Source organism: Puma concolor, chromosome E2 (assembly GCF_028749965.1).
Source record: "Puma concolor isolate L17-30 chromosome E2, mPumCon1.1.hap2, whole genome shotgun sequence".
NCBI classification, from domain to species: domain Eukaryota; kingdom Metazoa; phylum Chordata; class Mammalia; order Carnivora; family Felidae; genus Puma; species Puma concolor.
In genome coordinates, this window is record NC_141681.1 from 2,890,257 (window position 1) to 3,888,367 (window position 998,111).

Sequence of the window (998,111 nt, forward strand, 5' to 3'; positions counted from 1 at the left end):
GGCTTTACTCTGAATGTTTGTTTCTGTGTGGACACCTTTTCCTTTCTCTCTGGTGGGCACCTGGGGACGCCAGGTGGAGCAGCAGCTCTGTTCAGTGCTCTGTGGGGCTACCGCAGTCCTCCACAGCGGGGCCCTGCACTGTCATGCTTCATATTTATTCCTGCCGGCCAGGCCGACACACTCGGATTTCTCCACACCCTTGCGGACACTTGTTACTTACTGTCCGTTGTTTGGGTGATAGCCGTCCCCGTGGGTGTGGAGCGCCGATGACTGGTGACATTGAGCATCTCTACGTGTTCTCATTGGCCGTTCGTGTCTGCTTAGGAGAGAGGTCTGTTGAGACTCCTTGCCTGTGTTTTAATTGGATCATCCTTTGTTTTTCATTGTTGTTGAGTTTGTGTTCTGGATGTGCTCTAGGTAGTAGGTCCTTATCAGGTGTATCATCTGCAAGGATTTTCCCTCTCTTGATGATGTCCTTTGAAGTCCAAAAGTTTTTAATTTCAATGAAATCCATTTTTCTGTTTCCTTAGGTTGCTTATGCTTTAGGTCAGATGGTCATACGTCAGAACCCACTGCTTAGTCCAGTGTCACAAAAATTTACCTATGATTTCTCGTAAGAGACTTACGTTTCAGCTTGTACATTCAGGTGTTTGATTTATTTTGAGTTGGTTTCGTAACTTTTGTTTATGGTGTGGGCGCGTGTATATGGTGTGGGGTGTGTGTATATGGTGCTCTTTGTATGTGGATATCCAGTTCCATAAACCATTTTTGAAATGATAAAATTATAGAAACGGAGAACAGACTAGTGGTTTCCAGGGGGTCGGGGAGGGCTATAGGTGCCACTGTCCAAGGACAACATGAGGCATTCTTGTGGTGATGGAAATATCCCATATCTTGACTCTTGTCATGTTTTGGTTGTGATGTTATGCTATGGTTTTGTAAGATGTTCTCAGCTGGGGCGGACTGGATGAGGGGTATCATGGGATCTCTCTTTATTACTTCTTGTCAGTCATGTGAGTCTATGATGATCTCAAAATAAAAGTTTAATTAAAAAAGCAGTACAGTTTGCTTTGGAAGATTTTGAAAATACAGAAAAGCACAGAGAGGAAAGTGGGACCCACTGAATCCCCCCCCCCCCCCCCGAGCTGGCCTGTATGGCAGGAAGGAATGGACAGATTCCCACAGTAAGTAGACTCGGGCACGTGTGGACCGGGGTGTCCACCTTAGTGACGGCAGGAAGAGATGCGGATCTAGTCTGAAGAGGACGGAGCATGACCAGGCTCCTGTTGGGGCCAGGGACTGGCTCTGTGGGGCATTTGGGTCACACCCTTCCCTGTGAGCATAGGTCGTCCTGGAGGGCCTCCAGGCTTCCCCCAGGGGCAGAGCGGTGTTCTCCTGGGCACATCTTCACTGGCCCAAGGGCCAGTGAAGCATCATTCACTCAACAGCAAGTATCTGTCGGTGTTACTACTGTCAGGCATGGTCAGGGGCGATCGTAGGAAGATGTGCCCAACCCCCAGGCTGCCCTTTGGCTGATGGGATATTGTAACACAGGGATAGTTGCATAATGAGCATGGAGGTGGGGGTGCCAGACTTGCTCTTGGCATCCTGTCCACATTCCCATGTTGCCCCAGGGACCAGCAGTCCCTGACTGGGGTCTCTCTGGCTGCGGGAGCCGTGCAGGCAGACTGGGTGTCCTGGGGAGTGATGCCCCTGGGGCAGCCCTCAGCAAGTGATGGGTGGGAGTTGTGAATGCGCACCCAACCTCCTCCCCCTTGGATGGGACAGCTCTGAGTGGTGTTCTGTAAGGTCTCCTGGAGCTCCTAGCGGGACTGAACCTCGCTGCCCTCCGTGGTCACCTTGGTAATGCGCTTTGTCCTGGCTGCTCACTTCTGCTCACTTCCTTGTTCCCTCACACGCCCCCCTGGATCACCTCTCAGTAAAGCATGTGCAGTCAATCCTTGCCTCAGGCTCTGCTTTTGGAGGAAACTAAGAGAAGACAAGGCATGCCAGCCTGGTCTTGAAGTCAGGGAAGGTTACTGGGAGAAGGTGGTCTGAGCTGAGACTTGAAGGCGAGTTCAGTTATCCTGGCGATGAAGGGTGAGGACAGAGCGTACAGGCACAGGTGCACAATGTGGGCCTGCCCAGGACAGAGTCTGGAGCATTCTGTCTACATAGGAGCCTCATGCTCAGGGGGGGCAATGACAGGAGATGTAGTAGGGACCAGATGGCGGGAGGCCTTGGCAGTTTTTAAAAGATCACAAGTGTGTGGGGGCACCTGGGTGGCTCAGTTGGTTCATGGGTTCGAGCCCTGAATCAGGCTCTGTGCTGACAACTCAGAGCCTGGAGCCTGCTTCAGATTCTGTGTCTCCCCCTCTCTCTGCTGCTCCCCTGCTCTCTCTCTCTCTCTCAAAAATAAAGAAACATTAAAAAATAATAATGATAAACATTAAAAAAAAAAAAAGAATCACAAGTGTGTCAGACTTGTCTTTGGGAAAAGCCAGCTTGGCTGAAGCAAGTTGAGTGGAAAGGAGGGTGACAGTGGGCTTGGAGGCCTGCTCAAGGCAGCGGCAGAGATGCTGTTGGGGATGCCTGGATGCCTGTGGTGGTGGCAGTGGTTTTGTTCCAGGTGGAAGAGTGTCTGACCCCAGAAATCCCCCAGACACACTCCACGAGTGAGGTGCACTTGTCGGGAATGCAGACACCTTGGAGGGCTGGCGCACACCAGCCCTGCTCTGCGGTCATCACTGACCTGAGCCCCGGCACCTGCCTGCCCCACGGGAGCAGCCACGAGAAGGTGTGATCTGGAAGTCTCCTCTCTGGAAACCTCTCTGCGAAGCTGGAGAAGTCAGAGGAGGTCAGCCCAGAGGTCAGTCAGGGGAGGTGGGCCCAGCGGTAGTTCAGGCCACCTGTGTGACCTACGGCTGCTTCCTCTGGGCGAAGCCCTGAAATCTTCGATTTTCCAGGCACAGTGTTTGTTGTTCCAGGGAGTTTAAGGAGTTTAGGGAAGGACGCTCCCGTGGTCCATGGCTCCTCAGACTCAAGTCAGGGAGCCCAGAGAAAGTGCTTCCTCTGCCTCCCCCTGCCCCTGCCCCCCACCCCCTTCCCCCTGCCCATGCCTCCTCCTCTCTCAAACCCCCTCCCTCCCTCCCCCACCCCTCCCCCTCCCCCCAGCCTCCCCTACCCCCTCCCACCCCACTCCCACTGTCCTCTCCTCTTTCATCTCTCTCATACCATTTACTGAGCAGTAACCATGCAGCCCAGCCCCCCCTCAGTAGAACTTTCTGCAATGATAGCATGTTCCAGATGTGCACTGTTTAGTACAACAGCCCACAAGCCACATGTGGCTATTGAGGACTTGAGATATGGTCACTGCAACTGATGACCTGCATTTTAGTTTAATTCACTTAAATTTAACTTTTAATAGTCATCTGTGCCCAGCAGCCATCATGTTGGACAGCAAAGATGTAGCCCTGTGACTGCTGCCTTTGACCTGTCCTCCCTGGCCAGCCGACAGAGCCACAGACCTAAGCCTTCATGGCCTTCTAGAATGTTCCCTGAGCCTGGTTACAACATTTACTTTAGATATGCTGGTCTGCTTCTCACCTTCCTAGTCTCATTACTGCTGTGAGGGAAAAGGCAGCAGGCTCCCAGAGCCCTATTTCCATGTCAAGTCCTCAGTAGGTCCCAGCGATGCTAATGGCTCATGACGGCCTGCCAGGTGGAGTGAGCACTCACCCCTGGTACAGCTGTGGAGCCCTGGGCCCGACAGAGGTGATCTGCCTCCCTGCTCATGCCACACAGAGCTAGGCCAGCTCCCAGGGACCTTGTGGCCTGCAGGCTGTTCTCAACGGGGATGGTGTCTCTGGTTTTCTGGGAGGAAGCCTGTGTGGTGCCCACTCAGGGACCAAGGACCCCACGCCACTGCTGTGCATGAAAGCAGCCACGTCCAACTCAAATGAAACTGAAGAGCTCCTCAACGTTTATCACGGGTGACATCCCTCCACCCCTCCTGAGGCTGTGGTCTGCGCCCTTTCCCTGTCCCAGGCCTCAGTCCCAGGCCTCAGTCCCAGGGTGGTGGCGGGTGATGCGGAGGCTGGGGGGCAGAACAGCGAGCTTTCCAGGACTGGGGACATGCACAGAGTGAGGGGAGCACAGGGCACAATGGGGCAAGCCTATGACAAGGTCTTAGGAGGCTTCCTGTAGTGGGGACACTGAAATGGAGAAAAACAGGATGCAGCAAGCAGAGAGGAAAACAATTCCTGGGAAAACGTCTGGCTTTGTGGAATGCAGATGAGCCCCCCCCCCCCCCGCCCCCCCTGCAGGACTTCTGAGACTAGAAAGGATCCTGCGAGAGAATCTCTTTCAACCCGAGGGAAATTCCCTAAATTCCCTTTCCAGGAAAGGTCCTTTACAGCCAACTGAGAACTGTTTCTTTGCTGTGAACCCATTTCTTCTGGCTTCCAGAACAATGGTCAGCATATTCCTGCTGGCAGAGCTTCCTGTGTTTGATGGGTCTCTCCCAGCCCTGGACGGAGCAGAGCCTGCCGCCATGCTCTTGTGTCGGGTGTGGGATGGCTGGCTTCCCAGTTGTCGGCTCACCCCCGGAGGGTGATGATGCCCCAGCCAGGAAACGGTAGCCTTAGGGGAGCCGTCTGGGTCGTCTCTTCAGCTGCAGAATCCACGGAACGAGTGCCGTGGCTGGACAGTCGGACAGTGTCCGGGCTTCAGAAAACACTGAGTGGAGGACCAGCAGCCAGACTCTGATTGGGGCTCCTTCAAGTGGCGAGTGGTTCCGGGGGAGGGTTGTTTTTTTCCCCAAAGAACTCAGCAAGTAGGCCCTTTGTCATCCATTACTTATTCAGTAGCCACCTGCTGACTACAGCTGTCTTGAAGTATTGAATAGCGTATTAACTTATGTAAGTCTTCCGGAAGGTTCTTACGGTCCAAGCCAGACCCACATCTGTGGCTGCACCTCCGATGAGGGAGGCGGGGGTGCAGACCTCTTTCTGGGCAGTGATGCCCCCTGCTTTACACTGGCTCTGGCACTAGGGGGACAAGAGTGTGGACTCTGGGGAGGACTTGTCGTGGCCTCAGGCCTGTCTTGCAGATGGGGAAGCTGAGCCTCAGAGAGGCTAATTCTTGTTGGTCACACAGCTGGTGAGAGGCAGAGCCAGGATTCAGTAACTGAGACGCACTGCCACCCATTTGTATCAGATGTACAACCTGGGAGGGAGGTATTGCCCTTAAATGTGTTTCACATGAGAAGCTTCAAGCTCAGAGAGGGAGAGTAACTTTAGGGTCACACAGCTCTAAGTGGCAGAGCTGGGATGCAAAACGTCTTCTGACCCCGGTTCTCTTAATGTGGTCCCAATTCCAGGAGGTCCCTCTGAGTGAACTTTGCTGCCGATGGTACACCAGCTTTGCACACCCTGGGCGTCTGATAGCACTGTGCTGGGCTGTTGCTGGGCAGCGGTGAGGGACCTCCAGTCGCACAGCCCTTGCTGGGCGTTGTGTGTCTGGGGACTGATACTGCTTGCGGGATCGTCCCTTTCTACCTACTGGACCAAGTTTATCAAGTCAGTATTTTGTATGCCTGGCACTGAACACAGAGCTTGGCACATGACGTGGTAGACAGGAGCCGTTGTGTTGAACGAATGAGGGAGTGGGTGCATGAATTACAGAGCTCCAGCTGTGTGCCAGGACACATCACACTCTTGTCTGGAAATGACCCGTTGATAGGCCCAGTGCCCAGAAGCTGGGTGCTTGTGTGGCCTTGGGAGGCCAGCTTGCATCGGAGGGACTGGGGAAGGGTCTTGTGGGGGCCTCGTGTCCCACCTCCGCACATAACCCCACCCTGCACCTGCTCCAGACTCCTGTCTGGCTTCCTGGGGCCTGTGAGCCTCCCTGGGACGGCCGTGTATTGCCTCTCACCTGGGAGAAAGTGAGATCCCCAGGGGCTCGGCCAGGCCACAGTGGCTGGTGGAGTCCCTGGTCCTGGCCTGGCCCCACCCTCAGAGAGCTCTCCATTCCCGTGTGCTGAGCCCTGGGTGCTGGCAGGGCCTCTGGGGACACCTAGCCCAACTGCTTCCTTCGTCGATGGGGATGCCGAGGCCAGAGAGGGCAGTGCCGTGTCCAAAGCCACATGGCAAGCCAGTAGCAGATGCGAGACTTGAACTTGGCTCTCTTGCCTTCCATCCAGGTCACCTCCCTCTCAATAAACTGCCCGCCTCTAGGCGGCTCCAAGTCACTTTGCTGTAGGGGTGCTCACTGTGTCCTCTCCATCCCTTCCCGCTGCAGGAATGCCCACTGGGCTTTGTATCATGGGGGTCAGTCTTGTGGCCTGGGCACTGTGGCCACACGGAAGCCATGTGGGTCCCTGAGGAGAGAGCTCTGCAGTCAGTGAGGGGTGCGGGTGTGGGGCTTTCCTCTGCTGCCCCGGCAGCTCTCTCTGCGCTTGGCGCACAGTAGGTGTTTCGTAAGGACTTGTTGATTCTGGGGTCCGCTGTGTCTCTGCTGGGTGACCCGCTGGTGGGTCGGGGCTGGGAGCCTCAGGAGCGATGGGACCTGCCTGCATTCGCTCTTGCCGTTTCCAGAGCAGCCATGTGTGAGAAAACTGCAAACCTCAGGGTTGATCCAGGAGCAGTGGAAGGTTTGACATCCCACATTTGAGGGGGGGATTTCCAGGAATGGTGGCACACCCGCTCCCTGTTCTCAGTTGGAGAGCATGGGGTGGGCCGGGAGCCACGGCCTCTTCTGCGATGCCAGGGTTTGCCCCTCACTCACCAGCATCATGGGCTTTGTGGGGGACCGAGAGTGACTTGGCAGGTTGGGCGGGTTGCCTCTGGGGTGCAAATCCTACTCTCTTACTTGTGTGTGCTCTACCGGTTCAGCCTCTTTCTGTGCCCTCTCGTGACCCTCCTCTCTGTCCTGGTCCTAGTGACGCAGGCTCCCGCTCCTCCCTTCCTCCTCCCTCCTCCCTCCTCCCTCCTCTCTTCTCCCTCCCTCCTCTCTTCTCCCTCCCTCCTCTCTTCTCCCTCCCTCCTCTCTTCTCCCTCCCTCCTCTCTTCTCCCCTCCTATCTCTTTCCTCCTCTCTCCTCCCTCCTCCCCCCTCCTCCCTCCTCCCCCCTCCTCCCTGCCTCTTCCCTCCTCCCTCCTTCTCCCTCCCTCCTCCCTCCTCCTCCCTCCTCCTTCCTCCCTCCTCTCTACTCCTTCCCTCCCCCTTCCTCCCTCCTCCCTCCCATCCTCCTGCCCACCCTCCTCTTTCCTACCCTATCTCCCTCCCTCCTTCCTTTCTTCTTTCTGGAAACCGTTTTGCATATAAAAACAGGTATATGAGTCTGAAAATGTGTAAAAAGATGAAGATTTTTAAAAAAATATAAACACAGTGCCTCATTGAACTTCTTTGTTCTGTGTTTCCTGACCTAGAGTCTTGACAGATTGGGGCACAGTGTTTTGGGCAAGACTGCTTCCTAGGCAGGGCTGCGAGCTCCCTGTGGCATCTTACCAGGAGGCTCCTGGTCCTGGTGGTCTCACTCTTCATTTGCTATGACTGACCAGGAAGCCCAGAGGGGCCGGCCTGATTGGGCAGAGCCCCATCTAGTGGCCTTAGCATCTCTTGACAACCAGGGACTAGATCCATTATTTCTCTGGGGGAAGGTTTTACAATATGTGGATTTAGAAATTATAAAATTATGTCCTTGTATCCCCAGGACCCCGTTTAATTCTTATAATTCTCACATTTACTTCTTAAATGCTAAGATTATTGCTATCCTATTGCTGCAGAGAAGGAAACTGATACCCAGAGGGGGTCTCTTGTGGTTGCACAGGGCCATGCATGGCCACATTGGGGCTGGATAGGATGCCACAGGGCTACACGGGACCATGCAGAACCAGGATCTGTCTCAGGATGCTATTTCTTTTCTTTTTTAACAACTTATTTTTTTAATTAATTTTTTTAACTTTCTGTTTAAGTTTATTTATTTTGAGAGAGACAGAGAGCATGAGCAAGGGAGGGGCAGAGAGAGAGGGAGAGAGAGAATCCCGAGCAGGCTCCACACTGTCAGCACAGAGCTCAGTTGTGGGGCTTGAACTCATGAACCATGAGATCACGACCTGAGCCGAAACCAGTAGTCAGACGCTTAACAGATTGAGCCACCCAGGCACCCCTTTAAAAAATTTTTGTTAAGTAAACTCTCCATCCAACATGGGGCTCGAACTCACAACCTTGAGATCAAGAGTCGCACGCTCCACTGAGCCAACCAGGCACCCTGGATATGCTGACGCTTCTTTGCCTATGTGTTGCTTCTCTCTTGCTAGAATTTTCCAGATAGCAGTTTGTACCAAAATGGGTTCCATGGAACACTTAGCATGGCTGCTACTCTTGGAGGATTCCACCGTTAGATACCTTTGCGACTGTTCTGTGTGCTTGTGTCTGAATGGAGCCACACACACAGGTTTGTAGGAGTGTTGGTTGTGTTTGTGAGTTGTGTGTGGTATTCGGCGGGGGATGCGTTCTCCACCCTGCACTGCACACAGCACATGCTGTTTCCGGGAGTGCCGTGTGGGTGTGAGCCAACAGCAGTGTTTGAGTTTGTTTCTTGCCCGCACCTGCGCTGGGCGCTGTTCCTCCTGTGGATAGTCGGTCCACAACCCCAGCTGTCCCTTCCACTATCTCACGTGGTTCCAGCTAAGGACAGCTGACAGTGGCAGTCAGCATATTAAAAAACAAAACAGAAGAGCGATGGATCTTTAACTGGAATGTCCTTGGACTCCAATGTGCTGTAAGAGGGTATTTCTGTTAGGGGGCACAATATGGTGGGGGCTGAGGTCATGGACATGGACAAATAAATCTGGGTTGGGTGGTGGCAGGGCTAGGAAGGTGAAGCAGAGTAGAGGGATGGTGGCGATGGGGGAGACCCTGCAGAGGGAGAGAGTGCTGGGCAGAGGGCGGCAGGGCAAAGGCCCTGAAGGTGGACAAGTGGTGAGTGCGCAGAAAGCAGGAGCCCGGTGTGGCTGGAGTGGAGGGAGAAGCGGTCAGCCTCCAGGAGTGGGGGCCGGGAGGTCAGCTCCAGGCCGGCACCACAGGAAAATCTTCAGCTTTTTTTCTGAGTTGGGGAAGCCCTTGGGAGCCCCTGCACGGAGTCGCCGATCAGGCTGGGATTCTAACATGCTCCCTCTGGTGGCTGTGCTGAGAATTGGCCGTGGAAGGCGGAGGGCCCCCTGCCACCCAGCAATGAGCCTGGACCTGGGGAAGTCTGTGTCTCAAGGATGACGATGACAAGATTGGCTGATGGATGGGCCAGAGGTAGGAGAGCAGGAGAGGAGGCACCTGGGAACCTGATGCTGACAAGCTCACACACGCTCCAGGCTGTCCTGGCCACCGGGAGTTCTAGATCACAGAATTACGGGCCACATGCCATGTAGGAAGAGTCAGTGTCCTGGACTTGAAGACCATGATACTTTGGCGTTCCTCTGTGACCGAACGTGTGCCGTAGCAATAGAAGTAGGTCTGGTGTCACCTAGACCCGCTGGTTGTGTGCCTTGGGTTGATTACGTCACCTCCTTGAGCCTTGCTGTCCACATCAGAGAAATGGGCATGATGTTATTACTTTGCAAGGGCCTGGCAGGCAGAGAGCACTCAGTAACCAGTGTGCCCCCTCCCCCCGTCTCCCCCACTTGTTCCTCTTCAACCTGCTGGCTTGTGCTCTGCCTTCTGGTTATTTTAGTATATGTGCTGCCGAAGCGAGCACATGCCTTCTGGTTATTTTAAACATGGGCTCTGAGCTGGATGATCTGGTTTGGAATCTGGTTCCACAGCTTCCTGTGCATTCAGTCTGTGCCTCAGTTTCCTCATCTGTAAAATGGAGGTAAAAATAGTAAAAAAAAAATTATGGTTGTTTTGGAGATTAAATGAGTTAACAATTATAAAGCAGTTTCAACAGTGCCTGGCAGGTGATGCTAAGGGGGTGTTTGTTAAATAAAAACGAATAACCGTCATGATAAAAACACTCAGCAGGGTTACCTGAGTGGCTCAGTTGGTTGAGCGTCCAACTTTTGATTTCAGCTCAGGTTATGATCTCACGTGGGTTCGAGCCCTGCCTGCATTGGGCTCCGTGCTGGGTGTGGAGCCTGCTTGGGATCTTCTGTCTCCTTCTCTCCCCTCCCCCACTCACTCACACACTCTCTCTCTCTCTCTCTCTCAAAAAAAAAAAAAAAAAAAACAAACCACTCAGCAGACTAGGAGTACAAGGAAACTATCTCAACATAGTAGAATCATGAATAAAAAACTCACAGTCAACATCATAGTTACTGGGGAGAGAAAGAAAGCTTTTCCTTTGGCAAGGATGCCTGCTTTCACTTTTCAAAAAAAATTTTTTGGTAATGTTTATTTATTTTTGACAGAGAGAGAGAGAGAGAGAGAGAGAGAGAGAGAGAGAGAGAGACAGAGCATGAGTGGGGGGAGGGGCAGAGAGAATGGGAGACACAGAATCTGAAGCAGGCTCCAGGCTCTGAGCTGTCAGTACAGAGCCCGACTCGGGGCTCGAACTCACAAACCGTGAGATCATGACCTGAGCCGAAGTCGGGCGCTTAACCAACTGAGCCACCCAGTCGCCCCTTCACCACTTCTACTCAGTGTATTAATAAGAAGCCTGGTAAATTTACCTGTGTTCACAGATAATATGATCTTATCTGTAGGATGTCCTAAAGATTTCACAAAAGCTGTTAAAACTGACAAATGAATTGAGCAAAGTAGCAGGATGCAAAATCAACACCCCAAAATCAGGTACATTTCTGTATACTAACAAGGAACAATCCAAAAAGGAAGTCAATAATATAATTCCATTCAAAATATAAACTACTTAGAAATAAACATAACCAAGGAGGGGAAACATTTGTATGCTGAAAACTATCATTGCTGAAAGAAATTAAAGAAGATACAAGTTAACAGAAAGACATCCCATGTTCATGGACTGAAAAGCAATGTTCTTAAGATGTCAGTACTACCCAAAGTGATCTACAGATTCAACACGATTCCTATCAAAATCCCTGTGAAGTCTTTTGCAGAAATGGAAAACCCATCCTAAAATTCACATGGAATCCCAAGGGACCCTTAATAGTTTGAATTGGAGAAGAGGAAAATGTTCTGGAGATGATGGTGGTGCTCGGTGGCACATTAGGTGTGTATTTAATGCCTCTGAAGGGTAAACTTAAAAATGGTTAAGGTTGTAAGATTTATGTTTGTGTATTTTGCCACAAACATACACACACACAAAGAAATGAAAACAACTGCATTGTTGGTATTTATCATTGGTGGGTCATTTGCTCTGTGTGCCACAGTTGTCCTGAGCTCTGAGTGTTGTGGTCATAGGTAATCTGATGGATGGGATCTAAGAGCACGCTGGTGGAGTTGGCTAATCTCTGGGACAGGGGCATCCTGTTAACGTGCTCTACACGTTTTATGAGGTGCCTACTATGTGCTAGGGGACGTGCCAGCCCCTCATGTGGTTCCAACACCCACTGTGAGGCCTCTTAATTGGCCTCAAACATAGCTGTGGTCTTCCTGAGTTCCTGAACAAGCCTGGGTAATGAGGTGTCTCAGTCTCAGTATTTGTTTAATGCTTTATTCATGGGAGCAAAACAGTGGTAACGTTCATTTCAGGGGAACTTTAATGATGTATGTGTCTGGTGAAGTCCCCAGCTCCTGACCCTGAGGTGCTAGATATGTTTGGGGCCATGTGAAATGTTTTGCGTCACTTGCAAGAAAGAAAAAAGAGGTGCTGGTTTTTCCTCAGAAAAAGAAGAGGTATTTTGCAGCCAAACCTTGTTCTCCTGTGAAACATTTGTCAGAGACTGTAGAAAGCAAACACATGGAAATTTCCAATGCTTCTCCTAAAGGAAGGAGTTGGGACTCTTCACAACAGAACAGTGGTCCTGTTCCCCCATTTGCTAATCTGTTCATCAATCCAGCCACCCACCCACCTCTCCATTCCTCCATTCACCTATCCACCAGCTCATCCATTCTTCCTTCCATCCATCTGTCCGTTTATCTATCCATCTGTCTATCCATCCATCTATTTATCCATTCACACACTCATCTTCTCATCTACCCCTCTACCTGTCTATCTACCTACCCACCCACTCATCTGTTCATCCTTCCATCTATCTATCCATTCATCCTTCTGTTGGTCCATCCATCCATCCATCCATCCATCCATCCATCCATCCATCCATCCATCCTTTCTTCTAACCATCCACCTACCCAGCCATTACAGGACTAGGACTGTTCTATTTAACCTGCCTCTGGGTCAACGTGTGTATCTAGGCAGCTGGGTGAGGCCAGTGACTTCACTTTTCTGAGTTTCTGTTTCTTCACCTGCCAAACGAGACTATGTTGGTGACACACTTAGCCCTATGCCTGGCCTACATCGAGCAAGTGTTCAATACATGTAGCCATAGCCATCATCATCAATAATAGGATACTCCAAAATAGGTACTGATACCTCCCATTTTACAGAGGAGGAAACTGAGGTTGAGCGCTGTGGCTCTTTTGCCTCTCAGAATGCACATGTGAAATGTGCAGGAGCTAGGCTGGACCCTGGAACTGCCCCTTGCTGCCTGCGTGACTGTGACTTCTTTTAGATCCATGGGGTCCCTGAGGGCCAGGTTCCATGGGCTGGCCTGGCAGGAAGCCAGATGCTCTGATTTTCCGCTTCCGGAAACAGTGAAAAGATTAACAACAAAACGATTATCACTTCACTTATTTTCCTACTAAAATAGGTCCTTTCCTTACCTGTCTCCTCAAATCATCCTGACAGAGTGTGCTTGGGGTTCTTGGGCTCCTCTCTTGTTTCTGTCATCCCAGGTGAGATGGGAGCTGAGTAAAGGCCGGTCCAGCACAGACCTTTGTTTGTGCAATCTCAGATTCTCCCTTCATAAGTAAAATTGAAGACCACCTGAAATGAACGTGGGGCTGCTTTGATTCTTGGTCGAATTTTTGAAATGCACACAGGGCCTGCATCTGTGAATGCGCCGAGATGATTACCCGGCCAGCAGGAACACTCACCATCAGGTGCCAGCCTTCCCGGGACTGCCGGCCCCTGCTGTCCACCCTGATTGATGGCAGACACGTGGTAGTGCATCACAGGAATATGTGGGTGCCCCTGCCTGTGCTTCCAGACGGTGTCCTTGGGAGCAGACCTCCGTGGGTCATGGCAGCCAGCCTTCGTGGCGCCCGGTGGTCCTACCTCCTGGAATTCACACCCTTGTGTGGTCCTCTCCCTCATTGCACTAGGCTTGGTGTGTGTGACTATTGGACTTTGCTGTGTCACTTCCAAGATTAGGTCATAAAAGATACTGTGGCTTCTATCTGGGTGCCTCTCCCTCCCTCTCTCCCTCCTCCTTCACCTTGTCTCAGGTGAGCTGTCCCTGGACTCCTGACTCTCAGAAACTGTGAGATAATAGACACTTGCTGTTTTGTTTTTGGTTTTGTTTTTTAATGTTTTATTTATTTTATTTTATTTATTTATTATGTATTTTTTTAAATTTCTTTTTAATGTTTATTTATTTTTGAGAAAGAGGGAGAGACAGAGCATGAGCAGGGGAGGGGCAGAGAGAGAGGGAGACACGGAATCGGAAGCAGGCTCTAGGCTCTGAGCTGTCAGCACAGAGCCTGACACGGGGCTCGAACTCACACACTGCGAGATCATGACCTGAACTGAAGTCAGACGCTTAACCGACTGAGCCACCCAGGTGCCCCTGTTTTATTTATTTTCGAGCAAGGGAGAGAGCACACACAAGCGGGGGAGGGGCAGAGAGGGAGGGAGGGAGAAGATCCCATGCAGACTTCCCGCTGGCAGCACAGAGCCTGATGTGGGGCTCGAACTCCTGAACTGGGAGATCATGACCTGAGCTGAAACAGAGTTGGATGCTTAAGCGACTGAGCCACCCAGGGGCTCCAACACTTGCTGTTTTAAACTGCTAAGTTTTAGGGAGTTTGTTACGCAGCACTAGGTAACTAATACACCTGTCCTGTTTCTGCAGGACAGTGCCTTGTATGTAGTGAGAGCCAGAGATGTTCTCTCACTTACCACTCACCCCGCATGGGAAAACGATGAAATGCATGCTCAGGACTGTGAGAACATGCATATAACAAATGAGCTGGAGGGGCGCCTGGGTGGCTCAGTCGGTTGAGCGTCCGACTTCAGCTCAGGTCACAATCTTGCGGTTTGTGGGTTCGAGCCCTGTGTCGGGCTCTGTACTGACAGCTCAGAGCCTGGAGCCTGCTTCGGATTCTGTGCCCCGCCCCCGCTCAAAAATAAATAAACATTAAAAAAAATAAAAAAAGAGATGAGCTGGCGGGCCGGGCCGCCTTTGCTGCAGTTTGTTGATGACTAACAGAATGTTTTGCTCTTCTACGATGGAAAAGGGGAAGGGAAGTGGACTGACAGTTTCTGAGCGCCAACGGTAATAATAGTAACTCCCTCTGCCTGCTCCACAGACTTCTAAACATGCATGATCTTAATTCATCCTGACTTGACCAGATGAGGTAACTGAGGGTCCCAGAGCTGCAGTGACCTGCCCAAGGTCACATAGCCAGGCAGCGAGCAAGTGTGGGCTCAGCCCCGGTATGTCTCTTGGCAAGGGGGACGAATAACAGATTGAACAGCTATGGAAGGGGCAGGATCTCAGAGCTAACAGGCACTGAGGCTCCACAGACTGCGACCATGTTCTCAAGAACGTAAAATTGAGACACAGAGGCACAAGTGCCTTTGGTGCTTCTCTGGCGGATGGGCCTCTGCAGGCAGTGGCGGAGAAGCCGAGCAGAAAGCAGGATGCACACAGTCCGGGGACTCTGCAGCTGGCTGCCGCAGAAACTGTGGGAGCCAACCGGGGGGCAGTGGGGCAGGGGACAGCAGGCAGGGCATGCAGTGCCCAGCACGCCAGCCTCAGAGACCCCCCGGCCTTTCCCCAGTCATGCCCCGGTCTCCCCCTCATTCTCTTTCTGCAGGTGTTTTCTCTTAAGTTGGGTCATGTTTCCTGGGTGCAAGATGAAAAACGGGTAATTCTTTTGATCAACGTCTCAGTTAAAGATCTTTCCTTGGGCTTTATTTACTGCCTTTAGCCTAGAGTTTGTTATTCTGTTAGCCTTGTTAGATTCATAGTAATATTATTTAATATTAGATTTACTAGATTCATAGTAATCTTCAGGTGTCAAGGCAGGTTGGAGAGTATTTGTGGGCTAGTTTGCTGTAGAGTTTGCTGGTGGTTTATACATTCCTCTTAGGATCTTCCCAAGGTTAGACACAGCAGTACAAATGTTCATCACAGGAAATAATGTGCATTACAGATGTAGGGGGGATAAAAATGTCCTTTTCTCAACATAAGCTGTGGTTGGCTTACTTTTCCTGACTGCCATTGCTAACGAGACTGTCTCACTTACAAGCCCTGGGAGGGAGACGGAGTTCCTGGAGGTGGAATCATTTATAGATTATCTTCCAGACCAGGCCTTAAAGACACAAAGCTAGCTGGCAGTTAACCCTCTTCTTCGTGAGCACCACATGGAAAGTCTACATTCAGCTTTTTGGGATTCTGTGCTTTGGAAGAACCCCTAACTGTCGTACAAAGAATGAGTTGTGTGCTGCTGACTCATTCCTTCAACGGGTATCGCGCAGCGTTAGCACACGTCAGGACTGGGCTCCATATTGCGCATGTGCGATCTCTCTTAGTTCTCTCCCTGACCCTGTGTGGGGGATGGTCCACCGTGCTTGGATTGTCAGAGTGATGTGACTAACCGTTTCCTCCAGCCCCTACCTTTTTCTTGTACGTCTTATTGAGTACATATGTTACAAATCGATAATACGTTGTTACTATATTTTTATTAAGCAGCTAATGACACTTTGGTTGGCTGTCCTAGGGTTTAGATATGCATCCTCCATTTTCGGTCTCCTTGCAGATAAGGACTCCCACCTTCTGTGCTGTTGGTTTCGTATGTTTCTTCTACATAGGCTATAAATCCACCGGCCTTTGCTTTAGACACTCAGTATTTTGGAATGATTAAGAAGGTCTTCCTTTTGTGTGAACAGTTTCCAGAGCTCTTCATTTCTCTGTGTAGACCCAAGTTTCCGTCTTGTTTTATATTCCTTGTTCCTGAAAAGCTTAGCTTTAATATCTTGTAGCAGGGATCTTCTGTAATTAATCATCTCAGATTTTATTTTTCTGGAAAAAAATTTACATTTTGCTTTCATTTATAAGAGGTGTTTTTTGCTGGAGGTAGAATTCTGTGTCACCTGTTGTTTTCTGTCTCAGTGCTTCATTGTCCTCTGGACCACATAGTTCCTGATGGCAAGTCTGTTGTTGTTCTTATATTTCCTTAATTTCCCTGGGCTGCCTTAATGATTTTCTCTTTCTCTTTCTGGATTTTGACTATGATACGTCTGTCTGTTTTTTTTTTTTTTTCTCCCTAGTAAATAATCCTGCTTGGAGTTCTCTGACCTTTTTGGATTTGTGACTTGATATCTTTCATTATTTTTGTAAAATGCTCAGCTGTCACCTCTTCACATATATCTTTTACATCATTGTGACTCTCTTCTGGGGTTTCAGTTACAAGTATGTTAAATTATTTATATTGTCCCAAGTGCATTTAAAACTGCTCATTGTCGTCATGGTCATTGACCCCCTCCCCACCCCCTTCCTGCTTCGCTTCCTCTTTGTGTTAAGAGTTTGGAAAACTTCTATCAACCTGTCTTCACCAATTCTTTTTCCAGCTGCAAGAGCCTAGTGCTGATCTCAGTGAAGACACTCTCCGTCTTGGGTGCCATGTATTTTCCTTCATGAAACTCACCTCCTCTGTTTCCACTGTCTCGGGCACAACTCTCCTGAACTAATGACCGTTCACGTATCACTATTGCTATTTCTACTTCCCCTCCCCCTCCTTCCCCTTCTGTTGTATAAGATGGGAAGGGAAAAATCTGGTACTTATTACTCTATTATTGCCAGAAGCATCTTTTTACTTAAAGGTTATTTCCTGTAGACAGCATGTCACTAGTTTCCTACTTACTTGGATCAGAAGACTGTGGTTTTTCTGGCTCTAGGTCAACATTGAGAACAGTATCAGATACATCCTTTGGCCATGTAGTCAGAGCCGCAGGACTTGGTGTTTCTGAGATGGAAGGGGGGTGATACTTGCCTGGTGCCCTGTTGGGGACACAGGTGCATGCAGACTTGGCTTCTCATTCCGGCCGGGCAGAGTAGTGGCTTCTCTGAACCCTGGTTTCCTCATATATAAAAAGGGAATGACAGGTGATTGTCGCAAGGCTTAAATGCACGATCCCTTTCACCCGCTTGCCTTTACTGAAAGGCCTGGCACACAGTAGCTGCTTATTTAATGCTTTCTAGACTCCTGATTGCTTATTGAGGTAAACGAATAACAAACAGATCGTCCTAAACCATTCATTCCATTCCTTAAGATCCTATATCTGGAAAACTATCCTTGGTCTGCCTATAGATTTTACTCCTCTCCTCACTTAGTATAGGGTTCGTTTTCTCAGTGAGTTTTTCCAAGTTAATTGGAACACATTGATTTATGCAGTTGCCATCCCCCCAAATGCCGTTCGCACCTTTCTTCTCCTCTTGACATAAACATTCAGTTTAGGAGACCTGTTAGGAGTCAGGGAGGCAACTGTTTCTTGCCAGCTTGGTTGCCGTGTGCCCTTGGACAACCCTTTCGCCTGCCCTGAGCCTCAGTGTCTTTGTCTGTAAAAAACGGACGAGTGACCTCATTACTCAAGCCAGACCTGGAGTGGCTCTCAGATACCCTTTATCCTCCGCTCTGTCTTGTCTTTTATCCCTTCCCCTCACCGCGGTCCTGTGGATGTGGGCAGCGGCTGCAGCCAGCCCTCAAGTGCCAGCAGGGAGGAAAGGGAGCACACACAGCTTTTTCTGGCTCTCCGCTCCACATTAGCTGTCACTTGGATCTCTTCTTTCGTACCCAGGTAAGCTTTTAAGTCACTTTCTCTGTTTACCTCATTGTTCTGAAAAGAGAGTGGGTTGTTTACGTTGGAACACACAAGAATTGCAAGATTATGGGGAAGCGACTACCTGTGGTCCCTGAGCCTCTCCTGTCCCTCATCTCCAAGGTATGAGAGTGTAATCCACATCAGGAGGACAAATGCCAGCTGCCCGGCACTGGCTGCAGAGGGCGGTAGCCCTTTGCAACGCTCCGGGAAGGCAGTGGCTGGGGAAGCGACCTCCTGTCCCCGTTACTTGGTGCAGTAAATAGGTCTTTTGTTACCTGTGACTTAGACAGTGGTCCATGGGCCAGAACAGCAGCCTGCCTGGGTGCTTCCCTGAAGCACAGAAACAGCCTGCCCCCAGACCCACTGGATCAGAACCTGCAACTTAAAAGACCCCAGGTGATGCGTGTGCACGTGGAAGTCTCTGAGAGGCACTGTCTGCAGGGTCAGTGAGGAGCAGTTGGGGCAACAAAGGCGGCAGGTTTGTGTCATTCAGTGTAGCCCAGAGCTGTCAGGTGGAAGGGACAGAAGGCTCGTGGCGCCTGTGGAAAGGTGGCCTGAGCTGGGGACACCTCCGTGCCCATCAGGGCTGTGATCCATGTACACTCCCTGTATGGGGTTGTGTGTTCACTTTCTGATAGTGTACTTTGAAATGTCAGGTCAAGCCCAGCTGATCAGTTTTTCTGTTTTTGTTATCGTGTCTCGGAATCTGTTGGAAAGTTCAGTGTTGGGAAGACTCACCCCTCTGTTCTCTTTTAGGAACTGAAATTTTTAGCTCTTATATCGAGCCTCTTTCTCCATTTTGAGTTAACTTCTGTGTAAGAGGTAAGATAGGGGTCCAGATTCATCCTTTTTCATGTGAACAGGCTTTGATTTCCTTGTTCAAAGGGTTTCTCTGCTTCTCATATGGGAAATAGACTGTAGGGGCGAGAAGGAAGCGGGCAGACGAATTTCCCGCTGTTATGTGATCATCTGTCTAAGAAAAGGCACGCCAGGTACCAACTAATAGAGTTGGAGGAAATGATTGGAGGGCCACCGTGTGGCAAGCGTCTTACCATCACTGATTTAGGCGAGGTTGTTAGTACGCCGAAGCTGTCTCCGGGTGGGTGGAAGTTTTCTTGAGTAACAGAATATTGACGTGGTCTCAAAGAACCTACCCACTAGAAACTGATCACAAAGGATAAAGGACTTTATAATGAAGAAACCTGGTCAATGCCATCTTGGTGGGAATGTCACCGTTAACAGACAGGTACACGCAGTGGGCCTCCTGACACTGTGCCCTGGGCAGGAACACCTCTCACTTTCCAGAGCTCCTGCCTGGAATGCTTACGCTTGGTCTCATTAGGACAAAGTGTCAGACAAACCCAAACCAAAGGGCATGCTACGCAAGACCAGGGCTGACAAAGATCAGGAAGACTGAGGAATATTGCTGATGAGGGGAGGGCTGGAGACACAGGGCACGGTCTGGGACTGTCTTGGGTATGAAGGACGCTGTCAGGACACGACACTTGTAGGTTAGTGATGTGTGTTGCAGTGGATTTCTGGTTGTGAGGTGCTGTGCTGAGTACCAGAGCTGAGAAAGAGAGTGTCCTTGTTTCAAGGACATACACACCCCACTGAGGGGTCAGGGGGCCATCGTGTCTGCATGACAGCTCGCTCTTAAATGGCTCTAAAAACAAACACAGAGACAAAAGCATAAGACAAACGTGGGAAAATGTGAACATTGGTGGCATCCGGGTTAAGGGCATGTGGGGATTTTTTATACTTTTCTGAATTTACTGCAAGTCTGAAATTGCATCAGACTAAGAAGTCAAAAACAGGAAGACAGAATCTTTCCCACCTTGAAAAACACACAGCATACCTGAGCCTGTCAGTAAGCGTCACCGACAGGGCATTTGATGCATCGGTGCCGCCCTGTGGCCTCGTGGCACGGCCCGCTCCCGTCCTCCGGCCCCAGCATCCCCGGCACGGCCATCAGATGACTCTTAATTCAGCACCAGGCGACTGCCTTCCCTCTCGGCATCCCCTGCCTGTGGGCCTCCCGTCGGCCCCCCTGGGGGCGTGCTGCCTTCCTAGCTGCTCCCCAAAACAGCCACTGCCGTGGGGTCTGTCCTGGGGTGTCAGGTAGTTCCGTCTTCATGTCGACCGGCTCCTCTTTCTGTTGTACAGACGAGAAGATGGGCTCAGAGAGGTGAGAGGAGAGCCAGGGCTTGAGAGCGGGTCTGTCCAGCTTTGCGCATGAACAGTCTGCCTTTCTCCCTGTGTCTTGCTGTCTTGTTCACTTGATGGTCATTGGTCTTGGTGGGCAGGGCCCTCGTCCTGCTCTCTTCCCTGACACGTCCCGAGGACCTGACTCAGCGCCTGCCCCGTGACGGGAACTCACCAAATACCTTCTGGATGAAGGACCATCGTGGGGCTTAGCACACTCCATACATGGGCTTTGGGTTTGAATGTTGGCTCCAGTTCTGGTTCTGCTGACCTTGCACAAGCTAATCGGCCCCTCTGGAACACAGCTTCCAGATCTACAGAATGCAGATTCTGTTCTTACCCCGGGGGGCGGTGGTGAAGAGCTGATGGCACAATGCGCATCAAGTGCCTGTCACAGCAGCTGGCACTGCATAGTCGCTCAGTCCATATTGAATGAATAAATGAAGGTTTCAAGTGGCCTGTGTCTCTGGGAAACCCCAGCTCCTCCTCTGTGGAGACATCTTACCTGAAAACCTTAACTTACTGTAATAAACTTTGTGGGACTAAATTAGCCATGTTTTCATTTGTGTGTTTCTGGGGTCCCCCACTGTCCTGTAAGCGCTGGGCAGGTGGGGGCCCTGCGTCCTCAGTTAGGCTGGACCCCCAGCATGCCCACAGCTGTGGTTCAGGGCAGGCAGGCCTGCTTGCTGCTCGACTTAGCTCGTTTTGCTTCATCACACATTTGTTGGGGCCTCTCCCTCCTGCCGGGTCCTGTGGTGAACGCTGAGCACCTGCCCCGTGCCCCTGATTCTTTCCCTGGGGCCCCCACGGACGGGCTGCCTCAGGCTGTCCTCCCTGGTGTTGGCTGTCTCCCGGCCCCAGGAGGCTCTGCGTCCTCTGGCTCATGAGCCCGTTTGGTAGCCGACCTTCAAAACACGCTGGTAGGCATCCCTGGAAGCCCCTGTATTAGTGCAGCCCCGAAGCAGGTGAGTGAGCCCGGGGAGGCCAGTGCAGCCTCCTCTTCTTGTGGGCACCCGCGCCCACATTGTTTTCTCTCCCACGTGGGGCCGAGGGGCTAAGGTGCTTAGCAGGTCTCAGGAACAGTTTGCTCCTGGGCACCTCCAAGCTGGACGCTTGCTGTCTCGTGCCTGCTGCCCAGGAGGTGGCGCTGTCCCACCTTTATGGCCCCGCAGCGGGGGCGGAGCAGAGAGCAATCCACGTTTCCTCCCCAAAATGCTGCTTTAAGATGAGGGGGAAATTATGGGCATTTGGGTTGGTCATGGGGAAGAAGAAAAGAATCTTGAAAGTAAAATGAGTTAGAGCTTCCTTTCAGATTCTGCATCTGAGTTTTGAGTTCTGCTCAAAGGAGAACTTGTCTTGCAGATGACAAGAGTTGTTTTTTTGTTTGTTTGTTCTTGTTTTTAGTTCTGCCTGGAAATCCCTCAGGAAAGGCTGCTGGAATGAGGACCTGATTCTGTTTTTCTGAGTGGTTGAGAAGGTGGGCTCTGGCCCGTGCCCCTTGCTCTGCGTCCCTGGGCAGGTTACAAGAGCCCTCTGGGCTCAGTTTCCTCACCCGAGAAGTGGAGATTAAAGTCCAGATGCCAGTGGGTAGTTGAGAAGTTGTGAGATGATGAATTTGAAGCCTTTAGCCCCATGCCCGTGAGGTGGCTGGGTGGCTGTCCTGGTTGTGGCATCCCTAGAGATGGTGGACGCCTCTGACCCGCTCCCTTCATCCAGGGCCTTTGCTGGAGAACGCAGACCCTCCTTATCGCTGTAGGGAGAAGGAGCCAGCGCTTACAGGGCTCCCCAGGATGCAAGGCCCAGTCCCCCCTCCCAGACCTGAGAGGAGGTGTGTGATGGCCCTTCTGGATCTGGCCGAGGTACCGGGGGGACACGGAGGGAGAGGAATCTGTTCCTCCTGTGTCGTTGGCATAGGCATCATGGACGAGCTGTGTGGAGACAGGGAGGCTTCAGGCCTGGCACGGGTTGACCTGGGGGCAGTTTGGAGGGAGGGACAGGGGTGCAGGGTGAGTCCACGTGACCCTGGCTCTGGGTGGGACCTCCAGGAGTGACTTCTAAACCGTGACAAAGAAATCCCTCAGAGCTGGGGGACAAAACCACATTGCTTCAGCATTTGAGCTCCTGAAACATGGTGAGAAGTGGAGGTTCCTAGTGGTTTTCCTCCAAGCCTGGGAGTTCCAGCCTTCAGTTGTATGAAAGGGAAGGCACAATCCAATGCAGAGGATCTACTGTTCACGTCTCCCCTGCCCCTGCCCCCTGCCCCCTGCCATCTTTCACGTCTTCCTTTTCTTCCAGCATGCCGTCCGGCCCCTCACTCAGGCACAGGCCTGGCCAGCCTGCCTCTCCCGACCTGGTGCCTCTCCCGGCCTCCCCTTCTTCCCCCTCCTGGCCTCACCAGTGAGGCTGGAGTTGTCAGAGCCCATCCCAACCCTCCCAGGCTTCTACCTGGAGGGCTTCTAGCGTTTCCAAGACTGTCCCCTAAACTCGGTAAACAGACACGGGAACTCTGTGATTTCCCCCAGAACTCGGGTCAGCCAGTGGTGGTTGCCACTTTGAGGGGCTCTTTCCTTCTCTGTGCACATCACACGTGCACACCCGCACGTGCACACTCTCACGTGCACACTCGGTCCAGACCTGGAGTCCCTCCCGAGGGGATTCTTTGCACGCTGGTGTTTAGCTTTCTGTTGAGGGGTGGGTGGCAGCTGGGGCTGCGTGTGATTTACTGTGGCAAGGACAGCGCTGAGGGTGTTCGGGCTCTGGGTGGGGAAGTGCCGGCCGCCTGGCTCTGTGCAGATGGGGACAGGCAGCATCCCTGCTGGTGAAAGCAAGTGGACCGTTCTTAGGCGAAGAGAGGGGCCATCTCTCCTCACGGAACCGTCTTGTTGGAGTGTCAGCCCCGCAGAAAACATTTTGGTTTCTACGCCCGGCACTGAAAAGCCATTAAGTGGAAAGGAAGCCTGAGCCCCTTCCCTCGGCGGCCACGCCAGCCGCGTCCCTGGGCACCGCACAGTGCGGCTTTTGTTCGGGGCCTGGAGTGTAGAGCCGGGCCGGCGGGTTGTCGGCGCACATTTCAAATTTCCTGCCTTTCGTCAGCTGTGCCACTAAGATGACAGTATGTAATCCGCGGCGTTTCCTTCCCTTCCCCTGCCCCCACCCCACTTGTGAAGCCGACTCACTTCCACCCCTCCGGCCGTAGTGAAAAGTGTGTTTATGATTTCTCTCTCCCGCGTGTGCAGTCACACAAAGGCCTCCTGAATGTGTCCAGGGGCCGAACCTAGGAGGATTTGGCTGCCTGGGTTTTCGTTTAATGCAGGTATATATTTTTTGTGTGTGTGCATGTATTTACTAAAGTGTTGTAATATTTATTGTTTATTGTCAAGTTGGCTAACATACAGTGTGTGTAGTGTGCTCTTGGCTTCGAGAGTAGATTCCCATGATTCATCACTTCCATACAGCACCCAGTGCTCATGCCAACAAGTGCCCTCCTCAGTGCCCATCACCCGTTTTCCCCTCTCCCCCACCATCCCCCATGCCCCTTCAGTTTGTACTCTGTATTAAGAGTCTCTATGGTTTGCCTCCCTCCCTCTCTGTAACTTATTTTTCCCTCCCTTCCCCCATGGTCTTCTGTTAAGTTTCTCAAATTCCACATATGAGTGAAAATACAGGATATCTGTCTTTCTCTGAATTACTTATTTTGCTTAGCACAAGACGCTCCACTTCCATCCGCGTAGTTGCAAATGGCAAGATTTCATTCTTTTTGATTGCCGAGTAATACTCCATTGTATATATATACCACATCTTCTTTATCCATTCATCCATCGAGGGACATTTGGGCTCTTTACATACTTTGGCTATCATCGATAGTCCTGCTATAAACATTGGGGTGCATGTGCCCCTTCGAAACAGCACACCTATATCCCTTGGATAAATTGCTAGTAGTGCAATTGCTGGGTCGTAGGGTAGTTCTATTTTTAATTTTTTGAGGAACCTCCATACTGTTTTCCAGAGCGGCTGCACCAGTTTGCATTCCCACCAGCAAAGCAAGAGGGTTCCCGTTTCTCCACATCCTCGCCAGCATCTGTTGTTTCCTGAGTTGTTAATGTTAGCCACTCTGACAGGTGTGAGGTGGTATCTCAGTGTGGTTTTGATTTGTATTTCCTTGATGATGACTGATGTTGAGCATCTTTTCATGTGTCTGTTCTCCATCTGGATGTCTTCTTGGGAAAAGGGTCTATTCATTTCTTTTGCCCATTTCTTCGCTGGATTATTTGTTTTTTGGGTGTGGAATTTGGTAAGTTCTTTATAGATTTTGGACACTAACCCTTTATCAGGTATGTTGTTTGCAAATATCTTCTCCCATTCCGTCAGTTGCCTATTAGTTTTGCTGATTGTTTCCTTCACTGTGCAGGTATCTTTTTGCTGACCTTCCGTCCCAACCTCTCATGTCTTCAGCGAGAGTCACACACATTTTATCGCCAGGGCTCGGGTCTCGTGGGGATGACTCAATGATGTGCTGTTGTGCTGCTGTGGGGTGGGGTCACCCTGCCAATGTTTTGAGTCAGGTGGTTTTTCTGTGCATTTGGGGAGTTTTCATTGTATTACAGAATGATTCGTGCTAGATGAGAGAATTCACCACCAGAATTTAAAACTCACAGCTTTTTTTTTGTTGTTGTTGCCTAGTGACTTTTTGGAAGCAGCTGCTTAGCAAGATTACCTTTGTGGCATGGCAAACCCTAGAAGGCTCCCATGGCTTCATGTCTGCACTTTCTGAGGATGCACGTCCACATATGTCCACCGTTGTGTTTTTCTCAGTGTGGAAGAGCATCCCACATAACATTTTTTTTTTTTAACATTTATTTATTTTTGAGACAGAGCATGAACCGGGGAGGGGCAGAGAGAGAGGGAGACACAGAATCAGAAGCAGGCTCCAGGCTCTGAGCCATCAGCCCAGAGCCTGACGCGGGGCTCGAACTCACGGACCGCGAGATCGTGACCTGAGCCGAAGTCGGACGCTCAACCGACTGAGCCACCCAGGCGCCCCCAACATAACATTTTGTAGAAAGAAAGCGAGACCCTTTCACCCTTCCTTCCACAGGTGACACCTGCTCGTGTTTCAACTCTGGCTTCTTGGTTTGTGTAGCCCTGAAGGGGGTCTCACACCTAAGTGGGTTCTGAAGCCTGGGGAGACCCCTCGGGCTGTGAGATGGCTGGGCTTTGGTCCAACACTAACCTATCTGTTGCTGAGAAGGCTTTTTGGCAGGTGCAGTCAACCTCTGAGTCAGGAGGCTTTGCATAAACTGGATGATCTGGGTGGGCCTCCTCCGATCAGGTGAGGGTCTGAAAAGCAAAATCTGAGGTTTCTTTGAGATGAAGAAATTCTGCCTCAAGACTGAAACATCAGCTCCTGCCTGAGTTTTCAGCCTTGCTGGGCCCCATCATCCTGTGAGCCAATTGTTTGAGGCAAATCTCTTTATGTATCCAGTCCACCCTCGAACAGCAGGGGGCTAGAGATGTGGACCCCCGTGTAGTTAAAAATCTGTGTATAGTTTCTGACTCCCCCAAAACTTTACTGCAATCGCGTATCGTTGGCCTGAATCCTCACCGAGAACACGCAACAGGTAACGCATCTTTTGTCTGTTATGTGTATTACGTGCTGTATTCTTATAGTCAGCTAGAGAAACAAAAGTGTTATTAAGAAAATCGTAAGGAAAATACATTTACAGTCCTGTGCCATATTTTTTGGAAAAAATATACGTGTCAGTGGATGCATGTGGTTTGAATTTGTGCTGAGGGTCAACTGTATGTATCTCCTGTCAGTCCTATGACTTTGGAGAGCTGCCCGACTGACCCTGGCTGAGGTGGGCAGGGCTTCAGGCTCGAACCTTGTAGGAGAACAGCAGTCTCAGGCTGCCAAGGGTCTGTGAAAACCAGAGATGAGCTGCTCTGTGCCTCTCTAGCACCATCTGGGAATCTTGAGTTGTCTTCCAACAAGCCTGTGTGTTTGTGCTGGGGGGCTGGCGTGGGGGTGGTGATGCACAACACAGGCGTGCAAGACAGGTGTCACTGCACGTGTGCTCCTTCGGCAGGCATGGCCACCTCAGCGGATACCAGGTACCACACCTGTGTTCCTGGCCATGGACAGAGGGGCCTGGGAAATGGCACCCTGGCCAGTGGACTTCTGGGTAGACCCCAGAATTTCGGACGGACAAGGGCCAAATAAGTATTGGTGAGCACGAAATATAAATTAGAGGCAGGTAGCATTGTGCCCGCGATGAAACACAGACGTTCGTGCGGACTTGCTACTCCCTGCTCCCCCCCTCCCCTTCCGGCTCCTACCCGAGTGAGCTGGTTAGCCCTTCCGGGCTGCAGGTGTAGGAGGGGGGCCAGATTAATGCCTACTCTGTGGTTCTAGGGAATGGACGTGTCAATGCTGGTGAGGCCCTCAGGAAAGCTCCCTCACTTTAAGACACCATGTAAAGTCACACATTTTCATTATTAAGATGACAGGTTCCTGCCTGTGACTGTTTGGAGTTAGGGCCAAGCTCCGGCTGTGTCACGCAAAAGCTCTGTGGCTTTAGGCCAGCTCCTTCGCCTCTCTGAACCTGGTGTGCAGAAGGGAGGGGAGGAGCCCATGCTGTCTCCTCGGCTTGCAGTAATGGGTAAGTTAAAAGATAGAAAACTGTCCGTATGCTCTGTCCAGCCCATAGGAAGCCCCCCCAAAGTCAGTTTGCCTGCCCTGCTGGGCACTGTTAGGGCCCAGCCTGGGTGAGGACAGAGTCAGGTGCCCGGTGTGCAGAATTGAAGGTGGTGCCCACCTGAGCAACACTTGCCTGGCCCCGAGAGTGAGTGCCGCCCGCCACCAGGTACCCAGGGCTCCTTGCTCCTTCACGCTCTTCCTGGCCGTCACTTTACCGTGACTGTCATTCCAGTTTGCCAACTGCGGGACTCAGTCCATATCACAGAGATTGCAGCTTGCCCAGGTGCTCCCGGTTGTGTGAGTTCTTGGAAGGCAGTGGCCGCCCCTGTTCATCTCATGCAGTTGCACATGGCACCTGGAACCCAGGAAGTGCTACATAAATGCTCACAAATGTGGACTGAGTGAGGGCGAGCAGGAGGCACACAGTTAACGTGATGGAAGCTGCCGGCACCAACGGCACACTGGGAGGAGAGGCTGCGAAGTTTTCTGTGTCCCCTTGGAACGGGGAGCCTTGTTGGGAGGCCGAGTGCTGCTCAGGGCCGCCCTGAGACCAGATCTGGACCAAAGGTCACATATGGAACGGCTCCATTTATATGGAATGTCCGGAATAGGTAGGTCTACAGGGACGGAAAGCTGGGGGCTGCCGGGGCAGGAGGGAAGGGGGATGGGTGGTGACGGCAGTGTGCGGCGGCTTCCTTTGGGGGCTGGACGCGTCTTGTAAGTAGGTGAGGTGAGAGTTGCGCAGTCCCGAGAACGTGCTGAACGCCACTCAGTCATACGCTTGAAACATGGCAAAAATGGTAACTTGCATGTTATGTGTATTTTACCACACTTGTGTGCATGGACACCGGGTGTGGCAGGCCTGGGAGTGTGCGACAGAAACGAGGTTCAGGCAGGAGGTCAGGCCGTCAGCTCGTGGGGCTGAAGGTGGGGTTGAACAACCAAACTACAGCAAGGGGCTCACGCACTGTCATGAACCCACTCGACCTTTATTTCTGCTTCTCTTTTTTATCCGTCACCACCACCAGCTGCCACCTGGTGGGACATATGGCTCTGGAAGCTTCTAATGGGACCACCTGCTTGGTTTGGGGGAGGAGCAGCTCCCAGAAGAAGACAGCGGAGTGTAGCTGGGATGGGGGGGGGCGGGCAGCGTTCCAGAGCCACACGCCCCACATCATTGGTCAGCAGGTGCCTGGGTGCCAGGTCTCCACTGTCTTTTGCAGTAAATGTCTTTAGCAGTGTCACAGCTTTCCATGGGACCCGTCCATCTGTGTCTTCTTCAGACTTATTCAGAGCAACTATTCTCTCCTCCCCTCTGAAGCCTCCGGGATGCTTACAGAAGCCCGCACCAGCTGGCAGAGGTCACCAAAGACACAGGAGCCCCACATGGGACTGCGTTTGGGGGGTGGAGAGGCACGTAGGACATGGCTCATCTGGGAAAGTCGTCACGCGTGGTGGAGTTTGGGATGGGGATAGTGGAGGTGCTTCATGCTGGGGCAAGGCGGCGGGTCTCCACAGCACGATCCCGATGGCCCGGCGCGTCCTTCAGAGACTTGGGCAATTTGCAGATGGCTGGGGGCCGCGTGGACCTGTGTTCGTGCTTGTCTGAGGCGATGGGATACACAGGTGTGCGGAGAGTGCTATGTGGGTGTGCAAGTCCGTAAGACCCCGCTACATGATGGGTCCTGGTGGGTTTTCCGGCTGTGGGAACATCTGTTCAGGTTTTGACCGAGAGCCAGCAGGAGATCTTGCCTGATCCCCGAAGATAGTTTTACCTACTGTTGAGGAGAGAGATTGAGAGAGCTCTAAAACAAACAAACAGAAAACCCAACTTCAAACATGATTGCTGTCCTCGGGGACATTTCTTTCCCAACCTTAATTTTGGGATTAATTTGTTTTAGAAGTTCCTTGGCTGCTGTTCGAGTGTGTGTGTGTGTGAGGAAAAAAACACTAAGAAGAAAGTGTCTCGTTCTTCTGACTCCTGTTGGCGACCATCTCGTGTCTTCACTGTGAGGACAGCCATGGTGAGGGCACCTCTCCCACCTCTGCATCTCCTTTGAAGCAGGCTTTGAAAGAACGCAAGGGAACCAGACCCCCCACCCATCCTGTTCCTGCAGTGGCTCCGTGCCAGGGTTGTCCTCAACTGTGTGCTGGGGGTGCTTTATTGTCAACCAAAGGGATCTTGGTTAATAAAGATACAGAGGCAAAAGCTGGGAGCCCCCCGATTCCAGTTCCAGTCCGTTTATCGTCTGGACGCGGTATCTCCCCGTTGCGAATGTTCCACCAGGTTCCTGCTCCTGGGGGTGGGCGGTCAGAGCAGTGCGGCTTTCTTCTCTGACTTCACTAATTTTAAGTTCTGGGTCACCAAATATTCTTTTTCTAATGATTCCTGAATTCTTGTCATCTAATTAGGGGCATTAGTCATCCATGACGTTCTTTTTTGTCTTGCTTTTTATTTTTGGGGGGGGGGGAATCATTACTTTATAGATTATTTTGTAGATTTTACAAGCCATGCAAGAATATACAGTCAGCCCTTGAACAACACGGGTTTGAGCTGTGGGTCCACTTATATGCAGATTGTTTCAATAAATACAGTACAGTAACTGTATTTTGTCCATCTTATGACTTTCTTAATAACTTTTTCTTTCCTCTAGCTGGCTGTACTGTAAGAACGCAGCATATAATGCATATAACGTACAGAATATGTGTTAATCAACTGTTTATGTCATCTGTAAGGCTTCTGGCCAACAGTAGGCTATTAGTAGGTAAGTTTTTGGGAGTCAAAAGTTATATGCAGATTTTTGACTGCATGGGGAGTCGGTGCCCCCAACCCCTTGTTCAAGGGTCCGTTGTAAAGATTCAAATGATTCTGAAGTTCAGAGCACACGGTGCTGTTCCTTGCCCCCCTCCCCCCAGGAAACACCCTCAGGGGGTTGACATCTCCTTCCCGGTTCCTTCCCTGGCAGGGACAGTCGCCGGCAATCTGCACTGAGTGTGTTGAATACTGCGACGCGTATTCATTGGTTCACCTAGCGTTTCTGAGTGCCTGCTGTGTGCCAGGTGTGCTATTAGGAGCTGCAGATTCACTGATGAGCAGGAATGGTCCCCTGTTGTCACACCACTCGTGTGCTGTGGGCACGTTGTGCTGGGCCTTCAGTCCCTCCTGCTTAACAAAACATGTAGGTGTTCTCTCCAAGGCCGGCCTTAGTCTGCCCTGTGCTCTTCAACGGCTACAGGTCACACTGAATTTTGATGGACATGAATTGAGTTCCAGTGGATTTGCCATTATGAAAAAAACAACAAAGGTCTTTTGTTTACATCTCATTGAACACCTGGGTGTTTCATAAGATTTGGGTTCTTTGGATGGCAAGACACAACACAGTGACCTTCGATAGGTGAAACTCACATTTGAATCCTGTGTACAATTTCCAAAGCAGAGCCTTCAGGCAAGGGTCTTCCTGAGTCTTCACTTGCAACCTGGAAAGCAGGTACTGATATTTCTACCATATTGCTGATGAGAAGACCAAGGCCCAGAGAAGTCAAGAAAGTGGCCCAGGGTCACACAGCTCAGAAGTAGTAGGGACCAAGCTTTGAATTCAGGCTTTGTGATGCTTATCTGAGAACTTTTCCTTCTCTATTCCTTCCTTCCTCCCTCCCTCCCTCCCTTCCTTCCTATGTTTAATTGTTTTTGAGAGACAGAGACAGAGACAGACAAACATGAGTGGGGGAGGAGCAGAGAGAGGGAGACACAGGATCTGAAGGAGGCTCCAGGCTCTGAGCTGTCAGCACAGAGCCCGACGCGGGGCTCAAACTCACAAGCCGTGAGATCATGACCTGAGCTGAAGTCGGCCGCCCAACCGACTGAGCCACCCAGGCGCCCCAAGAACTTTACATTTCAACAACGTCTGGCATTTGGCTTCTGTGCTCAAGGTTGGCTCTCTGCCCCGCCTGAGTCCCATGAAGAACAAGTACAGGCACAGCTCCAAACTTTGACCAGAAGTGGGGCCTTTTCTCCTTACATCCGGTGGGTGGTTTCATACCTTGAACAAGGACCTTTTTTTTTTTGTCCCAGGGATGCTAAGCCCCCTCCTTTGAAACGTTACGATATCACGGTATGAACAATTTCCAAACCTCCCTCGCCGGCATCTCACATGGCCCTGACACCTGGGGAAGGGAAGACTGTTCCAGAGGAGGGAAGGCATCCTTTGAGTGATTTCAATCAGGCACATGTCACTCTGCCTGAATCATCTTTGTGGAAGGTGCACATGTTTCAATAGCACAAAGCAGGGGTCCATCAGCTGTGAGAGCTCTTGGCACGTTGCTGTTTTAAAATTTAAGTACATGGCGTGTCCTACATGGATGTGGCCTTTCAGCTTCTTAAGGTAAGGTTTAAAATGTGTTTTCACACTGTAATCCCTGGCGGACAGGAAAGGCTGTTTGTTTCATCCTTGGGCCTCCAGGAAAGCTGGCCCGGACCAGAGGCGGGAAATTTGCCTGAGCCCTGAGCTCTCCTCGGCACTACATGAGCTGTCTTCAGAGGGGTCATCCTCTGGAGAGGCATGAGCTGAGTGACTAAGCAGACACAGTGCTGCCGGCCTCTCTGTCCTGAGGCTGGAGGCTTTAGCACCGGCCCCTGTTTTGAGGCAGTGAGCCCCACTGGGCTGTTGGGGTTGACATCAGAGTGTTATAAAAGTGTCTGCTTTTATAAGTGCTCCGTGCCAGCAGAGGCAGGGCAGCTGATGTGGCAGTGTCCCTAGTCCTGCTGTGTGTGGCTCTGAGCCCTTTACCCACTAGCCTTGCTCCTACCCTAGGAGGGGGGTGCCATTATTATGCACCGAGATGTTAAGTAACTTGCTCAGGGTCCCAGTGAGGAGGAGGGTCAGGCTGGGACTCAGACCCAGGCCAACGGTTCCCCTGTCTTCCCCGTTCCAAGGGAAGGGCCCAGAGTGGCTCTGGACTGTCTGCCTAGTCAGAGCATGCCAAGGTGACATAGATGGAGGTGCTTCTGAGGAGTTGGCAGCCGGACACGGGAACCAGTCCATCTAGAACTAATGATGGTGCGCGGTGGGGGGTAACAGTAGCTGCACTAGGGCCAGGGGAGTGCCGGGAGGAGGAAGACATCAGGGAAGTTTTCTCCGGGGGGGTCGGCAGCGGGAGGACGGGGTAGTGCCAGGAAGAGGCGATGATGGGGTGCTCTCAGGGTCAAGAGAATGCACATGCAGTGCCTTCTGGGAAACTCTCTGGTCAGTGTGGGGGACTGAGAGAGTGCGCAGAGCAGAGGCAGAGAGCAGCCTGTACTTGGTTAGCTTGGCCTGGGCAAGTTCTTTATCAGAACCTCTCAAAAAAGCAGGCCACATGAGTGGTTCCACTGGGCCTGGTCACTTAGTGGCTTAGTGTGTCTAGGTGGTGAATGGGGTTGGGGTCCCTGCTGGAACTTGTAGGACGTAGGCCTCTTTTTCTGCAAAACCAGTGGCCCTCACCTGCTCACTGTAATATCCACGAATGCCACGGACAGAGCCCTCCCGATGGCTCAGGATCTGTTGTGTGGCCCAGCCGGTTTCATCATCTCCCCATGAGGGCCCAGGGGCACTAAGTCAGCCCTGCCCCCACCCCCGGGACCCAGGTCAGGGGCAGGTTCTAGACCCTCATCCATCACCGTGTGACTGCCAGCTGCTGCAGGATGTGAGCAGGTTCCAGCTGGTTCCATCCCACTGGCAGCAGACAAACTTTCCTTGCATTTTTGTTCCGTGGCCCCAGCCCAGGGCAGCACGCGGAAGGGCCAGAGCCAGAGCTGGGGTGCGGAGCTGATGCTCAAGGTGCCCCTTGGCCAGCTGGGTTCAGGGGGCTCTGCCCCGGAGGAGGCAAAGACGTTTGGAGCTAGAGGGGCTGTCTGCCACTTGGAAAGGTGCAGAATGCTTCCATAATTACTTCCACATGTGGGACCCTCCTTCCTCCCCCACCTGACCGCCTGTCGGCTTCCTCCAACCGCCAGACTTGGGTGCTCCGCTGGCTGTCTCCTGCCCTGCGTGTCCTCAGCCCTGCCCGCGCCTGGCTGGGGCTTGCAGTGAGCTCTGAGGACACCTTGAGAGTGATTTCTCATGATTACGTCCTTCTTTTCTTGTTTGTTTTCAAGCATTTTTCTTTAATAACCACATGCTGTCCAAAATAGCATCCTTTCAACAAGTAATCAACATTTAAGGTATTATGAGTGTCATGGACTGAATGTGTGTGTCCCCCAAATCCCTGCATTGAAGCCCTCGCTCCCAGTATGATGGTGTTTGGAGATGATCGGGTCTTTGGGGAGGTGATTAGATGAGGTCATTGGTCAGGACCCCCGTGATGGGATCAGTGACCTTATAAGAAGAGGGAGAGACCTGTGTGAGATCATTTTATTGTACCCCTGAAACTAATATGACACTGAATCTTAATTATACTTAAAAGAGTCCTCCCTACCACCCGAGGACACAGCAAGCAGTCAGGAAACACCACTAGTCAGGGTTCCTTGGTTTTTAGACACGTCCCACACACCACTGTGTCTTTGCAGAGCAGGCCGAGGACAGAAACCTCAAGCAGTGTGATGAGTTCAAGCTAATCTTGAGGCCTGTGACTATTTCAATGTATTTTCATACCTGAGGAGGTGAAGTTAGTTTCAGAAACTTCCCTCATCGGAGAGAAAGAAACAGTGGTTGTATAAGTCCTTAGTCTCTTCTACTTGCTCAGAGTGACCTTGCTTTTTTTTTTTTCCCTCTAGAAGTTTATTATGTATTTTAATAGCAAAAAATATTACATTGGAACAACAGGGAAATATTGAAAGCATATCATAAAACTACTAACTTGTCCTCAGAGGCACATTTGCGCACACGTGGATTAGTAGTTTGTATAAAATGTATAATGTAACTGCATTGTTTTCGATGCTAATGAAATACATCAGCCACTGAAGCACTTTTTTTAAAAAAAAGAGCTTAGTCCTTTATGTGAACTCACTTTACCCCAGTTTATAAATTTGGAAAGCAAGAAAGTGGGAAAATATAAGAAGAGGGAAAAAGTTAAAACATACTTATTCCAGTGATGTGATGCCACTGAGTTATAACATCTTCTTTGGAATGAGAGATTTCTCCTTGTACATTGAGTTTTCTTTCTGTTTATTTATTAATTTGTTCAACAAATATTTGAGTCAGATCCTGAGCTAGGAACCGGGGAAACCATGGAGAATAAAACCAATGTGGTCCCTGCTTGCACAGGGCTCCGGCTCCAGTGGGGGAGACAAATAAATATTGTAGAACCACAGTGTGGTTAGAATTACAAGGGGAAGTGCAGGTGCATGGGAGTTTGCAAAAAGGGGGGCCTGAGCCAGGAGCGGGTGGTGTCTGGCTGAGGGAGGTCGTCCCTGGGAATTTTGCTTTTGCTAAGGCCTGGTGTGGGAAGGAGTTGGCCAGGTGGAAAATAGGCAGGCAAGAATGTTGCAGGCAGAGGGAACAGCATGTGCAAAGGCCCTGGGGCCAGAAGGAGCATGAGGACTCGGACCCAGGTCCGTGCCCTGGGTGTGAACTGGCCGGGGACACTCTCTGTGGGCGATCCCAGGTAGAAAGGAGCATCGTCCCCACTGGGCCGCCCACGATTGCCTGTTGTCTGTTCCCATCCCAGAAAGTGGACCTGGAGCCGGGGTCTGCAGGACACTCCTGAGAGTTGCAGGGAGGGAGGGCCTCTTCTCTGAACGCCAAGTACATGGGGCACAGCTCTTTCCCCACTTGGCAGGGTCCCAGCTCTTTGTTTCTGTTGCACTTGGCAGCTTCTGCTGCTGTAGATTTAGCTCAGTGATTGTGGCACACTCTGTATCTGTTCCACCCAGCATCCTTCCTACCAGGACTGACTTAGTCTAGAGCACCCAGCGCCAGACCGTTGGCGTCAGGGGTCAGCGAATTGCAACTGAGGGCCAATGCCTCTTTGTGAAATAAATTTTTTTTAATGTTTATTTATTTTTGAGAGAGAAAGAGCACTAGTGGGGGAGGGACAGGAAGAGAGGGAGAGGAGGGTTCCAGAGTGGGCTCTGAGCTGACAGCAGAGAGCCTGATGCGGGGCTCGAATTCATGAACCGAACCGTAAGATCATGACCTGAGCTGAAGTCGGACTGGCTGAGCCACCTAGGCACCCCTAAAGGTTTTTTTTTTTTTTTTTTAATGTTTATTTTTGGAGAGAGAGAGAGAGGGAGAGGGAGGCAGACAGAGACGGAGACAGAGGATCCAAAGTGGGTGCTGCACTGACAGCAGAGAGCCTGATGCAGGTCTTGAACTCAGGAGCCGTGAGATCATGACCTGAGCTGAAGTCGGACGCTCAACCGATGGAGCCAGCCAGGTGCCCCTGTTTGAATAAAGTTTTATTGGAACACAGCTGCACACATTCACTGATGGGATTGTCTGTGTCAGACTTGAGTAGTTATGGAAGCGACCACATGGTTCGCAGAGCCAAAGATGTTTACTACCTGGTCCTTTGTGGCAAAAGTTCACCAGCCCCAAGTCCAGGTCAGTCCTGATGCCCCTGTGTCTTCATTCCCCAGTTTCCACTGCAGCTGGTGGGGGGCCTAGGTTGTGGAAGTTCGAACAAATCATTGCAGCTTCTCTGACCTGTAAACATTTTATGTACGTTTGTTTCACCGAATAGTCACAACAGCCCCTGAAGTAGGAGCTCCTGAGGAAAAGGAAGAACAGAGAGGTCCAGTAACCCACCTGGGATCACACAGCTTGATGGCTCCTGAGTCTGGGCCTGGTGGGAGAGGGCAGGGGGAAGGAATGGATTCCTTCAGATCTCAGATCCTAATTGGCACATAGGCCCCTATTCCTGCCCCTTCACATGAAGCAGGAAGGAGGGGCTGAGCTTGTGGACTGGTGTCCACCTGCCGGCACTGAAATCCCAGTTTCACTGCTGACTGAGCCCCAGCCTCCCCGTCTAAGGGGAAAATAGCATAGTAACTGATAATAGGGGGAAGTGCTGGGCACATAATAGATGCTCAATAAAACTAGCTGTGATCACTCAAAACCAGCCTTTGCCCAAGGGAAAACAGGCATAAACTCAGCCATTCGGTGAGTCAGTTATTAGAAAGGAACCAGGAGGAAGAAGTAAACACCACTGTATGGAATCCAGTCTGGGGCCAGACCCTTGGCACGTGAGGGCTTTATCTGGTTCAGTCTTGATGAGAGGCGCTTTGTTATCCCCGTCTTTCTGATGGGGAGAGTGAGGCTGGGAGAGGAACCCTGTCTGGCTCCCCACACCCCGCCCCCCATAGCCCCCAGCTGGCGAGCAAGTCCGTGGAGCCCTTACTTGTTCTCTGTGCCCACGTGATGTTTGCAGCCCCAGCCGTGGACCGTGACTGTGACTCTGCAGAGAGTTGGAAAGCTAGGCCTGAGCAGCTTGCCCGGGACCACAGGGAGAGTTTAAAACGGGGCCTGGATTCGTGCTCTGAACAGCCAGGTTTACGGTCTGAGGCCAAGGCTACTCGCTCAGACCTCATTTTTTTGGCCTATGAATTTCTATTGAGTCAGTTAAAAAACCAGTGGATCCATTTAAGTGAAAATACTTAGAGGCAGGGAGTTTACTCAATGACCTTTTTTTCTTTTCTTTTTTTACTATTGAAATTAATTAAAAAATAATTTTGAACATCCCAACTGGCCATCTGTTTTCATAAGACCACGTGGGGTCCACCTTCAGGTTTTTTTTTTTTTTTTTTTTGGACGCACAAATTAAGATTTGTAACTTTCCCTTGGGGAAATATACATATATATTTTACATATACGTTTATCTCTCCGTATACGTGTGTCCTTGTGTGTGTATATATGTGTACACACATAGGAGATGTGTGAATATACATGTATGTATATATAAATGTATATGTATAAATATGTATGCAAATTATCTTGAAGTTTCTTAAAAAACTTTTTTTTAATGTTTATTTATTTTTGAGAGAGAGAGACCGAGACAGAATGTGAGCAGGGAAGGGGCAGAGAGGGAGGGAGACACAGAATCCAAAGCAGGTTCCAGGCTCTGAGCTGTCAGCACAGAGCCTGATGTGGGGCTCAAACTCACAAACCATGAGATTATGACCTGAGCTAAAGTCTGACGTTAACCGACTGAACCAGTCAGGTGCCCCTGAGGTCGTTTCTAAGCTAGTTTGTACTGTGTTTAGAAATCGCTGAATGTCAAGGACAGTAATACTGGTTTAATACTCTTCAGTCACAGCCTCCAACTGACATCAGGACTGATTTGAACTTTCAGGTCATTTCTTTGTTTAAAACTTTCCCTCCACCTCTTATATAAGGGTGTGTATTCATGAAAGCTTCCAGCCTTGAGCTGCCAAATACAACCCCATTAAGGTGTGATGTGTTTCTTTCTAATGTATGTATATTTTTATGTGCTCCAAGTTAATGCATGCAAATGCAATTTTATATTCTGCCTTTTTTTTTTTTTTGCCTGAAATTGTATGGTAAGTGTTTCCCCAGGTATTACACAGTCCTTATGTTATTTTTGGTGGCCACATAGTATTTCGTCCATTGGCTACTGAGGTTAACGAACCACACTGCTGTACTTGCACCTTGAGGCTGTTCTGGACTTTTCAATATTACTAATGAAACATGGCCGTGAACAGCAATGCGTAAACATCTTGCCCCTGAACACCCAGTCAGAGCAGGCGCCACCTCTTAGTTTCTTAGTTCACCTCTTAGGACAGTAGACTGTCCCGGTCGTCTCCTTTCTGGTACACTCATTAACCATAGCTTCTCTTGCTTACTGTGTGTCCCCCTCTAGAGTGGAGCTGCTGGGGAGCAGGTCCTGTGGACCCAGACCTTTGGGGTGCCCTCGGCCAGCTATCTCCTGTCCTGGGCAGGAGCCCACCTCCAGGCATGTGGAAACTGCTCAGTTTTCCGTAAATCTCAGACTGCTCGAAAGAACAAAGTCTCTTAATTAAAAAAATTATTTTTCCTGGTCTGTGCAGGATTTTAGACAGAAACGAGCCAGTTCAGATCTCAAACAAAGGGGGCATTAATGGGAGGGCAGCTTATCTAAGGTGTTTGCAACCCTTTGGCCCAGGGGAAGCCGGACGAGTGTGTGGAACTCTCCGCTCTCCCCAAACTCGTGGCGGTGCAGTCTGCTCGCGGCTCCTGCACGAGGAAGCAGGCCCAGGGGTGTCAGGAGACGCAGGGCCTTGTTCACCTGACTGTAGGTGTCTGTCCTGTCTCCCGCCCCTCAGATCCAGAGACCTTGTCTTCGGGAATCTCAGCTACGCTGGTTTCTTTTTTTCCCCTGTGTGCGTGAAATGCTTTGCACCAAAGGAAAATTATACAGTGTAAACATTTACTCAGAAAAATGGTTTGCAGTGTTACCTCCCTGGAGAACTTGGCTGAGAATGAAAGCCTGGTACATGCGCCTGCCGGCCGAGGACAGGAAATGGAATCCTTTGCTCAATATATTTCCAGCTTTTATGAGGCAGCTTTAGTGGAGATGTGTCAACTTCTCGCCTGAAGCCCGCACTGGAAAGAACCCTACTCTGCAGAGCCAGACAAAGGCCCTGGGCACAGAGAAGGGTTGAGAAGATTGGCGCCAGGGGTCTTGGTCACTGGGCACAGTGCTGGGCCTCGTCTGCCGGGAGGCTGTGCCCTCCAGTCTTTGCCCACCAGGCTTGGTGGCCTCTCGCAGGAGCTCCTGCCAAGTGTGGGGTTTGGGACAGACAGGGAGCAGCCCCTGCTTGTCGTCTCTGTCCTGCAGCCCCGAGTGGAACGGGAAGGAGGCAGAGAAGGTCAGGAGGCTGAAATGCAGGAGTGTGGTCCCTTCGGGGCCCAGAGAGATGACAGAACCCATGGAATTGGCACTGAGGCCCAGGAGACCTGGGTCGTTAATCTGTCATCCAGCACAGACTTATTATTGAATGGTTTTTGCATAATACATTTGTCCAACGTACGTTTATCGAGCACCTACTGTGTGTGGAGCATGAATGCACCCAGATCCCCGCCTGTGTGGGGTGGAGTCTGGTGATTGATGATGGCTTACACGGAGATGGGCTCATGTGTGTATTCACTCATTTATCTCCACACACAGTTTGGCAAATGTTGGGGAAAGGGGATGGGAGGAGAGTGGCATCCTTCAGAGGAAGGAGGGGACTTTGAGCGCAAGCTGGGGAGGAAGTGGGCGAGCAGCTGGGCTCCCCAGCACCTCCAGGCCTCCCCGCAGTGCTCAGCCCAGGGTCTGCTCACTGTGTCCACCAGCACCCCCTCGCCCTCCTCATTACTGTTTCTCCAAATGTCTGGGTTCGAATCCCCGCTGCACCATGTTTGGGAGGGCACTTAGCAGCACCTCCTGCGCCCTGGGCTTCCTCATCTGCAAATGCAGGGATGATGATGCTTATTGGCGTGCGGCCCCTAGAGGGCGCCCAGCGGAGGCTCAGCCTCCAAGCAGGGCTGGACACGCGAGGAAGGACCGCCTTGGGGCGCCGTCCCCACTGTGGGTCCCTCAGGGGAGTTCAGGGAGGCTTGACCTTCCTTCTTAGCACTTTGTGGTGTGAAGGCTGAAAGACAAGCTGGGTGAAACCCAGCGGGGAAGATGGGACCCTCCCCAGGAGAGGGTAGTCCCCCCGCCGTGAGATGCACGAAGGCACAAATGAGGATTAAGTGTCCCACCTAAGTGAAACTCTGAGGAGGACGAGGACGGGCTGCTGTTTGCCTTCTGTCTGTGTGGTGGATTGTATCAATAAACAGTGGGCAATTAGCTTGCTCGTTTTCTGCACCAAGCCATTGGGGCTGGTCTGCAGGCTCCCTTGCCTTGTTTCTGGAAAACGGAGAAGAAAGCAGTGGTTGGAGTTGCTTTTCCTCTTGGGATTTTCAAATAAAATCAGAGACTAATCCCTCGTCTAATACCAATTTAGTAAGGGCTGGGTTAGAATGTAGTCACCTCCATTTATGAACACCAGTTAATATTTCTTTATAGAAAGCTATACTATTTTCAGAAGCATTTCAGACAAACATCCTAAGAAGACTTAGGAGGCTCAGATTGTTTACCTTGGACCTGAATCTTATTTCTAATTAACCAAGTCTTCAACAGTCCATCAGAGAATGCAGTTACCTGCCAGATTTCACACCTAGGGGGAAAAATATTCCCAATAAAATTTCCCTTAAAAAAATCCACTCGCTTTTACCACTAAGACGTTCTCAACATATTTAAATCAATCCCTCTCCATGAACACACAGAAAACTAATGTTCTAGATCCCAAGCATGCTTTGTGGGCCCCAGATTTCAGGGAGGCTGTTTAATTCAACATTAAGTTTTTAGCAGACGCTAAAGCAGGGACCCTGCAAAGACGGCAGGCAGGCTGGCCACGTGGGCGCAGCCGGCCCGGGTTTTCCGTGCGGCACACACACGTCTAGGACTCCACGCTTTCTGTTCCGTTGTTTCACTTCACTTCACAGACGCAACTCCTTATGGAGAGTAAAGCTTTCCTTTTCTGTGTTCGCAAAGAGGCCGTGGGTCTCCCTTGCCTCCCGTCCAGCGTCCAGCACTGCTGAGCTCACTTCGAGGTCTGGGGCCAGACCTCTGTGCTCCTGGGGGGGGGGGGGGGGCGCTTCCTGGGGGGGGCCTCAGCGCTGCTTTGTTTTACTGTTCCCTCCCCTCCGTGGGGCTGGGTGCCTGTGAAGCTCTTGCCAAGCATTTGTTGAATGAAATGGTATTTGTTGAATACATATGATAGCTTGCTTTACCAACAGTTTCCTAGATTTTAGCTATAAAGGTTCTCAGAATTTTTGATCATCTGTTCTTCCTAGAGGCACACCCACCCCCACAGCCCCCACACCCCACAGCCCCACCCCCCACCCACCCACCCCCACCCACCCCCAGCCTATGGATTGTCATAGATCAGTAAGCAGAAACTTAGCCTGTTTACTTTCGATGTAGCTTTTAGGTTGGCCTGAAAAAACAAAAGCAGAAAAGCTCATGTTGGTGAATTAAATTCTTGAAGTCTGTCTCATGTGGTTTGGTGGAGCCAGACATGTTTGTGAGGAAGGGCGTGACGTTGCAGAAAAAGCCCAGAGCTTGACCTCAGCACTGCCAAGCGGTGCGGCCTTGGGAAAGTCACTCACCCTCTCTGGCCCTCAGTCCCCGTTTGTGAGATGGTGGGATTGGCCTTGATGCCCTCAGCAGTCCCAGCACGTCTCACACTTGCACCGCTGCAGGGAGCATGGCTCCTCAGGTTTGAGACTCAGAACCGCACGTGGGCTCCCCTGTCTCTGTGAGGCTGGTGACAACGAAAGCAGGACAGGAGGGTTCGCAGTGATCTGAAAGATTGGCCAGTAACCTATTGGTTTTCTTTTGCTGGCTTTTTTGGGGAAAGTTCTTTTTATATTTACTTTTCTGTTTCCCTTGCAACCCTCTGTCTGTTGAATAATTTTGTTACTTATTTTGGTTTAAGATCTCAGAGAGGAAATATTTACTTTAGTATTTACCTATTTTCAGAAAAAATTTTGACTGACTTAAACTGAAAATACAAAGCATAAAAACGACTAATTCAGAATAAAAGGCAAAAGGGCGGAGAATAAAGATGTAGAGATACAAATTGTATTTAAAAAATCTAAGGGTTGGGGGTGCCTGGGCGGCTCAGTCGGTTGAGTGTCCGACTTCAGCTCAGGTCATGATCTCGTGGTTTGTGAGTTCAAGCCCCGCGTCGGGCTCTGTGCTGACAGCTCAGAGCCTGGAGCCTGCTTTGGATTCTGTGTCTCTCTGTCTCTCTGCCCATCCCCCGCTTGTGCTCTGTCTCTCTCTGTCTCTAAAAAATAAATAAATGTAAAAGAAAATAAAAAAAAATAAAAAACCTAAGGGCTCCTGGGTGGCTTAGTTGGTTAAGCGACCAGCTCTTGATTTTGGCTCAGGTCGTGGTCTCATGATTAGTGAGTTCAAGCCCTGCATTGGGCCTCTGGGCTGACAGTTCAGAGCCTGCTTGGGATTTTGTCTCTCTCTCTGGCCCTCCCCTGCTCATGTGCACTCTCTCTCTCTCAAAATAAAGAAACTTAAAAAATACATAAAAAATCTAGACCGAGGTATGCTCCAGCAGCTAAGCATACAAATTAGCTCTGAGCTTCTAGCAGCCAAGGCAAAACCAAAATTAGGAGAACATTATTATCAATATTAAACATAGGGAAGCAGAAATCCAGTAGGGGTTGATAGCCCTAGGTTCTTTGACCAAGATGAGCCCTTAAAAGTTCCTGGAACATTCTTTATCCCTCCCTGAAAGAAAGATTTTGTGAGTTGGGAATCTTTTGCTGAAGTTCACATCCAGGAGGCTGAAAGTTACCTTCCCTTCCAGGTGGTCAAGAAATACTAAAGTTTGCTGGCTAACATGTAGATAATATTTATTTCAGGAATTAAGAACTGATAAAAATTAGTAAATTTTACCAAGAGAGAGTGTGTAATGGTGGGGGGAGGGAACCCAAAACAAAAAAACCATTGGGTGGACATCAAGAGAACCTGGGTTTGAATCACAGCTCTATGTGTCTTAGGGGAGGCACCATAGTCTCTCTGGGCCTCAGTGTCTTCTCCTGTAAAATAAGAGGGTTAAAACTCGTTTCCTTTGAGATCTCTTGTGTGACTCTTGTCACACACAAGATCTCTTGTTCTACTTGTGTGACTATAATAGGTTATCAGGAGGGGACGGCTTTGTCTTCTTCAATCAGACCTGCTTAAGATACAACCGTTGCGTATCAGAATTCACCTTGAGACCTTCACGTTCAAGTCCTTGGAGAGCAAAATGACCCCCCTCTAATCTAACCTCTTGAAAGAGAAAAGACCTTTTCTCATCATGTAGGGTTTTTCCAGCAGAAGTACATTTCTGTGACCTGAGGCTGAATGTTTGGCTGCAGGTGAAACATGCCTGGTGCGGACAGGCGGGCCGGCAGCTTTCTTGGGCTCACACCGAGCTGTCGCAAGGCGGACACACTGCAAAGATGTTTTTCCAAGAAATTGTCCCTGAGAAAAAATGTTGCCACTTTCACTGGGGGAAAATGGTTTCAAATATTGGCTTTTGTTTTTATGGAAAATGGTGAAAAGTTTGAGGGAAAACCACAAAACCCTTTGCTTTTATTGAAACCACAAAAATTGATTAATTTTTTTTTTTAAAAGCCCAGTTTTTTGCTGAGGGCTGAACTTTCTTCTTTGAAAGGCTCTACTTTACTTTTCTGTTTTTGAAATATCTCCTGAGAGCCTCATGAAAGGTCTTTCTGTTTGCTTGGCTGAGCCGAGTGCTGGCCTTCCAAAGCTGCACACAGAAGAGTAATTTTTTTGTGCCCAAGCATTGCCTTTTGGGGATGTCTTCATGCTCGGATGTCCAGACACTCCCCGAGTCTTCCCAGGTCCCCAGAGGGCCCTGGTGCTCGCGAGGCAGCTGAGCGCTCCCCGGTGCTCAATTAAATCATTGAACCTGACTTTACTTCCTGGCTCTTTCTGCATTGCCACCACTTCCTGCACAAACGGAAAACTGTGTGCGTAGATGTTGCCTTTGCCTGTGGGGAGCTCAAAAGCTGACCTCATAAGTTAATTGGTCCCCCACCTGGTGGCTGGCATGGGCTGTTCCTGGGCAGGAGACAAGCTGTCTGTCCCAGGTGAAACCTGCCTTTCCCTCTGCCCACAACGGACACACCGCCAGCCAGGCCAGGGTGCTGCTACCTTCACACGGCATTTAGTTTTCCTTAGCAAAGGCAGCTGGGGAATTCTCCGGTGCCACCAAGAGGCACTTGGTTTCTGGCCACCAGAACAGAGTTGGTCTTAAAGCCGGTTGGAAGGTGCAGGAAAACGAGGCCTCTGGGGGGATCTTTAGGGGACCCTTCACCCAGCTCCGAGGGGGGCATCCAGACCCCATGTGCCGAAGGGCAGGTTTACGGCCAAGACATGTCTGTGTGGGGTTCCGCCTTCCTGGCCCATGTGTGGGTGTGCCCTCTCCGTGGAAGGGAAATCCCATTCCCGGAGCCTGACCGCCGGATTCCTACCCCACTTGCCCGCTGTGTCTGCCAGGCAGGCTCGGCACACCTTCTGGGCCTTGGCTCCTGCCTGTGTCGGACGGGGCAGGGCCAGGACCAGCCGCGTGGATTTGTTGTGAGGGTCAAATAGAACAGTGCCAGGCACACAGGAAGGACTGCGTGTTACCACTTACATGCTATAGAAATTCTTAATCCCACCTCCCACCCCTGCTGCCAAGTCCGAGTCTCACTTCGTTTTGCAAATGAAGATACCACAGCGTGACAGAACTCAGGACACGTTTACGGAAGCGATTACTAGTAACCTCCCACTATCCTAACGCAGCCGTTATGTACAGCTGGCGCGTTTTACTTCTCTGTGACCACCACCAGTGATCAACCGCATCTGAGCGACAGTTCCATGAGCGCTGTACCCCTCTCCAGGCGGGTATCGGCCCGCCAGGGCGACCTGAGCGACGGCAAGGGGAGCCCACCCGAGGCCAGCGAGCAGAGCTGCAGGAATTGGAGCCTTGACTTTAAATCCTCTGGGCTCGCTCAGCATGCTGTCTTTCTGTTCCTCGTGTGTGGGTTTCAAGCCAAGAGAGTTGCACTGTGTGAAGGAGGAGGAAGAGGTTTCCTTCTGGAGCGCTGTTGTGCTCTGCCTTCCCCGCAGGTGAACCCAGGGAGGTCCAGTCCCTAGTCCACCTGGACAGTCTCTCTGGCTGCACAGAGGCAGGGAGGGATGCATAGGAGCCCGCCCTCACCGGGGTGTGTGTGACAGTGTGTGACATCTCAGGGCATCCTGGCCCTGGCCCAGGAAGAGGACTCCAGAGTGCTCTCCCTTTCTTCCTCTGAAGTCACTTAAGCCCTGAAAGGACCCCCAGAGACTGGATCTCCTCCCAGAGGCTCCCCCCTCCCCCCCCCAATCTGGGACTATTATTATTCAAAACACAGCCTGCCAGTTTGTCTCTGGGTGAGGAGGGCGCCCTGGCAGGCCAACGCTGCTCTGCTGATCACTGACCTGGAATTTCATTAGCTCTAAATTTAATGTAAATATTGTGTGATCATGGGCTCGGGTGCAGTTTGGAACAAGCCTCCCTTTTGCTCTCTTATCTGATTACCTTTTAAGAAAGCACCTCATTGTTCAGATTCAAGAATAACAAGTTTCCCCACATCCAGTCCCCACAAACCCTTCATTTTCCTTCCCTCTTTCTGTCCTGTTTAGCATCGTCTAATTACAGAAGCATGTCTGTAAGCGCCTTGCACATCTGATAATCAGATTTTCCCTTGTCCCCAACTCTCCCTCCATCTGCTTTCCCACCCCCCCCCCCCACCCCCCCCGCCAACTCTGCCACATCTGGAACGGTCCCCGGCCACTCCATGCCCAACTGACTGCTGAACTATTTCCAAATCACATCTCCCCTTTCCGGTCCTGGCCGCCTGACATGCTCAGCCATAAAATACTCAGCTCCCAACTTCTGGTCCTCTCTGATTCCTCTTGGTTCAGATGGCAGGCCTGGAGCTGAGCCATTGTCTCATTCCATCCATTCGGATTTGGTCGTGTCAGAGTACAGTTAGCAGAAGGCAGAATCATGCCCCTCCTGTGCAGATAAAGTGAACCCATGTACGAGATTTTATTTAGGTCACTGATAAGCTAGTAGGACAGTGAAGCCTGTTGAGAGGAGAATGTGTGGGACAGATGTGCGTGTCGGCAATCAGGAGACTGATGCGGAGCACCCACAGGCACGCGCCTCTTTATGTCTACAGGGAAGAGCATGTGTGTTTGGAGCCGTCTTCCCAACAGGGCGAGCGAGCTGTGGCTCCCGGGACATAGTTTGTTTGCATGTCCTCGGGCGAGGATCTGCAGTGACCCCCGTGTTCTCCAACGGGCAGGGCCGTCGCCTCCTCAGGGCACAGGCGACGGGGGACTGGCCACCCTGCCTGCTTCCCGCCTCCCAGCCCAGTGCCTGTTTCACTGTCATTGGTTCCAGTGACACCCGCTAATCCTTTTGGCCTATTTCAAGGTGTCCCACAGCTTTTCTGCACACGTTTTGTTTAAATCTACTCCGACTATCCTCATGGAATAGTTGCACTTTCCAAACCTCATTTCAGGAGAAGCCGAGGCGAGCATGGGCAGCAGAGGAGGGGAGTCTCACTAGTTCAACGTAAATCTTCCAAAAATGACACTTTAGTCCAGGAAATTCTTGGCTCAGAGTTCTTCCGTGGCTTCCCTATCGTTTGTGTGATAATTTCCAGATAGTCCCATGTGACATTTAAGCTTTTCCACAACCTGGCCATGATACATGTTTAAATCTTCAAAAACATTTGTTAAAATAATATAAGGCAACGGCAAAAAATTCAGAGATTACAGAAGCACAGAAAGTGAAGGCCCTCAGCTTCCTTCTCCCAGACCTTTAGCGCAGACACAAAAAGACATAACTGGTGGACGGCCGTCAACTCTTGCCTGAGGGTCAGTCTGAAGTTTACTGGAAAATTGTGTAAGCATGTCACGACCAGAAATGCCCATTTCTTCTCAGAAGGAGGTTTGTGAATGACATTGTATTAAGAAGGTTCTGTCCAGAACCAGGTTTGGGGAAATTTTTCATGATCATTTCTCTAGAAATTTTCTTGATGTGTAAAATCACATTTATGTTTATACCTGCATCCGTGTAGTTTTCAGCGTAAATGGTACCATTTTCTACCCGTGCTGCTTTTGCAATGCTGTTTTTTTTTTTTTTCCATCTAAAATATGCGTCCCAGCCATTGTTAGGTGTGGACTATATCTGAGGCATCGTACAGCTGTGTCTGCATCAGACCAGGCGTATCTGCTCACCTTGTCCCACCAAGCATTCACTGACCAGATGCACTGTGATTTATTTAACTACCACACGTTGTTCTGGTCTGCTCTCCTGCTATGCGAATTCCCCCACCAGAGCCGGATCAATCCAGTGTCTTTCCTTATAAACATCTAAACCACCCCTGCTGACGTATCTTCCCATTTGGTGTACTAGTGTGGAAAATTAGGCACCACCCAGGCAGAGGAGGGTGCCTCGCGTGGGGTGGCTGTCCCTGTACGGGTGCACGCTGCCTGGCCTCTGCCAGTCCGCCAGTCCCGTCCATATGTCCCTATGCCATCCTTTAAGGTCCAGGTCAGTTTGGATTGTCTTGGGAAGCCGTGCTTGGTGACAGCTGTCAAAGGATGATTTTCAAAGAGTTAAAACCATGTCAAGTATCTGTTGACAACTCGTTAGTCAAGGAGATGGTAAGAAGTGAATGCTGTGTGCGTGCTCATATACACCATGTGCTCCTGGGACACAGGGTTTCTGTCCCTGTCCGCTTTCCCTTCCTCTCCCCAACTTCTGTCCGTAAATAACTCTGTGCCACTGGCCTTCCAGTAGGTGCCAAGAGGTCAGCGGTGAGTAGAGCAGAGACAGTCTCTGCCTGTTGGCACTTCTGGGTCACATGAAAAGGACGCGTATAAATGTAACATTGCAGGTGGAGAGCAGTGTCCCAAAGGGGAAGCACAGAGTGCTGGGGGGGGGGGGCAGTAGCAGGGCTTTAATGGGGGGGGGGCACCTGTCTTTGTCAGTAGCTTCAGTAGGAGATTTAGAGGGTGAGCGGGGGAGGAGTGGTCACCTGGCCACGTGGCGGCAAGGAGACAGTGAGGGCAGGCTGGGGAGGTCATGCAGGCCCTGGCGGCCACCATCACAGGTACGGATTTGATTGGATGTTCGACAGGAGCATAATTAACAAAGTAGCAACATCGCCTATCTGGGGTGTGTTTGCAGGGTGTCGTGTGAGAGGCGATAGACGGTAGTGGCGAAAAGCGGGAACTCTGGAGGCCCATCGTGGGTTCAGACTGGCCGCATCGCCTACTGACTGTGTGACCTCTCTGTGTCTTTGATTCCCCATCAGTACGTTGGCAGTGTAACAGGAGCGGCCACGTTGGAATGTGTGGCTGTGAGTTAACCTTGCCAAGTTCCCCGAGCCCCTTCCTACCTGTGGTGCCCCCTGCATGGGCTGTCGCCCCGTCTTATCACACAGCTTTCCTCACAAGGGCTCACAGAAGCAGGTTTGAAGTTGTGTCTTAACAGGCAGAGCGTGTGTGTGTGTGGGGGGCCCACTGATTTATCATGATAACTGCTCGGCACCCCTCCTCCACCCGTCTCTGTGGTTGCTGCCTCCTGCATCCCACAGTCTGTGTGCTGAGTCTTGTGTTTCAGCTGTGGTGTGGGGACCGGATATTAGTCATCTGGTGGGGATGTGGCTAAATATAAGATAAATATTGTTCTCCGTGCTGCTGAGTTTCCCAGGCCCCAGGACAGGACACCATGGGTGGTGCTGAAGCCATGGCGAGTTTTGGATTCTGGAGCATAGAGCTTTGGGAGGACGATGGAGGTGCCCTGGGCAAGAGCCAGGCTTGAGAACGGAGGCTCTGGGGGTTCAGCTCGTGGAGACAGGACTCAGGTGGACACTCACACCCTTCCAGCGGCTCACCTGAAACGTCGCTGCACCCTGAGCCCCCGTCCACACCACTGGCTTCTCGGCCTAAAGCCTTTCAGTGGCACCTATCGCCGCTACTGTGAGAAGCGAGAACTGAGATTCCTCCTGTGTCTTCGCAGCATTGCCCAGCACCCTCCCCTCACTACCGCGCCCTTGCCCTCTTCTGGCTCACTCGCGGCCCCCTCCTCACTCCCCAGCAGCCTTGTCCCTCCCATCCTGGGACCTTTGCTTGAGCTCTTTCCTCTGCCTGAGGGCTTCTCCTCCATCATTTGCCAGGTTAACTTCTACAGTGTCTAGATTTTAACTCACATGATCTAACTCATTTTTAGATCCCAGGTCGGTTCCCCTCACGTTACGGAGTTCTGCTTTCACCGCGGCCCTTTCTGTCGGCGCTGCTGGAGTTGAAATTCCCTCGGTGTGCTTGTTAAACTCCCATCTCCCTCTCTCGTTGGGATAATGGTGTCTCGTGGGCAGAGACCAGGTCTCTTATTGATCGTGGTATCCCCCACTCCCCCCGCCCGCCCGCCACCACCTAGCACCATGCCTGGCACACAGCAGTTTCTCAGTGTGTTTTTGTTGACCGACCACATGTAGGGATGCCTTCCAGGAAGGGAACAAGGACCAGGGTGGAGCCTTTTTGTGTGACCCTCCCTGGCCATGATTACTTGGGCCAGGGGATGGACACTGGGCTGCAGGCTGGCCGTATTCTCTCACTTAGCAACTTGGGCTTTGGAGATGCTGTCGTCTGGGGGTGGCTTGAATGGTGCCTTGCGAGCCATGGGGCCTTCATATCCTGCTGTGCACACAGAGACCCCGAGAAGGAGGGCCTGGAGTGGGAGACGTAGAAGACCCCACACAAGGATGTGAGAAGCATGTAAAAGTAACTTAGTTGGGGGGCAGAGAGGCAAGAGACGGACACAGACTGGGCCTGAGGGCAGGTGCCCTCAGTTCTGAAGGCTCATGTTCCTGGTCCCGGTCCTCTGAGCCCTGAGTGTCTTGTGAGCTGCCTGTCGCCTGACAAAATCTCTCTCTTTGGCTCAGTCCGTTTCTGTCCCCTGCAACTCCCTGGAGTGCAATTCTGCTTTCCTCTTCTGCACGGCAGCCAGCAACGTGAGAGTCGGCTTTCTCCCTGAAATGCACGCCCAGGGCTCCAGACGGGGGTTTGCAGAACTCCATAAAGAGGCAGACCAGCCCAGAAGGGCAGGGCCTCCGCACACATTCCACCCAGGAATGGTAGGGACCCCGTGGAACTGCACAGACCTCCTTCCCGGTCCCGCCAGAGCCAGGATGCCAGGCTGGCCCCTTGAGCTTTTATTGGGGCTGACTTTCCATTCAGACCCTCTCGACTGCTCCCAGCTTCCCTGCAGGATGGCGCTGGCCGCCCCTCAACACTTACACCTTATAAACCAGCGCTGTGACCCGCCTGGAGCTGCTCACGTGGGGCGGTGCACGGCCCCTGGTAACGGAGAGTAAATAACTCGGCAATGTTTCCTCGCACGTTTCCAGCTTTTGTTTGGTCTCAGAAGAAATGAAACAACTAAGTTAATGGTGCTCTTTAATCTTCTGCTCCAGTGGCTTTCTTTACAAGGTGTTATACAGAGTCTGTGTAAATCCAAACCCTGCAGTGGGGTCAGTGTTGCCCAGCAGGTGCTGGGTGGGTTCAGGGGAAGACGTGCCCACCCCTCCGTCCCCGGCCTCCTGAACAAGTACAGACGCGGGAGCGTGCTTTCCAACACGGCGCTTGTTTCCCAGCCAGGTGGCTTCACGGCCGGCTGCTTGGACCCTTTCTTCCCGCACATGCTGTTCCTGCCCCAGCTCGACTGAAATTAGGTAAAAATGGGGGTTTGTGGAAAGGATGAAATCCAAGCCATGGAGAGGGCAGGAGTGACCTGGGCCTCTGTGTCAGCTCAGCCAGGGGAGCAGGAGAAATGTCTTTCCCTCACATCCTTTTCTCTCTGCACTCCACTCTCTCCTCTCCTCTCCTCTCCTCTCCTCTCCTCTCCTCTCCTCTCCTCTCCTCTCCTCTCCTCTCCTCTCCCCTCCCCTCCCCTCCCCTCCCCTCTCCTCTCCAACCGCTTCCTCCACACGGGGGCACAAGAGACAGCACCTGCTCGTTCGTCTCAGGCCCCCAGAGGCCATGGCCATTCGTGCACGAGAGGGACCTCTGCTCCTTCTCCCTGCCGAATGCAGTGTCTGTCAGGGAAGCACACTGACTGGGTCTCGGGATCTCCCCTGGGCCAATCAGCCATGGCCGTGGAGGCGGAGTCCTGGAACAGAGGAAGGATGCCCTGGAGGCAGGCCTAGAGACCCCACCATGTGCCCCTGACATGGTCCTGCGGTGACCTGGGCCCTGGGGCCTCAAGGAGACGAACCCACAGCATGTCTGGCTGACTCCTCAGCAGCTCAGGGACCCCAGCGCCCCCTGGACATGAGGGCAGGGACCAAGAGCCCAAAGGTGGTAAAGAACTTTCCATACCCTCCTCTCTGCCTTCCTGGACCCCATTACTGCCAGCCCTGCCCATAGTGCAGAGGATGGGTTCCTAGGATTATCTGTGAAGGTGCCCAGGGGTCCATACGGCCTCGTATTGGCCTGATGTGTTCATCTCTGAGCCCTGCTGTAGGAGTTGTCCTTGTCCCCCACTGCACCCCGTGTGTGGTCTCTCTGATACGCACACTGCCAGCCTGCATGCTTTTGTTTTTTTAAAGTTGATTTATTTCTTTTTGAGAACAGGGGAGGGGCAGAGAGAGGGAGAGAGAGAGAGTCCCAAGTAGGCTCCACACTCAGTGTGGAGCCCAACGCAGCGCTCCATCCCACGACCATGAGATCATGACCTGAGCCAAAGCCAAGTTGGTTGCTTAACCATTAAGCCACCCGGATGCTCCATGACCTACATGCTTTTATCTGCAATGCCAAAATTCCAAAAGATTGGGTGACCGAAACATTTTTCCCAAGATTGCTGCTGACTAATTGGGTGGGAGACTTGACACGAATGTTGTGAGTCTATTCGTGTCTTTATTGATTTCACTTAGTGGTTTGCATGTCTTGCTGAACAAGTATCAATGTTCTCGATCAGCGGTGCTGTCCCAGACAGGCCAGAGTGTTAAGACAATACCTGGTGTGTAACTCCCTGCCTTCCTAAAATCTTCAACACTCTGAGCTCTGAAACACATCTGCCCCAGAGGCTGGTGCTAGCCTGTGTCATCTGCATAGTGCCGGAAACATCACACGGGGTAGAGGTTGACCAGTTCTCCCAGGGCGGCTGGGCCACTGCAGTAAGACGGAGGAAGCCTAGGGCCAAGGAATCCTCCCACTTACATTAGCTCTTAGCATTACATGGTCTAGGGGGTCAGATGTTTGCCACCCCCTCTGATGCCTGGGCTCTGTCATAGCCTCACCTCACAGATAAAAAGCTGGGGCTGGGGAGGTGGTGGGGAAGCAGCATTGCCATGAGCAACCAAGCAGCAAAGCACCTCTGGTCGCCATGCCACCTGCTGAGCCGTGCCCCAAGGTCTGCTCGTTCATCACGTGCTCGCTGGGCTTCACCCGAACCCCTTCAAGGGTCATGGAATCGTGCTGGCATTTCATGTGCCAGTGTGGTGCTCGGGAATTTGTACATGTTCCCTAATCCACTTCCCCCTACCATCCTAGGAAGTGGGTGATCACGTTACTCCCATTCAACAGCAGGAAACTGAGGCCCAGAGAGGTTAGGTGACTTGCCTGGGGTCACACGGCCAGGAGGTGAGGAAGCCTTGATTAGAGGTCTTCGGTTTTGCCTCAGGGTCTGTAAGCTCATCTCTTTCACTGAATTGCCTCAGAGTGTGGAACGAAACACCTGTGTAGACAAGCCCCCTGCCATGTTTCCCCACAGCATTTCAGCCTCCAGAGCACCCTCACGAGGTAAACACAATGGGAAGGCGTTATCCGGTGTCACGGTGGCTCAGACAGGTCGAGGTAGGCAAAAGGACACACTGATAGTGGGGGGGGGTGCTGTCTCCCCACACTTCTGGGGGTCATGTAATCAAATTTAGGGGAGCTGGAAGCAAAGAATGCCTCCTGTGATTACAACAACCGTATGTGTGTGCTTGGTGGAGAGAGGCTGGTCTCGCACTTGGCCGACCACAGGCAGGTGTCTCACACAAGCCAGGGTTTGCTAGCGCCAAACCTCACTGCAGCTCACATCACAAAATGAGCCAAGAGGACCCTCAATGACAGAACACACCGTTGCTCGTAAGCAGTCTTGCCCCAAACCTCCAACCTGAGCTGGGTCAGGCCTCCTGATCCAACCACCTGTTTACAGGAAACCCAGGGGACAGAAGAACAGATGCAATGACACCCTGGGGGGTGTGACTGACCAGACCCAGCCGGTGGGAAACGTCAGTGACGAGCCTCCTGGGTTGTTCAGGCAGCCTCTCTGTCCGCCACTCAGTCTCCATGCAGACGTGTGCTCCCAGGGCAAGTTACCTTGCCTCTCTGTGCCTCCGTGTCTCTACACATGTATCTGCAGATACGTGCACACACATATACACACGTATACATATCTGTGTGTGAGAGAGAAAATACTGAGATGTCACATCAGATGAGTGTACTTTGTGGCCCTTATTTGGATTCTGATACGAACTGTTAAAAAAATGACATAACATCATGAGGAATTAGAAACGTGAATGCTGACTGGCTCTTTGATGAGATAGAACAATTGACATTTTCTAGGTGGGACAATGGTGCTCGACTCTGGATGAACAGGGTCGCGGGGAAACGAGATGGGGCAGGACTTGATCATTTTGGAAGCTGGAAGCCGAGTGACGGGTACTTCAGGGTTAATCGTACCGTTCTTTCTGTTTTTGCGTGCGCTTAAATTTTTCCATAACAGAAAGTAAAGGAAAGAATATGTTTACTTGCCTAGAGCAGTACTGCTTTTGAAAACAATTCAAGCAATATAAAAGCTAAGTGAAACATAAAGGTTCCTCATTCTTCCAATTGTGCCCTGTCCAGGTAACCACTGGCTCCAAGTGTATCGTGTATTCCTCTAGACTGAGTGCCTGCACAAACAGTCCCACGTATTTATACTTTTCTACACAAATTGGATAATGCCATACACACAGGTCTGCAACCTGCTTTTTTTCTGCTCAGCGGTGTATCATGGCCCGTGCTTCATGCTCCAGCCCCATTTCTTTCCCTGTAACCACACAGAATTGCTTTTTGTATGGCCGTCCCATTACCTATTTAACAATCCCCTTTGGGTAGGCTGCCCTGTGAGTCCTGTGTTCCAATGACTATGCTTGCACACATGTCTCCACGTGTTCATGTGAGGATTTGTGCAGGATGAATTTCTAGCAGGAGAATCATGGGACCCGGGCTGCCAAAATGTCCCCCAAAGGTTGTCCTCTGCCCACAGAAAGGCGGTGGCTTATGTCTCTGCTTTTCCTTGTAAGTGCTCTTGACTACCTCTTCCCCCGGCTCACGGAAGCATGTACCTGCAACTTGAGGGAATTTGGAAAATACTGAAAGAAGAAAGTAAACCAGATTTCCAGAGTCCGTCCCTCTTGCTGTTTATTTATGTTGTTTCCAGGTCTTCGCAATTGGAAGTCATGCTGCAGCGGCCGTGACCATGACCATTGCTGTGCGTAAACCTCCAGCCATGTCTTGCTCAGTTCCTTAGGAGATAGGCAGTGGGAGTGATTGAGAGAAAGCTTCTGGCTGGTTTTAGGATTCTTGCTCTGTACCACTGTAACAAATAGGAGACTGCGTGTGCGTTTCGACCACTGCAGGCAGTGTCATGGTGGTTCCTGTCTGGACACATCTCGGCCAGGATCGCGTATTACCATTAAAGAACTTTTTCTCTGTTGCTCATTTGCGGGAACAGATTGGATTGTGCCCTTTCACTGTTTCTCCTTTTGTTGCTGATGCTCAGTCAGGGCTGTGAATTAATTACCAGTGTGGCCAGTGACACACGGCCTGACTTCAGGCTGCCTGGGCTCACATCCCAGGTACGCATTATGGCTCACCTTTCCAGAGCTCTGGTTTCTCCTCTGCAAAGTGGGGTTGTCATTGTGTCTGCTATGAAATGAGGTAGTCCACGGGAAGCGCAGGGCCCAGGTCTGAGCACGGGGTGGGTGCTGAGCTGTGACGACCGTGACGCCGTGTGGGAGGGAACATGAGACTGGAGCCACGGAGCAGGGGACGCGGGGAGAGGGCGCAGCCTAACGGGAGATTAGATTCGATGTTTGAACTTAGGGTTGCCTGTGAGGTGCTGATGGTGGTGGGTGAGGTCCTCTCCCTCCAGGGAGTGCTCCTTGAGGCCTTCCTGGCAGCAGCAGCGGTGGAGCAGAGCCTGGAAGGGGCAGCACAGGGCAGCAGGAGAGCGGGGCCAGGCGGGAGCACCAAGCCCGTGATGGCTGTCACTGGGCGGGGGCGGGGGGGGGGGGGGGGGCGGCGCAGGGCTGAGACAGGGACCGCTGTGCAGCAGAGTGAGCTCTGTCTCACGGGGCCATTTCATTTTGAGTAATTAGCACAGCTGGGGAAGGTTCGTAATAGAAAATTGTGGGAAAGTACTTTCCAGTGAGGGGGGTGGAGGTGAGAATTTTCTGTTTTTCCAGTTCCTTTAACACTGACAGGAATAAGACTCATGAATGTTACACGTGTGTGTTTCTCAGGGAAGCTCGTGAGCGTAAATCATGAAGAGTGGGCAGTGGGAAAGCCACGTGGTGGCACTGTTAGCGGCAGGGTCGGGGTCCAGGACCCACATGCCGTCCCGGGGAGTCTCGTGGCAGCTAGACCCACCACGGAGATCGTCCTGCAGCCGGTGGCCTTCCCAGAAGGTACGGGTAGAGGCCACGCAGCGCTCTGAGGGGGAGGGCGGGGGTAGACCTGCTGGTTCTCACGGCACAGGGGCCTAGACGGCCCCATGGGCAGAGCGGGTGGCCTGATGGGTCCTGAGCATCCACCACCAGACCCACAGACGCTCTGGAGGCTCACTGAGGGTCGGCGTCTGGGAGCGAGGGGCTGGGGGCACGCCTCTCAATTAGGACGGTGCGGGGGTGAGAGGGCCAGCTGAGCTGGTCTCTGGTATTTAATGTGGTTCTGGACAAACTCCTTAACCTCTCTGAGTCTGTAAAATGGGTATAGTAATGCCCACTCACAGTGATAGTAAGTCAGTACGAGAATGTGCCATTCTGGGTGTCTAGGGATGCATAGCACACCATCCTCAAACACGAGACTTAGGACAGCAGCATTGTTTTAATTTAATTTTTTAAATGTTTATTTATATTTGAGAGAGAGAGAGAGAGAGTGCGCATGAGCACATGTGCGAGTCGGCGGGATGGGGGGTACAGAGAGAGAGGGAGACAGAATCTGAAGCAGGCTCCAGGCTCTGAGCTGTCAACACAGAGCCTGACACAGGGCTTGAACCCATGAACTCTGAGATCATGACCTGAACCAAAGTTGGACACCCAACCAGCTGAGCCACCCAGGTGCCCCAAGACAGCAGTCTTGTATTGAGGCCCATGATTCTGTGGGCCGGGGGCGTGCTGGGGCTCAGCTGGGGGGGCTCTTCTGTGTCTCATGGTCGTGCTCTGTGTTGGTGGCTGGACTGGGGCCGAGTAGCACTGTGACTCCCCGGCCTGGCTCTCTCCTTCTCCGGGGTCGCTTCCCACAGCCCTCGCTCCAGCAGCGAGCCTGGCTGTCGTGCAGGAGACTCAGGGCTCCTGGAACCAGGTCTTCCTAACACCTGGGTCCGGACAAGCCACGTGTCACCTCCTGCACACTGTTGGCCACTGTCACAGGCCCATCTGAGTCACAGAAATGGGCCCAAGCTCCAGCCGTCATGTGCACAGCCTGGGGCGGAATGTTTAGCTCTCCTTGTGCAGGTGCTTTGTGCCAGGCTGACAAGCAGGTGCAGAGCAGCAGGACTGGAATTTGCCACACTTGTTCATGAATGATTGCTTCTCGGAGGCCCCAGGCACCCTCCCATTGTTCCTGCCATGCCCCCAGGGCCACCCAACCTTCTCGTGAAGAAGCAACCAAGGGGTGACGTTTGGCAGAGCAGAGGCTCTGGGACCTGTCCCGTCCATTCTTAGCTACTGGTGCCCGTGGCTTGCTGGTTGCTAAATATTTTGAACCTCACTCTGCACAGTAATCTCTCTCTGTAGTAAGTGTTCAATAAGTGGGAACTTCTTTCATTATTACTAATTTTTTTTTTTTTTTTTTTTTGCTATTATTTTAAGAGGGGCAGGGTGCAGGAATTGTGCCTTTGAGAAAAAGAGGATGTGCCGTCAGTCTCCAGAAAGTCAACATGATTCAGCTTTCCTTTTGGAACAAGCCCTAGTGGCCTAATAAGAAAATCAGTGCTTCCTACTTGACTCTGTCCTTGGTCAAGGGGATTAGGGCCCCACGCTGCAGACGGGGAGAGGGCAGGCCGGCCTCCACACAGAAGGGACCTCTGTCCTGACGGCAGGCCCTCGTTTTCCGCTCTGCGACAGCGTGTTCCTGGGCAGGCCGCGCTGCTCCAGACCTGGGCCTCGTCCCAGCCCTTGCAGCCTGCTTCCTGAGCTTGCTGACAGAGCTGTCTGTAGTGCCCGGGCCCGCATTCCAGGCGGCCTTGACTGGGAGGCCTTTCTCCCGGCCCAACTTCAACAAACACAGACAGACCACCACAATCCGACGTGGGGCTGGCACCACAGGCCTTGGCGGCAGGAGCAGATGTGGGCCTTCCGAGCAGCGCCAGCCCTGCCAGCAGGAGAAGGCAGCCTGGGGAGCGGCCGGCCCGCCGGGGGCCGCGGGGCTGGGGGCCGAGCGCGGAGCCGGGCCGTCTGGGGGCAGTGGCCTCTGCGGAGGCGGAGCGGGAGGGTCCCTCCTCTCCGGCTGGGGTGAAGCTGTGATGGTGGGGGACTCCCGGAATGTCGCGGGGCTCCCTGTCATTCCCGTGGCTGCGGCCCAAAAGCAACCTCTGGGCAGATGTGAAAATCTGCTGTCTTTGTGTGAACGTGAAAATCTGCTCTCCGTGTGAACATGAATAATTCTTGGAAAACAGCTCATCTCTGTGTCCTGTTTGGAAAGGTAGGAGGCCTGAGAGATGCCAGCCGCCTGCTCCGTGAGGGCGCCAGGTCTGGAGCAGAGGAGGAGAGGCATCCGGGCCTTCCTTGGGAAGTCCACAAGAATGACACTGGTTTAGAGAGCATGTCCTGTGGGCAACAGCTAATGCCTATAATACGTTCCCCAAGGCCTCACTCTTGGGAGGTTTTTATAAGGAAAATAACCTCCCGATTTGGGGAGGATGCTTATGTCTTGTTCTTTATGGGACTTTACAACATTTGTTTGATCCACGTGCCCCACCCCAACCGTGGCAGTGTCTGCCACGGTCCCACAGGCCTTGACTTGGCCTCAGTCCTTAACACAGCCTCTGTTTCTGGTCAGTCAGCTTGTGTGGAAACCCTCGTGCCATCTCGGACTCTTCAGTCCCACGTTCAGTACAGTTTATTCGTTTTTGAGGAGAGCGAGTGAGCAGGGGAGGGGCAGAGATGGGGGGAGAGAGAGTCCCAAGCAGGTTCCCCACTGTCAGCACAGAGCCCCGGGTGGGGCTTGAGCCCACAAAGCCGTGAGACCTGAGATCATGACCTGGGCCGAAAGCAAGAGCCGGACGCTTAACCAGCTGAGCCCCCCAGGCGCCCTGCGGAGGAACGTCTTAAGCGTCGCGGTGTCCTCCCATGACGACGCCTGTCTGATGGGGTGGCGCCGCTCACGGGCCTCGCCCACACCGCGTGTCCCCCCTTACCTATGGGAACGCTAGCTCCACCAGTGTGTGGCTCTGGGGTGGGGACCTGGGGTCCCCACCATCCTAATCCAGGACCTTGTCACTTAAGAGCACTGTCTGGACCACATTCCAGTTGTTCTGTGATTATGCCAAAGGTGCCGAGTTGTTTTTGTTTTCGTGGTATTTCTTGGCTTTAATTTGTTATAAAACAAATTAATTGGCTTTGAAGCACTAAGTTAACTTATTGTAAAATGGCGGTATTTTACTGGTTTAACTGATTGGTTTTAATGATGGTTTGTCCGTTACCACCCCATGGGCAGGCCCCAGGTGCACGGTGGAAGGATGCTTGTGGAGATCTCCCGTGTGCCTTACCTTCGCCTCCTTGTCGCTGACCTGCCTCCGATTTTAGAGTGAACCATCCTAACTGCTGTTCTCAGGCAGACTGCCCCCGCCTGGGCTTCAGGGCTGGGCCGGTCTATTCAGAAATTTGGCGAGAAGAGGGCTAGGATGTAGCTGGGAAGCACAGGGGCTTGCGTTGTGCACTAACTCGTGTGTGGTATTTAAAACATTATAGAAATACTGGCGTGCTGTCTCAGTAGCTCCGAGAATCAGAGTGAAGTTTAGGGGAAGAAAGTTTATTTGTGTGATGCCTGTACCCTGGGGTTCCCTCGATGTGGGCACACCTCCAACTCCAGGACACGCGTGAGCGAAGTGATAAATTGCATGCGTTTGAGTTTGTGTAAACCAGACAAAAGTGCAGTGTTGTCACTGTCTCTGGAGTGCTCCGCAGTGCAGTGATGACAAGGCCGTGCTGTCTGCGGCCCCCTCAGCTTCGTCCCATGTACGGAGGGGCTTTGAGGTCAGACTCGGGCGGACCCAGGTTCAAGTCCCGCTTCTGCCGCGGGGCAGTTACCTCTGCAGGCCTCGGTTTCCCAGTCTGCGGTGGGATGATGATGTGGCCTGGGGGAGCTGACAGGAAGGGGAGACGGGGGTTCTGCTGAAAGGGCAAACTCCTGGTGAGAGAGCGCGTTCCCCTTACACACCACGACCCCTCTGTCAGCGCTTTGAGTTGACCAGGTGATCAAGTGCACAGAGCACCTTGAGTCCTGGGCTCTGTCTCCACGAGAAACCAAATGCCATGAGCGGTGGGCAGCTGTCCTGCTCCTCATTATTTCTTTCAGTGGGAAGGAGAAGTAGTTTGTGTCCAGACAGGGCTCCTGTCTTCGTCCACAGGTGCACGCTTCAGGACTGTGAGGTGACCGCTGTCAGCGTGGCCTGAAAAGGCACAAAATGGCTTCATTCTGGCTGAATTGCTGCTTTGGTAAAAACAGTAGCTGTGAAGTCCACACACATCAGGTTGGACTCGTCGGCTCTGCTCCTTACACACCGGTGACCCTGGGCAGGGCACCTCCCCAGTCTGAGCCTCCGTTTCCTTATCTGTGAAATGGGGATAAAAGTCCCTCCCTCAGAGGGTTCCCTGGAGGATTAGTGGAACCATGTGCGCACTGTACTTAGGGAGGTAGGGAATCAAGGCAACTGCTAGGTCATTTTACCGTCAACAACCCGGCATCTCCATGAAGGGGAAATGAGAAGAAACATCTTGGTGAACTTGTAACAAAACGTGGAAGGAAACTTGGATGAGAGCCTCCTTGAGCAGCGAGAACTTTCCAGCATTGATAGCCTGGGTGGAAAAACTCCCCCGGAGGAGAAATTTGCATCCTCTCTAATGCTGTCTGGGGCTACAACTGGAGAGGAGGAGCAGGAGGAGGTGTTTTGAATGGGTGGATGCGAGCAATGACTAACATCTGCTGGGCAGTTTTTAGAAACACTTGAATTCTGTTACCTCACAGAATCCTAACAGTGACCAGATGAGGTGTGACCCCAGGGACTACGCTCTTCCTCTGTGCTTTGTTGCCATCTGGTTTTGCAGGAACACTGTCCAAACTGCATTTGGTTTGACTTGGCTGAGGACAGATAGTAGGGCCATCATATACAGTTGCTCAGGTTGTGCACTGCACAACCCTAGGGGCCCACATCACAGATATCATAGAAATGGATGTTTGCTACGATACTTTTCTGGCAGATGCTAGTAAAGTGACTTGTTCCAACAAAAAGTATATTATGACCATTTTCTGACAGATTGAAGAAGGGGCATAATTTTCTAATTCACACCAAAGTTCGGTATGGGCTAGTAGTGGGACATTTATTGGCTGGAGTCACCGCCTGCTTCACCTGCAGGGAGGGAGGCCACATTCCAATGGGGGAACTGGGATCGTTATATTTTCTCTACATCTGGTAGCAAAGTACCTACAATCAAGTTTGACCTTGTTGGCGGGCATCCACAAAAGGCAGGAAGTGTGGTGATTAAGAACAGGGCTCGCAGCCAGTTGGCCTGGGTTCCAGTCCTAGCTCTGCCACCTACTAGCTGTGTGTCTTTGGGCCACTTGCTTAAACTCTCTGCGCCTTAGCTTCCATACCTATAAGGTGGTGACAGTGACGGTAGCCATCTCTCAGGGCTGTGGCGAGTCTTAACGTGAGTTAGTACACAGAAAGTATCTAGAGCAGCCCCCGGCCTGCGGTAAGCGGTAAGCGTTAGCTGATCGTATTGAAATGGCCGAAGGCCTTTCTTACAGAAGGGTGGTTTTGAGAACACGAGCTGACCCCCGTCTTCACAGACTGACCACCCCTCATCTGCCACCTGATCACATGTGAGTTCCTGCATTTTCACGGAGGAGGTGGGCCTACAACGGGGGGCAGCCTTTAGGAAAAGACCACGGTATTTAGCTGGGGCCCTTTTTGCAAAAGAGGATTGATTCAGTCCAGTTCGGGTCCTGCCACGACTGCCTAGCGGTGTTGACGGCACATTTTTATTGCCGAGATTTTGCTGTAATTTTGTAGATGGAATTTCATAACGGGTTTTATGTATTCTATAGTGATCATTAAGTTTGCAGTATTTAAAAATAGATGTGTAAAAGATACACAGTACCGGCTATAAAACACCCACAAAGGGCATTAAAATGGGAATGAATCCATTCATTTGGGTTTCAGCTGAGTTTATCTTGTGTTTTAATTTTTTTTTTTTTTTTAATATCCAAAGAGCTGTAGAAATAGGTTATTGAGTAGGAAGTTGGCCAGGCCAGGGCTCTGTACCATGTGGGCACTTGTGAGCACTGGCAGAGCCTTCGGAATTTGATCCTGATTGAAATGTAGTCATTTTTCCACCTGCAAAAACAGTTTTCTCCAGCAAACCTGGGGACGGGGAGAGGGTTCGTTCACTCCCACCCTCTCCGGCATGGATCTTTCACTTTCCATTAGGCTCAATGCCTTCACATCAATGCTTTTATGATGGAACCCTTGGAAAATATTCAACATGATTATTTGTGTTCCTAAACTTAAAAAAGTGTTTGCCGTGGTATTTCCCATCAGTCTGATGAAATGAGCCGTGTGGAATTGAACTCAACATATTTGGGGTCTTGCAGAATGTCCGGGACCTGGTAGGACTTAGCAAACTCTGTGAAAGGTACAGATGAATATATTTTGGCTGGTGCGTGTAGAGGGTGGACTTCTAGGTAGCAGATTGAAGACACTTGGTAGAGGCCACAGCGTGACAGGCATGGGCCAGGACCTAAAGAGGCAGGGCGGAGGACATGGACACGGACATGGGCCAGTCCTGGCATAAGTCCCAGGATTTCCCAGCTGCGGGAAAGTGAACAGGTCTCATAAGCTCTCTGAGCCCCAGCTTTCTCATCTACAAAATGGGAACAGTGATCTTACCTATGCCTCTGAAGGTTTCCGTAAGAATTAAATGGGCAAATGCAGACATAACATGTAAGATTAAATGTGCATGATCAGTGCTGTCAGTATGTGTCAGTTGTTGATAATGATGATGATATGGCGGTGATGATGGTGGCTGATGGTGGTGGTGGTGATGATTGTGATGGTGCTGCTGCTGCTGAGGGTGGTGATGGTGATGAGGGCAGTGATGGTGAAGATGATGTGATGATGATGATGATGATGATGGTAATGGTGACAGTGGTGGTGATGAGGGTGATGATTGTGGTGATGATGGTGATGGTGATGATGATACTGATGGTGATGATGGTGATATGGATGGTGATGGTGATGGTGATTATGATAAACATTCTTTGCTGGTCTGGACACTTTGAATAGATGGTTGTCTTCTAGGATGATTTGAAGGAACTCAGCAACTCCCACATGTTTACTTATCCCTGAAATCCCACCATTGGTGAGTTGTCCATTGTGACTCAGCCATACACCTCCAGCATCCCCTAATTTATAATTTTTCCTTTATAAGTTGTGTCTTTACCTGTTATTTAAGAAATCCTTCCCAAAATTCATAAAGCTATTCTATATATTATTCTAAATATTGTAATACTTTACTTTTCATATTTTCATATTTATCTATTTAGCACATCTGGAGTTTACTTTTGCCTATGAGATGAAGTAGGGTTTTCATCTTTGTTACTTTGTAAAGTAAGGGAATTCTTACATTGCTGTACGTCCAAGAAGTTCTTTAGTTCCTCTTTGTCAGGGTGATTTTCAGGGTATCGGGACTCTTTCCACCCTCTGGGAGATGTACTTGACAGCAGGTGAGTTAGGAATTTATTATTTTATTTTAAGCTAAAGGAGTGTTTTCATAGATATGTCAGTATTCAAATTCACCATTAGAATACCCTTTCTTCCTTCCTTCCTTCCTTCCTTCCTTCCTTCCTTCCTTCCTTCCATCCATCCATCCATCCATCCAACCTTTCATCCAGCCACTCATCTATTCATTCTAAGCTGCTTGTAAGTTGGTATGCTTTCTCAGTCTGGATATTCATGTCCGTGTTTGATTTTGGAAAAATTTTTGGTATTACTTTATCTAAAAGTACTTCTCTCTCATTCTCTTTTTTCTTCTTTAGAAACATTATTAAATATTTGATGGAGCTTCTCATTCTGTCTTCTGTGTCTCGGAGCTCCCCTTTCTGGCTTCCACTTCTTAGTTTCCCTGTCTTGCATTCTATGTGACTGTGCAGCCCTTTCTTGTAATTTGCTAGTTTCTTCTTCACTGGGCTTAATTTACTAGGCCAGCAGAACGGGGCTGGGCTAGTGTGGGCTGATGAGATGATGCATAAATGAAAAACTTCAGTGCAAACAAGAACTTGGAGCCAGATAGGAAAGAGAGGGAAGCCGCACCCACTTCTTGGAATCCTGGAGAGAAGATTGCCCGGGGTCCCCTGTCACACATGTGATCGGAGCTGAGCCAGTCCCACTTGAGCTGGCATCCGGTTACCCTGGCGTTTTACAGGCTTGTATGATGTTTGACATCATGTTAATATTCAGGTGTTTATTTTTTTATTTCCAGCTCTTCGGGATTTTCATGGAAAATTTTAGAAAGTGCTGGTTTAGAACATTTCTGTGTTTCAGTAGTGGGTTGTTCTTGGAAAACGTGTTGATGAAAGCACCTGGCTTGTATTCCAAACTGTGGAATGTTAGCATCAGAGATGTGTTGGGACCAAGGATTCCTGCTCAGTATGCATTTGTGCTCTAAGACCTTACATGTGTGCCCTAATGTGGAAAAAGCACAGGACTTCTGGGCTCTGATGTGTGACTTGTTTGGGTAGGTCCAACTCTCTGAGCCTCAGTTTCCTCATCTGTAGAATAGGGAGACTAATTGAGCTTTGACTACCTTCCAGGAGTCTACTGAGAGTCACATGATATAATAGACACGAATGTGTGTTACAAACTGTAAGAGGTCTTAGATGCTTATAAGTCATGTGTAGGTGAACTTTTGGGACCTTTCTTTCTGTCAGATGCTTGTGTTGTTGCTGGCTTTTTGTCCCAAATGGCCAGTGGAGGGAAGTGTCGAATGCTGGTAGGATTTGAAACTCCGTCAAGGTTCCGTGTACTTTGTCAGTGATAGGTTGTCTTTTACTATGCATTGGCTGCAGTGAGCTCAGTTTCTTCTTGGGCTCTCCACACAGGCTAGGCTTCTCATCCATCACACAGGCTGGGCCTGTGTGAGAGCGGGCAAGATCTCGAGGTGCCCTACAAGTTACATAATCGAATCCTTCAGTTCCATGTTGAATAGTTATAATGATATTAGCTGCCATTTGCTGAGTGTCCTTGAGTGCTAGTCACTTTACATATGTTAGCTGCAAAGTGGATACATTACGTTGGAGATATCAATGACAAGGGAGTTTTTGTAGGTTATGCAGTTTGGAAGTGGCAGAATCAGGAGTGAGATCCATGCTCTTTGACCCTGAAGTCCACGTTCCCTTTAGCACATCCTGATGGTTCAGAGCTGGTTTCTGTTTTCAGCCAGTCAGGTAATCAGCAAACCAACCAACTGATGAACAACTTCCCACCCAACCGATAGCAACCAACCAGAAATTAGTTAATCAACTGTCCACCCATCCATCTAACCAACCAACCAACCATTATTAACAACTACTCACCCAACCAATATCAACCAACCAATAAATAGGCGATCAACTAACCATCCATCCAAACAAACAACTAAACAACCACCTAGTGAGCAATCATCCATCCAGTCAATAACAATCAATCAGTAATTAGTGAGTCAACTAATCAACCAACCAACCAACCAACCAACCAACCAACCAACCAGCTACTCAACAACCAGCCTCCAACTAATCAATAGTGTGCATTGCTGTCAGTCACCTGCAGGGAGACAGCATACTGTTCCATCCTCAGGGGCCTGCTGGTCTATGGGAAAGTGAGGACCCTGTCCCGCTTCTCATACCACATTCTAAGTATTTGTTTAGCATCTGCCTCCTCTTTTGGACTGGAACTTGTCTAGGGTGGGGACGGAGCCTGGGTCCTCCTTGTGCCCCTAGAGCCCAGTGCAGGGGCAGCACATTGCTGGCTGGCATGGAGGGCGGGGGTGCTTGCTAAATGTTGTGCACGACATGGACCCACCCCCACAACACGGACCAACTCAGAACACTGTGGAACACCAGTGGAGGAGCCTCAGTCAGATGTGGCCCAGGGGATCATATCCATCTTGGGATTTGTGTGAAAAGAAGGTTGGATGATCCTCTGGTCTGGAGAACTCCCTCCTGGGTGTAGCAGAACAAATGCTTGCCAGCATACTGCCTTCTGCTGAGTGTTCTCCCTGGGCTCCATCCTGGACCGGGGCACACCATGGCGGAAAGAGCCCTGGATTGGGGTCAGGGGTCTGGGCCCAGCTGAGCCACTAACACCTTGGGTGGCCTTGAACTGCTGGCCTCAGTCACCCTCCCTCCACCCCCGCTCCCTCATTTTATGGGCAAGGCCACTGAGGCCCCAAGACCCGAGTCCGCCCCTCTCCAAGCCCCTTCCAGGTCTGGCATTTCCAGTCTTTTCTGGCTCCTCATTAACAGAGTATTTTCCTTCTCCAGGCTGCATTCCAGCCTTCTCCCGTGGGCCCCGACCCCTGTAGCAGGGGAGTGGGCACCGTGTGAAACTCTCTGAAACGCTCACGGGGAACCTTGTCTCATCTCCCACCGAAGGGGCCAGAGGCTAACTGGCAGGCGCTCCGCATCCTGTATCAGCCCCGTAGACGTGCGCTCTGGGCCGGGGAGCCGAGCGCTGCCGGGAAACGCGCACTCGGCTGCTCCGTATCTGTTACAGGCCCCGCGGTTCACCGTCTGCTCGGAAATTGGGTAAGTGTTTTCTTACCCAAACTTGAGTAACCGCCGTTGAAATGTATGGTTGGAAAGTCTTGGCTCTCAGAACAGACCACACAGTGACTTGCCCAGTGAAACTCAATGCCCGGGGCTTACTCGGTTTTACCTACAACACCAGTGTAGGAAGAAATGGGTTTGGAGGGGCCGAGTGTCTTTCCATCCTTCTCCGAGGGGGTTCATTAGCTGGAGGAAGGCTGAGGGGTGTTGGTGCTGCTCTGCTCCCTGGCCTGGGCCTGGCTTCTGGCGTGGGGGTGGGAAGAAGGTCCCGGGGGGCTGCTGGGCCTTGGAGGCGGCCCTCCGGAGGGTTCCAGCCTCAGTGTTTTGTGCCACATTCTGGCAGGCTGCTTGACATCCAGTGCGGGCCCTGCTTAATCAGCCTCTCTCACCCGCACAGGCCAAGAAAAAGCTGTAAAGTCAGAAGGAACACTGGCATGTGTTCCGTGCCTCAGAACAGAGCAGATATTGTCCTGGCCTTCCAGGTCTCTGCGGCCCTCATTCTTGTTGACCACACAAATGGTTCCAATCAGTTTGCAGAGGCTCTCTGCGGTGTTTTAAGATGTTTGCTCATTACGTTCCCGGGTCGATTACCCTCCGACCTTGAACGTCACCGTTCCACCCACCCTCTCTGGCGGACACAAAGGGGAAGGCTAGGCGTGAACTGGACGTGTGGGTGTGTGTGTGCACGTGGGTGTATGTGCCCGTGCACCCGCCTGCCTGTGTGGACCCTTGATAAATTTCCATTTCTGTGAGCTGAAGTGCCCCCTGAACAGCTGTCACACTTGCCGAGGAGACACCCGAGGAGAGGCCATGGGGTGTCTGGGTTATGCATGCGATGTTGGTGCAGATGGTTCTCTCCTTGGAGTGTGGGGAACATGGTCCAGTGTCCATCCACGGGATTGTATCTCACCTCCTGGGAGGCCCTTACCTGTTATGGGGCTCTGCCTACCTTTCTGCCCTGTCCCCCTGTCCCCAGGGGCTTGGAGGTATTCGTCTGAAACTCCCATTTGGGGCTGACAATGTCTGCCATTCAACCTCTGTGAAGGACACGGGGCTTGAAAGCCATCAGGGACTTAGGGTGTTTTCCTCCTTCAGAGAGCGTCCGGTCTAAAGGCCCTTTGTGCCAAGCCTCCAGTGAGCAGATGAATAAAATAGGAAGGCCGAGGGTCTCGTCACTGCCGAACAAAGTTGGGTTTGTTGATTACAGCATCAGCCTGGACTCGGAAATCGAGTCCCGCAACAGAGGACTGGGCTCCCCGCCCCCATGCTTGCAGAAAGAGCTGTCTGTGAGAGAAAACAGCCATTCTCAGTGGAACTTGGTAGATATGAGGCTCGAGTCCGATTTGTTTTTGTTGAGCCACAGAAGTAGGTCTGAAGAGTTCCTCCTGAGGGACACACAGAGCTGACACATGCTGTAAGCTGATGGGCTGAGGAGCACAGGCTGAAGACCTCCACGTTAATGTCTTTTTCTGGTCTTTAAGGCTTTTTTTTTTTCCTGCTGAGGAAAGGAATGGTCAACGCTGCTTCCCTGCAGTGTGTTCAGCCGGGAGAATAGTGAGGAGTCTGAGGTGTTCCCTCTCTCCCTCCTGCCTCCCTCGTCGGCCCCCCGCCTGGACTCAGAGGGCTGAAGGCTTCACACAAAGGCTCCGAGGGCTCCAGCACAGGTGCCTGTGATGGGGGAAGCAAGGTCACAATTTCCACTGCATCTGTCACAGGTTGGGCTCTCTGAAACTAGATACCGAGACCAAGCTTGAGGAGGGTTGGGCAGAAGAAGTCAAATTTGGATGCGGCCTCACAAAGCCGAGGCTGGGCTGTGGGCCGCTGGCAGTGGAGATGGCTAATCAGTGTGTCCGTGTTGGCCTAAGTGCCCAGGCTCTGGTGGCGTGGGCCAGGCAGCTCTCTGCGGCTGGGATGGGCCCCGAGGGGGCCGACAGCCAGCTGACGCACTCCCCACCATTGGCGCCCAGAACCTTCAGGACTAGCACTTCCCGGTGCTGCCCAGGACCCCAGGAATTCTGCTAAAGAAGGGCATGTGCATGGTTTCAAACGTCAAAGCTGTGTCTTTATAACTGAGATCAAGGAACAACCCAAAGTTGTCTGTCTGGGATTAGACTCAATGGGTTGCCCAATGGTGGGCATGTCCAGGGTAGGCTGTAGACGTTCCCCAGCCATGGGACTTGGGGCCGTCACTGAGTCACTTTCTCCTTGACCAAACTCTGAGCTCTTTTCCACTGAGGACCCGTCCTTGGGCGTGTCCTCAAGAGCCTAGTTTTAGCAAGAACCCTGCTAAGTCAGTCAAGCCAGTATCCCCCACCATGGGTATCTGATTGCTCCTGATAGATGGCCAGATATCTCAGCTCCACTGTCCCCTAGGGGGCCTAACCTCCTGGCCTGCCTTCTGTAAGAATCTGTCAGGTCAGCTTAGCCAGAGTCCCCCACCCTGATGTCCCCCCCTATTACTTTTCCATCTGCTGACTGCACCTGCTCCCTGGCTATAAATTCTCCCTTTTCCTTGCTGAATTCAGAGTGCAGTCCAGTCTCTGCCCCCCCCCCCCCATTGATCCCATTGTGGTGAGGGTACCCCTGTTGCGATGGTCCTGAAGAGTCCACCTTACCATTTTAACCAGGGGTGTGGCCGCCTTTTCCTTGACATCCTCCTCCCTGTCCTCGTCACCGTCGCCACCACCCTCATCATCACCAGCTTCGTCACTGCGCTCATGGTCACAGGAAGATGGATTAGACCACCTCTGTGTGCGGAGGGTGGAGTGATCGCGGGGAGGGGACGTCCCATCTCCCTCTGACAGGAGCTGTCTCACCTTGGAAGCCCTGTAGTGGCTGGGCAGGTGGCATGAATAATTGGAATCTGGAGCATAAGGAAATAGGGCACGTGAGTCTGTGATGAACTTCCTGAACATAACCAAATCCAGATTTTGGTAAAACGAGATGATGGCCAACGTGAGGGGCACATCCAGCCCCAGGGCCCCCAGTGTGGCCTGGAGGCTTGTTTTCTTCAGATTCAGGAAATAAGATTTCTTCCTATTCTTAGACAGGAAGACACAGAATGGCCATTTGTCAGCAGCGAGGCGGCCATGGGCTCTTGTGGGAAGGCTGCGGTTTTGGAATCAGACACGTTTAGGTTTGAGCGGCATATGTGCACCAATCGCCACGTCGGTCATCTTTTCCAAGCTCCAGTCCTGTCCTCTGAAAACAGCAGGCGCTGGTCCCTCCTGCCTCCCTGGCCCCCTCTGCCCCCACCCCCCCCCCCCGCGGCCAACGGGGAGGCGCCGTGCAGGTAGGACTCGTTCACTGCAGGTGCGCAGTGCTCCCAGGTGGTTTCAGAGGGTGAGCTGCTGAGAGGAAGTGAAGTGTCAGCCGTCTTTCTCCTCCTGCTCATGCCGCACACACCACACACCGACACAAGCTTACACACCAACCCTCACACTCACTCTCACACACTCATGCACGCTCACACTCCCACGTTAGCCACCCGCAGCGCTCTCCTGCACACTCACGCACCCACACCCACACACGTACCCCCCACACTCACTCTCTTACACACTCACACATACCAGCACACACACACTATCACAACTCACTCTCACACACACACTCGCACACTCTCACACACCACTGCAAACCCTACACCTCCTCCCCTCTGCCTGATCCCTGCATCCGGACCATCCATACGTGTCATCTGGGGAATCCTCTCTTCTCCTCCAGAAGATGCCTCATGATATCAGTTGAGGAGAATGAGCTCAACCCAGTGGCTCTTGGGGGCCAGACTCTGACCCGATGGTCTGCTGGCTCTGGGCCCTTCTGAGTAAGCAGACCCACCCAGCATACCTTGCCTGCAGGCCACCCAGCGTTTCCCTCCCCTGCAGGAAGCCCGTGGGTGGGCTCCCTCCCAGTGGGCTGCCCCACAGGCGGTCCTCCTGTCACTGGGAGCCCTTTCTTGTGATGGGAGAGCCAGGCGGGGGGGGGGGTGTCTTCTCTCACCCAAGGCTGCAGAGGACCCCAGCCTCTCTCCTGGGGGCTGGGTAAGCCAGCTCTGACTGGTCTCCTGCAGGCAGTGCTCAGCCTGGGAGCGTAGTCAACTTGCTTGCTCTATTGCAAGCCCTCAATAAATGCGGCTGAGTAGATGTTTTTCCCAACTGAGTGGGCTTGTCCATACCTGGACCTCCCAAATTCTCGGGCATGAAGGGCTCGTCTGCTGATTTTGCCCAGTCTGTGTCCAACTTTCCTTCATTCCTTGAAGAAATCACCTGGTCCTGGTGGGTACGAGACCCAGACTCAGCAGAAAGAGCTCTCTGTCCTTTCTGCCCACAGCAGTTGATTCGGAGGTGTCCTGTGACCAGACAAGTCCAGTGAGAGCCCTCGATGACAGTCTTTGGGAACATAGCAAAAGAGATGCCCTGTTGTCCTGGGTTTGCCAAACTGTGAGGATCTGAACACGAGAATTGGGACACTCTCGTGCAAGACCTTACCTGAAATGAAATGGGTGCGAAGATGGGCAGCAGAGGGAAGGAGAGAGAAGAAGCATGGAGACGCTGTCTGAGCCTTTGGTCCACGTTAACTGCAGCATGGAGAAACAGTTCCTGCCCCGATGGGTGTGCACCAGCTTGACGTGGGCCTCTGTGGTCTGTAACCTGAAGTGTTTTAACACAGGGTGCAGATTTAGGGATGCTTACAAATCTGCTTAAAATTGCTTGGAAAGTCAGATTTAAACCCAGAGCTTTATAATGATAGTGACAACAGTCACTATAGCTGGCATTCATGGAGGGCTTTTATGCTGGAAATTATACAAAGGGTTTTAAACATTTTTTCTGGAATAAGTCATTAAAACCACCCTGTTCCCATCTTCATCGTCATCATCGTCATGATCACCATCATTATCACGGCTATGGGCTGAATGTTTGTGTCCTCCCCCAGATCCATCCACTGAAGCCCAAATCTGCAATGTGCTGATGTTAGGGGCGGGGGGATTAATTAGGGTTGGATGAGGTTACGAGGGTGAGACCCCTGTAATGGGATCAGTATCCTTAGAAGAAGATGAAAACAGATTGAAATTGTCTCTCCCTACACCAAGTGAGGACACACAAAAGGCAGCCATCTGCAGGCCAGGAAGAGGGCCCTTACCAACATCCTTACTATGTTGGCACTCGGATCTTGGACTTCCCAGCCTCCAGAACCATGAAGAATGAATGTCTGATGTTTAAGCCACTGAGTCTGTGGTATTTTGTTGTAGCAGTCCAAACTGGCTAAGACTGTCACCGTCGCCATCATTATTAAAATCATCATCACCACCATCACCAGCAGCCTCGTCACCATTATCACTGCCATCATCACCACCACCGTCATTGTCATTATCCTCACCATCTTCTCATCTCCACCACCATCATCACCATCACCACCATCCTCACCATCATGACCATCACCATCACCACCCCATCATCACCACCATCACCACCATCATCACCATCATCATCATCACCACCACCACCATCATTGTCATTATCCTCACCATCATCTCATCTCCACCACCATCATGACCATCACCATCATCATCACCATCACCACCATCCTCACCAGCATGACCATCACCACCACCATCACCACCACCATCACCACCATCATCACCATCATCATCATCACCACCACCGTCATTGTCATTATCCTCACCATCTTCTCATCTCCACCACCATCATTACCATCACCACCATCCTCGCCATCATGACCATCACCATCGCTACCCCATCATCACCACTGTCACCATCACCACCATCATCATCATCACCACCACTGTTATTGTCATTATCCTCACCATCATCCCATCTCCACCACCATCATGACCATCACTGTCATCATCACCATCACCATCATTGTCATTATCCTCACCATCTTCTCATCTCCACCACCATCATCACCATCACCACCATCCTCACCATCATGACCATCACTACCCCATCATCACCACTATCATCATCATCATCATCATCATCATCATCATCATCATCACCATCACCATCACTACCATCATTACCATTACCATCATCATCACAATCATCACTACCATCATCATCTTCATGCGTTAAGTTTTGCATGTTCCCATAAACACACATTCTATTTCAACCCTCTGGTGGAGTCTTTAGCCCAGTGATGTCTCTTCACATCAGAGCGGGTAGCAGGAATGGGTTGGGGCACCGGGGTTAGGCTGCCCAGGTTCATGTATTGGGTATTAGCTGTGTCCCCTGGACAGGTGGTTTGGCTTCCCTAGGCCTTGGTGTCCTTGTCCATATGGTGGGAATGATAACAGGATCCTAGTCCAGGTGCAGATGTTGACTTTCACAATTATGAGGTCAGGTGTGCACACCTGTGCCTTTCCTTATTTCTTCACTATAATCAAACTTCTTTCTTGAGATTCCATTTCCACTGAGTGTGGGGAGATGCAGTCTGCCTATTCTAAGGGACTCAGTCACATCTGGTTAAAGACTGTGGGCTTGGAGGGTCAGTTTCCTCTGCATCCCGTCTCCTTCTCTTACCCACAGGAGTCTAAGTTCCTGCCAGAGCTTACGTGTCCTTCCAGCGTAAGTGGTGGGCACCTGGTCCGTGTGTCATTCTCTGTTGTCATTGTTTTTTTTTTCCTAAATGTAGCTGCTGATGTATTTTAAAAATTGAGTTAACATTCACATAACACAAAATTAACCACTTCAAAATGTTCAATTCAGTGGAATCTAGTATGTTCAGTGTTATGCAACTGTCACCTCTATCCAGTCCCAAAACATTATTGTCACCCCAAAGGAGACCCTTTCAGCAGTCACTCCTGATAGCCTCCTTTCTCCCCAGACTCTGGCAACCACTAGTCTGCTTTCTGTCTCTGTGGATTTATTGATTCTGGATGTTTTATATAAATGGAATCATGTGGTTGTTTGTGACCAGCTTTTGTCACTTAGCAGAATGTTTCTTAGGCTCATCTGCATTGTAGCATGGGTCAGTACTTCATTCCTTTTTATGGCTGACTAATGGTCCATTGTGTGGATAAGCCACATTTTATGTATCTATTTGTTTGCTAATGTTTCCACCTTGGAGCTACTGTGGATAATGCTCCCATGAACATTCTTGTACAACTTTTTGTTTCAGTTCTTTTTCGGTATATTCCTATGAGTGAATTGCTGGCTTATGTGGTACTTCTATGTTTAACTTTTTGATGGACTGCTAAAATTTTCCATAGTAACTCAGTCATTTTACATTCCCATCAGCAATGTACAAGGGTTCCAATTTCTCTGTATCTCCTGAGGTCTTTATGCATGCTCTATTTTGTAGCCATTTCAAATCCACGTATCTGTGTTCAGTTGATTTCCTTAAGCCTTACTGGGTGTGTGAGCTCCTTGGGTTGCTGAGTGCAGTTTTACAGGTTGTGTATTGCACAATCCTAGGCACCATTCACATAATAATAAAGGGATATTTGTATATTATGTAAATACAATAATGTTTATATATTCTATAAAGTGGCGGCAAAGCGTCTTGGGGAAGAAGGTATCTTTTTCAGATTTGCACAGGGGTGCCATGTGGGTGAGTCGTGGTGTCAGATTCCCTAGAGCCTCAGCCCCACCTCCACCCACTCCAGCTGGCCTGGAGCCTGCACCCTTAGCCACCACTTCATCTTGCCGTTCCAGCACTCCCATGACAATGATTGTCGTGTTGTGCTTCCCGCATATTTCCTTTAGCGCTTGGTTCATAGACCTGGTTAAAAGTTTGAGACAAGTTCCGTCTTAATAGCCTTTGCTTAAAGAAGAAGTGCTTTTGAAATTTCATTAGTCTCTGTCTAATCGCCCTCAGGGCTGCAAGGGGAGAGCCAGACACAAATCCCTGGGGAACCAGTCCATTCTCGGGCATAATCTAATTGGACTGTCTCAGCAGCCCTGCAGGCAGGAAGGGACTTTTGTGTTTCCCTTTGCAGATCAGGAAGTGAGGCTCACAGGGTGAACTGGTTTGCTCAAAGCCTCCCAGTGAGGAATGCTGGTCCTAAGTAACATTTTCTGAGTGCCTGCTGTATGCTAGATGCTGTTGTAAGCCTCGGTCTCCCCTTCCCTTTTTCTGTGGTGAGTGTCGTCTCCACCCTACCTGTGGGGAATGTTAGGGCACTGAGGAGGTAGGCCTGGGGTCCCAGTGCGGTGGAGCGGAGGGCCCTATTCTCGTAGTATTGGAGCTGGTGGATGGCTCTTGGGAGGGTGGGACGTGGAGACACCACGGAGAGCATCATTTTGGAGGCTAAGCGTGGTGTCCAATGTCATTCAAGTTCAAGCGTGGAGCCTGGGCTTGGTGCCCGTATTGGAAGGACGGTGGCTGTTGATTCCACAAGCGTTTGATGGATGTCGCCGACACGGAGGGAAGGATGCATCTGGTCTGGCTGATGAACCGGGATTCTCATTGGTTCTGAATTTTGTGGCAACATTGTCCTTTTCTTTTTTCTTTTTTAAAACTCTTTATTCGCGGGGCGCCTGGGTGGCTCAGTCGGTTGAGTGTCTGACTCTGGCTCCGGTCATGACCTCCTGGTTCGTGGGTTCAAGCCCCGCGTTGGGCTCTGTGCTGACAGCTCGGAGCTTGCTTCGGATTCTGTGTCTCCCTCTCTCTCTGCCCCTCCCCTGCTCATGCTCTGTCTCTCTCTGTCTCAAAAATAAATAAAAACATTAAAAAAAAATTAAAAAAAATTATTTATTTCAATTCAAGTTAGTCAACCTACAGTGTGGTGTTGGTTTCCAGAGTAGATTTCCATGGTTCATCACTTACATACGACACCCAGTGCTCATCCCACCAAGTGCCCTCCTCAGTGCCTATCACCCATCTAGCCCATCCCCCACCCACCTCTCTCCATTAACCCTCGGTTTGTTCTCTGTCTTTGTGACTCTCTTCTGGTTTGCTTCCTTCTCTGTTTTTACTTTATTTTTCCTTTTTTATTACTGGAAGATTATACTCTGCAGCACTCTATGATCTGAGGCTTTTTACAGCAAATCCCTGCTCTTGGTTTCCAAGGGAAGGTGTGGGTGGGTATCTCTGAGGTCCGCTTAGTGAGGCCAACTCAGAGCTACAGGGATTGCTCACACCGGCCCTCCCCTGGCCCTCGAAGCAGGCCGGAAGTTAGGGATTAGGCCTGGGGTGTGGGGTACAGGTGAGTCAGGGTTCCACGCTCATGGTGCTTGCGTTCTTGTCTGGAGCAGGACAGTCAGGAAGGAGACGGAGCCGGTTTGGGAGTGATGGATGCCTGGTGGGAGCCAACGGGGCACAGCGATACAGATGACCGGGGTGCACACTTGCTTTGGATGGGAAAGGCGTCTCTGAGCAGACGGCACTTGCTAGAAAACTTCTGCCTCAGGAAGGAGCCAGCCATAGGACAGCCTGGAAGGGGAAGTCCCAGAAGAGGGAACAGAATGTGTAAAACACTGTGACATGGGAAAGAGGCTTGACCTGTTAGCCCTGTTTCGCACATGAGGAAACTGAGGCTCAGAGAGGTGAGGCAGTGAGGTCCAAGCTCAGACTTAGGTTTTGTGTTTCCACATCTGGGGCATCTGTGTGACCTTAGCATGCCTTGCTAATGGTGCGACCTGCAGGTTTTAAGGCCCACATGCAGCCCTCCTATGGGCTGGGCCCACATGGTGGAGCCTGATAGGCATCCAGTTAACCAGACCACTCTGCAAAGGGCACCAGGAAGGGGGGGGACCTTCGGCTGCCACAGTGACTGGGAGGGGCCGCTGCGTTTACAGGCTGGGGCCACGAATGCACGGTGTCCCGCAGTTGGGGCAGCTCTGCAGTTGGGGACCGTCCCATCCACGACGGCAGGGTCCCGATGAGAGGCAGTGTGTTGGGGGTTTTACCCACAACGTCTGCCTCTGCAGCACACGTTTGCTGCACACTTGGAGGCTCAGAGCCTGCCCCGGGGTTTGCCAGCACCCTGGCCGAGAACTCTCCAGAGGGAGGGCAACCACGAGCCCTGTGGTCAGGCTCCGATTTCCCGTTTCTGGGAGGACTTCTCCTTTGCCGGGTCTGCTTGGGTTTCTCTTCCATGCTGTTAAGATTCCTCAGGCTCCATAATTATTACCTCACTCTAGGTTCGGGACTAAACTGGCTGAGCAGTAGAATTGCGGTCCTGCAGTTTCCAGCAAATGTGAATTTTCTTCATTTTGCGCAGGGAGGATGTCTCCCCCTTCCCTGGACTGGGGCAGAGTCACGGTCATACTGCTCTGAGCTGGAGTCACATGGGCTGGGGTACGTTTTCTTCCTCAGCACAGGGTCCAGGGTGGAGGGCCACAGAGCTCGAACACAGATCCCTTTTCCCTTATTACTTAAAAAAAGTAATAATTTAATTAATAAATTAATAAAACATTAACATACGCTAAAGCGGGTTTCTTTCAGTTGTGTGGTTCCATGAATGTTAGCACCCGTGTAGCTTTTGTGTATCCATCAGGCCCGGAAGAGCCATGCCACGTCCAGCCTCCCTCACGCTGCCCCTTGTAGTCACCCCTTTCCTTACCGCTAGCCCCTCACGAGAACTTTGTCTCCTCCAGGCTCTTAGGCCGGTGGTGTCATAGAGGATGTGACCTTTAGAGCATGACTTCTTTCCCCTCAACGTCCAGCGTCGGAGATCAAATCAAGTTTGCTGTGTATATCAGCGGTTTATTCTTTTTCCTTTCTGAGTAGTATTCCTTATTTGGGTGGAGCGCATTTTAAAAAAAAAATTTTAATGTTTATTGTTTTTGAGAGAGAGAGAGGGCGAGAGAGCGAGAGCGAGAGCAAGCATGAGCTGGGGAGGGGCAGAGAGAGGGAGACAGAGAGGGAGACAGAGCCCAAGCAGGCTCTGAGCTCTCAGCACAGAGCCCGATGCGGGGCTCGATCTCATGAACCGTGAGATCATGACCTGAGCCCCAAATCAAGAGTAGGCTGTTCAACCTCCTGAGCCACCCAGGTGCCCCAGATGGAGCACATTCTGTTTGTCCATTCTGCAAGGAGCTGTTTCCGGTTTATGTTGATTGTAGATAAACCATCTGTAAACATTTGTGTGTAACATTGTTATCTGCGTGAACACGTGCCTTTGTTTCTCTTGGGTAAAAGACAGGAGTGACGTTGCCAGTTCACATGGTGGGTGAATGTTCAAGTTGTTAAGAAACTGCCCAACTGTTTTCCAGAGTGGCTGCATCACTTCACACGCCCGCCGGTGACGGGCGAGAGCTCCCGCTTGCCCACACCTGCACCGGCACCGGGCACCGTCAGTGTGTCAGGCTTTAACCGTCCCCTGAGTGTGCAGACGCGTCTCCCCCTGGTCCTGATTTGCGTGTTCCTAATGGTAATGGTTCTGGACATATTATCAGGTGTTTATTTGTCATCCACGTACCCGCTGTGGTGAAGTGTCTGTTGAAGTCTTTTTGTTCATTTTTAATTGGGTTATTTGTTTTCTTCCCACTGAGTTAAAAAAAAAAAAAAAAAAAACCAACTCTGACCATTTGCAACAACATGGATGGGGTTAGAGAGTATGACGCTAAGTGCAATAAGTCAGGCAGAGAAAGACGAACACTCTGTGATCTCACGAGGCCTGTGTGGGCTTTATGAAGCAAAACAAACGAGCAGCGGTGGAAAAAGAGACAAACCAAGAAGCAGACTCCTAATTCCAGAGAACACACCGATGGTCCCCAGAGGGGAGCTGGGGTGGGGTGGGGGAGATAGGTGATGGGGATAAAGGAGGGCCCCTGTCCTGATGGGCACCGGGTTGTATGCAAGTGTGAAATCCTTATATTGTACCCCTGGAACTAATAATACTTTGTATGTTAGCTAACTGGAAATTAAATAGGAACTTAAAGAAAATCTCTGAGTATAACTGACTTACAATGAATTGCATACCTTTAAATCACACAGTCTGATGTCTTGACATAATGCCTCATCTATGAAACTGTCCCCACCGTCAAAGAAAGTGACCTCACATGATGTCACAGTCGTGTGACCAGGTCCTGCCTTCCTGCTGGGCGTGGAAGCCTGCTTAAGATTCCCTCTCCCTGGGCCCTTCCCCTGCTCATGCTCACACGTTCTCTCTCTCTCAAAAGAAAAAGAAAATTAAAAAACATAAAACAAAGACAATGACACCCGCGCCCTTGCCCTGGCTTCCCAGTGTCCTCTGCGATGCCTTGCACTCTGCCTTTACCCTGTTCTTAGGCAACTGCCGCCCTGCCTCTTGTCACATCTCGGGATGCACTTCCTACTTTCTGTTAATGGGCTCATTTCCTTCAACTGGTGTCCTTTGCTCAGCACGAGTATTTCAAGATCGGTGCGTGCCATAGCATGTCTGGGTCATTGAGTGGTGATCCAGCCGGTGGGTTCTGATGCGTGGTTCCTCTGCTGACAAATGTTTGGGTCATTTTCAGCTGCGGGCTGTTACAAGCAGAGCCGCTCTTGGCGTTGTCTCTGCATGGACGTTTGTTTTCCTTTCTCTCAGGCCAATACCTAGGAGTGGTTGGACCATACAGTAAATTAATGTTTATATTTTTAAGAAACTGCCAAGCTGTGTCTCACAGAACGTGCATCGCTGTCGCTGTGACCCCCAGCAACCGTGCAGAGGGTTCCGGTTTCTCCACATCCTCACAATACTTGGTGTGGTCAAACTTTATGTTTTAGCCATGACGTGCATCGGAAAAGTTTTCTTTCTTTCTTTACAATTTGTATTGCCTTTTATTGCTTTGTCTTATTTGACCACACTGGCTGACATTTCCAGGATGACGTTTAGTACCAGTGTTGAGAGTAGACGTTTTTGCCTTATTTTCAGTTATAGGAGGAAAGGGTCCAGGCTTTCATAACTATGATGCTAACTGTAGGGTTTTTTTTTTTTTTTTTTTTTTTAAGATTCCTTTTTTTCAGGGGCGCCTGGGTGGCGCAGTCGGTTAAGCGTCCGACTTCAGCCAGGTCACGATCTCGCGGCCCGTGAGTTCGAGCCCCGCGTCGGGCTCTGGGCTGATGGCTCAGAGCCTGGAGCCTGTTTCCGATTCTGTGTCTCCCTCTCTCTCTGCCCCTCGCCCGTTCATGCTCTGTCTCTCTCTGTCCCAAAAATAAATAAACGTTGGAAAAAAAAAAAAAGATTCCTTTTTTTCAGATTAAGGAAGTTCCCTTGTATTTCTGGTTTGCAGAGAGTTTTTAAAATTTTTTATTATTTTCTTAAGTTTTTTATTTAAGTAATCTCTACACCCAGTGTGGGGCTCGAACTCACAACCCCAGGATCAAGAGTCTCATGCTCTTCTGACTGAGCCAGCCAGGAGCCCCAAGAGTTTTTTTATTTTTGTTTTTTAATTGGGAATAGGTATTGACTTTTGTCAAGTGATATGTTGTGTCGATTCATGGGATCACAGGGCATTTCTGCTTCAGACTCTTAATATGATAGATTAGTTGATTTTTGAACAGTGAATTGGCCTTGTGTTCCCAGGATAAACTCCGCAAGGCTGTGGTGTGTTGGCCCTTCTGTGTATTGATAGATACAATTTCCTAGCATTTTGTTAAGGATTTTTGTGTCTCTGGTGAAGGATATTGGTCTGTAGCTTTTTGTTTCTCCTTTTTAAATTTACACTGTCTTTGGTTTGGTATCAGGGTAATGCTGGCCTCATAAAATTAATTGGTAATTGTTTTCTCCTCCTCTGTTTTCTGGAAGAAATGGTGTTGAAGAGTGCCACCTCTAAATGCCATGAAGAGTTCATCAGGGAGACTTCTTTCTTGAAAGTCTTAAGCCATGAATGAAATTTTTAAAATAGTTATAAAACCATTCATGTTAAATATTTCCTCTTGGGTGAATTTTGGTAGTTAATAGTCTTTGTGAAAATTTTCACTTTTATTGAAACTGTCATCTTTATTGGGCATAGAGTTTTTCATGGTATTCCGTTATTATAGCTTTGATGTCGAGTATCTGTAGTGATGTGCTTTCTTGAGTTCCTGGCATTAATAATTCGTGACTTCTCTCTGCGTTTGCTTGTGGCTCTCGGTAGAGTTTTATAAATTTTATTATTTTGAAGAACCAGCTTTTCATTTTATTGATTTTCCCTATTATTTTTCTCTTGAACTCCATTGATTTCTGTTTCTTATTAATTTATTTTCTTCACTTTCTCTGGTTAATTTTGTTCTTGTTTTTCTAGTTCCTTACAGTGAGAGTTTAGATCATTGGCTTAAGCCCTTTCTTTTGTCCTCCAGGCATCGGACGGTGTGCACTTTTCTGCCAATACCGCTGTAGCGGATTCCACAGACATCACGTCATCCTGTCCTTCCATCCAATTAAAACTGCTTTCTAATTTCTCTGGAGAGTTCTTCTCTGACCCATGGGTTATTTAGATGTGTGTTAGTTTCCAAGTTTTTGGGTATATTCCTGTTATCATTCTGTAATTGATTTCCAGTTTAATTTTATTATTATCAGAGGACATGCTCTGTATGATTTCAACTCTTAAATTTGTTAAGGCTTGTTTTAGGAGCTGGGAAACGGTCGTCAATCTCTGTGTTCCACGTGCACTGAAAAAGAAAGTTCGTGTTGCTGTTGGTGGGTTTATAAATCAGATGCAACTGTGGGCTGGTGTTCCTCCACCTTGCGTCCTTGCTGGTGGCAGTCTGTGTGTCACCCCCGTCACAAGGAGAGCGGCGCCGAAGTCCTCTCCCATCATGTGGATGTAGTTGTTTCTTCCTGCAGCACTGTCAGGCTTCGTTGTTGTCCTGCAGGTGATACGCTCTTTCCCTCCCCCTCTCCCTCCTCCCCCCCACCACCGCCGCTGCTTTCAAGATCTCTTCTTTGCCTTTTTTTTGGATGCACTGAAGTTTATTTATACCTGAACTGACATTATTTTATTTATTTGAATTTAAATTTATTTATTTAAACAATAAATTAAATAATTTATAATAATAATTACATAAATGAATATAATATAATATATATATGATTATATATAATCATAGTATATATATAAGTTACATAAATTAAATAATTTATAATAATTATTTTATTATTTAGATTTAGCTTATTTATTTATTAATAAATTAAATAACAAATTAGGTAAATAAATAGTGCAATAATGATTCAGGAGTAGACTCCAGTGATTCATCCCCTACATGTAATGCCCGGTGCTCATCCCATCAAGTGCCCTCCTCAATGCCCGTCACCCATTTAGCCCATCCCCCCACCCCACACTCTCTCCAGCAACCCTCAGTTTGTTCTCTGCATTTAAGTCTTTTGTGTTTTGTCCCTCTCCCTGTTTTTATATTATTTTTGCCCCACGCTTTGAGCCTTTGATAACAATATAGCGAGTCATGGGTTTCTTTGAGTTTATCCTTTTTGGGATTCACTAAGCTTCTTGGATCTGTACGGTTTGCTAACAGATGAGACTTGTGAGCAGTTGTGCCTCAGAAGTTTTCCTGTGCTGCGTTCCTTCCCCTCCCCTCCTGGGGCTCCTAGGGCATGTGTGTCACACGGTCTGGGTCGGGTCCCTGGGTTCCTATTCATTTGGATTTTTTTTTTTATTCTGTTTTAAAATTTTTGCCTCCTTTTCCTTTTGGTGTTCGGATTGGATGATCTCTGTTCACCTATGTTCACATTCGAGGACTCATTTCTCGGGTGTCTCAGTTCTATTATTGAGCCCATCAGGGAGCTTTAACACTTTGGTTATTGTACCTTTGAGTTCTAAAATGTCAGTTCGGCTCTTCTATATGTTTTCTTTCTTTTCTGAGACTTCCTGTCTTTTCATTAACTTTAAGAGTGTTTGCCCTTACCTCGTAGAACATTTTTTTTTTTTAGAAAGAGTATGTGAGCAGGGGAGGGGGGCAGAGAGAGAGAGAGAGTGAGGGAGAGAATCCCAAGCAGGCTCTGCACTGTCAGCCTGACATGGGGCTCAAACTCATGAACCGTGACATCACAACCTGAGCCAAAATCAAGAGTCAGATGCTTAACCAGCTGAGCCACCCAGGCGCCCCATGAGAGAATCTTAAGCAGGTTCCACGCTCCATGTGGAGCCTGACGTGGGGCTTGATCCCATGACCCTGGGATTAGGACCTGAACTGAAATCAACAGTCAGACGCTCAACCCACTGAGCCCCCCAGTCCAACCTCTGTCTATATTGATGTGGGGGCCTGACCCTTGTCTTTGCTGGTGCTGGTTGAGATTTTCCTGTTCCTTTGTAATTTCTGAGTAATTTCCATCTGTATCCTCCTGGACGTTCTGAATATTATATTGTGAGGTGTCAGGTCTTGTTTAAGTGGCATGGAAAACTTTGCTAGTTTTGTTTTATCAGGTTATTGACCTGGTTGGGTTTACGCAGCAAGTTCCCATCAGCCTCCCATGAGCTGTGATCCTAATGGCAGGTCAGTTTCCAAAGCCTCTGCCATGCAGGTCAGAGCTGCCCTGTGTGTGAACCGCCCAGTGGCCAGTCTGGAACCAGGGCAGCAATCACACTGGGTTCAATTCTCAAAGTCTTAGGCAGGCTGTTTAGGGTCAGATACATTCACATGCATGCAGCTTAGAGACAGGCCCAGGAGATCATGAGCAACTTGTAGGGGTGAACTCACAGTCCCCTTCCCACCCCATCCCCCCCCGGCTTTCTGACTCCCATGGTATTTTCCAGTTCCCTAGGCTCCCTCTGAGCCCCCATTCAGAAGGCTGGTGCTTTAGTGCCTGTGCTGTGCAACACACTGTTCATCACTGGGCCCAGGGCTGGGCCAGGAGGCAGAGGATGGAGAGAGGAGAAGTGCCTGGGATTCACCCCATCTCCGGGACCACAGCTTTTCTGATCAGTGAGGAAGGTTCTGCTCCCTCTGAAGTTTGAGGGGCCCATGGGTCACTGCGGTGGCTGCTGTCGCTCCTAAGCCATGGGGAAGTCTGAGAACTGAGTGTAAGACAACAGAAGAAAACACAAAGAACAGTGGGATTCTCCTACTGTCTCCCTCCCCCACTGGAGTGCTGGTGCTCCTCCGTCTCTGTAATGGAGTTCCGATGCTCCCCTCTTTCTGAGATGGAGTGCTGGTGCTCCCCCTTCTCTGGTGTGGTGTGCTGGTGCTCCCCCCATCCTCCTGAGCTGGAACCTGTGTGGTGCCCTCTTGATCATTCTGGCTCAGGGACCCCCCACGCATGTAAAACGTGGACCCTGTTTTGATTGTGCCCACAGTGCTGATCCACCCATCCTGGTCATTGTGCACATGCCTTTGTCTCCCCTCTAGACCCTGAGATCTTTGACAACTGGCTGTCCATTCACTGGTGTGCTCCTGGTGCTTAGTGCAGTGCTTGCACACAGTAAGTGCTTAATATGTGTTTAATTACTGACCAACACAGTAGTTAGAGAGATGAGTTCCCACGTCGGGAAGCCTGGGTCGAGCTGCTCTGGGACTCCGAGAGGGCTTACTGCTGAGGATGATCCTGAGGACGGACTTGTGGTTAAGGGAGTCTGACAGTGCTGTGCGGGTGCCCGGGGACCCCTCACTTCACATGCAGAATGGTGTGTGCATTTTTGTTTGGATGGATCTCCCTTGCCGGAACTGTTTGTGGCACAGTGTTTGTGTGTCCACGTGGTCAGTACCTGCATTTTAACTCTCTCTTGTATTTTTGGGTGCCCCCCGCCATGGTCTCCTCTGGCCTCTGGTCTTCTCAAGGTTTTGGGAAGTAATTTTCTTTTTCTTTCTTTCTTTCTTTCTTTCTTTACTCTGTCAGTTTCTTTTTCTTTTTTTTCACATTTTTTGTTTTTTAATTTTATTTTTTAAAATTTACATCCAAATTAGTTAGCATATAGTGCAACAATGATTTCAGGAGTAGATTCCTTAGTGCCCCTTGCCCATTTAGCACATCCCCCCTCCCACAACCCCTCCCGTAGCCCTCAGTTTGTTCTCCATATTTATGAGTCTCTTCTGTTTTGTCCCCTTCCCTGTTTTTATCTTATTTTTGTTTCCCTTCCCTTATGTTCATCTGTTTTGTCTCTTAAAGTCCTCATATGGGTGAATTCATATGATATCATATGACTTACTTCGTTTAGCATAATACCCTCCAGTTCCATCCACGTAGTTGCAAATGGCAAGATTTCATTCTTTTTGATTACTGAGTAATACTCCATTGTATACGTAAACCACATCTTCTTTATCCATTCATCCATCGATGGACACTTGGGCTCTTTCCATACTTTGGCTGTTGTCGATAACACTGCTGTAAACATTGGGATGCATGTGCCCCTTCGAAACAGCACACCTGTATCCCATGGATAAATGCCTAGTAGTGCAATTGCTGGGTTGTAGGGTGAGCAGTAATTTTCTGGCAGAAATCCCACTAACTGAAGGCTGCTAGGCTTCAAAGGGGGCCACTCTCTGTAGTAATTGAGCCGTAACTGGGGCCCCATTTCCAGCACATCTTCCTCAGTCACTATCTCAGTTGTAGGGATCTCGGAGAGGTAATAACCTGGAGGCTCGCCTCATCTGGGTCCTGAAAGGCAGCTGCCAGCACAGGAATACTGCCATGTACCAAAGAGGCCTTGTCTCCACCCCGAATGGTGGGGATGGGGGCTCGCTTTACAAGACCTATGTAACCGACAGAAACAAAGAGGACGGGCATTCTGTCTATTTAGGAGGGGCAGGAGCTAGTGCTGTCCCTGAGCGGTTACACAGGACTCGTGGTTTGCAAGTTGGACAGTCTCTACCGGTTAGCATGGCCCAGGCTCTCCTGTAGTTGGAAATATCCTGCACTGCTGGTGCTTGAGGATGACAAGTGTCAATTTCTTTTTTTTTTTTAAGTTTTAAAAAAATCTTTATTTATTTTTGAGAGAGAGCGAGAGTGAGAGAGAGTGCGCAAGTTGGGAAGAACAGAGAGAGAGGGAGACACAGAATCCGAAGCGGGCTCCAGGCTCCGAGCTGTCAGCACAGAGCCTGACGTGGGGCTCGAACTCACAGACCGCAAGATCATGACCTGAGCCGAAGTCGGACGCTTCACCGACTGAGCCACCCAGGAGCCCCTGTCTTTTTTATTTTTAATGTTTTTTTTTGGGGGGGGGGAGAGAAAGAGAGAGAGAGAGACCTCCCATAAGCAGGGGAGAGGCAGAGAGAGAGAGGGAGAGAGAATGCTAATCAGGCTCTGTGCTGTCAGTGCAGAGCCCAGTACAGGGCTTGAACCCACCAACAGTACCATGACCTGAGCTGAAATCGAGTCAGACGCTCAACTGTCTGAGCCCCCCAGGTGCCCCACTAAGTGTCGGTTTCTTGCTGATGCAAAGGTGACTGCCGGTGGAGGTGGCTCCCCAGGACAGCTGCCCCTTGTGAGTTTGCTCAGCGTCCAGGCTGCCTTGGTCTGGCATCACTGGCGAATCCGCACGGGTGTCCGTGCCCGGGGCTTGGCAGGGGAGCATGAAGGAGCCGACGTGATGTGCCTCCACTCTGTTTTATTGGCCAGCGCAGGCCTTGGGGCCACGTTCAGTCAAGGCGGTCCTGGCTGGTTGGCAGTAGCGATGGCCACTGCAGGGCCCTGCCGACCAGAGGCCCGGGTTCAGTGTGGGCCCTCCCCCACGTGCGGGTTTTGTGTTGTTAACTGCACCTCGGTTCCTCATGGGAGGGCTCTGGTGGGGCTGAGTTACGAAGTGTGTGAGCCCTTAGCATTTCTATTGAGCCGGTAAAGACAGAACGAAGGGAATTTGTTGGCTGTTAGGGAGGGTGGGTAGGGAGCTGGCTGAGAGGCCCCAGCCTCTCACCCATGTCTGCCCCTGGGGTACTGTCTCGGGGCTCAGCATATGACACAGCCTTGTGACCTCAGAGTCCCTCCTCTGGACTCGTAGAGAAACCCCACGATGGCTGGGGTGAGGGATTGACAGCAGCCATGCCCCCTGTTGGGGAGGACTGTTCCCCAAAGGGCGGGTGGTGAGCTGGAGAGGGGTGTGTGACTGATAAGGGGACCGGACTCTGTGGGTTTTGCTCCACTCACGGGCCCACCTCCCATTGGTCATCTCCTCTCTGTCCACACCTCCCACACGTAGATTCAAAGTGCGGCCTGCCGCTGAGACTGTGAAGGGGGTGGTTGGAGCCCAGCACAGACATTCACAGTGATGTGTGAGGTCGCGCAGGGGTGAGACCACGTGGGGCCTAGGCTTGGTGCTGTGGCCCCTCATCCCAGACCCACCCAGCCGTGCCTGCGGTCAGGGCTGGGGCCGATGGAGTGTCTCTCAGAATCCATGCTGTCAGGCCCACACCCAGCCCCTGCTGAGCCCAGGAGGGGAGGAAGTGTGTGCAGTCCCGCCTGCCCGCCAACGCCCGGCCCCGTGGTGTGGGTCAGACCTCCGTGCTGGGAGCGGGTAGGGGTGCTGGGGGAGGTCCTGGCAGCCTCCGAGCCCCCTGCCGCCAAATTGCATTCCAGGACATGAGAGATGTTCTCTCCAGCATGAGAAGTGGCCGGAGGAGGTTTAGTGGAAATGGGGGTCAGGCCCTGGGGCCGTCACTGAAGCGCAAGGCCTGGGGGGCCCCGAGTCCCCTGGGGTGGGGTTTGGGAAGGGGGCCTTTTGGGAGCATTTGTTGAGCACTGACTCCGTTCAGAGCCACTTCCGTACTGCCAGTAGCAGCCGTGGGACCTCAGGCAAACTAGCGTCACTTTGAAACTCTATTTTCTCATCTGTAACACTCACCTGTGAAAGTGGCCGTAAAGCACAAAATGGAAAAGTGTGAGTGCTGAAGAAGGATTTGCGAGGAGCCCTGCAAACGTGCGGTGCAGTGACGGCTCTCCCTGCCCTCCTCTGTGTCCTTGGGGCTGTGGAGCTCTTGGATCACGGGGGCTCTGCTGGCACTTACATACGTCAGTTGTCATAGGCACCTGACACCCTGAAAGAAATCCAGTCTCACTTTGGCAGAACCCGTGGGATATGAAACCCAGCAGCCCTGGGCATGCAGCCAGTGGAAGGTACTTCTGGTTGTTGTTCCCAGTTCTGTGTATGTAGGCATTCATACCCCCATCCCTGGCCGTCCCTTCCCTGGGGATGCCTGGGAGCATCCTTCAGCCAAGCTGGACCCACCCTGCTCAATAACCAGGAGGTCTCAGAGGTATCCCCTTGGCCACGCTTTGGAGGTTTTGTCCCCATGGTTTCCCTTTTTCTTGTATGGCTTCCTGGCTGCCAGGCTGCACCCTGGGTGTGCAGGTGTGAGACCGGATCCAGCAGATATGCTTAGGGGGTGTGCTTGTCCTGCGCATTGAGCCAGGCCCAGTGCATATATGGAAGGGATAGAGAACCTGCCAAGTAGGGGCTTCCGTTCTGTTTGTGAACAAGCCCCATGTACAAGGGACAGAACCTGTCACAGCTATGAGAGGCGGCAGGAGAGTAGGGGGACGGGCCCAGGAAACAGTCCAAATTCTGGTTTCGCACTTACTTGCTGTGTAACCTTGCAAGTGACCTAACCCCTTTGAGTCTGTTTCCTCATCTGTAAAATAGAAACAGGGCTACTTGTCTCATAGGCAAATTAAAACCATAGTGAGGTGTATGCAACTCTCACCTATCAGCTTAGTCAAGATCCAGAAATCGGTCCAGAAATCAGAACCCTCCCCATAGTGGTGATCAGGTGCGAAAGTGGACATTTTCATACGCTGCTGCTTAGAGGGTGAATTGAGACCTTGTCTCACAAAGCGCTTTGCAAATACCAATTGAAATGTAAAACACACATGTCCCTCAATCCAGCAATTCAAGTCCTAGAAATTTATCTTAACAGCATACTCACACATAGATGGGATGATTACAAAGATGTCAATTTTAGCATTTATAGTAGCAAACAAATGGAAACGTGATAGATATCTGTCAATGGGACACGTGTTGGGTCATTGATGGTTCTGTCACACGGTGGAGTGTCATGTGGCTGTATAGTAGAAGGGGCAGGACTTCACATGCAGCTCTAAAATGATTTCCTGGCAGCAGACCCTTTGAAGGCACTGTGCTCTGTCCCACGGGCACACTTCTGATTTGGGTGGACACTTCCCATGCATGCCTGCTGCGTCCCTCGTCAGGACCCCACACAACCTCACACCCTGCCTCGGGGACTCCTCCAAAGGTGCGGCCCAGAGGGGTGGGCAGGATTGACCCCCCCCCCCCCCCGCCCCAGGAGATATCCCTCAACCCAGGGGTTGGGTGGGGGGCAGACCCTGCCACCTGTCACCTGGAGGAAAATTCAAGAAACTCAAAAATGTCCTCAGGAGCCCCTGGTGGGCGTCAGTTGCAGCTGCCCCCAGAGAGTCAGTGCAGTGCTTGGCTCGAGGGAGAGGCTCTGCTGGTGTTGCTGCACGGAGCAGTGTGGCCACGGGGGCTTGTTTCCAGCGTATGTTTCACGATCGTTTTCTGTTTACGGCCAGTGATGCAGGCCTGCCACTGGGGATAAGAATACAGAGCTTCCGGGGCGCCTGGGTGGCGCAGTCGGTTAAGCGTCCGACTTCAGCCAGGTCACGATCTCGCAGTCCGTGAGTTCGAGCCCCGCGTCAGGCTCTGGGCTGATGGCTCAGAGCCTGGAGCCTGTTTCCGATTCTGTGTCTCCCTCTCTCTCTGCCCCTCCCCCGTTCATGCTCTGTCTCTCTCTGTCTCAAAAACAAATAAACGTTGGAAAAAAAAAAAATTAAAAAAAAAAATAAGTAAAAACGTTTAAAAAAAAAAAAAAAAGAATACAGAGCTTCCTTTTAAGATACACTCACTTCAGTGTGAAAGGTAACGGGCGAAAGCAGCTAGGCACAAAGGGCCACGTAGTGTGTGCTTCCGTGTATATGAAATGTCCGGAACAGGGAGCCCGCAGAGCCAGAGGGCAGAGCTTGGGGGGTGGGGGGCTGGGAGGGGACAACAGGAGTGACAGCTCACGGCCTGGGGTTTCCTTTCAGGGGGAAGGGGGAAGCTCGGGAACTAGGTCCAGGTGATGGTTACGCAGCATCGCGAATGCCCCCGATGCCACCGAAGCGTATGCTTTAGAATGGTAAACAGGGTTCATTTTACCTTTATTCCACAATCAAAACAATACCAGCAAACCGGCAGTGTGATCCCTGTGAGGCGAGCGGGCAGTGGCTGGACCGGCAGCCCATCCCTGGCGGGCGCACCGCCCAGCACACCTCACACCGCCCTGCGGTTCCTAGCCCGACCCCCTTTGATCTCCTTTCACGGTCTTGTTGATGTTCCCAGATGGCAGCCCGAGTGGGGAGCCCTCCCTGTGAAGCCTGGTCTTGAAGGTTGGCCCTGCCTCGAGCCAAATGAAGGTCAAAGAAAACAAGACTTATTTGCAGAGAGAAGCCAAAACTATGTTTGCTGTAACATCAGGCATCAAATGGTGATGTGGCCCCCCCACCGTGGAAAAATACTTCCTTCTAGTTCCTTCTATTAATAACGGCGGTCAGCCCGTAAAAATTAATGTGTCAACTGCCTCAGAGCTGAGCTATCTCAGGGGCCTTTGATCGCGCCTCGTCGTGGCTGCGGGCCCTCAAAAATGTTTTCACTCCATATTTTCCCTTGATGGGTTTGCAGGAAGGTAATTAAATTATTAAAACTTTAATTGCCTTCCTGTATATAATTATCGCCTGTTAAAGGACACTTTTTATTCGCAGGCTGAAAAGCCCTATTTTTTTTTTTTTTTTACTTTTTCTCTCCAGAAATGACCTTGCCATGTGTGTTTTGAACCATCAATATGTTGTGGGAATTTTTTTCTTTTTTGTCATTAATATTGGTCAGTTTGAAATGGTGCTTTTTGATTTTGAGGTTGAAGATGGACGTTGCTTCCTTTCCGTCCTGGTCCCCGGAGTGTGCTTCACTCAGCCCCCCTACAGAAGGGCCAGTGGGCCACTGAGGAAGGTCGTGGCAGACGGGCCACCTCTCAGGGGTTCCCAAAGCAAAGGGGTGTGCTCACATCTTGCCCGGGACTCTGTCCCCTTGGAGGTGTATGTATTTATTTGTTTATATTTTTTTTAATGTTTATTTTATTTATTTTGAGAGAGAGAGAGTGAGCAGGGGAGGGGCAGAGATGAAGAGAGAGCACAGAGCCTGATGCAGGGCTCAAACTCACAAACTGCGAGATCATGACCTGAGCCGAAATCAGAAGTCAGATGTTTAAATGACTGAGCCGCCCAGGTTCCAGCCCCCCCGCCACCCCCGGGTGTGTTTTCAGATCGGCTCATTCAGAGAGGGGGCCTGACTCGGCCCTGGGTCTCACGGGAGCCAGGCAGTGGGGAGGAGAGCCGGGTGTGCTCTGGGGAGGGGGGGTCAAAGCGACATCGTGCCAGCGAAGGTTGACCTGCACGTAGAGATCTTTGCTCATGTTGCTTGTCCTCAGTGCTGTTCTCTCTCTTCCAACGATTTGTTCACGCAGTCCTTGGCGTCCTTGCGATCCTTTGCTGAGAGGAGCGGGCAGAGCAGGGTCACAGCATCTGCAGGGCCCCGCGGCTCTTCCAGGACACTGCTGCCCATCCTGGTGGCACCGGGGACCCCAGTCTGCGTGGCATGGTGTCCTCCCCCTTGTCACACCAGGCGCTTCCTTTTTATAGCAGCCGTTTCACCACACCTGCCCGGGGTCCTGGAACAGGATTCATGTCACGCGACCTGCCTGCAAACACAATTCCAAGGGCAAGGCTGTCACCCTTATATAAAGAAGAAATGAAAGGGAGGCTATTTATTCAAAATGCGTGTTTTGATATGTGAGTGCTCACCTGTGCCAGAAGTCGTGGCCCAGTAGTCAAATGTTCTAGCCTCCTCTCGTGACTAAAATAGGCTTTTACAGAAGATACTTCGTGGTGGATTGTTGAGCCCTTCTTTTCATGACTTAGATTTTGAAATAAGGACTAAATGTACTTGCTTACAGCACAGAGACTTCGCGGGAGGGCGGCAGCCTTAGCAGGGGCCGCTGCAAGTGCTGTGTGGGTGGCTGGGACACCACGAGGCTCACCAGCCCTCGCTGTGTTTGGATGGGCAACTTTTAGTGGGGCTGCATGGTACATGCGTCTTTGGGAAATTGATGATATGTTAAAATCATTAAAGAAATGCTTTATATCTATATATAGGTATAGACAGAAAAGAGTCACATTCCAGGCTCAGAAAATTAGAAAATGGAATTTGAGCTCCATCGGTGTCAGGATTTGCACAGGATGTGGGGCATTTCCTGATTGAACGAGGCCATGTCGCCCATTGCACGATGCCAGCCATCCCGGCCTGGACACCATCTCCCATAATGCCAGGAGTGCCCCGTCAGAGTGTCGGCCACATCGGGCCCGGGTTCCCGTGCCCACCAGGTGGGAGTTGTCGTGTGGAGAATCCCCAGGCGCAGAATCACGCAGTGCCAGGCATTTATGTTGTAGGAATTAAGATGAAGACACTCAATTTATCTCATGATTTTGTGGGTCAGGAATTGGGGGCGGTGCTTAGCTGGTTGGTTCTTCTGCCCTGCGTCACATCCAAGGAGGTCACCTGGTGACATTCAGCTAGTGGGAGGGCCGCTCTGTTGGTCCAAGGCACCTGCACTCCCATGTCCGGTGCCTTCGTGGGGGTGGCTGGAAAGCTGGCACAGCTGGAACCGTCACCAGCGGGTGGTCTCCCCAGCGTGGCATTTCCAGTGATCAGATGAGCTCAGGGATCCTGGAGCGAGTGTCCATAGAGAAAACACAGGCAGGAAGGGCTTCTTACATCTGGCTTTTGGTACCTTGATTTCTCTGTTTTCCAACCAGGTCCCTAGGACTGGCCAGGATTCAGGAGGCAGGGATCAGACTGCCTCTCAGGAGGCAGAGGAGGGAAGACCACATTCATCCTTGACCATTCACGGCTCTTTCCTTTAGGCCTTTGTCTGTGGAACGTGGCTGACTTTGCTCAGTATGGCCATTCAGGAGCAGGGTCACTGCAGAATAAAGAGACTGGCTAGTTCTCTGTGATAGAAGCACAGTTGCTCACATGCCTGCTTGTCAAACACAGCCCAGAGGCCTGCATGCACGCTGCTCTGTTACGAGCCGGCTGCTCTGGCCTGCTGTACCCTGCAGCCGTGCTGGGGGGCCGGCCTGGTGCCCAGTGAAGGCCTTGGTGCACACTGGCAGCTGCACGGGGTCCAGCCAGGTAGACAGAGAATGTGTCCGGCCCACGTCATGCTGCAGAAACCCATCCCACGTGGGTTTCCTCTCTCAGAAATCAGATGTGTCTGTGGTAGGGCAGTGGCCACCCAGGCGTCAGAACCGGGAGGCTCCAGCAGGGGCTGGAGAGGCTTGGGGTGCACAGGAGATGTTTCTAAACAGCTTTTTTGAGATAAAACTCACCTACCATACGATTTACCCACCAAAAGTGCATGAGTTGATGGGTTTTGGGGCAGATTCACAGTGTTTTGTCCCCCATCACCTCTGTCTCATTCTGGAACATTCTCCCCACCCCAAAATGAAGGCCTATATCCACGAGCAGTCCCTCCCCGGGCCCCCGGCAGCCAGGAGGAATCTGCTTTCGATCTCAGGATTCTCATGTTCTGGATGTTTCATGTAAATGGCGTTGCACAATGCCTACCACTGTCACCGAGCACGATGTCCTCAAGGGTGTCCCCGTTGTAGTCAGAACTTCACCGCTGAGGCGGGTGGAGTGAGCGTCGGGTCTAGGTGGATCCTTCCCTGTGCCCCCGGCCTTCGAAACACCCACACTTTCCTCTGAGCTGTTGGGGGAGGACCAACATCCAAACGAAATCCTCATTATTTACTGCCCGGTCTCTGCTTAGGAAAGCCTGTGTCTACCCCCCTCTCCCCTCTGTTTGAAATTCAGAACGAAGTGTTTGATTTTAGAGGATGTGGGACAAAAGGAAGAATTTGGCGAGATTTCATTCCCCCCCCCCCGCCCCCGTTGGTTTTCAATATGTTTTAAAGCAAGTAGAACACTAAGGAGGGTGTATTTCATACAAGTTGCTCTTTTTTTAAAAAAAATTTTTGATGTTTATTTTTGAGAGAGAGAGAGAGAGAGAGCGAGCATGAGCAGGGGAGGGGCAGAGAGAGGGAGACACAGAATCCCAAGCAGGCTCCAGGCTCCAAACTGTCAGCACAGAGCCTGACGCAGGGCTCAAACTCACGAACCGTGGGATTGTGACCTGAGTCAAAGTCGGACGCTTAACTGACTGAGCCCCCAAGGTGCCCCCATAGAAGTTATTCTGAGGACTGGGAGGTCCTGTGACATTTCTCTATCCCCTTTCTCTTTTACACACGCACATATAGGGTCTGTGTGCATGAAAGACACACACGTGCACACACACACACACACAGACCCTATGCACTGTCCAGCCCATGCATACATACAATTATGCAGCTAACAATCTAGGTCAGACTTGCAAGGCTCAGAGAGGCTCTGTGAGGGATGTTGTTGGCAGTAGGGTCACAGGGCCTGTAGCTGATTTTGTGTGGGGCCTCTGTGTGTTCTCAGCTCGTGGCGAGGGTGACAACAGTGAAGGCCACCCACACCATTGCCCAAGTCTGTCACTCATGGCTCCGCTGCCATCTCCTGTCCCAGTGAGCAGCGTGATGAGTCCTGCCTCAGCAACGCCCTTGGAAGGGCCCTGGCCTCACAGAGGGGCCTCCTTTTCCGGGAAGATGATTTGTACCGCAGGCCTGGGGCTTCGGCTCCCGCTGTGAGCATGTGGGGTGGAAAAACATCTCACAATGGGAAACGGGCCGGACTCGGCCGGGAGAGAGGAAGTGTCCTCTGCAGGCCCATTTGGTCTCGGGGTATGATTTCAAAGGTCCCTGTTTTGAAATTATGAGACCACCAAAAAAGCATACCGGGGCCAAAAATGACTGTAAAAGGTAATAATTGTTAATAGCTTGGCGTCCGCCGAGTCATTTGAGCCGCCTGGTTTTGGCGGACATAAAGGACAACATTGTAAGCAAATAGGAGGGCCACAGCCGGGCCGTAAAACCCTTAACCACACCGTAACTAAATATTAAATGTGAGTTTTTAATTCAATTTATAGTTTAAATAAGGATTTTTGCACCGACTTAAAGGGCAGAGGGGATGCTCATGGTGCAGAGAGACAGTGCTCTTAGCACTCCACTGTGGTTGTAACTATGGCAGCGACCTTGACCTGCTGGACGATCCTGGGAGGTTCCAGGCATTTCCTGTGCACTTCAAGACATTTTTAGAAAATGTTTCACTATTTTATTTTTGAGAGAGACAGAGCGCAAGTGGGGGAGGGGCAGAGAGAGAGGGAGACACAGAATTCGAAGTAGGCTCCAGGCTCTGAGCGGTCAGTACAGAGGCCAACGTGAGGCTTGAACTCATGAACCACGAGATCATGACCTGAGCCGAAGTCCAACGCTTAACCAACTGAGCCACCCAGGCGCCCCTGGACATTTTTAACAAGAGCCACACTGTCTGAGACTGGGGTGCCCACTCCTCCCGGGCCGGTCACCATTGCGGATCTGCTGGCAGAATGGTCCTCGCTGCCCTGCCATCGGCTCCCGGGGCTGGCCGCGTGGCCTCGGGATTGGCCGTCTGTCCTAGGTGGGCCCGCCAGGTGCCAGCTGAAGCCAAGCTTTCTTTTTACCTGGGTTTTTGCCCTGACCCTCAAGCTTCCCCAGCAGACCCCATGCGGTTCACTAGGGCAGGTTTTAAGGAGTTACGGGAACAAAGACTTTTCACTTAAGGTGTTGGCAATGCACATGTGTTGGATTTCTTGGGGGCCTGGGAGGGATGGCCACCCGCTCTGATGGTCTTTGCACCCTTTGCAGCCCAACCAAGGATTATGAGGGTGGCCAGGTGTGCTGAACTTTAAATAACAGTGAAAGTCGCTTCTTTCTCTCCCATGAAAACTACACATTTGTAGTAGAAAATCTGGACAATTCACAACGTTATCTAAGAAAACAAAGATCCTGTGTGACCCCTACACTTAGTTCTTTTAGCATTTTGGTTTGCTTGCTTGCATTCTGTTTTAAGCAGAGATACCCTTATTTCACAGCCTTGATGGCTGTGTGGACTGCCACTGTCTGCACACACGGGACTGTGCTGACTGTCCATGTGACGCTGGCTCCTTAGCGGTGGGAAGGGTGCTGTGGGGGATTGTTTCTAAGGACTGTTTCCTGGAGCTCTGGGCAGCTGCTCAGAGTAGTGTAGGGAGCACGCACTGAAGTCGGCTGTGAGCCCAGGTCACCTGTCGTCACACCTGCTGAGTCCTTAAATCCCTGGCTCGTCTAGGCTGGTCTGGCACCTAGTTATGTAGGTGCTGTGTGAATTTGTCCCTGAGGCTTCCCAGGTGGACAGACAGGTGGGCCTCTGCAAGGGTGCATGAGCAGGAGCTCCAAGCCGGCCTCTGCGGGGAACCACGGCGGGGACTTATCGCTGCCTCTGGCCTTTGACAGCTGGACAGCAAAGGGGTGCTCATCTTGGGGGAAGCCCTCTGTCTAGAGAGTCCCTTCCACACCCCCCGGTCAGGGAGACTGGCCCTGCCTGTCTGCCCCTCCAGGGTAACCTCGTCCTGTCCTGCTGGCTGTCCCTACCACTGCCTGGGGGAGCATGAGAAACCCTCCCACAGCACCCCATCCCCGCCAGGGCTGTGGGACCCCTGCAGACCCTCCGGCCTGAGATCCTGTGTGCAGGATCCTGTCTCTGCTCTGTGCATGGACTTACCCCAGTCCTTTATGTCCTATAATCAGAGAGTTGTGTTTGTATTTGGGGATAAATTAGTGAGGACAGGAGCAAAGAAGGCTCTCTGATCAACTCTCAGCTCACTAGAAAACCAGTTCTCTGAAGGCAGAAAGCCCGGATTTGAATCTCGGCTCTGCTGTTCAGTAGCTCTGTGACCTTGCGTGACCTTGAGCAAGTCACGTACCCTCCCTGAGCCTCTGCTTCCTCATCTGTAAATTGGGGATGACAGTCGTGTCTACCTCCTAGGGTTGCTGTAGACACGTAGAACAGCTATCGTGGTGAAGCAACAGCTCCTCGTTAGTTAGTACAGATGACCTCTCAGCATTCATGTCGCTAAGAGTCACGCTGACTCATGCTGTTATTTAGTAGTGATGTTATTCTCCGGCTGTATTACTCTTTAGCGTTGGTTGTACGTGATTCCTTCCCAGTATGGGTTCAAAATCAATTTTCAGGAAAGAAAGATGCCCCAAGTTTCATTTTTTGAATAGGTAATTCAAAATGCAGACATCACAGGGAGTGCCCAGCTCTCGCTGTGATGTCCCTACCAGACCCTTAGCTCGGCCACACTCCGTGCCCCCTGTGGCCAAGGACCCTCCCCGGCCTGTTCCGCAGCCTTTCCCAGTCCTCGAGCATCCATAACTCCCTCTCCCAGGGTTTTGTGAAAACAGAAACCAGTGTTTTCCAACGAATGACTTTTTGAAATCTGTGACCCTCTGTCCAGAGCCGGGGGAATCTGTGTTCTCATATTTGTGCATACTATTTATTAGGAAGTCTCCAGGTGGAAAACTCCTAGGGGACAGCGAGCAGAGGGTAGGGTGCCCTCTGCATGGCCTGCCCTCTGGATGCTAGAGTTTGGGCCAGATGCTTGCTGAACTGGCGGCTCTTGGGCAGGCTCCCAGGGTCCTGGCTCCCACCTCCTTCCCCAGCAGTCAGCTCTGTTCCCTCACCTTGGCTTTCTGCCTTTCCACGTGGGCAACATGCTTTTCCATGCCCGTACTTTTGGTGACGTGCAAGGATTTGAATCATACGCTCAGTCACCAGGGCATCTTCCTTTCACCTCTGAAAGAGTCCTAACATTCCAGCTCCAAAATCGGTCTCAGATCTGTCCCTGTGTCTCTACCTGCACTACCACCATGCTGGCCCCAGCCAGTGATTCTAGCCTGGACCCACAGCCAGTCAGCCAGAGAAGCCAAGAGAGGGATTTATGAGCCCAGAACATATCACCCTGGTCAGAATCTTTCCATGGCTTCCTCTTGCCCTTATGAGAAGGTCCAGATCCCTTCGGTTTCCCCAGCCCCATCCTTGTGCCCTGGCCTGGACTGCCAGCCTCCCCAGTGCTCTGGTCCTGGGGCCCTCCACACACACCTGTCTCCTCTGCCTGGCTCACTGTTCCTGGCTCCTATCATGATGGTCTTGGTTCAGCTTCATGCTTCGGCTTCAAGGACACCTTTTGTGACGCCCTATCCAGGCACACCCTCCCCTTTCTCTGTGTTTTCCTCTGCTGCTACCTCTGGCTCGGTTTCTAATCGGCACCAATCATGCTTTGTGTTGTTGCAATTTGTTTCTCTGATATCTGGCTCTCATCAGACTGTGAGCCCTGGAAAGGTGGGGACTTGGGTTTGGTCTACCGAAGCATCTCCAACAGCTAGCACATGACTTGGTGAATACTTGTTGAGTGAATGAATGAGTGAAAAAGGAGGAAGGAAGGAAGGAAGGGAGGGAGGAAGGAAGGAAGGGAGGGAGGGGAAAGAAGGAAGAGGAAGGTAGGAAGGAAAAGGAAGGAAGGAAGGAAGGGAGGAAGGAGGGAGGAAGAGAGGGAGGGAAAGAAGGAAAGAATATTTTCTGGAGGTTGCCCTCCTTTCGGGCTGATCTTTGGATTGGATTTTTACTGCCCTGGCATTCTTGTGGAGGCGTTCTTATGGATACTCAAGAAAAAGGTCCTCACGTGTTTCGGGTGTCCCCGCCAGCACACATCCTGGCCCTAACCTCTTACCTACAGTGAGTTTACCTGGACCTGTTGCGGGACTCCACCAGCAGACTCCACGGACGTGGAGTCAGGCAGTACGTGTGGGAAGGGTTAGGGCACAGCCATGCCTGCATCACATGGCACCAGTGGTCTGGGGGCTGTGTGTACCCCCACCATGGGGTTTGGGCTCTTGCTGTGCCTCCTTCCTAGAAAGCCCCCCGGACTTCTCAAACTCTGCTCTCCCAGTGTCCCCCACCTTGCCAGGCTCAGCTGAAGCCCAGCGTTCCGGAACACCGCCTGGACCTGCCACTCCCAGAACCCTCCACGCCCACGTCTTGCCCATCTCGGTGGTGGGCAGTCCCAACCCTTCCGGTGCTTGGGATGCCAGTGGACACGTGTCTTTCTGCAAAGTGAACACCAGCCTTTGGACGAGACGTCATCTGTCATAGTGGTTGCACTCCGGGTGTCTGCCCAAGAGAAGGGAAAACAGGCCCGCAAGCCTGTAGGCCGATGTTCTAACAGCGTTGTCTGTATATCCATTGATGGTGAGTGGGTACTGGCATCTGATCAGACAGTGGAATATTATTCAGTCCTGAAAGGGAGTGGAGTCCTGCTGCATGCACAGCGTGGACGTGTCTCCAGGATGTGTGGAGTGAGAGAAGCAGACACAAATGCCACTCGCTGTACGAATCCTGTTAATAGGAATGTTGGGAAGAGGCAGATTCGTAGAGACAGAAAGTAGCTTAGTGGTCACTCCAGGCTAGGGGAGGGAACCCGGGCGAGACTCTTAATGGGTACGGGGTATCTGTCTGGGGTGATGAAAATGTTCTGGAGTTAATAGTGGTGACGGCTGCACAATTTTGTGAAGATACTCAAAACCACTGAATTGCACACTTTAAAGGATTTTAAGGTATATGCATTTGATCTTAATTTTAAAGAAGAATCCAATTTTTCCTTATTTTAGTCTCATTCCTACCCCCTCCCCCTTCCCTGGTCTTTGCTGGGCACTGTTTGGACTGTAAGACTTTTGTTCTTTATTTTTTATTTTTATTTTTTTAAAAACGTTTTATTTATTTTTGAGAGAGAGACAGAGTGCAAGCTGGGAGGGGCAGAGAAAGAGGAGGACACAGAATCCGAAGCAGGCTCCAGGCTCCGAGCTGTCAGCACAGAGCCCGACGCGGGGCTCGAGCCCACGAACCGTGAGATCATGACCTAAGCTGAAGTCGGACACCCAACTGACTGAGCCACCCAGGCGCCCCTTTTGTTCTTTATTTTAAAAAAAATTTTTAAGTTTATTTATTTATTCTGAGAGAGACAGAGACAGTGTGAATAGGGGAGGGCAGAGAGAGAGGGAGAGAGAGAGACAATCCCAAGCAGGCTCCGCACCATCAGTGCACAGCCTGACGTGGGACTCGAACTCATAAAACCCTGAGATCATGACCTGAGCTGAAACTGAGAGTTGGACGCTTAACCAACTGAGCCACCCAGGTGCCCCTGGACTGTAAGACTTTTGTTTTTGCGAATGAAATGTGCCCTAAGTGTTTGCTCAAGGCTGCCAAAGAGGTTCAAACCGAATTCTGTTAAGTCCAAGTCCCCACCCAGGAGAGCGCTGTGAATATCATAACAGGGGGCAGGCTTTTACAGCAGGTGCTGCTGGTGCAGGGGGCCCTGCCCACGGTCTCCCACCAGTGGGCGGGCAGGTGGACAGCCCAGGGAAGGGAAATTCTTCCCACTGCCTACACCCAGTACCCTGCTGGTCCCTCCAGCAGGGCTAAGAGAAGGGGCTGCAGGCTGCTTCTGCAGAGGGGAGCAGCGCATAGGTGGGATCTGGGTCCAGAGTCACTTGCGCCTCTCACCTCTGCAGAAGGCCCGTGACACCCTGGACTCCCTTCAGAAGCAGTGGAAAATGTAAATAGGGAGTCATGTTGACAGTCTTTTTTTTTTTTTTAATGTTTATTTTTGAGAGAGAGAGAGGTAGAGTGTGCGCAGGGGAGGGGCAGAGAGAGAGGGAGACACAGAATCCGAAGCAGGCTCCAGGCTCCGAGCTGTCGGCACAGAGCCCGACTCGGGGCTCGAACTCACAAAATGCGAGATCATGACCTGAGCTGAAGTCAGATGCTTAACTGACTGAACCCCCCGGCGCCCCTGCCTGTCTTGTTCAGATCCTCAGTTCCACCCTTTAGGAGCTTAAAGAAATCCCCCCGCCCCAGTTTGCCTTCTTCCAAATGGGGCTGTGCTGCACTGTGTTATGAGTTAAGGTGCGTTGAGCCCTTCTGATGGTGCTCTCTGGCCATAGGGGCTGTGACAGTATTCCCACGTAAAAGCCCTTGGACAATCAGAGAACAGAGGCTGGTGCCTGGGTGGCTCAGTCAGTTAAGCGTCTGACTTTGACTCAGGTCGTGGTATCACAGTCCGTGGGTTCCAGCCCCGCGTCAGGCTCTGGGCTGACAGCTCAGAGTCTGGAGCCTGCTTCAGATTCTGTGTCTCCCTCTCCCTCTGCCCCTCTTCTGCTCATGCTCTTTCTCTCTCTCTCAAAACTAAATAAACATTAAAAAGAAATTAAAGAACAGAGAGCAGGGGCTGAGTGCCCATCCTTGTCTCCCTGGGATGGCGGTCAGTTGGACGCCTCTGGGTTGCCGTAATTTCACTGCCTTCTGATCACCCAGCCATAAGCTCTGGAAGGGCTTAGAACTGGGGCCAGGAGACCCAGCATCCACCCCTGTGCTGTCCTGCCCGAGCGAGCGTGGTGGAGACAGGCTGCCCTGGTGTCTGGTGACGGTGGGGCTTACAGAGGGATGCCCTCCAGTTTTCATATCAGATTAACATACTGGGGTGGGCGTGCACTCCCACAGTTCCACGGTCCCGGGGAAGTGAGCGGGCAGGAGCCTCACTCCCATCCACGCTCAGTAGCCGATCCTCCCGTCCTGAGAAGGTCATGCAGGTGGCTGCACAACACGGTGTGTGAGGAAGCAGCTTTGCGTGAACAGCTGCGTCGAGCTATATCGATGAGGTACATAACCTGAAATCAGTTTTAGGACATTTTCACCATCCAGTATGATCGCTCACACTGTTCGCATTCGGTTAATGCTCCCGCCCTGGCAGCTGCTAATATCCACTTTCGTGTCTGTCTGGCATCCTGTAAGGCTGTCAGGATGCATCCACGCTGCAGCCTGTGTCTGCGCCTCGTTCCTGGCATGACTGACGCTCGGCTGTGTGGATGGACCGTGCGTGGTTATCTGCCGGCGGACCCTGGGTTGTTCCAGACAACGGGTTCGTGTTTTCTTCTCTTTCTTCTACCAAAGATAGCGTTAATTTGTATTCACATGTGATCATATGTGACCACACGCGTGTATATGTGTGTATATGCACGTGCATACCTGCACACACGTGTGCACGCTTATAAGTGCATGTGCATACACGCGTGCATACACACGCACGTGTGTACACACACGTGTATATGTGTGCGTATACCTATACATTCCCACACAGGTGTCTATGTGTGTACACATGTGTATATGTGTGTGTATACCTGTACATTCACATGCAGGTGTGTATGTGCTTATACGTGTATAAGCGCATGTGTAGACATCGTACACACATGCACAGCGCACACACGTGTACACACACGTGTATACATGCACACATGTACACATGCGTGTGCATGTGCATGTGTACACATGCGTTATGTGTGCAGTCTGGACTGTGTATACCCATGTGTGTATGTGTGCACGTGTGTGTGTACACATGCATATCTATAGTCTTGCACCTTGCATGCTGTATCTAATACACATGTGACTGTTCTCTAAATCACTGTTCATCGTGGATTTTGTGCCACGTCTCCCACCTCTCTGCATGGCCCCTTGGCGAGCCAGCCCCTGTCCTGATTCCTGGGGGGAGGCCGCACAGCCTCCGTCCCACTCGCTGGTTGTGAGCACCACGCCGGGTAGTCCTGTCTTGACCCCACGCTCCAAGTAGATGATGAGCCCCGGAGGAAGGAGCAGGACTCTGTCTGGCCCATGGACGGAGCTCAGGGGGCTTGTCTATTCTGAATTGAGGAAAATGCCCCCTCGCTCCCAAGCGTGTCCTCGAAAGCTTTCCCTGCCACTGGCTCTTGGCTTTTTCGGCAGGTGAAGGGGATGGGGGCTGTCTTCCAATTAGCGGGCCCTCCACCCTGCTCTCAGCCTCTTAGCCTGGCTGTGCTGCAGCCTCGTGGGGCTCCCTGAGAGTCGACTCATGGGCCGTCAGACCTCCGTGGACATGGCTTTGAGATGCTGCGCTTTCCGTTGGTTTGACTTTGGGGCCTGGGGGGCGCTAGAAACTCTCTGTGGGGCACACGACAGAAACAGCCCCTTTGCCAGGCGTGCCTTAGGCTGGGTCATCACCATGGTAGGGACGAGGGCCATGACAATAGCTCTGTTTGCAAGCACTGGCCTTGTGCCAGGTGCTTCTGTAAGTGTTGTGTGTGGGCCAAGCTGGCTCTCCTGTGTAGGGACCAGTGAGGAGGATGTTGGGGTGAACCTGTTGTTCAGGGAGGAAAACAGGGCACTCGGCTGTGCCCAGAGCTCCAGGCTCCTGCCCACTACGCTTTCTCCAGAGAGGGGGCTCCAGGCCCCTGAGGTCATAATTAGACTAGAGAGGAGGACAGTGCGCAGAGAGGCCATGCATGTGCCTGTCTGGTGCTCTGAGCGCTTTGTGCAGACCCCGCAGAGCCGTGCGCTCCCATTTCATGGGCGGCGTGAGCGAGGCCAGGCCAGGAGGAGAGGCGGAGGACACGCGCGCTTGGCACCGGCTAGAGGTCAGCAGTGCCCCGTGAACACTGGGCCGCGGGGGTGCGGGGCAGCACAGCCCCCTGGAAAGCTCCGGTTCCTGCACGGGGCTCTGGTCAGCGAAGGGGCAGGTTCCTGCCCCTGCCCTCCTGGCCTCTGTCCTGGCCCAGGGCCCAACACTGCAGTCTGCTTTCCAGACAGGAAACATGAATCAAAATAACATGACATACTGCACCGTAATTAGCGCTGTAGCGTGAGGCCGAGTGGGGCCTTAATGAGGAGCAGGCCTCTGCAGCCAAACCTGCCAGCCGTGCCCCGTCCCTCCTCTCCTCCCCCCGCTCCTCAGGGGCAGAGGGCTGGGCAGATGGCAGGACAGACCCAGGGCCAGAGGGAGGGACATGGGGGGCCCTTTGTGCACATCGGTTTTGCTTTGTTTTCGACACAACTCGAATTCCTCGGATGCCTGGCTTGCTGTGGACTTGGCGAGGGTCTTGCGCTCTCTGGAGCCCATCTGTGGGTTTTCCATGGAGGTCTCTGGCTGTGGAGGAAGGGGGCCTAGCAAGACCCTGCGGCCCCTTGCCGGTCCTCTCCGTCTCTGCTCTGTGCTGCGTCGCCGGGTGTCCTTGAGCCTCTGTGCCTGCCCTCGCCCGTCCGTGTCCCCATGTCGTCCTGTCACCTCTGTTCCCCCCGTGTTTCTTGCCTTCTCCCTGCCCCCCAGCTTCTTTCACATCAAAGACTCCTGACAGCGATGGAGCGGCATCCCCCTCGGAACTGTGCCCCCGCCCTTCCCTCCTGGAGACCCCCCAGAAGCTCCCCTCCTGGAGATGCCCTCGGCCCCCACCAGCCCCCGTCCCTGGCTGACCTCTGCTTCCCCGGTGGTCTTCCCCGTGGTCAGCTGGGTGAAAGGTCGCGGCTGCTGGAGGAGGGCCCGGGGTCTTTGAGGGCGTCTCACTGGGTGTTCTCCACGTGAGGGTCTCAGACCTCGAGGGACCCAGGGGTCTGTGGGCAGCTCCTCCCCTCACTTTCCATGTACCTTTAACACAATATTTGTGTGCCTTGTGGGAGCGAGGCACTTTCCCCTCCTCTCTGAGGGGCCGTGGAGTATTAGGTACAGGCCCGCGGGAGGCTTGCTGGCTGGTTTCTTCCCTGCTTTCCTCACTTGGCAACGGGAGCACGGCTCCTGATGATCAGACCGGGGCCAGCCCACTTAGCACCATGAGGCCTCAGTTTCTTTGTCTGCCAGATGGGAACAGTGTCATGTTGGCGCCCCGTTCAGTGGATGGTCCCTGTGACGCGTTTGCCGGGCTCAGGGCTGGCTGTGCCCACGCACATTAGCTCAGGGGACTGTCCCAGCAGCCCTAGTGTGGACGAGGTGGCACTTTTAGGAATAAGAGGTCAGGCTCAAAGAGGTTGAGTAACTTGTCCAGAGTCTGCCATCATGAGTTTGTTTATTTGTTTATGGTCCCACCCCGTATGTCCCGAGTGGTGGTACATTTTTGGGCAGTGTGCCAGACCCCATGGGCACCAGGGTGACTGGGGTGGCTCTGCTGTGTACCTTCCAGCCCCTTCAGTCCAGCGGGGTGCAGACTTACCACATCATCGTACAGGGAACAAACCTAAATGTTGGCACAGCACCGTGAGCCTGTCTGACCTGGCCCCGGGGGTGAGCCAGGTCTTCCCTGAGCTCTAGGCCTTTGTGGTGAGGTTTGTTAAATGAAGAGGGGTTGAGAAATAAGAGAGGGAAGCAGCCCACGTGGCGGGACTGGCATGTGCAAAGACTCTGGGGTGAGCCAGAGCCTTCTGTGCTTGTGGGACTGAGACAAGCTCTCAGGACTGGAGTTGGTAGTGAAACATGGCTGATCAAGGCTGGGGGGTGAGCGGCTGAGGGGCCAGAGGCGACCAGGAAGAGGTGGTCTTCCCAGGCCTTGCGGTGTGCAGCAGTATGAGGACAGTCTCCGGGTCGTTTCTAAAATGCGTGGCCAGTGGTAGATGCTGCGAATGCCTCATCCGTGCCCCTGGCCCCTCAGTTCACCTGTGGCCCTGGCAGCCCAGGTCCAGGCAGCGGGCAGCCCCCACCTCAAACAGCTGCGTTTCTCTTCTTTTCTGCTTGAGAACATTCTTTGGCACCTGGGGGCTTGCTTCACTGTCCCCTGAGGGCAGCCTGGAAGTGAGGAGACGGGAGCGTCCTTGTAAGTGGAAGGGTGGGCAGCTAACTGCTCTGCAGGGGGCAGTTCTGTGCACAGGGCCACGTCATCTGCAGGGAGAGGCCCCTTTACTTCTTCCTTTCCAATGTAGGTGCCTCTTATATATATATATATATATATATATATATATATATATATATATATATATATATATATATTTTTTTTTTTTTTTTTTAATGTTTATTTATTTGTGAGAGAGAGACAGAGTGTGAGTGGGGGAGGAGCAGAGAGAGAGGGAGACACAGAATCCGAACCAGGCTCCAGGCTCTGAGCTGTCAGCACAGAGCCTGATGCGGGCTCGAGGTCACAAGCCGTGAGATCATGACCTGGAAGTCAGGTGCTAACCGACTGAGCCACTCAGGCACCCCAATATAGGTGCCTCTTTTTAGAAGTTTTTTCAGTTTATTTATTTTATTTTCAGAGAGAGAGAGAGGGAGAGGGAAAGAGAGAGAGAGAGACAGAGAGAGAGAGAGAGAGAGAGAGATACTCCCAGGCAGGCTCTGCGCAGGCAGCACAGAGCCTGACGTGGGGCTCGAACCCACAAACTGTGAGAAGACAACCTGAGCCGAAATTGGACACTTAACCGACTGAGCCTCCCAGGTGCCCCCAGTTTACATGCCTCTTATTCCTTATTCTTGTCGCTTGGCCAGGACTTGCAGTACGATGTTGAGTAGCCGTAGTGAAGGTGGGCATCTTCGTCTTGGTCTTAGGGGAAGGCTTTCGGTCTTCTCTCTGAGTCTCGTGTGGGGTGTGCATTTGTCATAAATGTCATTTATCATGTTGAGGAAGTTCCCTTCTGTTCCGAGTTTCTGGGTGTTTTTTCCTTTTGTTTTTTAATCATGAAAGGGTTGGGTTTTGTCAGATGCCTTTCTGTGTCCGCTGAGATGACTGCGTAGTCCCCCTGCCCTGCTCTGTCCCTGTGGTGATTACACGGACAGAGTTCTAGGTGTTGAGCCATCCCTGCATTCCTGGGATAAACCCCACTTGCTCATGGTGTGTGAGGCTTTTACTGTGCTCTTGGATCCTAGCTGCTGGCATTCTGTTGAGGACTTCTGCATTCATCAGGGACGTCGGCCCACAGTGCCCCCCCCCCATTCTTCAGGGTGCCCCTAATTGGTTTGCATCCTTTCTTTGCCTGTTTCCTCACTTGTGGGTGCTGGACTCACCCCCCACCCCCACCCCAACAAACTACTTCCTCTCATGTCCTCACATCGAATCGGCTTTGGGAGCAGCAAGAACTCGGAGAAGCCAGGCTGATGTGCAACAATTTCATGCATAAAACCTAATTCTAAAAAATGACATCCAGAAAAGCAAGATCAAGAGAGCTTACTTAAAAAAAAAAAGTTATTTTCCCTGAAAGTTTTATACACTTTCAGTATTCAAACATTTTCCCCACTTTGATTTTATTTTTTTCTTAGCATAAAGAGAAAATATAAAGCAGATATGCTTTTTTCCACCGTGTTCTAAAGAGATGCCTCCAACACCTGGAGACAGTCCCTGTGGGCAGCGTGGATGTTACTGTATCGTGCGTGTGCCATGAGAGTGGACAGGTGGGTGGGACAGGTGCGCTGGGCGGGGCGGGCGGGGGCAGAGGTACGACCTGGCATCTGTGTGGGAGGGACTTCAGGGTTTGAAGCTGGGTGACGAGGAGCCTGAGGCTGGTCCCTGGGGCTGTCCTCGATGTGCCCAGTCTCCGCTCACCCACCTGACTTGACCCAGGAGCCCTCTCCTTTCCTCTTGATGAGATCGCCGCCCACCGCAGGGAAGGAGGCCACCCTTTCTCTTCCGTTGGTCGGCTCTTGAGAAAGGTGGTACCACTGATTATCTGTCATCCAGAGCTGCCCCTGCCCCATGCGTGGATGGGCACGGAGGCATGTGGGGGAACCTGTCCTCTGCTTCCGTACACAATCCCTGCATTTTGTGGTGATTAAGAGCCTGAGTCTGAGAGGTAGCCAGTCCTGGGTTTGAATTCTGCCACTTAAATTGCAGGGGCAAGTCTTTTACTGGCCTCGAGACTCCGTTTCCCCTTCTGTGAAATGGCCGAGGCAGAGAAGGCATGTTGGCTTCCTGGCACCGGGAAGCACACGGTTGGTGAACGTACTTATTGATCGGGCACACAGCCTCCAGGTGCCGGGAGACACCTGTGAACAGAGGGGGCATTTCATCATGGCAGGCAGGGACAGACGGAGTGAGCACGTCACATGATGTCAGCTGGCATCTGCTGTGGGGCATTCAAGCAGGGCCAGGGAGAGGGTGGGGGGTGCGGTGCGGCTGGTTTGGCACTTGGGTGAGGGAAGGCTTCTGGGGTAAGATGGCTTAGGACCCAGAAGAAGAGAGAGCCCGAGCTGGCTGACATCTTGGGGAAGGGCGTCCGGGCAGAGCAAGGAGTAACTATAAAGGCCCAGAGGCTGGAGGGGCGGGGGGTTGCGCCCTGAGGCCGTTGTGTGGCACATGCTGGATGCGGGGTGGGGGTGGCGGGCCTCGCTCTGGTGCTTGGACGCATCCTGAGAGATGACGTGCCGTTGGAGGGTGCTGGGCAGGGGGTGCTGGAGGACCCTTGACAGCATAAAGGGTCCCTCGGGACATGGGGCCCACGGGGAGGGGCCCTCCGGGCTGCTGCAGAGGCCCCACTGGCAGGTGGTTGAGAGCTGGTCCCGGGTGGAGGAGGAAGAGACACAGCATCTGTCCCGACCGGCAGAGGGGCCGGGTGTGAGTGCGGGGGGAGAGGAGGCTTAACGCACGGTACCTCGTGTCACTGTCAGGGCTCAGGGCTGGTGGCCTGGAAGGTCAGCAGATGTCCCTGTGATGACTCTTACCTGTGAGGCTCCCACAGGCCGAGGACTCGGCTCTTTGTTGAGACACTGTGTTGGGCCAAGTGTGGCAAAGCAGGGTTTATGCCTGGTGGGGGTTTGTGCCCCTCCCTTCTTGGGTTAGAGGGTGTCCCTTCCAAAGGGAAGTCCTCAAAGGTCCTGTGGGGGTAATGGGCCCATCTGTCTAATTCTGCCCTCCCTGGGGCGGTCTAATTGCCCATTTAACCTCTGTGGGCGCTTAATTAAGGATGTTTAGTCTGGCATGCTGCGCTGCACTCATTAGGGTCAAGCTCATAGCCTTCCCTCCGGCCCGTCAGAGGCCCAGACAGACAGGCTTTCCGAGGCGTCCCCTGAGAGGAAGGGGAAATGGAGGGTTTCCCTCAAGCGCTCCCAGCCCGCGGTGCGTGTGGGTGGGGTTGGGGAGGACGGCTGCCCCCAGATAGGGGCACGGTGCCCGGGGTGGGGCCGGGCCACTCAGATAAGGTCTGGCCGTAGTGGGTCCCCGCCCTGCTCGTTCACAGAGGAGGCCTCAGAATGAGGGGCTTGGTCACCGCTCTTAGCAAATCAAAGTATGAGACCGCCTCATACAGGGGTTGGCTACCTCGCCGTGGAGGGCCAGCTCGTTAATATGTTAGGCTTTGCTGGCCTGGCGTGAAAGCAGACACGGATCACATGTGAGAGAACGGGCGTGGCCGTGTGACGTCGGCATTTTATTTACCGAAAGAGGCAGTGGGCCGGCCCTGTCCTGGGGGCAGTAGTTCGCTGAGCCCAGCCCTCCGGAGTCCCCTGCCCCTGCAAACCTCAGGTCTTTCTGAGGGCCAAGGGTCACATTTACCATAGCACTTATGTATTTTTTTTAACCATTTAACTCAGAAGCTGAGAAATTGAGATACCGTTTTTGTTAGGTTTCTGCTGTTTGTTTTTCATTGTGTCCCTGATGAAGTTTTGCGGTGTTATGCTCCCAAAGTCCTCGTCTCATCGGGTCGTCGCCGTGCAGTTTTGCACACTGCAGTGATATTAAGGAACCCACGTGCCGTGCAATAGAACTGTTTTATACCCCAGGCCTCCTGAGTTCTAGTCTGGTAGCTTTCCACGGGTTATTACCGTATCAGTTAGGATGGGCCAGGCTTTGCCGCAGTAACAAATACACCCTGAAATTTTAGGCTGTCTCTGCTGTGACTCGGGGATCCTGGCTGCTGTCATCTGGTGGCTCCGCCCCTTGTCATGTGGCCCCATCATCACCGACAGGGCGGAAGAGAGAGCTGGGGTCCTGGTGGGTGTTTCCTAAGCAAGGTGTGGGGGTGACTTAGAACTCTACTGCCCACGCCCTGCCGGGCAGAAATCCATCCTGGGGCCCCCGCCAGCTGCAGGGGAGGCTTTGAGTGCAGCCTTCCTGTGTGTCCCAGGAGGGGAACAGAATTTGCAGAATACGCAGTTGTGTTGTCTCCCCCTGCCCCTCCCTTCACTCACCTTTTCAGTGACATTTTATTCTGGGCTTTGTTCTAGGATGTGGGGGTGTGGCAGAGAAGAGTGAACCCCAAACTCCATGACAGAAATGAGCCCTACTTTCATGGGGGCACATTCTAGGGGATAGATAGGCAATCTGCAGATAAGTAAGCTACTGTAACAGATGTCTGCTGGGGACATGTGTTGTGGAGCAAAAAGAGAACAGGTGGGAGATGGTGTTGGGGGTGGGGCAGCATTGCCTTTAAATACGGTGCTTGGTCTACAACCCTCTCTGAGCAGGGGGCATTCAAGATGTACTTTGAGAGAAGTTTGAAAGGGAGCCACGTAGAAACTGGAGTAAGCGAATCTCAGCCAGGGCACACGGTCAGTGCAAAGGCCCTGAGGTAGAATGCTCCTGGACTGTTCGATGAACTGCAAGGACACCAGTGTGACTAAGGGTGGCTGGGGGGTGGGAGGGGGGGGTCAGGGAGCCACCAAAGGGCCAGTTGCCAAGAAGACTGAGGACTGTTCTCAAGACTTTTAGTCTGAGACCACAGCGGTTCACATGATTGCTGCCCTTGAACCCGGCCTGTCGTTTCTACCTCCTGGCTCCACTGCTGGCTGCTGGCCCCAGGTCCAGGAATCCCGTTTCCCGGAATCATTTCTAAAAGGAAAATGAGAAGGTGGGTGGAGTGTGTGTTGGGGACCGCAGTGCCACTTTACGGTGACGCGTACTGAATACCGAGGTGGTTGAGGGGTGGATCCTGGGAACCATGGGGTCAGCGACCTATCCCCCAACTCTTGCTCGAGCTGGAGGTCCCATGGTTCAGACCTCAGCTCCAGTCCACTCCCTCAGTGGTCCTCCATGGGGCCCGGGTCTGGTGAAAACACTGTGATCGTTTTCCCTCTGTGGGAAGGGGGCAGGCAGCAAATGATTAAATTGATGTCGACATTTATTGCTGTGAAGGCAGTAAAAGCTTCCTCATAAAAAGTCATAAGGCCTGTTTACAGTGCCACATTATTTTTGTGGTAATCCAAACCAGCAGCATTCTCTGAAGCTCTTGCATGTTCAGCTGCGGCGAGGGGGGTGCACATCAAACCCTACCTCTCATGACGGGGGTGGAGGGAGCCTCGTTTGTTTGGCTTCGTGTGTTTTATTGATTCAGGGCAAATGTCTTTTGGCTGTTACCCAAAAGGTCAAAAGCTGCAATCCTGGTGTTTTGTGGGCAAAAGGCAGGGATTCTCCACATGGGCCTTGGGACCCAGCAACTCTGAACCAACAGCGTCCCTTCGATTGTCCATGACACCATCTCACATTCTGAGGCCACTTGTCAGCTTCCCCGAGATGCGAGGTGCATGTGTGGGGCATGAGTTAGGACTGCTGCTTGGGAGAGCAAGTTGGCTACACGTATCAGACTATAAAAGTCACAAGTTGGCTACACGTATCAGAATATAAAAGTCATGCACCTTTTGGGACCCAGCAGTTTCTTATCCAGGAATGGGCCCTGTGGATGCACTCACACGTGTGCTTGAGGCCCCCGAATACTGAAATGAATGTATTTCACTGAAATGTCCAAATGCATATGTGAAGTCAGCATTGAACGTGGAAACACTGAAATGCCGTAAACCACTGAAATGTCTATCGGTAGATAATTAGAGATAAGTAACGGTGTGTGTCTGTAAAGTGAGACTAGGTCACCGCTAAACAACAAGGGTGGTCTGAGCGCGGGCTCAGTGTGACCCTGAAGGTACGAGGTTGAGAAGTGAGACACAGAAGGCTGCGTTAGAATAAGCCCATTTGTGTAGATTTTTGGAAAACCATAATATTTATGCTGGTATGTACGTAGGACAGTTCCGGAATGATGCACAGGTAACTGTTAGAAGTGGCTGGAGGGGTGGCTGTCCCAGTCCCTGCTCCACACGGTCACCCAGGGACTCAGACCCCTTCCTGCAGGCTTTGTCCTTCTCTGCGTCCTCTGGGTCCGGCCACACCCGAGGGCAGAGCTGATGGAGGGTGTGCTTCTGGGCCCGGACCCGATCACAAGGCCACGCCTAACCATGGCCAGGAAACGGTCTCAAGGGGAAAACCTGGTGACCGACTTACCGGGGTCTGCTGCAGGCGACGCACAAATAGCATGACTGTCCTTCTTGGCCTCAGGGTCTGTGACTCTAATGCCGTGGCCTGAGGTGAGTCATTTCTCCTCTCTGGATCTCATCTTCTTCAAGGAAATAGTTGGAAAAGATACAAGGTGTTTGAACTTTTCTTGGTCCCACGTAACTTTTTTCAGCTGAAGTCCATCATAGAACCTGGTGTCAGAATAAAACAGCTACAGACGGGACGTGCAGGTGCTCACTCTTGTGCTCGTGGCCCCGCCTGGACCTTCTGGGGCCTGCGGACCGCGTGTGCAGGGCGTTGGTGGCCTGCATAGCCCACAGTCGTGACGTGGTCCAGCCACTCTCTGGACTCTTCAGGGAACCTTCAAAACTTTGCCGTGTTCTCATTTTGGAAAAATCTGAAGACGTTTGAAACCAGGACCACTCGGCTCTGCCCCCTGGCTGGCCCCAGGGTGTGCCTCCTCCCCGCTCGGAACCACCTGCCTGGCCCTCCAAACCTTACTCTACCACAATTTATTTTTTTACCGAGGGGAAATGTTGAGCATAATAAATCATGCGGTTCCAGCATTCCCTGAACCGTTTCCACGAAAAGGGGCTCCTTCGCCAGTCTTCGGATCAGTACCCACTGTCGGCAGAAGCACCGGGCTGCCGTGGTGGCTCGCGGAGAAGGTCTTGCCTGGGGCTTCCCAAAGTCAGCGGAACCAAACAGGCACATCTGCTCTGATGAACTAGGAAAAGACTCAGGGACGGAGTGGTGGGGGCGGTTCCAAACCGTGTTACAGATGTTTTAACAGTGATTTTGAAAGAGAATTCATATAACCCTGGCAATTTAGACATTAAAGTCTCAAGGCTCTAATGGGCCTAAAATAAATACATACATATTTTCCACCAACTTAAAACATAATAATCCTAAACCCGGAACTCCGTTAGTCGCGTTTCTTGAGTTGGTTTGCTTCCTTACCAAATCCGAGTAGATTTAAAGAAGCAGGTCAGAGGACAGAAAATAGCCCCCAGCTCCCCAGTTGAGCCAGGCCCTTTGACCTTCCACTTGAGGTGGATTCTAAACGAAGGTTTAGCTGCTTTAGAAACCAGTTAAGTCACCAACATCCTCTGGAAATGTACAAACCTGACAGTGTCTTATCCGCCCCCCCCCCCCCCGCCCCAAGATGACGTAAATAGTGAGACAGTCCCGAAGGCTTGGCTTGGGACCTTTGGGATTACAGTCTGGGAATGGGCTAAGGACTTCCCAGTCCTAGTATTCTCAAGCTCCCTTATTGACACAAGCCTCCATGAGCCCCTTGTCTTAAACCCAGGTGAGGCTGGACACTGTCCTTTGCTGACTGACCTACCTTTAGGTCTCCAGGGAGATGCCAGTTAAACAGGCAGAAGATGCACAGTCTCTTCCCAGGTCCCCCAAGACCCGACTTGTGATGCTGTGTCTCCTGGGCGTCTTGCATCATCTGTGTTGTCTGGGTTTGTGTACAGAAGCCCCAGTGCATGCAGAGCTTGGACAGAGGTTTCAGCGAAGTGACGAGGCCGGCCCTGGCTGGGGAGGAAGGTGGCCCCCAGTTGGAGTCCCAGCTGTGCCTTTTATTATCTCTGTGAGCTGGGACGCAGCACAAAGAGGGACAGTGACAATAATCAGAGCTGTCATCCTGTATCTTCTATTATCTGTGAATCAGGTGGAAACGTTTTCGTATCACTCAGGAAAGGCAGAGATTTAATTCAGAGGGTCGGGGGCACTCAAAGCTGTCGGAGAACTAGAGGAGCAAGGGTCACATTGTCGCTCATGTCCACATTTGCCGCCGATGTGTGGCAAACCAAGAGGTCGCAGGAACCTCGGGGAATTGCCACGGGTGGCCTCAGCCCACGCAGCCCCAAGGTGGGTGTTTGGCGGGAACCCCAGGCAGCGGCTGCAGAAGCTTGTCAGTGCCGAATCCCACGTGTCTGCCCACTAGTGCCCAGGGAGCAGTGCCCCCAGGCTGTCCTGTAGGGGGTGGGTGTGTGGGGGTCTCTCATTAGTAGAAAAGTCGTTCCCAGCCCTCCAGCCCCTGCAGGGTGAGGGCTGGGCGCTGAGTGGCCATCACCTATGGTCCTGAGCAATTAGCTTGACCACTGGCATTTGAAAACAAACCATAGAGCACACGAGCAGGACCACAGTGGAGACTCCGAATGGCTGGAAATGGGCTTCAGAGGCTTCGACATCAAATGTCACAGTGCTGTTGGCGGTCAGAGACGTTGGCAGTCGGGCTTCGAGGCCAGCTTTGGGACCAGGAAAGTGCGGGAGCTGCGGTGGGCTCGCGGAAAGAGGACCTGTCTCATCTGGGGCTCAGATGCCCCCCTGACGCTGCTCAGCAGAGCCCCGCCCTGGATCCCCTTCCTCCTCCAAGTTCCCTTTCCACACTTTGAACCACGAGCTCCTTTGCTGATGGTTTACCCTATAAAGTATCTTTTTCATAAAAAAAAAAAAAATTAACGTTTATTAATTTTTGAGAGACAGAGACAGAGCATGAGCAGGGAAGGGATAGAGAGAGGGGGAGACACAGAATCCGAAGCAGCTCCAGGCTCTGAGCTGTCAGCACAGAGCCCGACGCGGGGCTCGAACCCACAAACCGGGAGATCATGACCTGAGCCAAAGTCGGACGCTTAACCGACTGAGCCACCCAGGCGCCCCTGAAGTATCTTTTTCCTAGATAGAGTTTTTAGCTTTTGAGGGTAGGCAACATGTCCTCAAATCTTCAGACCCCACAAAGAGATGTTTCTTTAACATAACATGAGAATAGGCGTTTACCAGAAAACACGGGAAGGACAGGGAAGCACAAAGAACACAAAATCTCCCGTAACCCCACCTCCCAGAGTAATGTGCTGCTGGCACTTTGGTGGCCACACCTCTGCATTTCCCCAGTACTCACACGTATATAAATGTGGGATTATGTTAATGCATTAATAACCAGTAACTGGTCACCTGACGCCTGCGAGGCATTGGCCGTGTTCTTCATTTTTTTATAACAATCATAAAAACACTGATAGACCGTGGGGACATGTATCACCGCATCTTCCTCGTGGTCAGGCTCAGCACGTCCCCTCCTGCTCTGAGGGACCCGACAGAGCAGGAAGCACCCCTTCCTGGCCCTCCATGCTAGGACCCATATTAGGACAGATACCCCCACCCCCACCCCAAGGGGACCTGTGGTTTTGCTCATTGGGTGAATCTGTGCAGTTAGCCTCTCCATAAACCAGCCGAGCTAGAACATGTTCCCCAGTGAGCTTTATCAATAATAAAATGGTCTGTCCACACATGCTGATCTCTGTATGGTCCATGCGTGGGGTCTGGAGACAGGGGCTTGTGTCCTGACCCCTGGACACCTTGCTAAGTCTTCACACACCTCTAATTAATCCTTGGGTAACAGAATGGTTGGCATTAAATAGCCATTCTTTTCAGGGATAAAGCTAATGCACAGAGAGGTTAGTCACCTGCCCTCGATCACACAGCCGGTACCTGGTGAAGTTGGGTTTCCCCAGCTCTGCCTTTCTTTCTTCTTCTTCTTTTCTGTCTCTTTTCCTTTTTTTTTTTTTTTTTTTTTTTTAACAGCCTTTTGAGCTGTAATTCACATACCACGCAGTCACTCATTCAACGGGTATGAGTTAGTGTTTTTGGCATACTCACGGATAGGTGCAACCATAACCATGGCCACTTTTAGAACATTTTCATCACCTCAGAGGAAGCCCTTTCTCCCTCTTTTCCCTTTCTTCCTCCCCACCCCCAGCCTTAAGCGTGACTAATCGGCGTTCTGACTCCATGGATTTGTCTGCTCCGGACCCTTCACGTCAGGCCGTGCATGGTCTCTGTGTCTGGCGTCTGTCCCCGAACATGATGTTTGCAAGGCCCGTCTATGTTGTGGCCCGAATAGCTCTTCATTCCTTTTGTGGACGAATAGTATTCCGTTGTGCGGATTTCCATGTTTTGTTTATCCGTTTCTCAGCGGATGGACATCTGGGCTGTTTTCACTTTTGTCTAGGGTGCATAGCTCTGCCTTTCTGGAAAGACTTCCCTGCGCCCTTCTAGTGGGTTGGTGGCTTCGAGTAAGGGCAACCAGGATGGCAGGGAGCCTGGGCTGCTCCTGCCTTCGCAGACAGGCCGATGACAGTCACCTCCCCAACCTGCAAGTTAGGTTCAGGCCAGAGAGGGGCGCGGCTGGGCCCCTGGAGCCAGATGGCCAGGGCAGCCTCAGTTCAGCTGAAGTCATTACTCCATCCAGGAGGGGGAGGAGGGGGGAGCTCAGAAGCAATAAAAATAGATGTCACAGCCCTCTCCTTCTCCAGGAAACCCAACTTGGAGGTGCAGTGCTATTGCCACAAGGGACAGGTCCTAAGTGATACTGTGCGGTGACACGGACCACAAGACAAGAGCTCTGGTTCCCTGTGAGTTCTGAGCACCTGAGCGGCAGAAGGTCCTGGATGGGTTGGGAGAGGGGAGAAGACATTCCCTCCCACCCCAAAGAGACGTTAGTGCTTGCCGGGACCAATGATCCCAGAGAGAGGGGCCCTGGTGGGGAGCCTGACCCGGTACCCTGCGTCTTGAGGTTGAGCTGGAATTGGCGGCCGGTGTCCCAGAGGGGCTCTGGCCTCCACACGGGATCTGTGTGTTCCTGGAGTCTGTGGTGAATGGGAATTAGGGACCCATGTCGCCACTGTGACCCGTGTCGCCGGCGGGGCTTGCTGTGCTCAGCAGCGGGGGTGGCCAGGCAGGCTGTTTCTGGAAAAGTCACCCTGCTCATTACGGGCTTTGGGGGGGGGGTGCTCCCAAGGGTCATCGTGGGTTTGTTTGCCTGTCTTAGGAGTTGAGGACAATGTGGCCCTTTTGCTGCTGGTTCAGCAAAAGAGAATCTCTGAGATGCTGGCGAGATGCTGCCAGGGGCAGTAGCAGATGTAGAAGCGGCAACCCAGGGTGGAGAAGGGACCGAGAACGCGGGCTGGAGAGAAGGAGGGCCCGGGTCTCCTATGTGTGGGGACTGAGAACCTGGGCTGGAGAGGAGGAGGGCCCGGGTGTCCTGTGTGTGGATGTAGCTTGTGAACACAGAGGAACCAATCTGGCTGAAGTAACAGCACCACTGGCTGCCAGGTGGTTCTACCTCTTCTCACACAGGGAGAGTGGAGACGAGAGTGCTTAAGTGACCTGCTGGAGGTCACACAGTTGGTGGCAGAGGGTAGCTGAGAGCTCAGGCTGCTGGCCCACAGGCCAGCTTCTGACCAACGCATTCTCCTGCAGACTCCCTGCAGTCGGGCTCCCGGCCCTGGCCAGGAACTCGTGCACTTGAGGGTTCAGGGAGGCATAGGTGGGGAGGGCTCCCATGTTCCTCTGCTCCCCAAATGCCTTTTGTTCTTCTTTTTTAAAAAATGGGGGTAAAACACGCATAACACGCAATTTTCCACGATAGCCATTTTGAAGCGTGCAGCTCAGGGGCATGAAGTACACTCGTGTTGTGCAGCCATTCCCGCCATATGCCTCCAGAAGGCTTCCACCTTCCCAAACTGGAGCTCCGTCCTTCTCGGCCACCCAGCCGCTGTCCCCAGCCCCTGGCATCCACCGTCTACTGTCTGTCCTGCTGAACTCGACTCTTCCAGTAAGCGGAGTCGTGTAGTATTTGTTGTTTCTGACGGACTTATTTCACTGAGCATGATGATGTCCTCAGGGTTCATCCATGTTGTGGCTGGTGTCAGAATTTCCTTTCTTCAGGCCGAAAGATACTCCGCTGTGTGTAGAGACCACACTTTGCTCACCCGGTCATTACCCCGAAGGTTTTCCGTGTCTCTGTCCCAGACCACTTCAGTGAGCTGGGCAGACTGTGGTGTGTCTGCCAAAGAATCGTGTGGTTGTCTTTGAGCTATAGACACAATAAGGCCCCTGAACTCGTCTCTGTCCTAAGCCCAAAGCCTGTGAAAATGTGACTTAACGTGGTAAAAGGCACTTCTCAAATGTGATCCCTTTGGATCTTGGGATGGGGACGATCCTGGATGATCCAGGCGGGACCAATGTGATCACAGAGTCCTTGCAAGGAGGGAGGGGGTAAGGAAAGAAGGGGATGGGGTCTGGAAGCACAGGTTAGAGTGCCGCCCTTGCTGGAGAAACCTCCAGTGAGGGACCTGGGCGCCTCTAGAGGCTAGCAGGCAAGCTCCAGAAGGAGCACAGTGCTGTTGACACCCAGACTTCAGGACCTGTGACCCCCAGACCTGGGGGGTGACTTTAGGACTTGTGACCCACAGGTAGAGAGTGACTTTAGGACCTGTGACCCCCAGAGCTGGGGGTGACTTTAGGACCTGTGACCCCCAGAGCTGTGGGTGACTTTAGGACGTGTGACCCCCAGACCTGGGGGGTGACTTTAGGACTTGTGACCCCACAGGTGGAGAGTGACTTTAGGACCTGTGACCCCCAGAGCTAGAGAGTGACTTTAGGACCTGTGACCCCCAGGGCTGTGGGTGACTTTAGGACCTGTGGCCCCCAGAGCTGGGGGTGACTTTAGGACCTGTGACCCCCAGAGCTGTGGGTGACTTTAGGACCTGTGGCCCCCAGACCTGGGGGGTGACTTTAGGACTTGTGACCCCACAGGTGGAGAGTGACTTCAGGACCTGTGACCCCCAGACCTGGGGGGTGACTTTAGGACTTGTGACCCCACAGGTAGAGAGTGACTTTAGGACCTGTGACCCCCAGAGCTGGGGGTGACTTTAGGACCTGTGACCCCCAGAGCTGTGGGTGACTTTAGGACGTGTGACCCCCAGACCTGGGGGGTGACTTTAGGACTTGTGACCCCACAGGTGGAGAGTGACTTTAGGACCTGTGACCCCCAGAGCTAGAGAGTGACTTTAGGACCTGTGACCCCCAGGGCTGTGGGTGACTTTAGGACCTGTGGCCCCCAGAGCTGGGGGTGACTTTAGGACCTGTGACCCCCAGAGCTGTGGGTGACTTTAGGACCTGTGGCCCCCAGACCTGGGGGGTGACTTTAGGACTTGTGACCCCACAGGTGGAGAGTGACTTCAGGACCTGTGACCCCCAGACCTGGGGGGTGACTTTAGGACCTGTGACCCCCAGAGCTGTGGGTGACTTTAGGACCTGTGACCCCCAGACCTGGGGGGTGACTTTAGGACTTGTGACCCCACAGGTGGAGAGTGACTTTAGGACCTGTGGCCCCCAGAGCTGTGGGTGACTTTAGGACCTGTGGCCCTCAGAGCTGGGGGTGACTTTAGGACTTGTGACCCCCAGACCTGGGGGGTGACTTTAGGACTTGTGACCCCACAGGTGGAGAGTGACTTTAGGACCTGTGGCCCCCAGAGCTGGGGGGTGACTTTAGGACATTTGGCCCCCAGACCTGGGGGGTGACTTTAGGACCTGTGACCCCAGAGGTGGAGAGTGACTTTAGGACTTGTGACCCCCAGAGCTGTGGGTGACTTTAGGACCTGTGGCCCCCAGAGCTGGGGGTGACTTTAGGACCTGTGACCCCCAGGGCTGTGGGGTGACAAATATGTTTTAAGCCACACAGTTGTGGTCATTTCTTACAGCAGCTGCGGGAACCGCATAGGCTCCTAAGTCTGCACAGTACATGCCCAGGCTTCTGGAAGCCTTCCTGAATGCCCATTAGGGGATCCCAGGGTGGGAACCGCACACGGAGGGCAGCGTATGGCCCTGCAGCCTGCGGCATACGACACACACCCTCCTTTGCCTCCAGCGGCACGGGGCTCAGTGGGGTGGCAGCCGTGTGACGAAAGCACACAGGGCGCGTCCAGGGGTCTGGTCCTCAGGAAGTCTCCTTCGGCCAGAGTGGGCCATTTATATTTCTAAGTAAACTTCCCAATTTCATCTACCTTTCGAACTTGAGTGAGAAAGTTGTATGAAGGGGAAAAAACCATAAAAGTTGTATGTAGGACTCTGTAAAGACTTAAAATCTCCCTGTGGATGTGATTTCCCTTTTCTGTCCTCAACGCTTTTTATTTCTGTGTTCCCTTCTCTTTCATTGGTGATACTCGCCAGGGGTTCTTGTCTGTTTCTTCTTGTCCCTAACCGAGGAATCCAGAGGAATTCTTCCTTCCCAGTCTCAAGATGACTCGTTAGAAACAAATAGAATCTCAGCCCGTGTTTTAATTGGGTTTGGGTTCTGTTTTTGGTGACCTGGGACTCCGCGGTGAAAACGCTCTCCTCTGCTGCCTCTTTTCTTCACCAAACCCGATGGCGGACAGTGCGTTTCAAGCAGGGCGCATGGGCATGAAGCCCCAGCTTTAGTGCTTCCATATGTTTGTCGGTTACCCTGTTCGGGGAAGTTGAGATGGTGATGATGCGTCAGCCTGGGAGGGATCCGGCTCTCTGGTCCCGAGATGGCGTGGACCAGCTCGCGCTGCCCTCCGAGATGGAAGTTCAGAAGCCCAGGCTCCCAGAAGCAACTGTTGGCTGGGGTGCTGGGTTGATTTTCCCGGCCGGGGGTGATGGCACTGCTGTGTCTCCCCAGGTGGCTGGAGAGATGTGGCTGTGGCTCCCTGAGCCCGGGGGGAGCCGATGGGCTGGATGCTGAGGAGGAGCGGGCTCTGTGTCCGGGAGATGGAGGAGCAACCGTGTGGCATCCAGAAGCTTCCACTGGCACCTTGCCCCAGCCTTGGTGTCGCATCCACGTCACACACTTGGTCCGTGTTCCCTGTCCATGTTCCCCGGGCAGGGTGCTGGAGTTGAGGTAAAGGCCCCAACAACTCGCGTGTAAACAGTCAGCTGCTGGTGCCCCAGAGGGCGGAGAGGGCAGTCCTTGCCTACCCTTGGGAGAGGATTTCCAGGGGGTGCATCTGGTTCTGGCCTCAAAATGCTCAGAGGCATGTTCAGCAAGACCGCCACAAAGGGCACTGGCCGAAAAGGCAAACTGAGGCAGGCATTCAGAGGCCACCTCCTGACCTGCAGCTGTCCTGGTGGTCAGGGGACCTGGAATGTGGGAGGGACAGCTGACCGAGGCTGGCGGGAGGGCCCTGGGTGCATGAAAGCCCCTGGCCTGCTCTCGGATGTCCCTGTGGCTGGCCTCAGGGCCAGGTCCCTGCTGGGTGTGAACTTTCCGTGTCACGGGGGTTTGGGGGTGGTGGTTGGGGAGAGCAGACCTCCCTGTGGGGTCTGGAACTCAGCCTTGGCCCACCTCTGTCCTGGAGGCCGGCCCACTGGGAGTAGCCATGAAGCAAGGCCGTGATGGAGGTGGTTCTGACCCCTGAGTGACCTGAGCTCCGACCCAGGAAGGGAGGGCTGTCCTCTCTGGCTGTCCCCCTTGACCCCCTGGTGCAGCCCAGTCTTGCAGACTCCTGTCTGCCTTGGTCCCCAGGATCCTTGGTTGGAATCAAGAGGCCAAAGGTGTCAGATCTTCTGAGACCAGTTTGTGCCTCTAGAAAAGGAGGGCTGTTGTGGGAGCTGAGTGGGCCTGGACATGGGGTTTGGGAAGGCCTGAGCTCTAGCTGCCCCGAGGGTTCCCTCTGAGACACACAGGCTGAACAAGCTTCTCTGATAATGAAAATAAGCAGCCCCACTCCTGCTGTGGTTGAGAGGGGCCCAGCGTCTCTCTCCACACTGCAATGACCAGACTGCACCTCAACCGACGTGGGTCCTGGCGGTGGCCCCAGAGCACGAGCCCGTTTGTGGCAGAGTGGATCCTGGCCCGGGAGGTTGTTTTAGGGAAGATCGTTTGGGTCCCTTTCTCCAGGACAGCTCGCTGAAGCCCATGGTGAGGGAGGGTGTGCGAGGACCCCCCAGAGGTGACCTCATCTGGTGACAGGACTTGGCAGATGTGATTAAGTTCAGGATCTTGAGACGGGGCTGATTCTGGAGGACCCAGATGCAATCATGGGTGTCATGGATGGAGGGAGAGGGACAGTGATTTGGGGGGGGGGGGCGGAGACTGGAGGATGTGGCCGCCAGCTGAGGGGCTCGAAGGGGCGGGAAATGGATCTGCCTGGAGCCTCTGGAAGGAACCAGCCCCGTCAACACCTTGACTCTGACCCAGGGAGACTTGGTTTGAACTCCTGGCTTGCAGAACCGCAGGGTGTTGTGAAGCCATTCGGTCTGTGGTGATTTGTCATAGCAGCCGTGGGAGGCGAGCCCCAGGGGACAGGCGGCCTTCGTGGGTAAGAGCAGGGCTGAGGAGACACACATGGTGCTCAGGGAGACCCTCTGAGCTGGTGTGGCCACCCTTCTCCATCTGGGGAAACAGGCCTGGGGAGAAGCAGCTTGCCCAAGATCGCACACCTGCTTGGGGACCAACCCCACATTTCCTTGTTAGTGCCTGACCCTATGTTTCCTCCACCCCCTAAAGAAAACACATGCGACAGTCTGTGAGGGGCTCTTTGTCTAGAATCTTCCCCAGTGTCCTTCTCGGATCCTCAAGAACAGGGTCCGGCTTCCAGAGTTCACAGCCTCGGGGATGCAGAAAAGGAGAAAGAGCCTCTGTCACTGCTCGCCCCAGAGCAGCTGGGCCACGTCACACCCTGACACCCATCTGCAAACCTCACTGGGCCGTGGGTCCCAGGGTGGGGTCTGGAGTGAGGCCAGAGAGGCACCCAGAACACAAATCGAACGTGGGCCCACTCACGGGTGCTGACTCACATTGCGTGGCCCCGAGGGTGGCAGCGGCCTCGCTCCCCTCACCTCGCCGGCCCAGTTGGCTGCTCCCCCTGCAGCCAGTCCCACTGGGTGTGAGCAGACTCTTTGGGTCCTGTCAGTGGACTGGGTCGCCCCCGTTCTGAGCCTGCTTCTGCACAGATCCTCCGGCCGTTCTCCCTTTAGGCTTCCGCATGGCCCTGCGCTGTTGAGGGAGTGCTGAGTACTGGCGCGGTCCAGTCAAGAGGGAGGGAGGCTGGACCGGGATAGGTCAATGGGAGGTGGAGGGGAAGGAGAGGGGACCGCAGAGGAGGGCCTGCAGACATCTGGTGCCCGCAGGCTTCAGCATGGCACGATGGTGGTGCTGAGGACAGCGTGGGGGCTGGGAGGACCTGGCGCAGGTGCAGCGATGGGGCAGAGCCAGCCCCTTGGCTTGCGCGGTGCTGGACGGAGGAGGCGGGTGCCGGACGGAGGAGGCAGGTGCTGGGTGAGGCACGCGTGAGAGTGCCTGCGATACATCTGAGTGCAGGGACCCTCACGTCATGCTGTGCTGTGGTGGATGACACTCGGGCCAGTCTCTCTGGGGAGATTTTTCTGGAAATGACAGCTGGCACACCCTATTCTCAGCCATCCCCCTTGGACTGTTATCCCGGGACTGGATTTGTGCACGTCGTGGGTGTCACGTGGTCGTCTGCAGCCTTACAGGATGGGAAGCAGCCAGGGTGTCAGTTAATGATCTGTCATTTGAATCATGATCTGTCCGCACAGCGGAGGAACATGCAGCTTGGGACGAGAGAGGGCATCCCTTGTGTCCTGACTCGGGAGGGCTGGGTGACGCTGGTCGTGGTGGCGACAAACGTGGCATCCCCGCCACATGCTACCCTCTTCACTTGTGGAGACTCACTTCTCTGAAATACGTTGTAAAGTGGGAAAACCTCGATGTGGAATTATTCCTGGATGACCAGCTACCTTTTGGTAGAAAAGCACTTTCCAGAATGGAGGTGGGAACAACTGGGGTGATTGGGGACCGGTGGGGAGAGAGTTTGCTGCTGGGTGCTTGGCTCTTTTTGCATTTTCTATCATGTAAGTAAGACTTGCACCTGCTCAAAACTAGTTAAAAGAAAGAAGTCAAGTAAGGACCATTGAATGCACTATTGCCTTGGAGGGAACCACGTGAGAAGCAGCTCAGGAAGCTGTGAGCCCTGCAGCCACTTTCCCATCCAAGCAGACTGTTTTCCCTTGAGTGGGATTAGCTGATGTTTGAAAAGGAAGGAGAAAGACACACACAGAGACAGAGACAGAGACAGACAGAGAAGAAGAGAGGAAGAAGGAGAGAGGCAGAACATCCTTCGTGCACTCCATACGGCACATAAGTCTCCAGCCCTCTGTTTTCCTGAGGACTTTTTAATGGGCTGTAACATGACATTTAACAGCGAGAGACTTGGTGCCAGAATCGTGAGCACTGGTATGACAGAAATACAGAGGGAATCCCTGCGGGCACGTTCTTCACTAACCGTGGCAGAAGGTACACCGTGGTAGCTGAGACACGGGGCTGTGGATGCTGGTTCCTATAGACTCACCAGCCGTGTGACCTTAGACCAGTCGCCCCACGGTCCTGGTGCCCTGTCTCTTCATTGGCAATGGGAAGAATAATAGTACCGTTCTCGGGGTTGCAGGGGGCACGCGGCCGCCGATGCTGATGCTGATGCTTTCATCAGACCCACCGCAGTGCTCGCTCCATGTCCCTGCAAGTGCGCTTCTGCACCTGCACCCAGTGCCCCTTGGACACAGTGTGAGAAGGGACACTCTGGCCTTGAGGCTCTCGTTGGGAGCTCAGTGCTTGCTGGTGGCCTCCTGTTGTGCGCACACAGTCCTGTCCAGAACGACGGCCCTTTCCCTGGCCCTCAGCTCAGTTAGCACCTTGTTGGCTTCCCTCTGGGTTCTTCACAGCTATGCTTGTGCACACGTTCTAAATATTTGCCTGGTGGAGCCCAAATTCTCTTGCCCTCCATCCCTTCTTACTCCTGGACGATTGCACAAGGGAGCTAATTAGCACCACATTTAATGGTAGCCTCTTCCTTGAACATGGGCCCACCCGAGCATGGAATCCTTTTGGGGCTGGGCTGTGTTCACTTCACTGATGGACACGAGAATCGATCCCTGGTTCACTTTACATCTGCAGCCCCACTGTTTCCATCCACACGGAGGGAGTTCTAGGGGATCCCGCTGCGAATGTTTTGTGTAGAAACGAAAAAAAAAATCTTCAAACTTGAAAGAGCAAATTGAGGTTAACAGTGGGTGATTTTTTTAGTTTTTATTCATTTATTTTTTTCACTTAAATTCCAGCTAGTTAACATATAGTGTAATATTAGTTTCAGGCCTACAGTATAGTGATTCAACACATCCAAATGACACTAGGTGCTCACCATGACAGATGCCCTCCTTTGTCCCCATCAACTGTGTCCCCTGTCCCCCCACCCCACCTCCCCTCTGGTGACCATCAGTGTGTTCTCTGGAGTTAGGAGTCTGCTTCTTGGTTTATCTCTCTTTTTTTTCCCCCTTTGCTCATTTGTTTCTTAAATTCCATGTGTGAGTGAGACCATATGGTATTGGTCTTTCTCTGACTTATTTCACTTAGTATAATATACTCTAGTTCCATCCGTGTTGTTGCAAAATGGCAAGATTTCATTCTTTTTTATGACTGAGTCGTATTCCTTTTTTTATACACCACATCTTCTTTATCCATTCATCAGTCAGTGCACACAGGCTGCTTCCATAATGTGGCTGTTGTGGGTAATGCTGCTGTAAACAATTGGGGATTGTTGGATACATGTATCCATTTTGTATCCAATTGTATCCAATTGAAGGATACATGTATCCCTTCAAATGAGCATCTTTGTATTCTTTGGGTAAATACCCAGTAGTATGATTACTGGATCATAGGTAGTTCTATTTTTAAATGTTTGAGGAACCTCCACACTGTTCTACAGAGCAGCTGTCCCAGTTTGCATTCCCACTAACAGCACAAGAAGGTTCCCCTTTCTCCTCATCCTCGCCAACACTTGTTGTTTCTTGGTGACTTTTTTTTTAATGTTTAGAATATTACGTTCCGCCAACATACTATTTCTGTGGGTCAAGGAGCCCCAGGCATGTCTGTGGAACTGAGATTTTTCTAGAGATTCCACATCTCCGGCACTGAAGGGGAAAACTGCCCTCCCTCTCCCCCGCCATCCCCATTGCAGCAGCCAGATGTGTTGGTTATCTATTGCCATGTAACAAATTATCCCTAAAGCATAGCCACTTAATACAACCCCAAACATTTCCTGTCTCCCACAGTTTCCAAGGGCATTCGGAGCAGCTCAGCTCCTCCTCTGGTGCCTCCGGTTCAGGGTCTCTCAGGAGATGGTAATCGGGATGGTCCTCAGGGTGTCTGTGTCATGTGAAGGCCCAACCAGGGCTGGAGTCTGCTTCTGAGACAGCTTCTCGGGTGGCTGTGGGCAGGAAGCCTCAGTCCACTGCCCCGTGAGTGCGGGCCCCTCCATGGCGCTGGGCTTTTTAGATACTGTATTATAGTGAATGCAGATTTGGAATTACATTTCAGATAATGGTTTATTCTATTTTGTTTTAGTAGTTTTGTTGGACTTTAGTATTTTACTTTAGTAGTTTGCTTGGACTTCAGTTCTGAAACCTGTCCTTCCCAGCTATGTGCGGCGGTCTCTGCTCAGACCTACTCAGTTCTTGTTTGAATTTGCAGCCTGGCCTCCCGTGACCCCTGGTGTCTGTCTGCACAGCTGGTGGGCAGCTGGTGCACGTGGCTGAGGGTGTGCACGAATTGTGTGCGGGGGGCGGGGGGGTGTGTCTGTGTGGCAGCATGTGCACAGCGCAGGCCTCAAGATGCCTTTGCTTTCACCATCCTCTGGGCTTCGTGGTTCTAGTTCCTGGACAGGCAGGGACGAGGGGAAAGCCTAACCTTCTGCGCCACTCTCGTTTCCAGAATCCCCATTCAGCTTCTGGCCACGGAGCTGCTCATCCCCCCCCTGAGACCACAGCCCCTGGCCACTGGAGCCAGGGCTCCCCTGCAGGTTTGTGGCTCACGGCCATTAGCTGACCCCACCCCCAAATTGGATGTGCTGCCTGGTTTCCAAAGCCACATGCCATGCCCATCAAGGGTTGGGGGGACGTTGAAGACTGAACCTGCCTTAGAGTGCATGCGAGTGTCCTGGGGCTGTCGTGGCAGGTGGCCACAGACCGGAGGCTTCCAGCAGAGCTGGCTGCAGGGGTCAGATTTTCTCCGCTCTGTCTCTGTGCTGTGATGGTTGCTCATCGTAGCTGAGAACACTAGTAGCCTCTCACTGTCGCCTCTGTTTGCTTGCCCTGATTTTGCACTTGTACGAACGACTCTTAACTTTGGTGAACCATCTTCTGGTTTTCCAACTCACTGCTGTGGCCCCGCTGGCTAGGATAGCTGTGGGGTGGGAACCCTGTGGGAGAGGCCCCCTCCATTTGGGCAGAACACACACAGGAGGCTTTCTCCACTGGACGCCTCTGCCCCTGTCCTGCACATACTGGGTGCTTGATAGCATTTTCTTGAATGCTTGAAAGTTCAGAAGGCCAGAAAATGTAAACTTCAAGAATAAGTGTGGCCCCAGCTACGACCATTACAGGATCACCAGGATAAGGGTTCAGACATGTCAATGCAAATAAGTAGAAAGTCCTGTATTTAAGTTGAAAGGACCAGTTACCACAGTATTAGATCAGGGTGAGTGGGCTCAATTGTGGAACAAGCTGCAAACTCCAAACGAATCAACAGCAAGTTGCTGGAATATTGCAACAGCCCTGATCACACCGGTAATGGTGGAGACCACTCTGTCTAGAGCATCATTCTCCAAAGTGTGTATTTGGTCCCCAAGGTGCTCGTGATACAAGTCCCAAGGTTAAATCAGCAGAGAAAATATGACATCCCTGTGCCCCTCTTGGTGGTTCAAACCCATGGTGCTTGTTGGCACGGTAAAGTCACTGAGAAGTCCCACAGAAAACACTGGTAGATTTGGTTAGCCCCATGTTTGCCAAATGATTTGACCTTGGAGTCCTTCAGTAAGTGTGATGCCCACAGACGTGCTGTAGGACATTTTCCTATGGAACCCACTCTGGAGAATGCCTATCCGTAGGGAGGAGTCTTTGACGAGAGGTGTGGACCCAGTTGAAATGGTGGTTTGGGGCCAGGGTGTCCAGAGCCCAAAAGGCGGGGTGGGTTGGGACGCCTGAATGTAGGGTGGGAGCCTTGTGGGGATTTTGAGAAAGGAATCCGTGTCACCAAGTGGCTATAGGGCTTGGGTATGAATTGGGGCCACACGAGAGAGTCGAGGGCCTCCCAAGGGGATCCATGCCTGGTCCGTGCCTCATATGGCCAGTGATGCTGTCAAGCGCTCATCAATCCCAGTTACCTCCAGGTCCTGTGTCTGTGTCTGCCTGAGTCCTAGCGAGGGAACAGCTGGGAGATGAGTGTATGCTCGGGGCTGCCCGAGGTGGAGCGGGGTGAGGCCCAAAGGAAGCTGGAAAGTCCAGAGGCCCAGGCCAGAGAGAGGCTCACTGCTCACACCCTCCATCCTCGCTGGCAGGGACCCTGTAAACACCTTTGGGCCTGGCCCTTTGCAGTCAGGATGAGTACTGTGTGGATGCCTCCACCCAGCCCTCCATGCTGGGCCCGCGGTGGGGCATGGAACATGTGTGTTTTGGGAAGCAGCAGGGGCCTGTGACTTCCCCAGGGTCCCGGCGAGGGGCATGTCAGAGCCTGTGTGATGAAGGGCGGCCTGCAGGCCCCAGTCCCTGCTCAGCCAGAGCCCAAGTAAACATGGCTCCAGTGATCCCAGAGCAAACTAGCTTGAAAGAAGCCTAGAGAATGCTTCTAGCACCAACTTCCTCGGTTGGACAGTGGGGGAACTGAGGCTCAGAGTGGGGAAGGGATCTCTGGCAGCTGAGATAGTTCTGGGACCCTGGGTCTGGGCCTTGATTCCGGGACTCCCTTGCCTGCCCCGAGGGTGCTCCAGAAGCCCAGCCCCCTGGGAGCAGAGTACCAGGAACCACAGCCTCCTTATGCCCGTGGGGTGATTTATGTTGTTGGGGGCAGGAAGGACAAGAGTTGTGTTACTTAGAATTCCCTCAGCTTGGAAAAGGAAAACACAGCACTTCTTTCCTTCTAGAGTCTTTAAAACACAAAACTTGATTCTTCTAGAAACGTGATTACCTTGTGTGATTTTCATTGTTCTGGCTTGGCCAGTAGACAGTTTAAAGGAAAAGATGAGCTACTTAAAATGTTTTGTTAATTAAAAAAAGGTTAGCATTTCAAAATATTTTATTACAGACAATTCCACACGTCTACAAAAGTAGGAGGATGTTCTGGGAGCCTCTGCTACCCAACCGTGGCCACAACCAGCATTGGCGTTACTTCCTCTGCCCTCGCACTCGCTCCGCCAGCCGGGGCTGTCCGTTTCTTTGTGTTTTTGTTTGTTTGCTTGTTTGCTTGCTTGCTTATTTATTTATTTATTTTTGAGAAAAAGGGCGCAAGCGAGTGAGGGGCAGGGAGAGAGAGAGAGGTGGAGAGAGAGAGAAGCGGGGCTCACCCGAAGTGGGGCTCGAGATCACCAGATGTGGGACTCGGACTCACAAACTGTGAGATCGTGATCTGAGCTGAAGTCAGATGCTTAACTATGAGCCACCCAGGCACCTGCTGCCGGGCTTATTTTGAAACAAATTCCCGATACTGTATCTTTTCATCTCTCACTAGGTCAGTATGTGTCTCTAAAAGACACATATCTATGTATTTTTTAAATAAAAATTTTATGTTGAGTTAGTTGTAGATTTGCACACCTTGCAAGATATAAAACGAAGAGATGCCTTACACACTCGTGATCTCTTCTGTTAGACACAGCCTTGGTGTCATCCTACCCAAAATGTTTAGCAGTCACTACTCGATTTCATCCAGTATGCACACAATGTTTACATCTCCTGAATGGCCTAGCATCTCTCTTTTTAAGTGTTTGATTGGTTAACTTTACTTAGCTAGTTGTCCAAGTTCGTCACGTACATCCAGTCTGTCCCCAGTGTCTAGTTAATTAATGAATTGAAAAAGTTAACAGCTTTTATTGAGATATAATTGTCATACCACATGATTCACCCATTTAAAGTGTACAATTCAGTGACTGTTTAAGTAGCTCTCAATTTAAGATGTGATAGGATCTCCACCCATTGTGGAAAATGCAGACAGTGCCAGCTTGTACAGTGTTGACATGAAAACTTTGAGCCACCTTTCTCCAGTGAATCCCTCCTTTTGTTATGTTAGTTTAGCAACAATTAAAAATAAGACATGTGCAGAAGACAGAGGCCAAAGAGGAGGAAACGTTTATCCTATACCCTGCATCTAGGCCAGACCACCAAATCTAGTTCAAATTCTTCCCCATTCCCGGAGGTATTCTTTTCATTAAAAAAAAAAAAAAAAGTATGAAATTTTGAATATTTTGCACTTCGCAAACGCTAGCCCCAAAATGGCTGAAGACTCATTGCCGAATGCTCTTTGCTAGCTCTGTGAGCGGGACCCAAATGGCATCCAGGAACCTTATGAGGTCCCTGGGGCCCCCAGCCAAGGTGTCCGTGGAGAGAGCTCAGGGGACCCGCAGACTGGATGGAAAAATATCGCGTCTTTATTTTCCCCAACTGCTAACTGAAATTTAGCATTTCCTTCCATTGTGGATAAAGGGAACAAGCCAGTAGCACTGACAGAGTCTGAGACTTGGTCATGAGCAAAATCACAGACATTTCCTCCTCGTGGGACGGTCTTGGCTGCTCAACTATATTCTGAGCTCAGGGCTACTTTGAGTTAAAGGAGCCGTTAGGCTGTGAGATCTGTGTTCCTGACAAAGCACGTATGTGACTATATCACAATTGAAAATAGTTTAATCACTGTATTTCAACATAATTGTTTCCTTTGTAATCCTGCACACTTGATGTATTTAAAAACATTCTGAGAAGGGGCTCATTGGTTTTGTAAGACTTCCAAAGGGGTCTGAGTTCCCCCAAAGGTTAAGAACCTCCAGATTGGAAAGAAATTTTTTTTCTGAGTCACTGATGATTTACTCTCAAGTTTTAATTGTTAAAAATTCAGGACCCCTTTACAGAGCTCAGTTGCCTCCTGCTTCCCAGCCAAGCCTGTTCTCATTTTTCAGGGCCAAACGTGAACCCGGCGCCAGGGTCCGGGGGAGAGAGGCAGCGGGAAGACAGATACTGGGATGTCTCTGTCGTGCGGGGAGCCGGGCAGGGCTGTTTTCAGTGGCTGCCTGCCCTTCCCTCAGATGCATATGCAGCTGCCTCTCCCAGTGCCGAGCCCGCCCTCCCAGAGGGATGGTTTCAGGAGATGGTCTATCTCCCCGTCCACGTGCCCTGGTGTCCTCGGACGTGGGCTGGATTGAGGGGGGCGCAGCCCCCGGATGGGACGGAGGAGGCCCCGGCTCCCCCATGTTCTGGAAGTGATTTGCCCACCTCTTTGCTGCTGGGCAGGAGGCCCTGGGGGTGCTGGGGGCTTCTAGGTCAGCAGGTCAGTTCAGCACAGAGGGACAGAGGTGGTGCGGTGTCTGCGTCCCATGTCCGCCTCCCGTGTCCGCCTCCCGTGTCCGCGTCCCGTGTCTGCATCCCGTGTCTGCCTCCCGCGTCCTGTGTCCGCGTCCCGTGTCCGCCTCCCGTGTCCGCGTCCCGTGTCCGCCTCCCGTGTCCGTGTCCCATGTCCGCGTCCCGCGTCCGCGTCCCATGTCCACCTCCCGTGTCCGCGTCCCGTGTCCGCCTCCCGTGTCCACCTCCCGTGTCCGCGTCCTGTGTCCGCCTCCCGTGTCTGCGTCCCGTGTCCGCCTCTTGTGTCCGCCTCACGTGTCCCCGTCCCGTGTCCACGTCCCGTGTCCGCGTCCCGTGTCCGCCTCCTGTGTCCGCCTCCCGTGTCCGCCTCCCGTGTCCACGTCCCACGTCCACGTCCTGTGTCCGCGTCCCGTGTCCACGTCCCGTGTCTGCCTCCCGCGTCCCGTGTCCGCATCCCGTGTCCGCGTCCCGTGTCCGCCTCCTGTGTCTGCATCCCGTGTCCGCCTCCCGCATCCTGTGTCCGCGTCCCATGTCCGCATCCCGTGTCCGCCTCCCGTGTCCGCCTCCTGTGTCCACCTCCCGTGTCCGCGTCCCGTGTCCGCGTCCCCTGTCTGCGTCCCGTGTCCGCCTCCCGTGTCCACCTCCTGTGTCTGCATCCCGTGTCTGCCTCCCACGTCCTGTGTCCATGTCCCGTGTCCGCGTCCCGTGTCCGCCTCCTGTGTCTGCGTCCCGTGTCCGCCTCTCGTGTCCGCCTCCCGTGTCTGTGTCCTGTGTCCACGTCCCGTGTCCTCCTCCCGTGTCTGCCTCCCATGTCTGCCTCCCTTGTCTGCGTCCTGTGCCCACCTCCCATGTCCGCCTCCCATGTCCGCATCCTGTGTCCACCTCCCATGTCCGCCTCCTGTGTCCGCCTCCCGTGTCCACGTCCTGTCTCTGCCTCTTGTGTCCGCCTCCTGTGTCCTCCTCCTGTGTCCGCGTCCTGTGTCCGCCTCCTGTGTCTGCCTCCTGTGTCCGCGTCCTGTGTCCGCCTCCAGTATCCGCCTCCCGTGTCCACCTCCCGTGTCCACGTCCCGTGTCCGCCTCCCGTGTCCGCCTCCTGTATCCACGTCCCACATCCGCGTCCCGTGTCCGCGTCCCGTGTCCACCTCCTGTGTCTGTGTCCCGTGTCCGCGTCCCGTGTCCACGCTCCGTGTCCGCCTCCCATGTCCGCCTCCCGTGTCTGCGTCCCGTGTCCGCCTCCCGTGTCCGCCTCCTGTGTCCACGTCCCGTGTCCGCCTCCTGTGTCCGCCTCCTGTGTCCGCTTCCTGTGTCCGCCTCCCGTGTCCGCCTCCCGTGTCTTTATCCTGTGTCCACCTCCCATGTCCGCCTCCCGTGTCTGCATCCCGTGTCCGCGTCCTGTGTCCGCCTCCTGTGTCTGCCTCCTGTGTCCGCGTCCTGTGTCCGCCTCCAGTATCCGCCTCCCGTGTCCACCTCCCGTGTCCACGTCCCGTGTCCGCCTCCCGTGTCCGCCTCCCGTGTCCACCTCCTGTGTCTGCATCCCGTGTCTGCCTCCCACGTCCTGTGTCCATGTCCCGTGTCCGCGTCCCGTGTCCGCCTCCTGTGTCTGCGTCCCGTGTCCACGTCCTGTCTCTGCCTCTTGTGTCCGCCTCCCGTGTCCACGTCCTGTCTCTGCCTCTTGTGTCCGCCTCCTGTGTCCTCCTCCTGTGTCCGCGTCCTGTGTCTGCCTCCTGTGTCTGCCTCCTGTGTCCGCGTCCTGTGTCCGCCTCCAGTATCCGCCTCCCGTGTCCGCCTCCCGTGTCCGCCTCCCGTGTCCGCCTCCTGTATCCGCGTCCCGTGTCCGCCTCCTGTGTCTGTGTCCGCGTCCCGTGTCCACGCTCCGTGTCCGCCTCCCATGTCCGCCTCCCGTGTCTGCGTCCCGTGTCCGCCTCCCGTGTCCGCCTCCTGTGTCCACGTCCCGTGTCCGCCTCCTGTGTCCGCCTCCTGTGTCCGCTTCCTGTGTCCGCCTCCCGTGTCTGCCTCCCGTGTCTTTATCCTGTGTCCACCTCCCATGTCCGCCTCCCGTGTCTGCATCCTGTGTCCGCGTCCTGTGTCCACTTCCTGTGTCTGCCTCCTGTGTGCCCCCCATGGGGTCTCAGCAGCATAGCCAAGGGCACATGCAAGTTGGTACCGGCAAAAGCTCTCCCCCAGGCCTCCTGCCACGGGCCCCTAGTCCACGGTTTTTCTGTTACAGCATGATTGTTGATGTGCAAAAGGCTCCCTTTGAAGGCAGAGACTTAAGGAAGCCAAATTTATTTATTCATTTGCCAAATACTGAGCCTCAGGACATGGTGTCCAGCGCCAGGAATGTGTGGGTGAGAGAAGCAGGGGAGGCGCCTGTCTGGAAGAATGTAAAGTGAGTGGGAAGATAGACTATTGGAAAAGAAACGTCGCCATCAGAGGTGACGAGGCCCCAGAGGACGGGGCACCATGCTGGAAATTACTGGAAGGGAGCTGGCACAGCCTGGAAAACCTCTCTGAGCAGGTGACATCTGAGCTGTACTGGAGGGTGACAATGACCCAGACACGAAGGGGAGAAGGAGGGATGAACATTGCAGACAGAGGGCAAAGCTTCTAGAAGGGCCCAAAGGTGAGAAAGGGACTCTGTGTGGGGAAAAGCCAGCACAGCTGCAGTGCAATGAGGGAGGTGGGCTGGGGTCAGGGGCCAAAGGTCACAGGAGCTGGGCTTTGGAGGCCGGGGCCGAGTTTGCATTTCTCGGCTAAGTTCCAAGCAGGGTTGTGGCATAAACGCAAGGTGTGCTGCCATGTTGGCATGGCCTGAGCTTCGGGATTCTTAGTGGTGCCGGCACCAGGCCTGCCGAGAGTGAGATGTTGCTAGGCACAGTTTTGCCTGGAATTACGCTGGGTGGAACCACCCACCATCCATACTCTCATTCTGCAGCGCCCGCTGGCTGGGTAGCCAGGCAGCCTTCATACCCTTGATGCTCACCTTCCCAGGGCGTGCTGGTGACCGTCTGCAAGGACCCCACATTTCCCACCCGGCAGCCCCTCTCAGCCCGCCAGGGCACACCGGAGATGCTGGGGGTCCTTAGTGGGTGAGGGATGGGACTAGAGAATAGATAGCCCAGACTCCTCCGCCCGGCTCGGGGGTGGGCCCAGGCTGGTTCTGAGCCGTGTCCCCGAGGTCCCCGCAGGACTGAGCCACTCAAAGATAAAACAGGATTTGAAGATGCAGCAGCAGAGCATTAAACCGCGTACCGTCCGGGCAACCGTGCAGGATGCACTGGGATCCCCTCCATCTTTTCATATAACAATTCTGCTTTCTTGTTTGTTTTTACTATTTTGCTTATTTTTATTTTCATTCTTCTTAGCCTAAGGGAGTTCCTTTGTGGTTTTTGTCAGGTGCCCCCAGAAATGCTGACGAGGCAGGTGTCCTGGGTTCGGAGGGCCCTCTCCCGGGCAGGTTTCTTCCGTGTCGTTAGCGCTGCTTGGGGGTGACGCTGGGTCACCCTGGTGGCAGAACCCTCAGGAAGGTCCAGCTCAAGGGGTGGGTGTCGGTGAACTGCCCTCCTCCACCAGCTCTGTTTGGCGGGAGAGTCAGCCTGTCCTGGCGCCGGCCGTCCCGCCTCCGCACGGCTACATCTCGGTTCCTGGGTTTGAGCGAGGCTTACACATGCCTTTCTGATGGAAGGAAGTGGCTCACAGTGAAGGCAGCTTTTGGCCCAAAAGCCCAAGGCTGGAAATCCTCAGACACAGTTGGCACGTCCAGGGTTCCAACCACGTAATTCAGAGAAGACAACGTGATCCTCGGAAAGTGTTACTATAGCGCCTGCGGCCCGGTTTGGGGCTGTGCAGGAGGCCACGGAGCCGTGCGTAGCAGCCCAGAGGATGGAAGATCATGACCAAAAGTAACGTCGGAGGGAATTAGGAGGGGAAAACAGATCATCCGAGCAGAGCAGACGTAGCAAATGGGTTTCTCCTCACGCACGAACGCGGATGGATTGGTAGCCCTGTGGAGACGGACTGTGATGCGGGAGGAGAGCGGATGGCCAGCGGTCACCACTCCTGAAAGGGGTTTTATCCCTCCCCAGTGAGCTCCTCCTGGCCTCTTCTGGGGCTGGAATGGCAGCCAGGCTGGTTTCACAGGAGAGCTTTGACTACCGGGTGACAAAGACACCAGAAACCGTGTCATGCCCCAGCCTCCTGCTTTGGTCTTTAGCCGCCCCGTTTAGCTCCCCTCTTGGCTCTGGCATATCCTCCCCGGACGCTTGTGTCCCTTGCTGCCTGTTGCCTGTGTCACGGTCAGTCCTGCCTCCTCCTTGACACCCGTGCTGGTGGCCTTTGCTGACTGCTCTGGAGGCTTCCCTTGTGCAAAGAGGCCATTTGTGCATGGTGCCGGGACTCACTCCCACGTGCCTGTCTCGCCTGTGATGTCCTTCACTCGGCGACGCTGTGCCTCGAAGCGTGCAGCTGCATCACATCCTCTCGGGTTCCGCACCCCTCTGCCCACCAAAGGGAGACCCAGAGCTCGCCCGTCGTGTGCTGGTGCGACCTCGGGGACAACCGCTGTGCCTGACCCCCGAGGAGGGGAGGCCGAGGAGAGGGGCACAACGTGAGGGCTCTGAGCTGAGGGGTGGAAGGGGTTTGTGAGTTTTTTTAAGGAAGAGGCAGCAGGGGCTTGGGAGCAGACGTGCCTGGATTCAGATTCTGTCCGTCTGTCTGTCTTCCCATCTATGAAAGGGGGCTGACAGCAGCACCTTCCTCTGTGTCTGCAGGACTGAAGGAGAAGGACACAGTGCGTCACAGTGCCAGGCACGGAGCAGGTGCCTTACATACCCCCTGCGCCCGGCGGTTACATGGTGCTTGTGCTTCACGTGTGGCGAATGCCCAGTAAATTGCAGTAGTAACAATTATATTAATTACCGGTGATAGATGGAGTATTTGCAGTTTGGCCTGCCCTGGGAAGTCTGGGTGAATGGTCCCGTGGCTCACCCCCGTTTTGAGGTTAATTCCTGGGGAGCAGGGACTGATGAGGAGGAAGTGACAGAAGTGAGCCCAGCCCGCCAGTCCCCGCAAAACCGCTTCAGTGACAGGGGCTCTTCAGCCTGGTGGGGAGGCCTCGGCCCGGGGCGCGTTTCCTTCCATCCGTCTCTCGGAGACGTTGCTTGCCAATCAGGGCGTTGGGAAGGCGGGTGGGGAACAATGGAACGCGTTGTCCTGCCGCCCGGCAGAGTTCACTCAGCGTGCAATCCTTGAGGCACGCGGAGCCCGCAGCACGGCCGCCCAGTGGGGAGGATCAATGGCCCCCTGTGTCAGGGAATTGGAAACAGATTGTGGGACGGGCCCCGGACAGGCACCCTGCCGTCGCCCTCCCACGTCTCCGCTGCCAGGCCGGCAAGGCCTGCGGGGGTCAGGTGGTCTCACCCGGGCGGGCGTGGGCACCGCCAGCGTGGCGTCCTTTCCCTCTCGTCCGCTTCCATGTTCCGATGCTTATGTAGCAGAGGCTGCTTCCCGTGGCACAGGGTTCAGCTTGGAGCCAGGGGCCAACAGGTAGGGGTCGGGGGGCAGTGAGCCTCGTCGTTGACCCACGATGTGCTTTGGCCCGGGTCTTAGGTCCTTATCTGCGATTTGGAATGAGGCATGGAGGCTGCCTTGTGCTGCGTTGCAGAGATAGCGCGGGGCTGTCTCCCGGGAGGAGGCAGGGGGCCGGGGTGCTGGAGGGGAAGAAAGGCTGTCTCCCGAGAGGAGGCAGGGGGCCGGGGTGCTCGAAGGGAACAAATTCAGAGCAACTGTGGTCCGGTAGCCGCTGCACACCTCAGTCACCCAGGAGTTCAAGTACCACTTCCCGGGCTCCCTGAGGGCCGCTCAGACTGGCGGGGGGCCGGGGGCTGAGGATGGAACGCAGACACCCTCCCTTGGTGATACCCGAGGCAGAGTGAGTTTGAGGGGCCAGATCGGCCTTTCGCTGCAGAGCTGAACTGTTGTAACGGTGTCAGCACGATTGTCTTTGCTGTGTGTGCTCCCTGCACTGTCCCCTTCCCTCCTTCCTCTTGGCTGTCCGTGTCGGGTGTGACTACAGCCTCATGCTGAGTAGGACCCCATCCTGCGGGTGACCCCCGTCCTACAGGTGACCTCAGTGCTATCAGTGACCCCTGTCCTACAGGTGTCCCCATCCTGTAGGTGACCCCCATCCTACAGGTGACCTCAGTGCTACCAGTGACCCCTGTCCTACAGGTGCCCCCATCCTACAGGTGACCGCCATCCTACAGGTGACCTCAGTGCTACCAGTGACCCCTGTCCTACAGGTGCCCCCATATTACAGGTGACCGCCATGTCTTACAGATGACCCGCATCCGACATTGGCCTCCCTGCCTCAGACTCTTCACCTGTCACCCAGGGGAGTTAGCAGCCTTGCTTACGGGCTGGCTCTGTGACTGAGGAGTGAATATGTACAGCCCTGTGCATCACACCCCCCCATGGTTTTCCTGGTGCTGCTGCCCTTCCTTGGTGTCTGCTGGGCTCAGAAGCTCTGGGCAGACATTTTAACAGAGATGTAAAGACAGATTCAGAGAGACAGGTCCTGGAGCACTGGCTCCTCGCTTTGAGAAGCCTGTAGGGTGGCAAGGTGGGCATGATGGAGGCAGAGAGGGGAATGCATGGGTGTCTGCTTCCTCAGGAGTGGGACCCTCTGGGACACAGATGGGGTGGCCCCCCGTGGCTGTAGGAAATTGGTTCCCAGGTCCCTCACTTTTCAGAAGAGGAGTCAGCTTTTCTGCTGTGGAGTTTTAGACTGGTACGCTCCATTTGTGATTAGCAGGAATTACTAGCATTTAATAGTGACGACGACAGGGCTGCTTGTGGGATGTGCCGGGCTCCAGGCGGATATTTCTGCAGGACTGGGGTCTTAGTAAGCCATCTGAATGACCCCAAGTCAGACTGTCAACACCATCCTGGTGGCCCAGTCACATGCAGTCCTGCGTGAAATGTACTGGCAACATCAGTGGTGCAGGCTTGGCCGTAGAACCCTGGGATGGCCCACCAGGGGCAAGTCCCCGCGCTCCTGAGAGTGTCTGGCCGACCTCCGATGTGGAGGGCGGAGGGAGGGGGGAATGAGGTCCGAGGCTCAAATGGACCCCCTCCTGGCTTGTGGTGGCCCGCTTGGATGGCACTGCCTACCTGGCTTGTCCCAGCTGCTGGAGGGAATTTGGAAGATTTGGGGGAAGGGGCCCCCTGAGGTTGGGCCCTGGGGTAAGGGCCCCGCTCGTCCAGGTCTAAGTGATAAGATGTTATATCAGTTATACAATTATAACAGTTTTAATTAGAACTCTGACGTTTATGACAGTAAGTAATATTCTTGTTATTTATTGGGCATGGTACCAGTTGGGAGTGGAGTCAGCCAAGAGCGGTACAGACTGGAAAAATAGTGCCTAATGACAATGGGCGTTGATTTCTCTTCTGCGTCTCAGGAGTCCTGGCATGGGCTGTGGGGGGCTGGTGGGCACGGCCACCGCACAGTCTTGGGGATCCAGGCCCTTCTGGCTTACCTCTCTGCCCTCCCGGGACGTGGCCCCTGTGGACCAGGATGGTGGCCATCATGTCCGAGTTCCAGGCCCTGGGGTGGAGGGGGGTGCTCTTTAGTTCCTCTGCCAGAGGGGCACCCTCCACATGGCTCTTAATTAGAAGGCCAGTTCACCTCGGTCAGGTCCACTCTGTGGGGCCCAGGGTCTGCGGGACTGCTTCATCCTGGGACGCAGGTGACTCTGATCCCCTCACTTCTGGCGCCAGCCAGCGCCCTCGGCCAGCACAGAGCTGTCTCCGCCGTTCCCACGCTCCTGCCCGGCCTCCCTCTCCCTCTCTGTGACTCAGGCTCTTCTCTCCCTCACCTTCTCCCTCTCTCTCTGGTGTTTATGATTTGCTCTGCTGGAAAGTAGTGGCGCTGACCCTTCCCCACAGGGAAGAGGAGAGATCGGCAGGGGTTGGGGGGAGGGCCCTGGTAGAGGGAGGAGAGGTGACCACCCACCAGACAGGAAGGAATGTCCCTCCTCAGCCCCGGACTTTCTCTCTCTCCTGTGATGTGATGCGCGTACATTTGGTTATTTTCCTGAAGGGTGTGTGAGTCATGCTCGAAGCTCACCTTTGCCCCCTCCTCTGCCGGCCCCCTGCTGCCTGGAGGTCCAGCTCAGTTCAGCTGAGTGACTGTTTATTCAGCCCTTTCCACGTGAAGTATTTGGGGCTATTTCCCTGGGAGAGTTTGCCAGAACAAATTAGGGGTCCAGAATGTCCAAGTGTTGTCAAGGTTCTTGAGACTGGCGGCCAATTTGCTTTCTGTTTTCATGGGGAGGGCAGGAGGCTGCTGTTTCTACCACATCCTCACCAGCACTGGGTATTCTGTGTTCATGTTTTACAAGATGTACCCTTTGGAGACCAGTTTGTCTCAGTTATCCTCCAAGATGAGGGGGCCGGGCTCTCCTAGGTCTTGGGCTGAGCAGGGCTCCTTGAAGGAAGGCAGGGGCGCTGAAGGGAAGGAAGGAGGGAAGATGGGGACTCTGTGCTCTGCTGGACAAAGTATAAACCAGTACAGACCTTTGGGAGCTCAAGCCAATTCTTTCTGCTTGGACGGGTCAATCCTGTGCATCCTTGTACTCAGCACACCCCTCCCCTGACATGGCCATCAGTCCCCAGAACCTATGAATGTGTTACCCTGCACAAAAGGGACTATTCAGATGTGGTTGAGTGAAGGACCCTGAGGTGGGGACTTGGTCCTGGATGACCGGCCCCATATCATCATGAGGGTCGCTGTAAGACACGCACCCAGGGGTCAGAGTTGGAGAAGGACTGTGGTGACAGAGGCAGAGTTGGAACGAAGGATGTGGCGTCTCTGGAAGCTGGAAGAGGTGAGAAGCAGGTTCTGGAGCCTGGAGCCTCCGGAACGAAGCAGCCCTGCCCCCACCTTGACTTGAGCCCGCTGAGGCCCGCTGTGCACCTGTGCGCTCCAGAGGAGGTTGGAGGCGTCAAGTTGTGCCATCTTGGTCCCTGAGTGTGAGACCATGTGTTGCAGCCGCCGCAGGAATGGAATGTAGCCAGCAGCCTGTTTCCCTGCGTTTGCTGAGGTCAAACGGGGTGCTCGTGGTGGAGGGGGGCTGTGGAGAGTGGTGAGACCCCGGAGGTGGGACGGCATGGCGTGGAGCAGGCGGCAGGGCTGGGAGATGGCAGACTGGCTGTGCACGGAGCGCTGTGGTGGGGGGAGCCCCAGTGCTGAGCAGGAGGACAAGGCGACACTGCGGCCGTGATGAGGGCGGTGCACTTGGAGGGGAGGTGGAGTGGTGCCCGCAGGGGCCTGCGGCTTGGTTGCTGCTGGCGCTCGGTGCTTCAGCCCAGGTGCTGCTTCCCTGGCCATGGCCCGTGTACCATGCGCTCAGGGTGGGTGCGCTTCTCCACACGAATGTTGTCCTTCAATCAAAACGTTTACACATTTTTTTACAATCCGCACGCACAAAACCGCGACATGCACATTTCAAGAACAGCTTCAAGTCTGCAGATAACATGAAGCGCAGTCAAGTGCAGCCCGTGATGGAGGCCAGGAGCCGGGCGCAGGGACAGAGGATGTTTGTGACTCCAGATCGAGGATGGTGTTGCACCAGGGACTGGGGGCAGGGGCTGTCAGGTCCAGAGTGCGGGGGAGGGATGCTGCCTGCCCTTCTATCCCAGAACCTTCAGGTTTGGCTACGAACACTCAGAGTACCGGAAGGAAGGCTCCGTATAGGGCGCAATGCTTTGGGTGTGGCTGGAGCTTGCCCCAGAAACCCCTCCCTGTCATGGGGATGGTGACCTGGCCTGAGTCCCTTGTCCCAGAGGGTCCGAAAGGGCCCCTTGAAGTCTTTAGCACCAGCTGAGTGCCAGAGAAGGGTCTGGGTTCCCTGAATAGGAGGTTTGTGTTGTGTCAGACATGTTAGAGGCCTGGGCTATAGCAGGCAGACTGGAGCAGAGGAGCCCAGGGTGTCCGGGCCCCCACGTTGATGAGCCAGCCCCAGGCAGCCGGGTCCAGGTGGCTGCCCCCTTCCCGGGATTGCTGTAAGCTCAGGCCGGAGGCTCCAGGTCCAGTGTCCCCAGCCCCTGCTTTACCCTTGCCATGGCCACCTGCAGAGAGGGGCCGTGCTCGGAAGATGACACCCTAACCCACTCCAAACCGCCAGCCTCAGCACCGCCTGGGCCAGCCTTCCAGATAAACACAGCAGTGTTTCAAGACTCCGCGGGGAGGTGTTTGGGCCTGGAGTGGGGGAAGGTTTCGGACCGCCCTCTGAGCCCAGCCAGGACCCTCCCGCTCCTGGGACAAAGTAAAGCCACAGACTCCCCTGCATCTTCCTGCTGTTTCCGGGTCTCGCAGCGGAGGGCGGCTTGGCCCCATGGAGGCCCTGGTCCCCTCCTGGAATGCAGGGTGTTGTGGAAAAATCGAGCCCCGAAGTGCTCACCGAGGGAACGCCAGCTGGTTCCATCGGTTCCCCCTTCCCAACCTCCTACTCCCCAGCTTCTCTTTTCCCTCAAAAGAAAGAAATATCAAAGCCAGAGAGAACCCTACTTAGTCGAGAAAAATGACAGACCCGTAAGGGCATAGGACCACCAGGACCTTTACAGGCGCTCGTCTGTTTGCTGGTTAAAAGAAAGGTGGTCCCTGTGCTGAGGACCACACACAAGCACGTTTTAAGCGGCTGACTTTTGAGTACCTACAATTTACCAGATTTTTTTTTTTTTTTTAACTGAGGCACAGCTTAAATATAATCAAGTGCTGTTGTGTGAAGCGTGCCGCCCGGTGAGTCACCGCATGGTGTGCCCCTGAGACACACAGAACTTGCCAGCACCCGTGGTGGGTCGGGGAGCCCTCGTCCCCCTTCCTGGTCCACACCCCTACCCCAGCTTACCACCGTCCCGACTGCTAGGCCCGTCGCTTTGCTGCCCGCGAACTTTGTATCCGTGGAATCACACAGTGCGTCCTGTTCTGCGTCGGCTTCTTCCACGTGTCCTAAGTCCGACATCCATCCGTGTGGCGGGGCGTGGCGGGTCTGCCCTTGTCTTTTGCTGGACAGAATTCTGTTGTGAGAGCGTGTCCCAGTGTGTTTGCACGTCCCCCTGCTGACACACATTGGGGTTACTTCCACTTTTTTGGACACTTTGAATAAAGCCTCCGCCAGCCTTCTTGTTCAGGTCCTTCATTGTGTCAGTGCCATGGGAGCCCCATGACATGTGTACGGTTGTTAACAGCCCCGTGTGGGTGGGAAACCGACGCACGACAAACTTTAGTGCCTTGTCCAAAATCCCAAAGTAAGGAGCGGGGTTGGGATTCCAGCCAGACCCATGTGCTGGAGAGTCAAGCTCTTTGCAAAGGCACAGCGTTTCGGGAGCAAAGTAGCCAGAGACTCAGAGTCCAGGGTTGTGAAGCATGGGCAATTTATCTGCGCGGAGAGTCCCCCTCCTCCTCCTTGGCAGAGGGACGTCTGGCCCACTCCTCACTCCGCATCCTGTCTGTCCCCACCCAAGCCCAGCTGTGCCCCCGACAGCTGTATTCGATGTTCCGGGGAAATTCAGGCTCTCTCTCAGCTGCTGGGGAAAAGCCTTGCAAATCCTGTGACAAACAGCTCTGATCCCGTGTTTAATGTGGAGCCTGATGTCGGTAGCGGCGAGCGAGGGCGCTGGCTTTGGGAAACACGATCGGTGCCAAGCCTGGAGCGTGCATCTGGCGCTCGCCAGGCAGCCAGCCCGCTGGTCCCCAGCTGAGCATGGCTGGAGGCTGGACAGCTTCACGGTGGCCTCCAGGCCGGGTTTGCTGACCCTGGGTGGACATGAGCAGTAATGAGATGGCCACGTGAAACGCCAGCACAGCCCCCCTGAATGCGAGCCGGCTTGTTGTTTTCCGTTGTTCACAACTGGGGCTCATGGCCTGAGCCGTCTGCCCCACAGGTCCCTTATCTGAGTCCCTTATCTGAGATCCTGGGGGCCGTATCTGTTTCAGAATTCAGGATTTGTGGGATTTTAGAATGTTAAATCATTGCTTACATTGTATATCATTAACAGCCTTGTGGGACTCTGGGCATTCTGGGTAACGAAACTCCCTCACTTTCTGTAGCACACTGTGTGGGTTTGCAGCTGTGACCAGCCTCCCTACTCCTGTCAGGGACGGCCCTGTTTCTGAGTGGGTGTGCTGCAAATTGGGGAGGAGACTTGTGTGATTTCGGAGCTGGTGGTAGGGGTTGGGCCATGGCTTCTGACCACTGTGACCTGGAGGGGCTTATCTGTGTGAAGGGCTCAGAGCAAATACGGGGGACACACAGTCCATAATCACAGTGTGTGTGTGTGTGTGTGGGGGGGGGGGTGTTGTCATTTTGATTTTGTTGTTATTTTGATCTGGTTTTTGCTCACGTGTCTGCAGCTCGGGGAGGGCTCTGTGGGGACCGCTCATGTGGCGTGGGGACCGCTGGGGAGGCTCGAGAGCTACAGGTCTTGATGGCTGGGTTCTGGGGTCACCCTCGGGCTGGCTCTCCCATGTGTCTGGGGGGTAAAGCTGGCTGTTAACGGGGGGCCTCCACTGGGCTCTGTTAGCCCTGCCCCTGCACTGGGCCTTCCCTGTGGCTGCTTGGCCCTCCCAGCACGGGGGCAGCACACTAGCCATACGACATGGAGGTGAGTGACTCCTGGTCTCGGTGGCCGTTGCCACCGTGCTTTATGGGTGGAGACGGTCCCAGAGTTCCCCCCAGGCTCAAGAGGAGGGGACATCCCAGGACGGGGGGGGAGGAGTGTCAGCATCGCGTCCGTGAGAGGAACGTGGGATCAGTTGTGGTGGTCGTCTTAGAGAAATACGTGCCTGCCACACAACGCCCTCCGGGTCTCTCAGGTCCCTGCAGTCTGGACACCCCTCCTTCTGGGGCACAGACCAGCAGTGCTGCCTGGGAGCCCATGGCCACCTCCGGTCTCGGGACCCTGGAGGCTAGAGACGCTTGCTGGTATCCTTATTATGGTGATCTTGAAAGTATTTAACTTTATATTTATAAACAAATATTAACTTTATATACTTGGTTTATTATGTACTTACAACACTTCCATATCTGTGTTATATGTTTATGTTTTATTTATTTAAAACACATTTATTTTACACAATTAATGTATTTTTATTAATTACATACAACAGTTTTTATTTTCTACATATACCATATTATATATAATAAACTTAGTCACATTTATGCATATAAAATATATTTGCTTATACATAAACATTTGGTAATGATTATAAAATTTACAACCTTAATTAGAGGTGATCCTCTAATAAAGGCTAGAAATTTATGATCATACTGGGAATGTCTGTCAAAACGTTGTTTTTTCACAAATAGTTTCAGGAGGAATCACACCTCTTCCAGGAGGAAAGATTTTCTGGGAGTAATTTTAGGGGCTATTTCTGGGGATATTTCAGCAGAAGTGGGAAGAGTTGCTGGCAGTGAAGTCTCCAGCTAGTGGGTTATTCTAGGTTAGAATGGTTAAGGAACACAAAAAAACAAAACAAAAACTTTTTGTTTAGGCTCATAGGTTGCCTAAATGCAAGGGAATGGACCGTCGAAGTTAAGTTTTTAAGAAGGCTGTGGGTACCCAGAGCTGAGGGGGGCTTGGGGATCAGGTGAGCGTGTGCATCTTAAGTCGGGGTGCACATCACCCCGAGGGTACACAGAACGGGAGAGAGAGTTACAATGTAAACACATTGGGCTTCGGTTTCTCCTAGATGCCAAGTATGTAACACATTTTCAATATTCAAACAAACATGGATATATTTTGGAGCAGAATATAGAATCTGTAATTTTTTAGAATAAAACAGAAGACTTCAAAGAAATTCCATCCTGGCAGCAGCCTGGCTTGGGGGAAAATCACGGATACCTCCCTTCCATCCCCTCCAAGGTCCTTGCTTGCTCTCTGCCATGGGGTGGGGGGGGGGGGGGTGCGGCTTGGGGGAAAAGCAGGAGAGGCCGTGTGCTAGCTGGCAGTTCCTGCTGTGCGCGAACGCTCTGCAGTGCTGGTTCCTGGAGCTGGATGTGCTGAGGGAAGGGAGGGAGGGAGGAAGGAAGGAAGGAAGGAAGAAGGAAGGAAAGGGAAGGTAAGGGAGGGAGGAAGGAAAGAGAGAAGGGAGGAGGAAGGAGACGAGAGGAGGGGGTTGCTGCCTACCAGTCTCCCCGAGGAGCGGGAGCTCCCCCCACCTGGCCTCCACCCCCCAGCAGCACATGGCCGCTGACCACAACTCCGAGTATAAACACACAGTGGCTTTCGAAGACTCACCGTGTTCTTTCTTCTCCATGAAAAATTCAGACTATCTCATCAATAATGTCTACTGATTATGACAATATCTTGGGTATACAGTGTTGGATTAAATACATGCATTTCATTTATTTCTCTTTATTTCTTTAACACGTCCAGTAAAAAGCTCAGAATTATTTATGCGGCTTGCATTACGTTTTTACTGGGTGTGTTGGCTGGAGTATAAGGTAGCAGACCTGACATAATGGACCATGGAACCCTGTCCTTCCTAAAACATCTGGAGTGGCTATTTTTGGGTGCAACAGGCTACTGATAAGGTGTTTTAGGTAAAGTCTGTCTCTTTACTCACCTCCAAGCCAACATGGGCTCTCCCACACCTCCGCCCTTTGGCTGGCTCCATCCTGCTGGGAGCGCCCCCTTCCCTTGGCGCTCCAAGGCAGCCCACCCTTCAGCACACAGCTCAGGTCTCTTTCCCGTCAAAACCATTCTTTGTCCCGCGTCCTCCACCCAGCTCCACAGAGGATCTCTCCTTGGAGGCCTTAGCAAGCTTGCTGTCTCGGTAATTAATGTGACAGATCAATAATCCACCCCTCCGTATTCTTCATTCTCTTTTCTTACGTGCTTAAAAGCATCGGCATGATGTGTTGTTTATGGGGAGACTGCTCAAAGCCTCTCATTGTTCAGGGGAGGCTCGGAGGGCCAGGGGCTTGCCCAGGCTCACGGGGGAAGTGAGCAGGGAGGCCAGACCCCGACGGAGGAGGCAGTGAGTGTGCCACCCTCCTTCCCCACACCCTGTTCATTCAGCGCACGGGGCAGGAGAGCCCCATATTTTCACCACTGCACCACACCCCGTAGCAGAAACTACTGGTTAGCTGTGTCACCGTCCCCGCCAGTGCCTTTGTCCAGCTGCGAAGGCCTGCAGGGGCCAGATAGGTGCTTCCTCTGCCTCCCTCGAAGCCGGCGGTGGGTGGGTGGGTGGGTGTGGGAGTGATTCCATTCTGGTCAAGAAGCTGGAGGGAGGCCAGCAGACAATTTCAGGGAAGAATTTTATTCTTTGATAAAAGAAAAGAAGTCATGTGAAGGGTCATGAGAAGAGATTCTTTTTTTCACTGTCCTGGCCCTGCCGCTGAATGCGGTTAAGGGTGACTGGTGTTGCAGCAGCCATCTAGGGACCAAGAGGTGATAATGTGAGGGAGAAAAGTTGAGGGTGCTGGAGCAGAGAGACGCAAAGGGCCTGGGCAAGGATGACGTTATTGTGTTGCCAAGACAACCTCAGCACCACCTACTTAGGGACTTTTAAAAATACGATACAATTACGTGTTTTTATTACTTAAACCATCTTTTTTGAGCATTCTTTTCCTTGCACCAGAGTGCCTCCTAACTGATGACTCCACATTATCACAGAGAAAAAGCACCCACACAAGAAACAAAATACGTAGTATAAATTAATGCCTCCAGTAAAACAGAAAGTGACAGTCTCACCTTCCCAAGCACTGACCAAGCACTGAACAGTCCTACAGCTACAGCTTCCTGAGGCCAGGCCTGGTGGCACTGGACCAGCAGTGTCTCATTTAAGTGTCTTGACAACTCTGTGAGGTAGGCATGGAACCACCTTTACAGAAGAGAGAACCACGGCTCTGAGGGGCAAGGCCGTGTGTCCAGATCACGTGGCAGATATTGAGTGGTGGGAGCTGAGCTGGAGCCCCGACGGCCACAGCTGGCCTATCATGCTTCTGTGACCCGCTTTTCTTGTATGTCTGTTGTTTGTGATGAAGCTGGCATATACTCTCAGCCTAGTGTTTCTCAAGGTAATACCAGCGAGGATGTGGAGGAAAAGAAGAAAGAAAGTGGGGGGAGAGAAAGGAGGGAGGAGGAAGAGAGAAAGAAAAGAAGAAAGAAAGAGAAAAAGAGGAAAGAGAAGGAAAGAAAAAGGGAGGGAAGAAAGGGAGAAAAGGAGAAGAAAGAAAGGAAAAGAAAAAGAAACAGAGAGAAGAAAAGAAAGAAAGGGAGGAAAGAAAGAAGAAAGAGGAAAGAAGAAAGAAAGGGAGGGAAGAAAGAGAAGGAAGAAAGAAAAGAAAAGAAAAAGAAAAAGAGAGAGAAAGAGAAAGAGAGCAAGAAGGAAGAGAGGAGACCTAACTCCCCCTCCGTCGAAGGACACGCCGGCCGCCCGCTCCCAGGCAGGCTACTTACTGTTTATTTGGGGCTGCGTTAAAGATGTCAGCTGTTGTAAGTTTTTCTTTCCTGCAGGTAGGCATTTTCTAAATGGACACATCACAGTCTTGATCTCAAAATAACACATGAAAGACATAAGAAAGAAAACACGTTCAGCAGGTTTATAGTCTTTCCCTTATGCCAATAAACAGAGGAGGCAAGAATGTAACCATAAAGACAAGGTGACCAACCTCCACACATAAAACGTGCTCATCAGAGGAGCAGAAAAGTGTTCGTGAGAAGGAATTTGGTTCTGCTCAAATTTAGTCTGGGAGAAACTTGTGGAATGAATCAGTCTTCTTGCCAGAGCAGAGAAGGATTTGCTCTTCTGAGAATCCCCTAATTTTGCACAGCCTGTGGTCTCCGTAGAGACAGCGTTTTAGTGTTTTTTCCCCTGTGGGTACAGATGTCCCAAGAGCTACCTTCCCCAACATCTTTTGTCCCAAGTAGAATTACAGATGAATTTCTTCTAAACTCTCAAAATGAAAACAAACAAAAAGAGCCATGTATATAAAACATAAGAAATAGTTCGAGTTTTCTGTATTGTAGAATGAACACGACCTGATGCCAAAGTTCAGTGACGCCAAGGATGTTAAGCATTTTTAAGCTTTCGCTCTGTGACGTGCGTTGCATCCTTGCAAAAACCGTGTAAGTTGGTTCCAACGTTATGGCCATTTTACAGATGAGAGTAAAGTTAAATCCCCTGCTTGAGGTCACAGAGCCAGGATTGGAAACACTTGCATTTAGTCTGAGGTCTGTCTGACTCTGGAGCCCTTTCCCTGACTGCTGGTTGTCTCAGAAACGAGGTTGTCTTGCGTTGGAGTCCCACAGGAGCAGACCCAGGACAGGGGTCAGGGACGCGGGTGCCTTCGTTTCTCACGCACACCCCCAGGAATAGGATCGTTCACGGGTGGCCGCGTATTGCGTTTTGTAGAAATCGACAGGCAGGTAACCGGAATGGGGGCCCCATGCATTCCCACGGTGCCGTGTTTCCACGGCAGTTGACGTCATCTGTCTTTTTGGATTTTAGCCACTCTGGCGGACGTGCGGTGTTATCTCAGTATTCACGTTTTCTCAGTGGAAAGTCATGTTCAGCACTTTTTCATATGCTTGTTGACCATTTACATCCTTCGCAAGTTGCCTCTTCGAGGTTTTTGCTTGTTTTTTTAATTGACTACTTTGTCTTTTTTTTTTTTTTTTATTGATTTGTAGTTTCTTTATATACTGAGTTCTTTCCCAGATACGTGTATTGCACACACACCCTCCCGTCTGTGGCTTATGGTTCTTCTTGTAAAGTTGTTACCTTTGCATGAACAGAGGTTTTAATTTTGGCGAAGTTCAACTTATCAGTCTTCCTTTTTGGTTAGTGCTTTTTGTGTCCTGTGTAAGAAATCTTGGCTTCTGCACTGATATTTAAAGCAGCTGTCTGCGTTTTCCTTGAGGGTGTGAGTTCAGCTGTCATCCATGAAGGACAGAAGAGCTTGCTTATTCCCTGGCCCTGCATTCCCTCCTGGATCCTGTATTCGCTTCCTCAGAGGGAGAGCCACATAATGTGGGGCTCCGGGAAGGAGGCCTGTGTTTGTGGCTTTTGGATGAGTGGGTGAGGTTCCCACCTCCACTGGAAAGTAGATCCATGTGGATGAAAATTCCTTTGAGGGAAGGTTTTGCTTCATTTTCAGATATAAAAGTGGAAGGTGGTTCGGTTTCACTGGAAAAGTGTGTCTTTGAGCTACTGGACTTTTCAGACGCTGTGTCTCCGTTTGTAAAATAAACAGTGAAACAAGGAAAGGAGAGAGTGAATTTTAATGGGATCGTCGCTGGGAGGGGCAACGAGTCTTTGTATTTCCCGCTGCGCAGAAGGGAGGGAAGGACGCGGCAAGCTGCCATCTTAGGAAACCAGTGGCCGATTTTGGATGGCAGCCGGCCCGAGACCCATTCCAGTGACAGCTTATCCAAGAGAAAAGTTTGCGACATGAGAACCCAACATTCTTTAATCATAGAGATAAAGATAGTAAAGGACACGAAACAATTCCCTTCTGGCTGCAGAAGTGGCCATTTTTCCTTCTTAGTGACCTCGCCCTTACCCTTCAAAAGGGAAGACAGAAAATCAGGAAGGAGACGGTGGAAACCTTAGAGGCAATTCGCCTCTTTCCTTTCTGCCCTCCCTCCTTATTTCCCCCTTGTTTTGCCTTCCCTGCCTGCCCTGTTCTCTCTGGGTTACCTCCTTGGGCCTCCACGTCTAGGCTCACCGTTCCTTAAAGTGGGGGTAGCAGTGGAGCCATCTCCTGGGGCTGTTGGAGGGCTGGGTGAGCCATCCAGGTGCTGTCCTTCCTGCTCCGCGCTTGCCCCAGGAGGGCTGGACCCTGCTGTGTCCTCTCTTCAGATGCCTTTTCAAGCTACACACCTTCACTGTTGGATTTGTGGGGAGCAGATTGATCCTCTGTCTTCGGGTTTTGCGGCTAGTCGTGAGGCTGACGTGTGACCTGACATTCTTCTGTCTGATTCTCTGAGCTGCTTTTGATCTTTGGAAATGAACCAAAGCCGTCTGCTTATGACTCTGGCCAGCAGTCAAACTGCCCTCCAAGAAATACCAATTTCCAAAGACGGGAAAAGTGTTGAGAAGTGGCCGGGAGGTGGATGTCAACACCGTGTAGACAGAGGTGTGAGTAGGATTCCCATTTAGGAAGTTAAGCAGATGAGCAAAATACTGTGTCTTTTCAGCTGCACTTTTGTGAAATGCTGTTAAAAAACAAAACAAAACAGTAAAAAAGAAATGACAAATCTGGCCAGAACGTTTGTCTCAAATACTTTGTATCTGTGGCTCTTCTTGAGTACCAGTATTAATATTTTCAGCTTATAGATGAGGAAACTGAGCTCAGAAGTCATGTGACTTTTCTGAAGGAGCCACAGCCACGTTAGTATGGTGAGAAGGTGCTAAAATATGTTATGATTTACTCAAATAAATCTAGAAACCAGATCTTTTGTAGTGTGACGTTTTCCGACCTACAAGCTCCCAGGATTAGACGTGGTCAGAGTCGGCTCTTTCCGCTTCTAGGAGTTTCGGGTTATCGTTGGGCTGGGGCAAGACCAGAGGCCAGAGCTGGGGCTTTGCAGATCTGTTGGGCCCCCACCACTGTTCATATTTGGCCAATGACATCCCGATTTTCCCAGGGAGACCCTTTCTTGCAGTTGGGTTGGGCTGGCCGTCCTCCATCGTGTACCAGGTTTGAACACTTTCCCAAGACCTGTCAGTAACGACCGTTTACACCTGAGTATACGGGCCAGCTTGGGGATGGTCACACGACCCAGGTCATCAGTCACAGCTGGCATTATTGGGGATGTCATCGGCACAGAAGGGCAGAGCCACAGACAGTGGAAAAGACGGGGTCTCCACACCATGTAAGGCTCTGTCACTGACAGAGTCCTGGCCAACCCAGAGTTTGACTTGGATGGTGGAACTGAGGGTAGAAAGAACGCCACTCAGACATTCCTGTCGCTCTTCACCCTGTAATAACAAAGTTATTAAAATGAAATTTAAAGTGTTCAGATAATGCCACACTTCAGAGAAGATCCGGACAGCTTCCACCCTGGGAGTCCTGGCCGTGACTGTGGGAGAGCCCACTGGGGCCCCCGTCTGGCTGTCCACTCCCTGGATGAGGGTCCAGTCCCCTTTCCGAAGCTGATTCTCAGCTGTGAAATGCAGACCACAGCACCGTATGGAAAAAGCGCAAGGAATCTGGTGGCCCCGAGAGCTGTACAGATATTCGTGGGACCGATGACCCAGGGCCCAAGAGGCCTGACTGATATCACTGCCAGTGAAATAGTAGCAGTAACAGCACCTGCTACCAGTGATCGATCACTTGCCTTATCAATGAGATCTGACTGCGTAACAGACCTCTGCCAGTGGAACAGTTTCAAACACCACCGTTTACTTACTCGTGATTCTACAGCAGCTTGGGCTGGGCTCAGCTGGGAGGTCCTTCTGGTCCTGGAGGGGCTCGTTCAGCGTCTCTGGTTGTCTGCTGCATCAGCACGGGCTCCCTTGTCCTTCCGCAGGCCAGCTGGGCTGGCCCACTGGCGGTGAAGTTTCTGGGGGCAGGGCGCAAGACCCTCTGAGGGCTGCATTCAAAACTCCAGCACCCCTATTTCAGCTGCTCTCTGGGGCAAAGCCAGTTGCCGACCAGCCTGAATTCAAGGGCAGGGAAGCAGACTCCTCCTCACTGTGGAAAGCCGGGGCCACTCCTCCAGTGTACTGCTGCCCTCCATGCTTGTGGTGCACCTGAACTCATTCAGTCCTGCCACAATCCTCGCAGGCGGTTATATCACCTCGTCATCGTTATCGCCCCATGGTGATAGGGTGGAGTGTGACGTAGCTGTGAGGTCTCAGGGTTTTTAGGCGAGCACTGGGAAGAAGGGGCCGAGACATGAGCTCTATTGCGATAGCTGAGCCTTGCACGCCTCCAGCCTGTGACATCCTGTGAATGACCAGCAGCCGCGATGGGCTGAGGGCTCGCTGTGACTCCTCACAACAGCGTCCCCAGTGCTGTGAAGGTGCCGTCTCCATTTGCCAGAAGAGCAGACCGAGGCACAGACAGGTAGGTGGAGTGTCAGGGGCACACATCTAGGAGGAGACAAGGGTGAGACCGTCTGTGCTGAGTGTCTTTTGTGCGCCCTTGGGACCCGCCTCCACCTCCCTGCCCTGCTCTGGGGATCAGAGGCTGATTGGGTGGGCCGTACCAGTGGCTTCCTTACTCTCCACCTTTGGCTTGGGTTGGGCCACCAGGAGGCATGGCAGGGGCGGAGTGGTGGGGAGGGGGGGTGGTGGGAGGAGAGAGGTTGGGATATTTCTTCCCTCAGTTTTCTTGTGCTGAAGCTCCTACCCCAGGCCCTGGCTCCCGTCAGGGACCCTCACTGTGCTGCTCCCTTCCCTGGGTTCTGGTACCTGCTCCCTCCCTTCCCCGCATGCCTGCTGCCTGGGGCTTCTGCACCACCCCCCTGGCTTCCTTCGATCCTGCCTACGCCTTCTGCAGTTCCTTTGTTCAACTTTACTCAAGTTGCCTCTTTTTAATGTGCCTTCTGATTCTTGCTGGGACCCTGAGTGAAACACCACCTGACTCAGCACTCTCTCTATTTAATATTTATTGGAAGGATGGAAAGACTGGAATACTAACAACAAAAGTGCTAGGTGATACCCCAAGCTGAGCTCCTTGAACGATGCGATCATGCCGGCCGGAGGCGGGACGGGCTGTTTCTGTCTGGAAGGACACCAAGCTTTGAATGCTATTTCTGTGTCATTTCCAAAGAGCTTGGATTGCATTTTAATTAATTTGCCTTGAAATTAAGATGCCTCACTTTTTTCTTGAGCTATAGGCTCACACTTTCCGGCATATCGTATTGCAAGGAAATGCTTCCATAAATCAAAGTGAATGTGGCATTGGAGACTGAGAGAGGTAGATATTTATATGTGGGTGTTTTATATTCTACTCTTGTGCAAAACTGTAGATGTGTATTTTGCAAGAGGCAGTTTTCCAGACTGGCAGCCAGTAAGTCCTGAGGACGTTCTGAGTGCTCTACTTCCAAGTGATGTGCTGGCAGCCAGGCACCCCCGTTCACGCTGGGGTGTGGGTGGAGGAGATGAAAGTCCGGTCAGACCTGGGGTCCTCCATCTACTAGCTGTGTGACCGTGGGTGTGTTATCTAACCTGTGAGCCCGTGTGCTCAGGTGTGAGCCGAACCGAAGCCTCACAGGGGCGTCAGTCCTCAGGCACCCCCTTCCCACTCCAGCCACCACTGGATGGTTCCTGGTTGGGATCTTGGCTGCTCTGGGGACCCCCAGACTCTCAGATCTGCACTTCTCCTGGAAGGAGCTGCAATAGCTCAGGGCCCCCTGCAGAGCCGGATCGTCTTGTGGAACCGGTCGGGAAGTCGAATTTGCAGAGAGGATGTCTAGTGGAGGAGTATGTTCGAACTCGGGTTCGAATCCTGACTCCCTGTCTTGTTAGCGAAGTACCAGTGGGGATGCTTCCTTCCCCGGATGGTGGTTTGGGAACAGGAGTAGGTCTCTCAGAGTGGTGTTCGCCATGCCCCTGAAGCCCACAGCTGTTGTCAGCACCGGAAGTGCTCCGAGCAGGCGCAGAAGCCAAACAAAAGGAGAAAAACGTGTGCTCACGCACTCAATGAATAGTTGCTGTGCTGCTGTGTAGTGTGTTATGTGCTGTGTTGAGCAAAGCAGTAGAGTGAAGAATGACGTGAGCAGAGCCTCTGCCTTAGAAGAAAGACGTTTTACCAATGACACAGGCAGCTACAGTTACAGTTTTTAGTAAGGCTGAAAAGGAAACAAATAAGAAAGAGAATCAAGGGAAGGTTCCTCGTTTAGGCAGGGAGCGACCCAGAAAGGAAGTGGCATTTACGTAGGAGGCTGTGCTAGTTAAGGTGACGGCAGCTGCTACGCAGATGCCCCCGACCTCGGTGCCTAACACGGCACGTGTCTGTGCGTTGCTCACGTGCACTTGACCGTGGATTCAGCAGGCGTTCCCCACGTGGCGGTTCAGGAACACAGGCTCCTTTGATCTTGAGCTCAGCCACAATCATAATAAAGAGTTTGGCAAGGTTGTAGAATACAAGTTCAATATACAAACATCAACCGTGTGTTCATACACGAGCAATGAAGAATCTGAAAATGGAATTAAGAAAACAGTTCCACCAGCGACAGCATCAGAAAGGATATAATACTTAGGACTGGGGTGAGCTAAGGAGTGCAAACCTCGTACCACGGAAACTGCAGAATATTGTCGAAAGATATTAAAGAGGACCAGAACACATGGAATGACACCCTGGGTTTATGTCCTGAACACGTATGAACAGACTCACCAGGTCATTGGATAACGTGGGGGATATGCAGCAACACGGTGTGTGTCTGATCATACGTACGCAGTGAGTACATATGAAAACTACTTCTTCTGAGGTCATACGACAGCTTGGATGGATCGATGGTGCAGTTATATCTGAACATATAGAAATTTTATATTTTTGTATTTTATATTATTAAATTGTATTTGTATTTTGCATTCCATATAAGTGTTATGTGCATGAAAGCTTCCTAAATCATACGAAGATGGGGGTTCCGTGATACAGTTTGTATCTGACCAAGTAAATTCAGTGTCTATGTATGAAAACTGTGTCCTACATTAAAAGACAGCTGGGGCTTCCGTAATACAACGTGCATGCGCGTATGAACGTGTGTATACAGTGTTTCTGTATGAACGCTCCTTGCCTAGATCTTAGGCCAGTGGGGCTGCAGTATTTGGACATGTGTACATAACGCATGTACATGGATACTTCCCAGATCTGCAGAGCAGAGGGGTTCAGCGACTGCGTGTTTGCGAACCGCACAGCATAGGGCATATACAGTGTATCACTGAAACATAGCGTTATCTCGTGCAAATTTCCCTGTCCCTGAATTTCTGACTGTTTTATTACCAGTGGACAGTGAGGGCTGTGCGTTACTCTCCCAAGCTTTCTACATGTGTTGTCCCAGTTAATCTTTTCCAAGAAACCTTTTTAGTTGTGCTTGAAGCACTCAAAGCCTCAGAAAGGGTAGGTAAGTTGCCTAAGGTCACACAGCTAGTCATTGGCAGAGCTGAAACTTGAACAAAATTTGTCCGGCCTGTGAGCCCTTGGCGCCTCTAGCTGGAAGGCTAGAGATGCTGTCACTGTGCTCCCCGCTCCCTGCTTGAGCCCCAGGGGAAGGGGGAGGGGCTGGCTGCATCTGCTCTATCTGTGGGGCCCAGACCCTGCACCCCCCTGCCGCTCCCTGACTGGCCACATATGAGGTGTCGGGCTGGGTCAGCAGGGTCTTTGCCGCCGGCTGGGTCCCAAGTGCTGGTGAAGCGCCAGGGCGGCTGCAGGGTGACATCCTGGGACCACCGTGCAGACCTGGGCTTTTCCTCGGGCCACAGGGTGTCTGGGGAATGCTCTCTGTGAGCTTCCCTGGGGAAGACCATCTTCACAGACTCTCATGTGCGGAGGGAGAGGTGTGTTAAAACAAAACGGAACCAAACCAAAACCAAGAACCAAACTCCAAACAAGCATGGAGTTTCCTCCCAGCGTTCCTTCCTGTGAGTTCAACTCAGGAGGAGGGGACCCTGATGCCCCGCCTCCCAAAGGTGCTGTTAGAAGGGGCAGAAGGTGGCACAGCACGCCGGGGTCCCCTCCTCCCGGTCGGCGGGTCTCACAGCCCCGCCAGCGTGCGCGGCCCTGTGGGTCAGAGACACCTGACTGTGCATCTGGCTCCGCCACCGTCCTGGGTGGGGGGCAAACCTCGTGGCGCCCACGAACCCAAGCGTCGTCATCCGTGGCGTGGGGCTAATGGCTCTTAGACGTGACAGCTGTCAGGAGCATCTAAGAGAGTTCTGGGGTGACCTGGGAGGTTGGCACAAGGAGGATATTTGCTTCATAAATGCCTTCCCTTCTGAGTGGTTCGTAAATCTGCAAGAATAAATGTAAATGAACTTGGGGCCACGGGCCAGCCTCTCTGGGCTCCCTGTGTGGTGTTCTAGAATGGGGATTCTCCACCGGGGTTCTTTCCACGCAGCACTCAGCATTCCGTGGCAGTGTGGAGGGGTCGAGAGAGAATGGAGGAGTGGGTCTGTGGGCTCAGGGCTCCTCACTCTCAGCAGACCAGCTCTGTTTTAAAGATGGGTTTCATACCCTAGGAGAGATTTTATGGAAAACATGACCCTGCCCTGGGTGCTAGACGGAGGCTGCCGAGTTCACGGATTTTGTGAGCGCTGAGTCTCTGAGGTCAGCCAGTGAACCGGGTGCAGGGTCTGGGTCACACCGAGGAGGAAGATCCGGTATTCGGATGTGGGCATGATGTCCAGTTTGCATCCTGTCTGCGAGCAGGCAGGGCCTTCAGAAGTTCAGCGTGTGATGCTGCCTTTGCAGCAGTGTCCGCTGGAGTGAACAGTTCGGGAGTCCAGTGCACAGTGAGAGGTGGGGTGGGTATTCCTCAGGATCAACCTGTTAGGGTTAGGGAAGGAAAAAGGAGACAGAATGCAGGAGGCCTGGCAGGTGCACCCTTACTGCGTCCCTGCTGGGTATTCCAGCTAAGGAATCAGCTCCGGGTTGCCAGTGGGTGTGGGGGTCACCCCGCCCTGAAGGGCACGCTGAACGGTGTCTGCGGGGAGTCTCAGGGCAGAGTCCTCCCAGGGATCTCTCTGCATACAGTGTACCCGGGTATGGGGTTAGTTCTGTGAGGCAGCGTGGAGAGCGTCTCTGCAGGGTGCTGATGGGTCCCTAACAAGTCCCCAACATGTGGTGACGTCTCCTTTTTAACAGGGAGCAGCCTCAGCTCAGAGTCATAAGAAGGCAAACATAGCTGACTTTGAAAAGTTCTATTTCTGTTATCTGGCTTTAAAGAAAAATGATGTTGGTGTTTCCTTTATGGCAGAGGTGTGGTATTTCCTCTTAATTAAGCAAAAAGTGGGACTATTCAGAGAAAACCTCAAGTTACTCAGGCTAACGGCCTTGATGGTGAGTCTCTGGGGAACAGGCATTGGCACTGCAGACAGCCTCCTAATTACAGGGGAAGGAAGAGGTGCATTTGTGGTGGAGAATTCAGGGGGCCCCCACCTTAGCCAAGTGGTCAAAGCTCACTGTCCCTGGGCCCCCGGTGCGATGTCCTGAGGGCACAGCACCACTTCTGGGCTGTTCCTGCCCCAAACGCATAGCCTGAATCAGATAGCAAGGAAACGTCAGACTGACCCAAACTGAGGGAAGTTTGACCAGACGGTTGGCTCATACCCTCCCAGAATGCCCGTGTCATGGGAAACGGGAAGATGGGGGGATGTCTCCGATTCAAAGAGGCTGAACAGACAGGTCAGCGGGCGGAGAGCATCCCCCCCAGCCTGGGGAACGCCGCGGCAACGAGGTCAGGGGACCTGTGGGCCAACCTGAGTCTTCCTCGTGCGCTGCAGGGCAGCACGGTACTTGTCCCGTGGTGGTGTCCGAGACTGTCGCCGTGGTGAGGAGATGTGCCAAAGCAGGCCTGGCGGCTGCCGTGGCATCCACAACATTCTCTCAAGAGTGTCGGCGGCCACGGAAGCGAGCGTGCGGCCGTGTGTGGGTGAGTGTTGTGTGCACCGGGGTGTGCGTGTGTGGCCGTGTGTGAAAGCGAAGAGGGCAACATGTTAAAAGGGGAATCTAGGTGAAAAGCCACTTTACTTGCAACAATTTTCCAAACTAAAATGTTTTTAAAGACAAAACAAGTACCTGGCGGTTCAGCGTACGTGTGACGCGCTGGTGTGAGGTGGCCGCACACTCCTCAGTCCGAGGTCTGCGGCGGGCGGTGGGGGGGGCGGGAAGGGAGTGAACACGTCTCTGAGGAGTCCCCCCACCCGCCGCCTTCACTGCTGAGGGCGCCATCCCCCCAGCGAATAAACTGTGTCCATACCCTGCGCCAGATAAAGGAACGTGGATAATTTAGCTGGGAAAACCAAACACACCACGAGATTCGGCAAGTATCGTACAGGGGCCCATAAATGTGCGCGTTCCTCTCGTAAAGAGCGCACATGGAAACACATGTTGACTTCCTCCGTCACCAAATGCTCTTGCAACTCAGAAACCGATCTGACCGAGTCTTTCTTCGTTCCCCGCCCCCTTCCCCTGGCGAGGTTTACTAGTGAGTTCTGTTTGGTTCTTGCTGTTTTGCATTCTGGGTTTCTCCAAGTGCCCATTGTTCCCCCCGGCTGCCTAATTGTTATTTCTTGTGCAGAATAAACAGCCCCCACAGGCGTCTGTTTAGTTTCCAAGGGGGTCCTGGTGAAAGGCAGAGACCCCGGCCCCAGCCTGCAACCTTAGACAGCCAGACAGCCCCAGAGCAAAATAAAACCTGTGCCCTGGGCCTCGCGTCGAAGCCTGAACACGTATCCTCTGCAACAAGAGCCCCCAAATGCTGGCCCTTGCTGCTCCCAAGTCCAGCAGAGAGACCAGCTGTCCCTGGAGGGTGTTGTCAGCCCAGGACGTGCCACCTTGTTGCAAGTGGGCTTCGGGAACTGGCTGCATATTTGGAGATAGATGCCTGAGGAAGAGGCCCAGGTTCCAGGGCTGTAGATCTGGGAGGGTGGGGGATCAGCATCCGGATCCTTCTCTTGACTGCACCAGCCTTCAGCTGTTCCTTCCTCAGCCCTGGCTTCGCAGCCCCTCTTCAGTGCCCAGGCCTGCTGAGTACTTAGACACCTGGGCAGGCCCTACCTCTGCTTCTCAGGTGATGGGCGTGTTTGGGGGGAGGCTGGGAGTCTGAGCGGTATGTTCTTAGGGGTATTTGCCAAGGAGAATGGGCTTGAGGTTTTTCCAGCTTAGCCATTTGTTCTGTGCCCTTGGACAAGCCACCTGCTCTCTCTGGCCTCTGTGAACAAATGGGGTTGAATTGGACTGATGGCTTATCCAGTGTGTCCCGTGGAACATGGGGGGTGTCATAGCACAGGATGTCACAAACACATAATAGGATGTTGTACAGAAGTTCTGGTTCCTCAGGGGCCCATGGGGCTTTCTGGAAGTTAACTGAATATGGATAGTTTAAGGGAGTGAGCTTTCATGGAATTGAATTTTGCCTGTCTTCCTCTTTTCTTTCCTCTTTTCACCTCCTCCTTCACAATGCACTTCTATTTTATCAAAGAAAAGCATAAAATCTTAGTATGATAAATTACCTCATGGTTTATGACAAAAGGGGCCTTTGAGAGTCCATGTTCTTTAAGGGTGATCCTCAGGAGAGAAAACCAAAGAGAACTTCCCTAAGATATTTTAAAGCCTTTTTTATCCAGGTGACAAAATCAAGGTCAAGTATATCCCTTGCCTGTCTATTCATCTATCCATCCATCATCCATCCATCCATCCGTCCACCCATCTATCCATTGATCATCCATCCATGATGTATCCATCCATCATCTGTCCATCCATCATCTATCCATCCGTCCATCCGTCATCTATCCATCCATCAATCCAACCATCCATCCATCCTTCCAGCCATCCATCCATCCATCCATCCATCCATCATCCAACATCCATTATCCAATATCCATGTATCCATCATCCATCCATCCATCCACCCATCTATCCATCGATTACCCATCTACAATGTATCCATCCATCATCCATCCATCCATCCATCCATCCGTCATCTGTCCATCCATCAATCCAACCATCCATCCATCATTCACCCATCCATCCATCCATCCATCCATCCATCCATCATCCAATATCCATTATCCAATATCTATCCATCATCCATCTGTCCATCATCCATCCATCCATCCATCCATCCATCCAAACACCCATCCATTATGCATCCATCCATCCTTCTTCATTCCTATTTAACTAATCATCTGTCTTCTCTCTACCTTAGAATTTCAATATAAAGTGATTGTCTTTGGAAGCATCTATTAACACATTTGAATGGACAAAAAGAAGACAATTTTTTTAAGTTAGAAAGTACAACTGATTTGGATGGTTGAGGAATAGCTTTATACTTAGGTTATATGGGAGCATTTCACTTAAATTGAATGGGCTCCATAAATTTGCAGCTCCAAGGTTTAGATCAAAAGGTACAGTGTGCACTATGGCGTACAGATGTGGGTGGGACACAGAGGTGTTTTTGATGATTCTGTCATTGGTGATGTGTTTTTCTGACATGGTGATCAGCCTTGAGAAAGTTCGCCGTAGATATAACACAACCTCCCTTCCTGTGATGTACACGGTAGTCATATTCCTGAGAAATTAAACGCATATTGAAGCACTTTATTCTTGTGCAAAATAAGATGGACTCAGATAATTATGAATAGGATTTAAAATTTTATGAGTGTCCAGGGTGCATCTGAAAGTCCTGTGGGATACAGGACAATTTACCTATATAAGCTGCGAATTTGCTGGTAATTAGTTTTGCAGCAATAAGAACGAGAACACATGTCATGAGATGTGACTGTGAAGCAGAAAGTTATCACAGGAACTGAATGCTCCTGCATGCCTTTTACCAGGTGGGTAAGAAGCAGAGTTTGGCGAGGTTGAGGAATCTGCTCCTGCTCATATAGCAGAACGGTCAGAGGGTCCAGGTTTGAGCTCAGCCCCACTCCTGCCCTGTGTGTGCCCTCCAGAGGTGCTTCTCAAACCACCGCGGACAGGGCTCACCTGGGGACCAAGTTTAAATGCAGATTCTGATCCCAAAAGACCCGAAGTTTCACATTTCTAACAGGCTCCCACCCTGCATTTTACGTGCCATGCAACCCTCTTCTGGCCTGTTATGGGGAAACCTGTTTCCAGCACAAACCTGGATTTCCTTGGAGTTGTAAAACCCACTTTTATTGTTTTACAGTTTTATTGAGATATAACTGACACAGAACACTGTGTAAGTTTAATTTTACAATGTGATGATTTGGTATGTGTATATATTGTGTAGTGATCCCCACGATAAGGTTGGTTAACACTCATTACCTTGCATAGTTTTGTGTGTGTGTGTGTGGTGAGAACACTTAATATCTACTGTGTTGGCAGCTTGCAGTTACACACTGCAGCGTCATTAGCTGCGGCCCCCATGCCGCATCCTAGACCCCCCTCCCCAGAACTTACTCCTCTTATAACTGGAAGTTCGTACCCTTCTCCTGGTGTATCGCCAATCCCCACCCCAGTCCCTGGCAACCTCTGTTCCACTTTCTGTTTCTGTGAGTTTGGTAAAACCCACTTCTGAGACGGGAGGCCCAGGGCCCGAGGGAGATGCCATTTTCACACACCCCACACATTTTGGCGCAAAACGGAGCTACTGAGTTCGTGATGGGGCCCCACACTGAGTTCAGTCAAACCCACTGATTCCATCCAGGCAAGGTGGGGGCTCCCTGAGATGGGAAGGGAGGATGCTTTGTCGGTGAAGATACGTTGCAGACAGACAGGACCCCGCGCAGGGCACGTGTTTGCAGGGACTGTCTCCAAAGTGCCCACACCGTCTGTGTGTTTGCTGCTCCTGGAGGCCGAGGTGCTGGGGACTTTGCTGTCCTGGGTGCTGGTGGGATTTGCCGTGTTCCTCACACGTGTGTTGTGAGAGAGAGCCTCACACGGCGGCTGTGTGCACCTTCTGTGGCCCTTCTAAGTGGTGCCATGCCACTTTCCGTTGAGGCACGGGTCTTCCGTGAAATAGCAGATGCTTTGGAAGGCACACTGGCTGGACAATGGTTGTGACAAGGGCCTTCCCTACGAGGGTCTTGTCCAGAGACAGTCCTGATGTAGAGAAATCGGAAGCCTCATACACTGCTGGTGGGGGTGTAAAATGGTGCAGTCTGGAAGTTCCTCAGTAAGTGAAACACAGAGTTTACCCTCCGACCCAGCAGTTCCACACCTGGGTGTCTGCCCAAGGGAAATGAAGACAGGAGCTCACACAGAAACTTGTCCAGGGATGTCCCATAGCAGTGCTATTCATCACAGGCAAGAGGTGGAAACAGCCCAAATGTCCATCAACAGACGCTGGCCAGACATATGTGGTCTGTCTACACGACTGAGTACTACTCCACCATGAAAACGGATGAAATGCTGTCACACAGCACAGCGTGAGTGCCCTTAGAAACATTTCACTAAGTAGAAAATGCCAGTCACGAAGGCCACATGTTGTAGGTTTCCATGTACGGGAGGTGTCCAGAGCAGGTAAACCTGGGGACAGAAAGAAGGGGAGGGGTTGCTGGGGGCTGAGGAGGGGATGGGCGTGGCTGCTGACAGGTACAGTCTCCTTTTGGGAGGTGAAATGTTCTGGAACTTGGTAGTGGTGATGGTGGCACAGTGTGAAAGTGCAAAACAGCCCCAACTGCTGGATCTGATGTGTGCTTTACCACATTAAAATGTTTTTTAAAGAAATAATTCTAATCACAGTGGGAACCACAAAGGAGCATGTTTTGTTCACAAATGCATGATTGGGACTTGCTTGTCACGGGCATCCTGTTGACAGTTGGGCTCCTTAGACTTACAGGCACCCAAATGAACAGAGGGAGCACCGGTCACAGGAGTGAACGCACACTGCTACACCCCATGTGCGGTTCTCAGTATTCACAAGCATTATTGCTCTTAATCCACACAACTGCCCCAGAAGGGAGGTTCGTATTTTATTTTTGCTTTACATCTAAGGAACCCAAGGCAGAGAGAAAGTATCATACGCCACCCTAGGTCGTAGAGGTACTGGGCTGCTCTGCTGGGATTTGAGCCACAAGTCCACTCCACAGAGATCTGTTCCTAAGGGAGTGAATGCCTGGCAGGGTCTAGATCTGGGGCTTCCAGGGCTCACTGTCACTGGCAGGAAGATGCCCCTTTCGGAATTACCAGAACATCTTGCAACTGTCACGTAGAAGGAACCACACACATCGACTCCCTTGAGTTTAGTGTCTTCCGGGAGGTGGAAAGCCTAGATCCAAGAGCCAGTGACCAAGATGGCAGCCCTGGGACAAGGACAGGCTGGGGAGGGGAGGTGACAGGTTCTATTCAGCAGATGGACGGGAACGCACTGTTGTTGTTCCCAGTCGGGACATTAGGGATAGAAGCTTGGAGGGGCCACACGGACTGCAGACTCCATGCTGATGGAGGTGGGAGCACCTGCCCCATGCACCAAAAAATGTCGCTCTTTCAAGTGAGCCAGTGACATTTTGTGTCCTGTTCCTTGTGCTAAAACTAACCTACACTCGAGTTGAAGACTGGAAACATACAGAAAGAAAAACCACACAGAATAAAATAGAAATCACTCAATGTTATTATTCCAAGAAATCTACCATCACCCCTTTGATACACTGCCTGCAATTTTTGTCTGTGCACGAACACATATTTGTATATCCTTACAAAATTAGGGTCATGCTAAATATAAGTTGTTTCGTGCTTTTTATTTAATATTTTGTTTATTTTTTCTATTGACTGATTATGAGAAAACTTGAACTTTAATGTCTTCAGAGTCTTCCAACATCTGGATCTTTTGGGATGTAATTATCTCACTAACAATGGGTGTTTAGGTGGTTTTATAATTATTGCTTTTAAAATCAACACTGTTATGATGGTCCTTCAACATACACGTTGTGAGGAGCGCCTGGGTGGCTCAGTCAGTTAAGCGTCTAACTTTGTCTCAGGTTGTGATCTCACAGTTGGTGAATTTGAGCCCTGTGTTGGGCTTTCTGCTGTCCGTGCAGAGCCTGCTTGAGATCCTCTCTCTCTCAAAAATAAACATTTGCATTTTTAAAAATAAATACGCATTGTGAGTATTTGGCATGTAGCAGGTACACAGTTGATAATTATGAATTAATTAATGATGGATGAATGAATGCATTTCTTCAGGGTGGGTCCTTGATGTTGACTTGCTTGGTCTCACGTGGGCTTGCCCATATAGTTGTTGTCCTGATCCAGTGAGCACAAGTGGTATGAATCTCTTTGAGGCTCTTCATGCAATTGCTAAATTGCCACGCAGATGTGTCATTCACACCCAATCTGTAGCATATCCCTAAGAGATGAGGGCTTGATGGAAACAGGCATGCTGAGAAGTTTGGGAGATAGAGTTACCCTTGTGAGAGTGGAATTAGCTCTGTGAAACTCAGAAATGTCTAAAGTCCTTTTCCCCCTTAAATCTCACATTCTTAGAATCCACACTGGTCACATGTGGAGCTTATAATTTATTATTTATCAGCATTTCGGATGGGAACAGTCATGGTCCTGAAGCTATTTGGGTTTGAATCCTAGCTGTCACTTTCCAGTAGCTGTGAAACTTGGAACAAGTCCCATGACTGAGTCTCAGTTTCTTTCTGTGCAAAATGGAAATGCATGTACCCTCGTCTCAGAGAGTTGTAAGGATTAGACATCAGTATCCAGACCAGGAAAGCCGATTTCGTGGACTCGGTTCAAATGCGGTCTTTTGCCCTAACAAGCCATCCACCCCAGTAATTGCGCAATGACGCCTGGCGCTTCCTGGCTTTCCACACACACATTAACAGTTCATTCTTATAACATTCCAGGCTGGTCCTGGAGCCTGGAGGGACTTCCCTGCTGAGTTAGCTTGTTGGAGGGCCAGTTGGGTGCGTGCATGGCAGTGGTGAAAGGCTCCTGGCTTCAGTGCATCCCACGTGCAGATTGTCACCCTGAATCCCAGTCTTCCAGGGAGTTAGCCCAGTAAGTTACGGCCAAGAGGACGGCATGTTAAAGACATGGCTACCCTGAGGATTGTGGCACAGCACACCCTGTGACTGACTTATCCTGTGGCCAACTGAATGTGACATTTAGGGAGCTGTGGTCACTTCTCCTTCCTCATGCTAGCAGGGCAGTAGGCTTGGGAAATAGTCCAGTTATGATCAACAGGAGAGGTGAGTTTTGAAATAGTCTCTTGGCAAGCCTTCAGATGCTGGACAGGGTAGTTGCTGGTATGGAGTACTTCCTGGGTCAAAAGGGAGGACTTAAAGGGCTCCTACTGCAGCCAGAAACAGGCGTTTTAACAATTTAAGTGGAATGAATTGAACCCTGGCGTTGGATTTCTCTTGTATATGATGGTACCTAACACTGAAAGGAAGAGGGCTGAGTAAACACCAGAGTGCATCTGGCTATGATGGAAACATTCTGACGTGACCTTCGGAACATTCTAGCAAAACCCAGACTGGGGCCAAAGCAACTCTGAGGACAGAATCCTCAGCTGCCTGGATTTTCCAGCTTCCACTCACCTGGAGTGTAACCTGGCCAAGTTCTTTCTGTTATGACACGGGGGGAAAAATTACCTTGGCAATTGGATGGGGTGGGTGTCTTCTACTCCAAAAGATAATCACAAAAACACAGTTTCATGGAGTCTTCGTGTTCCTAAAACCAAACAGGGAGAGTGTGGTGAAAGTGTGTCCTCACCTTCTCTCCCACTCCTCCCCCAGGGCGACGAGATGATGTTGCTCCAGAGCAACTGAGTCTAGAGAAAAGGATTTGCATGTAAATTTGAGCCCAAGTGAGAGCCAGAGCTGTAGTGCCAGCCGCGTCCTGCATGGTAAGCCTCTCTCTTCCTGAAGAGCTCACTGAAGACCAAACCTATAGTTATGTTCCTCAAGCTTGTGCTTCACAGGACCTAAATATTTCCACATTCTTTCAAACCTTCTCCACTTGCTCAAAAACAACTTCATTTGCAGGAGTTGGATTTGTCTCCTACTTCATAGAAGAACTAGAAGCTCCTTAACTTGTCCTCCCAAAGATGTTCTGGTAGATTATATTATTGTGACACAGATGCCCGTGTCCCACTCCCCAGCCCCCACCTCCCTGTCCAGTGACTTTGAACTTGGCCAGGCGACCTGCTTTGACCAAAGGAATGTGGGCAGAAATGATGGCACGGTTCCAAGAAGAGGCCTTGAGAGTCATGAAACCTTGCTCCACCCTTTTTGTTTGTTTGTTTGTTTTTGCTCCTGCCATCTGCATGAGAAAAACAAGCCAAGTATGTGTTGCTCCTTGGAATCAGGGACATTGGGAGAAGACTCCAAACTGAGCCCAACTGAGCTCAGCCAAGCCACAGGCTCACAAATGAGAAATCAAAGTCTGCTAGTATAAGCTACTGAGATGATGGAGTTGTTTGTTCTACTGATTACCCCAGAAGAGCTCGACTAATACAGAGACCAATTTACAGACGCCATTGTTCCATTGGTGGTTGTTCCCGTTGCAGTGAAGAATGGCCTGTTTTCATACCTAACACCCATCCTTCCACCTGACTTTGCAGCTCATCTTCTCAGAAACCTTAATGGTCAGCGTTTCTCTCTCTTCTATCCTCTTAACTGGATCCGTATCATTGAAAACATGATCAGCTCATTCTGGCTTTCGCTAGGATATGGGGGTGGGGGTGGGGCGGGGAACTGAGGAATAAGAGAAAATCTTAAAGGTAGGCAGAGAAAAAGGACACATTATATACAGAACAGCGATGAGAGTGACAGCAGACTTCTCCTTAGAAACTATGCAAGCCAGAAGACAATGGAATGATATCTTCAGAGAAATAAAAGGGGGGAAAAATGATCAACCCCGAATTCCATTCCCAGTGGAAAATATCTTTCAAAAATGAAGGATAAGTAAAGATTTTTTTTCAGATAAGCAAAAAGTGACAGGATTTATTGCCAGCAAACTTGAACTGCAAGAAACGTTAGAAGAAATTTTTGAGGCAGAAGCTCTATGAAGCCAGGCAGAATCTTGAATCCACATAAAGAAAATGAAAAGTTCTGGGCACAGTAAAAATGAAGATAAATACAAAGTTTATTTTTCTTGCATTTAACTGCTCTAAAGATATTTGACTGTCACAGTGGATAGTGCATTTATATCATATGTGAGGGTGAAAAGTGTAAAAAAAAAAAGCAAAAACAAAATGAGGGTGGAATTGGAAGTATAGTCTTGTAAGAATCTTAAACTCCCTGTGAGTCCACATGATAGTATTTGAAGGTGGACTGTGGTCAGATAGAGGTCTATATTTCAAATCGCAGGTAACAACTAATGTTTTGTGTGTGATTTTAAGTTTATTTATTCTTGAGCAAGAGAGAGAACAAGTGAGTGGGGAAGAGGCAGAGAGAGAGGGCAAGAGAGAATCCCAAGCAGGCTCTGCACTGTTAGCACAGAGCCTGACGCAGGGCTCAGTCTCACGAACCGTGAGATCACAACTTGAACCGAAGTCAAGAGTTGGATGCTTGACTGAGTGAGTCACCCAGGTGTCCCAAGTGATTTTTTAAAAAGGTGTATAAACATGGCCAATTCTCTCACGTTAGGAAAAAACAAACATTATTCACCCCACACCATCCTGTGGCTACCACATGATTCCTCTTCTCTCCTTTCACGCTGTGTCTCTCAAGAGTGTTGTCGATATCTGTTGTTTCCATCTGTTCACCTCTCGACTCCGCCGACTATTGCAATCTGTCTTCTGCTTTCACCGTCCCACTCAGACAGCTTTGCCAAAGTCGCCAGTGACCTTGACACCACTATATCCAACTAGACAGTTTTCATACCTGACTTCAGATCATGGGTGGCTTTTACCATGCGGCGACCGCATCCTTCCTGAACGCTGCCTCTCTTGGCTCTCGTGGCCTGCACCTCCTGGCCTGCCTTCTGCATCTCTGGATGTGTCTACTGTGTTCTCCTTGCACACTAAGTTCTCCTCTGTTTGACCACGAGATGTTGGGATTCCTCAGGTGTCATTCCTAGGCCCACTTTATTGCATAGTTGACACTTTCTCCCCAAGCAAACCCATCTGTACCCACACTTCTGTGGTTTCCTTTAGTCAGAAGACTATGACGTTATACCCATCCTGGAACCCTCCTCTGAGCTTTGGTCCATATTCTCCACTCCTGTGTGCATCTCAAAGGCAACTCAAATCTCAACATGTCTGAGGAAGAGGTCACCATTTCTTCTCTTAACCTGGTTCTTCTCTGAGGATTCTCTGTCTCAGAAGATGGCCCTCCCACCATCATTGCCACCGTCATTCACTGTCTTTGAAAACCGTTCATTGAGCACCTACTCTGTGTCAGAGACCGGAGATATGATGAATAGTGGACCAGGTCCCTGTCATCATGGAGTCGATGCTCCAGGGGTGGAGGCAAATATTAAACAAGCAAAGAAACAAACATACCGCATAATTTCAGGAAAGGGTACGTGCCACGAACGGAGTGAGGGCTGGGCAGGGAGAGACCGATGGGTGGCATCAGTGGGGGTGGCCGTATCAGCCCGAGGCATCGGGAAACCTTGTCAAGGTGACACTGAGCGGGTGGTTGGATGACAGGATGGAGCACGCAAGGGCCAGGAGGAAGAGGTGAGGGCAGGGCGATTGCCAAGTCAGCCAGAAACCTGGGGATTGTCCTTCACTGCCGGCTCCGGAAGCCCCGCTCACTCTGTCTCTTGGGTTCCATCCCTGAGCCAGACGCCCTCATTTCCATCTCAGGCTGTGGTCCCAGCCGCCTCCCTGGCCTCCCTGTGCCTGGCCTTCATGCCGCAACCCAGTCATCTTTCCAGAGGCGAATCGAGACACCCTATTCTGCATCCTTCCTTCACGCTTTTCTACTGTGGTGGATTTAAAACATAAGGTGGAATCTTTCCTCTCTTTGAACACGGGCCGGTCCTCGTGATGGGCTCAGTGGAAAGACTGTGGCAGAAATGGTGTCTTCAGACTGTAGACCAGGGGAGGTGGCTTCTGGCGCATTCTCCCTCCTGGGACACAAGTCCCTGGAATACACCATGGTCTGGTCAGGAGGCCTTGGACGTGTGGAGAAGCCACTGGACGTGTCCTGATGAGCAGCCCCAGGCCCCCAGCCTTGCAGACACACCCTCCCCCCCGACCCCCCAACCTGATGCAATGGAGACAAGCTGCTTAGATTGCAGGTTCATGTGCAAAATAATCCTCATTGATTTAAATCACTAAAGTTTGGGATGGTTTGTTTCACAGCGAAATGGAAACAGAATGTCTACTCATCAGTTAAATATATATTTATAACCTGGCCTTCTTCCACCAAATGCAAATCTGATTATGTGTCACCCCCCCCCCCGGCCACCCCTGGCTCTTCCAGTCCCCTGTGCAGCTTACAGATTCTGACCAGCCCACCCGGGCCATCCTGCTAACCCTCGCCCACACACGGCCCTACAGGGACCCTTCTGTGACCTGACCTGATGTGCCCGTGGTTACTCATGATGTGCCCTCCCTGCTCAGTGAGCTCATAAACCTAACTTGGGTGCCTGCAGCTGTGTTTCTGATGGCCTTGGGCTTGGGGCTTGAACGTGATAATGTGCAAAATGATTAATGTGGGTGGTAAGAGTTCCTATGCTCTGCCCCGTTTCTCTTCCAGCCACACCTGCAGCCACACTTGTGCTGACTTCCTTTGCTTCCTCTGTTGGGTCCTCAAACCTGCCATGCTCTGTCCCTCCTACCCCCTGAGCTCACGTGGGGCTCTGTGCTCGTGACGCCCCCGGGGTTTGAATAGTCGCTAAGTCCTACCATGTGTCCTTTCTGTGTCACTTTGCACCCCACCCCTTCCCTCATGTTGCTTCCTTGGCAGGGAAGCCATCTAGATTTTTCAGGCCAGGTCAGCTCTGTGTCAGGCTTCACGATGCCCCATCCGCCCAATTTCCTGACACTTATCACAGCTAGAACTTCTCTTCTGTGTGATGAGTTTAGCAGTGTCTGTTTCTGCCACTGGACACGCTTCCAGGAGGGCCAGAGATGGGTCTGCTTTTGCTGACCGGTGTGTAGCAGGTGGTGCTGCGTGTATATCCCCGTGGCCTGCCGACACAGGAGAGTGGCAGAGGCCTTGCTTGGTGGGCGACAAGTGGGCAGGTGTGCCGGGAGTCAGCTCACGGATTGGCTCGAGGGCTTGGAGGCAGATGACAGGGCCTGATCAGAGGTGTCCTCAGAAGGGCGCTCTTGGCCACGTCCTCCACGGGTGAGATGTGGGGAGACAGATGAACACGTGCCCGGGAGTGCAGCGCCTCATCCACGAGCCCCGTTTGGCCACCGGGACCTTCCACACGTAACTGGGAAGGGAACGAGAGGCAGCACCGATCAGAGGGGGCAACACATTCTTCCTTCGGGCTCAGACATGACGTGGGGATGGGGCTGGTTCAGATGGATGAAGATATAACAGATGGGCAGGCCCTTGAGCTAACATGGGGAGAGATGGTCGCTCACGCATGGCTGTGGTTGTGACAATTGCTGCAGGTTGTGAGGGAGAAGGCTGTTGTTCTGGAAATTTGAAATGCACATAAAATCCGACCCTGCATCCAACTTGGAGGAATCGAACTGCCAGATGGAGAGCAGCAGGGTGTGTGGACCCCCTGGAGAAGGGCTCTGCCATGGGGCGTGGGGGGCACAGCAGCTGGACCCCTGGAGAAGGGCTCTGCCACGGGGCGTGGAGGGCACAGCAGCTGGACCCCTGGAGAAGGGCTCTGCCACGGGGCATGGAGGGCACAGCAGCTGGACCCCTGGAGAAGGGCTCTGCCACGGGGCGTGGGGGGCACAGCAGTTGGACCCCTGGAGTCTTTGTCAGTGGGTGGCCCCGGGTGGATTAGGGCGCATCCGAGGTGCCAGAGGCTGGCTCTGCTGGTACAACAGAGGCGGCGCACCTGTGCCCCTAGTCAGTGAGTCAGTCGGCAAAGTGTGGAGGACCTTCAGAAACAAGCCGTGGGCGCGCCTGCAGGGGGTTCTGGTCAGCCAGGGGTAAGTGTGCGGGGGTTCTCGGTCAAAGGGGAGTTGGGGAAATAGACAAAAATGTTGCCAGTTGCGGGGAGAGGCAGACAAGTACTTCATCTTAGAAAAAGAAAGGAGAATCACCCAAATTATACCAGGGCGAAGTTCGTTTATCGTTGATCACAGTCACGTGGCGGAGAATCTGGAGCGAAGGGTTCACTGGGCAGGAGGAGAATCGGAATCTGCGCGGGTCCCACGTGTCCGTTCCGACCGGCCGGGGCCCCAGGCTGCCCTGCCACCTGCCCACACCCGCGGGCGTCCCGGGCCTTCTCTGGCTACGTGGGTGGACTGTGGCTGCCCTTCTGCCTGACCACTGCGGGGCGAAGTTTGGGATCTGCCGGCCAGTGTTCGCACATGGTTCTGTTTGTACCATGTTGTCCATTTCTGGGCCTGGGGTTTTCCATCTGTGAATTCCCTCCCGATGCTGGAGCGTTCGGTGTGCTTTTCGTTTGTTTGTGGTGGTGGCTATTTTTAGTCCTGTGGTTCTGGTGGGGCTCTGGAGACTGGGGGAGAGGGACCAAATGCGAAACTTCGCACCGCCCGCCAGGGTGGGCTGGTTTTCATCCTCACAACCCGAGATGCTTAAAACAGCGAACCACCAGAGCTCCCAGGGCCACCCGGCTCGGGCTTCAGCCTGCGTCAAGGGGGTAGGGGTGTGCAGTTTGGATTTTGTCCTCCCTTGGGTGCCCATCTGCAAGGCCAGGCTGCATTCTGTGTGAGCATACTGGTTGCATCACTGTTGACGATGGCGAAAAAGAAAGAGAAGGTGTGGAGAAACGTCGACATTCTGACAGCAGGGCAGGGTGGACGGGGTCCTGGCCAGGGCAGATGGTCCGGCTGGCACCAGAGCCGGCTTGAGACCCTGGAACAGCCCCCAGAGGGCCTCACAGGGCCCTCTGCAAACCTAGAACCCCCTGTCCTGGGCGCGCAGAGGAAGGCCTGCAGGGACAGGAGGGGCCCTTCCTGAGGAGCCCGATCCTGGCCCCAGCAAGGCTTATGGGTGTCTGAAGCTCTGTGCCGCCGTGACTGTGGGGCCCCACCACCACCAAGTACTTGGGAGATGACTGTGGGCCAGGAGAAGAAAACCATCTATTTGCCTCTGATTTATATTTCTTTCTCCTTTGCAATTTTCCCTTCTTTATTACTGAAGCAGTGAGAACACGGAACACCGTGGAAGGGAAAAGAGTTCTCAGTAATCTTACCACCAAAACAGCATCACTGAGGCAAGGTTACGCATTTTGGTGTATTTCTTCCCAGACTCTATGTAAGTGTCAGTCTATTTTACACAATTAAAAAAATTTTTTTTAATGTTTATTCTTGAGAGAGACAGAGTGTGAGTGGGGGAGGGGCAGAGAGAGAGAGAGAGAACATGAGAGGAAGAGGGCAGAGAGAGGGAGACGCAGAATCGGAAGCTGGTTCCAGGCTCTGAGCTGTCAGCACAGAGCCCGACGTGGGGCTTGAACTCACAAACCCTGAGATTATGACCTCAGCTGAAGTCAGATGCTCCGGTGGAGTGAGGCCCCCCCAACCCCAAAATTTTGCATAAATTTGCACACATTTTATACTGTAGGCACTTTCTTATTCTTATGCTCGGTTTCCCATTGAAGAGACCACATGCAGTCAGGTCAGGATGAAAGCCCAGTGGGGTCCCCGGGAGACCAGGCAGGGGGTGAGGGGGAGGGATTTCGAGACCCCAGGGCAGGAGTAGTGCTTCTTGCAGAGGATATGGCCTTGGTGGGACGGTTTCTCTTTGCCTGGTGTCACACAAGCCCCAGAACCCTGGTGTTAGTCAGGATCCCATTTTACAGACGTAAAAGCTAAGGCTGCCCCAGGTCAGGCAATGCGCCCCAGGCGAGTGGAGGAACAGGAATGTTTCTGCCCCAGCGGCCTGTGTGCCCACCCCGCCTGTTTGCACACCTTCTCAGCGCTTGTGCTGGGCATTCCTGTCCTCTCATGGGAGCGTCCGTGCGGGGAGGCTGCGGCCTCCGGGACAGCCTGCTCCGGGCTCTGTGGGAGAGGGCAGCTCTGGGAGACCCTTCCCAGGCGAGGCCCCACACCGGCACCCACTCGGGACAGCAGCCGCACAGGGCTCGGGGCCCGCGAGCCCACCCGTGTCCGTCTCCTCCTCCTCCAGCCCTTGTCCGTGGCGCTCCTGTTCCTAAGTCAGTTCTGGTGGGGACACGGGTGCTCGCTGTCCTGGCGCTGGGGTTACCTAGTGGGAGGCAGCCCCTCGGTGGCCGGCTGACAGGTAGCTGGTGGAGACGGGCCGGGCTGCGGGGTCCCAGGTCAGCCACTTACCAGCAGCACGGCGACTGCGTGCCACCCTCTGACCTGGGAAACGGGCCGGGGCCTGGCGGACGTGCCCCTAAGCGTAGGCTCCGACAATTAGTACTTGATTATGGTCAGTACTAGCTGAGCTCACTTTTCAGTTAAGAAGTGCCATAAACACATCTGCGGCTCAGTCTAGAAAATCACTGAGGAAGGGCGGGAATGGACGGACGGGGCGCCTGTCCCGGCTGAAGATTGAATATTAACTCACCTTTTTTGGGGGGAGCTCATGTTTTCTGCCGGGTATCCTCTACCCGCCTGCCCTCCCAACCCCAGGGTGGGTAGGTGTAATTTCAAGGGTAGAGCGCCTGGGGCCAGATGCTTGGACAGTGGCTGCCCCTGTCGGGGCCGGCAGGGGCAGGAGACAGCCTGCGATTTGGGCTGCTGGGTCCTCTGAGCCCCCTTCCTTGGGATGTCAGAGATGGGACGTGTTCCCCATGCTGGAGATCAGATGGCACGGTGGGACCACGCAGACCTGAAGCTGGTGGCAGGGTTGTATTCCTGGTCTCCCTCTGGGCATGGTATTCGAGACCCCAGGAGCCCTCATGAAAACCTCCCACAGAGGAGCCAAAGGGCCAGAACCTGAGTTTGTTCCATCTGGCCTGGTAGCGGCCCCACAGCTGCAGGAGGACCCAGAGGGTGTGATGGTGTTGGGGGGGGTGGGGCTGTGTGCACTGTCACTGTGGCTGAGGCTGCAGATACCAGCTCCCCGTGAGCACGCCGGGTGGACGGCCAGCCCCTCTCTCTTTCTCTTGTCTCCCTCAGGAGGGACAGGGCCCATCCTTCGGCAGAGGCTGGTGTTGAGGCCCCCCGTTGAGGTGGGAGGCTGCCCAGGCCAACCACCCCCTTGGAGTCTACACCCGGGGGCGGTTTCCCCTCCAGCACCTGTGCCAGGTTTGCGGACTCGCGGGCGGGCTCAGTGGGCAGGGCCAGAATCCTTCCACTAATCCCAGTTGACAGGCTGACAGGCTGACATTCGTTTGTCAGCCAACTGCAAACGGAAAGCAGGATTTTGGTGTATTTATGGTGATCCTGTCATTACACTCAGCACGATGAGACGTTGGTGTAAAAATAAAAAATAAATGGCCACACGGTTGAAATTAGCCTGGCTCCGACCCAGCCCAGGACGGCCCCCAAACGGGCGGCCGAAATGGCTGTGCATTGGTGGGATTTTTCTGTTTTGTTTTGAATTTTTCTACTTTCTGAAAATCCTGTCCCAGGAAATACCAAACGGGAAGAGAGCAGGCAAAGAACATTCCTTCTGTCACTTCAGCAATGAGGTTCTTTTATTAGTAGACTTCTGGTTTTAGAGCGGTTTTAGGTTTGCACAGAAATAGAGTGGAAAGCCCGAGTCGCCACCTCTGTCCTGCCTCACCACCTCAGTTTTCCGGGTTACCGACGCAGCCTGTGGGAGTGGTACCCCCAGTACCTGTGGATACGCCATCATTAGGTAAAGCCCGTACTGTACGTGAGGGTCACTCCTGGTGGTGGACATTCTGGGGGGTTTGGCAAACGTATGATGTCACGTATGCACCATCTCAGAGTCATATGGAGGAGTCTCACTGCCCTAAATATCCCCTGCAGCGATGAAATGTGAGAGCACCTTTTAGAGAAACAGGGCTGTCCCCACTGGCAGGGACCTGGAGAGCCAGGAGGGGCTAGAGCATGGCTCTGTAGTTTACGTTTAAAAAGAAAGGCACAAAGGGGCGCCTGGGGGGCTCAGTCGGTTAAGCGTCCGACTTGGGCTCAGGTCATGATCTCATGGTCCGCTGGTTGGAGCCCCACATCGGGCTCTGTGCTGTCAGCTCGGAGCCTGTAGCCTGCTTCGGATTCTGTGTCTCCCTGTCTCTCTCTGGCCCTCCCCTACTCTCTGTCCCTGTCTCTGTCTCCCTCCCCCTCTCTTTCAAAAATAAATAAACATAAAACAAATTTAAAAAGAAAGGCACGGCCTTGGGGAGTGTGCTCCAGCCCACTGGGTAGGCCTACATCTTCCTCTTGGATTTAGGAGGGTGATTTGCGGGGCGCTGGGCTTGCTGATTCTGGCTTACAGAACATTTGCTGTCAACAGGTTGCCACGTGGGGGATGGTGCCACAAGGCCAGCTCTGAGCTGGGAATGCGACAGGAGACAGTGTTCCCCTGTGCGTGTTCTTGCTGACACGTGTGGGGCTGACACGTGTCCTCCCTCCCGTGTGCCCGCCCTGTGTGAGCACACACCTGCCAGCAGCCTTTGCCTCTGGGATCCAGAGATAATAAAGCTCTCCTGCTTTTGGGGGGTTCAAGCCCAGTGAGCTGGGGGGCCTGGCCATGTTGCGTGGGCCGAGCATGTTCTCAGGTCCCCACGGCGTGGCCCACCAACCTGGCCTCTCGCCACCGTGGTGCATCAGTCAGGAGAGGTAGGAAGCCTCGCTTTGCGCTGGCCTCTTCCTGAACTAGACCCTCCTAGCCCCCACTTCCAGAGTCAAGGGCCCCTGAAGGTATTTGCAAATAATGGACACCTTGTCACGTCTGCATGCGCTTGACTTGTTTGCTGTAATTCTTGCTCAGACTTCTCTTCCACGAGGTGGGCGCTCTGAGATTCCTGGATGCTGATGGCATTCCTTTCCTGCCCAGGGTCGGGCAGGGTCACTCTCCGGAACCCCTGTTTGCCCCAAGGAGTGCCCTTTGCCGGTTTCCCTTCTTGCACTCCCTGGCTTTGGCATTAGAGGAGGTGAAAAATTATAATTCATTCCTAAGAGCGTGAGCACAAGGCACCCCGGATGTCTCCAGACCAGCCGTGGCACATTGCTGGCCAGTCAGCTGAGATCCAGCATCAGGAACGCGGGGTCTTTGTGGGAACTGCTGTTGTCCGCCAGAATGGGTCTAAATATAGTCAAAGTAGGTGAACTTACTATGCTTCCTGCATTTATCCTTTTAGCTGAAATTTCCCTGACTTTTCTTTTCCTTTTCATTTTATTAGGTTAATAAAACTTGGTTTTTGAGCATTTCGCCACCCCAGGAGGGCCGTGGGCCCCCCGTCCAATTCATCAAGTGCCTAATGAGCGGCCCCGGGGGTCCCGGGCCATCCATTCCAGAAGCTCTCTCTGCCTTGTAAAGGTGAGGCCCACGGGCTGCACTGTATATTTTGTCTGTTGGTTTCCCAAATTCTCCTGCCTGCTTGACTGTCACTTCTGGGGATTTATACGAGGCAGCGGCACCGCGGGCAGCCCCCCCTCTGCAGGAGGACCCCTCCTTTGCCTGCTTTTCACACACACCACACTCTCCGTGCCATAAAATAACGTTTCTGTAATAAAATGGAGTAGAAATGTGTCGATGCTAGCATTTTAGAACATTCCAGCTCCAGTGCTGTGGGAAATCCCTACGTTTACATTAAGGAGGGAAGCTCTGTGAGAGTAGGGGCTAAAACAGTGTGAAAAAAAAAAAAAAAAGGCCTTTAGTAAGAAGACATAGTCTGGGATTTAAATAAATGACACCAAGAAGGTGTGCGTGTGCGTGTGTGTATGTATGCAGCCCGCACGCTGTTTTTACACATGTGTTCCCGCCGCCCCTGGTTTATTGTTTGTGTTTCAGAGAAAGACCAGTAGAAGAGTGTGTGGATGCTGCCTGCATTCTGGCCCAGAGTCTGGACTCTGTCCTCTTCTAGAACATTCTTCCTCTTCCTCCCCCTGTAGGCTCTCTTGCCTTGGCCAGCTTGTCAGGATGCTGCCAGCTCCGGGCATGGGGCTGTGTCTGCCCCAGCATGGTGGAGAGCTGGAATCTGAGCACTCGAGCTTGGGGACAGGTCAGCTCAGGGAATGGAGACACGGCCATGGGAGGTACGAGGGCGGGGCGGCCCCGGGGCTGTGGGGGCCTCCAGCCACAGGGCCCCTGACTGTGCTCACTGCGTGGCCTTGTCAGTATTTGTGGTTAGCGTCCCCAGCTCCCCTGGTCTGGTTGAGCTTCTAGTAAACGCACGGCCTCTAATTGACTGCACTCTCGAGGGCATTACATGATTGCTAATAAATTACTCCATCCGACTGTAACTTTCTTCCCTTCCTTGCAGCTGCCCACCTTGAGCCCACAAGAGGAAGGAGCACGGGGAGGAGGTTGTGCTTGTGGGGGGTGCAGAACAAGGGAAAACAGAGAAGCCGGCTTGAACCATCTCTCTTGCGATGTGCCCTCTGCATTATCACCCACTGGCCCCGATGCCAGCTGACAGACCTCATCCAAACACTTGGCTGGGATTTGGGGACTTCTTTTAACGCCTGGTACGTGGGCAGTGGTGAGGAGGTCTGTCCCTCTTCTGTGGTCTCTGTGCACTTGAGGAGGAGGGGTCTGGAGGGTCTCTGAGGTCAAGGGGAACATCCATGGGGAGACAGGCATCATTCAACACCTCCATTCTCTGACGCAGGGAAGACACAATTGTGTGGCTCTCAGCAGTGACCTCAGAGTGTCCACGTGTCCCGGAACATGTGTCCTAGGTGTGTGCATCCTCCTGGTTCCTGGTGGCCATGTGTCAGTGGCTCAGAGTCCACACACGGAGGCCACAAGTGGCTGTTCTGATGGGGCTTAGAGGGAATAGGCCCGGCTTATGCCTGCGCTTAAAGCCTCTCAACCGAGGGCTGGCCCTTCTCAGTTTCCCGTTGCCTGTCGAGGGGCCTAGAGCTAGGCTCTGGTGCAAAATTTCCCACAAGCACCTGGCCCTTCTCCCCGCCTACCCTTCTTACTGTGCACTCCCTGGGCACTCGATGATCTGAAATCCACTTGGAAGGGTTTTTGTTTTGTTTTGTTTTCCCTCCTTGACACCTTGGAATGCAGTGGGCCGTCTCTTTCTGCTGAAGGATTTCCCATTACCCTGTGGGCTCGAAGGGGGACCTCAGGCCCAGAGCACGGAGGTAGCGTACGTGGTTCTCATCATGGGTTTAGTCCTGTCTTAACTGCCCCGGGGATGCTGCCCTATTTGCCCCCCTCTCTGTACCGAGTCCCCCCGACAGCAGCGCCCCGCCCCCTCAGGCCAGCCCACCTCCAGCCTCTCTGACTGAAAGGAACGTTCATGCCTGGGCCATCTGTTTGTTTAAACTCACCCCGTGCCAGTCCATGTTAAATGCAACAGAATGGAGAAAAATGTCATTCTTTGTCGGCCTCTGATCAAAGAGAGGACATAAAAAAAATTCAAGATGGATTTCTGAAGGACAATGTTGTACACATTCCCTGTGTTTCCGAGCTGCGGTGGTTAGTTGATTTTGGGGGGAAAAATCTTTTTTCCCCCCTTTTGATCCCGGGGAGAAAACACTCACACAAACACGTCTTGGCACCACAAACACTGCAAGATGGGCCCTTGTGTGTAGCCTCCCCGGCTGGCTGGCTGGCGGGTAGAAGGTGCTGGCTTCTCATTTATCAACAACACGAGAGAATTTGGAATACGACTCACTGCAGTGTGCAGACCCTTTCCTCCTTCTGCGGGCGTTCAAGGCGAGGTCACTGTCGTCTGGGGTGACTCAGGACCCAGGATGCTCCCCCCGTGCCCAGAAACTGCCGGCCCGGCTGCCCCCTCCGTCTCCTTCACCCCCAGCCATTAAGAGTACGTTTCTCCCTCACTCCTTCAGCCGGGGAGCAAATGCAAATAAAAAGCACTTAAAATGGTTAACATTTCCTGTCACTGAAGGCTTTCGTTAGGGGCGGGGGTCGCTGAGTTTTCAGTGTATTTTCATAGGAAAACTCATTTCGGATCTGCGGCAGGAACTCGGACAACTCACACAGCGGGCCTCGGGGTTTGCCGGGAGCCCGAGCCCTGAGTCAGCCGGGTGACCCTTTATGTCATGTGGGTACAGGAGAGCAAATACCCGGCTCCACACTGAGGCCAACCTGGGGCCCAGCTCCGGTCGTGGGAAAAAATAAAATAGGCTCTTGCCCACCCCCTGTCCCCTTGACGCGTTTTCTTTTCCTTTATTGGAGAAACCCTCTCCCCCCAAATTTGGTAATTTATTTTGTTGTGTTTCTCTATTGATCGTTTGGCTAGTGAGTTTGCTGGCTTCCTGGATGCTCATTTCTGGTTCTGCACAAAAGAGCCACGTTTCCTTTTGGAACCGGGACCAGGAGACAGACAGCAGCAGACATTGGAAATTGTGAGTACTCTTCCTCCACCGCCTCTCTGCCCCTGTCCGTCCGTCCGTGCGTCCTGCCTCCCCTTTCTTTCTCTACCAGCACACTGTCTGTCGGGCTCCTCCGCGAACCCCTCTGGCAGCCCTCGGCACCACTCTGGCTTTTGGGAAAGGAACCTCTACAGTTTCTGCACAAACATCCATGGGGAGGGGAGGGGTGGGGAGGGTGCTTAGCAGCGTGACTCCCTCTACTTCTCATTTTGAGGCTCCGAAAGATGGCGAAAGTACGCAGAAGGAGGCTGGCTTATTTCAGGGCGAGCAGTGAGTCCCCACTGAATTTACCTAATAAAACGAATTTTAAAATTTTCATTTTCTCATTTTGTTCCAGCAGAAAATGAGCTTGCCTTTATAATGTCCAGATCTTTCAAACTGAGTGAGAAATTAAGTTACAAAATGTAAATACTTCGGTATACATGCACGCGCGCACGCGCGCGCACACACACATATATATATATATGAAATGAAGTAATCCCTGACGGTAATGCAATAGCAAGCCTGACTTTAGGCTCCTAGGACATTTAAAAAAATTTTTATGACGTGCAATAAAGAAAAGTATGGTTCAGTAAAAATGTTTCTCTTTAAAAATGGATGCTTTGTGATACTTAATAAATTTAATTGTAATTTTCATTTAACATGAGTTGCTTATTTCTTAAAAATCTTCTGAACGTCTTTGTGAAATATTGGGAGGATTGTAAGAATGTTAATATTCTAGTCTACAATTTACTTTTTTCACGAAACTATTCCAGGGAGTCAGGGCAGTTTTGAAAGGACACAGTTCTCCGATGAAAAGAATACCCTGCGCTTAATTACGAAGAGAAAGTAATTAATGCTCAAATTTCAAGGCAAATCCAGCGATCGGTTAGGAGCAGGGAGAATGAGAAAAGCAAGCCAGTTATTTGCCTAAGAAAATCCAGAAATTGACCTCATTCGGATGGATAATCGGCATGTGATTATATTTTTAGGGAAAAGTTACACAAACTTCAAAAATGGTAGTTGTTTTGCTTAAGTGGCTGGAAAGGGGATTCAGAATAATATTTGGGTTATCCTAGTTTTGTGCTCTCGTGTTCGTGAAGCCTCGTCAGGTTAAAGAACCCCAGGGTGGGTGTGAGCACGGGTGTGTGTGTGTGTGTGTGTGTGTGTGTATGTGTATGTGTGTGTGTGGGTGTGTGTGTGTACCCGCTTTGCCCCCAGCCCCGGGGGAGTGTGGGGAGGAAAAGGTGGGTGCCGACCACTGGGAAAATAAATCTTCACCCCAGAAATTCATAACTCATCGAAAACTCTTAGAAATTAAACATAGCAATGCTCTCACTCTCTTCAACCTCCTCTTTGGGGGTGACAGGGGAGGGCAAGATTGCTGCAGACCAGAGGCACGTCAAAAGGCTGTGGCCACTTTCCTGCGCGTCTGCCTGGAGTATCCCGTCCTTGCCCTCCTGGCTATGAAACCACGGCACAGAGCGACTGAAACACATTTTTGAAGCTTTCAAATTGAATTGCCAGAGCAGAAACCTTGGCCTTCTGATGCGGGCTCCCTTGCTGCCCGGCAGATGGCGCTGTGACTTCTGGAGTGGCCCGTGGGGGTGGGGGTGGGGAAGACACTGAGATTCAGCCCGAAATCCCATCAGGTCCCCCCATCAGGTCCCCCTTCACCTCCCCCCGGGGTGCGTCCAGTCAGCTATAAACGTAAGAAGTAAAGAGTTTTTGAGGCCTCACTTGAAACACACCGAGCTGTCAAAGTATTTAAAGTATTTAAGCCAAATGTTAATTAGCAAATGTGTCGCCCTCCTGGAATGGTCCAAGAAGGCGCCCGGCTAGCGTTCAAAGAAGTATTTCCCGGAGATGTTTGAGATAAAAATGGAAGAAGCTTAGTAGCTATTTCAAGATCTGATCTATGGCCTGTTTATATTACGCAGGAAAAAAGATACCCTTACGATACTCCTGTAATAATCACGCAGAGTGTTACATGGCCATAGCACTGCGTGGAATTTTATGTGCAGACAAATGGCCAAGGAAAATCAGGCATGTGCAGATAGTGATGGGATCAGAGTCTCACCCTCTCAAAAACGGCTTTTCCATACGTGTGGGAATACGCGCCCTGGACCTTGGCTTTTATTCTGTCGGCACCTGCTAAAATGGGAGCTGCCAGATTCTTACGGCTTCTACCCTTCCTCTCCCAGGAGTGCTTTCAGGATGACTGTGTCCTCCTCCTCCACTGGGAAGAATGTCTACTTTATTTCAAAAGTAAACAAATATTTTTTGTCCTCGTCTTTTGCCAGGGAGAATCCCAAAATATGATGAGCACATCCTTCAATATATTTAATGTTAAAATTAAAATTAAGACAATTTTGGATGATTCCAATGTTTTTGTTCTTCACGGGACAACAGGATTCCCTAATTTGTTTTAGGTAATAATTTGCCACATTGTTTTTTTAATTTGAAAAAAAAAAAAGCATGCATGTTGAAACTACTTGAAATGCATACCAAGAGAAAGGTTTTTTTCTTTTCCTAAAAATGATGTTATCGTTTGTTTTGGGGGAAGAAAAAGATGGTAAGGGAATTAATTTGACTCTAAATGTGAAATAATATTTAAGGACACAGATATGAGTACGTGTAATATAGTAGAATGCCTTCATTGCGTTTAGTAGTGATAAAATATTGTTCTTTAAAAATTTAATCGAATGATGTGCTGGCTTTTTTTTTTTTTTTTTTTACCGGTATGTATTTACAAAGTGCAAGTTACCTACTGCTCGTAAGTCTGCGTATTAACAAGATGATCGTGCAAGAAACCCAGCTGTTTAAATAAATTCTGTTCTGCTTTAAAGATTTTGCCCTTTGGGGGGAAAAGTCATTTAAGTATTGAGTGGCAGTGACCAGCTAACAATAGTTAAAATGAAAATAAATCTTCCCGAAACTTAAGTTCTAATTTTCTTGAGCAAGATACTAACCCATAAAAAATAAACATTGTTTATTGAGCCACATTTGTATCAAGTGAACCTTTGTAAATTGATACGGAGAAAATATGAACTTGTATGTCCCAAATACTTTGGTCTGTTAGCAGAACAGAGAGAGCTATTTGATATGTAGAAACTGAAGAAAATAACATTAGTGATTCTGGAGAGAGATCCTTTCAGATTTGTGCAGACCCAGGGAGGTGATCGTATTAGAATTAACACAAAAATTTTTGTGTCACTGGGCACCGTGGCTTAAGGGACAATTTAATGACACCAGATATTAATGCTGACTTACATTTTTGCTCCGGCCAACCTTCTTACCATCTTGTTCATTTCCAGAAATCACATTCGTGACAGTTCTAATAGGCCATTCAACAGCGAACATTTTCTCATTTAGCCGAAAATATTTCAGGTTTCAAAAACCCAGCAAGGAAAAGCGCTTTCAGACTTCATGTATATGAATAAGCTTGTTTGGGGCAAGACTTTTGTGGAAAATGAACTCAACCAGACTATTTGCCCAATTTCAGTCTAAAATATTTTTATGTTTCCATTTGCCGACCGACCAGGCTGCTGGGACCTGAGTCGATGCAGGGGTGATTGTCTCCTCTCTTCTGGGCTTTTACTGTTTTAATTTTTACTTCTTAAATACTTTTTTTATACTTTAGTCTTTACTGTTTTATTTTGGTGAAAGGGTGGAAAGTGGCCCGGGTGCCACGTTTGCCTGTGGGTTTACAGAGACGCAGAGGCCTGTGTGGCCAGCAGGGAGGACAGGCCGCACAAATCCCTGGCTAGGAGCGGAGGTGCGCCATTGCGGAGTCTGAGTCCTGTGTTTGTAAACTTTCCACTTTCTGTTTTTTGAGAAAGTCACGTCTGATCTCTGCCAGCAGAGGTGGGGAGGCGCATTTACTTCCCTCCTAACAGCTGAATGCAATCAGAGCTCTTACTTTGTGTTGTGTTTTAGTTAAAAGGTAAAAGAAAAGAGAAAAAAGATACCCAAACAAACCAGAAGACACATTCGGCATCCAGTCTCGGACCGTGAATGGATAGAGCCGTCAGTGGGGGGATAAAGCCCACAGGACACAATGCGTTTAGCTCCTCCTCCTTCCCTCCCGTGAAATTCTCTCAGAAGGAGATGGGGAATCGTGGGATTCCATTCAGGGGTCAGCGAACACGTTTAAGCTGCATGTCAGGAGAAAGAAGGCTGAGATCCTTTGTGCAAACAAGTGCCAGAATATCAAATCCCTGCCTGTCTCTCAGAAATGCTCTGAGTGTCTCTGAGCGGTTTGGGGAAACAAGCCTTGCGTGCCACTTTTCTCAGTGGCCCTGCCACGGCCGCCTCCAAGGTGCCCAGCAGGAGCCGTGCCGGGGCCCCAAAGTTCCACGCTGACATTCCCCTGGAGGGGGTCTGGGCACGCAGGTGCACCCCCAGGCTGCGGTTGGGCTTGCCCTGCTGGGGACAGAGCCACGTTCCCAGTGGGAGCCCTCGGATCACCCGGCCTTGCGGCACGAGCACCTGTGGCCACGGACCCGGCCTGGACAGGGGCTCAGACAACAATGCCATGTTGCCGTTCTGTGATGGCTGCTGTCGCTGACCACCCCGGTGCCCCACCTTCTTGGAACCCTAATCTTGGACACTCAGCCACTTAACAAATTACCGTGTTTTCGTTTGCCGGTTGACTGTCTCCCCTGCCTAGAATCTAAGCATTGGGATTGTTGCAGACTTACGACAAGGGTGGGTGTTAATCCAGAGGTGGCCATGTGCCAGGCATGGCCTGGGACAACTGGATACTGCCTGCCAGGGTAGGGACTGCTGTTACCCTCGTCTGACAGTTGAGGAAACTGAGTCCCGGGGAGGCCGAGTGAGACCCTCGAGGCCTCACAGCTGCTGTGGACTCGAATCCAGGCCAGGGGATCACAGACCCCACGTTGTGCAGCAGGGCCTGAGCGCTGTGCTCAGTCAGTATTTGTCGAGTGAGGTGTCACTCCTGGAGCAGGAGATTGGGGCTCACGTGGGGCTCTGCCCTCACTCGCTGCTGACCGTGGGGGATTCCTTAAACTTCCTGAGCCTCGGTTTCCTCCTGCATAAAATGGAGCTGACAATCTTCCTTTTCCAGGTTGTGAAGATTTGAGACTGTGAACGCAAAGGCGGGGCCTATAGAACGTGCTGGATAAAGGTCTCTGGGCCAGTCCCTGGAGCCCCGAAATAAATGGGCAGAGGGGGCTGCCTGGCATCGCGTCTTGGCCACCTACCAGCCAGACACCCCAGGTGAGTCTCTTGCACTTGCTGGATCTTGGTTTTCTCTCCTCTTCCTGCTTCAGAGGCTCACAGAAGGAGGGAGAGTGGAGGCCACGGTCTTCCCGAAGGCATTCGCACACCCTGTGACCCTCCCATGCCAGTGCCTTGTGGTGGGAAGCGTGGCCCACAGACCAACGGTGTCGGCGCCGCCTGGGGGTTGGTTAGAAATGTGGAGTCTCAGGCCCCACCGAGACCTCCCACATCAGACTCCGGGTGTGTGTGCCCTGTCCTGGCCGCTGGAGAAGCACTGCCCTGGAGCACACGGGGGACGGAGGGGCACATGCCCCATAGCTGGCTCTCTGGGGGCCCTCGGCCCTCGGTTCCTCCCCTCTTCCCGTCCTTGTCCGTCCTGTGCTGCAGGGCCCTGAGCGGCTGCCTGCACAGCCTCCCGCGTCCCTGCTTTCGGCTGGTCTGGGGGGAGGCGGGAGCCACGGGGCGTTCAGCCCATGGTGCTGCTTGCAGGGACAGGCCCTCGCCTGCCCTCCCGTCCCGCAGTCCGGGGATGCTCGCTGCTCCCTGTGCCTGCGTGTCCCCTGGGCCCCACTCTGGTGGGCCTTTTCCGTCTCCGCCGCGACCGGTTCCAGGTATTGAATTCGCTCGTTTGAAGTGCTCCGCGAAGTTTCTGTTTTTCTTGGTGGGATCTAGCACCAGCCACGTGGGGCAGGGGTCTTGAGGTCAGAAGGTCCGGGCAGGGATTGCAGCTCTCCCACTGGCGTGTGCCATAGCCCTGGAAAAGTCAGCCCGCCCCCCCCCCCCCCCCCCCCCCCCCCCGCCCCCACCTGCAGCAGGTGAAACGCATAAATGTTCTCGGGTCTTCACCCCTCCCTGTGGCCAAGCCCTCTGCTGAGGATTTGCAGCTCCTTCTATCAAGAGGCAGGTGGGTTTCCTCGCCCCTGGATCCAGGTCTTGCCATCCGACTTGCTTCGGTCAGTGGGATGTTAGCAAACTTCACACAAGCAGAAGCTTGGAGACACATGTCCCTGTTTCCAGCAGCACTCTCGCGGCCCTGCTGCCAGCATGAGACGTGGCTGTGCCGGCCTGAGGAAGGACAAAGAACGTGCAGCCTGCTCGCCCGGTCAGCGCCGTGGAGCTCCTGCACACGTAAGTCAGCCTAGCCAGTGTCGGCGGGGACGCCCAGCTGACTGCCCAGGCGCAGGGCTGGTAAATGCTGCCCTTGCGTGTCGCGAGGCTTCGTTGTGCAGCTTGCTGTGGGGAAAGCTGTTACCCAGTTGCCAGTGTGACGAGCCGCTCGCGTGGTCTAAGATGGCCCTTGAGAACACGGTCGTGCAGCCAGGCCGACGGAGACCGAGATTCTGGCTCAGCCATTTCCAAATGGCCGTCCTGGGGGAAGTCGGTTTGTTTCTCTGGGCCTCGGTGTTGTCTTCTGTAGAGTGGGGATGACGGTAGGACCCACCTCAGGGGGCTTGTGGGAATTGAGGTGATATGTGTAAGGCACACAGAGCACAGCAGGTAATAACTGTTGCCATTCTGAGCAGGATTAGTGATAATGTTATAAAAGCCAACAACCACGATCCAGCCTTCACTCTCCTCTCTCTGATCCCTGACACGTGCCCTCGAGGTTTCAGCCATGCTCACGACTGCCTGCTCCTCAAAGGCTCCATGCTGCCTCATGCCTCAGTGCCTTTGCACATGCTGCTTCTTCCCCTGGGGTGCTGAGACTAGCGAGTCTCTTTTCTTCAAGACCCCACTTAAGTGCGGTGAAAAACTCAGGGTGGTTATCTGAATATTTCCCGTCTTCGTCCTGTCCTGTCCCGGCTGTCATATGCACGAGCATATTCTCAATTCAACTCTGGGGTCCCCTTGAGTTAGCCAGATGCCCTCACTCATTCATCTAGCCGAGAAGCTACTGTGCACGGGGTGCTTGGACGGCTCTGGTCTCCGGCTGCGAACAGCACGTCTGTCGGGGCCCATAGTCCACTGGGAAGGCAGACACGTGCGTGGGCAGCCACAGGCTTTGCAGGCAGGGTTTGATGGGGCCGGAGGTGCACAGAGTTTCAGGGAAGCTGTCCAGATGGGCATCCGAATGGAGGTGTGAGAGGTCAGCCTGATGTGGGTGCAGAGGAATCCGGGCCTCTGGGTGAGGGATCCTGGGAGGGGCGCGGGGCTCTCCTGCGGGCCCCAGTGGGGAGGGGACTGTGAGGGCAGGTGTGGTCTGAGACCCGGGCGGAGGTCAGGGTGCAGGGGGCTGCTCTAGCTTCATGCCACTTGTCCCCAACCGGGCAGGCGGGGTGTGGCCACCTTGGTTCGCAGATGCAGACGCTGAGGTCCCTCCTGGGAGGGGATCCCTGTCACTCACCACCCAGGGTGGGGGGAAAGCAGCTCTGGGCATCATATTTATGTGTCGGGGAACTGGGAGGCTGGTTTCACTGCAGAAACAGATAAGATAAAACAAACAAACAAAACACTTATTTTAGGGCATGGAGGGAGCCTGCCATTCCATGCCCCCAGGAAGCCAAGAACATAGCGACTGGATGGCGTGCCTTTCGACCGTCTCAGACGGGCGAGGGGGAGGCGGCTTCCATGGGGGCCACCTGGCTGCGTTCTGGTGTCCCCTCGTGCAGGAGTGGTGGGGCCGCAGCCCTTCACACTCAGCAAGCGCGTCAGCTGGGACCACGTTGGTGGGCGGTGACGGGATCGGGCTGTCTGAGGCCCCGGGCGGCTGGAGGAGGGCAGTCTGGGCGGGGGCCCGGCTCCCCCGTCTTTGGGGCCCAGAGCCCGTGGGCTCTCGGTCACGAGATGTACCCCGCACCCGTGAGGCTCAGGGCTGCACCAGCTAGGGGCGCGCTGTCCTGTCGTGGCGGAAGGGTTCTCTTGGGCAGCTCACCTCCGTCATCCTGGCTGCGACGCCGTCACCTGACCACTCTCGCTGCAGAGGAGTCTGGGAAACTGCATATTTTTAGTCGGGTCCACTGCCAAGCCAAATAACACCAGAATCCTGTCAACAAGGAGGGGTGGGGTGGCGAGCAGATGTGGTCAGGCAGCCAGCAGAGGGCTGGGAGCACGGCGTGGGTCATCGGTGACTGCTATGGACGCCCTCCCAGTTCGAAGGTGAGGGACGCGTTTCTCTTTGCAAAAACCCTTCTGGCGAGACGTTTATCTCCTCGCATTCTGGAGATTTCACTCATGAAAAACAAAATGAATTAACATGTTTCTACCGGTTGGGAAAATACGGGGTTGGGTTTTGGCCAAGACTCCCCCTAAAGTGGGTGGCATCTTTTTGGACGGTTGTTCCGCGGAGAAGGAAATGGGGGCACCGAGAGGTTGGGGGTTCACCCAGTGGTTGGTGACAGAGTGGGCTTCAAATGGCAAACCCCCGCCTGGCCCCACGGTCCCGGCCGCAGCCGCTGAGGGTGTCTCTGGGCCTGCACAAAGTCTGGGGCCTGCAGGGGCCTGGGGTTGGGGTCGTGCTGGGGATGAGGGCTCCCCCTTCTCAACCACACCCTGGGAGGTGCCACTGCCTCCCTGGTCCTGCCGTAGCCCCCACAACCCTCAGGCTCCTGGGTGACCCGGGGGTTTCTGCCAGCGGGCTCTCTGAGCTCAGAGCCTGGCCCTGGGAGTGAGCTCTCTCTGCTTCTGGCTGACAGCCTCCTCCTGACCTCGTTGCACACTGTGGGGCCAGAAAGGGCTCTGGGGTGGCAGCTGGTGGGCCTGGGGCTCCTGGCGGGGAGCTCAGGAAGTCTGCCGGCCGCCTGTGTTCACACACCCTGAGACGCTGGGCACGGCGCTGCTCCCCGCACCCCTCCTGGGCTCTGAGGCGCTGGGCGGGGCACTACCCCCTTCCCCTGCTCTCGTGGCTGGTTCCCCTTGAGAGTAGGCAGCTGGGTCCCTGCCGGGGCTGCTGAGAAGAGTGTGAGCAGGGTGGTGCTGGTGCCCGGGAAGAGCACGGGGGCAGTGGTTGCCCTGGCAGCTCGACCCGGGTACCGGCGCTTGGGTGCCACAGGGACACTGCTCGAGGGGAGCGGGACACGGGCCCCATGCTTGTGCTGTCACGGAGCCGTTCTCAGCCTCGGACTCCTGGCCCGCTCTTTGGGAACATTCCCCAGGTTTCTCTCACAGGGTTGCTGTGAGTTTTAGAAAGAAAAACATTTCGATAGTTAGCGTTTACGGAGCACGGATCACCGGCCAGGCCCTGTGCTAATCCGCTCCCGGGACCGTGTTTCTGGTGCGCAGCTGGGTGTCTGAGCGCGCTCGGAGTGAGGATCAAACGTATGCCCTGCTTCTCCAGCCCCTCCTGTGCCAGGTGACCCCGAGCCGGGTTCCCCTGCCCATCACAGGGCAGGAGGGCCCTGATGAAGGTTTTGTGGCTTCCGTCGCAGGGCGCGAATGAGCAGAGGCAGCCCCGCATCTCCCCGTGGCCATTCCTGGAAACCTCGTCGCAGGACAAGTGATAAAGGAGATGGGGAAACACGGTGCGGAAATTACGTACGGTCAAGCTGTGTTCCCCAAACGGGGGCTGTCCGCCAGTGGGCTCTTACCAGGGGTGAACGTCCTGCCCCCCCTTAAATCAGAGAACACTTGTACCCAGTAAAAGTAGGCGGTTACGGACACGTCTGTGTCCCACGGACCCTGCCACGACACCTATCCAAGTTGACACTTCTGTGTGTTGCACTTAGCTTTTGTGTCTTCGGTTCACGTCAGGGTTGGGTAAACATGTAGTTAACAACTCGTCTCTTTCTTTAGAGTGCTGAGGGGCTGTAGGGCATTCTGTGGGGGGAAACCTTTTCTTGAGAGCCTTGCTCAAGGAGGTCTGGTCTTACTGCACCTTCCTTTCTGGGAAGAGGCCCGGAGCCACTCAGAATTCGTCTTCGGACCCGGTAGTGCGGTCATAGGCGGGCATCTTCCTCTCTCGCAAGAAGGGTTCTGAGATGCAGGCTTGCCTGGCTGACACGGGTGCCAGTTGGGAAGGCATTGGGCTTCCAAGTCACGAGTGGCCCAGCCTGAAGTGGCTGCGCCACACACAGGGTCCCTCCGGCCACGTGACGAGGCTGTCTGGCTGCGGGTGCTCGTGCGCTTGCTCCGTGCGGACAAGCCAGCATCTCAGGCAACTTGCATTCACACCCCGTGGCTGCTGTGACAGCTGACCACCGACCCGGTGGCTCTCGTCTTCAGTCTGGAGGTCAGAAGTCCGAAGTCAAGGTGTCGGCAGGGATGAGTCCTTCTGGAAGCACCAGGGGTGAATCATTGCCCTTCTCAGCTTCTAGGGGCGCTGGCACCCCTCGACTCAGGGGCCCTCTGTCCCTTCGCCCAAGCCGGCGATGTGGTGTCTTTCCACCTCCCTTCCGGTCACATCTGCCCCCTACTGTCTTCTTCTGCTGTAAGGACTTGTAAGGACCCCGGTGGCTACACTGGGCCACTCAGATGATGCAGGGTACTCTCCCTCTGTTAAGGGCAGCTGATGAGAGACTCTCATTTCACCCTACTTCCCCATTGCCACGTAAGGTAACGTTTTCACAGGTTCTGGGGATTAGGATGTGGACAGTTCTGAGGGCCCATCATTCTTTCTACTGCATTGCTATGACCTGTCCCATTATGGTCTCAAGATAGCTGCTGCATCACCAGACATCGCGTCGGCATTCAGAAGAGGAAGGAAGAAGGGCTCCAGGACTGCGACAGCTGGGTCTGTGTCATTTAATCAGGAAAGCAAACGGTTTCCCAGGAGTGTTCCAAAAGATTCCATTTATAGGCGGCCAGGGAGAAGCGGGTAGGAAGACCCCGGCAAGCGCACACGTCCGTGGTGACGGCTACAGTCCCCTTCCCAAGTTCCTGAATGCGTTTCGGCAGCTCTTGGTGGACCCACGGCAGGAAGCGGGACATGGTGGCTTCCAGAGCGCGTCTCCAAAGTTTTCCGTGGGCTCATGATGGCAGCTGTAAAATGAACTTGAGCACCTGCCCCCGGATCAGTGGGGCAGGTTCTGGGCTTTACTGGTGATTTCTCCCCCAAAACACACTGACTCTGCCTGAACTCATTCAGCTAACCTGGGGGTGAGGACACACATCCCACGGGCAGTGTGGGTCCCTGGTGGCGGCAGGAGCTACTGAGGACCCACTAGGCCACCCCTGCCCCCCGACGCCCGCGTGCCCCAGCAGCATGGCGCTCCCCCAGATACTGCGTGCTCACAACATACCTGGGAAATAACTGACACTTTCGAACCCTCAAAGGCTGGTTCTCCCAGGGAGCTGGCGTCTTGTGGGAACCACAGAGAGGGACAAGGCGAGACCCCTGCCCTCCACAGAGACACAGCTCCCAAGTGTCGGGCCCCTGCACTGTGCAGGCTGTGTACTACTCTGACTGCGGCTGGGTGACACTGGGCAGGTGACTTGACCTCTCTGAATCTCGTTCCCTGGCCTGTGAGGGCCACGGAGAGGATCACGCGTGGAAGGGGCGTGGGAGGGTCCGGGCACACACAGCACACCGAGTGCCAGCTTTTACCTGCTTGTCACCCTTTCCGAGGCACGCAGGCAGCACCAAGGCTCAGTGTCTGGATCTGACCCCGTGGGGGCGCCACACACAGCAGGGGTGGAGGGTGAGTCAGTTGGAGCTGCGTTCTTCGCTCACGCTCTCAGAACGAGCCTCGCGTGACACCGCTGAGGGTGGCCTCTGGGTCCCAGCTTAATGACCACCACCCTCCCGGCTCCGTCCCGCGTCTTCTCCACAAGTGTCTGTCTCTGGGTGGAAGCCACGGAAGGGGCCCACGAGCCACACCTGCTGGGCCTGGCTGGGAGGGCTGACGGGGCAGAGCAGCGGGTGCTGTGGTCGCCAGGACCCTCCGTGCGCACCAGCTGCTTCTCTGCACGCGCGACGGCAGTGAGCCCCAGGGCTAGGCTGGGAGGTGGTGTCCACCTGCAGCAGCCCAGTTTACAGGTGGGGAGACTGAGGCCCGGAGGAGCAAAACCGCTTGCCCCAGGGCCCCAGAGCCAGTTTGAAAGTCAGCCTGAGGCCTGGTGTCAGGGGGGAGCACCGGGCACCGGACCGACCCAACGGACCTGTGGCCCCTCCCCCCAGGTCCTGTCCCAGAGCTTTGAGGGGAGGGTGGGGGGCCGAGGCAGCTTCCCTGCGGTGCGGTGCTTAGGGGCACCTTTCTCATGTTCCTCCAAGCCCCGGCAGCCCCACCGTCCCCAGGGGGAGGTGAGAACCTGGGAATCCTCTTATCTCTGCCCAGCAGGATGCGTCCTGTGTTGTGGCCCCACCAAGGTTTCCAAGCTCCGTGATGAGCTTGCAGATTTCTGCCGGCGATTGCTTGGCTGCCCTGTGGCCGGGCTCCCCGTGGCCCTGGCCTTTTCAGCTGCTCCTGGCCCTTGGATCCTCGGGCAGGCCGGTCCCAGCGGACAGCGGTGTGAAACGCAGGGGTGAGTTCCTGCCCTCAGCGTTTCCGCCCATTCTTTGCGCGGAGGCAGCCTGTGGGTTCCCTGCCAGGGCGGGGGGCCTGCGGTGGGCGCAGTGCCCTGCGTGGCCCTCGGGGGCGCTGTGCAGGCAGGCGAGGGCAGGACAGGCCTGCCTGCCTGGCCTGGGCTGGGTTTCCGTCCCTCCTTTCCCATCAGTGCCACTTCTGAGAGGCGCTGTCATCCAGCTGGGAGCGGATGGAAAGCGGTAATTAATGCAGTTCTGTGCTGCAGTGTGGCCGGTGGTCTCAAGCCCACCTCCAGGGATGGCTGTTTGAAAATGCAGATTCTCACGGGGCGCCTGGGTGGCTCCGTCGGCTGAGCGTCCGACTTCGGCTCAGGTCATGATCTCACGGTCCGTGAGTTCGAGCCCCGCTTCTGTCTCTGTGCTGACAGCTCGGAGCCTGGAGCCTGCCTTGGATTCTGTGTTTCCTCTCTCTCTGCCTCTCCCTTGCTCGCACTCTGTCTCTTTCAAAAATAAATAATCATAGGGGCACCCGGGTGGCTCGGTCGGTTAAGCGTCTGACTTCGGCTCAGGTCATGATCTCACCGTTCATGAGTTTCTGCCCTGTGTCGGGTTCTGAGCTGACAGCTCGGAGCCTGGAGCCTGCTTCGGATTCTATGTCTCCCTCTCTTTCTGTCCCTCCCCTGCTCATGCTCTTACTCTCTCTCTCAAAAATAAACATTAAAAAAATACCTTAGGGGCGCGTGGGTGGCTCAGTCGGTTAAGCGTCCGACTTCGGCTCAGGTCATGGTCTCGCGGTCTGTGAGTTCGAGCCCCACGTCAGGCCGTGTACTGACAGCTCAGAGCCTGGAAGCCACTTCGGATTCTGTGTCTTCCTCCCTCTCTGCCCCTCCCCCACTTGCACTCTGTCTCTCTCAGAAATAAATATTAAAAATTTTTAAAAAAGCAGATTCTCAGGCCCGTGGTTCAGAGTCAGACTAGTTAGGTCTGGGGTCCCAGGAGGGACTGTTCACACCAGGCCCCAGGTCATTCTTGTGAGCAGGCTCGTCGGGAAATGCTGGCTGGCAGCTTGGTCGGCTCTGGAGTCAGGCCGAGTCAGGCTGAGTCTCAGCTTCGCTGTGCCTCCTGGTCTCTGCTTGTCCTAGAGCCTCTCAGAACCTCAGTCTCCTCCTCTACTGACTGGGGGTGATGTCACCTCTTACGGGGTTGTTGGGACAGAAGATTAATTCTTAATTCTTACTGTCCATAATGATGTTCAAAGACATGGCCTTCCTGGCAAAGTTTCTGATTGTCACAAGCACTGGACAGACCCCACCCAAGCGAGTCCAAAGCAGAGACCTTGAGTGTTCGGAGCCTCCTCTGAGGCCTCATTGTGGGACCAGTGCTATTTGCACTGCAAGTTCCCAGATGTTGGCAATAAAGAAGGGACTCAACTTCTTTGCTGTCCCCTGGGGTCCAGGAGCCCTGAATTGGGACACACTGCGTAGTCCTGGGGTTCTCAGGGGTGAGGGCCGACTCTTCTCAGGACGGTGCAGGTGGGGGGGGGGGCAAACACTTGCGTGTCCCACGAGGAGGCTGCGCGACACTGAGCTCCCCTCCGGAAGCGCCCGCTGAGGTCGCGTCAGGCTGGGCTGCAGAGACGGTGCACGCCAGGCCTCAGTTCCCTCCTGCGTAGGGTGGGGTGCTACAGCTCCTACTTACCCTCCCTGGAGGGCTCGGGCTGACGTGCACTATTTGAGGGTCAGCTGGCGGTCGAGGTGGTGGACACGCGCCCTCTTTCCCGGGCGAGAAAGCCGGAGGGGCCGGGAGGGACTGCTCACCTGGACCAGCACCTGGACCGCTGCTGAGGGGTGCAGCTGGCTTTGAATTTGGGCCTGTCAAGAGAGCCTCACCCCTGTCAAATCGGCTGCAAGATGGTGGAAGAGACCTGAGTGGGCGGTGGGGTTGGGGCTCAGGTAGGTCCACTGTTTGTCAGCTCCATGGTCCTTTTTTTTTTTTTTTATTGTTTTAAATGTTTACTTATTTTTGAGAGAGAGAGGGAGAGAGAGTGCAAGCAGGGGAGGGGCAGAGAGAGAGGGAGACACAGAATCCGAAGCAGGCTCCAGGCTCTGAGCCGTCAGCACAGAGCCCGACGTGGGGCTCGAACTCATGAATCTTGAGATCATGACCTGAGCCACCCAGGCGCCCTGTCCCACGGTCCTTTCTCAGAGTTGGTGTGAAGGGGAGCCCGGGGGGGGGGGTCCTCAGAGTTTTGGGGTCCTTGTCTTCTGTGAATTTTCGACTGTGTCACAGGGAATCCCCAAGTGCGATTCAGGGTTTCTGTTGACCCAAGGCAGGAAACTGCAGGCTTGGGTCTGGCTTTATGTTTATTGGCTTATGTTTTCCCAAAGCAGGGGCACAGTCCAATGCGGACTATGGTGGCCAGACCGAATGGCCTCGTGCTGTCTTCCTGAGGCTTTCTGGGCGGGGAGGAACACACACACACCTACACACATTCACACACGTTGATTCACATGCACACATAACACACATGAGTGCACACACGTGCATGCACAGATCAGTTCACACGTATACCTACACACACAAGCACACACGCAAGCACACACACGTGCACACACACATTTATACCCACCTACGCAGACATTCACACACACGCACACACACACACACACACACACACACACACACACAAGTAGGAGACCAACTTGGGTCTTAGAAACCAAGGCGTCCACCTCCCACCCCTCCGTCCCAGGCTCCTTCCTTCCTCGTCTTGGGGACAGGGGTATCGTGGGTGTCCTCTAGGCCGGTTCCTGTTCGGATTCAAGCTCTGCCACCGTGTGATCTCGGCCATGTTGCCAGGTGTCTCTGACCCTCAGTTTCTCATCTACGAAGGGGCACTGTAACAGAACCCACCTCAAGGCTGGGTGCAGACTGGGCATGGGAGGTGTCTGGGGGAACGTGGGCGGGCCGCTAGGCTCGCAAAGCCATGAGCCCTTCCAGGCTGCATGGCCACTACCGTCCCCTGCCCAGCTCTCTTCCGATGCCTGGGTCAGGCGTCACCAGCCTGGCATTCTGTCCGCCTTTCCCGGGAGCATGTCACTGTGTCCTTCTGGGGCAACTAACACATGTTACCTGTTACTACATGTCTCGTTTCAACTTAGGGGTAAACGGGGGCCCTGTTCTCAGAGGCGGGTCTGTAGACAACGTCTTCTTGAGGAACTAGTGTGCCTTATTCACTCCCAACCTGATGGAGCCCACTGCAGCCAGCCGGGCACTGGGTAGACCCAAGCCCCGCCCACCAGGGCCACGTGATGATGGGGAGGATGAGGACATGAGGCGGTGAGCAAGGAGGTGTGTGGGAAGCATCTGTGGTCACCAAGCACTGTGGGCCACTTGCCCTCCTGGACATGGGGACAGAAGGGTGAACCGGAAGGCTCCAGCGCCCCAGCGGGGAGGGCGCAGAGTGACCCCTGTAGTGAGGAGCTGTTGTCCTCTAGGCAGACGCAGGAGAAAGAGGGGCCCACGCTAAGGCTCAGAGGCAAGAGCTTCCTGAGCATCCGGGGCCGCAGGTGCCATGGCTTTAGCGGAGCTCCGTGGATGGCAAGGTGGGTCAGCCAGTGATCTCCCAGCTGAACACTCGACCGGCTGGAGCTTCTAAGACAGGCAGGCTTCTTGTAATCATCTAACACAGGTGGCTTCTGAGTCCTGGAATTGTCACCAGGAACCCCCAGCTCATACTGAAATGGAGCCATCACATGCCAGATGATGTCACCACTGGAATGAATTACTTGCATATTTAAGGCCTTGTTCCTTAGGATGTTCTAGCACAGAATTGTTTACAGAGTAGGCTGCCTTCCCCGGGAGTGGGGACCAAGAGGGAAACCTGCCTAAGGATGGCCTTCTTGGGCATCTCTTCACATTAAAAGTCTATGCCGTCATTGCTTTGCATTCCGTAGTATATGCAGAGGGACTTCAGAAAGCCATTGTGTCCCTCCCATTATGTTAGCACAAATGATGATGTTTCTATACTTCATGTTTATCTTGGGCCTTCTTACAGTCTCCTTATTTGAAAATTCAAGTTGGCCTTAAGGTGATAGATGACAACCTGAAACACAGTCCCTCTTCCTAAATGTCAGTCATTCACACCTTAGTAAGAATGGCAACACAATCTTAAGAGTAGGTTTTCAGTGACAACCTAAGGTGAGACCATTAAAACCCAGGATCTCCATGAGGGTCAAGAAGAGGGAACAGTGATGTCCCCCCAAAGAGTCAAATATAATGAGGAGATTGGAACAAAGACATCTCGCCAGTTTCCCCATTGGGTCTTACTTTCCCATGGTTTTCTGGTTTTTAGTCTGCTCTAACCAGGCCCTGGCAGAGATCAGGGACAAGATTCTCCTATGGAAACTTCTCTCCCTGGCCAAGAGCTCAAGTGTCTGGTTCCTTCCTCCATCAGCCAGTGTTGCAATCCATTGCAGACAAGGCTTCTGATCTGTTCTGCTCTCTGTGTCTCTCCCTTTTCTTCAGATCGCCAGGGCACTGAGAATATCAGCCTGCCGGCTGTGCTGGGAACACTTGGCATTTTCCAAACCCTTGTGCAAATCCTTAAACTTTGTTCGATACGTATAACATGCTATCTTGTGTGCATATCACGTTTTTAATTAGTTAAATAATTAAGTAACTGTACCCATTCTGCTTCTCGCCTAGGCTCAAATCCCAGTTCTGCCATTTGCTGGCTATGTGACTTAGGGCAGGTAACTTAACCTTTCTGCACCGTGGTTCTCTAATCTACAAATGGGACATAAAAACAGCACCTAGGCTGTGCGAGGATTCAATTAGTGAATTTGTGTCAAGCCCTAGGAAAGGTGCATCGTGTGTGCGTGTGAGCTCCATAACTGGTAGAGGACTTTGCCCCATGCTGGGAAAGACCAGTTTGACTTTTTCAGGACAGTAGGATGTGATCCTTTGCAGCATGAGATCGTTTCTTCTCTGTGCCGACAGCTTCGCGGGGAGTTTCTCTGGCTTGTTTACCTGCAGAGGGCCTGGGCAGCTCTGTGGCAGCAGGGTGATCCCCATGTTGGGGGTGCCCACCTGTTGGTGCTGATGGGGGAGGCAGGACTAGAAACACTTCCTCCCGGGTGGGCTGCCCCGGGGCAGACGGCCCCCGGACAGCAGCCTTGGAGGTAGTCGGTGAGGTCTGAGCCTCTGGTTTGCTGGGACCTGGCTCCTGGAAGAGTCCACCCGAGTTCTCGGGGCTGCCCAGCCCCCCAGATGCACTCTTGGATCTCTTGGGGCGTCTGTGATTTCCCCGGGTCGGCCTCTGGGGGTCTGTGTGCATGGGGGCCCTTCCGTGTGTGGGGGGACACATGCCATTTGTCAGTGGCATGGGGTGACTCACTGGGCACCCCTCGAAGATTGCTTACAGAGTTCAAGGCTGGTCGCCCGGGCACTCATTATCAGATCTAATTGTGGGCTCGGATTTCACAAACCGGGGGGCTGTGCAGGTGGAGGACGGGCTGCAAAGGTCATGCCTAAAAGCTTATTAAACCACTGGTGTGAAAGGTAAGACCATCTGGATGCCATTTGACAACTTAAGCGGTAATTACACCATTTGGCGCAGGAATTAGAGAGAGTGGTGGCTTGCACTGCGGCGGGGACGGCCTGGCTCCGAGGGGGTGCTTCCTTTGGGGCGAGCCCGTCCTGGCATCTGCGGGTCCCCGTCCGCGCTGCGGCTCCTGGGTTCTCGGCCGAGCCCCTCCCTCACCGGTGGAGCGCAGGGCGGGGTGCGGCTGGCCGTGCTCCCCTGCTGCCCCTCGGCCCCCTGGGATAACCAGGAGCACCTGCTTCCCAGCGGCCGCCCGGGGAGGGAGGCGGGGGCGGCTTCCAGCAGAGCTCCACCCCCAGCAATATGGAAGCGTTTAGCAGGCTTTGCACCAGGCAGGGTAGCTGAGACCTGAACCTTCAAATTACAGCCATTCCCGGCCGAGGAAAAGTAAATAAACAGTTCACAGCTGCAGCCAACTCAGCCCAGGACTGGCTATCTCTTCTGATTGCGGGACGAGTAATTAAGTGGGAAATGTGAGCCCTCAGCGTCAGGGAGAGATGATAAAGGTCTGGGGGCAGTAAATCCCCCCAGCTCCGGAGACCTTCCGATTAACCCGCGCAGGGCCGGTGGGGGCGAAGCCGGAGCAGGAGCGCCTGTAGAGCGGTTATCAGTGACTAACTGAAAGCTGCCGTCTCACTGTGCCTTGTTAGGGGACAGGATTTGTGTGACTGTGGATTCCCCACCAGCGCGCCCGAGAAAACACCTCAGAACGGGTGCTGTCTGCTTTAACCCATTGCCCTGGACCGAATCGTGTCCCTGAAAAGTTCACGTTGGAGTCTCAACCCCCGGGACCTCGGGATGGGACTGTGCTTGGAGACAAGGCCTTTGAAAAGGTGCTTAAGGAAACCAAGTCAGTGGGGTGGGCCCTGGTGCCCTTAGGAGAGAAGAGATGGGGACACAGACATGCACAGAGGGAGGGCCATGGAGGATGGAGGGGCACGGCCACGTGCACGCCCAGCAGAGAGGCCTCGGGAGAAGCCAAGCCTGCCCACGCCTGGATCTCAGACTTCCGGCCTCCTGGGCTGGGGGCCTAAGTCCCTCAGCCGCCCAGCCTGTCGTGCTTTGTTTGGGCAGCCGGAGAAAACGGTGCCCCGATCTCTGTGCGCCGAGAGCAGCATGTGCCATAGAGCGAGAGCTGACGGGTGGGGGGCAACCCAGCCGGTGCCAGACCCCTGCAGGCACGCACTCACCACGGCAACGGCGTCTCCACTCGCGCATGTGGAAGCAGAGGCCTGGGGAGGCTAAGCCAGGAGCCCAGGCCACACAGCTGGGACCCGTGGGGGAACCCGCTGCTGAGAGTTGGGGTTCTCAAACCTGGCTGCGCGGAGTGGCCTGGCAAGTCTTAGAAAGTAGGGGTTCCTGGGCCCCACCCCAGACAGGTGCTGGACCTGGGTAGCGGTTTCCAAGGTACCCCGGGGGATTTTCACGTGTGGCCAGGGTTCAGGGCCGTTGGTAACACCTAACCTTGCTGGAGTTCCTTTGTCAAAAGCAGCGGCACAGCAGGGGCTCACGTCCTGTCTTTATTCCCGTTTTTCTGTGGAAGATGTGGGGTCCTCCTCCACGGTCAGCCGGCTTGTCTTTACTGCCAGCGTGATCTCTGGAGCCCAAGTGCCTGGGTTCGAATCCCAACTCGATAGCTTAGGTGTAGCTGTGTGACCTGAGGCAAGTCACTTGACCTCTCTGGGCCTCAGTTTTCTCATCTGTAAAATGTGTCTAATAAGAGTAACTACCTCCTAGGGTCGTCATCAACCACATTAATGTTTGCAAAGCACCTGCACGTGGACAGTGCTAGTAAAACGTTTGTTACGAACAAACTGTCTCATATATTTGCCCCTGGATGTTAGGATGCTGAAGAGTGGGGGTAGGAATGGGAGACAGAAACCTAGTATGACCAGTTCTGTGTCTCCCCCAGGGCACCGAGGGGGCTTCAGGGAATCTTGGTGGGAGGGGACAGGGCACCATCTGTCCAAGGTGCCCACCACCTGCCCTCACCCCACACACAGTGTGAGAGGCATTGTGACAGCTGTCTCGTTCTGTTCGTGTGGAAACCATGATTTTCAGGGTCCGGAGGCCACAGAGGGATGCACACACGAAATCTGTGACGTCACCAAAATGTGGTTTCTCTGTGGACGTTGAGGTCCGATCCCAAGAGCATGGTGGGCCTTGCCTGGTGTGAGTGCCGACCAGGTTCCGGACAACGCTCGTGTCTCATGTTCTCTGCGTCGGATACCCTTTCGCCTTCTGTACCGAATGCCTATCCCTTTTGTAATAAAACACTTTTAAGAATTTGTGTTGATGTTTTATTTTTGAGAGAGAGAGAGAGAGACAGAGCACGAGCTGGGGGTGGGGGGAAGCGAGAGAGGGAGACAACAGAATCGGAAGCAGGCTCCAGGCTCCGAGCCGTCGGCACAGAGCCCGACGCGGGGTTCAAACTCCCAGACCATGAGATCATGGCCTGAGGCCTTGTCTTGGCGGCTGATTACCCCCCCTTCCGTAGTAGTAGAATGTCAAACCAGGTCCCTCGCCACTCAGAAGAAAGCCCGTGTCCCCAGCCTCCCCTGCCGCTGTGGTGTGCGTGTCACAGGCCCTGGCCCAGGAGCCGTGAAGTCTCCAGAGCGGGCCTGTAAGGTGAGGGGCAGGCCGTCCTCTTGCCCCTTCGTCCCCGCCCAGTGGCTGGATGTGTCGCCATGTGGATGGACCCACAACGTACGGGAAGGAGGAGCCCTGGCGATTTTGGAGACTAGATCTCAAGACCTCGTGTGGGAAGAGTGCATGTGCCAACACCTCGTTTCGGCCGCCGACACTCGGTTTCTCTTAAGCGCAGTGGAAGGCGCTTTCATGGTGGGGCTAGAGCAGTGGCCAGGATCCCCACCAGAGCTGCTCTCTGGCATCATCTGGGGAGTCAGTCCTGGGCGTTCAGCCTCTAATCCTGCTGCTGGCGCTCCCGGAGATAACGCAAGCCATCCTCCGAGGCGGCTCACCCTGAGTTCAGCCAGGTGAACTTCAGTTACGCGGGAATAATGCCCTTGTCTACAGCCTGACAGGTCATGGGACAAACTCTGATGTTTTCCTGGAGAGCCACAGGCAGCCCAGTTTGAGGACTGGTCTGCGGTCACACGGGCAGGACATTCAGGACCAGGGCTTGGAAGCAAGTGCACGGGCCGGACCTTCTCTCTGGGAGTTCTCGTCTACACTGAGGAATGGCGTGGGTCTGGAGAGATGCTGCAGCCAAGGTGTAGACCTCTAACCTCTCCCCCATCCTACCAGCCACCTGGGGGAGTTTGCACCCTGGGGGAGCCCCGCTGTGGTTTCTCCGGCCCTGGGAGCTTGGGCGGTCTCTCGGGTCCCAGGGCAGCTGCGGGTCTCGTGGAAAAAGGCTTCTCCCCTTCTTAGCGCCGTGGGGGTGTGTCTCTGGACTTCCCCTGGACATCGTCACGGTTCTGGATTGGGGCCTGGGGGTGGGCAAGGGCCAGGGACCGGCCCTGACAGGCACCGCCCTGCTGTCCCACCGTTCCCTGGACCCTGGCTCATCCCAGACGCAGCGAAGCCAGTTTCCGTCGGGGTTTCTGTTGCTCGCCACTGTGGCGTCTTAGCTGGGGGGTTGGCGTGGGCATTCGCCATCTGCGCGTCTCCTCTGCTGGAGTGCTGTCAGGATTCTCACTTCTCTGCACCCTCCTGACTCTGACTTCCATCAGCCTTTGCTTCTAGAAGTCTCCATCTGCTTGTGCACGAGACACGTTTTCTTCTGTTTCTGATGCTACCCGCAGTGAACAGGATGGAATCGGGTTGCTTTTCGTTCCAAAGGGGGTCTCTCATCATCGCTGGGGTCATGCAGACAGGGAGCATTGGGGCGCAGCCCCTCACTGCTAGATCTGGGAGCTCCAGTTCCCCATCTGGCAGAGGCCAGCCCCTCCCAGGGTCCCATAGAGCCCCCCATGCTAGTGGAGCCGGGGTGTCCCCGTGCCCTCTTTGCCTCAGCTCCTGCCCCCTGATGCCCCTTTCTCTTCCGGGGAAATGGTCCAGTCCCTCCCTTCTCCACGTCTCTCTTGGTGACACTGAGCTGTGTTGAGACCCCACTCAGGCTTTTCCGGCTCCTCCTCAACCCTCGTGGGAGACAAAAAAAGACAAGTTTGCATCTGGTCCTTGAGTCGGCTTCTTACTAGCGGTGAGGGCTCAGGAACGCTGCTTACAATCCCTGCACCCCACTTCCCATGTTTGCAAAACAAGGATCAAAACTAGTCTCCCAAACTGGGGTCGTTTTGAGGGTCTCACGAGATCTTGGCTGACAGGAGGTCCTTTGGGAGGTCAGCGATGGGGCAGGACCAGGTGAGGTGAGGGAGCCCCAGCTGAGTGATCTTGGAGGTTTGAGGTCCAGGGCAAGACGAGATGGGGGCCTTGCTGAGACGTTGTGATGAATTCCAAGTTGCCCCCAGCAGAGCATTGGACCGAGTGCAGGGTCCTTCTGAGCGTGGGCCCCTGCACCTTCTCACACACGCCAGATCCTGACCTGCAAAGGCTTAGGAACTGGCAGGACCCTTCGGACCCCGAAGGTCGATGGCTGGCGAGAAGCAATTGTTCGTTCGCTCTGGGAACCTTTGCTTGTCAATCCAGGAGCCAAGGGCAGCCGTGTCCAGACATCGCTCTCCAGTGCCGGAGGTCCGCCTGGTGCCTGAGAGATGCTCCGTGTAGGAAAGGGGCACGCCCGTGGGACAGTCTCCCCTTGAGTCCTGACCAGGGACTGGCCCAAGGGTCGCAACCCCTTGTAACTGGAAACAGCTGACTCCTGGCTCCGGGTTCCAAAGTGGGCGGCCCGCCCGGCAGGAGGGCCTCGCACAGACAGGCCCGTGGACGTCATTGCGGAGGGGATTTTTATGCAAGCGGGTGCAGGGCCATGAAGCTGTCAGGGCGGACCCCGCTCTGTCGCCCCCTTCCTGCCGGTCCCTGTCGTCTTGCCCTGAGAATGCCCAGCCTCCCTGGGCTCTGCGATGACCTCTTTTGCGTCCACGGGCAAGGCCGGGGCACAGCGGGCACACTCCGCCGGTCGCATGTTGCCACTTGGTGCCAACAGTGCTTCCAGGTTAAGCACCTCATTAGGGTAATAAATGGGGTGAAAAAACAGTATTTCAGTGTATTTTTTCCTGGGGTTTCATGACAGATTGAGGGCCTGTGGCTTGAGTCACCGGGATGATCCCAGCTCCTGTGACCCCGAGCCCGGGGAGCAAATGGCCAGGCTGCAGACTTCCCCGCTTGGCCCGGCCTCCTCTCCCTGGCCGTCCTGCCAGCGGCACCTGTGGGAATGTCAGGCCCGCAGGAGCCGGGCCCCGAGAGCGTGTGGGGGCCTCGTAGATCCCAGGGGAGCCCGGCCCACGGTCGGCCGAGCTGTGTGGGGATGGGCCTCTTCCTCCGGCACCTGGACAGGAAGGAGCGCCGACAGGGGTGTCTTGGAGCCCGGCGCCTCACTGGTCCTTCTGGAAGAGTGGCCGCATCGCTGCCGTGTGAGGGACGGCAAAATAAGACGGACGTTATACCTGTGTCTGCTCTCCACCCACCCCCGGTCCACGTTCAGAAATCAAATCAGCCCAGGAGCCAGGACGCTTGTCACTGTAAGGACTGACACCAGCGCTCACTCTTGGAGCGCTTTTCCTAACAGCTCCGCGTAATCACAATGATGAAAACACCTCCCGCTATGTGCCTGCCAGGGCCTGCATAGAGGGACTCTTTAAACCCTAAACAGTAACCCTACAGGGGAGGTGCTTTTGGATCATCCCCGTTTTCGAACAAGGAAATGAGGTCCAGAGAGGTGAAGTGACTTGCCCAAGGTCACACGGGTAGTAAGTGTCCAGGCCTAGAATTTTCCTTGGTGAGTCTCCCTCTACAGCCCATGCTTTCAACCACTAACACACTATGTCTACAGCATTCAAGCAATATTTGGGGCAAGAATGTACCGTCAATCATATCACTAGAGGCCGGTGCTCAGAAGGGAAAGGAGCGGGTTCTCCAGGGGGCTTTCTGGGGCAACCAATGAGCCCGGCCTCTAGACTTTGGCAAAAGCAAGTAAAATTAAATAAATTAACAAATAAAAAATAATCCGATAATCCTCTAGTAAGACGATTAGGTGGCATTTGTGGATTTATGTTCTACAACTCATCTGGGACTTACTCTGCATACTTACTCTGCACTCTGCTGCCCCAGGGCCTTTGCATATACTGTTCCTTGTGCTTGGCACACTCCCTTAAATCCTCCCCGTCCCCTGGGGCTTTAGTGCTCATGCTTTGGATCACTGCTTAAGTGCTCCTTCCTCAGAGCCCCTGCTGTAGGGTTCAGTCACCCCATTTTATGCCCCACAGCACTGGGCACGTCTGTGATTTGTAAGGTCCTGGAACACGAGGACCGTGGCTGCCCAGTCTGTTGATGTGTCCCTCGCCTGTGGACACGTGGGTGTGTAATCTGTATTTGTTAGGTGCTTAATAAGTCAGTGAATAAAGACAGGAATTGTGCTTGTCCTAAGGGTAGCCCCAGTTTGCAGCTGGAGGAGAGAGGTGGGTGTTCTTGGGCCTGGGGCTGTTTTCATCATGCCCAGACACACAGCCCCCCAGGACCTCCCGGGCGGCCACGCGGGGCTTGCTCTGTAGCAGGATCTATCGCTGTCAGACACAGTGCCGTGGGCTTAGGGGCTCCGGGTCCAAGTCCACGTGACCGAGTCCTGCACCAGAACCTGTCAGTGTCATTTCCGTGTCCCAGTGAGGCGTGTGCCCGTCCGCACGTGAAACCGAGCAGAGTGTCCCATTTCCTTAAGGCCCAGAGCCCCACTTCTGCCTCCCCTCACACCCACGCATCCCTGTAGTCGTTGACCAGGACGCATGTTCTAGCGTGTCCTTCCTCCCTTAGGATTCTTAGCCACCTGATGGCAGAGCGCAATCGGTCGCCGTAGGGTGGAGACACGGTGATCGTGAGAACAGCTGCCCACTGGCGGCCCTTGCGTGCTGTCCCAGCGTCCGCCTCCACGAACATAGACACAGCCACAGTGAGGGCTCCCAAGTGAGGGAGGGTCGCTCCCGTGTCACAGACGAGGAGACACGGACTCAGGGACCACAAGTAGCTTGCCCAAACTCACACAGCCAGTCAGTGGGTGATTTAACTCAGATCCAGCAGCAGGCTGGATGCTTACACATTAGGAAGAATTTTTCATAAAACAGAACCATAAAATATCTGGCATTTTTCATAAGCATTCTCCTGAAAAGCCTTACTTTCTGTGTTAGCTTGGGCGGCTGTAACAGAGCATCACGGCCTGGGTGGCGCACGCACACACACACACACACACACACACACACACACACACACACAACACACACCAGTGTTTCCCAAGATGTGTTTGAAGCCCATCCTGTGAAAGGAACCAATATGTATCTCATGGAGGAAGAAGGTTTTTTTTACAAAGTCAAATAAAATATGGTTGTGAAATACCGTGTTAAACAAGTGGAGTAGGTTTCCTCGGGGCAGGATTTCCTGGAGCCACGAATGCACTGATGTGATTTGTCAACCTCTAAGGCGGTCTTAGAGCAGGCGGGGGTCAGCAAACTTCGTCTACAAAGAGCTGCTGACAAGTACTGTAGGTTTTGTGGGTCACGTGGTCTTTGTGGTTGCAGCCTAAAGAGGCAGTGGGTGGGTGTGGCCCTGTTCCAATAAAACTTTATTTACAAAAACAATGGTGAGCCATTTGGCCCATGGGCCGTAGTTTGCTGGAGAGCATGAAGTATTTCCCAAACGTTTTGGGATGTGCCCTTCTTTCAAGGAGCGTTTACGGCCCGCGGAACAGCCCCTTCACCCAAAGTCATCGGGCACCTTCTCCCTGTTCCATGTCTGTTGTTCGTGCCAATGCTGTTGGACAGCGGGATACTGTTCCCTGGACTGGGACAAATCATCTAGATTCCTGTTCAGACTTTACCCAAGTGGTCCAAACCACTCTGGGCTGGGCCATCGTGTGAGTTTTCAGTGCTTCTTGGGTTCAGCAGAACTTGAGATGCAGTCTGACGCACGTTATCGCAGTGTATTGAGTAACTCCGGGGAAATCACACGGTGTGGAAAGACTGCTCTTTCTTCTTTCAGATTAGCGATTTTCACCTGTCCCTCTGGTGTGTGTGCGCACGTGCGTGTGTGTTTGACAAGGGTGAAGGGGGAGGTGGGTAGAACGGTTCCAGTGCACGAGCGGGCGTTTAATAAAGGTTTACATCTGTCAGCTCCTTTCACGTACGTGTAAAAGGTGTTTAGTCTTCGTGTTCAAGCCGATGGCTCTAATTCATTTTGGATGGAGAGTTTTGGAAAAGGGGGACTGTTTGTATTAAGATGCACGTGGATATAGTCTTTCAAGGTCCAAAATCTGTGCTGACTTGGTCCAAAACACAACCGCATCTGCTTATGTCTGGTTTTGACTCCTCCAAAAATGTCCTGAATTCCAGACAACCTCTTGGGCTTAGAAATAAAAGTCATTAATCCTGCATTTGAATTTAATATTTGAAATTTTATCCTAATCTTTTTTTCTTCCACATGAATTAACTTTTGAAAAGTTGGAAAGAAACATTAAGAGGTTTTTTTTTTTCTTTTTTTTTTTTTTTTCTTTTTTAAGGGAACATTCTTAACAAAAGGGTATAAAATTAAACTGGGCTTGACCTTTGGGGTTTAGCAGATTTTCCACCTGGTCTGAGCAGGAAATGAACTTCGCAGTGGGAAGGCCTGCTCTCCCACTTCTGGAAAGGGATGTGGCGTTCACTCTGGAGGTGGAGGGCTCCTGGCGGAGCAGGAGCAAGGGCTCCTCCCTGACCGTTCATGGATACGTGCTGAGATGGGGCGTCCGGGAGACAGCCTGTTCAGAGAAGGGCTCCAGCCAGCCCGTTAGTATCATCTGAAATATTTAAGCCACCCCCCGACCCCCCACCAAAATTACACATAATTGTGCAGGAATCTTGGGCATGGGTGGGTGGGTGGCTCTGTTGAGTTTCATCAGCCCAGGGCGAGCTTCTTTCTGGCATGAGGGCTGTGAGCCTGGGGAACAGGCCAGCCACCCAGGTATTCCAAATGATCTTGTGGAAGAGAACAAATCTGGGAAGGGAAGGGTCTGGGAGCCTGCTGGTGGGTGGGATGTGGGGTGCTGGAGGGGAGAGAAGAGAGAGGAGGTCCATGGGGGGCTTGGGATGTGGGTGCTCTTGGAGCTGGGATTTGGGGAGTACGTTTTGGCTTCTGTCACAGAGAGTTGGGGGCAGAGAATGGGTCCCCTTGTTTGGGGTTCCTGCCCGTCGGCCCCAACGTGGCTCAGAGGGTCTGTGAATTCCAGAAGCCTGGGCTTGGATCCTGGCCCCACTTTTTATGGAGTGAGAGACTTTGGGGAAGTCTAATACCTCTCCTAGCTTCAGTCTCCTCATGTGTAAAATGGGAATAAAATAGCACCTTCCTCGGAGGGCTTCCATGAGATGACACACTTCCTTGTGGGCGTGTGGGGGGCGGGCACCAGGGATGTGCTTGGAAAGCAACCCCCTCCCATAACTCGAGAATGTTTCTATTCTTGAGATGACCGTGCTGGCCACGGCAAAGGAGGGGCTGGCCCCATCCCCTTCCACCACCCTCTGCCCTTTCTGTGACTCACTTTTCCTTTCAAGGGTGGTCTCTGCTCCCTGCCCTGTGATGTCACTGCCTGACAATGCGGGGCGCAGGCAAGGGGAGGCAGAAGGGGCGCTCGCCGTGATCTTTCCGCGGCCAGGCTCGAGCTCCCCAGGGGCAGCGCCGGCTCTGCTCAGAGCCGCAGGCTCCCTCCCGGCGGAATTTATGATTCCCTTGGCCAGCGCCGGTTTGCTCCTCCAGAAATGAGACAAAGCCAGCAGCAGCAGAAGCTGAGGAAAGCCCTGGCTTCCCTCCTTTTTTCCTCTTTTCCTCCCGATGGATGATCCGCCCGGCTGCGGATGGGGGGCAGGGGCCGCCTGACGGTGTGGGGGCCTCTGTTTCTTCAGTGGGGCGGGAAGGGGTCTGGACCAGCAGACTTGCAAAAGCTCATGGCTGAGTGCGTGTTAGGCAGGTGAAGTGAGTGTGTCCCAGAGCATGAGGACACGGAGAGCTGTCCACACGGAGGTGGCGCCCACAAGGCTTTAAACCTTTATTTGGTGGAGCACGCGGGCTGGGGCAGGTAAGGCCCTTGCAGGTGGAAGGGAGCAGGGAACAAACTGCACCCATCAAGATAAATAATAACTTGAATGACTGAAACCCCCAAAACATGGATGATGAACAAAGGATCAAAGTTTGAAGTGAAGGCAGGAGGTTCAGTGGGGTTTTCTTGTGCCTCAGGCCCCCGGGCCTGCTTGCATATGCGATCTTGCGAACATTTCTAACAACCCAAACCCACGCGTTTGCAGATGCTACCGCCTGGGGAATGGCCACCGTGGAGGTGAAGGGAGTTCATTAGAAGAGACAAGGAAAGGCTGTCCCGTGTGTGTGGGGAGGGGTGCGTAGCTCTCTCGAGAAGATGAATGGGGATAGATAAGAGCCGTTTACAGGGAACGCTGTGAGCTGTGAGCTGGCGGGGGGGGGGGGGGGGGGGGGAGGGGGTGTGACCCTTGAACACCTGCCCCCACTCCATGCCTGGGGTGCCTAGCTTTTGCTGTGAGCACCTGTCCCTTTGGCACAGTGGCCTGGTCCCAGAGGCCCCCTGACCTGGGCTGGGGCCATCAGAGCCTCCGGGACCCAGGCCGACTGGGGTCCTCACCAGGGGAGATGTCCCACTTGCGTCCCAGGTGTGGTCCCGCTTTGCTCTGGGGACAGAGGACAGGCAGTGCTGGCTTGCGGAGAGATGACCCAGATACAGAAGCAGCAAGGAAGGGTCCCGGGACAGCCCTGCCCTTGACTTCCACAGACATCCTGTGTCTTTATCATTAACTGCCCCCCAGCCCCCCTTTGGCATAAACTAGTTGTATTGAGCTGCTTTTAACATGAAATAGTCCTGGGGCGCCTGGGTGGCTCACTTGGTTGAGCGTCCCTCTTGATTTCAGCTCTGGTCACAATACCAGGGTGATAGGATCGAGTCCCAAGTTGGGCTCTGTGCTGAGTGTGGAGCCTCCTTAGGATTCTCTCTCTCTCCCCCTCCCCCTCCCTCTCCCCCTCCCTCCTTCCCTCCCCCTTTCTCCCCATCTCCCTCACTTGTGCTCTCTCTCTAAAAAAATAAAAATAAAAAAATAAAATGAAATCGTCCCAACCAATGTGACAAGAAAGGAAAAGGTAGTGATGTGGCACTTACACTTGAACCCGGTGGTTCTCAGGCCTGGCTGCACATTACAAACATCAAAGGGATCTGTAAAAATACGGACATCCGGGCTCCATCCTGCCCTGGCTGGGTCAGATCTGCTGGGGGGTGGGCCCAGGCAGCTCAGGTGCCCTCACCAGGTGGTGTAACTGCTGCCCTTGCAGACTGACAGCACCCCTCAGCCGGGTGCAAACATCCCCGCTCTCTCGAGAAAGTTCCCTGACATTTACACGGGCCTGTCCACGTCGAATAATAAATGTTAAGTGTTGGTTTTCCCATCAAGTGTATTGAACACCTACTATGTGTACCAGGGATTCAGCAGGAACAAAATGGGTGCAAATCTCCCCCTTGCAGAAGAAGTGGAGCCTGAGACGAGGGTTCCGATCTCAGGGAAGGGGTCCCAGGGTGTTCCGTCGGGGTGGGCAGTCCAGGCAGGACAGGGGAGGTACGGGCGCACACTGACGAGCACGCCGTGGCTGTGGGCAGCAGGACTCACCCTTGGGGGGGACTTCTGGGGGCCGCAGAGGACCCACTTTGTGCCGTGGCACCGGCAGAGCCCTGCCTCGTTGCTGGTCACAGAGGGGCGTCCCGGCTCCCAGGCGCCGTGGCCAGCCTTCTTTTCCAGGCTATCGGTGGAGCTGTCCCCGGGGGTGGACGTCTGCCTGTGGTTTGGGGAGTAAATGCCTGTGGACGGAGATGCTTGCAAGCCGATAGCACTGGTTAGCCGCCAGAATTCCGTAGGAGCAGAGCGGGCGGCCCGCGGGGCGCTGCGGTGTTGCAGACCCTCCCACGCCTCCCATCTCTGCAGAACGCCCTGGTTCCCAGGCGGTGCCTCCGAGTTCGCGGGTCTTCTTTCTGCCTGGAGGATGTGGAAACCAATCTTTCCCTAGGGAGGTCCGGCCTGGGGGGCGCGTCCTGGCTCTTCGGCTTCCGTAGGGTTCTCTCACCTCCCCTCCAGCTGCTTCAGGGCGACCGCAGCCGGGACGTGCTGTGCTTTCTGGGCCGTCTCTTCCACTGCTCACCCACTGGAAGCCCTCCAGACCTGGAAGGTGGGCCTCATCAAGACCCCTGTGGGGCTGAGGCCGTCCCTCATCTTGCCTGGAACATCGCCCTTTTTCCACACGAGCTATCCGGAGTCCATGCACGGGTTTTCCCGGAAGCTCTTGGAGTGTTCCGTCCTTCCTCGGGTCCGATTTTTCTCAGACTCTCCACATTCAGAGGGGATTCGCTGCCGCTGGTCTGGCAGGGGGCCCTCTGGTTGTGACAGGGTGACCTTGTCCCTGTGGGGCGCAGAGCATTTGCTTGGCCTCACCTCCTTTGGGGAGTCCACAGTATTCCACAGTCACCTGTGTAAGGCTGGCCCCGCTTCCTGGCCTGTGGGTGGCTGTGACCCGGTCTGGCCGCTCTGAGTTCTCCACAGAACACCCCCCCCCCCCCCACCCTCCCCCAGTGATGGATGCAGAGGTGGACGTGTTGCCATCCCGAGCTGACCCCGGTCTTCCCCAGGCCGCTCCCGGGGCTCCCTTCTCCTGGTCTCATGTTCTCTGGAGCAGGATGACCTGGGACTGCTGAGGACCGTTTGCCCTTGAGAGCACACAGATGAGCAGCGTCAGGAGACGGAGAGAGACAGATTCCTGGCAGCTTCATGGGATCCCCGGACCCAGGCACGGCCGAGGCCAGACCCACCCCGTCAGTTTTCCAGTTGAGGGAAGAACCAATGCGTTTCTGGTGCAGGCGGGTTAAGAGAGGTTTCTAGCCCTCGCAGCGAGGAGTCCAGCTGACTTTCCAGCAGCAAGTAAGCAACGAGAACCCAGAACAAGGGCTCTCAGAGAGCACTGGGGGCCAGCGGATCCAAAGGAGAGCTAGACATTCAGACCGAGCAGGGGGGACCAGCCAGACCCGGGCGTCTGGGCACCAGGAACCCCGGGATCTAGGTCCTCGGTGACCCCCGTCCATGTGCTGGCTCCTGTGGATTTCCGCTCCAACTTGGTATTCCAGGAAGAAACAATGCCCGTGGCTCGGCTTGGGTCCCGTGCCCGACTGGCAGCTGGGGGGCTGGATGGACGGCCCCTCTGGGCCCTCACGTGATGAGGTAGTGGTCGCTGCCTCCAGTGGGAGGTGTTCTGGGGCACAGAGAAGGCTGAGCAGTCACATGCCCAGATGCCACCGTAGCTTGGGAAACAGCACACAACCCCGAGTCAGTTTCTCTCCAGCTGGATTCAAATACCCTTGAGGGCTTTTGCTCGATGGCTTGGCAGAGGGGCTGGCCTGTGGCAGAAGGGATGTGGGCTTGGGGCGAATGCAGCCCTCCCCAGGTCCTTGCTTGGACGCGGTGTGCCCTCCACCTTGGGTTTTCTCCCAATGACCAGACGGTAGCAAGGTTGCCCTCTCAGAGCGCGTGGGGCCGCCGAGAGAGCGTGAGGCTCCGCCGGCTCACTGCAAATCATGCGTCAGCCCTTTCCGGACAAGGGCCGCGTCTAACTTGCAGGAGTGCCACTCGTGAGCACCTGTCCCGTCGTGGTGGCCCCACGGCCACCGTGGGTCAGGCTAACGTGCCGCATGAACATGTCCTTCTGATGACGGACTTTCAGCCCAACCTCAAGTTGTAAAGCCTGTGCTCCCCTTGGAGAAGCTCAAAGACCCCAGTCTCTCCTTGGAAACTTACTGGAATTCAGATACTATGATCAGAAACGGGGCCCAGAGGGTCTTTGCCTTCAAGCTGCACCTGACAGCGTGGGGATCCCAACGTGCAATCACATTTCTGAATTGGTCTATAATGATTCAAAAAAATAATGTCTGACTAAAAAAGTATGAAAGATTTCTCTCGATTTTTAAGCATGGGGAGTGATGGGGGCTGGCTCTCCTGGCTTGGAGGCTGCACTCTGTCCCCACCAGTTACTCTCTGAGTAACTGCGGGTAAGCCCCCTTACCTCCTGAGCCTCAGTTTCCCCTTCTGTAAAATGGGAATACTAATAGTCTGCCTCGTGACGTTAAATGAGTTAATGCATTTAGAGCTATTGGAATAGCTTGGCACACAGGAAGTATGAAGTAAACCTTAGCAATTATTACTGCCCCCAATTAGTTAAGATTTGGACACACGTCTAGCACTCTAAATGCCTACATTGTGTGCGCTCTCTCTGGAATAGGCCACATCCTGAATATAAATAGTCCCCGTGCCTAGGTCTGAAGCCATTTATAGCAATTCGTGTTTCCACTGTGGATTTCAGTTTTGCTGATATGGAGGGAAAATTTCAAGCCCTCTGCTGTATAAATTTAGTTAACGTTTTATTGCTCGTGACTCTTTTATCACATGACTTTTGTTTCTCATTAAGTCAGTGAATGAGATTCACTAATAAGCCAAGTAAAATCTAATTAGGGTAGGGGCCTTTTCCTGAAGAATTAATTCTCCTGTGGACCCACAGATGTTAGGCATTCAGGGCGAGGAACGCGGCGTGTACCCTCGCTGCTCGGAAACGCCGAGCCTGCACGCACCGGCTGTGCATTTAGCACAAAAAGTGGTATAATTTTCATGGATTTGTTTCCTGAAAATGAATCTTAGTTGCCTCCAGGGTCAAACCCAAAAATAGACGGGAAGGACAATGGAATTGCCCTGGCCATGAAATACATTGATTAAACGCGACTTTGCTGTTCCTACTTGGCGGGGCTATTATGAAAATAAGAAGAGATGTTTGGATTAACGTCAGGGTTTGTATTTCCTCTCTGGTTATTTAAACGTTCTGCTTCCAAGGCATGAGGGAAGTTAATTTCTCCCAATGAAGTGGCACCATTCTGCCTGCACCTGGCCAGGTGCGTCCACACGCGTGTACGTACCTGTTGGCGTTGAAATTACTGTCGGTGTTTCCAGAGTTTGTCTTTCTCCTGCCCTTCTAAGAGAGTTCTGACTTTCTCCTTGAAATGTCATCTCTCCCTCTTTCCATCCTGTTTTTGATGTTAGGGGCTGTTAGTGCTTAAAAGTGTTTCCATTAATTCATCGGGGGCTGCAAAACAGCGAAGTTCTATCATTTTGTTCTCATCTGTCGGCCGGAGGAAGTTCACGCAGAGACGCTTCTCCTAGTCTGCCATTTGGTTACCTGTGGCGCAGTCGGGGGCTGCAGGGACGGCTTCTCCGGGCAGGAGAGCCTCTCTCGTTATTTACTGGGTTCTCGAGATGACAGATTGATTCCGTATCAGTCCATCGGTTTTCCACTTAAGTCATTAAGAACTTGTAGCCTCAAACGTAGTTAATGAGTGTCTGTCTGTTGGGGTTCATGGTTGTGTGGGGTGGGGGGCTGTTGACAATTTGAGAAGATTCAAATCTAGGCTGCCTCTCATCCTTGTTTCCCTGAAATAAAACATGGCAGAGTGAACCCCCTCAGGAAGGGACCAGCCCCCCACCCTCCCCCGAATCTTCCAGTTCTGGTCCAGGGGCAAAGCCGGAAGGTGCAGGGGAGCGGCTGGCGGGCTGCAGAGCCAGTGGGCCTCGGTGCACCCCCACTCCCCCAGCGTTGCTTTGGGACTTTGGGCGGGTCACTCCCCTTGTCCCGTCATCTCTAGAACTGGAGAAGGTGTGAGGTTGGGTGGCAAGTGTGGGGGCACCTGCCCCTTCACCCGGTCACCCCGAGGGGCCAGCATCTCGAGACCGTCATATTCCGTCTGAGATGCATGGCCGTCCCAGGCCGCACTGGGATTCCACCCCAGCCTCTTGTTTCCCTGTCCAAGCCCCTGAGGTGTGAGCTTCGTCCTGTACTTTCCAGAAGGACGAAGGAAGCGGGTGGGGCGGTGAGAGTTCGGCACCCATATGCCAGCACTGTCTGAGGCCACGTGCCCTCAGGCAGTGGGCACGGCTTCTACCTAGAGCCACCAATGTCATCCCTGGATCCGTTGTGTTTGACGATCCTCCCCTTGTTCCCTTTCTAATCTGATCACCAGAATCTGTTTGTGCGCAAAATGACCAAGTCTGTTAGAACTGTGTGTAGACTAAGAGTTAATAAGCACAGACTGAGTATCGGTGTTCCACCGGCAGAGGAGATTCGGGTGTTCAAGTTCTGGATCCCTGCAGACCTGGTAAGTGGACGGTGATACGCTGGACGTCCCTGAGGACACGGGAAAATAACGTAGTCTGTTGTGGAGAGGAGAATTGCACCTCAGAATCACAGTCAGGACAACTGGAAACTTGTGTTTACAGACAAAGACAACAATTCCTTTCTCTGAGGCAGGACCGTGCTGCAGCCTTCCGGCAGTGCCCTCGGTTGCGACGCTGGATTGCCTGGTTCAGGTGGCCCGGGGGTCTGGACTTGCTCTATCACTGGCCAGTGTCCACACGCCCGTGTTCGGCTGGATGGCAGGTTGCGGTGCGCCAGGCCGGCCAAGCGCAAAACGCAAAAGCACCTTCCCTCCTGTCGCCACTCCCGGGGGCCTGTTTGTGAAGGGACTGCCCACGAGGGAAAGAGCCCGAGCCCCTCTTTCCCTCTCCCAGGCAATTAAGAAGTGGACAGACTCTTCCTGAGTCACCCTGGATCTCTGTTCCAGCCTGTGGTCGTGCACGTGGTCCGTGGGCCAAGGACTCAGGTGCCCTGTTTATAGGACAGGGGCCAGGAACCCCGTTCTGGAGTTGACACTCACATACGACGCCTCAGTTTTCACTTCTGTTAAGTGGGAATGCTGAGACCCATCTTCTCACAGTACCGTTCTTAATGTGGTAAAATGTCTGAGAGTCTAACAAGATTCCTGGCATATAGTAAGTGCTTCGTAAATATGTACTTTTTTGTCATTATCATCGCTGAGATACACAGGTTCCTCCCCCCCCCCCGCCCCCGCCTTTAGAGCAGTTATTCATGGAGTTGTTTTATTGTCTTTCTTTCCTACTAAGTGGTCATTCCCATGGGGCCCTTCTGACCCTTGCTCAGCAGAACGACACCCCCAGGACATCCACGTCCCAGTCCTGGACCTGTCACTGTGTGACCTCACGTGGCAAAAGGGACTTTGCCTGAGATTAAGCTCAGGCTCTTGAGGTGGGGAGTGATCCTGGATGGGCCAGGCAGGCCCACATATAAATAATTCCGTATGTGAGCAAGTCCAGGGGAACACAGTCATACAGAGGATGGAACAAGGGGGTTAGCCCAGCTGAGGGTCTGGCCAGGCAGCCTTGAGAGATTGGGGCGAGGCCTGCAGGATGCTGGGGTCAGCCCTGAGAGCAGGGAAGGAGGGACGTGCCAGTTTACTTCTCAGACAGCTGGACGAGGTGGCCTTGGTTCCTCGTTGCAGAGACGGGACAACGTGTCTCAGAAAGGTGGCTCTCGGCACCACGGGACCTTCCCCGGAGCCCAGCCCCGCTTCCTGCCCTGAGAGCCGTGGAAAGACACGCTGCGGGTTCACCAGCACCCTGTTTCTGGCCGACCAGGACCCAGGCATACCGGGGGCCCCTGAGCGCCCTCACCTCTGAGCCCACCCCGGCCCCGTGTCACTGCCGCAGCTGTGCTGCAGAGCTCCATAGCGAGCCCAGGAGAGGATGTGCCCCCCCCCCCCCCCCCCCCCCCCCCCCCCCACCGACCGCTCCAGCCCTGAGAGGCATTTGCCCCGTGCATTTTCCTGGCTGTCACCGAAATCCTCTGGCTCACATTCAAGGCCGGTGCTAGGCCGAGTTTTGTTAAAACCTTGGGTCCGTATTGTTCACCGAGCAGCTTTCAGGTTTGTGGCCGGTGTGCGGTCAGAGGCCCCCTGGCAAAGCCTGGCAGCCGGACTCACGCCTCCTCCCGACACTCAGCACACTTTGTTCTGCTCCATACGAGCAGCCGTCAGAAAAGCCTCATTGATGGTATTGCTCAGGCTTCCTGTTACTTTAAATCCTCAGCGTTCCTGGCCGCACCCTGCATTCTGGCCCGCACCGCTCCCTCCCCCCACCCCCCTGCCCACACGCCGCCCCCCCCCCCGCCACCACCCCTGCCCGCGCCACCCTTCCACCTCCTCTGCCCGCACCACCCCCCCTCCACCTCCCCTGCCCGTGCCTCCTCCCTGCCCACGCGCCACCCCCCCCCCACCACCCCTGCCCGCGCCGGCTCCCGCTTACATAACGTCAGCCGCGGAGTAATGGACTTTCCAGGACTTCCAGGCGTCCCGTTCTGCATTCCGCCTTTTCTAAAAAATTGAGGTTAAATCCACATCGTGTAAAGCGAACCATTTTAAGCCAAAGAGTCCAGGGGCAACGGAGTACATGTAGCGAAACCACACTTCTAAGTGCAGAGTGCTTTCACCCCAGGAGGAGACCCCATGCCCACCACCACTCGCCCCTTCCCCACCCTTGGCAACCACTCTTCTGACTGTAGACATGCTTATTCTGGAACGTTCTTGTGAGTGGAGACACACAGTAGACTGGCTTCTTCCATTTAGCACGATTTCGCTCGCCTGCACCCAACCACGTGTCAGTACTCGACTCCTGTTGGCGGCTGAATACTATTCTGTTACGTGGATGTGCTACAGTGTGGCTATCCATTCACCCACGGGTGGGCGGGCGCCTGGGCTGGTTATGCGTTTTTCCTTACCGTGCGTGACAATAGCCCTGGGAACACCTGCTGGGAAGCTTTGCTGGAGAACCTGCCTTCACCTGTCTCGGGTCTGCACCCAGAAGTGCAATTGTGGGGTCCCGTGCTGATTCCATGTTGGACTTGTTCAGGCACGCCAGGCTGTGCAGGCTGGGGACAGTTTCCCGGGCAGGTGAGGTTTCAGTGAGGACCCTGGGGGACAGCAGGGACCGGAGGCTGTGTGGCTGGACATCACAGGGGAAGTGGCAAAACCAGGTCCTGGAGGCTTGCCCTCACCTCCCACCTGCCTTCCTTACAGCACCCTCCCGGTGCCGAAGGCGTCCAGGCCCCTGCACGGCCCCTCAGGGGGCGGGGGGAGGCGGGGCATCCCTGAGCAAGGAGGTATTTCCCCTGCTGTGGGGTGCTGGCTGCTGGCCAGCCGCGGCCGTCTGAGCAGACGGGGGTTTCTGCTCTTCTGTGCATCCCATGTTGGAGGGGAGAGGGCTTTGGAGCCTCACGCGTCTGGGCTCCGATCCCGGCTATGCCACTTCCTCCACTGCGCAGCTTCGAGCTCGCCTCTCTGCCACTCTGACCCTTGGCGTCACCATCTAGAAAATGAAGAAGATTCCCGGCCCAAGCAGTGAGAGCTCACTGTCTCACAATGACATTCTGTCCCCGGCTCGACGAGATGGGCGCTGTTACCCCCATGTCACAGATGAGGAAGCCAGGGAACAGAGAGGTCAGGGTGTTTGTCCAAGGCCACAGCCTTTGGTAAATGGCAAAGCTGGGCCCTGAGCCAGGCCTTCTGGCTGAGCCCTTGGACCCCTAACTCTGAGGCTGCATGGCCCCATCGTGACCAGCACTATCGATGGGGTAGTTTCTTAAGAAATTTCCACTGGCAGGTGGGCAGATCGGGTTAATAAACCTGCCTGTCCCCCCCCGAGCCCCAGAAATGCTCCTTGCTCAGTGAGTCCCACCCCTCACACAGGCCTGGCTTCTTCTCCCCGACATGGCGTATTTCATAGGTGTCTCTGGAAGGTAAGAGTTCACCTTCCCCTCTGCACTGTGTGCTTTGCACATCCAGCACTTCGAGCTCAGGCCTGGCCCAGCGAACAGTTTCGGAGTACTTGCTGCAAGGGCGAGCAGGTGGTGTGCGATGAGCTGCCTTGCCGGGAACTTGTGCTTTCCGTGGACCCCGTGTGGGAGTCACTGTGCCTGGGAAAGCCGTGGCTTCCCCGGGAAGGCAGGCCTGGAATCCCTCAGTGGAAGCAGGTGACAGTTTCTGACTCGGATAAGCGCTCACAAGCCTCAGTGCAAAATACCGCATGTTTATGCAGGGCCTTGTGTCCAGCTCAGAGGCCCTGCAGACAGGGCTTGGGAGGCCGAGGTGTGGACAGCCAGCCACCCACCTCTCCTAGCCCGTCACAGGCTGCGTGTGGTGCGGGTGGCGGGTAGGGGTCCCCGTGCCTGCAGGGACGGGCTTTTACCCGCGTGCCACGGTGGTCTGCACAAACCGGGTCCCCATGTGCCGGGTCCCCTGCCCAAGCCGCCTCTGAACCTGCAGGCGAGGACGACCCTGAGGGATGAGGTGGGTCTTTGGAGCCCACGTGCCTGCCGTGCCCGGTTCTGTGAGCTCCTGTGGTCACACGTGCGACCAAAAGTCTCGGCTGCCGACTTGGGTGTGTGTCTCTTGGCCGGCTCAGTCCCCCTCGCTCCTGTCCTCGTCTGGCCCAGTTCTCTGACCAGCTCAGTTCGGGACATGACATCCAAATTCCCAACAGAGATAAAGGTTAGGATTCGGGAACAGCATATCAGAATTTCTGAAAAATCGCCAAGAGTTCCTGAGTTGTAAGTTACTCTACATTTTCCATAGCACTTCATGTGATTTAAAAAAGAATGAGAGGGGCGCCTGGGTGGCGCAGTCGGTTAAGCGTCCGACTTCAGCCAGGTCACGATCTCGCGGTCCGTGAGTTCGAGCCCCGCGTCGGGCTCTGGGCTGATGGCTCAGAGCCTGGAGCCTGTTTCCGATTCTGTGTCTCCCTCTCTCTCTGCCCCTCCCCCGTTCATGCTCTGTCTCTCTCTATCCCAAAAATAAATAAACGTTGAAACAAAAAAAAAAAATTAAAAAAAAAATAAATAAATAAAAATAAAAAAGAATGAGAGGCCTCGATCAATTCTGTGGTAGGATTATGTGGAAAGTTCAGAGGTTTTTTTGTTTTTCAATGCATGGTTATCATTGCTTTACATCAATATATTTTGACATTATGTGATTCAATAATTGATAGCATTTCACATTCATTTGAACCTGATTCAGATGTTTGAGGACAGAAAATATTAAAGGAAAAACACATCAACACAAATGTCAGATAAAAATTATTTAAAAAATTGAAGTACCACAAATATTTAGTGATTAAAATTTATTAGTCTTAACAAGGACATATTTTTTAATGTCTTATTTATTTATTTATTTATTTATTCATTCATTTACGTCCAAGTTAGCATCTAGTGCAACGATGATTTCAGGAGTAGATTCCTTAGTGCCCCTGACCCATTTCGCCCATCCCCCCTCCCACAACCCCTCCCGTAACCCTCAGTTTGTTCTCCGTATTTGAGTCTCTTCTGTTTTGTTCCCCTCCCTGTTTTTATATTATTTTTGTTTCCCTTCCCTTATGTTCATCTGTTTGTCTCTTAAAGTCCTCATATGAGTGAAGTCATATGATTTTTGTCTTTCGCTGACTAATTTCACTTAGCATAATACCCTCTAGTTCCATTCATGTAGTTGCCAATGGCAAGATTTCCTTCTTTGTGATTGCCGAGTAGTATTCCATTCTGTATATATAACACATTTTCTTTATCCATTCATCAGCCGATGGACATTTGGGCTCTTTCCATACTCTGGCTATTGTTGATAGTGCTGCTATAAACATGGGGGTGCATTAACAAGGACGTTTTAAAACACAATTCATTCAAAGACCCCTCAGAAGGTCCTGATATCTCCTAACAAATAATCCAGAGGGAGACAAATCGCGTTACATTGGTTGGACCACCAAGTGCATCCCATCCGTGCACAGCCTGGGTGTTAGGTGCATCTGGTTTCAGGCAAGCTCTGTCCTTTTTTAAAGTTTTTTTTGAATGTTTACTTACTTTTGAGAGAGAGACAGAGTGTGAGTGGGGGAGGGGCGGAGAGCGAGGGAGACACAGAATCCGAAACAGGCTCCAGGCTCCGAGCTGTCAGCACACAGCCGGACACAGGGCTCGAACCCGTGAACAGTGAGATCATGACCTGAGCTGAAGTTGGACGCTTAACCGACTGAGCCATGCAGGTGCCCCAAGCTCTGGGGCACCTTTTTTAATAGTGAAAAGCTTTTGTCTGCTGCCCTTTCTAAGGTTGTTGGTGTTGAAATTGGCTTTTGGGGGCGCCTGGGTGGCGCAGTCGGTTAAGCGTCCAACTTCAGCCAGGTCACGATCTCGCGGTCCGCGAGTTCGAGCCCCGCGTCGGGCTCTGGGCTGATGGCTCGGAGCCTAGAGCCTGTTTCTGATTCTGTGTCTCCCTCTCTCTCTGCCCCTCCCCCGTTCATGCTCTGTCTCTCTCTGTCCCAAAAATAAAAACGTTGAAGAAAAAAAAAAATTAAAAAAAAAAAAAAATTGGCTTTTGCAGGGGCACCCGGGTGGCTCAGTTGGTTAACTGTCCAACTTCAGCTCGGGTCATGATCTCACAGTTCATGAGTTTGAGCCCTGCAACGGGTTCTGTGCTGACAGCTCGGAGCCTGGAGCCTGCTTCGGATTCTGTGCCTCCCTCTCTGTCTTCCCCTTCCCCACTCCCACTCTGTCTCTCTCTGTCTCCCCAAAATAAATAAACGTTAATAAAAAAATTTTAAAAAAGGAAATTGGCTTTTGCAAACTTAGATGGAAGATGGTCTCACCTGGAGCATTCTACAGTGATGTTGACCGCTTCTGTTCGCACTTCTGTTGGCGTGTTTACGAAGATCGGCGCCCAGAGTCAGTATTCGCGCCCCAGAAATCGTGCTGAGCTTACATCTTCTAGAAATGTGAACAGCACGACACAGAATCCCATGTTGAAACTACCAACTTCGGGACTTCTTTGCTTCCACAAATCGTTACTTCTTGGCTTAGCACTCTCAGGATTTGAACAGAGTACCCTATGTGTATGGACTTACTGGTATTTATTTTATTGCAAGAATGACTCTCTGCAGGTGGCGGGCCAAGGGCACACAGTTATAAATGGCACCCCACCCCACCCCCACCCCCAGTCCTGCAGGGTCAGGGGCTCCCGTCAGAGACAGAAGAGCAGTGACTAGGTGATCCGGTGGACCCGTCTTTAGGGGTGGAGACCCCCTCCCTCCGTCCCTCTCCTCCTTCTTTGTAAAGTACTCGATCTTGTTTTCTAGAGAAGCATCTGGGTTTCAGGAAGGGGGGCACTGGCATCTGCAACAAGGTTGTCATAATTTTCGGTGCAAACAGAGATGAGCTAAAGAGACAAAACCATCTGCGGTTACGGGGGGGGCTGGGTATTTGTTTCAGTTGCCCATCCTCCCTAACAAGCCCCCGTCCCCCATATTTAGTGGCTGTAACCAGTGATTCGTGTCTCTTATGGCCCTGGGCTTCCAGCATGGTGGTGTGGCTCGAAGCTCTGAGGGTCCTCTCCCTGCTCTCCGCCCTCCGTGCCGGCCGCTCCTGGGCCATCTCCCAGCGGATCTCCTCTGCCTCCTACAGCAGGGCCACGCTCCGGCCTGCAAACGCTCAAGCCTTCACTTCCGTCGCATTAGCTGATGTCCCACTGACCACGGCAAGTCGTGGGGCTGAGTCCAGACTCAGCTTGGGAGGGGACAGTCCAGGCTGTGGGTGCCCCAGGCCACTGACGTGACTGCTGCAACTCCAGGCACCAGGACGTGCCCAGAGGTGGGGCCTCTTCTCTCCCTGCGCAAGATTGGTGCTGAACCTGTGAGCTGGGGTCTGTGTGGGGTCTCTGTCACCAGATCCGCCTCCCAGGCCTCCCCCAGTCTCGCCAGGAAGAAAGAGGTTGAGCTTGGACCCTCTCCTGGGAAAAGGTGCAGCCCCAAGCCAAAGCGTGTGATGCTGGTGGCAGTCCTCGCCCTGTCGACAGTGGCTTTCACCAGGTTTTGTGGCTAGTGGCCAGCTCTCTCCCGGTACTGGTTACCACCCGTCTGCCTGTCCCTCACCATCCACAGGAGCCACTGAACTCAGTGGCTTTCAAGTGGTATTTCGCTGAAGCTTCCCGGCCACCCTGCTTCACCTGCTCTGGAGAGGCTGGTCTGGGGCCGAATGTGAACGGTTGCTGGGGCTTGGCCAGCCCCTGGTCCGTGAGCTGGCAGCCCGCCACTGTTCTTGCCCCTTCACATGGCCGTGTGCGGTGGTCTCTGGTCTGTGGCACTCCCGGGAACCCCTCCTCTCCTCTCCTGGGCTCATCCAACACCGTGAGAGGACACACAGGAAATATTTCAGTCTCTGTGACCCGCATACACGTGGTCCCACATTCTTATGTTTTACTTCTTGCATTTAAAAACCGTAAAAAGCATACTTAGGTCCTAGCAAAACTGGCTCAAGAACTGTGCGGGCCACCCTAGTTTGCCTGTACCACTGGCTTCCAGCCGACCCTGGGCTGGCAGTGACCAGGGCCACATTCCTGGTGCAGAACAGCTCCTGGTGCAGACCAGAGCCGCCACCAGTATTGGGCGGTGGGGACTTTCCCTGACTTTACTCGGCGTCCGACGTGTCTGAGGGCATCTGACCGATGGCAAGTGGGCCCTCGGGACCTGGCCTCCAGACGCCCCCGGAAGGGAGCAGACAGTGACCAGCAGAAGCCAGGCCACGCCAAGCGGGGCCCAGCGGCGGGGCCTAGGTCACCGTGGACTCTGGAGGAAAAGGTGGAGCTCATGTCGGTCCTGGAGGGGAGGTTTGTGGGTAAACACAAGGCAGCGATTCGGTGGAATCTGGTGCCTGGGGGCTCTGTGAACCCCTCACAGCTCACGATGCAACGGGGAGGGGCCGTCTCCCACCTCCCCACGTGGCTCCCGGTCCCGAAGCACCGCCTTCTGTGGGCAGTGGTGGCTCCCAGAGTAGTGACCTCGCCTGGTGGCCATCTTGGACGTGCTCGGTAGAGAGTTTGCAGCCCTGGCGGGTGGGGCAGGCCACCCCTGGAGGACAGGGCCCTCCGTCTCAGTCTGGCAGGTGGCGCTTGGGGCCAGCTCGTCGGGGCGCCCCCACCGGAGCACCTGCAGGGTGACGGCCTCGTCTCCGACACGACGACTCTGCGGCCCCACCTCTGTTGGTCTCGGGGCGGCCTTGAGGCTGCTGGGAGACATGCGGCAGGTGCACAGAGCCCATCTTGGGGTGTGTTGTTGCGGGTCCCCACGTCAGGACAGGTGAGGGCTCGCCTCACCTCCGCCTTGCACCCTGCAAGCCTGTTTCTCATTTGGGCGCCGGCCGCCCAGGCTGGGCCAAGTCCGGGTTCTTACACCCTGTTAGTCAAAGGCATGTCCGCCATCTGCCGGGATGGGGGCGCTCGTCACCCTGACAGCTGGAGTCCTGGGGAACACGGGGAAGGAATCCACAGATCAAAGGGCTTCTTCCTGTCTGAGGGTGAAGACATTGGCAAGAGAAGAAAGTCTTTGTTTAAAAAGGAGTGTCAAGGATGATGTCAGGTAGGCATCAGGTTGTTAGAGAAATACTAGCTCATTGTTTCATGTGCTGGTGCAGAGAGGCCCCGGGCCCCGGTTTCCTCCCTGCTCCCACCGGGGCCGTCTTCTGCACCTGAGCTCCTGGCTGGGGGCTGTCCCGCTGCTGGGGGGCAGTGGGTGACCCAGGATGTGCCACCGTGTGGGTGTCAAACAGGACTAAGAAGCACTGGGATTCACCTGTGTCCACCATTCACCAACTGTTGTCACTGTGAACAGGTTTGGTCACCCCCCTGAACCTCCGTTTCATCACCTGGGAACTGGGGACACACACAGCACCTACCTTGTATGGTGCCTGGGACCTTTCCATCAGACTTCAAGTTCTGGGGGGCAAGGCTCCCCCCTTGGCATTCGGTTCTGTATTCCCAGCGCAATAGCGGTTCATCAGACAGAAGAACGGCATGATGGGAAGTTGGCACTCCACGCACATCATCGCCATTGTTACCGCTTTTATTATTTCTTCGTTCGCGGGGGACCTTAGGACCGTCACGAACGTATGAAGCCCAGTTGGTGTTGGAGGGCAGGGGTCAGCAAACCACAGCCTGCTGGCCGTGTCTGGCCCACCGCTTGCTTTTGTAAATAAAGCTTTATTGGGACCCGGCCACGCCCATTCGTTTGTGCAGTGTCTGTGGTGGTGTTGCGCCACAGTGGCCGAGTTGAGTACTTGGACAGGGACCATGGCCCTCACGGTCTAAACTGTTCGCTCTCTGGCTCCTCCGCGAGGGCGTTTGCTTACCCTGGTTTGGGGTCTCCTGCCAGGAAGGGACGGTAGCAAGCAGCATTTTTGACCCTGTCTTCCTGAGAACAGTGTTTAGCCCCAAAGCCCTGGGAGGCAGGGAAAGGGCGAGGACAAGACAGCCTCACTCACAGCCTCTGCTCTGGCAGGTGCACACACAGCTGCCTGTAAGTATCTCAGGCTCCACCAGGATCGTTGTCATCAGGACAGGGCTGCAGCCTGGGCTGGGGGAGGTGTCGGGGGGGGGGTGTCCACAGGGCTGCAGGAGAGCCCCACTCCTTGTCCCAGCCCCTCCATGCCCTCCCTCCCTCATGGCCGAAGCCATAGGCCCCAGAGTGGCCTGGGGGGGGGGGGCTGTCTGTGAGATCGGTCCCCACCCTGACCTGTGACCTTCCCCCCTCTGCTCTGCACCCCCCCGCCCTGCCTTGTTTTCCTGTTTAGCACTTCCCTCTGTCTGACATGCTGGGTATTTACAGGATTGCTTATTGATTATTTTATTTTGAAGTTTCCCTGTCCCTGGGCCAGAATATAAATTCCACCTTTTTACTGCACCAATCCCAGTGCCGGACACATAGTAGGTGCCGGGTGGCGATTTGTGGGACGGAGGAAGGCAGTGAGCTCACTTCAGCCTCTCTCCGGGCTTCCCGCCCCAGTGAGCAAGCTGGACAGCTTCCTCTGTCTCCCAGCTTCGGGTGGAATATTAGGGAGGGGGCCTGGCTGGCGTGTTACCTGGCAGGGGACAGGGGCAGGGGACGAGCGGCTCCGATGTCCCAGCCTGGCTCGTGCCCTCCTGCCAGCTGCTCCAGAGCCACGGCTGCCTCAGTTTACCAGCCTGTGTCCTTTACTCCTCAGCCCGAGGGGACTGGATCTGTGCTTGCTGGCTTCACCCTGGGTTTTCCTTGCTCTTGGTCTCTCCCTCCTGCAAGCCCTCAACTCTGTGCCTAGCCTGCCAAGCAGAGTGCTGCTCCTGGCCTTTTGGGAGGGAGGTCAGCTTTGCCTCTGGCCACTTCGCAGACCACTGTCTCCGCCAAGCCACCCACAACGATTCCAGCCCACAGGAGCTCAGGAGTGTCACATAAAGTGAGAAGTATGAGCCGCAGTGACCTTCTCCAGAGGAGGCCGGCAGACAAAGCCTGCAGCTCAGGAGACGAGAGCCGATGCTGTTTCCAGGCGGAGTCTCACGGGCCACGTTTGTTTGAGGTGTTCAGCCGAGGGGGAGTCGGGGGGGGGGGTGCTGGGCAGCAAGGCTGGGGACGTGCGTGTGCGCTGGGTTGGGAAGAATGTGAGGGCGTGGCTGTCGTGGTGAGACGGGGTGGTTAAGGGCTGTCGAAGGGCATGTGGGCAGACGAGTCGGGGGCTGTGTCTCCCCAGGGGCGGGAGCTGAGAATCCCGGGCGTGTGGGTGAGCAGGCGTGGGGGAGCCGAGGCCCTCCCGTCTCCCTGGTGCCGGCTTATCCCCACAGAAGCCACTCGTGGCTCACTCAGGCTCCCAGTAGTCACAGAAATACGTGGAGTCTGTAATGGCCAAGGGCGTGTAGGAGGCATGAACGTAATGGAAAGAACACTAGGCTGGTAGTGAGAAACCCTGAGTTCAAATTCTGCTGAAATAACTGAGACTCAGACGGGGTCACTGTCTTATTTAATGTCACACAGCATATGAGCTGGCAAGGGAGATTTGAACTCAGACGGGCTTCTGGGATTAAATGACACTCCCAAAAGCAAAGCACATCAAAAGAGCCCTCACCCTCAAGGGTCTCTGGGCCCCAACACCTCTGGCACCCCACTTGGGGGAGGGAAGGGCCCGGATTTCTCACCGTCTCTTGCTCGGACTGTGCAGGAAAGGTCGAGTTTCTCGCGGACTGAGGGGATGCAGACTGAGTTCCCACAGTGTTAAACAAGCGTCGCTGGGAATTTTTAAAAACAGCTTTACAGAGGTACAGATTTACATATCCTAACGTTCAACCATTTCGATGCATGATTCAATGACGTCACTAACTTTACCGAAACGACGTTGTAACCGTCAACGTGGATGAGACGTTTTTGTAACTTCATAAAAATTTTACAGCCTGCTTGGCAATTTCTGTAAAAAAAAAAAAAAGGCCTAATGAAATTTTGACGGGAATTGCCTTGAATCTATTGATCGGTTTGGGAAAACTGCTCTTTTAATAATGAGCCTTCCCGTCTGCGCACATGGACTGTGCCTGTGTTTCTTTAGATCTTTGCTTTCCTTCTGCAGAGTTTAGTGATGTTTCCTCCCCAGATCTTGTACTTTTTGTTCCTAAGTATTGATTCCTAAGTATTTTATTCTTGTGATGCTATTATGAACGGGATTATATTCTTAGCTTTGTGTTTGGACTGTTCCTTCTGGTGCACAGAGACCTAACTGGCTTCTGTGTGTTGATCTTACGTCCTGGGACCTTGTGTATTAGTTCTCGTAGTTGTGTGTGCATGTGTGCGTGCGTGTGTGTGTGTGTGCGCGCGCGTGCGAGCCTTAGGATCACATCATCTGCAGGTAAAGTTAAATTTACTTACTCTTTCCCAAGGTGATGTCTTTTACCTTCCCTGTCTGACTGCCTGATGGCATGCCTCTGGGCGTTTGGTCACACCAGGTGTGAGCACTCTGGCTTCTCCTCCTCCTCCTCCAGCTTGAGAGGCAAGGCTTCCGGCCACCCCCAAAGCCTAGTGGTCAGGGCTAGGGGTGTGCCACGGCCAGACTGCTGGGGTCGCCTCCTGGCTTCACCCTTTACTCGCTGTGTGGCCTCAGAATGGTTACGAACCTCTCTGTGTTTCAGCCTCCTTGTCTCTTCAGAGAGGTGGTGACCACACCATCCACGCGCTGCACCAGCGCCTGAGGCAAAGTCATCCCCATACCTGTGGGCCCACACACACCGGGAGCATGATGGGAGCAGTGCGGCGGCCGTGCGGGCACTCGTGGCGGGGTATGCGAGGAGGCGGGTGTAGTCTGGCCGTGTGACCACCCTGTCCCACTGTGCCGCTCATCTAGCTCCTGAACTAGGAGCTGGTTCCTCTGACCTTGAGGGATCTTCTGCACATCAGGGCCCAGCTCAGCTAACGCAGGGGGCCCCAGACTCCACGGGCCCGCCTTGTGTTTTCTTCAGTATTTAAAGGGACACATATTGCGAGTCTGAGTTGGGTGTGTCCATGATGAAAGGCGAGGACAAAGAGAGGGGCACAGGCGCCCCTGAACTGAGAACCTGGGCGTCAGCAGTGCCGTGGGAGGGCTTCCTGCAGGAGGTGTCACTGTGGCCCTGCCATGAAGGATGGGTAGAGGGGGGCCTAGGGGAGGGGAGAGCCTTTCAGGAGGCTCAGAATGAGCAAAGGCCTGGCGGTGAACCAGTGGGCGTGCCGAGGGAGATTTCACGGATGGCACTCGGGGTTTCCGCGGCCCTTGGAGGGAGGACCGGCTGGAAGCGGTGGGCAAGTCCGGGTCACGAGCTTCGCCTCATGTGCTGGCTGGGGGGCGGGGGGTGGGGTGGGCAGAGGTGACCTGGGGCCTCCCGACGCAGTTCATTCCCCAGGTAGAAACTAGCTCTAGGGGTCATCATCTGCCCCCTGCAGTGAGGGAATGAACCAGAAGGCGTGAAGGGAAGCCGGATGCCTGGAGTCCTGGGCCTGCCCGCGTGTGTCTGCACTGCTGGCTTCTCTCTGTCCGCCCCGCCTGGGAAGACCACGGCATCAGCCGATAGGAGTGTGCGTGTGTGCGAGTGTGTGTGCAAGAGTGTGTGAGTGTGAGCAAGTGTGTGAACGTGTGTGCACACGCACGTGTGTGTGAGCGTGCGTGTGCATATGTGTGTGCATGTGAGCGTGCACACACATATGTGTATGACAGATGTGTGTGGATGTGTGTGCATGTGTGCAAATGTGAGTGTGTGTACGTGTAATGTAAGTATGCTCCCACTTGTGTGTGCATACGCATGTATGTGCGTGTGTGTGCACACGTGCATGTGTGTGTGGATGTGTGTGCACATGTACCTGTGTGCGTGTGTTTGTGCACCTGTGTGATGGAGCAGCGGGCCTCTCAGCATGTTCACTGCAGGAGACACCCTGGGCTGCTCACCCACGCCCCCCTCCGCGGTCCCTCAGTGGCCCCCTCCGTGGCCCCCGGGTGGGCCCCCAGCCCCCTTCCTTGCTGGCTGGAGCTGCACTGCCTGAACCAGGAGTAGGATGATGACAGTGACAGAGGAAAGCAAGATGTGGAGGAGTCGGGGAGAGAGGGGCGGGCCCACCGCGAGGAGGCAGGAGACCCCTGGGGACCAGCCTTAGCTCTCCCAGGGAAGGGGGCAGAGTGTGGGGAAGGCGGAAGCTTGTGCCGGGGTGGAGAGTTTCTGGCCTGGCACTTTCTGAGACCCGCTTGTCAGGGAGAGGACGCTGGAGGCCGGCTGAAACCAGAGCCTGTACAGCTGCAATGGTGTGGCTTTGGACACACGGGCCCCTCGGTGCCAAATATGTCCCCACCGTGCTGCAGCCTGGCGGGCCTGGGCCGGGCATGCTCAAGTGGGGGTGGCTGGGAAGGAGATGGCTGACAAAATGTCACTTTTGGAAGGGGTGGGGCTCGTGGAAAGGGGCCCCCGTGGTGTCTGAGGCATGGAGAGGGTTTTTTGCAGGGAAGGGTGACACAGGATTGCCCGCAAGGTGGCCGGACGCTCCTGCTGCCTGTGCAGGCTCCGTCACACGGCCTGACTCCAACCCGCCACGGCTGCTTTTCTCCTGGGGAGATCCAGAGGCAGGGCCCCCAGCCCTCTGCCGACCTCGCTGGGACCCCAGACCTCGCTGCTCTGGCTCAAGCTGGGTCCCTGAGCCCAGCAGCTGGACAGAAATGCGCCCAAGGATGGGGGAGTCCCTCCCCCATGGGGGCTCTGTGGCTGCGGCCTCTTCCGGGTGGGACGGAAGTGCGAGCAGAGGGGACCCAGGCCCGTGGCACTGGCTGCCGCGGGGGAAGGGGTCGCAGGGCTGCACCAGGACTTCTGTGCCCCATGGGCCGGGCCTCTGTGCCTGAGGTCCTCCTCCAGCATCAGGAGCCTGTTGGCACAGAGCGGCCATAGGTGGACAAGAATTCACACCTGGAGCAGCCCCACCAAGGTCCCCCAGCCACCTGCTCCCACGAGGGGACATCCCCAGATGCAGATTCTACTCAGGGCACAGGAAGAATGATGGCCCCCGCAGATGTCCCCAGCTTGAGCCCTGGAACTTGCGAATCTGTTACCTCCCTTGGCCCAGGGGAGGGGGCTGCAGATGGAAGTAAGGTTGCTAATGAGCCGGCCTTCAGTACGGAGGTTGTTCTGGGTTGTCTGGACGCCCCCCCATGTGATTACCAGGGCCCTTAAAAGTGGCAGAGGGAGGCCGCCCGAGAGAGATGCCAGCCGACCCTACTGGCTCAAAAGGGGGAGGAGGGTCTGCGGCCAAGGAGTTTGGGTGCCTCCAGAAGCTGGAAAAGCAAGGACCAGATTCTCCTGTGGAGCCACCACCATGTTGGACTGGGAGGTACGAGGTCGGTGTTGTTGGAGCGACAGACTGGGGGTGAGTTGTCCCAGAAGCAGCAGGAAACCCGTTACACCCCCAGTTCCCTGAAGGAGTGAGCCTCAGCCCCGTGGTGGGATAAAACAGCTCCTTGCTGGCTCTTGGTTTTCTCCGCATCACCTGCCCGCGCCGGCCACCTCCCACGTGACCGCCTCCGTCTCTAATGCCCGTCCCGGAGCCGGCTTCTGGGGCCTGGGCTCCGCCGGCTGCTTCCGTGTTGGCCATGTTGTGTCTCTGCACCAGCACGGCAGCCGGTGCCAGGATGGCCATGGTCACATGCTCACTGTGCACGCGGTCGCCATTCTGACTCACCTGCTCCATCAAGGAGGAGATTCGGGAAGCCACTCACTTCAGCAGACCCGCAGAGGTGACCGTGACGTGACCACTGGCAGCCTGAGCTGCCACGTCATTGTCCCCCAGCCCTGGGAGGAGTCCCCACTACCGGCAGCGTCCTGTCATACAGACGAGGACCCGGAGGCATGGAGAAATGAGGGCCCTGGGGCGCAGGCTGCCCGCTAGGATGCGGCAGCTGTGGCATCGGGGCCGGAGGCTCGGGCTGGGCAGTGCCAGCTGGCCGCACATCTTCCCACGGCCGTCTGACCATCCTACGGGACGGCTGTGCAGGGGAGGCGCCGAGAGGTGACCGCTGTTATTTAATAAAAGGCTACATTGTTTCCTTTCATTGTGTGGTATTTGTTGTATCTATAGTTTCAAACTTCTGAGTCAGTTTTGTTTTCTCTTTTCAGTACGTTACATTGTACTAAATTTGGCCATTGTGTGTGTGTGCCTATGTGTGTGCGCGCGCGCACATGCGCACATGAATGATCATCCTCCAAGCTGTATGAACTTAAGTGAGCGTGAAACTTGGATTTGCACCTGAATCCCTTCCCTGGCAAACAGCGAGGTGGATGGAGCAGGAAGTTTGACAGAAGGGTCAGTGCAACCACCCGGCAGGGAGGACACGGCGGTGAGGACACGGGAGCAAGGATGCGACAGTGACGATAGCACAGCGGCAACGCCACCACACTAACAACCCAACAACAACCCAAGACCACAACGTGGCCACAACGTGGCCACGACGTGGCACTCACACCATCATCACCACCAGCGCAGCCACGTGACAACACGCAGCCGTGGCCGGGCCACCCCTTGCGGGCTGACACTGGGCAAAGGGAGGGAACGCGTCCCCTCCTGGTAACTGCATCATCAGTGGCTGCAGGGTCACGTCTCCCAGTCCTGATGGACGGATGATGCCGGGCGTGCTTGGGGGTCCACGTGCTGACCGGAGACACACACGAGTCACACAGCGGCCACCGCGAGCAGGCCGGCTCCCCCTCTGCCAGCTCACGGTCCCCACTTTTCTGTGGTGAGAGCCTTTCGGAGCCTCTCGGCCGCATGGGACTCCTCTCGTGCCGTCAGCTGCCGTCCTTGGGCTGCTTCTTCCGCTCCTGCCTGCGCGCTCCTAGCCTTGACCCCCGCGCCCACCCCACCCTCCAGCCCCCCGAGACGCCCCCCCGGCCGGCTGAGCCTCCACACACGAGTGAGGTCGTGCGGGATGTGTCCCTCTGTGTGTGACCTGGCACGCGCCCTCAGGGGCCACCGCGTTGTCACCTTCTCTGTCGTGGCTGGTACTTCTCTGCACGTGTGCGTCTCCACCCTGCCTTCGTCCGCTCCCCTCCTGCGGACACAGCCTCCCCGTCTCGGCTGCTGCGAACTGTGTTGGCGGGAACGCGGGAGGCCGGGCATCGCTTTGACATCCTGATTTCATTTCTCTTGGAGACGCCAGGTGGGTTCCCGCTTTCCATCTCTGAAGTTCATCATGGATGGAGCTCTCAGCGTTCCATGCAAACCGTCTCAACACCAGCCTGAGGGTCTCACTTGTAGATTAAATTAAAAAGAAAAAAAAAAAAAGAGAAACTCCAAGGTTGCTAAATGTTAAGCATGTTCTTTGCCAAGTAACAGCCTCTCGGGGCCAGGGGCCGGATCACTTACCCTTTCCCTATGCTCTTTTATTGGAGAAAGAAAAAATATTAAGAAACAGGACTCAGAAACGCCTAGTGGATTCCGTGCCAGCAATTTAATGTCCGATGTGAAGCCTCCAGCCCATGGACTGTCGGGTCTGCCTTGACGCTCTCCCTCCAGGGGAAAGGGCAGGACAGCTCCGAGCAGAGCCGGACAGCGCCTTCCCGGCCACCTCCCTCTGGCAACCCTCGGCTTGCCTGTGGCAGGCGGTCTGTTGAGGTCCAGTGACCCTTGGCGAGGTGCTCCCCTCACGTGTGCGGCCAAGGAGAAGTTTGCTCTGTGACAGCTCAGGGCCTGGGCTGTAGGAGCTGTCTCGTGTTGCCTAAAAGGATGCGGCCAGCAGCTGTCCCTTAGATGCCAGGACCGCGACGCAGAGCATTCAGCGGGGAGACCGAGGCGGGCGCAGCGGCACAGGATCACAGGGCTCGGTCGGACCCGCCATCTGAAGCTCTGGGGACCGCCCAGCCGCTGCTCTGTGCCATCCCGGTGACGGTCTTGCTCCGTTCCCTCCCCGGTCGACGGGTATCTGGTGGGCGCTATTGTGCGCCAGAGCCATCAGCCTTGCTCTGCACGTGTTCATCTGACTAACAACACCGCAGGGCGGTTACTGTTGACCGGGCTTTACAGAGGGGGAAACCGAGGCCCAGAGACGCCGAGGTGTGTGCGTGCCCGGGTTGCACGGTTGGCCGGCGGTGGGGCTGAGGTTCTGACGCGAGCCCGTGGCCCTCCCCGCCGTGAGGAGCCACCTTGGCCGCTTGACCGGACACGTCCCTCGGGGGCCGCGTCCACCGCAGCGGTGGGGGCAGGGCGAGCAGACGCCTTTACCCCAAGGACGGATCGCGGCTGGTGGGCGGGCTGTCAACCTCCTGCACTCCAAAGGGGCTGGGACGCGCCTGACTAAAATCCATTTAAGAAAATTAACCCTGGGGCGCTCGCCCTGCCTGGAGCTCGCGGGCGGCAGGAGCTGCGAGCCCTTAAAAGGTGTGAGGGCAGATTAATGGAGTCCATATGCCTGGAGTTGAGAATATCTGTGTTCTGGGTGGGCTTATCGTCAAGCCTCTTAGGATAACAAAGGGAGGGACAGTTCAAAGCACCGGGCCTCCGGACGCGGGCTTGCAGGAGCTCTGCACCGAGCCCGCTGAACAAATATTGTGGGCTTGCTCCTCTGCCTGGGAACCAGGCCTTTGTCTTCACGGCTTTTTCTTTTCCTTTTTACTCTTTGACAGCAGAGCGGGTGTCCTGTGGGAACCGGCCCCGCAAAGGACTGATTTGTAACCCCATTTGGGAGTGAAGCGGTCTTTGATGGTCCGTACCTGGGCCTGTGGGGGGCCGAGGGGATGGGCAGGGCGGGGGCCCGTCCAGCCTGACAGCTCCGGGAGGGCAGCCTGCCCCTCGTCTGCGCAGCCTGCCGGGGAGGATGTCTGCAGGGTGGGCCAGCGGCTGGATGCGAGGCTCGCGTGACACTGCTGTTCACGGGCCTGTTCCGGGAGCGGCTCGGCAGCCCGTGTTGTGCAGACGCCCCAGGGCGGGACGAACTTGTCCGGGCTGGGTGTCTACACGGCCTCAAAGATCAGACAGCTGCCCCTCTCTGCTTCACTGCCGCCAACCTGCGTTGGGGAGTGACTCATTCCCGACAGTGCGCTTGAGTTTCGGATCCCCCAGGCTTGGGAAAGGAGCATTTGGAGAGTCCTGGTGATCCGGGATTCAGCCGGAAACGAACGAGGACTCAACAGAACCCACCCAGGCACAGGGATCTTCACCGGCTTGGGGGGTAATTGTGACGTTGCATATTTGCACGGGATTCTGATAAAGCTTCCATGTCTGGAATCGTCCACCTCCTCCGGGAAGTCTTCTCGGAGTAGGCTGGTCTCAGAGTCCGCTTTTCTCTCCTGCTGTGGCTGCTTCTCCCAGAACATGTTTTGGGTGGGTGGAAAGTTGCCTAGTTCGGAGGAAAGAGGGCGCCTCTCTGAGCCTCGGTTTCCAGATTTGGAAAATCAAGGAAGTATTAGAAAGCCTTTGCAAGGAAGCTTACAGAAGCGATGAGGAGTCTGGGTGGGGGATGGTTCTGGCCCAGGAGGGGCCCAGAGAGGGGTGGCTTTCATCACCGGCCAGTTTGCTGTCACTTCTCTGTGGAGCAGTGTTTGCTTTTCTATGTTTTATTTCCTGGGTCTGTTGCAAACCCTTTCAGAGATCTCCTCCCCGTATCTCTCTCCCTCTGCTCTGATCCCTGATCCCTGTAATACATTCCTGTCTTATGCTGGGCTCCCCACAACCTGCACCCTTGGGAGTTGGTGGTTTACTGGGGAGGTGATGCGGGGTGCGGGAGTGAGGGAGGGCGGGAGGTGAAGGCTGTGTGATTGAGGTCACTGGGGGCGGCGGGGGCTTGGTCCTCCTGCGACCTCCCCAGAAGCTCACGGAACCCCTTCGAGAGCTGGGTCCGGCACACGTGTCGATATCTGATCTCCCCACCGAGCGGTCTGTGCCCCAAACAAGGCATCCTATCTGATCCAGCCATCTTTTTTCTCAGCTCTTCCCCGGCAGCTGGGCCACGCTTAGCTGTGCCACAGTAACAAACAGGCTCCCAGCCTCCTCGCGGTGGCGGGTGGGGACGCCCTGCTCGCGCCAAGCCTGCTGCAGGTCCAGGCAAGCTTCCGAACGGCTGTCCTGCATGTGGTGATGCCGCAGCGGGCCCAGTTCCATCTCACGGCCCCATCATCTCGGCATGAGGCCTTCACATTTGCCGCGTGGCTGCAAGCGTAAGAGAGGCCCCACCTCTCCTTACCGATTCCGCCCGGGCGTTCCCATGTTGCTCTGGTTCACCACCAGAGAACCAGGCACAAGCTGCCCTCCCCAGCGGCCGGAGGGCTGGGGAACATAGCCTTCCTTGTGTCCAGGACAGAGAGAAGCTCCGTCTGTGCCCACAGATGGTGTCTACCACACCCACTTTCCTCGCCCTCGCCTGCACCCCACTCTGGCAAGGAGCTCGATGTCCTGCACTAGAAGGAGCCCCCAACACATGCACGCACCGGTGGACGGATGCAGGGTGACCTCGCCCTGTCTCTGGAATTCAGGGCCCTCACAGCTGGAACCACTTACTGGGCATTTGCACACATGCTGAATTGGCAGAGCTCTCGGAATGTCGTGTGTGGTTCCAATCTAGAACCGGCCTGTGTCCCGGGACACGCTCCGTGAAAAGGTGTTTCCTTGCCCAAGTAACCAGGGAAGCCAGCACTCCTGTCTATTTCTCGGAGATTCACAATGCACGTGAGCATATTGAAGGCTCTGAAAATCCTGCACTTAAGATAGAATAGATGTAGGACTCTGCTTCAATTTCCTCCCCCCAGCATTTGCCAAACTTCTGCCCACCTTATGGGGTTGCAGGTTCATTGTGATGAGGGCTAGGTGTCGAGTGAGTGAAGGCCAGTGTCGTTAGCTCTCTCAGCCTCGCCTTTCCCACCTTGCAGCAGGACACTTAGATCTGTGCTCCCTGGGACCTGTCGCCTCCCGACATCTGTGGCACGTCCAGCGGTGTTTCCGTGGCTCAGGACTGGGTCAGTCTGGGGCCGTGGGCCTGTTGCTCAGCTGTTTGTATTCTCTTTCCTTGTGAGGCCAGGTCTGGAAGATGATGTTTGAATTAGGCTCACAATTTCACTTGTAAAGGGACTCACTCTGTGTGCTTTCCTTCCTGGGTCTCTTTCTTCTCATGCCTAACATTGTCGTTCCATGATCACCAACGTCCTTCTGTTTCTAAAAGTTAGGATGTCGTGATGCTGTTCAGCCATTTTGGTTTCTGGATCATCAGCAAAACTCCCTGTTCCCATTCTGAATTCTCTCTGCTGCTTCCCCATCCGTCTCGAGTCTCAACACTCAATTAGAAATTAGGTCCCCGGAGGAATACGTATTGTCTAAAATTCTTGCCAGAGCATAAGTCACTGATAGGTGAAAAATGCATCAGAGAACTGTGTGAGGGGGAGCAAAGGGTCTGAGTGAAGCAATAGCACTCCCCCGGGCAAGGGGAGAGGCCACTGAAATGCTAGAAGTGGAGGTTGGCTGGGTCACTTAAAATCAGTGTAGTTTACTTCATTGGGGGATGGAATGGTAAGAGGAAATTTAGCCTTGGCAATTGGGGGTATAGAGCCAGGAGTGGCCAGCTTGGCGATCCATTACCTGTTACATGGTGCCTCAGTGCCTCATCTGTAAAATGGGGTTATAATAATGCCCAGCTCGTAGGATTGTTGTGCATATTAACAGAGTTAATGCATACCAAGCACTTGGAACTAGGCCTGGTATGTTTGGCAAGCACCTTCACTGTAGAACAATTAGAAAACAAAAGTCACCTTGACTCTGCCACCGCTGACACCAAATGTGTATCTTTGCATTTCTGTTTTACCTGGTTGCTGTAGAAATAGGGTGCTGTATGTGGTTGCACAGGCTGTGCACTGCACAGCTCTGGATGCCATTCCAGAGGCGAGAGTAAGACGGCTCCCCCTAGAGGACGTGCAGCCATGGTGACACTCCTCGTGACGGCATTTCTCCCCTTGTTTTAGCCGGGGTATTAATTATCCCATAGCTCAGAACACACGTGAGGTTCTGCCCTGCTGGGCACCGCTGGGGCTGTTCTAGGCCTTGCCACCTCGGTCACCTCCGGGCAGGGCTCTGGATGGGCAGAGCTGAAAGGATTTGTTATTACTCTGCCCAATTAGCCTCTGATTAAAGGTTTAAAAGGCATAAAAGGACAGGCTTGAGAGGGGGCGGGAGGAAGTGGAGGGAGTCTCGGCTGTGTTTACGAAGCAACAAAAGGAACATTATGCTTCGAGGCTCTGCTGACCGTCTCCACAGAAGCCGGCCTCCTTGCCAGCTAATTCAGGCCGTAATAAATACTAATCCCGCAAAGGGGGCCCCCGCAAGCCATCAGAAAGCCCTATCTCCCTGTAATCGGAGCTCCATTAATCTCCCGTCTCCCTGCACTCAGAGTCCCAGCCCGCGGCCGGGGCCCCACACTCGGGATGTCGCAGCCGCGGAGCCGGCCCGGCTGGCCGGCCTCGTCCCCCCTTCCTCCTCGGCTTCACCCGCCCCTGCCCTGTGGGCCACCCCGTCTCTGGGCGGCCTTGCAAGGCCTCTGCCTCTGTCACTGGCACACTCCTGTCCTAGACTGGGGTGGCCGGGGTGTCACAGGAGGCCCTGTAGAGCACTGGCCCGCTCCGGGGGATGCGCTAAGTCCCTCGTGTGTGTGTGTGTGTGTGTGTGTGTCGCTCATCTCACCCCTGCCCCTGGGCCGTGAATCTGCATTGTACAACCGAGGCCCTGAGGCTGGGCACGCATGAGCCACCTGCTCCCGCAGGAAATGATGGAGTGGGTTTGGACCTTTGACCTCTCAACCACCTGCCCTGGAAGCCCCCGTTTGCGAGTGCCAGTGCCCCCCAGCTGCACGTGCACCCCACAGTGTTACATCGAAGTGTGTATCTTCTACCCCACAATACCCGGCTAAGGTAGCTTCCCTGTAGTGCAGGGGTCTGGAGGACCACCTGATGGGGTGACAGGCTCATTGTGCAGGCCACTTAGTCACTGCGTGCCTCAGTTTCCCCAGCGTTGAGACAGAGCCGGCAGCCACAGGGTCGCTGTGAACGTTAACAGAGAGGGCAAATAAAAAGTCCCAGTGAACGCTGGCTCCCTGTCCCCAGGCCTTGGCTGGCTGGCTGGCCAGTGTCTTCCAAAGTGCCCCTTTGTCACACATCTGCATGACCTCTCCTTCTCTCCCTCCGTCCTCTTCGGCAGAGCCTCTCCCCCCAGCCATCCTGGGCCAAGCTGAAGCCGTGGCCTAATCACGTGGCCCTCAAGGCTAAAAATAGCACAGGGGCATCTTGGGGTCTCCTGATGACCTTCATGGCTCCGGTCAAGTGTACGTGGCCTTCCTAAGCTAATTAGCCCCAGCCTCTGACCCCTGCACATCTGTATTTAGGTTCCAGGGGGCAGACGAGGTCCTGCTCCCTAAACAGCCAGGCAAATGCCGTGGTCGGATGCCGTATCCCGTGGTCTGCTCCGCTGCCGGGGGCACCGCCCAGGAGCCCCCGGGTCTGGGGCTCTGGAGCAGCTGCGGCCATTGCAAAGGCAGAAAGCACAGTCTTCTCCAGGCCTCACACGGAGGAGATGCCCCAAGCCTCACGGTTCCCCTGCCCCTTCCACTTGGCGTCTTTGGGCATCTTCCTACAGCCTCACGCGCCCGGCTCTTGTTGCCTCTCCGGGGCGGGAAGAGTCTGCCTGGGTAGACGGCAGTTGCCACGGCATTGACGCTGCGGGCCAGGCTAAGTTAGAGCCCAGTGAGCAGTCCGGAGGCACCGCACACCCCTGCTGGGGCTGTGGCAATGCGCTCGCATGGCCTGGGGGCTTACAACGACAGGCGTGTTGTGTCCCCTGGTCCCCTGGTCCCGGGGGCCGTGGGTCACAATCACGTGGGCAGGGTTTCTGGTGCCTCTTCCAGCCTCCAGTGGCTCCAGGCGTCCCTTGGCTTGTGGCTGCGTCCCTCCACCTCTGCTTCCACGCTCACGTGGCCTCGTCCGCCCTCTCTGTGTCTCTGTCTTCGCGTGCCTTTTTTTAGGGCCACCATCATCCAATGTGACCTTATCTTAACTAATCACATCTGCGAAGACGCTGTTTCCAAGTAGCCTCAGCGGCCAGTCTGTCTGATGCTGCCGGTGCCCAGGGCACGTGGCGAGTAGCCAACGGCACAGGGAGGCTTCCAGCCACCACCTCCAGGTCTGGGGGCGCGGAGACCTGGTTCCTCCACACCTTCAAGCAACCGCACTTACCTGGCCCCCCACCCAAGCGCCTGTGGCGCACCGTGGGCCGCTGCCCCTCTCCGCCACGTTGCTGGCGTTTCAAGAGACATGTCAGAAAACCTCCGAGTCAAGGACAACCACCTCTGTGGGGCAGCCGGGTCACCTCCCTGCCTCCCTGTCGGTAACCAGCCCACATTCCACAGGAAGGAGGTCTTTCTGCCCAAGGTGATTTATTGCCTGAGCAATTTGTAACGAATTAGCCAACGTGCAGTGATCAGAAGCTTGCATAATAATTGCAGGTAATTGCTTCTTGACACAAGGAGACATTCCACTGACCAGCTCAGAATGTCCCTCCAAACCCACACCAGTGGCTGTGGGAGCCCTTGCTGGGTGGAGAGGGGGAGGTGAGGGGGCTATGTCCTGGTTATGCTCTCTGGCAAGGTCCTGCTGGGCATGATGGAGTGGGTGGGTACCAGCCCCGACTGCGACCTCGGCCCTTCCTCAATTGGTCCAGACACAGCCAGTGTCCCCCAACTTCTTTTTTTATTTAAAAAAAAAATTTTTTTTTCAACGTTTATTTATTTTTGGGACAAAGAGAGAGACAGAGCATGAACGGGGGAGGGGCAGAGAGAGAGGGAGACACAGAATCGGAAACAGGCTCCAGGCTCCGAGCCATCAGCCCAGAGCCTGACGCGGGGCTCGAACTCACGGACCGCGAGATCGTGACCTGGCTGAAGTCAGACGCTTAACCGACTGCGCCACCCAGGCGCCCCATAGTGTCCCCCCACTTCTATAAACAGCTTGTCCAGTCTGGGCACCACCCACAAAGGTGAGCTGCTCTGTTGGCCAGTGGGCCTGTGCACAGGGCAGACCTCGACCCCTTCAGGCATCTGGAGGCCACCCCCCATGGCTGCTCCTGGCCCCTTCCTCACGGGGCACCCCCAAGCCCCCACTCTGGACCCTGGCCCCTTCCTCATGGGGCACCCCCGAATCCCCAGTCTGGACCCCTGGCCCCTTCCTCACGGGGCACCTCCGAATCCCCAGTCTGGACCCCCGGCCCCTTTCTCACAGGGCACCCCTGAATCCCCACTCTGGACCCAGCCCCTTTCTCACGGGGCACCCCTGAATCCCCAGTCTGGACCCCAGCCCCTTCCTCACGGGGCACCCCCGAACCCCCAGTCTGGACCCCGGCCCCTTCCTCACGGGGCACCCCCAAACCCCCAGTCTGGACTCCGGCCCCTTCCTCACGGGGCACCCCCGAATCCCCAGTCTGGGCTCCACTTCCCACACAGCCCAAAGTTTATCTTTTGAGCTGCCTTTGGGGTGTTTTGTCTCCATCTGGGAGCAGGGGGATTCATCCTGTGCCCCAGGAGAACAGAAGCCGCATTCAGGACCCTGCCCTAGCGTCCACAGCCGTGCTGCACAAACACTGGTCATGGGAGAATTGCCCCTCGGGGAAAGAGCTGGGGTGCCAGGGTCCAGGACTCGGGCTTGCGGTCAGCATTCTGGCTCTTTCTCAGCCCGGGGGCTTCCCCCAAGGGCTCCAGCCGCCAGTCTCTGTGCTCGGAGGCCACAGTGTGGGGCGGGAACCGAGGTCAGGCCCACGGGTGTCTGAGCAATGAGGTTTGGGGTCGTAGACTTCCCATTCCCTGCTGACTTCCACTTCGCTTTCTAGACGGGGCTTTAAAGCCAGCCAGGGCCTGGGTGCCACATGTGGCACAGATCAATCCTGGAACCTGCTTTTGTAGAGATCATTCGTACCGGGTGGCTTCCCTCACTTTTCTGCAGTGGTTGGACTCAGCCCTGCACAGCGGTGGCTGGGGGGGGGGGGGGGGGAGGCTGGGGGGGGGGGAGGCCCTCTCCCCTCCCCTCGCCCATCAAATGCGTGCGTCTATAAACATGTCAGGACAGTTGTAAAAGAGGGGTGGATTTTGTTCCCCAGCAATATCCCTATCGGTCTGTCACCAGAAAATTCACGACTGGCTTTTATGGCCAGGTTCCCTGGCCATGCGTCCAGCACCCTGTGACCCGGGGCTGAGGGCACGGCTCATGGCCAGACTGGCGGGCTCAGACCGCAGCTCTGCCCCTCACTAGCTGCGTGGCCTGGAGCAAATCGCTTACCACCTCTGTGCCTCAATTTCCCTACCAGTGAAAGGAGAGTAGAAAACAGAATGTTTGTAAGTGGCGATTGTAACGTTAGGTAGATAGCAAGCCCTCAGTGGTTGCTTGTTGTTCCTGGTTAGACAGTGAAATTTCGCGGAACGTGCAAGAGCCCGTGCGCATTGGGCTCATCTGGAACCTGGCAGGCCGCGCAGGGAGTGGGTGCGACAGTAGAGATTGGGACGGGGAAGAGTTTCTGAAGATGGACCTTTTAAGCTGAGAACCACGTAAACGCATTTGCTGTCAACGGTTGTAAGAACATGTAAACCCTCTGCTATGTAAGTCAACTCTAGGCTGAAGCTGTTTTACGTATTTTCTGTTGAAGGAGACACATTCGGGGGGGAGCTCACATCTTACCCGCACCGCTCGCTGGATTTTTCCACAGTGTGCACACGCCCATGTGAGCGCGGCCCAGACCGGCATTTCCGGCCCCCAGTAGCACCCTGTGCCCCTCCAGTCACTACCACCCCCTTCCTCGGTGAGGAGGCTTCTCTCTGATCTCCCCACATGGATTGAGCTCCGTTCTCAGTTCTGGAATTGCCCATAATGAGGCCACGCAGGGGGGTCTCTTCTGTGTCCATCTGTGAGAACCATCCCCCCATCGTTGTGTTATTAGAGGGTACAAAGTGTGCAAAGACTTTAAAGGACTTTTATTGGGGGGCATCTGTAAAAATTGTTTGACTCTTAATATTTCATTTTGTGAAACTCATAAGGGAAACGTATGTGTAATTATTTTTTTTAACGTTTATTTATTTTTGAGAGAGAGAAAGAGACTACGAACGGGGGAGGGGCAGAGAGAGAGAGAGAGAGAGAGAGGGAGACACAGAATCCATGAGGCAGGCTCCAGGCTTGGAACCATCAGCACAGAGCCTGATGCGGGGCTCGAACCCATGAACCATGAGATCATGACCTGAGCCGAAGTCGGACGCTTAACCGACAGACCCCCCCCCCCCCCCCCACCGGCACCCCTGAGGGAGGGAAACATATTTTTAAAAGCTCCACTTCCCAGTGCCAGGAACAGTGTTAGGCTCTTTTGTGAGATCCTTGCAATATTAAATCCGCTGATTGTCATGAATATGCACATTTATGGTACATCCCAAAGAAACGAGCTACCCAGATGGACTGGAAAGTAAGAAAGTGACACCGAGCCAAAACACGCTGACGAATAGCACGAGTGGAGGCTGAACAACACCCGTGGGGAAGCAGAGAATCGTCCGCCCGTGGTGGGGGTGTTTAGACCCAGAGGCGGATCGCCGTCCACACCTGTTGACTGAGCACCTACTACACACGTACCGACATGGTTAGGTCCCAGCGTCCCCGTGGCAAGCAGGTTGTCACTTTAGACAGGGGGTGTCCAGCCGCAGGATGTCACGGTGATGTGCTGCAACCGCTCCCTAGATAGCATTCAACCCTGCAGCTGCCCTGTCTAACTGGCCCTCTGCTTGCTGTGAAGTTTCTCTTCTGTTTCCTTCTGCATCTCCAACAAATGCTCGGAAGGTTCTGTGATCCTATCAGTCAGGCTTCCCAGAGAAACAGAACCAGCAGGATCAACCCACATCTATCTGTCTATCTCTGTCTTTATCTCTAAAATTCGTTCATTCGTTCATTTGTTCATTCAAAGGAATTGGGCCATGTGATTGTGGAGGCTGTCCAAGTCCAAAATCTGCAGGGCAGGCCAGCAGACTGGAGACCCAGGGAAGAGCTGTCTTGAGTGTGAAAGCTGTCAGTGGGGGAAGTGAGTCTTTCCTCTAGTAGGCTTTCACCTGATTATGTGAGGCCCACCCACGTGATGGAGAGCAATCTGCTTTAGTCAAAGTCTGTTGAACTCAATGTCTGCTTTACAGACTGCTCCATCGAGCCCCAGAGAGCCCATAAAAGGCCATGAAGAAGGCAGGGTGAGAGTCAGGGGGGCAAACTTTGGGCCCCTCATCCCTCTGAGTGCAGTTCTCGTCCCTGCATGGCCCTGCCAGCCTCTGCTCAAGCCCCAGACCACACTTAAGGAAGCCCTGGATGGATAGCTTTGCTCCCCAGCCTTGCCTCTGAACTGCATCCTGTTCTCCACCCCCTGGGCTTCCGGATGACCACTGCCACAGCCTCACATTTCTAGAAGTCACTTAACACTCGGGGGCTTTTCTCCAAGTGCTGGGTTCCCCTAGGTCCCCCTGTTCCTCCCTCCTGGATGGTTCGCTCAGCTCAGGATCCCACTTTCCCACCTGCCGTCCCCACGGCCCCCGGCCTCACCCGTCCGCGTGGAGGGAGAGAGCCTGCGAGCTGAAAGTCACGTGGAAGTTGACGGGTGACCCCTGTACAGATTACGTGGGTCCCCAGGGATTGACCCCCGAGACCCGGAGGAAGGGATCCTTTGGTACGAAGCTGTGTGCACTCGTGCAGCCTGGGGAAGGGCTTACCTGGGAACAGGTGTTGTGGCGAGTGAGGATTTTACGGGCCAGATTCTTCAAGCTTCTGTTGAAGATTTGTGTGTATGTACCTATAGGACCTGTATATCCTTGCGTCTAGATCTGTACATACATTTTCACACAGTGAACACACCCAGAAGGGGATTACCGTCAGCCCCTCGAGGCCCCCCACCTCCAGGTAACCACTCTCCTGAGTCCTACCACCGGAGGTGAGTGCACCCGTCTCGAGCACAGTACAAGGGACCACACACAGGCACCGTCGTGCGGGGCTCTGTTCACCCACGCTGCTCGTGAAAAGCCGTCCGCCTTGTTTTAGGTAGCGACACCTCGTGCCTTCTCTCGGCGGGCCTCCCATTGTGACGACCACACAACTGACTTGTGGCCTCCCTGGGGACCGGCCTTGGGCAGTGGCAGGCTGGGTACTAATGAGCACCCCTGTCCCTGTTCTGGGGGACACGTGGACCCGGGCTGGTGGGGTTTACCTGGGAGTGGGGTGGCTGGGCTTTGGGGCACACACAGGCCCTGAGACATAGCACTGCTTTGAAAACGTGTTTCGTCTCATTGTCCTGTTTACACAGGAGGAGTCGTGTGCAGGCGGGTGAACGTGGTTGGCCAGGTTCACTCTCCTAAGTCTGCGGGGCTGGGTTCGATCTCAGGAAGTCAGACCACAGTCTCCAAGGCTGAACTTTTAACCACCTCGGTACGTGGGGACAGACTCCCTGGCCCCACTTAGAGGGGAGGCCCGGGTCACTCTGACTCTGAAGGCATTGATCTGTATCTTAAATTCACAGCTTCCTCTCATGAAGGGGTCAGTCTCTAAGGACACGGCTCTTTTGTAGGAGAAGAAAGTATTTTTAGCACACCCGGGATCAAATTTTGGCTCAGTGACCTAGTAGCTGTGTGACCCAGGACAACTTCGTGAGAGCAGACGAATACATAAACCACACATTGAGAGGCTTAACGCAATGTCTCCCTTTAATACTCTTCTCAGATCTCCAAATGAAGAAATCCTACTTACGATTAAGGGAAAGTTCCTGAACCGTGGGAAGCAAGCCAAGATCTGTCATCCCTTTCTTGGGATTTATTTGGGAAGATGGTCCCTGTAGGAGCCACACATTAATCCCAGAGCACAACACGGGCATAGCAGAGCCCGGTGTTAACCGATCTTCTTAACGCGCCTCCCACGGTTGTGTGTTTCGGTGGCCCGACACCATCAACCATCTCCTTTCTCCCTCACAGAAGGATTAATATTTAATTGGACAAAAAACCAAACAAGACGCAGTAGAGTTTGTTGTAGAGATACTAGTTCTGCGGGTAACTTTCCACGAGTAAGCCTTAACGCTTGGTCCCACACCGGGTGATGCTGTTGCTTGTCCACCGGCCCTGGGGGTGCAGGCTCCAAGGGGGCAGGTGGGATGCGGACAGGCAGAGGTGACAAAGAACAAAGGCAGTGACGGAGACAAGAGGACTCGTGTCTGTCAGACGCCAGTCACTAAGAGGATTAAAAGCCGGTCAGCGTGGCGACGTGTGCACTTTGAGGTGGGGCGGGGGTCAGTGTGGAAAGGACGAGGCTGGCCAGGTGAGCGGGGACCAGACCAGAGAGCCTGACGTGTGTACTAGGGGCAGGGATGTGGCCCCTGGAGATCGTCGGGGGGCAGGACACGAACGCACCGGCTCCGGGATCCCTTCCTGCTCCTGCCGTCTTCAGACAGACGTCACAGTGGACGTGCCACCTTGTTGGCTGTGTCCCTCAGTGTGGAGCTGTCCCCGAACAGAGCGGGCGTGCTCTCGGGGCCCCCTTCTGGGGCCTCCTGTTTTACCCCGCTTCCTGCCTCCACTGGCCTTCCACAGGCCCGCTGTCCTCTGCTCGAACTGCCCAGAGACTGCCTAACAGCTGGGCCCCGATGGCTGATGGCCACAATGAAGCCCACGGTGACGGCCATGTTCGTGGCGCCCTTGTCTTGTGCCAGGCACCGTGGCGTCTACTCCCGACACCTTCGGTGAGAGCTAGACGCGACATTCTCTACCAAAGACGAGGACGCGTAGCTCCGAGGCGCGAGGGGCTTGGCACGCCCACCCCGGGTCAGCGGCAGAGGTTCACATGGACGCACGCTCTTGGCCGGTGCACCCGTGTGCTCCCCACTCACCCCACGGTGGGAGCGACAGCTGTGGACGCGGGCTGGCCTGTGACTGTCAACTGTGATTGGGGTGGGGCCAGGTCCGGGTGAGTCTTTGCCCCCCAGTGAAGGTGGTGAGTCTGTCCGGAGTCGGGATTGCTCCCGGCGGACGTGTGGCGGCAGGAGGGAATGTGGCCCGCCACCCTCTGGGACTGGACAGGGCTCCCGGCTGCAGTGGACGTGGGTCCTGACGAGGGGTTGCTGTGGATGGCAGGAAGGCTGACGGGGTGGGCCTGCTCGCTGGGAATGGCCTGGCCTGCCCAGGTCTCAAGGGAAGGGACCTCTCTGAGCCAGCCCTACCACACAAACGACCCCCGTGTCCGGCTGGGCTGACGCCTCCTCATGCTGTCGGCTCTGCTTATGGGAAAGTCCCAGATCCTTCCTGCCTCTTCCAGCTCCCAGAGGGCCCCTGGATTGTGGCCCTGTCCCCCCATTGTCTGCCTCCGTCCCCACCTAGCCCCACCTCCGCATCTGCGTCTTGTACCTTCCTCTCCTTATAAGGACGCCCGTCATCGTGGATTTAGGGCTCGTCCTAACAAGTGGGACCTGATCTTAACTGGTTACACGTCTACAGGCCCTACTCGCAAGTGAGGTCACATTCACAGGAACCTGGGCTTCAGACATGGCAGTATCTTGTCGGGGGACGCGACTCCACCCATTAACACGGTCTTGGTGAAGTTCTGCAGGTGTGTGGCTGCTCAGGGCCCTGCTGACCCTGTCCTCACCGTGTGGCCCCAGACCACTGGCCACCCTCCGTGGGTGCTCATGTTCCTGGGCTCGGCTCAGGGTTCCCCCAGGTGTCCATCCACGTCCCTTGCAGGGTGTTTGAAATGTGCCAGTGCCTGGCCCCCGCCTCCCCCAGACCCCGTGATGTGGAGAGCTTGGAGCTGGGGCGCTGCGATCCTGTGTCGGTCCCGGTGTGACTCTGGCAGGCGGGGCTGGACCTCTGTGCAGCTCTTGTCTGGGACCGTCTTCCCGCCCAGGTGTGGAGCGATTCTGTGGCTTGAGCGCGTCTCTGCAGGGCGGGCGGTGGGTGAAAGTCCCGAGGCTGTGTAACCGGCCCGCCCGGGACTGCCCGGGGCCCTTAGTCCAGAGATCTTTAACACAACGCTGGACTCTCACCGGGAAGCACACACATCAATCACATCATCAAGGGATTTTCATGGTGACCCGAAAGCAAAAATTCGCTTAAATTTCAATTTTGGGGGTGAAAGCCACCGAAAGGATGTTAGACATATTTCTTAAAGTGAACAGACCGTGCTAATATTTTTCAATGCTAGGGTCCCTGCAGAGGATGTAAAAGTGTCACCGAGTCGCTCAGGTATGGATAGAGTTTGGCCCCTGCACTAAAATGATGGTAGTTGACCCCAAAGATGCTGATCATGGGAAAGTATATTTTCTGTCTTTCTGCAAACGTAGAATTGTTTTATTCTAACCATCGGGATGTCACAAGAATACGTAGGTATTTAACGGCTCCTTTCCAAGAAGGGGTGCCTGTCCAGAGGACGGCCCCCGACAGCCTGGCCGTGCGGCGGGGGCCGGCTCTCAGAGCCACATCTGTTTCGGCTCTGCGACCAATCCGTCTTTCCCACGTCAGGCCCTCATGATGGATGGAACCACGTGTCCACCCGTCAGTCATCAGACAGCCGTGGGCCCGCACGGTGACTCCAACTGGGTCATCCTGCGGCTCTGGGTAATTTACCGTGTCTGGCCCTCTCCTCCATCAATACCAAGTGGAAAAACAATCTGCAGCGGGCCAGTTGCTTGGTGGACGCCTCGGTGGACACCCGAACGCGTCCATGTGATGGAGAAGACACGCAGAGGCATGCGGAGACTCCACGCGGAGACGGCCACGCCACCGCCGTGACATCCATTTCACTCCACGGCACACATCGGAATCCCTGTGTCAGCAGAACGTCTGAAGCGTCTTTTCTCCTAGGACGTTCGTGGGTTTGCATTAACAGTGTGGAGCCGGGCCCTTTCCCGTGTCAAGCCCTAACCTCGAATGTGATGGCACTCGGAGGAAGGGCCGCGGGGAGGTGATCAGGGTTGGATGAGGTCACGAGGGGTCAGCGTCCTTACGCAAAGTGGGGGAGGCACAAGGGTGCTCTCTCCGAGCACACGCGTCGGGAAGATGGCTCTCACCAGCACACGGTGGTGCTGGCCCCGTCAGCGTGGACTTCCCGGCCCCAACAGCTGTGAGAACACAAGTGTCTGTGGATGCTCCCCCCTAGTTCCCTGCCCCGCCTCCCCCCCCCCACCGGTCCCCGTCTCGGGAACTTTGTTACAGCAGCACGGGCAGACCAGGAACTGCTCCTCTAAGATAAAACTCAGTTGATGGAGTGCCTGGGTGGTTCAGTCAGTTGAGCGACCGACTTCCGCTCCGGTCATGATCTCACGGTTCTTGGGTTCGAGCCCCGCGTCGGGCTCTGTGCTGACAGCTCGGAGCCTGGAGCCTGCTTCGGATTCTGTGTCTCCCTCCCTCTCTGCCCCTCCCCTGCTTGCGTTGTGCCTCTCTCTCTGTCTCTCAAAAATAAATAAATAAATGTAAAAAAAAACTAAAAATAAAACAAACCAAAACTCAGTTAAAGGTGTGAGGGCACTCTGGCTGTGACGCCCCTGTCACCCCCCCCATCCACCGCCAGGGTTGATCAGGCAGATCCGGACGGCTGTGCCGGGGTCCCCTCCCTCCCTGCTCCATGTGCGTCCCTCCCGAAGCTGTGTGCGCCGTCCAAGGGGACGACCTTCTGTGACAGAGGAGGACTGTTCCTGGGTCAACGTACACGAGTAGCCCATGCTGCCGATAGAAGCTCCAGACAAGCTCTCGAGGTCTGTTTGGAGGAGAACGTGGGGCAGTCAGGCTACTTGCCTGCCTCATCCAGGCACCAGGCACGTACCGGTGAGCTGATGCACGTGGCCGTTGGCCTTTCAAAAAAATGAAAAGAAAAGGGAACAGAAAAGAAATGAAATGAAAATGAAATGGGATAAAACAAAACAAACCAGTCGAGTAAGTGAGCCCCTGCTCCCAGGTTTGCTGCCCAGTGGAGCCAACGGGACGTGCCACAGCGGCACCGACATCGGGCCCCGTCCCTGGGGATCTGGTTCACCTGATCTGGCCGACAAGGCACTGGTTCCCCAGGTGACTTAAGTGTGTGTTCAGAGCAGGAGATCGCCAAGCCCTTCCGTACGGATGCGTGTTATGTACGTCCCTGGCATCCATCCCTCCTTCTCCGGATGATGTTCTGGAGGAGCCAGGGGCACCCGATCCGGGGCTCTGCCAGTCAGCCCTGCCTGGCCAGCCTGCTCGGTGCAAGTCCTCGGTGAGGACTGACAGGGGCCAGCCCGGCCGGGGGATGCCTGGGGCCCGCCCAGGGAGCACTGGGCTGGAGGCACTTCCTCTCTCCTGCTGAGCTTGAATCCAGACAGGTGTGGCCCTGGGAGCTGCTGGCGGCCATGTGAGACCAGAAGAGGTCTGAGCATTGGATCCGGAATGGATCTGACACGCGGAGAGAGAAGAACCCCTCTGGGCTGACACCGTTTCTGCCCCCCGGGGGGCCCAGCTGCCCCTCAAGTGGCCCCATCCAGGGCTGTCAGTTATGTGAGCCTGGTGTCTCTGCAGGTCTTAGGGCCTTCAAGTTTGCTTAATTTATCGCTTTCAGTCGCTTTCTGATGGGCTCACCCTTTGTCTACAGCGAAGGAAGGGGAGGTTCAGAGAGGCTCGTTCACTTTCCCACGTTCATACAGCTGGTTAGTGGGAGAGTCCTGGAGAGCCCCTTGTTTGGGGGTGGGGGTAATTCCCAACATCGTAACAAAAGAACTCAGCTACCAAACAGCAAAGGGGGACGTGGTATAGGGCAGGCAAATCCTGGCTCTGTTGTTCGCCAGCTGGGGTCTTCTCTGAACCTCGGGGTCCTCCTCCTGGTCAGAGCAGGATTTTTATATGGACTACATGGCTTACGGATCCAAGCTCCATGAGGGCGGAGGAAAACGTCTTCCCTTCTTCACATGACCCCCGCGTCTTGCTCCATGGAAAGACGCCTTCGTATTTGTTGGATCCGTGAATGCACGAGTGTGCGCCCAGCACTGGCATGTCATAGCGCTCAGGTTTATTAAAACAGCACTGAAGCCATTCGTCTCCCGATGATGGGTTTCCAGACAAAGGAGACAGCAGGATGTGCCGAAAAGGACACAGGCTCTGGAGTCAGAGGGCGGTCAGCCGAATCCTCACTCTGCCTTTGGGCAAAATGTCTGTGAGCCCTAGTTTCCTGCTCAGTAAAATGGGTTTCCTCACCTTGGAAAGCAGGGAAGAGCTTCAAAGTAGATCCCAAAGGCTGTGTAGTAAGTGCCCCACAAATGGTATTTACTGCTATTTGTTAAAAGAGGTTTTCTAGGTACAGGGCTTCATCAATCTGAGCGCCAAAATCAAATTTTAGTTTTTGTCCTTAGCAGTGGTACCCGCTCTTGTTATCTGTGCCAGTTGTGAAGCATTTTTTTGCACCCCTTATAGGCACATGTAATAGGCTGAAAAACGTCCCCCCCAAAAAAACAAACCTCCCCCCGATATCCATATCAAAGCCCTAGAACCTATGGTGAAGTCCAGAAATAGAGAGGGAAGTCGGTTTCTGGAGGCATTGTTTGCGCCCTGGAGCAAGCCATGCCTGAAACCCCAGACTACCATTGGGCTGGTTTCTGATATAAAGCCAGTAAGTTCCTTTTACAGAGGAGCAAGAAAAGAGTGTCATTATTACCCCCAAAGGTGTGGAAAGACAGAGCCCAGCGCACAGGCTGGACGCCTAGAGCTGGGTTCTGAGGCTCGCACACCTCCTCGTGGCTAACTCCCCACCTGGCTAACTCCTGTGTCGTCGCTGGCAACTGACTCCCCTCTGTGGAATCCTGCCCACCCTGGGGGTGCACCCCAGATTGGAATCGGCAGCAAAGCTCTTCGCAAGACCCCGTCCTGAAGCCGCGGGGCGTGGGCCGGGGGATGCCGGCGTTGCTTTCCAATCAGACAAGGCGCTGAGGGTTGCAGACGCCGCCCCCTGTCATGGGGCACGTCCGGGTTAGGTTTCACGGGCCGGACACTTTTATAGCGGCGCAGTCTCTGTGCAGAGAGCGGAGGGGGTGGGCAGGGGCTGGTGGGAGATTTATCACCGTAATAGTGGCTTGGACAGGTCTTGGAGTGAGATGTCATGGGTCCACGGGAGGGGGGGGGCATGAGTGGGGCTGGGGCCAGGGCTGGTCTGAAACATAAATTTGGGGAGAGCAGCTGTGGGACAGCTGGGCCCACCTCTGTGGAGCTGCACGCTACCCTCGGGAGTAATATTAAGAGCTGACATTTCTTGAGGCACCGTGAGAAGCATGTTATGTGTGTTAATCCACTTAATCCCCAGCAACCCTAAGTGGTTGGCTACTTCCGTGCCTGTTTTACCAGCGAGGAAACCAAGGCACAGAGAGGTTAAGTTACTTACCCGAGGCCACACGGCTAGCCGGTGGCAGAGCTGGGACTGGACCGTGGTCCTGCTGCATTCTGAGCCATTCCTGAATCCATCGCAGGAAGGCTGCAGCGGCCCTGCTAGGGTGTTCCGGGACCGTCTAACCGCCCAGCACTGGCAATCTTGGTTTCCCGGGGGCAGTGTTGTCTGGGGAGCAGGCTGTGGATTTGGAGAGGCCCAGGTTTGAATCCTGCCCCCCAGTTCTCCCCACCCCTGGCTAGCTGTGTTGTCTTGAGTGAGTGAATTTGCCTCTCTGAATCGTAGAGCCCACCTGGAGAGAATGGAGACAACCTTCCATGCACCATTTAGGGTTGGGGGTGAAAACCTGATAGACATGGAAAACTAGCAGAAAACTCACAGGCCAAGTTCAGCTCTAGGGACACTGGCCTCCACTGTGCAGATTCCAGTGCAGTCCCTGGACTTGGCTTTGCAAAGACAGCCTGTAGCTGAGGACAGGGCACAAATCAGGAGGAGGGGACCTCAGTCCCAGGCTGCCTCTGCCACCAGGTGACCTTGGACCTCCCGTTTTCTGGGGCCTTAGTTTCCCCACATCCATTGGACGAGGGTAGCAGGTCACGTGGCCTCCCCGTGGATACCCTGCTTCAGCTGATGGGGGATGGGACAGGGGTCGGATGTGCCATTAAAAAAAAATTTTTTTTTAAAGTTTATTCATTTTTGAGAAAGAGACAGAATGTGAGTGGGTTAGGGGCAGAGAGAGAGGGAGACACAGAATCCGAAGCAGGCTCCAGGCTCCGAGCTGTCAGCACAGAGCCCGACGTGGGGCTTGAACCCACGAACCGTGAGATCAGGACCTGAGTCGAAGTCGGACGCTCAACCGACTGAGCCACCCTGCGCCCCTGGATGTGCCATTTTAAATCAGGGGGTGAGTTGTGCCCCCCCCCCCCCAAAATGATGTTGCGGGCCTGAACCCGGGGACTATGAATGTGACCTTATACGGAAATGAGGTCTTTGCAGAAGGAGACCCAGTTAAGACGAGGTCCTCAGAGTAGACCTACTCCACTGATGCCGCGGGTGTCCTTATAAAAAGGGGAATGTGGACACAGACGCACTCCCAGGGAGATGCCGTTTGAGATGCGATGGATGCGTCTACGAGCCAGGGCCGCTTGCAAACCAGCAGAGGTTGGGGAGAGGCCTCAGAGGGAACCCGCCCTGCCTGCACCCTGACCTCGGACGTCCGGCCTCCGGTGAATTCCTCTTGTGTTGGCCACCCGGCTTGTGGTCTTTGGTCACGGCGGCCCCAGGACGCACACACCAGGTGGTTCCAACTCGCCAGGCCCCGGAATAGAAAGCAGCCAAGATTCCCTCGTCACTCGCAGACGCACATCCCCGGGGCTCTCTCTCTCTCGGGATGTGGGGGAGTAGTTAAATGCGAAGCGGCACAGGTCTCTTTTCCAGGCTCACCCTGTTTGGGGCGACCCTGTGGCAGGGTCCGCGTGGAGGCAGAGGGCCTCGGTGTCGGGCGCGGACACATGGGCATGGGAAAGGTCACCATGCCTTCACCTTGTGTGGCGGATGCCGTGGCTGCCTGCTGATAACCACCATACGGGGACAGGGGACAGGAGGTAATAGTGGCCAAAACACGCAGATAAGGCCAAGCAAACAGGGCCTGGCTATCATTTCTGGCAGGCCATCAAAGCCCATCACCCACTAAGGCAGCGGGTGTTCCGGAAACCTCTCCTGGCTGGCAGCTGGTCACACAGCCACCACACGGTCCGCTTGGCTCCCTTTGTCCCCACCCGTGCAGGGCCACTGGACACGGAAGGGATGGTCAGGGGTCCCTCGAGTGGCTGCAGACAGAGGGTGGGTCGGGGTAGAAAACAGGCCCGAGCTGGAAGGCACAGGGGTCCAGGACCGAGGCCGGGGATGATGGCGCACGCACACACGTGCACACACACACGCGCACACACACACTCCCCCGTTGTAGGGGTGAGAAGCCAGAGTCACGGGGCAGGTAGCCTGTGGAGGCCCCAGGGCTGGCTGGTAGCAGACGAGGATGAGGAGGTGACCCCTTTGGGACCCAGTGACGAGGGGCTATGTGGGGAGCACCCAGGCCCAGTGCATGTCGCCCCTCCTAGCCGCACCCCAACCGAGGGAGGCACTCTGGTCCCCACCCCTGTGGGGCTCCAGGTCTGAGCGCTGGCACGGGCCTGTGGGCTGCCCCCTTGGACAGGGGTTCTCGGCTGGACTGACTGCCCCCCGCAGGGGACGGTGGGCGACGTGTGCAGGTGGGGCTGGTTGCTCTAACCAGGCAGGGGGTGACACTGGTACATGGTGGGCAGAGGCGAGGGATGCCGTCAGCCCTCCGGGATGCCCAGGATGGCCCCACCGTGGAGAACCGTCCGGCCCTGAATGTCAGCAGTGCTGAGCTGGAGAACCCGTGTTTTTGACCAAACTTCCCGTTTTAGAGGGTGCTCCGAGAGGAAGCTGCTCACCGGTGGCTTTGGGTGCAGGTGGGGACCGTGCTGTCCACTCCTTCAGGGTTAAGTGGGCAGGGGTGACTCCACGTGCTTCTGGGCCGGCTGAGCGCAGTCTGTGGGAATCTCCCACCTCATGGGGAGAGCTGAGGTACCAGGTCCGGGAGCAGGATTCCCGCGCCGCCCAGAACAGAGCCACACGCCGTGCTTCTCACCTGCCCAGAGCCTCCCTGCAGCTCCCTGCTTATTCTGCTTGGACTCTACTGTCCACTCCCCATCCAGAGTGATCCCCTTAAAGGCAAATTCACCTCTACCACTGATTGTTGGAACCCTGCCAGCGGCTTCCATGAATAGTTTGAGAAAATTCCAGAACCCTCCCTGGGCCTCCGGGGCCCTGCATTATCTGCCTCATCATCTCTCTGACCCCACTTGACCTCCTTGCTGCTCCACAAACACTCCCAAGTGCACATCTACCCCCGGGCCTTTGCACGGCGGTTCCCTCTCCTGCAAAAACCCTGTTTTCAGGACCCACATCTTGACCTCTGCAGCTCTGCCATGAGTGTTCTATCTAAAGTGGCCCTCTTACTGCTTTATTCTCTGTCCCACATCCCTGCTATATTTGTCTTCAAAGCGTTTTATCACCACATGGCATATTTATTTACCCATTTATTCTCGGGTTTGTTTACTGTCTGACTCCCTCACTGGCCAGGCCTCAGTCGGTTATGGTTCTTGCTGCATCGGCAGTTCTGAGAACAGGGAGGGTGGTGACCAGGACCAAGTTCTCCTGAGAGTGCAGGGTTGGGGGGGGGGTGGCAGTGCTGAGACTAGAGCCCCTGCCCCTGCCGGCTCCGTGCCTCCCCAGGGCCAGCCTGGCCGGGTGATGGTCCTTCATGCACTTGCTCGGAAGAAAGAAGAAAACACTGTAGAGGTTTGAATGTTGTCCCCTGAAAAGGTACGTCCACATCCTTGTCCCTAGAACCTGTGAACGTGACCTTATTTGGAAATAGGGTCTTTGCTGCAGATGTGATGAACCTTGGGTCTTGGGACGAGACCAGCCTGGATCACTGACCGGGCCCTAAACCCCATGACGGGTGTCTTATGAGAGACACAGGGAGAGACACCCATGGGGAGAGACAACGTGAGGCTGAAGGCAGAGAAATGAGGGACGTGGCCACAGCCTGGGGACGCCTGGAGCCCCCAGGAGCTGGAAGAGGCGGGAAGTTTCCTCCCCTGGAGCCTCTGAAGGGAGCGTAGTGACCTTGATGACACCTTGACTGTGGACTTTTGGCCTCCGGAACAGTGAGGGAATAAATTCCTGTTGTGTTAAGCCCCCTCCCTCAGTTTGTGGTGATTTGGCCCTCACATCTCACCTATTTAGAGGTCCAGAAGTCTGACCGTCTCTCGGAATTGCACCGTGGTTCGTGAGTTGCACACGTGAGGCAGAATGTTGGCTCATCGTCTGCTGTCTGCGAGAAGCGAGGGAGTTGCTGAGAAATCAGCCAGCATCACATTCCTGCAGTTGAGGGCAGGGAGAGTTGAAGGGTTGAGATGGGGAACAGATTTCCTTGTAATCAAATCCAGAAGCCACCTCGTAAACCTTAATCCGAGAGACCCTCCGGGTCCTGAGTGTGGGCAGCGAAATGTGGGTCTGATTCCTGCACGCAGGCAGATTCCTGGGATCTGGCCGTCCGGTGATTCTGACCGAGGAGCGTGGGGGCCGGTTCTAAGAGTGTCACTCGAGCCGCTCTGGTCTGTGTGGGGGACAGAGTGAGCAGCTTCCTGCCGCCATCCCCACTAACCCGCGGCTCTGGGGCAGCCCCTGGGTGCTGAGTGCGTGGGGGGCTCCACTGGAAGCCGTGTCCGTGTGCCTTCAGCACGAAGGCCGAGTAGGGCAGGGAGCCGGTCCTCAGGCAGCCACGGGGAGAAGTTGGAAAGGGGGTGTGGCCGTGAATTCGCTTCTCAGCTCGGACTGTGCAAAGCGGGCTGTGCTGTCCCCGCGAGACTTGGGCCAGAATTGCCAGATGTGCAGCTGACACCCTGGGTATGGCAGGACGGATACCGTAGTCAGCACCATCCGGCTTGCGTCCCTGCCCGTGCCCGACAGCCTGGGGCCCGGGACTGGGCCTGCCGGCTTCCCTCGCCTCAGTTTCCCCATCTCATGGGGGGGTTCTGCTGTGACAGTAAGGAAGGTCATAGCCCAGGCTCCGTTCTTGTTTGAATTGGGCTCTGCCACGACCTGTGGCTCCCGGCAGCTCTGAGGACATCACCTGAGCCTCGCGAACTCGGGTAAGACAGAGGTCATAGAAACAGCTGCCGGGAGGGTCGTCGTGAGGTTCAGTGAGGAAATGGACAGAAAGCTGTTCAGGTGTGACAGGAGCCTCATTAAAAGGAGGGCAGTTTCAGGGCGCCTGGGTGGCTCGGTCAGTTGAGCATCCGACTTCAGCTCAGGTCACGATCTCACGGTCCGTGAGTTCGAGCCCCGAGTCGGACTCTGTGCCAACGGCTCGGAGCCTGGAGCCTGCTTCGGATTCTGTGTCTTCCTCTCTCTCTGCCCCTCCCCTGCTCGTGTTCTGTCTCTCACTGTCTCTCAAGAATAAATAAAAACGATTAAAAAGTTTTTAAAAAATACAGAAAGAGGACAGCATCTTCGAGGCCCCATTGCAGGAGGAACACGTCGGGCTGCAAGACAGTCATTCCTGCTTTCCGCTGCGGTACTTTGTCCACTTTACTCCCCCTCTCTGGGCTTCCGTTCCCCTCTGTCTGCAACGTGGCCATCAGAGGGCCCCCCTGGCGGTCTGGATGCAAGGATGAAATGAAGACTCGGGCTGGCCCATGCCTGGTGCGCAGGGGGCCGCTCGCACCTGCCTGCGTGGAGAGCTGCCTCCGGCCTCCACGCCAGCAGGTGTCGCCGGGCTCCAGGGGAGGCGGCCGAGGGGACCCTTCAACCCTCTGGGCATCCCACTGGGGGGAGCGCCTCTCTCCCCCCCCCCCCCCCCGTGCGCTCTGCCCGGCACTACGGGCCAGGCTGCCCCCGGGGCCCCACCTGCCAGGGAGGGAGGCAGTTGAGGGGAAAGGGAATGAGCAGCGACAGTGACTCTGGAGACCGTTGCCACAGGGGTGCTGGCAACTGCCTCTCACGGTGTCCTAACTCCGCGAGGTCCTGTCCCCTGCTACCTCATCCAGCACCCTTCCCAACAGTCGTAGCAAGTGGACACTGTTGCCGTTCACTGCTTCACTTACGGGCACACCGAGGCACAGAGGGGTCAACTCAGCTACCCCAGGTCACGTGGCAGGGCGGGAGAGTCCCGTCCCCCAGTCACCTCGCTGAAGTGTGGTGTGTACGTGAGTGTGCACGCGCCTGGCTCCGTGCGCACACGGCTGTGTGTGCCTGTGCTCACGTGCACCCCTGCATGTGTGCACAAACGTACACATTCGCGGCTGTGATGTCGGGGGCACCTCCGTAGAGGGTGTGACGGGGGAGGCTTGTCAGGGCACGCGATGTCTGGGCCTCAATGAAGTGGGACAAGCAGAGCGAGGCCCAGGCTGAGGGACTGGCTGGGGCCCTGGGGCTTTTCAGGAGAGACGGGCAGCAGTCCCGCAGCAGCCTTTGCACACGTGTGTGTTTCAGAGCCCTCTCCCTCACACTTGTGGAACCCTTGCCGGAGGGCGGGGCGCACAGACCGGGATGGGGAGCCTGTCCTCCCCAGGGCAGCAGGGCCACTGCCTGCTTAGCACCGGCTTTCGGAGCGAAGGTGGCCCCGGAAGCCGCTTCCTGCCAGCCACGTGCCCCCTTTTCCGTGGCTCACGGTGGAAACCAAGGACTGAGTTTCTGAGGCTGCGTCCCACGCCTCCCTCTTCCCAGCTGCATCCCCTCTAGGTGCTCTGTCCACCCTGTTCCCAGAGCCACGTCTTGGCCCCCCCCCCCCCCGCACGTCCCCTGGCCCTGTGGGGGATGCAAGGCTGAGCAGGAGCCCTCTCCCCGCCAGGCCACCTGGCCTCCGTGGCCCCCGTCTGTCAGGACAGATCTCCCGGCTGTTGGACAGCCGCTGCAGGACTGATGTGTTTTACATCCATCGCCCTTCTCACAGGGAATAGCTGTCTCCGAACGCTGAATATGAGACGCGTTTTTCAAATTCTTTGACAGAATGCTTTTAACAGGGCTGAGGGGCTGATAAATCTTCCCCGCGTCCCGCCCGGCTGGGCCTCCGCGATGGGAGAGAGCAGGCGAGGGGTGGCTCCCGTTTGCCGCCAGGCTGACAGGCGGGCTGGCTCAGGACGGCCACGTCCCCTTCTTGGAAGGCGGCTGGCCTCTGCAGAGCGGAACCGAGGCCAGGCTGGGGGTGGTCCTGACCCTGGGGGGCCCTGGTTGGGCTGGGGACACAGCCTGTGGTCTTCCGCATGTGGGAAGGCATGAGGGCACGCGCTACCATGCGGGGGGCATGGCCCCATTAGGGGCAGACCTCGGTGGGGGCAGAGAATGAAAATACATTCGTGAGAGTGACACTAACGCCAAAGAGGCTCGGGGCCACCTCCGCCCTGCGTGTCTGAACGTGACGTGCGCGCATCACATGCACGCTTGGGTGGCCCAGTCACTGGGCTGCGGCTTAGACAGGTGTGTTTTGCCCTGGGCGTGCTTTACCGCCATCACGAGTTGCAGAGCGTTTGTCACCCAGAATGTTGCCCTCGGACCGACACTGCAAATGTGTGTTGTTTCTGGGTGTTCGCGGCAAACCCTACAGAGCCGTGGTTTCTCCTCCGAGCCCCCACCTCCCGCTTTTGTTTTCACGACGAACCGTGCCGTGCCGTGCCGAGTCTTTCAGGACGCGTCTCTGTGTTCTCGCCTCGCGTCCGGGCACGGCTTCCTATCAGAGCAGTGGGCCGACAGATTGGCGTCCTCGGACAGGGTCTCCCATCAAATGCACACAGACGCCCTCGTCTCTGTGGCGTTCCACAGCGGACGAGCCTGGGACCTTCCACGGTGGGGAAGAGGCCCGGCGAGAACAGGCTGATGTCGTCGGTCAGTGCACGGGAGGGAGGAGGGCCACGGGGCCAGGCTCGTCCTCGCTGAGCTGACTTTCCCACGTGGCTACCCATCCTCCAGGGAGGGCGGCCCCAGGGGCGGGCGTGCGGGCGGCTCGTGCTGCGATGATAGAAGTCTGAGCCGCCACGTTCCAGGGGTTTGCATCCGGTGCCAGCTGCAGTGGGTGCTGACGTCCCGCCCCACTCCTGGGTGTTCCGGTGAGGAGAGGGGCTCGCGGGGGCTGACTGCCTGCCGGATCCAGGTGGCCGGGGAGGGGCTGGGTCACACGAGGCTTGGCATCTCTCCTCCGCGTGTAAGAGCCCCAGGGCCCGTGGTGTTCCCTCGCCTCCGTGAAGTTTGGTGACGGCTGAATGCCACTCTTCCGTCGTGTTCCGAGACTCGGGCACTCGCTCGGGGCCAGGGGCCCGGTGTGCTGGCATTTCTGGCCTGTTACCTCTCACCCTCACAGCCCCCTCTGGGAAGTCGGCATCGTTACCCTGATTCACGCGGAGACAGAGGATGAGGCCCGTTGCGGGGCTGGCTCGGGGCCACACGACAGCACGGAGACGGGCCGCCAGCTCAGCTTCTGTGCCCTGGTGCTTTTGGTGGTGTCCCTGCGGCTGGCTGTGTCCCCTCCACTCGCCTCCTCTTTCGAGTCTGTTATGGGCCGAGAAACCTTCAACCAAACCGACAGAACTACTGGATTTTCCACTCGGAAAGGACCATCTTCCGGTCCGTCTAGTTGCCTCCTTGCACAGAAGGGGGAACGGGAGCTCAGACACCTGCAGTGACTTTCCCAGGGGAGTGTGGGCCCTGGCCACACCCCTCTGGGTTACAGGCCCGAGGCCACGGCCGCCACGCCAGCGCTACCACTGAAAACCCGGAAGGGTCACGCGCGTGCCGAAGCTGTGAGTCCCTGGTCCCAGCGTGAGACGCCTGTGGCTGCGTTGGTGTCACCTCTGAGGTCTCAGAGGTCTGCACTTTCCTGCTGGGAGGTTTTCAAACCCCGTTCCCTGAATACGTGAGCCTCTGGCGTTCACGGCGCGGACGACGGCAACGAAGGCGGTACAAGGAAAGCCGAGGGGAGCTCCGTGGTCACCCGTCAGGAGTTATCGAGGGGGGTGTGCAAGGGCTCCTCGCGGATGGAGCGGGATGGCGGGAGGGGCTAGGGCCCCCGTCTGGACTCTAGCTTTGCCCTGTTGCAGGAGGCCACTTGGACCCCTGGCTCCCTCAACCCACCCACCCATCCGCGCTGATCTCCCTGTAGCTGCGTATTTCCCGATTGTTCAATGGAAGAAAAAATGTTGAGCCCTTAGGAGCAGAATCCCGTATTCTAACCCGTATCGTGCTTAATTTGGAGGGCTGGGTAGATGCCGTTTTGGCTCATGGGCCCACGGCAAGGACCCTCTCCCTCTCCTTCCTCTGCACGATTGCATTATCGAGGGGGGAGGCACAATCAGACGAGCCTATCCGCGTCCTGCCAGTTGTGGGCGGTTGTGCCCTCGGACAGCCTGCTCGGCATCCCTGGGTCTCCTCTCTGGAGGGCAGTTCTAATAATCCCTAACCCTCACGATGGCGGGAGGAACAGAAAATCCCTCGTGTCCGTTGGGCTCCTAGCTTCCTTCCCTTCCTTCCTTCTCAGAGGCTTCTATGGATTCAAGTGGCGCCGTGAGCTGCCGTTACGGCTGTGGTTGCCGAGCCCGTGGACCGGGAAGCGTGGCTTCATTGCCCCCCGCGGGGTGGGAACGGCCGTCCCTTGTGCCGGGGCTGTCGGGTGAGCCGGGTGAGGTGGAGCAGGTGCCTCCGCTCGGAGCCCTGGGGCTCACTGCCCGCTGCCCGCGCGTCTTCGGGGGGCTGTCCAGGGCGGGACTGCACCCACGGGGAGGCCGCCTGCGTGCAGCCCGGCGTCACAGACGCCACGCAGCAGCTCCGATCCCCAGTCAGACTGCAGTCTGGACGTGGGGACATCTGTCACCACAGGGGGCCATTTCTTCTGCCCCTTAACGCTAGAATTATGAATGGCTCCACTGTGCTTTGCCAACACCGAAAACAGCCCTCCACATGTCGCCCGTCAATAGCGGTGTGTTTTTAGCAGCGGCCCACACTGGGGAGGCCCAAACCCTGCACTCAGAGGCCCGGGCGTGGCCTCGCGGCTGTCTGCAGGGAGCACTCAGACGGCCTGGGTTTGGGGGTGGGTCAGAGGGGAGATGGGGGCCAGCTGGAGGTCAGAGGACAGGTCACATTTGTTTCTCAGGGTGGGACATGGGGGCCCAGTCTCTGGGTGGCCTCTACTTAGGAGCTGGAGGCCCTGCTGCCTCTGTCCCTGTGCATCCACTGCCCACCCCCCGCCCCGGGCCGGCCTGGGACCACGGAGCCCGGGGGGTGGGCTGGCGGACCCAGGGCTGCCCGCGAGGCCTGGCCTGGGGGTCCCTGGGAGCACCTTGCCCCCTGCCGCGTGCGGGGCTGACCTGGGTGGCCTCCCCTGCCGCTCCTGGCCTGGGGGCTCCCTGGTGCCGGGCTGCAGAGGGAGATGGGCCCCAGGGCGGGCCTGTGAGGGCCATTCCTCCGTCTGGGGGGGACCAGGCAGCGGCTGGGCTGGTGCACGGGCTCGGACCAAGAAACCGGCCCACGCACACGCCTCCGGAACACCTTTTCCCCCTGGCGTCAGGGGCTCGAATTAAGGAAATAATCAGTGTTACGCTTCTGAAATCAAAGCAACTATTTTTTCTAGAAAAACGTGATAGATGCTCATTAAGAAATTCTCGTTCTGATAGTATAGAACAGTCTAAAGAAAAAAAAAATGAACTGACCCTACTGATCAGAGAAAACTACCCTCCCACAGTGTAGCTGTATTGTTCCAGACCTTTCTGTATCTCGTCATTTATTTTGTTATTTTTAGGTGTGTGTATTTGTTAAAAATAGGCCCAAACTGCAATCCTAGGCAGTGCTGTCCTCTTTGCTGCCTTGTTCCTGCTGGCCCGGCTCATTTCTCCCCTCCCACACGTCCCCCGTTGGAATTTAGGCCTAAATTCTCCGAGCGAGCCGCCGCCCGGAGGATTCTGGGAGAGAGGCGGGCAGCGGGGGAGGGTCAGCAGCGGGACAATGGGGCCTTGTTTCCTACGTGGGCAAAACTCCGCCGGACCCTGCTGGCGAGCGCACAGGCTCCTTGCGAAGTCAGCAATGTGTCCTGAGCGAGTGCGGGCTCATTAAGAGGGGCTCGCTCCAGCCCGGGCCCTGGCTGCACGTCAGAGGGCCCGCGGTGATGACTGTTGTGGTCAGGAAGCTGGGGACATTGTCACGGGGACGGACAAACCGGGGCACCAGAGGTGCCGGCTGCCGCCCCCCCCACCCCCAGCTCCTGCCCTTTATCAGTTTCCTCCTCCCTCTGGCTGCAAACAAAAGGCCGCCGGTACCTGGGGGCCGGTGGGGAGGGGGGGACGCTATGACACAGGATGTTCCCAGCATTTTGGATATTTCCTCCGCCGTCTGACTGATACGTCCTAGAGAACGCGCTGGGATTCTCCAGGGAGCGTGGGGCTGTAAAAACTCCAAAACACAGTAATAACAAAGCCATAAATCTGGGCCTGCCAGAGCAGGGCGTCAGGCTCAGGCCTCACCGTGCGGCCATGAAAGGCCCAGGAGTGCAAAAGCGGTCGGAATCCCAGGCGACAGAAGGTGGCCCAGAATAGCAGTCGGGGCTGGCTTTTGTCAGGTGGGGGAGCACAGACAGCTCATGCCCTCCTGGGAGGCAGCAGAAGGGAGCTGGCAGGCTGGGGATTTGGGGCCGCAGCAGGGCACAGGGGCAAGAGCTCCGGATTTGTCACCAAGAAGAGTGAGGTTTGAGTCTCTGCTCTCTCTCAGTTGGGCAAGTTGCTTAGACCTACCGAGTTGACTTTCCCGCTCCGTAAAGCGTGGCCAAGGAGAGTGCCTGCCCGCGAGGTTCCGTTGCAAGGGTGCGGTGAGCCGACGGATGTCTGTGAGGCACGCGGTGAGATGCCAAGGAGGCAGTCTGCACTCACCGAGGTCCACATTCTCTACCAGCCGTTTTTCCCCTGAGCGCTGTGTCCCTTCTGCACAACAGGAGCCACTCTGGGTACAGAGATGTGGTTTTATAGGTGGCGAGCGTGTGCAAACGTCAAGCGGGGGTCGTGGGGAGCCACGAGGGATAGCAAGAGCAGAGAAGCAGCAGCACTCCTGGGGCCGGAGGGGCACAGAACCCAGGAGCCACGGCCACCTGGTGGAGGCTGACACCTCGGTGGTCCTCTACGGTGGGAGCAGGGACCACGGAGGGAGGCGCATTCCCACGGGAGCTAGAGCCGTGGAGGAGACGCGTGGAGACCCTCCTCCCTCCCTGCACTTGTCTGCCAATGCCTCCCGTGGTTGGCTGAGCTTGCCCAGAAGGAGCTGGGAAATGTGGTGCCCTGACGTACAAAGCCGTGGGAGGTGGGTGGGGACAGTCCCAGACCAGCCCAGACCAAAGATTATGGTGACCAGTGATGAGGGTTCTGGGGAGAGATTTCCCAGCCTTGAATCCTACCTTCCTCTCATTAGCTGAGTGACTTCGGGTGAATTATGGAACTTCTCTTGGTCTTGCTTTCCTCATCCGCACGTTGAACATTTTAACTTACTGGGTTGTTACGAAGAGCAAACCTGATAACGTGTATGAAGCCGTTAGCCAAAGGCTTGGCCCCGAGCACACCCTCAACAAATGTCAACCATTACATATTTCAAAAAACTGGATTCAAGCAGAGGTCAGATCAAGGCCTGAGTGCTCCGGCGAACATCGTCCAGCTCTCGAGTGGCGCTTGGCTTATCTGGGCTTGGGTCCCTTTTCAGAGAAACAGGTATAACAACCACTTCCTTGGGCAGGCATCACTCGTAAAAACTTGCCACGTCCTCTGCCAAGAATGACATAAGTTCCATGCTGAAGGTGGCTTTTGGAGGGAAGGCAAACAGGTTGAGGGCATCTCTCCCGTCATAAACATTCTTCAGGGATTAGAAAATCTTTAGCTGCTGCCGCAATGGAGACATTCAGCAATGACCACCGGTCATCGGAAATGTGGGTATATCCCTGCCTCCCATCCCCATGCTTGGGATCTAAACGGCCCTGACACCCTGGCACAGCCTGTTGGCTGGCGCGGGTTCTCATCGTGGTTGAGGACACACTGAGCTCACAAGTGGGAAGAAAATGTTCCATTTCTGGACAGGAGCCTCCGTAGTGACTTCTTCACTTCCTGGCGCGGGTCTTAAAGGAGGCCGCAAAGTGAGTAATTCTTACCACACCCTGGCTCGGCTGGCCGGTTGGGGATCCTCATTGTGGAGACGGGGAAAGGGTGGTGTTGCTAAAATCCACCCACCTGCCCCAGACTGCATGGCGGGACCCCGAGGAATGGGAGCACACAGGGTGCTGGCTGTTCTCTGGGCCGCCTGTCTGGAGGCCTGTCTCTGGGCCTGTCTCTGGGCCTGACTCTGGGCCTCCTCGTGCTATTGTCCCAGTGAGTTAGCTAAGTTGAACAGGCTCGTGAAGCTGGGGAAGCCGGATTTCAGACGTGCTTTGGGTTGCTTCACGACTGGCCCTAAACTGAGGCTGCAGTGGCTGCTGTGAGAATAAGTCTTTCGGCAGAGCATCTACAGAAGAAATGACGGTGATGGTGATGGTGATGGTGATGATGGTGATGATGATCAGTGTCTTTTCTTGAGTGTTTTCTATCACCCAGGCATAGTGCTAAGTGCCCTATACATTCTATTTAATTCCCCGGTAAGCGTGATGATATTTCCCATTTTAAAGATGAGGAAACAGGCGTGGAGGAATGAAGTGAGGCCACCTGGGAGACACCACCAGTAGGTGGCCAGGTAGTGACTGTGGGTCTGTCTGGTGCCCAAGCCCACATGCTCCTATAGTACGTGCTGGCCTCGTGCCAGGCTCAGTCCTAGACCCTGGGGTTGCCGTGGTCACTGAGGTGCAGAGAAATGAGTCTTGGAACAGGAGGCCCCAGTTCGGTGAGGTGGGAAAGCCACCAGGGCTGCCATATGCTGAGGACCAACGCCACCCACAAGCGGAGAGCACAGACCCCCATCTTAGGAGAATGTGAGAGGGTCAGGGCTGTGTCCGAAAAGGTTGGGACACCTTTTCCCTACACATCTCCCCACACGTTGTCACGGGGTGGTCAGGTGATCAGCTGTGGCTGGGGCCGGCAGGGAAAGGGGAAGGATAAAGCACACCAGTGTGGATGCGTGTTGGGACCTGCATTTGCGGGATTGAAAGGAGCAAAGAGACGGAGCCCTGACTCTGTGGCTAGCTCATTGGGGGGGGGGGGTGCGTGCAGACATGCATACGGGGCCTTTAAGACACAGGATTCCAGAATCTTCTGTCCTTAGTCCCAGGACTTTGGACGAGAGACTTTGCCTCTCCCAGTCTTGGTTTCCTCATCTGTCCCCAGGGACTGACAGAGTCACCCTTGCTAGAGTTACTGAAGGCATAAATGAGCCAGGGCACGCACATCACAGGCTATCTGTGTGGGAGCCACGCTCGGGCAAGCTCTGTGGAGCTTCTGTGGCCGTCGGTCACCTCATGGCGAGGGCCTTGCCCCTATGTGCCACATCAGGAGAGCTTGGAGAGGCCAGGTCTGGGTGTCAGGGCTGGGCTGACAACTCCAGACCGCGGAGGCCTGACTCCAGGCTCAGGGACAAGGCTGGGTGGCTTTCCTGTCCCTGAGTTCTTGTGCTCGGTCACTGCTGTCCCTGATTCCAGCACCACCTCCTGTTTGGCATCCTGTATTTATGATTGATTATAATATCATTTATGTAAAGCGAGACGAGTTCCGTTTCAGTCGGGGAACTGCCAGACGCCCCGTGAGATGGTTGGGGACACGCTGGCCGAAAGGCCCGTATGTTCTCGAAGAAACGTTTGGCTTTGAGGAAGAGAAAGAGAAGCTCTTCCCGAGAGTTCCTTAGAAGATCGTCACGGCCTCGTAACAGTCAGGAAAATGGTGGGGGAGCCGCCTGGTTGCCTACCCTCTCCAGAACCACAGCAAGAGGAGCGGGCACTCCCGGGGCCACCGGTGGGCGGGGGGGGTCCTCACTCACCGTGTCGCCGAGCCCTTCCACGGCCCCCTTGTGTGGACACAGGTCTTGCTGTCTCCCCTTTACAGCTGGGCGAGGGCCGCCCGGGACGATAACCGGCCAGGTCACCTGCGGGGGGCTGGGGCTCCCCTCCTGCTCTGAGTCCTGAGCCCCGGGCGCAAGTCCGGGCTGCCGTGCGCGAGATAAGACTCCTGAGCCGCGTATTCCAGCTCATCCTGTGGCTTAGGAAGGAAGGACTCCAGACATAATTAGAAGTGTTTCAGAGCAAGTGGAAAGTTCTCAGGAAATGTATTATCATTAGAGCTGGCCTCTTGCCTCCCAGAGAGAGTGCATGTGTGTTTATTGTGCATATGCATTCACCTCCCAACTTCCTATATGAAATCCTTTTCATCAGAAATGAACCAAAAAATCAGGGTTGCTTCCCTGTGTGAACTTTCCTTTCTGACTCGTGTTAGAGAGGTCCCAGGGGCCGTCAGCCCCAGGGAGAAAGACCTGGGTCCACCTGGTTTAAGGGGCTTTCTGATCACCCTGTGGATTCAGGAATGCCCCCTAACTGCTCTGTGCCTCAGTTTCCCCATCTGCACATGGCTTGAGCGCAGAGAGGAGGGTATTGTGTGGAGGACGCCCAAGGTCCTCTCCGGGCCCCAAGGCTCTATTCAGGGGCTCCAAGGGAAGCTGTGGGCCCTAAGGGTTGGACCGCGATCACTGGGCATTGCTGTGGCCACAGTTCACTGGTGTGGCCCCGGGAACACCTGCCCTGTCGTGGCTTCTTCTGCTTCTTGGTCTTTTGCGTCCGAGCCCTTCTCTCCACACTCGGGTGCGCATTTGATGTTTCGGGCTAACTCTTGTCCGTGTGGTGGTGGTAGGGGTGAGATGCGAACTCTGTGCCTCGGGTCACTGGTGTGTGACGGCAGCCGGTCTCGGTGACAGCTTCCAGTGTGACAGTGTGCCCAGCCCGGTCTGCAAATGGGGCAGCTGAGGTCCTGCTGCAGACCCTGTCTCTCATCAAGGGTTCTCCTGGAATGTTGTGTCCTGAATGGGTGTGCTGGGCGCCTGCTGCCATGTGGCTTCCCTCAAGGACACTTGGGCAACATGGGAGGGGAAATCTGAAATAAACTCCAGGAAGAAAAGCCCTTTTCTCCCACTTTCCCAGAACCCAAGGGCTTCCACACGTTGGGAATGTGTTGATTTTGAACCTGAGCCCGTCGTGGCCCTGGACGTCGATCAAAGAGGGTGTATTGTTTTTCCTGAAAGTGTTGGGACAGATCAGGTCAGCAGAACTCAGGTGCCGTGACTCAGCGTTTCCCTGTTGCTGGCACCTTCCCTGCCCGCCCAGTGAGGTGCCATCCGGGCCTCTCCCCCGGGAGGTGCCCTGTGTCCCGGAGGAGGTCGTGGGACTTGGAATCAGACAAAAGTGGGCTTAGGTGTGCCGTCTACCCCCGCTCGAGAGGACCGTGGGCGAAGCCCTCTGCCACCCGTGTCTCAGTGTCTCGTATCTGAGATGGGGGTGGCAGTGAGGCCACACTCCCCCTAGATGGGCATGGTCAAGATGAAGTGCACGCACAGTTCCTAGCAGAGAACTGGCCCCGAACAGATGTGCGTAGCAAACCTGTTACATCACCCTCTGTGTCTCTCCAGAGGTCGCCTAACCCTTGGGTGGATGAGTCTGCTGCACCCTCACAGCTTTCCTCCTTAAGCACCAGCTACTCTCCACCCGGGAGGGTTCTTGGTTCCAAGTTGGGTCCGTGCAGGGAGTCGGTGCCCCCAGAGCAGCCCCTCACCAGTGACAGATGGGAGCGGGTGGCATACGGCCAGCTCCTGTCCTGCAGGAAGAGAGTCCCACGTGTCTCCCCTTGGCTCCATGGGGGTCCCAACAGGGTCCACCCCGACTACCCCAGCCGTGACCTCTCCATGAAAGCCCCCCGGGGGCCAGCCTCCTCTGTTCCCAGCCTGCTCCACCTGCTCCCCTCGCGGTGCTTCCTGAACTCACCTCCAAAATAGCTCACCTGACCTGCCTCCAGATTTTCTCCTGTGTCCCCACATGTGCCTTCGGGGGCCCCAGCAGGAGGGCACGCACTAAATATTAGCTGTTATTCAAATGGGATGGATGCAGAATGAGAATAAGTTAACAGGCCACATTTGCCTCCCGGGTTCCATTTCTCTGTTTCTCTTTATCAGCAGATAAGCGGTCTTATCTGTGCAATGCCAGATGGCCAATTTGGAAACACCCATTTATTTACTGTGCAGACTTAATAGAACAGCTATTAGGTGTCCGGTGCCGGATGAGGACCGGAGGATGTGGAGACCCACGGGCGGCACGGAGATCTGCGATTTGCCTCAGTGCTGCGGGTGCCAGGTGTCTGGGTCGCGGGAGGCGGTAGATACCATCAGGCTTGAGTTTTGGCATCAGGGTCTGGAATCTGGATGTCACAGTGTTATCTGGACTTTCCCATCGTTCTTCAAGGAGAACGCATCTCTTTTGTCATACGGAAAAAATATATTTTGAAGCCCAAAGAGCAGGGCGACTGGGTGCTGTGTGTAGGCTGGCAGGGTGGGGTGGGCCAGCTCAGGACAGCAAGGCTCAGGCTCTGGAGTAGGGATTCCTATGAGCAGCCCGTGAAGCTGAGCGACATTGGCCCCAGGGAATGGAAATGGACTTCTGCATCCAAATCAAGTGGGTCCACAGAGCCACTAAAAGCCGGAAGTGGACCCAGCCTAAGGGCCGCTCAATTAGGAAGAGTCTTCTAGCAAGAGATCCGGGGGCTTCAGAGCTCAGCGCTGGGCTACCCCGATGCCCAGGAGGGAAACCGTCTCCCCATAAAGGGAACACACGTGCGAGGAGGCATTTCTCATGAAAATGTGTGGGTGCCCGTGGAGGCCACATGGATATAGACCTTCACCGCAGGTGGCTTACGCTTTCCCTGGCGCTGAACCCAACACCCCAGATTTAGATTCGGAGCGAGCATTAGAACCCAGGGACATTTGCACGCACGAAAGTGGCCCCTGGCAACGGTTGGTGGAGAGACCAGCCCTCCGTTCCCAAGGCTGGCGCGGGCCAGAAGTCTGTCCCTGCTCCCCGGGCCGCCGGGCCTTGCTTCAATGACACAGATTGTCTTGTGCACGAATGCTCACAGGATTTGCACGTCTGCTATTGATTTTCAAACTGCAAACAAAAATGTATTCATGCGCTGGGCTTTGCCGTAGCCTTACATTATCCACTTAGAGTCACATTACAAAAATAGCTTTAAACCGTTTTGCTTGAAATATTGGACACATCCACTCACTGACAGGGAGGTTTTGTTTGGTTGTCTAGCTCGGCTTCGGGGCATAACTTTTCACGCTGACGGAGTACACACCCGTCACTTTGACACAAGCGGGGATGTCGGTATTTATTTTTGCCTCGAGAAAATGACGGGGGGAATGGGCAAAACACAAAGAATTTGCAGAAGGGCCCGTGCCAAACTCTCGCCACATCTCTGCAGGCACGGACGTTTTCCCTGGGCCCTTGAATTCCTTTGGCTTGAGGGAACAGTCCCCTTTCCAGCCCTCCAAGAACGAGACCCGGCTGGAAACATGGGCTTCTCCTGCCCCCGGCTGCCCCCGTGACACCATCTGCAGAGCTCTTAAACAATGCCAGTGTTGAGCCCACGCAAGGCCGGTGAGGGCTTCCCCCGCCAGGGATGCTGACGGCAGCCGCGGTGCAGGGGCCCTGCCTTCCCCATCCTTGCTCTGGGTGGAGGCTAAGGGTCCTCACAGCGGCTGGTCACTGCTTTCCGGGGACCACCGCGGGTCCCCATCTCTTCCGCAGCCACCCGCACCGGGGCTCCACCGTCTCCCACCCGGTGACCCAACTGCCTTGAATTTGATTAATTAATGATTCGTTTTTGTGACATTCAATTCACTTTTATTGAAAACCTTCTTGCTTTGAAAGAATGGCGGGTGTGCATGCAGCTGTAAGAAACAGCACAGGGACGTCTCCGTCCCCGTCACCCGGTCTCGCCTGGGGGTACGCACGTCACTAGCGCCACGGCACAGACAGGAAGGACACCGAGGCCGTCCCTCACTCCGCGCAGACTTCTTCAGTTCACACGCACGCATGCGTCTGTGTATTCTGTCCGATGCATGTTGATCACGTGGGTACATTCGTGTGGCCACAACCACCCATCACGGGGATCCCTGCTGCCTCCTTTCTGTGGCCGCGGCCACCCACCTGCGACCCGGCCAGCCACGAATCTGCCCTCCGACTCTGCCATTTTGTCGTGTCGGGAGCGCCGAGCGGGGTCATACAGCGTGGAGCCTTGTCAGCCGGGCTTGCCCCACTCGGCGTGGCTGTCCTGGGGCGGCCGTACCGTGGGCCCCCTGATGCAGTGGTCCGTGACTTGTTTGGCTGCTCATCTGCGGTTCTTTCCAGCTTTCATGTGATAAATAAAGCCGCTGTGAGCATGCACGGACAGGATTTTGTGTGAACGTACGTTTTCACGGAAATGGAAATTTCCGTGGATTTCAGCAAACGTGTGTGCTCACCCCATCTTCCAGCTGGTCTTCCTGCTCCGTCTGTCGTCCCTTCCAGCCCACGTCCCAGGAAAGGTTCCGTTCACCGTGCGAGGCTGAGCCTGCCACCGCCCTACTCTTCAGACAACATGGCAGGACGCTACCATGGCCTCGGGCCTGGTGTGCGCCTGGCCAGCCTCCCTGTTTAAAGGCGGGCCACTTGCAGCCCCAACGCGGACGCCCGTCGCCTGGGCGCAAGTCTGCCCCCTGCTCCCTAGCCGGTGGCCCTTGTGCTGGGCGCAGAGCTCCCCGCCTGGCTCTCGGCCCACATCGCCACTTGGCCCCACCCTCTCTGAGTTCATGCCCCACCCCCTGCTCTTTGCGGGGTGCCCTTCTTCCCTCTCTTTCCCTGGTTAATGGCACTTCCTCCAGGAAGTCTTCCCTGCCTCACTGGCCAGGTCGGGCCCCTGACATTCATCACAGCACCTGCTTTTTCCTCAGGTCGCTTACCACAATTGCTGACCCCCTGTGTGTTTTTCGAGAATGTAGCTTCTACAAGGGCAGGCGTCGGATCTTCCTTGCCCATAGACTTCTCTCGCAGCATGTAGTAGGTGCTTGCTTACAACGTGTCGCACGAGCGAGTGAGTGAGTGAATCTCATGACTGGCAATAACGTTCGCACCCTCACGACACTACCTTTCAGCCACTTGTCCTTCACCCCATCTTTGGGCAGAGCTGCGTGGTCCTCACCCATAAGCCAGGCAGCTGCCATCTGCTGAAAACCAGCTCGGACTCTCCTCTTTGCTTTCTGCCAACATCGTGAGTCTGGCTCTGCAGCTGAGCTGACTGGCCTCCTGGCCGTGGCTCTGCGTTCCCCACCCAGTGTGGACTTTGCCTGTTTGTGCCCTCTCCTTCCTCCAGCAGAGAGATGTTCACACTGTATATCTGTCTGTATGTATATATCACCCTCTTCCCTTTCCTTGTTTCTATTTTGCTAACAGGGTCATGTGCTAATATATAGTGGGGGGTTGCAGGGTCATGTGCTAATACGTGGGGGGGTTTCAGGGTCATGTCCTAATGCGTAGTGGAGGGTTGCAGGGTCATGTGCTAATACGTGGGGGGAGTTGTGGGGTCATGTGCTAATATGTGGGGGGGTTTCAGGGTCATGTGCTAATATGTAGTGGGGGGTTGCAGGATCTGTGCTAATACGTGGGGGCGTTGCGGGGTCATGTGCTAATACGTGGGGGGGGGTGCGGGGTCATGTGCTAATACGTGGGGGGGTTTTGGGGTCATGTGCTAATATGTGGGGGGGGCTGTGGGGTCATGTCCTAATATGTAGTGAGGGGTTGCGGGGTCATGTGCTAATACATAGTGGGGGTTGCGGGGTCATGTGCTAATACATGGGGGGGTTTCAGGGTCATGTCCTAATATGTAGTGGGGGGTTGCAAGGTCATGTGCTAATACGTAGGGGGGGTTGCGGGGTCATGTGCTAATACATGGGGGGGGTTGCGGGGTCATGTGCTAATACATGGGGGGGTTTCAGGGTCATGTCCTAATATGTAGTGGGGGGTTGCAAGGTCATGTGTTAATATGTAGGGGGAGTTGCGGGGTCATGTGCTAATACGTGGGGGGGTTGTGTGGTCATGTGCTAATATGTAGGGGGGGTTGCAGGGTCATGTGCTAATATGTGGGGGGGTGCAAGGTCATGTGCTAATATGCACGGGTGGGTTGTGGGGTCATGTGCTAATCGTGTGTTTCAGTTTGGAGCCACCAGGCTGCTTCCCGTGGGCCACCCCGTGCTGTGTGCCCACTCCTTTGGTTTATATTTCCCACCTGGCTTCACCCAAACATGCCTGCTCCAGATAGCACCCAACCCCTGGCCCCGGGACTCTGGGTAGTCCTCCCTGCACTGGCCGCCTCACCCCTGCTTCCCACCGCTCGCCTTGCTTCCTCACCGATGTATAAACCATGAGTGGACACGGAGGGGCAGCCTACCTTGGATGGCACCAACGCCTCTGGGGAAGTTGCCTGGCCGTTCTGAGCCTCGGTCTCCGTCTGCAAAGTGGGGATGATGCAGCGTCCCACCCAACCTTGGGTTGTCGTGGGGATTAAGTGACCTATTATGCGGCAGGTACTGGCATCTGTGAGTGCTCGTCAAGACGCAGTGACCATCAGCTTTGATTATTCCATGAAAATCCACCTTGGGCACAGAAGACGTGCCGGGCATGGCCCCTGCCCCTAAAGGCCTTCTAATCTAGTCAGAGAGAAGAGACTGAACCACAAGGTCACAGCCTTGGAAGGGCCCCGTGTTCACGTACAAGAACAGACAGGAGATGGAAGGAGGCTGGGTCTTATGGTACAGAGTAAAAGTGAGCTATTGGAGAAGGACTTAGGGTTCGCTAGTTTCTGGTAATGTGGAGAACTGGCACTGAGGCGGGACCTGATCATGTGCCTTAACCAGTTATTTCCTCCCAACACTGCTGTAAAGATAGCTGTTATTATCCCATTTGGCTGACAGGTAAACTGAGGCTCCCAGAGGGAAGGATATAGACAAGTAGTAGCAGCAGGAATCAAACCCAAGTCCCCCTGGCTCCACACAGCACTCTTCATACTGAGTTCTTTCTTACAGGCCTTTCATCCCCAGACCGCCTCCTGCCCCTCCATGCTCCACGGGGACCCCTCTTCCCACAGATGGCCGTGGCAGGGCTCTGAATCTCCTGGGCCCCCACGGCTCACTTGGGCTGCCGGACACACTCCAGCCCCCAGACGGTGTTTGTTTTTGCCCTCCCATGAGTACTTCCATTTGCTTTGGATGGAAAAACAAGCCTTTCTGTTGTTGTGAACGTTTCAAAGGGACCCGCCGGGCCACAAGATATCCGCTGGGCCACGGTACCAGGAACGGCACGTTGTTTCAGATGCGTTGATTTTTATCAGCTTTTGACCCCCATTATTTATGAAAAATATCGGGCTCCCAAATATGCTGGCTTTGAAGGCACCAGCGATAAGGGACCGAATGTGTGCAACAAGAGATCAGGATCTTGCCCGCCCACTCCCGGTAAGGCAAGGCTTCTCCTGGAACACGGACCCGTGTCGGGAATTTACTGGAATCAGAGCCTTCCTCTTCCACCCAGCATTGATCTGGATGGAGCTGGGGTGTGGAGGCCACTTTGGAGTCTGTGATGCCCTTGAGTGCTCTTTAAAGAAAGGGTCTAAGGTCAGTGTCAGGAGAGGGCTCCACAACACAGAAGCGAGCTCAGTCTAGGTCCTTATGAACCAGGAGGGTGTCTTCTGCATCTGGCAAATTATTAGTGAGAGCATGGCCAGACATTCGTGATCCAGGGCAAGGACCGCCCCCCTGAACTTATAAGGGGAGCCATCGGGGGGTCCCAGAAGCAGAGGATTCCCCCACTCCAGTGTCTTCAGGCAAGACACCCTCTCCGTGCGTCCATACGGTGAGGGGTGGGACAGCACCTCTGCCCACTTTATAACCTTATTGGCAATGGAGTTCCTATATGCAGAAAATACCACTAGTGCCAACATATGTGAATTCTTTCACTAATTCCCAGACAAACTTCTAGAACGTTCTTGGGCAGCACACCCACCTCCCCGATCCCTTTCCCGGGTGCCTTCTTGACACCCAAGAATATCTGAAGCACAGGGCAGTACCTTCACCTCCAAGGTAGCTCAGGAGACTTAGTAATGAGAGCACAGCACCGGTTTCAAAGCAAAATCTACTGAAGATCAATAAAATGCGGTCCATCCACACCGTGGAATATTATTCAACCATAAAAGGGAATGAGGTCCTGCCCCAGGCCACAGCGTGGGTGGACCTTGAGGGCACCACACTGTGTGAAGGAAGCCAGACACAAAAGGCTGCATATCATATGCATCCTGGACAAAGGCGGATTCGCGGTTGATGGCGCTGAAGGAGGTGGCGGACTGGGCGAGTGATGGCTAAGCGGTGCTGAGTTTCTTCTGGGGGCGATGAAGATGTCCTGAGATGGATGGACTCTGGTGACGGTTGCACAGTCAGCACAGTGCGCTAAACCCCACTGACCCACGCGCTTTAAATGGGTGAACCATTTGGTGTGTGCGTGACCGCTCAGTAAGGCCGCTCAAGCTCCCCAGCTCACGAGTCTGTGCCCGTGTGTGTGAGTGTGTGGTGCGGGACCCCCGCCAGGGTCTGCTGTCCCGAGACACACACTTCGGGGGCCCCAGGGAGGTGACGTGGGGAGGTGACCTGGCCGACCGCTTCTCACCTCGGAGGCTTTGTCCTCAAGGGCCCTGTGGTGCGTGTGGAGCCACAGTCACACATCTGCTGACTTGCCACTCAGGTGGCCCGGTGGCCGGGTGGCCCGCTGATCCGGTGGCCAGCTCGTGGGGCCGGCCCAGCACGCAGCCTGCAGCCCCCTCCCTGGGTTTCGCCTGCTCAGAGAAACGGCCCCGTTTCCTGTCTTTGCTCACAGACCCCACGTAGACCGCCCACTTCCTCATTCCCCTTACTTGAAGCCCAGTCTCTGATAACCCGTGACCCAGAACGAATCAGTCTGCGATGACCATCGGAACTCCTCTAAGTCCTGAAATTGAAACTGAGACTTCCCCGTCGCCCCCAAAAGCAGGCCGTGCTGAGCCTTCTCTGCCTGTCCCCGTTGCGTGGGGGGCCCTTGAGCTGGGAGCAGCTGCCTTGTTTCCCCTTCCCTCGACTCACGTGACGTGGCCGTGAGCCAGCCCCTGCCCTCATGTTCTGACTTGGAGCGCGGAACCAGGCCGGTGGGGTGGACCAGCTCGCCGGCCCGTGACTCCACTTACCGGCCCGTGGCCCGGGCAGCACCCTCCCCCTTGGTGGCCGGGGCGAGCACGAAAGGGCTGGTGTGAACACGACGACTGGTCCCTAAAACGTTTCCGACAAGCGGCTTGAACGCTCGCCTCTTCTGGCGATAAACGTCGTGTATCCAATTTCTTAAATCATGCAATTGTACCACGTATCTAGAAAATGACAGATAACTGCGTACTTGCCATCGGGAGTTGTAAACTTTTTTTAAAGAAAACGTTCGATTGAAGTGTGAGATTCAGTCCGAAAAGTGTGCGCATCCTGAGGGTACCGGCCGCAGCGTCGTCACACAGTGAAGCCCCCTCGTCACCAGCCCCAGCACCCGGAGGGAGGGCCAGAACAGGGACGGAACATGACCCCAGGGCCCCTCCTGCCCCAAGGCCACTTGCTCACAGCCCATCTCCAACGTGCAGATTCGTGGTGCCTGGGCTTGGGCTTTGCAGAACTCAAACCATTAGAGAATGTGCACAAGTGGAGTCAAGGGTGTACTTTTCCATGCCCGGCTTCTTCTGGTCCCCGCCAGGCACCACCGCCGCTGTGGGGAGCTGCGCCCTGAGTTCTCGGGGCGCGGTCACCTCCCGCCGTGGACAGGCCACACTTTATCGTCTGGCTGCCGTTGAGGGGCCTGGGCTGCCTCTGGGTTTTGTCGTGAGAGGTGCCACTGTGTGTTCCCCGGGCCGAGCTGCAGGGGCTCCGGCGGGCTCCTCCCCGCGACTGGCTCTGGCAAACGTCGCTCGTGGCTCTGGCGCTCACCGCGCTCGCGGTGGCTCCACGCGTCAGCTCTGCCCACTTGAGACACTAGGGGCCGACGCCCCTTCTTTCTCCTTCCCGCCTCCCCTCCCAGAGGCAACCTCGAGCACAAGCTGGGCTGCCGCTTCCCGTGCTCACTCGCCTACTTTACTGCACGCGCAGGACGGTTCCTAACACAGTGTGTGCGCCTCACGCGTATGTCACGGTTACGTGCACAACCAGGTCGTTCCTAGCACAGTATACGTGCCTCCCGGTCACATGTAAGTTATCGTTCCAACTGTTACCGTGAACGTCTCAGCTCTGCCTTCCTTTTAGCGGTTGCCGCTCACCGGTGCCCCGGCTTCCTGTGGAGAGATGTTCCCACCACCTCCCGCCACACTCAACAGCATACGCACACTCTCCCTCACGACACGCCCCCGCCACGCTCACGCCACATTCACACCACGCCCTGCGGTCCTTCCAGCTGAAGTTTCCGTGTTGAAATCCTGATGCTGCAGGTGATGGTCAGGAAGCAGGATCTTTGGAAGGCGACTGGGTCATTAGGATGGTGTCCCGTGAGTGGGGTTTGTGCCCTATAAAGGAGGTCCCGGCCAGCTCCTCTGGCCCGTCCTTCGTGTGGGGACCCAGCAAGAAGGCTGACACCGGAAGAGCAGCACCCTCAGCCCGTCCTGCCAGCACCCTGATCTCGACCCCCAGCCTCCAGAAGTGTAGGGGGTAAACTTTACGGCTGTGGTTTACAAGCCCTGGCCTCTGGTATTTTTATCTTGGCCACACAAGCAGACAAGGACATTAGCTCATACTTACGCGACTTCATTCGATCTTCACAGAGCCCAATACTGAGTTCACTTAAGAGGTGTGTTAGGTGCAGCTCGGGGAGGCCAGACGTCTGGCCTAAGTGCGCACGGCCAGCAAGCATCAAGGAGAATTCGGCCAGGACTGACCCTGAGCACATGCTTTTGTCCCCAGCGGGAGGGACGTGCCAACACTGGCCGTTTCCAGCAGTCCCAGGCTCCTCCCTCCAACTAGTGACACGCACAGGCCTGCTGGGATGAGACACAGCTGCTGACCTGGCCGTTGTGCAGCCAGCGAGCGGGGCAGGGGGGCGGTGTCTTAGATATGAGCCGATCCTTTCGATGCCTCAAAACGTGCTTCTAACCCTCCATGGGAGACAGTGCAGAGCATGAATTCCCAACTGTTCTTGGCTGCTCCTTAGGCGCTGGCCCTCACATGAGTTTATCTTTATGTAACACAGACTTTCCAAACGCTTCAACATTGCTATGAAAGTCCAGATCGCTTCTGGCAATTAAAGACCTGGCTCACCCATTGTTCCTGCTCATTGTCATTTTAGGAAATTCCTCCAAATGGGGCTCCTGTGCGTTCAGGCAAATGGGCCTTCCAGTGACCTCAACGCCATGTGCCAGGTCACCCCTCACCTGTGAGAGGGGCGTGCTTTCCAGATTTTATCCACACAACCTGCTTCTCGCCTCCTAGCCTTTCCTGGACTCGCCGGTTCCGGGATTCACCCTCACTCTTTCCCAGATTCTTCAAACAGTTTCTGTCACTTTATTATTTTTGGATTAATGCAAATGAAAGCTGCCTTTGGCTGTCTAAATGGATGAAAGGGCTGCTAGGGTCACCAGCTTCAGTTGGCTTTGATGGAGAAAAACCAATAGTAGACTCTACAGCATTTCAACCTCACCTTTCCTCAGTCTGAGATGAGGAGGAAGAGGAGGGGAGGATGGGAAGAAGGAGAGGAAGGGGAGGAGGAGGGGGGAGGAAGAGGAGGAGGGGGGAGATGGGGGAGGATGGAGAGGAAGAGGGGAAGAAGGAAAGGAAGAGGAGGGAAGGAAGAGGAGGAAGGGGAGGAGGGAAGGAAGAGGAGGAAGGGGAGGAGGAGGGGAGGAAGGGGAGGAGGGGGGAGGAAGGTGAGGAGGGGGATGGAAGGGGAGGATGGAGAGGAAGAGGGGAAGAAGGAGAGGAAGATGAGGGAAGGAAGGGGAGGAGGGGGGGAGGAAGTGGAGGATGGAGAGGAAGAGGGGGAATAAGGAGAGGAGGAGGAGGGAGGAAGGCGAGTAGGGGGAAGGCAGGGGAGGAGAGGGGAGGATGGAGAGGAAGAGGGGGAAGAAGGAGAGGAGGAGGAGGGAAGGAAGGGGGAGGGGGAGGAAGGAGAGGAGGGGGAGGAAGGGGAGGATGGAGATGAAGAGGGGAAGAAGGAGAGGAGGATGAGGGAAGGAAGGGGAGGAAGAGGAGGGAAGGAAGGGGGAGGGAGGCAGAGGAGGAGAGGGGAGGATGGAGAGGAAGAGGGGGAAGAAGGAGAGGAAGAGGAGGGAAGGAAGGGGAGGAAGAGGAGGGAAGGAAGGGGGGAGGGGGAGGAGGGGGAGGAGGGGGAGGATGGAGAGGAAGAGCAGGAGGAGGGAGAGGGGGGCAGGAGGAGGGAGAGGGAGAACCGGGGGAAGGGGGGAAATGCAGAGGTGCTCCCTTCGTCACATCTGCCTCCTGACTGCAGGATAGAGGCAGGGGAGAGGCAGCAGCTCTGGAGCTGGACATCGTGTTCACTCCCACTGCACCGGCCAGAATGGAGACACAGAGTCACGTGCACTGGGGACCTTGCATTTTTAGTAAGGGTGGAGTGTGGGATGCGAAGTGCTTGGGGAGGACCGTCACGTATCTAGTGACAGTCAGTATTGCCACCTAAGAAGGGGGATGGGTATCGAACACAAGTAGCAGTTTCTGGCTGTGACACCGATCACGCTGGTTTTGATTTGGGGGCAGATATGCTGTTGAGAAACCGAAGGAAGTCAGTGCATGGAGAGCTGTCCATGCAGCGTGCTGCCTGGACGGATGTCCTCGTCCTGCTGTCTCTGCGCTGCCAGCTGTGACCTCCCGGTGTCTCCGTCCGGACCCCACGCAGGCTGGTGTCAAGCGTGAGTGCGAGGGGTCCTCGAGGGAGGGGACCCCAGGAGGCACTGGGGGGAGGTGGTGGAGCAGACGGAAAGAGAAGGAGCCAGTTCAGGGTGACCACTCTGGGCTCACTTCCTCTGGGGACTCTGGGGGCTGTGTGGATCAGCCTCAGTTTTTCCGGGAGCTGGAACGTGGCCCGCCAGCTCTCGCGTCACTGGCCTAGGGCCACTCCCGGGGACGGCAGCCCCCGGCACGTGTGGCCTGCCCGCGTGAGCCAGCCACGCCGTTGCCCACAGTGGAGAAAGCTCCGGTGCTTGCTGGGGACTCGCTGTGTTCCAGCAGTGCCTGCCCTGCCCAGTGTAGGCAGGACGCCGACGGCAACACTCCAGCCGTGGTTTGAGCCGGGAAAAAAGTCCCCGTGTCCCCACGGAGCCGCTGCATACCCCCCAGCTGCAGCTGCTGGCCCCACAGCTTTGTGACTTCGAAGACTCCAGAGGAGCCCTGGGTTGCCGACATCTGAGGCTCTGCTAAAGAGCACCAGGGGTGGGGGGTGGTCTCGTTAGCATTTGGGGGAGGCCTCTTATCTGAGGGTCTCAGGCACTCATCCTCATGGCCCCGTGCTTGGGGGAACGTGGGCCGTGTAGCCTGCTGTGGCTGCTCTAACAAAGTACGCCAGGGCCGGGGTCTCAACAAGGACTTACTGTCCCCCAGGCTGGAGGTCAGAAGTCCGAGACCCCGGTGCCAGCAGGGCTGGCACCTCCCGAGGCCGCTCCCCCCCGCTCTCGGAGGTTTCTTGGCATCTTCGACGTTCCTCGGCCGGTGGACGTATCACCCTGAGCCTGCCTTTGTCTCCACACGGTGCTCTTCCTGTGTGCGTGTTTATGTGCTCACTTCCCCCTTTTATAAGGACACGGTCGTGTTGGATGGGAGGCCCGTGCCAGGATGACTTCATCGTCGCTCATAACATCTTCAAGGATCCTACTTCCAAATAAGGTCACGTTCTGAGGCCCTGGGAGTAGGCCGTCCACGGTTCCGCCACAACGGGGTGCGAGGAGGAGGCCGGGGCGGCCGCCACGTGACCGGCCAGGTAGCGGGGACTCACGAGGGCACAGCCCAGTGGGCGGGTGAAGGTGTGCCTCTAGGCCAGCTGCGAGGCAGGGGCACCGGTGAGTCTCACGTGAGACACTTGGTGTTTGAACTCAGGCTCCAGGGTGGTGGCCACGTGGAAGGGATTTCGATCGGGCTTCCTTCCTTCCGTGCGCCGCGTCGCTCACCACGGCTTGGCTTTTGGCTGAGAACGCACCGAGGGCCACTTTGCAGCTCTTCGGTCTGGACCCGCGTTACTAGCCATCCTCCTTCCCCCGGGGAACAATCCATTTAAAACTTCTGAGCTGTCTAGACTTGTTATCTGGCCCCTAATTCCTGAGAGCCCCGAGCGGGCAGCAGCGGGACAGTCGAGATAGCAAGAGGGTGAAGTCATTGGCGTAAATCCTGAGGCAGGAAGTCGGTCCCAGGGACGATGGATGAGTGTGGGGCTGGTGCCCGCACGGGGGGCAAGATAACGCGTCTAGACTCCGCTGGCCATTTCCTCCTCTTCCTCTGGCTGTCCTATCGGCCGCCCCCCTGCCTTCCTGCTCCTTCTTCCGGGCCTCGCACGAGAAAGCCCCTCAGGAAGACCTCACTCCATCTCCAGGGCGAGGGGCTGCCCGGGGCTCCTGGCTGCGCGGCCGGGCACGGGTGCTGTCTCTCGGCCACGGCGATGGCGGGGGGCCGAGGCCTTTCCGGAAAGGCCACGCTGGCCTCTGTCACTTCGTCGTTCTTGAGGGTTCAGTGGGTTAGGGCAAAGGATGACGTTTTCTCTCAACGGCCTCCACAGGTCGGCAGAAGGTCATTGGTGGGACCTGGGAGAACACAAGCTGATGTCAGACAGACCCAGAGATTTCCACAAGCCCTGGGGGGAAAGCCTGGGCGAGCCTTATCTGAGACCGCCCTGGGGAGCGGTAAGACTGCTGGATAAGCTCGCGTTTCCGGAAGGAGGAGCCGATTTCACTGGCCCGAGTGCACGCTGGGTGATCCTGAATCCCGGAGCGAGGGGTGGGAGAGAGGTCACAAGGTCATTTGGTGCAATCCCCCGCCTCCAGGCAGGCCTGCCCAGCAAAGTCCTCGAGGACACAGGCGAGGACGGGGAGAGTAAGCAGGCCGGGAGCACCTGGAGGGAATGATGAAGTGGTAAGCCCCGCCTCTGCCCTGGGCCTGCCAGCCGGGCAGCTGCTGCGGGCTGCGAACATTCGCGCCGCGGTGTGTGGGGCCACGTGCGCAGGGGAGCCCTGCGGGTCGAGAGAACAGCCACCCACACCACGAGGTCAGTGACCGCAGTAACAGCGAAGACATCTTGAGCCGTGGGCTCTGGGGCGGGTGGGTACTGTTGCTACAGTTTGTCCCCGAAGTGAGGCCGGGAGGAAAGGGATCTGCCCGGGGGCGCCTGACTCTGGGAAGTGGGGCTTGGATGTGGCCCCGGGCGGCGCTGACTTTCCCGCTGAGGAGCGGATGGCGGGGGCTCTGGCTCCTGCTGTGTGTGCTCGCGCTGGCCCGGAGGCAGTGGGAGAAGGAGGCCCAGGTCACACAGCTAATAAACAGGGTCAGGCTGCCCACCCACGTCTTTAGGCCCCCAGTCCTCCCTTGAGCCCCTCCTGTTGCTCCGTGTGCAGTGCCCTCGGGCAAACCTAAACGCGCCTTCGCAGTCCACGGTGGACTGACTTTCCCCACCCTCCCGTCACCGAGCACGATCTGGCACCTGCTGTGTTCCCGTCAGACATACAAGAGAAGCTATGCTGTGTGTGTGACAGGTCAGATCAGCAAGAGGACTGCTTCTCAGCGGGACCTGGGGTGTCACCCAGCCACACGGAGCCTCAGGCCAGAGCTGGACCGCAGAAAAGGCAGCGCAGGGACCGTGAGCGGGAAAAAGGAGGGACAGGGCCTGAGAGTGACTGGGAGTCCCAGATGGCCACGGTGGGGATGCCTAATAGGTGAATCCACGGAAAAGTGACGTGTGTCCTTAAGGGCCTATCAGTAGGGGGCCGTTTGAGGAAATAGTACACGGCCATAAAAAAGAACCTAAGTGCTCCTCGTGTAACAACACAGAATGAGCGCCAAGAGAGATTAACAGAAAACAACAAGGTGCAAATGGTGTGTGATGTGCTTCCGCTGGTGGAGAAGGGGGCCTGTTCTCGAGTGACTTTGCATGTGTGCGCTTGCGTGGATAGCACGAGCACTCATGGACGCACCCGTGTACGATTATATGCTCATGTGCCTAACAGCTCTGCGGATACCAGCACCCCTGGGAAGGTGGCTGTGGGGAAAGGCGAGAGGCGGTAGGTTCCTTAACGTGCCTGGAGTTTCTAACCATGTGAACATGTGGCCTTAAAAAGAAAAACGAAGGCTCCATCCTGCTATCTGCTTGGCTGCTGTCTTGAATCATAAGCAACCCCCTTTGTGCCAGGGGCCTCCGCCCGTGGCGTTGCTCAGCCGTGGTGCCGAGATGCACGCCCCCAGATGGATTGTGCAGCACCACCGTTCTAGAACCCGCACCGGACCCTGGCGGCCCTCGGTCCCAGCAGGGCCTGAGCAGATTCCTGTGGGTTTAGCAAGAGAGTTCTTTTAGGAAAGTCAGACACCTTCTCCCAGGCAGGAAGCCAGAATCCTGGGAGGCCGACACCCAAGGATTTATTGGCCTCCCCAGTGCTCGGACTTTTTGACTCACCCATTGAGAGAGGCAGGGGTCAGGGGTTATCTCCGGGTGGGCAGTTGGGGGCCGCCTGTGGCCCCTCCCCGCCCGCAGCATCTGCTAGAACCATTAAGGGGTCCCCCCTTCTCAGCAACAGTGGGTGTCTAGCTCAGGTTACCGACCTCTGAGCTTCCCATACGCTGTGCGGACCCTGGGCAGGGCCGAGAGGGTGTTTCACGTGTCCGGTAAAGAGGGGCGGTGGCCGGAGGGCCGGACAGGAAGAGGAACAAAGGAGGACAGTCCCCCGCTGGACCAGATCTGAGGCCACTTGAATGTGGCGTGCTGTGGGGACAACGGGAGGGCGGGAGGGGGACGTTTGTTCTTGCCGCGGACGGTTCGGGAGGTGGTCCTGACAAATGGCAGCACGCAGGCCTTGTGGGAGGCCCCGGGTCAGGATGTAAGAAGTCGCAGAGAGGGACCGCAGGGTTTGGAGTTGGTAGTTCAGGCTGCCAGAAGGCAGTGCGGTGGGGCCCCGGGCGCTGCTCGCTGTGGGACTTGGGAGGAGTGAGGCCATGTTCTGGGCCTCTGTTTACACACCTGTAAAGTGGGACTGGTCATTCCTCTCTCTTGAGGATGTGCGGCTTAAGGGAGACGGTGCAGGACAGATGCATGGCAACAACAGCAGCCCTTCCAGGGATCCTGAGCCCACGGCGACGCGGCCAGTCCCCACAAGACCGCCATGGCGGGGGCGGGGGGATTCCCTCTTGATCCCCATTTTACAAAGGTACTGAAGCCATGAGAAACTGAGAAACTGGCCCAGTGTCTCAGAGCTAGTGAGAGGCAGGCCTGGATTTGAACCCAAGCCCGTGCCCCAGTGTCTTCATCCATCACCCTGTCTGCAGACTGGTGGCGGCTCTCCCCTTGTTACCGACCACCGGCTCCTGTGTGCGCAGGTGAGCTGTGATTTAATGTCTGCGCCGTTTCCCAGACCCCATTTAACCTGGAGGGTGCCCTTTCTCAAGGCCCAGCAAGGGAGGAATCCGTCCCCTGCGCGATCTCCAGAGAGATTTATGCAGTTTGGCGGGCTGGCCGTGCATTATTACATTTCCTTCTCCTTCATTAATCTTGTGGCAGCGCTCGCTCCCCCTGACAGCCGGGAGCTGCAGCCTGCGAGCCAGAAATCTTGCCACAGATTAGGATGCGGGCAAGCAGGCGGGCGCTTATCTTTGGAGAGGCCTCAGCGCTGCCTGGAGGAAAGCACAGTGGGCCGCCCCACCCCCCACCCCCTGCCCCGGGGAAGGAAGCCCACTCCCCTGCCCAGAAGCCAGGTGCTGACGGAACCACTCGGCACAGGGGAGAAGCAAACGCTGAATTAGCGGGGACATTTGCTCCAACCGGACTCACGCAGGGGACAGAGCTAATCACTTTCTTCTTGTTGGTTTTCTTACTATTTCTTGAGAATGCACAGTGACCCAGGTGCTGTGCCAAGCACTTTACTTCTGTTACCTTGTATTTACGTGTCTCCGCGTCCTCCGAGAGACGTACAGCTCATCACCCCTGTCTATAGGAGGGAAGAGTGGTCCAGGAGGCCGGAGGACAAGGCCCCACATTGGCAAGCAGCACGCTTAGGGCTCTAAACACGGGTGGGTTCCAGGCCAGCACGGCGCTGGGGCACATCCACGGCCACCCGTGACAGGGCGTGGGATTCTGTTCTTCATTCACTCCTTTCTGAAATTTTTTTAAAAATCTTTATTTATTTTTGAGAGACAGAGAGACGAGTAGGGGAGGGGCAGAGAGAGAGGGAGACACAGAATCTGAAACGGGCTCCAGGCCCCGAGCTGCCAGCACAGAGCCCGACACGGGGCTCGAACTCACGAACGGCGAGATCATGACCTGAGCCCGAGTGGGACGCCCAACCGACTGAGCCCCCCAGGCGCCCCTTCATTCATTCCTTTTGTAATGGCCGTGTCAAGGGATCATGAGCATGCAACGCGTTTTGCCCATTTGAAACCTAGAATCCAGTGGTTTTTAGAGTATTCATCCTGATAAATTCCAGAACGCTCTGTCACCCCACAAGGAACCCCTCACACCCTTCAGCTGCCGCCCTTAAAGGCCCCATTCCCAAAGCCCTGAGCACTTGCCTCTCTGCTCTCAGGGGTGTGCATGCGGTTACCAGAGAGCTGCTGAGTCGATGCCAGCCGCCAGCCCCTTGTGGCTCCTCTGTCCCGGTGCTGAGTCACCACTGCTTCCAAGGTGCCTCAGGGTCTCAGGGTGCTCCTCGCCTGGCGAGCCAGCGAACCCAGCTGGGGTGTGCGTCTCAGCCCTGGGGGCTGCCCGTAGTGCTGTCTGGTTGGAGCTGCTGGTGTGGCGGGTGAGTGCCCCTTGGGACCCTGGAATCACCAAGGGGGCCATAACCCTCAGGGAGCTTAAGGCCCAGTGGGGGGGGGATGGTGGGGGCAGCAGAGTCCTGGGGGATCCCGGCGGGGATCCCGGCGGGGCCACGGACAGGCGGTGAGGGAAGGGAGCCACCAGGCACATGGCATGCGTTGAGGTGAAGCAGAAGGCATAAGTCGGAGTTGGGGTCCCAGTGAGGGAGGGGGAGGCAGGGGCTTCGGGAGGGGAAATGGAGTCCGCAGAGATGAGGAAGTAGGAGAATGGGGACTCTTTAGGAACTTTGGGGAAGTCAGCACAAAGCCCAAGAGAACCAGCGGGGGGCCCAGAGCAGGACCTGGAACTGGGATGCTGGAGGTCAGCAGGGAGGGGCTCGTGGGGCGCCGCCCACCCCCCCCCCAAGCAGTGCATCGTCTCCTTGAAGTCAGATATGCCTCCGTTTTCCTGTGTTCCCACCTCCCCAGGCAGGTGACCTGGGGGGCCTGATTGCAGAGCATTATGACAGCTCCCAGGGCACAGTTGCCCCCGAGACCTAGCCTGTCCAGCATCCTGTCTGAGCAGGGAACAGGTGCCCCCGATCTTGGCCGGCCGCATGAGGCAGATTATCTGGTTGCGTTTCCTACTGGCCCGCTGTGCTGCGAGGCGTTTTCCAACCGAGGCCGTGGTGGGACCGCGGACGAGCGCTGGCGTCCGGTGGTCACTTCCTGTTTTGAAAGGTAGAGAGCACCGAAGGGCCAAGAGGCAGAGCGGCCCCCAGAGATGGGATGTGTTTGTTGGTGGTGACAGCGGACGGGGTCCCCCTAGGGCTGGGGGCGTCTCCATGGGCACGGACCCAGCCCGGCGGCTCCACCGTCCGTCCGCGTGCCGGGCCCTGGAGCCTCTGTGCCGCCGCCGTGAGCCGCTCACCGCCGAGAAGCTCGGGAGCTCAGAAAGCACTGCCTTTTACCCTCGAACTCAGAGATGCTCTGGGCCGTTCTGTAAACAAGTCTCTTCCACTCCCTCACATTCCAAAATGTCTGCTTGAGGGGGAGACAAAGTTGGAGGCATAGCTCCCCGTGCGGACTCACGCAAAACCATCCCTCCGCCGGCCGAGGCCCCCTCGCCCGGGTCTGGAAGGGGACGGGGGCTTCTGTGATGCCACTGGAGGGGCCGATCTGCCTGCCTCCTCTCCCGGCCTCACGCCGGCCGGTACCGTCTCTTACATTCCAGTGACTTCTCCGTGCTGACTCATCAGAACCCGCCTGGAAACCCGGGTCCTTGCTTCCTTCTAACGTCGGAAGGCCTGACCACACGCAGCCCTGAGTCCGTCCCCACAACCACCGGAGCCTGAACTCTGAGTGGCACACCTGTGATGCTCCCTGTCCCCTCGACCAGAGGCCGTGGGTCACGTGCATCTCCCACTGTGTCACGTCACCTGCTGCCTCCAGAAGACCCCGGCACCCTCTCATCCTTCATTTAAAATTTTTTTTAATGTTTTTATTTATTTTTGCGACAGAGAGAGACAGAGCATGAGCAGAGGAGGGGCAGAGAGAGAGGGAGACACAGAATCGGAAGCAGGCTCCAGGCTCTGAGCTGTCAGCACAGAGCCCGATGCGGGGCTCAAACCCACAGACCGTGAGATCATGACCTGAGCCGAAGTCGGACGCTCAACCGACTGAGCCACCCAGGCGCCCCTTCATCCTTCATTTTAAAGTGTTTAAAGTTTAACGAAGGTTCTTGCCGGCCAGATGGCACGTCGTGCGACACACAAAACAGCAGCTATTCCGGGTGGACCGATGGCCCAAAGGTGCGCCCTCTGGGCCGACGGGGTCCGAAAAGGAGCCCTTCCTCGGGGGGTCGATGCTGGGTGCAGGCGGGTGAGTGGAGCCCGTGTGGGCCGTGCGGGGCCCCGTTCGCCTTAGCCCCGTGTTTGACGGCAGTGGAACCCAGGAGCCTAGCCGAAACCGGACGGCCGCCGGCACTCATCGAGCCCCTCCGGTTTAATCCCTGTCTGTGAGGGCCAAGTGATGGGGCTGGAGCCTGGTTGCCGTCCGGCATTCCTGCGCGGATCCGGGAGAGGTAACAAATGCCCCGTATATCCTCTCGCGGGCTGGATTTCCTGCCTGGCGCTGGAGAGCCGGGGAGGGGGGCAGGGGTGGCTTGTGAGGTTTCCTCTGCACACCGCCCCCCCCCGCCCCGCCCCCCAGCTCCCAGACCATCCATCAGTCCACGGCTCACCTGTGAAACCCAAGGCTGGGAACCACAGCGCTATTCCGTTACAAAATCAAGATTTATCGGAACATGACAGGCCTGCAGGGCTTTTATGACATGCGTGGCGCCGATCCCTTCTGTTAACCTGCCCGTCCCCGGGGGTGGGGGGGGTGGGGGCGTTTTACGACTGCCGACACCACCCCATCTGCTCCTGAGCTTGCGGCCTTCTGACAGTGAGGACAAAACGCCCGGCTTTGTCCAGGCCCCGTGGGCTGGATTATCACGTCAGCGCTTGAGAGCTCGGCCTGCCTCCCCCTGGAGCGGGACCCCCCGGGCTCCACCGCCCCCTCCCCGCCTCTGCCTGGTGTGAATGACATTCAAATCGCGCTCCCGACAGTCCCGTGAATTATCTGTTTTCAGGCCTGCCTTCCATTCTCTTTCATCTCCGCAGCAGAAGCCACGTCGGGGTGTAAAGAGGGGGCTTCCTTCTCGTGAAATAATCCATCGACGTCTCTACAAAGGCCCCCGTGACGCCCAAATTGCCTGTGTCTCATGGAAGAAAGACACGATTGGGGACCATTTGGAACCTCTTAAAAAAGGAGGTCAGTGCCTCCTGGAGGCGGCCAGGGAGCTGCCATTCGGGTGGGTGGGGAGGGACGCTGGGCCAAGCCTCTCGAAGGTCTAGTTAAAAAGTGAAGGCATTCTTGGGCTCAGTGGAACCCATCAGGAAGCGGGATGCTCTCTGCTGTGCTGTGGGTTCTGCTCCGTCCAGCGCACCCCACTGGCATCCGTTCTGGCCAGAGGGGCTTGGCGGGGGGGCTTTTATGGGACTCAGTGATGGCTCCTGCCCTCTGTCTGCTTGATGAGCTCCCGACGCTCACCGGGGCCTGGCCGCGGGGTTGGGAAGCCGCGAGACGTTTGCTGTTCAGAGAAGGGGGTGAAAGGGGCTTCTCATGGGTGTGTGCAGAGGGCAGCTCCCCTTCTTCCCCTCGAGAAGGGTCCTGGCCGGGGCTGGGGGGGGGGGGGGCGGGCAATGCCTGCCTCTACCCGCTGCGACCAGCATGGGGAGACGGAGTAAAAATAGTGGCGGCTTGCGTTCTAGCGGCCCTCTGCCCGGGCCCTGGGCTGGGTGTTTCTGGAAGCCTGTGGAGAAGGCACTTTATGATTTCAGTCTCGCTGGAGAGACAGTCGAGCCGCCCACTTGCCAGCGTAATGGAGATGGTCCGGGAAGGGCCGCGGTGGCAGCATGAGTGACGCCACACTCACGTTCCCACGTGGGAAGAATTGGGCTTGCTGCTGAGCAGACCCTGCTCGGGTGCCCTGGCTCGTGCACAGCGCCCGCACATTGGGGCGGTGACCTCTGCCTCACTGAGCTGTAGCCTCGACACGGATGAGTGTGTAAACGCACACAGCATGCAGTAAGCACTCTGCAGTTGCTCGTGGGCTGCGGTGTGCTGGGGGCCCGCTTTGTGCACCCAGCCGCTGCGGGGCCTCGGGCAGGTCACAGACCTGCTTCAAGCGCCAGGGTCCGTGTCTGTGAAGCGGGGAGGTGCTAACGGCACCCGAGTCACGGGCAGCCTGGAGGGTCACGAGATGCCAGCGACGAGCTCACTGAGGCAGGCAGTACGCGTCCGTCTCCACGGCTTTCCATTCGGCAGGCCTCCCCATCCCTCCTCAGCCGTGACCCCAGGGAAGTGACTCCCACATCCTAAAGTGCTAAGTGAGGCCCAGGGGCAGGCTCAGGCCTCACCTGGATGTGGCTGCCTCCCGCCCCGGGATTTGCAGGCGCTCCTGTGGCCCGGGCCCCTCCGGGGCCACCTTATACCACAGCTGCAGCGTGCAGCCAGCTGGGGAGGAAGCCCTGTTTGCTGGCCTTGGATGGGCTGCGTATTTTTATTTGCAAATGAGGAATAAGAAACATTAGCCCAAGCCGGAGCAGCATGATTGCATCTTCAGAGCCCCCTGCAGCCTCCCCACCGGGAGACCAGTGGGACACGTATTCCTGCAGGTGTTCAAATCACCGAACTGCCCGTGCCCCGAGAAGCTGGACTGATGTGGTTGCCGGAGGGGCACTGGACTCCGTCTCTGTGGGGAGCTCCTCACCAGGCTGTACCACCCAGGAAGGAACAGGATTGGGGGGGTGGCTGGCTTAGCCAGGACAGCAACTGTGTGCAGGGAAACACCCGCATCGAGCTCCACCTGTATACCTGGCCCTACTCTATACATTTCATCGGGGAGGCACTACTCACAGTGTAGCGGTGGGAAGGCAAGATGTGCGGCCACTTTGGAAGGCAGTTTGGTGGTTTCCTACAAAGCTAAACATACTCTTACCGTGTGATCCAGCAATCACGCTCCTTGGTATTTACCCAAAGGAGTTGAAAACTTATGTCCACACCACGGTTTGCACACAGATGTTTACAGCAGCTTTATTTATAATTGCCAAAACTTGGAAGCAACCGAGTTGTCCTTCAGTAGGTGATGGGTAAATCTACCGTGGCCCACCCAGACAGTGGGGTATTATTCAGTGCTAAGAAGACATGAGCGCTCAAGCCATGAAAACACATGGAAGAATCTTAAATGCCTGTCAGTATGTGACAGAGGTCAGTCTGAAAGGGCTACACACGACACGATTCCGACTCGAGGACATTCTGGAGAAGGCACAACCACGGAGACTGTAAGATCAGTGGTTGCAGGTGCGTGTGAGTGTGTGTGTGTGTGTGTGTGTGTGTGTGTGTGTGTGTGTACGGGGTGAACAGGCAGAGCACAGAGGATGTTTAGAGCAGTGAAACTATCGGGCCCGACACTAAGACGGTAGATACGTGTCATTATACATTTGTCAAACCCGTAAAATGCCCACCACCAAGAGCGAACCCTGAAGTAAACTATGACCTCGACTGACAAAAATGTATCGATGTGGGTTCATTGACTGTAATTAAATGTAGCAGAAGATGTTAATAATAGGGAGTCTGTGCATAAGGGACAGAGAGGGACAAGTGGGGACTCTGAACTTCCTTGCTCAAATTTTCTGTAAACCTACAGCTGGTCTAAAAAGTGTATTGGGGCGCCTGGGTGGCGCAGTCGGTCAAGCGTCCGACTTCAGCCAGGTCACGATCTCACGGTCCGTGAGTTCGAGCCCCGCGTCGGGCTCTGGGCTGATGGCTCAGAGCCTGGAGCCTGTTTCCGATTCTGTGTCTCCCTCTCTCTCTGTCCCTCCCCCGTTCATGCTCTGTCTCTCTCTGTCCCAAAAATAAATAAATGTTGAAAAAAAAAATTAAAAAAAAAAAAAAGTTAAGTGTATTAATTTTATAATAACAATAATAATGATAATAACAATAAAACTACCAGAGTGCGGGCTCTGGGGCCAGACTGCCAGGCTCGAACCCGCCTCGGCTGCCACGATGTTTCAGCTTGACGAGGCCGCCGAGCCCAGCTCTGCGATCAAACGACCGTCTGTGTGCTGCGGGGAGCGTGTCCTGCAGACGTGACTGCAGCCCGGGAGCAGGTGACTCTCAGTAAGGAGACGGTTCTAGATGATCTGTGTGGCCCTGGTTCATTCAGCCGGAAGCCCAGAGAACAGCTGAGGCTGCCCTGGAGGAGGCCGCAGCCAGGCACCTGCAGATCCTGCCCATCCCCCCCGGCCGGCCGGCCGGCCCCGCCATTGCTAAGCCAAGAAATTCATCTCTTACCATCTCTCCTGATGATTCTGTTTCTCCGGTGGGACCCTGACCGCACAGCCACATATCAGCTGCATTCACAGCCCCTCCGTTTACAGGCATTTGTGATGCCGTTTGAAGCCGAAAGGGTTTAGATAACTTGGATTTTCAGTTCTAACCATGCTTTCTGCAAAAGAGGAAACTGAGGCTGGCAGAGGTTAGCCCACCACATAGTTGTGACCTCCCTCCAGAGTCTGGGAGTCATCAAGGTCAGGGGAGGGGCCAGGTCTGCGTGGCCAGGCCAGCAGACGGAGGTTTGAGGAGCCCAAGGAGGGGCTGGCCATGGCGGTCTGAACTGGACCACCTCCTGCCCCGACCTCGGATGGGGTCCTGGCGTCCGCCTCCTAGAGCAGATGCCCCTCGTTTTCCCAGGGGACGGCTGAGAACTTCCAATGGGTTTTTATTAGAAACAACTGGAGCGTCCAGCTGCTCCTCAGACGTTTCGGGTGGCACGCGTTTTGCATTCCGCCTCCACCTGGCACTGCTCGGACGCTGCCATTTCAAAAATAATAACAATAATAATTCTGGTATTTGAAATTAAAAAAAATCACAGCCTTCCTTTCCTTGACTCATTTCCTGTGGTGTTTCCCTGGCCTAATCGAAACCTGACAGGCTGTGTGGCACAGGAAGCCAGGCTCCCCCTGCATCGGGGCAGAGTTCAGCATGGAGAACGGTGTTTCAGCTCAGGGAGGGTGGGAAGGAGCAGAGGAGAGGGGGGCTCCCCCTGCTGAAAACGAAAAGCAAAGAGAAGGGCCAGAAGGAGGGCGTCCGCTATGCAGCGTGCAAGCCAGCCCTTTGAGTGCAGAGAAGGGGCAAGCTTGTGGCGCTGGAAGGTAGGACATCTCCTCGCGGTCCCGTTCTCCGGCTCTGCAAGGACACCAGAGCTCTCAGAAGTGATGTCCTCACAGACTCTCCTACCGGGGCCAGAGGAGCAAATGTCTCACCCCACACAGCTGGATAAAACAGACTATTAGCCACAATACGTATCTCAGCAAAGCCCGCCACCAGGAATTCTGGAGGAGAGCAGACGTCCACGGGGCGCCCACACCCACACACGGAGGAGCAACTAAATCGGTCACCACCTTCCTTCCCGGTGTCTTATGTCAACGACAGCAGTCCTAGCTAGATTGTGTCCAGTGTTCGTGGCGGAGCGGGGGCACGTTACACACGTCACCTCATTTTGGCCTCAAAACAATGCCAGTGGCTGGATGAGGTGGAAAACACGATTGCCGCCATCACTTAATGGAGGAAGCGCTTGGAGAAGTGAAGCATCTGATAAAGAAATATCACACAGCCACGAAGGAAGCCACGTGACCAGACCACTGATTTGAGTCGCTAGGCTCTGCTCATTTCAGGGGTAGCAGGTAGAGGAGGGTTTCACAGAGAAGCTCCTTGGGATGCTCGGCAAATGTTGACAAGTAGGCACTGAGGGCCGTGAAAAAGAAAGAGGACGGACGCTGGCCTTAAACTGTGGGATTATAGCTGAGGGATTATAAATAGCATGATTAGTATATACTTTGGGAAAGAGTGTGGCTGTATCTTCTAAGGCTAAACATCCACCTATCCCGTGACCCGCCGTATATGCCCAAGAGAAAGGTATCTGTACATCCACCAAAGATCTGAAGGACGACAGTGGTGTGGCAGCTTTATTCACAGTACGACCAAACTACGAAATACGAAATGGGCGCCAATTATACAATGAGTAAATGAGGGGACGTGTGCTCATATGATGGACTGTATTTCACAGCAGTAAAAAAGAACGGAACTCTGCTACACACAGCGTGAATGAGTCTCACAGGCTGATTGCTGGGTGAAGGGAGCAGAATCCCAAGAGCAGAGCACACCCTCTGGGATCCCTGTCATGCGGAGCTCGAGAGTGGGCAGCACTGACCTGTGGTGAGGGCTCAGGGTAGGGGGGACCCGTGGGAGACATTGACTGGAAGAGACACAGAGAGCCTTCTGGGGGACTGGAAATGTTCCGTATCTTGAGCCGGGTGACGGCTACACCAGGGTGTCCTGATGTAAAGATTCATTAGGCTGTACACTCAATGGTTGTGCCCTTTGCCGTGTGTTCATAGGGTCAGTTAAAACTGAGGGAAAGGCACGGCACTGCCCCCAACTGACCTACAGCACAGGGGGCGGGGGCAGGAGCAGTGACTGGCGCACTCTAGGGGGTTCAGAGTTCAGCAGAAGGGCTGCTTCGGTAGAGACGGGTGTGGCAGGAAGGTGACGTGGCATTGTAAGTTAGACAGCCTTGGAGTCTCTTTGAGACCCCTGCTCACGAAGGCATCTCTGCTTACACAAATTGTTTCCAGAGTCCACGTCAGTGGAAGTGAGTTTGCGTGAATCTCCGTCCTCCCCCATACGCGTGTGTGTCTGATTTGAGGTTTTGTGTACCTGCACCAAATAGGACAGGCTCAGACAAACAGTTTCATCGGCGTTGTTGTTATCCATAGTCTGAGTACGTGAGGCAGGTGTCCGGGGGTTCTGGTTTTCCCTAAACACTTGATCCCCCACTCAGTGCATATTTAGACAAAGGGCAGAGAATTGAACTTCCACCTGGCGTGGGTGGGCGTTGGAGCAGGTAGACTCAGGACGCGGTCGCTCGGACATTCACACCAGTTTTCACATGAGTGTGCAGCAAGGGCCATCAGAAGGGGACTGAGATACTGTCCCCCAGAAGTCACCCCTCCCAGCTTGATATCTCAGAGCCCTTTGTAAAATAACAAAACCAAATATCGCTGCTGAGAAGGGCGTGTTGTGGACAGATCACTTGCCAGCCTTGGAATGGTCCTTCAACATGCGGAGCAAGTCAGACAAGACACGTAAAGCTGTTAAGTGTGGAAGATACTCAATAAGGCAATAATAAGAGAAGATGACTTCCGTTTTCTCTCTCGCTTTTGTCGCATTAATGTTCTGAGCACGTCTAAACGTAAGATCGATTCTTGAGTAAAGGTGGTCACTACTGGAGAGTCTGCATGAAGCTCATGTCACCCCATTTGGGCTGGAAAGAAGTTGCTCCCCCCTGGTTAATAGAGTCACCACGTAGAACCTATACAGACCACTGATATTCCAAAAACTCAGTCAAATCAAAGCTAATCAAGTCAACCTACAGCTAGAGAGCCTGCTGTGTCCCATGTCCTGTGTTTAGCACTGCAGGCCATGAAGGGAAAGGACCCTGTCCATGCCCTCCTGGAACCTATGGCTTTCTGTCTCAGTCCTTCTTCCCAGAAAGAAGTGATGGCTGATTCACAGTGCAGTTGGGCATGTGGTCGTTCTTCTGAGTCAGGACTATGAATGTCAATCCCTCTGTACTATATACACACAGAAGAGCCAGCTAAGGGAGTTTCTGATTGTCAGGAGGTAACAAGTTCACACACATGAACTTCTGGATGGATGTTATGTTAATGAATGGATATCATTGTAAAGGCTGGAATTCATATACATAATTCAGGGACTGTTTTAGAGACAAAGTTGGTTACTTATTCCTTTGTGCCCCAGGTGTACCTTTGGTCTGCTGAATTATGGTAATGACATTACAGAATTACATTATATTTATTAATATTCATGACTGTATTCAACTGAATGGTTAAACCCTTGGAAGTGAGAACTGTGGTTTAATCAGGGTCTAGATCCCCAGTACCTGGTACCTAGTAGATGCTTAATAAATATTTGTTGAAAGAGTTAATGAATGAATGGAGAGTAGTATGAATGATTGAATGAGCATTTTTAAGATTTTTTTTTTTATTTGGGAGATAAGGCTAATGCTGACACTACTTCATTGTGAGGGTTGGGTGGGGTATTCAAGTTGAGCGCTAAGCAGTTGTGTGCTGACACACAGTAAGTGTTTCTTTTGGGGTTGGGTGATGATGGTGATGGTGGTGGTGATGATGATGATGGTGATGGTGATGATGGTGGATGATGATGGTGGTGGTGATGATGGTGATGGTGGTGGTGATGATGGTGATGATGGTGGATGATGATGGTGGTGGTGATGATGGTGATGATGGTAATGATGATGATGGTGGTGGCGATGATGATGATGGTAGTGATGACGGTGGTGGTGATGATGGTGATGATGGTGGGTGATGATGATGATGATGGTGATGGTGATGATGGTGGTGATGATGATGATGGTGGTGGTGACGATGACGGTGATGATTCTGGATGATGACAATGATGACGGTGGTGGTGATGATGATGGTGATGGTGATGATTGTGGGAATGTCAGCAGTGACAACAGTGGAGGAGGAGAATAGGCAGGAAAAGAAAGAAAGGATTTGACTTTGCTAATTGTCACTAACAAATCTGTGTTAAGGTTGGATCCTTGTTCAGCCCTAACTTTAGAGCAGTCTCTCTAGAAGCAGAGACAGATGAGGGCTCTGCCTTGGAACTCCGTGTGAACTCACCCTAGTGGGTTGGGGTCAAACTCTGGGCAATGGATTGGCTCATTAAACAAATGACCTAATTTACTACTTAAGACACCCAAAATTTACTACACTAATTTGTTAAGTCATCCAGAACAACCAAAGCACAAACAGTTGGCCTAGTAGGTTTTAATGGAATTATAGACAAAATTCAGATTAACCACTCAGTAAAAGGTTCAATTAAAGCAGAGCTGACCATTTAGTCTAGGAGCACTGAGAAGAATTTTATGGGCCGGTATAAATCTTCTGGCTAATTCTTTCATCTTGTCCTTTCCATTTTTAGCACCTCTCAAGGAGAATGGTTTATGCCACTGGGGAGCGGGAAGCAGGAAGTAGGAAACAGGAAGTAGGAGGGTTCTATTTTGGATGTGGCAACTGATAAGCATGTTAAGGCTCGGTTTCCTTGGGGAGCAGCTGTGGGAGGGGGTCGTCCTCTTTGCTAGCTCTCGGTGAGGGCTGAGTGAACGAAGCTCGTGCATCAGTGATCAGCGTCCGACATCGACTACAGAAATGCAAAGATACTGACTGAAGTATGGCTACCGTAGGACGTGTGCTCTCACATCTGAATCTCTAGTCGCAGCTCCCTCGATAACGGAGCTGGTCTTTGGCATTTTCCTGCAGAGCAGCCCCTGAGGGTTCACTGCTCCGGGGAGGTGGAAACAGTTAGTAAGGCAGCATTGAGGGGCGCTCTCCTCCGTCAGATCACCTGGCCAGCTGTCCGCTTGCATGGTGAGAATCGCAAAGCTTCCCGTTCAGGATCCATCTGGTTCTCACATCAGGCGAAGCCACAGCCTTAGGAGGGAGCCGAAACACTCCCGGGACACGCGAAAATGTAGGAACGAGCATGTTTATATTGTATTTGCATTAATGCTTCCTCGAGTTTATTTTCAAAGTGAAGAAGGAACAATGCATAGTAGGCCATTGAACCCAAACATAATCAGTTTACAGTTAGGGGCGTGCTCCTGAGAATGTTTTCCTCCAGTTTCTCGAAGGGTCCACTTGAGCAGGGAGTGGGGGCGGGGGACGGGCCGCGGCGAGCTCTCCCCGGGCTTGGGCCTGCCCCTGGGCCACTGCTGTTTGTCATATGGAGCGGATTAGCCTCTCTCACACTGTCAACTTGGGTGTTCTGCGTGCAGCCTGTTTTTGCTGGGGTCTTGGTTTTGCTTTTTATAACGGCAGGAAGTGCCCCTCTCGGACCACATGTGCAATCGTGTGGGAACGGTGGGGAGGGGGAAGTGGGGTGTGGACATGAGAAAGCCTCCCCTCAGATGGACGGGGGTGGGGGGAGGCAGGGAGGGAGGCATGCGTGCTGGCCGAGCTAACTTTTCCGGGGCCCGGCTGGCAGGAGGACGGGGAGGCGGAGGCCTTCTTGATGGAACCCGCCTGTCCCTAGATCTGCCCTCGTATTTTACAGTGCCGCGCAGAATCGTGGCGTGGCCGTTAAAGCATGAGGGACTGCAGCTGCTGCTTAATTTGTTCTAAATTTCCTGCCGGCCTCGCCAGACGTGTACAGGAAATGGGCGGTAAATGTTTAATAGGTCATACCTAACCAGACAATTAACAGGTGCTGTCATTTAGAAAATCCCACACTGTGTGTGTGTGTGTGTGTGTACCCAGAACTGGACCAAGCCTGCCGTTTTGTTTCGTTTGCTCCTTTGGAATAAAGGCGGGCGTGATGTCATAGGGCGTGGGCACCCAGCAGAGGATTTGATAGAGTAAAACTCAAAGGTGGTGGTGCCCACCTCAGTCTCACTTGGGTCAGTCCTGCCTCTCCGTGTCTGGGAACGCTGCCCCACGGAGGCCCGGCGGGTACCTACACCACAGCCAGTGCGTGGTGGGAGCCGGGAGCACCCAGGCTGACGGAGAAGTGACTTCCTCACCTGTGGCTCCTTCGCCCACCTGTTCCCTCAGCAGGGGGTGTCCAGGTAGAGACACAGAGGGTGGCAAAGGCCCTTCTACGGCCTGGGAGCATGTGTGTGTGTGCGCACCCCCGTGTATACACGTTTACCTGGGCAGGGTCGGGGAGCCGGGTCACAGCCATGCCCATGGGCTTATGCTCGCAGCGAGTCCCTGCGGCCGTGTCCCCCCAAGTCCCCACGGCCTCAGTTCTGCTACAGCATCTTACCAGACCCAACCCCCTGGCCTAGGAGGTTGCTGTAGTCTCACTTCCACATTTATGAAGGGGAAACTGAGGCACCCATGGGCTCAGAACCTTGCCCAGGGCGACAGAACTAGCTGGTGGCAAGCAGGACTGGGAATTGAACCCGGAGATCTTGACTTCAGTACCCTGCATCGGACAATGTCACCAAAGGACAAAGCAGAAGATGAGACGCCGTGGCCCCATCCCCAGCAACCAGCCTCTGAAGATGTAGATACACTTTCCTTGAGCCTTCTCTGGAATTTTTTTTTTTTTAAACAAAATCAGTGGTATGTTCTCTAAGGAGTTGTGCAACCTTGCGCTTACAATTACTGGTATATGGTGATTCCTTTCTGTTGTTCACACGCGGAAATACGGTTTTTACTGGCGGCAAATATTCCATGTGATAGATAACACGTTAAATCCTTCAATCCCTTCTTTTGACATTTAGGCTACTTCTGATTTTTCTTATTTATAAAGCATGCGTATCTTGGCACATATCCCTGATTATTTTAATGCTTTTACCATTGGAGCGAAGGAGGCTTACAAAGTCGTCAAGTCAGCGGTGAGGACGGGGTGCGGAGGAGGTGGGAGCATGGGGAATTAGGATCTCCGGGCGGCATATGGAGGGGTCCGATTTCCGCTTGCGTCCTCGGTCGGCTCCGACAGACAAGGTCTAGGTAGGGTCCCCAGACACGTCCACACCATCTTGTGTTCATGGCCAATCTTGGGCAAGGAGAGGGTGTGAGACTCAGGGCTGGCGGGGCGGTGACTCAGCTGCCCTGGGACTGAGGTCTTCCGGGACGCGGGCTTTCCGTGATGGACAAGGAAAGGCTCCGGCAAACTGGATGTTGGTTGCCCTAGCCGCGAGACCCCTTCAGAGGAGATTACTGAAGCCCGAAGATGCGCGTGTCCCCCGGGTCTCCCGGCCCCCGCGCACCGCGCCTCAACAATCCCATGCAAACATCTGGATGGAAACCGTTGCACTGGCTACCAGGTGGCCCTCAGCTGCCTTCCGCCCTGCTCCTTACTACCTGCGTGAAGTTCAAGTCTACTGGAGTTCAAAAGATGGCTTGAGAACAACGTCTGAAAAGCCTTCTAATAGTTCCTGACTAATGGGCTGGACTCGGCCGTCCAATAAATCGTCTACTCCGTGCGGCAGTTACGCTGACGACCCTCAGGCACTCTTATCAGCACTTGATGCTTGTGTAAACCAACCCGCACTAATGACAGGATAAAGGCGGTGACGCTGTGCAGGCCTCCGCCTGCTGTCCTCGCCGCGCTTTGAAGTCCAGCTGCTGATCGCGCCGCCGACCACGCACATAAAAACGGGTGGCAGACGTGCCCGATTGCAAACAGTTGGTGCTGCTTGTCACTTCTGCTCTTGCTGGTCACGGCAGAGCAGGCTCACGGGCACAGTGACGTCCCGCACGAGCGATCTTTATGTTTTGGGGCTGAGCTCAATCCGTCCGTTGATGGGTTTGAATTTTCACAAGTTGCTCAGACACTTAAAAATGGGATATTTTCATTTGAAAACCTAGATCTCCTGCTTTCCTTAAATTTTTTTAATGTGTATTCATTTTTGAGACGCAGAGAGGGAGAGAGAGGGAGAATGAGCAGGGGAGAGGCAGAGAGAGGGAGGCACAGAGTCGGAAGCAGGCTCCAGGCTCCGAGCTGTCAGCACAGGGCCCAACGCGGGGCTCGAACTCATGGAGTGTGAGATCATGACCCGAGCTGAAGTCGGATGCTCAATGACTGAGCCACCCGGGTGCCCCTGTCCCCTCTTTTCTTGATAAATTGGAAGACCTCCCCACACATAGCTGGACGTTTCGTGTGTTGATGGCTGGCTGGATGTGGGCAGGACTATCCCCAGTCCCCGCGTGCCCTGTCATCCCGCACCAGCCCTCTGGGTCTGTAAGTCCCACACCTGTCTGCTGTGGATGTTGGAATGTGGAGCCGAGTTCAGGGTCTCTCAGTAGGAGAAAAGAGACGGGTAGGTCGGTACGAGGGGTGGAGAAAGAACTCGCGGCTGGAAGTCATGTGTCAGGCTCTGTGTCTGGGCTCCACTGTGGACATCGAGTAGGCATTGCCGTCCCCCCTGACGCCTGGCCTCCTCCCTCGTGTGAGTTCGAGATGAGAACGGCCTCCAGGGTCCTTGCAATGCTTAGCCCCTCTTTCTCTGCCATAAAGTTTGGGCTTTTCTGTTCCTCACCTCCCTCCCAGGGTGTGGAAATTTACACCAACAGAAAACAACGGAAGAAAAGCTGACTCAAGGGGTTCTGGATCTGGTGGCACCCATGTAGGACTCAGAACAAGCCACCCAGCCTTTCTGGGCCTCAGTTGACAAAGCGAGAGGGTTGGGACAGTCTGTCCACGTGAACCTGGAGTCCTTGGAGATGCCTTCCCCTCATCCAGTTGACATGGCCAGTGTTCAGAGACTGCAAAGTCTGGAGGTGTCCCCGTGGCCTCAGGAGGAGACAAAGCATTCAGTGTGGTGGGGAGAACAGGAGCTGGGATGTGCTCACTGGGATTTCCACCGCAGCCCCTCACCTCCCGGCTGGGCGATCTCAGGCAAGCTGTTCCCCTCTCTGGTGTCCAGTCTCCTTATCTGTCAGATGGGGTGACAGGACTAAGCTTGGAAAAGTTCTTGGTGAAATGTGATCCCAGATGAAAAGGACTTGTGGCCTGGTTGCCATAGTCACCAGGAGTCCCCAAGGATGCGAGGCCCTAGTTCTGTCCCAGAGATGTGTGCACAGCAGCCAGACAGGAAAACCCCACACAGATCCTACGAGTTACCTATGGTTGATGGGGAGGAACCATTGCCCGCACAAACCCAGTCGCCTCTACTCTACATGAAGTCCCTGTGGGCCGAGCATGACCCCAGCACTGAGTGGTCTGCATGGTCACAGTCTTCAGAAAACGAACTCTTGCCAGAGCCTTGGGGGAGAGAGGAAAAGAGAAGAAGGAAGGAAGTGGGTGTTGGAGGGGAGAGGTGGTTATGTGAGCTCTCCTCTCTCTGACGGGGGCGAAAGGTGGCCTGCAGAGAGAGGGTGCTCGAGGGCAGGTGTGAAGTGTGTTGTAGGAGTTGAAAAACTAGCTGCCTTGGGACTGAGAGAGTTTGAAGGTGGTGTTGGCTTGGAAATGCGGGGCTAAGGCAGAGGAGTCATAAACGATGCTGGAAGTTTCTGTGCAGGAAGAGGAGGGATGGTGTTGACACGAAGCAGATTGTTGGAGCCGTCAGTTTGGGCTGGGCGGAGGGGCGAGCCAAGTGCGCGAGACTGGGGGACATTTGGCTGGAGAGTCCGGTCCGGTTTCCTTTGGGAACCCCGGTTGTCCTGGGTCTGTGTCAAAAGACGTCAACCCTTTTGTTTGGGGCCAGGTCACCCCGGAATTTGGAGTAGGTGCTCAGTAAGTATTTGCGGGTGCAGTGAGTGAGTCACTGAGTCCCTCTGTGGGACCTGCTTGGGGATGTCACCGTCGTCACACCCCGATTCAGCATGGTGAAAGGGTGGCTGGGACTGTAACTGCTACCTCAGTGGCCTTGGGTGCCGTGAACAGAGGCTGGGTTCGGGCTCCGGGAACGTGTTTTAATAAGGACATCAAAAGGGAGGGGATGTCGTGTGGCGATCTCGGTGAGGAGCGGGACTACGATTCCAGTGCGGGGAACAGCCCTTGTTTCGAGTCTGTGGACACAGCCCCTCGGGCAATGACGCGGTGGGAACGAGATGTTGGAGGACCAGGTGGCATGACACCTGGCTGCACACGAGGCTCACCTGGGGAGCCTGGGAAAGCACCGTGCCCCACCCAGGGTGCTTCCCGCGTGGACGGCTAGGGCCGTAAGTGATCGCAACGCTTGTGTTGTCATTGCTGGATTGTCGGTCTACATCCTCCACCTACAAATTCTGTCTTGTCCTCTCCTCTCGCAGGCGTGGCTTAGGGTCCGGCCCCGACGAGGCCTTTGGTAGTATTTGTCGAGTGTGTGAGTGAATGAGTGGTGGACTTTGTCCCCAGCCGGCTCTCGTCCTGGGGAAGAGTAGCTGGAAATGATGAGGTGACATGACGCTCCCAGGGCGGCTGAGGGCTCAGTCCGTCACGCGTCCGGCTCGTGAACTCGGCTCGTGTCGAACCGTGAGATCACGGCTCGTGAATTCCAGCCCTGCCCCGGGCTCTGTGCTGGCAGTGCAGAGCCTGCTTGGGATTCTCTCTCTCTGCCTCTCTCTCTGCCCCTCCCCCATTCTCTCCCTCCCTCTCTCTGCCCCTCCCCCATTCCCTCTCTCTCCCTCTCTCTGCCCCTCCCTTGCTCACGCGCATGCTCTCACTCTCAATAAATAAATAATCTTAAAAACAAGAAGAGAAGACGGTCCTTCTAGTCTTGGTTCTGCCCTTTGGGGGACCAGCCACTTCACAGCCCCGGGGCCCCACGCTCTCCAGGGCCTTGGGTCCCTGCCCGCACTCGCTTCCCCGCGGCATCTGTGGTGGCCACAGCCTCCCATTCGCAGGGCGTGACGTGCTGGCATCCTCCTCCTGGTTTTCCTCTGACTCTCACGGCAAGTGGTCCTCTCCCAGGCGTGGGTGGTCCACTGACACCGGCGACCTCACGGAGCACGGGCTCTCACACGGCTCTGGCCTCACCTCAGGAAGACAATTCCCGGATGAAAAGAGGGCCCACACTCGGGCTTCCGGCCACTTCGGTAACCGCACCTTCACGCGAGTGTGGCCGGGCCTGACCCGGGTCTCAAAGGTCGGTCCCCTCCTGCCCCTCCTCCCCGAGTCGGCACCCGGAGACGTCGGCCCCGCCCTTAGGGTCTCGGGGTCAGGGCTGCACGCGCTGGGCTCGCACACGCACAGCCTCGGCCGCTAGCGCCCCCCCGTCTCCTCTCTGCCCTTCCCTTTGCGGTCGGTGGGGCTCCGTGCACGGCTGAACACGCAGGGGTGGGCGAACATGCAGGGGTGTGCGGGCAAAGACGGTGGCTCTGGCGGTCCTGGCCGGGCCGGAGGGCACAGGCGCCAGGAGTCTCGCTGGAGAGCTGGTGGGTCGCAGCCCTCAACTGCGCTTTTTCCAACGCGAGAGGTTTGGAAAGGCTTTCAGATGAACGTCCGACACCCTGGACTCAGAGCCCGGCTCGACCCGACAGCACAGCCCACCTGCTCCGGGAGGACTCTTCCGGGCCCACAGAGCATCTTGGGTGAGCTTGCTCGGGGGCTGGGCTGGGCCTCAGACGAGGCAGAGCCTGGAGCCTTTGATGGCCGCTCACACCGTTCCAGGCCTTTCATTCAGGAGGGACTTGCAAGCAGCCGCCAGCTGGGTTTGAGTTGGGACGGCTGCCTGCGGCCGTGGAGGAGTGCACAGTTGCACAGGCGGGCCACCCGGTCCGGGGCTGGCCGGAGGCGGAAACGGTCGCCAGGCCAGGAGGTTGGACACGCAAGCGATCTGATGCTTTTCCGTCCCGAGGGTCGGGTGACTTGGGGAGCGAGGAGAAGGTGGCCAGGGTGCCATGTTCCTCCAGAGCCCAGTGTCTTCTGAACGCCCTCGTGTCACACGGGGCCGAGGACACAGGCGAGGAAGAGAAAAGGGAAAAGGCAGCTTGTGCTTTAGCCACAAGACAAGCAGGGTGCCCATGGGCGGCCCTGGGCGTGCACGCCTCTCATCGTTTCTCTGTGCTGCGCGTGTGGGAGAAGGGGGGTGGGGAGAGAGAGCAGGAGGGAGCATGGATGCGTACGTGAAACAAAGCTCAGAAGAACACATACGCTGCAGTCACCCGTTCAACAGACTGTTTTTTGAGCGTCTAACCTATGCAAGAAAGGGTGTCGGGTCCGTGGCAGATGGAAGGAAAGAAGCAGTTCTTTCCTTCACGAGTGTTGCAGAATATAGCATACGGATATGAGTTGGGTTTCAGACACGGACGTGTGGGTCCTGGGGCAGGTAATCCGACCTCTCTGAGCCCCAGTTTCCTCCTCATGGAGGTGTTCCCGAGGGTCCAGGGACTGGATCGTAGGGACTGGCCAGCAGGGGCCGGCACGCGGGGAGCCCTGGGGCAGTGGCAGTGGCCGCTGCCTGGCGGGGGATGTAACACACGCGCACGCGTGCACCTCTGAGCCGACTCGGGCGCTTCTGTTCCCACGTCGCCTGTTCCTCCCTACGTCGTGGCGTTTCCCACGCACGGTGACTACTGGGTCCCATGTTGGATGTCCCCCAGATGGCCTAGGAGCTCACGTTACTCACATTGGAACCCTCAGCCTCACGCAGAGAGGCGACACGTGGTAAGTCCATGTGCACACCGTACCCCCGCCGTCCCGTGCTCCCTAGCGTGCCGCACAATTCACCTCTTCACCGCCGTCACTATCCGTCTCTCTCCACTAGAGTGTCAGCTCTAGGAGAGCAGGACTCTGGGGTTTTTGATCCCCAGTGTATCCCCAGCGCCTAGATGCATCCCTTGTCCTAAACACCTGCAGTGCCTGACTCACAGTAGCTGGCAGATAAACGTCAAATGGGTTAATGCATAATGTAGTGATACTTTGTGTAAAGGGGCCGAGCAGACTAGCTCCAGGCAGGGAAGGCCGTTGAGAGAGAAGCGTGTCGAGCACAGAGGACAAACGCACCCGGCACTCAGGCCAAGGGAGCCCCAGTGTGCATCCCTCTGCGTCCCACCTGTGGGGATTCCGAGGTTACTCAGCCTCTCAGGGCCTCTGCTAACACAGGAGCAGCGTGGGAGCAATAATCGGGCCCCTGGGGAGATGAGGGAGAATGAACTGGGATGATAGACCAGAATCGCCCAGCCCCCTGCCTGCCACTGGGGTGTGATGACGACGTCAGCCGTTGGTGCAGCCACATTGTGCCCCGAAGCGGGTGGCCCGGGAAGAGCTGTGTCATGTGCTTCCTCCGGAACAGCGACACCTTGTCCTCCTGTTGTAACCCTAGTTACTTTCCGTGTCGCGGTCAGGGGGAAGTGTCCTTCACATGGGTGACAGCTGCAGAACCCCAGTCGGCTTATGCCGCGAGCAGTGTGGCTTTCATCAATTCCCCTGCAGCGAGATCCCGGTGACCCATCCCCGTCCCTCTGTCCCCAGGCTGCCCACGGAAATCCGGCTCCAACCGCAAGCCATCTTTCTGAGGGCATGGTGTGCACACGGAGGGATGGGCTCTGGCCTGAGTTCAAATCCCGTGATCCCAGTTCTGCTGCCCAGGCACGTATTTACGGAGCACCTACTGTTTGCATGGTGGCTCGGCTTGCTGTGGCCACCGTCCTCCGACCTGGGACGGCCTGGAGGAGCCCCCGCCCCTGTACCTGCCGCATCTGGGACTCATTGGTGCCGTCACGACAGTTTGTTTACGTGTAATTTCTGGCTAAGACTTGAAAGGTGAACCAGCGCCCCTTTGTCTAAACAGTCACTACTGTTATACAAAAAGCAGGCCGTCTCCCGGCGTGGATGTGGGACCAGAATATCTATTCCTGGTGCACCTCGTGAGAGAAATCAAAGGGCTTTGTTTATTCCCGAATGAAAATTTGCAAAGCTCAGGGTCCCGCGGGACTGGCTGTCTCCCTAGGAGGAAAATGCCTCCTCGGAGGCTCGCGGTAAAGCGCACGGGTTTGTTTATGGAGACGGTCCTCCCTGGTGAGGGACCAGACGCCCTGAAACTGTGGGCAGGCGGGGGCGGGGCCTTCCGGCTAGGGGACAGGACCCTGCCCACACCGCAGGGTCGGTGGGTTCCCCTGTGGCCCATCCCACGGCCAGAACCTCTCTGCTTCCATGTTCTCCTCCCTCCTTCCTCCAGAGGCGGGGCAGGGTGGGTTCCCAGAGAAAGTCTCCTTTGTTTCTCCTGCGAATGTTTTCATTAGAAAGGGGCTTCTCCCGTGTGCATCGTGTCTGACCTCTCGAAGCCCCGGTCATCGGGTTTCAGGACCACGATTTGGACAGCTGCACATGCTGAGTTGACAGGTATGTGAGCAGGGCTGCGGCTCGCTGTGTTCAGGGAGGCCCGGGCCCGGCCCGGTCCCTCCTGCGGGCGTGCACCCCTCCGTGGCCAGCTGTCCATCAAAACAGGTCCAGTGGCTCCTTCACGGCTGTCCCACCTTATAATTTATTTCATTGTACCTTGGAGGGGCGACAGGGAGGGGGCCTTGGGGGCCGTCTGATCTGACTTCCATTTCTTTTTCTTGAGGGCGGCAGGGTCCTGAGGACTTTGGCCTGTCACAGTTCTCGGGGCTGGGGATGGCGAGTTCTTGGAGGGCCTAACAAACAGCGCAGCTGTTCCCAGAATGAGGCCAGGGACCCCCTCAATGCCACGGCGTCTTGTAGAGTGCGGGTGCCAGCTCTGTCCTTACAGAGTCTGACGACTTTTCTGTGAGCTGCAGTGAGGTTCCTGCAGCTGCCCACACAAAATGCCACAAACTGAGCACTTCAAACCACAGAAAAGTTAGTGTCCCCAGTTCTGGAGGCCAGGGGTCCGACATCAGGGCATCGGCAGGGCTGCGCTCCCTCCAGCTGCCCGGGGGAGGCTCCTTCCTGCCTCTCTCCCTGCTTGTGGTGAGGCCGGCAATCCTTGGCTTGTGGCCACATCCCTCCTGTGTCTACCTGTGTCTTCCCTCTGTGTATGTCTGTGCCAGATTTCTCCCTTGATTAGGGCACCAGGCGTTGGTTTAGGGCCCTCCCTGATCCAGCATGACCTCGTTGTAACTTGATGATGTGTGCAAAGCCCCTGTTTTCTAATAAGGCCACATCCACAGGTCCGGGACTTAGGGCTTAAACCCACCTTTCCAGGGGACACAGTTCTACCCAGTACACAGCTATTCTCAGCAAGGGCCCATTTTACTTTGACATCTCCATTTTCTCATCTGTAAAATGGGTAACAGTCCTGCCTTCTTCACTGGGCTGATGTGGGGAGAAGCTGGTCGAGGGATATGGCGGGCGTGCACAAAGCTTGGTGCACAGTGAGCAAGACCCAAAGGGTTCTGTTGTTACCATTATCAGCCACGGGGCTCCAAAAACAATGCGGAAGGAAAGAGGGCCGGGGTCAGATGCACGTTACACGTTAGCGGCCTCTGGTCACCCCCAGACCTCATCCTGCCCTCCAGGCTGGCCGTGTGGGCCTCTCTCCCCGCCCGCACCCCGTCCCCCCGCCATGGCCACTGGCTGCTGCCTTGGTACTTTCTCCATCCCGGTCCCCCATCCCACTGCCTGGAAGGCTGTTCTCGAGCTCTGTGATGGCCGTGCTGCTTCCCAGCTTCCCGTCCACCCCACGGCCAGGTGGTGCTCCAGGAGAGCATCCTGTCCCCTGGCTCTCTGTACCTCTAACATGGTGTGTTATTTTCTGTCAGAGTGTTAGCTTAGGCTCATTATCCGAAGTGTCTAGAGTGTAAACCCACGAGGACAGGAGCTGCCTGCTTCCTGCCTCTGGGTGTGTGCCTGGCACTGCGGGCCCACCGGCGTCCTGAGCGGATGGCCAGACGAGGAGGTCAGACCACCTGGGCCCTTCCAGGGGCAGATGCCACCTTGTTGGGGGCCTCCATCCGGGTGCCCACGGGGAAGAGCAAGCTTAGTTTGGCTCACCCGGCCTCGTGTTTTCCTGTCCTCGTTCCTGTTGAAGGTCTTCCTTTGAAAAGAACTGGGGCCCACCCACAGAAAAACTCCCAGATGTTACAATGAACTGCCATGTTGTCACCCCCTGGATTCACCTGTTTGTCAACATTTAGCTAGCTGTCTCTGCACTTTTGCGGCTCCCTCACGGTCACTTCATGGTTGTCGCTTATGTCTTTATTTTTGCTGAACTCATCGGAAGTAACCTGTGGGATGTGTCCCTTTTTGCCCCTGAAGACATCAGCATTGTCCCCTGGGAACAAGGACATTGTCCTGCACAACCACGACATCACAGTGCTTTTGCAAGTGCTCACGTGCCTTGGTCACCGTGTGTCCCCATATTCTTTCAGCCTCCCGTCCAGGCTTCAGCCTGGACTCAACGTCACCGTCGATGTCCTGCGTCCCTGGTCTCCTCAAACCTGGGAAGTTCCTCAGCCTGTCTTCATTCCCCTGGCCCCTCGAGAGAGTGCAGACCTGCCCTTGTCTCTATCCGGGTGTGTCTGACAAGACTTCGCTGAGCTTACGCATTCTGGGAAACTCAAGGTTTTTAGAAAGGAGGGACTTTTCCATTATACAAAAAGACTCACGTTAAAAAAATTAATAAATGTAGCAACATTGGGCTGAAATTCCACATGGCATGTTGTGCACAGTGTCTCCCCTCCCCCCTCCAGCCCCAGCCTCCATCCAGTCTCGGGGGCGAAGAGTGTCCGACCCTTGCCATCACGGTGTCAGGGAGCTGCTCCTAAGTCCCCGTGTGACCCTGGACACGCCCTCGCCGCGGTGGTCTCTGAGAACAGTAACAGAGAAAACGTTTTGACCAGAGAGCACCGCGCAAGCAGTGGGGCCCAGAAGACACGATCTTTTCCCTCTAAGTCCACAAAAGGTTTGGACGGATGCTTCCTGCCAGAGGGAGGGGCGCAGGGCACCGCAAAGAAAGACACCCCCGAGGGAGGGCAGCGGGCGCGCTGTGCGGGTTTGTGCAGAAGAAACAGCAGAAGAAACAGGCGATGAGCTCGCTGTCCAGAAGTGGCCTGCAACTCATGCACCGAGGGCGTATCAGCCGCGGAGATCTTTCTCAGGAACTCCAACGCTGACAGCTGTCTGCAGTGAGAATGTCACTGTCAAAGACAAGGAAAGTCATGCCTGCGTGGGCCGCCGTGGGCCTGGGCCAGGACAAACCGCCGCCCCAGCCGTGCCTTGCTAGGACCTCACTTAACCCCTCAGTCAGAGCCGCAACCCCCTGAGTGCAGACAAGTTCCTGCTCAGTGCTGACGGCCCAGCAGCTGAGACACTCCCCTATTTTGTATAAATGCACCAATTATCAAATAAATGCAAAGTGACTGTCTTGTTCTTCTCAATTGACTCTTCGGCTCATCCTTCAAGCAAGTGCTTCTCAACTGTGTTAAGTGATATCCTGAGAAGCACAGACACATGTCCTGTTTTACAGCTGATTTGCATGTCCAACTCCCCCCCCAACCACCACCACCAAAGGTCTATGGAGAGTAAGTTCTGGTTAGTAATCATGATCCCCACTAAAAATCTCCATGGACCAAAAATATGTTCCAAGTTACATATTTCCAAGTTATGTTGAAAAGGCGTCCCCCCCCCACCCCATACATTATATAATATCGTGAAGTGGAATTCTGTTTTCTGTTCTACTACATCTCTAGAGATTATGACTCCCCATCCTGACCACCCATGCTCTGGGGAGACCTGTCTGGGGGCACACGGGACATCTCTCCCTGGAGCATCTCTGACCTAAAGCTTTAGGACAGAGAATGTCCCATGGGGCACTGCTCTGTAGTCTTCACCAGGAGGCTGGTCTCAGGGTCTAAAGGAGCTGGTCTTATAGGATCTGCTCCGTTGGGTCCCCTCACAGCCCCAGACCCCCTCCCCCCGGCTCTGCGTCCCCATTCCTCTCCCACATGGAGGAGATACTGACTGACCCGTGGACAGAAAGCCAAGAGAGCAAGGCCACCAAACACGCCCAACTCCAAATGGAATCACGCATGTTCTTAAAAAACAAACAACAGGGGCGCCTGGGTGGCGCAGTCGGTTAAGCATCCGACTTCAGCCAGGTCACGATCTCGCGGTTCGTGAGTTCGAGCCCCGCGTCAGGCTCTGGGCTGATGGCTCGGAGCCTGGAGCCTGTTTCCGATTCTGTGTCTCCCTCTCTCTCTGCCCCTCCCCCGTTCATGCTCTGTCTCTCTCTGTCCCAAAAATAAATAAAAAATGTTGAAAAAAAAAATTAAAATATAAAAAAACAAACAACAAACAAGGCATCTGGGGTGCGCTGGGCTGTTTATCTCCATATCCGCAGTGTGTTTGTTGATAAAGATCTTCCCTGGAAACTTTCTTTCACAAGGATTAGGGCAAATTTTCCAGCTAATAATTATAGGTATTAGAATACGGTCAGCTGATCTGGCCAGGAGACAAGACAGGAAGGGTTTTCTCTTCATGTTTAGCCATAGTAATAACAGCTTCAACCAGTTTCAAACAAGATCAAATAGAATACCTGATTCGAATTATCCAACATAATGGTCCAATGTGCTAAATTAACTGTGAAATCTTCTAATTGTATTCAGACACATAAATAAAGTTTTTATGCCTAAGTGCCTCCAGCGGCATGTTTTCAACTAGTTGTAAACAGGCTTCAGCCCAGCTAAGAGAGATGGTTCAGAACATGGGCTCTGGAGCCAGGTTCAAGTCCTGCCATTTTCACGTCCTGCCAGGGTCAGCCTCAAGCAAGTTACTTGCTCTCTCTGTGCTTCATTTTGCTTCTCTGAACAATGGGGGTGAAGATCATCGTAGCCCATGTCGGAGCCGACATTGTCATGCCCACACCACGCAAGACGAAATGATGTTCAGGGAGTTTATGTGGCTCACCTCAGTTTGCACAACTGGACTCAAGAGGGTCCCCCAACTTCGATGTTCTGGCGAACGCTGTCCATGAAGCTACGTCTCTCCCACCTCTGCGGGGAACAGAGGCTTTGCTCAGTAGGACCGCCCCCAAAAACCCACGCACCCAGCTACAAGTGAGGTTGGCCACCATGCCGTCTGTGTTAGGATGACCAGGGGACGCGACAGCTGATGGCTGACCCATTTGCTCAGCCTTTATGACAGGCGTAGTAAACTGATGTGTTTGAAATGGTGCAGAGACCTCATTTCAGGCAGAAACAGAGGGGCAGTTATTATATGAAAGAAAGAGCTCTGGATGGAGTTCTGGGACTGAAGCCAGGGATTCTCCCCCGGTCCCAGCTCGAGGCTCAAGGGCCTTGGCCCAGACCACACAGCCAGACTATGATGGGCCACACTGACTGCAGGACCCATTTGACCCAAGGCTCATGCTCTTAGCTGCTTCCCCACCCCGCCTTCCTCCACCAGCTTCAGTTAGCTTCGAAGGAAACCAGTGGCTCGAGACACAAAGTCAAGATGATATGTTATGAACAGTGATTGTTAGATGCTGGTGATTAATGTTGGCCTTGGGATGACCAATTCTACATGTTTGTGTCATAACTCATGTCTTTCCAGTAAGGATGAACTGCTTAATTTACCAGTGAGAAGATGAGGATTCAGATACCACCTCCAGTCTCAGCTTGAGGCTTTGCTTATTTTACTGAGGGCTCTGTCCTAAACAACAATGGCTCCTAACACATGTTGCTCCTAAGACTAATTGTTAACTTGTCTTCTCATGATGCTCTTTGATTATTCTGAGGGCCCCTAATAAGATCAGGTAGTTTTCAGTTACACATCTTTCATTTAACCGATCTGTCTGTAGCCTCCTCCTGCGAAAGGGTCAGTAGTCCCTTTAAATGAACAAACCAGGAGGTAGACATCCCCAGTCCACAAAGGCACCGTCAACATTAGATTGGTCCTTGACATGTGAGACTTTGAGATCCACCCAGGGATTATAAAATCCAGTTGTGAAATTAGTTTCATTTCTTCACTTGGAACATAAACCATGCTTGCTAGGTCAATGAGTCACCAGAACTGGCTCTGAAATATTTTGGCTATTCTCAAGTTCAAACTAACTTCTAAAGATAAAAGCTTGCTATCCCTAAAGATGATCAAAGATAAGGGCCACACATAAATATTTTTGAAGTGACAAGTTTGGGCAGTTTTCAAAGACCCTTTCTAGAAGCATGTTGGGGACGGGCAACACCATTAAAGCCAGGGGCTAGCTTCCCTCTAAAGGGCCAGTGCCCTAGTGGTGACAGTAGTACATTTAAACAAAAACATAAATAAAACTACCACTTACTAAGGACGTATGGTTCACATTTGGGCCACATCTTGACTTACATATTGCTCAATCTTCGCATCAACCTGGCCCATTAGCTGCTGTTACTTCTACCCTACAGATGAGAAAGCAAGTTGCGAGGGTGCAGAAGTCCACATGACTCCGATCACACAGCCAGCAAGGGCTGGAGTCGGGATCCGAACCAGGTGTCGGCCTCTGAAGTGTGGGCCATGGTTAATCTATGCTTATGCCTTGTACCCTTCCCCCCCCCCCCCGCCCCATCTTATCTGACTCTTACTCCAATGGGTTCTGGACTCTGGCTGTCCATTGAATCTCTGTGGGAGCCTTTAAGAAATGTAGGTGATGGAGTCCACCCAGATCAATTCAATCATAACGTATAGGGCTAGGACACCCCCATAAATGTCAGGAAGTTTCCCACGGTGGAGTTCTGCTGTGCCGCCGGGGTTGAAATCCCCTGGGGTCGATCATGAAAGGCCATGTTGGCCGTTAGTATAAGGGTTCCTAATTTAGTCTATTTTGATATACTCTCTTTTACAACTTTACTGCCAGGGAATTTGCTTTGTTCTTCCCCAAGGCTGAAAGCAGTGGGGTACCCTGCAGAGAAAAGGGCAGGGTGCAGGACTGTGGGGCTGAGTGACATCTGACAATGTCTTCCCGGTCGACCTGAGAAACAGCATAAACAAGCCATGAAGTTTTGCTTCGCCTCCGCCTGGGGGCTCTTGGTTGGCTGCCATGGAATTGTCAGCCTCTTAGAAAGTGTCTATCTGCTCTAGAAAGGCCACGGGGACACCACACACACACACAGCCCCAGCCCAGAGCCATCATACACCAGAGCCAGCAGCCCGGAACAGCAGCCCCTACTGTCAGCCATCTGGTCGACCAGCAGTCCTCCCTGGAGCCCTGGCTCCAACCTGAAGGCTGGGTGGGGTCCAGTTAGAGCTGCAAAATGTTCTTTATGAGTTTCCCCGGGAGGTAACAATCAGCGGGCTGGGGGGGAAATCCGACATCTCCAAAGCAGTGGGTTCCTGGTCTCTAATCTGGTTAGTCTTCCCCCTTGTTAATCAACGAACTTAATTAACACCGAAGAGATGCTTCCCACTGAGATTGCTGTCCCCACAGAAACGTACTTCCCCTAGAGAAACGAGCTCTTTCTCTCCTCCTCCCAGGGGGCCCCTCTTCCCTAGAAGAGGCTTTTCACCACAAGCTGAGGTGTTTGGGGGTCTCTTCTAAAACAAGGTTCCCCATAACTTCATTATTGGACTTTCGGGAAAGTAAAAACACCACCAAAATATAAATCTGGTCACTGGATATTCAAAGTAATGAAATTAAAGAAGCCCACAAGCATCATTTCTGTACTTCCCATATTAACCTGTGACATGCTAAACATTAACATTCAGTGCTCGTTTGGTTGTGGCGAAACCAGAGCTTTCACTGAATTTTCTATAGCCTTGTAAATTGTGTGCAACACGAATGTTAATACAGGGAAATAACAAAGCACTGCAAAAAATGTTCATTCTCTGTAGTCAACTAATTCAATTTTTAAGATTTTATACCAGGGAAAGTTGACATTGAAAGTTAAAAGTCAACTGTACAAAGGTGTTCGCTGCTGGATTGTCTAACCGCCAATACCTGGAAAATATCGAAATGTCCTAGAATAGGGCTTGGTGAACTCTTTCTTAAAGGACCAGATCATAAATATTTTGGGTCTGTGGGCCACATACAGATGGTCTCTGTCACGACTCAGCTCTGCCATGACAGTGCAGAAGCAGCCACCGGCAATACGAAAGCAAATGAGCGTTGACTGTGCACCAATAAAACTTTATTTACAAAATCAGGCAGCAGGTGGGATTTGGCTCCCAGGCCACAGTTTGCTGACCCCCTGTTCTATAATAAGGAATATGCTCGGGGCACCTGGGTGATTCAGTCAGTTGAGCTACTGACCGGCTCAGGTCATGATCTCGCGGTCTGTGAGTTCGAGCCCCGTGTCGGGCTCTGTGCTGACAGCTCAGAGCCTGGAGCCCGCTTCGGATTCTGTGTCTCCCTTTCTCTCTGCCCATCCCCTACTCATGGTCTGTCTCTTTCTCTCTGTCAAAAATAAATAAACATTTAAAAAAAAGGAATATGCTTATGATGCTCTGAAGCAATAAAATATGGTTATTTAGCAGTTAATTTAAGATCCTACAGAAACTTGGAAAAATGTAAATGATGGAACGTTATATCAAAAGCAGAAAACACGCACACACTTCCATCACAGAAAGTGTGTCTACAGAGGGAAAATGGTGGAAGGAAGAGGTATAAATGGCCAAGGTGTGCAGACCACAGGGTGATGCATGTGCTTTGAAAATTCCTTACGTGGCAGCCTTCGGCTGTCAGACTGTGGGTCGTAAACCAACACACGAAGAAGACAGAAGGACATCGTGGTGCCATCCACAGCCAGCAGGCTGCTGCTGCCACGTATCCATCGACAGTGCCCACAGCATAGCATTCTCCACTGCTGTGAATTTATTAAAAAGAGTTTATGGAGCGCCTGGGGGGCTCAGTCAGTTAAGTGTCTGCCTTCGGCTGAGGTCATGATCTCACCGTTCGTGAGATCGAGCCCTGCACTGGGCTCTGTGCTGACAGTGTGGGGCCTCCTTGGGATTCTCTCTCTCCTCTCTCTCTGCCCCTACCCTGCTTGTGCTCTCTTTCTCAAAATAGATAAATAAGCTTAAAAAAATAAAAAAATAAACCAAAGGGTCCTGCCTTGGGAAAGTTCTGTTCAGGTGGGACAAGACGAGGACAGGTCAGCAGGAGTCAGCCCGGCCATCCTGGGATGAGTCAACTCTTCACTGTCAAGCAATGGGTGGCCCCTGAAAAGCTGGGGCATGAACACTTTCCCGGATTTGAGCCCGGCCGTCTGGGGCTGCAAACTAGCAGGAAAGGTGACGGCCTAAGTCCACCTGTGCCCAGCTGGGACAGGCCAGCCCTAAAACTAGGGAGAGGAGGAGCTTGGCCACAGCCCACGAGAACATGCTTCTCCAGAGCTGGTGGGACCCACGTCCCCAGCGTCCCCACCGTGTGCCTCACCTTCCATGGGTGCCCTCGTCTTGTGGATGTGGGGACGACGCGGGGCAGGGCTGTCTAACCTGTCCGTAAAGCATGCCGGGGGCTCGGGACAGGTTCAGATTTATGTCTGAGCATGCACGAGGAGCCGTGAGCATAAAACTCCAGATGTTCACGTGCAATTGGGAATTTGGGAACGCTCAAAATAGCGCTTGCCCATAAAATTGCCTGAAATGCAGTCCAAATGTGTCCGTAAAAGGTAACCAAATAGCTATTTATTGTTATTAGTTCATGTTCTCGGAGCTTCCATGCAGGGCAGGGCGTTGATCTAGTCGGGTGCCGGACACGTTTGGGGTGACCTTGGAGGTGCCTCCCCGATGCCGCGGGTTCTGGTTTGCAGAGCGAAGCCGGCTGTCGGCAGATTCTCCCCCTCAGCCCTGACGTCCAAACAGGACACGTGGAGAAAGCCTCAGCGGGCCTTTCTTAGACACTCTCCTCGAGGTAAATTCCTGAAAACCTCGATGGGGGTCCAAGCCTGTTCATACATATGCCAGCAGACAGAACAAAGGCGCGAGTGACCACACAGCTGTCATCAGGCAGGGTCCCCACGGGCCATCGCTTTTATCCTGATTGTGGTGACATACACCTAGTGTGAAGGCCACCACGTTAACCACGTTGAAGCCAGCGTTTCTGTGGCATGTAGTACATTCGCGATGTTGTATAACCACCACCTCCGTCTGATTCCAGAACATTTCCATTACCCCGAAAGGAAACCCCATCCCCACCAGCAGTCACTCCCCACTGTGGATCGTAGGCAGGAGCGTAGAACGGGGCCGCTGCCCTGGAATGCAGTCGCTGCTTTTGAACAATACTGAATTGAAACCACTGGGTTTGTTCAGATGGAAGGAGCCCCAGCTGCTCCATGCAGTGACCACGTGGCCTTACATTTCCCTGACCTTGGTGAGTCTTCACTCCTCATCACTTACCTCCCCTAATTCTGTGAGGCTCAAGTCAATCGTGCATGTGCCGGCAAATGGCCTCCATGCTGTGTCCCCTGCAGCCTCTTGTCTCTTGTTTTCTTTCTAGAACTCTCCCCCTTGCTCACTACTCCCTACACTGGCGGGCTGGCTCTCTGTTTCTCAGCAGGCGTAATCCACCCCAGGGCCTTTGCACTTGCGGTTCCCACCTGAAACCTGGGTTCTTCTCTCACTTCTTGGAACTCTTATTGAAATGCCTCATTTTCAGTGACACCAATGCAGAGGGCCCTCTTTATAAGGGCAATCCCTCTCCTGCCCCTGGGCTCCCTCCATCGCACTGGCAGAATAAGGCCTATTTATTTATTTATTTATTTATTTATTTATTTATTTATTTATTTATTTATCAATCAAGCTGGCTAACATAGTGTATACACTGTGCTCTTGGGGGTAGAATCCCGTGATTTATCGCTTACATACAGCACCCAGTGCTCATTCCAACAAGGGCCCTCCTCGATGTCCATCACCCACTTTCCCTTCCCTCCCACCCCCCATCAACCCTCAGTTTGTTCTCGGTATTTGAAGTCTCTTATGGTTTGCCTCCCTCCCTCTCTGGAACTTTTTTTCCCCCTTCCCCTCCCCCACGGTTCTCTGTTAAGTTTCTCAGGATCCACATATGGGTGAAAACATATGGTATCTGTCTTTCTCTGACTGCCTTATTTCACTCAGAATAATACCCTCCAGTTCCATCCACGTTGCTACAAACGGCCAGATTTCATTCTTTCTCATTGCCAAGTAGTATTCCGTTGTATATATAAACCACATCTTCTTTTTTTTTTTTTTTTTTCAACGTTTATTTATTTTGGGGACAGAGAGAGACAGAGCATGAACGGGGGAGGGGCAGAGAGAGAGGGAGACACAGAATCAGAAACAGGCTCCAGGCTCTGAGCCATCAGCCCAGAGCCTGATGCGAGCCTGACGCGGGGCTCGAACTCACGGACCGCGAGATCGTGACCTGGCTGAAGTCGGACGCTTAACCAACTGCGCCACCCAGGCGCCCCTCACATCTTCTTTATCCATTCATCAGTTGATGGACATTTGGGCTCTTTCCATACTTTGGCTATTGTCGATAGTCCTGCTATAAACATTGGGGTGCACGCGCCCCTTCGAAACAGCATACCTGTATCCTGTATCCCTTGGATAAATTCCTAGTAGTGCAATTGCTGGGTCGTAGGGTAGTTCTGTTTCTAATTTTTTTGAGGAACCTCCATACTGTTTTCCAGAGCGGCTGCACCAGTTTGCATTCCCACCAGCAAAGCAAGAGGGTTCCCGTTTCTCCACATCCTCGCCAACATCTGTTGTTTCCTGTGTTGTTAACGTGAGCTGTTCTGACAGGTGTGAGGTGGTATCTCAGTGTGGTTTTGATTTGTATTTCCCTGATGATGAGTGATGTTGAGCATCTTTTCATGTGTTGTTTGGCCATCTGGATGTCTTCTTTAGAGAAGTGTCTATTCATGTCTTTGGCCCATTTCTTCACTGGATTATTTGGTTTTTGGGTGTTGAGTTTGGTTAAGTTCTTTATAGATTTTGGATACTAGCCCTTTGTCCGATATGTCGTTTGCAAATATCTTTTCCCATTCCGTCAGTTGCCTTTCAGTTTTGTTGATTGTTTCCTTTGCAGTACAGAAGCTTTTTATCTTGATGAGGCCCCAATAATTCATTTTTGCTTCTAATTCCCTTGCCTTTGGAAACGTGTCGAGTAAGAATAATACCTCATTTTTATTTTGGGGGTTTATGAAGTCGCTCCTCTCCCAACAGAACACGAACCCCACAAGAGCTAAGAGTTTGCCTGTTTGCTCACTGCTGTGTCCCCGGCACAAGCTGAGTGCCTCGTGCACAGAGGTGCTCAAAGGGCCTATGGCATCAGCGGACAGGCATCCTGGTGAAGCACGTGTGCAAGCCAGGCTTCCCCGAGCACATGGAGCTCAGGGTGGTCTGCCAGGACACCCTCGTCCCTTTCCCCGCATGCAGCCCTGTGCTCCCACACTGGTAGGATGCAGGGCAGGGGGATAGGCTGAGTGAGGACGAGGAGCCCACGACCTGAGCCAGGTTCTTGCTGGCAGGGGGCACAGACCGAGGCTGCAGAGAAACAAGGGGCACCTGTGAGAGCCGTAGTGGCGCTGGACGAGTAGATGGGCCGGGGCCAGGTCCCGGGAAGATGCAGGAGCTCTCTGTCTCCCTCCCCTCCTTCCCCATCCCTCTCTGTCTTGCCCGCACCCCCCCCCAACACACACACACCCTTCTGCCCCTTTGCTCTCAATCTTGTGTTTGTCTTCATTGTTCAGCCCATTCCCTCTGCTCCTGGGAAACATCTTCACAACAGTGTGTACCCGGCGGAATAACGCAGACGGATCCTCTCGGACCCAGTTCCAAATTCTGGGGAGGGATTCTGACTTCTCGGCCCGGTTCGAGTCAGGGGCTCCCTGGAGCGCGTGTGCTGTGGCTGGGAGCGTGGGGGTTGGGCACGTCGTGTATAAGGGCTTCAGAGGGGCGTGGGCACTCCGGGGGCGATGGGTGGAAAGGAAAGCTGCCGTGGGCAGGGAGGCCATCGTGGAGCCGTCCCCACGGGAAACTCAGGAGAGCGCACTCCGCGGGTGCCTTGTTTCTTCCTTACCCGTCTGTTCGTTCACTACAGGCTTATTGAGCTCCTGTTGTGTGCCAGGCACCGTTCTAGGGCCTGGAGGTACGTCAGTGCGCAAAATAAAGGAAATCCTCACTTTTGGTAAGCCTGTCGCCCAGTAGAGGAAGGGCTCCACTGGCAAGGGAGCAGAGCCGTTCCTGAAGGCTGGCAAGACGCAGGTGCCCTGAAGAGGTTTCAGCCAGCTAAGGACACAGACGGTGGTGGTGGTGGGCGCCACGATTTTGGCCCGGGTGGGTGGGAAGGCCCCTCAGGGGCACGTGGGCAGCGATCTAGCGGGAAGGAGCCGGCAGCCCTGGAGGCAGGTGGCAGGCAGGTGTGTGTGCTGGAAGATGAGAAGGCCCGCGGGACTGGGCAGGGGCCGGAGCGGCTGGTGGTGGGCACAGGTCTTGCAGGCCGTGCACGTGGGAGTCTAGGCCTTTCCGCCGGCATTGCCCACGCGCACTGTGAGACAGCTCCTGGGAGCAGCGGGCTTCTCAGGGGACTCTGGACTGAGACAGGGCTTGTGGTGTGGACCCAGAGTCCCAGGCCAGCGGTCCCCGTCTGCAGGGTGGCGCTAAGAGCTCCTCCCAGCCTGCCAGTGAGCGTCCCCTGTGACCTCGCGTGGGGAGATGGGCAGCATGGCCCGGGCCTCCCCCACCGCCGTGTGCCATGCTTGGCTCTCGGGCTGCCCCTCCGGCGGGCAAGTGGCTGCGGGGAAACACGAGGCCACGGTTGTGTGCTCACCGACAGCACAGATCACAGGGCTCATTTCTCACGGATCTGCGGTGACGGTCCCAGCCGAGGCCGCCCCCCAACCCATGGCTCACAGCCTTGTCCCCCACCGTCAGGGAGCCCCAGGGATGACAGATGACGTTCCCGGGCAGTGGCGTGTGTGCCTGATGGACGGAGTCGGCTCCGAGGATGACTTCATGGCAGCCACGCGGGTGGACGGGCCCCGCCGCTCGCGGCCCGTCTGCTGTGTCCCAAGAAGGAGGTAGGCGTCCTTGACAGGACAGCCTGAGAGATTGGTCCCCGCGGGACCGTCCTGATAATCTGTTGGGGGGCCTCTAGCCCCAGAAAAGGCCAGAGCCCTGGTGGAGGCCTCGCCCCGAGGGCCCCGGGGGCCCTGTCAATCAGGGCCAAGGCAGCGGCGCTCAGACGGGTCAGGCCGGCTCTAAAGAAAGCCCCGCATTGTTTGTAAAGGGCAATCCCTCCACATCTTGGGTTTCATGGGGAAGTGTGTGTGGCCACGCCAGTGGGAGCTGGGTGAGACAGGCCTGAGGAACGGCCCTCTGGGGCCTAGGTAGCGCTCCGGTCGTGCTGGGGGGCCGGGGAGGGGAAAGGGCACATTTTTAGCCCATATTTGGTGATGCGGTGGGCTTTGAGCCCTCCTTCTCCCATTTGTCGGGATCTTAATGAGAAAGCCCGGAAGGACTCAGAAATTCCCTTTCCCAAGGACAGGAAATAAATGGGACGGTTAAAGGGAATTAGGGGAAAACCCACCGCGGGAGAGACAGTGTGGCCTTTGTTGTCTACGTGTGAGAGTGTGTGGGTGTGTGGGTGAGCGTGGGAGTGCGAGCGTGTCACCATGTGAGTGTGTGGGTGTGAGTGTGCGAGCGTGTGTCACCGGGGGAACGTGTGGGTGTGCGAGCGTGTCGCCATGTGGCGTGCGGGTGTGCGAGCATGTGTCACTGGGAGTGAGCGTGCGAGTGTGCGCACATCAGCGACAGGAGAGCCCTGGCGCTCAGGCCCCCGCTCGGGAGGCTCATGGGTGTGAGTGCCCGGAGCCCCCTCAGGGCAAGCACTCGTTGTTTGACGTTCTCAGCTGTGAGTAACGGTCTGTCTCTCATCAGCCGCGTGGAGGTGAGTGAGCGAGTGTTGTAAATGCCAATTAGACCGTAACAGCACGAGGAAGAAAGATTCCACGGGCCACAGATACGGTGATCTGCTTCTTCCACGTGCCACACGTGTCTGGGGTGGAGGAGGAGGCAGAGGCTGAACACAGGGAAGCTTCTGGCCTCCGAGCGAACTGGCTGTGCATCCTCCGGAGCTGCCTCACTCCACGGCGCATTTGTCCCAGACGCGAGGGGCCCCGTGTTGCCCCGAACCTGGCCTCTCGCTGTGGCCGAGAGCCCTGCACAGTCACCGCTCGAAGTGAAGGACGTTTCAGAGACGCTTCTGGCAAAGCCCAACCACCAATCCCTGTGCGGACGTCACACTCATCACCAGAGAGCAGCTCCCCAGGGCGGCCGGCTCTGCGTCCTCGAGGACTGCCCAGGGGGACAGATGTAACCGCTCTGGGCCTGGCCGCTGGCCTGCCACCTTCGCGGGCCAGCTGACCTCGGACGGGTCGCGTCACATCCCCGAGCCGCAGGCTCCTGAGCTGGGGGGCGGGGTGCATTTAGCATCTCATCCCATGGGCGCTGGTCGGCACCTGCCGCGTGCCCTGCGCTGGGCTGCGAGCGGCGGCCACATCCGCGAGCACGGGCGGAGCCGGGAGCCTCGCACCGCAGTGACCGGGGCTCACGGTCTCCACGAGTGACCAGAGCCGCACCAAACCCCCAGCAGGGAAGGACGTGAGGGTGCGCGCACGGCCCTCCTCCCTCGGCACCGCTCGGCTTCCTGGGTGTCCTCTTGCTGGATCTGAGTGCGGGCGCGGAACGTCCCCTCCGTCTGCGTCTCCGCCCTTGCCCTGCTGGCACTCGGCGGTCTGTCCAGGAATCCGTCCTGTCGTGTGTTGGCGACGCCTGCTTCTTACCTGGCTGTGCGCTGCTCCTCGTGTGGACATGCCTGCATTTCCGCCACCCGTTCCCTCGTATTGGACATCTGGGTTGTTTCAGGCCTGTGCTACTGTGACCAAGGCTGTGACAAAACTTTTGTCTTTGTGCAGATGCCCGATTAGATCCACCAGGCAAATCTCTGCAAGTGGAAATTATCGGCAAAGAGCCGTGTGTTTGAGGGTTTGATGAAGACTGTCCAGATGCTTTTGGAAAGAGCTAGTGCCAGACTTACACGGCCCGGCGTGGCCCTTCCTCGTGGCCCGTCACGTCGGCACCACGCCCACCTCCCCAAGCCCCCGAGGACCCGTGCGGATGCACACTAACGCAGTGAGGACCGTGGCCGGTGAGGTTCCACAGCCACATGGTTTCACGCCCAGGTTGGTCCAAACCTCTCCTCTGATGACTGCAAACCTGAGGCCCAGGGAGGGTGAGACGCTCCAGGCCACACACTCAGCGGTGACGGAAGCCAGGCCTCACCCAAGCGTCCCTCAACCTCGGGATGCCAGCTGAACTTGAATGTCCCCGCTCTCTACCAGAAGCAGGGCAGAAGCAGACACGCGTGGCCTGTGACACCTTTTCTCCACATTTTCTCAGACTTCCCTCAGACGACACGGGGGACGTTGTGTTCCAGTCCTTGGATGGCCTGGGTAGCGTCGTCCCCATGGCACCATTCCTGTCTCAACAGCGGGAAGGGGATCTGGGCCACTCCATGCTGCCAGGTCACCAGGCGGCGGGCTCCGCTGTTGGGGTTCCCCGCGGGGCCCCCCGCCTGCAGGCAGCACGGATCCCCGGGCAGAGCGGAGGCGGGGCGGGGGAGGGGGGAGGGAGGCCGCGGGCTCTGGTTGTGGTTGCCTCCTGCACTTCCGGGGTCTTCGGCGAACGTGCCCTTGTCAGCTCAAAGCAACGAGTGCGGAGTTCTGCTGAGACGCGGGGACAGGGGCCAGGGAAAGGGCCACTTGGTGGAGGCTGTGGGGTCCTTGCCAGGATCCTTCTGGGCCATCGGCCTGCCCAGACAGGGGCTGCTGGCTGCTGTCCGTGGTCCCCGCGCGTCACTGGCACCCGTGCCGGACTTGGGGCGGGGGAGGGGTGCTCCCCTGGTAAGGCCTGCACAGGGTGGGGGGACCCCAGCACCAAGCAGAGTGGATGCGTTCACGGAGGTGGAGCGGAGGCAGGGTCCCTGGCACACACGTCTGTCAGCGCCCTGAAGGCAGAGGCCTGAACTTGTGTTCGCCCGGGTCCCTCTTGGCCCCAGCTCCTGGGGGTTCCTGCTCATTGACGCTTGCTGACTAAGGAAGGCAGGAAGGGCGAGCGGGCGGGCTCCACCCTGGCTTTCCTCCTCCCCTGGGGCCTGGCGCTGCTGTGGGCACAGTGGGGACACTTGAGATTGCAGGGGTGTGAACTGAAGGGCTGGGGCTGGTAGGGGTGGATACAGAAGCTTGGCTGAAACACACTTAATATCATTGAACACGGGTGTCACTCCAACGGGAATTCAGCTCCATCGTCGACACATAGGTCCCCAGTTAAGAAGAGTATAGAAACCACGGAATCATGTGTAGGTGGCGGGACTCTGCGTGGGGTTGGGGGCGGTCACTGGCCTGCGTGCAGGGGTCGTGATGTGCACCGGCAAGCGGGGCCTCCCGCTGCCGGGCGCCGAGGGGTGAGGCCTAGGGCTCTGAGCGGCGCGGTGGGCAAAACGGCCCTCGGTTTTCCAACCCTTCTTTCTCCGTCTCTGCTTCTGTCCCTCCTGTCAGACACCACGTGCATGAAGTAATTTCGTGTGGGGAAAATTACCCCTGTCCCAGTAGAAAGCCGCTTCTCAGTTCCGCCAGCCGTGGCCACCGTGAGATGTGGGGCTGGGGTGGCCAAAGTGTCTTGTATTTTAAGAGAAGCCAAAAGTGTGAAACTGTGGGTGAAATCCTTCATTCTTGGGAATTGTGGCTCCGATTAAAAACGAAAATGAAACCAAACAAGTGATGTGGCAGAGGGTGATGGGTGGGATCTGGGGTGTGACCTCTGGAGGACGGGCTCTCCCCTGGGGAGGGTTTTGGCAGAAGCTCATCCTTCCAGGAAGGGGCCGTGGCTCCCCCCAAAACTGGGCCCAGAACGGGCCTCTCCCTTGCCCCATCTGTCACCCTTACCCTCCCCTTTGACACGAAGGGCAGAGGACCTCAGCCGCCCGGTCTCCAGATGCCATCGACTGCCTTGGCCATTAGCATCAGGACACAATGAGCCTCGGACGCTGGAGGGCGGGCGGTCTGTGGGTGGTGCTGTGGGGGGTGCAATGCTCCTGCGGCCAGAGCAGATCATCCCGGCTGTGGACTTGAGACGTCCCGAGGCTGGCGGGTGGCTTCCCTTGAATTTGCTCTGTCTTTATCTTTGGCAGTGGGTGTCCTCTGAACGCATTAGCTACCAAAAAACAGTGCCTCAGCAGAGCGGGACAGGAGTGGCGGGGGGAGACTTCCACGTCACCCTCGCTGGGGTGGCCCTTCGTTAAAGGATCTAAATCCCAGCACCCAAGGGTCGGCAATTCTTTGCCGCACATCTGTAACCGACCCCAGTCTGGGAAGACCCCACGACGCACAGCACAGCCTGTTTGCAGAATGGAGCCCAAAGCAGCAACAAGAAAGAGTGATCCACAAACAAGTACTGTGCTGTGCAGAATCGGCCCGACACGAAGGGCCCCTGCCATTGCAGTTCACAGGTGGAGGGTCCAGAGGCAGGCAAACCCAGCCCAGGTGTGGCCTTCTCTCAGCCAGGCACTGGGGTCCAAACAGAATGGGTGCCTGCCGCAGGGGAACATGGGTGCTGAATGGAGGCCAGATAGCAAGAAAGGAGGGTAAAGTGCACAGACACACGGGGAGAAAAATACAAGGGCAGGCGGGCGTGGGGAGTGCAGGTGTATTGTAAACAGAGGGGTCGCCGAGAGAAGGGAGGGTGTTTGAGACTTTGCCAGGTGGTCAGGACGCCCCTTTGTCTATGCAGACCCGGGCCCAGCAGCCAGCTCCCCAGGAGCCTCTGCAGCAGGCAGACCCCCACTCTGCTTTGCCTGTGCTTCCTGCCCTGTTTTGAAAACCGTTATTATCTTGTCATCAAAGAGACACAATCGGCACTTGTGTGTCAATGCAGATATGAGCCCTCCCCTTAGATCCCATTTCAATGTTGGAGTCACAAACCAGATACGTTTTAAAAAGCAGAATGTGTCTGGCCTGATAGCTGACTCCACCTGCAGTGGGAAAAGTCATAAGTAAACACTGAGCAGGGGTGACAAATGCACCATCCGTGGGCACAGCCAGGGCGAGAGCCGGGGAGGGAAGGGTGCACGGCCCTGCCGCGCACACGGTACTCTGGGGGCGGGTTCCTGCAGCAGCCACGGGGCCAGGGTTCCCCGCCGCAGACACTGCCCTCCCCGGGTGCCGTGGACATCCGCGCCCAGGGCAGACGACTCCCCCGTTCTCTGAGAACCCCGCCCTCGCTTTTGTCTGCTTGTCTGAGAACCACCGCCCATGGGCAACCTGCATCTTCCAACTTTGGTTTTTCTGTCTAGTTTTTTGTCCTGTTATCAAGGGTGGTGAGTCTCCCTCAGATGCTCTACAGGAGGAGTTTGGAAAATGACTTCGGTCTGGGCAACAAGAAGTTACAGCAATACTGAAGGCATATGGTCACCTAGTGATCAGAGAATTTTTGTCCTGATTTCACGGCAGGAAAGTGATGACCCCAGAGCCAGGAAGCTGGCCCTGGTCCTGCACAGTGGCTCCCGTCTCCGGCTGGCTGGGCGCGGTCTTCCTAATTGTACCATCTGCGGTTACGATTTTGATTAACATTTTCTTGGAATCAGCTTTGAACTGACACCTTTCTCTTTGTCTTTTAACACAACTCGTCCCAGACAATGTGATTATTCGTGTTGGTTATGTAAGTTTTTTTCTTCTTAAAACACATTACTACAAGTACAGACCACTTAGCACGCATCAAACGTGTCACCTGCGCACCACAGGAAGCGATTCGTGGACCCCGGCAAAGCATGCGCCGTGGACCCCGGCAAAGCATACAGGAGCTGGTGCCCTGTGCGGACGCCACAGTGTTGATGACCCTCGGGGCTTGAGGTGGGGTGGCCCTATTCCCCCTCCTCCAGGGAGTACCCCTCGACCTGCCGTCACACTTTTATTTGGAATGTGGATCGCCTGAAGTGTGTCGAACATGTTACCGACATAAACACACGCACGGAAAACAAAAGCCCCGCCTCCGCGTGTGTCCACGTGGGTTCTGTGACGACAGGGGTCTGTTTTGCTCACTGCTGTCTTCTCAGTGCCCAGAACAGTGCCGGGCACCTAGTAGGTCCTCAGTAAATAATAATGAATACATGCGCGGATGAGTAGAAGGAGGAAACAGACTCTCTCCTTCTGGCCTTGTTTTCTTTTTCTATCTCCAAACCTCAGTGGGGCTAAAGTGATCCTTTAATGTGCAATGTGATTTTGTCACCGGCTCCTTAGACTATCTTGTGACCCGTCCTGGTTTGCATGAGTCTGTAGGATCGTGCCCCCACCCAGTTCCAGTGTCGAAGCCCTGACCCCCCAGTGTGATGGCGTTTGGAGAGGGGCCCTTGAGAGGTAATTAGATGGGGTCATGAGGGTGGGCCTCAAGATGGGATCACTTCCCTATCAGAGGAGAAAGAGGGGCCAAGTGAGGACACAGGGCAGAAGGTGGTTGTCTACAAGCCAGGACGAGGGACCTCACCAGCAGCCAGACTGGCGGGCACCTGGACCTCATACTTCAGGCTCCAGAGTTGCGGGAAATACGAGTCCGTCCGTTAAAGCCGCCCCGTCTGTGGTACACTGTTATGGCTGCCTGAGCTGACGTAAGACATGTGACGGAGGCCAGACCCCTTAGGAGGATATTCAGGGTCCCATCTGCCTTTACTTAGAAGTCGCACCTGCACCTCCAGTCCCTTCATGCTGGACCCGTCTGTGTGTTCTTAGATGCGCTAAGTTCTCTTCTCTGCAGCTTTTCCCCATGCTGTTCCCTCTGCCTGGAATGCTCTTCCTCCACTGTCCCCTGGGAAGCTCCTCAAGGACTCGGTGTCCTTCTCACATCCAAGAGATGCCTTTGCCGACCACCTTCTCCTCCGTCCACCCTTCCCTGTGTCCCAGAGTGCGTGTGATTGATTTCCCCTTCGTATCAGCCAGGACGGGCAAGTAACAAATTAATCTTGAAGCCTCAGTGATTTCACACATTCAAGGTCTGTTTCTCGCTTGGGTTCACATGTTCAGAAACGTTCAGTGGGGTCCCCCTTTCCCCATCATCACTTAGGGACTCAGGCTGTTGGAGGCTCCCCTTCTGGGCACAGATAGGGGCAGAGAGTGTCCAGAACTCACTCTTGACCCTTAACTACCCTGAACTGAAGTGCTACATGTCACTGCTCACCATCTATTGGCCAGAGCTAGTCACCTGCCATCAACCTAATGGGAGAGAGGTGGGAAAATATATGAATTTCTCTTGTGCGCCCAGGAAAAGAAAAATAAAACAGAATGGTGTCTGCCATACATACATACATACATACATACATACATCATAGAACATTCTACATGACTTGCAACTGCCTGTTTATTTTCTGCTCATTCCCCTCCCTGACCGAAGTTCCTCTGGTCCCCAGACTTTAGTTTTTCCCCAGTTTTACCCTTGGCACCCAGCATAGTGCTGTCCTGAGGGGCCATGGGGGTTTGAGAGGGTCCCCACGGCCCGCCCGGCCTCGTGCTCTGAGAAGGCCACCTGCTCTCCCAGGCGTGGCCCTGATCTCTCTGATGCCCTACGTGCATGTGCTGCCTGCCGTGAGACCGCTTCTTCGTCCGTCTCCTCTCACTGTCTCCCAGGACGTCAGAAGATGCTGACACTGATGGAAAATCCTCAGGCCACTCCATCTGTCTTGTCTGGTTTTCATTGTGTATTTGCGCTGTTATCTTTTTTTTTTTTTTTTTTTTTTGTCCAATAAACAAGAAGAAAGCAATGAAGTAAACAGTGTGAGGTTTAAAGGATTTTCAAAAAACGAACAATACCCGTGTTCTGTTTGGGGAATGTGAGTCCTTAGTTTACACGGACGGCTGATTACACAGCATTTGGGCGACAGCCAGCTTTCCAGGGTGAATAAGCACCTCAAAAGGGACAAATATTTTTCGCACCCTGTCAGGAAATAGAGGCTCAAATACTGAGAAATAAATATATAGAAAGGGAAGAAAGAAAGAAAAGTCAAGGAGACCCTGACGACCTTCATCTCCAAAAGAGCTAAAGACAAGTTTTGTAGTACTCTTTGTAAACATTCTAACTCCCCTGTGGTGCTGCTCCCAAGTGAATTTTTCTAAAGTATCTCTCTTGAGATTGAACCGGGGACTTCACTCCTTAGGCCTGTTTCCTCATCTGTACAATGGAGGTAACTACAGGTCCTCATTCACAGGGTAGTTATGAGAACTAAATGGGTGGATCTATGCAAAGATCCTAGACTAGGGCCTGGTACCTGTGGGTTCCATGTGCTGTTCATTGTCACCACCGTCACCACCATGATTCTCATCCTCATTATCACCATCACCACCATCCCCACCACCATCCCCATCCCCACCACCATCCCCATCCCCATCATCACCCCTATCACCACCATCATCATCATCATCCCCATCACCATTACCATCATCATTGCCATCCCCATCACCATCAGCAGCCCCGTCACCACCACCATCCCCATCCCCATCATCACCCCTATCACCACCATCATCATCATCATCCTCATCCCCATCCCCATCAGCAGCACCGTCACCACCACCATCCCCATCCCCATCATCACCCCTATCACCACCATCATCATCATCATCCCCATCCCCATCAGCAGCACCATCACCACCACCATCCCCATCCCCATCATCACCCCTATCACCACCATCATCATCATCATCCCCATCCCCATCCCCATCCCCATCAGCAGCACCGTCACCACCACCATCACCATCCCCCTCATCACCCCTATCACCACCATCATCATCATCATCCCCATCCCCATCCCCATCAGCAGCACCGTCACCACCACCATCCCCATCCCCATCATCACCCCTATCACCACCATCATCATCATCCCCATCCCCGTCAGCAGCACCGTCACCACCATTACCATCATCACTGTCACCATCACCATTACTATCGTCATCGCCGTCATCGCCATCAACACCAGCAGCAGCAGCAGCAGCATTACCATCAGCAGGTACAAACTTCATCTGACGGAAGCAATGAAAGCAGGTCTCAGGGAACCACCCTCTGGTTAGTGTTAGACGGTGGCCGTTCAGTGGGAGATCAGCTTGACTGCTGAGCACTGGCCTAAAATTTCAGGATCTTGCTGTTTACCTGGCTTTTACCCCAATGAGGCACGGCCATGGAAGGCCATACACCCCACACACCCATGCATTTGACCTCTTTCTTGAAAACTCCCTGATTCTATTCTGCTGTAAGGACCATGACGTAAATGTGGTGCTTGGCTGGACAGTTCTCAAGAATTCAAGCAGTATCAGACTTGATCCTCTATTGCCAGGGTTGCAGAAGAGCAAACGCCGGAATGTCAACAGTGGCCACCCCTGAGAGCGGTATTAAAAATAAGGTGCCCGCATGTCTTGGTTGGCCCCAGTCAGCCTTGGTTTATGCCTAGCATCTGGCGTCATTATTCACAGTGCCCCCTCCCATTGCCAAAATGTCTCAGTTTGGATAATAAATTATAGGAGCACCATAATTTTGAGTGATTTCTATGTTCTTTTGGCTCATTGTTGTTTTCTAAGCTTTCAACAGGAAACTTTTGTCATTGAGTACAACAACACAAGCGACACAGTCCCAGCCCAGGTGCCACTTTCCCCAGAAAAAGCTCCCTGTGCCCCTAGCACGGATGACTCGAGGCAGGATGCTTGAGTCCCCGGCTGTGTTCCTTGCCAGACACATGGCAGGTGGGCATTGAATACTGGCTGTCCAAGAGCAGGTTGGGAAGCCTCACCCTCAGCTTTTGGGTAACGGCTGTCCTACTGGCAATGGTGAGAAATGAAAACAGTCCTAATATAGACATAACACACAGCCTTCTCCCAGGATGCTGTCCCATTTGCTGGGAGGTGTAAGGCGAGGCTTGCTCACACCCCCTGAGAACTTTGGCTCGCTCTGTCTGCCTGGTGCTTCCATCCAGTGGAGGCTCTTGATGTGGGAGCAGAAAAAAGTTAGCCCAGGAACCACGCCCAGGACTGAACTGCTGCGTCTGCACCTTTATACTCTGTGGGGTTTTAATAAACTCCTGCCTGCTTTTGTAGGGATTTTTTTCCACCCGCCTTTGAACTACCTTAGAACAATAACGTGCTCTCTTTTGACAGGTTGGCCCGGTGGGAAGATTGACCTTATTTCCATTCTCCTACTGAAAGTGACAATGCAGCCAAGTGCCACTTCTGGGCCAGGGGGACGCTGTGATCAGATGAGAGACAGGTTCACACCGCTGCAGTGACCCTCTGGAAAAGGAAGCAACCGGGCATTTCCTCTGCACATTGTCTTTCTGCAAAATTACGAGTAAGGAATATTTGTACTGGATTGATTTTCCTTCCTTGCATGCCAGCAAAAACTTGCTAAGTTTAAGAGAAATGGAGAAAAAGTCTGCATTATTACATTTTAATGGGCAATCATGTTCAAGCAAACCAAAGTGCCTGATGACTTCCCCAGTCCCACATCTGCCCAGGGGCCATAACCACCCACACACCTAGAGGCCTGAGCTGTTCCGGGTCGCCGACTTTAGGTAAGTTGACTCTCACGAAGTGGTTTTGTAGCCGGCCGCCCCTGGGGGCCCCCCCTTCACTTGCTGCCGTGTCTCCCTGGACGGCTCCTCCTAAGGTTTGGCTTGGTTGTGACTTTCCGGGACACCCCCCCTTACCACCCCCAGTGCTCTGTTTCTCCCCATGCCTGCCACGGCCTTTAATGGTGCCTCCTGCTGTTTGACTTGTCCATTTGCTGAGTCTCCGTTTTCCCTTCTAAGGAAAACTCCGTGAGGGCTGGGACTCGTAGTAGTCATTACTGTAGATTCATTTCTGAGTGAGTGAATGCATGAATGAATGAATGAATGAATGAATAGTGGACGGATTACAGCTTGAAATGCCCGGTTCTCAAAGGCACAGTGCTTGTTGCTTCGCAGGGGACCGGGCTGGGCCGTCTCCAAGTTTCCTTCCAGTTTGTGATTCCAACACCACCCAAGGCCCTTTCTCTCCCCCAACAGAATCCACGACACCGGCTCAAATCCACCCCCTGTGGAAACTCTCCCCAAGCCCTGCCCTATCATGCACTCAGCACACAAACGTGCACTGAGCGCCAGCCGAATGCGAGCACAGCACTTGGAGGGGGTTCCCTGTGGACAGCGCGTGGAGGGGAGCAGGCTGTCCTGGGGAACAGAGACGCGGACGCAAGGAGCTGGGGGACACGTGGGCTCTGTGGGTGAGGGATCTTCCCTCCATCACCCAGTCTCCTGTGCTAGACTGAGTTGGGGGTCTTCTGACGGAACCAAAGCATCTTAGTTGTGCAGATTTCCTCGTGTTTAAGACACTGTGCTCCATGCCAGCTGGAGCCCCACAGACACTCTCTGAGGCCTTTTCTCTACTCAGCGTGGGAGCCACACGGCTTAAATGGTCAACAGCTCCATCCAGCACGAGGGCAGGGAAAACTGCTGGGTCACAGCTCCCTTCAGGAGGGCACTGAAAAGCAGGCGGCAAGTAGATGCTTAGGAGAGGAGGCCCACTAGGAAATGAGGGAGGGAACATCCATGGTGTACGTTTCTTCTTGCACGCATGGGCTATTTACCAAGGGCATGGACAGGCAGTGTTCGTAGAGATATTGGTGCTCCGAGTCAATGCCTAATACCCTGCCGGAGAGACCCATCTTCTGACTTCCTGACCCAGAACATCGTGCACACTCACACCCACATGGTCACACACCCACATATTCACATGCACCCACACATCCACACACTTGCACACACCCACATGCACGCTTTTGCAAGCACACGCTCACACACCCCCACAGTCCACCCGCAACCCCACACACTCACACACTTTTATAAGCACTCACACAGATACACCAACACTCACATACCACTCACATATTTTCACCCACACGCATTCACACACAAACACAATTGACACACCTGCACAAAGTCTCTCTGTCTCGCCCACTCTCTCTCTCTCATACACACACACACACACACACACACACACACACACACACTCCAAGAGATATTATCAAACCCAAGTCATCCCCCTCTTTTTTCAGAAAAGTCTCTAAAAAGCTGCGTTCCCAAAATAAGCAAAACATGTGAGGTATGGAACACACCTTGTGGAAGGGCTGGGTTTCATTGGCCAACCGGTAAATCAAAACACATGGAAAAGTGCTACATTTAGGAACACACTGCGACTGTATTACTCCTCGTTTCACTGGTACATCTCTAATCGGAACCAGCTGGTAATAAAGACTAGAGGTCACAGGAATCCACCCTTTGTTGAAAGCTGGGCCGGGGTGGATGCTGGAAGCTGACGAGCACCATGCAAACAGCTGTAATTGACTTGTGAGGTCAGGCTCTGGGTAGGACTCGGGGACAGAGGTGACGCTACAGCTGGTGCATAAAATGCTGGGCTCCTGGTTACCTGTGACTGTGTAAAGAGGAGCCAAAGAGAAAGGCGCCGGTTTACGAGGTTCCCCGCTGTGCCTGCCCCTGTTGACATGTCTCGGACAGCTTTTGAATTGCACACTCTGGGCTAGCTCTTGGTATTAATTACAGTAATCGTAATGATGACGCCCTTAATGATGATGATGATGATGATGATGATGGTGCTGCTGTGGCTGATGGTGATGATGGTGATGGCGATGGTGGTCATGATGGTGGTGACAATGAAGGTGATGGTGGTGATGCTGGTAATGATGATGGGGATGATGGTGATGATGATAATGATGGAGGTGGTGATGATGGCGGGGATGATGGTGACGGTGGTGGTGATGGTGAGGACGATGATAACGACGGTGATAATGACAGCAACCGTTAGTGACCCAAAGCGCATGGAGCATCTCCTCATCAAAGTGCTACAGTGTTCATGCTGTGAGAGTTGTGAGCCTGACATCATAAATGCGGTAACTTTCCTTTTTCCCTTGTGATGTATCGATTTTACACATTTTCCCCCCAAACAAGGAAACTGACTTCTGAATTGTGAATTCTAGAAATGGAACATACATACTTGCCACCCCAGTTCCCCTTCCTGCCTCTAATCAGCGCAATAGGTCCACCCTTTGGAAAATTGTGAAACATTAGGAGGGTCTGTAGCATATTTTTAGCAGCTGACACCGTTCTACCCCTTCCTCTTCCCGCAGGGTTGTGAGATACGTACCTTGTATAACACACATCCTTTAACTTTATACACAGATTTTAAAAAGAATTCTATTAATTTGAGACCTTCTGGAGGGTTCAGCATCGTAGGTGGCACTGCTAGTCTAGACCTGGGGCCAAGATACCATCTACTCGTTTGCTGCGTCTTCTCCGGGGCCTGGGCGGGCCTTAGTGACCTTCTTACACAGAATCTGCAGCTACAGTCACATTTCCTCTTGACACAGGGTATCTGGGATTCAGGACTGACTGCTGGAAGTCGGTGACATGAAATGGATCTGTCATTCCTGGAGATGTTGTAAAGAAATAACACCAGGTCCTTCCACTTAAAGCTCAATCCCTTGACTTCCACTGACCCTGTAGCGAAAGCGTGGGGTTGATCAGAATGCACTGCATTTCTACATCGTGAACGTACAAAGATTGAGCCACTTTGGTGGTGAGTACTCTGTACTCAGCTCTTTCCATCCATTCAGGAAAACTACTGTTTGCAGTCAGACAGTCGATTCACTTTAGCTGTCAGGGTGGCCATGTGTCTGCTCTGCTTACAGCCCCTTACTGAGAAAAATGCCCCCTTCAGAGCATTGCCCCACCCCCGGCACTGTGCTCCACACCACTTTGCTGTTGGAATGTAAGCTCCACGAGGGCAGGGACTTAATCTGTCTCATTCCCTGCTGTGCCTCATTGTCTTGAACTATACCTGGTGCAAAGACGTTCAGTGTATTTATTGAATCAGTGAATGAGTGAGGGGCACCTACAGATTTCTGAGTCCCTGGATAGAAGGGTGACATTCTCTTGGGGAAAATGTCCAGCTATGGTATCCCCTTGGCTATCTCCTTGAATTTGGAGAGAACAGCAAGGAGAGGAAGCCCCAACTTGTATTTCCAATAAGAAATGCATGATTTTTACATTTCTTTTTGTGACCGCGGGAGCCCCCTTGTGATGAGTCACCTGCCGGCAGAGGTGCAGCTCTGGAATCGGGGCGGCCCCTGACTGCACTACGCCTTTCCCGCCATTTTTGGAGCTGGTGCCTATGAAGGGGACACACGAGGGCTTCACAAGCGGACCCGACAGAGCGTGGGCCTGGGGGTCTGACTTGCTTTCCTGGCATGTTCCTCCTGCTTTGCTAAGGCAACGACAGGGTTCGAGCTCCTCTCTCATGAATCAGGCCTCTTGGCCTTTCCTGGCTCCGGTTTCGGCACCGTGTTGGGACCTGCCTCCACGGCAGGCTGGAAAGGGAGGGAACAGAGCTGTGTGTGTCTTTGGGGCAACAGGACAGGGATGTAAGAGTCTGAGGCTTCCAGACAGAAGAGCAAACACACCCCTCCCCACCCACTGCTGGATGTGGGCAACTGCTGGAGACCTACTTTGCAACATCTCTGGGAAGACTTTGCAAGACCTGAGGATGATACTGGTTTCCTTGGTGTGTCTGATGGATTCCAAAGCGGTGCATTTGCCACGTTGAAGCTTCCTTGAAGTGACAAGGGCTGTCTTCTCTCAATGAACAGGATGCGCCGGGAGATGGGAATCTCCTTCTCATTAGGCATGATCCTCAATGCCTTAGAGGACCCATGTTGGCGAGGAATTTAGAGGGAGCATGGATCCCGAACGAGTGAAGTCTAATGAATGAAAACAGTCCTTTCCACACCCCTCAACCCTCTACCGAGCTGGTAAGGTGTCCAGGTGGATCACTGCCAAGAATTTGGACCCTCACTCTGGAATGAAAATGACTGAGAAACTTCTCTTGCCTTCAGAAAAGACACAGCTCTCCTTCTCTCTATCCCTGGCCTTCCCTCCAGATGCGCCTTTTAATATTGTGGTCCCCAAAGGGAATGTGAGACCACGACCTAGCTCACGAAGGCCCTCAGTGGGGAAGGCTGGGCCGTAATGACGTTAGTGCAAACCGGCATCATTTTTTCCAATGTCAAAAGGAGTGTCAACACCAACGATCTCACCTTCCTTTGTCCTAAAAGAACACAGATTTTGTGCAAAAAGGCAAAATGCCCAGCTCTCGCACTGTCGCTCCCAGCCTCCCTCACCACTGTGGGATCCAGAACGGCCGCCACCATTGCCTTCATTAACATTGTGTCGGTGAGGACCGAGGGAGAGTGGGTGATGCCGAAGGAGCCCTGAAGCCACACGTTGGTGCCGAAACTGATAGACATCTGTGACCAAAAGTGACAGCCGCGGAGCCTGGGTTCACATCCCAACAGGCCCCAGGTGTGTGTCCCGGGACAAGTGACTCTTCCCGTGCTTCAGTTTCTTCCCTGTCTGCAAAGCAGGGGTAATGATGGCACGTGATGGAGGGATGACGGGAGGGCCAGAAGACTGGGGGGGGGGGGGGGGCGCTGCTACTGAAGGTGTTGTTATTGCCCCTATCGCCACTAGGAATCACAAAACCGCTTCATCTGCCCTTCCCAGGACTTCCTGGTGTTGCTGGCGGTCATTCCGTTTCTTTTCTCGAGTATGTCCTCGCCCTAAATCCAAGAAGACACTGTGGAGACACTCATTTGCTTGGCACAGACCAGGGTGGGTGCCCAGGTGCAAACGAAAGAAGTCGGGCTGTTCTGGAAAAGAGGAGGACTGGCCGAGGGTGGGGGGCGGAAGCCGGGGAACACCCTCCGTGCACGTGGGCCACGCGTCTTCCTCAGCGCGCGCATGCACGCACACCGCCTGGCCTGTGGTCTGCCCGTTCTTTCTCCCGAAATGCCCCGTGCCCCCTCTGCCGAGTCAGCCCCCCGCTAATACGGGAGCAGTAGACTGCCACTGTGTGCCTAGGCGGTGTTTCATTTACTTTCCGCGACGCCTCTGCAAAGCAAAGTAGCCACATCGCCTCCATTTTACAGATGAGGAGAGTGAGGGGTAGAGAAGGGAGTTCGTGGTGCCCAAAGACACCCAACCCAACCAGTGTTCAGCAGACACCCCAGTCCTTTCTCCCCACTGGCTCCTTGAGGCGTCTTGGGGCTCCTTGGAACCTCGTTTGAAGACCACGGCCCTAGCCACTCTGTCCCGGGTCTGTCCGGTCTGCAGTGTGGTTACCAACGGGGCTTTGGTCGTCTTTTGTCGTGCCGAGGTGCTAAGGGGCAAAAAATGCAGCGTGCGCCGTGCCCAGCGGGGATCACCAGGTGCTTTGACGGCGAAATGCTTTCCTTCCTAAATCTGGAAGTGGCTGGTCTTCCCCACAGGCACATTCTTGCCCACCCACAAAGCCTGGGACCTAAAGTTCTCTGGTTAACAAGCCCCCGAGGGCGCCGCGCTGAGGCGAGCAGGTACTTTTCAGGCAGCTGGTTGGAGCCCGACGCGAACTTTCCGCTGGCGCATCCCAAGGGGCAGCTTGGCTCGGTCTCCATGGCGACAGCATCAACAGGAAAAGGAGCAGGGGCCTCTGCCGTCCTTGGCGGGACGGTTCCCCATTTCCCTTTAGGTCTGGCGCTGCCTCACCGATGGAATAAAAATGGAACGCGGGATATATTTACACTTGCCGAGTTAGCAGCTGAAAAGCTCATGTGTTTGCTGAAATGTGCACAAAAATGAAATCTCAACTCTGCCACTGGCCCTGCTCCCACTCACCACAGGGTGTCTCCTGATTATTAAATGTGTGTTTGATAGAAGTTTTGACAGCTATCTGGTCTCAGATGTGGAGCTACAAGTTAATTCGGAGTCCCGGGCGATACCTTCATAGGTGTCTGTCGTCGGTTAGTGGTGATGGCCCGTCTCCCCTGGAGGAAGAGGTCCCTTCCTCACGCAGGAGGTGCAGAAAAGGTATTTGCATGGAGACAGTGGGGGTGGTACTCCTGGGCTCCCCCTGCTTCAGGTGCCGGGGGAAGCTGGGCATTGGCCAAACCAAAGAGACTTCCAAGATGGGACTTGGGCAGCCTTCCAGGATACCCTAAGTCCCGGGGCACGGAGGAGAGCTGAAGACACATGCACGAGAAGTAGACAGACCCAGCTTTCTGACTATCCTTTAATTTGCCAAAGTCTATGCTCTGAGGTGGGGTGGGAGGCATTTATTGGAACTTTTACCGGCTGTCCGTAAGCTAAGGCTCACCCAGGAAGCTGTAAGATGTGGCTCTGTCCTCCCAACTGCTGGTAAGATGTGAGATTCTTCTCCCAGCCCCTAGGCTCTGAGTCATCTGCACCAAAAAGGGGTTCAGGAATCTACATGTTCATAATATCTGGCATTTCTGATATGGCTGTGAGTGAGTCACATGTTGAAAAACAAGCCGTTGAGCTGAGGTTCTCAAACTCTAGCACACCCTGGACCCCTGCAGGTCATGTGAAAACACAGGTGTCCAACCCTCCCCGCAGCCTCTGACGCAGCAGTTCTTAGATGGAGCTCTAGAATCTGTACTTTAAATTTTTTTTTTTTTTTTTTTTTTTTTTTTTAGTTTTTAAGCAAGCTCTCCACCCAGCGTGGGGCTGGAACCCACAACCCCGAGATCAAGAGTCGCACGCTCCACCGACTGAGCCAGCCGGGAGCCCCTAGAATCTGCGTTTCTTTTTTTTTTCTCTTTTTTTAAATGTTTATTTATATTTGAGAGACAGAGAGTGCAAGTGGGGAAGGGTCAGAGAGAGAGGGAGACACAGAATCCGAAGCAGGCTCCAGGCTCCGAGCTGTCGGCACAGAGCCCGACGCGGGGCTCGAACTCCAGAGACGTGAGATCATGACCTGAGCCCAAGTCGGACGCCCAACCGACTGAGCCACCCAGGCTACCCTGAGAATCTGCATTTGTAACAAGTTCTCAGGTGAGGCTTTGCTGGTGTCCCTGGGACTCCACTTTGAGAAAAAAAAAATCTTTTCCCGTCTTGGAGAAAAAAAATCAGCTGGGTCATGTCAGAGCCTCGAAGGAAGGACTACCATGCCTTCCTCATGTTTGTATCCTCCAGCAAGGATGAGTGATCTCATTCTTGGCTAATTGAATTCAGCTTGAGGACTTTTAGAAAGTTCCAGTGACGTTCTAATCTGGGTGGTTGGGGGAGGTTCCCAGCGTCGTTGTGTTTCGAACAAGCTGTCCTCCCCCAGGTGCAGCCAGAACCGAGAGCCCACACCTCAGTATCCTTCACACTGCAACGAATTTCAGTTTTTATGTCGGTTCTTTGTTGAGTGCCCATTGTCTGCTTTCACTGGACAGTTCTGGATAGTTACGGATGCTTATCACGTCATCAAGTGCCTACTGTCTTCCGAGTACTGTGCGAGAGGGTGGGGATGGCAGAAAGGGGCAGGGCGTGAAAACCTTCCGGAAAAAGGCAGAATCCGAGCTGAACAGTGCAGGCAAAGGCAAGAAGCCCATTCCAGGCTGATGCGACAGCCTCCCGGTGCTCAACCCTGGAACGGCATAGAATATTCAGGAAACCTTAGCAGGCTCGTGTTGCTGGAGCATGGAGGGTGACGGAAGGAGAGACGTTTAGAAGCCTTTGGAGCATCAGATTATAGTTAATTTCCCCCAGATGGGAGCTGGAGGTGTGGCCACCAGCCCTGTTGTGGCCACAGGGTGGGATGGGGCCTCACCCCTGGGGGGCAGGAAGCCAGCGCTTTGAGTTGCCTTCCTTTGAAAAGCACGGACTCTGATCTTTTCCCGTGAACCTTTGGCCAGCGTCCCTGCTAGAGCCCCGGCGTCCTTCTCTGAGAAACGAGCAGGAAGATGGGGAAGACGGACAGCTTGCTGGGAGAGTTGGTCCCTGATCGCCTTCCTGTCTCGCGTGCGGGTCCCGCTGTCGGTGAAGTGACCTTGGGCGGGAAGTGAAGGCCTCTCTAGCTCTGTCTTCAGAAAGTCATCTTCAGGGAAACCCTGGAGGCCACAGCTTTCCGCAGCTCTTCTCTGGAGCGCCTGGCGTCTCCCAGGCTCTCGCGCAGCCCGCCTCCTCACCACTCCCCCCGGACACCCTGTCGCAGAGGGAGGCGCCGGCCAGTGGGGTGGGCAAAGTCAGACTCGAAAGGAGGAACTCAGGACATCCTGGGTGTGGGGGTCCTTGGGGGGCTGGCTTGAGAAGGGTCAGTGGCCGAGCGGAGCCTTGGACCCCCGAGGCCAGGGCGGGGCTCTGGGCTGTGCGTTCATCTGTGGGCCGCCTCGCTGTCCTCTGGTTGGCGTCCTGTCCCGTCACTTGGGCAGCCAGTGCCCTGCATTAATTCGTCTGTTTTCAATACTCGGTGCGTTTTCAACTCTCCTGTTTGGACTCTAACTTACACAGATGGCAACTGGGTTTCCTCTTGTGTTGTGACAGGAAGAAAGGGGACACTCGGGGACCTGCAGTTTGTTCACAGAGTATCTGGGAAGAGTGGCAGGGCCCGTAAGCCTCGTGGAGGACGGTGGCCGTGATCTGAGGGCCGTGGGCAGCCCCTGCCATGCTTCCAGAGGCTTTGGGGGGTGGTGTGGCATGATCAGATGGTCCCCATTAGGGGAGGCATGAGAGCCAGAAGCGCAAGGCAGATGCCGGGAGTGTCCTGAAATGAAGACCCGACTCTCACAGGCCAGCACGTGCCAGGGGCCCAGAGAAATGGGATCCCAGGGAGCTCGTGGGCACAGGCTCCCAGATTTCAAAGGCCAGTCTCTTTGGGGGCTCTTCTCACCCCTCCTGTGAAACGGAACAGTGTATCAGGGCCTGGGTGTCGAGGGGAGAGGACTCCAGGAGCCAGTGAGAGGCGGAGGGGGACGGGGGGCTACGGCAAAGCCAGCAACAAAGAGCCCAGTGACCCAGCGAAGCCTGAAGCAGCCCAGACATGAAAGGAATATGCTGGAAAAATTAACTCAGTGTTTGCTTTGGGAACCAGTCTGACGGCTCTTAATCCAGTGGGTGTGTGTGTGTTGCAGCTCACGGGACGTCCCAGCTCCCCGGCAGGGCGACAAAGAGCCGTTTGTGAGGTTTGCATCCACACCCCAGCGGCCAGGACCACGCCCCTGCCACTGAGCAGTGGTCCTGCCTGGTGGGTTTCCAGCGCTCTCCAAGTGGCCTGCTCTGAGGCTGCCTGTTTGTTGATTCCTCCTCCTCTTCCCGCATTGATGTTCCCACTTTGGAAAGATGAATGGCCAGACCGTGTCCATTAGATGGGGGGGGGGGGGGGGATGGGGGCAGGGAGGGCTGGTGTAAATGGGGGGGATGGGGTGGGGCGGGGAGGGCTGGTGTAAATGGGGGGGGATGGGGGCGGGGATTCCCTCTGATCCGTCAGCCCTGCTGTCCAGCTGCATCGTAGTGCACACGCACGCACGCGTTTCTGGGACCGGAATCTGATTACACGTGTTTGAAAAGAAGTCATGTTTCGAATTCCTTTCCCCCTGTTTTAACCAGACCAGCCCCAGGGAAAGGGCCACAGCCAAAATTCATAGACAAACACAAGAAGTGACTTCTTAGATTTTCGAGCTTTCTGAGCACTCCGGTCCTACCTTTTGAGGGCGAGTTTGATGACTTTCCAGAGTACCCTTGGCTCTTGTTTTACTGACTGAATTGAGCAGTGACCCCACTCTGTATGTTGACCCACAGACATACTATGTACAAAGCCACCGCCTTGGTGGTCCAGTCTTGTGGGCAACGTAGTCATTTAGAGAAGCCAAGTTGGGCAACCAGAGCAAATTTCAAATTTAATTTTAAATTTAATTTTAAATCTAATTTTTATTTTTAAAATTTTTTAATGTTTATTTTTGAGACAGAGAGAGACAGAGCGCTAGCAGGAGAGGGGCAGAGAGAGAGGGAGACACAGAATGGGAAGCAGGCTCCAGGCTCCGAGCTGTCAGCACCGAGCCCGACGCGGGGCTCGAACCCACGAACCGCGAGATCATGAGCTGAGCTTAAGTCAGATGCTCAACCGACTGAGCCACCCAGGCGCCCCTAAATTAAACTTTAAATTTTAAATGTTAACCCCAGTGCTAGCTCACACCTGTCAGCCAACGTGAGGAGCGTAAGCGGGTCAAAGCAATCTGCCTCACAGTGTCCCCTTTGCTCTCCCGTCCATCCCCCAGCTTCACCATAGACGCTCCCCTGCCTCTCTCCCAAAACAGAAAGGAGACCTGCCTCTCTCTGTGTTGGTGACCGAAATGCTAGTCTGGGGAGTCAGCCTGCCGGGGGATAAGGCCAGGTGGATGCTGAATTCCCTTCGTCGGGTGTATGTGCCTCAGGGTTAGCACGAGCAATCATCATCCTCCGTGCGTATCTGTCGCCGTCACCAAAAAAGGGGACACGTGAAGGACACCTGTCGGGTTTTCCTTTCTCCTGACCCTCAGTCTGTGGCGGGCGCTTCCTGCTCAGGTACTGCCAGTGGGTGAACCTCATCCCGGCCCTTCGGTCTAATGTCCCGGGTGAGCCTTTGGACTCTCCTCTCCAGCCAGGCAGGACGTGCCTCGGCCCCGCTCTTGCCTGTGGGTCCCCAGGCCCCCCAAGCATGTCCTTCACTCCTGCTCCCCTGTGTGTGCCCGGGTTCAAACTCCTCCATCCTGCTCGGAAACCTGGGAGCTGACACCGTGGAGCCGTCACGGCAGCCCAGGCGGGGAGAGAGAGGAGACCCTCGATTCCTGTACGCCCCTTTCATGGACGGCCTCGGTTACCGGTGGCTCAGTGCAGTTCTAACTGAGAAGATCAGTTATGATTATCGCCTTAATATAAAAATAATACTTGGGGGCACCTGGGTGGCTCAGTCGGTTAAGCGTCTGACTCTTGGTTTCAGCTCAGGTCATGATCGCATGGTTTACGAGTTCGAGCCCCACGTTGGCCTCTGCACTGACGGTGTGGAGCCTGCTTAGGATTCTTTCTCTCCCCCTCTCTCTCTTTGCCCCTCCCCTGCTTGCACATGCTCTCTCTCTCTCTCTCAAAATAAATAAACTTAAACAAAATAATAATACTGGTAACAACTCACCAGAGGCCAACAGGTGATCTGGGAATAAGTGTCTTCATGCTCTCAGGAGCCCTGTCCCTGGCCAACCATGTCCCTCTTGGCCTGCACGGCCCCATGAGAAGCCAGGTGTGGTGGGCACCACGGCACGTGCACCCCCGTTCAGCCCCTCCCCTGCTCTGCCATCCCGTCTCTCGATGGGATGAGCATCCTGGGTCACCACCCAGAACTGCCTGGTGTCGTAGGGAACTGAGGCCTGGCAGTGACCTGGGTCCTCATGGGCGCTTGGCTGCTGGTGGGCCCAGTGCCCTGCACACGTTCTTGGACCTCTTTGGGCGTCCTTGACTGCCTTTGTGCATCGAGGGGGTGAAGCAGGGGCGCCCCGCCTGAGACGCAAGCTCATCGGGGCCCTCGGAGGGGTGTGGTGATGAACGGGGGCTTTGTGGTCAGAGGGAGTTATGTTCGAATCCCAGCAGTACTGTTCACTTGAACTCAGGAAGGTCGCTTAACTTCTTGCATTTCTGCAGCCGTGGAGTTGTCTCTCTGGACCTGGTCCGTAAAGTAAGAATGATAAGGGCACCACCTGCGACAGCAGGAGTTGAGTTAGGTCTCCAGGGCCGCCGTGACGAATTGCCACAAACCGGGTGGCCCACGTGACAGAGCCGTATTCCCTGACAGCTCTGGGGACCACACGTCTGAAGTGGGGGTGTCGGCAGGGTTGGCTCCTTTTGCAGATCGTGAGGGAGAATCTGTTCTGTGCCTGTCACCCGGCTTCCGGTGCCTTCTGGTGTCCCCCGGCTCGTAGATGCGTCCAGCCTGTCTCTACCCTGGCTTCCCACCATGTGTGACCGTCTCCGGGTCCAAATTCCCCCTTTTTACAAGGACACCATCAGATTGGATCAGGGCCCACCCTAATGACCTCGTCCTCACTCGATCGTCTGCGAAGACCCTGTCTCCAAGGTCGCATCCAGAGGTGCGGCGCGTTAGGACTCCGGCATCTGTGATGGGGCGAGGGACACAGTTCAGCCCGTAGCAGGAACCGACTGAGAAAATCCGTGTGGAGAAAGCCCTCTCCCGCAGCACCTGCAGACACTCGTTAGCATCGCTAACGCTGCTGTTGCGGGGCTGTCTTCCTTTATGACGCATCACGAGACGAGCTGCACCAGGTTTACGCTGACAAGAGCAGAGCAGTGCCCAGCCCCGTTCCAGGACTTCCGTCCTGAGGGTTCAGCTGACTGTCAGTGGCAAGCCTCGTCGTCCGTTCGCGCCCCCCTGTGATCAGAGCTGGCTGCCTGGGAGCTGGAACCGACTCCTCGCGGCCACCAGCTGGACAGACAGACCCCGTCAAGGGGTCAGAAGTTCCAAATCTCCCCGAATTCCTCCAGCCTCGAGGTTTTCTGTTTTTTTCTTTCTTTTTTTTTTTTTTTTTTTTTTTTTTTACCACGGAATGAAATTCATTCAAAAGCATCTCCATTTTCCATAGAACTTGCCAGCAGCAGGGAGGCGAGGCAGAAAAGCGTGGCTGGAGATTCTAGCTCCTTCCGTCCCCAGCTCTGGCTTTCTTGAAATCGGACCTTGTCTTCTCTTTCGTTCTCTCCCTCTCCTGCTGTCCGTGGCGGAGAAATGAAAATATGCACCTCTTTTATCCGCGGTCCCCAGCCCGGGGTTACGTGCTCTCTGATAGGTGCTGCGCGCATCCCGGGTGAGGGGGACAGCAGGTGACGACTGACCGCGGGTCAGCCGAGAGCGTCCCGGCAGTTTTCTCGCTGGGATTCTCCCACTGCCCCTGATCAGTAAATCATCTTCAAAGTGAGACCAGCCTCCACACGGCTGAGCGGTGACCTCAAAAATTAACGCCGATAGGAGATGGGAAACACACCCGCCTCTGAGTAATCAGTTCTAGTTTTTTTTTTTCAAATCTGAGTGGAATCTGTGTGAAATTCCTTCCCTCGAATTATAAACAGAAACCAATGTGCTTTTCGGTTGGGCTTTTCTTTTTTTGTGAGGTTTTTCCCACAGACAAAAGGGATTTTCACTTTCGGGAGAAGGGACTGCCAGAGGCAGGAGGGTCTTAGGCGGACATGGACCAGGGGCCCCCGCTTGTGACCCGGCCCGGGACCCGCCTCCACTCCTGTGATACCAGCTGGCTTCTCTGGCACTGGTGCTCCAAACTGGCGGCTAGTGTGGCTTTGCACTCCGAGTCTGAATACTGCACAGTATGCAGGGAGAGAGAGAGGGGGAGAGAGAGAGAGAGAGAGAGAGAGCACGTCTGCCGCTCTCAGAAGCCCGATGGAAAAGCGATAGAGATGCAGAGGGGAGGAAGTGCCCCACGCTGGAGGAGACGGGCCGCAGGCTCTGCCACGGGGCAAAGAACCCAGGCCAGTGGAGACTGGAGGTGTGGGATGTGCCTGAAAGGCTGACAATCCCCAACAGCGCAGGCCTGTGATAGCTTTTCGGCAATGCCAACGTCCAGAAAGCTGAAAACCTAAGTTTTAAAAACCCTCAATTGGCAACAGAATAGTTCCTGAACAGACACGTGGCTATTCCTCATCTCCATTTAACCGAATGCCCAAACCCGCCGGGGAAATGCCGTGGTGTGGGGCGTATACACCGCCTCTGAAATCCATAGAAGCTCTGACTTCTGCACACACCCGCCCCCGACGGTGTCAGTAGAAGGGACTGGGGACCTGTCACCAGCAAGCAGGTGTCCCCATGCAGTGCATCGGGGGTCGCAGACGGGCAGCTTGCCGGGAGACCTGGAGGGATTTCCCTTTGGGGACCGCCATGTTTCAAACACTCCCCTATTTCAATGTCTTTGGTTGGGAGCAAAGTCCCACCTGAACGTTTGCTGTTTCTTCCCTTTGGGTCACCTGCCTGTCCCTGCAGACGTCCAGGCTGACAGCCTGCCACGGGATCAGCCTCCTGAAACAGCGTCCTTGTAAGAGGAGTGATGACAGACACAGACTGTCCAGCTTGCCAGTTACGCGTTCGTTCATTCGCTCGCTCACTCATACCTTCATTCACCAAGTGACGGTGGACCCATGCTCCCTTCCAACATCGTCAGTGACAGGGACGGTGAAGTGCGTAGGTGGCAGTGCGTAGGGTTCTCCAGAAGCAACACCAATAGGATACTGGACACATAGATGCGTAAGAGGAGATTTGTGATCGGAATTGGCTCACGTGGTTACGGAGGCCGAGACGTCCTGTGGTCTCCCGCCTGCAGGCTGGAGAGCTGGGAAAGCTGGGGTGCAATGCAGTCCGAGTGTGAAGGCCGGAGGGGGATGGCTGAGGGTGGGAGTCACCACGTGAGTCCAAATGCCTGGGAACTGGGAGCGTCAGCTGTGCAAGGACAGGAGAAGATGGTGTCCCAGCTCCTGTGGAGTCCAAATTCACCTTCCTCCACTGTTTTGTTCTGTTCCTCCCTCAGTGGACTGGGTGAGGCCCCCGCTGTCTGCGATTCCGGTGCTAACCTCCTCCAGAAACACCCTCCCACACTCCCCAGAAATAACATCTCACCTGCTATCTGGGCCCCCGGAGGCCGGTCAGGTTGACACACAGGCTTAACCATCGCGGGGAGTAAGAACCCAGAGGCCCCGTTGCTTGCACAGCTGAGACCATCCCTTAGCTGGTGTTTGCCGAGCCCTCTCTCTGGGGCGGGCTCTGGGTTGTGCCTCAGGTTTGCGTTTGGTATTCAGAGCTGCCCAGTGACGGGGCACCGCTGTTAGACCCATGTCACAGATGGGGAAGCTGAGGCTCAAAGGTGTCTCGTCACTTGTCCCGGATTCTACAGCCAGAAAAGCACAGATCCCAACCTGGCCATCTGTCCTCGGTCCCTTCACGGCACGTGTGTACTAATGATGCTCGAGGAGGTCACTTTATTATCAGTGCCCCATGGAAGATCTCCAGACGGTATATGTGTCATCTGCACTTATGACACTTCTGGACGGACGCGGACGACAGAAAAGGATTCTCTCCGATCGGACCCTTCTGTCCTCCTGGAACTTAACATGCACCGGAGTGAACCAGACGGGAAGGAAGCAACAGAAGAAACAAAGGAGCTCATTTCGGACCGTGAGGAGCAGGAATGATCAAGGTGAACGAGGAAGGCAGCAGGGCTCCTTTACGTGGTGAGGCCCGGGGAGGCCCCAGAACTCAGCACGTGACCTGAAAGGTGAGAAGGTCCTGCGGTTGGGGGTGGGGTAGCACACGCGGAGGCCTGGGGCTCACGGGGCACCCTCGTCCAGCTGGACACGGACATTTAGTCTCACTCTGTATCATCTCTGCCAGGTGGGCAGGACGGGTATTATCCGTGGAACGCCCAGGCTACTCTTTCCTTGGTATTGTGGCCGGGAAATTGAAAGGAAACATTGCAAGAACTTTCCAGTAGAGTCCAAACGCTGGAATGAAGACAGTGAGGCCTCTAGCCCTGTTCTGCTGTCTATTAACCAGTTTAGTAACCTGCTTACTAACTATGGCCTTGGACAAACCCATGTGCATACAGACATACGGGTCTGTTTTCTCTCCTGTAAAGCAGACGCTGACCCTCCTTGCTGGGGTCCTCGTGAGACTAACTTCATGATGAAAGACGTTCATCAGCTGTCTCAAGTGCAAGATGGACGGTCCTATCAACGTTGATACTATTGTTGTCATAGATGGTGGCACCTTGAACTGTGGAAACAGTGATAAGTGTTTTCTAGAAGCCACAGCAGTGATGAGGTCAGATGACAAGCCTGAGCACCAGCTATGTGTTCATCTGACTGACATGACTGAAGGTTCCTGCGGAAAAGACAGATTTCCAGTCAACACTTTGCTGTCCAGATTTCATGGCGACTTCGGGCAAGATGCAAATGTCCTGGGGTTTCAGTGGTCTTCTCCGGGCACGTGAGAACGTCTGAAGGACCTGTGCCCGCGGTCCTGGCCTCCATGACACCTGCCGGCCTGCAGCTCAGGGTTGTCCCCAGCCGTGCCCCCGAGCCCCCTCCCTGTCTCTGAACCCCCCCCAGGCTCCCAGGGGACCAGCTCATGAGGCCAAGTCCTCCTCATCGCCGTGGACAGGAACACTGACGGCCCCCTTGCCCGGCTATTCTAGGTGGACTCTTCCTTGAGGAAGGTGCCAGATCTCATAAACCCAGCTCCTTCTCTCCTGACCCTCTGCCCTTCTTCAAACGGGCTTTTAGACCCTTAAAAACCATGTGGTTTCACTTTCAACTGTATCCAAGCTTAGAGCATGTTGTTTTGGCTCAAGGACAGAGGCTGGGTGGGGGGGCTCGAGTTCCCAGATGTGAGCTCAGTGATGTTAATGAGCGAGCCTCTGGCAAAGGCCCCCAGAGCTGCGATCCACCCTCCGAGCCGCGGTGGTCTGGCCGCGTCCGTCCGCCACGGCTCTGAGCCTCCTGCACGACAGCCTTTCTGCTCGCCGATGGTCTTACCCCAAGGGCCCCAGGCTGGGCTAGATGTACAAAGGTATGTTCCTGCCCCCATCTGCTGACTCCAGTTTATTGGGTTCAAACCTTATACGGTTTGGAGATGCTTCTTTAAGGAAACTAACTCAAGGAGAGCCTGGGTGGCTCAGTCGGTCAAGGGTCCAACTTCGGCTCGGGTCATGATCTCACGGTTTGTGAGCTTGAGCCCCGCGTCGGGCTCTGTGCTGACCGCTCAGAGCCTGGAGCCTGCTTCCCATTCTGTGTCTCCCTCTCTCTGTGTCCCTCCCCTGCTCGTGCTCTCTGTCTCAAAAATAAAAGCATGAAGAAAATAACAAAAAAATGAAAAGCATCACTGAGTCCACATTAATGTAATAGTTTTACTAATTAATAGCCCGACACACACCTGTAATACTTCTTTTTTCCGGTCTTTTCTGGGGCTGCCTATTCGACCTCCTCTTATGTGACGCCAAGTTGGTGGGTGTTTCCTTTGGCAGATCAGTCACGGTGTATTTCTGTGTGTTTTCTGGCTGGCAGTTGAGGCACGAGTCGCTTGTCCCCACGATGCCCTAACTTACTTCCACCTGGATCGTCGACCCCACCTGCAAATGTTGCCGGAAACTCCAAGACTATCACCAACTTTAGGGAAATTCCTGTGGAATTTCTTCCATATAGGAGCTTTCGTTACGATCTGGATCTTTTGTTCTAACCCAACGTCGGGATGTTGGTCTCCTGTCTCACGAGTGTCGCTATCTATCTCCATCTGCCCCTTGATTCTTTAATAGAGGAATTTAAACAACGACCCCAAACAGGGTACCCTTGAGATATGTCCAAATTAGGAATCTGTAATTTCTCACTTGCTTGATGGAAATATCCCAAATTGCCTTTCCAAATTCCAGTGATAACGGCAAACTTAATCAAATCTACCGTTCCCACCAAGAACGACTTGAAAGGTTGTGGTGCACACATCGTCCTGTCCACCGCACTGTCCACGCATTCCTGGTGGAAATGAATTTCCATTTGACTGTGACTCCAAGAAAATCAAGTCCTGCGTTTACGACCCTGTTTACGATCCGTTGCATGGAATTTTCCACAGACTGGTGGCGGGGCCTGTGCACCCCACACCTCGTGTGCCCTCTACCACCGTGCTCGTCTCGTGTCTGGCATCGCGGACATCTTTGTCTTCCGTGAAGGTTCTGCACCTTCAGTTTGCGGTGGCCGGTGAGGCAGCACCGAGCAGCCTGCGTGGCCCGGAAGACCTGCCTCCACCAGGAAGCCGGCTGTGTCCCAACCGTCCCGAGAGATGCCAGCGCCTCTGTCTGTCCTTCACAGCCCAGACCCCGCTCATCCACTTGGCCACATGCCGAGACTGCTGTGCTACCCAACAGCAGTGACAGAGGGCTGGTCAGAGTGGAAGGCAGAGAAGTCTTAGCCAATTGCAATAAAAATATCTTGCTTATGCACATTTCCTAAAAACATACGACCTTGCGAACTCACTAGAAGGGCAAGTTAGGCCCTGAAGCTTAAATTGCATTAGCACCATGAGAAACTGCCTCTGAGTGGCTCCAAGATCCCAGAGAACACATTTACGGACCCAGCTGGCAAACGGGTGTGCCCCAGGCCTGATTCCAAGTCATAGGGTCAAAGCCCTCTTTGACCCACATGTGAATTTCTCAGAACCATGCCCAACATCTGTCACTAACTTGCCTTGACAACTGTCTAATGGGAATCCCTGCCACGAGATGGTGTCAGCCCTTTCCAAGTGCCAAGGTCACCAGAGAGGGGACAATGCCACCCGCCAAGTTGTGCAGTGCCCAACCTACACAACCACACATGGCATCCAGCCACCTCTCTTCCCGACCCATCCTTCCCACTGAGGCCAGAGTGACGTTTTGGAAATGGAGACCTGACAACACCACTTCCTACTTCAAACAAACAAACAAACAAACAAACAAACAAACAAACTCCTCTAGGTATCCCCACTGCTCCCAGCGCAAAGTCTAAACTTTGTAACAGAGACTCCAGGCCCTTCCCTACCTGTCCAGCCTCATCTGTCACCATCCTCTCAACTCTAGTTTAGGAGGCAGAGTTCCTCACTGCTCCACACTCTCCACTCTGCCTAGAACACTCTTGCCCACTTCTACATGACAGACCCCAGCTCATCTTTCAGCTTGCCCATCACCTCCTCCAGGAAGCCTTCCCTGACCTGCCCATCCCCCACACTTGGTCGGCAATCCGCTTTATCTGCTTCCGCTGGATCCTGGCCTTGCCAAAGGCTTTCAGCAAAAGCCTATCCCAGCTTGTTAACAGGGGCAATCTGTGCACGTTGGAGACGCCCTCCACCGCCGCAGCCTTCCTCCTGACATCATAGGGTAGTCAGGAGAGCAGCACCAGGTGCCCAGTAACGTCATCTCGTGGGTAGGATGCGTCCCAGGCTGGGCGGCACTGGCTGGAACTTCTCGGGGCCTCCGTTGGGAGCTGTCAGGCCGGTGGGCATCTGCTGGCTGTGTTCACAGGCGAAATCAGCCACACCGCCCTGCCCCGTCCGCTTGGGAAGTCGTGTCAGCTCCCCTCCTGCCCCAGGCACTGTGGCGAAAATGCAGCTTTCGGCTCCTGGAGTAGGAAGAGCTGGACAAGCCCCCGACCTTCTGGTCGCCCGTCTTGGGTTCTGTCCGGCGGCCACCCTGTGTCCGTCTCGGAGAGGGAGAGAAACATCCCGAAGATGAAGGGAAGGCAGGGCGGTGGGAAGGTGTGGCCGGGAACAGGGGCGGGAGGGGCCCAGGCGGGGGACAGTAGACGCCCTTTCCTGCTCGTGCAAAGTCTTGTGTCACAGGAAAAAACATGCTCCTGGCGGCCGCAAGGTATCTGATTTCTGATTCTCTAAGTGGATGTGTTAGTGCTCGTGGCGGGTTTCCTTTCAGCTGGAGGACTTTTTCCTTCTTCCTTCATAGAAGATGCAGGGCTAATCCGCTGACTGTGCCCACGGGGTGTGGCGCTGACACGGCTGCGTTCCTGAGCCGCTGTCGTGAGGTCCGGGGACGCCCTCCCCAGGCTGGAGCCAGGCCGACGCCTTCCTGCCGAGCAGGTCCGCCTCGCGTGCCTGGTTTTGTTGGGAGTCGGCAGGGGCCGTCACCAGGGCCAGGGCACCGAGCACGGGGCTCGTTCTGGTGTCGGCTGGCTGGCGTCGGCCAGGTCCCCGCCGCGAGTGGAGGCAGGTGCCGTGTGGCCAGCCTGCCTGGGAAGAGGGGGAGGCCGAGAGAGAGGGCCGTTGCCTGTGGCACGTGCACCGTGGCTCGGGCAGGGCTGAGCAGGCATTCGCAGAGCGTCGTATTCCCAACGAAGACGGTGCTCCAGCCGTTCTTGGGGTCATGGTGCTGCTGGTGAGGAAGGGAGAGCATCACTAATGTCTGGCCAAACCGAAGCGAAATCACTCGGAGGCGAAGCCGTCAGGCAGCTGGTCTGCAGAAAGCCCTTCCCGGCTCGGAGACGGCCGTCACGCTCGCTGTCCCCACTCGGCAATGGTAATGAGACCTCTGCCGCGCACGTTGCTTTATTTCCGTTTTCCGGTTGGGGAGGGGCTCCCCCAAGATGCTCACACGGTGGAGAGGTTGGAGGAGCATCAACCCGACCCGAGAACGTGCCTCCCCGCCAGGCCCCGCCGTTCCGCGGGAGCACGGCTCTCCGGCGGTGGACGGGGAGCCACGGACAGCACTCGGGGGCCCTGGGGCTGCATGCTGCAGTTCGGGGGCTGGGAGACGCCGGGGAGGCGGGGGCCTGCCTGCCCCCTGCACTTGCGGGTTCGAGAGCCTTCGATGTCACAGGGCAGTGGAGGACGTCCGGACACGCGTCCGGCTACCTGGCCAGGAAAATCCCCAGCGGAGCGCGCCCTGTGGGCGTGATGACCTGATGCTGTATTCCCCCGGGCCGAGCTCCCTGCTGGGCACTGGCTGGGGCTCAGACCCGGCCTGGCCCAGCTGTGCCCCCTCGCAGCTGGGGAGCCTCGGGGTGGTGCTGGGGTGTTTGGCCCTCCTGGGGTCCCCGTGTGTCGTGCACAGAACGCACTGCCTGTACTGAGCATCAAACCAGCAGCATCCAAGCGTCCCCGGTCTCTTCGTGTCCCGCTCCTGAGGGGCACGTCTCCCAACGCCGCCGCGGGAGGCTGAGGTGTGTGAGGCACCTGCCTCGGAAGGAAGCAGCCCGGGAGGTGGGCCGGGCTGGGGCAGCGGCGGCCTACTTTCCGTCCCTGCCGTCTGGCACTGGCCTCCGAGTCCCGATACCATCTCCCGGCGACGTCAGAGGCGAGCTGGGCATCGAAGCTGGCCTCGGGGCCTCCAGGCCCGATCCTGGCCCTCCCGGAGCACGGGTGAGAAATCCGCAGACGAACTTCCCTTCTGCACAGCTTCTGAGGTGAGCTCTGTTGTCTGCGGCCATCAGCTGTGACTCAGGCGCTGTCTCCCAGGGTTGTTCCAAGGACCGGACGGGATGGTGATTGGACACTGCTCAGCGTGACACACAGCGCACAGTAGGTACTCGGTGTGCAACTGCTGAGCGGATGAAAGAATGATTTCACAGCACACGCGACAAGGGGTTTCGCACTGACATCCACTGGCTGACGACTGGTATTTAAACCAGCACTAATGTGGCCGTGAAAATAGCCACCCACCTGTGTGCATCCGGGAAGCCGCAGAAAACGAGAGGGATCTGCTGCTCGCGGGGGCAGGCCCCAGCTTCCAGGCGCGTCCAGAAATGCGTCTCTGCGTCTTTGAGGTGAGGCCAGTTACCTGTGTGCAGAAGTGATGTATCTTCTGGCTGGAAGCTGTGAAATCCGGGGTGCAGGTTTCCGAGGCTCCTTCTGCCCGAGCCATGGAGGCTGGTAACAAAGCTGGTGGGGGGCTCCTAGCCAGCCCCCCGGAGGTTACACCACTGGGAAGAGAAGCAGGCCTTTATTGTCTGACGCCGCTGGGCTGTGCTATGGCAGCACCCCTAGTCCGTCCCGACGGATGGAGAGACCGGAAAGGCAGCCAGCACGTCAGCCAGAGGGGCGCAAGCCTTGTCCACAACCTGCTTTCCGTGCCTCTGGTCTACGTGGGTTTTGAACGGCAATCTGTTTCCGGTTTGCCTCTAGCTTGATGTCTTTGTTCTCTCTGATGAGCAGGACGAATGCTGGGGGGACATCCCTGCCGACAGCAAAGCCCTAAGCCGGCTTGGCTGGTCTGCCTCTCACAGCCCCTAGAAAGCTCCCACGATAAACCTCCTTCTGCTGTGTCCATCTTTTTTCGTCTGCAAAGAGGGTTTTCTGTGGCTTGTGTGACGCTCAGGGCAGCACCAAGGAGGGCCGGTGTCCCTTTAACCTACGCGTGTTATTTTTGAGGTGTGTGCAAGGATTTGCTCGTGAGAAACAGAACTATCGAAAACAGGTGGTGCAGATAAGGGAGCTGCTGTCTCCGCTGGGTGCTTTGGGCACATTCCAGATGTGGTGTTGTAAGCAAACGGGGTGTTCTGTCCCGCACCGGGGACTGTGTGGGCGGTGGGGTGGCGGCTTTTGCCATTGCCGGGCGGAGACTTTGCAAGGCGATGTCATATGGATGCTGGCAGGGCCATTTGTGACTGTCGCTCGCCATGGACAAGGTTCCCGTCGGGAGAGCGGGACTCAGTGAGCATGTTGGTCAGTCTGTTCACTTCGGGCCACGGAGGCGCCATGACCGGACCGGCCACGAGTAACGGTGAGTGCTCCGACCGGGTGCATTTATCGAATGGCCGTAGGGATCTGAAGAACTGGATTTCAGCCTCATCTTGGAAAATGTTTGCAAATTCTCCAGACAAACCCCACGGCCAGTGGGCAATCGCCTTCATCGTGCTACGGCCCCTGAAGCCTGAGAGTGGGTCCGAGGCAGAAATCTCATTATCAAAGGTAGAGAACGTGCCCTGGCCAATGGAAGAGCCTGTCAGCTCCTGTCGGCACCCGTATCCGCGTCCGTCTGGTTTCTCCCGCCCACCTGCCCCAGCCCAGTCTTTCTCCTCTTAGAAAATAGCATCTTCACTCCTCCCACTGTGTCAGGAGCCCTTCAGACTCCGCCTGGAATGCTCGCGTCTCATCACCTACGCTGCCACACCTGGGTCAAGGCCACCCACGTCCCCTGGGCTGTTGCCGTCACCTCCTCACTGACTCTCCGGCCCCGTTTAACCTCCTCCTGCCCTGCATTCCCGCCTGGCAGCAAGAGATCGTGGGAGAACGCTAGGTAGGTCCTGGTCCAGCTCTCTTTTCAATCCCTCAAAGACACCACCTCCCAGAGTCAGCCCCAGCTTCCTACGTGGTCTACGCCAGGGGGTCCCGTGTGCCTCCCCCAGGGCACGTGGCAATGTCTAGGGACGTTTTCGGTTGTCACACCGGGGAGAGCTGTTACTGGCATCTCATGGGCGGAGGCCAGAGATGCTGCTTAACATCTCGCCACGCACAGGACGACCCCCCACAGAACCATTCACCCCCCGCATCACGAATGCCAAGCCTGAGAAACCTCGGCACACGAGAACATTGACCTCCCTGCCGTTTGCTGTCTGCCTGGAAGAGCGAAGGGGGCAGGGCACTTTCGTGTCATGAGGAAGATGACACGAACGTGGCCACTTAGCTGGTCTTGTCTCTGCCATCGGGTTGGAGGGGCCCACGTAGGCCACAGCTCTCCGTTAGGCGTGCAAATCTGTGTTCACACGCATCCCTTTGTTGGGTTGTTTCCTGCACGAATGTCTGCAGGTAGGTACCCCAGGGCCATTGTCCTAACCTCAGAATGCCGTCGTGGTGCCGGGCACGTGGGTCTTCCTGTCCTGCCACCCTTTGTGAGTGGCCGTCATCACCACTGTCACTGCGAGGCTCCTGCAATTTCCAGGCATCCGGAAAGGAAAATGGTGGCTTAAGAGGCCCTTCTTTTTTTTTTTTTTTTTTTTACCATTTTTAAACATTTTCTTCACGTGTATTTATTTTTGAGACAGAGAGACAGAATATGAGCAGGGGAGGGGCAGAGAGAGAGGGAGACACAGAATGGGAAGCAGGCTCCGGGCTCCGAGCCGTCAGCACAGAGCCCGACGCGGGGCTCGAACTCACGCACTGTGAGATCGTGACCCGAGCCGAAGTCGGACGCTCAACCGACTGAGCCACCAGGCACCCCTGACTGTGCACTTATAACAGGCAGAGGTTATGCCGAGTGAATTCTACCTCAATAGAGATGCTTTTAAAAGCATCTCCCCTTGAGATTTTATTCTCTGGGCCGTATTTGGCGATTGCCCAGACAACCCAGACTGTTCAGCTCGTTTGGTCTCACACGGCAACACTCGCACCCCAGGCTCTGCGCTCCGCCCGTCTCTCCCCCCCCCCCCCCCACCGTCAGCAGGGACTCGGCCGTCGCGTCTCTGAGCCCCTCCCCCCGCCCCACCCCTGTCGGCCTCACGCAGTACTTGGGGGCAGTGCTGGAGGCACCCAAGCAGCAGTCCCCCCGCCTTGCCACTGGGAACGTGGTCCCCAGACTGGCAGTTCCAGCATCCCTGAAGGGTGTCAGGAACACAGAACTCAGGCCCCACCTGAGATGTACTGAGTCAGGATGTCCATTTTAACCAGATCCCCGGGCGGTCGGAGAGTGGGATCGAAGGTGCCCGGGTGATTCTGATGTGCGGCCGAGGCTGAGAAGCCCGGGTCCCGTGACATAGAGGCTCTGCTTCACGTGGCTGTTTGTCCAGAGCCAAACTGGTCCATCGGTCCACACTGTGTCCCTAGCTGCCAAGGCCCAGCCTGATAATCCCGCGGTGGACCTCCCTCGTTCGCGGCGCTGGCCTTGCCGATTCTGTTTCATCCTTAGTGAGCCGTCGCTGCGGTCTCTGTGGCCCTCGTTAAACTTGGCCCCGACCACGCTGGGGCTCGCAGCGATTGTCCAAACACTGAACTTCAAACAAACAGAGAGAAAATAACATCTGCTTAATCCTTTGTGATAAGCCGCCTTTATCAGACCCCACTGCTCTCAGCCGGCATCGGCCTGTCAGATGGCCCCCTTTTACACGCTGTAAATAAACATCACCTGTTTGTGCAGGATGACACGGGGGCAGCTCCTGCTACTGGTGTTATCGGGGAGGAAGCACTAGGTTGGGCGTGTGAGTGTTTGGACGTGAACCGCCAGAGGATAATCACCGCCGCGCGGGACGGGCTCCGGGGTAACCAGATGGCAGCCGCGGCTGGCTTTGTTGAGACCTGCGTGGTTATTGCTTCCTGGAAGGTGCATGGCTGAGAAAGGGGACTTTCACCTCTTCCTGCCTCGGTGGCCCCCTTGTCAGCGTCTAGACTTCGTGCTCACAATGGCAGGGACTTCCGGATCCCGCCGTCTGTCTGTTGCCAGTTTCCGAGGCCGCATATCTAAATCGGGATTTCCTGGATTCCCAGAGTCTTAGGGTTGGAAGGGCCCGGAGTGCAGCAAGGCCGGCCTTCTCTCTCTCTACAGAAGGGAGGACGAAAGGGCAGGTCAGGACGTGCCAGGCCAGCATTGTTCTAGACCGAGATGCCCCCCGCCCCCCCGTCCTGCTGGATGTGAGCAGGGGCCCTGCATCCCGGGTCGGGTCTGGGGGCAGACCAGTTGGGCCTGATATCAGGGTGCGTCTCATGAGTAGTGTGGGCAGTGGCGGCCGGGCTTTCGCCTTGACTCTGGTTTCTGTGTGGACCTAGCTGTGAGTCCTCTAAGTGCGGAATCTGGCACGGCCTTTCTCATGCCTGATGGTGCATCCGTGTCCCCCGAGGGTCTTGTTAAAATGCTGCTCCTGGTTCACCAGGTATGGGAGCCTCCTTTCTAACCAGTCTGCAGTCGATGCGGACGTTCCCGCCACAGGGCTGGTAGTTTGAGTAGGGGTCCCCAAATCCATTGTGTTGAGGCCAGAGAGTGAAAGGTTGGGGGGGGTAGTGTGTCCTTTTCCCCCACTGAGCCCACAACGCTGGCCTGAGGCGACCGATGCTCTTGTCTGGGCTCCAGCCAGCAGGTGGACAGGAGGGCCACCTTGATGGTGCTCTACGTGGGGGACACACAAAGCCACACCTGCAGAGCTCCGCAGCCCTGTCCGTCCCCTCTCCTTCAGCCTTGGCTGGGACTGTGGCCACCTGAGCTAAAAGAAGGTGGAAGGGGGGCTGTGGCCATTGTGGGCCTGCCAGCTTGTCCTTCTCACCACCGGGAGCCCAGAGCTGGCACAGAAGAGGTCCGACCACCTGCCGGAGGGTCACATGGAGAGAGGTACGGCCATCCCAGCGTCCCGGTTGTGCAAAGCCACCACCGTGCAAATGTCACCACACAGATGACCACCCTCAAGAGAGCAGACAGCTCCCAGCTGAGCCCAGCCCGGCTCGCAGAATTGTGTGCAAATAGGACAGTGGCTGGGCTTGGCCACCGCGTTTGGGCTGGTTTGTTCTGCCACGACAGATGACTGAAACAGTGGCCATATAATTTATTGTGCAACCAGGATATTGTGAGAGGTAAAGGGCGCCACGGCCATACCACGTCTGCCCCCAGAAAGCGAAGGTGCCTGGTCGCTCTGGTGACAAACAGCCCCGTGACCAATCAGTGAGCACTTCCTACACGAGGGCTGTCCCCGAGATTCTTACTGATGCAAGTGGTAGAAACCAAACTCTTGACGGTTTAAGGCACGATGACTGTCTGTGGACTCAGAAAGCCTCAGGCGGTGCTCACACTGTGTCCAGGGGCTCACTTTCTCTTCATCTCTGCCTTGCTTTTTTTTTTTTTTTAGTTACATAATTTTATTTAATGTTTTATTTTTGAGAGAAAGAGACAGAGCATAAGTGGGGAGGGCCAGAGACAGAGGGAGACACAGAATCCGAAGCAGGCTCCAGGCTCTGAGCTGTCAGCACAGAGCCCGACGCGGGGCTCGAACTCACGAACCACGAGATCGTGACCTGAGCCGAAGTCGGACGCTTCACCGACTGAGCCACCCAGGTGCCCCTCTGCTTTGCTTCTTTGGGTTTCCTTCTTTTTCCGGCTCTCCCCAGAAGCAGCAAGGCGAACCCCTAGCAACACTGAGCTCTCCCAAAGGCCTGGGATGGAGTGGAGCCTGTGCTGTGGCACCGATCGGCCACGTTGGGCACGTGCCATGAACCAATCACTCTGGCAGGAATGGTGATACCCTGCTGGGCCAGACCTGAGTCTCAAGGACACCTCAGGTCAGGGTGGGGTCAACTCCATGCTTCCCTTTAGGGCAGAGAGGGGGCCACCGAGGAGAACCTGGGCTCTGTTCTGGAACACAGGAATGGAGGTGGTGCGGGTGCAGAGGGCCCCCGTCCCGAGTCCCGTGTGGCTGCATTTCGGCGAGTAGACTATTCCTGCAGAATTTCTACGAGGACCCCAGCCGTGGACGTGGCCATAGGCCCATAGATGGTTCTGGGGAAGGTCCTAACATGCCAGCACACCGTTGGGGCCCGGCTGGAAAGCAGCTCACGGTGGGGCTACTTGGAAGGGAGACTGTCATCACCGGAGCATCACCGAATCAGAAGAGGGAGAAATGACCTTTAGAAGCTGTGTCCCGACACCTTCTAGCGCAAAGCTGACCCCAGCCTCACTCAGAGCCCAGACCGGAGGGGTAGCTGACTGGGTTCTCAAGCTCCCCACGGACGCACAGGGGAAGTCCCGAGGCCCTCCTGGGGCAAGGGGAGGGGGCCCACGACGGCCAGAACACACTCACTCGGGCCTGCAGCCCTGCCGGGTGTCATGTTCCCACCCGCTGAGGCATTTGGCCCAGGCACCATGTTGAGGCATCGGAACGGCGAGCTTCTGCCCCTAATTTTGCTGCTTTATAGTAGAATGAGTGGTGTTTTGTTCGCAGGGGCCTTCTCCTGGCCCCCGTGCTCCAGTCATGCCGGCTGCCCTCGGCCCACGGAGGCTCTGGGACGTGCCCTCGGCGTCCCTCGCCGCCCCCCTCACCGCCCCCCTCACCGTCCCCTTCAACTGAATGATTCTCACTGGCCCTGCGTGCGGGTCTCCACTCCTGCTTCCGTTCCTTGTTGCGTCGCTTAGTGGTTAACTCAGCCGCTTAAAGCGGCACCTGACTACGGCCTTGGCTCTGGAGACCCGCGTTCAGCTGCGTGGCTCAGGATTGCGGCCAGCGTGGCTGGGGCTGTGTGGCCTGAGGCCTCAACTGCGGCCGTCCGGGGTCCTCGGCAACACGGCTGAGTGTGGGCCGTCGGGGGCTCAGTCACAGGGGCGAGTGTGGGCCGTCCGGGGCCTAATCACACGGCTGAGTGACCGGTTGTCGGGTGAGTGGGGGAGGGGCTCAGCTGAGTGGCCAGCTGGTCCACACTCCCTGCCTCATGGCCATTGGGTTCTGAACACGTGCGTCCCCCCCCAGGGAGTCCTCCTAGACCCAGCTTTTCTAGGTCACTTGCGGGCCAAGGAGTCTCAAGACACATTTTAAATCTATAGTGACCTGGGGTGCCTGGGTGGCTCAGTCGGTGAAGCGTCCGACTTCGGCTCATGTCATGATCTCGTGGTCCGTGGGTTCGAGCCCCGCGTCAGGCTCTGTGCTGACAGCTCGGAGCCTGGAGCCTGTTTCAGATTCTGTGTCTCCCTCTTTCTCTGACTCTCCCCTGTTCATGCTCTCTCTCTGTCTCAAAAATAAATAAAAATGTTAAAAAAAAATTTTTTTAACTACAGTGACCTAAGTGCAAATGGAAACACACCTTATCCAAAAGGGTGGAGGTGGGGAGACCGACGCCTGCAGGACAGGAGTGGAGGCTGAGCCTTCAGAGAGAAAGGGCCAACAGCAGCCACCCAGCTCCCACCTTGGGAAGCCAGCCAAGGAGGAGGAATTCAAGCCTAAAGCAACTAGAAGAAAATGAATAATTTAAAAAAGTTGAGCAGAAATCCATGAGATTTAAAAGGGGAAGACAAGAGAGAAAATCAGCAAGACCTAAAAAAAAAAAAAAAAAAAAAAAAAAAAAAAAAAAAAAAAAAGGCTGGTCCTGTGAGCAGCTGGGTGTGATCTACAAGCCCGGAGCCAGGTTACCCAAGAAAGCAAGAGGCAGAACAGAAATGCCCGACATCTGAGAGGACAGCACTGCTCCTTTGGACTCCGGTGGACGTTAAGAGGACAAAAAAGGGACTCTGAGCCACACTGGGCTCACCGGCTTGGTGACTGGGATGCACTGGGCCCGTCACTTAGGAAGCGGAGAGGGCAGGGTTAGGAGGCGCTCCACCCCCATGGCTCTGCGGGGGTCAGGGCGCTCGCAGGGCCCGCCCAGGCTCCAGGAGGGGAGCTCCGTGAATGTTTCTTCCAGGAGGAGCCTGTGGGATGGGTGCTGCTGTTGAGCCCTGGGAAATGCAGCCTGCTGCACTCCATGCCACCTCTTCCAGGAAGGCTTCCTTGTCACCCCCCTAGACAGCCCCACCTTGGTGCCCAGAGGGGTTTAGTTAGTACCTATGAAATCCTCATTTCTCAACCCTGGCTGCAGAGCAGTGTCATCTGGGAAGCTTTTGACAAACAGCCAGCTCTGGGCCCCAGAGATTCGGACTTGAGTGGTCTGTGCTGGGGCCTGGGTATCTCTTGGAGTGTCTTCTGGGTGATTCTACTCACAGCAGGGCTGAAAACCGCTGTGGCGAATGAATGAATTTCCAAGTGATTTGTCGGGATGAAGTGTTCTGGCCAAACAGTACAAGAGCAGCAATTATTTAGAAACTAAATATTGATAGAGCAGCATAGCAAAGAGAAGCAAACGGGAAAACATGAGTATACAAGAGATTAAAAACATGGAAGAAGGGGGAGGGAGGAGGGAAGCAGTGGGGGTGGGGGGCATGTGGTCAGCTGGGACGATTGATGTGAGCACCCAGCGTGGGGTGTCCGAGCCCCCGGTGCAGACCTGAGGCCAGGTGAGAGTAAGGGAAAGCATTTGCCTGGCGGAAGTTGGGCCCAGGCTCCCGATTCTTCCTGTCACTCAGGTTTCAGAACAGACACAGGACAATGCATGCTCAACCAAGTTTGTTTTTTTTTCCCTTCTACTAACTCAGTTGTTTTTTTGTTTTTTGTTTTTTTTTTCCCTTCTACTAACTCAGCACTTTAAAAGTGTTTCAAGGAGCACCTGGGTGGCTCAGTCGGTTAAGTGACTTCAGCTCAGGTAACGATCTCACGGTTCCTGAGTTCAAGCCTCACATCAGGCTCTGTGCTGACTGTAGAGCCTGCTTGGGATTCTCGCTCTCTCCTCTCTCTCTGGCCTCCCCCACTCGTGCTGCCTCTCTCTCAAAATAAGTAAACTTAAAAAAAAAATGTTTTTTAAAATAAATAAAAATGTTGTGGGATGTTTCAAGGTATTTTTCTTCCTGGACTGACCATTTAAAACTCGGGCTACATTTCTGTATGTGAAAAGTCATGTACACAGACACACACAAGTACACACATGTGCACACATTCAAATAGGATAGCAAAGTTACTGTGGAGAGAAGTCTCTAGAGGCTTGCCACAGGGCTCTGCACTTAGCCCTGCCCTACTCGCCGTTCTTTTTTGTTGTGGTAAAAAGCACACACCATGAAATCTATTTTATCCATTTTTAAATGCACAGTCCAGTGATGTTAACCATGTGCACATTGTTGTGCGGCAGACCCACTCATTATTTTTATGTAGACTTGGCTAAAGACCGTTTCGTCAGACCGTGGAGTTCACAAAGCTCAGAAATAATTCTCATGAGATGCTTCAGGAAGTAATAGTTCAAAAGATAGTAGACAGTTATGTCCAGAGCATCTCTAAAACCCCTCAACTTAGGACCTGGCATTTAGCAGGTGCTTAAATAAATGTCTGTGAACTAAATTAATGGTAGGCAGTTGGAATGAAGGACCCAAAGTGATGATATTCAACAGAAGCATGTAAAATCCTCGTGTAGCTGTAAAACCAGAAAGATCTAGAATCTAAAGTGTGGCTCAGGAAGCAAGAAATGTTGCCCAGCCTTTTAAAAATTTGAAATACTATGGGGCGTCCAGGTGGCTCCGCCGGTTAAGCATCCGCCTTCGACTCAGGTCACGATCTCATGGTTCGTGGGTGGGCTCGAGCCCCGCATTGGTCTCTGTGCTGACGGCTCAGAGCCTGGAGCCTGTTTCCGATTCTGTGTCTCCCTCTCACTCTGCCCCTCCCCGTCTCATGCTCTGTCTCTCTTTGTCTCTCAAAAGTAAATAAACATTAAAAAAAATTTTTTTAATAAAAATAAATAAATAAATAAATAAACATTTGAAATACTTGGAGCCTCCAGGTGAGTGCAGAGAATAAAGAAACCAATAACAATGTACTGACGACCCAGGCTTAACCAACACTAGCATTTCTCATTGCATATCTGGATGCTATTTTCATGAAAGAAAACGTTACGGATGCCCTGGAATCTTCCACGTACCTCTCCCTGGTCCACTCACTCCATGTTCCTTCTCCAGACTTGGCCACCACCTCGATGTTGGCGTCTGTCATTCCCAGGCATGTTTTTGTATCTGGCTGCACGTGGATTCATCCAGGACACAACACGAAGGTGGCTTTGCATGTCCTTACGCTGTGTATAAATGGTTTCCTATTGGACGTTTCCTTCTGCAAGTTGCTTTGCTGGCTGCACACGAGGCTTCGAGATTCTTCTGTGGCATTGATGGAGGTCTCTCGTTTGAGCTGGCCGCTGTGGAGCGCCTTCGCGGATGAGTGTCCTCCCCGCTGAGGGACGGGCACGTCCTTGCAGAGCATTGGTGACTGTCCCGCCGGGTGAAGGTCCATACGGACGAGAGCCAGCCGGTGCTCCCGGTGACTCATCTACTCGAATCTCTGCCATTGAGGGTTGGAGGCCACTGGTGGTTTGTTTGGCCTTTGTGGGTCAAGCTCCCTCTGGATAAAATTTTTATTATTTTTTTGGTTAGAATATGATTTTATCAAATGACTGATTTGGTTGACTCATTTCTTTTTTTAAACTTTTTAAATGTTTATTTATTTTTGAGACAGAGAGAGACAGAGAGCAAGCAGGGGAGGGGCAGAGAGGAAGGGAGACACAGAATCCGAAGCAGGCTCCAGGCTCCGAGCTGTCAGCACAGACCCCAACGTGGGGCTCGAACCCGAACTGCGAGGTCAGGACCTGAGCCAAAGTCGGATGCTGAACCGACGGAGCCGCCCGGGCGCCCCTGGTTGACTCATTTCTCCCTGACTTGAACAGGCAAGTTGGTTGACCTGAGTCATTGATTAACCGGCTACTTCTCAGTCGTGGCTGTGCCTCAGAATGACCCACGAAGCTTGCAGCAGACACCACGGCCTGCCTCCAGTGCCCGGATCCCGCCCCCGTGTCTCTGGGATGGGGCCTGGATGTGGTGCCTTTTCAAAACCTCCCCAGGTGCTTTTCGAATGAGACAAGCCGGGCTGGAAGATGACTGCCTTGGCCTGAACAGCTGCCACGGGGGGTGAGCAGTGTGCTGGGGGCAGCATTTGGCTCTGACTGTTCCAAGGCCATTTGGTCTTCTCAGCGAGGAGAAGGGTCGGCTGCCACAGTTGTTGAGTGTGACGTGGGCGAAGCCACTGATGGATTGGGCCGTTTGCAGCGGGTCAGATGTTCCAGCCTGGGGCAGGGCAGCTGCGCTGAGACACTGGCAGGGTGAGACAGGGCGGATGCTCACGGAAGCCCCAGGGCGCCCGACGACAGAGGGACCCTTCTCAAAGGCCTGATCAGGGCAGAGCCTCAGTGCACGTCGTCAGGGGCGCACAGCACTTAGCAGCCTGCCTGCTTTCCTGGACTGTCTCAGCTGGTCTTTGTCCCCAAGGAGAGGGGCTGCGAGGTTGGAAAGCCTCTATTCATGTTGCCCGTGACGGAACGGGAGCTCCGGGTGAAGCGGGTCCAGCAATGTGTCACCGTTAGCAAGCAGCACGTGGACGAGAACGCACTTATCTGCTCAAGATCCCACGTGCTGGACATCCAGATCCGACTTGCCAAACACTCTGGAAACCAAAGTCAATTCTGGCCTGTTCTCACCCTGAATGGCCTCCGTCACCTTCCTGCCTCTCCTCGTCTGCTTCCATTTTCTCTCCTGGGACGGATCAATGGGGGTGGCGGGGGGAGGGTAACGAAAGAAAAGGAACCCAAGCCTCTCTGATGGCCCCTCTCTGCAAATTCCACCCCGAGCATGCCAGGAGAGAGGTGAGATTTTAGATCAGAGTTTCCCGTCCTTTTCACGTGCGACGTCAAAACATGCCTCAGACCTCTCCGGTAGCCCTCGTCCTTTTAATATCAGCGGGTTAAGGAATACACTCCTACCAACAATGCCGTTTGTGAATTTGTAGCACTCTTGATTTAGAAAATCCATCATTGCAATAACGTGCACTTTGACAAATACTGGTCCAATTCATACGGGCAAGATATTTTCTGTAAAGATGCTTTTGCTATTATCCTAAGGAAGCACCTGCGTTTTTTAGAGGTGCATAATTACGTAGGAAAGGAGTGGCCCAAAGTCAGGGGTGCGTGGTGGGGTCACACACCGGGGAACGTACTTGGTAGGTGTGCAGGAGCTCGTCAGGCTATTTGCCTACTTCCATACGTCAATTTTCGTAACAAAATGAAAGTAAAGAGCATAGTTGGCCCGATATGAATTTGCAGACCCCTTAAAATAATTTTGTCTCTTCCTTACTCTGACATCAGTAGCCGGTGGATTGGAACCAGTGGTTTTAGATTACTGGTGAATCCTGTCAACCAGGCTTTGGTTTCGTTTTGTTCTTCATCTCTTCGGTCAAAAAGGCACAGAGCGATGCTGGTACCCGTATTTGCTCACAAACCCAGATTTTCCCGTTCCGTTCTGCACGGACCGATCGATCCCTACCACTTGTTAGGCTCTGGGGTGGGGTTACTGAGATCCAGAGACGCAGTCCCTCCCCCAGCGGGGTCACATCACACGGGACGTGGGTGCTGAACAGGTCAAACAGGTGGTTAATAAAGTCGTTGCGAGAATACAGAATGTTGGAAGAAAAGGAGCGGGTTCCGCCTGAGGGTGCATGATGGGGGAGTCTCATCAGGCCCCGGGCAGGGAGGCTTCCTGGAAGAAGTGACATTTCAGTTGAGAACTGAACGGCCAGTAGGAGCTTGTCAAGCCCAGAGACCCCTGCATTCCAGAGAACCCCAGGCTCCCCGCTCCCTGCTGTCCGTGGCCCAGGCGCTAGGGTGGAGGAACTCACCGCTCAGCATAATCCGCCCCCAGAGAGCAGCAGGAATCCCTGCCCGCCGCCCTCCACCCTTCCTTGTCAACAGCTGGCCCTTAACAAGTGACTAATCTTTAGCATGTTTGATATGAAGCGGGACAGCCAAAATAATCACCTGTCAGGGATTCTCTCTCCATAAAGACACGGCAATGATCAGGTTTCAGAGTGCGCGGGCAGCGTGAACCCCGGGAGCTCACCCTTCAAACAGGGCATTGACCTTCCCTGACTGCCTGGGATGGGCCGCATCGAGCCACAGCTCATATTTCCTGGGCCTTTCGTTGCGAGATGAAATGCAAGGAGGCCGACAGTGATAAAAAGATAGCGCTGAGCGGGCTGCGTGGTGCGGAGCCCTGCCCGCCGCAAGGTGTTCCGGAACCAGCCAGGGAGTTCATGTGTTTGAGAATTTTCTAGGTGCCAGGCACCACGCTCTGCACTCTGTCTGTGTCGTCAGCTTGACTCCTTCAGATTCTTGGATTTGGAGATTTCTCATGTCGAAGCCTGAACTCTGGATCCCCCGCCCCAACGTCCGCTCTCCCTGCATTCTTGCCAAATCACTTGGGCCAATACCGCGGTGGCCGCCTCCAGAGCTCGCTCGACCCTCCCCGCCCTCACCCGGTCTGTGAGCAAATCGCGTGGATGTGCACCCACTCCTGCGTGGGCAGCTACCACGCTGGACCAAACCTACACCACCCCTCCCCCGCCTTGTTGCCTTCATCTCCCCTGCTGGCTTCCTGGTGCCCGCCCACACCCGCCGCAGCCTGCTTCCAGCCCAGAAGTCGGTGGCGCTGCCCACAGCAGCAGCGTGGTCTCTCCAGGGTCCACAGGGCCCTCCTCCTCTCCTTCAATCCTACCTCAGCTCGTCCGTACCCCTGCCCCCTTTCCTTCTAGATTTTTCTCCATAGTCATATTGTTGGGTTATGTAATCAGTAGCTCAGCACTTGTTTTCCTCTCTGGCTCCTGTGTTTTGCCTGTGTCGCCCTTTGCTGAGTGCGCAGTGCTAGGCCCTCGACTACGACCTGGAACAGAAGGACTGTGGCTCCAAGCCAGACCGCCTGGGTTTGCGGTCCGGCGCTGCCACTTCCTGGCTGGGGAATCTCGCCAAAAGCTTCCTGGTGTTTTATGCGGGAGGCTGGCTGGTCCACGGTATCCAATACCCGTGACCCCACTTTCCTAGCACACCCCAGCACCGCCCCCGTGGCCTTCAGGGCGCCAGGCACAGGTGGGTTCTGGCCGAGGGGGTTCGGGCAGAGACGACGGGGCCAGCGCGGGCGGGAGCCAATGACCCCGGCGATCTGCAGCGGCCACGCTCAGAGGTGGTGAGATTCAAGGCAAGCAGAGCCACCCGGCCCTGAGCACGAATCCCCAGGACTCACCATCGGGGATCTGGACCTAGAGACTTAAATCTCTGTCCCCTGGGTCCAGTAATTCTGCCTCTAGGGGCTGAGCCCGGAAACTATCTGAGATGCACGCAGAGGTTTGTGCACGAACGTGGGCTGTTTCTCACCGCAGTTATGACGAGGGTAAACTTAGGGGTAATGTCAGTGTCTGAAATGAGGGGATTTGATCATAAGTTGTGAATGAAAAGCCAAGCGAGGGAAAGTTGTGCGGCCGTTGACTGGAATTTGCCTCGTGAGGACCCTGAAGACCCCCTCCAACCTCTCAGCAGCTGTGAACAGCGTTCCATGTGCTGTTCCATGAATGTGTACTCTGTACGTGTGTGCAGAGGGTGAGACTCCCGTGTAATTTAAAAATAGATCAAACTATGCAGTGGTCACACCTTAGCAGTGACATCACTGGTGATTCCTATTTTCTACGTATTCTGTATTTTCCACATTTTCTAACATAACAAGCACATTACTTCTGTAATTGATAGGAGATAGTACTTACCACCTTGCGCCCTCTCCGAGACATGGGTCACTGTGGCTCAAACGCAGCAAGTTCAACCAGCCCTCTTACCCGGTATCTCCCAAGAGCCTTGAAAGGCATGATTATGTCACCTTTTAAAATAACCCCATGGGGCGCCTGGGTGGCTCAGTCGGTTGAGTGGCCGACTTCAGCTCAGGTCATGATCTCGTGGTCTGTGAGTTCGAGCCCCGCGTCCGGCTCTGTGCTGATGGCTCAGAGCCTGGAGCCTGTTTCCGATTCTGTGTCTCCCTCTCTCTCTGCCCCTCCCCCGTTCATGCTCTGTCTCTCTCTGTCTCAAAAATAAATAAACGTTAAAAAAAAATTTAAAAAAAAATAACCCCATGGATGGACGAGACCCACTGACATGTTGAATGACAGTTCTTTTTAATGTTTGTTTTTGAGAGACAAGGAGACAGAGAGCGAGTGGGGAGGGGCAGAGAGAGAGGGAGACACGGAATCCAAAGCAGGTTCCAGGCTCTCAGCTGTCAGCACAGAGCCCGATGCGGGGCTCGAACTCGGGAATGGCGAGATCATGACCTGAGCTGAAGTTGGACGCTTAACCCACACTGAGCCACCCAGGCGCCCCTGACGACGGTTCTTTAGCAAATGACTCATGCCTGGGGTTCCCGAGAGGAGACTAGGAATAAACACGTGAGCAAAGGAACGAGCTACAGCAAAGAGCTCTTGGGGGCAGGGGTCCTCCTGCAAGATTGGCTGCGACCCCAGCTTGGGCCAGTGGGCCAGGAAGGATGCACCCCACTGCCTTCACCGTGGAAATGATAAAAGGGCCCCTTGGAGAGGTGAGGCCACTCACCCAGAATCACTCGTCTTGTAAGTGGCATCATCTTCCTGGGCCCTTGAATCTGTGCCTTCCTGGGACATCACACCCCAGGGTGGGTATTAACTGGGGAGAGAGGGGTGTTGCCAGCCAGAGGGGCAGCAGGGGTAGGGGGTGCCCGAGCACTGGGAAAGCTGGGATTTGCGAAAGTGAGGTTGCGAGCCCTCCCGTGATGGGGGTGCTGTGTCCTGGGCACGCCCCAGAGCTCCAGGGGGCTGACCAGACGCTCTCAGTGGCTCCCTCAGAGATGTCACTCCTGCTCAGCCTGACGCCCCCACTCTGAGCCCTCCCCGTGCCCTCCTGCCAGCACAGCGGGACCTCCTCTCTATGCTGCCACCTCCTTGGCTCCGCAACTCCCGTTGGCACGGCCGCCACGTGCAGGACATTCTGCCTGCAGACCGGGTCTAAGCGGATGGCACCAGGTCACGCATATCCCACCGTCTGTGCCAGGTGACGTCAGCTGATGGCTCTGGTTGATGTCAGTGTGTGCGCCCAGGGCCCACCTCCACAGCCCAAATTCCTTACCATTCCCAGTGCTGGTTCCCCTCCTATGGAATGAATTGTTACCCGCCCCCCACCCCCCACACACATAGGTTCATAGGTAGAAGCTCCAACCAACAATGAGACTGTTATTTTGAGTCGGGGCCTTTAAGTAGGTGATTCAGGGTAAGTGACGTCATAGAGGTGGGGCCCTTTCTGATGAAGTCGGCGTCCCCCAAGCAGAGGGAGAGACACCTGAGAGCTCTGTCTCTGAGCGTATGCACAGAGGAAAAGCCATGTGAAAGCCCAGCGAGCAGGGAGCCTGTCTCCAAGCCAAGGAGAGAGGCCTCACCAGGAAGTACCTTGCCGACATCTGTACCTTGGATTTAGGGTCTCCAGAATTGTGAGAAAAGAAATGTCTGTGATCCTCGGTGGCATTGTTGTCACCGCAGCCTGAGCAGACTCGGGCATCCCCTGTGGCCAACGGGGGCGCACGTCACGTACCCTCAGGGGCCCCCCCCCGACAAGCTCTGTCCTGCCCGGATTTCAGATCAGTGTTGGGTGACCCTCTGGCTAGAAATGGCTGACGCTCCCTCACTCGACAGCCGGTGTCTGAGGACAGGCCACCCACCGGCCCCTCCGGCTTCCCCACCACTCTGGGACCTGTTCTAAAACTCCTTTCAAGCCCATGAGCGACCCCACAACAATCGATGCATTCCTTTTTTCCTCGAGTTAGAGGTGTTTTCACTGCAGTGAAAAAAACCCCAGGTAATGGAACGGCATTCTTATCTTTCCTGGTGTTGGAGCAGTTTGGCCCTTAAGGTGGCAAAATGCTTTTGCTCTTCATGTGTCTGGATGAGGGAAGCAGCGACACACGGGTCCCCCAAGTGTTACTTTTCACCTTTTACCCCCCTGCCCCCCTTCGCTCATGGAGATGGGAAGAGAAGTGGGGGAACGATTCATTCTCCAGCTTAGCCTGGTTCCAGCCTCAATGGAAATGCATGGATTTTATCCAAAACGAGATGAACGGGAGGGCCTCGCGTTTGGGAGGCGGCCAGAAACGCTGTTGGAATGGGGCCGTTCTGCCACTGTCCCTGGGTTGTGGGGAAATGACCATCGTTTTTATTTTGCCAAGGGCCGGTCGCTTATCGCAAGGGCTGGAGGGCCAGGGGAAGTTCATTCCTCGTTGCCGTTTTGCTCTGCGGTGCTAAATTAGTAATGGAACAGCTTGGTCCGAAGGGTTTCTTCCCAGGATTTAATAAAAGGCACAGGTGTGGCTGAAAGGCACTCAGCCATGTGCAGCCGAGGGCAGCAGGAGAGCTGGCTCCAAGAGCTCCTATCTAGGTGCAATCAGCCTTGTTCTGATTTAGGGTGAGGCTCGTTGCCAAGGAGCAAAACACAAGGAACCCCTTTCTTTTGCAGTTTGGATGCTTTCTCGGGCTATGCATGTGTGTTGCTTCGCAGTAAAGGTCTAGTCGAATGCTTACTCCAAAACCTTTGACCAAACCTAAGAGAAGGAGTTGAAGTTGGGAAAAGAAAAAGTAGGCACAGTTTTGGCATCCATACAGTCCCATAAGGATCATTAAAGGTTGTTTCCCAGAAGAGAAATAAATGAAGGAAGGGATCTGGCGTGCCAGGAGAGTTTCCGGAATCACCATCCTCACCAGTGACATCGCCGCCGTCACCGTCACCGTCACCACCACCACCATCATCATCATCACCATCAACGCCATCACCATCATGATTCCCGTCGTCATCACCATCATCATCACCATCATCAACACCACCATCATCATCATCACTAACTTTATTTGATCACCTATGTGCCAGGAACCCTGCTCATGCCTCAATGTCCTTAGCACCTCCCTCTTATTTTTTTTCCGTGTGCTCTATTCAGTTTCTCTTCATGGCGCTTACCTCTCCTGGGCATTACGTCATAGATTTATTTGTTGATGTGTGTTTCCTCTGCCCTCTTTTGCCCAGAATGTGAACTCCACAAGGGCTTTTGTTTTATTGGCAATAGGACTCCCAGGATCTAGCCCAGGGCTTGTGACGTGAGAGGCGACCAGTAAATTGTAGTTGAATGAAAGGACATCAAGGACAACTCTGTGAGCTGATGCTGTCACACTGTCACCACAGAAGTGAGGGGAGTCAAGCTCACTGCAGCTACGTAGCTTGGCCAAGCGCGTCGGTATAGAATTAGAATTCAGCATCAGGTAGTTACTGCAACCTCAGGTTCTTTAGCCTCTAGAACAAGCTGTACCTTAATCTTCACCCGCGAATTAATGGCACATAGATCCTTTAAGACTTTTATTTTTTATTTTTTTTAATTTTTTTTTTCAACGTTTATTTATTTTTGGGACAGAGAGAGACAGAGCATGAACGGGGGAGGGGCAGAGAGAGAGGGAGACACAGAATCGGAAACAGGCTCCAGGCTCTGAGCCATCAGCCCAGAGCCCGACGCGGGGCTCGAACTCACGGACCGTGAGATTGTGACCTGGCTGAAGTCGGACGCTTAACCGACTGCGCCCCCCAGGCGCCCCCCTTTAAGACTTTTAAATCCCTACATCTCTGGTTATTTTTTCTAAAGCAAATGAAATGCATCTCCATTCTCCAAAAGGAGGAAAAAGCGATCTCTAGGAGTGGACAACCACCCACATCTGCTTCTCTGCGTGACATAAACACCTGAGCTTGTGTTCTCCAAAAGACTTAATTAATGAGTTCACCAAGTCAGAACCATTTGCCCAAACCAAGGCAGGGATAAAACTTGATTGACAAGGGTCTAATTAACCCCCCATTTATAATCTAACAGCCTGAGATCTTTCAGGTCGTAAAGGACTTTGATCCTAGAAATTGTGCTAATCATAGTCCCCCACCCCCACCTCCTCCATTTCTGTCTGGCTTCCCTAACTTGAGGGTGGGTGCTGCAGAGGCAGGGCTTCAGGCCTTGTTGAAAAGAAATTAGTTCCCTGCAGTGGCCGAATGAGCTGTCTGTAAAAATAACAACAACCCCACATGGGGTCTTGAGATAGCAATCTGGCCATGGGCTCCCTCAGTGGGGACATCGTTTGCATAGTGATGCATGCCAGATGGTTCTGAGACAAATTCCAGTATCTGTGATGATGGAGGGGCTGCCACTCCTTGGGGTGGGCTCGTGGGGGTGGGGTGCGCTGCTCTTGTGGGACTCTGGGAATGACCCTCGTTAGTGGTGTGTGGGGCGGGGATCCAAGTTAAACACTGGTGACAGACAATAGGGCGGAAATGATGCAGCGTGGTTGGAGAAGTGGGTTCTGAGAATGGTGTGGGCGTCGAGGGGCCAACAGGCAACACCCCGGGGTGTCCTCTCCCTGCTCCGCCTGAGAGGTCCAGAGAAGTGGGTCCAGATTTGGTGATTCCGGAGACCAGGGCATACTTTGTTTTGAATCGGGTGTATTGACATAGGCTTACCGACTTTTATTGTGTCTGTTAAGTACTTACAAAACAAGGGAACAAAGAGGTTGACAGAAGCAGCAAAAATCCCTATGATCTACCTCCAAAACCAATTAACTTATTTTGAAAAGAACATCTCAACACACACAAAAAGTGGGAAGAATGTCATCACAGATGCAACATAGACCTTCTCAAGGAAGGGCGGTAGACGACCACGAGCAAATTTGTACATACTCACATCGCCCTTTTTTCTCTCATTCATCCTTTGGTGAAAATTGGTTGCAGATCCACCGAGCCCAAGGCCTGGTGTTTGTAGGGTGACAGTAAGTCCCTTTGGGCTGGGACAGTTAGGTTGAGGCGATTGCTAATTAATTAACGTTTACTAATTGGTTTTAATGTTTCCTCTCCCTCTCAAATGGGCTCCAGTTTGGATGCTCAATTACATGGTCACCTTGAGACTTTGGGGGCCTCTAGTGCAGACAGGGATCAAGACTTTAATTCTGCTCCGTGACCCTGGGGACATATTTTTAGTGCTCTTTGAAAATGCTTTCCTTGTGTATTTCAGTGAAGGAAGGGAAAACCTGATACGCTGAGATTTGTTCTTTCCCTCTCTCTCTCTCTCTCTCAACAGCTTTGTTGAGATATCACTAACATGTAGAAAGTATAGATATTTATAGCGTATAACTTGATCTTTTGATATACGTATGCGTCGTGAAATTTCTTCCCCCTTCCTTTTCTTATTCTACATGATAGTCTGAAATGTCCTTGTATAGATGAGCAAGCAGTGGAAGAGAGATTTTAATAAAACATGATGCATATCATTCTGTCCAAATTAGTCATGTGACTTAGAAAAGAGGGAGATCTCGAACTTTCCCCGCTTGCCTGCTATTGTGCTGGAAACTCACTGGATACTTAGCACCTCATTTCAGCAAATGGGGACACCGCACCAACAGACAACAGGATGTGGCCAAAACAGGGCGTCTGCTTGTCTCTTCCCCGACTGAATTTTATTACTTACATGTTGCGTCTTGCTTACAGAGTCTAAATGACGGAAGAGACGCCTCGTTCCATCACCATCTCCCACGCTGCTCGTAGTCTGCGTGTACCCGTGTGCTAATGGAGAAGGGATGGGGAGTTTGATGCAAAGGGGGGTTGTCGAGACGAAAACCCAAACAGTCACCATTGAACACAATCTTTATGTTCACGGAGTGAGAGATGGTGTGTCCCCTCGAACGGGACCATGAACCATCCTGAACGTTAGCTACATCTAAGTGTCCCCAAGTGCTAGGTGATGACAGGGCTGGAGCTGCTGGCAACAACTGAGGCAGCCTCCCGAGGGCCTGCAGGCATCTCCCCTGCACACTGGGTCCACACACTGTCCAGGAGAGTGAAGGCAGCAGACACGGGCTGGTGCCCACCCCCCACCCCCAATAACCCACTTGACTCTAAAAATATTGGGTTTGATGGGGATTTTCGAGATTTTCTGGTCCAGGCTACTCACCTACAGATGAGAAAATTCTACAAGGCCCAAGCAGGGGCGCTCCAGGCACTCGTGTTCTTGCCCAAGACTGTAGGTATTCAGTAATTTTTTTTAACCTAGGGTGGTCCCTGGGTTTGGCCAATCAAACGAGTTCCCCAGTGATGTGTTCCTCATCCTCCTCTGCCCTGCTCTGCCCTGCATGGGGTTGGGACTCAGTATGCCTGCCTCAAGCTGAGCGAAGCCTGTCCTCTGCCAGAACGTCACGTGGGCCAGGCCTTTGGCCTCAGGACCCCCATGGCGGCCGCCGGTGCTGGGTGGCTGGTGGAGTCAGGCCCTCCTCAAGGGAAACATCTGGGCGCACAGGCCTGAATTCTCCTTTCTGAGTGACCAGAGTGTTGAACAAAAACAAATACCTGCTCAGTGCATATTTCTTTCCTTTTGGGGGGGTTCAAGAAGAGTTGACGTTGGAGCCACAGTCGAAGACGTTGCCAAAACCATCAGAAGCTCTCTGAAGGAAAGGGTAGCCAGTTGCCAGCGTTGGAAGCAGCAGCCAAGATTTAGGAAGCTTAAATACCTAACCTGCCTTGATTTAGAGCCCTTTTAGGCTGACATTTAATATCGACTTGCCTGGTGGGCAGGTTTCTCGCAGTGTTTGGGGAAGGCTAAATGGGACTGGAACAGTGATGACCTCACCCAGAGCTCGGCGCCCCTCGGGTCTGGTGCCTCTTTGAGCTCAGAGCAGCTCAGTTTGTGGAACTCCCAGGCTGGCCCCACATTCCCGGTGGGATTTGGAAAGCCCTGTGTTTATCCCTAGGGCGGAAGGGGGTGCTTTTGGTGGGGGGACGGTGCAGGCCCACCAAGGGAGATCGATGCAGACTACACAGCAGTCGTTGGTCTGATCATGGAGAAGGCAGATGCAGGCCAGCCAGAGGCAGACCCAGGACCGAGGGGTGGATATTTTGGGGAGTCACCTTCCATGTATTGTTTGAATGATGACAGCCATCCAAAATGGAATACCTTGGTTAAAGAAAGGTCTGTCCCCACGGGAGTTGTTCTGAGGCTTAGATGACCACTTGGCTGGAAACATTGTTAAAGGGTTTCAAAGGCTGGAAAGGGCGGGTGTGGGCTAAATGAAGTCTAAGGTCTGACAGCCGATCAATCCGCGAGAAAAGGGACATACTCACCAGCTTCTATTTAGGGGTCTCTGGTATATAGGAATCCCTCACTTAACTGGGGTTTCAAATAGGACTCTTAGCTAGCCGAAAAGCAACCAGGATCAGCAAGGAAATACCAAATGAGAATTGGGGACCTGTTGCTGCAGCGTTTGCATGGTTTCTAGGTAAGAGGGCGCACAGGGTCTCATCTGTGACCCGGTGACTCCTACTTTAGACACGACTCTAACACACTCGGTGGATTCCTCAGCAGTAGCTGGTAGAGAGAAGTACATTTAGGAACCTGGGAAGAACATAATTTTTAACACCGAGAGAAAAGGAATCAGAAGTATGGCAAAGTGAGGCCATTCAATGAGAAGGCAAACATTTGGACAAACTTTGGGAGCACACAAAGAAGGGCCAGGCTGTGGGTCATCGATAAGAAGTTAAATTGTGTTCGATGGCCTCTGTTAAAGAAGACAGAGTAATCTACACCATATTTTATGGAGGTGTGTGATAGAAGATTGAGAGGTAGCTCCGTACCTGGGAATTTGCAATACACATGGCGGAGGATGTATGAGTAAAAGCCACATTATAAAATTATGTCTCAGTATCAGTATGAAAGTATAAACAACTTAAAAAAATGAGCACGGGACAGGACATGAGCATTTCACATAAACACTGTACACGTGGCCAATCTACGTGCAAAATGTGCCGACCGTCATTGGTAATCAAACACAGGCGCACAGTTGAAAAAGGAGACTTGATTTTTGTCTGCCAGACTGTCCAAGATTTAGAAGATAGTCCAAGTTAGTTGGGGTGTTGGGACGTAGATTGGTATGCGTTTTGAAGAGCCAATCTGGCACTTTTTGTCAAATTGTCATCTTATCCATTTATCAGTTTTACCTAGAAATTCCACTCCCAGCAATTGCCACCCCCCCACCAAAATGAATCTGAAGATATGTGTTCAGGGATCGTCACTGAATCTAGAATTACAAGACGTTAGAAAAAGCCTGAAGTCCACTGATCCTGTGGAATATTCATGTGGTGAAATATTAAGAAAACATCTACAAATGACATATGCTTGTGAAATTATGAGGATGACAGATTGTGAATAAGATAGTGTGGGTGAAATATACCGTTAAGGAACAAAGAAAACTGTAGAACTATATACGAAATATGAATGATCCTTTTGGTATAAAAAATTATCATTATTACTTAAACCATATTTATACCGAACTCTGAAGCTATTCGTGGGTCTTTCAGCTTGAAAAACTGGTCATTTCCTTTGGGTCAGGCACTCTGCTGGACTCTTATGAAGATGATCTAAGTAAATCTTCACCAACATCCTCTAAAGTTGAGCCTCCTCACCCAAGGCTCAGATCATCGTGGAATCTATCACCAGTTAGTAAAGTAAGTGGCTCAATCAGGATTCAAATCCAGATCCATGTGCCCTCGGAATGTAGGCTCTCAGGAATTTACCCATCTGTCTGTCCATCCAGCCGTCCGGCCAGCCAGTATTTACTGAGGGTCTTTTTTGAGCCACAGTATGCTACACGCTTTTGTTTGAAGCCGTGACTAAGGGTAGAGAATTTGTATGGGGAGCACACGTAGAATGCACAGGAACCAGTTCCTATTTGAATATTCACAGGGATAAACGATGAAAACTCTATTTTCCAAACCGTAGACATGGAACTGTTGTGCCTTTCTGACATCTGTTTCATAATGTAGGGAAAGTCCTAGGATTGAAAACAATCAGGAAATGGAAATCCAAACTGGGGCTGGGGAGGGGCTCAGAGGGCTTTGCCATCACTGAGAAGCCTAGATGGCATGGAGGAAGGTCAGCACGAAGGTGTGAAAGAAGCTAGGGGAGCCAGGGGGGTGCCAGGGGCCTTTGGGTGGGGACAGGGGACCGATTCGGGGGGTGGGGAAGGGACCGGTCTGGGAGCGGGGCAGGCGGAGGGGGTGTCGGGGGCCCAGGGCTTTACTTGTAGACCCAGAGAACAGAGAGCTGTGCTCCCCACTGGGGCGCTGCTCAGAGGCCAGGTGACCAGAGGGCCTGGGACTTGTCTTCGGCCCAGAGCAAACCCTTGTTGGAGCTCGCTGGGTCACTGGTCAGCCTGCACCCCATCGTGGCCACCAGGCTCGTGGGGAGCTCTTGAGAAGGACCAGAGTGTAAACGCCAGCTCCAAGTGGTTCTGCCTTGATCCGTCTGGAAAGAGGGCAGGCACCTCCTTTGTTTTATTTACTGATTTTTTCTTTAAAGCCCTCCAGGTAATTCCAAGGTGTAGGCAGGAGGAGAAACGAGTCTGAAATACAACCCTTTTAAATACAATTACCCGTTCACCCATCTTGCAGTCCTGGGGTGCCCGTTTCTCAGGTGGGGTGCCGTTGGGGAAACCCTGCATGATGGGGGTGGTCTCTGGGCTTCAGGAAACAAGATGCTCATCCAGACACAGCTGCACACTTGGGTGTGATCTCGGCTGAGTCACTGTCCTCCCCGGACCCGCGTGCTGTCCCGGGACGACTTTGAATTGCTCGCCCCTGATATCGCACCCAGTGACCTCACCAATAGCAGTGAGTGCTTGTGGAACGAATGAACGAATGAAAGAACGAACGAACGAACGAACGATGTGAGGGCTATTTCAAATAACCTAACTTAATCCTGGAAAGGCAATATCCCTGCCCACTCTCACCCTTTACAGCTCTAAGTATTTAAATCCAGACTGCCTAGAAGGTCTATACCTCCACCCTTCCCATTTCCTAGGGCGGCGATAGGGTTAGAGGGTCAGAATGTGCTGCTGCCATATTTCCAAAACTCTACTTCATTTGCAAAAACCTCAGAATTTACAACCCTAAAACCACCCTTTTCACCACTGGCTTGGAACACCACCAGCCCGCCTGTGTCAACCCCTATTTAATCCACCGGTTAGACCAGCACACAAACAGTGGGCATCTCCAAAAGGTCGGCCTTCCCAGACCGGCGACCCTTCCGCTGTTTTGCAATTTTGCAAGAAGGGACCTGGGGCCCGACCAAGTCACCAACTGTCTGATTTGAGCTTTTTCCCACTAATTAAATTCAAACCATTAATCAGATGAGAGACTGTTTTCTTTTTGCCTTCGACCTCAAGCAGCTTTTGTCCTTTGGATCTGTCACTCTGGGAATTTTACCCCTTCTGGGAGAGGATTCGCTCGAGCTTTTGAAGTTGGCGGGGAGAAGAGAAGGCAAAGGAGGCAGGCGAGATTTGCTTTATGCAAAGTGGCCACGAGGCACGCCTGCAGAGCCGGCTGACCTAGATCCGTTATCCCCACAGCCAAAGAGATGGGACATTGCTGTCCTGTTTTGTTTGCTTTAGCTGCACGGTTTTCGTGTCACGTGCCCGAGGATGGGTGTAATCTGTCTTTTAAAAAAGCATGTTACAGGGGCGCCTGGGTGGCTCAGTCGGTTAAGCGTCCGACTTCAGCCAGGTCACGATCTCGCAGTCCGTGAGTTCGAGCCCCGCGTCGGGCTCTGGGCTGATGGCTCCGAGCCTGGAGCCTGTTTCCGATTCTGTGTCTCCCTCTCTCTCTGCCCCTCCCCCGTTCATGCTCTGTCTCTCTCTGTCCCAAAAGTAAATAAACATTAAAAAAGCATGTTACTCCGCACTTCACACCCCTGACTCTCTTACCCTGACTGGTGTTTTCTCTGGGGGAAAAAAAAAAAAAAAACCTGGAAAGAGTTAAGTACCATTCGTTCCTTCCTTTAAGATCAAGTTTTGCGAAGTAAACTGGAAACGACAACAGAAAAATAAATACCAGCCACTTGCAGTGTGTCCTCTGTCTTGCTGAAAGGTGACCCTGGCCTTAAGGGGACGAGGCAAAGTGGAGGTTAGACTGTGTGCCACCACAAAGTGAAAAAAAAAAAAAAATCTAGAACAAGAGTCAGCCTGTGGGATTTGAACCCAGGGACTGGGGAGAGGTCAGGCCACAACCTGCCGCTTGACATCGCTGTGTGATGATCTACGGTGTCTGATTTCCAGAACGTCATGGTTATCAACCGCTGCGGCTTACGCGGATTAACTTCTGAACGCCGAGGCCGGTCCCGTTACTTGGGTTCGCGCTGTTTGCTCACGTGAATCACATCACACGCGCTGATGCATCAGGAAGTGGCTGGAGCCCGTACTCAGTGGAAGATGTTTCCATCCCGGAGCTGAGGGGACAACTCTGGTGAGTGCAGTCTTTTTCTGTGGCGAGAGGACCCTGCCCTAGTCCTGCCCCTTCTGCACCCGTGTGGGTTCCGGGTTCGGGCCTCTCTGGAGGGAGAGCCCGTTAGCTCATTAACCAGGCAGCCGACTCACAGTTCCCACCTCACGAGAGCTCCAGGCTGGTGACCCTGGTCACTCTGAGAGTGGAGGCCCCGTCCCCAACGTTCCCTGAACCATATGCTGTTGGAGGTGCTGAAATGTGGTCCCTGACCTCAAGGGGTCATCTCTAATTGACTTTGTTTTGGTCCCGAGTATCAAATGAGCAGAAACAAAGAGACATCTTGAGGGGGGTGTGCTGGTCGGCTAAGGGGATTTCACGGAGGTGCCCGAGTTTGAGGGCCAGTGATCTCAGCAGGAGCTTCATAAATGCTCCCACGGTCGGAGCATCACCCCTGTATCAGCTTCGCCAGGTGAGTCTGTGCCGAGAACGGTGCTTTAGGTCGAAGGCGTCAACCTCAGAAAGTTAACAACCGTATCGTCTGGCACACAAAGGGCAGGGGTCACCTCCTCGTTCGTGAATGAGGGAAGCCACCACGGGGAAGGGCCAGACGAGGGAATGCTGAGCTCTTTGGCGGGTGGGCCGGCTGGCAGCCAGGCCCGAACCCTACTCACACAGCCACGGACAGGCTCCTCACAAATCAGGAAGACCACCTCCCTGGTGACCTTGAACTCCACTTACATTTGGCAAGGGTCAGGGACGGCCTCCTGGAATGAGGCACAGACCAGGCAAAGGTGTAGCGGTTGGACGCTCTTGGGCCCAGCTAGAAGGCACCACTGGGCAGGCCACACGTCTGTATTTTGCCCAGCACCGAAGGCCACCCTTCATGGGGGAAGAGGGGCTGTGGTCCATGCATAGAGAGAAATCACTTCATTTCCTGTGACTTTAGAACAGGACCTTCAACGGCAGCAGGATGCTTCTCCTTTTTTTTTTTTTCTTTTTTTGGCCCGTGATGCTTTGAAAATGGGACATTTCACATATAAATGCTGGTATCCTGTGGCTTTTGATAAACTCAGCAGATCTGGCCACCCTGGGCCCGTGTTCCTGTCTAGAAATGAGGGTCCGGAGCTCAGCCATGACTGTCGCTTCAGGCAAGGTCTGGGCTCTCAGTTTGCCGCGGACCCCACCAACCCCTATTGCCTGCTCCTTAGCCGCTTCACGAGTGCACAGCGTCCGCCTGGGTCCTGGGGGCCACGCGTTTGCAATGCTTCCGAGGGTCGGGGAAAACGCGTCCCCTGTGACAGAGTCACAAATGATGTTGAGTAAAGTCATGCACAGTTGAAATTCCTTGCAGAGAGACTGGAGCAGGTCACTGATGGGGGAAGCCGATAGCCAGTCACAGGTTAACGAGCCTTCTGCTCTGGGGAGGATATATAAATATACCCCAGAGGGGATCTGAACTTTCCCCCACCTATCTGATCCGTCTCTAATTGTTACCAATTGGTATTCCCTTACGCCCATGCTTTCTTTGTAATAGAGACCTTGTTCTCATTCCCCCGCTGAGAGTGACCCTGTTTTCCAGCCTCCCGTCCACAGGGGTCACTGATTTCCTGGGACAAGAATTTGGGGGGTTTTGGTGTTTAAAACATCCAATTTTCCTTCTTCCCTAAACTGGCTCCATTTATCTTAAGTCATTAAGCGCGCTGGCGTCCTTGAAAGCTGCTCTCACTGGATTCATGTCACTAAGCAAAGTGACGAGAATTTTACCAGGCGTGAGACACGCTTTTTACATTGTTTATGCTTTTCTTAAAAAACAAAACAGAACAGAACGACACTTTAGCAGACGTACGTGGAGGCTGGCTTCTGTCCTGGCTGGCCTTTCAGCCCGCACGGTGCGCAGTTGTCTGTGGAATTGTGAGCCGGGGGTTGCTCTAAGTCCCGTGCCGTGCCCTCCGACCTCGGATGCGGTGAACACGTCGTGGGTGAGGCTGAGTTCGCCGCCCGGGACTGTCCTGAAGTCTGGGCTGGAGCGAGGGTCTGAGGCGCTACCGCTCCCAGACGGAGATGTGGCCCCGGGTCGGAGCACACTCCTCCCTGGTGCCTCTTGGCCCGCGGGCCCAGGGGGAGCGGGTGGCGGGTGTGGGGGGCTGCGGAGGGGAGCGCCAGCGGTGAATGTGCGTGATGCCCCTGGATCGCACACCCTTATGGTCAAAAAGGCAAATTTTATGGCGTGGATATTTTACCACAGTGACAAAAAAGACAACGGGAAGGAAAAAAAGACTCTTCGATGAGAAACCTTTGAAATGAAAAACAACCATGAGGGGCCCAGAAAGACGAGGGTAAACCTCATGTTCGTGAAACAAGGTCGTGGCCCGTGTCGCTTTCCTCGTGGGGGACAACTGTGTGCGTTCTCACACACACTCTTACACTCTTGTACACACGTCTCACACACATACACACAGACATGCACACACACTCACCTACACACACGCACACACACGTGTCTGTCACACACATGTGCTGGTCTCACACTCCTGCATACACTCGCACACATTGCCCATCTCTCACACACACACACACACTCACACACACGTATCTCTCACAGACACACACTGTCACACACACTCATCTGTCTCACACAGACATACACTCATTCGTACACACTCACACATCTGTCTCACACACACACACACCTACATACTGTCGCACACATACACACAGATGTGCACACACACATACATGCACAGCAATCACACACGTCTGTCTCACACTCACACTCACACATTCACATGCCTACACACGGACAGACACACTCATCTGTCTTACACACACCCTCTCGTACACGCTCACCTGCACACTGTCACACACAGGTGTGCACACCCTCATGCACACGTGTGCTCGTCTCTCACACGTGCAGGCGTGCTCACACCTGCACACACCCTGGAACCCTTTGAGCCCACGTGTCGTAACCATCGCCGCCAGCTTGTCACCAAGCCACAGACATCCTGGTGAGACCTGGACCCCCCGCGGCTTCGGGGAGCCCTGAGCCAATGTGTTAGTTTGCGAGCAGCACAAACCCGCCGTCTGAGACAACACACGCTCGCAGTCTCACGTTCCGGAAGCCGGGAATCGAGGTGTCGGCAGGGCCGTCCATCCCCGTCTCTGTGTCTCTGTCCTCCCCAGCAGCCCCCCCATATGGACCCCAGTCATATTCGATTAGGGTCCGCCCTGCCCCCGTGTGACCTCATCCTAACTAATAACATCTGCAATGACTCTGTTTCCAAGAACGTGTGCGTTCTGAGGGACCCATCCAGCACCTAATGCCCCGAGTCCCTCCTGCCCCAGCACCTCTGAGAACCTCTCGATTCCTTCTGGAAACCCACGACTGTTTCTCCCAAGCATCTGTGACTCGGAAGGGGCCGCTCCAAAGCCCTGGCTTGTCACGGTTTAAAGGGAGCGAACGTTGCAGCCATGGTTTTAATTAAGGGTTGATGGGCCATGTCATGACATCATCAATAAAATGAGCATAATAAAAGAAATAATTTGGTAGGAGGCATGGGAGGGCAGCCCAGACCTTGTCACGAGCCTGCACTCTGCAGCAGTGAAAGGCCATCCCAGCGCTGGCACGCCTCAGGCTGCCCAGGGCGACCCTTGTCCGCTAAGCAGTTCCACTCATGCCCGTCGACTCTGCGTGGCCCCGCCAGCCCAAGGGCTGCCTACGGGTGTCGACTGCGCTATGCTGCAAGCTGGGTGAACCGAGCCGGTTAACTGCCAGCTGCTGGGTCAAATCCTGTCTTCTGGAAATGGCGTGCCAGGGTTGCGGTGTTCCTGCAGCGGGGGGCCCTGGGGGGAATGGGTCTTCGTGGAGCTGTGTGTCGCTGTGCGGCCAGCCTGGGAAGCTGGCCGGAGCCTCCAGAACAGAAGCCAGAAGGGGGTGCCGGGGTTTAGAATTAAGCTCAGCCTTAGGTGCAGGGTCAGGGACGTCCTTGGCTGGACTTGTCCACGGCTGTCATTTCCTTAAAGCACACAGATGAACGAAAGTCTCGTATGATTTTTAAACTCCGTGTCCCTGTACCCGTGGTTTAGAAAACTTGCTTTCTTGGGAACTGGGAAGATTTTGAGCATTACGGTACTTCTAGGTGTTGCTGTTTGAATGAGGAACGTTGATGAACAGAATGAGCCCGGAGATCACACGGAGCAGGTGACTGTGGGGCCTCTGCTCAGGGCTGTACCCAGGTGGGTACTTGACCAGGGCGCCGGGCCAGGGGGGGCCGACGCCAGCCGGGGACCGCTGCTTCTGGAATGGGGTGACTTTCTGCAACTTGCCCACCCAGAGGAGATGTTATCTTACCGAATTTACATGAAGACACCTCGCTCGGTAGCGGGGCTCTGGCTGAAAGAATTTGAACATCCATTTCAAGAGAATGGACACACTCCTTTCAAACTGAAGTCCTCCGTCAGTGCATGCAGCAGATGTCTTGTCGCACACCTGTTACGCTCCGGACGCTCTGCCATCTGTCGGGGAGGAGGGTGGGGACGGAAGGGTCTCTGGGTCTGAGGACACAAATTGGACCGACGGGTAGATGTGACACGGAGGCTGATTGCAGCACAGAGATGGAGAGACGCTGACCAGGGTGGCTCTTGGAGAAGCGGTTTGGAACTGTCCAGATGTGGAAGCTGGGCTCATCCTGTGACTGGGTCCCTCGGTTCCTAGGTGTGTCCCAGCAGCATTGTGTCTAAGTGCCCCGAGCTGGAACAGTAACACGAGGCGATGGCAGTGGCACCGTCTTATGAGAGTGAAGCTGGTGAACACAGAAGCTAGCACTGAGCGAAAGGAGCCAGTCACAAAAACAGATGCGCCAACACCGTGCTTTGGTGGAGTTCAAAAGCCGGCAGGACCTCCTTACTCGTGGCCGTACCAACGCGTGCCAGGTGCAGAGAGGAGCCGGCCACGGTCAGCTCCCGCGCTGAGAGGACGCTGCGTGGGGGGAGCTAGGGCTGGGGGCTTGGGGCGCCATCGTGTTGATGACCCCGGCGCTCGCCTCCGGGAGCAGCCCGGACCCGCCCTGAGACCACCCGCACCTTTGCTTCCCGAGGGAAGTGTCTGTGAAGCCAGGTTCCTCTTGGCTTTCTCGAGTCTGTCCCGTCTTCTGTAAAGGGGAATAACAGACCCACCGGACAAGGGTGTAGAAAAGCCCACGTGCAGCCTGGTGGTATGACCTGGGCACAGGTGGGCGTCCGGGGGGTGCTCCCGGGCACTGCAACAGCACTTCAGGTGACACAGGCGTGCTCTTAAACCTGCACTGACTCCCAGCCGTGTGGCAGGCGTCAGATGCCTTCAAAGAAGGACTTAGGCTGAGACAGAGAGAGACGCACAGAGACAGAGACAGACAGGTGGAGAGAGGGAGAGGGGGTCCCGCCACGCATGGATGACGCCACTCTGGCCCGGGGACTTACGGCTCTCAGAAGCCACTTCCTGTCCACCCGTCCGGTGAACCCCAGACTAGCTTAGCCAGTCCTCACAGTTACGGGAGCCAGTTCCCAAGTCCTTGCAATAAATCCCCTTACAAAGCCATACTTACCCCCCGCCTATCAATTAGATCATCTCGGGCCCATCATTCAGCCTCCCAGACTGGAAATATCGCTTCACGGAGAATTAAATGAGAGGATATAGTAGAAAGTTCTCAGCCCTTGGCTGTTTCCATTAAAAAATCTCCCAGAAATGTTAGGTATTCTCTTCATTACCCTTGCTCATCACAGGAATTCTGCAGAACGCTCTGATCCTGTGGGAGGGTGTGGCAGAGCTCCGGGCAGAGGGCTGTGCCCTCCCACACACCGCAGGAAAGGGCGAGAGGGCCAGGGGCAACCGCAGCCGGGGGCAGGGCAGTGGGGGCCAGGCGGTATTTCCAAAGGAATTAGTTTTCACCTGACGACGACAGATCACGCTGAAAATGCAAAATGTCCTGAGGAGGGGGACGCGCTGGCACATTCCATCTTTTTTTTTTTTTTAAGTTTTTAAATTTATTTTGAGAGAGAACACATGAGTGGGGAGTGGGCAGAGAGAGAGAGAAAGAGAGAGAGAGAGAGAGAGAGAGAGAGAGAATCCCAAGCAGGCTCCATGCTGTCAGCACAGAGCTCGACGCGGGAGTCGATCTCACCACCGTGACAAAATGACCTGAGCCAACACCAAGAGTCGGACGCCTGATCGACTACCCCCGAGGTGCCCCGTCGTCTTCCTTTTCAGACAGACTTGGCCATGGCGTGCCTCCCTCCCGCACGCTCCTCCCACAGAGCAGCGCCTGCTAGCCCGGTCCCCCTGCTCCTGAGCCTGGGCTGGCCTGGGTGCCGCGCCTGACCAGCGGACGGCTGCAGGAGTGACCTGTGGTTCACGAGAATAGGTCACAGGGGAGCTGGTGCTTCCTCCTGGGTCTCCGGGGACGCTCCCCCGTGGGAGGCGCCCCCCACGCAGCACAGAGTCCCGGCCGCACGGACGGGCCGTGTTCAGGCTCCCAAGCACAGCCCTGCCGAGGTTCCAGGTGACGCCGTGTGCGTGTGACATCTTGGGCGCCCGTCCGCCAGCTGTGGACATTGGACGGCATCCAGAGGAGGGCCCCTAGCGAGAACCACCCGGCTGAGCCCTTCCTAAATTCTGCCCCCCACGAAATCCTGCCCCCGCTGCATGCGCCGCCCCCAGAAGCGGAGCTGGCCGGAACGGGGGGTGGGGGGCTCCGGGCGATGTTCAGGAGGGGTGCATGGATGGTGTCCTGCCCCCTCGGCTCCCTAGGCGAGGACCCTAGGCAAGTTGTTTATCTCATCTGTTTACAGTTTCAGTAACAGTGGCCGCGTCTCCTGGGGCTGCCCTGAGGAACGAACGTGGAAATGCAGAGCCCTCACCGGCTGAGCCTCCAGCGATCTGTGGACGCAGGGCAGACACGGGGGCCGGTGATGTGGCAGGAAAGTCTGAAGCTGCCTCCTTGGCTTTTCACACAAGGGAGGGCCCTTGGCCAGCCTGGTCAGGGACAGGCAGGGCTGTGACTCACAGTGTCCTTCTCTTCAGCCTGGCTTGGGAGGGGAAAGTGTGACGCCGTTGCAATCCGGGGAATTTTCCGCTGCGTCCAGACACGGGCTTCCTCGTGTCTGTCCGGGGGTGGGGAAGGGGACCACGTGGAACAAAGGAGGATTCAGACGGGAGGAAGGGGGGTGGGAGAGGGGCAGAGCCGTGGCCGACGCGCCCGCTCCTCCGGGTCCCCGAGAAGAGAGCACTCACACGGAAGACGCTCTGCTCTGGTCCCGACGTCCCATGTGAACCCACACCCTGGACCAACGCGCAAGGTTGGTCCGGCGAGCCCCTCCTCCCGAGAGTCCTTCCTTACCTGCAGCCCAAGCCCACTGCTCCGAAGATGTTCCTGGAGATGGTGAGCACAACAGACGCACAGACCAGGCCCCCGACGCACGCGACGCGGACGACACCCGGGAGCCCTGGGACCCGAGTGCATCACCTCGCGAGCACCCACGGTTATTCGCTGACGGCAAGGTGTGATAAACCTCCAAACACCTTCTCTCACCGAGCCTTCGTCGTGCCTCAAGTCCACTCTCACTTGGGGCATTGGAGTCTTGAAGCCCCCAACCGGAAAGGAATAGCCCCGCGGTGGAGTCACAGCCACCATCCCTCCGAGGTAATCCAAGATGGTGGCTGACATTTATACGGTGTCCGTGGCCAGGCTCCCTCTGGAGTGATTGTGTATTCCAGCTTTGTGTATCCGTGCTGTCCTCAAAATCATCTATGAGATGATGGATGCTAGATGCCGTTCAACGGACGGGGAAACTGAGGTACAAGGCCCTCAGGGAGTCTGGTCACGGTCACAGATGGGACTGGAACCCAGGCCTCTGACTGCAGGATCCGGGCTGTGAACAACTATGCCATCATCCTGGTGAGGCTCAACAGCTACGGCCCGGCAGCCATGGTGGCCACCTACATCTAAATAGATGAAGATCAAACAATTAAATTTCAGTTCCTCAGTTGTGCTAGCTCGTTCGGGCCCAGCAGGCGGGGGTGGCTTCCCTGAGGTGGCGACACGGGGGTGATGCCTGAATGGCAACTGTGAGCCACTTCTGTGAATCACACTGGAAGAGTGAGTGGCCAGCATTTTTGGAAACCCGCGGCTGGAAAGGAGCTGGGGGGGGTGGTGGTGGAGAAGCACCAAAAAGGCCCCGGGGCCGGGCAGAGGTGGGGGGTCAGGGTCAGGCCACGCAGGTGGACAGGACCAGACCCCAGAGGGCATGTGGGCTGCAGGCAGAAGCGTCACATTTATTCCAAGTGCAAAGGCAAGGTGCGTTTGTCTCGCTAGCAGTGAGTGCGAGGGACACACTGTTCTTTCCTCCTCCTTTTCCAGGTCCAGGCGGGGCCACAGGTAAGCGCTCTAGACAAACACAATCAAAGATGCTGCGGCCCTGTCTACCAGCTCCTTCTCTGGGACGTGGGGCGGTCCCGTGGGGTCTGAGCCCTTCACCGGCCTCGGTCCTTGGAGCGGGGCTCGGGTTCCAGACAGAGTGTGAGGGGGACGCGGGCACGGGTGTCTCTTTAAGACAGGCAGGAGCATCCCCAGGAAGGTGGTTAAGTGCAGACGGCTGGGGTACCCTCTGGCCCCGTCCGGGCCGCACGCAGCACGTACACCCGAGCGTTATCAGCTGCTTTTATGTGTGCGGGCTCACTTTGCAAGGAGCCCCAGAAAGTGGGGGCTGCGTCCGTCTCCTCAAAGGGAAACTGGGTGGCTGGGCGACAGTTTGTCACTGAAGGCTGTTTTGTGCCTTGTACGCTCTGCTCTGGGTGCGTGTGTTACCTATTCGAAACATAGATAAATAGAAACCAAGTCGTTTTGGGTAGAGGCTGGCGGGCATCTCGAATGGGGTCCGCCTCCGTGGGAATGTGCCGTTTCATGGTGAGACTGTGTAATCTCAGAGGCTCCTGTATCTAAAAGAGAATGTTAAAGGTCTGGCCCAACCCCCACAGCACAGAGAAATGCGCCGAGACCCACGGCCACCCAGCTGCCTTGGGGCGTCCAGCTCTTTTGTGACCTGCCTCCTGCCCCCAGGAGATGCTCTCTTGGGCCGGACCCTCTCCCTGGAAACCTCCGTTTCTACATTTTTTATAATCTTGTGGTGCAAAAGAAAACTCTGCCCACGTGGTGTTTTCCAAAGGAACTTTATAATCCGACTGGGGGCTGTGGGCGGGCTCGGCACACCGGAAGCCCGGGGACTCTGTGCTCTGACGGGTGAGGCGGTGTTGTCTGGGGCCCGGGGATGGTTTCTAGCAAGACTGGGGGCGAGGAGGCTTTTTGGCAAATCCCAAACCGCCAAATATGGAAGATTTCATGCAAAATAATGGACTAGGATCTGATGTGTGTCTAATTCAGTGTCTGTGTGTTCATGAGTGCAAAGAGTACAAAGTATTTTCATAATTTGTTCTTATTGAACCTGGCTTCATAGCAGCCACCTTGTGTCAAGACCCATTGTAAGCACTGCACAAACGTTAGAAGTAAGTACCACCTGACGACATCTCCGAGTGTGCACCTTGGAGTTGTGTAGATGCAGCTCTAAGTCCCAGTTCTGCCATCATCAGCTGTGGGACCGAGGCCAAGTTACAGGACTCTGAGGATCGGTGTATTCACCTGCACAATGGGTATGTCTCCAACTATCACAGACCTGTAAGAAATGAATTTCTTAGTTTGGACCACAGGCGATTACTGACTTTTGACCTGTTTTTACACGTAGCACAGGCAGGCTTCGTACGGTTCAAGTGTACACAGAGCTTAGCCCATGCCAGCCCTTTGAAAGCACTCAATAAATAATAGTTATTTTCTTTCCAACTTCTTTAGCCAGAGAGGGGCTTAGCCTGCAAAAACCTTCCCGCCGGAAAGATCCTGTGTGTCTCTGTTCCCTATCCTGAGGTTACTCCACATTACTCTTCAGCGGGACTCACTCAGATAACTAAAAGACTTTTGCTGGGCTCCAGCCTTTTAAAAGAAAGAAAATTGTGATAATGATTCTTTGTCTCCATAAAGTCTTATTTCCAGTGGCCTCAGCATCAGTGCAATACGGTTGCCCCACACAGGCGCCTTGAGGTCAGTTTAAGTAATGAATCCGGGAGCAGAGAGCTCCCAAGGCAGGCTCCCGGCGATGCGAATTCCTCAGCCATATGTCGCCCCTGCAAGGTGGGGGGCCCCATCACAGCTCCTGAGCCAGAGAACCGCAGGAGGTGAGGTTCACATGGGCCGATCGTATCAGAAGATACCCTCACCCGGGGAGGCACCCTTTCTAGTCCCTTTCCTGCCCAAACACCACGGCAACCAACATTGAAATGCTATTCTGCCTCTGGGGTCCGGCCCCTCGGATGTCAGCGCCTTTCTCCAGGAGGGAGGCCAGATGTGTTTGCAAATTGCTAACTCCTCTCCACATGAGAGGTGACCCACAGGCCCAAGTCCCACCGTTCACTTTGTGGAAAAGATGTCAAAGAGCACCGACATGTGGGGCTCTGGAGGGAACCAAACGGGTGGCCACAGGAGCCCAATTACCGCTGGTCAGAAAGGAAATCAGACACCTTCAGCCCCTGCAGAAAACGGCTGTGGGCTGCCATGCCGGGAATCCACTGCTCCGTCATCAGCCCCAATTGTTTCTACGTGTCTCGAGCAACAGCATGGGTCCAAATCATCATCGATGACTTTTTTTAATTTTAAAATGTTTTTATTTATTTCAGAGAGAGAGAGAGAGAGAGAGAGAGGGAGGGAGAGCATGGGCAGGGGACGGGCAGAGAGAGAGGGAGACACAGAATCCAAAGCAGGCTCCAGGCTCTGAGCCATCAGCACAGAGCCCGACGCGGGGCTCGAACTCACGGACCGCGAGATCGTGACCTGAGCTGAAGTTGGACTCTCAACTGACCTAGCCCCCCCGGGCGCCCCTTATTTATTAAAACATCCATGCGATGTGGCGACTACGTTGAGCATGGTGTAGAGACAGTTTAGTGAGTGGAATCCCTAGGCGCTCGTATTTGAGAGCCCAATGAGGAAAACAGCAAGATTGCGTGGCTGTCGCCGAGGCAGTGACCTGGTCAACACACGTCAATCACACACTGGCGGGAATGCCTGCACACTCAGCCACCGCCGCCGCCCCCACCCGTCCACCCCCTTGCCGGCCCCAGGGTTACAGGTCCCCCATCACAGGGTGTGTTCACCATGTAGCAATCTCCAGTCGTGGGTACTTTGTAAATAAGCATCATCAGGAAAGAACGTCGCCCAGAAAACAGACGCTTGGTTGTCTTGCAAAGATCCAGCATCAGACACACACTCAGCATGTTGTGGAACAAAACATTCCACATTTCCCTTCGGAAATCAGAATATCCTAGACAGCATTCCCCACTTGCACGAAATCAATGGAAACGTAAAGAAGGCTGGAAAGAAACCCGGTTCAAACTCCTTGGGATGTTGATTCGATACAAGAAGAGCCTTGAGTGTCTTGTGGTGCCGGGAAGCGAGAAGGTATTAAAACAAAGAGAAATCTGGGGCGCCTGGGTGGCGCAGTCGGTTAAGCGTCCAACTTCAGCCAGGTCACGATCTCGCGGTCCGTGAGTTCGAGCCCCGCGTCGGGCTCTGGGCTGATGGCTCAGAGTCTGGAGCCTGTTTCCGATTCTGTGTCTCCCTCTCTCTCTGCCCCTCCCCCGTTCATGCTCTGTCTCTCTCTGTCCCAAAAATAAATAAACGTTGAGAAAAAAAATTTCAAAAAAAAAAACAAAGAGAAATCAAAGGGATGGGCCACGCCAAAAGGACACAAGAGCTAATCGAGAAGATCTTCCAGTGGCCAGCCCGGGACACTTTGAACAACAAGATAAGTAACCGGAGTGTTAGGCTGTTACCCAAATGATGAAATAAATACCCATGAGCCCATCCTGATATAAACAGGTATGGGGAAGGGATAAATCGTCCTTGCGGAAGAGTTCCACATAATAAATGTACAAGGAATGAGGGCGAGGAGAAGTCGCCATTAGTAACAGTCACTGTGGCGGGATCCAGGGTTGGAGGCTGACGTTAGCGGGCGGAGCTCTGGAGGAGCGGAATGGCTGCAGCGCCTCGGAATCTCTCCCTGGAAAGACTTCCTGGTGCGGGGTGCTGTTGGCCTATGCCCACACGCTCTCCAGTACTGCCCCCCGCGGGGGTATGGCTGAAGGCAGCTGGACGCAGTGACTCCCTTCTGACCAGAGTACAGGAGGGGAGAAACGGGGACCTTCCCACGGAGGATGCTGGCCGTCACCCGCCTAAGTGACCAGGGCTGCCATCGCCCGAGACAGCTGTGTGGGCAGCGTGCGCCCCCTGGTAGGATGGGGCGAGGGCACGGCACTGCTCTGACCTTGAGCAGACATTAGCCAAACCCAATTCGAGGTCTGGCTCAAACCGATCAGACTCTTGAGAAGGAAAGTCCGAGAAGCTGTCACGGACGGGGGAGCCTCAGGTGACATGGCGCCAAACGTGCTGTGGGACCCTGGATGGGGGCCTGGGGCCAGAGCCGAAGGAAGGAACCCAACCGGGAAATCCAAGCGCGGGCTGTCTCTTGGGCACTACTGTGGTGGCTCTGGTGGTCTCTCACGGCTAACAGATGTCCCTGGGTCGGGGACGGCGCCATCGCTAGTGGGCGAGGTGCGTTCAGAAACTCTGTGTCCTAGCCTTGCAACTCTTTGAAAGTCTAAAATCATTTCAGAGTAGAAGGTTTTGAAAAGTTCCAGGTTCCTCGATTTTCTTCCCCTCCTGGCGACTCTCTGTGCCGAGATGGGGTCCGTCACTTTCGTGGAAACGGAGAAAGAGGAGCCAGACCCTCACTCGCTGCTGCTGCTGCTGCTGTGGTCCACTCGGAACAGCCCTGCTGGAAAACAGCTTGGAAAACAGATCGATTAAACTTGGGGCGCCTGGGTGGCGCAGTCGGTTAAGCGTCCGACTTCAGCCAGGTCACGATCTCGCGGTCCGTGAGTTCGAGCCCCGCGTCAGGCTCTGGGCTGATGGCTCGGAGCCTGGAGCCTGTTTCCGATTCCGTGTCTCCCTCTCTCTCTGCCCCTCCCCCGTTCATGCTCTGTCTCTCTCTGTCCCAATAAATAAATAAATAAACGTTGAAAAAAATAAATAAATAAACCTAAATACACAGCTTCCCTGTGGTGCACTAATTCCGCTTCTGTGTACGTACCTGACGAAACTGCCGTGTGTGTGTGTGTGTGTGCGCGCGTGCATGCACCTAATTCCACTTCTGGGTACGTACTCGACAGAACCGCCTGTGAGCATGTGTGCACGCATGTACATGTGTGTGTACACACCTATGTGTGTGTACTAGTGTGCACGGGCATGTGTGCATGCATGTGTGTGCATTGCATGTCTATATGTGTGTGTGCTGTGTGTGTGCACGTGTGTGTATATGTGTGTGCATGTTGTGTGTTCTGTGTGTGCATATGTATATGTGTGCATGCGCATGTGTATGTGTGTGCATGTGTGCGTGTGTATGTGTATGCATGTGTGTATATGATGTATGCCTGTGTGTGCATGCCTGCGTATAGGTGTGCACGCACATAAGTGTGTATATGTGTCTATGGCATGTGCGCATTGCTTGCCTATATGTATATATGTGTGTGTGCTGTGCATGCGTAAGTGTACACATGTATTTGTGTGTAGACATGTGTGCATGTGTGCTCCTGTGTGTGCATGTGTGCGCGCATGTGTATATTTGTGCATGGGCATGTGTGCATGTGTGCATGTGCATTGAATGCCTATATGTGTGCTTGCTGTGTGTGCATGTATGTGCGTGCATGTGTGTGCATGTGTATATGTGTGCATGTGTGTGTGTGTATACTGTTGTATGCATGCCTGTGTATATGTGTGCATGGGCATGTGTGCGTGCGTTGTATGCCTATATGTGTATATATATGTGTGCTGTGCATGCATATGTGTGCGCATGTGTATTTGTGTGCATGCATGTGTGTGCGTGTGTGCCTTTGTGCTCCTGTGTGTGCATGCACGTGTGTGCAGGTGTATATGTGTGTGAGCACCTGTGAGTATACATGTGTGAGCACACGTGTGTGCATGTATGTATGCCCGTGTGTGCATGTCTGTGTATGTGTGTGCATGTGTGTGCATGCGTGTCTATTTGTGTGTGTGCCCAAAGTCATATACAAAAATGTCCATAGCAAATGCACTCATCATAGCCAAAAACTAGGAACAGCCCCCAGGCCCATCAACATGAGCCTGGAGGAAGGGCGATGCACTCCCACGCTGGAACAGTATCCAGCAGCCACTCTCCGAGGGATGTCCAGGGACCGCCAGGGTCCCCGAGCCTCTTTCAGGGGACCTGAGAGATCAAAGCAATGTCTGTAATGTCACCAAGATGCTGTTTGCTTTTCCTCTCGTCACATGATCTTCTGGAGGAGAATTCCAGAAGTTACATGACATGACACTGACACAGACAGAATGAAGGAGCAGATGCGAGCCGCCAGCTCTCCTCTGTTAAGTGAGACACAAAGAGATTTGTAGAAAGGCGAAACAAAGCCACTCCCTTCGTTTGGAACATGTAGTTATTTTTCGTTAAAAACATATCGGTCGTAGTGACACGAGTGACTGTATTTTCATTCCAAGTGAACCAACAAGCGAGTGCGTTTCTAGATTCCTGTTTTGTTTGGTATTTCGGTAAATACTCATAGAGCGAAACAAAATACGTGAACGAAGCTGTTTGGAGTCCTCAGTAATTTGGGGGGCAGTGGGGATGCTGAGATGCTGGCGTCTGAGGATCAGTGTGACGGCGTCTGAGCCACCATTCAGACCGGGTGGGCCTTGCAGACCAATGCATCGAGCAGGCTGGATGGGAGTGGGGGGTGTTATCGGAGCCGTGTGCGGATGGCTCGTCCACGGCCAGAACCGTCTCCCTCCTCCATGGGGGTAGCCGCTGGGAGGGGGCACAGGGCAGCTTCTGGGGTCTGGACAAGGTCTAGTGCTCGGGATGGGTAATGACAACACAGATAGAACTTCTGGTTTCTACACTTCACCCTCTGTCTGTTGTCCTTCCATCAAAAGTTCCCCCATTACGCTCTTGTCTTGATAGTTAAGGTCCCTGAACCATTGGACAGTCAGCCCCAGTGTCAGCATTTGGAACCAGCGGGCCCCGAGTTCGAATTCTGGCTCTGTCGCTCACTAACCTTAGCTGCCTTGCTTGTGAAATGGACGTGTGTACCTGGCACTATCTGGGAAGGATTAGGTGCAGTCACGTCCATACCCCGTTTAGCACAGGCCTGGCACAGAGTTTGCATGGCCTAAGCGCTTCTGTGGATTTTAAACCCCAGCGTTCACCTCGGCCCCTACGGCACAAAGCAAGCACACCCCTGATATAAACAACGCGTCCTCGTGTTCCCCGTGCGAGCCCTGGCTTGTTGTAGATGTGCGCGTGAATGCGTTTGCAGGGAGCCAGGCACCTCTCATCGGCATCTGGGTTCTGCAGAGGAGGAAGCTGAGACACAGACCTGCTAAGTCACTGCCTAAGGCCCTGGGCTGGTGAGTGGGCCCGTGGGCGCTGACCACAAGAATGAAATCCTGGCCTCCTACCCCCCCCCCCCACCCTCCGCTCCTTCCTCTACACCGTGAGTAAACATCTTGCCTGTGGCTGTCCCTTAACCGACTGCAGGGACCAGGGTTCCTGTCCAGTCACCTCACCTGATCATGCCAGCCCTTAGTGTCCACGTGTCCAGATTGTCAGGGCTCTTACTGTCCCAGAACAAACTCTGCCTGACTCCCAAGACCTGCATGTAATCAACCGGCCTGGTCCCCTGGATGAACCGTGCCCCTCACTTAACCTTGTGCTCGCTGAGTTCAGGAAATGCGCTCCTGGATCTTTTCTCCCCCTTCCCGAAAAATGCCCCAGACCGTCTGTGGGCCCCCCTGCTCCCCTCTCCGGAAGCAGCTCTGAGGCACCCCTTCGTGTCAGGAGGGTGCAATCCGCTCATCAGCACACGACAGTCACCTCTCGCTGCTGGGGGTGACGCGGGGGTGCTCAGCCAGGGGCCGTATTTCACATAGCAATTAATTGACGACAAATAGTAATTAATGGGCCACATTCCTACTTCGGTGAAGTGCAGAATTCCATGCTTCTCAAGCTGGGGATGGGCCACGTTCTTGTTTTCTTTTAATCTGCTTTGAAAGACAGCGCTCTCCCGGGCGGCAGGGACGGCGCCCAGTCCCCCGTGAGCTCATTGGTGTGGCATGTGAGGCCTCACTGCTCGGAGATATGAAGTGCTAACTGTCACCGCGCCTCAGGGCCTCGGGGCGTGGGTGAGGAGCCTAATTAGTCGTGGTCCCCATTAATTAAAAATCATAAATATTCTCGGAGGTAAGGTGGGAGTTGGAGCAGGAAGGAGGCGGCTTCTGGCTGATTTCTGTGTGCGTGTGCCTACGTTTGCGTGCACATGCCTGTGTGTGTACATATGTGCATGAGTGTGCGCGTGTGCACGCACATGCGTGTGTACGTGGGGTTGATTTTCAAAAAGTACGATCGAGCAGGCAAACCCCGCTTGCGGGAGGAGGTGTGGCTGTGGTCCGTGTGTAAGAGCAGGCCTCGGCGTCTCGAGAAAGGGAGACAGACCTGCGTCTTTGCCTTTCCGGGGAGAGGAGCGTCAGAAAAAGTGCTGAACATCACCCTTGTTCACGTGAGCCACTGGGTGGTAGGTTCCCCGCTGGATTCGCAAGCCTGTGCGCGATGCTAGAAACACGGATGGAGCACACAGGGTCCTTGTCACCAAGGAGTTTATAGTCCACCGGGGGACACTGTCGGGGAAATGGACATTTGGGGCCCCGATAATAGAAACAGCAACCAGCACGTTAGGGCCAAGAGCATGTAAACATCGGTGATATGGTGACTCCTGTCTTTCCTTACCCACGCGTTCAATAGCGGTCGGCTCCAGTCGGAGCCACCGTAAGCTCAAGTGCGCACCTACAAAATTGCGAGATACCCGTTAACACCTGGGATGTGATCTGAAAATACCTCATTTCTACAGGCTGGAGGTCCCACGGGTGCCACTAATGCTACTGCCCTTTGTCACCTGCGTCTGTGACGGAAGCCAAACCTGTACTTGGGCTAGAAACTCGATTGTCTTTCCCATCCTGGTTCGTGACTGTGCTGAGCTCCACGGGGCCCCCCGCGACGCAGGGAGTGCGCTCGGGTAGCCGCGTGTGAGAGCCGCGGGGGCGGGGGGGACATGCCTGGCTCCCTGAAGCACCCTGTGGGGGGGGGAAGAGCTGCCTGCCCACCTAAGAGAAAAGCGGCCGGACTCCCTGCCTTTGCTCCGCGAGTCCCCAGCTGCACGTGCAACGTGGAAAAGCAAGTCTTAAAATCTGAGCTGAACATAACCAGCTCCCAGTTCTAAACTCAAGCCTGCAGCTAGCGTTCAAGAGCCTTCCCGCATTCCAAGTGGGTTAGTGTGTCGCGTAGCCGGCCTCAAGGGAGAAATAAAGGCATTGTATTAATATTTCCCAAGGCATGCAATTACTTGAAAAAGCCCCAAACAGTCCAGACTAATGACTATGTTTATCCGTGAGCGGTCTGGAAATCTAATTTCTGATGGTGCGGTTGAAATTGCTTTGAATACAGTAAAGAAGGAAGGAAGGAAGGCAAAACTATTAATTTTTATGGAGTGCCTGAATGTGTTAAATGCTGCCTGTGAGGCTTTTCATACATTCATCTCATTTAGCTAGAAGGCCAAGGATGCTGAGCTCTGGCGCTGTGTGGCCTTAGAATAGCAATTCTGTGAATTAGTTAGGGTACAGGTAGCAGATATCCAAACTGGCTTAGACAATAAGGGGAATATATTGACTCACATAACTGAAAAATCTGGAGATGTTTCTGGATCCTGGGTGGGCTTCAGGCTCAGTTTGTTCCAGCAGGGCTGTGTTTTCCTTTTCTGCCAGGTCTCACAGGGAACCGGGTCCTCCTGCAGAGCTTCTGACTCCATCACCAAGCCGAACTGCTTCCCTGGGAGGTCCAGCCCTCTCCCAGCCCCGTTTCCCCATCTTTCAAATGGGCTGGGATGACTTTATCACCTCTAAGGGCCTTTACTGTTCTGAGGTTCTAGGCTGCTTGGATGTCATCCTTCCTGGGAGTCGGGAATCCTCACCTCTTCTCTAGCTTTCCACGTAACCTTCCGCATTCGTGCCCATCTGGGTCCCGGCTCCCTGCTGAGGAGGGCAGGAGGGCAGGAGGTGGAGGCTGAGGCTCTCGGGCGCATGCACGGCATATTTGGGGTGCCTTGTTGGCAGGAGGGGAATATCCGCACCCCTTCCCAAGGGCAGGGGTGGGGAAAAGACCCCCCATCTCAGGAGAGAAGGCCCGGGTCTGACGCGGGAGGGAAGACCAGGCTGGAGGCCGCCCTTGTCTGTGGCCTCCCACACGTGGGTCATTTGGTGGCCCTTTCTGAGACAGGCATCTGAATCAAGTGACCCGGTCACCCAGGGGCCCTGTGGGACAGCTGGCAGCAACCAAACCTGGTGGCTCTTTCTGCGAGAGCATCTGTGTCCCGCAGGGGCTGGGCCAACCCACCCGCACCCACGACAAAGCAGAGAATCGCCTTCAGAGCTGGGGACTCTGCTCCCCAGTCACCACAGGCGCTGGAGCCCCGCGCAGACACGCGGCTCAGAGGACTTGGTTACTGTTCAGTCTCTGGAAGAATGTGGGTATGCACTGAACTGTCACCAAAAGAGCTTTTCAGAGTAGGCTCTGTGGCCCAAGCTCACTCGCCAACAGCCTGGCAGGTCGTCAGACACGTGTGCAGAGCGGGAGCCGACGGTGACAGCCGGGTTCTGGGGGGTGCTGTGGGTGCTGGCCACCCGCTCCAGGGGCACGGCCGCTCGTCGCTGGGCCGGGAGCCCTCCCGCCGGGGCTCAGCTCAGTCGCCCCCCTCCCCCTGCTCCGCCCGCTGGAAGGACGCGTGCACCTTCGCGTGCACACCGGCCATCGCGGAGGGTAGAGGGGAATGCGGTCAGTATGTACCCCCGGCCACGGCCACGCACGGGGACCCTCCCAAGGCACGGGTCGTCCTCGTCAGAGACCAGCAGGCCTCACAGGTGACCTGCCCAGCCCTCTCCTTCTCCGATGACAAAACCGGGACCCTGGCAGGGACGGAGCTTTTCCAAGGTGTTGAGTCTCGTTACCTAATTGTCGCTACTGCAATGCCTCTGTCAGGTGCAACCTCAGATGGCAACACGAGAAAATGATCTCAGTACCAGCTGCTTGCGTTAGGGGAAAAGGCACAGCGTCTGCCGGGAGCCACAGAGACCAGGGGCCGCCTCCTCTGTAGGTCCGTCTGCAAATGCCTTCGCTGTTCGGGAAAGAAAACGTGCTCTGAGAATCTGCATTTGACCCTGCGGGGCCGTTCACCCCCTGCCCTTTGCCCTTTCGAAGGTGGGTCGGTGTCTGAGGCCACACGCTGGCATGCACCCAGCCTCCCAGGGTAACACAGTGGTAGGGATGCTAGCCTGGGGGTGAGGAAACATGGGCTCTGGGTCCATCTGGGCCTGAACCTACTGGGGCCCTTGGGCTCGCTGCCTCCCCTGTGGCATTCAGCTTCTTAACATAAAAGTGTCATTTTAGAAGATGTGTTTTGTTTTGCACACAAAGTGATTTATTTCTTTTTTTATAAGTTTATTTATTTTTGAGAGAGAGAGAAAGAAAGATAAGAGCATGAGCAGGAGAGGGGCAGAGAGAGAGACACACACAGAACCCGAAGCAGACTCCAGGCTCCGAGCTGTCAGCACAGAGCCCGACGCGGGGCTCGAACCCACAAACCGTGAGATCACGACCTGAGCCGAAGTCAGACGCTCAACCCACAGAGCCCCCCAGGTGTCCCTCTTTTTTTTTGAAATGTATTTGGGACCTGTGCTCACCCGTCTTCAACTTTCCCCACTCCCCACCACCCCTTATTGTCTTGTGGCTTGTTTACTCGATTTAAATTCTGTGACCGGCACTGGTCCTACAGCTGGGTTGTCACCTTTAGCAAAGTGAGTATCCCTGGGTCCCACGTAGTATTTGGGGTATAATTATACAAAAAAAAGAAAAGGTATCCATTTTTAACCTGAAATTCAAACGCAACTGGGCATGTTACCTCTTACCTAGAAATTTCAGAGGGCAGGTAGGCAGCGGAGCCCCAGACCGGAGGGTCTCCAGGCATGTTCTAGTCCGACTCACAGCCATTAATTCATTCGATGGCCTTTACTGGTTGCTGATGGGAGCCCTCAGGAGCCCAGAATTTCTGTGGTTCAGTCTCAAAAAAACTGTTGGAACCAAGCGTACACGGTATGGTCATCAACACTAATTTCAGAACAGCTCCAATCCTTTACGTGCGTTTCTGCACAACCAGAGGGCTCCGGGCTCCACGTTCCATCATTGTGCCGTAGACGTGGCTGCTGGTCGGCTGAAGACTTTCCTCTAGGAAGAGGAAGGAGTGAATTTTGCAATATTGTGCGGTGGCCCAAAGGGACAGAAGAAACACATGAGTATGTCTATGTCCCTACTTTGTGTCCCATCTTCTGAGCATCTGGGAAACCACATTCCCATCTTTAAGAGAATGCAGCGTGGACACAGGCCACGAGACCCACCGGGACAGCAAGTAGAAAACACAATCGCAGGGCAACAGCATGTTTCCCTTTAGACGCCGGGCCGTAAAACACAAAAGGAGTAAAAGCAGAGGAAGAAGCCAAGGTAGGCTGCAGGATTCCAGAACGTCTTTCTTGCATGGCCTCCCGGCGGATGCGTTAGGCCCTGCCCTCGCTCCAACCTCTTCCAGCTCCCGGCACCAGGTCTGTCCTGCCTGCACGCGTGGCCGGCCAGAGGCGCGGGGAGTTAACGCCCCAGGAGCAGCCCCAGCCGACGACCGTGAGAGCTGGCATATAAAAACTTCAGCTTGTTCTCCTCGGGTGGGAGAATTCTCAGGCCTGTGCTCTACGCCGTTTCCCAGACTAACTCGCTTGATAGGACTCCCCAGTCCCCTCCCCAGCTGGCCCTTTCCTTTCTCTGGGTCACCTCCCTGCTTGCCCACCACCCTACTGTGCTCCTGGGGTCACGTCCCCAGTCAACACCTCGTGCTAGCATCCTTGTCTCAGGGGACCCCAAACGAGGCAGACTGGAACATCCCAGAGGAGTGGGAACGCCGGAGATCAGGAGGGGATACCAGCCCAGGCAGAGAGCGGCCCGGGGGGCTTGCCTGGAGGGAGAGCGCATTTCCTGCGTCAGGGCCCCAGGGCCTCTGGAGGCGGAACAGCCCGATTAGATCAGATGCACCCAGTTACACAGAAAGACCTGGGATATTTTCCCATGAATTCCTCTTCCTGGTTTTGCCTCCTCCTACTTGGGGCTCTTTCTGTCCCACAAGGAAACTGGGATCACAGTAGGGCAGCCCTCCAGCACTGCTCATGGTGGGGACTATCTGCGTAGTGATAAGACTTCGTCACAGAGCATGCCCGTAAGGCCTGCTTTCTCTGGCTGGCACCCGGTCGGTGCACCCACCCCTGTTATCTTCATAACCACAGGGCAAGGGGCTTTCAGAAAGCCTCGCCTTACATATGAAGGACCTGAGATACAGAGAGGTCAGTTGACTTCTTGAGGACACACAGCAGGGAGGTGCGGAGCCGGCCCCCACACCCGGGCAGCCTGGCTCCAGAATCCACACCTTTAAGATGCCAGCCCCACAGGGACCACTGATCCCCGATCCAGAATAAAACAGAGGCAACCGGAGGGAGCCCACTCCAGCCCTCCCTGGACCCGGCCCCGCACGCGGCCCGCCAAAGGCCGGATACAAGCCTGCTTGCTCCTCGTCTGATGGGTGAATTGGCCTCAAGTTATTCGGAGGGTTCCCAATAGGGAAACAACACGTTTCAAACCCTCCAGTCTCCCATCGATTCCCAGCTTCTCCTGGACGGAAAGCCGGTGAATGAGGACAGTGGTATGCGTCCGCCCCCAGCATCCAGAAACGGCAGCGGGAAGGAGCCCCTCCTGGGACCTTTCGTGGCCCGGATTCAAGCTGCTTCTCATTTCATCCCCCGTCTTTCCACCCGCAGCTGGTAGAGAACGCGACACGGTGCATTTTAAACCCTGGGACCCGTAATCTACCGATGATGCATCTGTGAGCCGTGCCCACCGCACGCCAGCCAGGCTCTGCTCAGTTTCCCAGCCGCCACATCGGCTGCCCCGCGGCTCCTGCCTCCGAAGGAGACGATCCCAAGGCGAGAAGCGAACTGGGGAACTGGTGAGCATTTCGCTCACACAGCTTGGCCTCCTGGTGACCCCAAGCTGGCTTGCGTCACCGGGACATGCTGAGGGCGGCTCACAGCCACAACCTACCGCACACCGAGTGCTGGCCGGGTTACCGGGGCAAGTGCGGAGAAGCCCTGAATGCCGACAAGAGTGGGCGGCCAGCCCGGCTTCCCGTTCAGCGGAGGGGCATGTGGGAGCGGGAGGCCGGAGGCGGGGTTTGCCTCCGTTTGCCCTAAGAGGGCGGACGGCCACAGGTCATCGGGACCCACGGAGCCTCCTGGTCGGAGCCCCGTGCGGAGCTCACACAACGAGAGCGAGCCCGCATGCCGTGGCTTGCGTGTCACCCGTAACAGTGACAGTGGTAGACCAACAATGACGATCGCCAGGCATGCGTCCTGCGGTTTGCTGGGCCGTCTCATCTCGATGTGCCAGCAGCGACTGTGAGGCGGGCAGGAAGCCCGGCACGTGAGTTACGAGCTGGGATGGGAACCAGGTGATTAAACCCCAGCCCTGCATTCCCGGCCACTTGGCCGCGCCTCCCTTGTCCCCTGGGGCTGGGGGAGGCTGTCAGTGGGTCCCTGGATGTACACAGGCATTTCTCCCCGTTTGCAGACTGCATCGAGCCCTCCGAGGGGGTCCCGACCCCAGATGTGGTCACCAACCAAGAACCACGGGCTGGCGATCTGTGAGCATAGAACGCCCTCACCCGCCAGAGATGCGTGGCTTCACGTTGTGGCCTGTGGTTGCCGTCCCCCAGCCCCGCTGGCATCCAGCTCCGTGCCCCCGCCCCGGCTCAGCAAGCATGGCCCACAGCGAGTCTGTCACCGTCCCCACCCTCATGTCCACTGTGGAGCTGGGGACTCGGAAGCCCAGGTTCTCGCGAGAACAGTGACATCGCAGGCACGTGTGTGGCCGCCACGTCACTGTGCTCAGCGCCTGGCTGGCGGGCTGTTGGTCGGGGACAGCAGAAGGGTCCCGGGTGCACACGCACCTGCTCTCTTTCTGCCACCGCCCCGTCTTTGTCGGCCTCTACTCTCTGGGCTGTGAGGCGGGTCATGCCAGTGCCGGCCTCAGGGGGCTGAGGGGTGACAGGAGGGAGCCACGCTCCATCGCTCATTCCTCCTGCTCTGTCTACACCCGCCTCGCGCCTTCAGGCAGTAGTTCTCACCCTGTTCTCCAGAGAGGAGCAGGGAGAGAAGAACCACAGGCTTGGAGAAGCCGCCACGGAGCGTGTCGCCCCGGGTGCACTTCCCGCCATCCTTGTAGGCACAGCCCGAGCCGTGCGGACCCGAGGCCGACACTCGGATTCCCATGAGGGAGGAGGAGCTGCTTTGTCTGGGAAAGCAGACCCCTTCCCTGAGACGCGGTGGCAGTCCCGGTCCCGAGGCCCGCGGTCTAGGAGGCTCGTGGAGGAAGCCCTGACCACGAGGCCGTCCCGTCCCCCCTGTGAGGCCCCGCGGAGCATCCCCTCCTTGTCCGGGCGATGACGCCCCAGACTCCTGGTTCCGACCGACAATGTGCTCGCCATATGCACAGCCCCCAACGCGGGACGCCGGGCAAATGTTATTACAAGGCCAGCAGTGACTCCGCTTAGGATAACAATGATGAAAATCTGCATTAACCGACTTTAAGCTGGGGGAGCCTCCCGTCCCCGCCCCGAAGAGAAGAAAGGGACGCGGGTTTGTCGCGGGAGCCGGCAGCTGCGGATCACCTGGACTTCATCTTCTCTGCTCGCGTCTTTATTAGCGGGATTTTTTCTTTTAATGAGTAAGTGTCGAACTACCAGGTGTTTTGAATTTTTGTCTTGTTCACTTGCTTACATGAGGAAATTCAAATAGAGACCCTGTATTCATAAAAACCCGGTGGGAGGAGAGAGAAAGGCCTCTCCCCCCTGAGAGGGCCCTCTGCCCTCCCCTGGGCCCCCCCCCCCCCAGTGCTGGCTGCAGTTCACAGCTCAGCCACCAGGGGCCCATCTCAGGGGGCAGCCCCCCCAGACCTCTGGGGGCCCAGGCAGCTCAGGGCCTCTGCCCCAATGCCGTTACTTCCCCCTGGGGTGGCCCCCGTTCCCGTGCCATGGCCGGCTCTACTAGCAGGACGGGGCCCCCCCGACAGGTGTCGCCAACACACAGGGCACATGTGGAAGGTACAGAGAGGTGACGGGACGGTATCTCTGCGCACCCGGAGGAAAAGGTGAGGAAAGCGGCCTTCCCCGGGGAGGACCCCACCCCCTCCCCTGTGGCTCTGGAGGTTGAAGCGAGGTCCAGGGAGTCTCGCCTCTCATTGGGGGAGACGGTTTGTGCAGGGGTTCTGTGGGCTCCGCTCCTGCCGCAAATCCTGGGAAACGCAGGGCGATCTCGGCGTGCAGGGCAGGCCGCACCTCCTCTCTGGGCGGAATTAGTCTTAAGCAGCTGCCGCTGGCGAGGGCTAATCCCTTAGCGGTACCAGAGGCAATTAACAGCCCTTGACTCCATTTCCCTCTGGCCGCACCGCACTTCAATGAGCAAAACTCCCCACTTGTAATGAACGCGCCAGCCTCAGTCTTTCCGTTCAGCGCTGTGTCCACGGGGCTTGTGTGGCTCGCGTGGCTGGTTTAAGCTGCGGGGTTAGCACGCTGCACAGGGGAGTCTAGGCAAAGCGACCGCCCGCCCGCCCATCTTCCTGCCCTGAAACACTTCATCCTGAGCAAATCGGCAGGATGCAGTGTTAAAGGACTTTCTCCAAAACAAGACCAGTAAAGAAGCCAGTTAGGTGGGTTTTGAAAGGAAGACGGTTTTTCTCCCGTGTTTTGCTTTATCAGTCGTGGCAGGATTTCAGCACGTGTGTGGAGCATCTTCGCGAGGCGCTTACTCCGTGTGGGGAAGGAGAATTGGGCATAGGAGGGGCACGCGCTGGGAGTGAACCCTTAGCGGATACGGGCGGCAAGGAGGCGGTGTCACTTTTATTGTTACAGGCCACAAGCGATCGTTTCTTTCTTTCAGATTCTGTTTAAGCCCCTCCTTTTAACGAATGAGCCTCTCACAGTGCCTGACCCCGGACTCTTGTGATGGCGTTTTCCCGACCTGCCATGGCTGTAACAGCCGCCCCCTGTTGCAACGCCTACTCCCTGCTCCCGTCCCCATCCCGCTGCCCAGCACCATGCCAGGGGGGAGTGACAGATTGCCAGTGTTTTTCCCAGCCAGCTTCATCTGACTCACCACAGCGACTTGTCCGTATTTTCTCCCCTGCAAACCGTCTTGACATCCAGGTTGGTTTTTCCTTTGTGCGGTTCATTCCCTTCATCCTCATGATACCGCCTGGTTCCGTGGGGTAAGCTCCCACTTTCCTGGGAGGGAAAAGGTTCTTCCGTGTGCACCCACCTGGAGCACTTGTCACGTCTTAATTCTGGATGGGGAACGCCATTGCAGCCGAGCAGCGGCTGGTGCGTCAGGGTCAAGGGGACAAGTGAGAGAGTGGCGTGGTTGAGCCAGAAAGGCGGGGACCCCGGTCCTAACAGCTGACCGTGTGCCCCCAGCAAAGGGGCTCCGCAGCTCGTGCACGCGCGCTTTCCTTTGTCCACACCAGAGCCTGGTGAGGTGTTCACAGAGTGATCAGGCTGCCTCCAGGGTCACTAGGTAACTGAGGTCGTGTGTCTGTGTCGAGGTCCGTGTGATCAAGCGGGCAGGGCCCCTCAGGCTCAGGGGGCATCCAGGCACACGTCCGGTGACAGCCGTCTCCTTCTTGCGCAGTCTCGGGTCCCGCTTCAAGCCCGTAGCCAGGACTTGCCTTCAAGTGTCTTTTGAAACCTGGAACACTTCTTAACAAAGCTGAGCCTGTTTCCTTCCCGCTTCTCATTTTTCTTCCTCGCTCGCACCACAGAAAACCCTTTCAGAGAGCTCTGCGGACACAGAACCACCGCCACACCAAGAGAATTCGAGATAAGGTTGAAAAACCCCATTCACAGAGGCAAGGGCTTTTGCTGTTTTGCACATCCCCTGCAGAGGCTCTGCAAACCTGTTCCTGCGTCGGGAAGCAGGCACCTCGGGCACCTCGCGCTGTTGGGCGGGGAGGGGGGGGCTGCAGAGTGTTCCGGCACAGGAAGGGAGGAGGAAGAGTGGGCTCTGTGGAAAATGCACCTGACCGCGGCGTCTCAAATAGGCAGTCATGACGTTCACGTTCGCGAGGGGCGCGCCATGGGCCAGACCCGGCACCGAGTGCTTTACATACGCTGTTGCAACTTTCCTTACCTCGAGGACATGCTAGTCAGGGCATGCTGTGATAATGCCACGTGACAAACATCCCAGAGATCTCAGAGGCCTCCGGAAACATCTCTGTGCTTCTCACTGGTCTCTGAGTCAGGGTGGCTCTGCTGGGCCAGAGCCTGTCTCCCCTCCTAAGACCAGCAGCTACGCGGCGTGCTTTTCCCGGGAAGGGGGGCAGGAGGCTGGAGGTGGGTAGGAATCCCCGACGCCTCTCTAGATCTTGGTTGAGAGCTCTCACCGTGTCTTTTCTGCCCACGCCCCACTGGCCGGTGCGAGTCCCAAGGCCAACGCCGTCACCAACGGGGCAGAGGAGTATTCTCCAGCACAGTACAGAGGGCAGGGTGCTCTGAGCAGATGACAAAGCCCGGTCCAGGCAATCCCTGCTGAGCGGTGGCAGAGCCGGCCAGGTGGCTCCGGGGCCCGGCTCCGAGGTGGGCGCTCTGAAATGGAGAGAACGGTTTTCCGAGTGTTCCAGGCGGAGTCCCAGCCTTGGCTACCTTGGGGCCACGTGGGTCCCGCCCAGGCATTTCTGACTCCGTTGCTCTGTTTTGGACTCAGGCACTGGGGCTCTGAAAGCCCAGGTGGTTCACACACACAGCCGGAGCTGAGAAGTAGGCTCCAAGGCCCCTGATAGTCCCCGTTGGAAATGCAGAGTCCCGGGCCTCACACGAGACCTTCAAATGCACACCTGCATTTTAGCAAGATCACCGCACAGTCGTCCACATCGCAGTGCCGTTCGAGTGGCACGGACGTGGACGGCTTGAGTCCCCCCACACGCGACACACAGCGGGACAGAGCAGTCCCGATGGCGCGTCTTCCGTGACGGGGTCTCTGTTTTCCATTTTCCGTGACCACGGTTGCCATGCTTACGCTCCTCTCTGCAGCCAACGGAGGGGTCGTGTTGAGAGAGTACCAGGTTAGACCCTTCAAAATAAATAAATAGAAATGAGTTTGTAGTTACAGATTGTATAAATTACCCACAACTAGTAAACTTCTCTCTTCACATGCTTTTAACGTAAACACCGCCAAAACGTATTTATTTTTAAGCCGGGGGAGAGGGAGAAAGGGCTAACAGTTTGTTTTCAGGATCCTCTCCCCAGGAGAGTGAATTCCTCCCCCTTAAATCCTCAAGAAAACTGCTGCTTTCAGCTGGTGGTGAGCACCTTTGTTTTAAAGATGTGTCATCTTAACAGGAAGATTTTCCTTAGAACTTTTCATCCCTCAGGGGAGGTGGTGGGGTTGCCATGCAAGGAGCTGTCCCGCCGGAAAAAAACTTCATATTCCAGTTCATTCCCTCAGGAGCTGTGTGACCCTGCGCAGGTCACATCACCTCTCTGAGCCTACTTCCTCCACGGTACAATAGGACCAATCCCACTATGTTGCAAGGGTGTGGTGCAACTGAAATCGTCAGTATAAAAGTGTCGGGCACAGGGCTGCAGATGCGTTATTATTTTAGCCATGAAATACGAATGCAAGGGCAACGCATGTTCCATATACAGAATTTGGAGGCAAAACAAAAATAAAAACAAAGCGAAACAAAAAGAACGAGAGACAGCAAACAGAAGAAGGCAAAGGATGAACCAAAACTGCCACAGATCCCATTCCAGTGTTGAAATATCCCAAGATCCACCAAGTGGTAGAGAAGCGTTTGGCGCGTCCATCTGTAGTGCGGCGGGGACGTCATGTGGCTCTGTGTGCTCTGACGCACCAGCCACGGGCGTGCACGTGGGCGCAGTGAACTCGGCGTTGGGACTTTACATGGCTCCGTGTCTCCCGACGCACCTGCCGCGAGCGTGCACGCGGGCGCAGTGAACTCGCGTCGTGCGCGACTGAATTCATTAATTATGATAAATGAAATGTTGAAAATTATTCTTACGGTATATTCACTTTAAAATTAAAACGTACATGGTAAAGAAGAGAGAGAGAATAGGCATCTTCAAGTCTTATTTTCTTCGACACCTGGGAGCACGTTAACGGAAGCGTTCTGGCCTGTAGCAGATGTCCCGTGGGACTTACAGCTTCACAGACGGGGCTCCCGTGCCTACAGAGGCTGCCGGGCTCCCCAGAGCCGCCCCAGCACCCGGTGTTCTTTCAAGGGGCGAGTCTTTGCATGGATTTCTTGAGCGGAGCGCGGCAGGGCTAAAAGTGGAGGGCGCCGTTTCCTGCGGAGATGGGGGTCCAGCCAGAGGTCAGTGGGTCCCCAGAAGGCACCAGGCACCCGGCTGAGCACACAGCAAGAACGGCCCCGATCGCTGCTCCCCGGATTTGTGAGGAAGGGAGGAGGGTGCCGGTTTCGCGAGTGGATTTTCAGCCTGTCCAGTTAAATATCCAGCCCAGGCTTACACACGGTGGGCAACCGGATTATGAGCACCCCAAAGTGCTGAACCCCCACGCGACACGGGCTCTCACCACACGCCTCCCATCGGGACTTAGGCTTTCTAAGTGGGAACCCTGAGACTGAAAGGTTCCACCTCACTACCCCACACTCCATCCCCCAGACCGGGCGCCCTGGAGGGACGGGCCGCTTCTCCGTGTCCCTGGAGCCCAGCCAGCTCCGTGCACACCCAGGGGCCGAGTGAGCCCCACGCCTCTCCCGGAGGAAGCCTGGCTCTTTGGGAAGATCCCCATCAGTCGGTCTTACACACCGTTCCTTCCCTCTCTCTTGAGACATGCTTTAGCTCCGTGGTTCCTGCTGGGCTGGAGGAAAGAGTTAGGAATGAAACACAGAGCCTTGACATTGGACCCACCATTTTTAAGGAAAAAGCGTATGACAACTTATTTTTCATGGTGGAGAGTGTCGTGCACGCAGAGATGAACACAGATCCCTATCCGTGTCCTGGCACCGAAGGGCGTGGCCCAGCTTCTGGACGTTGGCTTCCGTGCCTCTTGACCAGAAGGGAAAATCAGCCCTGAGGGACCAATAGATGTGACAGCTGACATCACAGGAGTCCTTGCAGTGAACAGTTTGCTTTGGTGTCACAGTGACAGACCCCAAGGGACACCTTTGGATGAGGCGAAATGGCTGCGTTTTCAGACCCAGCCTTGTAAGACCACAGGGCTGGAGGGGCTGGGAGTGATGTAGCGGTCAGGAAAGGCCGAGCCATGCTGAAGTAACAAACAACCCCCGAACCCTGAGATTGCCTTTAGAAAAGAAAGTAGGTAAAGTCTTCTTTCTTGTTCCCGGGCCTGTCCGTTGTGGGTGAGCAGAGGCCCTGCTCAGCGACTCGGGCCCATCGGGCAGTTTCCATCCTGATCACCCAAGTGCCCTGCCGGGGGAAAGGAGCCACGGAGGGTCTCACTGCAGCCGTGACGTGCCCCGGCCCGGAAGAGACCCATCTCTCACTGGCTCGTGATTCCCTGGCTTGAACTAGCGACCGTCGCCGGGCCTGGATGGGAACCTACAGGACACCATCAGGGAGCACCCCACACGTGGGCAAGACCAATGCACGTGGCAGCTAGGGGTCTCTCTGAGCATCGGTGCCTCCGGAGAGCCGGATTGAGAAGGGCTCAGAGAGAGGGTCCGAGAGCTTCCGCGACCAGCGAATAGCACCTGTGATGGTTGCCGGCCGGGGTCGCGTGTGCCTTCGGGCTGCCCCTCTGGCCAAGACCAGCACCTTCTTGTCACTAATGAGAAAACAGGTGGTGAGCCTGAGGTCCAGGGTTCCCATCCCCCAGACTGCCTCCTCTCTGCTCCCACCACATGGGCACCTCTGCACTTGGCCAAAACACAGACCACGCCGAGGCTTAGTGTCCCCCACCCTGCTGCCGGTGAAAAAATAGAAAATGGGCCGATCTGTGGCCACCTCTCCTCTCCTCGGGAGTCTGGAGCCACTGACACACGGGGGGCCCCCCGAATGCCTGGTTAGAGCTGCTGGCGAGGGTGAGAACAGCGAGAGAAAGAAAATCTGGCAGCGTGTCCCTTGTTTGCTCACACAAGAACTGAAGTGACCCTGTCTTTATTTTCCAGTGGAGGGTCATGTGGGTCAGCCACATGTTGGCATTTGGGTTTACAGTTCCCACCAAATGAGTCAGCAGAGAGAACACCGAGTTTTTATAGCAGGCATCTTTGAGCTGGTGCCCACTACCGTTAAAAAAAAAAAAAAAGGTGCCTGTTTATAGCATGGCCGTGTGCTAATTGCAAAGCCCTACAACCAGGGTCACCAGCATCCCCGGGGGCCTTGCTTCCTCTCTCGTTAAGGGGTGACACCACCACCTTGTTCCAACATGTGAGCACACACTTGCTTCCTTTGTGGGGGGCAACCCAGGCAGAATTTCCCCATGCTGGAATACCCATGGAGACATTTGGAAAATGTGACTTGAATTCCATGCTGGAGGCCTGAAAGAGTGTGTGTGTGTGCGTGCACGCCTGTGCACGCACACACACAGATGTGCACAAGTACCCCAGACGAGTATATAGCTAGAAGAATGTTTGCATGTATCTCAGGCAGGAGCAATGTCAGGTGTAGATAGAGTGGTCCGCGGCCCCGCTGCCGGCTCAAGCCCTGAACGGGTTGGAGCTTAAATGTCACTTCCAGCCCAGAAAAGGAGGGAGCGCTTCTGCTGCTTGTTTATACTAGTGTGTAAATGACTGACACAGGTTTTTTTTGGAACAGGTGTCGGCAGCGTGGGGATGCTGAGAGGGCACAAGTTCACGTTGGGTGGGCGGACAGGAGGGTTAAAGGTGTGTTAAAGCAGGAAGGGGAGTTGCATTAATACAAGAGAAAAAGAAGAACAAATAGTTGAAGGTATAGGACTAAGGACAGACTTGCCTCCTCTCAGACGCTCACTAAGAGGTGACTTGGAGCTCATCACGACTGGACCACACAGACACCCAGAGAGGTGTCTTCTCTCCTAACCGGGCTCACTCAGCTGGATGTCTTCCAGTTCGGGGCCACCTTGGTGCGCGGTTTCCGTATGTGTTCCTGGGGTTCTCGCTTCCTCAGTCCCCAAAGCACATCTTTGGTGACCCCTTTCAGACGCGCCTTTCCAGTCAACGCGCCAGCTAGCAAAGCCAAACAGGGTTTTGCTGTGTTCTGTTGACGCGGAAAGCCGCCTGCGGGGGACGCTAGGGGTGAGGCCAGCGGGGCAGGGGCGAAAGCCCCCGGGGTGAGCGTGGGCTCTGCTGTCCTCCTGGCGTCCCAGGGCGGGGTCCGGGCCCCTGGGAGGGGCGTGGTCGCAGCCGTACTCAGGGTTCCTCGCGGTGCCTTTTCCCCGAAGTACAGCACTTCACAAGACTGAAGACGCACTGTTACTTTCCGGCGCGGAAGAATGAAGGGAAGGGGGCTTAGGTTTTGGCTGCTGCGACTCCGACGCGGCCCTTTCCTCCCCTCTGGTCGAGGGGTACACGCCCGCCTCTCTGTCTGCTCCGGGAGAAAGCCCACGCCTCCGTGGGCTCCGATGCACACTGCCACTCACGTGCGTGCCTGTGTGTGTGTGTGTGTGTACACACGCACGTGTGCACCCCTGGCCACGAGCCCACGCCCCAGTGTGTGCTTGTGACAGACGCCGGCAGCGTTTGCAGGGCCGGCCCCAGGTGGTGCGCCACACGTTAAGTCCGGGACCGGGGAGGGCTGAGCCTCCGTCCTGGCCGCCTGCTGGCCAGGGCGGTCCCTGAACCCGGTTCCCATCGCTGCACCTGCTGAGAAAGCCCTTGGGGGATCTGGGATATGGACCAGGGGATACAGTCCGGGTGGGGTTCTCCCCGGGCCCTCAGGGTCCACAGCAGAACCTGCCACAGCACGCGGCCTGACTGGGCCTCTCCCACCCGCTTCTCTACACCCTGGCCCCACTCCTGCACAACTCACACGCCCTCCCCGTGCCTTGGTTTCCGCGTCTGGAGAGGCCGAGAACAGCATGCTCAGCTCATAGGTGGTTGCCGAGGGCCCCTGAGCTCCCCGCCCGGACTTCGGGGCCCCTGCCCAGGTGCCCGGCCAGACTCTCGATAAGAGAGGGACGAGACCGGTATCTGGTTTGTCCGCGACACACAAGCCTCCCTGGCCAGTCTTTCTAACTCCAGCCGTCCGGCCAGCGGTATTCCCTGGTGGAGGCGGGTAGCATTGAGCGAGGGCGAGCTTAGGACGAAATAAGATGCCAAGTCTGAACTTTAGATAGAGAGCAGACCGGGAGAGAGAAAGGAACAGGAACCTGGAACATTCGGCACCGACCTTCTCGGCAAGAGGAGTGCTGTGTGAGCCCCGAGCTGTGAGCAAGTGCGTCTGTGATGGGATAAGAACCAGAGAAGCAGTGGCTGACCGGTGAAGAAAATCTGCTCAGCGGGACCCTCTCCAGCCCGGCTCTCCGCGAATCCCTCGTCCTGTTCGCTCCCTGGCCTCCTGGCCTCTTCTCCTCATCCACGGCTAAGGCCCCTGCCTTCCCGCATCACCTGCCTGCTCCCTGACAGGTGTCACCTGGACCGCCTCCCACGAAACGCTTTACATGTGAACCCTTGTACAGGGCATGTTACACAAGCCAAGACAGGACCCACCGCCTGTAGGAGAACAGAGTATGTGAAATGGGGCTGGTCTGAAAACAACGCGCAACGTGGGGTCATGTGCAAGGAAGGCACGGGATAAACACCGACGAGCAGACGGCGGGCGCTGGCCGTGGAGCCTCGTGTGGGGAGGTCCCTGGCTCTCCAGCCATGGTGACACGTTGCATGGCGAAGCGTCCTAGCGTTGCTCGGCCAGGACGGGCCTCTGGCCTCCTTCAGGAGTAAGTGGCAGCCTCCTGCTCTAGAACCCCGTCTGAACGGAGAGCCCACTCGGTCTGCCCTGGTCACCCACAGCCCCCACATGGCATCAGGGGCTGCCTGGGCCTTCGCTGTCAGGGACACTCTCTAAAAATAGAAGCCCCGCCCCCGCGGGGTGGGGGAAACCACAGGAAACAGTTCAAAACCACTTCCAGTGGCCGTTCCCCTGCCCCCAGGAAGCTATGAATAGAAGCGGGGCCGCTGCTGGATTAATGGGCTGTTTGCCTGAGTCGTAAATCACAGGACAGTCCCGCATCTGAACAGTCTGCTGTTCTCACCGTCTCCCTCCCGAGGGGTGACCCGTGGGCTCCAGTGGCCCAGACCCCATCCGTGAGCACCGACCCCACGAGCAGCCCCTCGGGGGCCGGGTCTCCCAGGCCGTAGGATTCTGAGCCAGAACAAGAGTTGGTAAGTCCTGTAAATCACGGGAAGTGAGTGCTACCTCTGTAAGCCTCTGCAGCGGTAAATGTCCCCGCGGGCCACCCCACGCCGCTGCTCCGGGTTCCTTCCAAGCCCACGTTGCACCCTGCGTGCCCCCACCCCAGCTACTTGTATTTTATTTTTCAGCCACCTGTACAGGAGGAGAACCTATGCGGCCGGACTCGCACAACGTGGCTTTTAGTGTCGTTTCGTTTCCTTGGCTTTTGTTTTGCCGCAAGGCTGGCTGGCGACCCGCATCTCGCCTCACGCTCTGTCAGGGTCACGGCGACCGTTGAAGAAAAGGCTGACATTGTCAGCGAGCCCTGTTCTTCATGGCAGTGACCACGGTAACGTCAACCAGCTGGGAAGATCGCTGCTGGCCTGACACCCGTCAGGGGCTCGAGGGGCCGCATCCGCGAGAGTGCGCCGCTCGGGCCCTGTAGACCGCACGCAGGCTTCCCGAAGGGGCAGAAACAACAAGGTGTCCCCGCTTGCTGCCGATGTCCGCAGGACAAAATTCAGAGGGAGGAAACCTTTGGAAAAGCAACAAAGCGAGAGCCCAGGTCCTCGCGGTGGCCTGCAGGCCCACGACGCGGGCACGCCCTCTCCCCCCAAGCCACGCAGTCCCTCCCACCCTCACCTTTCTCTGGCCTTGGCCGCAGTGTCCTCTCTGACGTCCAGCCTCCCTGGCCCACGGCCTCCACGACCGCCAACCCCACCCACCCACGGGCCCCCTGCCTCCCCTTCTCACATGTTCGTCACCATGGATCCGTGTGGCTCACTGTCTCCTTCCCGGGTAGGACCCCAGTGGCACAATACCAGGGCTCTTGTCTGCTTTTCCACTGACAAGAAGCTGGAGAAGTATTTGGTGTTTGTTGTGGGCTGAGTTGTGGCCCCCAAATTCATGTGTTGAAGTCCCCAGAATGTGACTGTCTTTGGAGACTGGGTCTTTAAAGAGGTGATGAGGGCTGGGAAAGATCAGCAGGGTGGCCTCTAGACCAGCCGGACCGGTGCCTTATAAGAAGGGGAGATCAGGACACAGACACGCACAGAGTGACGACCACGTGGGGACACGGGGAGAAGAGGGCCGAGTACACGCCGGGAGAGGGGCCTCGGGAGAGAGCAGCCCTGCCCGTGCCTGATCTGGGGTTTCTGGCCTCTAGAAATGTGAGAGAACCCATCTCCATTGTTTAAGCCTCCCGGCCGGTGGTCCGATGGTGCTCTGCTGTGGCCATTCTGCAAACCAGTACCGTGTTCTAGAAATACTGTGGATGAACGAATGCGCGCATGCTGGAACTTACTGGACACAGTGCACACAGTTCCTGGCCATGTCTTTCTGGACCAGGGAGCACGTCAGTGTGAGGGGAGGCCTCCAAATCCACCTTGCGCCTTCCGTCTCCTTCCTCTAGTGTGTTAGCTGCTCTGCCCGTTGTTGGAGGACTTGCCACCCCGGGACACAACATCAGGGAGCTGGCAGGTGTTCTCCGAGCACCTGCTCTGAGTGGGGACCACAGTGCACAGCGGCCACTGCCCCAATTCTCCCATTTCGTTGAGTTCTATTCCGTTTCTCGTAACGTTGCCTGTGCAGCAAGCCCAGCTAGACTGGGGAACACCTCTGGGGATCCCTCACTTTTTTTTTAATGTTTGTTTATTTTTGAGAGAGAGGGAGAGAGGGAGAGAGAATCTGAAGCAGGCTCCGGGCTCCGATCTGTCAGCACAGAGCCCGATGTGGGCTTGAACTCAGGATGGTGAGATCATGACCTGAGCCAAAGTCAGATGCTTAACCAACTGAGCTACACAGGCAACCCATGGGGCCCCCTCACTTTCAGTTCACCTCCATGGTCCTTCCGATCACAGGCTTTGGGCAACTGTGTAACTAGGTAACTGGCCACGGGCTCTACTCGTGGCCCTGGGATGCCTCAGTGGACATGACAGCCCCTTCTCCCTGGAGCCAATGTTCCAGGGTGGGGCTGGGACACCAGAAAGAAACAGAGTCAACCTGTGTGGTAAACATAATAAAGGTCTATAAATAAAGATATAAAAATATGTTTATGTAAATATGCAAAAAAGCAATTGTGCAATTAAATAGAAAAGAACTAATAATATGAGACACTCCGTGGGCTTTCCCAGTCTTGGGGAGGGGCTGGGTCTAATGGTTTGTGAGGACAGAAGGTTGAGCACATCCATCCTGGAGGCTGTTCTGGACCCCAGGAGGAGTCTCTTGAGGACCCTAAAGCTGGAGAGACAAAGAGGGAAATGATTACTTACTGACCCCCCCAAGGCAAGGCCAGCATCCCCTGCCCATCGCAACTGTCCACGTCCCCTGGCCTCCTGACATCCTGGTCCTTTTTGGTTTGGGTATTCCCCTGACGGGGACCCTCCCCTTTGGTGTGTGAAGACCAAGCCGCTGGAAACCAGGCGTGAACGTCCCTTTGACACACAAGAGCTTTGCCTCGAAGCTGTGACTTCAAGGTGCTTGCGGCAAAGTGAGGCTGGAGACAGACACCTGCAGGTCGGTTCCAGGAACCAGACCCGAAGCAGACCCTCGCAATGGCAGGAAAGCGTCAGGCTTCCTCCCCCTTCCCGCCCCCTGCATGCAGCAGGGCCCCCGGTCATGCCTCAGTTTACTCACAATGAATACATAGCTGTATCGGGACCAAGAGTTAAGTCCTACTTGAAGCCTTGGCCCAAGTTTTCCGCAGCGTAGCAGGCGCTCAGGGACAAACGCAGCCTCTGGTAAAGGGCAGAGTCTTCTGAGGCCAGACGTGAAGCCACCGTTCACCCACGAAGCGTATGGAGCTGCTGGAGAAGGCTGCCTCACCTCCCAGCACAGCCTCCGTCTTTGCCGCGACTTTCGTAGCTTCGACTACCTCTAACAATACCCTTCCAGATGGAACACTGAGCCCATATATGTTCTGTGACCGTATGTCACAGATGCCGGGATGGGGCATGGTTTGGGAAGGCTAAATCTGCCCGTTGGATGAGAGCTATTTTAGGGACTCTTGTCAGACCAGGGCAGCTGACCGTTCTCCACCCACCTCGTCGCGGGCCGCAGGGAGGTGCGGGGAGGAGGTCACAGGGTCGGGGTGTCCACAGCCTCAAGGAGGGTGGAGCCAGAACCCGGAGTGCTATCTGAAGACACTGGAAGTAAGAAAGGCTTTCTGGACACTTCCTAACACTCAAGGCCCAGCATTCAGGGCTTGCTTTCCCGGACTTCTGGATCCAGCTGGCTGACAGAGTCTGGCTCCTCACGGGGCAGACAGTGCAGCCCCCGGGATCCAGCTTCCTCCCGGCATCCCGGCAGGAAGTGGCTCCGTCCCGTAGGGTAATGCTGGGCGTGTACTAGGGCCCAGAGGCTGGAAGGAGCCACTGCAGTGAGGCCGGGCCACCTGATGGAAGACGGCCCTAGGACCGGGCTCCAGGCTTCCAGGCGGGCCCCAGGGCTGGGCTTCAGTTGGTGTCCCCGGGGAAGACCAAGGTCAAAATGAAGGTCAAGTCCCTGGGAAGAAGGAGGAAGCCATGCCTTCTGGGCTGACACACGTCTGTTGTATATCTAATCCGTCAACCCAAGAGAGAAACATCTGAACTTTTCGACTTACACTTCCTTATCGCTGTGTTTCTGCTTCCTTCTCAGCATACTTTCTGACAGATTTTGCCTCTTATCAAAAGAGAAAGGCGCATTATTTGAGGCGTGAGTATATTCATGGCAATCCCAACCATAACCTTCCTTGTAGAAGGACACTTTCTGGAAGCTTCCTTTTGACCTTCGTGATTTTAGCTTTTGTTTCTGTTTTGTCTCAATGTCACACTGTGGCTTATCTGTAGCCTGTTATGTGCCCAGCACATAGTAGGTACTCAGATGCTTTGTTAAATAAATGAACAAATTAAAAAGCAGAAAAAGGGATCATTTTGACATCGGCCCTTCCAAGTAGGCGGACTCCTGATTATTTAAGTGCACGTTGGTTTCGCGATTCAGCATTTTCTGCCTAATGATGGACTTGTTTCCCATAATCAATTAATTTAGACTTATCTTTCAGGGAGCTGGAATACATACCCCACTGCGATTTCTTTCTTTAAGAAAGGGGCATAAGCGACGTCTTTTTAAGTGTTGCTTCATTGCTATTTTATAAATGTCACTCATGCTTCTTTAAAAAAGGAATTTAAGGGGCACCTGGGTGGCTCAGTCGGTTAAGCATCCAACTCTTGGTTTCAGCTCAGGTCATGATCTCACGGTTTGTGGATTTGGGCCCCAGGTCAGACTCTGCACAGGCAGCACGGAGCCTGCTTGGGATTCTCTCTCTCCCTCTCTCTCTGCCCCTCCCCAACTCGTGCTGTCTCTGTCTCTCTCAAAATAAATAAACTTAAAAAAAAAATTTAAGCAGAACTTCCTGAGAAAGAAACCAATTGCCCAAAGTGCGTTAACTGATTCAAAATAATATTAGCGTGGCCGGCTTTCCCAACGTCTTCCCGCGTACATATACAAGTAGCTGAAGAGGATGACCATTTGATGCACGCGAGTAAAGCCATCCATGCTATTTTTAAATTAAAATGTGTTCGTTTTACATTTGAATTTGATTGGACAACAGTGTAAAGTAAGATGGAGGGAATTGCTGAAATAATTCTTTACCACAAGAGGATAATTTCTGGAAGTCGCTCTAAGCTGAGAAAGGAGCCCAGAGGCAGTGTTTCTGCCCGCTGCACCCTTAAGGTGGCGCTGTGTGACCTTCCCGTTGGAAAGAGGGGGTCCTGGGGCACCTGGGTGGGTCAGTCGGTTAAGCGTCAGACTTCAGCTCAGGTCACGATCTCACGGTCCGTGAGTTCGAGCCCTGCGTCAGGCTCTGGGCTGACGGCTCAGATCCTGGAGCCTGCTTCTGATTCTGTGTCTCTCTCTCTCTCTCTGTCCCTCCCTCGCTCATTCTCTGTCTCTGTCTCTCAAAAAATAAATGAACATTAAAAAAAATTAAAAAAAAAAAAAAAAGGGGCCTGGGGCCGCTGACCACCTGTGTCTGTGCCCCCGGGCAGGGTCACGCCATGGAAGCTGTATTCTGACACGGCAGCGCCCCGCGTGTGGGGCCCCGTATTCAGCGTTTGTACTGCGTAACGTTCTGTTCCGCAACAACGGCCCCAAGTGTGCAAAATCCCATATTCAGATGGATTTCATTTTTTCTGCAATCATTTATAATGGTCTGTCCGTTCTTTTTTATTCTGCTTCAGTTTCTCATTTATAGCTGCATTTCGTCCAGGAGTTCTCCGCGCCCTACGTGGGACTCATGAGCGGGACGTCCAGCGTTTTCTCGTGTTGTTTTAGAATTCACCTGCATCTGTCATCTTCCTTCTGAAAGGCAACTTGTCTGGACTTCGTAATCTTTGTCCCATTTTCTTTTCCTCGGAGCCCTGGAGAACCTCCTGGGTCATCTGCCCTACGAGCGGCAGACGCGTTTCAGACCAGCTTTCCCTCTCCCCTTGGCGTGTGCTCTCCAGGAACGCGGTTGGGCCGTGTCGTGTTGTCTGTGGCTTCCTGACGCGCGGGGGGCGCTTCTGGCCCGCCTGGCTTTCGTGGGGGGTGGGTGGCCTGAATGTGCTCACCGCTCATCCGGCGGCATCCCCGGTGCCCGCCCTCCGGTCCGCCGCCTTCTCCCCGCTAGCCAGGAGCTCTTCTAGCCTCTCCCTTCCCGTTAGCCGCGACCATCTCAGGGTTTCCCGCTGTCTCACGTGTCACCCTCCACCACTCCGTTCCTTGCTCCCCAGAGCCACGCTGGGAGCCCTGTGTCCCTGCTGTCCCTGTGCTTCAGCCAAAGTGAGTCCACGGCCACGCGGCCCGAGCTGTGGCTCTGCTCCTGGACCGTCCAACGCAGAGCCTGGGCTCTCCGGACGCACCACCTACTTCTCTGCTCCGCACGCTCGGATTTTAACTTCCAGCCTCAATAACAGCTTCAAATGTTCCTCCGCTCCGCCCATGTGTGTGATATCGGGGACCGACATTTCATCCAAACGCCAGTCTAACCCAGAGCGGGCCCTCTGGCCTTTCTCTGCCCCTCTGCCCCTTCCCCACCCCCACTGCTCGTTTTTGATTCTCGCGCCCAGAACCGGAGGTGATCTCTGTCCGAGTCCTCGCTGGGACCCAGCCCGCCGAACCGGGTGTGGGCGAAGGCTTGTTCTATCGGACCGTGAAGGTTGTCAGTCGGCGAGGACTGCTGTAGAAAGCACCTCCCAGATGTGGGCAAGTTTTTATTACAGAAAGATGAATTGCCACTACATTTTTGATTTCTAGATAATGTGTGTTTCGTGCCCCCCACAAAGAGCCGATGTCTGGGAGAATATACTGTGTAGACCCCAGCTCGTGTAGAGGGCGTCTCGGGGTTCCTACCTGAATCTCTGCTCCACAGACTGAACTTCTCCCGTCCACTGGCTTAGAAGCGTAAGATTCGCCCAGTCAGTGCAAACACGTTGGCTCCCTGGCTGTGCCTCCCCAAAGATTTCTGACGGGGTACACAGAGCCACTGTCAAAAAAGCCTGAAGCTGTGAGCTAGAAATGCAGCCCCAGCCACACTGCCTCTGTGCTGAGTCCCCAGCATAGCACCCCCAATCCTGCCTCAGGACCTTGGCACTTGTTGTTCCCTCCAAACATTCACCCCACCAGGTATCAACATAGTTCACCCGTCACTTGTAGATAACTTCCAAACTGTGATCTGATCAGAGCGTTTCTCCGCCGCGTCTGTCCAGGATAGCACACACGCACACACATACACGCACAGGTGCACACACATAGACACACATGCACACAACCATACACAGACGTGTGCACACGCACAGCCACATACGCATGTACACACACACACACTCCTGTGCTCACGCACACTCGCACACGCGCTCTTTCCCGTCTGCCATGCTTCATCTTCCGCCATGGTAGTCCCCTCCCCTTGCAAATGGAACAGAGACTCCAGAGGCCCCAGGACGACGTGTGATGCTGCAGGGTATCCCTTGAACCTTGCACGGACTCTGGCGCTTGGTCGAACGCACCCCCACTTGTGGAGTGGTTCCAAGCACGCACGGCCAGCTTGGCGGACAGCCTCGGGCGCCCGGGTTTGCGAGTGTGTGTGGGCTCTGAGTCAGGTGTGGGGGAGTAGATTCAAGTCCCACTCCTTCGCTTACTGACCGCGTGACACCCCCCCCCCACCACCTCTCTGAGCCCCACCCCCACCCCGGGTGCAAACAGGGAAACACTAAGGCTCAGGGAACCGACCAGGTTGTCGTGAGAATGGAAGGAGGTGATGTGCCGACGTGGGGCTGGGGGCAGAGCAGGACACATCGATCGGGCTGACCCCAAGCCGTGCGGTGTGCGGCCGCCCGGCACGGATCGGGCTCACGGCTGCGGATGTGTGCGTCCTCTCCCGGTAACAAGTGTTGCTTAGTACGTTTTGCTGAATTCACGAAGAGGCAGCCCCAGCTCTGCTGGTCCGGCCCCCGGTACCTGAGGGGCTGGTCCAGTTCTGGGGTCTCTGCTCAGGCAGCGAGCTCAGCAACGCCCCGATGGAGGGAAGGAAAGCAGTCACCCATCCATCCTTCTTTCCTGCCTTGCAACTTCACGAAAGCATTTCCTTCCCTGCCCCCATCCGGGAAGGGGAGATCAGTGTTGTCGGCTTCCAACCTCTGAGCTGCCTCTCCCCACGCAGGTGGGGGCTGAGAGGACAGGGTGGGGGGCACAGAGGGGCACTTGCAATGCTTCAGGCGTGGGGAGGCCCCCTCCCAGGAATGCAGGGGGCCAAGGAGGCAGCTCTTCGGAAAGCGCAGGACACAGACGCCCTGGGACTCAGGGACGGGGCCGCCAGGTCGAATAGGAATCAGTTTTAGTACAAGTATGTGCCATGCCGTGTTTGAACTGCAGGTAAACAGCAAAGACTTTTTTAGAGTACAAGTATGTCCCACGCAATATTTGAATTTCAGATAAAAATGAATAACTTTGACAGAAGCTTATCCTCTGCAATATTTTCGTTTCAAACAAAAAACGGTGAGTTTTACCGTAAAACATGTCCCACGCAACTAAAAAAAGATTCATCGTTGTTGTGGGTTGAGTAGCATCCCCCTGGACCCGCCAGATGTGACTTTATCTGGAAACGGGGTCTTCACAAATGAAATGAGCTAAGATGAGGTCACACCGGGTGAGGGTGGGCCCTAAATCCAGGGCCTGGTGTCCTTCTAAAAGCAGCACGTGAGGACACAGGGAACACCGGGGCGGTGTGTGTGACCACGGGGATAGACCGAAGGGACGTGAGTACGAGCTGAGGCACCTCCAGGGACGCCGGGAGCCCCTGGGGGGCTGGGCCACGCAGGAAGGACCCTCCGCTCCAGCCTCCGGAAGGAGCACAGCCCTGCAGACACCTTGATTCTGGTTGTGGCCTCCAGAGCCGGGAGACGATAGATCTCCGTTGTTTCAAGCCCCCGGTTTGTGATACGTCCTTAGGGCCACCCCAGGAAATGGATACAATTGGTTATCTGAAATCCCCATCGAACTGGGCATCTTGTGTTTTTATTTGCTAAATCTGACAAGCCCACTCCAAACCCCTCCAGAGGAGGGGTTAAAGTGGCCTGGTTACGGGGCACCCGGGGGGCTCAGGCGGTTGAGCCTCGGGCTCTTGATCTCAACTCAGGTCATGATCTTATAGTTCGTGGGTTCGAGCCCCACGTCGGGCTCTGCGTTGACAGTGCGGAGCCTGCTTGGGCTTTTCTCTTCCCCTCTCTCTCTGCCCCTCTCCTGCTTGCACACTCTCAAAATAAATAAATAAGCATTTTTTTTTAAATTAAAAGTGGTCTGGTTGGTATCCCAGATGGTGTGACAGGGGCACAGCATCTGCCGAGAGCTCAGAGGGTCGTGGGCACCTGGCAGGTGTCCTGTCTGCCTCCCCTCCACCACCACCTGCACCACCGCCAGCCCCTCCCCTGCTCTTGACTAGACTGCGGGGGATCTGTCTGCCCTGCGCCAGCCCCAGCACGGGCTCCTGTGCACTTGGCCTCCGGCTGTGAGCGTGACGCCAGGAGCCTGCGGCCCCTCCCTCAGACGCTGGATTGCGGAAGACCCTCTGACTGGCTCGGGAGGACCGACCCCTCCGATCCTCTTCCCCCCACAGAAGTTAGAGCGACCCGAACTGCATGTCTCACAAACCCTGACACACGGTGGAGGGAGGGGGAAGGACCGTCAGAACCGGATTTAGGAGACTGGTAGGTCAGGAGGCTTCCCCTGAAGGATGCACGGCAGTGACTTTCGCCTTCTGGAGGAACCCTTGCCATTTCCCACCTCGAGCGGTGAAACGCAAGCTTCCTCTTGCCAGTTGTTGCGACGGTGGCTGCCGCAGCCCCCAGAGGAGCTCGGCATGTCCCAGGCCCTGACGTGGAGACCCGACGTGGCTTCCGAGGGGAAGGGGCGTGCGGCCCCGAGCCCCCCGAGCGGCTGGATAAATGCGCATGTCTGTGGTCTGTTGGAGGGGACGGCTGCCTCCTGTGTCATTGCCTGGCGATTGTGGGACCACCCACCATCCCAAATTACCCTCCATTTGCTAAGCCCTGGCCTCGGAGCTCTGCTGTGATAGATTCAAAAGGAGGACTGTGCCGGGCTGGAATTGCCGAATGCCTGGCATCTCGTCTCTCCTAGACCCCCGAGAGGGCCCAGCAGGCCGCAGCCACCCCACCTCACCCCCGCCCGTCACCTGGCTGCACAGCTCTTAAGTGACCACGCAGACGCCATCAGCACCCATGCCCTCAGCCCCAGGAAGCATAGCACCTTTCCGGCGACGTTGCTCCCCAAAGTAAAGGTGCCGGGGGCTCCACTCTGCCCTGCTGCGACAGCCCCGTACCGGCAGAAGCTCAAATCCGCGTTCATCACTTGGAAATGGTAGACACCTGTCACACATCCCAACAGGGCAGCAGAGATGAGGGGGCTCCACAGGCTCACAAGAAGAGACGCTTTTGAAAACAAGCCAGGGATTGGTGTGTAGACACGATGGTGAGTTTTGTCTGTCGAGCTGCCCGGGCTCACACGCCCAGATCGCTGGTGAAACGGTCTTTCTGGTCACGTCTGGAAGAGACCAGCATTGGAGCAGGTGCACTGAGTAAAGCAGGGGGCCCCCCACTGCGGGCGGGCGTCATCCAAGGCGCTGAGGCTCGAGGAGGACAGAGAAGAGGAGGAAGAGGGCATCTGTCCTCCCTGAGCTGGGACGGCCTCCTTCCCCTGCCTGCCTTCCAACGCGAGCATTCCTGGTTGTCTGACCTTCCGATTCACACCAGGGCGCGCACCAGAGCCTCCTCGGACATGCTGGACGTTCAGCTCTAAGGCTGAAGAGGAACCTTCTGTCATCTCCCTAAGTCTCCCCTAAATCCTGTCGGGTGTATCACCTGATTTCTAATCTGGGGCCAACAGACTTAAATGATGTCAGGACACAAACACGAACAGTCCCCAAGAACCGAGTCCCTGGCCGGTGATCCATGCTGGCCCCTTCGCAGAGAGCAGTCCTGGGGCATTGGAGGCTCCGTGCATGGCCGGGGCCCCCTGAGCAATTCACGAGCTGGGGGTTCAGCACCCACCCCCCTGGCTGCAGTCCTGACCGCCCCGCCCACGGCCTCGCTTTCTGCCCCTCGTTAAGACTACGCGTGGAAATGGAAGGTGTTCCCAAAGTCGTGGGGTGGAGGGGGGGCAGTGAGGGGGTGGGGGGAGTGAGGGGCTGTGGCTTGCTGACATCGGGCTCCTGAACAGCAGAAGAGCTGGGGAAGCCGCATCCTGAAATCTCCACCAGGAGCAGCGAATCACCAGTCAGATCTGTGCTGAGTGCACCTGGTGCTAACGGCCGTCGAAGACGTGGCCTAAACTTGAATCTGAGCCCACTTTGAGAAAAAGCTCAGATTCGTTGATTTTTTTTCTTAATTCATCATTTTCCTCATTGATCTCCTCTCCAGAGGAAGTTGGAGAGAGCCTTTTGAAACTGCCTCTGCCCGTGTGGATGGACTACTCTGAGAACGGCATTCCCTGCAAGCCGCCAGGGGCCACAGCTGCACGAACACGGCTTTCCAGGTCCCCTCCAGGCCCCCTCCCCGTCCCCTCCCTGTCCCCTCCAAGTACCCCCCAAGTCCCCTCCAGGCCCCCCCAGGTCCCCTCCAAGGCCAGCCCTCCCCAGAGAGCTGTCCCACGTTACTATTTTTCCTAAGGGGAAATGTCCGCAAAAAATAAGCTGCTTGGGAATAGCAATTCCTTGGGACCAGAAGCCGCATTCTGTGTGAGGGAAGCAGTCCCTCGTGGTTTTCCCTGAAGGGCTCTGCCTTTCGGTTTTAAAGTTGCCAAAATGTTTCACCTTAGCCCTTTGACAGCTCCACAGACGCTGAGGTCCCGAGACTCATCAGCCCACAGTGGGATGTCTCCCTCGTTCGTTAAGAGACAAGAGTGAACCCCAAGAGGATGGCAGGTCCCCAAGACACCCGCGGATTTTGCAGACTTCTGGCTTCTCCTTGAATCGTTTGTCAAGCTCATCGGCTGGCTTTCTTCAACTGTTCAGGGCAGTTTTCTCAGGAGCCCAGCAGGTGCCTCCAGCCCCGGGACAGCTGTGCACGCCCCGGAGACCGCCACACTCCTCGGCCCGGCTCTGCCCGTCCTCGGCGCCGCTGGCCGTATTTTCCACCGCAGCTAATCGGGACCTGCAGGAGAGTGGTGCCCACAGAAACAAGAGGCTTTTGAAGCGGAAGGTGAATGAGCCTGGCTGTGGTTTACATTCTTTACCTTAATTTTAACAAGTATTTCAACCCCCTTGAAAATTGCTTCTCTAGAATAATAAACAGAGCCCACACTGAGTCGCGGAGCTCCGGAGGCCGAACAGTCTCGGGGCTAATGCTTGCGTGCCGGGCGGGGCCGCTGTGCTCCACTGGCCCTCATTTTGGGAGGTGCGGTGGGATTGGTGTGGCAACATGAGGTTTTGGGTTACACATAAGTGAAATCGTACGTAATTCATAGATGTGGAGAGTTACGGAGGAAAGGGGGGCAGTGCCCGCCTGTCCGGCCCATCGCTTCCCATGCCGGCCTTGGTGCCTTCCGGGCTCATTCATCGCTGGTCAGAGTTCCAGAGTTAGTGGAGGGCCTGTGGGCCAGAGGAAGACACGAGATCTTGGCCCTGAGAGTTAGGCATGACTGACTGTCCTGTTTGTTTAGCACCTACTATGTGCCAGGCTCTGTTCTAGGCACTGAACAGACGCTCTAAGGAAGCCTTGCTCCCAGAAGTGTGGTCCCCAACCAGCAGCCTCAGCATCTCCTGGGAGCGTGGTACAGACGCAGAGTCCCAGGCCCACCCCAGGTGGGCGGACACAGGGCCTGGGTTTGAGGAGCACTGCTCTGGGAAATGACAGGAAGATACAGAAAACAAAAACAGAAACAAAAACCAAGTGGCTTTGAGCCACATCTTTAGATATACTGACATATTTTTAAAATTTGCTCATTCGGGGGCGCCCGGGTGGCTCAGTCGGTTAAGCCTCCGACTTCGGCTCAGGTCACGATCTCACAGTTGGTGGGTTCGAGCCCCGTGTCAGGCTCTGTGCTGACAGCTCGGAGCCTGGAGCCCGCTTCGGGTTCTGTGTCTTCCCCTCTCTCTGCCCCTCCCCTACTTTCTCTCTCTCTCTTTCTCTCTCTCTCTCTCTCAAAAATAAGTAAGCATTAAAAAAATCTAAATTTGCTTATTCACGTAGTTATTTCTCCACCACGAGAAACCAGACGAGGAAGGAGTGAGTCTGGCACCCTAAATCTTCGTCTGTTGAAGCGTGTGTAATCATCTCCTTTTTGTTCGAGACTGAGACTCATCTGAGGACGTGAACTCTGTCCGTCTTGCTCACCACGGTGCCTTCAGCACGTCGCACAGGGCCTGGAACCTAGTACGTCTTAATGGACACCTGGTGGCTGAAGGCATTGACCCCGGTCCCCAGTCCAAACAGACGAACGGTTTTTCTGGATAAGCCCTGGAGTCTCCGGCAGCCAGGCCAGATCTGAACCTGAACCTGCGACCTAGCGGAATATTCCACCACCCACATCCGCCCACCTCCCTTGCCAGTAAAAGCCAATTTGTGAAATTACCCAACTGCCAGGCAGACACGCACAGGGATTGTTAGCGGCTCCTGTACGCAAACACAGCATGAAATACCTGTTTCTCAAGGATCCGGGAAGGGCGATCTCAGTGGGCTGTGTCTTCCTTCTCCCCCACGGGAGGTTTCTAAGCAAGCCTTTGGCTGACGGCCAGGAAAGCAGAAGCATTTCTTCCCTCTGGGTGTGAGGCTCCCTGCTGCCCAAGGCACATCCTTGCCCCTCGGGGAAGAATCTGGCAGAGCCCTGGCATAGCAATAGAAACGCATCAAAGAGATGTGGGTTTTCCGGTCTTTGTGTGTGACAGGCACAGTCTCGTTCACCTTCACAAGTAGCCTCATTCTCCTCGTTACAAACGGGAAGGGGTGACAGCGCCCGGGTTAGGGGCTGCATGGACGACACGGTGAGGACTTGGGCAGGGAACACACTGACCCACACGCCTGCTTGTCATATGCTCACTGCCACCATCTCCCCTATGACTTAGTTCCCATACACACTTGTCAGGTGGGAGCCACTGGAACCCCCATTTCCAGGTGAGGCTCAGAGAAGGAATGAGCCTACCCAGAGACACACAGCTTCCAAACTGATGGAGCCAAAGCCTAGCCCCCTTGGGCAGTCTGACCCTGGCCAGACCCTTAATCTCTCGTACATCGTTTACTAGCGGTATGAGCTTCGTGAGGCTCCAGAGAGGGGGTGGCTGCTGGGCCTTGCCTGGCCCTTATTCAGGCTCAGCAGATGGGAGCACGTGCTGTACTGCTCCCGGGCCCTGGGGTCCTGAACTTCTGAACCTCAGTTCAGATTCTTCAAACTTGAGGATCCCTAAGAGTTTGCTTATGCGCCTTATAGCTATTGATATTTACAGAATCTGACACTGAAACTGGTAAACGTTTAAATATTGTATGCATTAAGTCATATAAATGAGTACAAAAGTAATCCTGTGATACGTTCACGTAACATAATTTTGAGAAAACAATTATATTTTGCAAAATACAAAAGCAGGGAGAAGATTCACATCGTTTTACATTTTTCAAATCCATTTACTGCCCGGCTTAGCAGGAAACCTTTGGATTCTCTCTTCTCCTACGGCATTTGATCTGGTGCAATGCGCTTGGTTCACAGAGCTAATGGAAGAGACCTGGGCACACATAGATACGTAGTTGGAAATTGATAGGTACCTGAGTAGTTTTTCTGGACAATCATGGGTATTATTCTTTAATACTACACCAAAACTCGACAAGAGATAATTCCTTAAAGATTTGTAGCAGTGTGGAACCTAAAACCAAATTAATGAGCTTTTTACTCTGTTACATTAAAACCCACGGATCCATCTTGCACTTTGTACGGCTCTCTTGTGCATGCATAACCTTATAACGTGGGAAGCAGGTCCTGTAGAAGGCATGGGTTCACTGGGTTATGCAGCTCTCTCAAATGTTGACATATTCCATTATGCAGCCCGAAAACTCACATTTGCTAATATCACCACTGATCTCACCAGAAAAGTCTTTTGAGTACTGGGGAGTGGTCACACTCACCGTGACAGATACACCTTCTCCAGAAATTCTAATTTTTGCTTAAACGTTTGAGTTTTTTTCTGGAAGTGACAGGCTCAGTGTTCCTTCTCAAGAAAAATGTCTGAGGACGCTGGTTTGAATGACAATAGTTTGTCTGGCGATCATGCTCTCAGCAGAGCGTTCCATGAGAAAAGTGGATGGCTCAGCTCACATGTGCTTTTCCTGGAGATCCCCGGACGCTGGGTGTGGTTTTCGTGCCCTTTTATAGTTCCCATTTCACCCAACTGAGTATGAAGAAGGCATTTACTCGAGGGTGGAGATTTGGTGACATTAACAATCTTACAGGCCCATCGAGGACATTCCTGAGCGAAGCGTTTACTGTAACCACGCGATGGTGATAAACACGGTGCCCAGCAAATGCGCTCTGGTGCCACGGTGCCCAGTCAATGCGCTTTCGTGCGATCTGTGCTAAGGCACCAGAAGTTTTGCCCACACTTGATTCTGAACGGTCATGCAAATATCAACACTGAAAAAGGCGAGTAACATGTTCGTGTTACGAAATGGTGTGGCCTCATAGATCCCGAAGGGGTCCTCACAATCCCCGGGGTCCAAGGACCTCAGTGTGTAACTGCAGAATGGGGTTAGAAGTTCCAGAAGGGGTTTACGTCTGTTTTCTTTGGCTCCTTGCTTTGTGAAGAATGGGGGAAAGGAAGGGAGGACGGACTAAAAAAGAATGGAATCTTATAAGACAGTAGAGTGACCTCAAACTTAAGTCCCAGACCAGCCCAAGACCTCAGAAACCCTTCTGTCTGGGGGCAATGTGGGAGAGGGTCGCTGTGGCCTCAGAACAGGCCCTGATCTCTGCAGACGTCTGACGCCTGCAGAAGCAGCCGGGGCCTCGGGTTACTTTTCCCTCAAACTTCATTCCTTTGACGTGGGATCTTAAGGGGATTTCAAAACCGTACAGAATACGTAATATCCTCACCTTGAATTTACATGTCAACACCGCGGTGATTTGACTGTCAACTCCTATATCAGTCACGGTCTTACCAGCAAAGCAGCATCCTCGGTAGGTAACCCGAGAGGGTGTCGGGGGCGGGTGCGTTTACAGAGTGAACGTAGGGTTTTGGGGAACCGGCAAAGGACTGGGGAGAGCAGGGAGCCGTCGCCAGCTGGGCTGGAGAGGGCGAGGAGAGAGCTTGGAGAGCTACAGCCAGGCACGGTGGGAGCAGAAAAGAAGCGCCCCGGCCTCCCTCTGCTCCCGGCTCAGTCTGCTGCTGGCGTGACCGCTGGCCACACCCAAAAGGGAAACGGGAAGCAGGAGGCGGGAGCCCCTGTCGTGGAGTCCACGCAGGGGCACAGAGTGTCGTGAGGAATGGATCTGGAGGGATAACTGGACGACCCACACAGCTTCCAAAGTAGCTCTCACCGCCGTCTTAGTCTTCAAAAAAGGACTCCTGGTGACCGGCCTCCCGCCTCTCAGCTTGAATGTGGTCCGCAGCCCTCTCTCTGCTAGCCATCTCCCCCAACCCTTCCACCCCGGCCGGCCGGGCCCTCCCTCTCGCCCCCTACGGACATCCAGGTTGCGGTCGCGTTGGCCCCTCCTTATTGTGGCGTGACTCGCCGTTACTAGTCCCTTGTTACGCGCCAGACACGAGGTCAGCTAACTGCCCTGTAGAGGGGCTCCTCCTCTCCTTCCCCGCTGTGCTCGCGGAAATCAGGAATCGGACGGGAAAGCGGACACACAAGCAAGAGCAGTGAATGGCTGTGCCAACAGAAGCAACACCACGTGGCCAAGGGCCATTTGCCAATGGCTTGTCCAGCATGGCGGAGGCTGAAGGACACCGCGCTGAGCCCACGGAGCCCCAGATCCAAGTTCTACCCTCGGGCAGCCGTGGGCAACTCACTGTGGGTCTCAGTTTCCTTGTCCGTCAAACTGGGAACTCGTCCAGGTAATGCTCAGACTTCTTCCGGCAATGCCCCGGGCCCGGTGGGGGTTGTGGACACCGTGGCCTTTGCCTTCTCGATTTGCACACGCCCCCGCAACCACATCCGTGCTGTCAGATTTTGTGAACAAACAATTCACTTCTCATTGGCCCCGTGCACTTGTCGGGATCAGCAGATGTAAAATTCTGACATCGCACTTAGAAAACTTCCTCCATCTGGCTTTCTGCAACCCGCAGGGAATCATTTGCCAAACACGTGTTGTACAAAGTACGGGCCCACTTCATGTGCTTGTGGAGCTGATGAAATCCACCTTGTCCCTGATCATGTGGATTCGGCCCCGGGGGTGGGGGCCTTCTGGCTGGGAAGAGAGGCGAGGCCGCGCTGAGTGAAGGGAGCCCTTGGCTCCCGGGCCCCACGTGGGCAGTGCCTGTGCGGGCGGGGAAGGCGGCCGACACACAAGGCCACGCTTTCCTAAAAATAGAGACGAGTAACATTTGGTGTTCATAGGACACACAACAGAGTCAGGGGCGTCATGGAAAATCATTCCTTTCTAACGTCAGGCCAAGTGGTGGTGTCGGGTGGGGGTAGACATTTACAAGCGTGTCCGCCGCTCACTTTCTGGATAACGTTCGGGAGAATTAGGGACAGCCAACACTAGCACGGCTCACGGGTTCGGGAAGGCTTTCGAGGGAGCAGGGTAGTGACAGATGTAAGCACGCCTGCAAAACCGCCGTGCGCCAGGGTTAAGATGCTGGCTTCCTCAGAAACACAACTTAAAAAAACCGAAAAACAAAAAGAACTACTAATTTTCTAAAGTTGTGGTGAAATGCACACGACATAAAATTTGCCGCTCTCACCGCGTTTCAGTGTGTGGCTGTGTGGAATCAGGTACATCCATTCCGGGCGACATCACCTAGAACCTGTCCGGAACCTTCCCACTCTCCCCACCCGTCACACCCGTCACTGCCCACCGTCCCCCTCCGCGCACCCACCAGCTCCTTCCTGTCTTCGTGCATCTGACCCCTCCAGGTGCTCCACGTCGAGGGAATCACGGGTTGGCCTTTCTGCGACTGTCCTCAGGGTTAACCCGTGTTGTGGGGCGTGCGGGCACTTCCTTCTCTCTCAAGGCCCAATCATATCGGGCCAGGTGGACAGACCTCAGTTTGTGTATCCATCCTCTGCCGGCGGGCCCTCGAGCCGCCCCCACGGATGGCTGGGGGACGGTTAGTAGTCTACTAGGCCGCTCGGCCGGTGTCCCCAATTTAAGGGGAGAGATGAAGGCAAACCTTTTGAAGCCAAAACATACTAAGTTTCAAGTGCTTGACTGGCCTGCCCTGAGTCTGGGCAGAGCCTCATTCATTCATCTGCGAAATGGGACCTGTCGTGAGCACCACTGGCATCCACACCCTCCTGGCACCTGAGAGAACCCCGACTTTTTCAACTTTCTACCCCTTTCCCAGGGGACCTGCGGCGGGGTGGGGGGGCGCTGAGAGCCCCCACAGATGGGGGGCGGAGTCCCAGTAGTAAGGGGGCCAGGCAAGACACATAGACACACACACACTCGGTATCAGTGGACTTTGAATCAGAATGATGGGTCCCTTTAAATAACAATGATCTTACCTGACATTTAACAGGCGATGAAGTCAAGCCCCAGAGAACTGAATGTACTTGCCACAAGTCGAAGAGAGCTGTACGAGGTCAAGATCACCACTCAAATGCCCTGACTCAGCCGTCCCCTGTATGATGCTGTGCTCACGTGTAGGGGTGCACACACGCACACACACGCTCAATGAGGCTCAGAAGCAAAGTCTCACGGTAACAGCACACCTCGGTGGTAATTCACCGTTCTGTGTCAAGACGGCTCATTGGCTTGTCTTTCGAGTATTGCTAGAAACTGGGGATTTGTCACAGAAAGAGAAGCCTGTACAAAACACTTTCTGTTGTCACTATTACTCCTGATTCTGAAATAAGATCTCATTAGAAGTGGACCCAGGGCCTCCTGGGTGGCTCAGTGGGTTGAGCGTCCGAGTTCAGCTCAGGCCGTGATCTCACGGTTCGTGAGTTCGAGCCCCGCATCTGGCTGTGTTGCTGACAGCTCAGAACCTACAGCCTGCTTGGGATTTTGCGTCTTCCTCTCTCTCCCCCCCTCCCCTGCTCACACTCTGTCTCTCTCTCAAAAAAAAAAAAAAAAAGTGGACCCAAACTGAGAAATCATGCCGGGCAGGGGCAGAGAAGATGGGTAGGTGGGTTGGCAGAGATGGAGGTTCTCCCACTGTCAGCAGAGTGAGCTTTTTTAGGGCCACGCGGGAAATCTGAACGGCGTCTGCAGAATCGTGTCCCCGCCGGCTCCTGATTGTGACCGTTACTGTGGTTACATAGGAGAACCCCTTGTTTAGGAAACGTACGTGGCAGTGTTTAGTGGTCAAGGTGGGTCTTGTCTGCCAACTTTCTCTGCATGTGTCTTGTGGGGGGGGGGGGGGTGTCCAGCAAGTAAGGTGAAGATTCACGTGCGGGGAATCTGAGGAAACGTGTCTTGAGAGCTCTGGTGCTCCTCTTCTGTGAGTCTGACACCATCCCACAAAAAGAAAGAGGGTTTGTGCTCTCAAGGGACACTGCGGAGAACAGAGGACAAACTGAGGAAGGGGAATGAGGTGGGAAGGCAGGGCAGCGCTGGTCAGGAAGCGGCTGTTCCCACTTAAATCACAGCCCTTGAGCCTGGGAGAGGCCACTCCGGCAGGACCATCCCCGCCACGCTGTCAACAACAGAGGCTCCCCAGACCCGCCTTGAGTGTCACGGTTTAAATTGCCAAAGGTGCCCCTCCTGCCATGTCAACATCCAGAGTGGCTGTAGGCCAGGAATAGCTGAAATGCTTTGTACATGTTGACAGACTGGAGGACATGTAAGAGTGAATGTGTGTCATGACATGACACACGCAGACACGTGGGGTACGTGGAGGGGGACGCAGACAGGTGGGGGGGGACGGCAGTGTGGGGCATATGCCTCGGAGGACAGTGGGCTCCTGGAGTTGATTTTTCACTCGGGATTTCACGTGTTACACACAGAGGTCATGGGTGAAATGTTTCTCAGGCGAAGCCGCCCCACACGCACATTTCCCATAACAGGCCCGATGTGCCACAACTTTAGCTGAGGGCCCGTGAGCTACGCCGACGTCTCGAAGGCCACCTGGGGGTAACCAGCAGCACAGCCCGCTGCCGCTGAGCCTGTCCGCAGGGCGGGGTGCTGTGCTGAGCGCTGTTCTCTCCCCGCACAGAGGGACCCCCGGGGCACGGGGGCGTCCCAGCCCCCCAGCTTACTGCTGGACGCACAGCAGAGCCAGGACGGAAGCACCCTTGCCTCCAGAGGCTGCCACCGCCCCGCGACGTGCTGTCACCGCGCTCAGCACACCGTTAGTTCACGTCTGCAGTGCACTTGGCACCAAGTGGGGTCCGATTAGACGCAACTCCAGGTTTCCTTGTTCCCCCTTCCCGCAGCCCGTGGAAAGCGCCTTGGTATCTAGACCTTCCGGTCCCGCCACTCGCGAAGCCGTCTTCGCCGCACTGAGCCGCCGCAAGTCAGAAGGAGGCTTCTCTCAACCTCCCCCCGTTTGCCCAGAGCCAAAGAAGCACGACCTCAGGGGTGGACCATTGCTTTTGCCAACACGTCCGCTCAAGATGCCTGGGCGGCTGGTGCGCCTGACTCGAGCACGGCGCTTTGAGACGAGAGGGCAACTTAAATCTGCCCGTTGACCAGGTTGCAGAGCGATTGGCAACATTCACACAGTTACCATTTCTGTGTAACTCCCTTTTGGAGTGACTTTTAGAGGTCCAAAACATAGCAGGACCAGTTCGGGTGTGCTTGAGAGCCGAGGGGGACACGGCTTTTCCACCCCATGGGCTCCAGCCCTCCCTGCCCCCCTCGGGTGACCACTGGCTGCTGAGCACAGGGCCCAGCTCCCATCCCCGCCTGGAATGTTCTGTCCCCCTGCCCTTGTCTCTGGCCGCACGGGCCCATCCTCCCAGGCCCAAGCCTCCCTCACGTGTGCGGACAGGGCTGTCCGTGGTGACCACGGTGCCCAGTGAGCAGGCACCGTACGATTTCCCCACCTCCCGACGTCCACGCTGAGCCACTTGCTGGCCACGGTGCCCTGAGGGTACACACGGATCACGTGGAAGACAGGCCCGGTGTTTGCTTCCGCATCAGCCATGGATTTCATATTTCTGCCAAAAATTAAAAGTGGGCCACATCAGACAGACATCTGGCAGCTGCGACTCACCTCACTTGCCAGCCCCGACAGACGCAGAGGGGATTCGGGCGACCCCGCGCTGCGAGAACTGCACGGCCGGCCAGGGGCCCGCAGGGAGGGAGCGGCGGTCGAGCAGCCAGGCCCACCTGGCGGCAGGAGAGGCAGGCAGCGGCCGTGACGTCCTGCTCTTGACGCCGTGTTCGTGCGTGGCAAGGGGGCGATCCCGCCTCTAAACTCCCGTTCTGACCTCCCGCCCCCACCCCAGATGCCCGAACCCGGGGCGACTCAAAGCGCTGCGGCTCCGCGGGTGACCTGCTTCCGGGTCGCCTGGGCGTCTGGCTGCGGGTCCGGGGTCAGTGAGGCTCTGCATCTGCGACCGGCTCGCCGGCGATGTCTGAGGACCACGTGCTGGGTGGCAGGATTTTACAGTAAACGAACAGAGAATTTCAGTGAGAGGCCAGCACGTTCTAATGATAAAAGTGATCTATCCGCCCCCTCGACTCTCTAAAAGCTGGGGGCCGGGGAGGGCCTGTCACTGGCCCCCTCCCTCCAGGACTCTGTTCACGCCGTGCTCTGGCCCACCTGCGGCCCCGCTCTCGGGAACTGGGTGCCTCCGTTCGGTCCTCCAGGCTACCCTTCTGTCTTTTGCTTCCTCCTGTCTCCCCAGGAGAGGATCCATGGACTGTGTCAGGGCCCCCATCGCTCTGGCCTCTGGCTGAAGTTGGCCGGTGGGGACACCAGTGGGACATCAGAGAGAGGGAGACTCAGGGTGTGTCTGTCTTCTGGAGACACCTGTGATGTATAGGAGGCAGAGTGCACCTGGGAGAGCAGGCGTGTCTCTTATTTTTTGAGAGAGAGAGAGAGACAGAGCACGAATGGGGGAGGGTCAGAGAGAGGGAGACACAGAATCAGAAGCAGGCTCCGGGCTCCGAGCTGTCAGCACAGAGCCCGATGCGGGGCTCGAACCCACGAACCGCGAGATCACGACCTGAGCCGAAGTCAGATGCTCAAGCGACTGAGCCCCCCAGATGCCCCTGTACTTATTTTTAGTAGACTGGTAAGAGCTCTAGCTCAGATGCGTCCTTCACAAAGTCCTCCTGGATTACTTGAACCTTCCATTCACGTCCACCGCCTTTAAACTCAACACATAACTTAGCCCCTTATTACAAGCCATCTTGTCTCTTCCTGAGGGTCTGTCTGGGGTCCACACGACAGGAAACCTCAGTTCCCTCTCGGGGTCTGGACACCTCCATCTCCCACCGGGCCTGGCACCCCTGGGACCTCTCTGTGCCCACAGGCAGACTTTCCCTCTGGTGGGGCAGGCGACACAATGCACCTGCAGCTCACGATGCAGCAAAACAAAGTGAGAATGATCTCCCCCTTTGTGCGTGCTCTCTCAGTAATTACTGAGCATTTGGGGGAAATGCCTAAAAACAACATACGGTATTTTAAAAACTCAACTTTTGAAAACAGCTGTACTGAGACATGATTTACGTACATACGACCTGCACACTCAACATGTATGGTTGAGTGGTTTTCAGGGTCCTCGAGGCGTGGGGCAGCCATCAGCACAGCTGACTTTAGAACGTTTCTGTCACCTCAGAAGGAAGCCACTGCCCCTGCTAGCGGCCGTCCTGGCCTCGCTTTCTGCTCCTGACTACAGATTTAAGACACGAAGCAGAAAGGGACATCGCCAGTGTAATCCCCTAGGACACGTTTCTGTTCACATTGCCCGTGATTCTGGTTACGGTGCTCGCCGGCCGTGTCTCAGGAGAACCGAGTTTGGATGTCGTGGAATCGCGCGCCTGGCTTTTTACCTGCCTCCTCGCACACCTGGGCTCAGGAGCCTCGTCCTTCCACTAGGGGGCCAGCGGCTCCACCTGGGCCATCCCAGGCTCTCCCCACCTCAGCCCTTTAGGCGGTAAGAGCCGGTTCCTGCCCCTCTGGCACGAACCTGGGCTCTGCCCCCTCGTGTGGCGACCCTGCCGGGAAAGGGGGCTTTGGTGGCCCCCCAGGCAATGCTGCCGCTCAGCATGTTTTCATGGTGTGCCCGGCACCACACTGAGAGCATGAAAGCATTACAGGTACATCTTTTTGTAAAAATGTTTTTAACGTTTATTTTTGAGAGAGAAAGAGAGACAGAGAGTGAGCCGTCAGCACGGAGCCCGACGCGGGGCTCGAGCCCACGAACCGTGAGATCGTGACCGAGCTGAGTTCGGACGCCCCACCGACTGAGCCCCCCAGGCGCCCCCGCGTGCATCTTGTTCGGCCTCCAGACAGCCTTCGGAGATGGGCCTTACTGTTTTGCCCAGCCGGCTGACGAGAAGCTTAGAGGAGGTGATGTAACAACTCACCCAGAGGATCTTTCCCGACTGCAGGACCCATGAAAGGGTCTGTTGGTGGCAGAGGCCAGGCGGGGCTGGGTGGTCTCCCGCAGCCTCCAGGCTGCAGAATCTGAGAACTCTGACTGCCACAGAACCGGAATCATGCGATGTCCCCCGTGTGACAACATCGGGGACCAAACCCGTGGGGAGACGTGCATTTGGGGGAACCTATCTTCGATATAAATCTGAAACGTGTGACAAGGCGTGCCGCGAGACGAGAGCTCTAGCCCTCGGGAAGCGTGTCCCCGAGCAGCCCTGATGAATGTGACCCCAGTGACGGCCAAGTCCTCAGGGTCTCATGTTCCAACCTGACGGTGCCCTCCTGGGGATCCGGCCTGTCCCCTGGGTTACTGTCCCCCCACTCCCCCCCCCCCGCCTGCCACTCGGGGCTCAGAAGCAGCCAGCAGTGCTCCCTCTCGGCCCAGACCCCTTTGCTGTGGAATTCACGTTATTGATTTGGAAGCCGTGATTCGTGGCAGCGTCCCAACAGCCCCCGTTTGCCGAGCGCACGTCAGCAGGCCGGGCTCCGGTGCAGCGCGAGGGGGTGGGGGCGGGGAAGCCCGTCCTCACGTGAGGTGGGGTGGCGATTCAAGCCTCACTGTCACAGAGGCGATTCAGGCAACAAGCTCTGCCGGGGCTGGGGTCGGGATCTACACCGCTCCTCGGGAGGAGGTGCCACCTGGGCCCAGGCCTGAAAGGCAGGAAGAAGGCAGCCACACAGGGTTCTGGAGGGAGAGCATTCCAGCGCGTCAGAGCGGTGGGGACTAAGGCACTCAGGTGGGACAGTGTCCTGTGATCACCACCTCGTTCCCCGGGGCCAAGGAGTCCCTCCCCACCACTTCCCAGCCCGGGTGAGAGAATGGCCAGGGCACTCTCGGGCCCTGGGGCCAGCATCTCACCCTGAGGGACCGAGCAGTGGTTAGTCTGCACCTGGAGGTAATTCTCCCGGGGGGTTGATTGGCAAGAGGGTAGTGGGGAAGCTGGGGTGGTGGGGGGGGGGGAGCAAAACAAATCTCCCAAGCCCCTCCACACCTGTGCCTGCATGGGTGCCCTGGCGGGAGGGACACAGGCGGGGCTGAGAAGGGATGCCCGCGGCAGCCTCCCGGCTCACTGAATCCCATTACGGGCACACGGGAGCACCAGCACCCAAGGGACGTGCCTCCTGCTGGTCACGGAGAGCCTTCTTGCTTCCCTTACAAATGTACTCTCTCACCTCTTGACAAAACACCTCCATCTCGTGGGATTTCCAAAGTCAGCGAGCCACAGAGGGCTAACCTGGCGCGTGGTGAGCATCTAAATCCTTCCCTCCCACCTTCCGGCTCCACGAGAAGGGAACAGAGCGGTCAGTGTCACGGAAGGTGCTTTTGTCCTTTGTTCTCTTAACCTTGATCCCCCGGAAGGCGGTGAGTCCACTCTGCCTCTGGCTCGTCTTGCCCAGCGGAAGGGTTTGGGGGCCGTGCCCCTGGCCATTTTCATCACTGCTGCCCCTTTTCAGGGATTTCCTCACCCCATTGTCAACTGTGTGTTCAGGGCACTTTTCCTCCCATACCTTGCCTGCCAAGGTCCCAGGGAGAGCCAGGTGCCGTGAGGTGACAGCACGGGGCTGGCCGCATCGTTAGCTGCTTCCGTGTGCGATCAATCTGTCAGCAGCAGCGAGGGACCGTGAGCTCTGCTGCTCTCCTCCATCGGCCTTTGATGGCTGTCCTTATCAGGCCGCAGGCCAGGGGGGCAGCCAGGGAGGGCGTCGTCCTCCTCTGTCCACCCCCAGACCGTGGAGAGCAGGAAACAGGAGTCCAGGACAGATATCAAAGGCCAGAAGTTCTCCACATCACGGAGAGAAGCAAGACCCACCTTGCCACTGAATGTGTCCCTAAGATGAGGCTGGGAGGCCTCCTGTTTAATGCCAGGGACGCGGTGGGGGTCTGCAGGCAGAAAGGAGATCACAGCCGAGAGCGTGTTGCTCTGGAGCTGGGAGGTGCACGTCCACTATTTCCCATCTGAGCCCTGCTCTCTCCGGCCCCTTGCTTAGCACCTGGAATAGCCCCTTCCCGCCCATCCTGTATGAATCACAACTCCGCCACTTGAAACCTCCACTCCAGTTGGAAGCATTTCCAAGCATCATGTCCTCTCCTGACAGTGTCCCAAGGAGGGAGATAAAAAAGAGACCTCTATTTGAATGTGTCTCCCTTACGTAAGGGGTGGGGGGAGCATAACCCAGAAGCAGTCTTCTTATGTCTTGTTGGCCATAATTGGGTCAAATGGCTGCCCTAAACATCAGAAGGATAGGTGGAGAGAGGAAGGAAATGGGGAGGGAAGAAGAATTGGTAGAGGGAAGGAGGGAGGGAGGAGGGAAGAAGGGAAGGAGGGAGGGAGGAAAGGAGAGACGAAGGAAGGAAAAGCTGGATGAGTGGATGGAAGGAAAAGCTGGATGAGTGGATTGAATGACAGATGAGTAAATGGAAAAATGGGAGGATAAAGGATGGATGGATGGAGGGATGGGTTGATGGAGGAAGGGATAGATGGAGTTATTTTCCTTAATTGCTTTTCATATATGCTTCGCTGTGAGTATATTGTGATTTTTATGGGAACGGAGACCAAGAATATGGCAAATGGGAAGCCTGGGAACCTACAGTTCTGGTCTTGACAAAACTGTCAGGAACACAGAAAAGTATGTCCATACCTGCTCTACCTTCCCATTTCCTTGGGTGGCCCTAGGGTCCAACCAGTTTCCCTCTCAGAAATTGGGGATGGCTGGTGGGAGAAAATGTGGACCTCCATGAAAATGGGTCAGTAAGAAATATCAGTTTTTATATTGCTTACGTAAAGTTTGCTTTTTACTTGGCCTTCCAAAATTGTATAAGTCAAGCATCCTACAGATGAAGCATCTCATTCAGCCGTGGGATAAGATACAGAATCAGAAGGCAGAAAAGAGAAAGTAAATGTTAGATTAAATAAGATATAGGAAACACGGGAGGCGTGGGTACCGCCATTTGCCTAAACCTTTCCAGCCAGGATAGTTAGTCTGAACCCACTAATCCCTGAATATCAGCTCCTTGAAGATTGATTCATGCTTTTTCGTTCATTTAATAGGATGTTGTTGAGCAAATACAAAGTAGAAGATATGCTGGCAGGTGCCAGGGATACAGTCATGAGGAAAATGGACAGGGACCCTGTCTTCTAGAGGATTCCACCCATGTTTCGGTCTAGACATGTCAACTGGCCGCTGCGATAGCATGTGGCCTTTAGAGTGGAGAGAGTTGGGAGGTGCCACCTTAACAAGAGCTCCGGTAACATCACCAGGAACAAGACATCACGTGCCCCCGATGAGATGCTCTGAGTAGGACCCGACATCCCTTCGGGGGTACTCTCGCCAGGAACGGGTTACCTCAGTCTCATCACGGGCAGACCTCAGACAGACCCAAGTGGAGTGACATTCTACGAAGCACACGACCGGCGCTCTTGAGAAATGCTGAGGTCCTGAAAGACAGGGTGGCCCAGCTCCCTGTGCTGTGGGCACAGCGCTCACATCGTGTTGCTAATGTCCCAGTGGCCAAGCCCAGATTCAAGGGTGGAAAAACAGCCCACAGCCTCGGTGGGAAGGAAGAAATAGTGACTATTTATCGGACACGCTGGGGACAGCAGACAACAGGCACCGAGAGGGGCACAGAAGAGGGGACGGTGACCTCGACTGGAGGGACTAGGGAAGCTTTCAGAAGGGAGGCTACGCTTGAGCCTGACCTTGCAACATGAACCACAGTTCACCCGGGAAGGTCGAGTTCATGCGTATCATTCGTGCACCCGGTGCGGGGGAGCACAAGAAACCAGAGCGGGGACTGCCTGGTCACCAGGCTGCTGGGCTGTCAGATGGCAGGGGTGTGGCGGAGGGAGGGGACGAAAAATAGGAAGAGTAATGTAACGACAGGAAGGAAAGTAACACGAGAGGATGTGGGATGGCCGTGAGCACACAGAACTGTCCAGCTGGGTGGCCTCAGGCACATTACTTAACCTCTCTGTGCCTCGAACTCTTCATCCATGAGGTGGGGGCGATGACCATCACCCCAGACAGTCTTCACGTTTTGGATTAAAACCAGTGGTGATTTGAAAAGCTGTTCCAGGAAGTCTTATCCATGATAAGCACTCAGTAAATTGTAGCGATTTGCCCATCACTCACCACATGCCTGTTTTTGAAGGTGTTATGGGATTTGTGTTCACAACAACCGTAAACAGATACTTTTATCCCATTGTAGGGACGGAAGGCTCAGGTTGACGAGGAAAATGCCTGCAGTTGAGAGCATTCTGTTGCAGTCTGTTGTCACCCTTGCCAAGAGGGAGCATTCAAAACACAGATCACCCCCAGGCCGCCTCCCCGGCCCACAGATGTGCTGGGGCGACACGGCCGTGTTTATGCCCAGGAAAGGCCGTGCTGGGGTTTTTCTATAAAACTGTTGTTTTCTTTTTTTTTTTTTTTTTTTTAATTTTTTTTTTTTTTCAACGTTTATTTATTTTTGGGACAGAGAGAGACAGAGCATGAACGGGGGAGGGGCAGAGAGAGAGGGAGACACAGAATCGGAAACAGGCTCCAGGCCCTGAGCCATCAGCCCAGAGCCCGACGCGGGGCTCGAACTCACGGACCGCGAGATCGTGACCTGGCTGAAGTCGGACGCTTAACCGACTGCGCCACCCAGGCGCCCCAAAACTGTTGTTTTCTTGAATGAGGGGATATGTGACCTAACTTGACTATCTTTGGCAGGAGGCAGAACATTCCAGTAAGGGAGTGACCCAGAAGGCAACGTCTCCATCCAGCCAAGGCCTTCGCTCTCGCCTTGCACCGGAAGCATGGCTGCAGACAGTCACGCGTTCAGAGAGGAGGCCCCTCCGGTGGGCACGGCGCGGGACGCGGCTCGGGCTTCCTGGAGCAGGTGTGCAGAGCGGGCCTCTTCTTTCCCGGTTCCGATCCCGGCCGGAATGCACTCGGGAGCACAGAGCAGCGGGAGCTCTCGGCGTTTATTTAAAGAAGCCGAAAGGTTAAAACCACCCAGTGGTCCGCAGAGCGGAAGGACAGGCCCTTTCAAGCAGCCTGGCCCCGTGCGACCCGGGCCGTGTGGGTCTTCCAGTTCGTCGGCACACACACTCGTGTCTCCCGACTCCAGGCTACACGGCAGCGTGCTAGGCAATGAGGCGAAACCGGGAGCCAGCAGCCCGTGGGGCCGGCTCTGTGCTCACATCCCTCACACCCTCCGCATACAGCTGGCGCCTCTCCCCACCGCAGGAGGCGGGCGTTGTCATTATCCCTCGCTTGCGGACGGGGAAACTGAGGCGTGGGGGACGGCGAGGCCTGGCAGCGTACGGGGCAGAGCTGGGGTTTGGAGCCAGGTTGTGCGGCCCCAGCGTCCAAGCTCGAGGCCGTCCGAGCTCACTTGCCTCCGCGAGACCTCGCTCCTGGGCTCTGCTCCAGACTGGCCTCCCCAGAGCCCTCTGCTCCTGCCGACAAGCAGGTTGGAAACGGACCCCGACCTCCACCGTGGGAAGGGCCACCCCACACTCATCACACTCAGAGCCCTGAGGTCCGACGGGTGAGGGGCTTCGTCTGAGCCACCCCCCCCCCCCCGGCCATGGCTCCCTGCGTCACTCCCGGCTGTGTCCCCAGAAAGCCCCCCGGAGCCACACGGAGGCACCGCCACACACGTGCAGAATCGGAATCACCAGGGTAAGGCCTGGCCTCTTTGGAGGCTCTTTTTATATTTGCATTTCTTTCCCTGATTCTGTGTGGCGATGTCCGTTTCTCCCCACACCAGCGGACCGGGTGGCTTATTTGGTTGGTGGCCCGGCCTCCGCTGGGCCGTGCTGGTGGAGGGACCGAGCTCTGCCTCAACATGGGGACGACGGGGTGTCCAGGCTCAGAGGGGCCTTGCATCTGTGCCGGCAACTGGCGAGCCACGCCAGGGCCACGCGGGCCAGGGTTCACCAACAGCGACGTGGATTCTGGACTCCAGGGCTCTCCGTGGCTGTCCGTCCCGGGGTGGGGGGGGGGGGGCGGTGACAGGGTTAATGTGGCATCCCCGGCTCCGGCCTGTGTAGCTCCAGCGGAGGGGACGGCAGGCAGCCACATCTGCGTTTTCTGTTGCCGCGGACTGTGCTCTCAGGAGCCCCGCCTCCCAGGACGGTCAGGTCACCCCTGTGCTGACACAGAATGTGTGGGCTGCCCCCTAAACGACTCTGGTGAAAGCGTCTTGGAGAAGGCGCCTTAGGAAGCTCATTAGACCTCCTCCGCTTGCATCCACCCATGTGCCTCCTCACGGCCGCCCCCCCTCTCCGGTCCTCGCCGTGTCACGCATTTGGGGTGCCCGGATGCACAGGCTCGCCATACGTCCCAGCAGCTGCCGACAGGCCTCCCTGTCCTGCCTGATCTGTACCCCATGGGTCTCAGCCGGAGACACGACCCTGAGTTACGAAACCCACAGTGTCTCCTTCAAACCAGGCTTCTCTCGGGCTCCAGAAAAGACCCGGACACTTTGGAGCGATTGGAGGCCCTTGGTGCCTGCTCGGGCTCACTTCCCATCCACCCCTCCCTCACCCACTCCACGTCCCCTCCAGCCTCAGCTGGTCCCCCTTGCTTAAACCTCCACCCCAGACCAACAGCAAGTATGCCCCGTGGCCTTTCCCAGCCCCCTTTCTTACCCTCAGCTCTGGGCTCCAGCATCAGCCCGCTGGGAACCCCCTCCTCCACCCCCAGCCAGGGCCCCGAATGCCACATGCGCCCCCCTGCACTGTGGCGGCCTCGTCCCCAGGGCCATGGCTCCACGAGGCAGGAATGTGGTTTCCCCCAACACCCCAGCACCCGGGGCTCACGCATCCGGGCACCCCAAATGGTCCTGCCTCAGCGAGTGAAGGCCGCAGGTGCGAAGGCTTCTCCCCGTAAAACAGGGCTGCTCTCTGCGGGGGAAGATACACACCTGATGGGCTGTTCAAGTTTGTTTCCAGAGCCGCGTTTTTGAAACAACAAAGACACCACCGAATGCTAGGATTCCTGGTTTCCTTTGCCGTGTGCTGAGTTTGCTCGGACGGGGCGCTCTGGGGACGTGGGGTCATCCTTCTCCACATTTGGGGTAAGAGTGCCCCAGGTGTGGGGGATTTCCGGTCTCCGGCTCCATTCGGCCTCGGGGCACATGAGTCAGGTTCCCCACACTGCGTGCCGGGCTTCCTCCTTCCCTGTGTTCCCGGCCCTGCTGTTCCCGCCGCTGTGGGGACGAGGGCGTCCCTTCCGCTCAGGGCTATCTCGGGTCTCCTGGGGTTGATCTGGGAGACGGTCGCCATCCCTGCCAAACCCCCAATCCTCCCCGCTCGGGTGAGTTCCCGCCTGTGCCCTTCTCGCGCGCCGAGGGTGGAACATAAGCCGTAATCCCCGGCTCCAGGGGCATCGTTGGTGCCCCGCCATCCCGGCCCGGTCCCCGTGTCACACCTTTGAAGCGTCACTGAGTCTCTACCAGCTTTCAGATGACACTTCAGTTACACCTTTTCTTACTGCCACCGGCGGTCTCTGAGTCGACACGTTGGCCGCCCGAGGCCTCTTTGGAGGACGACGTCCCCCGGGTGGCCTTCCGGCTTCCGCAGACGGCACCTGCACCCGCAGATCGATGGGGTCCACGGCGCGGTCTCCCCCTTGCTGGGCGCGCCCGCACAGTGCTCCTGTCGCCGTTCCCTGTCTCCTCTCCTTGCCCTCTGAGTCCCCCCGGCAGGGGAGGGCGGCCCCCCCACGGGCGCCAGCTGCTGTCCCACGTCTGTTTTCTAATTGTGGAAGAACTCACATACCGTGAAATGTTGCCGTTTTAACCATTTTGGGGCAGTACAGTTTTGTGCCTCTCAGTACATTCATGTGCAACCATTCCCACCATCCTTCTCCAGAACTTTCTCAGCTCCCGAACAGAAACTCCATCCCCACTGGACACCGACTCCCCACCCCCCTCCCCAGCCGCCAGTGCCCACCGTCTACTTTCTGTGTCCATGGGTCTGACCACTGTCCGTTCCTCACAGAAATGGATTCATAGTGCGTGTAGTTTATGCAGCTGGCTTGTTTCATTCGGCATAATGTCCGCCGGGTGCCTCCAGGGGTCAGGGTTTCCTTCCTTTTTATGGCTGAATAATACTCCGCGGTGTGGATGGACCACGTTTTGCTTACGCATTCATCTGTTGATGGACACTTGGGTGGCTCCCAGCTTTTCTTTTCTTTTCATTTCATTTCATTTCATTTCATTTCATTTCACTTCACTTCACTTCACTTCACTTCACTTCACTTCATTTCGTTCTATTCTATTCTATCTTTGACAGAGAGCATGTGCGTGGGGGAGAAGCAAAGAGAGAGAGGGAGAGAGAATCCCAAGCAGGACTCGAACTCATGAACCGTGAGATCATGACCTGAGCTGAAACCAAGAGTCGGACTGAGCCACCCAGACCCCCCGTTTCCACCTTTTTGGGTATTGTGAATAGCGCTGCTATGGACATAGGTGTATAAATACCTGTTTGAGTTCCTGCTTTCAACCTTGGGGGGGTTGTAGACCCAGAAGTGGGGTTGCTGGGCCACACGGCGGCTTTGCGTAAGCAGCTGGGCTTTGCCCGACTGTTTCCCAGAGCTCCGCTTCCTCCCCGACCTCGCCAACACGTGGTACTTCCCACCTCGCAGATAGCAGCCATCGTCCCCACGGGGCTGCCGTGGCGTCTTGCTGTGGCTTTGTGTCCGATGGGGCTTTAAACCTCCAGCCTCAAAGCCCGCCGTGTGCCTTCTGCTAAAACACCTCGTTGAAGTACTTTCCCCCTCATCTCCTCTCCTGACGTGTCAAGGAGACAGTTTAAGGATGATGTGGTCCTGCTCGTGCCAGAAGCTACGTGTTGTTGTGTGGAAACGGGAATCCGGGTCCGCCCCGGGGACTCGCCGGGCCGCTCCCTCGGGGTGAGCCAGAACGTGCATCGTGATGCTAACGAGAGCGCCGCCCCGGCCACAGCAGATACAATTCCCCCACCTCACAGACCAGGAAACTGAATCTTATGAGGGAAACCTTCGCACCCTTCAGTGCCCCCATCCTCAAGGAGGCATGTCTTTCCCTATTGCGTCCAAAGGGTTCCGCCACGGATGTTCTGGAAGAGTCTCATCGGGAGGCCATTTGCCTGGCCAGTGGAGCAGGTCCCCGAGGCCCCTGTGGGGGTTCCCGTCTCTCTCCTGCCCTCCCGTCGGGCTACAGCACGGGACCTACCAAGACGGGCAGGGTGCGAGCCACCCCGGGTGTGGGGCAGGGCAGGGTGGGGATTGAAAGGGCTTCTGCCAGGTTTATAGAGATGAGTCGGGGGCGGGGGGCATGAAGGGACAGGGGTCCCGTGAGGGTGAGGCTTGGATCCCGCCCCTCCTGTGCCCCAGCCATTCCCTGCTCCCTCACGCTGCGTAGACGTGAGTAGAGGCGGAGGCCCTGGCCAGGCCCCGCGCCACCCACCCAGCTGCCCGTCCTTCTTCTCTGACCTCGTTTCCTGGCTCTCCCCTCACTCACTCTGCTCCGGCCCGAATGTGTCCTCGTCACCGCGCGCTGTCTCCGGGCCTTTGCCCTGGCCGTGCCTCCTCCCGGAACGCGTCTCCTACTCACCCAGCCTTAGGTCTTCACTCCAGCGTCACCTTCTCTGACCTGGACTGGGTGTTGCCGCCCCTCCCCCCGTGCTCTCCACCCCTGCTTTCTTTTCCCGGGTGGCAGACGACGATGCCATCTAGCACACTGTATGCCTCCTCACTTATTTCTTTGGAGGTCTGTCCCCGCTTCCAGCGTGAGTTCTACGTGGGCAGGCATTTTCACGTGTGCTTTGTGCTATGCTGTATGCCCGGCACTTCCAGGAGTGACTGGCCCGTAGTACATGCTCAGTGAATATTTGACAAATAAGCTCTAAGCACAAAGAACAGTACAGAGAGTCGTAGAAATGTGAACCGTTTGGTGTATTCAGGGACTGCTGTGCGGTTCCTTGGGCTGAGATTAATGTTCAGGGCTACCCCCATACAGTTGTTCAGGCTGTGTACTATACAAGGATGCCAAGCTCAAGAGGCCAGTGGGGTGGATTCCAGCCTACCCAAGCTTATCAGGATGCACACATACAAAGCTGCCTAGAAGAGGTGATTTTCTGACAGGCACAAGCATTACGTGGGCTAATGGTGGCCTTGAACACGGGAGATGGACATCAGGACATAAGCAGGGTAGACAAAAGAGGTGAGTCACGAAGGGCTTCATCCTGGCCATGAGGTGGAGGTGGCCGCAGATGCTTGTGACGCCTGCGAGCCACCCTTTCAGCCGCCTGATTTCAGCACCCTTGTCATGGGCAGTTCCTGGCACTCCCCAGCATCCCACATCTCTCCACTTTGCTATCTCCAGCCCAGGGAAGGCCCCTCAGCTGCCCGGAAGTGCAGGGCAGCTAAAGTCCCAGGGTTAACCCTCAGCCGGTGGGGCAGGGGTGAGTGGTTGGATGCCAGGCCCCCCAGACAATTCGGAGTGGCCCCGACAGTGACCGTTCCTGAGTGCGCTCTGCTCAGTTTCCTCTTCTCTCGTCTCACTCCCCTGCTCCCTCCTGCTTCCTGGCCCCATCCTCCAAACAAACCACCCGTACCAAGTCCTTGTCTCAGGCTCTGCTTTCAGAAAACCCAAACTAAGACAGAGCCATTAAAGCTTATTTCAGAGATGAGTAGCAGCATCGATTTTTTTCACCCAGAAGGATCACCACGGGCACTTGACAGAGTGTGGGGTGAACGCTGGTGCCAGATGGCAGTTGAGGACCAGTTAGGAGGCTCTAGCAATGGTGAACTTGGGGTGGGTACATAGGAGGCGACACACACTTGGTAGGCAGGATTTAGGGACCCTGGTGGGTGATTATTTGCGGGCGACGACCAGGAAAGGGAGGAACCTTCGATGACTGCCCTACTTCTGACCTGGCTGGTTGGGTAGACGGTCGTGTCTCCAACAAGGACCAGATAGCAAATGCAGGAAGGGGGCCAAGTCAGGACCTTGGGCGCAGACGTGGTTGACGGCCTTGTTTGGATGTACGAGGTTTCCCTCTCTTCTCTTCCTCTCCAGTGCAGAGATGTTTTATCTTTCCTGTCTGTCCATTTACGCCTCTACCGTGTTGAAATATACCTTTGTTCAGCATGTAGAATAATTAAGGAGAACTGTGACGATCCCTTGGTGCCTGGCAGGGTTGCGGGAAGAGGTAGGTGATGCAATCAAACGGGGTCACTGAGAAGTGTTTAACAAAGGAAACCAGCAAGGGAGATGCGTCCCCAGGCTAACGATGGAGGGGGGGCCTGGTCACCAGGGCCAGGAGACAGAGCTGTACCTGCAGAAGAGGGCTAACAAACATGTCACTTTAGTCAGGGGATAAAGTCAATCCAAAGGACTACTGCAGGAAGCGGTCCAGGGGGATAACTCTCCTCCTGACTCCCCATCCCCTACCAGAGCCTAACTGATCGAACTCAGCTGGAGGCCAGAGGGCAAGGGAATCCTTCACTGTCTCTTGGGGCACCAGAAGAGTGCACCTGGCAGGCAACTGAAAAACATCTAGCACTTGCTTAAGAAAGAAGTCCTGGACAGGTGGGGGCGCCTGGGGGGCTCAGTCGGTTGGGCGACCAACTTCAGCTCGGGTCATGATCTTGCGGTCCGTCCGTGGGTTCGAGCCCTGCGTCGGGCTCCGTGCTGACAGCTCGGAGCCTGGAGCCTGTTTCGGATTCTGTGACTCCCTCTCTGCCCCTTCCCCGCTCGTATTCTGTCTATCTCAAAAATAAACAAACATTTAAAAAAAATTTTTTTTTTTTAAAGTCCTGGACAGGTAAATGAGGGCCACAATTATCTTCACCAGTCGAATCCAGATCTCCTGCTCCTGCTTCTCCTTATGTTCTATATGTCACCTCCTCAATCGGTGGGACATTTCAAAATTTTATAGGCAAAGACCGCTTTTAAGGACAATGCACGGTGCTGACAGAGGCCGTGGGGAGAGGGCACATCCCCTAACACGGGCGGCCCACCTTTCTCAGGAGCAACACGTATCCAGGTTTTAAGGGTGCCGAGCCCTTTAGGATAAGACTCGTAGAAAGTTGTCCCAAGGGACTATTCGGACTAGACTAAAAAGGTGTGCATGACAGACGTTTACGGAATGCTGTCAACAGCACCAAAATTAAATCCATGAAACAAATACATCAGAGACGTGAGGTCCGTGTGTTCAACAGTAGACACTTGGTTTTAAAGCTGATGGTGCATCCGTACGACGAAGTGTGATGCCATTAACTTCAGATGGATTGATAAGGAAAATGATGATAATCTAATGCGCTCTGGAAAAGCACAACACAAAACAGTGCGATTCCATTCTTGGCCGTACATATGGCTTGAGGCGGAAGAGCCAGATAGACAGATAGATAGATAGATAGATAGATAGATAGATAGATAGATATCTAAATATACACATATACATTTCTGCAGATAGATATATATGTCTTCTTTGTCTACGCATGGCCCCTGTCTGTGTGTCCTCCTACCTCAAGCCATAACCACTGCCTTGGCTGATGGGTACTTTTCATCCCTTTCTGTGTAGCCCTGGTCTGAACTGGAAAAATTCTCCCAGCCAAGAGGAATCCTTATTTAGTGGTGTTGTCAAAGTGGCCTTCAATAGCACATTCATTCTGCACTCTCGAATGCAGCCAGGAAGGAGAAGGGGGGTGAGGGAGAGAAGAAGAAGAAAAAGCCAAGTGTTTGTGTAAGCGTTTTTGGGGACGCTGAGCTCAATAAGGCAGGTGTGCCGTGCGGGCTGCTTCAAGACCACAGGGGCAAAGAAGCAGTTAGAACACTAATTAAAAGGTGCCAAAGCTGACGCCCCATCACATCCAGCTGCAGAAACCCAGAGGTCAAAGTGCTTAAGGATGCATAAAATGCGGATTTTTCCATAATTATTTAAATATGTGTTAATGAGTGCCACAGCACAGTCAGAGTATGTCCATGAAAGTATTAAAAATAAAGGGAAGTTGAGTAGGAGTAGTTTGAGCAGTAGGAAAAGGACTCACTTGGGGGTCAGACCACCCCACTCCCCAGTTTCTATTCTGGCTCTGGACCTGCTCCTCAGAGTAAGTCACACACGCTCCCTGGGGGCTCCGTCTTCTCATCTGAAAATGAGCGGGGGACGGGAGGGGGGACCCTGGCTACAAAACCCCTTCGTGATCAGAATCTGCCAATCTCCTCTATCCTATGAGATCAGAGAAGAAGAATTGTCCAGGGAGAAGGAACGTCAAGAAGATGGCGGAACTTGGTGTGTTTTCTTGGCAACATCAGCAGAGAAAGGGCGCTGTTTGTTAACCAGAGGAGTCAAGGATATAAACGAGCCATTCAGAGCAAGCTGTGATGCACGCGGCAGGGGCAGGGGGCTCAAACAGGTATGCCGCCAAGCGCTGGGCCCCCTGTCCTACCCGTGGGTGGACGCCCGGCAAGGCATCGGCGTGGCTCAGAGTCTCCGGTTAAAGAGCGAGCCGTTGACAGCATTTGCTGGGAGTGGAGGGACTGCAGGAGTGACATTTCCATCATTTTTTCCCCCGAGCGGGGAAAGAAACAAGAAAGAAAGAGAGAAACCCAGGCCAAGACCTCACTACACACCATGCCGTTGACACCTAGTCCTTTATGGGAGCTGCTACTTCCAAAATAAAGAGCGTAGTGATCTCGGGGTATTTTTTTGCCTGCGTTTTTGAGGATGTTTTGGGCTTTTCATCTCCTTTGAAGGCGCGTCACCTAATTACGCCTCTTTCATCCACGTATTCCCCGGTCGGAACATGCCAGTCCCCTCTACGGCAATTGATTATGACTGAGGGGTTTCCACATTCCAGCTGGTGCAGAGAGCCTGGGTATTCGTGAATACCTGAATAGAATAAACTCCTTTAATCCAAAAACAAACTCCTCCTGAAAGAAACAGCCTGAAAAGGCCTTTCATAGACTGTTTTCCAACTCACTGGTTCATGGTTTCCTTGGATTCCACCGTGCTTCCTGTACTAATGGTCTCTGAATGCATTCCCAGCTGTGGCTTACTGGTCTACCGAGGTCCCTGGCATCAAAGGGGAAGAAGGAAACCAGTAACACAGCAGATACTCACAGGGGCTGTTCAGACTGCACAGGTTGAAACTGAAAGGAAATACACGTGGGTGAGCATGTTGCGCTCTTTCTAGAACTTTTTTAAAGACTCGCTGCTTGGGGTAATGCCGTAAAGACAAAGTCGTGGTCGTACGGCACACAGGTGGGATTTATCTGCCAGATTGAAAGCAGATTGCTTGAACTGGCATTGAACACCCATACATACAGGCCCGATCACACTATTCTAATAAGTAGATTTGCTTTTGGAAGATTGACAACTTGAACTGAAAACAGCAGCCTAGATGGTTGAGATTGTCGTGGACCCATTAAGAGGGGACAGAACTGAGCAGGGGCTGACACGCGGCCCAGCGGGCACGAGATACCCTGAGACTGGAGCCCTGGGCTTGGAGTTTGAGACGTGAATGTGAGCACCAGATGGTCACTCACCGGCCCACACGTGGCCTCTCCAGCACGACGGTCTCAGGGGTCACACTTCTTGCTCAGGATCTGGCTTCCCCCAGAGCAGGAGTCTCCGGAGAACCAGGGGAAGCCAGGGGGCCCGTTAGGACCTGGCCTCGGACGTCATGCAGCTTGACTTCCACTATATTCGGTTGATGGTCCCAGGCCCCCAGATTCACGTGGAAGGGACAAAGGCAAGTCGAGCCGTGGAAGACCGTGACCTCGAGATGCCAGGGTAGCCACGTTTGTGAACGGCACTCCGCCTCAGGGCCGGGAAACACAGTCGGGCATCTCTATTGTCTAGACTCGATTTGACTTCTCATGTGCCTTCCTGTTAGAAAAGAAAAACAGTCTCTCAGAGGGTGATGTTTCTTTGTTCAGATTCTTTTTTTAAAAAGAGCTTTATTGAGGTATAATCGGGATAGAACAAACCGCACGCATTAAAGCATAGCAGTTGATAAGTTTTGACAAATATACATGCCTGCGAAACTGTGACTGCAATCCAGAAAATGAACATAGCCATCCCCCCAAAGTTTCCTCGTGGCCCTTTGCAATCTGTCCCTCCTACTCCCCTACCTATCGGTGCCCTGATCCCGTGGCAGCCATTGATCTGTTTTCTGTCACTATGGAGTTCTGGAATTTTCTGTGCATGGAATCATAAACCCTGCACTCTTTTTTGTCTGGCTTCTTTCATTTGGCATAGTTATTTTGGGATATACCTATGTTGTAGTACGTGCCAATAGTTCATTCTGCCTCTAAGGGCTGAGTGGTAGTCTGGTATATGGATATGCCACTCATGTGTTCATGGACGTCTGAGGTTATTATAAATAAAACTGCTACGTGCATATGCTTTCATTTATCTTGGGTAAATGCCTAGGAGTGGAATGGCCAGATCATATGGTGGGTATACATCTAACCTCTTAAGAGATTGCCAAACTGTTTTCCAAGTGGTCGTGTACTGACTTCCAGTTTCCAGTCCGACATGTAAAAAGCTTGGAATCACTCCCCTTCTTGCCTAACAACCCAAAAGCCAATGACTTTTCTCAGACATATCAGAGAACAGGATCACAGGGCAAACCGTCAGAGTCGCAAACAAGGTCTGCGTCCTTGGAACAGAAGCTGCTGGAGCCGTAAACTCATGGGAACATTTACAAGACAACTTGCTGGAGGCCAGGCGTCAGTTAGTGTGAGGACGAGAAAGTCCCAGGGGTGCAGTCTTAGAGGCTTTTGTACCCTCGTGGGTTCTACCCCAGGAACCCCACCAGGGTCTCTCCATGAAGAACTGAGAAAGATCCCCTCGTCACTCTGTAGTGCGAAGGGGAAAGTCGCCATTTTGAATCACGCCCAGAGCATTCTGCGCAACGAAGTCCTACCCTCCGGGACCAGAGACTACCAGATGTTTGTCTCTTCGGGGGAGGACGGGCTACGATTCTAGCCTTCCGGTCTCACCTTAGGAGGGAAAATAAGCTTGAAACTTCTGAGACAGTCACAGCCCAAGGACACAGACCCACTGAAAGACCGAGATTGAATCATGAGTTTATGCAACAACGCCGTCCCCAAACCTTACCACCACCCCACAGCCTCCGGTAGAGAATCAGCGTATTGCAGTGGAGAAGCTGTAAGACACAGACCCCACGGGAGGAAGAACTGTTAGGGAAGCCCACGGGCAGCAGTGGAGACACAGAGTTTGAAGCCGAAGCACCTGCAGCCGCAGGAACATTGAGCCCAGCCCAGCTCCCAGCCAGATCATCCCGGAACCTCACACTATCTCCCTCTGTTTCTATGACCCGACACGCCGTGTCTGGCTTTCAACAGAAAATGACAACTCATCTGAAAAGGCGAGAAAACACATGCTCGAGGGACAAAGCAAGCCTCAGAACAGGCCTCGGATTTACACAGACTTGAGGGAGAGTGAGAGAGCGGGGCACTTATAATAACCACGATTGGGGTGCGAAGGGCTCCCACGGACAAAGGTGCACGGCATGCAGGAACAGGTGGGCAACGCAAGTGGAGAGGTGGAAACTCTACACGAGAATCGCAGGGAAGTTCTGGACGTCAAAGTGGCTGCTCCGTTCTGCACTCCCACCGACACGTGCGCCCCTGCCCCCCATACCCTGGCCAGCTTGGGTGTGTCCAGACTCTCATCGTGGCCGCCTACCCAGCGGTGTGGAGGCACCTCACTGGGGTTTAAATCTGCATTTCCCAAACAACTCACCATGTGGGACGTCTCTTTGGGGGTTATCTTCCATCCACAGATCTTCTCCCGTGATGTACTTGTTTAAATATTTTGCCCCTGCTTACATCGAGTTGCTGGTTCTCTTACGACAGGGTTTCAAGCATTCTTACATATTCCGAATAAAAGTGCTTTATCTGAAATGTGATCTTTCTTTTTTAAAATTTTTTTAACGTTTATGTATTTTTAAGAGAGAGGGACACAGAGCATGAGCAGGGGAGGGGCAGAGAGAGAGGGAGACACAGAACCCGAAGGGGAATCCAGACTCCGAGCCATCAGCACAGAGCCTGAGTCGGGGCTCGAACTCACAGACCGCGAGATCACGACCTGAACCGAAGTCGGACGCGTAACCGACTGAGCCACCCAGGAGCCCCAGACACGTGATCTTTCAAACATCTTCTCTCAACATGGAGCTTGTCTGACCATTGTCTTAACTTTGCTTTGGAACAGCAGGGGGTTTGAATTTTGAGACACTGCAGAGTTTTCCATTATCCGTTTGTAGGTCACACCCATCTGCAAGCTACAGAACATGGCGGACCTAAGAAGTCTTTGTCTAACAGGCCACATGTTTGCTCCTTTATCCAAGAAGTTTTACAGTTTCAGGGTTCACAGTTGGATCTGTGATCCATTTGGAGTTAACTCTGACGTGTGGGATAGTTTGTATTTATTAGGGTGAGGAGGTTTCCTTCCATCCACTGTTCTCTAAGAGTGTTGTAAACCAGGAATGGGTGGCAGCTTTTGCCAGATGTTTTTTTCTGTCTCTTTGGAGATGATCACGTGACTCTTTCGTTAGATTGTTAATAATGATGAGTTTCACTGACTTTCTAATCAATGAGTCCGATCTTCTGGGGCAGAACTTTGAGTTCTTCGAGTCCTTTGAGTGTATCGATGGATTTGATTTCCTAGATTTTGTTTAGAATTTCTGCTTCTGTGTTCACGAGGAATATTAGTCCGGAGTTCCGTCCTCTTACCATTTCTTTGTCCAGATCTGGTATCAGGGTGGTGCCAGGTCATGAAATGAGTTGAGTAATGATCCTTCCCTTTCAGTTTTCTGCACAAGTCTGTGCAAAATTGGAAAAAAAAAAATCGCTTTCCTTAACTGTTTGGTAGACTTCACCAGTGAAGCCACAGGGGACTAGCATTTTCTCTGTGGGAAGTTTTTTCAGTGGGATAGGACTCATGCGGTCCCCTGTCTCCTCCAGCGTTAGCCATGGTGGCCTGTGTCTTTCCAGCAGACTGCCCACTCCCTCCACGCCGTCCGTGAGACCTGCGGTCGCGTCCACACTCTCGTCCCCGATACTGGTAACCGGCATCATTTCTGCTCTTTCCTGATCAGCCCGGCTAGGTGTTTCTGGATGGGATCGATCCACTCAGAGAACCCAATGTGGGCTCTCTGGCTCCTCCCTTGTTTCCTGCTGGGAATCTCTCTCCGGGAGGGGGTACTTGCTCTTCCTCTTTGCCCTGGGCCCACGAAACTCCTGGAGAACCACCTCGCTTGTCCCTCCCTGGCCCATGGCCGAGCTCCAGGACAAATTCACCTGCCAGCTGCCAATTTCCTCAGACCCCTCTGCCAGGTGCCACCGAATTACACGTGGCAGAGTGAATTTTTCAAAGGGGAGGCATCCCAAGCAGATGTTGAGGGAAGGTTGATTTGGGAATATTCTGCGTCCTGACAGAAGAGCTTTCATGACAGGGATTGGATCACGTGCAATATCCATTTGGGGACCGGGACATTCGGGCCCCGGCTCTGTCTCCTGCTGACACGTGACCTTGAGCAAACGGCCAATCTGTCTCAAACGGAAATGACAACGATAGCGTTGTCTGAGGACGTGATGAGATGGTAAATGCGAAAGGCTCAGCCCAGAATCTGGCCCGGGGCAGGCGTTCGCTCGCGGTTGCTGTACAAGAGGACGGTGAGCATCGCGGCCTGGGACTCCACTCCCTTCACTACTGGAAAGGAAGGGTTTACGATCTTCCTTTTCTTGTGTTGATGTTGGAGGCAACGTTTATTGGTTGTAAATGTTAAAAATATAAACCCGTGGTAGAAATCCACGCACGGTGGATTTTGTGCTATTAGGATGTGTCCACGGACACACCTGGTCAAGCACTGAGGTTTGTATTTCCAACACCCAAAATACACTCCATTAGAACAAGCATTGCTTCAGGAAGTTTGACGACTCCGTGGCTGTGTCTCGGGAAGATCATGGACCCAGGGATTTGCCCGGCCGGTCCTCCCCCAGGATGCAGTTGTGTTCACAAGGCAGGGCAGACATTGGGGGGGGGGGGGCAGCAGTGGTGGGTGTGGGGCACCGGCCTCTGCAGCCAAACCAGCGGGTCTGCTCCGTAGTGGGACCGTCCTCGTCCTCGCTGGTGTCCTGGGGCAGCAGGCTGCAGAGCTGGGGAGGGAGAGCCAGCCGGGCAGAGGATCTGGCTGGGTGCGGCGTGGGAGAGCGGGGAGGGGCCGGCTGTGCCCGAGACTCAGCCCGACGGCCGAGCAGCTCACCTCAACCGGTATGAGCCTTTATGACTGCATCTGGGTCATGTGGCCCGTGTGGCTCGGAGTGACCTCCAGGGGCCGTTCAAGAAGGCCAGGCAGCCTCGTTGGTCTGCTTGGGATGCTTGCCCCGGGAGCCTTTGACTGGCACAGACGATGCCCAGAATCCAGCCACACGTAGACCGAGAGCTGGCGTGGGGTCTGGAGAGAGAGGAAGGGAGACAGAGACGGAGGGAAGAGAGCTGGAGACACCCACCTGTTCCAGCCCCGGCTGCTTCGCCCCCCCCCCCCCCCCCCCCCGCCCAGGCACCCGCCCCGTGAGGGACTCTTCCCCCGGCGCAGACCAACCCCCAACCGCCCGCAACTGCCGGAGGCTGCCGGCCGAGTGCCGTCCACCCCGAGACCCGCGCACGACACAAGTGATTGTTGTCGCCCTGGATTACCGTGTGGGGAGGGGCTGGAAAAGGTGGCACGGAGCCCGTGGCCTTGTACGAGCGACTGCATTTCCCCGGGGCCTCGGGGTCTCCGCCGGTAAAGTCACGATCCGTGAGGCAGACCTGTGAGCATTTCTGGCGGAGTCAGTGAGCCAGCCGGGAGGGCGTCACCGCGTGCCTGCCCTTTGGCTTCTGCCCCCGTCTCCATCCGTGCGCCCCCTCTGCCCCCGGCTCCGTTTCGTTCGCCTTTCTTGCTCCTTGTGTGACTCTCCCTCTGTCCTCGCTCCCTCGCGGGTGGGGACCCTGTGTTCCTGGCTGCCGTATCCTAGGGCCTGGATCGGGGCCTCGCACACGGAGGACACTCGGTAAAGATTTGCCAAGTCACGGGTGACGACTTTTCTGCGCTGGGCTGAACCACGGCTCTTGGGGTACCCGTGGACAGCAGAATGGGGGTGACACGCGCACACGGGCGCTCAGATGCTACCAAGGACCCAGGGAGCCATCCAGGGAGGACATCTGCACGTGGGGGAGCCCCGAGATGCTGGGAACTCGCACGGCTCCCCTTCCGTGGGCGCCCACCCGGCACCAGAGCCCCACAGGCTCGTCTAGACCGAGGAAGATGGACCGTGGGGAGGCCGCCAGCCCGCAGGGCAGCTGTGTTAGTCTCCCAGGGCTGCTGGGAAGAAAACCACCACAAACTTGGTGGCTGAAAGCAACGTGATTTTGCTGCCTCCTGGCTCTGGTGGCCAGAAGTCCAGAATCAAGGTGTGGGCAGGGCTGGCTCCCTCGGGAGGCTCTGGCTGGTGCCTGTCCCCCAGCTCTGGTGGCAGCGGCCAGTCCCAGCTTGTGCACATGCCATCCCAGTCTCTGCGTGGTCCTCATATGGCCTGTCACCTCCTCTTCTGTCCCTTATAAGGACGCTTGTCATTGCATTCAGGGCTCGCTCTAAAACCAGGGTGACTTCATCTTAAGATCCTTAATGACATCTGCACAGAAGTGTTTTCCAAATAAGGGGTCAGGGTACACGCATGTTTTTTGGGGGGGAACACGTTCCAACCCGCGAAACACTAAAGGTAACGTGGTGCAAGATAAAGGGACCCACGAGCCCTAGGCTTGCCCTGCCCCCTCCAGCCAGGTGACGGCCGCCTCTCGGAGCCTCAGTCTTTCCAGTCGGGAAAACGGAGCGCCCCGCAGCATTGCCGTGAGGAGTCACTGAGGCGGCACGTACAAGGCCGCCCACGCTGAACTTGGCCACACAGTAGGGCCTCAATGACTGGCAGCCCAGCATTATCTTGACCTAGCAATTAGTGGCCATCCGCACTCCACCCAGCCACCAGACAGCAATGTCGCTGTTCCGGGACCTGAAGGGCGACAGAAATGTGCTAGAAGGGGCAGTCTCGGTCCTGGTCTGCGCGGCAGTGGGGGGAGGCCAGCAGAGGGTCGGTGGGGTGGGGCGGCGGGAGGAGGGGTCCCTGGCTGGGAGGAGGCCTGCTGTTTCCCCTCCCGCCCCCAGGCCTGCAGGCGGGGGCTCTCCCGTTCGTCGGGGGCGGTGAGTGCCAGCCCAGACACAGCACTCACGACGTTCCCAGCGTGTCAGCCAAGGGTGAGCCTCCCCACACACTCGGAAGATAGAATTCTGGAAGGCACTCTGTGGCATTCTTGGACACTGATGGCTGCCTTCTGGAAGACACGTGCCCCTCAGCAAATGCCTCCTGCGCAGCCCTTCTCCCTGGCCTCCCCACCCCCAGACCCCCCAAGGGCCCGCCGCAGACGAGGGGCTCCCTGGAGGGCTCACCCCGCCAGCCCCGGCTCTGCGGCGGGCTGAACCGGGCGGCCTCTGTGCTTCCCCGCCGGTGCCCGAACCCGGCGCCAGCTCCCGGCCAGGGCAGAGCCTTCAAGCGAGCCTGGATTAGAGGTTTGGGGTTTGGAACGTCCACTTTGGGATAAAATCAGAGTTTTTTTTTTAAAGGAGACAATTCCAGAGACACGGTTTTTTTTTTTTTTTTTTTTTTAAAGGAGACAATTCCAGAGACACGGTCTGAAAAACAAAACAGCTCTCTTAGCTCTTTGTCTGAAATAAGAGCAGCTCCCATCACAGAGCCTGAATCGGCCCCAGCGCATCCAGCCGTCGGGATGTATCGTTCCCCTCCCAAACGCCGGGGGCCTCGTCCCAGATCCCAGCCGGCCCGGAGCCGCTCCCCGGGATGGGGGTCAGCAGTCCGGGCCGCAGAGCAGCCGGGCCGGGGCACGGGCGTCTCGGCAGGTGCGTGCCAGCGGTGTCCTCCTCGAGGGCGCCTGAGGCTCGTGCTCCTGGCACAGCCTGGCCCTGCGCCCCTCCTGCCCCAGGCCCAGGCCCGTCCAGAGCCCCGGGGGTTTCCAAGGGCTTGGAAACTAGAGAACGCTTTCAAGATGGATTTCTGCTTAATCGAAGCAGCAACCCGGCTGTACTTAAATTTGGTTATCAGCACATAAAAATAGACACACAAAGAACGAGCAGAAGGAAGTCACATCCTGCTCGTCTGTGGCTGTTGGATTATCTGCCTTAATTCCTTCTACTTCTGTGAAGACTTTCAGGGCTAACTTTTGCAATACCAGACATTATTTGTTAAAAAACTACCAACCGAATCTTGTCTCAGGGCCAAAACGAGCTGCTTAAGACAGTGGGAAGTGGGCCTTCTTGGAGAGCCAGGGGCCCCCGGGGGACGTTCCTTCTTTAAAGAGACACTTTTTAGAAACTCAGGAATAATCTGCATAGTTGAGTCGTCTGCTCCTCTGGGATTGCCGCTCCTTCGTTAGTTAAAGTGATTTACTGACTCACAGGAAACTCCGCCGCTGGACCAAGGAGTGACTCTATTTCCCAAGCATTTATTGAGTGTGTGCCCCGGGCCTGGCCTTGGCCGCCGCGTCGCTGTCCTGGGCGGGCGCACAGTCTGACAGAGGACGCGGGAGACAGGCCTTGCGTTGGGTCACTCAGCAAACATCCCCCGAGCCCCCACCGGTTGGGGGTGCTGGGACACAGGAGCCTACCAACGACACCTGCCTCCCCGACTCCGCGGGTTTCACACTTACGGCAAATGTAGAGACAGTGGAACACGTGAAGTGCTTGGAAAATTCAGAGAGTCCTTCCGAAATAGTGGACGGAGCCACCCGTGACGGCGGCTCTGGAGGAGCGTACGTCTCAAGGGGGATGTCGGGGTGGAGTTTTGTCCGCCCAGGATTTACACGTCCACACCCGCAGCACCGCAGAACGTGACCGAACCTTGGATCGGGAGCCCCCGAGATGACACATCTCCGCGCCGCCTGCCCCGCCCCCTTCACGCAGTGGCCAAGGCTCCTGTTTGGAGGAGGCCCTCCAGGCGATGGGCAGGCCAGGCGGGCAGCCCACCCACGGCCCCGAGAACACGCACTCCCAGCAGGAAGCCAGGCACCCTCGGCGGCCCCTCTCGAGAGGCCCAAGGGCTTGGCCCTCTTCCTTTAGCCAGGTGTGTGTGCCCAGGAGGGTGTGCAGGGACACCCCGACCTGTGTCGCCCTGGCGGAGCCTCCTCCCCTGACCTTGGCCGCCGGCAGGAGCCACAGGGAGCAGCCTGGTCCCCGACACGCAGCCCGGAAGCGGGGGCCTCGTGCAGGCCGTGGGCACACACCGCCGAGAGAAGATGGGGCTCTCTCCTTGCACACGAGGCTCCCGGCCCCGAGACCCTGTTGGGAAGACGGTGCCCCCCAGCCCTCGGTGTGCAGACCCTGCCTGACCCACAGCGGTCACCAGAACCAGCCGCGGCCAGACCTGGGCAGAAGACATTTTGCTCAGCCTCATCTGGGAAAAGCTGAGGGACAACGGCTGGCTCGTGGCCTTTTGACCGCCTCTCTCTCTCTCTCTCTCTCTGTGTCAGTCACGTTCTGATTCACACAGACATGTGTTTGGAAGGCTGCCGGGGGAGACCTCAGAGCGGCCGGAGCCTCCCTCCCCTGGGGCCATGAGGGCATCGCTCACCTCTGCAGGCCTGTGGGCTCAGGCCCCCCACTATTCACTCATCAGGTGTTCGCGGGGTCCTCTAATAAGCCACATGCTGCTCCGGGTTGAACAGACCACAGCCCTGAACAGAGCAGGCGAAGATCTTTTGTCCCTTAAGTACAAGAGATTTTTCTGAGCACCTACCATGTGCCACAGGTTGCCAGGGGAGGTGAGCGCCAGGTGGCGGGGGTTCCGGGCTCTGGTGCCGGGGCTGGAACACAGGAAGGCCCCGGGTTACAGCACAGGTCACTCCGGCTGTGGGGTTGGACACAGATCTGGGGTGGGGGAAGGGAGAAAAGGCAGGGAGCCTGAGGGGTCAGTGCTGAGCAAGGTGTCTCCAGCAGATTGTGGGAGCTCAGAATGAATGAGTGAACGAACGAACGAACGAACGAATGGCAGCCTCGGGGCGCTGGAGGCCCACATAGACCCTGGGGAGGACCGCCTGGCGAGGAGGCACAGCACGGAGCAGTCTGCTCTCTGCCATTATCGGTCACGGTGATGGCGGCCCCGGGCACTGTCTTCACCTCCTGTGGCTGCAGCACCAAATGGCCCCAACCGCAGTGGCTTCGAACAACGCACGCTTGTCCCTCCACAGTCTGAGCCGGGAGTCCGACACAGGCGGGGCTCGCGGGGCTCAAGTCAAGGTATCATCAGGGCTGCTGCTTCCTTCTGGAGGCTCCGGAGAGAAGGTGTCCCCTTGCTCTCCAGCACCCAGAGGCTGCGAGCCGTCCTTGGCCGGTAACCTCCATCACCGCGGCTTCTGCTTCTGGCCTTGCTTCTTTCTGACCTCCTGTGCCTCTTGTAAGGCCCCTCTGGCTACGCTGGACCCACCCGGATAACCCAGGACCCTCTCTCCCTCTCCACGCGGGACCATTGAACAGCCGACCACAGGTACAGCTGCCAGGCACGCAAGCCCATGTCCATCCCTGGTCTCCGGGGGTCCTCACGGCAGCCCGGGGAGGCAAGTGCTTTCCAGCCATGTGACTGGGGCTCAGAGACGAGGAGCAACCTTCCAGGGCCACACAGCCTGGACCCGGAGCAGCAGGAATGACACCCTGGCCATGACGCTGGTGTCACCTCGCTGGAACAGCCCCGCAGGGCAACCCCAGGTTCCTCTGTCTTCATACCAAAGGGGTTCCCAGGAGGGACACAGGCAAGCCCATCCCAGACCACCCGGACACCACAAAAGGGTCCTTCACCTCTGGGCCGTCATCCTGGAAAACCACATCAGCTCGGAGAAACACGTACCCCCTGACTCGATTTTTGTCACCACTCAAGAGATCGGGGGCCCAGTGTCAAGGACAGAGTGCCTTCTGAGCTCCGGGCGGGTGCTCTGAGGAACCCCTTGGGAAGGACAATTTTAACAACGCGGCCTCGCCTGGGGACGGCGGCCGTGTCTCTGGGTGAACCCATCTGTCGAGCAGAGAAGAGCCAGAAGCCCCTTTGGCATTGTCTCCAGAAGAGACGCGCTGCCTTGTTTATTTTCATTTCTGCGACTGAAAAGTCTCACTTCCGAGGCCCTTCCGTTCGTACGGCTGTTCCTTTAAGAAGAAAAAGGAAGTGTGGTCCTGGCAGAGTTAGCTAGAGCAATAAAAAATAAATCTTGGTAATTGTTGTGGAGACAGAAAGCAACACAAGCCAGACTTAAGTACATCCTAGGAAAATGTCAGCGTCGGAGGGCCGGCCGCTAGTTCTGCGATCCCCTGTCCCCCAGAGTGGCCCCTGGAAGGGGACCAGCACAGTTGAGTTTCTTCTTGGAATGTCAGACTACAGCGTTGTTGTTGTTTTTTTTCTTTTTCCTGAAAAGGATGGGTGGTTTCAAAGATGGTGATGGAGAGAGTGTCACGGGCAAGCCTGAAGGAAGACAGCAGGTCGCGCTGGTCCCCAGCGGGCGCACCGGCCCGCGTGCGGCTCTGAAGGAGCTGGCCCCCCACACCCTCCAGAGGGACATCCAGGGGCATCTGTGTCTGTGCCACAGAAATGCAATGGGGTATTTCTTTTTTTTTTTTTTTTAATTTTTTTTTTTTCAACGTTTATTTATTTTTGGGACAGAGAGAGACAGAGCATGAACGGGGGAGGGGCAGAGAGAGAGGGAGACACAGAATCGGAAACAGGCTCCAGGCTCTGAGCCATCAGCCCAGAGCCCGACGTGGGGCTCGAACTCACGGACCGCGAGATCGTGACCTGGCTGAAGTCGGACGCTTAACCGACTGCGCCACCCAGGCGCCCCAACAATGGGGTATTTCTGCACTCCAGAGTCCACGGACCTTTGCTTCCAGAAATAACAGCAGTCCTCCCTCCTTGTGCCACTTGCCACAGCAAAATAACTTGATAGCTGCAAGTAAAGTGCCCAGAAGGGCCCGGAATCGGGAACGGGCGTGCACGGCCAGAGCTGACGTTTATGGAGCGCTTTCTGGGTGCTAGTCCCCCAAACAGCCCTGATTTGCTAGAGATGGTCCCCATCCACACCCGGGTGCCTCTGGTAGAAACTTTCCTTCTAGAAGGTTCTGGCTGAGATGATCAAGTGACTTGGGGCGTGAGCTCGCCCATTTCCCAGATGAGGAAACTGAGGCTCAGGGAGTGACATCGTGGCCCAAGTCATCGTAAGGGCCAAGCTGAGATTTAATCCCAAGTCCGATGCAGTCCCTCTCGGTCACGGCCGCCTCCTAGCTCAGCAGACAGTCATGGGGTTGACGTAGACACGCTGCAAAGCACAGACATGGCCACTAGGAGCATCTGCCAGGATGCTAGTGAGTCAGACTTCTTTCTGTTGGGGTGAACCTGAGTTCTATCTGGAACATTCCGCGGCGATTTAAGACCCAAAGATAAGCTGCTTGCTTAACTTGAAGAGGCCCCACTGCTTCCCCATCAACACCTTGGGCCCAGCATCTGGGAGCCTCTCCCCAGCTCTGCCTGGGGTTCGGAACTGCAGGCTTATCCAGCGAAGGTTACTGCACCCGGGTGCTGGGGCGGTGAGCAGGGGCCGTCTCCCCCGGGGAGAGAGATGTCCCCTCTCCTTCTACCTGAAAACGCGTTCCAAGATCCTCTGGCCTCCCGAGGCTCTCTCGCCAGCTCTGGTTATCAAGGCACCAAAGGGAGCGTGCCGGGCTTCTCCCAGTAAATCAGAAATCTGGACACTAAGTGAACGGAGGGGGGAGCCAGCCCTCTGGCTTGAGCTCTGAAGGGAGGCCCGTTAAATGTCTGGGAACGACACGTGGTCGGGGATTAGCGGGTTTACAGACTCTAAACAGCGTAAGGCCGAGCAGGGAGAGCCCCAGCTGCCCCGCTGAGGTGAGGGAGGCCAGCGGAAGTTGGGGTGCGGGCCCACCTGGCTCCTCTGCCCGCTAGCTGTGCAACCGTGGGCGACAGGCTTGGCCTCTGGCGCCTCCCCTGCGCGGCCGGGCACGTGCAAGTCCCTGCCGTCCAGGTGGGTATTCGTATTTTCATCTCACCATCCAGGGTTCAGAGAAGGAGAGTGATCCACCCAAGGTCACACAGCGTGGACGAGAAGAAATCAGGACAGGAACGCGGGGCTCTTGTCTGCGCTAAATGATGCTCTTTCCCCTCCATTAGATGAGAAGGTGACACTTATCCCATGGGGCCCAGGAACGCGAGATCAGAACCGGTCCCAAGAATGAGCCAGAAGACCAAACAGTGCAACCCCCCCCCCCCCCCGAAATCCGAGGCTGCAGATTCCCAGAATGTCCTCCCTGTGTCTGTGGACGCACATGCCTTCCGGTGCTCGTCAGGATAGATACAGACGCCCTGGACCACCGCAGTGCAGCTGTTTGATGGTATTCCCAGCCCAGTTGGGAAAAGGAATTAGCACAGACCTCAAGAGAGAGCCTGTTCTCATGAAATCCCCAGCCTGGCGGGGCGGCTGAGAGCAGGCGAGCAGCTCAGTCTGGTTTCACAGTCTCTTATCGGCTGGCCTGCTCGGCCCGTCGGCCGTGCGCCCTCGGCCCTGCGAGAGAGGGTCGGGCACAGACAGGGGACAGCAGACCTGGGCTGGAACAAAGGCTGGATCCCACATCTCCACCCAGAGCCCCTGGTCGTGGCCTCCTGACCCCTGCTGAGGGGGGGGTCGGAACACGGCTCTTGGCTACGGGGACGTGGCTGCTGGGGGGCCCCTAGGAGCTGACTTCTGCAGCCTGGTCTTCTCTTCATGCCACGGGCTCTGGGCAGTCTCGCGTCGTTTCCAGACACCCCCGAATCTGAGCAATGGGAACTGTTTCTTGGCGCGCGGCGATCCCAGGAGCTCGTGGCCGACCTCTGCTGTGGCGTTCACGTTGTCGTCCACCGGGAGCGCATCTCAGCCTCTGTGATGGGGCTTCCTCCCGAGGGCTGCAAACCACGGGCACACGTGTAAAAAAATGGGAAGCACCCACGTGCCAATGACCACCGCTGCGAAGAGGGATGTCCTATGGGTTCACGTCGTTACTCTTTTAGCGTTGTCATTTATTCTTGAGAGACAGAGAGAGAGAGACAGAACACAAGCCAGGGAGGGGCAGAGAGGGAGGGAGACAGAGGATCCGAAACAGGCTCCAGGCTCCGAGCGGTCAGCACAGAGCCCGACGCGGGGCTCGAACTCACGGACCGCGAGATCGTGACCTGAGCCGAAGTCGGACGCTTTACCGACCGAGCCGCCCAGGCGCCCCGCGTTTACATTTTTTAAATACTAAAATATGAACATTAACTTAGTTCCAAAAATCAAAATGCTGCGAAAAACGTTCCCTTTGAAGGCTCCTACCTATCCCTATCCCTTCTCCCATCCTCACACCCTGTGGGGAAGCAATCTCCTTCGTTATTTCTGCTTTATCCTTCCTGTATTTTGGGGGGGGGGAGAAAATATTACATATAATACCGTGCATCCGTGCCTGCATGTGTCTGTGTATGTGTGTAAGCATACGTCCCATGCAAAATACAGTGTGTTACACATTCCGTTCTGCACTTAGGTATTTCCCCCCTTAATGTTGTACCCTCATGTTGCCCCACCTCAGACTGTCTCCTTCCTTTTTACAGCTCGCCTCCATGTGGGCATTTGGGTAATTTCCAATATTTTGCAGTTGCCAGTGGTGTTAAAACGGACGACACATCAGCCTACGCTTGTCGTCGTTTTCTGGGCGGTCCAAGCCTGTGTACTTGGCACGAATCACGGCACAGACTCAGACCAGGCTTCTCGGGCTGCGACTCTTCCCCCTCCCGTCTGACTCGTCCTCACAAATGCCGCGACCTCTAGGCACCTCGGTCTCCTCGATCGTGAATGGGGATGATACACAGCCCTCTCTCCAGGACTCACTGTGAGGACCAAATGAGCTACCGCGTAAAAATGCCTAGAACGGCGCCTGACGCACGGGAAACCCTCGGTAAATGCCCACCGTGTGCACCTGCACCAGACACAGTCAGGGGTCCACCCAGGCTGGGAGATGTGCGAAAACAGGCTCGCAAAAAAAAAAAAAAAAAAAAAGGCCCTGAATTGTAGCCGTTGCCAATTTCCACGGTGTAAAGACTCCCACGTGTCTGACTGCAAGCTAAAGCCACAGCCGTCACTCAGCACGGAGTGGGGAAGGGCGCAGCCTGCGGATGTGATCGTGGCGAGCTGGCCCCCTGCACAGCCCGGTGCCCTCCGCCCTCCTGCCCGAGTGGGTGCACAGCGGCTGCCCAGAAGCCAGCGCTGGCGGCTCAGACTGCGGGCCTCACCCTCGCCTGGACCCCTCCTTTCTCACGCCCCCGCCTCCCCAAGAGATTCCCTAATACACCCCTTCACACGCGTCCCCGTCCCACAGTCTGCTCCCAGGGAACCCACCCGAGACTGCATCTCCACATCTTGTTTTCCCTGAAAAGCCTGAAGTTTGGGACCGTTTCCTCCACAACAATACTCAACAGGCTTGCAAGCTCTTTTCCATTAACCCCGCTGTAACCTCCTCCGGGGCTCCATCCACGTCCGTGCCCCAAGGTGTGTCTGTCCACGGGTCCTGACTCACAGAGCAAGGTCCTCTGCACTGACTCAGCGATGCCATTTCCTGCCCACAACCTTCTAGAACTCTTGCACTTTTCACACAATGGAGACCAGCCCACCCCTGATTCACCAGCTCAGTTTTCTGTCACATCCTGTACTTTCCCTGAGGATTTTTCTGTTCCCCTTCTGACCAGAGCCAGCGCCAACCAGCCCGCAGCACCAGAGAACAGAAATGTGGCCAAGCAGACTCCAGCTCGGTTCAAAAAAATAAAAAAGCAAACGTGGAAGGTCTGGAGGACCCGAGCCTTCTCTTGTTGGAATCAAATCCGCTGGGTTGAAGCGTGCGTGGTCTCCGAATTCCCTCCCTGATCCCCCCGCCCCAAATAAAGGCCACGGCGAGGGGACCAGTTGGGGTTCCATGTGGCAGAAACGTGAAAGGATCGCCCGCCAGCGGGTGTAATCGTTCTGGAAATAGTTCAGAATATTCATGTGTTCTGTACTTTTTCCTCAAGTAAATAAGGTGGGGAGAGCATCGGAGAAGGGCCAAAGGTTCCCTCGGGAATCCAGAGCTCAGGGAGAAGACAGTGAGTTGACGTGGCCCTGCCTTACACACATCTATCTCCTTCACACGCCTCGCGAGGACACCCCTTCGGAGGGGACACTTGAGTCCCTGAGGTCGGCTTCCGTGATGAGCGACCACCCTCACGTTCCAGAGGAAACAGTTAAGTCAACGAAGGAATAGCCAGATCCCAGCCTGCACCCCGCGTTGGAAGGACTTGTCTAAGAGCTGTCCTGAGCCGCCACGTGGCCATCCACGGACACAGATCCTCCACTTGGCCTCGGGACCACCCCGTGAATTCCTTACGGATCAGCTGCAGGCACAGACGTGGGCTTTGGGGTGAAATTCAGTTGTCGTTATTGCTTTCTGCAGAGCTCGCGATGGTATGTTGTCACGTCTAGGCCAAGATGGCATTTGCTGGCTCAGTACCGTGGCCTATGCCAGACGGGAGCCGTGGCTTAGTGCGTCGGTTCCCTCCCTGCGGAACCGCGTTCACCATCAGAAATTGTGGTAACTGGAATATTTTGAGTCAGAATTACAAACTTAAATGGATGGTCTCCTGTTACATAACTCCTGAACAAAACACAACAGAACGAGCGTAAAAAGCACAGGAAACGACGAGCTGTTTTAAAACACCGTACCTTCGTAATGAAAGGCGGAATGAAGGATAAGCAAATTCGGGACCACGCTCACGGTCGACCTCTAATCTGGAGCGTGTGTGTCCAGGGTTACTCCTTCTCCAGTCACCTGAGAGGTTTACGTTCAAGTGGGTAGAAAAGGGACATCTTCCCAGTTTTAGTGTCTTCCAAAGAATCTCCCAGGTCTATGCATAGAGTGCAGTGACGAAAAGCACGTGCTTTGGACTCGAAGCCTCCATTTAAGTCTTCACTCTGCTGCTAACAGGACATGTGACACGTGTCAGGGGCAGACCCCTTCCTCTCTCAGCCCCGGTTGCAGACCTGGCCGGTTTGCGGAGATGACAGCACACAAGACGTGGAAAAGCATCGCCGTGCCGTCATCTGCCTGGGGAACACTCAATACAGGGGTTGTCCTTATTTTCTTAACTTGCCCCCTATCGGAAATAGACGAGTTATTTAAAATTTCTTTTTAGTGTTTGTTTATTATTGAGAGACAGAGAGAGACAGAGCGTGAGCATGGGAGGGGCAGAGAGAGAGGGAGACCCAGAATCCGAGGCAGGCTCCAGGCTCCGAGCTGTCGGCACAGAGCCCGACGCGAGGCTCGAACCCACGGACCGAGATCGTGACCTGAGCCGAAGTCGGACGCTCAACTGACTGAGCCACCCAGGCGCCCCGGAAATAGATGAGTTATTGAAAACACAGGATGGTTTGTGTTTCTACAGCTTTGTAACGATGCAGAATAATTCTCCACAACGCACACGTGCGCATGCACAGACGCGCACAGGGGCACGCGCACACACGTCTTTAGAAGGATAATTTTCTCCAGACCACATTTTAAGGGCCTGTGTGATTTGGGCAAGGATTCTCACTGCTGCTTTCCCAGCAAATAAAGTTGTCCGAATCTGTTTACTCTCAAATTTATATAAAGAGCTTCATTAGCAGCAGCGTGGATTGGATGGCCACCACATGGCACAGAGATGTGGTCTGAGGAGGCCGGTTCCCCCAGTTTTGCTGAGTGATTTGTTTTTAATGAATTATGCACAGTGATCATAGGCTCTACTCAAAGCCTCATTTACTCTGGAAATTCCTGAAATGGCTGCTCATTTCTCCAAGCTCTTTCTTTCTTTCTTTTTTTTTTTTTTTTTCCCTTGAAAGTTCACAAACACCATCGGAAAAAGAAAAGCATTAACACGCATACTTTTGTAGATGAGGAAACACAGATGATTTGATAGAAAGCAGGTTCGGGGTGAAATATTCATGATAATGAATCAGCTCTCTGGCTTTCTTTTTTAATCTCTGGAAACCCTGACAGCAGAGAAAGTCTGATTAAGTAAACCCACAGTGGATTCACGAGGGCTCGAGCATGAGGGTCTGAAGCTTCTCAGCAGTGATTCATGGTGCCAGGGACACGGCGGAGGCTCAATAAGTAAGTACAAATGAATTGATAAAATCCCATTTCCAAACGAGTCCTTCAGGAAGTCAAGCAAGGCGCTGACCCGTCTCCGCGGCGTCGTGCCCGCGGAGCCTGCCTGCCCGTCTGAGCGGTTCGGACGCGCTCTGGGACTCTCTGTCGGGGAAGGACGGTTTTCCTTTCTGTGGACCAGGCAAGAGCGGGATTTCTTCTGCACAGTTGCAGCCAGGAGACGCGGGTTGAGTGTGTAAACAGGGTGGGTTCAATGCTCCCCAGCGTCCACAGAGAAGATGAGAAACACAGCCCACAAGCCAGGTCACGCCCCCCCACCCCCGCCGCAAAAGACCACAGGCGCAGGTGGTCAGAGCACCAGGGCGCGAGGTCTCGGCTGGAAAATTAGAGCAACAGGGACCCTGTCAGTCCATCAGTGAACATTGTGGCGCCCCCACCGCGGTAAGGCTTTGAGGGGGGCACGCGGCACAGCCCGAGATAAAAGCCGCGACTCACCGGGGATGGCTGGACCTTCCCCTCCACAGAACGCATCCCCGATGCAACACCCCGCCTGCTCCCCCACGGCAGGCCCTTCCGACTGAAGTTTTCCAAGAAAATGCTTGAGGATTTCCGGGGTGCGGAGTCGGGCGGAAGCTGACGGCCCGGGAGCACCATTGGGGCGCAGCTGGCGGCCCTCCCCCCCAGAAGAATCCAGATGCCCGCGGACACAGCATCTGGCACGGTCTTCAGGGGACTCGTGGATCAACCCCACCCCAAACCCCAAGAGCCCCCCTCTCCTAGTGCACAGGCTAAGGCTCTGGGTTCAGGAGAAAGGATATGGCTTCTGAAGGCAGTTCGCTGAGATTCTGAGTCCGTTTTGTCTCCTGGAGTTGATGCTGAGCCGGTGACCCATCGCTCGCGGTAACCAATAGCACCCTCGTCAGCACGCGATAACGCGCTGGGGGGGCGTCATGGTGTCTGCGCTGAAAGCAGTCTGCCTTCTCTCGTGGGCCCCGTGGAACCGACGAGGGGGCCGCTGGGAAAGACCGTGCCGTCGGGGGGCAGCGAGGCAGTGGGGCCAGGGCTGGGGGCGCAGGCCACGGGGAGGCGGCCTGAGCGCAAAGCCAGTGCGGGTGTCCCGGGAAAGCAACTTTGCCTCCGGGTCTTGATTTTCTCATCTGTAACGTGGGGTGACGGTGACAGTGCCCGTCTCGTGGGGTTGCGGGGGGATGGCGCGAGCTGATACCCGTCCGGTGCCTGGACAGCACCCAACGGGCCCCGTGAGGGACAGCGGGTGAGGGCCGGCTCGGGCTCCTCGGGTGTGACCTGGGGGCCCTTGGGCGAATCATCTCCACCCTCTGAATGTGCACGTTGCAAAATGGCCCCAGGAAGCCTCCCTCGGATGGTGGCGATGAGATCTGTTGGAACAGTGCGGCCGTCTGCAGAGCACGCGGGATCTCCTCTCTGGCTGCTGCCGCCCTGGCCCAAACCGCCCCCTGCCCCCACCCCCAGACCCGACAACGGCCCCTAACCACCCCTCAGGGTTCCCTCTCTCTCCCCGCCCTCCCGCTCCCCTGCAGCAGCCTGCTGTTCTCCACGAGCAGAGCAGGGCAGAGGTCACTCTGGTCCTCGGTCAGGTTGCCACGCAGAACCCGCCGACGGGCCTCCGTCCTTCTCAGTGAGAAGTGAGATGTGAGCTCTCCCCTGCCGCCCCCCCCAGCCTCCCCCACCCTCGCTCCCTGGCCACGCCGGGCTGCTTCCTGCCTCCGTCCAGGATGTTCCTCACCTGGCCACGGCTGCTCACTCCACACTCCTCCTGTACCTCCCGGCCCGAGCACGGGTCCCCAGAGCAGCCCTCCCCTCCCTCAGTAACCTCCCCCGCACAGCTGTCACGACGTCCCCTGACTTCCTGTGTGTCCAGTGACAGCCCGCTGGTACCCTGAGAGGGACACACGCTGGCCGGGAAGCACCGAGGCGGAGACGGCACTGGCCGGTCCCACAGGAGGTGCTCACTACATGCGCACTGAGTGGACAGGCGGACAGACGGCAGGAGGGAGGGAGGGCAGCATATTAACAAGTAAATAAAGATACCCAGCACCGTGCATGGCTCACAGAGGGAGCTCAGGAAACGCCAGCTCTGTTATTCTGCAAAGTCCCCTGCTATGGACCCCAGTCCCCGAGAGAAAGAACCAGAACGTGGGCCACATGGGACTGTTTGCTGACCTGCTTCCCAAGTGCCTAGGACACATAGTAGGTACTGTGTAAATCTCATGGAACAGACTGCACCCCATGTGCTTGACCCCAAACCCAGTCAAATGTATTTAATGCGTACCATTTGTCTATAAATTAGGAAGTCATGTGTATTTATAATAAGCATCCAAGTGAGTTACATTCTGGGTAGTGTTTCTCAAGGTCTGGACCACCGACATATGAGGTCCTGAGACCGAAGGACGGTGGTGACTCAAGGAGAAGCGCATGTGCAGTTGTCTGGGTTGTGAGCTGAACAAGCTTTTTTTTTATTTTTTATTTTTCATGAAACACCATTTTTTCTTGAAAGAGCAAGTGACAGACAAACCATCATTACTGAGACTTGGAACGTCAAGGAAAACAACCCCACAGTTTGCTGCCAGTGACAAAATAGGAAAGTTGGGGTAGACGTTAGAATTTTGGAAAATGTGTATTCACCACTGTGCAGTTGACAGCCTCCCAATTCTTAAAGACTTTTCTGATGATGTTGGTGGTGGTGTTCATTGATGTGATGTTTAAAATACTGTATAATCAGGGGCACCTGGTGGCTCAGTCGGTTAAGTATCCGACTTCGGCTCAGGTCATGATCTCCCGGTTTGTGAGTTCAAGCCCTGCATCGGGCTCTGTGCTGACCGCTCGGAGCCTGGAGCCTGGAGCCTGCTTCGGATTCTGTGTCTCCCTCTCTCTCTGCCCCTTCCCTACTCATGCTCTGTCTCTCTCTCTCTCTCTCTCTCTCTCTCTCTCAAAAATAAACATTTAAAAAAAAATTTTAATGAATGATTTAGGGGTGCCTGGCTGGCTCAGTTTGAAGTGTGTTTGACTCTTGATCTCAGGGTCATGAGTTTGAGCCCCACGTTGGGGGTAGAGATTAGTTAAATAAAACTTTAAACAAAATTTAGTGAATTATTTAGGTTATGGGTTCATTACTGTCATTTTTGAATAAATTAATACATACTGTAAACGTTTCTCAGTTTTAAACTCTAATACAACGGGTATTGATTGACATAACCCACCCAGACCAAACTCTCAGTAATTTTTAACAGTATAAGACTAAAACCTTTGAGAACCACCGTTCAAACTATGTACTTCCTGAAATTTCCCCCCAAACTAAACTCCATCTGGGAATGGCTTCTGAAAAAGCTGGACACGTTGGGCGCGGGATCACATAGCCTCCGAGTTCCTAGGAAGCAGACCTTCGGCAGGACGGCTCCAGCTTCATGATTTCTTCCCAAGTATCTCACCAGCGCTCTGAAACTATCCGCGGAGATTTCTAGGCCTACAGGAAGGGCCAAAATAAAATGGGCCCGTTATTTGGATGGGGAGAAAGAGAGCTTGAGATCATGCCAGAGAGCACATCCAGGGTGAGGCCACCCTGTTGTGGGGCGAGGAAGAACGCAGCTCCCCGAACTTCCGGGAGCCCCTGTTCCGGACCCGGCTTTTCTCATGACACATCCATGGTTTGGCCTGCGCCTGGCTGCATTCATCCTGGGAATAGCTTGTAGGATTCTGGCCCCTGTTCATTTCCGTCACCACCGAAGGCAGAAATTATCCAAGTGGGTGGAAAAAGAAACTGGGGGCAATTTAAGAAACACGACATCAGAGGTAAACAAGGGCCCGCCCTCCTCCCATTCGCTTCTCCGCAAATTTGTTTCCAGTATCACAGTTGCTCATCCGAGGAGTGAGTGCCACCGAGGCTCGAAACAGCGGTTTAAAGGGACAGGCGGGGCCCCTTCGCCGCAGCCTCCCCCCACCCCGCCCCCCCCGCCCGGAGCCGACCCGCCCGCCACAGCCCCGGCTCAATTTCCCACACACGGCTCTGAAAAATGATTCCCAACACCAGACCGCAAGGGGCATTTTATCTCAGCTGTCAGCCTGAAATACATTCAGAACGCAAAGCAATTATGGAAACATTTGGGTCTCCTGAACTTTTCTCTGCTGGATTTCTCTCCCAAATAAAATGAAATGAAGCTTAGTTCTTTGGGGATTAATATAAACAAAGATCGTAAAGGCATCCAGTGAGCAGGCGTAGGAGGGAGATCACAGGCTCAGAAGGGGCGCTCGCTTGCCCTGAGCACAAGAGCGTCGAGTATCCGAGGAAGCAAGGGCTTTGCAGCGAGGGCCTCGCCACGAATACGGTTAATTCTTTTAATTAGAGCGCAGCAAAATGTTGTTTCAGCTACCCCCCACCTCGCTCTGTCAATCCACATCTCCGAGGTCCTGAATAGTGTCAAATGCAAATATCCTTTAAAAAAAAGGGGGGGGGGGAGGTGGTCAGAGGGTCTAGAGGGAAGAAGGGATTTTTGAAGTATGTACTAAGTCAACAGACCCGTGAGCAGTGGGACAGTAAAATTTCACAGCCAGGCTTTGATCTGGATTTCAGAAAAATGAAGCCATAAATGTAGAATGTTTTATGAACCCAAAAATAAGAAACTCTTTGTCCTTTAACTAAAATGTCTGCGGAGGAAAAAAAATCCGAGGATTATCTCAACGTCGAGCTCATTATATTTTATTTGTGGCAGGGTAAAAAGAGAGCACAAAAATATTTACCGAGGTTTATTTTAACTCTAAATAAACTAAAAGTCGCTTTAAAATATATACATATGTATATTTCGAGCGGGTTTCAGCGGACACATCCATCAACCCAAAACAGGCAGAAATGAATGCATTTTCTTGCCGAAATTGAAATTTTCCCTCCGCGTTGGCAGTGACCTCGGTGAAAGTTTCGTCCTGTGGTCACGTTGCTACCTGCCAGCCACGCTCCTCGGAGGACATTTCTGGACTCGCTGTGCCATCACCTGCATGCCGAGGGCTGTGCAGACGCACGCGGGGCTCCCTTCCACCCGGGGTTTCTGTGCTCCTTCGAAGAGGGAGTGGGGAAGGGAGAGAAACTTCTGCACCGCGCACCCTGCATCCGCGGCTGTCCTCAGGGACGTGGGGATCGGCCCTTGCCCGGCAGACGGGAAGGGCGCTGCCCGCTTCCTGGGCCGCGTCTCCCCTGGGCCAGGATGAGGGGCCCGAGGTCATGCCCAGCTGGGTTTGGGGCTCAGTCCCGCAGCTGGGAAGAGCTGCTCCACCGCTCGGCACCTGGGCCCGCACCTGTAGGAGGCGATGCCACGGTGCCACGTCCGGGGAGATGCTGCTGGTGGGGGTGCCTGGTGCACAGTGGGGGGCTCCTTCGGCGGAGCGAGGGCTCTGCAGCGAGGGTGCATCTCAGCCCTCCCCGGGCCCCGTCTGTCCGGGGTGCGAGCTCGCTCTCCTGAGAAGGCAAAGCCACTCGTAGGTGAGGCTGCTCACAGAAGCCTCGGGGCCCCGTCCACGGCAGACTGTGCAGGTGACAGGGACCGAGCGCCAGCTCACTCGGCTTTCCCAGCGCGCCGAGCTGCATGCCTGGAGAGTGAGGCGGTGCCCACATGTTTTCAGTAGAAGTGACCCCGTGAGGCAGGCGTGGCCACCCGCCGACCCTCGGGTACAGACGCGGAGCGACCCTCTGACTGTCCCCGACGTGCCGTCCCAAATGCAAACCTCGGGGTCCCAAAGCTCATTGCAAAATCCTCCGTGTTTAAGACACTTTGCGTGCCTGAAATGTGTGTTCTGTTTCTTTGTGAAAGGTTATGCGGCCGTCTTCTCAAAGTCTGCACACGTCATGTTCATTTATTGTGTTTCGGCAAATAGTGGGAAAGGTTTTTTTTAGTTTAACCTAAATATCCTTGCAATATCGTGTGATAGTATCAGGATTTGGGAGAGGTAGTTGTGGTGTTTTGCTTTGATTTTAAGTGAAGTATTAATAATAAAAAAGAATCCTCGATTAGAGTCCTTTCAGCCACCGAATTCTTTACATGATAGCAACCATTTTTACGACCATTTTTACTGCAAAACTTTTACCGCAAAGTTCTCTGTCTGCCCTTCTGTTAACTGAGATGATGTCTGATTTGTTTTAAGTTAGTGCCCAAATCTCCAAGGAGCTGACGATCTATTAACAATGATAGATGAGACACACGTGACAGGTGACATTATGATCCAAAAACCAGCCAGAAGCCACGTCAGCGCCTTTCATACATCATCTCATCATGTTTTACCCAGTGCCGATCAGAGTAGCTGTAGCTGCTCAAAGGTCACCAGTCACCTGACTCTTCCCAGAGGCTAATCCTCACTGGACAGGTGCCACTGCACCCATTTCATAGATGAGCAAACCAAGGATAGAAAGGCTTACACAACTTCCCCAGGGTCATGCAGCCAACACGTAGGCTCAAGGGACACATTCTTTCCTCCCCGCCCCCCACACCTGTTGCCCGTAACGTTAGCAAAGAAGTGGGGGGGGGGGGGAGCAGCCCGGAGGAAGATGAAAATCCGGTAGAAAGTGGCAAACAGAGAAAAGGCTGCACTGAACAAAGTGCCCGGAGGAGGGGGGAGTCCGTATTCCCAGGCACCTCCTCCAGGGCACAGGGGAGCTCCCGGGTGGAACACGCGCCTCCCAGGCTCTGGGATTGGAGAGGCACACGCCTCAGTTCTCTGCGGCGCTCTCACGCTCCTGGGAGCACAGTCCGTGGCTCTCGCGTCGCGAACACACCTGCACGGCCCCCACGTAGCCTCGGCTCCGCACGGACCCCAGCAGCGCCCCCGGAACAGTGCGTGTGAAGGCTGCACCCCCGTGAGTCCTGCTCCTGTGCCGTTTTGCATTGATCTGTCTTGGTCCCACCTGCCGGAGCGGATGCTTCCTTCCACCTCTTCTCAAGGTGCTGTGTCTGTGGGTCACTCGACGAAGGATGTGGCTGGGTCCCAGATGCCCCGGGCCTGCAGGTCATAACGTGGGTCCTGGAGTCAGCGTGATGGTGATATGCGTTTTTTGGGAAAACAGAACAGGGTAAGGTAGGGTAGGGTAGGTCAGGGTAAGATAGGAGAGGAGAGACCAAAGCACATTTCACTTGGTGCGACGAGGCGTTGTTGAAACGCGTGTCCGTTGTGTCTGGGCACGGGTGTGTGTGTGAGTGGACACTGGGCGCGTTAGGGAACACGCTGCTGTGATACAGAAACCCCAAATGGAGCGTATCGACCAGCTGGGATTTTCTTCCCCTCTCAGCACCACACGGAAGTGGGCAGGTGGCTCTGCTCTGTGCCGTGATCTAGACACCACATTCTTCCCATCGTTCTCCCCCTGCCCGGGTCTCACCTCCATCAGCTCGAAGCATCAGGGCCTGCTACAGCGCAGAGGAGAGGGTGACGAGGACGAGGACACGACCGGATGCATGCACACGCTTCCTCTCATCCCGTTGGCCGGCACTTAGTCTCAAGGTCAGGCCTCCACGCTGGGAGAGACTGATGGGGAACGCAGTCTTCCAGCCGAGCAGCCAGGCCCTCCCCCGGTACCGATCCTGCGGAAGTTCTGCTACCAAATGCAAGAAAGGGGGGACGGAGGCCAGCGAACATTCTCCACCACGCTGCGTGACCACGGAAAATGACGTCTTATTGGCGGTGGGCGTAAAATATCTAAAAGCCACGGTCCTGTGGCGCTCTCTGTCTTGTCCTTGATAAAACCCCCCAGGACCCTGTGCTCTCTCAAAAAGGCGTGATCTGAATTTGACCCGGAGCGCAGTCCTGGTCGGCTGCAACTGACCGCGTGCCCTCGTGCAGGAACACAGCCTCCTCGCCCCTTGGGGTCTTCAGCAGGAAGTGGGGCTCGGTGCCCATGCCCGGGCTCCTCGGGGTCTGAAGCGAGGTCAGGAAGGTGAATCACCGCCGAAAAGTGAAGGGTGCCCTCTCACCGAAAGGCACGATTTTTCCCTCCAAACCCCACTCTGCTCCTGGTCAGCCACTGCTTCCCCCTATGGGCTCGGCCTTCCCTTTAACACGGGACGGCCTTGGCCTCGGAGGGCTTGAAGGTCCGACTGTTTTAGAATCTCCTCTTTCTGTCCCTGCCCCGAATCTCCTGTATCCGGCCCAAAGCTATCGAACCGTAAGTTCAAAAGAACGAGCTAGAATATTAGGGGAATACTGTCGTTTCTTCCACGGGTGCCCTGCGGATGAGAACGCACAGTGCGGGTTGAGTGACGTGGTGGTGTTTCAACGTTGTCACGACAAGGCCTGGTCTGTGGCCGAGTCCACAGAGGTGGGATCACTGAGGGGGGAAGTGGGAATACTGAAAAAACAAAACCGGCTCCTCGGGTGACTGTGTTGGAGGACCGGTGACTAGCACTCAAAGCCTCACTGGTGTGGGCTGACTTTTTACACCGAGCGAACGCTTACAAAGGATGCTTCCTTGCCAACGTCTCTCTGCCCATCTCCAAGGCCACCCGCCGAAGCCAGTCCAAGATCAGTTCGGTAAAGACCCCCCACCCGACATTTTCAACCAAAGGCCAGGACTTTGGCCTCTACGCCGTATCATTATACCTTGAAACTGAGCTCTTGACATGCTATGCTTGAAGTGTACAACTTAGAGCTAATTGGAAGGCGAAAAAAATGCAGCTTAATGAATTCAAGACCTGTTTATGCTATAACCTGCCAAGGCGTTTGGCAACGAGAAAGTGTGATTTGGTGAACGTCTGATTACAGGCCGTGTGGGATTCCAGATGCGGGGAGGCTGGGTTGGATCGGACTTTTATTGAACTGTTGTCTAGATTGTGGACTAATTTCCGACTACCTCATAAGGACTTCTAAGCAGGGTTGACACAGGATTTATCATAATTATTGCTCGGGCCAGGACCGTGATTATAAGTGATACATGTGTAAGTCGTGTTTATAAAGTTGCCGAGTCGCAATTAGAACACGCTGTGATTTTTTCCCCCTGCCCCTTTCTCTGCTGCTCACGATGACTTGCCTTAAAAAACAAAACAAAACAAAAAAAACTCCCCCTTTTTTCTCCCTCAAATTAGTACCTGCCAGAGATTCCCTTTGGAGAACAGACTCCCACCACATACCCACACACATTCCCCAGGAGCTTTTGAGCCGCCATGTTTTCAAACCCTGCCCCTGAGAAAGGGGTGCGGCTACCAAAACTTCGCGTAACCCTTCTTTTCAGAGCCACGAACCGAAAGTAATTTGCAAATGCCGTTCAGCACGCTAGTCTCTTTCTTGCTTAGCTCCAAGCAACTTTAAAATCATAGAGTACGTTGAAGACGTGGCCAGAAAAGGAACAAAATGGGGGCGCCCGGGTGGCTCCGTCGGTTAAGCATCTGACTCTTGACTTCGGCTCAGGTCATGATCTCACGGTTCGTGAGATCAAGCCCTGAGGTGGGCTCTGTGCTGTGGGAGGAGCCTGCGTGGGATTCATTCTCTCTCTCCCTCTCTCTCTCTCTCTGCCTCCCCCCCACCTGCTGCCCCTCCCCCACTCGCACTCACACTCTCTCTCAATAAAGGGAACAAAATGGGGTTGAGGGGACCCAGCAGAAGGCAGATGGGAAGAAAAAAGGGGAATGTGCCAAGAGCAGGGTCGGAAATATCACTGGAAGATGTATCCCTGGTTGTTGGACGGAAAGTTCTATGTGCATCTCTACTAGAGGAGACTCGGGATGTAATTCAGAACTCCCGTGTAGGCGTCACTTTTGTCTGTTTGAGCTCTCAGGGTCTAAAAGGGTGTGTTTAAAAATCTCCAACTCTCGGGGCGCCTGGGTGGCTCAGTCGGTTGGGCGTCCGACTTCGGCTCAGGTCAGGATCTCACGGTCTGTGGGTTCGAGCCCCGCATCGGGCTCTGTGCTGACAGCTCAGAGCCCAGAGCCTGGAGCCTGTTCCGGATTCTGTGTCTCCCTCTCTCTCTGCCCCTCCCCTGTTCACGCGCTGTCTCTCTCTGTCTCAAAAATGAATAAACGTTAAAAAAAAAAAAATTTTTTTTAAATCTCCAACCCTCGAACATTTGATGCTTTTCCTATTTCTCTCCATAATGCGCTCTATTGCGGATTTATTGATAGAACCATTATGGAATCTGATTTCTTTCTTTTTAAGGCAAAAAAATACCAAAGAGATAACCTATGTAAGAAAAGCGAGACCCAGAAGAGACCGTGGCATCAGCTGCCGCCCCCACCCCCACCACGTTGCCCTTTCTCTCTGGTCGGAGAACATTTAAGATCCGCTCTCTCAGCAGCACCCGAGTGTGTGATACGGTGTTAGTAGCCACAGCCACCAGCCGGTGTGTGACACCCTCGGGACTCACGCCTCTTATCACTGGGAGTCTGTTCCCTCTGAAACGCCTTGTTCAGCACAGGGCGTCAGAGCCTCTCCCCTGCCAAGGAGCCCTTTGCATCTCCTGGGGGGAGGGCAGCACCCGGTGGTTGTAAACTGCTCAGCCTGGGAACTGTCTTTTGCTGGAGTGTCTCTCGGAGGGATTAGTTCACTTTGGAGAATGAGCTACACGTGGAGGCCTGCTCATTGCCTGGGTTCAAAGCCCAGCTCCACTTCTCTGAGCTTCACTTCCCTGATCCATAAAACACAGACACCACGAGTGCCAATTCCACGGGGCGGCTGTAGGGATTAGACGAAAAATCCACGGAATGCACCTGCCGCGCCTGGCACTTAGTAAACGCTGCTTTTTCTTTTTTTTAAAAAAAAAATTTTTTTAACATTTATTTTTGAGAGACAGAGCGAGAGCAGGGGAGGGGCAGAGAGAGAGGGAGACACGGAATCCGAAGCAGGAGCCAGGCTCTGAGCTGTCAGCACAGGGCCCGACGCGGGGCTCAAACTCACAAACCGCGAGATCATGACCTGAGCCGAAGTCGGACGCTTAACCGACTGAGCCACCCAGGCGCCCCTCTCTTTTTTATTTGTAATGTTTGTTTATTTTGGGGGAGTGAGAGAGAGAAAGAGAGAGAGACCTCCCATGAGCAGGGAGAGGCAGAGAGAGAGAGAGAGAGAGAGAGAGAGAGAGAGAATCCCAAGCAGGCTCTGTGCTGTCAGTGCAGAGCCTGATGCTGGGCTCGAATCCACGAACTGTGAGTACCATGACCTGAGCCGAAGTCGGACGCTTAACCGACCGAGCCCCCCAGGTGCCCCATGTTGCTTTTTCTTGGTTACGGTTCACTGGGGCTGAGGGTGGCGTGGAGGCCGAGCGGTGCAACGGTTTTACCTACGAATTTCTAAGCCGAGCCATGTGGCCTCAGGTGTTTGCTTTGCAACGGACCAGCTTCCGCCCTTCCGCAGGTGATTTGGGTCCCGGCTTCATTCTGTCATGGCTCGCAGGGGGATGGCCACGCCACCCAGCTCACGGGGAAGTTGCAAAAATTCAGTGAGTTAGTCTTTGTACGCTCCTGACCCAGTGGCAGCACAGGGTTTCCCTGAACGGGCACCCCTGTGGCCGGGGGAACACAGCAGAAGGCGATTGGACCCTGTCTGCAGGCCTATTCTGCTCAGGAAGCTCCCTGAGGCCAGGAGCCACCACCCCGTCAGTGGACAGACTTCCATCCATCACACTCACAGGACGCCGAGGCCCCTGGAGGAGCGGCCTCAACACCAGCATCTTGCTGAGTGCACAGCTCTGTCCTCAGTGCCTGTGCTTCAGGCTAGAGCCCCTGGGCTGAGTGGGCCCCGTTCCCATGACCCAGAACTCGGGGCTGCGAGAGGAGACGGGCCAACCTTTCCTTCCCGACATCCTGCTGTCCAGGCAAAGCCAGGGAGGAGTGTGGCCCTCTGGGACCTCGGCTGGGAGAGTCCACGCCTGCCCGTTGGTGCTGGCCCCTGCCTCCGCCGGAAGGACAAGGACAGGGGCTGTCAGTGACGTGCCCAGCTCTCCCAGGAGGCAGGTGGGGCCCTCAATAGTCAAACAACCGGCAAGGTTCCCGCCCACTGTGGTTGTGTCATCCAGCCCCGTTCCAGTGGGACTTGGGAAGAGTCGAGAACACAGGTGTGAAAGGGCTGCAGGCAGAGATTTTTACCTCAGAGGCTGTGCGGGGGCCCTCAGCGTGGCCGGGGGGCCGCCGGCAGACAGCCCCTCCCAGGCCGATAGCTTCCTGCATTTCCTGGACTGTCTCAGGACATTCGCGGCCCACACCCGGGACAGGCCAAAAGGGCCAGTGAACCAATGTCCACAGCAGCATTCGACAGGGGTCGGGAGCCATGGGACGTTCCCCACCGCAGGGCCCTGAGGCGAGCTGTGCCCACGGCGGAGACCACTCAGGGAGGAATCCGCTATTGCCTTTCGGCTCCCGGTCTGCCCCCAGCAGACCACGCGTACCGTCACGACTCAGGCTCTGCTCGGGGAGGCCCAGGCTCGGCCGAGCTACACTGCAGCCTTTGGGAGCACAGGCTCTGGATCCCGAGGCCTCATCCGAATAATGCCGTGTCCATTCTGGTCCTAGCAGCGTGTGGCCTCAGGAACGAAGTCGCAGAAGGGCGTTTCTTGATTCGCTGTGTGGTTCTGAGAATGGTACCTCCTAGTGTTGATCTCCGGATCGACTGAGCCCCGACACAGGAAGGCCTGAGGTCATGCTTCCGCACCGAGCAGCGCTCGCCGGGCAGCGGCTGGCCTCTGTGCCCTCGGCATCGATCCTCAGCCAGTCCAAGCCTCAGTTTGCACGTCTGTAAAACGGGAGAATGATCTATGAGCGAAGCACCTACAGCCCTTGCTGAGAAGCCGACAGAGGAGGAAGGCAGGACGTTCCGGCTGTGGTTCCAGACGTGCTCGGTGACAGTGATGGTGACCTCATCTGGCCGTGCCCTGTGATGCTGGCCGGGAACCAGCTGCAGCCAGGTGGGGAGGGCGGCTAGATTCAGTCAGTCGCCGAATATGCCCAAGCAACATGCCCCTGACGCGATCCTCGGCGGGATGCCGAAGGAGCGCACGCAGGGGCCGGAGGGCGATAGTGCGATAAAAATCTCTAAAATAACCCCAACGCGCGACAGATCAAAACTTGCATCTCTAGTCTGGCGGTTTGTTCTCCCGTCAGCTGCTCTGCCTCGGCGGCTCTGCGACGGTATGGCCCACGGGCTCCCGCTGTCGGCACCAACGAGCACGCCCGTGTGGCCCGGCGCTGAGGGCGTGCTTTCCCAACGTGGCCTCGGTGCCTTCCAGGCGGGTGCCAGGTGGGTGCAGGCAAACGCGTTGCACGGATGTGGAAACCGAGGCTCAGAGATGAACTTCGTGGCCCGAGACCACGCGCTGGTGGCGCTGGGACTTGCCTGGGCCCAATCCGTCTGACTCTGTTCCCTGACACCCACTGCATCATCCTTGCCTTGTTTCTGGATAAAACTTAACGCCCCATGCGGGTGTTCTCAGGGAGGCAGAGAGGCGTGGCCATGGCTGAGTCCGCCAGAGGACTCCTCGATTATTCAACCCCTCGGTTTTTGAAGAGAACTCTTAGTTATCCTTCGAAACCCAACTCAAATAGCCCCTCCTCCATGGCTCTTTCAAGAACCCTGTGGCTCCCATAACTCATCACACTCCCCTGGGCAAAAGCAAGTCCGAACCCCGGAAGATTTCAGCGTCACCCAACAACCTCAGTATGGTAAAAACATGGCCTCTCAGCACCTGCCTCTGAGAAGCTCCCCACCTGAGCCAGGAGATGAGACACACACTGTGAGGGCGCGTGCAAACAGGGGCACTTCTCCTTCCTACCTGAACCCAGGCTCACTCTTCTGAGAGACTTTAGGCTTCACCTTCTCCCAGCAGCCCCCCACCCTCAGGAACAGAGTCCCTTCCACGCGCCCGTTACCCCGCCCTGGGACTGTCCCTGTCGGTCTCCCCTCCAGACGATGATCAACTCCTCCTGCGCAGATAATTTAGGGCGTAACTTGGAGCAACGAAAGCCTATTCTGGCTTAGGTAGAAAAGGGGACGTTGCTTGAGAGGCCATGGCCTCTCCTGGAGTCCGGAGCTTCGGGAGCTTCGGGCAGGAAGGCAGCAGGGGCCGGGAGAGCCGGAGCTAGGAGCTGGAAGGAGTTAGGACCCCCGGGCTGCATTCTGTCTATGCCGCTCGCCCCCGACTCTTCTGTGGGTCTCTTCCCCCTCTCCCCGGATCTCAGGGTGCACAGGCAGAAAGCACATCTTTCTATAGCCTCCAAGACATCCTTTCTGCAGGTCCAGCAAAATGGAACCTCTCCCCCGACCCACATTCCCAGGTTGAACCCACGATCCTGGCAGGCTCGTGTCTGACGTCTAGTCCTGGCCCAGCAGTCCGTGGAGCTGAGCAGAAGCCGCCCTTGGGGAGTGACGGCAGAGCCCGGAGGTGCCCGGATTTCCCGCCTCCTCTTCTGCACGGATGCAGGTGCCAGGGCAGTGAGTCTTGCAGTGAGCTGTCACTGCCAGGTGTCCCATCAGTGCAGAGGCCACAGCCACCTTGCTCAGGGCACCCACTGTCACCCCTCAGTGAGCCCGAGGCAGCCCCGGGTGCCGCATGGGTGAGATTTCTGGCCCCCTGTCACCTCTTCACCTGCAGACCCAGGCTGCAGGATCGGAGCCCTCGCCATCGTGCAGGCCACTCGTGGGGCCAGAAAACATGCCACGTTTGGGGGCCGCACTCCAGGGCCTGCATGAAAGACCCACCCCCTGTTGTGCGGCCGCAGGAGCCCAGGGTCCCGGCAGATTCTAGCATCAACCACCTCGCTGCCCCGCTTCCCTGCCCCCCTCCTCTGCTGGGCAAACAAACCTTGAAGGAACTTCCACCAGATGGAATTGAATAGAGGGAGTTGTTTCCACCACCAAGAAGCCGTGGAGGGGACCATGAGCAGTGTGGGCATGCGTGGGAGCAGCCAGCCGTGGGGACCTGGGCGGGGAGGGGGGGGGGATGGCAGCAGGACCATGACCACAGAGGAAGGGATGAGCTGGAAGCCGGGGGCAGGTGCAGACAGAAGGGGTGAGGAGAGTCTCTTCCAGGCTGTCCACCCCACCGTCTGGATCCCCGTTGGGCAATCCTGCACAGGAGCCAGTGTGCACAGACCCTGAGAGGTACATTCTAAGAGGAGCAGGCCCGGATCCGCGGACAGCTGAAGGCCCCCCTCCCTGGTGTAGCCCGCCCCCACCCCACCCCACCCCCCACCCCCCGCAGAAAAAAGAAATCCGTTTTCTCCTGGGCAGGACAGTCTGCCGTCCTCCTGGCCTCCTTCCCGCTCCCTCTGCCCTGGAGAAGCTGCCCTCCAGCCTCCCCACCCCGCAGCAAAGCCGGCAACTTCCCTCTCGCTGAAGAAGAAGGGGTACCCAAGAGTCCACACGATGAGACCCCTTAATGTATTTCCATGCAATTAGCCCACTTCCGACCTAGTCACGCCCTCCTTCCACGACGTCAGCCCCTTAACCGGAAAGATGAGTAAGCACACATCAGACCACATAGAAATGTCTACAGTAATCCCACGCCCCCCAGACGGTGCTGCTGAGGCCGCGCATGTGCCAAAAATGGACCACCAGCTACCCAGAAGGCTCGGCGAGCCGGCAGTCCTGGGACCAAGCCGCCACTCGCGTCTGCGTTCTGCCCACGACTCAACCCCGTTCGTCCCCGCCTCCCCCCCCCCCCCCCGCTCTCCCCTCTTTGCATAGCTTGGAAGTCGACTTCCCTGGATGGGGTTCAAACATCTCCACGTTTTTATCAGCTTTTTAAAAATGGAAGTTACAACTCTAAGGGGATTGCTGAGCAGAGATCGAGCGGTTCCAGGGGAGGAAGTAATGTGGGGTGAAGGGGTTCAGTTTCAAAGGCGCCTAACAGGACGCGGAACACAGCGCCAGGCCCGTTACAGATAGCCCATCACAAGGAGCAGTGAAAACGTCAAGACGGGAAAGGAATTAGGGCGACCCAGGATTTCATGGTGGAAGGAAATATTTAACTAAGTGCATTATTCATTTTTCATTGACTCAAATGCCAGGGGCTTTAGCTCATAGTGTGGGGTTGGCAAGAACATCCAGACCCAGCAAAGCTATGCAGTTAAACTTTCTTTTTTCTCTCTTGTAATCTCGGGGAAAGAGCCCTGGTCCTTTGGGGTCTCTGGGCCGAGAGCAAATATTCCGTTCTCTCTGGGGAGACTCCGCATTTTTGCCTGACAGAAAAATAGAACTGGTAACCTGGTAGAGTGGATGTTCCTCTGGCTACGAGCACTCGGTGAGCCGTTCATCTCCATCGGATCGCCCCGTCCCTGGGGCCGGCTGGGGGGTCCTTGAGTCCGTGCCTTCCTTCTGACGTGGGCCCGCTGTTTCTTGCACTTTCGCAGGGAACTCTGCGAGGCGTTCAGACGCGTCTTCCTTTTTCTTTCTGACGGTGACACACAACAGTGGTGTCTCCCTCTTATTTGATGTGTCTCACAAGGTCATAGTGACTGCACACTATTTCCCTAATTGATCCGGAATGCAGACTAATTCCCATGCCCTGAGTTGGTTTGTGTGTTCCAGATTTGGAAATCGGTTCATACGTTCAACACAAGCTTCGTTAGGATTGCAGCTTATAGTTGTGTTTCACAAAAAGACCAAAAGAAAGGGGGTGGTGGGCGGGGGGGAAGATGATGAACTCTGACCTGATTGTAAATGCTTTTTCTTTAATCCTGCAAACATTTCGGTAATAATCACGATAACGCTAACAAACATAGAAGCAAACGTTATTGAGACCCACGTGACCTTTCAGGCACCGTACTGAGCATCTGACCTACGAAATGCATTGGCTCTTCCTAATTATCTGTGTGAGAGGTACCAGCACCCACAGATGTGTTCACAGAGGTGCACCAAAGTGGCGTGGCTCGGGCCACGTTCTTTTTGGTTAGGATTCCCAGTAATCTGAGTCACTCACGGGTACGGAATTTATGGGCCTCCGGAGGAAATCTTTTAGGCAACAGTGATGCCACAGCTTTGACCCCAGGGACAGACTACCCTACCAAAAACTTCCAGTTGAGTGAAAAGTAAGCACCAGCACCCAATTTCTGTTTGTTAATTTTTTTTTTTTTAATTTGAGCTGGATAAGCAAGATGTGATATTACGTATAAGGGATTGTTATGCAGCACCGAATTTCTTCTTTCTACGCATCCATCTGAGAGACTGTGGCTTAGTTCAGACCCTGGAGGCCTTCCTGCCATCCGTATCCCATGGGCCAGAAGCTCGTCACAGACCCGCGCCCTGCAGGCGGGGCAGTGTAATCCTTCACGAGGCAGCCTCGTGCCTCCTGACACCCTGGGATTCTACCACCGAAGTAAAAGGGAAAGTACATAGTGATGGCAACTAGCTGTTCCTGCCACACTGTGTCCCCAGTGTCCCCTCGAGCCTCCAGGACATAAGTCTCAAAGAAACTCACCAGATGAGAACCCCAACCGTCATTCCGAACTTGTGGGAGGCCCAGCATTAAGTGTGAACACTGTCTTCTCGCATGGGTAAGGCAGACACTGGCGTCTCCATTTACAGTTGAGGGTACAATAGCCGTGACCCCTGATGTCCTTACCAGAAGGACCCCAGTCTTTTTTTTTTTTTTTAACGTTTATATATTTTTGAGAGAGACACACACACACACACAGAATCCGAAGCAGGCTCCAGGCTCTGAGCTGTCAGCACAGAGCCCAATGCAGGGCTTGAACCCACGGACCGTGAGATCACGACCCGAGCCGAAGCGGGACACTTAACCGACTGAGCCACCCAGGCGCCCCTTATCCAGGGCAATAATATAGCCATCCTTCTTCCCTACAGAAGAACTTTACATAGTGGATATAGATGCTCTTCCATCCAGGAAGTGGAGCTTAACCCCGCCCTTGAGTGTGAGCTCAGCTCGGTGCCTCGCTTCCAAAGAACAGAGCATTGGCCGGGGACTAGCAGGGGTCTGATGGCGGAGAAGCCCGGCAGACGCGATGTTAACTGGCAGGAGGTGAACATCCCCAGTGATGCGTCACGTGGAGACGCCTCCCCGCCCGATGCCGTGTGACAGAAGGCACGTCATCTCTGTGGTCTGCTTCCCCAAACACATGCCTCGGTGTGACCACGAGAAAAAGCCCAGGTTGACAGACGGAGTCCAAGCTGAAGAACATTCTGCAAAATCTCCAACCTGTCTTCTTCGACACTGCCAAGGTCGGGAAAAACAAGGAAAGTCTGAGAAATGGTGGCAGCTCAGCCGAGGCTAAGGAGACACGGAGACTGAATGCGGGGTGGGGTCCCGGATGGTTCTACAGCATGGGGTTCAGTTAACAGTAACGCACCGGTGTCGACTTCCTACTTTGGAAAACGTGCCGTCATTACCGAAGCTAGAGACATCTGGGGAAACTGGGCGCGGGGTACACGGGCACTCTGTACTGTCTTGACAACTCTTCTGTGACTCCAAAGTTATTCCAAAACAAAACATCTGTTAAAATTAAAAATACACAGCACCCCTGGCAGTTAAGGGTGGCCAAATGACCCTGTCCTGGCCAACCATGTGAACAGATGATTGTCCACAGAGTTGGTTCCTGGGAGGGCTTGTGTGTGCGTGTGTGTGCACGCACGTGTAAGTGCACGCGCGTGGGGGTGTGCGCATGTGCGTGCCTACGCATGCGTGTGTGTGCACACGTGCGTGGGTGCGTGCACGTGTTGGTATGTGTGTGCACGCGTGTCTAATAAAATCTTGGCACACACCCCCCCCCTTCCCTTCCTCTTGCCTGTTCCGTGCCTGAGGTGCAGGCTTCCCGCGTGCGCCGAGGGTGGGAAGGCGGTGAGCTGGAAGGGGACCCAGTTTTTAGCAAGTCCCTGCGGCCGCTGCAACGTGCTGGACAGCTCATCTTTGGAATTCTCATCACATGAGAAAATCAAGCTTCAGGGCTTGGCCTCATTTGGTCAGGCACGGTCAGGTTCCTGTGCCACCGATCCCACCCCGAATTTATTTTAGGTGGATCCCCGGGAAGTTGCCAACACGCGATTGTTCTGACCCAGAAAGATGGCGGTTTCACGTTTGACCTACCACAGGTAACCTTTTCTCTAAATGCTGTGAACCATCTTCCATAAATCTGAGTCACAAAGAGGAGCAAACAGCCACTTTCCAATGCCTTTTGCTAGGGTAAGAAGTTGATCTCTTAAGAAATATAGTAATAGGTTTTATTTATTTATTTTTATTTTTTTAATGCGTATTTATTTTTGAGAGAGAAAGAGAGAGAGAGAGAGGGAGACACAGAATCGGAAGCAGGCTCCAGGCTCCGAGCTGTCAGCACAGAGCCCGATGCGGGCCTCGAACCCACGACCTGTGACATCATGGCCTGAGCCGAAGTCGGACGCTCAACCAACTGAGCCCCCAAGGCGCCCCATAATAATAGGTTTTAAATGCCATGTTTTACCTGGTGCCCTTGATGCTTCAGGTGACTCAGTGAGAGATTCCTGACCTCTCAGTATTACACGCGTAAGATTGAAAAGCATGCTGCTGGTGTTTATTTTTTTATTTTTATTTTTATTTTTTTATTCTTTTTTCAACGTTTTTTATTTATTTTTGGGACAGAGAGACAGAGCATGAACGGGGGAGGGGCGGAGAGAGAGGGAGACACAGAATCGGAAACAGGCTCCAGGCTCCGAGCCATCAGCCCAGAGCCCGACGCGGGGCTCGAACTCACGGACCGCGAGATCGCGACCTGGCTGAAGTCGGACGCTCAACCGACTGCGCCACCCAGGCGCCCCTTTGCTGCTGGTGTTTAAAAGAAATACGTTCTCTTTCCAACCATGTCGCTCTACGTCCATCCCCAAAGGCCTGAAAACAGAGACTCAAACACGTGCACGTGGACATTCACAACAGCACCATTCACGACAGCCAAAAAGTGGGAACAACCCAGAAGGATCCAGAAGGTGACGAACGGGAAAACCAAACGTGGTCTGTCTATGCGTATGCTGGGATGTCACTCAGCGACAGTCAGGAAGGAAACGCTGACACCGGCCGCCACAGGGGCGAACCCTGAAAGCGTTACGCCCAGTGAAAGCAGCCTGCTAAAAGAAAGCCGCATACGTAGGGTTCCTGTCACGTGAAACATCCAGAACAGGGAGACGCAGACACAGAGTTAACAAACACTTTGCTCTCGGGGCATGAAAATATTTTGGAACTCGGGAGAGAGGTGATGTCTTCGCAACGCTGTTAATGTGCTAAGTGCAACCGAATGGCACTTTAAACTGATTTTGTTCGCGAATTTCACCCTTGATTTAAAAACCTTTTCTTCTGTGTTTTCAAGTGCACGATCAAAACCAAACCAATCGTCTCGCGAGACGACTTACAGTTGAGATCAAAATCGTCTCTGGCTGCATGATAAACCTCTCCAAAACGTGGCAGTTTCAGACAATGACAGTGTTCGTTTTGCTCACGAATCCGTGCGTCGCGCAGAGATCAGCAGGGGCCGTCCCGTGCTGTCCCCACACGGCGTCACCCAGGAGCCCTCGAGGTGGGGGCCGGAACCACCTGTGGGTCGTCCGGCTCGCCTGGCTAGCGGTTGACGTCGGTGGGGGCCTCAGGTGGGGCTGGAGAGCAGGACGCCTTCCCGCGGCCTCACCTCACCTTCCGCGGCTCAGCCTCGGCCGCCACACCACGAGGCTCACGCCAGTCACGGTCCCCGGCAGGGTCTCGCTGGGAGCAGAGCGGTGGCCGCGGTCGGCTGGCACAGCCACCAGGGACGGCGCGGCCGGACACGCGTGCTGTGTTAGGGGCGGTGATTCTCTTGCACGTAAAGGGGCTGAAATGGGAAGTGTCGGGAAAAGCCTTGTTAATAACGTAGAAGTAGGAGTCTGAGCGTAGTTTCGGGCCGATGACAGAGCTGGCTTCTGGGTTTTCACCACAGAACTTAGAGTCCCTTCTCTGCACACCCCGATGTGAAAGGATCACGCGGAAACATCCAGCAGATGTCCCAAGCCACTGAACCCCGGAATCGAACGTTGACACTCTCTGTCATCAGCTGCCTCCCATTTACAGCGCCGATGAGCACCCTGAGGGCCGCTTCCGGCCGGGAGGCTTCCGGGCGGAGCCGCACGCGCTGCGGACTGCCTTAAACACCAAACACATCTGTGTTTGCCCAATCGATGACTTCTCTTTTCCCAAAAAGAGAGAAGAAAACAAATCTATCCAAAGTTGTTTGGGTTAAATGCCAGCATTTTGTCTTAGGGATGAAGACCACTTTGTGCTAAAGCCAGACTTCCTTAAAACACACCCTCAGGGCCAGCTCGTAAACGTTTAGGGAGGAGACAGGTACCCCGACTGCTCGGTCTCACCCTAGAATTCAACCTCCTCCCAAGGTGCCCTGCAGGGTGGGGTGGACTTATTCCTCCTCTGGGAGCCCCCGGCTTTCTGTGGCCTCACTGGCGGGGGGGGGTCCCACAAATCTCTGGGGATGCTGACGGGGAGAAGGGGCGCAGGACTGGGCAGTTCCGCCGAGGGGGCCCCGTCTGTATCCCCACGTCCCCGGTCACGGCGCTCGGCGTTATACACGGCTCTGTCGAGCACATCTCCGTCATAGCAAGGACTGGGTGCCACACTCGGCACGTTTGGTGGGAGGTGGAGGTCACGCGGAGCTCGGACCCCCGGCCACCCTCGCCAGCCTCCCCTTCTAGAAGCGCACACGCAAAGCGGCCGTGTTCCTCCAAGCCAGTGGCCACGTAACCAACACACAACGGTAAAGCCCGTGCTCCGGGGGGCAGCCTGCAGTGCCCAGCCTGTTGGAGGTTTTCACCGTCGTGTTGGCCCCTCATCTTTACTAGAGACACATTTTCCAAATCTGTGGGAGCTCATGAGCTCTCAAAAGGTCGCAGGGCGGCCACACCCGAGACGGAGGCCAGGCTCAGGCTCAGCATCACCAACGCCTCTGCCGGCCCCATCGGTCGGGGTCCACCCCCACGGCCTCTCGCACCCCGGGGTCACCGTCACCTGCCCCACACCGGCCGTGTTGCTCAGTCTTCAGCATTGGCACCAGCCCTCCTGCAGGAGCTGCCCCCGATGAGCCTGACCAGCAAGGGTGAGGCCTGGGGGGGCTGCAGGTGGACGGAACGGCAGGAAGGATCTGTCTCGGAGCCTCTGAGCCAGCGTGCTCACCTGGAAAATGAGGACTGCAGGGAGCTGGTCCCTTAGCCCCTCACGCTCTGAGTTGTGGTGACTCTTTCAGAACCTGGCACGTGTGGTCCCTCTGCCCTCCAGGGGCTTCCCACTTCACTTTGCGCTCAAGGTCTTGGCGAGTTCCCACAAACACTGACCACCTTGCCGGTCGCACTCAAACAGGGCCCCAGGGTCATACCTGCCTCAGGACCTTGGCACTGGCTGTTCCACTCTCTCTGCCTGGGAGTTCTCCCCCAGAAAGCCTCCCTCCCCATGCTCCTCGGACCTCACTCAGACACCCACCCTCTGAGAGGCTATCCCCGTTCCCCTGTGTGGCATCACTCACTGCCCACCGTCCCCCGTCGTTGGTCCTGCCACATTTGCCTTCCCGGCACCTTCCGCCTCTTGGTTCGGTGGGTGTTCTTGTGTTTAGTGTTGGCCCCCCTCTGGTTAGTTCACAGCTAGCCCAGGACCTGGCGCACACGGGCCCCCCCGTGACCCGTGCCTTGTGGGCCCTGAGTCAGGGCTGGTCCTAGGCGACACAGGTGACCTCTGAGGCTAGGCCACAAAAGTCCTCCAGCTTCTGCCCTGGGCTGTCAGAACACCCGGAGCCCTGAGCCACCTCGTGGGAAATGCGGCTTCCTCGTGGCCGCCATGCCGGAGCAACCCATTGGAGAGGCTGTGCGAAGACAGGGAGACGCCGTCTAGATGAGGCACGGAGCAGAGACCAGCGGTCCCCGCGAACCCTGCAGACTCATAGGCAGAGGAAAAGCCCTCCGTTGTCACAAGCCACTCAGTGTTAGAGTTGTTGATTATGCAGCCGTGCTACCGAGAACACCTGAAGGGTGAAGGACTCAAATCCGACCACGCGGCCAGCATCAGGGGCCCACGCTGCCGGCACGAGGGTCGGATGGACGGCGTGTGCACAGCGTCCACGTGGCCCGGGTGCTATCAACCTGCCCCACAAAAGTGTGCAGCCACGGTCAGCACCGCGTCGGCTCCGTAAACCTCCCAGCGCCTGGACGGGGCCAGAAGGGCTGGAGGCCTCAGCCACCGGGAGGCTGTGGGCGAGCGGAGAAGGTGGCAGGAACAAGGCCTTCGGGGGCTGCTCTGGGTTTCTCTCGGACCAGAGTCGGTAATTAAAACGTAACCGGATGCACATACGATTCACATGGAACAATGCTTTGTTCAAGGTCACGGCAAATTGAAATCACCTGGCAGGAGGGCTAGGGCTGGGAAGGCGCCTGTCCCCGGACCGCGGACTGGGGCTCCAGCTCGGCCTCTGCAGAAGTGAGCTGCAGACGTGGGGACAAGGGGGTCCACGCCTGCAGAGGAGACGGAAAAGTCGGGATTCCAACCCAGAGTGGAGAGACACACAAGTTTGGGAGTGGCCAGGGGCAGAGAGGGCCTTGGTTCCTCGACAGGAGACTCCAGAGGGAGAGGCAAGATCGAGGAGCCCTGAAGGGCACCGCAGATGGACCTGGGAACACAGAGGCGCACCCTGGGAGCTCCCGCCAGGACCCAGGGCAGCCTGGGAACTGGGATTTTCTGGCCGCGTACTCTGGAGGCCAGGCCGCACCCCATCGTGCTGGGCAGTGGCTGCAGAGACAGAAGCCGCTTCAGAGCCCCAGGCCCAGCAACCCCACCGCCCCCTTAGCGTCCTGCCCTCCAGGGGGCAAACCAACCCCCAGGGGCTCACACACTTGCCCCTGTCACTGTCGGAGGCCCTCTCCACTCACACCCAGATCTGTCTGCGAGCGGGCCTATTTCTTCAAATCAACTCTTTCAGGATGTAATTTACGTAAGATAGAAGGCGCCTGTCTTACGTGTGCAGCTTGATAAAATTGGACACGTGTGTGCGGTCAGGTGAGCCCTGTCCCCGTTGAGATGTGGGACGTTCCATCACATCAGGGACCTGCAGGGGCCCCCTTTGCCATCAGCCCCCACCGTCCCCATCCCTGGCCCCAGGCTCTCACTACTGGTTGGCTTTGCTTTGTCTAGAATCTCTTTCATCCTGAGACACAGTACCGGCCCTTGGGTGTCTGGCTTCCTCCCTCAGCACAGTCCCCGGGATGCCTCCTTCTGGCTGCGTGTGCCGTAGCTGGCCCCTCTTTACTGCTGAGTGCCACTCCACTGTGTGGACATGCCCCGCTGTGTCTGTCCACTCCCCCGTGTGTGGACCCTGGGGCTCCTCCCGGCGTGGGTTGTTAGCAATGAGCAAGTGTTTGTGCGGGGACACAGGTCTTCATTCCCCTTGGGTGACCCCTCAGAGTGAAATGCTGGGTTGAATACGTGTGTGTTTAACGTCATGACAGATGGGGGGGGGGGGAGGGTCTGCCGCCCTCGGCTCCCAAGTCCCCGTTCACCACTTTTACGACCCAGGGCTGGTTCGAGACCGGGACCTTTGCTCTCTGCGCTGCCTCCTCAAACTCATGACCTCGTCGGCTTAGTTTCCGAGGGTCTGGCTGGGAAGTGCCCATGGGAAGTGACATGTTTGAACCGTGGGGCCTGAGCCTTCCCAAAGCCAAGGGCCCTTGTAATTCTCTGGCCTCCGTGGAGAGTCCAGAACGTTTCATTCACCTGAACGAATCTCATCATTTCGTAAACCCATGAGGACCCTTTACTTCTGAGCAAGGACAGGAGTGTGAGAGACGGTGTGTCTGGAGGAAGAGTGTGCAGACGGGGGAGCTGGCACGACCAGGGTGGACATCCCTGCCTTCCCAGACGGTGGCTGTTTGACCCTGGTGGGATTACTTGGCCCCTCTGGGCCCCAAGATGCTGGTCCGAAAATGGGAGTGAATGACCCCAGTCACCTTGCGGAAGAAAAGTGAAAACGTGCAGAGACCTCGAAACCCAGCCGATGCTCAGCCCATTGTAGCTGTTGCTGGGATTCGACGTGCTTCCCTTTCCAGCAGGCTGTTTTCTAATTAGCAACTAGAATGTGCCTTTACGTTCTCGTTCGGAGGCTACCTCGGCCACACAGGGCGGGATGGAGCTGGGTTCGGGACTCTTGGGTGCACTTCGTTGGCTACCAAGGGGCCGTGGCTTAATCTTTAGATGGCGTCCTGTCGCACTGTCCCGGCAGCACTCTCAGGAGACCGTCTGAGGAGGGAAGGAAGCAGGCGGGGGGTGTGCAGGGGAACAGCAGAGCAGAGCAAGGGTGCGGGGGCCCCAGCCTGGCCCCCAGGAGCCCTGGAGCGTCCGCGGCACCCAGTCGCTCGGTGGACCCGGACTGTGGCACCTCTCACTCGCTGGCCGTGGGCCACAGGCGGCCCTGATGTTGGGACGAGGCCCACGAGCCCCAGGCCCCTCCAGGTGAGGTGACTCCAGCCATTCTGGAGAAGGAGCAGGTGCGTGCAGCCTCTGGAGGAAGGGCATGTACAAGTAGACGTGGGACCCAGGGGTCAGGCAGGCCGCCAGCCGCACCCAACGCCCGTGCCACAGACCCTAACGTAACTTCACAAAAGCAGAGGACCGTGTCAACCTCCTGTTGCTGCTGCAACTACCACCAGCTTGGCGGCTTCAAACAACAGAGATCTGCTCTCACACGGCTCTGGAGGTCAGCCGTCCGGCACCGGCTCTCCGGAGCTGAAGTTAAGGTGTTGGCCGGGCTGCATTCCTTCTAGAGGCTCCGGGGAAGAATTCATTTCCTCTTCCTTTCCTTGCCTTTTCTGGTTCCTCGGAGCCGCCCACGTTGAGCGTGTTGGTAAGCGACACATCAAAGTGCCAGACCGTGGAGACTCTAGCCGGGAAGGAAAAAAAGGAAGGGCAGGAAGGGACTGACCGTCAGGAACGAAGAAGAGAAGTCAGGACACGGAAGCCTCAGCGAGGATGAGGGGTCCCTGCGTCGGGGCTGGGGAGGTAGAAGAAGAGCCTGTGGTCCTAGTGGATGTTGGAACCAGTGATTGCAGACGTGGGGCCGATCCATAGTGACGATGCCGGGAAGAGAGACTATAGGGATGACTGGCTTTGGTCGAGCAGAGACAAAGTCACGGACCGACAGGAGAATCCCAAGGTCGAGGGTTTGGGTGGGCTTCCCACGAGGCCGCCTGCCGCTCCCAGGGTGGACTCTGTTGGAGGACCCCGTGGAAACGCAGCCAAGATGTTTCCTGAAGCATGGAGGTCTGCTGTCTTCTCCACAAACGGGTCCTTAGAGTGTAATCCCTGCCCTGTGACCGTGGTTGGTGGTTTCTGTAAGTGGACAGGGGCGTTTAGGCTCCAGAAGCTCAGCCACCATGAAGCCTTACTTTCTCCTGGTTCTCAGTGCCACAGGGGCAGCCGGGGGCACGGCTTTGGACGAGCAGGTGGACAGGGTCGGTGCTGTCTCCCCCTTACTGGTTCTGCAGCTTTATGACACTCACAGAAGCCCTCTTGTCCCCCGCTTCCTCCCCTTAAAATAAGACAAGAATACCCACGGCGTAGGATGATCATGATGGTTAAGAGAGAACATGTCATAAAAATGCCCCCCCCCCCGGGGTGGATTTCTCTTCCTGCCTGTACCACACGCACGATGAGAAACATGCTTCGCACCTCACCCCAGTATAACCAAAACCATATTCTTGCCACTTCTGATGTGGTCTGGAATTCTCTATTCTATTCTAGTCTTGTTTATTCTATTCCATTTCATTAAAACACACACACACACACACACACACACACACACACACACACACACTGCTTATGAGTCATTCAATTGATTTTACAATCCATTAGCCATAAGTGTTCCAGAACTGTGTTCCCCAAAGTTACCATTTTCTTGACAAGATTCACTTTTCCCTAAGTTCACGTCTCCTGGCAGAGTGCCCACTCTTCCCAGGTTGGTAGGGAGAAGCGGGTGGCTAGGGACATCCCAAATCCGGACAAAGTGGGTGAAAGGTGATAGCCCTAGAAAGCAGTCACTTTGTGTCGTGACTTCTTTTCATTCGTTCAGTTAATACATGCAAATATTTTCTACATTAAAGAAAGGGACACTCTGAGGACCACCCGTTCTTGGAAGTCTAATTTAACAAGTGGCCCCGAACTAGCAGTCCTCAGCTTTGCAGCTCAGCAGGGCCACCCCCGGGGTCAGAGCTGGGTCACACCCTAGACCCATGGATTAAGTCAGAGCCCAGGGGTGGGGTAGAGTCAGGAGGAGGGCTGGTTGTTTTTAAGGCTCCTGGTGATTCCCGTTGGCACAACAAGCAGGAAAGGCACTTAGGGGTCTGTTGAAAATGCAGGTCCTGACCATTCAGAGGGTCTGGGTGGGGCGGGGGCTGCGTTTTCAGCAAGCTCCCAGGTGATGCCGTCAGCCCTGGGACCCCACCGTAAGCATCGGGGTCTTAGACCCTGGCTGAACACAAGAAGCTTTGGGGAGCTTTGAGACCCCACCCCGGACGAATTGTTCGTGAGTCTCTAGGAGTCCAAAGGCGTCTGTATTTTTCGGACGCTCTGCAGTCGGTTCTAACGTGCTTCAGTCAGAGCGGAGAGTGGCTACTCCAATGGGTACGAACACGCCCGGGAGCCCCCGGCTTTGAATCTCATCCCTGGCCGCGGGGCCTTGGGTGAGTCCCTGTGCTCTGTGAGCCTCAGTTTCCTCATCGGTGACAGGGGGGTGGTACGTGCGTCCTGGGGCCTTGACTGGGATTCAGGCTCGGTCAAGAGCTCTGGTGGCAGGTGGCCACCTGTTTTTACTCTCTGGGATGAGATACGTGAGGACCATCCCAAGAAGACTCTGTCCCCGTGGCACACGGAGCTCAGGCTGCAGAGGGGCAAAAGGACTCCTGGCGGCCTGGCCCACAGGCTGGGCAGGGCCTTGTGGAGAGGGTCCCTGTCCCCATAGCATCCCTGGGGTCCTCCCAGGCTCCGTCCCGGCTCTGCCACTCCCCCACCTCTGAATGTCCCAGGGCCTCCCCGTCCAGGAAGGAGAACGGTCTGTTGAACAATCAGTTCCTTCCTAACTTTGGGTTCAAAAGACTGAGGCTCAAACCCCAGGTCTGCTGTGTGACCTTGGGCAAGTAACTTAACCTCTCTGGGCTCCCTTCCTCATCCACATACGACAGGAACGATAAGACACAGCAGTCACCGTTGAGGATCGAAGGAGGCATTCTACACACACAGTAAATAGTACGGCTAGAACTGTGCCAGGCTTTAATGAAACAGGTATGACGGAATGGGCAGGAGAGGGGTGCAAGACGGAGAAACGAGAACAACAGTTTCACCTTTTGAGAAAAGCAAACAGCGAACTGCTCTCATGGAAATCTGCTTCCCAGCTGCGACAGGGCCGCCTTCCAGTCCCCTGTCTCAGTGGGAAGGGCCGCCCTCTCGAGCAATGAGTCCCGAAAACTGCACTCAGGGCTATCGGTGCCGAAATGGGCTCCCGGCCTCCGGGAAGTCAGGCTCAATCCAGTCTGACCGGACCCGGGGTGTTTTCCTGGGTGCTGGGGATTGTCTAGACATGGCCTGGCCGTGTCCGAGCATGTGAAACAGGGCTGTGGGGCCTGACGGCTGTGCTTGGCAGTGGGCTGGGCCGAGTGCTTGGAGCCGGGACGGCAAGGATGACGAGGTGCTGAAATCTCCCCGAGGGCGTCGTATCAGATGGTCCGGCTGCCAGCTCTGGGCTCTGGGCTCCAAGCTTGGCAAGCGCATCCTCAACAACCGATGGAGAGATAAGGCGGCGGACAGGACATGGGGCGAGGGAGTCATCCCTCCCCAAGTGAGCCAGCGTGGGAAATGGGAGGGTCCCCAATTACACTCACGTCTCTGCTCCAGGGGTGAGACCAACAGCCTAGTAATGAAGAGTGGGGTGCTGACGTCATGTGTAATGTGTGTGGACCTTGCTTACATCCTGACTTGAATAGATGATGGCTGGCTGGAGATGATAGACAGAGGATAGATAGATAGATAGATAGATAGATAGATAGATACAAATGGGTGGATGGATAGATAACATCCATATATTGGATGGATGGATGGATGGATGGATGGATGGATGGATGGATGGAGGAAGGGAGGGAGGAAGGGATGGATGGATGGGCGGATGGATGGGTGGGTGGATGGAGGGAGGGAAGGAGGAAGGGAGGGATGATAGAGGGATGGAGGGAGGAAGGGAGGGAGGGATGGATGGATGAAGGGAGGAAGGGAGGGATGGATGGAGGAATGGATGGATGGATGGAGGAAGGGAGGGATGGATGGAGGGAGGAAGGGAGGGAGGGATGGAGGGATGGAGGAAGGGAGGGATGGAGGGAGGAAGGGAGGGAGGGAGGGATGGATGGATGGATGGAGGAAGGGAGGGATGGAGAGAGGGATGGATGGATGGAGGGAGGAAGGGAGGGATGGATGGAGGGAAGAAGGGAGGGAGGGATGGATGGGTGGATGGATGGAGGGAGGGAGGAAGGGAGGGATGGAGGGAGGGATGGATGGATGAAGGGAGGGAGAGAGTGAGGAAGGGAGGGAGGGATGGAGAGAGGAAGGGAGGGAGGGAGGAGGGATGGATGGGTGGATGGATGGATGGGTGAATGGAGGGAGGGAGGGAGGAAGGGAGGGATGGATGGAGGGAGGAGGGGAGGGATGGAGGGAGGAAGGGAGGGATGGATGGAGGGAGGGATGGATGGATGGAGGGAGGGAGAGAGTGAGGAAGGGAGGGAGGGATGGAGAGAGGAAGGGAGGGAGGGATGGATGGATGGATGGGCAGATGGATGGATGGGTGGATGGATGGAGGGAGAGAGGAAGGGAGGGATGATAGAGGGATGGAGGGAGGAAGGGATGGATGGATGGATGGATGGATGGAGGGAGGGAGGGATGGATGGAGGGAGGAAGGGAGGGAGGGATGGGTGGATGGAGGAAGGGAGCGATGGAGGGAGGGAGGGATGGATGGAGGGAGGAAGGGAGGGATGGAGGGAGGGAGGGATGGATGGATGGATGGAGGGAGGGAGAGAGTGAGGAAGGGAGGGAGGAAGGGAGGGAGGGATGGATGGATGGATGGGCGGATGGATGGATGGGTGGATGGATGGAGGGAGAGAGGAAGGGAGGGATGATAGAGGGATGGAGGGAGGAAGGGAGGGATGGATGGATGGATGGATGGGTGGATGGAGGGAGAGAGGAAGGGAGGGATGATAGAGGGATGGAGGGAGGAAGGGAGGGATGGATGGATGGATGGATGGATGGGTGGATGGAGGGAGGGAGGGAGGAAGGGAGGGATGATAGAGGGATGGAGGGAGGAAGGGAGGGAGGGATGGATGGATGGATGGATGGATGGGTGGATGGAGGGAGGGAGGGATGGATGGATGGAGGGATGGAGGGAGGAAGGGAGGGAGGGATGGGTGGATGGATGGGTGGATGGAGGGAGGGAGGGATGATAAAGGGATGGAGGGGGGAAGGGAGGGATGGATGGAGGGATGGAGGGGTGGATGGATGGATAAAACAGATAGTGTGTAGACAAGGTAATGGATGATATCAACACAGATGATAGATGACGTAGATACAGTTATGGATGACATAGACAGATATAGATGAGGCCATTTGAAAATTTTGAGCAGTAACTGCACATTTTATTATTTTGAAGAGTTACTGTTTATTTTTAGGTGTCCAGAGAGTAGACTCAGACGGGGCCTGGCCGGTCAACATCATTCAGGTAGATAAGGGGCACATGCTGAAGAGAGAAGCCTCCACTTCACTCTGGAAAGTCTAGGCTCTGAACAAATTAGCAGGGAAGAAGCAGATCAGACCAGATCATCATTGACTGCAGGGTTTGCCCTCTGCCAGGCACTTGCCTTGGTGTCGGGGAGCAAAGACCAACGGCCTCGGGTCCCCCTGTCCAACACAGAACCCACCGGCCACGCAGGGCTATTTAAATTAAAATCATTAACACTGGATGAAAATAAACACTCGGCTCTTCGGTCACACCAGCCACATTTCGAGGGCTCCGATAACCACATGTGGCGACCACACGGGACGGTGTGCTTCTAGAACATTCCTTGGTTGCAGAAAGTTCTCCTGGACGGCACTGTTGTGGGGAGTGGAGGTCTGAGAACAGATGCAGCTGGTGTGAGGGCGAGGAGCCAAGGGGTGTCGCCAGCACCACGAGTGAGGCCGATGGCGCTGTGCGTGCAGCGGGGTGGAGGGGAGCTGCCCCCGCCTCTGTTCCCCTCTGGGAGCCCAGGAACAGTCCCCGTGCTCCCAGAGCTGATCTCTAGTGTGGAGAGTCGCATTAACGGGCTAACCTGCTTTATTCTTGCTAACCAGCCCCCCAGCTTCCCACTGCTGACAAGCTCCTGAGTTAGTCCCTCACTGTGTCACGGGGTGGGGGGTGGGGTTGGCGCGGGTCCGCGGCTGCTACCTCCGCTGCAGTACCTTGTCTGTGCATGTCCTTTCGTGCCTCCCCGCGTCTCCGTTCCCGGACGCCCATCTCTCTGTACCCAGCAAGCCAAGCCAGCAATGCCCCCGGTTGCCCTGCAGTCGGGGACAACCATAAACAGCCTTGAGCCTACAGCCCAGTTAAGGCTCACTCCTAACAGTTCGAGGTGCTTCCCCCAGCTGGCCGATACCGGAGCCCCGACGCCCCGGCTGTCTGCTGGCTGCTGACCCCCGTTCCCCAGACAGGTGCAACTGAACCATTCCATGTCGACGTTTCGGTATTTGCCGGTGACAGAAGGAAACCAGGGACGGGCCTTTCCAAATGGGCCATGTGACTGTGGCGCTAAAATGGCATGTCTGGGGCCAGGGACGGCGCCTCTCTGGGGGAGGGCCACGTGTTCGCCCAGCGGGGACTCAATGCCCACATCTCAGGTTTCAGATGACCCTCAGATCTTGTCATTTTCGGAGGCTAGAGCCCCGAGAGGAAAAAAAGACACACCCTGAAATCCCACCACACTCCCACATTTTCTGTTTATGTTTCCAGACTTTCTCTCTTACAGATAGAAATTCATGAACATAAGTGTGGGTGTGTATGTTTGTATGTTCTCTTATGTACGCGATTGTAAAAATGCTCTTTGGGACCCTCCCCCCCCCCCCCCCCCCCACATAATGTATCATGATAACTTCTTGGCATCAGTAAAGGTAATAGCAGTGTCATCCCTTTAATGGCTCTGCTATATTCCATTAGACGCATACATCGTATTTATTAAGCACATGTGTCCTTTAAGAGCGTGTTTAACTACAGCAGACAACGGAAAACTCACTACAGCGGCTTTAAGAAATGAGATTTGGGGCTTCTGCGTGGCTCAGTCAGTTAAGCGCCTGATGCTTGATTTCCGCTCAAGTCATGATCTCACATTTCGTGGGATCAAGCCCGGAGTCGGGCTCTGTGCTGACAGCACGGAGCCTGCTTGGGATTCTCTTTCTCCCCCAATCCCACCCTCTGCCCCTCCCCTGGTCTCTTTCTCAAAATAAATAAATAAACTTCAAATAAATAAATAACCAGTTTCATTTTCTCACAAGACCAGAAGGCTAGAGGAGACAGTGTGGTCAGTGGTCCAGCACTGTTGGTAGACAGATCCCGTGTCTCTGTGGTTTTCTCTGCCACGCCTCATGACACACAGAGTGACTGCAGCTCTAGACATCATATCCATATTCAAGATAAAAAGAAGGGTGAAGGGGGAAATTTAGTGAAGACCAGAAAAGCATCCCATAAATCCTTCCAGAAGACTTGTTTTCATGCCCTCAGCCAAGAAGGGCTCCCCCAGCTTCTAGTGACTTCAAGGCAGGTGGCGGGGGGGGGGGGATTGGTGGGCTGATAAAGCCTATTTGACCTGTGGCCTTTATAGTAGGAGATGGAAAGGGGACGAGGAACCTGACTCAGATTCCTGCATGGCTCAGCGGGCCATCTCCAGGGACCTGTCCAGGTTTTCGCCCTGAGACTCAAGCTGAAGAAGCGATACCTCTTGTCATGCGGAGGCTGGACGTTCCACAGGGGATGATGGGAAATACCCCTTGAGAGCTCAGCTGGGAGCCCTCGCCCACGGCATGGGGATCACGTTCCCCACGGGAAGCTGGGGCCAGGGCAGGAAGTCAAGGCAGAATGCGGACACCCGGCCTACAGGGAGGCGTAGGGCTTGGACGGAGAGAGAGACCCCGCAGACAGCGGGAGCAGGGGTGTGAAGGCAGGGCTCCGGGAGGCCTCCCAGAACTGAAGCCACGTAACATCAAGATGGTCCTTTCTCCTGGGTTTTGAGGAAACAATATGGCGACTCCAAAGGTCACATGGGCGACTTCTCACCATCCAGGGGAAGAAGGTGCTTCTCTTACCGCTCTGCTGTCTTAGATTGAGACTGTGTTTGTCCCGAGAGTCAAACAGGAAGAGGCACTCCCAAGTTCTGGGAGCCCTCTGGCTACCCTGCCGGCACGTGGACGCTTGGCAAGGCTGAGCACGTCAGCCCGTGTGCCGTGGGTAGATTGGGATTGTCCTTGGGACCGAGAGATGGCGGAGGTGACATGACCAGTTACCGCAGGCTCTGAACTGGCAGCTCGTGTTCAAGGGGCCGTGCTTTACTTGTTCCGTGAGGACCATAGCAGCTCAAAGTAATTAGACACGGCCAAGAGTTTTGTTAAAAACAAAAAAACAAAAAAAAACATAAAAAAGGGCGCCTGGGGAGCTCCGTCAGTTAAGCCGACAACGTCGGCCCAGGTCATGATCTCGCGGTTCGTGAGTTCGAGCCCCGCGTCGGGCTCTGTGCTGACCGCTGGGAGCCTGAAGCGTGCTTCGGATTCTGTGTCTCCCTCTCTCTCTGCCCCTCCCCCACTCACGCTCTGTCTCTCTCTCTCTCTCTCTCTCTCAAAAATAAATAATAACCATTGAAAAAAAGCTTTTAAAAACCCAGCTGTGAATGTAGGTAGCTGTAAAAGTGTCACATGTTAGGTAGGGTGTGGGATAAGGAAATCCATTTGGGAGTGCCCGCTGAGGGACGCAAACTTTGTGAGGGGCGTGACAGTTATGTCCAGTAAGTAGCTTTTAAGGAAGCCCCTATTCTCTGACGTAAAATTCTTCTTCAGGAAGTTTATCCTGAGAAACACTCTCCTAATAACCACACAAGGATTTTCACCGTGGCTCCATCCGTGACAGCAAGCCACTGGAAACAAGCCGAATGTTCGCCGACGGGGGCTTGGTTACATAAACTACAACCCAAAGGAAAACCCTACAGCCATTAAAGAGTGAAAGACCCGGGTATAAGCATGGAGAATGCCCAAAGTCTATCTAAGTGAAAAAGAAGGAATGAAACGGTAAGGTCCATCCTCATTTTTTATTAAAAAGAAAGAAAAATAACATAAAGCTGGGCATTCACGTAAATAGCCTCCAAAATCTCTTCACGTGATGACCCTGAAAGCAGGAACCGACGACCCTCCCTACGTTATAAATGTAATATTATTTTTAAAACTTTAAAAACTATGTTGCTCGTTTATTTAAGAGCACGTTTAAATAAAATATAAGTGGATAAAAAATAATTAGCATAAAATTACAGTTTAAAATCCCGGAAAGTGACTTGAATGAACAATTTAAAAAGTAAAATCTGCTATGCATCTGTAATGCTTGAACTTTTTGCAAATACATATTAATTTTCATTGGTTAATTTTTTAATTAATTAAAATAATTAATTTTGCTGTTGGGGTGGAGGGAAGTATTTTAAATAAAGTAAACTACCAAAGCGTTTTTTTTGAAACTCAGCTGCTAGTTCTGTGTAGAAGTTTGGAGAGATTATTTTACTATTATTCTCCTGGATGCAGGTTTCCTCTCTGCTAACAATAAGACATAGCAAATATTTGCATTCTCTTCACTTTGCAGAGAGCAGGAAGGATACCCCAGACACCCTCTCTAAGTGCTTTGAATCCAGTTTAAGTAAAGAAGTGTACCAAGTTTACCAGAGTCAATAACCTATGTGCTACGTTGCTTTCTAATTCTTTTTTGTGAAAAGTGATTAAGCAGCTCTGGTAGGAGCCTCTCCCGGGCTGCAGTGGGACACCTTCTCACCGTGTCCTCGCAGGGTGAAAGGGGCTGGGAGCCCTGTGGGGTCCCTGTCCCTAGAGCAGTCATCCCATTTGTGATGGCCCCATCCCCACCGCCTAATCATCTCTCAAAGGCCCCAAGCCCTTACACCACCCCTTTGAGACTTGGGATTTCAATATGGGAATCTGGGAGGATACAGCATTCACACCATAACCCCATCTGTTACCTCCGCTTTCCCGTCTGTTGGCTCTACTGACAGTCAGAAACTGCCCTCATGGAGGCAGGATGGCTGCCTAAGCTCCTGCCTTGCATCCTGTCTCCTTAAGCTCCCCCAGGCAAACAGAGAAATTCCTTACCCAGTGGCCCATGACCACTGAGTCTCTTTGATTTAAATGGGTTCATATCCATCCCTGACCCCAGCCCTCTGGCAGGAGGCATATGAGCTAATCGTCTCGTTGCCCACCCTGAATCCCCAGGCCACTTCTGGACACAAACATAAAGCAGCCGACCCAAAGGGAATGGACTGAGTGTAGGGGAGGGATGGCGCCCACGGAAGATCACAGCGCTGTCGCCAGGAGATGGAGTACAGACCCCGAGCAGGCAAAGGCACAGATGTCAGTCCTGTCCGTGGGGCACATGTTCAGCCTCCGGTGGTGTTAGAAGCGTTTGCCGGATGTCGCCTGGGGGCTAGACGACAGATCCAGGATTCTCCCGGCTCCCGGCTGCAGAGCTCTGTCTGCTGCACGCGTGCCGCCCATGGGAAACTCTCCCGTGACCTTCGGAAGGCAGAAGCCACTCCTGCTTTGCTGGCATCCTCAGAGGATTCGCGGGCTTTGGCACAAGGGAGTTTCTGTGACGGTCCCTGTGTTCCCTTGCCATTCTGGGCAGCAGCACCAACCTGTTGAGTCTTTGAATTGCACTTAGGGTAACAAACCCAAAGGCTGGGTCCAGCCTCTCCTGATTCCACACACCGCCCCCCCCCCCCTCCCCGGGGTTTCCGGAGGCTTTGAAAACACCCAGTTCCCTACACTGAGTCCCTGTCTTTGAAACACTTGGAGTGGCTTGTTTTCCTAACCAGATTCCGACTGTAACGTTGCACTTTGGTGGAAGATTTTGAGAAGCCCTCATCTATCCAAAGTTTCTCTTTCTGAAAGCGTGCGACTCTTGATGTCAGGGTTGTAAGAGCCCCACGCTGGGTGTAGAGATGACCTAAAAATAAGATCTTAGGGGCACCTGGGTGGCTGAGTCAGTTAAGTGCCCAACTTCGGCTCAGGTCATGATCTCACAATTCATGAGTTCGAGCCCCACATTGGGCTCTGAGCTGACAGCTCAGAGCCTGGAGCCTGCTTGGGATTCTGCTTGGGATTCTGTCTCCCTCTCTCTCTGCCCCTCCCACACACACTCTCTGTCTCTTTCTCTCTCAAAAGAATGTTTACTGTGTACATTCATGTCAATAACACTAATCTTAAAAAGAGCGGTAAGAGGGGAAAAAAGCAGGCAGATATTCTTACGAATAACCCATCAGCATTGACTTTGCAATGGACTCAACCAGCTGCTTTTCATAGAATATGGTGCTAGTTTTGTTTTTTGTTTTTTTTTTTATTTCCCAAATTAGACCACATTTTGCGCCGGATTCAGATCCCAAGATTCTAAATGGAACGTTAAAAGTGACCTGTGTTGACTTGTTCTCAAAGAGCCGGGGAATCACAGCCAACGTTCATTCTGTGAATCGCAAGACACGTCTGTTTTCTGCAAGTTGGTCACTTGGGGGATAATATCCCTTTCTGATAAAAAGGACTTAACTGGGAGAATTTTTCCCAATCACTGTGGGAACGTGTTTTCTTGCAAAGAGCCACGAGGATTGTAGAGGCCAGACTAGTTGTTTCTCAGGAAACGTTTCCTCCTTGTGTCTTCCTGGAAAGAACGCCCCGGCTCTGACCACCTGGGTGTCCAGGGGGAGGCTGAAGAATTGTTCAGAGACGCCGTGTCTGTGGTCTCTGAAATGAAAGTTGCAAAACGAGAGAGAACACTGAACAGAAGCAAATGTGCTTTTCCTCAACACAAGGTTTCCTCCCCCAGAACGGCATCAGACTGTCGGAAGCTGGGCACTGTTCCAGAGGTTAGAGACAGGGCCAAAACACATCATTTTAGCTTTCTCGGATGGCCATTTCTGTCTCTGAAATGTTAAATCCCGTCTCCCCACAGTTGCAACAGTCCATCCCTCAAGTGCAGCCCGGCGGGGAAGCTCTTAGCTCTTTGGTCTCTGGACGCGGGAGACTGAGACACGAAAACCGCCATCAGGTAGGTGCCCCCCAAGGCCGTGGCCTCCCCGAGAAGGCTTTGCTCCCAGAGACCCACCGACTCTGGCCCCAGACTCCCCGAGCGGGAAGCAAGGTGGTGGAGGGGTGCTGGGGCACAGCAGGGCCTGCTCACACACGCCGGCTTCGCCCGGACAGGCTCCGAGGTGCAGGGGAAGTGTGTCCGGTGGGAGCGTCGAGTGCAGAGGTGCCCCTGGGCCCCCGTTTGCCGGCCTGGTATCGACAGTACCTGCAGTCTGGTCCAGTGTTTTAGGATTTGCTGTCTGACTCGCACAGCAAACCCTGCCCATCTCTCACAGTCATAGGGAGGTCCACGTGCCTGCCCGACTAGAGGGAGCAGAAGTCCAAGCGGAGGGCACTGATCTGGGGGGAGTTTGGAGCTAAGCATACCCTTCCTCCAGCCGCTGGAGTTGGGGGGGCTTCCTGGGGGGCCTTGAAGGCCACCTGTACTGAGGCAGGGGCTGCCCAAGAGCCCACATCCTGTCCAGGAAGAGCAACCCCCTCCCACCCCAGAGCAGCCCGCAGCCAACTGTGAACTAGAATCAGGGGCTAAATACCTCCTCGTCCAGTGGGTGGGGTGACTCCAAGGCATGTTCTAGAATCTCTGAAGGCCCCCGGTGTTGCTGAATCCAGTGCCCTCAGAAGTCACCCCCTCATGAATGCACGTCTATTGCCCCTGTCCCTTCCTTGCCTCACTTCCCCACTCCCCTACCAGTGCTTCCTGGGGCCACACCCAATCCTTGCCTCAGGCTCTGCTTCTGGGGAACTCAAGTTCAGACACATATCTTATGATTGAAGGGATGTTGGGACAGTTCCGTCTTCCCTACAGTATCTGCTGTCATAGGCCTATCTCTTACTACTGAATTACGTCACTAGAGATTCATGCCTGTGGGATTTCAAGATTGGGGTCTGGTCATTTGCTCCGGCAATCCCCCTTCTGGGTACACCCAAAAGAAATGAAAGCAGGGTCTCAAAGAGATATTCGCACCGCCCATGTTCGTAGCAGCGTTATTTGCAATAGCCAAAAGGTAGAAGAAACCAGCATCCATTGACAGATGAGTGGATAAGCAAAATGTGGCCTTCCCATGCAACGGAATATCATTTAGCCTTAAAGAGGAAGGGAATTCTGTCACCTGCTACAAGCTGGGTGGACCTTAAGGACATCATGTTCAGTGAAAGAAGCCAGTCACAAAGAGGACAAGAATCACACCTGGTTCCACTAATACGAAATCCCTACAGACAGAGGGAAGGTGGTGGGTGCCAGGGGCTGGGGTGGGGAGAATGGGGGGTTAGTGCTTAATGGGGACAGAGTTTCTGTTTGGGATGACGGGAAAGTTCCGGAGATGGATGGTCGCACGGTAGTGTGAAGGTATTAGCACCGCTGAACCGCACATTTAAAAATGGTGAAGACGGTAAATTTTATGTTCCACGTATTTTACCAAAATGTATACAAGTCTAAGAAACTGAGGCGCCTGGGTGGCTCAGTGAGTTAAGCATCTGACTTTTGATTTGAGCTCAGGTCACGGTCTCACGATTCAGGAGTTCGAGCCCCGCAACTGGCTCCGCACTGACAGTGTTTGGCATTCTCTCTCTGCCTCTCTCTGCCCCTCCCTGCTCATGTTGTCTCCATCTCTCTCTCTCTCTCTCTCTCTCTCTCTCTCTCAAAAATAAATGAACTGTAAAAAAAATAAAATAAAATAATAAAAATACTAAAAGCCTAAGAAACTAAGACTGAGGTCTGGAAATAGACAGACCACGGCGGAGGCATCCCTTCCGCACCAGGAATGTGGTGGCGAGGGGCACATCCTGGCAACTGGTCACCACGGCACAGGCCCTGGGTGACCTCTGGGGCTCCCTCGACCTCCTCTCCCATCACAAAGCCCCACCGGTCCCCCGCTCACCTACGTCCTACGCACTCTGGGTCCCTCGGGAGACCACCACTGCTGTAGGGTGTGCTGGGCCCGCCCACACTTTCCCACACGTCCCCGGAGCTCAAGGCCAAGGCCCCCGCATCTCGGAGATTCCCGCGTGACCCACAGGCTGTCTTCACAGGCGCACACTCACACCCCACCTCTGCACCCTCGCTCACCGGACCCTCCTGTAAACTGACTCACCTTCGCTGGACAAGACCCCCTTTACGAGCAACTTCATGTCCCCCCTACCAATGGAAAGCCCAGCGTAGAGCCAGCAAGAGAAGAATAACCGTGGGAATAAAACCCACAAAGACCAAACAGTGCGTCCCAGCCCTAACCGGACGCCCAGCAAAGGCTCTGAGCTGAGGCTTGTCTGTCTTCGTCACATCGGGGGTCGGGAGTGTTGAGAGAGGGGTAAAGACAGAGCGGGGCCGCTCGACAGGCGTCCTCTCCCACGGTCAGGCTGGCAGCGAGAGGGGACAGGAAGTGACTCCTGCGTTGCCCACACACGCGCACCTCGCGTGAGGCCTCGTGTCCACCAAAGCCACCTTCAGGAGTCCCCGTAGAACGAGGCTCACAGCTTGGAAGACCCTCATACCCCTCCGCAAGGGCACGCAGGTTTTAGCTTCCGTGCCTGGCCGCGCCCTGAGGATCCCACGGGGCATGCCCTGCGAGAGTGCGTCTCCAGCCCCGCAGGGAAGGCACTGTGATCAATTAGCAATGTCTGCCCAGTGCACAGGAAGGGGGGGGGTGGCGGAACGTGTGCCCCAAATCCTCGGCAGGCTCTCGTGATCTGGCCCAGCCTCCCTCTCTAAGCCCACATCAGGCCACCTCTCCCTGCCTCAGAGCGTTCACTCCGGCAGCTGGTTTGGGGCCGTGTTTGAGCACTCCTCGTGACAGCCCTGGGGACAAGGTTTAAGACTGGCCCAGGGTCACACGGCTGAGAAGCCGCACAGCTGCTGAGGCCCCCGCCGGGGGCTCCTGGCCCCAAATCCGCGCTCCGCTGCCCGGCCACAACACACAGCGAAATCGACCCCTGCGACCTCGCGAGCCCTGCCACCGGGACCCACGACGCATGGCAGGAACTGAGTCAGCTTACGTCCGCCCCGCCGTCGGTCAGCTGCCTCGTCCTGGGGCACGGCTGTACCATCTGAGTAGACACAACAAACTTTTAATAACTCTACACAACTCTAAACCAGAAGTGTATTTTTACTCCTGTGAGTCAGCCATTTATTTGTCAATAGAGGCCAGTAAAGGCAAAGGCCCAGGGGCCATTTATAAACAGACCGTAGCCCCTGGAGGCATCCCAGGGGACGTCTAGAAATGCGCTTGTCGCTGAAAACCATCCCCGGGAACAGAAAGGCTGGGACGGCCGTCTGGCTGTGGCCTTGCTGGAGGTACCAAGGGCTGAGGGGTGCTCTAACGACCGAGCGCACGGGTCTCAGGAACACCCCCCTTCGAGGGATGCACGGGGACCCAGCGATTTGCTCTACTGACCCTCAGCTTTGCCCTCTGCCAGGTGGGCACGGGGCTTTGGGGGGCCTGGAAGGGTTCCAGGACTGAAGGATTGGTGCGCGGGTGTCGTCCGTGAGGGTGGTGCGGATGTTGGCAGCGGCCGTGGCGACGGTGTGCCCGGAGGGGGGTCGGGCAGCGTTCCCTCCTCCACAAACGCCGGCTGCATTCGCCCGACACCCGCTGCGTGCCAGGTGCTTCCCGTGCGGCGAGGGAAGAGCAGGAAGCCTTTGGGGAGAGTGAGAAGCGGAGGCAGGGGCCCAGCCTCACAGGACGCTGCCCGGGAGACCCAGCAAGGCCACACGGGGTCCCGGTGACCGCCCCGTGGTCCCTTCCTGAGCACATACCCGACAGACCTGAGGGCCTCCGTCCTGCAAAAAGATGTGTGCGACAGCACTCTTAGCCACAGTACTCGTGATGGGACTGCGCACAGCCCAAGCATGGGTTAGGAAAGCACAGATAAATAGATGGTGGTATATTCGTGCGGGGGAAGGGTCCGTACATGGGAACAGCACGCTGCAGCGAGCAAGGAACCCCTGGTGCACACACCTACGTGGATGTGTCGTTGCCTAACACCGACGAAGAGAAGCTGGACGCACACTGTGCGACCCCCGAGCAAGGGAATGACGGGCACGAGTGAACAACGTTTTCGTGCAAACAGCGGTTACTTCTGGGGCGGGCGTGTTGACTGGGGAAGGGCTCGAGGGAACCTCTCGGGTGGCGGGAACGGCGCGTAGAATTCTCCGGGGGGCGATGGAGCGTGCGCGTGTGTGAGAGTTTGTGCGTGCACCACCTGCGTGTATGTTGTGAAGACGAAGACGTAATCGCAGAAATGTCAAGGCTGGAAAGTCTCTGAGAGGCCACTCTGTGACCCGGGGTGGCAGATCCGACCGTCCCCGGGGGTCCGGAAGGTACTAAGAGTGGTCCGGCATAAGACGATAGACACTGGGCTGCGAGAATTGCCACCAACAATAAGATCTCTGACACACAGTGTGCTTGGAAATCTTGCTGAACCAGAGAAAACAGCCCACGCTTGCCTGGCCTGGGCCGCTGGCGACAAGTCTGGGTCCTCTGTGGAGTCCTTGGTCTGGCGGTCTGGAGACACAAAGGGACCCACCCACGCTGGCACGGCTAAGTGATACACAGCAGACCAAGAGGCCCCACCCCACCCCACCCCACCCTCGAGGCAAGTACTCAGCAAACGATGCTTGGTCAAATTAACTATTCATTCCTTCTTGGGCCACACCAAAGGGATGCTCTGAGAAAGAAATGATAAATATGAAAACACTTTTAGCAGGGTTATCAAAACGCAGGGGGTTTGTGGGCACAGTGCACCGCCGGAGGCTGGACGCGGGCAGGGCTCATGCAGATCCTGCCGTAAGGTGGACCATCGCAAAGCAGTGAGGCCCGTCCAGAATCTGCAAATTACACCTTATGAGAAGGGGGTGGGGGGCAGGGGGGAAGAGGGGAGGAAATTAGTCACTGACATGATACGGTATGAAATTTAGAAATTTTTGCTGCCAATTCGTGATCAGGGTGGTGTGGATTTTTTAGGAACTCTTCCTTATGTTTTGGGGATGTTTGCCAAAATATTTAAGAATGAAATGGCATGAAGTCCAAGATTCATTTCAGAATCAAGATTGGCACCGAGAGGGAGAGAGTCATTGCTAAAGCCTGGGGTGGGGAGGCATTCTCCGCTCTCCTACATGTCTCAACCTTTCCTTCATAAAAGGTTTAAAATAATTCAGACTCCATCAGCTCTACTCCAATTTAAAAAAATAATTCAGGGGCGCCTGGGGGGCTCAGTCCGTTACGCGTCCGACTTGGGCTCAGGTCATGATCTCGCAGTTTGTGGGTTCGAGCCCCGCATCGGGCTCTGTGCTGACAGCTCGGAGCCTGGAGCCTGCTTCGGATTCTTCGGATTCTGCTTCGGATTCCTCTCTCCGCGCCTCTCTCTGCTCTACTCACACTCTGTCTGTCTCAAAAATAAATAAACATTAAAAATAAATAAATTAATAATAATAATAGTAATTCAGACTTCATAAACAGATCAGCAGTCACTCCTAAGTGACATTCCTCTAAATGTGGGAACTCAAAAATGTGTGCCAGGCATTCCTCTGTCCCCGGGGAAGAGTCAAGGTGCCAGGCCAGGAGGGCTCTGTCATCCCTGCCACTCCCCCAGCCCGTGAGCAGGCTCCCGACGCCAAGGCCGCAGGACACGGGTCCTGCCTGGAGGAGAGGGGACCTCAGAGGACGGGGACTTCGCCCGCTTCACAGCCCGCTGAGAACTCAGAGTCTCCAACTGTGAACCCAACACGAGCCTTTTTTCGGCTGGTGAGCTCATTTACGCTTGGCAGAAGGCAACATCTCATTTCAAAGCCGGGAAGGGAAGGCTTTGAAAAGATTTAAAGCCCCTCCAACGTCTCCTTGGACATCAAATGGCTTTTTTGAAACAAGGTTTTGATGAGTTAAGAGCAAACAGATCAGAAACACATGCATTAAATTCCCCTTCAAATCCACACGGGTTTTAAAATGGAGGGGAAAGGGGCGTGGCAAATGTCTTTTCGGTTTTACGGAACCCGGTGCGTTTTTAAAACCGGGTGAGGTGGGCAGCAAATCCAAAAGGCGGCCGCATCCATTCGGTCCTCAGGGCGGGTCCAAGGAGGGGACCTCCTGAAGGCGCTGGTGGGAGCGCCAGGCGGGGGTGGGCGCCAGCTTCCCCCCTCCTCCATCCCGCATCCACGGGCCAGACTATCCGCGGGCTGTGTGCTGGAAGCTTCCTCCAAGGGGGCCCGACAGTGGTTCTGGGCTTTGCAGTTACCCGTTCTCCTTGGTAACTGCATTCGAGGAAATTAAAGGAAATTACAGCGGGCAGCATTTCCGTTTTGTTGTGGTCTCCAGCCCTAATCAGAGGTGCCCTCCGAATCCCCCCTCGCAGCCACCGATGAGAAACGAATACGGTTCCCACAGAAGGAAGTAACTGCGTCCCTGCTCTATGTGCCTGACATGGGGCACCTGCCTCAGGCTCTGAAGAAAAACAAAGTGCGTGTCCTTTGAGATTCAGAGTCCGGACCCTAGAAGGAGGGTCTGTGGTCAGGCATGCGTGACGGGGGCCCCTCCCAGCTCTGCTGGGGTTCATCTGCCGAGATCCACGGCAGTGACACCAGTGATGGGCTCCCAGCCCCCATTCCCGAGCACACACAGGCTGCCTGCCCAGATCAGGTGTTGCAAACGGGAGGACAGCATCCTAGAACGTGACTCAGAGCATTCTGGGGACAGTGTCCCGGGAGTGGTACGAAGAATGCCTAGCGGCCCGCACGCGTCCAGAATAAGCACCCTCTCTCGTGTTTGCCCCGTCGGGGTGCCGTAAAGCGAGGCACCCAGTCCGTCCTTCCTCACTGAGGACCTGCCAAAGCGGAGGATGAGAACAGGCTCCAGAGCCGGGCTGCCTGGGCTGGCCTCCCTGCTCTCCCACTCGGAGCGAGTGCTGCTGGGAAAGCTACCCACCCTGTCTGCGGAGTGAGGATAGCAAGAGCCCCGCCCCCGCCCCCCCCCCCCCCACCTCAGCGCTGCCGGAGGGGACACATGAGTCCACAGGTAAGGCTCCTGGTTTGGCCCAGAGCAGGCGCCCAGGCGATGCTGGCCGCGGCGATGATTATGCTGCGCCAGTCAGATAAATGACCTCATCCCGCGCGGTCCTCGCCACCGCCTTGATGTTATTGCCCCATTTGAGGGGTGAGAAATCTGAGTCCCCAAGAGGCTGTGGAACTCGCTAACAAGCAGCAGAGACAGATTCCCATGGCAGATAGGGCCGGCTCCCGGGCCGCCGTCCCCGGGGTGCACAGCTTGGCGAGCGGAGGGCGTGCCGATCTCCCCCCTCGACTCAGCCGCCTGGCCAGTTCCGCGTCGTAAACAGGCTGCACGGCAAACGGCACGACCCCGTCCTGTCCCAATCCAGAGCCTTCCATTCCTGAGCACAGGCAGAGAGAGAAAGACGGGAGCCGCCCACTCCTCCCCCGAGGCTGAACCCTCTCTCCAGTCCCAGCTGAGCAGCCTTGTGCAAGTCAGTCCCTCTGAGCCTCAGTCCGCTCACCTGGGAAATGGGCCCGACGCGACCACTCACATCACAGGCCTGGGAAAAATAGGCGACAGAGAACCCGCGATGCTCTTGCTTGGCGGTGCTCCCAGCACAGGCTAGTTGCGCCACAGTCGTGAATGCTCGGGCCTGCGTCGTCACCGCCAGCATGCCGGCGTCCGCCTCCAGAAGTGCGAAACGTCTCCGCAACTTGGAGCCGGTAGACCTGGTTTCCTCCCCACAGCTCATCTCCTGGGTCCTCAGCCTCGGGCCCACCAGGGTCCCGCGCAGGATTGAGGCACAGAAACGCCAAGAAATACCAGGGCTCCCATCGTTTGATATTTGGGGGTTTGCCTTCGTGGGGGAGCCAGGTGCCAGGTGTTTGGCACTTGTGTTGTCCGTGAACGCGCCAAGGGCTGCATCGGGTCGTGCCTCAGGGCCCAACACCGGGCAAATCGCCACAATTCTAAGATGTAGCCAAAGATGGGGTCACAGAGGGGTGATGTTCAGGGGCCCATGTGACGGACCGAGCTCTCCTCGAGTCCAGTTTTCTTCGCCTGCGAAATGGAGCCAAGAGTACCCGCTTCTGAAGGATGGCACCGAGAACGTAGTAAGTGCTCAACGAACGGTGTGCCCCCCATCGGAGACTCGACTCCGGCCCCCAACTTGGTGTCGTATTAAAAGCCAAGAAAACGGTAGATTCAAAGCATAAGCAAGAGGCAAGGGGATGAGTCCGTCCCCTGAGCTTGCTTAAGATGAAAAGATTTGCTTCGCTACGTCAGGATCACAAACCTATTACGCTTTTAAAACCCCAAAGGAGGCCCAGGCCCTTTGAAGCCAACGTAAATACAACTGTTTAACAGCTTATTTTAACTATCCAATGGGAACCGGGTTGCTTAAATGGACTCACGTTGCCAGCAATCTCTTTTTTTGCGACATGGTATTTGTTAGAAATCGGGATTTTACTTAACTAAATGTCCTGCGGTCACCTCCGCTTTGTTTCTTAACAGGGCTGTCTTTATGTGCGTTTTCTTTGGCTTCCCAATAGAAGAGTAACAGATTCCTTTTGAAGTTTTTTATTGATGAATGAGCCGCTATAAATAACCCTCCGCGGCAGCCGCCCCATCTCTGAAGTTTACTCTGGAATAATAGTAGCAGTGGGAACGGAGGGCAATTTACGGCAGCGTGTCATGAAATAGTTTAATGGGCTTCATACTGTTTAACTTAATCTTTACAGATGTAAAAACAGAAATACAATTATTTTAACAACTATTATTACATATTGCTTTGCTAATGAAAACAAAGACTGTGGGATTCAGAGGGGAGGAGGTGCTGGGGCACCGGCAGGGTCTCCCCCGGTCCGGGGGCAGAGGGAGGCTCGCTGGTGCCCCGTCTTGTCCCCCCGAAGCCTTTTTCTTCCTCACCCACGCACGTGCACGCACACGCACGCGTGCACACACGGGCACGGGCACACACAGGCACCTATGTGCATATGTGTGCATGCACACATGCGCACACACACACACGCACACGCTTGCACTCACACGCACATGCACACGCCCCCACAGGCACACACACTCACACCCACATGCCCGCACATACATACACGTGCACACGCGTGTGTCGTAGCCGGTGGTCATCCCGAGAGCAGCTTCTCTGAGCCGATTTCCAGCTCGGCTCTGCAGCATGAATTATGGGGCCCGTGGAGACTATTCTGATGCTGGGAAAGACAACCGCCTGCCTTTAATGGAGCTCCAAGGACTTTTCCTGTTTCTCACAGTCCCCAGCTGCCACCCCGCCCTCTTGTTCCTATTCCGCCCCCGTCCCCACAAACCCAGCTTCCCGGGAGCATCCTTCTCACCAGAGGGACCAGGACAGAACTCACTCGAAAACCTGTAAATCCAGAGGTCAGGTCTGCAGTGTGAACGGTCTCCCTGCCTCCCTGGAAGCTTCAGAGATTAAACACGGAGCCCTGGGTCTCTTCCATGGTGCTCTAAAGACCTCACTCCCTTTGATTCTTCAGGGAGGTCCTCGCCTGCAGGGGTGCGTCCAGAGTGAGAAATGCTACCCCGGCTAGCATTTTCTCAGGCGCCAGAGCATGACCCCCACGCCGCACACGGGGACCTGGGAGCCCCCTGGGGCCCTGCACCGTATAATGTGGTGCCCCGGGGAGCTCACACCTCCTGCCTGCCCCTTGGTGGGGTTCTCGCCCGTAAAACTGGGGGTTCGCCTGAATTCTGAACCATCTGGGAAATGATGGAATTGGGTTGAAAGAAGTAAAAACATCTATGTTAAAAGCTCCGTTGGAGAATGTGGCTAATATCCGTGGTGAGCAACAGACCACCCACCAGCCCGCAGAAGCCGTGCATCACCCATGCCCCTCAGCCCCGGACCCTTGAGGGTAAACGGAATGTGCGTCTCCTGAGGGTCGCTCACTCCCAGGGGGAAAAAGCCAGGCTGGACTCCCAGAGCCCAGTTCATTCTATCCACGTTTACCTGTCGGGTGAGCCCTACCGCTGGCTCCCGGGCTGAGTGCGAAAAGGGATCGGGGCGACCCCAGGTGGAAAGAGACAACAGGAGTGGGGGCAGGAGCCTCCGGAAGACTGTGTATGCGCCTGACAAGTACTCACTGCCCTTTATGCACCAAGAAATTGCTCACGATAAGCTGGGGGACTCAAGCAGAGGAGAGTCGGGCATCAGGGAAAACGCAACCCTGTGACATGTTCTGTGTGGCAGGCACCGGACTAGCCGTGACAGCAAAAAGGAGCACAACAGAAGCGATACGACCTTCGCCCTCTTAGAGCTGACGCAGGCTGGGGAGACACTTGGGCGGCGCTCCGCGGCTGACCGCGGCAGGGACAAGCGCTGTGCGGGGCCGTACCTTTCCAGAGGAGCGTGCACAAGGGCAACCAGACAGACTGGACTGCACCTGCTGCGCGGCTCCCCCCCAGTAAAACTGAAAAACGTCATTAAAAAATGAACAAATAATAAATCCAGGCGTGCCGTGAGCGCAGAACGCTCGCTGGGTTTTAAAGACGTAGTACCCCATAAAGAAAGTACCGCGGTGTTTTCTGATATTCAGTGACTCGCTGGAATGATAATATTTTGGGTGTGTGGGGTTAAATAAAATACGCGGCTGAAACTAACCTCACCTGCTTCCTTTTCAGCTTTTTCTTTTTTAATGTGGCTACTAAGCATCATGAAATGAGTCTTTTATTGGCTCGCGGGTCGAGGAGATTAAGAGGCCCTTTAGCTTAAAAATCCAAGAGGGATGCAAAGCTGAGGGACACGTGGTTTGTGCCACCGTCTCGGTCGCCGGCTGTCGGGATCTCACAAAGACAGGCTGCACAGGGTCCGTCGATATCGAAACCACTGGCCCCTGCACTCAGCTGGGCAAGAGAACCATCTGGGGCTGTGACCCTGCCGTCAGCATTCTGTAAAGCCTCCTGCCCCCCGGCGATCCCGGGGCTCGGGCCAGGCGGACGCCCGCCAGCCTCGGCGGATCACAGAAGTCCCCCTACCCGCCCGAAGCTGTCTCCCTAAGTGCGGAGAAAATGGAAACCAAGCTGAAAGCGGAACTCGGGGTCCGGTGTGCCTGGGACACGTGAGGGAGGGGACGGCAAGGTCACCGAGCAGATGTGTCAACCAGAGGTCACTTGGTGGGGGTCCCTGTCCCCAATCCCTGGTGCCAGAAATTGAAATTAAACTACAAGGTGACGTAAGCATTCTTGTACAAATCAAGCCTCTCTCACCTCCCTGGACAGCTCTTGGTACCTTCCTGTGAATCTATAGTTGCTTCACGATGAAAAGTTTTAGTACGTAAATAAGCAAATCTATTTTCTGATCACCTTCCCCCGTTGCTGGGCTGTCAGCAATTAAAGGGCTGTGCCTTACAGAGGTCTCTGTCCCCAGCACTGCGCATGGCCCTGCACAGAGAATGTTAAACAGCTCCTCGGTGACAGAGTGATGATGATGCTGGTGGGGGTGATGGCACTGAGGGAGTAAAACCCGATTTATACACAGGCATGTATGTGCGCATGTGTATACACACGTATGCGTGTACCTCTCTCTGCCTGTCTGTCTCGGGGGAACTACCAGAATATCCTCGAAATACCAGCCATCATCTGCTGGAGGTAGGATTGTTACAGGTGATTATGGGATTGCAGGTTTATTCTCTTAAAAAAAAAAAAAAGTGTATTTACTTAGAGAGAGAGAGAGAGAGAGCACATGCGAGCCGGGGAAGGGCAGAGAAGGAGAATCCCAAGCAGGCTCCGTGCTGACAGCACAGAGCCCAACACGGGGCTCGATCTCTGAGCTGTGAGATCATGACCTGAGCCGAAGCCAAAAGTCGGACGCTCAACCGACGGAGCCACCCAGGCACCCCCGGGTTTATTCTCTTCTTAATACTTTTCGAAACAGTCCACATTTCTTTCACGAACACGTAAACTTCTACAAAGGCAGCTTCAGTGCGGGGCATCTCCACGCAAAGTTCAGAAGGACAGTTGAGGTCGTGGAAGGAAACCATGAATCTGTTCCGACCAAATGAAAACCTGCTCACAAATGCGGGCACATGAGAAGACAGAATGGGGGGGGTCCTTCGGCCCCCACCGATGCGCCCGGCGGCGTGGGCCCCTCGCCTGATGGCTGTCACTTCTGGCTGAGGAGCAGACCCGCCTGAGCGGCCTTTGGAAACGCCCCGTCCGGTCCTACCAGGGGCCAGCCTGATGGGAGTGGTGGGGACAGGTCCCGGGTGGCGGCAGGGACCCCAGCCTCCAGTCATCCAACAGCAGGGTGCATGGACACCACTGCCTCCTGGGATTATCCACACCCCGTGTGGAAATGCAGCAAACACCCAGAACGGGATGAGAGGAGCAGTGAAACGTACTAGACATAGATTTATTTCTCTTCACTCCTCCCTTCCTGATGTCCCCCAGCGGCGCCTCCTCAGACACTGGGACAGTGTCTCCCACCTGACAGTGTCTTTAACCTGACAGAGTCTCCCACCACCCCACCCCCACACCTGTGCAATAACCCACACGCCCAGTGAAGGGAAGGAGAAGTCACCCCCAGGGTCCTGGGCACCAGCAGGAGCCCGAACATGAATTATTCATCACCCACCCCCCCCATCAGGCTCCGGAGATGGAACCCACAGTGCAGACTCAAAGTCCAAAAATGTGGGAAAGTTTATTTATTTCTCCAAAACATTCCTGATTTGTAATGTGCTTTCTAAAAATGTTCTAGCTGACCAAGCCCCTGCTATATTTAGCCGCAGCATTTAAAGAAATGTCCCTTCCGCTTTATAAGGCTATAAGGCGGGCTATGAAATCCAGGAGTGTCGTGAGCTCTGCTCCCTGGGTGGGTCCCTTTCTCCCCAGGAGAGGGGTGGGGCCTCCCCTTGGCCAGCAGGAGTGCCCTGTGCGGAGGGCAGAAATAAAGACTCGCATTCATTCCCAGGGCCCCTGGGGTTCACAATGGCTAGACAGCCCGCCCTGGGAAGCCCCTCTAAACTGTGCAAAGCAAGCAGACGCCAAAGGGACCTCGCTCTGCGTGGCCCACAAAATTGGGCCTCCCGTGGTTATCCTAGGATCCCCCGCCACACACAGCTGCTTTCCTTTGCTTTTGGTTTCATGTTCAGACGGCTGGATCATCTCAGGAGATGTGACACGGCCACGAAGAGATGAAAATAGATCCCAGGCTACCCGGAGAAGTCAGCAGCCCCCAGGAGTCTGCTGATACCTCCCCAATTACATAACGTGAGCGGAGCTGAGGCGCGAACGGGCTCATAAAACTGAAGTGTTTAGATTAGAGGCTACGTCTGTATGCAGACCTCCCATTTCCTGATATCTTTTCATATATCAGCTAACTTAATTCTGACAACAGCCCTGTGCAGGGGGGCAATTTGATGACTGGCCGGTTTGAGATGGGGACTGGGGCGGGCACGGCTCTATGAACTTGTGCCCGTCACCCACTTTCCCCCTCGGGACAGCTCTGTGAAGCAGCTACTGACACCGTCCCCATTTGTACAGGTGGGAAAGTTGAGGCACAGAAGAGGTAGGTCACTTGGCCGATGTCACACGGCACGAAAGGGCAGGGCAGGGCTGATGGTTTCTGCCTGGTGGACCCCGAGGACACGCTCTTAACCAGGGTAACATACCCCTCCCTTCCCACCCCCACCCAAACTCAACCTACTGAATGAATGGTACTAAGTCAACAAGGCAGTAATGAGAGGGATCCTTCCCAGCTCCTGGGTGTGTCTAGAGAGACCTGGAAAAATGCAACACGGTACGTGGGGACCAGTTACCGGGGAAAGATGTGTGACGGCAGCATGCTGGAGAGGCACGACATTTCTAATAATTTACATTGCACGTCATGAGGACCCGAGTCATGCTTAAAACTTAGTGTTGTCCAAGGTGACACGGTCCTGTGGACGCCAGAGTGGCCCTGCACCCTTCCAAGAAGGCTTGACCTGGATGCTGTCCTGGGGCCCAGACGCTTCATCTGTGCCCCCTCTTGCTCTGGACTTGGGCCGGGGGATGCCCTCACCAGCGTGTGGACCACGCATCCCACAGGAGGAGAATGTACCGGCCACGTGCAGGACACTGTTAGTAAAAGGGGACTTTGTTTTAGATTCTCAGTGAACTGATAGATATCCGCGTACAGTCATTCACAGCCCCCAGCGACTCAGGCTCGAAGCTGTGAAGGCAGAGACTGTATGGCCAGGAACAGGGCCCTAGGGAGCTAAGTCCAGACCCAGGCCCTGCCTACTTCAGAGGGTCTCAGATGGGGGACTCGCGTCACCTCTGTAGGAAGTTTGGCAGATGGGAGAATCCAGTCTCCTGGACGGCCAGCTGCAGCTTTCCGTGTCGTCCTGCTCTTAGCTCCCGGACCAACAGTGGGGTCGGGGCAGCCACCACCGACGGCCCTGAAGGAAGGACCCCTCGACTGTGCTGGGCCCTCGCTGTGTGCGCTGCCCCCACCACAGTGCATCCTCCCCCGTCCTATCCTGGCAAGTTCACCCCTATGTACCGCTGTGCACATACCTGGTTTCTGCCTGACCCCGAAGAACCCCAAGTCTAGGGTTCCTCAGTAAGGAACCTCTGGATAAGGACAAGTGTAGCAGAGAACTTGCCACTTCGCTATGCAGACCCATTTTTCAAAACCGCTAGCAATGTGCATCCAAAGAATTTTACTTTGCTTTTCCAGCAAACACACGCACTTTCTTTCTAAAGAATAAACCTTGCTTATCCTCACGTGCATTTGTTACCCTGTGGAACAACCCCTACTTCGTGGAGGCAAGATGTTTCCAGCCACCATGAAGACGGGAAGAGTATAGAAAGTCGTGGCTCTCGCTTGGAACGGCCAGCCGCCGGAAGCGTCAGCCACGTTTATGACGTTAGCATTAGTCTACGAGTGTCTGAGCAGACGGGCTCTGGCTTTCAGCCGTAACAATAACAGCACACGTGGCTAATTCTTTAACCCACACAAGGATACACGCCGACCACGCTTCGTGAAATGGGAGACACCACACGTGGAGTCCTGCTCAGAGAGATGCGATCAGATCCGAGAATGGCAAATCACATCCTGTTTTGGTTCCGGAACACTTTAGGGGGCATTTGGGACCCAGGGTGGCCGTGAGCTACCACAAGAGCCAACGGACATCTAAAACCAAAGCAGAAAGCCTTTGCAAAGTTCTCGTATCCTTGTAAAAGTCGTACAAGTAAAGGTCTCGATGTTGGTGTGCCCGCCAAGATTCTTTAATGAAGTCTTTGTTATTTTCATTATAATGGTGCAAAACCCCAATTTTCCCCGGCTTGAACTGTACCGAAAAAGAAAATCTTTCTGAAAAAATCTATAGTTGTGTTCGCTTGAAAGGATTCAGCACTTGATCTGAGATCATCTGTCCCACTTTTATGCAGAAAAAGAGGAATTTCTGAACATTCTGTACACAGGTGCCCACACACACACGCACATATACAAATACACGTATCCATATATACACCCATGCGCATGTATTATTACACACTTACGTATGTATCTTTGTACATTGCACACCTGCCATATCCCCATTTCATGATCAGTGCACACATCAGTGTGCGTAACGCGATCGGTGTGTGTCTCTGTGGGCGTGTGCACGCTGAACTTGAACCAAAGACCTTTTTCAGAAGCCAGAATCTGTTCGCTTTGTTTAGATGGGAGCACAGAAGTGCATCTCCAGGTTGCCTAAGAGTAGAACAGTAAGGTTGCTTCTGGTCTACACTAAATACAGAGGGGAGGGGTGCTTGGGTGGCTCCGTCGGTTGAGCGTCCGACTTCAGCTCAGGTCATGATCTCGCGGTCTGTGAGTTCGAGCCCCACGGCGGGCTCTGTGCTGACGGCTCGGAGCCTGGAGCCTGCTTCGGGTTCTGTGTCTCTTTCTCTGTCTGCCCCTCCCCTGCTCACCCTCTCTCTCTTTCTCAAAACTAAAGACACATTTAAAAAAAAAAGTTTTTAAATACAAAGGTGAGTTCGCTTTAACTAAGAGTAGAAACTTTTTTTCTTACTGATCTGTAATTTGGAGGCCGTGATTATAACCACGATCACAACTGGAGCAGCTGTTTGGGTTCCTAAGACCCACCCACGGGTCCTCTCTTTCTTCAGTGGGAAGCAACGTTCACGGGACTGTACCGATTCTGCAGATTCCATCACCCTACTGTCCGTTCTGTCAGCCTTCCCAAACCAGATGAGTGGGGGGATTAGGTAACCGAAGCTCTCTTTACATAACTATAAACTCTATTACAAAGCAGATACATACTCCTGCCTTTTTTTTTTTCCTGAGCCATAAAAATAATGTTTACCTTATACTTCTTGGAGTTGTAACTCTAACATACCATCCTTCAAAAATGGCCGTAGTCGATTATTGGCTTCTCCAGAAAACAGCCACCATAAATTAAGAGAACACATGAGAGAGCAAATCAAACCCAAAGAGGAGAAATTAAAAACAAAAACAAAAAACATACAGTGGAGTTGCCATCCGTGTTGGGGCAGGAAGCACTAGCCCCGGGCTGCTCTGCTCCTGTGGTGTGGTGAGGGCGCCCAACGCTCAGAAGCCAGAGCCCCGGAGATGCTGACAGGGCTCCGAAACGTAGTCCCTGACTCCTCTCTCCTGTTACACTGTTTGCTTATTCCCCCCAGTAATCCACTGAATCAGTCACTGAGAGGTTAATGAAAAGACAACTTTATTCACAGGGGCTGAGACTCTGGGATAACAACATATCGAGACAGGCCTGCCACTGCCCCGTGTGTTAATCGCAGTGAGCCTGGATGTCAACAGTGGGATCTTGTCAAAGTTCTTAAAATCAAGGATACTCTCCAGCTCACCAAAATGTTCCCACCAACCTGGGTAGAACGTGCTCGAGGAAATTTATGCATCGGTAGCACACGGCTTTAGGGATAAATTCTCGGGAAGCCAACTCTGTGCTTACTAATAATTAAATGACTATGCTCGTCTGAAATGTCCTTCCAAATATATTAGCCACTAGGCTCTCCTGTTGTAAAGCTTGTGTTCATTTTTCTATAAGTCCTGGAAATCATTTTAAAAGTTATTTGGGAGATCTATCTCAGTTTACCTCCAGGACTCATGACTTATTGTGCCTTTTCCCACGTCAGATAAAATTAAGGTAACCTGGAGGCTCAGAAAACCCAGTTTCCCACCCAACGCAACCCAAAGAGAGATACTGTAAGAGGTTAGATGCGCTTCCCGAAAGTTCCAAGCTGAACTGGGCTGTAAAAATCTCCATTTTCTTAAGCAGATCTTTGTTGCAGAGCACTCCCCCCCCCCCGCCCCCGCCTTCCTGCTCCCCACCCCCACCCCCAGATTTCCAGTCACCTCCATAAGGTGTTTATTTAGCTGCAGGCTCTAGGCCCAAGGGTAGAGGCTTAGAGAGAGGATGTCTGATAGAACCCTCCCCCTGAGCCTCCTGTTCTTTGGGGTCCAGAGAGGCACCCTCCAGCAGATATCATCAGAAGATTCCTTTTTCTCTGCCCAGCATGACCCATCTCTCCCAGTATCTGCTTGTGTGTGTGTGTGTGTTTCCATCCAACTTTCTTAAGGAAAAGTGGTCCTTTACCACGCAATTCTGGAAAACGCAGCAAAACCCAAACCCAGAGCTTGAAAAAAAACATGCACATGGAAAGTCTTGTGTTGTCTACGACACCTTCCCTCCTCGTCACACACTTCCAGTGTCCCCTGCTATCTTTTGATCCCTTAAAAACAGAAGCAACAAGACGGGATGCCTGCGAATGTTGGTAACATGTCTTGGAGATCATGAGAATTGACTGGCAAGCTGTCGTAACACAACAAACGCTATCGTATAGAGTGCACTTTCTTAATAGGGGTTGTTAACATAGAATTTTCACAGGGCCATCATTGTAGGAAAAAGTCAAGCATCTAGCCAAAGAATATAGCATATCCCCAGTAAAAATGTCTAGAAAGAAAAAAAAAGAGAGAGAAATTCTCTATTTAAACTAGAAACGTGATTTCTTAGCCGTCCACCTGGACATTGGTCTTAAATCCTCACCAGGCCCTAGATCTCGTGAAGAACCTGAAAAACAGAGGTCACTTCTGGTGCCCCCACACTGGGACTTCAGGGACAAACCCAGCTGTGCACACCCATTACCCCACAGATTCAAAGCCAAGACCTGGGCCACAGGGACAAACAAGGGAGCTGGCCACCGTCAGATAGATGGTGGTTCTGTTTGAAACCACCCTCACCGCATCTGTGGGTCCTGCTGTCGGGTAGTCTGGGCCCTTGCTGCTCCGGACACGCAGGACCCGAGGTGGGGAGTGGGAGATAATGCCCTTAGACTGCCCTGAGGTCAAGGAAGCCTCCTGCTGTCTCCGCAGGAGGTCTGAGATGCCCAAGTCCTAGTGGGACGGGGTCTTTTAAATCTCCGAAGGTGCTCCGGGTTCTGGGAAGGTCCACCTCACCTTGGAGGAGGCAGGAGCCCCTGCCCACCTGCGCGCAAAAGTTGGTAACACTTCCCGGGATCCACACGTTGCAGAAGAAAAGCTCGTTTTTTAAAAACCGTGACGCCTTCCCGCGGGTGATGGGACCCGGCCGCTCACAAGCTCAGACCAGGGTAGGGGAAGGAGCCGCCACCGTTTGCTTTACTGAAGTGAAGCACCGTGTCTGGAAGCTGCAGAGGGAAATACGAGAGGAAAGGGATCCCGAGCTGGTAAAAGCCGCCCTGGACGTGCGGGTCGAGCATCAGGGAAGCGTTGAAAGGCGGAGGGAGGCTCGCAGAGGTGGCCAGAAGCGAGGCACCCAGACAGCTGCGGGGCGCAGGCTTGGCGCCCCCCGGGAGCTCGGCCCCTCCGGTGGGCTCCTGGCCCTGCCGTCCCGCCAGGATGCTGTCTATGCTGAAGCTCTTGGACTTGTCGGAGCTCTTGGGAGAGCTGTGGGAGGCAGGGCGCGGAGGGGACCCCAGACCATCCACCGTGCGCGCCGGCTGGCCCGTGGCCAAGGCCGCCGCCGCCGCCGCGCCCTGGACAGCGTCGCCCACGTCCTCCGCCGGGGACACGGGCCCGGGCCAGCGGAGGGGCGCGGGCGGAGAGGAGCCGCCCCCGAGGGGCGAGGGGCGCGCGGGCGCGCCCTCGCGGCGGGGGGTGGCGGGGCCCCGGCGCCCTGCCCCGCTGCCCGCCCCGGGCTGCGCCTCTGCGCCGCGCTCGCGCTCGTGGGTCTCCGCGCGGGCCCGCTTGGCCTCGGGGGCCCCTGGGCCTGGCTTGGGCTTCCTCTTCCGGCGCCGGTAGTTGCCATTCTCGAACATGTCGAGGCAGCGAGGGTCCAGCGTCCAGTAGCTGCCCTTGCCCGGCCGCCCTTTCTCGCGGGGCACCTTGACGAAGCACTCGTTGAGCGACAGGTTGTGGCGGATGCTGTTCTGCCAGCCCTGCCGGTTGTCGTGGTAGAAGGGGAAGCGGTCCATGATGAACTGGTAGATGCCGTTCAGCGTGACCCTCTGCTCCGGCGCGTCCTGGATGGCCATGGCGATGAGCGCGATGTAGCTGTAGGGCGGCTTCTGGGGGGGCTCCGCGCGGCCCGGGGCGGCCAGAGCGGCCGCGGGGGCGAAGGCCAGAGGCAGCCCGGGTCTCTCGGGGCCGTAGAGATAGAGCATGGGCGAGGCGGCCAGAGCGGGCAGCCGGGGACCGAAGAGGCGGCTCATGGCGAGCGGGAGCCGGCGCCGCGCTCCCCGCGACGCGGGCGACCCGGGGGCTCAGGGACTGCGCCCCGCGCCGCGAGGGCCCTCCCGGGGAGCCCGCGGTGCGTCTGACTCCCGCTCCGCCGCTCTCCCCGGCGGCTCCGTGCTCTGTCCCCTCATGGCTTTACAAATGTTAAATAATTGTTGTAAGTTTGCTATTATATGTTGACTTAGCGCTGGAAAATAAATTGTCTATGATAAACAGTCCTTGTGCGCTCAGCCCACCCACAGTAATTAAAATTTCATTGCCGAAAAACTCCAAGCTTTCCCCTCCACGTGTCTTTCCGATACCAGCCAATCGGTGTCGGGGCTATTCCTTCATTTGTTTATAGAATTAGTCTGTTGATAAGTCCGCCCACCCAAGTTGAATCAAGCTGTGTTTATTTGGAAAAATTTCCGGGCACCCAATATATAAACGCACTGATCTGATGTTTGAAATATCACGTCCACCCCTTGACGCTGGAAGCACACACAGTCAGTGAGGCAGGATGTGGACCTCGGTGGCAGGGTCTGCCGGGCCAGGAAGGCAAGGCGGAGATGGGGGGGGGGGGGCGGCGCAGGGGTGAGTTTTACCGCTGGCTGGTGGGGGGGTTGGGGTGGGGGTGGGGGGAGCCCAGTAATCCGGAGCCTCCCACAAAAGGTCTTTTCTTCTCCCAGGCTTCGTGGAGATGGAGATGCCAGGGTCTCATAAAACGCCTCCTGGGGTCTTTTTTTTTTTTTTTTTTTTAGATATTTGGGTGGGACGGGAGGAGCGTCTCTCTTAAGAGCCCTGGGAATCTCTTGAGAACAGGAGGCAGCTTTCCTTGGAGACAAACCCTCAGGATGAACCTGGCATCCCGAGGCCGGAAGCCTCTACCTCCAGCTTCTCCGGAAGCCAAGGCACAGGGCGATGGGGGGGGGGGGGGGCCAGAGAGGGCACGGGTACCTGGTCCACACAGCTTGCTTGAGGGTCGTTTCAGAATAACCCGGCTTGGAGAGTTCAGAGGGGAGAAACTCGGGTCTTTCTGATGGGGCTGAGGTTGCAGGCCCGGGACACCATAAAAGGGGAGTTTGGCAGCTGGCGCAGGAGAGCTGATATTTGTGAATGCGGGTCTCTTGCTTTCTATTCTGCGCTTTCCTGTTTATAACAAGGAGGGGGGTTATAACAACTGTACAAGTGCACGCAGCTGGCCCGTGATTACATCAAGCATTTGGGAAGCCTGCTTGCTCTCCACCCCCCCCCCCACTCACCCTGGGGTGTAACCACCCCCACCCGTGTCATTTTACATTCAGCCACGTCATGGTTTGAATAAAAAACCCTGAATGATGTCGATTCAGAAGGAGCCTGTCTTCTGCTCCCCGGTGAGCCTCGGCGGGGGTGGGGGCATTACTGTGACTCGCTCCTGTTTATGATCTCTGCTGAAAATTTTTTAAAAGAAAAAAAAAACCCCACTGGGGATTGTTGGATTAGTGTCTCATTGAGTAAAACGCGTAGGGAAAGAGAAGAGAGGGGGGTGAGGGCGCAGGTGGGCGTAGGAATGTCCCCTCTTCTGGGAAGGGGGCCAGAGGCACCACAGTCCTTAGGGGCGGGGATGTCTGCTGCTCCTGCTGTCACAGAGAGGCGACACCTGGTCAGGAACGGCCAGGTCACGCCCGGAACAAGGGAAAGAGCCCCACTCCAAAATGAGGAGTTCATAAAATAACTCTGACATTCGGCGGTTCAGGGTAGACGGCAGGGCAGTGGGTAAGTTTGACGACCCGCAAAAGGAAGTCAAAACCAGGGTCGAAAAACCGGTTTGGGTGCAGGAGCGGCTTGAGGGAGCGCCAGGCCAGGCGCTGGGACACCTCCAGGCCCCTCCAGGGCGCTGCATTTCTAACTTCAGCCAACCGTCCGGCCCCGCCCGGCTCCGGCCTAGGTGTCCGGGACGGTCCTCTAGCCAGGAGGGGGAGGGGCGCTGTCGTCGCTCGGGCTCTCACCGGCGCACCCCTCTCAACCCCGGGGTGAAAAAACAACCTCAGGCCCGAGCTTACGCAACTCGGCGGTTCCATGGTCCCCGGGGGTCACCCAACCTCTCCAGACCAGCGCGCCCCCAGCAAACTCAAGCTTGGATCCAGCTCGAGGTCCGGCCTCAGCGCCCCCTCTAACAGACCCAGAGGAGACAAACGGGGGTCGCGGCGCGCCGCCCCTCCGCACCCGGAGCCCTCCCTGGAGCTCCCCGGCACCCGAAGTCCAGCACGCGCACCCCCTGCCTCTCCGGAAAGGCGCGTCGCCGCAGCGCTCCCTCTAAACTCCAAGGCAAACCCGAGCTTGAATTTGTACAATCGTAAACGCCGCCCCGTTTGGGCGAGGGCCGGAGGCAGGCGGAGACCGCGAGGCTGGTGGGCGGGGCACTGATAGCAAAGGAGGAAAGAGAAAAAAAAAAAAAAAAAGCCCCAAAAACAAAAAACAAAAAACTCAAGTTCTAGTCGCGGTCTGGAGAGGCGCGTCCCGCCCCGCGCGCTCGCAGAGCATCCCCGGGAGGCTCCTGCGCGGCGCCCCAGCCCGGCTCCCGCGCGGGGACGAATCCTGGGCTCCCAGGCGACGAGTTTGTAACTTGAGCCTAGGAGGGGCCACTGTAGGAAGGAGCCCCTCGCTGGGGCATATTTCCGGGGAGCGCAGGGCACCAGCCCTCGGCGTCCGGGCGCGGATGCGCCCTCGTGCGGAAGCTCGGTGTGCTGAGAGCCGTTCTGAGGCCTGGTCGGGGGTGGGCAGGGGAGCCTGGGAGCCGGCCAGGCTGACGCGGGTAGCCCGGAGAGCCAGGCGGGGACACAGAAGGTCTCCCTAGGCTCGTAGTCTTTACGTCGCCCCAAGCTGCAGGCTTCTCGGAAGTCAGTGCCCCCGCATCTCCCAGCCTGCAGCAAAGCCCTGAGGTTTCCAGCCTGCGTGGAGGGAGGCTCCCGGAAGGACCCTGGTGGCTCCTACTCTGGGGCCCCAGCAGAAATCGGGGTGGGTGTGGGATGAGGGCAGGGAGCACCCTGGTCCTAGCGCAGGCTGGGCAGAGGCCAGGCACCAGCCAGGTCCCAAGAGGCCTCCGAGGAAAAGGCTGAGGGGAGGGGAGAGAGGAGGTGCTCCCATCCAGCCTCCCCAAGGGCATTTCCCCTTCCTCTGCTCCTTAGCAAACTGGACATCAGACGCTCCAGCCATGGACGGTCTGTGTCATCTTTCCCAACACGGCACCGCTTTTTCTTCGGGTCAACACAGTTGGCGAAGTCTGCACACACGAACGAACGATCGGACCATACCTGCGATAGGTTTGAGCGGAGGGTGGAAAGATACAGGACTTCCTCAGCCAGGTCACCTCCCTGATGTCCCGAACCCGCTGGAGATGGTGGTGACAAGGGCGATATTAATCACTGAAACGTCTCCAACGCTACTAGGTGCTGGCACCCTCGTAAGAGCTCCCTCAGGTCGTGTCAGTCCTCCTCCTGGCTTGAAGACACAGAAGTCCTCACCGCTCCCGTTCTACAGACCGGACACTGAGGCCAGGAAACTAACAGGAAGTGTTGCAGACAGGGGAACAGCCCCATTACAATGGGGCTACTGTGTGTGGATGCCAAGGGCCCCGTGGAAGCTCTCTCCAGAACCCTCACGGCATCTTCGAAAGACGGAAGGGATGGGTTTGCCCATTTTACAGATGGGCACCAAACACCCCAGACAACAGAGGTCACAAAGAGCAGAACGGGGTGGGGGTGGGGGTTGGAATGCACATGATTTCCTGCCAAGGCGGGTTCTCTGAGGCCTGACATCCTTGGGTGTCCTCAGCGGCTCCTCGAGGTATGTCTGGAGCAGGTTCCTGCTGCGTTGGGGGGGGGGGGGGGGGCATGAACATAACGCTCTGCTGAAGCCCAGAGAACAGGGCAGGATTTTCCAAATTACTGATTTTCTTAGAGCCCATATTGTCCCCAGCAGTAATTTCAAGGGTCTAAAACGGGCAGTCAGGGCACATCGCTAGGGCACATCAGCATGTGGCCTGACGTACACCGTTGGCCGAGACCAAAGAACCACTGTTCTCCTGGTGCCCTGTAAACCCTGACGGCTAGCCGTGAGTCCTTCCTATGGCCTGGACTCTCCTGACCTGTGTCGGGCTCACTCGTCCTCAACCATAACCCTGCTTGATGATCCTCCCATTTGGCAGTCGAGAAATGGGCCGAGAGAGCTACAGGGGGCACGCCTGAGGTCACGCGAACCCTCCGCTGGCCTGTGTGGAGGCCCTCATTTGGTGCGTGTGGATTCAGCTTAGAAAGGCTCGTTGAGGAGGTTGCCTGTAAAAACAACACGCAGGCAGAGAGAGAGCCCCCACGGGGCTGCTGGGAAAGGTAAGACCCAGGGCCAAGGGCCACTAAGCCGGGGGTCAGAGGGGCCTCTCTGGCCTCCGTGACCTCCCGCCTGGGTGGGCATACAGACTGAGCTCAAAGCTGTACCCCAGGCTGGGGCAGCCCTCTCCGTGCTCCCCAACTCCGTTTCCTTAACAGGATCTGTGTGGCCAGGGGGCCAGTCCATCTGTCAGCCCGCCTCCCCCCCCCGCCCCGTGCCAGCTTTTCACACACACACACAGTCCTGGGATCAAGTCCCCACCAGCCCAACACTGGCAGAACCACCCCAGCATCAGACATACGCGTTCGAGAATCACACTCTACGCGGGCTGCGTCTCTCTGTGTTGGCCACGAAGCAGGAATGTCGCCGAAGCCCGGGAAAGGCTTGCACGAATCAGGGCAGTGGTGGCCGTCCTGACTGCAAAGTGTCTGAAACCCTGCAGCCTCCCTTACATGCCTATGTCAAAAAGCAAACGTTTCAAATGCCTTGGCGAGCCGAGGCCACGCAAAAAGGAGGCAGGCAGGGAATGCTTCTCGAAGTTTGGGAAAGCATTTCGAGTATGTGGTGCCCGAAGGCTTCCTCTGGGGGCACTGGTCCCCTGTGCCCCCCTCACCTGGAGGCTGCCCCCCCCCACCCTGGCCCTGGCTGCACCCAGGGCATCGAACCTCAGGCCTCCACTTCTCCACGGCCACCGCGCCCTGACAGTCAGGAGCGTCCCGCCTGGGACGACACAGGCACACGTTCCCTGAGGCACGAGGCACGGGTGCTGAGACCCCCAGCGCATTCCGGACAAAGTCAGTTCTCCCTGTTAATTAATGGGTCTCTTCTCGGGTCTCTCTTTGCACTCACCTCAGGTTTATGGTTATCAGTGAATTCCTGGCCAACACCCGCGCAGTGTTCTGGATTCGGAGTGGATTTGAGGCGGGAGAAGGCAAGAACTCAGGCACTGGGGTTAGTTTCCACAGGGGACGTGGGGGTGTTCTGGGGACTCCGTGCTCTCTGCTTTGAATGCAGCTTACAAGCCTCTCCCAGGCCCAAAGGCGACCCCAGGCAATCTTGGGGTAAAAGGAGATGGGCCCCAAGAGATTTAGGAGCCAAGCACCAAAGTTCACAGGACCCCAGGACATTTGCTCCTCCCTCTCACTTCTGATCTTCATTTCTTACCAGCCAGATAGGAGAGTGGGGATAAGTGAGGGCCCGCTGCAGGAGCCTGACTATGCCCGAAAGGAAGGTGCCAGGCTGCCCCAAATGCCCTTACACCCACCTGGTCATTTTACACGTAAGAAGACTGAGGCCAGCCAGGAGAAATGGTTTGTTCACCTGGCATCATGTGGCCGTGGAATTCCTAGGCCAGTGCTCAGGCAATTAGGGGACACGTGTCACCATGATTTGGGTGTGGGTGGGGACAGGCTACTTGAACCAGGGGATGAGGACCACCTGGCGGCAGGCTCAGCTCTGGCCTCGGGAGAGGGGCCTGGGCGGGGCCACACCCCACACGTCCCTCTCCCCTCGAGAGCCGTGAGCGTGGGGCATGTCTCCGAGTCTTACAAGAAGCAGAGAGGCTCTCCGAGCTGCAGCCTCTATGGGGCTGGGAATGTTCGGGATTGTCAGAAGCCTGGGAGTCTTTCCCAGCGGCCCGTATCTATGACAACTGGACCCTGGGTAGAACCGGTCCAGGCAGCCAAGGCCAGTCGGGCACGCAGGGTTAACTCTGTAGGAATCCGTCTCCGCCGTGGTGTTGGGGCTGCTCCCATTTTATTGACAGTAGCTCTGAGACCTGCCTGGTTCCACGTTACTGGATCAGGAGGGAACGTGGCTATTGCACGGGGCTTCGTGCTAAGTGAGCTCGGCGGACCGCAGAGCTGCCCGCCAGGAGTCCCAGCAGCCCGCGACCAACATTCCGGCCCTTCCATCGTCGGCCTCCTTTCCCCTTTTCCTGAAAGGCCCTGGGCCTCGCGAGGACCCAGCGGCCGAAGCAAGGGGAGGGGAGCGGATACGTGGAGCAAGGACAGCCCGGGGCCGTGCGCGGTCTCTGCATCTTTGCGCGCTGGGTGGCAGACGCCCCAGGGCAGCGGGAACTGGCAAAGCGGCCCCAGACGCCTCCACCGCCTCCACCGCCTCCACCGGGATGCTCCGCTTCCCGCTGCTGCTGGATCTCCCCACCCCGAGGGAGGCGCCCGAGGCCGCTCAGTCCCCAGGCCCGAGGTCCTAGCGGGGCTGCTGAGGCGGGAGCGCTGAGCCCAGCGAGTTCTGAGCACCGTGTCCAGCTCACATGGCCGGCCTTCTGGGGGAACTTACCCGCACCTACCCTGGCCCCTGGGCCTCGGGGTCAGGAAGCTTTCCGGGTTCTGAGGCGTCCCAGCGTGCCATGGCCTCACACACCCCTCCCTCTGCCGCCTCCAGAGGCCTGGAGAAAGCCCCGGACACAATCCCTCGAGCTGCCCACGTTCCTAGGGAAATGGAAGGGTGCTCATCTCCCGGGCGGGCGGGGGTCCCTTCTTGAGCTGTTCACTGGGCCAGCGCCCCGGCACAGGCACTGCTCTCAGAGGGGCCTTCCCTGAGACAGAAGGTCCCGGTGTGGCTTCAGTGGCAGCTCGGGTCTCGCCGAATTCTTTCCCGTTTCTCTCCCCTTTATTTCCTGCGTGTCTCTCAAACCTCCGCTGAACTCCGAATCTTGAGAGGAGGACGCACTTTCAGGGCGGACTCTATGAAAAGCCTGGGGAAGGAGAGAGCCGGCTGGACTACCATCCTGGAATCCAGCGCCAGCATCATCTGGACAACAGGAACGAAATGGCCCCGGAGCGCAGGAGCTGGGCAGGAAGGGCCGGCCTCTGCTGCCGTTGGGAGCTGGGAGCGGGGGGCCTCTTGGCCTCCCTCTCTTTCCTCGCTGGCTAGTCCAGCTTACTCAACCAAGGCAAGGGGGCCTGGGAGCCTGCTGGAGGTCAGACACCAAGCGCGGGGGCTCCCCGATCCCGAGCACTATGAAAAGGAACAGAATGCAGCATTTAAGTCTTAACCACTAGTCACCTCTGGGGCCACAGATCCAAAGAATCTGTGTGGCACATATGGGGAAATTTATTACGTTCCTACCTCCCCCAGCACTACATCAGCATGACCTGGAGACAAACTGCCATGGTTAAAACAACACAAAACCAGGTTCTGTTCAATGCCACTGCACCAGGGAAAATCACTTTTTGGAAAAATCATCATCCCCCGAAATGTTAAGCCCGCTTCGCCCTAAGCAAAGTACAGCTGACCTGCTTGGGTGGGAAACAAATCCCCAGTTTGGAGCCCCGGCCTCAAAACTCACACTCAGAGACCAGCGGGGGGGGGGGGGGGGGGGGGGGGGAATTGTGCCTTTGGGCCAGTGAAAGAGATAATAAAATCATCCCCTCACCTCCCTCCCGCCCTCCGCCCCAGCCACACCCCACAAATGGTTTCATTGCTATTAAAAAATTTTTAAAGACAAGATATCAAAACTGAAAAGGCAATCATCTCCCTGTGATTTACAGTCCCGAAAGAGTTGGTAAATTTAGAACTCCAAAAGCATCGTAAGTTACATTCGAAGGCCGAGGAGCCTCTACAGTTTTTCACTGCAGTAGGGTGAAGATTAAGAGACCATATCAAGACGTAAAGGGGTCTGAAATCCACCTCTGAGCTAACCGTCACCAGAATCAATCCCCTTTGGACCTTCTCCGGCCCACTGCACGTTGTTTTCTGGAAAGCCATTACGATGGGGAAGGAAGTCCGCATTTTAGGAATCGGAGGGAAAGCAGGACTCCCCCAGGTCCCAGGTTCGTAGTTAAACTAATGAAAAACTTGGGTCCTCCCTGTCTTTTGCTTCCGCAGCTGGGGATCACTGGGTTTGAGATGGAATGGTGGTACTATTTGTGTTGACAATTGGCTTTTTTTTTTTTTTTTTTTTTGCATTTAGCAAAACGTTTACAGCGAATAACGTGAAGGTGCCCAGTCCTTCAGGCATCCACGTCCAACCGGGACGTTTCTCAACTGCCTAGGCCAGGGTGGGATCTGAGTTCATGGAAAGTCCTTTCCGTCACTAACAAGACAACAGGGGAGCGTCCCCAGTCCCCTGCGAGCATCTGTATACGTCTATGCGTTCACCCACCTGCGTAACAAATATGATCAAAACAGGTGGATTTGCAAACACACCTTGTTTTTAAAAGCTGCGAGAACACAAACACACTGTCCGGACTTGGGGCAGAAAAACAACATGGGTTTATTTTAAGGTAAGTACAACAATTAACACCACATAAGACAAACACAGGTGAAGTTAAATTTTTAAAGTTTTTTTTTTTTCTTTTAGGAATGCTCAGGGAGGAATCTACTATACAAAACCATCACACTCTGTAAATAAAAAGTATCAGATACTTGACTTCTTTATCCGCCAACAACAACAACAACAAAATAAATTATTTCCTTGTTTTGTAAAAGACCTACCACCGGGAAAAGAATTATGCCTCATAAGTGTACAGGGCGGTAAAAAAAAAAAAAAAAAAAACCAAACCCACGTAGGTTTCTTAAATTTTCATTTTGGGAGTTAGAAATGGTTGGGCAAGATGAAAACTTATCCAGTGAACTCAACTTTAAATATTATATTAATGGCTCTGAACAACAACAACAAAATAGCCTGATTACAAATGCACACATTTGTACAGCACGGTTAGAGAAATTTAAAATTACACACAGCACAGACGTAATCTATAGAGACCCCCCCCTCCCCCCCGCCCGTAGACCTATGGGGGTCTCTACAGAGAGAGTCATTACCGGGTCGCTCTGGGATTTGGTCCGTAACTTAATTTTTTTTTAAACCCCAGCTGCAGCATTCAGCACAACCATCCTGGAAGGAGGGGAGGGGGGCTTAAAACTCAATATTCATTTCGCCGGGCCGCGTCCCTTGGGGGGGGGGGGGGTTCCTTTAGGACCTCGGAAACGGGGCAGCGAATTAAAGTTACCTGAAGCTTCACAGAGGACTGAGGCCGGGCGCGAGCTCTCTCTGCTCCTGAGTCTGAGAAAAAAAAGCTGGTGGGCATATTTTTTGGTTCTTTCTGCGCCTCTGCAGCCTGGACTGCCCGAGAGGCCCGGGTGTGGGAGGCGAAGCCGGAGCGGGCCAGGCAGGTCAGTATTTCGTGCAGTCGTAGGAATAGGGGGCGGCGTGGCGGTAGAGCGCCGGCGTGGACCTGTAGGGCAGCTGACAGCTCGCGTTGGTGCCGACCTGCGGTTCCCCGAGGGCCGCGTTCTCCACCCCCAGCCGGTGGGAGTTGAACATCTCCCGGACGTTGGGGAAAGTCTGCTGCTGGGCCGCGAACGTGTGGCCCGGGAGGTGGTTCAGGTCCCCGCTGTGGTTGAGATACCAGGAGGCTGCCTGGGCCGCGGCGGCGGCGGCGGCGGCGGCGGCGGCGGCCGCGCCCCCGGGCTGGGGCGCCGGCTGGGGCTGGGGCGCCGGCGGGGGCGGCGGCGCCTGCGGGTGGTGGTGGCCGTGATGCTGGTGGTGGTGGCCCGCGGCGGCGGCGGCGAGCGCGCCCTCCTGGCCTGCGGCGAGGTTGAGGGCGCTCAGGGGCGACGTGGGGCCGCCCGGGTGGTCCGAGAGGGCCTCGTCCAGCGCGGGCGGGACGCACATGTGCGCGGGCCGCTCGGCCCCGGTGTACAGGCTCATGGCGCGCATGCTGCACTGGTAGCCCCCCGCGCCCCCGGCCTCCAGGCCCTGCGCGCACGGCTGGCCGTAGGTGGCGGGCGGCGCGGCCGCGTACGACAGCGCCAGCGGCGGCACCACCAGGCCCGCGCGCCCGGACGCGGGGCTCAGCTCGCCGCCCGGCGGCGACGTTCGCAGCGTCATGATGTTCTCCACGCTGAAGCCGGGCAGCCCGTTGGGCGCGCCGGCGTGGTGCTCGGGCAGCGAGCCGTCGGGGGAGCCGGCGGGCGTGGAGGCCGCGCTGCGCGGACTGCCCTGCAGCGCGCTCTCGGGGCTCAGCGTCTCCACCTTGGTGATGGCCGGCAGCGCCGGCGACGCCGCCTCGGTCTTGATCACCAGCTTCTTCTCGACGTCCTTGGGGGCGTCCGCTAGAGGGGGCCCGGCCGGGGCGCCCTTGGCCGCGGCCGGGGGCGGCTCCTTGAGGTGGGCCCGCTCCTCCTTGTCCTTGGGCACGTCCTTTTTCTTGAAGCGCCGGCGGCGCCGCAGGAAGCTGCCGTTCTCGAACATGTTGTAGGAGTCCGGGTCCAGCGTCCAGTAGCTGCCCTTGCCCGGCTTCTTGTCGTCGCGGGGCACCTTGACGAAGCACTCGTTGAGCGACAGGTTGTGGCGGATGCTGTTCTGCCAGCCCTGCTTGTTCTCGCGGTAGAAGGGGAAGCGGTCCATGATGAACTGGTAGATGCCGTTCAGGGTGATCTTCTTCTCGGGCGCGTTCTGGATGGCCATGGTGATGAGCGCGATGTAGCTGTAGGGCGGCTTGACGAGGTCCTTGGGCGCCGCGGGCTGGTGGTGGTGGTAGGGCGCGTAGGAGCGGCCCATGCCCGCGCCGTACTGCTCCGGGTGGCCGGAGTAGACGCCCATGGGGCTGGCCATGCCGCCGTAGCTGCCCGCCGCCCGGTAGTAATTTTGCTCGCTCAAGTAGGGCACCACTCCCAAGGCGTTGGGGTCGGACACGGAGTAGCGCGCCTGCATGCTGCGTCCGAGACGGCTCGCCGCCGCCTGCGCGCACGGACCGCGGGGAAGGCCCTGCGAAAGCGAGAGAGAGCGAGGGAGCGAGAGGGCGAGAGGAAGGGAGCCGGCGGGGGTGGCGGGGCGGGGGCGCGGGAGGGGGTGGGGGTGGGAAGGGGAGAGCCCCGGGCGCCGGGAAGCCTCGGGGGCGAGGCGGGGGAGGCGCCGGCGCTGGGCGCCCGCCCGCGCGCGGAGAAGGGGCGCTCAGTTGTCAGCGGACCGGGCGGATCGGCATCCTGGAGGGCGCGCCCCGGCGAGCGCAGCGCCGGCCCCTGCTCTCTCGCTCGCTCGCTCGCTCGCTCGCTGGCTCTCGGGACCGGAGGGTGGCAGCCGGGGCGGGCGGCGGGGACGCAGTGGAGGCGCCACGCGCGCAGCGGACCGAGGACGGCCCCCGTGTCCGCGCCAACGGGGGGAAGGCGGCTCTCCTAGCCCCCCAGCAAAGAGGCAGCCCCGAGGGTCAGCGAGCCGGGGTCCAGAGTGGCTGTCCCGCCGAGCCCGGAAAAAGAGGCAAAGTCCCTTTTAGGGATTGGGAAAAGTTTCAAAAGTCTTCTTGCTGAAAGCAAGTTTTTACTTTCGTCCGGCCACGCCCCCTCCGGGGACTTTGCGCCAATAGCCCGGCAGCTGTGGGGAGTCGGCACCAATCAGGGCGAGGAGCGCCGGAATCCGTCGGCTCTAAGACCCAGCTGCGCTGGACCAGACTTCTCTGCAGTTCAGGCTCAACTTGAAAAGATTTTTTAAAAAGAGTGATATCTTATTAAAATTTATTTCATTATCACATTTTGGTTAATGGGCCAGCATGCCCCCGGGGAGGGGGGTGGTGGGGGGAAAGACACCCATGCTCCTTTGCAGATAAAGTTCATCTGAAATATAAAATCGAACCGATTAATGTAGTCCAATGATCTCCCCCAAGACCTTGTAAGTAGCAAAGACCCCGGGACTGTTTTTCTTATTAATGAGTGATGAGGCGAATAATTAGATTTCCTAATTAGGGGGGCCCAGGTGCAATGGATTCTAAGCGAGCGTGCTGGATTGGAATGCAAGCCCCCCTCCCCCCCCCCCCCCCCCCCCGCCCCTGGATGTTGTCATCATTGAAGCAAATAATTAATAATCGACAGAGAGTTTGCAGGTTTGGGCCGTCAAGATGACCTGCAAAGCTTTTAGAGGCAAATTCTGGAAACTGAATGAATGCCCCTCGCCTCCACGGAGGAGGCAGGCCGCGCCGGCTTGCAGGGGAGTGTCCGGGTGGGGAAGGGGCAAATACCTTGAGAATGTAATCCTCTAAGTGCGCCGCGGGTTCGGCAACTCGTCGGCGGCCCCGTGAGCAGTTTTGTGGGGTTCGGGGAAACAGAGCGGCCTCGTTCCGCTAATTTCCCGCATCCCCCAGCCGCGTCGACGCTTGCGGCCCCCACGTCCAGCTGCGCAGTGCCTCTCCCTTTTCCCAGAGATGAATTCCCTTGGACAAGCCGGCTCCCGCGCTCCCCGAAGCCGGGAACAATGCAGCCAGCCGCCCGGCCCAGGCAGAGCCCGCGAGGGGAAACCCGAGCCTGCTACCCGCGGGGGCTGCGCCCCAAGACGCGCGTCCGCGGCGCGGGGCAGGGCGCGCTCGGGGCGAGGAAGCTGCCCCCAGCCCCGTCCGCTGGATCGCCAGCCCCGGGGCGCAGTGCCCACCTCCCGCTCCCGCCAAAGCCTCTTGGGGACTCTCCAGGCTGACTTACTCTGCGCCGGTCCTTTTTGTTTGGCTGGCGTTTGATAAGGTGACTGGGGCACCAGGGCTCCGTGGGAGGACGGGGTAAGCCATCCCAAACGGCTGGGACACCTCCAGAGCTGATCCGGTCGAGATACTGACCTGGAGCGACCCGAGGTCGGCGCCCTTCAAAGCTTTCCCCTTTCCTCTGGGTACCCCGGAAAGTCAGTTCATCTGTGGACTGAATATTTATTCCCCCAACACCTCGGGCGATCGGATCGCACTTACCCGCTTCCCCTGGAGGGGGAAGGACGCTCATAAGAAGGGCTAAAGGCTGGTCAGAATTCTTCTGGAGGTCGTCCCTCGGTTGGGTAGGGAAGAACAAAGATACAACTTGCGTGGTTTGGGCCCCCACCCTACCCCTGTTCCGTCAGGCGCTTGCCTGATTCCCGGGAAAGGGGTGTGAGAGAATCCGAGGGCGCTCAGCTTTGGGGAGGCGAGAGAAGGCAGTGGAGACGTGCCATTCATTTTCAATAAAGGAACAAAAGAAAAGTGTTTGTGTGCGTCATCTATGAATGGTATGCTCTCCTGATGAATTCACAATCAGAGGCAAAGCACAAACCAGGTTCCTAGTCTCTTGAATAGTTCTACTTCTGAAACACTATATTTTTTATGGGTGCCCCGAGTCTTTCTCTCACTTAATTTTTTTTTTTTTTTTGCAACGAAGTAAAATAAAGTTTCCCAGTCCTCAGCTCACAGGTGAACGATTTGACTTTATTGTTTTTTAATATGTTCAGCTCCATTTTATAAAATAAATATATGTGTGTGTATATATACATCTTCCTCCCGGATGGCCTGCCAGGCTCCTCGATTTCTCACAATTTTACCGGAAATGCAAACTATTGACCAAGAAACACTCCTCGGTCTGTAGGCTTCCTGGAGAAATATTATTCCCTCTGCTTTTATGAGGTGCCTTAAAAAAAAAAAAAAAAAAAAAAAAAGCTTTATCACAGCACAGAGCTAAACCCAAAATAACTGTGGACCATGGAAAATAGATTCAAAAATGGTAGTTTCTGTCTGAGTTTGTATTTATAAGCGTGTCCAGGTTTAAAATAATGTCATCTGGAAAGCCCCTGCTTGAGTGGCCAAAATTATTATTGCCCCCCCACCCCCTCCCCCCCCCAAAAAAAAGCGGGGTGGGGAGGAAAGAAATCCTTATAATCCAGATAGAAAAGGTGAGAGAGACATTTTCCTTTGCCCCTGGAATTAGGTTTCTTCTCCGCTCAGTAGGACTCCGGGCGAGATGTTTGCACAGGTTATCATAACAACACCTTCCACACACCTGGACTTTGCGAAAACCATGTTTCCGATCTCTGCTTTAACCTGCCAGCGTATTTTGGATCGGGGGCTCCTAACTCATGGCTGATGGCTTCCCCTGCTCATGTAGTGGTCGCGGAGCCCAGAGCGGAATCGGGCCCGCAGAGGGCCGTGTGTGGTTCCAGAACGATGAGCGACGATGAAGGCGGGCGATAGTCGGGTCATGCCCCACTCCCCCCACCTCCGTCCCCCCAGCCGACCGCGTAGCCTCCCCGCCCGGGCGCGGTGGGCTCCTGGACGCGGCGGCCGCCGCGGGCCTGTGGTGTTGGCGCCATCTGAAGGCCAACCGGGGAACTACTCTGGAAAAGAAGAAGGAAACCCGGGCGTTCTGGTCGCAATGGAGGTGCTGCCACCGTCTGGATGCACGTGAGCATTGCAGCGCGGGAGTAGAAGCCTTCAAACACCTGTGGAGTCAGAGAGACGCTGAAAATAAACTGCGGGCCCCACCGCGGGTGGATTAAGAAGAAGCAAAACAGGGGCGCCTGGGTGGCTCAGTCGCTTAAGCGTCGGACTTCGGCTCAGGTCGTGATCTCTCAGTTTGTGAGGTCGAGCCCCGCGTCCGGCTCCGTGCTGACAGCTCAGAGCCTGGAGCCTGCCTCGGATTCTGTGTCTCCCGGCCCCTCCCATGCTCATGCTCTGCCTCTCTCTGTCAATAATAAATAAACATTAAAAATTAAAAAAAAAAAAGAAAAAGGAAAACGTTTCCCATAGCTTTGCAATGTGTCAAGAACACGATCTGCGGGGAAAACAGAAAATGTCTCTGAAACTTCTCAGGAGCAAGAGATTCGCTGAGGTTTTGAGCAAATGAAAGTCTGTGCCTCTCGGTGGCTAGAAGTTTACGTGTTGCCCCCCACCCCGCCCCCACCCCGGGGCTGTTGGACAAACTGTGTCTCCCCATGGCAGCTGTCCTCCTGCCCAAGGCGTGGTGCGGATCTCAGGGGACTCATCGGAAAAACGTTTGTCCCGGACGGTGTGCGGGCGGCATCGGCTTTAACCAGAGGGAGAGTCCTAAACATGTCTGCAGCTTCTGCCTTTGAGGCCCAACAGAGAATTCAAAGAGGCCACAAGCGAAAGGAGATTGGGCCTTCTCTGTTTTCAAGATATTTGTCCCAGGGTCCTTTCAAAGTCTCCCCTTGGGCTCAGGAGACGCCTTAGGTTTTAAGGCAAGGGACCCGGGATAAGAGCGGTCCCAGGCTTCCCAAATCTACCTGGGACCTGATGAACCCTTGGGATGAGCAAAATCCGTGGTGCTGCTTAAAAATCCGTCATCGTCCGGCTCCTAGCAATTATCTGTTTTCCGGGACAGCAGGTGTGTCCATGATGAAACCTCTCGGAGCCCATTTTGCAGAGCGAGGCCTTTCTGGGGAGTGGAAGTCCACGTGGCACCGTGGACAGTGCGAGATAACAGGGGGGAGGGCGATCCTTGGTGGGAAGACAAAAGAAGCCGGAGAACCACAGGCCGTGCTTGATCGTGAATGGAGGAAATTTCAAAAGCAAACAGAGGAAGTTTCGAGAGCCCCTGGGGAAACGTGAATCTGGAGTGCACGTTCGAGAATAATCTCGTATCGGGGTTAAAATTCTCGAGTGTCCTCACCCCATGTGGCCAAGCAAGGACACGTCCTCGTTTCTGGAAGGTACACGTCAACGTGTTTAGGGTTCGTGTCATCCTTGCTGCAACTTGTACCACAGTGAACTGCAGGGGGGGGGGAGGGAGAAAGGGAGACCCATCTCAAATGGCAAGTGAGGTAATATCTCTAACCTATGGTGCGTGGGGATTCACTGGGCACTGGTCTTGCACCTTTCCTGTAAGCTTGACATTTTTCAAAATGAAAACAAAAAATGGGGAAAAAACACGCCTGTCACTCTGAAAAGTTAAGAAGGAAAGTGCCACAAAGCAAACACCTTTCCAGGGAAGGAGTCGCAAGACCCAATGTGGGGACCAACTTGGCCCTGGTGTCCCTTCTCCTTGCGTTCTGGACGTTTCTGAAAAATAATCGTCAACAGCCGTGGGCTCAATCACATTACCTGTGGTCGTTATATTAAAAAAAAAAAAAAAAAAAAGCTGATTCTCTAAGGAGCTTTTCTGCCTTATAATTCAAGCCACAATTAATTGCCACAATTCATACAAAGATGCAAGAAATCCAGTAGAATCCTATAGATGTTTTCCAAACAGGATGTTAAAGATATGCATATGGGGCGCCTGGGTGGCTCAGTGGGTTAAGCGTCCAACTCTGGCTCAGCTCATGATCTCATGGTGGGGTTCGAGCCCCACATCCAGCTCTGTGCTGACAGCTCGGAGCCTGAGCCCTGCAGGCTTCAGATTCCATTTCTCCCTCTCTCTCCCTCTCCCTCTCTCTCTCAAACATATATAAGCATTAAAAAAAATTTAAAGGTATACATAGGTTTCTTCGCAAAGGAATTCATTACATGCTTCTCTGTAAGTTCTGCGTGGTTGCCCTTAGCCAGGTTGCTGTGTGACTGATTTGCCTAATGGGTGTATCAGTCACGTGAGGCTGGTGTAGCCCCAGTGAGAAGCCATCCCAAGTCTCAGTGACTTCCTGTTGGGCCAGTCCCAGGTTGGCAGGAGCTCTGCTCCTCCAGTCACTCAGGAGCCTGAGTTTTCAAGAGCTGTCTCTCCTACCACCTCGCCAGGGGCAAGACAGGGAGATCCTGCCCTGGGAATGAAGCGGTCCAGCCTTCAAGAGCCATGGATCCCTTTCCTCCACAGCTCATTGGCCAGAGCCGGTCACATGGCCCGAGCGCCCCCAGAGAACCGGAAGCTGGGTCAGCCCGGTGCCCCGGCGGGTGGGCGGAGCCAACGCTGGTTGGGCGGAGCCCACGCTGGTTGGGCAGCCTTACGTGTGCCACTCGTGTCCTACCTCTCTAGGCCCTTGGTGGCCGCCTAATTCCTCTCTGCAGTCCCAGTGCCTGGCGTGACACCTTGGCACGTAACAGGTGCATAAGAATGTTTGTTGAATGAATGAATGTAGGGCTTTTTCAAGATTTTCCTGCCTACTGTGTAGGAGAAAATATAATGTGTGCGTACTATGTGCTGGACGATCGGTCCCTGACTGCTCCTCTAATCCTCTTTTGGGGTGGGCACTATTAATATCACTGCTTTGCACGGGAGGTGAGCGCAGTCTAGAGGCCTTAAGTAATCGACTCAGGTCTTGTAACCGCCAAGTGATAGGACTGAATCTCTCAGCCCGTCACTCTGGAATTAGGGTCAGGACCTTGGAAGTCAAAAGAGACTTAAAAAGTTAAACTAGGAACTTCTATATACATATAAAAATAGTCTAAATGGAAACAAATAGATACATAATTTTATAACTATATATACAAAAAAAAATTTACCTTTTTTTTTTTTTTAAATGTTTTTTTTCAACGTTTATTTATTTTTGGGACAGAGAGAGACAGAGCATGAACGGGGGAGGGGCAGAGAGAGAGGGAGACACAGAATCGGAAACAGGCTCCAGGCTCTGAGCCATCAGCCCAGAGCCTGACGCCCGGGCTCGAACTCCCGGACCGCGAGATCGTGACCTGGCTGAAGTCGGACGCTTAACCGACTGCGCCACCCAGGCGCCCCTGAAATTTTACCTTTTTATATCACCAGCGGGAAACCCTGCCATTAACCCTGTGGGGTAAATGACTCATTATCGGAGCCTGTGAAAAGCGGACTATTCTCTGGGAGGTGCAGACAGGGCTTGATTGTGTGGACAAGGGCAGGGAGAGAAAGAGAGAGGCAGTGACTGGTTCTCACCTGTGGGGTGAGCCCCAGGGAATAAGCCAGACTGGGGTCACCGTGCAGGGCAGCGTTGAGCAGAGCCTCAAAGTGACGGCGGGGTCTCACGGTGGCAGTAACCGAGGGAGGCCCCAGGGGTCCTCTAAAGGACTGAATGGAGTCCGGGGTGCAGACTTGTGCCCCCAAAGGAGTCTGAGCGTGGCTGGCCCTGGGTGCTTTTCACCCTTTAGGAATCCCATGAAAGCAAAGAACATTCCCCTGCTGGACCCCGGCCTTTGCACATGAGTGTCCACACCGGGGACTCCCAGCGCCAGTCCAACCTGGACCCTCCACAGGGCCTTTGCACGTGCTGTCCCTTTTGCTTGTGTCCCCTGTCCTCAGTTCCTTGCTGCCTTGCCTCCTTCTCTGAGGCCTCCTCCCATCTGCTTTCTCCCGTCCTTCACCCCACCCCCATCCTGATTCGCTTCCCCCTACCCGACAGGATTCCCCCCCTGCCAGGATACAAGCAGCCGGAGAGCAGGGGGAGACCTGGTCTGCCTCGTGCACCCAATGCACCCCACGCCTCACTGCTGTGCCTGGCACAGAATCCACGCTCCGGGATTGTAAGCTCAACGGATAGATGTCACCTCGGGCTTCAGAAACACCCCGTCTCTCCTGCCATGACCACAGGCCTCGTCCCCCAGTTAGCGGCGGAAACCCAGGACTCAGTCCCAACAGTTACTGGCACTTACTCTAGGCAGAGGCTGCCCAGCAAACGGGAAACGTTGTCAAATGCTCCACGGCTGTCCTGGAAAAGGGCTCACAGGCTGAAACTTCTGTTTTGGCAAAAACACACGCAGACCTTTTCAGTTCTTCGCCTCTTAAACGATCCTACATCCACGAGGCAGTAGGTGCAGCTGCCGAATAACCACCTGCCATCAACGTTCACGGTTCAAGGAGAAGGTGGAAGGTGCACGAAAGGAGAAGGTGGCAGGATTTCTGGAGCTCCGCGTATGATAGAAATTATACTGCTTTTTTAAAGGCGTGCGGGTCGTGCACTACACGGCTAAACAGCAGCCTCTTGCCATCCGGCTCCCCAGTCACAGAGACCGCGAGCCCCTTCTTGGGCTCAGCCACCCACTGTCTCGAGAAAACAGGCTTTCTCCCCGGTGAGGGTGGCTGTGATCTTCTGCCTCCCTGCTCTGTGTTGAAAGATGGTAGTAAGTTTACTTGGAAGACGCCGGCTGGTTCCCGTGTGCAAGGGGGCTGTTCAAACCGTGACCCAAACGGCGCCCGGTTGTCCCTGGGGCGTCACTGCAGCCGCGTGTAAATTTCGCGTTAGCATCTGGGTTCGCCTGACGCCGGCAGAGCTCTGAGCGGGCACGACTCCGCCCACCCTCCGCATGTCCAGCTTTAGACCCAGTGCCGGTCCCCTCTGTGCCTTGAAGTGATGCCTCTTGAGTCCGCTGCTCCTTGCCAGGGACCTTTGCGGTGTTGGCCCATCCCCGCTCTGATAGAGGAGTCTCTTCGAGCGCCCCACCCTTCCCACCTGCTAGCCACTGGGCCAATTTGGGGTGCGGGAGGGCATTTCTGGGATGGGAGAGACACCCGCAAAAGCAGGAAGGAGGAGAAGGACCAAGGCGAATTGACAGAGAGGAAGTCTGGCTGAGAGAGGGCGTTGAGTGTGCAAGCTGGTGACCCCACAAGGCCTGGAAGGCTGGCGGAGAAGTGTGTCGATGAGGTCACAGCTGGAAGCTATGCAGGGGGGAATGCAGGTGCATGGAGGGCAAGACACAGGGTAAGTGGGGGAGGGAGGAGTGGGAGAGGAAGGAGGAGGTAGAGGAGAGAGGAGGACAGGAAGGAGGGAAAGAAGGGAAGGAGGAGGAAGGAGAGGGAGGGAGGGGGAGGAAGAGGAGGGAGGAGGCAGGAGGAGGTGGAGAGGAAAAGGGAGGAGGAGGGCAGGAGAGGAAGAGGAGGGAGGGAGGAGGCAGGAGGAGGTGGTGGCCGCAGACACCGGGGGAGGACAGAATTTGGAGACAGGAGCCGGGTGCAGTCTAAATCGTGTGGCTCACCCTTGACCTGGGCAGTGGGGGCAAGGCATCGCTGTGACACTTCGGGCATCCTCACCTTGCCTTGGTAGAACATGCCTTGAAATGCCAGACGCTGACGGACAGCCTCAGCGAATCCCAGGATGGGAGAGGGCGCATAACTCAGGAGCAGAGCCAGATAACCGAGGGATGCCTGGAGGGGGAAGGGAACCTGCTAGCTCCCCGGGAGCCAGGCTTTGTTGTTATTAGAATGATCTCTGCTTGCGTGTGTTTGTTTTCAGCACTTTAGGAGTTGCGTGTGTATGTGCATACGGTGCAGGGGGGAGGTCGTGCAGCAGAAAGCAGAATGTGGCATTTAATATCTGAAGTCCGTACCCGTAAAGCTTAGGCTGGAGGCATTGGCGTTTCAGAGGCGCACACGGGGAGAGGGCTGGCTGTCAGCACCCCGGCACCTCAGTGAATCACTGGATCTCATCTCTCAACAGCTTCCCTTGTCTGTCTAGCAGGATGGTTATGGGACGATGACAGCGTGCCTGCTGCGGGCTGGGTGTGCTCAGACTCCCCGCGTCCCCGGCCGCTCTGACCTCTCACCCATTCCAATGGAGGAATCCCTTCCCCCACATTTTACAGAAAAGGGAACAGACGCCCAGAGAGGTGAGTGAATTGCCCTAAGTCACACAGCTCAGAGATCCATGGCCAAGCTCTCCATGCTCTTGCCTTTTTCACTATGTGTTCCTTCTGGCCGGCTTCGAAGGGGTCGAGAGAACACGTAAGGAAAAGCTGTGACAAGCTATAAAACCCTTACGTGAACCCACGCACACCCTGGGAGCAGCCAGGTATCCTCCGGTAGCTGAGGGGTGAATAAACTGTGGTCTGTGCAGATGATGGAATGATGTTCAGCACTAAAAAGAAAAGAGCTGCCCAGCCCTGAAACGATATGAAGGAACCTTAAGTGCGTATTACTGAGTGAAATCAGGCAATCTGGAAAGGCTACCGTCTACAGGATTCCAACTCTATGACATTGTGGAAAAGGCACAGCTATGGAGACAGTAAAATGTCAGGGGCCACCAAGGACGAGAGGGAGGGGGAACGAACAGGTGCCGCAGGGGATTTGGCGGGATGGGGGCAGTGAGACCATTCTGTACGATACCGCAATGGACGGGTCCACGTGTATACGTTTGTCCACACCCATGGAATGTCCACCAGCAAGAACACCCCCTAACGTCAACTGTGGACTCTGAGTGTGCCTTCAGTCGGGATGCTATGGCAAAATCACACAGGCTGGGCAGCTTAAACAAGCCTTTGTTTCTCACAGGTCTCGAGGCTGGCAAGTCCAAGATCAAGGGTCACAGCAGATGGGCGTCTGGTGAGAGCCCGCTTCCCGGTCCACGGATGCCCGTCTTCTTTCTGTGTCCTCCCACGGCAGAAGGGGGAAGGGAGCTCTCTGGAGCCCCCTATATAAGGGCCCTGACCCCACCAAGGAGGCTCTGTCTTCATGACCTGTCACCTCCCAAAGGCTCTGCCCACGAAAGCCATCACATGGGGCATCGGGCTTCAACATATGGGGTGGGGGAGGGTGGCACAGACATTCGGTCCATGGTGATAATGATGAGTCACAGGTGATGGTGATGAAGGCACTGCTGTGACGTGGGATGTTGATCCTGGTGGGGGGGCTGTGGAGGGAGGTGGGGAGTGTATGGGACGCTCTCTGTACCTTTGGCTCAATTGTGCTGTGAACCCAAAATGGCTCTATTAGGTCTATTTTTAAAAACTGTCAAGGGACCCAGGGGCAAGTGTACCTATATGATTGAGTCTGAAGCATTGGGTCAAAGTTCTAGAATACCTTTCCACAGGAAAGCCAGCCAGTTTCTTCTAAGGGGCGTCTCTTTCACAACTACCTGTTCGTTCAAGTGCCTGGGCTTTGGGGGCGCTTCTAATTTGGAAACATGGAACAAAGGAGCCAAGGGGAATGGCCTGGGGAGTGCCACCTGCTTTTGAAATTTCCAGGGAGGGAGTTTGTTCCCCGTGGCTTGCTCTGCCTGGGGGATGCTCCAGGCCTCCCTTCTGAGGGACTTGGGCTGTGGCTTAGCACCCTGGTCGCTGCTCTGAGCACAGTGAGTCTTGCACACATTTCTGCTGCTGGGGCCGGGTCAATTTGCATAAAATGTTCTCCACAGATCTATGGTGTTTTCCCGAAAGTGGGAAAAGACACCACTCTCCCTGAGAGATTCTATTTTATAACCTTCTGTACTTTATAACCTTTTGGGAGCCGGTAAGAGACACGGCCACCCCCACGCAGCACGAAGGGCTGCTGATGTCTTTGTGTATTAACGCCACAAATACCCCCTAGGAAGGCAGAGGTGTGGCCAGGAGCCGCAAGGTTTGTAGTTAGCACACTGGGGTCACGTCACGTGCTGCCTCTTCCCGGCTCCGCGACTCTGGGCCAGGCTCCCCAAAATCTCCAGTCTCTGTTTCCTCCCCTGTGGATGCCGCCTCGGCTGCCCACCGCTGCTGTGAGGACTGCATTCAGGTGTGACTTCGGAAGCCCTCAGCCTGGAGCCTGGCACATTTGGAGCAGCGTTTGCTACTGTCATCAATTATGTTCTCTCTGATGACGGCAAAGGGCATAGGATCCGTTCTGTAGGAGCTTGAGGAAGTCTGGAACACCCAGAACCTCATCTCCCGCATCTGGAGGTGGACGCTAAAACGCTTTGCCTATTTTGCAAGTGTGTTGCCAGTTGCCAGGATCTTAGCAAGTATTGGGTATAGACTTCTGGAAAGTAGCCACCCCTTCTTTGGAGCTTATGATGCAGGAGGCGCACGGCTAAGGTTGTGCAATCACTCGGGAGGTGGCTACTGGCGACTTGGTTTGGGACGGCCTCCTTTTGGGAAGGGTCATCTTCCTAAAGCCTGAATTCCCCGCCAACTGACCCTCCTTCGGTCCCGCTGGGGTGGAGCCCAGAGAAGGTTCGGACTTGGCCTTCTCTGCAGCCAGTTCCTGGCCCTTAGACTGACACACCCAATGTGCCGAGCAAAGGCAGGCTGCCACGTTCTTTCGGTCTCTAGAGATCCAGAGGCCACGCACGGTAAAACCAAGGGGTGTTCACCGAAGTGTGGCCCTAGGGAGCACATCGGACTCCCTCAGCGGCCGGGCTGGGCCCGATCCTACCCGCAGTGGGTCCCATTCCAGCGACCTGACATCTTAAAATGCCCTCGGTATGTCCTCAGAGAAGAGGAATCACATCCTGGAGGAGCAATCAAGGCTGCCTTCTCAGAGGAGGCGGCCTCTGGGGGAACAGAAAAGAAGGCGGGTGTGTTGGAATCGGCAGTGGGCTCTGAGAGGCCGGGGGCTTCTTCACCTCGCTAGCCCCAGCGCCCTGCAAACGCCCGTGGGAACGGGCGCTCAACACTGACTCGCTCCGTGAACAAATGACAGCCCGGGAACCCAGCCAGGCTCTCTGCGCACGTCCCTCTACCCCGCCCACGGAGACGCACGCGCATGCGCACTCCATGCCCTTCACACCAGGCCTCCGCGGCGACGCCCCGCCCCCCTTGCGGTCAGTACGCAGGCGCGGGGAGAGTGCGCGGGCGGATGACGTCACTCCGCGCCGACTCCGCCTCTGGAGGCGTCGCTCGCCGACCGCGTCGTCATGGAGCTGAGGACCGGTGAGGGACTGCTGGAGACGCGGGCGGGACCCACCAGAGGGGCAGGCGTGGGGGCGAATGAGGGGCCACCGGACGGGCACGGGGCGGGCGGGTGAGGGGCCGCCGGGTCACCCACTGTCCGAGTGGGGAGTAGGTGAGCGGCCGCCGGGAGACCACCGGAGAGGCGCGCGGGGCCAGAGGGGATGGGCCGGGGACCACCGGAGAGACGGGGGCACCCGGAGGGGTCCCAGCGGGGCGTGGGGGGGTCTACCCGGCGGTGGTCTCCGACCCTGATATCCGACGCTGTCTTGCGGAGTAAAGATAATGGGGAGAAGAGAGAGAGGGCTACTTGCTGTGCACCTGGTGGTGTCGGTGGGCCCCGTGCCGGTCGTAACTACCACCTGTGAGAGCTGCGCTTACGGCTCACCGGAAACCAATTTAACTTGGTTTCCAGGGGCAGGGGCGCGGCTGCAAAGCAATGTATCTTAAACGCCGGTTCGCAGCGTCCTCTTAGGGGCGCCTGGGGGGCTCAGTCGGCTCGATTTCGGCTCAGGTCACGATCTCACAGTTCATGGGTTCAAGCCCCCCTTTCCGCGCTGACAGCACGGAACCCGCTGGGGATTCTCTCTCTCTCCCTCTGCCCCTCCCCCCCGCCCCCCACAAGTAAACGTAAAAAAAAAAAATCACCGCCCTCTTAAATGTTTTCTGAGGTGTCACTGTACCAGGCCCTGTCCAGGCACTGGGGACACTTGCTTCATTAACCCCTGGGCTCCTCTAGTGGAGAAGAGCTTTGGTGATGGTTGCAGGGTTTCTTGGCAAAGATAACACCCAATACTAAAGCCCACAGTGAGCCAGGGTCTGGAATAAATAAACCTCTGCTCTTCCCAGGTGTGCAGTATGTAAAGAGCCCAGTAAACAGGTGCCGGTAGTTCACATGCCTGCCAAGTGCGGGGACTGAGCTCAGAGCCAGAGGTAGAGGATGAGTGAGACCCTAGCTCACCCGACGGGGCCCACAACCTGTTGAGGGGAGTGAATAGGCAGTTATGGAACAGGGTTCGGGCATGTCACACATAAATATGTGTCATCTTTTATTATCCTAATCATCTCCCATGTTTCTGTAACCTTCCACATGTAGGAGGACCTGTGCCCTTCCAGGCTCCCTGCACCTCCCAACCAGCCCATTGCTTTCTAAATGGGAGTCACTCAGATGTTTGTGATGGACTCCCCAAAGCAAGGGTCACAATTTCTTATATTTCCTGTGTCCCACACCGCATCCTGCACGGTGTTGGGGATACTGTAGCACCTGTGGGTTGTTAGTGAAAGTGATAAGTGTAGTAATCTTATAGTTGTGCCAGTGTAATTGTGTTTGAAAAAACCAGACAGTTAGGGTGCTCCAAGTTCCTGAAGGAGGGACATCTGTCTGTGGCTGGGCCCTCGAAATACTTACAGGGGGATGTGGTGTGTCCCTGAAGGGAGAGGAGGTACCAAGTCCTGAGAGGCAGAGAGGTGGGCAGGTGTGTGGAACCAGGGACCAACAATGCTAGAGCCACGTTTTGAATCCAAAGTGAGGAATAGTGGGAGATGGGGCTGACGTGCGCAGCAAGGCTTTGCAGGCCAGAGCTCCTTGTGGCCCTGTGACAAAGAGATCCCCCAGACACTGGAGCAGAGTGGAAGGGGGCGGGCTTCCTGGAGGTGGTGCTGAAGCTGAGGCCTGAAGAGTGAGGGTCTGCCCAAGGGACACAGAGCTGAGCCAACTTGCCAACAGAGCTCCCGGCGGGAAAGACAAGCCAAGTGCTGGAAACTGGCTGTGTGGCCCCACCCAGGCTGACAGCAGCGTGAGCTCAGCCTGCGTCTTATAGACGCGGGTCCCGAAGTGCTCCCACAGCTGCAGCGCCGATTTCTGGAGCGGCCCAGAGGCACAGCTAGGGTCACGAGGCACCAGCGGCGTCTGCAGTGGCCCCAAGAGGCTCTGGGACTGGGCCGAATGCCGCGCTGGGGAGTTCTAGGCCTAGCCAGACGGTGTAGGCTAGTGGAAGCCTGTGGCTGTGGCCCTTACCCCTTAGAACTACACGTGGGGGGTTAACACGTGCGGGCAAAATGGGCAGCGGGTGGCGAAGTGCACGTCAGTAACCGAAGGTTGGAAACCACCCGTTGCCCTTCAGAAGGAGACTGTCTGGGTAAATTTTGACCTGTCCCTAGAGTGGAAAACTGTGCGGCTTCCCATGAGGACAGCGGCGCTCTTGTATACCACATGGGCCCATCTGCCAGATGTCTGGCAAAAACACCAATGTGCGGGGCAGTGTGGGCTGTCTGCGTGATGCGCCGCCTTAGGAAGAGGTGGTGACAGGAAGTGTCTCCTGTGTGGGGCCAGACGTACCTGGGAAGGATTCAGGAGAAAAACAAGGGGTGCACTGACCGCCCTGGGGGAAGGGAGCTGGTAGCCAGCAGGCGGCCAGGGGAGGGGCTTGTCAGTATAGCCCCTTTGCCTGTGTTGAGAGTGTCCAGTTATGAAAGATAAACTTTTGGAGTGTGACTGATTGACATGAATCAAAGCCACACTGTTCAGAAATGTCTGTGGGGGGAAGCCAGCTGCCAGCCCCATCCCACCACCCATCCAGGCAACTCCAGTTCTCTCTGATCCTGGGCTGCTCCCTTGGGTCGCTTCTCAATAGCCTGCACTCATTTAAGGGAGACTCGGGACCCGTGAAGTTGTACCTGCCCCAGGTATGCACCCAGGAAGGTGACGAGAGGTGTCCCAGCCACACACAGTACTGTAGCACCTCCTGTCAGCTGTAAGGGACACCATCTAAGTTCTCTGAAAAGAAGAGGTCGGCTTTCACTGCCAGCTACAGCGATGCATGTTCCCTAAACACCATGCATGTGTGTCCCTGCGGCGACTTTCAGACGGCACAGGATAGGAAGCACTCGCCCTCGTTGGGAGTTAGGGCAGGTTGGTGTTGAGAGCATACCCGCGCATGAGATGACCTCATGGGGCGTCCCCTGCCTCATGATTCGCAGTGCTGGCCGCACAACAAATTGTTAGGAAAACAGACAACGGAGCACCTGAGTGGCTCAGGTCATGATCTCGCGGTTCGTGGGTTCGAGCCCTGCGTCAGGCTCTGTGCTGACAGCTCAGAGCCTGGAGCCTGCTTCAGATATAGTGTCCCTCTCTCCCTCTGTACCTCCCCCTGCTCACTCTCTGTATCTCTCTCAAAAATAAATACTAAAGAAAAGAAAACAGATCAAGTAGCAAGTAAAGTGACTTGAAACAGACTTCTGAGCAAGTGCGAGGATATCCTTTTGGACCAACAAAAATGGAAATTAAGTGAATACTTAAAAATATGCCTATAGGAAGGTGCTGGTACCTAACCGGAGACTGCTCCTTATGGTTCTTAACTCTTAGGAAGAGTACGTGGTTAATGCAAATTTCATCAACACTGCTCTGCTCAAATAAAGATTATTTGTTGCCAAAAATGCACCTTCCTAAATTGGATATAGAAAAAAGAAATTCCTACGCTAATAAAGGAGGTTGTAATTGGTAATCCAAAATAATAGGTTTACAAAGCACTTAGGTTTAAGACAAGCTTTCTGGATTTACAGCCCGAGCGCACTAATCACGGCCATGGCAAAGCTGGACAGACTGAGGATTGCAGTGCCTTGACCCAGCGGCACGCGCATTTCCAAGCGAGGACAGGGCGTGGGGCTTGGATTGCGTTTTGTTTTCAGCAGGGCCGGATTTAACACCTGGGTTGTCTTGAGTTTACTCTGTTTTCGGACGTTACCAATCTGTTGCAACTTCATCACTAACCCTGATTTTTCGCTGTGCAGATGAGAAGCGCCGGCTTGGCCTGGCGCGAGTGTGCTGGAGCGGCCGCACCTCTGCGGGACTCCCTTCTGCCGCGTTAACCCCCCCCACCCTCTGTTGCCATAGGTGTTTCCAAACAGGACATTCGCGAACAGATCTGGGACTACATGGAATCACGAAACTTAGCGGATTTTCCCCGGCCTGTTCATCACAGGATTCCCAACTTCAAGGTACTGAAGCCTTCCCGGAGCATTCAGAAGGAAAACAGGAGAGTCCCGAGTGAGCGAGATAGTCATGCGGTCACTGTCCTGCCTCGTGGTGGATCCGAGTGGGGTGGACAGTGAGTAGTGGTGCGAAGTCCGTGCCGCTGGCCTGGCCTCTGGTTTGAGACGCCCCTCATCCCAGTCACTTAAGCTTCGCTCTCGCGGCCGCTGGCCCTTCTGCGCGGGGTCGGCGGTTGGTGGCATCTTGTCACGAGCTGATGCTACGGGGCCTGTTCACCCCTTGACAGGGAGTAAGACGCTTGTCCTGGCTGCAAGCATGTCATTGTGGTGCCTTTTCACACACTGCTCCTTAAGAGCAGCAGCGAGTGATGCGCTCTGAGAGGGGAGCCCCAGCCAGTTTCTTTGGAGAGGAAGGCCTCAGCAGCCCCCGGTGATGCCAGGCCTCAGTTTCCCCGTGTGCAGAATAGAAGCTAATCCGAGATGCCTGTGTGTGGTAGCGTTCACAGGAAACAAGTTTACTTGGACGGGCAAACGTACACAGCTCATAGTTTTGGCTCCTTTTCCACAAGAAAGACAAAGCGCTTTTTGAAAACACACCGATGCCCCGTCAGCCCAAAGCATGTGTGGCCGTTTCCTGCCGTCATCCTCCATTTTGGCTGGACCTTGTCTCCCCACCCCCGGCCTCTTGGAAACAAGCCCCTGTTGCTTCGAAAACCCGTGCTGTTTGCATGATTTGTGTTTTGCTGCTTTGTTTTGTTTTAGTGCTTGTTTTCCCAGGGAGAGAAATTGCCGTGAGGTGCAGGAGAAAGAGAAAGGTGCCCAGATTCAGTAAAAAATGTTTAAAAAGGAAGCAACTTGGAGAGTTGGTGGTAATCCGCTCTTTTTTGGTTTAGGCAGTAGTAAACACAGGCGTGTTCGTTTTGTGAAAATTCATCAAACTGTACACAATGTCTACGCCTTTTTGGAATGTATATCTTATTTCAGTTAAAAATAAACTGGGGATGGGGCGCCTGGGTGGTTCAGCGTCTGGCTCTTGGTTTCCACTCAGGTCATGATCTCACCGTTCGTGGGATCGAGCCCCACGTTGGCTCTGCGCTGACAGGGCAGAGCCTGCTTGGGTTTCCCGCTCTCCCTCTCTCTCTCTGCCCCTCCCCTGTGGCACACGCTTTCTCTCTCTCTTTTACTCTCTCTGTCTTTGAAAATAAACATTAAAAAAATAAAAATAAATAAATCGGGGTAAGGCTGGCTTTTTTAGCTCCTTTCTACACTGACTGCTTTCCCAGACTTTTCTCTGGGCGACTCCTGGATATTGCCTGAGAATTAGTGGCCCCCCCCCGCCACCCCCCCGCCTGTCTGGGTGAAAAGCTAGAGCAGTCGCTCGCTCACGCGTGCTGTAGGCCCAGGATCCGGCCGTCCTGTCGGTAATGTGCAATTGCATTTAAAAACAGGGTGCTTCCCGTTCTGCCGAGCACCTCCCACGCTTGCAGGCGTTCAAAATGGCCAGAACCATTAAGGTCAATCCTGACGCTCCCCAGACAAACGCTCGCTTCTTCGTCCTCGACGTAAGTGCACCTCTGTCTGTTTGCCTAACTAGGGCTCTTATCTGGCTTGCCAAAACATCAGAGACCTAGAAGTTTTTGCCAGAACACGGGAAGTTAAAGTGGACCCCGACAAACCGCTGGAAGGCATCCGGCTGCTGGCGCTGCAGGTAACCCCGTTTTCCTGAGCCAGAGCCCTGGCCGCTGGCGAGATGCGGGCTCCAGGTGCCTGCAAATGTGTGCAAGCCTCTCTTGAGGAAGATGGGGCTTCTGACTCCCTCCAGTGCAGGACACCCTGGGAGTTTTACTTGAGAACGGTCCACGTATCTTTCATTTGTCTGTCAGAAGTCACGAGTGTTCCTGAATCCACAGGTAAAAGATGTTCAGAACGGTCACCTCGAGCATTCTTAAATCGGATGTGCTTCGTCAGAAGAGAAAGATTATTTACTTCTGCTGCTTTTATATCCTAATTCTTTGACATTGTTGATAACCCGTGAGTGAGAGATCTGATGACATCTCCAGAATATACAAATCAGAACAGCGTTTCCTAAAATATGTAGGCTCCTGTTAAAGAAAAAAAAAAAAAAAAAAAACTCCCCCAGGGTTGCTGTCAGTTCACTAGCTTAGTACGTGTAAACAGAACGGTATAAACTTAAACGCTCATAGCTCCCATGCAACCGTAAAACCAAAATAAACGTGTACGTTAAGTATAAACCGTAAAAGCAGTAACATGCAGATAACAGCGGTAGTAACTCACCGATTCAAGGTGATGGTGGCTGTTGTTTTGCTGAGACCAGTCGCCGTGGAGAACGTGAACAGGGGTCTCCGGAGCTCCTTGCGCAGCCGTGCCCCTTGTGGCAGGCCGGCTTTCCCGCGGCTCCCGCGAGGCCTCGGGCCTGGGGGCGCCCTGCAGCCTGTGGCGAAGGGAGCCCCCGAAGGTGATTTTGCGGGGACCGAGGGGGTGCGGGGCTCCTGCTCTGGCCCTTCCAAGGCTCGCGTTCCAATCCTCACGTTTGCTGATTGCGGTTCAGCCCCAGGGGGAGACTCCCATTTAGGCTTTTCTTCTGGAAGCATTCTGTCTTGCCAGCCTTATTTTCCTGGACGATAGTTCACTGTAATGAATGAGGTAATTTTTGCAGCAGCAGAGAAGGGCCTGCAGTGAGTGCCCGCCGTGTGCAAGGGCACAGCTCTCTCTGAACACTTGGCTGTATCACCTCATTAAATCCTACCAGCTGCCCTGTAGGGGAGATCCCCGCTCCTCGTGACACAGGAAACTGGACCCTGAGAGGTCAGGTGACTTGGCTGAGGCCCACGGTGGCAGTGGTGGGGCTGGGATCGTGACCCGCACCGTGACCGCGGAGCCAGCTCTGTTCGTGTGCGAGGTTCTTAACCGTCGGCCCCTCAGCACAAGGTCAGAGCCTTGAGTGGGTTGGAGATTAGTCCCGGCGCCCTGTAGGAGCGCAGCCACGTGGCGGATGGAATAGCAGCACCCTCCACGTCTGTCTCTCTTCAGGGGAGAGATGGCCACGCTGGAGAAGCTGCTCTATTCCAGGTTGTGAGCACGGGGATGTGATGGTGAAAAAGACACGTGTGCTCCCCGCGCTCTGGGGCTCTGGGGCCGCCGGCTCCTCGCTGTTGCTGGAGACTCAGTAGCTTAAGAGTCACCTGGGAAGCAGGTAGACCTGCAGGCTTTGCCACACCTCCTGAGCTCCGGCAGGGACGGTGGTGCACGTGGCCACAGCCGGTGCCTGGGGACACGGAGGCCTGCTTTTGGGGATACACAGTTTCCCAGACCTTCAGTCGGTTTCTGGATCCTCTTTTTAACAGATACCCCACTGGTGCTTTGAGAGCCGCTGGCCAGGCCAGCACTGGCCGCACGTCGGCCCCACCCAGGGAGCTGTGAAAACTAGTCATTGCCGATGTCACCTTCTGAATGAGAGGCTCTGAGTGGCCCTGGGCCTTGGCTAAGTCTTAGACGGCTCCCCAGGTGGTTTTAAAGCGCAGGTAGGGTTGAGAGCCACTGAGCTGGTAGGTGAGAAGCTTCCAGAAAAGAGGGAGTAACCAGAATAATATGTAGCACACCAGCGTCTCCAGACTACAGATGAACCCAGACCTCTTTCACACTCGAAAAGAGCACGTGGTCACGGCTTGTGTTGAAATATTTCCTCTGTCGTGGCTTTAAGTATGCCAGCCCGCGATTTTATAGGTCTTGTGTTGGTCTCAGGCTGTCATCTCCTGCACAAAGACTGAAATACACTCTTTTTACACCAAAGATTTTATAAGTTTACAGTTGGCTCATGGGCTGCCCCTGCATAATCTGCAGGGCTGCTTGTGGCAGTGGTTCTGGAACCATCCTGGGCATCAGAGTCACCTGTGTGCCTGCCCCCTGAGCTTCTGGTCATTTCTCACAGGCGTCCAGGGGCCGCTGCTGGCTGGGGACCACACTTGGAGAACCAAGGCATTTGGGAACTAAATAGAAGAAAAGGGGCTGTGGACTCAGGTCAATCCAAAATGTCAATTATAATGAGATTGGAATCTGCTGGACAGAGAGAAGGCTCAGGCTGGGCAGCAGGTGCCCCGTGAAAGCATCGTACCTACAGAGTGTGTAACGCTGGGGAGGGGCCACAGGAAGGGCCTGGTTGGAATCCTTGGGCTTCTGTGCCCATTTGCATCGTCATTGCCTGGCGATTTTGAGTGGCAAGTAAACTAGAATTCGTGTTTGATGACAAGCTGTGGGGTGGGCCAGTGGCCCAAGTGACTCTTTGTATTTAATTAGGCATGCAAAGAAGTCGTTCCCCAACAATGACAGTAACAGCAACTTGCCTCTGCGCCTGAAACGTTAAAAATGCACACAAGAAGTTCCTGGGTTTAACTTTATAATTCGTTGATTGTCTTTCTTTTAAAAGAGCAAAAAAACATTGTTGGTGCCAACACCACGGCTGAGAACGGGGTTATTTAATAAGATCACGCCGCCGCCCGGCGCAACGAAGGACGTCTTGAGAAAATGCGCCACCTCTCAGGTAAGTGCGGGCGCAAAGTGCCCCACAGAACTGAACTTCATTTTCCGCAAAGCCAGATGAGCAGAAATGGACTAGCATCCAGCCGTCCCGTGATACAGGAGCCACGTCGAAAAACCACAGGTACACGGGCTCCACTTGAGCTGCTCGGTTTCTCTCTGGCACAGGTTTGCAGATTGCAAAGTTCCTGTTAAAAAGGAAGAGGAAATAAGTTACCTGGTCTCTGACACCTCCCCGTGTTGACCTGTCACTGTCTGGTATCTAGCAATTTCTGAACTGCCACCAGAGCAAGTGGGGACTCAGGGATTTGCAGAACCCTTCAGTTGGAAGTGGCCTCAGCAGTTCTGAATAACGACTTGAGTAATTCAGGGACGGGCTTTTCCGGAGTGTCTCACAGTGTAGTCAAACGGAAGTGTGTAAATACTATCCTAGGCTGCCCTGTAGTGGGATTTGCCTTGTGTTTTGCAGATGAAGAAATAGAATTTGGTGACTTTTTTCAGAGTCCTGGGATAGACCCCCACTCGTTTTGATTCCTAATCTATTGGGAATGAAAACTAAGGCATCAAGATATTCCTATTTATTTTTTCCATCGCATCATTTTAATATAAGCAGGATAAGATGGTCACCTGGCCAGATAATGCTGGTCAAATGTGAATCGTGCAATAAATGGTGTAGAATTCATTCCTCCAGTGGTTTTGGCTGAAGGCTGTGTATCAGCAGCTCTGCGACACGGGGCATTTCAGTGGAGGCGGCAGAGGTGTCACCTAAACACGATTTTCCTCCTGGTGTATGACCGTGGGCTAATTGTGTCTGTAGCCAGGTGTATAATTAAGAGATATTCCTTTTTAAAAGAGATTTTCCGCTTAAGTCTGATGTTTAAAAATTGAACGCTTATTGTTACTTATCGATAACTTTATTCCAAAAAATAGAATCTGATGTGGTTTACAAAAACCCGTGTAATGGAGTACGGTAATAAAACACGTGTAGAAAAAAGTGCAAAGGGAAATTCAAAGTAGAAAAACGAGAGACGGTCGTGCTTCTGGCTGGTGTTCAGAAATGCACCCTGTGGGATGGTCCGCGGCTGGCAGCACGGGCCACGGGTACGCACTCGCGTTTCCCAGAGCCGGCGGGGAGCGTGGTGAGCCGTACAGCAGTCGTAGGTTCGGGAGAGTGAGCGCAGTTCCCGTCCTGGGGTTGAGGCCCGGGTCAGATGGCCGGTCCCTCACACGCGCCCCTGGAAGTGTGACCGGGCCCCCAGCGGAGCCGGGCCAGCACTCGTGACTGAGCTTCAGTAGGGTTTGGACGGCCGAGTTCGGGCTCTGTTACAACATGACGCACCGGAACCCGAGAAGGAGGTTTTCCTTCTCTTCCTGGCTGGGGGAAATGGAACGTGGAGAGAGCCTCACGGCCGCGCGTGTGCGCAGATGCGGGTCATGGTGCGCTGACTATCTGTGCTGCCAGAGCCGCGGGGCAGAACGGCTGTCACCGTGCGGTGGCGACTGCCCAGCAGTGGGGGGCGGGACACCGACGTGGGGCCGTGATCCGGTTGCCGGACTGATCTGTGCCCCTTCACGTCTGAGACGCAGGACCACATCAGCCCCCCTGTTCTTGAAATACGGGCCCCCTCAGTGTAAACGTGTGTACGTTAGGTGGGTGTGGGTTGAGTCCTATCTCAGGAGTGAATACGCCCTGCGTGCCAGTGGCAGCCCCCAGCATCTCACACTTAATGAGTCTGCCCCACGCGCTTGCTGGCCCCATCTCATGCACGAAGTGCATCACCTCTGCCATCTCCTTCCGTTCCAACAGCAGCCTGACGAGGCCGTGGGCAGCGCCTCTGCCTTACGGATGGCGACATTGAGGGTCAGAGAGCTTCCTCCTGCTGAGGTCACGGGGCGCACAGGGGTCTGCACATGGTTCCGTGTGACTCCCCCCTCTGTTCTAACCACGGCACTCCTCTGATTTGCTCCGTATTGTGAAATTACCGCCTTACTCATTTGTGCTGTCCCTTCCAAAGCGCCATCTTCCCTGGGACAGAAACTGGGGGAAATTATCCTCAATGCCTCTCCCACGATGCTGTGTGCCTGTCGTAGGGCACGAGTTTGCCTCCTGCGAGCTCCTCGCCCGTGGACTGTGAGGGGGGCCAGCCGCTCGCCGCCCGGGAAGCATTCAGGCCCACGTCTCTGTTCGCAGGGCGTGCGCAACTACAGCACCCCCGTGGGCTTGGATTCCAGGGTCCTTGTGGACTTGGTGGTGGTGGGGTCCGTTGCCGTTTCTGAAAAAGGTAAGGTTAAAATCGCACCGTGACCTGCAGCGTGACATTCTGCTGTCTGTCCGTCTCCTAGACCCTGACGGTAAGTAATTTCAGTTTCTGGACACGTTCCTGTCCTCTGAGTAACCGCTGTCTCTCTCATTCATTTTGTCCCTCACACTCAATACCTTTACAGTGTTTTCATTTTTCTTAGCAGGAAAAATAAAGTGACATCATCTCTGTTCAGGTGGTGAGAGATATTTCCTCTGTTCTTAAGCTACCTGGAACCAGAGCTGGACTTGTGTGTAGTGTGTCGGTAACGGTTGGTTTTGGAGAACCTCCAGTGAATGGGAAAACGTCAGGCTCTAAACTTTGTTTCCGTTAGGAAGCGGCGGCCTCTGGGCGACGCGTGTTGTCCCGGGCCTGACCGGGAGGCCTGGTGCTTTGCCATTCGGAGGGGGGAGTGGGGGTGGGAGACTCGCCTCTGTGTCTCACTCTGCCCTAGTATGGGAGCCGTTGTAGCGCTTCGTTCGCGCTTTTGCTTTCTCTGTATTCCAGTTACGCGCTCTGTCTGTGTCATTGGGGATGGGTCCCCAGAGGCACACGTCTCCTGGGTGCCTGCTGTGGGCCCCGTGTCAGGCCAGCTCTGGGTGGTCTCTGCCTTGGGCCGCAGGGCCTGGGAAGAGCAGACACAGCGGCTGAACTGTGGCGTGATGTGCTCGGTGCCCGACACAGAAGTGAGCACTGATACCGGCGAGGGTCAGCAGAGTGACCCTAAGGCCTCGAGCTGGGCATCATCTGGGGAGCGACCTCAGGGCTGGCCCTTACGTGCCAGGTGGCGGAGGTGGGTGCAGCGGGAGAGGAGAGGAGGAGGGGCAGCACAGCCCTGGGTAGGTTGGGGTTGGCTTCCCAGAGGCCGCGAGGCCCGGGGACAGGCTTGGGGCCGTGCTCTTGGCAAGGGGCAATTAGCAGGGCCTTTTTTTCCAAAGATGGTCAGGCGCTTCTCAAAGCATCACTCGTGCCCTTCCCAGGCGTCCACCGTCCGTAGTTCCTTGTGTCTGTGAGAGAGATGCCTGTGAGTCCACACGTGTCCTGCGTTCTCTCTGGGGTGGTTTGTGCTTACTCTGTTTCCCCAGAAGGGGGCAGCAGCACGTACGGCACTGTGTGTCCTGCCGGATGATGTCCGTCCCTGCAGACTGATGGGCACTTAAGGTGTCACCAGGGTTTGGTTTTGGCTTTTCCCTTACAGATAACACTAAAGGGAGCCAGGGTCCTGGGGTTGAGTCTGTGGTGCCTTCCAGGGCTTTCGGTGGCATAATCCTAGCAAGTGAATTGCCGAGGCAAAGGGTGGACTTTAAACCCTGGTGGCTGTAGCCACATAACCCACCTCGCATCCCCAGCCCTGTACAGCTCGCCTCCCTCCCTGCTCCCGTGCCAGTAACTAGAATAACCACACTCTGGTGCTTACCCGTCCCGCAGTGAGCAGTCGTATGCCACCTGTCACTTGATTTGCATTCCATGGTGAGCGAAGGTGGTCACTTGTTGTGTTTGCTGCTCACCTGCCTGTCTCTTCGTGCAGACTGTCCACATCCTTTGTGACTCAGACAATTCTGCGTGGAACTGTCTTTGTCTCGTGTATTTGCACGCGTGGCTGGACGTTGGTGACTGTAAGAGTCACGTGACAGACCAGCATTTTAGACCCATGAGCACTGATGCCCTTTGTGATGATGCTGATGCTGAGGTTGTGCAGAAGTCAGGATTTCTGCAGTGTCACGGGCTTCCTAACGGCACGGTGTCGATCCTCTTGGGAGCCAGGTTCCCGTCTTGCCGCGTTCCTTCCTGCCGCGTAGCTTCTCGTCCAGCCTCGGGCTCAGCCTTCCGCTCGCCCCACCTCGGACTTTGCAGTTTGGGACCAGGGCCGCCGGCCCCGCCCTCCTGTGGCGCTTTTCACAAGGCAAAGTGATGCCGTCTTAAATCGCCTGTCCCTCATTTTCGTTTTTATTTCTCTTCCAAGAGAAATAGCTTAAAAAGATTCTGTGTTTAGTAGAAATTTGTTCTTAATCTTTTTAGAAACCGCTCTTTCGTTACTTTTAAACCTGAGTTCTGCTCATACAAACAAGGTTCCATTTCCTCTTGTAACACGTTTAAAGGGATCGAGGTTCACGTCACTGCGTGCTGACCGCTGTGCGTGCGCATCGTCTTCTGTCCCCTGAACCCCACTACTAGGGGGCCGCCCGCCCGTGGGCTCACTGTGGCAGTTTCTGAGGAGGGGCCGGGGATACTGGGTCCAGGTTTCTGCTTCCACTGTGACCTAATGAAATGAAACATGTACTCCGGAGATACTACTGATGCTCTGCGTGTTTCTTAGGTTGGAGAATTGGGAAGGGAGAAGGTTATGCTGATCTGGAATATGCCATGATGGTGTCGATGGGAGCGGTCGGCCCGGAGACACCAGTGGTCACCATCGTCCACGACTGCCAGGTGCTGCCCGTGAACGGGCCCAGCAGAGCCACTGCCACACCCGAGAGAGCGGGAGGGGAGGGAGGGAGAGAGACAGAGACGGAGTGGTCTCTGCCTTCGCTCCGCAGCTGTCGCGAGTGGTGGCCATCAGCGGGGGCCGGATCTGTTTGGCAGCATGGCGGTGAGGCCTTCTCCCTTCGGGCCTGGCACATGCATCTACTGTGTGTGCGGTGAGCACGGGAGCCGTGTGCCCGCCAGCCCCCTCACCCCCTTCTGTTTGACCAGGTCATCGACATACCTGAAGCGCTGCTCGAGGACCACGACCTCACCGTGGACTACATTCTCACTCCGACGAGAGTCATTGCCACAGGGTGTGAGCGCCCAAAGCCAACGGGAATCTTATGGTCCAAGGTGGGTGCCGTGGCCGGCAGTGGCCTGTAGCTCAGAGGCATACCCTCCTGTGTGGCGTCCTTTGGCATGGCAGCTGTCCCCAGGCCTGGCGTGTCTGTGCGTTACAATCACCCGCGAGCTTTTGAACAGTTGAGCTCCTGAATCTGTCTCCCGGCATGGGCCCAAGAATATACTTTGCAATCCTGTGGGATTCTGGTAAGCAGGCAGGTGCAAGGTCTCCCGCCGCAGGGCACCAGCTGTCCACGGCAGAGAGAGCTGCCCACTCGGAGGGCCGATGCCCCGACACCCTTGCTGGCGGGTCTCATCTCAGGGCTGCGTGCCACCGTCCTGGCCACAGCCTCCTGCTGCCTCATCGGCTTTCTCGCTGGGAGTCCCAGATTGTCTCGTGTGACCTGGCTGTCCACGCGGTACCCGTGGCCTTCGTAAGCTGATGCCTTGGTGACTTTTATCCGCAGCATTTGCACGGCACACGGCACGATAGTCTGCGGTAGGAGGTCGGTCCCAGAGGCCAGCCCGCAGGTTAGGGCCCCACCTGCCGGCGAGCAGCCAGAGCTACTGAGGAGACGGGCACAGCTTGGGCTTGGTATGGACTGAAGCCTTTGTTCCACACCTTCCATCCCTGGAACCCGAATTGTCCAGAGTTGGAAAGCAGCCTCCCCTTGGGCATGGAGACCCCGTAACCTCCACCTCCAAGCTTGACACCAAAATGAAATGCTACGGCCCAGTGGGCCTTCCCACAGACGCCACGGCCAGGCAGTTCTGGGCTCCTTCTAGGTTAGCCCGACGAAAGCAGAGAGGAGAGGCAGGCGTGACCTGAAAGTGGGCCGGTGGGGGTCCGAGTGTGTGCTGAGCGCCGTGGGGAAGCCAGTGGCACCCTTAGTGAGTATTAAGATGTCCCTCGGTGTCTGTCCTGAGCACTTGGGTTTACCTTGGAATTCGGGGCCACAGCTGCTCTGAGTGGAGGCTGATACACAGGTCACAGGAGCAAGGTGGCCTTTGCTCACGGCTGAGAATGTGAGTCGGGGCAGGTTACACAAGAGGCTGACTACAGCAAGGCCACAGGTCCCCTGGAGGACGGCACTTCATAGACGGAAGGCCGACTGCAGCCCACGTTAGGAAGATTCTGGGCGGCCTCTCCAGGAAGAAAAACAAAGATGTGTTGCTTTGGGGAATAGTCATGGTCACATTCTGCTGATTTTAACAAGAAAAATATCAACAGGTGATGTTATTGGTCGTGTTAGGTGAAGATAACTCCTCGTGTGTAAAAGAAAACCAAATGAACCAGGGATCCCAAAGAAGTAGCCATACTTTGTACGTAGGGCGTTGGGGCCTTTACTGGTTTTTGACGCCCCCACTGTTTCAGCCCCTTCCTGGAAGATCGATTGCTAATGAGGCCTGAGCAAGAATCTCAAACTTTTATTTTTTATTTTTACTATTTTTTTTTTAAGTAGGCTCCACGCCCAACGCGGGGCTTGAACTCACAACCCCGAGGTCAAGATTTGTGTGCTCTACCGACTAAGCCAGCTGGGTGCCCCAAGAATCGCAAACTTTTATCTATCTATCTATCTATCTATCTATCTATCTATCTATCTATCTAATGTTTGTTTATTTTGAGAGAGAGAAAAAAAGCATGTGCAGGCAGGGGAGGAGGAGAGAAAGAGGGGGAGCGAGAGAATCCCAAGCGGGCTTTGTGCCGTCAGCACGGAGCCCAGCATGGGGCTTGAACTCACGAACTGTGAGACCATGACCTGAGCCGAGATCAAGAGTCGGATGCTTCATTAACCAACTGAGCCACCCAGGTGCCCCAAGAATCTCAAACTTTTAAAAGGCCATTTCTCATTTTGGGGTCCTGTGTTAGTTCTCCCACCACAGGGCGTCCCTTTGCACGGGGTCATGTGAAAGCAGCAACTTTCTCCAGTCCCTGGGGCTTCTGTTCTGGCCTCGCTTTGTGTGCAGCCGGAAGGAATTTTCACTGACATTGGGAACCCCTGAATTCCACTGAGGATTTGGGAAGGGGTGGGGAAGTTCAGTTGTAGGATACAGTTTGATTTCAGATGGACTATGAGATACACGTTGGCGTATCCTCCTGTGGATATTCTACCCGTAGACTGTTGTCGTGTGGGTATTAGAATCCCCGAGTTTGCTTCTCGTCTGTTTTGTGGAATATCTGGAATCACAGTTTTTTTCTAAACACTGTAGACCTCCCAGATGAAGGTTACGAAATAAGTACAAAGTGTGATACATTTTCTTTCTTTTTTTTTTTTTTACTCGTTCTTAATACACAAAGATTGTGCAGCATTCGATTCCCCTGGCCTTTGCCCCACCTTCTGAGAGAGGCATGTGGTGCTCCCGCTGGGGGGCCAGCAGGTATGGACTCTGCTGTCCAGCTGTAGTTCCTTTGGGCAGTGGGGAGGGGGGGCCCTTGACCCACCTTGTCCTCTTTTCTGCCTGTGCTTTGTGACTTTAAGTTTTTTTAATGTTTTATTTATTTTTGACAGAGAGAGAAACAGAGCATGAGCAGGGGAGGGGCAGAGAGAGGGCGACACAGAATCGGAAGCAGGCTCCAGGCTCCGAGCTGTCAGCACAGAGCCCGACGCGGGGCCCAGACTCACGAACCACGAGATCGTGACCTGAGCTGAAGTCGGACGCTTAACTGACGGAGCCCCCCAGGCGCCCCAAGTGCTTTGTGATTTTAAAGATGGGTGACCAGGGGGCGCAGTAGTTTGGAGAGCTCAGCAGCCACCGTAGGGCCTCTCAGTCGCTGTATCTGTGACCTTGGTGCACCCTCTGCAGGTTCCCCCCCCCCCCCCCCATTAGTTTATCTGTAGCGTGGAGAGCATCGGTGCTGACCCCACAGGCAGAGTATGGAAGCACCGGCTAAACTTGCCCTTTGACACCGGCGTGGCTGTCACAGGCGTGAAATGGAAGTCAGTAATTGTGAGAAACGTGCCTGGATGCTGTTGGTGCTGGCAGCGTCCTCGCGGTTCCCCTTTGAGACGTTCACTGAGCCAAGACTGGGCCTGGCCCGAGTCGTTCCGTGGCTGTGCGTTATCACCGTGTGCCCTTCACTGCCTCTCAGTGAAGGAGAAAGAGACGTTCCTCCTGGAAAGTGCGTCTGCTCTGTTCATGTGGGTTCCTCTGTTCCCTCAGAGTGGCCTCTCACCTGCTGACCTGTCAAACTCAGGGAACTTTTCCCTGTCTAAGCTACAAGGTGCCATGACTGCCCCACTCCAGCCACAAGCTGCCTCCCCTGAGGACCCAGAACCTCCTGAGCCGCCGGCCCAGCAGGTCCAACCCGGTGAAAGGAGGTGTTCCTCCCAGGATCTCTGCCCAGCTGGCCGGTGGACGGTATGAGACCCAGCCATTGAGGTGGGTCCCGAACCCCCGGGTAGATGTGGATGGCCATGTGCAAGGTGACCTGCAGGCCTTAGCTCTGGCTGGAGCCCCCGCACGGCCCCATCCGCTCCCAGGGCTGCAAGATGGTGGGTCACGACAGAGCAGTGCAGTGTCCCGCCCAAGAGCCTGGCTGCCTGCTAGACCCAGACGAGCATCTGGAAAGCAGGACGGGGCCCTCTGTGTGTGGGGCTCCAGGTTGTTTCTGACACCTCCGCTCCCCTCGCATGGCCCCACCGGACTGGACCTCAGGACAGCGAGACCCGTGCCTTTATTGACATCTGCTGAGCTAGAATGGGGCAGATGGAGGGTATGATACTTATTTAAGGGTACCCTGGAGACATGGTCAGGCAGCGGGGTGTGGCTGCAGCTCCAGAGAGACCCAGGGCACCCACGAGACCGCTCCTTGCCACCAAAGCCACAGACCAAAGGACTGCTTCCCAGCCCCTTTGCTCCCTGCAGTAATTGTGGGAAAGGTGTTACCACTGTTACGGAGGGGAGCAGTGGGACTCTGTTGACCAACGTCTGGATGTTTGTCTTTCTCGGATCAACTCATTTTGTCCTTCAGTGAGGAAATGGGGCTCTGCCAGGGTCATCCGTGTATACAGGCTCAAAGAAACAAAAAGTTCTGTAGCATCCACAGCTGTTAGGGAGTGCTGTTCCCAGATGGTCACCATGCCGGTTGACTGACTTCTTGAGAATGACACATGCCTTGAGGAAAAGGGTTTGGGGACAGGGACCTCTTCTGTGAGCAGCAGCCGTCCTGGGACGCAGACGCCTGCTTTCCGATCCCGCATCACAGTGTTGTCTGGAAGTAACAGCCAGATGTGGACTGAGCCACACCTACAACGGGGCCGGGGACTTAGGCCGATCCTTCCACTTAAAAAGATTTGCTGTATTTGTCCCAGTAATTGAACTTCTAGGAACCTGTCCTAGAGAAATACTTAGAAATTCAGGTAGAGATGCGTGCATCCCGTATAATGCAGGGCCCTGAGGTGCGTCAGGGTCCCAGATGCCAACCCTGTCATTAAAGTACATGCAGCCTTTTGAGAGTGTTTGACGGTGAGAGGAAACGCTCGTGTGATACGTGCCAGGTGGACGGGCAGTGTGCGCGTCTCTGCACGTTTGCGGTGTCGTGTGTCCTCAGCCCGTGGCGCTGGAACCCGCGCAGGAAGGGGCAGGGGTAGGCCCGCGCGTGAACCGTAGCCGTCTCCGAGAGGGGGATTCCGATATCTGTTCACCGTTTTCTGAATTTCCCACAGCGGGCGCGCGCCCCCCGTCCGCACTACCGAGGAGAGACGGTTTCCGCGGGCAGCCTTCTCCCCGGGCGCTCGCCTCCAGTTCTGCAACGAGCCTCCCTTTGCCGCGCGCCCAGGGGGTAAGAACAGGCGCCTGAGACGATCGATGCCCCAGTTCTCAGGAGTCCTGTGCTTGTGCGTGGGGGCGACGCTGGCCTGCCCCAGCTGCTGGTGCAGAGCACCTGCCTGTGCGTGAGGTGGGGCCGCACGGGCCGCTCTTCCCCGCGCGGCTGACGCCCCGGTGTGGAGCTGAGCCCGGAGCCGCCTGGCAGGAACGCATGCCACACCCGGCTCCGAACTGGCCCGGTGGGAGGGGACTCCCTGCGCTCGTGGGCTCGTCTGTCGGGCTGTCCCCACCCCCCGAACAGCATAGGATGGGCGGGCACCGAAGTGTGTGGACAGAAGCTGGCATGTGTGGCACGGGTTGGAGGTGATCATGTGTTCCAGCAAGTAAACACCGTTTTACCCCGTGTTGCGTAGTGATTCCGTGGCCACCCCCAAACGGCCCCTCTCTTCCTGACTGTGTGGGGCGTGCGATGGGGCGATGGTGTGCGGTCACTGCCCTCCTGGTCCTTCAGCACCCACAGTAAGAGCATAATTATAAAGGAGTGGCCCTGTGGGGCCTTTTCTATTAAGTGACACCTTTGATCATCTCTGTGCAAAAAGACGTACACATCGAGCCCTGTTACAATCAGGAGCCACTATAATTAGCCAACAGATGCTGCAAGGCAGGAATGACTTTTGGAAGACAGCTTGTTCCTTAGCTGTGCTGTGTTCTTGCATGCTTGGTTACTCGAGTCGCTTCACCTTGCTCATTTGAAAGTACCGTATTTGAAAGAATTTTCGATCCAAGCACCTGGGTGGTCGGTTGAGCCTCCGACTTCGGCTCAGGTCATGATCTTACTGTTGGTGAGTTCGAGCCCCGTGTCGGGCTCTGTGCTGACGGCTCGGAGCCTGGAGCCTGCTTCGGATTCTGTGTCTCCGTCTCTCTCTCTCTGCCTCTCCCCCGCTCATGCTCTGTCTCCCTCCCTCCCTCCCCCCCTCCCTCCCTCCCCCCTCAAAAATAAATAAACATTAAAAAAATTTTTTTAAATAAAAGTATTTTCGATCCATGAATGACAAGTGTTGGTCTCATGTGTGGCAGTAGTAATTTGTGTGGACATTGTATGTCACATGAGAAACACGTATGGTGTTCCTGTTCCTTTGCCAGCAATAGCTCAAACGTGTGCTAGCGTTTCAGAGTGAGGATCCTCCCTCCCAGTCTCTGTATCTTCTGCTCAAGTAAAGGGGGAGTCAGGAAGAGCAACAGGTGTGAAATTCTGAAGCCAGGGGTTGGGGGAGGCAAGGTTAGTCTTCCTTCTGAGTTGGCCGCAGGTGCCTTGAGAGTTAGGCTGCTGGTCTGTATTGGATTTAGCATGTATTTCTAGGGGACGGGATTTTTAATCTTTAAAGAGAACGTATGTTTATACACGATCTTCGTAAAACATCAGTAGAGAATGGTTTTGGCACACAAAAGAAAGTTAAATTCGCTATACTATCTTTTAATGGAATGATTAGTTATTGAAAGGCAGAAACGTATTTGTATGTTTGGTTAATAGGCAAAAATCTTTCGTGTCACATGGCGCACTCACAGATGTAACAAATGTTCCTAATGGCCAGCCAGGAAAAACAGCGTAGCACCGCGTGGACTGTCCTGAGCGTGAAGCCAGCCCGTCTAGCCGGCGCACAGAGGCCTCTGTGTCAGCTGTGGGACAGCCGTCAGCCCCAGCCGCTCCGCAAAGAGCCCAGAAATGGCAGACAGCTGGGAAAGTGTCAAAAGTGGCCACCTCTTAGTCGGGGAGATTTTTCCATTGAGAACGTGTGGGCGTGCAAGGATGAGCCGACGCTGAGCTTTGTCCTTCCTTACCCGAAACCATCCTGTCTTGAGACCAGCAGTTTTAGGCAACGGTGACGCAGTTGGCATTTCCCCTTGTAAAGGGGTGTGTGTGTGTGTGTCTGAGTGTGTTTGCGGTGCTGTAGACTTAGCTCAGAATGCGTACCCAGTGAAAACATTTTTGTTGTTCAGCCATTCGCAGTGTGTACGTGTGCCTGCTTGGGATACAGCGCCCCCTGTGGGGTGCGGAGCGGGTGTGCTTTTGCCCCACGTGACGCGTTTTTAAAGGGATCTCTGCTGCCTGAGTGTGGAACCTCGCCCCCTGGGTCAGGTTCCCTGAGAACGCTAGCTTCTGCCGGAGGGAGCCCCGTGGTTCGCTGGGCAGAAGCACGTGGGGGTTTCAGCATGTGGGGCGATCACCCGGCCAAGACCGCTCGGAGCCGGTGCTGGTGCAAGTGCTGTTACCAGGAGGTCTGGCCTCGTGGGTGTTGGGTGGAACGACATTCAGCGTTGCCACAGAAGTACGTAGTCACACGTTTCCTCCGACTGTAATTGCAACTTTGAGTTGGGTCATCCTTTCTAAATACTAGATCTGGTAACTTCAAGACATCCCGAAGAACCTATATGACCAGTTTGGGGGCACCTGGCTGGCTCCGTTGGAAGAGCATGTGACTTGGGGCGCCTGGGTGGCTCAGTCGGTTAAGCGTCCAACTCTCGATTTCGGCTCAGGTCACGATCTCACGGTTGTGAGATTGAGTTCCGTGTCAGGCTCTGCACAGGCAGACAGTGCAGAGCCTTCTTGGGATGCTGTCTCTCCCTCTCTGCCCCTCCCCTGATCACTCTCGGCACACGCTCTCTCCCTCTCTCAAAATAAATAAACTTTAAAAAAAAAAAGCACGTGACTTTTGATCCCAGAGTTGTGAGTTCAAACCCCACATCAAGTGTAGAGATTCCTTAGAAAATAAAAAGAATCTGATTATGACCAGTTTCAATCTGTTTTTAAGTACTCTGAAAGGACACAGGAATGTGAACTCTTTAAGAAGGTAGAATGGAGGCGTGGGAGGGTCGGTTGCTGGACCAGACCATCTTCAGGACGCCTTGGGACCAGAGCCTCCAGGGTACTGGCCTGGGAGCTCTGTCACCTTTGAGTGAATCAGTTCGGGAGAATTGCAGAGTCCAGTGGAAGAAAGATCCCTTTTGATTAGAAAAGAGAAGCTTCATCTCATGCATGTGTCCATGGCAGACGTGGTTTTTGCTTGTCTCTTTGCGTCTCGACACTGGGAAACATTAGGGGGAGGTTTTCTCTGAACAGCGTCTTTCTGTGGCGGCTGAGAGTCTCTGTGCTGCTCTGAGGACGTGAGTGGGCAAGAACCGGGCACAGAGGCTTCTGACGTGGCCGTGCCCGGGAGCGAGGGTGGTGTCCGTTTGGAGAGGGATCTGAGCCAGTGGAGAGGTGGGCCAAGGTGGGGGTGTTGTCCACTTAGTGCTGGGAGAGAGAACCAGGTGCCAGATTAATGAGGACCAGCAGCCTTGAAGTTTGTGAGGAGGGGCTCGACCGTTCTTGGGTGTTTGAGTTTCTTTGACCCTTTCTCTAAATCGCTGATCCTTAACCTGGGGCCTGTGTGCCCCTTGCGGTTTGGAGACCCCGGAGTAGACTGGGAAATTGCGCACAGAATTGCGGGGGACTCCTCCTTGGGAAGGAACCCCGGCTTGTCTCCCAAGGTGTCTGACACCTGCCGGGGATAAGAACCATTACTCTAGTGACATACGGTTCTGAATGGAAAGAGAACATCGTTACTAGGTGGGCTATTTACTTGTAGAGGGAAGTTACATCTATCCAGCTCGTATGCTGATACGTATCCTGACGTGCCCACGTTTGTGGGAAGTCCCGTGTTGGGACCATTGCCCACCATGCCCTGTAATTGGTCATGTACAAGCTCTGTGCCCTAACGCAGGACACAACGCATCTGTAAAGACTGAGGATTGCTAAGAAGGGCTCACCAGTGCCTTTCTCTTCCTTGTCTGCCATGTGATTCCTTAAACGACAGAAGACGGGTTTTGTCCCGGGTTCAGTCGTCCAGGCTCAGCCTAACCTGAAGGGCTGCCCCAGGGAGGGGCCGTCAGCTGCCATGCGGCAAGCGGGCTCGAGTCAGTCCCCTCTGTGCGCGGACCCCACTTGTCCGTCCCGGTACTCGAGGGGGGCCCTGCCTCCTGTCTCGGGGTGCTTTTACCGCCTCCTTTGTTGCAGCTTCCCAAAGAGCCAAAGTAGAAATCCTGTTCATTGAGACTTAACGTTTCGTGTAGTGCTGCTTTGTAGCTTGATGAACCTGTTGCTAGAAAGTTTTCAGAAGTGGCGTTCTGTTTCAGCTTTGCCTTGTCTCTGCATTTTTGGCAACACGTTGAAAGGTTCGGTCCCTGAGGAACGCTCCTCCAGTGGAGGAGTGGGGAGAAGGGGGAGGCCCCAGGGAGCCCCGTTAAAGAGCTCATCCCACCCACAGGGTGGGGACTTGGGAGGAGGGGCTGGCATGGAGGCAGAAAGCCCCGATTATCATGGAGGTCACCAGGGGGATTGCCACCTGTGACCCGTCACCCTCTTTCCACTGACCTTCCCCGCTATCCCTTCTGCATAGGAGGCCTTTGCTTTTCTGCTTCCCGAGTAGAGAAAACCGTTCCACTCCTGCCAGCTGCCGTGGCACGTCGGGCACAGTCTGAAGTGGCTTCGGGGTCCCAGATTTCACTTAAGCTGGGGCAGGACGGGGACCGAGGGGTCCTGCTTCCCAGAGGGCCAGGGTGGGCCCCTAGGGCAGCATGGCCGAGACTGCTTACCTGAGCGTGTGCGGCAGAGGCCCCCGTGCGACTTTGATTTCTCCTCTGTTCGTGACCGTGTTGGGACCCCTGGAGAACAGCTGGGACTGCTTTGCTCTTTCAGATCAGCTGGGAGGTGATGGGGAAAATCCCAGTACTCCAAAGCCTTCGTCACCGAGAGAAGCAGGCTGGGAAAGACGTCACCCTCCGGGACGAGCCCCGGCGCCTCCTGGGAGCCAGCAGCCAGCAGCCAGCTCACCTGAGCGCCGTCCGGGGGCCCCGGGACCCACCCCTGCCAGAACCCTGCCCTGCGCAGGGGGAGGACGGGCCCACTGGCACCGTTTGCGTCGGGAACCTTCCCCGGGACGCCCGAGTGAGCGAGCTGAAGAGAGCCCTCCGAGAACTCGGAGCGGTCCCCCAGAGGCTCACTTGGCAGGGGCCCCGGGGCAGGGCCCTCCTGCATTACCAGGCCCCGGCCTCCGCCCAGCAGGCCGTCTCCCGCTTGCAGGGCTTGCGCTTGGGGGCGGCCACCGTGACGGTGGCACTGGCCAGGCGGCAGAGGGCCAGCGACCTGCCGGGCGGCCGCGTGCAGGAGCCACAGCCTGACTGTCGCCCGGCCGTCGCCGACCTGTGATGGGGCGCTGCTCCGGTCCCCGTGGAACTTGAGGGGCGTGGCAGCAGGACTCGGCAGAGCGTTGCTGTGTGAGCGGCTTTGGGCCCAGGCCTCTCCAGGATGGCCCGGCCTTGTGTCACCGCCCAGGACCTCCTGACGAGTAGAGAGTCAGCCAGTAGCTCACGGCCGACATGTCCCAGCCCTGCTGTGTCTGCGTCCCGTAACCTGCTGGGTGTTGCCACCACACCGGCTTCTCTGGTTATTCAGAGGCCGCAGGGGACCGAGTCGGAGTAAACGGTGGCAGCCAGGGGTTTGTGGTTGGGGGGAGGGGGAGTAAGGGGCGAGGCCCTGGCAGGGGTCAGGGGCAGGTGCACGCCCTGCTGTCCTGGGATCCTGGGTCTGGAACCACCGCAGGGGGAGAGCTGTGTTCAAGTCGCAGAAGCCAACAAGCGCGGTCTCCTGGGTACGGCTGTTTGTCACAACTTGGCGCTGGCGTCCGTGACGGAGAGCCCGTGTGACTGGGGGGCGGTACACACCTCACTGCTCTGCCCTCCTTGCCTCTCCGGCCTCACCCCTCCGTCCGGGAGAACACCCTCCACTCCACATGGTCTTGTAGGAGGTACCCGCCATGGAGAATGAGCTGTCCCAGCCTGTGTCACAGACAGTGACAGACGCTCATGCCGATTTGCCTAATGCCCCACGTTTCTTGGTTTTTTCCCTCCACTTTTCCTGAAAAGCAAACTGGATTTTGGCTGAACTGTGCTTTCTAAACAGAAGCACTTTTGCAATGGATCCTGGGCAAAAAGTCAAAGAAAGCATTTACATGGAGATTTTTTTTTTTTTTTTTAATGTATACACGTGAGAAATTTTAGTTTTTTCACCAGCAGGTCGTACTGGGCACGTTGCAAGCACATTGTTACACCTCAGGAGGGCCTGGCTTGCGTGTGCTTTCAAGAAAACCTTGAGGCACTCGGTCTCCCTCACCAAAGCGCTTTCTCATCGGCTTTACAACGAAAATACCGTGGAGACGTCGGAAAAGCCTGCCCTGAGATTGCTCACCAAATGTAGGCTTCTTTCCCAAGGCGTCAGGAATCAAACGAAGGGCGGAAAGATCTTCTGGGCTCTCTCTTCCCACCTGTACTGCCCACCCCACCCTTGTGGCTGCCTTTTGCTTCGTCACCCAGCGCCCGGCTCAGATGTTAGAGGCTGAACCTGACCCCCTCACCCAGAGCAGCAGTCTGGTCGTCTGACTCCTCACGGTTTTTTGTTTTGCTTTTCTGCCTTGTTTCTCATGTCTTTTTTCCATAAATTTTCCCTGTATTTGACATATTCTCGTTTAGTCCTCGTGGACTTTGTTGTCGTCGATCTGTCACCATTAGACCAGTGCTCCAGGAGACCAGGAGCTGAGCGTGTGGCTGTCCTATTCGCCCCATGCTGTGTCCCAGCCGTGAGGACAGTTGGTGGATACGCAGGCTGGGAAACATGGGATACGGGCATGGGTGCGTCAGGGCCAACGGGGGGTGGGGGTGGGGGGGCGGTGGGCTGCGGGAGGAACGTGCCTGACCACAGCAATTGGACACCAGCCTGCCTTGGGCTGTGGCATCATCCCTCCCAGTTAGGCCAGCTTGCTTGGCTTCTCTGTCCGTTGCATCCAGAATAATCCAGATATGTTGAAATGCAGACAATCCAAGTGAGTTCACCATTTTTATATCTGTGGGAAGTAGATCAGTACAAGCAAAACCCAAGACCCAAGTGCCTGAGATAGAAGCACCCTGAACGTACCAGCCTACACGCCTTTTCTCCTCCTCCTGCTGTGGGCAGGCCTGGGAGCGCCAGTCTCTCAGGGCCACCAGGAAGGGCACGCAGAGTATAAGGCGGGTGCTCAGTGTCCCAGCCTCTTGTTCCCGAGGCTCGGGTATCAGTGATGGTGGCGACGGCCCTAGAGCCGTCCCAGGAGCCATCCCAGGCGACAGTCTTGGATGCTGAGACCAGTGGAAGCAGGCAGGGTGGCAGCGACACTGAGCTTGCCGGAGAGCACCTTTGTGAGGGGCGTTGGGCACAGCAGCTAGAAAGGCCCGGGAGAGGCAGCTCTTTCTGCCCCGGAGGCGGCCGGCTGTCGTGTGGTCTGGCCCTGGCTTATGGGCTTCCCCCTGGAACAGAGGAAGGCACGCGCGCGACCTATGTTCCTCGGCCTGAGAAGCCATGGCCGGGCCCCTCCCCAGCCTCCAGATGACCAGATCACTGAGCTGGAAACAGTCCCTCCCCTTTGAGATCCACTTCAGGTGAATAAAGAGATGAACACAGGGCCTTTGGAAGGCTGTCTCCACGTGGAGGGACCTGACAGGTGAGGTGTGAAGGACAGATTCACTCCGCGAAGCAAGCGGGTCCCAGGCAGCACCTGCTCCATTGTGGGAGGTCTGAGAGAACGGTTTCCACGCTCCTTTGAAAAAGTCGAGTCAGTTTTTGCCCTTTTCTCCTCTGCTCTCAAGCGAGACAGGTGAAGATGTCTCTTAAAAGCACAGACACCTGGTTTAGCATTGAGTTTTGTGCTGGAAGACATGACCTGGAGGAGAAAGTCCTCCAGCAAGAAGGCAGGAAGACAAGAGGAGGGGCTGTGGCCGGGCGCCTGAGGAGCCCCCGCTCAGGTAAGCCGCACGTGCACCCTGCAGCAGAGGGGGCCGCCACGGATGACATGCGCCCGAGGCCCCGGTGGTCTGCGGACGGTCGGTCGGCATCTCAAAACCGCATCCAGCCCTTGCACAACCGCCAGTACGGGAATCAGAAGGTGGTTCGGAAGCCGTCTTATCCGTTAAAAGAATAGACTGGGGGTGCCTGGGTGTCGCGGTCAGTTAAGCATCTGATTCTTGACCTCAGCTCAGGTCTTGATCTCAGGGTGTTGAGTTCAGGCTCCAAGCTGAGCTCCTCCCTGGGCGTGAACCCTCTTTTAAATAGACAGATAGATAGATGATAGATACAACCCGCAAGCCGGTAAGGGAAAAAAAAACAAACCGTTCTTAGCAATGAAAACATCATAAGCTTAGTCCAACTAAGGTCAGAATAGATGCACACACGAGCCGGAAGGTTAAGGCACGGGACTCTCCTGACACCAGTGCAGAGGGAACAGGGGAGGGAAGTACGAAACAGTGGGAGAAATAAACCAAAATGTTCTTTAGCTGAAGAAAGATTTGACATCCCCTGGAGAAAGTCTTCAAAGGCGAAACCAACGGAAGCATGTAAATCCGTGGCCTTCCCCCACAGTGACCGTGACTTCCTGAACGCCTTTCGATGCAGCAGCAGCAGCAGCAAAACTGAAGTGCTTGGCACGCACCTAATGAGCCGTCCAGTGCCCGGATGGACGAAATTCTAAAAGGTTCCTGAAAGAAAGAGGAGAGGTCTGAGTAAAAGGACACGCCGTGTGCTATAGCTGCGGGGTTCAGTAGTATAAAGAGAGTTCTCCCCCTGGTGAGATATCCTGTCCCTGATGGCGCCAGGCAGGGGAGGGGAGGGGAGGAGAGGAGAGGGGAGCAGCACGGAGTCCGCGTAGCAGTGCAGAGGAACAGAAAGTTCTGAAGCAGGCGGGAATCCGCAGCGAGAGAGTGACTGCAGAGGGAGGGAGGACTCGCGTAGGATATGCAGTTTCGAAGGCGCACCTCCCTGCCGAGGGAGCCCCAGGCCAGTCGGAGATGTAAATGTGGGAGGAAACGGGAGAGAATCCGAGGGTAATTCAAGAGAGTGTGCTCTCCCACCCGTAGTGTCGGGATGGGGGAGGGGGCGTCCTAAGAGACAGACCCTGAGTGGAGGGAGGAACCTACTCCTCTGCTCCCCTTTGGGGTGTCGGGTCCTGGTTCGTACAGAGTCCAGACGCGCCGTCCGCCGGGAGCTCTCTGAGGAGTACTCCTCCAAGTGCAAGATCAACCCATGCGTATTGAGTAGGAGTAGCTTTTGTAAGGCTGCCAGACGGCCTCTTAAATGCTCGAAAGCCCGTGAGTCCAGCTGCCCCCAAGCGGAGTTGATAAAACAGAAGATTCTTTGCCTTTCGGTGATGTTTGGGGGCAGACGCCCAACTTTGTCCTACTTCTAAAAAGGGAAAGGGAAGTCGCTAGGACAGTGCGGCTTGTGCCCCGGTTGCTGGGCAGCGGCCCGCCCTGCCAGCCCTCAGGAGGAGGGGCCTGCCCACCCTCCCGGGGCCTTACGTGGCCCCTCAGTGCTTGTCATCCCGTGACCCGCACATGCCTCACCCCAGACACCACATAAGGGGAAGGAGAACTGTGACGACACAGGACCGCAGGTAAGAGGGCTGAGGACAGATGCGCCCGAGGAGCCAGTACAGGCGACGGGACGCTGGAGAGGGGAAGACACATCAGGGGAGAGCAGAGAGAACCGCTAACCAGGTCCAGGGCTGGTCCGCAAGGGCCCGCCGCTCCGTCTGCGCTCGCACCACGGCAGACCTTCCCCTGCACACCAGCGGCCAGGGCCGGATGATCTTACTGGGCACGAGACAGTGGAGCGCAAGTGAGGATTCCTTCCCTTCCCTCTGCCACCTCTAATCTTTCCGGGGAGCAGTGTTCTCGTCTGCCTTACCCCGCGGCCCCAGGAAGCACCTGGCTTGCACCTGACTCGGTTTCCAAAATGTTTATTCTGGTTCTCACACCCCCGGCCCCCAGCAGAAATAGGGATTGCTAAACTCCCTTCCCCTTTATCTGGGTCTAATCCAACCAGTGTCCCAAATAGTCCTAAAACTTAAGGACTCTAGTCATTTTCAAAAACAATTTTTGAAGGCGGCGGGGTCCCAAGGGAACCCTCAAAATAAATCCTACACACGACCCCAGACAAAAGCAAGAGGAGGAGGTTACTGGGTAGGTGAAGATACAGCCACTTCCCAAGGTCATTCTTTAACGGCTGCTGCCTACCTGACCGCCTTCCCCCTTTTCTCTCCCGGCTGAGGGAGGGGACAGCATCCTCACCTAGACTGGCTTATATTGTCTGCTGTCGTTACCCTCCTAGTAATGGCTCGAATTGATGGAGCTGTTTTATTTTTTATTATTATTTTTTTTTTTTAGGATTTTTTAAAAGTAATCTCTACCCCCAGCATGGGGCTTGAACTCACAACCACAATTTCGAGAGTCACACGCTCTACCGACTGAGCCAGCCAGGAGCCCCATATTGAGCTGTTTTAAATGCCGTGAACGTTATAAAATGTGGCCCCGAGTTTTTCCGACACTCCTCCTATTGACAGAAGTGTCCGTTGTGTCCGTCCCTTGAGTCCAGGCTTTGGGACAGCGTGGTTAATAGGCTGTGGCAGGAGTGACCGCCAGCTTGCAGGAGGAGGCCGACACCGGCTGTCGGGGCCCAGCCACCACGCGGTGAGGAAGCCCCCGGCTGCCCAGGGCAACGCCCACACGGAGAGGAACTGACCTCACCCCCTCACCAGCCTTGCGGGAGCACCACCTTGGAAGGGGGTCCCTTGGCCCCAGATGCGCCGGCTCAGCCGTCATCTCCTGGGGCAGAGACGGGCGCTCCACCGAGCCCTGCCCAAATCGCAGGCGGGAGCGAGACGGGGGATTTTTGTCGCTTCAGGTTTGGAGGGTGATCTGCTGTTCGGAGTAATCAGTTGTATAATGTTCGTATTGTGCTATTCGTATATAGATTCTACGTATTCACACGTGTCATCGAAGGTAAAATCTGTAAACACAAGTTACATGCGTGGATAAGCGAATGCCGAATTTCACTAAGTCCTCACTACTGCTTCTGGGGGGGCCCCTGTTCACAGACCGGAATCCACCTGCCCTCAGCCCCCCGCTGGTTGGTCGTGAGGTGGAGTCTTAGGCACTGATCACAGACTACGCCAGCGCCCTCTGTGCGTCTTCCGTGCCTGTGGCCCGCCTTCACCTGGTCACCCGAGGTGTTTTCCGGAAGGGGAACGGGGAGGTGTGATCTCCCCGCGGCATGCCAGAGGCCTGCTCAGTCCGGAAGCGTGCGGGCCCGGGTGCCGTGGCTCTGTGTCCAGACTTCCTGCTGCCTTCGGAGCCTGTCTGCGTGTCGCTAAGCAGCTCCCCCCACCTGTGGCCAGCCCCCGGTGTGATGGGCGCCGAGCCAGCGCAGCCTCTGCTGCATGGAGTTGCCCGTGCCTCGCGGCATTGGTAGGTGAGGGGGCAGTGGCGGCCCGTTGCTGGTGTGTGGCAAAGCCCCTCTGGACCCCCCGGCCCCCGGGGGCCCCAGCCACTTGGCCGGTCCCTGTCGTCGTCTGGGTTCTCACCAGAGACCGCCTGGACGGCCTTGCAGACAGGCGCACACTCCCGTGCCTCTGGCGGGCCAGGATTCCTTCCTGTGGATGGAACCCTTTGTTTTCGGTGTCCCTAAATCACAAAGGTTAAAATGGGAGCTGACCTGTGACCATGTAACGTGGACGCTTTGCACTGTGGATGGTTTGGAAGCAATCAACTCAGGCCCCAAGTGCCGGGTTCTGAGCAAACCACACACGCCTCCCCTCCTCAGAGGGCGGGTTAACTTGTTCAGCCCTCGGAAGGACCCCACGAGGCGTGCACCCTTAGGCTCCCTGTTCCCGGGTCTGGGAGACAGGGCGAGGCCGGACCCGTCCCCTGGGGACACGCTGCTGGATCCCCTTTTGGCCACCAGCAGGGCCCCGGGGGGGGGGGGACCCCAGAGAGATGACTTGGTGGTTGAGGCGTGTGGTGGTGAAGCCGGGCACACGGGATTGGCGGCGAGTGCAGCTCTGACGTGGCGCAGCTGTGCCTTCTCAGGTGACGCGCCTTCCCTCTCCATCACCGGAAGCTCTGCACGGCCTTTAGTTCACCTAAGCTGCCCACCAGGGCTTCGGGCGACGTGCTCCTACCAGCACCCCCGCCACACGGGTGGGGAGGCCGAGGCACGGGGAGCAGAAGCGCCTGCCGGCACTCACGGGAAGAGGGAGCGTCGGGACTTGAACTTGGGCCCTCTCACTCCCGCCCTCTCGGCGACAGCCTTCGCCATCTGCTTCTCAGGAGCCCTGGGGTCTGTGCGTACAGGGCCCTCTCTCGGGACCGGCACAGCTGTTTCGGGGTAGGGTTTGAGGCGGCGTTGGCTCCTCTTTTTACCTTTCCAAGGTTGGTTGGTTTTAAACAACTCCTGTGATTAGGAAGAGACCTCCTTGGTTTATTTTTGGCCCTTTCCTCCCCAAAGCCAGGTCCCCCTTAACACAGATAAAAGGGCCTGACTCCTCGAAATCAGGTGCATGGGGGCACGTCTGCTGTCCACGATGTGGTGGCATCGGTTTTCCGTGGGTTTGCCGGCTGCTGTCCCAACACAGACTCCGCGCGGTGAACGGCAGGTGGCGCTGCTGCCCTGTGGAGAAACGGTCGGGGTCGCTTCCTGGGGCCAGCGGCCGCCTCTCCTCTCCGAGGAGGGTCCCCTGACCCTCCCCCTGGGGAAGGCACCCTGGCGAAGACCCCTGGAAAGCTAACCGGAACCCCCTCGCCAGGCCTCCGGCCGTTCGGACAGAGATGGCCCAGCCCTCCCTGCTGCACGCGAGCCATGACCACGTGGGGTTGCAGCAGGGCCCAGAGACGTGTGCTGCTGCATGGCTTGCTTTGGGGGGATTTCCCAATACAGACGCGTCTTTACCCTTTTTCAGAGGGTATCTGAGGACCTGGCTCCCTTCTCTGTGGCCATAAGCCCCAGACATGGGAGGACACGTGGTCCCTGCACCCGCCATGGCGTGATAGTTTTAATAAGATGCTGGGAGAGGCTTGTCACTGTCTCTCCCCAGACCACTGTCCCGAGGCCACCGGGTGTGGCCTACACCTTCACTGCACAACCACGCAGAAAGCCTACGCTCTGAGAGTTGGAGCGGGCCCCTCGCCAACTGTGCTCACAGTGGGGGTTTCCTGCCTCCGCTCGGGGCCCAGGGGTGCCCCGGCCTTGGTGGCATCTCCCCAGGATGTCGACGCAACCCCAAGGGTCCTGGTGCTGCAGACCCGTGATGACCGGGGTGTAGGTGACACTGAATCTAGCCCCAGGCGAGGGCAGACACACGCAGGTGCCCAGTGTCTGTGGTGGTCTTCCTGTCACACCTGTAGACGTCCCCATCCCTGGAGCACACGCGTCAACGTTGGGAAAGGCCTGTGGTTTGCCTCAGTCCTGAAATCCAGCCGTGTCCCTTCATGAGTGGGCAAGGCTTCTCTGCCGGAGACGGCCAGCAAAGACCTCCCTCCTTGAAACAGCCCGGAAGATTCCAGAAGCAGAGCGGAGAAGCTCAGGGGGCCAGGGAAGTGAAGGGGGCTGCCGTGGGGGGTGTGGGGTGGAAACCCATGAGATCCAAGTCTGTTACACCAGAAGGGAGCTGGATATCAGAGATGTGAGCTGGTGCTGCTGGGCCAGTCTCCCCCCACCCCATCCGCATGACCCACGCCCCCGGCGCCAGGCACGGGGTGTCCCGAGACCCCAGCAGAGGCTGCTTATGGACCGCACTGCAACTCGCCCTTTTCACCAGGCTGGTGGCTGGAGGAAAGTGGGTGCCCGGGAGCCATGGAGCAAGGTGCTTTAGGGACATGGGCTTTGCGTCTGAGTCCAGATTCCAGCTGTTGTCAGCAGGGTCTGGAGCAAGCCCCCTGACCGGTTTCTGCTGTGCAAGGCAGGAGTCGTCCTAGGACCTCCCTAAGGGAACCCCAAGAAGGACCAGGCGCGTGTGGGAAGGGGGTTGCTTGCCCGGGCTCCCCTTCCCTCCGTGGGCCCTCGGCCCTCACCGCTGCTGGCGCTCAGAGCCGCTGCCTTCGCGGGGCAGGAGGGGGCAGCAGAGGCCACTCTGAGCCGACCTCACCGAGGCTTTTCTCAGGAGCCCAGAGACACTAGAGGAGACTCTCAGACTCGGCACTCGCCAGGACCCCCTGGAAATCTGTGAAAATCCTGGGTCCTGCCTCCAGAGAGTCAAATCGAGTGGGTGTCAGCCCGCCTCCCGCCGACCCACCGATCTGTGGTTTCAGCAGATACCCCAAGTGTTTCTCATGAGGGCGGTTCCACACTCAGAGTCACCATCAGAAATGCGGTCGCAGGGCTCAGGGGTCTTTTGGCCTGGAGGTTAGGAGGTCCTCCGTGGGAAGGGTGGACAGTCCGTCCTGGGGCGCATGCTAGAAGATGGGGAGCTCAGCAGTTCCCGAACGGAGTGCTCGATGGGAACCCCTGAGCAGAGGGCCCTTGCATCTTGAGTGGCACCCACCCCACCTGCCCCCCTGGATCTCTAGGAAGCAGGGCGAGCCACGCGTGGGTCTCGTGGTCACTCCCGTCTGGGCACCACAGAGCGAGGTCATTCCGTTTGCTCCCGAAGACCATCATCTCATCAACCACTGCCCTTCATGGGTCATGAGGACAGATAAGGAAACTGAGGCTCAGAGGCGATGCACCTTGCCCGGGTTAGATGGTGACAGAACAGGGACTCTAGCTCTCTCTGTCCGCTCCCTCTGGGATGCCTGATGGCTGCTGGGAGCCTGGAAGCCTGGGGAGCCAGGCCCTTGTGGACCACCCCCTCCTTGTCCCCAGCTGTCCAGCCCCAAAGGGAAGAGAAAACTGGGACAGATGGGCTTTGGTGGGCCAGGCACCTTCCCCCATCAGAAGCGCATACCTGAGCGCCTTCAGGCCGGGGGCGGGGGGCGGGGGGGGCAGATGTGGATCAGAGGCGAGCTCCAGGGATGGGGTGACGCCTGCCCGGCTGGGCCTGCAGTTTCCTGCTGCCTGGGACCAGGCCGCCAGGAGGCTGTTGGGCGCACCCAGGACTCCAGCCCCCCCCCCCCCCCAGCAGAACCCTGGAGTCCCTGCGATGTGTGACCCATAGACAGAAACATTATGGCGTAATCCCTGGCCCCTCCCCACATCCAGGTGTTTTGATATTGGGGGGAATTCATGCACTTAGGGTCCAGGACCACCCCCCTGAGGTATGCTCAGGGGCGTCTGGATTAATTCTACCCAGGAGGCTGTTTACATGCACAGCGGGGGTGGTTTGACACCAGGCTCGGAAACGCTTTTGCAGTTTAAGATTGTAACCTGCGTACGCACGCTTTTGTGGGGGTGCACGTGGGAGCTCCGTGGCCCCTGTGCACATCGGGGCTGAAATGGGCCCTGCGGGGGCGGGGGGGCACATGCCAAGCAAGCCCGTTCTGTGAGTCACCTGTAGCAGCAGGGCGGTGTGCAGTCTCGAACATGGGTCTGGAGACAGTTTTGCTGCAGTGTTCAGGCCCTTTCTGGGCCAGGCTCTCCTCGCTGGGAAGGCTTTTCTCTCACCCCCAGGCCCCTGCTCAGACTGGGAGACAGAGGCCAGGCCCCATCCTGGGGCTCCCTGGCCGGTTTTCCTGCACAGTCCCCTCTACGTGCCACCCCCGCAGCCAGCCTGGGGTGTGGGAGCGCTGGGAGGGCCTGTAGAGACACAGGTGTCCTCGGGGAGGTGAGCAGGAAGCGGGGCTCACCTCCGCCCCGGCCTCTGGCCCAGAGGCGCCAAAGCCAAGCACAGCCGGCGCGCACGAGGTCTCTGGCGCACCAAGGGACCAAATGAGTGGGTGCGGAGGCTGGAGCCACGGCCGGAGACTCGGGAGCTCCCTGGCTGGGCAGGCATTGGGTTTCTCCTAATCAGCCCCGCTTCCCGGAGCCTCGGTCCTAATTGGGGCGCAGTCTCCGCCGAGCAGCGCAGGAGGGAGGACGAGACCCGCTCTCGCCTGCGGAAGTTGCCTGGATGTGAACGCAGCCCAACATTCCTGCGCTGGAGGCCCGGGGGATTTTCTCCGGCCCGGCCTCGTTTTCTCGGGCACCGGTGGCTGCCCCAGTGGCCTCCAGCCCAGGAGGACCGTGCCTTCTCTGCTCGCCGGGCACCCACTCCCGCAGCGCAGGGCCAGGCGCGTGTTGGAGACAGAGGGCTGTGCCGCCGGGGAGACCCCCGGCCCCCGACGCTTCGGCCCACCAGAGCCCCAGGGTGAAGTCGCCGGCCTTTTCCTGTACCCTTTATCTCATTTTATAGACAGCGGTTCGTTTGGGACATTAATTGCCTGGGCGAGTTTGATAATTTTGATGTAACCGAGCACTGGAGAAATTACCCTCACGTCCAAAATGTCAAATTTGAGAAGAACCAGGTTCAGAGGCTCGCGACCCCACGACGCGCAGAAACTGCGGTGGGTCCTGGCATGGCCGCCCGACAATGGGACTTTATTGTGTTTGTTTTCTTAGGTGGGCAGGGACGGCAGTGGAAAGAGGGTGGTCGGCTGGAGACACAGGTTTTTAAACAGTGTTCCCCACCCCCCAGTGACTCGAGGGGGAATGTTCGCGAATGGAAATGTTTGTCACCTTGCTCTCCCAGCAATGGCCCTTTTCTGGCTTAAATTTTACTCACTTCTCAGTTGGGGAAAACCAAGTGTAGAACACCAAACAAGACAAAAACAACAACAAAAGCCCTACGAAAAGCCTTAAAGTTGCCTCACAATTTATAACAGCCTGACTACGGGAACATTAAAGTCTGACACTCGAAGTAAAACTCCCATTGGTGGCAAAAGAAGGTGAAAAAAACAAAAGCCAACGTATCGTAGTTCTACTTTTATATATATGGTTTTCCCTGGGGGAAGAAAAAAGTACAGTTTTTCTTTCAACATTTGATTATTTCTTTAAAACGAGAAATGACATTTAGAGCGGCAGAGGCTCTTCTTAAAAACAGAAGCCAAGAAAAATAGTTCCTCGTGTCCAGATTTCATTTCAATGTGAAGTGAAGGATGGAAAGAGGAGGAATAGAAAAGAGACAGAGAGAGAAAAGGGGGGGGAAAGTATTCAGAATCCCCCATATTTTAAATACAAAACAAGTCTAGAGGTTCCAGGCTGGTTTCTGTGTAGATTTTGGGGTTTGGAAGATATTCTACAATCCCAATCCCGATAAAATACTCATGCGATTTTATTTCTGGTTGATACAATGTTAAAGGCCATGTACAAATGTTACACATTTTTATTTTTGTTCTTTTTTTAGGAAAAAAATACACAAAAGGCAAAACATCCTCAAATTGTCATTTTCTACAGTGCAGAAGGAAATTTAAAATACGGTCACAAATGCTGCACCCCAGCAGCCATAATACTAAAAAAAAAAAAAAAAAAAAAAAGGAGGGATAGTCCTTCATTTTATATATATATTTATATAAACATATGGAAATTTGTTTTTACACAGATCGGACTTTGTTTCAAATTTACAATGGATCTCTAAAAAAAAAAAATTCTATGCGGCAAATATTGCCAACAAAGTTACACCATTAATACTGATAAACGGAGGAGCCTATGCGGTGTTTCGATTGTCAGGGAAAAGAGAAGAATAAATAACAGAATGAGCCTTTTGCTATAGTTTAAAAAGTGCCTTAACCTTCCTGTGTCACCGCGATCCTGAATCCGTGCGCTCACCGGCCTTCCTTGCCCCCGCGCCGTGCCGGGCTCCCCTCGCTCTCCCACGGGGCAGGCAGTACAGTAGAGATCGTAGAGATCAGGAGACAGTCGGGTCTCGTGAGAAAAACCCCCGCCAAAAAAGTCGAAATGCAACTCGAGACAAAACCAAGAGGACTGTAGAGAAGGCAGAGGAGGGCGGAGGGGACGGGCGAGCCCTGCGTCGTCGGGGCTCCTTCTGGTTTCCTTTTGTACGAAGAACAGTGGCTTCAGAAATTCAAGTCCGCACCAAGGTCCACCTGCGGTCGCCAGAGGGCTTCTGAGATGGGGAGGGAGACGTGATTTCTTGCCCCCCCCCCACCCCTGGAAACACGGCTCTGAGAGGAGACTTGTGTGTTCCAAGACATTCTTTCCAAAAAAAAAAAAAAAAAAGTAAAAGTAAAAAGATAAATACTCAACCAAAATATAAAAGTATTTGATAATGATGGTCTCACATGTTTGCCTTTCTTCCGAAAGCCTTCCCCCACCTTCGCCGCTGGAGGGAAGGCGGGGAGAGACCTCAGCTGCTTTCTTGTTTGGGTGTCGAGGGTTTCCCCCAGCACAGCACCTTCTCAGCCGGCTTCAACTGGTTCAAAAATAGATTTTTATTTACCAACAGCTGCAGTCAGACCAGGCCCCTCAGCCACCACTTGTTAATTTTTTGAGGGAGTGGGTGCCGCCGAGCTGGCTCTTCCTTTGCGTTGGGGACTCCTTTCCAAATAATCCGGGTGGGTAGGGGTCAGACCCTTGTCTTCTGCCTACGGTTATACCTCAAGAATAGAGCAGTTTCTGCGACGGGTTCCGGGTCCCCGGGCCGGGCCGCCCGTGCCCAGAGGGCCCCGCGGGCTGTGGTCTCACATCACGCAGGGCTTGATGTCTTGGTAGGTGACCTGCTGGTGGTAGTAGGAACCGCTGCCCGCCGAGTGCATGGACGAGGGCGCCATGGTGTTGAAGGAGAAGACGAACTCCTTGCGGTCACACATGCCGGGCGACTGGGAGTGATACCTCGGGATGCCTGCAGAGGAGGGACAGGAGAGCAGGGAACACAGCATTAGGATGGGGCCCAGGGCTCCAGGAGGAGAAGGCGGCCTCCAGGCCCCGGGCGCGGGGGCCCACTCCCTCCCTACGGCCCACCGAGGTGCCAGAGTCCCAGAGCTCTGGCCTCAGGCGGGTCCAGGCGGCCCCGGGGGTTCGGGCCGGGCTCTGCGCTCCAGCAGGAGATCCCGGGACCCCAGTGACAAGCACTGTTTCCTGGGTGCCGCGGCCTGGGCCTCCTCCGCCTCCGTCACCAAGTCCTGGGCTGGGGCTTCCCGAGGCCACAGGGGAAGGGGTGAGGGGGCCGCCGCAGGCGAGGAGACCGCAAGGACAGCCTGGCCTCCACCTCCAGGGCCAGCCCAAGGCCTGTGCCCGGTGCCGGGGCACCCGCCTCCCAACCCCAAAGGCTGCGAGGCCCTGGTACACGACGACGGGAGGCTCCTCCAGGGGAAGAGCCCCTTGGAAAAAGGCCCCCTGCCCCCCGCCCCGGGGTGAAGAGAGGCAGCCAGAGCCGGGAGTCTGAAGCAGGGCGATCCCCGCGGAGGGGTGGCCCTCCAGCCTCCAGGCTGGCTCCTGCCTCCCTTGGGCGGCTGACAGCTGAGCCCTGACAGGCCCCGTGTAGCTCCTCCGAGCCCTTTCCAGAACCAGACCCAGGGAGGCTGGCGGGTGCCAGAGGAGGGTGCCGGGCGGGAAGCTGTTCCCCCTTGGAGGCGTCCTCCTTGGAGGGGTGAGGAAGAGGGTATCTGGGGAACAGAAAGCCCGGAGCTCTGAAACAAAGAGTCTGTGGGGCCTGCACCTCTAACTTGGTCTGGGCCTGGCCACAGCCCCTGTGTGCCTCTGTCACCACAAAATGTGCCCCAACCCGACATTCCCAAGGCCAGGCCTGGTTCCCCAGGAGCCCAGCGTGCTGGGCCTCTGAACACCCGGCCCAGGCAGCTTGGGGCCTAACTCTCCCTCTCGGCCCAGGCAGCTTTCCGGTGGGGACTACGGAGCCAGGCGACCAGGGCCGGGCTCCCGCTCCATATCCTGGGAACTTGCTGAGGTGTGTGAGGGGGCTGAGGACCCAAAGGGATGTAAAACATCGGGGTCTGAGTCTTTTTTGGCGAGGAAGGGGCCTACTTGGCCAGGCTGGGGGCTACCAGCAGCGGGGAGTTGGAACCGAAAACGAGAAGCAACAATTATCGTGGCCCAAATTGCCCTCCTCCCTGCGCTCACCCCTCAAAGTGGGGGAGGTCCGGCCAAGACGTAGCTTGGCGAGCCGCTGCCTCCCCCAAGCACCGGGGCCGGCACCCCGCGGAAGTGGCCGAGAGTTCTCGCCCGGGGCGGTGGGCGGTTTGGGCGTCTGCTCTCGGGAGCAGCGCGCCGACGACGGATGTCCGGATGTCGGAGGCCCCCGGGACCGGGACAGCCCTGGTCCCCCCACTCACCTTGCAGCTCGGCTGGGGCGTTGTGACTGTTCTGGTGTAGATACGGCTGGTCCAGGGAGTGCGTGGAGAGGCTGCCGGACAGGGGGTTGGCCGTGGGGTTGCAGGGGGACAGGGGCTGCTGCTTGATGTAGGAGGCGCCGCTGTTGAGCGCGGCAGAGGCTGAGGGCGGCCAGGCGGCCGTGGAGCCCGAGTAGACCGCGTGCGGCTCCATGACCCCGCCGGCGGCCGCAGGCAGCAGCGGGGAGGCCGGCACGGAGCTGTCGTGGTGCGGGTACTCACCGGCCGCGGCGCCGCCACAGCTGCCCATGTACGAGTGGCCGCCGTTGGCGGGCAGGTGTGGCACCGAGTGGCTGGGCAAGGCCATGCCGTCCACGTTGCCCGGCAAGTGGCCGTTCATCATGCCCAGGCCGCCCTCCAGCGCCAGGCTGTTGGGCGGGCACGAGAGGCCGCCCGCGGAGCTCTGGAAGCCGTAGGTGTCCGGGAGGTGGTTGAAGCCCAGCCCGTTCATCATGCTGTACATGGGTTTGAGCGCCTGGCATTTCCTTCGGAAGCCGCGCGGCCGCCGCCGAAAGGAGCCCTCCTCGAACATGAACTCGCTGGCCGGGTCGATGGTCCAGTAGTGGCCCTTGCCGGGCCGCCCCAGGCCCTTGGGCAGCTTGATGAAGCACTCGTTGAGCGAGAGGTTGTGGCGCACCGAGTTCTTCCAGCCCTGGTAGGAGCCGCGGAAGAAGGGGAAGCGACTCTGCAGGAACTGGTAGATCTCGCTGAGCGTCAGGCGCTTGGTGGGCGAGCTCTGGATGGCCATGACGATGAGCGCGATGTACGAGTAGGGCGGCTTCTCGGGGCGCCGGATGCCGGCGTTGGTCTTCTTGGCCTTGGACGGGCCGGACGACGCGGGGTCCATGGCCGCGCCGCCGCCGCCGCCGCCCCCGCCGCCGCCGCCGCCGCCGCCGTGCGGTGGCTGCTGCTTCTCGGGCGCCGAAGACATCGGGTGGCTGCTGCTGCCGCCGCCGCCGCTGCCGCCGCTGCTCTGCGCCGCCGACGAGCCGGGAGGAGGAGGAGGAGGAGGAGGAGGAAGAGGAGGGGGGGGAGGAGGGCGAGGGGGAGGGGGCTGCGCGCGCGGGGCTGGCTGCGCCTCTGCCGTCATCCGCGGCCACTGCTCCGGAGCGGGCCTCGGCGCGCCCTCCCCCGGCCGCCCGCCCGTCCTCCCCGAGGAGCGGCTGGATCCGCCGGCGGTTGGCGCGGGGGCCCCCCTCTCTCCAGCTCCCTCCTCCCCCCCTCTCTCCTCCCTCTTTCCCTCTCGCCCTCCCACTAGGGAAGGAGCCGAGTGGAGGCTGAGGGCAGCCTCTTTGCCGCAGCCCCGGCAGAGGCCGCGAGGAAGCCCCCTCCCAGCCCGTGTTTTGGGGGGAGGCACCACCTCCGGGGGCCTGCGGCCGTGCGCCCCCGCGGGGAGCAGCTCCCGGCCCCCGCCACCCGTGGCGCTCGGCTCCACGGCTCCAGCCAGGCCGCCCTCACTGCATCTTCCCTCCGCGGCGTCCCGCGGGCCGGACCGAGACCCTCCAGGAGTTCCCTCCCCTCCCTGCCCCCCTCCGAGCCCCGCGTTGGTGGGCGCTTAAAGGGCCCCCACCCTCGCCGCCCGGGGGCCGCCGGCAGAACCGCCCCGCCTCCACCAACCTGGCGAGCAAGTGTTAATGCGCCCTCGGCCCCGCGGCTCGGCCCTGCTGCGCGCAGCCCCCCCCCCCCCCCCCCCCCCCCCCCCCCCCCGCCTTCCCGGCCCCGAGGCGCGGGCACCCAGGGCCTTTCCCGACGGGTACAGCCCGGCGGCAGATCGCAGACTGCGGCAGCGGCAGCGGGCAGCAGGCCGTGGCCACCGCGGGCGCAGCCGGCTCGGCCACGGGTCCCCGCGGCCAGCGGGCGTCCGTTCCCGTGAGGGCCCGCCTACCCGCTCTCCCCGCCCCGGGAAGGACTGCGCTGCGCCCGGGACTTTTTGGACTCGCCCAGAAGCGCGCGAGCAGGCGGGCAGCCGCGGGAGCCGAGCGCGGGCGGAAAACGAAAGCGCAGGGCGGGTCGCGGCCGCTTTGTCTCAGGCGCCGCGGGCCCGGCCGGAGCGAGTGAGAGCTGCCGGGCCTGCGGGGACCAAAACCGCACAGGCTTTCCGGAAAAAGCGGCCCCGCTCATTTCTCATCCACGCGCTCAGGCACACGCGTGCGTACACTGGTGCACGTGCAAACCCTGGAAATGAGGATTCCGGACGTGCAAACTCACACCCATTCGTGAGTGCCCACTCACGCACACCTTGCTCAGGCATGTGCGCGCCCAAGTAACGCGCTCGCTCGCGCGCGCACACACACCAGGCCCACGGGGCTTGAAATTCGCACCTACTCTCGCTCACGCGTAAGCTAGCCAAGTTCCAGTCTGAACCCACACGCTTCCTAGGGGACCCCCTGCCACACACGCACACACTGAAAATCCGCCTGGTTGGCCCCGCAGCGTCGGTGTTCCCCGCTTTCCAAGAACAGGTTCCGATTTCTCCTAGATGGTAAAGGCCCTGGCAGGAAGTTTATACGGCTCAACGTAAACACGTTCTGGGGGATTCTTTAATAATAATAGAGAATTCCGCGTGCGCGGGGGGGAGTTGGCCTAATGCCCCTGTGGGTCGGCCTGCCGCCGCCACGGGGCCTCTGACACTGCGCGCCAGGCCAGGTTCCGGAAGGCAGCCTGCGCGCGGGCGGGGAGCACAGGCCCTGGCGGCCCTCTCGCGCCAGGCTGTCCGCCGCACGGGGCTCGCACGCACGCTGTCCCTCGCAGTCCCGGGGTGGGGGCTGGGGCTGGTGGGGGCGGCCGGGGGCGGAAGGGGGGGTGGGGAACAGTGGCGCCGAGCCTGGGACCGCGCAGGAGCTGGGCGCAGCACACGGCAAGCGAGGACCCAGGTGAGTGCTGTTCGCGCGCTGACTGCGGGCCGCCGAGCCCAGCCTCTCCAGCCGGGGCCCTGGGCCGAGAGGAGGGAGGTGAGGGGTGTTTTTTCGCGGGTCGTCGCCAGGAGCCTGGATGCCTCGCCTCGGCGGGAGCTGGGGCCAAAGACAGATGCCGGGCTCGGAGTGCGCCCGCCCCGCGGCGCTTTTCAAAGCCCGCCGTCCTCTCGGGTTCCTCTGGCTTCCTTGTCCCCCGCTGTCCCCCACCCCCCCCTCGCTCAGACGCCTTCAGCCTCGGCCGTAGACGCCTCCTCGTCGCCTTCGGGGCGCCTGGCACCTCCGTGCGAGGAGCTGGGGGCTCGCAGGCGTAGCGTGCCCCGCGGTCGCCGCCTTCCCAGGCCGAGTGGCGCTCGCAGGAGAGGAGAGAGTCCCCTTCGTGCTGCGTCTCCGCCCAGCTCCCCGGCCCAGGGGAAGGGCGTGGGGGACGTGACCACGTTGTGTGTGGTTGTATCTCCGCGCAGGTGGGCGCGCACAGGCAGACCCACCCCCGCTGAACTCAGCCCGGCAGACATCCACAGGCCACTGGTACCCTGAGCATCCCGCACCGCCTCCGGTACATCTGGGCATCCAACACCCCTCGCACAGCTCGGGCGCCCCAACCCTCGCACCAACGCACAGGCCTGCCCACCGCAGAGGACACGCTTTCCGTTAAGTGCACGCACCCCTACGCTGCGCATTTGCCCACGCACAGCCAGCCGCGTGTCCACCCGCAGTGGCTCGCGCAGCCCCTCCATTAGCGTGCACACGCGTTCTTAATTCTCTCTGGCCCTCTCTCCATCAAATTTCTTTTCTTTCCTTTCCTTTTCATTTCTTTTCTTTTCTCTTTCTTTTTCTTTTTTTTTTCTTTCTTTCTTTCTTTCTTTCTTTCTTTCTTTCTTTCTTTCTTTCTTTCTTTCTGTCTTTCTGTCTTTCTGTCTTTCTTTTTTTTTTTTTTTTTTTGGACCAAACAGCAGCCGCAGGCTAGGAGGCCCTAGCGGTGCGGGGAGGGAAGTTCCCAAGAAGGGGTCGCTACCGCCAGCTGCTGGGAGAACATCTGGCTTTCAGCAGAGAGGTCTGCGGGGGAGGCTGTCACACTCCCCAGCCAGCTGGGGGTGCAGCCAGCGCGAACCCAGCGGCTCCCAGAAAGCGATAGTAACGCCTCTGTTTTGCTGATGGGGCGCCTTCAAAGAGGGGGGGTCTATAGAACTTGAAATCGGGCGATGCTTTTTCCACTAGCCCCTTCCCTCCCGGGTGCTCTCCAGTTGGGAGGGGGCTGCGGATGCCATCTTTGGCCAAACCCGCCGATCATTTCCTCCCTCCTGCAAATCAGGATCTTTCACTGGCTCCTCCGGGGGCTCTTGGGGGTGTTTTGGGGTAGGGGAGCTATGCCTTCCTGGGGAGGAAGTGTGGAGTTGGGGCCCCACCTGGCCTCCACTTACCCCTCAGACTCTGACAGCAAACTGGACTCTGCAGGGAAAGCGCAGCGGTTACCTGGCCTAGGGAGAGGGGGCTGGTGGCGGGATCCTCAGGAATGTTGCAGATGGAGGCTCTCCCTAATCTCCACCCAGGAGGGAGGCGAAGGTGGGGGTGTGAGAAAGAGGGCAGATGAAATGAGCCCCCAGCTCTGTAATTTGGAGGGGACCCCCCAGTTGTAGGGAAAACCACATCCATAGCAAGGAAGGCTTTTCTGTATGCCCCGGAGACTAGCCTCTCAACTCTTACGTTGGCGGGAGAAGCCTCGCTTGACCTTGCGCTTTGGGGTGGGGAAACTGAGGCCCACTAAGGCCCTGGCCTGGATCAGCCAGCGCTGCCAGGAGAACACCTCCCCCTCTTTTCTCTCTCCCCCCCAAGACAGACCATCACTGCATTTGACCCTCCCGCAGCCGCCTCAGTGCAGGCCGAGAGTGGAGAGAATGAATTGAGAAATGCTTCTGTGGCCCCACGGCCCCTGCTTCCCAGGCGCACAGGCACAGGGACCAGTTGGGAAACTGGTGATGACAAGAGAGTAGCCGCTGTCACCGACACGGTGGTGATAACATCAGGACTTCTCGACCGCTGGCTCTCTCCAGGTGCTGATCCCAACCTTATAAACACCCCTTGGATGTTCTTAACCTTTCTAAGGGCTGTGAATCCCTTTGACAAACTATTGAAAACTGTATCCTATCCACCCTCCCCCGCTCCAAAAGACACATACCAGTGACATTCATAGAATGATGTTCAAGGTCCCACCAAACACCTGGAGCCTATCCGTGAACCTACGACCTCCCACCCATGAACCCAGGACCCAGCTTAAATGCCTCAAAGATACCTGTTTAACCTTCACAGAAGCCGCTACCAGCTCCACGTTATCCCTCCCTTTAGGGAGGTCCCCCCCCCCGTCCCGCCAGGTTATTCTGAGTCCTGGGTCATCCAGCAGAGCCCAGCTGCGAATCCAGGTCTGACCACAGAACCAGGAATTAAGCCCCAGGCCACAGGGCAAGGGTCTGCAGCGGGAAAGGCAGAGAGACCCTCTCTCTGCCTGTACACCAGAGATGATCGTGGGCCACATTCCAATCCAGCATTCACCATGTAGGGATGTTGCCTAAACTATTTATGCCTTAGTTTCTTTTGGGGAGAGGTGGTTGTTGGTTGATCAGTTGGTTTTTAACGGCTTTATTGAGCTGTAACTGACACATAACATTGTGTAAAGTTAAAGTGTACAGTGTGTTGATTTGATACATTTATGTGTTGCAAAATGATCACGCAGGGGCATTAGCGGTGGCCTCTATTCTGTCACATAGTTACCATTTCTTTTGTGTGGTGAGAGCATTTAAGACCTACTTTCTTAGCAACGTTCAAGTATGTTGCAGATCGTTTTAAAATGTGAAACAGTATTATTAGATGTAATCATCATGAGGTGTAGGTTTTTCATCTAAAAAGGGGTACAAATAATGGCCGCTATTTCTCAGGGCTGTGGTGTGCATTGGGCAGTCATAGACATAGGCTGTCATAGAGACAGAAACAGAACCCCCAGGGCCCATGGGACAGGGGGAGGAAATACAGACAGGGGTGAGTGCAGCATTTTGCTCTTAGTTAGCTTAAAGATCCAGAAAGACACCCCCTCCATCCCAAATCAAATCTGCACCCCAGCTTTGGCCCCAGGAATCCTAAATTGGGGGGGGGGGAGTGTAAAAACAGACACGCCTGTGCTGTGTCCCACTCCCCAAGCCCAAGGTATTTTTACTGGCTAATTGCTAAGTGAAGCCGCCCGGGGGGTGAGAGTGCGCCGTAACCCGAGCAGGGAACCAGATCCATCTCGGATTGTGCCGGGCCTGCTGAGCGGGAGGGGGCAGGGGCGAAGGCGGCAGCCGACCACCCACCGAGAGGGCAGCCGCCCTGTCCCCCACTACCCCTGCTCTGCATTAGCGTGGGGCCCCCGAGCCTCCCTCATCCCTGCTCCCTCGAACCCCTTCCGGATGATGTCCAAAGGCGACACAAGGTAGGGCAGGCTGGACCCCAGGCCCGAGGTGGGCGCTGGGCAGTCAGGAAAGCTGCCTGGCCTGGGAGAGTCAGTAGGGAGACCCGAGGGGGCAGTGGTGGGGTATGTGGGTGAAAATGTGGCCCTGGGGTTGGGGACTGTGGGGAGAAATGTGAGGGTCAGGAGAGAGTCACCCCCCCCTTCCCTGCCTTATAGGATGATTTGTGCCCAAAATACACGGGCTATTTCTCTGCAGATGCTGGATGTGCACACGTAGCGTGCCAATATGCAGGATATTGTCCAGGAGGCAAAAAAACCACAGGAATTAGGGGCATCTGGCTGCCTCAGCCGGTGGAGTACGTGGCTCTTGATCTCGGGGTCGCGAGTTGGAGCCCCATGTTGGGCACAGAGTTTACTGAAAAAGGGAAAAAAAACCCCTCGAGACATAGAGAGGGAGTAGGGTAAGAGGAGGCCCACGGAGACGTGTCCTGTGGGCACTATGGTGCCAGGCAGGTGTATGGCATAAGGTCTGTGTGCACAGAGCAGGGTGAGGGCTGCGCGTGTAACTTGTTTCCCATCTCAACGTCACAGGATGTGAGCGCGGTGCGGTAGCTCCCCGTGTAAGGAGGGCCGTAAGATTCAGTCAACAGCACTCGTTAGGCGCATAGAGTATTCGACTACGCCGTGAGCCGTTCCGCATACAGACGATTACAAGATGTGTATGACACAGCACATTACACACACACACACACACACACACACACACACACACACACCAGTCCAGGGCGTGCACACAATCCAATGGGTTCCGGACACGGAATTTTGTAGGCTCTCTGGACCCTGCGATACAGAATTTCACAGACTGCTGCGGGGGGTGTGTGTATGGTCTCATGGGTCATGGACACGAACACGTAAAACGTGTCCAGACCATCGTGGGAAAGGGGTTGGTGTGGCACGTGCCCGGGAGACCCAGGCAGCGTGAACGGAAGGACATGGCGGGGTCCGAGCGAGAGCTCACGCGCAGAACGAAGCTGCAGTGACCACACCACCAGCACCGTCGAGGCCTGTGTGCCCGGGGCCAGTCGCTAGCTCGCAAAGCAAAGCCGTAACTCTGGAAGGGGAGTCTCTTTTCGGCTCAGGTCCCAGGGGAGGGAAGTGACCCTCTTGCATTATTCTTCTGACCACAGAGTGACCTTTCTGTGCCCTCGTCCTGGCAAGGGTGGGCGGATGGAGGTGTGGGGACAAGGTGCCTCTGTGTTGGTCACGGAGAGGCTGTGGGCTCAGGGCCGTGTGGAAGGAGCCCTGGAAGGGGGGCCCTGAATCACGGGAGCCCCAGTTCCCCGGGCGTGCTGGGGCCACCGGGAAAGCTGATCTGATCGCAGTGCTCACCTCATTCTGGGGTGCTCTCCCCTACCTGTTCCCATCTCTGCGCGTCCAAACTCCCAACCCCGCCAGCGCCCTGTGTTGCTCTGAGGTGAGCAGCCAGCCTGATTCTGGGCCCCGCCTTCGAGACGCGTCGTTCTCTTCTCGGTGACCCCAAGGTGAGGAGGAGAGAGTGGCAGTGCCCTCTGGCCCCCACTCAGCTGGGGCCTGGGAGCCCCACCCACGGGGACCACCAGGGCCGTGCCGGGGGGAGCAGCCGTGGGGAGGGTCGGCACACCCAACCCTGGCGGGTAGTTTTCCCCCTGAGTTGGGACGCACAGAGCGCTCCCTGACGCTCACGTTTTGGTCAAGAGAAGAAGAAGAAAACAGTCTGAGGCTTGGGGCCACGGCCTTGAGCTTGCCCCAGTGTGGGCACTTGAGCCCAGAGCGCGTTTTCCATGACGTCCCTCGGTGAGGTATTTGACAACACTGACGCCCAGGAATTGGCGGCTCTGTTCCCTGCGAGATTGTTGGGGGTTTTCTGGCATCAGCAGTGCAGGCTGCGCCCGGAAGCAGAGCCCGCTCCCGGGTCGCAGAGCGTCCTGGGGCTTCTGTTCCGGATGCCTGGCCTGCCGGCAGCTCTGGTCTCCCCACAGAGGCCTCCCTGGCTGCTGGGCAGCCGTGCTCAGGAAGACAGGGCGAAGACGCTCCTTCCCACGCGTGCGTGCGTGCGTGCGTGTGTGCGCCCGCGGGAGGGGGACGGGGTGCCTCCCAGGCTTAGTTTTCCAACAGAGGACCCGCACGGAAGGGGGCAGACCGAAGCCAGACGGTGCAGCAGAGAGGAAGGGGCTTTGGCTCCCCGCAGAGCTCGGTCCTCCTGAGACGGGAGGGGCAGTGCGGTGGGAGGACGCAAATGAATTCTGTGTGAGTTTCCAAAACCAGACAGACAGACAGACAGACAACCCAGAGAAGAATATAAATTAAATTTCAAGGGCCAGGTATTTTGTATTTTCTCAGGATTTAGGGAGTGCTGAGACACCATGCAGCACAGCCAGTGGGGAAGGGGGCGTCAGAAGAATGAGGTCGAGGCACTGGGGAGCCAGGCCAGGTGGGGAGACGAAGGGAGACAGTGCTCAGATGTGCTCCTTAATCCAAAGCAGCCCCGTCTGCTCCCAAAAAGCCGCCAGAGAGCCCTCAGAACGTGCCTGCCTGTCGGCCTCCACCACAGCTGCTGGTGCTCTGTGCGTCCCCACTCGGGGCGTCGGCAATGGTGAAGACAAGCGTTATTTTTAGGGAGACGACAAAATGGGCCCAGCAGCGGCACCGCCTGGAAGGGAGGGACGGGGGAAGGGGCTTCACCAGCCTGAGGGCTCCGCCGGCCGCAGCCCAGGCTTGCTGAGAAAACGGAGGTGACGCCCTCCTTCCGCGCATGCATCCCCCGCGGTCTGGCCGGGTCCTTTTGTCCCAGCCGGGTTGTAACTCTGCTGGCACGGGGACCCTGGAGAGGTCTGTGCGTGGGCGTGCATGGAAGGCACAGGGCTCTCCTGGGCCTGCTGCCTGCACGAAGGGTCCCCGGGGCAGTCAGAGCCGCGTGGGGTGCGGGGTGCCGGGCAGCCTGGCCTCGGCACGTAGAGCAGGGAGGTGCAGTTGCCCGGGACACATGGACACCCTCTCCTCCTCAGAGAAGGGCCCGAGGACATTTGGTCATCAGAACCCAGAGACACCTGGAGTCAGAGACACAGAGGAAGACTTCAAGAGACATTCCGATTGCGGGAGAATTGGTTCACACACGGAGAGAAACAGGAACAGACTGAGAGCAAAGCCAAGGTTGAGAGAGAGAAACAGAAATTAGGTGGACGGACGGATTCTGCTTAGGGAGGGGGGCATCTAGAACACAGTGGCCCTGGGCCTTCGGGGGGGTCAGGCAGGGAGCCGCAGAAGGCAGTGAGGAGTGTTGTGTAAGAGGGAGAGAGATGGGGAGGGAGGGAGGGCGAGAGGCTGGGGCACCCTTCTCTCCGGGGCTCCCTGCACTCGGTCAGTGGCCACAGGGCATGGAAGTTTCTCTGCGTCGTCCGGTTTTCCTGGGAGCGGGTCACAGACCTCATTCCCTTTAGCCCTGGAATGGGGCTTTCCCAGGACAGTGGGGAAGGTCGTTTGGGGGGCCCTTTTGGGGTCCCTGGGGCCGTTTGGAGATGGCCGCAGGTGAACAGAACAGACAACCTCCGCAAATGATTTAATCTCTGGGTGTCTCAGGGTCTGTCTTCGTGTTGAGAGGGGATGAGGTCAGTGCCCATCCACAGAGCTGGCTGAGGACCAGACGAGAAAGCCTGGAAGGGCCCTGGCGGGGTCTGGGGGTGAGGTGAGGGGCCCCCTGAATGCGAACCGAGGCAGAGAGAGCTGTTGGGAGTACGAGTCCTGCCTGATTGAGACTTGGGTCCGCTGCTGTGTGACGAGGGTGCTGGTGGCCTTCGTCTCTGTGCTTAGGGCTTCCTCACCTGCAGAGCAGGACCAGGGACAGCAGTTGAGAAGACTAGATCCATGGTCGTTATTAGTGGGAGCACCCCTGCTCCCTCCTCCCTGGTGTTTGGGAAGTAGGGGGTCGAGATTCCTTGTCCCCTTATCGTGGAGGTCCCCAAAGGCTGTGGGGACCCAGCCTAGGGACGTGGCTGGACAGAACCAGAGACTTGGTGGAGTGGACCCAAAGTGGGGAGTGAGCCCACGTGGCTGGACGGGTTCCTCCTCCGGCCGGCTCCGTTTTGCCATCACTGAAACGGGCCCCACCGGGCAGTGTGCACGGGATCCTGGCACCCACTTGGGGAGAAGACATCGGGTTGGAGGCGAGCTGCCTCTGGCCCTTTGACGGCTGGGGGCCGATTTTCTGACCCACAGCGGTGATGAGGTCTCAGGGGGGGTCCCTCCCCACACCGTCATCACCCTCTGCAGTCAGCAGGCCCCTCAGGGGCTCCCTGCCCTCAGGGTGCGGCCATCCGGTGGCGGTGGCGGGAGATCTGGGTCGCAGCCCCGCCTCCCTGCCGAGCCAGCCACCGGTGTGACCTCAGGGGGGTTTCTTAACTTGTCCGGCCCCCTTCTACATTTGCATGATGGTGAGAATAAGGTATCTTCCCCCAGGGGAGGCTCAGTGGGAAGAGCAGAGAAACCGCTGAGCACCTACTGTTTACCAGCGCTGTGCTGAGGAGATGCGGCCGGGGAGCCCATCTCACAGACGGGAAAGCAAGGCACAGCGCAGGCAAACAGTGAGGGCTCCGTAAATGTGGCATCGATTAAAGGACCCCTCCCTCCCTCCCCTGAGGGCACGTATGGGGTCCCAACTTTGGGCTCCATGGGCCAATCTGGAAGAAGAGGGGAGACCGTCACCACCCCCACTTTCCACCACCCCAAACAGCAAAAGAACAGCCTCCCGCCTTGGGATCCCTGCCCTGTAACCGCCCCCACCCCTAGGCAAGGAGGGGGCAAACCCCCTTGCCTCCTGCAGCGGCCCCCCCACCCCTCACCCCCGCTTCCCGGCACTGAGGGCACCCGGTCTGAGCGCCCTGCCAGGGCGGCCGTCTTGCTGGCGGTAGGGGCCCATTTAGCCCCTAGACCGCTTCCTCCAGTGTGTGCAGGCACGAAATCCGGGCAGAGGACTTGGGGCGAGGCTGACAAGGGAGCGGCCCCGGCTCAGCTCTTGGGACGCCAAGGGGTCCCTCCCCCCAGGAGCGGACCTCCAGGGGATTCCTCTGAGTGGGGTCCCGACCGGCCCAGGCACCAGATCTTTCCCAGGGGAGATTCCAGAGCGCTGCCCTCCCTCCTCCAGCGTCGGTTTCTCCTGCCTCCCGCGCCCGCCTGCAGACCTCCTTCACCCGAAATAACGCTGGGTTCCTCTTGACTGTTACTGCTTCTGGCCTCTCAGCGCCCTGAGCTTGTTCCCAAGGGGCAGCTGTTACCCTCCAGGGTTTAAAAATCCAACGGAGGACAAGAAAAAAACCACGAAGTAGCCACTCAAAGCTTCGAGTCCTTTTATTCTGAAACAGATTTTCTCAGTGCCTGAAATACTCCAAATCTTTGAACAGCGCTGGCGCTCAGGGTGTTCCGTGGGGGTCTGGGCTTCCATTATGCACCTCCTTTCTCTACCCAGGCACCGATTAATCTTTCCCTGGGTGTGTGTGTGTGTGTGTGTGTGTGTGTGTGTGTTTTACTAATTAGCAATTACCTGCAAAGATGCTGTTCCTGACATGGGAAGAGGTCTTAAGCTCTGCTGTTTTTAAAAGCGTAAATCTGAAAATATTTTAAACATTTTGTTATATTCCCAAGGTCAAAGTCGATGCGTTTATCTCACTTCTCCCACCGCCCTTGTTGCTGTGAAAGTTTGCGAACCAGTTAGGTCCACGTGGGGGGGGGGGACAGGCACAGCTTCCATGGGGATTATCCCCACCCCTGTGCCCTGGATCTGGTTAATTCACCATGAAAGCTAACTCAATTAGGAATCAAAATCGCTCTTTTTAAAAGAGACCAGGGATAAGTGTCCTGACACCCCCCACCGCCCACCGTGCCCACGTTTTTCTCCGGGTTTTTGCAAAGGAGCATTTTCTGAAGCCCTTCACCGACACCTACCTGCCCCTAACCTCATTCCCCCTCCCTCTCGCTCTGTCTCTCCCCTTTGAAGCAGCCCAGACTCACTCCGCTTTGGCGAGTCTGACTCCAGCATTCTTCACGTCGCCTCCCAGAAAAGAACTCTCGGGGGGGCTGGCGTTCGGCCGAGGCGCTCCACCCGCGGCACAGCGAGCAGGGAGCGCGTGTCTCTCGCGCAGCCCTGGGCCCCCGCGGGGCTCTGGGTGCGTCCCCACTCCACGTCCTGGCTGGCAGCCGGAGAGGCGGCTCCGCGTCCACCGGGGCCCCGGCGGCGGGAGGGTCCTGGGCAGACCGGGCTGCTTCCTGCCGCTCTCCTTCTGCAACGAAGCAATTACTTTAACCTTGGTTTGGGCTGATGATGGGTTCTGCTTGCGTGATCGCGGTGTTTATTTTACTTCGACCATCCCGGGGGAGGGGGTGCGCGCCTGGGCGCTGGGCGCTGGGCTGGGGACGCTGGAGTTGCAAATTGGAAACGCTACGGTCGGGGAGGGGTCCGGGGAGCAGTGAGCCTGGCTTTCTCACTCGCTTGGCCCGGTGGGGGCGGATTCAGCCTTCTCCCCCAGGCGCGCGCGCACATCTGAGGGGAGAGACTGGGGGCCTGGGGCGCAGGGGCACGCCGAGGATTCATCCGCACTCGTGGAGGGGCGCCTTCTGGAAACCATTTACGCGTGCACATCTCAGAGCCTGGCGCCCCGCTTTGGCCGCGGCGGGACTGGCCAGTCCCGGGTCCTGCGGCCGCTGGGGTGTAAGAAGGGAGAGGGGCGGAGGGGAAGGGTCTCAGCGCTGGACTCTGGACGCAACCTAGGTCGCCGCTAGAGGGGGACGCCTAGACTGGAACCAAGGTCCATGCAGCTGGGGTGTCCCGGGTGGGGGGGGTTTCCTCCTGCAAAACCGGGAAGTGCACTTAAACTGCAGGATTGCCCCGGACGTGTTTATAGGGTGGTGGAAAATAGCGGTACCGCGAAGACTGTTCATAAGTAAGGGGAAGAGGACATCAGAAGGTCTGCTACCTGGACCATTCTGGCCGCCTTGTTTGCGGCTGGAATTACCCAGCAAACTGGCTCCGGGCTCCACCTGCCTCTGCCTGACTAGACTGGCCTGGAGCTGATCATGGGGAGCCAGGCTGATTGCCGTCTGGGAGCAGAATGGAAATGGTGGGGGGAGGGGGGGACGGGAGAAGAGGGCAAAGTGCAGACCTAGGACCCACCCCCCCCCCCCCCCACCGCCCCAGACTCTGGGAAGCTGTGCTTTGGGAGGAGATCCCCGCAGAGGCCCAAGGAACACGTACATGCACACGTGCGTGTGCGGGGTTGGGGGGGGGGTGCCTGGAACCTGGACCGGGACTGTGTGGATGCAGCCCGGGAGACTGGGGCACCAAGAGAGCTGCCACTTCTGTGGACGGCAGAGACCCCACCCCTACTGTCGCTCTTTCTCCACCAAAGCCTACCCCTGCAGGAGGCCTCCAAGCCCAGGACGGAGGTCCCAGGCAGCGTGTTCCCCGGCCCCCCAGCTCCGTCCTGCACCCCGCCTGGCATCTAGCTGAGCCAACACCACGCGGGTTCCAGCTCAGTTCAACTCACTGCCTGGGCTGCGTGCGACCAGCTCCGGCTGCACTTAGGACGGCTCGCGGGCGGGGGCGGCAGGTAAAGAGGAACCAATTTGCCCTGAGGCTGAATCCACAGCTCAGCACCTCTGCGGGGCTCCGGCTGGCCCGGCCGGCAGGGTGACGGGCTGAACTGTGGGGGGCCTGAGGCTTCAAAGCCATCCAAAGGCGTCCTGGGCCAGCCCCACACAGCGTGGACTGCGTGGACCCAGGTGCCCGGGGCGCACCGCTGGGGGGGGCAGCAGCCTTGCCGGTGGGCAAGCGTGGGTCGGTGGGCGCTGGGGCTGCCTCTCCTGGCGAAGTAGGTGGCCGTGTATATTTTTGTTCAAGTGGTGTTTATGTTAATGAAAACAGGATGGGATTACAAACAGCCCGCCGATCGCGCTGCGGGCCGCGGGCTCTTGCGGTGCCCCAGTCCCAGGCCCAATCAAAGGGCAAGCACGGGCCCCTTCCGCCGCCCGCAGAATCCCCCCTCCTCCCTCCCCCTCCCCATCGGGAACTCTCCGTTTGCAATCATTCGCTCCCCCAGTCCGCAGTAGCGCAATCAGGTTTTTGGGTGAGGAGAACCCTAATTTAAGTCTTGCGGTGCCTTTTTAAGCAAAGCACCCACCTGACCCCTGTGGGACACGGAGGGGGGGATAAATTCAGCCCCCTTCTCCCAGCAGCTCCCGGCTTTCCCTCGCCTCCTCTTTATTTGAAAAGTAACACAACTCGTCCCAACTTTTTCCGTTTGCTTCCTGGCCCGGGACGTCCTTCTGGGGAGAAGCTGTCGTGCTGTGCTGTGGGCCGCAGGTCCCCCCATCCCAGGACACTTTGCCTCTCAGGGCCAGCTGCTCCCACGCAGGTTGGGAAGGTTGGGAAAGGCCTCGGTGCCTCCTGTTAGCTCAGTGAGAACTGGGAGAAGACCGAGCAGGAGAGAGCGGCCAGCCAGCTGGCCAGCTGCAGTCCCCGGGGCACCTAACCTGGAGGGGAGGCCAGCGGGGCTGAGGGGGCACTGTGCCCCCGTGCTTCCTTGTGGAAACTCCACCGGCAAAGCGAAACAGTGGACAGTTTCAGGCCTTGTCTCATCCTTCCCGAGAGGGCGCGGACAGGGGAGATTTTGGTTTTCCCCACACTTCTCGGCTTCTCAGCACCCGCTGCTTGTGAGGACGCTGCTCCTCACCCTTCCCGTCACTGCAGTTCCGGATTCAGTTTCGGGTGGAGGCCCAGGGAACACACCAGCCTGCGCTTCCTTTCTGGTGAGCTGGGCCCACCAGCGCCGGGTTCCCCGTCTGTCTGTCTCCCCATCACCGCAAAGCGGATGCTTTACTCAGTAACGCTTTGGAGCCCGGGCTCCCCCACCCCCCGCCCCGCCCCGACCTGACGACTTGACGTGGTGATCCGCCTGGCCCCCAAGCAGTAAGGAGTCCAGGGAACCCAAGAAACGCCAGTCTGTAAGGGAAGAGGAAAACTAGGGGTAACTACCTGAGAAGTGATGTCTGCCCGTGAGCTAGTTGTCCCTCCACCAGGAGAGTTCCTCTTGGGGTGATTGATCCTACTTCCCCGTTTTAGGTCGTGTGCCATGTGTGGAGGACGTGTGTTGAAGGACACTGTGCCCCCCTCTCTCATCTGCCACCTCGGGGCTCCATGCCGACCCCCAGAAAGTGGGGCTGGGAGGTTGTATCTGTTTGTAGGTCCGGAAGGACAAAGGAAATGTAGTCGTTCAAGCTGGGGGGGGGGTGGTGTTCTTAACTAGGGATCAAAGGATCGGGTGGCAGGTGCCAGCTAGGTGTGTGGGTGCATTTGGGGGTAGCAACCCGTAGCCGTCACTCCCTCCCAGGTAAGAACCATAAGAACCAGCAGACCCAACAAACCTAGCCTCAGGTGCAGTTAGTGGTACCCCCGTTCTGAACAAACCTAGCCCATTCTTGCAAAGACTTGCCCTTCGTCAAACCCCTGTGCTCGGATGACGTTCCCTGGATGGGTTTTGTAGCCTTGACACTGTGCAGCAGAGGGAAAACTCCGAGAGGAGAGACCGGCGTGAGGGGGCACAGCACCCTCAGCTTCTGCAGCCCCAGTCCACCCCTGTCCTCCAGGCTGAGGGCGGGGTCACAAGCTCCCGCCAGGCCACGCTTTTCTCCAAGAAGGTGCTGGGCTCACAGGCTCTGCAGAGTCCCTCCTCCCCGTGGCCCTGCTCCTCCCCAGCCCCAGCGAGCTCTCAAGCGCTCTCTGCAGGTGCCAGCGTCCTCATTCCCAGCTCCCCTCATGCCGGACCAGCCCGAGCCAGCCCAACAGACGCGGGAGGGTTGTGTTGGGGACACTTCAAACCCGTGTTTAGTCTGTGGAGCTTGGTGGTGAGGAGCATCTCAAGCCCAGCGCCCAGCCAGCTGGCCTTGCGTTCTGCCCGCGGGGGTGGGGGCAGCTTTTGTCTCGAGGGGCTTTGGAAAGCAGGGGATCAGGTGAAAAGAGGGGGTGCTAGTCTCGTGTGGAACTGTTCTCAGGGGTTCATGGTCGCCCTGGTTCATTCAAGCAAGCAGACGGCCCCAGAGGCAGCCCCCAGGCACCCACCGCTGTCCGGCCCACGGCCCGGGGCGGGGGCTCAGGAGCCGCTTGCTTTCTCTGCCCGCATCACTTTCTCCAGGGCTGTCCTCCGGGCTAGCAGATGCCAGATGCATGCGGAGCCCTGAACTTGCCTGCGAGCTGGCGGGCCTAGCCGTTTATTCCATCCTGCAATTAAACCTGAGGTCAAATATCTCCTTAACGACACTATCAGGCCAGAGGCTCATTATGGCGTATATTTAGCCATAAACTACGGGTTGTAGCAAGGAGGAGATGAAAATTATTGTGCTCTGGGAATGAATCCTTTTAGCAGAAACCAGAGCTGTTATTTAGCAGGGAGAACTAAGTACAGGCTCAGGCTTCCCGGCGACCCCAGGCAGGACGAGCCGGGTTTCCAGGCCCTTTCCGGCTTCGCCTGCACCCCCGCTCCCGGCCTGGCACCCGTGTGGCCTCCATACTACTTCCCAAGGCCCAGAAGGGCACCGCTGGGGAGGAATATTGCTTCTCGGCAAAGAGGGGCGCTCAGTAGCCACCGTGTCCGGTCTAGGCTTCCAGTTCTGAGCCCCCAGTCCGTTGGTCTGCCCCCTGAAAGCCAATGGCAGCCTCATGGGGCGGGGGGGGGGGGGGGGGTAGCGTGCAGCCGGGCCGGGGAGTGTTCTGGAGCATGGCGGGTGCAGCACGTTCGGCTTCCAGAGTGGCTCTGCTTCTGCTGTGCAGCCTTGGGTGGGTTACCTAACCTCTGTGCACCGCAGTAGCCTCATCTGTAACACAGAGGAGAAGTCGGACCCCCTTCCAGGAGACTCCGGAACATTAAATCCGGTATTAATATGAAGGCTGCAGCCCAGCTCCTGATCTGGGGAAGAGTTCAGTACGTGGCAGCCAGAGGCAACCTCACGATGATAGAGGCCTCTGAGCTGCTGGTCTGGACGGTGAAGGAAAGCCCTTTGAGGAGGAGACTGGAGACAGACCCAGACGGTGGGGCTCAGGCCGTCCCCAGCGGTGCCACCAGCTTGCTCGGCCCCAGGGCCCTCCTCTTAGAGCGCTGCCTGCCTGGGGTGGGGGGTGGCTGCGGGTAGCGGAGATGCGACAGGGTCCCCAGCGTGGAGCAGCGCGTAAGAGGAGGAGCCCGCGCCTGTCTCGCTCCCTGCCTCTCCTCCCCAGCATCCGGATGTCCCCAGGAGCTCCCAGACCCACCGGGGACGCTCAGCTCGGCAGTGCTGGGGGGAGGGAGATTGTTTGGTCCAGAACCACCCCAAATTCAGCCTTCTGGACAGTGACCGCATGGCCCACAAGCTACAAATATTTGGACAAATGAGAAAAGCCCCCCGGTCTAGATGCCTGCCCGTGGCCCCCGAGGTGGGGGTAAACTAATGACAGGGCTAACGGGCCCCTCCAGGCAGGGCCGGTGTGTGTTAGAGGAAAGAGGCTGCAGATGCCCCCGCCCACCTCCCCCCAGGCCCACCTTCCTGGGCTGTGAGAACACCAGCCTCCATCCTTCCCCGAACATCCCAGCCAGCGGTTCTGGGAGCTCCTGCCAGATACGTACGGGCTGTGCTGGGGCTGGAGTAGATCCCCCTGCCACACACAGACACACGCAGACACACACACACACACACACACACACACACACACACACAACCAGACCCCTGTCCCTGCCTTCTTAGGGCAACCTCCCCGCTGCTCTGGGGTGCTAACCCCCCTCCTTCTGCACTGTCCAGAGACCGCAGGGAGTCCTGGGGTCCCTCTGGTCTTAGGCCCTGGCAAGGGGAGGGGCGCCACAGCCCCTCTTGGCCTCCGGGCATCACGGCTGCCTCTGGAGGTGTTTGCAGGCGTGGCGAGAAGCTTTGGATGGTTCGGTGACACCGAGCTGGTGCTGGCAGGCCGTGTTCTGCACCCCCCCCCGCCGCTGTCTCCTGCCCCCGGCCCTGCGCCGTCTCCCCCAAGAAATGGGGGTTCTGCCTGGGCGTGCCAGAGACCAGGCGCCTGTGACACCAGATGCCGTGACCGTGCTTGATGTGACTGGCCTGTCTCTCTCTGGGGCATCACCCACCCCACCCTCTTCACGACACGCACGCCAGGTGCTTTACGGGCATCCGATCCCGCGGTGGCTCTGGGATCCAGGCCTTCCTGGTGGCTCCGGGCTGGGCTGGGGGCGCAGAGAGACGTTCGACAGATGTGGTCACATGGAGTCCCTGGTACGTGGTGTTGCGAGATGTGACTTTCGTTGGCTGATCAAAAGAAACACGCGCGTGGTTTATTCTAAAAACAGCGTGCGTCAGGGGTGCGAGTGTCTCTGGCTGCACAGCGTTTCACCCGGGAACAACTCCGGGTGGAAGGGTAATGGTGCCACCAGGCCAGGCATCCACGTGCCGCTGGCTGAGGCCACGCATTGGCCTCAGGTGGGCCTGAGGCACCGGCTTGGACAAACCGCGGGCTGACGCCCAGAGGGGGACCCCTACCCCCACCCCCCACCAATGCTGGCCTCCTCGCTACTGTTCGGGTTGTTCCATTGCTGGGAGGGTCTCCTGTCCCACGTGACGAATGCGCTCAGCCTGACACACTCTTGGAAGCACACCGCCTGTTACTCACAGCGAGAGAATCTGCTGCCCAAAACAGTTATTTCATCAGAAGCGTGTTTACTGTCCGGCCGGCGGCTGCTCCGGCGAGGAGTCCCAAACACAAAGCTCCAACTGTGTCCTCCGGGGCCTCAAAATCATGGCTTCTGCACAGACCAAGTTCTCTCTGTTAAGAAATGTGTGTGTGTGTGTGTGTGTGTGTGGTTTTCCTTCCATGCTTTCTTCTCCTTTGAAAATGACATTGAATGACTTTCTTGTGCGAGGCTCGCTCGCGCACTGGTGGAAACGGCAGAAGACCCAGAAGGCTCAGGCAACTAACACAACGTTTCCCTTCCGGGATCACATGTGGGTCTGTGGTGTCAGCTTTGCACCAGTGCCTACGGCCGGCCTGCAGCGAGCTGGGTGTCGGGGAGCCCCGCCCCTAGCTTGGGAGGCAGGACGGCGGTGTTGGGGGCCCTTCCCGTGTGTCCGGCCCCGTGCGCGTGTTCTCTTACCCGTGAATCCCCAGAGTGTGATCCCCGTTCTGCTCACGAGGTCGCGGAGGCCCAGGGAAGTCGTGACTTCACAGGCACACACGCCTGAGGAGTAAAGTGGGGGGGCCGACTCGGCATCCGACCCCAGAGTCTCGGTCCTTAGAGGCCCTGCTTGGACACTCGTCACCACCACGGACCCGAACACAGACGCGGGGCGGGGAATTCTGCAGGTGACAGAGCAGGAGTTTGGGGCCCCGTGTGGGTAGGAGTTAAAATGAATTGCCCAATTCCCATATCAGGTTCATAGTTTTCTAAAAAACAGTCGGCTTCAGATCACCCTGGAGTCACTCCTGATGTTCTAAAAAAAAAAAAATGTGTGTGTGTGTGTTGGGGGGGGGAGATGTTTTTATCTGTGTGTCCGTGTGTGGGAGACATCTGGAACATCTGTTCGCGATAAGGGCGCTTTTGCAAACAGGATTTGTGACGAGGTGACCCAGGCTCGAAGACGAGGTGGGGACGCCGAAGGCTTAATCCGAGCGACACTTGTGCTGCCCGCAAACTCAGTTCCGCGTTGGCCTCTGCAAGAGACTCAGTGAGCCACGGCTCCGGGCAAGGGGCAGGGACGGGACGAGACCGGGCATGAGCTGAGACGTTGTCCCGGCCGGGCAGTGGGCAGGCAGAGGTTGTCGTTGTTCCTTACCGTGTGCACTTCCCACGGTGGAAACATTTTAGGAAATTAAAGTAGCATTTCTGCAGCTCGTAGGGACCAACTCGGCAGGGTGGGAGCTGGGACCGGGAGCCGGGCTGCGTTCACTGGCCGTAAGGATGCGTTAAACACACGCACACACACACCCACACAAGACTAGAAAGGAATTCTCGGCAATCAGAACGTTCTGGCCACGGCAAGTGACGTGAGGACGCCCTAGTTACGCGGAGTGGGACTTCATGCAGGAGGTAAGGGGCGTCCACAACCATCAGGCGGATTGGAGGAGTGTGCTCTAGCCGAGCCTTCCAGAACGGACTCTCGGACAGCGCAGAACAGCGCTCTCTGCCGTGTTTACCTCAAACAGGAGGCGGGAGGTAGCCCCAGACCTGCTGAATTCGGGGTCACGGCTGTGTCTGCACGCCGGGATCAGGAAGTCACCAGCCGCTTGCCTCCGGGCTCCCCACGGCAGGGACCGGACGCCAGCCGGCTGCTGCTGAAACCCTGAGTCTCTCTGTGACTGCGCACCTGCCCGGGCGGCCGGGAGCTGGGACCGGCTCCAGGCTCCAGGCTCCAGGCTTCAGGCTTCCTCCCTTCTGCCTCCGGGTCTTGGCCAGCTCACCTCACTGGCTGGATCTCATTCCTCCCCGCGCTTTGGCCACCGGGAGTCTGGGAAATGTAGTTCTCTTACTTTCCAGACCTGGAGCCACATGAGAAGAGGGGAGCGGGTGCCGGGAGCCCATCGTCCGTGACACCCCGCAACCCAGGGCGCACGCAGAGGGCTGTGTCCATGGCGGGAGCGAGCGCGCGCTTCACCGCCTCCCTGCGGCCCGGCCGTGCCCATCCCCAGCACTGCTTGAAGGGACACCCTCGTGCCGCTCCCTGCCTACCCACAGTCACTCCACAGACATTGGCCGGGCACCACGCGGTGCCCACACCGTGGCAAGGCGCGTCCATCCCGGCCGGGAGAGGCAGACGATCAGCAGCAAAGAAGGGCGAATCGGCAGGAAAGCTCGCTTCCAGTGACGTGCGCTGACGGAGGTAAAACCAGCTACGAGACGCAGTGTTGGAAGGAGGCCAGGGTGTGCGTGACGAGGCCTTCAGATGACCCCAGCCCAGCCCCCATGTGTGGGACCACACGAGAGACCCCCAGCCAGAGGCGTCCGTTCCAGCCCCTTGTCAGTTCCTGACCCGCAGAAGCCGCGGGAAAGAGCACAGCCCCTTCTTTAGGCGAGATTTATTTATTACGTAGCAGCGGATAACCAGAAAGTCTGACGTCCGCTCACGACTACACTCTTCCTTGAAACAGAACACGTGCAGAGAAGCCCGCCCGTGAGCTCGATGAGTCTTCCCAAAGGCCAGCAGGTGAGGGTCTGTCCTCCCCAGCCCCCCGGAAGCCCCGCGCGCCCCCTTCCAGCCGCGCCCCTGCCGTGACTGTCTCGCCCAGAATTCCCGTGTGGAATCCTAACCCCCAGTGTGATCAGAGGTGGGCCCGTAGGGGTGCCGAGGGCGTGTGTGTGGAGCCTCACGGTGGGATCGGCCCTTGGGAGAGGCCCTGGAGAGCTGCCTCGGCCGGCTGGCGGCCTGAGTGAACCAGGAAGTGGGTCCTCACCAGACACTGACTCTGCCGGCCTTGGGTTTCCGGCCTCCAGGGCCCAAGAAATCCGTGTCTGTGTTTGAGCTCCCGGGCTGGGGTGTGTTTTGCTTGTAGTCACCTGAACCAACTACGCCACACCGGGGGTGACCGTCCACCTCACTCGGTGAGCGCTGTGTAAATGGAGTCGTACGGAGTGCGACCGGGCGACTTCCGCTCCGTGCCGTGCGTAGGTGACTCACGCAGGCGGCTGCAGGGAGCCTCGGGGCGTCCGTCCCCACCGCCGTGTAACATTCCATCGCGGGCTCCGTCTTGCGACCCAAACCCTTCGGTCCTGCTCCTGAGGGACTCGACCTTCCTTGTGCTTTGGAGACGCCCGTCGGTGGTGCTACTGCCTTTAGGAATGTTCCAGTACAGTCTTTGGGTGAACATACGTGTGCATTTCTGTTGGACGTCGTCTCCATGCCTCTTAACACGTCAGGCAGCGCCCTAGACTTTAGTGGCTTGAAACAGCAACCATTTCCTTCTTTCTGGGGATTCTGTGGACGGCCCGGCTCAGCTGGGCAGTTCTCCTCGGGACGCCCACCTGCACCAGCGGGCCAGGTACGGGAGCTGGCTTGCTCTCCTGGCCGGCCGCTGGCGTGGCCGCTGCTGGGAGCCCAGGTGGGACTCGGCAGGACAGCACCTCGCTCTCCCCCTGGTGGCCTCGTCCTGTGGCTTCGGCTGTTGATGACACAGGAGGAAGGAAGTACAGGTTTCCCGCCTTCCCAAGTCACCCTTCTATCGTCCAGGGCAGGTGGAGGGTCAGCCCAGGTTCAAGGGGAGGGCTCGTCTCTGGATGGGAGGGCACGTCACGGGGGGACCGTCTTTGCAGCCTAGCAGTGAGGACTCTGGTGGCCGTGGAGAGTGCACTGTGGCTCAGGATCCGCCAGGACTCAAGAGTCATGTCAGGGCCCTCCTCACCCTTGCCTCAGTCTCTGCACTCAAGGTGTGCCCTCTCAGGGCCCCTGGGTGTGAGCACTGGGCAGGCGTGTCAGCACCTCCCCTGGCCTGCATCCTGACGGACAAACACACATCCTGCAGGTCACCACCGACGTGGCCACGAACCGACTCTCACGTGTGTGCATAGCCGTTGGGGTGTTCATCCGCAGGGGGCCTGGGGAGCCTGCACCTGGGGGCGACCTTGGCACTCCTCTCTGCTCAGATGGGAACGGATTCTGAGCATCGGGTACAGGTGGCTGCCCACCGTGAGAGCACGCTCAGACTCTGGAGCTGTGACGTGAGGGTCCGAATGCCCGCCTCCCCCGCTGACCGTGACCTGAGGCCCTCAGAAACATGAAGGCAGGAGGGTGGGCTCTCCCCTTCCCCTTGCGCCGTCCGCAGAAACAGGTGGCAGATAGAGGGGCGTGGCAGGGTGCCCGGTGCCTCCTGAGTGCGGGAGCCCCCGCGCCCCTGCTTGCCGGCCAGGAGCTAGACCGGCGGAGGCAGCACAGGGCGAGGCTGACCGTGCGTTCTGGGGCAGAACAGGTTCATGCCCGTCATCCCGTGTCTCGTATCCAGCATGGACAAGGATGGGCCAGCAGAGTAGTTTTTGAAAAGGTGGAGAGGAAGACACACGCACAGAGAAGGCCCCGGAGAGGCAGCGCAAGCCGAGGGGCGCCAAGGCCGGCCACGCCAGCCCCGGGAGAGGCCTGGAGCCATTCTCCCCCAAATCACTCAGAAGGAGCCCACCCTGCCCACACCCCGATTCCAGGCTTGCGGCCAGCAGAGCTGATGTTTCACGCCTGCCATGTGGTGGTGCTCTGGTCTGGCAGCCCTGGGGCGCCGATGCGGATTTATGTATCTGATTGTCCACAGGACGCGTTTGTTACATAAAAGACGCGGCCTTGTAAATCAGTGGGGCCACGAATGCGATTCACGGAGTTGCTGGTAGAGAAAAGAGGACTGACACATTATCTGTGCATTTTACGTGCTCATAAAGATATAAATCCAAGCCTACGGAGGGTTCCTCTTGTTTTAATTATTTCATTCCGTTAAACAACAATGTGGCTAAAGCAAACAGAACCATTTTTTCACGAAACAAACAGAAAGGGTTCAGTGAGTTTGGTGGATAAACCATCCCGCCGGCGTGGAAAGCAGCCCGGGCTCCAGGCGGCATCGTGTGTGTGTGTGTGTGTGTGTGTGTGTGTGTGTGTGTGTATGTGTGTGTGCGCGCGCGCGCGTGTGTGTTAAGGTCTATGCGGCATGTGGGGGGGGCGGTGGGTGAGGTCTGTGGCGTGCGGCCGGTTTCCAGGGAACAGAGCAGGAACCCTTTCCGAGAAACGCTCACAGGGCCGCCCACTTGGGGTGTGGAGCTCCTGGCTGCCCTGCCCCATCCCAGCTCCCGCCCTCAGGGCCAGGAGTCCACCCTTAGCCACCCCATCTGCCCCCGAGTCTGGTGACGTGCCAGCAGGAACCTCCCGTGGCCCCCCTGTCGGCGTGGGGTAAATGGCGCCTGTGCCCCCAGGGACACACCAGTGCTCCTGGGATCGCCACACGCCGGGAGTCGTGCTCTCAGTATTTGTCATCCCCTCGGCCCTCCGCCCCCCTGCAGGTGGGGGACCGAGGTGCAGGGAGGCTGAGTCACTTTCCCACAGTGGCACACGCAGGGCCAGGGTCCCTGAACGCCCACAGTGCCCACCACCCGACCCGTGGCTCCAGGGAGGTGAGAAGCCTGGGGAGGGGTGGCGGGTGGAGAGCGGCTCAGAACAGCCTCCCGTGGGTCACCCCTGGCCCTGCCCATACCTGTCCACAGGCCGGATTTCAGCACAAATGTCACCTGCACGGAGGGGCCGCCCCAGCCTTCGCCGGCACACGGTCGGGTTTTATGTCTTCACTCCCTGTTCACCGTCCGGTCGCGTCATGTGGTTTCCATCTGACGCCCCCTCTGGGACAGCCGTGTCCTGAGGGCAGAGAGTGTTCTGTCTCCTCTCCTGCTGCAGCCACACAGAGCCCAGCTCTGGCGCCCTGCATCCTCAGGGAAGGAACACCCCTCACCCTGTGGTGCTGACGGAGGCACAGGAGCAAATCGGGCCCTGCCCTCAGGAATCTGGACGGAACGGGTGCACAGCGGTCCCAACAGCCACTGACATTTACGTGGCACCCACCCTGTGCCAGGCACTTTTCACGTGGCTCCTAATGGAACTCTTGGTGAGAATGTGACCACCGGCCTGCTTTAAAAATGAGGAAATTGGAGGGCACCCGGGGGGCTCCGTCGGTGAAGCGTCCGACTTCGGCTCGGGTCGTGATCTCGCGGTCCGTGGGTTCGAGCCCCGCGTCGGGCTCTGTGCTGATGCCTCGGAACCTGGAGCCCGCTTCGGATTCTGTGTCTCCCTCTCTCTCTGCCCCTCTCCTGCTCATGTGCGCGTGCTCTCTCTCTCTCTCTCTCAAGAGTAAACCTTAAAACAAAATTTTTTAACGAGGAACTTTGGCGTGGAGAGGCAGGTCCCACAATAAGAGGTGGGTTGAAAGCCGGGTGCCCCGACTCTGAGCCCCCAGTCCGGCCTGGAGGGTGGGAAGGTGTAAGAACGCACTGAAGGCTTGTTGCTGCTGTCAGGGGGCCAGGGTGGTGCTCCCAGGGGGGTGCTCCCAGGGTGCTGCCGTCGTGTCTTCTTGTCTTGAGGTTTGGACAGGGGCTCCAGAAGCCAGGCCAGAGGTGTCAGGTCGCCCCACAAGGCGAGGCCACCCAAGCGGGACACCCCACAAGCAGGACGTACCGAGCCAAGGCTAAGGGGCTCTTCGTACGGGGCCAGAGTGGCCGGGAACCAGCAGACACACAGAGAGCGCGTCCAGGAGCAGAGGACTCGGGTCTGACAGGGCTTAGCGGGGTTAAGAGGGGAAAGGGAAGAGCTCTGTTTGCTCCCTGTTGAGTCCCGTCTGGCTCAGGAAATGGAATCGCAACAAGGGCTCGTGATTGTATCGGAGCTTGCCCGCTTGCAGAGCAGTCTGGCTCTGACGCCGTGAAAATCTCGGTGGGGATGACGAGGACGCTGACATCTACGAAACCCACAGCGGGCCCGGCACTCTCGTCCCCCGGCCCCCCGAGAGGTCGGCACAGTGGCCCCACTTTGTGTTTGGGGAAACGGATGCTCAGAGCCGTTCAGGAGGCTGCCTGAGGCCGCGCAGCTGAGACACGACGGAGCTGGGCTCCGAGCCCAGGGCTCCCTGATGCGGGGGCAGAGCGGGCATGCCGGTCTCCCCCACCCTGTGCTTGTCCTGGCCTTGCCGTCCGGCCAGAAGGGGACGGCAGAAGGGACGAGATGGGTGTGCCCCCTCGGGGCGGGCCCACCTGCGCCCGGTGACCCCCCCCCCCGCCGAGCCCTGCCGAAACCGTAGGTTTGCGAACCAAACAAACACCTGTCGTCTCAAGACACTGCTCTTGCGGGAGGTTGGGTACGCGGGCCAGGACAACCACGGGTGCGGGGGCCCGTGGCCCCTCACCAGCTCCCACGGCCCGTGGGGGGCGAGGGGGACACCGAGGGCAGAGATTCCGGAAGGTTCGTGTCTGGAACGCTGAGACCACGACAGTACCTTAGCGTCGGAAGAGAAAGAGCGTGTACCTTCTCGGTGGAGACCGAAGGAGGAGCGGAAAGGCTCGTCTCCCGGAGGAGTCACCCGCACGCACACCTGTGGTTTACTGGCTCTTTCCTCCCTCTGCATCTCACGGACCCCGCGTTAAGACACACGTTGTAAAAAAAAAAAAAAAAAAAAAAAGACACACATTGTAAAAATCAGTTCCGTGTCGTGGTAAACGTGCCTTGCGATCATCCCAGCCGGGTAAGGTATCGGACTTCTTTTGACGTGAAGGCATCAGCTTCTAAAAGTGATGTATGTGTATACGGAAGGTTAGGGGTAGCCCGTATCCCGTCAGAGCTGTGTTTTGGTGGGGCTTTGGCAAACGGGTTTTAAAAATCAGGCCGTGTCATCAGGTAGGTCCGAACGCAGCTGCCGCCTTCCCTCTGCCCGCGGCCAGCAGGTGCTCCCGGAGCTGAGGTCCTTGGAAAGACACGCCCCGCAGCGTGGTTTCCGTGCGCCTCAAACCTTCGTCCTCATGACAGCTCTGGCGGCCAGTGTGGACGGCGGGGTCTGTCGGCCCCCAAGCACACACTCTGAAATCACGTCACTTTCTCCTGACCTGTCACTGGGCAACGGGCATCGTGCTAGGAGCTTTCTACGTCAGAAGGTGTTTCAGTTCCCAGATCCCCTTGCAGCCAGAGCATGGACATGTGCCCTGATTTTGGCCAGTAGACCTTAGACGGAAGCCTTCTGAAGGGCTTCTGGGAAGAGTGTGTGTGTGTGTGCACGTGTGTGTGTGCATGCACATGCACGCACTCATCCTGACCGGTATGCTCGTATCTGATGTGATGGCCAGTCTGCTGCAACCATCTTGTGAGCTTGAGGACCGAGCTCCTGGCTGAGCAGAACAACAAAAGGAGCGAGTCCCTTATGGTGTTGTCACAAACCGTGGGGTCACCCTGCCTGTAGGTCTTGCCGTGTGAAAGGACAGAATTAATTCGTTGTGACAGCTTTCTCCTCTGTAAAACGGGGCCGGCTCTGAGGAGGCACGGGGATTGCAGGGGCCGGGATGAGGGACGTATGTGGCGCGGGGCAAGCTGTCACTGCCGTTCCCCGCATCCTCAGCCGTCTTGTGACCTGAAGACCGGTATCTGAAGGGGAGCGGAGCGGAGGAGTCAAGGACCAGCCGCTTCCGTGCCCTCCCGGGACCCTCTCGCTGGCCTTCTCAGGGCCTGTGAGCGCGAGGCCCTGAGGCTGTCTGTCCCAGCCGTTGTGCTGAGGTCTTTGCTGCAGCAGCTTTACGCGTGTCCGTTCTGACCTTCTGCGTTTTCTTGAGAAGCAGCAGTCCGCCACAGGGGATTAGGATGCCATGGTCGGAATGCAGAGAGAAAGCCCTTAACTTCCAAGTCAGGCGCTCGGCGTCTGCGGCCTCCCTGCAGTCCAGAGGCTTTGAGGACACGGGAGGGTTCCCTACATTCTAGCCACCCCAGCTCCCCACGTCACCAGGCAAGCCCCCCAGGCAGGCCGAGCAGCCCCTGGCGGAGGGACTCCCTGCCCACACCCGAGCCCTGGGCGCTGAGAAGGGAAAGCCGGGGAGCAAAGGGAGGCCGCCCCGGGTGTGGGCCAGAGGGGGTCGGCCCTCCACGGGGCGGGGCGGTGTGTGCAGACAGGGCAACGGGAACCTCGGGCCACGCGCCCCGTGCTTTTCCACGGGACCACACGCTCCTCGGCAGAGAGGAGACGATCTCCTGGGCGCCCGGCGGGGCTCCTTGTGGTCAGCGTGCGTTCTGATTTCGCAGGGCCCGTCTGTACCGATCCTTCAGTGTTCTGGCTTCTCCCCCGCCCCCCTCCCCTCGAGGGTATGAGACGCGTCACTTCCGCTGACATCCCGTTGGCCCCACACTCGGTCACGTGGTCACTGCTGGCTGCAGGGGAGTCCGGAAGTGCATTCCGGATCGGAGGTGGCCGGGTGGACCCCGAGGGAGGGGGCGGCGAACGGTGAATACCGTTGACGGCAACCGTCCCTGCAAAGAGGGGACTGGCGTCCTGAGAGGACGGTCCGCTTTCCCCGACTCTTCGGCCGGAGGAAAGCTGATGCCTTGTTGCCTAGAAAAGCCCCGTGCGCCTCCGTTTTCCTGGGTCCCTGGGCACACCGTCTCACACCCCCAGCACGACGTGGGTCCGGCTCTGTCCCTGGAGACGCTGCCCCGCTCTCAGCCCTGGGGGCGTGGGGCCTCACCGGCCTGCGCTTCCGGACCTGCCGCTCCCCGCCTCGGTACTGTTTGTCGAGAGGCCACAGGAGCCGTCCCCGCGCCCACACCCCTCCAGAGCGGCCGGCCCAGGGCTCTGCTCTGGGTCGTCGTGTGGCCCGGTGGGCTCGGTGAGGTTATGTCCGCAGGCGGTCAGGACCACCTCCGTTCCTCGGCAGTGTCCCCCTTGTTTAGGGCCTCCCGCCAGACCCCAAAGCCAAATACTTCCCCAGCCCGTCCCTGAGGGGCTCAGAGGTCGTGGGAAGGGAAGTCGGCCTTCGTGGGGTGTGGGGTGTTCCTTTGTGCCCCCTGCAGCTCTCCCTGCAACCACTTAGCAAAAGACAGGTAGGTGCTGTGTCCCGAGTCCCTCGGAGGGGCCACGATTCACCAGGTGTCATCTGCGTGGCCAAGCCTGTGCCCCTGCGGCCGCACACACACAGACACGATACCGTAAGCCATGGAACCGTCCTGTTGAAAACGACGGGATTGGCCTACAAGGTGTGAAGGTGGGTCCCGCCTCGTGAGGATTCCTGAGGAAATGCCAATAAAGAAAATCCGTGTGCCCCACTTCTGGGTGTATCTCTGAAGGAACCGAGAGCAGGTTCCGGAGAGATCTTTGCACATCCGTGCTCATAACAGTGTTATTCACAATATCCGAGAAGTGGGAGCCAGCCAGGTGACGGATAAACGGATCGACAAAATGTGGAGAAAACACACAGCGGGTTGTTATTCAGCCTTCAAAGGGGGAAACTGCGACACCCGCGACAACCTGGGTGAACCTGAGACGTCACGTTCGGTGACGGGAGCCTGTCGCAAAAGGACAGACGCCGTACGGTTCCCCTTACGTGAGGTCCCCGAGCAGTCACGTTTCTCGAAACAGAAATTGTAGATGCGTGCATCCTTGCTGCAGCCGAATCTTACCTGGACACTTTCACAAACACAGGAAGCCATTGGTTGGCTTTGACGAGGGGATCCACGGAGTCCGGCATTCAAGAACAGCGGTGGTGGTGATCCTACTGTTGCGACAGTGATGAGAGGGCCCCCTCCTGCCCCACCCAGCCAGGGGTCTCCAGAGAAACAGAGCCAGTAGGAGGTTATATGTACGCCCATTGACATAAATGTGACGCGTGTGGGAGAGCGATGCGTAGGAGATACATATGTGGTGTGTGTGTGCATATGTAAGATACACGAAGAGACGTCAAGTAATTGGCTTACACCCTTGTGGGGGCTGTGGGCCTGAAATCTGTACAGCCAGCAGGAAACTCAGGCAGGAGCTGTTGCTGTGGTCTTGAAGCAGAATTTCTTCTTTTCTGGGAAACCTGTTTTGGTTTGTCAGGCCTTCACCTGATCGGACGAGGCCCACCCAGATTATTGTGGCTCATCTCCTTTATTTAAAGCCACCTGGCCGTGGACGCTGCCCACATTCACCAGATACCTTCGAAGCAACACTTAGATGAGCCTTAGAGTCAGTGAGCGGCCCTGCAGCCTGGCCGAGTCCACGCCAAACCTGCCTGGCTGCGTCACTCTTCCTGGCAGGCCTGGGATCTGGGGACCAGGCAGGGCTGTGGGCCGGTCTGCCAGTGTTTTCTGTCGGGCCCATGTGCTCAGTCCAGCCACTGAGAACGATCTTCAAAGATTTGCCGACAAGGTTTCAGCCAACCTTGTCTGCGTTTGTCAGGTGGACAGAAAAAAATCAGAGCTGTGCCCATTTGCTGGCCTTTCTGCCCCTGGGCAGATAGACACGTGGATCACCACCTCATTAGAAAGGGCCCTTCCTGGGGGCTGATGGCAGAGCCATCACAAACGTGCAGGAAGGAAGCGTAACCATAGCAACGTTTACTGAGCACTTATTATGCACCAGGAACCTTTAACCACGTTGTAATTATTAACTCCTTTAGTCGGACAGCCAGATACAGTCATTACACCCGTTTACAGATGAGGAAACTGAGGCCCACGTGGCTAGTGCAAGGAGGAGCCGGGATTCGAACCCACTTCCTGCGGCTCTAGAATCCCTTCTCTTGGGAGAGCACACGCCATCCTGGGATGTCACTTTCGGGGACGGGACACACACCTGAGAGTCTGAACCCTGGCCCGAATTTTCTTTTGACAAATCTGAACTTCCTTCCACTCTCGAAGAGCGCGTCTCCATACCCACAACGGGGCATAGTCCCCCTCTGTCTTCTCTGGAATGTTCCGAGAATTTGTGTCTGTCAAAAGAAGCCTTGTTGCTAATCAGTTGTACACCTGCCTTCGGGGCAAATCTGAGACGAACTAAAATCCCAGACTTTCATCCCACTGGGGTGAACAGAAGTAACTCCCGCATTAGGCGCTGGTGACCATGGTGCCACTGCTTTGGAATTCACACCCACGTGCCCCCCGGGAGAGCCCTGAAGTCTGGGGACGGGTTCTGCAGGGCGCGCCTCGCCGGTTTCCGAGGCGCGGGCGCACGGCAGGGGACCCAGGCCAAACATCCACGCGGTCCCGGCCGTTCTGACAGGTCCTGCCGAGGGCTCTGGAGGGTGACTAGACGCTCCGCAAACTGGAAGAAATTAGCTCCGACCACAGAGCATCCAGCAGACCCGTGTTTAATAATACCTCCCAAACGTGTGAAGCACTTGGCTTTAGAATAACAGGAAGAAGGGAATCGCCTGTAACTGCAGATTTGAGTTTCATCCTGGCCATCACGCCCTCCTGGGCCCCCGGCCTCCCAGCGTCCCCCGCCCCCCTCCGGCTGGCACGTCCCTGGGCCTCGCACTCCTGGCCTCCCTGCGGCCAAGGCTGGGTCTGCTTGAGGAAGGAGCCCATGCTCCAGCTCGGGCCTGGAAACGTGAGAGCCTCCACTGGGGCCACGGGGCCACGGAAACCACCTCGAAATCGCTCTCTTCCTTCTGCTCTGCTCCGCTCCGCCGGCTGCCCGCCTCACGGACGCTCCAGGAGGCCCTCTGACAAGAGAGCATTGTGACTCCCCTGTCACAAAGGGGGCCTTTCACGGCGGCTGATCTGGGAGGGCGGGGACCCCCCGCCTGCTCATTAGGCGGTTCTGGGTGGAGTGGCCACGGTCCGCAGGGCTCTACCTGGAACCACCTCGCTGGAGACAAACCGTTTTACTTGACTGCAGCGGGGAGGTGGGGGAGCCCTCCCAAAGGCAGCAGACAGGCTGATCCAGAAAGCTCTCCTAGCCCTCTCTCGGGAAAGCTGTTTCCTTCTGGAAGGAAGGCTACCTGTGGATGGGCAGACTTATGGTGTCAGCAGTTCAGAAGGATCAGAGAGACAGACAGACAGCCAACCCTGGCTGCGCTTGGGGAGCTCTGCGGCTTGGAGAAGGGGAGGTGGGGAATGACCCTTCATGCTCTGCCCCCCAGACCCGGGGCCGTGGACCCACCTGAGCAAACAGCTAATTCAAAAACGACTTCGCCTGCAGAAGGCACCTCCGAGGGCGGGCTGCTGCCGGGGGGCACGCGGGCGGGGTGCCTGCATTGGGGAGCCCCCCGCGTGCGTCACCGCAGACACGGCCCCGCCGTGCAGGAAGCCAGGGGGGCTGCGGGCCCCCAGAATCTAAGCGGCTCTCTGCGCGACCGTGCCGCTCGCCCTGGGCAGAGTGGTTCCCGGAGCAGGACGAAGGGGCAGCGGCTGCTGTCCATCTGTCGGGGCCGGCGGCCCTTGCGGGGGCTGAGGAGGGAGGCCGGGAGGAGGAGAAGCCCCCGGAACAACGCCAGTCCGCGTGCGTCTGGGCCAGTGGGCCAGTGTGCTCGTTGTCAGCGGAGGACACACATGCACCAAAGCCAGTCTGTCATCGCTGGTGACACGAGTGTCCCGGCTCTTTGATCCTCCCCAGCCCCCAGAATAACAGCAAAAATGACCTGAGATACAGGAGTGCCGGGTGAGAGAGAGAGATCCTGAAGTGATAGGGCTTTGACCCTTCTTCCCATGAAAACCAGAGGGGATGGATGGCCGTCCCCGGGAGAGCCTCTGAGAGGGGACTTGGGGTGGGGGGTGGGGTGGGGCAAGACCCGGACGTGTGTCCCTTCACATAGTAACAACGAAGAGGCTCAGGACACCGGGGGGGCTCGGTCCGTTAAGCATCCATCTCTCGGTTTCGGCTCAGGTCGTGATCTCGTGGTTGGTGGGTTCGAGCCCCATGTCAGGCCCTGCGCTGACCGTGCGGAGCCTGTTTGGGATTCTCTGTCTCCCCCAGTCTCTCTGCCCCTCCCATACTTGTGCGCTCGCTCTCTCTCTCTCTCTCTCTCTCTCTCAAAAACAAACTGAAAAAAGAAGAGGCTGTCACACAGACTTCAGAATGTTCTCAAGATGTTTTCAAATGTCTTCTCTATTTTTCCATTTTTTGGTCCCTGAGTGGCCTCTAGCTCTGTGGTCTCAGACAAATGAATTAACCTTTCTGAGCCAGTTTATTTTTTAACGTGTACAATAAGGGTAATATCCTCATCTCCCGTGGAGAGACGTTGCCGGCTTGGAGAGGGATGTGTGTGACGAAGTGACATCCGGTGACCTGGGAGAAATGGCCATAATGTGTTCTTAGGTGAGAAAGGAGAATCACCCCATGGGAATTAAATAGCAAACACCTGCCCAGACTGTGCTAAGTGATGTGCACAACCCGCACAACAGCACCGTGAGGTGGGGTACTATCGGTCCCATTTCACAGATGAGCAAGCAGAGGCAGCAGAGAGGCCAAGGAACTTGCTCAAGGATGCACAGCTGCACTCTGGTGCCCCCCCCCCCCACCTCGACTCTGTAGACACAAACCCCAGGAAAACCCCACTTGTCCCCCGGCATTTGTGTCAGCAGGGAGGAAGGCGTGTGCAGACACACAAGGCACAGGATAGATGCGCGTCACCTTGGAGTAGGATTCGGGGCAGGGACAGGTGGGAAGGGGAGATCGGCCATGGCCCATCTTGATATTCTTCTGCTAGTTGCCATTTTAACGAGGAATCAAACCTCAGCGGTTTGATTTCTGAGGCTCTGCCCGTCTTCTCCGTTCTTGGTGTCTGTTTGGCATCTTTGTGAGATTGGCACAGATGACACGGGCTGTTTTCTGACCACGATGGGTTGTTAGGAATTCAACAGTGCGGATTTAGGGTTTGCAGTCCCCACATCTGGCTTGAGCTCTTGGTCCCTCTGCAAGGAGGTCATCCCAGCATCCCGGTGCTGCGCTGGGAAGGGCGCAGTGGCTGTTCCATTAAGACGGGCGCGCGGTCCTGGCGTCGGCTGCCGCTCTCCTGGAGACCATGACCTCTGAGGCGTGCCAGCTCTCCAGGGTCTCTCGGGGATTCGTGTGGTTTCCCAGCAAAATCCCCGAAGGGCAGCCTGTCCTCCCCGAATCTGAAGCCACTCACCCGTGGTCACAGCGGGCTTGGTCCCATGTCCTTGTGGGTGCGTGTTGTGAGCTGGGCTCGTGACGCTTCATCCGCCGGCATCTAAGTTTGGGGCCCGAAGAAACAGATGGGGGTTTCCCTGGGGGGAGACCCCAGCAAGTAAGAATGAGGGAGTGGGGAGAGGGCAAGACGGGGAAGGGGCGAAAAAAAAGAAGGACCCATGAATGCCTGATGGGCACGATCCCACGGGAGACCCTCCCTCCCCTGGGGAGTCAGCCCAGGGAGGGGGAGGAGGGCCGCTTCATCCTCACTGGCTCCCCACCCCCTCCAGGTGGGGAGGGTGAGACACAGGTGCTTGGGGAGGGGAAGCTGCTGCTGCAGGTAAACTCACCTGGCCAAGGGGATCCTGGCAGGATGCGCCAACCGCGCCTCCCCGCATGTTCATGCCTAAAAGATGCCGCTTCTTCGCAAATCTCCTCTCAGAGAAGTAGCTCTCGGGCAGTACGAGAGCTGCTAAATCTCTAAGGATGGTTATTATGGAGATTAGCAGCAAGGTACCTATAATAGGATCGGCTGAAAATGAACAGGTGCGCGATGGCAGTTGCTAAAATCTGTCTGTGCTTCCGCCACCCTGGGATCATGACCTGAGCTGAAACCAAGAGTTGGACGCTCAACCGACTGAGCCACCCAGGCGCCCCGAGAGTTTGCATTTCTAGCCAGCTCCCAGGTGATGTCAAGGCTGCAGGTCTGTGGACCACATTTTGAGCAGGAAGAGCTTAAGTGAATTAACAATGTCTCTTTCGTGGAAGCAGTGAGAGATGGTCTGGTTCTGGTATGCTCTGTGTCATGAAGCCTTCAGGGAGGGACCTGACCCCTCCCGTCCTGTTGCTCTACTGGGAGCAGCCTCTATCCCCAAGGTCCAGGTGATGGCCCCAAATGGCTGTGTCAACTCCAGCCATCTCACTGATATTCCAGTTAGTAGGAGAGAAAAGGATGAAGAGGGACAAAGAGGTTTTTTTTTTTGTTTTTTTTTTGTTTTAATTTTAAACTTTTTATAAATTCACAGGCAGGTGTAAGAAAAAAAGATTCTGTGTACCTGTTACCCAGTCTTCCCCCCGATGGCAGCGCCTTGGAAAACAACAGTAGAATATCGCCACCAGGACGCTCACATTGTCACGATCCGCCAATAGTTCAGATTTCTGCAGCTTGACTCGTACTCCATGCGGGTGTATTTCCTGTGTGGTTTAGTCACCTGTGTAGGTTTGGGCATCCAAGCACGGTCACGATACAGAACAGTCCCAGCAACGTAGGGGTCTGGGGTGTTGCCCTTTTATAACCACACTCCCCTCCCTCCCAACCTCGTCCCTGGTCCTTACCCGCTGGAAAATACGGAGTGAAGGGTTTGGCCAGGAGTCTTTTCGTTACTCGTATTTTTTTCTGTTGAGATAGACTTTGCATACAACAGAATGTACAGATTTTACATGTACAGGTCAGTGAGTGTGATGAATTATATAGCCACGTGGTTCCCCGTGGTTCCAGAAAGCTCATCCGTGCCTCTGTGTGGTCAGACCCCCTTGGCCCCCACAAAGGCAGTGTTTAGTTTAGTGTGTGTGTCCTTGGGCTCTGTGTAGCAGAGGTCAACATGCTCTCGAATGTCATCCATCAAATGGTGCACATCAATAGTCTTTTTTTTGTTGTTGTTTCTTTAATTGCCTCTCATTCTGTTGTTGGCATGATGGTGTGTGTCTGCTCACCCGTTGAGGACACTTGGCTACTACGAAGAGAGCGGTTACGAACATTCGTGCTAGTCTTTTTAGCGACATCTGTTTTCTGTTCCTTTGGGTACATGCCCGGGAGCGGAAGATCGGGGCTGAAGGGCGAGTGTGTGCTTTAATTCGAGAAGACGCTGCTGGCGCCTGGTCGTATAGATTGTAGCTTTTCTGGTGTGTGCGTTGCTATCCCAGGATGGCATCCATTTGTACTTCCTCGGTGACCAGTTACGTTGAGCATCTTTTCATGTGGTAAGTGGCCACTTGGGTGCCATCCTTTATGAAATGCCTATTCAAATCGCTTGCCCATCTTAAAACTGGAGTAGTCTGCCCTTTTAATTATGGAGTGGTAACAGTTTTGTGTCCCGGGTGTGAGTCCTTCATTTTCTCACAATCTGGAACTTGCCTTTTTGTTTTCTTAATGGTGTCTCTGGGTGAGCAACAGTTGTAAGTTGTAGTGGAGTACACTTTAGCAATGTTTAAATCCCTCGTTGGGGGGCGCCTGGGTGGCCCAGTCAGTTAAGCGTCTGACTTCGGCTCAGGTCATGATCTCACAGTTTGTGAGTTCGAGCCCTGCGTCGGGTTCTGTGCTGACAGCTCACAGCCTGGAGCCTGCTTCGGATTCTGTGTCTTCTTCTCTCTCTGCCCCTCCCCAACTTGTGCTCTGTCTCTCTATGTCTCTCAAAAAATAAACAAATGGAAAAAAAAATTTAAAAAATTAAAAAAATAAATCCCTCATTGGGACGCTGTGTGTCCTCTCTACCAAATTGTGCTGTGCGCAAAACTTGCCTACGTTCAGGTGCACGGTCCATCTCAGATACAATCTGTGTCTGAGGTCACACAGATGTCAAGAGTCACTTGTTTCTCCCTAAGGACATCCAGTTCCAGCGGCATTTGTTAGGACAACCGTTCTTCCCCCACTGAATTAATAATCATTAATTACTACTAATAATTGATATCAATTGTTTCTGCGTTCTCTGTTTTCTGCCTGATCACTGAGCTAGAGGCTTATGAATTGTATTTATCTTTTCAAAGAAAAGACTTCTGGTTTTGATTTTTTTTTACATTACTTGGTTTTCATTTTCTTGATTTCTGTTCTCATCTTTATTTTCATCTTCTAACTTTGTGTTTAACTTATTCGTTTTCTAGCTGTCTTTTTTTTTAGTTTTTTTTTTTAAGGTTATTTATTTTTTGAGAGAGAGACAGAGACAGCATGAGCAGGGGAGGGGGAGAAAGATTGGGAGAGACAGAGAATTCCAAACAGGCTCTGTCAGCATGGAACCCGATGTGGGGCTCGAACTCACAAAACCGTGAGATCGTGTCCTGAGCTCGGATCAAGAGTCAGATGCTTAACCGACTGAGCCACCCAGGCGCCTCTCATTATCTAGCCCTCTAACACGGATGCTGAGGCCAGTAACTTCAGACTGTGGCACCGAAGCTATGAATTTCTCTCTAAGGGTCGCTTTGGCTGCACGCTGCAGATCGTACCACGCTCACCTTCATCGCCCTCCATTGCAAATAATTTTGTAATCCCCCCTGTGACTCCCGTGACCCTTGGATTATTTGGAAGCGTGTTCCTTGAGCTTGAGTTCCAAGTGGGTTGTGATCGTTCCCCAGGCATCTTCCTGTGGTTTGTGTCTAATCAAAGCCCACTGACACAGGGAGCAGCGTCTGCACGCTGAGCTCCCCACGGTGTGCTGTTGTGGCTCCTCTCGTGGCACGGCGTGTGGTCTTTCTGGGTGGTATTTCCTGTGCGCCCAGAAGTAGGCAGTGCGCCCTGCTGCCGAGTATTCTACAGGGTCGGCTAGGTCAAGGTGGTGACGGGTTTGCTCCGACCTTTTATGTTTTTACTCATTTCTTTTGCCTACTCATTCTATCTGAGAGTGGGATTCTTGAATCTCCAACTAAGACAATGGACTTTCTGTTACTCCTTTTTTTTTCCCAATATGAAATTTATTGTCAAATTGGTTTCCACACAACACCCAGTGCTCATCCCAAAAGGTGCCCTCCTCAATACCCATCACCCCCCTTCCCCCCCCCATCCCCCATCAACCCTCAGTTTGTTCTCAGTTTTTAAGAGTCTCATACTTTGGCTGTCTCCCTCTCTAACCTCTTTTTTTTTTTCTTCCCCTCCCCCATAGACTTATGTTAAGTTTCTCAGGATCCACATAAGAGTGAAAACATATGGTATCTGTCTTTCTCTGCATGACTTACTTCACTTAACACTCTCCAGTTCCATCCACGTTGCTACAAAAGGCCAGATTTCATTCTTTCTCATTGCCACGTAGTATTCCGTTGTGTATGTAAACCACAACTTCTGTATCCATTCATCAGTTGATGGACATTTAGGCTCTTTCCATAATTTGGCTATTGTTGAGAGTGCTGCTATAAACATTGGGTCCAAGTGCCCCTATGCATCAGCACTCCTGTATCCCTTGGGTGAATTCCTAGCAGTGCTATTGCTGGGTCATAGGGTGGATCTATTTTTAATTTTTTGAGGAGCCTCCACACTGTTTTCCAGAGCGGCTGCACCCGTTTGCATTCCCACCAACAGTGCAAGAGGCTTCCCGTTTCTCCACTCCTTTCTTTTTTAAACTATAAAATTCTGCCTCGCGATGTTTTGAAGCACTGTTATCAGGTGTTGACACATTTCCGCGTTCACAAAGATTAAAATAAACGTGTATATATATTAATCACTACATACGCAACATGTAACGCGTACGTACTGCCTGTGTGCTACGGTATAAATACCAACACGACGTGTGTACGCACGGCTTCCTCCCATTTCTGTGCCCCGTCTGTCCAATTTTTATCACCTCACCCCCCCCCCCCAAGAGAGCCCCTTTTATTCCTCCAGAGTTTCTGTGTGCACATAAGAGAAAGTGCAAATGCATGTTTCTGTTCCCTCCCCTCCCCCCCGCCCCCGCCCAAGGGTAGCGCGTGATGTACTCTCTTGAGCAATGTCACCGTCCCCCACGACACTGTCTCGGTGCCGTGTTCTTGCCAGCGCAGCCGGGCTCCCCTGGGACGGCCGCGGGGCGTGCCTGTGAGGTCAGCCAGCCCCGTTGGGGGTGCTGGGCCGGCGCCCCCATCGGCCGTTACAAAGTGCTGCCTCTCCCTGCGCGGGGTGGGGGGGGGGGGAGACCGCGAACACTCCTCACTTCACGTCGTCCCCCTGCTGCAGGCACCGGCCTCCGACGCGGGTCCTGACCTCCGGGAGACTCAGGATTCGCGACGCTCGCACGCGGCCTCCCCCAGCAGCCCGGCAGCCAACATCGGCGCGGGGAGGCCTTTTGCGCAAATACCCTGCGAACGGCGGTGGCGTTAGGCAGCTACGGCTTCTGTGCTGGGCGCCGCGGTCTAGCGAGACGCCGCCTGGGCTCCCAGCTCTACTGATTCACTGTGTGCCTTTGGGTGACGACTGTGGTTTAGGGCATCAGGGTGGTGACAGCTGATGTGTCAAGCGGGTGCTTATTCTGTCCTCAGCACAACTCGTAAGAGCACTGCACGTTTAATCCCCTTTACTTGACGTCGGGACGAGATCGGTCGCATTATGTACCCCGTGGTAAATCTTTCTGAGGCACAGAGAGGTTAAGTAACTTGGCCAAGGTCGCGCAGCCCAGGGGAGCCAGGGTTCAGTCCCAGCAATCGGTCTGGCTCCAGGTTATCGTGAAGATTAAACCCATCGGTGAACGTGGCGTATTCAGACAGGGACCTGGTATGCGCTCACCAGGTGTTAGCTTAGTTGCCATCATTACCTGGCTCTGGAACTGCAGTGCAGCCAGCCTTGCCTAGGCGGAAAATACCGTGCACACTTAGAAAGATCAGAGATTCCGTTTCACCCTGTGCAGTTTGTAAACGGGCTGGGTCCGTGGGAGAGGCAGGTGCTGGATCAGGCGGGAAACGCCAAGAGAGGGGGGAGGCTGGGTCACCCTGTTAACAAAAGCCGGGGTGCAGCCTGGCTTCCTACCCGCGTGCCTCCGGGATCGTGCTAACACAGGACGCCGCCAGCGTGAGATGTGCGAATGGCTTGGAGTCCCTTTGCTTTTCTCTGAAGCAGAGAGCAAAGCAGAGAAGTTAGCAAGCTTGTTTTGGCAGAGGAAAAAACGCAAAATGCCCAAACCACAGAATTCTCAAGAACATTGCTAAGCACTAATTTTGCTAACATGTTAGACAGCCTTTCGGATCTAGGCAGTCTTGCTCCTCGGCTGGAAACAGTTCCCGAAAGCCCTGTGATCCCAAACACACCCTCCGCTGCTGCGTTCTCTCGCCTCGCAGCCAGGCCCAGCGGCAGCAGCCCCGATGCCTCAGCCCCGGGCCCACCCAAAACATGCCGGCGGGTCTGCCGAAACCTCAGCCCAGTCCTCCTGAACTCGGGTAAGACCCAGAGGTTCACATGCCCTCGGAAAATGATCTCACCAAGACCCGCTCCCCAGGTTGAGGTCCCAGGGCCCCCGAGCCAACGTCAGGGTGCGGACCAGGCTCCTTCTTGGCACATCTCCTTGTGTTTCAAGGTCAGCGTCTCCATCAAAACTGGCTAAGTAATGAGGCAAATAGGATGACATCCCTGTTAAGAAGGTAATGAGTCACAAATGCTATTTCGATGGTTTCCTTTGAAAGAAATACACAAACCAAACCAATTTTAATTAAAGATCTTGTCTTTGTAATCAGGCAGCCGCAAATGAAGGCCAAACTGCTTTCATGTGGAGTCATATACACAGAGCTGAGCTAGTTTTCCCATAAAAGTACACGGCTTTTTTTTTCTTTTTTTTTTTCAAATAAAAAAGTAGTTTGTTTCTAACAATATGGGGGACAACAAAAAGCTATCTTTTGCAAAGTATAAAATTGCCAACTGCCCTCGCTCCCCCCCCCCCCCCATGGATGCCATCTGTCGATGCTAAACCAGTTGGAACGTTTGCCAAAGTCACATCCCAGCTGGGATTATCCCGCCCTTGGAGATTATACACGTGATCCTGATTTTTCAGCAAAAAAAAAAACGTAGTCGAAAACCAAATAAACCCACCTCTAAGTACATCTAAAGCACAAATGGCGGAGAAATGATTGTCACACGCCACAGTGTGTTTCTTCTGTGGAAGAAACCGCCTGAACATCAAAAATGATGTTTGGATTTTTAGTTGTGAGCTGTCAACGGAATTGAAATACCTCTCCTAAATACGTCGTCCAAAACCAGCCGAGGAGATCATCGTCTTTGGTTAAACATGCATGTAATTTAATAATCCACGAAAGGAAAAATGCATCCTTAGTGGCCTGAGCTCAGCCATGCGTCCCTGCTTCTCGACGGTGCCGGATCACGTCTTCACCGGAGAGGGTCTTGGGGCGGCTGCCCGCGGAGCGTCCCGCAGACAGCTCACCCCACGCCACGTTGAGTGCGTCTCCAGATGGCCGGCTGCGCTCTGGCCAGGGAGGGCTTCAGGGGCAGCGGTCGTCTTGAGCCCTCTGGGCCTCCCCGGTGCAGGAGCCTCGGGGTGCTTGGCCACTGCCTGCTGGCCTGGGCGAGCTCGGAGGCAGGAGGCCGGGGCATTGATGTTGACTCATGGGAGCTCCCGCCCATCTTCACGTGAGTGACTGTTCCAGTCCTACACGTGCTGAGCTCTGCTCTCTGGCAAGAACCAGAACGCGTGATGGGAAACCAGGCGGCACCAGAGAGTCCTGTACGCGGGGAGCTTCTCTTCTGTCTGAGTGACAGAATGCGCGCCAGCAGCCGGTGATATTGCGGGACGGATGGGTGCCGGGTGCCGGGCGGTGTCACACAGCCATCTGTGTCTCCAGATTTCAGCTACTTGTTCCCTGGGTGCCACGTCCCCCGTGGGAGCTTCCCTGCATGTGTGAGATCGGGTCCCGGTGAGGGGAGCTGCAAATCACATCTCCTAGTTCCAGCGGGAGGGCGTGATGTGCCGCAGAGGACACAGCCCCCTCCGCTTGCTCCCAGGCCGTGGGCTCCAGAGGCATTTCACAGAGCAGCAAGGCATGGCGAGCCCCCAGCGGCACCTTCGCGTTGGCGGTGAGAGTCAGCATGCACCGGCCATTGTCATCCCCACTTAAAAAAAGTTTTTTTTTTTAATGTTTATTCTTTGAGAAAGAGACAGAGAGCAAGCAGGGGAGGGGCAGAGAGAGAGGGAGACGCAGAATCTGAAGGAGGCTCCAGACTCCGAGCTGCCAGCACAGAGCCCGACGCGGGGCTCGAACCCACAGACCGCGAGATCATGACCTGAGCTGAAGTCGGCCGCATAACTGACTGAACCACCCAGGCGCCCCAAGTCATCCCCGTGTTTAAATGCACGGGGTGATGTAGAGTCCCGCTCTGGCACAGCAGGTAGTGGCCTGGGTCTCAGTCCCACAGCGTCTGCCTGTGGCCCTTGGTGGCCGTGAGGCAGCCTCTTATCTGTGAAACGATGACCATACCCACCTCAGCCCCCAGGGGTGGCCGCGCCCCAGCCCAGGTTTTCATATTCACCACGCGCCACAGACTTGGGAGCGAGCCTTCCCACGCGAGCGGACCACACCCGCGGTTCTTTGAGAATGCAGGCAGCCTCTGGGAGTGCTGTCTGCTCAGAAAGGTGGCATGGCCACAGGACACAGGGTGACCACACGGGCCGGGAAGTCTGCTGCCGCTCCAAAGCTGGCTCGCCGGCCCTGCGGGCTGGACCCCTCCCCTTAGACAGCACATCTGGTGCCTGAGGACTCCCGTCTGCATCACGGAGCTGGGCAGTGGGGTTGTCCGAACCTAAGGACAGGAGGTGCTGACCATCCATCCGGCCGTGGGACACTGGACCACAGGGCTAAGGGGGCAGGAGGCAAGTCAACGTGAACCCACCCGAGAGGCGCTCCCGGAGGCTGACCTCGGCAGCTGTGACTTTGCACGTGAGCCCTTGTCACGTGTTTGCTGTCTTCAAAATCAGAAGGCGGAGCTTCAGCCCTGGAGGCCACATGACCTTGCGTGGTGTTTCGAGCGATGAGCCTCTCTCCCTGAGAGGAGGAGGACATCTTTTTAAGGCCTCCCTTGGGTTTCACTTGTTCCGTGCGGAGGTCCCCCACCTCCCCGAAGGACCCAGTGCTTCCCAAACATGCTGTGCTTCCTCTGGCCTGCCTTCTCTCTGAAATGCCACCGCCACCTGCCTTCCCCAGGCCAACACACGAGCAGCCTCCTGGGCGAGGCCTCCTCTGGTCCCCCTCCCAGACCAGGCCATGGGGCCCCTCTGCACAGCCAGTCCTGTATGTTCCCCGATGTCATGTCACTACCTGTTGTGTGGGTTTGGATTATGTTCAGGTGAAAGCAAGAGAAACCTAGGTTTTGTTTTGTTTTTTTCTTTTTCACAACAAAGTCTGGGGGAAGGCAGGTCAGGGAAGTAGCAGTGCCTCTCCTCCAAAATGTCTTCAGGACATGGCTTCTTCTGTCTAATCCACCGCGTGTTGCCCTCTTGGACCACCTTTGCTCAGAATGGCCACTTCAGCACCAGCCATCACATCTGCATTCCAGCCAGCAAAAAAGAAGACCTGTGAGAGGAAAGGACAGAGGGTCCACCACACTCTGCTTAGATCGTAATCACATGGCCACCTCTAGCTGCAAGGGACGCTGGGGGTGGAGTTTTAATCCTGGGTGGTCACACGCCCAAGTGAACATGGGCCCTGTTCCCATGGAGGGGGATGGCAGACATGGGGGACCGGAGGGGGTCTGTGCTCTCCTCATGCTCAGTTCAGAGCCAGGATTGTCAGAGGTCCTCAGTAAGTAGGTGATGTTGGAGTGAGTGAGTGCACGCCGGCCGCGGGGCCTGGATGCGAGGTGCACCTCTGGTGGGGGCCCCCCCCGCCGGGCCTTGCCGCTGAGCTGCTGGCGAGCAGCGTTCGTCACATCGGATGGGCAAAGAGGGTCTGGCAGCTTTGACCTCAGGGCCGCACGGGGGCCGGGGCGTGAGGAGGCCTGCGGGGGAGGCAGCGTCCCGGGAGCCCACCAGGGGTCCGGGGGACTTCCCTGATTGCCTCTCCTGCCCTCCGCCCCTCTAGGTGCCCGAGGCCCTCTCCCACTTCTGGGTCCGGGTCTGGGCTGGCCGAGTTTCAGCAGGTCACCCCGCTGAAGGGGTCTGCATTTCATTGATCCCGTGTCCCTGGGGCCCAGCCTTGCAGCCAGCTGTGCGGCAGGATCATCTCCTACAACTCGGTTAGCGGAAGACCCCCCAGACGGCAGGGGCGCTTGGGCCGGCTTGCTTCCCACAGCGAGGCTCCGTGCGGTGGAGGTCTGGCTGCTGGGCGTCTGGAAGGAGGGAAGGGCAGAGTGGAGGGGTTTTGGCGCGCTCCGGCAGAGGCAGAGGGAAATTGCTCCTGTACTTGGCCGGACGGGGAACGGAAGAGGCAGGAAAGGCCGGAACCACCCACACGCTCCCCCCACCCCCCCTCGTATGGCGTCACAGCTGTGGCTCCTTCAGCTCTACTTGGGGCCCAAGCACGCAAAGGACCCGCGCCGCCCCCCCCAACACCGCCCCCGGCTGTGTCTGCACCTCCAAACCCGCCCTGCTAGCCCAGAGAGAACTCCCCTGAGAGCTGGAAGGACTTAGCAGCGACAGTGTCCAACCTCCTGCCCCGACAGAAGGGGAAACTGAGGCCGGGGGGGGGGGCCGCGTCGCCAGTAGTCCCAGGACTGCTGGGTCGAGACCGAGGCCTCCTGCCGTCCACGTCCCTGGTGTCCTTACTAGGTCCCCCAGAAGGGCCTGTCCTTTTGCCTCCTTTACGCCTGCACCAAAAATGGCACGTGCCCCGGCGTCAGGCACGGGAGGCCCGAAGTACCCTGTCTCGTAACTTCCTCCCTGTTGACGTGATCGTGGGGGGTGGGGAGTCCGTGAGGGTCATCGCGGAAAAGACGCCCCCCCCGGCCCAGAGAGGTCCCTCCCCTGGCACCACCGAGGCTGCTCCTGGGCACCCGCTGCCCGTGGCGTTGCTTCCGCACGGCCTCCGCATCCCTGGAGCTCTTTCTCAGCTGCCTGCACACGTCAGAGCCGCTAAGAAGGCGTCACCCTGGGGTGTCCAAGGGCCGAGTGGTCCCCAAGCTGAGCGGGCTGGACCGAGGGAGCGGGTGAGGCAGGGCTGCAGCTGGGACGGCCACGTGGGTAACCGCAGACCCACTCTGAGCTTCAGGGGACTCGTGTTTGAGACGAGGGGTGGGGCCGCGTGCTGCCCACCTGCCCACGAGGCACAAGCCCTCGGCCCCCACATGCCTTCCCGCTGGGACAGGGTGCGTCGCCCAGCAAGTACCCTGGTCGAGGTGGGGCTGGCTCTTGAACCCGGCCCCTGCTAATTATCCCTCCTGGTTGCTCGGCCTGATAACTGTTGCGTTTGGAAATAAATGACACACTTTCCCTACATCTGCTCCAAATTTGCATTTCAGAAATTAGAGAACTTAGTTATATGGTATTACACGGCAGTCCGGGCCGGGTCTCGGAGTATGGAACTGATTGGATATTCTGCCCAAAATGAGAGGAGTTTCGAGCTCTTTCCAGGAAATTGAGTGGAACACCCAAACTGACATCCAATATTAAATATTATATTTGTATAGTTGTTCTGTAGAGTTCCCTGGCATCCAGCATCTGAGAGCAAAATTTATAAGTGGGGAAATTGAATACCTGGTTAGAATGATGTTCATCAGGGCTCAGAAATTAAAATATTACTGTATGCACTCCAAGTCAGGCTGCTTATAAAGGTAGAGCTATTAAAATATGATTAGCTGAACCGTATTTTGTCTCAAAAATGTCATACACCATTAAAGTTGAAAAGACCTTGATGCAAATAACCTTGGCAGAGTCCCTGCCCCGTCAGCAGCAATGTGAGTGTGCAGTCCCTCTAAGTGAGGGGACAATGGGGAGCCTCCCAGGGCAGCCGGGCTCCCTGGGGCTGCGGGGGCACCCAGCGCCTTGAGACTCTGGCTCATGGGCACAGGAGCGTGTCTCAGTGGGACGTTTCAGGCCAGGGCAGGTTCATCGGAGCGTGCGCAGCAGGGGCAGGTCTGGGTGCAAAACTTCAGGGAATGCCAAAACTCTGGGTAATCCAGCCAGGTAAGCTAATATTTTAGTATAATATTAAAAAAAAAAAAAAAAAAAGCCAGCAGACTACTGCCTGCTGCCTGGCCTGTTTTTATAAATAAAGTTTTATTGGAACCAGGGGCCAAGATTAGGGTGGGGTGAGTGAAGCAGTGTTGTACAAGTTCAGGACCAGATCCTGCCTTCACTTGAAATTCGATATTTTGTTCTTCATGGATTTTGGGGGTATTATTTTTGAGTTTTGGAGCATCCATTTAAATTTTGGACCCGAGGCCCCACTTGCCTTACCCGGCTGCCGCCCGGGGCCAGGGAAATCATTATAGAGGTGCGCTCCCACCCACATCCCCCAGCAGGACGACACGGTGGCCTTTCTGCCAGGGTCCCCGTGAGGCGACTGCGCTTGGAATCCCGTGCCCACGGTGGATGTGGTGGAAACGAACAGCCCCTGTAGGAGAGCGTTGCCCCATCCCAAAGGTCAGCCACCCCTGTTTGATCCACTGCCGTGAACATCTTAGCGAAAACCACCGAAGGCAAAAGCCCAGATTCCCGCCCTACCTCCAGGCGCAGCTCAGGGGCTGGTGTCAGGGGACCTGGGACGTCTCCACCCACTTCCTGTGGCCTGGGGCATGGTGCGGCTGGGAAGGTCACGTTGCTGTTCCCTGAGCCTCAGTTTCCTCACTGAACTCAGCAGGGGACAACAAAACCCACGTTGCCCCGTCCCTGGATTTCAGCTTCTTAAACCTTGAGTCAAAGTGGCGAAGGCGCCAGCTCTGAAGGGCTCTATACGCCGCCAAAGCGCAACGTTCTCTTACAGAAATGGGGTCAGAGACAGTAATCATCCTATCCAGGATCACACAGCTGGTGGTGGGGACGCGTCTTCAGAAAATCCCGGTTTTGGTCTTCACCAACTGGGGCCTGCCTCCGGATATGCTGGTGGTAGTGGGGTGGCTTGCTAAAACAGAAGGCTGCCTCCCACCCCCAAAGTTTCTGATTTGGTAGGGTTTGGGGGGGGGCCCACGAACCGGCCTTTCTAGCAGCTTCCCCGGTGCCCCCGATGCCGCAGTCAGGGACCTCGTTTGGAAACCCTCCTCTGAGGGCGACGGGGGAGGCCTAGGGTGAGAGCAAGGAGGCTGGTACCAGACTGTGTCCCCTCCTTTGCAGGGGATGCTCCTAGTGCCGGGGAAGGGCACGCTGGTCAGGCGGTGTTTCCCGAACGCCGTGCCTGCACCTGCACGGGAGCTGCTCTGAAAGTTGTCGATTTGCAGGCCCCACCGCAGACCAGCTGGATCAGGGGTCGGCCAGGGGTGGGGATATTCGTCCTCGCCCCCTCCCAGGCGACTCTGTGGCCCAGGAGTTAGGACCGCTCCCCGCCCCCTCCATTTAGTACCGCTTGGGAGGGGTTATTTTTAACTACCAGTCCCCGTGCCCAGCCCCGCAGCATTGGAGTTCAACACCCGCCAGTCAGCGCAGGCATGTCGCCAGCTCCTAGAGCTCCCCGGAGGATGCTGATGTACCTCCAGGCTTGACAAGGTGTGAGCTAGAGGGCCATCCCCGAGCAGAGACCCCAACAGCGCTAAGAGGGACGCTGAGTCGTGTCCACGCAGTGGCCGAGCGAAAGGCCGTAGCTGATGGACAGCCCTGGGCCGGACGGCCGTCTGAAAAGCGGGTAGATCTGGAGTCATCGAAGAAAATTGTATGTGAGGACATTGGGCAGGGCACCACTGTTCTGTAAGGTTGTCTTTTCCTTCAAACCACTGAGGCCTGGAAGGGACCCAGATATAATAGAATTGACCATATTGCCCACTTAGGGTACAGACCACGCGGCCTCATAAACGGGCTGAGAGACCCATAAATTGAAATAACAGCACGCCCCCCCCGCCCCACCCCTGCCACTTGTTTGGCTTGGCAGAGAGGAGAGTTCATGCCTGGCATTATTATTACTATGGGTTTTTATGGTGACTCACCTCCCACATTTGAGCCTTCCTCTCGCTGCCTGAGGAGGAAGTCTCCCTGACGTCTGTGTTGCCACTAAGATTTGTCAGGGTGGTTGCGGACCTCTGGTCTCCCCCGGGGCCGCGGTCCCTGGGCTCAGGCCGCTTGGAGGCCCGGCCTACCGCCATCCCCTGGGGTCTTGATTTTTCATGCAGGGAGCACAGTGTCAGCCTCACTGGTGAGCTTAGCTCAGCGCTAGGCAGGAGGGGGGAGGGGTGACCAGGCTCTGGAGGGGGCTGACGTCACCTGGGGCCACTGCTTCTGGCCGAAACCGAGCAGGCCTTTTGGCCAGACTGTGCCCTTTGCTCAGCCATAAGCCTCAGCAAGAGAAGTTGAGTTAGCCTCAAATCCCGGGCGAAGCTGGGCATCTGGAGCGGGGGGCAAGACTGCCCGGGTTCAAATCCCCACGCCAGCCCAGACCCACTGGTCATCCTCACATGTTGCTGAAAACAACCACCACCACCACCACCACCAAGAGAACAAACAAACAAAACCTTCTCACCGTGCCTCAGTGTCCCCACGTGTTGAAAGGGAATCCTCACCATGACGCCACATAGGTTGTTTTAAATCTAAAGCGGACTCGGCCAGAGAGAGCAGCCCTAAAGCAGTGAGTGCCCAGGAGGCTAATTTCACCGGCCTGTGTTCATCTGCCCATCCCTCTAGCCACCTTTCTAAACAGCCCGTTTAATTTTAACTTCTTTTGCAGACATTAGATTTCACCTCTGGGGTCCGTCTAGTTGTTAAGCCAAATGCCTCCGTTCAAGGTTTTAGCAACGCACCTACAGAAACGCAGCTGGCCTTGCCTTGGTAACCTGATGGGCAGAGTCAGAATCCAGAAATTTTTAGGCAGGTAAAGAGGGACCCTGGGGGTCTCCAGGGAGAGGGAGGTACAGGAGCAGAGCTGCCCCACAAAGGACTGGACTTGCCCGGGGAGAAGCTGAATCCCACTCGCCCTGCCCTCCCCTCTGCAGGGTCTGGCACCAAGTGGGCTCACTGGAGCCCCTCAGCGGGGCCGCGGCTGTGCTGTCCCCTGGGTGCCGTCCTTGGCCCCTTCCTGGGTGCTATTTTCCGCAACTCCCCTTACCAGGATCCAGAGGACTTGTGGGAAAATTAGTCTTTGCTCTTTGTGAAAAAGATAGGCTGTGGATTCAAGTGGTGGGGGTGGGGAGTCATTGTGTTCCCCAGCTTTTATTATGGAAATGTTCAAACTGGGAGGCTGAAAGGAGTGACACCCAAGCCACCCCCCCCCACCCCATTCTCCAGCTTACATCTTGCTATTCTTGCTTTCTCTGGTACCTGTCCATCTGTCTGTCCCTTTGTCCACCACTCATAGGTCAACTTTCATCCCATTTTATTTTTTTATGCAGACATCAGATGGCTTTCTTCTGAGGCTGACTTATTTTATTTTACCGTAATGTCTCTATTCAAGGGTTTGATAAGGTGGAGCCCGTACAGAAATGCAAATGGCTGTTCTTGATCTAACTCTCTCATAAAAACGCACGCCCGTGAGCGGTAGGGCAGTTCCTTGGGACAACGGCTCTGCAGGGACTGCCAGTGCCTCCAACCGTCTGCACCTCTGTCTCCTCCAAGAATTAAAACTGCATTTTCTCAAGCATGAAAATAAAACAAAAAGTAAAAAAAACTCTGAGCAGGTTTTTATTACCCTTTTGCAATATTATTAATCCACCCACCCACCCACCCGTCTGTCCATCCATCCCTCCATCCCTCCACCCATCCACCCACCCACCCATCTGTCCATCCAACCATCCAACCATCCAACCATCCATCCATCCATCCATCCATCCATCCATCCATCCATCCATCCATCCATCCATCCATCCATGTATCTGTCCATCTATCCACCCATCCATCTCCCTATTTATCCATCCAAACATCCAACCACCCATCCACCCATCCACCCACCCACCCATCTGTCCATCCATCCCTCCATCCCTCCATCCCTCCACCTATCCATCCACCCATCCACACATCCATCCATCCATCCACCCACCCACCCATCTGTCCATCCATCCAACCATCCATCCATCCATCCATCCATCCATCCATCCACCCATCCATCTCCCTATTTATCCATCCAAACATCCAACCACCCATCCACCCATCCACCCATCCACCCACCCACCCGTCTGTCCATCCATCCCTCCATCCCTCCACCCATCCACCCACCCATCCACACATCCATCCATCCATCCACCCACCCACCCATCTGTCCATCCATCCAACCATCCAACCATCCATCCATCCATCCATCCATCCATCCGTCCGTCCATCCATCCATCCATCCATGTATCTGTCCATCTATCCACCCATCCATCTCTCTATTTATCCATCCAAACGTCCAACCACCCATCCACCCGTCCACCCACCCACCCACCCGTCTGTCCATCCATCCCTCCATCCCTCCACCCATCCACCCACCCATCCACACATCCACCCATCCATCCACCCACCCACCCACCCATCCGTCCATCCATCCATCCAACCATCCAACCATCCAACCATCCATCCATCCATCCATCCATCCATCCATCCATCCATCCATGTATCTGTCCATCTATCCACCCATCCATCTCTCTATTTATCCATCCAAACATCCAACCACCCATCCACCCACCCGTCCACCCACCCGTCTGTCCATCCATCCCTCCACCCACCCACCTGTCTGTCCATCCATCCCTCCATCCCTCCACCCATCCACCCACCCATCTGTCCATCCATCCATCCATCCATCCATGTATCTGTCCATCTATCTCTCTATTTATCCATCCAACCATCCAACCACCCATCCACCTACCCATCCATCCATCCACCCACCCATCTGTCCATCCAACCATCCAACCACCCATCCACCCATCCACCCACCTATCCATCCAAACATCTATCTCTGCAAAAAGCATTCACCCAGGGTATCATCGTTAGTCACATGACCCTCATTTAATCCCATGACAACTGTTATCTCCTCTGGACACATGAGGAAACTGATGCACAGCAACTTGTCCAACGTCACAGAGCTCTCACAGGCAGTGCTGGGATTTGACCTGCCCACGATAGTGCCTGGGACTGTCTGCCACCCCCATGCCCCCGTAGGGACCTGGCAGTTCTGAATGGGCAAGAATGGAGGTGGGCGATGGCTTCCTTGTTTGTGTAATTACCACTTGCCCCCCAAGTTTTTAGAGAATCCCCCAAGCCAGGAAGTTTCCCTCCTGGGGAGCTGGGGTTTGGCCTTGCTTGCATCTAGAATCCAGGGAGGGTCAGGTCTGAGACTGCATGTAGGGCCTTTTCCTGGAAAAAGCCCCGTTAACCAGTCTCGTGCAGCCGTGTCTGGGAACAAAACCGCATTTCCTGTGTTTACCAAAGATGTTGTGTAGGATGAGTGGAGACCCAGGTCACCCCTACTCAGGCACATTCCAAGGGGACCAGCCACCCCAGGAAGTAAGTCAGGGTGAGGCAGAGGGCACAGGGGCAGGTGCTGGGCCGTGGCTGTGTGGGGGGTGCCCTAGGACCTGGAGGGACTGGCCATCTGAGATAATGGAGGCGAGTCCTTTAGGAGTTGAGGAGCCTGCTCTGTGATGGGACTGAGCCTGGCTGGGGACCCCTCGGGGTGGGCACTCGGTTACTAGGGTGAGGCCCATCACCCATCATCGGAGCCATGGAGACAACAGCGACTGCTGCTGTTTGAGTAACTTCGGTGGCCAAGCACTTGGTCGTCTCTCTCTGAGGCAGGGGTCATCGTCATCCTCACTGCAGTGACAGGGAAACTGAGGCTTGCAGAACTGAATGACTTTTCCCCAAGTCATGTGGCGGCCACGGGGTAAGGGGCAGAGCCTGAGCCGGAACCAGGGGCTGTCTGGATGTAAATATCTCAGCTGCTAAGTCCCAGGCGGGGCTCACTCCATTGGTGAAGGCTCGTAAATCGCACGAACAGATGGGGAAACTGAGGCTGGGGAGAGCGAGCAGACTGCCCAGCTCTCGCCTGAGTAGGTGGTAAGGGGTGGGGCGTGTTCAGCCACTTGGATGGTTTTGCACCTTCTCTCTTCCCCCCAAGAGAACAAGTAAAACAAAACATTGAGCCAAGCAACCTCCCTGCACCCTCTTCAGCTGAGTCTGTGGGTAGCACCCCTCCTAGCCCCCCTCCTCTGGCCGGGCCCAGCCTGGAGCAGGGCGTCCATGGGCAGCCCCAGGTGCCTGCCTGCCTGCTGGGGACAGTAGGTGTGATAATGATGTAGATCAAGCAACTACCTCTGCTGTCCCTGCCTTCCCTGTGTACTGCACCCCCAGGTGCCCCCAGGCCCCATCTCCATGGTGACCGGGATGGGTGCCCCCAGGTGTATCATGCTTCCTTGCTCTGTGCTTCCCTTGGAAGCCAGTGGGAGGCCAGGGCATCTTCACTCCAAAAAGCAAAGAAACAAAAGCAAAGTGATACGCAAGGGAAGCGTTCAGTAAAGCCTCTCTCTGGATGAATTGTTTCATGTGCCCGATAAGGGCCGGTCCCCCCATTTCACAGGTGGGGACACCGTGGTTGGGGGACGTTTGCTAATTTGCCCCAAGCTGCCAGCGGTGGGGAGACCGTGGGCAGCCCTCCCAAGATCCCGCCTCTGCCCTTTCCCGTGACCCCCAAGCCACCCTCGTGATCCGGATGCCCACACCCACAAGCTGTCTGGGCCCTCCCACCCGCCGTGGCTCCCACCTGCATTAGCCTCGGGTCCTCTGGGTGCCCTCGGGATGCACACGTGGGGTTCTGAGCCCCACCGCGCTGTCCCTCTGGTGCAGCCAGAACTTGCGAGGAGCCTCAGAACATCACCTGACCCCTGTGCATGTCTGGGCAGGATGGGAACTAAACCCAGAGACCCCCAGGACCAAGGTGGGGGGTGGGCTTGCTCATCTGCCCCCTCTGGTTGTTGGAGGAGGCGTCCGGGTCTGCCCAACCCTCCTGGGCCTCAGGCTGTTGGCCTGGTCTGTGGGGTAGAAGCTGGCAGGCCTGGCCCGAGGCGGTGCCTCTCAGACTTGATCTGTGGCCTCAGGAGCACCAGAAGGGGTGTTGAGACACACGTGGCTGGGCCTGCACCGCCCCTCCTGCCCCCCATCCCTGGAGTTTCACAAGGGGACGGTCATTTAAGAATGGGCTATCCAAGAGGTTCCCAAGTGACCCCGTTGCCGTAGGCCTAGGGGCCAGACCTTGAGAGCCACCCACCCAGTGACTGGCCCACCAGACTTTCTTAACGGTGTTTTGGGCCAGATGGCCCTGCCTGTAAGGTGCCTAGCGAATCTAACTTGGGCCCCCAACCACTGGGCAAACAAAACCATTTTTCAAAAATGTTTATTTATTTGAGAGAGAGAGAGAGGGAGAGAGACTCCCAGACAGGCCCCGTGCTGTCAGCACAGAGCCTGATGCAGGACCCGATCTCACAACAGTGAGTGAGACCGTGACCTGAGCCGAAACCAAGAGTTGGATGCTTAACTGACCGAGCCACCCGGGCGTCCCCAAAACAAAGTGATTTCTGAGTGGGGCTGTCACATAAGGCCCCAACCGAGGAACCATCTAGGGCTCCCAGACTTCACCCGGGCCGAGCTCCCAGCCGACAGCCAGCACCAACACGCCAGCCCTGTGCCGTCTTGCAATTGGGTCAGGCTGCCCCAGCTGAGGCCATGTGGAGCTAAGACTAGTTAGTCTTCCTTGCTGAGCCGACCCTCAGCTTCTCCTCTGTGAAATGGCCTAATAGTGCCACCTCAGATGAGGTCACGTGTATAACATACCTCACGTACACTGTGCACTATCAAGCTAGGGCATGGGTGTTATTGGCATTATAGTGGCCAGTTGGCAGATGGGTCCCCCCCTCCCCTGCGTGAAACATGCTGGCCCCTCACCAGGAGTTCCTGGCTTCATTTCTGTCATCATAAAAGATTGTCTTTCCATGAGCAAGCCTCTACTCATGGCGGCTTGTCAAGAAATTTCTCCTGCTCCCTTCCCCCACTTCCCCTGGCCTCCGTTTGAGATGCTCACCAAAGCAGGGCCCATTAAAACGTCAGGGCTGCCAATTGGCGTCACCGGGCCCCGGATGGCCTGGTGGGGAGGTCGGGCACAGGTCCCGGCCACTGCCCAGATGTTGGGGTGGGGAGATGTGCCTGCGGTTGGTGGGGGTGGAGAGCTCCAGGCGGGGAGAGAGAGGCGCATGAATAATCCAATGACCTTTCCTCTCCGTGTTTGGGTGAACATAAGCCTGTTTACAATAAACCCCAGGGAGATTTTTCATCCTTCCAAATGGAACAAGGGTTATGTAAGCAGAGAGACCTTGAGCTCGGCAAACACCTGTTCTAGGGGCCAAATGGAGGGACGTCAGGAGAAACGGAGCCCTCCGTTGACTCATGACCAGTTTGAAGTGACACGGCCTTCATCAAGCCCGGGGGCTGCTGGGGAGGGCAGAGAGCCCTTCCTCGGACACTCCTTCCCCACATCCGCACAGGTCAGGATGCACACACAGCCTTGGACCCTGAGGCGGCTGCCTGCGTCTATAGCTCTTACTTCACGACTACCCTGGGTGTCCTCTCTGTTTAAAAACAGACCATATACATTTGGATTGCAGGCAGCGGGAGAGCAGGAAGTCCGTGCGGGGGAAAAAAAAAAAAAATCGAGAGTAACTCATCCCTCATTAGTTTTTGTGTTTCTGTTTTACCCCGTCCCTGATGACTTTGAGCAGGAGACTCAACCCGGAAATGTTAATCTACAGAGGCTGGTCTTCTATCTTTGGGTCTGGGTATATCGTGTTACATAAGATGAGCCGTTCTGGAAACATGAGGTCAGCCACCCAAGTCTTTGGACGATCTGTGGGATTTTTTTAATGGAAGTTCCCTCTTAATGGTTTGGGTAAGTCTGGCTGAACCCCCCTCGGGGGTGCTTCTGTTCTCACTGTTTTCCCAACGGGCACCGACTTGGAAGCTGAGAGTGATTTCGACTCCCGGCTCAGCCCAAGCCACGCCGGAGAGAAGGCAGGGTGGTGGCTTTATGGTGTGTCCAACACCACCGTCTTCGTTTTCAGATTCTCCTTTAAGCATCCGGCAGATTGTCTTTTCCCAAGTGGCGGCAACGAGATCTCCCGCCCACATACTCTTCTGAAGGCACCCCACCTCGTAGGGGAGGGTCTGTGTTGGCCTTCATTTGAGTCTCAGTGGGCGTGTGACTATCGCAGAAGCAAGGCGCTGTGACTCCCCAGAGCACGCCCTACGGGGAGGTACAGCTTCTGCGCAGTCCTGTTGGGACATTCGTGCCTGGAACTTGGCCACCATGATGTGGGGAAGCCCACAGGCCCACGTGGCGAGGCACCAAGGCTGGCAGCCGCCAGCTGGGCCGAACTCCCAGTTGCCAGCCAGCCCTGCGTCGCGCCGTCTTGGATGTGGACCCTTCAGCGTGGGGTCTGGCTGCCCCAGCTGCCTCCTCGCGGAGCAGGGACCACGAGCCTGCTTGGAGAGCCCTGCCCCAACGACAGACGTGTGAGCTAAGATACACGTTTGCTGTTCGAAGCCGCTGAGTTTTGGGGTGATTTGTTACACAGAGTGCAGGTGTTTCCGTTGAGGCTGCACCCGTCAGGGTGACGCAGGCTTGGCGTGCTCGCGGCATGTCCCGTCTCATTTAAGCCCCTCTACCGCCCCAAAGGGCGGGGACTGTGGTCGGCCCCTTTTTGAATGAGGAGGAAGAAGCTGAGACTCGGGCAGGTTAAGCTACCTGCCCGTGAGCGTGTGGCCAGGAAGCGCAGGAGCTGGGTCTCTAACCCACGGTGTCGGACTCCAGAACCGCTGACGGGATCAGCGGCCGGCGGGCTCCACTCTCCCAGGCTCAGGCCGACGCGTGTGGCCCTCCTCCGTGCGGCCCCCACCTGGATGTTGCCCCCGTGTGTCCGCTCCTCCTCAACAATCCTGCCACACGCCTGGAGGTCCCCCGCAGACCCCGCTCGGGCCTCCTGCCAAAGCCTTGCTTCTGCCGAGGCCTCCCCCCCCCCCCCCCCCCCCCCCCGAGCGGCCTCCACCCCAGGACACCTGCCCGTCCACCCGGGCCCATTTCGCAGGCCGGCTGGTCTCGCGAGCTGCGCCCGTTGTGCGAAGCGGGTGCCGTCCCAGAGCCTCAGGCCTGGAGAAGGTCCAGGGCGGCAGCCGTCAGGTGAACACCCCCGGCTCGAGCCCGCACGAGGGTGCCCGGATCGGTGCTGCCTCTCACGTCCCCTCCGGCCCGGCCCGTGCCTCTCCCGGACACTTTGTGGTGTGAACGCTCCTCCACCGACCGTGACACCCTGCGAGTGCCGGGCATGGTGTGTTCACCACACTTGTGCAGCCAGCCCCACGACCACCAAATACGGGTTGGTCCGCCGGTCGCCCCGGGTCGCTCTCACCAGTGCCGGGCTCAGCCTCAGCGCTGACAAGGCTGGTCTGTGCTGGCCAGCCTGTGCACCCACATTCCCGTCTTTCATTTGGGGGAACCGGCCCCCCCCGCCCGAGCACCTGGAATAGACAGGACTCTGCAGCCGCGTCCCTGCAACAGAGTGTCCCGCGGGGGCCAGCGGGGGCTTCCCTTCAGCAGGAGACGCCCCTCCCTGGTGCCAGGGCAGCCGACGGACGTCGCCTCCCAGCTGAGTTCCTCTGTGGGCACTGCTGTGGGCCACGCCCGCGCCTCTTCCGTGGGCGGTCCCCATTAAATGACTGATCCAGCGATGGGACAAAGTCCGGTCCCCTGGCCTCAACTCAGGACAACCCAAGCTTCAGAGGGGCTGTCCCAGCTCCAGAGCCCCCCCGCAATGGGATCAGCTGCACCCAACCCGACCTCTCCGTCCCCACAGGTGGACCCAATGGGCAGTCATCAACCAACCTCCCGTCTCAGAGTCTGCTCTCCGAGGACCCCCAAGTCGGTCTCTCTCTTCCCCGTGTTTCCTGGACGCTCACTTGATGGCTGGTGATTGTGCCGCTGCCTTGGAGAGCAGAGTCTGCGGGGAGCACCACGGTCAGCTGGGAAGAGCCACCTGTCTCCAGGTCATTATGTGAGAGGAAAAGGTCTACACTGTTCTTTGGGGTCTTCCCATCATGCTCTACTCTCGAGCAACACAGTGTCTTGTTTGATTTTGTGCAACCCCCCCCGCCCCGTAATTAATCTTGTCTTCATTTTATTTTACTTTTTTATTTAAAAAATTTTTTTAAATGTTTATTTTTGAGAAAGAGAGAGAGAGAGAGAGAGTGAGAGTGCACGTACGCGCATGAGCAGGGGCGGGGCAGAGACACAGACTCCAAAGCAGGCTCCAGGCTCCAAGCTGTTAGCACAGAGCCCGACATGGGGCTTGGACCCACCAACGGTGAAATCATGACCTGAGCAGAATTCAGACGCTCAACCGACTGAGCCACCCGGGCGCCCCCAACTTGTCTGCATTTTACAGAAGTGGAATCCAAGGCTCAGAGATACAAAGCCACTTGTTGGAAGCTGCACAGCCAGGAGGCGCATCTCCTGCCCTCACTGCGGCTCTCACTGTCGCTGATGCTTTGCAGCCCTGTCCCCTCCCACCCCAGCCCAGCCCCATTCCTGCACCTGCCAGCCTGGTGTCACAGTGCTACCGTTCCGTCACTTGGGGCAGCTCCCTTGGCATGAGTGCCCCGGAGCTAGGACTGAGGGTGATGAATCGCTGCCCACTCCAGGTGACCTTGACTCACCAGGGTGTGCAGGGACATCCTCCAGCTGGAACGTTCTCCTGTCCACACTGGACGTATTTCAGCGTGATAGGGAAAATGTCTCAGAGTGAATGGCCTGGGGTTACTCTTCCTTCTCCTGGCATCGTGAGGCCCTGTATTCCTCTACCATGCCTGGCTGGTTCCCAGGAATCTTGAGGGATTCAGCTCTGATGCCTCTTCCTCCAGGAAGCCCTCCCGACTTCCTCCACCCTGCTCCGACTGTGTTCTTACACCCCCAGCAGGGCCTGGCCCTGGCGTCCTTACTGCCAGAAGTGAACCCACCGAGGCCTCGGACTGGGCTGCATTTTTCCTCCTCGTGTCCCCAGCCTCCTACAAGGTGCACATCACACATGCGATGCGTGTCCTAAATGCTCACAGAGGAAGAGTGAGAGAGCCCAGGAGCCTTGGCCCACCACCATGCTGGGCCACACTGAACGAACCGTCCTGGCATCTCGGGCCTGGCTGGGGGAAGGGAGAGGGCCGTGAGGGGGTCTGGAGACCTGGGACAGTAGGAATAACTCCTGTTTAAGGAGAACTTTCCATGGAGAAAGTTCTCCCGAACCTCATGACCACGCCTTAAGGAAGGTTGCTGGGACAGAGGCCACGCAGGCGGGGATCAGAGGGTGCCTAACCACCACGCCACCCTGCCCCTGGACACCTTGCTCGTGGGAGGGCCTGGGTCTCCCGGTCTCCCTGGGTCCCGCTGCCTGATTCAGTTCTGAGCTGGGCTGGAGCCGGGTCATCCGAGCCTGCTTCCTGAGAGCCCGGTCCAGACGTGCATCCGAAGAGTGGCCTTCCCATCTGCCCAGTGTCACACGTGGTGCTGAGGTTCCCTGGCCTGCCAGCGCACTGCCTTGCATGTCCCGGGGAGGGGGGGCATGAGCCCAAAGTGGAGCACCAGAAGCTGGAAACGGCTTTCATTGGCCCCTCACCCGATCTCCACAAGCAGCCGGTAAAGTAGGTGAGGCCTTCATGCTCTCAGACACGTGGGGAAACTGAGGTTCGGCCAGCCGCGGTGACCTCTGTGAGTCACACAGCAGTGCATCAGGACCAGAACCCATGGGCCCGAACCTCTGGCCCCAGCTTCTCCCACCTGTACAATAATGTAAACAGGAAACAAACTGTAATAAATGGATTTTTTTCCCCAAAAAGAGTATGAAAGGTTGTGACCTCCGTCCCCCTGCAGACCCTATGCTTCTCTCTAATACTCCCTCTGGAAACCACTGTTACATGTTTTTTTGGTTTGTTTTGGGTTTTTTGCTTTGTTTTGTTCTGTTTTTGCTTTTGCCACCTTTCCAGAAAAATCTTCTGCGTTTACAAGCTAAAACACACTTTCTGACAACAGGAGTGCACGTCGCACAGTGAGATGTGCACCCGCTTTCCCTCTTCCCTCTAGGATTGCACAGCGATCGCGGTAGGTTTCATCCCGCCGGGAGCGCACCCACGCAGGCCGCGGTCTGTTGGAGGAACCCCCGTGGCTGGACTCTCCAAACCGCCATGGGCCGCCGTTCCTGTGAGCTCTGGAGATGTCGTGGCAGCAATTCGTCCGGTTATTTACTGCTGCAGGACAAACCTCTCCGAGTTCTAGTGGCTTGAAACTGATCGTTTATCTTGCGTAGATTTGGAATCTGCGCTGCGTTTGGTGGGGGAGGCTCTGCTCCGCGTGGTGTCCGTTGGGTCGGCTCAGCCGGGGGTCAGAAGATCCAAGAGCGTGTGCTCCCTGAGGCGGCGACTGGACCCGCTCACCGTCCGCACAGAACTCGGCGGGAGCCGTCAGCGGCGGTCTTGGCTCCTGTCCGCGTGGCCCCGCCATTGGGCTGTTTGCGCTTCCCCGCCGCACGGTGGCTGAGAAGGGAGGCTTAGCATTTGCCTGTTCGTCCATCCATCGATCGGTTTATTCATTAACTATCATAGAGGCACCTCTGTATTTGATATAAATTAATATGAATTATTAACGTGAGAAAACACATTCAGTAAACATTTATTAAGCACCGACTGTGTGCTAGGCATGGGAGTTACGTGCTAGGCACAGCTGTACTGTGTGTGCAGAAACCGTGGAAGCCGTGGGCCTGCAGCTTTGGTGGTGGTGGTGTTGACTTCAGGACTGTTCTTCTCAGCGGTTCTGTGGAGTAAAGTCCGTCTGTCCCCGGGGCTGGAAAACCGTGACCACGTACAGGCCAGCTCTCGGAGGTGCAAAAGCGTGCATTGGCACCTGCTCTTTGGAAGTGTGCGAGGGTCGCTCTCGCCTGCTCGGAGAAGACGCCCGCAAGTGGACCTCGGTCCAGATGTGGTCCCCCTAAACGATTTGACTGTAGGGCTTTGGAAGTGAACAGCCCTTCTGTGAGCTCGTGAAGGAAGATCTTCTTCGTGTGGTTGTTTTTACCTGATTGGCGTGTGTGTGACTTCTTTGAAAGGCTTTGTTCGCGATGCTTCCCACCTGGAGTCGTGGCGGCAGGTTGGCCTTGGCACGCCGTGCTGGGCTCTGCAAATATTTGCCGACAGCCTGTGCGTCCTGACACGTTGTGTATCTGAAGTAACGTTCCAAGCCCCGCACACACGAGGTTGCGGGCGTGGTCGCGAGGCGCTTGGCCAGAGTGTAGACGGAAGGGCTCTTCGCCTCGCTGCTGACCTTGCTGTGAGATGGCCCTTCCAGAACTTTCCCGGCGCCCTTTGTGTGGACCGTGGGGCCAAGAGCATGAGTGTGTGTTTTCATATCAACACATGTCCCAATTGTTCCTCTCTGGGTTCTTGTTGGGTGAGGGCTTTGTGCTTTTAACATAAGAAGGAGGAACATTGTCTTAGTTTGGACCCCCCGAGAACTGGACCTTCAGACAAGGATTTGAGTGTGTCGACTGATTTAAGAAATGTTATGAGTCAGTTGTGTTCCCCCAAAAACGAGTGTTGAAGTTCTCATCCCGTGCATGTGACAGTATTTGGAAATAGGGTCTTTGCAGATGTAATCAATGTGGAATTTTGAAAACACTTCAACCCTCCAGTTGAGAGATTACTCCCGTGAACACTCATGGGCCCTTTATGCAAACTTGCCAGTTAGGAACATTTGGAAAGGTGGGGATTTCTTGACATCAGTTTTCTTCTGGATATATGCTTACAAACACCACTTCCCCCGCCGTCAGGTTTGAGGCAGGGACTTTGATTCTCTTATTCGCATCCGTGTGCCCAACGCAGGCGTGATGCCTGGCACAGGGCAGGCACTAGCTAATTTTTCTGAAACAGATGAGCCTGATGTTTACGTGGATTTGGGTGATCACGTGATGGCCTGTGGCCTTGGATGCTCGCATCCACGCTCCTTGAGGGCGGGGCGCCTTCTGGCTTTGTTTCCTGCCTCACCTGGCTTGTTCAACCCTCACGTCACCTCCGTGGACGGCTTGCCTATCTCCCTATCTTTCAGATGATGAAGCCAAAGCCCAGAGATGTCAGGACATTTACCCAACCCACACTCGGATTGGAGTCCGAAGGCCCTGCCCGGAGCCCCGTGCTCTGTTGACGGGCAGTACAGCCTAGTGGCTAGGGGAGGGGGGGAGGCTTGCCACTATGCCTGACCCTGGCCCTGCCGATTACCAGCGTGGGGCCTGGGAGGCCAGTGACTGCACTCTGATGTCATCCACAAGCCACGCTGGCCAGCCCGGCTCACCCGCCACACACACCCGCCATTCTCACCCCACACTGACCGCTACCTGCCCTACTCTGCTCACGGACTTGGGTGCACAGACGGATAGGAGTGCTTACTCTTCCTGGTACCTAAGGGTAAGACTTTTCATCAGGAAAATCAGAGAAGCACGAAGAAGGTTGCGGGTCGTCCGCCGTTCAGAGATAACTGCTTAGAATATTTCAGTGTCCTTCTCCTGCCTTTGCTGTGTCTCAGAAAGATGTTTTGCAGTAGAGGAACCCCTGCCACCTCATTCTGTCCTTTACCACGTGCTTCTGGGCATGATTACAGTCCCTGTGCGCCGGACCAAGACGGGAATCGTTGAGTCACACGCGGCAAGCGACGGGCTGTGACTCAGACGCAGCTAGCCGCTGGCGAGCCTGCGTGCTCACCTGTGCGCACACTCTTGCACACACACATTCACACGCGTGCACTCAAATCTGTATGCACGCTCACGTGCACCCACACACTCTCACGGTGCTCACACCTACCCGCGTGCACGCTCGTGTGTACTCAGACTCACACGCCCACGCTCGTGCACACGCACTCACACATGCACAGTCCCACCCCTCCACGTGCTCACGCACACACCCACACACGCACGCGTGCTCACATACGCCCTCGTGTCCACACACACGCTCGCTCAGACCCGTGCACACGCCCACACGTGCCCACACACTCACACATGTACACTAGGAGGTGAAGCTGAACGCAGCTTCGAGAATCTTCTGTAGTAACAGGAGGGGGGTGTACTTCTGTTTCACCAACAGAACTCCCTGCGCCTTGGGGCCCGGCCTCCTCACTCGGTCTCTCGGTGTTGGGTATCTAGAAAACACGGCCGCAGCGAACGTCCCAGAGTTAAATGTCTTTGCACACGTCCTTAATTACTTCCTGTCCGTAAGTCCCGAGCAGTGGGGGATTCAGGTCACTGTTCATTCATACTTGCAGTTCGGGCACGTACTTCCCGCTCGTCTTCCAGAAAAGCTGAACACATTTGTGCTGTATCTGAGCACGGTCAACGAGGTTTTGAAAATCGTTCTTTAACGAGGGCTGTGGTGTCTTAGAGGCTTTTTTGGCCACCAAGACCTCAGCTGTGTTCCAAGGAGGAATATTCCAGTCACCTAGGAAGCTGGGCCGTGAATCCGTGACGCAGGAAAGGAAGGCCGGGGAGGGAAGCAGGATGGGAAGCTCCATCCTGCACAGATTTCTTGAGAAAGTCCCTTCCCTTAGACTTCATTTGCCACATATTTTGTCCTGCAGACTGGTCCTGCCCAAGACGAGCCTTTATAAGGAAGGGGGAGGGTTTGCTCTGTGGCTGCTGGGAAAGGATTGTTGGTCAGCAGCCACAAAGCCTGTGTTAAGGCCTCGGAGGGGATTGCAAGGAGGGGCGTGGAAAAGACCTGGCGGGGACAGGGGGCAGGGTGGGCAAAGGACGCTGAACGGAATGCACCTTCCCCCCCCACACCCCCGCATTTGGCTGCGACCTGGCAGCCCAGAGGGTCCCACGGTTCCACCATCATTCACACTTCCCTGGGCTTTTCATCCAGGGACCCCCGGAGGCTTGCTGACAACTTGGGCCCCAGATAGAGGGGGTTTTCCAAGAGCCAGTAGCTCACTGGAATAGGTGAGTGGAGGGCAGTGAGGGGCAGTGAAGGGACCCTGGATTTGGGGGATTTGGGACAGACTCGTGGTCCAATTCTACTTCTGCCTTGCCCCCTCCCACCCCGCCCAGGGCTCTCACCTCTCGGCTCCCTTGTTGGGAGCTCAGCTGCTCTTTGCAGGGCTGTGACGCCGGGAGGGAACTGATCTCCCGATGCCCGGACCCCAGGTGCTCACGGATGGTCCCTGTGCCAGCGTTTGGTCCGAGGTCGAGAAGGGAAAGGATGGGGCCCAGAACAGAGGCGCGGCCGCAAGCCGGCCGCAGGTGATGATGACTTCAGTGGCGGACGGCCCCTTCGTCCTGCCATCCGGCATCTGCCTGGCGAGGCGGTCTCACCGAATACCCCGCCTCACAGATGAGGACACGGGGGTCTGGTGGTTCCGAACAGGGGTCAGCTGGAACCCCAACCCCTGCTCTGTCGGGAGGGCCACCCAGCAAACCCACAGAAGGAACCGGAGATGTGTTTTGCAAGTCTTGGCACTGGGGCTGCACCTCTGCCCAGGGCACAGGGGGTGGGGGTGGGGGGCGGGGCTGGGGGTGTGTGGGTAGCTCTGCGGCTCAGCCCCCAGATGCGACTGCGCTGTTGGCGGGGGGGGGGGGGCAGCCTCGGCCCCTGGGGCCGAACGCCTGCCTGTCGCCTTTTCTCCCAAGAAAAGTGGTATGAGAGGAGGCATTTCCTCAAGCCTCCCCCAGGCCAGACAAACAATGAAATAGTTATTAATGTTTGAGATTTCGTAAAAATTTTTTTTTCAGATTGTAAAAGAGGTTCTGAAAATTGATGTCTGTTTTCCATAATTGGCGAGCGTTCCCCAGACGGCCATTCAGCCACCTTGAAAATCAATGTTTTCACGACCCTTGACCCCTCTTTCCCTGACGAGTGTCTCTCCTACAGGTTGCTCCCAGGATGAAAACAATAAAAGCAAATATATAACAGCAAAGGCCCGAGGTTAATGTCTTTAACAAGATAATGTTACTTAAGGGAACTGTAAAGCAAATCATTCCAAAATTCCATTTATTCGCCGCGGCTCCGACTGTATTTTGAAACCATATGTATGTGCTGCCTGCGCGTCTGGCCGTGGACAGACCCCGCTCGTCTGTTATTTCTTTTATTTGTAAAAATGTGTTAAGGTACCCTTGACCAGCACCCTATCAGCTGCGGGAGCCCGACGCAGCGATTTGACGTTTGCACACGCTGGGAAACGGTCACCACGGAAGCCCAGTCACCGTGGGTCACCTGCGAAGTTAACACGATGCTGTCGACTCTGTTCCCCACGCTGGACACCTGTACGTTACTTACCCCGATCGTGTGTGAGACTGTTGCTTTACTGCCCGAATCGTGCACGGTCCCCAGACGACGAGCAGGAGATTGTGAAAGCGCATACAAGTTCCCACCCGCCCAGCCTCGACCCTGCCTGCTGTGTTCTCTGCTCCCGTCGGGGTCCAATGACCCAGGGAGGCGCGCCGCTGTGGGGACGGCCGTTCGCGGAGCACGTGTGAGGTGTGTTGTGTCCTCCCCGGAGCTCCTGTCTCCGTGACACGAAACCTGAGACTGACGAGCAAGACATCCAGCCCGGCACACAGAGGTTGGGACACCTGAGGCCAGACATCTGGCCCTTTGCAGACAGGAGGGTTGTGGGCAACGTTCAGGTTTCACCTGGATCTCGGGTCAGGTTGTCCGGCACGGGCTCAGGGCCTGGGAGGGGCAGCGAAAAGATGGTCGTGGATGTGATCTTCCTTGCGATTGTATACACTCTGCTTTATGGTCCTCGGAGCACAGTCTCAGCTCCTGCGCACAGGCGTGTGAACAGCAAGAGAGTGATGTGAAATATTCGCGCTGCGAACGAGAGCACGACCTGATGTCGTCCCGGGTCTGTGTCACCGCGAGCCAAATACGGGGTAGGCCCAGACCAACGCTTCCCCAAAGCGGGGCGGGGCAGACTCCGTCGGCAAAGCCGTGACACCACACGCGTGCCAGGATGGACACAATGAAAACGTCGACAAGGATAGCCAGTGTTGGCGAAGGTGGGGGGACGGGGGGGCAGGCCCAGGGCAGGGTGACTAGTGCTCCTGGGGATGTGGCCCTCGGGCCTGGGAAAGACAAGGCACCTGCACCCAGTCTGGGAGCTTGGCTAGAGCTGAGCCCGCAAGGTGTCAGCAAAACACAAGCAGGGGAGGGGCACCCCAGGATGGGGCCCCACCGTCATGGTTTGGGGGTCTCTCCGAAGCCGGCTCTCATCCCACCGCCATCGTCGCCAAAAGCCCCCAGCACTGTCACTGCCCCACGCCTGTCCCGCATCCCGGCCTCTGCTGTCGAGGTTGGAAAGGCCTGTTCCCCTCTCCCAGCCTCCCTCGTGGGCGCCCAGGGGCGGTTCGGAGAGAGCCGGGATCCAGGCTGGGCGCTGGGTGGACAGGCCACTACTAGTGGAAACAACCCGATAGGGGCTGTCTGTGGGTGTCAGGTCACAGGCCACCTCAAGTGTCCTCTTTGGGTTTTAGGAATGTTCTGGATTTTCTCACATAAACACACATCGCTTCTGTGATCAGGATTTTTACTTTAAGAGCAAGAGAAGTCTGTCCTGTGGTGTCCACGGGTCCAGTTTCACCTCCTGGAACCTTCCAGGAGCACCGAGGGCTCACCCCGTCCTGTCTGGAACCAGCCTGCGACCGCGGCCAGCCCCTCGGCGTCTGGCCTGCGTTTTCTCATCTTGACGGCGAGGAGGTCCGGCTGCAAAGATCCGTTCTGCATCTTAATATTTTTTTCAAGTCTTGGAAATTACAAAAAAAAAAAAATTTTTTTTTAAGACACCAAAGGTTTCAGAACAACAGATACATTAACTTCTGAGCGCGTGAAATGCCTTCAAAAGCCGCAGGCAAACCTGAAGCGGTTCTCCGCCCGCCGTGGAGACAGGCCGGGCCATTCTACTCCCCAAGCAGGGTATTTTTAGAGCATTTTCAACCGCTTTTCATTGAATCTCATTTTTTTCCCTCCCCCACCCACCGAGTACCTGAGGTGCAGAAATGAATTTATAACAGGAAGCCTTTGATTTTGGCCCCTGTGTGTTTTTGAAGTCTTCCAAGGCAAGCCTGTAAAACAACTGGCTTGTTTGGAAAGAATGTCACATTCTGCACGCGGGGGCTGGCACCCTGTTTTCCTTATCGTGGGAGGGGCCGGCCTCTGCGCTGAGAGCTAGGAAGCACCCGACCCGCGGAGGAAGTGGGTGTCTGGTGTGCGAGCCCTGCTCCCCAACTCCGGCTCCGAGGGCCTCGGGGCCCCGTCCCCATCCAGCCGGCCGCTGCCCGAGGCTGCCCGGAGGGAGGCCTCCCTGAGCGGATTTGGGGGTGACGTGTCTCTGTATCCTCACGTCTCCGTCCCCGAATACCACCGGCCACGAGATCCACCTTTCTTCGGTGGCCGCCTCGGCAAGTGTCAGTGTGGACTGAAAGTCTCGGGAATGTGGAAACGTGATCGCTGTGCATCTTAGAACTGAGGAAGTAGGACACCGGGAGGCTGAGTGCTCAGGGGATTCTAGATCTGCCCCGAGGGGCTGCCTCGAACGCAGACCCCCGGGCCCCCACTCAGCAAGGCGGCTGCCGCACCCTCGCGTGGGGTTTCCGGCCGCGTAGCCAGCTGCCCCAAACGGGATGTCTGCTCGGACCCTGAATGTGCAGCTTTAGAGAACTCACACCCGTGCTCTCCTAACTGGGTGGCCCACACTTATTCCTGTCCCACAAGTGGCGACCTGAGGCTCCGGCAGCCCAAACAGCCCAAGGCCCCAGCGAGGAGGCGCGGGTCAGGGTTGCTCTGGCAACATCCGAGTCTGACCCCAGGGCTGCACCTCCGTCCACATGCATTGGCGAGCTTTGCCTCCTTTCCTCCGGGGGGTGACAGAGGGGGTCCTTGCTGCTCCACGGCAGCGGAGTTGAGCCGCTGGGATCGAGACAGCATCGCCTGTTAAACCTAAAATGTTTCAGAGAAGGTAGAGCAGCTTCAGAGAGGCTGAATGACGCGTTCAGAGGCACATCCGGTGGGTGCTGGAAGCTGGGACTCACATTCTGACCAGAGCAAACTTCAGTCTAGACCAGAAGCCAGCAAACAATAGCCCGCCACCTGTTTTTATAAATAAAGTTTTATTGGAACGCCACCAGGCCCACCCATTGGTGTATCGCCTAGGGCTGCTTTTGCACTGCAGTGGCAGTCACCGTGTGCCTTCCAAAGGCTAAAATATTGCCATCTGGTCTCTTATGGAAAAAGTTGACTGAGCCCTGATCGAGACGAAGGCACGATGAGTTTCAACACAATGACTGCCATGGAATCACATGAACGGATCAGGGGCCCCAAGTGTCTCAAGACCCACTTACCAGTCTGGAGAAAACGCAGGTCTTCCGGGTTTCCGTGCAAGAAACTGGGATCTCGGGAAATTGTTGGGGGGTCCTGGGGGGGCACGCGTGCCCCTGGAATTTCAGCTTCTTGCAGAAGGTCCACGCCGTCCCCCGCCTCCTGGCCTTGGCACAGACGGGTTCCTCTGCCCCCCACCCCGTCGAGCTGATTAGTGCTCACCCCGCTTGGGACCTCAGTGTAACCTCCTCGGGAAGCCCTCTGGGCTGCTCACGTGGGACCCGTGCCCAGGTGCCTTGTTTCCATGGCAACCACATCTGCCTGGAAGCAGCAACCAGCACCCACCGTGCGCGTTCACTGCTCCAGTGCCCCTGTGGCCGCCAACAGTGCTGTGAACACGGTGCCAGTATCCCCGTCCCACACGTGCCTTCCACCCTCCCTCCTTCAACAGGCGGGGCGTGCCTCCCTGTCCCCTGAAACTCGGCGTGTGTCGGTGCCCGAGGGGGCCCCCAGAGGATGGCAGAAGTGACGCTACGTGGCTTCCAGAGCTAGGTCGTGGAAGGCAAGGCGGCTTCTCTGTTGCTCACTGGGGTGGCCGCTCCCGAAGCGTCTGGCGGCCACGCTGTGGGGAAGCCCAAGCCCACCCCCACGGAGAGGCCACACGAGCACGTGGGCTGGGCCAGCCACACCCCTTGGGCAGCCCCACCGGGGAGAGTCGCCGCTGACCCATCTGCGTCCTCCCACGGAAGATACATGGGAGACCCAACCCCCGCTGGCTCAGACTATGACCTTACTCAGACACCGGGCTTTATGGAAGTAATCCACGTGAAATGACGTGACCGGTGTCCCTGTAAGGGAGGGAAACTCAGACACAGGGAGAAAGCCGTGTGAACCCGAAGGCAGGGAGTAGGGCAAAACTTCTTTTTTGTTTTAATTTTGTTTTAATTTATTTATTTTTGAGAGAAAGAGAGAAAACGAGTGGGAGAAGGGCAGAGAGAAGGCGAGGAGGGGACACAGAATCCGAAGCAGGCTCCAGGCCCTGAGCTGTCAGCACAGAGCCCGACGCGGGGCTCGAACTCACGAACCGTGAGATCATGGCCTGAGCGGGAGTCGGACGCTTAACCCACTGAGCCACCCCAGAGCTCGGGGTGATGCTTCTTCAAGGCAAAGAATATCAGAGATCGTCAACAGACCACCAGAAGCCAGGGGAGGCCTGGAGCACAGCCTCCCTCACGGCCGCAGCAGGAGCCCCCACCTGCCCACATCTCGGAGATGTGGGACAGTATATTTCTGTCGTTCAAGTCCCTCAACTGGCGGCACTCTGTCACCGCAGCGAATATAGGAGAAAACGAAATGCTTGCTGCTCCAGCCATGAGGTTTTGGGCTGATTTGCGACATAACACCAGCTGGCTGGAATATTCTCCCACAAAGTGGGATCTCCTTGGAGGCTGGAATCCTTGGCCCTTGGTGTGTGTCTAGTAAACATGTGGTGTCTGGGCACCTGGATGGACACATGGGTGGTTCGCTAGCCCTGCCCTCAGGTAATTTCCTGGGCAGCCCCATGGGTCAAGCTCCGGCCCCCCCCAGAGAATAAAGGCCCAGTGAGCTGGGGCTCCAAACTCAGACACGATGGGAGCTTCCATCATATGCCTGGGAACCGCAGTGAAAACCCACTCGGTGATGCATTTCCTGAGAGAGCCTGTGCCTGGAAAAACAGGAAAGTTAGTGCCTATGCATTTTTATGGGCACCCAACATGAGATTTTGGAGGATGGAGGGCTGAAAGCCAGACAATGCCCGCAAGTTGTTAAACTGCAAGTGGGAAGGCCATATGCTTTTGCATTCAAGCCAGACACACAATTGAAGGGATATTGTGTGGAAAAGCTAGCAGACCCTCGGCCTTGGCTTCCGGGATGTGCGGAGCCCCTGTGGCACCCGGGGGGGGGGGGGGGCGTGACTTCCAGCCCCCGCCTCCCGGCAAGTAGATCACCTCCCATCCGAAATGGAGGGATTTTTTTTTTTTTTATTTCTAATTTTTCTCAAAAGCACAGTGGTATGTCAGCTGGAGAGTTGATATTGGACTTTTTTTTTTTTTTGCAAAGGTCTCGAGTCACGGGTAACACATTTGGGCAGCGGGATTGGCTACCGTGGGAAAGGGGCCGTTAAGCATAGGGAGGTGGAGAAGCCAAGAAGGCGGTGAGTGCCCAAGGTCGTGCGGCTGGCAATGGGCTGAGCGTGATTTGAGCCCAGGCCCGGCCACCTCAGAGCCGGCGTCGTGAGGACTGAGCCGTGCACACACGCGCACGCCCGATGCCGACCGTGGACAAGGAGGTGCCAGGGAATGCCTGCTGGCCTGGGGCCCTGCTCCTCCAACGGTCCTCTGCCCGTGCGTGCGACAGCCCTCGCCTGACTTCGTTCACTCGGTATCCGTAAGCCACGTCGATGACCTCATACCACAGCTGATCGTCGACTCCTGACCGCGCTGGCTCCAGAACCAACGTCCTGGATGCGACCTTGTTTCCTTATGTCCTTTGCTCTTATCATGTTCTAATGCTTTTCGTCTCTTATTAGATGGTAAGCGTTGCGCGGCTCTTTATTTTCTGCTTTCGAAGCAAGTTAGCATCTCATTCGGTCGAGGGCTTTGCACCTTCGCTGCTGGAGATTTTTAGGTGTCTCCGTTTTCTCTATTACACAGCGGCGGGCACGGACGTCTTCACCCCTGCAAACTTTTCTCTCCTCATTCGCTTATTTCTTCGGAAAACACCTCCAGAAGTAAGGGTTTCCCGGATCAATGTAGTTCTTCCTACCTGCCTGTCAGCCCTTTCCCGGTGGACCGTGACCCCCCACGGCCCCATCAGCCACGCGGCAGGCCACGGGGCTCAGCAGCCACGCCGGCCCTGGGTGTTCGTGCCTGAGATGGTGGCTGATCTCACAGGTGTAGAAGGCCTCCAAGCCTGCGGACTCAGGGCTCATATGTGTGCGGGGTGGTGTTTTTTACTCCCCCTCCTGTGAGGAGGGCGGGCCGGTCCCGCGAACCCCGCTAACCTGATTCTTAAAATCACTGCTCTTGCATGCATTTATTTATTTATTTATTTATGTATTTATTTATTTATTTATTTACTTTTGTGTGTAAGAAGTGCTTTTCTTCAGCTCAACAGAACATGGAAGTCTGAAAAAACCTGCCTTGTGCGGAGGATGTGAGCTGGCCCGCGGCCAGCCGCTGGACTTCGCCCCTTGTAAATACCTCCCTTTCCCGTCAGGAGTCCGGAGATAAGCCGTCCAGGATTCTGCCCGGAGAGGCTGGTACCTCTTCCATGTGCTGGGGTGCAGAGGCCCCCAGCCGGCCGCCAATCCGGACAGCCGCCCCCCCCCCCCCACCCCCACCGCTCCCTTCTGAGACCGTGAGCGCCGACTGAGAGGGCCCCGGTGCGCCGTGTCCCATAAATGCTGCCTGGGGACGATCTCTTATGCTTCCTTTAAGCCTTCAGGCCCCGGGCGGGGTGGGTGCTGGCGAGACCCTGCCCCGGGCCGAGCGCCCAGCCCCGTGCGCCTTCTCCACCTCTTAGCCTTGGGCCGCCCCCACCCGTGGCCCCGGCCCCTCTGTGCTCACGCACCTGCTGCCCGTGTGCCAGTGTCACTGGGCAGTCCGGTGAGCCCCTGATGAGCAGACGTCTCTGACCCTGGTGCCGTGGGGCAGGGGGCGCCGCCTGGACGTCTCTGCTCCTGTCTCCAGAGCCCACCCGCCCCTTGACTGGGGGCACTTCTCATGCACGTGGGGATGGGAGGGTGAGGCTGAGGGCACCCCGCCTGTGTGCAGGTTCCCACACAGAGGGTGCCGAGTTGGGGACCAGCTCGCCTCTGGAGCAGAAGGCTGAGGTGGGACCGGAGATTCGCCCCCGAAAAGGGGTGCGTGGGCGAGACGGTGGGGGGGGGGCGCGTGGGCGCTCGTGGGTCAGGCAGTGTCACGTGAAGGTATGAATATACGCGTGGCTGGGTGTGACCGGGGGCACGTGCCCGTGAGTGCGGATGTGTGTATGCGTTCATGCGAAAGCATGCATGGGTGTGTGTGAGTCAAGGCACACAAGTGTCTGAATGTGTGCGTGTCCGGTGTGCGTATGAGTGTGCACGTCTGTGAGGCTCGGGGGCGTCAGTGTGTTAGTGAGCGCACCACCACCCGGCCTGGGCCTGCGTCTCTCCTCCCCAGCTACTTCCCTGCCTCAGGGGGCCACCACCCTCCCCGTCACGTGTCACCAGCCACCCTGCCCTACGTGTCCCCCCAGGGCCTCTGCCTCCGGCCCCTCCGTTGCTGCTCAGGTGCCATCTCGGGCCCTCCCTGAGCCCCGTCTCCCACCCCCAGCTTCTGCCACATGCACACACTCGTCACGGACACGGCTGTTGTCCCTGTGACCCCCGGATGCCTCCTTCTGCAGGTCAGGCCCACGGCTGCTTGCTCTGGAACGCTGCCAGGCCACAAGGTGGGCACTCAGGGAACACATGCCGATGAGTGAATAGTGACTTGTTTATTTTTTAACTCGAAAGCAAAAAATTAATTATGCTTTTAACCTTAAATTCCACCACATGTGGACTCAATAGGCATTTGTCATTAAGTACAAGACCTCGGGGCTAACTTTTCAACCCAGCCGAGGGGTTGGGAAGTGAACCCGACTCCCGCGAGGCCTGGCTCCGGCCGCCCAGCTGCTTGCTGGGGCTCCGCAGCTGCTCTGGGCCCGTTTCTGCCTTGACTTTGCCGGTTTCGGACCAGGCTCAGCCCCGGGGCTGTGTTGTTGAAGTTTCGGCGCGTGGGTAACGCGCGTTGCTGGCTTCCGGGCAGTTTCAGTCCAGGTGGGAAGGCTCATTCCGAGAAGCAGCCTTTTTCCAGGCTCAAGACGGCAGCTTTCAAAGCAGAATGTGTCACCTGGACTAAGGCTGGGTTTGCTGTGGGGACAGGGTGGTTTCCCATGCCTTCAGCCCGGGTGAGCCTTGGGCTTCCAGAGCTCGGCGTTCCTGTCCCCGAGACAGCCCTCCCAGCATCACTGGGGTGCAGGGCGGGAGGCAGAGGGTGGTCTCAGCCTGAGGGGTCAGGCCTGGGACTGTTGCCCGCAGCCCTCCGCTGTGGCTGTGAAATCCTGACTCTGGGTTTGAATAGCAGACAGGCCCTGGGAGGTCTCTGCGGAGGAAGGAAAACCATATTCAGGGAAGCCACTCTTGACGTCCAAAGTGACTCCACAGGGAGAGTGCCGGGGGAAACAGCTGTCCTGAAGAGTCCGGCTGCTCTAGCTGCCCGCACCCCTCACCCCCCGCCCCCCGCCGACCCGGCCCTCTGGGGAAGCAGCCCCACCCCATCGGCCGTGCCTCGACACACCTTCCTCTGTGTCCAGGAGGAAAAGTCCCTGGGGTCTCCATTCCCCCATGCAGGAATGTCCAGAAGGTTCCTCTGTGAAACTGAAATGCACTTCCCTGCTGCCCACAGGGCCAGTGGGTCATGCATCCATCATTTGTACAGTCAGCAACCTGCACCACAAGTTTGGGCAGACCTTCCCACGATGAGGGAGCATCAGGAGACATCACAGTCAGCACCAGCCCTCAGCATCTGGCGTCCCCCCCCCAGGCCCGGCTAAGCCCAACTTCCGTGAGCGTGTCCAGGGCTTCTCAGCTGGGGTCAGTGTCTCAGTCTGGACACGACAATGTCGGGACTTAGTATGGTTGACTGGCAATATTAAGCCAAGATAGATAAGGGCAGGGATGAAAAAGGTATCTGCAGTGCCCTAGGCGCTGACTACAGATTTGGCTCTGAGTTCTCTTCTCCCCCCAAATTCGAGGGAACTAGAACTATACTGAGCTGTGTAGCCCTCATAAAATAAAAGCAAAGCCATTGTTCAGAGCATTAAAGATACTTCTAATGCCAAGAGAGTTCTCCCTTCTATACCTAGTTTGCTGGGATTCTTACAAGAGCGCGTTGAGGCTTTGTCAAATGTTTTCTCTGTCTCTGTCGAGGTGATTGTGTTTTTCCTTCGTTCCGTTTATGTGGTGTATGACAGGAACTGACTTGAGTTTGTCGGACTGGCCTTACATCCCAGGGATGTATCCCACTTGGCCGAGGAATATGGTCCTTCTACAGTGCTGTCGGATTTGGTTTGCTCGGATTTTGTTGAGGACTTTTGCATCTAAGTTCACACGAAAATTGGCTTGTAATTTCCTTTTCTTGCAATGTCCTTATCTTGCTTTGGTACCAGAGTAATGCTGGCCTCATAAAATGAGTTTGGAAGTGTTTCCTGTTCCTCAGGAATGTACCTCAACATAATAAAGGCCACATGTGAAAAGCCACAGTTAATATCATCCTCAGTGGGGAAAAGCTGAGAGCTTCTCCTCTAAGATCAGGAACTAGGCAGGGACGCTCGCTCTCACCGCCCGTATTCGACACAGTCCTGGAAGTCCTGGCCACGGCAATTGGGCAAGAAAAAGAAATAAAAGGCATCCAGATTGGAAATAAAGAAGTAAAAATAAGCTATTTGCCGATGACATGATCTTATATGTGGAAAATCCTTCAGACTCTGTGACGACCATAAGGTTACAGGAATCTTAAAACCCACACACAGATCTCAGTGGCATTTCTGTGCTCTCACAACAGACTGTCCAAAAAGGAAATTAAGAAAACCTTCTCATTCACAATAGCCTCACATAGAACAAAGAACTCGGGGATAAACTGAACCGAGGAGGGAAATGGCTCGTTCGCTGAAACTACAGAACACCACAGACACGCAGAAGAGTGAAATTGGATCCTTATCTCACACCATGTACAAGCCAGCTCAGAACAGATTAAAGATGTAAACATAAGGTCTGAAACTCTAAAATTAGTAGAAGGAGTCATAGGAGAAAGCCTTTGTGACATTAGTCTGGGCGGTGATTCTTTGGATATGACCCCAAAACGTTGCAACAAAAGCAAAAATAGACAAACAGGGCTGCAGCCAACTAAAAACTCTGCACAGCAAAGGAAACCGTCAGCAGAGTGAAGAGACAATGCAGGAAATGCCGCCATTCACCTGATGAGGGGTTAATATCCAGAATGTATAGGGAACCCAGACAGCTCAATAGCAAGAGTGCACATAACCCAGTGAAAAGACGGGCAAGGGACTGGAGTAGACAGTTCTCCAAAGGAGACATGCACGCGTCCGGCAGGCCCACGAGACGATGCTCCACATCCCTCGTCATCGTGAAAATGCAAACCAAAGCCACAGTGAGGTCTCACTTCACGCTGGTCGGAGTGACTGTTTGCAGAAAGACAAAAGGCCACTGTTAGCAGGAGCGTGTAAAAAAGAGGGCCCCGGGACACTTGCTGGTGGGAGCGTGAATTTGCACAGCCATTATGGAAACAGTACGGGGGCTCCTCAAAATATCACAGATAGGGCTGGCGTGAGATGTGGCCGTTCCTCGCGGGGTACAGAGCCAAAGGAACTGAAGTCAGGACCTCAGATGGGCATCTGAGCTCCCATGTTCACTGCCGCATTAGTCACAGTAGCCAAGATATGCAGACAATCGAAATGTCTACCGATGATTGAATGGGCAGAGAAAATGTGGCTACAGATACACAGCGGGATATTACTCAGCCTTAAAAAAGGAAATTCTGCCATCTGTAAGATATGGACGGACCTGGAGAACATTGCATTAAGTTAAAAATGCCCAGATGAGCTCACTTACATGTGGAATCGGAAAAAGCCGGACTCACAGAAGCGGGGAGCAGGGTGGTGGCTGCCGGGGCGGCGGCAGGGGCAGGGGGGGGCGGCTGGGGGAGGGAAATGGGAGGAAGCTGTTCAACTGTGTGAAGTTTCCGTTATGCAAGGCGAGTTCTAGAAATGCCCGCAGTGTGCTCCCTGCAGGTAACAGTGCCCAGCTGTGCACTTAAGAATTTGGTGAGAGGGTAAAAATACAAAGGGAAGTATCTCCCATGAGATTTCTTTTTTTTTTTTTTTTTTTTTCCTCAGAAGATGGTTAAAAACTGGAATTTGAAATATCAACAGTAGGGGGTGTGGTTAGGGAAATTAAGATAAAGCAACTTGATGAATTACCATGAGACTTTTAAACTAGTGCTATTAAGATTTAAGTGCTGTTTACACAAAAACGTAAAGTATGTAAAACGTATGTGTACCGGGGCGACAGCGTCTAATACTCGGACAAACTAAAAGATAAAGATCACATTTTGCACTTTTCCAGAACGGTCTTAGCTGTTTTTGGAAGTTTATTTTCCCATAGGAATTTTAGAGAATCCGGTGGCCGAGTTCTTCCAAAGGCTGTCCTTGGGACTTTGACGGGCGCGTCACGGGACGTATTGTCAGTTCGAAGGGAGGCGGTGACTGGACACGGCCGGGTTATCCCACCCACGAACAGGGGTCACCTTTTATTCGTTCCGGTCTTCCTTCGCGTCTTCACACCGTCTTCCATTTCTCCATAAAAGTTCTGCACTTTCTTTTTTTTTTTTTTTAATTTTTATTTTTTAATGTTTATTTATTTATTTATTTTTTTTTTAAATTTTTTTTTTTTCAACGTTTATTTATTTTTGGGACAGAGAGAGACAGAGCATGAACGGGCGAGGGGCAGAGAGAGAGGGAGACACAGAATCGGAAACAGGCTCCAAGCTCTGAGCCATCAGCCCAGAGCCCGACGCGGGGCTCGAACTCACAGACCGTGAGATCGTGACCTGGCTGAAGTCGGACGCTTAACCGACTGCGCCACCCAGGCGCCCCATGTTTATTTATTTTTGAGACAGACAGAGTGTGAGCGGGGGAGGAGCAGAGAGAGAGAGAGGGAGACACAGGATCCGAAGCAGGCTCCAGGCTCCGAGCTGTCCGCACAGAGCCCGACGCGGGGCTCGAACCCACAAAGTGTGAGATCGTGACCTGGGCCGAAGTCGGACGCTCCACCGACTGAGCCACCCAGGCGCCCCTGCACTTTCTTTTAAAGGGTAGTTCCCAGGTGCTTCATAATTCCTGAGACGGCCTGTTACTCTGTACTTTGTGTCAGTGGCTCTTCTCGCTGCTTTTTCTTCCACGCGGGACGGCTGTGGACCATGCACGTCGAGCTCACACACAGCACCCTCGCCACACTTTGTCAGGCCTCGCGCATCCTTTCGGGCTATCCTACGCCTGCGCAGATATAAGGAGAGCGTGGGACCCCTCCCCCCAATCCCGCGTGCGGCTCATCTGCGTAGGGGACTGGCTTTGCGCCCCCATCCCCGAGCCCAGCTGCCCAGAAGCAGCCCTTAACCAGGGGTGGCCGGGAGTCAGTGGGTGGCCACCTCTGGGAGGTGATGTGCAAGCCTTCCGGAGGTTTCCAGCAGCGTGGAGCTCCAGGTGCAACCTGCTCAGTGGCGCGCCTTTTCTCGGGCGCCTTCTTTTCCTTGCCTCACCCCTCCACTCCCCTCGGGTTAGTTCCCGGGATCATCTTCCAAGCACACCGCATTCCTTGCCTCGGGTCCGCTTCTGAGGGAGCCCAGACGAGGACAGCAGCTGAATCCTTACGTTGGTGAACTCTCCCCGCTGGACGATGAGCTGGAGGGGAAGGGTCAGGGTCGTCCCTGCTCCATGGGCGGCTCCCGGGTGCCTGGCATGTCCTGGATCCACGCTGGTGCTTTCGCAGTTACAAAGTTGATGAACGAGCAGGCGGCTGGTGGGTGGGCGGGTGGGTGCGCGGACAAGGGAAGGATGGAGAGAAGGAAGGGAGGGGGAGCGGGAGGGAGGCAGACACTGGTGGACAGGTGGTGGACACGGGCTGTGCAGAGGTGCGGGGACTTGGGGCTCCCCGGGTCACGTCCAGTGCAGGGGCCGACAGCATCTTGTGCCGAAGCATCTCGCACATTCCACATCCTTCTCCTGAAAAAGTTTCTCCGGGGCTCCGAAGATAATTGCTCTCGCCCCACGCTTCCCCGGAATCACAGTGCACCGGACGGACCTCTGTGCCCTCTTGAGGACCTTGGTTGGGGGAAGGAGCAAAACAGAAAACCACAAGGCCAAGCTGGGGTGGTATTACGGGCTCGCAGTTCGGGCCGAGAGCCGGCCAAAGCCATCCGGTCATCTGGTGACTCAGACCCAAGCGCCTGCCGGGATCCACTGTCCGGGGTGTCCAGGCAGGAGTGGGGGAGAGGTGCCCTCCCCCCCAGATCCTCCTCTGCATCTGCCCCCTGCCTGCCTGCTCAGACCCCAGACCTTTGTCCCAGGAAGCCGCACCCCGGCACTGAAAACTCAGGGGAAACGGGCAACGCCCCCCCCCCCCCCCCCCCGGCAAAGCGACTCGGTGGTTTACATTATCTGACTGATATTAGATCTTTTCCTGAAAGCCTCGTTTAATGACGGGGGAGGGGAGTCAGTGGGTGGCCTTGGGTTTGTGAAGCCGGGAAGTGAGGTGAGAACTTGGGAGGGATAAAGGGCAAAGAGACTGAGCAGGGATAGTGTGACTTGGTAAGTTCGGGTAGCCTCACCGCTGGCCAGCCGGGGCATTCGAGCCACAACGACGCGGACGACGTGTGGGTGCCTGCTGTGTGCTGGCAACGTGGGGTGGCTCCCCTAACAGCTGCGTCAGAGTGCGTCCAACAGCTTTGTTGCGTGGGTTCCATTACCGGCCCCCTTCTACAGATGAGAACCTAACGCACAGAGAGGTTAAGTCATTTGCTCCAAGCCACACAGCTGGCGGGCGGGGGAGCCAGTTCCAACTCCGTCTGTACCCTTGGCTGCAACATTATTGCTTCTCTGCCCGATGTGCATCAGACTCGGCAGCATTGGACGGGGCTGCTTCACCTCTGCAGTCACTAGCTCCCCTGAGAGGACCATCCCGTCTCCCGTGGAAGACGCGGCCGAGGCCTGTGAAGACACCAGCCAGTCCCCAGTGCGCTAGCACGGAGGAGGTTAGGAGGCTGGAGCACTGACGATCGGCACTCCAGTGAACTGAGTGGTACCTCAAGTAGGTCACTGGTCCCCCCCGGAACTTCAGTCTCTTCATCTGTAAAGCGGAGGGGGGGGCGTCTGCCTAATGGCAGGAGTGCGTTGCACCGAAATTCTGGAGAGCCACCCCTCCCTTTGCGGCCTGCGCGAACTTCTAAGTGCTGCCGTGTAGCGCGCCTTGTTTTCCGCACCAGCCCGGTTTCACAGCCGCACTTTGTCTGTGGTGGTTGAGCGGGATGGTGCACAGACACGTGTGGGGCGCAAAGTCTGGCGGGTCGTGTTCACGAGGGTGGTTTTCCCGCCGCGACTCACAACTCCCAGTTTTTAGAGGCTCGGTGCGTGGAGGCTTATTTCTTGCTCGCACCGCAGTCCCGCACGGGTTCTCCCGGGTGGGAGCTCTCCTGCCTCCGCCGCCCGGATCCGCCTTCCCCGGTCCTGGGATGCCTGTCTGCTCAGCAGCTGGGTGAGGAAGGGCGAACCGGGAAGGTTGCACGTTAGCGTTTTATGGACCCAGAAGCGGCCAACGTCACTATTGTCACATCCCCTTGCCCACGACTCGGCCGCTCGGCTGCCCCTCCTCTGCGAGGGAGTCTGGGAAAGGCGGAGGGCCGTGCGCCCCGGAGGGAAGGGGCAATGACTTTGGGCGCAGTCCATCAGTCTCTGCCACAGAAGCGATGGTCGTGATCCCAAAAGCGAAGGTGCTGCCGTTGGCCGTTTTGTGGAAGGAAATGAGAGGTCCCTTGACTGACACTCAGCGAGTGGCGCATTTGGGTCCTGGGCCCCGTGCTAGGACCGTCGGGATGGAGAAGGGCCCAGGATGACTAGCCATTTCCGTGTGTGTGCAGGTGTGTGTGTTGGGGGGGGTGTGTTGCGGTGAGTGTGTGTGTTCCTCAGAAAACAAAACCTGAGGCAAAAGCCTACATGCTACTACCTTCTTAGGAGGTAAAATCCCGGAGAGCTGAGAGGAAGGGGGGCCGGTAGGAGGGTCCAAGGAAGCGGCCATGGCTTGGTATGAAGAGAGTTGGTCACTCCGTGTTCGGGGGCCATCTTCCTAAAGTCTGTGTGAACAGTCGCTTCTCAGGACAGTCCAAACAAGGAGGAGAGAAGGAGGAGGGGTAACCGGCTGGCTTCTGCCTGTCGTTGGCCGATGATTCACCCCGTGATGCGTGAACGCTTTCCCTGGTCGTGCATGGACGCGCAGGTCCTACGGCACCCGCCCCCCCCCCCCAGGGTAACGGAAAATCCCCAGAGGGGGGCAGGGGAAGGTGCCCAGCGCGGGCATCCAGCAGGGCACCAGCAGAACTCGGCTGGAGCCCACGAGAAGCCGTCTCAGGCAGGTCCCGCGTCTGCCAGGCTCACAGAAACCGGGATGGGAAGACCCCGAAACCCAGAGAGACGGCTTGGCACCCGGCACCTGGTCAGCCCACAGCCACGTCCCCGCCTGAAGCCGAGCGTGATTTCTGCCTTGCACTGTATCTGACCTCTTGAGAGCTTGAGTGTTTGCTGGAAAAAAAAAAAAAAAAAAGAAAAGCCCATGCACACATGATTCTCCGAGGCCGAGGCCCTGTCATCCTTCACCGAAATGAACCCTTCAACAAGTGTAAACACCTTCCTTGTTCCCCCGGAGGCCCGTCCTAATGCGGCCTCGCCGGGGCTCCTCGTAATCCCCGGGATTGCTGAAGCTTTTAGGTTTAACGGACTGATTTGTAAGGCCGCCTGACTCGCAGCCAGCTCTGCGGGGACTTGCCTGCGGTATGCTCCCTGGCGCCTCGGGGACACCGGGGGCCGGACCCGTTGGCCGTAGGGGACTGGTTCTGCCACCTACAGCCTGAGCCCCCCCCCCCCCGGATTGCAGAGTCTCAAAACGCCGCCGGGGGGGGGGGGGGGGCGGGGGTGGGGGTGGGGAATCGGCCGTGACATAGCACCACCGTCCTCCCAGGGGACGGGGGGCCCAGAGCCCGGAAGGTGCTGGAAGGGAGCGGCCACTGTGTCTGAACAATGGTGAGGCACCAGGAGGAGCACGGGGCCTAGGACCTAAATGCGCCACCCGCTGAGTGTCAGGTAGTCTGCCTTCGTCACTCCCTTCAGCGGCTTCTGATGCCCACACGAGGGCCCCTCCCTCTGCCCCCTCCCGCGGCCTGCCTCTCCCCTCCCCCAGACACACCGGCCTCCCCCTGCGGCATCCACATTAGAGACTCTGCATCCGCCAGTGCTCACCACGTCCGCATTTCTCACTTCCTCCCGCCCGGAGCCAGGCGGGGCCCTGAGACTGGGGGCCGGTGGACACGGGGTGGGGGGGGAGTGCCGTGTGCCCCATCTAGCCTGGCCCGCTTCCCTTGCACTGACTGGATGCTGAGATCCAGTGGGAGACGGCCAGACCCTAGAGAGTGGGTCCTGGGTTCTGGAACGACTGTGTGGAGCCGGGTACCCATCCCGCGTTCCTGCCCTGGACCGTGGAGGGGGCGTCTGTGTCGGGTTAAGCACCTGCCGTCCGGGGATATTTGTTCCAGTGGCTAGGCCATGCTGACAGATACACCCCCAGGAGGCGGACGTAACGCCTTTGAGTCTGTTCTCCCCCCCTCGAGAACGGGGACAAGACGGACACCTTGCCTGGCCACCAGTGTTGCCATGAGCCCCAGAGAGGCGGCTGCAGTTCCGGCCCGGGTCGGACAGGTCCCTGGGCTGCGGCACACGCGAGGCTGCCCACAGCGCGGTCAGGAGGGGCCACGGTCGTGAGGGAATGGCCTGGTTCGATCCCTCAGGGTTCTTGGCCCGAGGTCTCCCTGACTCAGCAGCAGAGGCATTCAGAAAGATAAACTAGGGAGGTCACAGACCTGGAGCAGGCTGCAAGACGTGCCAACGAGGGCCCGGGAGGTCAACCCCTAGAGCCAGGCTGGAGGGGGCACAGCGTGGCCCCGCCCCCAACCGCGAGCCTTGCCTCTGGAGCGCGGTGTCGGGGTGTGTGCCTCGCAGTGGCCCAGCCCGCGTCCCTCATTTGCACCCCGACGACTGGGTGCCGCCCCGTGAGCGTTGGGCAGGCCAGCACGGCCCAGGGCGCCCCCGTGACGGGTCTGATGTGGATCCCAGCGCCATCGCGTGCCGGCTGTGGCCTTGGGCCAGCGGACCTCCGGAGCTTCCGGCTCCCTCCTGTTTAGAGCTGGATGAGACACAGTTGCTCGCCTTATGAGATGGCTTTGAGGATCCTGCGTGCTATCACGGGAGGGCCCTGTGCACGACTGCCATGCACTGAGCGCTCGGGAAAGCTCCCGGAGGAGCTCATCTGCTGGTCATCTGATCCAGCCCGGGGTCACAGGGCGGGGCCTGGCCCCGGGCCGGGGATGAGGGACACCCTCCTGGAGGACCCTCTGAACCGAGGCTCGGGGAAGGATAGCAGCTGGAACTGACTCAGGAGCAAACTCGAGGAGGGGAGAAGAGGCCATGGGGGGAGGCTGGTGGAATAGAAGGAGGCACGCACTTTGGACTGGCTGCGTGACCTTGGGGCGATCCCTCGACTTTCCCGGACGGCGGCCGGCGCCACCAAATGAGGCCGTTAGCACTGTGTCGGGCTGCCGCGGAGGCTGGCCAGGCTGGTCTCCAGAGCCCCTTCTGTAGCAGGGACCATAGATTGTCCCCGGTGCCCGTTCTTGACCTCTCCTCTTCCTTCGCGTTCGTCTGGGCAGTGGTTACCAGGGGTAAAGACCCCTCTTCCGGCCTCCCCTGCGGCTGTGTGCGGCCCTGTGCCTAGGTTCTGGCCAATGAGGAGTCAGAGGAAGTGTCGTGTGATGTCTCTGGGCAGTCTTCTTACAAGGGAGGGAATGGACTGTCTTTACAGCCAAGAGGAGCCTCACGGGATGTGACGACCAGATGTCGTGTGGGAGCCTGGATGGGAGCCTAGAGCAGGCAAAGGATAGTAGGTTAAAAACTCCCCCCAGGGCGCCTGGGGGGCTCAGTCAGTTGGGCATCTGACTCTTGATATCGGCTCAGGTCATGATCTCACAGTTCGTGAGTTTGAGCCCCACATCGGGCTCCGTGCTGGCGGTACAGAGCTTGCTTGGGATTCTCTCTCTCCCTCTCTCTGCCCCTCCCACATACAGTCTCTCTGTCTCAAAATAAATGAAAAGAAACCCCTTCCCACCCTAGGGTCTAGAGGACTTTAATATTGGTCCGTTAACTGTAACCAATGTACGACACTAATGTAAGATGTTAAGCATAGGGGAAACTGGATGTGGGGTATATGGGAACTCTCTGTGATACAGTCCTAATTTTTCTATAAATCTAAAACTTCTCAAAAATAAAATCTATTCTTTAAAGGGGAAAGCCATGGCCTGCCTTCTCTCCTTCTTCCATCCTTCTCTCAGAAACTTGGATGTGATGGCTGGAGCTCAAGCAGCCATCTTGAGCCATAAGGAGGAGGAGGGCCACAATGTAGGGAGGCTGAAAGGAGCCTGGAACCCTGTCAAATTTGCGGAAGTACCACACCAGCCCTGGAATACCCCCCTGTCTTCTTTTATGCAAAAGAATATAATATTGTATTCTTGGGAATACAATGAGCCACTTCTCATTGACAGTTTTTGTTTGTTTGTTTTGTCCTATTCGGTGGAACCTAACCTCAAGGGAAACGTTTCCTGTCTCTTTAAGTGATTTCAGACTTCAGCAGAATTCTGTCTGGGAACGTTCCCTTGCATTGTGATCCTAGAAAACAAGTAGCAGCTCCCTCTCTGTGTCGTCCCAGCATTCTCCCGTTAAGTGCTTGGTGGCAGGTGCACTGCTCACTGATTCATGGCTCCCCGGCTGAAGGGGACGAGACAAGGATGTTCCCTTCCAACTCCGTAAAACACAGCCAGACCAACTCGATGGCGTTCTGGTCCTTTTCCGTTTTGTGGGAATTCACGATTCACATCCTGTTCGTCAAGATAATTGGCAGAGCAGAGTTTGGTGTCTGTGGCCGTGGTGCTGGCACATGAGGCTGATGTGGCCTCAGCAGCTCACAGTAGAAAGAAACACGTGTAATCAGCGTAATGTGATTTACTCTGGTCCCGCTGCCCTGACGTTTAAACAGATGTCAGAGGAGTGGAAAACCCAGTGGGAGGAACACATTAGGGTAAATTATTGCATCTGAAAGGAGGGAGTATTGTAAAAATGTTAAAAGAGAAAGTTAGTATTTATGACTTGAGTCGCGGGTAATTTTATCTTACGTTGGCCTCCGTGTGCGAGGTAATCAGAGCCTCCTCCGTGGGGGAGGCTGCGTGTTCCAGGGGGCGTGGGTGGGGCTGACGAGGTTCCCCGCCTGCTGAGTTAGCCCCTCCGAGAGCACTGAGCACACGCCTTGGGAGGGTTTCCGCTGGCACGGCTGCTGGGCTCAGGAGTGAGATCACTGGGGGGGACACGTGGCCTCTCACTGGATCCCGACCCCCAGGGGACGCTGCGCCCGCGTCGCAGATGAGGGGACTGAGGCCCAGAGTGAGCTTCGGGCTCGGACGTCGTGTCTGCTGAGTCCCGAGCCACGTCCCTTCCTCTGCCTTTTGTGCCGTGAGACACGAAACGCTTCAAAAGGGCCACACTCGGTTCTCTTTGCCTGCCGTTGTGGAAAATCCAGATCGTGGCCAAGGACCAAAGGCAGCGGACCGGTGGAGGCCAGCATTTCTCAGGGGCAAGGGTCCTGCGGTCACTCCCCCGGGTGCTTGGGGGCGATGCAGAGTGCGGGCTGCACCGCAGACCTTCAAGGTCAGCACGTCTGCGGGGCCCGGGGCCCAGGAATCTGCATGCCGTTATCTGCCCAGAGAAACGTCTTGTGAGCAAAGGCTTGACCCCCCTGGGCGGGAGGATTGGGAATAGCCACTCTGGGGCTGGCGGCCGCGACACACAGTAAAAGTGACACACGCATCCCTTGTGTGTCAAGGGTGTGACTGAACTCCACCGCACGGGCCTCGCGGTGAGGTTCCTGTGCACGGGTCCAAACTCCGGCCCTGCCACTGACCCCCGGTGGCCTCGGCGGAGCCACGTAGCCTCTCTCGGAAGCCGTTTCCTAATCTGGGAAACACGATGGCGTCCGCGGGTGTCTCGCCCGTCACCGATGGAACGGGCAGGTCCCAGCACAGACGGTCATCTGACGCGCGTGGGTTCTTGCCCTGGGGAACGTGCTGCGGACCTTCCGCTCCCAGAGACACAGACGTCGTGGAGCCCGTGTTCCTCACGGAGGGGACCCACGTCCTTGGAAAGGACCACAGACCCTCCCTGTCACCAGCTGCTCCCGGATCCTAGTCAGGCTCGAGAGAGATCCTAATCGTTCGGTGGGGCTTGCTGATCCGCCGCTAACTGATTCACATCAGGCTCGGTTCATCCGCACACGTGCTTCCTGCAAACCCCTCCCCAGAGTGTCTTCCTAGATGCTAGTGTTGGCGCGTGTCACACATGTAAGCACCTAAGGCCCTCAGCCTCACCACCAGCATCGCCGTAGACTGTGTCCGCCCCGCTCCAGACCCGCGTGTGGAAACCTACCGTCTGGGGTAACGGTGTCTGCAGGTGGCCCTGTGGGAGGTGAGGAGGTCGCCAGGGGGATGCCCTCGCGAACGGAACAAGTGCCCCGATGGAGGAGACCCCAGACAGCGTCTTCGCGCCTTCTGTTGTGCGAGGACCCAGGGGGAAGAAGGCCTGAACTTCCGTGGACTCATCGTGGCAACCGTATTGGGTGGCCACCATGGTTCTCGTCGCGCCCGCCCTCGCTTTGCAGGTGGAGAAACTGAGGCCGGAGAGGTTGAGAAACCTGCGTGAGGGCACACGGGACGAGGAATTGTAACGCCTGTGACACTGTGCCCACGGGTTTTCTTTCCTTTTTTGCATTTACTCGAAACTGCTGCGCAGTGAGAGGGGCCAACAGAGAAAATTCCGTTTCATCCCCAACAGAGCCGCTTCAGGACAGCTGAGCACACTCTGAGTGTGCGCGTGCGTGCGTGTGTGTGTGCGCGCGCACAATTTAGAATTTCTTACCTGCGTGTTAAGAAGCCCCTCCAGTTTGGCAAACAACCCTTACAGGCCGACGTGCCCCTGCCGCGCTGACTTGTCCGCGTCTGCTGGCTGGTGGTGTTGCTGCCAGCCCGCGTATTCCGTGCGACTGGGGTCGGTCCCGGTATTCTGCAGAGTCGGATGGGGCTCCTGGCCAAGAGCGTGGGTGTTTCTCTCCCGGGGGGCCAGCGGGTGGCCTTCTCAAGCATCGTCGGAGAATACGTGGATTGTTTGAATTTCCCCAAACTTTGTAGCAGAATCCTTGCCTGTGAAGGACCCTTCTTGCCTTAAAGGTGTGTTGAAAGCCGGCTTCTGCTCGCGAGCCTCAGTTCTGCTGCCTAAAATAATACGCCAGGATGCTGGCAAGGGAATAGTACACTTCCTGTGAGTGTTCAGTTCACATTCTCCCAAAAATAACACCGAGACTGTTAACACCTGCACCTTCCAACGTTTCCTCGCTAACAACAAGGAGATTAATGGGTTCCATTCGGAACGGACCTCTCTGACCTCAAGGATGAAGTCGGGGAACTCAGGAAATTGCCTGCTAATCCAAATCCTGATAATCCCAGGACTCTGACATCCCCCCCCCGCCTCTGCAGCCCTCAGATGCCCCCATCCGAACTGAATTACAGCGTCCAACGTTTGGATGAGCTGCTAAGCAGATCCCTCCCCACCAACACCTTCTGATACGGTTGGTGTGGGTTTGTGGAGTGGGGAGGTCCCTGACCAAATGGGACGTGGCATGGCCTGGTGACCCCAGAGAGCTGGTCCGCAGCAGAAGAAGGAGACCAAGGGAAGGAGAAAACTAAGACTGCATCGTATCCCAGACCGAATCTCCTTGTGACACTGTGAACGGGTCAGGGCACAGTGGAGACGTGCCCCACGTGTCTCCATGGGAGGCGTCTCTCGGGGCCGACGGGTTCCAATTCCGTCCACATTTGTTCAGACCCTTGGTGGCTTTGGCGTGCAGGATCCTTTCCGTAACCTCCTGCGGCAGGTGTTGGAGCACGCCCGGGGAAAGGTGGGATTTGCACTGAGGTGTCTGGCTTCCGGCAGACTTCTCTTGGCTCTGGCCAACCGTGAACCCTGCAAGGAAAGGACCAGGTCCTACATCACTGCACATTTCCAGCACAGAGCATGCCCCACACACAGTAGGTGCTCCTTACGTGCACGTTGGAAGTCAGGTGGTGCTTTCCCGGGTCCTCGCTGCCTGTAGAGATTCTCCCGCCTCTCACCTGGTGGGGTTGGTGGTCTCTACCTGGAACTTACACCATGGCAAAATGTCCCAGTGCTTCAAAGGGTCTCTGGATGCAGTTGATTCTCCCTCCAGCGTCTGTCCCCAGGGCGGTAGTCATTAATGCTGTTCCACAGCTCCCCTCTTTTGGGGACCCGCCAATTTACATTTCCTGCCCGCTTCGAAGGCGTGCCTTCGAAGCACGTACCACAACTTATTTAAACAGCGCCCACTTATGGGACATTTGGCTGTAATCTTTTGCTATTATTAACAGGGCTACAATGAGTCACCTTTCATACATGCCATTTCAGACTCATGCAGCTACAACTCTAGAGCAAGTTAGGCACTCAGTTTCTCCATCTGTAAAATGGGAATAATATAAAACCTACCTAAAGAAATTTCTGAGTGTGGTTTATGTGTCTTAGTAGAGGTGAAGCACTCTAGCATGTAATAAATGCTTTATGAAAGGGTGAATGAATGAAAGCAAAAAAAATGAACGAATGAATAAAATACATAGAAATATAAATAAGTATTGCTCATTTTATTAATGACTTTCGGGTAAATTCATGAGCTAAAAATGGGCAAAATAAAGATTCTAAATGGAATCCCATTCCGTGAAGAAAGGGAATGGAAATGTCAGTGTTATATTACCGCTGATACGGGTGCATTACTGTTAAATTACCACTGATACAGGTGCGTTACTGTTAAATTACCACTGATACGGGTGCGTTACCATTAAATAAGGCAGATACAGCAGGATCTCCTTCATCTGCCCATCCACTCGTCCATTCTCTTATCTAAGAGTCTTCATTTTCCGAGCATCTACTGCGTGTTGCCCGCCATGCTAGGAACAGGGGATACCAAGATGAATCATATACAAAAACATACAGTGTTATCATCACCACTTCACCCAAAAGTCAAAAATAAAAATACGTTACTTTGTGTGTCACAACCCACACGCACTGTTTCTTCATCATTGCTGATTATGTGCAGCTGTCCTCACAGTCAATTTCCGAACACTTCCTCACCTCAAAAGGAAATCCTGGCCCCCCTGGTGACCACTGGTCTGCCTCCATGGATTTGCCCCCCTTCTGGATGTTTCCTATGAGTGGGGTCACACCTTATGTGGCCTTTTGTGTCTGGCTTCCCTCACTCAGCCTCGCATTTGGGGGGTTCATGTTGTAGCCCAAATCGGAGGCTAAGAGTAATCTCTTTTTATGGCCGAATAATATTGCACCGTGTGGATCGACCACATTTTGTTTATCTTCCCTCTGTTGGCGGACATTTGACTTGTTTCCACTTTTTGGTTCTTGTGAATAATGCTGCCACAGTAGCTCGTGTACAGGTGTGTGTGTGTGTGTGTGTGTGTGTGTGTGTGTGTGTGTGTGTGTGTGGGCATATGTTTCCAATTCTCGTGGGCGTATACTTCAGCGTGCAGGTGCTGGGTCCTATGGCGACTCTACATTTAATTGTAGATGGTTCTCCAGCGGCTGCCTCGTTTACATTCCTGCCAGTAGTGTGCGAAGGCTTCCTTTTCACCGCATCCTCACCAATACCTGCTATTATCTGGCTTCTAAGGGTGAATTCTCTAACCTGCCCTGAATTCTGAGCAAAATGGTATCTGACTGAGGATACAGCTTCGTGCTCAGTAGAGCCTTCTCCTTGACATAACCCTACTGGTTGTGTGTGCTCCCGTCTGTAAGGTGGGACAGTCTCCGAAGGACCTTCCATAGAGTGCTCTCTCCATCGTCCCCGTATCCCTGTGAGTCAGGCGAGGGAGGAGTTGTCATTCCCATTTCATAGACGAGGGGCCCGAGGCCCGTGCAGCTTCTGTGAGTGTTTGACGTCCACACAGCGGGACCCCCCCCAGTCCAGTCGCCTCTCCACCACACCCCCAAGAAGCCCTGTTTGAGGCATTTCATCCAATATCCTGGCCAGGTCTTTCAGGGGTCCCTTAATTATCCAGAGGAAATAAGGACAACCTGAAGCTGCCGTTTTAACACACTGGCTTCATCGGAAGTTTTAAATTAGTTCTGAACAATTTGGTGGAGAACGCCGAGTTGAGCTTTTTTGTAGTGATTTCCAGCAGCGAGGGAAGAGGTCATGCCACCGAGGCCTATTAGCAGGGTCTATTGTTCAGCATCTCAGGGCCCCCGCTCGCCACAGGAAACGCACAGCAAGGTGAAGGCCACGCTTGCCAAGTCTTTGAAAGCAGTTCCTCCTGCCGGCAAGTTCCTTACAGAAGCCACAGCCCACCCGACTTCCCGCGGCACTGTCTGCAGTACAAAGGAAGAAAATATTTTTTGGACCAAACACGGCGCTGAGGTTGATACTCCACAGCGGAGGTGAGTGCAAGCGGTATGCGCTCCGGCTTCGAAAGCTAACCGGATAAAACCGGAAACTGCGTGAATGCCCACGGAGAGTTCTGGTGAATAACCCACTGACGAGACGCAGTCCAGCCATCTACTGTGAAGTCTTACGTTAGAAAAAAGCTGACGGCCGGAAACCATGTTTAATGCGTATGAGTAAGTGAAAGAGGCAGGTTACCGTAGATCAGCCGCTCTCAACTGGGGTGAGATGTCGGAGGACGTTCGACAATATCGGGACACGTTTGGTTGTTGTAACTTGGCTGTGCTGCTGGCGTGTGTGGGCAGAGCGTGCCCCAGATGCCCTACAGTGTCCAGGGCAGCCGCTCCCAGCAGGTCAGTCCACGCCAGTGGTGCCGAGGCTGAGACGCCCCGCGTTGCAACGTGTGGTACGCACGCAGTGTAACAATGCGCGTTCTCGTTGACTAAAGGCGTTATATGTCACATATGACTGGAGGAGTCTATACCAAGTACATACAGTCGATTTCTTCTCGAAATTTGGGGATCTTTCATAGTTTCTAATCTTTTCAAACTAAAACCATGTTACTTAGCAATCAGTTTAAAAAGTAAAATGAGGGGCGCCCGGGGGGCTCAGTCAGTTAAGCGTCCGACTCTTGATTTCCGCTCACATCATGATTTCACAGTTCGTGGGTCAAGCCCCGTGTCGGGTTCTGTGCAGACATCATTGCGCCTTCTTGGGATTCTCTTTCTCTCCCTCTTTCTCTCCCTCTCTCTGTGCCTTTCTCTGTCTCTCTCTCTCTCTCTCTCTCTCTCTCTGCCTCTCCCCTGTTCACATGCATGCCCTCTCTCTCAAGGTAAGTAAATAAACACTAAAAAAAAAAGATAAAACAAAATCAGATAGTGATGATTACAAAAATAGGAATTTCCCGGCCGTGGGAGCCATCGTCCCTCAACCACAAGCTCAGTCTGCTTTGGTCACTGCCAGCCCATGGTTTGTATGTGAGTCATGTGACCTTCATGCCCGGTGTCCTCTGGAAAGCTGACTTCCATCTCTGTGTTTCACTTCTTCCTTCTATCACATTTCCATCTTCAGATTCAGTCAGTAAGCGCCAACCATGATTCTGCCGTACAGAAGACATGTCTCAAGAATGGAGACTCTAGAGGTAATGGAGGCCCGTTCCGAGGCCCTGTCCATAGGCTGGGAGAGGGGCCTGCACAGGCACGGGAGGGCTGTGGACAGAGGCCTCAGGCACCACAACCATAAACTCAGTCTGACAGGAGCTACAGATCTCAGGGCTTGTTGGCGAAGCCGGATGAGCTGATGTGGGTAAATGCCTGCACGGGATAGGCCCACAGCAAGTGGTGTCTCATACGATAGTCTGAGGCAGTGCTTGTTCTCGGTATTGTTTAACTCGTGTACCCATTCATCCCACAGATGCCCACTGTGTGCCAGGCACTGTTCTCGTTGCCGGCAGGTCAGCAGTGAGGAAAACAGTATTTCTGGCTGCATCGATAACAAATGACCTCAAACTTGGTGGCTTAGACCAACATACATTTATTATGCCATAGTCTCTGAGGGTCAGAAGTCTACGATCAGCTTAGCTGAGTGGTGCTGGTGCCCATGAGGTTTCGTGGGCATGCAGGGGTCCACTTGGAACGTCAGAAGGGGCTGCGGTCTCATCCGAAGGCTCGGCTGGGGCCGGGGGAGCTGCTTCCACAGTGGATCCTCGTGTGGCCTTCGACAGGAGGACTCAGCCTCTGCCCCGTGGAGGGGCCCCTGAGCGTCCTTCCACTGTGCAGCTGGCGTCCCCCAGGGTGGGTGACTGGACACCTGAGTGGGAGCCACAGTGCCCTTGGCGACCGGGCCTCTGAGGTCACATAATCACTTTTGCCTCTTCCGTTTATTCTGTTTGTTACATGTGAGTCACTGAATCTGGGCTACACTCAAGGAGAGAGGAATTTACTCCCGTCTCTTCAAAGGGGGAGTGTCAGAGAGCATACAGAGGTATTTGAAAATCACCACGCTGTTCTCAGGTAGATGACAGTCTGGCTGGCACTTTAAAAATAGCAGAAAACTGGGGTGCCTGGGTGGCTCCGTCAGTTAAGTGTCTGACTTTGGCTCAGGTCATGATGTCACCGTTCGTGAGTTCGAGGCCCGTGTCGGGCTCTGTGCTGACAGCTCGGACCCTGGAGCCTGCTTCGGATTCTGTGTCTCCCTCTCTCTCTGCCCCTCCCCCACTTGTGCTCTGTCTCTCTGTGTCTCTCAAAAATAAATAAACACTGAAAAAAAATTAAAAGTAGCAGAAAACTGGGGCACCTAGGTGGCTCAGTCAGTTGAGTGTCTGGCTCTCGATTTTAGCTCAGGTCATGATCTCACAGTTTGTGAGTTCGAGCCCCATGTCAGGCTCCACACTGACCTGAGGGCCTGCTTGGGATTCTCTCTTCCTACCCTCCACACCCCCCCACTCCGGTCACGTGGGCACTCTCTCTCTCAAAATAACTAAACGTTTTAAAACATGAAAAACAATTAAAATAGCAGAAAGTTCTGAAAATACAGAAAATCAAAAGAAATGAACAGCAAATGTCCCCCATGTGTTCACAACTCCCCCAGCTTTGCTGCAGAACCTCAGGAGCACGGCTTGACCAGCTGGGCCGTGCGCGAGGTCCTGTGATGGCCACCACGATGGACGCAGACGGCTTCCTTCCCTGCCGGAGCTCCCTGCGTCCCTGCCTGGCGGCCTGCAGCCCCCACCCCAGACCCCCCCCCTCGGCGTTCTGTGGCCAGAGATTGGCTTTGCCTGTCCCAGAACCTAACTTAAATGAAGCCAAACGGCACAGGCCCATGGGGCCCGGCCCCCTCCGTGCAGCGGGATGTGGTAATGATGTTTCAGGTCCCGAGGGCCGTCCTTTTGTCGCTTGGTTTACATCGCTGGGTAGCTTGTCTGGATTCCGCACAGTCTGCTCACCTGTTTGCCCACAGACCCTGTCTCGTCGCGATTGCGTCCGCGACTTCTGCGTCTCTGCCGGTATCCAACGACAGGTGTTGCGTGACTGGACCACACTCCCCCCGCTACCCACCTGACGACAGTGAGGGCGGGGTCCCGGTGGGAGGCGAGGTCAAGTGCATCCCTCCTGCCTGGTCCACACTTGTTGGGTCTCAGGGACCTGAGAGATACATATTTCTTCTCCTCAGCTGATGGCGCCGTCGTGGCGGGGGGGGGGGGGGGGGGCGCAGAGGTTTTCCCGGCGCTTATCCATCTGCAGGACAAACGGGCAGGTCACGGCCTGATAAAAACCATCATACTTTGGAGATGCTGGAGCCAATGCAAGGGTCTCTCCCCTGGGTGCCCCCGCGGCTGTCTCCCTGGGTCTGCCCGGGAGGTTCTGCCTACGGGAGGGGCGGACAGGCATGGGCTGCCCAGATCTTTGTCCTCAAGCCGTGGACTTCGGGGGCCGCCCCCTGAGTCTGAGAAGCAGGTTAATCCAGTCTTTTTCTCGCGGCTGCCGCCTTTCGGCGGGCTCTGGAGGCCTGAGACACGAGGGAGGCTCCCTGTAGGGCATGAACAATGCCTGGGGTGGGGGTGGTGGCTGGGGCTGTGAGGTCACCATCCAGGGGGGATCTCTGCAGAGGGACAGCCCTCTGTCCTGATTCCCAGGCCGGACCTGTCCCTGAGTGTGGGCCGCCCTCCTCAGCTGGAGGCCACCCCCGAGAGGGGTCGGCCGCTAGTCACCAGTAGCCAGCTCTCCCAGCAGCTGGGGAGGGAGCGCTCGGTGGGAAACCGGGGTGGGGGGAAACATCTACCCCACACAGCAAGCTACCGCTCGCGTCCGGCTTTTAAGTAGTTTCCTAGAGCACGCTACGAGGGCAGACTTGAGAAGTAGAAGCCTGAAACCCTTGCCATCTGGCCCTGCAGGGAAACGTTTGCCGATCCCCGATCGGCCTTTATTGAGCGCATCGAGACCAGCATTTGAAAAATGAACCAGGATAGAAGTGACCAAAGTACAGGACTCTCAGAGAGGTTCAGTGTGGCTCCCCGAGCCTCTGGTTGGGGTTCTCTGTGATTCGTAAGATGTGTGTCTTACGGCAGGTGGGTCGCGCTCAGAAATTTGGGAAGCCCTGACGCACGGTGATGAGTTTGCACCGCAGCTGTCCCCCGCAGGCTGCCAAGGCCGGTAAAGTCCTTGCCGTTTCCGAACGTGGATTTTGAGTAAAGAGCGACGGGGGCCAGCGTCACGAATCCATTTGGCAAGTTCCAAACTTCCGTCTTGGGTAAAGTGCGTCTGAAAGGCCTCTGAGCAGTGTGGTCAAGGCCTTTGTCGAATCCCTCGTTCAGTTTCTGCTTCTGAGTGGTTTCCGTTCGGTCTGAGCCAGAACGGCACCGCCTGGGCCAGAGGTTGCGGATCGTGGTTCTAACATCTGGGTGAGCATCTGGGGCCCCTGGAGGGCGTGGTGAACTCCGTCGCCTGGGCCCCACCCTGCAAGTTTCTGAATCTGTGGGGCTGGGCTGAGGTCTGAGACTTTGCTGGAGCTGCTGGCCTGGGCACCCCTCCTTGAAAACCACGGCTGCGGGCCACACAATTCCAGACTGTCTGAAATTGTGGGGCCGGGGTGGCTCCTGCACCATCCGGCTGTGCACCCCCCTTTCCCGAATTCTTTTTTTTTTTATTTTATTGTTTCTGGCTGAGAACCAGTTTAATTTTTTTAAATGTTTATTTATTTTTGAGAGAGACAGAGCATAAGTAGGGATGGGGTAGAGAGAGAGAGAGAGAGAGAGAGAGACAGACAGAATCGGAAGCAGGGTCCAGGCTCTGAGCTGTCAGCACAGAGCCCGATGTGGGGCTTGAACTCACGAACCTCAAGATCCTGACCTGGGCTGAAGTCGGACGCTTAACCGACTGACCCACCCAGGCACCCCCACTTTCCCCAATTCTTAATCATTTAGTATGTTTAACTAGACTCCTCGTTTGCTTTTTCGATGTATGTATTTTCAGAGAAAGCTCCGTGTCGCCATTGTAAATGGAAAACCAGTGTCCCTTAACAGAACCAGAGAGTAATCGTAACGGTAAACACTGGAAATAAGAACACTGCAACTGAGTCCAGGCGAGTCACAGCCCTGGTCCTGCTCTCTCTTTTGGGAAGGGGCGTGGGGGCACAGTGATCGATAAAGGTTAGAGAAGTATTAAAGGCCTTTCAGGGCCGAACGGAGACTTAATCAGAGGGTTGAAAGAGGCCTTCTGTCTCCGGGAAGAAACGTGGCGGTGGGGGGGGGGGGGGGGGAGGGGAGTGAATTGATCCACTTCTGCGACCGCCTGCTGCCTGATGTCACTCGGGGGACCCAGCCCACTCTGCAGCCAGTGCTCACCTCCGATGCCGGCCACTCTCTCCATCCCCGTGGCAGCTGCCACAGCCTGTGATGGTCTTACTGTTTTTTGCTGCTTTGCCACTCGGCTCTGCCGCGCCTGCTGGAATAAACGCCCCGTTAGGGGAGGGTGTGCCGGCTGCTCCCCGCGGCAGCCCAGTGCCTCGCGAAAGGCCTGGCACTGGAGTGACCCTCGCTGAAGCTGTGCTGATTGAGCGCAAGCCCCTCCCACCTTATGGTGGCCCTGGCTCGCGGTTCTTCCCCATGAGGGCCATCTCTCTCTCCGGCGATCGCGGTGTCCTCCTGAGCAGGACCCCTGGAATCCCTGGGTTGCTCTGATTTCTTTGCGGCCAGGAGATCCTGGGCCCCTCAATGCACCTGTTTCTGGATCCCGCCGTCTTCTCGCTGGACCGCAAGCCCTCGTGAGAGGGCACACTCAACTGGGTGACCGGGAGAGGGTGATAAAGGGACTGTCTGCAAAGGCCTGGGCGGGGTCCATGGAAACCTGGCTGCGGAAAGGGACAGGGAGATAGGACGATAATGCCGGGAGTGGAGAAGGGGCTCCCAAGGGGGGAGGGCTGTCTCGTGGATGCAGCCACACGGGGACCTGCACGGAGGGGGACGGGAAAGAAACCCTCAGGCTTCCCCCTTCTTCCCGCCCTTGGCTCCTGTCCCATCTCATCAGCCGAACTCAGCTGGAAGCCAGAGCCCAAGGAATTGACTGGCTCCTTCATACCTGCCCCGGGGGGCTTAGGGCAAGGTGGAGGGGACGGACCTGGAGAGGTCGAGGAGCCCGGCACAGCCACTGTGGGCGTCTCTGTCCCAGGGCTTGAGCTGAGCCTGGGAGCGGGGCTCAGGGTGACGGGCCTGGGTGTCAGGTGGCCTGGTGTGGGACAAGAGTATGCAGTCACCTGCTGGCAGCCTTTCCCCGTGGGCCCGGGCGTTTCTAGTGTCCTTCATTTTCCTGGTTGTGTCTATCTGAATTTTCTAGTCTTTCTTCACTTACGATCTATACAGTGAAAAAGAAAGTATATGAGAGCACATAAGTGAGGATGACGCCATGGGCAGGAGAACATTGGCCAGGTTCCAATAAGTCAGGTCTGCTCTGCGGAGTGAGGTGAACCCCGGATAAATCAGGCCGAGTCCATAACAAAGTGAATCGTTTGCACATTTCAGTACCTTGAGCAGTCCTGTCTCGCCACTTCTCTGTGACTTGCCCCCCGGGGGGGTCTCACCTCATCACAACGTCAGGCACAGTGGCCGAGAAGGTTGGACGGACGAGCAGGGCCTCCAGGAGGGGAAGGCGGCTGGTGTGGATCCAAACTGGCGACAATAATAATGTGAAAATGAGCGGCTGGGCTATTCCGAGCTTTTGCTCTATGCCAGGCATGGTTCCTAAATACTCCTCGGGGCTCGACTGCTTCACCCCAGTGGCCACCCTCTGAAGCGGCTCTTACTTGCCATTTTACAGAGAGGGACATCGGAGACGCGTGGGGGAGCCAGGCTGTAAGTGGCGGGGCCGCGGCTGGACTCAGGCCACATGGCCCCCGTGCCTGTGCCCTGCTCTGCCACGGAGCAGACCCCGGGTCTGCTGCGGGGGCGCGTGCCCGGCTCTCCGTGGGGGCTTTTGCGGTCTCTGCGTCCCCGACGGGGACTTAGGTTCACGCGTAATGAGTCGTGTACTCTGTGGAACTTGCCTCCAGAATTCTTGGAAATGTGTACAGCTTTCTGTCTTCCTTCCAAGTTCTGAAAGTTCAGCTAATGGGGAATGGAAAACCCTGCAACCCCAGAGAAAGTAGGTAGTTGTTGCCGTCTTGCCTTCCTGACAAAGGCTCCTGGACTTTGTAAAGTGTCACCTGGGTGTCAAACAGCACACGTCAAACCCCAGGGGCCTCAGCCAAATCGAGCAGTCCGGGAATGAAGTCCAGGGAGAGAAGGAAAGGTGCAAACGTGAAAGCTGGCGGGTGCCGGCGTGCGGATCAGCCGGGGTCGGCCGGCAGGAGTCGGGGTGGCCGACGGGCACCGACCGAACGCTGGGGTCTGTGCTGAGCTCTCACTAGATAGACTCTCCCCTTCATCTGTCCACAGGCAGAAGCAGTAGACAAATATCGTGCCGTGTCCCCAGGGTGCTGAAGGTGAAACCCCGAGGCTCAGAGAAGCCGAGTGAGTCACTTAAGGCCACACAGCTGGGGGCATCCGTCAGGGTGGTCGAGGTGTTGCTGTCGCAGCAAACACCCCCCAGATCTCAGTGGCTTCAAAAGACGAAGGTGTAATTATGCTCCTGCTGTACGCACACTGTGGGCTGCTGGGGCCCCCGAGGTCACTCGGGGACCCAGCCGCCACCTTGGACTGTGCTGGGAGCCGTGACAGAGGGAATGGGCTCTGAGGGGTCTCTCCGGGGTCTGAGGATAGAAATTAAGTAGTCTGACCCGGAAGTGTTACAGTCATGGCTCACTGGCTGGAACCAGCTGTGTGGTCCTGGAAGGGCCATCCTGCCACGTGCTCAGAAGCCTGGAAGGAAGAGCCGGGAGATGACAGACGTTGCCGTGTGGCACCAGCTGCCACTAGTGTTAGTGGGGGGTGGGTGGAGTCGGAGCCCCCTCGGTCTGACTCTGGGTCGCTGTGTGCCTTCTAGGAAAGTGGGCTCCCGGCTGCCACCTTCTGCATCCCCGGGGACCCCCTCAGTCCTTTCTGCCATGGACATGACCAGATCATCCCATGCGTCTCCAGGGCAATGAGCCTGTCCCCCTGCAGTCGTGGGTACAAGCATCAGCCCACAGGGCCTCGGCTCTGAATGGCGTTGATCTCACTGGCCGTCGCCATCGCCATCGCATCAAGCCATTGAATGCACAACTTCCTCTTGAGGATGAGAAGGACGGTTCCCCAGGGAGTGAATTCCGAACTCAGCCCGCGGATTAGTGAGGTTCAGGTCTGGTTTCTGCAACAGAAAAAGACCCAGCAGGACAGCCGCTCATGTGACCGGAGGCCTGGCTGTCCCGTAGCGTGGGGACGGTCTGGGCCGGCCAGACACCTGTGCGCCGCAAGCTCGTGCAAGGGTCCAGGTCCCCTCAGCCGTGTTCCTGGCCGCCCCCCGCCCCCCGGAGGAGGGTGGTGCCCTTGCCCACGGGCTGGAAGCTGACCCGGAGCACCACATGAGTGCTCCAGCCCGGACAAGGAGGAGCGGAACGGACAGCAAGCCATGCCTCATCAGAGGTGACTAGGGTCCCACGCCCCCCTGGCGAAAACGCCGAGCTGAACGGGAGGCAGAGCAGTGGCGGCCACGTATCCCACGGACACCTGCGGGAGCCCTTCTGTCGCTGCAAGGAAGGAGCGAGGTCACCTCTTCCTGGCCACCTCCACCCGCTTCTCCTCAGGGCCTCTCTGACACTAGTCTCTCGTCCGCCGGGGTTTCCATCCGGCTTGCTGCCTGGCGAGACATCTCCCGGCCTCTGCGCTGCCCTCCGCCGCGTATCCGTCCGCGTGGGCTGCTGCAACACAGCGGCACAGACCAGGGGGCTCAGACCACAGACGTGTATCCCTCATGCCTCCCGAGGCTGGGCGTCCAGGATCGAAGCACCTGCAGAGGCCGTTCCTGCTGAGGACTCTCATCCTGGCCTGCAGAGGGCCGTCTCCTGCCCGTGTCCTCACACGGTGGAGAGAGAGTGATCTCCCTCTTCCTCTTCTAGTCCCATCATGAGGGTCCCACCCCATGACCTCGTCTAACCCCCCTCCTCACCTCCCCGAGGTCCCACCTGCAGACACCATCCCCGTGGGGGCTAGGATGTCAGCGCGTGAAGTGGGGGAGCACGGTTCAAGCCATAGCAGTGAGACTCCACAAACCTCTTGCTGTCCGGGTCCGAACCCCGTCCAGCCCCACTGCCCACGGAGCCCCGTCTCTGCCAGGATCCTACAAACGCACCACACGGCTCTATTGTTCCTTGCAGATTACTTGCTATTTACATGATTGATTACATGGGCCAGGGAGAGGGATGGGAGCCAGCAGCCCCGGGGACCAAATTCCACCCTGCTTGATGAATAAGCCTCCGTTTCCAGCGCGGGCCCGGAGCAGCAGATGTATATAGGAATGCAAATCTGTTTGAAGCCAGTGACTGGATCCTCGGCAGCTCCAAATATCCCCAAGGCTTCCCAGCCCCTTCCAACGTCCCACTGCCAAATTAAACACATGCGTCCACTTGGTGGCTGTGCACCCAGACGTCGGAGGGCAGGAACAGAAGAGAAGCCGGCCTCGGCCCGCTCTCCCAGGACCGCCTCTCCCGGGCTGGCGGAGAAGCCCCGGGCTGTGTGAAATGCCAGTCACGGGCTCAGCATCCCCAAGATTTGCGAACCTATTTTGGGGAATTAATGGCTGCTCAGGAAGGTTCCCACCTCTCTGTATAAATGTGATTTCACACGCTACTCAAAACGCCCCAGGAACTTGCAGCCAAAAACGGGCGCTCACATGGGCCCCCTCGATGAACGGCCCCTTGTGCCCTGCCGTCGGGCAGCCTGCGAAAACCACTTCTTGTCCCTCCGGGAGCCCACCGACCAGATCCGTTTCCCAGAGCCGCACCGAGCCCACGGTCTGCCGGACACCTTCCTACCCCTGCTGATGCCGTCCAGGTCACCGCGAGCACTGCCTGGCTGTTCCCGAGACCCTTCCCATTTAAACCCTGCTCTGCCTCCCCAGCCCAGCCCAAACGCTGCCTCCTCCTGGAGCCCCCCCCCCCCCCGCCCCGTTCTCATCTCTTGTCAGCGTCTCACCTTGTCTTTGCTGTCCTGTCCAGACCAGGCTGCTTGACCGATGCTCTCCGAACACTTGGGAGGGGTGGCCCGTGCAGACCGGGCCTTACGGAACGACCGTGGACTCCAGGCCTAGCTCATCGTTAGCTGCGTCACCCCGGGAAGGTCATACAGCCTCTCTCGTGCCTCAGTTCCCCCGCCGGTAAGAGGGTGAGGCACTGAGGCCTGGTGCCTGTGTGACAGCTCACGGGTATGCCTTGGCCCCTGCTCGTGCTTCCCCACCTTCCTCCGGCCTGGGAGGAGGGCCCCACGGAAGAACGTGGTGGAGGAGGGGGCGGGAGGGCTTTGGGGCTTGGGGCCCAGGCCTCGTGGGGTTTGCAGTCAGGTTAAGGACTTGTGATGTTAACCAGGGAACCTGGCAGGGATTTGGGCCAAGGAGTGGCACCCTCAGAACTGCACTTGGGAAGGTGGGTGGGAGGGGCTCTCTAACCTGCCGCTCGCAGGGCTGGGGTGAGTGCAGAGCACGGCCCTGAACGCGGAGCGCCTGGCGTGGGCCCCTCCCAGATCCGCTGGTCCCCGCACTCCGGCTCTCCTCCCGACACAGCCCGACCCTCCTCACACGTGTGCGGCGCGTGCGGGGAACAGAAGCCCGGCCCCCCGAGTGGCCAGGGAGGAACGGGGCTGGCCACCAGCCAGAAGCAGTGCCAGGCTCCTTCTGGAACATTCCTTGGCAGAGCAAAGCGTGTGATGTTTGTGGAACACGTAAGACAGGGCCCTGACGCTCACCGGGTATGCGCCCAGGAGCCTGGGGTGTCTCTGGACTTGGGAACACCAGCACTTCCGAGACCTGCGGCTCCGGCGGGGTCCCTGGCTGCTCAACGCGGAGAGGCTGTGTGGCCTGGGGTGCGTCAGTCGAGCTCTCTCGGCTTCTTCCCTGTTCGGCTCTCCTCGAGGCAGGCCCTGTGATGAGGATTGGAGTGAAGGGTGATTTGGGGGGCGGGAGCAGGGGGCAGGGTGTGGGGTAAGACCCGAGCGAGGGGGCCAGAACAGCTACGTTGTCAGGCCAGGTACCCTTGTGGATCACTGGAGCTTTACCCCCCTGAGAAAACTCTGGAAGGCAGAGCAGAGCGCAGAGCACACACCTCCGAGGCGTCCGGAGCAGTGTTCCCGTCATCACTGGCGGGGCCGCCCCTGTGGGATGTTCGTCCCTCACCCCTGCAGCCTTCCCCGCCCACCCCCTCCCCCCCCACCCCCCGGCCCAGCACCAGAGCCAGCTCGGGGGCATCGACTCCCGGTCCGCAGGCGGCTGCTGGTCCCGGGGCCGAGAGCGTGGAAGGGGCCGGGGTGAGGGCCAGGAGGGGAGCGCCCGGAGGATGTGCCACACGCGGAGTGGACTGGGATCGGTCTCGGGATTGGCGTGAGAGTAAATGCGAGACTCTGTCAGGTGCCAGCGAGATGCTCCACACTGAGCGGAGACTCAGCAGGTGTGAGCTCTTGCTTGTTTTCCGGAGGTGCTGGCCTGTCAGGGGCTGACTGTCCCTTCCTTGGCAGGTGCGGGGAGAGGGCGCTCAGGCTGCCCCCCACTGGGTCACTGGGGTGACGTCTGCACACGCTTTCCTCTTGGGTTTCCAGTGACCCTGTCGCCGTCCCTGCCAGGGCTGGGCCCTGCACCTCTGACTTCCAGACACGCTTCCTACAGGGTCGCCTTGTACTGACCTTGCCTCGGCGGTCTCCTGCCGGGCCCCTGACTGCCCACGGGGTCACCTCCGCGTGCAGCGATGTCTTGTCCTTCTTTCTGGCCACCTGGGGAAACCGAGCTCAGAAGCTGATGGTCTAGGCGGTCACTCCCCTTGCCCCCCAGCGGTGGGGATGTGGACACGGGACCCGCACTCCGCTGGCCGGCCCGACCCGTGCCTGGCTTTAAGTTGGGAGCTCGTGTCCCCGAGAAGCAGGGACTGTCGCTGGTCGTCTCTGATGGGGTGGCTGGGACCCCAGAACAGGTGGGTTCTGGGACACATTGCTCAGATGCCCCTCAAGAAAGGACTCAGCCCCCCAGGGGCTGAGAGGACGTGCAGTGACACACTCTCCCTGGGGTTCCTATAGCGGGAGGGATGGGTCTTGACCAGTGTCACATCCCGGGTTTGTGTGGCAGCTGTATGACAGGTCTCTCAGGCTGTGACGCCCAGCCCCACCCCGGCGTGGGACAACTCTGAGCTCCCCGGGGCGGTGGCCTTTGTCGGGACTGCCCCAGCCGAGCTCCTCCTCTGCCCCGTCCTGCTTTCTGCTCCTCCCCCGGGTCCGGCCCTGGTGGTGGGAGGCTGTCTGGTGCCCGCTTTGGGAAGCCTCAAAAGGGGTTCAGCCACGTCTGATGCAGCAGTGATGGTGGGCGGGGCTCAGCGGGTGGGCACTGCGACGGGCGTTGTGGGTTCTGTCTGCTCCAGGGGAGCCACGGGAGGAAGGGCCCAGGCTCCTGCCAGCTTGTGGCTCTGCGTCCCCGAGGACGTCGGAGTGCTCCGCATTCCGCGAGCAGACGGGAAGGAGAACGTGGCCGGACGGCGTGTGTGTCTTCTCCAGCTGGGTCCTTACGCCCCTTCTGCTCACATTGTGTAGACGAGGACCAGCCAAGGGGTCCCCTGCTCCCGCCTGCTTGCCGGGCGGGCTGAGAAGCGGGGCTCCTGGCTGAGCAGTGACTGTAGCCACCCTTGCCAGGCCCGGGTTGATCATAGAGCAGGAACCCCAAGGAAAGGGACCCTGTCTGGCAGGATATACCCCCCACCCCGGGTATTATTGATGGAGCGGGTGCTCAATACAGATCTGTTGAATGTGTAAAGGAAGGAACAAAGGAACGAATGAGAGAAAGCCACAGACTCAGCTACGTCCAGGGGGATATTTCCAGGTGGCTCTGGCTTTTTGGAAAGCATTCTCAGCGTGGTTCTCCAGTCAAAAAGGAAAAAAAAAAGCATTGGCTGGATAGAGATGCCATTTTTCTCTAAGACAGTGGAAGGAAGCGTTTTGACTGTTGTCCAGGATATCCGGAGCGGGGCGGACGGACCCCTTTCCCCAGCCGGGCCTCATTCCCAAAGGCCGTGTGTTTATCTGGAAGGGGTCTGTTCCTGCCGGAGGACAGGTGTTCTGAGTGCAGCCGACGAGCCACGGTTGGAGGCCCGGGTCCTGCCCTGGCTCGGCTGCCTGGAAATGGATGGCTTTTCTCATCTCTCTGGTGGGAACTGGGAGTTTCCCAGCAAAAGGTAACACAGCCTGTGGAATATGATTTCCTGAGAAGCACTGGATTTCCCCCCATATTAGTCATCGCAGAATGTGTATTATTTTAACTCTTAGAGTTGGACGCGGGTCCCAGTCCACTCTGAAGAGAGAGGGGAAAGTCGCCAGTGGGGCCAGCGGCTGGGGACTTGGGAAGGAGTGCCTGTCTCCTCTTGGAGACGACACGGTGCTCCCCGGAGGCACAAACGAGGCTGGTCCAGGGCCAGGACCTGGGGACTTCTCGGAAGCGGGCTCCAAGCCCTGGGTCCCTTGGGGGGCCAGGGGGCCGTGGAGTAGAGGGGGGTGGTTGCAAATGGAAAGGGGACACCACACGTGTTACAAGCTCACAAGAAGTGACGATACACTGTTCATGGAACGGGTGGGTCCCCACGGATGTGTGCAGTTTTCCAGATGCTGCAACGAGGGTGCTGCGCAAGGCGTTAGGATCCGCGAGAGCAAGGGCCCAGAGGCTGGAAAGGGCAGGTGTCCTCGTGGAACTGGAACTGTCTCCCTGGGGCCCCCCAGCGTAGCCCACGACATCCGGCCAAGTCACTGGCTGCACGGGTGGCGGGGGGGGGGGCAGACATCTGCTCAACAGCAGTGGTGCGGGCTGGGAAAAGTCAGTGAACTTGAAAGTCCCCTCCCCCCCTTACCTGCAGGAGAACGTGGGCAAGATCCGGGAAGGCAGAAGGCACCTGGGGGGACAGGGGGGCTGTCGGAGGTGATCACATCATGGCTTCCAGGGTCCCCCTGTCCTCTGAGCCCCCATCCTGTTGGTGGGGATCCTGGGGGAGGCTATGAGCAAATGTCCCCCTATAGGCACCTGTCCCTTGGTATCTGGGAAAATCTTGTTGGCAGGTGCCAGGTGTTAGAGTGAGGGCACTGGAGCCAAACTGCCTGGGTTCAAATCCTGCTCTGTGATTTCCTAGCTGCGTGTCCTTGAACTGGCCCCCCCCCCGGACCTCAGCCGATAGCATCCACCTGAATTAGGAGGGTCACAGAGGAGACATAGAAACGCCAGGCACATTTGAGTCATGCTGTTAAGCGGTTACCTTTGACTAGCTGACACTTTGGGATCCCCAGGTGCCTGGCCTCTCTTTCTCTGCACCGTCCCCCCTCCGGTTCTGTCTCCTCCTGTGTCCCTCAGCCGACCTCAGGAGTCTGCTCTGTTTAAACTTCTTCTCCCAGAGGAGTTGGTGACAACATTAAGTGTTCCTGCCATTCGACGCGGTCGCCTGAATCCCCGTTCCCTGGTCAGAGCACGGGCGAAGTCAGGGGGAGGGGCTCAGCTGGCCTCATGCCTGTGGCATGAATTGTTATGCAGTTTCCAAGACCCAGCTCAAAAGCCCCCTCCTCCAGGAAGTCCTCTAGAACTCCGCTGAGCAGCCGGTAACTGCCTGTCCATCCCCACCGCTGCCCACCGCCACGCTCTGGGCACCGGTGTGAAATGCCCCTGGGGTTCAGTCGCAGGCAGGCTCAGCGTCCCACACTCTGCTGCCTGGTTAAAATGCCGGTCAAAGGAGGGACCGCAGACCCCAGCTCTCGGTACAGCCTGGGCCAGCCTGAGTCCGGAGTCCGGATTAAAACAACTAACACACATTGAGGGGAAGGCCTGGGTACGCCAGAGGGCCGCGGGGACGTCCGACATGGCGGGCCCAGATGAGCCGGCTCCCGATCTCTGGCCGCTCTGCTGTGCTGTGCGCCCCCCGCCCCCCCCGCCACACCTCCTTAGAGACCCTGCTTCTCTCTCACGCCTTCTGCCTCCTTGCTTGTCCTCGCCGTTATTTTCCTTGTCACTCTGTCCCTTTTCTTCCATGGGAAAGGCCTGGGCACGTAAGATACGCAGGCCAAGTGGTTCCCACGCTGTAACCCCGATACACTCCGGGGCCGCCTGTGGTTCAGTCTCGGCCTGAGACGGGTCCCCAGGAAGCAGCATCTGGCTGCACAGAGTCGTCCAGAGAAAGGAACTCTAACTTTTATTTCAGGGGCCAGCTGTTTCTTGAAAGGGGCGGACAGTAAATGTTTTGGGGTTCGCAGGCCGGGCAGGTTTGTGGCCGGTCCCTGTCAAACTACTGAAGCCGGCCATTGTGATGCAAAGCAGCCGGGGACATGACTGTGTTCCGATAAAACTTTATTCGCAGACGCAGACGGTAGGCTGCGCGTGGCCGTAGCTTGCCGGCCGCCGCTTTGTGGATGGCGTTTAGGTCCGTCCCACGGCTGTCGGTCCGTCCTCAGTAGCAGCACGTCCCATAACATGCTCCCTCCCGTCCCGAGTCCTCCTGGACGTCGCGCGCGGGTGAGATCCCCCACGCGCTCCGCCGAGCCCTCGCCGGTGTGGTTTCCTTCTCCGCCTCCCTCTGGCCCCTTCCTCCCGGCCCCTTCCGCGCAAACGGGCTCGTCTCTCCAGCCGGGTTCTCACCTCTGCCGAGTGCCTCGCCCTCTCCCTGTCTGTCTCCCGCACGCAGGCCTGGAGAGCGGCGTTGGCACAGGAGAGGGCGGCGAGGTGGGCCACCTGAGGTTAGCATGGCTTGTCCTTGGCACAGTTCACTGACCCGTTGACTCCCCTCCACCGTCTGTGACTTGGGATGATGGCTGTCGTCCTATAAAACAGTCAGGGGAGCAGACTGACCCAAAGGTGGGGCTGGGATGCAAGCTGGCAGCTCCCGCTCCTGGGGCACCCCTGCCCAGACCAGGCCCAGAGGGCCCCTCCTGCCCCGGGGCCCCAGCTCCTTTCCTCTCGGCCACCTTGTGCGGACGCGGCTCCGTTTCCCGCGTCCTCTCGGGGAATCTGCCTCTGGGGCCGAAGAAGGGGCGCCAGTGACTGTCGAGGCCCCGAGCCTTCCTGGGACCCCCACTGTTACCTCACCTGGGACCCCTCCCCCGCAGCAGCCTGGCCGAAAGAGGGGGTCTGGCAGGCCCCTCGGCACGTCCTAGGTCCTCTTGCAAAGTGCTGCGTACTTAGACCGCGAACCGCCCTGCGTCTGTGCTCGCCGTGTGCAGGCCCTGTGCCCGAGTGTCCTGTGCAGCCACACTGTCGCCCCTGCCTTAGGGATAAGGGCCGGGGCTCAGACCTGCTCAGTAACCTTCTCAACGTTATAGAACCGGGTCCAAACTCACACCCTGGTTCCGCCGCCCACGCTGCCTTTAGTTACTCGACTGGGTTCGATGGCATCCCCCAAACTCGCGTCCTTCCCGGAGACATGACCTTCTTCGGAGAAGGGACCATCGCACATGTGGTTAGGTCGGGTGAAGTCATTCCGGAGAACACGGGCCCTTAATCCAATGTGACTGGTGTCCTTGTAAGAAGAGGAAAGACACACAGAGGGGAGACGTCTCGTCCGAGGGGCGGCAGAGGCAGAGGCCGAGGGATGTGTCTACAAGCCAAGGAACACCAAGGATTGCCGGAAGCTGAGAGAACAGCATGGAATGAGTCCTTCCCTGGAGCCCTCAGAGGGACTCCTGGGTGTGGGTCCCCAGCCCTCCTGTGTCTCACGCCCCCACTTCGGGCTGTGTCATCGCGGCAGCCCTGGGAAACAGGTACTGTCACCGAGACACGTGACACAGCTGGCCCCTGGTCAGTCCAGCCTGCGGTGGGGACATTCAGCAGCCCAGCCTCCAGGGTTGAAACCTTGAAGACTCTGGCGGAGACCAAAGAGATGGGAAGAGCCCGGAGGGGCAGCCCGAGGGCCAGCGGGGGTGGGTTCCTCCCCAGATATTTGCAGGCTGCGGTTCCCCGAAGGGTCTGGAGACTGCTGCCGCCCCAGGGCTGGGGGTCTGTCTGGGAGCAGCCCGGAGCTCCTCTCAGGGCCCCTGAGGGTCAGCCAAGACAGACGGCGTGGCCCACACTCCAGGTCCCCTGCTGTGTCATTCTGGAGCCAGCTTGGGTCAGTGACAGTGGTCCCGGGGTGGCGGTGGCGGTGGGGGTGGGGCGTCGTCAGCCTCTCCTGGCAGGTCCCACGGTTGGTCTTGAGACCGACGAGGGCAAGGAGGATAGGAAGGAAAGACAGAAGTCAGGTGAGAGGCGGACATGGGAGAGGGAGCAGGTGGGGGTGCGGAGAGAGGCAGACGGGAGAGAGATCGAGAAGGAGGTCGGGACAGATGGGCAGATATCTGGACAAGTCGCAGATATCGATAAGGAGGTAGAGAGGCAGAAAGAGTTCTTCACGGTAGGGGAGGGGGCGGGGCAGACAGGAAGGGCCAGAACAAAGAAGGAGGAGACGGGTGGAGAGGGGCGAGGGAGGGAGGGTCCGCAGAGACCGCAGCAAACTGCCTCTGCAGATCGCCTCAGCTGTGTGCCTAGCATCCTTCACCACACAGACGACCCCGGTGGGGCCCGCGTCGTGCCTGCGGCAGAAAGTGCCCTCGAGCCCAGCCCTGGGTGTGCGGGGTGGGGTGCAACCGGCACTGGGACGAATGCATTTAACTGGAAAGGGGAGAGGCCCTCCCACTCCCCTGCGGTCACAGCTGCCGTCTCTGCCACGAGCCCCTGCAAGACTGCCGAGAGATGCCTTGGACGACAGGCGGCAGGGAGAGGGGCATGTCAGAGTCGCCGGTTCCCCTTACCCCAGGGCTTATGGGATTGGAAAAGGACGTCAGCCCGAGGGGCTTCCACAGGGCGGGGGGTGGGCTTTACGTCGGCACACAGGGGACCCGGAGGGAGTGTCACTGTCGGTGAAGCCTTGGCTGGTTGCAAATGGCAGGAAGCCCAGCTCAGCCCAGCTGAGTTGAAAACCAGTGTTTGTTCAGTTACCTGAGAAGTCCAGGGGTAGGTCGGCTTCAGGTGCTGCTGGATCCAGGCGTTGCGGTGTGATCAGCAAGCTGCCCCTCTCTCCTTCCCTCACCTCTGCTTTCGTCTGGGAGAACTTTGTCAGCACACAGTCCGTCCAAAGTGATGCCTGGCAACTCTGTGTTTCCCACTAGCTCAGCAATCCTTCAGCCCTCCCACCCCCCCCCCCCGCCCCGTTTCTCAAGCTTGACCCCCTCTGGGGTGCCCTGAGTTCACTGCCGCTGTGACACAGGGCTACCCTGGAGCTGGGGCCGGGCCCATCCTGCCTCATGGCAGAGAGTTGGGAAGGGTCCTCGCGGGAAAAGCGTTGAGTCAGACAGAGAATACGAGAAGTCACTACCACTGGGGCTGGGAGCCTCCTTGTGCTGGTCCAGCTGTGCTGATGGCTGAAATACTGACAGAGTTCAGGGCCATGGCCTCGAGTCTTCTGGCCTCGAGTCTTCTGAGCGCTCCCCCTCGCGCCATCCGGGACACCCTGACCCTGGAGTTTGGTTGCAGTGCCTGGAAAGTAAGGGTCTCCGGGAGGCCAGTGTTTGCACCATGGTGGTGTTGAGTGTTTGGAACGTCGCTCTAGAATACAGAGACCGTCAGAACCCCGGGGCCGGGACTGAGCTGGGGAGCAAAAGCAGGCAAGGTGCATGGACAGGCCCCGTGTGCCTGCCAAGCAGGCCGGTGCGGATGCCGGGCTCTGAGGAGCCAGAGTGACAGTGGAGCTGCGTCCCGTCAGCGGTGACGAGAGCGGGCGCCGATCACCGAGCTCTCCCCTTGCGCCAGGTCCCGGACTGCGCGCTCCGTGCAACCATGTGGTCCTCACCACGCCTTTGGCTCTGGCTTACGTTCTAGAGCCACCCAAGACGCCCAGGAGGGGGGTGTCCATCCTGACACAAAGGGCTGGGGACTCCTGACGGCACGCGTCTTTCGACGTGGTTTCCGGGGACGAGGCTGAGGCGGAGGGCGGGGGCTCTGCCAGGTCAGGTGCAGTCTTCTATCTCCCCCTCATCCTCTCGCTCCTCCCCCCAGCGAGGACCTTCCAGAACATTCGTTGTCCCTGATGCACGGGGGACTGACAAGAGCCTCCCCGCAATGCCCAGCGTCTGCCTCAGGAGGCTGGACCAGGGCTGGGAAGAGCCCCCGGGACCCCGTCGGTACCATTACGGTGACCGTCCGTGCCCTGGTCTGCTAATCCTCTCATCGTGTTATTTCCGTTATTTTCTGTGGATTGTTTTCCTCTTCATTATGGGTTATATTTTCCTGACTCTTTGCAAACTGGAAAACTTTGGATGGGATGCCACATATTGTGGACCTTACCTGCCGGGTGACAGATACTTTTGTATCCTGCCAGTATTGTTGATCTTTGTTCTGGGACGTAGTTAAGCCACTTGGAAGCAGCTCGACGGTTCAGTTGTTGCATGGTTAGAAGTAACCAATTGCAGGGGCGCCTGGGTGGCTCAGTCGGTTGAGCGTCCGGCTTCGGCTCAGGTCACGATCTTGCGGTCTGTGAGTTCAAGCCCCGCGTCGGGCTCTGTGCTGACAGCTCAGAGCCTGGAGCCTGCTTCAGATTGTGTGTCTCCCTCTCTCTCTGACCCTCCCCCGTTCATGCTCTGTGTCTCTCTGTCTCAAAAATAAATAAACGTTAAAAAAAAAATTTTAGGGGCGCCTGGGTGGCGCAGTCGGTTAAGCGTCCGACTTCAGCCAGGTCACGATCTTGCGGTCCGTGAGTTCGAGCCCCGCGTCGGGCTCTGGGCTGATGGCTCAGAGCCTGGAGCCTGTTTCAGATTCTGTGTCTCCCTCTCTCTCTGCCCCTCGCCCGTTCATGCTCTGTCTCTCTCTGTCCCAAAAATAAATAAATGTTGAAAAAAAAATTTTTTTTTTTTTTAAATTTTAAAAAGAAGTAACCAATTGCAATAATCCTCTGAGCATCTCGGAGGTACACAGTCTGGGCTAGGATTTTTTTTTTTTTTTTTCGTGAGTGGGAATGTAGGCAACTCACTCCTGTTCGGAGACTGTACTATGCATGTGATTCTGAGCTAAGTTGTGTTTAGGTCCAGAAACTGACACCTGTGATAGGTGTCTTTTGACACTGGACTCGTGATTTGGAGGTAACGCCTTTCATGGTCAACGAGTAAACCAAATCACGGGCACCTTTCTCCCTGCTTGTGATGGGCCACGTGCCACATACTGTCACTGAACCACCAACCATTGCCTCTGCGGTGCGTAGGCTACACAGCCCAGGGCTCGATTTCTCCCTTGAGGTGTAGACGGGGAGGTCGGCCCGTGCCGCGGGACAGACGTGGAGGATCGTGGCCGTGTCAGTGACGCCGCATATCAGGCGTTCATCGTGCATCGAAGGCATTTTCCTCCAGAACCCTATTTGAATCTCACAGGGGCCTTTGTTGCTTTTCTACGTTAGCAACTTCTTTTCCTCTCCACCACTCACGATTTAATTCAGTCCCCACCGCCTCCCTACGCAGCCGACGCGCTTACAACTGCCGTTTGCCCTTTGAGAAAGCGGGGTCGGGGATGGGACCCTTGCCCGAGGCGGTGCCCGTGGCCCAGGACGGAGGCGAGACGTGAGTGCGCCCTGACACCAGGGCCCCGTCTGTCCTCCACCACCCATCTTGCCTCTTTTCAAAGTGAGTCACAAGGAAGACGGCCGCCGGGAAGCCAGGAGAGGTGGGGAGCGCCTCTACCCAGCCACACGTCCATTGAATGCAGCATTGTGAAAGATCGCTTGGCAAAGGATGAGCAATAAATTAAATTACTCCGAGCACACACTCGGCATTGTCTCGGAGAAGCAGAGCGTTTGCCTGTGCAAGCAGGGCTCAGTTGTAAACCACAAGGAGACTCCACTACCTGGGGACTAGGTCCAGGAGCCCCCCCACCACGGTCCCGGGGCCACCTCCCAGTCTCTGCGTTCTCCCTGCTCCCCGCCGGTGATGGTGGCCCCCAGCCCTGGTTCTGGGGTAGGGGGAGGCCCGGTTCAGACGCCACTCTGCCCAGAAACCACAAGTTTATGAATCCCAGAAGTTTCGCTCGCTCAGGTCAGGCGCAGAGCTTGGCTGACGTTAGCGAAGACATTTTTCTCTGTCAGGCAACAGAACGCAGCACAGGGACGCCAGCTGCGAGGCCTCAGAGCCCAGGTCTCTAATTAAAACAGTGGAAAATTAGATATCTTCATGAATTCATCACTGCCGCCACTGGCCGTCCGAGGAGAGGCTTCGGGGGGCCGCCCCTGCCTTGTTTGTATGCCGGCAGGGGTCCCTTTGTCGGCCCGCGTGTGTGTGCACGTGTGTGTGCGTGTGAGTGTGTGTGTGTGTGCGTGTGCCAGTGTCAGTGCGTCGGTGAGCGTGTCTCGGGGAGTGTGTCGGTGTGTGTGAATGTCCGTCAGGGAGAGAGAGAGTGTGTGTGTGTGTGTGTGTGTGTGTGTGTGTGCTCGCACGCCCGTGTTTTCTCCTCCTCGTGTTCTACCTTTTCTGCTTCTTTCCTTTTCTGGAGTCTAGTCGACTCAACCAAGAGGAGAGAACTTCGTCCGACGGTGACTTTCGTCAGCTCTCTGAGCTTGAAGATGCGTCGCTGCTCACGGTGATCTTATGCTCCGTCTCATCCAGTCCTCCCCCTCGCCAGGCGGAGTGGTGCTGTCTATTCTATCCGTTTCACAGAAGAGGAAACTGAGGCTAGGTGAACTCGGCTGCCTGGTCCTGGGGACCCAGCCTGGTGCTCAGCGGGGGCTTGGACCCCAGCTTGCTCCCCGCCTCTGCCAGGTTCCACCTCTGCACAGACCCGGCCCCTGTCGGCGTCCAGCCCTGTGCCAGAAGGTCCGAGGCACAGACGTGGTGTAGCTGCGATGCGCACCGTTTATCGTGCGTTGCAAGTGAACAGCACAGGTTAGGTAGTGTGAATATCCTCATTTTACAGAGAAGGACTTGACACTTGAATATTGGAGCAGGCAGTGTGGACCAGATACCAGCTCTTGACCCTCCCAGTTTCCTGCACCCGGATCTCTATGCCTGATTTGCCTCAAGTCCCCAAGCCCGCTCTGCCCCACGTGTCTGCAGACCCTGAGTGCTGAGGTCTGATGTCCCCGGCAGCATCAAAGCCTGAGCTCCCCGGGTCAGCCGTAGTAACTCCGAGGTGTGATCTGTGATTTCACAAGGGCTTACGGTTTGACAGGGAACAGTCAGCAGTACACAAATCGAGGTGTGATATGACATGAGCTAGAGACACACAATGAAGAAGTGGAAATCAGGGTGGGGGCTGCTGAAGAATGGGGGTGCCGATTTGTAGAGGGTGGTCAGGGAAGCTTTGGAGGAGGCACTGACTGGTGTATAGATGTGAAGGAAGGGAGTGAAGGAGCCATGAGGAGAAATGGGGGGAGAATATTCCAGGCAGACAGAAGAGAAGGGGGAAATGGTGGCTCTTACCATCACCAGAATTACCATGCGCACAATCACCAGGATCATCACCATTCCAATTCCAATTCCAATTCATTTAGTCTGGGGTAGGATACAGGGGCATTTTTTAAAGCCCTCCAGTTGATTCTAAAGTACAGCACCAGGGGTGGGAGTTGCCACCCTAAGCTAAAACACCTTATGGGCAAAATTTTGTGTTAAAATTCCATACTCACAGAAACTCTGCGGGGTTGATTTTCTTATCCATCCTGTTATAGATGGGAAGACAGATTTAGAGAGAATAAGGGACTTGAGTGAGACCGCCAGCCCACCAGTTGTGTGGTGTCCGTGTGACCCAGGTGCTCACCCTCAGCCATTGTTCCCTGTGGCCGCTGAGTCAGAGGGACCTTCAGAGCATCAGCACATAATAGGCACCCAGGGAGTACCTGTGGACGGTTTGAAGCTTGTTTCCAAGCCAGGGCCCCCGACTCCCAGCCCAGGACACTTGTATTTCCCACCCTTGCCCCAGATTTGTATGCTGCCTTTGAAGAAGAGAGCCAGCCATGAGAGGCCAAAAAATAGATCAAGGCGATCATCTCACCGTAGCCGTTGATGCTGTTGTCTCTCACATCACTGAACCCCACTTGGCGCAATATTCTAAGAAGCATCTGTACATCTATTGATTTGCAACAACCATATGAGAGGGTTGCCAGTCATCTCCCTGCATTTTCAGAGGAGCAAGCCTAAGGCACAGAAAGAGTTAGAAACTTGCCTAAGTCACACGGCGCGTGAGCGACAGAGCCAAGATCAGGATCACACATAAACTTTGACCTGTTGGGAACCCAGCCCCATCCTTCCATCCCTTCCCTCCTGCCAGCTTTTTGAGGGAAAGCGTGGCCTTGGAACCAAAGGCTCCAGGTCTAAGCAGCAGTGAGCTTTGGCAAGAACTTCTCTGAACCTCAGTTTCCTGGTCCGTAAATGGGGGTGGGGGGTGATTTGGTGCTTCCTCTGCTGATCTCACAGGGTCATCACGGAACTACGGCAGAAGGGACGTGGCCACATTTTGTAAACCTCTGAGCCCTGTGCACATGCCACACCCTGCTCTGCGGGCCACTCATGTGAACTTGGCCAGCCTTCCTGGCCCCACGTGACTTTAGCCCATCAGCTCCCCAGACGTCACTGCTGCCTCCGCTGGAGGAGGCCCCTGACCAACGCTGAGTCTTTAGATGCCCTCTTGGTTCTGGCTTATGCTCATGCAGAGGGCAGCCCGGGTTCCACGCCCCACGTGCTTCCCCACTCACGGCCACCGCTTGCTGCCGGGCTGGATGGCCGGCCGGGCTGGGGACGGAGGTTGGAGGGAGAACGGTGACGGTCCACAGTCTGAACCTCAGGGACACGCTGAAAACGCACGTCCTGCAGCCCGGCATAAGAGACGCCATGAGGAACCTGTGTTAGCAAAGCCCCCTGGGCCGTTGTGCAGCCGGCAGATTGGAGATCGATTTTGTGTTTGATCATCCAGGAAGCCCGTGGGGGCCCCCACTCTGCGGCATGCCTCGAGTTCCGGCTGGCGGAGCTCCAGAGCCGCCGTACCCGGGATCGCGCCTGGACGCTGCACACCGTGGGTCAGTCTCGTGGTGTCTGTGTCAGTAACAGTAGTGGTGATGCGTTCTGACCGCTCGCCACAAGGTAGTCACAGAGGTGTGCTGCTGGGGACCCCCCAACAGTCGGTTCTCTGCAGGGGAGGGGGAGACACGACTTGGGCGCCTGCCGGCTTCCGTGGCGTGAACGTCCTCGCTGTGGCTGACTGCAAGCCGCCGGTGCGACATCCCGGGACAGGGAGTCAGGAAGCGGCGTGCAGGCGCTCATCGTGAACTGCGTGTTTCCACGGCGATTCGACACCTAGAAACAAGAGCAGGGATGATTGTGAAAATGCAGTAACGTAATTCGGGAATGACGAGCTTCGAATATGCGTTGCCTTTATTCCTAACATGACTTATTTAGCTTTAACTTGCACGTAACTTAAGTTTTGATAACGGGAAAGATTTGAAGTTGATGAAAGTGTAACAGTGCTTGCGAGCTGGCACGAGTTGGTCCCAGTTCTCCGCTGGGTCGCTGCCGCGCGGATCCCCATGTGACCGATGAGGGCCGCGAAGCACAGAGAAGTTAAGTGACCCGTCCAGGGTCACAGGCGGGCCGGGGTTCAAACCCGCTAGTCTGGCTGCTGCAGGTAATCGTCTGATACGCTAGTCTGCTGGGGTTACTTGAGGGATCGGCGCCTGTAATGTGCTCAGATGGACAGCTCACACCTACTGTGTGCTCGGTCAGTGTGGCTGCTGTTAGCGCCGTTCCTGTTAATACAAGCCGATGGTCCATAAGCGCATCACACCCGGCTTCTGTCCCGACGAACCCTCCGGGTGTGGGCCGTGGCTCCCCCCACCCCCCAGCCAACTTTGGGAAGCAGGCACATCGGGTAATCTTGCATTCACAAATGGGGAGCCGTGGGAGCCCCTGCCTTGCCAGGCCACGAAATAAGGCAGCTCCAGAGGGGCAGTCCTGCCCCGGCACGGTCCACAGTTGGCACCACCCACGCCTGGAAACGCTGCTTGGCGTGCGGGCCAGGTGAACTGGGCTCGTGCGTGTGGGGAGCAGGTAGCGTCTCGGGGCAGCACGGCCGACCCAAAGCCAGCCCCGCAGGCCTCCCTGCCAGGTCGGCGTGGGCGTCAGGAAGCCTGTGGCCCGGTCAGCGCGGGCTGTCATTGTCCCACGAGGTGAAAGCATCCCCGCGATGCCGCCCTGTGGCGCCCTTACCTCTCAGCCCTTCCTTTGAACTCTGACAGTAATCCCACATGCACACGGGGCTGCCAAGCCAGCGTGTCTGATGTCCTTTCCGGCTTTTGTAATGTCATTTCCCGTTGGGGATGGGGAGATGCGTTACTGGTGGAGAAGTGTTGCTTTTTGGCATAAAATTCCTGAGCTACATAGGAAAGCAGCATGAGCGGACCTTCTGATTCAGGTGTTGTGGGCAGTTCAAAGTGTTGCGCTTGGCCGTTTCTTTCCTCCCCCCTCCCCCTCCTTGGCCACTCAGGGGGATTATCCGTTCAGCAAATGTGGCCGTGGAACTAGAAGCCCCAAGGGGCGGGCCAGCTTCTTTAGGAAGTGCTCGGTTCCTGGTCAAGTGATCGTAAGTGATTTCACTCGAAAAGCAAACGCAAAAGGACGCTGAGAAATCATAGCGGCAAAGCCCTTAAATCTTCGCTACGAATGGCAGCATATACAATGAATCTGATAGGACTAGTATAATCAATGTGGCACAGGATCACAGAAGAGCATAACGCACACAGGTGGCAAAGAGCAGGGCTCAGCCAACATTTTTGCAAAGGGCAGATCGTAAATATTTAGACTCTGCAAACTGTACTGTCTCTGTTGGATTACTCAACATTGCTGGGGAAGCAGGAAAGCAGCCGCGGACAATACATTTAAGAATGGGTGTGGTTGTGTTCCAATTAAACTTCACCCGCTCTCATGAAAAATCCCCTGCTTTCGGTAGTGTGAGCATGACGCGGCATGTGGCTGCAGGCCACCGGCCAGATCTGGCTCACGAGCCCCGGTTTGCCCACCACTGGCTCTGAGCCCCGGTTTAGGAGTCAGGCGAGTTAAACTGGAACCCTGGCTTCACCGCGTGCTGTCACGAGTGAGCACGCTGCGAAGCTATTCCGCCTCTGGAGCCTCGGTTGTGCCATCCGTAAATTGGAGATAGGACGGCGGGCGACGCACTGGGTCGTGGAGAAGTTAGACGGTGGGTGCGAGATGCTGGGCGCAGTGCCAGGCAGGGGGAGAGAGTGTGTTCGTGGGAGCGGCCCTGGTTGAGGATGGTGATGATGGTGGTACTGAGGAGGAGGAAGCAGATGATTACGGCGAGGAGGAGGGTGATGAGGAGGAGGAGGGGAGGGGAGGGGAGGAGGGCAAGGAGGGGCTGGACGACGATGGGGAAGAGTGCTGGGTCTCCGCGGGACCAGAGGGCGAGAACTCTAGACTCCGCCTCGCTGCTGACCCGGTGGCCTGGGCAGACCCTGGCCCTGACCCGGCTTCGGTGTCGTGAGGCGTCCACCCGTGGGCGGCTCTGCGGGCTCAGGCGAGACCTCGTGCCTTCACGCGTCCCTTCAGAAGCTCCGGAGGGTGTGCCCTGAGTGCTGTGACGTAAAGCAGGGCAGGCGGGGACGGCCGCATGAGCTCGTCACCCTCCTCAGACCCTCCCTCTCAGAACAAAGTCCGACCCGGCTGTGGTCACCGCGGTGCCCGCACAAAAGGGGTGTCCACATCCTGGCCCCCAGAGCCTGCACACATGCCCTGATTTGGAAGTGGGCTTCCGCACAGATGTGATTCCGGATCTCGGGGTGAGATCGCCCCGGATGTGGGGTGTGCCCTGCGTCCGGGGACTCGTGTGCTTATGAGACACAGAAGAGGGGAGGCACGGACGCGGGGGAGGCCGTGCGAGGGCGACGGCCGGAGGGACACGGCCGTGAGCAGAGGCTGGGAGAGGCAGGAAGGACCCCCCTCCCGGGGAGCCTTGATTCAGGACCCCCTGCCTCAGGAGCTGTAAGAGAATAAATGCCTGCGGCTTAAGCCGCCAGTTTGTGGCCATCGGTGGCGGCAGCCAGGGGACACCGACCCTGTCACTGAGCACGGCGTGGCTGCAGAGACAGCGCTGCCTACGTCCTCCCTTGGGGCCAGTCCTGCCTCCAGCGTGACGCTTCCTCGTGTCCCTTGCGGAAATGCCGTTATCTCCTGATAAGTGGAAATAATTTTTCAGTGGAGATCGTGCAGGGCCGAAGTCGTTCATGAGGCTCAGTGTTCGGCCTCGGCTCCTGGGTCAAAGCTGGTGCAGAAAGTTTGGACTGATGCGTGGGCCAGTGAGTTCAGCGGAGAGTGTGCTGAGTCAAGGAGTGGCTTCTGTGTGTGTATGTGTGTGTGTGTGTGTGTGTGTGTGTGTGAGTGTGAGTGTGTGCACACACCTACATGTTAATTATTTCTTTGGTTAGGGACCAAAACTGCTTTAAAAAGTTATAAAGCTACGTACTGCATTATAAAATACGAGATAACACTTGAGATTATAATCGATTCACTTCCCACCTCCTATCTTTTTGTTCTGTTTTTTCACGTTTTGAGTTGGGTTGCCCGGGCTTTGTCATTCAGTCCATTTTGGCCAACAAATTCTTACCAAGTGTGCCCCGGGGGCCTGGGGGAAGCCCATCTGACCTCCCCACTTGGGAGAATTAACCTCTCCTACTGTGCTCGGCTCCCTCATGTGAAAAGGGAGCTCGTACAGGGGCTCCTGGTTGCACTGATGGTAAAGCAGGAGCCGTTCCTCAGGGATGCTGGGTCGGGCTCGCCCCGTGGGCGCCTCACGTGCGCCCAGTCCCGGGGTGGGCTTTATAAAGGACGAGGATGCCCCCCCTTACGGTAACGACACCTTGGTGTTTTCACACGTGTGTGTGCTGAAAGCAGTCGTCCCCCAGCGTTGCTGGGAGTGGAAGCATGTCTGCTTAGGTTTTTGATGAGCTATGTACCCCCCCCCCCGAGCACCAGAGGACCCCCCCGCTGCAGTGCCCTCGGACAAAATGAACAAAATCCAAGCTCACCTTTGATGAAAAGGACGGTAACCTGAAGGCCGCTCGGCCCAAGGTCGGACTGGGGAATGGCCTGCTCGTGGCCGATGTTTCAGCCCGGCAGAGGGGTCGGGCCAGGAGAGGACACAGGGGAAGGGACCCGCGCCCCATTTCCCTCCTCCCTAGCCCGGGAATGGTCACCTGCAGAAAGGGGACGAGGCTCCTGACGGCGGACCAGGACTCAGCTTTATCAGACTCAGCTTTGGCGTTAGACCCATCTGGCTTTGGATTTGGCCCCCTGCTTGAGGCGGTCATTTAGAAGCTCCTGTGAGCCCTGGCGTCTCCCTTTCTGCAAAGGGTCTAACAAGGAGAGCCTCACGGGGCTGCTGGAGGGACCGGAGGAGACGAGGTTCAGAGAGCAGTGAGACCCCGCCCCTTACCCTAACACACTGTCCGACACTTGCCGGTGCCGTAGTGAGGTCTCCGTCGGGGGAGGCATTCAAGCAGTTAGGCAGGCACGGGCACGAAGGAGAGTGCTGAGGACCTCGAGTTCCCCTCCTCCTACAGCCTCTCTCGCACCATCAGCCACTGTTGAGCTGTGGCTCCTTGGTGGACTGAGCCCAGCTGTGCACGGGGTGCCAGCCTTTCCCAGCCCCTGCTTGGTCCACAACGACAGTGACGCCAGGGCAGAGGCCACAGCCCGCATCTCACTCTGCAGCCGCGTCTACACAGCGTTCACTACTAGCCCCGGGACAAGCAAGTTCGTTTTAGAACGCCTCATTTTATTTGGGTCACTTTAAACTCTCCGGGCTTGCCTGGCCTAGCCCTGTCCTCTCTCCCACGTGTGGCGGCATCTGTGGTGGCTCCCTGGAGGAGAGGCTGTCGGCCTCGGCCGCCTCCCAGCGACACCCCCTCCGATCCAAGTTTGGAGACTGCCTTTCGCTACCAAATGATAACAGCTTCCTCCGTTCTTTATTCAAGGCCCGCACCATGGCAGCCAATCAGAGCATGAGATAATCAGCAAGACCGGTTCCCAAAGCAGTGAAACTTGACCTCTGAGTCACTCTGGTTTTGATTCATGTGCAAGTTCTCTTAGGTTTTGTGAAATTATGAAAATAGCTCCTGGGTCAACAGCGAATTGTGCTCAGAGTGATGGAGAGGCAGCTCCGTGCCAGGCCGGCCGAGGCCCTGGGGATGCAGGCTGAATGCGTTAATGCCCTGCTCGTGTACGCGAAGGCCGGCGGGGGGTGGGGGGGGGCAGGGTGGGGAATTCCTGGTCCTGGGGGTGAGCGGGGAGGGGGCTGTGCACAGCAGCCAGCATTTTACTTAACAAGTTGCTGAGGGAAGAAACCCGAGACCCGTAGGAGGACGGCAGGGACTGTTGGGCAGGAAGGCACAGGGGGTGGAGTTTGAATTGGATCTTGAAAACGGAGGTGGAGTTCATATGGGGAAGGGTATTTCAGACAGAGGGAACAGCATGTGCAAAGGCCAGAGGACTGGCAGGGTGTGGAGGGCTGGCGGCTGGGGAGAGAGCCACAGGTGGGTGGGAATTCGAAGACACGTGATCGACGCACCCAGGGGTCTCCGGCAGAGACTTTTGCCAAAGCTGTTGGCTCTGAGTACGAAAGCCCCAGAAGGTGTGGCTCCAGGTACAGCCGTGGTCGTGTGAGTGAGTCCCAGTTACAGAAACTCTGACTCTTTAAACGGCGTAATTAGAAAGTCCCTTCTGGCCGTTCCTCTGTCTCAGGGGAGAGATCACCAACTGACTTTGGTGGGAGCTCTGTTCTTGTGGCTGTAAATACTGGGGCTTCCTGGGTACCCCCCCCCTCCCCCGCTAAGAAGCCAAGGTTCGATAGAGGAATGTATGTGGAAAAAGGAGGATATGGGACCTCCCGTGGAAGTGTCCCGGGTGGGTTTTCTGGGACAGAGGTTGCGTGCAGGCGTGCACCTGGGGTCAGCACCTGGGGAGGGGTGCAGGATACGGGGCGGGCAGCGGGAGGGGTGAGCTGAGATGCCCTGTAGAGCTGTCCTTGTCCCCGGAGGGGCTGTGACTCAGGGGGAAGCGGGGCCCTTTAGCTGAGGGGCACGGCTCTCCCCAGCGTGCAGGGGAAGGACCACATGGATGAGTCCCGAATGCAGGCGGCCCCACAGCATCTGAGTCCGGAGCCGAGATCTGACCACCGGGCAGAGGGGCTGACCAGCACCAGGTTCTCACCACCCTGCGCTCCGGGGCCGCGACACATCCTGTGCCGGCCGGCAAGCTGCGTGGCCGGTCGCGTTGGCATCAGGCGGCCAGCGGCGGTCAGAGGAGCCGAGGTCTGAGAGGGCGCCCTTGAGTCGGGGTGAGGGGGTGGACCACGGGGCCCCTCCGAGGGCAGCTGCGGCGTGGGGGGTGTTGGACGCTTGCCGCTCCATACAGCCTTCCCGACTTTCTCGGCTGACCCTACAAACGGCAAAGCCGCTACTTTTACAAGCTGGTCGCATTCAGGACCTCTGGTAAAGAGGCCACTAACTTTTGTTTGTATGTGAAAGACTTAATTCCAGTTAGTTAACACACAATGTTATACTAGATTCAGGGATGCAATATAGTGAGCCATCATTTCCGTGTAACAGGTGCACCCCTGAATCCCCATCAGCCATTTCACCACCACCCCCACCTCCCCTCTGGTCACCATCCGTGTGTTCTCTAGAGTTAACTCTAGAGGCTCTAGGACTAGGAGTCTCTTTCTTGATGTCTCTCTCTCTCTCTCTGTCTCTCTCTCTCTCTCTCTATCCCTTTGCTCATCTGTTTCTGAAATTCCACATATGAGTGAAATCATACGGTATTTGTCTTTCTGTGACTATTTCACTTAGGAGAACACTAGCTCCATCCACGTTGTTGCAAATGGCAAGATTTCATGCTTTTTTATTGCTGAGTAATATTCCCTTGTATATGTACGGCACCTTCTTTATCCATTCGTCTATCCACGGACATTTGGGTTGCTTCCATAGCTTGGCCATTGTGCATAATGCTGCTATAAATATTAGGGTGCGTGTGCCCCTTCGAATCTGTATTTTTGTGCCCTTTGGGTAAACACCTACTAGTGCAATTGCTGGGTCGTAGGGTAGTTCTACTTTTAGCTTTTTGAGGAACCTCCACACTGCTTTCCAGAGCAGCTGCACCAGTGTGCACTCCCACCAGCAGTGCAAGAGGGTTCCCCTTTCTCCACATCCTCGTCAACTCTTGTTGTTTCGGGTGTTGTTGATTTTAGCCGTTCTGACAGGCGTGAGGTGAGATCTCACTGTGGTTTCGATTTGCATTTCCTCGATGATGAGTGATGTTGAACATCTTTTCATGTGTCTGTTGGCCATCTGGATGTCTTCTTTGGAGAAGTGTCTGTTCATGTCTTCCGCCCATTTCTTAACTGGATGATTTGTTTTTTGGGTGTTGAGTTTGAGAAGTTCTTTATAGATGTTGGATACTAACCCTTTATCAGACAGGTCGTGTGCAAACATCTTCTCCTATGCCATAGGTTGTCTTTTAGGTTTGTCGATTGTTTCCTTTGCTCTCCAGAAACTTTGTATTTTGATGTAGTCCCAATGGTTCATTTGGCTTTTGTTTCCCTTGCCTCAGGGGACGTATCTAGAAAGAAGTTGTTACAACCAATAAAGAGGTTGTTGCCTGCGTTCTCCTCTAGGATTTTGACTGTTTCCTGTCTCACATTGAGGTCTTTCATCCATTTTGAGTTTATTTTTGTGTATGGTGTAAGAAAGTGGTCTGGGTTCATTCTTCTGCTGTCCAGTTTTCCCAGCACCGCTTGCTGAAGAGACAGTCTTTTTCCCATTGGATGTTCTTTCCCGCTTTGCCGAAGATGAGTTGACCATATAATTAGGGGTTCAGTCCCGGGTTCTCTAGTCTGTTCCATGGATCGATGTGTCTGTTTTTGTGCCAGGACCACACTGTCTTGACGATGACAGCTTTGTGATATAACTTGAAGTCCAGAATTGATGCCTCCAGTCTTGTTTTTCCTTTTCAAGATTTTTTTTTCTTCTTCCTGTTGGCTGTCGGTTTTCTTGCTGATTGTTTTCTATGTCAAGTTGGCTATTTGGGGACAGTCAGCTCATTCTTATGTCAACACTGTGTGCCCCCCCCCACCCCCGGGAATTGGCCACACCTGGAAAGCCACGACATGTGTCCAGTCCCGTATCTGAGGCCCGTGTGGCAAAGACAGTGGTGCCCACCAGCCAGTTGACCCCACGCACTCCCTGGGCCCCCCTAGTTGTTAGGAGGGTCCCCGTCACCGGTGACGACCAGTTCCGGCCATTGAAGCGGCAGCACGTGCAGGCAGACAGTGAAAGGCCCTGAGATACTTAACTTCTTTTGCCGGTGTCTGCTGCTCGAACACCTTGCAGCTACTGGACAGTGGTGTTACCAAGAACTTGGGCTCCTGCGGGACCACGGGGAGCACGGCACCTGCTGACCCTCACTGGACATGATCGCGAGAGAGAAATAAACCTTTGCTGTGTTAAGCCTCGGGGACTTGGTTTTGTTTGTTCCCAAAGCATAGTCTGGTCCCTCTGGACCAATACAGGAATTGATGTCAGAGGGGGGTGTTGGTATCACAACGGCTCAAACACGCAGCGTGAGCTCAGCGGTCAGACAGCAGAGACGGGGAAGAACACCCGGTGCGGGAAACGTGGGACCAACAGCGTGCGGTGCTAACTCGGCTTGCGTCATGAGCGTGCGTCTTCGGAGGAGGGTAGGAGCCCAGCACAAACCTGGACACTGCCATCGACCTCGCTTGGCAAAATCTGACAAAAAAAGAGACAAGCTCAAGAAAACCTCTCCTCTGCCCCTGAATCGGATGCGAACCAAAGATCTGGCCCCGTTGAGAAGCCAGATTCCGCTCAACCCGGCAACAGAAAAAGCCAGGCTGGAAGAGCTCTGAGAGACGGAGATCCGGGAAGACCTTATAAACTGATTTTTGGCTAAGTTTTCTCGAGGCCGAGCGCAGACTAATGGTGCGGTGGCCTGTAAATCCTTTTGGTCGGGTGGAATGACTCATGACAGAGATTAATGGTGAGACCTTCCCGAAGGAGCCCGGCAAGTTCCAGAAAGAGAATGATGCACAGAAATATGTCCTTGTGAGCACTGTGTCTCAAAATGCACAGTGGGCACGTTTACCGCCTCATGAGGCCAGTGGCCGTCAGCTAGACAAGAAGCCTCCTGACTTTTGAGGGGGGTTTTACTGCCACTGGAAAGCTTGGTTCCCCACCGCCGACAGGCGGAAGGTGGCCGAGAAGTGGTAGGTACAGCCTCTGAAGAGGGCACATCCCCAGTGTCCACCTCAGGGGACCCAGGAGGATGAAGGGCAAGGAAGAACTTTCCAGGGGCTGTGGACAAGAGACGAGGGCCAGGGAGCCCCGGTCAGGGTGCGTCTTCTACCCCAGGGAAGCGTCTTCCTGGACCCACCTGGATTGGAGAAGTGCTCTAGGCTCCTTCCTCTTTGCGAGTGGGAACGTTGACCGGTGTGTGTCCTGCCCTCTCTCCCGCCGCCCCACCTCTGCGCACCAAAGGTGCCTAGAGAGCAAATAGCACCCTAATTCCGACGCTCCGCCACGAACCTCCACATCGAGTGTGCCCTGCAGGCCAGCACGCGTCCCCAGACATCCCGGGCTTCTTGCCGGGATAGGTCCCTGGCGGGACTTCCAGGCGTCTTGCTTGGAGAGGGGCCGAGGGTGGTGTTGTCATGGGACGGACGAAGCAGCAGAGACGGTGACTCTCGCTGTTACACCTGCCGTTGCCGTGTAACAAATGATCCCAACACGCGGGGATTTGGAACGATCACTGATTACCGCCCTGTCTCCCTCCCTCGTGGGTCTGGGTCGGGAATTCAGAAGAGACACGGCAAGCTTGCTCCGTCTCTGCTCCGTGATGTCTGGGGCTCTTTGGAAAGAGGTGAGCAGCTGGCTTGCTCCCTGGCTCCCTCTCCACTTGGCCACACCAGGCCTTCCAGGGGCCACGGAAGGGGACTTGGTCCTCTTAAAGTCCAGGTCCGGAGCCGGCCTAGTATCACCGCCGCTGTGCTCGGTCAGTCGAGGCCGTCGGAAGCCCACCCAGACTCCAGTGGGAAATGCCAAACCGCCCTGCACGCGCAGCCCCCTTCGGCCTCTGGAGAGGTTGCTGTGTGTGACGAGCAGCCTCAGTGTTGGGGCAGCCAGTCCCGCCCTGCTGCTGCCGGCCCTGCGCCGCATCTGGGTCTGCTCCACGGTCTTCTCTTTTCAGGATCCGGGCGGCTACAAAAAGGAATGTCGCCCTGACGCATGCTACGGCGTTGCTGGAAATAGCGTGCTAGGTGACAGAAGCTGGCCCCAGCAGGTCCCACGTCGTATGGTCCCATTTCTATGAAATATCCCGATTAGGTGGGTGCCTAGAGATAGATAGACGTGCAGTCGTGGCTGCTGAGGGTGGAGAGTTTTCTTCGAGGGGATGGAATGTTCTAGAAGTGACCGTGGTAATGGCTAGCTGTGTGACCTCGGGCAAGCTCCTTCGCCTCTCTGAGCCCCGGCTGCTGCCTCTGGAAAAACGGGGTGCAAATCGCACCTGGATTACAAGTGCTGTTTACGCAGATTGACTATAGTCATCGGTCGGTGCTCTGAGCGGCTGTGGCCCCCAGGGAGCCTGGCCGTGCTCCTGGGGCCTGTGTGTTCTGTGGGGGAGAGAATGGAGTCCGAAGGAACACGGTGATTCTCACGGGGCCCCTGAGGCCGCCCTCGCCGTCCCTCCCTTCCACATTCCGGCCGCCAGCCGACGTGGGCCTGGCTGGTTGGACCGTCCCCGGGGCCCAGGTCAGGCCCAGCCGCGGGGCCTGCTGTCTTTGTCGTATGGATGCTGGCTCTTCAGCAGGCCTGCCGTTGTGGTCTGGAGAAGTACATGGCATGCTGATTACTTAATCCTAAAACAACGAGAATTTTCTCTTTTTTAAGGGGCAATGACAGGAAGCTGGCAACGTCGCAGAACTGGCCACACGCATCCCGGGCTCCTTTCCGGGGGTGGAGGGAGATGTGGCCTGTGATGCAGGGCTGGACAGGGGGGTGGGCTGGGCTTGGTCTTCTCCCGGCTTTTCCTCCCGCGGGCTCAGGGCTCCACTCTGGGGACCCTCCTGCACTGAGCCGTCTGGTCCCCGCGGCCTGGGGGGGACACTGGGGGCCCAAGAAAGGGGCCAGCCTTCAGATGGAGAGGCCGCCGGTGGCCAGCCCTCAGCGGGCAGGCCATTTGGGTTTGCCTTCAGGGGTCCCCGAAGGGTGAGGGCTCACAGAAAGGACACTGGCCACCCTGCGCAGTGTGTCCCCAGGAGGCAGGGATCTTTTTCCCTGGACTTGGGTTCCGTCACCCATTTGAGCATTCTCCCCTGGGACAAAGATTCACGCCAAGGAGCCCCTGCAAAGCCCCGGGGGAGGTGCTGGGTGAGCAGACACAGCCCTAGTGGGGTGCAGCGTGGGGTGCGGGGTGGGGGGCGGTGCTGGCTGACCCCGGTGGGGGTGACAGCCTCAAGGAGAAGGAACAGAGCTCTGAGATGAGACGTTGCAGCGGGCTCTGTCCAACGCGGACTGCCACTGCAGTGGGGCGCACGGTGTCCCCCAAAATGTACGTCCCCTGGCCCCAGAGCCTGTGAATGTGCCTCGACTTGAAAACGGGGTGTCTGCAGATGGCGGGGAGAGTAAGGATCGAGATCAGTCCGTCCTGAATCTGATCGAGGAGAGTGTCCTCGTAAGGAGAAGAAGAAGGCTCTGAGTCCCCGGCCCAGAGGACACAGGCAGAGGCAGAGGACGCCTGGGGCCACCTGAGCTGGAAGAGGCAGAAGGACGCCCCCACCCGGCCCCCACCGGAGCCTCCGGAGGGAGCCTGGCTCTGCCCACAGCCGGTCTTACGGGGGAGAGATTCCTGTGGGTTCAAGCCCCCAGGACCCTTATATGCGACCCAGAGGAGGAAATCTGTCCCACTCTGACCTGGTGTAAACGTGGCCATGGGGTCTGTGCCGATGTCGCCGTGGCTGCTGGTGGTGGCCGCCCACCTGCCCCGGGCCGTGGGGAGGCACCTGCGGGCTGGCTTCCCTCCCTTCTCCCCGGGGGTCCCTCCGGCCTCGGGAAGCTGAGGGAAGCCTCAGCCGGCAACAGCTACCTTGCCCCTCGGGGCCACCTCAGGCCCCCCAGAGACAGAGCCCACTGCCCACACCCTCACCTCCTTCACGGTGCTTCCTGGAATCACTTCCTGGATAAAGTCCTCATCCTGTGCTCTGCTCTGGGGCAGCCCAGACATGACCATGAGCACCAATGCCAGCTCTGTGGCTGCAGGAGCAGCTGCTGAGCACCTACTGCATACCAGGCCCAGCAGGGGCAGTGCTGAGCGCCTACTGCATACCGGGCCCAGCAGGGACAGTGCGGAGCACCTACTGCATACCGGGCCCAACAGGGGCAGTGCCAGCAGCATGGACTCCCCCTGCTCTGCATTCAGAGGCGCCACGACCCCACTCTGAAGCCAGCGTGGTGGGACTTACACAGGAAGTACCCGCCGGCCCGGGGAGCGGGCTGCTGAGCATTTATCAGCACAGCACCCAAGCCAGAGGGGGAGGCCCCACCCTCCCGGCGCCCCTGCTCGTGCTGGGGCTGGGACCATCTGGGCCCAGCCCCCAAACTCGCCTCCGGGCTCCCTCCCGATAAGCTGACTTGGGACAAGCTGGACCCACCCAGTGTTTGAGCCCCATCCCCTCACAAGGGTCAGAGATGACGGGATGACTGCAGTGTCTCGGGCAGTGGGCAGGGCCTCCAGCTCTGGCTGACCGCGTCTTGCAGCCACACGGTGACGGTGCAAGGAACCGGACACATGCTCTTCGGGGGGGGGGGGGGTCCCTCCAGCCCTCCCTGGAGCCGCCGGCCAGTCCCCTCCATCCCCTGCCCTGCCTGCCACCCCCACCCACTGGTCCGGAGCACACCCCGTGTTCCCAGCACCTGCTCCCCACCACGCTGAAATGTCACCTCTCTGCAACCCTCCTGACTAGGAGGTGCCTGCTGGGTACAGTGACCGCACTAATGAGAAGAAACAGTGGTGTCTGTGCGTGTGCGGTGGGCACAGCCTAGCTAACCCCCGGCTCCTGGAACCGTTACCAAAGGAAATGACAGTCCTGAAAAACTATATGGGGGTGGCGGCTCTCAACGTGCCCCCAGGAGGAGGGCTCCCACACGTGACCGGCTCATGCCCGCACAGACGACTGGGATTTAGCTTCCCAGACGGCCCTTCCCCTCATCGCCCGCTTTGTTTTCCATTCTAGCCAAGGCTGCTTTGCTTCTCTGGGCAAGTGGGAAACTGCTGGATCCCGCCCGCTGCACCGAGTCCCCAGCCTGCCGCACGAGGGAGACCCACGGTGCAGAGAACACAGGTGGCATGGGGCAAGGGCCTGAACCTCCCGCCCCTTTCTAAGTTCCTCGAGAAGACTGCGCGCAGGCACACAAGCTGGCCTCCTGTGAGCTCGCGGCCAGAGCTGCCGCTGGGCCCGGCTTCTGCCAGGAGGGCCGTCCTCCCTGCTCAGGAGGAGCGTCCTGCCCCCTCCCCGCCCCCGGGGCTGCCCCCAGTAGAAGCCAAGGCTGGCGCTCTCTCATCTTTCCGGGGCAGGAGACTGTGGCTCCGAGAGGGGAGGGAGTAACCTGCCCAGTCACCCAGCTAAGCGGCGATCTGAGGATTCAGTTGTGCACTGGGGCCACGGCCACGGTTCCTGAGGGCTCAGCCCTCGTCTGCATCGTTGGGTCCCTCCGGGATGGGTCTGGAGCCTCCGTCCCCGAGCGGACTGTCTGCGCGGACCCTGGTACCGGCCCTCTCCTGGGGCCGTCTTCCGCGCCTGCTGGCTCCCTGCAGAGCAGCTGGGGGCCTTGTGGGCCCGGGCCGCCGTGCCTGCACAGAGATCTCGCGTCTTAGATGACCACATGCTCGGTGCTGATTGACAAACGAGCTGGGACCTGAGCAGCTCAAGCAGAGTAATGACACCAAGTGTTAGCTCAAGGGCCGGCGGGGCAGGCCAGATAAAAACAAAAGGCCCGGATGGCCTGGGGGGCGGCCTGCTGGGCCCCTGGGGCTCGGGTCTCCATGCAGGACGGGGAATCAGTCACTCCTGAACGCTGCGTCCGGCCCGCACCGGCGAGCTGGGTGGTCCTGTGCTGGCCGCTCGTCGGCTCCCGCTTCTCTGTCCGTGTCCACCGGCCGCTGTGACAGTTCCCGCCCATCAGTCACTCGGCAGCTCAAGCAGTTACTGAGCCAGACGTCGCCCCGGGCTAGCGATAACGCCAAGGACAGCAGGGACAACAGTAATAGTAAAGTAGTAATAGTAACGGCAAGGACAAGTGGCATTCCTAATTCACTTAATCTTCGCCACAAATTTTTGAAACAGATACTGTTCATCAGCTTTTACAGATCAGAAGCCTGATGTAAAAGCCCACTAATACCCACTGCCACATAGTAAGTGTTGGAGGGGGGAATTCCTTAACCCAGGAGCACATCTGTCCGGCTCTAGACCAGTGAGGGACCCTGGGTGGAAAGTATGGTGCTTGCCCTCCAGGCTTCTTGCTCTTAGAAAGAGACACAAAGAACAGTTTGCTTTCTCCTGCCGGGCATTGTGACAGCTGCAAGTGATAGCTGGAGCCGTGGCAACCATTTTGTGATAGCGAGGAAGGGGCTGACGTGTTGAGGATGAGAGAGAGCAGCTAGAGGGAAGAACGTGGGTTCTTGACGATGACGCTGAATTAACCATCTGCGCCTCCCGGTTTCTTTGCCTGCAAGGAAACGTACGCTCCGTATTGTATGAACTGCCTCGGCGGGCGTTCCTGCTACTTAAGGCCAAACACCTCCTCTCTGACCGATGGACTAAAATGGGAAACGCCCTTCAGAGTGACCCTCTCGCAGGGGACCTTCCCGACAAATCTACGTGTGCAGCAACGATCTGGGAGATCGGTCTTTTGGAGAACGCGGGTTTAGTGTTTCCAGCCTGCTTCCTTTCAGGCTTGAACAGAATGACCTCGGGAAAGGCCAAGCACGGCAGGGAGCGCCACTCCGGGTTGACCTTCTGGTCTGCTCGTCCTCGTAGCTGCCACAGGCTGGCCCTCAGCACGTGTAGGGCCAGGCTGGGTTTCTGCTTGGGTTAGCGCCTTCGATGCTCACGTCCGTCCCGTGACAGAGGCATCATCCTTATTCCCCTTGCACGGGTGGAGAGACTGAGGTCCAGAGTGGGTACGTGTGTCTCCGAAAACACAGGAGGAACAGGTGAAGCCAGGGTTTGACTTCAGGTTTGGCAAACCGTGTAACCTGGAGAGTGAGGGGAAGCGGGAGTGCTCGTCGGAGCCCGCGGGGTGCACATCGCTGTGGTCTTGGAGGCAGCCGGATGTGGCCCAGAAGTCTTGCCTCCGAAGATCCATCCCGTAGCGGGAAAAGTGCCAGTGTGCACGGATGTATTTACGAGGATACCTGTTTACGGCATCATATGGTGCAGGAGCAAAACACCAGACAAATAGGCCAGGCAGGCTGGGGGCACACACAACACCGCTCGGTGGGCAGGGGGAGCCGCGGCCGTTCTGAGCACATGTGCCGATGGCACATCGGCAGCCCAGGGAGGAGGAGGGGGTGGGGGATCATCAGGGAGGCCCGTCCACGTGAGGAGGGAAAGGACCCGGCGCGCACAGTAATGTCTATGATTGAATCTCCCTTGGGAAAAACAGGGACGGAGTCTCCATTTGGGCGCACGCGGCTGCATTGGATCGTTCACGCGTACGACAGGCATGGCGGGAAGCGGGCCACCCCGCTCGCGCACCCAGGGCAGACACACGCCAGGTGGGCCGGCGAGAGCATCACCCAATGCTCCTTTAATGAAACGCACCACTAGCCTTTAGGCAGACGGAGAAACCAAACACGGAACCGTGAGCCATTTCCTTGGGTGACTCCTACTAACGCCCCCTGAGCAAACGTGGCGTATGTGTGCGGGGGGGGCAGAACTAACTTGGCTCCCTGACCTCTCCCCACTCCCCACATCCACACCTTTGTGCTCCCCCCCTCTTGGCCGCGGGCACAACCTGCGACCGGCCTCTGACCCGTGGAATGTGGCACACGGGAGAGACGTTGCAGATGTAATCAGAGTTGTTCCTGAGCAGATTTTGAGTTGATCACGAGGGCAGTTATCTTGGGTGGGCCTGGGTTAATCAGGGCAGGGCCTATAAAAGAGAGGCTGAGACACCCCTTGACGTCGAAGACTCTCCCGTTGGCCTTGAAGACGCAAGGCATCATGGGCTCTGCGGCTGCGAGAAAGAATTCAGAAGAAGAATTCTGCCGAAAACCCACGGAAACTCAGAAGGAAAAGCCTTCCCGGTTGTGGCTCTGATGAGAACACAGCCAGGTCTCATGCTCAGTCTCACAAGCCTTGTGAGACCCCAGGCAGAGGACCCAGGGAAGCCGTGCCCAGACTCCTGACCCTCAGAAACTGTGAGATAGTAAATGTGTGTTGTTTGAAGCCACCAAGTTTGCGGGTAAATTGTTACACAGTAGTAGAAATGTAATGCAGAGCTCGTGGCTACCCGGTTGAAACAGTGAAAGGGTATGACACGCAAACCCAGCCCCGACCCCCGTCACCCCCCATCCCGCTGCGGTGCTGATGCCCCTCGAGGGACATCTTTCACGTGCAAGGGGGCCTCTTCGGTGGGCAGAGGGGTTTGTTTTCAAGTATGTGTAAATGACTCCCCGCGTTGGCCTCCGTAGACTATGTAATCCGCCCTCTCTTAAACAAATCTTGCTTATTTTTCCTTAACATCGCATCTTACAACCTTCTTTATTAGCGCCCCCCCAGACCTCCCGGATTCTCTTTCTGTGACGAAAACGGGTCTGAGCACATTTTCTCCTCCACTCTCTCTGGGCATGTGGACCAGCCCTCCCCATTCTGGTTTCTGATGGGCGAGGGCTTGGCCGAGAGAACCACAGATAACTCGGTCTCTGAAAATGATTAGGTCAGCTAATGGATGCGAGAGCCTGTAAAATTCACGAGGCTGTCAAATCATTTCCAGACACGGGAGGGCCGAGCAGCAGAAGGCTGAGCGCCTCGGCGGAGGAGGAAGACGGAGCTTTATGGAGGCTGGAGACACAGGGGGCGGGTGTCCCCACCGCGCCTCAGGGGCGCTTCGGCGATTTGAATGTATTTTACTGGATTCTTTTTTTTTTTTCATCATAAAAGGACTATGTGATTCTTCGCTAAGCCCGGTGTCCCAGAGGTAGACACGTGAAAAGATGGGCTAGGAATTTGCCTACGGGGAGACTGCCCCGCGCTGTGAGTTCGGGAACAGAGAGGCAGCGTTCCTCGTGGCCACCGCAAACGAGACCGCCGCCTCGGGGTCTTGAAGGAGGGCGAGTTAGATGAGGCGGAGCACGCCCGCGTGTTGGAATACCAGGCAGCTGTCAGGGACGAAACCGAGGTCAGATGCGGGCGGGTGTGGCGAAATAACGTACGGCAACCAGAGTGAACAATTCCGAACCACAGGCGGCAGCATCGATGAGTCTTACCGCCGTGATGTTGGGCAAAAGGAGCCACGCGTGGCGTGATCCCCTTTATACGAAGGCGTAAAAGCCGGCAGAGCAAACCCATGCTGTCGGAAGTTGGGGCCGCGATAGCCCCTTGGGCGGGGGGGGGGGGGGGCGTTGCAGAGAGGGAGAGTTTCCGGGGGCCGGTCACGTCTGTTTGTCGGTCCGGGCGACGGTCACTCGGCTGTGTTCAGCTGTTAAAAACGGGTCCTGCTGTGTATCTATGATTTCTGCGCTCTTCTGCAGGTACGGTAGACTTCAGGTAGAGGTTCGGAACCCGACACCGCTTGTCACGACAATGTGGGACCGCGTTCAGAATTCAGGCGTCGCGCCTCGTTGCAGCGTGACACGTTTGGAAATCCAGCAAAAACGGTTTTCGAATGACGGGAAGTCAAAAGTGAAATACAGCTGACCTTTGAGCGCCCTAAGTCTGAACTGCGCGGGTGCCCTTTTACGTGGACTTGTCCCCCAAACACACAGTCGAGTACCACACGGGTATCTTCTTTTCTTTGCGGTCTTCTCAATGGCATTTTCTTCTCTGTAGCTTTATGGTAAGAATACACCAGACAACACACAGCGCACAAAACACGAGTGAATCGACTGTTCACATTACCGATAAGGCTTCCAGTCACCAGCAGGCCGTTGGTCAGGTGTCGGGGGGGGCGGTCAAAAGTGACACACGTATTTCCGGCCGTTCGGGGAGGCCAGCGTCCCTCTCCCCTCGTCGTTCCGGGGTCAGCGGGAGCTTTGTCTTAAGCAGATGAAGCGGTTTCGGGAGGCCCGAGGGAGCTCATCAAAGGGGGGCTGCAGGATTGGCTGTTAAATGGCGTCACAGCCACAGCGCTCCCATCAGCCGCCGGCAGAAAGAGAGGAAGCGGGATGCGGGCAGCTCCGGTCTCCCGGCAACGACCCCCGGCTCACACCTCATTGGCCAGAATGGGGTCACACGGCCACTTCTAGCCTCAAGAGAGCCTGAGAAGCCTCTCTTTTGCTGAGTTCTGTTTGTAGGGGAGACGTTCAGAGAGGATCTTGCCCATGAATAGCAGGACTCACCCAAGAAGCCCGTGTTTGGGGGGTCACCGGGGACGAGGAAAGAGGACGCCTCCTGGTCGGAAGACTGGGACGCCCGGGGCCCGAGCCTGCCGTGGCTGAGCCCCCTTGGCGCTTACGGCTCCAGCACGGGCCTTCCAGGACTGCTGGGCCCCTCGGGCTCGTTAGGAATTAAGGCCGGGATGGGCAGCACAGAAGGGGAGGAAGCGGAAGCTGCCATTTCTCAAGCATGCTTCCCGCAGGAGAGGCAGCGTGCCTCTCACGGGCCACACACCATCCTGGGGCGTGAGGAAAGCACCCATTTCGCAGATGGGACGATGGGAGGTGAGCGCGGTGGGTGTTCTACACCAGCACTGTGTGCTTGGCCTCCGTGCCTCTCACTGCCCTTCTGGGAAGCACAGACGAGGAGCGGAAGGCCGGGGGAGGGGGGGGCGTCTCTGTGTGCTCAAAGTGGACGGCGTGCCCCCAACTGGCTCTTGCCGCCTGCCCCCCCCCCCCCCCCCCCCCCGCCTCACCGCCTCCGACAGCAGTTGACCGGCACGCTAGAAGGCCCTGGAAGGAAGCTCTCCGTGTCCATCCACTGAGGCCACCCCCCAGCCCTGTGAGCCGTGGGACCCTGGGTTCCGTGCGGACGCGGAACTCCAAGTTTCCTGACACAGCCAGCCCTCAGGACGTGTTCGGGGCGGGCCAGAGGGCTCCCCTCGGCTGACCTGGAGCTCTGGCTTTGCAGCAAGGGAGCCGTACGTCTGCCAGGCCGCCCAAGGTCGGGGCTGTCACGGTGGCTTGGTGAGTGGACGCCCACCCGCGGGGCCCCCGCTGCCCACCACGGCCCTCCTGGATGGCGGGGCCGGCTCCCGCAGCCCGGCCGGCAGCACGTACATGCCGGCCTGTGGTCTGGACGCTCCCTGCTGATGAGAAAGCCCAGAAAAGCCGATCATCTGGCTTCATTATCTCCACGCCTTTTCCAAAGGACCTGAGTTTTCAGCGGCGTCCCGCCCCGGCCCCTCGTGGGTCCATGCGGAGTATACAAAGAAGACAGCTCTTTCTGGCGTGATGTATGGGCCCCCAGCGAGGGGGGCCATCTATCTCCACAAGACCCTGCTCCCCGGGCCAGGTATTGCTGGGGTCACGGCCCTGGGAAGGTCGCCAGAGGTCAGATAAGGATGATGTTGAGTCTGTCAGTGATTCCTCCGCTGGCCAGACCCCGCATGATGGGGCTCTGCTTGGGGTATTAGTGAGATCTGTCATGGGGTCGGTGAGGGAGGGGAGGGGCATGCTGGCTGAGGTCACGGGGTCACTTTGCCTCGGTGACTGAGTACCTCCTGGCGGATGGCTTGCCCCATCGCTCCCGCTAAGCTGCATTGGGTCCAGCATCCCCTGTGGAACCCAGCCCCGAGGCAGTACAGTGCCCAGCCGGTAGTAGATGCTCAGTGAACATCACACACGAATGAATGAACTTCTATGTGACCTTGAGGTGGGGCCCATGAATTATCTTGGGGCCTAGCCTCACCCCACGTCTTTGGTCAGAATACTCTGACTTCCCTTTGGGAGAAATTATTTCTTCCAATAAATAAAGTTCTGTACCATCATGACGCCCCACCCTCCCCAAGCCGTGGGGTGGACCCGTGACTCATGCTGCGGCGGCCGGCCCTTTCCCCACCGGGAGGCTGTCCTGGGCACAGAGGGAGGAAATCACCAACGATGGCCAGAGTGGCCCATCCCCACAGAGATACCAGGGAGGTGTTTCTTGGCTGAGGGATGAAAGAAAGAAGTCCCTGTCCTGTCTGGAGTGGGGGGCACAGGCAGTGTCCTCTATCCTTGCCCGCCCCTCTTTGCTCGTCCGTCCGTCCGTCCATCCGTCCGTCCAGAACATGCTGGTTCTGCCCCCTTCCGTGTGTCCATCCCACAGTCACAAGCAGAAACACTGTCCACGGGCTCACAGCTGCACGGTGACAGACGGGCCGTGCACAGAAAGATGGCAGTGGGACCATCTGTAAGGGGACGGCTGTCCAGGTTCAGGGCTTAGGGTGAGGGCTGCGGCCACGGAGGCCACGCTAAGGGTGGACCCCCCCCCCCATCCCGAGGGGACCCGGCCACGGGAAGGCTTGAGTGCCCCGTGGGCGGCGGTGGCCAAGGAGACGGGACGCCGGCTGGAGAAGCTGGTGCCCGGCCCGTTCGGCGCGTCTGCTCCCGCGTGCTCGGCCTTCGTACGGAGACTTGGGGGAGAGTGGCAGGAGGCCCATGGGTGCTGGACCTGAGTTGCCCCCATGCATCCCCCACCCCCAGTCCTGAAGAGAGCAGCTCCAGCCGTGAACGTGTGCAACACTGGTCCCGGGTGAGCCCCGTGAGCACCCACGGGAAGGAGTTCTCCGGAACTTTGTGATCTCTTCTGGCGAAAGCAGCCCTTCCAAAGGGGATCTTCTCAGCCAGTTTTGTTCTGCGTTGTTTTGTTTTCCTGGGGGGGCGTGTGTGGCGGGGGGCTAGGTGCTGGGTGACGGGGTCTTTGAGTGCCCCTCCGTGACCATCAGAGACCAGCTCCGCGTCCCCTGAGGACCCGGGCGCACAGTTCTTGGAACTGTCCCCTCGCTCCATTATGTTTCGGAAAGTGCAGGGCCGGAGGCACTTTCTGAGGAATCGAGATCTGAAACCAGCGTTATCTTGCTTTCTTATTGTTGGCTCGGGAAGACATCCTGGCCCCGGCCAAGGGAAACATGTCACACTTCCATCAAGTTCCCGAAGGTCGGAACCTCCGAGATGGGCGAATTTTGATTTCATCTTAGGAAAAGCTCGGAATGTCATGCCAGGACGCGGTGACTGTTTTAAGTAACCTCACGCATTAAGGAGAAAACAAACAGGAAGAAGAAGAAGGAGAGATCGCTGGTCGAAGCCCTGCGCAGGGTGGAGGGACCCGGGGACTGAAAACCAAAACACACACAGGTCCCTCCAAACGCCACGGGTGCTCCTTACTCTGCGCTACCCGTCAGGGTGGGACTTACATCTCATTAAAGCCGGATCAGGTGCCTGGGCTCTGTGACACCTTCCCTGACCCCTCCAGTCCAAGCTGGTGATTCTCTTCTCTGTAGACTCGCTTGTTCTATGTTACAAGGCAGTTTTTGTTATTGTTTTGGCCTGACGGCAGAAGGCTACATTTAAGTCTGTGTTCCTCCTGGGCTCCTGGAGCGTGGCCTGGTCCTTGGCAGGAGACCCACACCCTCCCGTCACGGCCACTCATGAGCTAAACTAAAAAACGGTCTCCCCCGTGTTGACGTGATTCTACCGGCCCCCGCAACCAGCCTGCCACCGCTGTGGGTGCGCGAATGCACCCATGTGAGTTTGCACACCTTTCCTCCTTGGTAGCCACCGAATGTAAAGAGAGATCTGAGCTCACGTAGAACCTTTAAAACTCGTGCAAACCATGAGGGTGCACAGTTGAAGGCCAATCAGAAGCCATTTAGAAGCAGAAAGACCGATTTCCAGGAATCTGGAATGAGTTAGGTGCTGTAATTAAACGTCACATTTTACTCTGCGTTTCCTGGCTGCCAAGATAAAATGGAAATCATTCACGATCATCAGCGTCTTCCTGTTATTCAGCTCTAGGAGGACTTTAAGGAGGAGGTCCCTGTCTCAGGCTGGTGGAAAACGCTTTCGGCTTCCATTTTGTGAAAGACACAAAACATCGGTCACATCTTCAAATCTGAGGTCACGGGAAGGTGACGGGTGCCGGGGCGTCTTCAGACCCGTGACTCTCAGCTGGGACCTGCCGTGACGGCCGTCCCCGCACCCTTCAGGGCCCCGAAAGGTCATTTCCTGCCCTGCAGGTGGTGTGGCTGGGGCACCGCTCCCCTCCGTGAGGTCATTCGGGGACCTGGGGTCCTTCACCACGTGGCTGAGTCACCCTCTTGCCGCCGTGGTCCTCCCCGTCCAAGCGGCGGTTGGGGAAAGGCACATCCACTTCTGAGCCCCTCGGACCAGGAAGTGAGTCCCGTGTCACCGTGAGAATGTGTCCCAGGGCCACCTTAGATGCAGGGGGCCGAGAAATGTAATTTCTGGCTCGGCAGCTGTCCCCAGTGACAAGTGCTCGTTACGGAAGGGGGCTCACGACTCTGTGTCAGAATCTCCAAGGAAACACTTGTAAAACCCACGGGCTCGGGGCTCTGGGTGGGCACAAGCATGGGGACTGTGGAAGGGCGATTCTCCAGCGATTCTCACGGTGTCCTCGATGCAGAGTCCCTCCCCAGGCCGCCCCCCTCCACCATCGGGTCACACTTTGACCACGTGCTCTGGGTGGGGCAGCGTGCCCACAAAAGCCATGCCCCCTGGGGCCCCAGAACGTGACCTTATTTGGAAGCAGGGTCCCTGCCGATGTAATCAGGTTCAAGTGAGGTCGTACTGGGGTAGGGAGGACCCCCGAATCCAGTAAGACTGATGTCCTTGCAAGAGGAGGGGACACAGAGACGTGCACAATGGAGGCAGGTGCGTCTGCAAGGGGCTGGAAGAGGCCAGGCAGGAGGCTCCGAGGAGCCCCGGGGAAAAGCACGGCTCTGTTGACACCTTGGTCTCAGACTCTGGCTTCCAGAACTGTGGGCGCATAAATCCCTGTTGTCTGAGAGCCCTCGGTTGGTGGTGACGCAGCGGTTCAGGAAACTAAGGCACCACCTGATTCCACAGTGACTCTGGCCGGGCCCAGGAATGCAGAGTCCAGGAAACCCCGCGTAGCCAGGGACCCGGCGGCTAGAGGGGGGCTACGCTGAGGCTCCCACACTGGTTGGGGCTGGGGGGCTGTATCTGGGATTATAAGCTGGACTTGGCCCCCACTTCTGCCTTCCTCTCCTCAGCTATAGAATAAAGCCTAGAAAGGGGGGTTCCCACAGCATCGCCCACGCCCACCGGCGGTAGAAGCACCAGGGGCACCGTGAGACACAGACTCCCGGGCGGGCGTGGGGCCGTGGGGTGCCCCTTTTCGAGTGGCGTGCGGACGGCCCAGGGCCCCGGCGCCCTTCCTCGCGGGCCCCCAGCCGTGGGAAAGCGATTTCAGAGTCTGAGCAGCTAAATGCTTCTTTCCTTCATCGGTCTCCGGGACTGAGCTCCGGAACCCTCCGTGTGGTCGGCTGACAGAAAGACCCTGACTGTGGGGGAAGGAGAGAGACCCCTGATTACATTAGAACGACAGCTTCGGCTGCTGTTGGGCCACACGTGAGAAAGCATCACATAAACGTAGACTCGTTATCCAGGCAGAGAAGTTTGGGAGAAAAACAAAACACACTCAACCCAGCGGGGTCTCACAGCCAACTTGACCTCTGTTTTTTTTTTTTTTTTTTTTTAATCTAGAACACACAGTGACCACATTGCCCCGGCCTTTTCTCTCATTCCTGGATCAAGGTGCTGGCTCGCTTCTAATATTTGCTAATGTTTCCCACACCGGTTGGGGAAAAAGTGCAGTTTCTACCTTTCTAAGTTCATGGGTAGAGAAAGAAATCATAAAGAAAAAGATTAATGCACTTGACCTTGTAAAACCTTTTTATGAATCCATGACAAAATGAGGAAGCAATCAAGTTGGGGAACATGTTGGCAATGTCTTTCAAAAGATGGTCTGACTTGGGGCGCCTGGGTGGCTCCGTCGGTTAAGCGTCCGACTTCGGCTCAGGTCACAATCTCAGGGTCCGTGAGTTCGAGCCCCGCATCGGACTCTGTGCTGACAGCTCAGAGCCTGGAGCCTGCTTCAGACTCTGTGTCTCCCTCTCTCTCTCTGCCCCTCCCCTGTTCATGCTCTGTCTCTCTCTGTCTCAAAAATAAATAAAAAGTTAAAAAAAATTAAAAAAAAAAAAAAGATGGTCTGACTCCCTAATCGGTCTCTAGAAGAAGAGATCAGTTCTAATGAAGGGTTAATATGAATTACATTTCTTAATATGCAAATGACATTGGTAAATCAAGAAGATCAAGGCAATCACCCCAGCAGGCAAAAGCCAATGGACATTTTCTTTTTTTTTTTTTTTTAAGTTTATTTATTTATTTTGAGAGAGAGTGTGGGGGAGGGGCAGACAGAGAGAAAGAATCCCAAGCAGCCTCCATGCTGTCAGCACAGAGCCCGGCGTGGGGCTTGGTCTCACGTGAGATCATGACCAGAGCCAAAAGCAAGAGACGGATGCTTAACGGGCTGAGCCCCCCACGCGCCCCTGCAAGGAATATTTTCAAGCCGTTCACAGACGAGGAGGTTCGTCACACGGCTGGCTCACGGGGAAATGCGCAGGCGCCCTAGCAGTGTAAGGAGACAAAACGAAAATCAGCGGATGCCTGTTCTCTTCTGCCTGCCAATGTGGCAAAGAGGCTTTTAAAAAATTGCCTCATTCATCATGAGATTTCAGAAAAGTTCTCTTATCATATGAGCTGGTGAGCCTGGAAGCTGGCACAACCTTTATGGAGGGCAACTTGACAGAGGGCGTTGAATGCCACAGAAGTAAGCGCACAGCTTCTAAGGCGGTCACTATATTCGCAGCAATTGATTCAAAGGAAACACTCGGAGGTGCCGAAGCAGATACAAACGTGCAGCCAGTATGTATTCATCACAGCATCATTTAGATACCGTGCGGAAAAAAAAGAAACAGTTTCATCAGTAAGTAGCAACCAGGAATTGTGTGAACGGAAGGTGGGCTGTATCAGCAAAGAAGCGCTTTAAATCGTGTTCCTGAAAACTACGTAAAGATATAAGAAATGTGTACAAAATATAGTTACAGGACAAACACATTCAAGGAAAAGCAAGTGACAAGGCAGTACGTGTGTTAGGATCTTTAAATTAAGGATTTTCTTTTTCAGTCTGGGAAAAAGCAAGACCGGCTTGGGATGGGTCCAAGTGTTAGCCATGAGCGAGTCTGGCTTTGTTTCTATGCTCGGCTTATTAACAGTGAATAGGGTTGGGGCGCCTGGGGGGCTCAGTCTGTTACGCGTCCGACTCAGGTCGTGATCTCCTCCTGGCTTGTGGGTTCGAGCCCCACATCGGGCTTTGCACGGACAACACGAAGCCTGCTTGGGATTCTCTCTCTCCCTCTGCCTCTGCCCCTCCCCTGCTTGTGCTCTCTCTCAAGATAAAGAAACATTAAAAACAATTTGTTTTAAGTGAGCAGGATAAAGACAACAGAAAGATCATGGCCGGATGTGATTTTTATCTGCGTTCAGGTGCTTGGGTATGCCTTCTGGATTTTCTACAGTAAACACATACTGCTTTTGCTTTAAAAATGTGTGAAATGCCCCATCTCTGACCAGCTCCTTCTGTGTTCTGCTTTGCCTGATGGTTGTGAGCTCAGGTGGGCCTTACATACAGACTTGGGACATGTGAGGGAAGATCGGGCAAAGAAGCGAAGAAATGATTGCTGCTGGGCGGCAGAGTAAAACCCTGCGCAGGCCTCTTCCTGGGCAAATTCGCCTCCACTGCCCTCGGACCACGGGCACTGTCATGCTCAGGGGGGCGGCTTCTGGGGCCTGGCTCCGACCCAGCCTCCGCGGTCTGCACCTTCATTCTGCCTGACAAGCTGGGTTTTCTGTGAGTAAAGGGCCCCGTGGATTTCAGTGGTGCGCTATTGTGGCTTATAGTAAGAAATACAGGGATTTGTTCCTAAGGAAGAGCTCCTCAAACCTTTGGGATTTCCTGAGAGAGGAGCGCAATCCAGGTGTCTTTGGTTATGTGGGGGCGGCTTCTGGAAAGCCCCGAGGTCACCTGCCGATAGGGCCGACTGCCTGGGGGGACAGCCCTGCGGTCAGAGGGCTGGGAGCCTCCGAGTCAGCCCCTGGCCTCCGGGGGGTTCAGCCGGCCGTGCTGTGATGTGGTGCGCCACGCGAGGGGCGCGCATGGTGAGCTCCGAAGGTGCACGCACGCGGGCCGTGCCTTCCCACAGCGTCTGCCGGATTCGGCCATCGAGCGAGGTTAACGTAATCGCAAGAGGGTTCGGGATCCCACACCCAACGGCATTTCGGGCACGTGTAAGTCGGCTTCTTACACGTCACACTGGGCAAAGCCCACGACAAAGTCACACAGCAGCGAGATGCGACCGGGGCCAGGAGTTGAGGGACCAGAGGGGAAGCCGGGCGGGGAGTGTGCGGTGCGGGGGAGGCCTGGGGCGGGGCCGGGCCAGCTGTCCGTGTCCCCGCCGTGGAGGGTCTGTTCCGTTCCAGGCGGGTCGGGTGGAGGCTCCGTGGCAGAGTTGTCTTTCTGATGCGCTCGGACGTGGGAGGTTCGGCGGCTGGAGGGTCTGACCGTTTGCTGCAAAGGTCCTTGCTTTTGAAAAGAGTCTGATCAGTCTCCGGCCGCCGCAGGCCTCCTCCGAGTCTCGCGCTGATCAGCTTTGGTTGTTGCAGGCTCTGTTGGCCTTGCCGGCTATCAGCTCTGGGCGCCCCCAGCCTGTGCTGCTTTGGGCTGTATCTGGTCTTAGCTGCAGTGTGCTTGGCCGCCCCCGTTCCTTGCCGGACATGAGTGGCCCCCTCTCGCTCTCTCCAGCGGGGTTCAGGGAGCTTCCAGCGGGGGTGCTGGGGGGGGCGCGGCACCCCTGGAGCGGGTGGGAAGCACCACGTCCCTCCCCACACACCTGCCCGGTGCATCTCTCCCACGTGGCTGTTGCTCAGCTCTATCCCGTCCTAACAACCCGGCGGTGTAGCGAGAAACGCGTCCCTGAGTTCTGTGAGCCTCTCTAGCAAATCAACCCAACCTGCAGAGGGGGTCACCGGGACCTCCGACCTGCCCATGGCCGTCCAGCCAGAAGCACAGCTGACAAGCTGACCTGCGACTGGCACCTGAAGTGGGGGAGGGGCAGCCCGGTGGGACTGAGCCCCGCCCCCACCTGCGGGGACTGACGCCGCTGTCCTCGCGGGAGACGGTGCCACGGCTGCGTTCACTGCTCCACGGTGTGCAAATGTACACGATGCAAGCCCTTTGCAAAGTGTTGTGGAGCCAGCACGGGGCAAAGCTGAGCCCCTCGAACGGGCTTGATGTTAACAGGCTAAGAGTCTAGAACCTCGGCCGGGGGTGGGGGGTTGGGGGAACACAGTCCGAGGCCACGTCGGTTGAACAGGCCCTGCTCTCTCTCTGTCCGTTACGAAGGGAAGGACTGCTCTTGATTTTTGCAGCAGCCCTGGGGACAGGGTCTCTGCTCATCCCTACTTTACAGATGAGGAAACTGAGGCCACAATGCTCCAGCAGATGTGGTGAGCCAGGATTCAGACCCGAGGCCGACGTCACAGTCCCTGCACAGAACCGGCCTACTGACCGATGCGTGCTGGTGGGCGCCGAGCCCTGGGCAGGGCGTGTGCCTCTCATCCCTGGGCAAGGCCGCCTGGGTGTGGACAGGTGTCTGAACTTATAAGGACCAGGCTGTCCCCGGGAACCATGAGTCGGGCCCTTCCTAGGAAGGCGTGAACACCCGCTCGCATATAAGTGGGTTGATTGATAGAGCCCCAAAACACGCCCACGTCCTGACCTCAGAACCAGTAAGTGTGGCCTTGTGGGAAAAGGGTCTTTGTGGATGTCACCAAGTTAAGGATCTCACACTGAGGTTTGAGATTATCCACGTGGGCCCTGAATCCGTAACTGTCCTTCTAAGAGACGCACAGGGAGAGAGGCCAGGTGAGGACAGAGGCAGAGGTGGGAGGGACGTGGCACAGCCAGGGGACGCCTGGAGCCCCCAGGTGCTGGGAAAGCCAAGGAATGATCCCCCACTGGAGCCTCTGGAGGAAGCGTGGGGCCCTGCGGACACCTTGACCTCAGAGTCCGGCCTCCGGAAGTGGGAGAGAGTAAAGAACTTTCTGTTGTTTCAAGCCACCACTTAGTGGCCCTTTGTCACAGCTGCCCCAGGACCTGAATTCAGAGGAGGTCCAGTAAGGCCATTCTCGTATTTGTGTTTCTCTTGGCCAGCTTGTCCCAGCTCTCGGTGTCCGAGGAGGACATTCTGTCTGCATGGAGGGTCGCGGGGAGACCCCCACGCGCGGGATCCACAGCCTCCCTGAGCCCTGCCTGCCCAGACCTAGAAATAGCTCTGGCCGCAGCGCCCTTTTTTGGTTAATGGATCGGGCTCGAGGTGCTGGCCATTTGAGCAGATTTGCCAGCTGGGAGGCCGCAGGGAGCCTGGCTCCTTCCCTCCCTGCCCCTTCTTATCATGATGGATGGCCGCTCGGGAGTGAGATGGAAACTGAAAAATGCCTTGCCCTGCACAGCGCCGGGCTGCGCCCTGCTAGTTTGACTCTCAAATGCAGGGTCGTAAACTTTTAAAAATAGGCACAGGGCTGCCGGTGTCGTTCAAGGAGAGTCTGATTTATTGAGATGCACCGTCATCGTTGCAGATGGTTCTGGAACATGCCGGAAGGACCCTACAGGTTGTGACAGTCCTAGGTTTTGCCCTCAGTTCTTTGCATTCCTCCTTGGCCGTTGGTTTTCTTCCCTGTGAAGAGATGGTGATGTTCTTGAGGACTTTCTGGGGACCTTCCCTGGAAGGCAGACATCTGGTGCTCTGTAAATGCTTCCCTGACGGTGTGAGCTAAAGGGAGCCAGTCGGGGGTGCCTGGGGGTTGGTGAAGTGTCCGACTTGGGCTCAGGTCATGATCTCACAGTTCGTGGGTTCGAGCCCCGCGTCAGGCTCTGTGCTGACAGCTCAGGGCCTGGAGCCTGCTTCGGATTCTGTGTCTCCCTCTCTCTCTACCCCTTCCCCCATCACACTCTGTCATTCTCTCTCTCTGTCTCAAAAATATATAAACATTAAAAATTTTTTTTAAAAAATAGGGCGGCCAGTTGGGCTGAGGACAGATCGTGTTTGTACTGAGCGCATCAGAACAAAACCCTCTGTAGAAGAGGATTTTCAAAAAAATAAAAAAGCAAAACCAAAAAAAAAAAACAAAAACCCCAACAAACGAGGGAGGCAGGGCACGTACCTCCTGAAGAGTGCTGCTCTTAAAAGTATATTTAGCCAACTCTGTTCAGATAATAGTGGAAAATAAAATGTGCCAAGGACTCAGCTGACCGCTTTACGGCTGAAATCAGATCCCCTGAGCAGACTGGAGGTGCAGAACGGCTTCTTTACCTCCCGTGCTCCTTCTTTTGTGGAGGCAAGGAAACGGGGAGCGAAACAATGGAAAGAAGGCATCGCTCGTAATCCCGCTGCTCGGAAAATACCTGTGGCCCCTGGGAGGCAGCTCTCTTCTAGCTCCTCGGTTGTGCCCCCTGGGCTGCAAAGTGCGGTCCGCATCCCGCGTGGCTGCTCGCAGCCCTTCCTCCGCAAACCTTTTTGGATGCAGCGTCCATTTGCTGGCATCATTTTAAATGGACAGGGCTCCGTTATATGGCTGGCCATACCTTGCTCCACCAGCCCCCTTATGGTGGCGTGTTCGGCATAACAATCTGATTCTGGGCTGGTTGTTTCGTTCTCGGGTTTGAGCAAGCAGCAGATTCCTTCCTTACACGGAGCGCACGCTCGATGCCAGGGTTTTGTCCTCCCGCTGAGATTAGATGTGGTCAGCAGGGAATGCGGCTGGCTTCAGGCTGACATTTCAGACCTTTCCGGGCAGGGTTCAGAGCACCCTGATGGCAGAGAGGGACGTGGAATCGGTTCAACAGCTGGTGGGCCCCTAGGGAACTGGAACATTCTCCATCCGATTAGAGAAGGAACAGCAGTCCCCAAAGTAGGTTTCTGAGGGTGAGGGGAAAGCCTTGAACAGACTCTGTCCTAGAGACTTCCTGGTCCTTGCAGCGTGTATCATTCAGGACTTGCCTTTGGAAGCTGCTAACAGAAATCCCCCAAACAGTGGCTTAAACACACTTGGTGTATTATTTCTCTCAAGTGCTGAGAAGTCCCAGGGTGGCAGCCGACAGCGCTGGGTCAGTACGGGATTGTCGGAATTGAGATCTTTTCAATTATCTCAGACTTTAGTTTATCGGTGTCTCATGGCACCAGAATGGCTGCCCTGTCTCTGCCATTGCATCTGTGTTCCAGGCAGAAAGAAGGGAGAAAGCGAAGGTCAAGTAGACAGATTCTGTCCAAATCTACTGGGACTCTGCTCGCAACCCCTTGCCCCAAATTGTGTCACCTGATCACACCCATCTGCAGAGGAAGTATTTCTAAACTCACGTGTCTTCAGGAAACCCTAGAGTGTCTCCTATGCATGCTAAAACATCTTTTTTGGTGGCTGGAAAATAAACGGTATCTAAAAAAACAAAAACAAAACAGAACCAAAAAAACCCAAAAAACAGAAACCAAGCTAAACCAGAGCAACAAGAGTAGCTATTTCCAGAGCTTTCCTTCCATGGCGACAGGGCCCCCCGCAATTCCAGTGAGGGGTCCTCTGGCGGCGATGCCGTCGGGGGTGCACCTAGGTGCGCGGGTGGGTAGTGAGAGGCTGGGGGTGGAGTGTGAACTCTCAGGCAGGCCTCCATGATTGCGCCCGCCCGCACCCAAGTGTCCTTGTCCGGGAAGCGCGGCAGAGACCCTCCGTCTGACCCCAGCCCAGGGCATCTCCCGCCACACGGTGCTTTCCCAGCTGCGTGGACGGTCACGATTCTCGTTCAGTAGTATCTCTGCTGCTACCTTAAGCCCTTTGACTTTTACTGAAACGGGATTGGCACACATTGGGCGCTGAAAACCTGTCACAGCAGCCACGTCTGCAGTCAGAGGGAGAGAGAAAGGCTAGGGGGCTTCGTGAACCAGCGTGAGTGACACCCCATTGCTGGGGTTGTGGCACCCCCCCCCCCAACCAGATGCCCTGTGTCCCCGGGGCCGCCCCCCGGAGACCTCACTGCAGGAAAACGGTCTTTCCTCGAGCGGATTGTTTCTCCAAACAATCGCACTTCCTTCAACGCTGGCTGTTACCTCCCGCTCTGCACAGTCACCCCGTGGCCCCGTGCGTCTGACCTGAGACCCCGTTGGGTGTAATAAAAGCCTTCGAAACATCGTACAAGCCCGTTGACGCACGGCTCTTCCCGTTACCCCCAGCCCCGATTTAATGCATATTCCTGTGAGAGAAGATACTCGGGTATGTTACTTGCCCCTGTAGACGTTTGGGCCACCTGACGTCGGAGCCACCTGCTCCGGTCCCCACTCGAGGGCTGAGGCCGTGGCCGTCCACAAAGGGCGGCTCCCAGATTGGCCAGGAGGAGCAGGGGAGGGGCGGCAGGGAGGGCCCCGTGCCGGTGCGTTAACGCCTTAACCCGTACACCATAGACGAGGGGCTCCGAGCGCAGGGCTCCCGCGGTCTGGAGGCTGGAGGTCCGAGGTCAGGGTCCCGGCAGGGCGGGTCCCCTCTGAGGCTGCGAGGGAGACTCCGTGCCAGGCCTCTCCCCGGGCTCTGGCTGGTTTGGTGGCGATCCGTGGCATCCCGTGGCTTGTGGACACACCGCCCTGGTGACTGCCTTCATCTTCACGTGCCGACCTCCCTGTGTGCGTGTCTGTGTCCACAGTTCTCCCCTCGACAAGGACGCTGATGCTTTTGGATTAGGGACCCGCCTAGTCTAGTATGACCTCATCTTGACCTAGCTAATTGTGTATGCGACAAACTTATCTTCAAGTAAGGTCTCGTCCTGAGGTTCTGGGGCTGGGGACTTCGATATGTGAATTGCGGGGGGGACATCGTTCAACCCATACCAGCCGGATTGGAGAGTCTTGGAAGGAAACATTCAACCCGAGAGATGGGCTGAGCTAAAGAAGAGGTGAGGAGTGTTCCAGGCAGAAGGGACAGCATGTGCAAAGGTCCTGAGGGTGCAGAGAAGATAAGGCGTGCCTTCTGGAAATCGCAGGGTCAGAGATGCTTGAGTGGGGGGTGCTGAGCCCTAAGAGGTTAGCAGCATACGTAAGCTGTGCGTGCAGCCTGGGCTCATCTGTAAACTCACAGACACGTTAGACACATTCGTGTCTATCCAGGGCAGGAGGAGAGATGCCAGAGTGTCCCCAGGGCCGTCCCTGAAGTCTCAGGGGTTGCTGGGAGGCTAGGTCTGGTTCCCTAGACCGCGTCGCTCCCATGAGGATGCATTTCCCAGTGTGGTACGGTCTGGGCCGAGCAATTACGAAAACTTTTAAAGGCTTATGCGGCAACCCTTCCAGAACGTTTCGCTGCAGCCGTCCTCGTAAACAGATTGTAAAGACGCAATCAGCCCAGAGCCACTCCGCTGTGATAATCTGATGTAAGCCAGGCACTGATTTATATGCGCCAGTCCAAACAAACATACCTGTGGACCATCAAACTGGAATTTCTTCCATACTTTGCTCTTATGCCGGAGGGAAGTGATATATTTACTCTGCGGAAGAAGAAAAGCCGTGTGCAGGATGCTAGGGAAGGAGCCGTGAGGAGAGCTGTAGGCCGGGTGGGGGTTAACGGTTCCTTTGCGGACGGGGCGAACTCCCCAGTGGGGAGCCAGGCAGTTCGTTCCAGGCTCACGCTCAACGCTGCCTCCGTGGCACTTCCGGCACTGCCCTGAGAGCTCAGCAAGCATTACCTCAGGAGCTCTGCCACCCCCATTCGGAGACGGGTAAACCGAGGCACGGGGAGCGTCCCGTTTTCCCCAGGAGAGGGCTGGGTTTTGGATTGCCTTCTGCCTTTCCCCCTGCCCCTCTGGCGCTCTTAAGATCTGGGTCTGGGCTTGCCTTTGTAGTCCCAGCTGGGGACAGCCCTGAATCAACACGCTGCCTTTCCCTTACACCCCCTTCTCCTGCCCCGCTGCCCTTCCGCCTCCTCCCCACCTCCCTCTCCTTCCAGTAACACTCCTGCAGTGACCCTGGATATCCCACCACTGACTCCAGTTCCCCACCCCTCCCGTATCCATGGTATTGGTATTCGCCGTGTGACATTACAGTCCCCCTGCACCAAAGGGACAGACTTCTTGGCTTTGAGTTCATGCCACGTGACGTGTTTTGGGCGTTAGAATGAGGTAGGAGTGGCGGGCGTGCCCGTTCTGAGCACAAGCCTTGCTGTGTTCTCTCGCTCCTCGGCCGTGGCCGGGAGAGCACATGCCCAGGCTAGCGCACTCGCCCCAGAAGGAGGGGGGCGGGGGGCGCGGAGAGCAGAGCCACGGGAGCTGAGACCAGCCTGGTCTTGCGCTGCTAAGAATTGGTGCTTTGTTACACGGCATTTTGGGAGCCGCAGCCAACTGCTACAATGTTTCCTATAGAAAATTTGACAGTTGCAGACACGTGCAAATAACACAAAGTCGCGTTCAGTCCTGCCACCCAGAGACAGGCGCTTGTGAACTCGTAGGGATCTTTTCTTCTCTTCCGTCCCGGGTGCCCGCCAAGGTGCCTGCGCGTTTACACGTGAGATCACTCTGCTCGCACATCTTGTGCAGGCCAGTTACCCCCCTCAAGGTTCCGCAGCCTCTCCCCGAGCTTCTCTGTCCCGGCTCAGTCCAGAGGGCACGTCTTGTCTTCGCTGCATCCTCGGGACCTTTGCACATGCTGTCCCTTCTGCCTGGAACACTCCTCACCTCTTCCTTGGCTGAGTTGACTCCTGCCCGTCTCTCAGCTCTTACCCTGCCTGGAGGTTGCCTCCCTGCGCCCTACCCCCCGCCTCCCTGCCCACCCAGTCTGGTACCCATAGCTCCCTGTCCTCATACTTCATTCGTCACCTGCCTTGTGTGTGCGTCGCTTTCCCACACCGGGGAGCTGTGTGAGGGCGGCACTGTGTCTGTCTTGTCTGGAGTCCCCAGGGCAGCACCTGGCCCACGATGACCATTTGCGAAACGGAGTCGTAGCGTGAGAACATAGCCCGATGTTGATGTAGCACGATGCTGTGGGCAGTTTTCCTGTGACGTTGAAGGCCGGCTTGCTTTTCAGTGGAAAGCTGACTAAGTTTTAGGAGACGCTTGGCATTTTATCTGGCTAGAGGGAGACCTCTCGGCCTGCTCTCGTGAGCTAGGGCTTGAGGGGGACTCTTCCCCAGATGAGCAGCTCTGTCTGTGCCCTGCCCTCTTGCACTCCCAGCCGTCCTGCGTGCATCTCGCAGCCTAGGGCGCCTTTCCTTACAGCGCTTCTCCTGCCCCGTGAGCCTCAGAGGCTCCCCAGTTCCCTGGAGGAGTGTGCAGGCAGGCTGACCACTCGGGCCAGAGGCAAGAGGAGTCTCGGTCGTGGGAGGGCCTGGAAGGAGAAGCGAGGAGGCAGGCTGTCCTTGGCTCCCTTTGGTCACTGGCGCCCGGTCTGTGGTCCCTCAGGACCGCGAGCTCCTTGAGAACAGGGAAGAGGCCCTTTCTTTTGGTCTCACCGGGGCTGGGAGCTCTCTGGAAAGGTTTGGTGACTCCTGATCTCCGCTAGCTGCCTCTGCACCGGCGGTCCCGGCGTGTGCCCAGGGTCCTGACCACCATGCAGCTGGAGCCCCGGGTCTGCTCCTGCCTGCCCCTCTCCAGGCACCCCCCCCCCATCTCCCACTCTGGTTTTGAGGAGGCACAGACCTCACTTGCTTTGGTCTGACTCCTTTTTACTCTTTAACTGGCAACCCCTTAAGTCATCGAGTTTGCCTTCCTGGTGGGACCAATGCCATCCGACTGTCTGGAGGCCTTTCTGTTTCGTGCGTCTCTAGTGTGGCAGGTGCTGGTGGCCCCCCCACCCCACCCCCATCCCTCAGCCTTTTCATCACGCTCAAACTGTCACACGCTTGCCTGTCACCCGGGAAGCTTATTAAACTGCAGATGACAATTCTGGGGTGGGGCCTGTACTCTGCATTTCTATCAGGAGGCTGACACCTCTGGTCCCTGGGTATTGGTTGAGTCCCAGGCTCTGGCCAACTCCCGGCCACCGCTGTCTGTGTATCTGTTTCCCCCCAATGACACGAGGCTGCTCCGAGCAGCTGGCCAGCTGTGCCACGGAAGGGACCCCTAGCAGCGGCCCTCGACTTGTGACTCCTGGGGGCCGCTCCCCTGCCCTTAAGTAGGTGGCTCTCCCCACAGCAGGGAGCTCTGGTCGCCAGAGGGGCAGCTGGATAGAGAAACACCCATGGGGTGTTGTACATGCTCGGATGAAACTTAGGTCGCAACAGCAAAACAGGTATTTTTTAATTTGGCCAGAATTATTCCAAAAGAACATTAAACTGATGTAGATGTAGGACCTTTTTTTTTAAATGTTTATTTATTTTTGAGAGAGAGAGAGGAAGAGAGGCAGGGGGAGGGAAGGGCAGGGGGTGGGGGGGAGAGTCCCGAGCAGGCTCCGCACCGTCAGCACAGAGCCTGATGTGGGGCTTGAACTCACAAACCGAGAGATCGTGACCTGAGCCGAAACCAAGAGTCGGACGCTCAACTGACTGAGCCACCCAGGCGCCCCAGCGAAACGGAATTTTGAACTTGGGCGAGAAATGCCTAAAACAGAGGAGTGGTTAAACATGGGGTTGGCTTATCGTTTGGACCAGAGGTTGGGAAATGTTTTCTTTAAAGGCCCAGATGGTAAATAGTTTAGGCTTTCCAGGCCATCCAGTTTCCACTGCAACTGTTCTGCCCCCCAGTCCCCATGCAAAACCAGCTGTAGACCGTACGTAAGCCGATAGGCTGGCCGCGTGCCGATAAAACTTTATTTACAAAAACGGACGTTGGGACGCACTTGTCCCCCCAGCAGTGGCTCGCTGGCGCCAGTGCAAGCCTCGGGGCTCTGTCTCCGTTTAGGTCCCCGCAGAAGCACACCTCCACGTGAGGATGTGAGGAGTTTACCTGGGAGGTGACCCCAGGAGGCGGAAGTGCGAGCCGGGGCCGCGGGACATTATCAGGAATGTCCCCGGGCCCCCTGGGAGGCAGTGCCGACCTCACTCCTGCACTGTGCCAGCAGCTCGGGCGTGAAATCCCTCTCCCTCCCTGTCGAGGGCTGCTTGGGGCGGGGGGGGGGGGGGGGGCACCGCGGCCCTTGCGTCTGTGCGTAGACAGGCTCGTCCCCAGAAAGGCCTGGGCGTGGGGAGGTGAGGACTCAGGGGGCGTGGTGGGTCCCGGTCGGAGGATCTACGGGGACAGTCAGGAAAGTCGCCCACGCGGGACTCAGCAAGCGAAAAAGGAAGGCGGGACTCAGCAAGCGAAAAAGGAAGGCGCGGGGGAAGCATGCCGCGGTGATGCCGTCTCTGCAAATAAACAAGGATGTCTCCACCTGAACACGCGCCCTTGGGCGCGCGGCGTGCGGCCTTGGGGCAGGTGACAGCGACGGGTGACGCGGACGGGCCTTCGCTTCGACTCGGCTCACGGCGGCGGCGTCCGCCTTGTTGCGGACGGTGCGCATGGCCCTGGGAAGGCACAGGTCGGCCGAGGGATGCGAACGATGCTGCGGGAGAAGGTGTGGCTTCACAGGGGCCACGCCAGGGTTGACAAAGCTAGGGAGGTCGGTTGTAAGACGGTCCACGGAGGAGGATTCCAGTTTTATATGCTCGTGCGTGTGTGGGGATTATGTGATGTGTGTGTGTGTGCACGTGTGTGTGTCGCTGTGTGATGTGCCTGCCTGTCTGTCCGTCTCTGTCAGTCTGTCCATCGTCTGTACCGTTGTCTGGTGATCGCTCAGTACCCATCGGTGTGCCTTTGTATCTATATGTCCTCTATCTGTCATCCTATCCGTCAAGATACATGCGTGTATCGTGTATCACATATCGTCTATCAATAGGGGCGCCTGGGTGACTCGGTTGTTGAGCGTCCGCCTTCGGCTCAGGTCATGATGTCGCAGTTCATGGGTTCGAGCCCCGCGTCGGGCTCTGTGCTGACGGCTCGGAGCCTGGAGCTCCTTCCAATTCTGTGTCTCCCTCTCTCTCTGCCCCTTCCCCTCTCATGCTCTGTCTCTCTCTGTCTCTCAAAAATGAATAAACATGAAAAATTTTTTGAAGTATTTGTCATCTCTCTCCCTCTCCCTCTCTCTCCCTCTCTCTCTCTCTCTCAATATCTGTCTGTCTGTCCATCTGTCTGTCTCTTCCCAGCAGGCAGCCTACCCAGACGGAGGGGCTTGTTCCCAGTATGTACTCAGACTTGGGACCCTTGGGTCAAAAAGTCTGTTTCCTGTGTTCCCTCCTGCCCACCGGAGGCGGCCAAAGGTGGAGAGGAAGGGGGTCTTCAGCAGGATGTGTGAAATGAGAAGCGGGTCGAGGGTCGACTGCCAGGAGTCTGTCGCATGCTGGGGGCGAGGGGGTCGGGGAGGAGGGAACAGAGCACTGGGGAGGGCCGGAGAAGGGCTGTCAGGACGGGGGGCATCCTGCTGCAACCACACCACTGGGCACTGTCACGTGCTTCCTTGACCCAGTGCTCATGCAGTTGAGAGTCCTTTCTGTGTCTTCAACACCTGTAAGAACCACATAACCTCAGGGCCTTTGCACATGCTGGTCCCTCAGTGGGGTGTGTGCTCTCTCAGCTCATCACTTGGCTGGCTGCTTCTCATCCTTCGGTCTGAGCTCGGTGGCCACTTTCTCAGAGAGGCGGCCCTTGCCTGCTCTGGCTGTCCCACCAGCCTGCCCTGCCCTGTTCATTTTCCTCATAGCTCTAATCACTATCTGGAATGCTCTGGTCCCTGTGCTGTTTTATTCTCTGTGTTATCTGCATTCTCTGGCCAGCAGGGAGGGCAAGGATCTGGCCTGTCCAGCCCACAGCTGCACCCGCAGTGCTGGGATGCAGTAGATGGTCAATAAAACCTGGTTCCCATCAGCGCTCCTCCCACCCCGCCCCCCCCCCCCCAGGATAACAGGGCCTGGGGTGGGGGTGGGTTTTCGGGGTCGGAGCCGTGCAAAGGAAGAGAGCTTGGAAGCGGGTGAGCTGGCTGCCTGTGGCTCTTCCTGCTCCAGTTCAAAGTCGGCCCTGCCCCTGGAACTGCCATTGCAAGTTTAGATTGTTCCAGAATCCCGCTGCTGACTGTTCAAAAGGCTCCCAGCTGCTATCAGGAAACAGCTCAGGAAGGTCTCCGTTAAACACCAAGAAACTGAGATGCAATCAGCCGGGCTGGAATTCAGGAAAAGTGCTAGCTCTGGGGTTTAAGAAAGAAAGAACGTGTTTCAGGGCGAGAGGAGGCAAATCAGCAGCCGAGCCCTGTTCTGCGTCCACCTGTCAGGCGCGGGCAACTCCGCTTCTCCCGTCCCAGCATCAGCGGCAGGAAGAGGCGGCCTCCCGCCAGGGCCGCGGTGCGTCCTCGCATCCTCGCGTCCTCGCCGCCGAACCCGGGGATCCCGCTGCCTGTGGACAAGAACGCTCTGTGACGGATACTTCTTCCTGCTCGTTGGCATCGGCCCGGAATCTTCCAGCCGTGGTCTTCAAGGCCAAACACGAACCAGGATTTTCCATTATGGCTGCAATTTTGGCTCGTAACTTTATCGCTCAAACTAAACCCACTTCAGAAATGCCATAAACTAATTGTCACTGAATAAACTGAAACTTTTGAGGAGTTTATGAAAGTGATTTAATGAAAAAAAAAAAAAAAGGGAAAATAGAAAGCAAATGTTGCCTACAGAACCGTTGGCAAAAAGGTAAAACCTCGCTGTTTCTTTTGAAAGCGTGCCCCCGACTTGGCCGGGAGCCCCGTCCGCCCCGGCCCCGGTGCCCGGTGTTGGTGATGCTGTGTAAGATGCTTGTCTTCTCCGGGGAAGCCGGTTGGGGGCCACAAGTAAAGGGGGCACAGACCAGATCAAACCCTCGTCCAGCGGAATGAATCCTGGTTCCTTGATTAAAAATCCCAGTAACAACCAAGTGAACGTCGGGGTTAAGTGAATGCGAGTTAATTACGAAGCTGTGACCATTTTCACAGTTTCTGAAGCTAAACACGCCAACGCAAGCTGTCAGTTTACGTTAGGCGATCGCTTGAGCGACTACCGGTTCACCGTTTCACCTCATTCCTGTTAAGAAACAATATACGAAGGGTATAAAGTGATCAGCTCTGTTTATGCTGAGGAGCCGGGTTGTAATGTCAGCGCACAGGAGCGGGGCAAAGGGAGAGCCTGTTCCTGGCTTCTGCTGATTGTTTATGAACGAAAATCTTTGGAGAAACTTCCAAACGCCGACAATCTGGGAATGGTCAAGCGGGAGCAAAGCCCATCAAAGCTTTCCCAGCACGGAACAGGGAGAGAAGCAGGTTTCCTCCCCGGTGGGGCTGGTTGGCAAGAGGGGCTCCGTGGGACACACGGGATTTGGGGTCTGTTGAACTCCTACGAGAAGAAGCCAGCTGGGACCCATGAGGGCTGACTCCAGCATTTTCCGTGACTGCCAGGATGGAGCAGTGTGCAAGCAGTTGTACGAGTCTGAGCTTCCTGTTGGCTGAGGAGAGTGGGGTCGGGACGGGGGTCTGCCTCCCGCCGTGGCCGCAGAAGAAACAAGAACCTCCTGCCTGGCACCCCGGGAGTGTCAGGTCTTCTGTGAGAACCAGACGCCAAGGCATCGGAAACCAGCCTGAATTCCGTCCCATGTATCACAGCAGCAGCCACGAGAGCCCGGAAGAATGTTTTCTTTAGTTAAGCCTCACCGAATGGGAGGTGAGGACAAACGGCCCAGCCGTCCCTCAGCGGAGGGACGGACAGACGGAATGTGGCTTGGACGGACAACGGAATATTACTCAGCCTTAAAAAGGAAGCAGATTCTAACACCTGCTCCAACGTGGACAGACCTTGAAGACAGCACGCTGGGGGAGGTAAGCCCGTCACAACAGGACAGACACCGTAGGGTCCCCCTCACACGTCTGGTCCATGGAGACAGAAAGCAGATGGCGGGGGGGGGGGGGGTGGCGCCGGGGGCTGAGGACGGTGTGGTGGTTGGCGTGTAATGGGGACAGAGCTGTGGTTCGGGAAGGTGAGAAAGTGCTGGAAGCGGACGGTGGGATAGCTGCACAACACGAGTGTGCTCAATGCCCCTGAACCGACCCCTGAACACGGTGAAAATGGCAAATTCTGTTATGTTTGCTTCACAACAATAAAAGAAAAATAGTGTATGGGGCTCCCGGGTGGCTCAGTCAGTTGAGCGTCCAACCTCAGCTCAGGTCATGATCCCGCAGTTCGTGAGCTCGAGCCCCGCGTCGGGCTCTGTGCTGACGGCTCGGAGCCTGGAGCTTGCTTTGGATTCTGTCTCCCTCTCTCTCTGCCCCTCCCCTGACTTCGGCTCAGGTCATGATCTCACAGTCTCTGGGTTCAAGCCCCGCGTCGGGCTCTGGGCTGACGGCTCAGAGCCTGGAGCCTGCTTCCGATTCTGGGTCTCCCTCTCTCTCTGCCCCTCCCCCGCCCATGCTCTGTCTCTGTCTCAAAAATAAATAAACGTTAAAGAAAAGAAGAAGAAAAGAAAAATAGCATAAAATAGGTGCGAAGTTGAGACAAAGGAATACGTCCCAAACAAGTAGGCTTGGTTGGCAAAAAGGAAGCACTCGTGTATTTAAATATTCATTATCGTCATTATTACTGGCACCCCATAAATTCCTGTGGGTTGCTTTATGAGGGAGAGAGGGAGAGAACGAGGGAGGGAACGAGGGAGAGAACGAGGGAGAGAGGAGGGAGAATTGCCTTCTATTACTGATCTACAGCGGATGCGTCTAGAGTCGTTTTAAGTAGAAACACGGCCCCTGTGATCGTGTGAGCCGGGCCTTTAACATCAGCTCAGTCCTGCTCCCATGATTGCGGCCCCTAAAGTATTTGTGGGGCCTCCAGTACGTTCTCTACAGCCCGAAGCTGTGACCCACGGGACCACGGATCGCCCACGAAAACCCGGGACACGGGGCCTGCTCACGTGTCACCTTACGTCTCCAGTGAGTTAGACCATCTTCCAGACACTCTCCGACTTGGCCTCCACTTCTGTCCTCCCCATGGCGCCTCGAGGGCCACGGCAGGAACCATCTGTGGATGAGGAGCAGAGAGGGGCAGCCTGGCCACGGCCACGGCCACGGCAGGGCTGTCCCCGGCTGGAACAGCCTGGTCCGAGAGCAGAAACGACCTACCATCCGGGTTTCTATCTCGCCGTGGGGCACAGCCTCTTAATGGCCAGGTGTTTTTAATAAAGGGCGGCCGATTCTGGCTGGTATGTTGCACAAACACGGGGGAGGAGAGAGAACGACTTTGCCCTTGGGACGTCCATCCCTCGGACAGGGCCGGTGTCTCGGCTGATGGGAGAAGGCGCCACAGACACCTTCCCGTAGAGACTCACTGCCCCCCAGAGCGAGCCGCACCTCCCCGGGGAGCGGCTGTCCCTCACCCCATCTTCCTCTCCTTCCCTCCTTCCCTCCTTCCCTCTCCTTCCCTCTCCTTCCTTTTTGCCTGGAAGAATGTTTCGGGCGGCTGCCAGGAGAGAGACCCAAAGCTGGGCACCAAGTCCGGCTTCTCCCAGAGGACAGAGCACTGTCTTTCGTCGGAAGGTACCCACTCGAGCTAAGCCCCCGAGAGCGTGCAAAGGAGGCTTCTGAGAGTGTTTCTGGGGTGCTAAAACCAGGCCGTCCCAGGAGAGCAGGAGTGAGCCGGTCACCCAAGCCCCCGGGCCGGGCTCCAGGCCTCTCGAGCTTTCCTCTGGCTTGAAACAGATCCCTGCGGCCCGGCCGCATCTGGACTGTGATCGGAGCCCTGTCTGCTCGAACCCCTAATTGGATATCTGGCAGTTAACGAGGGCATCTGATCTTATCGCCTTCTTCTCTGGCAAGCCTGGCTCCACCAAAATAACTTTTCTCTGGAAATAAAATAATACAATTAATGTCCTGACTGTCTAATGCCCTCTTGGGTGACCTCAGCTCTAATGGTTTAATAGGTGTCCTTCATCCGTTAATCACACAGAGTGCTCATTAAGTCAGAGGCATTTCTGCTCAGAAACAAAGGCTGGGACGGATAGCGGTCGTGCACGATGAGAGGAGTTCGCAGGCACCGGGGATTTTTCGTTTTCTCTTCTCTATTTGGCGCTGAGATGGCCCCATCCCCCACACCCCACCCCTTCCCGGGGCAGGAAAGCGCATGCCGCTCGCCCTCAAGTGTCTTGACTGCATTTACGTCACCTAAGAATTTTCTTTTTCTGGCTCGCTCTCTGGCATCACCCGGCCGAGAGGCTCCAGGAAAATCGTAAACCCCGATGAATGGCACCGCGGTAACAGCCTGTCCCGCTGGAACACATTTGTGCTTTTTGTCTTGTGATGTCAAAATGAGCTTGGCCGGGAGACCGAAGCCGCCAGCTGAGTGCGGGTTTGGCTTTCTGCGTCTCTGGGGTGGGGGGGTGGGGGGGGCAGCCCGGGGCGGGGAGGGCTGGGCGAGGCCCGGCGGGCTCCCTCCGTGTCCTTGGTGGAGTCGCTTCACCCACCTCCGCGTCTCTAAAGTCAGGCCGCTGAGCATCGCCACAGACCTTTGCCCCGACGGCCCCGTGAGGGCCTCCGCCACTCCCTCCTCCGGCTTGGGGCTGAGTGTGTCACACAGGAAGTCCTGGACAAAGAGGAACTCAGCCTGGCTGTGCCACGGCGTAGCTGTGTGACCTCGGGGCAGGCACTCCACCTCTCTGAGCTTCCACAACTGTGAAATGAGGGAAGACCGGAGCAGCCGGGAGTTTCCAGCTTTGTCTCATCCCGCGGTCTCGCCGTCTGTGGAGTCCTGCCCCGGACGTGACGTGTGTCAATGAAAGCGGGCTCTGTCTGAGGCCGACCGTGTGCTGAGTGCCCCCGGCCCCCTCCTCAGGAGGGCTCTGGGCTCTACCCGCCGCAGCGGGTTCCACGCTGGGGGCTCTGCGTTCTGCGACCGCACTTTGGGCCTTCCTGACTCCCCTGCATTTGCCGACACGGAGGGCGTCTTCGCGTTTGGTTTCAGAAGCTTTCGAAGACAGGCCCGAAGCGCAAAGAACGGAGATACCGCCGTCCGTTTCTTAGCCGCTCTCCGAGTGAGCGCACCCCGTGTACTCAACAGGGTACCTACGTCCAACTTGACGTTGCTTTTCTGCCGCCCGGGGCCCGGCGACACACACGTCAGAGAATACTTGCGTCTATCGAATGAATTCTTTCTCCCCTTACGGTCCAGGGGGAAACAAAGTCCCGACCGGTTAGTAGACGCCTCAAGTGTCCATCCACTCGTGCCGGGACCTGGCCACACCCCAGGCCGGGAAGCATCCTGCAGAGTCCTCCCCGGGCCCACGCGGGACGGGCCCAGAGACACCACCCGGGTGTCGCCAGGGGTGTCGAGGACCAGGGACAGTGGACGGCACAGTGAGGGTGCCCGCCGCACGGGCCCCGGTTGCGGACAGGACTGGGTCACCCGACGCCATGGGTAGACCTTCATACCGCGCTGCGGGGGGAGGCCGAGGAGAGTTCCGCGCATTTGACACGAGACCGCCGAGGCCGATTGCTTGTACGACACACGGGCGCAAGGGACAGTTGCCCAGGTGGTGGGACGGGATCGCAGAAACAAAGCAAAGGGGTGTGTGGTCACCGGGCCCGGGAGGAACCGGGAGCCCCCGCAGCTGACGGCTGTGATGGACCAGCCCTCTGTACGAGAGTCGAACCGAAAACTCCTGAGCAAATCAGTACACAAAAAGGGAGAAAAGAAAAATTCACACGCAGGCCCTGGGGGTCCGCAGAGCAGTAAGCTGACTCCTCCCCCAGCAGCCTCGGCCCCCCTGCACCCCTGCGGGTGCCCCTCTCATCACCCCGGGACCCCTGCCCGCCCCTCCCACGAGTGCAGGGAGCAGGGCATCCGGGCCTGATCCGAAGACGGGAACGAAGCCGCGCGTGAGGGCTCCTCCTTGTTCTCCGCAGCCCCTCGCGGTCTGTGGTCCGTGCCGGGGGACACTGGGTTTCCCTGCGGAGGGTGTGGGCGAGCCCACACGTGGTCCACGGGCCAGCTGCGTGAAAATCAGCCAAGCCGCCTGACGCAAAACCCCCCAAATCCCCAGGGTCTGCCGCAAACCAGGCCCTCCAGGGCTCAGGTGAAGGAATCTGGGGGTTCTTTTCTGCTCGTCTGTTTAATTTTTACCTAGGCGTTCGGGTGTCTGGGTTGAAACCCAAGTTAGAGCAAGGAGTGAGTGTCTCCCCAACCTGGTCTCCAGGTGCCCGGACGGGACTCCCATGCGCCCCCTGGTGGCGAGGACTAAGTGCACTAGGTGAGCCTGGGTTGAGAGGCCCCCGGGGGCAGGTGGGCGTCAGGAGGATGGAGGGGAAGCCGCCGTGTCCAGGAAGGTCGCGTCCCGGGGTGTGGCCGCGGGCGTTACGTCGTCTGATCTCAGTACTGTTTTCACACGTTGCCTGTCCTGAGTCCAGAGGAGTGGCTTTCGTGGTGGGATTTTCGTCGTGTCCCGACCCCAGGGGGATGGTTTGCTGGAGACCTTTCTCCTTCCTTTTACGCACGTCTGTCCAGGTCTACGGGCAGGCCAAGCTCACCGACCCCCGTCACCGCTCAGAGGCCTGTCTGCTGGTGCCTAATGAGGAGGAGATCACTGGCGTCCCCTGCATTTTATTAAGCGGGAAAAGCTGGCGCTGTGTGCGTGTGAGAGAGGCTTCTACGCGTTTTGTCCCGACGGGTGAATTTTACCTCTTTGTTGTATCGGGCAAGTGCGGAGAACCAACACGAGCCAGAACTGTGCTGGGGGCTGGCACATATCCGTGTGTCAACACACGTGGTCCCTGTCCCCCAGGAACTTGGAATGTATCAGGGAGGAGCATGTAGTCAAAGAACCACACAAACATGTAATTAGGATCGGAAGACCTGATGAAATTTAATCTGAGTCGACAGTGACAAGCCAGGCTGAGAGCACTCAGAAGGCAGGAACGGCATGTGCTAAGGCCCTGTGGCAGGAAAGGGCTTCCCCAGCGCAGCATGGGAGTCCATGAGAAGATGTGGGGTCGTGTTCTGTGAGTTTCTACACCGGGGAGGGGCTTCAGCAAGGGGTTGACATAATTCCATTTTTATCTTTGTTCTCTCTGACACAATAAATGCATACAGTTAAGAAAGATCAAATAATCCGAAAAAACGTTTTAATAGAAAACGCTGGCATGCTGCTTTACCCCAGCTCCTCCCCAGTTCCATTCCCCAGAGTAAGCATTTGGGACGCTTTTGGTTCCGTTCCTTTGTCATAAGCTCTGTGTTTTTATCCTGCTCACAACAGTAGAGCACATCACCCATCATTGAATGAATGAGTGAATGAATGGATTCCCACCCCAAACCCGCCAGGGCCGACTCAGGAATAGCGTCTTAAGTTTTGGAAGTACCAGAGAAGCCAGCAGCCTCCGCCCCAAGCAGATCCAAGCACTGCCTGTGGGCCTGTTAGGAAGGGTTCCTGCTGTATAAGTAGGAGTGCTACCTTCTCGTGGGGGCTGCATGGACAGGAGGAGGCAGGACACATGATGCCGACAGCCTGGTTCTGGGGCTGGGGGGGGGTGTGGGGGAGGGGGAGAACAAAAGCCGGGGCTCCATTTTCCCGGACAACCGTCAGGAAAGATTAAACCCAGCCGTGGGCCCAGGGCTTTGTTAGTGGCTCAGTGCTCGCGTGCGGCCGGGTGTGTGGCATCTTAGTTCAGATGACAACAGCCATCAGGCCCTGGGCTGGGCCTGTGCCCCGCACCTCACCAAGAGCTTGGTGTCACCTCACCGGCTTCATCCTCACCAGCAGCTTACGAAGTGTCACCCCCCCCTCCCACCAGGCACCCAGAGGAGAGAGCTTGTCCTGCACAGCACCCCCCACCCCGACTCCAGCTCACCCTGGTGACCACTGCGGGTGACAGTCCCACCCACCTCACTTGCCAGTGAGGAAAGGGACCCCCGAGCAGACACGGCCGGGGGTGAGGGACACTTGGCAGGGCCTGAGGGTTGAGGAGCAAACTGTCCTGGGGGGTAGCTCAGTCGGGTGGGCAGGTGCTGACCGGCCGGCCAGCGTGCCCCTGCCCTCTGCCCACAGGACCTCTAGCCCCGCCCTCTGAGTCTGGCGGGCCTGGGCCACACTCTGGGCTCTGCCTTGACCCCTCCGACTTCTTGGGAGGTAACTAGGATTTGCGTGCAGCTGGCCCCCTCCAGGCCTGGCTCTCCATCCCTGTGGGTGCATCCCTGCAGGCAGGGAAAGGCACTGGAGGGATGCACAGAAGCGGGGAGACACCTAGGGAGGGTGGACGGCTCAGCTTCTTGACTGAACGCTTCAGAGAGCTTCCCGCAGTCTGTCCTTCCTGAAGAAGGCTCCTGAGAGATGGGGCGTGTAGCTTGTTTTAGATCAGGAGTGGGTGTGCAAACGGATATAAAGTTGTAAAGAATCCCCAGGTAGGGCGTTTGCCGTTCTCCGGTCCTGTGCGCGAAGCAGTGTCCTGTGACGGACAGCCAGTGTGTGGGGACCTTTTATCTCAGCGACATCAGCGGCAGAAAACTTGATAGGAAAATAAATTTCCCAGGAGAATGCCTATCACGGTCATCAGAAATGGCAGGGACCAGCCCAGAGTATGAGCTGAGAGCAGAGTGGAGGGAGGGAAAGGCAGGGAGAGAATGGTTCATCCATCCTTCCATCCATCCACCCATCCATCCATCAATCCATGCATCTATTCATGCATCTATCCATCCATCCCCCATCCATCCATCCATCCATGCATACAGCCTTCCATCCATCCATCCTTCCATCCATCTACCCATCCATCCACCCACTCATCCATCCACCCACTCATCCATCCACCCACCCATCCATCCATCCTTCCATGTGGTCATCCTTCCATCCATCCATCCATCCATCCATCCATCCATCCATCCGTCCATCCATCCATTTGTCCTTCCATCCATCTATCCACCCACCCATCTGTCCGTCCGTCCATCCATCCATCATCCATCCATCCATCCATCCATCCATCCATCCATCCATCCTTCCATGCATCCATCCATCCATGCATCCATCCATCCTTCCATCCATCTACCCATCCATCCACCCACTCATCCATCCACCCACCCATCCATCCATCCTTCCATGTGGTCATCCTTCCATCCATCCATCCATCCATCCATCCATCCATCCATCCATCCTTCCATGCATCCATCCATCCATCCATCCATCCATCCATCCTTCCATCCATCCACCCTTCCATCCATCCACCCTTCCATCCATCTACCCATCCATCCACCCACTCATCCATCCATCCATCCATCCATCCATCCATCCTTCCTTCCATGCATCCATCCATCCATCCATCCATCCATCCATTTGTCCATCCATCCATCCATCCATCCATCCATCCATCTATCCATCCATCCACCTGTCTGTCCATCCATCCATCCATCCATCTGTCCATCCATCCATTATCCATCCATCCATCCTTCCATCCATCTACCCATCCATCCACCCACTCATCCATCCACCCACCCATCCATCCATCCTTCCATGTGGTCATCCTTCCATCCGTCCATCCATCCATCCATCCATCCATCCATCCATCCATCCATCCTTCCATGCATCCATCCATCCATCCATCCATCCATCCATCCATCCTTCCATCCATCCACCCTTCCATCCATCCACCCTTCCATCCATCTACCCATCCATCCACCCACTCATCCATCCATCCATCCATCCATCCATCCATCCATCCTTCCTTCCATGCATCCATCCATCCATCCATCCATCCATCCATCCATCCATCCATTTGTCCATCCATCCATCCATCCATCCATCCATTTGTCCATCCATCCATCCATCCATCCATCCATCCATCCATCTATCCATCCATCCACCTGTCTGTCCATCCATCCATCCATCCATCTGTCCATCCATCCATTATCCATCCATCCATCCTTCCATCCATCTACCCATCCATCCACCCACTCATCCATCCACCCACCCATCCATCCATCCTTCCATGTGGTCATCCTTCCATGCATCCATCCATCATCCATCCATCCATCCATCCATCCATCCTTCCTTCCTTCCATGCATTCATCCATCCATCCATCCATCCGTCTATCCATCCATCCTTCCATGCATCCATCCATCCATCCATCCATCCATCCTTCCTTCCTTCCTTCCATGCATTCATCCTTCCATCCATCCACCCTTCCATCCATCTATCCATGCATTCATTCAACAAGTACTTGTGGGCACCTACAGTGTCCCAGGCTCTGCCGTCTGTGCTAGAGATGCCATTAAGGACCCTGTCCTCAGGAGGCTTATGTTCAGGTGTGGGAAGACAGGTGACAATGTGCAGCATGCAGAGGCACTGGTTTCTACGAAGAAAAATTAAGCAGCATGAACAGGGTAGAGAGTGTGCACGGTGTTATTTAAGTAGGACTGTCATGTAGTCTGTGATCAAGTCATTTGATCTGGAAGAGAGTGGTGACCACAATGTGGATGCCTGGGGCTCTGAGCTCCTTGTGGAGAGTGGGTGCAGAGATGGCTCCATGACTGGGGGACAGCAAGGAGGCTGAGTGTGGGGAGCAAGTGTGGGAGGGACAGATGGGGCCAGGGAGGGCAGGGACCAGCTCATGCTTCAGGCCATTTTAAGGGAATTGGATTGTATTGTGCCCAGATGGGAGCCCTTGGAGGGTTCGAGTAGGTCTAAAGAATCCAGTTGTCTGTTGCGTGAGAATTCATTGGTGGTGGGCAAGGTACAAGCCGGGAGGCCTGTTGAGGGCTGTTTGATACTCCAGATGGGGATGGTAGGGCTCTGGGCTCCGCCGGAGGGGAAGCAGGGGAGGGTGAGGGAAAGAGAGGGAACCTGAGTGGGAGGGGAGAGAAGGAGGAGGAGGAGGGAAGAGAGAAGAGAAGGGTGACCCAAAAGTTTTCCGCCAGAGCGTCTGGGAGATGTTGCCCATCAGTTACGATGGGGAAGACTTGGGAAGGAGCAAGTTTAGAAGGTTCAGGGGTGGGGTGAGGGCAGTCGTGGCCTCGGGCTCTCAGGGGACACTTTTCAACCATGGGAGCCTGAGGGAAGGTTGGGAACGCGGCCAGGCCCGGGCAGCAGGACTCCTCAGTGCTGTCCCCACAGGTCCCCCACCAGAGGTGCCGATTCTCCGTCCCTGCCTGGCCTCCTGCAGGGGACGGGGCACAACGCCCTGGCCACATCTCCCCCCAGAGGCTCTTCCTAAACCCCTGTGTCCTGGCTGTAAGTCCAGGCCTGAGCCCCCCAGGGCCCCGTGCCCCATCTTCCCGCAGACTGGTCCACCCACTCCTGACTGCCAGTGTTCCGTCCAGAAGACCTTGCATTTCTTCCTGGAGGGCTACCTGAAGGGGTGTAGAGCCCTCACACTCCATGCCCTTTGGCTCCAACCAGGTAGAATTTACATTTGCAAAAGGACAGGGAGTAGAGGGCCAGATGCACAGTGAGATATGTGTGTGTGTGTGTGTGTGTGTGTGTGTATATATTTAATATATATAAATATATATTTATTTGTATATATAAATATATATAGATATATATAGATATATTTAATATCTATAATAATATAGATATTATATTTAAATATAGTTCTACATAAAAACACTTATTTCTAGAGGATACATAAATATATAAGTAGGTATGGGGCACCTGGGTGGCTCAGTCGGTTAAACGTCTGACTTGGACTCAGGTCGTGATCTCATGGTTCCCAAGTTCGAGCCCCGCATGTGGCTCTGTGCTGACAGCATGGAGCCTACTTCAGATCGTCTGTCCCCTGCTCTCCCTGCCCCTCCCCTGCTTGCACTCTGTCTCTCTCCCAAATGGAAATAAAAGCATTAAAAATAATAAAATAATAAACATATAAGTCTGTATTATATTACATATAGTATATAAATTAAACATATCAATTATCTTGTTATCATTATTAATTATATAAATATGTTTATGTTACATATCCATACTTTGTATGGATCTAAGTATAATTTCATATAAATAAATGATATTTAATTATTACACTTATCAGTTATAATTACAATATAAATATTATAAAGTATATAATTACAAATATATATAAATACAGATGTAAAAACATTTATATGTAATAATGAACTATATAGTACATAAATTAAAAATAACATTTTATAGAATATGAATATAATAATAAATTATAATATATATTATGTACTTATTCATGTAGTATATAAAAACATAATAAAATCATTACTAGAACACAATAAATAAATCTATAAAAATAAATAATAAGTAAGTAAATACTTTTTGCTCGGATGCAAAAATGTATACAAAACATACGAATAAACGTCTGTAACTTTCCAAGGAGCTTATCCTGCACCCTGCCTGGAGAGAAAGCCCAGGGAGGGCAGGTGTGCCTGCGTTCGTCTGCTGGCACATGACTGCGAGCAAGGCTCTCTTAGGAATAACTTTTAAATGGAGAAAAGCCATTTCTTAGCAGGAGGCTGAGAGCTCCGAGGCTGAGTTGTGTCTGAGCCCAGGCCTGCCTCCTGGCCTCCCGTCTCTTTTAATCAAAACGCAAAGGTCTTTCCCAGAGTCCCTGTAAGAGTTGGTGGGAAAGCACATCGGGTGTCCCTCAGGAGGTTTATGAGTTCTGTTAGGTTCTGGGGCAGTGCCCCCGAGATAAGACACAAGTAACATGCAAAGAACTCGCTTGGGATGCCTCTCACCCTGCAAAAATGCAGCTCCAGGAGGGAGGGGAACCGCCCTGCGCCCCTCCTCCCAGACCCTCCCAGGTCCTGGTTCCCAGGGGCTCTGTGCCCGTTGCTGGCTGGCGGAGTAGACCTTTACTGAGCCCCGCCCTGGGCTGGGGGCCGGCCAGGGCCTGGGAATTCACACAAGCAGATAAGGCACTCCCTGTCCCTTCCTCTGACCCCAGGAGCCTGGCAGACCCACTAAGTGACACGGGGTGCTTTTTGCATCTGCTCTGGGAACTTGGGAACCGGGCGTCCCGACAGAAAATAACTATGGTAGGAAATCTTTCAAACACCCATCGCAAGAGTGCGTATTGAAATGTCCAGAAAGGTGTGCAAATCACAGGTATGCAGCTTGGTGAATTTTCCCAAATAAACAGAGCCCTGGGACCAGCCCCTGCAGGCCCCAGAGCCCCCCACACCCCTCCAGCTGTGCCTCCCGCCCTCCCGCCTCCTGATAAGGCTTATCGGGCCGACGCAGCTGGGAAGGCACAGCCACCACCATGAGTGATGTGCAGTAACGGATTTATTGTGGGGATTAGACCGTATGTGGGTGTGGGAGGCGCTGCGGAGGGTTAGAGACAAGCCCTGCCCAGCCTTCCGGGAGCGTCCCTGCAGCGGACCAGCGTGGCTTGTGGGGAAAGCGGGGAAGCAGGCTCCCATGCGGGCTGTCGGATGGGAGCGCAGGCAGAGGAGTCCGTGGGCGAGAGCTGCTTCTGTGGCGGGTGGTCTGCGAGGCTGGCAGCTGGGAAGGACGGGGAGGGAGCGGAACCAGGCACGACCCTCCAGCAGCTCGGTGCCGGCTCTCACCAGGGCGGCCGTGCGCACGTCCAGAGCCCTTCCGGCTGGAGTGCACACCCCTCTTTCCGCCAACTCCAGCCGCGCAGGGCGAAGCGGCCTGGGCTCAGCCGCGTGTTCGCAGCCCGACACCCACACGGTTGGAGCGCGGATCCGGGTCGCCTGTTGGCTCGGCGGTACCTCCCGTCCATGGCACGTTAACCAGCCGCGTTCCCGTGCGCAGCAGGAGATGTTCGTTCTTGCGTCGATATATTGCATCGTATTCACTCGTTTAGCTACGAAGGGCCTTTGAGCGGTTTCTGGTCGTTGGCGGTCAGGAGGCACAGGGCCCGCACGCGCCAGCACGTGCGTTTTGGTGGCCCCCACACATATTCTCCTCGGTTTGCACCCCGAGGCGGGCTTCCCGGTGAGGCTGGCATCCAGCTTCGGGAAGGCCAGCCGGTCACCCTGCTTTTTCCTTTCCAGCATTGCCTGTTTTTATTTAGTCTGTGTCTCGAGTTCGGATTTTGACTCTGTGACCCTCAAGCTGAGATCGTGCCAGGGGCCCCTGGGTTGGAGGAGGGCTGGGCACGCACAAGCCGAGGAGGAGGGGGCCCTGCGTTGTGGCTTGTTGATGGCCTGCCTCTCCCGCCTCAGACGGGAGCTCCGTGCGATCAGAGACTGTTAGCAGAGTGAAGACCCTGGGAGACGTCACGTCCTGGTCCCCGGAGCCTGCGAAGAGGCCGTCCCCTGAGGCACAGGGCAGCTGGGGCTGCTAATCAGCTGACCTTGAACCCGGGAGCTTGTGCCGGAATACTTGGTGTCCCCGAGGTAACCACGGGGGGTCCTTGGAAGCGGAAGAAGGGGACAGAAGAGAGCAGGGTCGTGGAAGTTGGAAGTGGGAGAGGACTGGACCCACTCCGGCGGGCCGTGAAGGTGGTGGACAGGCCAGGATGCGGCGCCTCCGGGGGCTGGAAAAGGCCGGAACCAGAGTCTCGCCTCGACCTTCCCAAAGGAGCCAGCCCCGTAAGCGCCTTGATTTTAGCCCAGTGAGACGACGCCGTATCTCCGACCTCCAGACCGTAGGAGAATACATGTATCATTTAAACGACTAAATCCGTGGTGTTTGTTTCAGGAGCCACAGGAAACGGGCACTGTCTTGCTCCCCACTGCAGCCCCAGGGCCTGGCCCACCGTGGACTCGCGGTATTTGTCGAATGAGTCCGCATAGGGGAGGCAACCCTGGCCGTGTGCCAGCCACACGGTACACAGCCGGGCTCGCGGAGGCAGCCAGCAAAATGCAGGAGACCCAGGTAACTTTGAATTCTAGATAAACAGCAAAATGTTTTTATAAAAGGGTGTCCCATGCTGTACCAAAAAAGTCATTCATTGTTTCTTGGCCGTTCAGAGTGACCTGGGTGTCTTACATTTAATTAGAAGGTCATATATGCAGTCAGTTCCCCGATCGCTAAGTGTGTTCCAAGTTTACAGCTAGTTAGGGGCTGACACGAGGCTTGAAGGCAGACCCGTGCGACTCCCAAGGACCCCCTACACCTTCCACCCTCCTGTTCCTTATGGTGACAGGATGAGCTGAACGCATGATCCCTGGCAGGATGCACCCTTCCCCCACCATTCCCCACGTGCTTTGAGGAAGTGGGCCTGAGGGAGGGATGACTGGGCAAAAGCAGACACCGTGCAGCCTCTGTGGGCCTGTGAGGCCACGTCCCGTCCAGTCACTGAGCAGGAACCGCAAGGACCGACGTGGGGCCCGCGGCCAGAAAGACCTTGGCCGCTTGTGTCTTCCTGCCAAGCCGGCATTCCCCCGAGCAGGGTCTGAGGAAGCCTGGTAAGGAAACCAGGGGACAAGGGAAGTCCTTCCTTCGCGGCCAGGAACCCTCCGGGAGGTGAAGCCGCCGGGATGCGAACTGGACAGGATCGGGCCGTTCTATTTCAGGGACAACAGTACAGAAACAGGGTCCGTGTGGAACTGTCCCTCCCCCACGGCGCACCGCCCCTGACGCTGGCCACCCCGCTGGCCTCACAAACACCTCCAGGAAGTGCTCATATGTACCTGCACGAGCCCAAAGATAGCGTGGCGGGCAGCGCAGGGGGGAGGCTGGGCTGCTGTGGCAGCAGGCTTTTCGTGGTTTTGCTCCTTTTATTATTGGTGAGGACTCCAACCCACCTTGACTTTTCAAAGGAAATTAAACCCTAAGAGACGGAGGGGCCTGCCCAGGGTCCCGGAGTTCAGCAGAGCTCTGCCCACCCCAGACGACGGGGGCCCGACTCCAGGGAACGTTAACGCCTCTGAGCCGGCACAGAGACTCCCAAAAGCCGCCAGCTTCAAACAGATTTCGGGTTTTGCGAGCTCTGCTCTGCAAATAGGATCGTGCACTTGGAGAGGTGAATTTTGAAGGGCTCCCTAAGCGAGTGGAGGGCGTGTTGTCAGGCATCCCAGGGGCCCGGGACGGTGGTCCGTCAATCCGGGGGCTCCGGGGGGAGCTGCACAAAAGGACCACTGACAAAGCTGAGGACAGGGCGTGGGGACTGCAGGGCGGAGGGGCTGGAGGGGCGCCGTGGGCTGTCACCACCCAGGGCAGGTGAAGGGACACAGCCCGGAGCCTGCGCGGAGGAGGAAGGACCCCGGTCCTGCTGCAGGACAGGCCATGGCAGGCCTGCCTCCGTTTCTCAGGCAACACCCTTCTTCCCACCAACCCCCCACCCCTGCCCCGGTGGCCAGGCTCTCACCTCACATTCCTCAATGTTTTTCATTGTTGCCGATGCGAGGAAGTATCTGGCCTCTGTCTCTTCGTCTGGGTCATACGAGGAAGCTCGGTGGCTACATTCCTGCCCCTGCCGCTCCGTGTGCCGGCTTCCTCTCCTCTCTGTGAGCTTCCTTCTTGCTCACACACCTTGTCAGGACCTTGGCTGTCCTGTCACCATCTCCATGCCCGGCCTGAAAGGCCACACGCCCACCACCCCCTGATGGCCCCTCCGTGTCGCCCACCTCACGGCCTCCCGAGAGTCTCCACTTCCACGGCCAATGGATGAGCTGCGTGCCAGCCAGCGGCCAACCGGCTGGGCCAACGGAGGCTGCCCACACGGCCACCGCCACTGACCCAGAGAGGCCACGCCAGCAGCAGGAAGCATGCCTAGAAAGGGCCACCGAGGTGTAGATGAAGTTGTCACTGGACCAGGTTGGACAGAAACCCGGCGATGCTTGGGCGCTGCCCTTCCAAATGACCTCCCGCCATCTCTACCTGTCAAGGACACTCTCCAGGTGGGAGAGCGAATGTGAACTCAAAGACAGCCGGGGTCCGATAATCACCCACCCGAATCCCTAGGATGCCAGCCTTGGGGCTGGCAGCCAGGCCCAAACCCGGGACAGGGTCGGATCCAGGGCTCAGATGCGGGCAGGGGAGGGGTGTGGTGCATCACCACCTACCTAGTCATTAACCTGTTGAAAACAAAACAAGAGGGAAGCAGAAGGGACATCCCCTTTTCTTGATGGATGCTGGTAAGTTACAGTGCGCCGTGTATCTGCAGGTCAAGTTCGTTCTGATACCCAGTCTCAGGTTTAGGCAGATCTGTCCCCCCTGTCACAGGCAGCCCTGGACCAACCCGGGCCTCCCCTCTCAGAAACCCGTCCCTGCAAAGCGTAGAACGCCAAGGAACAAAGCGGAATGCATACTTGCCCTGCAGTTTCCTCCCGAGGGACAGAGGAGGCAGGGGGGCAGGGCTTAGCACACCCAGCTTCTGGCTCTAACTTCAGCAGCCCTGGGAAGGAAGGGCTGGGTGAGAAAGCAGAGATGCCAGGAGTGTTCCGTGAATGGGCTCCTTCCATGTGGAAGGAAACATCGGGGTGGGGAGGAATCGTTCTCCCCCATGCGGTAGCAGAACTCACAATTTAAAGGCTTAAACAATAAGAGAAATTATCTCACGCAGGAACTGTCTCAAGATCAGGTGATTCTAGGCGTGGTTAATTTAGCTTTCCCACTCTGCCCTTCCTCTCTGCCGTTTTCAGCCTGTTGGATTTGTCCTCAGCTAAGACCCTCATGATCACAAAGTGGCTGCAGAAGCTTCACATACGCATCGTCACACAACATCCAAGAGCTGGTGGGTGGCACCATTTCCCCTGCGCCTCTGTGTTAGGGAGGAGATCCTGTCCCCACGGGCTCCCAGCTGGCACCACACCTCCGTCCTCAAGTGGCCAGAGTTGCCTGTTGCACCCATGTGGAAAGCAAGTGCTGCTGACAGACCGTGGAATGAGCCTGATTGGGTTAGACCGAGGGGAGCGCTAGGGAGGGGTCAGGTCACCGGAAGAACATGGCAACCCCGTACCTGAACAAAGTCAGGGGTCTGTTACCAAGTCATGCAAGGGAGGACGGCACAAGGCTGGTCACGGAGTAGGGAAGGTGTAGGACGGGTGAACCAAGAGAACTTGCCCTTCCCCCCGCCCCCCTCCCACACAACCCCTTCGACTTACAGAGACGATTGCAGATCAAGTCTTGTAAATCGGATCCTTATCTCCTAGGGGACGTCATGTGCCGCCACACCTGTAAAACCAAACGCTTCGGCTCAACCCGTGCCTGCCTCAGCTCCTTCCGGGGGACTTTTCCGCACAGCCGGCCTGGCTGAGGGGTCGGAAAGAGGTGTTTCTCAGGCTCGAAGCCTCTGAGGGCGGAAGCCGCCCGCGTCCCAGCTGCCGGGGCAGCCCGGGGCTCCAGAAGCGGGTGCACAGGCAGGGAAGGCCTGCGGGCGGCCTTCAGGGCCTTCCGACTGAAACGCGCGTCATGGGTCTGGGCAACCTTGCTGCTGATTCAATGTTCACGAACTGCTCTGGAATGTCAGTTCTGGGGGCGGAAGCAGTTTCCATGGTGACACAGCTCTCCCTGACGGGGGGGACCTTGCCCCGGGCTCGGCCGAGTCGCTGAGACACAGGTGCAGAGTTCACGGAGGGGGGTGTTTCGGCCTTCATTTCGAAGTTCTCGCTCACGATAACGAGGGCTCTCAAAGCGGGTGTGGGGGATGGGGTGGCCGCAGTCACTACGACGGGGTTTCCCTGGAAGGCGGGGGTGGGGGGGGCCTGGGATTAACTACCTGCTCGTGTGTGGGGCCCTGGCAAGGGTCAAGCCCCCGTCACCCGCAAGGCTGGGGGGGAGCGTGACCAGAGGCGGGACTTGTAGGGGACCGGTAAGTGCTGGGGTGGGAGACCCCCAACCCTGCCTTCTTGACCCGGGATGGTGTCGTCCTGTCCTCAGAAGGTAGCCCTGATCTGTGAACACCGCCGTCTCTCGGTCCCCACAACACGCCGTCCAGCAAAAACGTGTCACGTGTTCACTTCCCTCTTCCCAAGCAGCCAAAGAGAAAACAGATGGTGGGAAAGGAGCCAAACGCCGCATGGTCTGTTTTCTCCCCCAAAACATTACAGCATCTTCTTCGCGGGGTGACGTGGGGAAGAGGTCTCGTGCCATCGACTTCTCAGCCGCGTGAGTTCGCCAGGAGTCTGATCACGGGGGAAGCCTCTGGTCCGTTTCCCCACGGCTGGGGGAATCCGGCAGGACTCCACGCTTCGTGCCAAGGCCAGCCGGTCCTCCAAATCCAATTACCTGAGATCATCAGCGGCTTTGGACGTGTCCCCGGGTGACTGTTCAATAATTTGTTGCTGGAAAGCAGTCGCGTTGGCACACGGCCCCGTCGGTCGCCTTGGGGCCTCAGTCCTAGAGCCCTGCCTCAGCCTTACTTTCTCGATGGCTATTACAAGAATTACGGTAACATAACCGTCCAAAATGGCCCGATGGCCATGACATAGACGATTCTTGGGCTCTGAGTCATTCGACCAACTTGGTTGACTTCTGTCGTCAGTGACCCAGTTTTGTTGGGAGACAGGGATTGGATTCCTTTGGGCTAAGCTGGGGAAGCGTCTGGGGAGTTCCTACCCCCTCACCCTCGTGCATTCTGGGCTCCGGGGAACCTTTGCTTTGGTTCGACTTGAATCGTGGTAGCGGGAACCCTGGCACCGCGTGCGACACCCACGAGGGCCCTGAGAGCGGGGGTGGGCACCCCACAGACACGAAAAGAGCTGGAGGAGAAGCTTCGTGTTCGTGGACACATTCACGCGGAGCCCAGCGGCTAGGAAAGCGGGGGTGGGGGGGGACCCACCGGGGCTGCAGGTTGGGGGGTCCACCGTCCAACCCGATTTACCACGGTTCTGGTTTCTGCTTTGCTCTCGCATTTGTTCATTCCAGATAACTGGCCTGGCCGCGCCCATGACTGGAGCCTTTTCAAGTCAAGGAATGCGTGTCTGTGTGTGTATGTCCTGGGTCCCCCCTTAAGCCGTCGGTCTTGTTGTGCAGGGGCCCGGACACGCAGACATGGAGAAGCTCCCTGGGAGCGTCAGCTGTCAGGGACAGAGTACCCCAGGGGCCCGGAAGGATGGCTGGGGGGCCCTGCAGGGGAGGAGGCTGTGTGCACACACATTCACTCATTCATTCAGTCAGTCATGAGCCCTTTATTTCGAAATAACTTTGGATCTTCAGAAAAGTTACCAAAGCAGTACAGAGAGTTCTATGTGTTCCTGTATAGGAACAGGGACACTGTGTGTGCATCCATATATTTATTATGTATATAAATTTATTAGTATATATTAAAATATATAAATGTATAAAAATATATGTAAATATATATACTTTGGGGGGGAGGGTTCAAGATCTGATCCAGGAGCACAGGTTACATTCTTTTATCCTGTCTCTTTAATCTCCTTTATTCCAGAACATTCTTCGGACTTCTTCAGTCTTTCAGGAATGTGACATTTTTGAAGAAGGAAGGCCTGTTATTTTGTTGAATGGCTCTGTTTGGGTTTATCTGGTGTTTCCTCGTGATTGGATTCAGTTTATGATGCTTTGGCAGGAATACCCCCACGGTGACGTTGTGTCCTCGTCAGGGCTTCATATCAGAGACCGATGATGTCGTTTGTCCCATTACTGGTGACAGTCACTGATCCCCCCGGTTCGGGGGTGCCTCTCCTCTGTAAAGTCGCTGTTCCTCTCTCTGTAAATGATAAAGCGTCCTGTAAGCGATACTTGGAGACTGTGCACCCACCCGTCTCCCTGCCGTATTTCTCCTGCCCGTGTCGGACCCGTCAGTAATCTTGCGTGACCTAAGTACCACGAGGGTGGCTGACTTCTCTATCCCGTCCTTCCTTCTACATTTGTAGTGGCTTTTCCTTTTCCACCTCTATTCCCGGGGTTATAACCCGCTAATCCCAGCATCTGTGGTCTCGCTCCAGTTGTCCTAGATGGGGCCAGCGGGAGCCCCTGCAGGTGACTTTGACGTGTCCCCGGTACTCACCAAGCTCTTCCCTGCGTCCATCACAATGGGATGCCTCAGGCTCATCTTGAACTCTCCCCGCCGCGCCTTGGGATGAGCCCCTCTCCCCATACAGATTTGACCCCCTTCTTGCCGCGTATTTGCACCCCACAACTGGTATTTACGTCATCTGATTCGTACCCCGGCACCGTCTCTGTTTTCGTGCACCTGCTATGCACGAAATGTGAGGCACTCTTCTCAGGAACAGACCGCCGAGAGGACCCAAGAATAAGTCCAGGCACAGGCTTCTTGGACTCGGTGCACGGGCGATGGCCTAAGAAACGTGCTAGCTACCCGGGGCTCATGTTCACCCCACCAACTACCCACCTGAAACTTCGCCTCAGGCCCCGGCAAGTCAAGCCCAGCTGGTGGACCCGGAGGATTGGAGGATGAAAACAGCTCCGCTCAAAGATGAGGGGAGCACAGCCCTGGTGCACGAGGGCAAGAATGCTTAAGCTCCAGGGAGTGCCCCCAACCCCCCCGGGGACACGCTTTCAACGCTTTGCTTTGCATTTGGAAGCCTCGATGAACACAAAGAGGTAGAAACCACACAAAGGTGATGTTCTGCTGGTGAGGTAAGCCCATATAGTATCTTTGTGCAAAGTAGGAGAAGATGCTTTCCCCCCCCCACCCCCCCACTCTGCTCCGGCAAACAGAACCCTGAGCCATGTGTGAGTCTTGTGAGTGCAGCGTGGGCTACCCACTCGCTGCCTTGGCTAGGCACCTTGTGCAGTGGACGACCTGCATGACTGTACCCAGCTGCTCAAAATCAAGAGCGTCCTGGATGTTTTCTTTCTGCCGCAATCTCTACTGACAGTCCACAGAGAACAAAGAGGGCAACTGCGCGGTTAAATGTTAGCACGCAGCTGTGTACGGATTTCAACTCCTCAAAATCTTTGCTTTCTTGAATTCCAGGCTCAACTCTTGTTAAGGGAAAACTAGGTTAAGAGGCTCCTTGTCAGGACCTTTCCTTTGCTTATACCTCTGAGGAGGTGCTGGGGGTAAATGAGGGACCAACCGGAAGCTTGCCCGCGCTGGGGAAATAGCATTTCTGGGGCTGCGTGACTACCCGGTGGCCAGAGTGCTGATCGGCTGTGACACAGGGAGTCAGACTCATTCCAGGCAATGCCGTGAGCATCTGAGGACGCGGGAGGGCGTCTCAGAGGGCAGACACAGGCCACGAGGAGAGTGTGGAGTGGACGGGGGGAAGAAGCAGGAGCTTCTTGGAGTCCAGGCAAGGGGGTGGCCTTCTGTCCATGCATTTTTATCTCCATTTCGCAGAAGAGACTCAGGGAGCAGTGAAGCTGCTGCCTCTCGTGAGCAGACAATTACTCACCCCTGCGATGATGGGGCAAAAAGCTCCGTCCGAATTACACAGCTTACGTTGCTCTGGCCGTGGACCGTCTCCTTCACGCACATGACATCCCCTCACTTAGCCTCTGCAAGGGTCCTACCTTTCTATAGGTAAGCAATATAGGTGTTAGGACTGGGTGAGATGCATTTAACCTAACACCCAAAATAGTGGTGGTTGTAACATATAAAAGCTTATTTTTCTCGTTAGTAAAACAAGTGTAAAAATAGGGAATCCCGGGTCAATACAGTTGTCAGGGACTCAGATTCCTTTCATCATTTGCTCTACCCTTAGACTTCATGGTTCAAGATAGCTGCCAGAGCTCCAACCATCATGTTCGCATTCCAGGCAGCAGGGAGCAAAGGAAGTGTACTATTTGTCTGTTTATTTCTCAAGGAGCTTTTCCAGCTGTCCCACCCAGTAAGATTCATACGTTTCCTTAGCCGACCCTCGCTGTAAGGGGGGCTAGCAAATTACAGTCCCTTCAGTGAGTACATTACCTCCTGGGATAAACATGGGATTGTATTACTAAGTAGATTAATCAGGGGAGCACTGGGTGGCTCGGTCGGTTGAGCATCCGACATCGGCTCAGGTCATGATCTCACGGTTCATGGGTTCGAGTCCCGCATCGGGCTCTGGGCTGACAGCTCAGAGCCTGGAGCCTGCTTCGGATTCTGTGTCTCCCTCTCCCTCTCTCTCTCTCTGCTCCTCCCCTGCTTGTGCTCTCTCTCTCCCTCTCCTCTCTCTCTCTCTCTCTCTCTCTCTCTCAAAAATAAATATTAAAAAAAGTTTTCTAAATCAGGTAGGCAAGGTGCTGAAATAAACTCCAACTCTGAGAAACTTGATAAAATAAATGATGTTTTGTGCTCACATCACAGTATGGCACCGAATGAGTGGTGGGGTGGGGTGGGGTGCTGCACTGGGTCCGTCAGAGACCCAGGCTTCCGTTTTGTGGCTCCCCCTCCTCCGGGCGCTTAGAGGCAGCAGGTGGGAAACCCAGTGGGGACTGGGAATAGGGGGTTTGATGGGCCAGGCTGGAGGGGGCACGTACCGCCCCACTTACACGCCATCGGCCAGAGCTCGGTCAGGTGGCCACCTAACAGCAAGGAGCCTGGGACATGTCGTGCACAGAAGGGAGAGGGGTCACGGGCAAGTGCCGTGGCCGTGGGAAGGGAAGTCACAGGCCCACGCGGGACTGGAGTTCAAACCGCGGGACCCCAGAAGGAAGAGCCAGCCTCCCTCCTTGGTGGCGGAGAGACTGAGCCCAGGGCTTTGGTGGGACGGCATCCCCTGCACTGTCCCCTCCCCGGAAGCACGGGGGGCAGACCCAGCCTCCTGCTAAACTTCCTCTGAAGGATACAATTAGTGGAGATCTCCAGACAGGGGCAGAAAAGTGCGGCCGCCCCCCATGACCTGAATGGATCATTTGTGGCTCAAATGACAGACAAATGCAATAATTAGGCCTATTTAGTAAAGAGGGGGTGAAAGGTCAAACTAGGAGGCCAACTGTCTCCTGTTACCAGCCTGGTGACCACGTCGGGCGATGTTTGCACAATAAAGCACCGTCGGCTGTCCAGGAACTTGGTTTCCAGGAGGCCACACCGGGCTTGCGGGACCAAGGCGGACCGTGTCCCTGACGAGCCCCCAGGGCCGAGACGCTGTCACCGCCGCCACCGTGGTGTTGTGTCACAGCAGGGGTCGGGGAACGGACTCGGGTCATCGCGGACAGGCCGCCTCCTGCCCTGCGCTCTGACTCCCCAGCTTATCGCTTTCTTCTTCTTCTCCCCACAAAGCTGATTTCATTTTATTTTAACCCAAAGCAGATGATCCGCCAGCCCCTAAGCCCTTGCGGTGCTCCCCGCCTGGGAGGGTTTTCTGAGGGTCCCGCGGGCTCGAGGGGTGACAAGGGCAGGGGCAGCCGGGCGTGGGCCCAGGATCACGGACACAGAATGACAAGTACGCGGCCTCGCTCCCCTCCTCCCTCCCTCCTGTGGCTCCTCCTCCTCTTCTCCCCGACCTCCAGCCTCCGGCTCGTCGTCCACACGAACGCAGTGGGGACTGGGGTCCTTGAGGATGACAAAGCCAACACTGTCCCTGGAGCCTCGGCCTCCTGCCACTTCCTCCCCCACCTGCAGGTGTCGTGCACTTGAGACGGTGGGGAGGGCTCAGGTGGGACCCGGCAAACAGCTCCCAGCACCCGGAAGGGTGGAACGGCACCTTCGCAGCCTCTGTGTCCGGCATCTCCGGTCAGAGGAGAGGACGCTGGGGGGGGGGCCGCAGCCCCTCCTGTGAGCCCCTCCCTCCCCCCGCGCTGCCCACGAGGCTCAGAACAGGGCCAGGTGCCAGCCGCGTTTCTCAAATCCCCTTCTAGACCCTTCCTGCAGGGGGGACAGTGGATCGTGCACAGACCCCCCGTCCCCCGTTGGTTTCGTGCTCCTGGAGTCTTTCCACGACTCACTGGGAGCCGGGGGCAGGGAAGACGAGCTCATGACTGCAGGGACATCACAGGGAAGCCGCCCAGCTCTCTGGGCTCAGTTTCCCCATCTGTGAAATGGGTTTGTGGACATCACGGGGAAGCTGCCCAGCTCTCTGGGCTCAGTTTCCCCATCCGTGAAATGGGTTTGTGGACATCACGGGGAAGCCGCCCAGCTCTCTGGGCTCAGTTTCCCCATCTGTGAAATGGGTTTGTGGACATCACGGGGAAGCCGCCCAGCTCTCTGGGCTCAGTTTCCCCATCTGTGAAATGGGTTTGTGGACATCACGGGGAAGCCGCCCAACTCTCTGGGCTCAGTTTCCCCATCTGTGAAATGGGTTTGTGGACATCACGGGGAAGCCGCCCAGCTCTCTGGGCTCAGTTTCCCCATCTGTGAAATGGGTTTGTGGACATCACGGGGAAGCCGCCCAGCTTTCTGGGCTGTTTCCCCATCTGTGAAATGGGAGTGAAAGCTCTTGTCTCAGCATTGACATAGGAACTGAAGGCAGGCGGCACCCCCACGGCCCTGGTTAGTGGGGGCCCCCCGTTTCCTTTTGTAAAGATTCCCCAAGGCCTCCGGGGGACAAGGGTTGCTCCTTCGTGCTTTGGGGGACCCTTTGGAAAGCCCCCTTCACATTCTCTCCTCATTCCTACCTGGTTATTCTTGCTCAAAAAGGCAGATTCAGCTGGGGAGGGGGCAGGGGTGAGGGTCATTGTCCTTGAGGGGAAGGCTTCATCCGGCCTGGTCACTCAGGAAAAATGGCCATCCCGATGTTCCGCCCCCTTTGGCCTCAAGAAGCCAGGAGGCCAGAGGCTCCAGGCCAGAGCCCCCGAGCCTGGCAAATTCTGTGTCCGAGCTCATGGAGCCTTTGCCAGTGCTCGGGGTGGGCACGGCAGGGTTTGGGGAATCTGCTCTCCAAATACAGCTTCCTGTTTCTCACAGCAGAAGGAGTTTTATGATTATCGTTTTTAGAAAAGCCTCAGTCTCTTTCCTGCCCGTCACACCAGGTTTTGCTCTGCCTGGTGCATGAAGGTGCGGGGAGCAGAAGCCAGCAGACCCGGGGTGTTGCCCAGGGAGGGTATCGCGTGCGGGAGTCCTGCCTGGGATTCGGGCGCCCCGCGCATGGCCACGGAGGGGAGGGGTACCCGAGATGCTTGTCTGCTCACAGTCTGCCCCCCGCCGAAGTCCAGGCAGACCCCCGCCGGGACCTGAGACCCGGACGGGTGGGGGTGGGGGTGGGGGTGCAGATAAGCAGCCCCCGCCAGGGAGGCCTGGCCTGCCAACGTGCTTTGTGCTTTGTCGGAAGGAGAGCCGGCAGGAAGGAGGCTGCTTTGTTTGTTTGTTTGTGGAGGACGTCCTTGTGCGCCCTCGAAAGCCCCCTTGACTCCGGGGGACAAGCCGGGTCCCTCGGGAGGGATTGTTTTTGTTTTATTGTACAAATTAGAGCCCAAGTGTTGAAGCCGCCGAAAGACACGGCCCTCGGAGCTGAAAATGCTGGAGATACGTTGACTGAGGGGAAAAACACCACGTTGTCCAAAAACACAGTGCAGGTCAACTCCAGAGACGCCTGAGACCCTCCTCCCGTCGGCGAGGGTCTGGCCTCCCGCAGAAGGTGAGACTCGCCAGCATGGGCGTTTCTGTCATGCGGAGACGCGACTGTTTTCACGCCGGCACCAAATCAGCTTCTTCTTCCAGGAGTTCACCTTCAATCCTCGTGGAAAGCCAGGCGCTTGAGTCACCTCTGGGCGTAGCCAGGGACCCTCGACTTGGGCTTTTCCGGAGCCGGGACGGGTGGCCGCGAGGCACGGTGAGGGAGACCCCCATCGGCCGCCCGTCCCGGCCTCCGGAGCTGCAGACGTCGGGCAGGGCATCAGCACCCTCGCCTGGGCTTGTCCCCGGCCCACGGGGCCGGTCACACTGCCACCCCCGGGACCTCAGCGCTACCCAGATGAGGAGACGGGGGCACAGAGAGGCTAGGGCACGTGCCGAGGGCCGCGGAGTAAGCTGGGAAACCCGGCACCAAACTGCGTCCCAACCGAGTACCTTCCGGGAGCACGCGGTCCTCGCCTCACACGCCTCTGTGGGAAGCGTGACTCTGCCAGCATCCGAGCTTCGGACCTACAGAAACGTCCGTGTTGTGCGGCTGAACCCGACAAGAGGCATCCGGTGCGGGAGGCTCAGGCAGCTGAGAGGCGCGTGCCCGGGCGGCTGGCGGCCCCGTGTGCAGGGCGCGCGTGCCACGGTGGGAACGGCCGAGGGCAGCCATACCGCAGAAAGTCATGGTGGCCCCCGGGGAGAAGAGTGTCACTTGCAGAGAAAAGCAAACTGCAGGGCTGGGGGGTGGAGCCGGTCTTGAAGCTAAAGACAAGGACCGTCTCCCCCCGGAGACTGTGGGCCTGACTCTTGCTTCACTGAGGAAATCACATTTTCCGGGGTGGACTCAAAAATACTAGAAATATTAACACTTGGGACGCCTGGATGGCTCAGTTCGCTAAGCGTCTCACGCTTAGTCTCGGCTCGGGTCACGATCTCACGGGGCGAGGGTCCGAGCCCCACGTCGGGCTCTGTGCTGACAGCTCCCGGCCTGGAGCCTGCTGGGAATGCTCTCTCTCCCTCTTTCTCCGCCCCTCCATCACTCGCGCTGTGTCCGTCTCTCTCAAACCTAAAATAAAGCTTTAAAGACACGTATGCTAACCAGGCTGGCTGCACGGAGATTCTGGCTCCTTGCAGCCCACCTGAGTGCTGTGTTCTTACCCATGTCTCTGGAATTGTGCGAGACAATTGGATATTTTTGTCCCCATTTTAAAGATGAGAAAATCAGGAGAAGAGGCGTGTAAGAAGCAGCATCTCGAAGCCCTGGGTCCTTCACTCCGGGGGGTCACAGCCGTCTTCCTCTCTGCTGGAATCTGTTTCCCAAAGAGCCTCGTGTTTCTGGCACAAGGTCACTGAAACCGATTAAGACGCAGACGTCGGTGCCTCGCTTCTAACCTGCTGCAAATCTGATTTAGTAAAAATCCGATTTCCACTCTCTTGTAGTGGGTAAAAAAGAAAACTCTCTTTTCCGCGAGGTTCTGGTTTCGGTGCCTAATTAGGTTGGTTCTACCATTATTGCGTTTTCGAAGTAACACATGACTTTATCATGAACGTGGAAACCGCAGCGCAGATAAGCGAGGGAGCCGTACCAGATGCTGGCACGCCGGGCGGGAGGGAGTCGGGTTCAGCTGACACGTGGCCGTGTGCAGCTGTCACCCGCACCCTGCACTGAAACGGCCCGTGCTTTCCTCCATGCGTTACTGTCCTTGAAAGGAACATTGGAAGGGAGAGGGCAGGGGTGGCTCAAACTGATCAGAACCTTTTCGAGAATGCAGCCTTGGCTGTGTTCCTCTCCAGCATTAAACACGCCGGGCCGGTTCTCGGCGGCCGCCATCCCCCGGCCTCCTCCCGTGTCCCGCTTTCTGGGGTCCACCCGGTGCACAGACATCGTCCCCAGAAACCTGAGCGCGGGTCCTCGCCAGAGGTAACTTCTGGGCCAGCTGCTTTGTATGGCAGATGTTCCGCTCAGATCCCCAGCCTGGCACGGACAATGGGGATGTTTGGGGGGGCCGGCATTTCCCGAGACCGAGGGGACTCCTCCCTACCACTGACGTGCACACCTTATGGAGCTCAGTTCTTTGCAAGCACAGAGAAAAATTCCACCCCAGGGCTGTGATCACAGTCGAAGGTGCGGAGGGAGTAAGCCACCTGTCAGTTAGCTGGAGCCCCAAAGGCTTCGTGGGTTCGAGCCCCGCGCCGGGCTCCGTGCCGACGGCTCGGAGCCCGGAGCCTGCTTTGGATTCTGGGTCTCCCTCTCTCTCAGCCCCTCCCCTGTTCACATGCCGTCTCTCAAAAAATAAATAAATGTTAAAAACAGTTTAAAAAATTTTTTTTAACATTTTTGAATAAAATGAAGAACTTTTCAAACGAAGTACGTTAAGTGTATCAACGTAACTTCCTGCAGATGAGTTTCACAATTGTGGCGCGTATGCGTTACCGATGGCAATGGCATTCCGTAGCTGACATTTTGTTTCCTTGACCAGCATCCCTTGAGCACCTACTGTGTGCTAGACACTGTATTCAGAGCAGAGAGTAAGACAAAGACCCGCAGCCCCCAGGGGACCTCGTGGTGGACTTGGTGCTGGGTGGGGAAGGGAGAAGACGGCAAACAGATACCCGACGTGCCGGATGGTGGGGTGGGTCTTGGAGGAAAGAGAGAGGAAAACAGAGGTGAGGGAGAAGCGCTCGCGGTTCGAACGGGGAGCTCGGAAGTCATCGTGAGATTACCGTCTGTGCGCGTTGAGGTGGGTGTTACGGCGTGCGCCCATTTTAGAGGTGAGGGAACCGAGGCTCAGCAGTCAGCTAAGGTCGTCCTGAGGTCGTCTAGACAGTGTCCCGATTCAGATTTAAATCCAGATTTGCCAGATGCGGGTGTCCAGGCTCTTAACCGTTTGCTAACTCCTTACTTAGCAGGGCATGTTCCTTCCTAACAGTTCAACTGGCGTTCTCGCGTCAGAGCCAGCCCCCTGCCCCCAAGCCTCAGCAGAAATTATTGTCCCTCTTATTGATGAGGAGACGGAGTTAGCCAATCCCTCCACCCTGTCCGGGGGCTCCGTCCCACCGGGCCACCGGTACCTCTGAGAGCGAGGGACCCCCTCCCTGGCCAGATCTTCACGGAGGGACACAGTGACCTCTGACACGACTCGGTCTGCAGAGCCCCAGCACGAACAGACCAGAAAGCTGAGAGCACGCAGATTTCCGTGAAGATTGGGGCGTTTATCGCAGGAAACCACCTTAATTGCTGTTCACTTAAGCCCCTGCTACCCTGCGTGACCGCAGCTAGAGATCTTGATCTGTGCCTCGGGACGGGGGTGGGGGGGGGGGACAGGGAAGGGGGACCAGGTCTGCGGAGGACCTTAAGGAGATCGGCGGCCTCTGGGTATCTCTTCTACTCTGTTTGTTTGTTTTCATTAAAAATAAATAAATAAATAAAAAACAACCCAGCGTCAAAGTGGGTCTGCTCTGAGGGGCGGGGCTGTTGCGGAGGGCGGTGGCCCCTCCCCAGAGCCTCGTCTTCTGCAGGGTTGTGCAGGGGTGAGGAGCATTTGGCTGTGCTCAGCCTGAAGCTCTGCTCGGGGTGGCTCACCCCTACCTAAACCAGCCTCTGCTGTGAGCAATTTCCTGGGCATAGCTTTCTTCCTTTTATATACATTCCGCTACATCCCCCCCTCCCCACCGCTCTTTTTTTTTTTTTTTTTAAATTAGGAAAGGAATAGAAGCCTGTTTTGACAAATGCAGCCAATATAGATGATTACAAATAAAAAGCAAGGCATGTCTCGCCTCACTCCATACTGTTGGCAGACTGGGAAATAGTCTGAATTTTCCTGTAGTTGTTCAAAGCCTCTTGTTTTGTGTTTTCTTTACAAATTAGGATTGTTGTGTCCATATTGTTCTTCAGCTTGCCTTGTCACTTACTAACTTACCGGGGATAATTCTCAAAGTCGGGATGAAAAAGTCACTTTTTTCCCACCGGAATATTGGATTAATTCCATGAACAAACCAGTCGATGCAATTTCTTAAAGTTAGTCTTTTTCTTTGCCCAGTGAAACACACATAAATCAACCTATTCCACCTTTTCCTTGGGCTGCCAGGAAGCTCAGTAAAAATTCCATTACTAGCTGACGTCATGAATCGCCCCCTCTCCTCCCTCCTAGCATGAAGTAGGTGACACTACCCTCACCTTCCATACTGTGACATCGGAGTTATTTTGCACAAGTGTTTACTCTGTGCTCCAAATTATAAGCTTCTTGCAAGCAGGACACATGTGCTTTTCATCTTGACTTTCTTCCTCGAACCAGGGCCCACCACGTGCACGGTGGATCGTGTTTTATGATGAATTAATGAAGGTACCTATGATGCCTAGTATCCCCTGTTCCTCCCTTTCACTGGCTTTGTTCCGTAGGAATTTGTCAATTATCTTGGTTTCCGTTCGGCTTTTTTTAAAAGATGTGTTAAATTATTTGGGGGCCCAGGTGGGATATAAAACTTAATTATGCTTAAAAGTAAAGAAAGATCCATCAAAGCAATGGGACAAGCTACTAAGTCAATTCCAAATCATCCCAGAAACTGCGGTAGGCAATTTCTCCCTGTCCCTGTGGCCCCTGAGGCCATGCTGGACAGTCCCTCTCCGTCTTACCAAGCTTGTCTCTGTGGAGCCCTGGGGGCAGGATTTGTCTAGAACCACCACCGCTTCTGATCCCGTTCTCCGCAAATACCCCTTTCCATGACCTACCCCTCCTTCCCCATTACTGCTGACCGTGAGTGTCGGTAGCCCAGCTCTATCGATAAACCAAAGCTGGACCAATAAATTCCTTCCACCTTGGCAGATCTTCCCACAGCCATGATGTGCCTCATCAATGACACAAAGCCTGATGATGTCCAGTGATGCCCGAAGATGTCCAGTTATATCTAGTGATGCCCAGTGATGCCCAGTGCTTCTCAAAGATGCCCACTGATGCCCAAAGATGCCCAGTGATGCCCAGTGATGTCCAATGCTTCTCAAAGATGCCCAGTGATGCCCAAAGATGCCCAGTGATGCCCAGTGATGTCCAGTGCTTCTCAAAGATGCCCACTGATGCCCAAAGATGCCCAGTGATGCCCAGTGATGTCCAGTGCTTCTCAAATATGCCCAGTGATGCCCAAAGATGCCCAGTGATGGTCAGTGATGCTCAAATGATGCCTAAAGATGCCCAGTGATGCCCAGTGCTTCTCAAAGATGCCCAGTGCTTCTCAAAGATGCCCAGTGATGCCCAAAGATGCCCAGTGATGCTCAATGATGCCTAAAGATGCCCAGTGATGCCCAGTGCTTCTCAAAGATGCCCAGTGCTTCTCAAAGATGCCCAGTGATGCCCAGTGATGTCCAGTGCTTCTCAAAGATGCCCAGTGCTTCTCAAAGATGCCCAGTGATGCCCAGTGATGTCCAGTGCTTCTCAAAGATGCCCAGTGATGCCCAAAGATGCCCAGTGATGCCCAGTGATGCTCAATGATGCCTAAAGATGCCCAGTGATGCCCACTGCTTCTCAAAGATGCCCAGTGCTTCTCAAAGATGCCCAATGATGCCCACTGCTTCTCAAAGATGCCCAGTGCTTCTCAAAGATGCCCAGTGATGTCCAAAGATGCCCAGTTATATCTAGTGATGCCCAGTGATGTCCAGTGCTTCTCAAAGATGCCCAGTGATGCCCAGTGATGTCCAGTGCTTCTCAAAGATGCCCAGTGATGCCCAGTGATGTCCAGTGCTTCTCAAAGATGCCCACTGATGCCCAAAGATGCCCAGTGATGGTCAGTGATGCTCAAATGATGCCTAAAGATGCCCAGTGATGCCCAGTGCTTCTCAAAGATGCCCAGTGATGCCCAAAGATGCCCAGTGATGCCCAAAGATGCCCAGTGATGCCCAGTGATGCTCAGTGATGCCCAAAGATGCCCAGTGATGCCCAATGATGTTCAGTGCCTCTCAAAGATGCCCAGTGATGCCCAAAGATGCCCAGTGATGGTCAGTGATGCTGAGTGATGCCCAGTGATGCCCAGAGATTCTCAAAGATGCCCAGTGATGCCCAAAGATGCCCAGTGATGCCCAACAATGTTCAGCAACGCCCAGTAATGTGAAGTGATATCCAATCGTGTCCAGTAATGCCCACCGATTCCCAAGGATGCCCGTGACATCCAGCGTTTCTTAGTAATGCCCAGTGATGTCTGAGGTTTCCCGTGGTACCCAAACGTGCCCAGGGAAGCCCGGTGGTGCCCAGTTGGAAGGGCTCTTTCCACAGCTGGAGTGCCAGCCCGCTCTGTGCACACTTCCCCTACTGCATAGCTGGGAAGCTTCTGGTTTGGTCCCGTTCCAGGGGGTGTCCCTCATGCACCTGGCACGCTAGAACCAGACTGCCCTGTGTGCATATGTCCCAGTGTGTGCTGGACTCTTCATGTCCGTAAAGACTCGTCCTCAGACTACATTTCATAGCCCGTGACATTCCAGATGACGAGAGCGGCATTTTCCTATGTTGTTGGACTTTCAGGCTGGCTCCAGCTTTTCTGTCCATCACAGAAGGCTTTGCTGGCCATGTCCGCGGTCTTATCTGCCCACACCTTAATTACATCCCAAGGATCTGCGCCTGGAAATACACACGCGCGAATGACCACACTGCTGAACCGTCCTTCTGGAAAGTTCTACCACCCATACACCCCAGCAGTGCCGCTGTGCGTTGGTGACGGGCTTTTAAAGACGGACGTCTCCGGGCGCCCGAGTGGTCAAGTGGGTTCGCGTCTGACTCTCGGTTTCAGCTCGGGTCGTGATCTCACGGTTTCATGAGTTCAAGCCCCGTGTTGAGCCCTGCGCTGACAGTGAGGAGCCTGCTTGGGATTCTCTCGCCCTCTCTCTCCGCCCCTCCCCTGCTTGCACTGTCTTTGTCTTGCTCTAAAAGTAAATAGACTTAAAAAAAGAAAGATGGATTTCCCCAGGGCTTAGGCGCTCGCTCACTCTTGGCTGCATTGTTACAGCCACATGGGGAGCTTTTAGAAAGGAAAACATTTGCAGTAAGTGCCCAGGTGATTTCAGGAGGCAGACGGGCCGAAAACCCCCCAAGAGGGACCCTGCTTGCTCCTGGGCTCCTCTGTCCCTGGTCAGCGCGTGTTTCCGGAGCACCTGCTGTGAGCCACACTCTTTTCCTGGGTATCGGGAGCACACCAGGAAAAGCGCCTGCGCTCGTGGGGTTTGCCAGTCTGAACGCACCACGGCCTGGGCGGCCAGGCCCCTTTCAGTCTGTCAGGCAAGCGCCCGCCACTGAAAGGGCAGAAACCCACCCACTAAGGGAGCCGGCGGGGCCCAGGCTGCTTCAGGCCGCTGTCTCCCTCCCCTCCTTCCTGGTGGCTGTTGCAGAGGAGATCAAAGACTCGGACCTTCCAACCACAGACATCCCCCCCCCCCCACTTTGTCACTTGGCCACTGGGAGTTTGGTGGTGGGCGGGCCTCTCCGGGCAGCTGCAAGGGTCATCCGCAGGCCCCCGCAGAGCAGCGTGGCCAGGTCGTGCGACCGTCCCTCCTTTCCTGCCCCTCTCCACCCCTGCAATTAATTCTCTCTGAGGCCAGTCCAGAACTGATGGCCGCCACACTGGGACTCAGGCCTGGCTGCTGGGTGCCCGTGGCAGGGTGGCCTAGCACGTGCCTTGGCCCCCATTCCTCCCTCCTCCCTTCCTTCTTCCCTCCCTCCGTCCTCCCTTCCTTCTTCCTTCTTCCTTCCGCCCTTCCTCCCTCCCTTCCTTCCTACCTATATTCATTCACTTACTCCTTTTTCACTGCTGTGTCCCTGGGGAACAGGACCAGCCCCTGCTGAAGCCCCCTCAGCTGGCCAGCGGCAGACCCGGGGCCGGAAGTCCGGCCCCGCACAGCGCTGCGCATGGGGCAGGTGATTCGCAAACACCTCCTGGTTGTTGAGTGAACTGACTCATCTCGTTTGGGCTCTGGGTCATCGGTGTACATGGCCCAGGTGCCACGTGTGCATACGGGGCTCAGACTGGGGACGGAGGGACGACGACGACGAAAGGTTCGGTGACCTGGTCAGTGAGTGTGGGGAGGGAGCGGGATGTGAACAGGGACGGTGGCTGTGCGGGGACCTTGGGCCTGGTCTGCATGAGGTGGAGACTTTGGGAGCCATCGATATTAGCAGACGTTCAATTGTTCTCACGGGGAGCGGACAGAGACGCGGCAGCGTTCTGGGTCTCCTCGGATTTTAATTATAGAGCTGAAGCACTTCCGTTCAGGAATTTGGAGGAGCAGAGACCCTAAGCCACTCAAATAATTTGCACTGAGTGAAGGTTGCCCCGAAGGAGAATGCAGCCCCGCTCCAGGGAAGGTCAGCCCTTCCTTAAGCCCGGCGGGTCTCTGAAACTGCCGTGCGCGTTCCGGAGGGCAGCGGCCCGGGGGCTCTGCCTGGGAGTCACAGACCCGAGGCCGGCACCGTGGGGGACACGCCTTGTTGTCAGACCCCCCGGTGCTGCGTGGAGGTAGGGGGGGGGGCGTCTCCAGAAACGTTAGTGCTTCCCTTTGAAGTCTGTGAGTGGATTGTCCTCAGAACAATAATAAAAATGAGACAAGCCCCGCTCGCGGCAGGTGGAAGCCGGACAGAGGTTTCGCTAGAGAAAGTCGTGTTGGTGAAAGCACGCAGGCTTGTTTCTTCCCCGTGTTACCCTCCTGAGAGTGAGCGCCTGTGCGCCATGGGCCTGGAAGGGGTTGACCAGAGCCAAGGCCACGGCTGCCTGCGTTTCCATTTGCAGGCCGAACCTCGTGCGTTCACGTAGACGTCTGCAGGGTCCGGGGCTCCGTACTGGCGGTCTGCAGAGTGTGACGGGGCCACGGGGGCTCCTGGGTCTGGGGCGCGATGCACGGCACCCGAGAGGGTTGGGCAGGCTGGCGGAGATGCGCAAGACAGGGGTTGGAGGGGTGGACAGAGAAGTGCAGGGAGCGAGAGAGAGAGAGAGAGAGAGAGGAGGGGGGAGGAGACGAGCGACAAAAAGGAAACAGAGAGAAGGACAGAAGTGCACACCCGTGCAGACGGATGGACGGGGACAAGCAGGACAGAAGGCGGAAGGAGAAAAAGACAGAGAGAGAACTGGGCAGAGAAATGGGGACACAGAGAAAGAAACAGGGACCTGGAGAGAGAGACGCACAGACGGAGGCGGAGACCCACCCCGAAAGCACGGTCACCCCCCGTCCCCACCGCGTCCCGCCTTCACATGTGCCCCGTCTGTAGGCTGCGCCCCCCTTTCGTTCAAATACAAAACACGGGTGTCCTGTTGAGACACAGAACTTCGAACATCTGAGCACCTTCTGGGGGAGCTTCCACGGGCAACCGCGTCCAGGAACATCTCAGCTTGCTTAGCTGGTGCCTTACAAGCGAGGCGTGCCCTCGACTCCACCCACACAGCTTTTGGGGGCCCGGGGCCCTGGCTCCCCTCCCGGAGCCTTGGACGTGAGAAGAGAGCCCAGTGTCTCATGGGTCTTCGGTGGGACCCAGGGGGACCCGGGGACCCCGGGATCCCGCGTCCGGGGTCTTGTGGCACAGCCCCTGACAAGGTCCCAGGGTGTCTCAGGGGGTTATCTGTACATTAGGACTCTTTGGGGTCTTTTCTGGGAGGACACAGACAGGAGACACCCCTTCTTTCGCGCCATTCTTTGCGGACAGGTAAGGGTGGAGCTGGAGGTACGGTTGAACGTGAAGCCAGAATCTGAGGACACGGACCCGAGCCGCTCCCCGAGGCTCCCCCGGGCTGCCGTGTCCCCCAGGAGCACCCCGGGTTCCTCGGAGCCGACAGGGCAGGGGTGGGGTACAGACGTGGGGCATTCAGCACGGAAGGGTTGGGGTGCTTAGGAGGAGGGGCGAGAGGAGAAGAGAAAGAGGAAGAGAAGGAGGGATGGGGAGGGAGGGTGGGAAGGGGAAGGACCAAGAGAGTGAGATGGGGGAGGGGAGGGGAGAGGACACAGCGGGACAAGCAGCTTCCCCGAAACACCCCTGCTCGGCTTTCCCTGGAACCTCCCGGAAGCTCACGGCCAGGTGCAACCCGAACCACGCAATCCCTTGGTCAAACGTGTGAAATGAAGGGCCGGGACCTGAATCGACCTCCCCCCGCTGCAGCTCTGATATTCTGGAATTCCGTGAAATCATCGTGTAGCGGAGTCCTAATCAGGGCGCAACACCGATGGTATCGTGCCCCGTGTGCGCACTGCGTTTGCGGTAAATGAATATTATTTCATTACGAGAACAAATCATTATTATTGCCAAGCAGAGAGCAAGTGGGGCCAGGGATGATTAAAACCATACTTCCGACGACTGTCAGCTCCTGTACAAAGACATTGATCTCTCCTCCCGGGCAGCTAAGCCTGGAGAAATCCGCTTTTAATTACCAATCGGCATTGACTTAATGTACCATAGCTGTCTTATCACATTTAAAGTACATGTCTACTTAAGATATTTAATTTAAAGTGATATCCTTAATTTCCTCATGGTTTCCAAAGTTTATGTTAACCGTAACCTGCTCGTTTGCAAACGCTCTCCCTCTTTGATTGCAAGTCTGATCCCACACTTTTGTCTCCAGTTACCCCAGGGTCGAGGCCCGAGCCCGGGGTTGCTCATCCCTGTCCTGTCCGGAGTTCTGCGTTTCTGTGGCGCGAGGTGATTGTGATCAGGCCTCCGGGCACGTGACACTTACGATGCCGGCCGGCGCGGACTTGCGTGGCTGCTGGGTGCCAGGCAGGGGGATGCGCTCGAGAGGGGTCATCTCCTGGCGCCCACCCGGCAACCCAGTGGGCAGGGGCCTCTACGTGCCCGTTTACGGAGGAGGACGAGGAGGCCCCGGTCACGCGGCTGCAGGGCAACAGAACCGGGAGCCCCCCCTACGTCTGTCTGCCTCTTTTAAGCATGACGCCTGTCCTGACAGACCTCGTGCCAGGGGCCCACCTGGGAGCGCCTGCTGGCGGCCCCTTGGGGCACACGGGCCAATAGCATGTGCGGCCAAAGCCTCACGCCAGGCGTCCCTCGCTCTGAGCCTCGGAGCAGGCATCCGCCGTCCCCTCTTTGCAGACGGACATTCCACCTGCCCCTCTCCCCAGGTGACAATACTCACCTGTTGTGTCTCTCCCCACGGTGCTGCCGTTAGGCCCGGCCTGGAGGGGAGGGGGGTGCTGGGGTGCTCACGGCGCTGGTGCAGGGCCGAAGGGGCAGGACCAGCTTGGCCCCGCGGAGCGTGACTGCAGGTGGAAAGCCCCAGCCCCACACGGTGTCGCCGCCCGCTGCTGAGGCAGGCGCTCCCGTCTGTTGCTAAGCCGCCCAGAGCAACCGTCCACGTCCACGGGAGCTGTGCCTCTGCCCCCTGGGTCGCTCGGTTTGAATAGACTCCTCCCCCAGGGGCAGCATCAGTCATGAATCTGTCGTGCTTTGTCCTTATCGTCCTTGTTCTCTTCCTTATCATCAGATATTTCCGGGAAAGAGCTGCCCCGTTTGAATTCCATAAGCCTCCATTAAGAGATTAAGTGTTTTTTTTAATTTGAGAGGAGAAAATAAATGGATAAATCCCCCCTAGAAGGGAATGATGGGTGCCCGGGTGGCTCAGTCGGGTGAGCCTCCGACTCTCGGTTTCAGCTCGGGTCGCGATCTCACGGCTTCATGAGTTCAAGCCCCGCGTCAGGCCCTGCGCTGGCAGCGTGGAGCCTGCTTGGGATTCTCTCCCCCTCTCTCTCTGCCTCTTCCCCGCTTGCACCGTCTCTGTTTCTCTCAAATAAATAAAAGGAATAGAGCGAAGGGAATGACCTTGTAGGCTGGCCGCAGAGAGACTGTGCGCGGACCCTGGGGCCGGACCGCCTGGTTTGAGCCCGGGGAGCCCGGGACAAGCTGTGCGTCTGTCCCGTGCCGGTTCCCGCACCTGCCGAGCTGGGCAGGCGGCGCCCCAGCACGGGAGGGCTGCGGGAGGTGCTCTGGGTAAGTGCGCGCTCTCCCCACGCTGAGCGATGGTCACGCCAGTCCATATGCTTCGCCGTTACTATTCGTTAATGACACGCCTGCTTCGCAAGGCACCTTTTACCAAGCACGACGTCAAAACCTGCTGGTGAGGTTGGCAAACAGAACCTGCTCGCGAAAGCTCCCTCCATGTCACCCACACCCCCCGGATTTGTGAGCTGTCTCAGATACCTGGATCCTCCCCCTTTAATGCGCAATTGATTCCATTTACAATATGAAATTATAGCCCAGATTAGTCCCAAACGCTTAGCAGTGAGAACGGGTCACGCTTCGTCCATCCGTTCCGCCCGAAGCCGCCAGCCACCAAGCATCCCTGTCGTGTCTCGTCCTCAGGATCTTCCAAGAAGACCAACAACGTGCTTGATCCTAAGTGACGCGTTGAGTGGTTTCCCCGCCGTGTTTCCTCCCCGGGTCACGGCAGCTACGAGGCAGCGTTCCGTTTCATGGATGAGGGTCCTGAAGCTTTTAGGACTTTGGTGAACCCCCCCAAGGACATGCGCGTCCTGGTTGTCCACGGAACCCGGGCGCTGAGGCGTGGCGTTGCACTAGGAAGGGATAAAACTGACAACCGAAGACCGGGAGCGTCTGAGAGCACGTTGCACAGACGTTTCACGGAGGAAAAGGACTGAGTCAGTCCTAATTCCGTCAAAGACCTTACCGCACACAAGACCAGGCGGGATAAACACATGTGACTATTTTAGTTCCCCAGTGACTAAGGCAATGCTCATTTTGTGACTCTTTTCAGAGCGCTAAATATATATTGGTTGCAGATTGACACAACTCTTGAGATTGTCTAAGTTTCACTCTTTTTATTCTGTAAGTCCTTCCTTTGCGATGTCTTCAGTTGCAGAGAGAAGTTCAGAGTTTTTCAATGTTTGCAAAAAGTTTTCCCTGTTAAATGTCAACGGCGAGTGCTAAAACAACAAAAACCAAAACAAACAAACAAAACATTCTATGATCTTCCCAGAATTATGGAGCGAAGGGATCTGAGATAATTTTGGATCTGGGTCAGAGGGGATCCTCATTAATTAAACCCTCGGGCCTGGGAATTCTCCAGGGGCGCAGCGAGGGCTCAGGGCTCAGGGACCCCTGAAATTTCGGGTGGAGCCTGGGAACACCCGCCCCCAGACACAGGCCTCACGCCTTTCCTCATCGTTCTCGGCCTAGCTCATGACTCACAGCGTCCTGGGAGGGACGGGGCTCAGCACACCCCATGGCACGCCCACCCCAGTGTCACAAGGAAAGGGTCTGGCCACTCCCCTTCCTCTGGTCACCTAGCGGGTCGGTATTTGGAATCCACCAGGAAGTAGGTACTTGGGGTAACAAAAAATGTGTAATATTTTTGACCTAATTTCAGGAAATCACAAATAACCATTCCAGAGCAGTTATTCTATTTTTTTCCACTGGGAAAGGAAGTTTGCACACTTTAAAACATTTTTTTATCATAGAGGAATAGTAAAATAAATTATGGCACATCCATAAGTTGCCATATTGGACACGCATTAAAACTACGTTTGCACGGGTCCTTTAATGATGCGGGGACATTCTTATGAGATGCTGACAAGGGAGGGCAGCATGATACAAAACTCCTGACGCTGGCTTTGTGTAAGGATGCGTCGTATGAGACACGCACGTGTGCACACACATGCACACGCGTGCAAACGTTTGCACACACATACATACACACGCGCACGCACGTGCACAATGCTTTGCGCACAAGTGTGCACACACCCATATACACGTGTGCGTGCACGCACACACCCACACACATGCGTGTGTGCACAAACACGTGTGCACGCGTGCGAACGTTTGCACGCGCACGCACGTGCACAATGCTTTGCGCACAAGTGTGCACACACCCATATACACGTGTGCGTGCACGCACACACCCGCACACGTGCGTGTGTGCAGGCGTGCAAACGTTTGCACGCGCACACATACACACGCGCACGCACGTGCACAATGCTTTGTGCACAAGTGTGTACACACCCATATACACGTGTGCGTGCACGCACACACCCGCACACATGCGTGTGTGCACAAACACGTGTGCACGCCTGCGAACGTTTGCACACGCACACATACATGTGCGTGCGCGTGTACGCACACTTGCACACACGTGTGCACACACGCACATACACACGTGCACACACGTGCGCCAGACAGAAGGCAGTTTGCTGCCGTGCTGACCGTGGGCACTTCCGAGCAGCGGGACTGCGTGTCGCTTTAATTTTCCTTTTTAAAACTCTCCTAGATTTCCTCCAAGCAAAGAATATTATATTTATAACCGAAACCGGAGGATTCTAGTAAAGCACCGACTCTCTGGAACAGAGACTGTTGAATCAGGGTATGAAGAGAAAATTAGCAGCGATCGTGTTGTAAGCCGGAAGGTTTCAAAACGATCTTTAAAAACGTAAATCCAAGGCTTCAAGTTTAATTCAAACTTTTGGAAACGAGCAGATCCCGTTACACATGCTTATTTCTTTCACGTTTAAGCAGCCGCGCGCAGGAGTCAGATTCCAGTCTCCCTGGCCGCTGCAAAGGCCGTGGCCGGCGTCGTTTCGGGGAGCTCCGCGAGGGTTCTGACCGCTGCCTGGCCTCCCTGGTTTTCCGTTTCTCCCTCCGTGTACCTTTTGGTGTGAGAGTTCAGGGGATCGAGATTCAAACCCGATTTGCGGTGTGGTCCACAAAGACCAAGGAGTATCCCCATCCAGGCTAATTACTTCTTGTTTTGTCTAAAAAGTGAGGGAGCTTGGAGCTGGCCCCGGGACAGGGTTTCCAGAACGTACGAAGCATGGAATGGCAGGTCACGACACACCCGCCTCGCAGGCTGTTCCAGGCCAGAGGCCAGACCCGGGCGCCCAGCGGGCAGGGGCTGACCCTGACCTCCCGGAACGCGCCCCTCACCCCAACCCCGGAGCAGCCCCTCACCAGCCCCCGGCTCGTCCCCTGCTTGTTCCAAACTGGTGGGTCTGGACGCAGGCCCCGGGGTCAGCGCCAAGGCGGGGCGCCACTTTGCAGAGCTCACGCAAGGGCCTCTGCCCGAAGACGGAGTAAACAGACTCTCCTTAAAGGTCACTCCTTCAGGCTCCAGCTCCGGCGGCCAGAGGAAGCTGCAATCATTTTTCAGGGCTGTAAATGCCAGAAGAAAAACTCACCAAGCCACAGCTTCCCTCCATGCCCCTCGTCCGCCGAGCGCCTTCTCACAAGGCATTTCCTTGCCAAATAAAGATGCTTTTTTTAAGCCTGAACCCGGAATAGACCTCGAGTAACCTTTACACAAGGGTCTTGGGAGGCGAGGTTTTAAATTTAGTTTGCAAGCCTCGGTGGCCCCAGCCCGCAGGCCCTGGCCCCCGCGGGCACCTTCTGCCCCGTCCTGGCGCTCTGTGCACGCGGGACTGCCTGACTGACAGGTATGGACCCGGGGCAGAGTCTTTTCCACTGAAAGGGGTCGCAGCGTGTGCCTCTGTCGTGTTTTATTCTCATTGTTTCATCAGGTTCTGTTTGCTTTGGTTTGCCACAAAAGGAAAGATTTTATTTCTACGACCCAGTCTCCCTGAGATTAGATGTGACCCCCTGTTGCTGGTTCATCCTGAGGACAGAGGAGTCCTTGAACAAGCAGGAGGGTGGGAGTGAGGTGAAATTTAAGGATTGATTTCAGTGGAGCTGAGACGTCTCCTTTCAGACTCAATGTGCCTGCCCCAATGCCCACATCCCGGACGCCCAGCTCATGGATGAACATGTCCCCTTTAAAAAAAAATAAGAGCGGGGGGTGGGGGGGAATGCTCTTTCTCGGTAGGGCTCAACCCTTTAAGGTGTTGGACTAGTTCATACCAGAGTGTGACTGACTGATGCCAGAGCCTTGTTTTCAGAGATCTGCGGGCTAGACATACAGAGAATGAAGTTCTGAAGAGTAACAAGAAGGCGAGGGGGACGGCTGGGAAGCAGGTGGCCGAGGCTGGAGAGGCAGGGCGGGAGAGAAGGCGAATGCGGTCATTGTAACGTCGTGTGTTCCCCTGTTTTGCGCAAAGGCGTTTCTGCAGGAAGAAAATCCAATGTCTAAAAGCAGCTCGCGGAGGGAAAGAAAATAAGGGTGAATGCCGTGGCCTCATTTGGGTCTATATCAATTAAATTATGCTGTAGCCACTTCTGCCTTGTGGACCGGTGACATCTTGAGTCAACAGGGACATCCTGGAGGCTGGGCCAGGCCTCCTGCCTCCCAGGAGCCCCAGCACCCAGCAGGGCTGTGGTCACAACGCCCGAGGCTCTCACTTCAACAGGTTTGGGACAGTGGCTCTCGTTTTGAGAAAACGTCTGTAGGAGAGTCTTTGAGGAAGATTTTGAGGAACTATCGATCTGTCTATAGTTTGAGAAAGTATTTTCTTTTGAAAGTCAGGTGTCTAACCAGCTTCACGTGTCCTTTGTGAGTTTCCACGGGCCGGAGAAAACAGCTCAGCTACTCTCTCTGCCGCTGTCCCGCTCTGCGACCCTCAGCAAGTTCCTTAGCCTTCTGTGTCTCTGTGAGCTTGACTGGAACAAAGATGGAATTAGCCACGTGCTTCCGGCATCCTCTGGCGCTCGAGATGCTGTTCACGGGAGGGACCAGCGTGGTTCCCGGGCAGGGCTGGGAACCCTCGGACCCTCAGGCGGTGGTGAGCCCGCCGCCCCCCGGCCCTCGCCATCTACAGGAGCGCCCAAACACCAGAGGCAGGACCATCTCTTGAGAGAAAGAGACGAGCCGGTTCAAGGAGGTGTGGGGTGGGGCTGGACCCATATTTGGAAAGCCGCATTTGCAGCCCAAAGACCCGGGGTTTAAATAGATGTGCCAGTCCACAGGTGCGTAAGCAGCTGGTAACTATGTGCAAAGTACTTTTTATTTTTAAGACAGAAGCAACATGAGCTCCCCCTTCCTACCTATGACATTGGCAGACCGATAGATTGGCAGAGGGTCAGGTGATACGCCGTGTGAGGCAGGAATGGGACCCACGTGCAGCTTGTCGGTGGCCGGAAACTCGGTCACTCCTTGCTGAGACACATCTGTGTTCTGCGTGTGGGCACCTTCTGCTCACCTGGGGAGCTTACCCAGGGAGATTCGAGGTGCGGTGCTGTTGATGGTGCTGTGAAATCACTTATCGCTGAGCTAGAAGCAAAAGCAGGCCAGCAGCCGCGTGTCTGGTCCGTCCCCTTTTTGCCTCCTAGGACGCACGGGTCTCTACGGGTATAATTTGCGCAGACAGACGTTGAATGAAATTTGACCAAAGCGTTATTTCTCGGTGACGAGGTTTGGGGTGGGGCGATCATTCCTCTCTCCTTTCTCCTTTGATGATTTTCTTTCGGAAATTTTCAACGTGAAATTTTAAGTCGTTTCAAAAGAGTATGTATGTCCTAATTTTGCAAATAAGGGTGAAACGCATAGCTGAGCCCTGCAGAAACCGTGAGCCGTGCCACGGGGGCCGAATCCACCTCACGAGAAGACATTCCAGGACAGGGAACTTTCAAGGACGACGGAAGACAGCTGACGGACGGCAGAGCCCCGCGGCCTATCTGGGCCGATGGGGTGATAGCCGCTCATGGGGCCTGGCTGGTTTCAGACCCAGGGCTGGTTACAGACCCCGCAGGCCCCAGCCTCTCTCTCTGAAGTAAACAGGAAGCAGAGCCCGGCCAGGCGCTGGTGGAGGACCTGTCTTCCCGGCTGCGAGCAGAGATCGGCCCCCACCCCACGCAGACCAAAATCCCCAGGAAACAGCAGGGTGGATGCTGGACACGCGCTGCCCGCAGTGGACTCCGTGATGCCCAGCATCCGCGTCCACACGGCACCTGCCTGCGCACACAGGCGCCCCCTCATGTGGGACCGTCGAGATCTGCCGGGGATCCTCGCCACGAAGGGGACAGCTCACCCAGGCCACACGCAGCCTGTTTGCAAGCCCACGTATTTGCGAGACGAGCAGCTCGAGGGGCTGTTTTGTGACAAAAGACACAAAAACATGGACGCGTGACTAAAGTGCCTTGAAATAGGGTTTATCAGAAGGTTTTCCCTTTTTGTTGCTATTGTTTTTGCCACACTTTTGTGTGTGTGTGTAAAGAAACAGTTTTAAGCGGTTTTAAAGGTGTGGGTGTGGCAACTCTCCCTCTAATGGCAGCAATAAATGCCAGTTAGCCAGGACCCAGGGGTGCTGTCAGTGCTTTGCATCTATTAACTCACACCCTTCTCCCCACCATAGGTCCTCCCCATTTTGCAGACCAGGAAACCAACCGAGGCACGCAGAGAGGTTGAGTAACTTGCCCAAGGTCACACAGCTGTCAAGAGAAAAACACAGCGACCAACTCAGCTTTCCTCGCAGGAAGAGCCCGTTGCAAAGTCCCTGCATGAGAATGACGTGGCAGTCTAGAGGCTTTGACCGTCTTTGCCCCACAGAAACGCTCGCCCCAGGGGGCTCCTCTCTCTCATTTGCACGACTCCGAGGAGAAAACTGATCAGGGGATGTGTCCTGCGTGCCTCCCCGGCCGCCCTGGGAAAACGTGCCGGGACCGGCGGCCCCTGGGTGGAGATGTGTTGGTTGCTGGAGCTTCTCCGGCCACCGGGCTGCTGGTCGTGGTGAGCCTCGTCCCTACCCTGCTGTGTGCGTCCTGCTCACAATGCAGCCAGTGAAACTGGTTTCTGTGGGGCCAGACCCCTCTCCCGCGCTCTCTCCCGCTCCCTCCCGTGCGCCGAGAGCCTCTGGATTGCATTAGCTTCATAAATAACACGTCTGTTGTCAGATTTTCCCCTGGTGAGGAAAGGGCAGCTGGGGAAGCCGGTGGGTCACGACCTTCATGTTTCGCAGCGGGAGTCGAAACGCCTCCCATGCCAGGTCGGGAGCGGAGGGTCTGTGTTATGCTTGCGCTGGGCCCTGACAGGCACATGTGATTCCCGCGCCGGAGGGACCTGGGGTTTGTTTCACGGCCTGCTCGGCACCGAACATCTGCTGGGAAGTGGGAATGACCCCCCACCCCCACCCCCGCCGAACCTTCCAGGCTTGGAGCTCTAGCTCGGGCACCCAGCCAGGGAAGGGTCGCGGTTTCTCGATGCCCAGGTTCAGCAGCGGTGAACGAAGGGCACGGCGGGTCCCGAGCCCGGTCACCTGAGGGCTCTGTAAACCGAGGCTCCGGGCCCAGAGTCGGCGCTCAGCGAGTGGCAGGTGTCGCTGTGCCCTTGATCCCGAAGACACGGGGATTTTCCTCTCTGGAGGCCGTGCTTCCTCCTTCTCCGAGAGCCCCAGGCCCTGCTTTGGGCAGGCTCGCAGCTCCCTCGGGTGCACGAAGGCCTGCACGTGGGAAGGAGCGCCAGGCCCAGAGCGCGTGCTTCTGGCTTCGGGTCCGAACCCTCATCTGCTTCCACGGGCGCCGGGGACAAGGCCTGACCCTAAGTTTAATGCCCGCGTCCTCACTGCCTATCTCTCCAGCGTTTAAGTGACTCTGCATTACCTCTTAGTGGTCTTATAAGAAAAGGAAAACTTGGGAGATGGGGGAACCCAGGGGAATGGGAAGATGATACACCCGTTTTGTATCAGGCACCGGTTTCGACTTTTAGAATTCCGTCTTCGCCCTCCTCCTGCTAACGGGGGTTTTAGACCCCTCTCCCGGACGAGTGCAGGGAGATTCGTGACTTGCCTTGGTCACCCCTCGCGTGGGATGCAGCCTGGACCCCAGCCCCAAGGGAAGGTCAAGCCAGCTTGGGCACCGGGATGAAAGCCGTCACCCTCCCACGGGTCCTGACCACGGGTCCTGAAAGTATATTCCGGTGAATTCTCTCCCCTCTGGCCAGGTCTTCCCTCTATTACGCTAATACAGTCCATTCCCTCTGTGTCTTTGTAAAGCACAGCCCTGCCCATTTTAGTGACCTCAGGGTTCCTCCTCTGTGGGTAGCCTCCCTTACCCTTGTGACGACTATTCACCATCCCGAGGAGTCGGGACAGGACGGCATCTTTCCTCTCTGCTCAGGGTGGCAGATCTTCCCCAGCGTGCGTTTATGCCCCACACGGACTGAACACGGAGGGTCGCCCCGCGGAGACGGGCACTGTGGCCGGCTCTCCGGGTCTCACTGGGGCTTCGTGTGTGACCTCCTGCGGTCCTCAGAGCTCGGTACCCTTATCATACCCATTGTGCAGATGAGGACACTGAGGACTGGTGCACCGGGGAGCTGGACCTTGAAGGATGACCCGTGGTAATGGAGAACGGATTCTCAGGAGGCAGTTTCTGAGATCTAAATCCAAACAGAGCCCGGGCCCAGGGCTGCTGACCACCAGCCAGGAAGTCGCCTGCCCAGCCTCCCCGCATCCCAGCCCCGTTTTCCCCTGTGTTCTCCCTACTCTCTGAGAATCTCATTTCCTTCTCTGCCTCTTGTGTGCTTCCCCCTCCAGATTACGAGGCCTCTGCCCCGATGTTCACCGTTACGTCCTCGAGCCGCACCGAGACCTCTCCTGGCGTTAAAAACGCATCGGACCTCAGAAACAGTGGCCTGGGTGGTGGGCGGAGGCCAAGAGAGCAGCAGAGCAGAGTTCAAAGGCGCGGCTCTCGCCCGCTTCTCCCCTGGAGGCCTGCTCCCGGGGGGCCCCCGGCCTGCAGACCCTTCTGTATGGGGGTGCGCCCCGCTCCGATCTGCACAGCTACACCCTTGAAGGGAGCTTCAAAGCGTGTCTGCCGATAGATCAAGCCTTCTCTCAGCCATGACAGCCCCCCATCGCTCGCCTCCCCAAATAAACCCGCGTAATGAAGACAGATGGCCCCGGTCAGCCGCCGGCCCCAGGCAAGGCCTGCAGATGGTGCTGTGGGCGGCCGGAGGCCACACACCCCACCCCGGAGCGGTGCTCTGAGGTGTCACCGGGATGGAGACTGGCCTCAGCCTGCACTTCCCCCCATCGCCCTGGGGGCAACACCTCTCCACGATGAGCCTGGTGAGTCTGAGTAGATGGGCCCCCTTGCTAGGCGCGTCTGGAGCCTAAACCACCGCCAGCCCCGCCTTGGCCAGCGGGCAGGGGCTTTATTCGCCTGGCTCCCCGTTAGGGAGGTGGCCTGGGATTCGGGAGCCCTCTGGAGATGGCAGAGTGGCCCGGGGGGGTCAGGGCCTCACCCTGGGGTGTCTGAAAGCGGGGCCCCGACGGGGAAGAGCATCTGCCCACCTCGTGCCAGCCCACGGAAGTGGGGGAGTCCTCACGGGAGGGGCAGGGTCTCTGCGAACGTGCTGGGGGGGGAGGGACAGCCGTTAGCGAGCGCTCCCCAGGGGCGTCCCACTGGGTGGGGCTTTCAGGTCACAGCCTCAAGTGTGCCAGGTGGCCTCTGTGTCTGAGGGTCACCTGAAGGGACTGGTCTGCAGAGGTCACTGCCCGCTGGGAGCTGGGTGGGGGCAGGACAGCGGCTGCCTGGTAAAGGGTGGCCGGTGTTCAGGGCACCGGCCTCAGCGGGATGTGGGCCACTTGCTGGGGGACAGTAAGAGTCACACGGGGGCCCGAGGGGTCCGTGAGCCATGGCCCCGGGAGGCTGGGTCCACACACCCCGCACACCAGCTGCTGTGAGCGCCCCAGCTCACAGATGGGGGAGACTGAGGCCTCAAGGCCCAGAGGGCCTGTGACCCCGAGACCCTGCCCCCTCGGCTTCTCGCGGCCAGTGGTCTCTGTCGCAGGGCCTGACTTGAGGGGGCTCCAGCGGGGGCCCCTGGAAACGCCAGGGTCAGCCATGGGTCTGCAACATCCAGGCGTTTCTAGACGCTTCTCCAAATCTCCTGTGGCGCGGGGGAAAGGCGCGGTGAGGCGAGGCCAGCCTTGTGTGCGTGTGGCGTAGGCAGAGGCCGGGCAGGCGGATGCCTGTGTGGTCCGAGGGGGCCTCGTGTGTGTGGTCCGTCACCAGCTCAACGCTGATCATCTGTCCAAAGGCTGCTAACTGCCTGCCGATGAGCACTGTGTTTACTTTAGTCCTGTCTGCGCCCACTGAGCTCTGAGCGCTGTCTCCTTCCAGCTGGACCTGCTCAGGGCGGGGGGGAGGGACACGGGGCACAATGGACAGGCTGTAAACGGGGCTCCGGATAAATCGAGACATCCCCCCACGGGCCACATCCCCTCCATCGTTTCTCCGGCAGCGTCCAGCCTCCCCGGGGGCCTCCGGCCACCACCCCAGGTTGGCCCAGACGGACCAGGGTCATGAATCACCCGCGCCGAGTGGGGCCAAAGTGCTGTTCATGCTCCTGACCACGGACATAAACATGCGCTTGTCTGGCCGGGGCTTGCGTGTGTGTGCACACGTGTGCGTGTGCCCGCGGTGGCCGCGTATGCGTGCCTGTGTCTGCACGTGTGGGGCGAGGGAAAGACGGATCTGTTGGGAGGTTTGGCCAAGTGTTGGCAGGGGTCTGCGGGCCCCCGGGGTCTACCCGCCGCATGGAGATCCTTAGCATCCGTCCACCGCTCCGGGGTCTCACGGTGGGGAGGTAAACGCACTGTGCAAATACGTTTCGGAGCCCGCTTTACGACGCGCTCCAGTGGCTGTGTGGGATTCCGTAGAGTCAGTGGACGTGTTCTGATGACTTCCCCTCTTTGCCCCGATTTTACACGTTTCATCGGCAACCTGCTCTTTAATATTTACTTCCTCTAAATCATCTCCGATATTACGTGCAATGAAGAGGGATGGAAAGGAGACAGAGACAGGCGCACAAAGAGAATGCCTTTTTTTTTTTCCTTTAAACTGTGGAGGTTCTGGAAGGTCTAGTTTCAGCGGGTGTCAAGCTGGACCTTTGCGTTAAGAAGTTAAGCCTGCACGGGGTTCGATATGACCAGACGCCACGTGCAGAGAGGCTCCGAGATTCAGAGCGGTACTTTCTGAGCCACGTGGCACCTCGGTGGCCACCCACTCGCTCACCGGGGGGCACGAACACAGTCAGAAATCGGGTCCGTGAGCCTCGGGACAAACCGGTCGTCTGGCTTCCAGTCCAGGTCAGTTAGGAAATGCGCAACTCGAACAGAGACGGGTAACTCCATCACGAGGCTTATGTTACAAGAGAGAATCAGGATTTACCTAGAAAATCAGCTCCTTCTTACTCACCCACGGTGCTAAATGCAAACAGCTTAGCTGGGCTTTTGCTGTTGTTGGTGCAAAGATAACAGATGCCCGTGTAGAACATTCGATTCCCAAAAAACGTAAAGATGTATTTTTAAAAAAAAATTTCCCCTCCCAATTTCCCGTCCTAAGTAAGTGCGGGCAGCGTTCGGCGGCCCCCCAGCCCTCCCCACCCCAGGCGTCTCTTCATATAAACACTCGCTTTGAAAAAGCTATTGGAATCATATTGGACTGCGAGTTTGGAGCCTGATTTTTTTCAGCCTAACGGTACACGGGCATCTCTCCACGTCCACATGTACCAATCCTCGACCACTTTGTGGCTGCCCGGGGCTCCTTCACCCTTGGGATGGGTGATTAGGTGTGAGCGTCTAGTTTTCGCTCAAGCAGATTGACTTTCTGGGCAGCATTCTTTGATTGGATTTGGGGGCTTGCTCCCAGGCAGGAGGGGCTCAGGAAGGATTTAAGAATTCTATGGGAGAGTTCTGGACTTACGGCCCCTAAAAATGAGGCCCGAGTAACATGCAGACGCCCTGGCTCAGTGTGCCTTTGCAGTGTGAGTGGGGAGTGGACACCAGCAGAGAGCAGAGACTGGGGGAAAGGAGGGGCCCAGGGCACGTGACCGGACAGCAAGTGCCCCTGAGTGGGGACCTCGGGGCAGGAAGGCCGCCATGGCCCCTGGATCCTGGGCAGGAGAGACGGCTGCTGGGGGCTTGTGTGTGTGTGTGCACGCGTGTGCATGTGCATCAGCCAGAAAGAAAACAGAAGAAATTCCCTGCAAAGGGAAGGATGTGTCCATCTTCCAGAACCGTCTCAGAACCTTGTAACAGCCCTCCCTCTGCCTCAGTGACATGAGGCGTTGCTCACAGAGATTCCTTCAAGCCAATCGTTTTGTTACTTATCTCAGACATGTGCTGTCTCTCCCCTTTGTCAAGTTCCCCGAGGCCTGGGAGAGTGTCGCCTCCTCTGGGAAGGCTTCCGGGGCTCCCGCTGGTCCAGGGTGGATCCCCGCACGCACTCCTGTCTGCTCAGTCATATGTGCTGCAGGCAGGCCTGTCCCCACTGGGGTCCCTCCCACATCCTGTCCTGTCTGCACCACCACACTGCAAGCTCGGGGTCGGGGGGCACCGGCGTCTCAGGACCTGACCCCGGTCTTTGCACATGTGAACGCACAACACCGTGTGTGGGTGAGCAAACAAACCGTCGCTCTGAGGCCGCAGGCCCCCGGAAGCCGTGGCTGGTGCTGGGGTTTCTGAGAACACCAGGCTCGGAGGATGAGACCGTCCCCGGGGGCAGGGAGCAAGGGGAGGGGAGCGAAACCCTCGCCTCAGGCCCAGAATTGAAGGAGGTGCTGAAAAAACCCAGGCGTCAAGAAGAAAGGTCTAAATGAATGCAAACATAAATCCATGCAGAGTAAAATCTGACATCTGTAAGCAGAGACGGGACACGGGTCTGGCTCAGGGCGAGTAAGGTGGTTCGGGCAGGGGAGGGTCAGGTCCTGTCCTTCCTGCAAAATTCTGCTGTTTTGTTTATCGTGGGGGTTTTGCATTCATTATGAATTTTTTTAATATAGAAGTACAGTTTCTGTCTTGATGGCTGAGTTTCCAGCGCCCCCTTAATCGTGGTGCTAGAGGAAGTGCCTCCCTCACCCCGCCCTGGTCTGGCCCTGTGACACGTCTTGTCCCCGGTCCCCAGTGCCGGAGCTGGGATTCAAGCCCAGGGCTTCTCTGCGAAGCCGTTGGCCCCGAACCGTAACTGCCAGCGGGACCCCAGATGCGCCTGGGCCCCTGGGGCTCCCGGGGAGAGCACATGGAGGGAGGGACGGGCTGAGCTCAGGACCCACAGAAGTCACTCAGTAATTCTTTGCTCCGTCCCCCCCAGCCCCCAGCCCCCAGTGCCTGTCACAAGGTACACAGAGGTCCCTTACAACCCACGGGGTCGCTTCTGTATCAACGTGGCACGGTCACCCCGGGCGTGGCAGTGGCTGCCCTCGGGACTCACGCGTTAACACTCCGGGAACAGTTTTATGGAAACGAGTCACGTATCTCACGGGGAATGTACACTTCGCTTACAATGTTGACGACAGAACGTTTTCCTCATTTTACTTAACGTATGATTTTTTTTTTAAACAAAATGTTCCTGGAACCCAGACCCTCAGAATCTGGAGAAGGGAAAGTTTACAGGACACACGGGAAGGGTCATTTATAAATTGATTTCGCTGCTGACCAAACAGTTGGGCCTGTCGTCTTCTTTTTTTTTTTTCCTTCAGTGAAACGATAACATTCTTAAAGCCAGCCCCTCGCCCTCCGAGGTAGAGCTCTGTTTTGCTAAGATCCAGACAGGTCCTGTCAGTGCGGGCTGTCTGCGGTGCTGGCTTCGGGGGCCCGCGGCCTGCCGGCTTTAACGGAGCTGGGCGACCGATTTACTTAAAACAGCAACAGCAATGACAACAACAGTGTAACTATTCGGTGGCACAGGGTAGCTTCCTGAGCAGAGCGTATCCGCCATGAAGACAGACGGGGAGGGGAGCAGGAACAGAGACAGGGAAGGCTTCTGTGTGGCTTCGGGGGCCAGCTTGGGCGTCTCGGACACTTGGCCCCCTGACCCGGAATGTGGGGACGGACCCCACACCTCCTTCCAGGTGGGACGGGCCGTGCACCGCCTCTGGCTCCGGGCTCGGTCCCAGAGGGTCTCCGCTGTGTCGTGTGCCGTCCTCCCCCCGGAGGAACAGATAGTGTCCGGGAGGGAGAGGGCCATCTCAGAGGCGGGAAGGCTCGTGTTGGGCTTGGATGCCGCTGGGGGAGGTGGTGAAACATCCTTTAGAAAAAGCTTTATTTAACATCACATATTGAGCACCTGGGACACGCCGAGGCCTCCGCTAAGCTGCTCCAGGAAAGCCCGACCGACCGCAGTGGGCTGAACGCCGCGGAGGGACCAGGCGGGACCCGGCCGGTCCTGGGGGAGGGAGGGGAGCCGGGCCCGAAACGGCCGGCCTCAGCTTTCGGGGCTTCGATCCCCGTGTCAGCGTCTCTCTATTGCAGGGGGGCTGCCGAGCCTCAACTTTTCGGGATTCTTGAGAAACAAATCATGAAACGGTTTGCAAAGTGCCCTGTGTTTGTCGTAGAATATCTGGAAAGTGCCGCAGCACAAGAAGGAGGGGAAAAGACACACCCAAGTGCACCAGAGGTACCAGCTTTTCACGTCTTGGCGTTTTTGTGTGCAGATTACTCGCACGCACACACACGTCAGGGAGGAGCAGTGAGAGCATTAGCTGCTGTCACTACTGTGATTTATTTTCTCTCATCCTTATAAAAACAGGGCGACCTGTGCATGTGCAGATTTTGCAAATTACTTTATGTAATTGCTTGAACATTCCCTCCCTCCCCCCACCCCGCCCCCGCCCCCCCTTCACTGATTTTCTTTCTTTTTTTTTTTTAATTTTTTTTTTTCAACGTTTTTATTTTATTTTTGGGACAGAGAGACAGAGCATGAACGGGGGAGGGTCAGAGAGAGAGGGAGACACAGAATCGGAAACAGGCTCCAGGATCTGAGCTGTCAGCACAGAGCCCGACGCGGGGCTCGAACTCACGGACCGCGAGATCGTGACCTGGCTGAAGTCGGACGCTTAACCAACTGCGCCACCCAGGCGCCCCATCACTGATTTTCTACAATGTAATTCTTCACGGCCTGGGAGCAGAAAACTGCTTCGGACTGCCACCCCAGTCCCCTCCCCGTGTGAGTCTCTGTGCTCAGCAACGCCTCCCGGGCAAAGGGCACCTCGGGGCCCACGGGCTCTGGGAGGCTGCGAGGACCAGCGACCCTGGCGCGATTTCCGCCCGGCTCTTGATTCTGAAGTCCTGTGTCCCTAGCGACGCCACCTGGGGGGTGGGAGGGAGCAGATCAAAGCAGCTAGAGCAGGGGAGTTTCAGGGCTCCAGGCGGGCGACCAGGGGAGACTTAGGAGGTCCCCTGCCCCGCCCCCCTGCCATGGGATTGTCGCAGACCCAGGCCAGGAGGGCTGAGTCTTAGGGGAGCCAGTAGCGCTTCCTTCCAAGGCTCCTTGATCAAGCAGAGCCTCCCAGCAAAGTCAGGGCGAGGGAATCTCAGTTCTGTGATGAGAAGGGTGCACACTCAGGGGCAGCTCCCGGCTCCCCTGGGGCTCTGCCACCACTGGGGCTCCAGTAACAGGAGCACCGGGGTCCACACCCCTGAGCAACCAGGTCCCGCATACTGTGGCTGCCACGCCCCTCCCCTCCTCTGAGAGCCCCCAGAACCCAGTGTGGGAAAAGTCAGGGCTTCCAAGTCCGTCTTCTGGGAGCACAAACCTGGAGGGCTGACCTCTGCCAGGTAAACTGCGGCCCGTGTTGTTCTGACCTGAAACACAAGCCCCCTCCCCCCCCCCCCCCAGCAATGGCCCCATCTCGGGCTCCCTCCCTTCCCAGGGACAACACCCACTGGACAAAGTGGGACTCTCCGTAATTTTAACTCTTCCCTCTTAGGCGTTTCTGTTCCCAACTTTAAAATGTTCGCTATCACAGGCTCAGATGGTGATTGAGTCAAGGCTCAATCTGGCCACCCCCCCACCGCAGTCTTCTTACTCCAAAGGGAAGCTGGCAGTGATCTTGCCCGGTGAGAGGTGGTCTAAGGGGGGCAGTTGCGGTGGCCCCAGGGCTCCCCTGTCCCGTGGAGCCGGAGGACGCAACTGTGCCACCCCTCCCCCAGCAAGCCCCGACCTTCCCCTTCACCTTTGAGGCCCGACTCTGGACGTGGGGGGCAATCGGGGGATTTGGGAGGGTGGGGGTGCCCCATAGCCAGTGGGGGGGGGTGTGGGGAGGGGAGGCCACGTGGAGGGAGAAGGCAGGAAGGAAGTGTGAAGGGTGCAGAGAATCTCCTGGGTAGTGAAGGGAGTGCTCGATGAGCAGTGAGTGTCAGAGGCCAGGGAGCACCTTAGTGGGGAGGAGGGGGAGAGGGAGGGACCGAGCGGCAAGCCGAGCAGGGGAGGGAGGCGGCAGGGGCTCCGCTGTCACTCTGACCTCCCTCCTCGCTAGCTAGCTCCTGTGTGTCCCTGCCCTGCACCCGCCCTGGTGCCCAAAAGGAGTGGACTGTGACCCTCCCGACCCCCCATCCCTGCTGCTGGCCCCTCCACACACCCAGCTCTCCATTGTGCCCCTCTACCCCCCCGCCCCGTCCCCCACAAAGGCTCCGGCACAGCGTCCTCCGTGCACCCTCCCCCCACCACAGGCCGTAGGGGTGCGGGGCAGGGTGCTATGTTTACAGGGACAGAGCCCTGCGGGGAGAAATACAGGAAGGGCTCAGCTGGGGGCCTCTCCCTGCGGCATCTCGGTGCTGAGCTGTGGATTGGAGCACTCGTGGCCCCTCCGGCGCAGTGGCCTCGGTGTTGGGTGTCTCCAGCAACAGCCAGCTCCCCCAGGGCCAGCGTCCCGAGAGGACCCCGGGAGAGCTGCCCGCGGTGCCGTGATCTGGCCTCGCTCGGAAGGCGCAGCGGCATTCCCACCGCACTCAACCGAACGAAGCGTCCCAAAGCCCAGATTCAGGGAGAGGGGACATAGGCCTGACCTCTCAGTAGGAAGAGAGCAAGGCTGCCTGGGGGGCGGGGGACGGGACATGGGGTCGTGGCCCATGGGTCCTGCTCCTTCTGTTGGAAAAGTGTGCGTTCGGTGCTTGGAACACCTCCGGGAATGACCTGATCTGTCTACAGATGGGTCATTGAGGCTCAGGTGGGGCTGGACGCTTGGCCAAAGCCACAACTCTATGGGGCGCCTGGTGGCTCAGGCGGCTAAGTGTCCCGATTTCGGCCCAGGTCCTGATCTCACGGTTCATGGGTTCGAACCCCGTGTCGGGCTCTGTGCTGACTGCTCGGAGCCTGCAGCCTGCTTCAGATTGTGTCTCCCTCTCTCGCTGCCCCTAACTGGCACATGCTCTGTCCCTCTCTCTTTTGAAAATAAATGAACATAAAAAAAAAGCCACAGATGTAGATGGAGGTGGAGCTGGAAGCAGCCCTGAGTCCGGGGAGAGGCCGCAGGTGCTTTAGTGGAGAAGCAGGATCTTCAGATTCACTGGCTGCCGGGGGCGGGGGCGGGGGCGGGGGGCGTTACTCAGACTGGGGTTCATCTAGTTCCCGGCAGGGTGGCCTTGGGCGCATCACTGCACAGACCGCTGGCAACATATTGAAGCAAAGATCGCCTGAGCACCTACTGTGCGCGGACATTCCATGTGTTTCCACGGATTAACTCATCAGATCCTGACAACACTGGATGAGGTGCGATAATGATCATCCCCGTTTCCCAGATGAGGACACCGAGACACAAAGACCAAGGTCGTTGCCAGCAAAGAGCGGAACCAGGGCTTGGGCCCGAGCACTGAGCCTGCCGAAGTTCTGGTCTCCACCACGACACCGAAAGGAGCTGTGGTGTGGGGACTGTGGTTTCCAAGTAACTTCACGAGACGTCGGGCTAATTGTGAAGGTCACCGGTGAGCTGTGCGACACGTCCCCCGACACAGCAGTTCAGCACTGCCCGTCAGGCCGGCCTGTACACACGCCACACGATCCCCGCTGGTTTTCCAACCCCAGCCAGTTCTCTTCGTGCAGCCCTCGACAAGGACGAGCCTGGCTTGCGCATGTTTATCGGAAACAAATGAGTGCTGTTCGTACAAGCTCAGCTAACTAACGAGCATTTGGTCTCCCACAGCAAGACTGTCGAGGGGGAGTGGGATGGCCCTGCTGTCAGAGCCTGTCTGCCTCATGGTTGCGAAAGGGCTGCCTGGCCTCCAGCCTCCTCACAGCCTTCCTATCAGCCAGCTGCTGTTCCAAGGGCTTTGTACATATTAGCTCATTTAATGCCCCCAGCAAGCTGTGAGGAAGGAGCTCTTTTATGACAAGGGCACCGAAGCCCGGCGGGGGGGGGGGGGGGTTTATGCAGAAGCGACAGGACTGGTAAATGGCAGGGGTCTGGCTCCAGGCGATTCGGTTCACAACCACACTCCTCCATCTCGCTACCCAGCACTATTTCAGACAACTAGAAGGGCGGAGAGAGGGGGGGTCTCCCGGAAACCCTCAGTTTATGCCTCGTTGGCCAGAAGGGCATCACAGAGCCACCTGTCCCTGCAGAGGAATCTGGGGTGACACCGGGGTCCCGGTAGCAAAGAAGGGTGCAAACCGCCGGGGGCCGCTGGCAAGACTGACAGGCAGGTCGCCTGTCTCTCTGGGCCTCATGCTAAGTTCTCCCTGTGGTGGCGGACAGAGCCCCGGGCTCGGGTCTTGAGGACACATTTGGCCTCCACAGACAGGACGGGTCAGCTGGGTGGTACCGGGAAGTCTCACCCCGGGGCCCAGTGGCTCCGCGCTGTGGGTCCCCTTCCTCGTGAGCCAGGGTCACCTGGATCCGTCGTGAAGAGACCCAGGCAGACGGCCCCCGGCTGACACGTCGGTCCTGGGGAGCAGAGTGGGGCCCAGCCAGGGCTCCCCGCAGGCGTGCCCGTAAAGGAGCCACAATCTGTAGCCCCCCCCTTGGACAGAGGTTGCCGTGTTTCACGGCCCTGCTGCGGAGCTATGTTGAGTTCGTTTTGCTTTGACGTGCCGGGGAGGACAAAACACTCAGTGACCTCCTGTCTCTAAAGCGGCTCTTTCTTTCAAAAGGGTCACGAGTTTTAAGGCTGACTTTGCACCCGGACGGGCTAGGTCTGAGGGTGACTGGCTGGTCAGGAAGCCCTGTGTTTAGACCCTGACCCCCCTCCGCCCCTGCTCTGTCATCTGGGGGAGCCACTTAAGTTTGCGGGCCCTCATTTCATCATCCATACAATGGGTGTAAGACGCCCCTCTGATTTGGCTCATGCCAGAGGGAGGGGGACCAGCGGCACAGAGGAGCATCAGCACCCCTGCGGGGAAGCCCGACCGGCCACTCAGCCCGGCCTTGACCTCCGCTTCCGCAGCTGGCCGTTTAGGGAGAGCCCGTTAGTGGAGACGGGGCACGGGGTTCTCACGGCTGGAGCGCTGGCCCTGCCACTTCCCGGTCAGTGACCTTGGGCTGGTCGTTTTACTTCACGGGCTCCGCTTGGAGAGAAGTCTTCACTGGCTGCTCCGGGGACACCTGGCCTCTGCCTGGAGGGCCAGCGGGGGACCTGGTCCAGGGGCTGGGGAAGCGGAGCCAACACCTGTCTCGGTTCCGCGCACGACTGGGCGGGGCGGGAGCAAGGGCCTCCGTCAGTTCAAGGGGATCTGGACACAGACCAGACAAGCTTCCCGCCCCTCTGGCTTCTCTCACCTTCCTGTGAACACAGACTCCTTCCGCAGAAGGCTCCAGGGGGCGGGCCGCCTGAGGCCAAGGTGCACGTGTGACGCCCTCACTCACTCATTCATTCGTTCCAAAAACAGTCACCGTGAGCCTGCCACTGCTTCAGAGCCCCCCTCGCAGCCCCTCCCTACTGGAGCCCGCGCGGCCGCAGGGGAGCCCGGCCGGTCACCAAACAAGCACGCGGGTGGGCACGAAGGCCTGCGGCGAGGGGCCCACCTCTCCTGTGCCTGCACCTTGGACAGAGGCGTGGCCTTGAACCGGGGGAGCCGGGGCTGCGGGTGAGGATGGGCAGCCAGCTGGAGCTCTGGGCTCCAGACTTTGGATTCACAAACCGGGACAACCCTCCCCTCCGACGGAAGAAGAAATCCCCTGCGGGGAGCCGACCTCGAGCGGTCAGAGTTTGGTTTCCTTTCTGCCGACTAAGGGCCCTAAATGTGTTCTGTGCTGTTACCATCGTGTCCCGAAGGTCGTGTCCCAAGTTAGAATGGACGGGTCTCACTGCCCCTCCCTGGTCTCCTGCCACCTGTCCCCATAGCAGATCCCACCTACCTGGACCCCTTCACCCTCACCACGTCAGGGTGCACCTGCCCAGCTTTCCTTCTCCTGGGGCTGCCTCTGGTCTTTGCCTGCACGGCAATCTAGAAGTCCTGGGTGTTCAGTCAGTCTCTCCCTCTCTCTCTCTCTCTCTCTCTCCCTATCTCTCCAATCTCTATATCTCTCTCTCTATCTCCCCCCCATCTCTCCAATCTCTATATCTCTCTCTCTATCTCCCTCTCTCTGTCTCTATCTCCCTCTCTCTCTCTCTCTCCCTATCTCTCCAATCTCTATATATCTCTCTCTATCTCTCTCTCTATCTCCCTCTCTCTGTCTCTATCTCCCTCTCTTTCTCTCTCTCTCTCCATCTCTCTTGGCAATGGAACCCTTTGATAAATACCCAGCTGCCTCTGCGGGGGTAACTGAGCACTCATGTACACTGGGTCCCAGAGTCTCCATAGCAGGACTGAGCTCAGTGGCCCAATGACCCACCCTCTGTGGGCCGCCCTCTGCCCCCGTCTCCCTTCACCACTCACCCATGATGTTTCCTGGGATCATCAACCAAACAGACTTCACTTAAATTCTGTCTCTGCATCTCTTGGGCAGGATCCCAAATTAAAACAGTCCCCAGGAAATCTGGCCGCCTTTCTCAGGCACCAAGGCTCTCCCAGACCAGCCCTCCATAGAAGATGCTCCTAAGAAGTAAACAAAAGTGAAGGACTCACAGACTCATGGCGACTTCCACACTTAGGACCGCCCCATGCGAGACTCAGGGAATGTCCCAGAAGCACCCCTTCCCCCCCCCCCCCCGCCCCCGGATGTTGCCCAGCTCCAGCTCCTTGAGTTGCCGGGAAGGTTTGGTTCTCGGCAAAAGGAGACCCGGGCGCCTGCTGTCACCGGCAGCCAAAGCGGGGCTGTTATGAGAAGGAACCTTAGCCGGCAGCTGGAGATGGGGTCCAGGTGGGGAAGACCCCGCCTGAGAGGTGGCAGTCTGTCCCAGGGGCACTCCCTCTGCCCTGGGTGGTGACGGCAGGCCTGCTCGGCCAGACCGTGCACGGTGATGAACTCATCCGAGCCATCCACGAATGCACGAACAAGGCTCCGAGAGTGGGCTCGCCCAGCCTGACGATGGCGGAGGCTTCCTACTCTTGGTCCTGGCAACCTTGACCGTCTGCAGTGACACAGAGCTGGCAGAGGCTTGAGGGCTGTGCTGGGTGAACCCTGCACTCGTGGTCGACTTAGGGAAAGAGAACTCGCTGTAGAGTGCCCAGTCCAACAACCAGCCACAAAGATGGAAAACCAAGCTCAGGAAAAAAGCAGCAGAAGAAAAAAAGACCCCAGGAGAGTGCAGGAGTCTAAGAAGCAGGAGCTATTTGATGGTCTCTGTAGGTCACCCCTGGGGGGGGCGGTTATTGTATTTCTTTAAACACGTGTGCGTAAAAAAAAAATAGATAAGTAAAAAATAAACACATGTGCGTATAGCTTTACTACTGCCAATGTACACATATGCGTCGAATCCTCGTAACGATCCTGTGAGGTCAGTAATGTTATTTAATCCCCGTATTTTAGACAAGGAAACGGAGGCAAAGGAGAATTTAAAATGACTTGCCTGTGGTCAGTGGCAACCATAGCAAGAAGCAACAGGGTTGGAATTTAAGCTCAGGTAGTTTGCTTTTGGAATATTATTGCTTTTGCCGTTAGGGTAAAAGTCCAAAAGATGGGGGATCTGGCTATTGGCCCCATGAAGGTCTTCAGAAGTCTTTCTTCTCCGCTTGGCAAACTTTTTTTTTTTTTGAGGTCTCACGGCCCAAGAAGGCTGCTGGAGCCCCATCCATGGCATCCACATTCCAGACAGAAAAAAAGTGGTGGTGACAGAAGGAGGGAGACAAAAGGCAGTCCTCTCAGCCGATCAACACTTTAAAATATTTTCTGGGAAGAGCGACACAATAGCTCTTGCTTACATCTGAACGACAATAATAGATTGGCTAAGATTAAGTACATTAAAAATAAAGAGGGGCATCTGGGTGGCTCAGTCGGTTAAGCGTCCGACTTCGGCTCAGGTCGTGATCTCACCGTGCGTGGGTTCGAGCCCCGCGGCGGGCTCTGTGCTGACGGGTCGGAGCCTGGAGCCTGCTTCGGATTTTGTGTCTCCCTCTCTCTCTGCCCTTCCCCTGCTCTCTCTCTCTCTCTCTCTCTCTCTCTCTCTCTCTCAAAAGTAAATAAACATTAAAAAAAGAAAGAAAGAAAAAGAAAAACCCTTGCACCAACCTCTTTTTCTGGGGCCAGGTAGGAAGATCCACGTGAGGTTATAATAAAATCTGCCGTATCCTGACTAACACTAGAATTCCCGCATTTAAAAACTCTTTGTGCCGCTAGTGACCGCACAGCTGTCGTCCTGCAGGTGCGGAGCCCAGCTGCTGGGGTGCGGGCGGGCTTGGAGCCGTGAGCGAGCCGGTCCGGTTTCCGTGGGTGGGTTCAACGGGCAGTGCCGTTCCCCCGGGACAAGGCTTGCTCTCCAGTTCTTACGGATGTAATGAAATGAGGTGCTTTGCAGAGAAGACCCTCCCCTGTTTACTTCTGCGCCCGAGAGAGGCAGCAGTCACCTCCTCCCTCTGGCCCTGGGAAGGTGTGACAGCCCACGACAGCCCCTGCTTTGGAGCCGCTCTAGTAGGCACGCCCGGTGTCACCCTCAGAACCCCGCGGGCAATCCCGTCCGGATTTCAGCACCACATCATGTCAAGGACATGTCTGGTGTTTGTTTGTTTGTTTGTTGGTTGGTTCATTCGACTTCCCGTTGGGACTTCAGAGCGCAGTATCCGGGGCCCCTCTAGGGACCTGGGGACAGGTGGCGCTGGGGCCGTTTGGCCCCGATTCCAGGGGGTGGGGGCTTCCTTCTAGCTCTTTGCTTCAGCCCTTGAGCCTGGGGGGTGGTGAGGTGAGGGCTTCGCTAACTATCAGCAGACAACTTTCCGGCTCTGAGCCTTGCCACGCCTTCTGGCTAGCTGTCACCCTGGGTGAGGTGGGTCGCCCTTTCTGTCCTCAGTTTCTTCATCGGCAGAGTGGGATGATCACGACTGGTAAGCCACAGGTGCTTCCAGGCATCGTGTTTGATTAGCTGCGAGGCCCCAACAAAGTGCTCAACGGAGAAGCTGAAGTCGTGAGCAGTCGTCTTTCCGTCCCCTGCCAGAGTTCTGTCCCCACCCCTGCATTTTTATCTCCCCGCCCCCAGGCTGCTTCTTCCAGGCAGCAGCCTCAGGAGCTGATTGACAGTGACCTGGGCGTCTCCAAGTGTTCCCATCCTCAAAGTGCGCGTGCCATACAGGGGCTCGGTCACCTGGTGAGACGCACTTAGAGGCAGAGCCCGAGCACCCCGTGCAGACAGTTCCCGGGAGGGTGTTAGGTTTGTCGGTGCCTCTGAACTGCCTTCCCCTGGGGTTTTTAAGTTTGGTTCCCTTGGCTGAGAATTCAGATCTCGGCCTCACCACAACCTCATGAAATATTAACAGTTTCCCCGCTGGAAATCGTGGCGGGGGGCGGGGGGCAGGCGAGAGCAGCGACAGCACTTTCTTCTAGAAAACTTGGTTCAAGCGTGCCTGCCGTGCTGCGCGCCCCAGACCCTGGCCAAGCATGTCTCCCTGATTCCTCCCGGCGCTCTGTTGGGCTGGGATTGTTTCTACTCCCATTCTAGAGATGAGGAAACTGAGGTCACACGGGAAACCGGAGGCTCGCCAGGGCCGCGTCGGTGGTCGGGGGTGGGGTCACGCCCAGACCCTGAGTTGGGCTGGGGATCCACCCGGAAGGATTGTGCCCAGCCCTGATTCTGGAACTTTCCCCAGAAGGCCCGTCCCCATCAGGGGAGCACCCGCACTTTCTCCCATATTCCACGAGGTCAGGCCCACGCGCCCCACGCCTCCTTGGCTGGTCCCCAAAGCCCCCCGCGGCCCAGCCCCCAGCACCGCCAGCTCAGGCCGCCTGCGTTCCTTGGCAATGGGCCACACTCCTCCACGGCCCCGGGCTGTCTCTCGCGTTCTCTTCCATTGGCGGCCGTGGGCACGGCCAGCTTTGGTGGCCCCGCGTCACGCTCTCCCTGGCTCGGGCTGGCGCCTCCCTGGACATTCTTCTCGAAGCTTCTTTTCGCGCCGTGCTGATGTCCTCCCCTGTCGGCTCCTCAGGCTGGAAGGGACCTCCAGGGCCTCAGAGTTAGTTCATCCTCTCAGAGACAGGAAGAGTCGCCTTCGATGCTCCTGAGAGAGGTTTTCAGGTCTTCAAGGTGGCCCCCCGGCTGACCCCTCCCCAGTGACATCGATTTGATGCCTGGATGGACTTCTTTTCCTTCTGAAATCAATCCCAGCCTGGGTGTGAATCCCAGTTCTGCCATCTAATACTGTGTGACCTTGGATAAGCAGCTCAACCTCTCTGGGCCTCGTTTTCCTCCTCTCTCAAGTGAGACCAGCAATAACCCCCGCCTCACGGGATCATTGTGGCGACTGTGTTGGCTGAGGCACCCGGCCTTAGAGGGGCGCCCGGTGCACACCAGGCGCCCGGGGCTTGTGGGTGCTGTCTCCAGCACACGTGTGGTGTTCTGGAGACCCGAGTGCCTCCTCGCAAGTCTAAGTGAGGCTGTGCTGTCGTGACTTTCACAGCCCTGGGTTCAAGCTGAGGCATATCTGGACTTAAACCCTGGAGTCCCCTTTTAAAAAGAGCAAATCACACAGAAACCTGTGTTCCGGCACTTTGTTACGCAACGCTCTACGGGAGGGAAAACAGTACCGAAGAAAGGGCAAAGCGTATTTTTCGTCCAGCAAACTGAAATGCCAGGCGTTAAAGGGAACGTGGGAATTTTCTGGCATTAAAACACTACTGCTCAAAATAAACCAGAGAATACGAATACCAGAGAGTTATGGACGGGTTAAGGTTCCAGGGGAGGCTGGAAAGGCTGCTTGCCGGGGTCATAGACAGCTGAGCCCGTGGGACTCCAGCGCCCCGGTTTCGGCCAAGACTCTTTCCCATGATCCCAAAGCAGGACAGAAATCCCACCGGCTCTGGCCCTCCAGACACATCTGCGAACCAAGCAGGTGCTCCCGGCTTCCAGAAATGAGCCAGCGTCTCTGGATGTAGCCGAGGGGACAGACGGGAACGCGTGAGCCGTGGATATGAAAATACCACGAAATGCCTGCGTGGGGGGGTGTTATCCAGGGGAGCACAGGGGTCTCCTGATGATTGAAACGAACCGGTGAGGGACAGTGGGGCCCCAGGGGTGAGGTGCACAGGAGCTGGCAGGTGGCACAGGGCACGGGACTTACTGAGCCAAGTAGAAAGACTCCTTCTTTGACTCCAGGACGGTTCAAGCACTTGCCCCACACACCCCCTGAGAACAGAGCGGCCGGCCTCCGTGAGCGCCACATCCAGCCCGAAGTCAGTTTATAGGAGCGGTATTGAGTTTCTGAAACAAATTCACTAGGTGAAACCGTGGGTTCACTAAGGGGAAATATTAGGCGGCGGGTGGGGACGGGTGGGACCGTTTTGCGGCTAGAACCCCGACATTTTAGCGGCCGGGCACACGACGGAGATTATATGTGTGCGCCAGCCTGGGCGGCTCTCCAGGTCAGGACTCCTCCGTGTGGGCAGCGGCCCCCAGGGTGCTTCCGTCCCACGGCTGTAGCCTCCCGTCAGGTGTAGGGTTTGCCGCAGGACGGGGAAGATAGTCCCGAAGGGCCTTATGCAGGCAAGTAAATGCACAGCCCAGGAAGGGGCACATGGCACCTCACAGCCCACTGGCCACAGCCAGTCCCACGGCCCAGCTCAACGGCAAAGGGTGCTGGGAAGTGAGGTCTTTTCCAGGTCTAGGAAGGTGTAGAGATGCTCAGGCTGGTCACAATGTCTATGGGAGTTCCAGGACAGGGGCAGAAAGGAGACCCTTTTGTCCTGTGTCTCCTTCATTAGTTAGAGGAAGCATTTCCCACATCCCATGGGTCAGAAATGGGTCAGCATGGCCATTGCTAAACCAGTCACCGATGGAGGGAGTGGGGTTACGATGGCTGTCTTAGACTCCTAGGAATTTGCTCCTGAGCTGAGGTCTGAGTCACCTCCTTGAGGGATGGATAGTTAAGCAAAGTTGGGGTTTTCTTAGCAAGACAGAGGAGGGAGGAACCACATCTGGTCCAGATGGATGGATGGGTGGGTGGCTGGGTGGGTGGATGGATAGAGGAAGGAAGGAAGGAAGGAAGGAGGGAGGAAGGAAGGAAGGAAGGAGGAAGGAAGGAAGGAGGAAGGAAGGAGGAAGGAAGGAAGGAAGGAGGAAGGGAGGAAGGAGGAAGGAAGGAAGGAGGAAGGGAGGAAGGAGGAAGGGAGGAAGGAGGAAGGGAGGAAGGAAGGAAGGAAGGAAGGAAGGAGGAAGGAAGGAAGGAGGGAGGAAGGAAGGAGGGAGGAAGGAAGGAAGGAAAGAAAGGGAGGGAGGGAGGGAGGAAGGAAGGAGGAAGGAAGGAAGGAGGAAGGAAGGAAGGAGGAAGGAAGGAAGGAGGGAGGAAGGAAGGAGGGAGGAAGGAAGGAAGGAAAGAAAGGGAGAGAGGGAGGAAGGAAAAGGAAGGAAGGAAGGAAGGAAGAAGGGAGGGAGGGAGGAAGGAAGGAAGGAGGAAGGAAGGAAGGAGGAAGGAAGGAAGGAGGAAGGAAGGAAGGAGGGAGGAAGGAAGGAGGGAGGAAGGAAGGAAGGAAAGAAAGGGAGAGAGGGAGGAAGGAAAAGGAAGGAAGGAAGGAAGGAAGGAAGGAAGGAAGGAAGGAAGAATGAAGGAAGGAGGAAGGAAGGAAGGAAGGAGGAAGGAAGGAAGGAAGGAGGAAGGAAGGAAGGAGGAAGGAAGGAAGAAGGAAGGAAGGAAGGAGGAAGGAAGGAAGGAGGAAGGAAGGAAGGAGGAAGGAGGGAGGAAGGAAGGAGGAAGGAAGGAAGGAGGAAGGAAGGAAGGAGGAAGGAAGGAAGGAGGAAGGAAGGAGGGAGGAAGGAAGGAAGGAAAGAAAGGGAGGGAGGGAGGGAGGAAGGAAGGAAGGAAGGAAGGAAGGAAGGAAGGAAGAAGGGAGGGAGGAAGGAAGGAAGGAGAAAGGAAGGAAGGAAGGAAGGAAAAGGAAGGAAGGAAAGGGAGGGAGGGAGGAAGGAAGGAAGGAAGGAGGAAGGAAGGAAGGAGGAAGGAAGGAAGGAGGAAGGAAGGAAGGAGGAAGGAAGGAAGGAGGAAGGAAGGAAGGAGGAAGGAGGAAGGAAGGAAGGAGGAAGGAAGGAAGGAGGAAGGAAGGAGGAAGGAGGGAGGAAGGAAGGAAGGAGGGAAGGAGGGAGGGAGGGAAGGAGGAAGGAAGGAGGAAGGAAGGAAGGAGGAAGGAAGGAAGGAGGAAGGAAGGAGGAAGGAAGGAAGGAGGAAGGAAGGAAGGAGGAAGGAAGGAAGGAGGAAGGAAGGAAGGAGGAAGGAAGGAAGGAGGAAGGAGGAAGGAAGGAAGGAGGAAGGAAGGAAGGAGGAAGGAAGGAGGAAGGAGGGAGGAAGGAAGGAAGGAGGGAAGGAGGGAGGGAGGGAAGGAGGAAGGAAGGAGGAAGGAAGGAAGGAGGAAGGAAGGAAGGAGGAAGGAAGGAGGAAGGAAGGAAGGAGGAAGGAGGGAGGAAGGAAGGAAGGAGGGAAGGAGGGAGGGAGGGAAGGAGGAAGGAAGGAGGAAGGAAGGAAGGAAGGAAGGAGGAAGGAAGAAGGAAGGAGGGAAGGAAGGAGGAAGGAAGGAGGAAGGAAGGAGGAAGGAAGGAGGGAGGAAGGAAGGAGGGAAGGAGGAAGGAAGGAAGGAGGAAGGAAGGAAGGAGGGAAGGAAGGAGGAAGGAAGGAGGGAGGAAGGAAGGAGGGAAGGAGGGAGGGAGGGAAGGAGGAAGGAAGGAGGAAGGAAGGAAGGAGGAAGGAAGGAGGGAGGAAGGAAGGAAGGACGGACGGATGAAGGGAAACATACATACACAGAGAGTCAAACATCTGGGTAATTTGAACCTAAATTTACTGATGTCCACGCTGCCGTGCCTGTTCCCCCTTAACATGCCGGCAGGGACTGCTCATTCGGATATTCCTCCCACAATTGCAGGAACTCTTCCTCATTTTGTGTGCAGAGAAATAACTTTTATGTACAACTTGGCAGAACAGCTGATTCTGGCCGACTGTGGCCTGGAGCCTCGAGGTGTCTAAGGCAGTGATGCTCTGGGTGAACGGAGAACCTTCCCAGCATCATAATTTGGTGCTTATCTGAAACCAACTGATCTTCAACACGGACGATGGCCTGTCCCCGATGTAATCCATCCAATGGCACTCGATCAGCCTCGCCGTGCGGAAACGCCCCTCGGTCCCGTGGCCCCGAGCAGGAGCCCGCCCGCCGAGGATGTGGTCCTGTTGTCGAGGTCCAGACCCTCCCGGCCTCGGGTTCTTCACCTGTGACGTGAAAGTCCCTTCGAGGTGACAGTGTCTTCAACCACTGGTATCTGAGGTTGCGGGAGGGGCAGGAGAGGAGGCTGCAAGGGGCTGGCCGGCGCGTGCCCGCCTGGAGATGTCAGCTGTGGTCCGCGAGGGACGGGATGATGAAGGGATCGAGGCGGCCGTCTTCCTGGTCGGAACCTGACTTGCACAAGAAAGGTGTCTCTGGCTCTTGATAACTCGACCTACCCCTGGGCTCGAGCTTCGGTCCCACTGGTCAGCTGACAGCTGTCGGCTCCGGGGCCTCCCTTCACCCACGGCCGATGGTGTCTGAGCGGCAGGCGGGGCCCCTGAAGAGCCAACGACAGATGGAGGGAGACACGCCTGCCCTTGGTGTTGATGTCCACGTGGTCACCACGGACAGCGTCCTCCTCCCTGTTCGGGTGTGTTGGCCCCTGCCACACCACACTCAGGGCCACCGGAATCCCGTGGGGCCATCTGTTGCCCTCCCGGCGTACGTGGGCTCACGGCCATTCCCTCTTGGCAAGCAGGGGACGGGATCTCATTTGCATAATTTAGGAAGAAGGTTCAGCTTATGTAACAGAGACTCAAAGGTCCAAGGCCTGTTTCTCTCTCACGTTAGACACAGACAAGCCAAGCTGGAATTAACCAGTGGGTGGAGGGTGTCAGGACTGGGGACGTCAGGTCTTTGGGGGGGGTGGGGCAGGAATCTGGGAGCTCTGGTGTGCTCATCTCCAACAGCAGCGAGGTTTCGGAGAGCCGGTCCAGTCGGGAGGCCAGGACCCGCAAATGGCCAAGGTGGATGAGGGGCGCGAACAGACAAATGTCTCTCTTTGTGCGGGATTACTCAAGGGACGTGGCCAGCACGCCCCGCTGGGAGGGGGGGCCCGGGGAAAGCGTACACTCAGGAGATGCACAGTTTCATCCTAAAAAATGCCCAGCCTCCCTTCTGATAGCAGCCGTCTTCAGACCGAGCCCAGGCTGCCTTGGGGACGGGCTAGAAGATGCTCAGAGCATTCCCCTGGCTGCACCGGTCTCTGAAGCCCGGTTGCGGACACGAACTAGGAGAAAGAGAAGTGTGGGTTCCCAGATCTCCACCACTTTACCTCCCTCCGCCTCTCTCCTGTCGATGACTAGAAGGCCTCGGTTACTGGAAGAGACGTCCTTTTTGTAAACAGTGTCTGGTCGCTTCTATGGGACTTTCCAAATGCTGCCCCCATTCCCAAATCGAATGCGGAAAAGTGAGTTTGAAGTCACGGGGATTTAAAACTGAAAAAGAAAAAGAACTTGGTAAGGGTTCTCGGTGACGGAAAAATGTCGTTCTGCAGAAACGCTGGTAAGAGGCCACCGGGAAGGCGGCTACAAGAACAGGCTGAAGAAGGCATTAGTAACTCTGAAAATACTCAGTATGATCGCGTGGGCCCCACGAACGCGCTCGTCGGTCGTGTGTGTGACCCGTCCTCTCCCCGCAGCTGAGTGTTGGTATTGCGTCCAGACCACGGACGGAGAAGACAAGACCTCGCTCATGTTTAGGTGTCATCGGGTGAGCGAGTGACTAGGTAACAGCCGACGTCTGCGTAGCGCTCGCAACTTTTGCATAAAAACCGGGCAGAGAGACACGTGCCTCCGTGCTACGGTCTGTTTCTGTAACGAACCCCCGGCTCGCGGGTCACAAGGCAGTGGCCTGGACGTCGGGCTCTCCCCTGCTGTCCCCCGGCCCCCGCAGACCAGCACCTCTTCTGTCCCACGTTCCCACTGCTCACGTCGCGTGAGCACAAGGAGGGGCCTTAGCACGGGCCGGTGGACTTTCCTCGGGCCACCCGTGCGGTCAGAGGCGAGGAGGGCCGTGAATGCCTCTCTGCTGAGTGGAGGGGAGACCTCCTGGGGCCGCCAGAGCCCAGGCTTTGAGTCCGCCTCCGGCGGGGGCCAGTCTCGGCCACATGCCCCGGAGGGAGGCCACCACACCGTGCCTGCGGACCCCGACTGGCCGGGGAGGCTCGGAGGAAACGGTAGCCTCATCCAGAGAGCCCCGGGTGGGCAGCCAACTGGGCGCTGAGCGGTCAGCACAAGGGAAAGGGGCAGCTTGGCGGGCAAGCAGGTGGAAAGCAGGGGTGCTGAGTAGGGAGACTTGGGTTCAGGTGTGGCCTTCCACACCTGCTCCAGATCCTCCCACCTACGACTAAAAACCCGGAACGCCGCACGACGGACCAGCCACGGGGAGCATGGAGAGAGGAGGACAGGCTGCTTCGGGACTTTGGCCCCAGAGGAGGGGTCGGCAGTGGCGTCCCCGGATTTCCTAGGGCCTCCCGAACATCCCGACAGAGCACTAGAGGAGCCTGGGAGCCAGAACCATCAGCGCACGTCAGGCAAAACGATGCTCCAAGGAGACATTGTTCCCCCCAGAACGAGGTACCAGGAAAAGTGTGGGTGAACAGAACAGAAAACCTTTATGACGATACCGTCCTCCAGCCAGCCAAGCTCTGGGGGGCGGGGGGGGCAGCTGCCACTCCCCTGCGGTTTCAGGGGTGCTGAGTGGGATCCCCACCCCCTCATGCCACCACGGAGGACGCCCTCCACCCCCACCCGGTGGCATCGGCACAGCCTGTAGGCAGTAGGCTCAGTAACAAAGAGCCCCAGACTGGTGGCTTAAAACAACAGAAATGAATCCTCTTGCCTTCTGGAGCCAGAAGTCCAAAATCAAGGTGTGGGAAGGGCTGTACTCCCTCGGGAGGGTCCTTCCTGCCTCTTCCAGGTCCTGGGAGCTCCCCACGTCCCTGGGCTGGTGGCTGCCTCCCTCCGGCCTCTGCCTCTGTCTTTACATGACCATTTCCCTGTGTGTGTGTGTGTGTGTGTGTGTGTGTGCGTGCGTGCGTGTGTGTGTGTGTGTGTGTGTGTGTGTGTGGGAATCCACATCTGTCTTCTTATATAAGGACACTAGTCATTCCAGGTCGGGCCACCCGGATTCACACACACACACACACACACACACACCCCTCAACCCAGAGCAGGTGCTTTGGACCTGAGACACAGTAGCCCAAGAACCAGCTGGGCATCATTCTGACAAGCAGGGACACAGGCCCACTCTGCCCACACAGGGCCCTCCGACGATCAGAACCCGGGTCCTCATCTAGGAAACACAGGTGAGCACCAGCTGTGCGTGGGACTCGGGCTCACATGTGTGGGACACAAGGGAGGGAAGGGACGTGGTGCAGGCCGTGCCGTGTGGGTGTCCTGGGATTCCGGGCTGAAACCCTTGTTTTTGTGAGCTGGTGGGGGACAGAGCCGCCCAGCTGGAGTGTGAATGGGCAGGGGGGGGAGATTTGTAGGATCACGGTGCTCTTCCTGAAGCGCTTTGGTGGTGGGGGGGAGGGTTGAGGGATCCCAGATGGGGCACAGAGCTCACGGACGCCGCGCAAAGTGGTTTTCAAAGGGCCAGGGCTGTGGCTCCCGGAGTCATCTGGCCCAGAGTAATGTAAACTGCCTTCCCTTCTAGACCTACGGTTTATTTGTACAGTTTGGGCCGTTTCTGTAAATGTTTGACCCGTTTGGAAATCCAATCCAAAGGGAAAGCAAATCGGGGCTTTTATTTTGTGCGGTGGTGTTCTCATCAGCGGTGCCGACATTTAACCTGTTGCGACGTATCAAATGCTGCGTTCGGCCAGCGAGGGGAGGAGAGGGCCTGTTCTGTTCTGCTCTGTTTTGTCTCTTTTAGAAACATGTCGAGGTGGAGGGTGTGGACATGTGAGACGGAACGATCCCCTCACGCCCGGAGCCCCCAGCACGTGGCACAGGGTGCCGATCTTGGATGGACGGAAAGCCCCGGAAGCAGATAGTCGGGGCTTCCCGGGTCTCCAAAGAGGCACACTGTGCCTCACTTCAAACCGCGAGCATTTCGCGCTTTTCTTGTTGATCGACGTGCTGCAGATACGCCGATGCGCTCAGTAAACTTACGTGGCTTCTGATAAAATGGCCAATTGCCCCCAGCTTCTCTTCTAACAGATTAATCTAGATTTTCACAAAGCCGGACTTGCTAACCTTTTGGGGGGAGGGAGAGACAAGAGGAAGAGAGTGTGAGCGTTGTTGGTACCTGCACAACAGATTCCAGGTCGTTACTGTGACTCTGGTGCTGTGTGAGTTCTGGGATTGGAGATACAAACCGCAGGAAACCGTTCAGCGGAAACTTTCCAAACCTTGAACCCCGGGCTCGGATGGCCTGGGTCCCGGCCCCTCACGGGGTTGCTGACCAGTTACGAGGTCCCCCATCTGGGATGTCACTTCTGTGCACACCAGATGGGACGCAGTCCTGCTTCGTGCAAAGTGTCACCGGGAACGTGAAGGAACAGCCCATGGCCCGTGGCCCGTGGGAGGGGCCAGACCTCAGTGCGGACAAGACCCTTGAGAGTCCGGCTGGAACTTTGGACTCAGGGCCCCTTCCCCAGAGGGTCTGGCTCACCGACCGGGATCCAGGCCCAGGAGTCTGCTTATATGCAGGGGCCCCGAGGCCGCCCTGCGCTGTAACTGTGGGAGCAGAGACCCCGTCTGCACTGTTCTCTGCTCGGTGCCTGGCACACAGGAGCAGAAGCATGGCCGGGACCTGGGGGGTGACAAGGAGCTTCTGAGAAGCAGATGTACCGCTTGGTGTCAGGGTCAACAGGAGACAGGCCACTCGCATCAGGAGAATTTCAGGAGGGTCTGTCGACAAAGAGAATTCTATTCAGGTGGGGTTGGGGTGTGGGGGCCCCCGGGGGAGAGCACAAAGGGGGGGGTAGGGGACAAGGGGAAGGAGAGATGGCAAGACTCAGGAGAGAGATTGGTGTAGAAGTGACCGCCGTGAGGGAAACAGTGACCTCAGATTGAGGACACGCCCACCCAATGTGACCTCCCAGGGGAACCCCAGCGGGGAAGGAGGATTCCTGGTCCCTGTCCTGCTCGGTCTCCTGTTTTCCCCGAAGCTGTGCTCACCCTGGACTCACGGGGCACAGGGGCTGAGGACGGCAGAGACCCGGAAGGCAACGTCCTAGATCCTTCTCCCGGAACTCTGCTGTCCCCACTGCCCACATCCGCCCCCTCTTTCCTGGTCTGTTGTCACAGCCTCCAGACTGGAAGCCTCATGCCCTTGCAATCCCCCTTGCATAGGCCAAGAGCTGGGGTCCTAACACGGCCCGGATCACACCCTCCAGGGCCGCCCTCCCTGCAGGCCCCGTACCTGGGGTTTCCCTCAGCTTCTTGCTCCCACCTCCCCTGCACGCCCCCTCCCCACTTGTGCAGGCACCACCCTGGGGACCGGGAGTTCCTGGTGATTTCCTGCCTTTGAGCCTTTGCACGCCTGCTGCTTCCGGCTACCGTCCTTCGCCCTGGTCGCCGAGGGTCCTTACGTCTTCAAGATTCTGCTCTGGTGCACCTGCTCCAGAAAGCCTCCTCTGACCTCTAAGGCTGCATCAGGCCTCCTTCCTCCCGAGTTCCCGTGGAATCTCGGCCCCTCATAGGAAGATCCCACATAAAGGGAGTTTATGCAGGAGCCATGTGTTTGCAGGTTGACGTGGACATTCGAGGTAGGGACCTAAGGAAGAATTCTCCCCAAATGCCAAGGAGAACTGAGACACGGTCAGGCTAAGCGTGCGCAGTATGAGGTCCTGTAGTGATGATGTTGTCATTGCCGATGAGGGACACACCTCCTGTGCCACCCGGGAGTCTGGCCGTCCCGTGCTGTGTGGGCATCGTGGAGGGCGTTGGCCAGGCTCAGCCCCGCTCCCCGAGAATCTTCCTGGGTTCAGTAAATGTCCTTCAGGCCACTCCCCCTGTACCCCTGAGCCCTCGCCAGCGGGGGAGCCCCAGACCGGGCGTGGACTCGGTCCTGATTTGGAAGATGGCGGGGCCTCTAGTCTCCTTGAACTAGGAGCCAGCTCGTCCCGGGGCTTTCGCCTTTCAGCCGGGTCCGCGGTCACATCTGCGCTGTTCGATTTCACCTAAATCAGCCGCACCCAGGGTGGCGACCTCAGCCCTGCGGGTTTGGTGATCCTCAGTGCCAATTACCAGAAACGCCGTTTGCCGGGGCCGTGCTGCCTTCGCTCAAGCCAGCAGCGGAGAAAGGCGTCGTTCCTAAGGTTAACCGAAACCAAAGTGAGACCACACTGCTCCTTTGGGGGAACCGGCCCCGGCCCTTTGCCATCCCCCCACCCCCACCCCGCCCCCACCGCGTGGTGTCAGAGCGGGTCCCACCCACCGCACATTTTGATCTCTGTACAATCCACCTTTGCGGGGATCCGGGGTCTTTGAGGGGTTGGTTGAACCAACAACCCATGTGGATGTTAGCCTTTGGGGGGCAAACTGGGATCATTTCTCTGCCGGGCTACACGTCTGCGCTGTGGGGATTTTCGCCTTCACAGAGGCACTTGTGAGCTCTAGGATTATAAAAAACATAGAAACCAAGTCATAATAATTGGCGTAGAGAGAGGGGAGAGCAGAGTGACTGAGCCAGTGGGGTGTCGAGTTACGTCCGAGGCCAGTTGATTTCTAGAACCTGTCCAACCTTCTCGCTTGTCGGCAGTGATGAAATTGATTGTGAACCAGCTCGCCAAAGGTCTCTCTGGCAAGACCCAGCTGGCCGTTCTCCGCGGGGCCTTTGGCTTTTCTGTTGAGCAAAGGCTCAGTTCACAAGAAACAAAACTGAGCAAAGAGTGTAAGATTCCTTCCTGCAATGTCCGTGATGACCGAGAGGGTTTTATCTCCCCGTTCTGGGCTGTACCATTTTTTAAAGGTATCTTTATAAAAGTTGATTTATTTCTGTTTATCTTTTAAACAGCTTGAGATCTAAATGCAGGTATCATGAACTATTTAACCTGAGAACTTTTATTACAAGGAGAGATGCTCATAGCATATTAATAAAAATGCAAAACCGTATTGCTCGCGATTATAGCGTTGCATTAAAAAGCATCGATATGTCCGCTGGGCGGCCCCATGCGGCTCGGTCATCTTGCGGGGCCCGGGCCCCACGCCGTCCTCCTCGACTGCCCCTGACCACACCTCCCGCTCCTCCCCTCGACTCAGCCACACGGACGTCTGCCTCCCCAAGCACCTGCTGCTCATCACTTCCACTTTGCGCTTTCCCGCTTTCTGGAATGGCCTTCCCCAAACTTCCACAGGGGCGGCTAGCAACATCCTTCCTCTGAGAGCCTCTCCCGCCCACCCCACGTCTCCTTCTCCCCTTAAAACCCGCTGTCACCATGACCCGACGTCTGTTCATCTCCAGCCCGCACCCCAACCGGACCGGGAGCTTGTCCTGTGTGCCGTCACAGCCTCAGTGTCTTGTGGCACGTAGTAGGTGCTCAACTAATACCTGTGGAGTGTTCCAGAGTCGCCCAATGGGCGAGCGAAAGGTGGCCGTCTGGAGTCCCACCCCATGCCTTCTCATCCTGTCCCGGCTGTGCCAGCTGCCCCCTGGCCCCGCCTCTCATACCCCGTCCCCCTCCCTTCCCCTGTGGGCTGGGGCCTCGTGCAGGATGTAGCACTCCCTCCACTCCAAAGGGTTCAGACGTGAGGTGACCCCGTGGGCGGATGCTTGGGGCTGACCTCCTCTGCGGGGGTCCCGGCCATGCAGGTGCTGGCTAGGGGGCTGAGTGATTCTGCAGCTGGGCCGCAAGCCCCTCCGCGGTCGGTGCCTCCGAAACCTCTCCGGGAGCCAGCCCTGCTTCGGGAAAGGTGCCCACGACAAGATTACCGCGACCCAGCCCCTGGCTCTGACTCTGCCGATGCTCTTTCGGTCTGCAGCCTCAGAGTGATGGAGAGACCCAGCCTCCAGCCTGGCCGTGCCGGGGGGCATGGAGACCCTGGCGAGGTCGGTGCCAGCCACCTGGAAGGCTGCCTGCGCGCCCCGCAAATGAGCCTCTATAAAAGGGATTCAGAAGCCGGTTAGCACAGCCCGGCCCGGCCGATTACTCAGCACTGGGTGTCTAGAGCTCACGCTGTGCAGGGTGGACCCTCGTGGGGTAATGGCCCGGTGCTGGAGTCGCCCTCAAACGGCACGGAAATGCCGGGCATGGCTGGCCAGTGCTCCCCGAGGTACCCGGGCTGTAGGACAAAGCGCCCCGGTGCCCTGAGACGTGAGAATAGACCCGGCAGGTGCCACCCAGGAAGCCAGTGCTGCACCAGGACCAGGGGAGCTGGAAAACCCCTGCTTCCTAAAGCGTATTGTTCGGAGAGGGGTCGGCTGGTGCGTGCCATCTGGGTGTGTGGGAGCGTGTGCACGAGCGTGTGCGAGAGTCTAGAGGCCAGGACACCTCGGGCCGAGAAGGGCGTGAACGTACCTTTGCGCCACGCGCTCCTGCGCCCGCCGACGGCTCCCTCTGGACACCGCCAGTTTTCTGGGGAATTTCTGCAACACCTGAGAGCAAATGGCAAGGCCCTTCCAGGGGGCAGTGGCTTCCGATCAGAGGGAGGAAGGCAGCCAGCCTGCGGGATGTTGGGAGACCTGATGGCAGAGGCGAGCGTGGGGCCGGGCAGGCAGCAACCCGTGCAAAGGGCAGAATCGCTTTTCTTGTTAGAAAAGCACGCGCAACACCCTCCCGGTTAAACATCATCCCCAGTGCTTTCTCTCTCTGTCTCCTCTCCTCTTCCCAGGATCCCCAGAGAGGGGGTTGAAAGAGGGAATTATCCTGATTTTTGGCTGCAGAACTGGGCTTGCTGAGGTGGCTTGTCCAGCGTCCGGTGGGTTCAAGCGACCGAGTGGAGTCCGGGCCTGGGGAGCTCCCGCTGCGGGTGGGCCCCCTCCCCACCAGTCCCAGCAGTGGGGGCCGGCAGCGTTTTTCATCACAAGTATTCGGTGGATGCCAGCGCGTCAGCTCCGAGACGTTAAATCCCTCCCCCTCTGCCCTCGACATCCGCAATATTAACATCCTCAGGGGTCACTAGTTGCCCTGTTCTGCCAGTTACGCCGTGGCATGACTTCTTCCCCTGTTTGTGCCAAATATTTACACACCTGTTTGGGGAGGCAGTTTGGAGAAACGCTTTGGGGTGAGCGTGCCCTATCTCCACCTCCCGGCTGCATTCCATCCGGACCAACGGGAGGAAACCCGGGCATCTCAGCTGTTTGGGGGGTCTGCCCATGAGCCACCAGAACGGCGAGAACCCTGGTTTCATCTGGCACCCTCGGACGTTTGTCGTCCCAGAGACACAGCTGCACGGGAGACGCGGTGGGCTCTTTATTTACTGCATCCTTTCGGTTTTACTGGGGTCCCCATAAAACCCGCTTGTTGAATCAGAAGGTTTATGGTCCTGGCTGTGTTCTGGGGATTTCATATTCTGTGTGTCTGGTTTGTCATTTTGAGAAAAGCCACAAGTTTTGTTTTGTTTTGTTTTTGTGTTAAACAAAGGAATTTCAGGATTTGTGGGGAAGCTACATCCTGCAAAAAGGAAGAACTTTTTCTGGGACATTTTCAAAGAAATAGAAGCTACAAAGATCGAGACCCTTCATCTGGTGTTTCTCAACCTTTAATTTTGAAGTTCTTAAGTCTCTCTTTCTCTGTCTCTCTCTCTCTCTTTGTATCTCACACACACACACACACACACACACACACACACACACACACTGATGAAATAGCTAGAGACAAAAAAGGCAAGTTTCAGGAAAAATAGTAATCTCCACAAAATGTCCAAAGCCTTCTTGGTTCTCGTACTTAAACACAATTAAAATTTGCTCGCCAAGGTGAGAAACGCGTGTTTGTGATCTTACGGTTCGTGGGTTCGAGCCCCGCGTCGGGCTCTGTGCTGACAGCGCGGAGCCTGGAACCTGCATCAGGTTCTGTGTCTCCCTCTCTCTCTGCCCCTCCCCTGCTCCCGCTCTGTCTCTGTCTCTGAAAAATAAAATAAACATTAAAAACAAAAAGCAAACTTTTGGTAGGCAAAGCCACTATGGAAAGCCTATTTTAATGTAACGTCACCCGACATGGATACTTCACCTGTTTGCATATTTATGCACATTAAATGTACGTCTTCATCTCAGGGACAATGGATCATACTTGCCAGAATACATTGTTAGGGTTACTATGGATGTGGACACAGCACAAGCCAGAGCGCGGTAAAAGGGTCTCCAGAGTGGCTCAAACTCAGACACGGCACAAACCAAAATGAACGACAAGATTTTTGTAACAGCTCAAACCCGATCGCTAATTTTAATGGGGTTAGTGAGAGCATCTTCATTCGGGGTCTTGTGAGTAAAACGCCTTTCATTCTGGCAATGGCGGAGTTGGTTCATTAGATAGAAACGCGCACAAGAGGTCTCTCTCTGTCCCCGCATTGTTTGAAATGAATGACCAGACATAGGGCTCACGTTCCCCCTCCCACAAAACAGCAACAATCAAACGACCCCTGGGAGAAATGGCAGACGGAGGTCTTCCCGTGAGGACGGCAGACCGTTTCCCCCAGGACAGGGAGGGCCATGTGGAGCCACTGGCCAGGCGCACTGTGCAAAAGCTGTGTCCCTCCTCCCCGGGTGAGACCAGCACATTCGGTGACAAGGGAGAAATGTGGCGGCCTCGGCTGGTCTCAACAACAGGGTTTACAAAACCCACGTCTGGCAGAAAATGTGACTTGGGACTGACCTAATTTTTATGCCTTCAATGTGTATCTGTGGAGTCGTAGATGCGGTCTGAAATCCTTCGTTGTGACATGGAGAGCGTGCAGGGAGGTGGACGTCCCCCTGCACCGTCTCCGGGGGGCTCCTTCCCGCCTGCCGACGGGGAGAGGCGGCTCTGAGGCTCTGGTTGAAGGGGCTGCATGCAGGACGCCTGGCCCCGGCCCCAGCCCCGGGCCAAGCACCTGCAGAGCCCAGGGGTGCGCCCCAGGCCGCTGGCTCCCAGGCTGGGCCGTGTCCCCCACACGCCATCGCCCGTCCCCACAAATACAGGGGGCAGCCCAAGTTGCCCCTCGGTCCTGGCACTGTGGCTACGGCACCTTTTTATTCTCAGAAGCGTCCTGACCGAGGTAACAAACGGTCACCTTCCTCATAAACACGTGTAAACATACATTCCCTTAGTGACTTGCTGCGAGTGCTGGATCCGGCGGGTTTGTTCTTGGGCACACGGAACCGACCCTGGGACCCCTCCCCCCACACACTGTCTCTCAAGTTAGAGTCAGCTGACATGTCACCACAGGATACCTGTGTTCCGTAAGGAAGAGCCCAGCTGCCTTCAGTGGTGATTGGAACTTACTGCAAATGGGCCATGGCGTGTGTGTGTGTGTGTGCGCGCGCGTCTGCATGTGTGGTGTGTATGCTGTGTGGGGTGTGTATGGCGTGTGCATGCGTTTGTGTGCGTGTTTGTGTGTGCATGTGTATGGCGTGTGCATGCATGTTTGCGTGTTTGCACGTGCATGCGTATGGCATGTGCACACGTGTGCGTGTGTGCATGTGTGTGCGTGCTTGTGTATGGTGTGTGCATGTGTGTGTTTGTGTATGGTGCGTGTTTGCACGTGCATGCATATGGTGTGTGCACATGCATGCGTGTGTGCGTGTGTACATGCGTGTGCGTGTATATGCGTGCATGTGTATGGTGTGTGCATGCGTGTGTGTACAGCGTGTGTTTGCACATGCATGTATATGGCGTGTGCACGTGTGTGCGTGCGTGTGTGGTGTGTGCATGTGTGTGCGTGTTTGCACGTGCATGCGTATGGCGTGTGCACACGTGTGCGTGTGTGTGCCGTGGTGTGTGTGTGGCGGGCACCTTTGGGAGAAGCGGGGCAGCAAGCCTGAGCAGCACAGCCAAGCGGGCCGGGCAGGCAGCCACGGCCAACTCCAAACCCTGTAGGTTTCCAGCCCCGAATTTCCTCCATTTGCAGCAAAGGGGACAGGAAGTCAATCTGTTCCTCTGACCCCCCCCCACCCCGGCAGGCTTCTGGCAGCGCACGTCAGGTGTGACCGCCACTCCCACACTCGGGGTGCAGGAGGAGGGCGGGAAGCATTTTGAGCCGAAGCGGTGCCTTCTTGGAGCTCAGCCGGCCGGAGCTCCCTCGACGAGTAACTTGCTCAGTCCCAAAACTCTGGAATGAGGGCCGGGAGTGCAGAGGCAGGGAACCTCTGGGTCTGCCCAGGTGTGGGCGTGGAGGGCTGGAAACAGCCTGCAGGGCAGGGCAGGGCAGGGCAGGGGCCGGACACGGGGTGTGGCCTGCTAGCTGCCTCTGAGGGGCTGTGGCCAGGTACCATCGTGGACAGCTGAGACCGTGTGCCCCCTGCCGCACCTCCCCCTAGATGTGGGTGGCCTGGGGGGAGGGGTCCACACACCACGATTCCCCGGCCACCCAGGGAGAGGGTCGTGCCTACAGCAAGCCGGCTCTCTGTTCCTAATGGACGCACAGGGGTCACGTGCAGGGTCGAGATCTGACTAGATGGGCCGCCACGGCTGCCACTCGCTCCCGGGAGCCACGGGCAGTGGCCTGGGATGCTCAGCCGCAATGCCACCAGCCCTGGTGGCTCGCCCGTTACAGACAAAAGTGCGTGGTGCAAGGGCAAAGCCGTCAAGGAGTGTGTCAGCACTGTCAGCGGCCACCGCCGCGGTCTCCCCAAAACCAAACTGTCCAGGCCGGCAGGCCGGCTCTCCCACCCCAGACCGTATATAGATCAGAATCGGCGCGTGTTTGCCCCTTAAGACCACACACGCAGCCTCGGTGAGAAGGGAGGGGGCACGGCCCCTGGGCTCCTTCTCGGCCGGTGGCCCCAACCGCCCCCCACCCCCCACCCCACGAGGACCGCGGTTCACAGTCACATGTCCACCACGGCCCTGACCTCCGGCTTGGCGTGCCGAGGGGCCGGGGGATGGCAGCGAGGAAAGGAAAGCACCTTGAAGGCGCAAGGAAAAGGGCAGGAAGGTAGTTTCATATTTTAAAACGCAGGTTACGCCCCCACCCGCCGGCCTGGCTCAAATTCAACGTCCCCGGGGAGGTGGGAAGCTGCGGGTGGGCGTGTGGACTTGCTAACGTCGGCCCCGCCAGGCCTGTCAGGCGGCGGGGTGATGCTGCTCCCCGGGACACGTGACCGGAAGACACACGTGCGCGCGTCCGCGAATGCGCAGGCGCGCCCGGCTCCTGCGGCCGCAAGGTGGAGGCCGCTCGACGGTCCCCCCGCGGGACAAGGGGCAGGGAGCGTGGGCCGGTGTCCTCGGCGGAGCGGCCCAAGGCCGTGAAGACGGACTCGAGCCCTGCCACGGGCGCATCTCAGTGGTGAGGAGCCCAGAAGCCGCCGCCCACGGGACGTTCCCGGCAGGTGGAAGCCTCCAGGACGCGGGGGGCCGGGAGAGCCGCCGACTTCGCAGGAGCGGGGCTGCGGACGGGAAGGGGCTTCTGGGGCGCCCGCGCCGCCGTCCTCCCTGATGAGGGCGGGGGCTCCGCGGGGGCGTTCCCGGTGGTCCACACGTAGGACCGGACACCTTTCCGTGTGTGCTTCGCGCAGAACAGTGGGGCGCCCCGGATTGCGTAGCAATAGATGTGTGCACCGGACGGTAGGAGGGAGAACGGCGGGCTGGCTGCGGGGCCTCGAGGCCGATCCACACCGTACTCGCTATGGAAAGTGAGGGGTATAGGAGGTCTCCGCGGTGAGAGCGTGGGCCTCTCCAAAATGCTGTGGGTCCTCGCCCCGCAAAATGTACGTATGATGTTCTGCAAGCAAACTGTGGGGTCTCGTGGCCCATCCGGTGACGCCCAAAGGGGCCCACAGATCCCAGGCTAAGGAGCTCGACCCGGGGTGACTGGGGGTGCCGGGGTTAGGGAGCAGGTTCCGGAGCCCGACACCCTGAATCTGGGCCCCATCACCTTCTCGTTGAGGGGTTCTGGGGGCGGGGCTTGCTGTGGACGCTTCAGTGTCCTTGTCTGTAGGATGGGGATAGCGAAGCTCGTGGGGGGAACGGGTCCCCCTGGGGCTGGGAGGACGTACGTCCCAGGAGGGCCTGCTCTTCTGCTCCAGGCTCATCTCCTCGTGCCAATAAGAGAGTATTTGTAGCGATAATAAAATAGGCCCATGGATTAACTATGTTCCTCCCTCCAATATTAGGGCTCTACAGGTCAGAGCCAGGCAGGACTCCTTCCTCAGGAGCACCAGCATCCCCTGGCTCCCCAGCTGCCCCTAGGCCCTGAGCCCCTCCATCTGAGGGTGGCTGGGTCTGAGAAGGGGGTTGCATCCAGTCAGCTGGCCCACTGTTGAAAGGAACCAGCCCCCCAGGTGTTATGGTAGGGTTAGGGTTGTAACATCGAGAACAGCAGGTGGTCTCCATTGAGGGCTCCCTGTGCTCAGAGTTGCATTGAACCCTTCAAAGCACCTTCCAAGTCAGGGACCGTTTATGTCCGTTTTACAGAGAAGGAAATTGAGGCTTAAGGAAAGTAAGGCAATGTTAGTGATTGCTGAGGTTGGGATTTGACCCAGGCAGCACTGGTAGCCGTCTCCACTGTCACACAACACCCCCTTGATGCAGGTACGGGACCATTTTCTTCATTCCTCACTTGGCGAAAGAAGTGCGTAAACTGTCTACGACGTTTATAAAAAAAAAAATGACATGAACCCAAGTCTAAGCATCAGCAAACACCAGGAAAATCCTGCTAGAGGCACATTGTACAACATACCTGACCAGTATTCCTCAAAACTGTCAAGGTCACCTGAAACAAGGAAAGTTTGAGTAACCGTCCCAGCCAAGAGGACCCTAAGGAGACATTGATAACTGTCATGTGATCCTGGATGGGATCCTGGAACAGAAAAACGAAAACAAAACACTACATGAAAACTAAGAAAATATGAATAAAGTATGGACTCTAATTAATAATGATGTAATAGTACATCAATATTGGTTCATTGATTGTAGCAAATGTACTATACTAATGCAAGATGTTAACAATAGGGAAACGGGGTGTGAGTATAAGGGAACTCTGCACTATCTTCTCAATTTTTCTGTAAATCTAAAACTATTCTAAGAAATAGTCTATTAAAAAGAATAAGATGATTGGCTATCTAGAAGGATGGATGGATGGACAGGAGGATGACAGGATGGATGGATGGATGGATGGATGGATGGATGGATGGATGGATGGATAAATGGGTGGATGGATGGGTATGTGGATGGCTGGCTGGCTGGCTGGCTGGCTGGATGGATGGATGGATGGTTGGATGGATAAATGGGTGGATGGATGGGTATGTGGATGGATGGATGGATGGATGGTTGGTTGGATGGATGATGGATGGATGGGTGGGTGGGTGGATGGATGGATGAATGGATGATTGGGTGGATGGATGGATTCGTGGGTGGGTGGATGGATTGGTGGGTGGATGGATGGATGGATAACTGGGTGAATGGATGGATAACTGGGTGGATGGATGGGAATCTGGATGGATGGATGGATGGATGGATGGATGGATGGATGGATGGATAAGTGGATGGATGGATAAGTGGATGGATGGATGGATGGGTATGTGGATGGATGGTTGGATGGTTGGGTGGGTGGATGGATGGGTAAGTGGATGGATGGATAGATGCGTAGATGGAAGGAAAGAAGGAAGGGAGGATGGAAGGTAAAGTGATAAAGAATCACAGAACATTGACAATGGCAGAATGTCAGTGATGAATATATGCATTTCACAATGGGTAACTTTCCTGTATGTTTGGAATTTCTTCTAATATAATGCTGGGAGGATAAAAATGATCAGAAGCTAATTGATGCATGCAACTCTCACGATTTGGTCTCCTTATTCCTTTGCACTTTGCACTACTCTGCTGGTGATGAGGGTAAGGGTGGCTCCATATTAAATATTTAAATGAATATTTAATGTTCATGAACACTTCATCACCGTGCCACTGCCTGAACCTGGTGCCTCTGGAATAATGCAGTGTGGTCCCCTTTTACTTCCAAAGTGGATCCACATTTTGACAGGACAGGCATCAAAGGCTATGAATGCCAGGGTAAACTGGGGACTAAAGAATGGAGACAGGGGCCTTAGATAATCACCATTGAAGACCTCACAACACACAGTCGGGGCCCCTGGATGGAATTGGGTTTTTTTCGAGTATGTTCCAGTCACCTCCTGCTCACGCAAGGAGGACAATCTCACACTGGGGACTGAAGAATCTGTCAACGCGTTGGAAAAGTGTAACAAAGAGGGAAATGCGCATCTGGTGACGGACGGACAGCACTGGGCATGTTGCTGCTACCGGGGCGGCCCCTCCTCCGCCTGATTGAGCATGGGATGCACAAACAACCCCAAATGCTTCCAATCTGGTCCTTGAGGAGAAAGGATATTTGTGGTAACGGAGAAATTTGCCACCCAGTGCTGTTGCTTTGGTGTCGTGTTTCTGTGGTCGCAAGTTATTCATCCAAAATTGGTCTCTGCTAGGAAACAAGAAAAATATTCCATACTATAAAATGAGATTTGAAGTGATCTTCCTTCCCGAGGTTGATATTTGGGGGAATGAAAAGAAAAAAAAAAAACAATCAAAAGAAGAAAAGGAAATGTATTGGGTTGAAGAAATCCTCCTGCCTTTGAAAGGTGTTTCTCATATTCTGACCCTGGGCTTTCTTTTCCTGGAGCCAGAGTGATCTTCCCGCCATACCTTGGAAGGTCTCCAATCTTCTCCACATGGATGTCGGGGCGCATTCTCAAAGGGCTAACATTTAGGGTGCACCCAAATGTGGACCCCAATTCAGACCGCCATAAACACACCATGGAACCCCAGTAAGACGGCTGAACTCCCCAGACTTGTCTTCTCTACCCTCCAGTTTCCATTTTAAAGGAAAGATGTTTCTCAATCAGCCTCTGGTCCAGTCCCTGGAAAATCTGGATGCATGCAGTGGCAGCACTTGCCAGAAGGGCAGAACGTGGGGTATCTGGCTGAGATCTCCTGCCCACACCCGCCCCAGGCTGTCCATCTGCAGGATGGGCGGCTGGCCCAGCCACTTCCAATGTGGGAAGCTACGGCCCCTGGGGGAGCTGATCAACCCCAGCCCCAGGGCTTCTAGCCCCACCTAGTCCTATGCAGATCTTCTGGAGGTGCTCAAACTGGGGGTCCAATCCTAGTCCTTCAGTGTGACCAGTCGCATTGCTTGAATCTTGCAAAATGGCACCGTGATAATGCCCACCCCTGGGATTTTTGTGGGGGAACGACTGAGCCGACCCATGCAAAGTGCTTACCATGGCACCAGACCAAAGCAATCGCTCAGCAAATGGTCCCCATAATTATGAGACAGATCCAATTCGGGAAAGGTCTGGTCTCTCTTCCCAGGTCTCAGGCCTTGCCTGCCTGCAGCTGACAGGTGAAGGAGCTGTGTTTGAAATCAGGGAGCCTGGGCTCTCGGCTTTCTGCAGGAGTGATGGGCAAGTACGGCTGGGCACTGAGCTGCCGCCGATGAAGCCGCCTTACCTGACTTGGAGATGCCTTGGTTAGCCCGCTGGTCTTCCAGATGTCCCCCACCTTGGGGACAGGTGCAGGCCAGGGAGGAACCATGCACACTGCTTTTCCTGATCAGTTCCCTGATGTGACGTTTAGATGCACCAAGGTTGCCCTCTGTATGTGCTCACAAGGTGAGCAGAGATGGATAGGTCCGCACGACTCCTCACCGTTCCCTCAACGTCACATGCAGCCTTTGTCTCTGGACTAACAAGCATTACAATGTGGTCAGCTTTGCTTCCTGTTGTTGCTTCTGATGATGGGCGTTTTGGGAAAAGGACAGAGATTTTGAACCAATAGAGAAGGGACTGGAACTTGCTGGGACAGGTGCCCTAGCCCCACAAAGCCCTGCTTTGCAGCGACATGGGGCTGTGGGCTGATAACCGACTAGCTCAGTTGGAGAGGATGAAGCCACTCAGCGTGAATGTGGGATCTCTCTGGGAAGTGCTCACAAGGATAGAGAGAGCATGTTTCCTCGTCACTGATGCCCTTACAAATGTCTCTCCACCTGTCACTCGCACTGTGGACCCTTTGCTTAGGGAACTTGGGACCTGTGGACAGAGCCAAAGCCCAACTAGTGATAGGGATTCCTAGAACTAGTCTACTCTGTGCCATTTATTGCTTTACCCATCCATTCACTCATTCAGCAAACATGCCATGTTATCTCCTCTGGGTCAGGTTTGTTCCAAGATAGTGGGTACTGAAATGCCTCTGCATCCCCAAAGCCCAGACCACCAGTGCTTGGCACCTGGTAGGAATATATTTTTGAGGAATGGATGGATAGATGGATGAATAGACAGGTGGATGGATGGATGGGTGGATGGATGGATGGACAGGTAGATGGATGGATGGATGGATGGATGGATGGATGGATGGATGGATGGATAGACGGGTGGGTGGGTGGATGGATGGATGGATGGATGGATGGATGGATGGATGGATGGAGAAGAGGATGGATGGATGGATGGATGGATGGATGGATGGATGGATGGACAGATAGGTGGATGGATGGGTGGGAAGATAGGTCACCTTCACCCTCCAGGAAGGTAATCTTTACTGTGTCCCCATAAAATCTAAGCAACAATCTCTTTTTATCTTTTTGTTTCTGGAAAGAAGTGGACAGACCACCCAGATGCACAGACCCAGCCTCTCATTCTTACATCCTCTTATATCCTACATTGACTGGGCACCTGCCGTGTGTTCAGCATCATGCTGGGTCCCCAGGGTCAAGACTACAAAAGAATATGGTGGTAGGTAGGCCTTTATCAGAGGGTAGGGATCTTCTGTTCCCATGGCCCTGCCCAGGTGAGGAATCTGAGATCAGAAAAGTTAGGGACTCAGTCAAGGACACCCTCTGTGCTGCCCTGAGAGGCCAGTGTCTGCTCTGGCTGGAGCTCTGAGGTGCCCATGCTGACAAGAGCAGCATAAGGGAAGACGGAGTGTAACTGTGGACAGGCTCCAACCACCTGGGTTTGGAGGGAGGAGCGGTGTGAGGGCTGAAGCGCCCAGGGATGGCTCTGAGGGCAATGGGGCTAGTAGACAGTAGGCAGTACCTCCGGTGCCATGGGCTCCCAAGAGCAGAGAAGGGGAGAAGGAGTGACCAGCCTTGGTCAGACCGGCAGCTGAGCCCCCTCAGACCCAACCAGCCACTGGGACCACCAGGACCCAGCCTACATCCCTCCCACCCCCGGCCCCAATAACCACCTCGATGACCGTAATAGTGGTGGATAGACTTGACCCTGACTGTGTGGGGGCCACTGAGCCGAGAGTCCATTTCACTGTTGTGTTTGACTCTGCTGAGGGAGGGCCACTAGGGCAGCCCCATCATACAGGTGAGGGACTGAAGCGTGCAGTGGTCAGAAGGTTTGCCCCATGTCACACACTAGAATCGGCACCTGTGATGGCTTGTCCTCATGGCTTCTGTCCACGGCCATCTCTAGGAACAGCTCCTGCTTGTTGCCCTGGGGGGGGGGGGTGGTTGGTCTATAAGGAAGGGTTCCTTGGGGAAGCTGAGACCCTTGCCCCTGAGTGCAGCCACTGAGTGGCGGTCCTGAGCTTGGATCCCTGTAGACTGAATCGCCCCTGCCCTGTGCCGCCTCCTGGTAGCCGCGATCCTGGGCCTGATTCCAGTTTGCTTCCTTTGAGCCTCAGTTTCCCCATCTGCAAAAGGAGTGGGTTCATTGATAGCAGTGGTTCTCACTCCACGGCGGCATCGCCCCCAGGAGCATCCAGCATGGCACGGTGGGGGCGTGGGGGAGCGTGGAATGCTGCACAGGACGCCCCAGCAAAGACAGATCTGGCCCCAGTGTCATCGGTGCCGAGGAGGAGAAGTCCTGACCTAGCGGGCGTCAAGCTTCCAGAAACTAAGTAAATGCCAAAGTTCATCAGAAGTGGAATTCTCCTTCAGGATCTTGAAAAGAAAAAAAAAAAAAAATCCTCTCTCCTTTTCCCAACGCGGGCCCCAGGAAACCCACTCGCCAGCCTCACACACAGACCCTTGCAAAGCTGCAGCGAGTGCTTGGAGGGTGATTCCGATCCAGACAGGAAAGTGGCTAATTCCCCAGAGCACACCCCGAGTTTCTGACTATTGAACATCTGCACACGCTCGCGACTCCACTCTTCCTGCCGCTCAGCGCCGGGGCAACGACTCCCTTCTTTCATTTTGTTTTCCCCTCCCGGCTGCCCTCAGATGGAAACCTGGTGAACTCTGGCTCCGGCTGCAAGAGCATATTTCTAGAAGGCTGCACGAGCTTCCTTACATATATCGCAGTTCCTGAGGGTGATGTATCACGTTACTAATTCCCTTAATTGCATGTCTGGGCTAAAAACAGACTTTCTTAGTTTTCCTAAGAAGTTACATTCTTAATGACATTAAAACACTGTGGTAAATGAAGCTAAATGTTAACTGATGGACTTAAATCATGAATCATGATTCATGTGTTTACCTAAACTTGTTTATCCTTCTTGGTCACTCGTTTTGTAGGTTTTGCCAAAACTGAGAGAGGGATCGTGGTGTCAGATTCAGTATCTGGAAATAACTCAAGAATTCTTGTTTTCTTTCGATTTTTAGCCCCGGCCTGAGTGGATGCTGCAATCATGTAGTAATCAAAGAATTAGAGAGCAAAAAGGCTGCAGGCTGATTCATTTCCCTGGATTTTTGCAGAGGATGGGAGGGCGGCAAAGCTGTAGGGAGAGATGACGTTTTTCCCCTAAGGATGAAGAACTTAAAACTTGCGTTGTTTGGTTCTTTCCAGTTCAATTTTGAAAAAAATGGAAAACGAAGATAGATGGGTGATTTATCGTAAGAGGCAACAGCCACAGAGCACCCACTAGACGCCAGAGGCCCTTCTAAACACGCCGTGTGTATTAGTTCAGAGTTCTTCCCACAGACCCAGAAAGCCAAAGCAGCACCCTTCCCAGCTGCTGGGATCCAGTGAAGCCAGGCGCCTTCTCCAAGACCACATGGCTAGTCACGGGAGACTCTCGATTGGAACCCCAGGAGGCTGGTGCCTGCTTCCTGCCCGGGGATCGAGCTGTGAGGTTCCACAATCACATGCTTTCTTGGGAATGGAAATAGTCCACAACTGAAACTCATCTGTAACAAGCATTATCGCTTGTAAATCCCTCTCCACCAGATAAGTTGTCACGTTGACTTCATGATTTTTTTTTTTTTCCTCTCTGTGGGTTGAAAGTGCTATCTTTTGGTCTGTCTCCATTTCTCTCTGTCTCTGCCTCTCTCTCCTGGTCAGCCACATTTTATTTGTAGATAATTTATTTTTTTTAGTAAATAATGCATCGTCAAAATCATCCAACAGGACACTTCAGACCTGCGCATTTGATTCTTTGTACATTTTATCAAAAAAGAAAGCCCATAGACAAATACTGGGCTCTAGCGAATTGATATTCATGCAAAAGAAACTGGGAGGGAGCACGCTAATATCTGCAGTTTACTTTGAAAGGAGGGATGGACAGACGGATGGATGGATGGATGGAGAGATGGATGGATGGATGGATGGATGGATGGATGGATGGATGGATAGATGGACAGATAGATGGATGGTTGGATGGACGAACAGATGGATGGATGGACGGACGGACGGACGGACGGATGGATGGAAGGATGGATGCATGGATAGGTGGTTGGATGGATGGATGGATGGATGGTTGGATGGACAGATGGACAGACAGATGGATGGTTGGATGGATGGATGGGCAGATGGATGGATGGAGGGACAGATGGGTGGATGGATGGATGGACGAACAGATGGACGGACGGATGGAAGGATGGATGCATGGATAGGTGGTTGGATGGATGGATGGATGGGAAACCAAGCACAGCAACATGCTGACTTCAGAGCTGAGAGGGTAGGCACATGGATGTTCACTGTACAACTCTTCAACCTTTATGCATGTTTCCAAATTTTCATCAAAAACATTGAAAAAAAGAGGGGTGCCTAGGTGGTTGGTTCAGCCTCCAACTTCAGCTCAGGTCATGATCTCACAGTTTGTGAGTTCGAGCCCTGCATTGGGCTCTGCGCTGACAGCGTGGAGCCTACACGGGATCCTCTCTCTCCTTCTCTCTCTGCCCTTCCTGCTCTCTCACTCTCTCCCTTAAAATAAACAAACTTAAAAACATAAAGAGTATTGAAAAAATAGAGAACGAATATTCTTGACAGAAATTCAAAAGCCACATGTTAATAGTAAGTGTTCCGCCACTTGACCCTGCCCTCAGTCTCTCAGTGTCTCTGGCCCCTGTGGTTCTGGGTACCCTTCCAGGGGCTTTCAATGCCTATCTCAGCCCATGTGCTCTCTTTCTGCCGATGGTGATGATAAAGTAATAATAACTAATGATTGTACAGCCCGTGCTCTGTGCAAGCACTGTCCTCAACGTTCTACGCATACTGATTTGCGAAACCTTCTCCAGAGCCCTGCAGGGTGGGTGCCGTTATCCCCACTTTACAGTTGGACAAAGTGAGGCAAAGAAGGTTAAACAAGGTGCCTGACACCACCCAGCTCATGGGGGAAGGCGGGGAGCGGGGGGGGGGGGGGGGAAGCAGACGGCATGCAGACTCTTCCACACTCAGAGGCCCCCACTGAGCGATGTGTCCCAGGGATCACTGCCTTTGTGAATCTGCCTCTTTATTCTGAAGGCTGCACCCGTCCTTTTCGGGATAGATCCCAGTTCACTGACTCACCCCCCGTGCATGAACGTCTAGGTTGTGTCCAGGCTTCTGCTCCCGCATGCAGTGCCTGCAGGCTTCTGAAAGTGCACGCGCCCTCTCATGGTGGGGCAAACCCCCAAAGAGTGGAATTGCAGGGTCCCGGAGAAAGTGCATGCGAAATTTTGGTAGTGACCATCGTGTGTCTTTCCAAACAGCTTGTCCTGCATCCGCTGCAGCCAGCTACATGTGAGAGCCCCTGACCCTCACTCCAGCACACACACTGCTCATTTAGTCCACGGCGCAGCACTGCGCCCAGGTGAACGGTGCCCCCCCCCCCCAGGTTGTGTAGGGCGCAGCATGCGTGGTCACACCTAGCGCCCCTGAGATACTGGAAAAACAGCCTCACTGTGGTTAGAATTTGGTTTTCCTTCACTGAAGATGAGCTAAAGCATTGTTTTATAGATTGAGACTCCTTTCTATACCCTTTCCTTTAACTAAACCATTTCCCCCCCCCCCAAACTGTGGCTGTAGGTGTTGGTTGACACACAGGCTTACCCCTCTCCCCCAGTGTGCTCCCAGAAGGTAGATGAGAAAACATTTATTTTACTGCTCCGAAGGAAGAAACAAACCATAAAAGGAGACAGGGTATATGACAAAGAAAAGAAACCTGGGTTGTGGAAGCCTGCGAGATCCCTGGGCCAAATCACCCATTTGAATCTCATTCCGGTCAAACCCCATTCCAACATTTTCCAAGAGGCTGAGAAAGGAAATCTGCTGGGAGCGGAGGGAGGGAAACGCCCAGGGGGTGTGTGCTTGCCCGTGTGTGTGTGCGTGCGTGCGTGCGCGAATGCACACGGACTCCGCGTGTGTTTCAGACGTGGACTTACGAGGACAAAGAATAAGTAAGAAAGGAAAGAGAGGAAGAAAATACAACACAAACCTTGTGTTCAGGTGGGCAGCGTGCCGGGAAACCCTGCAAGGGGATCTCAGAGTTATCGTGAGGGTCTTTGCCGCTGTGTCCTGAATATCTAGAACATTCCAACCCAGGGTGCTCTCAGAGAGGAAGTGGTGGGTTCTCCTGTGCCCTGCACTCCCCGTGCCCTCTGACTAATTCACTGGTATTTATGAGAAGAACACAGCTTAGCGGTCTTTTTCTGATCTAACGCATTTGGAACGTAACTTAGGACAGTATTCCGTGTTTTCTTGCGAAACCGTTCCCGGGTCCCCGTGCCCTGAAAGCTCGCCGTTCTTGGGGACTCTCGGGCAGCTCCTGAGCCCGCCTGTCAGGGAGGGACGGTCCGCAGGTCTGGGGCAGGAAAACCAGTCTCGTTTCGGTTTTGGGTTTTTTTTTTTTTTTTTAATTGTGATGAAATTGCAAACTTACATCCTGAGACTAAAATTAAATGGAGGGAAGGTCTGACGTCGTGGGTGGTCTTCCTCAGGCGCTTGGAAGGAGGGGTGGGGTGGAGCGGGAGAGTGCGTTTAGCAACGTTTCCAATAGGGTAATGACAGCAATAATGATAGCTGTCCCACTTGGGAAGGGGAAATCACACAAGCCTACACGGCGACAAAAATAAACAAGCATGCAACGCTGGCCAAGGGGCCCGGGGTCCGTTCTGAACTTGAAAAACATCAAAGCGAAGCCAGTTATCAGGCCGGCCAGGCTCCAGGCTCCGCCGCGTCCTGCCCGGCACTTTTTATCGGCCTTGGACGGGCTCGGAGGACGGCCGCCCGGCGCAGCTGTGGGAAGGACGACCCGCAGACGGAGGGGAAGACGCCGAGGTTGAACAGGGGTGCCCGGGACCCCCTGCATCCAGATGCCCTCCGTGCCGCCCCTCGGGGTGCAGCAGGGACAGCAGGAGCCAGACTGTGGCCCCCGGGGCCTCAAGACCCCGAGCGTGAGCCCAGCCCTGAGCCCCGCTTCCCCGTCCGCGCAAACGGGGGGTCCTGAGGACGAAACGCACCCGATGCTCAGCCGGTAAAGGCGTTTGAGTCTCTGTCACGTGCCAGGCACGGTTCTGGCAGTGGGAAGAAAGTCGTCACAAAATAAGGCCTTAAGAGGCTCTTGAAGAAATCAGGTTAGAATACAAATTCCAGAGAAATCAGATTAGCAGCTTCCTGGTGCTGAGGGAAACGTGCCGTGCCACGACCGCGTGCGGAGGCGGCACGACCCACATCATGCACACCCGTGAGCTCACACGCGCGCACGACCACAGGTAGATCTGACAGAGATGTGAGTGACCAGGTGGGTGGTGTCAGCATTGAGACGCCGCTGGCACCTTCGTATGGCCGTTTTGTGAAACGTTACCCCTGGGGGATCCGCCTCCCTGGACCCTCTCGTACGACTAGGGGCGACTCTGCCATGATCTCAGCAGGAATTCCAGGAAAAGGAAGACGAAGCCCCTGGGCTCCCCGAGCCCGTGTTCCAGCGGGGAGTGTCTCCTCCGGGGTGTAAACTGGGCGCGGAACCCCACCTTCCAGCAGGCGTCAGGGGCGTGGACAGCGGGTAACCGGTAATAGCCCGGTTAGGGACACGGGATCAGTTCGGGTCTCGCTGGGCTGGAAATAAACAGCCGTTCGAACTGGGTTTTAAACTGAAGGCGTTTGGGGGCACCTGGCTGGCTCAGTCGGTGAAGCATCCGGCTCTTGATTTCGGCTCAGGTCACGATCTCACAGTTCATGGGTTTGAGCCCCACGTCGGGCTCTATTGCTGACAGTGCGAAGCCTGCTTGGGATTCTCTCTGGCTGTCTGTCTCAAAATAAACAAATAAACTTAAACAAAAAATAAATTGAAGGGGCTTTAACAACAGCAACATTTGCAAGGTGTGGGCAAGGTCTGTGGACCTGGGGGAGGGATGGGAGGCAGCAGCAGGGGACTGTAGGGATGAGGGGACACAGGTGACATCATGGCAGGGTGTCCACATGGAGAGGACCCCAACGGGAGCTGTGACCTCAGGTAGGGGACACCGCCCGCCAGGTGGAGGTGGCCCAGCGGGGAGGGAGCAGAGAGCACCCAGCCTCCCTCCCCTCACTGTCCTGTGGTCCACGGAGCCCCCGCTGCCAGCTCCAGCCGGGAGCACAGTCCAGGGTGGGACGATGGAGTCCAGGCAGGTCGGCCGCCAAGGAAGGGAGGACTGAATCGGGAGGGGCGCGAAGAAGATGGTCGGCAGGACACCCGTCCATCAGGATGATCTAAATTAAGACGCAGAGACGGGCGTGGGCATCTACTTGAGCATCGCGTCCTGGGGCCCCAGTGAGGGGGAGCACGCTGGGCAGCTGGGAAGGCTAGGGCTTGGGGCGCTCGCGGTGGGGGTGAGGGTCTCCGGGTGTGAGTCAGAGGAGCGGACCCCTCCCGGGAGTCACCGGGCTGCCTGCGGCTGAGGTCCGGGCTTTGCTGGCAGTTTGCTGCCCCACGGGTCACTTTGAGGACCAGAGCAATGCTTCTCGCTCCCCGGGGCCCCGAGGCTCCGGTTGCCGCTGTAAAGGCACTGGGGCCACGGCCGTGAGCAGCACGCACACACACAGAGCCTCGCCCGGCTTACAGCAGGCGGGGGAGAGCTCATGAAGCTGGCACAAAACAAAGCAGAGAGGAAGTTGGAGGGAGCTGCCAAAAATAATTGCCACCAACCAGGTGATTAGAGCAACAACTTATTCTCTCCCGGTTTGGGAGGCCAGAAGGCCCCAACTCACGGTGTCACAGGGCCTCGCTCCAAAGGCTGGAGGGGAGGATCCTTCCCGCCTCTTCCAGGTCTTAGGGGCCCAGGCGTCCCTTAGCTTGTGACCGAGTCCCTCCTCTTCTGTCCCTGTCCTCCACAGCCTCTCCTCCCCTCTGGTCTAGGGAGAGGATTCAGGGTGGTCTCCTCTGCAATTCTTAACCTAATCACATCTGCAAAGACCCTTTCTCCAAACAAGGCCCCATCCACAGGGTGCAGGGATTAGAATGTAGACATACTTTGGGGGACCATCCAGCAGCCCCCCCCCCACCACCACCACGGTGGTTATAGGGAATGGGGAGCTTGGCAGAGCGGAGGAGGGAGAGAGACCATCTGGGCAGGGAGAGGCGAGGGGAGGCTTCGGTGGGGTGCACCACCATCAGCCCTGTGAAGGAGCAAACCCTGAGGGCGGGGGCCAGGCCCGAGGTGAGGTGCTGCCCTCGGTCCTGTCCTTGGTCCTGCCCTCGGTCCTGTCCCCGCCTCTCACGGCCTCTCAGCCTTCTGCCCCGTTTTGCACCGTGGCTGGTTTTGATTGTCTACGCTGTGTTTACTCGTCGGATTGATTACCTCGTGTTGTATAACCTGGGCCGCCACAAGCCGCCATCTGTATTTTACAACATCCAGAAAGCCCAGGCCGGCCTCAGGTGTTGAGTCGGGAGCCTGGGTCTGTGGGAGGAAGAACTTTGCAGGCGGGGCTGCATAACCCCGGGGGCCCAGGGCCGAAAGGAAGCACCAGGCCCCTCCCCGCTCAACAGTGATGAATTTCAAGACAGTGACACTGGGCGTTAAACCCAGAGGGACTCTTGAGACAGGGACGCCCGCTGAGTGGCAAAGGGTTAGAGAATCACCCGAGTTGATCCAAAAACAAACACAAAACCCAGACTGATCCCGGGTCCCACCCAGACCAGTGAGATCAGAACGTCTGGGCGGCCCGGTAGCAGCATGTCTTAAGGCTCCCGGGGGTCTCTTCCTCAAAGGGAACCCATCGTCTCCCACAAAAGCCTGCTTCTCCCTGGGAGGCAGTCTGCGGAGCTGCTGAGGCGAGGCGGCACTCACCGGCCACTCTGTGCGTGCTGGAGGTGGAACTCTGGCCACACACCTTGGTGCCCTGGGGACAGCCAGGGCTGGGAGCTCAGGGGGCAGGTGAGGGCGTTGCAGCGGTTAACGGAGGCGACATTCTTCAGACGCGCCCGCTCCTGACGGCTCCCGGGGGGCCCTGTCAGTGTTGGCTGTCCTTACCAGGCACCCTGGACCAGCACAGCGCCCGCACGGCACGGTGTCCTGCAAATTCTTGTGAGCGTACAAGTCCGGGGTACGAGAAGGGAGGAACGCCGTTGTCCGAGGCGTGCGGCATCCCTGGGGTCTTTTCCTGACTCCCCATTTGGGCTTCCTGCTAACAGCAAGGACCAGCTTGAGCCTTTGCCTAAACTAAACAGCCCCCCTCTCCAGCTCCCACCCCACGAAAATATACCCTACACACACACAGCCTACACACACACACACACACACACACACACACACACACTCCCTTGATTTTGCTCCGGGCCCAAAGCAGAGCACTGAAGGCACACACCTTCTCTTGCCGCAGTGGGTCAGCGGTGGCTGAGGGTCAGTTCAACACTGGGCTCCCACCAAGCTGGGACCCCCAGGGAGGCACAGAAGAGTCAGAGATACGGATGGAGTCCACCCTGCCAGGAGCCAGAAATGTGGTTTAGAGGAAGGGGCCATGGTCTGTGTAGTCAAGGAGAAGGGGCATGTGGTCTAGAGGTGGACGGTCTGGCTTCAGAACCCGGGCACCACCATTCACCGGGAGCGTGAACCCGGGCAGTTACTTAACCCTTGCTATGCGTGGCTTCCTCATCTGTAACCTGGGGACGGTGCGAGTGCCTTCCTGTCTGTGGCTGTCGGGAGGACGGGATTAATGTTAATATTAATGAAGATGGACAGGGGTGCCTGGGTGGCTCGGCTGCTTACGTGTCCGACTTCGGGTCAGGTCATGATCTCACGGTCCGGGGGTTTGAGCCCCGCGTCCGGCTCTGTGCTGACGGCTCAGAGCCTGGAGCCTGCTTCGGATTCTGTGTTTCCTTCTCTCTCTGCTCCTACCCCGCTCATGCTCTGTCTTACTCTGTCTCTCAAAAATAAATAAATGTCATAAAAAATTTTTTGAATAAAAATTTAAAAATAATAAAGATGCACAGGTCCAGGAATTTAGTAGATGTTCAGCGAAGCTTTTCCGGGCCCCTGAAGTTGCTTACGGTCTAATAGGAACAGGATGCCCGCGGAGGACCGAGTAAGTTGGGGTGAATCTAGGGGAAGGGTCGGGTGGGGATTTCAGACACTCGGTGTCATGGAACCTCAGAGAAATCAGAGCCCCCCTTCTCACCCCAACTGTGGTGAGTGATTCCTTTTCCCTTTACCACCCTGAAAGCGGAATTATATTACAATTCCAATATATCGCGTTTATTTTTGAAAATTTACATATTCCTCAACTAACGCCGTTTGTTACAGGAAAATTGGAACGTACAGATAAAAAAAAAAAAAAGAGGAGGCCGAAAACCCACCGTGCTCCACCAGCCGGAGATGACAGTGAACATTTTGGTCAATGTCCATCCAGGTTTTCTTACTTAAAACACAGAAATGGGATCGCCGGCCTTCTCACCCCCTCGCCTGGCTTCCGCCCTCCCCCGGTCACTGACCACCACCCCCACCCCCGCCTTGTCCAGGTCACCAGTTACCTCGAGGTGACGATTTCTGCGGCCACTTGGCTGATTTCACAGCCACCCGATTGTGATGACACTGCAGTGAGCATCCTTCTCGCTAAAATTTGCATCTTCTTTATATGCAAACAGATTTTTAAGTTAACCCCGCCCCCAAATGTATCAAACCCTAAAGCTGTGGAACTAGCAAGGACCTACCTGATCCCCACCTCTGCACCGTCTCCCCCCTCGGGAAGCCAGTGCCCCATCAGGACAGACTGGTGATATGGCAGACAGCACCCCCCCCCCCCACCCGGGGTGGGACTCCTCTTGCCCAGGAAATAGGATGGTTCTAGACACACACTGCACAGCCACACGTGGCTACTGAGCCCTGGCAGTGTGGCTGGTCTGAACTGAGATGTGCTGCCATATTTTGAAGAGTTAGTATAAAGGAACTTTAAATATCTCCATCTTCACATTAACTGCAGGATAACGCGTTGGATATGTTGGGTTAAGGTATTTTAAAATCAGTTCCGCCTGTTTCTTTCTACATCTTTTTTAACGCGGTCGCTAGAAAATTTCAAATTACATGTGTGGCTTGAGTTATATTTGCATTGGACGCCGCTGGCCAAAACACGCCCCCTTTTCACGCCCGCGAAATTATTTATGCCTGTCAACGAACGTTGTGTTTGTTTCATTTCACCACCCTGGCAGGTGAAAATTGCTCGTCTTCGTCTTGTAGATAAAAAATGGGTCCCTTGGGGCACGTGGGTGGCTCGGTTGGTTAAGCGTCGACTCTTGATTTGGGCTCAGGCCACGATCCCAGGGTTGTGGGACGGAGCCCGGCTCAGCGTGGGCCCTGCTTAAGATTCTCTCTCCCCCCACCCCGTCCCCCTACTCTGCTACCTCTCTCTCTCTCTCTCTCAAATACAGAGATAAAATTGAAAGAAATGTACCCCTTGGAGAGATGTGAGATTTGCCCGAGATCACAGCGTGCTGAAAAGAGCGTGCTCTAGAACCGGACCTCCGTGCAAGGCCAGGGCGTGTGCCCCGCGCTCCTTGGAAGCCCACCTGCCTGGACTGCGGGCCCAGACTCCCATCCTGCTCGCTCTGGGCCTGCGAGGCTTTGCGCCACACTCAGCCCTGCGTCCCTGAGGGAGTCTGGACTTCCGGGGGACTCGGCTCTGATCCCGTAGGCCTCAGGGAGCCAGGACAACTGGGGAGAGAGAACTGAGCCCTCCCTGCTCTGCAGCCCTGCCCTCCCCTGCCCTCCCCGGCCCTGCAGCCCTGCAGCACTGCCCTCCCCTGCCCTTCCCTGCCCTGCAGCCCTGCAGCACTGCCCTCCCCTGCCCTCCCCTGCCCTGCAGTCCTGCAGCCCTGCCCTCCCCTGCCCTGCAGCCCTGCAGCCCTGCCCTCCCTTGCCCTCCCCATGCCCTTCCCTGTTCTGCAGCCCTGCCCTCCCCTGCCCTGCCCTGCCCTGCAGCCCTGCAGCACTGCCCTCCCTTGCCCCGCAGCCCTGCCCTCCCCTGCCTTCCCCTGCCCTGCAGCCCTGCAGCCCTGCCCTCCCTTTCCCTCCCCGGCCCTGCAGCCCTGCAGCACTGCCCTCCCCTGCCCTGCAGTCCTGCAGCCCTGCCCTCCCCTGCCCTCCCCCTGCCCTCCCCTGCCCTGCAGCCCTGCAGCCCTGCCCTCCCTTGCCCTCCCCCTGCCCTTCCCTGTTCTGCAGCCCTGCCCTCCCCTGCCCTGCAGCCCTGCAGCACTGCCCTCCCCCTGCCCTGCAGCACTGCCCTCCCCCTGCCCTCCCCTGCCCTCCCCTGCCCTGCAGCCCTGCCCTCCCTTGCCCTCCCCCTGCCCTTCCCTGTTCTGCAGCCCTGCCCTCCCCTGCCCTGCAGCCCTGCAGCACTGCCCTCCCCCTGCCCTGCAGCACTGCCCTCCCCCTCCCCTCCCCTCCCCTGCCCTCCCCTGCCGTGCAGCCCTGCAGCCCTGCAGCTGCCCCCTCCCCTTCACCACCAAGAAGAACACAGAGCAGAAGGGAGGGTGCCACACTGTCTTGCTGGGTCCTGTTCCCGCTAGGGTGACTGTTGACAGGAACACGTCACCCGAGAAGACAGATGCTGGCCTGGTCCTCAGGCCTCAGTGCCAGAGGCAGCCCTGGGAGGCCTCTTCTCTGTAAATTACTGCATTTATTTAGCCCTTGAAGGTTTTATACGGAGCCTGCTAGGCCACAGAGGGGGGGCATCCGGTCCCCCCTGACGGCCACACCATCCTCTCTGTCACAGGGACACTGGAACCAGCCTGGCTCAGACCCACCCCCTCTGGCCATTTCTTTATGTATTAGAGGCACTTGTCAGTCGTGCTCAGATGTGGTTCTAATCGTCTGTTTCGCATTATCGATGGCAACGTAGTGAGTTGGTGAAACCGCACAGGCTCGGGGGTCCCTCGGTCGGCCTCTGACGGCCCCCCACGCGCCTCCTGGATGGGACCTCATGGCTCGTCATTACGAGGCGCCACCACACGCCTGGCACGGGGCTTGGGGCAGCCAGTCAACTAGACGTAGCTGCGTCGTTTCCTAAGGGAGGAAACTGAGGCGGGAGGGGCGGAGGCATAGCCAGGAGGTGGAGGCATCAGAACATTAAGGGGGCTGTGGCCTGCCAAGGGTCTCAAATAGACCGCCGGCCAGGTGACAGCACGGGAGTGCCACACTGGGATTGTTACGTGGACCAAGAAGGCAGGACGGCGCCTCGGGAAGATGCTGTTGGAATAAGCCGTTATCTCTCCCTCTGTACACAGATCGGACCCCCCCTGCCCTGCTGGTGGGAACGTGGAAGGGGCGGGGCTGTGCAAAACCGTCCGACAGCTCCTCAGAAAGTTAAATCCGGAGTGTCCGTGAGATCCGCAATCCCACTGCTGCGGACGTAACCCAAAGCTGCGAACAGTGCAAGTGTCCGTCAGCGGGAGACTGGATGGACAGACCGCGGTCCGTCCAGGCGGTGGCCTATCGCCCAGCCATACGAGCCCCGGGCACGGCAGGCAGCAGCTGGGAATGGTGATGCGGGGGGCAGGGAGACACAAAGGCTGGCAAGCTGTGGGGCTCCGCTCCCGTGAAATATCCCAAAGAGGCAAGTGAGGGAGACGGAGGGCGGATGTGCGGTTCCAGGCCGGCCTACGGAGAACGGGGAGTGCGAACGGGCCTGGTGTCTTTGGGGACGACAGAGATGTCGGGGGGACCACACAGAGGTGGCGACTGCACGATGCCGTGAATGCGCCGAATGTCACGGGTTCGGACCCTTCAAAGGGTCCATTTCTTGTGTTTGCTTTTTAAAAGGGGCAGGCTCCTTACGGCAAGCTTCTTTCAGCCCCAGGGGGTGAGTTTGCAAGCCATCCTTCCCACCTACAACCTCACGAGAAGTCTCTGTGCCCCCTTCCTCCGGCTCCAGTTTCCCCGGGGCTGGCCTCTCCAGCAAATTCCCCAGAGGCAGCCACGAATGACAGCTGTTCAGAGGGGTGGCCCCTGTCCCCATGCCTGAGCTCTGCAAAGGGAATTGATGCTCTCACAGACGGAGAGCCGGCCCCTCCGTTCCCATAACACCCCTCAGTTGCTGTCTCCCAGTGTGGTAGCTAATGGACCAGATGAAGGTGTTTAGAAGTGAAGTCAGGTGTCTCAGAACCACAGTGGTGACTCCAAGTCCTGGCTCCTTAAATTAGCAAAAACAAAAAACAAAAAAACAAGGCAAAGGCCTGAACACCAAGGTGGAAAGATACAGGCGCTCGTGGGCACAGCTGGGGGACGGGTCCGTGAACTTACAGCCTCTCCACGCGGTGACTTGTCAGTGTACACACAGGAGCTTAGAAGCGTCCACACCCTCTGAGCTGTGGCTCCCGCACCGGGAAGTTACCGCAGGAAACAAACACACGCCACTCGCGTCCAAGGATTTGCATCCGCATCCTCGTGTACGAAGGTGCCCGCCCAGGAGCAGCCCCCACGTCAGTCAGGAGTAGGACAGGCTGCGTCCTGTCTTGGCTTTTCTGCTCACTCTGCAGAAGCATCTTCTTTGTTGTCCACAACAGGGTTCGGTTTTTCAGTTTTAAAACATACGTGTTCCGGGGCGCCTGGGCGGCTCAGTCGGTTGAGCGTCCGACTTGGGCTCAGGTCCCGATCTCGCGGTTCTGGGGTTCGAGCCCCGCCTCGGGCTCTGTGCCGACGGCTCGGAACCTGGAGCCTGTTTCCGATTCTGTGTCTCCCTCTCTCTCTGCCCCTCCCCCACTCGTGCTCTGTCTCTCTCTCTCTCTCTCTCTGTCTCTCTCAAAAATAAATAAACGTTAAAAGACAATTATTTTTAAATATACGTGTTCCCAAATGATATTTTAAAGGAACAGAAACATTTCATGATACAGTGGTTATGGGGAAAACAGGATCTAAAATTAAATCATTCTAACTGTGTTATACACATGTACATAAATGGAGAGAAAGAGAGAGAAAATATAGCAAAATGCGTAAAGTGGCTAATCCCCAAACGGCAGGGTTATGGATAATCAAGAAATTATTCCTTAAGTGTTTCCCTTTCTTAATCAACTTTCTATACGGAATGTTTTGTTTTATAATAAACATACGACACTTACTTTACAATAGGAAGAAATGTGGTGGTTTTCAGATCCCCCACTCGTCAGGAACTGAAACGGCAAATATAAGAAAAGGCATGAGGGGCAAGTACGTCTAGGATTATCGCTTAAGGGGCTGTTGACACTACGAGATCCCATGCCCCGCTTCCTCCTCCAAGGAGGCAGGTGTGGGGTGTGGAGATCCCTCGGGTTTGGTAGGCTTGCTAGGGGGAGACTGGGTCTCAGACCTGGTGCTGAGGAGGGCGGCCTCCCCTATGCGAACCGGAGGAACCCGCGGCCCCCCAGTCCCAGCAGGGCTCTGGGGCCCAGGCCCAGAACAATGGAAGGTGTTAAATGTCTGTTATTCCAAGCGAGCCGAATTAGCCGACTTCAGGGTACTTAAGACCCGTGCCACCCTCCAGAAAGCCCTCCTCCTTCAAGTGCCGCAAAGCAAACCTCTTATTGGCGATGCTCTAACTGTTGAAAGATCACAGGCCCTTTATAGGGCCTGACAAACCCCAGAGACCCCGGAGGGAGGGCGGCAGTGAGACTCCCAGAACGGTCAGGTCAGCGACACAGGCTGGAGGGGCAGGGGGAAGCCTCCCCGGGTAAGAGAGGGAGCACAGCCCCAGCCACCGTGCTGAGACCCCCCTGGACACCAAGGGACGGACTCTCGACAGGTCTCGGGTTGCCCTGATCTCACCACACCCTGCAGGTCGGGAGTACTGAGCCCAGTTTATAGGTGTTTTTAAAAGGGAGCTCATGTGGCCCCGTGAGGAAGCATCATTCACTCACCCATCCGTTCAAAACTATGTACTAAGGCCGGACGTGACAGGCCCTGTTCTCCACGCAGGGGATACAGCAGCGAACGCCACAGGCAAATCTCTGACCTCCCGCAACTTGCGTCTCTGGGGGAGCGTAAACAGACCCGCAAACGTCAGGTCATGTTAGGGAAAAGGAGGGCAGGGCGAGGGGTACCGAGTGGAGGGCCATGGGGTCTGAGCAGACACCTCACTTTCCTGGGAGCCCTGCTCCCCTTTGGCCTGAATAACACGGTCGGCTGTGCTGATGTCACATCCCGGTTGTGACCTCATGCCGAAGCTATGCAGGGCGTCACCACTGAGGGAAACTGGCCGGAAGGTATACAGGGATCTTCCCAAATTATTCCTTACAACTGTGTGTGTGTCTGTAATGATCCCCAAATTAAAAGTGTTTTAAAAACCAAATAATGATCAACCTCCCCCCCCCCCCAGTAATAATCTTAGCTCCCATCTGTCAAGTGTATGGAGAGACTATAGAGGCTGACGGCCCTCAGCCAGACCGCCTGGGTTCCAATGTCCGCTCCACGTGTGGGTAAACTCCTAACTGCTCCGTGCCTCAGTATTTGCATCTGAAAAAATGCGTCCTAGGTGGTCCCTACCTCCTCTGGTTGGTGCCAGGATGAGCTATTTCTGGGCCGGTGCCCCATTTGGGCTGTTTGTTTCTTATTGTTGTGACTCTGCGGAAGGTTCTGGAAGGCTCTGGGCCGGCCCTTTACAAGCATGGATCATTGCCTCACGTAATTCTCACAGCCACACTTCAGAGGCAGGAGGAGCCCCCTTTTACAGCCTGGAGATGGGAGGGGGGGGGTCCCAGAGCTGAGGTCAGGTGGGCAGGGCTTAGAGGGCATAGGGGAGGCTCCTGGGCCTATCGAGTAGAGGGGGGGCCTGGCCTCTGGGGTCAGAGGCTGCGGGAGGCAGTTTGGCCGGGCCCTGGCTCTGCGGAAGCCACAGCCCCGTGGAGAAGCAGGGACAGGGCTGGCTCCCATCTCCTCGTAGGGAGGGGCCGCGTGCCCTCCCACCACTCGCACGGAGGCCGGAGCCGTGTCAGAGGGGCGGGGGGTCCGCTGGGCCAGCCAGAGCTCCTGCCTCCTTCCCGAGCCTGCCTCACTCTCTTTCTGTGTCAAGCCCCGAGGTTTGTCTCGGCAAAGAGAGGCTTGGCATTTCCAGAAAGGGTTCTTCCTTCCCTGAGAACAAACAGACCCCAGCCCGTCACCAGCCCCACGGGAGGCCCGACGGAGGAGGAAGGTGGCCGCGCGTTCCTGCCTGTGGAGGGCAGGCTGCGCGTGTGTGGGGCCACCCCAGCTGAGCCCCACCTTGTGGGGCAGCGAACGGAGGCCCTCAGAGGCAAGAGCGCCCCACGGAGAGCAGCAGAGCTGGTGGGGCCAACCTGCTGCTTTGACACCGTCCGAGGGGTTCTCCGAGATAACATTCCATCTTCCGGCTGCGGCGCCCGCCTCTCTTCCCCGCACTGCCGACGGGGTTCCCACCCCAGCTCTGGCACAAACTACCTGTGTGCTTCAGGGCAGTCACCTCCACTTACCCCATCTGCGAAATGGGCACAAAGTAACACGCGCCGCATAGGGTGTTGCCATGAATGAGGCCGCGTGAGGCTCCCCGACGGCGTCTGGACTTCTCGATACTCTACGCGAAGTCTCATGAAGGAGGCTTGCGATTTACAAGGGGCCAACGGAACATGAGGGTTACTTAGCACAGGTAACTGGGCTGTACGTTCCAGTTCATCAAGATTTGCTTTTTTTTTTTTTTCCCAGAAGAATTTAAAATTTTGTTTTTATTTTGTCCTGCTACCTTTACCAAGGAAGAGGGAGCCACGCGAAGATTCGAGAGAGCTTTGTGGAAGTCCCACTCTGGGCTCAGAACCTGTCTGTTCTTTCAGTTTGGACGCTAGGCCCTGGGCCAGGAGTGGGGTGTGCAAGTTAACGAGGGGCCCCTCGGTGGCCCAGATGCCCAGCCCGGTGTGCACGCCGCGGGCACCCTTACCGATGCTGCATCCCCGGACCAGGGCTGGCCCACCATGCACACAGCGTCTCCAGGGCGCGAGTTACCAACAGCCAAGCCTCTGCCGTGTCCAGTTAGACAAGAGGAAGCTCACAGAAGAAGTCTGCACCTGGAAGTTTAGGGTCAGGACAGCGGTCTCAGTCCCTGACTGTTCACGGAACCCCTGGGAGCCAGTAAAAACATTGGTGGGGACCCCCGCCCAGCCTAAGGCCTCCCCGATCTCTGGGGGTGGTGCCAGGCTTCCGCACCGTCAAAGCTTTCTGGGGGACCATCAGGGACAGTCAGGGTTGAGAGCCGCCAGGGGGCGGGGTGGGAGGCTTAGGGTGGGAGCAGCTGGGGACGAGCTGCGGCCAGACGGTGAAGGGGAGGGTGATGCGGGGTCGCCCTGCCCCTAGTGGACTTTCCTCCTTCTGCTCCTCACCACACGTCCCTGACCCCACAGCTTTCTTCTCCCCTCCCGCCCGGCCCATCCGTCACCCCCTCCCCCCGCCGTGTCCCAGGCCGGTCACACGTCCAGTCTTGCAGATGGTGCCTCTCCAGACCCCCGGGCTTCCTGCTTTGACGCTCGGGGGGTGGAGGGGCTGCCTCTGCCCTGCTGGGAGCGACGGCCAGGCTCCCCAGCCGCTCTCACTGACCCAGCCGGAGCGGCACGTGGGGTTCTTCCACAGCAGCCCTGCTCCAGCGCTGGCCTCGGTCCCCTGGGCCCCTGCCCGTCCACCCAGAGTCCAGGCCACCCTCCGAGCGCCTCCCCACCAACGCATTCCCAGCTGTCCCGTCCCCTCTGGCCTGACGAGGGCTCCGGAAAGCTGAGCACAGAAGCCGCTGTCGGGCTGCCCGCCGTCCTGCCCTGAGGCTCCGTGGCCGTCGCCGGGGCCACCGTCCCTGCGGGCAGCATGCACAGGTGTCCGCTAAGAAGGGGGCAGCGGCACCTGTCCGGGAACAGGCACGGCAGCCGGGGGTGCCGGACCGCTCCCACGGTCTCGGCACCAAGGCTTTGCTGCCGCATTGCCGGACGTTTTCCCTCACCGCCTACGCTGCTGCCCAGGGTGACTTAACGGGAAGGGTCAGGCCGTGGGTCTGAGCCGAAAAGTAAGCGGCCCGTCTGTCCGTGTTGAGGATAAAGGGAATCAGATTTCCTGAGGAAGGGCCCTGGGCGACATGGGGTTTTTAGGAAGGGAATCCATAGGGTCTGACGATGCACGTGACTGCATCTCAGGCAGATGAATCAGACGGGGGCTGTGGGTCCCGGGTGCCCCGTCCGATCCGTGTCCAGTCCGTTGACAACGAAAACCCTTAAGTGAATATAAAGATCACTTTGGGGGTGAGGGAAGAAAGACAAGGCGTAACTCCCCCGCCCAGGCGCACGGGTCTACTGGGGCGCGGGAGGGACTCAGCCTGCTCTCTGAGGTCCGGCTTCGAGCTGGTTCCGGGTGCTCCTTCCCGCGGGTCAGGAGACTTTAACGAGCTAGACGGTGGTCGCTGAGAAGTGCAAAGACTCTCAGCGAGGGGGACGAGCCTCAGCGCATCACCAGCCCCCACCCTTCTTACAGAAGGAGAAAACGTGGCCCGGAGAGAAAGACGCGCCCGTGGTCACACACACCCACCTCCCCTCCCGACCCTCTGCGGAGACCCCAGACCCGGCTCTGAATTGGCCGGCACACGCACACAGACCTGGCGTCTGTCATGAGCGAGCAAATGTGGGGAAGGGGCGGGATCTTATATTCCCAATGATTTTTTTTTTCATTTGAACGTAGACATCTGGCGTCCTCTAAATACATCAGAAAAACGTAAATCGTGTAAAACCCATCAGAGAGTGGTTTTAGGTTTGGCGGGAGCACGGGTCAGCGGCTGCCCGCTGCACCGTGGTGGGAAAACATGGCTGTGCACACGGGTGATCTCGCCCGTGGCCCGTCACCCCCGTCACCAAGGTGGCCAGGCTACACTTTGTCTGATGCATCCACGTGAAAACGTGGGCCAGCGGCCTCACGCGCATTGTGTTGCATTAACCGTTTTCAACAGCTACCTAAAACCTTTCCTGCTTTCGTTTTAGGACGACAGGGCGGCGGGCAGGGGAGGGGGGTGGGGACACCAATTCGTGGAGGAACAGCGTGCTTCTGTCTGAAGAACACAAATCCCGGGCACACCAATTAAGCCTCAAGACATGCACCCAGCCAGATTTCTAGTCCCACGTCTAAAACCCTCCTCAAAAGACATTTTCTGTTTGAGACATATTAAACAAGCTTTATTTAATAATGCTCGACTTGACTTATCCAGTTTAAATATTTGCTCTGATCAGCAACCATCTGATCCTGGCTTCCTTCGTTCCTGGCTGAGGAATAATTTCTCCGGGTTATTTTTCTTTGGTGCAAAGTTGATCCCAGAGGCAGGGGAACTGCTCTCGGGTTCCCTCCGCGTCTCTGGTCCGGGCCGTGGGGAGAAAGGAACGGAGCCATAAAAAGCCTACACCCCAGGCCGCTTTTACAAAGCGGACAACTGTGCCGTTGACGGAGGAACATGTCGTTTAAAAGACTCCCCCTAAGCAGATAATTATAAGGAGAGATTTCTCTTCTTAAAGGAGAGCATCAGAATGTAAGGAAATTCCCAAGGAGGTGACCTTTCGGGCGATGTATTCTGTGCTCCGCCGTCCGCTTCTCCCCATTCAGGGATCTTTATAACCATCGCTTACACCAGATGCGGGGTCATCCGTCAAGGGTCGGGGATTCCAGGGTGGCACGGAGAAGATTTAACCTCTTAATTCACTATGTTTTAAAGGAGGGAAGAACACTTGGATTTCTACTAACTTTGGGGACCCTCCACAGAGACGTTTCGGTTATTACTGTGGCTATGATTCAGATTTTATTGTCAAGGTTTAAAACACAAGACTTTTGTTTGTTTGTTTTTTAGGTTTTACCTTTGCACACTGCCTTTGAAAATAGCCACCTTGACGCCCGTGGGCCTGGCCATCCGTAACGACACAGACCTCTGACTGTGCTCCAGAACCAGCCCAGGGTAAGCCGGCCAGCGGCGAGGGCAGTCGGTTATCTGCGTGGCCTCTGCGAAGGGGCTCTGCTCCCATCCCGGGAGGGGTCTTTCTCGGTGAGAGGGACGTTTGTGATTGCGGGCCAGCGCCTGGTTTATGGACCCCGGCCGGGTGGGAGGGTGCCGCCCGCCAGCCCGCGGCCTGCGCCGGCCTGAAGTGTTTACCGCTGGGGTGATTTACATCGTCCAGGTGTTCGTTTGGGAAACATCTCAGCTCAGCTGACACGGCGATTGCCCTGCATTTGCAGACTTTGGCATTTTTCTGTTCCTGGCGATCCAGGGCCCAGAGAGACGGTCAAAAAAAAAAAAAAAAAAAAAAAAAGTACTGAGCCAAAGTGGGTCGTCTCCTGTGATGGTCACACAGGCCGGCCTAGGAAGCCCCAACCCCATGCCCTGCGTCCTGCCCAACGCGGGAAATTTCCCGGCACGGAGTCTGTGCCCCCTCATCAGAGTAATGTCTTCTTCTGTCCGTTGGCTCTTTGGCCTCTTGGACGCTGCGTAGATGTCGTCCCAGGCTTCCTCTCTGCCCTTTTCAGCCCCCCGGTGCTTTGCCAAAGGGCCCCTGAAGCTGTTCTTTTCTTGGGCGAGATTCCGGGACCTTGGGTATGGCAGGCACATTCTGGAGAGCGAGCCGGGGTTGGTGGGGGTTTGCTCTGCGTGGCCCAGCCTCGGCTAGGGTGCTTACACTTGGAGGGACCCACTCGACAGAAGGTTCTGCCGCTTTCCTCGATTTCTGCTCACATTCAGTGCCGGCGCGATCGTTAGTGTTTGTCCCTGGGTTCGTGCCAGGAGGTCCTAACACCCATCCCGGAGCAGCCGTGATTAAAACATGCCCCAAGCAATCAAAATGGCTTTTTTGTTTGCCAAAAAAAAGACGTATTTTGTGTTTAATCCGATCCCTCCCATCCTCATTGAAAGGAGCCTGGACATTGATTACGCGTCTATTTTTACAGTTTTACTCCTCTTTTCTCCAGCCACTTCTGATAAGTCTGGTGAAAAAGAAAACAACTGTGTTTTTGCCTCATAGAATGTTATATCAATGTATACATTGGGGTGGAGGCAGGCAAGGATGCTCGCAAAGGAGTTGGGAATGATTCTTTGCCTATGTTGTAATTTTTACAAACACCCTTCTCGCCGATTCAGGGATACTGGGCTGCTTTCAAGAGCTCATTTCAATTTCCTATTTCTCTCTCCTTGACAAAAACGTCTCCAGAAGCCACAGTTTTCCTCCTTACACAATCTGCAGACGGAAAACATCGGGTCAAACACAGACGGATAAAGAGTAGGGGCCGTCGGACCCAGGTTTCACAAATGATGCAATTCCTTCTGTTTTGAGTCCTACATTTAAAACAGCCTTTTCAGCCAGTGATTCGCACACTAACAAATTCACCAAAAAAGCATCCAAACTTCCCCTGTTTGTGCTCCTTTCTCCCGGATTGTAAATACATGAACCTCCCACCACAGAGAAGTATCATCATTTTGCCACACTAAACGGCCACGTTTTCACCAGCAGCGAGACTGTTTGAAGTGATCGGCCCTGGGGCGAGAAAAAGAAAATTCCAGCAATAAAACAAAAATCTTGATTTCTAAACATCAGGCCGAAATCCTTTCAAGTGACCGTGGACTCCCTGGGAAAATGGTTTTTCTCTGTTATCATTTACAGCCTAGTATCGAGACGCGCCGTGGAAAATGTCGTGCTGGTTCGAAGAAAAAGATCCCGTGTTTGAAAAGAACAGCTTTTGCCTTTGCTGCAGATTTCCTAACTGTGTGTCTTTGTAAACCTCTGTCCTGAGTCTAAATAGGATGTCTCCACAGATACACGAAAATGCATGGGACCGCGGTCTGTTGTAAAGAATTGCCTGAGAAAGTTGAATTTTCAAACGCGAACACAACGTTGGCCATTGCCACCACAAGCACGGTTTCACTAAACGACCAGATTCATTTATTCTAACCTCTCCTGGAACCGTCCCAAAAAAGCAGGTGACTATTGAACAATTTTGTTTTTTCATTCTCAATTACAAGCGGGATAAAACGAACGTCATTCTATGGAGTCTGAACATTAAAATGTAGGAGGGAGTTCGCCAGGATCTGGTAAATGGCTAAACAGATTAGTAGCCTTACTTTTTAACATATAAACATCTGAAACCCGTTTCCTGTTTAAGAAGAAGAAGAAGAAGAAAAAAAAAAAAAGGCTAGGTGGATGACCCCGGGTACTTTTTTTTGATTAACAAATGTGAATTGTACATCATGGTGGAAAAAAAAAATGGCCCACGCTTGGTGGTCTTTCTACAGTCTGTATATGGGAGAGAGAGGAAAAAAATACAAAAATAAACGTTACCTTCTCACTTTCGGGGTGGGCAATGCCATTTCTACAGCGGCGTCCCGGGCTCTGGTAAATGTTAAGGCTGTCACCACAGACAGAATCCCCATGGTCTGTGTGCCTCGATAGAGTCCGAAGAAAAACATTCCCTGCATTCCTGCCGGCTGGTCCTATCTCCAGGCCCCGGGCTCAGCCCTGCAGACCCGTGTCACCCTGTCAAGCGGCGTAGGACACGGCTAATCTAAACCTACGCCTTCCCCGGCCAGCCCCCGGCGGCAGGGCGAAAACCAGGACCGGTTTGCTGTGAAGGCGCCACACGCAAAGTCGAGGCTCTACCTCGAGGGTAGAGCAGCAGCTGCAATTTGTTCAGCTGAGAAGGGCTTAGAGGTTCTGGCACATTCTGACAAGATAGATTTTATAGGGTTTGCGCTAAAACTTGATATTGGAAGTTGGGATTCCAATTTTATGTCTCGAACGATAACAATAGCAGCTGGGACCTTTAAGAAATGTGTTGTATCCCTTGTATTTAAGAGTTACATAATAAAAGCTATTTATGTCAAACCCCTTATAAGGGAAAGATTTAGCCTGGATGTCAATATAACATATAATACTTGGTATATTCAGATAGGGAGAAAATCCATATCAGCACCGCAAATTATTTTCGGTCTGGAGTACCTGATATGTGGGGCCTTTAAGATTTTAAAGTAAGCATCTCCTTGCTTTAACTCGCAAATTCACTGAGTGGCGTTTTGCGGGGAAGGCGGCGGGGGGGGGGGGGGGGGGGGGAAGCGGGGGAGGGATACTATTTCTTTTAAAAAAAGAAGACAAGTGCCGATGAATCCTTATTTGTTTTTCCACGTCCCTCTGGTGGAAAGACACAAAGGCACGCAAACGCGCTGTTGTTTGCTTTGATTTTTACGATTTCCACGGCCTGTAACGCAGGCACTCGCTGGCCCCGCGTGCTGATGCCTCCCTGCTTGTCTGGAGGCGGCCGTCGCTTTGGGCAGTGACCGGCGGCCAGAATGTGTTCGTTCCGACCAGCCAGACGGTCAGCCTCTCAGAGGGAGAATCTCTCCGGGGGCTGCAACCAGACCCCGCGGCCTTCCGCAGGCGGATTTCAGCAGGGCTCAGGGTGGCCTCCTGCTGTCCCAGCGACAGCACGCCCGATGGTTTCCGAGCAGGGCGATCGCACCGCCTCACCGACGGGGCTCTGGCTGACGCTGGCCGCTCGGAAATGACCACGTGGCCCCGCCAGGCGCGCTTGTTAGAAAAGCCCAGCTTCCTTCTTATCTTGTCTGCTCAGACAAAGAGCAGAGCCTGATCGAGAGGAGCAGAGAACCCCAATTAGCGAGGCCCAGAATCTTCCCCCCTCCCGGCACCCGCTCCTGCGGCTCAGCCCCGCCCTCGCTCTCGTCCGACTTTATCAGGCCGGTGTGACCGGGTTAATGAGCAGAGCCCGGCTGGGTGGTGGCGGGAACGGTCATCCGGACAGAGGCCCCGGGGACAAACGAAACCACGGCTCCTCGGGCGCCACTTAAACTCGCCAAAGCCCACGCTCCGTTTCTCGTCCTGAGGCCACAAGTTGAGCGGGGGGGCCCCCAGCAGACGAGAGGTTGAACAGGGACACTCCTTAAGCCTCTCCGCTGTCGTGTGTCGGAAGCTTGCGGCTCAGCAGAAGGTATCTTCCTGTCCTTTCCTCCTTCCCTCCGAGCCCCGCGCGGTGCCCTCCCCAGTTTTCCCACAGAAACTGGCACAGGACAGGGCAGGCCTTCGCAGCGTGTGGAGTTGGGCGCTGGCCCCTGGGCGGCCGTCAGGGAGCACGGGGGCCCGTGAAGGGCGTCCGAGGACAGTGTGGGTGCTCAGGACACGAGCGGGCCAGCACACGGGTTCTGGAGACCCGTGCTGTTTATCCACATCGCCCCTCCCCCCCCCCACCGGTGACACCCTCGTCCACCATCATCACCTCCACCACGAGGAAATAGCAGGAAAGGGAGATGCGGCCGCCCCCGCGGAGGAGGCTGCTTGGTCCCCAGTGATGACCGCGTGGCTGACGGCCAGCCGCCTGGAGGCCATGCTGGATGCCAGACGTCGTGCGCCGTTGCATCAGCTTACGGAACAGCTAGTCCGACCCCCACGACAGCCCAGGGGGCAGTTTCTCATTGCCTGCACTTGGCAGAGGCAGAAAGAGGTCAGCCTCCGAAGACCAGATGGCGGGGCAGGGGCACAGTCACAGGGTCAGGAGCCAAAGCCGTGCCGTCTGCCAGCGGGTCCCGGATGTAGCCTCTGTGCCGTGATATCAGGGAGAAAGCTCGGGCCACACCACCCAGGGGCAAGCCCTGGCCCGTCTCCTGGGCCTGTCACACCGCCGTCTGGGGCCTCCCGGTGCTTGCCTGCAAAGCGGGGCCGGCACTGCTGGTCCCACCTCGCAGAGGTGTTCAGGATGGCAGAAGGAGACAGGAAAAGCGTCCCTCACATCCGAAGTGCTCGGCAGACCCTAGGTGCTCGCCCTGGGGCCTCGGCCACTTGACCAAGCCCCCTGTCCGCTCACCGAATGGGTCACAGACCACCAGGTCCGTTTCACGAATCCACCTGGGAGCTTGGGCCATGTTCTCGGACATGGGATAGCACAGCTGCTGGGGACACACAGTGGGGTCCCCCGTGCCTGCCCCACGGAAGCCCAGGCCGGCGGCGGAAACCCTCGGTCCCGCGGGGAAGGCGGGCACAGCGCCCGGGGCCCCAGCCCTCGCCGGGAGGGACCGCGCAAGGCCCCAGGCCTGGCCTTGGGAGTCACATGACATGCCATCACAAGACCGCACGCGAGCCCCTGCAGGCTCGCCGCCCACCCACCGGCCTTCCGCCCACCCTGGCTGCCCTCTGGTTTCTGTTGCGTCTGTTTGGACGGCAAACCCCCGTGGGACCCCTCCTTCTGCACTCTCTTCAAAGTCCACCGGCCCCACCCTTCAAACAACGTGTTGACGGTTGCACAGGGAGCCGCAGGAACGATAAACAGGCCCGCATCCTGCAGCCGGCCTGCTCCGGGCGTTCCCGGCCGCAGAGGCCAGGCGGCATGGTGGCTGGGGGCTTGGGGGTCGGGCAGACCAGGTTCAAATCCCACTCTAGCTTCCCGTGAGCTGTGTTTGCTCAGGCAAGCAGCTTGCCTTCTCTGGACCCCAGCTTCCCCGGCCAGAAAAGGACAACAGACACGGGCAGAGAGCCGGTTTGCAATAAATGCTGATTATTGTACTGCTGTTTCACTGAGGCTATAAAAGGAAAACACCTGAATGTGTTGAGAGCAGGAACTCATTCTTAAGAAACAGGATACTGCCTGTTTTTTAAGGGCTAGAGGGAAGGCACGCGGTGGCCTGGCGAGGCGGTGAGCAGGGGCGCTCTGCCTCGGGAAACCCGGGTTTGGCCTGGTGCGGTTTGTACGTGCTTCCTGCGTGACCCTGGACCTCCTTCTCCTTATTTCTGGACCCTTCCTCCGCCTGTACACGATGTCGCCCACGTTTTCTCCCCACCTTCTTCCTCCGGCTCCCGAATAAAACCTTCCGTAAGACACCACCTCAATACAGACACCCCGCTCTCAGCCGCCCCGGACACTTTCACGGCACCCACCCCCGTAATTAGAAGAAGGCTGACTTGTCGCAAATGTGAGAAAACCTGAAAGTGGAGGGATGATGGGTGATTCTCTTCTGTAGCCCATCTTTTCTTTCCACTTCTTTTATTTTTTTTTTTATTTATTTTTTTTTTAATTTTTTTTTTTCAACGTTTATTTATTTTTGGGACAGAGAGAGACAGAGCATGAACGGGCGCGGGGCAGAGAGAGAGGGAGACACAGAATCGGAAACAGGCTCCAGGCTCCGAGCCATCAGCCCAGAGCCCGACGCGGGGCTCGAACCCACGGACCGCGAGATCGTGACCTGGCTGAAGTCGGACGCTTAACCGACTGCGCCACCCAGGCGCCCCTCCACTTCTTTTAAATTAAGTTTTCTATTTTATAAAGTATAAAGTTATTATAATTACATATAATTATAATGAAGTATCATACAATGACAAAGTTCTACTATAACTATAAAGTATTTTTTTTTTTTTAATTTTTTTTTTCAACGTTTATTTATTTTTGGGACAGAGAGAGACAGAGCATGAACGGGGGAGGGGCAGAGAGAGAGGGAGACACAGAATCGGAAACAGGCTCCAGGCTCTGAGCCATCAGCCCAGAGCCCGACGCGGGGCTCGAACTCACGGACCGCGAGATCGTGACCTGGCTGAAGTCGGACGCTCAACCGACTGCGCCACCCAGGCGCCCCATGTACCACGTCTTCTTTACGCATGCATCTGTCGACGGACACTTGGGCTGCTTCATACTTTGGCTATTGTAGATGATGCGGCAGTAATCATAGGGGTGTGTGTATCCCTTCGAATTCGTGTTTGGTATTCTTTGTGTAAAAACCCAGGGGTACAATCACTGGACTGCAGGGTAGACCTATCTTTAACACTTTGAGGACCCTCCGTACTGTTTCCCAGAGTGGCTGCACCAGTCTGTGTTCCCACCAAGAGCGCACAAGTGTCCCTTTTCTCTGTGTCCTCACCAACGCCGGTTGCTTCTTGTGTCGTTGATTTTAGCCATTCGTTTTTTGTTTTTTTTTTTTTTTTCCTTTAGAGAAAGAGAGAATGCAGGTGGGGGAGAGGGGCAGAGAGAGAGAGAGAAAGAGAGAGAATCTTAAGCAGGCTCCACACTCAGCACGGAGCCTGACACAGGGCTCCATCCCGCGACCCTGGGATCATCCAAATGGAGCCGCCCAGGCATCCTGATTTTAGCCACTCTGACAGGTGTGAGGTGGTATCTCATCATGGTGTTGGTGTGTATTTCCCTGATGATGAGTGACATTGAGCATCTTTTCATGTGTCTGTTGGCCATCTGGATGTCTTCTTTGGAGAAATGCCTGTTCATGTCTTCTGCCCATTTTTAATTGGGTTATTTATTTTTTGGGTGTTGCGTTTGGTAAGTTCTTTACATATTCTGTGGGGTTTTTTTAATGTTTCTTTATTTATATTGAGAGAGAGAGCGAGAGTAGGGGAGAAGCAGACAGAGAGAGAGGGAGAGAGAATCCCGAGCATCTGCCTGCTGTCAGTGCAGAGCCTGATGCGGGGCCTGAACTCAAGAACTGTGAGAAAGGAAAAAAAAAAAAAAAAGAACTGTGAGATCATGACCTGAACCAGAAACCAAGAGTTGGAGACTGAACCAACTGAGCCACCCAGGTGCCCCAGTTCTTTATGGGTTTTGGATACTAACTTTATCCAATATGTCATTTGCAAATATCTCCTCCCATTCCATAGGTTGCCTTTTAGTTTTGTTGATTGTTTCCTTCCCTATGCAGAGGCCTTTTATCTTCATGCGTTCTGCAACATATCTTTGAGTAAAGTCTCACATCTTCTCTCCTCAACCCCTTCTAGGAATTTCTCCTGACAGGCACATGGTTGTGATGACAGATGTAGCTGTATGACCCCACAGCCCTGCAGCCCTGATGTGTACCCCACCGCGTGGGCACGGCATTCTAACGGGTGACCACACCCCTCTCTGTTGTGGGTGTTGGTATAATTGCACGTCTGTGTTACATGTTTATCTCTGTAACGGAATATTTTACCCAGAAAGCTTTGTGCCGTATCTCAGTTATTTGGGAGGCCATGGATTTACAGTAGTCATAAAACAGAGTCCAAGGCTACCAGCCTTTGATGACCCTTGGTTCATTTTAATGGCACTAAGGAGCCCCACGGGGGGACACAAGGCACCTCTGCCCAAGCAAGCAGCCCATAGGTCAAAGTTCAGTGGAAGTGACCCTAGGGCCTTTGCCTGTGAATTGCAAGAACCTGCATGAACTCAGACTTTTACTAAGAAGCAGACTTGGGGGGGCGGGGAGAGGGAGACGTTTTCTTTCAATTGTCACAAGTTCTCTGGGGGAGAACAGCTTTATAGATGAGATTAGTACTAAGAGAATTATTTACAGAGACTGTGGGGAAACCATTTCTGCTGATTAAGGGCACATCTAAAAGAAATGAAGAAAAATGAAAAACCTAAATCGCCATGCTGGGGCAAGGACAGGGACAGTCCCTCCACCGTGTCATCTCTTAAAATCCACACCCAAACGCAGGGGAGGGAGGTGAGCGGAGCCCAACCACAGGCTGCCAGACCAGCAAGGCCCCTCAGGATTCCTGTCTTCCGTGGCCCTTCCGTGCAAATGCACACTAATCCCTGGGGTCTGGCTAAAGTGAAGGTTCAGGTTCAGCAGGTTGAGGTGGGGCTGAGACTGTCCATGTTTAACCAGCACCCAAGGATGCCCGGAGTTGCTGGTCCCTGAACCACACTGAGTGGCCCTTGATTTTACCTAGTCGCTGGGAGTGGCTTCCCAAGCTCCTTGGGTTGGAGCATTCAAGACTTTAGAATCACCAGGGGAGATTTTTCAAAACCCAGTACCTAGGCCGCATTCCAGACTAACCCAGAATCCTCACACGGGAGGCCCAGGCATCAGGACGTTCTCACACGTCCCAGGTCCTCCGACGTGCACCTCATTTAGATGCTCCCTTCGTCTGGGCTGGGCAGGAGGAGCAGGAAGCTTGATCGACGCACAAGAGAGCCCCACCATTTAGGGTCCTGGAAGCTCGCAGGAAGGGTGGTTTGCCCAAAGGGCAGAGTTAACAGATCCCAGCATCAAATCAGGGCATCCAACGCAAGGGCGGCACTGAGGAGTCTGGTGTTTTTCCCGGCAAACGGAGGGTGGAAGTCAGAGCAAAGGCCACCCCTGGGGCGAGTATAGGCTGAGAAGGGACGGGGCTAACGGGGGAGCCCCGGGTACCGGCGATAGCATATGTCTCCACTGAGGTTACGCATCCGTTAACACTCGTCACGTTAAACTTGAAGGAAAAAAAACATTAAAAGCCAAGAGAGATAAATCTATATGCCAAGTAAGATGGCTGAGGGGCGCCCGGGTGGCCCAGTCGGTGGAGCGTCCGACTTCGGCTCAGGTTGTGATCTCACGGTCCGTGGGTTCGGGCCCTGAATCCCGCAGTCTGGAGCCGGCTTCGGATTCTGTGTCTCCCTCTCTCTGTGCCCCTCCCCCGCTCATGCTCTGTCTCTCCAAAAACGAATAAATGTTAAAAAAGATTACAAAAAATAAAACAAAATCAAATCAATACTGAACCGTAAAAATCAGAAGTATAGCAAAGCTTTTCTTCCTCTCTTCCATGTATTGACTATCAAATCCTTTTTTTTTTTTTCTTAATTGAAAAAAATGTTTTTTGGAGGAGGGAACTCAGGGAGGGGCTGGTCATGCAGGTGATGACAGAGGAAGCTGGTCTCAGAGACACGGAGGGTCCAGCCTTGGCAGCTGCTGCCATGAAAGAGGCTCGGAGTAGGGGTGAGTGTCAGGTGTGGGAGAGCAGGTCTCCGGGAGCTCTCGCTGGAGAAGCAGGTGCAGCTGAGGACAAAGAACCCAGCATTGCTCAGGGCACCAAGGGTGGTCCGAATGTTAGCACAGGTGCACCTCGCACCGTCCCCCCCCCAACCCTGCCTCTTCTTCCTGAATGTTGTGCCCGGGAACAAGTCTGCCTCATTCACGAGACGTGATTCATAAAACGCGTTTCCCAAGTCGGATGGAGAGGCGGGGACAGAAGTTCATACCGAGGTGTAAGTGACTGTCTCCAGGCCCCTTCCCCAAGCCAGAATTGCTGCAGACCTCTGGGAGGAGAGAGCTTTGAGGCTGGGAAGGGGCGGCCAGGACCCTCCAAAGCAGCAAGAGTGGGCCCCAGGCCAGTCACCGCCCACTTTGACTCTGCAGCCCTGCAGGGAGCACAGAGGAAGCTCTGGGTCAACGTTGCTGTCGTTATCTTGGAAGGTGTCAGTGAATTTGTGCGTCCTCGCAAGCGTGGGGTCCCTTTCTCTGGGTGCTGAGGGCGTGTCGGCAGGTTCTGCATGGGGCCTGGGCCATTGCACCCAAAGTAGAGAGATGGACAGTCAGCACTGGTCCTACGGAGGCTGAGCCCAGACCTGCGGGGAGACGTGAGGGCGGAGGCAGCCCCTCCTCCGGAGAGCGTGACACTTGGGTGCCCCGGGACGGGCCAGTGCGCAGCATCCGGTGACTCGGGATGGCTGTCCTGTGCTGTGGGAATCCCCGAGACCCCTCCTCGCCCCCACGCCCCCTCCCCTGGGGTGCCTTCGGTGGCTGAGTGTATCTACTGCCCTCCGGAACTGGGGCATGACCACAGGCGGGTTTGGGGACCCACTGGACCCGCTTATGACACATCTGAGCTACAGCCCCGCTAATCCTCTGCCCTCCGTAAGCCCCTCCTGGGACTGGTGGGCTCCTATGGTATTGTGGGCCTCCTGGATTAATGTCCGTTCGAAGCCAGGGTCTGGGGATCCGCCAAGAGACCTGATTGCCCTCTTTCCGCCATGCAGTTGCCTCCGTCAATGGCTGCTCTTGTCCCCGTCCAGCCCTGCCCTTCTGAGCTGTGTCCTCACACGGTGGGCCGTTCTCACCTTTAGAGAGGGTCGTATCATCTGCTGTTCAAACCTGGGAACTTCTGAGTGTACGTGGGACAGCAGCCACAACTCGGGACAGACAGAGCGGGATGTGTGGCCGCCATCACCCATGGACAGCAGCCAGAAGCGTCTGGGTGACTCATGGCGCTGCAGGTGTTGGGTCTCGGCCCCACACCCCCCACCAGTCTTGTCCTACCTCTGTAGCCCAGACAAGCAGGCTTTCCTCCGCCCACTGTGCCTCTGAGCCGCCGTACAGGCAGGTTCCTCCTTACCTGCCTTCCCTTCCCGTCTGTCTGCCTCTGAACCCGCAGCCCAAGAGTAGCTGGGGCCTCTCTACGGTGAGGTCTCTTTCCTGTCACCCTCACCACACTGTGGTTTGTCATTTCTGCTGTATGGCGGAGACAGGGCCACCCCCTATGTGGTCCCCACTGGTGTCTGCCGTGGGCACACGGCAGACAACCACAGATACTCGTCGAACGAGCGTGGGAATCTCACTGGATGCCTCCGACGGGGGAGGAAAGTAGCTGCCAATCCGCCGGGACTCTCGGCGAGCCGATGCAGCTTGGTGACGCTTTCGCGCACCGTGTCCTGATGTTGAAGACAGCCATCCCGTGGAGAAACATGGGAAGTCTAGAGCATCGTGGGCAGCTCAGTAGTTTTCCCAGCGGTGAGCAGCCCCAGGCTCTTGCCACGCGCAGCCCCATGGCCTCTCCTGAAGGGGGAAGTGCGGACAGGGAGAGACCGCCTGGGACCTGGTCTCTGTGGGCAAAGCGCACCAGGCAGCACCGGCAGGGCAGCCGTGGCCGGGCGACACGGCGCCTTTGTGAGGACCGTCAGGGCAGCGCCACCCTCTGGGCAGGCCCGGCACCGCACCGGGGTGTGTGGTTTGGTGAGCTGCCTGGGGGCGGGCGGGACCGCCACCAGCCCCCTCGCCAAGGGCAGTGGCTCAGGGAGCAAACCGCACAGCTGCCCACGGCAGCCCCGGGAGGTGCCACGGACAGCGTGCAGCCCAGGGGAGCCCTCGCTCTGACCTCGGGTTCCGCGTGGAACCCCCTCCCCCCTTTCCTGCCCCGAGCCCCAGGTTACGGGAGCAAACCATGGCGATGCCCGCAGGATGGCTGCATTCAGAACAGTCCCTACTCCCCGCTGCCCGATGTCATACCAATGCTATTTCCTTTCATTATAAATAGGAATCGCACTCAGGGGTACGGCCTCGTACCCCCTCGGCCGCTTTGTACTTTAATCAGAGCTTTCCTGCCGAACATGTTTATCTTCCAGCAGAGAGGTGCTAATTTGGTCTTGCAGGAGTGGATATCTGCTTACGTCCCTTCTACCTCGGAGGAAGATAACCGAACGCGCATTATGTCATCTAAATACAGCATCCTTGGAGATCAAAAGGCATAATGTATACATCTGCCAAAGTTGATGGAGCGGCCATTGGTGGACTTTTCCGCCGGGTCGTGTGCGATTCATTGATAGGCATGCTTCGCGTTTCTGTGAAAGAAACTCCCAGGCGCTCTGTTTGTGCCAGTTGATTTCAGTGATATTGAGAGGTTTTGAAATGAGAGTCCAAAATAGATGCGCCCTCTCACCCCTCTGTGTAAGCCCTCGCCACAGGAAATGGCACAGGTTCAAATTTTCATAATGGAAGCGCCGTGGGACTAGATAAGGCGAATGTCCCTTACTGTGACGTTTCAGTGTTTAAAATAGAGTCAAAATGATCCATAGCCAAACTCCACCTGAGCGTATTTTTGTCTTTGGACGCGAGTCCCGCCTCTGGGTCTAGTGCCCGGTCCTCACTTTCTTGGATCCCATTTTGTTGTGAGCGTGCACATGCCAACACACACACACACACACACACGTATTTGAACCAAATGGCCGCAAAAGTAGACGTACTCTTCCGCGACGCATTGTTCCCTGACGTTTTGTCTAGTGTGGTCTAGCCAGGGATCTCGTCCTTTGCTTCTCGAAGTGTGGTCCCCGCACCAGCAGCAGCAGCACCCCCTGAGAGGTACCAACATGGAACCGAGGACCCACCAGCCTGCGAAACGATGGTCTGCAGCATCATCAATTGGACGAGCTCCCAGGCAATGCACACTGATGGCCGAGAAGCTCCGGGCCGGTCTGTTTCCTTTTCTGAAGCTCTGTCTCTTTTTGTGAGTCGATTGCCCTTCTCTAAATGGACCAACACATTCTTCTGTGCTCCGTGACCCAGGGTTTAATTAACCTACTTGGGGACCCTGGAGCCAGCATTCTTTGGGCTTCACGTGGCTTTGTTGGGAGAAGAAATTGATGTTTGCCTACAACTGTGCGCTCAGGAGATGCGCCAGATGGGTCTTCGAGATGCAGAAAGATGAAGGCAGATGGTTGCCTCTTGACGTAATGGTGCTGCCTAACAGCCAACCACAAAACCTCAGTGTCCTAAGGACAGTAAATTTTTCTTTGCTCATGTATCTTGAGCTGGGCAGCGCCGCCGACCTGGGCTGGGTTTGCTCACATGTCTGGGACTGGTAGGCTGTGGCTGATCTGGGCTGGCCGCAACCGGGACAAATGGGAAGTCAACGCGGCTGCATTGTGTCTCACGTCTAGCTGGCCAGCTCAGGCACGTCCTCATGGCGTGGCAAAGACACAGGAAAGCACATCCCAGTGCGGGAGCTTATAGCGAGCCCCTACTTCCCTTGTGTGGCTAATGTCCCACTGGCCAAAGCAAGTCACACAGATGAGGCCAACGTCAAGGGGCGGGACGGTTCTCCCAGCCCGCGGTGGGAGAGCCCTTCACAGTCACATGCACAGGCATGGATGTAAGGAGGGGTCAACGACTGGGATCACGGTGTGCCACCCTAGCTGTGTGACACTTCCAGATACTCAGATGGCTGGGAGACAGTGTTCTAGCTCACAGTACTGGTGAGAGGCTTGGATTAGATGGGGTAGCTCCAGCAGACGGCGGGGTGCCTGCACACAGGGCGTGCTCTGTAAATGGCCGCCATGACTTTAATGGCGATAATAGCTAAGGATGATGGCAGGTCTCGTATTCCAGCCCCAGGGGCCTGACTCTGCCTGTTCTTCAACTCTACAGAGAACAGATAAGGCTGTGCTCTGTGTCTGGGGGCAGAGAGAGTTGGAGTGTGTGTGTGTGTGTGTGTGTGTGTGTGTGTGTGTGACCAGATTACCCAACTCTTGCTTTAGTTGCCCGTAATGAGGTTGAGGCTGGAGCAAACCCTGATTGCATTATGCAGACACATTTCCCCACTAATAACCACACTCAGAGTTCTTGCCCAGCACCCAGCCTTGAGATCTGCAGCTGCCCCTGGAAGGATCTCAACTCTCCCTACACCTCCCACAAAGATGAAAATGTGGCCATTATTTTAAGAGCCCAGTAGACATTTCCATTAGCCTGAGGGTAACATGAATACACATTTTTATGCTTTGGGGCAGATTTTTTGAAACCGATCTTATTGAGGCAAATTTTATTTACAACAGAATGCGTCCATCTCAAGTTTTGACCAATATATACACACTGCAACCATAACCCCGATGAAGATATAGTTTGTTTCGTCCATTTCTGTCACCACTCAAATACCGCTGCCCTTCCCAAGAAATCCTCCTACGTCAGGCAACCACTCATCTGATGTTTACAGCTATGGATTACTTGCACCTGTCCTAGAACTTGATTTCAATGGAATCATGCAGGATTTACTCTTCTGTGCCTTGCGTCCTCCACACAGAATAATATTTCAAGCTTCGTCGATATTGGTTCTTATGTCAGAAACTTGATCCTTTTTATTATTGAGTTGTGTTCCACCATACAGATTTATCACTGTGTGTCCATTAACCTGTTGATGAACTTTAGGGCTTTACGCAGTTTTGACCGCTTAAATAAAACTGCTCTGATCATTTGCATGCTAGTCTTTTTGTGAACATGTGCTTTAATTTCCTTCGGGAAGAATTCTTAGGAACTTAATCGCTATGTCTTTCAGGAAGTGTATGTTCCACTTTATTAGAAACTGCAAGCTGCCTTTCCAAGTGACTGTGCATTTTATACACCCACCAACAATGTCACAGGGTTCCAGTTGCTCCTTTTCTTCGTCAACACTTGGTAGTGTCAGTGTTTTTAATTTTAGCCATTGTGGTGGGTACGTGATGTTGCCACACTATAGTTTTGATCTCCATTTCCCGACAACTAATGATGTGGATCATCTTGTGTGTCTCGTGCGTCCATTAGACATTCTCCTTCTTGGTGAAGGGTCTCAGTCCTTTGTAAAATTGTGTCGATAGTCTTTTTAATATCGTGTTGTAAGAGTTCTTATGTATTCTGGATACAAGCCAATATCTAAGTATGCGTACTATAACCATTTCCCTCCATCTGATGCTTGCTTTTCCATCTTTAATAGTATTTTTTTTTTTAATTTTTTTTTTTTTTTTTCAACGTTTATTTATTTTTGGGACAGAGAGAGACAGAGCATGAACGGGCGAGGGGCAGAGAGAGAGGGAGACACAGAATCGGAAACAGGCTCCAGGCTCTGAGCCATCAGCCCAGAGCCCGACGCGGGGCTCGAACTCACGGACCGTGAGATCGTGACCTGGTTGAAGTCGGACGCTTAACCGACTGCGCCACCCAGGCGCCCCTAATAGTATTTTTTAAAGAACAAATATTTTTTTATTTTGAATTTCAATTTATCACTTTTTTTATTAGTGTGTTTTCTATCATGTCTAAGAAATCTTTGCCTGCCCTAAGTTTGTGAAGGTTAGAAGCTTCATAGTTTCAGCTCTTGCATTTAGATCTTTGATACATTAAAAAAAAATTTTTTTTTTTAATGTTTATTTGAGACAGAGACAGAGCATGAGCGGGGGAGGGGCAGAGAGAGAGGGAGACACAGAATCCGAAGCGGGCTCCAGGCTCCGAGCTATCAGCACAGAGCCCGATGCGGGGCTCAAACTCACAGACCTCGAGATCATGACCTGAGCCGAAGTCGGATGCTTAACCGACTGAGCCACCCAGGCACTCCTAGATCTTTGATACATTTTAAATTGATGTTTGTATATGGTGTGAGGTAGGGATCAGGGTTGTTTGTTTTTTCTTCTCCATTTGACGATCGAGTTGGTCTTCACCAGGTTCAGTAAATTCCCTCCTTATTGGCTGAGTATTGAATTGTGTCAAAAGCTTTTTCTGCACCACGTCACACACTGAAATACTAATAAACATGAGCTGCAGAAATAGGTAATAATCACCAGGACTAAATAATTAGGGATGGAAAGAGGACTCATTCCTTCGGTGGCTCAATTGCCCTAACAGCAAAAGGCACGTGTCAGCTGGTGGCCCAGCAGCTACTTGCAAATCTCTTTCCTTATCTATCCAGGCAATCACTTTTCCAGCCTTTCCTACAGAGAACACACGACCCAGTTTGGGTCAATGAGCCATGAAAGAAAGAATGTTATAAGACTCCTGGAAAAGAGTTTTTCTCCCTGATAAAAGGGATGAGGTTGCTTCTCTTTCTACCTGTCTTTGGAAGCAATCCTACAATGGTACGATGCCTAAATAAACATCTGCCACCTGTGACTATGGTAGAAGGTCAGGAAGATTTCAGAGATGCTACCCAGAGTCCTGACATCATTAGGAAACCCATTCCACCGTAGGATGGAGAACCCCAGACATCTTATTTGGGTAGATAATTTATTTCTTGGGTGTGCCAAATCATTTGGTATTTTAATATTTACTTAATACAGGTTTCTCCTCCAACCCCTAAATCCCATTCTGGTCTGGAATGAATCTTCTCTAGAATGAAGCAGCTGTGTATTTTCATTACCAATTCTTTCCAAACATGAGAATCAGAGGAAAGACTGATTCCACAAGGTACAAGCCAGGGGATGGGACCTGCAGAGCATTGTGGAAAGACTGCTCAGCCTAGAAGTTGCAAGCCTGAGTTCTAAGGCTGCCAGCCTCCCCAGCACCTCCAGGCTTCCTTCATTTTCACAGTGTCTCATGCTCCTTCCCTTGTTCAAGACTTCCCTCTGCCTGAAATACTCACGTCTAACCACGCTTTCCTTTGTCTGGCCAGTCCTACTCATTCTTCAGGTCTCAGTTTAAAGATTACTTCCTTAGAGGGTACTTCCCGATCCCCCAGGATCCTCTCTCCTAGGACGCTGAATTTTTTCTCATAACAATGACCCAATTGAAATTAAATACATGATTTGCTCTAACCTGTCTCCTCCACTGGAATGTAAGCTCTCTGAAGATGGGGATCTGATCTGCTTGTTGGTGCCCTACTATGGTGCTTAACACATCAGAAATCTTCAGTATGTATCTGATTGGTTGAATGATGGATGGATGGATGGATGGATGGATGGATGGATGGGTGTATGTGGGTGGGTGGGTGGATGCATAGTTGGATGGGTAGGTGGGGGATCAATGGGTAGGGAAATGGATGGAGGGAGGGGTAGATGGATGGGTAGGTGGATGGATAGGTGGATGAATGGAAGGAAGGAAGGAAGGAAGGAAGGAAGGAAGGAAAGATGGGTGGGTGGATAACCGCGTGGATGAATGAATGGATGGACAGATGGGTGCATGGGTAGGTGAATGAATGGATAGGTGGGTGGATGGAGGGAGGGAGGGAGGGATGGATTGAATTGCGTTAGCGCCAGCTTGCTGCATGACCTTGGGCAAGTCATTTCCCTTCTAGGCTGTAGTTTTCTCATCTGTCACATAAGGAGTTTGAACTGAGGAGTGAACTGAGTGTCTAAGAGTCCATCCACCACCAACTCTTCATCAGATTCACTCCAGATGCTCAGATGTGGCTTTTTAAAATTGGCCCTCCCCCCATCTATCCATTTACGTTCCACCACTGCTGGTGACCCTGCAGTTGTTCCAGAAGCTCATTCCAAAGAAGGATCCCATGGAAGACAGCTGGAGCTGGTCCCCTTGACTACCCCCAAGATGCTGGGTGCAGTGGTTTACAGACATGGGAGGGCTGCAGTGCCTGGCAGTTTCTCCATGATGCCAAGTCCCCAGTCCCCTTGTTCTGTGATGGGAAGGCAGGAGTTTCTGTGGGTCGGTGGTAATCGTCAGAGGCGGCCGTACCTATTTGCTTCCACTCCAGCACATCTGGTCATCATCACTCACACGGTGGATAAGAAGAGCCCTCTTTGCAGATGAAGGACCTCAACCAGTGCAATTTCCTGCAATGCCTGTAACAGGCTTTTACATCTACATGGCGGGTGCTGCAAGGGTTTAATCCTGAGCACCTGGCTGCACGTGGAAAGCTCTTCTCGAATCCACACCTGCACACTGTGTATTAAACCCCTGACACACACCCTCACTATCACCCTCAGTGGGATCAGAGGCTAAGGAAATCCCATCACATTTACTTTACCCTTTTTGTTCATGTCCTCAGGGCAGAGTCACTGGCTTATCCTCCATCCCCTCCCCGCCTCCCCAACAGCAGGAATCATGACAAGAGGTGACCAGTTACTGAACCTACTGTCAGGACCACTGCTAGGGCTATTTAGTGCGCTCTCTCTCTCTCTCTCTCTCTCTCTCTGTGTGTCTCACAATTCTTGATTATGTATTCTCGTCTCCATTTGATAGAGGGAGAAACTGAGGCTCAGAAGCATGCTCACCCTTGCCCAAGGTCACACAAGCGAGAGTGGTGGGTCTGAGAGTCAAACCCGGGTCTAAGCCTCGGAGGCAGAGCATGTATTCTACTCCTGGCTGCCTGTCCAATAAGAAGTCAGGGGGCTAGACAAGGCGGCGGGGGCTAGACAAGGCGGCAGTCATGGAATCAGAACCAGGAAAGCAGGCTGCCCAACAGCTTTGCCTGCGGTGGGGCTGGGGGGAGTCAGGGATGAGCAATGAGACACTCAGGGGGACCTCCTCTGGGCTCACAACCATCCGTCCCAGAAACCCTCAACTGGAAACCAGTGCCCCCCGCCCGAGATTGCCATATAGCTCTCTGAAATAGGGATAAAGCAATTTTTTAATAAATGAAAAGGGGATGTGTAATAGAAGGAGATTGGAGAGGTCCGGAAATAGGATGCTCAGAACAGCTGCCTCGTGTCGGGGCAGACGCTAAGAAAATCTCCAAGACGCCACCTTGGAGCGTCGATGTTGCTTAGATAACCGCTCCGTGCAACCTTATCCACCTGTGAGAAAGATAACCTCTCACTGACGCCCGCTACTGGCCTTAAGTGCATTACTTGCAGCTGACAGCATTCCTAACTGACACACGACTTAGGCCACAAACCACCTGTGACACACCGAGTCCCTTCAATGGCTGCTGGTGGGGGAAGGGGGGAGAGCTAGCTCCTTGGCCTATATTCAGAGACCCCTGTACCCAAACCTCCCAACTCCCCTGCCACAGACCGTCTTGGGCAAGCCACCCGATATCCTTTGCCTCTCTCCTACAAAACCCCACCGCAAATTCCAACTCATGCATTGTGAAGGGATCCTTATCCAGTAGGAATAATAGCCACCGTCTGTTCTCTAGCTGCATTCCCAAATTAAAAACAACCAAAAAAAAAAAAAAAAAATCAGGGAGAGTTAGCCTCCCCACATTCCCAGCTCAATAAATACAATCAAATGATGGCAGATGAAAATCAAACAGCCAAGCATTCCGTCTGAATCGGGAATCTGCAGCCCAGATCCTCCTGGGTAAAGCATGCCCCATCACCACATCATTACCCAACCCTGCCATTAGGGAAGGCAAACCCGTACTTACAATCACAATGAACGTAATATGTAACCAGGAGGCAGCTTGCTTCCAGGAAACGTGGCTGAGCCCGCCCCATCCCCCAGCTGCCCTGCCCGCCTCCTTCCATCACCCGTTCCTGGTTCTGTGCTCAGCAGAGGTCCCCGTGACATCAGACACCTAACATCTCTGTGTCCCTTCTGTGTCCTGCCTCCTGCTGTGACAGAAGCTGTCTCTCTCGGGGCATCTTCCTCTTGTCTGATGCTAACGCGTGCCTTTCTGATTGCGACTCGCTCTGCCTTCAGTGGGATTGCAAGTCAAGATCTCAGGGCCAAAGGTTTTCTGTCTCGCCTTGAAAATGCACCTTGTGGGCCCTGGTGAGGGGCAAAGGGGCAGCAAGCATCTTCCGTTTGCCTTAAAGGAGCGTGAGTTAGGGCAGCAGCCTGGAGGGGCAGGTCCCCACCATGTGTGTGCACCCGCTGGTCTGTTCTCCTAGGTGAACCTGGAGATCGCACAACAGTGCATACGTGGATACAGCATGAAGCATTGTTTTTATAGCAAAGCCCTGGGAACAACCCAGATATTCAGCTATACAGAACTGTTACACTGATCAATTGGCAACGAAAAAAAGTGTGCCGCCATTAAGAAGCATCTTCGTGCGGAAGTGTTAACGCCAAGAGACATTAATAATAATCCATAGACACGAATGAAACGTGCTGAGTGAAACAAGTAATGAGACGAGGCCTGTAGCTGCACACTTCTACCTACATTCTCGTAAGTGCCGGCGCGTGAAGAACGAGGCATGTCTCTCGCGAGAATGCAGTGGAGAACCAACCCCTCTGTAGCACGTGCACAGGGCAGTGTCCCAAGTGCGCGGGCACCCTCATACTGAGCGCCTGTGCGCGCATCCTTGCAATGGTCACAGCGACCCTCTATTACGCACCGAGGCTCCAAGCCACACAGCTGATCAGTATCGGATCTGGGATTCCACACCAGGAAGTCCGGCTTTTTGGCTGTATGCTGGAACACAACTGTCTGCATTGAATACGTCAGAACGGTCGTCAGCAGAAAATGGGGCAGGCAGAGAGGACGAGAGGGAATAAACCGGCAAGCCGATAAGGTGGCCTTGCAACCCTCTTTGTGAGAGGTCCAAGGAAGGGAGGGCAGAAAGGAAGCCGTACGCAGGGGCAGGTATACGTAAAGATACAGGTACGGAGAGAGGCAGGGTGCAGACGTGCGTGGGTACAGATATGCACAGTGTGACACAGCTGAGACTCTGGCGTGCCCCTGCTTCCTAGGCGGATACGCCGTCCCTGGGATCCTGTGTCTCCCACCCGCCCGCTCCCTTACCCTGGTCACAGCTGACTTATTCAGGGCTTAGCACTTAACCCATAGGAAAAATAATCCACAAGCTGGCCAGAGATCTCTAACCTCAAAAATGCTCACAAAGGTTATTTGATTCACACAGGCTCCAGAGAATTTGAGCGAGCGACATGGAAGGGATTCTCCAGCGAAGGTAGCACTGTGACGGAGAGAGGGCCGTGCGGACGGGAGGCCGTGGGGCGGTCCAGGGGACGAGTTGTGTGCCTCCCATGGCGGCTGCGACGTGGACAGAACAGGGACAGAACAGGGCTGTGGGGCTGTGCAGACAGGGGAAGAAGAAAATCTCCCAGGGCGCAGTGTTCCCCCGGAAGGCGGCCTGGACTTCTCGCTGCATGGCAGTGGGGGGTGAAGGCAAAAGCTCCAGACAGATGTCTTCAGACCTCCGTGTGTACCCCACTCTGTGCGTCGATTTCCCCACGGGGCCCCCAAGCATTCGTAGCTCCAGACGTCGGTCGGTCCCTGGTCTTCACCTCCCACGTGCTGGGCTTCTGCTCCTGCTTGGCAGACCCCTTCCCGTTGGCCGTGAGGCCTCGGGCAGGGGTTACCCGGACTGGCCGCCCCCACCGTGAGCAGGGACAGAGCTGTCCCAGGGCTCTCTCAGCTGTGTCTTCCGTGAGCCTCTTAGCGCCCTCCCGCCACCACCATTGACGTGCCCTTAAAACGGTTAATTACGACGACTTTGTGACTCTGAGAGGCCAACTTGGCTACGGACGCCATATGCCTATTCCTCTCCTTTCTCTTCAATTCCTGGGGGTGGGAGGGACCTGAACTTGACCTTGAAAACACAGAACACTTCCTAGTATTGACAACTTGTCTTCGTCAACCAGTTAGCACTGGGATGGTGTTCCCGAGGGAACGCGGAACTCAGCGCACGAAGCGGTTAAGCTAAACCATGAGCCTGGGAGCCAGGGCTCGGGGCCTCTCCGTCGCTCCGCAGCCCTGTGTGGTCCGGGGGCCACTCGCTTGTGACCCCCGATGCCTCTGTTTCCCAGAAGTATAAATACCGATGTCCTTTCCTGCTTGAGGCTTTTCTTCCCCAGAAGCTCAAGTGTTGAACTAAAAATATTTGCTCAAATGTGAAAATGAAACCATAGAAAGTCCCATGCATACAGGATGTCTGGATTCTCTCTTCCTGTGTGTGTATTGTAGAGTCCAAAAGGCAGTGACTCTAGCTGGAGGATAAGGGTTCCAATCCAGCCCACAGATGAACAAACAGCGGCTTCACCCAAGCCTCTTGACCTCCCTGGGCCCCAGTTTTCCGTGTGTACAAAGAATGCTGGCCCAGATTAGCGGTTCTCGACCTTGGTGGTACATTCGAGTCATCTGGGAAGATTTTTTTCAATGCAGATGCCTACACCCCACCGTGGATCCATTAAGTCTGAATTTCTGGGTGTAGGGCCTGGGCCTTGGAATTAAAAAAAAAAAAAAAAAAAAAAAATTCCTCAAGTGATTCCCAGTATGCCGCCAGGATTGAGAGCCTCTGAACTGGGTTCATGGTTTTAAAACTATTTTTAATCAGATTCGTTTCTTTAAACAAACACACTAGAGGCCCCGTGTGTAGAGCAAATCGCATGCAGTTGTTCCGTTTGAGGCCGGAGAGCAGAGAGGGGTCCAAAGTCCTGCCCACCCAGCCTCTCCTCCTTCCGCCTTCCGACCCCGGAACCAGCCCCTGGGACCCCTTGCAGCCCTGGAGGCCCCCTCCGGGCCCTGGAACCCGAATGTTCTGCCGAGCATGGTGCAAAAACTGCTGGAGACTAGACAGTTTCCAAGACTGTTTAAATAACTAACGTTCTGCGTTCGTGTGAGAACAGTCTCCATCTGGAGCAGGTATCTGGTTCATAAATATCGTCACAAACCCATTAGCTCAGTGAAACCGAGTTTCCGCCCTAGATCGTGTCTGGTTGTAGAACCGGGGCTGACGCTGGACAGTCGGGAAACTCGTCCAGCCGTGACTTCCCCGGGTGCTCTCGCCAGCCGGGGGGCTGCCCGGGCCCCTCCCTCTCAGAGATCAAGGGGAGAGAGAGGCCCATCATGCTCTAGTTCACACGACCGCGGGCAAGGAACAGCGGCTCTGGAAGTGACCCTGGAACCACCCAGCTGGCATGTGGGGACAAGTTCAGGCGTGTTCACGGGGGGAGCCCGTTTTCCAGACTGAACGTGGAACTTGTATCCGAAGTCGGACCCCCCCCCTCAGGAAGTCCCAGTTCTAGGCCTGAAGTATTTAAAACAAACTTCCCTTCGCTCTGCAAGTTCAGAAACACGAAGGTGCGAATACAGTCCCGTGGGAACAGGGCCAGAGTCCCCAGAAGAACAGTGTGTCGGGGGGCACGCAGAGGGAGAGCAACACAGGAGCACGACAACACGGACAGCGAGAAATGTCAGCATTGCCATCACAGCCCCGGGCCAGGATCAGGGAGTGGCTCCTGAGGCACCTGCCCCGCCAGCGACGTTTAAGGCGCCACTAAAAAACTCAGCACTCAAATAAGAAACACTTCAATGCCAGATTTCAAACAATTCCGTGAGGAAAAAATATGAACGTCGCAAATGGAAGATCAATACTGGGATTTTCTCCTTGCCGCAGGCTCCAGTATGGCTCAGGTTGGTGAGGACGGAATCCTTTGGATGGAAACGAAGAAAGCCTCATTTGGCCTATTGTCAATGATGGTTTCAGGACAGAAAACCAAAACTATGTCATCCAATGGTTATGATTACGGAGGGCTCATCGCGGTCTAGACACTTTACCAGTATTCTCTGCGTTTACTTCTCACAACCTTTCTGAAAAGAAATTACCACTTTACAGATGAAGAAACTGTTCCCCGACCAGGGGTAACTGGACACTAAGACCACCGAGGCCTCCTGGGCCTTGGTGGCCATGTTTAATTGTGCTTACGATAACTTTATAAGGACAGGATACGTGTTTTTACTGTTATGCATTTGGGCAGGTCACTTTTGCTTTGCCAAAGTCAGTTGGCTCAGCTCTAAAGCAGGAGTGGGGCCTGACTGATGTCTGTGCATCTGAGGACATTAGAGTCTGTCCTCCAGCCACCCAGCTCGTCTGTGACCGCTCTCAGCTTTGTGGGCTGGTCGTCTCCCTTTGACTGTAAGGTAAGCTGGGGATTACCTAGACCTTTCTCTGCAAAGGGAAGTAATTTGCCCCTAGGCTGAGGAGGAAACCCTCTCCGTTTCTCCTTTAGGCTTTCGTAACTTATTAGGCAACCTTTATAAAGCTTCACGATAGAGAAGCTCTCCCGCTCGGACTCTGATGGGTGTATCAGGCAGGCAGCCACCTTGCTGAATGTTGGTTCAAGAAGGCAAGTTTCTGACTCAAGCCCTGAGAACACAGTTGTTTGGGGCATAGCTGCAAGGCAACACTCCCACGTCTGTCCTGCTCCCGCCTCCAGCAGAGACCCAATGACGTGGAAGGTAGAGAATGACACAGAAAGAGACAGGGGACTGTGCTCAGTCGAAGTGCCCCTCGTCGTCAAGAAGAGAAAGGGTGAACACATGGAGAGAGGGGGAGTCGCCTGATGGGGGGGGGGGGTGGAGAGCAAACGGTCTTAAAATGAGCAGAAGCAAACAGTGAATGCCACGTAGCTGAGAGCCTAGGCCTCAGGTAGCCGAGTTCTAGGCTTCCTGAGAATGTTTTAGGTGTGGTATCAGACACACCCTGGACAGTGTCGGGTGGGCGTGATGGGGCCATGCGGACAGCAGTTCTGCCCTTCCTCCTGGGCACAAGGCTGGGCCACGTTTTCTGGAATCCCTTGCGGTTAGACGTGGTCTACGGCAATGAGCAGAAGTGACACGCCCCCCTTCCACACCCGGCCTATCAAAATCTCCCTGTGCTCACTTCTTCCACCCAGGGACCCAGAGGGGCCCACGAGCACAGATGCGTTCAGCCTGGTTCCTGAACACCAGCACGGGGCCGAGCACCCCGTGGATTAAGTGAGGAAGAAATAGACTGTGTCGGGATAAAGCCCCGAGACGTTGGGGTCGTGAGTTATGGCACTCGGTTGGCTCTAATACAGGAAGCTAGTGGCACCGATTTGAAGGAATTCCGTTGTTGAAGCAAACGAATATCAGGAAAGGCAGAATGAGGGCATCTGAGAACCTGCCCCATACGAGTTCATGGATTCCCTTTCCGGAATGTTCCATTAACGTGGCTCTGCTCAATACTCTCAGAACCTGCTTCTCTGGGTTCAGGGCTGAAAATTCCCAGGAAGAAGGATGTTCAACTGGATCTTTTTCTCCCCCCACACCTATCCTTCCTTCTGTCTTTCTCTGTCTCCTGAGATTGTATCCCCACGCAACCTGCCAAGGAGGCTGAACCCTTGGAGCCCACTTCACCTCTCTCCCTCAATCCCTGCAGCCACTGATCACCAAGAACAACTGCCCCAACATCTGCCCAATCCAGTGCATCATCAAGTGTCTCCAGGACAACAGCCAAACCATGGAAGCAGTGCAAATGTCCATCGACAGATGAATGGAGAAAGAAGACGCGGTATATATATATACAATGGAATATTAGTCATCAAAGAGAATGAAATCTTGCCATTTGCAATGACGTGGATGGAGCTAGAATGTACTCTAAGAGAAATAACTCAATCAGAGAAAGGCAAATACCACGGGATTTCACTCATTCACAGAATTGAAGAAACGTAACAGATGGACATGTGGGAAGTGGGCGGAGGGGAGAAGAGAGGGAAACAAACCATAAGAGACTCTGAACGATACAGAACAAACTAGGGGTTGATGGAGGGAGGTGGGTGGGGGATGGGCTAGATGGGTGATGGCTACTAAGGAGGGCCCTCGCGATGAGCACTGGGTGTTCTATGTGATGAATCACCGAATTCTTCTCCTGAAACCAATATTGTACTGCACACTAGCTAACAAAAATTTAAGTTAACCATAACTAAATCAACAAAAATGAAAAGAATAAAAATCTGCATTCTGCCACCAGAAAAAAAAAGAACGTCTCCATGGTACATACCAAAGCTGACTGTATGATTATCCTAGGGCACAACACTTCCGGTCCTAGGTGCCTACGCATCAAAATGAAAGTGCACGTCCGCCAAGAGACACGTAGGAGAATGCTCATGGGACGTGCGTTCACGATAACCCCAACTAGAAACCTCCACCAACGGGAGAACGAATAAATACACCGTGGCATGTTCATACAATAGAACAGTATTCTGAGAACAAGGGGAACCACGTTCTAATACTTAGAACAGCATGGCTAAATGTCGAACGAAAGAAGCCAGGCACACCCTGCATGAGTCAGTGCATATATGAAGTCCAAGAACAGCCAACACGAATCAATGGTTCTGGCGAAAGTCAGAGTGGTGGCTGCCTCCGGGAAGTTGAGCTTTGGCTGAAGAGAGAGCCCAGGGAGCCTCTTGCGGGTGCTAGAAATATTCTGAGCCTTGACCTGGCCGTGTGCATATTTCAGAATTCGCCGAGCTGTACCCTTCGTCACGGGTCGCTTCGTTACAGGCACGTCATCTTCAGTTAAAAATGACGACACGTCTCCCCCGTTCCGCCACCGTCAGTGGCTCCCGTTGCGTCCAGAAGGGCCACTTCCGTTAGCAAGGCCCAAAGGCTTTCACGACTCCGCCTCCCCTTGGCCGTCTCCATCACACACATTCCATCAGTTTTGCAGGCAAGCTGCGCCCGTCCGTGGCTCTGTGTGCCTTCACAGGCTGTGCCTTCTGCCTGGAATTCGTCTCTCCTCCCCGTCTGCACAACACGTTCGTCATCATCCTCGGGGCTCCGGTCAGCGCTCACCTCCTTGAAGCACACCCTGATCCTCTGGGGAGGAGAGGCCGCCCCCCCCACCCCATGCACCTGTTCATTTCCTACGGCCGCCTGAACAAATTACCACAAACTAGGCGGGTCAAAACGAAATAAGTTTATTCCGTCACGGTCTGAGAGGCCAGAAGCCCAAACCCAAAGTGTGAGCAGGGCCGTGATGTCCCCAGGGGCTCGTTGGTTCCGTGCCTTTCTCTTGGCTTCTGGTATCTGTGGCAATCCTTGGCACTCCTCGGCTTGTGCGTGCCTCGTCCCTATTTCCGCCGCCTCGCCCCACGGCCTTGTCCCCCGTGTCTGTGTGTCCCTTTCTGTCTCTTACAAGGATGCTTTCATGGAATTCGGGCCCACCCCCATCCAGCATGATCTCATTTCCGTCTTCACCTTAAACACATCTGCAAAGACCTTAATTCCACAGAAGTCCCGTTTGGAGTTTCAGGATGGACGTAAATGCGGGGCGGCGGGGGTCGGGGGGGGAGGGTGAGGCCATCTTCACTCCATACCATCAGTCACTTGCGCGGAGCCCCACGGGCAGGAGCTCCAAGCAAATGTCCAGGAAGTAAGTGACGAAGAATCCAGAACATGCTTCTTCTAAGCCTCCTACCGGTGCCTTCGCTGGACTCGATATCCCAGCCCTGACGCGTTCTCCCCTCTGAAGGGTTCCACCAGGAGTCAGGAGCAAAGGGAGAAAATCTCAACGGCCACCCGGCTCCCTTTCGTTCCGGGAACTCTCCGCGCCAGCAGCCAAATGATTCAGTAGGTTTCAGGAACTCCAAGGCTCTGCCACGGAGGAGTTCGATGGGAAAGATCAGATGTGCACTGCTGGTGTGGGAGGAGAGCCGCGGACGTGTCCCAGGAAGCAGATGGAGGGCAGAAGGTGGGGGCTTTTTACGAGCGTTCGTTCCAGCTGTGGGTTGGCGGTTTGGCCCCCGGAGCGGCTGGAACCAGGCAGCTCGGCCTCCGAATTCCAACCTGCCTGCACTTACCAGGAAATGGCATGGCCTGTAACTGGGGTGATCCCTGCCGCCGTCCCGGGGCCCCTGGCAAGTGGAGCGAATACGCAGCCTCTCGCTGGCCCGTGGAACCACCTGCATTCCCGAGGACCCCGAGGGCTGTGGGTTCTTTCCTGGGGGCCATGGGGATGCCCATTACGTGATCGTCAACCGGGCCTCTCTGCCCCACTCTGGCCTGTCCCTGATGCCAATTCCCCGCCCAAGGGCTGTCTCCTGACACTCCCAAAGCTGCTGAGCCCTGAGAGGAGCAGCCTGGTGAGTCTGCACTGTGATGTGCCCTGTGCAGAAATGGGGAGGCTTCTTCCTCTAGCCTCCTGTGTCCTCCGGGGACCCGGGCTCCACCCGTCTCGCGGGGCCACCCGAGTATGCTCTCTGTCTCCTGGTTGCTGGGGAAAGAGACAGAGTGTTAGGAAGGCAGCAGCTTCCTTAGGAGAAGAAATGCAGATGCCGTGTGGTTATGTCCACTCATGTCCTGAAGGTGGGAACGTGGTCCCGGGGCCTCCGCGAGCTTCAAGGGAGGCTGCAGGTGGGTGGCCAGGGGCCTGATGAAAGCCCAGGGACTTCCCTGGAACTAATGTGACACTGTGTGTCACTTATACTTCAGTCAAAGAAACAAACTAGGGGGTTTATTAATACGGGAAGAAAGAGAGAAGGCTATCAAGGGGCAGTTCGCATCGTCCTCAGGGGCTTTGTGGAGACTGAGCACAGGGCAGCCACGGGAGCTCGTGGAGTGACGGGGTGGGGGGGGGGTGTGGGGGGATGCACACTGAGGTCGTCAACTGCCTTCTCTCTGGTTCTGGGAAAGGGAGGAGACCTCTGCGTCCTGTCCCCTTGTGGGAGCCATCAAAAAATGCTTAAAATTAGTTTGGAGCAAGCGATCTTATATGCCATTGGAGGGTCATGGTTTGCAACAAACTACACAAGCCGGAAAGTCCCATCAAAAACTTAAACATGAGATTATCCGATCTAGCACTTTGCATTTCTAAGAATTCATTCCACAGCTAGAGTCACATGAGAGGCAAAGACGTTCTCGAAAAACGTTCACCGCGGCAGCATCGTTACAGTAAAACTAAAAAATGCCCCAGGCGTCCGTCAGCAGTGGGCTGGCTTGATAAATTATGCTAAATCCACACCACAAAATACTACACAGCAGTCCAAAGCAGTAAAGCGTATCTGTGTAATAAAGCAGCCTCGTGAGAGCCGCCCTCTCCAGAACACAGATACTTCAAGGACCCAGAACTCTCTGTGCACCGGGACTCCACACGTTCAACAGCATCAGCACCAGAAACAGACGAGAAAACAGAACGACAGAAATAAATCCCTAAAACTGGTGGGTTTGGAGTTACCTGGGCAGGCCCACGTCTGCTTCCCGCGTCTGGGCCTCCGCCTGTTGTGGGTGTCTCGTGTTCGCTGAGCCCCACTTGGGGGTCCTTTGCGTCTGGCTCCTCTCACTCCGCGAAACGTTTTCGAGGTTCACACCGTCACGTGCGTCCGCGTCTTTCCCCCTGCCATCTAATACTCCGCCGGGTAAAACATTCCACTGGTTTCCCTGAGTCTCAGATTTTTCCCAGCAACAGTGAAAACGGCAGTCCGTGATGTATCTGCCCAGCAGCCCCACCGTTTCCCTAGATTCCGTCTACTTGTGGGGTCACCGGCTAGGACCTCTTGCCCCAGCCATCGCCTCCATGCGAGGTTTCCAGACAGGGCCGCTCAACATCTCACCGTTGGCTGTGGCTCCTAGTCCAGGCGAGCTGGGAGGCCGGATGGGAACGGAACCCACGGGGGGCAGGTGGGCAATGTTAATAATAATGGTCGGCCCTTCGAGGGCCTTCCTCTCCATCGAGCCTGCCCCTGTACTGCAGCTGTCAGTCTTAGGGAGGCAAACGGGATGAGGAACACAGAAGGGGGGTGGGGGGGGGGGCGGTCGGAGAAACAGCCACAGCCAAGAGAAGGCAAGGTGGTCAGGCAAGGACAATACGTGGAGATGCATGCCGCCTCCTTCAGGAAGCCTTCCCTGACTGTCCTTGCCCACGGTGATCTGGATAAAGGGAGGGGGGAGTCTGGACACCGAGACTCAAATATTGACTGAGTCACTTGCAGCTGTGTGTCTTGGGCAATTTACTTCCGTTCTCTATACCCCAGTTTCCTTATTTGTCATCCAGACTGCATTTTCCAGAGATGACCACAACAGTATTCATCCGTCGTGCATATCTATGGTCTGACCCTCCTCCAAGGGGGAGCTGGGGTCCGTGTCCCCTCCCTCAGTCCAGGTGGGGGGCTTATGACTCACGGATAACCACAGGAAAGTGGGTGCAGACTCCTAAGGCTTATCAGAACGGGTGCTGGCATTTCTGCCTTGTTCTCTGGAATTCTCGTGCTTGGGGCACTGGGCCACCGTGGGCAAACCTGACTCCACTGGGCCACCATGCTTGAGGAAGCCCAAACCCTGGGGGAGCATTTGAGACTCGGGGCCCTCTCAGCCCAGGCAGGAGCCTTTAGATGATTCCAGCACCCGCCCGACCCCCCCCCCCCACCACCCCACCGCCACAGAGTTCTCCCAGCTGGAAGCCCATCTCCGCTGTGTTCCATCCAAATTCCTGACCCACGGAGGCCATGAGCCTAGTAAATCCATTGCTGTTTCGGGCCACTGAGTTTGGGGCGGTGTGTCCCACGCAATAGCAGCTGCAGGAGAGTGTGGAAGGGGCCACACCACACCCGGCTTCGGTGGAAGGTGACCCAAGTGGCAGCTTTCCCCTTTCTCCTTCAAACTCCTATGCTGTCTGTTCTCCAAGTAGCACCCGGCACCTCCAGACTCACGGACATTAGTGAAAATTCAGCCAAAATACATCATGTCCTCAACTGGATTATGGGCATCGTAAAAAGCCTTGTTCATCCCTATACAGGTGACCTGGCACACACCGGTCCTCAGTTAATATCTGATGAAGGAAGGAAGGAAGGGAGGGAGGGAGGGAGGGAGGGAGGGAGGACTGGCCTGCTAGAAACACCTAGAAGGGGGCACCTGGGTGGCGCAGTCGGTTAAGCGTCCGACTTCAGCCAGGTCACGATCTCGCGGTCCGGGAGTTCGAGCCCCACGTCGGGCTCTGGGCTGACGGCTCGGAGCCTGGAGCCTGTTTCCGATTCTGTGTCTCCCTCTCTCTCTGCCCCTCCCCCGTTCATGCTCTGTCTCTCTCTGTCCCAAAAATAAATAAACGTTGGAAAAAAAAAAAAAAAAAAGAAACACCTAGAAGGCAGAGACCTGACCTTGCTCGTCTGTGTAACGCCAATGCCCTGCACATAGTAAGTGTTCAATCAATTCTAGCCTGCAACTTTGGCATAAACCATGATCATTTCTCTTAAAGAGCTTGGAGCTTTTTCCCTCTTAGTTGGATTTTTTTCCCTAAAATTCTTTACTTTTTGAAGGATAATGCGGTAACACAAGCCAGCCCTGGACTATCTGTTTAATCTTCTTTCCCCTAAATATTAGCTCAGTGGGAAAAGGAGCCTAACCTCTCTGTATATTTTTCTCTGTGTATACTTTTGGCCAGAAGGCTGGAAAACCCAGCACTAAGCAAGATGCTTGGAGATTCCAAGAAAAGATGGAGAGAAAAACCTCCTGCCAAGGAAGGAAGAGGGGTGTCGGGGGGGCAGGGACAGATGTGACACATCTCTTCTAGAGGGGCTCTGTGTGAGGACGTGCCTGTGTTACGTGTGCGTGATTCTCAGTGACAAGCGCGTGCACCTCCTCGACCCCAGGGGAGGACGGCTTCCAGCCGGGTCACTGCTCGGACTGACCTGAGCCAGGCTGGGGGCACAGACCCCTTTGCTTGAGTCCCTTCCCCAAAGACACGCGGGGCTGAACTGGGCTGACGGCTGCACGACCCGGCCAGTGTACTAGCGATCGATGAATTTTACACTCAAACTGGGCGGACTTTGCGATATGTGCCTATTACCTTCCATAGGCCGTTTAAAACAATTATGTCATTGGAAAAATTGCCTATACAGATATGCACATACGTATATGTAAATGTGGATATATACACACGTGAGTATATTGCACGCACATACACATCTATACACACACATCCATGCGTACATATGTATGGAGACACATGTATGCACACACGTACATGCGCATACGTACGCATTGATAATTTAATGCGTAGAGAAGAAAGGCCCTTTGGAATTGGAAGCGTCACAGACCGAGAGGCAGGAGCCTGGCTCCCCCAGTCACGTGCAGAGTGGCCCTGAGCAGGCCCCTGGCCCTGTCTGGACCACGTTGGCCATTCCCTCCCTCTTCTCCCCAGAGATGTTCCTCGCACGACAGCTGGAGTGAGCCTTTGAGAACAACAGCCCTCTGGTCAGAACCCAACAGTTTCCCATGTCTGTCAGAGTAGAAGCTACAGTTCTTACGATGATCGCCACGGGTCCTTCCAAGACCCTAGAGTAGCGGTACCCAGCAGATGGAATGTTCTAGAACTATGCCATTCAGTATGGTGGCCACTTGCAATGCATCTAGTGTGGCTGAGGAGTCGATTTTATTTTAAGTAACGTAAACGCAAGTGTAAGCGGCCGCGTGAGATAGTGAGTCCTGAATCCCTAGACTGTCTGTCGTCCCCCTCCTCCTCCCCACCTCCTGACTTTCCCCTCATTCTCTCTGATCCGACCATGTTGGACTCCTCACTGCCCTTCCCCCTCTTCTGCCTCAGGGCCTTTGCACCAGCTGCCTCCCCTGTGCAACTTCCTTCTTATGTTTCCCACTCCCAGCCTGGAAGCCCGGCCCCTTGAAAACAGGGACCCCTGCCTGTTCTGTACATTCGTGCTTCCCAAGCTTTTGGAACAGTGCTTGACACGTAGCGAATGCTCAACAAATATTTGTTGAATAAAAACATTGAACCGAGGCTCCTGCCGTGGTTTTGCTCGTGGAGCAAGGATGGCCTGACCATCCAGTGCGCCCCACGCAACCTCCCTGCTTCCTTCTAGCTCACGGGATCCCAGATTCCCTAACTTTGCCGTGTCTGAGCAGGTGGGAGGCTTTGGACTGAGAGGGCAAGCCGCCCGTGCCCAGGCATCCCGGCTTTACGCGGCTCACAAAGACGCTCGTGCTGTTAGCCCGACTGGAACAGGCTGGCAGGTGGGAGGAGAGTCCCCACACACCCCTCTCCCCTCACTGGCACCTCCCGGGCTCCGCTGCTCCCGCCTCGAGTGGAGAGCCCGGCACAGTGAACGTGTGCGATCACGACCTGCCAGCTCCCTCCACTCTCTCCCTCGCCTTCCTCGCATCTGGGAGAGAAGGCTTATTAGCGTGGAGCCAGGGGTTTGCATTCCCACAAACACGCAGCAAAGGGAGACAAGAAATGATTTTCCCTCTTGGACCGCCCCCCGTCACGTGTGTTTCCCGGTCTGCAGGTCGGGTCCAGCCTCTCCCCTGAACTAATTCACCCTTCGAAACTCTCCAGGAGTCTGAATGCCCCCCAAAGGATAGACGCCTCCTACACTTCGTGCCTTCTAGAAACTCTGCTTTCCTTTCCTTTGTTCCGAGAACTTTGTCCACGTAAGGGTACCCAGGTCTCCCAAAATAGCGGGAAGGCCGTTTGCTTCCTGGCTGCTGGACCCCCTTATCCGCGCTCCCCGCAGCCCGGGGACAGTTTACAAGGCGAGGCTGGTCTGCTCGCTCATTCCAACAGGGCTCTTACTCTTGTGGCCAAACTAAGCCTTGAAATGGTAGAGAGACATTTAGCTTTCTCTTCTGCCCGGCTGACAGTGGGTTTACAGTTTATAATCTGGCCTTTGTAAAAGCATTTGTCAGCCTGGATATTTCATTTTAAGCCCGACCACCCACGCAGAGGGCCAGGCAGGAAGCGGCCCTTCATTCGCACCAATAGCCGACTTGGAGGCTGGCTGCAGAATGACAGAATTCAGTCGCAAAGGGGGACTTTTTTGGCATTATCTCCTCCGCATCTCCGGGCGAAGGCAGCCCTTGTTTATAAGAAGCAATTCCTGAATGCTAAATTTGGAAATTCTACGTGTCCCGCTAATCCGCTGGCCCCGAGCGGGACCGGCCCTCTCGAAGAAGCCTCTCCGCTTCCCCTCGGGTCCCCAGCGGGACCTCCCGACGTGACCGTGAGGGCCCCGGGTGCTGTGGGCCGAGCAGCCAGAGGCCCACTCCACCTGAGCACTTCTGCCGGCCCAGGAGGCGCTCCGCGGCGGGGGGCGGTTTTATGTTTCAGTGCTGGCCTCCTGCTGTATGTAAGACGGCTGTCCCCGGGGCCGGCCCAGCCCAAGCTCTGGCAGCATCTCAGGGGTCTGGGCTGTGGGAGTGGACACAGAAGGAGGGGAGGCCGGTACAAAGGCGGCATTAAGTGATACGGAATCTCGGTAGCCCAAGCCGGCCTGATTAGCAGGGAAGGAATGTGATCTAATAAGTAACACTCACGTTTTATCTACATTTTGCCTGAAGACATTTTCAAGGGAGGAAATAACACCGTTTCGGGCGACGGGGGAAGGAGACAGCGTCAGCGATGGTTCATTTGCAGAGCTCACTCCCCCTCCTGCACCCTCCACCTGAGCCAGAACGCTGGAATTCACCTTGGAGCTCTCCCGCTGACTCTCCTCCCCCTGACAGACCTCCGCGGTCCGAGCTGTGTGTGCACATGACCTCCTTCAGGGAATCCGGGGTGAGCTGGCTGGTGGGGACGCAGACGCGTAAACCCAAGGCGCTTCCCGACCCTCTCTTCACATCTCCTCTTGCCCTGGAGCTGGGGTGGCTTTTTTGCCACCCACACAAGCCAGGTGCACCCCAGGCTCCTGGATCCTACTCAGAGACGCAAAGAACTTGGTCATGTGTTTGGAGCGTAGGCTTCGTGCCAGCAACTTATTCGTGTGGCTAAGTCTTCATCCCGGGTCAGTTTGGGTGTCTCTCAAGCAGAGCCTGAGGCAAGGATTCTCACACAAGTAGATGATCCGGGGAGCAATCCCGAAGACACCAGTAGGGGAGTGAGGACGTGAGGCAGGGAAAGGAAGGAGGCTGCAAATGCACCTTTTCAAGCAAGTTACGCACCCCCCCCCGGGGGGGCCCCTACAGAGTAATCCCTCTGGGGAGTTCTGTGGAGCAGTGGACAATATGCACCTCACACCTTCCCGTCCTGAGGAGACTGGGACCCGGGGGGTTCCCCACCAGCTCACTGGCTCCGTCATCATTGGCCGAGCCTATTGTCCACGTAAACAGGACCAGCTCTGATAGCTGGACAGAGCCCTCAGGCAAAGGAACACAAGTGTGGTCAGTCAGAAAACGGGCATTTGCTTGAATAGTGAGGGCGAGGGGTATGGATGGGCACAGAGAACCCAAGGTCACTTAAAAAGAAAGGAATGGAGACAGACCCAAACCGAGGTGGCCTAAACGTTCTTAACCCTCTCCCCACCGCCTCGCTTATCAAACACGAACCCTGGTTTGTTTGGCATAGAGCCCTCCCTCCGAACCACACTTTGGTTTCTGTTCATGCATTATCAATTCAAACGAATGCCCATGAAAGCGTCCTGGTTTCTTACAAGAGACACATATTTTATTTGGATCGATTTCTCATATGCTACATTGCAAATACTCCAACCCCAAAGGTTAATGTTACCTTTAAAGTGGCTATAACCAGATTCCACTGGGAATATCCAAGCTATACCCAATTTCACCAGAAGTCTATGCCAAAGCGTATTTTACATTCTAAAAATTAAGACTTTAATAAAGCTGTGGAGACTAGTTTTTCCTGAATGGCTGCATGGATCTTCAGTTGGACTGAGCACTTACTCATGTAGACGTGAATGGAGTAGCTCCTGATCTCCTAAAATGTTGACGAATTAAGGCAATTTCTTCTGACCTGGAATTGAGAGAGAACCCACTAATGGTGCCGTTAAAGATATTACAAATCTAGGGGTGAGGGGTGGATGAAAAAATGGTTCAAACTCATTTATCCAGGGAAATAGGATAGTGTTACACTACTATTTGTTTTTACAGTGAGATTATTTTACATTTTCCAAAAGACATAACATTTCTCTTATTCAGAGGATTGATTTAGCTTATATAAGAACTTACCCTCCCACTTTTTTTTATGTTAAAAAGCTCAAAAGGGATGCCTGCATCCTCAAAGTCATTTGCTAATAATGTTCACATAGACCAACGTACTGATTTTGCTGATGTCACATATCACATGTAAGCAAACACACACACACACACACACACACACACACACACACACACATATGGTGGTTTCTCAGAGTTTTCACTTAATAGCGATTCTTCCTGCAAAGCCTTATGTAGAACTTCAGTATGGGAAGCAGACAAATACGAAGCTGTTTCGATAGAAATCAGGTAAGGAGTTCTGGTTGGATCTCCGATCTCCCCTCCCCCATACCTCCAGGCAACCCCAAGGACTGAATAAACCAGCCTGAATATGGCGACTCAAGACCAGACTGCACACGACACCTGCCACATGAGAAAAGTAAGACCAAGCGATGTAGAGTCAGTTGGGTAACACAATGGAGCAAATCGACAGGCTGACACAGATCAGAATCCAACTCTCTTAACTCTAGGCTGCCCTCCAGAGCTGTAAGTAAACTGGAAGACGCAGCAGAGATTCCAGAAGGGCCATGCCTTCACGGTGCAGCTAAAGGGACCCTAGAGGTAAGGCTACTCCAGACCTTCCCTAACAAAGTTAAAAACAAGCCTCAAAAGGATCAAGCTGACTTTCAAGTAACTTAACCTCCTGCTCCTGCCAAAATAAATTTCAACCCTCTTTAAAGGAAGACAACCAAATCCAACAACTCAATAACAAGCATGTGTAATGTTTGGCATCCAATCAAAAATTACTAGACATGTGAAAAGCAGTAAAATGTGACCTATAACCGGAATAAAAATCAGTCAAAAGAAACAGAGCCAAACAATGACAGCAATGTTAGAATTAGCAATGGAAGAACTTCAAGCCACTTTTCATAAGTAGGCTCAAGGATTTAAAGAAAAACGTGAACATAATGGACAAAGAATTGGAAGGCACGAGAAAGAGCTTAACTGGGAGTTTAGAGCGGAGAACGCTAACTGGAAGATGAGATGTCCACTGGGCGGGCCTCACAGAAGATTAGTCGGTGCAGAAGAAGAGATCCGGGGCCTCGTGGCTGCCGCAGGGTAGACCACGTACAGCAAAACGGTTTCGTGGGACGACATCAGACGGAATGATACACAGGTAACTGCGTTCTCGGAAGAGCGGATAGAGAGAGAGAAAGGAGCAGGACGGTTTTCGAAGAAGTAATGGCCAACATTTCCCCCCATTTGATGCCAACTGCAAACCTACTGATCCAATAAGAGTAATGCAACCCAAGCAGGATCACCGCGAAACCACACCAAGGCACGCCATGACAAAGATGCTGGAAAACGGCGATAAAGCACAAAATTTTAAATCTGGAGGAAAAAAGGCACATTGAGTCCAGACGAACAAAGGTAAGGATCTTCGCAGACTTTTCATCAGGAGAGGGAGTCGTCGCGGCTGCAGGAAGCTGGTGAACAAGGAAACCCAGCTGGATTAGGAAGCCATGCTTAAGCCTCTGGATGGAAACCCATGCGGCCCCTCCAGTGATCTGTGCCAGCAAAATGTGTGCCTCACGTGCCACCTCTCTATTCGTGAGATCCGTCCCCTTGTGGTAGACCAGATCACTGTTGGACAGCATTCACTCCCTCCTGAGCCCCATCCTCCACGGGAGGAATGTATTTCTTCGCCACTTGACTTTAAGCTTGGCCACGTGGCTTGCTCTGGCTAAGATTTAGCAGAGGCGTGATACGTGCTCACACAGTTGGGTTTTCCTTCTCGTGATCCTGTCTTTGACCATGAGTAGGACGTGCCCCGGCCAGAGCCTGGCACAGACGGGTCCACCCTCGATCGGCCAAACCTAGCCCAACCTCCGCCGACCTCAGAGATGCATGTGCACGAAATAAATAAATAAGTCCTTATTCTTACATGCCGTTGTACAGCTGCCTTTCCTTTCAAACCCATCCTGAAATATGTTCGAGTATTCATTCTGTCGTCCGGCTGTGCAACCTAAGCAAACCGCTTGGCCACTCTGGGCTTCATTTTCCTCTTCTGTGAAACAGGGATGTCGGGTGGAATCAGAGGGTTCCAGTATTGGCCTTAAATATAAAAGACATCTTTCGCTATTTTCCCACTCAAAGCACATTTGGGAAGGGCCTCTCTTCCATGAAGAAACTAACTTTGTTGAATTATAATTGATTAATACAAACTAGAAAATCGAATAAAGGCATATATAACTAGGAGTCAGTTGGGCTCAAAGACACGAAATATTATCCCATTAAAGGGTATTTAGTTAGCACAGGCAAAAAAAAAATCACAAGGCAGCGTGTGGTTTCCAGGGGATCTCGTCACATAAAGTAAGGAACCCTAGGACCGCTCAAGACCATCTCCCAAGGATCTATGTAGGGGATTCTCACCGACATTTATGTCTACAAGCTTTGCTCAGCCTAACCATGTTTGGCTCCCCAGAAATGGTGGCCAGCCTCTGAGGCCATGAATTTGTGCTTTCTTTGCTGTCATTAGCTGGTTTTTAAGATGTTATCGGTTATTCCCTGAATTCTTCTCACTGTCATTTCTCTGCCCAACATTTCCTCCATGGCCTCCATAGAGCAACTGTCTCAGTGTGGGCTCCCCATGAAGGCAGAGCCTGAGACAAGGGTTTGGGTGCCCGTAGACTCTCTGGGAGGTACCTCCGGGAAGCATAAGTCAGCAAGAGGGGAAGTAAGTCGGGGGTGGGAGACGAGACGATTAAACCGCACCCATGAAAGGACTACCGCTGTAGGAACGGGGACCCGACGCCCAGGGTCTTCTGACAAACCGTGTGCAATACACTCCAGAGTTACCCTGTTGAGGGACTGGCAACCCGAGGTATTTACCCACCAAATCCCACCCCTCGCCGACTGAGGGTTCCTCCAGGACAGGTTCCATCTTGGCGATTCCGGGCCGCCCTGCACGTGCACCGACAAGAGTCCCCGCAATGCCAGAGCAAGTCTTCAGGCGGACGTGAGAAAAGGGGTGCAGAGGGCTGAGCGGGGAGGCACTTGGGGTGCCCGGGAGCCGCGCAGCACAGTCTTGGGTTCGGGGGACCGTATGTCAGCAGCACCGGCTGCCAAGGGCTACCCACTGCCACGTGTGGACACGAGCCAGAAACCACACCCCGCTCTTCACAGGCGTGGTGTCCTTGAACTCGCTAATTCTACGCAGTAGGTGTTCTTGTTCTCCCATTTCTCAGACGGAGAAAGTAAGGCTGAGCAGGGTCACGTACCTTGCCCAAAGTCACCTAACTTGTGACCGAGGTAGCCGTGATCGGGACTCTGGCCTGACGCCTGCCTCTCGAGGGCTAGAGAGGGTCTGTCGTGGAGGCCGTGACTCCGGAGGGTCTGTCGGCTCTGACCTCTGACCTCTGGCACACCTCAGCTCTGTGTAAAGTGTCACCTGCTCTCCGTCCCCAATCCTCCTCGGGTGCTCCCTGCCCACGCACAGGTGCTCACCACCTTAATCCCAGAGCCGTGGCGAATTCGACCAGGCCGCCGCTGCCCTGCACCGATGGGCCCCGAGCTGTCCCTGCTCACAGAGGCCCTGCAGATGTGTGCAATTAGAGGGCGGGGAGGGCCTGCATCGGAAACCAGAATTCTGCAAAGGATGCCACAAGGACTTGGTCAAGGATACCAACCTCATGTGACCGGTGCCCAGGGAGCAGAGGAGGCAACCGTCATGCCTCCTGGGACAACGCTGAATCCTCCTCTGACCGCAGCTAAGAAGAGGCTTTCAGGAAGAACAAAGGGTTAGCGGCCTGGACGGCCAGCACGACCCTGGCTTGGCTGGTTAGGGTAATTCCAGGACAGACCGTAATTAAGCTGCTTATGGTTTTGGCTTTGAACCCACAGAGCTCAAGGCAAAGGGAGAATATGATCTAAGAGCCAAGCCCATGTGGAACCTTCAGAGAGGGACGCGAGGGCTGTGGCAAAGCCCACCCGTCCCCCAAGCCATCTGTCCTAACTGCCCGCGGGGGCCTCACGGTTGAAGGAGAAGGGAGGACCCGGGAGCCAATGAGACGTGAGTTCCAGTCACTAACGAGTTGTTTTCCTGGAGCTCGAATAACAAATGGCCCAGACTGGCAGGGAGGAGGGCGCTCGAAAGAACAGAAATTTATTCTGGGGGCCGCAAGCCCACAGTCGAGGTGTGGACAGGGCCAGGCTCCCTCCAGAGGCTCTCGGGAGGGTCCTTCCCGCCTCTGCCAGCCTCTGCCACCGCTGGCCACCCTCGGTGTCCCTGGCTTGTGGACACATGCCTCTCCGCCTCCGTCTGCACACGACCTTCCTGCCTCTGTGCCCCATTTCCCTCTTCTTATAGGGTGCCAGTCCCTGGGTGAGGGCCCAGCCCGATCCAGTATGACCTCACCTTACCTCAGTCACGTCGGCTAACACCCTGTGTCCAAAGGAAGTGACACTCACTGGTACCAGGGGTCAGGACTGGAACACGTCTTTATGGAGGACACAATCCAACTTAACGGCATCCTCCTAGCCTCTCCAGACAGAGGCCACTCACTCAGCGTGCATCCAGGGCACCAGTGCTGGTCTGCTTAGGAGCGTTTACAGCAACATGACATGGCCATGACATCGCTGTTCCCAGACTATCTCCGGTGAAAGGCCAGATCTTTTTATTTCCGATTCCTCCTGGTTGGATCCAAAGACCTACTGCCCAAGCCTAAGTATTCAGCCTTCGCTCCCGGCAACCCACTTGCTGGCCATGACCGACAGCAGTGGGCTGGTGCTGGCATTCATGCACCCGCACACACGTGCACACACATGCACATGCACACACACGCACACACACACACCCATACACACATGCACACACATGCATATACGCACATACACATATGCCTGCACATACACACATGAGCACACATGCATACATTCGTGCACATCACACGTGCACACACACATGCACACACATATGCACACACGCTCACACACGCCCATACACACGTGCACACACATGCATACACGCACATACACACATATGCATACAAACACATGCACACACATACATACATTCGTGCACATCACACGTGGACACACACATGCACACACGTACACTCATGCACACATGCTCATACGTACATTCGTGCACATCACACGTGCACATGCACACACACATGCTCACACACACACGCACATTCATGCACGTGCACACGTACACACACGCACTCGTGCACACACACGCACACTGCACTTTCCCCACAGCAGAGCTGCCCACCCTGGGGGCCTTCGCCCCGAGCCCCCTCCTCCAGGCAGCCAGCCTTGGCGACCTCGGCCGGCAACAATCCTTCCAAGCTGTGCTTCCCACTCCCCATCTTTCCTGTGTAAAGTAATTCAGTCTTTTCAGGGGCTTTCACAGTCGGGAAACTTTGGTCTCAGAAACAGGTTAGAAAAGTCTACAGAGCGGGCTGTAACGAGACCTCAGGATAGGTTTTGCGGCCCACCTCTGACATCAGGAAGCATCCCACTGACCAACAGAAACGAAACCGCTCTTCCAGAGCCCTCTGCCTCTTGCAGCATCGTTCGGGCCCGCAGGCAAACTGCAGGTGGGAACTGAGCACGCGTCCACGCCACAGCCGGGAAGAGCCGGGAGCGTGGCGGATGCGGGAGTCACGTGGGGACAGGCAGCGAGACGCGGGGCCCGCGGTGGACTGGCTCTCCTAGTGAAGCCCACCACCCACAGCTTGAGGAAGAAGGTTGTACAGACACAGCGGGGACCCTTGGGAGGGCCTCCCCCTGGAATTGTACTGGGGAGTCTCATGCACATCTGTCCAGTTTCCTACATAAACATGTACCTACTAGTAACACACAGCCGAGTTTGACACGGTTCTCCACTCCTTATAAATAGTATCATTCTGGGCGTCTCCTTCTGTTAGGAATTATTCGCCCCTGTCGGCGCATGTAGCTAAAATCCATTCGCTTTTCACCGCTAGGCAGTAGTCCGTGCTGTGAACACGTGACACTTTATTTCTCCTCGTGTGAGGGGCATTTGGGCTGGTCCCACCGTAAACATTCTTGAACTAGTTTCCTGGTTCCCATTTGGGGGATTTTCTCCAGGAAGTGTTTCTCAAAGTGGGGTCCCCAAGCTAGCAGCTCACTATTGCCTGGGAACTTGCTACAAATGCAAATTCTCGGGGCGACTGGGTGGCTCCGTCGGCTAAACATCCGACTTTGGCTCAGGTCCATGATCTCGCGGTTCGTGGGTTCGAGCCCCGCGTCGGGCCCTGGGCTGACAGCTCGGAGCCTGGAGCCTGCTTCGGATTCTGGGTCTCCCTCTCTCTCTGCCCCTCCCCTGCGCGTGCTCTGTCTCTCTCTTTCTCTCTCTCTCAAAAATAAATAAGCATTAAAAAAATTAAAAAAAAAAAAAGGAATGCATGTTTTTTGGCCCCACCCCAGACGCACTGAGCCACTGCAGGCAGGCGTGAACAGGGGCGAGGGAAGGAACTCGTGACAGGTAAGGGAGGCACAGCCTGAGCCCCACGGGCCCCCTCAGCAAGCAGGGGTAAGGACGTCATCAGAAAGTCACAAACCGCCCAATTTAAAAATGGGCAAATGATCTGAGTAGACATCTCTCCAAAGAAGACAGACGAATGGCCAGTCGGCACCTGGAAAGATCGTGCACATCGCTCGTCCTTAGTGAAACGCAAATCAACAGCACAATGAGGAGGCTAACACCTGACCCCCACTAGAACGGCCAGAATGAGACAGGCAGGTAACAACAGGTGCCGGAGAAGATGGGGAGAAAGCAGAGGCCTCGCACACTTGTGGACGGAACGCGAAACGGGGCAGCCGCGCCGCAGCTCTTCGGAAAGTGAAACAGAGTTCCCGTGCGACTCAGAAATTCTACTCTTAAGTATACATACCCAAGACAGAGGAAAACACACGTGCACCCAACAACGTGTGCGTAAATGTTCAGGGCAGCATCATTTATACTTTTTCTGTAGCTTATATTTATAGCCCAGAGCAGAAGCAACCCAAATGTCCATCCGATAAAACGGATGAGCCAAACGCAGCTCGTCCACACGCTAGGATACTACGGAGCCATTCAAAGGAATGAAGTTCTCACACGTGCCGCAAGAGAGATGAACTTGGAAAGGACTCTGTAGAGCCCGGGAAGCCTTCGGATTCCCTTTATACGCAACGTTCAGGACGGACAAATTCATGGAGACCAGGCAGATTGGTAGTGAGGCAGGGGAGGGAGGGAGGGGAGAGGGAAGGTGACCGTTAGTGGGTACAGGGCTTCTTTTTGAGGTGTTGGGAATATTCTAGAACCAATCTGGCGATGAGCGCAGAACTCCGTGAATATACTAAAAGCCGCCAGAATTGCATGCCTTAAACGGACGGATCGTCTGGTGTATGCATTATCCCTTAGTAAAGATGTCCGCCCTGACACACGCACACGGCGGTCGCATTGGAAATGTTCGTGGACCGCTCTCCCTGTTCCTCTGGCGGGCTGGAGAACAGAATCGGTCAGGAGAACGTAGCGACAAGCGTGGGGCCCAGTCGCTGACTCAGACACACCCGGACCCTAATCCCTCCCCGGGGCGTGAATGCCGTCAACCACACGGCCCTCTTTGCCTCTTCACTTCCCCTTCCGTGCAAAATAGGCACTAACAGGGCCTAGCTCCTACAGCTGCTGGGAGAGTCAAACGTGATCGTGTGTGGGCACTGGCCACAGGGCCTTGACACGTGCAGGCCCTGCCTCAGGGTCACCAGGCGACTTCCGCTGCTGCCGGCCGCAGGCCAGGGACCGCTTGGGACCCAGAGGGAACTGCGTCCCGAAGGTGATAGCCTGGAAAATCAGGAGTTGGGGGTGGAGGGCGTGGGGTGTCAAACCCTGCTCCTAAGGTATTTGGGACAAGGTTGGGAGAGGCCCCAGCGCCTGCGAGCATGTTTCTTCCTGACGCGGAGAGGGACCCCGCTCCTCAAGTTGGAGAGGCTCAGAGAGATCCTTCTAAGCTCAAGGATTACCATGGAGGAAAGTGACAGAAGACAGGGGCCATTTCCCCCCAACTTCAAAGGCCGCCTCAGAGTGCGGCCCGGTGCTATCAGGGTATCCCAGCCAACCCCCACCTCTGCTTGCAGGGAAAAAAAAAAAAAAAAAATCCTTGGACAGGAGCCATCTTTAACTCACTTGCTGTGTCTGAGGCCCAGACACATGCTGTTTAGACAGCCTGTTTCGGTGGGTGGTCAGGCCGGGAGACCCGCGTGCAGAGTTTACAGAAGGTCCCGGCACAAATGAACTGTTGACGACCAATTGGAAAGGCTCAGTGAAATCACAACATGTAAAATGTGAAAAGGGGGCCCTTTTCCATGCGGGGGGGGGGGGGGGGGATGGGGAGAAAAGAGGAAAGAAAGGCCCATTTGGAAAGAATTCAAGCAACCACAATAAGGCAGCGCACAGGAGTCTGGCCATCAGACCCGTGTGCCCTCCGCAAAACGCGGCCCCTCCCTCCCCGCTCACACACACACGGCTTTTTTTTTTCAAAGCTTCATAGATTTAAATAGTTTTTCTGCATCAAATACAAGAAACAGACCGACATTTTCTCATCCCTGTTATGTGGCAGGCTAATATTTGGCTATTTACGCTCCATTGGAGACCATTTCTGGGAGAACACGGCCCCTTTCCAGGTTGGTGGCCACCCGCCCCCACCTTGACCGCCAGGGCTTGGCGAGGTCTGAGCGAGGAGGGGCGGCCCCGCCGAGGGTTTGGGCACAAAAGCCCGGCCGGGACCGGGGCCGGGGAGCGGCTTCCATCCATCGCGAGGATCCCCGCTCTGCAGCACAGCCCATGGGGGAAAGGGGGGGAGCGTCCTCCGCGTGGGCCTGAGCGCGAGCACCCGTTAGCACACCATGTGGGAGCATGCATTCTAGAATCTGCTCACACCGGCTTCGTGTTCAGCCCCCCAGCAAGTCCCGCGGTGGTGCCCAGAAGCTCTTGGGTTTCCATGTCTGCGCCTCCCTGTTACCCTACGCACATCCAAGAACAACCCATAGCTTTATTCTGCATGTTTTTAAAAGGCATTAAACGCGTCAGGTTGACATTTCCTTTCGAAACGTTTAAATTTTCCTCCAAAGCGCGCTTTTGGACTTTGTGGATACGGACATGAAGCGTCGTGGGGATGGACTATGTCGGTCCCCCAAGCTAGGCAGATGGTGAGCATGTACGCACCCCCCCCCCCCCCCACACACACACACACACATGCTCTGGTCGGTCCCATGGCCAGGGGGGTGTGAGGGGCGGCAGCTCCGGGACAGTTGCACGAAATGCGCATTTGCGAGAATTCCTCCAGGCAGGAAAAGTGCTACTTATCTTCAGGCTTGCCGGCTCTGGCCGGATCGCCGTGCCACCGGGGCTCTGGGGGAGAGTCTCGCTGCTCAGCGTAGGCGTCCTCGCGCGACGGGGCTTCGTCAATAGCACGAAAGTCACTTGTGGTCGAAGTGGCCCCACTCCCGCGGGTCGGCGAGCCCACGCACCTTTCCGGGCACGTTAACACCCGGTTCCGTCTTCTGCCCGGGCACACCTTGCCTGCTTTTCTGTTAGGTTCTGTCGCTATTTGTTGGGTTGTTTAGGAGCCTTTCACACGCCTGTGTGATTATAACACTGGCAAACGCCGGCGCCCCCGAGGCTGGAGGGGCTGCTGCGAGGGCATGGCAGATGTCACCTGCGGATGTCACCTCCTGAGGACTCCCAGACGGGGAGGTGGGAGGCTGGCAAGGAGAGTGCTTGCGGGCAGGACCCTGACGGAGCCCCGGAGCTGTCAGGGAGGACGGGAGCCCCTCCTTCCGGTCCGGGGCTCCGCCGGTCACCCCCCTTCTGCCTACGGGTGCGTTTGTCAGGGAGAAGAGCATTTGGGCTTTTCGCCGTAATGCGCCAACCCCTTTAAGGTGCGTGGTGCCCGTGCAGGAGTGGCCCTGACTGCGGAGTCGGGAAGCTCCCTTTCGGGGCTCCAACAGGTACGTTTCGGTGCATTTGGCACTTCCTTTCCGCAGACACCTGATTTTACTGTATCGTCTCAGGTAAACGTCCACCTTACTCTGGGGGGGCCGCTGACGGATGCCAGTGTGGAGAACGCAGCTCCAGCTGGGGCCTGGGGGCCGCGCGGGACCCCATCAGACCGGTGTCTCGTCATAAAACGACACCGGGGACCCTTGGTCTGCAGCCAGAGTTTATTGCTTCGAAGATGATCCGAAGGAGGGGTTACGATTCCAGAAAATTCTTTCAGGTCTCCGTTGGCCCCATCCTGACTGGCCCTGCCAGCCACCTGTTGAGAGCGGGACCCCCAGGCCCCCCGGCTTTCGGGTCCAGGCCGACAGCGGGAACTCGGGCTCTGCTGGGAAACCCCTGCCGAGCGTTACCGCGTCCCCTCCGTTCAGCGCCCCACACCCCATCGCCGCCTGTCACCGCCATTGGCAGTGTCCCCGTTTACAGACACTGACACCTGGGGGCTCAGGAGGCGACGCACCTTTGCCGAGGCCCCACAGCTGGAATTGAAACCTAAAGCGGATGCCAGAAAGGTGCTCTCTCTCTGTCGCGGACTCTCCCGGCCGCGGGGGTGTCTGCTTCCGGAGGCCTGCCGGGAATTCCGGTGGGCGCCGAGAGGACGCCTATCCGTGTCCGCAGTCACGTGTTCGTCGTCACGTGGGTTGGGGAAGTATGAGCCACCCAGGCACCTGTCACACCGCTCAGGTGAGGCTACCGGGGCAGGACACGGTCGGTGACGCCCACATGCCCTGAGCCACCCACCGGGGTCCGAGCCCATCTCTGCCCTGGCCGGGTGACCTCAGACCCATGACGGGACTTGGGTCTTGTTTAGGAGTCTATCCACTCATCGGTTCATGGGCATCTGGGTTGTTTCCAGGCCTCCGGGCCGACCCATAGGAGGCGTTGCGGACGGCGACCGGTGCGGGAAAGAATGCAGTCAGCGTCAGGTCTCAGGTCAGATATTTAAAGTAATTCTGCTTAAACTGAAAGTACTTTCTAGGGACAGAAAAATGGTACCAGCATTTCGTAGATGTGGAAATGATGGCCCCGTCGTACCCAACGTCCTCATGGACACTCAGCGTTTTCAGAGCGTGACTCTCAGCCCCGGGCGCGCCTGAGAGCCGCGGGCGGGGCCTTCAGCACCTGGTCCCACCTCAGACCGCGTGGAGCACCGCGGGGTGCGGCCCAGGTCAGGAGGACGGGGACCGCAGGTAACCTGCGCACAGTGGGTCTCCTATGTGCGCACAGTGGGTCTCCTATTGCGGGCACAGAGTGAAGACGAACTGGAAAGGAGGGTGAGGGCTGGAGACTTGGGGGACCCAGATGGGGCCGTGGAGACGGGGTGGGGCTGAAAAGTGACCCTGAGCCCTACTGCCTGGTTGAGGTCAAATGTACATTTAACTGCTTTAAAGTGAGCGATTCAGGGGCGGTGAACGCGTTCCCAGTGCTGGGCAATTGTCACCAGTATCTGATTCCAGAATACGTGCATCTCCCCAAAAGGACGCCTGTCCCCATTTGCAACGAATGGCAGGAATGGGGGCTCCTGCCCTCCCGGCCCCAGGCAACCACTGGCTTCCTTTCTGTGTCCGTGCATCTACCCGCTCTGGACTTTTCTGTGGAGGGAACACACGGGCTGTGGTCTCCCACGAATGCCTTCTCTCGCTCGGCACGGTGTTCCCAGTTCGCCCCCGTGGTAGCTGGGAGTCAGGGCTTTGTTCCCTGCCGTGGCTGTGGGTCCAGGCCACGCCTCAGTTATCCACTCATCGGTTCATGGGCATCTGGGTTGTTTCCACTTCTTGGCTGTTGTGAGTAATGCCGTGAGCATTTGTGTGCAAGTGTTGGTGTGGATGTGTGTTTGCGTTGCTTGGGCAGACACTAGGAGCGGGCGTGACCCAGAACCCCACTCCTTGCAGAGACCAAAGTCCCTTGTTTTAAACACAGATCCTTGCAGCTAACTTTGTTTTTGAGAAGGTACTGGGGTCTCAAGAAGTTTCTAGACCCTTTTCTTTCTCCCTCTGACTTACTCCTAAGCAGCATTCCCGGCTTGCCCACAGTGACGGAGCTATCGGGGGTCTGCGCAGGGAGGGCCGCAGGCGGCCGGGGGAGCCCCCGCAGGGCCCCCTCACCTCACCCCCTGCCCTCACCCTGATCCGCAGATCAAGGTGGCAAGGCAAGAGAGGGAGGAGAGCAGACGGGCTCAAGGAACCCGGCGTGGCCCCTGGTCCGCTGCCTGTGGGCCCCTCGCAGACCCCGGCCTTGGCACCTGTCGCAGGAGGTGGTCAGACAGGAGGCTGTCCGAGACCACCACCGGCTCTGAAGGACACTGCATGGGAACGTGCTCGCCTCACCTCCCCCTGCTGCCCTACAAGCGCCAGTTCTGGGGTCCAAGGTCACATCCGAGCTGCGTGACTTCCTGACCTCACGGGTCTCATTTTCCTTATTTGCAAAATGCGGATAACAAATGGGTCCAGCCCCTACAGCAGCGGTGAGGCTTCCGAGCGTCAGGCACCCCCAGGGTCGCATGCGCCCCCAGTGTCAGCTTTTGTCGCTGCTGTTTAGCCACCAGAAGAAGCTCTTAGCCCCAGCCTGGCCCTCAGCTCTCCAAATCTAAGTGGAGAAGGAGGAGGTGGAGGAGAGAGTGGTGGGAGGAAGGGGAGGAGGCGAGACGGGGAGGGACAGGGAGAGGAGGAGGAGGAGGGGGGCTCCGGGAAGGAAGAAGCTGGTTCGAGGGAACATGTGAGAAAGCGGCCGTAGGTCTCCTGTCCTCATTTCAAATGCGGGCTTTAATTACACATATGTGGCTGGCAAAGAAAAATATGAACCCCCAAGAGGGTCACGACCTCAGAGTATGTTTTTAAATACACAGAGGAAATCCCCAATTTGATGCTGCTGGATGGGTAATGTTTTTATTCTTTTCCCTCGCTAAAACCTGGTGCACGACCTTCAGCCGGAAAAGCAGTGTTACCTTGACACTTGGCTTTTCACGTCAGGAAAGGGGCTGGGGTTTGCTGTCGCGGTGAGATCCTCGCTGGTGCAGAGACAGGGTCCTGCCCGCGGGAATCGAGCCAGATGGCCCCAGATGCACCTTCCGATGAGATCGGAAGCGGAGCCACCTCGGCAAGGGGATGGAAGGCGGAGACGAGGTAGAGACGAGAGCCAAGCACGTTAGCGATTTCCAACGTTAAACACGAGGACGCGGAGCGTTGCTTCCCATCGAAAACCGTACTGCCAAGTTCAACGTCTAACTTAGCAACAGGGCTGGAACCTGGGCCACCGAGCCCGTTGGTCGGTTTCCCAGGCGACAGAACTGTCCGTGACCACACTGCAGCTCGGCGAGCCACTTAATCAGGCCCCCGCATTGTGTGTGCCGCTTTAATCAACAAAACTTGTTTTGTTGCAACCGTTTTTATGGAAATTTTTTTTTTTTTTTTTCCGAAATGACTTGCACATTTCTCAGAGGGTTTGGGACATATTTTGAATTTCTCCGGATGCCACGGCGGTGAGGGTGGGTCCGCGTGCCGGCTTCCACCGCCGCCCCTCCTTCACTCTGCCCACCAGGAGCAGAACAGACAGACAAGCTCCCTGCCCGCAGGGCACAGACACTCTGGAAAGCACAGCCAGCGGGGAAGTCAACCGCGTGGGGCTCGTGTTAGGAGGGCCCAAGCGCTTGGAGCCGGGACACGGGAGCAGGTGCCGATCAGGTCGGCCCCCGTCCTCCGGGTGTCGGGGCACTCGCCTGCTGTTGCCTTTGGGATCGCAGGATCCGTGCTGGGAATAGTTTTCCTTCTGTCGCCATCCTTGAACAGGAGGTTCTGAGCCGCCGAAAGGAAAGGCGTTGAGTGCCCGCGCGGAGACCGAGGTGCTGGCTTCTCCCTGCCGCGTGCGCAATCCGGGCAGCTCCCGGCTGATGCCCACGTGAGGCCAGGCTGGGGAGCCCGGCTTAATGTGGAGCAGGGCGCCTCTCCGCCTGGAGTCCCCCGACCCCCGGCATCAGCATCACCCGGGAGCTCGCTGGAAATGCAGATTCTGGACCAGGAGGTCTGGGGGCCGAGGCCCTTGGCACACCCTCCGGGCCCGCTCGCGGAGGGAAGCGGGGCGGGTTCTCCCTCCCCGCCCCGAACCATCGCTAACGCTGCCACCGACACACAGGAAGCAGCGCGTATCACAGCCATTCCTCTCCCGTCTGGGCTCTGCCCTGCGGTTGATAAGGCGGCCCTCGGCTCGCGGAGGCCCCGCGGCTAATTAGATCCAGATGCGGCCTAATGAGCCCTGGGGCGGTGGGGCCGGGGCCCGGCAGGCACTTGAGCCCCCGACTGCCCAGGCGGGGTGCGCCTGCGCCCCAGGCCTCCTTGTCCCCCAGACACGGTGGTGACCGTTGCTTGGAGAGCCACCACAGAGAGGGGACAGGAGCACCTGCTGAGTGAGAGGGGGTGCAGGTTAAAGCAACTGTGCGTGCCAGGGCCTTGGCAGGGGTGTGGGAGGACCTGTGAGGACCGCGGAGGCCCGCCTCCCCTCCCCTCCCCTCCACTGGGAGGCCCTTCTCAGAGCCCGTCACCTCCCTTTGCCTCTGCACCCTCCTGAGGGGGCCCGGGCCCGGATGCCTCACTGGAAACCATCAGGCAGAGAGGACCCCGCGCTGGGCTGTGTGGCCTGCTTGGGTCTCCGAAGGGCGTGTCCACTCACCCCCGGGGCTTGCTCAGGGAGGAAAGAGGGGGTGTTTTCCCTTGCTCCTGAGAACCTTCTAGACCAACTGCAGCCCCATCAGAATCACCCAGAAGGCCTGTTCATGTGCAGACGGCCCCACCCCCAGACTTTCTGGTCCAGTATCTGCATTTCCAGCAAGCTCCCGGGTGATGCTGATGCTGCGGGTCTGGGGACCCACTCAGAAGCTCTGCTCCAGATTAACCCGGGCTCCCCAGCTCGGCCACACGGAGGAATCAACGGAGAAGGTGTCCATGTTCCAACACCTGCCAGCCTGCTTCCCAGAAATTAGCAAAGGATGGACTTTGGGGTGACCTCCCATTTTGCAGATGAGGAAACTGAGATCCAGAAAGCTCAAGGCCATGCTTGGGGTCACTCCTAGTCAGGCACCGCCTGCTTTCAGATGGGTGCTGTTCCCATGAAGTTCTGTGGCCTCCTTCGTCCTCTGGGTGGGGGTGTCTTCCAAGAGTAAGCACCTGCGGGAGCAAAGAAATGCTGAGCCGCAAGTGGAAAGGCCAGCGTGTGCCTGGAGAGGGTCACTTCTTGTTCCCGGAGGGCCCGAGATGAGTGACCCTGACTGGTCCCGTGGCCCTCATCCACACAGCGATCAGAGAGCCACATCCCCCTTGTCTCGTGGCTCCGTCTCTTCCGTCATCGGCTTCCGAGGTCGACGGGTGTATCTGAGCCAGGCCAGCGGAAGGGAGAAGGGCACAGAGGATTCCGGGGAGGTGTGGCCTGGAGGTGGCTCTCGTCGTTTCTGCTCACGTTCCGTCGACGCAGTCTGGCTCACGGCCTCACCTGACCGCGAGGGCCCCTGCGGAACACGCGCAGGCTGGGCTCCGGGGAAGAAACGGAAATCGGTTGTGAACGGCCCGCTGATCTCCGGCACAGTTCAGCCTGAGCCGGGTGGGTCCCACGCCTAGGTGTATTCAGCCCCCAAGAACGAAAACACGTTTGCACAGGAGACGTGCCGAGAAGAGGTTTACGGCAGTCCTGCTTCCCGAGAGTCCCTCCTGGAGCCGACCGGCTGTTGGCCAAGTGCCGGCCAAGGCCACATCCGCTGCACCCACACCCATCCCCCCAGATCCCCTGGTCCCAGACTTCCGGTCTTCCCTGTGTCCGTCCTGACTCTTGGATTCACCCCCTTAATTTCCTTTAATCCTGCCGGGAGAGGAGGGCAGGCTGCAGTGACCCCTGGAGAGACCACAGGGAGGGCCGTGGAGGTGGATGTGGATGTGGCGGTCTCCTCGTCTGTGGTCCGATCATGCCTTGGGGTGCTTCTCTGCCCTTCCCCTGCTTCCTGAGGTTTGACCCCAGAGCCAGAGAGATTTCAGGGTGACTAGTCACAGTGGCTGCTCTGGGCCATCTGCAGAACGAAGCAGAAATCAGGAGCCCGTGAAGGACACCTCTCACCCCAGAGGGGAGAAGGGGGCCCACGTCCAAGGACGAGGGGGCCGTGAGCCCGGCAGAGGGAGCTCAGCAAACACGCATCCCCTGGCGCGGGCCCAGCTCCACCCCGTCTTTCCCCCTGTCCTGCTCCACGTGCGCCACGTGGACATCTGTCACCAGATCCAGGGCCCCCCTGGGTGACCCGGGACCGGCCCCTCCTCTCAGGACCACTAACTTAATTGCATATTTTTGTCAGACAAGGTAACAGTCACTCCTTTGTCAAATAAGGTCATGGGCACGGGTGCCGGGGATTAGGGCGCGTCGTGTCTCTCGGGAGCTGAGCCACCTTGGAGGCCATGGCACAGCCGTAGAGCGTTTGAACCGGGGAGGACCTCGGAGGGGCTTGCGCCAACCGCCCGCCCATTTACAGCTTGGAAACGGAAAGTGCGAAAGAAGTCATTTGTACAAGAAGCTGGTGCCCAGGTACACGGGATACGGGGTGGGGACAAGCACCCCAGTCGGGGTATCCCCGGAGACGAAAAGATTGCCCCAGGCGCTGATAGCAACAGTAGCGAGAGTGGTGACATCCCGCCCGATCTTTGCTGAGCGTTGACCCCGTGGCCACCCTGCACGGGGTGCTGAGGACGCAACTGTGAACCCAAAGCGTCTTCCTCACAGAACTCACCCTCTCGCCAGAGAAACAGACGACGAAGTATCCCATGTTCTAGAGCCACGCGCTAAGGAAGGAGAGCCGTCCGAGCAGCGGGGACAGGAGGGTCAGGAGCAGGAATCCTGAACTCTGAGCTTGCAAGGCCAGGGAAGCCCTCACCGAAAAGGGGTCGGGATTGAATAAACCCAGAAGGAGGGGAGGGAAGAACTTGCCGATGCCTGGGGAGAACATTCCAGAGGGAACAGAATGCACTGAGTGCTGAAGCAGACGCGAGCCTGGAGCACCGGAGCATCCACAGGGCCCCACAGCTGGAGCAGAGAGGCGTCTGGGGTGTAATGGACAGGATCGGGGAGAAGCTGGGCACCCGGGGGCTGGCGGTCGTGGTTTCACGGCAGCGTGTCCTGGGTTGACGTGTCCCGGCTTTTCATCTGAGCGTCTGGCTACCACGGGAACAGAGTGCGGGGCAGACGGAAGCAGGGAGAAGCCAGCAGGTATTGGGGTGAGGACGGAGGGGGGCTTAGACCAGAGAGGCCAGAGGGAGGTGGCAGAGAGAGCTGGACTGGGGCCAGCGGGATCTGCTTGAGACTGAACGTGGCACTTGAAGGACGGAGGAACAAGGCCGACCCCGGGGCTTTTGGCCTGAGCAACTGGAAGGAGAATAATCATTTCTTCTCTCTTTGATATCCAGCTGTGGACAAAACAGCAAAGGCCCTTGCCTTCTGGACTGTACAGCTAGTGCGGGGGAAGCTCGTGAAAAAAAAGAAAGACGGGAATAAAAAAAATACATGTAAATTATAGTAAGTGCTTAAAAAGCAAGCGAGGGGAAATGCACTCTCTAAGAATGTCAGCTCTTGGCGGGCAGGGATGCCTTATTATCCTCCGCTGGGGCCCCGCTGCCCGGAAAGCACCTAGCAGTGTAGCACCCGGGGATCAATAAATATTGGCTGAAAATGACAAAGGACAGGGGAGGCCATGGTCACTGAGCCCTACCCGTGTGCCAGGGAAAGAGCACAGTGTTTTCGTATGCAGCCTCTCATACCAGCTTGACAACCTTCGAGACAGTACTGGTACTGTCCACATTTGATTGATCAGAAAAGGTGTACCGATGAGGCTAAAGATCTACTCAAGGTCAGCTAACTAGCAAATAGCAGAGATGGGACTTAAACCCAGGCGTCTGGCTTCAGAGATCTTGACTTTAACAGTCACGTGATTCTGCCCCCAGCTAAGCTTCATGCAGTCATCTACCCACCCAACTGTCCACCCATCCAGCTACCCACACACCCACCCAGCCATCCACCCACTCAACCATCCACCCACCCAGCCAACCACCCAACCAGCCATCCACCCACCCAGCCAACCACCCAACCAGCCACCCACCCACCCAGCCAACCACCCAACCAGCCACCCACCCACCCAGCTACCCACCTAACCAGCCATCTACCCACCCAACCATCCACCCACCCAACCACCCACCCACCCAGCTAACCACCCAACCAGCCATCCACCCACCCAGCTACCCAGCTAACCAGCCATCTACCCACCCAAACACCCACCCACCCAGCTAACCACCCAACCAGCCATCCACCCACCCAGCTACCCAGCTAACCAGCCATCTACCCACCCAACCACCCACCCACCCAGCTACGCACCTAACCAGCCATATACCCACCCAGCCACCCACCCACCCAGCTCCCCACCTAACCAGCCATCCACCCAGCTACGCACCTAACCAGCCATCTACCCACCCAACCATCCACCCACCCAACCACCCACCCACCCAGCTACCCACACACACACCCAGCCATCCACCCACTCAACCATCCACCCACCCAGCCAACCACCCACCCACCTAGCTACCCACACACACACCCAGCCATCCACCCACTCAACCACCCACCCACCCAGCCAATCACCCAACCAGCCACCCACCCACCCAGCTCCCCACCTAACCGGCCATCCACCCAGCTACGCACCTAACCAGCCATCTACCCACCCAACCACCCACCCACCCAACCACCCACCCACCTAGCTACCCACACACACACCCAGCCATCCACCCACTCAACCACCCACCCACCCAGCCAACCACCCAACCAGCCACCCACCCACCCAGCTACCTACCCAACCGGCCACCCACCCAGCTATTCACCCACCCATCCACAGAGCCATTCGATCCAGCATCTACTCAACCACCCATCCATCATCCATCCGAGCGCTCATCGAGCACCAGCTGTGTGCCAGGCCCTGGAGAGACGATACTGATCAAACCACACATGCTCCTCATGTTCTTGGAGATTCCAGCCTGCAGGAGGAGGCCACAACTTGAAAGCTGAACCTAGGAGGATTGGTGGTGTGAGGCAATGAGAATAAACAGAGACACATCTGTTGGTCGTGGAGTCGGCTCCACCTGGAATGGGCTGTCGTCGCACATGGGAGCCAGAGCTTGGCCTGGAGTGGCTGAGAATGTGCTCAAAAGTCCTGCCGTGACGGGGCTGACCCAGGAGCAGAATTGTGAAATCACGCAGCCTGTCCATAAGCCTCTCTCTCTGTTTGGAAACTTCCAGCACCCACACCAGGGCTCTCACGCTATCCTCTGAATGCCAGAGCCTCCCACTCAGGCTTCCTGAGCTCCAGAATTCTCTCTCCCTCCTAGCTTCCTTGTGCCCTGCTCCAGGACCTCAAGTCCCTGCAAGCACTAAACCCCAGTCCCCAGGTGCTGGCAGTGATCTCGCATCAGAGCAGCAAAAGGTTAGGACACAGGAAGGAGACGCTGGTCTTCGGAGGATCTTGAAAGGAGTGTATCAAATGGTGGCATGTCTGGCACGGTAGTGGACAGCCTTTATCTGACCACCCGGCCGCCGTTACTCCCGCTTCAGGGATTAGCGTCTCTGTTTCCTCTGGGGAACTGTCCTTTCCCTGTTCTCCCTCCTTGAGGTTCAGGTGTGGATGACGCCACCCCCCAGCTTCAGGCGCACACACAGGACCCAGGCCCAGATAGCGCAAGTCACAGTGGGGGGCTCAGAGATGCCACATGACCAGGCCTGTAAGAGTCACCCTCAGTGTATTGCTGGGACAGCAGAGAACGAAGCACATTCTTCGCCTTGACGTGACGCGCCTTGAGTGGTTGCACCTCGGTCCAGAGTTCCCAGAGACTGGTACCCGGACCACACGAAACCGACCTAGAGAAAAGCAGAGCCAAGGGAAGGGAGAGGGGCAGACTGCCACATTAGCCAAGGGCCTGGATCCAACTGTGCCTGAACTCCTGGCTCGGGGGGGCGTTGTGTTATGAGTCATAGTCCCTTGTTTTTATTACTTAAATGTGAAGCGAGCCGCTGCGGGGAGGCCGTGCCGAAGGCATCCTCACCCCAGATGCACTCAGGTGAGGCACACAGCGACCGCACCGTCCTCTCCTTTTGTTTCTCAACGACCCGGGCCCTTCCTTTTCCCAGTGAAGGCACAAGCCTCTCATCATATTTTTAAGTGAAGGTAATTGGGCGATGTCCGCACACCGCTCAGCGTCCTGCCCCGCGTCATGGAGAGAAACGTGATCGGGAAGGACACTAGTGTTAACGGTGAATTACTTCCGGGAGGTGGGATTTCAGATGATTGTAATTTCATGCCTTGCGGCTTTTTGTTTAGCACGTTGCCAATTTTCTATCGTGAAGAGAGATTCCTTTTCTCGTCAGACCAAACATGAACCTTGTCTTAAAGGCGAGAAGGAGGGGCGCCTGGGTGGCTCAGTCGGTTGAGCGTCTGACTCTTGGTTTCGGCTCAGGTCATGATCTCACGGTTCGTGAGTTCAAGCCCCACGTCCGGCTCTGCACTGACAGTGTAGAGCCTGCTTGGGATCCTCTCTCTCTCTCTCTCTCTCTCTCTCTCTCTCTCTGTCTCTCTCTCTGTCTCTCTCTCTGTCTCAAAATAAAAAAAAAAAAAAAAAAGGAGAGAAGGAATTAAAACCGGGAGGGACGTGGACGTGGAAGCTGGCAGGAGGGACACAGGTGGAATTTCAGCCCGTGGTACTTTAAAAAGGCCATGAACATGGGGTTTTCTTTTTGGGTCTGTAAAGCAGCTGCCAAAACCCAGAGCAGCCTGGAGACCAACACGGACAGGGCGCCCCAACTAAGATTATGGGGTTTTTCCGGTGGTAAAGGTTTCTGATGTGGAAGGAAACGTGTTGTGTAAATGCACACCGCAGACCCTGAAAGGGCGCTCCAGAGCTGTCCACACTGCAGACCCCCCTAACTGATCACCACTCCCCTCCCACCGAGCCCAGGCAAAGCTGCGTGCCGCCTCCCGGAAGCCGCCCTAGCCGACTGAGCTGGCAGAGGGGTTGAGACCTAGATGCCTCCCGGAGCCTCGGGAGGGCCCCCGACTTGAGGAGCCCGTGCTCAGCTTGGGATGAGGCAGGGAGCCCAGAGGCGAGAGCAAGCAGACCCGTTTCGCGGACGAGGGCAGAGGTCTCAGACTTGAGGCCGCCTCGGAATCACCCGGAAGGCTTGTGCTCAGACGTGTGTGCCGTTACTGATTCCACGGGGGCGGGTGAGGCCTGAGAACCTGTGTTTCCAGCAAGTTCCCGGGGGACCTGGGGCCGCTGGTCCGGGAACCCACCTTGAGAATGGCCAGATCAGAGCAAGAAGAACCCAGAATTTGTCACTAGGGTTGATTAGGAGCCAGAGATTCTCGACATTAACTAACTGAGTTCAGATGTGTTAGGGATCCCACCTGACCCCCACCACTGCCCCCCCCAGCCCGAGACTTCGACCCAGCTGGTTTGGGGGGGGGGGTCAATATGGGTAGTTTGGAGAAACCTCTTGAAGCCACCAGGTGAATCGCTCGAGCTGCAAACCAGGGCTGCAGGCCTTTCCAAAGTGTTCGGTTTCTCAACGTTTTTTTTTGTTTTTTTGTTTTTTTGTTTTTTTTTTATTTTGGGGACAGAGAGAGACAGAGCATGAACGGGGGAGGGGCAGAGAGAGAGGGAGACACAGAATCGGAAACAGGCTCCAGGCTCCGAGCCATCCGCCCAGAGCCTGACGCGGGGCTCGAACTCACGGACCGCGAGATCGTGACCTGGCTGAAGTCGGACGCTTAACCGACTGCGCCACCCAGGCGCCCCCAAAGTGTTCGGTTTCTAACCCTTTAACCTCTTGCTCCTTAAAATGTCCATTTTCCTTTTTATTTACTTATTTGTTACTTGGAGGGATATACATTAGTTGCAATTGTTCATGGCTATAACTTCAGCTCCAAAGATGAAGCTTGGTGGCTGGCACTTAGTAATTACCTACCGAGTGACTCATCTCTCTCAGTGGCATGGGATCTAATAGGATCTTCTGGGCCTAGGGGAGCCCGTTGAAGGCGGAGCCATGATGTCTGAAGGGGTAAATCTAGAATATGCTGTTTGCTCCAAGATCAAGGTGGATAAATCAGCCATATGGAAACCCTGATTATAGTAAATGCAATGGAAGTGCAGAGTAGGAAAGGAGGAGGGAGGGAGGGAGGAAGGAAGGAAGGGAGGGAGGAAGGAAGGGAGGAAGGAAGGAAGGAGGGAGGGAGGGAAGGAGGGAGGGAGGGAGGGAGGACTTGGATTCTGAAGCCTGGGTACTTTCCAGAAAACCGGGCTAAAGGGAGAGCTGCCCCCAAGGGAAGCTGTAGCTGCAGCGGCGGGAGCCCCCACCGGGAAGTCACCAGGACTTTCTTCCCGGCCTGGGGGAAACGGGTCAGGGCTTTGGGCGACCGCCGGGGCGCCGGGAAGCATAGCGTGTGGCCTGCAGGCCGTGGGCTTCTCGCGATGTCTTGGGGACCCGGACCCAGGGATCCAGACGGCCGACGTCTCTGGGCGAGGGGCTCTGGGCCCCAAGAGAGGCTCCGTGCTCCTGGTCGCCCTGGAGCCTCCCTGCGTCCGGGGACTGCTGTGGGACCTCTCCTCCAAGGGGCGGAGATCCTGTCTGGGAACGTGTGTCCCAGCAGGCGTGGGGGTGGCAAGTTCCACAGCCCCTCCCCGAGGCCACACAGGATTGCAGGGCTGTTTTTCATGCGACACCAGTCTCCGCACAGGGTTGGCGTGGCAGGCCCCTCCTCCCATGGGGCATCTCTGCTCTGTCCCAATCAGTTTCTGGAATTGAGTCCTCTTTCTCTAAATAAGTAAATTAGCTCTAATACCCTTATTTGCTATCAACCTTATAAACCTAATGCAAACCAGATGGGCTTGGCTTCCCGAGCCCCCCACGCTGCACGGCCCAGCCTCCTTGGGTCCGCCTTGGCAGACTGGCTTGCTCGGCCCCTGCACCCCTCCTCACCCCTGCATACACAGCCCCCTGTGAAGGGAGAGCGTGTTTGGACTGCTGCCCACGCACGAGGCTTCCCGGGGAGAAGCTCGGGGTCCACCAGGGATCCCTCGTTCTCCGCGGCAGCCCCCACCACACCCCTGCTTCCCCGTCGCATAATTTCTTCTTTTGCAACCAGAAAGCATCAATGGTCTTTACTCCTCATCGTCAAAAGTGGCGTTTTCATTTCAGAAACTCCAGAAAAGACAGGTATGAAAAGAACAAAAGGTAAAATGGCCTATCACCTGTGCACAGAGACGGTGAACCACAAGTTTCTCTGGAACCAGAGTTTCATCTGGAGCAGAGGTCAACACACTTTGACCGTGAAAGGACAGTCGGCGGATGTTGGGGGGGGGGGGTCACATGGCCTCTGCCGAACTCGGCTGCCAGAGCGTGAACATGGCCAGAGACAGTACGTCAAGGAACGGATGGGCTGTGTACCGATAAAACTTGACCAACAAAACAAACCAGAAAACAGGTGCTGGGCCCCGCGGAGCCCACGAGCCGTAATTTGCCGACTCCCGACCAGGAACAGTGCTGTGCAACACAAAGGAAGTCTGGGCCACGAGTGTAATGTAACATTTTCCACCAGTCACATTCGAAAACGTAAGAAAGGAGCAGGTGCCATTTGCACCCAGACTGTATTGTATTTAACCCAAAAGTCTCATTCTAACGTGAAACAATATTGAAAATCGCCGATGAGAAATCTTACACGTTTTTTTTGGTACCGACTCTTCAAAGTGCAGACTTTATTTGTACACCGACAGCACATCTCAGCTTGGATGAGTCTCGTCCCAGATGCTAGGGAACCACGTGTGGCTAGTCGGCCACCGTACCTTACCGCACTTCCCGCTGGTTGTTTTTACAAAGTGGCATCTTCCGCCCCCGCCACTCGGCCGTGATCGGTTACTTCACCTCTCCATGCCTAGTTCCTCATTTATCGCGTGAAGATCGCGTTATCTCCTAGTGTGGCTGTAAGAAGTCGGTGAGGAAATGCTCACAAGTCCCGCCTGGGGTCTGGAAAACAGCAGACACCCAGCGGGTGCAAAGTCTTTGGGTGGACCGTCAGCATGAGGCACAGCCACAGAAAAGGATGATTCTTGTCTGCTTTGCCAACATCCCCACCACAAAAAGGCAGGGACTTTTGGAAGTCGACCATCCAGCCCAGCCCCCAAAATGGGGAGGGGGCGCCTGGGTGACTCAGTCGATTAGACGTCCGACTTCGGCTCAGGTCACGATCTCACGGTGTGTGGGTTTGAGCCCCGCGTCGGGCTCTGTGCTGACAGCTCAGAGCCTGGAAACTGCTTCAGATTCTGTGTCTTCTCTCTCTGCCCTTCCCCTGCTCACACTCTGTCTCTTTCTTCACCAAAGACAAATAAACATTGAAAAAAATGTTTAAAAAAAAAGAAAAAAACCATAGGTATCTTTAAAAAAAAAAAAAAAAAGGTCGCTCAACCAGAAAGGCCTGGAAGCCGTTAGTAATAACCAGCACGTGAAGCATTTAAAAGTGTCTCTTTTAGTTCATCAAAAATTCAGTGAGTTTGAAAATCAGTGAATGTGATTTACCACATTAATAGATTAAATAAGAAAAACCGTGATAATCTTAGTAGATGCGGAAAGGCATTTGACAAAAATACATCCTTTATTCACGACCAAAAAGAAACTGTCGGAAAACCAGGAATGCAAGGGCACTTCCTGACCCTGGTAAAAGGGTCTTCAGACCCTACAGCTAACATCAGACTTGCCGGTGAGAGCCTGAGTTCTAGTCCTCCAGGAGCTGGAACACGACAAGAATGTCCTCTGTCAATTCCCTCGTTCACATCACACTGGAGGTCCCAGCCAATGCAATCGGGTAAGAAAAAGAAATAAAGGGCATGCAGATTGAAAAAGGAGAAATAAAACTGTCCTGTATTTGCAGGTGATATGATTATCTATTTAGAAAAATCCCAGAGAATCTTTTAAGTTCCAGAATAAGTAAATAAGCTTAGCAAGATCACGAGACAAAAGGTCAAGATGTACAAAGAACTAACACACACCTCACACTTAACCCAAAAAGTAACTCCAAATGGATCATTAACACTCCACCCTAGGAGTTATAGGGATGAGACCCTGAATCTATTTTTGTTGTTGTTGTTTATTTTTGAGAGAGAAAGAGAGAGAGAGAGCATGAGCAGGGGAGGGGTAGAGAGGGAGGGAGACAGAGAATCTGAAGCAGGCTCCAGGCTCCGAGCTGTCAGCACAGAGCCCGATGTGGGGCTCAAACCCACAAGCTGTGAGATCATGACCTGAGCCGAAGTCAGACGCTTAACTGACTGAGCCATCCAGGCGCCCCAGGACACTGTTAAAAGAATGGAAATATAAGGGTGCCTGGGTGGCTCAGTGGGTTAAGTATCCAACTCTTGACTTTGGTTCAGGTCATGATCTCCCAGTTCCTCAGACTGAGCCCTATGTCCAGTTCTGCACTGGCAGTGTGGAGCCTGCTTGGGATTCTCTCACTTCCTCTCTCTGTGCCCCTCCGCCACTCTCTCTCTTTCTCTAAATAAATAAATAAATAAAAACGTTTTTTTTTTTTAAAGAATGAAAATACAAACAACAGATCTGGAAAGAATATTTCCAGAGCAGATATCTGATAAAAAAAAAAAAAGAAAACTTGTATCTGGAATATATAAAGAACTCTTACAACTCAGCAAGAAGAAAACAAACAGACGGATTAAAAATGAGCAACCGGTCTGAACAGACACTTCACCAAGAAGATATATGGATGATAAATACCCTATGAAAAAATACTCAACATCAGTGGTCATTAGGGAGATGCAAATGAAAACCACAATGAGATATCACTACATGTCTATTAGTATGGCCAAAATCCAGAAACCTGGTGAGAATTCTCATTTCTCGCCGATGTCACAAAACGGTAGAGTCGCCCCTGAAGACAGTTGGACCGTTTCCTATAAAGTTAAACCCTCACTATATTGAGTCGAAAACTCGTGTTTACACAAAATCATTTATGTGAGTGTTTATAGCAGCTTTATTTGCTGCTATAACCGGAAGCAACAAAGATGTCCGGTGACAGACGCGTAAAGCGTAGGGCGCCCATACGGCGGAATACCACTCAGCAATGGAAAGGAATGTTCCTGCTTCGTGTGGCAGGATTCACTCACACGTGTTTTGCTCAGTTAAGGAAATCAGGTCCAAAAGGCTACCTATTACATATGCCATTTATATGACAGTCCGGAAAAGGAAAACTTATGGCATGGAAAACCGATAAGTGGTCGCAGGGACTTAGGGAAGGGACGTGACCCGGCGCGAAGGGGACACATGCAGGGGACTCTGGGGATGGTAGGGCTGTTCTGTGTGGCGCTGGGTGATGGGCAGATAAAAAAAAAAATTAATGGAAAAAAGGGTGAAATCTGGACAAAGTCTGTAGTTTAGTTGATGATAATGTCCCAGCTGGAACCTTGTTGTGCTGGCCCACGTCCCATGGTTGTGAAAGGTGACAACATTTGGGGAAACGGAGTGAAAAGCGTATGGGAACTCTTGGAGTTATCTTTGCAACGCTTGTATAAATCTAAAGTTAGTCCAGGATAAAAATGCTTCCTTGTGTTTTAAGCCGGTGAGTCTCTTGGGTCACCCCCTCTCACTGGCCGCCCTCCGCGTTCATCTTGTCCGTTCGGCGCTCTGCGCGTTTGCACGGCTCGTATCTCCCTGTCCTCATCCAGACAGGCGACAAGGCCTGGTGGTTTGGGGCACAGAAGGAGAAACAAGGCCCCATTCTTTCCATTTACAGAGGAAGGGCCGGGTGCCCAGAGACGGTGAGGGGCTTGCCCCGCGCCACCCAGGACGCCCGTGCTGGCTGGCCCTCCCTCCACCTACGTGCTCGCTAACCGCCAACGTGCAAGTGCCGGGTCAGACTCAAGGCCGCGGTCATCCGTGTCTTCACGGGAAACCTCCAGGCCCTCCCTCCTGCAGCACGCGGACAGTAGGCTCGCACTTCCACCCCCTCGCGCCGGGATGGGTCCCAGGACTACTTCCGCCACTATGTTGTGAGCAAAAGTGCCATGTGTCACTCGTCTCAATGGAACATCTCGTTACAGGTATGATGCCCCAGGCTCCCACCTCCCTCGGGCATGGGGGCTGGCGTCCGGGTGGTGGCTGCTCTGTCCGCCTGGGGCGCCCCGGGGCCGCAGCGGGGGGCCCTGTCCTGCTTGGGCGCATGGAGAAGGGGAGGGGGCCGTCGGCCTGCTTTGCAGTGAGTCACTGTGACCTGCTGTGACTGAGGGTCACTTGTCACAAAGAGTAGGGGGTTCGCGGGTGCGCAGTCAGAAAACCAAGGAGGGACACAGGGCACGTCACATCAGCTTGGAAAAGTGGGGGTTGGTGGTCTTTTCTCATCACCTGGGCGGCGGGCCCAGCCCTTCCTGGGGAGGTCGGGACAAGGAGAGGAATGCCAGCAGGCGGCCGTGTGACCCCGTCAGGACAGAGTGGTGCCTCGGCCGGGGAGCGATGGTGGTGAACACGGTGGGTGACTGCGTGGGGACCCAATGCAACGGTTCCCGATGGCCACCGACATTGACAGAGGGCAGTGGACGCGGCGGCAGGTCCAAAACACAACCAGACGGGTCCGGCCAGGCTTTCAGAGACTCTGGAGCCCGAGACTCCACCTGTCCCGACCTCCCTGGGACCTGGTGCCCCTTCCTACAGCCGGGAGATGCGAAACAGCCCGGGCCTGCGTTCTCTCCGCGGAGCCCTGTCATCTGTTCGGTTGCTCCTAAATTCACAAAATGACTTGTAACTCTTGCTCCTGCCCCATCCCGACCCTTGTCCCGCCCCAGATACCCCAGTGTGGAGGCTGTGGGTCCCAGGTTTGTCTCCCTGCCTCCCGGCTTCTCAGATGCCGGCGGCTCCAGGAAGGGCCCGGGACTCTCCAGCGGGTCGAGGAGAATAGTGTGCGGCTTGCCCAAACACTGACTGCAAAGCGGGTTTTTCCACAAAGGCTTTTACGGGATATGAAGATGTTGGGGGGGTGGGGGCTGCCTCATGGAGCTCCCCGGCGGTGCTCTAAGGGGCCATTACCAAGTCCTGTTTTGCAGAAATAGGAAAAAAGACCTGGGGAAGGTGAGAGATGTGGTTTGTTCAAGGCCACAGGTGGGGAGGCCAGAGCTCCAGGGCCCAGCGGGAGCCCAGCCTTGAACAAACAGCAGCTTCCCCACGGGGGACAGCAGGTGCATCTGTGGCCCCCCATCCGAGGGCAGCCTGGGCCCCTGCATTTGCTCCAAGGCCCCAGAGTTTTCCCGTGTCCTGAAAATTCTGTCCCCAGAATCGTCCCGGCTTCTTGTGTCCTGGTAAGACGGGCCACCCAAGGCCGTGGCCTCACTCCAAAGGCAGCACCATTCCTGGATCTCGAGCAACCCGGGGGGGGGTCCCATCCACCCCAACGTGCCTGGACCCCCAGTAGTTCCCCTCTCACAGGCTCGGGCAGGTGGTGCTGAGGGCAGAGGGATCGAGGAATCAACACTCACTTCCCTCCGGGCAAGAAAGGCCCCCATCGGACCTACTCTAGGAGCATCGCCATCACACGGGGAGAGGGGGCAGGGTGTAGGGGTGAGGTGGTAGACCGAGGCGGGGTCCTCCAGACAGAGCCGCGTCGGGAGTGAGCAAACGGGTCTCCGCTTCCTCGACCGTGGAATGGGGCGAGCCCTTACCCTCGGAGGGTCTCTGGGAAGACACATGGGTCATAAATGCACAGCTGTTAGAGGGGCCCAGGGCCAGAGCTGGTCTGCACGTCATCAGGGCAGTAACTGCCTCTGCTTAGTCACCGCGACCGTAATCGCAGGATAACAGCATGCCCACGCGTGCGTGCCCCTGGCACCGGGCTAGGTACTTCCGGGAGCTCTCCACACTTCATCCTCGCTGCTGCCCCGAGGCAGGAATGAAAACCCGAGGCTTCGAGTGAGGAGACAGCCTGCAAGAGAGCACCGCCGGGCCTCACGCTGCCGGCCTCCCAGCGGGCCTCCCCGGCCCGGCCTCCACGTCACCGCCGCCTCGTGACCGTCGCGCAAGTGGCTGCGTGAGGGGGAGGGATGCAGGAGGAACCCAGGCCTCCCCACCTCCAGCATCCGTCCACACCCTGCGGGAGCCGAGGAAGACATCTCAGCCAAGAGGTGGCCAGCATGTGAGAAGCGCATCAGCGGCCCCCCGACCCAGGCCCCGTCACCTGCTGCCCGTGACCTCGGCAGAGCCCGGAGGGCCCCGGGTTCGGCTGCCTCCTCTCACACGGAGGGTGAGGGCCGTCCTGAGGAAAAGAGGGCTTGGCCCACGTCGTGGGCTCATGGCCCCCAGAGATATGAGTCCATGTCCTGACCCCCCAGAGCCCGTGGATGCGACCGTATCTGAAGAAAGGGTGTTTGCAGACGCGATGAAGTTAAAGGTCCTGAGATGACGTCATCCCGAAACATTGGGATGGACCCTAAATCCAGTGACAGAGGGAGAGTGAGGACACGGACAGAGGACAGTTCACATGAGGAGGGAGGCACAGGTGGAGGACGCGGCCAGAGCCCAGGGGATGTCGGGGGCCCCCCAGGAGCTGGAAGGGGCAGGAAGGACCCTCCCCTGGGGTTCCACAGGGCACGCGGCCCCGTGACACCTCGGCTTCAGAGCCCTGCCCTCCTGAAGTGTGACAGACGAGGTCTCCGTGTTGTTCGCCCCTGGCTTCGTTAGGGCACCTGCAGGACGCGTGGGCGGCTCGGAAAAGGGCAGGTGGCCTTCAGTGGACAAGCGTGTGTGGAGTAGCTGCCACGGGGCCCCTGGTCTGGCACCGGGGACACAGTGGCGGACATCGTCCCCCTCATGCTTATTCATCAAGTCCCTCGCGGCCCGCCCGTGTCTAACAGAGAACAGACCTTAACCCCACGCCAGGGCACAGGGGGAGGGATACCAGAGTCCTGATCGTCTCCGTTCCCCTCCCCTCTGGATCCACCCCGGGGCCTCTGCTCCGCAGCCTCCTCCAACCCGCGATCTGGGGACGTGCCTTCGGCGGCCAACACAAAGGCCCTGGAAAGTTCGAGGCCTGTTTCCACAGGGCCGCGTGCTCAGAGGATGCCTGAAGTCTCGGGGGCGGGGGGTTCCCAGCCTGGGCCTTCGGGGTCTTCGGAGAAGCCCGGGGCTTCCAGCTTCGTTGGTAGGATTCCAGGCTGCCCCTGCGGACTGGACACCAGGCGACAGAGGCCTTCGAGAGACGGAGACCTGGAGATCCTTGTGAGGGAGGAGAAAACCAGGGAGGAGGCCATCACCCCTCCCCCTGAAGCCCTGCGGGCACTCACCCGCCGCCAGACAAAACCCGGTCAGGCTGCCCGGGGTCGGCAGCGCCGCCTCCCGGGCCTCACACAAGTGCCCGCATGTGCGACATGATCTCGACAGCTGCATTTAATCGCGGCGCCTGCAAGGTGGACCCCAGATCTGCCAGAATTAGGGGCATCCTGATTCCGAACAGAGTCTGCTAGTTCGCTCCCAGACGAAAATCGAGTCACCGTCAGGGATGGGAGCCCTGTGATCACAGGGGGGTGGCGTCCACGGAGGCTGGGCCAGCAGCGGCCGAGGCCGCCCACGGGCCACCCGCCACGAAGCCCGGTGATGACTTAATCCATCCCACATGGAGCCCTGGTGGGCGCTGACCTTTGCCCATTAACCCCGCGACCCCGCTGCCCTGGCTTGGGACTACTGTCTGTCCTCGATAACCTCCCCGCCATAACTCAGGCCTCGCCCTGGCTGCAGAGATGGGCTGATAACGCGCCGCGTTCTGGGGTCAAGTTAGCGGGGCTCCACCGACAGCCTCGCTGCCTGGGAAAAACAAAGCCCTTGGAACGAGGCCACCGGGCTCCGGAACGCCTTCACACTGGACACCTGGAGGGAACCGCAGAGCAGCTCGGGGACCGAGACCCCCCATCTGGCAGACGGAGGGGCCAAAGCCACCCCAGCGAGGCTTCTCCTGGGCCTTGCAGCCCGGCCGAGGAGAAACAGCCTTGCTGTCTGCCCTGTTCCCGTCTTGCAGAGACCAGTTATGGGCACGGACTCAGGCGCCTCGGGAGAGCCCAGGGGTCCCCCGGGAGGTGACCTGTGAGTATGGACTTGGCTTCCTGCTGGGGAGCAGGCCTGGGTCCAAACCCCACCCACTCTGCACCTGACCAACCTTGCGCACTGCACAGATGTCCCCTGAGCCTCTCCCTTCCTGACATGACCCCACGTGTGGCAAAATCAGATCTGGAGAGAAAGCCAGTCCACCGGGCGTGACTCAAAGCCCCAAAGTATCTGTGGACACTGAGGGAGCGTCTTCTGGGGGGGTGGGGGTGCCCACCTCTGGGAGCCCCGGTGTCCTTGCCAGGACCCCAGGCAGGTCTCCAGGGCTGGTGCCGACACAGACAAGGCATCACCCTAGGACTTGGTGGGCGGCCAGGGGCTCTCGCCACCGCCGGGGCCATCGAGAGCGGAGTCTTGTCTGATTCTCAGACACAGGAAGTGCTTCAAACACACCTGGAGATGTGCAGGCGGGGACTTCGGGAACAGGCTTGGGACGGGGCAGTGGGCAGAGGCTGGCGAGGTTGGAGGAGCTCGGTGGGAAAAGCCGGGCGGGCCAGGAGCTGAGCGATTTGGGAGCAGGAGGAAGTGAGCAGTGTGCCAGGCACAGAGAACAGCTGACCTTGAGTGCTGACCGCGGTGTCTCTGGAGCCCGCAGCCACCCTGCACGAGTGCCCTCGGGGCCTGCAAACTCGCGGGTGCCGAGCTGTGGCAGGTGCAAAATACCCCACACAGCACAGGCTCCCCCTCGGATGCTCGACCTGCGGGAGGCTGACCCGGCAGGTTGTGTTGGGCACGTTCTGGTTCCAAGATAGAGGCAAAGAAGCAGCTTTTTTGGACCCCACTGCCCCAGGGTGTGTTAAATAGTTCAGAGACTCACCGCTCAGAGTGGGGTCCCCAGACCCCGCCCTGGGGGTGCTGAGAGGCCGCGCTCCCAGATGGGAGGCACTGGGAGGTTGGAGGCGCCCCCGTCCCACGTATCCTGCAGAGGGGATGCCAGCGCCGGCAGCTGTCCCCGGGGCTGCGCGTGGGGTGTGCTCGGAGCCCTGGCTCCCTGGACTGCGCCGTGGAGTTGACGACCACTTTCACGGGGTCAGAGTGAAGAAGAGTGTTTGTAGAGGGCGTAGCATGCAGTGCAGGAGACCCGCCGCTTGTTATCATTATTCATCGGCTTGGCTGTGGGGCATCACCTCCTTGAGGCACGTGGAGGTCACCCACAGGGGAGCTGGGAGGTCTGGCCCCGGCTGCCCCCTCCAACTGGGAGTCGAAGTCCGTCAGAGACCCTCCAGGCCGGGACGCGTCCGATGTGGCCCCTGTGAGAGCAGGTGTCCCTGGCCAGAGGCCAGCTCCCCTGACTACAGACAGCCCAGAGAGCCCTCGGGGATGGGGCTATCCCACAGGGGCTGGGAGACACCAGGGGCCCCCCTGTGCAGGAGCCGTGGGGCTGCCCTCCCCCAGTCCTGCTGCCCCCTCGTCCTGCCTTCAGGGGCCAGCACCAGGCACCAGGAGTTGTTCAAGACACGTGCTCGCTGAGTGAGCCCGAGGAGGGACGCTGGGCCCCTTGCCCACCCCACCCCACCCCCGACACCCTCTGACCTGGGACACTGGCCCTGGGGAACTGCACCTGACACACCTAGCCTTTCGTTCTCCGGGATTCTTCAACCGGGAAGCGAGCTGTGTGCTCACCGTTGCCCACTCAGCGATATCTGAGACTCACCAAGCGGGGCGGACACGGGAGTCGGACAACGATGACGGCGACCCTGTCCCACGGAGGGACCAACCCTCCCACGGCGATGAGCTTACAAAACAGGGTCGCTTTCTTGCATTGAACCGCACGGAGCGTCCTGGTCCTCGGAAGAGTGGGAACCGTGCCCAGAGGACGTGCGACTCACCTGTCCCGCCCCCACAGAGATGCGCGCCATCGCCATCCTGGACAGGAGCCTCCCCAGGAGCCGGAGCTGACCGGGCGGGTGCGGGGGGAGGGGCCCGGGACAGGAGCGCGGGCCCCAGGGGGGGGACAGCTGCAGCTGGTCTGACTAATGGACGGGCCGCCGCTCCGACAGGCCTCGCAGACACCCGGCCAGATAAACGCACCGTCTGTCCGGGCCATTTTTCCTGTGCTATCTCCCGTTGAGGCCCCGCTGACACCCTGTCAGCCCGCCAAGTGACGGATGGCCCCGGGGAGCCGGCCCACCCCACCCCGTCGTCGTGCAGACCTGCGGGGCTCCCCAGAGCCCACCTGCTGCTACCCTGAAGGCGTGCTGCTCTCTGGGGTGCACAGGGGGCACCCCAGACTCCGGAGCGTCACACACGTCGGCCCACGCCGTGCACGCGCCCACGCGGACGCACGTGCTGCCTCGAGGCGGGGGGGGGGCTCGGCAAGCCCGGCTCTCAGCAGTTTTTCCACGATCACACGGCTGGACCCTGAGCTTCTTGCCGACCCCCTGCACGCATTCATAGGGGTCCCGCTCAATCCCGAGGGGGCCGAGCCACCAAAGGCACGATGCTGGACGAGGAGGCGAGCTGGCCACCACGGCCTGGGCAGGGCTGTCTCAGACCCCGCCCCCGGGGAGAGCTGGCCAGGGCTTCCCGTGCCCCGAACCCCCAAAGTCGGTCAGAAGCAGCACTCCACCTTCAGGCCGTGAACTTCCTGGAAAGCGAGACAGAACGAGCCTCACGTGCTCCCGTTATGAAATGGACGTGCGAGAGTCACGTGGCCACAGCGAGTAAACAGCGGACCGTCCGCTTGTCCCCAGCCGTCTCCGGGGAAATGACAAACGCCGGATAGAACCGGTGGGACCCCGGAGGCCGGATGCCCACCATCGCGGACTGTTTATGTTTGAGGCCGTCCTGGAAGAAAAATGTGAGAACGCCTTTGCAGAACATGGCAGGCAAGCGAGGCCTGCCCGGGTGCCAGGGAAGCCGCACAATAGGGCAAGCGCGTAGAGGAAGGGTAGGGCCGGGCACGGCCGCCACAGAGACGGAGCGCGGATTCAGCCCTTCCCTCCGCTTTCTGTCCAGATGCTGCAAAAAAGGGACCTGGGGTCTGCTCCCCCGCCTGGCCCTCGGGGCCTGGCCCTGTCCCTCGGCCCGCCAAGTCCTGTGAGCCAAATCCGTCTGCTTTGGTGGCCTGTGCAAACACTGAGTCTGGGGTGACGGACGCTCCGGACGGACGGACGCACAGGAGCTCCGTGTGAGTTATCGGTGAAACCCGGTAAAAGCAGGCCTTTTATTTTATTCCAGCTCAAACGCTGCGGTCCGTTCAGGAGCAAGGCGGGTGTCTCCTCGCAAAAGACGGGGCCCTCTGAGCACCAGGGAATCAGGAGGCCGATCGTGTGACTTCCCAGGAAGCTTAGCTCCAAGGGAATCTGGCTCTTGGGCAATGTCACCGTTCCTGGCCTCACATCTTAATAAGAACCAACTTTTCGGAGGTATTAACCCAAGAACAAACGTCGACCACGTTCACGAAAACCCCAGCGTGTGCCAAGTGCTGTCCGTCAAAACTCACTGACCCCCGAGGGAAGAGCCGGCTGCCTCCATGACCTCGTGTCCCCGGGGGGGCTCCGCCTTTTCACCAGCGGCGTGCCCGCAGGCCAGGGGCTGGCGCCCGTCTGCCCGGGGTTTCCTCGCCTGTAAGGTGGACGTGGTCACGGGGCCGCCATCGCTCAGGGGCCGTCCTGAAAACGACACGGGGGGGGGGGGGAAATGCACACAAAACTCGGGCTCAGGAGTCCCCACCGGGCAGGAGGTGGGTCGAGCTGTGTCTCAGAGGGACCCCAAGACACGGGAGTCGCTTCTCTCGGCCACAGAGGCCAACTCTGCTCCCCTAAGGGCACGGTGGGCCAGGGTCCCCTTGCCAGGGCGTTGTCCTCATCCCCCGGCCCAGAGCAGCCCCCCAGCCACCATGCACCCCCCGCCCCGGAAGGGCTGCAGGCTCCGGGCCCACCCAGAGCCACATCCTCGGACCCGCTGGCCCGCGCTCCGTCACACGGCCACACCCGGCTGCAAGGAGGCGGGGCAAACAGCATTTATTTGGGGTGGCCCCTGCCCTTGCTTAGGATTGGGGTGTGACGACACGGAGGAAGGGCAGGCAGGTGTGGGGACGTACGAGCCGTCCCAGCCACGCCCCGCCAGGCAAGCACCGTTCTCTCCATTTCACAGATGGCACCACTGAGCCGCCTCCGAAGCCTTGGGCGGACGGGGACATTGTCTTCTCCCACCAGCGCACGGGATCTCACCCGACAGGCAGTGCGGTGGGGGGTGGGGGCCGGGTGGGCGTCCCGTGGGGCCTCCGGGGGAGAGACCACCCTGCCAGGCCCGCACGGGGCCTCCTCAGGAATGTGCACAGGAGGCTCTTCCCACAAGGCCATTTTTCTCACCGCCTCGGGGGATTAAGATAGCAGACGGGGAGCCTCTCCCCTCCTCCACACGCCCGCCTGGCTGGTGATGCCCAGTCGGGGGGAGGGCCGGGCGGGGGCCGGCTCTGCGCTCTGCTGAGCCCACGCCAGCAGGGCTCCGGGGTGCCGCCTGGGGCCAGGCACGGCATGGCATCATCAGTCTACCACCACCGGCAGCCACGGAGGCCGGCTGTGCGCCTCTCCCCAGCCAGGACTCGAGGGCGCAGAGGCACGGTCACCTTGCCCAGGTGACTCAGTGACTCGGGAGGGCACGGCCACAGCAGCCGGGTCCCGCAAGGGTGTAACCGCAGCTCAGCACGACCTCCGGACAGGTGCTTCGCCCCTGCGTCTGTGACGGCGAATCTGGAGCTCCCCTCGGACGGGTGCAAAGAGAACGATGTGGCCACGCGGGGCGCTGGCCGTGTGCTGCCTGCCCTCCCCGGCGGGGCTTCCCCGGCGCAGTCTCCCCATCCGTCGCCCGGGGGGGGACAGCGGCTGCCATCGCCGTCCTCCTTGGTACTTGTCTTTGCGTTTGAAATGAGACCAAAAGTTGAAATAACCAGACGCAAGAGAAAAGAGGGGAGGGTGCAGATTAGAGGGAGCTGGGACGGGCCGTAGGCGCCTGGAAAGGAAGCCCAGCCGCCGAGCGGACCCGGCGCCTTTGGTGCACCTGCTCGCTGCAGAGGCGAACACAGGCACCACGGCAGCAAGAAGGGCGGTCAACGCTTCCACAACGTCTTCCGTTTCCAAGCCTGGCTCTCGCCCTCGGAGAAGCCGGGCTGGACACGGGAAGCCGGATCAGGGAAGCCTCGAGTTCAGCGATGTCCAGCACCGGAGGCCCCCCCCCCACCCCCCGCCACGGGGACGAGGGCTCCGGAAATCGTGCCAGGACCACCAGACAACGCACACAGGATGGACACCGGGCCCCCTGGAGGCGACCCCGAGACAAGGCTCCGGGAACAAGCGGTGTGTTTGGGGGTGACCACAGCACCAGCAGTGGGGGGCAGGCGAGACCCCGGGGGGAAGCCCGCCCCACGCGGTGCTCACAGAGCAGGAGACCACATGGGCCAGCGGGCCAGGCCCCCGCGCGCTCCGGGAGCAGGGCAGCGCCCACCCGACCGGCGACCCAGGGCAGGGAGGGGGCAGAGGCTGCCGGCGGGTGGGGCCCACGCGGGCGGCTGCACCTGCCGACATTCCTTCCCCTTAACCGCACTTCCCTGCGTTTTATGTCACGTCCTCGTTAACGAAAAAAGTAACGGAATCTGATGAAAGACAGAATGGCCCCGAACCCTCCCCAGCAGAGTCAGCTCTGCGGTGTCACGGTCCCTCCACCACCGGACACCGACGCGGCTCCCTTCCAGCCGGGTCCTTGCCTCTGGCCGCGCGCCCGCCCCCTCGGACGCCTGCGGCCCATCGGGCGACACGTCGTCAGATGTCTGAACGAGGACGGGTGTCCGTCAGCCTGAGGCCTTCGCTGCCGGGCTGTGAACACGCGTCCTGACCAGGCCCCCCGGAGACAGAAATCCCTTAGCTCCTGGCGGGCAGGACTGGAGGGACCCCAGCGGGAGACTGCCTTCATTTTGGCACACTCAAACTAACACTACAAGGTCGTCCGTGCAGAGGAGGTGTCCCTGGTACAGCGGGCGTCTGGGCTCCGTGGGGACCCGGGCCCTCCTCCCACCCCTGCTAACCTGGGGATGCTCTAGGGATGCTCCGGGGCTGCAAGCTGGGACCACCCCCCCACCCGATGCCCAGCCGTCCACTGGCACGTGCCCTCCCTGCCTTCGACCCCACGTCGCACGCACAGTCCCAGGGCAAAGTGCCGGCCGACACAGCGGGTCCTCCCTTCTCTCTCCCTCTTTCGCGTTTTTTCCCTCGCCACGTATCAAGTGTCTAACCTTCTCCCACCCAGACCCGCTCTCAAAAATAACACCTTCCCCGTCATCCACACCCCACGTGAGTCAGATGGCTCGGAGGGTGACTGCTTTGCGGGCAAAGGGGCACACCGGGGCCTTGGAAACAGCCAGAGCACCCGGGGCACTTCTGCTCCGGCCGAGCGCACGCCCACCCTGGGTCCCTGTGGTTGAACGCGTACGTGTGGGCGCGAAGCCCCGCGTGCAAGAATGCTCGCTGCAGCTGAGAACCGGTAACCCCCGGATGCTCACCGCCCGCACCGTGCGATGGACGGGCCCCTGGGTTGTTCCATGACACGGGACACTTGAGAGCAGCAAGACCGAGGCGCCCAGCCACCCCAGAGGATCCCAGGCAGCTCCACGGCAGGGTCTGGGGCGCCCCCTGTGCGTGTGCCTCCAACGCAAAACTGGGGTCCTCCCCTGAGCAGAGGAAGTTGAGAGCCACTTCCTGGAACTCTGTGTCTTGGGGACAGTGGCTAGACCTGAAACCCTGCAGGGACCAGCCGTGCTGTGTGACCTTGGGCAAGTGACTTAAACTCTCTGTGCCTTCCTTTCCGCCTCTGAAAAGTGGAGCTAGTGATACCTGTTGCTACCATATGTGAGATAACACAAAATCTTGTGGAGCTATGGTGGCTGTGGCAGGGATGTGATGCCTTGCTTTGTTTGGGACACTTGGAACATTGCCTGCTGCCGAGCCAGATGGCCCACGTGACCATTATCCTTAGGCAGTGCACGGGGTGGTACACAGATTACAGGCTTTGGAGGCCGGGACATCTGTTGGCTCAGCTGTCTCCTGTGTGTCCTTAAGAGAATCGCTTAACCTCTCTGACCCCAGTTCCCCATCCATAGAATGGGTTGTTCTTGGGACACAGAGAAGATAATGCAGCATTTAAAATGCACAGCATGGGGGGTGCCTGGGTGGCGCAGTCGGTTAAGCGTCCGACTTCAGCCAGGTCACGATCTCGCGGTCCGTGAGTTCGAGCCCCGCGTTGGGCTCTGGGCTGATGGCTCAGAGCCTGGAGCCTGTTTCCGATTCTGTGTCTCCCTCTCTCTCTGCCCCTCGCCCGTTCATGCTCTGTCTCTCTCTGTCCCAAAAATAAATAAACGTTGAAAAAAAATTTAAAAAAAAATAAAATAAAATAAAAATAAAATGCACAGCATGGATCCTTGGGTGGTAACAGGAAGTGATTTTAGGTGGTCAGTGGGCAAACCTTTTGTTTTAACGGTAAATACGTTTATGTTAATGCTCGTTAGAAACAACTTCAGAATTAACCATCGAATCCATCACTTTCCGGGACTTATTACTGAGGCTGGGTTTCCTTTTGCACCTTTAAATGTCTTCTACAGCAACTACGTAAAGGAGAATATTTGTAACTAGCACCAGGGGAACAGAGACAGGGCGCTTGGGTGCCCCGCCCGCGGCCCCTCTGCGACCTGAGTCCCCCTCCCCCCCCGCCCCACCCCACTGTGGCCGCGTGTCCCTGCTTCTCAGCCTGGTCCAGGGGACCGCGCCAGCCCTGCGGAGGGCGGCCTGACGGCTCCAGGAGCCGCCCCGCAGCACAGACGGGCGTCCTGAGCACGTCGGCTGGCGCGGTCTGGTCGGTTCCTCATCGAGTCCTGCGTGGGGCTTGTGCCTCACACAGTTATCAATAAGCTCTGTTAACGAACCCTTTGGCCCCTCTCCCTGCCTGTCTCCCTTCCCCTCGGCCCTGCCCGGGCCCTGCGTGGGCAAGAAGCGGCCACAAGCTTCCAGAAGTCCCAACCTCAACGTGTCCGCCAGGCTGCGCTCCTTCTGGACGCCGTAGGGGGGACCCGTTCCCTCCTCTCTTTCTGGTTCTGGAGGCGCCTGCACCCCGTCCTTCGAGGCCTCTGTCTCCACCTTCGGAGCTGGCGGTGACAGCCTCAGCCCTCTCCCTCTTCCTTCCTTCAGGGATCCTTGCAGTGACGCTGTGCCTGCTCAAATCACCCAAGACACTCTCCCTGTTTTAAACTCTGGAACCTAATCCCACCTGCAAAGTCCCCTTTGCCATGTAAGGTCACATACTTGCAGGTTCCAGGGATTCAAGCGGAGGCATCCTCGGGGGCCAGTATTCCGCTGACCACAGATCTCCTGGGCCACCCTCCCCACCCCCTTGAGGCTACCTGTACCGCATCCTTGCCTCAGGCTCTGCTTCTGGGGACCCAAACCCACCCCCGAGGACACACACCGCCCCTCAGCTCTCGCTGCACCCTCAACCTGTGCTACGAGGAGCCCATGTGGGGCATCCGTATGGAATCTGACCTCATGCCGCTGTGATCCCCACTCGGATCCCAACACACCCCCGTCAGCCACTGCTCCTGGCAGCTCTGGAGTTTCCCCTCTGGAGTCTCAAGTTTTGTCTCAAGGTCGGTCCTGACGGCCTGTTCACCTAAAGGAAAAACCCCGAATGAGCTTTCCCCAAACCTCCCAGAGCCCCTTTGCCTCCCGTAGCTGGGATCCCCAGGCCACCGGCGCATGTGAGACGGAGGGACAGGACACCCTGCTCAGGGGAGGTGACGGCGGGTCTCTCTTGTGAGAGGTAAGATTTCTCCCTGCGTTCCTGGACTCGGGAGTGGAATCTGGCTCTTCCCCTCCCTCGGTAGGGGATCCTGGGCCAGCTGCCTTATTTGCCTAAGCCTCCACTTTCCCATCTGAGAAATGGGATAACATTTACCCTCCTGAAAGGGTGATATTCAAAGCGCCAAACAACTCACGCAGAACAGGCATCGGGGGCTCGGGGCAGGGCCAGTCGTCAACCACAACACAGCGGAGCGGCTCTAAGAGCTGAGCCCCGGGCTCGCCCACCCCCAGGGCCGGAATCAAGGGTCTGACGAGAGAATGCCGTGTTTAAGCAGCGGCAGCCGTGACGAACGGTTATCCCTCCACCAGACGTCACCGATGCTACCTTGTGGAGCGAAGGACGAGTTCCTTGGCTGGATGCAAACGGGGCCTTTTGAAAAGCACATTCAAATAATTGCACAGAGAGCAAGCGCCAGTGACTCGGTTCCTGGGACGACGCCACAGAGGCCAAGGCTGTGCTCGAGGACGAGGCAGAATCGGGGTTGGCCACAGCCCCGCCAGGTCTGGGCTTTATCTCGAAAATCAGAACGCGTGTCACTCGAGGCGGGCACCAAGTTGCTCCACCAGAGCATCAGATCTCGGCGTCGCTTGCCCGAGAGGCCCGGGAACACTGGCACAGGGCCGTGCCACTCTGCTCCGGGAAGGCTGCTGGCCGGTGCCGCCCCTTGGGCACACGTGGGGACGGCGTGACCAGGAGCCAACAGCCACAGACTCTGCCTGAGCTGAAGCCGGAGCCCAGCTGTCCCGTCACCTGCCCGGGGACCCACGCTCCGAAAAGGCCCAGCCTGGCTTGGAAACCAAGGGTGGCCGCTCCTGCGCTGAGTCGCTCGGGAAAGCGCACCGGTGTGGCCACACTGCCCGGGGTGGATTCGCGTTTCCCGTGTGTTCCACACGTGGGCATCTGTCCGGGGCCTGCGGAAAGGTGGGACGGAGTATGGAGAGAGGGCCAGCCCTTCCCCTGCCGCAGGGCCCCCGGCAGAGAAACCGGGCAGGGGGAGATGATGGAGGGGCACCCCGGAGGCAGTCTCCCGGAGAGGCCCTTGCCCCCAGGCGGCCCCGGGGTGGGGGCGAGACTCGGAGCCGTCCTGCAGGTCCGCCCGCAAGCACGAACCCACACGCGGTCAGACAAGAGCCGGCCCCGTGCCACCGAGCCCCTTACGTACGTGGTCTCATCCATCGTCCCAGAAGCCCTGCCAAGTGGGTGCTATGCAGCAATCCCATTTAATAGATGAGGAAGCCGAGGCCCAGAGAGGTTGGGTAACTTGCCCGGGAACACACAGCCAGTGAGTGGTGGAGCCTGGGCTCGCGGTCGTTGTGTGAGATGCTAAACTCCTCTCGACCCACAGAGGGGCTAGAGGTGTAGACGTGCAATGTGTCATCTTAACATGCATCCCCTGGAGTCCAGTCGGTGCCACTAACCTAAGGGAAGGGGAACGTGGTCATCTGAAGGAGAGGTCGTTGGCTCGAAAGCAAGGATTGCTCCAGAAGGAGCTCCCTGACCACCGAGCCCCCAGCTGACACCCCGTGACTTGGGCTCCTGGTCTGAGCGGACACAGGCAGAGACCCACCCCAGGGACCCCTCCTGTCAGTGCTCAAAACTCCCACCTGCCAGGGCCAGCGTCCCCACGCCCTGGGGCTTCACGTCCTGGGTTAAAGAGTGTCCCCTCAGAGTGCATGTCCGACCAGAACCTGTGAACGTGACCTTATTCGGAAATAGGGGTTTTGCCGGTGGAACTAGTTAAGTGAGGTTGTACTGGGTCAGCACCGGCCATGAGCCCGACCGCCGTGGTCCTCAGAGGAAGGCGGTGTGAACACGGAGACACGGACGCACTCTGCAGGCTGGGCCTCCAACTCCGGCTCAGGTCACGATCTCACGGTTCATGGGTTCGAGCCCCGCATCAGGCTCCGTGCTGACAGCTCGGAGCCTGGAGCTGCTTTGGATCCTGGGTCTCCCTCCCTCTGTGCCCCTCCCCTGCTTGTGCTCTGTCTCTCTGTCAAAAATAAATAAAACGTTAAAAAATTTTAAAAATATATGAGAGAATAAATTTCTGCTGTTCTTAAGGCCCCGCTTTGTGACATCGGTCACAGACATCCAGAAGCAGCTGCTCCAGCGGAGCACAGGGCAAGCTGCAGGGGCTGGGAATGCTCTCAGCCGGGGGCAGATGGGAGTCCCTTGGATGGGACATCAGTGGGGACCGTGTGTCACACCCTCTCCTGTAGGACCCCAGCAGGACCAGGCGCCAGGAGCCCACGGGGGGCCACCTCGATGCCTCTCCGGGTTGCCTCGTCTCACCTCCCCACTGCCCTGCTGATGTCGTCCCAAACATGCAACGTGCACACACCCTCGCCCCGGGGTCTCCCCCTGGTGGGGAGTAAATTGAAAACACCACCTGTCCCCATCTGGACACACCTCCAAGGACAGGGACTGCGAAACTGCAACCAAGCTTTCTTAAATACTCACTGAGTGTCTCCCAGGAGCCTTGCGTGGGATATTGCAGACAACACAGGCCCAGATTCCGGGGTTGTAGGCAGACCGAGATGCCTCTCACTGATGCACTAACTGCAGCCGGGGGGCGGGGGGCTCACCACTGAACGTTGCCTTGTCCATCTTTGCCTAAGATGAGGGTTTTAGCATTGCAAACATGATTCCTAAGTGGACTGGCCCAGGGCACAAAGCCTCATAATAACTCAACTCACAGGAGACGGATGTATATACCATAACCCGTATTTAGAGAAGGCGTTGCCTTTCTGGGGACTGGAGTTGCCCGGGCCCCCAGACACCGTGCTGCCAGCCCGCTGACATAGAGACCCAAAGGCTTCTGGGAGAACCAGGGCCGGTCCCGACACTCACAAGGTCTTGATGATCCTGCTGCCTGTGCCCTGAATGTGTCCTTTTCTGCGCCCCCCCCCCCCCCACACACACACACAGAGCAGGGACCTTCTCTGTGTGGTTCGCAGCCGTATTTCCGGGGTGGGCACAGACTTTGAGGCTGTGCTAACTATTCAGGAGGTCAGGCTCCCTCCAGTTTGTGCCCTTGCTGTCCCCGTGTCTGACCCTGTGGCACCCAGCCAGGGGATGGAGAGGCACAGCGCCCGCGGCACACGACCCGCGCCCCGGATACCTCGGTAAGAAACAGCAGCCTCCTTCCCCGCTGTGGCTCCTGCGGGCGAGAGCCAGGCACGTGACACCCCCCCCCCCCCCCGCCGGATGCAAAATCATCTGGGAAACGGGGTCGCCGGCCCGGCAGCCACACCCGAAAGACCGTTCTACACGCTGGGAAGAGTAGCATCGCTTCGGAGAACAGCCAGCGTGCTCGGCATTTGATGGATCCATTGATCGACGTGTTAACGAGCGAACAGACCGCTGGAAAGAGATCTCGTGACTGCTGGCGAAGCGTCGAGCTGGCCCAGGGACCCTCGGGGCCGAACACGTGAGCTTACAGACGTGCCGTCCGCCCCACACGTCACCACCAGGTGTGTCCCCCACTCACGGGGCCTTCGCGGGGTCCCGGGGGCCCGCTCGCCGGCCTTCCCCACCCCGAGAACCAGGCCCAGGGGCGGGGGATGTGCCCAGGGTCACGGGGCAAGCCTGTCGGTGAGGAGCGGGGCCCCCGGCCACCTGACCCCCCAGGCCAGGGCCTGGGCCGCTGCACGGCCGCTGGACCCTCATTGTTCAGCTAATTACCGCAAGTCCAGGCCTGCGGAGCCTCTGTGTGGGGACGCTGTGTAAACATTTCCTCTTTGGCAGAGCAGGAAATGAAGGGATGACAAGGTCAAGTGACTTTCCTCGGCTCCTGCTGTCCTGCCCGTCATCCCAGGCCCCGCCCAGGCCTGCTGGCCGCCTTCCCAAGGCTCCTGAGCTGGGCTGGGGGGAGAGGGCGGGGGCGGGTGGCCCCACATCGCCCCCCAGCATCCTGCCGCCTCCCTGCTGGACGCTTTGGGGAAAGTCGCTCGACCTCTCTGGGCGTCCATTTCCTCCCTGCCAAGTCCCTTCCCCGTGGGCTTGTACTAAAGGACACAACGTGAGCAAAGCGTTTGGCACAGACCCTGACAGGGAGTGGGTTCTCACCATTGTTTTCCTATTTTTAAGCTCTACTTAAAAGATTATTCACAGAATTGTACACTCTACGATGGTTAATTGTACGTTATGTGATCTTCACCCTGATGAAGATTATGTACGAGACTCTTTTCTCCTCTGTCCCCTATCATCACACACACACACTCACACGCTCTCATCTCTTATCACACTGAGATCTCACAGCACGCCTGCAAATGTGCCCCGCGTCCCCAGCCTGCAGATGGGTAGACTGAGGCACGGAGAAACGAGCCACTGGAAGTCACATGCTGGATTAGTGGCAGGGCCAAGCTGCACTCAAAGTCAGACACATACACTGACTGCAGGTCCGATCTGCCGGGTCTGCCCCCAGGTCCCACACGGGTCACGGGCGCTGACGCGGTACCTCTCCTAAGCTGCTCTCGGGCCCCAGGCTAGCAGCTCTCCCCGCGCCCCCCGCCCCCCCCCCCCCGCCACTGACTTTTCTGCTCAAAGGAACTTCACGATGAGTTAATCCGACACCCCATTTAACAGAAGAGTAAACAGACCAGAGAGGTTAAGTGACTTGCCCAAGGTCACACAGCTAATTAGTACCAGACCAGACACACAGCCAAGGCTTCCTGCCTCCCCCGCCTGGGCGGCTCCTGGAGTCTTCTGCAGACATCTCCGGGGGGGGGGGGGGGGGGGGGGGCTCAGCTCCAGCGACAGGGCTCCGTGACCATGCCGCAGACAGGGGCTGTCGCAGGTTCGTAGGACTTTTAAAACTCTCTAGGTGCCAGGCTCCGTGCCTGAGCCAGTCAAAATCTGACCCGTGCCCCAGGTCTCTCCCTAAGTGTTCTCAAAAGAGAAAAGTTGCTTTGAAACTTAGAAGGAAGCAATTTCCCAATTGCCTGTGCATCACATCCACTTATTTTTTCCCCCTTGTGTGGACTGTGGGATTTTTAAAAAAGATATTTCCCATTACAAAAAAATAAGTTCAAAGAGAAGAAAAAAAAAAAAAAAGCGGCGAGCCCCTGTGAGCGCCGCGGGACGCCAAGCTGCCGGGAATGGGTTGCCCTCTGCTGGACAAACGGGGTATAGCCGTCTTCCGGACCTGGGCTCCTGAAGGGCGTAAGGAAGTATCTGCGCCCCCTTCTCACTCTCCAAAATCATCGCGGACCCAACGCAATGGCTGTGGTGCTGCCCCCAAGCGGGTTTGCAAGATTCCCCATAACTAGGAGTCAGATAGGCGCTTGGAGGACGACCCGTCCGGGGGCGCGTGGGTAGCTCAGCGGGTTGAGCGGCCGCCTTCAGCTCCGGCTGTGGTCTCGTGGTTTGTGAGTTCGAGCCCCGCGTCGGGCTCTGTGCCGACAGCTGCGAGCCTGGAGCCTGCTTCCGGTTCCGTGTCGCCCCGCTCTCTGCCCCTCCCCCACTCACGCGCTGTCTCTCTCAAAAATCAAACGTTATAGGATCACCTGTCTGGTCCCTTGGTTGGTTCGCCTGCCACGCCTCTACACGGAGCCACGCTCTGTGTTGAGCGCCGCGCCGTGCTGGGACAGGACAGGTGTGCCCACTCGTGCTGGGGCCACAGACAATGAGCAGTTGAACAAATTACTCCACGAAGCAGAGCAACACAGGCCAGGTGTCAGTCCACGCATCAGGGCGGGGTGGGGAACCCGGGGGACCCAGCCTGTCCCATGGCATGGTGACAGGGGGGTCAGCCGCACACAGGGGAGTGGAGAGCTCTAGCGGGGAGCACCCAGCCTTCTGGAAGTTTCTGAGCACTCGAGGGCAGAGGCAGGCTTCTCTGGGCTCCCCTGCCCATCCCCAGTCCGGCCCGGCTGGGCCTGTTGTGCTGAGCAAAGGCCTCCGTGTCCAAGGCCACTGCTGCCCCCGCTTAGTTTCCTCTCAGGAAGGGGCCCTGCCTCCCTGTGGCTTAGGTCATGATGACAAATGGAGGGCAGCTGACCCCTGGCCCCGGGGTCAGAGGGCACCTGCACGTACCCACGCCAGGCAGCATCGGAGGAGGGGTCCGGCCCGAGATGGGAGGCCTGCACTTGCTCAGCACATTGGTCCCTCTGAGGGGCAGGAAGCCGGACAGGGTTCGACCCCATCACGAGGCTCCCCACAGCCACCTTGCCCTTGAAGCAGAGGACGTCGTGTGGCCAGAGGCCGGCCGCATCGGCATCACCAGGGATCTGAGAGAAATGCAGGGTCCCGGGCCCACCCGCAGAACCAGGCCCAGCCCACTGGGGCCCCGAGGCGCAGGGCCAGCGAGAGGGGCCCCGAAGCCCGAGCCAGAAAAGAACCACTGTGCGCACTGCCCGCTGCTGCTGGCGTGGCCCTGCCCTCCCCTCCCCCTCCCTGCACCCTGGCCTCCTGGGCTGGCTGAGCTTACCGGCCCCCCCCCCCACTCGGCGACAGTGCTCGCACGCGTCAGCACTCTCCAGCAGCCCCCCAGAGAGGAAAGCGCTTCTCAAGCACTGACATGTGAATGAGCCGGGGAGGAAGAGGGGGCCTCTGCCCTGGGACACCCTGGCTCCACCGCCCAGGGTCTGGGGCAGCCCCCGGGGACAGCAGGGCCGTGGGGACGACGTGTGGCCGTGGCCCTCGGGCCAGAGGAAGGACAGTTTGAAAGTGTGCGCTGATCCGGGGGCCCGGGGATGAGGCCTGGGCCCCTGTGGTGGGAGAGGGGCAGATGGGCCAGCTGGGACTCTGTCATCGGAAGGCCGGTGGCCAGCTCGCTGCTCAGGCGGGAACTGGCCCACACCTGCCCAGCGCTCAGCTCACGCACGCACTTGCCTGGGCGCTCCTCCACTCGGACCCAAGTGGTTAAGTTTGCGGTTAAGTTTGCGTTAGGAAATTTTCTTTTCTTTTTCAACATTTTTTTTTATTTATTTTTGGGAGAGAGACAGAGCATGAACGGGGGAGGGGCAGAGAGAGAGATGGAGACACAGAATCGGAAACAGGCTCCAGGCTCCGAGCCATCAGCCCAGAGCCCGACGCGGGGCTCGAACTCACGGACCGCGAGATCGTGACCTGGCTGAAGTCGGACGCTTAACCGACTGCGCCACCCAGGCGCCCCATCATTAGGAAATTTTCAAACATAGTAGAGGCGACTGCGTCCCATATGTCTGCGACTTAGACTCAGCGATTAGCTTTTCGCCAATTTTTCTGCGCAGCCGATAGTCATACACGTTGTGGAACCCACTAGCATCGTGCGGACATGCATGTACTTCCATCCTAAACATCACAGCGGCATCTCTGAAAACGGAAAGACATTCGTCCCTGCGATCACGATGCTGTTGGCTCACCTAGCAAAAGTAACAGTAATTCCCTAATCGTCTGCTACCTGGTCTGTGTTCGGATCTCCCCAGAGGACCCCAAAATGGACCAGGATCCAACGGAGGCCTGCGCGTTGCACTGGGGCGTTTTCACCCCAGGCCAGGGTCCCCGGCTCCCCTGATTTCCCCGTGCGCTGCACCGTTGAGGAGACCAGGCTACGGCGTGCAGAGTGGCCCCGACCTCAGCGCTGGGATGAGCCCGGACCGCAGGCGAGGGGACTGAGGCCTGGCAAGAGGGACCCCAGCGACGCCCCAAAACGGCATCTGTCGACACAAGCCGGTGGAACGGGATCTGCCTAGGACAGAGTCACGGCCCGGTCGGGACAAAGTGCCCAAGGCCATCCGCCAGAGCTGTCAGGACCCCCTCGGCCGCAGGTGGATTCGTGTGGGCACGGAAGATGATGTGGTTCCACCGACGGGCGCCAAGGATCGAAGGACAGACTTGCCCACGGCCGCCAGCAGATGGGTGCTAAGCGTGCCCGGCTCCTGGCAGCTCCGTGGGGCGCACGTCAGCCCTCGGAGCCCCAACACCCCAGCTGCGGTGATGAGCCTACGAACAGGGTGACGTCCCACCGGGCGAATGGTTTCCGCGTGTCCTTCCTCCAGCGTCTCCGCTTCTGCTTCGATGGCCGGGCACCTGGGACTCTCTGAGAACGGTCCCAGAGCCCCGGCTTACCGTGGGGGAGTCTGGAAGCCGGCTCTGCGGTGTGGCTCGCCCCCACCCCGAGTCCCCCCCCCCCCCCGGCGGGTGAACCTTGACCCCAGGACGCCGCTGACCTGGGGTGTGGTCTCTCCTTCTGTCCTTCCTCACCCGTCCTGGTTTCTGCCGTGGCCTTTACCGCCGGGACACAAATCCTGCTTCAGGTCCGTCTCCAGGGAACCGGATCTGGGACCGGGAACCAGCTGATGACCTTCCCAATGAGCCTTTCGAGAAATCTTACAGAGTCAATGGAACTGCTTCCCAGGGAGAAGCGCTTCATATTTACATAAATTTGCATACCGTTCTGGGTCCCCAGAAAGCCCACCCACACCCCCCCCACTTTGAGACCACGCGCCCGTGTTCGGGGCTGCTGCCTCGTGCGGGGCGGGGGCGTCTGATGGAGGGTGACGGGCGGCCCGCGGGGTCCGCGCTGGGACCCCAGCCGTGCACCCGCAGGCTGAGCAGCTCTGGGCAGTCACCCCCCCCCCCACCCCCCCGGTGCCACACGGGCCTAACAATAAACCGGTTCCCACAGGGTTCTCAGGGCGACTGGTTGGGATCATCCACAGAAAGCACTTAGCCCACAGCCGGCGCGGCATAGCGCTGTCTGAAACCCTTACTGTCGTCCCTTTACCGTGAGACGCTTCACGTCCCTACTGGGCTGCGTGTTACAACTAAATGCACTGAGTCGCCGGAGGCCAATGAGAAAGGTCTGATTCATTTCCTGGGTCCAGATATTTGAAATCACACGCCGCGGCTACTCTCTGCGTATCATCTCAGTTAAACCCGCAGACAAATCCTGCCGGGCGTGATGTTGCCAGACGGGGAAGCAGGTGCGGCACCTGGGGAGAGGCGAGCTGCCCCCCACCCCGGCTCGCAGCCGGCAGGGCGCCGGGACAACGGGCCGGCCCGCGGTCCCCTTCCCCCCCTCCCCCCACCAAGAGCCCTGGATGCGGCTGGGAGACTCCCGGGTGCCAGTGTTTGCGTCTTCTCTGGAAAGAGGTCTTGAGCACGGAAATCCGGATCCGTCGTCCCACCTCCCGTGTCTTCTGCTGTTCATCAGCCTTGGAAAGCAGCTAAAATACCGCTTCCGCCTCGCGGGTTCCCATGCAAATCGCTCCCAGAGCTGGGGAAAGTGCGGTGCCTTCAGCAGGTCACACCCTTCGCCTCTTCCTCTCCTTTCCGATGCAGGAACTGAGTGTAGTTCCTTTCTCCCCACGCTGGCCGCCGGAGGAAGCCGCTTCTGGCCACCGCAGCCTGTGCCGGCAGAGGCCTGGGTGGGTGGGCTGCCGGCTTCCTGCCTGCCCTTTGCCCCCTGTCATCCCCGGCCCAACCCCCACCGACCCATGGGCCGCCTTCAGTCCCACGTTCCCACTGCTCCTGCCAGGCAGCCCACCTGGATTTCACCCACTCGCCGGGCGAGGGTGGCCAGGGCTGGCGGAGCGGCCTCCAGTGACGCAGCCAGCTGTCCCCCCACAGGACAGCCGCCAACCACGCTGGGGACCCCGGAGCCCGCAGGTCAAGGGTCGGACGCTGTCTACATGGCTGCCCTACTGCACCACGGAACAGAACGGAGGGAACAGACCACCCACGATGATGTCAGCGAGCATCCCGCCCTTGAGAGGGACCGACTGGGCCAGTGTGCAGGCCCTGGTCCAGCTGCAGGCCGCATCCCATGCCAAGAAGCTGCCGTCCGGCTTGAATGCTCCTAGGAGCGGGGAGCTCGCTCCTTTCCAAGGAGAGGAATTTATCTCACGTAAGGAGATGATACTGGCCTCGCTGCCCCCTCCTCCATCAGACCTTTGAACCATCCCCCAAAGCAAGCCAGCTGCCGCCCTGAGACCCCTGAACTGCCCTTCCTCCCGAGACTTCACCGTGTCCCTTCACCCTTTCTCTGGCATTCTCTCTGAACCGGCTGGTGTCTGCTCAGGGAGCGTGCCAAGCCGCAGGGCCTCCCACCTGCTGGCCTCCCTGAGCGCCAGAGCGAGAGAGATGCTCCCAGCGGCTCAACTCTGTCTCCCTGCAGGTGCCGGGACCCTCCCCAGCACACGTCCACCCACACGCCTCCCGGAAGAGCAGAGGCCCCGGGTTTTCGTGCGCTCTCGGTCTCCGGTAGAACTGAGCGGGGAAAGAAAACCCACAGGAGGACTCAAGGGGCGGGGGGAGGGGGGGGCAGCCAACCGGCAGAAGGGGCCCTAAGGCTCAGCTCGCACACCGATGAGGGGAGTCCCGACCCCCGTGCCGGGCCGGCCAGGGCTGCTGGGGCATCAGTCGTCAATACCCCTCGCAAAGTCCGCGTGTTCAACCGAGCCAGGCCGCTGCTCGGAACGCAACCAGGGAAGACGCTTGGCTCAGCGTGCTCACGACGGTGAAAATGGGAAAGAGCACCCACACGCGCCCCCGGCGGGGCCGGTGATGCGGACACGGGTGTGGCCCTGGGATGCTGCCCTTCACACTGAGAGTGTGGTACGAAAGTGCTCGGGAGGATGTGGACATAGGCCCTCAAGACGCTGTTAAATGGAAAAAGGAAGGGCGCCTGGGTGGCTCAGTCGGTTGAGCGTCCGACTTCGGCTCAGGTCACGATCTCCCGGTTCGTGAGTTCGAGCCCCACGTCGGGCTGTGCGCTGACAGCCCAGGGCCTGGAGCCTGTTTCGGATTCTGGGTCTCCCTCTCTCTCTGCTTCTCCCTGGCTCTCACTGTCTCGCTCTCAAAAACAAATAATCATTAAAGATTTTTTTTTAAAAAAGATTCTCTGTCTCTCTCTCTCTCTCTCTGCCCCTCACTGGCTCACTCGCGCTCTCTCTCTCTCTAGCTCTCTCTCAAAATAAATAAATAAACTTTAAAAAAAACAGAAAAAGGAATATAGACGTAACAGGACTCTGATTTTGTAAGACTCCGCATATATACCCATACATGCAAAGAAAATATCTATAAAATCGTTTCGGCTGCTCTCCACAATCCCTACACGTCATTTCTGAAGTGTAGGATTACAGGTGATGTGTGTTTAATACTTCCGTTCATCTGTGCATTCCAACTATTTTGTGAGATGCTAACTCTTGCTACATTGACGTCTTTGAGGCATGATCTGCGTCCAAAACCGGACCACTCTTTTCAAGTGTACATTTCATCATGTTCTCACGAGTTTGTACCGCCCGCGTAACCCCCACCGCAAACGAGACACAGAGCTTCCCGTCATCCCCGAAACGTTCCCGTAAGCCCCTCTTCCGACAACCCCTGCCCCCTCCCCCAATCCCGGCCCCAGGCAACCATTAATCTGCTTCTCGCTACTAACTTAGGTCCACCTTTTCTAGAGTTTTATAAAAGGGGAATCACGCTGTGTATGGTCTCCCGCGTCTATGTGCTTCCACTCGGCATAATGTTTTTGAGATTCGCCCACATTCCACGAACCAGCAGTGGTTTCTTCCCTTCTCGTAGCTGAGTAGGATTCCACGGTGTGGCTATGCCTCGGTGTGTTTACCGACTCGCCCTTGATGGGCATCAGGGTTGTTTCCAGTTTTGGGCTGCAATTACGAAGTAGCCGTGAGCATTCATGTTCACATCCATCCGTGGGCGTATGCTTTCCTTTCTCCCGGGGAGACGGGCTCATACAGTAAATGTATGTTTGGTTCTAGAAGAATCTACAAAACTGTTGTCCACAGTGATTGTATAATGGTACGTTCTCACCAGCAACAGAAATTCCAGTCGCCCTACTCCTCGCCAACACTTGGTATTGTCTGGTCTTTAATTTAGCCACTCGAATGGGTGTGTAGCTCCCTGTGGCTCTAACTTGCGTTCCCCTGAGGACTCATGTGGTCAAGCATCTTCAGTGTGCTTGATGACCATTCGTGCATCTTTTTGTCTGAAGTATCTTCTAACATTTTCCCCATCTTTTCGTAGGATTGAATGATTGTCCAGCGTAACACATTTTTGTTTTCTTTTGCTTTTAATATACTGGATAACGGTCCTTCGTCCGACGCACGCGTCATGAATATTTTCTTCCTACCAGTGACCACGGTGGCCTTTCCCATTTTCCTGTGGTGTCTTTTGAAGAACCTGAGTTTTAAGTTTTGCTTAACATTAAAATATCAATGTTTTTCTTGTACAGTTTACATTCTTTGGGTTTTTATCTAAGAAACCTTTGACTACCCAAGGTTACGAAGATCTTCTCCTATGCTTTCCCCTTGGAATTTCGTCGTTTTGGCTGGCATGTTTAGGTACGCAATGCATTTCGGTTTAATTTTGTGAATGGTGTGAGTTAACGTTCAACGTGCATTTTTGTCCGTCACCCACGATGTCCAAACTTGGAGCCGCTGGCCACGGGTACCAGCTGCGCGCTTCAAACGTGGCTAGTCCGAATCAAGACGCGCTATCCGTTAAGAATACACAACGCATCTCAGACACTTGGAGCCGAGAAACAAAGTAAAATGCCTCACTGGGGATTTTACTGATTGTACGTTGAAATGACAACATTGTGGGTATACTGGCTTAAACAGACTACATTATTAAAATTAACTCTACCCATTTCCTTTCACCTTTTTAGGATGGCCGCCGGGAACTTTAAATCACGTGTGCGGCTCGCATCGTGCTTCCGCTGAACAGCGCTGGGCCCAGTGGACACCCATTCCAGGAAACGACTCCCCTTCCCCTGAATCACTTGACCACGCACGTGCGGTTCAGTTCATGGCTCTCTGCCCCGTTCCACTGGTCCCCACGTCTGCCCGTGAGTCACAGCCATGCCGTCCCAATGGCCACGGCTTTATCAGAAGGCTTGAGATCGGCTCACGTAAGCCCTCCCGCTTTATCCTTGTTTTCCCCCTTCAGTTCTTTCCATCTCCGTGGTGGTTCTCACGTCGGCTGGCCAGGGTTGTTTTTGTGTTTGTTTTTTTAAGGCTGTTGAGCTTTTATTAAGATGACGTTAAATCCGTAGATCAGTTTGGGGAAGGCTGACATCTTAAAAACGGTGAGTCTTCTGGGCCATAACGTGGGGCAGCACGCCGTTTCCTTAGGTCTTTGTCGCTGTTCATCAGCAAACCGTCCATCAGCATTACGGTTTCACTTGCCCCGAAATAGGTGATGGTTTTGATACAATTTTACACGGTGCTTCTAGGTTTTTATTTTCCAGCTATCGATTATAGAAAACGTGACTCAATTTCCTCGTAAAGCGATCTAGTATTTGCTGTCTTGCTACATTCACTCACTGCTTCCAGGAGTTTTTCGGCGACCTCCTTAGAAACTTCTACGTTTACAGTCGTAACCACATGTTCTTCCTTCTTTCCGGCGGCTCCCTCCTGGTGATGCCTCCCCGCACCCGCCGTGCCCTCGGGGGGCAGACTGCGGTGTGCAAGGGGTGGCGGGCACCCCTGTCTCGGCCCCTGTCAGGGACACAGTCAGCCTGTGCTGTTGGTTGGTTTTTATTGTTGTCGCTAATGTTTATTTCGTTTTGAGAGAGAGCGAGCGCACTTGCGCGAGCAGGGGAGGGGCAGAGGGAGAGGGAGACGCAGAATCCGAGGCAGGCTCCGGGCTCCGAGCCGTCAGCACAGAGCCCGACGCGGGGCCTGAACCCACGGACCGCGAGATCGTGACCTGAGCCCGAGTCGGACGCCTCAAGGACGGAGCCCCCAGGCGCCCCAGCCTCTGCTGTGAAGTGAACCGCAAGCTGCAGGCATCCATTGATCCGTGAGCCTTTCTCCGGTTCAGAAAGTCTTCCTCCTTCCCAAAGCGAGAGTTTTCATCGTGAGCTGTTGTCAAATTCTTGAAACGTGTTTTCCGGCCGTACCAAGATGGCCTTCTGGTGTTTTCCGCTTCACCCCGTTAAAGAGGGTATTCTCGTGTGCCGGACCAGCCCCGCTCGCCTGGGGTAACCACTGGACCTTAGCGCCCCGCGTGCTGGGCTCTCCGTGTGACGGAGGGAGGCTGGGCTCCGCCCTGACCCGCTCACCTTAGAGCCCGGCCGCCCCGGGCACGAGCAAAGGGCAGGGCTCCCAAGCTCTGTTCTCTCCAGGTTCTCAGCGGGGAACGTCCCCAGCACAGCTAGAGGCTCCTGGATGCTGCGAGCCACATCCAACAACAGCATCCACGTGTCCTCGGCAGCCCTGCAGGGAAAGGTGCCCACGTAAGGCCGTGACCGTGGCGGTCTGTCAGCACGGCTTGACCGCAGGAGCTTCAGACCCCGCCTGTCATCAGGTTAGCTTAATCCCCAGAAAACGGTCTAATCCATAGCGTCCCCCGCAGGATCGAGGACAGAAAGCGTGATTTATTGCTGCTGAAGTGCGTCCTTTCATATTTCCAAACTGCCTTAGGGAGCAATTTCTCACAATGTCAGCAGCTGGCTGCGGAGAAGAGGAAAGGGGCAGAGCCAGGGGCGGGAGAGGGGCCGCACATGCTCCCTCGTCCCCGGGACCCCAGGACCCCGCGACCCCGCGCCCGGGACGCTGCTGACCACCTCGGGCGGGGAAGACGCCTGGCCCCGCGTCCTCGGGAGGGGGGCTCCTAGGGCCCTGGCCCCGCGTCCTCGGGAGGGGGCTCCTAGGGCCCTGGCCCCGCGTCCTCGGGAGGAGGGCTCCTAGGGCCCTGGCGTGACCGGCTTCCTGGGCCTGCAGGAGGAGCCCGGGTCCTCCCCACTTCCTGCCCGCCTGCGCCCAGCTGCCTGGTTTTATTAGAGCCAGTTGTCTGTGAGTTTCCTAGAAACAAAAGGGGCTGATCTCATCCGCCTCGCCCAGAGAGATGAAATGCTAGCACAAAGGCCTTCGCCTCGGGCCCGGGGCGTCTCCAGGACCACCTCCCTGAGTCCTCACGACCCCCCAGGAGGCCACTTGTACCACGACGGCCCCTGCCCAGGAGGGGAAACTGAGGCACGGCTGGAGTGGGGCCAGCACTCCTCAGGCACTAGGGTGGGGCTACCGCAGGAAGCCCCAGGCCTGCCCCTCGTGACCTGGGTTCCCAGCAGCCACCATTGTCTTCCCGGCACAGCTGAGGACAGGGGCTGGCGAGGTCGGGGCCCTGAGCTGCCAGGGGCACGGGACTGAGGCTGCTCATCTGAGGACCCGTGCTCACAAGTGACCGTGGCCCCGTGACCTCCCGGGGGGTGGGGGGGCACTGACACCACCCCCAGAGCGGCACCGAGAAGCCACACCGGTGACCTGTGTGCCGGCTGCTGCCTGCTCCTATCCCGGCCGTAAGCTCCGTGAGGGCTTGTCCCCAGAGGCCAGAGTCGTGCCCGGCACGCGTGGGACTCCGTGAACATGTCGAACGAATGAACGACAATACTTAGCATTCCCTAAGCCCTTGCTCGGGTCGGAGATGGCGCTCAGGACTTGCCCGCGCGGATGCGCCTCATTTTTACCTACCGCACGCAGTCAGAACCCCACACAATAGCGACACTTCCGTACGGTCGCCTGCTATCCTGGCGGCCAGCGGTCTCGGCCAGGTCCAGCCGGGCGGGGGCTGGGCGCTCACTCACCTGTCTGGGCCCCCGGGGCTGGCGAGACTAAGACCTGGGACTGGAGGGGCTCGTGGTCACCTCCTTCCCCGGGGTCTTTACCCGTGGTCTCGGTGAGACTTCCGGGTGGCCAGAATATCACATGTGTTTTAAATCTACCCCAGGTGAGTGCAGTCATCTATCTCCACTTCACAGATGAGACAACGAAGGCACAGAGAAGTTAAGCGGGCGGCCCAAGGTCACACAGCGAGTTAGTGGAGGAGCCAGGATTTGAGCCCTGCGTCTCTGCCCCTGACCACCTCCCTGTGTTACAATTCCAGGGGCCCCTGTTCCCCTGACACTCCTGCCTGGATCCCAGACCAAAATCCCACTTCTTCTTTTTTTGTTGTTTATTTTTGAGAAAAAGAGAGAGAGACAGAGAGAGAGAGTGCAAGCAGGGGAGGGGGAGAGAGAGGGAGACACCGAATCCGAAGCAGGGTCCAGGCTCTGAGCTGTCAGCACAGAGCCCGACGCGGGGCTCGAACCCACGCACCATGAGATCATGATCTGAGCCGAAGTCGGACGCTCAACCGACGGAGCCACCCAGGCGCCCCCAAAATCCTACTTCTAATGAGAGGGGTAAGTTGAATCTTCAGTTCCAACCAATCAATATTTTCGAAGCTCCCTGGAGCCCCCAGCCCCAGGTTAACCCATGGTGATGCTAACGAGGACACAGTCCCTGCCCTCGGGGAGCTCCGGGCCAGGCAGGGAGACAGGCCGTCCCCCCAAGGGCTGCCGGAGAGCTGTTGGTGAGACCACGGAAGAGCTGGCTGGCCTGGGCAGAGGGGACAGGAGCACTGACGCCTGGGGATCTGACGGGACTTCACCAAGGACACGTGACATCTGAGGGACTTAGGGCGGGGCTCCTCGACCTGACCTCAGCGTGGCTGACATTTGGGGCCACGTGCTTCTTGCCACGTGTTTCTTGTCTGTCCTGTGCATCGTACAACTGCACCCCCTAGCTTTGACCAGGAGCACCCACACCGCCAACTGCTGACAACGAGAAATGTCTCCAGATGGTGCTGAATGTTCCCTGGGAGCAAAGTTACCCCGAGTGGGGAACCACTGGCATAGAGGAAGGAGCAGGATGTTTTCCAGGTGGAAGAGACAACCTAAATCCAGGCAGGTTCAAGGCGGGGCTGAGAGGTGGGCTGTATGGCAAGGGAAGCCAGCTAGCCTGGGAGAGCCTTGGATATCCCGTCGGGAAATTGGGACTCTGTCCTGTAGGCAACAGGGCGCCGGGGAAGCAATGATTATTAAGCGAGGGAGTGAAACAAGAAGGCTTACTCCTTAGGAAGATCACTGTTAGTGGTGTAGAGGCAGGGAGCGTGGCTTAGAGGCTACTGCACTGATCCGAGCAAGAGAAGACAGGCACACACAAATAGGAATGTCACCGGGCGAGATTTGCAAAGCGCTGCGGGAATTTGGAGCAAGGAGATGCTGAAGACAGAGGTGACTGAGGCGAGCTCCAGCCGGTGGGCGCTCTGAGTTGAGCCCCTAAGGGGGTGGCCAGGAGGGTAGGGGCCTTCCTTATTCCTTGCTGCTGAAGAGGCATATGTCATCACTGAAGCAGGGCTGCAAGTGAGCCTGGCTGGAGGGGAGGGCACATCTTCCCGATGCCCGGTGGAAGGACCCGGATGGGGTCCTGGAGCCACATGCTGGGAAGGGTGTGCCCCCACGAGGTTCAGGCGGGTGTGCTGGGGGAGGGTGCACAAGGTGGGTTGTGCACGCACATGCCCATCAGGGACCCCAGGAGGAAGCTCCCCATCCCCCATGTTTTTACAGCTGTCTGAGCCCCCACGGGGCCGTCCTGCCCAGGGGCCACCCCCTCAGCCAGAACAAGTCCCGCAATTTTCCCAGAGTGGGAAATCCGAGAAGGAGAACCTTGATTTCAGGTGGCCGAACACGGGACTGTGGGTGAATCCCGGTGACGCGGCCACGGGGTCTGGAAGCATCTCCCGCAGCCCCTTCCGCCATCACTCTGCATCTGTCTGTGTCTCGCCCCGGGAGGACCAGGGAGGTCCCGTGGCACGCAGCCACGGGCGTCATTGCTGCGTGACCCACATGCCTTGCTCTGTGCCTGGCACGGAAACGATGCTCAAAGAACACGCAGGAATCCAAGCTGCCGCTTGGCCCATGAGACAAGTTCTGGAAGCAGTCCATAAACATACCTTTAAAAGACCAGCTCCTTCGGCTCAGCTATGCGAACAGTCAGCACCTTTTTATCCAAAGAGAGAACTCTGAGCCTCTTTATCTGACCCCCGGAGACTCAGCAGGGCCTGCGGGCTCTGAGCAAAGGGCCCACACAGACAGTGGGAGGGAGGCGAGAGCCGCCGGTGCAGCCTGCCGGGGCCGGGAGGAGTCCCGTCCCCCGGGTTCCGGCACGTTTCCAGCTGTGACGCCCCGCGTGCCGCCCCAGGACTGACCTGTGCGCAAGCAAGTGCTGTGGGCTGAACCTTTGCTGCTGTTTTCTCCCGCGCGTCTGTCTGCTCCGACGGGCGATGTTTCCTGACGGCAAGGAGCACGGAAGGGGACACGGGGGCGCCGTCCCTGCGGCCAGGCTCTCGGCTAAGTGTACGGGTCTCACTTCAGCCTCGTGGGCTGGCGTGAGCTCTCAGCGGGGCTCCCTCAGCCGGCCCCTCGGACGCGGCCGGTGCACCTGTTGCATGAGGGCGTTTGGGGCTCTCCTTATCCCTGTTCTGCAGACGAGGACGCCAAGGTGCAGAGAGGTTGCTGTCTCGTCCAAGGTCACACAGCCGATAAGCAGCAAGCTGGGAACGAATGCCTTTAACTAGGAAACCACACAGGGTCTCCCGGCATTTGGACCCCTTAGTACTTGCTGGGTGGGCGCAGTGAGCCCAGTGGCTGGCGTGCACGTCATTATCACCATCGTTCTCACCAGGGCTCGGGTGTGACGGGCAGGGCTGGCGAACGGGAGGGCGGCTCCCGGGATGCCCAGCCCGGTGCTCTCGGCCGCGTGCCCAGCCTCCGTGTGCCAGCGTGGTCGCCCTGCTGAGCGCCCTGGGAAGCCCCACCTCTGCCTCCTGGGGACCTGGGGCGTCCACCCTCAAGGGTCCCGGGGCCCTTCCCACCCAGGGCCTGGGCCAGCTGTCCGCCCTGATCCCCTGCCCGGAAAACTCAAAGGTGGAGGCAGTGCAGAGACCGAGAGCATGGGCCTGGGGACTCTGGTCAGGCACTCACGGCAGACAGGCTGCTGGACGGGCTTCCTTGTGTGCGCTTCCTGGTCAGGACCATGGGGACAAGGGCAGACCGACCTCTCAGGGCCGTCATTTCCTTTCCCCAAACCAGCGGTGTCCACGTTCAGCTCGGGGTGGGCAAGCTCCCGTGGACGAGGGCACAAATCCCCCCAGTGGCCAGGCCTGGGCACAGCAAAGGTTCCATCAGAGCCGGCACAAGCCGTTGTAGGACCTGCGGCTCGGGGGGAGTGGGGGGGGGGGGGTGGGCAGCCTGCGGGGTGCCCGGGGCAGCGTCCTCCCGGGGTCACCGCCGGGGCGCACTGGACATAGCCATGCTCCATGAGGTCTTGGAGATTCATTTGCACGGCGGCCTCTGTAAATGCGCCAGTCTTCTCCGTTGCTGGCGGTCTTTCAACGTCTGTGCATCCCTCCGCTGGCTTCCCCATCCGCCCGCGCTGGACACTGGGTCATCTCCAGTGTGGGGTCTCACCAGTAAAGCCGCCAGGGACATCCTTTTACCAGTCTTCTGGGGACCCGTGCACGCGCTTCTCTTGGGCACGTGGCCCAGAGGGGAATTGCGGAATGAGTTTAGACCCTGCAGGCAGTGCTGGGGAGCTTTCGGGACATTCCAGACGGCGTAGTCCGCAATCCTCGATACTCTGCTGGGCCCGAGCTGGGTCCCGCTGTGACTGTAATTCACGTTTCTCTGGTGCATAATGACGCCTGGGAGCATCACACATGCTTCCTGAGCATTTCAGAGCTTCTTTACGGAAGTGGTAGCTCTGGGCTCTTGCCCCACGTTTATTTGTCTTTTTCTTATTGATTGGTGGGAGCTCTTTATATATTGTAGGTATGACTCCTTTATCAGATACGTGTGTTTGGAATATTTTCTCCCAGTCTGTGGCGTGTCTTTTTGCTTTCTTAAAGGGGTGTTTTGGTGACCAGGAGTGTTTGATTTTGCCGGAGTCCCTGGGACCGACTTTGTTATGGTCCCCCCTTGGAACTCTGCCCACTGCAAGGTCCTCAGCGCATCATCAATGAGCACATTCCAGTGCCCTGTTTCTTCCATTTCAGCCCTGCAGACTTCACACGGTCGGGGAGGTCTGTCCTGTCCCTGTCCCCAGCCCCTGGCACCACACCCAGTGCACCGTGGGGGGAACCATGGGCTGGGGGCATATGAGGTGCCCCCCCAAAAGCCCAGGCTGTCCCTCACTGCCTCCCCCCCTCAGCACTCGGAGAAGGAAGATGCCCTGTGACAGAGTCCCGGGTTCAGAAGGCCAGAGCACAGAGCGGACTCCCAGCCAGCTGCCCTGCCCGCTTCCCCAGGGAGCCCGCCGGGACCTGAGTCATCTCCCAGCCTGGTCCGGACACCAGGGCGTCCCGGGAGCTCAGATCTTCCCAAAAGGGAAGATCAAAGTCCCAGCCCCACTTCAGAGGCAGGAATTTGATTGCAGAGATAACTGGGCTGTGGGGTGAGTGAGCACAGAGATAACGGGAGGCGGATCATCGGGTCATTTGAAACCCTAACTCCTCATGCATGTGAGAGACTCCCCCAGACCCTCTCCTCCTGGGATCCTCGCGGGATTAGAAGCCCTCGGTTCAGGGAACTCAGAGGGAAAAACCTCCCGTGGGACCCTGGAAGGACAAGGCAAGCAATCCAGAAATCTCCTGGCTCATAGGACGCACTGACCGAGGGGTTGAGAGCAGCTGCGGCCGCTGCCCGCCTGCACCGACTGCTCTCGTGGGCCTGCGCCCGCGTGTTCACCGAAAGGCATGTTCTAGAATGTTCACTTTGGTGCTGATGCTAACAGCCCCCAACTGGAAGCCACGGCGGGACCGAGAGGTAAATCGGGGCAAGTCCGGATGATGGATGAACGTGAGCGTGTATGGTCACAAGCCACACCTACGCGACTGTGTCTCCCGACGGGACCCTGACAAAGGAGCCGGACGGAGAAGAGTAAATACTCCACGACTCTGTTGTGCGCGTTTCAAACCCGGATGACCTCATGGTGCTGCTGGGAGCGAGGAGAGTGAGTGCCCCGGGCAGGGGGGCACAGGGGCCTGGGGGCCGTCCTGAGCAGGTCTGCTGGCTCGGCTCACGGACTGTCATCTGCGCGTCCCCCGCCCCCGCCCCCTCGCCCATGTGTGCTGTGTACCACAGTCCAGGGCTTCTCCTCAAAAGGGGGGGGGCATCGATGGGGCGCCTGGGCGGCTCGGTCGGTTAAGCGTCCGACTTCAGCTCAGGTAACAATCTCACAGTCCATGGGTTCGAGCCCCGTATCAGGCTCTGTGCTGACAGCTTGGAGCCTGGAGCCTGTTTCGGATTCTGTGTCTCCCTCTCTCTCTGACCCTCCCCCGTTCATGCTCTGTCTCTCTCTGTCTCAAAAATAAGTAAATGTTAAAAAAAATAAAATAAAAAAGGGAGGGAGCATCGGGGCGCCTGGGTGGCTCAGTCAGTTGAGCAACTTCGGCTCAGGTCATGAGCTCACAGTTCGTGGGTTTGAGCCCCGTGTCAGGGTCTCTGCTATCAGCAGTGAGCCGGCTTCAGATCCTCTGTCGCCCTCTTTCTCTGCCCCTCCCCCTCTTGTGCGCACGCGCGCGCTCTCTCTCTCTCTCTCTCTCAAAATAAATAAACTTTAAAAAATAAACCAATTTTTAAAATAAATACAATTTTAAACAAATAAAAAGGGAGGGTGGAGAAAGCTGGGCTCGCCCCTGGCGGGTGGCCCGGCGGCCCCGCACCGCCCTCGGCTTGCGAGCGGGACACCGGACAGAGGCCACCCCGCGTGCGCCAGGCTGACCCGTGGACACTTGGCTGGAGCCCAGGAAGCCTGGGGATCGCAGAAATGGATAACAGTGATACAAATGTGGCGGGATCGACAGGGTCCCGCGTTTCGTCCGAAGACAGAAACAGGGATGGAAGCACGGAACAGAGCCTGGCCGTGTGAGGAACAGCCCGCCTCCCGCTCCGAGGACGGGCTGTTTATTTGCACAAGAACCCACACGGCTCTCTTTTCATCCCCTCTGGAGCACATGTCATGTCGCCAGGAATTTCACGGCTATTAAAAGCTGCGAAGGAAAAATCCTCTTAGAACTGCCTGTTCGTAGCGACGGGCAGGCCGGTCCTCAGAGCAACGAGGTGGTGAAGCTGTGGGAGCCGTGACGGTCCCCAGAGGCCACTGCAGATGAACGCACACCCCGCCCCGCGGCCCAGCGGGGCCACTTCTGGGCCGCCCCGACCAGAAGACGCACGCCAGAATGTTCGCGGCTGCCCTACCCAGTGCCCACCGACGGGAAGACGGAGAGGCGACTCAGGACGTATTCTCACCATGGAATATTCCACAGCAACGAACTCGAAATCCGACAGCCACAGACCCACAAACGTGATAACGATCAAGAGAAGCCGGGCACAGAGGCACGCACGCGATAGGACTCTGTGGCCATAAAGCCCGAATCAGAGAAAACCACTGCGGTGACGGGGTCAGCACGGCGGTCCTGGGAGGGGTCGTTGTGGGAACGGGACGGAGCAGGGACTCTGGGGGACTGTGGGGGCAGGGCCACGTTCCGTGCCTTCTCCTGGGAGCTGGTATCGCGGGGGTGCCCACCTGGTACCCATCCCTGGGTGTCGCGCTTTTCCGTGTGTACATCCTACTCCGGTAAAAACTTAGTGCACGTTTAAAGCACGGTTTCTAAACGTGGCCTAGCTCTTGACCGAAGAGCTGGAAAATCACCCCAGGAGGAAGGACCTTCCCGAAGGACCCCTGGGAAGGCGGGGGCTGACGAGCCCAGGCGCAGAGCGGACGGTGCTCGGGCACGAGGCCACCGTGTCTCCTCCTCGCCAGCCCAGGGCCCCGCGCCCAGAGGTGGTCAGTGAGGGCGCCACAAAGAAGGAATGCTTCTGAGCAAAACTCTGTGTGGAAGCCGCCCTGTGACCCCGAGACAGGGGACAGGCTTTGCCGCCAGCCGCAGAGGCCCACGGGTCTGGGGCCAGAAGCAACCGTCCCAGATGGTCTCTGCAGAGTCCCGGACGGACCTGGACGTCCACACCTTCTCCTGATGATTCACCAAATGCTGGTGGGGTTGCAGCTGCAAGGGGTTTTGCAGATGTGAGTGAAGTCCCTCACCCGTTTGTTTTCAGTCCCTCTAAGGGCGATTACCGTGGGTGGGCCTGGCTTAATCAGTAGCAAGGTCTTCATAAAAGCATGTACGTCTTCCCCGAAGGAGACTCCAGACAGGCGCGGGGTCTGCCTTCCCTCCGGATCCTCCTTCCCGTCTGCCGCCTGAGGACCACAGCTATGCCCAAGCCCACGGGACCCCGGCCTGCTCATCGCCGTCCTCCCCGGCCGCCTGGCCTGCCGTCAGTGGCCGTGCTCGGCCCCCACAGCCAACACCTGGTGATAAACCTGTCCCTCTTTCCATCCATGCATCCCTCCACCCATCTGTATATCCCACAGCGGGATCTAGATTTCTGGGCACATCGCCACTACACGTGTCTGTCCGCCCGCGTGTCTATACCCTCTTCGGCTTCCCCGCCCGAGCCCGGACACCGACGCCTGTGTGTCCCCCCACCGACAGGTGCCAGCCCCAGGGTGATGGCTAAGCGCCCACCTGTTAGGCAGGCAGCCCTGGCCGGTTGTGTCACCTGTGACCTCCCAGGCTCCTCCCGTGCAAAATGGGACAATCGTAAAGCACCTTCCTCACCGTCACCGTGAGGATGAGAGACGTCAGCGCAGGTAGGGCGCCTGGGGAACGCCTGCACGCGGTAAGGACCGTGCGCGGGTCAGCTCTGATTTCCCGCGCGGGACGGGGCTGAGAGCGCGTCCGTGTCTCCCTCCGTGCCAGAGTGGGGGCTGGGCTCTACCTGTGCTCCCTAAATCTAGGTCCCTCGAGGGGAACCCTCCCTGCCACGGTTTCTGCGTGCCACGCACACTTGTTGGCTTCCCTATGTTTCTTTTGCTCGACTTCTTGTAACTCAAAACCTCCTTTAGAAGGGAAACTGCCCATCTGCGGGAGCAAAGGGGATCCGGTCTCACCTTGGACGCGGGGAAGGCCAGCATGGAAGGCGGCACGAAACTCCCCACCGGGCAACAACCCCCAAACCCGGGGGCTCTGAAAGACACACGATTTGGGTCTGGTTTTGGTTTTCTCTTGCTTTGTACATTCAGCGCGTGCTCACCGGATGGTAAAACCTCGAGGTTGTTCGGTGTATTTATTCCAATCCCATGAAAATCGCGTCTCGCTGAAGAGACAGAAACAGAAAGAGAGCCGTGAGCGAATGGATGGGAGCCCGTGCACCTGGCACAGGCTGAGGGCTGGGGAAGCCTTACGGGGGTTCGGGCGTCCCTGGCCTGGGCGTGCCAGCCGCCTCTCCTGCGACGGGCGCTGGGATTCGGCCGGGAGCCGCCAGCATGTGACAGGGTGGAGGCTCACAGGCGGCGGCCGTGTTCTCCACGCACTGCGTGTCGTAGGCATCAGGGTTCCTTGGTGCCAGAATACGCTTCTCCAATTCAACAAGAAGACGTTTGTGTCTCCTTTCCGTGCAGCACGGGCCGCCGAGTCCAAAGACCCCCCAACTCTGTCACCTGCTAAGCACGTACCCGGGCAAGTCACTGGGCCCCCCAGAGCGACCCTCCCACCCTGGACTCGCGCTCCACAACCGATATGCCCGCTGTTGTGATATGTGACAGCTCTCTTCGTGTTGCCGTCGGCCACAGCTACACCCCCATGGGGACGGCAGTGCTGGCGGGGAGGAGAGAGGCCCCCGGGAGCCCCCTACCAGGCTGGCTGCCACGGTGGCCCTTGGGGACCCTCCCTCTGGCCCTGCCCAGTCCCGTTCCTTCCCCGCCCCCCTCCGGACTCCCACGCGTGTGCTGGGAAGAGTCCAGAAACCCCCAGCATCTTCCGTGCTCCCTTCTTTTGCCAAACGAGGGCCCGCGGGGAGAGAGGAGCCTCAAGGCCGAGGGAGGGTGGTCATCCTGGACTTTGGAGGCCAGCAGTCCCTCTGAGACTCCGTAAGGACAGTGCTCGGCAACACAGCTCTGGAGTTCTAGGTGGTTTCCATGGCTCGGGACTTATAACCTTATTTTCTTTTTTCCCATGTAAATGCCTTGGCCCCCAGCCAGCCTCTGACCAGCAGCTTGTAATTATCCGCGTGTGGAGAAGGGCTTGCAGTGTCATGGGGAGCAGGGGCCGGAAGCCCAGGAGCTTTCCTGCTCCCCGGGCCACGAAGAAGCTCTGCAGGGGAGGGCAGGCCAGTCTGGGGGGACCTGGATGTGTTCTCAGAGCCACACCCACTCGATTGCCTTGTGCCTGGAAGTGCAGTCCATGAGGGCAAGGGAGGACCCGTCCCTCCCCCAGGACCGTATCAGTCAGCGCACCAGCTGCCATAACAAACAGGACCCGTCCCTCCCCCAGGACCATATTAACCAGCGCACCAGCTGCCGTAACAAACAGGACCCGTCCCTCCCCCAGGACCGTATTAACCAGTGCACCAGCTACTGTAACAAACAGGACCCGTCCCTCCCCTGGGACCGGATCAGTCAGCGCACCAGCTACTATAACAAACAGGACCCGTCCCACCCCCGGGACCAGATCAGTCAGCGCACCAGCTGCCGTAACAAACAGGACCCGTCCCTCCCCCGGGACCATATTAACCGGCGCACCACCTGCCGTAACAAACAGGACCCGTCCCTCCCCCAGGACCGTATTAACCAGTGCACCAGCTACTGTAACAAACAGGACCCGTCCCTCCCCTGGGACCGGATCAGTCAGCGCACCAGCTACTATAACAAACAGGACCCGTCCCGCCCCCGGGACCAGATCAGTCAGTGCACCAGCTGCCATAACAAACAGGACCCGTCCCTCCCCTGGGACCGGATCAGTCAGCGCACCAGCTACTATAACAAACAGGACCCGTCCCGCCCCCGGGACCAGATCAGTCAGTGCACCAGCTGCCATAACAAACAGGAGCCGTCCCTCCCCCGGGACCGTATCAGTCAGCACACCAGCTACTGTAACAAACAGGACCTGTCCCTCCCCTGGGACCGGATCAGTCAGGGCACCAGCTACTATAACAAACAGGACCCGTCCCGCCCCCGGGACCAGATCAGTCAGTGCACCAGCTGCCATAACAAACAGGACCCGTCCCTCCCCTGGGACCTGGATCAGTCAGCGCACCAGCTACTATAACAAACAGGACCCGTCCCGCCCCCGGGACCAGATCAGTCAGTGCACCAGCTGCCATAACAAACAGGAGCCGTCCCTCCCCCGGGACCGTATCAGTCAGCACACCAGCTACTGTAACAAACAGGACCTGTCCCTCCCCTGGGACCGGATCAGTCAGGGCACCAGCTACTATAACAAACAGGACCCGTCCCGCCCCCGGGACCAGATCAGTCACTGCACCAGCTGCCATAACAAACAGGACCCGTCCCTCCCCCGGGACCGTATCAGTCAGCACACCAGCTACTGTAACAAACGGGACCCGTCCCTCCCCTGGGACCATGTTAGCGCACCAGCTGCCGTAACAAATAGGCTCTGAAATTTCCACGGCATCACACAACCAAAGTCCATTTTTCACTCTGGACGTAACCCAGGGTGGATCAGCATGGCATCACACACTCATTCGGGGACCCAGGCTCCTTCTACCCGTGGCTCCATGTCCCTGGGGGCATCCAATTTCCTCTCTGGGATGCTCCCTGTCCCGCCGGCAAATAAAGGAGAAGGTAGAGAAGGCACATTGTCCTTAACCATGGGGCCCGGAATGGCCCACATCATTTCTGCCTCGTTCCTGGGGCAGGAACAGGGCAGCCGGTCCCACCTAGATGTAGGGGCTGGGGTGAGCCGTCCTCCCACACCCAGGGAGGGGAGACCACACCTCTTGAGGCTGGCCTATGGCTGCTAGAAGACTCATGAAATACTGGCTGAGGTCAACTGCATGCAACCCCCAGCCAGCAGCAGTAGGACTTGCTTTGAGCACCCCGGGATGACAGTTCTGGGGACTCTGGAAGAGATTTAGGCTGCTATTGCAAAGGCTCAAATATCTCTATAAGTGTCGAATGAAGAATACACTCTTTGGCCCACCCCATCCAGCAACAACACTCCCTCCTCATCTGTGAATTTATTCCTCACCCTACAGACCTTCCCCCTAGATTCTTGGGTGGCCCCAGGAAACAGCAGGCTCTTACTCTATAACATCTACATTATAGGCAAGTGCTTTCAAATTGCATAAATGCAATGCACATAGCATTCTATTTGTGTGGAGAAATCTTGACAGTAACTCCATGCAAATCAAGAAAGGCTCTCTTGGGGCGCCTGGGTGGCGCAGTCGGTTAAGCGTCCGACTTCAGCCAGGTCACGATCTCGCGGTCCGTGAGTTCGAGCCCCTCATCGGGCTCTGGGCTGATGGCTCAGAGCCTGGAGCCTGTTTCCGATTCTGTGTCTCCCTCTCTCTCTGCCCCTCCCCCGTTCATGCTCTGTCTCTCTCTGTCCCAAAAATAAATAAAACGTTGGAAAAAAAAAAAAAAAAAAAAAAAGAAAGGCTCTCTTGTGTGGTCAACAACCTGCACAACCGTGCCCAGCAATCCTGTCATAAGTTCTGTCATCTGCTCAGCCTTGGAGTGGGAATGGTGTGAGCCAGTCCTCAGCCCAACCATTGAATCACAGTGGGAAGGAAATGAGGTCATCTAATCTGGCGGTTTTGAAAGCTCCACTCCATCTCCCTCTAATTCTCTAAAACCACTGGTCCAGTCCAACCTCCTCAATTTCCTACAGAGGCTCTGAAGTTCAGATGGACCTGGGACTTTCCCAAGGTCACAGAGCCCTGTGATTGGTTAAAATCAGACAGCACATCGGTTTCAAACTCCCAGTTTGGCCATCTGGACCAGCACTGCTCCCCCACCCAAAATAAGGGCACTTCTAAGCTCTCTAGCTGCCATATTTTATTTTATTTTATTTTAATTTTTTTTCAACGTTTTTATTTATTTTTGGGACAGAGAGAGACAGAGCATGAACGGGGGAGGGTCAGAGAGAGAGGGAGACACAGAATCGGAAGCAGGCTCCAGGCTCCGAGCCGTCAGCCCAGAGCCCGACGCGGGGCTCGAACTCCCGGACCGCAAGATCGTGACCTGGCTGAAGTCGGACGCTTAACCGACTGCGCCACCCAGGCGCCCCTAGCTGCCATATTTTAAAAAGGAAAAAAATGCAAATAAAAAAGAGGGGCGAACATTAATTTTAATAATATATGTTCTTTAACCCAAAACATCAACACGTAACGTAAGTTAAAAATATAATAACGTACTTCACGTTCCGTATTTCATACTAAGTCTACAAAACCTGGCGTCATTTTACACGTAACACGTCCTAATTTGGATGCTAAATCTTCACCTAAAATACTTGATCTGTATTTAGAGCTATAAAATTTATACTTGGAAAGGTAGGTTCGTATCCCAAGTTGACACAAACATGCTTTGGCGTTTCCTTAACAACTGAATCGGGGATCTATGTTCACGTTAAAATTAATTAAAATGAAATAAAATGGACGTCTCAGCCCCTGGCTCACACAGGCCACATGACAAGTGCTTGGGGCTCGTGGAGACCGTGAAGAGGGGCTCAGCTCTGGAACTAGGACCAAATCTACCCTGAGCCCTGGGAGCCTTCGTTACAAGAAAAATACGTTCGGGGCGCCTGAGTGGCTCAGTCGGTTGAGCGTCCGCCTTCGGCTCAGGTCATGATCTCGCATTTCCTGAGTTCGAGCCCCGCGTCGGGCTCTGTGCTGACAGCTCGGAGCCTGGAGCCCGCTTCAGATTCTGTGTCTCCTTCTCTCTCTGCCCCTCCCCAACTCACGCGCTCTCTCTCTCTCTCTCTCTCTCAACAATACAATAAATAAACGTTAAAAAAATTTTAATTAAAAAAAAAAGAAAGAAAAAACTGTGAGGATGACCTCTTCCCCAGGCGCATCGGAGAAAGAAGCGATCACGCTGGGAACATAACAGGGGCTCGGAGAGCAGTCATCATTCTCCCTCTCCTGCGGTCCTGCCCCTGGTTTCCCAGGGCTCCCGTCTGACACATGGCGGCATCGTGCGGCCCCTCGGGCTCCCACGGCCGAGTCTTCAGCAAGAACAAGCCGTGGGGCCACCAGTGTGCCTGGGGACACCCTAGACGAGGCCTGGACGCGGAACCCGGTCGATGGCGAGGACCGGAGGCAGAGCCGGTGCCCCGACGCCCCACAGACGCACGGGCCCCGTGGCTGCGGACGGTCTGGTTGCGGTTACGGGGCCTCGGGGGGTGGTTCCCACATCACCTACTACTCCCTTCCTGGGGGTCCTGCCCCAGGGCCACCAGCTGGGAGCTTAAAACAACGGAAACACGTCCTCTCCCAGCTCTGGGAGCAGGAGTCTGCGATCCGGGTATTGCCGGGCCCGGTTCCTTCTCAAAGGCTCTCGGGGAGGATCCTTCCTGCCTCTTCCAGCCCCAGGTGCTGCCGGCCATCCTCAGCGTTCCCGGGCTTGTAGGTGCACCGCCCGGATGCCCGCGCCTGTCTCTACACGGCCATTGTCCCTCTGTGTGTGTCTGTACCCAGTGTCCCTCTCCTTGTAGGGGACTTAGGATCCACTCTAGTCCAGGCCGAGCTCATCTCAGCTTTGTTACATCTACAAACACCCAATGTGCCCAAAGGGCACGTTCACAGGCACAGGGCATGGGGGGCGGTGAGGACTTGCTCACATCTTTGGGGGGACCCAATTATGGTGCTTTGTAACCACCGAATTTCAGTCCACCTCGGAGGCTTGTGTCTCTGCGGTGCAGACAGAAAACAGACCAGGAGTGGTGGGAACCTAGCACTCTCAGCTGGTCCTCCCCAAGCCGGGGCTCCCAATCCGCTCCCTCCACCAGGCCCTTCTGGAATCTCTCGGGCTCTTCCAGCTCAGAAACTGGGACAATGCTCTGTAAAACCCCAGCCGACCCGTTCGGGTTGGAGCCTCCCCACTTAAGTGACCCAGGGTGACAATTCTGATTGATTACGACCGCTTTCCTGGGGACTCGACCAGGATTCTGGAAAAGGCAACTTGATATTTCTCTGTTCCTTCCAACCCCAATGAACCTGGAGCACAAGGTGGAAAACTCCAGACACAGCGTGTAAAAATGGATTTTCCCCTAATTAGCCAATGAGGGGAAGGCCAGGGGCAGCCTGTCTTACTCCCGCAGAGGGACACCCCCACCTCCTGGAGCCCCTCCAGCCCCTACCTGGCCCCCACGCTGCTCGGCCCCGTGCCGAGAGGCAGACGAGATCGGGCAGAGGCTGAACACAAGCACCCAGTGGATGTGCACGTCCGGGACAGCCACCTCGGGGACCACACGGGCCCTGCACCAAGAAGCAGAAGGGCCCTGGAAATGTCCACAAGATCCGTCCTCCAACCTGGCCGGATGGGCTCTGGGGCGAGCGCGGGTGCCAGCGGGGGGCCCCTCCAGGCGGCGACGGGGCGAGGGCCAGCTCCTGGGAGAGGCTGGCAGCCCAGAGCTGAAGGCTGTCCCCAGGTGACAGTGGGGGCACGGCTTCTCCAGATGCAGCCACAGCCTTCGTCTGGGGAGGATGAGGCTTTGATCACAGCCCTGTGTCTGCCGGCTGGAGCCCGACCATATTCCTGCATCTCATTACGGGAGCGCGGGGCTGCCAGCACATGAGACAAGCCTGGCATTCTCTCTTTGACCTAATAAAGCCTTTCTGAATTGCTGTGTTCGTTCCTGGGGAAGTGAGGAGGCCTGCTCCAATTACTGCCGTAAGAAAAGCCTCTTAGAAAATGCCGGAGTGCGGGCAAAGGAAGGCTTCTCCTGCCCGCCCGGGAGCGGGGCTCGGAAATCCCAGGCGCCTTCTCCAAACAGCCCCTGAGAGGAACCTGTGTGGCGCGTCGGGCTCTCTGGGAGAAGGTGGGGGCCTCGGGGGGCCCTGTTTTCCTCCCGCAGGATAGGGGGGCTCTTGTCTGCAAATTGGCAGGTGAAATTGAGCATTAAGGAAAAGTCAGCCTGGCCAGGTCAGGGTGGAGGCAGAAAGAATTTGGGTTTGGTAGGAAAGATGGCAAAATATAGTGGGGGGGGGGGGGGAGAGAGAGAGAGAAAGAAAGAGAGAGAGAGAGAGAGACTTTCACAGGGTGCTGGGTCTCTGAATTACAATGAGGCAGCCTTGCAGGACTCGGTCAGAGATTGTCCAGTCTGGGTTTGGAAAACGGTGGGATTGATTAGGTTGCTGTTCAGAGACCTTCACCTCCCGCCCTTACCTCCAGCTCAGGAGAAGGGGACTCTAGAAATTGTTGAGCCGGGTGTCGCAGGCGGCCGACCCCTGGTTGGCAGGAGGTTTGGGGAGTCCAGGGAAAAGGGGAGGGAGGGAAAGGAAAGGAGTGGAAGAAGCTGGGTGAGGGGACCCAAGAGCTGCCCCCTGGGGGAGCAAGCGTTCCAAGCCTCGAAACCCCCAGGCTGATCAGACCCTGGATATGAGCTGTCTCCTGCTGTGGCAAAACGGTAGAAAATTACACCAACAACTGCACACATTGGTCTAAGACTGAGCTCAGAGATGCAATTATACGTCAGATTTTCTTAAACAGCGCATTTTTCTAATGAGCTTACGTTCATAATTTTGGTGGAGCGTTGGCGTTCTTGTTTTTAGGATGAAGGCCTAATTTGCTCTGCAGTGTCAGTCCCCTTGAAGCAGATTCACTTTTCCGCGCACAGCTTATCGGCCTCCGACTGTACCCATGCCAGACATCGCGAATCAATCACAGAACACGCGAGGCCCCATGCCAGACATCGCGAATCAATCACAGAACACGCGAGGCCCCATGCCAGACATCGCGAATCAATCACAGAACACGCGAGGCCCCCCCCATGCCAGACATCGCGAATCAATCACAGAACACGCGAGGCCCCATGCCAGACATCGCGAATCAATCACAGAACACGCGAGGCCCCATGCCAGACATCGCGAATCAATCACAGAACACGCGAGGCCCCCATGCCAGACATCGCGAATCAATCACAGAACACGCGAGCCTCCCTCTGACGACAGCCCTTCCATCGTGACCCTCTCTGTGCCCGAAGCTCACTCCCTCCCTCTCCCCTCCCGAGGCTAGGTCTCAGTTCATGTTCGCCTCCAAAACTACTGTCCTGGCCATCACCCCCTCCGGACCAGCTGTCTCTGCCCGTGCCCACCCGCTCACAGCACCACACGGGTCTGCTCGCTTTCTGTCCTTCCCGCCAAGGGTGAGGTTCATCAGAGCACGGGTTAATGTCCCGTTCACCGCGACCCTAGGGCCTGGCACAAAGCCCCACGTACTAGGAACGCATGGTGAGCATTGCAGAGGTGTCCCCAGATCCCTTCCATCCTGCCTCATTGTGACATAGACACAGGTGAGGAGGAGGGGCCGAGCCTTCCCCAAGGTTCAGGTGTGAGTCCTTATCAGAGAAATCAGCCCAGGTAAGTCAGACCTAAAATACACACAGCATTTTACTCCTCTGGCCAGAAGGACTGGTCCCCGAATGGACACGTGATCCATCTGGGGCCAACAAGATGTGATGGGGCACTTGCTGGAAGCTTCTGGGTTCAAAGAAGAGTCCATTCTTAGGAACAAGCTCTATCTCCTTACGAACGGAGTGGTTACAGAGGTGATGCCTGGAACTTTTGCAGCCCGGAGTGCTTAATAGATGCCAGGCTTGGTAAATGTCAACAACTCTATGAAGCGGGTACTACGGCCATAGCCCTTTACGGGTGACAAAACCAAGGCCCAGAGAGGCTAAGGAACTGGCCTGACGTCACAGAGCCGATGGGCGGCGGAGCCTGGGTTTGAACTCAGGAGGCCTGTGGCCCCAGAGTCGGAACCGCCTATCGTGTCACGACGATCGTGTGCATTTGCCACGTCAGGACATTCTACCTGGAATATCTCACCAGACGTCAGAGCAACCCCACAGAATAGCATTACATCCCACTTGACGGATGGCAGAGCCGTCTCTGAAAACCAGGGGAAATGCTACATCCGTGGACGGGTGGATGAAGATGGGAGGCCGGACCCGTCGAGTGGCCCTGACTCGATCCCCGTGCTCCCGGCCAAGACTGGGCTCGGGAAGTTCCCGTCGCCCCTGGAGCAGGCCCTTGGGACCGAGAGCCTCATCCTGTCTGGGATCGCCGAGGGCCGCCCTGGGCACCGAGTTCCCAGTAGCTTCAAAGGGAGCCCAGAGCCAGCGGAGGTCCCAGGGGGCACGGACAGCAGGAACGCCCGCCTGGCCCCCGCCGCTGTCGACGCGCCCCGCTGTCAGACGTCAGAAGCGCGAGGCGGCTTTGGTCTCAGCCGTCGGCGGATGCGACCAGGGCAGCGCGGAGCCAGGCGCTTCTGGGAACCGTGCCGGCATTTCCTCGTTTCGTCAGCTCGGCCGAAGCGCCCCAGAAACCACATGCAGAACAAAGTCTCCGGGGCTCTGTCTGGAAGGCGAGAGGATTAGGGGGGAGAGGACGGCGTGCCACTGGGGAGCCTCCCCAGGGCCTGGGAACCTCTCCAGGCCTCCCCTGAGCCGACCGGCTCCCCCGGGATGGCTCAGGGGCCTCGCGCTGCGGGAATCACAACCGGCAGGCGTCAGGGGCCGCCCGTGTCCTGAGCGGGGGCTCGCCAGCCAGGGGTGCGGGCCCTCACGGGCCTGGTCTCAGCCCCTCAGACGCCCCGGGGTAAGGACCTCACCGTCCCTCTTTCGCACATGGGCTAAGCAAGGCTTGGGAGCCTGGCGGGCGACGGGGCCGGGTGCCAACGAGTCCGCTGCGCCCCAAGGGCCGCGCTGGGATTCTCACGTGCTTCTGTTTGCCTTGTTTTCACAGATAGCGTGGTGCAAAAACAAGAAAATAGAGGCAGTGTCATGGAGAGTCTCTGCGTCTCTTACAGATGAGGAGACTGAGGCCCAGGGACGCGAGTGACTTTCCCGAGGGCTCCGCCCGCTCTCAGCCGGGACAGGAGCCACTGGGGCTGGAATCAGAGACTCAGATAACTTCGAGGTGCTCGTGGCCGAGGCTGGGCTGGGTCGAGGGAAGCAGTGAGGGGGTTGTGCGGGTTGCCGTGGGGGGTCAGGAGGACGTGAGTGAGCATGGGGGCCAGCTGGCCGTCCGACCTGCCACCACAGGCCCGCTCAGAAAGGCTGTCACGGACCTGAGCCCCGACACCCCCACGTGGAGGCGGGAGTCAGCCAGGTCCATCGGGACCACCCTAGTCACCAGCCTCTGTCCCCAAGCCCTGCTGCCCACCCAGCAACCTACTCAGATGGGAGGGAGGCTCTGGGTGGGGGAGGGGGTCTGGAGGCCTGGGGGGAGGCTCCTGGGTGGGGATCCGGGGAGACCCCGGGCCAGGCTCTGGGATGGGGAGGTTGGCTCTCAGGAAGAGGACAGGGAAGGCAGCCAGGATGCACGCTCGAGTGCACACAGCCCCTGAAGGGCGGACACACACCCGCCTGTGTTCTCTGTGCTCCCACAACCCAGGCGCCCGCTGGCTCCCCGGGCAGGTCGGGACGAGGGTCTGGGGATGGTGGGCACACACAGCCAGGCAGGCTGCTCCCCTCCCCAGACCGGGAGCCCCTGCTGCGTCACGTGCCCTCCCGGTGCCGGGGGGGAGGCTGGTTGCCACCGTCTCTGCCCGCCCCGTCTGCCCTTCTCCTTGTCCCGTCTCCGGGTGTCCCCGAGACACCGGCTCCAAGTTGGCTCCCCTGCATCCCTGTGGGTGTGGCTCTCGCTCCACCTGCTTCTGTTCTCAGTCCTTCTCCCCCCACCTCTGCTCTGTCTCTCTCTCTCTGTGGCTTGCTCTGTCTCTCCCTCCCCACCCCAGGGGCTTCTCCCATGGACATTTCCGGGACAACCCTCTCCCAAACCCCACAAGCGACCCACTCTCGTGGCCTCAGAGCCCCGCTCAGAGCCACACGCCTGGGACCAGAGGCGGCCAGGAGACGGGTGTGGGCCTGGGGCAGGGTGGGTGGGGGCTTCGTTGGGGGGGCTGCAGGAGGCAGAGAGCAGCCGGCCCCTTCCCTGTCACCCTCCGAGTGGGCTGGGGGAGACCTCTGCAGAGGTTTGCATCTCGTCAGTGGCCTCCCCCGCCCCCGGGGGCTCCCGGGAGCAGGCTTCCTGAGCCCCCCCCGGAACGTGTGGAGGGACGGGCTCGGTTCTCCTGGAGACAGACGTGCCCAGGATGGGTCTGAACCCATCTAACCTGCTTCTCCTTTCTTCCAGAACATGCTTTGTCCACTTCAGGAATCCCGGACCTCCTGAGGCCTGCCTGGAGGTGGGGTCAGCAGCGCCCCCAGCCAGGCCTCTGGGGCTGCTAGGGAAAGCCCTGGGGCTGTGGAGCCGGGAAGCAGCACAGGGGCAGAGATAGACAGGGGTGGGAGGTGGGAGGGAGGACGGGAGGAAGGCCCGGGGCGGCCCCGAAAGCCAAGAAGCAGGCGGGCTCGCCCCACGCGGCACAGGAAGACGGTGGTGACCGAAGCCAGCCCCGGGCTTGGGAACACGTGCCTGCTACCAGCTGGCTGTGTGACCGTAGCTTCTAGAATCTTTACACAAGAATTGACGGAGCCTCTGCTTCCTCCCAGGAGCACAGGGTCTAGAGGCAAACGCGGCCGAGGAGACAGCTGCCCAAGCCTCAGACACATGGGCCTGGACTCTGGGTTCCAGTCCCCACTCTGCTACCTGCTGGCTGTGTGACCTGGGGCAGATGACTCAACCTCTCTGTGCCATTGTTTCCTTACCCAGAAACCATGACTAATAATCCGCAGCATGGGTTTGTCAGGAGAACGACACGAATCGATACGTGGAAGGTGACTACGAGCTCCCCCGCTGGACCACCTGCCAGGAGGCGCTGAGCAGGGCGCCTTCCTGCCAGTCACCCCACGTCAGTCAGATCAGCCGTGAAGAAGCAATCGGACAAACCCAAACTGGGGGACGCTCTGCAGCATAACCCCCCTGCCCTGTGCAGAAGACGAGCCCACGGTCACGGTAAGAACGCGCAGCCCTCCAGCCCCACATGCTCAGCCGCCGAGTGCCACGCGGGGTCCTGATCCTGAGGGGGAGCCCTTGTCAGGCAAGCACTTCTAGGCCATCTGGTGGCCGGGGACCGAGGGCTGATGGCGGGGACACGGAGAGCTCCCTTGCCCCGCGCTGGCGGCTCTTTCGTAGGTGTGAGATGATGTCACGTTTTAAAAAAATATACGAACAGGTTAAAAAATAATAGAGCTGTACCCGCAACCCACAATAATGGCAGTAAAACCCGGAGCGAGATCAGCAAATGTTCCGGAGCGTTAAGGACCTGTTGGGAACCCACCGTCCCCGCCCCCCCGCCAGACTTTCTTCCCGATGAAGCAGACTTCTGTCCCCCAAGTGAGCCCGTGTGTTTAGGGCTCAGCCCCGCCTGCCTCTCCATCTGGGAAACTTTCTCGTGCTAGGGGGACCCAGAGCTGTGGCCTCAGGTAGGCAGCCTGAGCAACTCTCTCTCTCTCTCTGAGCCTCAGTTTCCTCATCTGAAAGCGACCCGCAAGTGACAGCAATGACACCAGGCAAATGTTCAAAAAGGCAACAGAAAGTAGCCCCGTGTGAGGCTGTTTCTAGGAACCATTTTCACGTTTTTCCTCCAAGGCCAGGGTTCTTGTCCCCTACCCCTTTGCTTCCTTTCAAACACGGGCTCCAGGCCAGCAGGCTCCTGGGCCGGATGCAGGCCACCTCCAGGCTGCACAGGGTCCCCTGGAGCCACTGAGCTCAATTCGAGGCCTGGGGGGGAAGTGGGGCCATAAACCTCCCCCAGCCCAGTGACAGGATGTCACTGGAGATCAAACCGTTATCAGAATCAAAGCCGCCCAGCTGATGGATGAGACTCCAGGATCCAGGGGCCCAGGCAGCCAGCCCCTCGCTGTTATGGGGCTCCGAGAGCTGCAGCCCCCTTGCCAGAAGGCTCGGCACACTTTAATTTGGGCCAGAAGGTGACTTATGGCCTCCCGGGAAAGATGCTTATCTCTCTCCGCAGGCAGGGAGGGGACCGAGGTGTCAGCAGGCCAGGAGAGGCTGAGCCGGGAGGGAAGGACCAGGCCTCCCGTCCCCACCCTCTCCTCCGGGCTAGTCCCGACAGCTGGAGCCCCACATGGCTTTCAAATGGCCCAGAGCTCACATTTTGTCCACAGCCGACAGATGTACCAGCCCAGAGCACTTCTCCCAGGAGGCTCCGGGGGGAGAGGGGGGAGTTGGCACCCTGACCTCATGCGCAGGGTCAGAAGATTCCAGAAGGGCCAGGCCGGTCTGGAAGCTACATAAAGCCCCAGCCTCGGGGGGGCCCTGAAGGTTCACAGAGCTGTCAGCGTGTGATGTCGACCATGTCAGGGTCCCGGAAGCTCAGTCAGAACCCGGAGATGAAAGGGACTCAGCTGTCATTGCTGGAGGGACCAGAAGAATTCTGGTGTGGTCTATGCCGTTCGGCCGCCTGGGTTCGAATCCTGACTCCGGTGGTGCTCCTGCCTCCGTCAAACAGGACGGGCAAAGGGGCGTCCTTCAAAGGGTCACCCTTCGGACTCCGTGAGCCGCTGCTGCGCCTGGCACGTGCCTGAGATCGCTTTATTGTTATTAATATCAGGGTAGGACCTAATAATAACCTCAGGGAAGGGCTGTGGTGATGGTGCGAGACTGCACAGCCGAGGCTTTGCGGTTTGACTTGTGTTTTCCAAACCTGCCTTCCTCCTCTAAAAGCGGGTCCGAAGCTCATGAACGCCGCAAGAGATGCCCCACGCGGCCAGGCCTGGGGCAAGGTGACCGGTCCCCCCCGCCCCCCCAGCTCTGCTTCTTGGAAAGACCCCGGGCCCTGCAGGGCCACACTGCGCCCCCTGCAGGCTCCTCCCAGTATTGGCAGCCGGTGTAGACGCTGCCCCGCGCAGAGTGGAGAGGATCGGGGTGCTGCCCCGTCACGTGCGCGAGAAGCTTCCCCACGCCGTGCGTGTGCGTCGGGTCCCCGGGCCCCGCAGCCCCGTGCTCCAAGACTGAGCCCCTCCGGTCAGTGTCGCGGGCCACCCCCACCCCCACCCCCCACCGGGCGCCACACGCGGCCTGCGCTTCCCCTTGTTTAACGGGGAGGGAGCGAATGGGTAACAGAGAAAACAGGAAACCCTGTGGAGACACATGGCGGGGGACGGACGAGCAGGACAAGACCGGGCAGGCCGGGGACGCCGATCTTCAGCGCTCCGGGGATGGAACAGGGACTCTGGACACCGGGAGGCCCGGGCTCCAACGGTCCTCTGCCCCCCACTCGCCGTGTGGCCCCAGCAGAAGACGCCCCGTTCTGGGAGCCCCTGGTTTCCGTGCGCAAAAACAGTCCGCGGTTTCTCCCTCGCGCGCTGTCTGCCACGTGAGCTCCCCTAGCCCGGGGCGTGTCCACCCGACGCGGTGGCGACGAGAAGGGCGGTCGCAGGGAGCCCATCCGGCCGGCGGCCTTCCCAGTGCCGGCCCCCCCCCCCCCCCCCCCCCAGGACATCTTCAACGTACCAGCTCCAGGACGCGCAGTGGGAACCGGCCGACGGCGGGCTGGGCAGGGAAGGCGGAGGCGGGCCCAGAACTCCTCCGTAGGGGGAGGCCGCGGAGCACGGTGGTTCTCCGAACGCCGTGTGTGCGCCACGCCCTCGCACGCCGCGTGGGTCCCTGTCCGGGGTCCACCTTGGGAGGCTGGGGCGGGGGGAGGGGGTCCGCTCGCCCGGGGTCCGCACGGACCCTTGGGCAGAAGCAGGGTCCGAGCACGCACCCGCCTGGCGCGGAGGCCTGGTTCTTCTGCCACCCGGGACGGACCCTGTACTCGGGCCTTTGCGGGAGTCGTCAGCTGGAGCCACGCCCCAAGGGGGCACACCTCTGCTTCACAATTCCAGATCACCATGGTGGGCAGCGTGCGTGTGTCCCGGGGGCCTGCTATCCTCGGAGAGGCTGCGTCTCCTGTGGGGGGGGGGGGGGTGCCTTGACCCCCCTGACAATGACGGGGGTGGGGGGTGGGGGGAGGAGGTCTTTAAGAGGCAGTACTGGGCCTGGGGCAGATAAGGACCAGTTGAATGCAGGTGATTATAGAATGTAACTTGGCCACATCTGACCTCAAAACCCGGGGAAGCTGGGCAGCCCCCACGATTCGTCTTTGGAACTCCGGCTCTGGGATCATGGGATCTGTCAACGAGAAAGGATATTTGATCTGCAAACCTCCGATTCATGCGACACGTCCCGGGGTGGCCGGGAGGCGGGCCGCACTTTGGGGAAGCGCGTCCAGAGGCCCCGACCGCTTCCTCTTAATTCTTCTGGGTGCGTGAGTTCCCCCGAGGGTCTTTTCTTCTGTGACTCTGCGCCTTCTCACATTGTTCTGTTTTTCTGACAACAGCCGGTTGCCCAGGCAACCCCCTGGGGAGCCCGAGTCAGACCACGTCTTCCCTGCGGGGAAGTTGAGCCCTTAACCCATCTCTGCATCCTCCACCAGCCGCCTCTTGGCGTGACCTCAGAACCCGCGCGCCAAACCCCAGGCAAAGAGCTCCCCTTCCCTGCGGGGACCCTTCCCGGGCGCTGAGCCCAGCGGCAAGAGGCAGCTGGGCTGGGACCCCGAGCCAGAGCGGCCCCGAGACCTCACGCCCTCCCAACCCTTCCTAACAAACACACACAAAGTGCCCAGGTCCGTGGTGCGGAGCGGCCCACGCGAACAGCACCCAGAGAGAAGCAGAGCGTCCCCCGCCGGAACGCCCTCCGCCTCCCCTCCTGGGCGCCTCCCCTCGTGGGCACCCCGTCCCCCCACGTCCAAAAGGGCAGCCGTTCTCCTGACTTCCAACCAGCACAGCTTTCTTCTGCCTGTTGCTGAACTTGATACAGACCGAGTGGCACAGCGTGTGCCGCCGGGGGGCCTGCACCGGGCCGCCATCACGTGGGTGAAGCCACACACGTGCTCACGCTCCGAATCGCGTGGCCCGCTGGCTAGTCCGACCCTCTGGTCTTTACGGATGAGAGAGCACAGAGGCCCAGAGCGGGAATGTGCCTTGCCCGAGGTCACACAGCAAGGCTAGCAGCCCGGTCTTCAGACTCCACGTGCGTTCAGTGGGCTTTCCCAGACCCCGAACTGCTGGGGGGCCGTGGATCTCGAAGCGTGGCCAGGGGACCGGCGGCATCGACGTCACCCCGGACGCTTGTTACAATGCGCATCTCCAGGTGCTGCCTCGCACCTGCGGAATCCGAATCCCGGAGGAAGAGGCGCTGGGGCTCTGCCTTTTGGCGAGCGGGTCGGGGGTTTCCTGGGCTCAGGGAATCCCTGCGAACCCCGAAGGAGCACCGTGCAATTCTTCGTTTTGGCCACTAGGGGGAGCCAGCGCCCCAGAGACACAGCCTCGCGCCCTCCAGCGAGCCCCAAACAGCGAGTTTTACCTGGCGGCTCCGGGGAGAGCCTCACGGGACGTGACACCAGTCGGCAGTGTTCAGGGAAAAGTACTTTTGTTAACACGGGAGGCAGGAGACCTCGGTCCCCGTACCACGGGTCCCTCCTGGGCCCCAAGCATCCCACCTGTGGCCCCAAGTGGCCGTGGCCTCGGCAGTGCCCTTCGCTTCTGTGAGCTCCAGATTCCGCCCTCCCCCCCGTCCGCAAGGCAGGGCTGTCTGTCGCACCCTCGTGGCCTCTGAGTCCCCACCCCCGGCCTGGATAGTTCACAAGACGTCCACTGACGTCCTTAAGACATTAGGAAACGCGAGGCAGTGTTGTCACACTGTGTGACTGGAGGGTTCTGTGCCTACGTGTGAGGTCCGGAACTGTGGCAGCCACCTTGGGCCGGTGAGATCCCCAAGGCAAACATGATGAGGACGGTAATGCTAAAAACGGAGCTGAGCCTGGAGCTTCCCTCTCTCGGACCCTCTAGCGAGGCAAGTTAATAAACCTCCTGACGGCTCACTCCAGCTGGGACTCCCCCGAGTCCACAGCGGGTCAAGGTGTGGGGCGCAAGGGAGCTGCCCGGGAGGTGGGTTTCTACGTAGTCACGCAGGGGCCCCTTCTGCGTCACACCAGCATGCTACCCGCTGCTTCGGTAAATCAAAGGAGGTTCCAGGGGCGCCTGGGTGGCGCAGTCGGTTAAGCGTCCGACTTCAGCCAGGTCACGATCTCGCGGTCCGTGAGTTCGAGCCCCGCGTCAGGCTCTAGGCTGATGGCTCGGAGCTGGAGACTGTTTCCGATTCTGTGTCTCCCTCTCTCTCTGCCCCTCCCCCGTTCATGCTCTGTCTCTCTCTGTCCCAAAAATAAATAAACGTTGAAAAAAAAAAAAAATTCAAAGGCGGTTCCTAGCGCCGCGCAGCCCGCGGCTGGCCTGTCTGTAACGGACACCGTCTCCTTCCGCGGGTTCCGCCACCCCCTGCGTGCAGCCAGGAAGCTCCCACCTAGAGCCACCGGCGACCTACGCGGAGGGCTGCCCGCCCCGGCCCACGGTGCAGTGAGGGAGCCTAGGCACGGGTACAGACACCTCGTCCTCACCGCCGGCTGCCTAAAGCTCCTCTGATTACGCGTAGTTGTCATCTATTTTTGTTTTCCACTCTTTCCTATCAATTGAGCACGTATGGATACACACACTGTCTTTTCACGGGGACAACTAACGCGGGGGATACAAGCTCAGAAGCCCTCATCCATCCCTGGCGGGTCTCCCAAGAGCCCCTCTCACATCTGGATCCGCATAGTATAAACCTCATCTGTAACGAGGAGACTGAGGCTCAAAGGGCTCCCCTGCCCGAGGACGTGCGGTGAGAGCGGCCCGGCTGAGGTCGCCTCTCCTCCGGGTTATGTCACGTCAGGTCGGCGAGCCACGTGCTGAGAAGGCGCGCTCAGGGCCCTGCATTCACGTGCTTCCCAGGTAGGAAGGAGAGAGAGCGTGAGAATCCGGGGAGTAACCATCCCGGTGTGTGAAGACGAAGCCCAGTCCCTCCATGCCTCTGGAGCTGTTTCCGAAGACGCCGGACCGAGGCTCCCTCTGAAGGGCGATTATCTGGTTGCAAAACTGGGATTAGCTCTCCCCCGAAATAACAGCCTTGGTCTCCTTGAGCGGAACTGAGGGGCAATCCCGACTACGGTCAGAGGCCCTGTACTGTCCCCGCTGACCCGCTTGTGATCAGGGCAGGGGTCAGAATCCCCAGGATTACCTCAGTCCACCCTCCGAACATCACAGCTCCTGAGAACCTGATTACTTCTCCCGCTGTCCCACCCCCGCCCCACGGGGCCCCCTAAGCCCTTCGCTTAGGAGCGACACACAGCCGATTTAGAAAGGCACAGAGCAAAGTCGGGCTAATGACATAAGCCGTGATCGTTGCCCCTTACTGGCACTCACGCCAGCCCCGCCCCACGTGCCTCGGCCATCTCGTCACTTTTCTCAGCCTCCCGAGGCCTCTGCCCACCCCCCACCCCAGCTCCAGGGGCCTGTACTCCTAAGCCACGGTGGCCTCCATGAGCTGCACTCGGCGTCCCCCCACCGTCGTCACTGGGGTTGTAAGGTCACCCGCCGTAGAAACTTGCAAATCACTCTACCGCGGGGCTCTCCAGACATCAGGGGAGGCTCCCCTGGAGCTTGGAAGACCCCGAGCCCCCGGCCCGCGCCCCGGGAAGGTTGAAGGAGAGCCTCCAGGGATGGGTCAGCGGTTGGTGAACGTCCCAGACGGTTCCACCGTGCAGCCCGCAACCTAGACGACCGCGTAAGGGCAGGGCCGTCAGTTAAAAGTCTCTGTGGGTCACCGTGACCGAGGTAAAAAGAGACAAATAAATTAATTTTAACAGTCTGTCCTATGCCCCCCGATATATCCAAAATGTTATCCTTTTAACACGTAACCCGGCATGGAAACATTTACTAGCAGGGCGTTTTAAGTCAGTCTTCTCTACGAAGTTTTGGAAATCAGCTGCGGATTTCAGACTTGGGGGCGATCTCAGTTCAGACTCACACGTGGCTACCACATTGCACGCCCACCTGGCCAGATGGGCAAATCCCCACTCTACAGATGGAGAAACTGAGACACCGGGAGGGGAAGGGCCTAGCCCCGGCCCCGCAGCTGGGGGCAGCAAAGGGAAGGCAGACACAGGTGTCCCGGCCCCGCCCGGGGCCCCCTCTCCTCCCACACGCAGCTCCAGGTGGTTCCTGGCCGCGTGCCCTGTCTGGGGACTCCCCCAGGACGTGGGAGGGCACGGTGGAGAGCAAGGCCCCCGGTTCCCGCACCCCGGAGACCGAGCCATCCCCCGGGCGGGGTGGCTGAGCGCCATGCCGCACGCCGGGACGACTTCTCCGCTGTCCGTAGCCACCCTTCCGGCCGCCCTCGCAGGGCAGTGGCGGGCACTTGGGGCTCTTCACACCTCGCCCAGCACGGCGCCCAGGAAACAGCAGGGGCACGGGGCAGGGGCGTCTCCAGAAACCGCTGAGCGCAGACAATCCGTAGGACGGAAGTTTCCAGGGGTCCCGGCATCGTGGCCACCGGGCAGGGGCCACTCGGTCCCCGTGGCCTGCCCGGCCCCTCCTGGTGGCTTTCCGCGACAGAACCCCTTCCACTTCTTGGGGACTCTCGGTGGCCCACCCCCGTCACCGCTGTACGCTTTCTACCGTCAGGGTTCAGGGTTCGGCTTGCGCATACTGAGTCTTTCCCCACCAAAGGGAAGGTGCAGCAGGAGGCCGGATCTCCCGTCGAGGCCCCGCGCCCGGGACGGGGGGGGGGGGGGAGGCTGACGCCCAGCCGCTCCGCCACAGCCCGTAAATGACCCCATTCACCAGGTCCGGGCTTAGGGAACCCGGAGACGTGCACGTGGTGTCTTTAGCGTGGGGACTAACCCGGGTGCAGGTTTGAGGGGGAGAAGGCCGGCACCAGATTCACGGGTTGGTGTCCGTCTGCTCAGCGGTGGCAAGGCGTGTCACCCCTGCCAGCTTAGAGCACCCCCGGGGGCCCGTGGCGATGACGAATCCTGTGCAGTAACAAAGCATCCAGGAAAAGGGACCTCACTTCCCACCCAAGTGGAGGGACAGTGTGACTTCTTTTTCTTTCTTTCTTTCTTTCTTTCTCTTTCTTTCCTTCCTTCCTTCCTTCCTTCCTTCCTTCCTTCCTTCCTTCCTTCTTTCTTTTTTGAGAGAGACAGAGCACAAGCAGGGGAGGGGCAGAGAGAGAGGGAGACAGAATTCAAAGCAGGCTCCGGGCTCCGAGCTGTCAGCACAGAGCCCGACGCGGGGCTCGAACTCACAAACCGTGAGATCATGACCTGAGCCGAAGTCGGATGCTCAGCCGACGGAGCCCCCCAGGCGCCCCTGTGATTTCTTTCTTCATGGAGCAGCTAGCGCTTGGGCGTATTATGGGCGCCTGCCCCCCCATAGATCTCCTTCTCGGCTCGTCCTGCCTGGGGTCTGCCTCCTGGAGGGGCCCGATGCACATAGTAGGGCCGGAACAGTCCGGGGGGTACTCAAGGCGGGGGACGGGCCCCTTTTCCCCGCGTGGGCAGGAGCCAAGGCTCCAGCACTTTCTCAAGGAAACACTCTGAAGCCTTGTCATCCTGTCGGAAACTTCAGAAGCGTGTTCAGAAAACACACGCTCGGGGGCGTTGGCGCTGGGAGAGCCCTTAGCCAAACCGTGGCCCCGGGGCATGACGGGAGCAGGCCCAGGTGCTGTGGGGAGAAGGACGATGGCCGTGACTCTCGTCGGGGAGCACGCACCCCAGACCAGAAGCACATTGAAACCAACTTCTTATATAACTCAGCCCATTCTTCCTCATCTTTGTGGTCAGTTTTCTAGAACCCACCAGCAACTTTTTGGTTCACCTTCTGGTTTTGATGTGCTGTTCTCCACCTTTGAAAGGGGAAATGGTCAGGAGACCTCAGTATTTGTTTTGTTTTGCTTCATCTTTACTAATGAAATGGAGGCAGCTCTCCATCACGGCGCACCTGGCCGGGGCAGCGCTGAGCCCACCTGCCCCAGGGAGGGGACACGGACCGTGAGGAAAGGGGGGCAGGAGCCACAACTCAGGGACGCGAACACAGACTCCCGCGAAGTTCGGGGAAGCCGGAAGGTGCCCCGCGTTGTTGACTCTGATCTTGGTGGCCCTAAACTCTGAGCCGTGTTCTTCTCCCCGTGACCACGTTCCATCCTAAAGGACATGGTGCGACGTCCCCATTTACAGATGGGCCATCTGACACTCGGGGAGCTGACGCTGCCCCCCGGGAACGGAGAGGTCAGGTCCCAGCCCAGGGCCCTAACCGCTGCCCCAGGGAGGCCTCCCGTGTGCTCGACACTTACCAGATGCTCAGCTTTAAAGATGAGAACCCCTGACCTCTGTCCTCCAAGAGTCACTGACCCGTAAGCGAGCCCCCAGACTTGGGTCGTTTCAGACAGATCCCCCCCACCCCACGGCAGGGCCAGGCGCTCTCACGGCCACAGCATCGGCTCTGACGTGAGCCCGCTCCGTGGTCTGGGACAGGGACTTCCCTCGTCTGGGCGTCAGCGTCCTCACACGTGAAGTGGGGCTCCAGCGCCAGACCCCCAGTGCTCAGATCTGGGCGGTACTGCGTCTCCTCAAGTGAGCTTGCCCAGGCTACCGAACCCCTCTGCCCCAGCTGCCCCGTCTGTGGAACCAGCCTCCTGCAGGGACTTGTCATGAGAAGCGTCAGCACCTAATAAGCCCCGGCCCTGGTTAACTGTACGTAACTCCAAGGATGGGGGTGAGCTCCGGAGGTAGCTGAGGGCCGGAGCTCCCCTGCAGGTGTGGGAGGCTGCGGACCCGGATTCCTGCTGCGCCTGTGGTTTGAGAGCCAGAACCCGGCTTCCCGGAAGGTCTCCCTGCAGTCAGGTCCCATCGGCCAGCCTGCAGCGGGTCTCCGGGCCCAGCTCACGTGGAGCGCCCCGCAACGTGACCGTGAGCGAGGCGTGCAGGAGAGAGGCCAGCCCTTCGCCAGAGCCCCTCTCCTTGGCTGTCATCGGGGGACACCGTGTCGTCCCTCCCGCCTCCGTCAAGCGGAGATGAGAATTCCCGCCTCCAGAGCTGCTGCGGGAAGCTGAACAAACTGTAATCGTTATAATTATATTAACAACGCCCACTTTATGGAGCCCTCGCTGTGTGCTGGGTGTGGTGTGAAAGGTTTACGTACGAGAGCTCGTTGCATCCCTGCCGTGATCCTGTAAGGTAGACACTATTCGCTTCCCCGTTTTGCAGAGAGAGAAACCAAGGCACGTGGATATGAACCGGGGTGACGGGGTGGGAAGGTTACCCGCACAGGTGTCTCCTCTCCACACCGGCCGTGAAGCAACAGGGGTCAAGACTCCGCTTTCCCGGGTCTTAATTGTGGCGCTCGGCCTCAACTTTTCAGGACTGTCAGGAGGACGTGATGGCCCCTGGGAGAACCGAGTAAGGGTTCGGTGTCTGTGCTTTGGGACAGCGACGACCCTGGGGTTTCCGGGAAGCTTCCCCGGTCCTCAGAACAAAACTCAAGAATGTTTAGAAGCAGCCGCGTCCGATGCTAGGTCCTGCCTGCGAGAAACCCGCTGTAAATGGGCTAAGCGTAAAGGCAGGGGAGGGGCGACTTCGGGAGAGACACCGTGCCAACCCCAGTCAGAGAAAGCAGGGGCGGCTTTGTAAACGTCAGACAGAGGAGATTTTATGGGAACAACACGGCCGGTGATAGACGGACATCTCCTAACTAAAGGGGTCGATTCGTTGGGAAAACATAACCAGCCTCTATGAACACCTGCTAACAGAGCTTGTAAAGAAAGCCCATGAAACTGCAACACATCCTCTGATGTGCCCAAAGCGGATAGAAGACAGAGCCAGGGCCGTGACAGGGTCTGAACCGAGACTCGGGCTGAGGGAGGGAAAGGCTGGGACGGAAGAGCTGGCACCGAGGCCGAAGACGGGCATTTCTCACATTCCGTCAGGCTGGCGGGGGCGGGGGGCACCCGCTGGCACCACTAATAGAAAAAGCAAAGGAACAACGAGGTGGTGGGGGCAGCGGGCGGGGGACGCCGACCTTAGTTTGGGGATGTGTACGGTCATGCGGCCAGCAGATCATGCAGGCTGGTAGAAATTTCTGGAAGGCAGCAGTAGAAGTAAGGCAGCCAGAGGAAAGCTGGCGCTGGGGGCGGGGCGGCCAAGAGGTTATAACCCTGACACCGTCCAACAAGCAGCCTCCTGAGAGTCCCGGCTTCGGCGTCTGCCGAGCCCCCTTGGTGGAAACATGCCCACCACCCAGATACTTATCCGGCACTCAGTCCCCCTAAGTGTTTGTTGAGCGAATAAACAGACCGGAGAGCCACAGCCTCCACTTACGAAATCCCGGAAGGAATAACACCCAAATCTGCGTGTGTAGGTGTGTGTGTTTCAATAAAGCCACAAAGGAGAAAACAGGAGTAAACATCAAGTCCCCCAACGCAAACTGGAACCGACCCTCCAGCGTTCCCCAACGAATGACCCAGAACAAAACAGGAACATCCGAGGGCTCTCTGGCCGGGCTCGATATTTCGCTTTGACTCTGCTCCATGACAGCGGGTGCCGTTTCCAACAAAGAACAAACGTACTTTCTGCTTCGTGTCGAACAACTTTCGGGCGCAGTCCAGGGGAGGCCCAGGGGACAGGGGATCGCCGTGCTCTGGGGCCCCGAGAAGTCCAGCGCCCAACCCTGGGAAGGTGTGTGAGGCCACAGGGCAGATCTGGCCACAGGTGAGAAGCAGGACCCCTCCTTGCGGCCAGCACGTGACGTGTTTGACCACACGTGGTCCTGCTGTCCACACACACACACACACACACACACACACCTGGCCGGGTCTGTTCCCTCTCCCGTCAGGGTCCACAGAGCATGGCATCTCTGGGAGGAACGCCCAGGAACGCTTCGGTGACTCGCACATACGGAGAAGCACAGGACCTGCCAGACCACACTTTGATGCCGGGGGGGGGGGGGGGGGGGAGGGGGGGGGTTAGCAGGATGTCACAGCGACAGCCCAGATGGTGTTTTCATCCCGTGACATCGGTTCCAAAAGGTCAGGAACGTGCCCGCAACGTCCCCCAGAGAGCTTGCCCGTCATGTGAGCATGTCATGTGGCCTCTCCAAGTCCAGTCCCGGGCCTGCCCCTGGGACCTTGGACAGGTGCGTCTCTCCAAGTCCATAGTCTGCACCCGCACAGTGGGGACCGTGACGGGTGTCACAACTCCCAGTGGCCGTGAGCGTCGCCACACTAGGAACGTGACCTTTGACACCAGCGGTCTCAGGGGCAAAGCCTGGTTCTTCCTCCGGCTCGCTGCGTGGAAAGCATGGCCGGCCTTCCTCTCCAACCATGTCTTCACTTTCTCCTCCATAAAACGGGGACAGTAAAGCGCCCATCATGTGGGGTTTGGGGCGAAGGAGGTGCAGGACGCTTTGGCACAGGGGTTCGGGGACCACACGCTCGCCCTTTGGGGCTGCTTGTCCCAGAGCCCGCTCCCAACTGCTGCTCGCAGGCGTGTGTGCTCCAGGCGGAGGGGGAGACCCGGTCCCCACCCCCCACACCCCCATCCCAAAACTACATTCACTGTGCATCCTTGACGAGTCACACGCAGGGAGGCCTGGAACCGGCTTCTCAAGAAAGAGCAGCTTTGATGGCTAAGTGGTTAGAGCCCCCAAAGCAGCCACCGGAGGCCAAGAGCCGTCCAAGGAATGACACATAACCCTTTAATGAAAAGGCGAAGGCTCGGAACAGCTCGGCCAACCAAAGCTCCACGTCTGGGCACCGACCTTCCTTCCGAGCTTCCTGGAAGCGAGCAGGGAAGGCGGCAGGCTCTCAACCGCCAACAGAGGCACTGAAACCTAACCTCATCGCGGCCCCGGACTTGGCTCTGGGAGAGAAGCCCGTCAGAGGCGCTCGTGTAAGTGACCCCGGAAAGCGAAACGTGGACGCCTGAGAGAGTAGATCTGCCGGGGAGGACAGACGGACAGGCAGGCTGGCGGGAGGGGCTGGGCGGCCCCCATTCGGCGTGGCTATCGAATCGAGTACGGGACCGGGGCGTCTCAGAGTGTCAAAGGAGGCGCCACTTACAACGATAGCAAAACAGGCATAAACGAGGCCTGCCCGTGCAAATTCGGACCGCGGCCACCAGCGGTCACCTCTGCCGTCACCCGGTGTTTGGGGCCGGGGGCGGAGGGCCGTCCGCGTGTGTGACTTTTTAGTGATTTGACCTAATGGCCACGGCTGATGTTTGTATGGGCGATAAGACACTCGAAGGCCGGCCGGCGCCCTTGGGCTGGGGACCACGCTGGGCCCACCATCGTCCACCTGCTCTGCAGGGAGGTGACAAACAGCTTTCCTGTGAGGCTTCCCACGCGTGGCCCCCGGGTCATGGAAGCCACGGACCCTTCGGATACCCTTGCTCATTCCGGAGTGTTTGGATGCCCGGCTCAGAGGCTCACTCCCCTCCCAGCTGCGGACCTCCCTACCGCCTTTTCTTAGCTGAGAGTTCGCCGTGCTCCCGTTTGGGCCGTGACACTTCGCGTTCCGAGGACACCGGACAGGGTTCCTTTCGCACAGCCCATCTGACATGCTCCCCGTAGCCCCAGTATTTTTCCTAGGTTAACTACTGTCTGGGGGTGGGGGTGGGGGCAGTAGGCCAGGTCCCGCCTTCCTCTGGAACAAACCTACGATCAGAAATAACTCTCTCGTTTAAGGATAGCGGGCAGCTTCTGAGCAGCCCAGCATGAGCCAGCGAGGTTACGGGCTACAGAAAAGAACTTCAGAGAAAACTTTTGACGTCCTCTCCTCCGTTCGGACGGCACAAGGAGAATTCTCCCGGTGCGAATAAACGCGATCGGTGAGTTCACACACAGAGGTTTTTAAAACCTTTTACGTCTTTGGCTTGTTCTGGGAGTTCTGAAAGCATTTTGGGACTGTGCGTCCCAAGAAATGACTTCTTTTTAGATGGTGTCGTGTGATGTAGAGCCTCCCCTCGGTGCGTCCTGGCCCCAGAGCCTGCTCGGCCTCCACCCGGGCTCAGATGTGACGACGGGGTCCCGCCAGCCTGCACCACCGCCGGCTCCTCTCACAAAGCCCCGAGTGTTTGCTGCTTTCAGTTTTCCTGAAAACGCAACCGTGATGTGACTTTTTCTGCTTTTGACACAGGATGGGTCCCCTAGAGTGAGAGAGTTAACAGGTGAAGACGGGGCCCGGCAGTGGGCACACGGCGGGGGGGGGGGGGGCATCGTGGTGTCCCGCCTCCCCTTAGAAAGGGGGAAACCGGGGCGCCTGGGTGGCGCAGTCGGTTAAGCGTCCGACTTCAGCCAGGTCACGATCTCGCGGTCCGTGAGTTCGAGCCCCGCGTCAGGCTCTGGGCTGATGGCTCGGAGCCTGGAGCCTGTTTCCGATTCTGTGTCTCCCTCTCTCTCTGCCCCTCCCCCGTTCATGCTCTGTCTCTCTCTGTCCCAAAAATAAATAAAAAACATTGAAAAAAAAATTTAAAAAAAAAAAAGAAAGGGGGAAACCGAGGCCCAGCGACAGAGCCAGAACGAGAGCCTGTAGCTCTTAGTGCCCCGGCTGAGGTTGTAAATTGATGCTGCAGGCTCTGAGCCCCCACGTCCACCAGACTTTGCTTCCCCACCCTGCAGGCCAGCATCACCCCCGCCGGCCGGCCGGGCTCCCACCCTGCTGGGCTCAGACCCCCGGGGGCGTCGTCGTCTCTCTCTGCAGCATCTCGCTCGCTCGTGGTGTGAAATTAGGAAGCAGGGCTGGGCCCCCAGCAGGACAGGGCTGCAGGGGGGGCTTGGGCAGGGACCGGAGGGGGCTCGGCTGTCAGCAGGGATGCCCAGGGGGCAGGAAAGCAGCCCCGGGCCTTGTCCGTCTCGTCGCCTCCCCCCCGGCCCCCGGCCCTTCTCCAGCACCTCACAGGCATCTCCCACACTCCCAGGTGCTCTGTAAACGCCCCCCTGGTGGCTTGAAGGGCCCGCACCCCTCAACTTGCACAGCGGCACAGCTCAGGTGCCAAAAGTGCGCAGATCACGCACCCAGGCCTCGGCAGATCCCACGCGAACCCCCCAGAAGGCCCCTGGTGCCCCGTCCCGGGCGCCGCTCGCCCCCCCCAGGGTAACCCCAGCCTAGCTTCCAGTGATGGGGATCCCTCTTGCCTGCTTTGATCGTGCACGGGTGCAGTCGTGGTGTGGACTGTTTCTGGTTTGCTTGGCCAGATGGTCCGTTTGGGAACCATCCGCGCTGTTCGGTGTGGCTGAGGGTCGTCAGCTCTCGGCTCCCTAAACACACCAGGACGGGGAAGGCCGCGCGGCACGACGTTCGTTCCCACTCTCTCAGGTTAGAAGACCAAACCGTAAGGCCGCGGCAACTTCGTGTCTGTCCGTGCGTCTGACATCGGGAGAACACGGGGGATGGCGCTGTACTCTCTTTCCAGTTCGTTCTGTAAACTCGGCATGATGTTTTTAAACCCGTCCGTGCTGCTGGCGGGACCCGCGGCGTGGGGGCCGCACAGCCCTGCCCACCCCCGATCCCTCGCACGCGTCACACGGCCTTCCACATCCCCATCCCTGTCCCCTGAGGGACCTCCGGGCAGGAACTTCTTGGGCCACACGTCCACCCTGCAGCCCCAAAGGTAGCTTCTGGACTAGGTGGTGAGCAAATACCCCAAAGTTTCAGGGCCAGGGGAATTGGAGGAAGGGGTGCCACGACCCGCCAGCAGGGGGTGCTGCCTCCCTGGGGATCTTTGAGGCCCTAAGGGTCTCAGGAGCTTGGAGAGCCCCTCCGATGGATGGGATGGATGGAGTGGGGCTGTGCCAGCCACACCTGTGCCTCCACGGTGACCCCAGTGACCCCAGACACTGTCTGGAGCTTCCCTGAGCCCCGCAGGTCGACCGCTGGCAAGGGGTGTACTGCAAGAGTGCATCGGGCAGGAAGGGGCCCTGACACCCCCACACGCCCACGCGTCCTGCTCTGCCGTCACTTGGCCATCGGGAAGGGAAGGCAGAATTCGAGGAGACACCCTCCGGCCCATCGCAGCATCTGAGAGGTCAGGGCCCCGCCCCGGGGAGCCAGGCTGCCGGCCGGCAGCCTCTGGCGTCTTCCAGAAGCTTCTCCCACCTCCACGGCCCTGCCCGGCCTCTGCACCTTGCACCACAGGGAGAAGAAGGAAAGTGAAAATGAAGGGAAGTCGAGCAAATACTGAGAGCAGAGTCCCGGGGCAAAGCACCCCCAGGTCAGAGGCAGCCGTGCCCTCATCCAACCCGCCCAGGGCTGGTGCCGTGTGAACCTCGGGCATGACCCTCCGGCCTTGGTGACGTCGCTGGGCTCCGGGACCAGAAAACGTTCCTGCCTTTTCTCCTTCTCCTGTGCTGACCGGTCCCGTCCGTGCCCTCCGCTTCCTTTTACACACCCAGCATGCACTGGGTCCCCGCTGCACGCCGGGCATGCGTGTAGGGACCGAGGGGCAGCGGGGCTGGAGCCACGTTCACGAGGACCTCCAGCGTGCACAGCCACCGGCGTGAGGGCAAGAGGCCCGCCACCGAGAGGGGTCACACTGCTGTTCCTGCAACCGGGTTCTGGCACTTCATTATTCTTTGCAAGCAGGCTCCACGCCCACGGCGGGGCTTGAACTCACAACCCGAGATCAAGACCTGAGCTGAGATCAAGAGTCGGATGTGGGTGCTTAACCGACTGACGGTCCCTGGACAAGACGGGGAGGTTCCTCCAGGGATCGGCTGCATCCCTCCCACGCGTGCCCTTCAAGCAACCGTTTCTTAGTAGATGAGGGCTCGGGGTGTGTCTAAAGTCACAGCAGCCATCACCGTGTGTGCGGCACTCTGTCCGCGACATCTCACTCATTAGGATCCCATTTCACAGGTGAGCAGGCTGAGGCCCAGTGACGTCAGCAGACCCCTCAGGGCCACGCAGAAAACTGGGGCAGAGAGAGGGAGGCCCCAGCCCGGGCAGTTGGTTCTAGAACCCCCCAAACCCCCTCCCGAGCTGCGCCGCTGGATATAAAGCCTGCCAGCGGGTCCAGATGGGGCGGCCATCCACCCCAATCCGCCTCCTGGGTCCCTAGGCAACTGGAGCACAGGAGAAGCTTCCAGAAAGTGAAATTCTTCCTCCAGCAGGCTCCAGTGGCTTCGAGGGGCTCTGAGATGTTATGGCTGTTCAACACCAGGAGTAAGCGGAGTTCCAGGAACACCGGAAGCTTCATGACCACTCCTGTCCAACTTTCTTTTTCACTTTCTTTTTGTTTGGGTTTTTTTTTTTTTAATTCCCCACCCCGTGTTTTGTTTGTTTCTTCTTTTTTCTCTCCAACTTCGTGTTTCCCTGTGCTTTCCAGGCTGCCTGCACTGGGCCCGTTGCATTTGGAATTAAAGACATGTTGTTTTACGTCACTCGCTAGACACGTGTGTGTGCTGTCTGTCACCACCAGTCAGAAGAAAAAGGAATGACCAGCGCAATTCAAGCAAACGGTCAGGATGGTTTTCTGCATCATTTTCTAGGCATTTTTTCTTTCTTTTTTCTTTTTTTTTGTTTTATGTTTATTTTTGAGACAGAGACAGAGTGTGAACAGGGGAGGGGCAGAGAGAGAGGGAGACACAGAATCCAAAACGGGCTCCAGGCTCTGAGCTGTCAGGACGGAGCCCGACGCGGGGCTCGAACCCACGGACCGTGAGATCATGACCTGAGCCGCAGTCAGACGCCCAACCGACTGAGCCACCCAGGCACCCCTCTAGGCGTTTTTTCTAAGCAGACACGACCTCAAAGAAAATCCTTTGGAAACATGCCTCCTTTTCAGAGAGAAACTAGGAGACTGACCCGTCCCCGGGTCCGAACACGGAAGCCTCGGCTCCCCCATCTGACGGGTATCAGCTCCCGGCCAAGGCGGAGCTCAGGACACCAGGGGTTCCGAGCTCGGAAAGTCGGGGGGCTGGAAGGCGAGCCCACAGTGGGGCTCTGGGCCGCGGGCGCGGGACCGCCACAGCGCAGGTCGCTCCTGGCTGGCCTGCCAGGAGCTGGATCCACGTGGGTCGCTCACCCGTGCTGCGTGTGGCCGCCGCCGGGAAGCCCCGCAACAGCCAGAGCCAGGAGTCAGGAAGGCAGGGACTCGAGGGGGGCGGCGACCTCGAGGGGTGACAGGGCCGCCCAGCCGGGCTCCAGAAGGCAAACTCTGGGCGGCCGCACGCTGGACACCAGGGAGGAAAACCCGCTCGTTCCGTTGCCCTTCCAGTGGACCGGGAGGCCCTGACCGGCAAGGACCGGGAGGCTCGGGGACAGGCGTCCGCTCGAAATCCCGGGGCCGCCCCCTTACGGAGCGGAGCCTGCCTCGGAGTCGGAGTCAGAGGAGACTCAGCCATGCCCCGGAGGCTGGCAGGACGGACGGGACCTCGAGGCGGGAGGACTAACGCTTCTGCCCCACCGGAGAGACGCTTCGCGAGGGCCTTGGAGCCTCACACACGCACACCCCCGTGGCTCGCCCTCCCAAGTGCCTTCCGTGCCTGAGCGTGAGTCCCGGCTGGCGGCCAAGACCCTCTCCGGCCCCGGCGGAGGCCTCGCCGCAGAGTCACCGGAGGGCTTGGAAGCTCCGAGGAGGCCAGCGCCCAGGACAAACGCGGGGGAGAGGGAGTGGCCACCCTGCTGGGGCCGCACCGGCCTGCGGGGCTCCGGTGGCTACTCCCCCAGGAGCCAGCGGACTGGAGCACCTGGGCCTAGGCCCTGGAGCCAGGCTTCCTCGCCGCCCACTGCTGCGCCGCCTTGGGAAAATGGCTCCACCTCGCTGGACTGGAAGGCCAAAAGGACTTCTTTTCTCCCCGACTCACGGGTTACACGGGCTGGGGCCACGAAGTGCTCAGGACGGGGCCCGGCGCATAGTAGGAGCTCAGGAAGTCGGCTCTGTTGTCACCACCGCCCGTCCCTCCCAGATGGCAGCACCGGAATCCGTGCTGGGGCCCCGCCCAGCGCCTTTCTGGCCATCCTTGGAGAGGCCGCCCAGGAGACCGTCTGGGACCCCAAGCCTGGAGGACTATGGGAGCCACTCCCTGGCCTACACACTGGCACGCGAGGCCACACGTGCACACACGAGTACGGGCACGTCGTCACGAACATCCACGGAGGAACACGCAGGCCCACTGGCAGCAGCCCTCCCCTCCCCTCCCCTCCCCTCCTCTCCTCTCCTCCCTTCCCCTCCCCTCCCCTCCCCTCCTCTCCCCTCCCCTCCTCTCCTCTCATCCCTCCCCTCTCCTTCGCTCTCCTCTCCCCTCCCCTCCCCTCCTCTCCCCTCCCCTCCTCTCCTCCCTTCCCCTCTCCTTCCCTCCCCTCCTCTCCCCTCCCCTCCTCTCCTCCCTTCCCCTCTCCTTCCCTCCCCTCCTCTCCCCTCCCCTCCTCTCCTGCCGTCCCCTCTCCCCTCCCCTCCCTTCCCCTCCTCTCCCCTCCCCTCCTCTCCCCTCCCCTCCTCTCCCCTCCCCTCCCCTCCTCTCCTCCCTTCCCCTCCTCTCCCCTCCCCTCCCCTCCCCTCCCCTCCCCTCCCCTCCCCTCCTCTCCTCCCTTCCCCTCCTCTCCCCTCCCCTCCCCTCCTCTCCCCTCCCCTCCTCTCCTCCCTTCCCCTCTCCTTCTCTCTCCCCTCCCCTCCCCTCCTCTCCTCCCTTCCCCTCTCCTTCCCTCCCCTCTCCCCTCCCCTCCCCTCCCCTCCTCTCTCCCCTCCTCTCCTCTCCTCCAGTGTGAGTAGGACGGGGCAGGGCAGGGTGGGTACGGTGCCAGGGTACAGCCCTATTGCTCAACGCCAGGACCACACTTGGTCTCAACGGTCAGGGACCCGACTGTCAGAGCCCGCGGGACCTTGCAACCAGGCCTTTGTGGGCCACGGGCTTTTAATACTTTTAGAGAAGTTGGGTTTCGGCCAAGTTCCTCCGCCTCAGATTCTTCCCGGGCTGGTGGGCTCCTGCCCCACTGAGGCCTGTCGGCCGCCCCTGGCGCCCTGAGGGGTCACAGGGGTCACCGCGGCTGCCGAGGCACCCTCCAGCTCCCACGCGGGGTGCCTGGCCGGCCGGGGTGGCTCACCCCAGCCCCCCAACACCCCCTGTCCGGCAAACTCAGACCGGGCGCTCCAGGAGGCACTGCGTTTCTCTCCACCCTTTACCCCTCAGCTTCTCGTTTTCTGTTTTTGTCCCCCCTCCCTGCCTTTTTTTTTATGCGAAAGATCTGGCTCCGAGCAGCTAGTGAGCCAAGGGGCACCTTCACTTCACCCCTCGCTGGGAAAAGGGCTGCGTCCTTCTCTAGGCAGTCGGGGGACTCCACTCGAAGCCCCCCGGGGCGCGTGTCCTTTGCGTCACTGTTTGCGGAGACAGACGTGGGCAAAAGTCATTTTCCAACCTGCCCCTAGGCCACAGTCCACAAACCGGCTCCCAGCCTGGCTGAGCCCCGGGCCGTCCGCGGTGCGGAGCTGGCTGGCTGGGACGCAGCCCCCTCGCGGCCCGGGACGGGCCCAGCAGCCCGGAGACGCCGGACGGGGAAGGGCGGAGGGCAGGTGCCTGTCCCTGCCCTGAGAGGGGCACCGGGTTGCAGAGCAGGAGGGCGGGTTTGAAAATCACCGTCGCATCTGTTCTTCAAGACCTTCCGTTCCGCTCTTGTCGCTGCCATAGCACCTGAGCACAGATTCAGCAGGTGAAACCGACACGGACCCGTCACCTCTCGCTTCTGGGAGCCGCAGGTAGGACACGGCCTCGTTGGGCTGGGGTCAAGGTGTCCAAGGCCGTGTTCCTCCTGGAGGGTCCGGGGAGGAGTCCGTTCCGGTGGCTCTTCCAGCTTCTGGAGGCGCCCGCTTTCCTTGCCCCGTGGCCGCGCCTCTGCCGTCAGAGCCAGCAGCGTGGCAGTCCCCGACCTGTCGCCCCTGCTCTGTCCTCACGTCTGACTCCTCACGTCCTGCCTCCCTCTCACCAAGACGCTTGTGCCCCCACTGAGCCAGCCGGGTCGCCCAGAACGATCTCCTCACCTCGAGATCCTTGACATAATCACATCTGCGACGTCCTTCTGCCATGAAGGTCACAGACTCTTCGGGGGGGGGGGGGGGGCTTTGCTCTGCCCACCACGCCAACCCGGGGCAACTTACGGGGCATCTCCTGCCTCCTCCACGAAATGGCGGTGGTGACGGTGAGACCTGCTCCCGAAGGGCTGTTGGAAGGACTTACGTGGTTCATGTTCGCGGCTCCAACAGCCACGCCACGATCAGAGCGGGCGCTGTATGTGTGTCTGTCGAGTACAGAACGGGGAAGCCGGCGCTCCCTTCTGGGTAACTGACTTGATCTAGAACGTGTGGACTCTTCATGAGCCGCGGTGTCATTCTGCCTCGATCCCTTCGGTCGCGGGCTGTCCGCAGCACTGGCCACACGCGGCCCTTTGTGCTCCTAGTGCCCAGGCCACGCCTGGCAGCTGGTCAGCTCTCCTGGTGCTTGGGGGCGGAGGCGTATCGAAAGCCAGACCCCCGGCTGTCCGGCTTCAGCCAGCAAACGCTTCCCGGGCGCTCCCGTGGACCAGGCATCATGCCAGACACTGCACACATCGAGGCGACACAGCAGAGAGAGACGCGCTCGGGTCTTCGGGACGCGGCCCGGTGCGTGCGCGGACGGCCGCTCTCAGATGCGGTGAGCACGTGGCCCCTGCTGTCCCGCCGCGGCCGCGTGTCAACCTCGTGAGTTAGGGAGGGCCAGGATTCCTGCGCCGTTTTAAAGGTGCAGAAACTAAAGCCCAGAGAGGCTGCTCAGACCGCCCAGATCCCACAGCCAGCGTGCCGCCCAGCTCCCGGGTCTCCGGCCAGCCCCTTGGCTCCTCCCCAGCCTTGGGGGTGAGGGCGACCCCGTCCACAGGGAGGCCGGGGAACTACCCCCCCCCCCCTTGTACACCACGTTAAACAGAACAATCGGCGGCGTTTCTACGAGGTCAGGGAGGAGCGCGTGTCGGGAGCCCCCACGGCGGATCCAGCGCGAAGGTGCCCGAATGCCCCGCACCCCGACCGACGCACCCCACGGAGATTCGGGGTCCACGGCCCGGGGTGAGCCTCTCCAAGAAAGAGAAGCGAGGCGGGTGGCGGGTGGGGGGAGAGATCACGGGAGAGAGCTGGGGGGCCACCGGGCAAGGACCCCACTGGGGAGCAGGGAGAGCAGGGAGGGGCTAGGACAAGCCCAGGACGGCCGGGACACAACCCCAAATTCAGGAGGCCCAACGTGAGCGTAGCTCGTGTCCCTTGCTAAGTAACAAACCGTGACCGTGCCTATTTTCACGTGACCTTCACCGTCCTCCGCGGTGCAGAGCCGTGACAACTCAGGAAGTGGCAGGTGGACTGTGTCCCTTCTCAAAGCGCAAAGGCTCTCCCTCAAGATCCCGCCCCAGCCAGGTGCACCCGAGGGTCCGACACGGCCGCCCTGAGAGACATGTGTTGTGACATCGCCAGGGTGGGCCGCACACGCTCCCAGGGTTCAGGGTTGGTTTTTCTGATTACCCTTGAAAACTCTGGCCCGGAGCCCTTCTTTCATAACGTGGCTCAGAACATTCCCACAAACCGTTACAGGGTATTTTAGGCGACACATCTCTATAACCGTAATGCTTTTTAAAACCTGGGTTTTTTTTTTTCAGTTTTGCCCTTTTGCAAGATAACTGTTGTTATACTGATTCAGAAGCTCTTTCTATCAGACCTGTTCTCGGCCAGAATTGCTCTGCAATGCAGCGCGAAAGAGAAAGCTGACCCAAGGGCACCGTCCCCCCCCCACCCCCGAGTCCAGCCCGGGCACCATGCCGTGGGCATTCCGCCCAAAGCAGCAAAAGCCACGTCCTCTGGCTCAGGGTCTCCATGCTGAGCCCTCCCCGCAGGGAAACGCAAGCCTGGGTCACCTTCCTTTTCTCCTCTGGAGCAGGAAAAGGCATCACTATTTGAAAGCAACTGAGAACACGAGGCATCACGCCGGTCCCACGGCAGGAACCCCAGACCCAGAGTCGGTCCATTCAGACCACCTGCGGGTCCACATCACTGCGAAAAACACCCACTCGGAAACTAAACACCCCTCCATGTGCAAAATCCAGACACTGCAAGGCGCAGAGCAGTGTGCCTGGTATAATCCTATTTTTATAAAAACAGAACACCCGCTCGCGCCTGGCAAGGACACCTAGCAAACCGTGAGCATCACGTATCTCTGGCTTTTGGAAGGTCGAGGAAGGAGGAAGCTTTGTTTAAATTCTCTGGCCACACACAGACACTGTCTTGCGGGTGCTTCTTACGTTTGTACGTGTTTTTTCCTTTAAAAAACAACGAAGGGAAGATATCATTGCGTACCTAGCATTTGCAAGGCACCCAGACGAACGCTGAATGTCGTACAAAAACGCGAAGCGGCAGGAAAAGTAATTACGGTTTAATTTAACTGAGCACCGACCACGTGCTCAGCAACGTTGTGAGCGCTTTGCGTACGGGATCTCATTTGATCTTCAGCAGCCCTTTGAAGTGGATGCTGCTTTTCTCTCCGTTTCTGGAAGAAGGGGTGGGTTCAAATGTTTACCCAGAGGCACCCTCCTACCACCGCGCTTTTGAGAGTCTCCGTGTTTTGTGGAACGCTCGTACGTTTTTAAACCACTGTCCTTGTGTGTCCGTTTATGCTTCACCCTGTCGACGCGGGGACCTCAAACAGACAAGGATCAAGAAAGCGTTCCTCGAGCCTCTGAAACTCCAGGGACAGCGTTCCCAGGACATCTGTCTCGGGCAGCAAATATTTGGAAGGACGTTTTTTAAAAAAATTTTTTTTCAGCGTTTTTTATTTATTTTTGGGACAGAGAGAGACAGAGCATGAACGGGGGAGGGGCAGAGAGAGAGGGAGACACAGAATCGGAAACAGGCTCCAGGCTCCGAGCTGTCAGCCCAGAGCCCGACGCGGGGCTCGAACTCACGGACCGCGAGATCGTGACCTGGCTGAAGTCGGACGCTTAACCGACTGCGCCACCCAGGCGCCCTTGGAAGGACGTTTTAAAGTACAATTCGCATCACATACAACGCACAGGCTCCAAAGATGGCCGCACGGAAGCAACGTCCCCTGAGCCGTTCAGAGAAAGTGGTCGAGAGCTTTGCTTACAGAAGCGGGTCCTCAACACTTACAGATGTGGTTTGTTTGGGACGCAGATACCATCTAGAGATTTGGTTTGAGGGTATCTAATTCCCTGTTGTTGGTTTTGTTTGTGAGTTTGCCTCTCCAGCCGCTGTTTAGCAATCCCGGGTATTTTTGAGGAACGTAACGGCGCGGGTGGCAAGAGATTACACCACAGACTTTTCAAAGCCGATGGATCGGGTGTTGGAAGCGGGGCTGCCACACACAGTGGCACAGTGTGTGCACTGCACAAAGCACCTGGCTTTCAGGCGGAGTTAAAAACGCAAGCTGTATGTGGCCTTCTCTGAAGCAAGGGGCTCTTTTTTCTTTACACAAAAGGCGCGGCAGGCAGTTTGCCAAGCCCCAGGCCTGCAGGTGTTCACCCAGAGGGGGAGCTTTTTTTAACCCATCTTCCCAGCAGGGGTGACTTTTTCCAGTTCACAGAGTGCCATATAGGCTCGCTGGAGCTGGCTCTGGACCGGGAGGGCCAGTGGAGTGAGGGAAGAGAGGGGCAAAGGCAGCCTTGAGGAACACCTGTCCGTGAAGGTCAAAGGAGGAAGAGAAGCAGGTGTGGTCTGATACAGACACGAGGCTCTCAGGAGTTCCGTTTGCAAAAACGCGAAACTTTCGCGGGCCCTCCACCTTGAGGTTGGCCGTGAACCCTCTGTTACACACTGACGAGGGCGGCCAGAACTCCAATCTGAGATTCCCCGTGAGGCCACGCCTGCCGTCTGTCGTGCTTGTAGGACCACGGCGGGTAAGACGGACGCTGCCCCAGCCAAGCCGCTGGCCTCCAACCGGCAAGATTTTCATTAGACAGCCGTGTGTCACGCCTGCTTGCCTGAAATCGCTTCGCCGAGAACCGGTTAGTCCTAAAAGAAAGGAAAGGGGCCCCGTGGCACTCTCGGGGCGGGGCTGTGGCGACTTGTATCACACGGAGATGCAAGGGGCTGGTGCTAGAACCCCTGGGAACCGGGCGTGACCGGGAGGGGAGACACCAAGGCAGTGCTGGCGGAGGGAGGAGGGCATCGCAGAGGGAAGGGGGCAGGGGAAGCCGAGGGAGAGGCCAGGGCCGTCTGGCCCGCACCCGCCTTGCGAACTCGGCCCTCGTGCCTTCACTCGCTCACTCCATCGGCACGCGCTGGCCTCTGGTGCGCCGGTCACCAGGCCAAGGCCGGACACACGCAAAGGAAGACACTGTCCCTGCTGTCATCTCTCAAGCAGCATAAAAATAATGGGGCGCCCTGCGTCAGGTGCTGCGGGGGCGTTTTAGCTACAACAACTCACGGACCCTCATGTTAATCCCTGGAGACGGATGCCGTTTTTAGCCGCGTTTCCTAGAGGAAGAGGCAGAGGCAGAGAGAGGGGAAGCCGCTTCGCTGAGCTCACACAGCCAGGACCCCCCGGCTCCGAGGCCTACACTCACCGACTCAGAGACGTCCCTTTGAAGTAATATTTTACCGGTAGCATGTTGTCCAAATATTGGATATTAAGAGGAATAAAGAGGTTTCAAGCCTCGTGCTACCTAATGAACACTGTTGGTTTGAGTAACTCCAAACTGTCACTGAACAGAAACTCAATACAGGGAGTTTTTATGACCCAGGAGCTGGTAGTTAGCCTGGGTGCCTGACCAAAGGTCAAAGTGAGTCCACTGTAAAAGGGGGGGTCCCCAAGGGGAGTAAGGAAACAGGTGCAGCAAGCCTACAGTCACATGACCTAACACTTTCCCTCCATCCCGCTGGAATCTCCCTGCATGACAGAGTGATAAGCATGTCGGGCCGACGCGCCCTGGGCTGTCCCTAAAAGACACCACCCCACACTGGTGCCCCCCAGACTGTCCCTAAAGGACACCAACCCCCACCGGTGCCCCCCTGGACTGTCCCTAAAGGACACCAACCCCCACCAGTGCCCCCCTGGACTGTCCCTAAAGGACACCAACCCCCACCGGTGCCCCCCGGACTGTCCCTAAAGGACACCACCCCCCACTGGTGCCCCCCTGGACTGTCCCTAAAGGACACCAACCCCCACCGGTGCCCCCCTGGACTGTCCCTAAAGGACACCAACCCCCACCGGTGCCCCCCGGACTGTCCCTAAAGGACACCAACGCCCACCGGTGCCCCCCTGGACTGTCCCAAAAGGACACCAACCCCCACCGGTGCCCCCCTGGACTGTCCCTAAAGGACACCAACCCCCACCGGTGCCCCCCTGGACTGTCCCTAAAGGACACCAACCCCCACCGGTGCCCTCCTGGACTGTCCCTAAAGGACACCAACCCCCACCGGTGCCCCCCGGACTGTCCCTAAAGGACACCAACGCCCACCGGTGCCCCCCGGACTGTCCCTAAAGGACACCACCCCCCACCGGTGCCCCCCTGGACTGTCCCTAAAGGACACCACCCCCCACTGGTGCCCGCCCGGGATGTCCCTAAAAGACACCACCCCGCATCACAGGACACTGAGGGAGGCTCCGAGAGGCTGGTGTTGGAGAAAGACTCAGGGTAAGACTGTGCGGAGGACATCACCCGGAAGGAAGCTGGGTGGCCACTGCCGTAGGAATCGCCACGGTCCCGCCAACGGCAACCACGGAAGGAGTCCTTCCGTGAGCAGCAGTGGCCCGTGGAAGCAGGGGCGGTAGTGAGAGGAGCTGCAGCAACAGCAGCGGTCCCAGGAACAGCAGCAACAGGGCGGTGGTAACAGCCGCCGTGGCCCAGTGACAATGGCGTCCGGGGTCGTGGCGGTAGGAGTCGCCGCGGCGGCGCCGTTAGCCAGAGTGACGCAGCGGCAGCCGGAGGAGGCGTCGTCGGAGCTCCAGCACCGGTGGCGCCCATCGTCGTGGTAACCGTGAGCTGCGGAAGCAGTGACGGGGGCAGTCGTGGCCGTGGCGGGGGGGGGGGGGGCAGGGGGCAGTGCCGAGTGCGTTCGTATATTCGCGTAATGCTCCCGACACGCTACCGGCCGTGTCCCCATTATACAGATAAGGAAACTGAGGCACAGGCATATTAAGCGTCTCACCCAAAGTCAGCCCACAAGCGTCGAAGGCAGGACGTGAAGCTGGGATGTAGGGAGGTCTTAACGGGTGGCCGCCCCCGAGCTGGAGGACCCCAGGACCTCTCAGGACCTGGGGGTGGCGGGGCTGAAAGCCACGCGGGGGATGGGAACCACCGGCCGGGCACCAAGTTCCAGCCCCTGGGAGCTCATGCTCGGCACTGGGGACGCCGGATGAGGGCAGGGGACCCTCGCCAAGAGCTGCAGCCACTGGACAGAAGGTGAACAGGCCGCAGGCCATACAGGGCGCTGAGGGGCGGACACCCTGGGTGCGGCCCGGCCAGGCAGGTGTTGTGGGAGGCACATCCGAGCCAAGGGCCGCCTGATCCAGTGGTGCAGACTCGTAAGCTTCCAGGAAAGAGCCTTCCGGGCCAGGGAAAGGGCTCTTGCAAACCCCCTGCCCCCAAGGCAGGAAGAAGGGGGGCTGGCCGGGGGAGCCCCAGCCCACAGGCACAGAGAGGAAAACGCTTTCCGCCAAAAATGTTCTTCAAAAATACACAAAACCTTAAAACGTCATTTACCTCAGCACTTTTGCAATTGCACAAAGCAGTGAGACCCCCCCCCCCTTTCCCTCTGTTCCCTGGCAAATCGGGGGAATTACTCGGCAGAGGAAGTACAGGCCTATCAAAGTCACGGACACAGAATGGCCCAGACGTCGCTGTCTGCACCACTCGGTCACATGCGTCTCACCGTCCCTCCCCAGCAGCCGCAGCGGCCAGAGCCTGTGGCCGGAGAGAGTGCACAACAGGGCAGCTGGACGGCACTGCCCGAGGGCAGGGGCTCCGGACCCGGTCCTCGGGCCCCATGCGCGGAGCGGACGCTTTTCGCTTCTTGTCTGTCTCCACAAGTACTTTCTGGATGGCTGGAATTTCTTGCCATCTGACTTCCAGATCGACAGTGTCAGCACAGTGACAAAAGAGCCCCAGCTGGAGAACGAACGCGGTTGCCGGGGCCCCGGATGAGCAGAGTAACTTAGCACGGATCGCTCAGGCCCCACAGGGCACCCAGAAAGACTCAAGACGACGCGAGGCCCCCAGCCAGGGATTCACCACTTGGACTCACGGCAAAGAGCCCCGGGCACCGTCTCTCGGAACGAGGCGAGCACGGGTGGGTAGGACCACGACAGAAGTCAGTTCTGAGGGCTATTTTCAGCCCACTGGGCCACCAGATTCCAACCACAAAGGCAAATGAAAAACCAGAAGTAATGAAATGATCTAGCCAGCCAGAGGGGACTTTGGGCAGCAGAAACTTTCATATTTTAGGTAATTTCTTAAAAGAGCAGAACTCATTACGGGCCATCCTCCCTCTACCAGAAGAGTGTGGTCTCTCTTGTCACTGTGTCGCGTCGTGTTTCGTTCCTCCCCCCACCTTGTTCCCTCTCGCCCTCCCCACCGCCCCCTGAAGAGCCATCACCACACCCCCAAAGCCCAGAGTTCCTTCTGGGGTCTCTTTTGCAAAACTGAGCCTCGCTCACTCATTCTGGAAAAACGTCCTGACACTTTACTCTGGTTCTGTTTTACGTCATTTTTAGAGCACACATGGGGAGCTCGGACGGTGCTCAGCACCAGCTGTATGGTGAGCACAGCAGGATGTATAGACGTGTCCAGTCACCCCAAACTAAACTCAAATATGGCTACACTCGAATACGTATAAACACATACGTTAAGAATTTGAAAAAGAGAGAACCATGTTGGTCTTGAATCTGTTCTTTGCGCTCAGAGGTGGCCTTGGAGGCCGTGTCGAGCCATCACCCCTGCGGGGCAGGGGGGAAACAAGAGGTCAGATTAAGGCTGAGCTAAATCTTGTGTCCCAATCAGGAGCCCTGGGGCCACCTGCCAGTCGCCGCGGTGTTTGCTTCCTCCACTTAAGTATTTGCTCCCGGTCTTTCGTGCATCCTGTGAGCAGTCAACCTCAGGAACCATCTTTTTAAATTTTTTCAACGTTTGCTGATTTATTTTTGAGAGAAAGAGAGAGCGCGAGCAGGGGAGGAGGAGACAGGGAGGGAGAGAGAGAGTCCCAAGCGGGCTCCGTGCTGTCAGCGCAGAGCCCAACGTGGGGCTCGAACCCACGAACCGCGAGAGCGTGACCTGAGCCGAAATCGAGAGCCAGACTCTTAACCGACCGAGCCACCCAGGGGCCTCCGTCTTTTTTATGTTTTAAAGTTCATTCAAAACCTCCGACACAATTCCCCCATCGAGCGGCGTTAAGACCATCTTGCACCTCCGCCTCTCAAAGCACGATCGGGTCCCCTGGGAGAGGGTCAGAAGCGCCCAGTCTCGGGCCCCGCCCTCTGGGGTGAGGACCGGCTTCCACCGCTGTCCCTTCTGAACCCTGACGACCTCACGGGGGAGGATGCCACGTGAAAGACACCGTGCCTGCTCGCAGGTGCCCCCCGCTCAGGGACGGGCAGAGCACCCAAGCTGGAAAACGTTAGCTGGCCGCCCAGCCAGGGTGAGAAGCAGACGATACCCCCTCTGGTTTTGGTAGAAGGGCAAACAGACACCCTGGGTGAAGCCGCATCACCTCTGCCAGGAAGCCTTTGTGTGTCCCCTAAGACAGGGTCTGGCCCCCCAACTCCGGAAGCATTTCCCCTGCAGGCTGGTGGTTTCAACCTGGCATCATCTGAGGAAGTTGTTTTAAGTACAGGTGCCCAGGCCCTGTGCCCTGGTCAGCAGAATCAGGATCTCGGGGGCTGGGGGCCCCCCCCCTCCGTATTCTCAGCCGTTCCCAGGCGTGCCTTCTGCGCAGCCAGGACCGAGCGCGCCGCGCTCACTGGCTCGCACGGTCCCCAGTCTGCCCCCGCTCTGTGTCTCCTCGCCCCCATGCCCCCCAGGCCGGCCGCCCCCGTGGACGCCCCGAGTGTGATTTTCTGCTCGTGCGCCTGCTCATCTGGACTGCGAGCTTCCGGAGCTCAGTGTGCCTTAGGTCCCCACCATGTACAAAGTCTCATTAAATACGTGCATAACTGAACCAGACAGCCAGCTGGAGTTAGAAGCACGGGGCACCAGCCCCTGCTTCTCTCGACGTTGCCCGTCACGCCCGGCCGGGTCCTCACCTCTGCTCTCGTCTGAGCACAGCTGTCGCCGCTGCACACCCCACCCCCCACCGCCCCTGCAGGGCCAGGCCTGCCTGCCTCGGTCAGGGGCAAGCGCTCCGGCCCAGGCCTCTGGGGCTCCGTGCTAGTGCCTGGGAGCTCGCCAGGTCGACCTTGGGCGTCCGCCGTGACCCTGGCCGTCAGGTTGCGCTTGAGCACGTAGGTCTCCTCGTGTCTTGTTTCTGAGCCTTTTCTCCCGGGCCTGTGCCCCAACTAACGGTGAGTTGAGTTTCTTGCTTGCTTGTGACATCTAGTCCCCTTGTCGGGGGCCCTGATGTCTTCTTCTATTCCAGGGCTCCCCACTCACATGTAGGTCCAGCTTCTAGAACCCTCCCTGCTGTTATCAGAGTTTCCCACACCGACCAGAGCTGCTTGCACAGGCCTTCGAGCTTCCCCTGTTCCCAAACTCCTTTGAGCTTTGCTCTACATAGCAAGACCCTCTTGACTTCCTCTTGACTAAGTGCATTTTGGCCTGGGATGACCTTGTCTGTGTAGACTCTGGCCTCCTGGCCTGGGTTTCCCCCCGTTTCCAACCATGGCAGCCGTGTCTGTGCTCCCCTCCCCCCCACCCCTCAAGCCCACACTTAATTCTTAAGCATCCCGTGCTTAAATATCCTGTTCTTAAGCTGAATATGTTTGGTGATGGACGTGAAGACAGACGGATAAATGGCAGCTGGATGAATGGCTGCAGCGATAGATGATAGATAGATAGATAGATAGATACCAATAGATAAATCAGCTGAACTGCCTTGATCCTAGAAGCCCAACACACCTAGCAGAGATCACTGGATCAATTCAAAGCTTACGGCTGTGTCTACACCCACGGTCTACAGAAGACGGCCCCTGTCCTCCGGCCAATCAAACCTAGAGCGCTCGGGCCCCCATCTTCCAGGGGAGCCAAGGGGACAGTCCACGGACAAACTGAACCGACCCCTGGTCACACCCAGCGCTTCCCTTACAGGTCAAGGTCACTTTCCTCACCCGTAAAACGGGGCGACGTTCGCTGTACCTACCCGCGTCCGTGTCCCAAGGCCGCTGTAACAAACTACCACTAACTGGGAGGCTTACGGAGACAGAAATTTCTTCTCTCACGGTTCTAGAAGCCAGAAGTCTGACATCTTGTTTTGCTGAGCTAAAAATCAAGGTGTCAGCACGCTGGCTTCCTCTGGTGGCTCCAGGGGGGACTCCACTTCCTCCCCTCCTCCAGTTTCTGACAGCTGCTGCCTTTTCTCGACTTACGGCCCCGGGGCTCAGCCTCTGCCTCTGGGCCCACACGGCTTCTACTTCTCTGCATGGAATCTCCCCCTCCCCCATCTCCGAGAACACTCGCGATCGCGTTCAGGGCCTACCTAGACCCCCCAACACACTCTCCGTGCCCCCCAAATTGGAACTCGGTCGCATCTGCAAGGTCGTCTTGGGGCCGGAGAAGGCGGGGCTCGCAGGCGCCACGCTTTAGGACACAGACTATCTTTGGGGGGCCCGTTACCCAGCTGACCACGTCGCCCCGTAAGGGTGGCTTCAGGCACTGCCACGGCCCTACCAACATCGGCCGTCTCAACACCACCACGGATCCAGCTCAGTTCTGGAGCCGACGTGAACGTGGGAGCAAACAGAAATTTCTGGGCGTCCTGTGAGTCCAGAAAATAGAAACGGCGCTCACTCGCTTGTTCGGGAAACCGGAGCCTCTGCCGTTTTTCAGGCTGAGGCCGTCCATTTTTCTGTGGCCACAGACCCTCGCGCCCCTTCCCTGAAAAGGGTCGGTCAACACGGCTCACTGAGAGACCCGATTTGGACGAATGATTGCCTCAACACCGGAGCACAGACAAAGCAGAAAGCTCCCCGTTGCGGTGTCACTAGAAGTCAAGAGAGTCTGAACCCGCAAACGCTGAGAAGGGAGAGCGGAATCCACTTTCCAAGAAGCTGGTGGATGCCAGAGATACATCGTCTCGTGCCAAGTCCCGGGAGCCCCGGGAGCCTGCCCCAGACGAGACCCTAGACCTGCACATTAGCATGCCATCTGGTTCCTGCCCCGTGGATGACCGAAAACAAAACAAAATAAAACAAAACCCCAAACCGAGACATGTGAGTTCGACCTCGGGGAGGGAAGACTGCCTGTGTTTTTCAGTGCATTTGGGGCCATCAAAGAACCAGCCCCATTAACCCCTCAGAGGCTGGAGTAAATTCACTTTCTTTTCAGATCCTGGCGAATCCCCGTGACGGATACGTGACCGGGAAATGTTGGTAGGGGCTGGGTATTAAAATTTCTATCACATTTTTCTTTTGTGCGATAATTGCAGCAGGATGGTGAAGGACGGGGCTCACCCTCAGCAGACACTGCGAGCGTATTTGTGTGTGTTCCGTCAACACGCCCACAGCTCACTTCCAACCGATCAACACATAATATCAACAGAGAGATAGAAGGCAAATATGGCAGAATGGTAACAGCTGTTGAATGGGGGTCATGGGTAAACACTGGCGTCCATCATTCTTAACTGCTCTGTGTGTTTGACAAGTTTTCATAATAAAAAGCTGGCGGGTTGGGGGAGACAGGAGAGATGACCGAGGGAAGCCGAGTCATCTCCGATGGTCTTTCCAAGACTCCACTTGATGGGTGGAAGGAAAACCTTCAGGGAACTTGAGCCAAAATGCTGAGGGGTGGTGGGGAACTGCTGTGAGTCGCTCCGTGTCTGGGAACAGCCCAGTAAATCCGATGCCCCAAGGGGCGCGTTAAAGGTTGGTCACTGTAGGGGTTTGCGGGTGGGAGCAGACTTCTGAGTCGGCTGTATGTGGGACGGCTGTTCTGACACAGAAGAATCCGGAGACCCCGATTTCCAGAGGGAAGGACCCCACAAGGCTCACACACTCACGGTCTTTCGGCTATGATGAACACTCCCCTCAGCCTCCCTTCCACCCCCTCTGATTAGTCTCCACCAATCGTGCAATCGTGTCCCTCCAGAGCGATTGGCCCAACAATGGGCACGTGACCCAGCTCCGGTCAATGACTTGTAAGACGTCAGCCAGGGTGCTTCTGGGAAGAGGCTCCTCACTCCCAGGAGAGTGCCCCGGAAGAGGTGGTCTCTTCTTGGTCTGGATCCTGTCACCCGAATGTGATGTCCGGAGCAACTGCCGCCATCTTGTGACCAAAGACAAAGCCAGTGTCAAAGTTGGCAGATGGGAAGGACCTGGGTCCTTGGGGGCATCTGTGAGCCGTGGGAGCAGCTGACCCTGAAGGCCGCCCATAACTCCCCACTAAGGAAATAATAGATGTCCTTATTCTGTAAGTCTGTTGGACTCCACTTCTAGTATTTCTGATACAAGACCAGGAAGCAGTACCGTGCCAACCCACAACAGGCCTTTGAGTTAGGAAAGGTATCTCTTCCTCCAGGAAGACACCCAGCTTGGGGAACAGGATGCAGCTGGCTTTCAACCCCAACTTGCCCCCGATTCCAGGAACCTCCGCCCATGAGCGACCCACACGGTGGTCATAGAGGACATCTGGCAAAAACCCCGGGGTCCCACCTGCCAGGCTGGTACCTCAGCAAGAACAGAGACATTGCTCCCTCCATTCCTGGATGATCCTGGCCTTTGAGAAGTTCAGGATGGTGCCAAGGGGTGGGGCAGCCGTCACCCTCCAACTCAACCCGCCCTTCGTGCATACTTAGTTTTGAACAATTCGCATTTCCTTGACTGTTATCCAAAGAGCTGTTTAAGCACCCCCCCACCACTTCCTTTCCAACCAGAGTGGCCCGTGAGCACCCCTCCTGGAAATCCTGGAAACGTGGCTCCTCCTTCCGTCCGCCCCGCACCCAACCCGGTGGGGCTGCGGGGACCGTCACGGTGGCCAGCTCACAGTTTCTGAGACCCTGCCTGCTCTTGGCTCAGCTGAGGACTCAGAGGCGGGCGGATACAAGCTTCCCACGAAACATCCTCAGGAGCCAGATGTTTCCAAAGTGCATCCAAACCTCTGCCCGCTGGCCTCCCCCAGGGCTTGGGCTCGCTGACCTGGGAAGCGAGGGGGTGTTGGTGGGGCCCCGGGGGATGGGGGGCAGGATGGAGTTCAAGGGCCGGGAGAGTATTTTGGTCTTGACCCCTGGGGCTCCGTGCGAGAGGCGGCCGGGCCCTCGACTTCTGTTTCCCATTCTAAAAGGAGACCGCGTCAGCTTCCCCTTCTGACTCGGGCTGAATCCCACTGCTGGCGCACGGCGAACCGTGCGGACCCTGCCCAGGCTTCCGCGAGACCCAGACGGGCACACTGGCTGGCCTTCTCCCAGCTCCAGGAGCCCAGGACACCCCACAGAGGCAGCTCGGGCTGGTGGTCGGAGGTGGGGAGGTTGGAGTCCATGGGATCCAAGTTCAAGTATCAGCAGTGCCTGCTCCTGGACGTGTGACTTCACCTCTCTGGTCCTGCTGGCTGTCTAGGAAAGGGGGATGTAACGCACCCCCTGGGCCTGGCGTAAGCGTCCGGAGACGGGTCTGGTTACCGGTAAGAGTTCACCGCCCTTTCCAGTTTGCAAAGCACTATGGCGGCTGTGTTACCTTAGTACCTAAATAGCTGCTGCTGGGGCTCAGAGGCGGGCTGCACCTGTCCCGAAGCAGGAGGTCAGCTGGCTCCAGGCCCCGTGCCCCTCGCTGCCCCCTTTCCGCCTTCCCGCTGCCTCTAAGCTGTGGGTGCCCAGCACAGCTGCCTGAGAGGCCGCGAGCGGGCCCCGGGTCGAGTTCCGGTGTTGATATTAACGTGCTGGATGACTTTGGGCAAGAGGCTTCCCCTTTCTGTTCTCACTGTCTTTCAGAGTCGAAAACCGCATCATCTCCAGAGTACCTTTTCCCAAATTCGACAGGCTGAGAATCTTCCGCTACCAGGGAGGTCGACTGGGAGGTCGACTCACGTTTGTATCCTCACCGCGAGCCCCTCTTGTGCCGGACGTCAGCTAGACGCTCCGAGGGCATTATTCTAATCCTGACACCAAGCCCTGGGGGGGAAGCCATTTTGTTCCCATTGTGCAGACAGGGAAACTGAGGCTCGGGGAGGAGAAAGGACTTCGAGAAGGCCACACCAGTGAGTGCTAGAGATGGGCTTGAGCCCACGATGATCAGGCTCCAGATGCAGCCGTTCCCAGAAGGTGCCTTCCGTCGGGCCCTGCACGGCTCTTTGTAAACGACCAGGCTTCGCCCTTGGCCGTCAAACTTGGGAGCGAACAAATCACACGGTGTTGGCGATTTGAGGACGGCCAGAGCCACGGGGCAGAGAAACCCATCCAGCATCCCTCTTCCGTGAACATCCACCGTGCACCTGTCCCGTGCCGGCCTGGTGCTGGGTGTGGAGTTCTAGACAAAACAGGACCTACCCGGCCTGGCCCCGAGAAGCTCTGCCCGGCAGGCAGCCTCGCAAGTCACGGACGAATGCAAAACGGCGCGGTGAGAGCCCAAGCGAGGGCCAAGGACTTTCCGATGAAACCCAGAAGGTTCCACTCAGGTCTCGCTTTCCGCGTACATCTTCCTTGCGTTTTCTCCGCTTGAGGCCGTGCACACGTCAGAGCCCCACTCAGTGGAGGCTGGAGAGCTGTTTCTCTCACTTCTGCGTTGCCCGTCATGTACAACACATGCTATGAAGGTAGCACCGGTGACGGTTTTCTTAACCGGCCCACGAAGCGGTGAGGGGGCAAGTGGGTGAGGGAGTTAACGAGTGTAGCACTTAGGCGTAGAGACTGTTATTTTCTATGTGACCCGCGCGGGCGTAGAGCCCGTGGTGGTACCTTACTGAGGACGACCTTCGTTTACACAGGACACGTGAGCTTCTCGGTGGCTACTCACAACTTAGGACCCAGCACGTGGTCCGCGAATCCGCTTGTGCATCTCGGGAGCTGGGCTCTACTGTTGACTTGGCTGCTGATCCCCTGAGACGTAAAATCAATTCTTCCCCCCGCCCCCCTAGCCTCTGCATCCCGATCTTTTGTATCCCACAGAGAAATCTGAGCGCCCTCCCCGCTCCTCAGAGGTTTATGAGGCCGGCGACGTTCTGGAAGGCACCGCGCCAGCCCATGAGAGGTAACGACGAGCCTCGCGTTCCGTGGACCTCACGTTGGCGGCTTGGATCAGCCACACTGGGAGTGGTTACCCCACAGAAATTGGTATATGTGGGGTTTGTTGTTGTCGTTGCTTCTGGAAAAGAGTTAAATTTCTAGCAGGACCTTTTTGGTGTACCACTTTAAAAGATCCAAATCTCTTCGAGGCATCCGGTGTTCTCTTTAAGATCCCTCTGTGTTTTGCAATTACCCAGAAAACATCATCTTTTCTGTTAATAAAACATTTAATGGCTCGTTGTGTTAGTCTGTCCACCCCTCCCTAATCCCTTATCGAAATGAATGCTCCAAGAAGGCTTCTGGGTTTATCCTGTGCGTTTTTACGTCCGCCCGCACCCGGCTTCTCCCGTTTGGAGAACAGAGCCTGGGCAAAGGAAGCGGGGACAGGTGGAGCTGAGGAGAAACTGAGGGCAGTGCCTCAGTTCTGTACGGTGCCAGAGTACCAGGGGCACCTCGTTAGACATCTGTCCCCACCCACAGACTGTGCTGCACAAGGGACTTCGGGCGACGAGGACCGGTCAGTCGTGGCTCATTGGTTGTAACAAAGTTGCACAGGGGCGGTCAGGGGCGCAGAGGAGCCCAGGGGGGTCCCGACCCTCCACATCTTTATTCACCTGCATCAGGATCACCTGCTGAGTTCACAAGAATGCAGATTCCCAGGCCCATCACCCCCAAGAATGAGCCCCTTAAGGAGGTCTCTGCCTGCAGGTGACGATGCCCAGTCCAGCAGTGCGGGGGGTGGTGGGGAGGGGCCAGCAGTGCCTGGGGGGGGGGGGCGGGGGCAGAGCACGAGGACCCGGGCCCCGTCCAGCTCAACGAAGGTACCAGAGCTGTCCCCCGACTCACACAGCCTGGGCCCGAGCCCCCCTCTGCTGTGCTGTGTGACCGTCCTCTTCTCGGGACAATTCAACCAGACACCCCGTGGCTGGCAGGTCAGCAGGCCGTGAGCCCTCAGCAGGGGGGACAGCCCCTGGGAGCCCCCTCAGTGCCGCGCTCGTGGGGCGACTCCTCCTCTGAGTCTGCCGCCAGCCTGAACCACCAGCCAGGGCAGGCATTTCATCTCTGTCGACAGAGGGGCCCCCGCGAGGACCTGGGCTCTCAAGGACACAGGTCCAGCTGCCGGCAGGGACACATCAGTTCCCTTTCGGAGTGGCCGACAGTGACCCAGGCCACACAGGCTCAGCGACCCACCCGGCCGCTTGCCAGGAGCTAAAATGCAGTGGGAGACACCTTCCCCTCCCCTCCTGAGTGGATCTGCCCGGTATTCGCCACAGGGATCACCACCGGTCACTTCCACTGAGGGACTTTGGGCTCTCCCGCTAACCTCTGTCCCCGAGCCCTGGTGGAGGGGAGGACACTCATCTCAGGCTGTTGAAGCCACTTGGCCAAGGCCACCCAGACTGCAAACAGCTGGGCCGGGACTGGAAGCCAGGACAAGCCCTTAACCATCACCCGGCCATGGCCTGCGTCCCGGGCACCGGGGGGCTGAGGCTACAGGCTTGTTGAAATGAACCCCGAGCCACTGCTTGGCCCAGAAATCTAACCGGGAAACTAGCGTCACCGAGACTGAGAGCCCACTGTGCGCGAAGCGCTCTCCACGGGTCTTCTTACCTCGCTGAGACCGTCGGCAGGGACCGGCCGGGTGGCACTGAGGCCGTGCCTGGAAGTGAGACTGCCGTGTGTCCGTCCCGCCTGCAGCGCAGTGAGCTCTGAGCAAACCCGGGGCTGCCTGGAAAGTCGACACGGGAGGCCCCCGGGACTCAGGGAGGGCGAGGGACACACCCGAGGTCACACGGCGAGCTGCTGTCCGAGTCTGTGTTAGAACGCGGGCTGGTGCTTTCCTCTGCTGGTTCCGGCACGATCCAGCCGGCCAGGCTCCTGCGTCAGGAGCAAAGCGCCAGCCAGAGGGGAGCTCGGCCCCCGAGAAGACGTTCTCGCCCGGGCCGCACGAGCTGGCTCATTTCTCTTACTTTCTCGTCTGCGTCAGATTCAGGATCGAGGCCCCGGAGCTCCATTCGGCTCAGGCTGCCCTGGGCCAGGTCGGCATCGCCCGGACCACTCGCGCTCTGCTTCCCAATGCGGGGTCATCCGCCGTGGGGACTGAATGGACCCTCGCGTGGATCGCTTGGGTCTCCATCCGTAGATGTAGCCTAACATCTCCAGGACCGAGGGGGCCAAAGAGCGCCTAAAACGGCACTTCTTGGGTCTGGGATTGGCCCAAATTAACTTTGTGCCTATCAAATTAACACCCTGGAATGTTCATATCTGTGGTTTTGGAGCGTGAATGAACCAGAGGAAATCCCCAGCGGAAATTCGCCTTCACGGAAGCCAGCCACGGACAAGCGCTGGCACACGGCCACACCTTCCAGAAACAACATGCGCACCCACGTCAGGGCACCTGGAAATGTCCACCACCCTCCCTGGGTTTGAATGTTCGGTCAGCCAGAGCCGCTGACCTCCTCCTGTGTGCCAGCCACCTGCAGAAGCTAGACATGCACAAGACACAGTCCCTGCCCTCATGGCATTTACGTTTAGCAGGAAGCCACCAACGGCATTAATGTCACAGTGTAGCAAGTGCTCCCAAGAGAAACAAGGCTGGACAACAGCGGAGTGAGGACAGCTCTCTGAGGAAGTCACATCTGAGCAGACCCCTGGACGAAGTAAAAGAAAAGCCATGTGGACGATTGGGAGGGATGATCTGGGGGGGGGGGGGGGGGGCAGTGCAAAGGCCCTGAGGTAGGACCACGCCCATCACATCTGAGGGCAGCAAGGAGCCCTGCGAGGCTGCCACGGGGTGAGGGGTGGGACAGAGGATGGAAAGCTTGTCCCCCAGGAAAGCCAGTCCTGGACGTCATCCCAAAAGAGAGAGCATGCAGCATTGTCCACAAGGATCAGAAATTTCCAGACCACCCCGACGACCACCCACACGCGGACAGCTGAATGGAGGACGGCATACGGGCTCTGTCGGGCCGATTCTGTAACAATGGGGAAAACCTGCATGATATAATGTTAAAAAAAAAAAAAAAACACAAAACACAGAACTTTTTTAATCACAGCTCAGAATATGGTCTCAAGCCGGAATGAAGACCAAAGCTGTTGGTGTGGTCGGGGGGGGGGAGGGGGCGGGAGGGGGAAATGTGGGGAGCAGTTCTTTTTTCCCTGTTTCAAATTTTATATAATGCGGTCGCTATATTATTTTTATAATTTTCAAAAAAGTTAAGGTGAAAGATGTGTCTCAACCAAACCAATGGCAGAGTGAGGGAGGCAACGAGAAAGGTTAGTTTCCCTTCCTCACGATACCAAACCCCCACCCCCAACACACACACACCGATGTTTCGGGTTTTCTCACCGGGGCCTTCTGGAACGCAGCCAGCCCAGGGGACGCCATGCTCAGCCCCAGAGAGCCACAGGGCTTCCTCGGATTGGGGGAGTCCTGCCCCTGAGCATAGCTAGATTTCTAGAACAGGGCACATGACCTGGAGAGACCTTGCCCCCAAACACCTCCCGGCTTCTGCCCGACACCCCACCGCGTGAGGCTCATCTGAGCCACAGGGATTCCTCCGAGCCCCCAGTGGAGACAGCCCAGCGCTCCCTCACATCGTATCCCACGTAAGGCCAGCCTGGGGTCCGGGCTCACCGCCTCCAGCCCGAGTGAAACAGCCCCCCAGCCGCTCTGTGGCTGTCCCCACACTTGCAGGCAAGTCAGAGGCACAAATGCCCTGCGTGGCCACCTGCCCCCCCCCCCCCCACCTCGGTGCAGGGCACGAGGCCCGGAGGGGACTCACAAGGAAGCTCCTGCTTCCTTCTGCCCCCGAGCTCGCCTAAACCTCTCTCCTTCCCCAGGTGCCGCCCAGCCAAGCTGGCTGCTGCTTCCTGAAGGACATTGCTGCTCTCTGGACTGAAGGCAGCCTGCTCACCCAGCTCTGTGTTTGGCTGAGCCCTTGACATCGGCTCAGACGTCCCCTCTTCCAAGCAGCCCTCCCTGACCTCACCACATCCCAGCGAGGACCAGGAGCCCATCCAGGCCCCCCCTGCCCACACCAGCACCCGTCCTGACCAGCCGGGTGGGAAGAACCTGCCTCCTTCCCCCCAAACACATCCCTGGGATGCCAGCCCACAGGCCATGGTGCAAGAGCGAGCCCAGATTAGAGAAAAGGCAGCATGAATGAGTGGGAGAGGGGCTCATGTGAGCCTGGGACAGACGAGGCACCCGAAATAGCAGGAGTGCCTGGACGGCCCCCCGCTGAGAGAGCCATGGTATTGTGGGCTGGGGAGAGGTGGCCGGTCCAGGCTTGGTGGGGAGGGACCAGCCAGGCAAGCCCAGCCCCCAGCCCCCCAGCTCCCAGCCCCCCAGCCCCAGCCCCCAGCCTCCAGCCCCCAGACCCCAGCCCCAGCCCCCAGGAACCCATTTGCCTTCTACGTCATGGGACAGGATACTCGCCGGCAGAGGAAGAACCTGGTATCTGCTAAGTGAGCCCCCAGGACCGGCAACCTCTGGGCCTGCGCTGGCTGACCGGGTCCCCTGGCGCCCGAACGGGGCCGGGTGGGTTTCCTCCCCCAGCCTTCCCACGCAGCTTTCCACGTGATGAGGGTCTTTGTCTCCCAAACGAGGAGAGGAAATAAACTGTCCTGTTGTTGTATTTTTTTAAACCTCGTTGCAAAAATAAATTCAGAACATAGAGAAAAAAATCCAAAGACGAAACCCACGAGCGGACTCATTTCTACACCCGCCCTCGGAAGGGTCGGCCAGGTTTAAAGAGGACCTGCGTGGGGGGTTCATGGCCACGCCACGGCCACGCCACACATTCCAGTCCCCAGAGGAGATTTTCAAAGCGCAGGTGCCCGGGTGCTGCGGATAAGAGAAGGGGTGGCCTGTGGCCTTCAAGAACCATTCGCCTGGGTCCCAGATCTTAACGGTTTCCTATTTTCACCTTCCTCTGTGTTCCCAGCTGGACTCCACTCAGCGCGCAAGGGGTCTGATTAAATGAACAGAGACTGCATCTGCTCAGGCTGCGGGGACCCACGAGCCCCGGGGTCATGGAGAGCAAAAATGCAGAAGTGTGCAGTCCGATCAGGCCTGCAGGGTCTGGGGGTGGAGCAGGGTGGTCCCCTGGCCTCCACACGAAGGGTCCAGGGACCCGGCCAGAGCCCCCACCTGCTGTGTGGTCTTGGGCAAGCCAGCTGGCCACTCAGAGCCTCCGTTTGTTGAACTGTGTAACGGGAACAATGATTAGACCGAGGGGTGGTCGCCAGGGGTTCCCCCCCCCCCCCCAGAGACACGCACGCCCGAATCCCCCGTGGATATGTCAGGTTACGCGGCAAAGCGGAGTGACGGCTGGAGACGAGACTGTGAGTCAGCCGACCTGAAGACAGAGAGTGGCGGGTCGGCCAGAGGGGTCCGACATCATCAAGGGTCCTTAAAAGGGGAAGCGAGAGTCAGTGATGCAGGCAAAGGGCTCCACCCGACGCGGGTTTTGAGGGTGCGGGAGGAGCCCCGGCCAGGCAAGGCGGCATCTCTAGGAGCTGGGAGCAAAGGCAGCGGGTTCTCGCCCCGGAGCCTCCAGAAGGAACACGGCTCGGGTCGCGGCCCGGGTCGGCGGGGGCCTGTGCCAGACTTCTGGCCTCCAGAACCGTAAGCGAGCACATCCGCGGGTTCTAGGCCGGCAAGTTTGTGCCAACGTTACAGGAGCCACAGCCGACTAAGTCACGCGCTCCGCGGGGTTGTGGGCACCAGGCGAACAGGTGCGCGTGCAGCGCGTGAGGTTCAGGAACGGAAAAGCTCGGCCAAGGTGGCTCCGTTGTTGAGGGAGCCTGAACTCGACGCCCTCACCCACGTCTTCCCCCTTTAGCGATAATGTGTAAGTCCTCACCCAGCTCCACGCGGGACCGCGGGGCGAGCCCGCCCTCCCCGCTCCTGCAGCGCGCTGACCGCAGGCCTGGGTCGTCAGGCGGAGCCCCGCTCCGGTCTGGGGAGCCCGGGCGTATGGTCGGACCCGGGAGAGGGTGGTCATGTCCACCTGGGCATCACTCTCTGTGGGACCTCCTGGCCCGCGGCTCCTTTGAAAACACAGGCCCCCTGAGTCAGGCTTTCTCACGACCAGTATCTTGGCAAAATACACTCCGTGGATTTTCAAAAAGATGCTTCATTTATAAAAAAAAAAAAAAAAAAAAAACAACAACGATGGAGTTTCGCTCAGAGAACTGTTTGTTTCTGAGAGTGTGGACCCTCCAGCCAAGAGCCCCGGGGGGCCCGCCTGCCCTGGGGTGGAAGAATCTGGTTTATTCCTCTTGCAGGGAGGGCGGACCCTCCCGTGGGAACCGTGCATTGAGCAGGTGTTAGAGCCTTGGGTGGGCGGCTTGGGGAGGGTCTAAGCGTGGGGTCCCCTCTGGACTGGGTGCTCGGCAAGGGGGGGCCGCTCCTCTAACTGCAGGGCAGGGGGCAGCCCAGATGGAGCCCTCATTTGAGCCGAGAGTGGAGAGTGCTTGCCATCTCGCAGGTGACACGGTGACCCGTTCCATCTCCCCAGCACTGGCCTCTGGGCGACCTTGTCTGAGGCTGGTGTCCTGGGAGGCGGTTTGCGCCCAGCCAGGAGCCAGGACCGTGCCCGGGGGGCCAGGGGCCCTCTGCTTCCTCAAGAGTAATCGAGTGAGCCCTTCCAGAAACATCCCGCAATCCCTGCTTTACACACTGGCCACCCCCTCCGTGCCGGGCGTCGTAGGAGACGGTTCCGGGCCCCACACCTCTACGGGCTCATGCGCAGAATGAAGCCACGTTTTCCAAAGGATTTTTTTATGTCACGTTAGTTTCATGAGTTTCCAGGGTCTCATGGAAGACAAGGGTTCCCTGCACTATTTAGTTTCGGAAAAACCGGGCTTCGGCTGCAGGACTTCTCAGAGCCTTCAATGTGTTCCGAAGCACCCGAAATGCACAGGGAAAATCTGGGGTACTTTCAAGCTTAGTTTGACTACAAACAAAGTTTGAAGTTTCTTTGTCCGCTCTGGAAGCTGGGCAGCTTGTGGGAGAGAGTTTATAAAACGCAGAAAGAAGGGGGAAGCTACCACAACGGCATCCGTGGGAGCCAGGGAGTCCTCACAGCGAGTTCCCGTCGCAGATACTCCGTAGCACCGGTGTGCGGGGCTACTGAGCGCGTGGACGGGGTGCTGCCATGACCACTTAAGGGCAGGCCTGCCGGCTAAAGCATGTGGGAGGGCTCAGCACCGCGCCTGAGAACTATGGAGGCTCCGAAGGCACAGCCCCGCTGGGCCCTACGCGGTCTGGCCCCAGCCCGCACGCCCCGAGGCCTCGGCTTGTCCCCTCGCCCCTTCCCTGCCCTCTGGCTGCCAACACGAACCGCGCCCCTTCCCAGGCGCCCCCTCGGCCCGGAAGCCTTGTCCTCACTCTGGGCGAGCTGAGCTCCCAGCACCATCTCTAGCGGCCCTTTCCTGATTTCTTTTCTAGCACCTTCCACGCTGTGAGCAACACGGGCTCCTCGGGTTTCCATTCGCCCCGTCTCCAGCCCTAGAAACAAACGGGCTGTGTCTGTGTCAAAGTCTGTCTCAGCCACCGGCCCTGGTGCCGGGCTCGGCGCACAGAACGTGCTCAACAAACCCGTGTTGAGTGAATACACGAGTGTGAGGCCGCTACGCCCTCTGGCAAGGGGGCCGTCAGCGTTCGCCTCGCGGGTCCCCAAGCTCTCCGCCTGCGTCCAGCTGCTCGGAGCCGCCGGCCTCCCTGAGAGGCGGGTCCCGTCCACGCACCCATTGCGCAGACGGGAAGCCAAGGCCCGCCGCGGCCAGTGGCCTACGAGACGGCCCAGCGGGTAAGCAGAGGAGGCAGGGTGTCCGAGCAGGGCTCCGCCGTGTGGGGTGCGGGCCGGGGGCCGGGCCTGCAGGGGCGCAGGCCGGGCGTGGAGGGCGGGGGGCTCCAAGGGGCTCTAATTCGGTCTCTCCCACACGGGCCGCCCGCAGCACCTGGGCCGCCCTCTCACTGGAGGCGCCGCAGAAACCTCAGCCGGCCGTGTTGCAACCCAGCAGCCCCGCCGCCCGGCTGCTCAGGAAGACGGGCCCCCGACGCAGGCACAGGTGTCCGGAGAGGGACGGGCCGGCCCCGGCACAGTGTGGACTCTGGGCCCGGGGCGGGAGCGAGGTGAGACCCCGAAACCGGACCCCCGACCAGTTCCCCTTCCGCCGCCCACAAAACGCGGGACTTCCACTAGCGATTCCTCTTTGGGAGTCGCTTGTTCCCTAGGGCAGGACACGCCGAGCCGGGCGCCTTCCGTCCCCAACTTCGCGATTTCACTTTTCTTATCAGAAAGGTGCGTGTGACTCATCTCGGGAGCCGGGCACCTTGCCGCCGTGGAGCTGCCTGGACGCGCGGGGTCCCCGAAACCTCTCCGGTCTCTCGTGTACGTGTGTCGGGGCAGAAGCCTGAGGCGAAACGAAATCCAGAACGAGAAGAGCTGCGGCAGAAAGGAGAAGAGCCGGGCGGGTCCCACGGCCTCGGGAGCTGCTGCCGTCCCCTCCCCCCCACCCGGGCCGGGCTCTCCTCTGGACGCCGAGCCCACTCTCGATGGCCAAGCTGGGGACACAGTGCCATCCCGGAAACGGACCCCTTCTCAGCCACGCAGACCCGGCCCCACCAGCGGCCGCTGCCGGACACACAACCGCTTCGCCTCCCTAAAGCCTCGGTTTTCCCGTCTGTGAAATGGGGCAACGGTACCACCCACCCCACCAGGTTAGAGAGGACTAGGTGCGCACGCCCATCACCGGGGCCGTTGATTCTGATAATAACTGTGATGTATCGAGCACCCATTTCGATCACACAATATGACCCAGCATTTCGGTACGGCCTTCCTGTTGCGCTCTGAGCACTATTCCCCATCTCCTTACACGATCGGTACGGTGAGCCAGTGGGTCCGGGCTTCAGACCTGCTGCTGCTGACTTGGGGTCCCTCGTTAAGATAGAGTATACGGTGGACACCCAGCCGGTTAGGGATCCACACGGCATAGAGCTGAAAATATCACCAGCCCCGTGGTTCATGCGCAGCTGAGCCGACCCCGGGTGGTCCAGCGCCTCGACGTCGACCTCCACTACGTGCAAGGACACTCAAGGACCAAGTGCTCTGTCACCCTGGAGCCTTGCAGGAGGAGTAAGGGAGGCATACGGATGGGGACAGAAGGCACAGGGGTGTGGGACACTGGGGCCAAGAGAGAGGCACTTGGGAGGGAGGTGGGAGAAGAGGGGCGGACGGGCGTGTGAGCAGAGAGTGGGAGATGGGTACTGGCCCCATAAAAGCCAGGTTCTAGAACATTCTCTCTGGCTCTTGTGCAGACGATGGGGCAGAGCAGGCCGCCTGGAGACCCACTGGGAGGCCATCATGACTTAATTACTCTGAATTTAAATAGCCACATGGGACTGGGGGCCACCGCATGGGACAGCCCGGCTCTAAATCACTACAGGGCTTGGGGCGGTGGGGAGGCTCGTGACGTCCGATCTGTGAGGCCAAGTGACGGTCAGTTGCTATGAAGAGAGCAGATCAGAAGGGTGGCCGGGTGTCTGCAGGGAGAGGTTGCCCCACCATATGC

At 56.1% G+C, this 998,111-nt stretch overlaps 5 protein-coding genes, 5 long non-coding RNA genes and 1 other non-coding gene across 16 annotated transcripts in view; 3 read left to right on the top strand and 8 right to left on the bottom strand.

Annotated features, from left to right (window-relative positions):
- Positions 1-137,304: 137,304 nt before the first annotated feature.
- Positions 137,305-141,412, bottom strand: LOC147573302 (uncharacterized). The gene is made up of 2 exons (XR_015244598.1): positions 140,873-141,412; positions 137,305-139,406 (listed from the first exon to the last, which is right to left on the bottom strand). It is a non-coding gene; the product is annotated as an uncharacterized LOC147573302 (long non-coding RNA).
- Positions 141,413-174,879: 33,467 nt separating this feature from the next.
- Positions 174,880-542,737, top strand: LOC147573303 (uncharacterized). Its single transcript, XR_015244604.1, has 12 exons — positions 174,880-175,098; positions 175,674-175,783; positions 176,045-176,253; positions 178,001-178,106; positions 183,205-183,356; positions 184,377-184,487; positions 326,966-327,155; positions 374,752-374,938; positions 436,567-437,523; positions 501,378-501,473; positions 541,587-541,755; positions 542,417-542,737. It is a non-coding gene; the product is annotated as an uncharacterized LOC147573303 (long non-coding RNA).
- On the bottom strand, positions 410,659-411,654 carry LOC147573304 (uncharacterized). Its single transcript, XR_015245124.1, has 2 exons — positions 411,261-411,654; positions 410,659-410,864 (listed from the first exon to the last, which is right to left on the bottom strand). It is a non-coding gene; the product is annotated as an uncharacterized LOC147573304 (long non-coding RNA).
- Positions 518,845-521,809, bottom strand: FOXL1 (forkhead box L1). The gene has a single exon (XM_086688750.1). It carries the CDS (start codon positions 521,185-521,187, stop codon positions 520,090-520,092), a length of 1,098 nt encoding a protein of 365 aa, XP_086544876.1. The 5' UTR covers positions 521,188-521,809; the 3' UTR covers positions 518,845-520,089.
- Positions 530,577-532,348, bottom strand: FOXC2 (forkhead box C2). Its single transcript, XM_086688751.1, has one exon. The coding sequence runs from the start codon at positions 532,233-532,235 to the stop codon at positions 530,694-530,696; it is 1,542 nt and encodes a 513-aa protein (XP_086544877.1). The 5' UTR covers positions 532,236-532,348; the 3' UTR covers positions 530,577-530,693.
- Positions 542,738-542,802: 65 nt separating the features above from the next.
- On the top strand, positions 542,803-569,760 carry MTHFSD (methenyltetrahydrofolate synthetase domain containing). Of its 4 annotated transcripts, none has more exons than XM_086688754.1 (8): positions 542,804-544,767; positions 548,678-548,781; positions 550,224-550,337; positions 553,220-553,333; positions 555,521-555,611; positions 557,947-558,059; positions 558,324-558,449; positions 567,943-569,760. In XM_086688754.1, the coding sequence occupies exons 1-8, from the start codon at positions 544,752-544,754 to the stop codon at positions 568,450-568,452; spliced, it is 1,188 nt and encodes a 395-aa protein (XP_086544880.1). In that variant the 5' UTR covers positions 542,804-544,751; the 3' UTR covers positions 568,453-569,760. The 4 variants fall into 4 exon arrangements, with proteins under 4 accessions (XP_086544882.1, XP_086544880.1, XP_086544881.1 ...); XM_086688755.1 differs by lacking the exon at positions 550,224-550,337 and adding an exon at positions 550,370-550,483 and having other exon boundaries at positions 542,812-544,767; positions 548,575-548,781; XM_025920750.2 differs by lacking the exon at positions 550,224-550,337 and adding an exon at positions 550,370-550,483 and having other exon boundaries at positions 542,812-544,767.
- A 10,561-nt stretch (positions 569,761-580,321) lies between these two features.
- Positions 580,322-584,899, bottom strand: FOXF1 (forkhead box F1). The gene is made up of 2 exons (XM_025920882.2): positions 583,320-584,899; positions 580,322-581,872 (listed from the first exon to the last, which is right to left on the bottom strand). The coding sequence occupies exons 1-2, from the start codon at positions 584,464-584,466 to the stop codon at positions 581,712-581,714; spliced, it is 1,308 nt and encodes a 435-aa protein (XP_025776667.2). The 5' UTR covers positions 584,467-584,899; the 3' UTR covers positions 580,322-581,711.
- Positions 584,900-586,180: 1,281 nt separating this feature from the next.
- Positions 586,181-929,698, top strand: LOC147573306 (uncharacterized). 3 transcript variants are annotated; one of them, XR_015244605.1, is made up of 5 exons: positions 586,181-586,249; positions 781,179-781,712; positions 840,452-840,556; positions 903,281-903,587; positions 929,090-929,698. It is a non-coding gene; the product is annotated as an uncharacterized LOC147573306 (long non-coding RNA). The 3 variants fall into 3 exon arrangements; XR_015244606.1 differs by lacking the exon at positions 929,090-929,698 and adding an exon at positions 910,807-912,441 and having other exon boundaries at positions 903,281-904,011; XR_015244607.1 differs by lacking the exon at positions 929,090-929,698 and adding an exon at positions 910,807-912,441.
- LOC147573307 (uncharacterized) lies at positions 923,450-955,172 on the bottom strand. Its single transcript, XR_015244608.1, has 6 exons — positions 954,749-955,172; positions 940,400-940,462; positions 930,488-930,641; positions 924,627-924,760; positions 923,858-924,496; positions 923,450-923,769 (listed from the first exon to the last, which is right to left on the bottom strand). It is a non-coding gene; the product is annotated as an uncharacterized LOC147573307 (long non-coding RNA).
- A 14,660-nt stretch (positions 955,173-969,832) lies between these two features.
- Positions 969,833-969,917, bottom strand: TRNAR-GCG (transfer RNA arginine (anticodon GCG)). The gene has a single exon. It is a non-coding gene; the product is annotated as a tRNA-Arg (tRNA).
- Positions 969,918-980,441: 10,524 nt separating this feature from the next.
- The window catches only part of COX4I1 (cytochrome c oxidase subunit 4I1), a 132,973-nt gene continuing 115,303 nt past the window's right edge, over positions 980,442-998,111 (bottom strand). Inside the window, exon 6 of the mRNA XM_086688759.1 lies at positions 980,442-980,459. The gene's annotated coding sequence lies outside the window, so the exon portion shown is untranslated. The remainder of the gene's footprint in view (positions 980,460-998,111) is intronic.

Coding starts and splice junctions, on each gene's coding strand:
- FOXL1 (XM_086688750.1), bottom strand. CDS start 521,187: ATGAGCCGCCTCTTCGGTCCCCGGCTGCCCGCTCTGGCCGCCTCGCCC.
- FOXC2 (XM_086688751.1), bottom strand. CDS start 532,235: ATGCAGGCGCGCTACTCCGTGTCCGACCCCAACGCCTTGGGAGTGGTG.
- MTHFSD (XM_086688754.1), top strand. Junction 555,612..557,946: donor CGTTGCCGTTTCTGAAAAAG/GTAAGGTTAAAA, acceptor CGTGTTTCTTAG/GTTGGAGAATTGGGAAGGGA. Junction 558,060..558,323: donor CCATCGTCCACGACTGCCAG/GTGCTGCCCGTG, acceptor CTGTTTGACCAG/GTCATCGACATACCTGAAGC.
- FOXF1 (XM_025920882.2), bottom strand. CDS start 584,466: ATGACGGCAGAGGCGCAGCCAGCCCCGCGCGCGCAGCCCCCTCCCCCT. Junction 581,873..583,319: donor CGCCCCAGCCGAGCTGCAAG/GTGAGTGGGGGG, acceptor CCTCCTCTGCAG/GCATCCCGAGGTATCACTCC.